General features: G+C 39.3%; 44 protein-coding genes, 3 long non-coding RNA genes and 1 other non-coding gene across 76 annotated transcripts; 26 read left to right on the top strand and 22 right to left on the bottom strand.

Moving 5' to 3' along the window:
* Nucleotides 1-20,670: 20,670 nt before the first annotated feature.
* On the bottom strand, nt 20,671-26,681 carry LOC134740471 (uncharacterized). 18 transcript variants are annotated; one of them, XM_063672940.1, is made up of 3 exons: nt 25,073-26,680; nt 21,544-21,614; nt 20,671-21,105 (listed from the first exon to the last, which is right to left on the bottom strand). In XM_063672940.1, exons 1-3 carry the CDS (start codon nt 26,063-26,065, stop codon nt 20,826-20,828), a joined length of 1,344 nt encoding a protein of 447 aa, XP_063529010.1. In that variant the 5' UTR covers nt 26,066-26,680; the 3' UTR covers nt 20,671-20,825. The 18 variants fall into 18 exon arrangements, 17 of the variants coding, with proteins under 17 accessions (XP_063529010.1, XP_063529011.1, XP_063529012.1 ...); XM_063672941.1 differs by having other exon boundaries at nt 25,097-26,680; XM_063672942.1 differs by having other exon boundaries at nt 25,360-26,680.
* A 20,018-nt stretch (nt 26,682-46,699) lies between these two features.
* Trnas-gga (transfer RNA serine (anticodon GGA)) lies at nt 46,700-46,772 on the bottom strand. Its single transcript has one exon. It is a non-coding gene; the product is annotated as a tRNA-Ser (tRNA).
* Nucleotides 46,773-60,200: 13,428 nt separating this feature from the next.
* LOC134740510 (calcium channel flower) lies at nt 60,201-76,189 on the top strand. 2 transcript variants are annotated; one of them, XM_063673016.1, is made up of 5 exons: nt 60,201-60,281; nt 60,367-60,487; nt 61,689-61,896; nt 62,951-63,061; nt 67,734-76,189. In XM_063673016.1, exons 1-5 carry the CDS (start codon nt 60,279-60,281, stop codon nt 67,858-67,860), a joined length of 570 nt encoding a protein of 189 aa, XP_063529086.1. In that variant the 5' UTR covers nt 60,201-60,278; the 3' UTR covers nt 67,861-76,189. The 2 variants fall into 2 exon arrangements, with proteins under 2 accessions (XP_063529086.1, XP_063529087.1); XM_063673017.1 differs by lacking the exon at nt 67,734-76,189 and adding an exon at nt 65,664-65,826.
* A 2,257-nt stretch (nt 76,190-78,446) lies between these two features.
* LOC134740444 (ras-related protein Rab-5B) lies at nt 78,447-107,100 on the bottom strand. Of its 3 annotated transcripts, XR_010127820.1 has the most exons (7): nt 106,894-107,100; nt 101,735-101,982; nt 97,210-97,282; nt 84,789-85,005; nt 83,587-83,702; nt 82,304-82,700; nt 78,447-82,172 (listed from the first exon to the last, which is right to left on the bottom strand). XR_010127820.1 is itself a non-coding variant. In XM_063672878.1 (6 exons), exons 2-5 carry the CDS (start codon nt 101,977-101,979, stop codon nt 83,599-83,601), a joined length of 639 nt encoding a protein of 212 aa, XP_063528948.1. In that variant the 5' UTR covers nt 101,980-101,982; nt 106,894-107,100; the 3' UTR covers nt 78,447-82,700; nt 83,587-83,598. The 3 variants fall into 3 exon arrangements, 2 of the variants coding, with proteins under 2 accessions (XP_063528948.1, XP_063528949.1); XM_063672878.1 differs by having other exon boundaries at nt 78,447-82,700; XM_063672879.1 differs by lacking the exon at nt 106,894-107,100 and adding an exon at nt 106,251-106,401 and having other exon boundaries at nt 78,447-82,700.
* A 171-nt stretch (nt 107,101-107,271) lies between these two features.
* LOC134740445 (anaphase-promoting complex subunit 13) lies at nt 107,272-108,515 on the top strand. Its single transcript, XM_063672880.1, has 3 exons — nt 107,272-107,359; nt 107,597-107,820; nt 108,377-108,515. Exon 2 carries the CDS (start codon nt 107,598-107,600, stop codon nt 107,808-107,810), a length of 213 nt encoding a protein of 70 aa, XP_063528950.1. The 5' UTR covers nt 107,272-107,359; nt 107,597; the 3' UTR covers nt 107,811-107,820; nt 108,377-108,515.
* On the top strand, nt 107,279-109,036 carry LOC134740443 (rRNA-processing protein UTP23 homolog). Its single transcript, XM_063672876.1, has 2 exons — nt 107,279-107,496; nt 108,377-109,036. Exons 1-2 carry the CDS (start codon nt 107,377-107,379, stop codon nt 109,007-109,009), a joined length of 753 nt encoding a protein of 250 aa, XP_063528946.1. The 5' UTR covers nt 107,279-107,376; the 3' UTR covers nt 109,010-109,036.
* Nucleotides 109,037-109,889: 853 nt separating this feature from the next.
* Nucleotides 109,890-114,468, bottom strand: LOC134741125 (uncharacterized). Its single transcript, XM_063673893.1, has 6 exons — nt 114,391-114,468; nt 113,238-113,361; nt 112,878-112,955; nt 112,091-112,170; nt 111,077-111,238; nt 109,890-110,078 (listed from the first exon to the last, which is right to left on the bottom strand). The coding sequence occupies exons 1-6, from the start codon at nt 114,460-114,462 to the stop codon at nt 109,923-109,925; spliced, it is 672 nt and encodes a 223-aa protein (XP_063529963.1). The 5' UTR covers nt 114,463-114,468; the 3' UTR covers nt 109,890-109,922.
* A 1,013-nt stretch (nt 114,469-115,481) lies between these two features.
* Nucleotides 115,482-124,597, bottom strand: LOC134740442 (pre-mRNA-splicing factor CWC22 homolog). Its single transcript, XM_063672875.1, has 5 exons — nt 123,446-124,597; nt 122,361-123,018; nt 121,463-121,601; nt 118,826-118,916; nt 115,482-117,083 (listed from the first exon to the last, which is right to left on the bottom strand). Exons 1-5 carry the CDS (start codon nt 124,470-124,472, stop codon nt 116,014-116,016), a joined length of 2,985 nt encoding a protein of 994 aa, XP_063528945.1. The 5' UTR covers nt 124,473-124,597; the 3' UTR covers nt 115,482-116,013.
* Nucleotides 124,598-133,147: 8,550 nt separating this feature from the next.
* Nucleotides 133,148-163,434, top strand: LOC134740498 (inactive hydroxysteroid dehydrogenase-like protein 1). 2 transcript variants are annotated; one of them, XM_063672998.1, is made up of 6 exons: nt 133,148-133,366; nt 153,570-153,692; nt 159,627-159,737; nt 161,075-161,295; nt 161,767-161,994; nt 163,008-163,434. In XM_063672998.1, exons 1-6 carry the CDS (start codon nt 133,207-133,209, stop codon nt 163,110-163,112), a joined length of 948 nt encoding a protein of 315 aa, XP_063529068.1. In that variant the 5' UTR covers nt 133,148-133,206; the 3' UTR covers nt 163,113-163,434. The 2 variants fall into 2 exon arrangements, with proteins under 2 accessions (XP_063529068.1, XP_063529069.1); XM_063672999.1 differs by lacking the exons at nt 133,148-133,366; nt 153,570-153,692 and adding an exon at nt 153,750-153,837.
* Nucleotides 163,435-166,147: 2,713 nt separating this feature from the next.
* On the bottom strand, nt 166,148-183,483 carry LOC134740441 (reticulocalbin-2). Its single transcript, XM_063672874.1, has 7 exons — nt 183,144-183,483; nt 182,849-182,996; nt 180,898-181,048; nt 176,983-177,060; nt 175,618-175,738; nt 169,929-170,049; nt 166,148-169,007 (listed from the first exon to the last, which is right to left on the bottom strand). Exons 1-7 carry the CDS (start codon nt 183,337-183,339, stop codon nt 168,839-168,841), a joined length of 984 nt encoding a protein of 327 aa, XP_063528944.1. The 5' UTR covers nt 183,340-183,483; the 3' UTR covers nt 166,148-168,838.
* Nucleotides 183,484-183,781: 298 nt separating this feature from the next.
* Nucleotides 183,782-196,384, bottom strand: LOC134740439 (enhancer of mRNA-decapping protein 4-like). The gene is made up of 8 exons (XM_063672873.1): nt 196,170-196,384; nt 189,242-189,362; nt 188,338-188,446; nt 187,459-187,624; nt 186,967-187,114; nt 185,511-185,679; nt 184,710-184,921; nt 183,782-184,092 (listed from the first exon to the last, which is right to left on the bottom strand). The coding sequence occupies exons 1-8, from the start codon at nt 196,354-196,356 to the stop codon at nt 183,915-183,917; spliced, it is 1,290 nt and encodes a 429-aa protein (XP_063528943.1). The 5' UTR covers nt 196,357-196,384; the 3' UTR covers nt 183,782-183,914.
* An 11,246-nt stretch (nt 196,385-207,630) lies between these two features.
* LOC134741124 (uncharacterized) lies at nt 207,631-218,765 on the top strand. Its single transcript, XR_010127848.1, has 2 exons — nt 207,631-207,859; nt 218,508-218,765. It is a non-coding gene; the product is annotated as an uncharacterized LOC134741124 (long non-coding RNA).
* A 4,586-nt stretch (nt 218,766-223,351) lies between these two features.
* LOC134741123 (ragulator complex protein LAMTOR5) lies at nt 223,352-224,986 on the bottom strand. Its single transcript, XM_063673892.1, has 2 exons — nt 224,650-224,986; nt 223,352-224,392 (listed from the first exon to the last, which is right to left on the bottom strand). Coding segments are annotated over exons 1-2 (273 nt in total). The 5' UTR covers nt 224,922-224,986; the 3' UTR covers nt 223,352-224,391.
* A 552-nt stretch (nt 224,987-225,538) lies between these two features.
* On the top strand, nt 225,539-234,121 carry LOC134740438 (succinate--hydroxymethylglutarate CoA-transferase-like). The gene is given in 6 exon segments (XM_063672872.1): nt 225,539-225,940; nt 227,100-227,277; nt 228,706-229,482; nt 231,470-231,612; nt 232,276-232,415; nt 232,898-234,121. Coding segments are annotated over 6 exon segments (1,662 nt in total). The 5' UTR covers nt 225,539-225,627; the 3' UTR covers nt 233,009-234,121.
* Nucleotides 234,122-235,329: 1,208 nt separating this feature from the next.
* On the bottom strand, nt 235,330-240,898 carry LOC134740476 (uncharacterized). Its single transcript, XM_063672953.1, has 2 exons — nt 238,981-240,898; nt 235,330-238,253 (listed from the first exon to the last, which is right to left on the bottom strand). Exon 2 carries the CDS (start codon nt 238,248-238,250, stop codon nt 235,611-235,613), a length of 2,640 nt encoding a protein of 879 aa, XP_063529023.1. The 5' UTR covers nt 238,251-238,253; nt 238,981-240,898; the 3' UTR covers nt 235,330-235,610.
* Nucleotides 240,899-242,580: 1,682 nt separating this feature from the next.
* On the top strand, nt 242,581-339,323 carry LOC134740517 (uncharacterized). The gene is made up of 2 exons (XR_010127824.1): nt 242,581-242,772; nt 336,672-339,323. It is a non-coding gene; the product is annotated as an uncharacterized LOC134740517 (long non-coding RNA).
* On the bottom strand, nt 242,939-256,828 carry LOC134740487 (uncharacterized). Of its 3 annotated transcripts, XM_063672978.1 has the most exons (13): nt 256,494-256,826; nt 255,921-256,071; nt 255,148-255,291; nt 254,243-254,314; nt 252,816-252,920; nt 251,240-251,303; nt 249,884-249,946; nt 249,109-249,220; nt 248,055-248,167; nt 246,278-246,421; nt 245,743-245,889; nt 244,029-244,136; nt 243,247-243,558 (listed from the first exon to the last, which is right to left on the bottom strand). In XM_063672978.1, the coding sequence occupies exons 1-13, from the start codon at nt 256,644-256,646 to the stop codon at nt 243,543-243,545; spliced, it is 1,392 nt and encodes a 463-aa protein (XP_063529048.1). In that variant the 5' UTR covers nt 256,647-256,826; the 3' UTR covers nt 243,247-243,542. The 3 variants fall into 3 exon arrangements, with proteins under 3 accessions (XP_063529049.1, XP_063529048.1, XP_063529050.1); XM_063672979.1 differs by lacking the exon at nt 249,884-249,946 and having other exon boundaries at nt 242,939-243,558; nt 256,494-256,828; XM_063672980.1 differs by lacking the exon at nt 246,278-246,421 and having other exon boundaries at nt 243,255-243,558; nt 256,494-256,825.
* On the top strand, nt 258,935-260,536 carry LOC134740507 (probable H/ACA ribonucleoprotein complex subunit 1). Its single transcript, XM_063673011.1, has one exon. The coding sequence runs from the start codon at nt 259,054-259,056 to the stop codon at nt 259,750-259,752; it is 699 nt and encodes a 232-aa protein (XP_063529081.1). The 5' UTR covers nt 258,935-259,053; the 3' UTR covers nt 259,753-260,536.
* LOC134741121 (ER membrane protein complex subunit 5) lies at nt 261,026-262,581 on the bottom strand. The gene is made up of 3 exons (XM_063673891.1): nt 262,405-262,581; nt 262,279-262,331; nt 261,026-261,294 (listed from the first exon to the last, which is right to left on the bottom strand). The coding sequence occupies exons 1-3, from the start codon at nt 262,481-262,483 to the stop codon at nt 261,073-261,075; spliced, it is 354 nt and encodes a 117-aa protein (XP_063529961.1). The 5' UTR covers nt 262,484-262,581; the 3' UTR covers nt 261,026-261,072.
* LOC134740495 (sodium/potassium-transporting ATPase subunit beta-2-like) lies at nt 262,902-280,540 on the top strand. Its single transcript, XM_063672994.1, has 7 exons — nt 262,902-263,138; nt 264,871-264,983; nt 266,557-266,701; nt 267,305-267,488; nt 271,792-271,897; nt 274,444-274,612; nt 277,611-280,540. Exons 1-7 carry the CDS (start codon nt 262,988-262,990, stop codon nt 277,712-277,714), a joined length of 972 nt encoding a protein of 323 aa, XP_063529064.1. The 5' UTR covers nt 262,902-262,987; the 3' UTR covers nt 277,715-280,540.
* On the top strand, nt 281,149-315,057 carry LOC134740501 (sodium/potassium-transporting ATPase subunit beta-1-like). Its single transcript, XM_063673003.1, has 7 exons — nt 281,149-281,330; nt 307,000-307,128; nt 308,481-308,597; nt 309,359-309,456; nt 310,012-310,113; nt 310,706-310,850; nt 311,772-315,057. The coding sequence occupies exons 1-7, from the start codon at nt 281,183-281,185 to the stop codon at nt 311,918-311,920; spliced, it is 888 nt and encodes a 295-aa protein (XP_063529073.1). The 5' UTR covers nt 281,149-281,182; the 3' UTR covers nt 311,921-315,057.
* LOC134740497 (sodium/potassium-transporting ATPase subunit beta-2-like) lies at nt 316,522-336,607 on the top strand. The gene is made up of 7 exons (XM_063672996.1): nt 316,522-316,806; nt 331,616-331,744; nt 332,469-332,591; nt 332,830-333,008; nt 333,375-333,479; nt 334,117-334,285; nt 334,653-336,607. Exons 1-7 carry the CDS (start codon nt 316,671-316,673, stop codon nt 334,760-334,762), a joined length of 951 nt encoding a protein of 316 aa, XP_063529066.1. The 5' UTR covers nt 316,522-316,670; the 3' UTR covers nt 334,763-336,607.
* Nucleotides 339,324-345,769: 6,446 nt separating the features above from the next.
* Nucleotides 345,770-356,283, bottom strand: LOC134740437 (sodium/potassium-transporting ATPase subunit beta-2-like). The gene is made up of 7 exons (XM_063672871.1): nt 356,241-356,283; nt 354,222-354,402; nt 349,676-349,930; nt 348,982-349,061; nt 348,308-348,523; nt 346,344-346,512; nt 345,770-345,927 (listed from the first exon to the last, which is right to left on the bottom strand). Exons 2-7 carry the CDS (start codon nt 354,382-354,384, stop codon nt 345,824-345,826), a joined length of 987 nt encoding a protein of 328 aa, XP_063528941.1. The 5' UTR covers nt 354,385-354,402; nt 356,241-356,283; the 3' UTR covers nt 345,770-345,823.
* Nucleotides 356,284-369,320: 13,037 nt separating this feature from the next.
* On the top strand, nt 369,321-381,838 carry LOC134740506 (sodium/potassium-transporting ATPase subunit beta-2). Of its 2 annotated transcripts, XM_063673010.1 has the most exons (7): nt 369,321-369,495; nt 375,225-375,365; nt 376,463-376,582; nt 377,566-377,759; nt 378,366-378,455; nt 378,985-379,168; nt 380,190-381,838. In XM_063673010.1, exons 1-7 carry the CDS (start codon nt 369,363-369,365, stop codon nt 380,297-380,299), a joined length of 972 nt encoding a protein of 323 aa, XP_063529080.1. In that variant the 5' UTR covers nt 369,321-369,362; the 3' UTR covers nt 380,300-381,838. The 2 variants fall into 2 exon arrangements, with proteins under 2 accessions (XP_063529080.1, XP_063529078.1); XM_063673008.1 differs by lacking the exons at nt 369,321-369,495; nt 375,225-375,365 and adding an exon at nt 375,618-375,704.
* An 11,046-nt stretch (nt 381,839-392,884) lies between these two features.
* LOC134740505 (sodium/potassium-transporting ATPase subunit beta-2-like) lies at nt 392,885-405,661 on the top strand. The gene is made up of 7 exons (XM_063673007.1): nt 392,885-393,010; nt 398,533-398,583; nt 401,782-401,898; nt 402,415-402,593; nt 403,491-403,580; nt 404,065-404,254; nt 405,503-405,661. Exons 1-7 carry the CDS (start codon nt 392,947-392,949, stop codon nt 405,601-405,603), a joined length of 792 nt encoding a protein of 263 aa, XP_063529077.1. The 5' UTR covers nt 392,885-392,946; the 3' UTR covers nt 405,604-405,661.
* A 13,689-nt stretch (nt 405,662-419,350) lies between these two features.
* Nucleotides 419,351-432,411, top strand: LOC134740503 (sodium/potassium-transporting ATPase subunit beta-2-like). 2 transcript variants are annotated; one of them, XM_063673005.1, is made up of 7 exons: nt 419,351-419,448; nt 423,276-423,326; nt 424,309-424,431; nt 425,529-425,710; nt 427,237-427,323; nt 429,465-429,684; nt 430,732-432,411. In XM_063673005.1, the coding sequence occupies exons 1-7, from the start codon at nt 419,385-419,387 to the stop codon at nt 430,833-430,835; spliced, it is 831 nt and encodes a 276-aa protein (XP_063529075.1). In that variant the 5' UTR covers nt 419,351-419,384; the 3' UTR covers nt 430,836-432,411. The 2 variants fall into 2 exon arrangements, with proteins under 2 accessions (XP_063529075.1, XP_063529076.1); XM_063673006.1 differs by lacking the exons at nt 419,351-419,448; nt 423,276-423,326; nt 424,309-424,431 and adding an exon at nt 425,217-425,423.
* A 3,769-nt stretch (nt 432,412-436,180) lies between these two features.
* On the bottom strand, nt 436,181-441,763 carry LOC134741120 (sodium/potassium-transporting ATPase subunit beta-2-like). Of its 2 annotated transcripts, none has more exons than XM_063673889.1 (7): nt 441,658-441,763; nt 439,934-439,987; nt 438,611-438,724; nt 437,782-437,963; nt 437,137-437,223; nt 436,725-436,950; nt 436,181-436,310 (listed from the first exon to the last, which is right to left on the bottom strand). In XM_063673889.1, the coding sequence occupies exons 1-7, from the start codon at nt 441,719-441,721 to the stop codon at nt 436,207-436,209; spliced, it is 831 nt and encodes a 276-aa protein (XP_063529959.1). In that variant the 5' UTR covers nt 441,722-441,763; the 3' UTR covers nt 436,181-436,206. The 2 variants fall into 2 exon arrangements, with proteins under 2 accessions (XP_063529959.1, XP_063529960.1); XM_063673890.1 differs by having other exon boundaries at nt 436,725-436,938.
* Nucleotides 441,764-442,257: 494 nt separating this feature from the next.
* On the top strand, nt 442,258-461,263 carry LOC134740496 (lysosome-associated membrane glycoprotein 2-like). Its single transcript, XM_063672995.1, has 6 exons — nt 442,258-442,463; nt 443,091-443,441; nt 452,318-452,542; nt 454,317-454,508; nt 459,305-459,451; nt 459,678-461,263. The coding sequence occupies exons 1-5, from the start codon at nt 442,406-442,408 to the stop codon at nt 459,445-459,447; spliced, it is 969 nt and encodes a 322-aa protein (XP_063529065.1). The 5' UTR covers nt 442,258-442,405; the 3' UTR covers nt 459,448-459,451; nt 459,678-461,263.
* Nucleotides 461,264-465,589: 4,326 nt separating this feature from the next.
* LOC134740894 (laminin subunit alpha-2) lies at nt 465,590-779,333 on the bottom strand. Its single transcript, XM_063673547.1, has 56 exons — nt 779,198-779,333; nt 704,328-704,499; nt 702,536-702,686; nt 652,656-652,778; nt 652,141-652,275; nt 649,952-650,113; nt 649,411-649,548; nt 648,550-648,655; nt 647,746-647,951; nt 647,054-647,186; nt 646,768-646,787; nt 645,398-645,505; nt 644,387-644,549; nt 642,926-643,113; nt 641,770-641,965; nt 640,492-640,580; nt 639,695-639,834; nt 638,974-639,121; nt 637,627-637,792; nt 631,173-631,334; nt 533,612-533,718; nt 516,803-516,974; nt 515,681-515,842; nt 514,361-514,545; nt 513,465-513,581; nt 505,993-506,070; nt 504,395-504,643; nt 503,729-503,910; nt 502,094-502,355; nt 501,117-501,288; nt 500,334-500,543; nt 498,796-499,301; nt 497,987-498,142; nt 496,040-496,120; nt 495,243-495,502; nt 493,740-493,810; nt 491,570-491,695; nt 490,400-490,558; nt 488,365-488,531; nt 487,375-487,533; nt 486,771-486,925; nt 486,368-486,616; nt 485,671-485,848; nt 483,377-483,536; nt 482,251-482,495; nt 480,989-481,193; nt 479,566-479,681; nt 478,252-478,418; nt 477,555-477,576; nt 476,470-476,622; nt 475,601-475,744; nt 474,235-474,387; nt 471,557-471,698; nt 468,882-469,030; nt 467,581-467,803; nt 465,590-466,181 (listed from the first exon to the last, which is right to left on the bottom strand). Exons 1-56 carry the CDS (start codon nt 779,271-779,273, stop codon nt 466,042-466,044), a joined length of 8,964 nt encoding a protein of 2,987 aa, XP_063529617.1. The 5' UTR covers nt 779,274-779,333; the 3' UTR covers nt 465,590-466,041.
* Nucleotides 661,714-666,688, top strand: LOC134741119 (uncharacterized). Its single transcript, XM_063673888.1, has 2 exons — nt 661,714-662,027; nt 666,204-666,688. Exons 1-2 carry the CDS (start codon nt 661,795-661,797, stop codon nt 666,379-666,381), a joined length of 411 nt encoding a protein of 136 aa, XP_063529958.1. The 5' UTR covers nt 661,714-661,794; the 3' UTR covers nt 666,382-666,688.
* On the bottom strand, nt 689,817-690,511 carry LOC134740436 (uncharacterized). The gene is made up of 2 exons (XR_010127819.1): nt 690,277-690,511; nt 689,817-690,041 (listed from the first exon to the last, which is right to left on the bottom strand). It is a non-coding gene; the product is annotated as an uncharacterized LOC134740436 (long non-coding RNA).
* Nucleotides 779,334-786,532: 7,199 nt separating the features above from the next.
* Nucleotides 786,533-895,109, bottom strand: LOC134740502 (uncharacterized). The gene is made up of 6 exons (XM_063673004.1): nt 894,909-895,109; nt 814,658-814,881; nt 803,386-803,530; nt 792,156-792,278; nt 791,030-791,164; nt 786,533-790,933 (listed from the first exon to the last, which is right to left on the bottom strand). The coding sequence occupies exons 1-6, from the start codon at nt 894,979-894,981 to the stop codon at nt 790,800-790,802; spliced, it is 834 nt and encodes a 277-aa protein (XP_063529074.1). The 5' UTR covers nt 894,982-895,109; the 3' UTR covers nt 786,533-790,799.
* On the top strand, nt 850,582-869,992 carry LOC134740484 (maltase A1-like). The gene is made up of 11 exons (XM_063672973.1): nt 850,582-850,679; nt 852,706-852,852; nt 854,278-854,457; nt 860,335-860,498; nt 860,761-860,930; nt 861,651-861,866; nt 862,798-862,999; nt 863,255-863,466; nt 863,712-863,856; nt 866,864-867,102; nt 869,920-869,992. Exons 1-11 carry the CDS (start codon nt 850,613-850,615, stop codon nt 869,990-869,992), a joined length of 1,815 nt encoding a protein of 604 aa, XP_063529043.1. The 5' UTR covers nt 850,582-850,612.
* LOC134740435 (maltase A3-like) lies at nt 883,481-892,311 on the top strand. 2 transcript variants are annotated; one of them, XM_063672869.1, is made up of 7 exons: nt 883,481-883,646; nt 884,597-884,776; nt 887,106-887,242; nt 888,264-888,526; nt 890,524-890,710; nt 891,040-891,417; nt 891,945-892,311. In XM_063672869.1, the coding sequence occupies exons 1-7, from the start codon at nt 883,502-883,504 to the stop codon at nt 892,278-892,280; spliced, it is 1,626 nt and encodes a 541-aa protein (XP_063528939.1). In that variant the 5' UTR covers nt 883,481-883,501; the 3' UTR covers nt 892,281-892,311. The 2 variants fall into 2 exon arrangements, with proteins under 2 accessions (XP_063528939.1, XP_063528940.1); XM_063672870.1 differs by lacking the exon at nt 883,481-883,646 and adding an exon at nt 883,994-884,049.
* An 11,881-nt stretch (nt 895,110-906,990) lies between the features above and the next one.
* On the top strand, nt 906,991-920,361 carry LOC134740500 (uncharacterized). Of its 2 annotated transcripts, XM_063673001.1 has the most exons (4): nt 906,991-907,844; nt 913,326-913,509; nt 914,147-914,198; nt 919,925-920,361. In XM_063673001.1, exons 1-2 carry the CDS (start codon nt 907,092-907,094, stop codon nt 913,506-913,508), a joined length of 936 nt encoding a protein of 311 aa, XP_063529071.1. In that variant the 5' UTR covers nt 906,991-907,091; the 3' UTR covers nt 913,509; nt 914,147-914,198; nt 919,925-920,361. The 2 variants fall into 2 exon arrangements, with proteins under 2 accessions (XP_063529071.1, XP_063529072.1); XM_063673002.1 differs by lacking the exons at nt 914,147-914,198; nt 919,925-920,361 and having other exon boundaries at nt 906,991-907,883; nt 913,326-913,463.
* A 22,189-nt stretch (nt 920,362-942,550) lies between these two features.
* Nucleotides 942,551-958,978, top strand: LOC134740893 (thioredoxin domain-containing protein 3 homolog). The gene is made up of 10 exons (XM_063673546.1): nt 942,551-942,696; nt 945,185-945,288; nt 949,127-949,198; nt 953,599-953,748; nt 954,209-954,407; nt 955,499-955,669; nt 956,153-956,310; nt 957,026-957,240; nt 957,988-958,213; nt 958,799-958,978. The coding sequence occupies exons 1-10, from the start codon at nt 942,555-942,557 to the stop codon at nt 958,976-958,978; spliced, it is 1,617 nt and encodes a 538-aa protein (XP_063529616.1). The 5' UTR covers nt 942,551-942,554.
* Nucleotides 958,979-963,331: 4,353 nt separating this feature from the next.
* LOC134740515 (plasmolipin) lies at nt 963,332-971,429 on the top strand. Its single transcript, XM_063673022.1, has 5 exons — nt 963,332-963,534; nt 966,214-966,357; nt 967,697-967,794; nt 969,365-969,536; nt 971,204-971,429. Exons 2-5 carry the CDS (start codon nt 966,223-966,225, stop codon nt 971,357-971,359), a joined length of 561 nt encoding a protein of 186 aa, XP_063529092.1. The 5' UTR covers nt 963,332-963,534; nt 966,214-966,222; the 3' UTR covers nt 971,360-971,429.
* An 18,377-nt stretch (nt 971,430-989,806) lies between these two features.
* Nucleotides 989,807-1,001,336, bottom strand: LOC134740892 (conserved oligomeric Golgi complex subunit 4). The gene is made up of 12 exons (XM_063673545.1): nt 1,001,293-1,001,336; nt 999,553-999,673; nt 999,281-999,463; nt 998,380-998,538; nt 996,183-996,310; nt 995,618-995,731; nt 992,832-993,057; nt 992,290-992,533; nt 991,809-991,975; nt 991,459-991,570; nt 991,104-991,211; nt 989,807-989,946 (listed from the first exon to the last, which is right to left on the bottom strand). The coding sequence occupies exons 1-12, from the start codon at nt 1,001,334-1,001,336 to the stop codon at nt 989,807-989,809; spliced, it is 1,746 nt and encodes a 581-aa protein (XP_063529615.1).
* An 8,236-nt stretch (nt 1,001,337-1,009,572) lies between these two features.
* Nucleotides 1,009,573-1,032,788, top strand: LOC134740434 (kelch-like protein diablo). Its single transcript, XM_063672868.1, has 14 exons — nt 1,009,573-1,009,757; nt 1,009,856-1,009,926; nt 1,015,123-1,015,281; nt 1,015,659-1,015,827; nt 1,018,687-1,018,866; nt 1,019,211-1,019,369; nt 1,019,669-1,019,861; nt 1,021,076-1,021,299; nt 1,021,781-1,021,933; nt 1,022,232-1,022,353; nt 1,024,276-1,024,404; nt 1,026,948-1,027,086; nt 1,028,196-1,028,308; nt 1,032,663-1,032,788. The coding sequence occupies exons 3-14, from the start codon at nt 1,015,124-1,015,126 to the stop codon at nt 1,032,685-1,032,687; spliced, it is 1,764 nt and encodes a 587-aa protein (XP_063528938.1). The 5' UTR covers nt 1,009,573-1,009,757; nt 1,009,856-1,009,926; nt 1,015,123; the 3' UTR covers nt 1,032,688-1,032,788.
* An 803-nt stretch (nt 1,032,789-1,033,591) lies between these two features.
* Nucleotides 1,033,592-1,035,994, bottom strand: LOC134740433 (uncharacterized). Its single transcript, XM_063672867.1, has 3 exons — nt 1,035,772-1,035,994; nt 1,035,315-1,035,524; nt 1,033,592-1,034,906 (listed from the first exon to the last, which is right to left on the bottom strand). Exons 1-3 carry the CDS (start codon nt 1,035,979-1,035,981, stop codon nt 1,033,632-1,033,634), a joined length of 1,695 nt encoding a protein of 564 aa, XP_063528937.1. The 5' UTR covers nt 1,035,982-1,035,994; the 3' UTR covers nt 1,033,592-1,033,631.
* A 1,316-nt stretch (nt 1,035,995-1,037,310) lies between these two features.
* On the bottom strand, nt 1,037,311-1,040,085 carry LOC134741118 (uncharacterized). Its single transcript, XM_063673887.1, has 4 exons — nt 1,039,998-1,040,085; nt 1,039,140-1,039,286; nt 1,038,462-1,038,609; nt 1,037,311-1,037,561 (listed from the first exon to the last, which is right to left on the bottom strand). The coding sequence occupies exons 2-4, from the start codon at nt 1,039,172-1,039,174 to the stop codon at nt 1,037,373-1,037,375; spliced, it is 372 nt and encodes a 123-aa protein (XP_063529957.1). The 5' UTR covers nt 1,039,175-1,039,286; nt 1,039,998-1,040,085; the 3' UTR covers nt 1,037,311-1,037,372.
* Nucleotides 1,040,086-1,040,227: 142 nt separating this feature from the next.
* Nucleotides 1,040,228-1,045,164, bottom strand: LOC134740891 (uncharacterized). Its single transcript, XM_063673544.1, has 8 exons — nt 1,044,885-1,045,164; nt 1,044,418-1,044,575; nt 1,043,774-1,043,948; nt 1,042,895-1,043,052; nt 1,042,270-1,042,343; nt 1,041,736-1,041,919; nt 1,040,965-1,041,132; nt 1,040,228-1,040,401 (listed from the first exon to the last, which is right to left on the bottom strand). The coding sequence occupies exons 1-8, from the start codon at nt 1,045,102-1,045,104 to the stop codon at nt 1,040,228-1,040,230; spliced, it is 1,311 nt and encodes a 436-aa protein (XP_063529614.1). The 5' UTR covers nt 1,045,105-1,045,164.
* Nucleotides 1,045,165-1,051,210: 6,046 nt separating this feature from the next.
* Nucleotides 1,051,211-1,052,783, top strand: LOC134741117 (uncharacterized). Its single transcript, XM_063673886.1, has 3 exons — nt 1,051,211-1,051,375; nt 1,051,980-1,052,074; nt 1,052,550-1,052,783. Exons 1-3 carry the CDS (start codon nt 1,051,240-1,051,242, stop codon nt 1,052,745-1,052,747), a joined length of 429 nt encoding a protein of 142 aa, XP_063529956.1. The 5' UTR covers nt 1,051,211-1,051,239; the 3' UTR covers nt 1,052,748-1,052,783.
* Nucleotides 1,052,784-1,054,696: 1,913 nt separating this feature from the next.
* LOC134741116 (uncharacterized) lies at nt 1,054,697-1,058,222 on the top strand. Its single transcript, XM_063673885.1, has 3 exons — nt 1,054,697-1,054,842; nt 1,055,410-1,055,495; nt 1,057,889-1,058,222. The coding sequence occupies exons 1-3, from the start codon at nt 1,054,728-1,054,730 to the stop codon at nt 1,058,111-1,058,113; spliced, it is 426 nt and encodes a 141-aa protein (XP_063529955.1). The 5' UTR covers nt 1,054,697-1,054,727; the 3' UTR covers nt 1,058,114-1,058,222.
* Nucleotides 1,058,223-1,059,608: 1,386 nt separating this feature from the next.
* Nucleotides 1,059,609-1,074,164, bottom strand: LOC134740890 (uncharacterized). The gene is made up of 6 exons (XM_063673542.1): nt 1,074,021-1,074,164; nt 1,073,382-1,073,479; nt 1,062,411-1,062,482; nt 1,061,964-1,062,085; nt 1,059,891-1,059,992; nt 1,059,609-1,059,831 (listed from the first exon to the last, which is right to left on the bottom strand). Exons 1-6 carry the CDS (start codon nt 1,074,127-1,074,129, stop codon nt 1,059,609-1,059,611), a joined length of 726 nt encoding a protein of 241 aa, XP_063529612.1. The 5' UTR covers nt 1,074,130-1,074,164.
* A 632-nt stretch (nt 1,074,165-1,074,796) lies between these two features.
* Nucleotides 1,074,797-1,076,091, top strand: LOC134741115 (uncharacterized). Its single transcript, XM_063673883.1, has 3 exons — nt 1,074,797-1,074,931; nt 1,075,131-1,075,222; nt 1,075,826-1,076,091. Exons 1-3 carry the CDS (start codon nt 1,074,817-1,074,819, stop codon nt 1,076,042-1,076,044), a joined length of 426 nt encoding a protein of 141 aa, XP_063529953.1. The 5' UTR covers nt 1,074,797-1,074,816; the 3' UTR covers nt 1,076,045-1,076,091.
* A 2,270-nt stretch (nt 1,076,092-1,078,361) lies between these two features.
* LOC134740889 (uncharacterized) lies at nt 1,078,362-1,085,060 on the top strand. The gene is made up of 3 exons (XM_063673541.1): nt 1,078,362-1,078,542; nt 1,080,289-1,080,389; nt 1,084,809-1,085,060. Exons 1-3 carry the CDS (start codon nt 1,078,362-1,078,364, stop codon nt 1,085,040-1,085,042), a joined length of 516 nt encoding a protein of 171 aa, XP_063529611.1. The 3' UTR covers nt 1,085,043-1,085,060.
* Nucleotides 1,085,061-1,108,095: 23,035 nt separating this feature from the next.
* On the bottom strand, nt 1,108,096-1,110,262 carry LOC134741114 (uncharacterized). Its single transcript, XM_063673882.1, has 3 exons — nt 1,110,074-1,110,262; nt 1,109,411-1,109,493; nt 1,108,096-1,108,801 (listed from the first exon to the last, which is right to left on the bottom strand). The coding sequence occupies exons 1-3, from the start codon at nt 1,110,186-1,110,188 to the stop codon at nt 1,108,631-1,108,633; spliced, it is 369 nt and encodes a 122-aa protein (XP_063529952.1). The 5' UTR covers nt 1,110,189-1,110,262; the 3' UTR covers nt 1,108,096-1,108,630.
* Nucleotides 1,110,263-1,111,999: the final 1,737 nt, after the last annotated feature.

Below are 1,111,999 nucleotides of genomic sequence, written 5' to 3'. Positions count from 1 at the left end.
CAAACCACATGGCGCGGTGTGATGTCATTTAAGCGTCCCCGGCAAGCTCGGCCGAATTGCACCTTCCCATACAAACGTAGTTCCGCTCTCATTTTAAAACTACGTGTTGGATTGTAATGAAACTTGGCACATACAATGACATGAGGTATATCTAGGTCTGAAATTAGTTTATATAGCTCCAGTTTATAAAACAAACGAGATAGAGCAAAAACAAGTTTTGTATGGAAAACTTCAATTTGCTGTATTTTTTTAACTATGGTATCTGAAGCTACATGAACTAATTATAGACAGATATACCTTATCCTATTGTAAGTACAAAGTTTCAGAGCAATTTTGATAGGCTTTTTAAAATGAGAGCGGGACTACGTTTGTATGGAGAATCGAGCTTGCCGGAGACCCCTTAAGATTTCAACTACTTTACTAAAGACTATTAAAATACGTCGTCAGCTGTTCAGTACATATTTATGTGGTTCATGGAAAACAGATATCGCAAATATGACCTTTTTTCCTTAGAGATTAAAAACACGTGCACGCGGGCGTTTTATTTGAGCGTTTTTTTTTTTTTTGCGATTTTTTTTATGTGACCTTTATTGCAACTTTTGTGTTATTTCTACTCAGAATCATGAGCTCTTTCGATACTAATGGGATAAAAAAATGTCCCAATTTTTTTTTCCTATTGTGTTACCATTTCCCCATATACTCTGTATGGCGGTAACAAAAAGGAATGTTTGAAAAATGTATGGAAAATTTGGGACACTTTTTTTCTCCTACAAGGATGAAAAGGGCTCGTGATCCTGACTCGAAATTACAGTGGCAAAAAAGGTCACATAAATAAAAAGGCAAAAAAAAAGAAACTCTCATTTAATGGATCATTAAGAGAGACGACACACCACTCGACAGACGCGCACGTGCATAGCTCCAACAGATTAGCGCACGTGCACATCTACGCATTACCCGGTGTGTTCTGACCTTTAACTCGACCCCGTGTATGAATAACATTTATCTAAATAATATCCATAAGACTATCTATGTCTACTTATATTTTCGTCCAGTCTTTTAAGCATAACTTATATTTACAATCATTTGCAAGCTGGAAGTTTTATAGATAGTATAGATACGTTAACATATGTATCTTTTAGGGGTCCCTTTGTTTGACATAATTATTGAAAGTCATAATGTATTGATTGTCATATTATCATTAGTCATAATTCCGAAACCGTTAACTTTTCAGGATTTTCCTCGGGTTATCCTATAGATAGGTTAGGTTTGTTTTATGGCAATCCTGAAAAGTTACACGACTTTCAATAATTATGTCAAACAACAGAGACCCATCTTTTAGTCATTAGTATAGTACAAAAAATTACAGCATTTTTTTTCTAAACACTAATTACATTTTTTGTTTTTCTATCAATATGTCAAATAAAAACAGCGACTTATTACGACGGTATTTTTTTTTAATTCTTAATAAACATAACGAGACCAGTCTTTTGGTCAGTCAGTGGATACAAAAAATATATAAAATAGTTAGGCAATGTTAGGGCCGATACAGATGGAGTGCAACCCGACCGCAACTTGTACCGTCCATCCATCCATCCATACCGGTCCATCTGTACCGGTCCTTACAATAAAATGAGAATAAGTAAAAAAAAAAGCTAAAGCGCTATAAAGACGAGTAACTATAAAAAAGTTGAATTTTTCCAAAATAGGCCTTGTTATTAGGACGTTAGGGAGATATTTAAAATGAACCATGTCTTTAAGGAATTAAATAGCAGATAGATGAAAGGAAAGAAACTTCACTCGTCTTTATATTCGGCAAATTTAGTTAGCCAACCATGTATATCACAAAAAACAGGTGAGAAAATAGTATTATCTCTTTCTTACGCAAGTACCGACACCTTGAAAGGGATGAATATATGATTTTAGCTAGTTGAATTAATGGCTGGAGTAACTATAACATTTTTTTTTGGCAAAAGAAAATGATAAAACAATAATAGTTTACACAAAAGTTTGTAAAGTTTGTGTTGTTTTAATAACAAAACTTCCGTGAGACACAGACATATTAAATATATTAATAACGGTGACGCAAGCTCCTGATGACGCTCCTCGGTACGGAGTGAATCATGTCGAGCGTTTTCGACTTAAAACACGTGAGTGACTAGTTATTAATATATTTAATGTTTGTGTTGTTTGTTTGTAGTTTGTTTGTTTGTATGCGTAGAGCGTGTTCTATAAGTACACCGTAAAACAATCTTAATTTAAATTGTAAGGTCCAAAGTTAGGACGTTTTTAATAGTAATTCTTATAGAATTACGATAAGATTCAAATTAAACATAGTTAAACAAAACTATAAAATTTACATGAAGAATATTTTGGAAAATTTTATCAGACAAAATGACAGTCCCGCCTTAGATGGCATGGCCATGTAATGAGACGCAGTGAAGACCATGTGGTAAAAATCGCTCTAAACTTACCAGAACGTAAGAAAGGTATCGGCCGCCCGCCATTGACCTGGTGGTCTAACATAGAAAGAGACCTCAAAAAAACCCAATTGCCAAAACCGACAATCCAGGACCGACGGGCCTGGAGCAGAAATGTGAGGAGACCCGACCCCAGATAACGGGAGCAGGGACGGACAAAGAAGAAGAATATTTTGATAAATTTAAGCTTCTTTTACCGGGCCTACTGATGTGTCGGGCTGTTTGTTGTCAGAAAATTTTCAAAATTGCGATATTTTGACATGAAACTTGTTAGAAGTGTGTAAGGAAGGTTGGTAATCCATCTGTCTAATATCTTGGTCAAATGTCCATCTGCCCAATATCTTGGTGTTTATGATATTTTTTTGTGAATTATCTTCATAATAGTCTTTGTTTAACTAGGTCCAAATTAAAAAAACGCTAAATATCCTTGTAGGACAATCACAAGATCTATTAATATAATTGATCAGATCAACTTCGCTTCAATCATGTAATTTGTTCATATAATCATACATCACTAACTACATATATATGATAGCCTACAAATTGTATATACAGATGTCAAACACAATGAAAACGAACGATGATCAACTCTGGCCAACGTGGGATTCGAACCCACATCCTTGGATTGCCGGTCTAATGAGTTACCAATTCCGCCAGCTGACCATCCGTCAATCAACGCGAATTTAGTTCAGTTTAGTTGTATCAAAGATAGATATAACTCCGTAATAGATAGATACAGTCTAAGGAAATACGTGCCTCGAATATCAAGAAAATTTTATTCTCGATGAGATGGCGCCACTACCTTTGGCCTACTCTCGAATTGATGGCGTTGATGGTTTCGTTTGTTATTTAACAATTTTAACGCATATCGGTGAAAGAATAATAAATGTAAATAAAAAAATCATTTATCCATATATAAATACATTTTTTGATATTTTATTTTTAGTTTTAATCGTGGCAGTGAATTTACTGTAGCTACAAAATTTACTATGACAGTACCGCTCTATCCCATTATATCCTCTTTGGTTGTATATACAATTTGTAGATTGTAATAATGTGGTACGTCCCACAATAAAAAAGGAAAATATATTAACATTTAAGTTATCTATGATAGTGTCTTTTCACTGCACGGATAGTCACATAAACCAAAGACTTATTGATAGTAACATGTAAAGTTTAAGAATCAAATCATGCCCCCTAAAAGCTGAATGCGATTATTAAAATGATTTTAAACGGTGGCTAAAAAATAAGTGGATTCCCGTTGCCAGGGAGGTTTTGGGATTATACTGAGTAAATTTTACTATAGGACCAACCACGAAATCGCGAATATAAATTTACCCTTAAATAGAAAATGGACCAGTCAAAATGTATGAAACAGCCATGTTTTTTTTTTCGCGATTTCGGGGATGGTTCCATAGTAAAAGTAGCTATATTAATCCCAAAACCTCCCTGGCAACGGGAATGCATTTATTTTTTAGCCACCGTGTATATTGCTTCGTAAAGACGGGCCTTACGGGCCTGAGAATGGTGTCAGTACAGCGCCACAACGCAGCGTGTAACGCCACAACGCGATTGGTCGATGAGTTCGCATGACGCGCGCGATTGGTCGCAACTAGTTGCGTTAGACTGCACGATTGGTTCGAATTCGTGTGTGACACCTGTTAATAACTATACTATCATAACCCCCACGTTCAGGCAAATACACATCATCAACTACATAAACAAATAACACGGTAATTACCTGTTGCTAATGGGGCATGGGACAGAGCCCCCGCTCTCGTTGGTTCTTAAATTTAATGTTCCGAGTTCCTTAACACCTTTTACACAAACACAGAACCGTCACAGGTCAAATGTAGAGCATTTTCACAATAAAACCGTTTTTATTACAGCGCAACAGCGAAAACGTGCCGCCCGTATTTTGTTTTCTCTTGCGACTGGTTTCCCTTTTTAGCCACGGGCGGAGCTCACCGGAGAGTGGCGTGACTGTCGCGCGATCGGCGCAAGGGCGCCGTTTTCCCGCGTCATTTGAATTATGTAGCCGATAGACATGTTTTATTATGCCTGAACAACACCGCTGAACTAGGACCATTCTTAGTGCCCGTAAGGCTAGTCTTTAGATATATGTCAATGTTCACGGGAGTTTTATAGTTAGAGCTGAATGCGCTGTTTATATGGTGTTGTACCGCGTTATATGCTTTGTTAAACGTTATTGAACAGCGCCATCGAAATCATGGGGGCCTACCGCGAAGCACGAAAATCGAAATTCGTTATCTGCCGCTCGAATATACAAGAGTGATAAAGAGGCAGATAACGAAATTTCTATTTTCGTGTTTCGCGGTAGGCAACACGAAAAATCGAAAATCTTTATCTGCCTTTGATCTATCTCTCGAAATGCAAGACCGATAAAGAAGCAGATAATGATTAAATTTTTCGATTGGTCTCCAATGAGGGCTATCGTTTTTTTGCTCACCAGTTGGCGCCTCTGTTGATGGTGGTCCAAAAGACTAAAGAACAGCTGTCAGTCATTGAAGTGACAAGTGACATTTGACATTTCGAACTATGGAAAAGACCACCATCTACACTGGCGCCCCTAGCGGCGAATTCATACGCGTTAGCCCTCATTGGAAAATTTAACTAATTTGTCTTGACTTTACACGTGTTTTACAACCAATGAATCTTTGGTTACATTAAGATAAAATAAGGACAAAAATTTCGTACATTGAGACGCAATTTCCTATCTCTATCCCACTCGCATAATTCTATTACACTGTATTTAAAATAAATTATTTCACGCCATGCATGAAATAAAGCACAAGAAAATTATCAGAAACACATAGATAGCAAATATAGCAATTATTTTTAAAGACATTTCTAGAGTTAGACCAAGACAGGTCTGCGGCGATGTTTATTATACGTCATAATTTCATAGAAATTTGACGTTTAAAATAACACCTGCACTGCGTGTGCTATCAAAATCGTTGCAGCCTTATCTTGGTCTAACTCTATTTAATCAATCGGATTGAAGTTTAAAAATTAGGTGAGCTGACATAGTTTGACAGTTCTAAAAAAAAGAAACTGATTTGCCTCGTAGGAGAATACCCTATTACTGTCCCGCCGATGATGGTGGCGGTCAGTGACAGCAATATAATTATGAAATAGAAAATGGCGGGTACGTAAGAAATTCCTCTTTCTCATCGTCCTTGCTTTAATCCACTAGTGGGGATGGCGTGTGCACCAGCACCACTACCGACAAGTGTTATGGCAGCAGCACGGTCAGGGCTTCGCGAGCGAGTCCGCCACGATGAGCAGCATCTTGAACTTGCGCGCGAGCGCGTGGTTAGGGTTGGCGTTGAGGAAGGATACTACCTGCTTGTGTAACTCGCGCACTACCACGGGGAGGTGCTCGCGCGTTACGGCGTTCGACGGGTCCAGATTCATTATGGCTTCTTCTAGGTACCTGGGGAGTGGAATAGTGGTTTAGAATTCTGATATGCCGGGCACGTGCGCTCATTCATGCTACAAATGTTGAAATAAACCTTTTTCTACTCGTCGAGTATAATCTGTGCATTACAACTTGATATGCTACACTACAACCTTACTCTTTTCAACGTTGGATAGTCTATGGCACTTCCGACTCAAGCATAAGAATTATTTTAATACAGTTGCTCAAAAAGTGGTACTTTTTGTGGCTGCGTAGCGTGCGAGAAGCTCAATTTCTCGAACTAGTGCTTTTTACTTTTTAGTTCCAAACTATAGTTTCGAAACGCAGTTTTTATGTAATTTAGCTTGAGCAGGTACCAGGGCCTCACTCGTTACTCCTCGGTGTCGTTGAGCAACCCGCGCCGGGCCCGCGGCGGCCGCGGCCGGGGCGCGCACGAGTATGAAGGTATCGCGGGCTGCGGCAACTCGCGTATCCTGTATACTTTTGGTTTGTTTACCTATATGATTCTACTAGTTGAAAGTGTTATTTTTTGTCTCGTAGAAAAAGTATTGTATACAATAGTGATATAATCAAGCTTTTCAATCTCGTACCTTACCTTAAGCAACTCAGCAAGCTTCGTTGCTTAAACACGGTACTCGACTGAAAAGCTCTCTATTATATCACGATTGTATAAAATACTACTTGGACGCCAATATCACCAGCGCCAGGTCGGAGGCGGACAGCGCCAGTTGGAACGATGGTTATACGTTATACCTACCTATGTTTGAGCGCGGTGTCGCGCGCCATGTCGGCGGCGAGCTGCTGCACTAGAGACAGCAGCACATGCTGTCTCAGCTGGCAGGGCGGCGCGAACACGCGGCCGGGGTCGGCGGCGCGGCAGGCGGCCATCACCAGCGCCAGGTCGGAGGCGGACAGCGCCAGTTGGAACGATGGTTATACGTTATACCTACCTATGTTTGAGCGCGGTGTCGCGCGCCATGTCGGCGGCGAGCTGCTGCACTAGAGACAGCAGCACATGCTGTCTCAGCTGGCAGGGCGGCGCGAACACGCGGCCGGGGTCGGCGGCGCGGCAGGCGGCCATCACCAGCGCCAGGTCGGAGGCGGACAGCGCCAGTTGGAACGATGGTTATACGTTATACCTACCTATGTTTGAGCGCGGTGTCGCGCGCCATGTCGGCGGCGAGCTGCTGCACTAGAGACAGCAGCACATGCTGTCTCAGCTGGCAGGGCGGCGCGAACACGCGGCCGGGGTCGGCGGCGCGGCAGGCGGCCATCACCAGCGCCAGGTCGGAGGCGGACAGCGCCAGTTGGAACGATGGTTATACGTTATACCTACCTATGTTTGAGCGCGGTGTCGCGCGCCATGTCGGCGGCGAGCTGCTGCACTAGAGACAGCAGCACATGCTGTCTCAGCTGGCAGGGCGGCGCGAACACGCGGCCGGGGTCGGCGGCGCGGCAGGCGGCCATCACCAGCGCCAGGTCGGAGGCGGACAGCGCCAGTTGGAACGATGGTTATACGTTATACCTACCTATGTTTGAGCGCGGTGTCGCGCGCCATGTCGGCGGCGAGCTGCTGCACTAGAGACAGCAGCACATGCTGTCTCAGCTGGCAGGGCGGCGCGAACACGCGGCCGGGGTCGGCGGCGCGGCAGGCGGCCATCACCAGCGCCAGGTCGGAGGCGGACAGCGCCAGTTGGAACGATGGTTATACGTTATACCTACCTATGTTTGAGCGCGGTGTCGCGCGCCATGTCGGCGGCGAGCTGCTGCACTAGAGACAGCAGCACATGCTGTCTCAGCTGGCAGGGCGGCGCGAACACGCGGCCGGGGTCGGCGGCGCGGCAGGCGGCCATCACCAGCGCCAGGTCGGAGGCGGACAGCGCCAGTTGGAACGATGGTTATACGTTATACCTACCTATGTTTGAGCGCGGTGTCGCGCGCCATGTCGGCGGCGAGCTGCTGCACTAGAGACAGCAGCACATGCTGTCTCAGCTGGCAGGGCGGCGCGAACACGCGGCCGGGGTCGGCGGCGCGGCAGGCGGCCATCACCAGCGCCAGGTCGGAGGCGGACAGCGCCAGTTGGAACGCGCCGTTCACGTCGCCGCTGCTCATTAGCGACTGGATCTGGGCGACTTGCATCTGTGGACCATTTGTTAGTTTAGATTCGAGTGAGTTTTAGAGCCACCGCACACTAGCGTCTCCCGAGCGTCGGCGTCTACTGTCCGCGCGCGAATTCCGTGCACGGCTGAAGAATGTTAGGAATGTTGAGCGTCACGACAGAGTGGTGTCATTTTGTACGTACAGGAGCGGCGCACACCCCCCACTTCCTCGACCTCCGAATGCACGGAATTGGCGCGCGGACAGTAGTCTACACTATGACTACTGCTCGACGCAACGACGATCTTTTTGTGAATTTGCGACATTTTTAAGTGAAATTAACATGTAATTTCCAATTAGAAATAAATACACGGTGGCTAAAAAATAAGTGCATTCCCGTTGCCCAGGGAGGTTTTGGGATTATACTGAGCAACTTTTACTATAGGACCAAACCCGAAGGAAATCGACCGACCGACGCTCAAAAGACACTAGTGTGGGGTGGCCCTTACGAGGCCGGTGTCGATTTTAGTCGCAAAAATTTAAAATTGATAGATTTAGTCCGTGAAATTTTACACCTTGTTACCTAATTGAAATAACAAGTACTGGTTTCTATTAGCACGTCTTCTTATCTCACCTTTTATCAGATCAATTTTTTGAAAACAGACTCACTAAATTAGTAATGTTTGCTTTTCTGATGGACGTTTAGGTAAACGCGCGTAAAGCACTGATTTTGTCGCTCTTATTTGTAAATTTCGTAAAGTTTGGACGGCTAAACATGGTAATTTTGTATTACACATATTCTGTACTTGACGTTTATCAGACTACATTTTTTTTTTATGACTTTGAAGTAGTGTAAATGAAAGTTAGACGAAATCAATTTTCTCCAGAAATTACTTCAAAACAAGTGACAATTTCTCTGAAAATCGACTTAATTTCAACGTAATTTTGATATTTAAACAATCTACAACATTCGCTGAAACTATTCTTATACATCAATTTGTATAATTTACTACCATGATTTTTTGATGAATTTTTAAAAACTGCCCCTTCTCTTCATGCATTACCGGTGACGCACGCTCGCGACCTCATTTTTAAAAGGCAAGATGAGAAAACGTGCTAATAGAAATCAATACTTGTTATTTAGATATTACGTAACAAAACGTGTATAATTTCAACGACTAAATCTATCAATTTTACATTTTTGCTCCAAAATCGACTACGGCCTCTTACGACAGCGCTGCGGCAGAGTAATATTACTCTTTAGATGTGATCACTTTTCGTCACGTCGATCACGTTTTCACATTGTCCGATTCGATATCGGATGTCTAATGATTTTTGGAGAAAATTCTAGAGAGTGCCTCAGCCCCCAGCCCATCGAGTTTTTTTTATTTTTCAATCAATTTCATTTTATTCAGAGACCAACTGAGATAGTACAAATAACGCTTAAATATATGGGTAGTATTAAAACGAATGTCAATAAACTTAATAATAATTAAGAATAAAAGCAATTAATTGAAATCAAAGATAGATATAACTCCGTAATAGATGGATACAGTCTAAGAAAAAAACGTGCCTCGAAAATCAAGAAATTTTGATTCTCGTTCAGAGGGTGCTACTAGTTTTGGCCTACAGTCGTATAGATGGCGTTCACGGTTTTGTTTGTTATTTAACAATTTTAACGCATATCAGTGAAAGAACATGGGTCAAAATCATAAAAATAATTAATGCAAATAAAAAAAATCATTTATCTATATTTAAATACATTCTATCGTATTTTTATAAATCTTCATTTTTAGTTTTAAAGTGTGTCGACAGATGGCAGTGAATTTACTGGGGTTACAAAATTTACTATGACAGTACCGCTCTAGTATAAGTTACTCTATGTTGAAATTGAAAAAAGGTGAAATTAAAATATATATATATATATATATATATACATGCCACTAAAGTTTAACAATGGGATGGATGGATGGTTTAATTTTTGGACTAACGATTTCTTTTAACCCCCAACACAAAAAGAGGGGTGCTGTCTGTCTGTGGCATCGTAGCTCTCCAACGGATGGACCGATTTCGATGCGGTTTTTTCAACGTGAACGCGAGTTTCCTTGCGGTGATTCTTAGCTATGTTTGATAGAAATCGATCAAGCAGTTTGAAGAATATCAGCTCTTTTCCGAAACATTGTAAGGCTTTTATTGCATATAATGGATATTTTGGAATATAGCGTAGGGGTTTTTTAAATTTAATTAACAACAAACATATATAAAACCGGCCAAGTGCGAGTCGTACTCGCCCACCGAGAGTTCCGTACTTTTTAGTATTTGCTGTTATAGCGGGACCAGTAGGCCGAGCACATGATTGACGCGACAGTATCTCGCCGCGAGATAGACTACCCGTCTTTTGCTAACTGCATGAATTAAAGGGGGACGGGTAGTCTATGTCGCGGCGAGATACTCTCGCGCCAATCATGTGCTAGCCCGGCTGAAATACATCATCTGTGAAAATTTAAACTGTCTAGCTATTACGGTTCATGAGATACAGCCTGCTGACAGACAGACGGACAGCGGAGTCTTAGTATTAGTAATAGGGTCCCGTTTTTACCCTTTGGGTACGGAACCCTAAAAATGGCACTTTTTACATTTTTCTTCTTATTTGTCGTATCCGATATCCGTTCTTATAATGTGAAACGCTCTAAGGTTTTGATCTCAGGTTCACACGATACGTTGGTACAGAGCGGTGACGTTCTGTATCGATACGAATGTTACCGTTTTCTTGTCACAAAGACGACTATAGTTATACAGTAAACTGTAAAGCTCTGGTTTCCTAGGACTTCAAAAATGTGATTTTCAGCATTTTATTTTCATTCATAGAATATGTATCAATAGTTCCCTTGGGGTCAACTTTCGGTAATGTACAAAAACGCCAGAAATTAAAAAAAACGGCATACATTTACTATGGAGAAAAAGTAAAACTTTATTCTCATTTATCTGTCACCCTAATTCGTCCTCCTATGCTGAATGACTGTATGAAAACAACCAATCCTTCAATGAAACAGAACTGATTAGCGTGACAGAAAAATGTAAATAAAGTTCACTTTTTCTCCATAGTAAATGTATGAAAACAGTTTTCTTTAAATAAAACTATGAAAACGGATTATATCGCGTACCTATATATTGAATTTATAATACATCCCGACGTTTCGAACCCTTTACAGCGTTCGTCACCCGTTAACCACGAACGCTGTAAAGGGTTCGAAACGTCGGGATGTATTATAAATTCAATATACGCGATATAATCCGTTTTCATAGTTTTATTTCATGAGTAACTATCGCGGTAACCGAAGACAATATTAGTTTTCTTTAATTTCTGGCTTTTTACATTACCGAAAGTTGACCCCCAGGAAACTATTGATACTGGATAGAAATGAAATCGATTGACATAAAAAAAAATACATGTAAAACAACTTTTTTCATTTTCATACAAATTGTATGGGGAAAGTTTTTCTCGATTTATGGCTTTTCTAGCGGGAAATTTCTTTTTGGTCCCATACAAGCTTTTGATCCTGGACGGGAATGGGATCGATTGGCATCAAAAAAAAAGTTTGTCAAAAATGACCGTTTTCTCGCACCCTGTATGTGTTTTCCAAAATCTGTAATCGCCAATCTTCATTAATTTGAAATCGAAGGAAGGTCTTCTAAGACCATTTTCGCCTAGCAACACGGGATCTGGTAGCTGCCCTCACTGACCCAAAATCTATTTCCACCCTGTATCGCTTTCTTAGGAAACCAGAGCTTTTGCTCGCTAATTTTTTTTAGCAGCGCTAAGTTTATGCCGACGCTTACTGTGAAACCAAACCAGCCTTTGTTATGAAGTAATAAGTTTTCGGCAATAATTAAATTTTTGGTACAAGCTTTTATCGATGACTGTACTTTTTTTCCACAGGCAACTAATACTCATCGAGACAATTCTAACAACCCCAAACACAATTAGTTTGCGTTGTTTTATCACAAGAGTTCTCATGGCCACCTCCTGTCTCCATCATCAGATCAGCTTTATGTCATCATAATATTGGATTGTCATCCGATTTAAAGCCTGACCAGGAATCTATGATCATTGTTAAGAGGGCGCTGTTATTTTCATGTATAGAGTGACAGTTCAGTATAGTATGAAAATATTAGTTCCAGTGAAATTCCGCAACATGGCGCGTGATCATATATTCCTGGTCAGGCTTTAGATATGTATGTATAAATTTAGCTTAATCGGAAATCGGGAAGTGGGTCATATTTAACTTCCAAGATTTGACCCACACTAACATAATCATCATCATCATCATCATTGGCCTTTTCGTCTATTGCAGACGATTTATGGTGTAACACCAGAGAGACACCGTTTTTGGTGGCTGAATAGACCGATGCGAGACCGACATGGTCTACCACAGGCCTGACAAGAGAGATTTGCTGAAAACGGTATTGAAACGCCTTGTCGTCGTTTTTTCCTCTTGTCAGCGAGGTAACATACTAACATAATAGCTACATACATACTAACAGGGAAAGTTAAATAAAAGCTTGTAAAAATAAGTACCTACTGATATTACCAATACTAATTTATCTACGAAAAAATGTTATTTTAAAGAAATTTATCTTATCAGGACAAATATATTTTACTTTAGAACTATGATTTCGAAACATACTATATATAACTTTTCAGTACTCAAAAATATAAGCGTTTAATTGTGCCACTTTGTGTTACTAAGTGTTTTTTAAGAATACATGTTATAAAGGAATTAATCTGAAAAGTAAAGGAAAGTAAAAAGGATATGATATAAAAATTAGGATTAAATTAGGAAAATAAAGTAAGGTACTTGTACTAGGAAGGGCAAGGATTCTTGGACACAGTTCCGGATCATATGACGTTGAGGCTTCTGAAAAGGCGTTAAACACATAAGTGACTTATATAATTATACAGGGTGGCTAAATAATAAGTGCATTCCCGTTGCCATTATACTGAGCAACTTTTACTATGCGACCAACCCCGAAATCGTGAAATTTTTTTTGCTATTTCATACATTTTGGCTGGTCCATTTTCTATGGGAGGGTAAATTTTTTTTTTGCGATTTCGTGGTTGGTCCCATAGTAAAAGTTGCTCAGTATAATCCCAAAACCTCCCTGGCAACGGGAATGCACTTATTTTGTAGCCAACCTGTATAAAATATTAGTGTATTGGTGTCTTACTGCTAGTCGGACCTGACAATACATTTGTCGCTCGAAGATCGGCGAGTAGTGCTATTATATCTGAGGCGGTAGCATGGTCGCGCTATCGCCTGTCACCACGCTTGTTACGTTCTAACATGTATGTAAGTGACGCATGACAAGACAGGCGATAAAAACGCGACCATGCTACCGCCGCTGGATCCATCCGTAGGCCATGGAAGATGACCCGGAGGCTACGGGACGTACGCTCGCTCGACGTTGTTGTCGACCGTCATACTCATGGACAAATTTAGAGGAACGCAAAAAAACTGGCCAAGCGCGAGTCGGACTCGCGCACGTAGGGTTTCGTATCATTACGCAAAAAATGGCAAAAAAAAACACGTATTGGGGCTCCACTTAAGTATTTAATTTTATTCTGTCTTTCGTATTATTTGTTATAGCGGCAACAGAAACACATCATCTGTGAATATTTCAACTATCACGGTTCATCAGATACAGCCTGGTGACAGACAGACAGACTGACAGTGGAGTTTTAGTAATAGGGTCCAGATTTTATCCTTTGGGTAAGGAACCCTAAAAAACGAGTGCTATTGCATGTCTTTCTAGCTGTAAATTATAATTCTCTTGAGAAAAATTAAAAACTAAATTTCACCCCTTACAAAAAGCTCCACTCCGTCACATTTTTTGAGGACAAAAACAAGACTACGAAAAGAATTTAGACTCAGGTGTAGCGTTCAAAGGGTTAACCAACGTATCGCGGTCGGAGCGTGCGTGTGGGTGCGGTAGGTGTCGACGTGTGCATGTGTGTGTGTGTGTGTGTGTGTGTGTGTGTGTGTGTGTGTGTGCACGTGCACGGTGTGCGCACCTGGCGGTCGTGCGCGGAGGCGACGGAGCCGGCGGGCGTGGCGGGGGAGTGCGCGCGCGACATGTGCAGCTGCCGCGTCTGCCGCACCCACCACTCCACCTCCTTCTCCAGCACCCTGGGGGGGAACCATAGGTTATCACTGACAAAAAACGAAAGGTATCGCAATTATAAACGATTTTTCAACACACTTGCTCAAAACGACGTTTTTATTCCACCGATTTATATTTATATATTAAACACGCGTGCTCATCTCATTATATTATCCGACTGAGTTAAGAAGGTAACTGATTGCTAATAATATGCATGGAAAGGGAGCCTTCTTTAATTGGTCGGACTGGCGGGCACGGGCGCGCCCGCCGCGCCGCCCGCGGCCGGGGCGAGGGGCGGCCGGCAGTATGACAGATGAAACACACAATACTACCTGTTTTAACTATTAAAATTTGATTAATATGAAAGTTTCTTTTTTTTCTCGCAAGTGTGTTGAAAAACGTCGTATGAAACGCGTGCATTGGTCATTACACACATCGGCTTTCTTATTGCGCGCTCGCTTACAGCTCGCGCGCACAATATCGCCTCCTGTGTAATGACCAACTTAGCACACTTGTATCATAATGTACTATTACCACAAAAATGCCAATAAAGATTATCAAACATACAATTTTTTTATTTAGAATACGGCGGCGCGACGCACACGGCCTCGGCATGCCTCGTCAGCGCCGTGCGTAGTGACGTCACAGTACTCACGGTCGCACGGTGTCGCGCAGCATGGCGGCGAGGTGTTGCTGGTTGAGCGGCGGCGGCGCGGCGCACACGGCCTCGGCATGCCTCGTCAGCGCCGTGCGTAGTGACGTCACAGTACTCACGGTCGCACGGTGTCGCGCAGCATGGCGGCGAGGTGTTGCTGGTTGAGCGGCGGCGGCGCGGCGCACACGGCCTCGGCATGCCTCGTCAGCGCCGTGCGTAGTGACGTCACAGTACTCACGGTCGCACGGTGTCGCGCAGCATGGCGGCGAGGTGTTGCTGGTTGAGCGGCGGCGGCGCGGCGCACACGGCCTCGGCATGCCTCGTCAGCGCCGTGCGTAGTGACGTCACAGTACTCACGGTCGCACGGTGTCGCGCAGCATGGCGGCGAGGTGTTGCTGGTTGAGCGGCGGCGGCGCGGCGCACACGGCCTCGGCATGCCTCGTCAGCGCCGTGCGTAGTGACGTCACAGTACTCACGGTCGCACGGTGTCGCGCAGCATGGCGGCGAGGTGTTGCTGGTTGAGCGGCGGCGGCGCGGCGCACACGGCCTCGGCATGCCTCGTCAGCGCCGTGCGTAGTGACGTCACAGTACTCACGGTCGCACGGTGTCGCGCAGCATGGCGGCGAGGTGTTGCTGGTTGAGCGGCGGCGGCGCGACGCACACGGCCTCGGCATGCCTCGTCAGCGCCGTGCGTAGTGACGTCACAGTACTCACGGTCGCACGGTGTCGCGCAGCATGGCGGCGAGGTGTTGCTGGTTGAGCGGCGGCGGCGCGGCGCACACGGCCTCGGCATGCCTCGTCAGCGCCGTGCGTAGTGACGTCACAGTACTCACGGTCGCACGGTGTCGCGCAGCATGGCGGCGAGGTGTTGCTGGTTGAGCGGCGGCGGCGCGGCGCACACGGCCTCGGCATGCCTCGTCAGCGCCGTGCGTAGTGACGTCACAGTACTCACGGTCGCACGGTGTCGCGCAGCATGGCGGCGAGGTGTTGCTGGTTGAGCGGCGGCGGCGCGGCGCACACGGCCTCGGCATGCCTCGTCAGCGCCGTGCGTAGTGACGTCACAGTACTCACGGTCGCACGGTGTCGCGCAGCATGGCGGCGAGGTGTTGCTGGTTGAGCGGCGGCGGCGCGGCGCACACGGCCTCGGCATGCCTCGTCAGCGCCGTGCGTAGTGACGTCACAGTACTCACGGTCGCACGGTGTCGCGCAGCATGGCGGCGAGGTGTTGCTGGTTGAGCGGCGGCGGCGCGGCGCACACGGCCTCGGCATGCCTCGTCAGCGCCGTGCGTAGTGACGTCACAGTACTCACGGTCGCACGGTGTCGCGCAGCATGGCGGCGAGGTGTTGCTGGTTGAGCGGCGGCGGCGCGGCGCACACGGCCTCGGCATGCCTCGTCAGCGCCGTGCGTAGTGACGTCACAGTACTCACGGTCGCACGGTGTCGCGCAGCATGGCGGCGAGGTGTTGCTGGTTGAGCGGCGGCGGCGCGGCGCACACGGCCTCGGCATGCCTCGTCAGCGCCGTGCGTAGTGACGTCACAGTACTCACGGTCGCACGGTGTCGCGCAGCATGGCGGCGAGGTGTTGCTGGTTGAGCGGCGGCGGCGCGGCGCACACGGCCTCGGCATGCCTCGTCAGCGCCGTGCGTAGTGACGTCACAGTACTCACGGTCGCACGGTGTCGCGCAGCATGGCGGCGAGGTGTTGCTGGTTGAGCGGCGGCGGCGCGGCGCACACGGCCTCGGCATGCCTCGTCAGCGCCGTGCGTAGTGACGTCACAGTACTCACGGTCGCACGGTGTCGCGCAGCATGGCGGCGAGGTGTTGCTGGTTGAGCGGCGGCGGCGCGGCGCACACGGCCTCGGCATGCCTCGTCAGCGCCGTGCGTAGTGACGTCACAGTACTCACGGTCGCACGGTGTCGCGCAGCATGGCGGCGAGGTGTTGCTGGTTGAGCGGCGGCGGCGCGGCGCACACGGCCTCGGCATGCCTCGTCAGCGCCGTGCGTAGTGACGTCACAGTACTCACGGTCGCACGGTGTCGCGCAGCATGGCGGCGAGGTGTTGCTGGTTGAGCGGCGGCGGCGCGGCGCACACGGCCTCGGCATGCCTCGTCAGCGCCGTGCGTAGTGACGTCACAGTACTCACGGTCGCACGGTGTCGCGCAGCATGGCGGCGAGGTGTTGCTGGTTGAGCGGCGGCGGCGCGGCGCACACGGCCTCGGCATGCCTCGTCAGCGCCGTGCGTAGTGACGTCACAGTACTCACGGTCGCACGGTGTCGCGCAGCATGGCGGCGAGGTGTTGCTGGTTGAGCGGCGGCGGCGCGGCGCACACGGCCTCGGCATGCCTCGTCAGCGCCGTGCGTAGTGACGTCACAGTACTCACGGTCGCACGGTGTCGCGCAGCATGGCGGCGAGGTGTTGCTGGTTGAGCGGCGGCGGCGCGGCGCACACGGCCTCGGCATGCCTCGTCAGCGCCGTGCGTAGTGACGTCACAGTACTCACGGTCGCACGGTGTCGCGCAGCATGGCGGCGAGGTGTTGCTGGTTGAGCGGCGGCGGCGCGGCGCACACGGCCTCGGCATGCCTCGTCAGCGCCGTGCGTAGTGACGTCACAGTACTCACGGTCGCACGGTGTCGCGCAGCATGGCGGCGAGGTGTTGCTGGTTGAGCGGCGGCGGCGCGGCGCACACGGCCTCGGCATGCCTCGTCAGCGCCGTGCGTAGTGACGTCACAGTACTCACGGTCGCACGGTGTCGCGCAGCATGGCGGCGAGGTGTTGCTGGTTGAGCGGCGGCGGCGCGGCGCACACGGCCTCGGCATGCCTCGTCAGCGCCGTGCGTAGTGACGTCACAGTACTCACGGTCGCACGGTGTCGCGCAGCATGGCGGCGAGGTGTTGCTGGTTGAGCGGCGGCGGCGCGGCGCACACGGCCTCGGCATGCCTCGTCAGCGCCGTGCGTAGTGACGTCACAGTACTCACGGTCGCACGGTGTCGCGCAGCATGGCGGCGAGGTGTTGCTGGTTGAGCGGCGGCGGCGCGGCGCACACGGCCTCGGCATGCCTCGTCAGCGCCGTGCGTAGTGACGTCACAGTACTCACGGTCGCACGGTGTCGCGCAGCATGGCGGCGAGGTGTTGCTGGTTGAGCGGCGGCGGCGCGGCGCACACGGCCTCGGCATGCCTCGTCAGCGCCGTGCGTAGTGACGTCACAGTACTCACGGTCGCACGGTGTCGCGCAGCATGGCGGCGAGGTGTTGCTGGTTGAGCGGCGGCGGCGCGGCGCACACGGCCTCGGCATGCCTCGTCAGCGCCGTGCGTAGTGACGTCACGGCGCCGGCCGCACCTCGCTCAGCGGCCGCACGCGCACTAGCCTCCGTGTTAGCGGCGACTACGGGAAATACTATTTGTATTAGAGACTAAAACTGTCGCTAGATGGCGCTGCTTAATATTTCCAAAAAGGTCAACCCTTTACTTCCTTTTTTTACTAACGTAAATATAGCAAGTAAAGTTTTGCTGCCAAAAATACCATCTAAAATGCCTGTTAACCTAAACGTCACATTTTGTACGCGTACCATCCAGACCGCAACTCAAAAACCGCCGACGTCTACTTAGTCGATTTATATACATTTTTACTACAGAATTTATTTTATAACTTAAAGCTTATATGACAGTGATAAATCGTAGACTTTAGAAAACTACCTATTGCTGGATAAGAAACAACAATAAAACTGTTTAATTATCCTATTGTACTCACATTCTTTAGTGCCCTGCTGGAAGGCCTGGTTGACCTGTCGGAACATATCCGCGTGCGCTCGCTCGACGGCCGGGAGCACGCTATCTTTCATCGCGTCACGGAACGCGTCTCGCACCGCGTTCGTGACACACTGCGATACCGCGGCGCTCAGGCGGTCCGTTACTGACTAAATAAACAAATTATATATTCATGACATCAAATAAATGAGATATACAAGGTGTAACTAAAATAGTGGGGATCTGTTAATAGGGCATATTCGGTATCGTGTTCTGATTAGGAAAAAGTATGTTGTTGTTGTTTGTCCACGGGCACCCCGGAGGTGCCTTGAGCAACCTATTGGAAAAAGAAGGTATAAGAAAAAAAGTGTTGACAAAAAAAAATTGGTTTTTTGGTCATTTGGACGACCCGCTCCATAGATTTTTTTCGCGGCTAAAATTTCTTGTTTTACTTTTTCCTAATTAGAACACGATACCGAATATGCCCTTAAACCGATCTCCACTATTTTCCTGCTATCCTGTATAAAGTAGAGTTCATTTATAGTCGACATTTAGGTGGAACGAGTCGGGGCGAGCGAGCCGAGCGACACGATACTCGGGTAGTTTTCGTTAAGGGTGTGCGTACCTTGCTGGTGACAAGTTTCTGTATGTTGTCCCGGAGCAGCGCGTCGGTGGCGCTGAGTTTGGCGGCCAGCTCGTGCTGCAAGGCGGCGGCGAGGGGCTCCAGCGCCCGCGCGGCGCCCACGCCGGCCGCCGACGCGGCGCGCGCGCTCGCCGTCTCGCCCACGCGCGCGATGCGCTCCCAGCTAACGATCAATACCAAGTTACGAGTACGCACCAACGGTTACATACAATCTTCTACACTACAGTGGTCAAAATAAATTCATTAGAGGGGGTAGTTTAGCTCCGCCGAGATTATGACGTTATGTTACACACGCTTCAATACTGACGATTTTTTTTTTTTTTTCTTTTTTTTAAAGAAACAAACAGTCTTTTATAGTTATACATAACACTGGAAATTTTCTTAAAGCTAGACTTACAGTTTCCTTAATGAGAATATTTTAACATCATGTTTAATAAAGTTTCTACAGAGTAAAACAGAGCTATTTGTGCAAACAAGAACAAAAACAATAACAACAATAATGAGAAAAAAAATGCAAGAGTATCAGGGTGTTAACAATTAAATTGTATATAAACTGAATACTAAAAAGGTTTTGTTATTCTTATTACTTATTAACGTTCAATACTGAGATTTTTTCCCAAAAGCGCCAAACTAATGATCTGGGTTATTACACTGCATAGATAGTGTTTTAAATCTATTAAGTTTCTCGCAGAAAATATCGAGATTCAGAAATTTTTCGTTGTACAACCTGCATGCCCTTCCAACAATAGTACATTACTACAGAGGCCGGGAAGGAAGGGGTTGCCGGCCGAATAGAATATACGGCCGAACGTAGTGAGGCCGGATAGTTATGAGGCCGACAACCCGTTTTCACGCCGATGTATGTATAGTGCTTTTCTCAAACGTTTAATATAGGTATATAGTTTGTCAAAGGACTGTTGTTCAGCGTTGGAGGTAATGGCGACCAAATGAAAGCAGAGAATCTGATATCTTAATTTAATGTTTTACAGAAGGCTGGTTAGAAAAAGTGCTTATCTACATACATGTAGAAGCTTATATAGTAAAGTACAGCGCCACACTATGACACTACGGATTGGTTAGGAACTATTACATACATTGACATAGCTAACAGCTTATTGAGCACTTAAACTAGTACACAATAGTTTCGGTAGATGTCACCTTTACATATCATAGGACGATTGAGAGACTTAATCTGTCTAGATTAGGTAAGTAGGTACTTAGGTATGCTAATACCTACTTATCTGCTACTTGTTAAGATAGGTCTTAACATTTTGCCACCCCTTGAAATAGTTAATGTTTTATGAGTAACATTAGGTATTTCAAAGAATAGGCTTTATACATTTTACCTATCAGTAAGGATGGGCAGAGTTCTTTGTTACGAGTTATAGTTAGGTAATTACTTAAATTTTAATTAGATCTGTGCCCATTCTTATAAATGAAACAACAATAGGAAATGATTTTTATTTTAAATAGGGAGTAGGTATTCTAATTATGTACATAGGTACTAGGTAAGTAAGGTAATTTAGGTACTTAATTATACTTATTAGACACTTAGTTATAATTATTTGAACTTTACATTAGGTTGGTACTGTTGGTAGGTATTTACTACTTATATGACTTCACCCGAAGTAGGTAATGGACAAATGTTATTGAACGCGCGTTGGATGTCCCCTCTGGCGGTTCGGATGACGGCCACCCTGGTGACGCCATCCCGGCCCGGCTGCGTCGCGACGATCTTGCCCAGCCTCCACCGGCAGGGCGGCAGACGCTCGTCTCGTACCAGGACGACGGTGTCGACTGCGAGGCTTGGGCCGCGCGCGCTCCTCCACTTCGTGCGTTCCTGCAGCGTTCCGATGTAGTCACGTGACCAGCGCCGCCAGAAGTCCTGCGTGATTTGTTGCAAAAGTTGATAGTGAGTTAATCGGTTCTTTGGTACATGGTTATAATCTTCGTCCGGAAGTGAATTTGGTGCTTTTCCAATTAAAAAGTGAGCTGGCGTAAGGACAGGATAGTCAGGATTTGAACTAGGTAAGGGACATAGTGGCCTAGAATTTACCATAGATTCTACCTGATATAGGATTGATACAAATTGTTCGTAAGTTAACAAAGATAACCCTAACACTCTTTTTAAATGATATTTGGTAAGTTTTATACTAGATTCCCATAGGGACCCCATATGAGGTGTATAGACAGGAATAAAACTCCATTTTATGCCCTCGTCTGCGCAATGAGATACTAGCTCGCTCGAGCTGTCCTGTAGGTATTTTTGTAAATCTTTTAGCTCGTTACTAGCCCCATGAAAGGTTGTTGAATTGTCACTCACCAACTCCTTCGGTTTACCTCTCCTGGCGATGAATCGTCGCAGCGCCGCCAGGAAATTGGCTGACTCGAGCCCTGTAATTAATTCGAGATGAATTGCCTTTGTTGCAAAACAAATAAACACTGCTATATAGCACTTAGAGACCTTGTAACCACGCCCTGTCCTATCTCTAATGTTATAAGGTCCTCCATAATCGATACCCGTGATAGCAAAGGGGGGGGGAAGGATTTACCCTTGAGGGGGGTAAGTTTCCCATTATAGGGTTAGTAGTCTTTGGATTTGCTCTAAAACACGGAACGCATTTATTTACAATTTTTGAGGCTAACATCCTACCTTTTGTTGGCCAGATGCGCTCGCGAATAGTTGAAAGTAATAACTGAGGGCCAGCGTGCAGAGTACGTATATGTGCGTTTGCCATCAGTAGTTTGGTAAGCGCGTGTTCGTGACTTAATATTAAAGGATGTTTTTTTTCATATGCATAATGCGAAAGACCGATTCGTCCGCCTACGCGAACGAGTCCGTCCTTCATGAATGGGTGTAAAGATAATATTTTTGATTTGTTAAGAACCGGTTTATTGTTTTGCAATAATTTATATTCGTGTGGGAATGATTCCATTTGTGCATGTCTAATTAATGCGTGATCCGATTTTTTTAATTCTTCTACGGACAATGGTCCTGATAATTTATTATTTGGATTAATTGTTCGAGTTTTATTTTTTGTATTATATATAAATCGAAGTATGTATGCTAATACATGAATAAGTGTTTTATCGCTTGACCACCTGTGGAAAAGATATTGTATCGTGTCGTTAGATTCTGTGCTAATAGCCAAGGTGAGAGTTATGTTTACGTCGCTCTCGGCCTCAGGTGCATGATTTAGTGACTCAGAATCGTGGGTCGGCCATGTGTCCGGACTTTGGGTCAACCACGCCGGCCCAGACCACCATAACTGGTTGGTTTCCAGCTTGCCTGGTGCTACCCCTCGGGACAAAAGGTCGGCGGGGTTATCCTCCGAGCGGACCCATGACCACTCGTGCTTGTTTGTAAGTGATAATACTTTTGTGACTCTGTTACTAACAAAACAAGTTAATTTAGGGTTACTATTTTTTATCCAACATAATGTTATTTTTGAATCTGACCACAGGTTGATTCCGGAAACGTCACATTTTAATGCTCGTTTTATTTTGTCGACATGTGTCGCGAGCAGTAAACTGGAACAAAGTTCCAAATTTGGAATAGTTTGGGGTTGTATTGGACTTATTTTTGATTTTGAGTAAAGTAGGTGAACTTGTACGTTTCCTACTCTATCGCTTGATCGTATATAGATGGCAGCGCCATAGGCTTTAATACTACTGTCACAGAACCCATGAATTTGTATCGTTACATAATTGGGTATGACTGTACATCTCGAAATTTTCAATTGGTTTAATAAAAACAAGTCTCGATAGAATGTGTTCCATTCTTGGATCAAGTCTTGTGTTAATTCGGTATCCCAATCTAATTGAGCCTTAAATAATTTTTGAATAAATATTTTGGCTACTACAATTACTGGTCCCGTCAAGCCTAGGGGGTCGAAAATGGACGAAATTACCCCTAGTACCTTTCTTTTGGTGATTGGGTGTGAAATTTGGTTTTCTTTAATGGTATACATAAGCTCATCTGAGTCACTAGACCACGCTAAACCCAGGACCTTATGTGTTTTATCTCCAAATTCGGTTGTGTGTGTGTTTTGGTGTGTGTGTGTTTCGCTCACCCGTTTTATGATGACTTCGGAATTGGACTTCCATTTCCGCAGCGTGAAGTTGGCTCCCCGCAGGATCTCGTTCACCTGTGATGCAGTTTCAGCTACCTGATTCTCGTCGTCGCCGCCGGCGATAAAATCGTCCATGTAGAACTGGTTCGCTATGGCCTCTGCAGCTGCTGGAAATGTGTGTTGGTTTTCGTTTGACAATTGTAACAAACATCTGGTTGCAATATGTGGTGCTGACTTTAAGCCGAAACTTAATGTGGTCAGCATATAAATTTGGAGTCGTTGGTGAGTATTTTCCCGCCAAAATATGCATTGTAGGTATTGTTGATTTGGTTTAACATAAATACATCTGTACATTTTTTGTATGTCAGCGTTAATAACATATTGGTATTTTCGGAATCGTAGAAGTATATTTATGAGTTCGTCCTGTATTATTGAGCCTTTGTATTGGATATCATTCAAAGAAATGCCGTTATCAGTTCTGCATGAGCAGTCGAAAACAATTCGAATAGGGGTTGAGGGGGAGTCGCGAAAAACAGCTTGGTGGGGTAGAAAATTACATGGGCCATCATAATTATCTTGTAATTGAATCATATGGCCAGCTTGTTCGAACTCGCGCATGAAATTCACATATTTATCTTTAAATTCGGGGTTCCGCTCGAACTTGGATTCTAATGTTTTGAACCTCCGATATGCTATGTGCCTAGATTGACCTAACTTGGTAGGTGGCTGCTTTAATGGAAGTTCTATTTCGAAATTACCCTCAGAGTTGTGAGTGTGAGTTTTCAGAAATATATCCTCACATTGTTTTTCATCATAGGGTAAATTTGGTGCGGAACCCTCCTCTATTTCCCAAAACTTTTTTAATTGAGTTTCTACTGTAACTTTACATTGAATGGCAGACTCGGTTTTTTTTTGTACGGAACCCGTGACTATCCATCCTAATCGCGAGCGTCTCAGAACCGGTAATCCGGGCCCGAGCTTGTATTTACCGGTAAGAAGTAAATCAAAGAATATCTCCCCACCGATAAGCAAATCTACATCTTGAGCTAAGTTAAACTCGTCATCAGCTAATTTATAACGCGACGGAATGTGCCAACGTTGCACGTTTGGTATTAAAATGTTGGTAGTACAAATTATAGGCGTAATAAAACAGGACAAATTCGTTGTAAAGGTTCCGTCTAAGGAATGCAATGTTACGTCACACGATTCTAAAAGGCTAGACACTTTTTCATTGAAACCTATGACATTTAAGGCAAGTTGTTCCTTGTTTAATTGTAACTTTTTGGCCGCGTTTTCGGTAATGAAATTTTCTTGCGAGCCATTGTCTAAAAATGCCTTCATTTTATGCACATTGTTATGCTTATCCCTAACGAGCACTTGGGCTGTTGTAAGGAAAACTGACCTATTTCGCGCATTGTTTATTTGTTTTTCGATTAAAGTGTTATTCGACAAGGTAGTCTCGATTTGACTAGAACTCGGTTGTTCGTCGATTAACGTTGATATTGGTAATCGCGTTGGTACGGGGTTACTACCTACATGAGTGTTGGTATTTGGTTTGTGTAGTAACGTATGATGCTTGCCCTTACATACTCGACATGTACTGGCCCTGCAGTTTGTTAAGACATGCGTTCCGGACAAACAATTAAAGCATAATCGTAATTTATTCACGGCTCGGATGCGCGCGATAACGTTTAATGCACTAAACTTTGGACACTGATTAATATAATGCGTACTCGAACAATACGGACACTGGTTACATTTAAACTGTTTGGAGGTTACCTTGATAGGTTCGGACGTGGTTACCATGGCCTTCTTGGAAGTGCTGGGTGCGTCCGATGGTACTGCTGGGCTGGTCGCTTCCAGCCGGTCAGCTCGGTTCTTTAGGAAGGTTTTGAAATCCTGCAACGAAGGCAATTTTCTCAAATCAACACTGTTTTCCCACTTTGATTGCAATCGACTGTCTAACTTTTTAACTAACATGTGAATAATTGCGAGATCCCAATTTTCGGTAGGTACATTTAATGAGCGCAAAGATCTCAAATGTTTGGAAATATTATCGCACAGACCTCTTAGACCCGAAGGAGTTGACGGTACCGGTTCCACGTCGAACAAGGCTCGCATGTGGTTGGTGACTAAACGTTTAGGATTATTATAACGTTCACAAAGCATCTGCCACGCGAGCATGTACGCGTCCTCGGAGAAATCGAGCGAACTAATTACCTCAAGTGCGCCGTCTTGTAAACAACTGCGTAGGTACTTATATTTTACGATCGGTGCTAAGCTAGCTTGGTTGACTAGGGCATCAAATGTGTCTCGAAATTGCAGCCACTGTGTTAGGTCTCCGTCGAAGCTAGGGAGGCTAATTTCGGGATATTTTATCGACTCACCGAAGGGTTGCTGCGGCGGGGCTTGCGGACTATGGTCATTTGGTGTTGAATCGGTATCTACCTTCGCCAGCAGCTTGCCCTTAGCGCTAAGTCGGTAAAATGTGTCCTCAAATGACATACGCTCGGCCTCGTGGGCTTCGATGTCCCCTTCGTCGCTGCACAGTGTCTCGATCCGGTCCTGTATCTCAGAGAAATCATTGTATAACTTTGGTAATTGTTCTAGTCTTAAGCTTATGTCTACAATTATTTCGGCCGTCAATGCACTTGAGTCGATTCTTTCTATAAATTTATTAAATACAGTTAATTTTCGCTTACAGACACCTCGTCTATTTTTTAACTGCCTAATTTCTAACTCTTCTAGAGTGTTTTTGGAAGTTTCTAACATGATTAAGAACGATTACAATTTACAATTTGTAGGAAATAAATCGATTACAATTAAATTTGGTAGGGAGATTTGGTAGATAGGTTAGGGAATGCCAGCTCACTTGCCTTCTCGATTGATGCTCGTGCGCGTGGCGTAGCTTGGTGATTGCCCTCGCTTGGGCGCTCCTTCTGCCTCTGGTGTGGTACCACCCACGTGGTCCCTTTGGTACTTGCGGTAGCCGTTCCCTGCTGCGGCTGCGGTGCCACGCACGTGGTCCCGCTTTGGTGGCTCGGTCGGCGCCTGTCGCGTTGGCTCAGGCCGCTCGATCGAGTGGTGTGGTCGCCTCCTAGTCACCTCTTCAGCTTCTTCAGGTCGGCGGAGCCCCACGCGGTTGCTGCCTACGTGGTAACGTTGCTCTCCCGGCCTAAATCAGGATACGCGGCGATTCCTCGACGTACCGGCTCGCAAATTTTACTAAATTTACTAGCGATTCGCTTTAAAGTACTGAGATTAACCGCGATTTAAACTAGGGGTCACCATTATGTTCAGCGTTGGAGGTAATGGCGACCAAATGAAAGCAGAGAATCTGATATCTTAATTTAATGTTTTACAGAAGGCTGGTTAGAAAAAGTGCTTATCTACATACATGTAGAAGCTTATATAGTAAAGTACAGCGCCACACTATGACACTACGGATTGGTTAGGAACTATTACATACATTGACATAGCTAACAGCTTATTGAGCACTTAAACTAGTACACAATAGTTTCGGTAGATGTCACCTTTACATATCATAGGACGATTGAGAGACTTAATCTGTCTAGATTAGGTAAGTAGGTACTTAGGTATGCTAATACCTACTTATCTGCTACTTGTTAAGATAGGTCTTAACAACTGTCTTATTTCAAACATAGACAGAGAGAATCATACTATCTTTGTCTTACACTAGTACTAACACCCAAAAGAAAAGGATGAGTATAGTTTTTTTGTTCTTATTTACTAACAAGATTTGCTTGACCAACTATATATATCAATCAAATATCATTTTTTTTTAAACTAGGAGTATTCCAGCTTCCAGCGTAGCAAAACCGTCTCGTGTGGTGCGGAAGGGTCCTGGATTTTCCCCAGGCTACCATCCTCCACACAGTCCTACCGCTCGAATGGCCATAGTGCCATAGAGCCCGTCAGGTTCAAAAAAAAAAATGGCTGAATGCCATGATGCTGTGCCACAATTATATGTGAAATAGAAATTAAAAAAAAGCCACTTCCCGGCCTAGGCCTGCAACTTCGTATGAAATTTCATTACAGACCTCTCGTCTAGCCGCGCCTGAAAAGTGATACTTCCCAACGTAATATCAATATTACATAGCATGTTTGAGAAAAACTATTTTTCGCGTAAGCAGTCCGACTACGGGGGATGTAAAAGAGGGGTTTTTTCCTGCAAGCGCGTTCACAACACACGTGTTACACACGCTTCAATACTGACGAATCATTTTGACGTTTCCCTCCCGGTCTGATTCCCTGTGTGTCGCGCCATGGCCGGACACGGAGCACACTCACCCGTGTGTGAGCGCAGCCTCCACGGCCTGCGCGGTGCGCGGCGCGTGCGCCTGCAGAGCCTCGTCGGCCGCCTCCCGCACCATGGCGGGCACCGACACGCCCAGGGTGGAGCGCAGGCTGGACACGGACCGTGACAGCGCCGTCACTTGCTCTGTAATAACAACAAAACCATTAACGAGTCAGACAAAAATTGATCATCAATTGTAAGAGACCTAAAAATCGACGGGCTTGTTTTATTATAGAAAATGTACGGCGACGGAGTTGTTGAGCGACTGGTCGCCCGACTATTAGTCGGCAGATAACTCACCGGTCAACTGGTCGATCTTCTGCTCGAGCTGGTCGCGGCGCGGCGAGACGCTGGGCGGGCGCTCGGACACGGCGACGGAGTTGTTGAGCGACTGGCTGCCCGACTTGTCGCTCGACGCCTTCCGCTGGTTGGCCTCGGTGATCTGCGCCAGCGATATCTGGGGCCAGGACGTGTCGTTGCCTGTAGGAAACGAAATGTAATATAAGATCTGAATTTTCTTTGACGGTTTAAAATGGAGTTTTCAACTAACTGTGGTATAAGTTATTTAAGCTAGTAGGGCGAAGACGTCACAGTCGAGAATATATGTGATGTATATTATAACTAAATTCAAGTGATTTTTCGGGCTTGAACCTACATTTGTTAATCTAAGGCACTGTTTTCCTTTTATGCAGTACGGTGCGGTTGTCTGACGCAACGACAGCTTTCTCTCTGAGAGGAGGCTTGCTTCCTACCGTTTAAAAGGTAATTTTACCGTTTTACCTGTAGGATTCAAATTCATATCCGAAGATAAACTACTCCCTTGTTCGATATTCTTATACGACCTAAGTGTTTTCTCCGAAATAGTTTTTATTGTAAATTTTTATCACGCGCTTTTTTGCTAGCTTGTTCTAGGAATGAAACATATATCGATTTGCCGAAACAGGCTATTTCACATATATATATTTTTTTTTCAAATATATTTATAAATACGAAAGTATAGCTTTGATAGCCAACTGGTATTTTTATTTCATAAAAATAACATCCCTATATGCAAAAAAAAAAATTGTTTAAAATTTAATCGATACAATATGTTCGCGCCAAAACGGCAGCCGCCATTCGTGTGACTTTGTGACATCATAACAGCAATGCAGTACAAAGAGTAAAGTAAGTATATTAGGAAATGCAGTAACATCAAATGAGAGTTGCAAATTGATCACTTTGTTTTGCTATAGTGACGTCACTCGTCAGAAAAAATGGCGGGTGGCGTTTGCTGTCACGTGATTTTAATTTTTAAACTAAAATAGTCTCATGTGTTTATGACGAAATAGTATTAAACTCATATTTCATATCTTCCCCTTTCTCCTCGCCACTTCCCGTTACGCGGGGTCGGCTTTTTTAATCTTGAGGCGCCGCTCGCTCCGCTGATAAGCGTCGTCGGGAGTCAGGCCTAGCTCCTACACGTCTCTCTGGGAATTTAACTTATGGTAGAACCTATATAAATAACACACTTTCATAATTTAATTTTAATAGAGGAAAGTACCCTATTCTGTCCTAAAGCGAGGTTTAGACAATTTACATTACATTGCCCGACTACTAAGGTAAACTGCATTCAAAATGTTTATCAGATACCGCAATGTAATGAAATTTGCATGCAAGTTCTTGCCAGTCTAAACCTCGCTTAAGAGAGTGGACTTACTTGGGGGCAACGGCGGCAGGTCGGGCAAGTCGGGCAGCGCGGGCAGGGAGGGCAGCGCGGGCAGCGGGGAGAGCGGGGTGAGCGAGGGCGCGGGCGACGCCGCCCCCGCCCCCGCCCCCGCCGCCGCCGCCGCCGGCAGCGACTCCTCCTCCTCCTCCTCCTGCGCAACAACGATGCCATAACCTCCCAGGCCCACAGCACTGTCCTACCTATACTACATCTTTAGTTCGATCAAATTTAAACCCTAATATGCAATTGGAACAGTTACATTTCTTTTGTTTCGTTAAATTTTCAAACAAATCAAAACTCTCCTCCCTGCACTATAGGTTAGAAGAATAAGAAGAAGAATAAAGATCATTTATTTTCAGCTAAAGGTTACAGACATTCCAGGGGTCTCCGCACTAGGCAGTGCCTGTATCGCGGGGAACCGATTACAATTTAAATATCAGACTTTGTTACAGTTAAAAACTATCATTTAGTAAGAAACTACTAACTACAAACTAAGGCTTAATCTAGACACAATATTAAAACTAAATTTAGTTAAATATGGCTTCTGTCTCGGCATAATTTTGTGAGTGGTTGGTTCATATTTCAGTGGCAATTTTTGGATTTTTCTTTTTTATGGCTGGTGTAGTATATGTCTAAATTAACATATTACCAGTAACTATTGCGTTACTGTCTGCAACATAAATATGCGACGCACGGAATTGCATAAATAACATGTAAGCAATAATAGTCTATAAATAACTAATGTTTAGATTTACTTGCCATCGCATTTACTCTGATATAAATAGACAGTGTGCGCGTTTTAGGTATCGACAGCCCCATAACCTCCTAAGACCCACCATAGACTGTTTTTCAATGTTTTATTTGAACCTTGTGCTATAAGTAAATTGGAACGAATTTCGTTTGTTTTACAACGCAGTGAAACAAAAGAAATGCTACTTTATTTGTTCCATGAAAGGTTCAAATTAGATTGCAATGAATATGTACATTTAGACTCGTGAGGATAATACCTAGCCAATATGTTTCATCTTCAGTCTCTCCTCAGACTATAGCTTCATATTTTCCCCGCGTCTTGTGTTGCGTTGTTGCCGCTTACATTATCAAGGAGCGGAATTCTCATAGCAGATATCAAATGTCAAGAGGGACTATCTATTATATTTTATCGACTATCGATAAATATTTGCCATTTGGACTGGTTTCGAAAGGAAAGCTTCAATTAAACACCTCGTTTAATTGTATGAACAATAGTATGTTTATTGGGCTCACACAAATCACCTCGATATACAAAAATATCTTTAATATCTTTTGTATCCTACGATAGACAACCGCTCGTTAGTTCTATATATAAAAAGCGACATCTACTGGGAAATTGAGTAAACACGGTAAATCAGGAGTTTTATACACGTAACTCGTGATGTAATGACATACTTTCCGCACTAGCATCGAATTGTACTATTATTTTGTGCTTCTTTAGTTGTTTTAAATGAATTCCACAATTAGAGCAATATAATATAGTGGAATAATAACAATAGTGTAACTTAGACAAGAATATTTGTTTATCGTTTTTCTTTTAGGATTAACCATTTTAGTAACACGGCACCGGAATGACTTATGAAAACTCAAGGAACATAAATGACATATGCACATAAATTATTATTTATGTGCATGATGGTGCCGCCGCCCCGGCGTCTATAGTATGGATGGTATAGAAAGAATGCCAATCTCTTATGGCAGAATTGTTGCAAAAGTGACCGCTTTCAGCTTGAAATAATAGTTCCTAATCTCTCCGGTGGCGCTAGTTGGGCTCTGGGACATGAGTATAACATGAACCATGTAAGGCAACAAATAACCCGACCAAATTACGTAGGTTGTTTTTGGTAGTATTTCGGTGTATGGTGGCGCCGCCTAATTACTGTTTTTTGATGGACACTTTTCGTACATAGACATTTGGCTCCTTTATATAGTCTCCATGGTCTATAGGACGCATACATTAAAACAGTTGGCATGGCTGACATATTGTATGAAAGTCCCCACACCGTTCATATTTCATTGTTCCCAATATTCGTTCCTACTGGAATTAAGGTGGTTCGATTTTCATACAAAATTCAATCTGCTTTAATTAAGGCACTACACACTATTACTACACAAATATTTGCTCATTTATCTACTTTCGAATATTCGTTTGCGCTAAATTAATAGAAAAACTTTGTTTCATACAGAAATCATACATAAATCAACGTAATTTTTTCATCAATTTTACGTATGTGTGTGTCACAAATGTCGTGTACAAATACGTTGCGTGCGGCGTTGCCACTCTATGACGTTGGCGACGTTGCCTGGCCGACCTGGCAGGATTTGCAGTGCCGTCAATCCGTCATGTTTAGTGCATTTTATTTGACAGTGTTGACACTGACACATAGGGTCATGTTTATTGTGTCAATTTGTTTGTATAAATTTAAAATGATAGCAACGTCTAAATCAAGTTACAAAAATCATCGGTGTTCTGGTCCGCGAAAATCCAGAAAAATTCAGACTCAATTGAAGCGGAATTCATGATGGTGAAGTTTCGTAAGGTAGGTACAGTTTCATTCCTTCATTGTACATTGTAATTTTCTCGTGCCGATCTTTTTAGAAAATAATTCTCACTTCTTCCGTAATGGTAGATATAAGCAGTGAACAATACCTATATAATGTAATTATTACTGTTTTGGTTGCCGAATAGTCAATGTGTCACTAACTCTAGGTTTTTTTAGGTATTGGGCAAAATGAAGAGGCATTCTTGGAAATATAATGTTTTCCTTCATTAGCCAGAAAAAATCAGGACATCCTCACTGCAATAAAGTAAAATAAAACATTTCCTGGGGATGAAAATTATGGAATTTTGTCTATGAATGAAAAACACAATTATTACTAGGTAAGTAAATGATAACTTTATTAGAATCCATATTGTTGCATCATCTTTCTTCCTATAACATTAGAGATTTTGTGCTATCATGATATTATTTTTCTTTCAGGTACAGGGACAACTACGGATAACAAATATGAAAAAATGTTATTTCATTTGTTGTGTGAATCCATCTACACCAACAAGACATCCACTGCTGGACATAGGCCTCCCCAGGGATCTCCACAACGACTGGTCTTGCAAGACCGGCCAAAATATCGAGAAATAAATAATATAAATAAACATGATAAATATCCCGTTTTCTATAATAGTTATAATTAGAAGGCCATGCAATGTTGTTACTCACTGTACCTACTTGAATCCAAAAAAAAAAATATAAAAAAAGTTTTTATTTTATTTTACAATTACTACTTTATTATTAGTACATTACGATACAAGTGCGAAAAATAGGAAATTGGCAACGAGTGGCGATAAATTGAAACACGACCGAAGGAAGTGTTTTAATCGACACGAGTTGCGAATTACCTTTTCGTACGTGTATTGTACAACGTTTTACAGTACATAATTATGGCCCTTTACATTTTCGACATATGCACGTATTGTACTAATTACCGCACTAGGGCGGTAACGTATATGTAGCACCAAATGTACTGAAAAGTATTTTACAGTACATATGGTGCAACTTTCTCGCCCTAGTGCGTAAAGAGCACTTTTCATGCATATGTCGAAAGTTTAAAGGGCCATATGTACTGTAAAACGTTGTACGATACACGTGCGAATAGGTAATTCGCAACTCGTTTCGAATTTTCTCTTTTCCGCACTTGTATCGTAAATAACTATTTCAAACTGCAAGGGTACGATGATAGATCTCAATTCAATATAATTTTGCAACATTTGGCATTATTAGGTTATAAATTGTATGGAGATGAAATCTATCATCGTACCCTTCCAGTTTGAAAAATACTATAGAGGCTGGGCAGTAAGGGATTGCTTTACTTGTAGAACTATATTTAGCGCTTTAAAAAAAAAACTGATACCTGACACTTACAAATCTGGACTTCCTTGGGCTAGTGCTACTAAGAATCGTCAGTATTCTCCATCCTTTCTGAGTTGGAAGAACCCAAAGAGGTGAGATTTGTGAAAGTCAGGTTTTCAATATATGTGGCGTTTTCAACCAAACGGGTACCTACTTATTGTTGTCATATTTCCATAAAGCTTCAAAATGAAATCGACAACCGACAATGTGGTACCTTTTAGTTCAAAACGTCACATATTTTTATAAAACGTTATGAACTAATTTATTAATAATACTGAATATCTGGGAGAAAAAGAAAACATAAGTAAAAACTCAAAAATGCTCGTTTTCCCAGAGATAAGACCTAGCTAGATCGAACCCCTTACAGCAAATTTCATCGAAATCGTTAGAGCCGTTTCCGATATCACTAAAATATATTTCGGTTATATCGGAATCGGACAAGAATTCGAAAAATAAAAGGTATAAGAAACATAAGATAACATAAAAAAGTACCCCTGACGTACCAGTCTCGAACCCGAATCCTCTTGCACGTATTTCCACGAACATACCGCAACGCCATTGCAGCATACTTACACTGCATGAAATTGTCTACTACAAGCATCACGGAAACACTGTTTGCATGTGTGAGTAATAGTAGGAAATAGCATGACAGAAACACTGTCGACTTTAAAAGTGTTTTTTGCACTAATGAAGTATTCAATGTTTATTATAATAGTTCAATATTTATGTAAAAAGTGCGCTAAACATACTTGTAAGTATACAGATACCAACACTATTCCACAAAAAAATAAAACCTGAAAATTTGCGAAAGTGACGCCATCTAGCGGGGTTTAAGCTTTGGGTAACCTAGTCGAACCACCTTAATAAGAACGAATTCAAAATTAACGTCATAATTATAATATTTTTTATAATCATGAACAATGTTTAAAATACACCTATGTAAACAACGAACAACAAACGATATCGCGTTCTACCCTATATACACCGACATCTACCGGAGATTTGACTAACTAACTAATACTAAGTTTCACGAAATAATATACTTACCTAGAATAAAATCGAAATAAACTATAAGGTTTTCTTTTTATAACTATATAAGGTGGAAATGAGGCTTGAACTGGGGATTTATTAAAATCTGCTCTGTTAAGAGGGCGCGTAAAGCAAGGAACTTAGATAGAAACAAAAAATACGGTGCGCCGCGCGAAACTTGCGACGGAAGATTTTACGAATGCGTTTTTTTGCCGAGTCTATGCATCGCTCCGATCTCCGACCCATGAGACGGCCTGTCTCGGGGTCTCTCGACGAGTGTGTACCGCCGGCATGAAAGGTAAAGGTAGTAATTTTTCCACCTTTAAATTTATTCTAAGCTTAATAGCATCGATCGCAGACGTTTCTGCTTGTTAAAAATTAATTTAGAATGGGTAGCACATCGTAACTGGTGAATTTCCAATATGACTTGGAACTCCGGTGGCCGTTTAAGAAGTGTAACACTCTTACGGTAGATGTCGCTAGGGTCCCCTAGACCTATATAGTGGGAAGATTTGCTGACTATGGATGAGGTAGGTCTTGGTGGCTCAGTTGGCAGAGCGCTGGAGTATCGATCCAGAGGCCGTGAGTTCAAGTCTCACCCAAGGCAGTAATTTTTTTCCACTTTTAAATTTATTCTAAGCTTAATAGCATCAATCGCAGACGTTTCTGCTTGTTAAAAATTAATTTATGAAAGGTAAAGGTTTTTAAGGAGCACAGTTGTAATGCTCACCATGTTGCCCTTGTAGTAGGTATCGTCATCGTTGTGAGACATGATCTCCTGCACCTCCCGACTGGGGCTGGAGCCGCCAGATGTGAACTTGTTGACCGGCTCCACTGCCTCCGTGGACATACCTGAAAACGATCATTTTAAAAAAAAAGGTCGAAGGTGCGAAATCAGAAAGGGGACGTGACGCAATTTTTTGTAACACTTCGGATAAATAAGTCAATATGCCAATTTGCCAATATTAGGCGTTATAAAAATGGACAACTTAGCATTAAATTCAACGGTATATTTTACAGATTATTGGACCTTAGCTGCCATGAAGTTTTGAAGTTTTGATGTATGTCAGAAATAACATGTCGTCGTTTTCTAAAGTAGAAGTCTCTGGCAAGGTGATTCGCTCAACAGGGCGTCTTAGAACTGTCCCGCGTCGCATGGCACTTGCAGGAAAAAACCCGCGTGTCATCGGCCCTACTTATTACGAGCGACTACCCCAAGACTTGAGAGACGAGCCCTCTGACAGAAAATTTAAGAGCCGTTTGAGAAACTTTTTATTGGATAATCCACTGTATTCCATAAAGGAGTTTTATGAAATCACTAATTAGATTTATTTAAATAGTACTTTGCTGACATCGGAATTGTAAGGTTTATTGTAATTTACTTATTTGTTAGTTTAATGGTGACCTTAATTTCTGTGACATAAGTGCTCAATTTTGTTTATTTATTTTATAGAGTTAATAACGAACCATTCCTGGCGAATTTATTTTCTAGATAATTGTTTAATTTATTGAATGTTTTTTAATCTATTATGTAGAATTTAACGAAACTGCTGACATACTATTGTAATTTAATAATTTTGAATGTAATTTTGATTGTCTCTGTTATTTTTCATATTCAATTATTCATAATGTAAAAAACCGACAATCACAATATAAATTCCTAAGAATCTACCATGTGTAATTTTAAGTGCAATTGTATATTGTGAGATAAATAAATCATATCATATCATATCATGTATGGGCGTATACGATACGCGTCAAGTCGCCGACAAAAAATCACTTTTTGGATGTAGGATGGGTGTGGGCTTGCTGACGTCGGGCGTGGCCGACAGCGGCGGGTCGTCCTCGTCGCGCTTGCCCGGCGAGCTGAACGTGGCGTCATGAGTCAGCACGGGAAGGATCAGGGATCTTACTTGTGGAGCGCGGCTTGCTGACGTCGGGCGTGGCCGACAGCGGCGGGTCGTCCTCGTCGCGCTTGCCCGGCGAGCTGAACGTGGCGTCATGAGTCAGCACGGGAAGGATCAGGGATCTTACTTGTGGAGCGCGGCTTGCTGACGTCGGGCGTGGCCGACAGCGGCGGGTCGTCCTCGTCGCGCTTGCCCGGCGAGCTGAACGTGGCGTCATGAGTCAGCACGGGAAGGATCAGGGATCTTACTTGTGGAGCGCGGCTTGCTGACGTCGGGCGTGGCCGACAGCGGCGGGTCGTCCTCGTCGCGCTTGCCCGGCGAGCTGAACGTGGCGTCATGAGTCAGCACGGGAAGGATCAGGGATCTTACTTGTGGAGCGCGGCTTGCTGACGTCGGGCGTGGCCGACAGCGGCGGGTCGTCCTCGTCGCGCTTGCCCGGCGAGCTGAACGTGGCGTCATGAGTCAGCACGGGAAGGATCAGGGATCTTACTTGTGGAGCGCGGCTTGCTGACGTCGGGCGTGGCCGACAGCGGCGGGTCGTCCTCGTCGCGCTTGCCCGGCGAGCTGAACGTGGCGTCATGAGTCAGCACGGGAAGGATCAGGGATCTTACTTGTGGAGCGCGGCTTGCTGACGTCGGGCGTGGCCGACAGCGGCGGGTCGTCCTCGTCGCGCTTGCCCGGCGAGCTGAACGTGGCGTCATGAGTCAGCACGGGAAGGATCAGGGATCTTACTTGTGGAGCGCGGCTTGCTGACGTCGGGCGTGGCCGACAGCGGCGGGTCGTCCTCGTCGCGCTTGCCCGGCGAGCTGAACGTGGCGTCATGAGTCAGCACGGGAAGGATCAGGGATCTTACTTGTGGAGCGCGGCTTGCTGACGTCGGGCGTGGCCGACAGCGGCGGGTCGTCCTCGTCGCGCTTGCCCGGCGAGCTGAACGTGGCGTCATGAGTCAGCACGGGAAGGATCAGGGATCTTACTTGTGGAGCGCGGCTTGCTGACGTCGGGCGTGGCCGACAGCGGCGGGTCGTCCTCGTCGCGCTTGCCCGGCGAGCTGAACGTGGCGTCATGAGTCAGCACGGGAAGGATCAGGGATCTTACTTGTGGAGCGCGGCTTGCTGACGTCGGGCGTGGCCGACAGCGGCGGGTCGTCCTCGTCGCGCTTGCCCGGCGAGCTGAACGTGGCGTCATGAGTCAGCACGGGAAGGATCAGGGATCTTACTTGTGGAGCGCGGCTTGCTGACGTCGGGCGTGGCCGACAGCGGCGGGTCGTCCTCGTCGCGCTTGCCCGGCGAGCTGAACGTGGCGTCATGAGTCAGCACGGGAAGGATCAGGGATCTTACTTGTGGAGCGCGGCTTGCTGACGTCGGGCGTGGCCGACAGCGGCGGGTCGTCCTCGTCGCGCTTGCCCGGCGAGCTGAACGTGGCGTCATGAGTCAGCACGGGAAGGATCAGGGATCTTACTTGTGGAGCGCGGCTTGCTGACGTCGGGCGTGGCCGACAGCGGCGGGTCGTCCTCGTCGCGCTTGCCCGGCGAGCTGAACGTGGCGTCATGAGTCAGCACGGGAAGGATCAGGGATCTTACTTGTGGAGCGCGGCTTGCTGACGTCGGGCGTGGCCGACAGCGGCGGGTCGTCCTCGTCGCGCTTGCCCGGCGAGCTGAACGTGGCGTCATGAGTCAGCACGGGAAGGATCAGGGATCTTACTTGTGGAGCGCGGCTTGCTGACGTCGGGCGTGGCCGACAGCGGCGGGTCGTCCTCGTCGCGCTTGCCCGGCGAGCTGAACGTGGCGTCATGAGTCAGCACGGGAAGGATCAGGGATCTTACTTGTGGAGCGCGGCTTGCTGACGTCGGGCGTGGCCGACAGCGGCGGGTCGTCCTCGTCGCGCTTGCCCGGCGAGCTGAACGTGGCGTCATGAGTCAGCACGGGAAGGATCAGGGATCTTACTTGTGGAGCGCGGCTTGCTGACGTCGGGCGTGGCCGACAGCGGCGGGTCGTCCTCGTCGCGCTTGCCCGGCGAGCTGAACGTGGCGTCATGAGTCAGCACGGGAAGGATCAGGGATCTTACTTGTGGAGCGCGGCTTGCTGACGTCGGGCGTGGCCGACAGCGGCGGGTCGTCCTCGTCGCGCTTGCCCGGCGAGCTGAACGTGGCGTCATGAGTCAGCACGGGAAGGATCAGGGATCTTACTTGTGGAGCGCGGCTTGCTGACGTCGGGCGTGGCCGACAGCGGCGGGTCGTCCTCGTCGCGCTTGCCCGGCGAGCTGAACGTGGCGTCATGAGTCAGCACGGGAAGGATCAGGGATCTTACTTGTGGAGCGCGGCTTGCTGACGTCGGGCGTGGCCGACAGCGGCGGGTCGTCCTCGTCGCGCTTGCCCGGCGAGCTGAACGTGGCGTCATGAGTCAGCACGGGAAGGATCAGGGATCTTACTTGTGGAGCGCGGCTTGCTGACGTCGGGCGTGGCCGACAGCGGCGGGTCGTCCTCGTCGCGCTTGCCCGGCGAGCTGAACGTGGCGTCATGAGTCAGCACGGGAAGGATCAGGGATCTTACTTGTGGAGCGCGGCTTGCTGACGTCGGGCGTGGCCGACAGCGGCGGGTCGTCCTCGTCGCGCTTGCCCGGCGAGCTGAACGTGGCGTCATGAGTCAGCACGGGAAGGATCAGGGATCTTACTTGTGGAGCGCGGCTTGCTGACGTCGGGCGTGGCCGACAGCGGCGGGTCGTCCTCGTCGCGCTTGCCCGGCGAGCTGAACGTGGCGTCATGAGTCAGCACGGGAAGGATCAGGGATCTTACTTGTGGAGCGCGGCTTGCTGACGTCGGGCGTGGCCGACAGCGGCGGGTCGTCCTCGTCGCGCTTGCCCGGCGAGCTGAACGTGGCGTCATGAGTCAGCACGGGAAGGATCAGGGATCTTACTTGTGGAGCGCGGCTTGCTGACGTCGGGCGTGGCCGACAGCGGCGGGTCGTCCTCGTCGCGCTTGCCCGGCGAGCTGAACGTGGCGTCATGAGTCAGCACGGGAAGGATCAGGGATCTTACTTGTGGAGCGCGGCTTGCTGACGTCGGGCGTGGCCGACAGCGGCGGGTCGTCCTCGTCGCGCTTGCCCGGCGAGCTGAACGTGGCGTCATGAGTCAGCACGGGAAGGATCAGGGATCTTACTTGTGGAGCGCGGCTTGCTGACGTCGGGCGTGGCCGACAGCGGCGGGTCGTCCTCGTCGCGCTTGCCCGGCGAGCTGAACGTGGCGTCATGAGTCAGCACGGGAAGGATCAGGGATCTTACTTGTGGAGCGCGGCTTGCTGACGTCGGGCGTGGCCGACAGGGGCGGGTCGTCCTCGTCGCGCTTGCCCGGCGAGCTGAACGCGTCCGGCGTCATGAGGTTGAGAGGCGGCGGGATGGCGGGCGGAGACTCTGGTCGCTGGCTGATCAGGCTGCCCGGCTGCGTCTGTAATATCACTGCTGGTATCATATCGCAACTTAGATTATTTTATCTAAAGTCCGGCACAAGCTAATGAGTAAGAAAGATATTGCTTCTTTAGGAATTGTGATCAAGGCTATTTTAAAATGAACGTTCGTTCATTCTTAATGAGATTTACTATTGCGTGTTTTATAAAACAGTAGTACTGGCGGTCAAAACTGCGGTTTTACAGTACTTCCAGCTTGTCCAGTTGATATATGTGCTAATGGGGTTGGCTACTGTCAAACGTTTGCATAGATGGCGCCAGCATAGGGTTCACCTGTCTCCATTTTTAGGGTTCCGTACCTCAAAAGGAAAAAACGGAACCCTTATAGGATCACTCGTGAGTCTGTCTGTCCGTCTGTCACAGCTTATTTTCTCCGAAACTACTGGACCAATTAAGTTGAAATTTGGTGTACATATGTAAGTTTGTGACCCAAAGACGGACATGTAACGTAAACAAATGAATTTTAAACATGGGGGGCAATTTTGGGGGGTAAATGAGAAAATAAAAAACTAAAGGTTTTCAAACTATATCGTGTTACATATCAAATGAAAACGCTCATTTTGAGAATCTCAAATAATTTTTTTTTATAATTTTAGGATAAACAATTTAGAAGTTATTCAAGAAAATAGGCAAAAAAATGACAATTTCCCCGAAATCTCCGAAACTACTGGGTCTAAAATTTTGAAAAAAATACACAAATAGATCTTTACCTATACATTACAGGAAGACCTATTAGAAACTGCAGTCAAGCGTGAGTCGGACTTAATTACTTAGTTTTTGTTCCGACCCCTACGGGTTTTTTAAAGACATTTCACTCACGTTTCACATACAAAATACATTGTTTAAATTGTGTAATGTACGGAACCCTTGGAACGCGAGTCCGACTCGCACTTGGCCGGTTTTTGTTCTATAAGATTTGGCTTAAAGGAAAACCCGATGCTGGCTCCATCTGTAAAATATTTGGACCGGCCATGCAACGCTATAAAAAAGTTTCTTTCTGTCAGAACACAAAGCCAAAGAACACAAAGCTTTGACAATGCGGGTACCAGGAAACGGTGGGGAAAACCCTTATAAGGATGAAGTCACAGGTACAGTGTGAGGAGTTATATTTTGTGCATGTTTCTAATAATGTTAGTATAAATAGGTAACGCTTTTCTGAATAAATGTCAGCATTTACGCAATATTCGTGTTGTTAACTTGCTGCCCTAATCCCGCTCCACATGGCGACCCTGCCGCGTGCGATGTCGGGTTCGGAAGTCTGAAGTGCTACCGCGCACTTTATATGAACAAAGTGGATACAATTGAATACCTTTTATTTCCTATTCGACGAGTGCCAGAATAAACATACAATTAGAAATTAATATGTGCAACTCCAGAGTGGAAAAAGATGCTGTGTTTACCACCCAAAATTCTGCCGGAAAAAGCAATCATGATGCGACGACTGAAATGAAGAATCTCCTATCAATGATTAGCATTTTGATGATTGTTATGTGCACCTTAATGTTTATTGGAGGTTTTTATACACGGTGGCTAAAAAGTAAGTGCATTCCCGTTGCCAGGGAGGTTTTGGGATTATACTGAGTAACTTTTACTATGGGACCAACCACGAAATCGCGAAAAAAAAATTGGCTGTTTCATACATTTTGGCTGGTCCATTTTATATGAGGGTAAATTTTTTTTTCGCGATTTCGTGGTTGGTCCCATACTAAAAGTTGCTCAGTATAATCCCAAAACCTCCCTGACAACGGGAATGCACTTATTTTTTAGCCACCCTGTTTATTATCTACAGACAGGAAGTGGAACGTACCTGACTGCGCATGAGCAGGTTCTTGAGTTGCTGGCTCTGCTGCTGGAGGATGCTGGACGCGAGCGCCGGCGTCGACTCTTCTTCGGGAATGTCGGCCACTTCTGCTAGTACACAAATGAGGCGGTTACACTGGTTTAGTAGTAGAGGGGAGAACAAAACTGCGTAGAAGTAAGCATGAGTTAGGAGAAGCGGGACGTTCTCCTACATCCTCCCACGGTCTCCTACATAAACCTCGCTACTTTCTCATTATCGAATCGTATACCTAAAGGTCGAATACAATAAAAAATATAATAATAATATGTTATGAGTAAGCTATTGATATGCTGTGCCCTTACAGGGTCCATGTGAGACATTGTATATTATAATTTACATCTATAGTGTACCATGGTTGCAATAAAGAATTATGAATTATGAATATGATTTCAAAGTTTTTACTGGTAGTGCTCTCACGAATCTGACCCGACCAGCGAAAAAGACTAGAATATGAATCTTTTCTAGTGTAGTTATTTTTTATTACATACCGGGTACCTCGCAGTCTCTCGGTTGCGGGGTGGGGGACTCGTACACTAGTTCGGCTTCCTGTAAGCCCTTGGGTTGCACCACGTACATACCGGGTACCTCGCAGTCTCTCGGTTGCGGGGTGGGGGGCTCGTACACTAGTTCGGCTTCCTGTAAGCCCTTGGGTTGCACCACGTACATACCGGGTACCTCGCAGTCTCTCGGTTGCGGGGTGGGGGGCTCGTACACTAGTTCGGCTTCCTGTAAGCCCTTGGGTTGCACCACGTACATACCGGGTACCTCGCAGTCTCTCGGTTGCGGGGTGGGGGGCTCGTACACTAGTTCGGCTTCCTGTAAGCCCTTGGGTTGCACCACGTACATACCGGGTACCTCGCAGTCTCTCGGTTGCGGGGTGGGGGGCTCGTACACTAGTTCGGCTTCCTGTAAGCCCTTGGGTTGCACCACGTACATACCGGGTACCTCGCAGTCTCTCGGTTGCGGGGTGGGGGGCTCGTACACTAGTTCGGCTTCCTGTAAGCCCTTGGGTTGCACCACGTACATACCGGGTACCTCGCAGTCTCTCGGTTGCGGGGTGGGGGGCTCGTACACTAGTTCGGCTTCCTGTAAGCCCTTGGGTTGCACCACGTACATACCGGGTACCTCGCAGTCTCTCGGTTGCGGGGTGGGGGGCTCGTACACTAGTTCGGCTTCCTGTAAGCCCTTGGGTTGCACCACGTACATACCGGGTACCTCGCAGTCTCTCGGTTGCGGGGTGGGGGGCTCGTACACTAGTTCGGCTTCCTGTAAGCCCTTGGGTTGCACCACGTACATACCGGGTACCTCGCAGTCTCTCGGTTGCGGGGTGGGGGGCTCGTACACTAGTTCGGCTTCCTGTAAGCCCTTGGGTTGCACCACGTACATACCGGGTACCTCGCAGTCTCTCGGTTGCGGGGTGGGGGGCTCGTACACTAGTTCGGCTTCCTGTAAGCCCTTGGGTTGCACCACGTACATACCGGGTACCTCGCAGTCTCTCGGTTGCGGGGTGGGGGGCTCGTACACTAGTTCGGCTTCCTGTAAGCCCTTGGGTTGCACCACGTACATACCGGGTACCTCGCAGTCTCTCGGTTGCGGGGTGGGGGGCTCGTACACTAGTTCGGCTTCCTGTAAGCCCTTGGGTTGCACCACGTACATACCGGGTACCTCGCAGTCTCTCGGTTGCGGGGTGGGGGGCTCGTACACTAGTTCGGCTTCCTGTAAGCCCTTGGGTTGCACCACGTACATACCGGGTACCTCGCAGTCTCTCGGTTGCGGGGTGGGGGGCTCGTACACTAGTTCGGCTTCCTGTAAGCCCTTGGGTTGCACCACGTACATACCGGGTACCTCGCAGTCTCTCGGTTGCGGGGTGGGGGGCTCGTACACTAGTTCGGCTTCCTGTAAGCCCTTGGGTTGCACCACGTACATACCGGGTACCTCGCAGTCTCTCGGTTGCGGGGTGGGGGGCTCGTACACTAGTTCGGCTTCCTGTAAGCCCTTGGGTTGCACCACGTACATACCGGGTACCTCGCAGTCTCTCGGTTGCGGGGTGGGGGGCTCCTACACTAGTTCGGCTTCCTGTAAGCCCTTGGGTTGCACCACGTACATACCGGGTACCTCGCAGTCTCTCGGTTGCGGGGTGGGGGGCTCGTACACTAGTTCGGCTTCCTGTAAGCCCTTGGGTTGCACCACGTACATACCGGGTACCTCGCAGTCTCTCGGTTGCGGGGTGGGGGGCTCGTACACTAGTTCGGCTTCCTGTAAGCCCTTGGGTTGCACCACGTACATACCGGGTACCTCGCAGTCTCTCGGTTGCGGGGTGGGGGGCTCGTACACTAGTTCGGCTTCCTGTAAGCCCTTGGGTTGCACCACGTACATACCGGGTACCTCGCAGTCTCTCGGTTGCGGGGTGGGGGGCTCGTACACTAGTTCGGCTTCCTGTAAGCCCTTGGGTTGCACCACGTACAGTCGAAGTCGCGCGCGGGTCCCGCACCCGCCGACAACACTCTCCTGCATGAATAACTCATTGTTTCATTTGAACGACACACTCGGCCATAGCCGACAAACATTACAATATAAAATGTACTACAATCTACAATACATTCTAAGGGAATTTACTATTGCATGGTACATAATATAAGCACTCACGTAGCTGCCCTACTAAGTATACCGTGTGTCACATTGAAAACCCGTTCGAATTTGTAATTTATTGCACGAGAATACACCGGTATTTATGATACACACGCAAAGCTTAACGCGGATGGCGCTGCAATCGTTCAGGGTAGCTTATAGTTGCCCAATATCACAGTAGATGGCATTGTTCTGTTGGCTACTTGGAGCTATTAAGATTTTTCTACAGCCCTTTATAAGGTAATAGTACATTTCAATGCAAAGTGGAAAGTGTGTTATTATTTATGAGTCCCTAGATACACGGGACAAGTAAATAATAACAATTTCACACTTACATTGAACGACTTTTTAATACATTTTATGTGGGGAAAATTTGTAAGTGTAATTGGTACTCAGTACTCATCTACTACACTTACGAATTTTCCCTTGAACTTGAATGATATTGTACATTATATATTATTCAGCACTATAAACTACGTTAAACGTTGATTTACATTGCAAAAATTAATTAATTTCGCGCGTGTAGGCAGTACAATGAAAAATGTATGGACGCAGATTTGTTTAGCAGTTCATTAGGCTTGTTTAAAAGAACTGTATATTCTTTATTAAAATAAGGGTGAAATGTTGCAAGCAACCCGATAGTAAGTACTTGTAATTTCAGTAATTTAAGTCTAAGTAAGTAAAGAAGTATAAGTATAAGTCTTTTCTCTTTTTTATACATTTATATACTATTGTTATGATTATGTACAACTACTAGGTACTACAAGTTTGTACTATTTATCATTAAAAATTGTAATAGATGTCATATATTAAAGAAAAAGTGACGAAGCCCTCCAGTGGTGAAGGCCGGATTCGAACCGGCGTCTTTAGCTATCGCGGCTAACGCCATGAACCCCTAGGCCACCCCGCCACGGCGGTGCCCGTCCGAATTTCTCGACTATATGCCATCTTAGTAAGACTAGGCGTCTTTGACCAGCTCTAAGTGCACTCCGTAATAGATGGATACAGTCTAAGGAAAAAACGTGCCTCGAAAATCAAGAAAATTTGATTCTCGTTCAGAGGGCGCTACTAGCTTTGGCCTACTGTCGTATAGATGTTGTTGACGGTTTCGTTTGTTATTTAACAATTTTAACGCATATCAGTGAAAGAACATGGGTCAAAATCATAAAAATACTTAATGCAAATAAAAAAAATCATATATCCATATTTAAATACATTTTATCGTATTTTTATAAATATTTATTTTTAGTTTTAAAGTGTGTCGACAGATGGCAGTGAATTTACTAGGGTTACAAAATTTACTATGACAGTACCGCTCTAGTATAAGTTACTCTATGCTAGTATTAAGTGAGCGAGTGAGTGAGTGAGTGAACAGTAGGCCTACTGTCGTATAGATGACGTTGACGGTTTCGTTTGTTATTTAACAATTTTAACGCATATCAGTGAAAGAACATGGGTCAAAATCATAAAAATAATTAATGCAAATAAAAAAAATCATTTATCCATATTTAAATACATTTTATCGTATTTTTATAAATATTTATTTTTAGTTTTAAAGTGTGTCGATAGATGGCAGTGAATTTACTGGGGTTACAAAATTTACTATGACAGTACCGCTCTAGTATAAGTTACTCTATGCTAGTATTAAGTGAGTGAGTGAGTGAACAGTAGGTGTGCTTACATCGTGATGTATGTCGAAGTGTTCTGGCGAGGCGCCGACGTCTCCGCCCGAGCCGTTCCTGTGGAAGGGGTCGTCGCAGCTCGACTCGCATTTCGTCTGAACCTCCTCTGGAACATTTACATTATTTAGTACTAGCTTTTGCCCGCGACTTCGTCTGCGTGAAGTTAGTAATTTGGGTAGCTTATTTTTTATCCAATCTGCTTTTTATCAATTCCCCATACAAGCTTCCATCCCCCTTTTCACCCCCTTAAAAGATGATTTCTGGGATAAAAATTACCCTATTTCCTTCCCCGGGACTTAAACCATACCAAATTTTAACTAAATCGGTTTAGCGGTTTAAGCGTGAAGAGGTAACAGACAGACAGACAGACACACTTTCGGATTAATAATATTAGTATGGATTTGTTGCACACTAGGAACATGTGTGTGAACAAACAGAAATAAGTTTTTGGCGAAAATTTAATTTTTGGTACATGCTTTTATCGCTGACTATACTTTTCTTAACACAGGCAGGTGTGTCTCACTCTGCGATTTCGTCGCGTCGCTACAAGTACCTGCGGCCGCCTCAATTTTGAGGTTTTGCCACAGTAATTGCCGCACACCGCTATGGAACGGACGCCTGCACGCGCTTGCGCCGCCTTGGGCGTAGTAGTCGCGTTCTGTTAGGGAGTGAATCTTCTGTACCTACTACTATTATAATATTCTGTGGCACAGGCAACTAATACTCATCAAGACAATTCTAAAAACCCCAAACACAATTAGTTCCATGCGGCGGTTAAAGGGCTCTTTCACATATCAAAACTTCTATGAAATTATGACGTATAAATAACACTTGCACTGCGTATGCTATCAGCGGACTTTTCTTTGTCTAAATTTTATATTAAAGGAAAAAATTGAAAAAGTTACACTTCCGGCAGGATTTGAACCTGCAACCTCCGCAATCCGTGCGTTGCTCTTAACCAATTGAGCTACGGAAGCCTACCAGAACCTTGCAAATCTTTCCATTCCTTCCCTTATTTTTTTTAGTCTAACTGTAATACCAAAGATGGATACAGTCTACGGAAAAAACGTGCCCCGAAAATCAAGAAAATTTGATTCTCGATCAGATGGCGCCACTACCTTTGGCCTACTCTCATATAGAGGGCGTTGACAGTTTCGTTTGTTATTTAACAATTTTAACGCATATCAGTGAAAGAACATAGTTCAAAATCATATAAAAATAATTAATACAAATTAAAAACAACATTTATCCATATTTAAATACATTTTATCGTATTTTTATAAATCTTCATTTTTAGTTTTAAAGTGTGTCGATAGATGGCAGTGAATTTACTGTGGTTACAAAATTTACTATGACAGTACCGCTCTATCTTATTATATCCTCTTTGGTAATACATATGAAGTTGGTCAAACCAAATTGTCAGTACACTAAAAAAAACTACACTCATCCTTTTCTTTTAGGTGCTAGTACTAGTGTAAGACAACGATAGTACGATTCTCTCTGTCTATGTTTGAAATGAGGGCTATCGTTCTTTGCTCACTAGTTGGCGCCTCTGGTGGTCCAAAAGACTAAAGAACAGCTGTCAGTCATTGAAGTGACAAGTGACATTTGACATTTCGAACTATGGAAAACACCACCATCTACACTAGCGCCCCTAGCGGCGAATTCATACGCGTTAGCCCTCATTGAAATGAGATAGTCCTTTAACAAAGTATAGCCAAAACTCACCAGCATCAAATATGTAAAAACTGAGCACCGGATACGAGAGCAGGAACTCCGATATACTTTTACAGTAGGCCATAGTGTCGTCTCTGTCTCTCGCCATGTTCAGCACATACAGGCTCCTTGTCTTGAAGTCTGAGAGGAGCAGGTAGTTGGCGCTGGCGTCTAGCATGGCCTGCAAATAAAATAAAATGTGACGTTTTCAATAAAAAGGTACATTGTCGCTTGTCGATAAGGTTGATTTCTAATTGAAGCTATATGGAAATAGCGCCTTACTGACAAGCGACAATAAGTACCCTGTTGGTTGAAAATGGCACAAATATTCTAATTCGGTGTCAGAAATTATGCAAAATTGAACTTTATCACTTTGAATTAAAGTTCAAAATCATTATGGGAAATATAGTTCGTCAAGCAAATCTTGTCAGTAAATAAGAATAAAAAAACTATACTCATCCTTTTCTTTTGGGTGCTAGTATTAGTGTAAGACAAAGATAGAATGATTCTCTGTCTATGTTTGAAATGAGACAGTCCTTTGACAAACTATATATTTTCACTGCCTTATAAAACTTAACAAGCCTCTATTATTTCATTTGTGTTTTATCTCTTTCTAACAAACACATTTCATAGTTACCGATAAGAGCTATAAATTTTAACAGCATTTTATTAAGATTTCACTAACGCCTTTATACCGCCACGACTATTTTATATAACATACAATTAAAACTTTATTAGAATGTATTAAAGTTCATTTTATACTGTAACCTTTGTCGGCTATGGTCGACTGTACTGTGGCAGTCAAATTTACATGTCAATAAAACTTTTTTTTTTATACCACGTCGGTGGCAATCAAGCATACGGCCCGCCTGATGGTAAGCAGTTACCGTAGCCTATGGACGCCTGCAACACCGGAGATATTACACGCGCGTTGCCGACCCTAACACTCCTCTCCCTCGTTGAGCTCTGGCAACCTTACTCACCGGCAGGAACACAACACTATGAGTAGGGTCTAGTGTTATTTAGCTGCGGTTTTCTGTAAGGAGGAGGTACTTCCCCAGTTGGGCTCTGCTCTAGATCTGGAATGACATCCGCTGTCCTGTGCCCTACCACACAAAGCGAGATGTCATTCACAGTGCCCATACCTCTCTTTTGGACGTAGTTAAGGGCATATCCGGGTCACACATTTACAGTAGTATCATTTGTTTTGTCTCTACAGTTAAGATGTAAGGTTAGGATATTTTTTATAGCTATTTTCGATACAAGTGCGAAAAAGAGGGAATTCGAAACGAGTGGCGATAAATTAAAACACGACGTGTGTTTTAAATCGACACGAGTTGCGAATTACCCTTTCGCACGTGTATCGAACAACGTTTTACAGTACATATGGCCCTTTAAACTTTCGACATATGCACGAAAAGTGCACTTTACGCACTAGTGCGAGAAAGTAGCACCATATGTACTGTAAAACATTATGTTAAGGATATGTCTAAGGTTGACTGGTAGAAATTGCCTTAAGGCATTAAGTTCGCCTTTAGTACACTAAGTTTTTCTTTAGTGCAATAAAGTATAAATAAATAAACTAAACATGTCAAAGTCCCCAAGCTCAAATAACACGAATAAGATTCCAAGTGTGTGTGTGTGTGTGTGTGTGTGTGTGTGGTGTTCGCGTCCGTACTTCCATAGAATAGATTTCGTACAAAGACGTTTACTCAATATCACGCTAGATGTCGCTGACCCGACCGTGCAACTAGATAACGATATTCTTATCGGGTTTGTGTGTAAGGTTTCGCCGCTATCTTACTCAATACCAATTACCTCGTATCTGCAACACTCATTTGATGACATAAACACCCGTATTCCGAATGAAAGAAAAGCGATATTTCCATCAAATGATTGTTGCAGATACGAGGCTGAGTAAGGAGTAAGTATAGCGACGATTTGAAAATTGTATATAATGTATTGGCTTTATTAATGGTTCTTTCATTTCATTCTATCTCAAGTAAAGAGCGCCCTTTTTGAAGTTAGGAGTACATACAGTAGGCTCTCCAAGCCCTAATGTGTCACCTTGAGGCCAAGGGAGGGCTCTGCGCCCAGGGTTGGGGTGAAGGTGATGGTCTGGAGGCAGTTCCACGATTTGCAGGACCAGATCTTGATGATGGTGTTGTTTTCCGCGCCGGTGACGGCGAATTTCCAAAATTGGACGCTGAAAAAATACGAATTCTAGATGGCATAAAAAAACTATATAATAGGGAATATTACGCGAAACTCTGCGTAGGTGACTCCGCCTGGATGCATACAGTATGTATAAGTTACTCTAAGGTTTACTAAAAAGGCTAGTGCTGCACTCTGGCGGTAGAACATTGCAGTAATATCCCATATTAACAATCTAACACTTTAAACTCTCGCGTTTCGTACACATAATTAATGTCATTAAGGGGTCTAATAGACTTACTCGGTGTCTGTGTTGTTGTGGTTGTCGAGGAAGGCGAGGCAGGAGAGCGGCGCGCCGTCGTGCGGCTGCCACTTGTGCAGGCAGCGCGGCGCGCTCTCGTTGTGTGTGTACACCTGCAACACAAAATAAACGTTGTTCCTTTATTCATTATAGTTCACTCAAGTGTTGTATAATAAAACCATTATAGTTCACTGAAGTGTTGTATAATGAAAACATTATAGTTCCGTGCAGCGAGCACGGAACATACCTAGTATACATACCTGGTAGAACATGACGAGGCCGTCGGCGGCGGCGGTGGCGAGCGCGGTGCCGTCGGGCGAGAAGGCGGCGTCCACGACGGGCGCGCCGTGCTCGCTACATACCTGGTAGAACATGACGAGGCCGTCGGCGGCGGCGGTGGCGAGCGCGGTGCCGTCGGGCGAGAAGGCGGCGTCCACGACGGGCGCGCCGTGCTCGCTACATACCTGGTAGAACATGACGAGGCCGTCGGCGGCGGCGGTGGCGAGCGCGGTGCCGTCGGGCGAGAAGGCGGCGTCCACGACGGGCGCGCCGTGCTCGCTACATACCTGGTAGAACATGACGAGGCCGTCGGCGGCGGCGGTGGCGAGCGCGGTGCCGTCGGGCGAGAAGGCGGCGTCCACGACGGGCGCGCCGTGTTCGCTACATACCTGGTAGAACATGACGAGGCCGTCGGCGGCGGCGGTGGCGAGCGCGGTGCCGTCGGGCGAGAAGGCGGCGTCCACGACGGGCGCGCCGTGCTCGCTACATACCTGGTAGAACATGACGAGGCCGTCGGCGGCGGCGGTGGCGAGCGCGGTGCCGTCGGGCGAGAAGGCGGCGTCCACGACGGGCGCGCCGTGCTCGCTACATACCTGGTAGAACATGACGAGGCCGTCGGCGGCGGCGGTGGCGAGCGCGGTGCCGTCGGGCGAGAAGGCGGCGTCCACGACGGGCGCGCCGTGCTCGCTACATACCTGGTAGAACATGACGAGGCCGTCGGCGGCGGCGGTGGCGAGCGCGGTGCCGTCGGGCGAGAAGGCGGCGTCCACGACGGGCGCGCCGTGCTCGCTACATACCTGGTAGAACATGACGAGGCCGTCGGCGGCGGCGGTGGCGAGCGCGGTGCCGTCGGGCGAGAAGGCGGCGTCCACGACGGGCGCGCCGTGCTCGCTACATACCTGGTAGAACATGACGAGGCCGTCGGCGGCGGCGGTGGCGAGCGCGGTGCCGTCGGGCGAGAAGGCGGCGTCCACGACGGGCGCGCCGTGCTCGCTACATACCTGGTAGAACATGACGAGGCCGTCGGCGGCGGCGGTGGCGAGCGCGGTGCCGTCGGGCGAGAAGGCGGCGTCCACGACGGGCGCGCCGTGCTCGCTACATACCTGGTAGAACATGACGAGGCCGTCGGCGGCGGCGGTGGCGAGCGCGGTGCCGTCGGGCGAGAAGGCGGCGTCCACGACGGGCGCGCCGTGCTCGCTACATACCTGGTAGAACATGACGAGGCCGTCGGCGGCGGCGGTGGCGAGCGCGGTGCCGTCGGGCGAGAAGGCGGCGTCCACGACGGGCGCGCCGTGCTCGCTACATACCTGGTAGAACATGACGAGGCCGTCGGCGGCGGCGGTGGCGAGCGCGGTGCCGTCGGGCGAGAAGGCGGCGTCCACGACGGGCGCGCCGTGCTCGCTACATACCTGGTAGAACATGACGAGGCCGTCGGCGGCGGCGGTGGCGAGCGCGGTGCCGTCGGGCGAGAAGGCGGCGTCCACGACGGGCGCGCCGTGCTCGCCGGCCGCCACGCGCCCTGAAGCTGGAGTCAGAGCGCCGCCCACGCCCACGCCCTCCGTGCTCGCGAGCGCGCGGACCACGACGCTGATGTTCCACATGCGGGCTGCGAGGAAATAAACAATGGTCTAAAATAGGGGTCGCCAAAACATTTCAAACTACAGAAAGTAGTAAGTTTTACTGATTTTTCTCACGCTAAGGAGCTACATTACGGTACCTTTGTTCTCGTGTGTGGTGAGCAACAGTCGTGCTACATCATCTGGTTCAGCATCATGGTCGTCAGGGATGTAGGGACACCACACCACTCGATGCGGACCGCCGGGGGTGCCCGCGTCTTCACGTATCTCACACGCCAGGGTGCATCTATAACAAACGACGATGTTAGGACAGGTCCATTTGTTATCATTTCGTTCCATTTGGAGTTGAAACTCTAGGTCCATGGGGTCCCAGCGCGCATAAGTTGTTTGCAGAAATCGCGAAGCGTCTGGTTGACGTAACTGGTGACCGAAGAGCTGGCGGCTTTCTCGCACAACGTATCAGCATTGCGATACAGCGGGGAAATGCCGCCAGCATCCTTGTTACAATGCCTCAAGGGCCTATTTTAGATTTAAGCTAGTTATTAATTTCGTTTACGTAGTACCACTGTATATATCTTGTATGTAAATAAATGTTTATATTTTGTTAGTAAACTTACTAAATTACTTGTTGTTTCCGTGCGTAGTCAACCCTAGAGTTCGTCAGAGTGCGTCAATAGCCGGATCCACACAGAGCGAGCATACGCGCGAGGAAATTTCTTCGTGCACAAAACCGCCAGTGTGGACGTGCCTCGGCCGAGGCGGCGCGCGCCAGGCACGTGTTAAACTGTCGACACAACACGCGCGCCGGCCGAGGCACGTCTACACTGGCAGTTTTGTGCGCGAGGAAATTGCCTCGCGCGTATGCTCGCTCTGTGTGGACTCGGCTATTAAATAAATTTATTGTAACCTCGTTTTCCAAAATTGGCTCGCGCTTATGCTCGCTATGTGTGGACCCGGCTAATGATGCGTGTGACAAAGGCTACTTTTTGTTGCGCGGCGAGTCATCGTGAAACTTGTCAGAATGCAAGACAAGGGCCTGACACTCTTTGATAGAGAAAGACAGTCTTATTGCGATTCCTATAAGAGGAAAGAGAAAATAGTGCCATGCTTTGTCTTTTAATTTTTTCATGGTCGGGTTATGGCATCATAGCAAGGAGGCGATGGCGAAATACCGAAATTTATAAGAGTGAAAGAGAAAAAGGATTATGCTGCTATACATGAAACTGTCAATACATGAATATGTCTATAACCACTTGTATATAAAAATGGTATTATACCGGCCGGATAGAATATATATAAGATGCAAGAAGATCAATATTGGGCTGTAGCTGACAACTACATAAACAAGTACTTAGGTGTGTTTGTGTGTTAAAATTTCCTAATGTTTTGCTTGTATAGTAATTGTTTTTTAGGTTCCGTACCTAAAGGGTAAAAACGGGACCCTATTACTAAGACTCTGCTGTCCGTCCGTCTGTCACCAGGCTGTATTGTGTATTGACAGTTGAAATTTTAAGAGATGATGTATTTCTGTTGCCGCTATAACAACAAATACTAAAAACAAAAAAATATATGATTGTAATTTTTTTTTAGTTTTTTGCGTAATGGTAGGGAACCCTTCGTGCGCGACTTCGTCTCGCACTTGGCCAGTTTTTTTTATAAAAGAAAACCTTTTTCTGGAAACTTACACTGTGTATATATTTTATTTACCTGAGGCCACTGTCAGTAAGTTCAATCTCATGGACGTAGAAGTTGCCATGTTCGTCAATGCAGGCCAGCACCACCTGGTTCATTATGTGCGCGAACGCGAGGTCTTGCACCTACAAACACAAATGGAGCATTTTCAATGAAAAAATAAGATTAAAAAAAAAGGACCTAAAATAAAAAGATAATAAAAGGGACCTTATTGTCGATGGCGCTTACGCCGCACGGCATTGTATTTGTATCGGAGCATCGTTTATAATGGCGTAAGCGCCATCGACAATAAGGGCCCTTTTTATAGAAAATACCACAAATCTTGTTTAGAAAACTGGAATTAATACTTTATGGATAACTAATGTCATCAACAGGTCTAACGCGATTAAATTTCAATTATTTTGTGTACTAAACGCTAGAGTTTAAAGTGTTATAATACATTTATGGGTTTTTTTAAGATTACAACTTTTCTAACCTCAAAAGTAGACGTATTGACGTTTTCTTCCGAATTTTTTTTTCCATAGAAATGTTAGTAACAACAAAACTTATTTTCTACGTTAGCAACTTACAGACTACTCAAAATATGTTATATACAGTGCCTCTTGACTCCATGTGAATGGAATTCCAGTGCCGCCAGACTGCACTAGCTAAATGCTAGGGTTCCTATGATATCTAAGATTGCAATATGTAAAAGACACTATATTTCAGTGCATAGTTATAGTATGAATTATCTAAGATGATTTTTTCGGGCTTGGGCCCTAATCCGTTAAACAAAAGCCTTTATTTCTTTTAAGAGCGGTCACAGGTCACAGCATGTGCCTAAGCCATGTCGTTTAAAAAGCAACTATAGTGATAGTATTAAGGTTCAAATTCATGTGACAGCTCATTCAGAGAACAATCAGGGTGGTCTTGTTTTTGTAGATATCAAAACGTGTTAACTCCGAATAGGCTGTTTCATGAATTTGAACCATATAATTAGAATGGTAAATTTGCTTTTTAAACGGTCTTCTTCCCGTTACTTATGTCGGGGTCGGGGCTAATAGCAGTAAGCAGTGTAACCACTGCATTTTTTTTTTTAATGAAATAGGAGGCAAACGAGCAGACGGATCACCTGATGGTAAGCGATTACCGCCGCCCATGGACACCCGCAACACCAGAGGGGTTGTAAGTGCGTTGCCGACCTTTAAGATGGGAGTACGCTCTTTTCTTGAAGGTTTGAAGGTCATATCGGTCCGGAAATACCGCAGGCGACAGTTCATTCCACAGTTTAGCTGGATAAAGGAAACAATACCTTTTGTTTAACTGATTAGGGCCCTAGCCCGAAAAAATCACCTGAGATAATTCATACTTAACTTCGATTTAATTTCGGAGGAAAAATGTTACCACTACTTTAGAGGTTATAAAATTTCTAATCTGAAGAAAAAAAACGGACTAGTGTTGCTGCGCGGCGAGTGACAGTACGCGGCGCGCAGCTACCGTGACCGCTACTTATTCACTGTTAGTGCTTGACAATCGAGTCGAGACCTAGGCTCTCCGAAACATGTCGAGCGGGTGATTAAATACGCAAAATTTAAAAACTAATTACAAAAATTTCGTGTTCTGTGTTGTAAGTTAGAACTCGGGTGCCTGAGAAGGGATTAAGCATTTTTAGTACAGAAGGGTTGTTTTTGCCTTGAACACTGAAGTCTTTCAAGACCTGAGGCTTAACCCTTTTCTAGGCCACACCAATCTAGGTTTTTCCAAAACAAAACAAATACACAATCAAACCACAGGGACTAAATTGGTGATCTAATTTGAACCATAAATCTAAACACTAAGGTTTTAAATTCTACTATGCCTGAAAAAGGTTTCTCAACGGTTTATTTGGTGGTGTTAGTTTGGTGGTCTCGTAAACTATATTTATCAGGGTTACCTCTCCTTTCATTCCCTTAATGAGTGCTCTTCGGTCATTTCCCATCTCTGGGTTGTACACCACACGCACCATGCCTGTCCAAGTGCCTGGGTTCATTGTGTTTGGAGCTGTGGATTGAAGATAGAGTTAGACCAAGGAAAGTCTACAGAGATTTTAACAGTACACACAGTGCCAGTGTTATTTATACGTCATAATTCGTCGTGCGTCATAGAACACTCAAAGTGAGAGTGGGTGAATCAATGTCAATGCAACAAGACATACACAGCGGAGTTCCACAGGGGTCAGTTCTGGGCCCTGTTCTGTACATAATATATACTTTTGACTTGCCTCACTGCTTAAACTGCAATATCAGTACCTTTGCAGATGACACTAAATTATTTGCCAACCCATTGCTTGACTATGACTTGCTACAAGACAACCTGAACAAAGTATGGAACTGGTCTAAAGAATGGCTCATAAATCTGAATTCTACAAAATGTACTGTTCTGCACATAGGTAAAAACAACCCTCATTACACATATAATATGGACAACACTCCCTTAAAAGCTGTCAAGGTACAAATCGATCTGGGTGTCAAAATCACTGAGGACTTGAAATGGGAAGAACATATAACTGCAATCGTGAAGAAAGCAAAGAGCCTTATCTACCTCATAAGAAAAGCTTTTGGGAATCTGACGCCGGATATGATGCTCAAAATTCACAAAACCTATGTTAGGCCTATATTGGAGTATGCATTTCAAGTATGGAGCCCTTATTTTATCAAGGATATTGAGATGTTGGAGAAAGTTCAACGTAGTTTCACCAAGATACCGAAGAAACTCAAAAACATGTCCTATGAAGAAAGACTACAATGCTTAAAGCTCACAACCTTGAAGGAGCGCAGAGAACGCGGAGATCTGATTGAGACATACAAAATACTAACCCAACACTACGACCTTAAAGATTTCCATAAGATGCTAGAACGCAATAGTAACAACCGTCTGAGAGGTCATCAGTATAAGCTGGTGTCTCACAGGTCCTACAATAATCCTCATAGACACTTCTTGAGCAACAGAGTGGTCAACGCTTGGAACAAACTCCCAGGGGATGTAGTAGCGGCCCAAAGTGTCAATGAGTTTAAGAATAAATTAGATAAGCACAAAGCAAATTCTACTCAACACTGAGAACTTGGTTTATGACTCTGGATACAGGCATTATCAGTTGTTTAAACTGCCTGCCTGCATTACAAATAATAATAAATAATAATAATAATTTCATAGAAGTTTGACGTTTAAAATAACACCTGCGCTGCGTGTGCTGTCAAAATCTCTGCAGACTTTTCATGGTTTAACTAGTAGTATTTAATTAAAAACTACAATAGATGTCTTATATTAAAGAAAAAGTGACGAAGCCCTCCAGTGGTGAAGGCCGGATTCGAACCGGCGTCTTTAGCTATCGCAGCTAACGCCATGAACCCCTAGGCCACCCCGCCACGGCGGTGCCCGTCCGAATTTCTCGACTATATGCCATCTTAGTAAGACTAGGCGTCTTTGACCAGCTCTAAGGGCAAGCAGTGCGCGCTTGCACCTCCTCTAAACGAACTCCTTACGGATTTAGGTTGTAGCGAGAGAGACTGGCGCTGCCATCTATGAACAAGTTTGAAAACAAATCAAATTATTTTATTAAATATTTTGATTTGTGTTTTTTAAAGTAGTCACACTACTACTATATATAAATTAAAAACTGTAATAGATGTCATATATTAAAGAAAAAGTGACGAAGCCCTCCAGTGGTGAAGGCCGAATTCGAACCGGCGTCTTTAGCTATCGCGGCTAACGCCATGAACCCCTAGGCCACCCCGCCACGGCGGTGCCCATTTCTCGACTATATGCCATCTTAGTAAGACTAGTAGTATTTAAAGTAAATTGGATCAATGGTTGTGTTTGAAGGTAAAACAAAGTATGTAGGTTCAAGTACCATTGAGTAGAAAAAATATGAAAATTTTGTTTCAATGAACAGGGGGTCTACCGCGAACCACGTTGAACGTGTTGCCTCTCTGTCGTACTTGAAAATTTGTACGTAAGTGTGACAGGGAGGCAAAACGTCGAACGTGGTTTGCGTTAGGCCTGGTAGAGTATTCCAATTTAATTTCTTAAGTTCAACACCCAGGTGTATCATAAATTTGCCATCCACAAACAACCATGTTTTAAATAACTTTTCTAACTCATTTTATTTATTGCTTAACTTTTTTTATACTTTTATTTTTGACATGTTTCCTGTAAGTTAATATTTTAGTAATAGATATTTCAATTTTGAGGTTGTATTTTTATTTTTTATGTTTCAAAGCTTATGAGCCATGTTGTTTGAAATAAATGAATACAATACAATACAATTATATCAGGGCTGGGGATTTCTCCCTGCCATGGGATGATAGTTACGTAAAACTAAGATTTTTGAAAAATTGCTGTGTACAGCAAATTAGAAGATTGAAATTGGAGAGTGTTTACTCTAACATTATTGTAATAAATTTAGTTCTTATATCTAATTATAAATGTATAACATTGTCATTGCATTCATTGTGTATTCATTCATTCACGGTACTCATGTCACACAGTTACGCGTCGCGCTGTGCCAGCAAAACGCGCGCCTATGCGATATCCGAGTAGCCATAACATTGTAAGGCTAGGGACATACAGGTTGTAACGAATATCAGATCCCAAAAGAGAGATCAGTGTAATGTTTAATTTTAATTCTTTGTTTCCCTTAAGGAGGGATGTAACATAGGAACAGTCTAGCTATGTCAGCTCTTATCCAGGTACGTGTGCACCACGATATGAGCTGACTAGCCAAAAAGTTATAACTGTAGAAACTTTCCGCGGGACGCCAGTCTCGCCTGAACCGTTGTACTATTAACGTGTTTATTTCAATATAAGAATTCAATATAAAATACGTATTTTTCCAGACCTACGTATGTCACCCTAACCGCTTATTATAGAAGTACCAATATAATATACTTCTAAATTCCATGTCTTAAAAAATGGTCATACCTTTAATACAATATGCCAAGTATTTCCCACTCATATGCACAGCCAGCAGGTTCCCAGAGTAGAACTTGGGCTCCCAGTTGTAGTCTACCAGGTTCTTCAACTTCACCTTGGAGCTGCCATGGTTGTGGTTGCCGGCGTTGGTGGTCACCACCACCTCACTGGCATATACTTCAGAACTACATACTCCATCACCTTCGGAAAATGATCTGAAAAAAGTTTAAGGTTTAAGTGCTGGCTGTTTATAGTAAAAATGAATATCAATTAGTTTTATTGCATTTTTAGGGTTCCATACCCAAATGTGTCCGTCTGTCGGTCACCAGGCTGTATCTCATGAACCGTGAGACAGTTGAAATTTTCACAGATGATGTATTTCTGTTGCCGCTATAACAACAAATACTAAAAAGTACGGAACCCGCGGTGGGCGAATCCGACTCCCACTTGTCCGGTTTTTATTACGAAACAAGAAACTTAGAGCATTTAGAGTAGGTAGATAGACAAATTATTAAAAACTTTATTGGTTGATTTGCATAGAATGAATGTGGAGGGAGGTACAAGGAGAGGAAAACCGAGGAAAAGGTGGATGGAATGTGTGAAAGATGATATGAAACTAACGCAAGTGAATGATGAGATGACGGGTGACAGAGAGGTATGGAAGAAAAAGACATGCTGCGACGACCCCAAGTGAATGGAACAAGGGCAAGCGAATGATGTGATTGGTTGATTTGCATAATGAGTCATAAAACTTTTAATGCTAGAATGTCATTGAATTGTATGCGGCTATTACCTACTACATATTGTACTGTTGGCAATATGTTTACATTTAAAAGTAATAAAGAATATTAATTCAGTGATGTCATAATAGTCAGGAGAGGGAGACAAAAGAACTGAGGGAGGCCTATGACTTAGGGGATCACGGATTGTCTAAGAAGCATAATGGCAATAGGTAATGTTTCAATCTAAATACACTAATTACTTCAGACAAACAGTACTGTAAGCTTTGAAGTACCCATTTGAAACCATTTCTCTTATACATATATTCAACAGGTTATGAAAGAAATATCTTTGCGACATATAAAATCATTAGCGTTGGGAAAATTCAGAATTAGTCTAGCCAATGTGAGTATACTAAGCAAAACTGCAACAAAGTTTTTCGTCCCACTCATTCCAAGAAAAAACTAAACTGTTCACTTACATAGACTGCTTAGAATCTGCTAACTTCGGAAGCATCGTCGTAGGTTGCATCTTGATATTAATCAAAGGCCCTCATGAATTTCAAATAAAATTCCTAATTTGCAGAACTACTGCTACTTTTACAGAAAATTGGCAATTTGTAAAATTACAAACGACATCCGCTACAAAGCCGACCGACATTGAATTTTTTTTAAAGCGTTTTGTTCGGTCGGAAACTTTACTAACGAAATAATCTAAAATGTATCTAAAAGTATATTATGTATACATTAACAACTGTTATTAAAAAACATTTTCATAATACTTTGGAACAATCGTTTATTATAGCATAATATTAAAACATAATTAGATTAAAAAATGTACTGGGAAATACAACAAAACGCAGGTTTGTTCTCTTTGTACCAGAATGAGATTGATAAATATTTAGGGAAAAACTAGTAAATGAAGTAAATCTACCCTCATCTTTTGTACAATACCATTAAAATATGTACCAATTCCTAGACATGGAATATTCAAGTTTTTAGGTTTATTACCGCAATGAGAACGCATTATTCTTTGTCTGCTATTTTCTTTGTTATCTGTAGTTTATGTGACAGGTGACAAGGCAGGTAGTCAGACAGTGAATTGATTTTTCGAAAATGGTAAGAAATAATTAATCGTAATTTTACTATTAATACATATTGAAGTGTTGCGAAGAATCATGAACCATGTGCCCTTTGATTGCAGTCGCTGACGGACAAGATTACGATGCTTATGGCCCGGCCGGGCGGAGACAACGTCCAGAAGGACGATGTATCGTGGTGGATGCGCTACGCTGGTCGAGGCTTGGGCACAGTTGGCAGTTTCAGTACGTAATACCTCGTAATATTACGCCTATTAGACACCTTTCACACTCCGTGCGCATTAGGAACTACAGGTTTTAATTGTTACTCATTATCTTATCAGATACCCATTAAGTCTGGGAAAACAAATATTTTTAATTAGATATTTATTGACAGGCTTAAATTTGGTGCTCTTGATTAATTGGGGGCAGCTCAGTCATTTGTAGTTTATTACTCTAATAAAGATTTAATTACTTTATTTGTTAGGTCATATAAACACGTCAATTACATTTTTTTTAATACAAATTTTTCTTCATTATGAATAATGTTTTGGTTATGAAAGAAACTATTGGGAAACACCCCCTGTGGGAAGTAAACAATATGTGCTGGGCACTAGCTCTCAAGGCTGTTTTTGCTAATTGTACAGTCCTGATTGTAGCAGGCGTCTAGATTTTTTTTACATTTTTCAGGTCGTTATTTTCGCTTACAGTGCCCGCCCGCCCAGACCACACCAACTATAAATTCAAGCCTAGTGAAATTTGTTAGAAGAGAGTAGGGTAGGGTAGGAAACAGTGGCTCGAAAAAAAATAGTCCGGTACAGTGGCTCTCTCAACCCAATTCCATCATGATAGGTGATATTGGGGCGGCTGAGCCACTGTTTGAGCTGAGCCACTGTTTCCTACCCTACCCTAAATGAGTTTAAGATACAATTTTTGGGCTGTTATTTAGGTTTTTTATTTGTTTGCACTTATGTTTTCTTTAGTTATCTACTTTCCTTATCTGTTGATTGTATATGAATCATCAAACTGTCCAGTGTCAGATAAGCTTTGTTCATATAATTATTGTTTATTTTTACTGATACTATCAAACACATCTGACAGTTAGATGACTATTAGGAATTTCAGGTGACAGATGGACAGACAGACAGACAGCCGAGTCTTAGTAATAGATACCCTTTAGGTACGGATCCCTAAAAAAACTGCTACATACTGTCCGCGCGCCAATTCCGTGCATTCGGAGGTCGAGATAGTGGGGGGGTGTGCGCCGCGCCCGTACGTACAAAATGACACCAGTCACCATCACTGTCATGACGCCCAACATTCCTAACATTTCTCAGCCGTGCACGGAATTTGCGCGCGGACAGTATCTACATTTGCTTAAATATCAACTATGAATGCTTCTATTTATCTTAAATATAATTGTTTAACATGTTCTGTGTTGTTTCAGTTGCAATAATCCTCGGCCTGTTCAACTGCCTGGGCATCATTCTCCTGGACGTCCAGTGCCTCATTGCGGGCATCTGGCAGATGTTAGCAGGCTTCATAGTCATCGTGTGCGAAGCACCGTGTTGCTGCTTCTTCATAGACTATGTCCAGACACTGTCTGATAAGGTGGAGTCGCGACCATACTGGCAGAAGGCAGCCGGTTATGTTGGGTATGTTTAATTATATCAATGAGACATTACGTAAAGGAGTCAGTTCAACAATAATTTGAACAAGCAAATACTCATGTCTATTACTCAACAATAATGTTATCTTGACGATTGCTGGATCAGTCCAGGACCTCAGATTGGCGGGTAATTTCGAAAACAACTTATAATTTTTAACGAATATTTTTTTATGTCTCCCTGTGACCACGAACGTAACGTCACCTTCGTTATTTTTGTATTATTTGCATATATTATTTTAATCCAGTCCAGAACCTTGAAGGCATCCTCCAATGCAGTGGTGAACAGCTTTGGGGAGATTACATCTCCTTGTCTGACTCCCCGCTGCAATGGAATAGGCTTCGAGCTCTGACCCTGTAGTCTAACGGACATGGTGTCGTTTTCGGACAAACACTTCAGCACTTCGATATACCGGTAGTCAATTTGGCACCTTTGGAGAGACTGCAGCACAGCCCAAGTCTCGATCGAATCGAAGGCTGCTGGTAGGCCTCCAACGAGATGGAGCGACGACCTGGTGAAGGTCGCGGGAATTCGGTGGATGCGAGCGGCACAGGATCGGTCGGAGTGGCGAGCCTTGGGGGAGGCCTATGTCCAGCAGTGTACGTCCATCGGCTGACATGATGATGATGATGATGATTATTATTATTATTTTAATATCTACATTATTGTGATAAATTGCTCATTTGCTATCTATGCTACTAGATTTTGTTATAAAATTCAACATGTATCATCATATACACGCACTATACACGTCAGTCAGCAAACCTAACCCTCTAAGGAGCTGAGAGATCTGTGTCTCTATTTGAAGTTTGACTCTTTAAGATCTCTTCTCTCTCGACCTAAGCCGTCCTACGCATATACATATAATGAACAAGGGAAGCTTTATTGTGCACAGTGCGACCGGATATTTAGAAAAAAGTTCGGTTTTGCGAGCCATATACGTGCTCATCAGAGGATTTTGTAAAGGTCGCCGTTGTCGGACACGACATGGACGACTATATACCATAACTAAACTTATTAAAAAGTAATTGTTTGTTTCCAGCCTGGCTCTTCCCCCGTTCTTCCTGTGCTTCCTGAGCCTCAGCACCTGGTTCGGCTCGGGGCTCATCTTCGCCACCGGCGTCATCTACGGCATGATGGCGCTCGGCAAGAAGTGAGTATACACGCTGTTAACTGACTCGTTACCTTATTGCAAACACTTTACTATATTAAATAAATAAATAAATATTATAGGACATTCTTACGCAGATTGACTAAGTCCCACAGTAAGACCAAGGAGGCGTGTGTTATGGGTACTCAGACAATGATATATATAATATATAAATACTTAAATACATAGAAAACACCCATGACTCAGGAACAAATATCTGTGCTCATCACACAAATAAATGGCCTTACCGGGAGACGAACCCAGTACCATCGGCTTCACAGGGAGGGTCACTACCCACTAGGCCAGACCGGTCGTCAAATTATAGGATATATGTATATATTAGGATATATCTCTACAGTTCGCGTACAAAAGTATGTGTCACAGTGTAATTATTATACTTATAGAAACATATCCCTATTTGGGGTCATCCATTAATTACGTCACACGAATTTCTAGGTTTTTTGACCCCTCTCCCCCTCCTTGTCACACTTGGTCACATTTGGCAAGCCTTGGCTGATACTTTTGACGGGTAGTCTGAATCAGTTTGATCGGTCACTTTTGTTGCTAACTGTACCGCCAGTGCAACCATATAATCCTCCGTGTCATTTGCCGTCGTGTCTTTTGTGTTAGTTATTATGCAAATGTGGCATTATTAATAATGTGGTTACTAACAATGCGGGCTGATGGCTCATTAAAGTTGCAATTATTGTGTTATATTACTTATACACGGTGTAACATGAGCATACCGAATAATTTTAACAGCGTATTCCTGATCATATTTAATGACTAGAATGTCCTATAAACTTTTCTGTAATTTGCCTAGTTTCAGAGTTAAACCCAATAAAAAAAAAACTAGTTTTTATTGTTACATAGTGAAAAACGCATTTTTTATGTCGATGTTGCCACTGTGGGACGTAGTCTAAGTAACCTTATTGATAGATGTCAAAAAGTGACAAGTAACACTTTGTAAAAACTACGTTTTACGAAAAAAAAAAGTAAAAGTCCATTTTAAATATCAGTTTACCAATAATATTTACTTTTTATGTACAAATACGTCTGAAGAATCGACAAAAAAAAAAAAAATTTTTTTTTGCGAATTTGACCTAAACTTATTACATTTTTTCCTTCTTTTGGCCTCAGAAAAGCGTGGTTAAAATCTTTCGGTTTGCTCGTGAACACCTTGTATTGTCACTAACGAGGCAAATAACATTTGTCGACAATTTTTATATATGTGTATAGGTATCTACCTAATCGAAGCTTTAATCACAGTCGCGGACAGGGTAGATGGCGCTTTCTGGCAATATTGGAATAGCCTACATGCTTGTGATAGAATAAGTTACATATAACATGATTAATAGTATCACTAACATAGGTTAAACATTCCAGTAATAAGCTACTAATTGTGCATTATGGAAATTTATATTCCGAAATAAATGATTATGTGGAGTGGCGGGAATGTGCTTTGGATAGAGCCAAGTGGCGGGAAAGAGGGGAGGCCTTTGCCCAGCAGTGGGACACACTAACAGGCTAATAAAAAAAAAATGATTATTTTATTTATTTTTATTTAATAGGATATACCTATGGCTGTGTTAAATAAATACAGCGTGCACGAAAGCACTATAAAATAATGGAAAAACGTAGGCCGCAGGTTTTTTTTGACACAATTTCTACATATGCAATTAAACTAAATAAATCGGAAAGAACTAATGAGTAGGTAACTTGACAGTGACGTCACATGTCTGTGTTTCTCTTCTATAGTCTGTGAGGCGTGCCAAAGAAATGGACGTAAATACATTACATACGCTCGAAAAACATTACCGGGTAAAAATATGCCTAAAATGCTTTTTTTAAATAATTTACTGTACTTTTGTGCCTAAGACACCGATCAAGCAATAAACTAAAATGTAAATCTAGATTTCTCGATTCTCGCGGCGTTATAAGGGTGTTTTCGTTACTAGCCTCTGGTAATAGATTAGATAAGCAATATTTATTTTCGGCTCTAGATGGTATTCGTCCTTGCGACTTCCGGAGCGTTGTTACTCGCTCCATTACACATTACGGCCACTGGCGACTTCCTTAGGTGTTTTGTTGATCTACTTTTTATTGGTAAAAAATGACCTGTGACCTTGTGCCGGTTGAGTTTCGTTCATGAATATTTCCGTTATATGTAGACGTAAAATGATTAAGTGCCACTTTAAGGTGAACACAAAAAATCTAGAAAGCGCAACAAAGTATATGTATTTCGAGTCATTTTCTTTTTCAATTTGTCTTGAGTCTTGACAAAAATTTACAAATGCCGAATCCAAAACTTTAGAATTTAGATAATCAATCAAGTTGCAAAGACTTTCACATGGTAAAATTTCGGAAACTTGAAAGTTTCCCTTGTTTCCTGAGAAATTTTCTTTTCTTGAAATGTTACAACCTTTTGAACCACAACTCTGTGAGCGTTAAAACGACTGTGAGTGAGCAATTATCGTTACGTTTTTGTGACATTAGGCGACATTTTTAAACCAACGTGGAAAAGAGGTTTTTACGAAATCGTATTTTTTTCGGATTATATTAGTGTGTTCCTATTAACAACAAAATACGGCGTGAATCGCCCCAGGGGCACGCGCGACGACATGGCGGCGATGGCGGCGGGCGGCGCCACGCCGCCGGGCCCGCTGCCACAGGACCACCACGCCACGCTCATGGAGGACCCCGACGTGTGGCGTCCCAACTAAAGGCAACTAGCTTGAACCAACCGCTAGATGGCGTTGTTCTTTTGCTAGCAAACTTTTATTTCATTCTGTAGCACAAGGCATGTGATCGCGCTGTTACAGTTTATTTTACATTGGCTTTTAGTCGTTTAGCATTTTTTTATTTATTTTCGCTATAAATCTTTACTTTCAGCATCGCAGCATTACATTTGTTTCTTGCCTACTAGAGGGCGACTTGAATGTCCACTACATTAGCATTTTTATTCAGTATTTTCACTTCAGAACTTTTCTTTTAACATCGCACATTCTGTAGCACAAACAAGGCATGTGGTCGGGCGATTAATAAAACAACTTTTATTTTATTGTCCATTTTTACTGTCACCTATTAGACGGTGGCTTGGGTTTAGTCGCTCATGGAGGACCAAACGTTTTGCGTCCCAACTAAAGGCAACTTACACGATCGAACCGCTCGATGTTGCTGTTATTTTATTTGCTAGCAAACTTTTCTCACTTGACACAACTGCTAGATGGCGTTGTTCTTTTGCGATTTTTTTAACATTACGCAATTATGTAACACAGAACATGTTATCGAGCTATTTAAAATTGTATTTTTGTTTGCATTTTCCTATTCGCCATCTGGGGCGACTTGGATTTAGCCGTTCAGCTTTTTTTGTTCAATATTTTCGCTACACAACTTTTCTTTCAGCATCGCACATATTTGTAGCTCAAGGCATGTGATCGCGTTGTTTAAATTTTATTTTATTTTGTCAATTATTTCTCGTCAACTTGACTTGGATTTGTCGTTTAGTTTTTTTTATTTATTTCAATATTATCGGTACGAAACTTTTTCTTTCAGCGCTATTATTAGGTATTTCGTATTCAGAACATGTGTTCGCGCCCTCTGTCAAATTTAAGATATTTTTAGGGTTCCGTACCAAATAGGTACAAAAGGAACCCCTATTGGTGCGACTGCCTGTCCGTTTTTTTATCAACACTTAAATTGGCATCATGAATAAAATACACACGTATTAAAATTGGGACTCGCATTATTCTTGCTGCGGATTGATCCACTAGAGTTCACTAAACTGTATGTGACTTTCCATGTCAAAAGGTATCATATGAAAACTTCATAAGATATGGAAAGCCTTATATATTCTTGTCTTAATTTAAGAGCCACCATATAAAGTTTCCCTATTTCTAATTTGAACCTTGGTGTATAGTAGATTAGGGTGACTTTCGTTTGTTTTAGAAAACAATGAAACAAAAGAAATTGTACTTTATTCACTTTCTGAAAGGTTCGTATTAGATTAAAACAGAGTTCATTGTAATGCACATTGGGCCTATAAGATCGTAGTTGTTTGGGGACGAGAGGAATTAAAGGAAACCAGGGACCAGACAACCCTTTCCGCGATAAAAGCCTTTCAATGGGCGTCCCTTAAACACGGCTAACACGTTGAAAGACTTTCCAGTTTGAACTGCAATCCCATTCATTCCCTTAATAAGGGTTACCCTTATCATTAAGCACTTTTTATAAAGGTTTCCCTTTAGTAATGTCGTAGTTTAGCCTTGCGTGAAAGAGACAGGATTAGTATATATCTAGTCAAAGAACGCCGCCGCCGTCGCCAACGATCGCTTGGATTCGAAGTAATGTGTGCTTTATGAACAAGGTAGAAGATTTAAATTAGCACGCTTATATGCTAAAAGAAAGCCCTTTATAAGGCTAACCCTTATAAGCGATATGCAGGTGTTGGTGAGCGGTTGATAAGGGTTTTGTAAGGGTATTGGGCTACCGAGTACTCAAATGGGTTAGCTTTATATAAGGGCTTTAAAAGCAAAATGAAAGGGTTTCGTCTGGCAAAGGGTATGGTCCGTATGGTGAGTTAAGCCTTATGAAAAACCCCTACAAATCCCCCTGTAAGGGATAGCGTTTGCAATGACGACAGGTCCAACCCATTCTAACTTAAGTTTATGACTAGGGCGTCAGCGGACGAGATGCGGACGTCGGCCGCCACCATCGAGGCGGGGCTGCCCAGCTCGGCGCCGCGCGCCGGCCTCGTCAGCAACGAGCAGCCCGTCTCCTTCACCGGCGCGCCCGGCTACTGATCCCCAGCTCCACGCCTCTATGCCAGCCTGGTACTTTAAGGTGATCTCAGGGACGGTGACGAGTGTTTGTTAGCGCCAATATCTCTTACCGTATCACATTGAGGCTGCGTTTCCACCAGGGATGTGCGAGGACGCATAACGAGGGATGTGTTTGTTATGAACCAATTTGAATATCGTCCACTAAAGCTGGGCTGAGCGAGGATACTTAGGTAAACTAAGTGATTTTATTGGTTCATAATGAACACATCCCTCGCTACGCATACTCACACATCTCTTCGAAATTCGATTCTACATTTAAAACCTCAATGGTCGTTTTTTGGCTAGCAAATTTAAATCCTTCGGACTCAAGGGGTTAAATTGGCAAGTTTATGGTGGTATTACCTGAATTAATGCCTTGTTAGAATAAACATAATCAAGATATTGACATTAATAAACATTTGCGCAGCAGTTTATGTAGTATGCTAGGGCACTTTCAACAAGTACTCTATCCGTCAGGTCAACTCAGGTCTCATGCTTTCCTGGTTTGATTATTTTATAAATGTATATCATTCCAATTTACAAATCAACTGCTTCCTACTATGATAGTAGGAGGACCATCACAAAATCATCTGGAATGAGATAGGACTGAGTCAGTACACTAGTAAGCACCAAGGCTAACAGCTTTCTTTGACAATAGACAATTTGATCTAAAATGTATCCGACCGATTGATATTCCCACAGATCCCACAGCGGAACAAGTTTGCTTAACACCCCTATATATATTTGTATACAGGGGTGCTAAGCTAATCGTTTTGCTGACTGAATTAGGCACCATAATCATGCTATCTAGCAAAACTTCTATATATGACAGTCCTGTGCCTGCTTAATAATATTGAGGCCCTGAAATCAAATATTGGTCGCTACTTATGAACTTATGTATGAATTGCTAAACCAGGAGTCATATAGAAATTTAAATCATCTAAAAGACAATTTATAAATTAACTAAAAATCTAAAACTTAATGTTTACATATTAAATTATTATTAACTCTAATTATATCAAAAAAGTTACCAAGACTTGACGGCTAGTATTTATTGGCCACTATTTTTAGCATTCCTAAAGTTAGACTACACACGTTTTTATAAGTTATACAACCACACAGTGAATTCCATTGCCCATGAGGTGCATTAAGTCCTCCAAAAAGCAATGCCAAATAGATATCACTTGTTAGTGGTGTCACAAGACACCGGCTACATTTTGAGGTTATCCATAAGTTAGGTCGCACGAATTTCATGTTTTTTTTAATCTCTCCCTCCTGTCACACCTGGTCACATTTGGCAATCCCCCCCCCCCTGGTGTGACGTCACATATTTGACAATTTTCAATGAAATAAGCAAAAAAAGTATTATTTATTTAATAACAAACTTTAAAAAAAAAGCAATGTTAGAAATTTTATTACATGAAAACGATAAAAAAAAACAACTCGAATAAAACGATTTATCATTGCAAAAACTAGTAATTTAACTGTACAGTACATACAAAAAAATTGAGACAATTTTTAAAGTTTGTGACTCCCCTCTCCTCTTGTCACAGTTTCATGACCCCCTCTCTCCGAACGTGTGACGTAATTAATGGATGACCCCTTTCCATGAGTTTAACTGTAATAAACTTTATTTTAAACGCCAGAAGGCCTATAATAATATGAGCTGTATGGTATAAGAAATAGGAAACAGCCTTTAAAAAGCAATGATACACAATATAATAATAGAGTATATTAACTGCCTGTTTTTTTTATTATATCAAGTCGAAGGCAGTCATTTTACCAACCACATGAAAGGTACCTTAAGGCAGCTGGCGATTTTGCCAATTTTTACCCATATTCTTAATTTGGGGACTTTTCACACGGAGGTGCATCTCTCGACAGTCTCGAGCACTGACTGCAATTTCGTCACGAACTTATCATCAAATGCTATACGGTACTTTTCCATATGGTTCGGTATATTATAATTATTATGTGAATGAAAGATTCGGTAGCGTTTTTTAGCCGATTGCGTGAGTAAAATGAGGCTAATATTAATTATATTAAATGGTCAAATTTTCGTACAACAATCAGTTGGACTGTTTAAGTGTTTACCAAGTGTTTCAGAAATATTATCGATTTTTCTTCATGTAATAAACATATAATATAATGTATGATACATGTTGCTTGTAGATATAGCTATGTGAGATTGTTTACAGTGTTCCAGCGTTATATATATGTACGTATTCGATGACTTTAGTAAGAATATAGAATAATTTATAGAATAAATATGGTAGGCTAGTTGCAATTTTATTACAATATTGTTATATTATTAAATGTGTTGATTTGATAGCTCAGTGAAAGAGAAAAGTATTGTTTTAAACTTACAATATACTAACGTACAATAAGTTTTTTTTTAATAAGTACGTATGTTTTTCATAAACATTTTTGGAGAAAGGTCCAAATATACTTTTCTCTTTTCACTGTGTTTATGTGGTTCATAAAAGTATTAAAAAATCGCAATAACTCCTAATGGACCAAACCACGCCGTTGCAATGTTGCCAACTTATTGTATTGGACGTTTTTTGAACTTTGTATAATTTTGTTAAAATAATCATGTTTGGTCTAAAAAAAGGGTTTTGTCTCAAAAGTCAAAACCCACAATATATCCCTTAACGTAAGTCTGGGCTGTTGATAGTCTAATTTATTGTGTATATCGTATTTTATCGATTCTAGTATAACGAAAGCATTACCACGAGTTTGACACTCACTAACATATTCGTTTGCGCGTGCGTAACTTACTTTCTATTTCTATGCAGCTCACTCGTACTCGCATTTACTTGCGAGCGAGATGTATAGAAAGTAAGTTACGCAGACGTTAACGAACAAGTCAGTGTCAAAGTCGTGGTAAAATTAAAACGTCACTTCACACTTCAGGTAACGAGTGAATAAACGAGTCAATTTCTTCACACGTTCATTGATTCGTATTTGAATGTCAACGTACGCGTTCTTAACATTTTTTATTTTATCCATAATTTAGTACGGAATCCTTGTTTTTGCTATATTAGTTCCGTCCCAAGGTACAATAGATAACACATCGAGGGTACTTATTATACATAATGTACCAATGGGTCTCTATTGTTTCCCATAAAGTTTTAAGTCATAATGTATTGTTTGTCCACATTTTCGTTAGTCATAATTTGGTTTTTCTCAGAAACGCGTACGTAACCTTTCAGTGTTGCCATTAAACAAATCTAACCTTACGAAAATCCTGAAAAGTTAACGGTTACAGAATTATGACTAATGATAATATGACAATCATTACATTATGACTTTCAAACTTTAAACAAAGGGAACCCTGTACCAACATCAACACTCTTAAACCCTTTGTCAGGCTGACATTTAAATAAATAAAAAATAAAATAATAAATAAAAAGTTGTTTATTAAAAGAAAATTTTTAAAATTACACAACAGGCTCAGTGGTCCCACACTAGGCTAGGCCTGTATCGTGGTGACCGCTCTACAGATTTACTACATAACAAGTTTAGGGGTATCCTCTAAAAGTCTAAACTAAACTAAAGTAAGTCTCTTATCTTACAGTTCTTACATTGAATGAAATGAAATGAGATACATGCAAAACTAATACTAACATTACTTATACTAACTAACAATTATTACATTGTAGTAACAATTATTTCAAAAATGACAATCGAATGTCAGTCTTATTCATTGAAAATAGAACTCATGTTTGAAGCGCCGTGCGTGGGAGATATCTCCGCCAGGGATAATGATAAAGGATTAAATGACCATTGACGAACCTTTTTCTTTCCAATAAAGTTAACGAATTGTTAATTAATAGTGTCAATGATGAAACACTAGTAGTACTAGATATTTTAGGATGGTATAATACACTTGGGTCTCTAGCATTACTAAATATTTCTGATTTAAATACTGTCTTGTTTAGCAATACAGTTCGGAATAGATATTCTTATCCGATTTCTGCTTAACTACTGGCCTGTGTTACTGAGTGACATGCATAATAAAGAGGTGCCATCGTCACTACGTCATGCTCATTTTTGGCAGCTTAATATTTTTTAGACATTTTGTAAAGTCCAGTCCAAAAATATATATATGTACCACTTTTCATGAATATGTACCACGATCTTGTTACACCCAAATAAGACTGGTACATGATTCTTAGTATTCCGTTGGCAACACATTTTTGGTACCTCTTAGTTTGTCTCATAAAAGTTAATGACTTCCTTTATTTATACATTCCAATATTAAAGGCTCACCTTTTCGATTTTTATAATCCTTCCATGTTTTTTGAAATTTAAGACATTTAATTCGGTACAAAGACCGTATTATATTTATATTATATATTGTTTCTTGCGTTGTAGCATTTGCGGTATATAGCAATGTCAATTTGTTATCCTGTATGTAGGTGTATACATAAACTGTTTAGACATTAATGAAATCGCACTTGCAACATTTAGTAGCGTATAATATTGTCTTCGGTTACCGCGATAGTTACTCATGAAATAAAACTATGAAAACGGATTATATCGCGTATATTGAATTTATAATACATCCCGACGTTTCGAACTCTTTACAGCGTTCGTGGTCAACGGGTGACGGGTTCAATATACGCGATATAATCCGTTTTCATAGTTTTATTTCATTTAGTAGCGTAGTTTGTTTGTTGTTAGATACAGACGCAATTTATACTACCACACTCTTAAAGCGAAAATGACCTCTGTTTTGTCTAGTGAAGCTCAGTTTTGTCCGTTGAAAGTTTTAGATTGTAACAGTTTAAGTTGTAACATTGGTGGCCAAAGGGAATGATGTCAACATATGTGACATTTTCAAACAAAAGGGTACTTATTGTCGCTTGTCAGTAAGGCGCTATTTACATATAGCTTCAATTAGAAATCAACCTTATCGACAACCGACAATGTGGTACCTTTTAGTTGAAAACATATGTGACATTCTCAAACAAAAGGGTACTTATTGTCGCTTGTCAGTAAGGCGCTATTTCCATATAGCTTCAATTAGAAATCAACCTTATCGACAACCGACAATGTGGTACCTTTTAGTTGAAAAGTCACATATAGTTGGTCAAGCAAATCTAGTCAGTAGAAAAAGGCGGCAAATTTAAAAAATGTAGGCGCGAAGATTATTTCGCGCCGTTTTCTACTGACAAGATTTGCTTGACCAACTATAGTTTGGTAGTCATAATCAACTTTAATAACAAAACTTCCGTGAGACACAGACATTAAACATATTAATAACGGGTCACTCACGTATTTTCATTCGAAAAACGCTCGACATTTTCACTCCGTACCGAGGAGCGTCATCAGGAGCTTGCGTTGACGGTGGTGGGCCGCAGCCCTCTGCGTCCGATGACTAATATGTTTAATACATAATCAACTTGTTTGACCTTCGATGTCATATAATAGCAACGATCTCAGAGGGCCTACCGCCAACCTCGAAAATCGTTATCTGCCTCTCTAGCGCTCGAATATGCAAGAGCGATAGAGAGGCATATAACGATTTTCGATGTTGGTGGTACTTCAGAAGTCAAAATAAAATGGATCTTCAGTTCGCTTGTTAACGCTCATATCATACAAATAGGTACCGTTATAACCCCTAGATCACTATATCGTAAACGAAATATCACTGTTACTGTCTGCAGATATTTTTGTAATATATTTAGATAATGGCCGTATTGTTAAGATCCTAGTCTTTAGGTAGAGCTATTGTAATTTAAAACATTGCGAATGGTGTGAACACAGCCTTTTGAACATGACTATTAAAATTTTATCCCGTCAAAAATACCACCATACAAAAAAGTGATGCAAAGCAATGAGGGCTATCGTTTTTTCGCTCACCAGTTGGCGCCTCTGTTGATGGTGGTCCGGTGGTCCAAAAGACTAAAGAACAGCTGTCAGTCATTGAAGTGACAAGTGACATTTGGAACTATGGAAAAGACCAGCGATTGTCCTTGTCACGTTGAATTTGTTCACGTCGTTGTTGGGTGGGACTTCCGGTCCGAGCGCCATCTTGATAGTTAGCATCGTGATTAATTACTTTGTTTTTTGCTCATTAATATTGTTTAAAGTGTAATATCGATAGCTTATTATACAGTAAACTAATGTGGTAGTGTGCAGTGAATGGAGAATTAATTTTGAAGCGCGTTTAACCACCATCTTGGAGTCAACGGCCGGTAGTCCACGTGCTTCTTGTAAAGTCTAGCTATCGATTTACAAGAGCTAACAAATCACCGTACACTGTCTTGTACAACCGTACAATTTTTGTCGTTTTTAAACCTCTTAATACCTTGATACTGGCGAAATAGTCCCACTGGGCTGAAGCCATAATTTTAAAAGAAGAAGAAGGAAAAGACCACCATCTACACTAGCGCCCCTAGCGGCGAATTCATACGCGTTAGCCCTCATTTGACACATGTTGCTTTATAGTAACACACGTGTGATACTCAGTCGCTACGACCCAAATTGAGTTAGTATCACACGCGTCTAACTAGGTTGGTTGGTTAAATAACACTATAGTAAACTTTATTGTCATGCATGAAGGTTTATTATAAACTGTAACCGTGCGCGTCTGTGGCGGTTATAGGGTTAAGCCTGCCATAGACGATCAATCGATCGTATTTAATTTTAATTTATGATTAAAGGATATTGTGCAGACTTTACCATATGCCTTTAATATCTCTGTCTACTATGAATACACGAAAATGCTCAAATATATATCTAAAGCAGCTATTTCTGAGAGTTCTACTCTCAAAATCAGTATTACTGATTTGAGGTATCAAATTCCTACTACTTATTACTTGGTGTATCTATGTCATAGTCGTCATGGGTACATATGTAGTGCATAATTGTATTCCATCGTATTTTCTCGGAAACGTTCGTATTTGTCATGCTACTTCAGTCAACCTCAGTACTTATTATACCGAGACTGACTGAATAAGCAAGACACGTTCGTACGTTTCCGTGAAAAAAAAAAACGATGGAAAATAATTATGCACTACAAATGTAAGCTGTATTCTACACCATTCCATTTGAAGGTTTATGTTAGGTTAAATATTGCTCACACCGCCAATTTTGTGATTGTATTTTTTATGCATGCGGTGTTACCATGGTAAGATTTTTAAACGCAATCTTTTTAGCGATGGCAACACCGATCGTATGGCTGATTTTTTTTAAGTGCTTCCTTTTTTTAAACGATTAATGATGTAAAATTTATTTATTATTATATCATTTATATTTTTTAAATCATCCAATTATTTATAATTAAGAACACATGTAAATTATATATAGAATCGATTGTCAGTTGTTATTATTATATACAGGATTTAAGATGACTGGCGGAAAAAAAAACTAGTTTTTGTCTCTGACAGTCCTGACACACATACCTATACATTGCCGTATCTTACCTCGCCTTGGTCTGGTACCAAAATAAACTAAGTATTCTCGCCAATTTTTACATAAACCTACTTATTGTTACTATTGTAATCCATCGACAGTAGTGTTTTCAGTTGGTATTTTTTTATAAACCTTAAAACCTTATTGACCATGGGCAGACCTTATGTAATTGCAATAAGACATTCAACAAACCTCAGTGTAGCGTCGGCAATGAATAGTGTGACTATGACTACAGCGGTGGCAGCATGGTAGCATTTTTATCGCCTGTCACTATGCCTGTCACTTTCGCACTTACATACTTGTTAGAATGTGACATGATGAGTCATGGTGACAGGCGATAAAAATGCGACCGTGCTTAGCCCTCAAGTCAATTCACAAGAGCTGGCACAATAGAACGAATGAGTGAATGAAAATATCTACGTGTGTACCACATTAAACAATAAAATGGCGGATCTGATGTATACCGATCATAGACATAGTATATACAAGTAGTTATAGACGCGCTACCGAGCGACCGGGGTAAGAGAAAGAATATTCATATAAAATTTTGGCAGCATAGGATTTTTTCTCTTTCACTCTTATAAATTTCGGTATTTCGCCATCGCCTCCTGCCTATGATGCCACCCGGTCGGTGATAAGGACAAAGCATGGCACTATTTTCTCTTTCCTCTTATAGGAATCGCAATAAGACTATCTTTCTCTATCAAAGAGTGTCAGGCCCTTGGATAAGTTTCGTTCATTCGTGGCAGCTTTCGTGAAACGACCTGTACTGGCCGCCAGTCAGTCCTGAGTCCTGTCTAGGTATGATTGTATAGTTACACCGTTGTTCCGTGTAGCCTCGTTACTGTTAGGACGGCATATCTGTAATAAATGTGTGTATACTGGACGCTTTCTTTCATTTTTCACTACCTTACACTTTTCATCTCTATCCAAGTAGTAAGGAAACATTGCACCAATGTCTTACCTGCAAAGTTAAGGTTTTTTGCAGTTCCAAACAGTTCCAAGTTTGTTTCCATGCTTGGAAAAACATTTTGTAACCTTACTCGGCAAATTTAGATAGCGTTTTAGTTTGTGTATGCTTAAATAAAACTAGAGGTTTTTTTTTGGTACATGGAAAACCAACAGCGCTATACATATCAACAAACTACAATAGAATTAGAGAGCCAATTATAGGTTTTCACTTAAAGAAACGGAATAAAATATAACAAGGTTATTGCCCAACTTAATTACACATGTACAAGTTCTTACAGCACAAGAACAGAGGATCGAAATGAATATGATCGATTATTACAAAAAATTAGTAGGAAAGAAGGCAAAACCTGTTAGGTAGTACATTTAGCCACAGTACATTAGCCCTAGCTGACCTGCGCCAGAATCATTGTCACCCATGAAGTATCTAATTAATTATTTTTTTATTATTGATATGATATCACTAAATATGTCGATATTACAATTTATAAAAACATTATTTAAGCTCATGCTTGCCCTGCATAAGAAACTGTTTTTTCTATACCTAGTAATAGCTTGGTAATTGTAATTACTGATGGGACGAAAATGCGTAAGCGTCCTATAGGTAAACTTCTCTTAAAAATATATGATCATACAGAAAATATATACAATTAGTATAGAACAAATTTATCCAATGATTATTTTATTAGGTATACGAAATAAGTTTTTGGCAAACATTTCATATTTGGTATACAAGCTTTATCGCTGACTGTACTTTTCTTTCCACAAGCAACTAATACTCATCGAGACAAATCTAACAAACCCAAACACAATTAGTTTGCGTTGTTTTATCACAGAGTTCCTATGGCCACCTCCTGTCTCCATCATGAGATCAGCTCGATGGTACCATAATGCATTGTCACCCGACATCATATCACTTGCAGCAGGACTTGCGCGGCTGCTCGCCGTCGTTTAGGCGCTGCGCATCGCTTACCGCCGCGCCGCCTTCTTTCTTTGTTAATTGGTTAGCTAATTTTTATTTTATTTTATTACATGTTACGATCTTCTCAATTTTAATAGTAGATTGTACAACAAGGGCATAAAGCGATCCATTCTTAATATACGAGGCAATTTATTGGTCCGACCGCAGCGAGGACCGATATAGTCTAGGATAACAATGGACATTTATGCCTGAGTTATACACTACTTTTCACTTCGATTGTGAGTAAAATATACAAAAATATCCAATATTGTAGGTTGTTTTACCGTATTCATTCAAGACTAAAGAAATTTGTACTCGATTGTGTCGGGGGCGCGGGACACGCCGGCCGGGAGCGCGCCGGGCGGGGGCGCCCCGGCAGGGCTGGCAGTTTGTATAGCAGATTTTGGACTTTATTGCTAAGTCAATAAGGGTCGTAATAGATGATTTTACTTTATGCTCTAGAACATAATAAGCAACTTTATGTCGTCTACGCACGACTTAAATTCGAACTTTACGAACATGAGAAGTGACGTAAGTGAAGTGACTTACCGATAGCTAGGAATATTCCTCGCGTTGGTGTGGAGAACAATGTGTTTCACTCGGGAGCAACGTTTCTTCAACTCACGTATCTTGAAACACTAGCAGCGCTCAATATTCCACTGTTCAAGCTTTTTGCTACGCTCGCGGTTCAATTTTAGAATCCTTCGGTTGCTCGGGTATCGTGCGCGGCACGTCATTTTGAACCTTGTTGGAATGCAAGATGGTTGATATTGGGCTGTGGCCGCGCCAACTATAACTATAAACAACTTTGCCCCATTGTAAAACCAATAACTATTATTCCATTACCACAGAATAAATAATAGTAGTAATAGGTACAGACGATTCGCTCTCTAACAAAACGCGTCTATTACGACACATACACCGCTAGGTGGCGCATGCGCGACCGGCGTCCGTTCCGTAGCGGTGCGCGGTAATTACTATGGCTAGACCTCAGAACTGGGGGCGGCCGCATGTACTTGTAGCGGCGCGACGAAATCGCGGAGTGTGTCACGCCTGCCATTACTCCGATGTCTTATTTTGAAGGCTTTTTGGTGGCAATAAAGCTTTAAATCAGTAACACTAAGTTCCCTTCCATACTTTTTGCCTGAAGACTGGTTAGCGTTGAAACATAAAGGTATTTTTTTGTTTGTGTATGCTCAAATAAAACGCTTCATACATTTACATTTTTTTTTTATTCAATATAATAATCTTAATAAATCCAAAATATTTACACAATACAAAAACATACAGTTTGACCTGGATGTCAACGTTCGTCCCCAGTACTATCGCGCCTTCGCAATTAATTAGCACAAGTCACATAACAAATGCATTCCAAATTCAACCTTAACTGCTTTCAATAGAAACCAAACTGGCATGTTTTGAGATGATCTTTCGTTCTATAAGATGCGGTATATCGACTGGCTCGCAAACGTTACGTTTCACGGAGTAAACCGTCAGTGAAACTTGCAACTTTGCCCACTAGTGTCATATTTACCCCATTTATTCTTTTAAAAGCCATACATTTAAAAACTTCTAAGGGGTAATACAGTCCACTGCAAGCTAACTATGAGCTGTATACATTTTGAGGCAGAATGTGTAAAATAGAAGAAAAAAAATATTACTTACAGAATATAACTTTTTTCTAACTATTTATTGCAATCATAAAAATATCTGGCCTCAACGTTTCTAGCCCCACTCTACGGTATCTACAAGTTTGCCTCTGGGCAAAGCTGCAACATTTCAAAGTACCACGCAGTTCCGTTAACGCCGGTGCAACCTTGCGAGAACAGTCGAAGTGCTTATATACAGTTAATTCCATTTTCTTGTCGCGGTCCTAGGCTATGTTATACTGAATTCAAAACCACTCTGTCCCACCAGCCAGGATCACATGCTCATCCACATTGCTATTTTGAACGTGAAAACGCAAACTGCTGCCTTTATATTAGTCTTCATTGTAAATTAGAGGCATAATTTCGAAGAAAGATAATAAATTCGAATACATTTACATTTTCACCTATAAAATATATTGCTGATAAACACCAAGAATCCGTCGGTGGGAGCTCAGTGTTACTAACGTTGTAGTGGTGCAGCCGCGATAGAAACAATTTAAACAATAATACATAAACAATATGTAATATTCGCGACGGGCACCACCAACGTTGTTGCGCCACGTGCTGCGTCTATTGCAGAGGGAACTATAGGGTTTTCATTACACTTTAAATTAGGGAAGCGCCAATTTTTAACTTTGCCCACATATTAATCTAAGGGAAAGTTATCTTACAAAATGAATACTTAATTCAGCCTTACATCATTAGAAAAAGAAACTTGAGATCTGGATAGTAGGCAATATTAAACATTTTTGAGCATGTAACATGAAAAAGAAAAATTAAAAATTGTTTCAATTTACAATTGAAGAAAAAATAATACCATTTTACTAAATGGTATTTATACTATACGTTATTTAAGTGTAATCAAATACAAAACGACCTCCGCCATAAACGCAAGGACGCGAGTGTCGACTACAAAGCACTATAGTTTACATATGATTCGGAAACCCATATGTATTATTACATTATATATCTTCGTTATCCTATGCACCACACACCCTAAGGCGCCATATTGATAAGTACAGTTTAAAATCAAATGCTAATTCATTATCATATACTCATGGCTCTAAATAGCGCCGAAGATTGCTTTTATTTGATATGACCAAGTGTGTAAGTATTCAATATGGCAGCTTAGGACGCCGATGCCCTATTTTAATCTTATACCGGGACTATACAAAATTTCGGGACATTTTTAATAACAAATATAGCTTCACGCGTTTTTGCGGTTAAGTTTATCACAAACAATCTAAGCGATACAAGTTTAAGGCGCTCTCGGACCGGCCGCGAAGCACCTCTTTGTATACTTAGACAACGTCACATTATCCCCATATCATTAATAAATATCTGTATCTATAGTTAATTGCCCTATTACTGTATTGTAATAGCAACTTTGCCTTTATTGAAATTGATTTAAAATTGCAAAAAGCATGCTTAGCAGCCGGTTCAAATGTGCCTTAAGAAATTAGGACTTTGCACTCTCGAGGTGTTCCTACACACGTTCCCTTCACGTACCTATAGACGAGTGACGCGATGCACTTAGACGACCAAGAATAAAGAGTACTGTCGGTTACATAATGCCAATCTCAAAAGATGTTATAAAAATGACATAACCCAAAAATTATCCAACTTTGCCCACCCTTTATCATTGCCCGGAATATCTAATCTCAAAATGTAAGGATTAAAATAATTTTCCCGAAAAACCATGAAGCCGAATGGGCAAAGTTGTAACAATTTCAAAGGATACAATAAAATCAGATATTAAGAACCCTGGCATTTAACATATGGCGCGCCACCAAATTCCCTCCTGTATATAAACTCGCGAAGCAAGCGGCGAGTGGAATGCTAAATAATAACCTTTACATTAAAGTTAACTGCCACAACACCCCCCTCTAGTTACACTTCTCTTAAAAATATATAATCATACAGAAAATATACTAATACAATTAATATAGAACAAATTTGTCCAATGATTATTTTATTAGGTATATAAAATAACGTCCTAACTGAGATGTAAATCTAATTTAAAATAACTATGCACATGTGTATGAGGAGGCCCTACACGACGCAATACTGAAGTGGCACACACAGTTGCTGTCTCTCTAAATAAAGTATAGAGTAAGAGAGACAGAAACTAGTTGTGCTCGCTCCATTGTAACTGTCAAGTTTTAACAACGTTTGAAATTTGCAAAACTTAAAACAGTAGATTATTACCCGTTAACTATTGATTTAGCTGACCAGAACGAAAATTAAATTTGCAAACGAATATGTCAACATTTTCAAAAACAACGATCTTATACAAACGTAATAAGAAAGCCTTCTAAAAATAATATTGCACAGACATTAAAGGGACACTATATTAATATCAATATTACCAGTTGTAAATATAATTCACCATGTCCGACACGGCCATCCTGACATTGCACGCGTCCCTTCAAATCAACATTTGTTGAACGATTAAGACATGTAGTATACTGTCATTACTGACAGTCTGGCCAGCTATAATCAAAAGTTCAGTTTGTAGACCTTTATGGAGTTACAGGTGTAGGGCGGTGGTGAGCTGGTAAATCATAGTAGGCATGAGTGATGCGAGTGAGCGGGATTTCAATTTAGTGACAGAAACCGTGACATTAGACAGGGCTTTGTTAGTTATAAGTTACACCATAACAATGAAAGCGTATACTATTCATGTATAAATTATAGACAATAGTTATAGTTTTTATTGGCCTTGGTAATAATTCATTAATGATTTTAATATTCCTTGTCGAGAATCCAGCTCGATAGAATAAAATATTTTTTAGTGTTATTGTAACTTTAAAATGACAATATGGACACTAAATAGAGGTTCCTGTGTGATTTTTAATATCAATAGTCACACGGGTAAAAAAAGTAAATCATCTTTAGAATATTTTCTTCTGAGATAAATTCTAATAAATTGATTTTTGCAATAATTATACTTTGTAAGGTTATATGTGTGCCAGAAAAGCGGATTTTTTTCATAAAATAGATTTAATGGTTTCTTTTGACACTAATGACAATGAACGATCGAATGATGTGAGTGAACGAATGTAAATGCACCTTCACCACAATTTGGACAGCGATGGAGCGACCCTTCGGCCGGAGTTTAAAATGAAAGCGTGTAAAAGTAAATTCAGTGGTTAAAATATAATAAGTGAAGTTTGAGAACCGTGAAGCTTTCTAACCAAGTATTTAACTGTTAAATTGTAGATTAGACTAAAACGGGCGCGGGCGGCGCGCTTACGGACATGCACGGACTTTACCCTGTAGGGTAAATGCTTTAATATGTGCCATTCTCAACCAGAAGGATACTTATTATCGGTTGTCAATAAGGCGCTATTTCAATATAGCTTCATTTTGAAATCAACCTTATTGACTAGCGACAATGTGGTACCTTTTGGTTGAAAACGTCACATATATTAAATAGCTCTGTAACTACAAGTTATTAACATGTGTGTACCCAGAAACGACTTCAGCGACCGTACACCAACTGACCTTAGTTTTTGTATCTGTTTATACATCAATACCATTCAGATACAAAAAAAAACCTGGCCTAATTTACCCCAAATACTCAAATACATTCTGAATATACGTGTACACGGTCGTAGTGTGGTATTGTGTACACGTGTATAAGGTACACGCGCCGCCCGCGCCATCCCCGCGCTATGTCCGCCCTAAAACATGAACCAAATTAAATATATCTTTATTAATTACATCTCGTACGTGTATTATAGCTAGTATGTGGGCGACTGCGGCTACGTACCGGATCACGCGCCGAGCGCGCCCGACCAGGGTAGCGAATTTATCTGGAATTTGATAAAAAAAGGCTTTTAACAGAGTTAACAAAGTAGTGCAATGTAGCTTTTATAGTTCCATTAAAATTTTCTAAACATGTTTAATAAAAGATTTCTTGATTTGGGATACTTTTATTGATAGCCAATACCTTTATGTCTGTCAGCTTTATTTATCAAGTTGTTTACTTAAGACGGGCAACACACAACAAATCCCTATTAATATTACTTTGATAATGTTCTGAAGTCATAAAAATAAAATATTGACATTCTAAAACATTATTTAATTGAGTTAATTAAAGGACGTCGAATGAAGTTGGCAACCTGTCAAAGGTTTTTTTATAGATAGCGCCAGCATATGTTTTACCTGTCTCTAGTTTTGTTCTATGTAACTTGGCTTAAAGGGATGCTAGATCCCAAGCCATAACATTAAAAAAAATAAACAAGAATTTGACAATATTCGTAGGACTGACAGGTACAACCCATGCGACAGGCCAACCCCATTATCTGTAAAGTGTCATAGCGTACTCTCAATAATATACCTTTGCCTCAATAATTTGCCTTTATATTAATGATGAGTGTTTTTTCCTGTTTTGTTTTCTTTCTTGTACAATAAAATGTTTTACTACTACTACTAATATCCTGTATCTGTATATGACATTTTAAAGGTTTATTCCACACACTCATCCGGTTTGAGAGATTTAGGCGTCGTGTCGTGTATCTAGATTCTCCTATGTATTTAATTGTATACAACAGTGTACACGCGTGTAATAATATATGTTTTCCCCCTTGAGTTGTTCGTGTGTGTACGTGTGTGTGTGCCCTAGTCGAGTAGCACTCGTGAAGCGTGTACCCGTGCCGTGTACCCGTGTACACCGGTACGGTACGGTACGGTACGCACCTCCCCCGTGTATCACTTGCAGCAGGAGGAGGCGCGCGGCTGCTCGCCGTCGTTGAGGCGCCGCGCGCCGCCCGCCGCCGCGCCGCCGCCGCCTTCGCTCTTTGGTAACTTGTTCGCTGAAACGCAATTAGGTAATTTAAATATTTTTTTATTAACATTTCAATCTCCCAATTTAAATAAAGTTTTGTGTTTTCTGTCTAGTGTCTTATTAAGCAGAAATCTCGGAAACTTCCAACTCTAGCTTTGATGATATTGATTCTACTCTGAATCGACATAGGTTTGCGCCTTCTAAACTCGACCATACATTTAGTGACAATGACCATTACTGATTTAAACTTTCACGATTTTTACTCATTATTATTTACAAGTATTAAACCCACCTCCGACGTTTCCACCACGGGGACAACGCCGACCTCGAAACGTCGGAGGTGGGTTTAATACTTATTTTACGCGATTAAGTCCCGTCGTTGTAAATAATAATTGACCATTACTGACCAGTAGGCCGAGCACATGATTGAGGCGACAGTATCTCGCCGCGAGATAGACTACCCGTCTTTTACTAACTGTATGAATTAAAGGGGGACGGGTAGTCTATGTCGCGGCGAGATACTCTCGCGCCAATTATGTGCTAGCCCGGCTGCACTCTATATCTTTAGATACCACTGATGGCTAGGCCTATGCGATACCTCGAGGCCGCTGGCATCAGGTTGGGACACTCCTCTGGTCGCCGCCCGAGCGCCCACTCAGCACACTTCAGCTGCACTTACCGATCGCTATGAATATGTCGTTGACGTTCAGTACTGTCTTGACGCTGGTCTCCGTGACCAGCCACCCGTTCTCGTCAGCATACGCTTGGCCCTTTTCGAACTCAACCATTACCACTCGAATTCGATAGTTCAGCTGCACTTACCGATCGCTAGGAATATGTCGTTGACATTCATGGCGGTCTTGGCGCTGGTCTTTATAAAGAGCAGGCCATTCTCGTCAGCATACGCTTGGCCCTCTTCGAAATAGACCATTATAACTCGGACTCGACAGTTCAGCTGCACTTACCGATCGCTATGAATATGTCGTTGACGCTCAATGCTCTCTTGACGCTGGTCTCCGTGAACAGCAGCCCGTTCTCGTCGGCATACGGCTGGGCTTCGACCTCTACACTCAATCATCACAACTGTAACCCAACAAGTTCAGCAGTGACTTACCGATAGCTAGGAATATGTCGTTGACGTTCATGGCGGTCTTGGCGCTGGTCTCCATGAACAGCAAGCCGTTCTCGTCAGCGTACGCCTGGGCCTCCTCGAACTCGACCATGCGCTTGGCGGCGAGGTCGCTCTTGTTGCCGGCGAGCGCGATCACTATTGACGGCGACGCCTGCCGTTGCAGCTCTTTCACCCAGTTACGTGCGCGCCCGAATGTGTCCTGCAATCAAAAGGGTTAATGTTTTTTTGTTAAAAACTTTTATCGCCGACTGTACTTTTGAGCGAAAACAAATATCGAAAGTTGAAAAAACAAATATTGTGAGTGTTGTGTGTCGACCCGGTGACATCCGTAGTGCGCAAAACGTTCAAGTTAATAAACAAGACCAAGTGAAAGTGAAGACAGAGCCTAAGATGGAGCTCACCGGTTCAGTAATAGCCTATTCACTCTTCCTTTAAAGCGACCACCTCGGTCAAATTTTTCAGGGAATACAGATAATACAGAATTGTCACCAGTGCATAGATACATTTTCGAACAAATTAAAAGGTGATAATCCGCATGTGAACTAGTCAGAAACGATAAAAATAACGATACGATATCTTGCTTGAAGTGACAAAATTTTTCGTATCAGCTAATAAGCGTAATACTGTCAAATAGCTAATAAGACCCATAGCCAGACATGCTCAATTTCTTTAAGAACAAAAAAAGATCAATTTCAAGTTATTTCGATACACCTATAAACAAGTTTCGAGAATGAAAACGAACGATGTATGTAAGTACCTACAATAGCTTAAAAGTAACAATGTCAGTTATTTTTCGACTGTTATAGCTGTTCCACACGGCATCGTTTTCCAATGCCCATTCGTAAACCTTATTTCAACGAGCTAAGGTCCACATTGAGCAGTTATCGTACGAATAGCGGCGCATGCAAGGTCGCGGCTCGCATGTAACCGGCGCGTATAAAGCAGTCTAATTAAACATTCAGACGTTTGGATTCCCATCAATACTATTATCCACCAATAGAATCGCGAAGTTATTACAATGCTCGATTCAATTGATTGTCGAGAATCCAGAAAAGAGAACTGTTTTGTCAAGTATACATGTCTGGATATTTCTTTCGTGGTTTCGGGCACACTACGTTGCGGCTTGAACATGTAAGGTCGGTAAGTCGTAATAGTATGGGCAAAATTTTGGGACGTCAGCGTCACGTGACTACTTCTCTATACAAACGTAGTTCCCATTTACCTCTGAGAGGCTGGATGTGAATAAAATTTTATAGATCAATTTACACATTTTTTGTGGGCAATTATTCTATTTCATAGACACGGATTTACAAATTTACGTACGGGTACCGGGGTTACCCGGTTCGTAATTTTTTTTTTCGAAAAGTAGGACGCCAAAAAGAATCAAAAATGGATTAAAAGCCTGGGTATCCGAAAACTTAACCATCTTTCATTGAACCATATCAAATACAATAGCGTTTAATTTGAACTTATCGCTGATTAGATTAATTACACATGTCCAGTCGCCATCAGACATATCGGAGCGGACGTGGTGCTCAAAAATGGCGACTGTACAATGTACATGTTATCAGGAGTCTGAAATAATAGCACCTGCATACTAGTTAGTGCAGCTTTATCTAGGCATGCAGTTAATACACCTGCATCGCCGCGGGCGGTCGCGGTCTGAAGGTCGTCTGTGCTCAAATTTATGAGAACTCCGTACAAATATCAACGTAGCTGGACAATGTACTTAACTAGAATAACCTACGTAGTACGTAGTTACTACACACAACTTTATGTAGGTATCTGTTTCTTTCTATTTCAGTTTATTTTTCATCACATTCGCTCAGTAAATGTGGAATTGCACGCAGGTTTAGGGGGAACTATAGAAAAAGCGTTTTCCCTAGGGAGTTATGAAGTTTCTAGTATTATAATTAACAGTTTTTTGTCTTTATACTTCATTTTTGTATTGCAAGTGTGATGAAAAAGATTGTGTGTAACTCGGGGCGTAATAATATTGCAAACTCGAATCTATAAATCGCTCCGGCAAGCCGTCGCGATTTAACTATACTCTCGTTTGCGATATTTAACTTACGCCCCATGTTGCACAATGTACTATTAGAACAGTCAAGGCCGATAAGTAAGGGTGTTTCACTATTTTCATTATTTTGGGTTTGATGCTAGGTTTCGTAATGTATAAAATATAAGCTTCTTCCCGCGATATCGTCTGCGTAAAATAGTGATAGTTACTGCTAAAAACTACCCTATGTCCTTCCTCGATAAGCGGCGCAGTAGTATAACTGTTGCTAAAGTGAGAAGTGTTTTATAGATATTTGCCATGTTAATTATCCCACTTTCAAAGTTACCCCGAAAGAGAGAATGGGACGTTTATGGTGGCGTCGGTGGCGCTCCAACACTGTCGATTGCCAAAGCTGTGCAGAGTTAGCTTCGACAGACTATACAGAACCCCTGGCAACGCCACCCATAACAAGAAGCGATTGGGCCTAAAATTATACAGTCGGACATAAAAACCGGTGATAAAAACATTAAATTCGCATGCAAATGATAACGGGCAGCGTTCAGCAAGCACCGAAACATCACTCATAGAAGTCACTGAATAGAAGACTTATTATTTAGCCGTAGATTCGTATTTCTTAAATTATTGTACTTTATTGGAGTTTACTCCTTAAGAATCGATTTTCATATTTAAAGCCCGGGGGTATGAAAGTTTATGAGGAGTAAGAATTAAATTTGTCCTCACCAAAAAGTCAAACAATAGGAAAAAGTGCGCTTGTTTCCCCTAAATACGACGGTGATCGATCAATTAACAGTTACCGAGTGTGCAGGATTAGTCCTGCTCACGTCTCATGAATCAACCTGTATAGTTTTTGTAAGAATAGCATTTCAATATTTCATTCAGTTTCTAAAAACATACACTCTACTTCTCACTACTAAGTTAATCATGACGTATGCATGAGCCCTTGACCTTGAACTTTGGAAGTCTTACAAGTGCGCCGTCGATACCCGTGGGCGGCGAGTGCGACAAATATAAGACAACACTGCGACACGACCTATCACCACAGGTGACGTAGGGGATCAATATTCTAGAACACTAGTAGGTAGGATAGAGATAATCTTAAGAATTTCTTGAGATTTCTTAATCGGGTAATTCTTGAGCGTCAAATTCTAGCAACGAGTTTTTGATATACTATACCTTTTCTACGCACATATCGTTAGTGCTCTAAATGCGTTCAAAAACCGTAGAAAATGACCAGCATTATTGCAACCAATTTTACTATGAGAACTTTCTTATCTGTGGTAGTAGGTAAAACCTGTACTCTAATGTTATCACATTATAGATTTTTGTAAGGTTATGAGTATGGATGGTATAGAAAGGATGCCAATCTCTTATGGCAGAATTGTTGCAAATGTGACCGCTTTCAGCTTTAAATAATAGTTCCTAATCTCTCCGGTGGCGCTAGTTAGGCTCTGGGACATGAGTATAACATGAACCATCAAATAACCCGACCAAATTACGTAGGTTGTTTTTGGTAGTATTTCGGTGTATGGTGGCGCCGCCTAATTACTGTTTTTTGATGGACACTTTTCATAGATAGAGATTTGGCTCCTTTATATAGTCTCCATGGTTATGAGTTTAAATTTGGAAATTCAGAAACTCAAGTGGTCCTCATTCTAGTATCCATAATTCCATAGATATTAAAACAATTATCGATACGAAACGTCAATTCACTATGTGTTTTTAATATAAACCGCACGACATTATCGGATAATTATGAAAGGCTATAATTATCTGGATAATTTCGAACCCTGGTGCCATGCCAAGTTCTAACGAAATCCGTTTAGCTGTTTTTGCGGAAATGGCAAAAATAAGTAAACCATAGCTTGTGATACCATAAGACGTTCACGCGCTAAGGAGTATGTCGTCCGTTATCCCTGTATTGAATAAAGCAAACTGCTTAAACCGTGTGTTTTCAATAGCCCCGCGATATACGGCAGACACTATATCCTGCAGGTCGACAGTAGATAAATGAATGGCCATGTACGCGGCAACATGTCACACTAGCCCGGTATGTGCCCGCTATCACCTATCACGCCCAGTGAGATAAACGCATTCCATTCACTGAGACCCTGCTCACATTTCCGAGTCCGTCGGGCCAGACGTATTCGACCAAATGCGGTATTTATAAATATCTAAACATGAGATATTTAAGAACTTGGCTGCTACCATAGAGTAACTGATACTAGAGCGTTACTGTCATAGTAAATTTTGTAACCCCAGTAAATTCACTGCCATCTGTCGACACACATTAAAACTAAAAATGAAGACTTATAAAAATACGATAGAATGTATTTAAATATAGATAAGTTTTTTTTTATTTGCATTAATTATTTTTATGATTTTGACCCATGTTCTTTCACTGATATGCGTTAAAATTGTTAAATAACAAACGAAACCGTCAACGCCATCTATACGACTGTAGGCCAAAACTAGTAGCGCCCTCTGAACGAGAATCAAATTTTCTTGATTTTCGAGGCACGTTTTTTCCTTAGACTGTATCCATCTATTACGGAGTTATATCTATTTTTGCTGCTACTTTATAGACGAATGGTAACATGTTACCCTAGCCAGGCGTGACTCACTCCGCGATTTCGTCGCGCCGCTACAAGTACATGCGGCCGCCCCCAGTTCTGAGGTCTAGCCATAGTAATTACCGCGCACCGCTACGGAACGGACGCCTGTTCGCGCATGCGCCACCTAGCGGTCATATCTGTCGTAATAGACGCGTTTTGATAGAGTGAATCTTCTGTACCTAGTATTAGTATTTGTATTTAGTATTAGTAGTATTTATTCTGTGCCCAGCATGTAGCGCGCTATCATGCACTTTCAGCAAACTGAACGTTATCAGGGCTACCCGGCTTACACTTCCGAGTGTTCACCGTCAGAAGTATCGGACCAGTGGCGTAGCGAGGCGAGGGCCGAGCGGCCCCTTGCCCACGGTCACGCACATAAAGAGGGCCCCGAGATAGCCAAGCTTTTTACTAAGGTACCCTATTACTAAGACTCCACTGTCCGTCTGTCTGTCTGTCCCACCAACCGACCAGGCTGTATCTCATGAGCCGTGATAGATAGACAGTTAAAATTTTCACAGATTATGTATTTCTGTTGCCGCTATAACAACAAATACTAAAAAGTACGGAACCCTCGGTGGGAGAGTCCGAATCGCACTTGTTGATTTATTACTTTGGGGATACACATTGACAGAAAAGGGCCTCGCAGATGCGGCTTTGCCCACGGCTCGATTAGTTACTACTACTACGCAACTGTATCCGCCCAGCTATGGTGTCTGCGACTGGGTATGGTTATCTCACACTACAGATATGAGAAAAACGCGAGTGTGAGATATTTGCTACGGTATATCAGGTAGGTAGCAACTGTCAGTAAAACCCCTCGGGCCCTCGGCCTCTACAATAGAGGCGTATCGTATTCAGAAGTTCGAAATGTTTGTGTGTCTACTTTCTGAACATGGCTGCTTTTGTTAATAATGCATGAAAAATTAAAAACAGAGTTTCTTCTCATACAAAAAATCCATTTAGACAGCGACTGAAGATTTTGACCTAGTTCAGAAGAATCTCACAACACGTCACATGATCAATATCCGCAGGTTAAGACTGCAAATCGTGCCAAAGATGCAACGAACAGCGAGCAACTTAGAAAAAAGACTCGAAGGAATTACGATCCAGATTCCGATAAGTATTCTAATCTCTTACAAATTAAAATAAAACTATGAAAACGGATTATATCGCGTATATTGAATTTATAATACATCCCGACGTTTCGAACTCTTTACAGCGTTCGTGGTCAACGGGTGACTGAGGAAAAATTACAAAATGCAAAACACGTTGACCACGAACGCTGTAAAGAGTTCGAAACGTCGGGATGTATTATAAATTCAATATACGCGATATAATCCGTTTTCATAGTTTTATTTCATGAGTAACTATCGCGGTAACCGAAGACAATATTCTCTTACAAATTATTAGACAGCCCACATTATAAGGGACAGTAGTCCTTTCCTTAAATACGATGCCATATAAAACGTCAAAATCGTTCATTTCGTCAAGTTCGAACACTGTTATGACTGCTTTTGTAAACAATATTTGATTTCTAGTTTGCATGTGCGCGCAACACGTGGTATGGTAACTAACCTACTAATCGCTAGATGTCGCGCAAGTGACTAAAATACGTGAGTGAAACTGCTAAGTTAGCTAATTTAGTATGTCTCACGATAGTTTAAATTCGATAATCGCAAGATGTTATAATGCGGCCAAAATCAACGAGCCGATAAAGTAATAAAATCAAAGAGAGAAAACTGCAACACACATCGCTAGAGATTGCGAGAGCAAGCGAGACAGCCAGCTTAATAATTAACGACTGCAAGCACGTTGGTTTTGGCCCTACAATAGTCACACGTGAAGACTAAGTACAGTACAATCGCGCAAATGACAATTAACAGTTATCTGATAACGTGACGATATAGAAGTCCTTGAACACGCGGGCACAGAATAAATAATAGTACTAGGTACAGAAGATTCACTCTCTTAACGCGTCTATTACGACAAATATGGCCGCTAGGTGGCGCAAGCGCGAACAGGCGTCCGTTCCGTGTAGGGTTGCCACCCATACTATAATATATAGTATCGTACTATATTTTAGTCACTTGTACTATATATTATACAAAAACAATATAGTACGAAAAATACTATATTTTCATCACTTAAGAAAGTTAAGATTGGGGAATACAAATGTCACCTATACAAATATCGCATCGTATGCGACCTGGATTTTTAATTCGCCTCAGATCGGCGTCCTATTTTTTTCTTTTTTTTTTAAATTTCCCAGTAAATACTATATTTTTTCAATATTTTGACAAAAATACTATATGTGTATAGAAAAAAGGTGGCAACCCTAGTTCCGTGGCGGTGCGCGGCAACTACTATGGCTAGACACCAAAATTGGTGTGGGCAGCATGTACTTGTAGCGACGCGACGAAATCGCGGAGTGAATCACGCATGACGCGGATACTGAGGCGTTCCTTACCATTTATCTAGATAGTGCAGCTAATATTAAGTATAAGATAGATACAAGAGACAATGAATATCAAATATCCACCATGTTAACTCAAACACCGCCAAGGACTTTACAATAATAATCCCAAAGGTATTGTAACAAAGATCAAATTCGTTGCTAACAGGTCGACAGTTGGCTATTATCAAACTGTAAACACATAGATGAGATGAGTAATAAGTTCAGTTTATCGACGAGCGAGAGGTCATCTTTTGTTGGTGTTCCCTAACCTTGTTAGCGGCCTTGGCATGAATCATAGAGAAATATGGGGCATTTTCTATGAAAAGGGACCTTATTGTCGATGGCGCTTACGCCGCACAGCGTCGCGCGGCATTGTATTTATATCGGAGCATCGTTAATAATGGCGTAAGCGCCATTGACAATAAGGTCTTTTTTTATAAAAAATACCACATAGTAAGGAAAAAGTGCTAACTCCATACATCAGTTTTCTTACCAAAACGCCAGTTATTTTCGTAGTCGACATCGTCAAGTAGCAAATTTATCAGTACTGCTAGTTGATAATAGATGTCGCGACGAACGAAGTCTAATGATCAACAATTTTCAGCTAATATTATTGTAAATTGTTTTAGCAATACATTTTTCGTCAGTCGCGACACTCGTGACATCTGGTGTCAAGTAGCGGTACTGATAAATCCACTAATTGACGCTAGATGTCGACTACGAAATAACTCGCGTCATGCGTCATAGTGTAAGTTGCTTAAAAATAGTACTGAGCGGCCGGCAAACAGCCGTCAATCTGCTGTCGCGGGGCGAGGTAATTCGAGTCGGGGCGGGGCGGTACGTGGCCGTTCTGTATGATAATACTATTACTTATTCTGTGGTTTTGGTAAGCAAACTGATGTATGGAGTTAGCACTCTTTCCTTACCTATATTTCTCTATGGTATGAATCAACTTACGCCAATTACATATCAGCTATTTTTAGCTATTTTATTCGACTTACAAGATTTACAATATAAATAATATACGCATCGCCCCCGACGGACCAATAGTGATATTACTGATATCTGACTAGTTACTTATTTCATTAGATGATAAGATTTACAATAAAACGCTTAGGCTAGTTAGGCTACAGAGCGTATCGCCTCAGGCAAATCAAGAGTGATATCTGATTAGGTACAATTGTAATAGATCTTGAAGCAAAGCCATTGTGTGGGTGAATCATTTTATTTTTGTAACTCGTTGCCATGGTTACGTTCCCCTGGGTAACTCTTAAAGGCAGTGGTTTTATGGTATTTAAATTATCCAAACATTTTTGTGGTTTTTTATAAGGCCTTTCCATAATGGGCCATCTACAAAACACGTTAGTAGATAGTTGTAGAACATTCCTTCTAATAAACTGTATTACTGATGATGATGTCCCCTGGCTCACGGAACGGAACAGAATAACGACAAGAAATTGCTAACAAAGCCAGACTAATTTGTAAGTAGCTTTATCGATGAGTCATTGTTTAGGAGCTCCCCGAGGGCCACAACCGTTGATTCAATTACAATATTTACGATGATTGTCTAGTTGTCACAAGTGTGTAAAGGGCGTCGTGTCGTGTATGAGTTCTAACTTCTATGTCTAAGGCCCTCAGTGTTACGGGCATACTTTGAGTAAAATAATATTAAAAAAAAAACATTTTCTTCTTAATTCATAAATAATTTTTATTCGTCATTGTTTGTAATATGTGTCCGTAGATAAGACATATGCCTGTTATGTTCAGTTATTTCAGAAAAGTGAAAAAATAACTTGATCGTCTTGGAGAAAAGTAGATAATCCAAGATAAAGCTGTGCGAAATGGCAAAACAACCAGAAAAAGGTGTATTGTCATGAAAAGGCCTTTTGATTCATACTGGCAATAGAAACTGAGGTTCTTCGGGCAGGGGAAGGTTGTTCGTGCACGTTCAAATGAGGTGCTAAGTGCAACGGAGGTTACTGCCACTGCCAGATAGCGGCACGATAGTTCGCGCCGTTTAAATAATCATTTTAGCATATTTTTGCGTATAAGTTAGTTTATTACGCGACAACATTACCATCCTCACCACTTAGATGGTTGGCAGTCCTCAACTGTGCGTTTCTCTAGACACTTCCTGCCTCGCACAGCTAAACTGTGGAATGAACTGTCGCCTGCGGTATTTCCGGACCGATATGACCTTCAAACCTTCAAGAAAAGAGCGTATTCCAATCTTAAAGGCCGGCAACGCACTTACAACCCCTCTGGTGTTGCGGGTGTCCATGGGCGGCGGTAATCGCTTACCATCAGGTGATCCGTCTGCTCGTTTGCCTCCTATTTCATTAAAAAAATATATACTAAAGGGTATATTCGGGTAATACTGATGCACTTCCGAATATCGGATAAATCCGAAAATTTACTGTTAACGAGATGGAAATATTGGTAAATTTCTGGAAGTAGGTTGTCTGTACCTACCATTTGGAAGTTGTTCGTAATTCGTAACACCCTTACCTAATTCTACAGAAATACACAAGTACGCCATCCTAATTTGAACTCTGTAAAAGGAAGCGGTCACGAGATGATGGGCAGCGGAGGTGTTACCTACACCTAATCTACAACTTCTATTATTTACGCACTGAGACGCATACTAAACTAACGGAAAAGCCACTTAGTATGCCTTTCGTTTTCCATGCCTATAAGTGTAAATACATTGAAACAACAGTAGTTGCACAAGTTTAAAGAATTGTTTGCCGTCCTCGGAGCGCCGGAAACCGTGAAAGCGGTTACATAAGCTCACCGAATTAGAAGCAAGCACCGCGAAGAAAACACTGCCACTCTGTTCAGTCGCCATCGGATATATCGGAGCGGCCGAGGCGCTCACAAATATCTGAACACGCCTCTATTGTCAAGGCGTTAGAGTGCGTGTTCAGATATTTTTGAGCACCTCGGCCGCTCCGATATATCCGATGGCAACAGTACAAACAGCAACACTCTTAATGCGGGACGCAGTTAGCTGAAGCAGAGGTGCGAAACTCCTCGCTTCGAGCAAACTCGGCTCCGTTCGGCTCAGCATTGCTCCGAGCAATTATTAGGGTTGGCCCAACTTAACATCGCTATGCGTGCACGACCACAGATAAGATAATGACTTGAATTTTGACAACCCTCAATAGCCTAAAGGGATAGTGCCATTAGAAAGGGATAGCTTGATTCGACCCTGAACAGCTGTCAAACTTCGGTTTTGTAGAAAGTTTCGTTTCTGTACGGTAGTACTATTATTTATTCTGTGGCTGAAGTGTACCTAAATGTTATAGAAGGTGTCGCGTTCGGCATACGAAGGCCAATGATAGAGGACCTTATTAGCTACCGATTTCACCACCACATGTATGTTCAACGAAAATTAATGGTTACGAAACGAAGAAACCATTCAAATTTAACGGAAAAATACATCTGAACAAGAGCAGCTGCAACTGCTACCACGAGACGAGGGAAAGTAAACGAGTTTTTGGCAAAAATTTCATTTTTGGTACAAGCTTTTATCGCTGACTGTACTTTTCTTACCACTGGCGACTAATACTCGTAGACAATTCTACTATCTAAAAACCCCAAACACAATTTACCTATGGCCAACACCTTTCTCCATCATCAGATCAGCTCGATGGTACATACCTGCATTGTCACCCGACTTACATATGCATGCAAATTTTTAGCTCAATCGGGAAGTGGGTTAAATTTAGCATCCAAGATTTGACCCGCACTAACAGGGCAAATTAAATAAAAGCTTGTAATAAATAAAATCCAATGCGACTTTTTTCTAAAATGTCTGACTGACATTATGAAAGTAGAACTGCCATAATGTATGTAATTTAGTCGGTATTTGTTAGTTGGGAACCACTAAGCTCTAATGAAAATATGACGTTTATGGGTCTATTAGTGGCACTTTCACAGTAGCTGTAGAGTTAGCTTAAACAGGCTCTAGCCAGGACCGGATTCCCGCCTAGGTTCACAAGGCCCGAGCCTAGAGGGGCTCAGGCAACCTAGCAATGGTTTCGAGATGGAAAAGCCCCCCCCCCCCTCTAAACTCTAAGTGCCATATCAAGCGCCTAAGGACCCTATGTCTCTAAATCCGGGCCTGAATAGTATTATAGAACAAACGGATCTGTGAGTATGAATGAATGGATACTATATTGTGTGACGTCACACTTAAAGGAAACATTAAAAATGTAAAGCATTGTGAGATAATTGTCTCATGACTCACGATTCATGTGATCCGCTCTGTACACTCCGTATTGCTGCCGTGCAAACGAGGAATAATGCCTTCATTTGTGACATTTCCGTACTGAGAGTAGGTATGTGCTGCCGTAAAGCCATAAATAGGTGTAATTCCATCATTCCTTTATTTAAAAAATCACGTATTTATTGCATAAAATTATTACTAATCGTTTTATACCATTATTAATTATGGTTTACATAGAATGGGCTTTATATTTGTCGCGGATCGCTTTACAAAGCCAATAGCGGTTATAATAGGTGTACGAAAGAACTAGCTATCGAGTTATACTTTCTAAGCAACGTTTCTGACCGAAACATATTATTGTCAATGAATCCACGTGGTAGTGAAAAAAATCACTGTTCATGGAAGATTCAATTATACACGAGTAGGACCAATCCGGGAGCAAAGTTCAATATAATTCACCCACAAAAGAATATAAATAGGAGCCAAACTCTTAATTGTCCATCGGTGGGCCCTTTGCCTTTTGTAATAATGTTTACGAATTTTCAGTTAACAGCGTGGCCCGAGTGTGGGCCACCTAACTTAGAATAAATTAAAGCCCAAAGCTGCCTTTACACTGAGGCAGAGATGAGAGGAGACGTCCGGGAATTAACAAATAGCATCCATACTAATATTATAAATGCGAAAGTGTCTCTGTCTGTCTGTTACCTCTCCACGCTTAAACCGCTGAACCGATTTAGTTGAAATTTGGTATAGAGATAGTTTGAGTCCCGGGGAAGGACATAGGGTAGTTTTTATCCCAGAAATCATCCTTTAAGGGGGTGAAAAGGGGGGTGGAAGTTTGTATGGGAAATCGATAAAAAGCAGATTGGATAAATAATAAGCTACCCAAATTACTAACTCCACGCAGATGAAGTCGCGGGCAAAAGCTAGGACTAGGACTCTCTGCCACGCAAAGAAGACAGTAAATGGAAAGGCAGCCAAAGGCTTGATATGGCTTGGTATTGGTAAGGCAGTTATCGTGTAGTTTTCAAACAATGCTGGTGTGATAACAGCCTAAAATGGTACGGTATGATGTACAAACTGACCTGGTTGGTGATGTCGTACACGACGATGGCGGCCTGCGCCCCTCGGTAGTACATGGGGGCTAAGCTGTGGTACCTGTGGACAATACGACTCCGTGTTATATTGTAACTTGGCCAGTTTTTATTGTATGTGTTATGGCACAGGGTGGACAGGCTATACATCAAAAATCACTTGCGTTTCTATGTGTGGCGGCACGTCTGTACACGCGGCATGCGTCATAGTCTTGCTTAAAAATAGTACTGAGCGGCCGGCAAACGGCCGTCAATCTGATGTCGCGGGGCGAGGTAATTCGAGTCGGGGCGGGGCGGTGCGTGGCAGTTCTGTATGATTGATGATTATACTATGACGTCAATGAAACATATTAGAGTTAGACCAAAATAAGTCTGCAACGATTTTAATAGCACACGCAGTCCATGTATTATTTATACGTCATAATTTCACATAAGTTTGACGTTCCACGACTGTGTAGATTGTTAAACAAGCACGGCCACTGCTGTGACGTTCATTCTGACTCATTGCCCAGGTTCCGAAAATTATTAAATATTATCATAAAAAAATAGTATGTATAGGTATATACCCTTCATTAGGTTGTTAGGTTAGGTTGTTATTTAGCCATTAACTGTTACTTTAAGTTTACTGTTTCCTTTTTTTTTAAATGCTGTGTTTACCTCTAATTAGTTATGCATCACTGAATGTTTCTTATGGTTTAACGTAAATTAAATGTCAGATGTAATAACTGTTGGTAGACCTTAATAAATAAAATAAAATTTAAAATAACACTTGCACTGCGTGTGCTATCAAAATCGTTGCACTTATCTTGGTCTAACTTTAGTTATTGTCAATGTCAAGTACATTATAATATTTGTAGTGTAAATTATCACACCGACGACACACGGGATTTACTTCAAATGTTTAAATTACCTATACCTATAGTAACGTGTAAAATACGTGTATAGTAAGACAAAGAAGCTACATCCATCATAAGTTCGTAATCGCTTAATGAACTCGTGTTTACGAGTGGAGCGGCCGAGCGACTTGACCTAGTCAATGACAACGAAACAGGTATGGCCGGCTAAATGAATTAATACTACTTTAAGTGTAAGGCCAAGGCCTGAGTGGACGATCGAAGCGGAGCGTTCGGCGGGGAGTGCAGCGTGGCGTCGAGCGTTCAAGGGGTTTCAGCAGCGTGCACTAAGGCCGCTCCTATACGTTTGCGTTTGTTTAACATGCACGCCGCACGCTCCGCTCCGCTGCACGCCTAACTCGAACGTCCACTCAGGCCTTACACTGAGGCTATTGTGGCTTGGCTTTTAGTCATCTATATTGATTTAAAGATGTCCAAGCAATTTGCTCTAATGAGGGCTACTGTTTTTGTGGCCACCAGTTGGCGCCACTGTAGATGTAGGTTCAGAAAAACAGATCTGAGATAATATAAGTACTAGAATACCGGTAGTTTAGTACTTATTCTAATTGTAGGGCGACCATGCATGTTGTAAATAAATTCATTTTTTTTTTCAACGTGACAAAAAAATTTACGTTAATCTCACTAATACTGAATATACTGATACGAAACAGTTGCTTGTAATTTACGAAATGAGCAGTGTTGATCCTGCTCACGTCTTCTGAATCATCCTGTAGAGTGTAGACTGCTAAAATCATAACTTTATCCTTAGTAATTGAAGAATCTCCTTATAAAGTCCACAATTCAATCCACATCACATAAGTGTGAGGTCACAGCGGATGAGAAAAGACGTTTAGCGCCGTGTCAGTGCACAAGAAGACAATTTACCGATTATAGAGATATATTCCCATTGCCAACTGAGAAAAACCAGGGCACCATAGAGAGATAGAGAGGCAAATAAATCGATCAATTTTCGTTTTTCGTGGTAGAGCCTCAGTTTAGCTAAGATCTCGTGTTCCGTAGCAACTATTCGATATAAGAGATCATTCGGAAACTAGACCGCTCGGTAAAACAAATACCATTACGCAAAAAAATCACGTTTGTTGTATGGGAGCCCTACTTAAATATTTATTTTATTCTGTTTTTAGTATTTGTTATATAACACTTTTAACTCGCTTTTTGGACATATATTTAAGGTAAAAAGGCAGTGAAAATTAATCGCGATAGACCCGTTCGTATAATTAAATATGTTTTAGTATTTGTTGTTATAGCGGCAACAGAAATACATCATCTGTGAAAATTTGAACTGTAAACTATCACGGTTCATGAGATACAGCCTTGTGACAAACAGACGGACCCTAATTGGGTACCCTAATTAAAAACTGTCTCGTCACAATAAGGTTTCTAAGGACAATCGACGCAAAAGATATGTTTACATAGTTCATGTAGTCTTGAATCTTGATCTTACTCCAACGCAATTAGGCGGAATATGGCATGTGTGAAGTTGACCGTCCGCAGTAGATCAATGCGCAAATAATTGCGGGAGTAATGTACTGATAACGCTGATAAGCATGCTAATTTCGCCGCTTCCGAGCGATATTGTTTACTATTTATAACAACTTGTGTGCAAAAAGCTTGACGGTTGACGATGGAATTATTTGTTCGTGTCCTAAAACGTGCTGGAGATGTTTGTGCAAGCTTTTATTTAACTTGCAATCTATGTAAGTATGTAGTTATGTACCTATATGATGATGATGATGATGGGACATAGGGCTCGCAGAAGAATCCTCCATTTGTCACGATCATGAGCGGCTACTTCCAGCTCTTTCCAGTCGAGTCCAGTTGAGCCGGCCTCTTTCTCAACTGATCGCCTCCATGTAGTACACGGCCTTCCCGACCGTCTACTGCCAGCCGAATGCCAGCGGAGACCCTGCTTGGCCAGATGGCTGTCCGGCCTACGGAGTACGTGTCCGATCCAACGCCATTTCCTTTCAAGGATTTCCCGTCCTATGGGTTTCTGCTCAGTCATCTGCCATAGTCTGACGTTTGAGATGGTTCGTGGCCAGAAAATCCCTAGAATGTGTCGCAGGCATTTGTTTATGAACACCTGCAGACTGCAGATGTACCTGTTTGTAATGGGTTTGACAGCCGCTGCCGAGACGAATACGTACGCAATATTCTTGGTATTGACTACAGTACAGAATTCCCACTGTCACGCAAAACCGATGTTTGCCAGCGAATCACGTTGACCCTCTCTAACTCATCTTCCTCTTGCTCATCTACTCGATAAACTGGAAACCCCCCGGAAGACCTGATAAAATTAAGCGACGAAGCTTTCAAGTAGCTAACTTCTCTGGAGTAAGATTTATTTATGATTTCTCTGTATCTGTTAGTATGCTACTGTATAATGCCATACGATTAAATAAATTCTGTCGGTTTTTTTCAGTCTGAAATTTTCCTTGTATATCGAGAAATGCATTCCATTCCAAAACAAGTCGAGTTGTAAACAAGATGACTCATCAGTGTTCCTTCATCTGCATTCAACGTTAAAAAATCAGCGTCAGAAGTATTGAACGTTATCTTAGAATTTATCGTATAAACCGGATAAATTCCTATAGCTTATTGTTATTCAAATACAGTCAAAATACCTAGAAGCATAAAAAACCATTTTGTCAGTACTTAGTGTATGTAGAGCTTGGAATTTGGAGCCAACAACATTTAACATCAGAAATGCTTCTTCTGAAACCGAGTACGAGATGATATTAATATGTACGAGTTGTGATGATTTGAATTACTTGTGTAATTTTTCCAATGACCCTTACCATAATAAACCTCGATAATTTACTAAGTACCGATTATTTTTTATAAGTTTTTAAACAGTGCTGCGTTGCGGTTTGGATTACGGTTGTAATGCCGATTATCCCTTCTTTTCTTCGATCTTTTAGAATGTATCTAACTTCAACGCAATCGGCCCAAAAACTCAAAATTTCGTCCACTTTTCTATGAATTCGAATGGACCTACGTAACTAAAGCCCGGTTCACATTTGTCTGATGTGTCGGGTTGTGTCGTGACGCATATCGGTTTCATACATTTAATATGGTTGCGTTCACATTTGTCTAATGCACGCTGCGTCACGACACGACACAACACAACACGACACGACAGACAAATGTGAACCGGGCTTAAACCGCATAAGGCATACCGCATGTGATCCTTTCCTACAAGCATAGAGTAACTTATACTAGAGCGGTACTGTCATAGTAAATTTTGTAACCCCAGTAAATTCACTGCCATCTGTCGACACACTTTAAAACTAAAAATAAATATTTATAAAAATACGATAAAATGTATTTAAATATGGATAAATGATTTTTTTATTTGCATTAATTATTTTTATGATTTTGACCCATGTTCTTTCACTGATATGCGTTAAAATTGTTAAATAACAAACGAAACAGTCAACGCCATCTATACGACAGTGGGCCAAAACTAGTGGCGCCCTCTGAACGAGAATCAAATTTTCTTCATTTTCGAGGCACGTTTTTTCCTTAGACTGTAAACATCTATTACGGAGTTATATCTATCTTTGCTACAAGTTAACACGGTAAGGTATTATTTTACTCACCTCTCCTGCCCCGCAGTGTCCCAAATCTCAAACTTGACGGTGGTGTCATCGAGGCACACGGTCTGCGTGAGGAAGGCGGCGCCGATCGTGCTCTCCTGGTACTCGTGGAACTGGCCTTTGACGAAGCGCAGCACCAGCGAGGACTTGCCCACGGCGCTCTCGCCGAGCAGCACCAGTTTGAACTGGCACACTTTGGTCTGCGGCGCGCCGTTCGGCCGCGCGGCACCGCTCCTGTTTGTCGCCATCGCCTAGATAAAAAAACGACAATGAGAATAAACTAGACTTATATTGACCGGGATATAGACCGTGATTACCTTTTGTATTATTTGTGAGAGAAGCCGTTGAAATTCACAAATACAAAAATTTTAATCGTGAAGATGGGTTTAAACTGTCAAATGTGTGGAATCCTGTGATTTGTTTGTGTAAAAAACCAGTGATATCCGAATCAAACACGCGTAGTGACACCGTGAGTGTAGTGTGTTTGGACAGACCAACGAGTGTGAACGCGACCGGACCAACAAGTGTGAATGCGACCGTTGGTAACGTTGAAAGTGAACGCAGCCGACGCGCAAGAATGAGGGTAGACAGAGCGCTGTCTACACAACTTTGACACCCACCCGCTATCTTCAGTCACCCGTGAACATGATGCATGTAACTGCGTCGAAATATCGGGAGCTCACAAATAATACAAAAGGTAATCACGGTCTATATCCCGGTCAATATAAGTCTAGTGAAACTAACCGTGAATCATTCAAAACTCTAATGAGAATAAAGCCTGGGTGCTATCGCAGGTTTCTAATTCTGCGAGCTTGATTGAGGGTTGCGTGCTCACGGCAACTAGAAAAATCCCTTAAGTCACCTCTATGATATATGTATGTTAAAACCGGCCAAGTGCGAGTCGGACTCGCGCACTAAGCAAAAAACGGCAAAAAAATTAAGTTTGTTGTATGGGAGCCCCACTTCAATATTTATTTTATTCTCGTTTTTAGTACGTATTTGCTGTTATAGCGGCCACAGAAATACATCATCTGTAAAAATTTCAACTGTCACGGTTCATGAGATCCTGGGACAGACAGACAGACAACGGAGTCTTAGTAATAGGGTCCCTTTTACCGCTTTTACCCTTTGGATAAGGATCCCTAAAACCACAGTCTGAAGGAGTAGACAACATGTTTAAAGTGTTCCCTGTATCACTTGGCTGTATTTAACTCTCTTAAGCTCTCTTTAACTCTCTTAACATAGGCTTAAAATTCAAAGTTCACGGGAAACGAATTCTAGAAGAACAATCCTCTATTCTATTTATATGAAATTTTTTGCTAAAACTTCATTTAAGGATGCACATAAATGTAACTATATCCAGACCATACGTCAAAAATATGTATACACCTACAAAGATTGCAATTCTACCCTACCCCAGTACCCCTACAATACCTTATGGTCCGAGAGCTAGTAGACATTTTAGAGTAGGTATTTGAGGCAAGCTATGTGTCTCATATTTCTCATATCATACCCTAACTCAGGCAGGTCTGGCTGCAGGGTAGCTTTTATATTCCTTTAATTTCATTCACAAAATACATTCCAAGGCCAAAACATAAGTAACAAGCAGTTCACCTTTAAATAGGGAGATATAAAGGAATGAAGATAGTTACGATGTTTGGAAGTAAAACGTAAACATTGCTTCCTGTCATACCATATGTGCTTTGTCGTCACAGCACTCTATGAAGTCTATGATAAACAATCAAGAATAGACCCAGTGTGAACAATAGACAAAATCTTGAAAATCTATTTTCCGGTGGCTATTATAGTATCTGTGCTCAGAAACAATACGTCAATTGCTAGTCCTTTAGGATGGTGATTACACAAATTGTATATTTTGTTTAACAGCCATCAAGAAAACTATAACACGTTTTACAAATTTATAGAAGAGTTGTGGTGATATTACTGTTTCAATGTTTGCAATTGGTTTAAGAAAACCCACTGAAAGTAATAAACATTTGACAAATTGTGCCATTTTCAACCATAAGGGAATACTTAGTTGAAGAAATATAATTTGCACCGTACATACATACATATAATCACGCCTATTTCCCGGAGGGGTAGGCAGAGACCACGGATTTCCACTTGCTACGATCCTGACATACCTCTTTCGCTTCCTTCACTTTCATAACATTCCTCATACACGCTCGCCGGTTTAGGGTGCTCTTGACCTGGCCTTTCTTCAGGATTTCCCCGATCGGATCAGAGAAAGGCCGCCGAGGTCTGCCCCTTCCAACTCCCGTTTCTACCTCTCCCTTATACACTCTCTTTGTTTGCACCGATTGGTCATAAAACTTTATCTTTACAGGGTGTGTATTGGTTTCACGTCCCATCCATATCCAGTAGGAATAACTAATTACTTTGTATTTCTGGGGCAATATCAACACATTATGAAACTTTTTTTCAACACAAATCATATTTACTTTCAAATTAATGTTTCTTAATATAAAGGTTTTTTTTTTTAAATAATAGACTATGAATTGAAAAGTTAGAATACTAGGAAAAGGTACCTTATGGTTAAAAAGGTCGCAATTGTACTAACATTAACAAACCTAAATACTCTTTGAAAATGTTTGCGAAAAAACTGTTTGGAATTTTATACTTGTAGAAGATTTTAAACTACAACAATTGATGATTAAATGAGCACAAATTTGAGACCTAGATCAGTTTATGGAGCATCAACCTTTAATTTGACAGTCAAATTTAAATACAAATACAAATACTCATTATTGCACACCTCATTACAGAAAACAATATGAAGAATACAGAAAAGAAGAGATTAAACAACAGGCGGTCTTATCGCTAAAAAGCGATCTCTTCCAGACAGCCAGAATATTATATTATACCCTTCACTCAAACATCTTAATGATTTCGAGTCATTACTTTTGGTAACTCAAACAAAAACCAATTTTAGCAAAATAGAAAAATTAAACAAATGCACCAAACAAACTACTTATAAGCAAAACTGTACACTCACCTGCAATAATATGTTACACAACGAAGGCCGCAAAAAAATCTGGCATGATCCTATTTATAGACCCATGAGTATGTGTCACATGTTTTTGCGGCCTTCGAAGAGTCACATATTATTGCGGGTGGCTGTACCATTCAACCAATGTTATCATGTATACACGGTGTTACTTGAGCCACTGAAAACCTAAGGCACCCCAACAGATTTTTTTATTTTAAACTCATCTTGAGTATTTTTTGTTCTTTAATCTGATAAATATTTAAAAAAATATTTGTTGTTTAGTTTTCTTAACAATTCTATTCGACTGGTAATTCTACACAAGACACTTCGTCGTTTTAGTGATGTCAAACAATTGCTAGTTACCAACGTAAACACTGTTAACTGACCATTTGCAGACCTTACTGCAACGAGATAAGGTTTACCAATGGCCAGTTAAGGGTGTGGCTCATTGACAAATAACGTGTCAAATGCTAGTTATTTATATTGTTGCATTACAAACTTGTAGACTCAGCATGTAAAAATAATAAAAAAACGCATTTAACTGATTTACAAGACCGAAGTGATCCCATAAGTGTTCCAACAAAATTACCCCCATTAAAATATAGCACAATCGATTCTCCTATCGATTCTGAACAAACGGTTTTTAGGTTTCCAGTGGGTTATGAAACACCGTGTTTATGTTCTCACAGCTGTGATTCATGAGGAAATCAACTATTACTATTGGTACCTGCTAGCCTACTCGTAATTTCTTGACTGATAAGGCTTCTTAGAAAGGTAGAATTATTAACTTTACCAAACAATGAATGAACATTGAACATGTTGGTTTTCATGTAGTGTAACCCTACTATTGGCCATCCTACCAAATATTTTCATAATAGCCGTGGAAGAAAATTACATTTAACTAAGTGTAATTTATGAAATAAAACTATGAAAACGGATTATATCGTGTATATTGAATTTATAATACATCCCGACGTTTCGAACTCTTTACAGCGTTCGTGGTCAACGGGTGACGCGATATAATCCGTTTTCATAGTTTTATTTCATGAGTAACTATCGCGGTAACCGAAGACAATATTAAGTGTAATTTATTTTTTCAATAGAAAGTTGCCAACTACATGTCATAAACATTTCAGACCAAAACATGTTATTTTAAGTATTATAGCAAAGAAAAAGATAACATACCCCAACAGTCATTCTCACAAATAACAACAGAAATAACATTTGATTGCATTTAATTTTGCAATGAATGTTTACATTTACAATTGGCCTTATTTCAAATATGAATATATGATAAAATATGAAAGTAAATTTGCTCATAAACATCAGCTGTCTTGAAAAACAAACAATACTTACTTACTTAGATTTAAATTGAAGTTGTTTTTGTTTAATTTTCCATTGTAAAAACTTTGTTTATTACAACTTAACAGTACTAAGAATATACCAATGCTCATTCTATCAGTTGCCACGGAATGTTGAAAGTGAAGTTATTTGCAATAAAATACTCACCAGCAAGCAATCCAACAAAAACACAAGTAGAAACCATTGACCAGGTCTCAATCACACTGCTGCCACACAAACAACCAAAAAAGAACCTCTTAATGCAATTAATTAAAAAAATATGGCTGAATAACCAGCTCTTCAGCCTCACAAGTCTTACAAGAACAGATGAAAAAAAACTATCTAATCAACAAGAGCCTGTGTGCTCAGGATTATAATGTAAACTGGCATTAAGAACGGTAAACAAGATTATTATCAAGCGACGTATCGTCATGCTCACACAAAGAAACAAAAGGGACTTGACACTATCACAAACTATTTGGCACATTTTTCCACATCACGAACTGCGAGTAACACTTTTTTTTATCAGACACAATCGAAAACGTGTCTGTTGTGATGATGACTAACCGTATCTGGCCGTATCAATACGTTTCCTACTCGTCTCAGCACCAATTGCCCCGAGTGACGCCCTCGGCCGAATCAGCTGGAGGCCTTCAAGACCATTCAACGCAACATTTTCCTCAACCCCATAACACCTAAGTTTTACGAAACTAAATTGTAGTCCTAAATCTACTGCCACAATTGCGATCTTTTGTAAAATTCGATAAAATGACGCATTTACTAGATTATAAGGACATGGAACAAGACGTACCCTCCCTGTTATTATATCGCCGTTTATCGCTTTTTGTTGGGCGACAAGTCCTCACGAGGTCGCCTTGATGTCACAAATTTCATTAATTACACAGTTACACGAATAAAATCATCAATTAAATGCTAATCTGGAAAATCTAGCACAGAAATGCAAAATGACCACGAACAAACATGGAAGCGAGAGAGCGAGACGTTTCACAAAAAAGGTGTCTATGGGTTCGATACGTCACGTTAAAAAACTTTGTTTTAGTTTATGGTTTCAAGATTAGGTTGTAAGCCTAGTTTACACGATGCGATTGTGATCAAATAACTAGAATCTATTTTATAAAATTTCACGATTGCAAAAAAGTAAAATGACAGCTGTCAAATGGTCTATGGTATAACAGCGTGGGATCTTGACTTTAAGTGAATGTTTTTCTTTCGTTTTCCACTTGTATTGTAATTGTAAACGCTTCTACATAAAACAGGTTCGTAAGCCAACAAAATGAAAATCACACGCTACAAGAAAGTCCAGAAATATCTTAAGTTCTACTATAACAACTTCGGTTTCCACCAGCCTTACCAAGTCTTGATCGATGGAACATTTTGCTTCGCGGCATTCACCGTGAGTTTTTTACTGCTAAAACCCGGTCTAGGTTACTGCTCGGTCACTAAACCACACGTGGGTAATAAAAACGTGTTTTAAAGTTGTTTTAATTGTTCAGAATGGACAGTAAATACCGTCGCAACGGGCGTTTGCTGGACATGGTAGACGAGGAGTGGCGCGCGGAGCGGCTGCCCGACGAGGACATCGCGGTGCCGGCGGAGGAGCTGCCGGACCCCGAGGCTGACAGCGCGGACTCGCACCTCACGCTCAAGGAGCAGAGCATGCGCTGGCAGGAGAACTTCCCCGAGCCCGCCGCTAACACCGAGCAGTAATCTAGCCTAGGTATTCTAGTCTAGTCTACCTTAAAAACTTAGAATTTTAGGCTGCTGTACACATGGCTAAATTATTCTTTAATTACCATGTAAGCCATGTTTAAAATGGCAGTTACATACAGCCAACATTTATAATGATTATAATTGTTTCTATTATGTACTTCATTATGTATAAAGATATTTATTACATACATAATCTTCATTTGATAAGTGCATCAACCAAGACAGCCAAAGTAAAATATCTTGCAGTAGTTGTATTCTCAACATGTTTTGTAAGAGGTGATTATTCCTCAACATGTCAGTGCTGACAGTGCCACTAATAAATTATTTGTGTCTAAAATCACTCCTATGCCATTGACACACAAGAATGTTCATGAGGAGTTGCTAAAACGATTCACACACACCTAATTCAGTCCTTGACAGGGACCCAGCAATACATAGAAGTGTCAACTTATAGCTGCATCCCTGTCATCAGTTACTGAATTAAGTGTGTGAAGTGCTTACAAAATGAAACAATAGTATAACTATGTAAAATATGTTTATTTACAGTACAATTACTGTTTTAGGAACACATTAATATAAAAGACCAAGTACCCAAATATCTGAATAGCCAAGTAAAACTCCTGACCACAAGATGCATCATAATCGAGACGGAAAAGATCGCCAAGAAGACTCATGGTGCCCTGACTATTTTAAAACAATTTGGCACACACGAATGTGGGCACAAAGAAGCCATATCTGGAGCTAACTGTATTTTGTCTATGGTCGGTAAGAAAAATCCAAAACATTATATAGTGGCAACACAAGACAGGGACTTACAAGAAAAACTAAGGCAGAAGGCTGGTATACCTCTTCTATATTTACATAATAAATCTCCTACTTTTGAGAAACCTTCACAAGCAAGCTATGACAAGGCCGGTAAAGCCCTAGAAGCCAACCCTTTCATTACTGAAACTCAAAATGAGGCATTGAAAATCATGAAAGAAGCCTTTGGTCTCAAACAAGAAGAAACTAAACAGCTAATTAAAAAGAAAAAGTCTCACAACCCTAATCCTTTGTCTTGCAAAAGGAAGAAAAATAAATCTGCAAATAAGATAGAAGCAAAAGCAGGAGTGAGCGAGGGGAAAGTTAGGAAGCGAAAGAAAAAGAAGTTGCCCAAACATTTGAAGGAGCAATTGAAAAGTGCTGTGAATGCTTAAGTAAAATAAATGGTTTAAACAAGAAAATATTCTTTAAAATACTGTATTCGTTCTCACTTGGTTGGCAACTGTCAAAGGATTTTATAGATTGTGCCAGCATAGGTTCTACGTCTCTAGTTTTGTTCTATGGGATTTGACTTAGGGTTAAAATCCAGGCCACAAAAAAAAAAGATAAAAATCGTAAGATTGACAGGTAAAACCTATGCTGTCACTATCTGTATAATACTTGGACCGGCCAACCAGGGACCGGCCCGCTATCCCTTATCGGGGTTTTATAAGGGTATTGCATAAGGCTTAACTCACCATACCCTTTGCCAGACGAAACCCTTTGTTTTGGTTTTAAAAACCCTTATATAAAGCTACCACATTTGAGTAATCGGTAGCCCAAATACCCTTACAAAACCCTTATCATCCGCTCACCAACACCTTGCATATTTGCTTATAAGGGTTAGCCTTATAAAGGGCTTCCCTTTTAGCATATAAGCGTGCTAATTTAAGTCGTCTACCTTGTTCATAAAGCACACATTACTTCGAATCCGAGCGATCGTCGGCGGCGACGGCGGCGTTCTTTGACTAGGCACGTATTTTCTTTCCTTTTCATACACTACCGTAGATATATACTAATCCTGTCTCTTTCACGCAAAGGGAAACCTTTATAAAAAGCGCTTAAAGATAAGGGTAACCCTTATTAAGGGCTAGCCTTATATTTGGTTAGCTTTTCAATAAGGGTTAGTCAAAGGTAAGGGTATGAATGGGCTTGCAGTTTAAAAGGGAAAGTCTTTCAATGTGTTAGCCGTGTTTAAGTGTCGCCCATTGAAAGGGTTTTATCGCGGAAAGGGTTGTCCGGTCCCTGCGGCCAACCACATTGGGGCCCGTGGCATTTTGCTCTCTTGCCTACCCTATTACGCCCCTGCTACTTGGGTTTGAAGGGCCAGCTGAGCCGCAGTCGAGTGGCGCCGAAGGTGGCTATGTGCACGAGCGGCAGGTTGCTCACGTACGCGGCGTGGAAGTGCGTTAGGATGTCGTAGCTCTCTTCAGGCTCGAACACTTCCTGGCCGTCGGGGGAGTCCTGGGAAACGTATAATCATTTATTTTCAATCTCTCTCTTGACACCTTGGCAGAGGCACAGGGTGGACACGCTATACATAAAAAATCACTTGCGTTTCTATGTGTAAACGGCACGTCTGTACACGCGTCGTGCGTCATAGTGTGAGTAAGTTGCTAATAAATAGTACCTACTGAGCGGCCGGCAAACGGCCGTCAATCTGCTGTCGCGGGGCGAGGTAATTCGAGTCGGGGCGGGGCGGTGCGTGGCCGTTCTGTTATCATACTATTACTTATTCTGTGGCAGAGGTGACGTGGGCCACCACCTACAACCTCGCGGTCCGGGGGGCCTCGCGCCTTAAAAGTATAACTAGTTAACGTAAAAATGTGTTTGTTATTTCTTGCGCCACCAGAGGGCCTGGACCTTGCTAAATGTACCTTGCCCACATAAAATATTGGTCTTGCCCCGACACTGATCCTTGGCATGAGGTTTTATACGACCCAAGCTAAGAAGCACTTTCTGCTGTAGCAACATGCCATGTCAAGCGTTGCAATGGCGTAACTGTTTCCAATGAATGTATTGTAACTGCACCTTAGGAAGCGCACCAATTTGTACTTCAAGTCGCCAGGAATCACGAAATATTAATTTAAAAATAGCTAATACCTAACTACTAAACCAGCTAAGCTAAATAGTACTTGCTTATAGCTATTTTCATAATTACTCCGCTTTCTTAGTTAATATTTCACGATTCCACTTGAAATACGAATTGGTGCGCTTACATCTCTTTATCTCTAAGAGCGGTTTCCCACTGACGTCCAGTTTTTTCCGGGTACGGTTTTCTGCAGGATCCAGTTTTCTGTACTATGCGTGCAGTATCCCAAACAGAATGCTCGTGTGAACGTTACTATAATAGCACGTACACTACTAAAACGGGATCCTGGAGAAAACCGTATCCCGCAAAAAACTGGACGTCAGTGGGAAAGAGCTCTAACAGTCTGCGTCTCCACGGTCATTGTACCCACCTCAATGGTGTGTCGTATCAAGTTCTCTATAAAGTACACCCACAGCTCGCGCGGAGACAGCCAGTAGTACCACTTGAAGTACTTGTGCGTGTCGAGGTAGAGCGTGATGAGTAACGCCAACTTGAACGCGGTGAAGTCGCGTTGTGCCGCGTAGTCCGTCACCTCGAACATTTAAAAATAAGTTAACTTTTTTTTTATAATATAGGAGGCAAACGCGAGAAATTTCCTCCCGCGTACGCTGTGGAATGATAGGTCCCTGCCGAGGTTTTCCCGAGGGTCTATAGTATAAGGGTTCTTAAAAAAAGAAGTGTACAAGTTATTAAAGGGTCGGCAACGCGCATGTAACACCTCTGGAATTGCAGACGAACGAAAAACGAACAGACGAGTTGCCTGATGGCAAGCGGTTACCGTAGCTTAAGGACACCCGCAGCACCAGAGGGGTTAAGCGCGGTGCCGTCCTTTAAGGTGGGGAAGTAGATATATAAGTGAGTACGCTCTTTTCTTGAAGGTCGGAATGGTCCGAATTACTCCGGAAATACCGCAGGCGACAGTTTATTCCACAGTTTAGCTGTGCGAGACAGGAAGTTTCTGGAGAAACGGCGACCGACCTGGCCTAGTGGCAAGTGAGAGTGACCCAGATCAGCAACTCATAGGTAAGTGGATACGTCGTTTGGCGTATACGTAGGTTAGAAGCTCATATATCAGTCTTTCAGAAAGGGTGCCAAGTTCTAGTTCCCTCGGGATCTAATTATATAAAGTTCAGGATTTGACTTGGCTAGTTTTTACGTACACGCTACTTATATATGTCTGATGTTACTTTTGTTTGTTGGTATAAAACTAGCCAAGCCAAGACAAGACCTACCCTACCTATATAGGGAAACTGAGTCACCCGGTGTAGTAGCGAGCGCTGCGAAGTCGCGTAGCCGGTGACTGTCACCGGCTACGCGACTTCGCAGCGCTCGCTACTACTGTAGCTTATTATACTTAGTAATGTTACGAGTTAAATAAGCTTACCTCACACACAAGACTCGCAAGGAACTGACGCTCGGACAGATTGAAGTTTTCTGTTATATTTTTTTCCACTACAAAGTTATCTGAAATATCAAGACAAGTATTTATCCAAAATATCTCAGATACTAAATCACAAGTAACCTAACGATAAATTTTAGTACCTTTTTATTGGAAAAAGGTAAGCATAGACAATTCAGCTTACCTCCTTATATAAGTACACAACCAGACAGAGTGGGTTGTAGATTGGCCCATCGAATTTCTATTTTAGTTCCTATAGGTATAAAGTACGCTCTACTTTCTTAGACGATGATTGTAACGAGCCAAAAGTAATTGATGACAAGATTTGGCCATAACAATATCCATACTTCATTAGTAATATTATAAATGCGAAAGTGTGTCTGTCTGTCGCATTATTTGTTTTATCTATGTCTTTCCCCGGGCCTCCCGAGACTCAAACTATCTCTTCACCAAATTTCAACTAAATCGGAGAGAAGAGGTCTCACTCTTACCTCTGACTGTCTGTCTGTTAGGGTAACTGCAGTGATACCTCTTCACTCTTAAACCGCTGAACCGATTTAGTTGTGGTGTAGAGATAGTTTGAGTCGCGGGGAAGGACAAAGGGTAGTTTTTATCCCGGAAGTCATCCTTTAAGGGGGTGGAAGTTTGAATGGGGAATCGATAAAAAGCGGATTGGATAAAAAATAAGTTACACAAATTAATAACTCCACACAGACGAAATCGCGGGCAAAAGCTAGTAAATTTATAAGCTAGTTATAAAAGCAGTTCTTACAGATATACTTCCAAAGGCCGAGAGGAGCGTCGGCCGCCGCGACCATCTCTACAGCCTCCCGCTCGCTCATGATGGTGCCTATTAATGGTTAACATAATTATATAGCTCCCACAAGTTCATACAATACAAAACCAAAGATTAATTGATCGTATTCAATGTGTAAAATCTATTCGCTAGGTGCATGACTGGTGCTGCCCTCATTGTGTGGGCTAAACGTTAAATGTTATGGAGATGGAGTAAAATTTAATATTCCTGGTCAGGTTATTTCCATTTGGATCGAAACGTCGGGATGTATTTTAAATTTATTATATGAGTTATAATCCGTTTGAATAGTATTATTTTATGATTATGATACTGTGCCTATAAGAATCCTCGGGCGCGCCTGCTTGCCCGGGGGTCGGAATGGCGGTGCAGCATTTTCACTGAGCGACTCGAAGTAGCTGGGAGCCGACACTTTTTGTTTCACTCGCACTTCTGATGATACCTGAGTGTGAGCGAGACATTTAGTTCTTGAGACTACTGACTATAATGGTCCGGCCACTACATCGCGCGGCGGCGGCAGCGGCGAGCGGCGGCCATAGGTGGGAACGAAAGGTCCGATCGCTGTGTCTTGCTCCGCTGTGACGTGACTGGCGGGGCGGCAAGCGGCAAACCAAGGCCATTTAAACATTGCGTTCGACCAAATGTATGAACGGCCTTTATTAATTTATTTGCCGCTCGCTGCCCGCTAGTCGCGTTCGTCCAGGCTGCGGTCTAATAAGAGATAACCCCCACTAGCGTCCTTTGAGCTTCGGCGTCCAGTCAGCGCTATGGAAAATGGCGTCGCCGCGCAGCAGCCATAAAAGCTTCCTCCACACTCGTGTGCGACTCGCGACGCGAAGCCGCGAGTTTGGAGTTCTAGTTCGCTAATCAGCGAAATCGACTCCACACTCGCGTTCGCGGCTTCGCGCCGCGTAGTCTGGAACGGACCGGGAGACGCGGGTGTGGGGTGATGGTTTGTATGTTGGGATAAGTGGTAGATACATGTCTGGGTTCGAACCGACGACCTGTTTTGAAAACGTATCTGAGTCCGTCTAACCTAGTGTACAGTCGTCATCAGATATATCGGAGCGGTCAAGGCGCTCACAAATATCTGAACACGCCTATTGTCAAGGCTTTAGAGTGCGTGTACAGATATTGTGAACACCTTGGCCGCTCCGATATATCTGATGGCGACTGTACCTACCTAACCCAAATTACTATAGGCGTGTCCATAATAAGTATAGCATTTGAAGAGTCCACTTGCACAATAAAAAAAATAAAAAGCCAAAGATCCAAGGAATTGGGAGACTCCTCCTTCGGGAATGTACCTACGACTCTGTTAGCCGCCTTTTTTCGCATTTAGCGTCATGTTATGCATTTGAAAATGCGCTTATACTTTCCATGACTAAATGGCGGAAGTTGTAAGATGGCCTTAACATGAAAAATATGCTATTAACTATAGGTAGGTATGCTTATACCATACTGACCATACCTTGGCCGGTAACAGAGGAGCTGAAGTGGCCATAATTCCTGTAGACACCGAGGACCCGGAGACGGGACTCATGTCGGGCCCCACTGCACCCAGCAACGTCTCCATTGCTACACCCTGCAGCTATGCTTTGGTATTACTTTAATTCCTTCGGTCTTCGGAGTACTATCGTTTATCAAATAACAGTACCATAGATACTGTCATTGAACTGTCCGTCTTGTCTGTGCGTTATTTCAACGTGAAACATCGACGTTTTCATACTTATTACTATGGATGGTATAGTCTCCATGCTTATAATGCTTATTAAATAATTTACATAGTTACCTAGTAACCGCCAGGCGAGCGCCGCATTCGTGCAGAGAGCTAATATGTTATTTTACAGTACATATGGTGCTACTTTTTCGCACTAGTGCGTCAAATACAAAGAGTAGTATAATATGTCAAATAGCACTTTTCGTGCATATGTCGAAAGTTTAAAGGGCCATATGTACTGTAAAACGTTGTACGATACACGTGCGAATAGGTAATTCGCAACTCGTGTCGATTTAAAACACTCCCTGCGGTCGTGTTTTAATTTATCGCCACTCGTTTCGAATTTCCTCTTTTCCGCACTTGTATCGTAAATAACTATTTCACCACACCCAGCTGGTAAAGGCTTTCTTGATTGTTCAAAAACTGATTGCATTTTATTCACATGTGAGGCAAAGTAATTAAATGCAAACTTTTTGTTGTTTTCTTATGTTTGCTGGTACAATTGACTTTTAAATGATAAATATTTTATAACATTAATTTGGAATCGATTTGCTTTGATATTTTAGTTACTTAGTGTTTTCCTTGTGTTGGTGTGGTGAAAAATGTTGCGTTTCACTCGGTGGCAAAATTTGTTTAACAATCGTGCCTTGAAACCATTGCAACGCTCAAGATTTCATTTTTCGAACCACTAGCTACGCTCGTGGTTCAATTTTGGAATCTCTCGCTTGCTCGGAAATGGACTCCAGGTAGAAAGCATGGACAAGGAAATTAATAATAAATTACTAAATATGTTCACATTAATTTAATTAATAACTTATTTAACACATGGAATTACTCCTAAGTCTTACAAATCGGATATTTTGCAAATCATGTTACAAAATAATTTTGGTATTCACTACTTTTTAGTAGTTGAATTGCGATTAAGAGTCCCCAGCAAGCTCGGCCGAATTTCACCTTCCCATACAAACGGAGTTTCGTTCTCATTTTAGAACTACGTCTTGGATTGTAATGAAACTTTGCACATACAATATGAATGAGGTATATCTAGGCCTGTAATTATGTTTATATAGCTCCAGTTTATAAAACAAACGAAATAGAGCAAAAAACAAGTTTTGTATGAAAAACTTAAATTCGCAGTATTTTTTTAACTATTGTATCTAAAGCTACATAAACTAATAACAGACATAGACCTTATCCTATTGTAAGTACAAAGTTTCAGAGCTATCTAGCTAGTTATTTTTAAAATGAGAGCATAACTACGTTTGTATGAAAAACCGAGATTGCTGGGGACTTTTAAGGCAGTTTCCTCACTTGGTTGTATACTCTTCCGATTGAGAAAGTTACCGCAGTATTGTTTTGAGCAATCAACTTTGCTTAGCGCTCCCTCCTATCTTTAGACCTCTTTTCCTCCCTGGGGTTGACTTTGTAACTGTCCCAGTACCCAGTCGGAGCCTCCCTTCTTATACTACTTGCTCTTCTTATATCCCAACCATCGTCTGTCCTATATTTAGAACTCCTCTCATCTTCAGAATCTGAACTACTCTCTTTCCTTCTATCCTTTTTCCGATCACTTTCAATATTTTCCTTTTCAGATCTTTTTTTGCTTTTCTTTTTACCTCGCTTCTCTTCGCTCGAATCTCTGCGTTTTCTTTCTTTATTTTTGGTTCCGTCTTCTTCGGAATCGCTATCATTTTCTCTATTCCTTCTGTCTGCATTCCGTTTTTCTTTACTACTCTTATCTTTGTCAATTCTTTTGCTTCTGTTTTCCCTTTGTCTGGCTCTTTCATCGTCGCTATCATCACGATCATCGTCTCTCCGTCGCCGATCGTCGCTTTCTCTAATATCATCCTTATCACGTCTGTCTCTATTCTTTCTAGACTCATCTCTACGACGGTCTTCAATTCCGCTATCTCTGCCGCTTCTCGAATCATCTCTGCGTCGCCCTTCATTTCTTATCTCTTCTTGGTTTCTTCTGGAGTCTTCGTAGCCGCTATCCCTGTCACTTCTATAGTCCTCTCCTCGTCTGTCATCGTTCCTTCTATCTTGTCTTCTAGAATCATCTTGACCTCTTTCCCTTCGGTCATCTCCGTTTTTCCTGTCCCGCCTTGGCGGGTCGCGGGGTCGGGCGAACCCGTCGTCGGGTCTGTGGGACCCGGAGTCGCGAGGTCGGGCGAACCCGTCGTCGGGTTTATGGGGCCCGGAGTCGTGGGGTCGGGCGAACCCGACGTCGGATCTGTGGGAGCCGGAGTCGCGGGGTCGGGCGAACCCGTCGCCGGGTCTGGCGGGCCCGGGGTCGCGGCGTGCCCCGGGCCCGTGCTGGTCGTAGAACCCGTCGTGTCCCCAGCGCTCCACAGGTTTTTCTTTTTCCGGACTCTGCGCTTTGTCTTTATTTTTATCTTTTTTGGATTTCTTGCGCTTATCTTTTTTGCTTTCTGCATCGGATTCTGTAAAAAAATGTATTTTTTTAATCAGAGACAGTGGAAATGACGTCTAATTGATTTTAATTCTACAGGTTGCTTTTGTTATCACTGACCAAACTGAGGTGAATATTTTTTTAATACCGCGTCGGTGGCAATCAAGAATTTTGCCCGCCTGATGGTAAGCAGTTACCGTAGCCTATGAACGCCTGCAACACCGGAGATATTACATGCGCGTTGCCGACCCTTTAAAAACCTAAAAACCTTTTTTGAAGAACCCCATACTGTAGCCCCTCAGGAAAACCTCGGAAGGGATCTGATTCCACAGCCGCGGGAGGAAAGAGAACAGCCCATTGTTACAAGCGGTAGAACACACACAAGGAGGCGAAGTCTCTCCTAAGACTTAAAGGTTCAATACCGCTTGTGAGTTTGGAATCGTCGACGATTCGTACAACGCGCCTTAGGACTGAGTAGAAGGGTCCAAGCTGGCATCCAGGTGCTCCTGCCCAAAGGTGACAGCAGTACTCCATATGGGGTCTGACTTGCGATTTATATAGCAGTCTTTGCCCCGGAGTAAAGTATTGCCTCGCTTTATTGAGCACACCCGAGTTTTTTGGATGCCAGTGCAGCCTTCTCTTCCAGGTGGCTACGGAACTGGACGTCACTGGAGATGCCGACACCGAGGATCCCAATACTCCCTGACATGGACCACAATAAATGGGGTTTTCTTAGCGGTAAACGCGCAAACTTGTGTCAACTGGTTTGTGTGAACAACTTTTACTGTGGGGCATCCCCGAAAATAGCGAAAAAAACGGCAGTTTTTTTTCTCACGATTTTGGGGTTGGCACCATAGTAAAAGTGGTTCAGTATGACCTACATACCCCACTAAGACACAAGTTTGCGCGTTTACCGCTAAAAAAACCCCATTTCAATCAATCAATCAATATTTTTATTTCAGGCAAAAAACCCATAGATAAAAATTACAAATTAAACTTAATAAATAATACATAAAATAAATTGACATTACATTATACTTATATTAGAAGTCAAATTAAAATTACAATTACAATTAAAATTACATTTACCTATTTACATTAAATTATATGTATACTGTGCCTCTAGAACCCATATGTAGGTCATTCCAGTGCCCCCAAAGTGCACCAGCTGGATTTCCAGGGATGAGCTGAAGCAGACTGTTGGAACTGTCACGTACTCGGCGCATGAGGGAGGCAGTACGTTTGCGGATTATAGCACTGAACGCGTCCACTCTAGCTTCCGCAAATATCCCCGAAGCGCTACAGTAACGTGGCAGTCCCATCAGCATGCGGAAACCATTATTGTATTGGACACGCAGGGCATTGAGGGTCTTTTTCGTGTAAGTTGTCCACAGGCTGCACGTGTAAAAGTATTGACAAAAAGTCTTAAAAAGGGTCTTCTTGACATCCCCATTTGATTTGATTTCAGAGTTTGGTCAGTGATAACAGAAGCAGCCTGTATAATAATATTTCTTGTCCAGCTTACTTATTGTTCAATAAAAGGATAAAAATGTCAGCAGCATACACTGCTGTGTTATGATTAACAGCATAAACAAAGAGACGAATCAATTACCATGATGTAAAGTAAAGCATCCCAACCCAACCGCAACTTGTTCGGGTTGCAAGTTCTATTAGTAACCAATTCTTATTGTCATAGCCAGTGAAAATTTTACAAGGTCTAGGATATTACGGCGATGGTAAGTTCTAGCAGCTAATATAGTAAAGTGGACTTACCGCTGGAGCTGGACGATTCGCTGGAAGAGGAGCTGGAGTCGCTGCTGGACGAACTGGACACCTGGATCTGCGTGATCGACGGCGGCACGTTCTGAACACAAAAGGTGTTTTTACATATAATTAATAAATACAATTTAATGAAATAAAACTATGAAAACGGATTATATCGCGTATATTGAATTTATAATACATCCCGACGTTTCGAACTCTTTACAGCGTTCGTGGTCAACGGGTGACTGAGGAAAAATTACAAAATGCAAAAATACCCACATACTAAAATAATGAACAATCATAGACTACAAACTTTAAGGCTGGTTGTACATGCAAAATCGGTTCATAAGGCTAGTTATACACTATAATTATTTTTCAAGTAAAGATATATATATATACGCGATAAAAATAAACTATGCCGGCTCCAACCCTACACCACGGACCCGAGAAGATTTAATTCCCTCCTAAATTGTAGGAGGGTATCCCAATATGGGACCGGCAACAAACTCGGCGGGACACATCTTTTCAAAACATCAGAATGTCCAGCATCATCCAACACTACGGTCTCACAGTCTATGTCTCGCTTGCTCCTTTATCAGGTGGACTACAGGATCCCAAGCTGGTGGTAGAGAAAACAAGCCTACCGGTACAAGACTGCATTGAAATTGTCAAGAAGAGGTTATGTGAGCAGAACATGTCAGAGGAATATGCTAAGCTGTTGGAACATTGCCTTACATCTGGCTACTTGCTATGGAATGGTGAATTCTATCTTCAAGTCGACGGCGTGGCCATGGGGTCTCCGGTGTCTCCAGTAGTCGCTGACATCTTTATGGAGGACTTCGAGGAGAGGGCACTCTCACTGGCTCCTGTGCGACCGAAGATATTTAAAAGATACGTAGATGACACTTTTACTATACTTCCAAAAAGTAGTGTTTCAACTTTCTTGGATCACCTAAATTCCATCCATAGCAAAATAAAATTTACTATGGAGTTGGAAAAAGACTGTTCTCTCCCCTTCTTAGATGTATTGGTAAAAAGAAATCCTGATAACACCCTAGGTCGCACTGTGTATAGGAAACCTACTCATACTGATAGGTACTTAAATGGCAAATCGCATCACCATCCCAGTCAACTTGTTACAGTAGGCAAATCTTTGTTTCAGAGAGCCCAGAGGATATGTGATGACCAGCATCTGGCCGCGGAGCTCCAGCATGCCAGGCGCGCGCTCCAGGCAAACGAGCTCAGGATACCGCGGGTCAACCAGAGGTCCCACATTAAGATCCCCACAGTCGAGCGCAGGCCTGCCATTCTGCCTTTTGTCAGGGGGGTCACGGACAGGATCAGCCACATCTTGAAGCGTGCTTCTATAAAAACATATTTCAAGCCAATGAAGAAGATGTCACAATTCCTGAGGCCTGTAAAATGCAATACCCCTCTACAGACTGCAGGAGTGTACAGGCTGGACTGTGAGTGTGGCCTATCATATGTCGGGCAGACGAAACGGAGCATTTCCACTCGGGTGAAGGAACACATAGCTGATGTCAAGCACCGTCGACCTAGGTCTGCTGTCTGTGAGCATGTCATGGATAAAGCCAATCACTCAATCAAGTTTGATAAGCCTCTGGTTCTTGCCAAGGAGAAGCGTTACATACCCAGAATGCTGCGCGAGGCCATTGAGATTAAGAAATATCCAAACTTTAATAGGGAAGATGGCTTTTCTCTACCACCAGCTTGGGATCCTGTAGTCCACCTGATAAAGGAGCAAGCGAGACATAGACTGTGAGACCGTAGTGTTGGATGATGCTGGACATTCTGATGTTTTGAAAAGATGTGTCCCGCCGAGTTTGTTGCCGGTCCCATATTGGGATACCCTCCTACAATTTAGGAGGGAATTAAATCTTCTCGGGTCCGTGGTGTAGGGTTGGAGCCGGCATAGTTTATTTTTATCGCGTATATATATATATCTTTACTTGAAAAATAATTATAGTGTATAACTAGCCTTATGAACCGATTTTGCATGTACAACCAGCCTTAAAGTTTGTAGTCTATGATTGTTCATTATTTTAGTATGTGGGTATTTTTGCATTTTGTAATTTTTCCTCAGTCACCCGTTGACCACGAACGCTGTAAAGAGTTCGAAACGTCGGGATGTATTATAAATTCAATATACGCGATATAATCCGTTTTCATAGTTTTATTTCATGAGTAACTATCGCGGTAACCGAAGACAATATTAAATACAATTTAATTTAATTATTAATTTAACTGTTCTGGGAATAGAATTTTAGTAAAATAAATTGAAATTCAGATGTTGCCGTTTTCTCTGATGTTGTTCTAACGCCGTCTTCAGGCGGAACGGGACATCGTGATATACGTCCATAGCGCTGCCTCGCTCACACAACGGAGCAACGGTCGGTAACCACGTAAACGGTGTAATCCCGGTTTTGTCCCGCATGCCACTCGCTGATACACAATGGTCCCGCGCTCACCAACAATGGGCACGCGCACGCATAAAAGGAACAAAGGCTTTTGTTTAACAGATTAGGGCCTTTGGCGAAAAATCATTTGCGAAGATGCAGACTATATTATTGTGTGTGTAGGCTTCGAAAGAAGTATTGCATTATCTGTGACACAAGATTGACATACCTTGGGCATCTGCTTAAGATGGTCCCGGAGCTCATCAGTTAGGCCTCCGAGACCGATGCTGGTGAAGAAGTTGATGGAGAAGCGCGTGTTCTTGGGGTTGTCGCGCGGGAACACGCCGCCGAACGCCTCCTGCAGCGTCCTGCAACACGGAGACCTCATTACTCACTCACTGGGGCTACCGCAGACATCTCAAGCGTACTCAAGAGGCCAACTGACCGTAGTTCTGTAGAAAGCAACCAACTTTTTATTTTTGTCAAAGTGACTTACACCATAACTCAGTGGATTTGGTTGCTTTCTGCATTGATAACAAAATGGAGTTGGACGTTTTCTGCATAGTTATGTAGTTACGGTCAACTCACTCTCGCTTGCGCTAATACATGCAGCTTGGTGTATATTCCAATTTTCTATTGCTTCTTGGCTTCTGATGAATTCAGATCTTACGTAATTTTTTAATCACAGTAGGATCTGAGTTTAGCTCTGGATTCAGACAAGTTATAGTTAGAATTTTCAAGGTGTCCGAGTTATGGCCTGTATCCAGTAATCATAAAAAAACATAGTTATCATGAACGAGTACTAGATATAATGTTATGCTTGTCTAATTTATTTTTAAAATGGTTCACATTTTGTGCTGGAACCACGTCTTATGGAAGTTTGTTCCAACTATTCGGTTGCTCATAAAGTGAAATTTTATAAAAACATTAAATTGAAAATACACATGAAAAAAATCCAACCTTAGATTCTAAATTTGAACAATTACGAATTTACTATTGCAATAATTCGTAACTGAGGGATCGAGCAAAGCTTTACTAAGTTACTAAATCGAGGTGCTCGCATGCTATCATGAAAATTGCTACTTTTCCAAAAACAGCATGCTAGCACCTCGTGAGTCAGAACTTACGGATCCTTCAACCGATCATTCAGTTTCTTCAGCCCCATGTATTCCGCCAACTCTTGGAAAAGGATCTTGATGTAAATGCGGCTCGAACTTGTGGTGTCTTCTTCATTGAGTTTCACACACTCCATGACCTCCCAGCTTATGGAGTCGGTGAACAGCAGATGTGCAAAGAACTTGCTGACATTCCTTAAGCGATTTGTGTCTAATCGGTGAGCTGTGGAATATGACTCTTTGAAGATTTCCTCAAACGGACCAATGTACATTCTGTTAATATTGCAGAAGCGTTGTGCGAGTAATCCGTAGAACTTCTCATATGTTCTCTGCTCGGCGCAACAGTCCAGGAACATGTGGCAGAGTTCTACTTCCTGTCCTGGTTTCAATTGCATCTTCATTAGCTTATGTGCACATTCCTCAAAGTCCAAACTTGAGTTAATGGTCAAATATATAGTCCTCCGTAATGCTACTAAGTTTGTCTCCGTATTGTCTATGATGGTGACTTCCTTCTGTTCCCCGCCCTCTTCCTCATCATCAGACTCTTCGCTACCACTTTCTCCGGAGCCATCTTCTTCTCCTGACTCTGCATCAGATCCCAGGATCTCTTTGCTTAGTGTCTTGTATTTGTCCTCATTTTCTTCATACTTATCATCATGTTTGAAGACATCTGAAATAGTCAATGGCTGAGATTAGTAAGTAAATTTTATCTGCAGGTGACCAATTAATTATGTACCATACCGTGTCCATAATTAATTGGTGCCGGCCACGTACCGGGTTTTTTTGTGTGTGTGAATTCTATTTATCTCAACTCTGACAACACAAATCATAAGGCAGGCTACAGTAGAGTTTTGCAGGAAATTAAAGTATTTATTAAAATATATAATCTCTAAAAAAAAGATAATAAAACACTAAATATTCAACTACAGATAAAATATATTGCCAGGATCACATTGAAAAGCTTGTAACCTGTATCAAATGTTACCCTCTCATAGATTTGTCTGGGATTTATTTAACATGCTTTTGCAGTTCTTTTTACTTTGCAAGTAACTTATCTAATATGCATTAATTGTTACTATTTTTAGGTTAATACTTACTTAGGATATCCTGAGGGTCAGTAGCATCATCCAACATCAGCAAGTGTGTAAACTGCTCCTCCTCCGGCACCAGCTCCAGCTCCTCGATCAGCGCCGGGTGGTCCTTGAACCCATCCTTCCACACTTGGAACATCACCTCTATCATGTACTGCACGCGCTTGTCCAACTGACCTTCATGCAAAATGTTACGCAACATCTCAAACACGGTATTCACACCCTTTGATGACACCTCACTAAGCTTCTGACCACATTCCTTCATAAAAGCTATCGCCACCTCAACGGAATCATCCGTAGGAGTCTCTACAAGTAGAGTTAACAATTCTAAAGCTATAATCTCATGTGCAACTCGTTGGTTCACAAGATGAGCAATAAATGAGGCTGATGATATGCAAGTAGGTTTGTCATTCCGTTTGAAACCCCTTTTAAATTGGATGACTAACCTTTTAAGTAATAGTTCACCAATGTTTGGAAAGCGAGAGTTGACTGCAGCTACCAATGCTGCATAGACATTTGTGAATGTTGGAGACGCCGCTTGGGCTTGTATGACTGAACGGCACAAGAGACCGCGTCCGCGGACTATGTTCTCCTTCAATAATTCCTTGATAATAATGCCTATGTTGCCAACGTTAATTTTGTTAATGTGACCATGAATAGACTTCTTCAGGGCTTCCCATGCAAGCCTCTGGTACGCCATGGAAGACTTGTCCGTGATCTGCGCCTGCATCATCCGCAGCCGCGCCGGTGGTATGTAAGCACCGCCAGTTCTCGTGTTCAGCATGTCTATATCTTTGGCCTTCCTTTCAGGAACATCCTTTTTGACCTCCGGTTCTTTAGGTTCCTCGCGGTTCCGGTCATCTCTTTCGCGCTTGACGGCTGGTGATTGGGATCTAGAATGCCTCCGCTTTCGATTTGAATCTCTATCTTGATCTTTATCCTGGGAACGAGCCCTTTTAGACTTCTTTTCCTTACGACTCTCTTCATCACGATGCTTATCTTTCTTGCGTTTACGATCTTTATCCGCATCCATGACAAAGAAAATTAACAATCACAATAGTTAAAAAAAAACTGAATTCTAATGATAATTATATTTTTATTTTACACAAAAATACGAGTCTAAACCAAAACGCACATTCGGAGAAAGAGTCCCGTGGCCATTTTGTATTTTGACTTTGACAATGACAGCTACGGTTTTTTTTCAAACGTTTTGTCTATGCTTCTTGTTTTTGTGGATGCTTGTAAAAGGCGTATAAGTAAAGGCTCCTACAGACGTTGTAACAAATGGCATGCGATTTTATCAAGATTTTATACTCAAAGTCCCGTAACAGACTACCGCACCGAGTGAGAAATATCTGGAATATCTCTTTCCAGTGCTGACAGATCGTACTTTTTAGTAAGGTTTTTCCTACCTTCGTGGGTTTTTCGCATTTTGTGAGCGGCATGCGTACCAAAACCGTACCCTGCCCAAGAACGACCTAAAATTGTACTTTTTGCCAAACCATGGCTAAACCTTAAGTTTTAGGTAAGTACTTTTCCTATGAATGATTCAAAACATGCTAGAATGAAGTAGAAATAATACTGACGGACCATTTAAGCACAAACGATTGGTATAGTTTTCAGAGAGCCTATCGCAAACATCGAAATTTCGATCTCCCTTCTTGCATATTTGTCACATATTATTTGAGCTCAGAATCTCTGATTAACAAAAAGTAGTATTTGTTTATAAAATTATTACTTTTTACGGGAAAAAATATTAGGGATTCGAAGAATTCGCCTAATTGAACTATATTCCATAACATGTTTATGCACATAAAAAAAATATCTACTTCTTCTAAGTTAGCGGAAGCCGCTCGACCCCAATTACAAAGAAATACCGCAAATCGATGTACAGGTTAGCCATTTGGCACACGCATACTAGAGGTCAAAACAAAATTTTTGACCCGCAGTTCCTAAAAATCCAAAACCTATCGTGTGTGGTATCATACGAAAGGGCTTTTTGAGGCGATTCTAAAAATATATCACATCATTACATTTCGGCCATATTTTTTTAATTAAAACAAAAATAATTTTCGAAACATACCAAGTTTGGGCTTCCTCCAGATACGATATGGCTCATTTTTTTAAATACAATATACCACAAATGATACGTGACGTGATATCCTCATATCCAACCCCAAGAAAGCAATTTTGAAAATAATATCATTATAACATTTTTTTTTAATTTTTCTATTTTACAAACTGACACAGTTCTACTTCAATACCTATTTTACGAGACTTATGGAACTGTACTGCAGATACGGTACATATCAATCATAAAATGATACGTAATATCCATATATCGAACGGGAAATAACTCTTTAACCCTTTAACTGCGCCTTTTCATCAGTTGGTATAGTTTGTTTAGTTTTTGACACAAAATATCAAGGTTGTATCCCGGGGAAATTTTTTTAGGAACTGCGGGTCAAAAATTTTGTTTTGACCTCTAATATGCGTGTGCCAAACGGCTAACCTGTACATCGATTTGCGGTTTTTTAATTCGAACGGGTTACACTAAGTTGGAATACGATACCTACCGCGATTACGATTAGGTATGCTCACATCCATATGAGTATCTTGTACCTTTTGGTATTATTGGACCCTACTGTTTTGCGTAATTCATTCATTTGACAAGTTGAAAGGGAGATCTTCGCTGACGCTCGGTCACGGTTAACCAAAATTTTCAATAAAATTTACATGTTTTATTTACAAATGAAATCAAAGTAATAGGTACTAGTACATGTATGCAGTAGGCACAAATAAACCACTTGTTATTTTTTTCTTTTTTTTTAGTTTTATTTTACGTTACTAAACCCCACGGCGTGCCTTATTTATTGATAATATTGATATATTTACATATTAAAACTGTAGGTAGTTTGTAATAATTTAAATACATAACAAATACAAAATAACATTAAAACATTTAAAACTATCTATAAATATATCTATATATATTATTATTATTTTATTTATAAACAAAACAAATTATAGTTGGTTAAGCAAATTTTGTGAGTAGAAAAAAGCGCGAAATTCAAATTTCCTTCGCGCCGACATTTTTTAAATTTGCCGCCTTTTTCTACTGACAAGATAAAAAAAACAGACTAAAAAAATCCATATTTTGATAGTAATAATTATAGGGAACATATGTATAAACTGAGTTAACTAAGTAACATTAACATTAAAAAAGTGTGTGCGTGTAATCTTTACGCGCGATTGAAGTAAAACTTCTTTGACGATGAAGTTTATCGTTATGTTGGCACTTTGACGCGTGTCCTATTGTGCGTGTGTCACTACTGAGCGTTACTTCCGTCAGAAAAAATCTTTACCCTCTAGTCGCGCCTAAAGAACTTTGCTTCAATAAAACTACTTAAAAATTAAACTATTAATAGACAAAATACCCAAAAATATATGGAAGGTCCCCCAAGTCTATCCCTTGCGGCAGGGTGCCCATGATGCTGGCTACATTTTACCCCGCTGGATGGCTATGCCTGAGGTATACTCTGCCAAACCCACTTAGTCAGTAGAAAAAAGCGCGAAATTCAAATTTTCTTTGGGAGGACAACCCCTCGCGCCTAAATTTTTGAAATTAGCCGCCTTTTTCTACTGACGGAAATGGTTTACCAAAGTGTAGTCTGTGCGGAGAGAGCCCATACATTCTACGACTCTTCTTCTTTTTCCGCACAGACTCTACATCCCTTTTATTCGTGGTTCGTTGGGCGCCATTTTGAATGTTGACGTGGGTTTTAGTTTTCTTCTCAGACGGTTTCAGCGTTGGTTCCGTTTCCGTTAGCGGCAGATTCTTCTTTGAGCGTGTTTATCCCTTTCAGCTTATTCCGTAGTGTTGCCAATGATACTGGAATTAATAAATCAATCTGATATAAATGTCCATTTAATCAGAAAGGTCATTGCTGGGTGTAGTGATTCTCTGCTTACGCAGCCTTTTAGGAACGCAAGTTAGAATATAACTGCGCGCTTTCCCGTTTTTCTTACAATTATAAAAATGTAATTTCGCATATAGCTTGATAACGATAAAAATAGGTAATAGGTTGACCGGAAGAGATCCCTTATAGGGATAAGTTTGCCTTTGTACATTGTATATATTTTGTTTTCATTGTGTTTGTAATCTGTCTTATGTACAATAAAGTGTTTACGTACATACCTAATATTCTACTATTGCAGCGACCCAACCAATACAATTACGTCAAACGCCTGCCTATTCATCATTAAAAAAAAATGCGTCAAACTCATAACTACTCATAATCACTAGATTCACTAGTTTGCCGGGCGCCGGCGTCGGCCAAGGTTACTACACATAACTAACTAACTAAATAAATACATTACTTAACAGGTTTAGAGCCAACAAGGAAGTATAGTCTGTCTAGTAGATATCCAAAAATGGTTCCAAATGGGATCCAAATGGGATGTTTTGTTTTTATACGACAACAATATTCTGTATAAAAATGAAAAATTTTGAGTTACAAAACCAAAGATAGAAATTGAACCACGAGCGTAGCGAGTGGATCGAAAAATGGAATCTTGAGTGTTGCGACGGTTTTAAAGCACGAGGGTTAAATTTTGCCCCCGAGTGAAACACAAAAATTTTCAAGTTTTCGCCACACCAACCCAAAGAAAATAATAACTGTTAGATATCAAACAAAATCTAATCCAAATGAACGTAATTAAATATTTATCATTCAAAATCATCATTTAAAAGTCAATTCTACTAGCTAACATAAGAAAACAACTCAAAATTAGCATATGATTACTTTGCCCCACATGTGAATAAAATGCAACTTTCTCATCAGTTTTTGAACAATCAAGACAGCCTTTTTACCAGCTGGTGTGGTGAAAAAAAATGTGTCTCTATGTAGAACAATTAGGCTGTAACTACTATTAAACGCGAAGTCTAACGAATAATTAATAATTCATCAATAATACCGTAAAAAGTTAAGAACTAAGTTTGTAATCGTTACAAGAACTATTCATGCGGAAAACACTTAAAACAAGTCTCTTTACCTACATAAAAAATACGTACCACATCGTAAAAACTTATTTTGCTCGTTTTTATTCCTGCACAAGTAAACCAGTTCTATCGATGAAATTAGTGCTACCACTGCTAATAACACACAAGCAATTATGGCCACTAACATCTCTTTAAATTTTAAAATAAATAGGTAAATAAATATGCCTTTGAGCACACGTTGTCACTCGCGGATGTGTTTTAAGCGTTTGAGTATAATATTGGCAGAATTAGATATAGACCGCGAGCCAGGCGCAAATTTCGTCAGTCATCGCCTCCCGGGCGAAAACTCTTATATAGGTTAACGGCTATGTATGATGAACCCTCGTGAACGTTAGCTGCCGCTCCGTTGGTGGGTTGAGGAATGGCAGCAAATAAAGTCTATAAAAAATTTAGTCATCGCCTCGCTTGATACTTTGTCAGATGATAGTTTAGATGCTATTCTGAATAAACAAAATATTCAGCCGATCACTATACGAGTTTTCGCCCGGGAGGCGATTGGTCATGGAAATCTGTTCCTGGCCCGCGGTCTAATAATGTTTTTTTAAGCAACGAATTCGCGTTTAACATTTTCAAGTTCAAATCGTCGTTATGACGTAGTGATTGGATAACAGCTATGATACTTTTTATAAGGCGGAGGGAATATTCTTACCACCATGATTTTTAACATTATTTCTAAAATATAGGGTTCAATTTTGCGTAATTTCTAACAAAGTGAGTGTATGCAAAGAAACTTACTTTAAATACTTTTATAGGGAAATTGCCCGATGTTGTTAGGGTAAAAAGGACCTTTATGGGGCGACTCGTCTCTCCGTGTCTCTGTCCGTCACATCATTATAATATCTCGGGAACTACTGGTTACGCTGGAACAGTTATAAACTGGAAGTTGTTTAAAGGCCAGTACAGACGAGATCGACCGATTTGGTCAGAAAATAAATCCCCAACCCGCATTGGGCTAACGTGAGGATATATAGCCCAAGAGGCCTGTGCCCAGCAGTGGGATGTACATAGGCTTAAATATTATTATATTATATTATTCTTGAAATAAGAAATATATTTTGAATTTTTGAATATTATAACGGCCTCTTAGTCTAGTCGGTAGTGACTAGAGTTGCCACCTTTTTCTATACACATATAGTATTTTTGTCAAAATATTGAAAAAATATAGTATATTTACTGGGAAATTTAAAAAAAAAAATAGGACGCCGATTTGAGGCGAATTAAAAATCCAAGTCGCATACGATGCGATATCGGTGACATTTGTATACCCCATTCTTGAGTGGTGAAAATATAGTATTTTTGGTACTATATTGTTTTTATATAATATATAGTACAAGTGACTAAAATATAGTACGATACTATATATTATAGTATGGGTGGCAACCCTAGTAGTGACCAACGAAACCGGGACCCGGTTTCGAATACTGGTTAGGGCCTTTATTTGTGTGTTTGTCATGGATATTTGTTACCTGCTCAATTTGTCCGACTTATTATGAGCGATTACCTGCAGAAATAAGGACGGAACCATCCGATACAACATTCAAGCGTCGATTGAGAAACTTATTACTGGACAACCCATTATATTCAATAAGTGAATTTTTTGACATAACTGTATAATTTATAATCGCATACCATTTTTGACATTTTCCTTGTTTATTATTGTTACTATTTGACGATCCTTCTCAGGGGAAATCTTTCATATAATGTATAATTAATGAAATTAATATTGGATAATTTTGCTATTATTTAAATTTATTTCTGACGATCACAATGTAGATTCTTATAAGTTGACATTAATGTAATTTGTACTGTAATCATATGTTGTGAAAAAAAAAAAAAAAGTGAACTTACAATAAAAAGAGTAACCTAAAATTAAAACTACCTACAAAACTAAAACTAATACCTAAAAAAGAAATAAAACATAACATGGGTGACCTAGCCTAATATGTATATATTAGGCTAGATCACCCAGGTCCGAGCCCTGTGGAAGGGTTCCCATAAGGCTGGCTGCGTTCCCCTTTTGGATGGCTATGCCGATCCGTTGGGGAACGAGCCAGCCCTACGGTCCCCGGTGACCTCGTAGATATTTCTGGTTAGAAAAATTTGTATTAATTTTATATTTACCGTCGCGTCGTCTAGTAGGTCCATAATACAAGCCTTTATTGAGCTTACTGTGGGACTAGGTCGATTTGTGTATGATTGTTCTTATAATATTTATTTATTTATATTTACTGTCACTATCTACTTACCTAGCTATAGATCCACATAAGTTAATCTGCTTGCTCATTAGATGTTTATATAAAATACAAGTTGCTACGTTACCGTAAGGGGCCCACTGACTATCAGTCCGCCGGACGATATAGGCCTGTCAGTTAGAACAAAAATTTGACAGTTCCGAACAACTGACAGGCCGATATCGTCCGGCGGACTGATAGTCAGTGGGCCCCTTTACCAATCATTTATTCCGAAATATGACATCGTCTTAGGCCAGGATTACACTTGTAAGTTTTACTTACGTAAGTAGGGACACAGCTATACTACAGAATGAGATATGAATACCGTTATCTCATTCTAGCAAATAGCTTTTCCCTACTTACGTAAGTAAAACTTACAAGTGTAATCCTGGCCTTATATAGGTTCTAAGTAATAGGTACTACTTTTATCTAGTTTGCGAAGGGAACAGCGACATCTTTGATGTAATTTGAACAACAAAGTAAACATACTCTTAATACTCTATATATATATCGACTCGAGCAATAGGCATATTCTAATTCTAAATCATCACTTCATTATGTTTCCTACTCCGCGAAGGTCATCAACTCATCAGTCACTCACAACTCACATCACATCAAACAAACTAAGTCGTAAATTGAGACCAATATCAATACTGAGGTATTATGGATTTATTTTTTAAACACGAGTTTTAAATACGCTTTAAAGTTAAAATAAAATTACATATAAGTACTTAGTGTACAGTGAGCATCAAAAGATCAGTGATCATCAAAAGATCAGTGATCAGTCAGACTACGCCCAGGGCCGGATTTAGAGGTCTGGAGGCCTCGGGGAAACCTTTAGGGCCCTCCACACTCCTGCGCGAACCGCGGCGCGAAGCCGCGAACGCGAGTGTGGAGCCTAGTTCGCTGATTAGTGTGGAGGGCCCTTTATGAGTGGAGGCCCCTGGCCCCAGTTTATTTTCCATTTGTCTATTGTTGGGGCCCCTCTTTTGTGGAGGCCCCGGGGCTGCAGCCCCGGTTGCCCTCCCCTAAATCTGGCCCTGACTACGCCTCAAGAGCATTCTCTAATATATAGCTGAGCAAAAAGATATACGTAAGTCCCTGTCTTGACAGATACTCTTTAACCGACAAAAAAAAAGGAGGAGGTTCTCAAGTCGACGCGTATATATTAGTTATTTGTTATGCAAGGCTGCAAAGTGGTTATTTGGCGTGAGTGTTGAAATTGAAAGCTGAGCGTAGCGAGGCTTTCAAGACACGAGACGTCAAATAATTTTACAGCCGTGCGGAACACACAATTTTTCACTTCACTACAGCGAGGAAAATGCGAGATGCAAGAAAAAAACCAACAATAAAAATATAAAAATAATTATATTTAATTTTGCCCTTTAACATATCAAATTTAAGACATAACACACTCAAATCCAAATAAAATAAACAAGAGAAAAGCACACATATTCATCGTTTTCGAAATTAAAATTAGTTTTGCACGCTGGCTTTTGCATGTAGATTTCGCGCTATAAACTGAGGTTTTCCGAGCGAGTGAGGTGAAAAATATTTTTATGTGTGTATGTGACCACGCATAACTTTTTACAGAGTACTCCGATTTTGATAGTTCTTTTTTTATTGGCGTGATGCGCGGCGGCGCGGCGCGACACGCCCTTTCGCCAGAACATGAAGAACTTGATTGATTGGCGCCGAAAAAATTACTTAGGTATTTACATTAGTTTAAGAACTTAGTTATTAAGGTTAAATAAAAAAGGTTTATTATTTTTTGCTTTTCTATATTATCAGCGGTTTAATTTTTATGTTATTTTTTTTTATTAAATGAGAAGTCGTTTCCACTAGTAACAGCTCTAACAGCCGCTTAGCAGCTTAGAAGTCAAAAATCATAAGTAAAGTACAGTAAGCTGAAGAGTTAAGTGACCCCCCCCTGCAAACAAATTTCTATGCAGGGTGAGGTGACTTACTGCGGCTTACTAGCTGTATCTTACCCCAACATCTCAAAAAAACATAGTTTCCCCTATTTGGAAGTTTGTTTACGTATTAAAACAAGTGTCTGCACCAATTTATTGGGATAAGGTAGCCACACGCAGCCCCCGGGATCTTTTAAAATGCAACCGGGAAAACGCAATGATCGGATCCTATCATACTGGAGATAGTACATTAGCAAAGACGCGGATACTAAATATGTAACATGTATATGTAGGCGTCTCCAGTTTCACGGCGTTTCATTTTATATGAACGAACGAACGAGTTTTCAAATCATTCATTCTCTTAACGAGTCAGCTGTCAGCAGTCAGCACTCAAGTCAGTTTACATCTATCCATTCGTGATGCGCTCGCGACGCGCTCGCTAGCCGTCTTTACAAACAAACCACAACAAAAACATTCAAATTTCGAACATTTACAAACTACAAAACAACTTTTGTAACGATTTTTTTTATCCTATTTAAAATTGTATTACCAAAATAAGCCATGTTAATAACGATTCTCGCGATTTTTGGAGCGGTGGTGTTGTTTTTCTCTTTACTAAACTTTCTGTGGACACCATTGGAATTAATGTCGTCCTATTTGATGCCCTTTTTCCTGCCATCTGAAGTGGAGCAGTTGTCAAAGCGATTTGGACCTTGGGCGGGTGAGTTAAGACACGATTTATGTTCTGTTATTGTTGTTAGGTTAGGTCAGTTTCGGAACCTGTTGACCTAGTCGGAGCCGGTGTATTTTTATAACATGTTAATAATGCGTTATAACGTACCATTTAAATTAAGCTATTTTTAAAAGGATCATAGACGACCAATTTTCCCTACATACGTAGTCCCCATTTTCCTTTCTGGAATTAAGGCTTGACGCGATTTATTTAATACTTATTTAATTATTTTTAATTCGCTACTTGCGAAATATCATTTTTATGTAGATATATCTATGGTTTAGACATAAAGGATTGTAATAAGTCAAAATGTGTGCGGCAAGATAGGTTTATGTAGGTCAAAGGGACGAAAACTAGAGCTGGACGAAAACTAGCGCTATGACCATATATTAAAACAAAACCCACACACCACCACCACCACATATATTAAATAATCAATTTAACCTCTCGAACGCCGGAACGTGGATCCGCGCAGTTAGCATTGAATTCTAATTAAAAAATAATTAGAGTTCAATACGTACTATGCTTGCTTGTTGACTGTAGGTATTTAAAATAAATAGGGTATTCGACTACTAGTCAAATCAGTTTCTTTTTTCGAACTGTCAAAACGATTTTGCTACTATGGAATTTATATGAAACACTAGCATGTGACGTCACAATCAAATTACACACACAATTAAATTATTATTTTGACGAAACCTGAGGTGGATGAGCTTATTGTAATGTGACGAAGCCTGCGCTGTGGATCTGATGGTATGCCTTTTTGTTTTTTTTGGTTAATATTTTTTTTTTTATCAAATTACCTACTCTTTATAGTTATATATGGGTTTTATAATAGAAATTGTGTCTAAAAATAATTGCTGTCTACGTTTCTCTATTAATCTTCAATCTTCTGGTGCTTTATTTCTCGCATGTCAATTACCGTATTGCACCATAAAGACAAACCACAAAAAATTGGTACAGTCGCCATCAGATATATCTGAGCGGACAACGTGTTCACAATATCTGAACACGCACTCTAACGCCCTGACAATAGAGGCGTGTTCAGATATTGTGAGCGCCTGGGCCGCTCCGATATATCTGATGGCGACTGTACACGTAAACTGAAGTTATTTTTAATACTATTTATATTTAAGAAATCGGAAAAAAATCTATAAATATAAGATAACTTGACCGTGACGTTATAATGTGTGTTTCATGTAAGTATATGTTTTGACAATTAAAAAAAGAAGCTGGTTTGAGTGAGTGAGTGATGTGTTGGTGTCTGCCTGTGAAGCCGATGGTCCTGGGTTCGAATCCCGGTAAGGGCATTTATTTGTGTGATGAGCACAGATATTTGTTCCTGAGTCATGGGTGTTTTCTATGTATTTATGTATTTGTATATTATATATATCGTTGTCTGAGTACCCACAACACAAGCCTTCTTGAGCTTACTGTGGAACTTAGTCAATCTGTGTAAGAATGTCCTATAATATTTATTTATTTATTTATTTATCAGTACTTAATACCCTATATTATTGAAGCTTGATTTAATTTGATGAGAATTTGCATGACAATCGCAGGAAAGGTCAGATAATTACAATAAGACAGGTATTTAAGACCGTTCTTGTTTTTTAGGGTTCCGTAACCAAAGGGCAAAAACGGGACCTCATTACTAAGATTTCGCTGTTCGTCTGTCTGTCCGTCTGTATGTCACCAGGCAGTATTAGAGGAAATTTTCACAGATGATGTATTTCTGTTGTCGCTATAACAACAAATAGGTACTAAAACAGAATAAATAAATATTTAGGTGGGGCTCCCATACCTACAACTTGATTTTTTTGCCGTTTTTTGCGTAATGGTACGGAACCCTTCGTTCGCGAGTCCGACTCGCACTTGGCCGGTTTAAACTTACTTACTCAAAACAAGGACATTTCATTGCGATTGCTGAAAAAATAACATTGAATGCGTGGTTATAATGAATGCCCATTTTCTTAAGTAACTTAAAAAAATACATTTTTATTATTAATTATTTATAAAAAAATTATCTTAAATTCTCACAATAAGGATTTGTTCATTTTATACAGGGTGGCTAAAAAATAAGTGCATTCCTGTTGCCAGGGAGGTTTTGGAATTATACTGAGCAACTTTTATTATGGGACCAACCATGCACTTCGTCGCAGTCTTCGCACACTGCATACTTCCAACCAAAGAGGATATAATATCATAGAGCGGTACTGTCATAGTAAATTTTGTAGCCACAGTAAATTTACTGCCATCTATTCTATCGACACACGATTAAAACTAAAAATTAAAATATCAAAAATATTATTTATTTAAGGATAAATGTATTTTTCATTTGCATTTATTATTTTTATATGATTTTGACCCATTTTCTTTCACTGATATGCGTTAAAATTGTTAAATAACAAACGAAACCGTCAACGCCATCTATTCGAGAGTAGGCCAAAGGTATAGTGGCGCCATCTGTTCGATAATTAAACTTTCGAGGCACGTTTTTTCCTTAGACTGTATCCATCTATTACGGAGTTATAGAATAGAATATATTTTATTTGTATATCTATCTTTGCTTCTTCTATACACCGTGGGCTCGAGTAACCCGACAGATTTCAACATTTTTAACCCCACATTCCCGGCATTCCTGAGATAATAAGGAGTAAAAAATGGTAAGTATATAACTTTTGGTCAAATTTGGCAAAAAAAATTTTTTGCGTATGTATGGTTTCTGCACGACACGTTATTTCTGTTTACTTATTGGCGAAAAAAACCTTAACAACGAATAATCACTATATCGGGAGTCGTGGAAGACAAGGGGAGAGGCCTTTGCCCAGCAGTGGGACATCATAATAGGCTAGTAAAAAAAAAAAAAACGAATAAGTAAAGTTTTTTTTATATTTACAGATAAAGCGAGTTTTCTTTAAAACTTTAAGAGGCCGGTGTCGATTTTAGTCGCAAAAATGTAAAATTGATAGATTTAGTCCGTGAAATTTTACACCTTTTGTTACCTAATTGAAATAACAAGTACTGGTTTCTATTAGCACGTCTTCTTATCTTACCTTTTATCAGATCAGTTTTTTGAAAACAGACTTACTAAATTAGTAATGTTTGCTTTTCTGATGGACGTTTAGGTAAACGCGCGTAAAGCACTGATTTTGTCGCTCTTATTTGTAAATTTAGTAAAGTTTGGACTGCTAAACATGGTAATTTTGTATTACACATATCCTGTACTTGACGTTTATCAGACTACATTTTAATTATTATGACTTTGAAGTAGTGTAAATGAAAGTTAGACGAAATCAATTTTCTCCAGAAATTACTTCAAAACAAGTGACAATTTCTCTGAAAATCGACTTAACTTCAACTTGATTTTGATACTTAAACAATCTACAACATTTGCTGAAACTATTCTTATACATTAATTTGTATAATTTACCACCATGATTTTTTGATGAATTTTTAAAAACTGCCGTTCTCTTCATGCATTACCGGTGACGCACGCTCGCGACCTCATTATTAAAAGGCAAAATGAGAAGACGTGCTAATAGAAATCAATACTTGTTATTAAGATATTACGCAACAAAACGTGTATAATTTCAACGACTAAATCTATCAATTTTACATTTTTGCTCCAAAATCGACTACGGCCTCTTAATGTCTGTCAGTAAGTATGTCTAAACCAAATCACATAGTGGCAGCGTCGCATCCATAAACGCGTTTTTCACTGAGTTATTTTATTACAGACATGGGCGTAGCCAGCATTTTTTAAGGGGTGGGGCAGAAGTAGGGGAGGCTGTTTCAACCGTACCCTGTTACCATACAGGATACGGTTGAAACAGCTCGAATATTTTCGATCTACAGGAGAGTGAGGGTTAGGGGACAGAAACACATTTTGACAAGAATTGTCATTATCTCTAAAACAAAACCGATTTCATAAAACTTTGTGACATTTTAATCTCCAAATGCGGTCAAGACCATTCGGTTATATCTATCTTTGATTTTATCCATACAATTGTATACAAAATCGACCAGAATTATACCCTAAGTCGCAGTCAGTTAACAGTTTTTTGTGCAGTTTACTTTTTTAATTTAACAGACATATCAAGCTTCAAAATTATGTGCAGAATATTCGTGTACATTGCCTATTTACCAAATGCCAAGCGTAAAAATATCCATAAATCGTTTTCCAGTACACAATCGTTTTATTTTGTATGAACTATTAGTACATAAGGGTTTTTATAAATCGTTGCATAAATTAAAAACTGTAATATATGACATCTATTACAGTTTTTAATTTATATTAGTAGTGTGACTACTTAAAAAATAAAAAAAATAATAATAAAATAATTTGATTTGTTCCCAAACTTGTTCGTTGCATAAAGTAAACTCAAAATTTTAAAGGTTGTCTTTGGCAACAATTTGAGGCTCAATATAACCTACCTAACCACCTAAATAAAAATTCAATCCAACATGTAAGAGAGTCATTTGCCTGCGATCGAACAGTATGATTTTGAAAATAATGTTTGTATACAATTGTATGTTGAAAATTGCGGGTGCCTAAATACTTTGGAGCGATAGTGTATATGCAATTATGCAGTGTGTCAAGAATTGATATTTGATAATATTAAAAAAAATAATCTCAAACAATCTAAATGTAAGTTCGTAATTTTAAAATGCATACTCGAAAGGCCACCTAAAAAACGACACGCCGTTGGCATGGCAGTTAGAATTAATTACTTACTTACAGTAATTATTTTATAATTACTTACAAGGAACTTAGTTGTGTCGTCAAGAAAAATTCTGTTATGATGGCGTTTCAACTTTGACAGTTTTTAGGGTTCCGTACCCAAAGGGTAAAAACAGGACCCTATTGCTAAGACTCCGCTGTCCGTCTGCCCGTCTTCTGTCCGTCTTCTGTCCGTCTGTCTGTGATAGCTAGACAGTTGAAATTTTCACAGATGATGTATTTCTGTTGCCGCTATAACAACAAATACTAAAAAGTACGAAACCCTCGGTGGGCGAGTCCGACTCGCACTACATTACAAACATCACATTATTGGTAGAGGAAATTCAAACAAAAACATCTTTTATACTCGGTATTGATATTCATTTAGCAAATACGACGGAAACCCTGCAGACTTGTTTAATGTTTACCCTCGACAGTGACGTAATCCAATGGATACAGAACCTTAGAATATCCTTATAAACGACTGAACAATTATGCCATACGAATAAATAAATAATAATTGATATTCATGTTAAAAAGGGGTTCGATTTAGCATATTTATTTAATCTCTATTGCACCATCAGTTAACCCTTGGGTCAAACAAAGATCAAGCAGTAATAGTAATAGCATAATGTTCACAGGAACTGCCAGAGATGCAATTTGATCTCTTTAGCTCTTTCGATCCTGATAGGAGTATAGGAGAAAAACAGTGTTCAAGATTTTAATTTTTCCATTTGGTTACCATTTCTCATAGACTTTTATTTCATTGAGGAATACATGGCATCTTTTGACTGAGGTAGTAGAACAGATTTCCATGACCAATCGCCTCCCGGGTGAAAACTCGTATAGTGGTTAACGGCTATGTATGATGAACCCTCGTGAACGTCAGCTGCCGCTCCGTTGGTGGGTTGAGGAATGACTCGCGGTCTATAGGTGCATGATAATTATAGGCCTCGACTATTATTCTTTAGACTTAGTTTTAGTTGCAAGTTTAGTTTTTGCATGCCAGTTTTTTTTAAGCAGTCTCCATAGCCTATGTACGCCTGCAACTCATGCGCGACTCAAGAGTTACATGCGCGTTGCCGACCCTAACACTCCTCTCCCTCGAGCTCTGGCAACCTTACTCACCGGCAGGAATACAACACTATTAGTAGGGTCTAGTGTTATTTGGCTGCGGGTTTCTGTAAGGTGGAGGTATCTCCCCAGTTGGGCTCTGCTCTAGATCTGGAATGACATCCGCTGTCCTGTGCCCTACCACACAAAGCGAGATGTCATTTACAGTGCCCATACCTCTCTTTTGGACGTAGTTTAAGGACATACCCGGGTCCAAATCTGGATTCTGGTGAAATATGTGTTATGTTATGTATAATAATTGTCTGACCACCTTTTGTACCATATTTCATGCAAAATAAAGTTATTTGTATTTGCCCATTGTCAATAGCTGCTGCTCGGGAGTTTATTCTATAATTACTATTAATTAATCGCTGGCAAAGGACTTGAACAGAGCCAAGTTCAAACCTTGGTCTGATTATATAAATAATGCATTATTTACGGCGCTACGCGTCATTCCTTTGACTTAGCCGTGTTTACGCTGCGTTTCGACTACAACATTTAATAAAATATTATTAAAAACTAACAACTCAAACAACTTCAAAACCAATGAGTTGACTGGACTCAAATAATTGCAAATGAGCCTAAACAAGGAAAATTGGCAATCGAATTTGAATCAATAGCATAATAGACATAGTATATACAAGTAGTTATAGACGCGCCACCGAGAGACCGGGGGTAAGAGAAAGTATTCATATATAATTTCTCTTTCACTCTTATAAATTTCGGTATTTCGCCATCGCCTCCTACCTATGATGCCACCCGGTCGGTGATAAGGACAAAGCATGGCACTACTTTCTCTTTGCTCTTAAAGGAATCGCAATAAGACTATCTTTCTCTAACAAAGAGTGTCAGGCCCTTGATAATAGACGTGAATTTGTTTTGTTTTAAAATCGAACGAAACAAAACAAAAGCAACCCTGTTTTATTTAATTGATCAAAATTTCATTGGAGGTAATTTGTACTACTATAAAAATAACTTGTGTTTTGATTTTTAATACACTATAAAGTTTTTTCCAAGACGCAATGGATTGCGAATTTTGTTAAGGGCCCTCCACACTCATGCGCGAATCGCGGCTTCGCGCCGTGATTCGCGCATGAGTGTGGAGGGCCCTTTATGTTTAAGGTGTGACAGGCAACGTCAATCACAATAATAATGGCGTACATTGGAGATAATATTTATTTTTTATGAAAAATACGAAGTGTGTCTTCAATATTTTTAAAAGTCGCTGAACAAATGTTGGTCAGTTTGAGGAGTATAGCCTACAGTTTAATTTTTTGCTCCTATTACAGGCCACACGCTATCCATATTATATTCCGTTCCATTCGCGTTATTCCCATTTTCTTTATTTTCTATACATTATTTCTACCAACAGATAATTTCGTCACACGCAATTTTTTTCTACTCCTTATTTTTGCCACACCCATCTTTATCAATGGAATTTTTCACCAATCTGTTTTATTCACATGACAGGATGATGATGATGATTTTCCACTGGTTTATTTTGGTTACATAAGCCATGTCAGATAAACGTCAGTCTATACATTGTGTATGACCATTGGCCGACTATTTTCGACAGAGAGGAACGCCTGTTAATGGCTACTCCGTTTGGTTATATCCTCTAAGTGCACAGTGCATTAAATGCTGTACTTACGATATGAAATTATGCAGACCTTAAAGGTCGACTGCTTTTACTACATATAGCTAAATCATTGTAGGGTTAGCTAGATAAACACACTTGACACACTTTATTTGACTGAACAGCGCCATCTAGCGAGCAATGAGCTTAACGGGTGGGGGACTACGCTTAATTGTAGTGTTTATGTTTATAATGACTAGCGACCCGCCCGGGTTCGCACGTAAACCTTAATTGTATACCAGCCGGCCTAGCCAAGGTGACAATCGCTATCGCTACGACAACGTAATGCTTTGTGTCTCTCTATCACTCTTCCATATTAGTGCGACAGTGACAGTTGCGTTTCGATCGCTACGGAGAGTAAGCGATTGGCATGTTGGCTACGCGGCCAGGTACCTTCCTCAAGAACCGAATGTTCAGTAGTTTTTGAGTTTATCCACAGTTTATCGCGAGCATACATTACATACGAAGCCATAAGATGTGAAAATAAAAAGTCTAAATTTAAATCTATGTTAATAACATTACCTCAAAATTTTGTAGTAATTGCACTACTATAAAATTAAGTTAAGTACATATGTAACTAGAGACTGATGACCCCACAGTCAAACTCATTATTGAGTTTTGCGGGGCTATGATTATTGTATGAATACTCTGTATTTTATTAAATAAATAAAAATAAAAAATAATACAGGCGCGGCGAGGACTTTGTTTTATAAGATGTAAATGCTGGCACGTTTTAATCAAGGTCAAATGCGATGAAAAAATACGACACGGAAACTACACTACATTTGCAACCATCAAAACCTTATTAAAAAGGTTAAAGTTGGCTCGATATAGAAAACAAGGGACTATAGATCTAAGAATGTGGTTTTAATTTTTAACTCGATACCTCGGATACCTCTACGCATTCCCGAGATAAGGGTCTTGACAGACAGACCAAAGATAGATATAACTCCGTAATAGAGATGGATAGTCTAAGATAGTCTAAGGAAAAAACGTGCCTCGAAAATCACGAAAATTTGATTTTCGATCAGATGGCGCCACTAGTTTTGGCCTACTCTCGTATAGAGGACGTTAGAACATGGGTCAAAATCATATAAAAAAATTTAATGCAAAAAAAAAACATTTATCCATCATTTATAATAGTTATTTTCGATACAAGTGCGGAAAAGAGGAAATTCGAAACGAGTGGCGATAAATTAAAACACGACCGCAGGGAGTGTTTTAAATCGACACGAGTTGCGAGTTGCACGTGTATCGAACAACGTTTTACAGTACATATGGCCCTCTAACTTTCGACATATGCACAAAAAGTGCACTTTACGCACTAGTGCGAGAAAGTAGCACCACAGGTACTGTAAAATTATTTCCCATGTTCTTCAACGGTTATGCGTTAAAATTATAAATAACAAACGAAACCGTCAACGCCCTCTATACGAGAGTAGGCCAAAACTAGTGGCGCCATCTGATCGAGAAACAAAATTTCGTGATTTTCGAGGCACGCGTTTTTTACTTTGCCATCTATTTTGTTCCCTTCTAACTTCCTGGCTTTACGCCCCGTCCTAAACGCGCGAATGCAGATGGCGCTGCAATCCAGTTCCAGCTAACAAATGCACCGCGCTTTCGTGAGTTTGAATTCCAGTTTTCGAACTGGGCATTGCCGCCAGGCGGGCGCCACTGTCACTCAGCTTAGTCGTTAAGGTTACGCTTAACCACCAATGTCCGTCAAAATTGATGTTGCTGCCCGGATTTTTGACATTTGTGTGAGCAATGCAGTCGTCAGTAATGTCGCGCTGCAATGCTGCAGTAATTTAATTCAATTCTACACCAGCATTCAGAATCCAAACGGTCAAAGCTCTAAGTATCTACATGCTATGTGTCAAGTAGGTACCTAGGTAGGTAGGTTGCTGTCAATGTTGTTCATACGGGTTTGACCTGACCGCTGACCGCAGAACGCATCCAGTGTGGCAGATCCTTAAAAGGCTCAACAATTAAAGTCCGTAACTGTACTACTATAGTACCTACTTAGCCAGTTACGACGTAAGTACGTTTAGTAAACATTGATACGAGTATAGCTGTGCAGACGTGCAGACCAGGTCATTGTGTTTACTTGAAACCGGAAACCTATTCTGGGTTAACGATTTGTTAAGGTTTGATCTTGTTTTGACACGACTTTGACGATTGCTCACATAGATTGGTGCGCTCGAAATGCACTGGGGTTCTAACAAATATGACAATGGTACATCGACAAACGCCAAATGAAAAGAAATAATGTATCGGGATGACAGATGCTACGAAAAGTCACGTGAATATTTCCATACATTAAAATGCGTCGTCTTGGCTGGCGTGCTATAAGTGCCCGGGTGCGATAGTCACGAGTCAAAACATTCTTTTTTCAATTTAAATAGGCCTAGCAACAAGCACTTTTAAATTGCCAAATTGTACAAATATTACCTTAATCTAAATATCAGAGCAAGTGCTTAGCCAATGTGCCAATCGTTAACGCTCCGTAGCGTAGCGTAGTCATCTCTCGGTCACTCAGGTCACTCTTCCATATTAGTGGAACAGTGACAGTTGCGTTTCGTAAGTTTCGTTCGCCATGGAACGTTAACGATTGGCACGTTGGCTCCGCACTCTGGGCAGACGGGCACTTATCGGCGCGCGTGATATGCACTGTGAGTCGTGTCGTAACAGAATCAAAACTTCAAAAAATCAGCCTCCTGCTCGCGGAAGACGTCGCTTGCTTACGGATGATCATTGATCACTATTTATTTACGTCTGAACAATATTTATTGAATATCGTCATTAATGTCTTTGTTGATGACGACTACAAAGATTAAAAAACCGCCCAAGTGCATATAAACACCAAAAAATCAAGTACTTTGTACGAATACTTGTACAAATGTAGGTACTTATACCGAGTACTTATTGCGATTGGGTTCGCAAACGAATGCATTTTGACAATGTACTCGTATTTGTGAATCAAAGCTAAAAGATAATTTTATTTTACAAAAAAACAAAGGGAGGCAACGGGGGACCCTCGCGCGGGCAGCTTTCTCGCGCAAAGGCTTGCTATTGCGATACAGCGCGGGAATGCTGCCTGCGTGATGGGCACTTTGCCAAGAGGTCAGGGTTTGTTATAGGGATTTTTAATTTTTTAAGGTAGGTTTAGTTTTAATCGTTTTATTTTATAAGTAGTCTTAATTTTGTTTTATACAATTAGTGTAAATTTTATTTATCATCTTTTCAATAAAGCTTATAACTTAAAAAAAAAATATTTTAGTTATGTTATGATTGTAATAATCGGGTCTATCGCGAATTTATTTTGTTACCTTTTTAACGACGTTTCGAACTTTCCACACAGGTTTCCCTGGTCGTGGTCGCGGCTAACCCCGATATTCCCGCTTCGCTTCGCGATAGACCCGAATGTAATGGTGATTTAATATCTCACGTATGTACTAATAGGTACCTAAATAAGTGCCAAACTCTCATTAAACACTGTGTGACACATCACGCAGGGCCCATTTGTGTTGCACCATTTGCTCACCGTACGTACGTGCAGCTATGAACATGGTAAAAGGTAGATCTATTGTTTATCTGTGCACTAGGTACATTACGTAAGAGTAGGTTACATGTAGGTTATGCCGGGTCATGCACCGCACTAGGGTTACTATACATCTAGAATTAGGAAGAGTAAACTGAACCAATTAAATACCTAAGATTGAATACTTATATAAGATGATTCATGATCATTCACTATCGTATTTAAGTGAAAAAATCACACATACTAATTCCTGTTTATAAAAAAATCTCATGCCCTCTAACCCAGGTAGCAAAATGACATAAAATGACGTCAGCGACGTCATAATGACGGCATTATTACGTCATTACGACGTCGCTGACGTCATTTGACGTCATTTTGCAACCTGGGAAGCATGCCCTTAAGCCGCGTGCTCAAAATATACCTAACTACAAAAAATGATTGCTGTATTATGTATCGTTAAAATGTGGACAGTTAGGTACTTGTTTGAGTTCTGATGTCAGTAGCTGGTCTATCTACGTAAGCAGCAGTTGAAATGAAAGTGTTACTTGTTAGACGAAGTTAAATTACCTGAACATGAAATTGAAGAAAAAATGGTATAAGTAGGTAGTGTGGATAGGATAATAACGGCCACCTGATGGGGACATACTTATCTTCTTTTCTGTGCAAATTGGTATTGGCAATAACGATGCTTTTCATCGCCTGGTCGTAAAACTTGTCAAATGATGCAGGCGTGTCTGTTTATTATGACATCTTTTATGGCTCGTTTATATGCCTTCTAAGCTAAGCCAAACCTAGAGAGACCCGTTTCTTAAAAGGAGTGTATGTTTTTATTTTAGCGGAAGACTTTAACTCCCTTAGGCGCACCAGGCGTGGGCTGAAATGATCAGAAATTCAGCACCGGAACCTTTTTGCTCACGGAATAATTTCAGATAGGTACATATTGTTTATGCCACGAGTTTTTTGTATCAACCCACACACAACGCCAGCACTACTCACGACATTTTTGTCGTCCAAAGCTTTCATAAAAACCAAATACGAAATATTACGAGCCCAACTGGGGAGGTACCTCCACCTTACAGAAAACCGCAGCCAAATAACACTAGGCCCTACTCATAGTGTTGTGTTCCTGCCGGTGAGTAAGGTTGCCAGAGCTCAAGGGAGAGGAGTGTTAGGTCGGCAACGCGCATGTAACTCCTCTGGAGTTGCAGGCGTACATAGGCTACGGAGACTGCTTAACATCAGGCGGGCCGTATGCTTGTTTGCCACCGACGTAGTATAAATTTTTTTTACGTAAATTAGAAATAATTCAGTCTTATACATCCCACTGTTGGACCCAGGCCTCCCATATGCGAAATGATTCGGGCTATATTCCCCACGCTAGCCCAATGCAGGTTAGGGACTACACATACACCTTTGAATTTCTCTGCAGATGTATATGCAGGTTTCCACAAACCATCTCGTTGTCTTGTAATGACACAAAATTGTTGCCTTGCGAAACTGCTGCTTAAAACGAAAATTATGGTCGTAGTACATCGCTTGCGGTTGTATAAAACTGAGCGTTGCAGCTTGCTGTGCAGCAGATTTGTTTACTGGTCAATTTGCATTAAGTACCTAAGTACGTTGACTGTTTCTCAAGTGTGTCAGGTACTTAAAGATGAGTCCAGAATACTTAAGTATAAGGGGCCCACTGACTATCAGTCCGCCGGACGAAATCGGCCTGTCAGTTGTTCGGAACTGTCAAATTTTTGGCCGATGTCGTCCGGCGGACTGATAGTCAGTGGGCCCCTTAATACCCGTACTACAAATCATTGACAGTGTCAATGTCAACACTGACATAAATACGCTTATGTAATTTACTTCTCACATAACCAAATCGAAAAAGGGGTTTTTCTTCCCTACTAGGAGGGATCAAAGTGGCATTTTTCTTCCCTGCTAGGAGGGATCAAAGTAACACTTTTATGTTCTAGGACCCTATTTTTAAATTTTTTGCACATAATTTTTTAGCTTAAATAATATTTGTTACGTTTTCTACCAAAAGGTACCACATTGTCGCTTGTTGATAAGGTTCATTTCTAATTGAAGCTACATGGAAATAGCGCCTTACTGACAAGCGACAATAAGTACCCCTTTGGTTGAAAATGGCACATTTTTAAACACCATAGACCATAGGTGATGTAAAAGCAGTATGTGTCACATGGTAGCAAAATTATTTCCATCTTGGGCGTAACACACTTAAATCCCTCACTACGCTCAGATTCTACTTTAGAATCCCTCGCTACTCTCGGGACTCTATTATAGAATCCCTCGCTTCGTTTAGGATTCAATGTACGCCCTCACCGTAAATATGTCATTTTGGTCCCTTGTGACACAATCTACTATTCTATGCATCTCGTTCGTACTGACATATTAGTGCGAAAAAAAATCGAGCGCGCCAACTATGTAGTCACCGTCAGATATACGAAGCGGCTAAAAGATGTTCACAAATATCTATCTTTGACAATTAACAAGTAAGTAGTAATTTATGACAGTTGTTATCCTAATAACGGCCCGGCCACGACTTTGCGCGACCGGCGGCGGCGGCAGCGGCAACCATAGGTGGGAACGAAAGGTCAGATCGCTGTGTCTCGCTCCAACCTATGGTTGCTGCCGCCGCCGCCGCCTGTCGCGCAATGTCGTGGCCGAGCCGTTACGGACATTAGACCTGTACCGCTGGCTATATTTTGACCCCTAGGTTATAAAAATATTAAAGTCAATTCTGTTTTCGCTTATGAATACTTTGTTAAGATGTAAATCTTACATTTTGTTTTGTGTCATATATATAATTTGCTTTTCTAGTAATTTGTTATTTTGTGGTAATTATTTTTTATTTTGAATTATCTTGGAGAAAAAAATATTCGAGAGAACACATGTAACTGTGTTGCATTTAGGATAGTGTTTTTAGTGTGAAAACATAGTTTGTGTCAATTACGTCCACTGCAATCTGATACTATGTCATAATATTCTAAATGACACAAAAAAAAATTAGAGTTAAAAAAAATTACTTAGGTCGAATTTAATCGTTTAAATAGGTCCATTAAATGATTTTGTGTCTTATTAAGGCATAGCTTCATAAGATATTTGATGATTTTGTTGTAACAGGCTGTCACCGTTACAAAAGAATATTAAAGATATTAGAGTTCACATCTTATTAATTTGAAATGCAAGATAAATAAGATGTATGAATTTGTGTCACTTCCATCCACTGCATAAACAAATATTACAAAAATATTATTTGCGTTCAAACGAAGCTAGCGGGCGGTCTGAATGGGCAACGGAGGCCGTGCAGGGTGGGGCCGCGGCGTGACCTTGCCGTACGCAACGCATGTTTACTTCGCCTGTGCGCCAAATTAACGCAATTTATTCAAAGAAGTTACGCAAACAACACAACAACAAGCAACAAGCAAGCAAAGAATGCGTCGAATTATCTTTTACCTATTTAAAACTCATAGATATTGTACAATGTCACCATTATGCAAAAGAACTGTGTACATGTTTGATTTGCGAGCGAGCTGGCAACATTGCGCAGGGAAATCTTAAAAATATCGCGTTTACGTGAACGCCACATACATTTGTGACAGTGATAGGGAAAAGGTACCACTAAAGTAAAATTTGGTTATTAATACCGTGACTTTCTTTCATTCTTTGATAAAAAAAATTGCTATTTATGCAACAAGTGCGGAAGTCATCTTTACGCACGTGTATCATACAATGTTTTACTATGCATTGTGCGAGTAAATAAAAAAACATGTCATGGCAAATAAGTTTAATTATTAAAAGGAGTGTTTTAAATCGACACGAGTTGCGAATTACTTATTCGCACGTGTATCGTACGTTTTACAGTACATATGGCCCTTTAAACTTTCGATATATGCACGGTAAGTGCTCTTTTCCGCACTAGTGCGAGAAAGTAGCACCATATGTACTGTAAAAAAAATTGAAAACAAAAAGCACTAGTGCGGACAAGCAGTACTTTCCGCACGATATGGCTCCGTAGGAAACGCACTTTTCGAGCACATGCATTGTAAAAAAATATATAGGACTGTATCTCCTAAACCATGCGTCGTAGCGCAAAAATAATAAAATTTTCGTTCCCCTTTATGTAACCCAAAAGTAATACATGAAAAATACAATGAAAAAAAAGAAACAAAATCTTTATAGGGCTGTATTAGCTGTATCTCCTATATCGTGCATCGTAGCGCAAAAATAATCAAATTTTCGCTCCCCTTAAGAAACCCTTAATTAAAACTTTAAAAAAAACCAGGAAAAAACTTTATAGAGCTATTATAGCTATATATATAGATATAATATCTCCTAAACCGTGCGTGGTGGCCCAAAAATAATAAAAATTTCGTTCCCCTTTATGAAGCCCCAAAGTAATATACTAAAAACACAATGAAAAAAAAGAAAAAAATAACAAAAAAACTTTACAGGGCTGTATCTCCTACACCGTGCATCGTAGCGCAAAAATAATTAAAAAAATCCCTTTAAGAAACCCCTAATTAAGATTGAAAAACGCAAAAAAGAAAAAGAGGAAAAAAAATCATTTTAGGGCTGTATCTCCTAAACCGTGCGTCGTAGCGCAAAAATAATAAAATTTTCGTTCCCCTTTACGGAACCCTAAAGTAATATACAAAAAACACAATGAAAAAAAAACACAAAAAAAACTTTATAGGGCTGTATCTCCTAAACCGTCGTAGCGCAAAAATAATCAAATTTTCGTTCCCCTTTGTGGAACCCCAAACTAATATACAAAAAACACAATGAAAAAAAAAAACAAAAAAAAGATCTTTATAGGGCTGCATCTCCTAAATCGTGCATCGTAGCGCAAAAATAATCAATTTTTCGTTCCCCTTTAAGGATCCCTTAATTAATACTTAAAAAAAAAACAAAAAAAAACAGGAAAAAATCTTTATAGAGCTATATCTCCTAAACCGTGCGTGGTAGCGCAAAAAGAACAAAATTTTCGTTCCCCTTTACGGAACCCCAAAATAATATACAAAAAACACAATGAAAAAAAAAACAACAAAAAAAATCTTTATAGGGCTGCATCTCCTAAACCGTGCATCGTAGCACAAAAATAATCAAATTTTCGTTCCCCTTTAAGAAACCCTTAATTAAAACTTAAAAAAAAACCAGGAAAAAAAACTTTATAGAGCTATTATAGCTATATATATAGATATAATATCTCCTAAACCGTGCGTGGTGGCGCAAAAATAATAAAATTTTCGTTCCCCTTTATGCAACCCATAATTTATATTTAAAAAAAAACGCAAAATTAAAAAAAAACATCTCATCATTATCTCTTAAACCAAGCGTCGTAGTGCAAAAATAATTAAAAAAAACCCCTTTAAGAAACCCGTAATTAATACTTAAAAAAAAAACAAAAAAAAACCAGGAAAAAAAACTTTATAGAGCTGTATCTCCTAAACCGTGCGTGGTACCGCAAAAACAATAAAATTTTCGTTCCCCTTTATGCCCATAATTTATATTTAAAAAAAACGCAAAATTTAAAAAAAAAAATCTTTATAGGGCTGTATCTCCTAAACCATGCGTCGTAGCGCAAAAATAATAAAATTTTCGTTCCCCTTTATGAAACCCCAAAATAATATACAAAAAACACAATGTAAAAAAGAAAAAAAGAAAAAAAAACAATAAAAAAATCTTTATAGGGCTTTATCTCCTAAACCATGCGTCGTAGCGCAAAAACAATAAAATTTTCGTTCCCCTTTATGCAACTCATAATTTATATTTTAAAAAACGCAAAATTTAAAAAAAAAATCTTTATAGGGCTGTATCTCCTAAACCATGAGTCGTAGCGCAAAAATAATAAAATTTTCGTTCCCCTTTATGCAACCCATAATTTATATTTTAAAAAAAACGCAAAATTTAAAAAAAAAATCATTGCTGCTATGGCTGTATCTCTTAAACCATGCGTCGTAGCGCAAAAATAATTAAAAATAACCCCTTTAAGAAACCCGTAACTAATACTTAAAAAAAAAACAAAAAAAAACCAGGAAAAAAAACTTTATAGAGCTGTATCTCCTAAACCGTGCGTGGTACCGCAAAAACAATAAAATTTTCGTTCCCCTTTATGCAACCCATAATTTATATTAAAAAAACGCAAAATTAAAAAAAAAATCTTTATAGGGCTGTATCTCCTAAACCATACGTCGTAGCGCAAAAATAATAAAATTTTCGTTCCCCTTTATGCAACCCATAATTTATATTAAAAAAAAAAACGCAAAATTTAAAAAAAAATCATTGCTGCTATGGCTGTATCTCTTAAACCATGCGTCGTAGCGCAAAAATAATTTAAAAAACCCCTTTAAGAAACCCGTAATTAATACTTAAAAAAAAAACAAAAAAAACCAGGAAAAAAAACTTTATAGAGCTGTATCTCCTAAACCGTGCGTGGTACCGCAAAAACAATAAAATTTTCGTTCCCCTTTATGCAACCCATAATTTATATTTAAAAAAACGCAAAATTTAAAAAAAAATCTTTATAGGGCTGTATCTCCTAAACCATGTGTCATAGCACAAAAATAATAAAATTTTCGTTCCCCTTTATGAAACCCCAAAGTAATATACAAAAAACACAATGTAAAAAAGAAAAAAAGAAAAAAAACAATCAAAAAAATCTTTATAGGGCTTTATCTCCTAAACCATGCGTCGTAGCGCAAAAATAATAAAATTTTCGTTCCCCTTTATGCAACCCATAATTTATATTAAAAAAAAAAACGCAAAATTTAAAAAAAAAATCATTATAGGGCTGTATCTCTTAAACCATGCGTCGTAGCGCAAAAATAATTTAAAAAACCCCTTTAAGAAACCCGTAATTAATACTTAAAAAAAAACAAAAAAAAAACCAGGAAAAAAAACTTTATAGAGCTGTATCTCCTAAACCGTGCGTGGTACCGCAAAAACAATAAAATTTTCGTTCCCCTTTTGCATCACTCATAATTTATATTTAAAAAAACGCAAAATTTAAAAAAAAAATCTTTATAGGGCTGTATCTCCTAAACCATGCGTCGTAGCGTAAAAATAATAAAATTTTCGTTCCCCTTTATGAAGCCCCAAAATAATATACAAAAACACAAGAAAAAGAAAGAAAAAAATAATAACAAAAAAACTTTATAGGGCTGTATCTCCTAAACCGTGCATCGTAGCGCAAAAATAATCAATATCCGTTCCCCTTTAAGAAGCCCCTAATTATGATTTAAAAACGCAAAAAAGAAAAAGAGAAAAAAATCTTTTTAGGGCTGTATCTCCTAAACCGTGCGTCGTAGCGCAAAAATAATAAAATTTTCGTTCCCTTTTATGAAACCCCAAAGTAATAACAAAAAACGCAATGACAAAAAAAAGAAAAAAAAAACTTTAGGGATGTATCTCCTAAACCGTGCATGGTAGCGAAAAATAATCAAATTTTCGTTCCCCTTAAGAAGCCCTTAATTAAGATTTAAAAACGTAAAAAAGAAAAAGAAAAAAATCTATATAGGGCTGTATCTCCTAAACCGTGCGTCGTAGCGCAAAAATAATCAACTTTTCGGTCCCCTTTATGTAACCATTAATTTATACAAAAAAAAAACGCAAAAAAAAAAGTTTTTTTTTATAGGGCTTGATCTCCTAAACCATGCGTCGTAGCGCAAAAATAATTAAATTTTCGTTCCCCTTTATGAAACCCCAAAGTAATATACAAAAAACACAATGTAAAAAAGAAAAAAACAATAAAAAAAACTTTATAGGGCTGTATCTCCTAAACCGTGCGTCGTAGCGCAAAAATAATCAAATTTTCTTTCCTCTTTATTCAACCCTTAATTTATATTTAAAAAAAAAACGCTTTCACTAAACTGCTGTAACTCGGAAACTTAGAATCCACAAAGGGGACTTTACTAAATTATGACACATATTAAAGCCTGACCAGTAATATATGATCATTGTCAAGAGGGCGCTGTTCATTCTCATGTATAGGGTGACAGTTCAGTATAGTATGAAAAAATATTGTATTTAATGAACATCATCATCAATGTAATTAATGTTGCTTGCCACGCTTAAACATAACAAAAATCACAATAAATTGCGTCTTAAAATAAACTTAAAAAGTCTACTAAAAATCGAAACAAAAGTAATTTTTAAGTCGCTGATGTGACATTCTCAATCAAAAGGTAGGTACCACTTTGTCGTTTACCTTAAAGACGAAATTTGATTATATCTTTATACAAATAACCTGTCAGAGAAAGTGGTACCTTTTGATTAGGAACGTCACAAATGTTGGTCAGTATGAGGAGTGCAGCCTACAGTTTATTTTTAATTATATTTATATACCTACTACGGTAAGATTGATAAGACAATGTAATTATGCCTCCGAATGAAATAAATACACTGTATCGCAAAACTAAGTGGCGAGACAGCTCATAATGCCATCTCTTGGTTGGTCTTAACTTAACAAGGGTAAAGGAGATAGTATTAAGATCTCAGTCGCAAGCTGATATTGCGGCAAGTATAATAAGCACCCCACCCGCGTAGGTACCCTTCCCCGCGCACGCCCTTCTTGCTCAATTGAGTTTTATTTTGCCAGATAGTAAAAAAACCGTGGATCAAAATGACCCAAATTATGAATGATGTCTCAATGTGGTATTATAATATTATAGACGTAAACTTAATAATATGAATTTTTTTTTGTGGCAGATACAGGGTGTTAATTAGAAAAAAATTTTTTTTAAATAAAAGCGGTGGATGAATTTGACACAGATTTGTTTGAATAACATATAACAATGTTCTGTAAAGTACAACACTTCACTTACCGACTCTAATATTTTTTTAGGCGTTTTAGGATCAATATTAGGTATTTATTAAATGCCATTATACCCGTGGATGAAAATGACACAAAATGCGTGTGTACGTCGGAAGCCACTTTGCCTTTACAGGGAAACAAAGAATTTCGTCTCGAATATTTTTTTTACAGAATGCTGATTGAAAAAAGAAATACCTAAATTTCTACCTAAGCAAATACCTAGGATGACACAAAATATTATTTTTAGGTTTAGTATATGGTCTGGAAACTATATATAAAAAATAAGCAACATTAATATTCTTATAACCTCAGAAGTTATTGGTACAGGTCTACATTGTTTATTTGCAGCGGTGACGGGCTGCACGGACGGCATCGGCAAACATTACTCCTTCGAGCTGGCTAAACGAGGGCTGAACATCGTTCTCATCAGTCGGAATCCGGAAAAACTACACGCCGTGGCCAAGGAGATAGGTGAGTGTCGACAAATATTCCACTGAAAGGTGTATAACACCGGCGATATTATAGCACTACTCCCTCGATCTGGCTAAACGAGGGCTGAACATCGTTCTCATCAGTAGGAACCCGGAAAAATTACACGCCGTGGCCAAGGAAATAGGTGAATGTCAACAAATATTCCACTGAAAGGTGTATAACACCGGCGATATTAATAGCATTACTCCCTCGATCTGGCTAAACGAGGGCTGAACATCGTTCGATCAGGTTTGGTGGTCAAACTATAATTGCGTACTTTTCATGTATGGTCCCAATTTAACTATAATATTTATTTCGATACGCTGTAGTCAACTATAAAAAAATAATTACCAATCACGTGCCGCCGCGCTCCCATAGAAAAGACATAAACGGGCAACTATTGCATATTATGCTCATGAAATAGTCGCGCGTTTATATCTTTTGTACTACATTTTAGTCTACTGTGATACTTACCAATTTTCATTAATTATTTAGGTTTTATAGTAAAAAAAGTATTATTTTAGGTAACTCGTAGAAAAAGTATTGTATACCATAGTGTTAATCAAGCTTTTCAATCTCGTACCTTACTTAGGGAACTCAGCAAGCTACGTTGCCTAAACACGGTACTCGACTGAAAAGCTCTCTATTATATCACGATTGTATAAAATACTATTTTTGCGTTGTCAATTGTTTTGAAAGCAAAAATAATTGACGTAGCGGAAGCCGCTCGACCCCAATTTCAAAGGAATACCGCAAATCGATGTACAGGTTAGCCGTTTGGCACACGCATACTAGAGGTCGAAACAAAATTTTTGACCCGCAGTTCCTAAAAAAATTTCGATGAGGGGGGGAGTGGTAATATTGTACAAAGAAAAATCGATAGGGTATATCGTATCTGAAGGATAAAATCTTGATATTTTGTGTCAAAAACTAAACAAACTATACCAACTGATGAAAGGCGCAGTTAAAGGGTTAAAGAGGTATTTCCCGTTCGATATACGGATATTACGTATCATTTTATGATTAATATGTACCGTATCTGCAGTATAGTTCCATAAGTCTCGTGAAATAGGAGTTCTACTTCAGTAGAACTGTGTCACTTGGTAAAATAGAAAAAAAAAAAATTGTTAATGATATTATTTTCAAAATTGCTTTCTTGGAGTTAGACATGAGGATATCACGTATCATTTGTGGTATATTGTACAAAAAAAAAGTCAGGTATATCATGTCTGGAGGAGCCCAAACTTGGTATGTTTCGAAAATTCTTTTTGTTTTAATTAAAAAAAAATTGCCCGAAATGTAATGATGTGATATATTTTTAGAATCGCCTCAAAAAGCCCTTTCGTATGATACCACATACAATAGGTTTATATAACAATATTTTTTTTCCATACAAAAAAAATAATGTTTTACCAATTTTTTTTAGGAACAGCTGGACAAAAATTTTGTTTTGGGGCTCTAGTATGTGTGTGCCAAACGGCTAACCTGTACATCGATTTGCGGTATTTTTATACGAACGGGTTAGACTAACGCATTCACTGTACTTGATTGTTATGTGCTATTCACACTAGGCGAATAAAAGACACGGGACAAGTAATAAATAATAACAAACTTTCCACACTTGCATTGAAAATATTGAAATGTACTATTTTATGGCTAGATTTTATTATTAACCTGTACGGCAGTGCGTAGTCACGTTCAGGTACAGTCAGCAAAACTTTCATGGGTACACGATTATTCAGATAAATTAACTTAATAGAAGCGTAATTATTTAATTTAATGTAATTATGTAACTATTAATTTACCATTGTATTCCTTACTGTTATTATCACAATAATTATGTAGTACCTGGTAATTAAGTACTAATTACACTTCCTAGTTCCTAGGTGAATAAGCAAGGAAGATGATGAGTCAAAAAAGTCATTTCGCAAATAATTTTGCATTTTGATTAACGTATACAGGGTGGCTAAAAAATAAGTGCATTCCCGTTGTCAGGGAGGTTTTGGGATTATACTGAGCAACTTTTAGTATGGGACCAACCACGAAATCGCGAAAATTTTTTTTATACAGTTGCTCAAAAAGTGCTACTTTTCGTGGCTGTTTAGCGTGCGGAATGTTGGTTTTCGCGAACTAGTGCTTTTTACTTTTCCAATTTTTTTAAATTTTTACTTGTTCCAATTCATGACTACTTATTTATGAGTGTTAATATTAGTTTCCTTTAAACGTCGTAATCAACATAAAAACCTACTGTTAATGTAAGAATACGAAAATATTTATGCATATTTCATATTTTATTACTTGCCTCTTCATCATTATAAGTATTATAACACGTTTATTTTTTAATGTTGAAAAACCGTTCTTAATAAGTTGTCGGAATGGAACGGAACGCCTGTCAAAGAAGAGGCGTATTTTCTTACTGCAAGAATGTTTTAAGTTTCCAAAGGCAACATTCGATATTGTTTTTATAAATATACGATACACAAATAATCGTAAATAACGATATTTAGGTAATAATAGTACAATATTTACTATTGTTTCTGTTTTGTAGAACATGCATTTGAAAAAAAAAACTCATTGAAGTGGGTTCAATAATAATAACAAGATCTATTCTAGTCGAATAAAAGCTAGAAAAACACCTCTTCATAATGTCAATGTCAATGATGTCACAGAATTAATAATATAAAAGTTTCGAATTCCATTCCTTACTTGTTGCTTTTCTTATTTTTTCGCAACCGTATTAAAAAACGTCGTTCGATACACGTGCGGAAATGTCATTCTTCACTCGTCCCGAGTCTTGCCACGAGCCGATGTCTCGGTACTCGTGAAGTAATGACATACTTTCCGCACTAGCATCGAAATGTACTATTTACCCTCCCATAGAAATTGGACCAGCCAAAATGTATGAAACAGCCAAATTTTTCAGCCGTCATAGAAAATGACGTGTCGGACGCCTCGACCCGGGCCCGGCCCGTTCTAGCGTGAGTCATCCTTTATGCTACTTCAATGTTACCGGGGCAATGGCGTAGCTAGAGAAAAGTACGTTAGGTATGAGTATTTTAAAAATAAATAAAAATTAGACTAAAAAACATCAGAATGCTTCGACGAATCGATCAAATCAAATCAAATCAATCGTTAAAGTCGCTAAAATGCTGGTATCATTATTAGCACGAGGGGAAACAACAATTGTTCTTTTTTAACGCATTAATTTACACCAATTTTTTCCGCTTTGTAGCGAAAAGCGCCTGCGAACGGAGAACTTACCAAGCGGATCGCTGCCAGGCTGCCAGTAAATGTGTTTTTAACTACCTACTTATTTATATTTTTTTAATACCACGTCGGTGGCAATCAAGCATACGGCCCGCCTGATGGTAAGCAGTTACCGTAGCCTATGGACGCCTGCAACACCAGAGATACACGCGCGTTGCCGACCCTTTAAAAACCTGTACACTCCTTTTTTGATGTAGAACCCCATACTGTAGTAGCCCCTCGGGAAAACCTCGGCAGGGAGCTTATTCTTTGATTCTTATTTTATACGCATATGCAAATATCAAGAAGTCGGATGATGCGAGATCATGCAGTAGGTAACACGTAAAAGCCAAGGCCGTCTTTTAAATCTAGCTTTTTCGATTACAATCTTTTTGTTAGTCTAAGTTTAGTTATTTTTTAGACCAGAATTACGTGATGTCTGAATGCTCGTAATCAAGTTTTTGTGAATATTTATATTTTATTTTAACATCCTGTTACGATATGAACTCACGTTATTAAGTAAATATAGCTTCACCTATCTCATTAGTACCTATAATTATCACCTGGGTTTCATGGAATATTAAGAAGTGGTTGTAATATTCCTGAATCATAAGCTTCCACTTAATACAGACTTCGTTTTAAAAACTTATTACATATATATTATATAAGTAGTAAAGTTTAATCTGGTTTGATTCAGGGTAAGTAAAGTATGACACTGAGTGACTCCCAGGTAGCAAAGTGACGTCAGCGACGTCATAATGACGTAATTATGGCGTTATAATGACGTCGCTAACGTCATAATGACGTATAAATGCTGTTAGGGCTGTTATGACGCACAAAAATTTAAAATAAAGCATAAATTCAGTCTCTTCAAACTGTCTTCCTTCTACAAAAAAACACCGTGCAACAACCTCACGAACCCAAGCCCTTGTAAAACAAATAACTAATCTTAGCCTGCCGGGTACTAAAAGGAATATTTGCATTCCCAGCTGCCCCAAAAACGACGTTTTTTACCCCATTGAATTATTTTTAAGTCATGACAATTGTGTTAAAGGCGCCTCGCTCACGCGCTGTTTGTTTTTTTCAGAAATTCAGAGCCTGAATCTCTGTACTCTGTAGCTCCCTCCACACTCGTGCGCGAATCGCGTAGTCTGGAGCGGGCTTGTGATTATTATGGTTTTGATACGCATGCAGCTATTAGCTATCTTCCAGGGGGCCGATTTTTTAATTTCGAGCGCTCGATTTCGTCACTCGAAAATCTGTAGAACACGGCCAATCGATATTTTTGAAATACGAGCAATAGAAATTGGGAATCTAGTGTTTTTTAGGGTTCCGTACCCAAAGGGTAAAAACGGGACCCTATTACTAAGACTCCGCTGTCCGTATGTCCGTCTGTCACCAGACTGTATCTCGTGATCTGTGATAGCTAGACAGCTGAAATTTTCACAGATGATGTATTTCGGTTGCCGCTATAACAAATACTAAAAACAGAATAAAATAGAGATTTAAGTAGGGCTCCCATACAACAAACGTGATTTTTGACCGAAGTTAAGCAACGTCGGGCGGGGTCAGTACTTGGATGGGTGACCATTTTTATAGATATATATATATTGTACGGAACCCTTCATGTGCGAGTCCGACTCGCACTTGGCCGGTTTTTTTTAAACAATTATGAATCTAGTGGTATTGACCACTCGTTATCAATTCTATTATAGAATTTAAATGCCTAGTAGTGTGGATATATTGAAGGGAGCCACACGAAATCGAGCGCTCGAAATTCAAAAATCGGTCCCCAGATCGTATCAAATAAACTCAAAACCGTAACGAATCTTTAAATCAAAATCGGGCTCCTGAATTATACTCTGGCAAGCGCACTTTGTCAGTAGAAAAAGGCGCAAAATTCAAATTTTCTATTGGAGGACAATCCTTAGTGTTTTAAATTTGCCGTATTTTTTTACTGACGAAAACGGCTTGCCAAACTATACTTAATAAATTCAGATATAGTTTATGCCTTTTGTATAGAAAAATCTCTATGGTTACGTAAACCTGACACGATTCAGGCTCAAAATTTCTGAAATAATTTAATTCAGCTAAATGGATAAATTTAAGAGTCCCCGGCAAGCTCGGCCGAATTGAATATTCCCATACAAAACTTGTTTTTGCTCTATTTAGTTTGTTTTATAAACTAGAGCTATATAAACTTATTACTTATACCTCATGTCATTGTATGTGCAAAGTTTCATTACAATCCAACAAATAGTTTTAAAATGAGAGCGGAACTACGTTTGTATGGGAGGGTACAATTCGACCGAGCTTAAATAAATCCATTTAGTCAAGTCATCCTGTTACAATGTTTTAAAGGTAAATGCTATTAAACTCGTGGTTGGAAGGCCAGATGTTAATTGATGCAGCAAATAACTTGGGATGATTTAGGTTGCAATAAAATATGTTAGGTATCTTGCAATTTTGTATGATTGTAGCTAAAACGATGTGACATTGTCGTAAAGACGATAGCTAATGTTTATATGTGGTACGGCCACCATCAGATATGTCGAAGCGGCTAAGGCGTTCACAATTACTCGTATTATAGTACACTCTCGAATAATTTATGAATTATCAATCATTCTGGTTCTGGTTGGTCAATGTGGGTAAGCCCGATTAAGTAAGACCGTCTACGTTCGTTTCCAGAGCAGACCCATCATGTGAAAACCAAGATCATCGTGGCGGACTTCACGCAGGGCGCAGAGATATACCCCCACATAGAGAAACAGCTCAAAGACCTGGACTTGGGGATCTTAGGTGAGATGCTACATCGTTTTTTAACCTTTCAAAAATCGTATAGAACAGAAAAACTCATCGAACAAACTATCGTGAGACATATTTCAAAATATTTAGATCAGTACGGTTTTTACTCACTATTATTTTTAGTCGCTTTTGGCGACATGTTTCGGATTCTTTGGGAATCCTTCCTCAGGCACGAGTGTCCGCGGCGGTTTAAAGAATCCGAAACATGTCGCCAAAAGCGACTAAAACTAATAGTGAGTAAAAACCTTACTGATCTAAATATTTAGAAAAAATCATCCTCGAAAAAAATTGCAAAATATGGCTAAATATTCAGCCAGGCCGCGTAGCCAACATGCCAATCGCTTACGCTCCGAAGCGATCGAAATGAAACTGTTACTGTCGCTCTAATATGGAAGAGTGATAGAGAGACACAAAGCGTTTCGTTGTCGTAGCGATAGCTTGTCACCTTGGCTAGGCCGGCAGGATCCTTATTGTCATACATATTTAGTCTCGTACATTACGAAAAGTGAAAGTTTCGAACCTAAAGTCATGGACCTATCAACCTATACAAGTATATATTGCCAAACCATAGCAATAAATGTTTAAGTGCCTATTGATGGCTATGATAATGATGTATGAAGGTACCTAATTGAGCTCTGTTGCAATGTTTTTAGGATTAGAGCTCAATTAGAGGCTCTACAATGTAAGCATAGATAACATAATACCTATTAATTAGTGGTTAAAAGTACCTATTTAATAGTGGTTGGAAGATTATAGCATGTCTGTAATCTTCGAAATTTTACCGCAAGTACCAATTTAGACACTCATGCTCACTCCTGTGAAGTTCTTTTAATCCTAAAAAAGAAACACTAACTCTGATTATAAACTGAAATATGTCATATACGAAAAAAAAACTAATGTTCACAAAACTTTGCACATTAACGCCCTTAAGGGTTAACTTTTACTATAGAGATATAAGTAAGGTAAATACAGTGCTCACTCCATACATACTTAGGTTTCTGGATTTCTTTGGTCCGGATTAAACAATTTTTTTGTAAACTTAATTTAATACTATTATATTATTTTTATATTATTCAGCTTAAATTTTGTTATGTTTTCTCAAAGTTCTCTTAAAACCTTAAAATAAATGGGTTTTTGTTGTTGTTGAGCACTCTAAGCTTACCTATTTCTCTATGTTTTTCTTATAGTTGGTCAAACCAAATTGTCAGTAAATAAGAACAAAAACTATACTCATCCTTTTCTTTTGGGTGCTAGTACTAGTGTAAGACAAAGATCTCTGTCTATTGTTTAAAAAGAGACAGTTCTTTGACAAACTATAATTTTCTTTCCAGTAAACAACGTGGGCCTAAACTACGAATGTCCCATCGAGCTGTGCTGCGCTCCTCCGTCTCGTTGCTGGGATTTAATCGTCGTCAACGTAGGCGCAGCGACCATGCTCACCCGCGCCATGTTGCCTTACATGGCGACCCGAGGTCGTGGTGCTGTCGTTAATATCTCCTCGTCATCGGAATTGCAGCCTATGCCGCTCATGGCTGTATATGCAGCTACAAAGGTCTGTCCCTCTTTCTTTCTCTTAATGTGCGTCTACGACGACGACTACGACCTAATCGTCGTCAACGTAGGCGCAGCGACATATTGCCTTACATGGCGACCCGGGGCCGAGGAGCTGTCGTTAATATGTAGTGGTCGTCGAAGCTCTGCAGCTTCATATGCCCCTTATGGAGCCACTAAGGCCTGTCTCTCTCTTTTTCGTGGCATTAGCAGTTTCACTCTAGCGCAGATTTTTTTACCGTTTTACGTACAGGTGATGAAAGGATTTAATTTCAAGGCCGTTTCATTAATGACCGTGTCAGAAAGCCAAATACTTATTCTACAATATATAATCGTAGGTATACTGCACGACCGTGGGTTGGGAGTTTCTGCGTCATCTTAGTACGGTCTTAAAATTTAAAAATACTGTAGAAACATATGATTTTACTTTAAATGATAAAAGAATATTCTAATAATCCTGTTATTTCCACAGGCCTACCTCCGTAGCTTCACGCACGCCATTCGAGAAGAATACGCCCCGAAAGGTATCTACGTCCAGCACGTGGCGCCCTTCTTCGTGTCCACCAAAATGAACGCGTTCTCCGCCACCGTGATGGCCGGTGGGCCGTTAGTTCCTAACCCTGAAGCATACGCAAGATATGCAGTCGCTATGTTAGGAAGAGTACAGGACACGACGGGGTACTGGGTCCATGGAGTTCAGGTTAGTATAATAACTGTACGGATCCGGTTAGAAGGACCATTAGCACGTAGCGCCTTCTTCGTATCCACCAGTAGTACAAGCTGAAATCTACGTATATTTTACCTGTGTGAAAATTGTATACATAAGAAATAAACTAAACTAAACACCAACTCGTTCTCCGCCACGGTCATGGCCGGTGGGTTGTTAGTACCCACGCCTAAAGCTTATGCGAGATGGCGATGGCGATGTTACGACGGGTGCATGACACGATGGGATATTGGGTACATGGAGTTTAGGTTAGCATGAATACTAAATCTGGTTAGAAGGACCATCAGCGATGAGTCTATCCGGTTCGAAGGACCATGAGCTATAATGTAACCTGTTTTGGACAGTGTTGACGCTATTGACTTGTAAAATTGTAACTTCAAGCTTCGTAGTCCCCACTCCCCATGATATTATTTACAGGAGCAGGATGAACGGATGTTAGATCTTTATAACATCTGGTTGGAAGGACCATCATTAAGTATGTCTGCTTCAAGGAACCTTGGTCGTATTTTTTCCCTTCCGTACTAGGATAAGGGATCACGATGAGAAGACCTATAATAAACCTCGGCCACGGAACGCTGCGAGAGTCACTAGAGTGCACGCTTGCCTACTGCCATACTCGTACCCACATTCTGTATCCCTTAAAAGACCCCCTGAGGACTATGTACAGAAAAATAAAACCGGCCAAGTGCGACTACTCCTACTCGCACACCGAGGGTTCCTTACTTCTTAGTATTTGTTGTTATAACGGCAACAGAAATACATCATCTGTGAAAATTTCAACTGTCTAGCTATCACGGTTCATGAAATACAGCCTGGTGACAGACGGACAGATGGACAGCGGAGTTCCGTTTTCACCCTTTGGGTACGGAACCCTAAAAATTAACGTTTCGTGGCCCTCAGATTAAGTCATTCTTGTATTCAGTAGGCGCAGTTACCCCACTTTGCACTTATCCCAACTAACCTTAAATAAATCCCTTCTGTTACAGGCTTTCTTTACCCAGTTGGCTCCAGTCTGGTTCCGCACGAAGGTTGCGTGGTACCTCAACCAGGGATTTCGACAAGAATATCTACGTAACCAGAAGGTGCAATAGGCTAGGACACAATGTCTTCGTGCAACATTCAACTTTCTCTCAACTTAATACGGTTGACAATTCAATATCATCTCAGTATATTACTCTTTCTCATAATATATTACGATTGCACAAATTTTATTTTAAACATTTAGCATTGATTTGGATAACTTCGGATCCTGTTCGTATCTAATTCAATTTAGTTACCTCTAAATTCCGTTTTATAGTTGTGAACTTATATATAGGTATAGGAGAAATTCATAGTTTTGTACAAATATAGTGTTACTAATAATATAAGATGGCCATATGTGATTTTAATTTTAAATATATATATTTTAAGCATTGCCGTTTCCATTTTTTTAAGTGAAACCTTACCTTTATCATGCATACAGCACGATTTAGCAATATTTATTTATTTAAACTTTATTGCACAAAAGAACAACTTAATGTACAAAAGGTGAACTTAATGCCATGAGGCATTCTCTACCAGTCAATTATGTGTTGTATTTTTTAAACTAAAGCAGAGCAGTGCGATATCCGAAACTATGAAATATACAGAAAAATTATGTAAAAACCGTCCATGCTAATTTCCATTATTTATAGGTTTTTCCCAACGAAGTAAAGGTGTAATACCTACTTTTAGATAATGATTGAGAAATATAGTTTGTCAAAGGACTGTCTCATTTCAAACATAGACAGAGAGAATCATACTATCTTTGTCTTACACTAGTACTAGTACCCAAAAGAAAAGGACGAGTATTTTTTTGCTCTTATTTACTGACAATTTGGTATGACCAACTAATTATTTTTTTATCTTAAGGGGATCCCATGCCCCAATGACCTTCGATTTGAATCCCTTAGTTTTCTAATGTTTTTTGTAGCTTATCATATTAACAGCAACGGATTTTAGCAATATAGTATCCCATATTTACTTCAAAGTTCATTGTTTTCGAAATATTTGGCATCAAAGTTGAACAATTTTAGGCCAAAAAACTGGTTTTCTGGCCATAACTTTTGTGTTAATTAGTTTAAAATTAAAACCTTAGACAAATTTTTAGAGACGTCTAAGACGAACCCAAATATGTAGATTTCGTATAAGTAAGATCTTTCACAGCAATCGAGATACGAAAAAAGTGTTTTTTAGACAATGTTTAAAACAATCCTAAATAAATAAGTATTCATTTTTTTCACAATCCGGTAGACAAAAATGGAGATAAAAGATTGGAGAACCGATAGCCGCTTGTCTTATAATTCTATATGTAGTGCAAAAGTAGGAGATACGATTCAAAACTTGTCAAAAATCGATGAAAACCTCAGGTAGCCCCTTAATGCAAACAGTTAAACACTTGACTATAATTATGTCGATAAGATAGCAACTGAAATGTTACTATGAAAGTCATAATAGTATTTTATACAATCGTGATATAATAGAGAGCTTTTCAGTCGAGTACCGTGTTTAAGCAACGAAGCTTGCTGAGTTGCTTAAGTTAAGGTACGAGATTGAAAAGCTTGATTATGTCACTATTGTATATAATACTTTTTCTACGAGACAAAAAAATAATACTTTCAACTAGTAGAATCATATAGGTAAACAAACCAAAAGTATACAGGATACGCGAGCTGCCGCAGCCCGCGATACCTTCATACTCGTACGCGCCCCGGCCGCGGCCGCCGCGGGCCCGGCGCCCCCGGCGGGTTGGTCAACGACACCTCCTCGTAACTCATGAGGCCCTGGTACCTGCTCCTTGCTAAATTCAATTTTAAGACAGTTTTTTCTCGATTTTGGCCACCGTAGCCTATGGAGACTAACAAGCAACGCTAAGCGGTTTTCGTAGGGTATGGATCTTGCTATATGAAGGGTGTCACATGCGCGTTTCTGACTTATGAAGCAATTGTTTCTACTACAACATAAAATAAAATGTTTTTGTTGGCCAACCAATCACAAAGCAGATGCATTGAATCGAGTCTCCTCGAAATGTATGAAGTTCTATTTTCAAAATTTTTATAATTGACTAAACCGTATCGATAAAATTCTTATGCTTGAGTCGGAAGTGCCATAGACTAAACAACGTTGAAAAGAGTAAGGTTGTAGTGTTGCATGTGAAGTTGTAATACACAGATTATACTCGACGAGTAGAAAAACAAAATTTTGACACGACGAAGGAACACAAAAAAAATGGTTAATAAATACTCACTTTATTATTATAATCAAGTACTTGCATATCAATTGCGTCACTTAAGTACAAGAAAGACACTCGAACAATAATCATACTACACGATAAAGTATATGGCCACATTCAATAAAATAAATTATTATTAGATTTTAACATTTTATACATAGATTTATTAAAATTAGGTTTCTTTGACATATGCACGGACAATAGGGAGTATTACTGCAATGTTCTGCCGCCAGAGTACAGCACTAGTGCACATCCTAAACCATAGAGTAACTTATACATAATATGTCTTAAACAGTTTTTTGACAAGTTTTCACTAGGACATTGATGCATTAAGGAGGTTTATTTACAGGTGGCTTACCGCGAAACACGAAAATCGATATTTCGTTATCTGCCTCTCTATCGATCGAATATGCAAGTGATAGAGAGGCAGAAACGGAACTTTCGATTTTCGTGTTACGCGGGAGGTCTTGTGATTGTGCTAGAGACGCCCTCTACGCAGAGTTTTGCGTAATATTCCCTATTAAATTGTTTTTATATTTCAGAAGCCCTAGTGTAAATTTCATTCGACAGCGTGACGAGCGTTCGCGTTTGCAGTATGTCTATTTTTGTATGGGATTTTGAACAGCGCGCCAAGCGGGACGTTTTGGAAACTAAAAATCCCATAAAAAATGTCAGTTAACGCAAACGCGTACGTCTTGTCACGCTATCGAATAAAATTTACACTAGGAGTATATATATTAAATTGACAGTTTTAATTGGCCAATTTGTTACACAATCGTTCTGATTTAGAACCAATTTTGTACTAAAATGTGGTATTTTCTATAGAAAGGGACCTTATTGTCGATGGCGCTTACGCCATTATTAACGATGCTCCGATATAAATACAATGCCGCGCGACGCTGTGCGGCGTAAGCGCCATCGACAATAAGGTCCCTTTTTATAGAAAATGCCCCAAATAACAAATCGGCTGGACAAACAAGGGCAATCAAACTATCACTTTAATATCAGGGGTTATACAAATTTGTAATTTTCCCTATTCCTTGAACTCACTACCAATTTTGGTGCCATTGGTGCCAAATTAAGGGTTAGGATACTTAGGGTTTAATAATGAAAAAACCCCTTTAGACTGCTTGTTTTACCTTGTGACAACAATAATAGGCCACGTTGGTGTTTAAAGTTTAAAAATATTTTTATGTTTGAGAAATTATAATTAATTATTATGTCAATTGTCATATTCATACAAAATAATGTTATGATTAGTCCTAAAAACTAAAGTTTGAATTATCAATAGTATTGTATAGATGCTGAAGAAAGACGAGGAACAGGGTATTTGACAATTTTTTATGAATGATATCAGTCGATCAGGTTTGTTTTGAGGATCAAATGTCTGTATGGGACCTAAATATTGCCTTAAAGCAATACAAAAGTCACAAATGATAGTCAAAGTCTGGCACCCGCACTTTACTGACAAAACGCTTCTAACAAAATTACATCGTGACGTCACCATGTAACGTCTCTATTGCTTAGAAGCCGTTTCAATGTGTGGAAAAAAAAAGAAAATTGCGATTTTGTCGGTGAAATATTGCGGTTATGTATATTATTGCCAGGTATACAATATTTTTTTAATAAAATGTAATGAATCGAATGGTATCATTATTTCCTATTTGGAATTTAAAAAAATATTTGAAAATGAGGTCTTGTATTTTTTAAGTTTCCAATTTATTGTTATAAATTGCTCATTTTCTATCTATTTAACTAGATTTAATTATAAAATTCAACATATGTCAACAACCCTATTTCGTGCACTGACCCGCTTGTTCCTATCTCTATCGCTCGCGCGTAATTATAATTGCTGTCTCGCACACTGATGACGACGATCAATCACACTGTGCGAGCGAGATGACAATATAATTATGCGCGTGCGATAGAGATAGGAACAGGCGGGTCAAAGTACGAAATGCCTCGCGACAAGTATCCTTTATTTACATTCAATTAACCTTTTATGGTGAGGTGGTCTCAGTTGGTTTCAGTTCATCATGAAGACTTGTTTCAGTTTAGAACAGGTCTGGGCGTTTTCTAAAATAAATATTGAAAACCTGATCCTAACAGATCCTGGTGTTTTTGGGTTCTTTGAACTCAAATGCACTAGCATATTCAATCCTGATGATAAAAAAGTCCCAAAAATTTGTATGAAAATTTTACATTTCATACGTCACGCACATACAAGTGAAAAAAATATCACACTAAAACCTGACGTAATGGAATGGACATTTTGGGACATCTTTTTTTAATGGTCGGATGGAGAATGCTGTAGATTCTTAGAATGAGCCCACGAATGTCAAGATTTGAAAGAATCAGGTTATCAATATTTATTTTAGAAAACGCCCGTATACCGTAACTGAAGCAGTGGAAGTTATTATGCTTACTAACAACGCCATCTACTTCCGCTAAATTAGCAGGTACAATATTTCTAATCCCTTTAAATTTTAGTACCATCAAGTGGAGTAACTGGGGACATGAGGGGTAACATTAGACAAAGAAAATACTCCAAAGTGTGGCTGACAGCAGTGTACTCTTTACAATGTTAGAATCAGGAATTAGGGAGTTTTTAAGGTACGGTTTTACAGACGCCGGTTCTGGCCACTGGGTCGGTTTTGACCATTTAATGTGTAAACTTAATATCAAATAAATTTATTCGTTATATACCATTACAAACTCAATTCTACCATATAAAGCTTTAAAAACTCAAATAAAATTATTAAAATTTCAACTGGCCAAATATGGTGCTAGTGGTCAGAATCGGGGCATCTGGCCTAGTAAGAAAATGTAAAGTTATCCCTCTGTCCCCAGTTACCTCACTTGACGGTATTCTTTTGTTTATGCTGTAATGACTAGTCATCTAACGGATTCAACATATGCGAGAACTGTGTCAAATACACGTAAAAATACGACATAATTAAGATAAACTTAGCTATTTAATTTGTTGGCAGTCAAGGTACTACAAGTTAGCATTTAGGTAGCTAGTAGTTGTTTACATTTTTATAAATTATATTTTATTATTATTCATTACTTAACATTCCCAAAAAATGTATGACTACTTATGCCTAGACGTCTCTACTATGGTCTCAATATTTATTATTTCGTACATAGAATTAACATAAATATTAAAATACAGAACGGTAAATATTAACACAAAATAATAATTTTGAATTTCTAACATCCTTTATGTAGAATCAAAGTAAAACAAATCAAGTCAATAAAATAAAATTGATCTAAAATGAAATATTCAGAAACAGATAATTATCAACACTGCTTTACAATATACACTATTCTACTTAGAATTACTCTACTTATGTACAAACTCCGATGGAGTTAGTGCCATTAGCAAAATACATTTACCCAGGCGAAACCGTAGCTTCTGACCCCACGAACTGATAGTGGGTAGTCTCTCCGATTAGGATGGTACGTAGATCTCGCCAGAGTTCACCGTCAAAACGGTCACCTATGAGATGGTCGTAGCCAGTAACCTGACGAGTAGCCCCGTTAAAGTTGGTACATATACCTCGCTTAGAGCTCATCGTCGAAATGGTCTCCCATGAGATGGTCGCCGTAGTCCGTAGCTTCTGACCCCACGAACTGATGATAGTGGTCGAGGACCTCTGTGAAGCTGAGACGTCCGTCTGAGTTGTCATCGGATGAGGCGAAGAGGTGTTCCACCTCTTCTAGTGCGATTTCGCTGTGGAAAATAAATAGAAATATATTAGGTGGTTTTACACAAATCGAGTTTTTATACCAACATTGAGGTGAATTATTTCAGTAGTTAGGTTTGTATTAAAAAAATATGAGCGGACACTTAAGCGCTTATTACATTAACGCGGTCGCAGGCACACTTTGTAGAGAGCCCGGTTAACGAAAGCTGCCACCCTAGTCAGCATTCTAACAGGAGTTTTTTGTTCTTCGTAGTATTAGGACTTAAAAATAAAAATAAATCTATCTTGCACAATCAACATTTCTCGTTTAGTTTAGGTGTATAAAAATCAAATACTGAACATTTCTGTCAATTCGAGACAAAGTATTTTTTTACATTTCAAATATTGTTAACGATGTTCTGTACCCCTAGTGTAAATTTCATTCGATAGGAGTTTCTAAAACATCCCGCTTGGCGCGCTGTTCAAAATCCCATACAAAAATAGACATAATTCAAACGCGAATCCTCGTCACGCTATCGAATGATAATTTACACTTGGGGTATTTCGTGAAACGGAAAACTCAACCCGGCCATCAGGAATCCGCGGTACGCCGGCCCCCTTTCGTAAGCGACTTGAAAAACGGTAGATGTAACAAGCTTTTTAGTGACTGTGATGAAAAAGATTAAAATAACTGAAAAATAATCTGACGAAACCAGAATTACAATTTAAGTTTAAATTACTTCCACTGCGTTATTACGTGAAGCTTTTCGACGAGGGCTAAGGTGAAAAACCATTCTATTAAGAATAAAATAGATTACTTCCTACGAAATATTGTGGTGACCAAAAAGGACCGAATGGCAAAAGGGTTTTGGCGTCTGCCGCAAATGCTAAAGACGCCGGTTCTAATCCGGCCTAGGACCGTACACTTTTTTTATAAACGACATTTATTTCAATTTTGAAATACTGACTCGTTATCGGGTATGATCCAGCGACGAATCTCCTCCGTGTTGAGTTTCCCGTCGCGATCCGCGTCGAGCTCATGGTCGAACTTGTCGCGTTCCGCCAACATCCACGCTTTGTCGTGACCACCTGTAAAAGATGTTACACATTTAAGCTTATAGAGTTATTAGATCAATCCGGTCGCCGGACACTGCTGGGTGGGAAGGAATAGTAGATTGTTAACCAAGGGATGAAAGGCACTCATTTCTGCCGAGGTGTCTTGGCGCTCGAACGCAGTGAGAGCGCCAATAGTCCGAGGCAGAAATGATGCCTTTCACCCGAGTTAAACACTCTACTTTTCATTTCGAATACGAGGAAAGTAAAATGCATGTGTTTTTTCAAAAACATGACGAATAATACATTTTTATAGTATTTATTGAGGGAACTTTCAATTAAAAATTCAGGCAAAAGTATCGTTATTTATGGAATGGAGAGTCAAGTATCACAATGGAAATTGTATAACAAATCCATTTAAACTCAAATTTCAATTGCTTATCGTAAAAAAATTAAAAATATCGTACTTCGAACGTAAAATGCTCTAGTGCAGACACGTATCATTTTCTGCGCACCTTTTAGAACAACAATGACCCTCTTTCAGAGCATGAGAAATGAAAAAATAATAGTTATTGGTTTTACAACCCCTTGTTTAACCCCTCGTGCTTTGATACAGCAAGCGAAATCCCAAAATTGAACGACGAGCAAAGAGAGTGGTTCGAAAATAGAATCTTGAGCGCTGCGACTATTTCAAGGCACGAGGGTTATGGACTTTTGTCTGAAATAAAGTGGTATTATTATTTATTTATTTTTAAACACAAAATTTCTCACCACGATTTGTAAAACATTACAAATCAAATCCAAATCAACACTATTAAATATTTATCATAAAAAACGGAAAATTTGCATCTAATTACTTTGCCACTCTTGTGAATAAAATGGAACTTTCTCATCCGTTTTTGAAGTATCAAGAGAACCTTTAAGAGCCGGTGTGGTAAAGAAGTTATTTCTCTGTCGCTTTTAGCAGCAAGATGTCCAACAAAAACCCCAGTGTATCTATCCCTTATGGTCCGGAATGCTGTTTTATTTTGATATCCCGTGGGTGTGTGATGGAAGTGTGATACAGCAACCATAACTTTTTAAACCCGCGCGATTGAAAAGCTGCTAATATCACGCTGTCACTTATACCTCGTTTTTTTTAGGGTTCCGTACCCAAGGGTAAAAACGTGATATTACTAAGACTCCTCTGTCCGTCTGTCGGTCTGTCTGTCACCAGGCTGTATCTCATGAACCGTAATAGCTAGAGAGTTGAAATTTTCACAGATGATGTATTTCTAAATCACATTTACACACGGGTCTATCGCGAATTTATTTTGTTACCTTTATTTACCGACGTTTCGACAAAGGTTTTACTGGTCGCGGTCGCGGCTAACTGACGTCCCAGCAAAATGTCAAAACAGAGATTTGTGTGACTACCCCACGAAAAGTGCATTTAAAGTTTGCAAGTGCATTAAATATGTGTTCAAACCGCGAAAGTTTAAAATGTTATGATGTATTTCTGTTGCCGCTATAACGACAAATACTAAAAAGTACGGAACCCTCGGTGGGCGAGTCTGACTCGCACTTGTCCGGTTTTTTGGAATTAGAAAAAGGGTAAACAATCTTGACATGTCTTTTTATTGAAAAACACTTTTGAAAGATAAGCTACATACAGCACAGAATAAATTATAGACATAATAGTACTGGGTAGGTACAGAAGATTCACTTTCTAACAAAGTGCGTCTATTACGACAGATGTGACCGCTAGGTGGCGCAAACGCGAACAGGCGTCTGTTCCGTAGCGGTGCGCGGCAACTACTATGGCTAGACACCAAAATTGGTGTAGGCCGCATGTACTTGTAGCGACGAGACGAAATCGTGGAGTGAGCCACGCCTGATTACAGCAAATATGTAACAATTATATAGCAACGGTATGTATTTACATTATTTTGGTTTCATAAGTAATAGTTACTATATAATGGCCATAAGTAATGGCCCTACTTGTCTTGCCAAATATTGTATTTTTTTTCCTTCTATTTTAAAGTAATTAATGCATGTTAGATAATAAGTAATATAATGCCAAATAGCACGTAAGGTTTATCTGTTAGTGCTGTCTGATTGATATAAATAAATAAACAATAAACAAACAATAAATATATTTTCAAACGTAGACCATCATATAAATCATGGAGACTATATAAAGGAGCCAAATCTCTATGTATGAAAAGTGTCCATCAAAAAACAGTAATTAGGCGGCGCCACCATACACCGAAATACTACCAAAATCAAACTACGTAATTTGGTCGGGTTATTTGTTGCCTTATATGGTTCATGTTATATTCATGTCCCAGAGCCTAACTAGCGCCACCGGAGAGATTAGGAACTATTATTTAAAGCTGAAAGCGGTCACTTTTGCAACAATTCTGCCATAAGAGATTGGCATCCTTTCTATACCATCCATAATATAAATATTAGACGACATGGCAACGGCTTGTTAAGTCGGGTTTTAATAACCCAATAACAAATATGTAAAGTTAAGCCAGACACATTACAAAGGGGCCACGTGCATCCGTTCGCCATTGAAGCAACATAGTCCTGTTGTGTGATGCAAATTATCATGAAGCAACATTCCGGTTATAAAAATATAAGCTTGTTTTGATATTGATTTCAAGTTACTCGCAGTGTGTCTCGTGTGCACCATATACAGAGTGATGTGATAAGTATTACTGATATTGGTATGTAGTCCTGGCGGTTCACCCCGAAATTCAATCCAATCCAAGGTCTAGGGTCCAGGGGCCAGGGTTTAGGGTCCAGGGTTAAAAAAAATGGAACTCCGATTTCAATGGACGAGCAGAGGGTTGAACTGCATACTAAGTACTTTTTATTATTTATATAAATTTTTAACGTCATCCGATAGTTGAGAGTACTACCAAATCTGTAAATTTTTATCGTAGTTTCGGTGGTATACAAGTACGTTCGAAATGTAGAAGCAATCCCGAATAGTATCAGATCAAGCTGAGAACATTCGAATTCGCCTCGGCCGCTGCGGGTCACCGGTTCAATCCAGTGCCGTGTAATTGCTATTATTGGCTTAAATATAGATTCATGACTGTCTGTTTATTTAGTTAGTTTTGGTGTTTTGTGTTTACTGTCTTGTTTAACATTATTATTTGACGACCGATTTGGCTTAGTTGGTAGTGACCCTGCCTATGAAGCCGATGGTCCCGGGTTCGAATCCCGATAAGGGCATTTAATGTGTGATGAGTAGTGATTGGCACGGACGGTGCCACACCACGGGTTTCCGAGTAGAAATCTTATTCAAATACTCTTAAAAAATCTTATTTAACATAACACTCAATAGAATTACTTTTTCGAACAAATCGCGGCATTTGAGTCGTTCACGTCCACATTTGAGTCACATTTGAGCCATTCACGTCCATATTTAGATTTTGTTCGGAATCCCGCGGTGTGCCACCGTCCGTGCCGATCACCGGAGATGAGCACAGATATTTGTTCCCGAGTCATGGTTGTTTTCTATGTATTTAAGTATTTATATATTACATTGTCTGAGTTTACAGTATTTAATTAAAATTGACATATTGACTTATTGTAATTAGAATAAAGGGGCCCACTGACTATCAGTCCGCCCCGCCGGATGATATCGGCCTGTCAGTTAGAACAACAATACAGTTCCGAACAACGACAGGCCGATATTGTCCGGCGGACTAATAGTAAGTTGGCCCCTTTAAGGCTTATTTAGCGCGCGAACTCGCAGATACGATTTTAGTTACATCGTAGTCAGTCCTTATTCTATACAGGCCCCGTAGACAACATGCCAATCGCTAACGCTCCGTAGCGAACGAAACGCAACTGTCACCGTCACACTAATATGGAAGAGTGATAGAGAGATACAAAGCGATTCGATGGCGAAGCGATAGCGATTGTCACCTTGACTAGGCCGCCTGTACGTGGTCGGCAAGGGCCTGACACTCTTTGATAGAGAAAGATATTCTTATTGCGATTCCTTTAAGAGGAAAGAGAAAATAGTACCATGCTTTGTCCTTATCACCGACCGGGTGGCATCATAGGTAGCAGGCGATGGCGAAATACCGAAATTTATTACCCTTAGAGTGAAAGAGAAAAAATCCTATGCTGCCCAAATTTTATATGAATATTCTTACTCTTACCCCCGGTCGCTCGGTGGCGCGTCTATAACTACTTGTATATACTATGTCTATGGTGTTCGGCATAAGGTAGGGCAGGCGGTTTGCGGTTCGTTATCGCGGACGTTAAACCATTCACGCGAGCCAGCGAATAGTTTTATGTTCTGTGTTATTATTATTTGCTATGGACAATATCGATAAAGTGTACAGTCAGCTGCAAAGGTGCCCCCCCTCCCCCTGCAAACAAATTTCTATGCAGGGGGGTCACCTCTCTCTGCAGCTGACTGTACTTTAGTAAGATTATAACGGTTGTATTAAACAACATCTTAGGTTAGTTAGGTTCTACCACGTATTTTATAGCAATAAGAGTAGGTATGTATCTATGGAAGCGCTGGTGGCCTAGCGGCAAGAGCGTGCGACTTGCAATCTAAAGATCGCGGGTTCAAACCCCGGCTCGTATTCATGAGTTTTTCGGAACTTAATGTACGAAATATCATTTGATATTTACCAGTCGCTTTTCGGTGAAGGAAAATATCGTGAGGAAACCGGGCTAGTCCCGATAAGGCCTAGTTTTCCCTCTGGGTTGGAAGGTTAGATGGCAGTCGCTTTCGTAAAAAACTAGTGCCTACGCCAATTCTTGGGATTAGTTGCCAAGCGGACCCCAGGCTCCCATGAGCCGTGGTAAAGTTCCGGGACAACGCGAGGAAGAAGAAGAGTATGTATCTATAGTTTTGTAGATAGATCTAAATAGATTTAGATAGATCTACATCTAAATCCAAAATTGAAATGAGACAGTCCTTTGACAAACTATATATGTTTGTTGGTTGCTATATAAGACAAGCAAAAACGTCTGGATTTAGATGCTTTTTATCCCAGGATTAATCTTCTAACGGCACCCTAAGAATATGATGAGAGACAGAACATTCAGCAGTATGTACTTATGGACGCTGCTTATTAAACCATCATATTATTGATGTTAGAGGCCAATGTACTTATTTATTACTTATAGAACTTGTTTTCGTAATAAAAATCTTTCAATATGAAGTCATATTGAAAGATTGATGAGACACACTCCGTATTAATTTTTAACAAGCAGAAACGTCTGCGATCGATGCTATTAAGCTTAGAATAAATTTAAAAGTGGAAAAATTACTGCCTTGGGTGAGACTTGAACTCACGGCCTCTGGATCGATACTCCAGCGCTCTGCCAACTGAGCCATCAAGACCTCATCCATAGTCAGCAAATCTTCCCACTATATGGGTCTAGGGGACCCTAGCGACATCTACCGTAAGAGTGTTACACTTCTTAAACGATCCAGAGGCCGTGAGTTCAAGTCTCACCCAAGGCAGTAATTTTTCCACTTTTAAATTTACACTCCGTATTATTGCTAAGGGATGATTAAATATCCTGTAGATGTACCTAGAGTCCTAGATGGCCAATGTGTGAATGAATGAGTCTCACCCCGGTCTCCGATGAACTCCTCGAAGCTGATGCTGCCGTCGTTGTTGCTGTCCTTTTCCCTCATCGTCTGCGCGAGAAGGAACGCGTGCATCTTCTCGTGTTCCTCCGGATTCGTGAAAACCTGAGAGGAAAATATAATGAGTACTCACGCATTCTGTAGGCTAAAGTCGCAAACATTATTTACAAGCTTTTATTAAGTTTCACCTGTCCCATTGTCTGTGCGTCGGTTAATCAAATTTTGCAAGTTAAATTTGACCCACATGCCAGTTTCCGATAAAACAGAAATTAAGTCGGACCACAATGCAATATTATGGTATCAGAGACACAGGAGGCGGCCATAGGAACGCTGTGATAAAACAACGCAACCTAATTGTGTTTGGGGTTTTTATAATTGGTTGTCTCGATGAGTATGAGTTGCCTGTGAAAAGTACATTCAGCGATAAAACCTTGCACACAAAAATGAAATTTTTGCCATAATTGCAAAGAACGTTTGCGGCTTTAGCTAACAATAGGTATCTTAACATCTACTTTAGTAACTGTCAAAACCGCAGTTAAAACATTGTATGACATTTATAATACCTACATAATACTGACCTCAATTTCGTCCAGTGTCTGGTCGCCGTTGGCGTCCGCCAGCTGCCAACAACAGCCTCGTGGTACGATACGTAGTACTGACCTCAAACTCGTCGATGTCTAGTGTCTGGTCGCCGTTGGCGTCCGCCGCCTCTCACATCTGTTTCTCGTGCGCCAGCTGTCAACAACAATCTCATGGTACGATACGTAGTGCTGACCTTAAACTCGTCGATGTCTAGTGTCTGGTCGCCGTTGGCGTCCGCCGCCTCCCACATCTGTTTCTCGTGCGCCAGCTGTCAACAACAATCTCATGGTACGATACGTAGTGCTGACCTTAAACTCGTCGATGTCTAGTGTCTGGTCGCCGTTGGCGTCCGCCGCCTCCCACATCTGTTTCTCGTGCGCCAGCTGTCAACAACAGCCTCATGGTACGATACGTAGTACTGACCTCAAACTCGTCGATGTCTAGTGTCTGGTCGCCGTTGGCGTCCGCCGCCGCCCACATCTGTTTCTCGTGCGCCAGCTGTCAACAACAATCTCATGGTACGATACGTAGTGCTGACCTTAAACTCGTCGATGCCTAGTGTCTGGTCGCCGTTGGCGTCCGCCGCCTCCCACATCTGTTTCTCGTGCGCCAGCTGTCAAAAACAGTCTCATGGTACGATACGTAGTACTGACCTCAAACTCGTCTAATCTAGTGTCTGGTCGCCGTTGGCGTCCGCCGCCGCCTACATCTGATCCTCGTACGCCAGCTGTCAACAACAGCCTCGTGGTACGATACGTAGTACTGACCTCAAACTCGTCGATGTCTAGTGTCTGGTCGCCGTTGGCGTCCGCCGCCGCCCACATCTGTTTCTCCTCTTGCACCAGCTGCCAACAACAGCCTCATGTCAACATATTAAATACTAGCGACCCGCCCCGGCTTCGCACGGTAAATCTTAACAAATTATACACTAGTAGCCTTACCATGACATATTCACTAACGTCTATGTAACTTAATTTCTATACATTTCTAAGTTACGCACACGCTAGTGAATATGTCATTATTGACAATGTCAGTGACTCATGGAAAGGGTACGAAACCTTCCTCAAGAATCACTATTGATAGGTGAAGTTCGCGATAAACTCAAAAACTACTGAACGAATTTTCATGCTGTTTGCGCCTAAAGGACCCTCCACTCTGGAGTCTAGTTCGCTAATCAGCGAAATCGACTCGACACTCGCGTTCGCGGCTTCGCGCCGCGTAGTCTGGAGCGGGCTTTAGGTTTAGGTGTGCAATTTGTTAAGGTTTTGTGTAGCCCGTGCGAAGCCGGGGCGGGTCGCTAGTTGTTTTATAAGATGTAGTGACATGGCGTATAAATCATGTCATAATACAAAAACAAACATATATACAAAGGCCTCAGGTGATTTCAACCAACGTCTTCAGACTCCCGCGGCGAGGTTACAAAAAAAGTGTGTGCGTGTTATCTTTACGCGCGATTGAAGTAAAGTTCAGATATTTGTGAGCACCTTGGCCGCTCCGATATATCTAATGGCGACTGTACAAGGGCTTGACACTCTTTGATAGAGAAAGATAGTATTATTACGATTCCTATAAGAGGAAAGAGAAAATAGTGCCATGCTTTGTCTTTATCACCGACCAGGCTTTTTTTCATGGTCGGGTTATGGCATCATAGCAAGGAGGCTATGGCGAAATACCGAAATTTATAAGAGAAAAGACATTGGACATGCAAACCGGATAAATTGCGTAGTATACATTTAATATGAGTTCGTATTTGTCATGCTACTTCAGTCAACCTCCGTGAAAATACGATGGAAAACAATTATGCACTACAACTGTATAATGTCTCACCGTTGTTTATATTTGCGCTCTCCATTCTTTCCTTGCCATAACATAAACAATACCTTCCGCATTTCTTTAATACCGTAAACACCATTGCAATTATTGTAAACTAAACTCTATTGCAATGACATAAAGTTGCTGTTCATAATGTGTTTTCTATAGTACCTAGTCGGCTCATAAGTTCTGTCATATACATAGTATCAAATAAAATCAAAAGTTTAAGTTTATTCCGTATAATTTGTACAGCGTTTGAAAGCTTATAAACTAGAGAATCTAAATGTATAACATTTATTCAAAATGACCGCCATAATTATCTACACAGGCTTGAAGTCTTCGTGGCCAGTCGTCAATGGATTCACGCACCACTTTCATGTCGATATTGGCCACTGCCGTAGCAAGAGATTTTTTCAGCGAGTCTAGATTTGCATGAGGTTTTGAGCACACCTTTTCCTCTAAATACTGCCATATTTTATAGTCTAAAGGATTAAGATCTGGGCTAGAGGAGGGCCAATCTTCATGCCGTATAAAGTCGATTTTATTGGAGGCGAGCCAGGCTTGTGTAGACTTTGCCTTATGGGCTGGAGCAGAGTCCTGCTGGAAAACCCAATGCTGGTTTAGAAACATCGTATGGGATAGTGGTTTCACAATATTAGTCAACACCGTGTCTTGGTACACTTTGGCACTAGTTTTTACTCCTTTCTCACAAAAATGCATACTAGTGACGCCCGCATAAGAAACTCCCAGCCAAACCATCACAGATGAAGGGTGATGACCTCTTTGAATACGGGGAATGCAGACGCTTCTTTACTATTGCGAGCGTACACTCTATCATTTTGTTTATTACAGTTTTCTTCTATGTCAAAAATTTTCTCGTCCGAAAACAGTATACAACGGTGCTTATTTTTAGCGTACTTCTTCAATAAAGCTTTAGATCTTTTAAGCCTTAAAGCTTGAAGCCGACCATTGAGAAGATGGCCAGTTTTTCGTTTATAAGCACGAAGTCTCAGGTCTTGATTAAGCACTCTTTTCACCGTGTTTTTGCTCAAACCCATCTGGAGGGCCATAACTTTTTGTTTCCTAGCGGGATTTCTGGCAATGCGTGCCCTAATTGCTTGTACAACCGCTGGAGTCCTAGCTGTACGCGGACGACCGCTTCATTTCTTGTCATTTAAACTAGAGACCTCACTGTATCTTTCTATGGTACGATACACAAATCTTAGAGAGAATTTTAAATTTTAAGTAGCTTAAAAATTTTAGTCGGCGAGTGACCACAACGATATAGTGCAATTATTGCGGTACGGCTATCTTTAAGCGTCCACTCCATGTTGAAGAAAACAGAAAATTGCAAAATTATACTACTCAAATATTTAATAAAGATTCGAAATTCAAATGCAGAACGGTCTTGTTTTAGGAGTTCCAAATTTAAATTTTAAAGGCCAGTGACAAACTTATGAGCCGACTAGGTATAGACCAGGGGTCGGCAACAGGCGGCCCGCGAACCTCTCACTTGCGGCCCGCGAGCCTCCTGGGCTATTTTGTATATAGTTTTGACATACGACAATACCGAATAAAATCATAAATATTAACAAAGTGCGGCCCGCGTTAATTTCGTTAACTACTATGTGGCCCTTGGCTGCTACAAGGTTGCCGACCCCTGGTATAGACTCATTGTACAATGTACAGTCGTCATCAGATACATCGTAGCCGCCAAGGTGTTCAAAAATATCTGAACACGCACTTTTATTTATTATTATTTAAGCTTTCTTTCTCGCACATCTATTATAAAATTGTTATGTTTTGTTATGTTTCTTTTGTTATGTTTTTACGATGTGTGATCCCCTGAGGGTAAAAGCCTCCTTCCATCTTTTTCCATTTCTCTTTGTCTGTAGCATTATTCTCCCAAGTATTTCCTGCAATTGCTGCACTTTAATGTCTTAATAATAAAGGCTTAGTTCAGATATTTGTGAATAATTTGGCCGCTCCAATATATGTATGTGACGGTGACCACTTAAACATACAATTTTAAAATTAAATAAAGTACCTAGAAATACCTCCTAAATTAATATAAAGAACCCAATCATTAAAAAAATGGTGACCCGATTGTACACTTGTTACATTTACCCGTTAACAGAGTGAGTGTTATCAAACAAATGGCTAGTGGGTAAGTATTGTTTACGTTACAGATAATACAATTTCCTACAGTATTTCAATAAAACGCTTTTTAAAAGTTTTATACTGCTAATATTTAGAAATTTTAACTATGATACTTTTTACAAACATGGACTTTTTACAGATAAAATAAAGAGAAAGATAAGAACCACCCAAAGAGCCATGGAGAGGAGCATGCTCAACATAAAAAAGATACAAAAAATAAAGAGTACATCTATAAAAGAAAAAACAAAGTTACAAGACGCACTAACTCAAGCCCTCAAATTAAAATGGCGGTGGGCAGGACACATCGCACGGTACAAAGACCATAGATGGACAATATTGGCAACGAAATGGAAAGGCCCAAGTGGCAAAAGGAAAGTAGGAAAGCCATATAAACGATGGCTGGACGATATAAAAGAAATTGCAGGGAAAGACTGGCTAAACAAAGCGGAAGACAGGCAGAAATGGAGAGAATTGGAGGAGGCCTACACCCAAAGAGGGGTCCAAATTAAATAAATAGATAGTAAATAGAATACATAAACCTAACACTAACTACTAACTATAAGAAACTTACTAACCAATACGCTAAAACTTCTAATGTAAAACAATTGTAAATTGGAAATAAAAGGCTTTTTTTTTTTTTTTTTTATTATATTACTTTTTATCCTGTAATTGTGCCTAAAGGAGTGAAATGTAAGTTGATAGTTACATACCATGCCAGTGTCCCCCGTGTCTTCCGGCAGAATCTCCTCCTCGGAGTCCACTCCAAAAGCATCAGACAAGTATTCACTCCAAGAGACTACTCCGTCACGGTTATCATCTGCTTCCTTCATCCTCTCTTCTGTCTCTTCTCTGGATAACTTTCTAAAAAACATTTAGCATAATATTAATCTTGAATGTACGCTTTATAATTAGTTTTCTACTGAAATCAAAGTTCAATTGCTCATATTTGTACAAACTGCAATTTTTAACAAAAATTACCCTGCTATGTGTGTGGAAATATTTAATAAGTTGCCAATTGACATTAAATGCTTGCCAATTAATAAATTTAAGAAAATCCTACATGAGTGGCTGTTAAATAAAATGTTTTATTCAATTAACGATTATTTAAATAACTCATAATATAACGTAGTACATAATGTAATAGATAGGTACTTGTGTAGTTTAAGAAATACATTTTAATATTTGCATGCTGTTTGTGGACGGTTGAATTAGGAGAAACTTTATGTATATAACATGTAACAACTGTAATCTGACCCTATTCATGCAAATAAATAATTTATGATTTATAACCTGTCATTTTAATAGAAAATTGGTACAGTCAAGTTTAAAAACATGGGTGCACGCATCATACTCAAAAATATGTCCCATAGCTCTTATTTCAGCAAATTAAGAACTATGGGACACTTTTTTTCGTAATTTATACGCACCCATATTTTTACACTTTACCGTCTAAAAATGAGAATTAAACTATCAATTTAGTATCTTGGATATAAATACCATAACTGATATAACAAAATAACTTATATAAAATAATCCCATTCTTACAGCAGGCCTATTACTAATCTCTTCTTATCTTTTATAATCTTAATGAGTATCAAAGTTGACCTAAAAAATCATATGAATATAAGAATTAAGTGCCAGTACAAATGGGCTGCAACCTGAAGGCAATTTACTAACTGCTTACCAACTGCACAGTTTCCAAACAAATTGCAGCTGGTTTGCAGTCCGTCTGTACTGGCCCTAACTTAAGTACCTAAGATAAGGAGCCTACAAGAGTGTAGATCAAATGACAGTAACTACGAACTCTGTAGAAACGGACCAACTTTATATTTTTGTCAGTCACTTACTAACTCAGTGGATTTGGTCGCTTTCTGCATTGATAAAAATAACCCGCCAAGTGCGAGCAAAGGGGTCCGTACTTTTTAGTATTTGTTGTTATAGCGGCAACAGAAATACATCATCTGTGAAATTTTCAACCGTCTGGCTATCACGGTTCATGAGATACAGCCTGCTGCAAGACAGACGGACAGCGGAGTCTTAGTAGGTAATAGGGTCCCATTTTTACCCTTTGGGTAAGGAACCCGAAAAATGGAGTTCGTCGATTTTTGCATAAATACAGTCAAACGTTCGGGAACTACTTTGTATTAGGGGTTTAGGGGTAATATTATACCACTGTATATACAATTTAATATTGAAAATGTATTTTTGGGAACTTGTTAAAAAAAGAACTTTTATTTAGCTTAATAATATGCTGATTGAAAATAATTGTATTTTTATCAAAGGCTGCATTTGCATTAGACTTTTACACAATAAAAGTTTGCCATATTAGATAAAAACGCCTCCGTCACAAAATTATAGTAAATCTGCTGTCACATTTCTACAACAAGAAACTTTTATGTAACTAGCAACATGTTTATCAGCCCTTATCACAAACTTGAGAATGTTACTACATAAACACTACGCCAACATTTATGTACAAGATTATTTTTTATGTGAAGTGTGAGTTCAAGTGAGTTATTGCTTATTATGAATATAAATTATTTTATTAAATTGTGGATATAGTATCCTTATAGATATTGATACAGTCAAAATTTAATAAAAATATTATTTTCATTATGCCTCAATAAGAATAGATTGTAAAGAAAATGATAATGAACTCACCGGAAAGAATTTAAGATCCACTCTTTGAGCTCAAGCCGGTCAATCATCTTATCTCCATTGAGGTCCATCTTCACCAACAGATCGCCGAGCCGGCGTTTCGCCTCCTCAGGACTCAACTGGTCAAACTCCTCAGCCTCCTTCACGCTCCCTATGGAATAGTAATACGTGACTATGAGCACCGCGGGCGCGGCCGCGGCCAGCGCGCGCCTCAACGACATCGTCACTGCCGCTTATCGTAAAAAGTTTGCATCACAAAACGTCAGATGCGACAGACAAAAAGATGTAAACAACGCACCTAAGATGGCTTCGTGGTCGAACTCTGAATTATGTCCGGAGTCTCCGTAGTGCTCGAAGTCTCTCGCTCGGAAGCTGCCATCGCTCTCCCGCTCCACGGTATCCACCTGGTGGTTATGCACGGCCGCCGACGCACAGTTCAGCAGCAAATACTGCGTCAGTATGAACATAAACGACAGGACGTATGTCGAAGCCATTTTATCGCACCCGCGATCCGGTTTTTTGATTCAGACCTCAATGGCTTTATTATGCAAATCGCATTATATTTAGTTTATTTTCAAAAATAGACTGTCGTCATTCAGACAAAATAATAGAACCGCTGACAGATGCGGGTTGAATGCCCGCTTGACAGAAGGAAGCTCGCGAGCTTTCGTTCGGGAATCGTGACAGTTTTGAATTTGGTTTTGAATGTAATGAATCGATTTAACTCATTCAACTCGATTTCTGTAAATTCGACGTCATCGCCGTCATCTCTTATCAAAAATGTTATTAGCTATAGCAGTCACGAATATCAAATTTTAACTAACCGTAAAAATTATGTTTGAATTTTAGGGTTCTGTAATGCAATTTTCAGTTAGACCAAAAATATATTTTTTGTAAATGCTTTAATTAACTGATTTAAATAAATAATAAAAAATGTTCTCTTTCATAACTTTAATATCTATTAAAATTAAAAGAAAAAAAATCGATGCATGTTAAAACTACCAAGCCTTAAAACTAATTTTCAATCGAAATAAAAATAAAACATAATTTCAACAGGCAACATTACGTATCAGAGAAGTTTTTGTGCAGTATCAATAATGGCGGCTATTCTGTGGGCCTGTAAATGGTGGGGGTACTTTTGGAGGAAGGCGGTGAGGTAGCGATGAAGTTCACCCACTACGAGGGGCAGGTGCACCCGCGTCACGAGATCCGCGGGGTTCAGATTTAGCAAGGCGTACTCCAAGTAACTGCAACAAGCGTTTCACAGTTAGAGTCAATAGCATCTTAAACATGATAGCTAATAAGCTTGATTGTCCTTTAATGTGGAAACTTTGTCAAAGGACAAAATCTATGTTTATTATTAATTACTAACGTAGGCTAGGATCATAGAGTATATTGAATAGTAGGGCTAGGATCAACTAACACTCATTGGACCATTTGTTGTCTTTAATAAAATAATAAAATAAATAAATAAATATCTATATCAAGAAGAGTTTTGAATGATTCACGGTTAGTTTCACTAGACTTATATTGACCGGGATATAGACCAAATAATACAAAAGGTAATCACGGTCTATATCCCGGTCAATATAAGTCTATATCAAGAACTTCGTTAATACGTGGAAGGGATAAGATAGACCGTCATTCTAATAACTCAGGAATCGATTTTAATCTGATAAATGCAAGGAAAGAGGGGCACCAATTTTATTATTTGCCCTTTGAACGCCGCATGGGGCATTATCGTGAACGTTGTCGGGATGCACGAAGGTTGATATTGGGCTGCAGCCGCGCGTGTCAAATCCGAGCAGCCGTGCGTGTGAGGTATTTGGCGGTCAAAGGTTTTAGGGGCAAATACTAAATGTACCTGCACTTGAGCGGCGTATCCAGCAGCAAGTCAGTGGCCAGCTGCTGCAGCAGGCTCAGTAACACCGGCTGCGCCAGCGCCGGCCGCGCCGCCACCGCAACCGCTCGGCACGCCGACATCACCACCGCCAGGTCCGCCGCCAGCAGCGCGCAGGAGAACGCGCCGCTCACGTCGCCGGAGCGGATCAGCATGGATACTTCCGCTGTATACATCTACAACAGAAAGCAGTCATTCAGAGGGCCGGCCGCGAACACTGAAGTTCGCAAATTGAGGGCATCTTGCTCTTTTGCTCCAGTTACGGCGTAATTAGAGTGACAGAGAAGATAGGCCGTCAGAGCTGTTTTTATTCCAGGTCAGTGTCGACCAACAGGCAGTCAGCTGTTCGAAAGAATAGCAAGCTGCGTTTGCATATACATTTCTAAAACGTGGTATTGGTATTTAATCGATTGTAAAAAATGTATACGCACGCAAGTAACTTTAAGCGTAATATATTAAGCGAGTTGTCTTGCTTCAAAAACTATATTAAGTATTACATTCGGTTCCTGAACAATTCCATGCTGTAGTTCCTTTAGAAAACCTCAACAGAAATTCATTGTAGATACAAAAGGAATGTCACGAAAGTAAATTCCTCTGAGACTGCGTGCGTGTTCATTTATATTTCAGGGTGTGAGCCGTGTGATTAACCGCCCGCCCCGCGCCCTGCTATATTTACATGAGCTACCAATGCAGTGGTAGAAAGCAGCCGATGGCATCATATATGTCAAACAGTTCCCACAACAGCAGCAATAGCAACAGGCTTACCATGCGATCGACAGGAGACAGGCCGGCACTTTCATTGACTTCAGGTAGCTCTGGGCTAGCTACAGGGAGCTGGTCTGGAGATTCAGCTCGGCCAGAGTCACACTCCGACATTTGCGGCATAGCGTTGCAGACTTCTTCTCGCCACTGTTTTAGCTCTCGCTCGATGACCCTGAGAAAGAGAGAACCTACTTTAAGACCCCATGGTATATATTTGAAAGTTGTATCCATTTTTGTATAAATTCTGTACAAGTAACCCAACACAAAAGTAATAGAAACTATAAGTATCCTGTACTGATTGTCATGACTGTTTTATCAGGCAACAGGTTTGCAGTAAGACATTATATGCTTAACCTTTCATGTGTGTGTGGCGGCCAAAAAACGTGAGTTCAAATCTCGATTGTGCTGTAGCATAGAGTAACTTATACTAGAGCGGTACTGTCATAGTAAATTTTGTAACCCCAGTAAATTCACTGCCATCTGTCGACACACTTTAAAACTAAATATGAAGAAATAAAACTATGAAAACGGATTATATCGCGTATATTGAATTTATAATACATCCCGACGTTTCGAACTCTTTACAGCGTTCGTGGTCAACGGGTGACTGAGGAAAAATTACAAAATGCAAAAATACCCACATACTAAAATAATGAACAATCATAGACTACAAACTTTAAGGCTGGTTGTACATGCAAAATCGGTTCATAAGGCTAGTTATACACTATAATTATTTTTCAAGTAAAGATATATATATATACGCGATAAAAAAAAAAAAAAAAAAAAAAAAAACTTTTTTTATCGCGTATATATATATATCTTTACTTGAAAAATAATTATAGTGTATAACTAGCCTTATGAACCGATTTTGCATGTACAACCAGCCTTAAAGTTTGTAGTCTATGATTGTTCATTATTTTAGTATGTGGGTATTTTTGCATTTTGTAATTTTTCCTCAGTCACCCGTTGACCACGAACGCTGTAAAGAGTTCGAAACGTCGGGATGTATTATAAATTCAATATACGCGATATAATCCGTTTTCATAGTTTTATTTCATGAGTAACTATCGCGGTAACCGAAGACAATATTAAATATGAAGATTTATAAAAATACGATAAAATGTATTTAAATATGGATAAATGATTTTTTTATTTGCATTAATTATTTTTATGATTTTGACCCATGTTCTTTCACTGATATGCGTTAAAATTGTTAAATAACAAACGAAACCGTCCACGCCATCTATACGAGAGTAGGCCAAAGCTAGTACCGCCCTCTGATCGAGAATCAAATTTTCTTGATTTTCGAGGCACGTTTTTTCCTTAGACTGTATCCATCTATTACGGAGTTATATCTATCTTTGGCTGTAGGTATATGTAAGAAAAAATATTCTTAAAAATAATACAAATAGACGACTAAATTAGTCACGATCTTCATCATAAACACAAAAAAGCTTACTTCTCCGTAGTACTAGTGACAGCATCGACCAGCCGACTGCTGCCGTCGCACGCTTGCTCCAACAAGCTCTCGTGTCTCTGCAGTGCTGCTTGTAAGGACAGTGACGTCTGACGCAAGGCTTCGGCGTTGCATGCGGTATGCTCTTCCACTGTGAAAACAGTATACGGTCATCATTCATCATCATTAACCCGTGGAGCGCCTATATTGACAGACGTGTGCCAGTTAGTATAGGAGTTCCATACTACTGTGAAAATGGGGCGCACCACGGCACCAGGGGTTAAATAAATAACATTAACACCAGGGATTAAAATATTGTACAACAAGGTGATATTGGAAAGACATTCCCGGTACGATGATATATTCTGTTAAGCATACAAATGTTATCCTCAAACAAACAGCACCATCTGTTTCGGATGCCAAACGGCACGTTTTTATCTTAGACTTTACCCCTCTATTACAATCAATGTCTTTTGCTGGCATGATAACACTTACGGTCAGCAAACGCAGTGGCGACCATCTTGGTGACATGTCTGAGCAGCTGCTGGTGCGCGCGCTCCATGACCGGCACGTAAAGCGACGACACTTCAATGCTGAATAAATTCCTTATAAGCTCCTTAATAGACGCAGTCGTTGACGACACTATGCGCTGCTTCAAGTCCTGTAATACAAAATACAATAAAAGTAAAACATTATTTCATAAATCACACCTCGCCTACTACGCAGTTCGTCCAACAATATTCAAATCAATACCATTACACACATATTATGTACAATACCATTATTGACTTCTATCGGTCCCCCGTTTATTATTGTAAGTAAAGCATGTTAGATCCTAACTTAAGTAATAATCATAAGTCGGAACCTTATATGATTCCTATTATTAACTTAAACGAAGGATTCGACTTCGACACACCTGTATTAACCCACTTCATGTTATACAAATAAATAATTTTAAATTTTGAATAATATGACGCGTCCATTTCGCGATTCGTCAATACGTTGTATTGTATTGTATTTATTTATTGCATTTCACATGTACATTACAGGTTTTACAAGTAGTTACTTAAGAGTATAGGTAGGTACACAAATGACACATGAAACCCTGATGGGCGCAGCAATGTAGGTAGATAGCTAAACAATATTAATCGTTTCATTATACAATTAGGTACATTGTTATTATCGCGCCGAGACACAGGTACACAAACATATATATATGAGCAGATAAACTGGATGAGCTATATTTAGTATTTACTTACAAGTAGGTATTTAATTTAGAGTTGAAAATATACCTCTTGTATGTGTTTAAAACCTTTCGTCTATATCGAAATTCGTCACTCCGAATTTCGTTCATACTGTGATTAGTCATTTTACCTCGCTTTGCAGTAAGTTTGTCAGCGCAGTCCCGACGCGGCGCTCCAGGCTGGGCCGGGCTTCAATGGCGCTCAGGAGACTCCTCGCACCGCTCTCTCCATTCTTTTCCCTAAATATAATACAAAACAGTAGACATGCCATAATTTTACCCACGTAGCACACAAGGCTGTATAGCAGCCGAATAATGGAGTACGAATACGCTTGAAACTATAAGCTGCATAAGGACTGTAAGTCTAGCCAGCTATTCAGCTTTTATAATTCTTAAATGGGCACAAATTTAGGCAGCCTTAAGTTCAGATAGCTGCTTAAGAAGCGCTGTAGAAGCAATTTAACGGAGTTATAAGGGGTAACAGGAGTTATAAGAGCTGAATTAATATTGACTGGGTAAAAAACCACCAGTTACCATTTTTTTCAGAAAACATGTCACATGTACAAAGTAGGTACACATTAAACATATTAATAACGGGTCACTCACGGATTTTAAGTCGAAAACGCTCGATATGTTTCACTCCGTACCGAGGAGCGTCATCAGGAGCTTGCGTCGACGGTGACGGTGACGGAACCGGTGGGTTAATATGTTTAATATGTCTGTGTCTCACGGAAGCTTTGTTATTAAAGTAGGTACACCTTAATCTTTACCAGCGTTTCACCTGGGACCTTGAATTTTTAATAAAATGAATGTTCATTTCAGAGCTATGAATGAATAGATCTTAACTACCGGAGAGTCCCTCCCTAAAAATGTAATCATTTCCGAGCGGCAATGTATATTTTAGATACTTTAGTATAAGAAGCAAAATTACGACGTCAATGACGTACGTGATTAAAGTCATTTCAGTTCACCCTCTTAGAGACCTCCGCTCCGAGCTCACGCCAATTTTCTCATACGACAAGCAAACTCACGTACCCGTCTTCAGCAAGCTTGTCCAGCAGCTCGGCCAGCACGGCGCCCAGCTCGTCGCCGGCGCTTCGGACGCGAACCTGCGCCGCCAGGTCGGCCAGCAGTCGCGTCTGCTCCGCGCAGATATCTACCGAAGGTAGCCCATGTTAAGAATCATTTATTCATCAATTGTGCATTACAGGTAATGAATACAGGTGTTATAAACAGTTTGTTCTCTGTAATATGTCTTGCGACGTACAATGATTTTGGTTACCTAGCGCATGCAATAATTAATTAGGGTTCCGTACCCTAAGGGTAAAAACGGGACCATATTACTAAGACTCCGCCGTCCCTGTGTTTGTCTATCACCAGGCTGTATCTCATGAACCGTGATAGCTAGACAGTTGAAATTTTCACAGATGAAATGAAATGAAATGAAAAATGCTTTATTGCCACAAAAAAGTAGGTACAGAATATAAACTAACCTAAATTTAAATAAACTATTCTAATAATATTAAATATACCTTATACATTTTTAATATATATAGGTATATATTTTTCTTAAATAATGTGGCAAACGGTTTTGGCGTCAGCATGATGCTGAAAATGCCCGCCCATATGGGTGACACTTTAGCGCTGTTATTCAGCCAGAACCAGATTCCCTACGCACCTCCACAATTAATTAAATATGTACACCGCGTTTCACCATTAACTCATAATAAATTAATTTAAATTAACGTAAAAGAGGAAAAGATAGTCCTTACTTCTTAAACCGGATAATGTAATCACATCACATACTTATGCTAATATTTATCTTAGGTTCGCCGCTTCAGCCTGTTTGTCAAAAAATAATATTTTGCAAAGTTTTTTTAAAGGTGAGCAAGCAGATGATGTATTTCTGTTGCCGCTATAACAACAAATACTAAAAAGTACGGAACCCTCGGTTGGCGAGTCGAGTCCGACTCGCACGTGGCCGGTTTTTTTTACGTCCCACTGCTGGGCACAGGCCCTCACATGCGAAAAAGGGGTTGGGCTATATTTCCCACGATAATATATAATATTTCGATATTCATAGTACCAAGGATGCAGACGGCATTTCCTCGCTGTATCGCAATTCGCAATGATAGACCTGTACCAATAACTTCTGAGGTTATAAGAATATTAATGTTGCTTATTTTTTATGTATAGTTTCCAGACCATATACTAAACCTAAAAATAATATTTTGTGTCATCCTAGGTATTTGCTTAGGTAGAAATTTAGGTATTTCTTTTTTCAATCAGCATTCTGTAAAAAAAATATTAGAGACGAAATTCTTTGTTTCCCTGTAAAGGCAAAGTGGCTTCCGACATACACACGTATTTTGTGTCATTTTCATCCTCGGGTATAATGGCATTTAATAAATACCTAATATTGATCCTAAAACGCCTAAAAAAATATTATAGTCAGTAAATGAAGTGTTGTACTTTACAGAACATTGTTATATGTTATTCAAATAAATCTGTGTCAAATTCATCCACCGCTTTTATTAAAAAAATATTTTTTTCTAATTAACACCCTGTATCTGCCACAAAAAAAAATTCATATTATTAAGTTTACGTCTACAATATTATAATACCACATTGAGACATCATTCATAATTTGGGTCATTTTGATCCACGGTTTTTTTACTATCTGGCAAAATAAAACTCAATTGAGCAAGAAGGGCGTGCGCGGGGAAGGGTACCTACGCGGGTGGGGTGCTTATTATACTTGCCGCAATATTAGCTGGCGGCAAATAATCTATCTATATCTATATCTTAATACTATCTCCTTTACCCTTGTTAAGACCAACCAAGAGTGAAAGAGATGGCATTATGAGCTGTCTCGCCACTTAGTTTTGCGATACAGTGTATAGGTATTTATTTCATTTCGGAGGCATAATTACATTGTCTTATCAACCTTACCAATCTTACCGTAGTGTGGGAGTAGGTATGTAAATATAATTAAAAATAAACTGTAGGCTGCACTCCTCATACTGACCAACATTTGTGACGTTCCTAATCAAAAGGTACCTTACCAATCTTACCGTAGTGTGGGAGTAGGTATGTAAATATAATTAAAAATAAACTGTAGGCTTCACTCCTCATACTGACAACTTTGTCGAGGACTCTCTGACAGATTATTTGTATAAAGATATAATCAAATTTCGTCTTTATGGTCGTCTTGTTGGTATGGTACCTACCTTTTGATTGAGAATATCACATCAGCGACTTTTTTATTTACGACAACGAAAATTTTATTATTGTTGCGCTACGCCGCATGGTTTAGGAGATACAGCCCTATAAAGATTTTTTTTCTGTTTTTTTTTTTGTTTTTTTTTTGCGTTTTTTTTTGTATAAATTAATGGTTACATAAAGGGGACCGAAAAGTTAATTATTTTTGCGCTACGACGCACGGTTTAGGAGATACAACCCTATATAGATTTTTTTCTTTTTCTTTTTTGCGGTTTTAAATCTTAATTAAGGGCTTCTTAAGGGGAACGAAAATTTGATTATTTTTCGCTACCATGCACGGTTTAGGAGATACATCCCTAAAGTTTTTTTTTTCTTTTTTTGACATTGTGTTTTTTGTATATTACTTTGCGATTCAATAAAAGGGAACGAACATTTTATTATTTTTGCGCTACGACGCACGGTTTAGGAGATACAGCACTAAAATGATTTTTTTCCTCTTTTTCTTTTTTTGCGTTTTTAAATCTTAATTAGGGCATTCTTAAAGGGGAACGGATACTGATTATTTTTGCGCTACGATGCACGGTTAAGGAGATACAACCCTATAAAGTTTTTTTGTTATTTTTTTTTTCTTTTTCTTCATTGCTTTTTTTGTATATTACTTTGGGGCTTCATAAAGGGGAACGAAAATTTTATTATTGTTGCGCTACGCCGCATGGTTTAGGAGACACAGCCCTATAAAGATTTTTTTTGTTATTTTTTTGTTGTTTTTTTGCGTTTTTTTTTTGTATAAATTAATGGTTACATAAAGGGGACCGAAAAGTTAATTATTTTTCGCTACCATGCACGGTTTAGGAGATACATCCTAAAGTTTTTTTTTTTTTTTTCTTTTTTTGTATATTACTTTGCGATTTAATAAAAGGGAACTAACATTTTATTATTTTTGCGCTACGACGCACGGTTTAGGAGATACAGCACTAAAATGATTTTTTTCCTCTTTTTCTTTTTTTGCGTTTTTAAATCTTATTTAGGGCATTCTTAAAGGGGAACGGATATTGATTATTTTTGCGCTACGATGCACGGTTAAGGAGATACAGCCCTATAAAGTTTTATTGTTATTTTTTTTTCTTTTTCTTCATTGCTTTTTTTGTATATTACTTTGAGGCTTCATAAAGGGGAACGAAAATTTTATTATTGTTGCGCTACGCCGCATGGTTTAGGAGATATAGCTCTATAAAAAAAAAACCTGTTTTTTTTTGTTTTTTTTTTAAGTATTAATTAAGGGTTTCTTAAAGGGGAACGAAAAAATTGTTAATTTTTTCGCTACGATGCACGGTGTAGGAGATATAGCCCTATAAAGATTTTTTTTTGAATTTTTTTGCGTTTTTTTTTAATATAAATTATGGGTTGCATAAAGGGGAACGAAAATTTTATTATTGTTGCGCTACGCCGCATGGTTTAGGAGACACAGCCCTATAAAGATTTTTTTTGTTATTTTTTTGTTGTTTTTTTGCGTTTTTTTTTTGTATAAATTAATGGTTACATAAAGGGGACCGAAAAGTTAATTATTTTTCGCTACCATGCACGGTTTAGGAGATACATCCTAAAGTTTTTTTTTTTTTTTTCTTTTTTTGTATATTACTTTGCGATTTAATAAAAGGGAACTAACATTTTATTATTTTTGCGCTACGACGCACGGTTTAGGAGATACAGCACTAAAATGATTTTTTTCCTCTTTTTCTTTTTTTGCGTTTTTAAATCTTATTTAGGGCATTCTTAAAGGGGAACGGATATTGATTATTTTTGCGCTACGATGCACGGTTAAGGAGATACAGCCCTATAAAGTTTTATTGTTATTTTTTTTTCTTTTTCTTCATTGCTTTTTTTGTATATTACTTTGAGGCTTCATAAAGGGGAACGAAAATTTTATTATTGTTGCGCTACGCCGCATGGTTTAGGAGATATAGCTCTATAAAAAAAAAACCTGTTTTTTTTTGTTTTTTTTTTAAGTATTAATTAAGGGTTTCTTAAAGGGGAACGAAAAAATTGTTAATTTTTTCGCTACGATGCACGGTGTAGGAGATATAGCCCTATAAAGATTTTTTTTTGAATTTTTTTGCGTTTTTTTTTAATATAAATTATGGGTTGCATAAAGGGGAACGAAAATTTTATTATTTTTGCGCTACCACGCACGGTTTAGGAGATATAGTTTTATAAAAAAAATTCCTGTTTTTTTTGTTTTTTTTTAAGTATTAATTAAGGGTTTCATAAAGGGGAACGAAAAAATTGTTAATCTTTTCGCTACGATGCACGGTGTAGGAGATACAGCCCTATAAAGTTCTTCTTGTTATTTTTTTTTTTCTTTTTTTCATTGTGTTTTTTATATATTACTTTGGGGCTTCATGAAGGGGAACGAAACATTTATTATTTTAGCGCTACGATGCACGGTGTAGGAGATACAGCCCTATAAAGTTCTTTTTGTTATTTTTTTTCTTTTTTTCATTGTGTTTTTTATATATTACTTTGGGGCTTCATAAAGGGGAACGAAACTTTTATTATTTTTGCGCTACGACGCATGGTTTAGGAGATACAGCCCTATAAAGTTTTTTTTTGTTTATATTTTTCATTGTGTTTTTTGTATATTACTTTGGGGTTCCATGAAGGGGAACGAAAATTTTATTATTTTTGCGCTATCACGCACGGTTTAGGAGATATGGCTCTATAAAGATTTCTTTCCTGTTTTTTTTTGTTTTTTTTTTAAGCATTAATTAAGGATTTCTTAAAGGGGAACGAAAATTTGATTATTTTTGCGCTACGATGCACGGTTTAGGAGATATAGCCCTATAAACATTTTTTTTCTGTTTTTTTTTGCGTTTTTTTTTTAAATATAAATTAATGGTTACATAACGGGAACCGAAACGTTGATTATTTTTGCGCTACGACGCACAGTTTAGGAGATACAGCCCTATAAAGATTTTTCCTCTTTTTTTTCTTTTTTGCGTTTTTAAATCTTAATTAGGGGCTTCTTAAAGGGGAGCGAAAATTTGATTATTTTTGCGCTACGATGCACGGTTTAGGAGACCCATAAAGGAGGATAGGAGCGCTATAAAGATTTTTTTTCATTGTATTTTTCATATATTACTTTAGGGTTACATAAAGGGGAACGAAAATTTTATTATTTTTGCGCTATGACGCATGGTTCACGAGAAACAGTCCTATATATTTTTTTTTACAATGCATGTGCTCGAAAAGTGCGTTTCCTACGGAGCCATATCATGCGGAAAGTAGTACTTTTCCGCACTAGTGCTTTTTGTTTTCAATTTTTTTTTACAGTACATATGGTGCTACTTTCTTGCACTAGTGCGGAAAAAGCCCTTTTCGTGCATATGTCGAAAGTTTAAAGGGCCATATGTACTGTGAAACGTTGTACGATACACGTGCGAATAGGTAATTCGCAACTCGTGTCGATTTAAAACACTCCTTTTAATAATTAAACTTATTTGCCATGATATGTTTTTTATTTACTCGCACAATGCATAGTAAAACATTGTATGATACACGTGCGTAAAGATGATTTCCGCACTTGTTGCATAAATAGCTATTTTTTTATCAAAGTAGAATTTTATCAAAGAATGAAAGAGACGGTATTAATAACCAAATTTTACATTAGTGGTACCTTTTCCCTATCACTGTCACAAATGTATGTGGCGTTCACGTAAACGCGATATTTTTAAGCTTTCCCTGCGCAATGTTGCCAGCTCGCTCGCAAATCAAACATGTACTTACAGTTCTTTTGCAAAATGGCGACATTGTACAATATCTATAAGTTTTAAATAGGTAAAAGATAATTCGAAGCATTCTTTGCTTGTAGTAGTATAACTTCTTTGAATAAGTTGCGTTAATTTGGCGCACAGGCGAAGTAAACATGCGTTGCGTACGGCAAGGTCACGCCGCGGCCCCACCCTGCACGGCCTCCGTTGCCCATTCAGACCGCCCGCGAGCTTCGTTTGAACGCAAATAATATTTTTGTAATATTTGTTTATGCAGTGGATGCAAGTGACACAAATTCATATATCTTATTTATCCTGCATTTCAAATTAATAAGATGTAAACTCTAATATCTTTAATATTCTTTTGTAACGGTGACAGCCTGTTACAACAAAATCATCAAATATCTTATGAAGCTATGCCTTAATAAGACACAAAATCATTTAGTGGACCTATTTAAACGATTAAATTCGATCTAAGTAATTTTTTTTAACTTTAAAATTTTTTTGTGTCATTTAGAATATTTTGACATAGTATCAGATTGCATTGGACGTAATTGACACAAACTATGTTTTCACACTAAAAACACTATCCTAAATGCAACACAGTTACATGTTTTCTCTCGAATATTTTTTTCTCCAAAATAATTCAAAATAAAAAATAATTACCACAAATTAACAAATTACTAAAAAAGCAAACTATATATATGACACAAAACAAAATGTAAGATTTACATCTTAACAAAGTATTCATAAGCGAAAACAGAATTGACTTTAATATTTTTATAACCTAGGGGTCAAAATATAGCCAGCGGTACAGGTCTATGATACGCTGTGCTAGGGAGCCGCCAGCTCTTCGGTCACCAGTTACGTCAACCAGACGTTTCGCGATTTCTTCAAACAACTTGTGCGCGCTGGGACCCCATGGACCTAGATTCAACTCTAAATGGAAGAAATGGAACGAAATGGAGGCTCACCATTTAATTTGTCAACTTTCCTCTCCAAGCTCAAGAAGCCATCATGTGTCTGCACACCACTGTCGTCACCAGTATAATTCTCGTCCCACTCACTATTTTTATACACATTTTCTACCAAAGAATCTAAAGATTTCGAGCGCTTCATTTTCTTCGACGGAACGGCTCCGGCCATTTTGTATTTGCACATTTATATTTTGTCTAAGTACCCTCTTTTTGTTGTTACAAAAGTAGGTAGTTGATTGAAGTTAAGTAGTTTGAATGGACTTTATTGCTATAGTTGGTCAAACCAAATAGTTTTTATTTTGGGTGTTTTTACTAATGTAAGACAAAGATAGTATGGTTCTCTATGTTTGTAATGAGACAGTCGTTTGACAAACTATAGTGATTAATAGTATTTTGTGCAACAGGTACATAATAAGGCCTCATAATCACGAGCGCTTTTTCAACGCGCGTTAAAAAAGCGTTTGAATGACACAAATGGAAACATGTTGTAACATGTGTATTCACACGATGGCGGTAGCGCTTTTTACCAAGCGTTGTTGGATTTTCAACTTTAAGCCTTGTTCTTTAAATCGAATTTAGCGTGCGGGCCGATTCAAGCACTCGTGGGTAGGGTCACTATTCGATCGATTTCGCTGATTAGCAAACTAGACTCCACACTCGCGTTCGCGGCTTCGCGTCGCGATTCGCGCACGGGTGTGGTTTTACGCTAGTACCCAAAAGAAAGGGATGAGTAATGAGTATAATTTTTATTTGTTTATTATTTACTGACAAATTTATTTGGTTTGCCAGATAAAAATAGATACAGATACAGATAGTTTATCTATCAGGATGTGTGATCGGGGCCCTATTCGAGATGTACATTAAATGAGGGCGCTACTTTCTTCGTAACTGTCACATGTTAGACGTAAAATGCTTAAACATGGTAACAACTTATGGATGGTATAGAAAGGATGCCAATCTCTTATGGCAGAATTGTTGTAAACGTGACCGCGTTAAGCTTTAAATAATAGTTCCTAATCTCTCCGGTGGCGCTAGTTAGGCTCTGGGACATGAGTATAACATGAACCATATAAGGCAACAAATAACCCGACCAAATTATTTAATTAATTACGTAGGTTCTTTTTGGTAGTATTTCGGTGTATGGTGGCGCCGCCTAATTACTGTTTTTTGATGGACACTTTTCATACATAGAGATTTGGCTCCTTTATACAGTCTCCATGGTAACAACTTTGTATATATTTTTTAGTTGCATTTTATTTTCTACTATTTCATGTCGCACTGTATGCAGAGTTTTGTAGGATATTATTATGTATCTCATTAGAGTCATTAGGCATAATTTATAAATACAATAGTACCTATTGTATTTCATACATAATGGCTTCGAATGGAATTACTTAGGTTCCTGAAATTCATCGCTTTTTTCTATGAGAAATAGGCCAGCCTATAGGTAGGTACATATGCCGATGTGTTATCACTCCTATTGACGACGACGCCGACGTTCTCAACACGCCTGTCATTGCCCTCCCTTGCCGACACTTGCCAACGGAAATAGCAAGAATTTTCTCATTCGCCTCCCAGAAATCGCGGAACATCAGTACACTTACATAAAAAACCGGACAAGTGCGAGTCGGACTCGCTCACCGAGGGTTCCGTACATTTTAGTATTTGTTGTTATAGCGTCAACAGAAATACATCATCTGTCAAAATTTCAATTATCTAGCTATCACGGTGCACGGTTAATGAGATACAGCCTGGTGGCAGACAGACAGACGGACAGAGGAGTCTTAGTAATAGCGTCCCGTTTCTACCTTTTGGGTACGGAACCCTAAAAAGATGCGATTCAGAAACTTTTTTGAATCTTGAAGTCAAAACTGATTGTAATGGCGCCACTGTGCCCAGCTGACACATCTCAAGCCGGTCTGAAATCATCGTCACTCCTACAGCTGATGATGCCGACACTTATCTACAAAAATAGCAAGCTTTCAATATCATTCAACCTTTCGTATGTGTGTGTAAAGATAGATGTAATAACCCCCTTGCCCGTAGTGCTCAGCTCAGCTGACACATCTCAAGCCGGTGTGTCATCACTCCTACAGACGACATTCTCAGCAGGCGATGTCAGTGTCACTACCCGATTCGTATCCGTGCCGATACTTACGAGTATTAACCAAAATAGCAAAAAAAACCGGCCAAGTGCGAGTCGGACTCGCGCACCAAGGGTTCCGTACCATTACGCAAAAAACGCAATTTATGTAATTTTCTAAATGGGTTGATAGGTGATGGAGTACTTATGTAGGTAAAAAACATTAAAATAGTTATTTGTTATACAAGGGTGCAAAGTTGTATTTTACTTCTCGAGTAAACATCGCTACGCTCAGGATTCTATTCCTTTCGCTTGTTCATGTTTCAATTCCACACTCGCGGGTAAAATACAACTTTGCACCCTTGGTTAACAAATAACAGAACTATTTTAATGTTTTTTACCTACATAAGTACTCCATCATTTATCAACCCATTTAGAAAATTATTTAAGAATAAGAATAAATTCATTTATTTCGATCAACAGCTTAGGATCATATTACATTATCATATTACATTATCATATTACATAAAATTAAGATTAAAATTAAAGACAGACTAAATCAGAATTAGACTAAATCACATTATTTGTACCTAAAGAAATGTTTTCTTTTGTTGTTGCATTTACAAACAAGCTCATCAGTAATTAAAGAGATTAATTGAACAAATCCTCATTTAAAAAGAACAAGATTTGTGCCAAATGTAAGTATTTTAGTAGTTTTATCCGCCAAATTTAAAAACAAAATTATTTTCAAAGGTTATTGTCACTGTAAATAAACACTGTTGTTAATTTTCGTAACAATGTTTAATTGATTTATTTAAATGAGTACAAAACTGATTTAAGTTGTGGTCTAGATATTGGTCAAGGAAAATTCGGTCAGAGAAATTGAACTGTGACCAGAAATACAATTGGCATCAAGGTACTTTTTATAATTTCCTGTTGTAATTAAATGAATGATAATGAGGTAATGCTAAGTACGTTCTCAATTATTTGTTGTATAAAATTTAAAGCCACTACACTTTTTTTAATTTTAATATTTTTGTTATTTACAACTAGATTCTTGTGTACTTTGTGTCTTTCAATCCTAATAGGAACAAAATGTCCCAAGATTTTTATCTCAATTCCTTTACCGTTTTTTATAGACTTTGAATGGCGGTAACGGAGTGAAAGGAACGAAATATTGTATGGAAACTTTGGGAGACTTTTTTCCTATTTGGATCAAAAGAAAATCCTGACATCTAAAGGTGCAAAATTTTCGATTTTCGTGATAAATTGGTTTGTTTTTAGAGCGCTAATAAAAATCTGCTCGCATGAGGCGTGGCCCGGACATCCAAGGATGTGCGCAGACGCCGGTACCTGCATTATCGGAGCATGCGCAAATAGATCTTGCCATAAACGCGCACAGGACCGAACTCGGCGCTGCTGGAGAATTCCAGTATTTTTTAGAGAAAAGTTCAATTTTTGTTGACGGTGTGGGAATGCACTTGAATGCAGTTACGCATCGCCCCCCGGGCCTGAGGTCAATCCATTTTGGGGGGGTATATGGGACTCTCACCTCCCGGCTCTCACTGTGAAAGAGGGGAGGAGTCTTTCCACTTAACCCACACCTGCGTTTCCTGCAATATTTGTGCCATAGGGGCTTCATAGGGTCGCAAATATTCTACCACCACGCCCAATACCAATTTACACAAAAAAGATTTTTTTTTATGTTTTCTATAAGTTTGATCTACATCAAGTAACAGCCGTAATAGTAATTCCGAGTTTATTGGGCGCGAAAAAGTTAATTGAATTTATTGAATGAGTTTTCCAACTGTTCTACATGGTGATGCCTCACCAGTTACATACAGAATTACATAGAAATCGAATTTAAACTGTTGTGACATACTAACATTAAATTATTTTACGGTTTAGACTCACTTGTTTACGCGCGCGAGTGTCTTTAACAAGTGAGTCTAAACCGTAAAATAATTTAATTAAATAGAAATTTCATTGGGCGATAATAGAAAATGAGACCCCATCCTTTTCTTTTATTCACATTCTTCAAGTATTTTAAAGGTTTGAGCTAATTTGCAAGTATTTAACATGTGAAATTTTATCTGAAACACAAGACTCAGTAAGAAATGTCTAGTGGGCGTTATAAATCATAATCACGAGACTCGCAGTAGGTTTAGACATAAAAATAACTTCACTATTTTATTAAGGAAATCAGAAACCAACTATTTATACATTCATATATTTTATTTCTTTGCTAGTGTAAGTAGTAATTATTTTGTTTTTGTTTTTTCTGATGTTTTTGTAAATTTATATTGTGTGTAATTGCAGCTGCCAAATAAATTATTTATCTATCTATCTATCATAGACACAAATAGTTTTTGGAGCCAGGCCGAGTCGAAAAATAAAATGCGCATTCGAAGTTGGCAGCGAAAAAATTCAGAAATCGGCAAAATTTAACGTAAACAAAAACGTACTGTGAACTCTTTGGATGGACGCCCCCACCACGAATAATTAACGATGTTGGGAGACAAAAAGCGATTGCCGTCTCACAATTAAACAAACAATATCGGAAGACGGTTGTAAATCTTTTCAGTTCCTATCGTCTCGCGTCTGTGACTACTTCTAATTTTAAATCCTCAAAATGCTCAACGCCTCGGAAGGCACCAACCTGGTGGCAACCTATTGCATCTTGCTCCTGCTGCTGGTTTCCTTGTGGCTTATGTATTCGGCGTTCTAACACCCACATGTGAGTAAAAATACATTTTGCTACTCGATACTAAATACGGTACGCTGGATCAGATCAGATTTGTGAAGCGTTGCGTCTATAAGTTCCAGAGCTTAGGCTCAGGTAGACGGGGTGAGAATTCGTATACGAGTTTAGTGACATTGCCGGCTATTTTCATTATCTTTCTATCGCTCTTGTATATTTAAGCGATAGAGAGGCAAATAATGTTTTTCGTTTTTAAATAACAGTCCACTGAAGGTCAAACTAATTCAGCCGATTTATTGAATAACACACTGTGTTGTGCCTATAGTCTATCAAGATCGTATGCCCTAGTGAAGATCGTACAGAATAGTGTAATGGGACCGTGCTTTGCGTCGTAGAGGAGGTCTTTCTCAGGTTTTGTCGATTGTCTCGGCTTTAGTTCAAGTTATTAGTGCTCTAACAGTGGACCGTTTTATAAACAAATATGGTGATTACCCATAACCGTCTTTATTTATAGACGGTGTTGTATTATTAAATTTATTAAAGGCTTTTATTTGAAAAAATCGCCTACAGCCTACAGCTAACCGTGCGTGCTATTAACCGTGCTTAGGGAAAAACTAAAATTACGGACCCCTCTTTAAATATTATGCTGGAAAAAGGCCCAATACAATCTACGGGGTTTCTAGGCGCGCCTCTCTCAATGGGAGCTCCTGTGATAGGCAATTACGAAGTATGAGGTACTAGTACAATAACAATCCCTTATTTAAGCAACACTCCAGATCCAGGAATATTATGTGTCTGATATTTATAGATGACTTCGATCTTAACCTCTCTATTATTCACGTCACGTTTAGTCACGTCTCTATTATTAGTTTGTCTATTTTTCTACAAACTCTCTTAAAAATCTTATTGAACTTCGCGTAGGTATGTGTCGACGGCGTTTTTAAAGTGAAACTTTTATTCTGATTATCGCCTCAAATTTTTGGGCCGTCTTTAGCATGTCGCATTACCGAATTAGTAATTTGCCGAAATTTTTCAGTTAAATGTAGGGCTTCCAATAGCGGGATCCCGGAATCCCGTTTTTTTAATGGTAGATTTCAATACCGATATTTAATTTTGAAATACCGGGATCCCGGTATTTTTATTAACTAACAAAATATGCAAAACAAACGTAAACTACTTATCGAAACGCTAAAATTTGGCATCACCACCAGGGCTCGGAACCGGTATTGAAATATCGGTTAATATCGTTCCTAAACCGTTATTTTATTTCGTTCATTAACAAACCGGTTACTTGATGGAACGCGAACTTGAAAATTTAGTTCTCTCTTCTTACCGGTTAGTTGAGAGAACGATTTTTTTTTGTTTTCGAGGAACGATATAATAACGGTTAATCTCAGCCGTCTACAATTCTCCGAATTCTCGATGTTGACTTTACAGCTCTGTTGCTTGCTGACTAAATTGTTTATTTCGTGGTGGATCACCACGATTTTGCGTCTTTCTCTCGTTTTACGAGTCGACAGCATTCTGTCTTGCGCACGCGACGTGGAGCGGTAACGGTGTGGGTTAAATTAAAAATTAAATTAAATTTCTTTATTTGAGAGACAACATATGGTCCATAAATTTGTTAGTTATAGCTTATACCTTATGTTAGTAACAACAACAGCAGTAACCTAATAAAATATTTAATAAATTATAAACAAAAACCGACTTGGTCCGCTGACCCATTGCCCATAACAAAGGACAATCTAGCTGATTATTAGCTACAAATGCCTACAATCCGAAAAAAAGTTTCAATTTCAGTTTCAATTGTGTGGTTTCATAAAACCACACAATTACCTTTTTTTAACGCAGCGCGAATTAGTTTCTCTGAAAATAGAGCATTTTTCTTTTTCTCGCCTAAGTAAGTAGATACATTAAAAATAATTTATACATTGCACATGGGTTGAAAAGCTATATCGGTGTTAAAATTGAGGTTTTATTTGTATGTTTAATAATTTACAGCAATGGGTATGTTATGTATAGGTAAAAGAAATTTTTAATTAACATTTTTTACTTGCCGTGGCGCTTTCTTTACCATGTACTAGCAGACCAAAAATGTATTTGTTTATTTAAAAGCTTCAATAGGGGTAAAAGAACTTTTGTTTTACTCCCTAAATTTATGTAATACCTACGCGTCAGCTTTACCTTTACCACTCACGTATATCATCATTTGAAAAGGTTACTATTTATACAATCAGCAAAAATAAACCTAACCTAACTTAAAATCGAATTGCATAGCGAAATAGCATTCTTTTGTACATGTCAGAATATTTGAAGTATTTTTTGGAGGGACAATTAAAAATATTTAAAAACCCAAGTGAGGCCCTGTGTTCCACGAAAAGCTACAGTAACGAGCGTAATCCACAGTCCATCGCGAGCTGTAGAGATTACCAACATGCAGCAAGAAACTGTTAACCTCGCGGCCACTTACATGATCCTTGTGATCCTACTGTTCTTCCTCTGGCTTATCTACTCTACTGTGTTCTGATGTGAGTAGGTGGTAAATTTTTGCGGTATATTTGCATGTTAAAACTATGCCCAAGTCAGGCCCTGCGCTATGCTGAAATTTCCAGTAGGTAGATAACTAATATACCACAGTCCATCGAATGCTCAAGTAGTGTATGCCACAGTCCATCGCGGGCACTAGTGGTTACGGCTGTTACAATGCAAGTCAACGCCGAGACAGTGAATCTTGCGGCCACTTACATGATCCTTGTGATCCTACTGTTCTTCCTCTGGCTTATCTACTCTACGGTGTTTTGATGTGAGTTTAGCTGTGTAACCGACAATTTGCTGTTTTATATTTACGTGTTAAACCATGCTCAAGTCAGGCCCTGAGCTACACCAAATTTTCCAGTACTTACTTCTAACGTATATACTTATACCACAGTCCATCGCAGGCACTGGAAGCTATTGCTATAGTTTTTACTATTGGCTGGTCCAGTAAGGGTCTTAAGGGAAGGGATACAAGGCTAGGTGTAACAAACTAACAAAGTTACATACTGCAAGTCAACGCCGAGACAGTGAATCTTGCGGCCACTTACATGATCCTTGTGATCCTACTGTTCTTCCTCTGGCTTATCTACTCTACGGTGTTTTGATGTGAGTTTAGCTGTGTAACCGACAATTTGCTGTTTTATATTTACGTGTTAAACCATGCCCAAGTCAGGCCCTGAGCTACACCAAATTTTCCAGTACTTACTTCTAACGTATATACTTATACCACAGTCCATCGCAGGCACTGGAAGCTATTGCTATAGTTTTTACTATTGACTGGTCCAGTAAGGGTCTTAAGGGAAGGGATACAAGGCTAGGTGTAACAAACTAACAAAGTTACATACTGCAAGTCAACGCCGAGACAGTGAATCTTGCGGCCACTTACATGATCCTTGTGATCCTACTGTTCTTCCTCTGGCTTATCTACTCTACGGTGTTTTGATGTGAGTTTAGCTGTGTAACCGACAATTTGCTGTTTTATATTTACGTGTTAAACCATGCCCAAGTCAGGCCCTGAGCTACACCAAATTTTCCAGTACTTACTTCTAACGTATATACTTATACCACAGTCCATCGCAGGCACTGGAAGCTATTGCTATAGTTTTTACTATTGGCTGGTCCAGTAAGGGTCTTAAGGGAAGGGATACAAGGCTAGGTGTAACAAACTAACAAAGTTACATACTGCAAGTCAACGCCGAGACAGTGAATCTTGCGGCCACTTACATGATCCTTGTGATCCTACTGTTCTTCCTCTGGCTTATCTACTCTACGGTGTTTTGATGTGAGTTTAGCTGTGTAACCGACAATTTGCTGTTTTATATTTACGTGTTAAACCATGCCCAAGTCAGGCCCTGAGCTACACCAAATTTTCCAGTACTTACTTCTAACGTATATACTTATACCACAGTCCATCGCAGGCACTGGAAGCTATTGCTATAGTTTTTACTATTGACTGGTCCAGTAAGGGTCTTAAGGGAAGGGATACAAGGCTAGGTGTAACAAACTAACAAAGTTACATACTGCAAGTCAACGCCGAGACAGTGAATCTTGCGGCCACTTACATGATCCTTGTGATCCTACTGTTCTTCCTCTGGCTTATCTACTCTACGGTGTTTTGATGTGAGTTTAGCTGTGTAACTGACAATTTGCTATTTTATAAGGGATACAAAGCTAGTAGTGTAACAAAGTTACATAATGGAAGTCAACGCCGAGACAGTGAACCTTGCGGCCACTTACATGATCCTAGTGATCATGTTGTTCTTCCTGTGGCTTGTTTACTCAACTGTGTTTTGATGTGTTTATGTAGTTGTTGTTATAGTAGTTGTATGGTTGTGTGGTGCTATTTGTTTTATTTTTTTGTTCACACAAAAATTGTCTATTGTTTATTATTATTGTATACATGTACAGTACAGTGATGCATCAGAATACATGGTGCTAAATATAATCTTAGGAATAGTACATGCTACCCTGTAAGGGCATTACAATGACTTTTTTCTATAATTATGTTATGTTTGTACATCTTATGTCATTAATACTAAAGTTTGGTGAATAATGGTATTATACAATTTAATTATATACATTTAATATTGTCTTCGGTTACCGCGATAGTTACTCATGAAATAAAACTATGAAAACGGATTATATCGCGTATATTGAATTTATAATACATCCCGACGTTTCGAACTCTGGTCACCCGTTGACCACGAACGCTGTAAAGAGTTCGAAACGTCGGGATGTATTATAAATTCAATATACGCGATATAATCCGTTTTCATAGTTTTATTTCATATATACATTTAAATTTATTCTCATTAATTATAATAGTACATATCTGTCACATCTAATTGAATGTCTAGTCAATTTAAATCTCTGTCATTAAGGAATTCGTCTATACTATAATAGCATTTTTTTGTCAGTAGGTTTACGAGGTTTGTCATCGCACCAACGCACGGAAAGTACCAAGTACCTTTAAAATATTCGAAATGTAATCTAAATTATTGCTATTAAATATTTGTCATTCAAAATCAGCCCTTATAATCTAACAAAAAAAATCGGCTTTGCAAAACAGTTTGAAATGCCATTATAATTATTTCCGAACACAGTGCATCTTCTAACAGTTAAAATTCGTCCAAAGATGTAAAAAAATGTTGATAAGATTCATCAGAACCAAAGAGGTATACGGTTTAAATGCGGGTTCTCATACTGCCTGATGCGTGCGTGCAAATGCCTGATTTGTAGATGAAAATAGGAAAATCACTATACGTATTTAGGATGCAGCTTAAAATAAGAAATTAGGCGTTCCCTCAATTCCTCACGAACGTTGCTTAAAACCTTACTTGCTCAACAAACTTTTTAACAGAGAAGACAAATCGCGCGCCATACGTGAAATAAGGTGTCGTTGAGGAGTTCCATTCTGGTCTTCATCAGCAATTCCACTTTATCAAATGACACTTTTTTAAATGCAAATACTTAATTTGTAATTCTGAGGCAACAAACATTAATAAAGAAACCAATTTGAGTACCTCCTTTTGAAATATGGAAGTCGGGTTAAAAAGTCTGTTCTATGAGCTAACCTAAAGGAACCAACCAACTAAAAATTTGCATCAAGTGACTTTTCACTCTTGAGAGCAAAATGCAACTTTGGCTACTGATTTTAAAGAATGAGAGCCTAACTTACTATGGCTAGTAATTTAAGTATCTAGTTTGGATACTTTGGATCCTATCTCTGAACACTATTTATAGTAAACATGCGTTAATTTGGGACTAGGTCAATTTGCGTAAGAATGTATAGTTAGGTACCTATATGCAACGCACTCTATTTCATTTGAGTCTTTTGAGATTTCACACACATGTTCCATTTCGATTAAGGTTTAGAAACGTGTTGAAATTTTAATTTACAGTACATATGGTGCTACTTTCTCGCACTAGTGCTTAAATGAGCACTTTTCGTGCATATGGCGAAAGTTTAAAGGGCCATATGTACTGTAAAACGTTGTACGATACACGTGCGAATAGGTAATTCGCAACTCGTGTCGATTTAAAACACTCCCTGCGGTCGTGTTTTAATTTATCGCCACTCGTTCCGAATTTCCTCTTTTCCGCACTTGTATCGTAAACAACTATTATAGTCAAGTCGGTAAGGACAAGGACACTGCCTAAGCCGGTGGTCCTAAGTTCAAAACCCGGTAAAAGTACCTATCCACAACATTGATCCTTATTGAGCTTACTTTGGGATTTGGTTGATATTTAAATAAGCATTTACTTAGTAGGTTCTTACTTGAAAGTTTTCCGAATGCCAAGAATGAATGAAAAATAAGGTTTAACCGCGCACTTCATATGAACAATGTTAAAAAATTTAACACATTGACTTTTGTGGCATTTATTTTCTTCGTTGATCTATTTTGATGTAAAACACATCTATCTTTAACAGTTTTGAATGATTCACGGTTAGTTTCACTAGACTTATATTGACCGGGATATAGACCAGACCGTGAGCCGGGAGATCAAAAACAATACAAAAGGTAATCACGGTCTATATCCCGGTCAATATAAGTCTAGTGACATCTCTCTTTACCCAATACGCTTTGTATTAATCAAAATTTTGAACTTCAATTTTCATCCTAACTTAACCCAATCGCATCAAAATGAAAATAACGTCGGTGTCCTTACGTATTTATAACTTGTTCGTGGGCGGCACGGCGTATCGTCCAGTGTCCAGAGGATTAGTCCAGCGAACAGTTGTCCAGTCAGTCCAGTTGACCGTCGCTATGCCTAACGCGGAGACCACTAACCTCATCGCCACGTACCTTATTCTGGTGCTGCTGCTGGCTAGCTTGTGGCTATTGTACTCTGGATTATTCTAAAACTGTAAGTTAATTTTTTCTTATCACTAGTCACCCGCCCCAGCTTCGCACGGGTTACACAAGACCTTAACAAATTACACACTTAAACCTTCAAGAATCACTCTATTGATAAGGTGAAAACTGCATGAAATACGGACAAAATTCAATGTATGGTCAAAATTACATAGTAGGCTTATTTCGAAATTGGCGGGCTGTATTTTTTTTATACCGGATATATTTTTATACCGATCATTATGTAAGGTACCGAGAGGTAGAAACGGGAGTTGGAAGGGGCAGACCTCGGCGGACTTTCTCTGATCAGATCGGGGAAATCCTGAAGAAAGGCCAGGTCAAGAGCACCCTAAACCGGCGAGCGTGTATGAGGAATGTTATGAAAGTGAAGGAAGCGAAAGAGGTATGTCAGGATCGTAGCAAGTGGAAATCCGTGGTCTCTGCCTACCCCTCGGGAAATAGGCGTGATTATATGTATGTATGTATGTATGCATTATGTAATAAACTGTTCATTATTCATTATTAAATATTCACACGAATTGAATATTAAGATAAGAAGAACATCTTATGTAAAATATTTTATCGGTAAATGAACTTTATGAAATGTTATTTTATATAAAACGTGATAAAACTAAAAGCTATGAGTAAGGAGCACAAAATTATACCAATCGTTTGGGATATTTTTGCTCCAACGTACAGTTTACTTAGGGGTGCAAAGTTACCCCATTGTGTGCCAAATTAATAGGCCCCGCCAAAAAAGAGAGATTAGTTTAATGACTAACGTAGAAATTCAAAATATATATTTCGTTTATCTGAGTATATAAATAATAATATAGAAATATTATGTTTGAATATATTAGACGTTAAGTCCCTTTTTTGAATTGGAGCATAGTTACCCACCAAGGAGCAAAGTAGGACCATTTTACGGTACGTTAACTTCGGGGTATGGTTAAGTACATTTAAGGCACCGAATGGCATGATTATGTTTCTTAAAGACACTTCAAACTCAACTTTAATACAATTCAACGACGATATTAACATTAAAACGAGCCAAATAACACTAGACTCATAGTGTTGTGTTCCTGCCGGCGAGTAAGGTTGCCAGAGCTCCACGAGGGTGCGGAGTGTTAGGGTCGCCAACGCGCATGCATATAACTCTCCTGGAGTTGCAGGCGTACATCGTACATAGGCTACGGAGACTGCTTAACATCAGGCGGGCCGTATGCTTGTTTACCACAGACGTAGTATATAATAAAATGTACTTTACGTTACGACACGGTTTTATGTGTTCTTACGTAAATAATTAAATTGATAGCACACTTTCCCATGTTGCACTATAAATGGGTTTTACTACTCATCAAAAACAAATTTTAAATTGGTGTTTTGAGCTTTGGTTATTTTGAATCACTTTAAAAAACATGCACCCGATTAAATATTATTTTTATTTGTCCAAAAGCTTTAAATCAGGGTATTAAACAAAATAAATGAAAACGTAACAGCGGCATAAACAAGTCAGATTCCTCCGAGGTCGGACATTGGCGTAAACATCAGAAAGCTGGCATCTATTCAAAATAACACAAAAATTGTATTGATCGCAGACAGTCAATAAATAGATTATTTCTGTACAGATGTGAGACAAAGTGACACAAAATTTATGAACTTTTTACATGTAGATACCTTTTCGTCGGATATTTTTTGCTTACCTTTTTTTCTGCAAGGGTTTTTTCACATCACCAAATCGAAAAAGGGCTTTTTCTTCCCTGCTAGGAGGGATCAAAGAGGCACTTTTCTTCCCTGGTAAGAGGGATCAAAGTAACACTTTTCTGTTCTAGGACATTATTTTTCCCCTCACTAGCTCGGAAAGCCGTCTTTTATCCTTTAAAGCAAGCGGGGAAAAACGCATTTTATCCACTAGTGGGGAAAGTAATTTGACCTTGGATGGAGCGTGTTTAAGTAGCTTGACAGATAACAAAACGTAAAACGCTCATAATAATGGTTCGTTCGATATTAATTATTATTAAATAAATGGTTTGAGAATCTAATAAAAAATACCAAATTTAGCTTTATTTAATAATTTTAACTCATAAACCTTAAATTTCCATAAGAAACGTTACATTTTTTATTTATATAAATATAATTCTGAACGCACAAGTTGAGTCGATGCAATTTCAAAACGCATCGTTGACATTTCATATACGTCAGAACAGAAACGTCAACATTGTCAATCTTACCGACTCACGTAAAAATCAGAATTTCCAGTGGTTTATGTTATAATATCGTAAAAAAATAAGCGATTCAAGTGATGAAGATGATCTAACGCCTGTGGATGTTGCACTTTCCTCGCTATAGTGAGGGGAAAAGTTTTGGGTTACACACGGGTGCAAATGTATTTTACTTCTCGTGTGTTGAAACACTCGCTACGCTCAGGATTCTATTTTAGAACCACTCGCTTCGCTCGTGGTTCAACTATAGAATCCTTTCGCTAGCTCTCGTGTTTCAATTCCACACTCGCGGGTAAAATACAACTTTGCACCCTTGTATAACAAATAACTATTTACATTTTTTACGCATTATTTTTTTAGCTTAAATAATATTTTTAAACATTATAATTACCTCATAGGTGATGTGAAAAGCAAAATGTGTCACATGGTAGCAAAATTATTTCCATCTTGGGCGTCTTTATCGTGGGCGGGCACTTGAGTCCCTCACTACGCTCAGGATTCTACTTTAGAAACCTAAATTATAGAATCCTTCGCTTCGTTAAGGATTCAATTGTACGCCCTCGCCGTAAATATGTCATTTTGCTCCCTTTGTGATATGGATGGTATAGAAAGGATGCCAATCTCTTATGCCAGAATTGTTGCACAAGTGACCACTTTCAGCTTTAAATAATAGTTCCTAATCTCTCCGGTGGCGCTAGTTAGGCTCTGGGACATGAGTATAACATGAACCAACAAATAACCCGACCAAATTACGTAGGTTGTTTTGGTAGTATTTCGGTGTATGGTGGCGCCGCCTAATTACTGTTTTTTGATGGACACTTTTCATACATAGTGATTTGGCTCCTTTATATAGTCTCCATGCTTTGTGACACAATCTACTATTTCCTTGTCACTCGTTGCCATGGTCACGTTGCGTTGAGTCGCTGTTAAATTGCAGGTTTCAAGTTATTTAATTTGTGATAGCTATAAGCCTTTTCCATATAGGTTTCATCTCATCTTCCAAGCATATTATTTGAACATGGTCAACAGTTGTAACAAACTGTTTTTATATTGTCCTCTGGCTGACGGGACAGAAAAACAACAGTCAAATCTCCCGGTCATTAGCTTTTCCTTGCGTCAGTAAATATTGCGGCTGTCTAAACATAATGTTGGGATGGGCTAAGTTTCTAATTATTTTGACACACCTCTTTGGCCACTGGCGTGAAGTGAAATCTTTGCCAGAATGCTTCAGGTGTTTCTGTGCGCCATAATGTCGTCACAATGGTAATTAGCCTCATGCATGAAGTTTATATTTGAACGAAATATGTTTTATTCGGATGTTTGTTACCGTTATATCATGTTACAAATGCATTTCCGTTTTTAAATTACCATTTAATTACTTAAAATTATAAATAAAAAGTACAAAAATTTTCCCGCGAAAAGCTAGTGAGCGAAACGCTCGAAACGCCACGTGACGTCACGCGTTCGACAGATTAGTGTCATTAGTAGCAAATGTCAGTTGGACCGCCCAACGTGTGACGTCATCACGCTCTGTCGAATTCGCGCCAAAAATTATGAGCGTTTCAACCGCTCAAAAAATGTTAACATTTTAAATATTTTTTAATAAAATTATGTTAGGGTTTACAAAAGTATTTTTATTATTTCCGGTGTTCCAACGATATAAATTATGAATCCAAAAATAAAAATAAATTCATGCATGGAGCTAATTATATCATGTAAATATGCGATTTTATGAGCCCTGGACCTCTCGAACCCCCATGACCCTGCCATTTTGGAAAATTTCCAAAACTAGCTCACAAAAAAAAATTGCCTGCTCACAAAACTTCACCAGAGTCGATTATAAAATTCCACTTGTACAGAAGAACAGCTTGACTTAAAAAGCATTTTTGCCCAAGCTGAAACGGAGACACTTCGCACTCGCTCAGTTATAAAGCTTTAGTAAAAACTTATCTCTTATTAGGTACGTACATTTCCATGCAGTGACCCACGTTACGTGGCTCTTTTCGTAGCGCTACGCCGTAGCGCGTAGCAGAGGCATTTACTGATTTTTGAGAATCCTTTATATCACGCGAAAATGTCACGTCAAAGTACTTTCATTACGATTACCTATATATAAATATCAACTGCAAAAGTTGATTTTTAACCAATTGTCAGCCTCGCACTATTGGCGCTGGGCGCTGACACTGCGTTTGAGAGCTTCTACCTCAACTGATATGGGTGAAAGGTATCATTTCAGCCTCGCACTATTGGCGCTGGGCGCTGACACTGCGTTTGAGAGCTTCTACCTCAACTGATATGGGTGAAAGGTATCATTTCAGCCTCGCACTATTGGCGCTGGGCGCTGACACTGCGTTTGAGAGCTTCTACCTCAACTGATATGGGTGAAAGGTATCATTCAGGGTCAGCGCCCAGCGCCAATAGTGCGAGGCTGAAATGATACCTTTCACCCGATTTAAACACTCTACTTTTCATTTCAAATACGAGGAAAAAAATACGTGTTTTAACAAATCATGACTAAGTATAAACTTTTCTAGTATTTCTTGAGGGTACTTTCAATTAACAATTAAGGTAAAAGTATCGGTGTATATGAAATGGGCAGTTAAATTATCAGAATGGAAATTGTACAACAAATCCATTTAAAACCAAATTTTAATGTGTTAAATAGTTATTTGTGCAACAAGAGAGGAAAGTTGGTTTTTCTTGCGAGTGTTTATTTTGAGTCCCGAGAAAGCGAAAGATTATATAATTGTAATGTAAGTTAGATTCTAAGTTAGAATCTTGAGCGTAGCGAGGGACTCAAAAACACGAGAATAAAAATAACTTTGGTCTCGTCTTGCACACATAATTTTTCACCTCAGTATTGAGAACATATCGAAGGTTAAAATGTATTTCGAATTGCACAGAATAATACAGAGAAAAAAAAAAGTATGAAGTGGCAGTTCATAGCCTTCACTCAAGTTGCACTTTCTTCACTCACTTTCCTCACTCCAGGGAGTGACGAAAGTAGGCTTGTTCGAGTTGCTGTGGTGAAAAATAAATTTAAAAACGTTCCTACTTGGAATAGGTATTCATTCCTGTACACTTCATAGAACAACAATGACCCACTTTCAGAGCGTGAGAAATGAAAAATCTTTCATCTTATTCTTCAAGTTTAAACGGAGTTAATGAAGCTGGATGTAGTTAATAATAAAGCAGATAGCGTATCATAAAAACGTTTTCGTACGAGTAGAATGTTTACGAATAACCCCAATTGAATCGTTGGAACGAGCGCGTTTTATTCGGGGTATAAAAACAGTAGGCAAACATTCCAGATGGTATGTAGGTACGTAGGTACTTTTGCGCCCAGATTACACAGACGAACAATTGGTATACAACAGACACAACACTAACATGCATCATCATTTCATTACATACAGTATATAGTATAATCTATCATATTTATTTCTTTAGATACGAGTACATTGGCATATTTTTTTTGGTAATTTCTCAAAAACGGCTTTAGCGGTTTCGATGAAATTTACAATATAGGGACGTATAAAAAAGACAATTCGATCAACCTAGGGTACATTTTTAAAATAATTCGTTTGCCTGAGTTTCCGCGGTATGGGTATTAAATTGTAAAATAATGATTCGATTTAATTCTCAAACCAGAGGCTAACGAGGGCGAAACATCCATCCATCTAGGTATTATTGTTAGTAAGATTCGCTTTCAATTTCAAATAAGAAATTCAATATTCATAACATACATTAATTGGTGCGTGTGAAGTCTGACAAGAGCTCAACAATTACCAAATGGTTTATTTAAACTTATTATTATGAAAGTTGCTAAAAGTAGGAAGAAATATAGAATAGATTGGACCTGGGGAGCCGACCCTTCCCCCCCCCTGCAGTGCATATACTCACTGCACTCACTTAGCCTATGAATTTAAAACAATTATAAATTTTGAAAGGCTTTGTCTCTGAAACTATTAGGTCTTAGTTCTACAGAGACAATTCTAATTGTAGCAAATTAAGCCTGCTTTAAAAACGCTCTAAAGCTGGTCTTTTAGGGTTATAATCGCCCAAATCTAAAAAAAAACCGAAAAGTTGCGTTCAGCGCTCAAACTTGCATTATTCATTGAGCCAACATCATAAACGGGCCAAAGTTCTTTTCGTTGTCTTGTTTTTTGTCCCAAAAAAATAATGAGAATAAATTTAGTTTTTAATTTTTCTCAAGTTATTTATAATCTACAGTATTCTACAGCTAGAAAGACCTGCAATAGCACCCACCTTTTCCTATTTATTTGATAAAAGACAAAAATAGAAGTGTGACAGTGGTCAAAAAGAAGACAACGAAAATAATTTTGACCCAAACAAGTGCAAAAAATCAGAACTACTGGATTTGACGCAAATTTACCCCGTTACAAAAGGCGACAAAGTAGATTAAACGATAGATGAGCGTGTTTAGTAGTTTAGGGTAGGCAGAAACTCACAATCTTAAGGGCCCTCCACACTCATGCGCGAATCACGGCGCGAAGCCGCGAACGCGAGTCTGGAGCTTTCTTTAAAAGAAAGCTAGCTGCGCTCTAGTCTAGTCTCTACATAATCTTTACTTATAATAACAATACTTGATCTGTTGTAAACTACTACAATCACCCGCTTTTCGCCGGACGCCTCATAAAATATTAAAAACCGAGACCAATTATACGTGTTTTTTTAGCGAATAGTTGCGCCCGTGCCAAAATTTAGTTCGGTAAACATGCCACTCTGTCACAAATATTTCATTCAAACAATAACGCTGAAATGACAGTTCAAAATGGCGGATGTAAAAGTAAAAGAACGTTAAGAGTCCACAGCAAGCTGTTCTCCATACAAACGTAGTTCCGCTCTCATTTTAAAACGACTACCTAAATTGTCCTGAAACTTTGTACTTACAATAGAATAAGGTATATCTATGCCTATAATTAGTTTATGTAGCTTCATATACCATAGTTATAAAAATACAGCGAATTTAAGTTTTTCATACAAAACTTGTTTTTGCTCTATTGCGTTTGTTACATAAGCTGGAGCTACCTATATATAAAACGTGTGCAAAGTTTCATTACAATCCAACACGTAGTTTTAAAATGAGACCGAAACTCCGTTTGGTAAGGTGAAATTCGGCCGATATTGCTGCGGACATAAAATTCCTAGTGATTATTGTTATATGCAGACTGGATCTATATGGGCCACTTTGAACTACAATGTGAAGGTGAATCACTGAACTACAACGTAAAAACCTCTTTTTTTATTTTTCTGCTACAGTCCCATTTGGTTTTGCATTACGTATAGTTCAGGAATGCGTGAGTTCACGCACGATTTCACGCTTGTATAAATACACCGGGTATTTCCGTCGGACATTCAAGTATCCACATCCACACCTTTCCGTTTTGACAAATCACCACCTGCCAGTCCGACTGTCATTGGCATTCTAGTTCGTTCACTCTTGACTCTGTATAGAGTATCTATTTAGTTTTTAAGAGAGGTGATGCTTATGACTGTATTTTTTCCCATAGCACGAAATTGAACAGTTTATTTGTCACAATTTCTATTTATTAATTGTACCTAAACATGAGACACCTACCTATATATATTCATAACTGTAAATCCTATTTTCGTCTGACTGAGCTGAAATTTGGCGTACCTATCTACTTATTAAGCCCTAAACTATGCAATATTATATACTTTAGAGCTGAGACGATGAACCGCCAGGTTTTAAGAAAAGTACATTTAAAAAAAAAACTTTTTTATCATAGATCATGTACTTGTAGTACCTAAACTCTTTATTGTACAAAAATACATATTAAAAATTACATGGTACAAACACTAAGATGTACAAAGACGAACTTATCCCTTTGAGGGATCTCTTCCAGTTAACCTTTCAGATCATCTATGATAAAACCATTTTGTTTCGTAGGCATGTACTAATGCGTGACGAGTTCACGCACTTATAAATATGTATTGCGTATTTCCGTCTGAAATGTGAACACCCTCACGTTTTAGACAAATCACCACCTGACCCACCTGTCAGTCTGACTGTCATGGACTGTCATTGGAGTTCTAGTTCGCTTGATCACTTTTGACTCTTTCCATTCAATAACAAGTGAGTCATTATCATTTTTTTCCTCAAATTGTCTATGTACGGGTATTTTGGAACTATAAGCTTTCTTCTTTCTTTTTATAGAAAGTACCTTCTTAGGTATGTAACATATCTTCAAAATCTACTGATTATTATTTTACCACTTCTGTATCCGATTGAACCGATGCAGTAGGTGAATATGTGGCTTTTTGAATTTTTTCTACCTTTCAGATGTTACCAACGCTGTATAACGCTGTATATTTCAGACACATAAAGTATTAGGTAATTGTAGTTAAATTACATTATAATTTCCCTCCTAATTACCGCCATTTAGAATCCCATTAGTCATCCGCATATTAATTATACAGCGGCATCCGAATTGCGAAAGATTAGACAAGGTGCCAAGTTTCTTGCGATCTTCATTTGTCTCTCCGCGGCGCTAGGGGCCATAGATATGTTGTGATTGTTGTGAATAGACGACGCACCGTGTTTTTGTATAAAATGTTACCGTTCCTCGTGATAATTATAGTAAGATGGCGAGGCCCCCACCAAGATGCCAATCCTTAGCGCTACGACAACGAAACGCCCCAGGTAGCATTTATACGTCATTATGACGTCAGCGACGTCTTTATGACGTCATTATTACGACATTATGACGTCGATGACGTCACTTTGCTACCTGGGGCTGTCTGTCTCTATAACTCTTACAAATTAGTGCAATAGAGAAACAGCTAGATAACGTTTTATTGTAGTAGCGCATACGATTGGCACCTTGGCTAGGCACCCTGTTCTCGAAAGAAGTAGAAGCACCCGAGGCTAGAGAATAGAAAAGACTGACAACCCTCATACAACGCCGCGAGAATCGTAATTGTTGTAGATGGCGCTAAATATTTTTTCTACTTCTCGACTTTAATGGTTGAATTAAGACTTCTTAAACCAATAATCGCAACTTTTCACTAATATGGACTCCCGACTCAACTGTACCTAATGGCTTCATTACGAAACACTTTATTAAATTATAATGTTAACACGGTACTCGACTGAAAAGCGCTCTTTTATATCACGAGTGTATAAAATACCTACTAAATTTATATTTTATTTATTTGCGTATGAACTACATACCTGCTTATTAGAAGTTTCAAAACTTTTACAAATCAGTTGGTTGGTAGTTAGGTAACGTGTTCAATAAAATCAGCAATACTCGTATTTGTTCAAATGTATGGCTTATTTAAAAAATTTGGGCGATCAATAAAAAAAATTGTGAGCCAGTGAGCGACATATAGTAGGTAAACCAACCTGACATGTGTATGTTGTTTCTGAAATTTAAAATAAACATACAAGAACGTTTAATACAGACATGATATCATGCTAGTAACGTATCAAAAATAACGTGAATAAATATCGTGACATTTAAACTGAAGTATCAAAATGTTTGCAGCGTTCTCTGCGTCTAAAGTGTAGCAAAAATAGTTTACAGTTATTTTTGTGACATTTTAGTGCGTCTAATCTTCAACAGCAGCATTAAAAAAAAATTTATTACCTAATTTATTTTATAATTCGTTCGATTGCTCGTTTTTTTCTACCTATTTGACGAAAGAAGAACGGTTTGCAATAAATTGCTATTATTTATTATTTAGTACATTTAGTAGACCGTACAAAAATACGTATTTGGTGCCAGCAGAAGTGAAAAATAAAATTTCAAGGATCATTTGTTCGCGAACGCGAGTGTTGTGTCGATTTCGCTGATTAGTGAACTAGATTCCACACTTGCGTTCGCGGTTTCGCGCCGCGATTGGTGCACGAGTGTGGAGGGCGCTTAACATCGAAAGTAGATATTCCGTTATCAGCCCCTTTTATAGCCCAAATATCTAAATGTCTAGAGAGTCTGTCGGTTTGTTACAACGAAATCAGTTTTAAGATATTGATCAAAATTAATTTCCTTATAACTTAAGTTCAGTAATTTTCTGAATACCTCAACGAGTTCGGCTAATTCTTTTTTTCAGTGTAAGTAGTACCGAGCTACTAACAATGATGTATGCAGCTCGGGTACGCGCGACCCACCCCTCGCTCCTCGCACCCCGCACTATTGCCCTGTCTAGACGGCTTCGTCGAATGACTGTATTGTTATATACACTGTGACGTGACAGAGTTATGACCAAAAAAGTATTCGTTTCAACTCTCCTGGGTCTCCCCTACTTTTGATTGCGAACTATTGAGATACCTATATCCTTATTTAGAAAAATATTTCAGGGTGGCAGATACTGGCGCGTTGGGTGTTTCATCTGCTACTATTTAGCATGCTTTAGAATATTTTACTTAACATAACTTTTCCATCTTTGCAGATGTTCGGCTCACAAGCAAGATGAGGGGCCGCTAACTTTAAGAAACCGTAATCTTAATAAGTTAAGTTAAGCAATGTAAGCATTTAGAAAGAACAATTAAGAAGGAAGATCAGAGGGATGGCAGTTGGCACCAACGGGAGAGAAGTGCAGGGCATTCCAAATAATACGTAAAGAGAGAAAGACATCACAACTCTACGAAAGAAAACTCCGATTTTGTTAGGCAGGAGATTTGTAATAAAGTTTTTTAAGAAATGTGAATTTTGTTTGTTTTCTTCATGTTTGCCCAAGGAGCCTAGCTAAGATAACAATCGGACATCCACACGAAAAGCAAAGATCAAAAGTAAAAAAAATGTATCGGACCATCGTAAGCACCGTAAAATTCATGGCGCCGTTTAGGTCGCGAGATTCATGCTCCACTTCTATGGTTTGTTGTCAAAACAACATCTACTCATGGCGCAAAATACTTACATTATATTAGCTTCGATTCACATTTTCTATCAACGGTTGTCGTCTTGTCTTGGCCCCCAATAAATATGTGCCATTTTTAACCAAAAGGGTAGGTACTATTGTCGCCTGTCAGTAAGGCGCTATTTCCATATAGCTTTAATTAGAAATCAACCTTATCAACAAGCGACAATGTGGTACCTTTTGGTAGAAAACGTCACATATTTTCTCTAGTCGCATAGAGTAGATGGCAGCACCATTTCTCTCGCTTTACTAGTATTTCTAAGTGGACAGGAGAGGTAAGCACGAACTACTTTGCCTACTTTGCCCTTTGAACATGGTCTACCATACACCTAGAAATAGAACTGCAAGAACAAGAGAAGAAATGGGGTAGGCCGCTCGAAGTATTTTACAGATGGCGCCAGCATAGGTTTTACCTGTCAATCCTACGAGTAGTCCTTGTTTTTTTTAAGTAGAATCCCAAAGAATAAAACTAGAGACAGTTAAAAGCTATGTTGGCGCCATATATAAAAACCTTTAACGGTTGCCAACCCCATTATCTAATGCTTCGTTTGAGCAAAGATAGATATAACTCCGTAATAGATGGATACAGTCTAAGGAAAAAACGTGCCTCGAAAATCAAGAAAATTTGATTCTCGTTCAGAGGGCGCTACTAGTTTTGGCCTACAGTCGTATAGATGGCGTTGACGGTTTCGTTTGTTATTTAACAATTTTAACGCATATCAGTGAAAGAACATGGGTCAAAATCATAAAAATAATTAATGCAAATAAAAAAATCATTTATACATTCTATCGTATTTTTATAAATCTTCATTTTTAGTTTTAAAGTGTGTCGATGAATTTACTAGATGGCAGTGAATTCACTGGGGTTACAAAATTTACTATATATGACAGTAACGCTCTAATGGGGTTTGAGAGATAGGTTTTTCAATTTAGCTTTTAGCCACGCCACTGATTGGCACTGCCTTAGAGGTCGAGTAACGCGTAATATTTGTACCAAGATAGGTAGGTAGATGGACTTAATCATAATACTGGTAATGGTAGGTACATCTGTTTAATTTAAACTGAAATCCGCTGATCTGCTGGAACATCGGAAATAGCCGAGTTGGCTGCCAGCCAACCGATTACATTGATGAAGGACTGAATGAAACTCATGAGTTGAGATAACTTGTTATTGAGCGGGTTATTCTTAGGTTTGTATGTCAGTAATACCAAGAGGAATACCAAGACTAGTGAAGCAATATTTAGTCCAAAATCTCATAGTTGGTTCTCATTTGTAAAAATGCTAATTCTCATATTATTATTATTTTTAATTTAATTACAATTATAAGCTTACAGTAATACCAAAGCGCTTATAATGCTAACAACAGTATTTAACAATTCATAATGAAACAGTAGATTTATAAATTTATATCATATATTATGTAACAGTAAATCTGTACATTTAAGTTTAAATGAATTCATTACATAATGAGCGTATTTTACAAATCAAAGTGTGCCAGCTATCGGCGAACACGTCGGCATCCTGGCTTAAAACGAGTTGGTTGAGCAGCGCTGGCGCACGACAATTGACGGAAATGAATTCCCATTTGGAAATAGCGCTACGAACCCTAAGTCCCCGGCAAGCTCGGTTCTTCATACAAACGTAGTTACGCTCTCATTTTAAAACGACTGGCTAGATTGCTCTGAAACTTAGTACAGTCAGCTGCAGAGAAAAGGTACCCCCCCCCCCTGCATAGCAGTTTGTATGCAAAGGTGCTAAGCGAATAGTATTGCTGACTGTACGTAGTAAAATGACCAATATAAAGAGAGGGCAAAATTTGTTAACGTTATTTGAGAAAATTTAAAGTTGTACGAAACCGTCGGTGCGCGAGTTAAACGAACTCGCACTTGACCGCTTATTTGTGGCATTTGCCCTTGATATAAAACGTGTATAAACTCAATAAAAAAAATCACAATTTTGATTTCGCCCCATGTGTTAAACGTATTTTTAAGAACAGCTGTTCAGACGTTAATTCAGACCGCAGAAGTAAACAAGGATCACTTCGCTAAAAGTGTTAACATTGTGTAATTTGGCAGCGGATCAGAGGAGACAGGATCAGTGGGCCGTTTAATGCTTGTATGAGCGCATATATTATTTCTATCAGGCTATGTACAGTTGCCATCCGATATATCGGAGCGGCCGAGGTGCTCAATAATATCTGAACACGCACTCTAGCGTAATAAATAATGTTTGTGTTTTATTTGTGTGTCGTTGGCGTACGTGTCGCCAATAATTTTTAGATTAAGTCACGGCCCCACAGAAAACCAGCGCCACGGTTTGCCGCGGCATTATGCTGAGTCGGCTTTTCTGCATGCCTTTCTTTATTATGTACTATGTTGTGGCGTCAAATAAATGTATTTTCTTTCTTCTTATTTCTTTCTAGCGCCCTGGCAATAGGGGCCAGGGGGTGTGCTCAGATACTTGTGAGCGCCTGGGCCGCTCCGATATATCTGATGGCGACTATACCTACACTTTCATAGGGCAGGGGCGGGAAGTCAGTAGAACTCGACTTTTAACAGCTCCTCTGTAGAAATCAATGACCTTTATCCTATTCGCTAGGTGCACTGGTGCTGCCCTCATTTTGTTGGGTTTTTTACGGTAAATCTTATAGAGTAAAAACATTTTCAATTAATATTATGGAGTAAAAGTATTTTTCCCCTCACTAGCTACAAGGCAGTAGTAGTAGTAGGTTTGCTAGTAGTATTGTGTTAAATAACTATTCAACGGCTGCCGCTAGTACTAATGTAAGACATTCCTTAAGATTGTGTGTTTGTGATTGTGACAATCGAGTCTCCCGGTTCGAGCGCCATCTTGATAGTTAGCATCGTGATTAATTACTTTGTTTTTTGCTCATTAATATTGTTTAAAGTGTAATATCGATAGCTTATTATACAGTAAACTAATGTGGTAGTGTGCAGTGAATGGAGAATTAATTTTGAAGCGCGTTTAACCACCATCTTGGAGTCAACGGCCGGTAGTCCACGTGCTTCTTGTAAAGTCTAGCTATCGATTTACAAGAGCTAACAAATCACCGTACACTGTCTTGTACAACCGTACAATTTTTGTCGTTTTTAAACCTCTTAATACCTTGATACTGGCGAAATAGTCCCACTGGGCTGAAGCCATAATTTTAAAAGAAGAAGAAGAAGAAGATTGTGACAATCAGCGCCAATTCTCCCTCCACTGACTTCGCACCTTGCCAATAGGCATTGAAGAAGTAACATGCCGCATTAGGTTGTACCCGCATGTGGTTTTTTGTCGCGATTTCGTGGTTGGTCCCATAGTAAAAGTTGCTCAGTAAAATCCCAAAACCTCCCTGGCAACGGGAATGCACTTATTTTTTAGCCACCGTTTATTTTTTCGTACGATTGTCATCACTCATCAAGGTTACGGATGCTACGGTCGCCGGTCAAATTAATAATAATAAAAAACTAAATCCCGAGTGTTATTTTCGTAGTTCAGGATAATTCTGTAGCATTACAGATCTGAAAGTTTTTCGGAATGCTCGTAGTCGTAAATAATATTGCGGCAATAAATCATATTTCGTCTTCCGCCGCCTCTTTGCCAAACAGCGTTAATGAATCACATTTAATGTAAATTTTACATCAGAGCAATACAAAGTCTTACAATTGTTTTAAAACATCTAGGAATATGAGTCCCCGGCAAGCTCGGCCGAATTTCACCTTCCCATACAAACGGAGTTTCGTACTCATTTTAAAACTACGTGCTGGATTGTAATGAAACTTTGCACATACAATGACATGAGCATATCTAGGTCTGTAATTAGTTTATATAGCTTTAGTATATAAAACAAACGAAATGGAGCAAACACAAGTATTGTACGAATAACTTAAATTCGCTTTATTTTTTTTACTATTGTATCTGAACCATATCTGAAGCTACATAAACTAATTACAGACTTATTGCTTATTGCAACACACTTTTGTTACCATAGGAATAAGAATGTGTTGCGATGTATTTAAAGATAAAAGATATTTATTCGTGACGATCACAACACAAGTACGAACATGTACAGACAACAACAGTAAGAAAAGAAGAAATCATATTTGGTCATTTTAGCCGTCAATGATGACTGTAGTATCATCCACAGTGGTTGAAAGTATGGTTAGTATGGTAATATGCATATGGCACTGCTGAAGTATAGCCATAGGCTAGGTGGCTGCTTACCAATATTGTATTAATTGGTTAACCAAGTAAGCAAGGGGTTCTATTGTTGGTAAAAGAAACATTGAATTAACTTACAATAGATTATATTACAAATATTAAGCTAAATTATATATTTTCTTAAATTCAAACTTATATATTTATTCAACCTTATAAATAATCTATTGGAATTTTTACAAAAGTATAACAATTATGTCATGCCCTTTGCTACTTAAAGCCTAACCAGGAATATATGATCACGCGCAATGTTGCGAAATTTCACTGGAACTAATTTTTTTCATACTAAACTGAACTGTCACCCTATACATGAGAATGAACAGCGCCCCCTTGACAATGATCATATATTACTGGTCAGGCTTTACATATGTGGTATCGGAAGTATTTTAAAAATTTAATATTTATACACAAAATGAAACTAGGTTGCTAGGGCCTACGTTAAAACAGGATTACAAGGCTAGTTGTGTTCCAACAAAATAGAATTACAGTTCTTACTTTTTTAATTTTTAGTATTGTCTGACTGAAGTTAGTCTCTGCCAAAATGTCCGACCTTTTCAGCCGCACCAAAACTGTATTTTTGGTAGAGCCCAGTTTCGGAATAAAAATCATGTTTCTACAGTTTTGGACGAAACTAGAGCAAAACCAAACCTTAGACTTGGTTTTGGTTTTGTCAAAATATATATATATATCAATATTATATTGTCAAATATAATATAATATCTTTGATTCACCTAGGGTGCCTAACTAAGGTGCCAATCGTTTGCTGAGTGGTGAACGATATGGTAGTCTAATTAAGTTTAGAAAATAAATGAAAAGTGTAAAAGTATACTGGCTGTTTTTTTCAATTTTAATTTATTTTCTAAGCTTAAGCATCAGTTGCAGACTTTTGTGGTGTGTGACTACCATGTGTATGTGTGGCAGATATGGTAGTCTCTCTCTATCACTCTTCCATATAAAAGCGACAGAGACATTGGCGTTCCATTCAATACAGAGCGTAGGCGATTGGCATCTTGGCTATACACCCAGGCAGGACACAAAACTTTTTAAAATCCAGACATGGACAACTCAGCAATGCTCTCACAATCACAGTCAACTTGTTCATATTACGGAGCTCCTTGGTTGAGTTGTTGATTGTTGACTATAAAAAAAGTATTAATCCAATTTACATAAGTTGGTCTTGTCTATAGGTAGGTACCTGCAACAATAATAAATATACAAGATATTAGAATTCCAATTTCACCCATGTCTAAAGATACTGTAAACTTGTTCAGCATATCCTATCGTGCTTAATAATAGTCAGGTGAGTCTCCCATTATAAAAATAATATATAGACAGCTGTTTTGTAGGGAGTCATTGTTTTTTCAAGCCAGGAAATAAGTGGCATGAAGGGTAATGTTCATGGCTAACTCTTTTCAAAACAATCTTACAAAATAATAAGATCAGTAGACTTACTAAGCTTTTTGTTTGAAAATGGCTCCCGTTATGGTCCCGTGCCGCTGTATGAGACACTGCTTGGTGTCAGTCTCCAGGCATACGGTCGGCGGCTTCAGGTTGGGCTGTATCTTGCAGGCCTGCTCCGATATCGCCACGACAACGCCCGCCGAGTCAACGTGCGCGGCACCCTTCGACGCCAAGCAGAGGCCTTGGTGGTCCGCCACTAGGCAACCGTTCACGTTCGGCGTAGCCATTATCTCTTCGATTACTCTGTCTAATTCCTTCTCCATTGCTTTATTAGTTGTTAATTTTGCTCTTAACTAAACAATAAATATGCGTGATAATTGAACAAAAACATATACACGATACGAGAAGTCGAGTCAGTCGAGAAACAAAATGTCACTCTGACGTTTTTGTGTACGTTACGTTCTGAAACTATTTCTTCAAATCTGAACCTTCAGATTTACATTTTTACAAAATATAATTACTGTACCATAACTACGATACTTTTTTATAATTTATAAATATTATGAAATTGTGATTATACTATTTGTATTTGATTTAATATATTTTTAAATTTGCAAAATTTCCGCAATTTTTTTAGTTTTATTAACACAGAAAAGGTATCTGAACTGCTTTAACTTCCGTCACTGTCACTCCCATGACTCAGAGCACACCTGTCAATTTGAAGATAATAAAAATAAAAATCCGAAATTCAGTCATCTAATCTCGGTTTACGGTAGTCACGTGCTAACAACTTAATATTGACCAGCTTATAATGTGAGAAAATTGTTTCATGTTTACGTGCAAATTGTTTTGATGGGTGAGCGACTGCGACCTGAAGAAATGGCGACCACGAGCACGGCGGTAGCGACCGTCCCATCTCAGATCCAAGAGGTACTTTGTCTACTATTGTTTACTCATGTATCCGACGAGATAACAAACTGTATTATAGTTTTAGTGCTCATTTGCATTTGATCGTGACAAGATAAAATTATGATGTTTAAAAGAATTTTCATTCCGTGCAAGCAATTTTGCTTATCAACGGCTGATTATTCGACGAAGCTACCGGGGCTTTTAAGCGATGTGAGCGTGTTGGATTTGACTAGGATCGTGGCTGGTCCATTCTGTACCATGACCCTTGGGGATTTGGGGGCGAATGTGATAAAAGTGGAGAGTATGGATGGGGATGAGAGCAGGAAATGGGGGCCTCCTTTCATGAAAGGTGATAGCAACAAGGATTCGTTCTACTTTTTAGCAGTGAACAGGAATAAGAAAAGTATTTGTTTGGACTTGAAGTCGCAGGAAGGTAAGCTGTTTCTGGTATTAGTAGTTTTGTATCAATAACAAAAAATTAACCACTAATACTACTGCATATTGTTAACAAAATTGCTGCACTTATTTGAGTAAATCATAGTTACGCACACTTTGCATCAGGTTTGGGAGCATGCTACGGGCTGTTCCGTACAGACGCATTTTATTTCCTGTGTTGCGACTTTTTTCGGCATTTAAAGCAGGCGATTATTTTTCTGTACACATTTTTGACCATTTGTCATAGAAAAGGAAACTCTTATACCTGCAAATCTTCAGAAAATTTGCGTTTGTATGGGACAACAGTAGACAATTTCATGGAATGCTCCTTTGGCTGTTTGGTTGTTCTATTTAATGTCTTTCACTCTTGCTACAACCATGCAAGTGTTAAAGAAAAGACAAGGCACATAAGCACAGAATAAGTAATAGTATTATCATACAGAACGGCCACGCACCGCCCCGCCCCAATTCAAATTACCTCGCCCCGCGAAAGCAGATTGACGACCTTTTGCCGACCGCTAAGTACTGTTTTTAAGCAACTTACACAATGACGCATGCCGCGTGTACAGTCGTGCCGTTCACACATAGAAACACAAGTGATTTTTGATGTATAGCGTGTCCACCCTGTGACATAAGTCCCAAGAATTTATTTTCCTTTCTAATAGGTTTTGTAAAAAGTTCAATAAACATCTTATTTTATCAAAAACAACGAAAGATCTTATAAACATTGAACACCCAAGTGAATGATAAACGTTATCTAAGATTATGTAACGTTGATCAAACATCTATGATTGCTCTCATAATAAACATTGTTCTTTTTTAGATAAGTCCGTTTTTATTACTTACTTTTCTGAGATGAATTCTTTTTATTCAGGTAATGTTAATGTAAGTTATAAACTGCAATAGATGTCGTATATTAAAGAAAAAGTGACGAAGGCCTCCAGTGGTGAAGGCCAGATTCAAACCGGCGTCTGTAGCTATCGCGGCTAACGCCATGAACCCCTAGGCCACCTTGCCACAACAGTACCCATCCCAATTTCTCGACTATATGCCATCTTAGTAAGACTAGGCGTCTTTGACCAACTTAAAGGGCAAGCAGGGCTTAATGTAAGTTTTACGCATTAACTTTTGTATTTAAAATCTAAATCGAATTTCAGGGAAGAATGTGATGTATGACTTAGCCAAGAAGTGTGATGTGATGGTGGAAAACTTCTTGCCGGGAAAGTTAGATAAGATGCAGGTCGGGTACGAGAGGCTCAGCCAAATCAACCCCAAGCTGATATACTGCGCTATCACTGGCTTCGGGCCCACGGGGCCTTATGCTAACAAACCAGGGTAAGAATTAAGTCCCAAATAATAAAAAAAAATGAAAAATACTTTAGTTCAATTTCAATTTTTCAGGTAGTATGGCTCCATCGATACTGTCGATAATTTCGCCAACGTCAAAGTGGGATCCACGTGGGATCGAATTAATATTTCTTGATTAAAACATATCGGCCATCGGCCATAGCCAGTGTACGGTAAACAATAAAATTATGGGCCTCTATGGCTCTAGCCAGACACGGTTAGTGGTAGAAATACCAAATGCTCTTAGAGCACGACGTTGTTCGGTGGTTGTTGTAGTTGTCTCGTAAAACCGATAGCTGGATTTTACGAGAAGCACGTGGACTACCGGCCGTTGACTCCAGAATGGTGGTTAAACACGCTTTGAGATTAATTCTCCATTCACTGCACACTACCACATTAGATTACTGTATAATAAAGCTATCAATATTACACATTAAACAATATTAATGAGCAAAAAACAAAGAAATTAATCACGAGGCTACTATCAAGATGGCGATCGAACCGGAAGTCAATACTTTAGTTGAATTGATATTGCTTCATAACTAACTAGAAATGTGACTTGTCTAGAAATTGTTGATATAGAAGTTAATTTATATTGTAACAAATTAAAGAAAATGGACTCAATAATGCTAAAATGATAGTCTTTGATTGTACAAAAGTTCAAATTTGTTGTTTTGGAGGGCTGGAAACACAAGATTTAATATAATCTTTATAAAGTCAAAAGTGTACAATAATGTCTTCCATTTTCCATAAAGATACTAAGGGCGGTTTCAGACTAGCGTATTTTAGATTAGACTAGCGGCCGTTTCGGCAATACGGGCTTACACGCGCCTTACATTTCCCTACATTTGGTCAGGGTTCGAAATTATCGCGATAATTATCCGATAAATATCGGATCACTCCGATCCGGATCCGATATCCGATTAATATCGGATAATTATCCCAGGTATGGATGGTGCTATATTTATTTTCTTTAAATTCTTTAGTAAATTTTAAAATATCTTCTTAGAATCTTCGTAAATTTTAGCTTATTATCAAATCGATAATTATCAGGAATAAAAATCACGATAATTATCAAGATACCTATCATTGATAATTATCCTTTCGAACCCTGCATTTGGTCTAAGGTCTAAGTATACGTGCTTACACGCGCGTACGCGTACGCTCGTACAAAACGCTAGTCTGAAACTGAAAGTTGTGTACACTTTCGATTGTTGTAAAACTTGCAAACTTTGCACCGAATTGAACACAACAAAGTGTAAGAGTGGCAATATACACGTCATAATTTCATATAAATTTGATATAAATGCTGATATTGCCACACTACGTCATTGCAAATGCCATGCAGAGTTGGTGTGGTCCGATTCTAGCTTTACCTTTGTAAATTTTAGTCGCAGCTAACTATTAACCTTTCAGTTACGACGTGGTAGCCGCAGCAATGGGCGGCCTAGTAAACGCTACCGGCGAACGCAACGGCCGCCCCGCCAAGCCCGGCGTCGCCATCACCGACCTAACCACCGGCCTACACTCCTTCGGCGCCATCATGGCTGCCCTTTATCACAGACAAAAAACTGGGAAAGGACAGAAAATAGACTGCAATTTACTTTCCACGCAAATTTCAAGCATGATTAATTTAGCTAGCGTTTATTTGAACTGCGGCATCGAGGTCCAACGCTGGGGTACTGCTCATGCTAATTTAGTACCTTACCAAGCGTTTGAAACTAAAGATGGAGAGCTAGTCATCGGTACAGGGTCTAACGCTCAATTTGCAGATTTCTGTAGAATCATTAAGAAAGAGGAATTGATTAATGATGAGCGATTTAAAGATAACTCAGACAGAGTGAAGAACAGAGATGAAATAATAAAGATTTTAAGTGAAGTTATCAAAACTAAAACTAGTAAAGAATGGACGAAATTGTTCAGAAACGCCTCATTTCCTAATGGTCCTGTTAATAAGATGAAGGATGTTTTCGATGATGAGCATGTTAAAGCTATAGGGTTGGTGAAAGAGCTGCATCATGCTGAAGTTGGGTCAGTGAAGCTAGTAGGGCCGCCGACGGTATATAGTGTAGGTGGGAACTATGCGAGGACAGCCCCGCCGACACTTGGACAACATACTAAGGAAATATTATCGAAATTCCTTGGGTACGATGATGGGAAAATAGATGAGTTGTTTGACGCTAAGATTGTGAGATGATGATTGGATTGTATTATTTACAAAAGTAAACATTTCGCTGGCCCAATATTACAGGGAATGTTTCACTTTTATCGAACTCAAATTTGAACTTTATAATAGTGACATTAAGTCGAATTTCATCTATCTTGAAAATGTAACATTGGGCCAGCGATTTGTTAATGAATACGTTTTCCAATTACAACATGTATTTTAGTCATTTCCTTAGCTTTTCCTTGTATTTAAAAATTGGCGGCCAAATAAATATCTTGATGTAAAGTATCTTTAGGAACGTATCCCTCGTGCCGCCCAATGTACATTACGATGTACACTCCGTTTCAATAGAATATCAACTTTCATAAAAACAAACAAAGTAGCAATTCGTTTGACATATAAAATTTTCAAACAAATGAAATTCCACCCAATTAAAAATACAGCTAGGTTCAAAATTCCCTAGCAATAATTTTGTATAGCGGGCGCGGTACAAGTATCAACTATCTCGAAACGTAGAAAACAACCCAAGTAAATAAGAATTAGACCTTAGACTTAGACTTGTAGTCTTGATAACGTATATTGAAATCATTTAAATTGTAACCTTAAGGACATAGACATAAGGCGGTTAGCCGGTAACGCAGGTTTTGTTGATTCCGGGCAATAGCCCAATAGCGGGTGGTAGCTTCCATAATAATGGAAGCTACCACTGTCTTAAAAATAATATGTAATCGTATTTTTAGGTAAATGTTTTCATTTTACTTTCTTAACCTTTTGGACGCCAATGACCGATACGCACCGTAGGTTCAACGCCAAAGACCGATTAATCGGTCACAGACCACAGAGCAATATAGACCTATATGCATATGCATGAAGTTCAATTTCAGTTTTTACACTTCCGTGACGTGGCGTCTGGATGACTGCTTTTGTGTTTGACACGGCGTCGAAAAGGTTAATCGATAAGAAAACAATGTACCTTGACTTTGTTTGAAATCAATTTATTCTAGTTATAATATAATTATAGTGTTGAGCAGTTCAGTGATTTTTATTTAAATCTCCTTAGTTTTCTCATTATTGACGCCATTGCTATATTGAGTGAAACTGAAAAGTCGAGGTAAAATCATACAAGTTTCAGTAGGTATCAACAATTTGTCATTAATTTGTTAGCATTTCACTTTGTTGTTTCGTGAGCAGACTTCTTGCTTTGATATAAAATTAACATTGATGTCTTCTAAGATGTTTTTTCTTACCTATGGCAGAGAAGTGTTTACTGTAAGTATCATCAAGGTCATTAGACTATATACACGTACATCTGTAACAAGCCCCTCTCACTAGAGTTTAGGTTATGTGTTATGTGGCCCAAACAGTGAATGAGCATTTACATACTTATATGTATATTTTTTAGCAATATTACTTAGAACTCATCACTATGTTATCCACCACAGAAGGACACCATGATATTTCTTTTTTAAAGTCCGTTAATTTCGAGGGTGTATTCCTGAGCTTAAATCAAGTAACTTTCTCAAAGAAACCGGTATTCTAATTACCTTCATTTTGGAGATAATCAATGATTTATCTTTATCTGATACCTACTATCTCGGACGATCGATATTCGAAATGTCATAGTTTTCAATTGTTTGGTGGATTTAAACATAATGTCCAGAATAACAACGCTATTAATTACTTTTTACGAAAGATAAAAAAAAAAACAATTAACTATACCATTCAGTTTCCTTAACTTAACCATACCCCGAAGTTAACGGAGCTTAAACAAATGCGAGTCGGACTCGCCCACCGAGGGTTCCGTACTTTTTAGTATTTGTTGTTATAGCGGCAACAGAAATACATCATCTGTGAAAATTTCAACTGTCTAGCTATCACGGTTCATGAGATACAGCTAGCCTGGTGACAGACAGACAAACACATCGACTTTAGGCTCATTCTAAAGGTCTCGAGAAGTTAATGATAGTAGTAGTAGTATAGTCAGCAATAAAATTGTCACAATTTTTTTTTGACTAACTTTCTATAATATAATTTTTACTCTCAGCCCGCAGAGCCGGTGGCGGTGATAACACTCCGAACGCGCAAGTCCCGGAAGAAGGTCGTGTGGACGGACGACACCGTCGACAATGAACATATGAACAAGAAGAAGTCCAAGTGTAAGTGTTTGTTACCGAATTGCGACAAATAGGGAATATAACGCGAAACTATGCGCAGGTGGTGCCACTACCACAATCTGAGGGTCTATCGCGAAACAAGAAATCCGAAATTTCGTTATCTAACATCTCTGTCACTCTTGCATATTCGAGCGATAAAGAGTAAACAAACCGCCTTGATGCATAAATGTCATATTTTATTAACTTGTCAAAAACTGTACAGTATGTATAAGTTACTCTATCGTTTACTAAAAAGGCTAGTGCTGCACTCTGGTGGCAGAACATTGCAGTATTATCCCCTATTCCAAAATAACCAAAAATAGTGCTTATTTAGAGTTGGTTTTTTTCATGTTAGGTAGGTACAGTCACCATCAGATATATCGGAGCGGCCGAGGTGCTCTCAAATATCTGAACATGCCTCTATTGCCAAGGTTGACTGCTCGTTTAGCACTTTTAATTAAATAATTAAGCACTTTAATCCAAAAAGAAATATGCTTTAATACTTTTGTCTTGTTTCTCTTAAAATTAATGCATCATATTCGGGCAACGCGCCTCGAATGGACTATTGCGAAAGCCATTTTTTAATAAGGGCGCATTCGTTATTTCTAGACGCACCTTTAAAGCTCTTCATCCAAATCATGATGTAACAATTCCAATGTTTTACAGGTTGCTGCATCTACGAGAAGCCGAAGTCGTTTGGCGAGTCAGACTCGGAAGACAGTGACGACGAGTGCGAGCACTGCTTCGGACACGTGGAGAAACGACAAAAACAAGCAGGCAGTAGCACAGTCACGACGGACGAGCAGGTTTGTATTGTATATACTGTGCGAGGGAGACAGTGACTAGTGCGAGCACTGCTTCGGACACGTGGAGAAAGAGCCGGGGAGCAGTACCTACTCTCACAATGGATGAGGTTTGTGTCGCGCAAACCTTTATTTTACCTTTATGTATCGATGTTTCTAAGTATCTATGCGTCTTAGCATCAATGTAGGTACATACCTATGTCGGTCACGGCCACACTTGTCTCAAATTCTCGAAATACCTGTCTTAAAAAGCTTGGGCGCTTTTAACCATACTCATAAGTCTCATAACATACGTTAGTCGCGACATCTGAAGATACCGCCTCGAATCCGAAGGCCTACCGCGAAAATAGTAAATCTATAATATTATCTGCCTCCTTAACGCTCTTGCATATTAGAATGATAGTGACGGAAGAAAGGGAGTTCTTTGCCCAGCACAGTGGGATACAAAATAGGTTATAAAATAAAATGTTATACGTTGTTCACAGGATGGGGCGGCCTCAGAGGCAACGGCCGCCATCACGCTGCAGCCCTCCCCCGCGCCCGCGGAGCCCGCCCCTTCCCCCGCGCCGCCCGGGAACAAGGACAAACCCGAGTAAATCAACACTAATTTACTACGTGTATAAGTATTATACCGTATACGAGATTTAAAGGAGCTGACATGAGATTTGTAAAATCTACGCAAGCTTTCCTGTATCAATGCATCTCCTGTTACGTTACTGATAATATGTCTCTGCATAAGGATGCATTTCAAAATTAAGTTAAGGCCTTAATTCGTTTAATTCGGAATGGGTTTACAAAACCGTTTCAACTTTTTAAAAATCGAACAAAATCTAATTAAGTAGGTGTTTACGAAATGAATTTATATTGATCGGGATGTGGACCGTGAATACCTTTTGTATTGTTATTATAAGTCTAGTGAAACTAATCGCGACTCATTCAAAACTGTTATTGTTTACGAAATAAAACTTTAATTAAGTACAATTTGTTTAAAATCTGTCCGCATATAAACAGAATACTATCTTCATATATAAATACATACTTACTTCAAAGAGGATATTATAAGATAGTGCGGTACTATCATAGTAAATTTTGTAACTACTGTAAATTCACTGCCATCTATCGACATACTTTAAAACTAAAAATTAGGATTTATAAAAATACGTTAAAATGTATTTAAATATGGATAAATGATTTTTTTATTTGCATTAATTATTATTATATGATTTTGATCCATGTTCTTTCACTGATGTGCGTTAAAATTATAAATAACAAACATAACCGTCAACGATACGATCTGATCGAGAATAAAATTTTCGTGATTTTCGATGCACGTTTTTTCCTTAGACTGTATCCATCTATTACGGTTATATCTATCTTTGATAAATACATACTTACTTACAACTCCAATCATATTGTTACGTTCTAACGTCTAAATATCGCCATAATTTTATTTCACACAAATACAAATGAACACCTTTTCTGTTACCTACAAATGTAGATTAGTGCCTTAAAGACCATTTTCGCTTGTCAACTTCCAATTGTTAAAAACAAATACTTAACTTTAAGTCTATAAAAAGAAAGTCTACTTTTCAATGTCACTCCTCGATAGGTGTTTAAGAATTTTGTTTAAGGGTACATTTAAGTTTATCTGAGCGAGATGTTTACTTAATATTCCATTGTATTTAAGTTACTTGGTAATAAATAAATGTGAGTACCATTTTGGTTTTATTTAAAATAGGGTCAAGGCGGGCATACTAACATATTTATCAGCTTAATAGGGAGCGTGCATGAACTATAGGGGGCAGCACAGAAGCCGTCAGATTTTTGGCGCGAGGCGTAAATGTGAAGTTTATGCTTCCGATGTAGCCCACAAGATGGCTTCTGCCACTATGCCTACTGCACAAGAAAACGTACGAGAACGATGGCTACATTTGCTTTGGCAATGTACAGTCAAGGGCATGAATATATATACATACCCAAAGTTTCAAAAATATGTGTACGCTCTTACACCTTAGACAATAAAGTCGCGTTCACATATTTTTGAGCCATTTGTCCGGATCGATATTATTGCCTTCGACTGTACATGTTTCTGTTTCCAATTCAGACAACAAAATGGCATACCCTCCCAACGCGCAGGTTCCCTATAGGCAAGTAAAATAAAACTGGTAAAAAAGAAACAACAGGAATAGGTGATATTTGGGTGAATCAACTTTTAAATATCCACATGATGAATTTATGGACTTATTTTTTTTTTTCTTATATTCCATATTTCATTATTTTGTTTAAAAGATAATTTTCTATAATTTATAATTATGTATAGAGCAGAGCACTTTTTTTGCGAATTTAGTGAATTTTACTAAAAAAAGTTCACCAGCCTAAATCTGCTGTCCCCTGGACAACTATTTAAAAAATTTTTTTAACAAACCAGACATCAATTATTGTGAAAACAGTTATTTTACATACATTGATTAAACAATATAGTTTCATGTTTTATCTATAAATATGCCAATATCGCCCTGAATTTCACAATATTTCCCCTTATCATGTCCCCAGGACAACTGTGACTTCACAGGATCGGAACTTTTTAATTAAAACGCTATATAGTAATAGTAATGTAACAAAATTCCTCCTGCTACTTGGTTTTGTATTGTGCTATTGTATTTTTAAAACAATATGAATAATTCTGGATGTTAAAACGAAAAAAATAACAATAAGTGATTTTCAATTCAGGGACAACGTAGTTGTCCCAAGGACATATCTGGTTGTCCAAAGGACATTTTAGAGCCTACAATCTTCAGGAAGGTACTAAATAAAACAAATTTATTGAAGTATTAGGAAGCAGTTTTAATATTTCAGCACACCTAACAACATTAAGAATTGTGATAATACAATTCTTAATAATCAACAACTTTAAATCAACTAGTTAACATTTTTTATACTTAGTGCAGTCTTTGACAGTCTCTTTCTTATAATAAAAGATCACAATACGAGTCATATTCAGAGAATAATCTTTAAAAAATCTTAGACTAATTGGAGACCAACAGTTGTTGTTATACCCCTAAAATAAAAATCTTCTGAAAAACATTGGTATCCAATGAAAAACTTAAAATAATATTGACGCCTCTTTTCTAATTAACGTATCTATCGAAAAATTAGTTTTTCTTAACCTAATGGAGATCAACAGTTCCCTACAATAAATTACTTTTCAAAAACATTGGTGTCTATTGGAAACTTAAAATAATTGACACCTCTTTTCAATTGAATTTCCGGATTAGGAAGTTTTTGAACGATGTCTTCATAAGCAACATAGGAGACATCTTTTTCATTGAGGACAAATAGTTTCCCACCTTTAACACATTTCATAAATGTGACTTTAATTTCTCCATCGTCGTCGATATTGCTTTGAGCAATGCATGCGTAAATATGGTATGATTTGCCTTTGGTGCCATAAACTTTGACGAGTAGATAATCACCCATTCCAGGTAATAACTGGTTTTGCCCTGATACTGATGGCTGTGTAGTATTTTTTTCATCATTAGACTCATCAGAAGAACCATACACACAGTTGTAAATACTTTTGTTTGGAGCCTTATGTAGATCAGTAAATAAGATGTCATCCTGTTTTAAAGAAACCAGGGCACTCAAAGGCAAATCATCATCAGTATCATCACTGGATATAATATCATCACGTATGTTGTCTACATCATCAAGTATGTTGTGCTCACACATGTCCACAGGGGATGGAATTATTCTTAAAGTTGGGGTAGGTGAGTAAAACTTTGGATGCAAACAGTCGCACAATCCTCTTGAGCAAAAACAACTCAAATTTCTATACTTTAGTTGGCCACGAATCCTTGAAAAGATTTGGTGCACATCTTTGGTTCCAGGCAGAGGGACAAGATCCTTTGGAATACAATTTTGAACATCGTCAATTTTTTCTTTGATTATATAAAACAATTTGATTTTGCTAGATTCCTTGAGGGCTTGGTAAAATCCAAATGCATCGGTTATGTCTTTTCCAGTTGCTACCTTGTTATCCGCCTCTCTTTTAAGGAATCCCCCAATTCCATCAGCCGCTCCCTTGCCATGACCTGCTTCGAAGAATGACCAGCTAAATGCTTGAAACCCGTAGTCAAATGTTTTTGTACAAGCCAAGAAGAAGTTACCTTTCTGGCGATACTGAGAGAAAGGTCCATCAGAAAAGTAATGGATAGTGTCAATTTCAGGGTAATCTTCAATAATGCTTGTTAGAATCGGATGTAAGTGCGCCCATATTGCAGCAGGTTGATGGATATTGCATGGCGATACAGAGCAAAAAGAAGATACCTTGTAATTTTTGTCTTTGTCGTGCAGGTATACGACAACAGTGTGGAGTGTTATTTGGTTGCGGGATCCACCAAAATGGTGTGCTTGAATTTCTTCATGGCATTTTGCACTATAATTTTCGCTGAAATCAACTAAAATTACGGCTTCGTTTGGTTTAATGTTATCAACACTTTGCCGGAAATTCCTGTACTGGGTTTTCATATTGAAAATATGTTTTTTTAATATTTTCAGATCCTCTTTAAATTTATCTATCATGTTTTGTACCAAATCTTCATTCAATATTTTAACATTCTTAATAGATTTCATCCTTTTGCCTCCTTTTACATAAATTTCCTCTTCTCTCACCCATTCAAACCATTGCATTTTACCCTTAACATTATCTTCGTTTATTTTTATTTCTCTATCTTGACATTGTACACAAGTACCAAACATACAATCCATTTTATTACTGTCACACACTGTTTCTAGAATCAGTGTACTTGTATCCACCGCATTAATAACTCTTTTCTGCTTTAGAGCCTTTATTTTAGCTGCTGCATTTGCATGTGTTTTACAAAGGCACATATCCCTGCCATCTACTGTTGGTCTGAGTACGTAGAAGGGTCGATGTTTCGTAAAATAGAAATAGGAACATTTTGTCCCTGGATTCTCCAACTTAAATGCTTTGAATAAATTTTTCATTGACTCTAAAAGGAACCGTTTTTGAACTTTTTCTTTTCCTTTAGTGACGGTTTCTTTCTTGCCGGCGGTGTTTCTTGACCCATTATCTCTTTGGAAAAAACATTTTACTTTCTTAATTAGTTCCGTTTCACCCTTACATGTTGTATTTGCTTTAGCGCTTCCTTTTACACCTAAACTGTCCTGTATGATTTGTTTCTTGCGTGATTCATCTACGTTTTCAAATATCTTTCTCAACATCCTTTTCCCTTCTCGTGCCTTTGTTGTCATGTAGTTTTTCTTTATAGCACGAGTTAAAGTTTTGTATTTTTCGTATAATTCATTTTCTGCCACGGTTCTTTTTTCTTTAATTTTATTTAATTCGTTTGCTTTACGATGAGCCCTCTTCTTAAATTTTTCAAATTTTTTTTTCCACATATTGGCTTGGCTTCGTAATTTTAAATTTTCTTTGTACATCTTAGATCTATCTCTACGGATTATTTTCCTTCCCCTTTTTTTATTCTGTTCAGATTCCAGAGGTGCAAAGGGAGAAGCCGGCGGAGTGGGTACATATTGATCTTGTGGTATATTGATTTCCTGCAAAGTAGACGGAGAACTTGGTGGTGTTTCTTGCAGTATGTTTCGAAGTGCTTTTGATCTCTTTCTTTGTTCTTGTTTACGCAATTTCCATATGGTTCTGCAGTATTTTTTGTCCTCAGGCTGCATAGCTGATATCGATATTTTGTTTTTATGATAACTTTCTCTTTTTTTTCGCTTCCTTTCAGCCAATTTTTCTGGGTCTGCTTTAAGTCTCTCTCTATAGCGCCTAGATTTTTCCTTCTCCGTCAACCCCATTGCCTAAAATGAAATACGTATTTAACATTGTCTTCGGTTTCCGCGATATCGACTCATGTAAATAAAAACCGGTCAAGTGCGAGTCAGACTCGTGCGCCGAGGGTTCCGTACCAACGGTATTTTTTTTTACAATTTCAATCCATAAATTTAAAAAAAAAACAGTTTCATACAGACAATTAGAGTTTTGAATGATTCACGGTTAGTTTCACTAGACTTATATTGACCGGGATATAGACCGTGATTACCTTTTGTAACTGCGTCGAAATATCGGGAGCTCACAAATAATACAAAAGGTAATCACGGTCTATATCCCGGTCAATATAAGTTCATACAGACAGTTTTATTTACATGAAATACGTGTAAGCAAGTTATAATTACGGTAAAGATCCCCGTGATTGAAAAAAAAATGTAATTGTTGATATCTTAAAATTAACCTTATGTCAAAGCGAAAGGTCAAAGACTGGGTATTTACCCTATTTAACATCTTATCACATGTATTTACCCTATTAAAAATCTTATCACATCATTTTTGTCTAACGGACAACCAAAATGTCCCAAGGACAACCAAATCAGTTGTCCGAGTGACTAGTTGTCCGAGGGACTTTTCTAAAACTTTGAACCGTACAATAAAAATTAATGATTTGTTGTGTTTTATTTCACCCTTACCGTAACATATACATATAACAGAATCTAGTACGACATAATTTATTCAAATATATTAAGTACTTACGAATTTGTGCCGGTGGTCCGATGGACAGACAATAAAACCACCCCGCACTCACCAACAGTACCCGACCGACTGACGACGCGAGTGTCGTTTATTCAAAATGGCGGCTAGACCTATCAGATTACCAGGAAATTAAACTTGTTGTCAAGTGCCTTACTGCGCCATCTACATTTAGATTCCGTAACTAATTTATGGTTGTCCGATGGACCTGCATGACGCGGATAATTTCAAGGGACAAAATTAAAACGCAAGAAATTTATAAACGGTTTAGTACAAATATAAGAAATCGGTGTTTTATTGATGATACTTATCCATAAAAATGATTATGTGTATAATGTATATCAATCCCACAATAGTATTTTTTTTCATGATTCAAATTTGTATGGTGCACCGTCGCAAAGGGACAATTTGACGTACTATGAAAACCATCTTTTGGTCTTTCGGACAACCATTAAAAACCGGATAAATTGTAAAAAACAATTCAATGTTTCGTGATGAAATGTTACGTAAAATTACTGGGAACAGAATGGAATGCAAATAAAGCTCATTACCTTTATATAAATTTGTAATATCGATCAGGGACTCTGTACGTTTGATGTTGAACATTAAAAGTTGATTCACCCATTTACATTATATTTCAGTCCATGAAACATACGGGCTAGCAAGCCTACAATTACAATAATATCTAAACAAATGCATGGTGTATTCCCATTTGTCCCCGCCGGGCCTGTGCCCGGTATGGGAATAGGTGTTTTCATATAAAATAAATTAGTCACGTGGGGCGGGGACAAATGGGAAAACACCAAATCCGTAGCTTATATTTGCCACCAACAAGATTGAGAGATTCAATATACTCTATGGAGAAGTGTTTATGGGTGGATCAACTTATAATGTTATTACTAATGATATTAAATCAATTTTATTAATTATGTCCCATTGTCCTGGTGAAAATAGTGGTACAGTCGCAATCAGATATATCGGAGCGGCCGAGGTGCTCAAAAATATCTGAACACGCACTCTAACGCCTTGACAATAGAGGCGTGTTCAGATATTTGTGAGCACCTTGACCGCTCCGATATATCTGATGGCGACTATATCATAAAGCCAGGGTATTAATATCTTAGAGAAAATAACCATGGTAACGAGTTACAAGAAAAAAATTGATTCACCCGACAAATAATACGCACTATACACGGTGGCTTAAAAATAAGTGCATTCCCTTTGCCAGGGAGGTTTTGGGATTATACTGAGCAACTTTTACTATGGGACCAACCACGAAATCGCGGAAAAAATTTGGCTGTTTCATACATTTTAGCTGGTCTATTTTCTATGTATTAAGAAAAACTAATATGGCAAATACTGCTTGCCACATTTACTTATAAGATTTTTCACCTAAGATATCAAATTAAATCATGTTAGAGATCTGATTTGTGACAAATTTAGTTAATATTAATATATTTCATCACACTGCGTAGTAAGCGTGCTATTTCACGCATGTGCTGCGGGAGCTGAAGTCAAATTAACTCCCACGGGAGTTATAGCTTTTCTTTTTAAATATGTCACTAACTTATACGAACCACGTAGGTTCTATGTAAAATACTTGTTTAAAGCCAAAAAATAAAATTAGTTTTACGTTCAAAATACTAACGTTTATAATTTAATTGATTTATGTTTAAAAATTATAATAAATTTGATTAATAGCCTTTTTAATTTTTTAATTTTCACAAATTTCAATCGTGGCTAAATGCCGGACGGTACGGCGTTCGATGCCTAGCCAGTCAAAAACAAAAATGACAATGTGGCGAACAAATGCCTGAAATGTCACCGTATTTAAGAATTACTTCGCTTAAAATTTAGTTTTTTTCTTTGCAAGTGTGATAAAAAACATTGTGTGTGTGGGGTAATAATATTGCAAACCCGAGTCTTTAATGCACTCCAGCTTACGGCTGTCGTGCATCTAAAGACCTCGTCCCCCCCCCCTCTCGTTGCACAATGCACTATAAATTACATTCTAATTATTCAACAATACATGTCATTTCCCACTAATCATTTTTTTAATAATGAATAAATATGTTTAATATAATATTAATATTGTCTTCGGTTACCGCGATAGTTACTCATGAAATAAAACTATGAAAACGGATTATATCGCGTATATTGAATTTATAATACATCCCGACGTTTCGAACTCTTTACAGCGTTCGTGGTCAACGGGTGACTGAGGAAAAATTACAAAATGCAAAAATACCCACATACTAAAATAATGAACAATCATAGACTACAAACTTTAAGGCTGGTTGTACATGCAAAATCGGTTCATAAGGCTAGTTATACACTATAATTATTTTTTTCCAAGTAAGAAAAAAAATTTTTTTTTTTTTTTTTTTTTATCGCGTATATATATATATCTTTACTTGGAAAAAAATAATTATAGTGTATAACTAGCCTTATGAACCGATTTTGCATGTACAACCAGCCTTAAAGTTTGTAGTCTATGATTGTTCATTATTTTAGTATGTGGGTATTTTTGCACTTTGTAATTTTTCCTCAGTCACCCGTTGACCACGAACGCTGTAAAGAGTTCGAAACGTCGGGATGTATTATAAATTCAATATACGCGATATAATCCGTTTTCATAGTTTTATTTCATAATATTAATAATTTTCTACAATGAATGGATATTGTATTGTAAGTACCTAATCGTTGGTATGGATTGCATGTGTAAACAAAATCTTTACAACATATTAACGCAGATTTTAAATAAGGTTTGCTAAACTATGTTTTTTGATAAAATTCTAAGGCACTAGTTTATTGAATCTAGAGATGTTGTGTCAATGGGGTTGGCCGGTGAATCTATGGATGGTATAGAAAGGATCGCAATCTCTTATGGCAGAATTGTTGTAAAAGTGACCGCGTTAAGCTTTAAATAATAGTTCCTAATCTCTCCGGTGGCGCTAGTTAGGCTCTGGGACATGAGTATTACATGAACCATATAAGGCAACAAATAACCCGACCAAATTACGTAGGTTGTTTTTGGTAGTATTTCGGTGTATGGTGGCGCCGCCTAATTACTGTTTTTTGATGGACACTTTTCATACATAGAGATTTGGCTCCTTTATACAGTCTCCATGGGTCAATCCCTAGAATTGTGTCAAATTTTTGTTTTTTTAATGCCCTGGATGCCAGCCCTTTAAGCCAAATCTCATAGAAAAAGAGGCAAGCTATGATGGCGCCATCTCTGCATACCTTTGACAGTTGCCAACCCCATTTATTGCTTCTTTTTAAAAATATTTCTAGTGGTTCTCCATAATTCAAATAGACTTATTACCACCACAAGTTCATAGCCATAGTGAACCGTATTATAATCTGAATAAGGTTGATTTTTGTTAAATTATTTTTTAGTAATTAGTGAGTTTTGGTTGTCACCTAACGATATATATGGACCTTTAAATTCTCGCCATAGTTACGTAATGTGCTAATTATCGCACTTAAAGTAGCACCATATAGTACTGCAAAGTTACATGAACGTTTTAAATTCTTCGCGAACGTTCTTGGAGACCTGTCTGGCCTAGTGGGTAGTGACCCTGCCTGTGAAGCCGATGGTCCTGGGTTCGAATCTCGGTAAGGGCATTTATTTGTGTGGTGAGCACAGATATTTGTCCCTGAGTCATGGTTGTTTTCTATGTATTTAAGTATTTATATATTATATATATCGTTGTCTAAGTACCCACAACACAAGCTTCATTGAGCATACCGTGGGACTTAGTCAATTTGTGTAATAATGTCCTATAATATGTATGTAAGTATATGTATTAAATTAAATAAAAGCTTGTAATATGTGGTATTTTCTATAAAAAGGGACCTTATTGTCGATGGCGCTTACGCCATTATAAACGATGCTCCGATATAAATACAATGCCGCGCGACGCTGTGCGGCGTAAGCGCCATCGACAATACGGTCCCTTTTCATAGAAAATGCCCCATATAACCTTTTAAAAACTACATAACAACGCACATTATTGGGTCCTACACTAGATAGACCATTGAAAATGAGGTGGGAAGAACTAAACAGAGATGCAACGGATAGTTGTTTGGCCTGATACCGAATGTTCGGCCTGACCATCGGCCGAATATTCAATATCCGGCTGCCGAATATTAGGCCGGCGGCAATATACCCACATTTCGGTTTATAAGGTGGGCATTGTGCAGATTTTGACCTGTTTCGTAGTGAACGTTCGCGCGCACTCATTTCTAGGTTCGAAATGAGTGCGCGTACAAGTGAGTGGCATGTTTAAATAATTTTAAAATAATAAACGAGCACGATTATGACCGTGACTGTTTCTCTCCAATTTTTTTACTCCGAAATCAAGCAGTTACTATCCGGTATCCGGCCGGATAGATAGGTCACTATCCTGTATCCGGCCGGATATTAAAATAAGGGCCGGATACCGGATAGTTAACGAATATCCGGTGCATCTCTTTCTTTTGGTACAAATAATGTTAAACTGTAACCGCAAATAGTTAATAAAAACAATAAATAATACGCCTACTGTCGACGGCTGCTATCATCTCCGTAGTTTCCTGAAAAAAAAAATTTTTTTTTGGAAACTGAAAGAATGCATGTACATTACGACACAAGTGCGAAAAATATGAACAATTTTTTTTGCAATACACCCAATAACTAGCTTCTAAATAAATCACCATACCTATTTAAAGGCATCTCTTTATAAGTGACCGGTTTTCTGTTCCGCAGTGTCCTGGTGACTCGGTCTGCTCCGCTCCCGCTATGGGGTGGGGGGGGGCACACGTTAATGACGTCACAGGGGGAGGGAGGGGCCAAGGGAATGTGACATGTTGTGACAAGGGGGAGAGAGCACAAACCATGTGACGTCACTTTAACTTCATCTGTAAGATGTGACGTCACACCAGGGGACGACACGACGACGGATGTGAGGGGGTAAAAAAAATCTTGAAATCCGTGTGACTGAATTTATAGATGACCCCTCGCTCGATAATTTTACGAGATTCGTTATTTAAAAAAAATAACGTACCGATTTAAAGGCTTCTCTTTATAAGTGACCGGCTTCCTGTTCCGCCGCGTCCTGCCCTCGCTGGCTCTGTCCGCTCCGCTTCCGCTATCGCTGTCGCCGCTGTCTCTCCTGTGGAAAATACTTACATAATATTTGTATAACAAGTGCAGAAACTAACCAATTAGTAGACTTCTATTGACCGGGATATAGAATAGAATAGAATATCATTTATTTCAGTATAAGTACACAGTTATACAATATATACAGAGAACTGACGCTGGTCTTCCGTGGACACCTGTAGGGAGCGTAGTTGCGCGCAGCTACCAACTACAGTAAAGTTACTAAGATAACTATAACAATTAATTATTACGATAACGATATATGAAGGGTACACGGAAAGAACATGTCTAGTCACTTTATTCGGAAAATGAGATTTTCATTTCAAAATTTAGAGCTCTTAATGAACTATTAGTTATATCTTCTGCTACCACTGTATAATATATGTAACACGACTTTTTTTTAGTTAAAAAAGACCTGTTCACGGAATTACCATACATTTTGACATGGTTCCAAATTTTAAAACCGCGATTACTCAAAATGTTACTAAAGTGATTAGACATGTTCTTTCCGTGTACCCTTCATAAAGGATGTCCCAAAAAGGACGCAAGATTTGAAATTGATGAAAAATACATTTTTTTATTATTATAATATATTTGTATATAAAATCTTGAAATACATAAAATAGGGTTATTTGTGGAATAATACGTCAGGGAAATGTCCTCCGAGGCTTTGCTGGCACATACGCACTCTTTTGTCAATATTTTCTATGACCATTTTGCATAAATGCGGCTGAATTTCTCCGATGCAGCGTCGAATTTCCTCTTTTACTCGTAAAGCATGAGTGATTGTGGGCTTATTGGCATAGACTTTAGACTTCTTTTTATGGGGTTATTTAAGGGGATCCCATGCCCCAATGACCTTCGATTTGAATCCCTTAGTTTTCTAATGTTTTTTGTAGCTTATCATATAAACAGCAACGGATTTTAGCAATATAGTATCCCATATTTACTTCAAAGTTCATTGTTTTCGAAATATTTGGCATCAAAGTTGAACAATTTTAGGTCAAAAAACTGGTTTTCCGGCCATAACTTTTGTGTTAATTAGTTTAAAATTAAAACCTTAGACAAATTTTTAGAGACGTCTAAGACGAACTCAAATATATAGATTTCGTATAAGTAAGATCTTTCACAGCAATCGAGATACGAAAAACGTGTTTTTTTTGACAATGTTTAAAACAATCATAAATAAATAAGTATTTATTTTTTTCACAATCCGGTAGACAAAAATGGAGATAAAAGATTGAAGAACCGATAGCCGCTTGTCTTATAATTCTATATGTAGTGCAAATGTAGGAGATATGATTCAAAACTTGTCAAAAATAGATGAAAACCTCAGGTAGGCCCTTAAAGTCTAAAGTCTATGCCAATAAGCCCACAACCACTCATGCTTTAAAAGAGGAAATTCGACGCTGCATCGGAGAAATTCAGCCGCATTTATGCAAAATTGTCATAGAAAATATTGAGAAAAGATTGCGTATGTGCCAGCAAAGCCTAGGAGGACATTTGCCTGACGTATTAGTCCACAAATAACCCTATTTTATGTATTTCAACACATTGGAGTTGCAGACATCCATAGATGTTAGCCAATGACATGATAAAAAGAGATAGCTATATACCTGTAACTCTCTTGTTGCCCTTGTCCCTCTTGGTCCCTGTAACTCTCCTGTTGGTTTTGCCCCCGTCTAGTGTCTTTGCGTTTATTGGTGGGCGTGCGGCTAGGCTCGCCCGATTCTCTTTCTCTGGCTTGAGATTCTAATTCTTCCCTGTAATAAATATATCATTTGAAGTATACCAGGCGTACTGATTACCAGTCCGCTGGACGATATCGGCCTGTCAGTTGTTCGGAACTGTCAAATTTTTACCTGACAGGCTGATATCGTCCGGAGGACTGATAATCAGTAGGCCCCTTAAGTCATTCCAAAGGGTGTTAGAACTATTCAGGTACAATGTGTATTTTGTTTGCAAGCAAGAGTGCAAATATAATGTCAACTCTAAACGCGTCGAAGTGCGGCTTGGGGCGCTTGTGAGAGCAGGACAGATACAATGTACTCACGACACGATGACTCTCGAGTCGGTAGCTTCGTTGGGGCTGGGCGCGTCGAAGCGCGGCTTGGGGCGCTTGTGAGAGCAGGACAGATACAATGTACTCACGACACGATGACTCTCGAGTCGGTAGCTCCGTTAGGGCTGGGCGCGTCGAAGCGCGGTTTGGGGCGCTTGTTGACGGGCGACTCCGGCTCCGGCACTTGTAGCTTAGGTACGAGGACTTGTAGGACGCGAGAGCAGGACAGCGAACTGAAATAGTATTTTTTCTACTCGTCGAGTATAATCTGTGTATTACAACTTCATATGCAACATTACAACCTTACTTTTTTCAACGTTGGATAGTCTATGGCACTTCCGACTCGAGCATAAGTTTTTTCGATACGGTTTAGTCAATTATAAAAATTTTGAAAATATAACTTTATACATTTCGATTAAATATTTCTTGTTTAAAGAGACTAGATTCAATGCAAATTAGCCAACGATGGTGTTTCGGAACGTAATTTCGTCGCGGTATCTGTAATATTTCCGTCTACTTAAACGCGCTGCTGCGTCGCCTCTGCTTTGTGATTGGTTGGCCAATCAAAGCTCGCCGCGGTCAAGAGGACAAAACAAAACGATAGCTCAAGTTAATTATCTATTTTATGTTGTATAGTAGAAACAATTGCTTCATAAGTCAGAAACGCGCACGTGACACCCTTCATATAGCAACATCCATACCCTACGAAAACCGCTTAGCGTTGCTTGTTAGTCTCCATAGGCTACGGTGGCCAAAATCGAGAAAAAAACTGTTTTAAAATAGAATTTAGCTTGAGCAGGTACCAGGGCCTCATGAGTTACGAGGAGGTGTAGTTGACCAACCCGCCGGGGGCGCGCGCGAGTATGAAGGTATCGCGGGCTGCGGCAGCTCAAGTATCTTAGCTGTATACTTTTGGTTTGTTTACCTATATGATTCTACTAGTTGAAAGCATTATTTTTTGTCTCGTAGAAAAAGTATTGTATACAATAGTGATATAATCAAGCTTTTCAATCTCGTACCTTACTTAAGCAACTCAGCAAGCTTCGTTGCTTAACACGGTACTCGACTGAAAAGCTCTCTATTATATCACGATTGTATAAAATACTAATCTAAAACAGCAGCAGATACTGTAGCCGCCGTGCAGGTCTCGACGACAAATAAAAAGACTTCGATTTGAAGTAAACGTGTAATCATATAGGTGCTGGTTGCTTTACAAGGTACAGTTGACGTAAACGGTTAAAGGTGTAGAAGTGGTGGTAATAGTATGGAGGCTGATGCGAAAGTGGTTAAGTTAATTTTGAATGTTAAAATGGTAGTCTAAATTTAGGTGCCTCTAATTGGCCGCGATACAGGTTATGTGGAGAGTTCCTATTGGTGCATTTAAATAAGCCTCCGCATAGTAAGCGAGTCCGACGGCTGCGTTTTGCTACTGCATTATACACATAAAAGGTTGCGTTCGCAACAGATACCTAAAATTAAAAATAAAATCAAAGTAAATAATTGTTTGTAGATCTTTGCCTAGAAGTCAGAATAAAAAAAAACAACAGTTGCATAATATTGTACGACTATTCCTAAGAACACTGTTGTCAGGATTATTATAACACTGCGCCGGGGCCCCGCGCGCCGCACTTCTTATGAAGTTGATTTCCATCTCACTGGCAATAATTTAATCTACTAATAAGTTCTGGAGTAAAAAAAAAAAGTTTTAGAATACTCCTTAAGCTTGGATACAAATAAAAAATGGAAAAAATCACTGTCTTGGGTGGTGCTCTTCCAGCTGAGCTACCGAGACCTTACCTAATACAGCGAATATTTCCACCATATATGAGCCATAATAAGTTGGTAATTTATAGTATGTATACATACCCATTGAGCGAGTCCCTGGTCGTCGGCGGCGGCGTGGGGGTGCGCCTGCGCCGGCGCACGGTGGGCGTGAACATGCGCGGGGGCTCCGCCTCCGACTCCGACTCCGGCAGAGTCTGACGAAAATTAAATTATACCGTAGAGTATATAGAGTATATATCATACAAAAGGAAAAATCTAAATTATACTGGAAAAATTTCAACATTTTTAAGGTAATAATTGTATGTTATAAACAGTAATGACCGGGCTCGAAAGACCCGAGAGTTTACACAGAGATAGTCTCGACCAACATTTTGAGAGACTCGCTAGGTGGTTGGATCAGGGGTCAGATGCAGAAGGCGGTGATATTGGACAATCTCTGCGGCCCTGACCACCGGCTATACCATAGGTTAGGTTTTTTATAATATGTTTATATGTATTATGTATTATTTTTTGTATAACTTTTTGTATTTTACTTTTATATCCATATTATAAAATCTTAGCCTAAGGTGAAAGAGAAATAAAGAAAATAATAATACCTAATAAAATACTTTATTGTGCACTACAAAGAAAATACATGTTACTAAGACAGGACATAAGTGAGTAGGTAACAACAGCCGGACTTATTGCAAGCAAGATCGTCCAGTAACCAGCTGGGACGCTCCAGGGGATTATCCACTCTAGCTCTATAGGAATAGAGTTGAAAGTGTGCTAGGAGACTTCAGTAGTGGAGTCAGGCTCACGCGGCGCGTTCAGTAACCAGATGGGACCCTCCAGGGGATTGTCTACTCTAGCTCTATAGGAATAGAGTTGAAAGTGTGCTAGGAGACTTCAGTAGTGGAGTCAGGCTCACGCGGCGCGTTCAGTAACCAGATGGGACCCTCCAGGGGATTGTCTACTCTAGCTCTATAGGAATAGAGTTGAGATATAATGTTACCTCAGGACTGTCAGTGTTAGGTGTGTTAAGAGCCTCTTCAGTAGTGGAGTCAGGCTCACGCGGCGCGTTCAGTAACCAGATGAGAACCTTCAGGGGATTGTCCACTCTAGCTCTATAGGAATAGAGTTTAAATAATGTTACCTCAGGACTGTCAGTGTTAAGTGTGTTAAGAGCCTCTTCGGTAGTGGAGTCAGGCTCACGCGGCGCGTCCAGTAACCAGCTGGGACCCTCCAGGGGATTATCCACTCTAGCTCTATGGAAATAAAGTACAAATTACAAACTGGTTGATTGACTGTTATCTTGTTATTTTATACTAGCTTTTGCCCGCGACTTTATCTGCGTGGAGTTAGTAAGTAATTTTTTATTCAATCTTTTTTTTTATCGATTACCCATACAAACTTCCACCCCCCCCCCTTTTCAACCCCTTAAAGGATGACTTTTGGGATAAAAACTAACCTATGTCCTTACCCGGGACTCAAACTATCTCTATACCACATTTCAACTTAATCGGTTCAGCAATTTAAGCGTGAAAAGGTAAGAAACAGACAGACACACTTTCGCATTTATAATATTAGTATGGATAAATAAATTAACCGCAGTGATACAGTAACAGTCTGATAATATCGTTAATATCGTTAAAAAACCGGATAAGTGCGAGTCGGACTCGCCCACCGAGGTTTCCGTACTTTTAAGTATTTGTTGTTATAGTGGCAACAGAAATACATCATCTGTGAAAATTTCAACTGTCCAGCTATCACGGTTGATGTGATACAGCCTGGTGACAGACAGACGGACAGTGGAGTCTTAGTAATAGGGTCCCGTTTTTACCCTTTTGGGTACGGAACCCTAAAAAGCGTTGTTCTCTCCCTACAATTTGTAAATAGCCGAACCCAGAATACCGGGCCCTAATAATTACCTTGGTGGTGTCTGTTCTTCACTCCCCGTTTCAACCTCTTCAGTCACTATGTCTAATCTTCGCCTGCGGAAACACAATAATGTATTCGAAATATCCATACTAATATTATAAATGCGAAAGTGTCTGTCTCTCTGTCTGTTACCTCTTCACGCTTAAACCGCTGAACTGATTTAGTTGAAATTTGGTACAGAGATAGTTCGAGTCCTGGGGAAGGCCATAGGGTAGTTTTTATCCCAGAAATCATCCTTTAAGTGGGTGAAAAGGGGGGTGGAAGTTTGTATGGGGAATCGATGAAAAGCAGATTAAATACAAAATAAGCTACCCAATTTACTAAATCCACGCAGGCGAAGTCGCGGGCAAAAGCTAGTATTTAATATTAGTAAATGTTGTCACTTTTAAATTTATTCAGACGTTTCTGCTTGACACAAAACTAATTTGGTACAATGTTAAGGGCCCTCCACACTCGTGCGCGAATAGCGGCGCGAAGCCGCGGACGCGAGTGTGGAGTCCAGTCCGCTAAACAGCGAAATCGACTCCACACTCGCGTTCGCGGCTTCGCGCCGCGTAGTCTGGAGCGCGCTTTAGGTAATATTAATTAATATCCAAAAATAAAACCGGCCAAGTGCGAGTCGGACTCGCGCACCGAAGGTTCCGTACATTACATAATTTTAACAATGTATTTTTTATGTAAACGTGAGTGAAAGTTAAATTGCGGTTTACGATTTATGACGTATTAAAAAAAAACTATTTACCAGATCTCGTTCAAACCAATTTTCGGTGGAAGTTTGCATGGTAATGTGATGTACATTACAGACATGACGAATCTATAAGGGTTCCGTTTTTTGCCATTTGGCTACGGAACCCTAAAAAGGAAAAGGGGGACTATGTTTGTTTGGAGAACCTTTACCTATCGGTCGACACCTTTCGCCTTTAATACACACCCGCAAAAGTCATGTTAATCTTCTAATTCCGGATATAAGTGTAGTAATTGTAGGTAATAAGTTTTTGGCAAAAATTAAATTTTTGGTACAAGCTTTTCTTGCTGACTGTACTTTTCTTACCACAGGCAACTAATACTTTTAAACCCCCAAACAACCATAGTTTGCGTTGTTTTATCACAAAGTTCCTATGGCCATCTCCTGTCTCCATCATCAGATCAGCTCGATGGTACCATAATATTGCATTTTTCACCCGATTCACAAATGTATGCAAACTTTCAGCTCAATCGGAAATCGGTAAGTGGGTCAAATTTAGATACCAAGATTTGACCCACACTAACTAATTTACAAACCAACAAACTTACATACTAACAGAGCAAGTTAAATAAATGCTTGTAAAAAATTTAAAATCACTCACGGTAATTCGTAATCGTCATCATCAGTCATGTTTTCAGGTTCCTGCGCTACCTCCTCCATGCTTGCTGAAAAAAAAAAACAATTATTAGTCTTTATACAACGACTAAATGGAGTTGGCAACTATCAAAGGTATGCAGAGATGGCGCTATCATAGCTTGCCCTTTTTTCTATGAGATTTGGCTTAAAGGGCTGGCATCCAGGGCATTAAAAAAACAAAAATTTTACACAATTCTAGGGATTGACAGGGCATGCATGCGGTCGAATGCTGATAGCGACCCTGCGGCACCCCATCTAAGGCGGATTCGGCACTCGTTGGTGGTTTTAGACGGTAGTCCTCTGGTTAGTCCGTCATCCCTCCTGGTTCCCCCGGACCAGGTGGCATGCGTAAACGCATTGCCCCAACGTAAAAAAAAAAAAGGTATTGACAAGGCAAGCTATGCTGGCGCCCTCTGCTTATTATTTCGACCGGCCAACCCCATTAAATCCCATTTGCAACCCTTTAAAAATTGAAATCTTATTGAAGCTCTGGAGCTCTTCAACATTCGACGCATTGTATGTTTCAAATTCCAAAAGGCCCTACCATCAACCAGTTTTAAAGGAAAATTCACCTAGGTTTTGGTAGATATTACTGCGCGTCTGTTTTATATATTATTTTTAGGCATCGCAGTTTTCATCGCATGGTAAGATTATAGTGAGCCAACGAGTCGATATTAACATAAAAATTGAAGCCATACTCATCCTCATACTCATTCAGTAATTTCACCCTGAAAAGGCTTTATAAACATACTAAGCATTCACTTTTAAGTAATGAAATATTATTATTTTAAAATTATAAAAAAAGCGTAATTATTATTTTATTAGAATTTCATAGTTCTTTCTGTATTTCGACTTAATCACATAGTTAAACATACTATATTGACATACATATGGGGCATTTTCTATGAAAAGGGACCTTATTGTCGATGGCGCTTACGCCGCACAACGTCGCGCGGCATTGTATTTATATCGGAGCGTCGTTTATAATGGCGTAAGCGCCATTGACAATAAGGTCCCTTTTTATAGAAAATACCACATATATTGTTGCGATATAACTGACTGTAGGTAACTAGGTATGAACCTGGGTTTCATAAGAGATAATTATGAACTTGTTAAAATTACAATTTACTACAATTTCTATAAGACGAGCTTTTCAAATATTAGATGACACCACATAAAATCATTGCACGGCAAAATATGTTAAAACTACTGAACGAATTTGAGGATGAGTATGACTTTAATTCTATTGTCAATATCGACTCCATAGCTCACTATAATGTTACCGTGCAATGAAAACTCCGATGCATATTTATTTTCTTCAGAAGAATTGGTGGGGCGACCAACTGGGAGAAGTCCGGTCTGAAGGCCTAGGTACCGGTGGATCAATAAGGTCCAGAAAGGCCTATGTGACATCCAAGCGGCTGAATGGCGTCGGATCGCATAGGACAGGAACGAATGGCGAAATCTAGTATCGGAGGCCAAGATCCACTTCGGGTCGCTGAGCCCGCGAAGTAAGTAAGGAGAATTGCTGACAAACTCACAGTCAAACAGCATGTTGTCCCCGCTGTCATCGGTAGCCTCTTGTTCAGTCTCGTTGTGGTTCGGAATGTCCCTCACATCTATCCTCGTAAGCGGAATGTAAACATCTGAAAATAACAATCTATAATAACCATTCACATTAAAAACTCTCATCAAGATTTAAACCTAGAACCACTTTGACGGGTGGCACTTTAATTTTTAAATACATTGCTTATTTGCTTATTTTAAAATAAGCTTTTTGTCAAAAATTAAATTTTCGATTCAAGCTTTTATAGCTGATTGTACTTTTCTTTCCACAGGCAACTAATACTCATCGAGACAATTTTAAAAACCCCAAACACAATTAGGTTGCATTGTTTTATCACAGAGTTCCTATGGCCACCTCCTGTCTCCATCATCAGATCAGCTCGATGGTACCATAATATTGCATTGACGCCCAACTTACATGTATCTTATATGTACGTAAATATTCAGCTTCATTAGAAACCAGGAAGTGAAAAGCGCTGGTGGGCTAGCGGTAAGGGCGTGCGACTTTCCGGAGGTCACGGGTTCAAACCCCGGCTCGTACTAATGAGTGTTTCGAAACTTATGTACGAAATATCATTTGATATTTACCAGTCGCTTTTCGGTGAAGGAAAACATCGTGAGGAAACCGGACTAATCCCAATAAGGCCTAGTTTACCCTCTGGGTTGGAAGATCAGATGGCAGTCGCTTTCGTAAAAACTAGTACCTACGCCAATTCTTGGGATTAGTTGCCAAGCGGACCCCAGGCTCCCATGAGCCGTGGCAAAAATACCGGGAATCCGCGAGGAAGATGATGATGAAGACCAGGAAGTGGATCAAATTTAACTTGTGTCATAAAAATAAAAAAAACCGGCCAAGTGCGAGTCGGACACGAAGGGTTCCGTACCATTACGGAAAAAAACAGCAAAATAATCACGTTTGTTGTATGGGAGCCCCATTTAAATATTTATATTATTCTGTTTTTAGTATTTGTTGTTATAGCGGCAACAGAAATATCATCTGTGAAAATTTCAACTGTCTAGCTATCACGGTTAATGAGATACAGCCTGGTGACAGACAGACAGATGGACAGACGAACGGACAGACGGACGGACAGACGGACAGCGGAGTCTTAGTAATAGGGTCCCGTTTTTACCCTTTGGGTACGGTACCCTAAAAAACAGGACCGTGCCGGAACCGGAACCGGAAGTGCGAGTCGGACGGTGCGAATACTTTTTAGTATTTATTGTTATAGCGGCATCATCGACATCATCTGTGAAAATTTCAACTGTCTAGTTATTACGGTTCATGAGATACAGCCTGGTGACAGACAGACGGACGGATGGACAGTAGAGTCTCAGTAATAGGGCCCCGTTTTTACCCTTTGGGTACGGAACCCTAAAAAGTAGTAATAACAAAACATACCTTGTAGCATATGCATTGGTAATGCTCTAACTGTGACATTGCGAGTAGAGATTGGACTCCTAGCTGTTTGTCCTGAAAAATAAAATATTTCGATTAGCACTTTAGTTTTGATAAATTATACACTAAATATAATCCAGTTTTGAATGATTCACGGTTAGTTTCACTAGACTTATACGAGTTACGTTTTATACGAGTGTGAATGCGACCAGACCAACGTGTGAATGCGACGGTGGTAACGTTGAAAGCGAACGCAGCCGACGCGCAAATGAGGGTAAACCCACCCGCTATCTTCAGTCACCCGTGAACATGATGCATGTAACTACGTCGAAATATCGGGAGCTTATAAATAATACAAAAGGCAATCACGGTCCATGGACCAAAAACTAATGTATGATTAACTTCAATATGCCCAACAAATCTATTATTGATTAACAGCCGGGCTAGCACATGATTGGCGCGACAGTATCTCGCGGCGAGATAGACTACCCGTCCCTCTTTAATTAATACAGTTAGGAAATGACGGGTGAGGTCTCGCGGCGAGATACTGTCGCGCCAATCATGTGCTTGGCCTACAGTTTTAGTAACTGACATATACCTAAATTTTAATCTCGAATAATAAAAAAATGGTTATACATGGTGGCTAAAAAATAACTGCATTCCCGTTGTCAGAGAGGTTTTGGGATTATACTGAGCCACTTTTACTATGGGACCAACAACGAAATCGCTAAAATTTACCCTCCCATAGAAAATGGACCAGCCAAAATGTATGAAACAGCCAACTTCTTTTTGCGATTTCGGTGTTGGTCCCATAGTAAAAGTTGCTCAGTATAATCCCAAAACTTCACTGGCAACGGGAATGCACTTATTTTTTTGCCACCGTGTACGTCTTATAATCATATACTTACTAGAAGCGTTAAAGTTCAGAGTAGTCCTGCTAAGTGAAACTACGGGCTGTATGGACTGTCCACCCATCATCATGGGAGGCACACGGTGCACCTTCTCAGTGGAGTTGCTTATGTTGCTCCATCTTGTGGAAACTGTGTCTGCGCCTGTATACAAATGGATAATGTAATGCTATAGGGAATTAGGGACCACACGCGCGTTGCAGGGACTGCCATCTTGAACCGGAAACTTAAACTCCACATTGATATTTCACGCCAAAGCAGCTGGCCTCCACAGCTCACATACGTTTATTGTGCATTGTAGGTCTGCCATCTTGTGAGCGACATTGGAAGCTTAAACTTGACATTTACACGAGAGATGCACCGGATATTCGGTTACTATCCGTTATCCGGCTTATCCGGCTCTTATTTTAATATCAGGCCGGCCAGATACAGGATATTGGCCTACTAACCAGCTGGATACCGGATAGTAATTTTACTTGATTTCAGAGTAAACAAATTGGATTTAAGAAACAGTCACGGTCATAATCTTACTTGTTTATTATTTTAAAACAATGTAAACATTTCACTCACACAGATAACAAGAACAAATTAATAAATGTAAATAATTGCTCTCAATATAAGGGGCATGGCACACTGCCTGTGAATCGGATGCAGTATACCATGCCCCTTATGTTATTGTAGTACATTTATTAATGTACGGTGGTATCACTGCCTTATTCTTGGACTTTTTTGACCACTGATATAAATGTACTAACTTTTAAAAAGAAATTTACCTTCCCGGTCTCTCATATAAGTCTTGGCTAACTCAATAGTGCGTTTGACGGCACTTGAGGCCTGCACAAGGTGGGAGAGAGCCTGCTCACTAGCTTGTTGAAGTGCAGCATCTAGCTTGCGAGCGTCTGCGGCACCGCCGCTTTTGAGGCGCTGGAAAAGATAATGATATGTGAAACCAGTTGAAACTATTCTTTAAAGAATTGATTCTTTCAGAGATAACTACAAAAAAAATTACTCAGGTCAACCAATTGTTTGCAAAAAAACTGGCAGACCATTCTAGAAGCTCCCAGGGACCAATATTAGTGGTCCGCGGTTTCCTTGCCTGGACTAATATGATTCAGTATGGTTACTTAAAATAAAAAGAATGATTTAGTGATTACTTGATTTAAAGAATAATAAAAATCATGTAAGAGTATGTTCCATATAGTCGCAATATTAACAAAAAAAATATCCATAATTTTCATTAATCAGAAAGTTAAACCTTAAGGTAAAAAATTAAGTGCACTTTCACGGTCATTGACCTGTCAACTCTACAGCTGTTTCTTGCGACATTGAGCAACTGCAACACTTACAATCACTTTGAGCCTCAGCTCATTGGTCTCTTTCATTAGCTCCAACTTCTCATTTTCCCTCTGAGCCGCCGTCATCTTCCAATACTGAACTTTTTGAACCAATTCATTATTTTTCTCTATGAGACTTTTAATCTCATCTTCTTGAGCCGCCATGAACACTTTCGAGAAAGAAACAGTCACACGTTACACTTGATTACAACACACAAGGAAAATAAAATCCTTGCTAAATTAAGTGTTTTATTTTGATTATGTTTAAATGTTTTCGTTCTTTCTACTAATCAAACTCAAAACGACGAAAATTAGGTGACTATAGACAATTAAAAACACAGAGGAATAGAATAGAATACTAGACAATGAGGTATGGATGGTATAGAAACATGAATCTAGTATAACTGGATCGGTCATGAGGGGTGGGGGAAAATGACCGAACGGGATAGTCTTATGTATCTTTCAGTAGGAGTAGCAGAGAAAGCGCTGTTATTGTTTGTCCTTGTCATAGTTTCACTTTTTCACCGCTGCCACAACCGAGGTTGTGGCAAACAAATAAGTACGTGACATGTCATGTTTGTTCGTTGCTTGTTTAATTATCGTTGTTTTGTATGAAATTGTGCTTTCTCTTATGAAATATAGTGATGGTTAGCGTTTTGAATGCTTGAACTTTGATAAAATACTGGTGAATTGTTCTGTAATCGGCTGTAATAGCCGCTCTGAGCAAAAATATGAGATCATAACCTTTCACACGTAAGTACGGTATTTTACACCTTTCTCTTAACGCAATATGTGAGAATAACATCGTAAGATTACGTTACACTCAAAGCAATGTAGAATCAAACGATTTCAATAAAAATATCACAATTATTTACGCAAATTAACAAAACATTATTTGTAAAATTATCCGCCCAAATTACGTAGGTAGGTAGGAGTCTGAAGTCAGCCATTTTTAAACTTCTTCTTAATTTAGCTGCATAACAATCATGTTAGGGATACCAGATGAAAATATCATAATTTTATGGGTAATTTTGACCTCGAAGTTTTTTTCGTACTTCTAATTCCAAAAAATAAATAAACAAATGTTGTGAAGATTAAACGTGGTGTACATTAATTGGTGTGATTGCGATTTGTGATTTCTTTAAATTAAAACCCATAATACATTTTATTTTACGTTTTATTTACTAAACATGTTTAGTTTTGTACCACCTGCGCGAATTATAGGAGGTAGTTCATTGTTCATACGCCTAAAAAGAACGGCCCATTGACATTTTATTTAACATTTTTTTAATACCGTCAAACAAGCTAACTTTGCCTCCAGGGTAATCGCCCCAACGTGATATCAAATATTGGGGTAATTTTTACCAATATGGTATCCCCACGTTTATGACGTCATCTATGTCTATCCCTTACGGGCGCACGCGTATAGCTGGTCTATGTAATGCTAGGTCTATGTATAGAAAGGATCGCAATCTCTTATGGCAGAATTGTTGTAAAAGTGACCGCGTTAAGCTTTAAATAATAGTTCCTAATCTCTCCGGCGGCGCTAGTTAGGCTCTGGGACATGAGTATAACATGAACCATATAAGGCAACAAATAACCCGACCAAATTACGTAGGTTGTTTTTGGTAGTATTTCGGTGTATGGTGGCGCCGCCTAATTACTGTTTTTTGATGGACACTTTTCATACATAGAGATTTGTCTCCTTTATACAGTCTCCATGCAATGAGGGCTAAATCGAATCAACCTGAATCAACCGTAGACAAAAACCTACCAAATATTGTAAAGACAAGCTTACACCATGCGACAACGTGCGACATGAAGTAAAAATGTCCAAAAATATGTTGTCTGTGGAAGTATTGCCAGCATTGAGTATACATGTCTAAGTTAGGGATATTCTAGAGAATTTGTGTAAATGACGTTGTTTGTTTGTAGAAGGTAATTAGAAGATTAGAAGTTAAACCAAGCTAACTTGGCAGTGATTTTCATAGCACAGACTGTTTAAGCGTTACTTTACTTCCACAGTCTGTGCTATCATTATCACTGCCAACCTAGCTTGGTCTAACGTAAAAACTCATTTTCATAAATTTTGTGGTAGTTTTTTTATATGTAAAAAAATTGTTTTTTGTGTGTAATGAAATAAGAGCTAGAGTAAAACCAAGCTAACTTGTCAGTGATTTTGACAGCACAGACTGCAAAAGTTATTTTAAACCTCAAACTTCTATGAAATTATGACGTTTAAAATAACGCACAGTCTGTCAAAATCGCTGCCAAGTTAGCTTCGTCTGACTCTAATCATGTAAATGTACATAAATTTAATTTAAGGTTAATATTTTAGGTTTCATGATACGTTTTTGGTCGCATGAAGACTGGTACAACTGTTAATATTTTTTTGGCGATGAACAAGCATCATTTATTGAAAACTTACGGGATTTGTTCATTATTTACTGGTAACTCGACGACACTGTCAAGTGTCAATGTCAAAATAAACACACACGCTCGTTCGCATGACATTCGGTGACGCATGGCGTTTTGAGGTTAGCTTCATTTTGTTTCGTGTTTATTAGTGAAAATGTCGTTCCGTGGTAGAGGTGGTGGCGGTGGAGGACGCGGTTTCGGCGGCCGAGGCGGTGGTGGCGGCGGCGGAGGCCGGGGAGGCCGCGGCGGCTTCGGCGGAGGCCGAGGACGTGGCGGCGGCGGAGGAGGTTTCAGACAGCAAGATATGGGCCCCCCTGAAAGCGTGACTCCTCTGGGGCACTACGGCTGGACAGTGCAGGACGACCTGGTCTGCAAAGTCGACATTGAGGACGTACCTTACTTCAACGCGCCAATTTATCTAGAAAACAAAGAGCAAATCGGCAAAATTGACGAGATCTTTGGCAATCTGCGAGACTACTTCGTTTCAGTTAAGTTAGGTGAGAATATAAAAGCGAAGAGTTTTAAGGATGGACAGCAGTTTTATATTGATCCGGCGAAATTGTTGCCGTTGAAGAGGTTTCTTCCGCAGCCGCCTGGTGCGAAGCGCGGCGGTCGAGGGGGTAGGGGCGGCGGTGGAAGAGGTGGGGGTGGTTTCGGGGGTAGAGGAGGTGGTCGAGGCGGCGGCGGAGGGTTTGGCGGCCGAGGAGGCGGCGGCCGCGGTGGTTTTGGCGGCCGAGGTGGTGGCGGCGGCTTTGGAGGCGGTGGCGGCGGCTTCGGAGGCGGTGGACGAGGTGGAGGCTTCGGGCGTGGCGGCGGCGGCCGTGGAGGTGGTTTCAGAGGCGGCCGGCGGTAGTGTGTCTACATGCGATAGTGGTAGTGTGACTATATTGACTGTGAGAGTGAGCTGTTGGCCCTCGCCACAAAAGCTAGATGGCACTTTCTATGATTATGTGTTTTTAGTTGTTTTATCATTGTTTGATACATACAAATCTTATGTTAAAAAGAATATCTATGATAAAAGTGTAAATGACAGACTTTAACTTTTTAATTTAAGGATAGGCAACCTCCAATTTGGATTGCTTAACCTCGTAAGATTCAGGGCAAATTTTGCTTTCTTTTTTTTTGTATTAGAGTTCAAAGCTCAAATTGGGCACTTACAGTGTTAAGTCGGTACATTTTAAATTTAAGGCAAAGTAGTCAGACATAATTTTACTTTACAATATTATATTTTACTACTTTGTCAGCTTTAACCTTCTCGACGCTGTGTCAAATACAAAAGCTGTCACTCGGACGCCACACCATTGAAGTGTCAAAACTGAAATTGAACTTTATGTGAATGCACTTAGGTCTATATTGCTCTGTGGTCTATGATGGATAAATCGGTCTTTGGCGTTGGACCTACGCTGCCGATATATCTGTCATTGGCGTCCAAAAGGTTAATACTGTACATTGTGTATGTGTATTAATCCAGTGATTGTTGAGTATATGTTGTACCTAGTTAAAGCTTTAGGTAGTTACTTTTTAGGTTAAGTATAATTTTGAGAAGTGTATGTAGACTAAGTTTTTTGTGGCGAGGGCCAATTATTGTCTTAATTTTAAGTACCAGCACTGTTAAGAATAAAGTTATTATTCTTGCATTTTTGTCTGTTTCAGTAAAAAAATCCTTTCTATTATTTAATTGTGGATTTAAAAACAGTAATTCTCTCTATTGTTCATTAAATAGAGGTACACAAGAGAACTACAATTATAAATAAACTAGACAACAGGTGATCATATGACTAACAGCAATTTCTTCCAGATAAACTTAAAGTAATGGACATTGTTCACAAGCCAAGGACATTTTCATAGAAAATAATTTAATGTCCTTAAATAAATATAGATAATTTTTATCCCCGAAATCGTCCCTTAAGGGTTTACACCCTTTTATGGAAATTTATAGATTGGACCAATTTGGGGGTGAAAAAAAGATGGATTTAAAGCAGATTTGTTTAAAAATTAAGGTTACTTACTAATTCCAAGCGACTTGTCGCAGGCAAAAGCTAGTGTTAAATATTTTATTACCCTACCAAGTGGTCAGACTAGAAAATAAACAATAGTGGGACAGGAGATACAACACAGAACACAGGTGTCATAAATTAACCAATTTAATATCACAATAAATAATAAACCTACATTATTCTAAATGTTCTAATTCTGCCTTGCTACTAGGAGGTAAATACTCGGCAGACAGAGCCTTGCCCCGGTGGTTAAAGATGTAGAATGAGGGCAGGTTGCGCTGGGTGTCCCATTTGATTGTATTGAGCTCTGCTGCGGCATGGATTTCGCGGAGGTTCCCAGCCACATTCAGGACTCCCCACATTACTGCGAACAGGCTGGTTACTGCTTGAACTACAATCTGTGAAAAATCTTAAGTTATTAAACTAATTACAATAGAATACAAAATTTCATGAACTTGAGACCATTGTATTAGTTGTATAAGTATCGAGCTTAAAGTATATATCTATGCATTCTTTGCATGATGGTTTTCTTGGGACAATATGCCAAGAACGCGCACTCAGCTTTTTTGGACATATCATGCGGTCTAAGAAGCATGACCTAGAAAGGCAGATTATCTTGGGTCAAATGGATGGCAAGCACGGGCGAGGAAAAGCACCCACGAGATGGTCTGATGGTGTGAAGAGGGTGGTTGGCGGCAACATGCAGTGCGTGACTCATATGGCTTATGACCGCACACTATGGAGACGGAGCATACATGGTCGCGATCCTCAGCAATGAGGGACCGAGGAAGCAGAAGAATGCATTCTTACTGCCAAGTTTCTGCAAAGTTAGCATAGTAAGAGTTTACGTCTTTATTGTTCACCAAACAGGAATAAAAACATAGTTCACAAATAAAAAACACAACAGGTCTTATTTTTAAACAACCTTTAGGTAGCGGAACTAGTGGATAAGGTACACAATTTAATGTTTTTTTTAAATGTATAGTTTAAGATCTCGTTCCCAGTCCTATTATACACAGTCAACGCTATGTACTCCTTAATTGTCGTACTGTATCAGGTAAAGTACCTAGACACAATTTTAATGCAACATATGTAATACATACGATGTGGATGTACTTAATAAATAAAATAAAATAAAACTATGAAAACGGATTATATCGCGTATATTGAATTTATAATATAATTTATAATATATTTATTTATAACGGGTGTCACCCGTTGACCACGAACGCTGTAAAGAGTTCGAAACGTCGGGATGTATTATAAATTCAATATACGCGATATAATCCGTTTTCATAGTTTTATTTCATGAGTAACTATCGCGGTAACCGAAGACAATATTAAATAAAATAAAATTAAATTTTAAATTCTGAAATACTTACGTCCAAAGGTAGCCCGGTGAACTCTTGTGCAGTGATTCTTAGGTAAGAACGATCTGAAACATCCAAATAATGAGTATGCGGTTTTTAGGGATATAATATGACAATAACTTGAGTGTGATATCTTACGTTGTGCGGCAGAAAACGCTGAATGAAATAGAGATATGAATCCAACGATGATAATCATCTTATTAAAGGACGATGACATTTTTGTGAATGATTTTTTGATTAGATCTAGTAAGAATTCGTGAGAAATGAGTATATCATCAGTTAATCACTTCATCGACTTCCTGTTCCTTCAATTTATTGACTGAACCTGAAGTTTAATAATTTAATAGACAATATGGTTTGACAGTTGTTTTTTCAGTTAGTCTGTTTTCGTTGGGTTGGTTACTAATTAAAATATGATAATGATCCTTTGATCATGAGTTTTCCTAGGTTTAAAATGTCTGTTTAAATTTGAATTACAATATTTAATGAATATAATACGGGTCTTATTTTTCAGACATTAGGATTACTTAATTTAAATTAGATTAGGTTAAAAGATCGGTAAAACTTATACCGCATTGCCCGCATTGGTCCATTACTACATCACTAGTTCTGTCACTCACGTCCACGAAACGAAAAGCGGTTGGGACAACGCCGCCGCTGGGCGTATTATTTTCATTGTTTATTCCGGCTTTTTATGAAATAGTGTAATAAGTTAATAACAATGCCTCGAAATCCAAAGCTAGAAGAATTTGAAATTGAAAGAAAACCCTCCAGATTCCAGGGAGTGCGTAGTGGCAGCGATTTCTTTTCACGAAAGCATTCGCATTTTCTCGATAAAAATGCATCCAAGGGAAGATCGCTGAAGGGTTGGGGTAAGTTTTGATTTTAGTACTTTAACATACTTAGTACTCTAGTTAGTACACTAGTAGTAGTTGTAGGGAGTACACTTTATGCGATGTTTAGTGGTCAATTAGTTAAAAAACAATGAGGGTGTGGCTTACCTTTACAAAAACTTTACAGTGACAGGTTACACAGTTCGTAAACAATATTGCCGATGACCCAGATGGGTCGTCTTTGGTTGTCAATTAGTTCATAACCGTTCTTTGCTCCTTTCATTATTAATTACTTTCTTATCATTATGATAAAAAAACCAAGTACTTTAGAATTTACTAGCGATCCGCCCCGGCTTCGCACGGGTTACACAAAACCTTAACAAATTATACACCTGAACCTTCCTCAAGAATAATCATTATTGATAGGTGAAAACCGCATAAAAATCCATTTAGAAGTTTTCAAGTTTATCATGAATCAAACAGATGCAGCGGGGGACTGTTCTATAAGGTGTAGTGATATAAGGTTATACCATATATCCCCATTCATTTTTTTTTTACCAAGAAATAAGTTTTTTTTTATATCCCCATCAGTTTACTATCATGGAGAAGCTTGTATATGTGTATCATACTAAAAAAGGTCATTGATCCCTTGGGGTTGGAAGTCCTTTCCACGGGGCTATCAATGCTTGGGTTTACATGAACGTGATAATACAAATAGGATTAATAAGATTTACTTGTGTAAGAATCCAATTAGAAGAAGCCTCATAAGCTGCTTAATCAAAGGTCAGAGTGGTTCAAATGGAGGGGTTCTTATGTAAACATTGTACCAGACATGGATTTTTCATAATTTATAATAAGCTAAGCTTAAGTGGGACTGGGCTGGGCATGTCTGCCGCATGCAACCTGAAAGGTGGGCCAAAATGGTTACCGAGTGGGACCCACTGAACGCCATACCTGGTGCTGGCTGGGGTGCAGGTAGGCCGAAAAGGAGATGGCGGGACGACTTGGGCACATTTTATCCCAACTGGTGGGAAACTACAAACGACAGGGTCAAGTGGAAGAAACGAGGGGAGGCCTTTGCCCAGCAGTGGGACACTAAATTAGGCTAATAAAAAAAAAAATATTTATTGCATCCATGGTTTACATTTGGTGGTTCATACATAGTACATGGTAGGTTTCACATGGACCCTGGTAGGGCACAGCAATAGTCTTAAATCTAAATTATGCTAGATATTAGTATTAATGTAATCATTATTTTAAATTACGTCTTATAACAATAGTTAAGAGATTGTAACTTAAAAATTATATATCTACTTGTGATTAGTTTAATGCAATTTCAGATACGGAATGTGTGTTATGTGTGAATGAAAATATTATTCAGATTACAGCAATTTCTCATATAAAAAATTAAGCCATCATAAATAAATTAAATAAAGATAAATAAATTAAGATATAAAATATTTAGATCAGTACGGTTTCACTCACTATTATTTTTAGTCTGAAACATGTCGCCAAAAGTGACTAAAAATAATAGTGAGTGAAACCGTACTGATCTAAATATTTTGAAATATGTCTCACAATAGTTTAAGTTAAATTAAGATATCATCAGTGTATTTAAAAATTTGTCTAGAAGACCTAACTTATACTTGTCTATGAATGTCAGAGACTAAAGTAAACATCAAGTTTCAAGCTTCAATTATTATTTTTTGTTCCTATTCATTTTTTATTACCTATATTCATTTTCCTATAAAATAAACAATATTGTCCCCAGGTAAACTCCTGCTGTTCTATTTGATCTTCTACTCGTCCCTGGTGCTGTTATTCGCCATCTGCATGACTACCTTCCTGCAGCAGTTCATCAACCCTCGAGTACCGCGGTTGCAGGTACACTAGTAATTAAATAGTGATGTACCGACTATTGATTTGGCCGACTAGCCAACTAATCGACGCTCGGATTGCCGATCAGTCGGCCGACTAGTCGAAAAGATCATTATTTATTTAATCGTATGGCATGCATGTTTAGGCAATCAGAGTACAGCTTTGAGGTTGTTAAGCCAGGTAACCACGTCGGGTGTCAGGGCATCCAGGTCCTCAGCTGGGCCAGGATAGGAGTGAAGCGGGCAGGCCGAAATATGTGCTCAGTGGTTTGGTCTTCTTTGCCGCACTCGCAGAGGGGAGACTCCTTCCAACCCCACTTATGTTGAGAATAATTACAGCGGCCTGTTCTCAACCTATTCAGACACCAGATCTTACGAGGTAGATGGAATCCCTTTGGTTTTTTCGTTGGGTCTGCGAGATAGGGAGCGTCTTTTCCAGCCGTGGAAAAGATCATTAGTTTCGTCTAAGTTAGGTTTAGATGCACTTAAAAAAAAACCCTTTCGTCGCGCTTTCATCATATTATAGTAAGTAATAAGATAAATTAAACAATCTTACATAAGAAAGCGACCACACGGTCAATATATCGAAGAAAAGTTTTTGTAAGCACTTTAAATAGGACTTGGGGTAAAATAGGTGAAAAGTTTATGGTAAATATTTGCTATTTCTTTCTTTTTGCTCTGTTTTTCTGTCACTTATAAAGTGCCGACTAATCGGCCATTTTTGCCGACTAGTCGCCGACAAACGAAAATGAAAAATGATTTATTGGTAAGTAAACAGATACTTGTGCCAGAAGGCTCCGCTTTTCATTAATTACAGTTTACCATAATTATCTTAAATGATCTTAAATCTTAAGCTTATACTTAATATAATATAAGGTAAGAGCTACATTAGGTATTTTAGATAAATGAGGTCGGACAGTCGGCTTTCCCGACTAATCGGTACATCCCTAGTAATTTGTACTAGTATTAGAACATTGAACCCCAAGAGGCTAAGACAATCGGGGTCACCTGCACACATAAGCGCTCCGCTTATTTCAGTTGTGCCCACAATTGTATCTCCATACACATAACACATTCGCCTCGTTTGCCTCGCGACTTGTCGCATATCGTCAGCTGACGATCATAATTCGCTAACTACTACTATAAGTTCACAGCCACCGATAATTAACTATAACTACATAAAACTAGGTTGATTCTCGTGTAAATAAGTTTTGCAAAATTAAATCTATGAAATGGAACAGTGGCTTTTGTTTTGTTTCAACAAATTCAACTCTATTTTGTAATACCATTGGTTCAAATTCGATTGCCTATTTTCCTTGTTTGGTGGGCCGCTAGAGGTAGGTTCAGTGCTTCGTCTAGTAGTTGAGGTTGTCTGTGCCAGTTGTAACCAAACCAGGCGTGACTCACTCCGCGATTTCGTCGCGTCGCTACAAGTACATGCGGCCCACACCAGTTTTAGTGTCTAGCAGTAGTGGTTGCCGCGCACTGTTTACGAAACGGGCGCCTGCTCATGCTTGTGAACCTTCTGTACCTAGTACTATTATTTATTATGTAACCAAACTGAAATGGTTTCATTGCAGCAAGAATACAGCATAATCGGCACCAGCCCCGGGCTCGGTTTTCGGCCCCTCCCCCCGGACGTTCGGAGCACCCTCATCTGGTATAAGGGCACCGGCTACGACAGCTACAAATACTGGGAGGACGCGCTCAAAAAATTCCTATCAGGTAATACGATAGGTATTTACGGTGAGAAATTAAAATGGGGTAATGAGGAGAAGTTTGACGCCCTTCCTAAAGCCCGATGCTAGGTAGCTCAAAAGTATTTAGGCACCCGCAATTTTCACCATACAACTCTCTTACATATTGGATTGAATTTTTATTTAGGTAAATAATAAATAAATATTATAGGGACAATCTATTGAGCCTCAAATTGTTGCCAAAGACATCCTTTAAAATTTCCAGTTTACTTTATGCAACGATTTAAAAAAACCTTATGTACTAGTTCATACAAAATAAAACGATTTTGTACTGGAAAACGATTTATGGATTTTTTTTGCGCTTGCCATTTGGTAAATAGGCAATGTACACGAATATTCTGCAGCTGCACATCATTTTGAAGTTCGATATGTCTGTTAAATTAAAAAAGTAAACTCCCCAAAAAACTGTTACTCGACTGCGACTTACCGGTATAATTCTGAAAGTCGATTTTGTATACAATTGTATGGAAAAAATTACGAGTGCCTAAAAAGTTATGAGCGGTGGCAGGTGTCATCTCCATACAATTTATAATCTAAATGATTTCACCTTGATATTTTCTCTATTTTACAGTCTACAAGCAGAAGGGCCAAACAGCCGGCGCCGGACAGAACATCGTGGACTGCGACTGGAACAGATCGCCGCCGCCCGGCAAGTTCTGCGACGTCGACATACGCAGCGGATACGAGCCCTGTACCGAGGAAAACCACTTCTCCTTTCACAAGAGTTCGCCTTGCATCTTCTTGAAGCTTAACAGGTATGTTTTAAATCCTTAAGGCCGTTCCATCGGTTTGCCGCTGTCTCTGTCACATTTCGCAAGAAAGAACGGGAAAGATCATGCGCGCCAAGTGTCAATTTTGATCGAATTTTGTTGATTTTTATTTCTTTAAAATCGTTACCCTACAATATCGAAATTCGAAAGCTATGAAATTATTATTTAAGTTAAGATTGTTTTTTCTTCTTTTTTTATTTATAGTATCACATAATAAATAACCGAGTAAAGTTGGATTAAAAGTCCGAGTTAGAGGTTACTTTGGGAATTAATTGTATCGAGCGAAGTGTCATAATTCGTGTATCGGAAGCTATGATATTAAAGATAATATAGTCAAGAACTACATATCTTTTTTCCACGTCTACGAATATCAACGCCTCTTAGGAAAACAGGATCATATAAGGAGATTTTTCGCCTTCTGGCTCAGGGAACCGCCTTAAGGTTGATGTGGGATAAACAGTCTGCAAGCTCTTCCGTCGCTACTAACTCTTGCGTTTGAGCACATGCTTATAGAAGATCGGTAGAGTAACCTAGGACTAGGACATCTAGGTCTATACGTTCAACTGCTGTGCACAGGCCTAATTTAAGAGGGCGCGTAAACCCAGCAAATTAGAAAGGAATAAAAAATACGGCGCGCCGTGCGAAACTTGCGACGGAAGATTTAACGATCGCGCGGATTTTAACGTTTTTCTCAATAACTCTGAAATTATTTTTTTATTTTTATTTTATTTATTAGGAAAACTTACAGCTGAAGTAACACGTTAGGTAATAACATAGAAGCAGTGAGCCAATTACAAGTTTCCACAGATAGAAACTACGTAAAGTGCATGGTGTGCGAAATTACAACTAATAATACTTACTAACTTATAAATATACTTTACTTATCTTACTAGAGAGGGAAAATTGGTTTAAACAGTTAACAAGAAGAACAAAAGAGAGAAAAAAGAACAGGATAGAGATACAATGTTGAGTTAACACTTTTTCTACTGTTAACACTTAACAGTGGGAAAAGTCCTGAGTCATTAGCTTACGTATCGAACTAAAGCTATCGCAGAACAGATCGATGAGATCATGATGTTTACAAAGCTGATTGAAAGACTTACCAGCTCTTAGAAGGAAGGAGTTTTTCCTGTAATTAGTATGAACGGAGGGAATATGGAAGGTTTTTTTGGTGCGAGAGGATATGCGTGGGGGGACTGTGAAATTCAAGTTGGCTAGTAGATCAGGACAGTCTACATGGTTCTGAGCAATTTTCATAATATATATTACGTCGGATATATTACGCCGGATGTAGAGAGGTAGCAGATGAAGTTTTGCACAATGCTGTTTATAACTTTGTTTTGGAATTTTGAATTTAAATCTCAGAGAACGAATAAACTTTTTTTGAACTCTTTCTATTTTAGAAATATAGGTGTCATAACAAGGGTTCCAAACCTGAGAGGCGTATTCGAGATGGCTTCTTACAAATGCGCAATAGACAATTTTAATTGATTTTAACTTATTAAAGTTCTTGCACGATCTTGTGATAAAACCAAGTGCCTTAAAAGCTTTATTGACTATTGAGTCCACGTGCCGATCAAAAATCAACTTATTGTCCATTAAGACACCCAAGTCCCTTATCTCACTACACTTGGAAATAATCTCATTTTTTAACATATAGTTATAATTAAAGAAATTGCGCTTTCGAGTAAAGGAGATGGCAAAACATTTGGACACATTTATATCTAGTTTATTGACAGCGCAATATTGATCTAGTCTAAGAAGATCTTCTTGAAGGTAAGTAGCGTCAAGAGCGTTATTGACTATCCGGAAGACTTTCATATCGTCGGCAAATAAAAGAATATTTGAGTGTATAAAGCATTGGGAAATATCATGTATAAAAATGGTGAATAATAGTGGTCCAAGAAGAGATCCTTGGGGCACTCCTGAAGGGATTTCCACCCATGATGATGAGAATCCGTTCAGAACAACCGCTTGAGACCTGTTCAATACATAGGAGGAGAACCATCGAAAGAGGTCTCCCCTTATACCTACTGATAGAAGTTTTTGTAAAAGCAAATTATGGTCGATGCGATCGAACGCCTTGCTGTAATCAGTGTACACAGCATCGACTTGATCTCCATTATCTAAGCTACGTGACAGGTAATCATTAAATAAGACAAGGTTGGAATCCGTAGATCTTTGTTTAAGAAAACCATGCTGATAGGGACAGAATACATGTTTAAGAGAGGCATACACCTGGTTGTAAACCACGCGCTCGAGTAATTTGGATACAAGACACAACTTAGATATCGGGCGGTAATTCCCAACATTAGTCCTGTTTCCTTTTTTATGAATGGGTGTAACAAATGCAGATTTCCATAATCGTGGCATGACTCCCTCTGAAAGTGATCTATTAAAAAGTATAGCTAGTGGTAGCGAGATGCTTTCAGAGCAATTGACAAGGAAAACAGCTGGAAGATGATCAGGCCCGGCAGACTTACTAAGGTCGAGACTTTTAAGAAGTTTCATAATTTGGTCAGGCTGGACTTCGATGGATGCAATATCAGCAATGACAGAAGTTGCAGGCTCATCTAGCGGGTAAGAACCAGGTGAAGCATTATTAGTTAAGAAAGTAGAGTGAAAGTAATCGCTAAATAAGTTGCTGATGCCAACACCAGTGTCCGAGGTAAAGCCAGAGTAAGACATTGAAGCAGGAAAAGAAGAACCCTTATTATTGTTTTTCAAAAAAGACCAGAAATAACGTGGATTCGTTTTTAGCGAGTCTTCAACTTGGCTTATGTATTTGGAATAGCACTCTTGTTCAAGTAACTTGACCCTATCTCTAAGTAATTCAAAGGTGTACTTGTCTGAGAGGTTGTTGTATGTCTTGAACTTCTTAAAATACTTGTACTTCTCCTTTATTGCCCGTATAAGCCCGCGACTAAACCAATGTGGATAGTTAGTATTATTACCATTTTTTTGAGGCACGTACTTATCTCGCAAACCATATATAATTTTGTAAAAACATTTGACCGCCTCTTCGACGTCACCTGAGCCTAAAACCGCAGGCCAGTCGCAAGCCCGCAAATCTTTGTTATACTTCTGATAAAAATTTCGTTGCACAAATCCCTCGGCTATATCACTAGCTATTTTATACTAAAATTATACTGCTATGGAATGCTGGGTAATGATATAAAATTGAAAGTAAATGAAAATTAGACATGTTTTCGTGATTTTTTTCTATCGAGTCAACTTTAACCTTTTAAGGTTTTTCTTGCAGTGTGCCCTCGAAAATATAGTCTAGTTTCTATATGATTTTTAGTGTTCCGTGCAAAACTTTGTTTTGACAAACGGAACACTTTGGGATCACTTCGGTCTTGCAAATCAGTTAAATGCGTTTTTCTCAGAGACCGTTTGACGTAGATACCTAAAATTTGAAACAGTTATAGCAATTACCACCACTAATATTGTAAATAATTCAAAATCGCTTATTTCTTATTTTAGGGGGAAGTTTAGGGGGTTGAGAGGGGTAACCAGATTGCATTTGCTTTTCATTAAAACGTTTAAAAATTCGAAATAAAAACTGCGATTTTGCAGGAGTCCCCTCTGATTGGGTCCCCACGCCAGTTTCAGTGGGGCGACACTGATTATTTCGGGCATTCTCGGCTCCGTTCGGCTCAGCATTGCTACGGGCAATTATTAGGGTTGGCACAACTTGACGTCCCTTTGCGTGCACGACCACAGATAAGGTTATGACTTGAATGTTGACAACCCTAAATAGCAACATTAGAAAGGGACAACATAATTGGTCCCTGAATCGCTGTCAAACTTCGGTATTGTAGGAAGTGTCATTTCTGTACGGTAGTACTATTATTTACTCTTGTGCCATTACTGCCAGTGTGTCCAAGCCACTTTTGCCTAAATTTTTTTTTACAAGTAAGTGTACCAAATTTCATTAAATATATTTTACAGTTCCCGAGTAAAATGGCTGTGACATACGGATAGACAGAAAGACATGACGAACCTATAAGTCCGTTTTTAGGGTTCCGTACCCAAAGGGTAAAAACGGGACCCTATTACTAAGACTCTGCTGTCTGTCCGTCTGACCGTCTGTCTGTCACCAGGCTGTATCTCACGAAGCGTGATAGCTAGACAGTTGAAATTTTCACAGATGATGTATTTCTGTTGCCGCTATAACAACAAATACTAAAAAGTGCGGAACCATCGGTCCGCGAATCCGACTCACACTTGGCCGGTTTTTTTCTTAATTTTGGCAATGGCAGCTCATTCTTGTACACTATTCCAGAATATACGGATGGAAACCAGATTTCTACGAACCACACGAATTGCCTGCTGACATGCCCGAAGATCTGCAGCAGCATATCAAGGACCTATCCAGTGCTAAAAACCATGTATGTACCCATAACGTACGATTGTGGCTCTTTAAGGGACCAAAAATTACATTTAGAGTTCTTAGACCACTGGAAACAACATTTGCGGCTCTTTGAGATTCCTAAAACTGGTGATTTCAACTGCGATTGCCTCTTCTCAAAAGTTTGTGGCGCATCACTCAGACTGCATGCGCACATCACTACTCGTGAACTCGTCCAGTCCAGGTCCAGGAGGGGGAGGGAACCACCGCGGACCGGCTCCCACATCGCGACGCGGAGCCTCACCTCAGAGCGCATCCGAGCGCCTTCGACGCCGAGCCTGTGCCGCTCTGCCGCGCCGCTCGCGCTTTCGCTATCGCAACCTATCGCTTGTTCGCTATCCTATAAATTCATAGCGCTTTGTAGAAATTAAGATTATAGTTTTATACGTGGAGTTCGCGTTTGATTTAATAATCATATACACTCGGCGTCACGGAAATCGCACACCCACGGATTTTTGTTTCAAGCCGTTATAAACCGTATGTTGTTGAAGGTAAAGTATGAGTGTGTGGGTTCATTTTAAAGATAATTTAACCCTTCATTTAAAAACAATGCAAAAGTTACTAAAGAGTAAAAAAAAAGGCATTTTTTCAATAAGAAATAAAAATCGTATATTCATGCAAAAAATCAACAAATTAAAACACAATAAAATCAACAGATATTGGAATACAAATGCCTAAAACTAAACTTTAAAACCTAGTGTTGCCTCCTTTGGCCTTAATTACTGCCTCCATGCGAGCCTTCATGGACCTCACGAGAGTCACGATGTGCTCTTGAGGAATAGCATCCCACTCCTCAATGACGGCATCTCGAAGCTGTTCCAGGGTCGCAGGTGCAGGATCACGTGACCGCACCTTCCGTTTTAGCCGATCCCAAAGGTGTTCTATGGGATTCAGGTCCGGACTCCTTGCTGGCCACTGCATAGCTGTGATCCCAACCTGATCAAGGTAGTCCCGTACAATCAACGCTGTGTGGGAGCGGGCGTTATCCTGCATGAATGTGAATCCAGAACCGACAAATTCGGTGTATGGAACCACATGGTCCTCCAGGATCTCTGTGATGTACCGATGAGCAGTCATGGATCCCTGGCCTCGACCACCACCAGTGAGGGAAACACAAACGAGCTCGGTTTCGCCGGCGAGGGAAATGCGACCCCAGAACATGCAGGATCCTGCTCCGTATCCGACGGTTTCTTCAAGACAGGCCTGTGAATAACGTTCCCCTTGCCTCCTGTACACTCTTCTGCGCCTATCGTTGCTGAAAAGACACACCCTGGTCTCATCGGAGAAGAGAACAGCCTTCCATTGGTCGACCGTCCAATCCTTGTGTTCGCGAGCAAACTCACGTCTGATTCGCCGATGCTCTGCCGTCAATTTGGGACCCGTAGCCGCTCTATGGGGCATGATCTTCTTCTCCCGCAACCTTCTCCTTACTGTAGAGACGCTCACCACCGTCCTCCGAACTGCTCGTAGCTGCTGCTGCAGCTGGACAGCATTGGAGAAACGGTCCCGTAAAGACGTCGACACAATAAAGCGGTCGTCTCTCTCGGAAGTGCAGCGTTTTCCTCCGGATCCAGGCTTCCTGGTGAAGTTTCCAGTCCTTCGGAATCGATGAACTGCTCGAAGAACTCGGAAACGGCTTATGTTGAGCTGCCGAGCAACCGCAGACTGCGTCATTCCTGATTCCACCAGGGCTACTGCTTGAGCTGATGCTGCTTCCGTGGTATCAATTTTCTTGGGGTCTCCAGCTGTTCCGGTGTGACGTCTGTGAACCCTGGATGCCGAATGACCCATATCTCACTTTTACCCCCCCCCCTTTTATTCCTATCCAAGTTAACGCAAATACCGACCCTTACAACGCGTATTCTAGGTGTTCTTTCAGAACGCCATAATTTCGTGATTATTATTATTTATTCCAAAAATGCTTTATTCATGCTTTAAAGCTTATTAATTGTACTTTTTAATGATATTAATATTGATAGGGGTATATACATATGATAAGAGCTGTGTTCGCTTGAAACAAAAATCGGTGGGTGTGCGATTTCCGTGACGCCGAGTGTAGATAAGAACCCACAAGTTTATTGAGTTTGGGTTTGTTTGTTTCTTCTTTACAGTTTGGTAATTCCATAGAGTAACTTATACTAGAGCGGTACTGTCATAGTAAATTTTGTAACCCCAGTAAATTCACTGCCATCTGTCGACACACTTTAAAACTAAAAATAAATATTTATAAAAATACGATAAAATGTATTTAAATATGTATAAATGATTTTTTTTATTTGCATTAATTATTTTTATATGATTTTGACCCATGTTCTTTCACTGGTATGCGTTAAAATTATAAATAACAAACGAAACAGTCAACGCCCTCTATACGAGTGTAAGCCAAAACTAGTGGCGCCATCTGATCGAGAATCAAATTTTCGTGATTTTCGAGGCACGTTTTTTCCTTAGACTGTATCCATCTATTACGGAGTTATATTTATCTTTGGTAATTCAGATATTTAACAAAACGTCGGTTATTTCCAGACAAACATGATCTGGATATCGTGCACGGGCGAGACGCCGGCCGACCGCGAGAACATCGGCCCCGTGCAGTACCTCCCGCACCGCGGCTTCCCCGGCTACTACTACCCGTACGAGCACGCCGAGGGCTACCTCAGTCCGCTGGTCGCGCTGCATCTAAAGAGACCTAGAAGTACGTAATAACTTCTTCGATATTGTAATAACTTCTTTCATATAAAATGGTCCCGCATCCCGCCCAGAAAGAAATAACCTCACCCCGCGACGGTAGATTGACTACAGATTGACGGAATCTTAGTTTGAACGCATATCATAGTTACGTCGACTCAGTTCTGCGTTACGGCATTATAGTATGGGGCTCTAAACGCGACACAACTTGCAAAACTATAGTTGGTCAAGCAAATCAATCAAAGTCAGTAGAAAACGGCGCAAAATTCCAATTTTCTATGGGACGATAACCCTTCGCGCCTACATGTTTTAAATTTGCCGCCTTTTTCTACTGACAAGATTTGCTTGACCAACTATAAAAAAAATTGTTATGGAGATAATCTTGTAAGACCACAAGAAAACCACCATTAGAAATGAAACGATGTGATGTAAGTTGGTATTTAAGTAGTTAATAAGTAATTCATTTGTAAGACCACATAGATTTCCTGTCAAGGCTAACCGGGAAAACATTGGCCCCGACAAGCATTTACCTCACCGCTGCTTCCACAGTTACTTCTACCCGCATGAGTACGCTGAGGGCTATCTTAATCCAGTCGCTCTGTATCTACAGACCTAGAAGTAATGTTGTACTTAAAACCAATTCAAAAATTAAGGTAAATCTAATTGTGTCACAACGGTCATGGAATGAAGCTTACAGAAATATCTTTGCGCGTTTAATAACTTAGATAAAATAATGATGAAATTGATAAATCAATGAATACCTATATTGGGTAATCCGTATTTTTTGACATTTAGATATTCTAGAAAGTTTCTAGACTAGTATTTTTTTATACAATTTCGGTGTTTGACGAACCTTTTGTAAAATTCTTATTATTAAGTTTGACATATCTATATAATAATTCAATGTTAATAACTGCATCAATAAATTGCTCTGATATTTAGATGAAAGTAATCAATAAATTGCTCTGATACTTAGATGAAAGTAATATTTGTAAAACTTGAGAATTTAAAAGTGCTTGTTGCTAGGCCTATTTGAATAAAGAATATTTTGACTTTGAATAAATAAACTCATTAAAATGAGGTGGATTCACTAACAAATCGTGTTGGCACAGTGGCAATATCTTAAGAAGTACGTATCTGATTTGACTGGTTAGTAAACTACCCCATTACTGAAAACATTATCTACAAACCGAGACTAAAATACATAATAGTTACTAGTATCATAGAGTAACTTATACTAGAGCGGTACTGTCATAGTAAATTTTGTAACCCCAGTAAATTCACTGCCATCTGTCGACACACTTTAAAACTAAAAATAAATATTTATAAAAATACGATAAAATGTATTTAAATATGGATAAATGATTTTTTTATTTGCATTAATTATTTTTATATAATTTTGACCCATGTTCTTTCACTGGTATGCGTTAAAATTATAAATAACAAACGAAACAGTCAACGCCCTCTATACGAGTGTAGGCCAAAACTAGTGGCGCCATCTGATCGAGAATCAAATTTTCGTGATTTTCGAGGCACGTTTTTTTCTTAGACTGTATCCATCTATTACGGAGTTATATCTATCTTTGCTAGTATTATTTGACATTGAAGTAGAAATTATTCACACGTACTCGCCTTATCGTGTAACATATGTTTACTTAGAGGATATAACCAAACGGAGTAGCCATTAACAGGTGTTCCCCTCTGTCGAAAATAGGCGGCCAATGGTCATACACAATGTATGGACTGACGTTTATCTGACGTGGATATTTTTACGTTACGTATACATTTGACGTGCCCCTCCCCCGCAATAATCGGCAGACTGTTTTGTACAGAAAATTACAGACATGGCGTCTCCGTTTGGTTATATCCTCCAAGTATGTTTATTCAGATCGAGAAAAATGATTAATCTGATTTTAGGGTTCCGTAGTCTAGTTTGTAGTCGGTCCGTCCTGTTTAGATCAGAATCATTAATACTAGAAAGCTGTAATTTGGCATGGGTACAGTCAAAGAATATTTTTTGCTACTTTTTACCCCTCGCAGTTTTCATAGTGATTGTCACTGACAAGAGTGACAAGGTATGAAGTGGCACAAAAATCAAATGTTTGACTATACCTCCCGTACACTTAAAAAAACCCGGCCAAGTGCGAGTCGGACTCGCACACGAAGGGTTCTGTACCATTACGCAAAAAACCGCAAAAAAAACACGTTTGTTGTATGGAAGCTCCACTTAAATATTTATTTTATTCTGTTTTTAGTATTTGTTGTTATAGCGGCAACAGACATCATCTGTGAAAATTTCAACTGTCTAGCTATCACGGTTCATAAGATTTCAATTTAAAGATACAGCCTGGTGAGAGGCAGACGGACAGACAGACACCGACTGACCGACAGAAGGACAGTGGAGTCTTAGTAATAGGGTCCTGTTCCCTTTGGTTACGGAACCCAAAAGAGTGTTTTTTAGGGTTCCGTACCCTAAGGGTAAAAACGGGACCCTATTACTAAGACTCCGCTGTCTGTCCGTCTGTCACCAGGCTGTATCTCATGAACCGTGATAGCTAGATAGTTGAAATTTTCACAGATGTATTTCTGTTGCCGCTATAACAACAAATACTAAAAACAGAATATTAAAGTGGGGCTGCCATACAACAAACGTGATTTTTTTGTCGTTTTTGCGTAATGGTACGGAACCCTTCGTGCGCGAGTCCGACTCGCACTTGGCCGGTTTTTTTTACTACTATGCAATGACAGATAGGTTAGACAGTCGGCATCAAATAAATAGTGAGGACTAAAGTTGCCATATATATCGGAACACGGTATTGCTATTTGACGCTGCTTTGACAAATTGGAGTAGTCAAATTATAGTAGTCAAGTTTTAAATATACTTTTTCCTTGTAATACATTTGTATGAAATGTAGTTTATCATGAATAAATGAATTTTTTTCAATTCTATTCTATTCTATTCTATAATTTTATTTCGAATTGTTACATTTTATTTTTATTTTCAGCTGGCATAGTAATCAACATCGAGTGCCGAGCGTGGGCGAAGAACATCATTTATAACCGAAAGGAGAGACAAGGGATCGTCCATTTTGAAATTATGATCGAGTAGACAATATAGTCGTCCGATTTGTAGCTGGCCCGAACGGCTTATCCTTTGTCTATTGTTAAGTAAAACCGCACGTGCTACTACCTGCATAAAACAAAGGATGAGTCGCTTTAACCGGTTATTGAATTACGACTCTATGGAAATTGGAATAAGATAACGAACGCTACAAAACCAGTCTAACATGTGTCATAGAGATGCGTAACAAAGGCGCGTTATCGGAGAGCGCACCTACACTGGTTTTTTGAGCGTTGGACTAGCCCGCGCTCAGGTGCCAATTAGGATTACACGACCCTTTTTTGCAGGTATTGGCACGTGCGGTTTTACTTAACAATAGATAAAGGATTAGCCGTTCGGGGCCAGCTACACATCGAAAGACTATACCAACTACTATTACGAATTATCTCAAATGATTTTTTCGCCAAAACCCTACACCGTTAGACAAAAGGCATTGTTTCTTTTGTGCATTGCGGTGGCTACCTCATTTCTCATTAGTGAAAAGGATCACGCCCGTTTTAAAGGCAATTTTAGCGTGCTACACATAGGGCTCAAATTTAAGTAACAGCTTTTTGCTATCTCTGAATGCTGTTATCTGAATTTGAACCATAAAAGTAGAACGCTAAAAATTGCCTTTTAAAGAGGCGTGATTCTTTTCACTGATGAGAAATGAGGTAGCCACCGCGGCGCACAAAAGAAACAATGCCTTTTGTTTAACGGCGTAGGGTTTGGGCGAAAAAATTATTTGAGATAATTCGTACGATACAAGTAAGAAAATAGCAAATGAATTTGATTTGATTTAGGGAAATCATGATACTGACACAGTATTAACAAAAGACCAAGTTTGCTTTTAGAAGATCTATAAAATACCTCCTTCAAATGAATTACTAAGTTATGTACTTTAAAACGGTATACGGTAACTGAAAAGACCATAGTTTATACATTGTACAATTTGTACAATATTTGGAAAACTTGTATACTACCAGTAAAGTTAATATTTTAGAAAGAAAAGACCGGTCTGCTCAGTAGACCTAATGGTCTTTCCAGTAGACCGACACAAAAGACTTAAGAAATATTTAATGAATCTCATCATATCTCAGCTAGCATTTATACATATACATTTCCATAGCAATAATGCTTATTTAGACATTTTTATACACTTACTTAAAACTCCGTCCATGGTTTTTGCTATTGTATGATATTAATACTATGTAAGCTGAAGTGTCAGATTGTCACTTGTCATAAGCACTATTGTCAGATTTAATTTAAATGAATTGTGTATTTTTATAATAAACTCTAATATTATGTAATAGGAGTAGACCCACCGTAGAAAGTAGCCTTAAAAAATTAATCTTTGCCTTTCTAGATTTTTATATTGAACTAGCTTTTGATATTTTAATAAATTTAGTATATTAGCGTTTATTTAATGTACGATTTTTTTTTTCTGTTTAATAACGCATTTATAAAAAGAAACTGTTTACAACAAGAATTTGTTTTATTACTATAAATATTTTAAATAACAATTATACATGTGACAGTGGTGTTCTATGCTATTAATAATAATAATAAAATGTTTTTTTAACTCACATTCTGCCGTAACAGTTATTTTGATTTAGTGGTATCTGCTATTAGCTGTAATACTTTCATAAAATGGGTCTAATATATGTTCTTATAAGTAAATAATAAGCTTTTTATGTCGAGACTAAACTAAAGATCTGTTTTCAGTTTTAAAGTTTTGTGTTTATTTGTGTGATGTATTCTTATGGCATTATTCATAAACGCGTTACCGGCCTGAATTAGCTATGAATCGTTTGTCTTTATCTGCCATTTTGTCTTATGTATTTGTAAGAAAGGGATAAAACATAATTTAACTAAATCAGGCCCGTAAAGTTTTATGATTTTTTTTGCATTTTTTTAAATTTTGTAATATAATTCTCTATAAAATAACCATATAATATTTTAGATAAAAGACTGACAATAAGAATTTTACAATTCTTATTTTTAATCTGTCTTCACTTACCACTTTTTGAATTTAGTTTACAAAATATATTTTTTACATATTTTATACCCAGACAGGTTTTATTACGTTAATATTGAAAGTAAACCAAAATTATCCATTTATGAAGTAAATATTTTTAGTATCCTAGTAAATAGTCGAATTCATGTTACTCAAACATGTAAGTACTTATAGGATTTTTTTCCTTAAACTATATTTTATCAGTACTGTTTGCCCTTATTATATTTTTTGCTTGATACTGTTTTATAAAATACTAGCGACCCGCCCCGGCTTCGCACGGGTGCAATGCTGATGTGTTATACATATAAACCTTCCTCTTAAATCACTCATATATTAAAAAAAACCGTATCAAAATCCGTTGCGTAGTTTTAAAGATCTAAGCTTACATAAGGACAGACAGGCAGCAGGAAGCGATTTTGTTTTATACTATGTAGTGATCACGGTTTTAATACTTATAAGAATAAAATGGTACCAATTCCAGTGAAATAAAATATATAATATTTTCGATTATTTCTATTTTAACTGAACATGTAATTTAACACTCCATTTATTCAATTAATTTTATTATTTGAAATAATTACTATTACTATTTTTTGAAATTATTGTTTTATTAAGAATTTATATATTTACATAATCTCAAATGTTACATTATTTATAATATTTTTTTACATAATCTCAAATGTTTTTTAAGACGAAAATGTGACTTATGCCACCTTATGCGTAACTTGTCGTCCGTCCATTGTAATTAAATGTATTTTTTATATTTTTTGTATCTTATGATCATGACAAATGTAATGTGTGCCTTAGAGTTTTTATAAAATAAAAATATCAAACCTATTGCTGTTATCATTTTCCTTGTTTTAATGCCAATGATTGGTGAATAGAATTTGCGTTTTAAATATTCGTCAATAATGTACGTATATTATTGATACCTATGTCTCAAATGTGGTTGTTGTATTATTTGGGACTTAAAATTACTTGATGCCAAAATCCGATATTTGAATTTGTAGTCTAGATATTTTTGGAAATGATAAAAATCTACCAGAAAAAAAGACACAAAAACACTCCAAATACAGTACACATGTTGATGTATAATACCAGGATAAAAAAGAAACTATACAAAACGGATATGGTAGTTCTTTTGATAATTCTTTATATAATAGACACAACGCCTGAAAACATTACTAGACATAAATCCCTCATTGTCTCAAGGCGTATCCAAATCCCAAACCAAACGCATCACCACAAAAAACCCATTAAAATGTTTATTTTCTCGTCCCAGATCCCGCACGTGTGTACCATACACGCGGTGCGTCCACACAAAAAAAAAAAACAATCGTAATAACTCTATGGGACTTACGCCATTTTGGATTAATGAATGCGTATGCGCATACATTTTAATCGCATCTCAGTCGAGTCCCGAACGCCGAGGGAGGCGCACGTGTTTTAAGTTTAGAAAAATGGCGGGTAAATCGAATGGTATGGACGTCAGTCAGGCCGAATGGGTGCGCGCACCACCCCCCACTGGACCATTGCTTCACAGAATTGGAAAGGCCATCTATAATCCTGATGAGAAGAGTTTTTTGGGACGCACACCGAAACAGTGGGGTAAGTTTGAATAAAAATATTTATGTTGAGCGAACTAGTACCCTCATTTTTGTGTTATTGTTTTGCATAGTAAATGAAATCAGATTTAAAATCGGGTCTATCGCGAATTTATTTTGTTACCTTTATTTACCGACATTTGCTGGGACATCAGAAAGCCGCGACCACGACCAGTGAAACCTGTGTCGAAACGTCGATGTAAAGGTAACGAAATAGCGATAGACCCGATTTTAAATGTGATTTAATATGTGTTCAAAACGCGAAAGTTTTAAATGTTATATTGCATAGTATACTCGTAATGTTCAAGAAGGTTGTTTTCGTGAAAGTGAAATTTATTGTCATTTTGAATTTGCCGTAATATCTAGATAGCTCAGTATTTATTGACAAGAAGCAGGTGCTAAGTTGATTATTATAATTTTAGGGATTATGTAAGATAATTTGGTACCTAAGTAAAAATCTTACAGAAGATCTTATAGATATCTTAGAGAAAACGTCAAAATAAGCAGATTTTACTTGACTTATTTTTAAAATTTAAAAATATCAAGATATTGCATTGCACTCCAAAATTTGAAGATTTTGAAGGACAGAAAAAGAACTTTCTTCAACATAACACCAACTTTTTATTACTTCATCATGTAAGAAATATTAAAATAAGTAGCTTTTGTCATGTATAATTTTTCTCTAAGATCAACCATTATGGAGATAGGCGGGGTAGAAATCGACAATTTCTTAAGGCGTTAGTTAGGAACTTAGATCTTATAAAGCTTAGAATAAATTTAAAAGTGGAAAAATTACTGTCTTGGGTGAGACTTAACTCACGGCCTCTGGTCTCTCAAGTCTCACCCAAGGCAGTAATTTTTCCACTTTTAAATTTATTCTAAGCTTAATAGTAGATCTTATAGCCGGTCGGTTTTCTGTGGCCGGTCCACAGCCCTAAAGAGTCCCCGGCAAGCTCAAACTACAAACGTAGTTACGCTCTCATTTTAAAACGACTAGCTAGATTGCTCTGAAACTTTGTACTTACAATAGGATAAGGTATATCTAGGTCTGTAATTAGTTTATGTAGGTGTCATACAACAGTTAAAAAATACAGCGAATTTAGGTTTTTCATACAAAACTTGTTTTAGCTCTATTTCGTTTGTTTTCTATACTAGAGCTATATAAACTAATTACAGACCTAGATATACCTCATGTCATTGTATGTGCAAAATTTCATTATAATCCAACACGTAGTTTTAAAATGAGAACGAAACTCCGTTGGCATGGGAAGGTGAAATTTGGCCGAGCTTGCCGGGGACTCTTAAAAAGCACCCCTTCTATAGTTGATTTCGAGTAAAACTTGTTTTTAATCCGGTTTACTCTTGCAAATTTATTAATTTAATAAATATTTAAAATATGTACAAAATTGCATTATAAATAGGTGTAACGCTGTTTTAGGGACTAATCGAAATGTACATTTGTCATTCGTTCCATTCGCCTCTTTTTAGGGTTCCGTACGCAAAGGGTAAAAACGGGACCCTATTACTAACGCTCCGCTGTCTGTTCGTCTGTCACCAGGCTGTATCTCACGAACCGTGATTCACAGATGATATTTCTGTTGCCGCTACAACAAATACTAAAAACAGAATAAAATAAATACCTATTTAAGTGGGGCTCCCATACAACAAACGTGATTTTATTGCCGTTATTATGCGTAATGGTACGGAACCCTTCGTGCGCGAGCCGGACTCGCACTTGGCCGGTTTTATTTTGCTAGACAGAGGTCTCGAAGTGGTCGGCTAAGCTATACCAAGTTTGATTAAACTTTTCGGTAAAATTCATTGGGGTAACTTCGAAAGCGGGTTAATTATGTAAATTACAAATACATATCTACTAAACTATAGTATATACAAGTAGTCATAGATGCGCCACCGAGCGACCAGGGGTAAGAGCAGCAGGAGGAAGAATATTCATATAAAATTTGGGCAGCATAGGATTTTTTCTCTTTCACTCTTATAAATTTCGGTATTTCGCCATCGTCTACCTATGATGCCACCCGGTCAGTGATAAGGACAAAGCATGGCACTATTTCCTCTTTCCTCTAATAGGAATCGCAATAAGACTATCTTTCTCTATCAAAGAGTGTCAGGCCCTTGCTTGGTAAGCGTCTCAGTAGCCTAAGTGCCTGACCGTTGACCGATAAAACATTTGATTGATTGATTGATCTCTCATCTCAAGAGAGATCGAGATCGTTAAAATGGTTTTAATTATTTTTTTAGGGTTCCGTACCCAAAGGGTAAAAACGGGACTATAACAGACTCCGCTGCCTGTCTGTCTGTCTGTCCGTCTGTCACCAGGCTGTCTCATGAACCGTGATAGCTAGACAGTTGAAATTTTCACAGATGATGGTAGGTATTTCTGTTGCCGCTATAACAACTAATACTAAAAACAGAATAAAATAAATATTTAAGTGGGGCTCCCATACAACAAACGTGATTTTTTTGCAGTTTTTTGCGTAATGGTACGGAACCCTTCGTGCGCGAGTCCGACTTGCACTTAGCAGGTTTTTTTTTAAATAAAAAAAGCCGTGGAGAGTTGGAGACTGGATGAATGATCGAACGTCGACCAAAAAAAAAACTTCAATCTGATGGAACAACGAATTACAGACGAGCCGTCCCGAAAGTACGACTCACGACGACTTGCACGTTTTAGAACCATACTTTTTTAGGCGTAAGTCCTTTCATTTTGGAATTCTGTAGGTATTGAACAGTAAAAATAAAATTATATTATTATTCCTAGGGTAAACTACAAACTACAGATTTCAAAAAGGTTAAGGTTTCGAAAACGTTTAAACGGGTTTATATATAGTCAGGATCTGGTGATGCTGATGGTCCCTTTCAAGGGTTCCGTACCCAAAGGGTAAAAACGGGACCCTATTACTAACTCCGCTGTCCGTCTGTCTGTCACCAGGCTGTATCTCATGAACCATGATAGCTAGACTGTTGAAATTTTCACAGATGATTCTCACCGTCCAGGGTAGGCGTGATCTCGACAGGATCGCCGCTCAGGTCAAGCTAAAGGCCAAGCAGGCAACTAAGCAGCAAGTCATCGAGCTGTAAATCTAATAAATAAAGTAACATTCAGCTAAATCGCGATATGTTTGGACCTACACTAACCAACTTTATCTGCAATTTGATCCGGTGTATAACATTGCATATCGTTTCTCTCGGCTAGCGTTTCAGCTACTTATGTGGGATATTTATGTAGGTAAAGGTATAAATGTGGTGTTTTCTATAAAAAAGGACCTTCTTGTCGATGGCGTTTACGCCATTATTTACGATGCTCCGATATAAATACAATGCCGCGCGACGCTGTGCGGCGTAAGCGCCATCGACAATAAGGTCCCTTTTCATAGAAAACGCCCCAAATAGGCAGGTACTCTGTTCTAAAATAGGAAAAGGATCTCGATACTATCCAGGCCATATTGATTATCACTTGGGGTTCATCCATATTAATTACAACACACACACACGTTAACACGAATTTCGAGGTTTTTGGTCACATTTGGCAAACCCCTCCCTGGTGTGACGTCACATTTTGTCAACGAAATCGGCAAGTCGAATTAAGTATTACTTATTAATGTTTTATCAAAATATTTTTGACAAAAGACATATTAGTAATTTTATAACCCAAAACAGATTAGGAAAGAAAATTAAATGATTTATAAAAACGATTATCGTTCCAAAAACTTGTGTTATTTAAACGAATACAACGAACAAAATAAACAGCGAATAAAATAATTTAAATAATTTTCGTACCCCGCCTTATACCCATATTAGAATCTACCTCCATCGAATACTGCGCTATATTGTTGCTAATTATGCAATGGATGTAATCATTTCATTAGCCACAATAATGTCATTATAGTCATGTCGTGTGCACAGCAGATTAACCAAGCCATTGACCAATGATTACAATCACTCACAATGATCACCGAGCATTTGTACATTTGTCACTTTTTCAACCAAAAGGTACCACATTGTCGCTTGTTGATAAGGTTGATTTCTAATTGAAGCTATATGGAAATAGCGCCATACTGACATGCGACAATACCCTTAGCCAAGTACCCTTTTGGTTGAAAATGGCACATTTATGGAGAACTATTAGCGACCCGCCCCGGCTTCGCATGGGTAACACCAAAGATAGATATAACTCCGTAATAGATGGATACAGTTAAAGGAAAAAACGTGCCTCGAAAATCAAGAAAATTTGATTCTCGTTCAGAGGGCGCTACTAGTTTTGGCCAACTGTCGTATAGATGGCGTTGACGGTTTCGTTTGTTATTTAACAATTTTAACGCATATCAGTGACAGAACATGGGTCAAAATCATAAAAATAATTAATGCAAAGAAAAAAATCATTTATCTATATTTAAATACATTTTATCGTATTTTTATAAAGGATATAGATGGCAGTGAATTTACTGGGGTTACAAAATTTACTATGACAGTACCGCTCTAGTATAAGTTACTCTATGGTAACACAAAACCTTAACATTATATACACTTAAACCTTCCTCAAGAATCACTCTATTGATAGGTGAAAACTGCATGAAAATCCGTTCAGTAGTTTTTGAGTTTATCGCGAACATACATACATACAGACAGACACGGCGAGGGACTTTGTTTTATAAGGTGTAGTGATAGTGATGAACCTAGTTCCTAGATGTATTGCGTTTGGATTTTTTTTTACGCAAGTTAACATACTAATAAATTGATGGTTCGATTCCCTAATCTACTACCCATTCTAAAAGGCGTATTCTAATTTTAATTATAGGATATGAATTTGATCGGGATACGATAATAATCGAATCTGTCAGTGCCTAATGCGACATTTCTTCAACTAAAAACGTCAATTTTGACACGGACAGATTCTCAATGCTAATATTTTATAGCATTTTCGTTCGGCTAATTTACTGTATAACCAATATGGGTTTGCCCGCAAACACTCTAGCTGTAAGGTTACCTCCCTGCCGAGGTTGCCTCCATCATCAGATCAGCTCCGTGGTACCATAATATTGCATATTCTAGACCTGTACCGCTGGCTATATTTTGACCCCTAGGTTATAAAAATATTAAAGTCAATTCTGTTTTCGCTTATGAATACTTTGTTAAGATATAAATCTTACATTTTGTTTTGTGTCATATATATAATTTGCTTTTCTATTAATTTGTTATTTTGTGGTAATTATTTTTTATTTGGAATTATCTTGGAGAAAAAAATATTCGAGAGAAAACATGTAACTGTGTTGCATTTAGGATAGTGTTTTTAGTGTGAAAACATAGTTTGTGTCAATTACGTCCACTGCAATCTGATACTATGTCATAATATTCTAAATGACACAAAAAAAAAATAGAGTTAAAAAAAATTACTTAGGTCGAATTTAATCGTTTAAATAGGTCCATTAAATGATTTTGTGTCTTATTAAGGCATAGCTTCATAAGATATTTGATGATTTTGTTGTAACAGGCTGTCACCGTTACAAAAGAATATTAAAGATATTAGAGTTTACATCTTATTAATTTGAAATGCGGAATAAATAAGATGTATGAATTTGTGTCACTTGCATCCACTGCATAAACAGATATTACAAAAATATTATTTGCGTTCAAACGAAGCTAACGGGCGGTCTGAATGGGCAACGGAGGCCGTGCAGGGTGGGGCCGCGGCGTGACCTTGCCGTACGCAACGCATGTTTACTTCGCCTGTGCGCCAAATTAACGCAACTTATTCAAAGAAGTTACGCAAACAACACAACAACAAGCAAGCAAAGAATGCGTCGAATTATCTTTTACCTATTTAAAACTCATAGATATTGTACAATGTCACCATTATGCAAAAGAACTGTAAGTACATGTTTGATTTGCGAGCGAGCTGGCAACATTGCGCAGGGAAATCTTAAAAATATCGCGTTTACGTGAACGCCACATACATTTGTGACAGTGATAGGGAAAAGGTACCACTAAAGTAAAATTTGGTTATTAATACCGTGACTTTCTTTCATTCTTTGATAAAAAAAATTGCTATTTATGCAACAAGTGCGGAAATCATCTTTATGCACGTGTATCATACAATGTTTTACTATGCATTGTGCGAGTAAATAAAAAAAACATGTCATGGCAAATAAGTTTAATTATTAAAAGGAGTGTTTTAAATCGACACGAGTTGCGAATTACCTATTCGCACGTGTATCGTACGTTTTACAGTACATATGGCCCTTTAAACTTTCGACATATGCACGGTAAGTGCTCTTTTCCGCACTAGTGCGAGAAAGTAGCACCATATGTACTGTAAAAAAATTGAAAACAAAAAGCACTAGTGCGGAAAAGCAGTACTTTCCGCACGATATGGCTCCGTAGGAAACGCACTTTTCGAGCACATGCATTGTAAAAAAATATGTAGGACTGTATCTCCTAAACCATGCGTCGTAGCGCAAAAATAATAAAATTTTCGTTCCCCTTTATGTAACCCAAAAGTAATATATGAAAAATACAATGAAAAAAAAAAGAAACAAAATCTTTATAGGGCTGTATTAGCTGTATCTCCTATATCGTGCATCGTAGCGCAAAAATAATCAAATTTTCGCTCCCCTTTAAGAAGCCCCTAATTAAGATTTAAAAACGCAAAAAAGAAAAAAAAGAGGAAAAAATCTTTATAGGGCTGCATCTCCTAAACCGTGCATAAAAATAATCAAATTTTCGTTCCCCTTAAGAAACCCTTAATTAAAACTTTTAAAAAAACCAGGAAAAAAACTTTATAGAGCTATTATAGCTATATATATAGATATAATATCTCCTAAACCGTGCGTGGTGGCGCAAAAATAATAAAAATTTCGTTCCCCTTTATGAAGCCCCAAAGTAATATACTAAAAACACAATGAAAAAAAAGAAAAAAAATAACAAAAAAACTTTATAGGGCTGTGTCTCCTACACCGTGCATCGTAGCGCAAAAATAATTTAAAAAATCCCTTTAAGAAACCCCTAATTAAGATTGAAAAACGCAAAAAAGAAAGTGGAAAAAAAATCATTTTAGGGCTGTATCTCCTAAACCGTGCGTCGTAGCGCAAAAATAATAAAATTTTCGTTCCCCTTTACGGAACCCCAAAGTAATATACAAAAAACACAATGAAAAAAAAAAAACAAAAAAAAACTTTATAGGGCTGTATCTCCTAAACCGTCGTAGCGCAAAAATAATCAAAATTTCGTTCCCCTTTGTGGAACCCCAAACTAATATACAAAAAACACAATGAAAAAAAAAACAAAAAAAAATCTTTATAGGGCTGCATATCCTAAATCGTGCATCGTAGCGCAAAAATAATCAATTTTTCGTTCCCCTTTAAGGATCCCTTAATTAATACTTAAAAAAAAAAACAAAAAAAAACAGGAAAAAATCTTTATAGAGCTATATCTCCTAAACCGTGCGTGGTAGCGCAAAAAGAACAAAATTTTCGTTCCCCTTTACGGAACCCCAAAATAATATACAAAAAACACAATGAAAAAAAAATCTTTATAGGGCTGCATCTCCTAAACCGTGCATCGTAGCACAAAAATAATCAAATTTTCGTTCCCCTTTAAGAAACCCTTAATTAAAACTTAAAAAAAACAGGAAAAAAAACTTTATAGAGCTGTATCTCCTAAACCGTGCGTGGTACCGCAAAAACAATAAAATTTTCGTTCCCCTTTATGCAACCCATAATTTATATTTAAAAAAAAACGCAAAATTTAAAAAAAAAATCTTTATAGGGCTGTATCTCCTAAACCATGCGTCGTAGCGCAAAAATAATAAAATTTTCTTTCCCCTTTATGCAACCCATAATTTATATTTAAAAAAAAACGCAAAATTAAAAAAAAAACATTATAGGGCTGTATCTCTTAAACCATGCGTCGTAGCGCAAAAATAATTTAAAAAACCCCTTTAAGAAACCCGTAATTAATACTTAAATTTTCGTTCCCCTTTATGAAACCCCAAAGTAATATACAAAAAACACAATGTAAAAAAGAAAAAAAAAACAATAAAAAATTATTTATAGGGCTGTATCTCTTAAACCATGCGTCGTAGCGCAAAAATAATTTAAAAAACCCCTTTAAGAAACCCGTAATTAATACTTAAAAAAAACAAAAAAAAACCAGGAAAAAAAACTTTATAGAGCTGTATCTCCTAAACCGTGCGTGGTACCGCAAAAACAATAAAATTTTCGTTCCCCTTTATGCAACCCATAATTTATAGTTAAAAAAACGCAAAATTTAAAAAAATAAATCTTTATAGGGCTGTATCTCCTAAACCATGCGTCGTAGCGCAAAAATAATAAAATTTTCGTTCCCCTTTAAGAAGCCCCTAATTAAGATTTAAAAACGCAAAAAAGAAAAAGAGAAAAAAATCATTTTAGGGCTGTATCTCCTAAACCGTGCGTCGTAGCGCAAAAATAATAAAATTTTCGTTCCCTTTTATGAAACCCCAAAGTAATAACAAAAAACGCAATGACAAAAAAAAGAAAAAAAAAACAACAAAAAAAACTTTAGGGATGTATTTCCTAAACCGTGCATGGTAGCGAAAAATAATCAAATTTTCGTTCCCCTTAAGAAGCCCTTAATTAAGATTTAGAAACGTAAAAAAGAAAAAGAAAAAATCTATATAGGGCTGTATCTCCTAAACCGTGCGTCGTAGCGCAAAAATAATCAACTTTTCGGTCCCCTTTATGTAACCATTAATTTATACAAAAAAAAAACGCAAAAAAAAAGTTTTTTTTTTATAGGGCTTGATCTCCTAAACCATGCGTCGTAGCGTAAAAATAATTAAATTTTCGTTCCCCTTTATGAAACCCCAAAGTAATATACAAAAAACACAATGTAAAAAAGAAAAAAAGAAAAAACAATAAAAAAAACTTTATAGGGCTGTATCTCCTAAACCGTGCGTCGTAGCGCAAAAATAATCAAATTTTCTTTCCTCTTTATTCAACCCTTAATTTATATTTAAAAAAAAAACGCTTTCACTAAACTGCTGTAACTCGAAAACTTAGAATCCACAAAGGGGAGTTTACTAAATTATGACACATATTAAAGCCTGACCAGTAATATATGATCATTGTCAAGAGGGCGCTGTTCATTCTCATGTATAGGGTGACAGTTCCGTATAGTATGAAAAAATATTGTATTTAATGAACATCATCATCAATGTAATTAATGTTGCTTGCCACGCTTAAACATAACAAAAATCACAATAAATTGCGTCTTAAAATAAACTTAAAAAGTCTACTAAAAATCGAAACAAAAGTAATTTTTAAGTCGCTGTTGTGACATTCTCAATCAAAAGGTAGGTACCACTTTGTCGTTTACCATAAAGACGAAATTTGATTATATCTTTATACAAATAACCTGTCAGAGAAAGTGGTACCTTTTGATTAGGAACGTCACAAATGTTGGTCAGTATGAGGAGTGCAGCCTAGTTTATTTTTAATTATATTTATATACCTACTACGGTAAGATTGATAAGACAATGTAATTATGCCTCCGAATGAAATAAATACACTGTATCGCAAAACTAAGTGGCGAGACAGCTCATAATGCCATCTCTTTCACTCTTGGTTGGTCTTAACAAGGGTAAAGGAGATAGTATTAAGATCTCAGTCGCCAGCTGATATTGCGGCAAGTATAATAAGCACCCCACCCGCGTAGGTACCCTTCCCCGCGCACGCCCTTCTTGCTCAATTGAGTTTTATTTTGCCAGATAGTAAAAAACCGTGGATCAAAATGACCCAAATTATGAATGATGTCTCAATGTGGTATTATAATATTGTAGACGTAAACTTAATAAAATATGAATTTTTTTTTGTGGCAGATACAGGGTGTTAATTAGAAAAAATTTTTTTTAAATAAAAGCGGTGGATGAATTTGACACAGATTTGTTTGAATAACATATAACAATGTTCTGTAAAGTACAACACTTCACTTACCGACTCTAATATTTTTTTAGGCGTTTTAGGATCAATATTAGGTATTTATTAAATGCCATTATACCCGTGGATGAAAATGACACAAAATGCGTGTGTACGTCGGAAGCCACTTTGCCTTTACAGGGAAACAAAGAATTTCGTCTCGAATATTTTTTTTACAGAATGCTGATTGAAAAAAGAAATACCTAAATTTCTACCTAAGCAAATACCTAGGATGACACAAAATATTATTTTTAGGTTTAGTATATGGTCTGGAAACTATATATAAAAAATAAGCAACATTAATATTCTTATAACCTCAGAAGTTATTGGTACAGGTCTATTCATCCGACTTACACACGTATGCAAATTTTCAGCTTCATCGGAAACCGGGAAATGGTTCAAATTAAACTTGCAAGATTTGACCCGTACATACATACGAGTACATAGTTACATAGGTACATTGCAAGTTAATAAAAAGGTTGAGAGTTCCAAATTCAATGAGCTCAAAAATTGTCCTGGATAGGATAAGGACAGCAAAAGATCAGTGAAGATTGCATTATGAGCGTATTTGAAAGAGTCAAATGATACTTTCGATATATTAACTTCGTTAATTAACGATGAACGGAATTAGCGAGTTAAATGCCCCTATGTGTAGTATGTAATCAGAAAGTTATTTTAACAACCCAAAACAATTGAACATTCCATCTTATCGCTAGCCGTTATCAAGTCCAAAAGCAAGTCAAAACATTTTTATTTATTATTTTAATGAACCGACATACCTGAAGGCCTACCGCGAACCACGTTCCACGTGTTGCCTCTCTGTCGCACTTGTAAATTCGTACGTAAGTGTGTTAGAGCCTCTGAAGCTCGAGCAAGGGCAAGGAAACAATGTGGTATTCATAATGTCATTTATCACAGTAAGTCGAAGTGTGAAATAAAACAATAGATAAACGCGATGTTTATTTAATTAGTCTTATTTGTAACATTTTGCCTCCCTCTCGCATTATCATAGTTAATAAAATAAACAAGTGCGAGTCGGACTCGTGCACGAAGGGTTCCGTACCATTACGCAAAAAACGGCAAAAAAATCACGAGCCCTTCTTAAATATTTATTTTATTCTGTTTTTCGGGGTTCCTTACCCAAAGGGTAAAAACGGGACCCTATTACTAAGACTCCGCTGTCCGTCTGTCACCAGGCTGTATCTCATGAACCGTGATAGCTTGTGTTGTTATAGCGGCAACAGAAATACATCATTTGTGAAAATTTCAACTGTCTAGCTATCACGGTTCATGAGATACAGCCTGGTGACAGACAGACAGACAGACAGCGAAGTCTTAGTAATAGGGTCCCGTTTTTACCCTTTGGGTACGGAATCTTAAAATCTGGACAAGTGGGAGTCGGACTCGCCCACCGAGGGTTCCGTACTTTTTAGTATTTGTTGTTATAGCGGCAACGGAAATACATCATCATCTATCACGGCTCATGAGATACAGCCTAGTGACAGACAGAGGACAGGGGAGTCTTAGTAATAGGGTTCCGTTTTTACCCTTTGGGTACAGAACCCTAAATAGTGAATGTTTTTATTCCCGTAGCCCTAAAAACGGTCACAGGGTCACAGTAATAGGCAGATTAACTCCATGGTGAAGGAAATGATTAATTATTCGATAATTGAAATGAACTGCGAACGTCATATTATTATGTGCCATTCTCAACCAAAAGGATACTTATAGTCGGTTGTCAATAAAGCGCTTTTAAAATATAGCTTCATTTTGAAATCAACCTTATTGACTAGCGACAGTAGCGACGATGTGGTACCTTTTGGTTGAAAACGTCACATATTCATATACCTACTGTACTAACTAGTCGGCAATGCATGCAGGGCCCGATTCGACACACGTCCGGTTCATGTAGGTAACTTCTTTAGGTATGTGACTGCTTACATAATGAAAATACGAGTGTGGATTTATGAAACGAATGAAATGAGTTTCATAAAAGGATTACACGAGTATTTTAATGCCTAATTATGTACTTACGTACACTGCTACATCAATATTATACGCTTCGACAAATCAAAGTAATTTTATACTTACAAACTAATTAAACGTCAAATGGCGGTAATGCAAACTTTTTCGCGCATGTCACCCATCCGTTGTTTTTAGGGTTCCGTACCCAAAGGGTAAAAATGGGACCCTATTACTAAGACTCCGCTGTCCGTCTGTTCGTCCGTCTGTCCGTCTATCTGTCTGTCACCAGGCTGTATCTCATGAACCGTGATAGCTAGACAGTTGAAATTTTCACAGATGATGTATTTCTGTTGCCGCTATAACAACAAATACTAAAAACAGAACAATATAAATATTTAAATGGGGCTCCCATACAACAAACGTGATTTTTTTGCTGTTTTTTTCCGTAATGATACGGAACCCTTCGTGCGCGAGTCCGACTCGCACTTAGCCGGTTTTTTTTTTAAATTCAGAGACAAACTAGAGCCGGAGTCCCTAAACAAACTGTGCACCACAATTATGACGTCACCCATGGATTTCAAAGACCTCACGAGCGACGCTACCGAATACAATTTATGATTTGCATGTTAATAATAAAACACAGTGTAAAATGCCATACGATCACCATACGATAAATAAATAGAGTTTGGTCAGTGATAACAAAAGCAACCTGTATGCCTATCGTCGCATCCCAGGTAGCATTTATACGTCATTGTGACGTCCGTTACGTCATTATGACGTATAAAGGACGTCATTATGACGTCGCTGACGTAATTATGACGTCGCTGATGTCACTTTGCTACCTGGGATGTTTCGCGCGGCGCGCCGTATTTTTTGTTTCGCTATAACGTAATTCCGTAAGGAATTCGTTTAGGAGGTGCAAGCGCGCAATGCTTGCCCTTAGAGTTGGTCAAAGATGCCTAATAGTCTTACTAAGATGGCATATAGTCGAGAAATTGGGACGAGTACCGCCGTGGCGTGGCCTAGGGGTTCATGGCGTTAGCCGCGATAGCTAAAGACGCCGGTTCGAATCCGGCCTTCACCGCTGGAGGGCTTCATCACTTTTTCTTTCATATATGACATCTATTACAGTATGGTGCGTGTGAAGTCCCCAATCCGCATTGTGCTAACGTGGCTGCCTATATTGCCACGTGCAGTGAATGGGACGTAAGTATATATGGTCGTTGATAATTTTATTTAATCGTATGGCATAGTAAAACAGTTATAGATACAAATTTAGTTCAATCAGCCACTCGATGGCCTCGTCGCTAAGGACGATCAGGAGGTCCATTGGCATAACGCGTTATGGGGCAATCCTCTATTATAATAAAATTATGTTTGATAGTTTGTGCAGCCTCGCCACAACTGCAAGCCGGGGATTCCACCCATCCACAGCGGTGTTTGTAGTAAGCACAGCGACCGTGGCCAGTGCGAAGTCTGTTGAGGTTGCACGTTGCATTAATGCCGTCTTGGGAGGTCGGCCCCTTTAATCTGGAATTATTTCGGAACCCAGCTTCCCTGCCATCAATGAGTTCCACGACTGTGACCACGGCGGTACCCCTCTTAATTTCGTCGTTGATAATGATACAATCGTTTACATGATATTAAGACTAATTTCACGAATTTTCGAATTTAGACCTGTACCGCTGGCTATATTTTGACCCCTAGGTTATAAAAATATTAAAGTCAATTCTGTTTTCGCTTATGAATACTTTGTTAAGATGTAAATCTTACATTTTGTTTTGTGTCATATATATAATTTGCTTTTCTAGTAATTTGTTATTTTGTGGTAATTATTTTTTATTTTGAATTATTTTGGATAAAAAAATATTCGAGAGAAAACATGTAACTGTGTTGCATTTAGGATAGTGTTTTTAGTGTGAAAACATAGTTTGTGTCAATTACGTCCACTGCAATCTGATACTATGTCATAATATTCTAAATGACACAAAAAAAAATTAGAGTTAAAAAAAATTACTTAGGTCGAATTTAATCGTTTAAATAGGTCCATTAAATGATTTTGTGTCTTATTAAGGCATAGCTTCATAAGATATTTGATGATTTTGTTGTAACAGGCTGTCACCGTTACAAAAGAATATTAAAGATATTAGAGTTTACATCTTATTAATTTGAAATGCGGGATAAATAAGATGTATGAATTTGTGTCACTTGCATCCACTGCATAAACAAATATTACAAAAATATTATTTGCGTTCAAACGAAGCTAGCGGGCGGTCTGAATGGGCAACGGAGGCCGTGCAGGGTGGGGCCGCGGCGTGACCTTGCCGTACGCAACGCATGTTTACTTCGCCTGTGCGCCAAATTAACGCAACTTATTCAAAGAAGTTACGCAAACAACACAACAACAAGCAACAAGCAAGCAAAGAATGCGTCGAATTATCTTTTACCTATTTAAAACTTATAGATATTGTACAATGTCACCATTATGCAAAATAACTGTAAGTACATGTTTGATTTGCGAGCGAGCTGGAAACATTACGCAGGGAAATCTCAAAAATATCGCGTTTACGTGAACGCCACATACATTTGTGACAGTGATAGCGAAAAGGTACCACTAAAGTAAAATTTGGTTATTAATACCGTGACTTTCTTTCATTCTTTGATAAAAAAAATTGCTATTTATGCAACAAGTGCGGAAATCATCTTTACGCACGTGTATCATACAATGTTTTACTATGCATTGTGCGAGTAAATAAAAAAACATATCATGGCAAATAAGTTTAATTATTAAAAGGAGTGTTTTAAATCGACACGAGTTGCGAATTACCTATTCGCACGTGTATCGTACGTTTTACAGTACATATGGCCCTTTAAACTTTCGACATATGCACGGTAAGTGCTCTTTTCCGCACTAGTGCGAGAAAGTAGCACCATATGTACTGTAAAAAAAAATTGAAAACAAAAAGCACTAGTGCGGAAAAGCAGTACTTTCCGCACGATATGGCTCCGTAGGAAACGCACTTTTCGAGCACATGCATTGTAAAAAAAAATATAGGACTGTATCTCCTAAACCATGCGTCGTAGCGCAAAAATAATCAAATTTTCGCTCCCCTTTAAGAAGCCCCTAATTAAGATTTAAAAACGCAAAAAAGAAAAAAAAAGAGGAAAAAATCTTTATAGGGCTGTATCTCCTAAACCGTGCGTCGTAGCGCAAAAATAAACGTTTCGGTCCCGTTTATGTAACCATTAATTTATATTTAAAAAAAACGCAATAAAATAAAAACAAAAAAAAACTTTTTAGGGCTGTATCTCCTAAACCGTCGTAGCGCAAAAATAATCAAATTTTCGTTCCCCTTTATGGAACCCCTAACTAATATACAAAAAACACAATGAAAAAAAAAAACAAAAAAAAATCTTTATAGGGCTGCATCTCCTAAATCGTGCATCGTAGCGCAAAAATAATCAATTTTTCGTTCCCCTTTAAGAAACCCTTAATTAATACTTAAAAAAAAAAAAAAACAGGAAAAAATCTTTATAGAGCTATATCTCCTAAACCGTGCGTGGTAGCGCAAAAATAACAAAATTTTCGTTCCCCTATACGGAACCCCAAAGTAATATACAAAAAACACAATGAAAAAAAAACAACAAAAAAATCTTTATAGGGCTGCATCTCCTAAACCGTGCATCGTAGCACATAAATAATCAAATTTTCGTTCCCTTTAAGAAACCCTTAATTAAAACTTAAAAAAAAACAGGAAAAAAACTTTATAGAGCTATTATAGCTATATATATATAGATATAATATCTCCTAAACCGTGCGTGGTGGCGCAAAAATAATAAAAGTTTCGTTCCCCTTTATGCAACTCATAATTTATATTTTAGAAAAACGCAAAAAAAATTAAAAAAATCATTATAGGGCTGTATCTCTTAAAGCATGCGTCGTAGCGCAAAAATAATAAAAATTTCGTTTCCCTTTATGAAGCCCCAAAGTAATATACTAAAAACACAATGAAAAAAAAGGAAAAAAATTACAAAAAAACTTTATAGGGCTGTATCTCCTACACCGTGCATCGTAGCGCAAAAATAATTAAAAAAAACCCCTTTAAGAAACCCCTAATTAAGATTGAAAAACGCAAAAAAGAAAAAGAGGAAAAAAATCATTTTAGGGCTGTATCTCCTAAACCGTGCGTCGTAGCGCAAAAATAATAAAATGTTCGTTCCCCTTTACGGAACCCCAAAGTAATATACAAAAAACACAATAAAAAAAAAACCAAAAAAAAACTTTATAGGGCTGTATCTCCTAAACCGTCGTAGCGCAAAAATAATCAAATTTTCGTTCCCCTTTGTGGAACCCCAAACTAATATACAAAAAACACAATGAAAAAAAAAAACAAAAAAAAATCTTTATAGGGCTGCATCTCCTAAATCGTGCATCGTAGCGCAAAAATAATCAATTTTTCGTTCCCGCTTAAGAAACCCTTAATTAACACTTAAAAAAAAAACAAATAAAAACAGGAAAAAATCTTTATAGAGCTATATCTCCTAAACCGTGCGTGGTAGCGCAAAAATAACAAAATTTTCGTTTCCCTATACGGAACCCCAAAGTAATATACAAAAAACACAATGAAAAAAAAAACAACAAAAAAATCTTTATAGGGCTGCATCTCCTAAACCGTGCATCGTAGCACAAAAATAATCAAATTTTCGTTCCCCTTAAGAAACCCTTAATTAAAACTTTAAAAAAACCAGGAAAAAACTTTATAGAGCTATTATAGCTATATCATATCTCCTAAACCGTGCGTGGTGGCGCAAAAATAATAAAATTTTCGTTCCTCTTTATGCAACCCATAATGTATATTAAAAAAAAAAACGCAAAATTAAAAAAAAAATCATTATAGGGCTGTATCTCTTAAACCATGCGTCGTAGCGCAAAAATAATTAAAAAAAACCCTTTAAGAAACCCGTAATTAATACTTAAAAAAAAAAACCAAAAAAACCAGGAAAAAAACTTTATAGAGCTGTATCTCCTAAACCGTGCGTGGTACCGCAAAAACAATAAAATTTTCGTTCCCTTTTATGCAACCCATAATTTATATTTAAAAAAAACGCAAAATTTAAAAAAAAAATCTTTATAGGGCTGTATCTCCTAAACCATGCGTCGTAGCGCAAAAATAATAAAATTTTCGTTCCCCTTTATGAAGCCCCAAAATAATATATACAAACACAAGAAAAAAAAAGAAAAAAATAATAACAAAAAAACTTTATAGGGCTGTATCTCCTAAACCGTGCATCGTAGCGCAAAAATAATCAATATCTGTTCCCCTTTAAGAAGCCCCTAATTAAGATTTAAAAACGTAAAAAAGAAAAAGAAAAAAATCTTTATAGGGCTGTATCTCCTAAACCGTGCGTCGTAGCGCAAAAATAATCAACTTTTCGGTCCCCTTTATGTTACCATTAATTTATACAAAAATAACGCAAAAAAAAGATTTTTTTATAGGGCTTGATCTCCTAAACCATGCGTCGTAGCGCAAAAATAATTAAATTTTCGTTCCCCTTTATGAAACCCCAAAGTAATATACAAAAAACACAATGTAAAAAAGTAATATAAAAAAAAGAAAAAAAAACAATAAAAAAAACTTTATAGGGCTGTATCTCCTAAACCGTGCGTCGTAGCGCAAAAATAATCAAATTTTCTTTTCTCTTTATTCAACCCTTAATTTATATTTAAAAAAAAAACGCTTTCACTAAACTGCTGTAACTCGGAAACTTAGAATCCACAAAGGGGACTTTACTCAATTATGACACATATTAAAGCCTGACCAGTAATATATGATCATTGTCAAGAGGGCGCTGTTCATGTATAGGGTGACAGTTCAGTATAGTATGAAAAAATATTGTATTTAATGAACATCATCATCATTGTAATTAATGTTGCTTGCCACGCTTAAACATAACAAAAATCACAATAAATTGCGTCTTAAAATAAACTTAAAGTCTACTAAAAATCGAAACAAAAGTAATTTTTAAGTCGCTGATGTGACATTCTCAATCAAAAGGTAGGTACCACTTTGTCGTTTACCATAAAGACGAAATTTGATTATATCTTTATACAAATAACCTGTCAGAGAAAGTGGTACCTTTTTATTAGGAACGTCACAAATGTTGGTCAGTATGAGGAGTGCAGCCTACAGTTTATTTTTAATTATATTTATATACCTACTACGGTAAGATTGATAAGACAATGTAATTATGCCTCCGAATGAAATAAATACACTGTATCGCAAAACTAAGTGGCGAGACAGCTCATAATGCCATCTCTTTCACTCTTGGTTGGTCTTAACAAGGGTAAAGGAGATAGTATTAAGATCTCAGTCGCAAGCTGATATTGCGGCAAGTATAATAAGCACCCCACCCGCGTAGGTACCCTTCCCCGCGCACGCCCTTCTTGCTCTATTGAGTTTTATTTTGCCAGATAGCAAAAAAACCGTGGATCAAAATGACCCAAATTATGAATGATGTCTCAATGTGGTATTATAATATTGTAGACGTAAACTTAATAACATGAATTTTTTTTTGTGGCAGATACAGGGTGTTAATTAGAAAAAAATTTTTTTTAAATAAAAGCGGTGGATGAATTTGACACAGATTTGTTTGAATAACATATAACAATGTTCTGTAAAGTACAACACTTCACTTACCGACTCTAATATTTTTTTAGGCGTTTTAGGATCAATATTAGGTATTTATTAAATGCCATTATACCCGTGGATGAAAATGACACAAAATGCGTGTGTAGGTCGGAAGCCACTTTGCCTTTACAGGGAAATAAAGAATTTCGTCTCTAATATTTTTTTTACAGAATGCTGATTGAAAAAAGAAATACCTAAATTTCTACCTAAGCAAATACCTAGGATGACACAAAATATTATTTTTAGGTTTAGTATATGGTCTGGAAACTATATATAAAAAATAAGCAACATTAATATTCTTATAACCTCAGAAGTTATTGGTACAGGTCTAATTAGTGTCTGCAAAAAAATAGCAGTATCTATCACCTACCCACTGGAATTCATTCGTAAATTGGATATGCAATGCACTTTAGCAAATTGCTGTCAGCTGTGATGTCAGGTCATTCGTGTCGCTAATCGGTCTAAGTCGGGAAGTGGGGGAGTCCGGCCTTCGGCCCCACCGGGCTTCATAAATCATTAGGCGTACTTACCTACAACGGGATGGAAGGAAGCTGAGACGGGATGTCGTTTATTTAATACGGTAGTTAAAGATAAGGACATGATTCAGCATTGCTGCCGACAAATAGTAACAATACTAACAATACAGTCAATTGACGAAGCCGTCTAGACAGAGCAATCGTGCGGGGTGCGAGGGTGAGGGGTCGGTCGCGCGCACCCGAGCTGCATACATCGCCATTGTTAGTAGCTCGGTACTAATATACTTGCAGGGCTAGCCCTTACTTGTTTTTTACAGAAATGTTAAAGATGGAGATTCAATTTTCTTTCAGGACATATATACTGTTTAATTAACTAAAATGAAAAAAACCGGCCAGGTGCGAGTCCGACTCGCGCACGAAGGGTTCCGTACCATTACGCAAAAAAACGGCAAAAACAACAACAGAAATACACCATCTGTGTAAATTTCAAGCGGAGTCTTAGTAATGGGGTCCCGGTTTTACCCTTTGGGTACGGAACCCTAAAAAAGATGGTATGATAAAGTTTAATAGTTTTAGAGAAAAGTCATAATTTATGAATTCGGATTTTATTTTTTCCCGACTGAACCACTGGGAATTTTGGGGATCAAACATTGACTTGCCGAGAGTCAGTAAGTTGCCTCAATAACCTTGGTAAATTAATCCATATTCAGGTTTGGAAAGTAGGAGTTACGTCTTTTAGGTATGATATTAGCTTTATAACAAAATGTCTATCTTTTATCATGGCATACGATGTTGCAAATAGGTTAAACCTAAGCATCTACGGTCTACCCCAGGTAGCATTTATACGTCATTGTGACTCATTATGACGTATAAATGACGTCATTATGACGTCGCTGACGTCACTTTGCTACTAGGGACGGTATTTTGTTACACTCGTGCACGTGTATTCAGTAAAATTGATAAATTTTTCGCAAAAATTGAGGTTAGTGAGGTTATCTGGGCCTGCTCACAAAACCATAAAATACACGAGATGATAATAGTCTCGCATCACTTTGTTACTACATCTGCCGCTTCCTTAGATCTGTATTCAGACAAGGAATGCATTGAAAATTGTAAAAAATTTGGTCACCTGAATATTTTTTTCAGAACAATAATGTCATATTTCCGCAAAAAATGGTGCGTAAATTAGGCCCTCTTCGCCTGCGCCTTAAAAGGCATGTATTAGGGTGAGGGCTGGCAACATGGAATATTTTTTAGGCATTTTTTTATTCGTTATTAAGTCCCTTTATTAGGTATATAAAACTTTATTATATAACTTTTAAATTATAGTCTGTAGAGACAATTAACTTTTCGTGGTTGGTCCCATAGGAAATGTTGCTCAGTATAATCCCAAAACCTCCCTGGCAATGGGAATGCACTTATTTTTTAGCCACCCGTAGATATAGCAAGACAGTGTACTGTAGCGAATAAACCGGGCCGCGTGATGAGAGAGGACTTAAACGGAGTTTGTCCCTTTCTTTCATATGAAAAATTGGTTATACTAAACTATATATATATATATACTCGCCATGTTGTTAGAAAAGGACACATTCCGTTCGACTATCCTCTCGCTGGAACCGTTTTTTTTTATGTAATAAGAAGCAAACGAGCAGACGAGCCGCCTGATGGACATTAGCAACATCAGAGGAGCCACTTATCCGTTTGTTGTATATTGCTTTGCTCAACCTTAACAGGTAGCTAAATACGGTTCAAATATGGTTAATCAAAAATCTTCAGTAGGTACACGGTCTTGCTATAATTATAATAAAAGGTCCTTGAGTGTGCCATGCCCCTTAGGGCTTTTAAGTTAGTACATACTACATACACATCACACGCATTGAGATCTGGTTTCTATACATTAAACGGGGCCGGGTCCGAACCATTGAGGCTGCACAATGATTGCCGCCACAAGGTCAGGCTTTGTACCATTCTTAGGGTTATATTGAATAGTCGTTCAGTTCCCGTAACCTTTATATAAATGTTCGTTAGGTACCGGCTGCAAAATAAACTAATTTTATTGCTTAGTGCCAGACCCCTGCCATTAACTGAAATAAATGATCTTTATTCTCCTTTATTCTTTAATTAATTCATAAATAATTGTTTTGTACACTTCACTACATAGTATAAAAGAAAGTCGCTGTATGTCTGTCCCTATGTATGCTTGGATCTTTAAAACTACGCAACAGATTTAGATGCGGTTTTTTTTAATAGATAGAGTGATTCAAGGGGAAGCAAGCGGGGGTTGCTAGTATTAAATAAATATAAATTTTGAAATGAAATGAATGAAAGTCTGAGACTATATGATAAATAGGCCTGGGGACCACTATTTGTCATATTGTAACTACCTACTCAATAAACAATATACATACTTAAAGACGAAAGTGGAGGACCCGCGCGAAATCGCCTTTTCATACAAACGTAGTCCTCATTTTCTTCTCTGGATATTAACATTATTGAAAATATTTTGACACAATTTGTTATATATCAAGCACAGCTATGCCCATACGTTTGATTTTTTTTGAATATTTCATTATTATAAAAGTTAGGAGCATTTAAAAATGTGTATAAAATCTGTTTTTCGCTCATAATTTTTACAATAATCAAAATATCGAAAAAAAGTCAAGCGTAGGGGCATAACTATGGTTAATATACATAAAATTATGTAAAAAATATTTTTCATAATTCTTTATTTCTTTATTCTTTATTTTTTAGTCACATGCACAAACTTACAGCTAAGATGCCAAAACGCTTATGCGGTAGAGATAAGATACAATACAACCAGAATTAAACATATTCCGTAAAATAAAACATTGAAACAAAACAAAAACGATCAAATAAGTTCAGCTCAAATCAACAGACATCACACATAAAGTAAATTAAACGAAACAGAGGAGAGGATGTCAAACTTAAACTTATAATGTCAAGTAAAGTCAATATCCACAGAGGAAAACGAGGACAACGTTTGTATGGAAAAGCGACCTGTCAATTTACTATTTTAGCCATATCTCCTAAACATAGTAGGTACATCATTCAGTCAAAGGTATCGTATAAGACCGCGGACTGCGCTTAACTGCGTCCTATTCTAGTAGATAATACCTTACCTGCCTTTACCTGTTATGTACCTGCTTGTCTGTCAGATGTCAGATTGTCCCATGTTTCAGCGGTTACTTATTAAGATCTATATCGGTGTCAATCCGTGGGTGACATAAATATAGCTAAGTGGCGTAGGCGCGGTTACTTATCTACTTAAGTCAAGATCATGACCAATCATTTGGGGCATTTTCTATGAAAAGGGACCTTATTGTCGATGGCGCTTACGCCGCACAGCGCCGCGCGGCATTGCATTCATATCGCAGCATCGTTAATAATGGCGTAAGCGACATCGACAATAAGGTCCCTTTTTATAGAAAATACCACATTTTTCCTTCCCAGTAAATGCGCCTGATTCAGTGGGGTAACGCAGCGTAACGTAAGCGAACAACTCGCGAATGCGCGGCGCAGCGGGGCCACGGCGTTCGCGTTCGCAATTAGGACACATCTATAGGTATCAAAAGATTGATTCACCACGCTCCGCATCGCGTTCGCTTGTTGTTCGCTTACGTAGTACGCGAAACGTAGTAATAGGCGTTCATAGATTTCATGCAAAAACCCGAGAGTAATCGGTCCGACATACTACGAGCGTCTACCCGCTGAACTACGTACAGAAACATCTGAAGAAACATTTGAGCGTCAACTGAGTCCTTTTATTGGAAAACCCACTTTATTCAGTGAATGAGTTTATGACCTCGACATTCGACATTGTAAATTAATTTTTTAAACTGACATGCTTTTCATAAATTGTTTTGTATTATAATTTGTACCTAGTTTTTACTTAGAACTTGACGATCATTAGGAGATACTCGTAACTAGTTACTCAAGAATTTTTGTTTTTGACATAAGTGGATAAAATTATGATTACTTACTCAGACATTTTTAAATTGTAATTTTGAATTTATTTGATAATGTAATGTATATTATGTAATAAAATTGTATTTTTGAATTAATCAAATAATGTAAATTATATGTACTGACGATCATAATATAAATTAGTGTAGATTAGTCTAAGATAATTTATATTGTAATTTTATATTATGAGAATAAATATCTAAAATCTAAATCTATAACGCCAAGCGAACATGCGCACCAACGAAATGTGCACAAACGCCATTTGCGCACCAACTTCGTAGTGCCCGTGAGGCCCGTCTTTACGAATTATTATAAGTCAATGTTATGCTATCGATTTATGGACAAGGCTAACTCAGACTCATTAAGATGGTTTTTTTTTTGACCCTAATATTCACTACGTTTTTTTTAATATAAATATTATTGAAAAGAAAGTGTTGCCACGGGCCAACCGTTTCGACGCGTCTATTCCTGGCGGCCGCATTTAGCCGCTCCCATTTCTCGCCGTAAATACGTCAGGCAATCATTTATATTATATTCTTTTATATTAGATAACAGTCTACAGTTTCGTATCTTTTTGTTGGAGCAAAACCACGTTAAATCTATACTTACGCCTATCTGGTTATAAGCTAGGTCGTCAATTAGGTAGTTATTTGCTGTAATTTGTAGTTCCCTGTCGTCGCACAACTCGCACAGATGGGGACATTACTAAGACTCCGCTGTCTACCTGTCTATCTGTCCGTCTGTCACCAGGCTGTATCTCATGAACCGTGACAGCTAGACAGTTGAAATTTTCACAGATTATGTATTACTGTTGCCGCTATAACAACAAATACTAAAAACAGAATAATAGTTATTTGTTATACAAGGGTGCAAAGTTGTATTTTACCCGCGAGTGTGGAATTGATACACGAGCAAGCGAAATGATTCTATAGTTGAACCACGAGCGTAGCGAGTGGTTCTAAAATAGAATCCTGAGCGTAGCGAGTGTTTCAACACACGAGAAGTAAAATACATTTGCACCCGTGTGTAACACAAAACTTTTCCCTCACTATAGCGAGGAAAGTGCAACATACACAGGCGTTAGATCATCTTCGTCACTGGAATCGCTATTTTTTTAACGATAATACGATATTATAACAGAAAACTCTGGAAGTTGTGCATTTTTACGTGTCGGAGCCGGTGAGAAAAATTTTGTTGACAATGTTGACATTTCTGACAATGCGTTTTGAAATTGCATCGACTCAACTTGTGCGTTCAGAATTACATTCAACATCATTTAAAAAACAAATGTTTCTTATGGAATTTAAGGTTTATGACTTAAAATCATTAAATAAAGCCAAATTTGGTATTTTTTATTAAATTCTCAAACCATTTATTTAATGATAATTAATATCGAACGAACCATTATTATGAGCGTTTTACGTTTTGTTATCTGTCAAAAGCTACTTAAACCACAGAACTAGGATGACATAAGCATAAATTTTAGGACTGTGACTTAAACACGCTCCATCCAAGGTCAAATTACTTTCCCCACTAGTGGATAAAATGCGTTTTTCCCCGCTTGTTTTAAAGGATAAAAGACGGCTTTCCGAGCTAGTGAGGGGAAAAATAAATATTTAAGTTGGGCTCCCATACAACAAGCGTGATTGTTTTTGCAGTTTTTTGCGTAATGGTACGGAACCCTCCGTGCGCGAGTCCGACCCGCACTTGGCCACCGTAAAATATCAAAGAAAATCTAAGCAAATCAATTGAAAATGAATGTTATTATATATTTATCATTCAAAATCATCAATTTAAAAGTCAATTCTACCAGCCAGGAAACAAAACAAGTCAAAATTTTCTTTCGTTTACTTTGCCCCACGTGGATAAAATGCAACTTTATCAGTTTTTGAACAACCAAGAGAGCCTTTACCAGCGTGTTACGTCGTACCCCATACTAAACTAATTCTTGTATTAAGGATGACACGCTAGTCCATCCGGTCAACGGACAACAACAACGGTCCGGCCTAAGCCGGGGCCACCGACACTTTCTATGTATAGAAAACATCACGTGTTCACCGTCACCTGTCATAAGTGTCGGACGCCCCGGCCCGGGCCCGGACCGTTGTAGCGTGAGTCATCCTTTAGGCAGATACATGTGCAAACGATGTTTTTAAGCTTAGAAATAAATTAAAAGTGGAAAAATTCACTGTCTCGGTATTTTTTATCATGTTTTTTTATAAGACGATTTAAAAGTGTTTGTTGCTAGGCCTACTTGAATAAATAATATTCTAACTATGATAATATTTAAGCAGAATCTTTCATTACAAATTTATTTACATACAAGATATATACAGTGGTACTACGTAAACGAAATTAATAACTAGCTTAAATCTAAAATATTTCTAGGTCCATGGGGTCCCAGCGCGCATAAGTTGTTTGCAGAAATCGCGAAGCGTCTGGTTGACGTAACTGGTGACCGAAGAGCTGGCGGCTTTCTCGCACAACGTATCAGCATTGCGATACAGCGGGGAAATGCCGCCAGCATCCTTGGTACAATGCCTCAAGGGCCTATTTTAGATTTAAGCTAGCAGAATCTTATATTCCAGGAATCGTGATAACATTCTATCTGGTATTCTACGCGGTGCTGGCGTTAATGTTTGCTATCTGCATGGGGGGCCTGCTACTCAGCCTGAACAAGGACCGGCCTACCTACACACTGGATCAGTCCCTCATTGGTGAGAACTATCTACTCTTACTATCCACCACATACCCAGACCAGAGAGCTGGGAAAACTTTTGAGAAAAAGAGCCCACCGTCTAATCACCAGTTTTAGGAAGCTCAAAGAGCCGAATTGTTTCCAGGGATCTCTTCTTCTTCCTCGCGTTATCCCGGTATTTTGCCACGGCTCCTGGGAGCCTGGGGTCCGCTTGACAACTAATCCTAAGAATTGACGTAGGCACTAGTTTTTACGAAAGCGACTGCCATCTGACCTTCCAACCCAGAGGGGGAACTAGGCCTTGTTAGGATCAGTACGGTTTCCTCAAGATGTTTTCCTTCACCGAAAAGCGACTGGTGAATATCAAATGATAGGGATCTAAGAACTCCTAAGTGTTCATTTTTTTGAGTTACTTGAAGAGCCCCAATTGTCCAAAGAGCGGCAACCCCTGACTTAGAAGTTAGACCCTAGACTAGATGGTACTAGACGTACACCCAGATGCTTAAAAGTCTTAAAACCGTGTCCGCCGCGTGTCCGGCGTCCATGATATTAACAGTATTAATATGCATTTTATTTAAAGATAACACCACAAAAAAAATCATGAACATAACGTATTGTTTCACGGCAAGTTGAGTAATTCAAGTTTCTTATCGGAAATTGAATTACTTATACTCAGCATTTTCATAGGAAAGCTATAGGTGATGGAGACAGGAGGTGGCCATAGGAACTCTGTGATAAAACAACTCAACCTATAGAATTGTCTCGATGAGCATTAGTTGCCTGTGGAAAGAAAAATACAGTCAGCGATAAAAGTTTGTACCAAAAATGAAATTTTTACCAAAAACTTATTATTTAATTATTATTTTTATTACGACAGCACCTAACTGTAGTATAAAAATAAAATTCTTCGTTTTGTTATATTTATAAAATAGAAATAAATGTTGCAAATGCTTTAGTAGAAACAAAGTTATCTATTTTTGAAAATAACATGTTATCGTGCCGTCGTATCTGCAAAATGTCAGAGCAAGGGCACCTTTTGTTAAAATCGGAATCATGTGTCAAATAAACAAATGCAAACGTATGCGAACTGTCTCAAATGCATGTTGTTCAAATTCCTTAGACTTGACGCTACGCTCGTTCTCCTTGTCGAACGGTCCGCTGGACGCTGGCCATTGAGGCCGACCGAAAGGCCACAAATTAAACAAAATGGATTCACGTGAAATGCTTTCGAACAAATGAAGATTGGGCAAACATATTTCAGAACGTTGTTGATAGGTTTTTGCGTATGCATTCATTAAAATATATGTTTTGTTCAATTATCTGCGTTCAGCGAGTTACCTATGGTTTTTATAAATTTAACTTTAATTTCAGGTTCAAATCCAGGTGTAACAGCGCGCCCTCTACCGGACACAGGTGAACTAAAGATCGACCATAGTGATGCTAACTCAACCTACGTGTACGTTGACCAGCTGAACAACTTTTTTGCGCGTAAGTTTGGTCTAAGAGACGCCACATTTTGTTTAGGTTCAAAACATAATTTGCGAAAAGTTGTAAACCAGTCGACTGTTTTAATCGCTTATCATGCTTACGTAACATCAACTTTAAGGTACGGGGTTATATTTTGGGGAAATAGTACAGTGATGAGTATGCAGTAGACACACCACAGAATTATGTAAACCCTACCTCACTAAGGTTAAGTTACATTATAATTTAAGTAACCCTGACCAATTTCCCATTTCTCTAGATCATGTAATACAGCATTACTAGGAAATAGCTTTTTGGGAATAACACCAAAGAATTATAACAAGCCACCAACAGAGATTTAAAAATACTTCGCTCCCTTGTTACAACGGCTTAGACGCACTCTATTCTATAATATCTTTCCAAACTTTTTGACCCGAGAGCTTCAGGCATATGCTCCCTTTTCGCGAGCTTATTGTACTGAATGGAGTTGGCAAGTATCCAAGTTTTGTGTAGATGGCGCCAGAATAGGTTTTACCTGTCTCTAGTTTCGTTCTATGAGATTTGGCTTAAACGACAGCATCCAGGGAATAACATTCCAAAAAAAAACAAGACTGATACTGTTCATAGGATTAACAGGTAAAACATAAGCTAAGGGTGATCTGTAAAATACTTCTCCCGGCCAACCCCATTTGACAGTTTTCGCGGGCCGAATTCCCTGCGGGCCGGATTAGGCCTTAGGACCGTATTTTGGAGCCCGCGTCTATAACCTATGATTCTTGTTGCAGCATACGTGACCGACCCGCTGTACGGGCATGCGGAGTGTGTGCCCGCGGACAACTTCGGGTACCCAGACACTCCGTGCCTCTTCCTCAAATTAAACAGGGTATGTTATCATCAGCATCCTCCTAGCGTTGGTCTCTGTTACTGTGTCCACTTTCCTGAACTTCTTCTTCCACTTCGCTCTATCCTGGACATCGGCTTCAGCTAACAACAGGCGGCTAAATTTTTGGCGATGACATTGCGCCATCGCTGCCCTGGTGGCCTAACCAAGTTGACAATCGCTATCGCTTCGCCATCGAATCGCTTTGTGTCTCTCTATCGCTATTCCAAATTAGTGTGACAGTGACAGTTGCGTTTCGTTCGCTACGGAGCCTTAGCGATTGGCATGTTGTCTACGGGGCCTAGTTGCCCTTTCTGTTTGGGCTTGGCAAGGCCAAACTAAAAGGCTCTATTAGGCAATAGACATTCAGACGGCCTTCTTTTGACATGCCCAAAAAACCTCAGGTGACTTTCTTGGAGCTTATTCGTGAAGTCTCTTACTCCGAGGCTACGACGGATGTGTTCATTTCGGACCCCTTCACTCCTGGAGATGCCTGACATCCACCTCAGCATCTTTATTCATCTTGTAAGCTAATGTTGATACAACCGTGTGTTTCAGATTATCGACTGGGAGCCCCACTACTACGATGCTGCCAGTCTGCCTGAGGACTTTCCTCACGAGCTGGTCGACCATATACAGAAACTGGCCACGCCGGCAGAAGTAAGCGTACCTACAAGTTTTAGATCGTTTTATCTTCAAAGAGAGAAAGCAGAGAATAATATATGAGTAAACAAAATTCTTGGTTTTGGAATATTCAAGCAAGAATTATAGGTATGTGAAGACCAATTATTGTCTAACCATTCAAGAGTATTTTATGGAAATTAATCAATAATTAAAAAAAAAACATTTTTGATATAAGCTTTATCACTGACTGTACTTTTATTTCAACAGGTAATTAATACTCGTACTTATCGAGACAATTGTAACAAACCTAAACTGTGCCTAAACACAATTAGGTTGCGTTGTTTTATCACAGCGTTCCTGTGGCCTCCTTCTGTGTGCATCATCAGATCAACTCAATGTCATATATTTAGTATCTTTACATCAGTAACTTTAGATGAGTCAGAACACGGGATGGGTAGTGGGTCTAATGCAGCTTGCAAGATTTGACCTGAACATACATACCTACAAACGTGGCAATAATAAAAAAAACTTGTATAAAATGTAACCAGGTCACTGCGTAAACGCTGTGTAAAGTTGTAAACTCCCAAAGTAGTATATCTTCTAATGCCTTAATACTTAATATTTCCAGCGTTCCCGGGTGTGGGCGTGGTGCTGGGACGAGAACCAACAAGTGGAACTGGAGTACCCGTGGGGACGCGCGCTACCCGCCTTCCAGCCCTACAAGGCTGGTGCTACGTATAGGAACCCTATACTAGCCGTCAGACTCAAACAAGGTACCTATCAGCTAGCCATACACGCACGGATTTGCCCGTCGGATCTGCCTGAAAGATGTGTCTAGCGGACACATTCGTCAATGTGTGGCGAAAAATAGACACAGATGGGCAGCGGACGGGCATCCGGCGGACAAATCTGTGTCCATTTTTTCGCCACACATTGACGGTTGTGTCCGCCAGACACATCTTTCAGGCAGATCCGACGGTTTGGAAACCCCTGATTTAATAACTACATTATGATGTATAAAAGTGTGCTACTGCTACGTTGGTCATTAGTACACTCGAGGCGATATTGTGTCGCAAAAAGAAAGCCGATATGTGTAATGACCTAAGCACACGTGTTTCATACGTCGATATTTAACACACTTGCGAGGAAAAAACAAATTATATATTAATCTTATATTAATTGTTAAAACAGTAAATTTACAATAAAAAAAAGTGTTAATTATAATAAAAAACCGGCCAAGTGCGAGTCGGACTCGCGCACCAAGGGTTCCGTACCATTACGCAAAAAATCGGCGAAAAAATCACGTTTGTTGCATGGGAGCCCCACTTTAATATTTATTTTATTCTGTTTTTAGTATTTGTTGTTATATTATAGCGGCACCAGAAATACATCATCTGTGAAAATTTCAACTATCTAGCTATCACGGTTCATGAGATACAGCCTGGTGACAGACAGACCAACGGACAGCGGAGTCTTAGTAACAGGGTCCCGTTTTTACCCTTTGGGTACGGAACCCTAAAAAGCACGCAGGCTTAATATCTAGGATTATGGGCCTAGAAGCTGTTCAATAAGTTTTACATGTGTTGAAACCATATAGTTGCAATATGTGCTGCTCTGTTTGGAGCGGTCCACGGTAAGACGCAAACAAGGCGGTCTGAACCACTGATGTATTTAATCCTATTATTCTGTTCCAGTGACCAACAGCACGGTGATCCGCTGCCGTCTTCTGGCCAAGAACATCATCTACAACAAGAGCTTGAAAGAACCATCTGGTTACGCACGTGTGGCTATAAATGTTGTGAGCGAAACCACACCTAACGGTGAAATCACAGAGAAGGTTTGAATCTATTAATTTTTACCAGTCAACATGTGAACTAAATTACAGCAATTGTGTGACCGCTAAGAAACTTATCATACCTTACTTATATATTTATAAAGGAGAGACATTATATTATTGTTTATGAATAAATAAATAAAAAAAGATAAGCGGAACCCCACTGAAGTAGGTTGGTAAATCAGGTTTTAGATTACCTACTTTCCGTTCAAGTCATCTAGGTATATTTGGCATCAATGCATTCAGTATGATGCCCTAAATACAAATATATGAGATGACAAGCGCGAAAATGGTGGGGGTAGTAACTGTGATGTCATAAAGTCGTTTCTTTTTTTAAATATACCATGTGGCATATCAAATGAAAGAGCTTGTTGAGTAGATTATAAATATATAACATACTATGTATAAAACTTCACTACTTGGTCTAATAAATTATTAGAAAACGTCCAGAAACTTCAAAATGCAGTTGACTTTGAACTGCTCTAGAATGAAAATGACTGAATGGATTATTCCGAAATAGGTATGCACATATGACAACTAAGTGACTGTGAACATCCTCTATGTAATGTTGAGGAATAATTAACCAGATATATCAAAAAATAAGAAGGACATTAATTTGAATAACAGTATAATTTCCTGTTACTAAAATACAATTTTTTTACCGAGTTCAAAACCCCCATGGGAGATGGGACTAACTACAAAATTGCGAAAAATAATGTAATGGACACCTTAGTAAAGTTATGTAGACAAAACGTATATGCCCAAGAGTATATTTGTGTCTTTCCATCACAGAAAGATTCTTCTGCTTTAAGTGCAATAAGTTTTTTTTTATTTGAGACTAGCTTTTGCCCGCGACTTCGTCTGCGTGGAATTAGTAATTTGGGTACCTTAATTCTTATCTGCTTTTTAATCCATCCTTTTTTTACCCCCAAATTGGTCCACACTATACATTTCCACCCCATTTTTTACACCCTTAAGGGATGATTTCGTGGATAAAAGTTATTCTATATCCTTTCCCACAGCTCAAACTATCCCCATACCAAGTTTCATCTAAATCGGTTCAGCGGTTATTGATTCCCCATACAAATTTCCACCCCCCTTTTCACCCCCTTGAGGGGTGAATTCTGGGATAAAAAGTATCCTATGTCCTTCCCCGGGACTCAAACTATCTGTATACCAAATTTCATCTTAATCGATTCAGCGGTTTAAGCGTGAAGAGGGAACACACAGACAGACAGACAGACAGACAGACTTTCGCATTTAAAAATAAATAAATAAATATTATACGGACATTCATACACAAATTGGCTAAGTCCCACGGTAAGCTCAAGAAGGCTTGTGTTGTGGGTACTCAGACAACGATATATATAATACTTATACAAATACTTAAATACATAGAAAACGTCCATGACTCAGGAACAAATATCTGTGTTCATCACACAAATAAATGCCCTTACCGGGATTCGAACCCAGGACCATCGGCTTCACAGGCAGGGTCACTACCCACTAGGCCAGACCGGTCGTCATTTATAATATTAGTATGGATTAGTATGGATTTTAACAGAAATTCTAATAGCACATTATTGCACATGAAGCATAAGCATTAACTGATGGAAAGCCACATTTTTTTCGCGATTTTTATTCAGTACTAGCTTTTGCCCGCGACTTCGTCTGCGTGGACTTAGTAACCGCAGCTAGAATAAGAATAGCGCCTGGAAAAATTCTCATAGCAATCTAAATTTGTGCATATTATGCACACAATAAATTAGCAGGCACTTCGTTAATTATCTCAATTCCACCCCGCTTTTTACTTTCTTAAGGGATGATTTTTCGGGTAAAAACTATCCTATGTCCTTCTCAGGGACTCAACCTATCCCTATGCCAAATTTCATTTAAATCGGTTCAGCGGTTTAAGCGTGAAGAGGGAACACACAGACAGACAGACAGACAGACTTTCGCATTTATAATATTAGTATGGATTAGTATGGATGACCATCTTATTACATTTTTGCCATGCCATACATGGGACCACGACTTTGAAATCACGCAGTATTATGAAATAGGGATGTTTGCACCGTGCACGAAACAAAGCAATAAGTATTAGAAAAACATGGCGGTTATTTTTAAACACAATTTCTATTTAATAAACCGGATAGAAATATAAAAAGTAGGTGAGTTGATCGTGACGTCACTATACTCGTTTTCATATGGTTAAATTCCATATTAGCAATTCGTTTTGACAAATCTAAAAAAGACGTAGGAAAGTAGCCTACCTAAACGATTGTCTGATAAGAGACATTACGACACAAGTGCGAAAAGTAAGAAATTCGCAACGAGTGGCGATAAATTAAAACACGAAGGGAGTGTTTTAAATCGACACGAGTTGCGAATTACCTATTCGCACATGTATCGTACAACGTTTTGCAGTACATATGGCCATAGAGTAACTTATACTAGGGCGGTACTACTGTCATAGTAAATTTTGTAACCCCAGTAAATTCACTGCCATCTGTCGACACACTTTAAAACTAAAAATGAGGATTTATAAAAATACGATAGAATGTATTTAAATATAGATAAATGATTTTTTTTATTTGCATTAATTATTTTTATGATTTTGACCCATGTTCTTTCACTGATATGCGTTAAAATTGTTAAATAACAAACGAAACCGTCAACGCCATCTATACGACTGTAGGCCAAAACTAGTAGCGCCCTCTGAACGAGAATCAAATTTTCTTGATTTTCGAGGCACGTTTTTTCCTTAGACTGTATCCATCTATTACGGAGTTATATCTATCTTTGATATGGCCCTTTGAATTTTCGGCATAGTAACGTAATGTGCTAATTATCGCACTAGTGTGGCAATAAATGACTGAATACTAAAAGTAGCACCATATATGTATAAAAATATTAATTATGTACCTACTGTAAAATAATTTATTGATTTTGAAAAAGTACACGATAATTCTCCTGAAAGTATAAACATTTATGGTTTACAAATTTACATGAATTAATGTAAGTGATTTATTTTATATTATTATATTCCTTAGTAATAATGTGCCTGTCTTAGTACAAAGTTATTTTGTAATTAGTAATTGTACATAATTATAAGCTTATTTTGTAAAATAAACTTATTAAAATTACAGCTGTTTTTTATTACTTCACAAGCCGAATACCGAATATAAGTTGTACTTGAAACCCTCGCAATGTTCAAGGTTCCACTATTTGAAACACGATCGTAACGAGTTTATGATGTTAATAGTTATTTACGATACAAGTGCGGAAAAGAGGAAATTCGAAACGAGTGGCGATAAATTAAAACACGACCGCAGGGAGTGTTTTAAATCGACACGAGTTGCGAATTACCTTTTCGCACGTGTATCGTACAACGTTTTACAGTACATATGGCCCTTTAAACTTTCGACATATGCACGAAAAGTGCTCATTCCCGCACTAGTGCGAAAAAGTAGCACCATATGTACTGTAAAAATCTTTTGCTCTTTATAAAGCTAAACAGCAACTTAACTACTTACTTAATGTAAAATAACGGACAATTAGGTAATCACTTACCTTCAACTTGACAGCACGTGGTCAAGGACTGAAATAATGGAACTAGATACTAAACCACCTTCTAAAACAACCTAAATAACTATTAGAATTATCTTCTAAATTACATTTAATGTTCCTATACTTAAGGTTTACTTTCTAAAAACGCCACTGCTTTCTAAGATACTCCCTTACTAAGCAGCGTTTTTATTAACAGCCTAAATCATCCACCAATCCTTTACAAAATTCGACCTAAACGCACTACAAACAGGGTCCACTTTCGAATACCGCTCAATGTTAGTTTTCACTACGCGAGTAAGTAACGTAACAGACGCGACAGTTTCATAAAATTAAGCCCTTTTGGTTCTCAATGTAGTGTTCACTTGTTTCTATGCACAGTGCGGGTGTGGTTGTATGAGATGGCTTGGGCTAATTGGTAAGGCTGGGCGGGCGGTCGCGAGCGGTTCTGGGCGGTTTATGCTAAGAATATATGGGACAGAGGCGTTGGTGGTTTGTGCCTACGAGTGTTGGGGTGTTTTGAAAATATAGTTTGTTCATTTTATGGAGATTTTCGTGCCCTATAAAATGCAAGAAGTTTTTAATGTTGGAAGCTTTCCGTAGGCGTACCAGTAATTGTGACTATCGTAAGAACCAAATGGTAAACATGCAGTATACAATTATACATATATGATAGGGGACATTGTAACGAACGAACGTTGTAACGAACATTGTAGTGAACATTGGTAGTGTATAGTGTAGTACTCCCACTTTTACTCTTACATACCTACTAGGTAATTATTTCTTCGTAAAAGAGTAATAAGCATTTGAGAAACAATCAGTCCTAACAAAAAATACAACAGTTAAACCGACTTACCAGTGAATTAAATAACTTTGAGCGAGCAATTAAAAAAAAAAATGTGTAGTATAAAACAAATAACGTTCTCATCAACACACACTATGGATAACCAAACAATATTCTTGCCTCACAGACGCACGCAGCTCGTAGGCTCAAACCCTCCTCCAATCCATCTACTCACATCTATGCCACTTACTGCAACAAGTACCGTCTTCACTCGCAATCCGCAAGCGAGCCGCGATGGACGCGCTTAAGCCTCACTGAGGCAGGCATAGACTATAAAAAATATTAAAATAGACTTGTCACGGTATATTTTTTTATAGTCTACGAGATCTTTAAGTTAGTTAATTAACCATGGGTGCAGATAGGCCTAATGGTGTGGCCAACTACTGCAGGAGACCGCCGCAGCGTCCGCTGTTGCAGAAATTGCAGTACGCTATATGGAACCCTGAGGAACGCACGTTTTTAGGCCGCACGCCGCATAGATGGGGTAAGTTTAGTCAATAAGTCCAACTTAGTACTGAAGTAGAAGGCTGTGGTGAGATATATAACTTGATTCGCACCGGCTTGCCGATTTTAAACCAATCGGGATAGGATACCTTTGGGAAGACAAAGCTTAGAATTGACCGAGGATCATGACGCACCGCCACCAGGAGAAAGGTAAGGTAAGGATCCTAATGTGTACATAAAGGATGACTCACGTTAGACCGGGCCGTGACCGGGCCGGAGCTTCCGGCGCTTCGTTTTCTATGGAAAGCATCACGTGATCACCTGTCATGACATAGAAAAGTAAGCGCTGGAAGCTCCGGCCCGGTCACGGCCCGGTCTAACGTGAGTCATCCTTAATTGAGTTAATTATGGCCTATACTGGATGATTTTGGGGTCGTGACTCCGAATGTTACAAAAGGAAGGGATGGTCATAATGTGGTCATAATAAACAAATTTCCCTATGAGACTAACCACAAAATCGCGAAAATAAATCTAATGTTCACCCTTGAGGGACCGAAGTATAAAGGATCACTCACGTTAGACCGGGCCGTGACCGGGCCGAAGCTTCCGGCGCTTACTTTTCTATGACATGACAGGTGATCACGTGATGCTTTCCATAGAAAACGAAGCGCCGGAAGCTCCGGCCCGGACACGGCCCGGTCTAACGTGAGTCATCCTTAAGGTGTTACTTTCATGTGCGGAATAAATATTTTCGTCAAAATTTTCATGGGCCCCAAGATTTTTCAGTAGAAAATTAGTCAAATAATATTAATTTAAAAGTTAAAATGAATTCGCCATTTAGTCATCTGACTTGTCATCCTAAAAGCATTCACTCAGCTTTTTAGTCGAAAGATAGAATTGAGAATACATTCAAGCGGCGGCGATTTAATTGTTTTACAGGTATATTCCGCGTTTTCATTGGAAAACCAAACGCAGGGATTTTCCTTCGCCCTTGGCCGCCGTTCAAACCCATAAATAACTATTGTAACTAACTAACGTTCCTTATATCCAGCACTTTCAGCAGTCAATTAGTTTTAGTTTAACGTTAACGACGCCATTAAACTCGAGTTGGATTGTGGTTTGGTTGGTAGGTGAGGTTTGTATTGTAAAGTAGACGAATATGTATATTAAAGTACAGAAATAGTTATTTGTTTAGGAGTTTTGTAGAGTAGCGCTACCTCGTTTCACGCAAAATAGGCACATTGGATGTCGATTTGCGGAAAATGCCCAGCATAACTAACTAGTTATTTGTTTTACAAGGGGGCAAAATTGTTGTTTAATCGCTCGTGCTAATATTAATACCCGAGCAAGCGTAAGATTCCAAAATTGTGGAATCGAGATGTGGAATCTTGAGCGTTATTGCGAGGGTTACAACTGTTACAAGGCACGAGGGTTAAACAAACTTTGCCTCCGAGTGATACACAAAAATTCTCACCACACCAACGCAAGAAAAATACTAATTATGAAATACCAATTCGATATGACTTTTATCCGTAAGCAGTAATGGATTGTGTACGAGATTTACATGAATCACGCAAATCGGGTTATTTTGGACTTCAACCAGATCATAGCTAAAATGGATTTACTGCTGAAAGCACTGTAATATTTGCAACGGCTGAAAATATGGCTGTACAGTATGTTTCAGTTACTTTTTTGTTTGAAAAAAACATACTTACTAGGAAGTAGGTATTTCATTCGATAGCGTGACGTGCGTTCGCGTATGTCTATTTTTGTATGGGATTTTGTACAGCGCGCCAAGCGGGACGTTTTGGAAACTCAAAATCCCATACAATATGACACTTAACGCAAACGAGTATGTCACGTTAAACTATCTAATGAAATTAACACTAGCTAGGGGTACGGTTAGTTCATCCTATTGTCATTAAGTTAGGATTCAATGATAGGATATTAGGTACCTACTGAAGATATCTAGGGAACTCCTGAATCACACACACACACACATTTATACTCGTAGTATTTAGTATGGCTACCGATTAGACTTATATTAACCGGGATATAGATTGTGATTACCTTTTGTATTGCTTATAAGCTCCCGATATTTCGACGTAGTTACATACATCTTGTTCACGGGTGACTGAAGATAGCGGGTGTCAAAGTTGTGTAGAACGCGCTCGTCTACCCTCATTCTTGCGCGTCGGCTGCGTTCGCTTTCAACTTTACCATCGGTCGCATTCACACCCCGTCAATATAAGTCCCTTCCAGCTTCCAGCGCTTACTTTTCTATGACATGACAGGACCTTTCCATAGAAAACGAAGCGCCGGAAGCTCCGGCCCGGTCACGGCCCGGTCTAACGTGAGTCATCCTTAACCGGGAATCATTCAAAAATTCGCAACCGATTGTCGCGCATTGTTCGAAAATATCGAAAACAGTACCTGCTTTAAAATAGCCCAGCATTACTGGTTTACTACCACAGTTTCTACGGTTCCATTAGTGTAGAGTACCTACAGGGGAGTGCGTCACGAGTTTACGTCTTCCACAAATAGTGGCGACCTCGCAATAGTTTCATACTTCATACATATAAACATGCTCCTTCCGCCCTAAGAGGAATATTAGATTTCGTAAAATATGGGTTAAAGTTAAAAAATGTGTGTCAATGTTTACGTTATAAGGCATTCATTTATTTACACAATACAATAAAAATGTGCATACTACATAAAAAAAAGATACAGAAATTGAGAATAGTTATTTGTTATACAAGGGTGCAAAGTTGTATTTTACGCGCGAGTGTGGAATTGAAACACGAGCAAGCGAAAGGATTATATAGTTGAACCACGAGCGAAGCGAGTGGTTCTAAAATAGAATCCTGAGCGTAGCGAGTGTTTCAACACACGAGAAGTAAAATACATTTGCACCCGTGTGTAACACAAAACTTTTCCCCTCACTATAGCGAGGAAAGTGCAACATCCACAGGCGTTAGATCATCTTCATCACTGGAATCACTAATATTTTTACGATATTATAACAGAAAACACTATAAAATCTGATTTTTACGTGAGTCGGTGAGAAGAACAGTAAAAATTTTGTTGACAATGTTGACATTTCTGTTCTGACGTATGAAATGTCAACGATGCGTTTTGAAATTGCATCGACTCAACTTGTGCGTTCAGAATTATATTTAACATCATTATAAAAAATCTAACGTTTCTTATGGAATTTTAAGGTTTATGACTTAAAATTATTAAATAAAGCTATATTTGGTATTTTCTATTAAATTCTCAAACCATATTAATATCGAACGAACCATTATTATGAGCGTTTTACGTTTTGTTATCTGTCAAGCTACTTAAACACGCTCCATCCAAGGTCAAATTACTTTCCCCACTAGTGGATAAAATGCGTTTTCCCCCGCTTGTTTTAAAGGATAAAAGACGGCTTTCCGAGCTAGTGAGGGGAAAAAATCTTAAAAAATAATCTAGTTACATGTAAGAAACGCAACGCAGGCTTCGTCTGGTGGCTACAAATGCAAATCAGCAACATGCTTCATCCCAAAAATACCAATTATGATATCCGCAACAGGCCTCGTAATTTTTTTTAAGTATATAAGGTAAAACATTATGCTAATTGTGCTTATGAAATTAAATTAAGTTTGCTAATGCCCATTATTTATTTATTCCTAAAGGATGACTCACGTTAGACCGGGCCGTGACCGGGCCGGAGTTTCCGGCGCTTCGTTTTCTATGGAAAGCATCACGTGATCACCTGTCATGTCATAGAAAAGTAAGCGCCGGAAGCTCCGGCCCGGGCACAGCCCGGTCTAACGTGAGTCATCCTTAACAAGATTGCATATTAGGAGCATTCCACGGGCTGTCCCGTACATACGCATTTAATGTCCTGTGTTGCGTCTTTTTTTCGGCAGGTTATTTTTATGTACATATTTTTGACCATTTGTCATAGAAAAGGATGCTCTTATACCTGCAAATCTTCAGAAAATTCGCGTTTGTACGGGACAACTGTAGACACTTTCATGTAATGCTCCATTATAGCCGAGCACTACGTACGGTGTCTAGAGTTAGACCAAGATAAGTTTGCAGCGATTTTGATATTTTACGGTACTTGAATACTAGGTACAATTGCTTAAAATAGCTACTGGGACTTAAACATCAAACATTTATTCAACAAATAGGCCACAGGGGCACTTTTACATGTCAATTTTTACAAACAATAAAATTAACCAAAAATTACAAAAATCAATTACTGTATGAAATCAATGAAACATTAGATACTTTGTTAGAGATCCAGTCTCTAAATGTCGTATTACACAAAAAAAAAACGAATACACTACTAAAATTGTTTAGAGATGTAAAAGTCTCTAGGTGTCATAGGTAAAATATATATAATAAAAAAACCGGCCAAGTGCGAGTCGGACTCGCGTTCCAAGGGTTCCGTACATTACACAATTTAAACAATGTATTTTTTATGTGAAACGTGAGTGAAATGTCTTTTAAAAACCCGTAGGGGTCGGATTAAAAACTAAGTAAGTCCGACTCACGCTTGACTGCACATTTCTAATAGATTTTCCTGTAATCTATAGGTAAAGAGCTATTTTGTGTATTTTTTTCAAAATTTTAGACCCAGTAGTTTCGGAGGTAAAGGGGGGAATGGTAATTTTTTGCCTATTTTCTTGAATAACTTTTAAACCGTTTATCCTAAAATTATAAAAAAAATATATTTGAGATTCTCACAATAAGCTCTTTTATTTGATATGTAACACGATATAGTTTGAAAAACTTAATTTTTTAATTTTATCATTTATCCTCCAAAAGTGGCCCCCATGTTTAAAATTCTGTTGTTTACGTTACATGTCCGTCTTTGGGTCACAAATTTACATATGTATACCAAATTTCAACTTAATTGGTCCAGTAGTTTCGGAGAAAATAGGCTGTGAAGGACGGACAGACAGACGCACGAGTGATCCTATAAGGGTTCCGTTTTTTCGTTTTGAGGTACGGAACCCTAAAAACGATCATCAAATTATCCTTAGAGGTGTAAAGGGTCTCCAAGATTTGAATTGTTATATAAGTAATTAAAAGACAAGAAATTAAATCACTAAAGTTTAAACAGGATTAGCCAATGTATACCTAATTGTGACATTTTATTTAGGTCAGTTACAGCTTAACGAGACCTAAACATTCTGTGCTAGAAATAAGGCATCATTTGCCAGCAATGTCCAGTATATTGAATGTTGATTGATCGGGCAGTTTGAACTAGCTCGTAAGGGTTGCGACCGGGCCTCGACCCTGTTCTAATGATGTTAATGTAATACCTACATGTCTTCGTATATAACTGATCGACTTCCAGGGACAGATAGCTTACATTCTGTTTGTCCACCAGCAGCGAAGCAGTAGAAATTATCAAGTTTAGGAAGTTCAGAGCTGCAATTGTACTTCAAAAGAGCCGCATGAGGCTCGAGAGTCGTGATTTGCCGATCCCTGACCTAAAGCATGATACAATTACTTTCTCGCTCAGTAGACAGTCGGCCCGATTCGAACTTTAAGATACGTCAAAAATTTGCTAAAGATCGACATGTATCGAATATGTCAGTGTTAAAAGTGACGTTTCTTTAAGCAAAAACGTCACTTTTGATGAGTCCCCGGCAAGTTCGGTTCTCCATACAAACGTAGTTACGATCTCATAGATTGCTCTGAAACTTAGTACTTACAATACCTAGATCTGAAATTAGTTTATGTAGCTTCAGATACCATAGTAAAAAAAAATACAGCAAATTTAAGTTTTTCATACAATAGTACATTTTACAACTAGTGTGAAAAGACATTTCACACGTGTTGTAAACGACGTTTTTTAATACAATTGCGAAAAAATAATAAATTAATATATCATTAGTAGAATCATACCACCAAACCAAACCAAAACCAAAAGTACCTATACAGCCCGCGATACTTGAGCTGCCGCAGCCCGCGATACCTTGATACTCGTGCGCGCCCCGGCCGCGGCCGCCGCGGGCCCGGCGCGGGTTGGTCAACGACACCTCCGAGTAACGAGTGAGGCCCTGGTACCTGCTCAAGCTAAATTACATTTTAACTGCGTTTCGAAACTATAGTTTGGAACTAAAAAGTAAAAAGCACTAGTTGGAGAAATTGAGCTTCTCACACGCTACGCAGCCACAAAAAGTACCACTTTTTGAGCAACTGTATTAAAAAACTTGTTTTTGCTCTATTTCGATTGTTTTATATACTAGAGCTATATAAACTAATTTCAGACCTAGATTATATGTGCAAAGTTTTATTACAACCCAACACGCAGTTTTAAAATGAGAATGGAACTCCGTTTGTATGGGAAGGTGACGGCCGAGCAGTCGCGTGCAAGCCTTCACATAATGCTTTCTTGACCATTAGAATGTGCCTTAATAGTTATTTGTTATACAAGGGTGCAAAGTTGTATTTTACCCGCGAGTGTTTCAACACACGAGAAGTAAAATACATTTGCGCCCGTGTGTAACACAAAACTTTTCACCTCACTATAGCGAGGAAAGTGCAACATCCACAGGCGTTAGATCATCTTCATAACTGTAATCACCTATTTCTTTACGATATTATAACAGAAAACTCTGGGAGTTGTGTATTTTTACGCGAGTCGGTGAGAAAAGGTTTTAAGTAAAAAAATGTTGACAATGTTGACATTTCTGATGTATGAAATGTCAACGAATCGTTTTGAAATTGCATCGACTCAACTTGTGCGTTCAGAATTATATTTAACATCATTATAAAAAAACAAACGTTTCTTATGGAATTTTAAGGTTTATGACTTAAAATCATTAAATAAAGCTAAATTTGGTATTTTTTATTAGATTCTCAAACCATTTATTTAATGATAATTAATATCTAACGAACCATTATCATGAGCGTTTTACGTTTTGTTATCTGTCAAGCTACTTAAACACGCTCCATCCAAGGTCAAATTACTTTCCCCACTAGTGGATAAAACGCGTTTGTCCCCGCTTGTATTTTTTTTTTTTTTTTTTTTTTTTATTTATTGATAATGGGAAACAAACAGCGAAAGATGACACATATAGATAATTACACTTAAATACATACATAAGCCAAAACAGTTTCCACTACTGAAATTAGATAATTATGGTTGCTCAGACAAGACTTGTTTGTACAATTCAATTAAACTATCTCTAGATCTAGTGCTAAAGAACTAAACAATGCGAATTTGAAACCACAAACGTGACATGCATTAATTTAACTTAATTTTACAATAGTAAACTATCAAAATCAATTATATTATTTGCCCTAATAGTAGCAGAGTTATATTATATTATTTGTTCATTTGCTCTTAATTGCAGAAACAAATTTTTGTACTGACGGAATGAAAAACAAGTCAACATGAGAATATTTGTCATTGTAATATTTACACGCTCTTACGATAAGGGCCCTATTCGAGATGCACAACTGTCAGTTTCGGCTTCAACATCAGTTCAACAGTGGAATGAATCATTTGTTCATCAACTGTGGAAAGTATCATTTGGTTGTACACCAAAACTCATTCATTGAAAAAATTATGCAACAAAAATCAACTTTGTTTTCTTACTACTATACGGTTTAAAATGGCTCTGAACTCTGCGTGGTTCGGTTTGGTTTCGTTGTCACCTAACTGTGGATTGCTAATGTCAAATTTACCTATTTGACAACACACGATTTCTTCCATTCAACTGAAGTTCAACACGAAACGTCACTTAACGCATGTCGAATACCGCTCCTGTTCTTTGCGTAAGTGGTTCGATGGAAAGGGACAGCGAATAATTTAGAGGAGCGCGTGCGGGGGTACGCGCAGCGCAGAGAGGCGCGGGCGAGTAGCGCGGGGGAGTCGACCAGCCCATTTAGGATTTTATATAGTAAGGTTTGATCCCTAATTTCGCGTCTGATTTGAAGGGGTATAATATTATTTGAATCAAATTCTTTGAATTTATACTTCATCCGCCTGATAATTTATTTTTGAATTCCTTCTATTGCATTAATATGGATAAAGAAATGAGGACTCCATACTGTGGAAGCATACTCTAGGTGAGATCTTACGTAAGCATTATATAAAAGAATAATTGTTTTAGGATCTTTAAAATCTTTACTCTGCCTAAATATAAACCCGAGCATACTGTAGGCCTTCCGAACAATTTTATCAACATGGGCGGTCAGCCGCAACTCATGGTCAATATTTACGCCAAGATCTTTTATTTCCGTCACCTTTTTAAGGCGGTTGTCATTTATGGAGTAGTCATAAACTATGGGGTTACGTTTACGGGAAAATGTGATAGAACAACATTTTTCAATGTTAAGGCCTAGTTTATTGTTTTGACAGTAGTTATTCAATCTGTCGAGATCATATTGTAGATTGAGACAATCGTTATGTGACGTGATAACACTGAATATCTTCATGTCATCTGCGTACAATAAGACTTCCGAATGCTGAAAACAATCAATGACATCATTAATAAAAACGTTGAATAACAACGGACCAAGATGGGAGCCTTGAGGGACCCCTGACGACACAGGCACAAAGCTAGAAGTGTGACCTTTAACCGCCACCGCTTGGGTTCTGTTACGAAGATAAGATGTGAGCCATCTCAAAAGGTTGCCGTGAATTCCAAATGATTCTAATTTGCTTATAAGTATGGAATGAGGGATTCTATCAAACGCTTTAGAAAAATCGGTGTAAATGGCGTCCACCTGAGAACCTTTATCCATAGCGACCAGAGAATAATCAAGTAATTCGCAAAGGTTGGATTCAGTGGATCTTCTGTTAATAAATCCATGTTGTTGAGGAATAAGCATTGGTCTAATTACACGATATAGCGTATCATATATAATTTTTTCAAAAAGCTTAGGTATTACGGATAGTTTTGAAATACCACGATAATTTTTTATATTCCGTTTATCACCGCTTTTAAAGATAGGAACAACAATCGATTTTTTCCAGGCCTCAGGCATCACACCGGTCTCCAAAGAAAGGTTGAACAAAAAGCTAATTGGTGCTGCTAACGTTGTACGACATCTATGAAGAAAAACTGGATGGATTCCATCAGGTCCACTTCCTTTGGAAACCTGTAATGATTTTAAATAAGTTTCAACTATGGTTGATGTAATCTTAACATGGCTTAAAATATTATTGGATGGATTGTTATTAGTAGTGTTAATAGATAAATCAATATCTTTTACAAAGACTGACTGGAAAAAATTATTAAATAATTCTGAAATATGTTGACCACTAGAGCCTATATCATTATCTAAGAAGAGAGAGTCTGGTATGCCGCTATTATTAGTTTTTGATTTTATAAAGGACCAAAATGATTTTGAATTAAAGCGAATATTTTTTTCGGTTCTAGAAATGTACAGAGTATAACAAAAATCTTCTAACTTTTTTATTGTAGTTCGTAACTTTGAGAAGGCAATGTAGTCTGACTGTCTTTTATAAATTTTCCATTTTTTATGCATTTTAGTTTTTTTATTTATCAGTTTAATTAGCTTACACGAATACCAAATAGGATATTTTCTTTCGTTTGAATTAATAGTTTTGGTTGGTATAAGTGTATCTATTATTTCATTTAAAATTGTGTAAAAATTATCAACAGCTTTTTCAACGTTATCCGATGAAAGATAGTGGTCCCAGTCTACCTTCTGTAGTTCAGCATTAACCAAGTCGTAGTCTGCTGCAAAAAAACGACGGACGGTGCGAGGAGCTGGTTTCAGTGAGTGGTCGATCAACTTTAAATCAATATTTACACAAAATACCGGGTGATGACCATCTATTGGCACTAAAGGTTCCACAGATGATAACTTGCAAAAATTATTTGATATGACTAAATCTAATTGTCTATTATTTTTATTTGGGATATTATTAAATTGATGCCATCCAGTAAAACTAATAAATGCCGACAGCTGAAGTCGTAGCACGGTACGCTTATCACCATGCCTGTCACGTTCTAACAAGTATGTGAGTGCGAAAGTGACGGACTTAGTGATAGGGGAAACCATGCTGCGCGGGCTGTAATGTCAAAGAATTACAACTGGGATTCACCATTATCAAACTGTTTTCACCGTTATCCGCAGGTATCCAGACAGCATCCGTAATATTAAAATCGCCCAAAACCACAAATACGTCATCCGGGGAATCAGTGTATATGTCGGACACATGTTCAAAAAACGAGAGTTGAGATTCCGCCTGAAACTTGTTTTGGGGAAAATAACATGCAAATAGTCTCAATTTTTTAGCAATAGGACCCTGAGATAAAATAATGTCTATCCAGGTAATATCGGCATCTGGTAAATCTAATAAAGAGCGAAAGTCTCTTTGTTCTACATTGAGTTGACGGCGCACGGCAACAAGCGTGCCACCGCCGCGCGTCACTATATCGTATATCGTCGCGTATTGAAGGATAAACGACAACTTTCCGAGCTAGTGAGGGGAAAATTATATTGAATGCTTGGAAACGTCGTTAATTCACTGAGTGGAATACCATGCCATAACTTTGAAGTTGAAGTTAATGTATTGCTGCATTTTAATAAATTGATGATTCAGAATATCTGCCAAGTTAAACCAGTTTGACAGCACTGGCTTCCCTCGAATGCGGCTGACCCGTGGATACAATTCAACATTTTCAGTTTTTATGGTTCTGCTTTCAAGTCCATTCAATCTGCTAATGAGTACTGTATACAGCGTTTTTGTCGTATTATTAGGGTACAAAGCCTTGTCGACCATTTAGCACCACTTTACGTGTTCCCTGATAATTCATAATAATGTACACATTATCACACGGGTATAATGCATCGTTGTGAAGTGATAAGTGGTGTCGTGGTGGGGCGGTTAGCTGGATTGATTTGTGGAAAAGTCGGGTTTGATTCTTGTTACTATTTTATTAAATAACTAAGCCCTTTTTAGGTATACATAAATTAGTACAAGCACCTTACTCAATTGGCTCATACCTCATACACAGACAGAAAGTTAAAAAACCGGCCAAGTGCGAGTGGGACTCGCGCATGAAGAGCTTCGTACCATTACGCAAGAAACGGCAAAAAAATCACGTTTGTTGTACGGGAGCCCCACTTAAATATTTTTTTTCTGTTTTTAGTATTTGTTGTTATAGCGACAACAGAAATACATCATCTGTGAAAATTTCAACTGTCTAGCTATCACGGTTCGTGAGATACAGCCTGGTGACAGACGGACAGACAGACAGACAGCGGAGTCTTAGTAATAGGGTCCCGTTTTTACTCATTGGGTACGAAATCCTAAAAAGGTACTTGAGCCTAATTTATGTTAGTGGCGAGTTAAAATCTCCCAAACCGATCCAAAAATAGTTTTCGGGGCGTATAAGGTATTCTTAACATGGGTACGGAAAAAATTAATGGAAATACGAAATATATACACGAAAGCTACACAAATTAGTGAATATTCACTTATATTTATCTACTAGCTTGTGCCCTGTCGTCTGCGTTGAATTATGTTTTTGTGATAAAAACTGTCCTGTCCTTTCCCGGGACTCAAACTACTTTTATTAATATATATTTTCATAACAAATTTCATCTAAATCGGTCAAGCAGTTTAAGGCAGGCAGCAGTTACTTTCGCATTATAATATTAAATAGGTATTCCGAAGCTTCATAGATGTAATTGATGTCATTAACGGGTCTAACGCGATTAATTTTTTTATTTACTTCATTATTTTACCTTTTTTACGACGTTTCAGCAAGTTTGCACTAGCTGTGGTCACGGAAGACTGAACTGACGTCCCAGCAAAATGTCAATTCATATGTGCCAATCATAAACATAGTAGTATATACAAGTAGTTATAGACGCGCCACCGAGCGACCGGGGGTAAGAGAAAGAATATTCATATAAAATATGAGCAGCATAGGATTTTTCTCTTTCACTTATAAATTTCGGTATTTCGCTATCGCCTATCTATGATGCCACCCGGTCGGTGATAAGGACAAAGCATGGCACTATTTTCTCTTTCCTCTTATAGGAATCGCAATAAGACTTTTCTCTATCAGAGTGTCAGGCCCTTGGCCAATAGTTAGTTTTCCAAACCTCTCGACCTCGACCTTCCACCAAACGCCCAGCAATAAACTCACCAGTAACCGCAATCGATATCCCAAATTGAAATAGAGTCATGGATTGTTTACTTTGCAGCGCGAATCTATAGTTCGGTCAGGCGTAGGGTTGCCACCTTTTTTCTATACACATAGTATTTTTGTCAAAATATTGAAAAAATATAGTATTTACTGGGAAATTTAGAAAAAAAGGCACTGATTTGAGGCGAATTAAAAATCCAAGTCGCATACGATGCGATATCGGTGACATGACATTCTTGAGTGTTGAAAATATAGTATTTTTCGTACTATATTGTTTTTGTATAGTACAAGTGACTAAAATATAGTACGATACTATATATTATAGTATGGGTGGCAACCCTAGTCAGGCGCGTCTCACTCCGCGATTTCGTCGCGTCGCTACAAGTACCTGCGGCCGCCTCAATTTTGAGGTTTTGCCATAGTAATTGCCGCACACCGCTATGGAACGGACGTGTGCACGCGCTTGCGCCGCCTTGCGCGTAGTAGTCGCGTTTTTTTAGGGAGTGAATCTTCTGTACCTATTATATACTCTGTGGTTCGGTTTCAATTAGGTACTCGTACTTGCCACGCAGGGGTCTAGCCAAAATTCTGATGACAATTAATAGAAAACGCCAAAATCTTAATTAACAGTCTTTTTGTAGTACCTGTCATCCAGATACATTTTTAAGGTTCCGTACCCAAAGGGTAAAACGGGACCCTATTACTAAGACTCCGCTGTCCGTCCTTCTGTATGTCTGTCTGTCCGTCTGTCACTAGGCTGTATCTCATGAACCTAGTTAGACAGTTGAAATTTTTCCAGATGATGTATTACTGTTGCCGCTGTAACAACACTAACAACAAATACTAAAACAGAATAAAATAAATATTTAAATCGGGCTCCTATACAACAAACGTGTTTTATTCCGTTTTTTGCGTAATGGTACGGAACGCTTCGTGCGCGAGTCCGACTCGCACTTGGCCGATTTTTTTGCTTTTTGTTTGGCGATTGTCGATGTATCTACGATTTTTATAGCCAAGATATCATAAGTTTGTTAAAATTTAGTGTAAGTTAAATGTTCATTTTTGTTGTTTTAGTTTTAGAAATTAATCTAGATTTTAAATTTTTATTTGTACAAATAGTTTGCTTTAACCTAGGGAAGAGCGGTGCCTCCCGACACAGGCAACTTTTTCGGGCGGCTCGATCACCTAAATCATGGCAATTTGTGTTTAAAACAAATAAAGATTTTTGTATTTTTTTTTTTTTAAGATGAAGATCATATATCGACAATAGTTGTAGCCAGCGTTGGCCGAAACGTTAATGCAATTAACCTATAACCAGTACAAATTGAACCGTAAACTGTAACCGTCCGTTACGGTTTACGGTTCAATTTGTACTGGTTAATCGTTAATTGCAATTAACGTTCGGCCAACACTGGCTGTAGCCCCAACAAACTGAAATAGTAATGACAAATGACAATATTATAGACAGGCCGCGTAGCAAACATGCCAATCGCTTCGTAGCGATCGAAACGCAACTGTCACTTTCACACTAATATAGAAGAGTGATGGAGAAACATGAAGCGTTTCGTTGTCGTAGCGAAAGCGTCACCCTGACTAGGCTGGCTGTTTACTTTGCCTACACGAATATCGTCGCTATACTCAACCTCATATCTGCAACAATCATTTGATGGAAATGTCGCTTTTCTTTCATTCGGAATACGGGTGTTTTTGTCATCAAATGAGTGTTGCAGATACGAGGTTGAGTAAGTATAGCGGCGATATATACATTCTAGCTATAGCACGATGTAGTTTGGTTTCAATTACTTGCCACGCCTCAATGTCTACGTTAGACTATACAAGTATACATGTCTTACGCAGCGTACTACGTAGGCGAACAACACGCGAACGCGAAGCGAAGCGATAAGGCGCGGGGTGAATCAATCCTTTGATACCTATAGATGTGTCCTACGTGGGCGATCTCATTGCGAACGCGAACTTTGCTTTGCGTTCGCGAGATGTTCGCTTACGTAAGACGCAGCGTTAACATCGTTTATTCTCTTTGATACCTATACCGATCTATCTATCGGCACTCGCACACATGTCGCAATAATGTGATTTCGAAATTAGTGTCGGTTTCTTCGTACCGATAGCATGTCCAACATCCAATTGCACGATTGTCCAAAAAGTTTTATCAAAGTTTTCATCAGATACAGATCAAATACCACGATTTCTTTTCGCGAGATAAGTATAAAAACACAAAGGTACTAAAATAACGTATAACAGTTTTAGGAGTTCATAAAATGTTGTTTCATGTTGCTATTTGTAAAAGTCGGTAATGTAAATAAATCCTTGGTTTGTAAATCATATTTAAACGTCTAAGATATGATTTACACTATACAGTTGTTTATATTTGTATTATATTTGTTTACGTAAAAATTTCGGCGAGGCCGGGCAAAAGATGTTGGTTTTTCTATTCTGGTTCGGTGGCTCTACCTACTGTAGATAGCCTAGAATCTAACGCTAAGGTGGTTTTACAAAAAAAAAGTCCATAGAATTGGTGTGGAGATGATGATGTTTTTGTTTGAAACTAAATAGGTACATACACACAGCTGAAAAATACACTGTCGCTGTAAAATTGACCTATCCTGACCTGACCGTAGCACCAATTAAAAATATATTTGCACGAGCAATTAAGGACCTGGTGATTTTTTTTATTTCCAGGTGTAATCGGGCTGATCTACCTGGTGATGTATATCTGCATCATCATCTTCTTCTCCATCTGCATGTGTGGGTTGCTCGCCACCATGGATGAACGAGTTCCGTACTTCCAGCTCGCTGACTCCATCATAGGTAAGTTACTTGGAGCTTTACAGGAGTGTTTGACTGACTAGCTTCATGTATAGTCCTCCTCATCGTTTTCGATGACGGTGACCCCAAATAAACATTATGGACGTTGTCTAGTGTGAGCCCTAATGTGGCTGGCCAGGCCGAACTTGTTCTTAAGTGCTCTATTGCACGCGTGACAATAAAGTTGGCCAGCTGCGTTGAACGTGTACACGTAGGAGGGCTTAGGTCTTTCTTTCCGCAACTGGCGTTTTATGTCTAGCCTGGTGAGGCGGTTATCTTCAAATATTTTGACACCGTTATGGATGGTAGAACGCCAAGATGACCTTCTTCCAGCAGGCTCCTCCCAACGCTCAGGGTCGATGACACAAGCGCTCAGATGCCGTTTGAGCACGTCCTTGTAGCCGTGCTTGTAGCGCAGGTGCTGACCACCGTGCTGAAAACACATACAAACGTATGTAGGTGTCCCGAGTTCATGCTGTCAGCACATTACCGCTTGCCGCGGCAAAATTTCAACTGTCATGATGTGTCATCCCGATATTCCCGACACATTTTTTCTATCGGGAACGTTGGGATGTACGATTGGCAAGGCCCCTCGATTTGCAGATGATGATAACGCAAATGAATGCCATGAACCAGAAACCTTTCCCTCAGTTTTCACAAAACCAATCAGATCCCGTATTCCCAACTCCGCCACATCAATCACCAATCAGATAATTTTATTTTCCAGGAGCCAACCCCGGCATGGGACATCGTCCGCTTCTGTACGAGGAAGGGGCGCTCATCTGGTACGATGCCGATAATGATACGCAGATCAAGAGATACGTCGATAACATCAACGAGTTTCTCGCGCGTAAGTTTCTCTATACGCTGTTCTCATACCTTGCCCAGTAGGAAGCAGGGACATAGGTAAAAGCGTCATAAACAAAATACTCGATGAGATCAAATTGGAACCAAATGTAAAACTGTTTTACAAAAAAATTAAAACTTTTCTCATAGGTACATCATACATACTGCTTTGTTTGATCCGCCCTAAATGCGCCGTCTACACAATGTACTCGTATTAATAATGAAGAATGATCAATTTCCAGCGTACGAGAACAAATCTCTTCTGATCAACGGCGGAGTCAACCAGCGTGACTGTGGGACCGTAAAGCCGCCTCGGGCCGAAGTCTGTTCCTTCAACACCGATCAGCTCGGAGACTGTTCTGCTGCGAATGGCTTCGGGTACAGCAATAGGATGCCGTGCCTCATCATAAAACTTAATAGGGTGTGTAAAGTTACCAGCAAAAAATAATTATTTTGTACCTCCTGAATCCACAATGTAAAAAAAATGATCATTGTTTTGCTGATTCGCGATTTCGAGACTCGCCCTTGGCGGTGTATGTCCTTTCTCCCAAACATTTCAGCAGAATCGTAAATAAAATAAGTGTGCATTGAACAATTTGAACACCACACCCGCTTAGTTACTTCTGAAAGTACTAAGTTTCACCGCTTCTGCAAGCGTTCACTCTACGAATGCGTGTAACTCCAGAGTGACCAAGCGTTGCCTACCCTTAGAAACCTGTACACTTGTATATGCCTTTTGTGGTGGATTCCATAGTTCTTCGAGAAAACTGAAGCATGCGTTTTGCAGATATACAACTGGAACCCCGAGTTCTTCGATGACCCCAACGAGTTGCCGCCCGACATGCCTCCTGATATCAGGAACTATATCAACTCCACTACCTCTCCTCGAGAAGTAAGCGATTTTTACTGTTCATCTTTAAAAATATGATAAATAATTATAGGACGTTCTTACAAAAATTGACTAAGCCCTACACTAAGCTCAATAACGCTTGTAGCACAATCGGAATAGGACAAACTGCGAAATCTCTTGGACATTGATGAAATTTGGTAGGTATATGTGTTAATTAAAGGTCCCTGTTTCATGTCCACATCATTTGAAATTTAGGGACCTCGAGCAACCGCAGCCATATTGGAAAATGTGTGTCTTCCTGGAAAAAAATCGCACTTAACTCTGAATTTACGTATTCTATGGAAATATGGCGTAAGGCAACATGAAAGCTTATTAAATTCTACACAAAAAAAATCATACCTTTGCGGAAAAATTAAATCGCACACAAACGCGTCTTCATTGAGCTTGAGTTCTATAAAATCTCATCCATGAGAGATGTGTGTTTAAAGAGAAGTACCTATAGTTAGCAGCACCAAAGGCATAGTTAACAAGCTAAGCTAAACGTACGCTTTCGGTACCTAATCAACCAGATAACGAAAGGACGGCTTCAACTCTGAGTGAGAAGAAGCGCATTTAAATAGCAATTTTACCGTCTCACCTATATGGTTCAATACATTATAACATTTTAAACCTCTTTCAGCGTCGCAGAGTGTGGGTATCGTGCATGGGCGAGCGGCCGGCCGACGTCGAAGCGCTGGGTCCACTCCGCTACTACCCGTACCCAGGGCTGGATGAAACCTTCTTCCCGTATGACAACACTCCTGGATATCTCAGCCCGTTGGTTGCCGTACAACTACTCAAACCTAAACGTAAGCGTTATAGTGTGTTTCGTGCAAGCAACTTGTCCACTCCGCTGCTACCCGTCCCCAGGACTGGATGAAACTTTCTTCCCAACAACACTCCTGGATATCTCAGCCCGTTGGTCGCCGTACAACTACTCAAAACTAAACGTGTGTAAAAGTGTGTCTCGTGCAAACAACTTGCCCACTCCGCTACTACCCGTACTCAGGGCTGGATGAAACCTTCTTCCCGTATTGTCATATAGCGTGTCCGCCCTGTGCTAAAGGGGCTTTAGCTTAGTTTTTACCCATAAATACCTACATCTGATACATCACTAAGCATCAATAACATTTTCAATTTGAATATGCTTTGGTTAACAAGTATTTATGTTTCCAGTAAACCAGATCATCAACATTCGCTGCCGCGCCTGGGCCCACAACATACAGTTCACCGAGAGCCTGAAGGAGCGCCTCGGCTCCACTCATCTCGAGATCATGATCGACTGAGACCCTGGATAACTAATAAGATACGATGTCATCGGAGACGTCGACAAATTACCTTATCGTCTATCATATCGACTGAAAGTAGACTCATAAATACTCTTGGCCTTAGGCCTAATAGGCCTCCAAAACAATCGAACGTCCGTTATTACCTATAATACTTTAAACTCTTGCGTTTTGTACAAATAATTAATGTCATGGTCTAACACGATTAAATCGTCTTCCGTCTTCAGTGACCACAGCTAGTGGAACCTAGCTGAAACGTCGGAAAAAAGGTGAAATAATGATATTTGAATGAATGAAATGAATGAAATTATTTAATCCAGAAATATTTCCATATGAGGTTAGACATTTAAAACGAATTACATAATATTAATAATATATGATTCAATTAAATTGAACCGCTGGTGGCCTAGCGGTAAGAGCGTGCGACTTTCAATCCGGAGGTCGCGGGTTCAAATTCCGGCTCGTACCAATGAGTTTTTCGGAACTTATGTACGAAATTTTTTTTTTTTACTAGCCTAATTTAGTGTCCCACTGCTGGGCAAAGGCCTCCCCTCGTTTCCTCCACTCGACCCTGTCGTTTGTAGTGTCCCGCCAATCCGGATAAAATGCGTCTAAGTCGTCCCGCCATCTCCTTTTCGGCCTGCCTGCACCCCGGCCAGCACCATCTATGGTGTTCCGTGGCTCCCACTCGGTAACCATTTTGGCCCACCTTTCAGGGTGCATGCGGCAGACATGCCCAGCCCAGTCCCACTTAAGCTTAGCGGTCTGGACACCTACATCTACAATTCGAGTTCTGGAGCGCAGTTCCGTGTTTCTGATTCTATCAGTTCTGCGAACACCTAGTATACTGCGCTCCATCGCTCGCTGGCAAACCTTGAGTTTGGACTTTAACGCCTCAGTTAATGACCATGTTTGAGCACCGTAGGTTAGGATAGGCAGGATACACATGTCGATGAGTTTGCGCTTGAGACACAGGGGAAGGTCGCCCTTCAATAGCGCCTTCATGGACCAGAAGCTCTTCCAGGCGTTGTCAATACGTCTATTGACCTCTATGGTTTGCCTGTTTTCGAAGGAGGCTATCTGGCCCAAGTAAATGTACTCATCAACAAACTGTATATCCTGCCCATCTACCGTGACCCTGTGTTTTGCTCCATTGGTCATCAACTGAGTTTTCGCTCTGTTCATTGTGAGTCCAACCTCAAGGCTCGCTGTGCTGAGATCTTGTAGCATGTGTTGTAGTTGAGATGCCGTGTGGGAGAAAAGGACGATGTCGTCGGCAAAACGCAGGTTAGTTAACCGTTTATTACCGACGACAATGCCCAATCCTTCCCACGAGACCGCCAGCTTTTTGAATATCTCCTCTAGGCAACTGGTGAACAGTTTAGGAGACAGCGGGTCGCCCTGTTTAACGCCTTTCTCTATTTTATATATAGGACCAGGTGCGTGTAATTTAATGTTGGCTGTGCTGTTATTATAAATTGTTCCAACGAGTCCAACGTATGTCGGGTCTACACCCTGATTCTGCATGGCGGAAAATATAGCGGAGTGTTTGACGCTGTCGAATGCTTTGCTATAATCTACAAAACCAAGGTATAGAGGCACGCTGAACTCGTTGGACTTTTCTATTAATTGATTTAAAGTATGGAGGTGGTCAGTTGTGGAGAAACTAGGCCGGAAACCGGCTTGCTCGGGTGGCTGATGTTTATCTAGCAGTGGGGCAATTCTATTTTCTATGACCTTTATATACAGTTTGTAGATATGGGAGGTAAGACTAATGGGCCTGTAATTGTTTATATCAGACTTATCGCCTTTCTTGTGCATAAGTACTATATTTGAGTGGCATAATTTAGGAGGTATTTTACCGCTATACAAAATTGAGTTGAAAAAATTTGTTAAATATGGTAACAAGGTCGTTTTTGATATTTACCAGCCGCTTTTCGGTGAAGGAAAACATCGTGAGGAAACCGGACTAATCCTAACAAGGCCATGTTCCCCCTCTGTGTTGGAAGGTCAGATGGCAGTCGCTTTCGTAAAAACTAGTGCCTACGTCAATTCTTAGGATCAGTTGTCAAGCGGACCCCAGGCTCCCATGAACCGTGGCAAAATGCCGGGATAACGCGAGGAAGATGATGATGATATGATTAAATTAAATTAAATCGCGTTAGACCCGTTAATGACATTAATCACGTATACCAAACCAACCTATGTTCTAATCGTTCCCTGTAATATTCTCCTCTGGTCAATAATGCTTTGGGGTGTCAAAGATGTCAGTCGTTTGCATAAAACGAGACCAAACTCTAAGATAAACCGTAAATAATTAAATTAAATTAAAATTAAATTATCGTTTATTTCGAGCTCATGGCTCATAAAATGTCAGTACTTACAATAAAACGTAAAAAACTATGTTAGTGACAGTAATAATTTCTTAACTAAATTTACAGTTACTATACACTGTTACTGGGCTTGTGAAGCCCACAACAGTGTATTATGTACGGACAATCCATTCTATCCGCGATCATAGACAGGATGGTGTTGGGGCTGGCGCGCACGCGCCGTACTAGCGACGCGGCTCGCAGGCGCATTGCTGCTTTAAAACAGGTTACGCGCGCCTCAGCGAACATTTGTGAGGCGCTGCAAAAGCGCGGCAGCCCCATCAACACCCGGAACGCATTATTATATTGAACTATAAATAAATAATGTATGGAAATGATAGCGTTTCGTTTCGTTTTATGCAAACGATTTTCATCTGACCCCCTGGTCAATATCTCCGCGAATAATAATTTACATTAATCTAAAAGGGAACAATCAGCGTGGCAATCATCGAATCAATCGAATAGGGATTAGTTACTTATAGGACAGTGGTTCCTAACCTGGGGGTAATTACCCCCGTGGGGGTAAAACTGGCATTTTACGGGGGTACCTATCTATAAGAAAAAATATTAGGTAATGATTATGGAGGAGGGGTAAAATCGAGTTCCCTAGTTAGCCAAAGGGGTCACAGTACTGAAAAGGTTAGGGACCACTGCTATAGGATAATATTTTACTTATTTGAAAAATAGGTAAGTAAGTTTGATATTGTGAATAGCTTTAAATCATCGAGTCAATTTCGGATGACGTCTCCGATACTAAAAATTATAATGTGTGTTCCATATGTGCCTTGCTTTTACAAAATGGTCAAAAAAGGACCTATTGGACCCTTTTGCGGTACTATGTGTAGTTTCTAAAGGTGCCAGGATATTTTGAATCTCATGGCACTTTCTCTATGTCAGGTACTTAAGTTGAGCATCGAATAACATTGGTGTTATATTTGCTGTACGGTCGAGGACATTCCCGGTGAACCACTTCAGATTTTTTTTACCTCGATCCTTACGAGCGAGCTAAACTCCTCCCATAGAGATAACCAATTACGATGCATTTAGGATTCTTTGTTAATAATGAAAAGGGTTTTAAACAGGTAATGAGACAAACAATTAGTATAAGGACAGTTTATTCGTTGTTGTTTAGGCTAAGCTTCGCCTCCCCATAAAGATAACCAACTAGGATGTATTTTGGATTCCTTTCCTTAGTTTGCAAATGCCGCCCGTCACAAAGACAATGCACGGCAATAAACTTTACCTGAGCTAACCTTTTTCTTTCAACACCCACTTTTGTAAGTGCAATGCTATTGGTCATCACTCTAATGATACCGCCTGACCGTCTGCAAGACGTTTAAACGATTTTTGCAGTACATATGGTGCTACTTTCTCGCACTAGTGCGTCAAATAGCACTTTTCGTGCATATGTCGAAAGTTTAAAGGGCCATATGTACTGTAAAACGTTGTACGATACACGTGCGAATAGGTAATTCGCAACTCTTGTCGATTTAAAACACTCCCTGCGGTCGTGTTTTAATTTATCGCCACTCGTTTCGAATTTCCTCTTTTCCGCACTTGTATCGTAAATAACTATTGCCGTTAAGGTGGTTCACCGGGACTGTCCCCGATTGTACTTATATGTACCTATTAAACTATGTTTATATATACATAATTATACTAAAATTCCAATCACCTAGCGTTTAGTAGGTACGGTTAAGGAAATTAACCCTCTAAGGGCATGTCGTAAAAAGTTATTTGTTTTTATTTGAAATTTAACATGTCAATAGAGTTCAATGTTATAATATAACTGCCATATACCTCATCCTCCCGCTGCTTCGTATGAACTAGAGAATTAAAATGAGGTCCCTAGCGACTTTCATATTGATTGTCACTTGTCACTGTGACAAGGTATTATGGATCCTCTACACGATGGCCCAGCGCTGGACCAGCGAGATGCCCATGCGATGGTTATTATTTATTTAAATTATTTACACGGCATCGCAGCATAGGCCAATACACCGAATAATTAAACTAGTTACAGGTATACAAATTACAAATACAAAAAATATATAAAGTAAAATACAAATAGTCAAGTCAAATGCAAGTGCTGGAAAGCCTATCATCCTTCATCTCACAAAACCTCAGACACTCCTGGCACACATTCGCCCATCTCCACGCAAACAAGTCGCACTCTGGTGCTGATGTCAGGAGTGCATTGAGTGGCGAGTTTCTGTGCGATACTATGCGCGCTGCCGGCACAGACAATAGTGGACGCGTTCGCGGCCTCAAGCAGACTCAAGGAATATCCGGGACGTACAACCTCAAGACTCCAGCTCCAGTTCCGGGCAGTCCGAGTCACCGCGCAATATGCGACAAGCCGTAGTCAGCAAGATGTTGTTGCGCCTTACCTCTAGAGAATTATATCCAAGGCAGCCTAGTAAGAATTTTGTTGGGTACAAAAGGGGTAGTACCCATATCTTTTTTTGTACAGAAATCTCAAAAAGGCCTTTTGGATTTTCTCTAGAAGTAAGGCGTACGAGGACTCGTACGGGTTCCAAATAATAGATGAAGCCTCAAGCATGCTCCTCACTAAGTTATGGCTCCTCTACACGATGGCCGAGCGCTGGACCAGCAAGATGTCCATGTGATGGTTATGGCATGGCTCCTATACACGATGGCCGAGCGCTGGACCAGCGAGATGGCCATGCGATGGTCGAGAGCACCCACTATGGAATGGGTCACGTGTAGATGCGTACGCGCCATCGTTGGCCTACTACCTCTGATGTGCGGATGAAAAACCGACACCGTGGCCATCCCATCGCCATTCCGCCGCGACATAAGCCATCCGACACCAGACACCACCCTCTCTTCACACTGGCCTATCTTAGTGGATCAGTGTGATAGCCCATCGTGTAGAGGAGCTATCAAATGGTACTTAAATTAAACTCTTTTACTTTACCAATTTTGTACAGTCGCCATCAGATATATCGGAGCAGCCGAGGTGTTCACAAATATCTGAACACGCACTCTAACGCGTTGACAATAGAGGCGTGTTCAGGTATTCGTGAACACCTTGGCCGCTCCGATATATCGCTCCAATATTACAGGGTTCTATGTTACATTTTCAAGATAGTTGAAATTCGACTTAATGTTACTATGATAAAGTTCAAATTTCAATTCGATAAAAGTGAAACATAGAACCCTGTAATATTGGGCCAGCAGTATCTGATGGCGACTGTACCAATATGACAGATTGGTTGAGTAGAATTGAAATTGATGGATTGTAATTAAATTGAATTGGTTGGAATTGATTGAACTGTCTTCTTTGTACCTGGGATATAAAAACAAGACTTAAATGTCTAGACTAGATAACAGCTAAATAGGTTGGTAAAACATATACATATCTTAAAATATAAATATTGCTTATATGATGGAGGTGCATGATACTCAGAAAAATGATTTTACAAGATTTTTACCAATTTCATCCTCTAAGGGGCCAAATATTTTCGGAGATATTTAAACCTATTTTCTTGCCAGTTTTTACACAATGTACTTATTTGCAAATGTACTTTTTTAAAGGCAGGTGTACTTAATCGAAATCTCGTTACAGAATCAGAAAGATGAAATACCTAAACTAAATTTTGGGAGAGTATATTTGATAACATAAATTGTAAAAGTTTTATGCATTGAAGTCGCATTTTATTTCTGTTCAATTATATTTTTATTCGTAGGTACCTAAATGTGCCTAAGCCTATTAACTACTCTGTTAGATTACTCTTCATACTTATAATTATTTATTTATTTATTATTATTCGGAGATCCAACAGCTGTTAACATGTCTATAGGTTTTATAAAAAGCCAATTACAAGTTCTCACCAGTGGTTAGCACTATTGCACGATTCCTACATTTCCACGCCAAAGCTATAGTAAACTTATAAATATATAAAGAAGATACACAAAGAAAAAGAAAAAATACAGCACAATGAAATTTCAATAAGGCAAGCTCACCTAAAGAACTCCTCCGTCAGGATACGCCGCGCATTATAATGTTAATGTAAAATATATACTACTTCCTGAAACAATATCCTTTTTTTTTTTTTTTTCTTTTTTTTATATATATACAATATACTATTTCAAACCCTATTTTCGACCAAAGGTGTATCTTTTTATTATGTTGATGTTGTAATGATGTTAGATCGTAAAACTTTTATTAATATATCTTATATGTTAGAGATGAAAATATAGGAACATAAAAACCGTTGTTTTATTACACCAACCTTATTATACAAATACTCACTCGTAGATTTAACGGTTCTCTGCCTCCTTGCTCTTGTATATTCGAGTGATGGAGAGGAAGATAACGAAATTCAGTCTTCTATGCTTGCGGTAGCTGCTCTTCTTGCAGTCCTGAATAACGAGAGGCAGTCATAACTGTAGTGAGATGTGACTGAGATGGCATTAATGGCTCTTCTACACGATGGCCCAGCGCTGGACCAGCGAGATGGCCATACGATGGTTATGGCTCCTTTAAACGATGGCCCAGCGCTGGACCAGTAAGATGGCCATGTGATGACCGAGAGCACGCACTACCCACCAGCGCCGGCCCAGGCCCACTACCTTTGACGTGAGGACGAAAAACCGACACCGCGCCGATCCCATCGCCAACCCGCCGCGCCATAAGCCATCCGACACCACTACCCTCTCTACATACTGGCCCATTTCAGTGGGCCAATATGATGGCCCGCCGTGTAATGTTTAAACATAGTGATTTGGCATAGCCTCCTAAGGCCCAAGGTCCTACCAATAGTACTTCTTCAGTTCGATGAAATTTAAACTCTATTGAATTGGAACAGAGTTGCATTTCTTTTATTTCGTCAAAATTTCAAACTAATGAAAAAAAATTAAATGAAAAATATATTTATTTTGCACACAAAGATGGGAATTTGCAGATGGAATATACATGAGGTCCAGGTTGCGCGCATACAGCGGTACATTTATAACAGTATGAACAGGGGTCCCCAAACTAGGCATAGCCTGTATCTTGGGCGACCAGTTAGTGAATTAAAAACTAGATTGAAAAAAAAAAAAGTATGTCTAAAGGTGAAGATAGGTGCTAATTCAATTCAATTAATTTATTTCAGAATAAAAAATTCCATATACAATTACATTTACATTTAAAATAAAATAAAATAACTAATCCTAAATTAAAACTAAATATGTTAGTAACAATAGGTAATAAATAGGTAATGCTAATAACCTTAGCTACTAGGGATTTACGTTGGTCAGTCTGTCAGTGAAGTCTCTTAAGGCTAAGTGTACCTATAGGTTAAGTGTCTAATTATGTAACATAGAGTACCACTACATATGGACAGAAATTGAGGCTTATGGCCGCGATATTTAAAGCATTTTACAATTATAAAATTTAGAGCATTATACAATATTTCCTTTCTCCATACAAGTAATTAATAAAAATCAACTATTCCCTGCACTATAGGTGCAAATTTCAAAGACAAACTTTGGGTTTTTCATTTGTATTGCTGGGTCTTAGGAGGATAAAACAGTTGGTCTGTGGCAATACTGGCAACTAACTACAAATATTATTCTTCTCATTCTTGCAGATAGTTTGCCTCCTGTCCTTGCAGGATTGCAATCAAGGCTCGTATTACAATTAGGTTACGTATGTATAGGCATAGAGTAACATACTAGAGCGGTACTGTTATAGTAAATTTTGTAACCCCAGTAAATTCACTGCCATCTGTCGACACACTTTAAAACTAAAAATGAAGATTTATAAAAATACGATAAAATGTATTTAAATATGGATAAATGTTTTTTTTTATTTGCATTAATAATTTTTATGATTTTGACCCATGTTCTTTCACTGATATGCGTTAAAATTGTTAAACAACAAACGAAACCGTCAACGCCATCTATACGACAGTAGGCCAAAGCTAGTAGCGCCCTCTGAACGAGAATCAAATTTTCTTGTTTTCGAGGCACGTTTTTTCCTTAGACTGTATCCATCTATTACGGAGTTATATCTATCTTTGGTATAGGTATGTTTTATATCTCCGTAGGATTTAGATTCTTGAGAGATGCAATATGGAATTGTTACTTCATCTTAGTATGTACTCACAATTATAAAGTCACGTGGATATCTTAAAATCCACAAGATGTGGCTAGATAACTCACAAGCGGTATTGAACCTTTAAGTCTAAGAAGGGACTTCGCCTCCTTATGCGTGTTCTACCGCTTGTACAATGGGCTGTGCTCTGAAGAATTGTTTGACATGATGACATCATGATGCCAACGGCCGCTTTCTATCACCGCACCGCTCGCCATCGGCAGGGTGTTCATCATCACACCCTAGCACCTAAATGGTCGCGTACTGTGCGGTTTAAGAGGAATTTCCTCCCGCGTACGCTTCGGCTGTAGAATGAGCTCCCTGCCGAGGTTTTCCCGAGGGGCTACAGTATGGGGAGGTAAAAAAGGAGTGTACAGGTTTTTAAAGGGGCGGCAACGCGCGTGTAATATCTCCGGTGTTGCAGGCGTCCATAGGCTACGGTAACTGCTTACCATCAGGCGGGCCGTATGCTTGATTGCCACCGACGTAGTATAAAAAAATAAAAAATAAACAGGGAATAAAGAAAATAAAGAAAATCAAACTCGTTAATTCTAATTTTAATTCAATACTTTACTTACATCATATACTTTATTTATAATCACGCTCAACATTTGGTTTTAACGGAGAAAATTCATTGGTTTGAAAGGATCTAAGACTAGAAGTTACAGATATTTGAACCACGACGTTAATTTGTAAATTTTAAACAGGTATACCTACATACATATGGTAAATAGTTTAGTTTAGTTTAGTGGTAATAGTTTATCATGGCTCGATTTCTTAATAAAATCGTCGTGATTTTCATCAAAAAGCTATAACATTTATTTTACATAGGTACATAGGTAAATTAGGTGGTTCTTTCAAAACAATCACAATAGTAATTATAGTAACCATTCAGCGACTTATTCCAATGAACACGTTTATTTTAAAACAAAATACACACATACATACACACAAATACACATGTTCCTGTTTTAATAACATGATCGGTCGCAGCTGTCTGTGATAAAATGAAATAGATATATGGAAAAGGAATGAAATAACATTCATTTGATTAGGTTAGGCTCATAATTAGACACATAAAAAACAAGCCTCAGGGATTTGGATCCCCATGTCTGGGTGTGCGGCACAACGTGCTACTACCAATTACACCAGCCATTTGCTTTTATCCACCACAAAACGAACTTTGACATGTACATACTTGTGACTTTTTCAGCTTTTAAACCACCTACAGTTATCTGTAGGTGGCTTGAAAGTTTTAAATATACAGTTTTAAAAGACTTATGATTTCGTTATATAAGCTAGTGAGAGGTCAGTCGCAACATATGTAGAATCGAAGCGAAATCGAGCATAATCTCGATGTGCTTTGCTCTCGTGGCAGCACTTGTAGGTTAGCACAGGACCGCGACAGTATCTCGCCAGCGAGATAGACTACCCTTTCCACTCTATTGTATATAGCGGAAGGACGTAAGCGCTTGCGCCATAAACCCTGAGATTTGGGAGGAGCTTGCTGAAAGAAGGTCATCTTGGCGTTCTACCATCCATAACGGTATCAAAATGTTTGAAGACTTGTGAGGCAAACTTAGACATAAAACGCCAGTTACGGAGAGAGACCTAAACCCCCCTACGTTCAACGCAGCTGCGGTCGTGTCAGCATGGTTGCATTTTTATCACCTGTCACTATGCCCGTCACATTCGCACTTAGCACGTGACAGGCAAGGTGACAGGCGATAAAAATGCTACCGTGCTAAGCCCGCTGGCCAACTTTATTGTCACGTTGAGCAAGTTCGGCTTGGCCAGCCATACCTTAGGGCTCACGCTAGACAACGTCCATAATTTTTATTTGGGGTCGCCGTCATCGAAAACGATGAGGAAGACTATATATATAATATAGCTAGAAAAGGATGAGTAGTCTACCTCGTGGCTAAGATATTGTCGCGGCGCTCCTGTGCTAAGCCCATTGATATGGAGACGTACTTGGTGCTATACCTATGTGGTCGGTCATGGTCAGTATCATAATACTTGGTGTGTTGATGTACTAGGTTTTGTTCGTCGTCAGTAGAAATATTCGATCATGATCATGTGACCGGAGCCACAGAATAAATAATAGTACTAGATACAGAAGATTCACGACCGCTAGGTGGCGCATGCGCGAACAGGCGTCCGTTCAGCGGTGCGCGGCAATTACTATGGCTAGACCTCAGAACTGGGGGCGGCCGCATGTACTTGTAGCGGCGCGACGAAATCGCGGAGTGAGCCAGGCCTGCCGGAGCCCATGATGCCCTCGTGGTGTTACTTGACGTTTTGTTGTAGAAGATTATTGGGGTTCCTTTGTTTCACATAAACTTTTAAGTCATAATGTATTGTTTGTCATATTATCATTACTCCTAAAACTGTAATAGTTAACTTTCAGGAATTTCGTAAGGTTATCCTATAGATAGGTTAGGTTTGGTTTGTTTTATTGAAGAGTGACGCGTTTCTGAACCAAACAAATTATGACTAACGAAAATGCGGACAAACAATACATTATGTCTTAAAACTTTTTGGGAAACAATAGAGACCCGTTATTATTATAGAATTGTGAAGTTACTCGATCATGATCTCGATGTGCACGGAGCCCATGCCCTCGTGGCGGTCGTATTTTATGTTGTGCGCCCACGCACGGCACTCCACGTTGATCAGTGTGCCAGCTGCAACAAATAACAATGATTTTTTTAAAGTCTTCATCATCTCAAATGACTTTTTCGTCTAAGACGGTAATCTATTAAACTAAAGTAATTTGTCTCTTTTGTTCGAGTTGTCGGCCTTTGTGTGGCATTGTGTGTGAGCGCCGCACGCGCCGTGGCATGCGCCAACACACAATGGCACACAAAGGCCGACAACTCGAACAAAACAGACAATAGCTTTTGTTTAATAGATTACCGTCTTAGACGAAAAAGTCATTTGAGATGATAAAGACTATACAAATACCGGGTTTCTATTTCGTAAATTTCAGAGATTAAATGCCACCTGGTCACGTACAGCGAGCTGCAAAAGCGCATGGCCATTTTATATTTTATGAATGGGATTCAATCATCAACAAAACCTCAGGATTGAGGATACTCACGCTTGGGCCTCATGAAATGCACAGCTACCAGCGGGCTCAGATACCCATCCTGGTTGGTGTACGGGAAGTAGTATCCTGGGAACCCTCGTTTAGGCAGGTACTGGATGGGACCGATGTTCTCGCGGTCGGCTGGGTTCTCGCCCTGGCATGACACCCACACCATGTTGAGCTGAGGAGAACAAATTGTTTAGTGAAAAGATTCGCGAGCTCGATGTGTTTAGCAAAGTTCTACTAAATTACATTTTTGCTGAGTAACATATTGCGACAATCTAATACATGAGTGGTACAATAGAGGTGCCTTATGAGTAAGTAATATACTATAACATTTAAAACTTTCGCGGTTTAAACACATATTAAATCACATTTAGAAACGGGTCTATCGCGAATTTATTTTGTTACCTTTATTTACCGACGTTTCGACACAGGTTTCACTGGTCGTGGTCGCGGCTAACTGACGTCCCAGCAAAATGTCAAAACAGAGATTTGTGTGACTACCCCACGAGAAGTGCATTTAAAGTTCGAGGTAGACATCACATTTTCAAACCACCCACTACACATAAAAGTTAATTATTGTCAATAGTCCGACACACAACACTCACAACATCCGCGCACACATCCGAAGATAGATCCCTTGGCTTTAACTTCTGGATCAACTTGGGGACCATGACAATGTACTGTCAGAAACGTTAACTTGAAAAGAGAGTCGATTATCAAATGTGTCTAGATGGTTTTGCTACCTTAGGATATGCTCACGACCTTGAAATTTAAGGCCCGGTTGTGATACTATATATAAATATAAGGTCATAAGACCTTTTGGACTATTATATATTACTTTAAAATTAGAGATCAAAATAAATGAGAAGCTAAAAATAGGTACTAAGGTAGCTGTTACCCTGTGTTCATAGAGTTTTGTCATTTAGAGTACCTATAATATAATAACTTGATTAAATGTTAATCAGTAAATTTGAACTGCCTTCACTATGTATCAATAAATAGTAGATATAAATTGCAGTCCATTTGAAACACATACTTCCTTTTTTGCGTTAGTAAAGTAGTAGTAGTAGTAGTAAAACTCTTTATTGTACAAAAAGAAACATAAAACAGGAAAAACACACATTATTTGTACAAAGGCGAACTTATCCCTTTCAGGGATCTCTTCCAGTTAACCTTTCCTACCAGAAACCAGGTTTCCAGTAAACACTTTCTTGTTGCGCCAGGCTGCTGCTCCCACGCAAGTATTTACTCAATGATTCAAACTTAAACTAAAGTTGTAACCGGCTTTTTCTGGTTTCATTCGCATTCCGCTAGCACGATGAACATCAGGCTCGTTATCAAATCATCTTTCATGAGAGCGAGCTGTTCTCACATCGATCTCGTGAAAGATGGTTATAACAACGCGTCTGGGCTTCGAATCTTCTCGTCCTTGTTATTTTCCAACTTCCACTTGAATAAACCTGTAACTTTCACGGTTTCACCATACCTATCTTTTCCAAAAATACAAATTAGGCTTTATCCAGCAATGTCTATATAATCCAAATTGAATCATCGGTTACAATCTGTCGGGTTACTCGTTCCCACCGTGTAAATTGTATAGAGCACTCCGCAATTTTATCCGTATTAGGCATTACAAAAAACTCTTGAGCGACGCCAACAAATCGTTTTCGGTTCGATTACGGTTACAACATGATAAGGTAGGAGCATAAACGAATAAATTCGTCGTTTATGAATAGGATTTCATTAATCCCAACTATTCGTTGACCCGCGAGCAGCGTTTAGACTTTAGAAATATTCTAACGATCGTTACTTATATTATCCTGGAAGTCCGGATCCACAGATTCCACATTCTGTTTAGCAAACGCCATCATGTTCCTGATATGACTCTGCTGGTCCTTCCGCCCAAAGATAGGAACATCTAGTCCGAAGCGAAATTGGAACAGTGGCTAAATATCTTGTTAAGTACTTACATTTTGTTTATCAAACGCCGTCATATTCCTGATATGACTCTTCAGATCCTCCGGCATGCCTTTGGGCAGATGGTCGGAGCTGTTGTAGTAATGTGGCTTCCAGCCGTAGATCTTGTTCAGCTTGAGGAACACGCAGGGTGTTGACTTGTTGTAGGCGAAGCTGTTTGACTCCACGCAGGGGAACCAGGCTGGGGCGTTTATGTCCACGTCGCACACCTGCAAATATATTAAATATTCGGACATATATAGTCTTGTTCAAGGTTATTGTTCTTATTCTTTTACAATCTTGTCTTTTTGGAAAGACTGACAGTTTTTCTCGGTGTGATTGAACCGAGATGTGAGGCCTCCGACTTTCAACGAATGGTCACGGCTCACATCAACGAGTTTCTTGGAACTTAAATACTTATAATATGTAGGTACGAAATATCATTTACCAAACGCTTTTCTGGACAGAAAACCAGACTAATCCCATCCGGGTTGGAAGGGCAGATGGCATGCCTCTAGTGCTTATTCCAATTATTGAGATTGCCGTGGACCCCAAGCTCCCGAAGTTAGCCTTGTATGCAAAATGCCAGAACTACGCTAGGAAAATGATACCGGTGTTGCGCTTCTTGGAACTAGTGTTTAAGGTCTTAGTTTTAAGTTTAAGATTTTGGTAATTCCTAAAAGTTTACCTTTCCTGGTGGAGGTGGTTGTTTGTCGCACGTGTGTGTGTTGCGTCCCGCTCCCACTTTCTTGTTATCTCGTTTGTAAGCTGAAAAACGAAAGTTTATTTCACTGAATTTGGTATAACTCGGATTATTATAAAAACCGGCCAAATGCGAGTCGGACTCGCGCACGAAGGGTTCCGTACCATTACGCAAAAAACGGCAAATTAAATCACGTCTGTTGTATGTTGTACTTAAATATTTATTTTATTCGGTTTTTAGTATTTGTTGTTAAAACCGCAACAGAAATACATCATCTTTGAAAATGTCAACTGTCTTAGCTATCACGGTTCATGAGATACAGCCTGGTGACAGACAGACGGACAGCGGAGTCTTAGTAATAGGGTCCCGTTTTACCCTTTATGTACGGAACCCTAAAAAAACGGTGTCTTTCATAAATAAAATAGTAGTCTGCAAAAACCACCATCCAAAACTCTAGAACTGCTGGCTTCCCATATCGTTCCCCTTGTACCTGTTGCCTGAAGCCGTTGCCATTTATTCTCTTCTGTAACTACCACATGGGCTGCTACGCACCCAGGAGTTCATCCAACATGTACCATTACCGATATATGGTTATCCAAAAACAAGTTAGCTCAGTGAAAATCTTCGATAAATTAGAAACGGCAGAAAAACTAATGAGAAACTAAATCTGCAAGCTCACCTTCCAGAAACCTCTTCAGCTCTTTAACCCAGAACTGCTGGCTGCCCACATCGTTCCCCTTGTACCAGATGACGCTGCTAGCCACATCCGAGGGTGTGGGTCTGAAGCCCAGCCCAGGGTTGGTGCCGATGATGCTCTTCTCCAACTGCCACATGGGCTGCCGCGCATCCAGGAGCTGAAGGAACGTCCACATGCAGATGGCCACCAGGATGGCGAGAGCGGAGTAAAAGATGAAGTAGAATAGGGCTATCTTGGCTGTGGAAGAGAAAATGTAAAATTATCTACTGAATAAAACGGTATATACCTCTGTTACAACACAAAGTAAATTAATTAAAAGGTTAAAGGCAAGGCTGCCCATAGCAATGTGCAAGGAACATTCTCAAAAATTTCAAATTTTCTGGAAACTTTCATGAGAAAATTCTTATAAATATTCCACTCAGAAAGTTCCCGTTCCGATTAGGTATTATTACTCAATGATATTAACTGTTGACTACTGTTTCATTTAATATCTACGTCACTCGTTGGCGTCTATTTCAAGGTGTCATAGAAATCGAAACTAAGAATGTGTTCGGTTTGACAAATTTAATAAACCTGCAGAAAAAAATACCGAGAATATTTCATGGGAACTGCAATTTTTGAAAATGCTCTATCTTTTTTTGCAATTCACCCAGCTGTCCATAACTATTTAAAGGATGACTCACGTTAGGCCGGGCCGTGTCCGGGCCGGAGCTTCCGGCGCTTACTTTTCTATGACATGACAGGTGATCACGTGATGCTTTCCATAGAAAACGACGCGCCGGAAGCTCCGGCCCGGACACGGCCCGGTCTAACGTGAGTCATCCTTAACGCGGGAATGACGTCTGAAGTCTTTGTCTATTTTATATTACTGTTAATATATTTCGTTAATATAATATATTTTATTCGATTGTAAAGGAAATAAATGAGTTAGAAATATCTCTTTAAGAAAATGCCAAGCGTAAGCGTAGGTAAGTACCTAACTATTTATGATGATATTCAGGATGATTGAAGGCAACTTTGTGATCCAAGATTTAGGTGCGTTATAATATCTGTCTTTTTTTTATATCTCAAAGTACAACACAACAATTTTCTTATAATTATATTCCTCACCAAACTGCGATTGCAGTTTGTTGGCGAGATCGCGCTCATTTTTACATTTTAAACATTTATGCACTTAAAAAACTAAACTTAGATACTATCCGAAAAGCGAACATTATTTTATCTTTTTGTTTAATTTTCACTACACCTTTTAAACTATTTTAACAACTAATTAAGGTATATACAAATATAGTTTACAGTTTTAATATTAGGGTCTGTTATAATACCGTATTAAAAGATTCATACAATAAACAGTACCTAAATAATGTTATGATTGCAAATCTAGCTTGTATCTGGTTCCCATTAGGAGACCAAACCTATGGTCATATCCTATCGACCTGCATTAGATACTCCAACGCGGTCAAGGTTAACTAATGAATGCTTAAATTGATAGATTGCCTGTCAACTGCTTGCTGTAAGTACACCAGGTATTGTAAATGCTAATATTGAAAACTAGAGTTTAATGTCGGTGCTAGGCTGCTAGGTAATATTTTTTTCACCACACTAGTAGGTAAAGGCTTTCTTGATTGTTCAAAAACGAATGAGAAAGTTGCGTTTTATCCAGTAGTAGTTGTAATCGAATGCAAGTTTTGAGTTGCTTCTATGTTGGCTGGTAGAATTGACTTTTAAATGATGAATTTGAATGATAAATGTTTAATAATGTTCATTCGATTTTGATTTGGTTTGATTTTGTTTGATATCTTACCGTAAGCACCTAGGGTGTTAATATTAGCACGAGCGGTTAAACAACAACTCTGCCCCTTATAAAACAAATAACTATTTTTCATGGATATTTATTTTTGTATTATTTTATTATGCATCTTTAGGGTCTCCCTACATATGTCGACGAGGAATCGGTAAAATCCGATAGAAAAAAACCTTTATGTCGGCGCAATAAGAGCGAAAAAGTCGTCATGAGGCTCGGCTCGCATCGGCCGACGCCTGCCGATGTGCCGACGCCTCTTTCGCTCTAATTGCGCAGGACATAATAGTAGTTTATGTGACTGCTACAGTGCTACAGAATGAAAGGCATCAAAACTCGATTGTGGGTTTATGAAACGAACGAAGTGAGTTTCATAATAGAATCACACGAGTGTAATTATGTACAGTTACATACACTGCTTTATCTACACACATCGACATAATATATTATGTAGGAAGAGAGACCCTTATGTGTTACCTGTCGTGGTATCACCGAAAGGGCCCTACGGAAGACCAGCGGTGGCTTATAGCACTTATAGTGCATTATGCTGTATTGGGTCCATTTCGTGATGCACACTTATAGATCTGTTCCTTTCTTGTTGTTGTTGTTTTCTGTATAGACACTGTTAAACAAAATGGCCACCATATGGGCATCCATGTCCAAAAAGCAACAATACGTCACGGAATGAAACGTAGTGCTCGTCTGGGCAGGAAGACCTCGTTGGTCCAATTGTGCGGCGTCCGGCGCGTGCGCCACTTTACCTCAAGGATTAGGAGATTCTAAGATTCCTGAACCTTGTCTTAATATCCGAGATACTAAAATGACAATTTGATTGCCACGTGACTATTGTTTAAGTTACTATGTTCAAGTGATCAAATACCTAAGTTAGGAGGAATGTTAAGTACCTAGTAAGTAGTAAATAAGGTCTATAGGCACAGGGCGGACACGCTATACATCAAAAATCACTTGCGTTTCTATGTGTGAACGGCACGTCTGTACACGCGTCATGCTATGAGTGAGTAAGTTGCTTAAAAATAGTACTGAGCGGCCGGCAAACGGCCGTCAATCTGCTGTCGCGGGGCGAGGTAATTCGAGTCGGGGCGGGGCGGTGCTTGGCCGTTCTGTATGATAATACTATTACTTATTCTGTGCTATAGGTAGACATATGACAAGATATAAGCTCATATCACTCATTATGTTAAGTGCTCGGAGCAAAATTTATCTCTATTTGACTAGATTATGTATGACATCACCTGCAAGATCTCATTTGTATTTAGAGCCTACTTACTGTTCGAGTTCATAGATTTGCCATTTACGTTTAGTAACAAATGTATGTAGCACTGAACACTAACCATACTATTGCTACATGCGTTTCTGTGGCAAATATATGGGACCTAAACTAAGATTTTAATCAATGTGTAAACAGGCCTTTATTCCTTTAGGCCTTTGCTCCTGAACGTTTATTCAGCTTATTACGATCCTATTTAACTGATAATTTCAAGATATTTATAATAAGACTTAACCAGCAAGCATTACAGACTTACTTTGAATAATCCGTTTGAATTTGAACTTTACTTTAGTTTTCCAATGATCGTTACGGCTGTTATGCTGCTGAGCCGGATAAATCACTGGATATCTGGTCAAGGCCAGATATTACTAGCACGGTTACTAGTGACCAAAACTGGGAGTCATTCACTTCACAGGGGGCATTCAGTTGTAGTTGTCCAGATTCTACTGGCTTGATCTAATACATATGTATTGTATCGATTGTAGTCGAGAGCTTAGTATACCTACTGGTTTAGGTAGATTTTAATTAATTATGTGCGAAGTGCGTGATGGGGGAACTAACTACAATAAGCACTTTTATAGCCACTGAAAGTTTCAAATAGGTTGAGCAAATTTTATCTTTCTATTTGACATTTATCCCTGACATTTACACCTAGCTGACGCACAAAGCGCCCGGGAGAGGTGCGACGAGGTCAAAGGCGGAGCTGCGGGAGATTAGTGCTCGAACACAGAACAAAAGTAAAACTTCCTGAATGCGAAGACCGAAGCTCCGCGTAGGGCTGAAGGCCCGTAACCTCTGACCGGTGCGTGCTGCAGGCAACTTTCCGAAGTTTTTTAATTGCGAAGGCTGGAAGCCACAAGCTCTGCATATGGCCAAAAGCCCAAAACGTCTAAAAGAAGCGCACCTCAATGCGAGGCCGAAGGCCGAGCTGCGGGAGGTCAATGCTCGCGAAGCTCGGCCTTCACATTTAAGATAGGGGAAATTGCAGGAAGCTCGCCAGCCCAGACGAACCAGACGAGACGAAGGCTCCGGGCCTTCGATCCTACGCGGAAAGGATGACTCACGTTAGACCGGGCCGTGTCCGGGCCGGAGCTTCCGGCGCTTCGTTTTCTATGGAAAGCATCACGTGATCATCTGTCATGTCATAGAAAAGTAAGCGCCGGAAGCTCCGGCCCGGACACGGCCCGGTCTAACGTGAGTCATCCTGAACTCGGCTTTCGCCTTCGCATTTAGACACTTGTACTATTTTTATTATATTATTGATATTATATAAGCACCAAGTTCCCGAAGCTCGGTCTTCGGCCTAGCGTGTAGGCGCGCTTCGTCCGGATGCTTCGGGCCTTTGGCGGTGGGCCTAATTCAGCTTGATTACAAACATACAGAAAACAGGACTGATAAAACTAAATAAAATATTGGAAATAGGATGCATGATAACTCACACCAACTGCCCGCAGTCCTGCCGCAGAACTGCCTCGTTTTCGGGTTCCAGATGTACCTCTTGACTTTCTGCCCCGCAGTCAGCGGGGGCTCCTTGGCCTTGTAGTACATGTTGAACCGCTCCAGGCTGTTCAGGTCTGACGGACGCTTCTTCACCGTCAGCATCTTGGCTTTTGGTCCGTCCTGTTAAAGGAGAAAAGTTTTAGAGTTCATCTAAGTTGGCACTGACGTTGAGGGAACAAAGTGTGATGATGGCACTATAGAAGTCATATTTTCATAGGAATCTGTTGTGTCATCATTCATCATACTGTCACTGAAGGCTGACTTGGCTTGTAGCGAAGACACTATTAAAAAAATAAACCTTGATCTCATATTATTGTCACTGTGACAAAGCACGAAGTGGCATAGAGAGTCCTTCAGCGTAGGTACTAACAGCAAAACAATTGACCTGTGACGAAACCAAACCATTGAAGGAAACTTATCTCTATGCAATAATGTTTAAGAGGGCAATGGTGCAGTCATCACCATGTATGAAACAACGCGCCAAAAGTGTTTGCCACCCCCAATAGTTTTAGGTACCTACCTAGGTACACAACACATAAAGATAGGTATCCTATACAGTTCGCGTTCAAAAGTACATACCTTCCTTCTTCTTCTTCCACTCTGTTTGTTTTTAACTCTCTACGCTAAAAGGGAGTTGTTATAAGTTTGACGCCGATGCCTGCCTGTCTGTCGCATTGTAGCTATCAAACGGCTGGAGCGATTTCGATACGGCTTTTTACGTGAAAGCGAGTTTTACTTGACTATTCTTGACCCCCGAAGCAAAAAAGAGGGGTGTTATAAGTTTAACGTGTCTGTCTGTGTATCTGTATGTGGTATCGTAGCTCCCAATCGGATGAACCGATTTTCGTTTAGTTTTTTTTTGTGTCATAGATAATTTTATCCCGATCTTAGCCATGTTTCATGAAAATCTATTCATCCATTTGAAGATCATCAGCTCTTTTCTAGTTTATGAGGGAATCTGAAAGTATATGGTAAGGTAACCTGATCAGCCGTTTGAAGATCATCAGCTCTTTAATAGTTGATGAGCTAGGGGATCTGACTACCTTCTAAACCTATTAGAGAATAGTATAGATACTTTTGGCGCGTAGTTAGCTGTAGTCTCACATGCTCTAGAGCGGTATACTGTCATAGTAAATTTTGTAACCACTGTAAATTCACTGCCATCTGTCGACACACTTTAAAACTAAAAATGAAGATTTATAAAAATACGATAGAATGTATTTAAATATAGATAAATGATTTTTTTTATTTGCATTAATTATTTTTATGATTTTGACCCATGTTCTTTCACTGATATGCGTTAAAATTGTTAAATAACAAACGAAACCGTCAACGCCCTCTATACAAGTGTAGGCCAAAACTAGTAGCGCCCTCTGAACGAGAGCCAAATTTTCGTGATTTTCGAGGCACGTTTTTTCCTTAGACTGTATCCATCTATTACGGAGTTATATCTATCAAACTTTGCTACTATGTAGAGGTACCCACATAGGTCCTTCATAATGTCAATTGTATCGTTTGTTGATAGTTGTGATTATTACTCTGATTGCCTGCACATTTGCAGAATTAATTTAACGTTAAATGGCCTCTATCGCGCCATCAATTGCCAATGTTGCAGTCATTGATTTGATACATTTACAAATATTTATGCTAATTTTAGGATATACAAATATGTGTCACATGATTTAAACACTTGTATTGTGATCGATAATAGTTAACAGCTTAATGTGCAAATAAGTAAATAGAAAAAGACCACCTCATAAATGTCAAAAAAAAACAGTGATTACGTTCCTCCGACTATATAGCCACTCTTTTTCCAAGAGTGCAATATCGCGCTCGAAACGTCGGACTTTTAAATTAAAGTTTGATTTAATAAGCAGTTAAGCCCCGTTTTTACCATAGTATATAAGAACAATAAAAGTTGAAACTTTAAATCAGTAGAATGTAAAATAGGTACTGACCTAGTCCTTAGTGTGAGATCCTGCGGGCAGCTGCGGCGCGACTGCGCGCGCGCCGACGTCAGCGCGGGGCAGGATAATGGGACGGTCGATGCTGAACGGAACCAGTTATGCCGTGATTTATCCCACAAAATTTCGTTTTGGATTTTTGTTCTGCTTAATACAATAACGGTTATACGGATCTCAATGAAATTTGGCACACAAATAGTTTAAAACCTAGATAAGGATATAGGATACCTACCTATTTTCTATTGCGGAATTCATCCCAAAAGCATCTAGCACTAGGACTAAGTAAAATGTGAGTAGCATATGTATAATTCTCTTCATATATGGGAAAGAAGTTGTGTTGAGATCTATCCCGTTTTGGACATAGTTGAATGAATCTAGAAAGGAAATTAATGTATCAAGTTACAAAACACATTTATTGAATATACTTACCTATATCCTAGTATAGTATTTTAGAGGCGAAAGTTATAATCTCATTTCGATAAATTGATAAAATGAGGGTTTAGTGGTAGTAGTAGTAATAACTTTATTGTACAAAACACAGGTTTACAAAAAATTAAGGTAATGGAAGTACAAAGGCGAACTTATCCCTATAAGGAATTTCTTCCAGCTAACCTTCGAGTAGATGAGGGTGTGGGGGTGTGGGTTTACTTGAATGTCTCGAGGTGGAAACAGATGGTAAAAAAAAACAATGAATATAAGGCTCGCTACAAAAATACACAATATCTTTAGGATCGTGCTGTGAGAAGAGCGTATGTGGGGCACCCGGGCGGAAAGCGTCCGTCTGGGCGTCCCAGATACCGCTGGAGTGACGAAGCCCTAACAGACCTGTCCGCTCTGTATCCAACTGGCGTGAATTGGCGCAGAGGCAGAATGGCGCTCTTGTGTCGGAGGCCAAGATCCTTTATGGGTCACTGAGCCAGTGAAGTATTAGTAGTAGTATGCCCTTGTATCTTGCATAGTGCCATCCGCTGCCCCCTCGCACGCAGTACATAACCGAGAATCATTCGAATTACTGTTACATAAAAGTACCTAGGCACTCTTGATTTGCAAATAACCTTTAGATACCGTGCTGCTAAATATACGGCATATACGGGAACCTATAACTATTTATAATTTCAATTTGTATTCGTTGTTTCATTCTAAATTTGGTTTGGAAAATGTATTTACTAATATTCCAAAATAATTTTGGTAGGTATTATGTTGGTATTTTACTAGAGAAAGGAGATTCTTAATTCGTTACGATCTTTGTATTATTTTTTATGTAGATACGTGTTCCGTGATTTTTCAAAGACGGTCGGACCAGTGTGGAAAATATGTGAAGGGTACACGGAAAGAACATGTCTAGTCACTTTTTTCGGAAAATGAGATTTTCATTTCAAAATGTAGAGCTCTTAATGAACTATTAGTTATATCTTTTCCTAGCACTGTATAATATATGTAACACAACTTTTTTTTTAGTTAAAAAATACCTGGTCACGGAATTACCATACAATTGGAAATGGTTCCAAATTTTAAAACCGCGATTACTCAAAATGTTACTAAAGTGACTAGACATGTTCTTTCCGTGTACCCTTCATGCAGGTATTTTTTATAGGCAGATCTATAGCGAATGATTTGGGTATTTTTTGTTGTAAATTAATGCGATTTGGTGAAGCGCAACACCTCATGTAGACCATACATTCATTAGTCATTAATAAAACATTGTAGGTATTCTAACACTTATTTAATTGATTTTAGTGGCATTTATAAACTGTTTCTTAAAGTCGTTATTTTTTTTTGTTGCCTATCCTTTCACAAAATCAAAATTTAACCGAACAATTCTCGTCTCACAAGTCAAAAATCTACACCTCAACATTGGAAGAATCCACCTTGCTAAACTAAGCGAGGAGTAAAAGCCATGAATAAGGGGAAAAAAAGTCGTTTTTCTTTTGTAAAACCAAAGATAGATATAACTCCGTAATAGATGGATACAGTCTAAGGAAAAAACGTGCCTCGAAAATCACGAAAATTTGATTCTCGATCAGATGTCGCTACTACCTTTGGCCTACTCTCGTATAGAGGGCGTTGACGGTTTCGTTTGTTATTTAACAATTTTAACGCATATCAGTGGAAGAACATGGGTCAAAATCATAAAAATAATTAATGCAAATAAAAAAAATCATTTATCCATATATCATATATCATATTTTTATAAATCTGCATTTTTAGTTTTAAAGTGTGTCGATAGATGGCAGTGAATTTACTGTGGTTACAAAATTTACTATGACAGTACCGCTCTATAATATTATATCATCTTTGGTAAAAGTTAAGTAACGTAGTTAGGTACTTTTTCATTTCATTTTATTTCAATTCATTTTATTATGTTGAGTATTAGTGTGTCCCACACAAAGATGCTACATTAGAATGACGTGGCCGTTTGAAGGAAATGCTGATTGCTACATTTGTACTCGTTTCCTCCCGATCTCCCGTGGAAACTGGATAAATCAAGCACTATTTAGGACACTTAGAGTTTTAGGGTTCCGTGCCTTAAATTAACAACAGCATTTTGAATGAGGATAAATGCGCAAAATTAAAAAAAACCGGCCAAGTGCGAGTCGGACTCGCGCACCGAGGGTTCCGTCTTTTTAGTATTTGTTGTCATAGCGGCAACAAAAATAGATCATCTGTGAAAATTTCAACTGTCTAGCTATCACGGTTCATGAGATACAGCCTAGTGACAGACAGACGGACAGCGGAGTCTTAGTAATAGGGTCCCGGTTTCTTGTTTATGGAGTAAATTCGTATCTCACGACGATAAAAATCACTCATACTTTGCTCGTTTAAATATTTACCAATGTTGCAAATTTGTACCACGTATTGCAAATTTATCTAATTAATAACAATAAAAAATTAAACAGTGAAGGGTCATCATAATATCATAGATTACAAACTTATGATGATGATGATTTAGTTTGAATTGGAACCATTATAGTTGGAACCATTATAGTCTATGTGTTTACAACTTCACTACATTTTGACGTGATAACACCGGTAGCATGCACGAAAAAGTGTCACGTTGTGGACAAATCTCCTTGGTAACGTTGTGGACAGATCTCCATGGTAACGTTGTGGACAGATCTCTATGGTAACGTTACGGCCATATCGTCCGTAAACCGACTTTACAGACAACCATTTTTTTACTATGAATGAGTAGAAATGCTGATTGCTACTTTTGTACTTCGAAACGAGTGGCGATAAATCATAATTTCTTATACTACTAGAAAGGAATAAAACATAAACTAATTGAGGCTTTGAACAAGGGGGTTAATCTTTAAGCAGTCTAATAAATTCGGTCATCGTAAACTCACAGGCGTGATAATCTGTAGAGAGAAATTACCAGAACCACAGTTAATCGTAACACTACACATAACAGCCTTAATAACCCTACAAACTCATTCAATTATCTACCCTATTCCCACGCAACAAATTCCAAATTCAAACTGATCTTCCAATGGCTGTTACACTCATTTGTTTTTGGTAGTTACGGCTACCAGCTATCACTCTTATTACTAAGGCAATAGAGTTGAAAAAACCAGACAAGTGCGAGTCGGACTCGCTCGCCGAGGATTCCGTACAAATTTAACTTATTTTTATAATTTATATTTTTACAAATTTATAGTTTTCAGATTTTTCTCTGTAGGTACTGTACAGTAGTATAAGACGATAATATCTGGGAGACCGAGCTTTGCTAGGATAACATATATACAGGAGTTACAAACTCAGAAATGCGCGTTTTCCCAGAGATAAGACCTAGCTAGATCGATTTTTCGCCCCCGAAATCGTTAGAGCCGTTTCCGAGATCCCCGTTATATATATACCTATACTATATATACAATATTATAATTATAATTGCTCGTTTAAAGGCATTAGATTACTTGACAAATTTCATAGTTATAGGTGAACAAAGTCCCTTGAAGCTGTTAATAAATCATACTATTAAGTTAACGTAAAAAAGATAAGGGTACTTACCCTATGAATTTTTATTCCCTTGAGAGTGTACTAATATACGTTTTTTGCGGCATTACCGGCCTTATCTTTTTTTACGTTAACTTAATAGTATGATTTATTAACAGCTTCAAGGGACTGTAGACCTAAGTATATGGTTTTAATTTCAACACAATACCTCCGAGCGCTCCCGAGATAAAGGGTCTTGACAGACAGACCGACGGACGCACAACAAAGTGATCGTATAGGGGTTCCGTTTTTTCCTCTTGAGATACGGCCTGGCCTGCGCGCTGGTGGCCTAGCGGTAAGAGCGTGCGACTTGCAATCCGAAGGTCGCAGGTTCAAACCCTGGCTCGTACCAATGAGTTTTTCGGAACTTATGTACGAAATATCATTTGATATTTACCAGTCGCTTTTCGGTGAAGGAAAACATCGTGAGGAAACCGGACTAATCCCAACAAGGCCTAGTTTTCCCCTCTGGGTTGGAAGATCAGATGGCAGTCGCTTTCGTAAAAACTAGTGCCTACGCCAATTCTTGGGGTTAGTTGCCAAGCGGACCCCAGGCTCCCATGAGCCGTGGCAAAAAAATGCCGGGACAACGCGAGGAAGATGGATACGGAACCCTAAAATTGCACGGAGGTTTAGGGCATCATCCATCAGTGAACAATACGATAAAGGCTGCACACAGCATCGATTAAAATAAATTCGTGGGTAAACGGATGGCTTCCGAGAAACACCGCGATTCGATTACTGAGGATGGTGATAGGTTGGTTAAGGGGGCGTAGCGAATCACTAGTGTAAATTTCATTTGATAGCGTGTCATACGTACGCGTTTGCGTTCTCATTTTGTATGGGATTTTGAACAGCGCGCCAAGCTTATGATTGCATGTTTTGGACATCTACATAGACATGAAAAGTATAATCTGCTGAAAGTTATAATAGAAGGAAAAATAGAGGGAATACGGGGAAGGGGAAGAAGGAGGATGAACTGGCTCGATAACATCAAACAATGGACAAACATCAAGGACGCGGCCACGCTAACAAGACTGGCCAAGTGTAGGTAGAAAAGACTGCAAAGGTGGCCACCGACGCCCGCTAGGGCATGGTGGCAGAAGAAGAAGAAGCTTATAAAACTAAAAATCCCATACTTACAAAATGAGACTAAACGCAAACGCGTAGTGTATAATTATTTTTCCATCATATTTACACGGAAACTTAAGGTGTCTTGCTATTTCAGTTAGTCTGGGTATAAAAAGTGCTGACTGACTGAACTAGCATGACAAATACCAAAGATAGATATAACTCCGTAATAGATGGATACAGTCTAAGGAAAAAACGTGCCTCGAAAATCACGAAAATTTGATTCTCGATCAGATGGCGCCACTAGTTTTGGCCTACACTCGTATAGAGGGCGTTGACTGTTTCGTTTGTTATTTATAATTTTAACGCATACCAGTGAAAGAACATGGGTCAAAATCATATAAAAATAATTAATGCAAATAAAAAAATCATTTCTCCATATTTAAATACATTTTATCGTATTTTTAGAAATATTTATTTTTAGTTTTAAAGTGTGTCGACAGATGGCAGTGAATTTACTGGGGTTACAAAATTTACTATGACAGTACCGCTCTAGTATAAGTTACTCTATGCAAATACGAACGTTTCTGAGAAAATACGATAAAAAAACAGTTATGCACTACATCTGTATGACGTTAATAGTCGTCATAGACCCCTTCCATGCTTTCACACATGATTTTTACATCCGATTTTTTTAAAATAAAACTATTATTAGTTACTTTGACAAGTTTGACTCACATAACGATTTTATTTTCAGCGAATATATTATTATCTAAATTTAAATGTAATAAAGATTTGATTATCCGGGAACGTTCATTAGGGAGCGATATTAATCAGAGAAATAATACCTTAATCTGAACTTTATTATACATATTTAAATTCAAAACGTAATTTTTGTAAAATACGCAAAGGCCCCTTAACCAAAAATAAACAAAAGTTTCCGCACAATTCGCACGGTGCGTGTGCGCCTTCGATCGTCCGCCTGACAGTGCGAGCCAAGCCGGAGACATTCGACCAGACTGGGAAACTTTTCGAAATGTACTTTTACTGGCGCTATTTCCATGTTTGCATTTTGACGATAACTTTTTTCAACCATCTCAGTCAGCTCCATACACCAACTATGAAAAACTTCAAATAATTCAAAATACAGCACTTAAAATTGCATACAAGTATACAACACCCCATTTTATACAAATCTACGTAAATTTCGGGGGGCAAATCCACGGCAAACCGGTTTTTATTTGTATGAAATTTCGGTTACTACCGGTTTTTCCATACAATTAAAAACCGGTTTGCATTCCCTACTCAGTATGACCTATATATTCACGCCGTAAATTATAGCAGGTGATTGTAAACACATACCCCCTTCCTTTTAGAAAGTGTGTTAAAATATAGCAAACTGTCAGGTCACCAGTGAACGTTTTATATTTAAGTATGAATAAAATATTTTATTTCTCTAGATATCGCAATAATAAGAGAACGATGGTTGATGAGCACATTAGAGCGGTACTGTCATAGTAAATTTTGTAACCCCAGTAAATTCACTGCCATCTGTCGACACACTTTAAAACTAAAAATAAATATTTATAAAAATACGATAAAATGTATTTAAATATGGATAAATGATTTTTATATTTGCATTAATTATTTTTATATGATTTTGACCCATGGTCTTTCACTGGTATGCGTTAAAATTATAAATAACAAACAAAACAGTCAACGCCCTCTATACGAGTGTAGGCCAAAACTAGTGGCGCCATCTGATCGAGAATCAAATTTTCGTGATTTTCGAGGCACGTTTTTTCCTTAGACTGTATCCATCTATTTAGCATAATATCGGGGTTTTTGGTGCGAGAATGATCTCGTGAATTTACCTATGTTTATTAAAATAACCAAACTATGAATTAAAAATAGACAGTGTAGTAAGCTTCAAATACGTATGCTTAGAAATGTTAAAATAGTATCGGTATTTACAATTTTTATTTTACCTAATTTTTGGCTAGTGTAAACATTCCCACACCAAAAACCCCGATATAATGTATGTTTTATATTGTAAATGTATGTTGATTAGGTAGCTATTATTGCTATCGGTTAAAAATTAAAAATCGAAGTCAGCGATAATCGCGAGTCCCGCTAAGCCCCGGGATAGCGGGCCCTGTCAAAGGGCGAGATAACGCGCGGCCCTCCATCACACGCGCACGCGCATCCTAAGTAGGGTTGTCACCTTAAATATGATAATTTTTTTTTAATATTACGTAGGTAAGTACATAATGAAAAATATTTCCATTGATTTTTAATGAATGTAATAGGTATAATATGTACCTATTTAGACATATTGATTGTATTGAAATGTTTGTATTTTCATCTACAAATTAATTAAACTGTTGTAATCTTCTATATTATCTTCTTATCGTCCTCCAGTTACCAGTTAGGAAAGTAACATAGGATACGGTTAAAATACATACGTCATACGTCTTACTACTGTTATTAAAAATCCATCCATCCATCTTAACAAAGTTACATGAGACGATGGTCTAAAAAAGGGCTAAGGAGTTGCTTGTATTAAATTAAATCCCATAGCACAATAATTATATTTAAGCCGCGTTTCGCGCAAACATGCGTAAATACTTGTAATTTATCGAATCTTTATTGCACTGTATTTTAATTTTTTAACCTACAAGCAAATTTAAAGTTTTGGATTTTTCCAGGGTAAATTTCACCAACTGCCAACCCTGCGCGCCACCTCGTCTGACAGGTAACATGAATGTAATTCCTTGTGACAACCCTGTTCCGAGACCGATATAAAGTCGGGCTCCGATGCATTTTCGGCAATCGCACTTGAGACTGCAACTGAACCACCCGGGGACTGAGATCCGCGGTTTCGGCAGACTTAAGACTGCAGCTGACGCACCTGGCTACTGCCTTACAAGAGACACGATGGAGGCGCTAAGGAAGATCTCGGTTCTTGTGAGTGTCTAATTGTAGTTTTTCTAGGTGATTTGGTATGGATGTAGCTCTTTATCTAACTACTATTTTTATATCCTATTATGTAACTATCCTAGTAACTTTTTCGATACTCAGTCTTTTTTTTGGTATTGTAAAAGTATAAATGGTTTCTAATTTAGTGATAGGATTTATAAATTTTTCAATACTTTCCTAAAAAGTGGCGATAAATAACTGTTTAAATCTAAAATAAAAATTTAGCAGGTGCATATATCCATATCTAAGGTTTGTTCTTATTATAAATTAAAGATACTTATGTTTTTTTAAATAGAGAAGTAATGAACTTACTCAATACTTACCATTAATACGAGAAAGTTTAAAAAGAAAAATTATTCATCGCCACAAACGCATCAATTAGAATCATAATCAAATAGGTATTTTATTTTCAGTTAATCCTAGTATCAACACTACACATGACAATCTCCCACATGATGATGGACCCCAGAACCTCCCTCAACATACCAGAGAAGATCCTCGGCGTGATCGACATCGTCCACAACCACAAGAACAAGCCTGGGCAACAGTACCAACCGGCGCAGAACCAGCAATACCAGCCGCAGTACCCACAGTATTACCAGCCGGGCAATTATCAAGGTCAAGCTCAATACCAAGGGCAGTACGTAGGACAACAAGGGCAGCAGCAAAACCAAGTTCAAGGTCAAAATCAGGGACAATTCTACCCAGGATCAACCCAAGGAACATACCCTCAGAATAACGCTCCAGTCTATCCTCAACCTCAACCTACTTACCCACAATATCCTGTCCAAAATGGACAGAGCCAAGGACAAGGACAGTATCAGTATCAAAACGGATATCAAGGTCAGAATCAGCAAAATGGGCAGTATCAAGGGCAAAATCAGCAAGGACAGTATCAAGGGCAAGCGCAAAATGGATTCCAGAATGGAAACCAATATCCTAATCAAGCTGGGCAGTATCAAGGACAAGCTACAGGTCAATATACAGGTCAAGAAGTCAGTACCGGGCAGCTTCAAGCAGTTCAAAGTACAGGGACTCAGACCACTGGCTTCCAGGTGACAGGAGGTCACACTGGAAACCAGGGACCCGCGTGTGTGTGCCAGGCCTGGACCAAACCTAATGTGACGAAGGGTGAGGCTGGACCTTTGGAAAAAACTGAGAACACAGAAGTGAATGAAGTGCCTGTTAGAATGTAATAGCAAAGTTTTGTGACCGCTTTTAGTTGAATTTTTGGATTATTTATAAGAAATAAGTCCTGTCAATCTGTTCCGCTATACAGATAATTGTAGGAAATCAAAAGTGTCAAACAAAAATCATTTGTGTTTTACAATGTACCATGTAGTTGGGTTTCTTTTAGATACTTACATAGATATTATTTTTATAAGTACATAATAGGAGAAAAAATTACTACATTTAAACTTGTATTACTACACTTTTACACCGCAATGTAATGTAGTATACCGTTTTTTCCCAAATATCTCAACTTTTATATTGTAACTACTGTATTCATAAATCCTTCAGTAAATAATACTGTACGCCCAATGTAGGCAGTTAAAGTAGATGACGCTATACCGGTCATATTAAGCCGTAACTACATCTTGACATTCTTGACATTCCAATTAACACAAAACAAAATGTATGGCACCGTATGGAACTACATACATCTATTCTATCTATTTATCTAGCATATATTGTGTAATTCGGGCTATTTTCCGCAACTCGACGACGAGCGCCTATTTTGCGTGACGGGGGTATTAGGCGAATCCTATCAAGGTGCCGCTATAAATTTTTTGCACTAATTTACGCGTCTTATTTGTTAATTGGTCTATGATTCAGCCAATAATTTCTTTGTTTACAAGATCTCAATCTCAGACCGGCTAGCAAGACTGCGAGTGCGACTTCAAGTATGGAATGGAGTCGCGCGTGATAACGCAAGTCATGCTAGCCGGTCAGGTGTCTTTATTAAAATGCATTTTTTTAAGCTTTTCCTCAAACTGTACTTACTTAAATAGGCTATTTATTCAATTATTTCTAAGTTTTATTTATGTAATTTTAAATAAAATAAATTACCCAATAGAAAAAAATATCATTTCATTTTTCACTACGTTGTTCCCAAATGGAAAAACTGCAGGAGGCATTTCGCCTGGCATTTTCCACTTTTGAATTTCTATTTAATTTGATCGAATGTGTCATATCTTTACACTCTTTAGAGGATATGATGGTGTAAATCAAATGCCCAAATACATGCAAATTACTTTATTAAGAAAAAGGTGTAGCTTGTACAGAGATCGAATTAGAAGTGAACGATGACATTTAAAAATGTTCCAAGCACTGTAAGCGCTTGTAAGTCCTCTTAGGCTCCAAAGCCTGTACAGAATACAGAATGTAATGAGGGCTAACGCGTATGAATTCGCCGCTAGGGGCGCTAGTGTAGATGGTGGTCTTTTCCATAGTTCGAAAGGTCAAATGTCACTTGTCACTTCAATGACTGACAGCTGTTCTTTAGTCTTTTGGACCACCATCAACAGAGGCGCCAACTGGTGAGCAAAAAAACGATAGCCCTCATTGTGTAAAAATATCTGGGGGCACGGAAGTGTCCCCGTCAGGACAAGCCAAGCGAAGCGCGAGGGCACTATCTACTACCTACCTATTTTTGAAGCTTTTCGTTGTTTTTTTAAACTTGGGTTTGGATTACACCGGATAAACAAAATTCTCGGGATATGATGTCAATAGTGGACTTATTAAACATAAAAAGTTTCCATTGCGTAGCTCTTATACTTTAGATTTTATTGATATCTAAAAAAACCTCGATTTCGTCACTAAATCACTGATGATCATCAACATTCTTAGGGTACTTCCTGAAATCCTAGAAAGCTAAAATTTGGTATTCAAGCATAGTACAGTCGCCATCAGATATATCGGAGCGGCCGAGGTGGTCAAAAATATCTGAACACGCACTTAACGCCTTGACAATAGAGACGTATTCAGATATTTGTGAGCACCTTGGCCGCTCCGATATATCTGATGGCGACTGTACACAAACAAGAAAAAAATTCTAAAACTTGAAACTTTTACAGTTTGTATGAAACTTCCGCATTATGCTAGAGTTCTGAAAGTTGATAGAAGGACTCCTTAAAAATAAAATAGGTACATTTTAAATTAGGGGATGAAACAATGCAACAAGGAATAAGCAACTTACAAAAAAAAATTAAATCCCACCCAAAAACATTTTCATGTAAAATGTTGCCAAGACTAGCCTAGACACGCTCTAACTCTACAAACATCGTAATTTCGGAAAATCTACACCTTATAGTCAAAATATGTGGCTTGTTAGTGATGGGAAATTGCCGAGAATATTTAAATCATTATCAAAACTGGCAATTTATCTAAAAGCGCGTGTTTTTTGTATAGAAACTAGATTTTTTTCTAATGATGAAATATTTACATTCCATATCCTTATTCGTAAATTTCCATAAATTACCGTCAAATTCTCATAAATTGCACGGAAATTTGCTATATAATTTATGTTTTATTATGGAAATATGATCTATAAATAACATTTTTGTATGTTGTTTCTCGCAAAACCATAATCAGATCATAAGATCATAACTATCATAAGAATATCAACTCAATAACAAAATTTAAACATCTGAATGCCGCTCTTAGGTTATGTCGTTATGTTTAGACGCATAATAGCCGTAACTGGTGTATTGAAAGAGTTCCCTATTCTGTACGGTATAAGCGCCTTTTTACCGTAGGTACCTATGTCCTATGAAATTTTCACCTGAATTACAAAAAACCGGACAAGTGCGAGTCGGACTCGCCCACCGAGGGTTCCGTACTTTTTAGTATTTGTTGATAACAACAAATACTCCGCTATAAAGCGGCAACAGAAATACGTCATCTGCGAAAATTTCTACACGGACAACAGACAGACGGACGGACACACGAACAGACAGACGGACAGCGGAGTCTTAGTAATAGAGTCCCGTTCTATCGTTTGGGTAAGGAACCCTAAAAACGTATGGAACTCATCAGAAAACTACATACATTGTTTGTCCCAAATTGGGATTTTATGATTATTCCTCAAAAATGATAGCTCTTCAAACATAACAAATTTTATCAAAATCATGAAAAAAATAGACATCAAAATAAAGTGTTCCGTGAACAGTGTTGTACACAGAACACTAAAAATGCGCATATGTCTTTTCCAATGGCTGTTAGGGCTGAATAGAGGTAGCACAAAAAATTTGAACCCACACTCTATAAGAGTTCCTGGTAAGATATTTCTGAGCATTTTTTTCGCTAAGATATTTGTTGTTGACTGTATTTCATGTGCTTGCACTTAAAATACTTAAAATACTGTACCTGTACCTACAAGCATAGTAGCAGTAAAAAAACCGGCCAAGTGCGAGTCGGACTCGCGCACGAAGGGTTCCGTACCATTACGGAAAAAAAAAACAGCAAAAAAAAATCACGTTTGTTGTATGGGAGCCCCATTTAAATATTTATATTATACTGAAAATTTCAACTGTCTAGCTATCACGGTTCATGAGATACAGCCTGGTGACAGACGGACAGACGGAGAGACGGACAGCGGAGTCTTAGTAATAGTTTTTACCCTTCGGGTAAGGAACCCTAAAAAACCAGTCACAGACATGGCGCGCAATGCCCAAATCAATTCCTCAGGCAACAACCTAACCTAATGACCAGACTAAACCTAACCAAGCTATCCATTACAAGCACAACGAAAAACCAACCTTAACACAATGTGATACGGTTCACAGCGAACGTAATTATTAAAATTGTAGTTTCGCAACCCTATAGGGAAACCAGATTAAGTAGAACTCTCTTTATACTTACGCTTTGAGAAGGATTGTAGGAAGTAAAGGTCTTAGATACTGGCCGGTCAAAAACTAGGGCTGATCGTGCGCGCGCAGCCCTTGCGTAATCGTTACGTAAGAGGGTTGCAGGGGTAAGTCTGAGGGGAGGGCAGGGGGTAAGTCTGAGGGGGGGAGTGCTAGGGCGAAGCGCGAATCGATTCTGTACCGCAGTCGGGTTTAGAGCTTGAAGATGGCGGACAAAACTAAGGTTACTGAGCAATATTACGCGCCGCCGCCCGACCTAGGAGGATGGGAGTCTTTCAGGATCTTCGTCTGGAACTCGGAGACGGGACAGGTCCTTGGACGCACTGGATCGAGCTGGGGTAAGTTAAATTTCAAATTTGGAACATTGAGCGCGGGTTAATCGGTTTTATAAATTCAAATTTGGAACGCGCGGTAATAGAATATAGGAAAACCCGCTTAAGATTTTGAGCGGGACAATTAACCGTAAAATTGAAATAAGTTACAGGGACCAGTAAAATAGCGTATTACGCGGGAAATCGTATTAAACGTGATCGTATTAAGTGGGTTCTACTGGATTTTGTAGTTTCTGGATGGTGTTATGTAATATGCGCCCATTTTTGCTGGATTTGATTGACCCATTTTTGGGAGTTACATAATTATTATTTTTTATTAACAAATGCTAAATAGTTTTTAGTATTCAAAAATATTAAACTTTGGCTCTGTAATATTTACAAATTAACTTTCATTTTATGTTAAGGTCTCAATATAAATTTGATTGAACATTTTTATTATAGCTTAATCATAAGATCAATGACAATGAAGAGAAAAAATCATAATGACCACTATAACAAAGATTTATCACTTACTATTAATAAATTATCGTTCGGCAATAAATCGTATTTTTTCGGAAACCTTCGGAGATGTTCGGAAATCCAGATCTATACATCCTAAGATCTAAAATTCAAGACTATAAATTTAAACTGTTAACAGCCTATTTCAGTCATTAATTGAGACCTGCTTCATTTATTAATTAACAGAAAATTAACCATTTTAGCGATATCTTATCTCAATTCGCCATCAAACAAAAATTTACTTTACAACTAATCGAATAAGGTTGACTCTCCGCTGAAAATGCACGGTTTATCCACGCTTAAAATATCCTACTCTCTCAAACTTTATCAATCCATTTTTAATCGTTGCCCGAATGTTACAAGGCTCATTTTTGAATGTAGCTCTCTAGTTTTACGACGTTTTGGATTTAGGGAGGTTTCCTGAGCTCCCATTGGTCAGTTTCTGGCTGCGCACGCATCGTCCTTCGCCCCATCGATCCAAGGACGTCTAGATATTTATGGGTGTAAAATTTTACATTTTTGGCCAAGGGAAGAAAGTAGTAGGTTACATCCTAATTTCTTAAGAATACTAAACTCAAGATATACTTAGTTTGTAAAATGTTGTAGGTACCTTCTTGACAAATAGTACCTAGTCTTCTCATGGTACAATAGTAGTACATTTACACAGTCCTGAGAAAGAACATACGTACCTACTAAAAATAAAGAATAATGAAACTTGAAACAAATCGAAACAATCTATTTGGCCCGATGGTTGACTGGTAGAGAATGCCTTCTGGCGTTAAGTCCGCAATTTGTACTTTTTATTTCCTGCGCAATAAAGATTAAGAAAAAATATAGGTAAAACACTGATATTCTGACACTCACGATTTTTACACATTCGAAACGGACTTGATATAATAAAATGTAGGTAAACAATACACTGGCGGGTTGAATCTCCTTTTTGAAGTCGGCTAAAAATTGTGTAACTATGTACAGTATATAAAAAAAAAATTAGCTACAATTTACGAAAGTGGGCCTTAACTGCCTTAGGGGTGCATAAAATAACGATATATCCCATACTTAATCCGTAAGAAAAAAATATCATTTTTATTACGTTTCACTTAACAACACTTACACTGATTTCCGTAAAGCGATTTATAATTTATAGGAAAATGAATCATTTGTTTTTTTGTTGTATAAAACCACAAACAGTTATATGAAGGTATATCTTAAATCATAACCACAATTATTGAATTCAGGAAAATAGTATTAAAACATTGTATAATTTAATTGTCTAGTAATTTAAATTAAACAATAAAACGATGACTTCTACATATTTTACAAATTTTACTTTAAAGTACGTAAAATACTATGGGAATAAATTGATACTTAACGTATATTTATAACCTTAAGGGTTCTATTAAAAAAGACCACTAGTTAGTCTAAAACAAATTTTTGTTTGTGTTTTCTTCTCATTTCCTAAATGCATGTACATACATACATACAAATTGTAGATTACGTAAGTGGTCTTTAATTTATGGTTAGGCTTAGGTTACAGCCTAAGTTTTGAGTCCTGAATCAAAACCACATTATTTGATAAAATTCATAAGAATTATTAAGTTTCTACATTAAACAATAACGAAAAAAGATAGTTAACGCCTTTTTTATCATTTATAGACACGCTACTGGATCACGATGACTTATTGATGTTATTAACTGTTTAATTAACGCCAAAGTCACAGGTAATCATGCCTCTATAATCAGCAACTCGAATTTTTAAGAGGTTGAACAGGTACCTACCTACTTTCATCTTTTGGTTCACGACAACCGCGAAATGTGATGTAGGATGATCAAGAATTTAGGAAATACTTTCACTGTAAGCTACATTTTTTGAATAAAAAATGACCATCACCTAATGCTAGTATGTAGGTAAATTTTTCTCCTTAAATATTAAATGTTTATATAGAAAATGAATAATAAATATGTGCAACTGTTATCAACGTAGTTGTATGTCACGGAAATGAGTCTTAAAATCCCTTTTGATAATAATTATCAGAAATGCAAAATGAAGTTTCTACACATAAAGAACAAAACGTATTTAGGTACATAAATATTCCATTATGTTTTGGAGTAGCATTTTTTGACATAGTAACGAAATAACTTATAGGTACCCGAATACAATTAAATGCAAACCTAATAATAGTCATAATAACGTAATGGACTCTCCAAAACTCTATCTATTCTATCTATACAGGTACATGAAATAGCAATACTTTTAAAAATAAAATCGTGAAATGAAGAAATCGATAACACAAAATTAGCAATGCTAAAATTCAAGACACAGTCATAATGTCATTAATTTAATTCAATTCAAACATTTATTAATAAAATCATAATATTACACGTCATTAATTACAATACATTACTTTCATGTTTAAATTAGATTAAATTATTATAAATACATTGCATTAAATTTATGTGAATATTGCATTATGGCATGTCATTCATTTAATAGTGTCATTCATGTGCATTTTCCAATGCGAAAAAAATCATGCAATGATTATATGTATATGTAGTACGCAGCAGAGATTATTTTTTAAGTTTTAGGTAGTTATGATTTAAGTTTTAGTACAAATGAGTCATCCTAGTACAGTTATACATGGTAAATACCCCATCTTATATTATTAAATGTTAATTAATAAAAATAGAATCATCAAGAATCACTCTATTGATAGGTGAAAATGAAAACCGCCTGAAAATCCGTTCAGTAGTTTTTGAGTTTATCGGGAACATACAGAATTACAGACAGACAGACGCGGGGGATTTGGTTTTAGGTAGTGATAAATACATATATACACAAGCTTTTTAGCCACCATTTTGTATTTATAAATAAAGCTCCTAAAATATTTTAGGAGCAATTAGATGCGGACAATTTTAAACACAGCTTACAATGCTAAATAATACACCCACAATCACAAAAAAATCACCCCGAAAATTTTAAATTATAAAACTAAATTTTCAACAACACATTTTGCTATTCATTTAAAAGCTCTCCAACGTGCAATATAGCGTTTCGCGCATGTCGCGGCGCATATGCCGCGACCTACCTCAGCACACGCCCTCGGAAAAGCGTAATTATAGTGCATGCAGGTAATGCATGTACGCGTACTAGGGAAATTGGGTTTTACTGAGTTATCGATTTATATTATGCAAGCTATTCAAGTCTTTGAACGCGCGGTATAGCAGCAAAACGCGATATTAAAATGAGAAATGCTTATTAGCGCTACGGCGTAGCGAAAACCTGAGCCAACCAGTGAATGATAATGGACGTCATTTAGGGAAATACACGAATTTAGGACTTTGTCAAAAAAAAAGTCATTTTTAAATGAACATTTTTGAGGATGGTTCCTTTTTGCTTAACATGGTCCTCAAAATTTTAATCATAATGCCAATCTTACCGTTACCCATGTAAATAATGTAAAAAAATATATAGTTAGATAATAAAAAGTAATTTCGTACACCAAAAGGCACATCATAGCTGTTCCTTAGAATACTAAGTTACCACCTATATATGAACGAATAAAGAATTGATTAATTGATTGAGTTTATCGCGAACATACATACATACAGACAGGGCGGAGGACTGTTTTATAAGGTTATAGTGACTTCCTTGTAAAATGGCGTTCATCTTCTTCAATGTATTGATTATCGGTCCCAGAGTGTCACTTATCACCGCGCGGCCCTGTGCCTATTACCGCGTTAATGAGCTCGCAATGTTCGCACCCTTAATTAGTGAACGTCGCGTCAATGTACTAATCGCCTAAAATTAAGATGCAGTTGCGGTACGAGGTAAAATGGAGCTTCGGTTGATGATGTTAAAGTGCTTTTTGGTGTAGTCTAATTTAAATCAAGATAGCGATATAAGTGTCTCTAAAAACCAGGCCCCGTAGCCAACACGCCAATCGCTAAGGCTCCGTACCGATCGAAACGCAACTGTCACTGTCGCACTAATGTGGAAGAGTGATAGAGAGACAAAGCGTTTGGCTGGTACATTGTAGCTTGTCACAAGGATGCTCTGACAGGTTATTCGTATAAAGATACAATCCAATTTCGTCCTTATAGTAAGCAAGGTACCTTTTGATTGAAAACGACACATATATACATTCAGCTGCAGAGAAAAGGTACCACCCCTGCATAGAAGTCTGTATGCAGGGGTGGTATATACCTTTTAAAATTACAATGGAAGTTTTCTATATTATTGTATTTTCGTGCAACTAACTTTCAAATCGGCTAAAACACGGCAATACGAATATAATTAATCAAAAAGCTTCTTGTTTTTGATTAATTATATAAGGCTGTATTTTAGGAACAACTGTCGGCCTCCAAGAAGATAATCGTTGACAACAAACGCCAATCAAAATTTAAATAAAAAATATATGGAAATAGTCACGTGACTTTTAGCAGCATCTGTAATCCCGAATACGTTGTTAGGGTACCGTATCCAAAGGGTAAAAACCCTATTACTAAGAATACGCTGTCCGTCTGTCTGTCTGGAGTCTGGAGATGGCGTCTTAGGGTCCTGTTTTTACCCTTTGGGTACGGAACCCTAAAAAGGGTCAAGCATAGTCAAGATCGATTTCATAAATTGATCTAAAGTAGCGTTATTGGGAGTTTCCTAATGGATCGAACTGACCGCATTTCGATTAAACTCTCATTTCACTCATTTGCTAAGCTACGGTACTGTTACCAAGTTAACGCTATCTGTCCCTATCGCACTAATATGGAGTGATATAGAGACAATAATAGCGTTTCATTTCGTTTCCCTGCGAACGATTGACATCTTGTCTAGGCCCCCTGATGTGCCGTCGGAAACTTTCCAATTGCGAATTTCCACATGGTATAATTTTGGAAACTTCTCATACCTATGTTTGTACAAGGAATCGAAAATTTTCATTTCTTAAATAAGTTTCCTTTGTTTCCTGTGAAAATTTCCTGAAACTTCCGAGAACATTTCTAATTTTTCGGAAACCTTGCGCTAATTGCACTTTTTGCCGGTAGGTAACCTGTGCCTAAGTTCCTAATCCTGGCTAATGACATGGTGCTGACGTACTAAGATTTTAAACATTTTTTAAGGGGAGGAGATTTTTCTACAAAAAAAAACCGTAGGCAGGTCAAGGGTTTTCAAACGTTCAAATTGTAGTGTCACCATTTACGTAAATGTTTGAGAAAAACATAAATGATTATTCTCTTGTCCCCAGCTAAAATCCTGCTCTTCTACGTGATCTTCTACGCGTGCCTGGTGGGCTTCTTCGCCGGACTTCTGGCCGTCTTCTACCAGACCCTGGACATGAAGGTGCCCAAGTGGCAGCTGGACAGCTCTATCATCGGCAGCAACCCTGGTAAGAACTTGTTGGTAGAACCATCGCCGGGCTTCTGGCCGTCTTCTACCATACCCTGGACATGAAGGTGCCCAAGTGGCAGCTGGACAGCTCTATCATCGGCAGCAACCCTGGTAAGAACTTGTTGATAGAACCATCGCCGGGCTGCTGGCCGTCTTCTACCAGACCCTGGACATGAAGGTGCCCAAGTGGCAGCTGGACAGCTCTATCATCGGCAGCAACCCTGGTAAGAACTTGTTGGTAGAACCATCGCCGGGCTGCTGGCCGTCTTCTACCAGACCCTGGACATGAAGGTGCCTAAGTGGCAGCTGGACAGCTCTATCATCGGCAGCAACCCTGGTAAGAACTTGTTGGTAGAACCATCGCCGGGCTGCTGGCCGTCTTCTACCAGACCCTGGACATGAAGGTGCCCAAGTGGCAGCTGAACAGCTCTATCATCGGCAGCAACCCTGGTAAGAATTGCTTTGAGTCAAAAAAATTGTGTGGCTACTGGTCATTTGCTGGATGTCAGATTTTGGACAACAAGGTGTCTGGACACCAACTCGACAGGCATCAGCTAAAGAAATACATTTTTAATAGAAAGTTACAGTTAACTCGAACCTGAAGAACTTTCTTGTAAATTGTATACTCAGGTACTATATTTGTATCAGGAATTTACAGTTAGTCAAGATCTTATGATGGGATTTTGGTGAAATGGACGGATTTGGGTAGGTATTTTTATAACAAATTCTTTTGGAAATTAATTTTGTATCCGGTAGCCGTTTAAGAAGTGTAACACTCTTACGGTAGATGCCGCTAGAGCCTCCCTAATGGCTAATATATAGTGGAAATATTCGCTGCATTGGGTACGGTCTTGGTGGCTCAGATGGTAGAGCACTGTACTAGTGATCCAGTGGAAATATTCGCTGCATTGGGTACGGTCTTGGTGGCTCAGATGGTAGAGCACTGTACTAGTGATCCAGTGGTCGTGGGTTCAAGTTTAAAGCTCTTTGATGAAGTGGAACAGCTGATGAAGACCATAAAGTGACAAACAGTTTAAGGAAGGTGATCCTTTTGTTGGAGGTTATTTTAAAGTGATTTTTCCCATTGGTCCGCAGGTCTCGGATTCCGGCCGATGCCCGAAACGGCCAACGTGGAGAGCACCCTGATCTACTACAGGGCCAACGACAAGGGATCCGTGCTCAAGTGGGCCAAGACCATCGATGAGTTCCTGCAGAGTGAGTATCTTCCCAAATGTCTTCTTTGAAGCCAAGCGTCTCGGTTTAATTCTTCTGGTCAGGTCGCATTTCTCAACCGATTCTCATGAAATTTTGTGAGCTGGTTCGATAATTGGGTGGAGCTATTGGAGTAGTAATCTAACCATGTATAAAGCATGCTGATAAAGAAATAAAATGTTTTAAATCAAATAATATTTATAATGCGTCACTATTGAATTAACTACAACTAGTCCCTGCTACAATAAATTATATCAAGGACATTAACTTGCAGTGGGAATTGTATTCCTTTTGTCTCCTTATTGCAAGGATCTAATCCTTAGAGCCTTGCATTTTTAAGTGTTTGGCTCTTAAAGTACGTTACACAGTAAAAGATGACTCATGCTAGACCGGGCCGGGGCCGGGCCGGAGCTTCCGGCGCTTCGTTTTCCATGGAAAGCACCACGTGATCACCTATCAGCCGTCATAGAAAATGACATGACGAACGCCTCGGCCCGGGCACGGCCCGGTCGAGCCTGAGTAATCCTTATAGTTGATTACTCTATAAATATGTCGGCGGCCGACATATAGATATTCAGAAATTTTAAGAGTAAATTGACACAAAAACTTGATAGTCGAATTTTTTTTTATACCACGACGGTGGCAAACAATCATACGTCGCCTGATTAGATGGTAAGCGGTCCCCGTAGCCTATGGACGCCTGCAACACCAGAGATATCACATGCGCGTTGCCGACCCTTTAAAAAAATGTACACTGCTTTTTTGAAGAACCCCCATACTGTAGCCCCTCGGGAAACCCTCGGCAGGGAGCTCATTCCACAGCCGAAGCGTCCGCGGTAGGAAATTCCTCTTTAACCGCACAGTACGCGACCATTTAGGTGCTAGGGTGTGAGGTGTGGTATTTATGAAGAAATATAATTGAGAGGGTACACATAGTCATACAAATAAAATAATGTAGTAAAATAATGAAACCTCAAATCTTCCAGCTTACCGCCGTAGGGGCAGCGGCAGCGGAGAGGTGCCCGGCGCGGAGAACCGCGTATCCTGCGGCTTCAACTCGGGCCCGCTGGGCGACAAGCAGGTCTGCGACGTGCCCGTCGACGACTTCAGCCCCTGCACCCCTTCCAACCAGTACAACTATGAGCAAGGCGCGCCCTGCGTGTTCTTGAAGCTGAATAAGGTAGGGGATGTTCCTTATCAGTATTCTTTACTAACCAGCCTTCATTCGCGGAGAAATCGTAATCAAATCAACCCTATTTTCACCCCCTAAGCGCCACTTGCACCATTCCACTAACCCGGAGTTAACCCGTTAAAACTGGAGTTACCATGGTTACTAGTACAATTTTCACACTACGGTTTAACCGCTTAACTTCGGGTTAGTGGGATGGTGCAAGTGGCCCCAAGGGTATTTTTTATTGTTGTAAGTTCATTTGTTCTTAATATCTCTAGAGATTAAGGTTATTCCTACACAGAAATCGCTGCTAACTTAGGTTGGTCTAACTAGTGTCTTAAACAACAAATTCATTTCAAAAAATCAAACCCCATTTTCCACTTTCCCTTGAAAACCTTAATCTTTTCAAGTTTACAGACTTTTTCCTTTCTTTTCGATTACATACCTAATAGTACATGTATGTAAGTAAGTACAATAATATGTTACACAATCTTCGATCTTATTTGTAGAGCCATAAGAGCGTGTCACATATTCTTGCGGCCTACGAAGAGTAACATATTATTGCAGATGACAGTACCAAATAAAGTCACATATTAAATAAGTTGTCTCCTCCAGATCTTCAACTGGAAGCCGAAGCTGTACAACACCACCGACGACCTGCCCGGCAACATGCCAGAAGACCTCAAGCAACACATCAAATCTACCGTGAGTACCATCCCTACCATGGGCGACGCCAAGCCCTAGACAACAAATGTTCTAACTAAATGTCCCCCTCACCTATAGCCCATCAGCTGGCGACGCCCTTGTTCACTATTATTCTAAACCTTAAGAGGAATCATTAGTGGTAATTTTTCCATACAAACGTTCTCGACATTTTCCTCTCTGGATTTTGGCCTACTTTACACAGCGCTAAAAACGGCCAAATAAATGCGCCGTAAACATATGTCTATATCAAAATGGTTTGACACAGATAATTTGTTTCACTTTCCGTTTCCAAAATCTCGTTACGATTGGTCAAGTTTTCGAGGAAGAACACTTAACTGTCAATTCCCTTAATGCAACTCTTACTGCTGGATTACTGTATTGTGAATTTACTTAAAGGCCGCAGCCGTAATGTCGCAACAGTAATACAGCTGCAGTTGCTATCGCGTTGGGCGTACACCTAAGAAGGAACCAAAATCTCACGAATCGATCATATCTGATAAAGATGACTCATTATACCTTTTTTCCCCAGTCCGGCAAGAATGAAGCGAACATGGTGTGGGTGTCCTGCGAGGGTGAGAACCCCGCTGACGTGGAGAACATCGGCCCGATCCAGTACATCCCCCGGCGCGGGTTCCCTGCCTACTACTACCCCTTCACCAATAAGGATGGGTATCTCAGCCCGCTGGTCGCTGTGCTCTTTGAGAAGCCAAGGAGTAAGTATTCTTGTAATGTCCTAATTTAATAGGATGAGAAGCCCAGGAGTGACTACATTTCCTAATCATGTGGGAAGTCAAACGCTAACACCTAAAAGTCTTAATTTTAAAGTTTAGAAGTAATTTAACAATATAAACTAATGGGATTTTTACCCACTGAAGAGCCAGGTCATAATCACAGAACCGACCACGAGTAAGGCGAACGATTTTAAAACCAGACATCATGGGTTTAAATCCTGGCTCATACATGAACTTTCATACATACATACATAAAAATTGTGATGTTTAAATTGGTCTTTGGCGGAAGAAAACTTTATGAAAAGACCGTACCTACCTAATAATGATATACTTGCTTTCGAAAATGTTAAGCGCCAACTTTTTATTAGGTTGCCTAGTGGCATTGTTTACGATGCACCACAAAAACCTTAAGTTGAAGAGGATAGCGATTAAATTCGAGTTTTATATCATCATCATCATCATCATCATCATGTCAGGCGATAGACGTCCACTGCTGGACATAGGCCTCCCCCAAGGCTCGCCACTCCGACCGATCCTGTGCCGCTCGCATCCACCGAATTCCAGCGACCTTCACCAGGTCGTCGCTCCACCTCGTTGGAGGCCTACCGGCAGTTCGTCTTCCGGTACGCGGACGCCACTCCAGAACCTTCCGGCCCCACCGGCCATCAGTTCTGCGAGCAATGCCGCAAAAAAAACACTTTTTTTTCAAAAAAAAAAAACAAAAAAAACATTTTTTTTATCATATGCCGACAGAAATAGCCTAGCTGATTGTATACCTTATAACGGCCATACATTAGTGTTCACAATGGAAACTTCGTAGTTATTTGTCTTTTCTGTACCCCAAAGACATTGGTGATAAAAATTCCCACAATTTTGATATCCACTACCAAAAACTACATCCAGTTTTAGGCGACATAAGTCACAACTAGAAATTAGGTTCTGAATACATTTTTGTTTTTCTCCCTGTGCATCCATTAAAATAGGTAACCTTTGTAATTTGCAGCGGGCGTCCTGATCAACATCGAGTGCAAGGCGTGGGCCAAGAACATCTTCTACGACCGCTACGAGCGGCGCGGCTCAGTCCACTTCGAGCTGATGGTGGACCGCGGTTAAGCACCCAGCGCGGCGCAGGCGGCAACCTCGCAGCCCTGCCACCAGGACTGCGAATGAGTGTGTGATTGGTGGATTAACCACTCCTTTTCACTGTGGTTCTTAACTGGGAGCACTTCAAGTGGTTCACGAATTATTATTTACCAAAACCACCAATTATTTATCACCAGGGAGCCTGAGAATGAGTGTGTGAAGTTTTGATTAATCACTCCTTTTAACTGTTGTTCTTAACTGATACTCCCTGGACTTCAAGTGGTTCACAAATTATCCAGTCTCGAAATGGCATTATTTTTGTGGTCTTAAAGAAATGAACGTTTTGCTCACTAGTTACATCAGTATGTGTTTCAGTGTGATACAAGAATTTATAAACAGAAAACCCTTTGTTGACTATTCGATATAGGTTTTGGTGATCCCTGAGAAAACAAAATCGAGTGTTATAATCACTGAAAGGTTAAGAACCACTGTTATAACTCATTCACTGCTGAGTTACAATCGTAGCGAATAACATGCGTTTCCCAGTAGCGAAAATGCTTCGTAGAGGCGAAACGGTGAGCGCTGAATGGGTTAAGTTTTTTTGGGTGAGCTTGCTTAAAACTGCCATAAGTGGTTAATCTACTTTTAATGTTAATCATTGTATTGATTGTTAAGATAGATTTTAAGCGCACTTTCGTGCCAATGTAATCTTTAAAATGGTGGCAGGATTGTGAATGGGTTGCTAGTGACGTTGGTTAGTGTTCGCCATTCAAGTCAGGATGGTTGCTGGCCACCGGGCAACCAACTAAAAGCGCGGTGGTTCCAGCAACCAGTACTAAATAAAGTAAGGCCAACGTAAAGAGATAAGGAATGTTAACTTTCAAGGCACCAAAACTTTTAAGCTCTCCACTGCACCTAACGTATTAGTTTCTTCGGCCATCAGAGCAGAACAGGACCAGATAGTCTCGAGAAGCGCATGATCACTGTCCGCATGGCAAGAAAGCATAGATATGGACGTATGGACACGCGTTTGGGCGGACAGAATAACGTTAGAGACAAAAGCCACATTACGGGCTAGCATACGCTGGACCCAAGACAGAGCGGCTTGGAGAGCATTGATGAAGACCTACAGTCGTCGCGTCCCTCAGTCATGAGGATACGACAAAGAAAACATTTTAAATAGTTCCTGCGGGGCTAAGATGGACGGCTGTCTATCATTTGTCACCATACCTGTCACGCTCTAACAAGTGCGAAAGTGACGCATGATATGACAAGTGACAAAAACGCGACCATGATACCGGTGCTGGTCAGAATGTTTAATTCTTTGTCTCGTTTTGTTGGCTTTACATTAGGTTGGTTGACACAGGGGGGTAAAGGTGAGATCCAAGCGCCGCTGCCCGCTATTAGCAATAGCCATAGTTGGCGTTAATTTATATTCGTTTTAGAATAAGCCAGAGGGCGTTTCAGTTTGTTTGTCACGCTTCAAGTAAGATAAAAGTTTTATTGATATTTATTAATATTTAAATTCTGGACGGACAGTCAATAAACACGCAATAGTTGGTTCCAATTTAGGTTTTGTTTTATTTCAAACCCTAACCCTTCATGAACCCGTACCACAAACACCACGAGTCACTGAAAGTGTCAACACTGACCTATACGCTCATCTACGTAATTCACTTTCTAAGTAAGAAAGTAAGTTACGCTCACACTAGTGTTCATGTCAGAGCCAAACTGGTGGTAGCTGGTGTTCTCACGTCCACGTCATTAGCGCGGGGGTTCACATTCTTCACATCTAAGATCGGCTACGTCAGCAATCTTCGGGCGCACGAGCGCCGAGCAAACCAGAAGTCGAAATGGTCGCCATCGCCGAAATCGGCTGGAAGGATCATTAGGTACTTAGGAGGGGAAGAAAATGACAAACCTACAAGATTATCATATATAAATAATATAAATATGAATACAATTCCGACCGAACACCGACGAATATATTTCTTATTGTCTATGGTATAAACAAGTGTAATAAAAAAGTGCCTTACAAACGCAAACGCTTGTTGAATAACTACAAAAATGTACGTACGTACATCAGTAAAAAAATTAAAAAAATTAAGTCATTTATTGTCGCAGTAAGTATACAAAAAAAAACAGTAGTAGGTACAAGCTTAAATTACAGCAGTATTAATTATACAAGTAGGAACTAACTATATATACATATATGACATTTAGAATTATAATTAACAATATTATAAATGCTGCGTGCGACAATAGGCTCGGGACTCAGCTTGTGCCGCGAGTCTGGCGACTGCACAGCGCTGTTTTTCAGCCCGCACCTATCTCTTTGCTTTTTAAGAAGGATAAAACTTAATAGCTAGCTATAGGGGGAATACATGCCTTCATAGCCTGCATTAACATTTAGAAAGATGCTCACTTATATTTAGTTACAATTTTTATTATAATATAATTTCAGCCAAGTTTCATTTAAAGCGAGAATATGTGGCGAGTTTTTTTCCACTGTTATTATTAATTCCTCACACCCCGTGTTTAACGACCGTACGTTTAGTAATCCCATCCTTAAACAAACTTTTTTTTTATGTTTTCTGTTCACTTTACGTAATTTGAGTATAATATATATTAAACTGCGCGTGATGATAGATTATGGGTAAGTAATAGGTGGTATGCAGCATATTAAATATATTAATAACGGGTCATTCACGTGTTTTAAGTCGAAAACGCTCGACATGTTTCACTCCGTACCGAGGAGGAGGAGGAGTTTTTCCCCAAACTACATAGGAAAAACTACATAGGAGAGACGGGCCGAAACATTTCCACCAGATTGTCCGAGCACATACGGAGCATGAAGAACAGGGATAGCCGGGGTTCTGCGGTGACGGAACACGTATTGGATTCGGATTCGACTCACTATATACGTTTCGATAAGGTAACTGTGCTGGCGAAAGAAAAGTTTGTGATTCAGCGAAAAGTACGGGAGGCTATCGAAATTGGTCGTCATCCGAATTTTAACCGTGATTGTGGTTGGTCAGTGCCTCCGAGCTGGAAAACTGTTTTGGGTACTACGTCGGTGGACAGTGTGGACGAACCATTAGCGAATGACGTAGTGAGTGTTGTGTGCAACCCATCATTTGACAATAATGCCGTAAACGAGGGTAGTTTCTCGCCCCCCCTGCCGCCAGCGTTTTCGACTTAAAACACGTGAGTGACCCGTTATTAATATGTCTATGTCTCACGGAAGTTTTGTTGGTATGCAGCATAGTATAATATTTAAATGTTTTTAGGAGCATCCCAATTGCTAGACGAGATAAAATAAACACATATATTCTAGATTCAAACTTATAACATGCATGTTCTATAGTAAAACACAGAATACTGAACACAATTAAATTCCTTAAAGAGACAAACACATTAACAAGTTCATTTATTTTTGTCAGCTGGGGCGCTCGAAAAAACACTATTTAAGTCAGCCTCACAGCTGATACGATGCGCAAGAAGTCCGACCGCTTTCCGTACAAGGATTCGACCATTGTAGGACCAAACATATTTCCACGGAAAATTTTTGGCCATTTCTTTTGCTTTTCCAAACAAACGCCTGTTCGTACGAGTGAGCCTTTCATTTATATAAATAGATGTGTCACCTGGTAGCCCCACATCACGTGTTTTGAGGAACCGACGCACCCGTGCTGCATGAAGGACAGCGTCTCGGACGCTGCGGCGCGCGAAGCGGCCGTCGCCGGCTCCGCAGGTGCAGCGGCCTGCGCGGCGTCCAGCCGCTTAGGCCCGGCACGCCACGCCTCCACCAGATCACGGTCGTCGATGTTGACGCCGATCTTCGCGGCGATCAGTTTAACGATGTGCACGGAGTTTTTCGTCGATCTTGGCCACCAAGTTGTTAACCTTTTTGTCTATTCCGTCAACCCGTGCCGACAATGACGTCATACTCTTATCGCATGCTGCAATATCAGCTCGGACTTCCTTTATCTCTTCGCGGAACTGGGTTATCTCCTCCCTGACCTGCCGCAGCTCGGAGATCAGAAGCTCAGGGTCGGTACCCACTGTACCACTGCTGCGACTACGATTCGGATTCAGGTCTTGAATCTGGAGCTCGGCGTCACTTACGGTGCCCTTACCCGGTGTGATATTGTCCTTGGGCGTAGTTGGTTTACAATAAGGGCATATCCAAGAAGCGCTTATTTTCGTCTGTGCCGTCATTCCAACACAATCCCTATGGTAGGTCTTGAATTTACACACCGATGACCCACAAGTCGCGCCATCCGCTTGCGTCATATACTTTTTACACCAGCCGCATTTAGCCATTTTGTACCGCAGTTTTGTTAATTTGCACAAATTATTCAAAATACTTCACTGCAATCCAAAACGTATCACAATTACGGATATATTTCACTTAGTTTTAGGTAGCACACAACGGATTTTTTCAACGCGACCTCGCGGGTACGTCGAGAATTACGTAGCCTAGACTTCGTTTCTGAATTTAGTCCAAATTCTCGAAAAACGTTGTGATATGATACTGCTGGATTTTTATTCGTACACTTATTTCACAACACTGTTTATGTTTATATCACAGTTTCCGATAATGTTAGGCAGTATTACTAATTTTAATGATTAATTTACGCGGAGCGGATATCTGCGCGCGCGGGAGTACCCTCCGGTTCTCAATATAAATAGTAATGTACGTAATGATTATTCCAGGCGCTTCTATTAATTTATTTTAAAATTTTATTTAGGCAATAAGGCTCATATAGACTAACCTACACACGGTGGCTAAAAAATAAGTGCATTCCCGTTGCCAGGGAGGTTTTGGGATTATACCATATTATACGAGTATGGCGATATTTTTGCCAAAATCGTTTTTTCCAGATCGCCAGTCACAATATTTACCATTTTATTATTTTCTCAATAGCTTCCTATTCCCAAAAGCATTTCTAACCATTCGCATATTTTCCAATTTTTTTTTATTTTCCAGTTGCTTATTTTCCGTTTTATAACCATTCGCATAATTTAGATATGTATACTACAAGACACTAACTAAAACTGTGCTAAAACAAAACTTCTTTTTGTAAACCAGTATCGTACAATAAAATAAGTCGTTTCTGGCGCACTGTTTTGCTCGCAGTTCACCAACTTCGCCTTACACACTCGCTTCGCTCGTCGTCGCACCTATCTATTTTCTGTCTTCCGTGATTGTAAACAAATGAAATATACATGGTGGGCCAGTAATAAATGCATTTAAAAAAAATCCATTTTTATGTTTTTAAATAAAAAAATTAATAGCAGCGTTTTACCTGAAATAAAACGCATATTAAAATACTTACCTCACTGGAAGCTTTATAATTGAGAGAGCATATCTGTTTCCGTCGAATTATTTGACTCTTGTTTCCGGCAACAGTGGCGACACCTGGCGGACCGCGCCATTTTTACACCAGGTAAAAGATGTCCGGTGAACGGTTTGTCATTGGCTCAATTTCACCAGGCAGAAATTAAATGAAAGCTTCCAGTGAGGTAAGTATTTTAATATGCGTTTTATTTCAGGTAAAACGCTGCTATTAAATTACTTGACCGTCACTGGAAGCTTTATAATTGAGACCTGTTTGTTATCGCCTGGTGTCGCCCCTTATTAGATTAGTTCTAATGTATTATAGCGCCAATGTGATTGATTAGTATCTGAATTTATAATGACAAAATATATGATACTGAAATATCGATTTCAATTATTTTATTCTTCGAACAGATAATTTTACACTTAGTAGTTCAAATGTAATGATTTATAGTTATTCCTTATTATAATTTATTTATGTACTTATTTTAATTGTACAATCTTGCCTGAACGATCAGGTACAATGATTGCAACCAGGCATAGTGCCTGAGAAATCAAATTTACTTTACTATTACTATATTATATAAATCAATGATCGTAATACCTATACAGGATTAAACAATTGTGTGACATTTGTAGAAGAAATACTTGTTCTTGCTACCTATGTCTCCTGTAAAATCGCTGGAAATGTGTTAGCTGATTGCCAGTTTCCACGAGCCATAATGTCATCAAGCGAATGATTTTCCCACCAACTTTTTGAAGCTGCAGCTGATCTAATACTACCTTGGGCAGCTGCTATGTTCGCTTCTTTAAACAAAGTTTTTATCTAATTAGCAATGATCGTCCGTGAGGCTGGCTGCGGCCGATTCTTGACACTTGTCATAAACAAATTAAATGATTTATTTAGCAGCATTACATGATTACGTCTGTCATTTACAAGTGATATGGTTCTTTCTATCCAAAAAAGGGAGATTTAGCATACTATTACTCGTATTTGCTAATAGTTTCCAACCTGACTGCCTGTATTTACTAGAGTCTATTTTTGAGCCAAACTGTGGCCAAAAAATGATACATTTATCTGATCTTATACAGTTGTCATGGTCAATCGTAAGCAAGGTTAAATTATGTATGCGCCTACCAGAGCAAAGAAGTAGTAAAGTGGCAGTATGACGCATTATTTGGAAAGCATTGTTAAAGAATTATCAGTTAATCAACATCCCAAAATGGGGGTTTAGTCGTTTTAGGACACGTTAAGGAAATCGACTTAAGAATATGTTTTATCAGAACATGTGAACTCAAACAACTTGATGTTTCAGTGTTACACAATGTAGAAACGACTGACTTGTGTAAAAGTATGGTATTATACTGATAATTTATTTATTTGATGTAAATCCGATAAAAATTGTGCTAGTTTATATATATATATTTGTACATGCCAAAGAAATCCAACGTTGCCAAGCTCAAGCTTTTTTGTAAGTTCTTAAAGTCATTTTTCTGCAAGAATTTTTAAGCAATGATAATTGATCTGAGCTCCATGACTAGCGCCTCAGAGTATACTTATACAGAGTATACTTCCAAACCTCGAGAATCATTTCCTCGACTTAGGGAGGGGGTAACCCTGTCGACGTGTCGATGAGATTGAGATTCTTCCGCAGGTGTCTCAGAGTAAGCGGCCTTGCTAGCGCTCGGGCTTTGAGATCTGCCCGCCAGAACATTTTTTCCCTAGCAAGGCATCATTACCAGAAATATCCCGGTCGATTGGTTCAAGTGAGCGAGGACTATGGGCATTAGAAAAGGTGGTGGGAATACCCACGCGAGTGGATAGTTCCACGGAATACTGAATGCGTGGTACATCGCTTGAGGGTCTTTCAGGTCTCGGGATACATAATATTGTGCACCATGTGGGCTGTTGCCGAGGCGAATAGATCCACCACCGGTATTTCCCACTTCGTAAAAACTATATCCACGCAAGCCGGTAGTAAGTGCCATTCCGGCGGTAGGTGACGACGCGATAATTGATCGGCTTGACAATTGTACTTCCCCGGTAGATAATGTATGCTAGTGTATTTGATTTTGATCTAGAGGATCTAAAGTCCGATGGGTTATGTTTACCAGGGCTAACGCTTTCGATCCCCCTTCTTTCATTGGACGGGTTACGGCCGTCCTGTTGTCGCATTGTATAGGCATCAACTGAGATGCAACAGGTGAGCGTAACCTTGAAGAACATGAAGGATGGCTAACATTTCTTTCTGATTTCAATGAAGGTTCCGAAGCTCCCGAAAGAGCTAGGTCGTTCAACTGCGACCCGGACATCGGTTTTAGAAAATTGGTGGGGAGGGTGATGTAGAGTTGTTGACGCCTGGCAACTTTATACCCACCAATTTAATCGCTCGACACACTTTGCGGTATTAGGAACGATGTGTTCGATGGGTCTGGCAGGGTTAAATTTACTTACCATCGCGACTTATGAGGGTTCGAATAAAGATTTTGACATGATCTAGTAGTATGGCATTTTGATGGACAATCAGAAAATCGTCTAGGTAAACTACAATTCTGACATTCCATTGTTGCCGCAAGGTCTGAGCTACCCAATTTGTCAGTATTGACAACGTTTTTGTCAAATCTGTCAGTATAGAAAATACACTTGGCGTACGTGCGTGAAACGTGAGACTTGTACGTGAAAGTATATTATGATTATTATGGCATATACCTGCACACCCCGTCATTTGGTTGAGGAAGTCGGGTATTCGATGCATGTTTATGTGGTGAAACGGTTCGACCAGTATATAAACCGTTTAGCGCTTTCAAGTTGAAAATTGGTCGAGCTGATCCATCCGATTTTGGCACAAGGAAAAGAGGAGAAATGAAGCTTGGTGACGGTTAGTGCTACACTTAGACTGCCTTGAGCCTTCATTTTGGGCACGGAGCATCATTGACATCATTAACTATATATTGACGATCGGTCTGCAGTGGGTAATGACCCTGCCTATGAAGCCGATGGTCCCGGGTTCGAATCCCGGCAAGGGTATTTATTTGTATGATGAACACAGATATTTGTTCCTGAGAATCCTGAATCATGGGTGTTTTCTATGTATATAAGTATGTATATTTCTATATATGTATATATATCGTCGCCTAGTACTTATAGTACAAGCTTTGCTTAGTTTGGTGCTAGGTCAATCTGTGTAAGATTGTCCCCAAATATTTATTTATTTATATAATTCACCACTAACCTCTGACAGGATTGACTCGTTATCAGGGAAAGCAATTTTTGAGGCAACGTTTGTTTTTAAAACAATTATTATCTTGGCAAAGAGTGTTGACATTGCCAGCTGCAATATGCTTGCGAAGCTCACCCATTCGCTGATCAGTATCAATTTCTTAAAATAGCAATGCAAATAAATAAATATTAATTCTAGTGCACAATTGAAGAAATTTTCTTTTGACACAGGAGTGTGATGAAAGGGGCCTGATTTTAAATTAGGATACACCAGAAGTGGTTTTGCAAGGAATGGTATGCGATACCCTCGTATTAACTTTAATGCAATAGCAAATGAGACAATGGGAGCACCAGAAATACTGGTGCTCCCATTTTCTTCCACTGTATGAGGAAGTGCGCTACCGGCCTACTTGAAACGGTTCCGACTCATGGTTTCTGCCGTTTCTGGTTGCCTTTGTAACCTCTACTGGAATTTCCTCATCCTCTAGTACTTACCTCCACGACCGGGCCGCGAGCCTCGATTTTGAAACTACGCTCTTCTACTTGTGTGGTAAGCAAGGTGGTTTTTTGAAGGTTGACCCAAGGGTAATTTGGTTGTTGACAATTTTGGCAAAGACATACACCCCGCGAGGGTGCGTCGGTACAGGTTTGCATATGCGTATTTTGCGAGGAAAAGTACCCTGAGCTCGCATTGCACTGAATTCCACGCGATGGAATTGTAGATTTTTGTATGCCCTGCCCCCGCGAGGGGCGGCTGTTAGGCTGATATCATTATGTTTAAGAGGCCAAACATGTTTCAAACTCCTCCTGCCTTTTCAAGAGGTGATGTAAAAGAATCAGCATCAAAAATGCTAGTTGTGGAAGGGGGGATTTTGTTTACTAATGCCTTGACAAGTGGCTCTTTAATTTGGCTTGTAATGGCCTCTCTGCGTATTTCAATAGCTTCGGCGCGGTAACCACAAACTAATTGCAGAAGATCAGAGGAAATCTTTTGTAAATCGAGCTCATCAACTAGTATTTAATTCATAAGAAAAATTTCATACTTTTAGCCCACGATAAAAGACTACGAAATCTATCTTGAATCGCCTGTTTTTGTTTCAAAATGGAGTAGGTAATAGCTGCATATGATTCTATCAGCATAAGAAAGATGGCGTATGTTTACCTCTTCGTTTGTTTTCAGGTCTATGAAACCTGGAGTATGATTGTAAAATTTTTGTATATCAGAGTATCTACCCTCAGACCATGCTGCGCTTCCCAAGCGTTGAACGACAAGAAGCATTTTTAGATAAAATACTGGAGACTTAGGGACCCATACCCATACCCATACCCATACATGACGACTTCTTCAAGGCGACATATTCAGATACCGAAGGTTCCTTTAATTTCGTTTCAATATCAAAGTGAACGGCAAATTTAAATTTGCGTCTTGACTTTCAGCGTTCGTCAAAAATGCAAGCGATTGTATAATTTCTCACAAAAAGTATAATCGGATAGAAAGATCTGCAAATAAAACACTATAGTAAACTGGTTAATTATTTGGCACAATAATTTAAAATGTAGGTAGTGGTCCGAACAGAAAAACTGTTAAAAATATATGACCACATGTTCATTTTACTAATATTAGAAATCAAGGTACTTACGTGACGTGATCACTTTTTATACTTAAATTCACTTTAATAATTAATTTAAATTGTAATGGCCGCAGGGTCAGTGAGCCTGACTCGCTGCGGACTTGTTGCTTCGACGGAAAACTGAATGCCAATGACAAACCGTTCACCGGACATCTTTTACCTGGTGTACAAATGGCGCGGTCCGCCAGGTGTCGCCACTGTTGCCGGAAACAAGAGTCAAATAAAGCACTAGATTGGTGATAATTCGACGGAAACAGATATGCTCTCTCAATTATAAAGCTTCCAGTGACGGTCAAGTAATTTAATTAGAATTTGGGATAAAGAAATAAATAAAATTTTACGTTTTAAAAATTAAATCATCAAGATGTCGTCCGTAGCGGTTGCGGCACTCTTCCAGTCTTGCTTGTAAATTTTGAAAGACTCGTTAGAAGTTGCGGAGATATTGATTGGATTTCTTGACGAATATTCTCCTTTAATTCTGCTGTGGTTGTCGGATTATTGGAGTACACTTTACTCTTTAAGTAACCCCACAAAAAGAAGTCTGCCGAAGTTAAGTCAGGGCTCCTGGGAGGCCAAGCAATGTCACCTCGCCTCGATATCAATTTTTGAGGAAACATTTCACGCAAAACTTCCATGGTCACGTTACTTGTATGGCAGGTGGCCCCGTCTTGCTCAAACCATGTGTTGTTGTTGTAACCATACGATTCGTGAAGTTTCGGAGCCAGCAAATCTCTTAACACGAAAATCTTGTTAAGTCTTTCAAAATTTACAAGCAAGACTGGAAGAGTGCCGCAACCGCTACGGACGACATCTTGATGATTTAATTTTTAAAACGTAAATTTTTTTTCTTTATCCCAAATTCTAATTATAATTTTTATTTAAAAACATAAAAATTGATTATTTATTAATTTTTTTATAATGCATTTATCACTGGCCCACCCTGTATATTGGATTGCTATTGTATCCACTATCCAGTTTGTTTTGTGTACGTACTACGTACGCGCCGCCCAAGTTTGACAGAGCACGACTTAACATTCATATTCGATTGTCATCAGGTTTACTTTTTGCGTGTGCGCTGCCTAAAATAATCCAGACAGCTCCAATTGTTAGTACGACCTTGAGTACATCGTAAATAATACATTATTTATAAAACTTTGTAATGCCGTAGTAATCTTAGTAGAAACGTAAAAATCTAACTAGTTAGCACAAATTATTTGAATGAGTACACTTAGGATACTCAGGAGCTCCCGGGTTCGAATCCTGATAACAGCATTTAATTGTGTGTTTATCACAAATGTGGTATTTTCTATAAAAAGGGACCTTATTGTCGATGGCGCTTACGCCATTATTAACGATGCTCGAGTATAAATACAATGCCGCGCGACGCTGTGCGGCGTAAGCGCCATCGACAATAAGGTCCCTTTTCATAGAAAACGCCCCAAATATTTATTTTATTCCTGAGTTATGGTTGTTTTCTATGTATATAAGTATTTATATATACCTATGTATTATATATATCGTTTTCAAGTGGCCACGACACAAGCCTTATTGAGCTTACTGACTAGGTCGATCTGAGTAAAATTCTCGTATAATATTTATTTATAATATTTACTTAGGGGTCATCCATTAATTACATCACACGTTTAGGGGGAGGAGGGGGTCACAAAAATGTGACATGTTGTGACAAGGGGCAGGAGATCCCAAACTTTGTGACGTCACATTAACTTATTTTAATTATTTTATTCGCTGTACAGTTAAATAACAAGTTTTTGGAACGATAATCTTTTTAATAATTTGTGGTATTTTCTATAAAAAGGGACCTTATTGTCGTTGGCGCTTACGCCATTATTAACGATGCTCCGACATAAATACAATGCCGCGCGACGCTGTGCGGCGTAAGCGCCATCGACAATAAGGTCCCTTTTCATATAAAATGCCCTATTTAATTTTCTTTCCTAATCTGTTTTGGGTTATAAAATGAATAGTATTTCTTTTGTCAAAAATATTTTGATAAAATATTAATAATACTTAATTCGATTTGCCGATTTCATTGAAACAATGTGACGTCACACCAGGGGGGGAGGGGTTTGCCAAATGTGACCAAGTGTGACAAGGAGGGGGGAGGGGTCAAAACCCCCGATCCCGTGCCGTCCGTGGGGGGCCGTTTTATTGCCTAAATAGTGTTTAGTTTTTAAGTTTATAAAATGCAATTTGTAATATCGGCCTTGTTGCCTGATTTAAAAATTTTAATAAATAAAATAAAACACCTCGAAATTCGTGTGACGTAATTAATGGATGAACCCTTACTGCTATAGTACCTATAGTCATAAAGTCACAGTAAATAATTTTAATATAAACAATTTTATTGCACTATCGCACATTAGCGAAATAAAAATGCTGTCATTACGGGTTGGCCTCTCCCGGCATCTACGCCTCAGCCATTTTGCACATTTAGTTTGGGTCTGACGTTACAACCAGCGCCATGGCTCTACAGAAAAGAACTATTAAAATAATCGTTATTACTGTGATTACATTACTTATTATTGGTAAGTTTTTTATATTTTTGTTTTTTAAATCGGTTTATTAAAAAAGGGAATATGTAAGTCTTTGTAAACTATTTTTGCGAGCCATATGGCAGTTGCAGACGCCGGTGGAAGCCGGTTTTCAAACGCGTAGTAATATAGTTTTAAATTCTAATTTTATACATGCAATATGTTTATGACAATATCGGATGGTCAACAAGTTGCAAAGTTGTGTATTTTGTCATTTTCTTATTCCTAATTTCTGGCTCTTAGCCAATCATATTCAAACAGTGAAAACAATATCAATTGTTTATGTTTTAAACCTAAATCTTCCTCAAGAGATTGATTAAAGTAAAAAAACAATTTTATTTTACTGGTTACAAAATAATTTACTTTTGCTTATCGTGAAGTGTTTACAAATAGGTACCAAAATATCAATTCGTATAGTAAAAGGTCACATATCAGCACACCTTTGAAAACATCTCGTACCTATCTCACATTTGACATTACTGCTCAAAGTTGAAAGGCAGTAACTCTGTATGCGTCCCATACATAGATACTACATTATTTTTCTGATTGACAGAACAAGATCCGAGTTTTTTTCGAAGTAGTGCCGATATGTTTGAGTATGTTTTGCATATATTATCTACGCAGTAATTATCTGTATCTGTATAATTCATAATGTTATGATCAAGTAGGTATACAGTCGCTATCATCAGATATATCGGTGCGGCCAAGGTGTTCACAAACATCTGAACAAAATCGCACTTAAACTATCGTGAGACATATTTCAAAATATTTATCAGTACGGTTTTTACTCACTATTATTTTTAGTCGCTTTTGGCGACATGTTTCGGATTCTTTGGGAATCCATCCTCAGGCACGAGTGTCCGCGGCGGTTGTACGTCGTGCACGTGCCTGAGGATGGATTCCCAAAGAATCCGAAACATGTCGCCAAAAGCGACTAAAAATAATAGTGAGTAAAAACCGTACTAATAAATACATCTGAACAAAGCTGACGTTAAGCTGCATGCTCAGATATTTTTAAGGAACTGGGCCGCTCTGATATATCTGATGGGACAGTGCCACATCCCAAGTCTTATTGAGTTCTTAAACTTTTTATTTATTCAACTAGGGAACACTTGTGACCCAAAGATAGCCATGTAACGTAAACAAATTTTAAACATTTGGGGGGTAAATGAGAAAAAAAATTTTTTTTAACTATATTGTGTTACATATCAAATGAAAGAGCTCAATGTGAGAATCTCAAATATATTTTTTTTATAATTTTAGGATAAACAATTTAGAAGTTATTCAAGAAAATAGGCAAAAAATGACCATCCCCCTTTTATCTCCGAAACTACTGGGTCAAAAAATTTGTCTACTTTATTCTAGGATATTGAGTGGAAGCGTGGACTAAGTACTGAGCTATGGACTAAAAAATATTAATTATTTATATTAAAAATAATAATTTACAAAAAAATACAAAAACGGGGTGTTCAATTCTACATCTTGTAAGATATGTTGTCAAGAGAAGGGTTAACTAGCTAAAATATAGTGTAACTTTGTTTTTATATCTTATAGATTAAATTGTCAGTTTTATTGCCTCAATTTGTCTGACCTTTGTCACCTTAGTACAAAATGGTCACTAAACTGGATGACTGGCTTGTAAATTGGGCAATTGATTATTGATTTGACATTTGAGTATCTTAGGAAAAAGTTCTGCATCGATTTGGTAGGCGACGGAGTGAGGGATTTCCAGTAATTTCCACTATAAACTTCACATTCCTACGGAATTATGATTTAAAATGGCCCTCTAGGCTCAATTGTATTTATTTTCAATATATTTATTATTTAAAAAAAGAGGTACATTAATTATTGCTTCTTATCTGCCAAACTGCATAGCAATTGAGTTATTTGAATGAGCCGATTTAGATTTAGATTTTTTTTTTGTTAGATTTCGATCAAATTTGGTGGATCTGGCCGCGTAGCCAATATGACAATCGCTTACGCTCCGTAGCAATCGAAACGTAACTGTCACTGTCGCATCGCACTAATATGGAAGAGTGATAGAGACACAAAGCGCTTCGTTGTCGAAGCGATAGCGATTGTCACTTGTCACCTTGGCTAGGCCGCCTGGATAGACAGAGTTCTCTATTACCTCAGTAGGTAATATACACACTAGGTACAATACACGGTGTTTTTTTAACTATTAAATGCATAGTGATGTATGTATGCACACAACAATAAACATATAATTTTATGCATAATTAGATGAAATCTATTTGGTCCTGTATATTTTTTTTGATCGTAATTTAATACACTCGTTGTTTTATTCAAATTTGCCAGTATTTACAAAGTTTAAAAAACTACATTTCTTTTAAGACGAAATGGCGGAAAATTGAGAAAATTTGGAAAAGTTGATAAAGATACTGATACTATAAAAAAATTACTTTTTTTTTTCGAGACAAGTTTTGGTTTCGTTTTTATTTCGCCCACAAGGAGCTTTTCAAACTAGTCAAATTAAATCCAAATCGAACGACCAAAAAATTCAAATACATAAAATATAGGCCCAAATGGTCCATTTTTTTGTCGATTTTAATTTATTGTCAGCTTTTGATAAAAATTGATAGGATTGAACAGCTCCTTATTCTGGTCGGAATAAACACGAAATCCGAATTTGGGACAAAAAAAATATGAAAATTCCCATTCGGTTACGGAAAATTCCATACGTTTTCCGTAACTCAGTGGAAAATTTTGAAGGACATACAGTGAAATTGCGCTTATGTCGTACAGAATAAGGAACTATCTATTCACCAAATTTTATCAAAATCTGAGAAAAATGAAAAAATTACAACAAAATAAAAATCGCCCACGTGCGAGTCGGCCTCGCGCCCGAAGGGTTCCGTACCTATTACGCAAAAAAACGGCAAATAAATCACGTTTGCGGTCCCACATAAATATTTATTTTATTCTGTTTTTAGTATTTGCTATAGCAGCAACAGAAACACATCATCTTTGAAAATTTCAACTGTCTAGCTATCACGGTTCATGAGATACAGCATGGTGACAGACAGAGGGACGGACAGACGGACAAGGGAGTCTTAGTAATAGGGTCCCGTTTAGACCCTTTGTGTACGGAACCCTAAAAAACATCACGTATAAGCGCAATTTCACCATATACTTATATCCTTAAAAATCTTCCTCTGAGTTACGGAAACTTACGGCATTTTCTTAACCCAAGGGTAAATTACATTTATTTTTTTCGAGACAAGTTTTGGTTTCGTATTTATTCTGCCCAAAAGGAGTTTTTCTAACCAGTCTAATTAAATCCAAATCTAGACAAAAAAAAAAAAAAAAAAATAGGCTTAAGTTGCGTTCGTTAAAATCAATAGTGACTCATGTCATATGTCATAGTGTCCATTAGCCATTAGTGAACCTAGGCAATCTAGGCATACCTATCCCTAGCGATAAAATGACATAATCAAATTCGCGTGCTCAGACACCAATATAGACTCAAGGCCGCGCAAAAAATAGGCCCGGCGGAGGAAGAGTTAGAGTTAGGTTGTGTATATTGTATGTCTGTCTGTCTGTCTGTCTATTAGCGGCGTTGCGTGTGAAATGGGAAAACTGAAAAGTTAGTCTGAAAAACATGAAACAATTTATAGTAAAAATAAAAACAGCAGACGATTTCTGACAAATCGACAGGGGAACGGAAGCGGAACCCTAAAAATTGAAAAGGTGTTTTATCAAAAATGTTAGTTTTTGAAAAATCACAAAAACTGAAATGATGTAAAATAATGGCAGCAACGGTAGAAAAATCAAAAACTGTTTAAATTTTAAAAAATGCTATTTTTTTCCAAGTAGTCACACTATATGAAGGGTACACGAAAAGAACATTTCTAGTCACTTTTTTCGGAAAATGAGATTTTCGTCTCAAAATATAGAGCTCCTAATAAACTATTAGTTATATCTTTTGCTACCACTGTATAATATATGTAACACAACTTTTTTTTAGTCAAAAAAGAGCTGGTCACGGAATTACCATACATTTTGACATGGTTCCAAATTTTAAAACCGCGATTACTCAAAATGTTACTTAAATGACTAGACATGTTCTTTCCGTGTACCCTTCATATTGAAATTATGAATCATATACCTACTAAAGTAAAAGTGACAAAGCCCAGTGCCACCCATCCGGCCTTCGCCACCAGATGTCCAAATACCTACCTAACCTATCACACTAAATTATTATTAGGTACGTTACGTTAGGTTAGGTATTTGGATTAGTAAACTCCCACCCAATTTTCAAAACCCGTGACCGCGTGTTGATCCGTTGATTGAGCATGACGTCACACCGGCCAGACGGCCTCGACTTGACACAATAGAACATACTCGTATCACGCGAATTAAACGCGGGGTCCGCTCGTAACCGGGCTAAGCACGGTCGCATTTTTATCGCCTGTCACCATACCTGTCACGTTCTAACAAGCATGTAAGTGCGAAAGTGACAGGCATAGTGACAGGCGATAAAAATGCAACCATGCTGCTACAGTGGTGGCTTCGCCAATTTGGCATCATACATATAAAATGCCAGTCAGATGCTAGATTGATATGATAAAAGTTTAGTCTGACTGGCAAACCAATTTGTCTGTAGATAAAGACGCGTTCTGAATTCGTTAGTGCCTAGGCATTTTCACTTAGAAGTGTACCATTTACATTTTTAAAGTGAAACTTTTATTCTATCGCTTCAAATTTTTGGTCTGTCTTTACCATACCACTCTGTACTTTGGTCTGTCTGTACCATTTAGATTTTTAAAGTGAAACTTTTATTCTATCGCTTCAAATTTTTGGTCTGTCTTTAGCACGTCGCATTACAGAATTAGTAAAATTCTATTTTATTTCTAATACTTAGAGTTCATAGTCTTTAATATTTTAAACCTCATAACGGATACAATACTTACTTAATTCACAAAGGTTATATTTAATAACCCCCTGCGCTATATGATATGCCAAAAAAACATATCATGCCAAAAATGACTTACATCATTTTGGAAAGGAGCTGATACTCTTCAAACTGCTGAATAGATTTCTATCAAACATAGCTAAGAATCACCGCAAGGAAACTCGCAGTGTTGCCAACTTGGCATAAAATATGCCAGAACTGGCATATTTTCACTCGCTTTGTCATAAAAAAAATTCCAATTAGCATATCTGGCATATTTTTTAGGATATTTGGTCTAAGCCACGTTTGCACCAACTTGGCAGCAACAATATGCGCCATCGCCTTATGTGGTTCATATTGGCACATTAGTCCAAAATCCGAGTTGGCAACACTGGAAACTCGCTTCTGCGTGAAAAAACCGCATCGAAATCGGTCCAACCGTTGCAGAGCTATGATGCCACAGACAGACAGATATTGGCGTTAAACATTTCACCCCTCTTTTTGCGTTGGGGGTTGAAAATACACGATGTGTGTTGGATCTATTTGCTCAGTTATCTTTCAATACATGTTTAATACCTGATTGATTTATTTCTCATTACAGGAGCTTTTCTGGGGATCCTGCTGGGTCTCTTGTTACGATCTGATAAAGTTGGTGAGTTATTTACATATTACATTAAATTGCAGTCGTTTTTTTATTATAACTAATAAACTGATCGGCGATTGGCCATCACACACCTGATGGAAAGTGAAGACAGGGCCTAAGATGGAGCTCACCGGTTCAGTAATAGCCTATTCACTCTTGATTTGCAAAGAGACCGAGGTCATATTGATCAGGGAATACAGATGGCGGGAGCGCATTCTATTCCTTAGCCGTCCGTACCAAAAAGGAGGAGGCAAAACGTTACGTGCGAACAAATGGAAAGTGGAACACGAACGGGTGCATTTGCTCCCCGCGCCTGGATGTCCGATGATGGAAAAGGGAAGGTGGGATCAGGTCGTGCAGTTCCTGTGCGCACTCCCCCGTTTTTACTTATCGAATTAATATATCTATAAGATAGAAATAGTCTAATATAATAATATATCTACGAAAAATGCGTTTGGCCGATTTGCAAAACTGAAGTGATCCCATAAGTGTTCCGCGAACAAAGTTTTGTACGGAACACTAAAATTGAGTAATTTTAACCATTTCCTGTTTTCTCGACGTTTTTCTACATTTGAAATTTATTTTTTGACCTTCAGAGTGAGTACATATCGTCCGCGCGTACCTAAATATTGCATATAGGTACTCGTAAAAAATACGCGTAGATACTTCGCGTATTTTAACGACCTTGTAGACTAGACGGTATTGATCCGCATCTGTCTAGTGAAAAGGGGTACACTTTTTCACTGAGCTGCGCGATACTTGTACCCCTTTTCACTAGAGCCGCAGGTCTTGGGTTCAAGTCCCAGTACGTAAGTCCATTTTTTTGTGATTTTTTTGCGAGCTTATTACAAATACGGGTATCTCCAGCCGGGCTAACACATGATTGGCGCGACAGTATCTCGCCGCGAGATGACTACCTGTCCCTCTTTAACTAATACAGTTAGAAAAAAACGGGTAGTCTATCTCGTGGCGAGATACTGTCGCGCCAATCATGTGCTCGGCCTACTGTAAAACGAGCAAATAATCAACACGTAAGTAGAATTGTATTCCTTAAAAAAGGTAAAACGTTAGTTCAAAAACTCTTTAAACATTATGAATTATGAAGTTTTATTTGTTTGAAGTAGGTATAATTTAGGTATAATTATTTAAACTATTTAAAGGTTTGGTAGGTAGTACATATTTTGTTTATGATATTATGACATGAATGTAATAATTGTTAGTTAGTAAGTAATGTTAGTACTAGTTTTGCATGTATCTCATTTCATTTCATTCAATGTAAGAACTGAGAATGAATGAGAGAATGAGAAATTTATTGATAACATTATTAAATAATTTTACACGTCACACAGCATACACATCATTATCACAATAATACATAATAGAATAGATTATCACAATTAAATTTTTTATTTTACATTGTTTTAATTTATTTTTGAAATTACATCAGTTTGGGACATCAGCAGTTCTGAATATAAATTCGTTTATTGTGTAACAAGCTAAACACATTAGCATTTTCTTAAGTTTGCTTACAAATATTGCCTCACTAGCTGAGTCAATGACCTCTTTGGGAAGGGTGTTATAAATCCTTACACCCATGACACCGAGTGACTTCCGAGCTTTGGCCAGACGGCAGCGCGGGACCAGCAGGAGGTGCTCGCCGCGCGTGTTGCGGCCATGGTTCTGCCCGCGAGTTGTATATATATAACCCCAGATTTGACCTTACATATTTGCAGGCTGTTAGTATGTAAACACATGGTAGCGTAAGTATTTTGTGCTCTTTAAACAATGACTGCGCTGGATAATCGTAAGGTTTATTTGAAACTGTAAGATAAGAGACTTACTTTAGTTTAGTTTAGACTTTTAGAGGATACCCCTAAACTTGTTATGTAGTAAATCTGTAGAGCGGTCACCACGATACAGGCCTAGCCTAGTGTGGGACCACTGAGCCTGTTGTGTAATTTTAAAATCTTTCTTATAATAAACAACTTTTTTTTTACCTTTACAAATTATACACTAAAACCTTCCTAAACAATTACTCTATTGATATATGAAAACCGCATCAAAATCCGTTGCGTAGTTTTAAAGATCTAAGCATACATAGGGACAGACAGACAGCGGAAAGCGACTTTGTTTTATACTATGTAGTGATAATTATATCTCACAAAGTTGTTTGTTTGTTACGGAAGAGGAAAAACCAGGTATGTGTTTGTCTGTTTGATTAACTTGAATTGTTTGCACTGTACAACAGTCGAAGGCAAAAATATCGATCCAGACAAATGGCTCAAAAATATGTGAAGACGACTTTATTGTCTAACTAAGGTGTTTTTAAAACTTTGGGAATGTATATATATTTATGCCCTTGACTGTACAATATTGAATAGTTTGAGGTCAACATGGCCATTGAAGATGAGCTGTTTTTATTTCGTTGACGTTTTTTTAGACAGATTTCAATGAAATTTGGCGTATTTGGTAGATCCCTATTCTGTACATAATAAGCGCAATTTCACAGTTTGTCCTAAAAAATCTTCCTCTGTGTTACTAAAACGTAAACGTAAAACGGCGTTTGCGTTGTCATTTTGTATGGGATTTTGAGTTCCGTCCCGCATGGTGCGCTGTTCAAATACCCTTACAAAAATAGACATAACGCAAACGCGAACGCACGTCACGCTATCGAATGATATTTACACCTGCGGGCTTAGCACGGTAGCATTTTTATCGCCTGTCACCATGCCTGTCACCATGCCTGTCACGTTCTAACAAGTATGTAAGTGCGAAAGTGACAGGCATAGTGATAGGTGATAAAAATGCAACCATATGCTGGTACCGCTGGACGGTACTCTTTCAATGTAGATCACTTTATTGGAACGTAAATTTTTTAGCGTAGTAAAATTCAACCGCACCTCTACCTGCACAAAAACGGATATCAGCAACCTAACACAGAGACGCGAACGCGAAGCGGCGCGGCGCCGGCGCGGAGCGTGGTGAATCAATCCTTTGATACCTATAGAAGTGTCCTACGTGGGCGATCTCGTTGCGATTGTTGCGAACGCGAACGCCTTGGGCCCGCCGCGCCGCGCCGCTTCGCTTTGCGTTCGCGAGTATTCGCCTTCGTAAGACGCAGCGTTATGTGGGACTTGGGACTACATTAATTTGTGTAAGTGTATCACTTAATCTTATTAATTTATAATATGTTGTGTAATCTAACAGTGTTGGAGGTATGGCCGCGGGGAGCCGACGGGTCCAAGGAGCCAAAGATCACGTATAAAGTCAGCGATAATAGCACGTTTCTGCCGTGGGTACGCCGGATCAATGATACTCTTAGTGGTGAGTATACACACACAAACACACACACTGCGCACTGTGCACAAAAAAAAAATATTACAAAAAAATTAAATTAGGTATAATTTTTGGTCCTTGCAATAATCACGTGTGGCAGTTTAGCTCATCCCATCTTTATTTTAAAATAAATATCATACATTTACTTAATACATCCTCTCACCCAATTTTAGTATGAATCATCTCAAATGATTTTTACGCCTAAAACCCTCAGACACAATGGCTGACCGCTCGCACAAAAGAAAAGCTTTTGTTTAAAAACAGTTTAGGGTCTTAGGCGTAAAAATCATTTGAGGAAATTCATACTATACTCCTACCTTATTTGACCTGAGTGCTATTGCTACTGAGAGTACTGAGTGTTTTTGAGGGGAATCTCGTGGCATTAGGGCGCTTGACTCATAATGGCCATAGGCGTTTTTGATAGTAACTACCGCTTTAGACCTGCAGAATTGTAAGCTTTCTAAAATGCCAAACGTAATTTAATAAAATCTTCATACGTTTCAGAATACAATAAGATACGCATAGGAAGCAACGCCGGTAAACTTGTCAAGTGTGATTACAACTCGAAGCTAAGCAAAGACCAGGTGTGCGACGTGGATATTAACCAGTTCTTCCCGTGCACTGCCGCTAACAAGTACAATTACCAGAACGGCAAGCCCTGCGTCTTCTTGAAATTTAATAAGGTAAGCAAAGAATTTACTCAAACGCCACAAATACTCATCATTTGCAAAAATACAAAGCGGTACTTGCTGTGGAGACAGACCTTAGTCGGTGGATATGGAAGCCTTTATAAGGTCCCTGTCGACACGGCTCGTCGACACCTCTGGGGACCTCTGGCTGGCGCTTATAGTACGAATTATCTCAAATGATTTTTTCGCCCAAACCCTAAGCTGTTAAACAAAACGCATTGTTTCTTTTGTGCGCCGCGGTGGCTACCTCATTTCTCATCAGTGAAATGGATCACGCCCAAAGGCAATTTTTTGGGCGATAAAATCATTTGAGATAATTCATACTATGCCTCTCAGCGTATATCGTTGGTAATACAGAGAGGTAAGGCGGCCAGCGTTAACCCCTCGTATGCGGCCTGTCAAATTTGATCATCGAAAAAGTGACCTTGACATTTAAAACAATAGATTTAAATTCACACGTACGGATCCGTGTCTAAGCATACGTTAAGGGGTAAATGCCGCAAGCGAACCTTTTTAGACAGGCTGTTCTTTTTATAACTTTAAGTAAGAAATTTTAAGAACATATCATAAATAACATCGGAATGGAAATTTTCCATCCCCATACAAAAATATGCAACTTGCATTTTAAGCAACATCAGGGTGCGTAGCCAACATGCCAATGTTTTACACTCCGCAGCGAACGCAACGCAACTACCACTGTGACCACTGTCACACTAATATATAAGAGTGACGGAGAGAAACGAAGCGTTTCGTTGTCGTAGGATTGTCACCTTGGTTAGGCACACTGTTAGTAATGAGTGACACTCGCGCAACAAAGACGAAGGAATTGAAAGATATACCAATTATCTGAGACAATCAGTTGATTAACGTGTATATTTTGTTTCATTTCAGGTCCCAAACTGGAAGCCAAACCTGTACAACACCACGGACAGCCTGCCTGCATCCATGCCCAATGACTTGAAGCAGGCCATCAAACCAAAGGTGGGTTTATCTCATCTAATAAGGCCAATGTGGAAAAAACCGGCTTATAAAATTTATTGCCGGGAAGACCGTCATAGGGCAAAAACTCGTATTTGTACATGTCGCTCAGACAACTGAAAGCGAAAGTTTCACTCCTTCTGCTCCACCAACCTTCCGTAAGTGGAGTATACTGTACAAACAGAAGACTTAAAAGCGACGAAAAAACTTTTAGACGGTCCCTTATAGACGGACTTAACCACATTGATCTTAAATGGTGAAATGAAAATGGAAGTGTCAATATCATTTCACAGATAAAAGACATTGAGAATATTGAGATATACATAAAGTACCAAGTTTATACATTAGGAGAAAAACAAAACACATTGATTTAAGCCCATTAGAAAAATCTCGAGAAGTACTTGATAAACATGCAAAGGAGATAGATACAGTCGGCAATAAAAGTGTACCAAAAACAGATTTTTGACCGTTATTTGTTCTTTCTCAGTCCGGCCAACCCGATATGAACGAGGTGTGGGTGTCCTGCGAGGGTGTCTCCGAAGCTGACAAGAACAACATTGGATCCATGCAGTACATCCCGAGCCCTGCCCACGGCTTCCCGTCGTACTACTTCCCTTACACGAAGCAGGAGGCCTATCTCAGTCCGCTGGTCGTCGTGATGTTCGAAAACCCTACTTGTAAGTCTACAATTACCAGATAAAGCATAAGTAAAATGAATAAGTAGTAATACTTTTAGTGCACGTTAAGAGGCCGGTGTCGATTTTAGTCGCAAAAATTTAAAATTGATAGATTTAGTCCGTGAAATTGTACACCTTATGTTATCTAATTGAAATAACAAGTACTGGTTTCTATTAGCACGTCTTCTTATCTTACCTTTTATCAGATCAATTTTTTGAAAACAGACTCACTAAATTAGTAATGTTTGCTTTTCTGATGGACGTTTAGGTAAACGCGCGTAAAGCAATGATTTTGTCGCTCTTATTTGTAAATTTTGTAAAGTTTGGACTGCTAAACATGGTAATTTAAAAAACACGTTTATCAGACTACATTTTTATTATTATGACTTTGAAGTAGTGTAAATGAAAGTTAGACGAAATCAATTTTCTCCAGAAATTACTTCAAAACAAATGACAATTTCTCTGAAAATGGACTTAATTTCAACGTAATTTTGATACTATAACAATCTACAACATTTGCTGAAACTATTCTTATACATCAATTTGTATAATTTACCACCATGATTTTTTGATGAATTTTTAAAAACTGCCCCTTCTCTTCATGCATTACCAGTGACGCATGCTCGCGACCTCATTATTAAAAGGCAAGATGAGAAGACGTGCTAATAGAAATCAATACTTGTTATTTAGATATTACGTAACAAAACGTGTATAATTTCAACGACTAAATCCATCAATTTTACATTTTTGCTCCAAAATCGACTACGGCCTCTTAAGAAAAAGAAAATATCTCGTAAACGGTTGGACACATCTGCGAAATTGATTTTTGACCCCATTGTTATCAAGTGAGTATCTCAATGATATGATCCTGGAAAGATCGAGAGAACTCTTTAAATATTATGGGCTCACCTGTATTGAATTCGATATTTTTCATAATTAGGTGCGTGCTCAAGAAAATTATAATTTGTTAATGTAAATGGGGAACAGCTGATGAAAATATATTGTTAGTGTTAGATCACGCCAAGTTGGCAGTGATTTTGGTAGCACAGACTGTGAAGGTGTTATTTTAAAGTTTAAACGTGTGACGTTTAAAATACCACTTGCACACAATGCTATCAAGATAGCTGCCAACTTAGCTTGGTCTAACTCTATGTATTTTTTTTGTTAAAAGAATTATTGTTTTACTGAAATATTGTTAATTCTGAACGCGATCAGGTGAAGGTACTCTAATCTAATTAACCATTACAGTGGACACGGCCATCAACGTGCTGTGTAAGGCGTGGGCGAAGAACATCGTCGAGGGCAGCGAGCAGGTCTCGGCCCGCTTCCAGCTGAAGGTGGACACCTAGATGCAGAACACCAAAGAAGGGAGTCGCCATAGTTGTCGAACGTAAGGCCGTGGCTCGTTTGTGTACGGCCCGGCCACGACATCGCGCGGCGGCGGCAGCGGCGAGCGGCGGCCATAGGTTGGAGCGAGACACAGCGATCGGACCTTTCGCTCCCACCTATGGCCGCCGCTCGCCGCTGCCGCCGCCGCGCGACGTCGTGGCCGGGCCGTTAAGGGGCCCACTAATTATCCGCCGCGAAAAATGGCGAGAAATCGTAGGGTAAACTCGCATTATTTGGTGACACGCCTAATTCGGTGATACAAGTTTTGAAGCATAACAACGCGGAAAGCTAGTTAATTAGGGCCTTTGAAATGGGCCGTGAAGCCGTGAGGTCCCATTTAAAAGGCCCTAATTCACTAGCTTTCCTGGGTGTCATGCTTCAAAACTTGTGTCACCGAATTAGGGGTGTCACCAAATAATGCGAGTTTACGGAATGCAACATCTGTGCCTAATGTCAGCAGTTGACCACGACACTCTGCAAAGAGTACAACGACAAAGAAGAAGAAGAATTATCATTCCGCCGGACGATATCAGCAGCCTGTAAGTTAGAACAAAAATTTGACAGTTCCGAAAAACTGACGGGCCGATATGGTCCGGCGGACTGGTAATCAGTGGGCCCCTTTACGGTCAATATGGGTATAGTAGGTAGGTATAAATTATCTTAGATGATTTTTTCGGGCTCGGGCCCTAACCTGTTAAACAAAAGCCATTGTTTCTTTTAAGAGCGGTCTTCAGCACGTGCCAAAGCAACCATGTCGTTTAAAAAGCAACTATCTTGATAGTATAGGTTCAATGTGACAGCTCGTTCAGAGAACAAGCTGTCACATTGAACCTATACTATACTATACAACAACCTGATGGTTGGTCTTTTTTGGAGATAACACGTTGGGCTGTTTCATGAATTTTAACCATATAAATAGAATGGTAAATTTGCATTTTAAACGGGCTTGTTCCCGTTACTTACTGTCGGGGCAATAAGCAGTAAGCAGGTGTAACCACTGCATAAAGGAAACAATACCTTTTGTTTAACAGATTACGGCCCGAGTCCGAAAAATCATCTGAGATAATTCACACTATAGCTAAGTGTGGCATACGGGTAAGTGTAACTGACCGTCACATGGGGCCTGTTTACACATTGATTAGTGTTTATCGCGAGTCCATACATTTACCACTATACGCAAGTAGCAAATGTATGAACTCGTAATAAACACTAATCAAAGTGTAAACAGGCCCCAATGTGAAGGCTAGCCACAATTGTCCCTATGACACACTTACCCATATTGACCTAAGGTTTCATATGTATGTGACCGATATGCGTCACGACACAACACAACACGACACGTCAGACAAATGTAAACCGGGCTTTATGAGCTTACCGTGGACTAGATATATTTGTGTAAAATCGTTCCATAGTATTAACTTATTTATTTACCTATGTCAGACTTGTCAGAGACTAAGGACCGATGGTATCATTGCTAACCATAATTGACGGACTGGTTATGGTTAACGTATATGGTATAGTTGACGAAATATAATTTACACCGATTGGTCATAAAACTTTATATCTTTACGAATAGAAAAGGACAAAAGAGGTGTGAAGTGCTTTGTCCCATTCTATGGCATCTATATAGTGGGAATAACTTAGTAATGATACTTTGTGTTTCTGGGATAATATCTACAGGTTATTATTATAGGTACCTTAAATTAAACTTTTTTTGACACAAATCGTGTTTACTTTGAAATTAATGTTTCTTTAAATAAACTTTTATTTTTTTAAATAATAGACTACGAGACTTAATCGCGTACAAACTTACGTTTATTTATGGCCTGACGTTTCGAACGTGATGTGACGTGATTAAGTCCCGTATTAGTTTTAAATTATGAGTGAAAATCGTGTTAGTTTAAATTAGTATAATAGACTACGAATTTAAAAGTTGGAATACTAGGAAAACTTAGAAATTAAAATGTAGAAAAATAACAGGAAACAAGATTGTTTAGCTCACAGGCTTCTAATTGTTTTATTTGTACAATTATATGTATTTGTACAAATAAAATTTGTACAATTTTATCAATGAATGTATCTTATCTTATCTTATTACCCTATTGTAAAAGAGCCATTAGCGATAACATTCATCGGTGGAAATAACATTTCTTCGACTATAATTTTGTAGAGAGCTATTTCCTCTACGAGTTTTAACATTACATTAGAGGCGATTTAGTTCGATCGCTCTTAAATATTAGACTATGAGTAATGAGTATAGTGTTTAGATTTCAAACAGTCCCCTTTCGGCTTATCCTTTGTCTATTGTTAAATGAAACCGCACGTGCTACTTCCTAGCATAAAAAAATGGTAGGGCCGTTTTAACCGGTTATTGAATTACCACTCTATGATGATTGCAATAAGGTTTAAAATGAACTAATGGGAAAACATATTCCATAGCTGTGTGGTCTTTGCGGTTACTGAGTGCCGGCAAGTCGAACGCTACAGAACCAGTCTAAAATGTGTCATCGATATGCGTAACAAAGGCGCGTTATCGGAGAGCGCACTTACACTGGTTTTTTTAGCGTTGGACTAGCCTGCGCTCAGGTGCCATTTAAAATTATGCACGAACCAGGTAAGGGACAGGGACGGATTGCGATTAAAACATTTTGATGGATTCATGACAAGTATGTATTTATTTAAGGCTTATTATTCACTGGGCAACTAAAATATTAAACAGGACCTTTCATTGGGCATAATATATAATAATATAATTTGGACGTGCATTAATATTTTAAAGGCCAATAATTTATTAGCTCCAAATATAAGCATCATATTATTAAAAAAACTGACATCAAATTCAAGCCACAAAAATAATAATTGGGATCTTGAAATGATAGTTTGGCAACTAAATAATAAATTGGCATCTATTATTGTAAAGCGTATGATAAAAATAATATTTCAGTTGATGGTATATGTTACCCCAGTTGACGGTATATGTTACCCCAGTTGACGGTATATGTAACTTAATGTTCATGCAGGTTCATGTTATTTCAGCATGTTGTTTTAAAATGAGCGCGTAACTTCGATTGTATGGCGGCGGCTAGGTTCACGTGAGCCTTAAATAAATACATATTTGTCATGATTATATTATATATATATATATCAGCATATTTTTAGATATTGGTTATTGAATTTTCGCATTGCTGAGTGTGGTGACTCCCTTAAATAACCACCATAAAATGCGCCATGTTTTTAATATTATATATAATCAAATTTTTGTCTTAGCTTTATATGTCCGAATCTCTGTTCTCAATCGTTGACTGATAAAAAAAGTCATAGCATTAAGCCCGCATTTTGTGCTGTAGTGTCTTATGCATTTCTTTGTTTTTGTATAATAAAGTTTAAATAATTATAGTATTAGTTTGTATTATTAAACCCAAATATCGAACACAAAAATAACGATAAGATTAAACAATTACATTCTTAATGAGTTAGAAATAAGCGCATCTTTCACCTCGTTAAATTTTAAAGGCTGAACTAATATTTTATAATTAGGCAACTGATGTGTTCATTACAAAGTTGCTAAAAATATACACGGTGTCGCTCTCAGTATGAATCAAAGGGGCTTGTAGGTGACCGCCTAGCTAGAGCTAAACGAAGGCCGATATTCAACCGGGGTAAATAGGGATGGCTGGGGTGGATAGGGCCAAACTTAATATGTAATTTACCTGACAATCTCTAAAAAAATAATTGTATGTATGTATGTATGTATAAACTCTTTATTGTACAAAGACATAAAACACAAATATGGCACAGAAAAGGCAGTACAAAGGCGAACTTATCCCTTTAAGGGATTTCTTCCAGTTAACCTTTGAGTAGATGAGAATTGATGAAGAACGGTAGACAAATATAGCACTGCGTACAATAGACTAGAGGAAAGTCAATAAATTTATAAAAGAGGGCGAAAATAAATAAAATAAGATAAAAAATTTAAGTAACAGTATAACAAATATATATAATACCTACGTTTTATAAAAATAATTACTTCCTCGAAATGTATAATTTGAAAATATTATGAAGTAGTTTTTGAATAATACAATTGGTGTGGATATTTTTTTTTTAGAAATTGTCAGGTAAATCACATTTTAAGTTTTGTCCCTATTCACCTAAGCCATCCCTATTCACCTAAGCCATCCCTATTCACCTAAGCCATCCCTATTCACCTCGGTTTTCTCCAATTCTCCCTCAATTGCTCAAAGGTTAACTGGAAGAGATCCCTGTAAGGGATAAGTTCGCCTTTGTACAAATGGTGCGTTTTTCTCTTGTTTTATGTTTCTTATTGTACAATAAAGAGTTTTACTACTACTACTACTTGACGGTATTATTTATAACTAGGTATTTAAGAAGAAAAAAGAAGAAGAAAGACATTTATTCCATAAAGCACACATACACAGGACAATACAATGAAAGAAAAAAGATTTTTAGATTAGATTAGATTAGATTAATTTATTTCTTATTGGGTATTACATGATATTTAACAATGTCACAATGTATCTAAATAACATGAACTCACAAAAAGATCGTCAAATTGTATAAAATAATAATTCAGTAAAATAATTAAAAAATAAATAAAAACAAACAAATCATAACAAAATAAAAAATTAAAAGTCAAATACAGTGAGATAAAATGTCAGAAAGTAATGATAGTTATACTAAACACAATGTCAAAAATTAACTCTTCAGAGTATAAATAAGCGGTCAAAATATATATATTGCTAGGGCACCCTAGTTAATATGATGATATGATTTAAAAAAGGGAATATAAAAATAATAGCAAAAACAAAAACAAAAATAATATTTCAGTTGATGGTATATGTTACCCCAGTTGACGGTATATGTTACCCCAGTTGACGGTATATGTTACCCCAGTTGACGGTATATGTTACCCCAGTTGACGGTATATGTTACCCCAGTTGACGGTATATGTTACCCCAGTTGACGGTATATGTTACCCCAGTTGACGGTATATGTAACTTAATGTTCATGCAGTTTCATGTTATTTCAGCATGTTGTTTTAAAATGAGAGCGTAACTTCGATTGTATGGCGGCGGCTAGGTTCACGTGACTCTTAAATCTCTTCTACAACAATAACTCTTGGTAAAAACGCTATAAAAGAATATTTAGATCAGTACGGTTTTCACTCACTAATTATTTTCCGAAACATGTCGCCAAAAGCGACTAAAAATAATAGTGAGTAAAAACCGTACTGATCTAAATATTTAGAAATATGTCTCGCGATAGTTTCAGTTCGGCTATAAAAGAAGATAAAGTTTATACAGCTTCGTGTCTCTTACTACACGACAGTATGGTGGCGTCAGTGTCCTTTCTCAAAACAGTGCTGACATACTTTAGACATGCGAAAATATTGGCGAACGGGTGATTCTTCAGAACCCCGTACGGCTACCATTAGTCTGGCACTGACATGGTAGACGTACTAGTATGAACTCCATTCGATAACGTGACGAGCGCTCGCGTGTGCGTTATGTCTATTTTTGTATGTTAAACAGCGCGCCAAGCGGGACGTTTTGGAAACTTAAAATCCCATACAAAATGATACTTAACGCAAACGCGTACGTCATGTCACGCTATCGAATGAAATTTACACTAGTACCCCTAGTGTAGAAGAAAAACTATAGATATACAAACATTTTGAGAGGAAAATGGGGACTACGTTTGTATGGAGAAAACTTATCCTTTTTTTTCACTACTATATTATAGGTACAAAATTACAAAAAACATTGAAAAAAGTCAAACGAAAAGCTATGGTTAATATAGATCAAATTACGTAAAAATATTTAGCATAATTTCAATATCTACAGAGGAAAATGGGGACTACGTTTGTATGGAGAAGAACTCGTCCCCTTTCCTCTTAAATTACACTAGGCTGGCAATTCCCTATTCTCGGCGTACTACTTTAAATTAAGAACGCGCTCTTTAATGCTTATATTTATATCTTCTGCACCATAAACAGCGGAATGTTTTAAAGCCGGCTAAACATTTATCTGTCGTGTTGTGTTGTGTTGTGTTGTGTCGTGACGCATCAGAACGGCAATCGGTTTCATACATTTTATATAGTTGCGTTCACATTTGTCTGACGTGTCGTGAATCGTGATGTACGCTGTACGCACGCAACCTTCAAATGCCGTTCTGATGCGTCACGACACAACACAACACACAAATGTGAATCCGGCTTAAGTTTGTTATAATTACAACACATCATTTGAGTTCGCAGAATCACCCCCTCCTATTAGATGGCGCGTCGCCCCCCGGCGCCAAACTGTCGGCGGCTGCGACCTCACGCTGCCCTAGTTGCCGCCCTATCCAGCGGGGCGTCTGACTGTGATTGCGTCTTTAGGCATTCGATTTACGTATCGGATTGCTGTACCCTGCTGCCCTAGAGAAATATTGTTTTTCTGGTGAGGATGTGTGTAAAGCACGCAGCGTGCATCAGACAGATGTGAACGCAACCATATTAAATGTATGAAACCGATATGCGTCACAACACAACACAACACGACACATCAGATAAATGTGAACCGGGCTTTAATATAAGTAAGTATGACATCTACGAATCGGTTTGCCGCTGTCACTGTCACATTTCGCAAGAAAGCACGGGAAAGATCATGCGCGCCAAGTGTGAATTTTGATCGAATTTGGTCGAATTTTATTTATTTTAAAAACGTTACCTTACAATATCGAAATTCGAAAGCTATGAAATTACTATTTAAGTTAAGATTGTTTTTTCTTCTTTTTTGTTTATAGTATCACATAATAAATAACAGAGTAAAGTTTGATTAAAAGTCCGAGTTAGAGGTTACTTTGGGAATTAATTGTATCGAGCGAAGTGTCATAATTCGTGTATCGGAAGCTGTTATTAAAGGTAATATAGTCAAGAACTACTTACATATATTTTTTCCACGTCTACGAATATCAACGCCTTTTAGAAAAACATGATCATATAAGGAGATTTTTCTCCTTCTGGCTCAGGGAACCGCCGTAAATTCTGTTTGGGAATCAATTACGTACATGACTTTCCAGGATCAATTCCGATGGTGTTTCCTGTGGATTTTACTGAGGTTTTAATTACAGTTTATAAGAAGTAGCTTGAACATGTTTTTATAGTTATGCATTATAAAAGAGTCTGGATTAGTCTTGAATGAAAATTAGGCTTTAAATTACCTACCTACGTTTATTTTTTTTTATTTTTTTTTAATGAATTTATTCATATAATACAGTTACACAGTTACACATATACTATAAATGCGCCAAACTGGAGTAACCAGTTTGTTGGCGCGCCGCGCTCAATTCTTACTTAATTAAATGTTTACATTTGTGACTTATTCTATTGTTAGTAGAAGAGAAGGAAAAGAAAGCATGCATTTATTTATGTTATGTGTATTTCATAATTTCAGCAGGAAAAACTCATGCTAAAAAAGTTTTTGACCCTTGATTTTAATCGGATTTTGACTACCTATTACCTATATAGTGTCATAAGTATGTAATAATACTCTGTCTGTCTGTTCACTACTAAACCGATTCACGCCTTGATATGGAGATAATATGGGTCCCAAGGGAGGACATGAAATAAGTAGTCTTTTAACACGTTAATCAACATTATACGTAGTCAAAATCGCGAGAAGTTACTTAGTTTCACGTCTGAAAATATTGATACGAACACGATGCCAAAAATATGTCGGTATACACTACCTTATGGGCAATAAGGTCGTGTATACATATTTTTGGCACCTTTTTCGTATCGATATTTTTAGACGTGACTGTACCTAACTTTAATCTAGTTACATTATCTACTAGTACAAAAAAAAAAAAAAAAACTCTGATGTATAATCACCACTATTTCTTAGTTATTAGTTATGGTACCATTGGTACCTCAAGCTTATAAAAACTGTAAAAAAAAAAAAAAAATTATTATTTATAAACCTAGGGAAGAGCGGTGCCTCCCAACACAAGCATTGTTTTGCTTACCGGGCGGCTCCATCCCCTGTATCACAAAAATGTAAATTATTATAAAATAAAGAATTTTGTATTTATTTTTGTTTGTACAACGTAAGTTACGTTAAATATGTTACGTTACGTAACGTAACACATTTGAACTTGTCAATGTCATAAAATACCACACAATAAACCTTCAATTCAACTGACAGCAATGTCATGATCTCATTATTTCATTAAGGGGATCCCATGCCCCAATGACCTTCGATTTGAATCCCTTAGTTTTCTAATGTTCTTTGTAGCTTATCATATTAACAGCAACGGATTTTAGCAATATAGTATCCCATATTTACTTCAAAGTTCATTGTTTTCGAAATATTTGGCATCAAAGTTGAACAATTTTAGGCCAAAAAACTGGTTTTCTGGCCATAACTTTTGTGTTAATTAGTTTAAAATTAAAACCTTAGACAAATTTTTAGAGACATCTAAGACGAACCCAATTATGTAGATTTCGTATAAGTAAGATCTTTCACAGCAATCGAGATACGAAAAAAGTGTTTTTTTAGACAATGTTTAAAACAATCATAAATAAATAAGTATTCATTTTTTTCACAATCCGGTAGACAAAAATGGAGATAAAAGATTGAAGAACCGATAGCCGCTTGTCTTATAATTCTATATGTAGTGCAAAAGTAGGAGATACGATTCAAAACTTGTCAAAAATCGATGAAAACCTCACTAACCTCAGGTAGCCCCTTAACAAACAATGCACTCCATTTATACATATATTTTATATACTTACAATAAACCCCCTGCAGACATTTGCAACCTAGCACATATATATCTTCATATATCACCGCCAACTTATTTTGCAGTTGTAAAAGCTAGAACCAACCCTTGTTTCATACAATTTTCTTTGTCATCTGCGGATGTTAGCGACGTGACGGGCGGCAAACGTAAGTTTGTCAACTAATGCCATAATGTCATCAACCCCTATTTGCATAGTGCTGTCTTTGTCTTATTTATGAGTTCTGTTAGATGTTTGACGAGACAAAATATTTGTGTTGAATTTTAGCGGCAAATATTACATCAGACTCAGCGACGCTCCTATAGCTTCTTAGGCGATATAGTGATACCTAAGATTAGTAACCGTACACTACAAAGCTACGAGAATCCAAATATTGATCTTCCTCGCGTTGTCCCGGCATTTTACCACGGCTCGAATCCGCCTGGTGTCCGCTTGGAAACTAATCCCAAGAATTGGAGTAGGCACTAGTTTTTACGAAAGCGACTGCCATCTGACCTTCCAACCCAGAGGGTAAACTAGGCCTTATTGGGATTAGTCCGGTTTCCTCACGATGTTTTCCTTCACCGAAATGCGACTAGTAAATATCAAATGAGATTTCGTACATAAGTTCCGAAAAACTTATTGGTACGAGCCGGTGTTTGAACCCGCGACCTCCCTTTCCTGTGATCTATAGGTAAATATCTATTTTGTGTATTTTTTTTAAATTTTATTGAATAACTTCTAAGCTATTTATCCTAAAATTAAAAATATATATATATATTTGAGATTCTCATAATGAGCTTTTTCATTGGATATGTAACACAACGCAATATAATTTGAAAAACTTTTTTTTTAAATTTTCTCATATACCCCCAAAAGTGGCCCCCGTGTTTAAAATTCATTTGTTTACGTTACATGTCCGTCTTTGGGTCACAAACTTACATATCTATACCAAATCTCAACTTAATTGGTCCAGTAGTTTCGGAGAAAATAGGCTGTGACAGACGGACAGACAGAGCCTATTGTTGTGATCCCGTTTTTTCCTTATGAGGTACGGAACCCTAAAAAATGATGTGCTGCAATATATTTAGCGACTTATTTGATGCTGACAGAACCTCTGTATGTAGGTAACATTTGTAACCCCATTTTACACCCCTCAGGTGCACTCTAATAAAACGGCATGATATCATCCAGGCGACCTAACGGCTGCTCAGCTAGGTATTGTATCTATACAGGGTAAGTAGTCTTAACGGGGTCAGTACCTAATGGCAAAGATAGGTATAACTCCGTAATAGATGGATACAGTCTAAGGAAAAAACGTGCCTCGAAAATCACGAAAATTTGATTCTCGATCAGATGGCGCCACTACCTTTGGCCTACTCTCGTATAGAGGGCGCTGACGGTTTCGTTTGTATTTAACAATTTTAACGCATATCAGTGAAAGAACATGGGTCAAATCAAAACCATAAAAATAATTAATGCAAATAAAAAAAAACATTTATCCATATTTAAATACATTTTAACGTATTTTTAAAAATCTTCATTTTTAGTTTTAAAGTATGTCGATAGATGGCAGTGAATTTACAGCGGTTACAAAATTTACTATGACAGTACCACTCTATCTTATTAATTATATTCTCTTTGGCTAGGTATTCTATCTATACAGGGTAAGTAGTCTTAACTGGGTCAGTACCTAATGGTATACTCGTACCTATCCTATCCTTAAACGATTTATTTAGGATTGGGGTATCCATTGTATTTTTTTAGGAGAAAAATGCAATTACGCATATATATATATTTTTTTTTTTATGGTAGGAGTTTAGAGTAATATTAGCTCTCTCATATCCATGTGATGACGCCGGGATGTCCCGAAGGGGCATCCCGGGGAAAAGAATGTGTTGCCTGCGTCCTGAAGGGACGCAGGTCTTTACCTCCGTAGAGGGTGTTAGATTATGTCTACGTAAGTCAGTCAGTGTTTTGAATTTATTTTAGTCGATTTGTCTGTTGGTTTGTCAGTGAGTTACACGAGAGCAATTACGCATACCACTCGGGCGCGGGGACGAACCCGAGTGGGACTCCTTGTTTTGGGCTAATGGGACCCCAAGTCTACCCACTAAACAACCCCCCCGTCTGCCGCCATGACACAACTATTTATATGCTTACTAGGAAATTCCAACCTTGATTTTGTTATCGTAAACTGTTAAAATGGAAAATTAATTTTTCATTTTCATAATGCTTAACATAATTTACTTTTATGGAAACAGTGTTTTTTGAATCTTTTTTGTGGTTTGAGTGTGAATCTGTATTTTTTAAGATGGCAGCATTTAGAGACTTAAATAGAAGTACGATTGACCGATTTATTATCTTTTTTTTTTTTTTTTTTTTTTTTAATTTTTTTATTCACTTTAAATATTCATACAACTTTTGCCAGTATGCCACTATTGTAAACCTCTTTGGTTTATGTAATAGTTGGCGAGTTCGCGCGGTCCGATCCGCGTTTGCTTAATACTATTAGGTATATAATTATATTATACTATTATATATATGTAAAACTAATCTATACACATCAAATCTCTGCATCTATTTTATACATTACTCTAGACTTAGGTAGTATTTTTTTAGTCTTGGCATACATCTGCCGTGGTTTTCAACAATGTTAATGAGATCATACAGTACATTTTTAGGTAAGGTGTTTAGTATACATGGGAGTAGAAAGTCAGTTACTCTTTTACCGTATACATTGTTACTTTTTGGAGTTGTATATGCAGGTAGATAATCTAAGGTACGCAAATTACTGGAGCGAGTATTTTTATCTAATGATGATGATCTAAACATTCTGCTTCGTAACAATTTGGTACTAAATTTACAAAACGTTTGGACAAATTGTCATTATTTTATTGATAAGTTGACATCCTAAGTGCCTATTTTGCGTGAAAAACCGAGGTAGATATAACATATATTATAATTCTACGAGTACCACCCCAGCTCCTCCACGAAGTCCAGAAATGCTTTGAAATTAGCTCCATGCATGAACTTATTTTTATTTTTGGATTCATAATTTATATCGTTGGAACACCGGAAATGATAAAAATACTTTTGTAAACCTTAACATTATTTTATTAAAAAATATTTAAAATGTTGAAAATTTTTGAGCGGTTGAAACGCTCATAATTTTTGGCGCGAATTCGACAGAGCGTGATGACGTCACACGTTGGGCGGCCCAACTGACGTTTGCTACTAATGACACTAATCTGTCGAACGCGTGACGTCACGTGGCGTTTCGAGCGTTTCGCTCACTAACTTTTCGCGGGCAAATTTTTGTACTTTTTATTTATAATTTTAAGTGATTAAATGGTAATTTAAAAACGGAAATGCATTTGTAACATGATATAACGGTAACAAACATCCGAATAAAACATATTTCGTTCAAATATAAACTTCATGCATGAGGCTAATTGCTTATATCTTTGTGTAGCGTGCTCAGATACCGGAGGTGCTTCGCTTAACTTCTACCTGTTTACAGTCTCCAATATATAAAAACATTGTTTAGACGAAGAGATCTGAAAGGTCATCGACACAGTTTCGGAAACTTGCCAAAGTTTAGCGGGTCATAATAATATTACAAAATATATACGTCGTTCTCTTGAAAAAAAAATCCTATATTCACTTGACGCTTACGCCGCGAACGCTCTCATTTTATATCGCCGCTATACTTACTCAACCTCGTATCTGCAACACTCATTTGATGACAAAAACACCCGTATTCCGAATGAAAGAAAAGCGACATTTCCATCAAACGATTGTTATAACATTGTTAATAATGACGTAAGTGCACGCTGTCCTAAGGTCCCATTTTCCGTGGTACAATGAACGTCAAAGATATGTTTACATTTTCCGCCTTATTACAAAGGGGTAAGGTACGAAAGTGACGTCGACTGTACCAGTAGGTAACACTTATCTGAACATAGGTGGGCCTTATGTAGTTGCAATAACATTCAAGACGAATCAGTTGAGATTGGGGATGGTATTACGTACATTACAGTAAAGGTTGTGGCGCCAACGCGGCGCGGGCGACGCGCAGCGTCATTGGACCGGAGGACTCGGATGTACGGCATACATTGCTGCTTTGAAATACCTACCTAGTTATTTTTTTTACAAGGAAACAAAGACGAAGGTTAAAAAACTTTGCTACCGAGTGAAACACATTTTTTTTTAACCACACTAACGCGAGGAAAATACTAGGTAGGTAGGTAACTGTAAATATCAGAACTTTAATTCAAAAACCGACAAAGTGCGCCCACTGAGGGTCCCGTACTTTTTAGTAAGTATTTGTAGATAGACAGCGAAGTCTAAGTAATAGGGTCCCGTTTTTACCCTTTAGGTACGGAACCCTAAACAGTGTGTGCGTGTAATCTTTACGTGCGAATCGCGCGATTGAAGTAAAACTTCTTTGACGTATATTGCTGTTAGCACTTTGACGTGACGTCCTATTGTGCGTGTGTCACTGACCGTTACTTCCGTCAAAAAGAAAATCTGAGTTACCCTCTAGTCGCGCCTAAAGAAGTTTTTGCTGTCCGTCTGTCCGTCTGTCCGTCAGTCTGTCACCAGGCTGTATCTCATGACTCGTGGTAGCTAGACAGTTGAAATTTTCACAGATGATGTATTTTTGTTGCCGCTACAACAACAAAAAGAAAAGAAAGAAAGGGATAAGTTCGCCTTTGTACAAATGATGCGTTTTTCTCTTGTTTTATTATTCTTTTTGTACAATAAAGAGTTTCACTACTACTACTACAAATATTAAAAAGTACGGAGCCCTCGGTGGGCGAGTGCGACTCGCACTTGTCCGGTTTTTACTTCAAAAACAGCAATGTACAGGCCACACTGTTTGCACCATAGCTTCCCGTACATCCCGTCAGTGTCCCGCCGCCGCCGTCCGCGTTACGCGCGCCATCCGCCATCGCCATGGGGCTCGAGAAAAGGACTATCAAGATTATTGTCATTGTTGTGGTCGCCATCGTCATTCTCGGTAGGTTTATTTAAATAAATATTATAGGGACATTCTTACACAAATTGACTAAGTCCCATGGTAAGCTCATGAAGGCTTGTGTTGTGAGTACTCAGATAACGATATACATAATACTTATACAAATACTTTTTTTTTGTATGGCTCTACATAGATGGCGCTAGCATTACTTTCAATGTAGTGATTATTAGTATAATTAATTAGTTAGAAAGAGAACGTTTTAGGTGTGAAGTTAGGCATATACGATATAGTTTTAAAAACTTTATTTTTAAATTTTCTCATTTACCCCCCAAAAGTGGCCCTATGTTCATAATTAATTTATTTACATTAATACATTTGTCTTTGGGTTACAATACCGACTTAAATAAATAGAAAACACCCATGACTCAGAAATAGTCCGTGCTCATAACACGAATAAATAAATAAATAATAAATGATTATAAAGACTTTTCTTACACAAATTGACTAAGTCCCACGGTAAGCCCAAGGAGGGCAAGGAGGTTTGTGTTATGGGTACTCAGACAACGATATATATAATATATAAATACTTAAATACATAGAAAACAACCATGACTCAGGGACAAATATCTGTGCTCATCACACAAATAAATGCCCTTACCGGGATTCGAACCCTGGACCATCAGCTACATAGGCAGGGTCACTACACACTACCCACTAGGCCAGACAGATCTTTAAAATATACCTCTTTATTGCCAAAATTAATTGCAAATATATTCATATTTTTCATCTTAATTTTTGTAAAATATTTATTTAAATTATCCAACACAGGTGTTATCAATAACAAAGTACAAAATAACGACTAAACTGTATCTATGATACCAACATTTCGCAATCAAATTAACTATAAAGATAACTGGATACAGTCTAAGGAAAAAAGGGCTTTGAAAATCAAGAATATTTGATTCTCAAACAGATGGCGCCACTACCTTTGGCCAGCGGATAGATGGCGTTGACGGTTTCGTTTGTTATTCAACAATTTTAACGCATATCAGTGAAAGAACATGGGTCAACATTATATGAAAATAATTAATGCAAATAAAAAAAAACATCTATATATAAATACATGTTATGGTATTTTTATACATCTTTATTTACAGTTTTAATCGTGTGTCGATAGTTGGCAGTGAATTTACTGTGGCTACAAAATTTACTATGACAGTACCGCTCTATCCTATTGTATCCTCTTCGGTTAAACAAAGCACCATAAATAAACCCAAGACGATTTTCGCCAGTATTTGACAATACGCTAAGAAGCACTTACAACGGTTACAACCCTTATTCCCGCGCATTAAAGTCCAATGTCGTTCAATACAACCGCATTAAAATTTGCAGTTCTACATCGCGCTATCAAAGTTTTTATTTATTTTTGCATAGATACAATTATAAATACAATATAAATGGGGCAGCCGCATTCGAGGGAAGCCAGTGCTGTCAAACTGGTTTAAATTAATTTTTAACAAGCAGAAACGTCTGCGATCGATGCTATTAATAGTATCGATCCGGAGGCCGTGAGTTCAAGTCTCACCCAAGGCAGTAATTTTTCCACTTTTAAATTTATTCTAAGCTTAATAGCATCGATCGCAGACGTTTCTGCTTGTTAAAAATTAATTTAGAATGGGTAGCACATCGTAACTGGTGAATTTCCAATATGACTTGGAACTCCGGTGGCCGTTTAAGAAGTGTTAACACTCTTACGGTAGATGTCGCTAGGGTCCCCTAGACCCATATAGTGGGAAGATTTGCTGACTATGGATGAGGTCTTGGTGGCTCAGTTGGCAGAGCGCTGGAGTATCGATCCAGAGGCCGTGAGTTCAAGTCTTCACCCAAGGCAGTAATTTTTCCACTTTTAAATTTAAACTGGTTTAACTTGGCAGATATAATTAATATCCATTTATTTGTTATAACCTTAAAATGCAAGCGTAGCAAGCAATACATTAACTTCAACACAAATGTGACATGTCTTCGGACTTTAGGATTCCGTACCCACAGGGTAAAAACGGGACCCTAATACTAAGACTCCACTCTCCGTCTGTCTGTCTGTCCGTCTGTCTTTCTGTCACCAGGCTGTATCTCATGAACCGTGATAGCTAGACAGTTGAAATTATGACAGATAATATATTTATGTTGGCGCTATAACAACAAATACTAAAAACAGAATAAAATAAATATTTAAGTGGGGCTCCCATACAACAAACGTGATTTTTTTGTCTTCGTGCGCGCGTCCGACTCGCACTTTGCCGGTTTTTTTTTTAAATTTGCCGCTTTTTTGTACTGGCAAACTTGACAAAGTCGCTGTTCCAGAGTAGGTAGGTATAGTTTGTCAAAGGACTGTCTCATTTCAAACATAGAGAGAATCATACTATCTTTGTCTTACACTAAGTACTAGCACCCAAAAGAAAATGATGAGTATAGTTTTTTTGTTCTTATTTACTGACAATTTGGTTTGACCTACTTACTAAATATGTTATTGAGCCAGGTAATTCATAATTTTATATTTTTAGGGTTCCGTACCCAAAGGGTAAAAACTTGACCCTATTATTAGGGTTCCGTATCCAAAGGGTAAAAACGGGACCCTATTACTAAGACTCCGCTGTCCGTCTGTCCGTCTGTCTGTCTGTCACCAGGGTGGGTGGTTGGGTATATTTGTCCCTGAGTCATGGTTGTTTTCTGTTGTGTGTTTAAATCAGTGTTTTCTATGTATTTAAGTATTTATATATTATATATATCGTTGTTTGAGTACCCACAACACAAGATTTATTGAGCTTACCGTGGGACTTAGTCAATTTGTGTAATAATGTCCTATAATATTTATTTTTATTTGTTTATTTTATTGAGGTGTGCAATAAAATAATATAGTAGAGTATTTGTATATTTTGTATTGTATTGTCTCTAATGCAGTGCATAGTGTTTCGTTACGAGACCACAAAAGGCTATCTTTATTATTTCAAACCCGTGGAAAAACTTTATGCAAGTTTTGGAATATTTTTTCACGTTAGCTGGTACCTAATTTCGAATGATAAATGTGACATTTTCAACCAAAAGGTACCACATTGTCGCTTGTCAATAAGGTTGATTTCAAATTGAAGCTATATGGAAATATAAGGGGACAATAAGTACCCTTTTGATTGAGAATGGCACAAATATTTAATAGTATTTATTTGGATTACTTAATTCGTTTTACAGCTAGTATTTTCAAAGCTAGCATTTTTTTTGTAGTTTCATTGGTGTCACTAAATTCACTCGGCTGCAAAGTTTGTTTTACCCTCGATCCTTGAAACCCTCGTATCGCTCAAGATTCCACTGTTTGAATCACTCGCTACGCTCGTGGTTTGGAGTTTTTCACTTGGTCTGGTCTCAATGTTTATTTATTAATTTTAACATTATTGCACAAAATTTAAATATAATTTATAAATGGCGGACTTACTGTCTAATGATATTCTCTACCATCAGTAAAGCCAAGCACGAGAGGTTAAATAACAACTTTTCCTATTTTACCCCAACTGAAAAAGAGATGTTATAAGTTTATTCTGTGAATAAGTTTGCCTATCCTTGGCACCCTACCTCCTAAACACATAGAAAGAAAACCTTAGGCGCAATTTCCTCGTATGTACTTACTAAAAAAATATTCGTCTGTAAATTACATACATTTTTTTGTCCTTAATGTAGGGATTTCGTGTTTATTTTGCCCAGAATAAGTTGCTTTTCAAACTTACCTAACTTTTATCAAAATCTATAGAAAAATAAATAGATAACTAAATTAAAATAAATATAAAATGTATACCTTACCTAAAAAATTGTATTTTTTCCAGGTGGATTACTGGGGCTCTTACTTGGCCTCTTGTTGTACCCGTATTATGTAGGTAAGTGCATTTTTTTTATACACTAGCGACCCGCCCTGGCTTCGCACGGGCACGCACGGGACACTAAACCTTAACAAATTATACACCTAACCCTTCCTCAAGAATCGCTCTTTTGATAGGTGGAAACCGCTTATATGCATTGAATAAGAGGGAGATTATTAAAAAAATAGTCAAATTTTTCTCAATCGTTTTTTCTATCTTAGGCTTAGAAATTTTCAGTCACCCCTCGCACAATAGTAAAACTAATCCGTTTTCCGATTTTTTACTTAAGTTTACGCAGTATTTTAATTTATAAAAATTACATTCGTTTTAAGACGAAATGTCGGAAAACTTGTAAAAATCCAGAATTTGGTGATTTTTTTTGTATATAATAAATAAATAAATATTATAGGACATTCTTACACAGATTGACTAAGTCCCACGGTAAGCCGAAGGAGGCTTGTGTTATGGGTACTCAGACAACGATATATATAATATATAAATGCTTAAATACATAGAAAACACCCATGACTCAGGAAGAAATATCTGTGCTCATCACACAAATAAATGCCCTTACCGGGATTCGAACCCAGGACCATCGGCTTCACAGGCAGGGTCACTACCCACTAGGCCAGACCGGTCTTATATGATTTTGAACGTTTTTTTTCGGGGTTTGTAATTATTTTATATTTAAAAACTTTATCATAATCATATCATAAATAGTGTACTGTACCTTTCTGATGGTAGTAAAAATATCTACTTAATAAAGGCCTCTGAGTTTTTTTAGCGCAGTCTCGTAAAAATGAGTTGAGTTCCACCATCACTAAATTCGAGTCGAAAGGTATCCTTGAGTACTCTCACGGACTTTAATTGTTGAGCCATTTAGGGTTCATTTTACATTGGACATTTCATACTGTTAGTATTCACAACCAAATTTAGCTTGAACCCTAAATGGATCAACAATTAAAGTCTGTGACCGTACTAACATGTTTCCATGTAATAGTGTTGGAGGTGTGGCCGCGCTCAGTGGATGACTACAGATGGGATCAGCCCCTCATCCAGTTCAGACCTGCGGATCCAGGCTCCTTCCATCCTTGGATCCAGCGTACCAATGACTTCCTCAGAGGTAAGTGTTCCTATGGCACTCTATTAACTGTGTCTGGAGGTATATATTTAAAAAGGGATAGAAATCAGTTCATCCAGTTCAGGTCTGAGGATCCAGGCTCCTTCCATCCCTGGATCCAGCGTACCAATGACTTCCTCAGAGGTAAGTGTTCCTATAGCACTCTATTAACTGTGTCTGGAGGTATATATTTAAAAAGGGATAGAAATCAGTTCATCCAGTTCAGGTCTGGGGATCCAGGCTCCTTCCATCCCTGGATCCAGCGTACCAATGACTTCCTCAGAGGTAAGTGTTCCTATAGCACTCTATTAACTGTGTCTGGAGGTATATATTTAAAAAGGGATAGAAATCAGTTCATCCAGTTCAGGTCTGAGGATCCAGGCTCCTTCCATCCCTGGATCCAGCGTACCAATGACTTCCTCAGAGGTAAGTGTTCCTATAGCACTCTATTAACTGTGTCTGGAGGTATATATTTAAAAAGGGATAGAAATCAGTTCATCCAGTTCAGGTCTGAGGATCCAGGCTCCTTCCATCCCTGGATCCAGCGTACCAATGACTTCCTCAGAGGTAAGTGTTCCTATGGCACTCTATTAACTGTGTCTGGAGGTATATATTTAAAAAGGGATAGAAATCAGTTCATCCAGTTCAGGTCTGAGGATCCAGGCTCCTTCCATCCCTGGATCCAGCGTACCAATGACTTCCTCAGAGGTAAGTGTTCCTATAGCACTCTATTAACTGTGTCTGGAGGTATATATTTAAAAAGGGATAGAAATCAGTTCATCCAGTTCAGGTCTGAGGATCCAGGCTCCTTCCATCCCTGGATCCAGCGTACCAATGACTTCCTCAGAGGTAAGTGTTCCTATAGCACTCTATTAACTATGTCTGTCAAAGAGAGATATATATAAAAATGGACAGAGATCAGTTGATCCAATTCAGACCTGAGGATCCAGGCTCCTTCCATCCCTGGATCCAGCGTACCAATGACTTCCTCAGAGGTAAGGCTGGTAGACTATAATCAGCACTAAGGTTGTGTGGGGAAGACTATATATCAGGTAATATTATAGTCATGTAATTAATCTTAAATTGAATCTTTTTCTCAGTGTACGAAACCATGGTCCCCGAGAGCCCGCCACGCGCGCCTTGCACCACTCGCGAGCGCATGCATACAATGCCTCGTCCCCCGGACTGCGACCAAGCTATGAGGAGATGGGACCCGTGTACCATCGACATGGGATACGGGTACCCTATGGGTACCCCTTGCGTGTTCCTCCGTCTCTCCCATGTAAGCTTAAATCATAATTACACGCCCAGTCATACGAATGTCTCATGTAAACTTACATCATAATACCTGCATGTAAGGTAACAATATAATACATGTACATTACCGCTCATAACTATTCAGGCACTCGTAATTTTTTTCATACAATTGTATACAAAATCGACTTTCAGAATTATACCGCTAAGTCGCAGTCGGGTAACAGTTTTTTGTGCAGTTTACTTTTTTAATTTAACAGACATATCGAGCTTCAAAATGATGTGCAGAATATTGGTGTACATTGCCTATTTATCAAATTGCAAGCGTAAAAAAAATCCATAAATCGTTTTCCAGTACAAAATGGTTTTATTTTGTATGAACTAGTATATAAGGGTTTTTTAAATCGTTGCATAAAGTAAACTCGATATTTAAAAGGATGTCTTTGGCAACAATTTGAGGCTCAATATATTTACCGAAATAAAAATTCAATCCAACATGTAAGAGAGAGTCATTTGCCTGCGATTGAACAGTATGATTTTGAAAATAATTTTTGTATACAATTGTATGGTGAAAATTGCGGGTGCCTAAATACTTCTGTGCGGTAGTGAAGCAATGAGAAGATGGGATCAGTGTACTATCGATATGGGATACGGGTACCCTATGGATACGCTTTATGTGTTCCTTCGGTTGTACTATGTCAGTTCCTCCGTGTATCAAACGAAAATGAATTGCCCCGACATAAGTAACTTCATTCTGAAAATCCCAAATCATATCCCGACATTACAAAATGAAAATATTTATTATATTAATAAATGTTACATAAGAAGGTAACAGGTTGGGACTTCCTATTAAGTATATTATACCTGTATCAGGAAGCCCCGATATTTACACGTTTATCAACATTAATGAGTTTAACTGTAACGTGATCTGGGTTCCGGCAGAATGTCAGTTCTTTGCTGGAAAGAGAGAAGCATACAGCTGAGTCGGAACTCTTTTGTATTTGATGCAATGCATTCCATTTTACGTGTTAAGAGTCCCCGGTAAGGTCGGCCGAATTGCACCTTCGCATACAAACGTAGTTCCGTTCGCATTTTAAAACTACGTGTTGGATTGTAATGAAACTTTGCACATACAATGACATGAGGTATATCTAGGTCAGAAATTAGTTTATATATTATAGCTCCAGTTTATAAAACAAACGAAATAGAGCAAAAACAAGTTTTGTATGAAAAACTTAAATTCGCTGTAGTTTATTAACTATAGTATCTGAAGCTACATAAACTAATTACAGACATAGATATACCTTATCCTATTGTAAGTACAAAGTTTCAGAGCAATCTAGTTAGTCGTTTTAAAATGAGAGCGGAACTACGTTTGTATGGAGAACCGAGCTTGCCGCAGACTCTTAATAATTACTTTTCTAACAATTAAATTGTGTATTTTAGTTCTTCCTGCGTGTAAATGTATATGTTAGTTGTGTGTGTTTGCAGCAACCAAATAAACGTTATATCTATCTATCTATTTTGCCTGCATATGATTTATTGACTTCGCAGGTGAACTACTGGACACCGCATCCTTACAACTATTCAATGAATCTGCACATCCCGCCCGAGATGCCTAAGCACATAAGAGATGGAATGGTAAGAATTATTGTTGTCTCTCTCTTCTCATCAGCCCATAAGTAACCAAGCTTCCGACGGTTCAAGGTCACCGTGGTCGGAGCGCAATACTATTTGTTTATCAACCTACTATACTAGTACTAAGGTCGCAATGGTCGGAAACCGCGTTCCCAACCATGTAGTAGGATTTACCCTGGTTGCGTTCTCAGCTATTGCTTCGGAGCGCCTACCTACCTGTGGTTTAAAACCTGTACAAATGTAGTGATCAATTATTTTCCATCGTATTCCGAGAACATACGATGGAAAACACTGCAATCTGTATTACCTATGTAAGTACTCTATTTTGAAATGACACAAGATATAGTGAAAATGCGTAAATCAGGGATCGTAACCGGTTTTTTGCAAAAACATCGAAATTACCATATATTTCGAAATATTTTGTACTCGTAATGTAGGCCTCAGTTGTGTTTTTAGGTAACGACAGCGCATTACTAGACTGCCCAATTAGAAATGAAATAATTAGCAAAGAACGAAAAAATACTGTTCTCGTTCCCATACAAAAAATACCGGTTACCGATCCCTGGTGTAAATACTATATGCTGACCCAAATTAAATAGTTTGGCTTACCGCTATATCGTTTAGCTGCGTATGTGCACTACTTAAGTGCAGAGGCCTCCGCTAGTTTTCTGTTTTGTTTACACCACTAACACTACACAATAAAACACAATTTAAAACACAATACAATTCATCTCGATTCCTAACGACTATTCACTTTGCCACCTTTTGATTTTTTGCAATTTGGAAAGTAAACCAGCGTTAATACTACAGTCCACTCTTATTTCACCACCTAAACAACACCTGAGACCAGCGAAGATTTTACATGGTTTTACCTTCATTTTCTTTTAAAAAATGGCTGCCATTTGATGATTTCTCCAATGTTTAGAGCATGCATATGTTTAGTAGTTGCTTTTAGTAAATCTTTCTGCTTTCCTCTTTATATTTTGTTTTCTTGAGAAACAATTTTGTATCAAATAATAATGTAGGTATGTAATTTTGTATCTTCTACGTTGACCGTACCGTTAAATCTTTCCGATTCCATTTTACGTTTATTTTGCACAACAAACTGATAAGCACACTGAATGGGTGATAATGAGATTTATATAAATAATAATATATAATAGTGCCCTCACAGTGTCCTCGAATTTATTAATCTGTGGTGGCGTTATGTTCTCCTTTTCTTTCGTTTTTTCGCTTGGCGTGCGATATGAGGTCGGGGTTCTTAGCGTTTTTCGTGATAACTAAAACACTTCATTGGTCTTCTTTATATTTTATCCTTATAGCTGGACTGAACTAAGTCACAGAATAACTAATAGTACTACCGTACATAAAATTCACTCCTTCACAAGTCAGATTTAGGTATAAAATAATACCTATACTCGCCGCCTGCAAGCAAAATTGAAACTTATAACCGCGCACGAACCGTGAATCTTCTTTGCGCGCCGCAGTTTTATACTAAGTATCATAATAACCACGACGGATAGCAGAGTGTTGACTAAAGAATGATTAAACGCGTTTAAAGACTAATTCTTCATTAGATACACACTTCCATGTTAGTCCACTGTATAATAAACTATCAATCATCTTTACATTACGAGCGAAAACAAAAAAAATCTCGAGATGACTTCGCCATTCTGAAGCTCAACCGGAAAACTCGATTTTTCAGAGCACGTATAATTGACAATGATGACACTGTCGGCTGTCAACTTAATTTCTATTTCTTTTCTTGCTCAGTATATACGTTATGCCAGTATCCGACTATCCGTGCTATTTAAGAATGAGTTATTATAGGTATATTTTATTTTATTACAATATAAAATTTACATCATTAGTTTGCACTTTGCACCAAAACGCAAATTCTACTATAATTGATTCTAGTAAATAGTGTGGCTGCAGGGTAGGTAGGTTCAGTGTGGCTGGGCTTTACATTGGGGCTTGTTAATGCGATTAAACGCAAGCAACGCAAGTATGAACTCGTAATAAACACTAATCAATGACTAAACAGGCCCCAATATGTTAAAGCCAGCCACACTTGCCCGTATTGGTCAATACTTCAAATATCGCGTAAATATAAGTGTTAGCGTGACAATCTGTGTAATTCCCAGGCTGCAGCTAACGGCATGGACTACATCTGGGTATCCTGTCAAGGAGAATTTGGCGCAGACAAGGAAAACATCGGTCCAATTCACTACATCACCGGTGGCCTGCCTCCAGGGTTCCCTTTGAGCCGTCTCCACACAGCTGACAGGATCCCGTACGCCAGCAGACACCTGCCAGAGAAGGACCCTGGACCGCTTGTTGGAGTATTCTTTAAGGAACCCAGACGTATGTATTATTCCACTTCTATCTTAGCTTTCTCCTTTTCAAAGAAACTGCGTGTAATAAAAAAAATTAAAATTTAAACTGTTTATTACATAAGAGGTTAGGTACAAACATTCGTCTTAACTCAGTTACAATCTCTATATTTTGAGATTTAAAGCCGCCTAGGTTGACGGCTACCTGCGCAGTCCCCCTAAGTTAAGCTGAACTTTTAGTCAAGACTCGCAACCTTCACCCGGTCTTCATCTTACATTGGCGGTGACCCAATTGACTTTCATGAGAATCATGAGGAACAAGAAAGGGCCTAGAATAGATCCTTGAGAGAAACCCATCGCTATGACAGATCTGCGACCTAACATATATACGGCGGGTCATGAGGAACAGAAGTTGGCCTAGGATAGATCCTTGTGGTACTCCGTTACCACTGTTGTCTCAGATAAAATAACAAAAAGGTGAGATTAAGTTTGCCTTAAGACTCTAAGGTCCTTGAGTTTAGTACTGATAAGACTATCGGAACCATTTACATTACTTCACCGGCCTCCAGGGTTCCCTTTGAGCCGTTTCCACACAGCTGACAGGATCCCGTACGCCAGCAGAAACCTGCCGTAAGGAGCCTAGACCGTAGACGTATGTATAATTCCTTCTTAGGTTATTATCTTTTTCAAAAAAGTCGCCAGACAGCACCAACCCCATTGACAGGACACTGTCATTGTCATTGATATTACGAGGAATAGGAAGGGGCTTGACATAGATCCTTGCGGTACTCCCATCTGTGTAGATAGCAGGGTTGTGTTGTTATCTTGGATCAATCGACGGCACATTATTTAACTAGGCGTGAGTATGCGCATATTTTTATGTGAGACAATGGGGGACCGGTTTCCGTGTTGTTACGCAAAAAATGTCTCAAAAGATGAAGAAAATTGGGCAGGGTACTATCAGCGATCAAAACTTCGATTTAAAAATTGTTTGATGCCAACTTTGACATCGTACACCTGACTGAAGACTTAAACGACGTAAATTTTATTTCAATGCTAACTGCGTCATGTATTCCAGGGGGCGTAGTGATCAACGTAGAGTGCCGCATCTGGGCGCGGGACATCTACTACGACGGTACTGGACGCACTGGACGAGCTCGCTTCGAGATCTTCGTCGAGTAAATGTTTGAAGAAGCCTTTTTTAATGCTTTTTCTAAAGGTTTTCTACTCTTTATGATTCCTGATGTTGAGTTTTGGAGATTTTCAGTTGAGGATGTCCTCACGCCATGCCCGTCTGGGCATGCCTACACAAACCGAAATGTGCTTAAGTTTTTTTTAGTTAGGGAAAATATATGGCAAGCGTTCGGCGTTTTATGTTATTCATCTTGATGTTCGCGATGTCGAAACTTTTAATAAGAAAATAAAGAAGCATAGAAAGTTAGACCAAGAAAAGTCTGCAGAGGCAGCACACGCAGTGCCAGTAAATACGTCATAATTTCATAGAAGTTTGACATTTAAAATAACACCTGCACTGACTGGACTGCGTGTGCTGTCAAAATCTCTCCAGACTTTTCTTGGTTTGACATGTCACGTCACGTTAATTTTCAATAAACACTGTATCGTATTCTGTGTATAAAACCAAGAATAAAACTTAATTTATTTATATAGCGGTAAGTCTAAATAAAGCTAATCTAAGGCTTCGGTCACACGGCCGTGGATCTGCGTGCGGATCGGCTGTGTGAGCCAGACAGCGGCTGTGAACATTATATAGCGATGTTCCACCTGTTTTTTCATAATTTTGTACGAAAATTACTTATAATTAATTAATTTATAATTAATTTACTTATAATTACCTCCATAATATGTATTCGACGTCATAGTTTAGACATAAATCATGACTGACCGGAGGGGCGCGGTAGTGAAGGTCAAGTCGCTAAATGTCAACATATATAGTAGCCGGTAGGGCATTCTTAATGTCACTTAAATTTTGTCATTAATGTTTAAGCTGTATAAGTCACTTAAATATAATTTGATTTCAATTATATTAAAGAGTTGTTGTTGTTCAATAAATAAGATTAAACAATATAATAAAAATATTTAACAGAACGTTAAAATTGACCTTACATGGTATTATAAATAAATTCTAATGAATGTACAGTCATGTTCTAAGAACAAATTAAATTACTTTCTATGAAAATATTTTAATTTGTGTTTTTTACAAGTAGACACACGACTATTTAAACTATAAACGGAATAAATGTCATATACGAAGGAAAAAATAGTAAAACCAACTGTCGCGTAAACGTAGGACGCTGGTTCGATTCCAGCCCTGGGCACACGAGGCCTTGGTAATTTTGGCCTTTGTATATATGTGGAAGCTTGTAATTTGCATTTAGTAGATAAGTCTAATAAGTATATTAGGCAGCAAGCATCCAGAATAAAATAAAATAAAATATGACATTTATTTCGTTAATATACATGTTATAAAATTATAACCGTGGATATAATTGAGCTATTTACAGAAACATGCCAAAGTTAAATCGAAAATCAGTATATATAAGTTATTTGTTAAGTTTGTCAAACTTATAAGACTTAAAAACAACAACTATCATAATCATAAATATCAACAGTTCAGATTCCACAAATACCTACATAATATTTAGCAGTGTTGGCCGAACGTTAATTGCAATTAACCATTAACCAGTACAAATTGAACCGTAAACCGTAACGGACGGTTATAGTTTACGGTTCAATTTGTACTGGTTACCTAATGGTTAATTGCATTAACGTTTCGGCCAACACTGATTTTTAGTGTTCGACTTTCTATTTCCTGTTATAATTATAAAATAACTGAGTACAATTACAAAGATGTCTATATCTTGACTTCTTACCTTTATTTGCCGTTTTTAATATAATTTATACTAAATGTGTGAGAGAATAATTATGATTGTACCTTGGACCCAAAATGATTAAGTTTAGGTTTGAGTTACCTAAGAACTGAAATTGTTATTTAATAAAGTAACACTAAGTCATAATGTTAATTAATATTACTTAAGTGCTTGATTAGATTAGGTACTGAATGTATTTTCTAAAAATCCCCAAGCATTTGTAGAGCTTTTTCAATAAGTAAGTGCGTTGGAGTAAGATCGAAAGGGTTTTTCATGAGGGGCAAGACAAAAAGTCGCACGTCATGCTTAGGCATACGGACGATTTTTCGTCTTATCCCTCATAGAGAAAGCCTTCAATCTTACCCCAACACACTTACCTCCTGTTAATTATTAAAAATGCAGCTTGACAGTTTTTATAAATGTACCTACTATATAAAGGATGACTAACGCTAGACCGGGCCGGGGCCGGGCCGGAGCTTCCGGCGCTTCGTTTTCTATGGAAATCATCACGTGATCATCGATCAGCTGACATAGAAAATGACATGTCGGAAGCCTCGGCCCGGGCCCGGTCCGGTCTAGCGTGAGTCATCCTTGATTCAGTACCTATGCATTTTTAAAAATAAATAAGTACATCATATTAATTACAAGTTCATGTTGTAATTGTCAATTTAAATGTTGTTTGTATGTAAGCGAGGTCATGATGCTTGAATTTCTGTAATTATTGATAAATTGTGCAATAAAGTAATTATAAATAAATAAATAGGTTTTTAATCTGCATTTTGAAAACAGCTGTACCTACTGGCCTCACCGACTCGGTAGAGCTAGGCCAAGTCAATTTTCACCACTCAATTTGATATAGGTAATATAGGCTTAGGTATTAGTTGTAAAAATACTAATAAATCCCAATAAAGGCGTCTCAGTACCGTTTTCAGCAAATCTCTCTTATCAGGCCTGTGGTAGACCACGTCGGTCTCGCATCGGTCTATTCAGCCACCAAAAACGGTGTCTCTCCGGCAGTGTTGGCCGTAATTGTTAATTTTAATTAACCATTGATCAATTTTATTAACCATTAGTTCCGCCATTAACCAATTGCATTAAAGTTAATTCGGATTAAAGTTAATTCGGATTAAATTTTTGAGACGTTAATGGCCATTGAAGTTAATTCGGATTAACTTTAATTCGGATTAACTTCAATGGCCATTAAAGTTTCAAAAAATTAATTAGAATTACTCTCAATTGCATTAACGTCTAATAAAATTACATTCGTGATATTTTAAAATTAGACAGCAAAATGACCCTGACTGAACCCTGGCAGTAGTAGCAGTACCTACCTACTACCTAGTAGAATTCTGGTTTGGTGCAACACAGACATACGCGGTTTTGGTCATTTAAATCGTCTTGATGAGCACTTCGGAGAGCCGTACCCATGATAGAGCTGATGCTGAACCCTGGCAGTACCTAATGGATCTAAGGTTTGGTGCAACATAGGCACACGCTGTTTTAGTCATCCGACTCGTTTTGATGAGCACTTAGGAGAGCAGTACCCATGATAGAGCTGATGCTGAACCCTGGCAGTACCTAGTGGATCTAAGGTTTGGTGCAACATAGGCACACGCTGTTTTAGTCACCCGACTCGTCTTGATGAGCACTTAGGAGAGCAGTACCCATAATGGAGCTGATGCTGAACCCTGGCAGTACCTAGCGGAACTAAGGTTTGGTGCAACATAGGCACACGCTGTTTTAGTCATCCGACTCGTCTTGATGAGCACTTAGGAGAGCAGTACCCATAATGGAGCTGATGCTGAACCCTGGCAGTACCTAGCGGAACTAAGGTTTGGTGCAACATAGGCACACGCTGTTTTAGTCATCCGACTCGTCTTGATGAGCACTTAGGAGAGCAGTACCCATGATAGAGCTGATGCTGAACCCTGGCAGTACCTAGTGGATCTAAGGTTTGGTGCAACATAGGCACACGCTGTTTTAGTCACCCGACTCGTCTTGATGAGCACTTAGGAGAGCGGTACCCATGATAGAGCTGATGCTGAACCCTGGCACGACGGACGACCTAAACAGCGCGTGCCTATGTTGCACCAAACCTTAGATCCACTAGGTACTGCCAGGGTTCAGCATCAGCTCTATCATGGGTACTGCTCTCCTAAGTGCTCATCAAGACGAGTCGGATGACTAGAACAGCGTGTGCCTATGTTGCACCAAACCTTAGTTCCGCTAGGTACTGCCAGGGTTCAGCATCAGCTCCATTATGGGTACTGCTCTCCTAAGTGCTCATCAAGACGAGTCGGATGACTAAAACAGCGTGTGCCTATGTTGCACCAAACCTTAGTTCCGCTAGGTACTGCCAGGGTTCAGCATCAGCTCCATTATGGGTACTGCTCTCCTAAGTGCTCATCAAGACGAGTCGGGTGACTAAAACAGCGTGTGCCTATGTTGCACCAAACCTTAGATCCACTAGGTACTGCCAGGGTTCAGCATCAGCTCTATCATGGGTACTGCTCTCCTAAGTGCTCATCAAGACGAGTCGGATGACTAAAACAGCGTGTGCCTATGTTGCACCAAACCTTAGATCCATTAGGTACTGCCAGGGTTCAGCATCAGCTCTATCATGGGTATGGCTCTCCGAAGTGCTCATCAAGACGAGTCGGATGACTAAAACAGCGTGTGCCTATGTTGCACCAAACCTTAGATCCATTAGGTACTGCCAGGGTTCAGCATCAGCTCTATCATGGGTACGGCTCTCCGAAGTGCTCATCAAGACGATTTAAATGACCAAAACCGCGTATGTCTGTGTTGCACCAAACCAGAATTCTACTAGGTAGTAGGTAGGTACTGCTACTACTGCCAGGGTTCAGTCAGGGTCATTTTGCTGTCTCATTTTAAAATATCACGAATGTAATTTTATTAGACGTTAATGCAATTGAGAGTAATTCTAATTAATTTTTTGAAACTTTAATGGCCATTGAAGTTAATCCGAATTAAAGTTAATCCGAATTAACTTCAATGGCCATTAACGTCTCAAAAATTTAATCCGAATTAACTTTAATCCGAATTAAATGGCTAATGGTTAATGGCCATTAACCTTTTTAATTGTTAATTTTTAATGGTTAATGGCATTAGCGTTCGGCCAACACTGCTCTCCGGTGTTACACCATAAATCGTCTGCAATTAGACGCAAAGGCCAATGAATAAATTTAAATTCGTAAGTATGTACCTATATATATACTGTGCTGCTAACACTAACACAAGGACTTAAATTTATTAAAACATTGGCTTCACTCGGTCGACTACACCAAAAAAAGCAATACCTACTGTTGTTTCTCGCAAGATATCTGGATTATATACTACTTATACCTTTACCTATATCGTACCAGCAAAAAATAGGTAAAAACTGTAAAAAAGAACCTATTTGAACATTTCTAAGCCCGTTTGGAGCTTAAATCAGTTTGTGCAGTCGCCATTAGATATGTCGGGGCGGCCAAGGCGCTCACAAATATCTAAACACGCCTCTATTGTCAAGGCGTTAGTTTATATTCAGATATTTTTGGCGACTGTATTTGAAAATTGCGCAAGAACACGTAAACAATTGAATGATTTTTCGAATGTCAGTTGCGGTTGTTATGCATGGTGGGGCTTGGTGGGCTTACATAAAACTAGTCTACAAGTATTTCAAAGGTGGTGCGACCGATGTTGCTAATACCATCGTAGGTGATGTCCCGAGTCCAGATCCGACATTCCACATTGATGATCACTCCACCTGCCGAATAATTAATTAGACAGTCAAAATTCAAGTCTTTTCTAAATTCACTGGCTGCTTTGCTCCAGTACGGAGTACCTAATATGCTACAGTCCGACAAGACCGATAAGTAGAAGTTAAGGGGAATTAAAGTTTTATAATATATGTCACGCATTCACATCATGGCAAGCAACAGATAACGTCCAGTACGTCAAGAACTTAAGAAGATTTACTTAAGTGGCAGTGCGAAAGCCTTGTTGCTCGTGGAACCGATGGATCGAAATCGCAAAAAACTTTGAATAAGACCAGCGCACTTGTTATCGTTGCTATTGGCGGCTTTGTTATGGTTTATGGTTTAAGAATTTATTTCTCCAAAAGAATATTACAATTCACTTATATAGAGAAATACAAACAAACTTTGTTACACAAACTCACGTGTCAAATTCTGAAACAGCACAGCAACCAGCGGCCCTTTATCGTTAGCAGTCATACCCTCAGTTTTGTCAGCAGTATGTAACCGTCTGATTGGAAACCCTGGAGGCAAGTATTCGGGGATATACCGAATATGACGAACGTTTTCTTCATCAACTGGGGACTTTCCTTTACAAGACACCCAGACGTAATCTTCAAGTCTTGCCGATGGATGATTCTGCAAAGAAAACTATTTTACGGTTTTTACCTGATTTAATAAACCAAGTTGAACTATAAAAGGCAATTAAGTATGAAGGTTTAGAAACTCCTAGGGTTTTCTAAGTTGACGCAATGGCGATGAGTCAAAGTCGGAGAGAGTAATAGAATTTTAAGATTGTATAAGCCGTTATTGATATTATATGCATATTGGTATTACCAAGCCTTTCTTCAAGTGTTCCGGCATTTCGTTTGGGATAGGCAAGTCCACCGAAGTATTGTACGGTTGAGGAGTCCATTGATCAATCTGTGGATGGAAACAAGATGAGTCACTTACTTAACTAAAGAAACTTCTTACAGAATAAACCTCCTAGGGCCCAGCCATACAAATGAAAAACACAAAATTTGCCACTGAAATTTGAACCTATAGTGCATGGAACAGAGTTGATATTTATTTGTTTGAAAATTCAACGAAACAAAAGAAATGCAATTGTTCCAATAGGGCATTTGACTACTAGTAAAATCAGTTTCTTTTTTCGAACTGTCAAAACGATTTTGCTTCTATGGAATTTATATAAAACACTAACATGTGACGTCACAATCAAATTACCTACTCTTTATAGTTTTACACGGGTTTTAAAATAGAAATTGTGTCTAAAAATAACTGCTGTCTACGTTTTTCAATAAATCTTGTGGTGCTTTATTTCATGCATGGTGTAAAATAATTTATATCATATCAGTCAAATATCCTATTGAATTATGGTTTAAATTTCATCGAACTGAATAAGTACTATAGGTAGGACCTTGGGCCTTAGGAGGTTAAGTAAGGTGTGTGAAACGTTATAGAATCAATTTATAATCTTACATGAGCTAGCCTCAGGAACACACAAGGAGTGCCCCTGACGTACTCATACAGCGTGTCGATGGTGCAAGGATGCCAGTACCGCATAGCGTGGGCACAAGACTCCGAGCGTCCCGACTCCTCATGGTAAGGATGAGTGGAGCACGGTGCGTGGGGAGGATCCTCGGGCGTTGAGGTCTCGTATTCTGGACATTAATACGTATTACAACACGCTGTAGGTAATGTCTTGGAATATTTGTAAAGATCTGTCCGGATTAGTCTGGCAGATGTGTCTGGCGGACAAATCTCTTACGGTATGGCAGCAATTTGGCACAGATGTGCTTGCGGGCAGATCTCTGGCAGGTATATTGGTATGTTTGTCCACCAGACGCATATGCGAAGCAGATCTAATGGACACTAACATTAAATAATTTTAATCGCTTGTTTTTAGTCACTCGCGCGACATAACAACAACAAGTGAGTCTAAACCGTATAAAATTATTTAACGTTAGTATATCTCACAACAGTTTAAATTTGAATAATGGACAACTAATTATAAGTAAAGTAAATAGTAAGAAAAGCTTATTTATAACAGCCTAATACACTCGCACGTCGCTTTTTTATAGCCCGTTTAAGTGTCCCACTGCTGGGCAAAGGCCTCTCCCCTTGATCTCCACAACTCCCGCTATTGTGCTTTTTCCGGCCAGTTACCGATGAAGGTGTCTAAGTTGTCCCGCTATCTCCGCCTGGGCCTGCGCTTCTTTTGCGGCATCCACTTGGTGGCTATACTAGCCCACCTATCCGGATAACGTCGCTTATAACACTAATAAAAAATCCCCACAGGTCTACTTACCATTCAGAAGACCATTAATACAATGGACCCAAGGATGCCAAGTTCCTGGTTCGGCGGTTTTAAAGTGTATGAGCCGCTGATCATCATCAGCTAAACGTGGCCATGCTTCCAGCTCTGCGAAACCAAAGAATAAGTGACCAGTAGGAACCAGTGCCTCATGGAGCAAATAAGATAGTTCTTTATTGTACCAAAGAGTAACTTATACTAGAGCGGTACTGTCATAGTAAATTTTGTAACCCCAGTAAATTCACTGCCATCTGTCGACACACTTTAAAACTAAAAATGAAGATTTATAAAAATACGATAAAATGTATTTAAATATGGATAAATGATTTTTTTTATTTGCATTAATTATTTTTATATGATTTTGACCCATGATCTTTCACTGGTATGCGTTAAAATTATAAATAACAAACGAAACAGTCAACGCCCTCTATACGAGTGTAGGCCAAAACTAGTGGCGCCATCTGATCGAGAATCAAATTTTCGTGATTTTCGAGGCACGTTTTTTCCTTAGACTGTATCCATCTATTACGGAGTTATATCTATCTTTGATTGTACCTACAACCGTGTTACAGAGGTATTATGTGATGTGCTTGCCTACTCTAGAATCCTAGTATGACAGTAGGATTAGAACACGTTCAATTATGGCCTTAATTCAATGGCGTTATACGGTGTTTCAGGATTGTTAACGTTGATGAAGCTTGGAAACGATTTAAGTCGAAATCACACACCACACACTGCTATCTAGACCAGTGTTGACCATTAACCAGTACAAATTGAACTGTAAACCGTAACGGACGGTTACAGTTTACGGTTCAATTTGTACTGGTTAATGGTTAATTGCATTAACGTTTCGGCCAACACTGATGCCGATGCTAATTAGTCACCGTCAGTATACACAAGATAACAATAAAACATATACAATACAATACAATACAATCATTTATTAATAAAATTAAAATTTTACACGTCATAGTAATTTACAATGCTATTCTAAATTACATTATTATTCACATACATTAAATTATTAAAATTACAATGCATTATTATAAATTCGGTACACAATTGTTAACCAAATGTTTATTATATATAATATTATAATGTTTTAAATATGCAGGACTCATGTGACATTCTATTCCTATCAGAAGAATTCGTTTAACGAGTAAAAGGCAGCAGAGACTAGGTATTTTTTAAGTTTGAGTACGAAAGAATTGTAGCTATTCGCAGTTTTTATGTCTTCAGAGACTCGGTTATAGATTTTAGGGCCAATTGTGTGCAGACATTTTTTAGATTTAGCCAGCCGTGATATATATCGCTTACCTATGTACGGTGCCTGATATAACAGAAAAGCAAATAGTAGTCCGAGTGAGCATCCTGAAAAAGATACAGCGGGCTTAGCACCGTAGCATTTTTATCGCCTGTCACCATGCCTGTCACGTTCTAACAAGTATGTAAGTGCGAAAGTGACAGGCATAGTAACAGGTGATAAAAATGCAACCGTGCTGACACCGATGGTTAATTTTTTATCAAGCAGAAACGTCTGCGAACGATGCTATTAAGCTTAGAAACAAATTAAAAGTGGGAAAATTATACTGGTTTCGGTGTGACTTGAACCCACGACCACCGGATCGCTGGCCCGGTGCTCTTCCATCTGAGCTACCAAGACCTTACCCGATGCAGCGATCCGGTGGTCGTGGGTTCAAGTCCCACCGAAACCAGTGAAATTTTCCCATTTTTAATTTGTTTCTAAGCATAATAAACAGGTATTATTTCATTATAGGTATATATATACCTTATTATATTGTAAGTACATAGTTTCAGGGCAATCTAGCTAGTCGTTTTAAAATGACAGCGTAAAGGAACTTTACTTTTCTATGACATGACAGGTGATCACGTGATGTTTCCATAGAAAACGAAGCGCCGGGGCGGAAGCTCCGGCCCGGACACAGCCCGGTCTAACGTGAGTCATCCTTAACTACGTTTGCATGGAGAACCGAGCTTGCTGCGTACGTACTGTTACGGGCTAAGTTACCTGCTTTAGCATACGGTACGTACCTATTACTTATTTTGTAAACATATATTATACTATAAACGTACCTGATAGAAGAATTAGCTTGGTAAACTTTTAAATGAATAAGTCTGTAACTTTAATTCAAGCAAAAAGACAAAAGTATAAATAATAGCACCATCTAGTGAGGAACCTAGGTATATAAAAACATTGTAGGTATATGGCAAATCCTTTACTGAACCACACTTAAATCACTTTATGAGCTACGTTGCGACAGACAGACACATGTTAAACTTATAATATAACACGTCTTTTTGCGCCCGTGACTAGCCGGGACAACAATAGGTACCAAAAGAACATAGTGTCAATGTCAATAAAATGTGAATGAAATAAAACAATGTCTGTAACGAAACTAACGGATGAGGTCATGTGTACAAATTGTGGCGTTTTCAACCAAACGGGTACTTATTGTCGGTTGTCAATAAGACGCTATTGCCATAAAGCTTCAAAATTAAATCAACCTAATCGACAACCAACAATGTGGTACCTTTTAGTTGAAAACGTCACAATTGTTTATTGTTACGGTGTGTAATTGACGAAATTACGACAATGAGCTCATGACATCCGCCGACACCTTTGAGCAAAACTCCATAGTCTGTACTGTATCTAAATATAATGTTTATATGTGGAGAAATTAGGTAAATAAAAGAAATAAATAGGTATAATTTGTGTTTCTAAAATTAATTGACTTTGCCTGTGCACTACCGTGCACTATTTAAAAAGTTGATAAGTCCGTCTGTAGTTTAATCCATAAAACTTTTTTTAAATTGTGATACTTGAAAGCTTTTTATAATTATACCACAGACTACATCATACCACATAACACTATTTTTTATTTATAGTCCAATCAAAGGAGCCACTGATGTCCTTGTCCATAACAATTTTCCCGCCTTCTAACAACATTTGTTACTTAAAAGTGATGCTTCATTTTATTTAAAAACTAATAAATTACGGTCGAGCGCCAAAGAAAACTTACCGATAATAACTGAAATAACTAAAACACTGACAATAATTTTGATTGTTCTTTTGTCAAGTTCCATTGTAACACACACGCACAGTTACCTTAAAGCGAATGGTGAATGGCGGACTGTTTTCCCTAATTTGTTCTAATTAAAAGGCATTTTTTAACTTTTAGGAGATGATGATTGTTACGTCAGTACATCAGTGATCAAATAATATTTTTATGACCACTGTTAATGTAATTTAGTAGTTGTTTAACTATGATAATTGAAGCTTACGCTCTATGTAGATAGTGAGAATTATATTCTTTGATGTAGTTTCGTTTGTGTTTGTTTTTGTCCTAGGTCCTATATTGTAACTAGTTATTTAATTCACAAATCCCAAACATGCATTTTGTTATTTTTATTTTTAATAGTAAAGTTTGATATCCCCTTTAAAAAGTGAATTTAAATTAAAAAGCAATTAAGTAAGAATGTTGTTGCACGATGTAGACTCTGATGGATGCCGCATGCTGCATGCGACGCGTGCTATGCTAAAGTAACTTATCGTTTATTACCGGTTAATTGACATCACTATTTTTTCAGCTGGTCAACTCCTACGTACGCTGGCAACATCGCTCAGCTGTCCAGCGAGCGCAGAGTGACTGACGTTAATTTCACTACCGGATTGGATTATCACGATTCCTTTTGACTCGCAGTTCCTATTATTGCTTGTTAAACGCAATTTCAATCTGAAGTTGTCGCGTCGCGTCGTAATTCGTAAATATGGCATCGTTTAAATTATACTTTTCGTTTGCTTTGATTTGTGGCGCTCTGGTTCTTGGTAAGTACCGTTTCAATGAGGATTCATTTCGCAATGTAGTTTTAAGCAGTGTCGTTGTTGCTTTTTATCGCGAGAATGCGAGGGGCGTTGGGTTTTTTAGCTCATTGCACTCCATGTCGGTATTCTACTGGCGTCATTTGCGCAATAAAACGCTATGAATCTGAATTCTGAAAGTACCTTCATCGTACTTTAAATGATTTCTAGAAAATGTTTCTCCAGTAATTAGATTGCAGGCCTAAAAATACGATATCGTATCAAAGCTTTTTTTCTAGTAACAAAAAGATAAGCAAACATATGTGGAACCTATTTATGTCTTTTCCTAAGCAGTTTAGATAATATCCTACCTTCAAATTGAATATAGAACTCAACGTTAATTTTGTACATAATTAAACTGCTGAATTGCTTTAACAATAACCTTGATCGTCATAAACGTGGTCATTTCTAACAAATAATACATTCTTTTAATGAAATGGTTAGTTATTACACAAATTAACAATCCTTTGTGGTTATAAAAATGATTTGCTCATCATAGTATATATGAATGTATACCAATTTGGAATAGTATTGCCATGCAATATCACTCGGGCACTAAAAGTAAGTAATCTTCACTTCACCCTTTCCCAACAGGCCAAGCTGTGGAGGTATCGAAACCACCACCAACCGAAGTCATTGACCTCACAACTTCAAACACTGAAGCACCAACCACAATCCCAGACACAACCCCAGACACAAAGCCACATACAACAACATCAACTACCACAACGAGTACAACTCCATCACCTGACACTACAACAAGCACAACCACATCTACAACCACGCCAGCCCCACCGAAGCCGACACCTACACCGGCCCCAGTGCCGCCAAAGCCCATCGGACCTCCGGACCAGGGACTGTGGCCGTACGTTGACAGCAAGAATGTGACGTGTGTCATTGTGCAGTTTGCTGCGCAGTTGAATGTCACCTATGGCAAGCCTAACTGTAAGTACTTTTAATGTTTTAAACCATGTCTGTATAATCTAAAATGACAATTTCATTGCCGCAATTTGTCATTTTAGTACAAAATATGTTGTGCAAAACGGGTAGTAATTTTTTTAGGGTTCCGTATTAAAAAGGTACAAAAGGAGCCCCTATGGTGTGACTCTGTCCATTATTGCTATTGTCCATCTGTTGAAGATACTTAGTAATTTTGTAATGCTATTAGGATCATGGGATGCTAGATGTTATGCCTGGTTAGATAATGATATTTAAATTGTGTCATCATTCCCTAAAACCATAAAACTTTAATAAAATCAAGGGACATGGACGTTTTGTTGTTATCAAGTAGTAGTGTAGGTAGTTTATTACATAGTTAATATTATGATAAGTAATTCTGTTATAATGACATTAATTGATGACTAAACCACAAATGAGTTTAATTTATAACATATCAAAACAATATGATGTATAATTTATTTTTATAATATTAATGTATCACAACCTTTATTAACCTGTAGATCTAACATGTCTGAAATTTTAGTTTCAACACACGGTTTTATCACAGATTCTTTTGACGTCTCATTAGCAATTTTATAAGCTTACGACTCGCCCGCCCTGGCTTTGCACGGGTAGTTCAACTAATTTACACATAACCTTTACAAATTATACATATAAACCTTCCTCTTGAATCACTCTATCTATTAAAAAAACGGCATCAAAATCCGTCGCGTAGTTTTAAAGATCTAAGCATACATAGGGACAGACGGACGGACAGACAGCGGAAAGCGACTGTTTTATACTATGTAGTGATTGTGGCTGTTGCTATTATGCAAACGGTTAGAAACTCGGAACTTAACTGTTTTATCGAAAACTAGCGATCCGCCCCGGCTTCGCACGGGTGCAATGCTGATGTATTATACGCATAAACTTTCCTCTTGAATCCGTTGCTTACTTTTAAAGATCTAAGCATACATAGGGGCAGACAGACAGCAGGAACCGACTGTTTTATACTATTTGTGATTCCTCGAAAGTTTCTCCAATTCAACTTGGCAAAAATTCTATCGTATTTCCGGCTGTTCTCGTCGAACAACCAACATTTCAACCATCAATTTTTCAACCGATTCTTATGAAACTTTCGGAGTAGCTTAGTAGGCTCGATAAATATAGGTAAAGTTTTTTTTCTAAATGCCGAAGCCACACGGGGTTGCGAGGACTATAGCTCACAGAGCCACTAGTATTTTTTTTATCAACATTGTTATTTTTTATATATGCAGTCGATAAGTGAGAACTGCCGCGGCCTAGCCAAGGTGACAATCGCTATCGCTTCGACAACGAAACGCTTTGTGTCTCTCTATCACTCTTCCATATTAGTGACAGTGACAGTTGCGTTTCGATCGCTACGGAGCGTTAGCGATTAGCGTGTTGGCTACGGGGCCTGAGCCCTATTCGAACGAGGCCTGTGACGTCACTGCACGCGAGGCCTGCCGCTGTCAACTGATGTTATCTGTCCAATAGAGGGGCGGTTCGTGATATTGTGTTGCATATGATTGCAAATTGCTTGTTTTTATGACCGGATAACTACCAAGCTTACTAAGAGTAACGCTTTGACCATCTGTGTACCTTATGACATTGGAATAAGGTTCACGAAATGTCAATTGTGTGGACGATAGTACCAATTGAGTAGTCGGGGTTATTCCAATCTTTTAGTTTACAACTGATCAATTTCAAGATGTTTATTAATAGTGGAAAAGGTGTAAAGTCTAATGGTCGTCTAATAATCGTTTGTCTCTTTTCGCCATTTTGACATTTCCGTTTGTTAGAAAGGGACACAATTTAACAGTAGTTTATAAGAGGTTACTAAGTTTTATGAATAAGATTTGGTTAGAAAAAATCGTTGTTTGACAGTTAGACTAGGTTTACACGGCGTTGATTTTTCCCGTACACCGTATACGGGATTTTATCGAATACTGTAGTGGCAGCAAAATTTGTATGGCAACTTTCAAAATCGTTCACGGCTAGACGGCTTCCTCGCATAGACGGCGTGTGAACGATTTTGACACCCTGTATATAACATTATACCTATATACTTATCGTCACCACAGAATCCGTACTTCCATAAGTACTTACTAATATTATAAATGCGAAAGTCTGTCTGTCTGTCTGTGTGTTACCTCTTCACGCTTAAACCGCTGAACCGATTTAGTTGAAATTTGGTATACAGATAGTTTGAGTCCCGGGGAAGGACATAGGATACTTTTTATCCCAGAACTCACCCCTCAAGGGGGTGAAAAGGGGGGTGGAAATTTGTATGGGGAATCAATAACCGCTGAACCGATTTAGATGAAACTTGGTATGGGGATAGTTTGAGCTGTGGGAAAGGATATAGAATAACTTTTATCCCCGAAATCATCCCTTAAGGGTATAAAAAATGGGGTGGAAATGTATAGTGTGGACCAATTTGGGGGTGAAAAAAGGATGGTTTAAAAAGGAGACCAAATTACTAATTCCACGCAGACGAAGTCGCGGGCAAAAGCTAGTAATATTATAAATGCGAAAGTGTGTCTGTCTGTCTGTCTGTTACCTCTTCACGCTTAAACGGCTAAACCGATTTAGGGGAAATTTAGTATAGAGATAGTTTTGAGTCCCGGGGAAGGACATAGGGTAGTTTTTATCCCAGTAGTCGTCCTTTAAGGGGGTGAAAATGGGGGGGGGGGGTCGAAGTTTGTATGGGGAATCGATAAAAAGCAGATTGGATAAAAGAAAGCTACCCAAATTACTAACACCACGCAGACGAAGTCGCGGGCAAAAGCTAGTAAATAATATTACTAGGTACAGAAGATTCACTCTCTAACAAAACGCATTACGTATCGGTGCGCGGCAATTAGGTACTATGGCTAGACACCAAAATTGGTGTAGGCCGCATGTACTTGTAACGACGCGACGAAATCGCGGAGTGAGCCACGCCTGTCGTCACCTAGTCCCCACAACACAAGTCTTATTGAACTTACTGTTCTACTACTGACTAGTTCGATCTGCGTAAAATTGTCCTATATGTAATATTTATTTACTTATGAGTCGAATTGGCTTAAAATATTTCACTGTGCACGACGTACAACCGCCGCGGACACTCGTGCCTGAGGATGGATTCCCAAAGAATCCGAAACATGTCGCCAAAAGCGACTAAAAATAATAGTGAGTAAAAACCGTACTGATAAATATTTTGAAATATGTCTCACGATAGTTTAAGTGCGACGAATTGGCTTAATTTGACCCGCGGCCTAACTATACTTGTATCTTAGAATCTGTATTACATCTGACTTTAATCTCAGATTGCGATCGATTGAAATCTGATTTCACCGTCTCACGCCTACATACTTTAGTTTGTTATCTACGCAGGCTATACGCCTACGTTTAGTGCTTACGTATTAGTTACTGAGTGGGATTCCTGTAGGGCCGTAGTGACGAGCGTCGAGCGTGGCATCAAGCGTCCAAGGCCCGGGTCTGCAACAAACGCCGTAGGTCGCGTCCGGCGTGACGCTGTACGCGACGTACGAATGCTTACATGGAAATGCACTATAGTGGTCTCTCTCAAACGCCAGACACGGCGCACGGCGTGTGAGAGAGACCACTATAGTGCATTTCCATAGTAAGCATTCGTACGTCGCGTACAGCGTCATGCCGGACGCGACCTACGGCGTTTGTTGCAGACCACGGCCTAGGGATTCGAGCACCGTGCACCGACGTTCGCATACGTTTGGCATTTGTTTTAAATAGACGCTACTCTCAAGCGCCCAACCAGTTTGCGTTCTAAACCTGATAATTGTCTTGAATTTCGTGCGATCGATCGAAATCTGATCACCGACTTACGCTTATGTACAGATGTAGTGCATAATTGTTTTCCATCGTATTTTCTCGTAAGCGTCGTCATGCTTCTTCAGTCAACCTCAGTACTTTTTGTACCGAGACTGACTGAAATAGCAAGACACGTTCGTACGTTTCCGTGAAAATACGATGGAATAGTTTTTTGTTATACAAGGGTGCAAAGTTGTATTTTACCCGCGCGAGTGTTTTAACACACGAGAAGTAAAATACATTTGCACCCGTGTGTAACACAAAACTTTTCCCCTCACTATAGCGAGGAAAGTGCAACATCCACAGGCGTTAGATCATCTTCATCGACTGGAATCACTCATTTTTTTACGATATTATAACAAAAAACTCTGGAAATTCTGTACTTTTACGTGAGAAGTTTTTAAGTAAAATTTTTGTTGACAATGTTGACATTTCTGACGTATGAAATGTCAATGATGCGTTTTGAAATTGCATCGACTTAACTTGTGCGTTCAGAATTATATTTAACATAATTATTAAAAAAAAAAACGTTTATTATGGAATTTTAAGGTTTATGACTTAAAATCATTAAATAAAGCTAAATCTGGTATTTTTTATTAAATTCTCAAACCATTTATTTAATGATAATTAATATCGAACGAACCATTATTATGAGCGTTTTACGTTTTGTTATCTGTCAAGCTACTTAAACACGCTCCATCCAAGGTCAAATTACTTTCCCCTGCTAGTGGATAAAATGCGTTTTCCCCCGCTTGTTTTAAAGGATAAAAGACGGCTTTCCGAGCTAGTGAGGGGAAAAATAATTATGCACTACATCTGTATATACTTTAGTTCGTTATCTACAAACACTAAACGCCTACGTGCTTACGTAGTTCAGTTACCGAGCAAACAGACGATTTTAGAATATAAAGATGGAAAATGATGTCCATTTAAATAGACCTATGAAAGTAGAACGGTGCATCATAGTGGTGTATTGTTTAGGTACATATTATGTCACTATGCGCCTTCTGTTATGCCGTGAGTCATTGGCATTATGGTTATTGTTGTCTACGTATACAAGTGGAAACAGTAGTTATTGTAATACAATTCAAGGGTCTAACATTTATAATCGGCACTTTTTTCTCGAAAGTATTATAACTGTTTGTTGTTTAATGATCTTATGACAATAACTATCAAACTCATAAGAGTTTTGAATGATTCACGGTTTGTTTCACTAGACATATTGACCGGGATATAGACCGTGATTACCTTTTGTTATCCGTGAACAAGATGCATGTAACTGCGTCGAAATATCGAGAGTTCAAAAACAATACAAAATGTAATCACGGTCTATATCCCGGTCAATATAAGTTTAACTATCAAACTGACAGGCAAATCAGAACCTAAATACCTAAAAGGGGTGGTCTGTGGTAAAAGTAAATAAATTTCAAAACTAGGCGACTATTTTTCACGTCAGTACCATTGCATAACCTAAAACTTAGCCAACATTGAAATGTGAAGTAAATCACAATGCGCTGAAAGAGTATTTAGTAAAAACTCAACAAAGACTTGTAAAACTGGGACACGTTTCTTTCGCATTAGTCATTCTGTTATCGAGTATCATTCACTTTTTCTTTGACCGTATTTCGTGACACCAGGATGTTTTCGAGAGCTGATATTTTAGGTTTTTGATTTTGACTGTTTTTACAAGCTTTTATTTAATTTGCAATGATCGTATGTCCCTATGTGCAGCGAGCTGCAAAATTGCATGGACACATGAATGAATTAATTACGAGCCCATCAACGTCCTCACTAGTGCCACTGCTATATTTAAAATAAAAAACCGGCCAAGTGTATCACGGTTCATGAGATACAGCCTGGTGACTAGTGGCGTAACTAGGGGGGGGGGGGCAAGTGCCCCGGGCGCCAACCAAGGGGGGGGGGGCGAAATGGGCACAGCAGCAGGGTAACTTTTGTCAGTCGTCAGGGGGCGCAAATTTGGCGACTGCCCCGGGCGCCATATCCTCTAGCTACACTCCTGCTGGTGACAGACAGACAGACGGACAGCGGAGTCTTAGTAATAGGGTCCCGTTTTTACTCTTTGGGTACGGAACCCTAAAACGTTAACAAATTGTCATTCTTTCACATTTATGTTTTTCGTGGGATCTGCATTATGTACATTATACTGTTTATGTGCATCGTGCATCCGATATGTACATATGTATTGATTGTTATCGCGATGTCAAGGTCGTTTCACAGACGGCAGGTCGCGCCAACACTTTTCCTTGAAACTGGGAAACCAGATCACTTTGGCTGCTGCTTTCATAAGTTACTTTTTCCTGCTATTTTTTCAAAGAGTTTTGTTAGTCATACATCGGGGTTTTCGGTGCGGGAATATTTGACATTAGCCAAATGCCATTAGCCTAATGACATTAGCCTAATGAATAATTAATTAAACAGAAGATTTAATTAAAAATTATGATTTTTATATTTAAACAAACTTTGCTACATAGTGAAACACATGTTTTTTTTTCATCACACCAACACTAGTAAAATACTTACTGTACCTTACTAGCGTTGACCCTTGTCATAACATCAAGTTTATTAGTTTAGTAAAAAGTTGCGCCCCGTACTCAGTAACATATCCCGCATATCACTCCTATTTTTCGGGCTTATGGTGTCCCTCTATCTCTCTCTTTTAGTGCCTCTCCTACTAGTGAAGATTGGTACTTGGTACTCTTGGTAGTCAACTCCGCATATTGCTCCCGATATTTGGCAAGCTTGAAAATCTAAGGCATTTCCGATCCCGGTTCATTCCCAGATCTTACGCAGCCACGATTGTTTTTCTGCAACTAGAAAGTCTTTCCAGACGAATGGGCTGTGTGCTCTGAAGAATTGTTGACGTATGATAATAACCTATATATGTACCTTCTCGTATAAAGGACACGCCGGACACTCCCAACATTCACGTTGCAAGGCAAATAGCTGCAAGGCAAACAGTTTTCACGGGCAATCTTTTGTCCGCGCACACATGCGCCGGCGCATAAGAATGACTCGTTAGCTCGTTACGTGACTTGTAGGCGACCTGAACAAACACTCTTAGGTATTTGGAGCATTTTTAGGGTTCCGTACGTACCCAAAGGGTAAAAACGGGACCCTATTACTAAGACTCCACTGTCCGTCTGTCTGTCACCAGGCTGTATCTCATGAACCGTGAGAGCTAGACAGTTGAAATTTTCACAGGTGATATATTTCTATTGCCGCTATAACAACAAATACTAAAAACAGAATAAAATAAATACTTAAGTGGGTCTCTCATACAACAATCGTGCTTTTTTTTGCCGTTTTTTAGGGTTCCGTACCCAAAGGGTAAAAACGGGACCCTATTACTAATTACTGTCCGTCTATCTGTCACCAGGCTGTATCTCATGAACCGTGATAGCCAGACAGTTGAAGTTTTCACAGGTGATATATTTCTGTTGCCGCTATAACAACAAACACTAAAAACAGAATAAAATAGATACTTAAGTGGGGCTCCCATACAACAAACGTGATTTTTTTGTAGTTTTTTGCGTAATGGTACGGAACCCTTCGTGCGCGAGTCCGACTCGCACTTGGCCGGATTTTTAATACCACGTCAGTAGCACTGACACATACGGCTCGCTTTAATCATAATCATTATCATAATCATTTTAATTCATAAAATCAATTTGTATGTCAACATTATGGATCGATTTATAATTATTAACAATTTATACATACATTATTAAAAATTTATTTATTATTAAATATTTTACGATAAGGGTTAACGTAGACTATCAACTACAGATGATGCGAAACTTTTAGAAACTTATGGGTACTTATTAAATCAAATTTACAATCGGGCCAAGTCATTATACGTATTAAAAATTAAAGATATCTAATATTGATACGGTTTTGTCACCCCCTGGCACCGACTAAAATAACCGACTTGGTATCACATTACATTACTAATGAATTATGTACCAATTGGAAGAAAGAATGAATGAAAGCCAAAGAAATCTAGATAAGGAATATTTTAAAAACCCTAATACTTTGCTAAGCCCTTACCGGGTCCTAGTAGTTATGTATGTACCTACCTAGCATTAACTTGCATGTGTATTTGTGTAAACTGTATCTACTTGGTTGCAAATAAAGATTGAATTGAATTGAATACATCTCAAAACTTTTTTGTAGTAGAAGAATTGCGTTGCGAGACTTGCAAGTTTTTACATGTAATGTTTTTGGTGGGATTTCAACTGTCTAGCTATCACGGTTCATGAGATACATACTTTTCTGGAATGCCCCCTGTACAGTTTTTAATCAATCTATTTTATCGGTGCAAAGTAACAATAAATATTATCTTATCTTATCTAGTATCACTTAAAGCCACATTGGTATCCACTCAGGGACTACCTTTAATTTATCAACTAAAATCAAACCAATGTAATAATTTGTTTATTTCGTATTATTAAATATGAATACCAAAGACTACAAAACCAATTTGTCATAAATAAATTACATTAAAATTAACTAAACTAAACTAAAACCAAAGATAGATATAACTCCGTAATAGATGGATACAGTCTAAGGAAAAAACGTGCCTCGAAAATCACAAAAATTTGATTTTCGATCAGATGGCGCCACTAGTTTTGGCCTACACTCGTATAGAGGGCGTTGACTGTTTCGTTTGTTATTTATAATTTTAACGCATACCAGTGAAAGAACATGGGTCAAAATCATATAAAAATAATTAATGCAAATAAAAAAATCATTTATCCATATTTAAATACATTTTATCGTATTTTTATAAATATTTATTTTTAGTTTTAAAGTGTGTCGACAGATGGCAGTGAATTTACTGGGGTTACAAAATTTACTATGACAGTACCGCTCTAGTATAAGTTACTCTATGCTAAAACTAAGTCACAACAATACGAGTAGGTACAAAATAATAAATTACCCTAAAATTAACTATAAACTAAACTAAATTAAAGATATCTAATATCTAATAAGATAATTCTTTTCAGCCTCCTCCTCGGAGCTGATGCACGTGATCCTCAACGTCCCCGCCAACGCGTCCGTCATCTCCGGCAACTGCGACGGCCTTGAACAGTGGATCACCATTGGCTGGGCAGCGACCAATGAGACCAACCACACGTTGACCGTCTTGTTCGCTAAGAATGACACTAAGAAGTTTTATGAGATGAAGAGCTTGAATGCTTCGCTTGTGTCTTCTATCTTCCCTAACATTAGTAAGTATTATATTATAGATGAGGCACGGAATTGTGGCTCAACATTGGCTGGCCAGCAACCAATGAGACCAACCACACGTTGACCGTCTTGGCCGCTCAGAATGACACTACGAAGTTTTATGAGATGAAGAGTTTGAATGCGTCGCTTGTGTCTTCTATCTTCCCTAACATTAGTAAGTATTATATTATAGATAAGGCACGGAATTGTGGTTCAACATTGGCTGGCCAGCAACCAATGAGACCAACCACACGTTGACCGTCTTGGCCGCTCAGAATGACACTACGAAGTTTTATGAGATGAAGAGTTTGAATGCGTCGCTTGTGTCTTCTATCTTCCCTAACATTAGTAAGTATTATATTATAGATAAGGCACGGAATTGTGGTTCAACATTGGCTGGCCAGCAACCAATGAGACCAACCACACGTTGACCGTCTTGGCCGCTCAGAATGACACTACGAAGTTTTATGAGATGAAGAGTTTGAATGCGTCGCTTGTGTCTTCTATCTTCCCTAACATTAGTAAGTATTACATTATAGATAAGGCACGGAATTGTGGCTCAACATTGGCTGGCCAGCAACCAATGAGACCAACCACACGTTGACCGTCTTGTTCGCTAAGAATGACACTACTCACACTACGAAGTTTTATGAGATGAAGAGTTTGAATGCGTCGCTTGTCTTCTATCTTCCCTAACATTAGTAAGTATTTATTGTACTTAACTCTTTGATCGCCAAAGACGTCAACCGACGCGTGCGGCTCAGCCCAATTTCAACCTTCGTGCGTTTCAACAAGGTCCATGATAACGCGCCACGCACGATAGGCGTGGCGTTCAAACTTAAAGAAAAAAACGTTATGTTTTGATAATCCTGAACTAGTTATTTACGATACAAGTGCGGAAAAGAGGAAATTCGAAACGAGTGGCGATAAATTAACACACGACCACAGGGAGTGTTTTAAATCGACACGAGTTGCGAATTACCTATTCGCACGTGTATCGTACAACGTTTTACAGTACATATGGCCCTTTAAACTTTCGACATATGCACGAAAAGTGCTCTTTTACGCACTAGTGCGTAAAAGTAGCACCATATGTACTGTAAAAAAATGTTACATCTCAAATGATATTGCTCCCAAACAAAGCAATCCGATGCCCTCGGATTATCAAAAGTATGATAATTATTTAGATATACGGAGGAAGTATGTACAATATTTGTTTTGTATGAGTCGTCGTTTCGTTGTAATCTTATCGTATACCGCCAAACGGACAGACGCTGCTTTATTGCGTTGCGATAAACTATGTTTGCTACGTAATACTTGCTATATGCGACATAAAGCATGAAAATAATTATCTAAACTTACTAGATAGAGATGAACTTAGAAATATTGAGTGTACAAGAAATAGAAAACCAACACAGCAGCGGTAGCACGGTCTTATTTTCATCGCTTGTCACCATGCCTGTCACGTTCTAACAAGTATGATATGATATGATATGATTTGATTTATTTATCTCACAATATACAATTGCACTTAAAATTACACATGGTAAATTCTTAGGAATTTATATTGTGATTGTCAGTTTTTATGTAAGTGCGAAAGTGACAGGCATAGTGAAAGACAATAAAAATGGAACCATGCTGCCACCGCTGGTTGCCAAACAGGACCTTTCTCTCATCAGTAGCTATGTATAGCAGAAAGTATACATACGTATAATATGTAATATTATAGGTATACTGTAAGCAATAAATTTACTAATAAAACCCATTTTTCCCCAGCAAACGTGGACACCATCAACCTATCCCACCAGACACCGGAATGGCAGACGCCGCTCGCCGCGTCCTACCGGTGCACTCCGCCCACAGAACTCAAGATGAATGCGGACTACAACAACATTGCAGCTACTTTAACACTTAGCCGATTGCAAGAGGAGGCTTTCAGGAATGCTACTGGCAACGGCTTCAGTGCTGGTAAGATAATATAAGATAAAAAGTACTATCCCATCAGACACCGGAATGGCAGACGCCGCTCGCCGCGTCCTACCGTTAGACCTGAAAATAAACGCGGACAACAACATTGCAACTTTAACACAGCCGATTGCAAGAGGAGGCTTTCAGGAATGCTACTGGCAACGGCTTCAGTGCTGGTAAGGTAATATAAGATAAAAAGTACTATCCCATCAGACACCGGAATGGCAGACTCCACTCGCCGCGTCCTACCGTTAGAACTGAAAATAAATGCGGACAACAATATTGCAGCTACTTTAACACTTAACCGATTGCAAGAGAAGGCTTTTAGGACTGCTTCTGGCAACGGCTTCAGTGCTAATAAGATAATATAAAATAAAAAGTACTATCCCTACAGACACCGGAATGGCAGACGCCGCTCGCCCCGTCCTACCGTCAGAACTGAAAACAAACGCGGATAACAACTACTTAACACTTAGCCTATTGCAAAAGGAGGCTTTCAGGACTGCTTCTGGCAACGGCTTCAGTGCTGATAAGATAATATAAGATAAGAAGTAGGTACTATCCCACCAGACATCGAAATTATTTTTATTTAAGGCGGTTCCCTGAGCCAGAAAGCGAAAAATCTTATATGATCCTGTTTTTCTAAGAGGCGTTGATATTCGTAGATGTGGAAAAAATATATGTAGTTCTTGACTAAATATATTATCTTTAATATCATAGCTTCCGATACACGAATTATGACACTTCGCTCGATACAATTAATTCCCAAAGTAACCTCTACCTCGGAATTTTAATCCAACTTTACTCGGTTATTTATTATGTGATACTATAAACAAAAAAAGAAGAAAAATCAATCTTAACTTAAATAGTAATTTCATAGCTTTCGAATTTCGATATTGTAGGGTAACGTTTTTAAAATAAATAAAAATCGACAAAATTCGATCAAAATTGACACTTGGCGCGCATGATCTTTCCCGTTCTTTCTTGCGAAATGTGACAGAGACAGCGGCAAACCGATGGAACGGCCTTAAGTAAAACCTTTTTTTTTGCTTAATTATAGCGCGCTCGGTTTGAGATTGTTTTGTGGAACTGTTCTGTCATTTAATTGTAAAATTTGTACAAATTCATAATTTATCAGATAGTAAATTGGCCAAACGAACTGTCACTTCAGTATGTAGAATAAAAATAAGATTGTTCGCTTGAATAGAAACTAGAAACATTCATCTATTTACTAAGTGAATAAGTGCCTAAACGTCACGACATTGTACTATACACATTTAAACGAACATAAACCTTATTAAAAAGACATAAGGTAAGTTGTTACTTGTACGATCACTCACTACAGAGATTCACGGTTGGTAATGAACGATCTTGAACTCTATTGCAACGATATAAGGTATATCAATGGTCTATCGGGTGTGTTACTGTTAGTATAGCTGCGCTAGTAGCAGGCTGGTATCAGCTGGATTATACTAACTTTTGTTTATTTTTACTTGGCCAGTGTGACAATGAAATCCTACAATAAGTATATAGGGAGCGTGCATAAACTGTAGGGGGCAGCACAGAAGACGTCAGACTTTTGGCGCGAGGCGTAATTGTGTAGTTTATGCTTCCAAAGTAGCCCACAAGATGGCAGCGCTTGCTTTGGCGTGAAGTGTCAATGTACATGTTTATGTTTCCGATTCAGGCCACAAGATGGCAGACCCTCCAACGCGCAAAGTCCCTATAGGAGGATAAAGTTATTTTGTAGTAGCACAGTTTGTTAGAAGTAACGTTTTACTAACATGCTTAGTAAAACTCATTTGTAAATTTTAATATTATACAGTTCCGGTCAAAAGTTTAAGTTCACCCCTTGTTTTCGGTACAAATGAGTACTTTTGTGCGATATTTTTTTGCAGATCGGATGTCGAAATTTGTTTCTAACTTATCCGTTATTGTTTCCAGAGATTAGTCAGACACAATTTACGTACATTTCTAAACAGCTCATTCCCTAAAATCGGAATGGAAACGGAAATTGCAACTACCCGTTAAAGTTTAATGTTTATGTGCATCGCGTTCGTATAATTAAATATGTGTTCAAAACGCAAGAGTTTAAAGTGCTTATAGCAAGGATTTGTCAAAAAACCTTTTTACAGTACATATGGTGCTACTTTCTCGCACTAGTGCGTAAAAGAGCACTTTTCGTGCATATGTCGAAAGTTTAAATAGACATATGTACTGTAAAACGTTGTACGATACACGTGCGAATAGGTAATTCGCAACTCGTGTCGATTTAAAACACTCCCTGCGGTCGTGTTTTAATTTATCGCCACTCGTTTCGAATTTCCTCTTTTCCGCACTTGTATCGTAAATAACTATTTCCACATTATCCTGAATGGACACACAATCGAGTCAAGGAATCAATTTACTAACCTTGAACAGATTTATATTGATACACTACAATCATCACAACGAATTAGGAACACACAGGAAGATCTTCTACAGGGGAAGATCCATGTTTATTTGTATTTGTCATTGTATGATAATCGAAATGGTAGAATACAGTGATTTTACTTGAACTTGAAACTACAATAGTGTGGTATATCGTTGGATAGGTCTTTCAAAACGAATAAGGGTCTCCAATAAACATTTTTTGATAAATAATAATAACACCCCTGAGCCGCTCACGCCGGTGTTGCGCCTGACCGTCTTTACGATGGCGCATCAGGTGCCCATCTTGCGAGTGGCGAGTCACCGCCTGCCTCGATAGCACTGTATAGCACAATGTTATAGCAGGTGTTTGGAACTCTTAGCAATAGCCCAGTATTATATTCCACCCAAATTTAAGCCATAGACCAGGACTCTTTCCACTTTTCTATAATAGCTCCCAATGCCTGCTGAAACCGGTTTACGGGTATCTATTTATGTACCCGTGAATGGGTTCCAACAGGCGTTCTACATGACATCATAACTCTCCAAACGGCCTTTACGTGTTGGATCTATATCCCCACGCACGCCTTATAAATGACCGGGCCCGAAAACCCGAGAGTTTGTAACGGAGATACAAATAATAATAATAAAATGCTTTATTGTGCACACTACATGAAAAAAAGACAAAAGATAAAGTTAATATTTTCGGAAATAATCGCTCAGAAAGAAAAGATACAGACGATTATCGCCTTGTAGGACTTGACGTTTACAAATAACACGATAAAGTTAGCAAAAATTGCTTGAATCAAAACCTCTTTTGACGTTTGTCGATACCAGCTACGCGATTTTCGCGCTAATCAACACATTTATCGAATGGCTATAATTAATTTGTTCGCATTGTACGCGCGGTATCGGTATCGACTGGGACAGGTCTGTGATAACGTGATAACAGAAAATAGAAACACGTTCGGGTCACGCACTTAGCTATCAAACTTAGTATGAACTTTCAGAAACTGTGACTTGATTTGTATGACATGCAGTCATTGCGCTCTTCCAAAAATTCATCCCTGGTCATGGAACTCCCTTTCAAACTTTTCTTTTTCTGTGACGCAAAATACTAGCTTAAAGTTTTAAAAAAGCGCTTTAAGCGAACTCGCTCTACACTGAAATTAACAGTATGGACGATAGTAAGAAAATTCAAATTCTTCATGTAAAAAATGTACTTAAAATAATTTCAGTCCGTTTCTCTAAAACAATACTGAGACGCAATTCAGCGTCAACAGTCGCCATTTTGAATATTTTTACAGTTCAACACATATCACTCTAAGCGAAGGTCAATCAACTTTTTGTTGTTATTATTCTGCTCCGTGACCAAGGGGAATAATAATAAAATAATACTCGCTGGTATTTTGCTAAAAAAATGTTTAAAATATTTGTACCTGATTGACCCACTTCATTTGAATATATCGGTAGTTAACTTTACCATAGTAGTTAAATATATTACTTTTTATATTTACCATTTGTTTTTATTTCTAACTACATATATCGTATTAGTTATTATGGCGTTATCGATTAAAACATGCAAACACGGGTGTCTGTTGGAATGTTGTGCAATTGGATATATGTCTGCGCGTCATTTATGCGCGGTCACTGATCACATATGTATTTATAATTATAGCCATAGGTTGTGTCACATAATTAATAATACTACCTACTACGTACAAAATAGCGATAATGACTGCATTTAAATGTATGATTTCACACCAAATAACACAAAAATGTTTATACACCATTTCTATTTCTTAAATCGGAAATAAATAGTAGTAATAGAAGAAGGCTTGTGTTGTGGGTACTTAAACAACGATATATATAAATAACGTACAAATGTGAGTATCGTGTGTGATATTTTTAGTTAATTTAATTTAGTATTATTACTGTTTTTATATTCTTATGTTTGTTTTACATATACAACTACTTAAATACATAGAAAACACCCATGACCCAGCAACACAATCTGTGCTTATCACACAAATCGTTACCAGAGTTCAGACAAATTATCGCAAAAATAAATATGGTATTGAACAGGATAAGAAAAATTAACAATTTTGAAAAGCAGTTTTGAGTATAATCTGGAAATTTTATTCAAAAATACAGTACATAATAAGAGTTTAATAAATCTTGTCCTATTTTGAGATATAAATGATTTTTGATGGTTTTGCGATGATTTGTCCGACCTCTGATAATTACCCTTACCGGGATTCGATCCCAGGCCAGACCGGTCGTTACACTCGTTACCCCTCCAAAATCCTGTGAGTCTCAAGTACTTTACGTACGGTAGGATTTTTTCGACTGGTTATTTTAACATAAATTGTTTTATATAATTTCAGCTCGCGATTGCTCCGGTGGCGACATACCCGATGCCGTCCCCATCGCGGTGGGCTGCGCTCTCGGCGGTATGGTGGTCGTCGTGCTGATCGCTTACCTCGTCGCCCGCCGCCGCTCCGCCAACCGCGGATACCTGTCCATGTGAACAGGTCGGTACATGTACTAGTGTTAGATCTGAGTAAAAACGGGACCCTATTACTAAGACTCCACTGTCCGTCTGTCTGTCACCAGGCTGTATCTCCCATGACCATGATATGGATTTTTTTCCCGCTATAACAACAAAAATTAAAAAATACGGAACCCTCGGTGGGCGAGTCCGACTCTGACTTGTCCGGTTTTATCATGATGCTAACCCTTAATTTTTTTCTTTTTCAGATTACGTATCGGAGTAAATAGAAAGTAGTCAATATATAAATAGTAACAGGTAAACAATCACAGCATTTACCTAACCCTAAAGACATTTCGTGGTTAAATCTCATAATAATATATCCCCATTGTCATCATTAATATAGGAAAATAATTTGATGTGATTTGCTCAACGACTTTTTTTATGCTGGCAACATCCGGTAATCATTTTTTAAATTATGATTTTTTTAGAACCCCAGTAACTCGCTTGTCAGGTATAAGCTTGGGTCGATTTATCTCAATATTTCTGTCTCTTTCGCACTTATACGTGTTGAAATGGTGGGGTGAATTGAAATATGATTAAAAAAAATATTTGATTGTATTTGTTTTGTGGGTGTCTTTTTGTTTTCGTAGTCTTGGCCATAATAATAATAATTTTATAATAAATCTTTTAATTTCTATATCTTAGAAATGCTAACTGAATTTTAATTTCTGATTGGATTGTGAACAATTAAAAGTGGTAGAAATATTACATATATGTATACATTATGTGATGTTATTTAGTAATAGCTGAAAGTAGATTTTTTTTTAATGATTGTAATTGATTTTATAAGATATTAGTGTGCGATGACATTTTATCCAAAGATTCAATAATTTCCATTCAGTTATACTGGTGTATAGCTAGATGTCAATATGTCAATCTGTCTGTCCAAAAAGTGACTATAGTTGGAATTAACAGTGTCTTTTAGATTTAACCTAGTAATCTAGATCTATTCATTAAGTAAAATGTGCTGGATAATTTAAAACTCAGACTAAAAAAAGTAAAATCCCACTTCTGATATTTTGTACACTTTATTTCAAACCTTAGATATAAAGGTGAATTTTGAATTGGCTTGTCAACATTATCCAGTAACAGACTTAACTGATCGACTTTAAAGACACTTAGAGGGTGCAATTTAGAAAGAGAGGGTCCGACGTAATGAGGGATGGAAGACTTGGAAACTTTTAGCTACAAACTTGAGTAACTTGCCAAGCTGAAATTAAAGACAAAATTTAGTTTTTTTTTACAAATAAGTGCTTAAGTTTTATAATGTATTTGACATTATTTCATTATTATACCGTATAAAGTACTCGATGAATATCTTTATGCTTACTTCTGAGTTATGTATAGTTATGATAACTTTGACATATTGATCGAGAAGACAGATTTCTTTATATACGTAACACAGCACACAAATTGCACATTTACACAAGTTAGTAGCTAAAAGTAAATGTTTTTAGATGGGCCAAGCAAAACAATAAAAAAAATCTTGTTTATGGAATTTAAGCGGAGGGAATGATATCGCTGACTCAATATTACAAGGTTCTCTGTTACATTTTCGAGATACTTGAAAATCGACTTAATGTCACTATGATAATGTTCAAATTTCAGTTCGATAAATGTGAAACATAGAACCCTTATATGTAGTTTTGTTAGATTCCAAAAATAGATTGAACCTATATAATATGAGTTTTAACTCCGTTACTGTTAAACATTTTCCTTATGTTTTGCTTGGCCAATACGGAAAACGGAGAATGTAATACTGAAAATAAATGAACGTTTTTTATTGCCACAATCGACTTTTATTTTCCATATAAAAGCAGTTACAATAAATATGCATATGTACAGTTAAAATATATTTACAAATAATACTACTGAACACGTTATGACACCTAATAATTGTAATAAGAAACAAGTTATTGATCGCAGATCTGTAAGTGTATAGTCCGCTCCAGACTACGCGGCGCGAAGCCGCGAACGCGAGTGTGGAGTCGATTTCGCTAGACTCCATACTCGCGTTCGCGGCTTCGTGCCGCGATTCGCGCACGAGTGTGAAGGGCCCTTAAGGAACAAACCGCATTTAGTTTGACAGCTAAGTTAGATAAATGGACTGTCAAACTCAAACGTCAAATTTTGACGGCACTGTGTCCGTATCGATATTTTCAGACGTGACCGTACATTTCAAACGAGGTTCTACGTGACTTCTACGAAAAATAACTGTATGACTATTATAATATTTATAATAAATATTAAGACATGGCTGTTAACTATTAAAGCTGACCCCTAATTTATTATTTACAATTTCACGATAGTCTTTTTTTTAACCTTAACGTACAACCAGTACACCTTTTACTTTATTGTAACAATAACAATTTCGGAAGTTGATTCAAAATAAACGAGATAAGACTATCGAATATAATACATTATAATTATTTGATTTAGTGACTAACACAATAAATGCAACAATTACCTATTATGCAAACTATTCTCAAATAACTTCGTAAAAATCACATATATTATTTCTTTAATTTATACGTATGAATTGTCGAAGAAATATTTCCAATTTACTGTTGATCATCTCTGACTAAACTTCATTTTATGTCAATATTTAAGTCACTTAAAAAAGGGTTTAACACTGTTGGTTGTCAATAAAGGCGATTTCAATTACCTTGTTATAAGATTTTTGAATGATTCACGGTTAGTTTCACTAGACTTATTGACCGGGATATAGACCGTGATTACCAACAATACAAAAGGTAATCACGGTATATTACCTTGTTGTAAATCTGTAATAACTTGAAAATTACACATTTTTGTAATTTCATAAAAGTAAATATGCTAATGGCGCCAGTCACAAACAATATCAAACTTGTTATTTAAACTTTTTCTTGGACTAATAATGTAATTAATTAAATGCAAAACCTAATCGACTATTTACATTACACAAATACTGAACGGAACTTACATAAGTTCTTAACATTAATATGTATTTACATACATCCGGATATTAATTAGTTTAATTATTAATACAATGAACCCTGGAACCGGCTCCTGGACAATGAGGGCTACCGTTTTTGTGCTCACCAGTTGGCGCCACTGTAGATGTAGGTCCAGAAAAACAGATCTCAAAATTCTATGCTTATTTTTATAAAATCAATACGTTCTAATACACACAAAGGTATTAAAACGTCTAAATGTGCCGTTTTTTCTTGTTTAATTTTGCATATATTTTGGTTGGCCCTTTTTTAAACCACTAACATTTATTGAGCTATACAAGTATCTTTTGTTTATTAATCAAAGATGGACAAAGATTTACCACAATTATGAATTATTATTATTATTATTATTTGGAGCCTTACGTGTCCCACTGCTGGGCAAAGGCCTCCCCTAATTTCTCCACAGATCTCTGTCTCTGTGTAGTTGATCCCGCCATCGCCGGCGGGGTCTGCCATGTCCCCGATTTGAGTTCCCGGGCTCCCACTCTGTGGCGATTTTGCCCCACAACTCATTTGGCATTCGGCAGACGTGACCAGCCCAGTCCCATTTTAGCTTGGCCGCCTTCCGAGCTACATCGACGATTTGGGTTTTGGAGCGCAGCGCGGTGTTCCGGACTCGATCCACCAATTTGACAACTAATATGCTACGCTCCATGGCTCGTTGGCAAACAATTAGCCTCATGCATGAAGTTTATATTTGAACGAAATATGTTTTATTCGGATGTTTGTTACCGTTATATCATGTTACAAATGCATTTCCGTTTTTAAATTACCATTTAATTACTTAAAATTATAAATAAAAAGTACAAAAATTTGCCCGCGAAAAGCTAGTGAGCGAAACGCTCGAAACGCCACGTGACGTCACGCGTTCGACAGATTAGTGTCATTAGTAGCAAACGTCAGTTGGGCCGCCCAACGTGTGACGTCATCACGCTCTGTCGAATTCGCGCCAAAAATTATGAGCGTTTCAACCGCTCAAATATTTTCAACATTTTAAATATTTTTTAATAAAATGATGTTAAAGTTTACAAAAGTATTTTTATCATTTCCGGTGTTCCAACGATATAAATTATGAATCCAAAAATAAAAATGAAAAACTCTAAAATGACGTATAACGGATTAATTATTCGTTCCAAATAATAATATTAAAGGGTTTCGGTATTATATATTCAGCTTTAACATGGAGAGAGCAATGACTTATCTGCCATAGGTACTTAACTCAGACGATTGATAAGAAGAAAAGACTATGATTTAAGCGTAAGAATGATTATTAAGTACAAATTATATACTACAAGGAAATAAGTCCCCGGCAAGCTCGGTTCTCCATACAAACGTAGTTACGCTCTCATTTTAAAATGACTACATAGATTGCTCTAAATTTCTGTAAAACTTTGTACTTACAATAGGATAAGTTATATCTATGTCTGTAATTAGTTTATATAGCTTCAGATACCATAGTAAAATAATACAGCGAATATAAGTTTCATACAAAACTTGTTTTTGCTCTATTTCGTTTGCTTTATATACTAGAGCTATATAAACTAATTACAGACCTAGATATATCTCATGTCGTTGTATGTAGAAAGTTTCATTATAATCCAAGACGTAGTTTTAAAATGAGAACGAAACTCCGTTTATATGGGAAGGCGAAATTCGGCCGAGCTTGTTCAATCATTTCGTACTTCGTAAGTACTAGTGTGTCTTCATTTAAGTACTAGTCCTATATTGTTATAGTAAGTACTAGGTATAGCTATATACACTAGCTTCTAATGTCTATATAAATTAAATAGCCTCACTCGACGCAGATTTTGTTTTTTGTGGCTTACCTTATGCTTATGGTCCTTTCTAAAATTCCAACAGAAATTGTGATAAAAGCGTCCTTATTGCGCATAAAACATTTGTGGTATTCCATCAGAGAAGGGTACTTATGCACATGAAGCGCAAGCTTCTTTGTGGAAAGTCACATTTATTGTTTTTGGTATTTGGACAGATAGTTTATGATTAAATTATATTATGGCTTTTTCTTAATTGTGCTCTAAAAAGTCTTATTCCTATAGTTTTTCAACGCTTACTTAATCATTTGTAAACGTACTGTAACGTATGGCACATTTGGTAGTACAAATGTGACGTTTTCAACCAAAAGGACATTGTCGGTCGATAATTACCGAACACCGACTCCCAGACTACCGAACATTCTCCTCACGTGTGAAAGTCAAAAACCGACATTGGCAAATTCACCCCGTGCAAAATTGCGGGGAGTAAAAGCCAGATATGATAAAAAAAAAGGTTGATTTCAAATTGAAGCTATATCGAAATAGCGCCTTATTGACAACCGACAATTGAACCTTTTGGTTGAAAATGGCACAAATAATATAAGGCACACTTCTCCCAAAAAAAATTCATATTGCAGTCTATAAAGGGCCACTGACTTTAGTATGACTGACGTGAGAAAGTGTGACGACATGTTTTGATGGAATTGAATTTGTTAGGTTGGTTCGCTTCTAACAGAAACTTGGGAAGAGAAATATCAAAACCACAAATTAATGCAAAAATCAGCCTTATCTACAAGCGTCTATGTTTCGACAGTACTTGTTCGAACGAATCCTAACCCTTTTTCCTTCACATTAAGGCTTAGAATGTACTGCGTATTAATTTCTTGCGGTTTCAGTCGTTTAAGTGCGTGCGCTTATGCGCACTTTGCGGTTCTGAAACTGCAAAAAAATAATCACAGCGCGTTCTCAGCCTAAGGTTCACTGTGTACTAGAACAACGGTCTAACACATTGTTTTGTCACAGAATGAGTAATAGTATTATCATACAGAGCGGCTACGCACCGCCGCGGCACTCGAATGCCCTCGCCCCGCGACAGCAGATTGACGGCCGTTTGCCGGCCGCTCAGTACTGTTTTTAAGCAACTTACTCACACAATGACGCATGCCGCGTGTACAGACGTGCCGTTCACACATAGAAACGCAAGTGATTTAGCGTGTCCGCCCTGTGGTGTTGTCTTGACTTAAATCACATCAACCTTATCAGTAAATATATAGGCTGTTTACATGTGTGTTATCTTATGACATACAATTTTGAAGGAATCCGAACTTTATTCTCTTCTTGATAAGGTTCACTTTGTAACAGGACCCTAATAGAACATTTAGCGCCTATGTCTAAAACAGGCAAACTTCAATTCTATCTGCAAGAATTTCGTCGAACGAATCCGAACCTTACTCCCCCACATTAGCACCTACAATGCACTGCCGCACTGCGATTAATTTCTTGCGGTTTCAGTCTTACACTTTTTGCGGTTCTAAAACCGCAAAAAAATTATCGCAGTGCCTCAGGGCGGACACGCTATACATCAAAAATCAATCGCGTTTCTATGTGTGAACGGCACGTCCGTACACGCGTCATGCGTCATAGTGTGAGAAAGTTGCTTAAAAATAGTATTGAGAGCACGCCAGAAGTCCGCCAGATTTCTGTCGCGGGGCGAGGGCATTCGAGTCGGGGCGGGGCGGTGCGTGGCCGTTCTGTATGATAATACTATTACTTATTCTGTGGCAGTGAGTTCTAAGCCTTAAGGTTCACTGCGTGACAGGACAGGAGTCCAACAGCACATTGTGTAGCGCCTCCATGTCTTTCCACTTGCGTTTCTGTCCGCCGATGATGACGTCGTCAACGCAGCCCTTGAAGTTTTGAGCGTCCACGCCGTCTGTGGACCCTTCTGCAATGAGGAATGAATTGGAAGTGAGTGAGCTATCAGTCTTTTAAGGGACACATTTGTCCTTTCGCAGGACACTTTGTTACTTTGTTGAGTTTGCTGTTATGAGGACCATGTGCGGTCTACATACCGCACATTGCCATCTCAGCGAAATTACTTACAATTGCGTAAAGAAATAAAATACGAGTCAGTTCATCACTAGCTAGGGCTAGGGTCGCCGTTGCCGAATACGGCATGGATAGCTATATACAGGGTGACTCATTTAAATCGGTCAGTATGGGAAAGTCTGAAACTATACGACATACGAATATCTGTTCGTAGGAACCATGTCATCGATATTTAAACAATGCATTTTATTCATTTTAGACTTATTCACTTAAGACCTACACAATCGATATCTAAATAGAAATAGTGTGTTATTTCTTTCAAAACAACCGGGTTCGATTCCCGAGCTGAGTACAGGTTTTCTTAAATGTATGAATGCAGTTTTTCTTCATATTAAAATCGATGACATGGTTACTACGAACAGATCTTCGTATGTCTTATAGTTTCAGACTTTCCCATACTGACCGATTTAAATGAGACACCCTGTATATAGAACCTATCACGCGTGTCCTCATTAGCATTAACAATGTCGCGCTTTTATAGTTATAATATTGCCAAAAATAAACACTTTGTTAAAACGAAAATACTACAGTACAGACGTCAACAGGTGATTCAATAAACTATTTGCGTGTAAAACAGTTTTTAATTGTTTTGCTGTTCGTGGTTATTGTTAAACTGATTTGTGCAAAATTATTTGATACTTGTAACGATCAAATTTATTTAAAAATGTTTGTTCAGTTTTAGATAAGTTTACTGAATCGATGGAAAAAAATTGTCAGTATTGAACAATATTTTAGTGGTCACGACTAACTGGTTAGATACAATACATAACTAAATCACCTCTATACCTACAGGGTGTTGCGTTTAGTATAATCATAGAGTAACTTATACTAGAGCGGTACTGTCATAGTAAATTTTGTAACCCCAGTAAATTCACTGCCATCTGTCGACACACTTTAAAACTAAAAATGAAGATTTATAAAAATACGATAGAATGTATTTAAATATAGATTAATGATTTTTTTTATTTGCATTAATTATTTTTATGATTTTGACCCACGTTCTTTCACTGATATGCGTTAAAATTGTTAAATAACAAACGAAACCGTCAACGCCATCTATACGACTGTAGGCCAAAACTAGTAGCGCCCTCTGAACGAGAATCAAATTTTCTTGATTTTCGAGGCACGTTTTTTCCTTAGACTGTATCCATCTATTACGGAGTTATATCTATCTTTGTTATAATCAAATGAAGGCCAATGATAGAGGACCTTAAACATTTTTAAACTGTATTTACCTGGCAACCCTCCCACATACAAAGGCGCAGCAGGCGCACTCTCCTCGTCCACAAGCGTGGCGTCCCCGTCCCGTATCTCCGGGCCGGCGTCGAGCGACAGCGCCACGTGCGTGCGCGACACGCGGGCGACGAGCGTGTGCCACGCGTTGTCGCAGAGCGCCCTGTTGCCCGGCCCGCGGGTTTCGGCGCGGGACGTGGTGGAGCCCGTGCGGGTTAGGATTACCTGTTAAAGAGAATATTGTTGAATAAACGTAAGATAAATAATTGGGTGAATCAACATTTTTTTGTCACACTGCCATGGTTACGTTCTCCTAAAACCCCGATTTTATGGTAATTACAATAATCAAACATGCATTTTTGTGGTAGATATAAGGCTTTTCCACTGAGCTACCACTAATAAGTACGTTTGTGGATCGTTATACAACATTCCGTCTAACAAACTGTGCTAATATTGTCCCCTGGCTGACGGGACACAATAACAACAAAAAATAGTTGATTCACCCAATTATAAACAATATGATACAAAAACATTAAACCGAAAGACTAAGTCTTTCATACACTAAACTGGGCTAAAAATAAGTCATTTGGTAAGAATCGCTTGTCACTGTCATACTTAGGGAAAAGATAATCATACTTACTGGCTTTAATATATAATACCATGCAGATAAATAGAAAACCTACGTGTCCCAATAGGTTGAGTGTGGTGCAATCAGCACTTAATGTTCACCAACTTGCTCAGTCGTTCGTTTGAGTGAGCAAACAGAGTGGATGCTTGAACGCAGCGTGCGGCGCGTCGTGTGTTAAACTAAGGCCCCATTCGCACGAGAGCTTAAAAAGCGTTGCGTGTGTCGTCACAGAAGTAAGAGCGAGAAAGAGATATCGCTTTCTCGCTCTTACTCATGGGTGCGTCACACACGCAACGCTTTTTAAGCTCTCGTGCAAATGGGGCCTAATGCAAACGTATGCGAGCCTCAGTACACGCTGTTCAAATCCCATTAATTAATCTCTCGCCGCTCTCGCCGAAAGCGCCGCTATGCCGTAGATATGTTTAAACCATAGACATAGTATATACAAGTAGTTATAGACGCGCCACCGAGCGACCGGGGGTAAGAGTAAGAATATTCATATAAAATTTGGGCAGCATAGGATTTTTTCTCTTTCACTCTTATAAATTTCGCCATCGCCTCCTACCTATGATGCCACCCGGTCGGTGATAAGGACAAAGCATGGCACTATTTTCACTTTCCTCAGGAATCGCAATAAGACTATCTTTCTCTATCAAAGAGTATCAGGCCACTTACAGCGCCATCTTTCAGCTCAAGCACAAGGTTAGTAGCGGCTAGTAGTAGCCCGGACGGTTCAGCGCTGCGGAATCGTAACCGCATCTCAGCCGCCTCCGCGCCGCTCTCGGCCGGCCGCCACGCGCTTGACCACAGCGCGTACGCGTCACCTGAAATGTCAAAAAAGGTTTTTTAAGATGTCTATACAAAGCATAGACCTAGGATTACATAGATCAGCTATACGCGTGCGTTCGTGAGGGACAGAACATATGCAATGCGACAATATGAGACGTTTCAACCAAAAGGTACCACATTGTCGCTTGTTGATAAGGTTGATTTCTAATTGAAGCTATATGGAAATAGTGCCTTACTGACAAGCGACAATAAGTACCCTTTTGGTTGAAAATGGAACATATGCCTGGTCGAGTAATTTGTAGCCCACCATAAACCATTTACGGTGGGGAATTAAAAAAAATGTGAGACTGTGACAAGGACAAACAATAACAGCGCTTTCTCTGCTACTCCTACTGAAAGATACATAAGTCTATCCCGTTCGGTAATTTCCCCCCACCCCTCATGCCCGATCCAGTTATACCTATACTAGATTCATGGTACAGAGTAAGCCCGGGAATTCATTACGTGGTAGATTTTATTCTTAAAATGTTTAAGGTTAAGGTAGTGTACCTAATTGTCCAATGTACTACTTAATCGGGAAATTTGGTGAGTTACCTCGAAAGTAAACGAACCACATTCGACATTTGCATAGCACCTGTGCCAAGATTCTAAGCATGATGCTTCAATGAGGGCTATCGTTTTTTGCTCACCAGTTGGCGCCTCTGTTCAATCAATCAATCTTTAAGCAGTATGGCTCCATCGATACTGACGATGATTTCGCCAACGTCAAAGTGGGATCCACGTGGAATCGAATTAATATTTCTAGATTTTCTTCAGCCAGTGTACGGTAAATAAAATTATGGGCCTCTAGGGCTCTAGCCAGACACGGTTAGAGGTAGAAATACCAAATGCTCTTAGAGCACGACGTTGTTCGGTAGTTCGTTGTTGTTGTCTCGTAAAACCGATAGCTGGATTTTACGAGAAGCACGTGGACTACCGGCCGTTGACTCCAAAATGGTGGTTAAACACGCTTTGAGATTAATTCTCCATTCACTGCACACTACCAAATTAGATTACTGTATAATAAAGCTATCGATATTACACTTTAAACAATATTAATGAACAAAAAATAAAGGAATTAATCACGAGGCTACTGACTATACGGATGAACACTATTTCCTAGCTCATCATGGAGTTTTTAAATCTGGTGACAGTGGTGACAATGACAAATCAAAAATTCGTGTGGTGTTTGATGGAAGTGGAAAAACGTCGAACGGTGTTTCTCTAAATGACTGTTTATACGCTGGTGAAAAACTGCAGAACGATATAGTTAATATAATTTTGAACTTTAGATACCATAAATTTGTGTTCACCACGGACGTAAAAATGATGTTTAGGCAAACATGGATTCACCCCGATGATCGAAAATATCAACTAATATTATGGAGAGAAAACAGTTCGTTACCCTTGACTGTATACGAGCTTACCACTAATACGTATGGCTTGAAGTCAAGTCCGTATGTCTCGAATCGTTGCTTGCAACAATTAGCGAATGACGGAGAAGTAGATTTTCCCCGAGCGGCTAAAATTCTACGTCACAATAGTTTTGTAGACGATTTGAACGGTGGAGGTGATTCTTTAGAGGAGGCTTTAAGCGTGCGTGACGAGCTTATTGCCTTGATGAGCACTGCGGGTTACGAACTGCGTAAATGGGCAGCTAACGATGCTCGGTTAATACAGGACTTTCCGCGGGAGTGTATGTTCAGGCATAATAAAACATGTCTATCGGCTACATAATTCAAATGACGCGGGAAAACGGCGCCCTTGCGCCGATCGCGCGACAGTCACGCCACTCTCCGGTGAGCTCCGCCCGTGGCTAAAAAGGGAATCCGGTACGAAGGACCAAAATTTATGTTAATAACTATACTATCATAAACCCCATGTTCAGGCAAATACACATCATCAACTACACAAACAAATAACACGGTAATTACCTGTTGCTAACCGCCTCGAAGCCGGCTTCAATGGGGCATGGGGCAGAGCCCCCGCTCTCGTTGGTTCTTAAATTTAATGTTCCGAGTTCCTTAACACCTTTTACACAAACACAGAACCGCCACAGGTCAAATGTACAGCATTTTCACAATAAAACAGTTTTTATTTGTAGCGCGACAGCAAAAACGTGCCGCCCGTATTTTGTTTTCTCTTGCGACTTGATTCCCTTTTTAGCCACGGGCGGAGCTCACCGGAGAGTGGCGTGACTGTCGCGCGATCGGCGCAAGGGCGGCGTTTTCCCGCGTCATTTGAATTATGTAGCTGATAGACATGTTTTATTATGCCTGAACAGCTACTATCAAGATGGCGTTCGAACCGGAAGTCAGCGCCTCTGTTGATGGTGGTCCAAAAGACTAAAGAACAGCTGTCAGTCACTGAAGTGACAAGTGACATTTCGAACTTTGCAAAGACCACCATCTACACTAGCGCCCCTAGCGGCGAATTCATACGCGTTAGCCCTCATTTCACTGATTCTCTGATCTTATTAACTCAACAGAACGAATAGAATAGAGGTTGATGGTTAAATTTACCTCCGAAGTAAGCGCCTCGTTCGACGTTCGGAAAGCACTGCCCTACTCTGTGGTGAGCGGCCGCGTTTCTCACTAGGTCTTCAGCCCGATCGTTGACTACCACACGACGGATGCAGCCGTGGAATCCGCCTACTCGGAGAATCTGTGGAAAATTTTGTAAGGTAAAAAGACCACATTAAGTTGAAATGAAGCCACTGTAATGTCTTAATTATTGAAACGCAAATTAATTAATATAGTTTCTTTTATTAATAAGACACTCAATCTCCAAGCACACGAACGCCATGTCTTGCAGAGACAAGCTGCCATAGATAAAGTTAACATAAGGGGGTGTACATACACCACACTCTCCCCACCAGAACTCAAACAGTTCAACAATTACAAACTTACCTATGAATAAACAAAAGCAACTATTTGCATAACAAGTAATTGTTACCTTAGGTACTTAAGACTAATATGTATATAACCCAAAACTTAGATAGGTACTTATTCTAACAAACTTTCACTACAGTTAATCATTTGGTTTAGATGCCTTTTCCACATGACACCCTCAACATCAATGATGTAAGTGGTGTCCGGAATGGATTCTTCTACAATTACTCCTTGAATCCAAGGTTTATGATCTTTCCTATAATCTCTCAACATTACCTTCTCCCCTACTGTAAATTTGACTACCCTACTACCCGATGCTAGCTTTGCTTGTTTTTCTAACATCTCCAGCGACTTTTCAGCAATAGACTGTGGCCTAAGCAATGAAAACCTAGATCTGAGTTCTCTTTGATAAAGAAGTTTAGCAGGAGTAACCCCCGTAGTACTGTGGGGCATGTTACGGTAATCAAATAGAAATAGATTAATTGCAGATTTAATGTTATATCCACTCTCTTTGATTTTTGTCACGTGGTTTTTAAATATCTCAACAAAACGTTCTGCGGCACCGTTGGTCGCCGGGTGATATGGAGGATTTCTCATCATATTATTTGGTTTTATTTTACTTTATGATGTACCTAATTAAACAGATATATTATCGGACAATATCATGAGAAACATACAATTGCACATTATGGCTTAAAAACTAGCACGCGATCCAAAACAAGTGTTAGGTACACAGCATGTTTTACAATTCAGCGGAAATGTTACAAGTTAATTTCACTATCTACAGTGAAAAATATCAGAGAACAATATAAGGTAGTAATAAACTTTACATTATTAAGGTTAAACTTCTCAAACGAAACACATTTAAAGGGTCAAAGCAGGTATACCTAAACTGAAATAAATGTCATATACTAAGAAAAACCGGCCAAGTGCGAGTCGGACTTCGTTCCGTACCATTACGGAAAAAAACAGCAAAAAAAATCACGTTTGTTATATTGGACCGGGACCAGGTGCAAATTTCGTCAGTCATCGCCTCCCGGGCGAAAACTCGTATAGCGGTTAACGGCTATGTAACCCTCGTGAACGTCAGCTGCCGCTCCGTTGGTGGGTTGAAGAATGGCAGCCACCGAAGCGCGTAACACGGTCTTTCCACCGCGATACAACCGGCTGACGATTTGTTTTACTAACAATAGCATCTAAACTATCATCGGACAAAGTATAAAACGGGAGGCGATGACGCCGATGACTAAAAATAATTTTCTTTTTTACATGTTCATGTGACCAGCTGACGGTCTTTCCACAGCGATACAATCGGCTGACGATTTTGTTTATTCACAATAGCATCTGAACTATCATCTGACAAAGTATCAAGCGCGGGTGACGATGACTAAATTTTTTATAGACTATTTGCTGCCATTCCTCAACCCACCAAAGGAGCGGCAGCTGACGTTCACGAGGGTTCATCATACATAGCCGTTAACCACTATACGAGTTTTCGCCCGGGAGGCGATTGGTCATGAAAATCTGTTCCCGGCCCGCGGTCTATATGGGTGCCCCATTTAAATATTTATATTATTCTGTTTTTAGTACTTGGTGTTATAGCGGTAACAGAAATATATCATCTGTGAAAATTTCAACTGTCTAGCTACGGTTCATGAGATACAGCCTGGTGACAGACAGACAGACGGACGGACAGACGGACAGCGGAGTCTTAGTAATAGGGTCCCGTTTTTACCCTTTGGGTACGGAACCCTAAAAAGTGACCAAGGCCTCCAGTGCCCCAGGCTGGAATCGAACCAGCGTCCTCTGCTATCGCGGCAGGATTTCTTTTTTTTTAGTATATGACATTTGAAATAAAACTATGAAAACGGATTATATCGCGTATATTGAATTTATAATACATCCCGACGTTTCGAACTCTTTACAGCATTCGTGGTCAACGGGTGACTGAGGAAAAATTACAAAGTGCAAAAATACCCACATACTAAAATAATGAACAATCATAGACTACAAACTTTAAGGCTGGTTGTACATGCAAAATCAGTTCATAAGGCTAGTTATACACTACAATTATTTTCAAGTAAAGATATATATACGCGATAAAAAATGTGGGTATTTTTGCACTTTGTTATTTTTCCTCAGTCACCCGTTGACCACGAACGCTGTAAAGAGTTCGAAACGTCGGGATGTATTATAAATTCAATATACGCGATATAATCCGTTTTCATAGTTTTATTTCATGAGTAACTATCGCGGTAACCGAAGACAATATTATATGACATTTATTTCAGTCTAGCAAGGTTTCTTACAGAGTTGGGTATGTTGTTGAGCGGTTGCGGTAACCCGCCCACGTAGAGCCGCGGCGCGCGGGCGGCGGGCGGCGCGTGCGCGTGCGCGTGCGCAGCGCTCGCCGCTCCGCCACTCGACAGCACGAGGCGGTTGCGGGCGATGCGAACTGTCACCTGCGAATGTTACATTACAACTGTAACTATATTTTTTAATACAGTTGCTCAAAAAGTGGTACTTTTTGTGGCTGCGTAGCGTGTGAGAAGCTCAATTTCTCGAACTAGTGCTTTTTACTTTTTAGTTCCAAACTATAGTTTCGAAACGCAGTTTTTATGTAATTTAGCTTGAGCAGGTACTGGGGCCTCACTCGTTACTCCTCGGTGTCGTTGAGCAACCCGCGCCGGGCCCGCGGCGGCCGCGGCCGGGGCGCGCACGAGTATGAAGGTATCGCGGGCTGCGGCAGCTCAACTATCAAGGGCTGTATAGGTACTTTTGGTTTTGGTTTGGTTTGGTGGTATGATTCTACTAATGATATATTAATTTATTATTTTTTCGCAATTGTATTAAAAAACGTCGTTTACAACACGTGTGAAATGTCTTTTTACCACTCGTACCGAGTCTTGCCACTCGCTTTCAGCTCGTGGCAAGATACCTCGGTACTAGTGGTAACAAGACATTCTTTTCACACTAGTTGTAAAATGTACTAAACCAAGGGCCTGACCAAAGATATAAATATACCATAGATGACGCAAACGCAACTAGTTCGCGTGTCCGAACCCCGACAAATCCTCGGGGTTGACTGTCGCTCTTGACAGTTCACGCGCGTCAGTTGTTGCAGCCGGACGTCCGTGAAAACTTAAAAAAATGCCTCGTTACTTGATAATTAACTGCAACAGCCCAAAAATTGCGAGCACTCAAAGGCAAAAACATATTTCCTATCACAGGTGAGTAATTTTAAAATAATATTATGCGTAAATTTTGTATGAAAAAGTCGGCACGCTTGGTTTCAATACAAATCGTGATATTTGCGGCATCTAGCGTATATATTAAATCTGTGGGCCTGACACTCTTTGATAGAAAAAGATAGTCTTATTGCGACTCCTATACGAGGAAAGAGAAAATAGTGCCATGCTTTGTCCTTATCACCGACCGGATGGCATCATAGGTAGGAGGCGATGGCGAAATACCGAAATTTAAAAGTGAAACAGAAAAAATTCTATGCTACCCGAATTTTATATGAATATTCTTTCTCTTACCCCCGGTCGTTCGGAGGCGCGTCTATAACTACTTGTATATCATGTTCATGAGATACAGCCTGGTGACAGACAGACAGTGGAGTCTTAGTAATAGAGTCCCGTTTTTACCCTTTGGGTACGGAACCCTAAAAACGACAGTGTTTACCTCACGCCATTCTCCATCTGACACTGAGGCAGCGAGAGAGAGTTCCTTCCGTCGCCGTCCGCGCACGTACAGTCGCAACTTCCCTTCGCGAACTAGTAGTGCCATATAGTGCTTTGGTTTCGTTTTCGTACCCTGAACATAAATCATAATCATAAATCATTTATTTCGTGATAAACTTACATAATAGCATTACAAGGAAAATTAAAAAAAAAAACATATTTGCAGTGTTTACCACGAAATGGGCTCTCCTCAGCATAATGCCGACCCAAGTGCCAGCGCTGATCTTCCGGCGAGTCCATTTGTGGGCCACGAATAAAGAAATTATTTTTGAAATTTGTGGCCTTTTAACCGGTTAGACTTGTAATATACAGGGTCAAAAAAAAATTATGGGCCCTGGAGGAAAAGTGCCTTAAAAGCTTAAGTTAGAACATTTTACTTAAAGGAAACATTATTTTATTAAAAAAAGAAACAAAACTGCATTCGAAGATTTTTCATTTTTTTCAATATCTCTTGTCTAAAAATATTCTTGAGTACTAAATATTCGATTTTATGGATATTTTGTACGACAGACGAGTGTAAGACCTAATGTTTCCTAGAGAAATGTTATCATTAGCATTAACTCTATCGACTAGTAGAATAAAATAGCGAGCGTTTATTTTTTGAAATTTTTAGTCGGTTCGATTCCCCGGCAAGACAAGCGAATTTAAAAAGATCTTTGAATGCAGTCTTGTTTCTTTTTAAAGATAAAAGAATGTTTCCTTTAAGTAAAATGAGCTAACTTAAGGTTTTAAGGCACTTTCCCTCAAGGGCCATTTTTTTTTCCGAACTGTATAAAAAAAAATGTAAATGTTAGTTACCGGAGCTAATAGTAAAAGTCCGTCAGAAGCGAACGTCCGGAAGTTTAATGACAACGAGAGCTCTTTCACACGAGGCGGTAATCGCAATGTCGCATGGCTGCCGGGCGAGTCGCCAAATTTTACTGCCCCGACTTCTACTGTGTAAGATGCCGTCTGAAACAATAAGGTATCGTTTATGATATAATTAATAAATATAAATATAATTAATAAATATGCGTAATAAATTAATTAAAAATAATTAAAAGTATTTAAAATAATGCCCAGCATCACGTGACTGCAAACGCAAATCGGAGCGCGTGACGTCACGGTGTGAGAAACACGCACAGACAAGTTGTCAAACCTGGTGGTACTCTGACAGCAGTTAGTTTATCACATCGTTACGTCATCCAGATCACGTGACAGCTTGGAGCGTTTTTGAGCGAAATTTAAACACTTTATGTTGTTATTGTGTTCCAATTTGTGCCGCTCTGGTGTTAGCTGTAAGGTGCAATTTGTTATTTGACATAATCCATATAGACATATAATATTACTATATAATATTATACATGCGAAACTGTGTCTGTCTGTCTGTCTGTTACCTCTTCACGCTTAAACCGCTGAACCGATTTAGTTAATTTGGTACAGAGATAGTTTGAGTCCCGGGGAAGGACATAGGAAAAGGGGGATGGATGTTTGTATGGGAAATCGATAAAAAGCAGATTGGATAAAGATAAGCTACCCAAATTACTAACTCCACGCAGACGAAGTCGCGGGCAAAAGCTAGTAATTAACAAATAAATCGCAGAAGAAGAAGAATGCATTTATTCGTTATAACATGTTAGAGCATATTGCGAACGCTATGTTTACGCTATGTTAACGCGCAACACTCTTAACTGTCCATCGGTGGACCTTATGCCCTTGTAATAAGGTTTACGAACTGTCAGTTAACTGTGGGGCTATGGTACCTTGGTGCAGTCTGGGCTCCTGTTGGACGGAGCGAGCAGCGCGCGCGGCGCGGCGCGGGGCCCCCCGCCCCCGCCCTCGCCCCCGCCCCCGCCCCCGCGCGGCGGCGAGCGGCGCCCGAGCGTGGCCGAACTCCAATTCACCGCTGTTTCGAACCCGATTACACTGGAAACAAGTCGAAATTTAATTAGCTGATACTCGAGCGAATGATTTTTCCTCTTGGGCTATTTTCCTGAAACGACCCAGATGTTTACCCAGACGTGGTCAGATTGAACATTGGCTAATTCACTTTTCATGCTGTTCTATTCTTTCACTGAAGGTCGTTCCATCGGTTTGCCGCTATCACTGTCACATTTCGCAAGAAAGAACGGGAAAGATCATGCGCGCCAAGTGTCAATTTTGATCGAATTTTGTCGATTTTTATTAATTTTAAAAATGTTGCCTTACAATATCTAAATTCGAAAGCTGTCGAATTACTATTTAAGTTAAGATTGTTTTTTCTTCCTTCTTTGTTTATAGTATCACATAATAAATAACCGAGTAAAGTTTGATTAAAAGTCCGAGTTAGAGGTTACTTTGGGAATTAATTGTATCGAGCGAAGTGTCATAATTCGTGTATCGGAAGCTGTGTTATTAAAGATAATATAATCAAGTACTACATATATTTTTTCCACGTCTACGAATTTCAACGTCTCTTAGAAAAATATGATCATATAAGGAGGTTTTTCGCCTTCTGGCTCAGGGAACCGCCTTAACCCGTCTTGTGACGGCATTCCTCCGAAGGACAAGAATTCTACATTATCATTGTAGGTAGTAAACCCAAAGCGTACTCTAACTTACTTCGAATCCACGATTAGATCAGCTACGGTTCCGCTAAAGCTTTTATACATTGGACCGTCTTGCGTCGCCGGCATGCCTCCGATGAACAAGCCCTTGTTGCGAGCTGGCAACGCGTTGCCGGCTAGCGTCCCTGTTGCCATGCGGTCTTCGTCTACCCATAACTCCAGCTGAAATGAAATGAAATGAAATGAAAATGAAAATATTTTATTTCATTAATAAAATGTTACATTACAAGGTAGTAGGTTGGGACTTCCTTTTAAGTATATTATACCTGTATCAGGAAGCCCTGCTCCTCCGTAGCAACAAATAGTTTTTAGTTTAACAAAAGCAGAAAGAAAACTTAAGCTAATACAATTTTATCTACATTAAATGTGTATGTGTGTGTGTGTGAGAGAGAGAGTGAGTGAGTGTGTATGTGTGTGTGTAGGTGTATGAGATCGTGTGAGTGCAGGTGGTGAGGTCATGTACTAATCGGCACTTCTTAATATATAGGTACTGTAAAGCATAGAACTATGTATCGTACTGATTACATAAATGATTACATAATTTGTCACAAGTCACAACTGGTTGAGGTTGACACAACATTTGTATATATTTAACTGTTCAAATGTACACGTCTCTTTTTGTATAATCTGGGCCACCAAACGAAGCCCAAAAATTACCATTCAGGGGAAATAATTCGTGTGTAAGCAAATTTTGGAACAGTTGTAGATAAAGGTGCCCGAAACAACATACTAAAAGTAATTTAAAGGTCCCTTTTTTCAGTTTTACGTAAATAACTCGTAAACGGTGGCATAGCAAAAATGTTCTTTTAGATATTTTAATAATTTACATAAATAATCTACATAAAATTGCCTACAAGAAACATTTCGTACACTTTTTCGCTAGGATCAATATTTAAAAAGATATTAAAGCGAGAAAGTTAATTAAAATCAATTCTGTTTTATTTTATATTTTCGTAAATAACTCGTACTGTGGCCGATAGCAAAAAATGTTTTGGAAAGTAAATAAACTACATAATTTAAAAACTAATACGGGACTTAATCGCGTACAAACTTACGTTTATTTATGGCCTGACGTTTCGAACGAGACGTTACGTTCGTGGTCAAACCCGCGCTGCAAGAAGATGTTGATACAATTCCTCGCCAGTCTGCCTGTGACCAACGTCAACGTCAAACGTCACGTTCGAAACGTCAGGCCATAAATAAACGTAAGTTTGTACGCGATTAAGTCCAGTGTTAGTTTTAAGATTATGAGTGAAAATCGTGTTAGTTTAAATCAGTGTATTGTAAATAAACTACACAAAATGTTTACCTGTTTATGAGCCCTCACGATTCTGACGGAGTGTCTGTTATCGTCGTCGAACCGTGTGCCGTTCGTGCGCAGTTGCAGCTCCGCTTTTCCTGCCGCTGCAGTCAGTTCCAACTCACCTGAAACCAAGAGCCAAATAATAGCAAAGATAGATATAACTCCGTAATAGATGGATACAGTCTAAGGAAAAAACGTGCCTCGAAAATCACGAAAATTTGATTCTCGATCAGATGACGCCACTAGTTTTGGCCTACACTCGTATAGAGGGCGTTGACTGTTTCGTTTGTTATTTATAATTTTAACGCATACCAGTGAAAGAATATGGGTCAAATCATATAAAAATAATTAATGACAATAAAAAAATCATTTATCCATATTTAAATACATTTTATCGTATTTTTATAAATATTTATTTTTAGTTTTAAAGTGTGTCGACAGATCGCAGTGAATTTACTGGGGTTACAAAATTTACTATGACAGTACCGCTCTAGTATAAGTTACTCTATGATAATAGTAACCAGTGGCGAAGCGTGTACCAATCTAGCCGTGGGCAAAAACCACATCTGCGAGGCCCTTTTCAATGTGTTTTCCTAAGGTATTAAAAAGGTTGGTAATATTATATATAATAAACATTTGGTTAACAATTGTGTACCGGATTTATAATAATGCACTGTAATTTTAATAATTCAATGTATGTGAATAATAACGACATTCGGAAGACTGCGGGTCACTTCTGGATGAGATTGGCTCAGGACCGGGATAAGTGGCGTACGCGAGGAGAGGCCTATGCTCAGCAGTGGGCGATAGAAGGCTGATAAGAAGAAGAAGAAGAAGAATGTGAATAATAATGTAATATAGAATAGCGTGATGTGTAAAATTGTAATTTTATCAATAAATGATTGTATTGTATTGTATTGTTGGCTTTGCGAGGCGGTTATATCTGTCGTAATAGACGCGTTTGTTAGAGAGTGGGCCTTCTGTACCTAATACTATTATTTATTATGTGCCTTGGGGGCATTGGGAATCTTACTCATAATTAGAAACAGAACACCAGCAGCACTGTAAGGTCTTCTGTAAGATGTGGTAAGATGGAGGTACTTCCCCGGTTGGGCTGCTTTTGTTTCGTGCGAGATAACATCTCGCTGTGCGCTACCTCTAACATACCCAGCAAGGTCATGATGACTTGGGGAGGGGGGGGGGGCGTCGTGGTAGAATGTTCGCGATCCCACGACGCCCCCCCAAACGGCATATTGTGGGAAACGCCGGTGTGGGTTTAGTGGGTAGGCTCCTCCCCCTCTTTTCTCAATGGAAAGAGCCGGGAGGTGAAAAGTCCCACATAACCCCCCATAATGGGCCCACCTCAGGTCAGGGGGACGATGCGTAACAGCATTCTCACACCGGGAAAAAAAAGGTCATGATGACTTACCGTCAACCAGCATGAGCCTGAGGTAATGCTTGTCGTCGCCATCTTCGTCGTCGACCTCGTTCTCGCTGAGCGTGGACGGAGCCCTGTACAGCAGCAGGCCGTCGCCGCGGGCGCGGAACGTGAGCCCTAGGGCTGCTTTGCGGCGGAGGATGGGGGACGGGAGTTCAACGTAGCCGGTGCCTTCTAGTGTCGCTGTGCGGAGGGTCTGTAAAAAGTTTATAGCTTTAAAGCTTTTCATTTATGGACTCCCAACACAACTATAATAGAGTTAAACCAAGTAAAGTCTGCAACGATTTTGATAGCATACGCAGTGCAAGTGTTATTTGTACGTCATAATTTCATAGAAGTTTGGCGTTTAAAATAACACTTGCACTGCGTGTGTTATCAAAATCGTTGCAGACTTTTCTTGGTCTGATTCTATTCATTTCGATACGCTGTAGTTAACTATAATAGAATTTAACCAATCACGTGCCGCCGCGCTTCCATGGAAAAGTCATAAACGCGCGACTATTTTTGTCTACTGAGATACTTGCCAATTTTCATTAATTATTTAGGTTTTATAGTAAAAACAGTATTATTTTAGATGACTCGTAGAAAAAGTATTGTATACAGTTGTGATATAATCAAGCTTTTAATATCTTACCTTACTTAGGCAACTCAGCAAGCTTCGTTGCCTAAACACGGTACTCGATATGTATGTATGTACTATTATTTAGTTTCCCTTATTGGTGAAATAAAACTATGAAAACGGATTATATCGCGTATATTGAATTTATAATACATCCCGACCTTAAACCAAATTGTCAGTAAATAAGAACAAAAAAATTACACTCATCCTTTTCTATTGGGTGCTAGTACTAGTGTAAGACAAAGATTATCTCCGTCTATGCTTGAAATGTGATAGTCCATTGACAAACTATAGTTCCCAAACACAATTTTTTGTCATATGTGGTATTTTCTATAAAAAGGGACCTTATTGTCGATGGCGCTTACGCCATTATAAACGATGCTCCGATATAAATACAATGCCGCGCGAGCGAGCGACGCCGTGCGGTGTAAGCGCCATCGACAATAATGTCCCTTTTCATAGAAAATCCGATATAAATACAATGCCGCGCGAGCGAGCGACGCCGTGCGGTGTAAGCGCCATCGACAATAATGTCCCTTTTCATAGAAAATCCGATATAAATACAATGCCGCGCGAGCGAGCGACGCCGTGCGGTGTAAGCGCCATAGAAAACGCCCCATATTAGGTAACTCACCCTATCCATACATCTAGCTTCCACGCCGTTCCTGGTCGGCGTGTCCAGCACGTCGTACCCCACGCGGTCCACGGACAGCGCGCCGAGGCACCCGAGCAGCGGCGGCGCGGCGGCGTGCCGGCCGCGGCCGGGCGGCGCGCCGCCGACCCAGTAGGCCGCGGCCGACACGTCCGGCAGCGCGGCCGCCGTCTGCACCGGCGGCGACGGCGACCCCAGCGTCTCCTCGCCGTTCACACGCAGGCTGCCTGGGGACAAGGAGGACTCAGCTTACACGGTTAAAGCTTATTGGGTACTTGACATTTTTAGGGTTCCGTACCCGAAGGGTAAAAACGGGACACCATTACCAAATATAGATACAACTTCGTAATAGATGGATACAGTCTAAGGAAAAAACGTGCCTCGAAAATCAAGAAAATTTGATTCTCGATAAGAGGGCGCTACTAGCTTTGACCTACTTTCGTATAGATGGCGTGGACGGTTTCGTTTGTTATTTAACAATTTTAACGCATATCAGTGAAAGAACATGGGTCAAAATCATCAAAATAATTAATGCAAATAAAAAAAATCATTTATCTATATTTAAATACATTTTATCGTATTTTTACAAATCTTCAATTTTAGTTTTAAAGTGTGTCGACAGATGGCAATGAATTTACTGGGGTTACAAAATTTACTATGACAGTACCGCTCTAGTATAAGTTACTCTATGCTATTACTAAGACTCCGCTGTCCGTCTGTCTGTCTGTCACCAGACTGTATCTCATGAACCGTGATAGCTAGACAGTTGAAATTTTCACAGATGATGTATTTCTGTTGCCGCTATAACAACAAATACTTAAAAGTACGGAACCCTCGGTGCGCGAGTCCGACTCGCACTTGGCCGGTTTTTTTAATGGTATCAGTCGATCAGGTTTGTTTTGAGGATCAAATGTCTGTATGGGACCCGTTGTCTTAAAGCAATACAAAAGTCACAAATAATGGTCAAAGTCTGGCGCCGCCGCTTTAATGACGAACCGCTTTAACAAAATGGCAACACATCGTGACGTCCCTGTGTCGGTTTGCTTAGAAGCCGTTTCGATGTATGGAAAACGAGGAAATTACGATTTTGTGACGAGCGACACAGTACCTTTCTCCAGCTTATTACTAGCGAAGACCCTCGCAGCTTGCACATGAACGGCCCGGCCGTGACAGTGGCGCCCTCGCGCTGCTATCTCGAGCCGCGAGTCCGAGTATTGTACCGTGAACACGACGCGGCAGGACGACATGCGGACGGAGATGGAGCGGTTCTGTATGAAACAAAGGATACAAATAAGTGCTGAGTGATCTTGTTTGGGTTACAAATAAGTGCTGAGTGATCTGATGACCAGTTTCTTCTATTCTAATACAAGTCACTCAAGACAGGATCTGATGATCAGTTGTAGATACAAAAATCGATAGGGTATCTCTTGGTCTCACATTTTAACGGTTTACCAACTTTTTTCATCATACGATGTGAATAATTTTAAACTAACACGGGACTTGATCGCGTAAAAACTTACGTTTATTTGTGGCCTGACGTTTCGAACGTGACGTTACGTTCGTGGTCACAGGCAGACTGGCTAAACCCACGCAGCAAGAAGATGTTGATACAATTTCCTAGGGGGTAACTGCACAAAAGATCCCTATGACTACGAAACCATAAGATAAGATAAGATACAATTACTCGCCAGTCTGCCTGTGACCACCAATGTAACGTCACGTTCGAAACGTCAGGCCATAAATAAACGTAAGTTTTTACGCGATTAAATCCCGTGTTAGTTTAAAATTATGAGTGAAAATCGTGTTAGTTTAAATAAATGTGCGATGTTAACTTATTAAAATAAACATTTTGTATTAGATTATTTTAAACCGGGTCACTCACGTATTATTAAGTCGAATAGCTCGACATGTTTCGGTCCAATTTACGAGGACCGTCTTCACTGAGACACGACACGTCTTCACTGGTCGAGGGCGCGGCGTGTACTGCGGGCCAAAGCCCGACTCGCCCGGCCGCTCACGACAGTCGGCGTCGTCGGTGCCGGCGACGTCACCGTTGCTAGGATAGCTCTACCCTCCGTATTGCGTTTGTCAAATGTCGGATCGCACACAACACTCACTGAGTCACTTGCTAAAGGCCGGACCACACTGACCACCGACGCAGTACCCAAAACCGTTTTCCAACTAGGCGGCACCGACCAGCCACTGTCACGATTGAAATTCGGATAACGACTAATCTCAATAGCTTCCCGTATTTTCCGTTGAACGAAGAACTTTTCTCGCGCCAGAACGGTTACCCTATCAAACCTAATATAGTGCGTCGCGTCCGAATCCAGTACGTGTTCTGTCACTGCGGAACTTTGGCCGTCCCGGTTTTTCATACTGCGTATGTGCTCAGACAGTCTCGTCGAAATGTTCCGGCCGGTCTCACCAATATAATACTTCCCACAGGAGCACGGAATCCTGTACACCCCAGGAACATTTAAGGGCTCCTTGTCCTTTGGCGAACGCGTCCACTGTCTAAGCTGCGCGTGCGGGCGGAAAATCGTCTTGATGCTATATTTACGGCGTAACAAGTGTCCGATCTTATCCGTCACACCCCTAATGTAAGGCAAGTACATAGGCTGTCTTTCCACCACAGGCGGTCGTGGGCGCGCAGATGCATTCGCAATCCGATTACTGTGCCTCCAGTTGTAACCGTTACTTTCCAGGACACGCTTAACGTGAGCCAACTCGCGATCCACGTGCTGTGGATCACACAAACTCAAAGCGCGATTAATCAGAGTTCTCGGCACAGAAGACAAATGAGATGGGTGGTGGTGTGAATCAGCCCTTAGGTAGCGGTCAGTATGGGTCGGCTTCCTGTACACCGTCGTTTGTAAACGCCCACTGAGATTTCGCATGACTAGGACGTCCAAAAATGGTAAATTCCCATCTATCTCCCTCTCCACCGTAAACCCGATTTTAGGGTGTAAAGTGTTCACATATTCCGTGAGCTCCTGTAGGCCATCCTTTGAGACAATAGCAAAAATGTCATCCACATAGCGCCACCAATATCTCGGTTTTACTGGCGCGCTGTTTAAAGCTTTACATTCCAGCCATTCCATAAAAATATTGGCAGCCACGGGAGCTATCGGTGAGCCCATGGCCACTCCATCAACCTGGAGGTAGTAGTCACCGTGCCACATCAGATATCCAGATTTTAGACACAACTCAATAGCGTCCATGTACACAGTAGGTATGTCTGTAGCAGCTAAAAGGTCTGATATTATCTTTATTGTCTCATTTTTAAAGATAATATCAGACCTTTTAGCTGCTACAGACATACCTACTGTGTACAAGCAACATTTTGTGTTCACCAACGACCAAATTCCTGATTTGAACCCTTTAAATTATTCTACTTACATTAGCTACATCAACTGCCATGAAAAGTAGTGCATCCTGATCCCTCGTCCTCACGGTGAACGCCACGCTGAAGTACCGTCGGTCGGAAGGTCGGAATCCGGATCGTTTTAGTTCGGCGTAACCCTCACCGTTGAACCACGCGAGGGAGGGCTCGCCACCGCGCGCTGGGTTGTACCATCTGAAATTAACTTTTACTAGACATGGGAAAAAACTTTACATTTTGATATCAGTGACTGACGATCCCGTTCCAAAAAAGTCACAGTAAAAAGTCATCGTGACTGTCACGCCTGTTACCCGTGTTGCATGATATTTGTGGTAGCGCCTCAGGCGTCATCCGATGTTCGCCACTTCCGAACACTCCCGACTGAGCCCGATTAGAGCCGAGTTACAGTCACAGCGTCAGTAGCGTTACGCTCCGCGTTTGTCGTGATTTGAGTAACAGAGACTGCGCTAGGAACAGTAGGAACGTATGTGATTTTGTAACGTTATTTTGTGAAAAGTCACAGAGACACCTTTTGACGGCGGTGACAAGTCACCGTGACGTTATTTATCCCCCATGTCTAACTATTACATTACACTTTTAGATTTCACACACACACACACACACATTTCACTCCCTCCTCACAAGCTTACACATATACAAGTTCACACTACACACCTCTTTCTTTTCTATCTTTCTGATTTCTAATAATTTTACCTTTGCGTGCACCCCGTGCATTGTGCATCTTTCGGCTGTTCCACAAAGTTCCACAGCCCCACCCGCCTCTCGTCGCAGTACAGCGCGTGCACGCACCCCGGCAGCCCCCCACCCCCGCCCCCTCCCCCGCCACCGCCCAGCCAGAGGCGGGTGGCGTGGAGAGATACTGACGAGCCTAGCGAAGAGTTGGAGACGGTGGTCGAGGGTTTGCCGGCGCGTTCGACTGTCAGGCGAACGGTGTTCCATACTCTGGAAAAACAAATATGATGACATATTTCTTATTTGACAAGGGAAAGGGTTTTAAAACGATATAGGACATGAACCTTAGGACTTTCATTTCTATAGGATCAACAACTAAAGCATGAAAGTTCAGATCCAGCAAAAAACTTGTAAGTTACCTCACCTCTCAATATCCACCGTGTAAGTGTTGTGGTCTGCATCATCGTGTATATGCTCTAAGACCTCCGGGTGTGTGACCATCCCCACCCCGTCCCCCAGGTCCCAGATGAGCTGGAACTGCTGCTTGTGTACTGTAAGTTTCATGTAGCTTGGTGTTTCCTGGAACATTGGATAGTTTATTATGTGTATTGAATCAAATTTGTAAAGATTAAAACACATATAAGATAGGTTGGTACGGCTTCGAATCAACTTTGCTTTCAGGCTTGAATAGCTTTAGAGACATGTTCGCATTTAACGAAAATTCTTGTTTATGGTGAGCTTTGAAACCAAGCGAAGGCCAAGATCCGCGAACGCCCAAGGCCTAGAGCGGCCCACACGTGAGCGCCAGCATGCGAGGCCGAAGGCCGAGCTGCGGAAGGTTAGTGCTCCCACACAAAACAATAGTACATGTGTCGAAATGTATATCTGGGCGCTTGCATTCGGTTAGGTTATTAGGACTTGGGCGGTTTTATTTGAGTTTTTAATAAAGTGTTAATTCAGACTTAAAATTAATTTGGAGAGTGATCTTCCTATATTGTTCTCTCTTCAGGCAGAGGCACGTGCCTCACCTTGGTTTCATCTGTCATCTGTAGTAATGGTCCGTCTCGAACAGCGCCGTCGAAAGAGACGGCTATAGACGCGCGTGAGACGGTAGGAGACATCGCCGGCGCTGTGAAGGCGCGCGAGCAGCCAATGCCGCCGGGTAGGGATGTCACTGATACTGTGATCTGGGGAAGAAAAAATATCTACTTTTAATGGATTTCATGACAAAAAATATACTGTAATAACCTGATTATTTATTGAAAATGAAGAAGCTTTTTTTATGCTACACTGTCTTCGTCTGGTGAACGTATACCTGCATTGCAGGCCGGCGGCACTGTCGTACTCGTTTTGTTATACTGTTATAATATAGAGCAAAAGACGATATAATAAGATAGAGCGGTACTATCATAGTAAATTTTGTAACCACAGAAAATTCACTGCCATCTATCGACACACTTTAAAAAAAAAAATACTTAGTGTAGGTAACTAACATAGCTTTTAAGTTAATGTAACTAACCATATATGGTCTTGTGGGTCTGAAATAAAGATATATTTAATTTAATTTAAAACTAAAAATGAAGATTATATCGTATTATAATGTATTTAAATATGGATAAACGATTTTTATTATTTTCATTAATTATTTTTATGATTTTGACCCATGTTCTTTCACTGATATGCGTTAAAATTGTTAAATAACAAACGAAACCGTCAGCGCCCTCTATACGAGAGTAGGCCAAAGGTAGTGGCGCCATCTGATCGAGAATCAAATTTTCGTGATTTTCGAGGCACGTTTTTTCCTTAGACTGTCCATCCATCTATTACAGGGTTATATCTATCTTTGTATAATAGAGCAAAAGTCAACGTTAAAGTTAAATACAAAAGCATGGACCCCCATTCTGTGTTTAGTTAAACCTATAGCCTCAAAATTTATTATCGCTAATGCAATTTTGATTTAAAAAATCAATTTAAATCGGAATGGAAGGCATTTTCATTGGATTATGGGCGATACTCACCGAATCAGCGGCGTGCTTCGCTCTCGCTATCTTATCCTGTAGTTCTTGTAAACGAGGCCGCACGAGGCCGGCGGCTCTCTCGTGCTCTTTTGCTCGCGCTGCTGCGGCTGCTGCTAGTGCTTCTGCTGCTTCACTTCCGCGAAGCATATTGCCACGGATCTGTGACACTGATATATATATTAAATTAATAATTTGTTGATCTAATTGAAAGGGCAATTAAATTGATCTACACCAATGGAAATGACTGGAAATATTATCCCAGCGTGTGCTGAACTCCCGCAGCAGGAGGGAAATAAAATGGCCACGTCTGCAGGCCTCCATTCTTCATATTTTGCCGCGTCTGCCACTGGTTGGGCAGGCCAACGCACCATCGCCCAATTAAACATGATATTATGAAGTTTCTAAAAGCTTAAAAGTTTGTTGACGATACTGACCAACTGTAGCCATCCGGGCCTTGTCTAACGATCTCCCATTGTTATATGTTGGAGGAGTGAAGAACCTATTTTTGACACTCAATTTTCTGTCAAGACTCTCTCTTTCCGCCGGTGTCCCGCTGCGGGAGATTTTTAAAAATAAAAATCTCCCGCAGCGGGACACCGGCAGCCAATATTCCTTCCTGGCAGCAGCGGGAGAATGGCATATGTCCAGATATGTGCAAAATGGCGTCTGGCACACGAAGGATTATACAGAGAACAGATAGTCAGTCGGGTGTCATTCATTATGTGTATAAATCATAGATTCTAAATGCTTTTCCAATAGCGTTGTGGCTGTTATGCGTAGTAGGGCAGTATTTATGTATATCCGTTCTTGGCGTCTATAATAATAATAATAATAAGCCCGCAGGGCAGCTTGTGGCCAGCTGTTGGGGAGTAACGACCCTACGGACCCGAGTGCTCCCGAGAGTCGGTCAGGGTCTCCGTCTCCGGCGTGTCTTCATCGGTCGGAGTGGACCCCAAGGGGACCTGCAGGACTCTCAGCTCTGGCTTGCCTTCATTGGCCGTCCAGAGAGGAGTCGCTAGAGTTATATGCTCCAGGGGTGGAAGTGAAAGATGCATAAGACGCGAGTTGGCACAGTGGCTGGTAACAGCCACTGGGTAGAAAGCGGCGCACACCTCTCGACACCCCTGAGCCGCTCACACCGGTGTTGCTCCTGGTCGTCTTCACGACGGCAGTTTCAGGGGCCCATCTAGTCGGCGGCGAGTCACCACCTGCCTCGATAACGTGTACAGACATTGTTATGGCAGGTGTCCGGACCTCTCAGTAATAGCCTAATCTTTTGACCAGCTAAACTTCAATACCATAACCGGCACTCTTTTCCACTGTATTTATAATAGCCCCTACGCCTGTTGGGACCGATTTACGGGTATCTATTTGTACCCGTGAATGGGTTCTAGCAGGTGTATTACATAACAGCAAACTTCTCCAAAGGGCCCTTTACGTGTTGGATCTGTATCCCCACGCACGCCTATCAAATGACCGGTATGTATATACCCGTGAGTTTATACGAGATACAAATAATAATAATAATAAAATCATTTATTTCGACCAACTTAGGATCATATCACATTACATTGGGACATTACATTAAATAATAAAATTATAAAATTATAGCAAAGTTAAAATTAACATTAAAATTAAATTAATTAATAAAATCATAAATATTACTTAAAATCTAACCTAAATAATAAAGCCCGGTCGAGCCTTAGGAAGGCTTGGACACTAGCACGTGAATCATCTGACAGTGATTCAAGTACTGGCAATCAAACCTCTCCGCAAACGCCCTCAAGATGCCGCTGGAACTAGCCCGCACTCTGCATGCGCACCAGGGATGTGCAGCGTTTCCTCATTGTAGCGTAAAAACAGTCTACCCTGGCCTCCGCGAACATCCCCGACGAACTACAAAAACGAGGTAGTCCCATCAGCCCTGAAGGCGTTGTTATATTGTATACGAAGAGCGTTGTACTGTTTTTGCGTATAGCACGCCCACAGACTTGCAGAATATGAATTGAAATTGAATCTATGAATTGGATCTTACCATGTTCTTGGGCTGCACCAAGCGCGGTGTCCCCATGTCTTTGTAGTTCTGTCAACTGCCGTCGTAGATTATATCGCACGCGACGTCGGATCTCGCTTGCCTCATCGTATAGGACTCGTGTCGTTGCGAACACTCGGTCCGCTTGCTCGTTGGCAGCCGCTGGAAATAATTATTTAAATAAATAAATAAATATTATAGGACATTCTTACACAGATTGACTAAGTCCCACGGTAAGCCTAAGGAGGCTTGTGTTATGGGTACTCAGACAACGATATATATAACATATAAATACTTAAATACATAGAAAACACCCATGACTCAGGAACAAATATCTGTGCTCATCACACAAATAAATGCCCTTACCGGGATTCGAACCCAGGACCATCGGCTTCACAGGCAGGGTCACTACCCACTAGGCCAGACCGCTCGTCAAACGTATTTGGTTAAAAACATATTTAATTATCACACTGTTACTGGTTACTATCATACTTAAGTCTTGAAAATAATTTAATCATAAGCAGGCAATAATGAACCTTTTAGATTTCAAATTTTAAATGCCACTCTTGTCTGATATATGGCATCAGTCTATTCTCATCCGCAGCTGCGCCATGTTCTATGCTGACAGTTAAGTTTTCACTTTATTCTTACTACTGCTGCTTTTACTTAGGGGATATTTTCCGAAGCGTGATTCAAGTATGAACCACGGACGGCAACCTCAGACATTGATTTAAACTAACACGATTTTCACTCATACTCTTAAACCATCACGGGACTTAGTGCCAGTTGCACCATCCGCACTTGACAGACTGATCAACGTCAACCGGCGCGCCGCGGCGGTTTACTATGAAACTTTCCATACAATGTTTAGCGAACTCTTTAACGATCACAAACAGTTGGTACAACTGACCCTTAATCGCGTAAAAACTTACGTTTATTTATGGCCTGACATTTCGAACGTGACGTTACGTTCGAAATGTCAGTTTAATATGAACCTCAGACATCTTCAGAAACATGAGCAGAACACATTAAACATTTATTCAGCAAATAGGCCACAGGGGCACTTTTACATGTCAATTTTTACGATATTATAACTCCCTGTCATGCATATTGATTTGCTAACAGTAGTATCTGTAAGTTATCAGGGTGTGAATGTATTAATATGTGGCTTACCAATGGTCTGCGCTACACGGGCGCTAGGCCTCGCTCCAAGGTCCCGCTCTTGCCAGCCAAGTCCACGCAGCACCACGCTTACTAAATCAGCTCCTCTCCTCAAATGGTCCAGTTGACGACGGAGCTCTGCAAACAAACAATCAAAGAGGGTCTCATCCATTTGTTTGTTTGACCCTCAGAGCTGAGTGGCAGTTGCAAATAATTAATGCTTCAAAATGTTAAGTGTATTTGGTTAATATTGCAGGGAACTGGAAGGTCAAAAGGGACCGTGAGGAACCAAAAGTCATAGAAATATCTCAGATTTTAGGCTGAAATTAATGTTCAGGGAAAATTGCTCCTAACTGATGGTTGCCGGGCCAGAAAAGATCTTGAGTGGCGAGTTCGCAAGCCCTAAATAAAGTGGACTAATCAGATTCAGATAGCAGGGAACTGTATGAACTGTATGAGGGGCCGATGACTAGTACTTGAGGTTGTTAATAAATAAATAAATATTATAGGACATAATAATGTCCCACAAATTGTGGACAAAAATTGTGGATTGTGGATTGTTTTGTGGAAATTGTGAATTGTGTGTGGATTGTGGGATTGTGGGTGTTGTTAATGTTTGTGGGGACACAAATTGACTAAGTCCCACGGTAAGCTCAATAAAGCTTGTATTGTGTGTATATATAAATACTTAAATACCTAGAAAACACTCACTCATCACTGAATAAATGCCCTTACCAGGATTTGAATCCAGGACCATCGGCTTCACAGGCAGGGTCACTACCCACTAGGCCAGATAGGTAGTTGGAGAATATATCAGCGGACATCTTTCTCATGCTAAGTTTATTAGGTCTCCACAGAAAACCAGCGCCACGGTTTGCCGCGGCACTATGCTGGGGATCCTTTTTGGCGTCCAAATGTTTTTTTTGTCTGCATGCTTTTCTTTTTTATGTACTATGTTGTGGCGTCAAATAAATGTATTTTCTTTCTTTCTTTTCTATTAGAACTTTTTTACAGACATCACAGTAACATATCAGTCACTCGCACACTTATCAGACACACTTTTACATTTCCGCGGCAATTTGATGATTTGTTTTAGTTTTAGTCTTTGTTTTAGTTTTAGTCTTAAGTTTAGTTAGTTTTGGCTTTTTTTCTGTAACTTCGTAATAAATAGATTTAAAAAAGGCGGTAGTTAATATTTTGTTTGTCTTAATTTTCTATGTTTAATAATGTTTGTGTTATTATGTCAATGTAAATTTATTTGTGTGTCGTCGGTGTACGTGTCGCCATTAATTTTTAGATTAAGTCAGGTTAAATCATTTACTGAATGTACTGAATGTACGCAATACACGGTCGTCGTGAACGCTGCTCGCACTATTAGTGCTTGAGAAAGGAGACCTAGGCTCTCCGAAACATGTCGCGCGAGTGACTAAAACAAGTGAGTCTAAACCGTAAAATGATTTAATGTTAGTATGTCTCAATGTCAGGTCCCCACAGAAAACCAGCGCCACGGTTTGCCGCGGCATTATGCTGAGTGGGGATCCTTTTTGGTGTCCAAATGTTTTTTTGTACTTGCCTTTCTTTTTTATGTACTATGTTGTGGCGTCAAATAAATGTATTTTTTAATACAGTTGCTCAAAAAGTGGTACTTTTTGTGGCTGCGTAGCGTGCGAGAAGCTCAATTTCTCGAACTAGTGCTTTTTACTTTTTAGTTCCAAACTATACTTTCGAAATGCAGTTTTTATGTAATTTAGCTTGAGCAGGTACTGGGGCCTCACTCGTTACTCCTCGGTGTCGTTGAGCAACCCGCGCCGGGCCCGCGGCGGCCGCGGCCGGGGCGCGCACGAGTATGAAGGTATCGCGGGCTGCGGCAGCTCAACTATCAAGGGCTGTATAGGTACTTTAGGTTTTGGTTTGGTTTGGTGGTATGATTCTACTAATGATATATTAATTTATTATTTTTTCGCAATTGTATTAAAAAACGTCATTTACAACACGTGTGAAATGTACTATTCTTTCTTTCTTTTACCTTCAGCTTTAGTCAGCACTTGGGCAGCCCTCATCTTCTGGTCGCTGGACGCCTGCTCGGCGCGGTCCGCGGAGCCCATCATGGGCGCCATCTTGGCGGCGCCGGCGGCGGTGGCGGCGGCGGCGTGCGCGTGCGCGGCGGCGGCGCGCACCGCGCCCGCCACCGACGCCCACGCGCGCGCCGCCGTCACGCCGGCCGACGCCAGGGCGCGGGTGCCCGCGAACAGGCTACAATACTCGTAAATATATTATTTGTTCTTGTTAATATAATAGCTTAATGTTTTAAATAATAAATGACAAATTAGAGTTTTGAATGATTCACGGTTAGTTTCACTAGACTTATATTGACCGGGATATAGACCGTGATTACCTTTTGTAATATTTGTAATATTTGTGAGCTCCCGATATTTCGACGCAGTTACATGCATCATGTTCACGGGTGACTGAAGATAGCGGGTGGGTGTCAAAGTTGTGTAGACAGCGCTCTGTCTACCCTCATTCTTGCGCGTCGGCTGCGTTCACTTTCAACGTTACCAACGGTCGCATTCACACTTGTTGGTCCGGTCGCGTTCACACTGGTTGGTTGGTTGGTTGGCTGGTTGGTTGGTTGGTTGGTTGGTCGTTGGTTGGTGGTTGGTTGGTGGTTGGATATCGGAAACTCACAAATAATACAAAAGGTAATCACGGTCTATATCCCGGTCAATATAAGTCTAGTGAAATGACAAATTACATTGAAATTAAAACTTTTGAAACGAAGAGTGTATTTTTGACATTTTAATTCTTATTTTAAGGTAGGTACATTTGCTTATAATTCTCTTAAGAACAAATTAAATAATTTTTCTATGAAAATATTTTAATTTGTGGTTTTTCAAGTAGACACACTACTATTTAAACTATAAACTGAAATAAATGTCATATACGAAGGAAAAAATTATCAAAGCCTCCAGCGTCCAGAGCTGGAATCGAACCAGCGTACCCCGTTTACCGGACAGGTGCCTGAACCGCTCGGCTATCCGGTCACGGTGGCATGGGTCGAAATTAAAATATTTTCATAGAAAAATAATTTAATTTGTTCTTAAAAGTATTATAATGGCAGCGCCATCTCTCTTCGCTAGCCCGTAATCACCCGAGTTGATTCAGTTAGAAGGTCGAACCATACTGTTCTACCTTAGAGATGGCCAGGGGGCGCCACAAGCCTTCGGGAATTGTCATATACTTGGAAATTTCGACCCATGCCACCGTGACCGGATAGCCGAGCGGTTCAGGCACCTGTCCGGTAAACGGGGTACGCTGGTTCGATTCCAGCTCTGGACACTGGAGGCTTTGGTCATTTTTTCCTTCGTATATGATATTTATTTCAGTTTGCTTATAATTATTGTTTGTTAAGGGTCTCCGACAAGCTCGGTTCTCCATACAGACGTAGTTCCGCTAAAAGTGGCCCCATTGTTTAAAATTAATTTATTTACGTTACATGTCCGTCTTTGGGTCACAAACTTACATATGCGTACCAAATTTCAACTTTATTGGTCCAGTAGTTTCGGAGAACATAGGCTACGACGGACAGACAGAGAGACGCACGAGTGATCCTATAAGGGTTCCGTTTTATCCTTTTGAGGTACGGAACCCTAAAAATAGAAAACGGTAATGTTATTTAGAGTACCCAGGTAATTTTGGTTCGTACCTCTTATACTCTCTCGCTTTCGCCCCGAGCTCCTTCACATGCGTCTCCACCGCGTCCAAATACTTCTGCCTATACGTCGGCGTCAAATTGTACAGAATGCCTTCCTTCTCCTCCGCCGCGGGAGTGAGCGAGTCCAACTCTGCAGCTAAGGCGGGCAGAGAGAGAAGGAGAGAGCGTGCGCGGAGTAATGCAGAGCCGGCGTCGTCAACGAATGTGTGGTTGGAGAGAGATAACACGTCCTGTAGAGGTAGAATTAAAGATTGAGCGTAGTAAGGGATTCTGTGTGACTCAAACGTGCTGAAAACTGATATTGAAGTTTAGAAATTAGTTCGAAATTGCACAGTGACATTCACGATTCGGGCATTGTCGTATTGAAGGGTATATAAACAAATAATACATATTAAGAAACTTAGCTGTTTAACAGATTAGCAGAATAATTAAAGAATTTTATGGAATAAGAGAAGCAATCACTAAAAACTTCAATTAATATGTAACATTACACTGATTTAAACATTCACGATTTTTATTCATTATTATTCACAACGACGGGACTTGATCGCGTAAAATAAGTTTTAAATTTACCTCCGACGTTTCGAGGACGGCGTTGTCCCCGTGGTCCGTGGTCTCGGAGACCATGACCACGACCACGGGGACAACGCCGTCCTCGAAACGTCGGAGGTAAACTTATTTTACCCGATTAAGCCGTCATTATGAATAATAATGAATATGTAACATTATATATACATAGTAAATCTGTAACTTAATATTACTCTTACCTCTAAAATAAGTCTGCATCGCAGTCCAGTGTCCCTAGCGGCCGCCATTCTGGGCCTAACCTCCTTCTCCATGGCCGCGACCTTCAATACATAAAAAAAACTACACTGTAATTATTCGACTTCGATACTCAAAGCTTAAACCCCACTAGATGGCGTCACTTTCGCAAATTTTCAGATTTTATTTTTTTGTGGAACAGTCTTGGTATCTATATACTTAAAAGTATGTTTTATGAAACAAAAGTTTTTCTATTAATTTAGCGCAAACTAATATTCGAAAGTAGATAAATGCAAAAATATTTATGTCGTAATAGTGTGTAGTGACTTAATTAAAGTCGATTGAATTTTGTATGAAAATCGAACCACCTTAAGAATCTCATAAACTATATTCGCATATTAAATATATTAATAACGGGTCACTCACGTGTTTTAAGTCGAAAACGCTCGACATGTCACCGTCGACGCAAGCTCCTGATGACGCTCCTCGGTACGGAGTGAAACATGTCGAGCGTTTTCGACTTAAAACACGTGAGTGACCCGTTATTAATATATTTAATATGTCTATGTCTCACGGAAGTTTTGTTATATATTCGCATACTTTTATCTATACCTATAGAGCTCCTACTCAACTAATATGAAGCTTTCTCATACCAAGTTTAAAATGCAGTCTGTACCACATGCGCATGGGCAGGGCCGGATCTAGGGTAGAGCGAGTATAGCGGCCGCTCTAGGCGCCGGATGGCAAGGGGGGCGCCAAAATGGCAAAGGAGAAAAAAAAAGTTTTAAAAGTCGCGAGTGTGACGCGGGCCCAAAATACGGTTCGTTTTGCTTTTGGGTAAAATTAAGCTTCAACGAAGGGCGCCAAAACCCGATTTCGCTCTACCCTGATCATGGACTCGGGCCGGCACTGCGCATGGGCATTATTTAGGTGTTGTTCCTTCAATGTGGTAGATAAATTGAGGTTATTATCCCTTAGATTTAAGGGCAGTCTCCCACAGTGCCTAATCATCGCCTGATAAAAACTTGCGGGCCATTCAAAGATTGAACTGTCCTAAAAATAAGGACACTTGCAGTAATTTAGACTGGAAGATTGTGTTCGGCTTTCACGGCTTCAAAACAAGTAAGTAGGTACGGTACGACAGTGGCGCTGGCTATGGGATAGATTAACAAAAGTAAATTAGACTTATATTGACCGAGATATAGACCGTGATTACCTTTTGTATTATTTATGAGTTCACGGGTGACTGAAGATAGCGGGTGGGTGTCAAAGTTATGTAGACAGCGCTCGGTCTACTCTCATTCTTGCGCGTCGGCTGCGTTTGCTTTCAACGTTACCGTCAGTCGCATTCACACTTCCACATGATGCATGTAACTGCGTCGAAATATCGGGAGCTCATAAATAATACAAAAGGTAATCACGGTCTATATCTCGGTCAATATAAGTCTAGTGAAACTAACCGTGAATCATTCAAAACTTTAAAGTAAATTATACCTTTAAAAGTGGAAAAATTACTGCCTTGGGTGAGACTTGAACTCACGGCCTCTGGATAGATACTCCAGCGCTCTGCCAACTGAGCCACCAAGACCTCATCCATAGTCAGCAAATCTTCCCACTATATGGGTCTAGGGGACCCTAGCGACATCTACCGTAAGTGTTACACTTCTTAAACGGCCACCGGAGTTCCAAGTCATATTGGAAATTCACCAGTTACGATGTGCTACCCATTCTATATTAATTTTTAACAAGAAGAAACGTCTGCGATCGATGCTATTAAGCTTAGAATAAATTTAAAAGTGGAAAAATTACTGCCTTGGGTGAGACTTGAACTCACGGCCTCTGGAGTTCAAGTCTCACCCAAGGCAGTAATTTTTTCACTTTTAAATTTATTCTAAGCTTAATAGCATCGATCGCAGACGTTTCTGCTTGTTAAAAATTAATTTAAATTATACCTTGTCTCCAGCCATCCAAACGGCATCGACCAGTCGTGGTAGGTCTTCAGCCTTCTCATGCCAACTCTCGAAAGTATTCTGTAGGCCGCGGAGACGCGCATACGCATCGTCTATACTGTAGTTTAGCTCTTGCACCGCGGTAGATTGCACGTTCGCCTGGAAATACAAAAAATAAATGAGTTTTTATAGAAAATCAATAGGTATATCGTCTAAACAAGTTGCTATATTTCTTTTGTTATAAATACTTTCTGTAAAGTTTAACTTTAGATTTTGGAATGGTTATTTTATTAAATTCAAATAGTTATTAAAGTTAAAATAAAAAAAACCGGCCAAGTGCGAGTCGGACTCGCGCACCGAGGGTTCCGTACTTTTTAGTATTTGTTGTTATAGCGGCACAGAAATACATTATCTGTGAAAATTTCAACTGTCTAGCTATCACGGTTCATGAGATACAGCCTGGTGACAGACAGACAGACAGACAGACAGACAGACAGACAGACAGACAGCGAAGTCTTAGTAATAGGGTCCCGTTTTTACCCTTTGGGTACGGAACCCTAAAAATGTTTGGTTTATTGATGCCACTAAGTTAATAAAAATAAGAACATGCAGACATCGAAGGCCAGATTCAGTTCGAACCGAACGTTATATTTTTGACTTTGAAGACAATAATGGTAGAGCATTCTAACCTGGTAACAAAATATATTATAATTATTTTTTAAACTCATTTTTATCTTTAAGAGAAAAAAAACCTTTGTTTAATAAACGACAGTACTCTAGGCGATAAAGTTAAAGAAAAAAAAGTTACTCACCGCATCATAAACATCATTAGCTCCAGAAATGTAATCATTCAACCTCACATCCTTAATATTCCTCAACAAATGTCTCGCCTCCTTAATCGCTCTATGCGCACCCAAATGTCTCTCTCCCCTCGCAAAGTCGTCCAAAACCGCTACCTGTTCTCCCAATTTCTGCCTTTGCTTTAGCACTTCTTCTAATCCACTCATGCTTTCTAAGCTTAAAGATTTCGCCGAGTCCTCTTTTGTTTCCGCATCTTCTTTTAAAGCGTGTAAATCAGTAAATATCCTATGCTCGGAAGCTTCCAAGTTACTAACATCGTTTTCAAAGTTTTTAGAATGGTCCAGGGTGTTAACGAACTGGTACAAAGAGTTGCGGAGTAGTGAGGTGTTGTGCGAGTACTCGCGGACGGCGGGGTGCGGTCGAGGAACGCGGCCGAGCTCGGCGAGGTCGGCGCTGCGGAGCGAGGCGGCGAGGTGGTCGATTGAGTCGAGGAGGGTGGTTGTGCACCCATCGCAAGCTGAAAATAGTTATTTGTTATACAAGGGTGCAAAGTTGTATTTTACCCGCGAGTGTGGAATTGAAACACGAGCAAGCGAAAGGATTCTATAGTTGAAGTCGCTTCGCTCGTGGTTCAACTATAGAATCCTGAGCGTAGCTAGTGTTTTAACACACGAGAAGTAAAATACATTTGCACCCGTGTGTAACACAAAACTTTTCCCCTCACTATAGCGAGGAAAGTGCAACATCCACGGGCGTTAGATCATCTTCATCAACTGGAATCACTATTTTTTTTACGATATTATAACAAAAAACTCTGGAAATTCTGTACTTTTACGTGAGAAGTTTTTAAGTAAAATTTTTGTTGACAATGTTGACATTTCTGACGTATGAAATGTCAATGATGCGTTTTGACATTGCATCGACTTAACTTGTGCGTTCAGAATTATATTTAACATAATTATTAAAAAACAAACGTTTATTATGGAATTTTAAGGTTTATGACTTAGAATCATTAAATAAAGCTAAATCTGGTATTTTTTATTAGATTCTCAAACCATTTATTTAATGATAATTAATATCGAACAAACCATTATTATGAGCGTTTTACGTTTTGTTATCTGTCAACCTACTTAAACACGCTCCATCCAAGGTCAAATTACTTTCCCCACTAGTGGATAAAATGCGTTTTCCCCGCTTGTTTTAAAGCATAAAAGACGGCTTTCCGAGCTAGTGAGAGGAAAAAAAAGTTTTACAAACATAATATGAGCTTTGATACTTTTGACTATAAATTAATCGGATTTTCTCACATTTTGACATTTTGTTTGCCAGAAACGTGATATTTGTCGAAAACTCCCCCATTGACTTGATGATTGATTGTTGAGATTTGGCTTGACCTCCTCCATCCATAAGCTCGGTCCTTTTAATCACATTTATCAATAGTCGCATAATTACGAAGCGGCATTATCTGCACACATCACACATTCGTCACATTAGGGAGAATACAACGTCATAGGCATTGGGTAGATTATAATAATTATAAAGCACTTACGCCTGCATCCGCCGCCATCCATCCACAGCTTCGGTCCTCTGCACCTATCACACTTATCGCCGGTCGCGTAATCGCGACACCTGCATCTTCCGCGCCCGTCACACTGGGGGGACAGCGAGCCGGCAACGTCGCACGCGCAGGGCGCGCAGGCGCCGTCGAGTAAGCGGTAGTAGGAGGCGGCACATAGCTCGCAGTCAGTGCCGGCGTAGCCTGAAAACAATAGGGTTGTTGAATTTTATAACTAAATTTAGTTAAATAGAAAATGAGCAATTTATCACAATACATTACTATTATTGTGATAAATTGCAAACTTAAAAAATATATGAGAATAATAAATAAATACAAGACTTCAAATTTTTTTAACTTCCAAGTAGAGAAAAAATAGTGGTACCATTCGATTCCTTACATTTTATTAAAAAAATATATTGTATAGCAACAATATACATTAACGCAATATTTCACCGACAAAATCGCAATTTCCTTGTTTTCCACGGCTTCTAAGCAATAGCGACGTTACATGCTGCTGACGTCACGATGTAATGCCAATTTGTAAGAAGCGTTTCGTCAGTCAAATGCGGCTAGACTTTGATCATCATTTGTTAAATTTTGTATTGCTTTAAGACAATGGGTCCCATGAAGAGATTTGATCCTCAAAACAAACCTGATCGACTGATACCATTAATAAAAATGTGTGGAATACCCTATTACATAAGATTGCTCTTGTACAGAACTGTACAGTTTTCTCCCTATACTTAGTAAGTAAAGTGTGCAAAAATATCTCACCAGGTTTACACAAGCACTGCAGCCTTCCCCCCTGCATGGCGCAGGCGGAAGCAAAGTTTCTGGCCCTGGAGGGGCAGGGGCAAGCTTGGCAGCCGCCGGGGGCGTCCGCGGCTCCGTGGTGACCCTCGGCGCAGCGCTCGCAGCGCGGGCCACCGGTTCCGTAGGTACAGTTCTAGAATATAACACATGTTACTAAGCGCCACTTGCACCATCCCACTAACCCGGAGTTAACCGGTTAAATCGTTAACCCTTTGTCAAATTGTACTAGTAACCAGGTTTAACCGGTTCACCCCGGGTTAGTGAATGGTGCAAGTGGCCCTTAGTTAAATAAGAGCTACAGAGTGCCCTAGTCTAATCTGCCAGTGAATTTATTTTTACTCGATATTAATTTCCTGATTACGATATTGCGGGACAGAATATTCCATTCCTACAGAGCAGCGGTCGGCAACAGGCGGACCGCGAGCCTCCCTGGCTATTTTGTATGTAATATTGACAAACGACAATGTCTGATAAAGTAAAAAATCAGCGTACTTCGTAAACTAATATGAGGCCCTTGGCTGCTAAAAGGTTACCGACCGCTGCTATAGTGGACTATTCATTTGTAATATATGAAGGAGTTTTCTGTCCAAATCACGATCCTCTTCCAATACAGTCAAAAGGCTTCGCATCTTCCTCTTGTCTTATAACAATCGTCCCAGCCACACTATCTAGGTGCACTGAACGAGGTGGTACTAGACTAAGATAATCCTAAATTTCAAGAGCGAATTTTCTAATTAGTGAATTCCAAAACTTGTTCTAAAGATGACTTAGGTACCACGCAATGTCCTCGGAGGTCTGCAAAGTTGTTCCCGTAACCCCGCCCAAAAGCGAGCGTCGGAACACCCCAGAGGTTTTAGTCCGTGTGAGTCGGACATACCCACTCGGTTTCTCCGGGTGGGATCCCTAACGGATTTCCCCTAGGTAAAAAAAAAAGGTACCACGCAATGTCCAGTATCAGGATCACAGCTAACAGCTCTTCCATTGCAGTCACAAGGCCTCGCATCTCCTTCCAATCTTATAACAATAGTTCCAGCAACGCTATCAAGATGAACTTTAACAGGAGGCATCCAGAAGCCGATGGCGGGCTCGTGACAGGATGGCGCGGAGTATCCAGTGGGACAGGAGCAGAGTTCCACGCCCAGCGCGGGCTCGGAGCGGCTGAAGCCGGGGATCGCTGTGTCTAGAGACACGTTGAGGAGTCTGGAAAAGAAAATTTTATAATTAGGAGGGAGGGAGCTTTAACTAAAATTTCGGATATAAATATGGTAACCTAACAAGTTTTGAAAATAATGTCAAAGCAAAAGCTGGATATTTAATCTACATATTATTTTGAAGGGCAAAACATGACCTCCCGTTGGAATTTTTCTTTCTCTTTCTACAGGTTGATTTTCAGTTGTATTTCCATTCACAATTGCTACTTTTAAGAGAATTAGGCGGAAAACTAAACGAGTGTGATGTCATTCAAGGTCAATATTCCCCATATTAACAAAATTACGTAGACATAATCCAGTGCCGCCAGCATGGAAGCCTGTGATTCCTCAGCAGAATGCCAGTGAGTGTTGTGACAGTGTAGTGGACATAGTGAGTTCGTGCTGTGTGTCGCTACAAGTGTTAGGTGACCCAAACCCAAACACACCACTATGCCCGCCTACAACGAGAGCGCAAGACCTCCCCAACCGACTTTCTCGGCGCGCGGCAGTACGCGAAACACGGCCGTCGTGAACGCTGCTCGCACTATTAGTGCTTGAGAAAGGAGACCTAGGCTCTCCGAAACATGTCGCGCGAGTGACTAAAACAAATGAGTCTAAACCGTGAAATTATTTAATGTTAGAATATCTCACAACAAGTTTAAATTCGATGACAGAATCCAGCTTCAGTAGGTCTTGCTTGCTTGATTTGTGATGTGAGGACATGCATGTTTCTAGAAGTACTTATTATGTATATAGGTAAGCTACTTGGGTATGTACTTCTAGAAACATAACTAAGTTTATCTCAATATTATTTTTATGTATTTATTGTAATGTTAAATGTATGATAATAATTATTCTGTATATATAGTGGTAGATGTAAGCATTAACATAGTTATAAGTACCAAAGATAGATATAACTCCGTAATAGATGGATACAGTCTAAGGAAAAAACGTGCCTCGAAAATCAAGAAAATTTGATTCTCGTTCAGAGGGCGCTACTAGTTTTGGCCTACAGTCGTATAGATGGCGTTGACGGTTTCGTTTGTTATTTAACAATTTTAACGCATATCAGTGAAAGAACATGGGTCAAAATCATAAAAATAATTAATGCAAATAAAAAAAAATCATTTATCTATATTTAAATACATTCTAACGTATTTTTATAAATCTTCATTTTTAGTTTTAAAGTGTGTCGACAGATGGCAGTGAATTTACTGGGGTTACAAAATTTACTATGACAGTACCGCTCTAGTATAAGTTACTCTATGTAAGTAATTATTAACACAAGCTATGAGTCTGTAACAGTTACTCGAAAAAAATGATTTATTATAAAAAAAAAATGATTTATTATTATTTGTAGAAATAAAATATTAAAATACTCACAATGCATGAACATTGTCATCGTGTTTAGGCGCCCTAGTGGTGACTCTAACTAGTATCCGTTCGACCTTCCTCAGCCCAAGCATGAGGGCAGCACGGGTTGCTTGTAGATCGTTGCGTGCGCGCACCCGCCATAGTGATTCGTGTAGGCGGATACCGTGTGTGTTGTTGATTGGAGGAGTGCGCTGAAAAAAACACAAATTGTGTGAAATATCGTTAATGTAAAAAGCAAAGGTAAATTAAGAATCCAGGGGAAAACGACAACACTAAATTCTTACTGATTGCCGTAGTGTATTTTTTGTATTTTATATTGATGGATATTCATACAACATTACGGCACAGATTTTTATTTTATTTGTAAAGGAAACATACGACGGGTATTATGCCAACATTTTAATATAAAAAAAATCTCGATAAAACCCCTCTCGTGGCAATGGCACTGGTGTTTCGAGGCCTCTTATTATGCATCAGTTACCTAAACACTTATGGCGTTATTAATAAACGCGTTACTGGCCTGAATTAGCTATGAATCGTTTGTCTTTATCTGTCATTTTGACTTATATATTTGCAAGAAAGGGATAAAACATAAATTAAAAAATCAGACCCGTAAAGTTTTATGAATAAGGGGGAATAATTACTTTTTTTTCTATGGGTAACCTCTAAACTTACCTCATAATAATCCAGCACTACATCCCTCCCATACACCCTGACGAGCGGGAACCTCCTTATCGTCTCCTCATCCAGGCCCTCCCCCCCCTCCTCCTCCACCCTGAACCTGAGGAAGCCGCCGTATGACGTCACCCGGTCCCCTAGGAACCGCTTGTCCAGCTCCATGTACACGGGGACTGGGGGCCAGGGGAGGGTGATCGTGGAGTCTAGGGAGTGGGTGTGGATGGCTATTAGAGAGTCTTGGTCTACCTGTAAAAAAAATATCATAATTTACCAAAGTCGGTAAAACAAGATGCGAAACTTTGAAATGCGGAAATGACCATGGGAGACCGAATTTTCGCACGTACTTGTTTCGAATTTACCACCTTTTGACAAATGCACTGACATATATGTATAGATAAGCTGTCGATAACAAATTGTGTCCACGACATAGACATAGTATAGTAGTTATAGACATGAAACCGAGCGACCAGGAGTAAGAGAAAGACATATTCATGTATTGACAGGTTAATGTATAGCAGCATAATCCTTTTTCTCTTTCACTCTTATATATTTCGGTATTTCGCCATCGCCTCCTACCTATGCTGCCATAACCCGACCATGAAAAAAAACCCGGTCGGTGATAAGGACAAAGCATGGCACTATTTTCTCTTTCCTCTTATAGGAATCGCAATAAGACTATCTTTCACTATCAAAGAGTGTCAGGCCCTTGGTCCGCGAGGTGTCCGCCATTTTGTGCGTTTGACGTCTGTCACTAAGCTAAAGAATACGCGCAGCTAGCCGGTAGCAAAGAAGTGCATGCACTTCTTTGAGGTGCGGAAACATTTTCTTCGAGAGGCCGCCTCTAGTGTATACATATTATCACCTTTTGACAAATGAGACTGAGAAAATATGATCTAGTATAGTTCAGGCAACTTAATACCAAGAAATGACACAAATAGAGTCTGTTCGGAAAGAGAAGAGTCGTGGAATGTCTTGCGTCCCATACATTCCAACGACTCTTATTTCCGCACAGACTCTAGTTTACATGAATGTGACTGACATTCCAACCCATAGGAGAAAAGGCCTTATCAGGGGTCGTAGCACGGTACGCTTATCACCATGCCTGTCACGTTCTAACAAGTATGTGAGTGCGAAAGTGACGCACTTAGTGATAGAGGAACCATGCTGCGCGGGCAGGATTAGTCCGGTGTCTTCAAGATGTTTTCCTTCACCAACTGGTATATATCAAACGATATACAGAGAAAGCTTTTGTTAGGTGGATTAGAAAGATCTTTAGAGAAATTCGGCCAAGTGCGAGTCGGACTCGCCCACAGAGGGTACTTTTCAGTATTTGTTGTTATAGCGGCAACAGAAATACATATTCTGTGAAAATTTCAACTGTCTAGCTATCACGGTTCATGAGATACAGCCTGGTGACAGACAGACAGACGGACAAACGGACAGTGGAGTCTTAGTAATAGGGTCCCGTTTTTACCCTTTGGGTACGGAACCTTAAAAAAACCGTGACGGGGAGTTAACGATATTAAAAACCGGTAAATAAAATGTAACAGATTTCAAGTTTATGGCAGGTACAAAATTACAAACAGGTTACTTACTGACTTAATACTATCTCCCTGAAGTAGCGTAAGGTGAGCTGGTGCCGCCGCATGCAGAGCTGCGCGAGTCAGTCCAGCCTGTTGGGGTCGTAAAAATTATCTAATTATTAAATATATGTTTAATGTTATATATAGGTATATATATGTATGACGGGACGACCTAGACACCTTTCTCAACAACTGGCCGGAGGAGGCACTATATCGGGAGTCGTGGAAGACAAGGGGAGAGGCCTTTGCCCAGCAGTGGGACACCATAATGGGCTAGTAAAAAAAAAAATGTTTATGTTATGTGTGTTGTTATGTCTTTTAGCATTCATGATAATACGAATTGAGTATCGAAAGCGGACTCCCGTTTAAAAAAACGCAAACCGACTCATGCTTGGCATTCACGAATGAATATCGGGGTCCCTTTGTTTGACATAATTATTGAAAGTCATAATGTAATTGTCATATTATCATTAGTGTTCACTCACTATACTGCACTGCACTTCCTACTTTTTGTAATGAAACACTTCACTTGACAACTTAATACTCATTTATTCCGAAACCAAATTTACTATATACGGGGCTGTGGAAAAATCTTAACAGCGCGAAGCAGCCGATATAACAGCGACATCTATTGTGAAATTAGGCAACTCTAAAAACTAAACATTACTACATTCAACATCCATAGGTCATTGGTCCTTCGGAACATAGGATAATCGTGAGTACAGTGACAGTGGAAATAAATGTGAAGTATCAAAGACTTAGTTAATTTTCGCGGTAACAAACACTTCGCGTGAATATTTCGCGTAAAAAAAGACATAGTGCAATTTCGAGTGAATTTAGGACTTAGAAAAAAAACCGCTGAAAAAACACTTAGAATAATTTGCTTAAATTTGGACTTAGTCGATTTTGTGGATTCTTGGACATAGCGTAATTTCGGTGGAAAAATTACTTTGAAAAATTGTGTTCAAAAATAAACTTAGAATAAAAATAGACTAGTCATTCACTTAGCAAATTTTAAAGAATAATGGCTAACATAGCATCACAAGAAGAACTTTTTAGTCAGATTAAAAGACTTCTCACTAATCACAAGAAAACTTCGTCAACGCGTTACACAGCAAGTTACTTGAAAATACGCATAGAGTCGCTAGAAGAGTATTGGAATCAATTCCTTACTGAACACCGAGAAATTCTGAAGTCTTCAGTAAACGTTGAAGAGAAAAAGGAACTAAAAGCGCTCTATAATGATGTCGAAGATTTCTATATGGAGTTCAAGACTAGTTTATTGGAACTGACGGAATCTGTCACAATTCAAGAAGGTGCCTCACCTCAAGTGCCTCATGCATCTCAACCTCAAGTTGTCACAAAGAGTAAACTCCCACCGATAAACCTCCCTTCGTTTTCCGGTGATTACCAAGAATGGATGCACTTCAAGGATTTGTTTATCTCTATGGTACACAATGAGCCGGGTCTGAGTGACATACACAAGCATCATTATTTGGGGTCAAGCTTGAAGGGTGAAGCCGAACAAGTCGTCCGTCATTTCAAACTCACAGCTGCCAATTATGGGAAGGCTTGGAACGCCTTAGTCTGCCGCTACAGCAATGATAGAGTGATAGCTAATACCATACTGAATCGCCTGCTCAATCAGAAGAAACTCACATACGAATGCTCTAAAGGCCTCAAGGATCTTCTTGATACCACAAATCAGTGTCTCAGTAGTCTAACGAATTTGAAGATTGACATAACTACTTGGGATTCGATTATCGTGCATATTGTGGTATCCAAGTTAGATAGTGAAACTCACAAAGCTTGGGAGCAATCACTTGGATCTTCTATAGAGTTACCCACTTATAACAAGCTCACATCATACTTAGAGGGACGATTCAGAGCGATGGAAATGGTACAAGCGACACAAAAGAAAGATAAGAAAGAGACCACATTTCAACAACCAGCTACTGCACCTAAAATAAAGAATGTGAGATCTTTCACCGCTGAAGTTGATACGGAATGCACATATTGTAAGAAAAGTCACTACATCTGTCACTGCACTGAATTTGCACAACTCGACATAGATCAACGTAAAGAATTTGTAAAGAACAACAACTTATGCTTCAATTGCCTTGTCAAAGGACATTCCATACGGAACTGTAGACAAGTCACAACATGTAGAACCTGTAATCGCAAACACCATACGCTTTTGCACTACCAGAGTACAACTGCGAATACAGTCACGATGGATACACCCACAGAATCTGAAGACACACAAATTAAGGAACTCACAAGTCTGAAGGTTTCACAAAAAGGCAAACAAGTGATATTAGCCACAGCACAAATATATTTAAAGGATAGCAGTGGTTCTCTCGTACAACTTAGAGCCCTTATTGACCAAGGCTCAGAAGGCACCTTCATTACGGAGTCTGCAGTGCAACTGCTACGACTGAAGAAAACTTTCCAGCCAGCTAATATCACAGGTCTTGAAAATCAAGCTACACTGCCACGACACGTCGTTAACTTAGATATTCACTCTCCGATAGACACTCACTATGTAATGCAAGTTGACGCTCACGTACTCTCGAAGATTAATAGTTGGCTACCCTCAAAGGAGTTTGACATCTCACAATGGCCTGCCCTGTCCCAATTGCAACTAGCGGACCCTCACATGCAATCGCCGGGACCTATTGATGTTCTACTGGGCGCCGAGGTCTATGCATTTATTTTGCTAGACGGACTTCACAAATATAACGATGACAAGCTTATAGCACAAAACTCGAAACTCGGATGGTTTGTCTCTGGAGCGTCTAAACCACGAAGCGATCTGCCACCTCACAATATTGTAGCACATCACGCACTTATCGAGGTAGATCAACTCCTACGCAAATTCTGGGAGACTGAAGAGTACAAGCCTCATGAAAAACCGATGACACATCTTGAGACACAATGTGAAGAGCACTATAAAGAAACTCACTCCAGACAAGAAGATGGTCGTTACGTCGTACACTTACCGTTTAAAGATGACCACGAAAAGAACTTAGGCGATTCTCGACATATCGCACTACAGAGACTAATGCACATGGAGAAAAGATTTGCAAATAAGCCTAAATTTCAGAAAGATTATGCGGACTTCATAGATCAATATCAGAAGCTGAATCATTTAGAAGATGTAGACCCACAACATAAGCCAACTCACAAAGTCTACCATCTCCCTCACCACGCTGTGATAAGAGAATCCAGCAGCACAACAAAGCTGCGTGTTGTCTTTGATGGGACTGCACAGCCGTCAAATGGCTCATCTCTGAACGACGAATTACTTATCGGACCATCACTATTGCAAGGCTTACGAGATCTCATCGTTCGTTGGCGTACGCACAAGATTTGTCTGCTTGCTGACGTAAAGCAAATGTATCGCCAAATACTCGTCGCTAAAGAAGATGTTGACTATCAGCGCATACTGTGGCGCTCATCTCCACAAGATGAAATCGTCGAGAAACGTTTGTTAACGGTGACATATGGTACGTCATGCGCTCCCTTCCTCGCTATTCGCACACTAAAGCAGCTTGCACAAGATGAAAAAGAGGAATTCCCAGACTTAGTTGAAGTCATAAGTAATGACTTTTATATGGATGACTTACTGACAGGTGCGAATGACGTGGAACAAGCTACTAAGTTACAGAGTCGTATCACACAAGCTATGGCTAATGGTAAATTTGAAATGCACAAATGGGCATCCAACAGTCCTGACGTCTTGAAGAAAATTCCTAGCTCAGAAAAAACAAATCAACCAAGTGTCGAGATCAAGCTTGATGATACCATCAAAGCTTTAGGTATCAAATGGAACTCACATCATGATGTCTTCGAACTTAAGGTAGATATTTCAGAACCCACAGAACGCTTCACCAAAACGTCAGTACTGTCGGATATTGCGAAATCATATGACCCTTTAGGTTTTTTAGGGCCTGTGATTATCACTGCAAAAATGTTTTTACAAAAACTTTGGTTGAGTGGTATTGGTTGGACTGATGAACTTCCGCTCGAACTTGCCACAGAGTGGTCAAGCTACAGGGACCAGCTCTGTCACATGCCAACCTTGTATTTAGATCGTTGGGTTCATACACAATTTAACGGCAAGGAAATAGTGGAAATTCACGGGTTCAGTGATGCCTCTTGTTTAGCTTACGCTGCTGTTGTTTATTTGCGAGTTATCACGCCCCACAGAATCCACGTGTCACTAGTCATTGCCAAAACAAAAGTGGCACCTGTAAAACAAGTCTCCATCCCACGATTGGAACTGTGTGGCGCGGTACTGCTCTCGAAGTTACTCAAAGATGTTCAGCACAGTCTTCGTTTGCCTGAGGAATCTGTCTTTGCGTGGACAGATTCAATGATTGTCTTAGCGTGGCTTCGAAGAAACCCTAGCACTTGGAAAACGTACGTAGCTAATAGAGTCACTGAGATTGTTAATAATGTAAGTAGTGGCCGGTGGCACCACATTCAATCGGCAGAAAACCCTGCAGACGTTGCGTCGCGTGGCATTCGTCCCGATCTGTTTAAAGACTGCGAGCTGTGGTGGCGCGGACCAACTGTACTTCACCAAAGGAATGAATTTGATAATTGTCGCTCACTCTCTCTCGACGTACCAACAACACAACTAGAAGCCAAAGAAAATTCGAAAGGAAATGATAATAAGATAGTAGCACTCAAAGCTGGTGTATCGAATGAGAGTGATGATCGACTTACATATTTGGCTAGATACTCTACTCTGACAAAATTGATTCGCGTTACAGCGTACCTATTGAGATTTGTAAAGCTGTGTAAAGCACACATTGATGCAAAACTGAATCAGATAGTCCCTGAGACTTTTCCTCAGCATCTTACAGTTACCGAATTGAGATATGCCACAAGGGTTTGCATTCGACTCTCTCAGGAATTTTGGTTCCAGGAAGAGTTACAAATGTTGAGAAAAGGCCAAAGGATTCCGAAATCTGATGTTTTGACCCCACTTGCCCCGTTTATTGATGAAAATGGTATTGTTCGAGTTACGGGACGTATACGTAATGCAAATGTACACTTTGATACAAAATCACCTGTCGTTCTAACCTCGAAGTGTCATTTAGCTGTTTTAATTGTAAATGATGCTCATATTCATTGTTTGCACGGATGTCCTCAACTGACTGAATGGAATTCGTTGCAAATATTGGATAATCGGTGCTAAGAATTTAGTTAGGAAAGTTATTCATAAATGTATCCCTTGTTTCAAACAGTCTGCAACACCGATCAACCAATTGATGGGTCAGTTACCTGCGTGTCGTGTAACGCCAGATAAGCCCTTCCGTAAAAGTGGAGTGGATTTTGCTGGTCCAGTCCAGTTAAAATTGTACCCTGGTAGATGTCAACGCACTTGTAAAGCCTATATTGCTTTGTTTGTGTGCACCGTGACCAAGGCCATTCATTTAGAACTTGTGAGTGACTTGTCCACGGCTGCCTTTATTGCCGCTTTTCGTCGTTTCACTTCTAGACGCGGTCATTGTAGTGATCTGTGGAGCGACTGTGGTACCAACTTCATTGGAGCCTCGAAAGAGCTTGACACTATGTTTAGGAATAGGAACTCAGAAGTAGTTGGAGAAATATCTGAGATTTTGGCAAATGACCAAACTACATGGCACTTTATTCCTCCTGGCTTACCACATTTTGGTGGACTTTGGGAAGCTGGTGTGAAATCGATCAAGTCTCACCTTAAGCGTGTTATCGGGCAGACTCTTCTTACGTTCGAAGAGTATTCCACACTGTTGACTCAAGTGGAGTCTTGTGTAAATTCTCGACCGTTAACTCCCATTAGTAACTCGATTGATGATGCTTCTCCAATTACACCGGGACATTTTCTTATAGGTGAAGCTCCTATCACTGTTCCGGAAGAAAGTCTCACAACTGTGCCAGTATCCCGTTTGGATCGTTGGCAATTGCTCCAAAGGATGTTGCAATCGCTTTGGACTCGTTGGAGTTCTGAGTATTTAACAACATTACAAAACCGGTATAAATGGACCGTTACTAATCCTGATCCTGATATTGGAACAGTAGTTTTGGTCAAGGATGAAAGACTCCCTCCCGGAAAGTGGTTGTTAGGTCGTATAATAGACAAGCATCCCGGTAGAGATGGTTTAACACGAGTGGTTACGTTAAAATTAAAGAATGGTACTTTTCGTAGGCCCATTGCTAAAATTTGCCCTCTACCTCTGGATTCTTAACTATAGTCTGTTAAGAAGTTTAATATGTTTTAGTTTTTGAAGAATAGCTCTATTTGAGTTTCACTGTGTAATTTAACGCTTTTACTATTGATTCATGTAGATTTTCACGTGTTGTTAACTTTACTATTCTCGTTGTTTTTGTTTACATGTTTCTTTATGAAGGACAAGTCGTCCTTGGGGGCCGATAATGTTGAATGTAGTAATGTTTAGTTTTTAGAGTTGCCTAATTTCACAATAGATGTCGCTGTTATATCGGCTGCTTCGCGCTGTTAAGATTTTTCCACAGCCCCGTATATAGTAAATTTGGTTTGGGAATAAATGAGTATTAAGTTGTCAAGTGAAGTGTTTCATTACAAAAAGTAGGAAGTGCAGTGCAGTATAGTGAGTGAACAATTAGTATTCAGAAACCGTTAACTTTTCAGGATTATCCTCAGGTTATCCTATAGATAGGTTAGGTTAGGTTTGTTTTATGGCAATCCTGAAAAGTTATGCGTTTCTAAGAAAACCCAAATTATAACTAACGAACACACGTATATGTGTATGCACATGGGTGCAAAATTTCGCAGAATTTATCAATATTCTAACGAATGTCAACAACACCAGCAGGTTCAAAATTATGACAGACGCTGTAATACTGACATAATGCCATTATTACCAAATGGCCCAAACGAATAGAACCAACTACTCAAGGAAAATAATAACAGCTTAGGTTTGTACACTTAGGTTGTTTGGCTCTTCACGATCTACGTTAGACTAGAGAAGTAACCTGCCTGTGGATGACTTCCGGTTCGAACGCCATCTTGATAGTAGCCTCGTGATTAATTCCTTTGTTTTTTGCTCATTAATATTGTTTAAAGTGTAATATCGATAGCTTTATTATATAGTAATCTAATGTAGTAGTGTGCAGTGAATGGAGAATTAATCTCAAAGCGTGTTTAACCACCATTTTGGAGTCAACGGCCGGTAGTCCACGTGCTTCTCGTAAAATCCAGCTATCGGTTTTACGAGACAACTACAAATACTACAATAACTACCGAACATCGTCGTGCTCTAAGAGCATTTGGTATTTCTACCTCTAACCGTGTCTGGCTAGAGCCCTAGAGGCCCATAATTTTATTATTTACCGTACACTGGTTGAAATGTTAATTCGATCCCACGTGGATCCCACTTTGCCGTTGGCGAAATCATCGACAGTATCGATGGAGCCAATGGAGCCATAACTACCTAAAGATTGATTGAACCTGCCTGTGTGCAGTGCGCGCTGCGTCCGAAGCAGAAACACTCGGTGCATCCACTTGGCGAAGCTGATAGTCCAAATGTTCCCGGCCGGCATTGATCGCACTTCTCACCCACTACGTTGGCCTGAAATAAAATAATTACAATTAAAATTATATAATAAAACTAAAAACTAAACTAAAATAAAAATAAAAGAATCCAACACACAATTACGGGAATTCCATAATTTTGGGAAAGAACTGTATTCTTCAAACTGCTAAATTTATTCTTATCCAACATAGCTAAGGTGGCTCTTAGCTATGTTGAATAAGAATTAGCAAGAAAACTCGCTTTCACGTAAAAAAACCCACAGCGAAATCGATTCATCCGTTTGAGCTACGATACCACAGACAGACACAGGCAGACATTAGCGGTAAACTTATAACACCCCTTAGAAATAACTTGGCAAAATGGGCAGTGGCCCAATATCGGCACACTCCTTCTTCACAGTGTCACATATTATGTTCTAAATTCTAATAGGCACATTGGATGTCGATTTGCGGAAAATGCCAAGTAAAATATTATGTTCTATACTGTTTGCTACTATTGAGTCTGACTGCACTTCATAATCTCAACAATTAGATGAAGAATATCCAGACAACTCACATTCAACTTGATAAACGCGCTTCCATACAAATTGTGTCTACTTATGTTTATTGTTTCAGGGATCAACTTCATCATCATCATCACCATGTCAGCCGATTGAAGGCCTCCCCCAAGGCTCGCCACTCCGACCGATTCTGTGCCGCTCGCATCCACCGAATTCCCGCGACCTTCACCAGGTCGTCGCTCCATCTTGTTGGAGGCCTACCGGCAGCTCGTCTTCTGACCAACTTACCAATCTACCTTACAACTTATCAACTTACCTTACAGAAACACTGTCCATTATCATCACACCCGCACACACCATTCTCACAGGTAGCACTCCCGTCCGGATGGCAGTGGCAGGGCTTGCATCTTGGCCCGAAGTGGCCCAGTGCGCACACGTCGCAGGAAGCCCCAGACCAGCCGGCGCGGCACTTGCATTGCCCGGTGAGAGGGTCGCAGTTATCTGAGAATTAAAGAAGTATTTCTAAAAATGTAAAGGCTGTTTCGACGACAACAAAAATAACTAAAGAGTTCCATCGATTTCTCTAGGATCCCGTCATCAGACAGTCGACTAGAAGACAGGGTAGACCAAAGAATTTCCTAAATCGACCAGCCGTCTTTCAGGGAAGATAAAGCCCGACCAGGAATATATGATCACGCGCCATGTTGCGGAATTTCACTGGAACTAATTTAATAAGCATAACAGCGCTCTCTTGACAATGATCATATATTTCTGGTCAAACTTTAGATAAAAAATTAAAACAAAGATGCAATGACTTGAAAATAAACTCCTTTTTGACGTCTGTTAAAGGTCAGTCAAAGGGCACGGCACAGAAACAAACATAAAGCAATTTCATAACCGTTATTAGTCAATTTAGCAATCATGATTGCTCGTTTAACAAGAAACATGATTGCATATTGCTGTAATAAAGTTATCTCGCCGACTAGATAATTTGGGTCACATTCTTAACTATAATTAATAGCAAACTTTGCCCTTTTCGTTCGAGTTTATTGATATTTTTAAATGACACCAATTGAATAGATTTAGATGTGGTAAACGACAAAAGATTATTTATTTATTTATTGATAATAACGATACAGCTATCATAACAGTTGCCCAACGCTGTAAACTAGAGACATAATAATATATTTATAAAACTATTTCTAGTATAACATAACACAAAGTGACTTTAATTAAGTCATTCTCATAACATCATGGAACACATCAATCCGGGTAGCAACTTGATTGAGCGTGCGGAAGGCTCTTGCTCACGGCGCCTCGTGCAGTAGGCCGGAGCTGCGCGCGCGCGGCACGGCTAGTAGCTGCGGTAGGCGTCGGCGCCACACATAGGTACCGCGAGGGCGCGCACAGGTTCACCGTGGCCAGTACCTCTGGGTTACTGATCTTACCGCGCAATCATTTAAATATATAGGACGCTGGAACAAGCTCCCGCCTAACCTCCAACTGGTTATACCCAACCATGAACCACCATAAACTTTAAACATGGCAAAAATAAGTGGTGTTCTCGACAAGCATACTTTAAGCATGGAACGCTGAAGCTTATAGTGTCACATTTTCTCGCCGCCATTACACTTACCAGATGCGGCTCCGGGCCCGCAGGAACAGCGCTTGCACCCAGCAGGCCTGGCCCAGAAGCCGGGGGCGCATTGTTTGCACCCCGGACCTCTGGAGCGGGGTGGACAGACGCAACGCCCGTTTTCGGGCGAACACACCTTCCCGTCGGAACAAGGGGGGCAGGCTGGAACAAAACTAGCAAGTTACACAAGCTGTAATATGACTTAAAAACGTCGGTTATTCAAAACAGTATGTCGAGTTCCACTTCACCAAATATAGCTTTCCGAAAGAAAGTGTAAACTCTATTACGTATAAGTGTAAGTGAATCGCTAAAATAATACACAAATAGGTCTATAATATACCTCTTTTTTTAAGCTTTAGAAAAAAGGTAAACAATCTTGACGTATCTTTTTATTGAATATCACTTTTGAAAAATAAGTCACGGCATATATGCAACAATCATAATCAAAATACGATCATTTACATTTTTTTGCTTTCATAAGTAATAGTTACTGATTTTTGAAAAAGTGTTTTTCAATTTGAAATTTGAATTAAAAGACACGTATCTTGTTTACCTATTTTCTAATGCTAATAAAAACGAAGTATAGTTGAAGAGTCCCCTCGATCGCTGCATGACCTCTCTCTCCCTCTCTACCCCTCTCACTTTAACATCAGATACTTACGTAGACAACCATTAGGCCCGAATCCATAGTATCCTCTAAGGCATCTATCGCACGAGTCCCCTCCGACGCCCTGCGCACACGCACATTGCCCGATGACAGGCTTACCTCTCTCACCCTCTCTACCCCTCTGACTTTAACATCAGATATTTACGTAGACAACCATTAGGTCCGAATCCATAGTATCCTCTAAGGCATCTATCGCACGAGTCCCCTCCGACACCCTGCGCACACGCACATTGCCCGATGACAGGCTCACCTATCTCTCTCATCCTCTCTACCCCTCTCACTTTAACATCAGATACTTACGTAGACAACCATTAGGCCCGAATCCATAGTATCCTCTAAGGCATCTATCGCAAGAGTCCCCTCCGACGCCCTGCGCGCACGCACATTGCCCGATGACAGGCTCACCTACCTCTCTCACCCTCTCTACCCCTCTCACTTTAACATCAGATACTTACGTAGACAACCATTAGGCCCGAATCCATAGTATCCTCTAAGGCATCTATCGCACGAGTCCCCTCCGACGCCCTGCGCGCATGCACATTGCCCGGTGACAGGATCGCAGGCGGCGGCGCCCGCGCCACATTGGCAAGGTCTGCAGCCGCCGTCTCGGAGGCCCCAGTAGCCTTCCTGAAATGAAGTAAAGATTAAATTTATGTGACTATAATTTTACCACAAATTATTGAAATCTGTTTATTTACCTTTAACGAAAAAGAACAGCTTTACAAACCAGTAGGCTATAATTGTATTGTTGTATGTATTGTACTACCTGAAGCCTGTATCGATTGTATCGAGTTACTATCTGAAACATCCAAACTACTATAGATATGTGAGCCTATAGTAAGTACATACATATACGAGTATGAAGATTTTCTTCGATTTCTTCAAGATCCCATCGTAGTTTTGACTATTCATAAAGAGCAATTTGACTCGATATTAAGCCGATCTAAAATTATACATAGTTGTCTTCGGTTACCGCGATAGTTACTCATGAAATAAAACTATGAAAACGGATTATATCGCGTATATTGAATTTATAATACATCCCGACGTTTCGAACTCTTTACAGCGTTCGTGGTCAACGGGTGACGGGTCAACGGGTGAAATTCAATATACGCGATATAATCCGTTTTCATAGTTTTATTTCATTATACATAGTTGGTCAAACCAAATTGTCAGTAAATAAGAACAAAAAAAAACTATACTCATCCCTTTCCTTTGGGTGCTAGTACTAGTGTAAGACAAAGATAGTATGATTCTCCCTGTCTATGTTTGAAATGAGACAGTCCTTTGACAAACTATATAGATAACATAAAGTTTTCTAGTAGATGAAAGCAGGGTGGCGTTGTTTTTAAATTCATTATTATGCAAATCGCATCACTTCAAACTATGGATGGTATAGAAAGGATGCCAATCTCTTATGGCAGAATTGTTGCAAAAGTGACCGCTTTCAGCTTTAAATAATAGTTCCTAATATCTCCGGTGGCGCTAGTTAGGCCCTGGGACATGAGTATAACATGAACCATATAAGGCAACAAATAACCCGACCAAATTACGCAGGTTGTTTTTGTAGACCTGTACCAATAACTTCTGAGGTTATAAGAATATTAATGTTGCTTATTTTTTATATATAGTTTCCAGACCATATACTAAACCTAAAAATAATATTTTGTGTCATCCTAGGTATTTGCTTAGGTAGAAATTTAGGTATTTCTTTTTTCAATCAGCATTCTGTAAAAAAAATATTCGAGACGAAATTCTTTGTTTCCCTGTAAAGGCAAAGTGGCTTCCGACGTACACACGCATTTTGTGTCATTTTCATCCACGGGTATAATGGCATTTAATAAATACCTAATATTGATCCTAAAACGCCTAAAAAAATATTAGAGTCGGTAAGTGAAGTGTTGTACTTTACAGAACATTGTTATATGTTATTCAAACAAATCTGTGTCAAATTCATCCACCGCTTTTATTTAAAAAAAATTTTTTTCTAATTAACATCCTGTATCTGCCACAAAAAAAAATTCATATTATTAAGTTTACGTCTACAATATTATAATACCACATTGAGACATCATTCATAATTTGGGTCATTTTGATCCACGGTTTTTTTACTATCTGGCAAAATAAAACTCAATTGAGCAAGAAGGGCGTGCGCGGGGAAGGGTACCTACGCGGGTGGGGTGCTTATTATACTTGCCGCAATATCAGCTGGCGACTGAGATCTTAATAATACTATCTCCTTTACCCTTGTTAAGACCAACCAAGAGATGGCATTATGAGCTGTCTCGCCACTTAGTTTTGCGATACAGTGGATTTATTTCATTCGGAGGCATAATTACATTGTCTTATCAATCTTACCGTAGTAGGTATATAAATATAATTAAAAATAAACTGTAGGCTGCACTCCTCATACTGACCAACATTTGTGACGTTCCTAATCAAAAGGTACCACTTTCTCTGACAGGTTATTTGTATAAAGATATAATCAAATTTCGTCTTTATGGTAAACGACAAAGTGGTACCTACCTTTTGATTGAGAATGTCACATCAGCGACTTAAAAATTACTTTTGTTTCGATTTTTAGTAGACTTTTTAAGTTTATTTTAAGACGCAATTTATTGTGATTTTTGTTATGTTTAAGCGTGGCAAGCAACATTAATTACATTGATGATGATGTTCATTAAATACAATATTTTTTCATACTATACTGAACTGTCACCATATACATGAGAATGAACAGCGCCCTCTTGACAATGATCATATATTACTGGTCAGGCTTTAATATGTGTCATAATTTAGTAAAGTCCCCTTTGTGGATTCTAAGTTTCCGAGTTACAGCAGTTTAGTGAAAGCGTTTTTTTTTTAATATAAATTAAGGGTTGAATAAAGAGGAAAGAAAATTTGATTATTTTTGCGCTACGACGCACGGTTTAGGAGATACAGCCCTATAAAGTTTTTTTTATTGTTTTTTTCTTTTTTACATTGTGTTTTTTGTATATTACTTTGGGGTTTCATAAAGGGGAACTAAAATTTAATTATTTTTGCGCTACGACGCATGGTTTAGGAGATCAAGCCCTATAAAAAAAAACTCTTTTTTTTGCGATTTTTTTGTATAAATTAATGGTTACATAAAGGGGACCGAAAAGTTGATTATTTTTGCGCTACGACGCACGGTTTAGGAGATACAGCCCTATATAGATTTTTTTCTTTTTCTTTTTTACGTTTTTAAATCTTAATTAAGGGCTTCTTAAGGGGAACGAAAATTTGATTATTTTTCGCTACCATGCACGGTTTAGGAGATACATCCCTAAAGTTTTTTTTGTTGTTTTTTTTTTCTTTATTTGTCATTGCGTTTTTTGTTATTACTTTGGGGTTTCATAAAAGGGAACGAAAATTTTATTATTTTTGTGCTACGACGCACGGTTTAGGAGATACAGCCCTAAAATGATTTTTTTCTAATATTGTCTTCGGTTACCGCGATAGTTACTCATGAAATAAAACTATGAAAACGGATTATATCGCGTATATTGAATTTATAATACATCCCGACGTTTCGAACTCTTTACAGCGTTCGTGGTCAACGGGAGTCACCCGTTGACCACGAACGCTGTAAAGAGTTCGAAACGTCGGGATGTATTATAAATTCAATATACGCGATATAATCCGTTTTCATAGTTTTATTTCATGATTTTTTTCTCTTTTTCTTTTTTTCGTTTTTAAATCTTAATTAGGGGCTTCTTAAAGGGGAACGGATATTGATTATTTTTGCGCTACGATGCACGGTTTAGGAGATACAGCCCTATAAAGTTTTTTTGTTATTATTTTTTTCTTTCTTTTTCTTGTGTTTTTGTATATTATTTTGGGGCTTCATAAAGGGGAACGAAAATTTTATTATTTTTGCGCTACGCCGCATGGTTTAGGAGATACAGCCCTATAAAGATTTTTTTTTTAAATTTTGCGTTTTTTTAAATATAAATTATGGGTTGCATAAAGGGGAACGAAAATTTTATTGTTTTTGCGGTACCACGCACGGTTTAGGAGATACAGCTCTATAAAGTTTTTTTTCCTGGTTTTTTTTTTGTTTTTTTTTTTAAGTATTAATTACGGGTTTCTTAAAGGGGTTTTTTAAATTATTTTTGCGCTACGACGCATGGTTTAAGAGATACAGCCCTATAATGATTTTTTTTTTAAATTTTGCGTTTTTTTTAAACATAAATTATGGGTTGCAAAAAGGGGAACGAAAATTTTATTATTTTTGCGCTACGACGCATGGTTTAGGAGATACAGCCCTATAAAGATTTTTTTATTGTTTTTTTTTTCTTTTTTTCTTTTTTACATTGTGTTTTTTGTATATTACTTTGGGGTTTCATAAAGGGGAACGAAAATTTTATTATTTTTGCGCTACGACGCATGGTTTAAGAGATACAGCCCTATAATGTTTTTTTTTTTAAATTTTGCGTTTTTTTTTAAATATAAATTATGGGTTGCATAAAGGGGAACGAAAATTTTATTATTTTTGCGCTACGACGCATGGTTTAGGAGATACAGCCCTATAAAGATATTTTTTTAAATTTTGCGTTTTTTTTAAATATAAATTATGGGTTGCATACAGGGGAACGAAAATTTTATTGTTTTTGCGGTACCACGCACGGTTTAGGAGATACAGCTCTATAAAGTTTTTTTTTCTGGTTTTTTTTGTTTTTTTTTTAAGTATTAATTACGGGTTTCTTAAAGGGGTTTTTTTTTTATTATTTTTGCGCTACGACGCATGGTTTAGGAGATACAGCCCTATAAAGATTTTTTTTTTAAATTTTGCGTTTTTTTAAATATAAATTATGGGTTGCATAAAGGGGAACGAAAATTTTATTGTTTTTGCGGTACCACGCACGGTTTAGGAGATACAGCTCTATAAAGTTTTTTTTCCTGGTTTTTTTTTTGTTTTTTTTTAAGTATTAATTACGGGTTTCTTAAAGGGGTTTTTTAAATTATTTTTGCGCTACGACGCATGGTTTAAGAGATACAGCCCTATAATGATTTTTTTTTTTAAATTTTGCGTTTTTTTTAAACATAAATTATGGGTTGCATAAAGGGGAACGAAAATTTTATTATTTTTGCGCTACGACGCATGGTTTAGGAGATACAGCCCTATAAAGATTTTTTTATTGTTTTTTTTTTCTTTTTTTCTTTTTTACATTGTGTTTTTTGTATATTACTTTGGGGTTTCATAAAGGGGAACGAAAATTTTATTATTTTTGCGCTACGACGCATGGTTTAAGAGATACAGCCCTATAATGTTTTTTTTTAAATTTTGCGTTTTTTTTAAATATAAATTATGGGTTGCATACAGGGGAACGAAAATTTTATTGTTTTTGCGGTACCACGCACGGTTTAGGAGATACAGCTCTATAAAGTTTTTTTTTCTGGTTTTTTCGTTTTTTTTTTAAGTATTAATTACGGGTTTCTTAAAGCGGTTTTTTTTAATTATTTTTGCGCTACGACGCATGGTTTAGGAGATACAGCCCTATAATGATTTTTTTTTAAATTTTGCGTTTTTTTTTTAAATATAAATTATGGGTTGCATAAAGGGGAACGAAAATTTTATTATTTTTGCGCCACCACGCACGGTTTAGGAGATATTATATCTATATATATATATATATAGCTATAATAGCTCTATAAAGTTTTTTTTCCTGGTTTTTTTTTTAAGTTTTAATTAAGGGTTTCTTAAAGGGGAACGAAAATTTGATTATTTTTGTGCTACGATGCACGGTTTAGGAGATGCAGCCCTATAAAGATTTTTTTGTTGTTTTTTTTTCATTGTGTTTTTTGTATATTATTTTGGGGTTCCGTAAAGGGGAACGAAAATTTTGTTCTTTTTGCGCTACCACGCACGGTTTAGGAGATATAGCTGTATAAAGATTTTTTCCTGTTTTTTTTTGTTTTTTTTTTAAGTATTAATTGATTATTTTTGCGCTACGATGCACGATTTAGGAGATGCAGCCCTATAAAGGTTTTTTTTTTGTATTTTTTTTTTCATTGTGTTTTTTGTATATTAGTTTGGGGTTCCACATAGGGGAACGAAAATTTGATTATTTTTGCGCTACGACGGTTTAGGAGATACAGCCCTATAAAGTTTTTTTTGTTTTTTTTTTTCATTGTGTTTTTTGTATATTACTTTGGGGGGGGAAGGATTCCGTAAGGGGGAACGAAAATTTTAATATTTTTGCGCTACGACGCACGGTTTAGGAGATACAGCCCTAAAATGATTTTTTTTCCTCTTTTTCTTTTTTGCGTTTTTCAATCTTAATTAGGGGTTTCTTAAAGGGATTTTTTTAATTATTTTTGCGCTACGATGCACGGTGTAGGAGATACAGCCCTATAAAGTTTTTTTGTTATTTTTTTCTTTTTTTTCATTGTGTTTTTAGTATATTACTTTGGGGCTTCATAAAGGGGAAAGAAATTTTTATTATTTTTGCGCCACCACGCACGGTTTAGGAGATATTATATCTATATATATATAGCTATAATAGCTCTATAAAGTTTTTTTCCTGGTTTTTTTTTTAAGTTTTAATTAAGGGTTTCTTAAGGGGAACGAAAATTTGATTATTTTTGTGCTACGATGCACGGTTTAGGAGATGCAGCCCTATAAAGATTTTTTCCTCTTTTTTTTCTTTTTTGCGTTTTTAAATCTTAATTAGGGGCTTCTTAAAGGGGAGCGAAAATTTGATTATTTTTGCGCTACGATGCACGATATAGGAGATACAGCTAATACAGCCCTATAAAGATTTTGTTTCTTTTTTTTTCATTGTATTTTTCATGTTTTTCTTTTGGGTTACATAAAGGGGAACGAAAATTTTATTATTTTTGCGCTACGACGCATGGTTTAGGAGATACAGTCCTATATATTTTTTTACAATGCATGTGCTCGAAAAGTGCGTTTCCTACGGAGCCATATCGTGCGGAAAGTACTGCTTTTCCGCACTAGTGCTTTTTGTTTTCAATTTTTTTTACAGTACATATGGTGCTACTTTCTCGCACTAGTGCGGAAAAGAGCACTTACCGTGCATATGTCGAAAGTTTAAAGGGCCATATGTACTGTAAAACGTACGATACACGTGCGAAAAGGTAATTCGCAACTCGTGTCGATTTAAAACACTCCTTTTAATAATTAAACTTATTTGCCATGACATGTTTTTTTATTTACTCGCACAATGCATAGTAAAACATTGTATGATACACGTGCGTAAAGATGATTTCCGCACTTGTTGCATAAATAGCAATTTTTTTTATCAAAGAATGAAAGAAAGTCACGGTATTAATAACCAAATTTTACTTTAGTGGTACCTTTTCCCTATCACTGTCATAAATGTATGTGGTGTTCACGTAAACGCGATATTTTTAAGATTTCCCTGCGCAATGTTGCCAGCTCGCTCGCAAATCAAACATGTACTTACAGTTCTTTTGCATAATGGTGACATTGTACAATATCTATGAGTTTTAAATAGGTAAAAGATAATTCGACGCATTCTTTGCTTGCTTGTTGTTGTGTTGTTTGCGTAACTTCTTTGAATAAGTTGCGTTAATTTGGCGCACAGGCGAAGTAAACATGCGTTGCGTACGGCAAGGTCACGCCGCGGCCCCACCCTGCACGGCCTCCGTTGCCCATTCAGACCGCCCGCTAGCTTCGTTTGAACGCAAATAATATTTTTGTAATATTTGTTTATGCAGTGGATGCAAGTGACACAAATTCATACATCTTATTTATCCCGCATTTCAAATTAATAAGATGTAAACTCTAATATCTTTAATATTCTTTTGTAACGGTGACAGCCTGTTACAACAAAATCATCAAATATCTTATGAAGCTCTGCCTTAATAAGACACAAAATCATTTAATGGACCTATTTAAACGATTAAATTCGACCTAAGTAATTTTTTTTAACTCTAATTTTTTTTTGTGTCATTTAGAATATTATGACATAGTATCAGATTGCAGCGGACGTAATTGACACAAACTATGTTTTCAAACTAAAAACACTATCCTAAATGCAACACAGTTACATGTTTTCTCTCGAATATTTTTTTCTCCAAGATAATTCAAAATAAAAAATAATTACCACAAAATAACAAATTACTAGAAAAGCAAATTATATATATGACACAAAACAAAATGTAAGATTTACATCTTAACAAAGTATTCATAAGCGAAAACAGAATTGACTTTAATATTTTTATAACCTAGGGGTCAAAATATAGCCAGCGGTACAGGTCTATTGGTAGTATTTCGGTGTATGGTGGCGCCGCCTAATTACTGTTTTTTGATGGACACTTTTCATAAATAGAGATTTGGCTCCTTTATATAGTCTCCATGTTTTAAACAGCTAAAGCTAATCGTCAATTGTCTATAAACATTAAATACCTGTATGTAAGTATGTATTTATAAGCAAGTTTCCGAGTAGAAAGGTGAGCCGGGATCGGTGCCACAATGTCTGTCTTATCCATTATTCAGTTGAGAAACGATGGCGACTTCTTTCAATGGATATAGCGGTTTTATAAAGGTACATAAGTGTAACATTATAAAATACGCTTCCGCCCGCGAGTTCAAGGCTCGGAACTGGTTTATAAAATACCGGTATATACCGATCCGACCGATTATTTCGGTTTTCCTCCGAACTTTCATAAGAACGCGAACGTTTTCAGAACTTCATTGTAACCTAAATTAACCGGTTTATTCGACGAGCGACAAAACACCCGGCCGACCCGGTGGTGTGCCACGTAAACATAGACAACGACATAGGAAGAAACCGGTTTTAATTGTTCTAAACAGGTTAATCTGACAAGAACTTTATGGAAATGTTCTCCTAAAACCGGTTTAAAAGTAACCGTTTTTCGAGCGAAACCGAAATTAAAAGGTTTTGCGCCAAGTACATGATAACGGTTTTGTTTGATATTTTACAGTTAGTATTTTCCTTGTGTTGGTGTGGTGAAAAAAATTGTGTTTCACGCGGTGCCAAAATTTGTTTAAAACTCGTGCCTTGAAACCCTCGCAACGCTCAAGTTTCCATTTTTCGAAATTTTGCAATCTTTCGCTTGCTCGGGTATCAATATTAGCACGAGAGGTTAAACAACAACTTTGTCTAAAACAAATAACTAATCTTCAATCCTATAATCCAGATCTAATAATAAAAATATCAAGTCATACAACACATTTAGTTTGACGACCGGTCTGGCCTAGTGGGTAGTGACCCTGCCTGTGAAGCCGATGGTCCTGGGTTCGAATCCCGGTAAGGGCATTTATTTGTGTGATGAACACAGATATTTGTTCCTGAGTCATGGACGTTTTCTATCTATTTAAGTATTTGTATAGATATTATATAAATCGTTGTCTGAGTACCCACAACACAAGCCTTCTTGAGCTTACCGTGGGACTTAGCCAATTTGTGTAAGAATGTCCCTAAGATATTTATTTATCAACTTTTCAACATGTAATAAAAGTAAGTCGGACACATACAGTAGGTAATAACAAATATTTCGATACAGCTGCTATTTTCATACGACACAGATTCTAGCGACCATGCGAGATGACAGGGGATCAAAGTATCATACAATACGCGGTTAACTGGACCAGATAATTCTAGGAATATAAATGTATAGTGATTTTGTTATGTGTGACGTGTGACCATACTCTGTGTGTGCATGTTGCGTCTAGTGCCTAATTCGTCTGTTGAACATTGGAGATCTAGACTGCTGAGTAAAATGATACTAGTGGACTGTAAACACTAAATTTATTTGCAAGTTACAAGATTAATTTTAACGCGACGCGACATGTGTCGTTCCGCGAGCCGTTGTTTCGAATCTTACGTCCCCCCGCGGACCGGCCCCCGGGCCCGGCGCCGGCTAACCGGTCCGGTGACGTGAAGGTGGACGTCATCGCTGTTGCTTGGGGAGTTAATTGATGCGGTGGCGGGTTTGTCGCCAACATATACTCCCGGCGTTGAAGAGCTTGGGTCTTCAAGATCTTGGATGGGTAGAGGACAAATTGTGTTGAAGGCCCGACGAATGACTCCCTTTTTCGTCTTTATGTCGGCTACTCTTGCGATGCCATCTCTGCCAGGCAGCACTTGGACGATGCGGCCGAGCAGCCACATAGGCGGCGGTAGATTCTTGTCCTTGATTACTACCATGGTTCCGACGTCGAGTTTGCCCCTTGAGCTCTGCCATTTGGTTCTCTGTTGTAGACCAGAAATATACTCAGTGGAGAACCTGTTCCAGAAGTGCTGTTTCAGGAACTCGATGCGCTGGTACCTTTGTAGTGAGGTAATCTTTCGGTTAGTAAGCTGAGGGTAAGGCAAAGACGTGAGAGGCCTTCAACACAATTTGTCCTCTACCCATCCAAGATCTTGAAGACTCAAGCTCTTCAACGCCGGGAGTATATGTTGGCGACAAACCCGCCACCGCATCAATTAACTCCCCAAGCAACAGCGATGACGTCCACCTTCACGTCACCGGACCGGTTAGCCGGCGCCGGGCCCGGGGGCCGGTCCGCGGGGGGACGTAAGATTCGAAACAACGGCTCGCGGAACGACACATGTCGCGTCGCGTTAAAATTAATCTTGTAACTTGCAAATAAATTTAGTGTTTACAGTCCACTAGTATCATTTTACTCAGCAGTCTAGTTCTTCTTCTAAAATAAGAGAATGATAAAACTGAAAAAAATATATGATGTACATTACCATGCAAACTTCCACCGAAAATTGGTTTGAACGAGATCTAGTTAGTAGTTTTTTTTAATACGTCATAAATCGTAAACCGCAATTTACCTTTCACTCACGTTTCACATAAAAAATACATTGTTAAAATTATGTAATGTACGGAACCCTCGGTGCGCGAGTCCGACTCGCACTTGGCCGGTTTTTTTCGCGATTTAGTTATTAAGTAGAAACCTATGTAACGAGAGAATTACCGAAGGTACTTATTTAGTTATCCAAAAAATACATTTGCTATACACACAGCCACACTTTATGGAGTCTCAAATGTCGTTTCATGGAAACTAACACATAGAGAAAAATACTTGGTAATTTATGTGATTGAAACGTACATAAATACGTGCGATTAAACACTTCTATTTCTAGGAATCCCTACTATTTAGTCAATGGTTAGTCGCAGACTATATAGTGTGAGATCTATCGCGTCTAAGATGCGTCCTTATCTGTTACATTTGTTATATCTCTAACTAGCGACCCGCCCCGGCTTCACACGGGTAGTTCATCTAATTTACACGAAACCTTAACAAATTATACATTTAAAACCTACCTCTTGAATCACTCTATTAAAAAAAACTGGATCAAAATCCGTTGCGTAGTTTTAAAGATCTAAGCATAATAGGGACAGACAGACAGCGAAAAGCGACTTTGTTTTATACTATGTAGATCACTACAATAGGCATCAGCCTATTTTACTATTAAAACTGGTATGGGGATAGTAAACGCCCGGTAATACACATAAAATAGTTTTTATCAAACATCATCATCATTTCATCCAGACAAAGCCGCTGGAAGAAGCTAGTGTTAAATAAAATTAAACTGGTATTTTAGCTCGTCTATTTTAAAGCAGGGATTTATGGATGGTATAGAAAGGATCGCAATCTCTTATGCCAGAATTGTTGCAAAAGTGACCGCTTTCAGCTTTAAATAATAGTTCCTAATCTCTCCGATGGCGCTAGTTAGGCTCTGGGACATGAGTATAACATGAACCATATAAGGCAACAAATAACCCGACCAAATTACGTAGGTTGTTTTTGGTAGTATTTCGGTGTATGGTGGCGCCGCCTAATTACTGTTTTTTGATCGACACTTTTCATACATAGAGATTTGGCTCCTTTATATAGTCTCCAAGCAGGGATTGTTAATTTTACATATAACTGTGTTATAGTTTATAATCTCTTTTGTGCAGTGTGCAAATATTTAAGTTTTCTATTTCTATTTTTTTTTTACAACAAACTGAAAGCGCAAATATCGCCCCACCTTCTTTATTAAAATAGTAGGTAAGGGCAATTGATATATCTCTATGATTAGGTAGAAAGAGATTTCTACTTGTATTTCTAACCAGAAATACAACCGTAAAACCATCCCCTGTTAGTTGCCTTTGGTGCAACTTGCTTATGAAGGTCCGCCTTATCGAACTTGTCATCGATAGGGTACTTATCTATCAGTAGCGGCGTGTCAGTATATTTGTAGGAAAACCGGAGCTAACTTGTTTTTTTTATGAGCTTTAGTAAAAGTGCCCCCTGCCCTCCCTGTACTCTTTAACCCATATTGCACCGCCTTATTCGAGAAATAAATAGTTTATCTAGTCTAAAACGAGTTGGAAATGATCGACACTGATAGCTAAATGTAACTAATCTATTTAATTTTGAAGAACAGACTATGTTTGTATTATCGTTGCGGGTTCTCTGCCTATACGGCAGCCATTAACCACGATGGCCGACTTCGGTGACATTTAATTGCTACGCAGTGTTAATCTTACAAAGTTAGCGGTACTGCTTGCCAAGTTACCTATAATAATTATGTATATCCAGAAGGTAGGGTTCATCCATTAATTACATCACACGAATTTCAAGGTTTTTTTACCCCTCCCCCCCTAGTGTGACGTCACATTTTTTTCAATGAAATCTGCAAATCGAATTAAGTATTATTAATATTTTATTAAAGTATTTTTGACAAAAGAAATATTAGTAATTTTATCACCCAAAACAGATTAGGAAAGAAAATGAAACGATTATCGTTCTAAAAACTTGTTATTTAATTGTACAGCGAATAAAATTATTTAAATAAGTTAATGTGACGTCACAAAGTTTGTGACTCCCCCCCTCCCCCTTGTCACAGCATGTCACATTTTCTTGACCCCTCCCCCCGTACGGTATGGTACGTATATAATATACATTGTGTAAATCCAATACGGCCATTATATTAAACCAGGTTATTATAGAATTTATCCATCTAATCATTAATTAAGAAGTATTTTAAGTTACACTTAATAATAATAATAAATTAATTAGCCCGCAGGGCAGCTTGTGGCGAGCTGTTGGGGAGTGACGACCCCACGGACCCGAGTGCTCCAGAGAGTCGGTCAGGGTCTCCGTCTCCGGAGTGTCTTCGTCGGTCGGAGTGGACCCCAAGGGGACTCTCAGCTCTGGCTTGCCTTCATTGGCCGTCCAGAGGGGAGTCGTAAGAGCTATAAGCTCCAGGGGTGGAAGTGAAAGATGCATAAGACGCGAGTTGGCACAGTGGCTGCTAACAGCCACTGGGTAGAAAGCGGCGCACACCTCTCGACACCCCTGAGCCGCTCACACCGGTGTTGCTCCTGGTCGTCTTCACGACGGCAGTTTCAGGGGCCCATCTAGTCAGCGGCAAGTCACCACCTGCCTCGATAACGTGTTTTAACATTGTTATGGCAGGTGTCCGGAGTTCTTTACAATAGCCCAGTCTCATTGTCCACCCAAACTTCAATCCATAGACCGGTATACTGTTCACTTTTTCTGCAATAGTCCCAATGCCTGCTGCGACCGGTTCATGAGTGTCTATTGTTGCGCCTCTGAACGGGTTCCAGCAGGCGTTCTACATGACATTAAAGCTCTCCAAGGGGCCTCTACGTGTTGTATCTATATCCCCACGCAAGCCTATCAAAAGACCGCGATTTATAGGCCCGTGATATCGAAGGAGATACAAATAATAAATTAAATAATATTTATATAATAGTTACACCTAATTATGTTTCCGTAATTATTAAAAAAAAAAAATACCGAGCAGATCTACATGCAAACATAGAGACATAATATGACATGACATTACGATACTAGCTTTTTAATAGTAACTGCCAACAGGCGTTGACAGTTACTTTAAAAAGCTCGTATCCCGTAACTTGTGTGGTTATTAGTATTGCGGGCCGAACTATTTTGTATGGTTAAAATTTTCATTGTATTTCTAAGCCAAATCTATCTCGCCGTTTAAATATTCGCCCGTATTGAATTTACACACTGTATACGTGGTAGTTCTGTCGATAGTTATGACATGACTTATATTGACCGGGATATAGACCGTGATTACCTTTTGTTGTTTTTGTGTTTTAGAATGAGGGTAGACAGAGTGCTGTCTACACAACTTTGACACCCACCCGCTATCTTCAGTCACCCGTGAACATGATGCATGTAACTGCGTCGAAATATCGGGAGCTCACAAATAATACAAAAGGTAATCACGGTCTATATCCCGGCAATATAAGTCTAGTGAAACTAACCGTGAATCATTCAAAACTATAGTTATGACATGGACTGATTTTGATTAGTGATGGGCTGATGGCTTACGAAACTATTTATGTCGACGACCGGTCTGGCCTAGTGGGTAGTGACCCTGCCTGTGAAGCCGATGGTCCTGGGTTCGAATCCCGGTAAGGGCATTTATTTGTGTGATGAGCACAGATATTTGTTCCTGAGTCTTGGGTGTTTTCTATGTATTTATGTATTTGTATATTATATATATCGTTGTCTAAGTACCCACAACACAAGCCTTCTTGAGCTTACTGTCGGACTTAGTCAATCTGTGTAAGAATGTCCTATAATATTTATTTATTTATTATGTACACATATAACGGCGGTCGAAGGGTTTAAATGACCCATTTTCCCTGCCCATCCGCATTTCTTCAAGAATTAACGGCCTTAGCATTTCCCAGACACTAAAATAGCACATTTGCTCAACAAACCTTTCATACAACTGTCACATTGACATTTTACACGGCCAAAACGAAACATCCTAACTCCATAAACACTGGTTACACTGATTTAAACCTTAATGTTTTAAGAATAAGGTGCAATTTATTTTTAGTGATGATCTTTGTTGAAATACGAGAGAATCAGGGCAGAAATTATAGGGATATTATGATAATTGATATTATTAGGTATAACATACAGGGTGTACATTTTAAAGTGACTCAAATTTGGTATTTTCGGCGTATGTCTTTCCTATCACGGAACAATGGTGTTCCGGACCTTTGGGAGGCGTGCGCGGAGCCGGAGCCGACACCTAGAGCCCCTTTGGACACTTTAATGAAATGCTAGGGGTACACCGAGCGGATGCTACCTTTGCCTGTGTCATGGGACGCACACAGAGGCCGCACCCGCCAGGGTGTGAGGACTATTGAAAGATTTGAGAGTTGATGGAATCTACAACGAGCTAGGTTATTGGGTGAAAGCGATGGACTAAGTACTATCAAAAATCACTTGCAGTTTCTATGTGTGAACGGCACGTCTGTACACGCGTCATGCGTCATAGTGTGAGTAAGTTGCTTAAAAGTACGCCAGAAGTCCGTCAGATTTCTGTCGCGGGGCGAGGTATTTCGAGTCTGGGCGGGGCGGTGCGTGGCCGTTCTGTATGATAATACTATTACTTATTCTGTGACTGAGCTATGGGATAAAAAAACCGGATTAGTTACACGCACTGCTCCGATTCGGCGTATTATTATTAGAATGTATTGGTATTATCATGCTGCTTACAAATGTCATAATTTGAATAATATGTGATGTTACTTTTACAGTATTAGTGTTTTTGATGCATTTTAACTACTACTTGACTGGAAATGAAGAAGGAAACAGCTGTACGCAGTGTCTTACGTAAGCGAACAACTTGCGAACCAGAAGCGAAGCGGCGCGGCGCGGCGGGCCCACGGCGTTCGCGTTCGCAACGAGATCGCCCACGTAGGACACTTCTATGTGTCAAAGGATTGATTCACCCCGCGCCGCGTCGCTCCGCTTCGCGTTCACGTGTTGTTCGCCTACGTTAGTACGCTGCGTTAGAGTTAGCTAAGACTATGCATAGATTTAATAGTGACCATAAGTGTAGGGGTTATCATAAAACGTCAATGTATTTTCATACATTTACATACACTTATGTGACACGACTACACTGCAACGACTGGCAGCTTTAATCTATTATATCTAAGTTTCAATCGTGATTGCATGTACAGTGACAGTCAAGGGCATACATATATTATACATTTCCAGTTTCAAAAATATGTGTACGCTCTTACACCTTAGACAATAATGTCGTGTTTACATATTTTTGAGCCATTTGTCCGGATCGATATTTTTGCTTTCGACTGTAGGTATACCGAAGCGTAAATAATTTCGATCTCATCTCTTTTGCCATCCTGTATAAAATTAAATATTAATACGTGTATTACGTGTTAACGGAGTGTAAAACCCTTAGTACAGTCAATGTAAAAATATGTGTGCATATAACTTACGCAAACATATGTCCCATAGTTCTTAATTCGCTGACATAAGAGCTATGGGAAATATTTTTGAGTATGATGTGTGCATCCATATTTTTACACTTGACTGTACCTACATCCGGTAGAATTAGGATTTTGTAGCAAATTATCGTTCCAAGAATGTACGGTACGCTAAACTGTGCCCATAGATTCTAAGAAATATCTCGCTAGGAATGTTGAACTAATCAGAGGTATCCATTACTTTACATAATCTCTTATAGAACAAATACTTCCCCTTGAATTTAAGTTATAATCCCCTAGAAATAGAGTCGTTTTTAAAAGTTGCACGGTATGGGATACGAGGTTGTGGAAATTCGCAGTCATGTTAATTCGTTGTGTTTATGTCTAATTGGAATTCGTGATTTATGGAGTGGTGGTAACTATAATATTTAGCGTATTGATAAATCGATGGTAACGGAAAACGGGTTTTCCAATTATTTTCCTGGAAATGGACTTGTTTCAGCTTGGGCGAAAATTCTTTCGTATCTCCAGATGTTCTCTTCTAGAGATCGACACCTACAGTCTACACTGTCCGGAGCGTATGTTACACACACTGCTCCGAGCCGTGCGGCGAACAGTTACAGCCTTACCTCGCAAGTGTCACACGCACGCCCCGTGACGTGTAGTCGACATCTACAGTCTACACTGTCCGGAGCGTACGTTACACACACTGCTCCGAGCCGCGCGGCGAACAGTTGCAGCCTTACCTCGCAAGTGTCACACGCGCGCCCCGTGACGTGTAGTCGACACCAGCCTGTTACACTGTCCGGAGCGTATGTTACACACACTGCTCCGAGCCGTGCGGCGAACCGTTGCAGCCTTACCTCGCAAGTGTCACACGCGCGCCCCGTGACGTGTAGTCGACACCTACAGTCTACACTGTCCGGAGCGTATGTTACATACACTGCTTTGAGCGGCGCGGCGAACAGTTGCAGCCTTACCTCGCAAGTGTCACACGCACGCCCCGTGACGTGTGTCCGACATCTGCACTGTCCGGAGCGAATGTCACATACGCTGCTCTCCGAACCGAGCGGCGAACAGTTGCAGCCTGGAACAAAAAAAAAGACTTTACATACGGGTATTACAAAATTACAATAACAAGGTCAAGTTGGAGAAAAAATTATATTTTGCACAAAAGTTCCATAAAATGACAATCTCTCGTTTTATTCCTAAAATTTAAATTTCGCTAATAACAATAATGTATCAGGATTCTTAACACATTTTTAACGCGCGAATCGCATATTCAACAATTTTGATTCCATTTTCATTTTCAACCATATTTATTTCTCTTAAGATTTAAAATCGAACGTAACCTTTTAGAATTCATCTCTCCATTAAATACACAAAAGCTTTTAGCATAATTACAAGAGTAAGCCACTTTACATGGTTTTGTTATCTGTGCACATAATTTTGCGCGCTGCACTAGATTAAGCGGCTATTATTAAAGCACTTGTACAGCTAGTAGTCGGATAACGGTTGTAAACAAGATTCCATCGGGTCATTCTAAAATAGAATGGTAAAAAATATACAATTTCGATAAAGCTCACATCATATTCGGAAAAGGGCTGTTTCTGTTAGGAGGGATCAAAGTGGCACTTTTCTGTTGTAGGACATTCTATTGCCAGTATAAAATATTTACATAATGAAATATGAAACATAATTGATTAGGGTACCTACAATTAATTTACAATCGATTGCGTACGTGCATACAATTTTTTAGTTTAAACATAGAGTAACTTATACTAGAGCGGTACTGTCATAGTAAATTTTGTAACCCCAGTAAATTCACTGCCATCTGTCGACACACTTTAAAACTAAAAATAAATATTTATAAAAATATGATAAAATGTATTTAAATATGGATAAATGATTTTTTTATTTGCATTAATTATTTTTATATGATTTTGACCCATGTTCTTTCACTGGTATGCGTTAAAATTATAAATAACAAACGAAACAGTCAACGCCCTCTATACGAGTGTAGGCCAAAACTAGTGGCGCCATCTGATCGAGAATCAAATTTTCGTGATTTTCGAGGCACGTTTTTTCCTTAGACTGTATCCATCTATTACGGAGTTATATATATCTTTGGTTTAAATAATATTTTTCGGGCAGACAGACGGACAGCGGAGTCTTAGTAATAGGGTCCCGTTTTTACCCTTTGGGTGCGGAACCCTAAAAAGGTAATACTTTTTCATTCATGGATTTAGTAGTAGAAACAGAAACACCCGTTTAGTTTTACAACGATTGCCACGCTTTTAGCAAAGTAACCATATCTTATTAATAATGGATTTCGCGATAACTATAACTTTTTGCCAGAGATGGTGAAACTCCGGGTTGTGGATGTTGAGTAGGTAAGGATGAATTCATTAAAAAATCTGTTTTTTAGCTCCCTAAAAAGGTCAGAAGTAAACAAGATTTTTATGACACTGCAATAATGAAATTATCTTGACTTTTTTTAATTTTAGCGCTTTTAACTTACCTCTGTGGAGTCTCAGCTGCAGAGATAACTAATCCAGGTTCCAGGTGTATAGAAATTTGTTTGCAGGGGGGTCAGCTATATCTGTCGCTGACTGTACATGTCACATTTAAACTTACCTACGTCATTAGTACCAGAGGTAACAGCAGGGTATCAACTACTAGGAATTAGCACGACGAGAGATTAAATAAAGAGAGAGAGAAATAAGAGAGATTAAATAAATAGACAAATGAAAAGCAGACTGGATTTCTTTATATATGTTAATTAGTTAGTTTTGCTGGGCATTTTTCGTAAATCGACATCCAATGTGCCTATTTTGCGTCAAACCAGGTAGCGCTACTCTAACCACCCCAGCTCCTCCACGAAGCCTAGCAAAGTCTTCAGGTTGCTAGTTGCCTCCTTCAGCGTGCATGGATTCCCTAGGTATTTGCTCCTATATACTTCTACCTGTTTACATATGTTACCGGTAATCTGTATAATTCGGTATTGTATGCAATACAGGCAATGTATAGAATATCTAAAACGTTTAGGTAATGTATGAAATATTATTCATTTTATACTTTATATTCTTTACAATATCAACTGCGCAACCGGCAATGTGTAAAGAGCAGGCTCCAATGAGATGTTCGTTTGCAAAAATTGCGGACCGCAGTCACTTCTGATCTTTGTGGTAACCCGATGTTGCCGGGCTGAAAAGTGGTGCCGTTACCCTCACCAGCCCTTTGAATTTCCCCCTTACAATTCTCATATATTCGCTACCGAAAAAATCCCACCCTTTGCACAAATCGGAATAATTTGAGTCTAGCTCTTAGCATAATTAAACTTACCTAATTAATATTGGTATCAGTTTAAAGAACGTGTAATTACCTCTACATTAACATACTTTTTTGTTTTCAAAAAGTATTATTTATATATATTACTTTGTTTTAAAGTTGCAAATACAAGTTTGAAGGGCTTAGGTTATGCATGTTTGCTTTGCTCGCTTCGCTCGTCGTCGCACCTATCTTGACTTCTGTCACTTACATTTCCTTATTTAAGACATTTCCCGTGTACTAGCAGGTATTTTATTCTATAGAATCCCTAGGAATTGTATACATTACCTAGGTAAAGAATGTAATGGACAATAATATTCAATTTAATAGATTACGAAACATCTACTACACATACATCTTCATGAAGTATTCAATCTCGTTCGCCACAGTTAATAAAACAACATAACGGTCCTATAATCAAGTCAAATGCAAATGCATACAGATATAATCCATTACCTATAACCAATTAGGCAATTGCGAGACACCTACATACTATGGGAAGCGATGATGACAGTTATTTTATTGATATAGACGTCAACTGTGGGCGGGTCATTAGATTTGTGCTTGCGTCTAAACTCCGTCAAACCATACTAAATCTATGAAAAGTTTGCCGGAGTTGAGTCTGACCGCAGTCATATAATTTGAGAAAGATCCGGCCGGTTATGTCGATTCAAGCTTAATTGGCAGTTAAATATTTTGATTAAGTTAGAGCCGCACACGATATTAATGTAGTGTAATAAGGTTATATCGATTGGCCATATTATACTGCCTCATGCATGGTGACTACTTCAAAATTAGATTGGAAATAATCGTGCAGGAAATGTCAGGATTTTTAAGGCGATGTTCGGACTTTCTTCAGGATATTCCGTATTTCTATGTGTGTAGTTGAGAGCGGTGTTGTTAAAATTGGTCCAGTGTCTGTTAGGTAACACAATAATATTAGGTACCAAAGATATATGTAACTCATATTACCTACGAAATGTCTATGATACTTCTACATTCATGTATTAAAGCGAATAAAATTAGCTCACCCAAAAAGACTACATTTTGTAGAAAACGGTATTATCACTCTCAATGCTAATGATAAAATAATATCTTTCGCAACCGGGCCTAGGCAGGCATTCTGTACAATTACTTATCCGCGTAATTGAAAGCAAACAATGACGTATTGTGGCAGCCGAGCCCTGCGCACGCGTCGACGTAATGAAGATAAATCGATTCGATGTATATTACAATTGTGTAAATGGTGTAATTGTCAATTATTCTCGGTTTATTTGGTGTATTTTGTGCCTAGAATCAGAGTAAAATATGACAGCTTTAAAGTTGGTACCTTATTATCGAGTTTCTAAAAAGTTGGAAAAGTTCACGGAAATTTCGGGAAAATTTGTCAGAAAATTAAGGAAACTTTCATTTGGAAATCGAAAATTTCGATCCCTTTGCAAAAATATGTCATGGAAATTTCGCAATTTTGGAAACTTTTCGACGGCACATCAGCAGCGATGGTGGCGTTTTTGTCACTTGTCATATCATGCGTCACTTTCGCACTTACGTACATGTTAGAGCGTGACTGGCATGGTGACAAATCATAGACTGCAGCCGTCCGCCATCTTAGCCCCGCAGTACTTACTCTAAAGGCTACATTCTAATTGCGACTGTAGCAGCAACGCTTTTGCAGAAAACACAAAACAGGCGACGCGATGCCAATATGTCACTTTTCTAAATAAATTGAATTGCTAACTTTGCTGTATTGCTGTCACAATACGAACTTTTAGCTCCGTTACTCAATTTATCAAAAAACTACAACTTGGCGTGACGGTAAGTGGTTTTGCGAAAGTTAGCTTATGGATGTAAGTCTTGGAGAGTATAGATTAGATTAGTTTAGATATATTTATTTCACAACATATGATTACAGTACAAATTACATTAATGTCAATTTATAAGAACATTGTGATCGTCAGAAATAAATTTAAATAATAGCAAAACAATCCAATATTAATTTCATTAATTATACATTATATGAAAAATTTCCCCTGAGAAGGATCGTCAAATAGTAACAATAATAAACAAGGAAAATGTCAAAAATGGTATGCGATGCGGAATAGTCCGCATGCAAATTAAAACAAATAGCGATGAATCCATACCCTAACAGCATTTATACGTCATTATGACGTCAGCGACATCATTATGACGCATTAATTACGTCATTATGACGTCGCTGACGTCACTTTGCTACCTGGGTAAGCATAAATGATATTGATCACGTTTAAATAGAGCAGTCACACACGTGTCTAAACTTAGTAGCCGTTTCCGAGCTACGCGTGATTGACAGACAGACAGACCGGACGGCCGACCCAGTTGTACGCGCAGATTACTATTACCAATAACCTATTAATAGGTACTATAGTTTGGTTTAGAGATAAGAGACACTTATAGTTAACGCTATCTCTACTGAGCTCGTTCACTTACCTGTACCACAGACAATATAACTCCGTAAGTTATATTGTCTGTGCCTGTACTAACAATGGCATTCTGTTAAACAAAAGCTATTATTTCTTTTGTGTGCGCGCGTGGCCTTTGTGCCTGAGGCTCACACACAATTGGCCACGCGCGCAGGCACAAAGGCCACGCGCTTACACCAAAGAAATAATGCCTTTTGTTTAACAGAATGCCATTGTTAGTACAGGTAAGTGAACGAGCTCAGTAGAGATAGCGTTAACTATACCTATAAAGTATCGTGTAACCTGTAACCTAATACTATAAATACGTAGAAAACTCTCTGACCTTACCTTTAAGGGGCCCACTGACAGTCCGCCGGACGATATCGGCCTGTCAGTTGTTCGGAAGTTTCGGAACTGTCAAATTTTTATACTATCTGACTGCCTATATGAAATGTAACACCTTATTGTGTACATGACAATGCAATATTGAATAAATGACCAAATGACATTACAATCCAACACGTAGTTTTAAAATGAGATCGAAACTCCATTTACATTGATGTATGGGAAGATGAAATTCGGCCGAGCTTGTTGGAGACTTGTATACTTAGATGGATAGGTTGATATAAAATGCATGTAATGACGACATATATATGTAAATACAAACTTTACGACGTCATCAAATTATTACAAAACTAAATTGGTAAAATCTAGATAATAGAGTCATAAAACTAAAGATCATATCGGCATTTACCTTTCCATGTTTTATAGCATTTTAACAACTGTCATGGTTGAATTCTAACAAGTGCGAGTCACTCGCCCGCCGAGGGTTCCGTACAAATTTAATTTTTAGTAGTTGTTATGGCGGCAAACAGAAATACATCATCTGTGAAAATTTTTACTAGCTGTCACGGTTCATGAGAAGCCTGGTGACAGACAGACGGACAGTGGAGTCAGTATGTATTAGGGTCCCGTTTTTACCCTTTGGGTACGGAATCCTAAAAAGTGAAATAAACCAAAGAATTACGAGACATCTGGGGCATTAAATATTTTTCAAAATAGTAATGGTTACTGATGTGTAGATAAAAAGCATTTTTTACTATTAAGTCGCAAATGTAATGGATGTTTGTTGTGTAATACTTGGAAACATTGATAAGGATTTAAAAGAACAAACTAAATAGGTTTTACAGTACATATGGTGCTACTTTCTCGCACTAGTGCGGGAATGAGCACTTTTCGTACATGTGTCGAAAGTTTAAAGGGCCATATGTACTGTAAAACGTTGTACGATACACGTGCGAAAAGGTAATTCGCAACTCGTGTCGATTTAAAACACTCCCTGCGGTCGTGTTTTAATTTATCGCCACTCGTTTCGAATTTCCTCTTTTCCGCACTTGTATCGTAAATAACTATTACAGTACATATGGGGCTACTTTACCGCACTAGTCCGATAATGTACTGTAAAAAGTTGTACGATACATGTGCGAATAGGTAATTCGCAACTCGTGTCGATTTAAAACACTTCCTTCGGTCGTGTTTTAATTTATTGCAACTCGTTTCAAATTGCCTATTCATCGTACTTGTATCGTAATGTACTATTTGCGTAGTGGGTAAGAAACGCCGAAAGACTAAAATTTTTAACGCTGTTGTAAAGACACTTCAATACAAAAAATACGTAAAAATAAAAAAAAATAACAAAATGTGTCAAAGTTTAGTAAAAGGTCCCACTTTGTCGATTCTACTTTCAAAGTTACGGACATAGTGAAAACTGGCAAAACTTCATCAAAAATCAGTTATTTTGACAAAAACTGACATAACATTTTATCACACTAGACTTTATGAAATGAGTATGAGATATAAGAACTATATTAAAATGCAAATTTTATGTATGTTTAGTCTTCACTCATCAATCAAAGTCTGTGATTGTGCGCAAGAGCAAGGCAAAATGAACTGAAAGCCGCCAACCTCGAAAAATCTGAAATCGTTATCTGCCTCTCTATTGCACTTGCACATTCGAGCGACAGAGGCAGATAACGTTTTTAGATTTGAAATTGATTTTAGGCCCTCTGATTTGTAGCTCGCAACTAATTATCGCTACGAACAGATTCGTTAATTACGAATGTCGGTCAACCAGCAGAGATCAAAGGCGGGACCTATTCCTAGTATTCTCATACACATCAGAATTATTACAATCGTTCCACTGTAAATCATGATTCATACAAACTAAGAAGTAAATAACTTACAATATTGCAGAATTAATTGGAATTTATGTACGAAATATTTGATATTTACCAGTTGCTTTTCGGTGAAGGAAAACATTGAGGAAACCGGACTAAAACCAATAAGTACTATAAGTAGGCCCTATTTATTAACTATTGATGTCTGTATTTAATGTGAAAATCATTTGTGGGTCTAGAATAAAGAACTAGTCAAACTATTTTAACGAAAAAAATCACATTAAGATTCAAAAACAAAAAAATTTAACTATATCGTAATGTTCAGTTTTTGTTTTTGAACTTCTTGTTTAGCCAAAATAGTATCATCATTGCTAAAATGCGATAACATTAATTAAAATGACCACTCGAAAGTCTATTTGCCGATATCCCATTTCGCCCCGTTCTCCTCTTTTATATTCCCGTTCCCTTCGGCGTAAACTTATCAGTTCGCAATCACGATATCATAAACCATTGTCAGTACAGTCGAAGTAAACGTATTTACTTATATTTACACTTTTGAACAGTCGCCATCAGATATATCTGAGCGGTCAAGGCTCTCACAAATATCTGAACACGCCTCTATTGTCAAGGCGTTAGAGTGCGTGTTCAGATATTGTGAACACCTCGGCCGCTCCGATATATCTGATGGTGACTGTACTTTACTCGTTTGAAATGAGGCTGAATATGTAAGGGCGTAAGGAAATATGACGTTGTCATCAAAAGGTTTTAAAATTGCTTGTATCTTTATACGAAAAACCTGTCAGGGCGTCTTTTTGGCACACGACAATGTGCCTTTTGCTTGAAAACGACACAAATGGAGAAAATCTGTTATGAATGCAGTTATAATTTAAAAAAATCTCTACCAAATGGTATATGTAACGTCTCGATATCTTGAAAAAATGTTCCTTACAACCCACGAAAAAAATGTGTTCCAATTAAATTTTTCAACGCGTTTCGCTGTCAGTAAAAAAAAATTTTTTTTGAGACATTTTGGCGCGACTTCGTGTACGATACGCTTTTTAATTTTGCATCAGAAATTCTTATCAATCAGTGCTGTGACTGTACATAACACCTCGTTACAAATGGCCCCAGGCTACCCATTTGAGATATTAACTATGAATTTGTTTGATGTATTTTACTGTTTGAACGTGTCGACGATAATTTAGTTTTAATGTTTCATAAATTTAAGAGAAATTGTTTCAAATCGTTAAAGTTTGATCGTAATATTCGTAATGAAGGTACCTGATATAATAGTTCAATCCATTTATAATATATGGAAAAATATAGTATAATAAAATATTCACATCCTTGTGTCATTTTCACATTAGTGAATTTTTAATTCATGGGTTAGGTACACAAAACATACGATTACCATATTTTCTTCCTTTTTATTTAGATGAAAACTATAAAATTGTTGACAGAGTTTTTATATGGAGGCTCGAGTACTTTTGAACTACACTTCATTATTAATAATAATAACTCAATAAAGGACTCTACTCGTGAGTCGTGACTTGAGGGGATCCCATGCCCCAATGACCTTCGATCTGAATCCCTTAGTTTTCTAGTTTTTAGTACGAAAAAGTGTTTTCAAGTTCCTAGCAACACTAAGCGCCATCCCACTAACCCGGGGTTAAACCGTTAACCCAGTGTCAAACTGTACTGGCAAAGATAATTTAGTATCGAGGCGTATTGTCAAAGTAAATTTACTGCCATCTTTCGACACATGATTTTAGAACGCCATTTGACTTTGATCTTTGATCTTTCACTGAAATGTGTTAAAATTGATAAATATCAAACGGTTTCGCCATCTACACGAGTATAACCACCTGTATATATGTATATGTATATACGCTTGTTTGATACAAATAAACATTAATTAATTAATTAATTCATTCATTCATTCATAGGCCAAAGGTATGGAGCCATCTTTTCGAACATAATTTTTTCTTAATTTTTGGAGGCACGTGTTTTAGGGTTCCGTACCCTACGGACCCCTAAAACGGGACCCTATTACTAAGATTCCGCTGTCAGTCTGTCTGTCCGTCTGTCACCAGGCTGTATCTCATGTACCGTGATAGCTAGAAAGTTGAAATTTTCACAGATGATGTATTTCTGTTGCCGCTATAACAACAAATACTAAAACCAGAATAAAATAAATATTTAAGTGGGGCTCCCATACAACAAACGTGATTTTTTTGCCGTTTTTTGTGTAATGGTACGGAACCCTTCGTGCGCGAGTCCTACTCGCACTTGGCCGGTTTTTTTCTTAGACTTTAGTTATCTTACACGGAGTTATATATATCTTTGGTACTGGTAATCATGGTAACTCCAGGTTTAACCAGTTAACCCCGGGTTAGTGGGATGGTGCAAGTTTAGACGCACTCTAGTGCTATAGTTTAGTAGCTGGCCACTTGCCTTAATTAGTAGAGCAGTCGAGAAAGTAATTAGCACAGCTCGGTCTTGTTATTCCCATATCGACCACTAAGTTACAAATGAACCAGGATAGTATGACCTTCGATAATGTATATTTGTTACTAATTGGGAGGTCAAATGTTGGTAGTTATCTTAAAAATATGCATGACTAGAATGTTTGACCTCGTCCTAAAGAAAGCAGGTCTTTCGTGAAATACCTGGGTTTATAGCTGTACTTTAGGTATAATCAGCATCATAATACATATTGTATACTCTGACAAGCCAAATTCGTCAGAATCCCTTAGACCTAAGTACACTTGTAACTTGTAAGTTTTACCACAGAGTTTTACTTAACGTAGGTAGGGACACAGCTATACTACAGAATGAGAGATGAACATCATTATCTCATTCTAACAAATAGCTTTGTCCCTACTTACGTAGTGAAGTAAAACCACATCATAGACATAGTCTATACAAGTAGTTATAGACGCGCCACCGAGCGACCGGGGATAAGAAGGTATTCATTTAAAATTTGGGCAGCATAGGATTTTTTCTCTTTCACTCTTATAAATTTCGGTATTTCGCCATCGCCTCCTACCTATGATGCCACCCGGTCGGTGATAAGGATAAAGCATGGCACTTTTCTCTTTCCTCTTATAGGAATCGCAATAACACTATCTTTCTCTATCAAAGAGTGTCAGGCCCTTGATGTAGATACAGTAATGCTACTCGTACCTCAGTCATCCTCAGTACAGGAATGTTAACTGACAAAATCTATACCTTATTCCCAAGAAATAAGGTCCAAAGATAGTCAAGATGGAAAGTTGAATCAAACACTCGTTGCACGCGAATACGTAGTGTACTCTCTGTCACACCTACCCGCTGTAGGTAGGTGTGACAGAGAACACACTATATATTCAATTCACGTGCAGAGAGTGCTTGTTTCCACTAGTATTATCGCAGTAACGTTTGAATACGATAGCAATTAGTGACTATTTAATGATGCTAATTGTATGTAGGTGTAAATGAGTACTAATTTGTAATCTTATTGGTGTTTGTATCATGGTTTGTGGGTATTTACGTAAAGCGAAGTGAATACAAAGTTGTGTTCGCATTCTGACTGGAATATCTTGATGGTAATATTTATAGTTGGTCAAGCAAATCTTGTCAGTAAATAGGAACAAAAAAACCTATACTCGTAACCTATACTATAAATTAATGGGGGTAAAATAGGTAATTTCTAAACGTTATAATACCTCATTATTATTCACAACGACGGGACTTAATCGCGTAAAATAAGTTTTAAATTTAGCTCCGACGTTTCGAGAACGGCGTTGTCCCCGTGGTCTCGGAGAAGACTGGCTAAAGTTGACATCAACATCTTCTAGGCGCGCGAGTTTTTCGAACTACCCGCACTTGGCGCGGGACTTGGCGGGTTTGGGGTTTTTAAGTGCGGGTAGTTCGAAAAACTCGCGCGCCTAGATGTTGATGTCAACTTTAGCCAGTCTTCTCCGAGACCACGGGGACAACGCCGTCCTCGAAACGTCGGAGGTAAATTTAACACTTATTTACGCGATTAAGTCCCGTCGTTGTGAATAATAATGAGGTATTATAACGTTTAGAAATTACCTATTTTACCCCCATTAATTTATAGTAGCCAACTATTATTGCTTTTCTCAGAGAATGCCAGTAATTCAACTGTCTGTGTGTTTAAGACTTAAGTTATCGAAGGGTGTTCGAGTATGCCCAGTCGTGACTTTGACCAGAAGTCTCAACGAACAAAGATTCAACTAAATGTAGATGGGGCGGGGTCCCTTTGTTTGACATAATTATTAAAAGTCATAATGTAACAAGTAACTGTAAAAATTTTGTTTTTGTGACACACACTTTTATTGCTGACTGTCCTTTTTCTCATTTGCATGTCTATCGAGTACTTCTTAAGACCTTTCTAATGAGCCTAAACTTGATGTGTTGTGTTTTTTCATCGAGGAGTTCCTTTGGCTATGTACCGGCTGCATTTTTAGAACACCTCCATGTTAGCATATTAAAGCATTGTCACCAGAATTACTCCAATTTTCAACTGAATCAGATACCAGGAAGTGGTTCAAATTTAAGGGTTAAAAATTTGAAGCACTATATATACATACAAAGGTAATATACGCAATGAAGCTAAATAAAAGTGTGCAATGATATTTATTAAAACACAGTCATTACATTTAACTCATTCACAATAAAATCCAAGTACAATTTAAACTTGTGCTAAAAAACAAAACCTAAACCTAAACCTTAAATATAAGAGACTTCCCCCAAATCACCCCCTTCCGGCATGGTCGCAACTGTCGCAAGGACGCTAGCGGCGGCGTGTAATGATTGTCATATTATCATTAGTCATAATTCTGAAACCGTTCTTTTCAGGATTTTCCTCAGGTTATACTATAGATAGGTTAGGTTTGTTTTATGGCAATCCTGAAAAGTTACGCGTTTCTGAGAAAAACCAAATTATGACTAACGAAAATGTGGACAAACAATACATTATGACTTAAAACTACATGGGAAACAATAAACATGGGGCATTTTAACTAAGTACTTAATTTTTTTTATAGTTTTACGAAAGGTTAAACCTCTAAAACATCTTCTTATAGAATTATTGGCACACTTTTGATCTCGGCAATATTCCGTTGTAATAACAATCCGTTTTCGGAATCATCCAACTTTTTGTTAGGGTTCCGTACCCAAAGGGTAAAAACTGGATCCTATTGCTAAGACTCCACTGTCCGTCCACTATCTGTCTGTCACCAGGCTGTATCTCATGAACCGTGATAGACTACAGTTGAAAATTTCACGGATGATGTATTTCTGTTGCCGCTATAACAACAAATACAAAAAAGTACGGAACCCTCGGTGGGCGAGTCCGACTTGCACTTTAGTCTTGTCCGGTATTTTTTTTCCTTCCGAAAGGAAGGTGTATGACAACTTTATATCGGTCGAATGTGGCCAGTGGGAAAAAATAGCTTATTGTACGGCATAAGTCCATGCAATATGCAGCTAGCTGTACATGGAAACACTCAAATGTGGTTTCTTCATAAAGCATAAATTATTTATTTGCATCCATTATTAATGTTTTAAAAACACTTAAACATTATTAGAGGTAAAGATTTACATTTGTAAGCGTAATAATGATATACGCCGCTATTTAACTGTGGACACACACCTATAATAAAAACCTCTCCTACTTAATCTTTCCGATTTCGCCCATAGGTTGACGGCTAGAGATTCTAGAGAATGCTTGAAGGCATTATATAAATCCGCCATTTGAACTATCATGGTATTGTGTCATAAAGACTAAAATAAATAAATATAAATAGTTTAGTCCGCGTCTATCCCTTAAACCCATCTAAGTAATACCCATAATCCTCCCACACCACGCATAACCGCCAACGGCAAACCAGTTTAAATTTGGACTTTATGGCGCGAGAATACAGTCCATATTCAGATGCGTTTTGCAAAGGCTGTTACGGCTTTTATGCTAACGTAAAGTTGCGTGCAAAATCCCGCACGAAATGTCACAGTCGCTATTCTAAAAATGTTAGAATAATAGCCGCGGACCGACATTACTTAGCGAAATGTATGGTCGTATTATTTAGCTGTTAAACGTCGGTGGTATCGTGATAAATTGGTTGGGGGTATCTTAAAGTGATCTGATATCGGTTTGCAACCTTAAATGCAAATTAAATGTAGATAAAGTGAAGTTCAATGTGATAATAGAAAACCGGCCAAGTGCGAGTCGGACTCGCGCACAAAGGGTTAATCAGTAATCAGCAAAGATAGATATAACTCCGTAATAGATGGATACAGTCTAAGGAAAAAACGTGCCTCGAAAATCCACGAAAATTTGATTCTCGATCAGATGGCGCCACTAGTTTTGGCCTACTCTCGTATAGAGGGCGTTGACTGTTTCGTTTGTTATTTATCATTTTAACGCATACTAGTGAAAGAACGGGTCAAAATCATATAAAAATAATTAATGCAAATAAAAAAAAACATTTATCCATATTTAAATACATTTTATCGTATTTTTATAAATCTTCATTTTTAGTTTTAAAGTGTGTCGACAGATGGCAGTGAATTTACTGGGGTTACAAAATTTACTATGACAGTACCGCTCTAGTATAAGTTACTCTATGGTAATCAGTAATTTATTGCTTTCATAGGTACAATAAGGTCTTACATTAAAATGGTGATCTAGCTATGAACCCTGTAAGGGCACTGCAAATTGAGCACGTAACTTAATACTATAATATTACATAACATATCCCATATATATAAATTTAACATCATGAGAGGGGGGAGGCCTTTGCCCAGCATTGGGACACAATAGGCTCACACATGAACACAACATACACGTAACATTCATTATTTATTCATTTGTTATTCAGTTCCGTACCATTATCCATAAAAACGGCAAAAAAATCACGTTTGTTGTATGGGAGCCCCCTTAAATATTTATTTTATTCTGTTTTTAGTATTTGTTGTTCTAGCGGCAACAGAAATATATTATATGTGAAAATTTCAACTGTTCACGGTTCATGAGATACAGCCTGGTGACAGACGGACAGACAGACAGACAGCGAAGTCTTAGTAATAGGGTCCCGTTTCTTACCCTCTGGGTACGGAACACTAAAAATGGACGAATGTTTTCAATTGAATAATGACAGTGAAAGAACGATATACCTAGAAAGGAAATAATTAAAGAAAAAAAAATTAACACCGTAATATTGTCTTCGGTTACCGCGATAGTTACTCATGAAATAAAACTATGAAAACAGATTATATCGCGTATATGAAACTTTATTGAATAAATGTCAGGATTAAAAAAAAAACAACAAGACTAAACTTAAGCCTAGTCAAAAAGTCAACCCCCCCCCCAGTTTTGTCCCTGGCGCAAAGGTGCCCATCACACTAGCCGCATTACCACGTTTTTCGTTTTCTGTCAACGATTGTCATCTTGACTAGGCCCCCTAGGTCACAGTCATTAACATTTCCACAATATCCTTATAATTCATCCGGTGCTTGTAATCCGTCGTTTACCTCACCAGGTGCGTGGGCGCACCCACGCAGTCTACTCGTATCTCACTGGCTAACCTGACGATTTATTCAACATTTTACAGCTTATACTAGGTATAATAGAAGTCCTAACAGACACATTTACCTCTCCTTTAGTAATGTTGAACTAATCTGCCACCCGCAAGGAAAAAATGTACATAAGGTCATCATCATCATCATATCAGCCTTTTATCGCCCACTGCTGAGCATAGGTCTCTTGTTGAGTACGCCACTAATTCCGATTCCGAGCCAATCTTATCCAGAAGTTACCCGCAGTCTTCCGAATGTCGTCCACCCAGCGAGCCAACGGACGCCAGGCACTCCTTTCGTCTGAAAGCGGCCACATTTTGATGAGCATAGGCCTCCACTTATCCCGGTCCTGAGCCAATCTTATCCAGAAGTGACCCGCAGTCTTCCGAATGTCGTCCACCCAGCGAGCCAACGGACGCCAGGCACTCCTTTCGTGTGAAAGCGGCCACATTTTGGTGAGCATAGGCCTCCACTTATCCCGGTCCTGAGCCAATCTTATCCAGAAGTGACCCGCAGTCTTCCGAATGTCGTCCACCCAGCGAGCCAACGGACGCCAGGCACTCCTTTCGTCTGAAAGCGGCCAACCTGCTATCATGTCTGGCAACATGTCCTCAGGATCCTAGGCAAGTTCGGTTCTTCATAAAAACGTAGTTCCGCTCTCATTTTACAACGACTAGCTAGATTGCTCTAAAACTTTGAACTTACAATAGGATAAGGTATATCTAGGTCTGTAATTAGTTTATATAGCTTCAGATATCATAGTGAAAAAAATACAGCGAATTTTAGTTTTTCATACAAAACTTGCTTTTGCTCTGTTTCGTTTGTTTTATAAACTGGAGCTATATAAAATAATTTCAGACCTAGATATACCTCATATCATTGTAGTTATTTAATTTCATTTATTTCATTTATTCGTTGTAAAATCATGTACATAAAATCAAAAAAGGTGTTAAATAATTAAATAATTTCAGTCCATGACGCCCTGCTAGGGCACACAACATACTTAAAACTAATCTAAAACTAATTAAATTAAATTGTATGTTATGTGTAAAGTTTCATTACAATCCAACACTTAGTTTTAAAATGAGATCGAAACTACGTTTGTATGGGAAGGTGCAATTCGGCCGAGCTTGCCGGGGACTCGTATCCGACGTACATTAGGTCAATACGGTTAAGTGCGGCTGCGGGGTAAGGTCTTGACTTATGGTCCTATATCCCCTAGATGGGGCAGAGGGCATCCACAGTGCTCCGCCATCCCGTTCGGTCTTGAACTTCGCGCTTCATTTCGCTCCACGTCTTGCCAATGGTCGCCGCCTCTGCGATGATCGTCCGCCGCCAGGATTGCTTAGGGCGACCACGTTTCCGCTTTCCTTGGGGATTCCAGTCTAGGGCTTGCCTCGGGATGTGATCCGGGTCCCTTCGGAGCGTGTGGCCGGTCCAGTTCCACTTGCGGCGTTTGATCTGCTGGTCGATCGGAGTCTCACCGCAACGTTCCCACAGATCTACGTTGGATATTCTCTCGGGCCAGTGCGGGGTAAGGTGTTACTTGCGTTTAGTAGCAATATGAACTCGCAATAAACGCTAATCAATTTGTAAACAAGCCTTAATGTGAAGGCCAGCTATGACCCATAATGACCTTACCATTATTTTATTGACCAAGCGTCAGCGAAGGTCTCCGTTTCACCTAATAATTCGGCCATGTACTCGACGAGATATTGAGTTAGCCCCGACCACGACCAGTGAAACCTGTGTCGAAACGTCGGTAAATAAAGGTAACAAAATTAATTTGCGATAGACCCGATTTTAAATGTGATTTAATATACTATAATTTTATTGCACAATGTACTAGCTGCTCTACTCTGTGTTTCATTCATAACTCGTACTTTGCGTTTATCTGAGGTCTTTGACCTGTTTCATAAACATTTATATAAACACTGCGAAATGTTCGTGATGAATGACTGCTTGGGTTTATGAATGACTAGCTTTTGCCCGCGACTTCGTCTGCGTGGAGTTAGTCATTTGGGTAGCTTATTTTTTATCCAATCTACTTTTTATCGATTCCCCATACAAGCTTCCTCCCCACTTTCACCCCCTTAAAGGATGACTGGGATGAAAACTACCCCATGTCCTTCCCCGGGACTCAAACTATCTCTATACCAAATTTCAACTAACAAACAGACAGACAGACAGACAGACAGACACACTTTCGCATTTATAATATTAGTATGTATGTTTGATTTTATTGGCGGTTGACTCGATTTGAGTTACGAGTTACGACATACGATTTTGTAGCCAAAATTTTATTATTATTATTACTAGCCTAATTTAGTGTCCCACTGCTGCAGCTGGGCAAAGGCCTCCCCTCGTTTCCTCCACTCGACCCTGTCGTTTGTAGTGTCCCGCCAATCCGGATAAAATGCGTCTAAGTCGTCTAAGCCAAAATTTGTCTCGTAAAAATTTTTTCAAACGAAATTCAACCAAATTGATAATACAACTAGATTCAAACTTCCATATTAAGCTATAATTTGTGGTTAAACGGGAAAGCGTGAAAAAACCGGCCAAGTGCGAGTCGGACTCGCTCACGAACCATTACGCAAAAAACGGGAAAAAATCACGTCTGTTGTATTCTATGGGAGCCCTCCTTAAATATTTATTTTATTTTGTTTTTAATATTTGTTGTTATAGCGGTAACAGAAATACATCATCTGTGAAAATTTCAACTGTCTAGCTATCACGTTTCATGAGATACAGCCTGGTGACAGACGGACAGACAGTGAAGTCTTAGTAATAGGGTCCCGTTCTTACCCATTGGGTACGGAACCCTAAAAATAAAATGTAAGTATGTATAAAACCAAGTAGCAGGAACAGGTGTAAAATGACGTATTACGCGAGGAATTATGGTATTAAACGAGATACAGGAAATAAAAAAACCGGCCAAGTGCGAGTCGGACTCGCCCACCGAGGGTTCCATTCTTTTTAGTATTTGTTGTTATAGCGGCAACAGAAATACATCATCTGTGAAAATTTCAACTGTCTAGCTACAATATAACAACGCCTTCAGGATGCTGATGGGACTACCTCGTTTTTGTAGTGCGTCGGGGATGTTCGCGGAGGCCAGGGTAGACTGTTTTTACGCTACAATGAGGAAACGCTGCACATCCCTGGTGCGCAGAGTGCGGGCTAGTTCCAGCGGCATCTTGAGGGCGTTTGCGGAGAGGTTTGATTGCCAGTACTTGAATCACTGTCAGATGATTCACGTGCTGGTGTCCAAGCCTTCCTAAGGCTCGACCGGGCGTTATTGTTTAGGTTAGATTTTAAGTAATATTTATGATTTTATTAATTAATTTAATTTTAATGTTAATTTTAACTTTGCTATAATTTTATAATTTTATTATTTAATGTAATGTCCCAATGTAATGTGATATGATCCTAAGTTGGTCGAAATAAATGATTTTATTTATTTATTTATTTATTTATCATGGTTCATGAGATACAGCCTGGTGACAGACAGACGGACAGACGGACAGCGGAGTCTTAGTAATAGGGTCCCGTTTTTACCCTTTGGGTACGGAACCCTAAAAACAACCTAAGTTTATACCTAGGTAGTACCCACATGTAGTCTAGAATCGTTATCCAATGCTCAGAACAATGGGCAGTAATTTGTAACCGGATGCAGTGCGATAAAGTCTAGATCTAGACTAACTAAAACATAATGCTCTATGTGTTTGTGTTGCTATATCACATGTGAAGTAATTAGTTTAATTTACAATAATAAAAAATACATGGTCATATATTATTTGAATAAAATTACAATATTATAAAATTAAAACTAACTTAGTAAACCTAAACTGTATACACTTAGTATATAAAAACTTATTAATAACAAACTAGTCCCGTCAAAAATTTCCTTTTAAGTCCCGATGTTCCAAATATGCCAGCTGCGTTGCCACGCTGAATGGCTAAGGATATTTGTTGGACCAGGTAAGATCCAGCACGGGGGTCACAGCCTCTGTCCCTCAACCGACGCCCGATCTGCCTGACCAGCTTTTTGGCCTCGGCGCACCATGGCCTAGCCGTTTCGACAGCAACCGGAATGAAGTCATACACTGGTCCAGGGTTGGCGTATTTGCTGTGTTTGACCTTAGCAGCGGCCTCAGCCGCTGCACCTGCCTTTTTAAATGTGTGGCCGATATGAGAGGGAGCAAACGTGCACACACATGTGGCATCCCACAGCAGGCTCCGGCCTTTTGCCCACGGGACCAGTGTAAGACCGTCCGGCCTTTTGCCATCTGTATGGCTTAAGCCAGGAGGCTCTAAAATGCATGGTATGTTCGCCGAGACTAAAGCGCGTCGAAGCAGCTCGTTAATGGCTTATATATATGGCGCGCGTGCTCTATCGATCCTGCACGTTGGAAGGAGCTCGCTGCGAAACGGTCATCTTGGCGGTCTACCATCAAGTCGTTTGAGGAAAACCGCCTCACAACGTTAGATGTAAAACGACAATTGCGCAAGGAAAGACCTAAGCCCTCCTACGTGTATACGTACAATGCGGCCGGTCAACTCTGCTGTCGTGAGTGTGAAAGTTTTTAAGAGCAAGTTTGGCCTGGCCAGCCACATAGGAGCTCATGAGAGGGAAAAACCTTGATTGTTGAGGTCGCCGTCATCGAAATCGATGTGGAGAACTATATACAGTTTTTTTGATTTCCGTTAAATTCGACACGTTGCTTGGTACATTAATAGAAGCTACCTGGTATATCGCTTTTGTAAAATTCGAAAAAAAATATTTTTTCCTTTTTCATACAAAATAAATGAATATTGCATTATCCTTTAGAGTTACGTAAAAGTTAGTGTGACACATAATGAAAGAAAAGTAGGTAATGTCGGAATTGTCGAACTAACTCACCTCAGTAACCTTCTTGTAGTGAATAGCTATCAATGGAAAACTCTTTACTGACGAAACTTAAAAAATAAATAAAATTTGAAGGCAATGAAGAATCTTTTACACAGGCTCAGCAATTAAATTTATTTATTGAATATCTCAAAAACTGTAAGAGTTAAAATACAAGTTTCTTAGAGAAATTAACTTTATTTAACCTAAAGAATCTCCCCTTAAAATTAACGGAAATCAAAAATAACACGGATATAAAATATTCCTAAGAAAGAGCGTAGTGCCTACGTGCCTTTTAGTGAAATTAGGTTAAAGCGTAGTTAAGCGATATAAATTTGTTATGTTCTTATTTTAAATAAATATTTTTGTATTTTGTATTCGTATTTTGTAATGTTCTTATTTTAGCAGTATTGATGGAGTTAGAAAAAATTGATTAAAAAATTAAAAACACGACTGCGGAATTTTAATCGTCTCTCAAAGTTTTCCATTTTGATACCCAACTCGATAAAATTGCAAGATTTTTTTTTCCAAATGTCGCGCGTTATTGTGTATTACGTCCGCCATGTTGATTTTATTATGACGTCATATAGCCTATGTCACCCGGGATGACGTAAGGATTCTAATGATATATCATACATCTAAATCGGTTAAGGCATTTAGAAGTTATGGTGGAATAAAGAAACTCACATACAAACATGAACCCTGAAAACAATAAACTCCTTTTTTTGGGCAGTCGTGTAAAAATGCAAAAGCTATTAAGACTTAAGGCATTGTAAACATGGAACATGAATTTCCTTCGATCTAACGATAAATCATCCATTCAGTTTTAATAATAATGTGCGAAAATCGTTTAAGTATAAATCAATACAGTGAATGAAGTATTATTTAAAGTCCGAGCTGAGCTGACCCGGCAGACCTGCGCGGGCGCACCCACGTGTTAAGTTGACTTAAACGTAGGATTTATACTCGCTAAAACACGCTATCCGTATCCGTCTTCTTAGCTTCCGACTAGTCCTGCCATACATATTATATATATCGTTGTCTAAGCACCTACAACACAAGCCTCCTTGGGCTTACCGTGGGACTTAGCCAATCTGTGAAAGAATAATGTCCTATCCTCCTAAGTCCTGCGGTACCAAATTTTGTACATAATAAAAGTCACCCTTCAGTCCCAGCATTAAATTACTATAGTAATAAATACCGATAGTACATATTTCGGTACAAAATGTTTAGATGCCCCCCACTTTTAAATTTGAATGCTCGCGCGGAGTATTCTGACAGTCCATAGAGCTGTAAATAGTCTGGACTGACAGCAAATATTTATTATGTGCAAAAAAATGAACAAGAGGCCTCTAGGACTATGACGTTTAAGAAAAGCTCTGTGTTTTTATTCCGTAGACTAAAATGACGTTTCATGTGGAAGACATGACATTTCTTAGTACCACATGAAATGTCATTTTATGTCTATGGAATAAAAAAACAGAATATTTATTTATTATTATTCTCTTTATTTATTCTACTTCTTAGGTTAGTGATTTTATAATATGGATATAAAAGTAAAATACATAAACACTTACAAAGCAATACAAAATACATATAAACACATTATAAAAAATAATTAATTATTATTATTTATTATTTATATTGCTCATCTTGCTAATATTTATATGCGTGTAGTTTTACTTTGACGAAAAAAAAACACCTAAATAAAAAACCGGCCCACCTAATTTTCATATGTAAACATATTGTTATTAGTGTTATTACAATAAAAAGGTGCGAAAGCATTTTGTAATACACACTGGACACCATAAAATCTACAATTAAACCCACACCTTTGTGTCCCATGATGGTTTTAATATACTAATAACGTGTTTATGTTGGTGTTTATGTTCTTCACATTGTTGTACATAATCTTGTATATGTAATTATGTATGTATTCTGGACAAGCTAAGGGGCTTGAATAAATATGCCAAATATGTGCAGGTTAAACAGGTTTCAAGTTGTGAAGGGGTCAAAAGTAGCTCGAAATGGTTAGTGTAATAATACACACGGTTGCTGCGTCGCCAGTTCCTTTTTTTTTTGAACTTGGCTGGACACGCTGCCGCGTGTCTAGATATCTTGATTTGATTCACAGTTACGAGTACGAACTTACGGCAAACCAGTTAAAACACAGTTAACCGCACTTTATAGCGATTTGGTAAAGGATTTCCTGATGTAAAAGTCTTTGCTGACCATACACCACATCAAACATCATCTGAATATCACGAACCACGTTCCACGTGTTGCTCTGTCCCACTTGTAAATTCGTACGTAAGTGTGACAGGGAGGCAACACGTCGAACATGGTTCGCGGTAGGCTCTCTGAAGACGGAAGTAATTTCCGTAAGATAACGTGGCCCATTCCTTAGTGCGTGCTCTGAACCATCGCATGGCCATCTCGCTGGACCAGCGCTAAGCCATCGTGTAGAGGAGCCAATGTCATTGAAGTCTGCGCAGAGTTAGCTTGGTCCGACTCTAGTCGCTTTATTTGCGTCTGCGCCCACTAACGGCCCGGCCACGAAATCGCGCGGCAACGGCAGCGACGAGCGGCGGCCATAGGTGGGAGCGAAAGGTCCGATCGCTGTGTCTCGCTCCAATCTATGGCCGCCGCTCGCCGCTGCCGCCGCCGCGCGAATTGGTCCGACTCTAGTCGCTTTATTTGCGTCTGCCACAGAATAACTAATAGCGCCTGCGCCTACTAACGGCCCGGCCACATCGCGCGGCGGCGGCAGCGGCGAGCGGCGGCCATACGCGGGAGCGAAAGGTCCGATCGCTGTGTCTCGCTCCAACCTATGGCCGCCGCCGCGCGATGTCGTGGCCGGGCCGTAACATTATATAATCTGTGCGGTAACGGTATACGATTACGAATCTCACGAAACCAAAGCTATTAACTGGAGATGGACAGCAGGATAGTCTCAACGGAGCCAATTTTATGAAGGCGCCGTATCGAGCATCGAGCATCGCTGCTGATCGATAGTATCTGCGGTATTGAGCAACTGAGTTTAGCATGGAATTAAATATACTCATACTTTATTGGTAATATAAATTACAGGTCAAATAAATATCTCTATAGGGGACATCTTACACAGATCAATCTAGCCCCAAACTAAGCAAAGCTTGTACCAAAGAGGATATAATAAGATAGAGCGGTACTGTCATAGTAAATTTTGTAACCACTGTAAATTCACTGCTATCTATCGACATACTTACTTTAAAACTAAAAATGAATATTTATAAAAATACGATAAAATGTATTTAAATATGGATAAATGATTTTTTTATTTGCATTTTTTATTTTTATATGATTTTGATCCATGTTCTTTCACTGATATGCGTTAAAATTATAAATAACAAACCATAGAGTAACTTATACTAGAGCGGTACTGTCATAGTAAATTTTGTAACCCCAGTAAATTCACTGCCATCTGTCGACACACTTTAAAACTAAAAATAAAGATTTATAAAAATACGATAGAATGTATTTAAATATAGATAAATGACTTTTTTTATTTGCATTAATTATTTTTATGATTTTGACCCATGTTCTTTCACTGATATGCGTTAAAATTGTTAAATAACAAACGAAACCGTCAACGCCATCTATACGACTGTAGGCCAAAACTAGTAGCGCCCTCTGAACGAGAATCAAATTTTCTTGATTTTCGAGGCACGTTTTTTCCTTAGACTGTATCCATCTATTACGGAGTTATATCTATCTTTGAACAAACGTAACCGTCAACGCCCTCTATACGAGAGTAGGCCAAAACTAGTGGCGCCATCTGATCGAAAATCAAATTTTCTTGATTTTCGAGGCACGTTTTTTCCTTAGTCTGTATCCATCTATTAAGGAGTTATATCTATCTTTGCTTGTACTATGGGTGCTAGGCGACGATATACATATAAGTATATAGACTTCTACTTACTCGTTCTTTGTTCTTTGTGTTAGGTAAAATTCTTAGCAAAAAAACAATTTAATAACATACGTAGAATGTTCGTGATGTAAATTTACATGTTATTTCATTTCATCGTGTCATTTTAAAATGAGAGCGTTACTTTTCGTTCGTGTGACTTAAAATTAGATTGCAATCATATTAGGGGTCATCCATTAATTACATCACACGATTAGGGGGGGGCAGGGGGTCAAGAAAATGTGACATGTTGTGACAAGGGGGAGGCAGTCACAAACTTTGTGACGTCAGTTTAATTTATTTAAATTATTTTATTCGCTGTACAGTTAAATAACAAGTTTTTGGAACGGTATTCGTTTTTATTCGTTTAATTTTCTTTCCTTATCAGTTTTGGGTTTATAAAATTACTAATTTCTAATCCAGATTTCTAATTTCTAATTTCATTACTAATTCCAGATCTAGAGCAGAGCCCAACTGGCGAAGTACCTCCACCTTAGAGAAAACCGCAGCCAAATAACACTAGACCCTACTCATAGTGTTGTGTTCCTGCCGGTGAGTAAGGTTGCCTGAGCTCAACGAGGGAGAGGAGTGTTAGGGTCGGCAACGCGCGTGTAACTCCTCTGGAGTTGCAGGCGTACATAGGCTACGGAGACTGCTTAACATCAGGCGGGCCGTATGCTTGTTTACCACCGACGTAGTATAAAAATATTTTGGTAAAATATTAATAATACTTAATTGGATTTGCTGATTTCGTTGAAAAAATGTGACGACACACCAGAGGGGGAGGGGTTTGCTAAAAGTGTGACGAAGTGTGACAAGGAGGGGGGGAGGGGTCAAAAAAGCGGGCATCCCGCTCGTTTCTTCCCAGAACGTGCAGAATGTGGAATGAGTTGCCTCCTGAGGTATTTCCTTTGTGCTACGACATGGGATTCTTCAAGAAGCGGGTATTTAGGGTTCTCAAGGGTCGGCAATGCTTAAGTGGCTCCTGTGATGTTGCTTACGTCCATGGGCGACGATGACTGCTTCCCATCAGGCGGCTCGTCTGCTCGTTTGCTGAATATCACATAAAAAAAAAAAAACCTAGAAATTCGTCTGACGTAATTAATGAATGAACCCTTATCCTGTGCATTCGGACGACATTTCTCCTAAGGTACTTCAATACATACCCACACCCACACACTCTCTTTATCCACGAACAATACTTGCCCATCAATCTGTCACTACTCTAATGTACTCTTTACCCCTCATTACACGTTTAATTACTATCACTTACTACCTACTTTCCAAATCAACCTACAAAATTAAATACCAACCCTAAATACTAAACAATAAAAATCAATTTCAATTTGACGAGCGGTAAAAAAAATTGTACACAAACCAACTTTGATTTACAGTAGCGGCAATCCTTATGCTTATACTTTCAACGTTGAATTTAGACGTTGTTAACGGTAAAGGAGGATAGAGGTGGGATTACAAGGCATCGATGGTGTCGGCTGAATAATCGATTATGCACGCGTCGATAGAATCGATTGGGGACATGATGATGTAATCGAGAGATCGGTACAGTTTGAGCTTTAAGGTTTGTAAAGCTAAACCTTAAAGCTTGAGTACAATAAAAGTGAGAAGGCTGATGATGGAGCTGGGGGCCATTTCTCAAACGGTATTAGACTAATATTATTAGTCCACGAACTGTCAATTCGTGTGGGTTACCATGGCAACACACTAATAATATTAGACTGATACCGTTCGAGAAATGGGCCCCAGGCCTCCTGCGGAGCTCCTTAAGGGGCTACCTGAGGTTTTCATCGATTTTTGACAAGTTTTGAATCGTATCTCCTACTTTTGCACTACATATAGAATTATAAGACAAGCGGCTATCGGTTCTTCAATCTTTTATCTCCATTTTTGTCTACTGGATTGTGAAAAAATGAATACTTATTTATTTATGATTGTTTTAAACATTGTCTAAAAAAAAACACTTTTTCCCCTCACTAGCTCGGAAAGCCGTCTATTATCCTTTAAAACAAGCGGGGAAAAACGCATTTTATCCACTAGTGGGGAAAGTAATTTGACCTTGGATGGAGCGTGTTTAAGTAGCTTGACAGATAACAAAACGTAAAACGCTCATGATAATGGTTCGTTCGATATTAATTATCATTAAATAAATGGTTTGACAATCTAATAAAAAATACCAAATTTAGCTTTATTTAATAATTTTAAGTCATAAACCTTAAAATTCCATAAGAAACGTTAGATTTTTTGTAATGATGTTAAATATAATTCTGAACGCACAAGTTGAGTCGATGCAATTTCAAAACGCATCGTTGGCATTTCATACGTCAGAACAGAAATGTCAACATTGTCAACAAAATTTTTACTGTTCTTCTCACCGACTCACGTAAAAATCAGAATTTCTAGTGTTTTCTGTTATAATATCGTAAAAAAATGAGTGATTCCAGTGATGAAGATGATCTAACGCCTGTGGATGTTGCACTTTCCTCGCTATAGTGAGGGGAAAAGTTTTGTGTTACACACGGGTGCAAATGTATTTTACTTCTCGTGTGTTGAAATACTCGCTACGCTCAGGATTCTATTTTAGAACCACTCGCTTCGCTCGTGGTTCAACTATAGAATCCTTTCGCTTGCTCATGTTTCAATTCCACACTCGCGGGTAAAATACAACTTTGCACCCTTGTATAACAAATAACTATTTTCGTATCTCGATTGCTGTGAAAGATCTTACTTATACGAAATCTACATATTTGGGTTCGTCTTAGACGTCTCTAAAAATTTGTCTAAGGTTTTAATTTTAATGCCAAATATTTCGAAAACAAAGAACTTTGAAGTAAATATGGGATACTATATTGCTAAAATCCGTTGCTGTTAATATGATAAGCTACAAAAAACATTAAAAAACTAAGGGATTCAAATCGAAGGTCATTGGGGCATGGGATGCCCTTAAATTTGATTTGTTAAAATTAGATGGGTCATAGATGGATTTTTAGTGTTCATGTGTTTTTCCCGAAAATTAAGTGCAATATCAGCTTTGCGTCTAAAAATCACGGACGTTTATGTTTTTATTAGGACGTTTTGTATTTATGTAATAATAAACAAATACAAATACTTCTTTAAATCATAGGATTTAAATTATCAATAAATAGGAAAATTAGCTTAGCGTGATTTTTTGTAAAAAAAAGCAGGCCAAGTGCGAGTCCGACTTGCCCCGCGAGGGTTCCGTACTTTTTAGTATTTGTTGTTATAATACAAATAATACAACTGTCTAGCTATCCCGGTTCATGAGATCAGCCTGGTGACAGACAGACGGACAGACGGCCAGACGGACAGACGGACAGCGGAGTCTTAGTAATAGGGTCCCGTTTTTACCCTTTGGGTACGGAACCCTAAAAAGGAAAATACTATTGCACTAACATTTTATTGCAGTGGCAACCTTGTAGTAGATTTTTTGGTCTTGAATTCCAGTTTCGGTATAGTGATGTTTCAGATAAGCCTCAGTCATATGGACCGCTTTTCGAAGTCATAAATGTATTGAGAGCTTCGTAAAAATGTATTCCGTCGCTGGCCATAATTAATACCATAATAAAATTCAATCAAGATAAAAATCATGTTTTTATGTAAAACAAAACCGTAAATTATCATATAAATCAGCCGAACCATAAATTCAAAATTACCTAAAGATACTCATTACCTCCTTAATTGAAAGAAACCTTTACTTAGTCGGTCCCATAAAAGGTCGCCATTTTGAAAACTAAAAATAAAATCCCATCAACACTTACCAACTCTTTGCTTATGAATTTTACGTTAACTGACTTAAAAGTCTAAACTTGTTAAAAACTTTAAATGCAGTTAAGCTGTTTTGTTATAAGCTGATGGATTTCATGGGTCAATTTAACCCTTTACCTTAATACTCTTCAATAACCATCATTACTCGCACTTCCTCAATCATAAAATCTTAAGCAGTGATTATGTTCGCTTAGGTACGAGCTAAATGTATACGGCTCTCAGTACTCACAAGTCTAGACTAGATAAGTATACGATTGCCAGTTATATATCAAAAGCGCGACCAAAATCGTAATGATGATCAAACAAATTGTGAAAAGCGTGTAATTTTGATGTATGAAAACCGTGGAAATTCAAGGGGCTGGTTTCTTGGGTCTGAGGTGTAGAGTTGGATCTTTACTTGAAAATAGTTGTATTGTCTAACTAGCCTTATGAACCGATTTTGCATGTACAACCAGCCTTAAAGTTTATAGTTTATGATGGTTCATTATTTTTGTATGTGGGTATTATTGCACTTTGTAGCTTTTCAGCACCCGTTGACCACGAACGCTGTAAAGGGTTCGAAACGTCGGGATGTATTATAAATACAATATACGCGATATAATCCGTTTTCATAGTCAAAAAACACAAATATTTAATAACAGTAAATTAAAATACAAGTCCGAAAAGTAGGAAATTGGAAACAAATGGCGACAAATTAAAACACGAACGAATAGTGTTTTAAATCGAAACGAGTTGCTAAATGCGAACTACCTATTCGCATGCACGGAATATTAAATTTTCGACATAGGCACAAAGTGCTAATTACCGCACTAGTGTGGTAATATAATTTGATTTATTTCCTAGTTATACCAGCTTTACATTCAGAGCAGTCATAACAACGGCAGCTGCACCCATAGCTAAAACATTCCTATCTTCATTATCCAAACCCCACAAGATTACTTTTTAATTGCTATTACTATTACAACCCCTAACCAATCTCAAGCGAGGCGAGCGTTGAGGTGATCCATTTTAAAATATGTACCTTTATGAAAACCACATTATTTGGGCGTCTAAACTTTCAAGGATCCTCTAAAGGGATCCTCACTCACTATCAGTCCGCCGGACGATATCGGCCCGTCAGTTGTTCGGAATTGTCAAATTTTTGTTCTAACTGACAGGCCGATGTCGTCCGGGGACTGATAGTCAGTTGGCCCCTTTAGATAGGGTTGCCATCCGTCCGGGTTTCCCCGGATTTGTCCTAGTTTAGAGGGCATCCGGGGAGCGTCCGGGCCGGGCTTCGACACACGCGGCACCGCGACACGATAAACCTGTTGACATGTCCGGGTTCTGAGCTCTAAAATCCGGGGTTTTCACGCGTCTTGTCCTGGTTACCAAATTTTAGAGATGGCAACCCTACCTTTAGAGCTTAACAAAAAGAGATAACACATATATGTGTCTATATACATATATGTAAAACATTAAGACTATTTGACACCAATGTACTTGCCCACTTCGTTTCGCCCGTCTTTACGTTTTTAGGGTTCCGTACCCAAAGGGTAAAAACGGGACCCTATTACTAAGACTCCGCTGTCCGTCTGTCCGTCTGTCTGTCACCAGGCGAAATTTTCACAGATGATGTATTTCTGTTGCCGCTATAACAACAAATACTAAAAAGTACGGAACTCTCGGTGGGCGAGTCCGACTCGCACTTGACCGGTTTTTTTAAACAGACTCGCTAGTTTTTATTGTCTTATGACCGTTGGACTAAACGTCCTCCATTTAGCATAGAACTATATTATAAATATATAAAGGCATCAGTCCATGCCCGCACACCTTGCTGCCGCGGGCCGGACCGGTCCTAATTTATGCGGTGGACGACGACCCTTAATGTGGTAATATGGTCATTTGAATAACGCTAATTGGATGATTTGTTTGGTGTCTGGGTATTGTTTTGGATGCAGTCATTTTGAGAAAAAAACACGGATAAAACATCTTGTTTGGAAGTCAGGACTTTGGTTCTAAGTTTACGACACTTTAAGGGCTTCTATCTACCTTTTTAGGGTTCCGTACCCAAAGGGTATAAACGGGACCCTATTCTGTCCGTCTGTCCGTCTGTCTGTCACCAGGCTGTATATCATCAACCGTGATAGCTAGACAGTTGAAATGTTCACAGATGATGTATTTCTGTTGCCGCTATAACAACAAATACTAAAAAGTACGGAACTCTCGGTGGGCGAGTCCGACTCGCACTTGGTCGGTTTTTTTCGTACACTTTCTAATATTTTGTTGACAAAGCAATATCATATGCCTTTCTCTGTCTCCCTCAGCAGAAAGTGTCCGACGAACCGGTAGATATAACAAAATTGATGGTTACTGTCAACAAACAGTTCCTAGGAATAATGAATACTGATCCTAAATGGTCCCAAATATTTGTCAAACGAAGTTTTAATAAGTAAAGAAGAGAGAAAAACTAATAATTTCCGAAAAAAAAAATGAAATGCATCACCACATTAAAAGCAAAGCACAGAAAAAATAAGTGCTAAAAGCTGCAGAGATAACTGACCCAACGGCAAACAAGTTTCTATGCAGGGGGTCAGTTATCTCTGCAGCTTACTTTACATATATGTACTATACGATTTTTTTATGGCAGCTACATATGTTGGAAAAAACATCATTTGCAATTCTCCATTAGTGTAAGAAAATACTAGCTAATAGACTTTAGTTAACCATTAGAGTTTTGAATGATTCACGGTTAGTTTCACTAGACTTATATTGACCGGGGTGTGAATGCGACCGTTAGTAACGTTGAAAGTGAACGCAGCCGACGCGCTAGAATGAGGGTAGACAGAGCGCTGTCTACACAACTTTGACACCCACCCGCTATCTTCAGTCACCCGTGAACATGATGCATGTAACTGCGTCGAAATATCGGGAGCTTACAAATAATACAAAAGGTAATCACGGTCTATATCCCGGTCAATATAAGTTTAGTTAACCATTATCGATAAATGTGGCTTTCCATCTGAGAAGGGTTCTTATGCTTCATGTGCAATAAATACCTTTCTATCAGAATTTCAATTGGAATTTCAGGTAAAAAGGGCCTTAGCAATTTTAATAACAAAACTTCCGTGAGACACAGACATATTAAATATATTAATAACGGGTCACTCACGTGTTTTAAGTCGAAAACGCTCGACATGTTTCACTCCGTACCGAGGAGCATCATCAGGAGCTTGCGTCGACGGTGACGGACCGGCGCAGACTGCGGGCCGCAGCTCTCCGCGCCCGAAAACGAAACCCCGTAATGCCGTAAACGAGGGTAGTTTCTCGCCCCCTCTGCCGCCACCGGCGCCCGCGCCGAGTCATCGGGCGCGGGGAGCTGCGGCCCGCAGTCTGCGCCGGTCCGTCACCGTCGACGCAAGCTCCTGATGACGCTCCTCGGTACGGAGTGAAACATGTCGAGCGTTTTTGACTTAAAACACGTGAGTGACCCGTTATTAATATATTTAAAAAGGGCCTTATTGCACTTAAACCATAAGGACCCTTCTGTAATGGAAAGCCACAAATAAATCCAGGAATAAATAGATCAGCGCAGAAGATCCTCTAATTGCCCGGAGATGCAGATTTGCGCGCGCAGTTTATCAAACGCATATGCGCATACGCAAGTGAGTCAGATCTAGGGGGCGTAGCCAAGTTGACATCGTAGATACATACAAAACGGCAATCGAAATTTAAATAATGTATGGGAATAGTCACGACTATTCGTAGCACGTGTCATCCAGATATATTTTTTCTTTTCGATTGGCGTTTGTCGATGTCTATTTGGCTAGGCCCCCAGGATCTATTTTCAGTGCCTTAGACGCGTATAAGGGCGTTTACTAAAATAACCTCGTAAGACCCACCATAGAAAGTTTTTAAATTTTTAATTTGAACCTTGTCCCATAAGTAAATTGGAACGAATTTCGTTTGTTTTACAACGCAGTGAAACAAAAGAAATGCTACTTTATTTGTTTCATGAAAGGTTCAAATTAGATTGCAATGAATATGTACATTTTAATGTACTCGCAGATCCTGGTGTTTTTGGGTTCTCTACTCAGAATTTCAATTCAGAAAAAAATGTATGAAAAAAATTCACATTAAAACGTGACGTAATCGAATGGATGTTTTGGGACATCTTTTTTTAATGGCAGGATGTAGAATGATGTCCTAGCGTGGTACGGATGTGATCCGGAGGGATGAAAGTCATATAACGAGAAAGGTATTATTGAATGAATGTGGAGGGAAGTATCGGGAGAGGAAAACCGAGGAAATGGTGGATGGACTGTGAGAGATGATATGGAACGAACGCGAGTGTGATGAGATGACGGGCGAGAGAGAGGTATGGAAGAAAAAGACATGCTGCGCCGACCCCAAATGAATGGGATAAGGGCAAGCGAATGATGATGATAATGATGATGGAAAATGGTGTCGATTCTGAGTAGAATGAGCCCAAGAATGTCCAGATTTGAAAGAATCAGGTTTTATTAAAATGACCGCAGGGAGTGTTTTAAATCGACACGAGTTGCGAATTACCTATTCGCACGTGTATCGTACGTTTTACAGTACATACATATGCACGAAAAGTGCTCTTTACGCACTAGTGCGAGAAAGTAGCACCATATGTAATGTAAATATATTTTTAGAACGTTAGCGTTTGTGAACTCGACTGTACCTGAGGCAGTTAAGGAATATTCATTAATTCTGACCACTTTGTATTGAAGTGGGAACGGTTAAAAACACTAAAAACTGTCAATCTGTCGGGAGTATATTGGAATTTTCCGATTATGACGTAAAAACTACAGCTTAAAAATACATTTACAATTTTAGACTCTATGTCCAAAGCATAAGATTTAAAATTCCTAAAAATGAACGTAACTATACTGTACAGTCAGCGGTAGCGGATGAAACAACGCACCGAAAGTATCTGCCTGTCTGCCACCATTGAATTACTTCCCTAATTAAAAAAAAACTCTACAGTTTGCGTTTTGAAGTATTTGCTGCATATATTGATTTAAGAACAAGATTTTAGAACAAGTAAAAGAAAAACCGGCCAATTGCGAGTCGGACTCTCCTACCGAGTTCCATACTTTTTAGTATTTGTTGTTATAGCGGCAACAGAAATACATTATCTGTGAAAATTTCAATTGTCTATTAGCTATCACGGTTCAAGAGATACAGCCCTGTGACAGACAGAAGGACAGACGGACAGCGGAGTCTTAGTAATAGGGTTTGTACCCTTTGGGTACGGAACCCTAAAAAGTCAATGAGCTAGCGCTGGATAGGGAAAGCTGGAAGATACTCCACCGACAAGAGAATAACTTAAGTTAATGATGATGATTGATTTAAACTAACACGATTTTCTACACGGGACTTAATAGTGTAAAACTTAAGTTTATTTATGGCCTGACGTTTCGAATGTGACGTTACGTTCGTAGTCACCGGCTAACAAGTTAAGTAGGTAAGTTTAAAGCGATTAAGTCCTGTGTTAGTTTTAAAAGTATTTGTTACAGTCTAATTATTTTACATATAGAGACATACCTATCTCTTTTAAGCTGTTGTGTTAGAGAATGGTAGATCTTATAGTTTAGCAAGTAATTTCCGTCTATGAGTAGAAAAACTAGAAAAAGGCGAAAAATTTAAAAATAAAGGCTTGTAGTGTTATATTAAACATATTACAGTTTTACAGTTTCGATGAATTTTTAAAAGTTTAAATTATGAGTTATACCTAGTGTATAATTATTATATTAATGATTATTGCCTATATTATTAATCAACTTTTATATTCAATATTTTTTGTAAATAACTGACATGTAATATTAATATTATACAATAAATGATTATGATTATGATTATTAATAACGGGTCACTCACGTATTTTAAGTCGAAAATGCTCGACATGTTTCACTCCGTACCGAGGAACGTCATCAGGAGCTTGCGTCGACGGTGACGGACCGGCGCAGACTGCGGGCCGCAGCCCTACGCGCCCGATGACTCGGCGCGGGCGCCGGTGGCGGTAGGGGGGGGGGAGAAACTACCCTCGTTTACGGCATTATTGTCAAATGACGCTTGTAGTGTTGTCCTCCCATATCAACACAACACAAGATAAAGTGGGTTATCCATGATATACTTTTGACGCGTAGTCTGGGGGACTAGCCAAGATACCAACCGTTTGGTCTACGACAACGAAACGTTTTCTGTCTCTCTATAACTCTTACGTTACGCGCGAGCGTTACGTTTTCGTAGCACACACGATGGGCATATTGCTAAGGTACCCTGATCCCTAATCTCTCCCTGGATCCCTGATCCTGATTCTGATCCTATTTTTGACGTTGACTGTACACTGAGTACTGTTAGTGGCCTTATCACCGTTGCAAAAACCCCAATTGGCACGGAATTAATTGAGGCACGTGGGAATACGAAACTTTTTGTAGCGACATCGCAGGGAATCGGACAAGTTTGAACAGAGTTCCGTACTTCTTAGGGTTCCGTACCCAAAGGGTAAAAACGGGACACTATTACACACTATTTCACAGATGATTGACACATTAATTGTTGATTTTTATTGTTACTGACCGTATGGCTGACTACAGCCTTTATCCTTTATTAAATTACGAACATCTCTGACAAATACAGGAATTTGTTTGACCTTATTTCTAGTATCAGTCGAGGTGACGCTTTATTCTAAATAAAATGGGGCATTTTCTATGAAAAGGGACCTTATTGTCGATGGCGCTTACGCCGCACAGCGTCGCGCGGCATTGTATTTTTACCGGAGCATCGTTTATAATGGCGTAAGCGCCATCGACAATAAGGTCCCTTTTTATAGAAAATACCACAAATGTCGATTGCAAACAGTGTGAGCAAATACGGCATTGGCGGTCGTGATATGCGGTTCCTCAACACATCATAAGAGAGCTTATAATATGTGTGTAGATCTTGTATGTAACCTGTACATAATTACGAATTAAAACACTCGTGTGATGTTTTATAAACATGTTTTATAAATCACCTTGAAAGGATGCCGGACCAGAGGGCAGCAAAAGTAATGACAAGGTGGACGCCGCAACAAAAAAGACCGCATGGCAGGCCTAAGAAGCGTTGGATGGATTGTGTAGAGGAAGATCTAAGGAAGATGGGAAAGTTTACCAACTGGAAGAAGGTCGCCAGGCACCGCGACAACTGGAGGAAGATTGTGGAGGAGGCCAAGACCATAAAAGGGTTGTAGCGCCAACGGAAGTAAGTAAGAAGTAAGTAAGTAAGTAAAATGTTTTATAAAACTCGCTTTCAGCTCATTTCATAAACCAACGTCCCACACCCGTATTTTAATACACACGTATTGTAATTATGTAACAGTCACATAAACTACTATTATCTATTTGCAAGCTGATCCTCTTAACATCCGTGTGTCCGTATGACCCTCAATTTCCACATACTCAAAGCAAAAGCACGTACAAGTCATTAAACAATTACATCCCTGGCGTACGGTCTGAATACCTGCCTCTAATTACGAGTATAATCAATTGTCGAGTTGTCGAGAATGTCGAGATGTCAGGTTGTCGGTACAATTTGTCACGTTATTTAGAGACACAGTATGGTGTTCTTTAAAATGTTTGTTCGCTTAGGTATTCTCATTTTCCGACCTTTTTTGAAGAACGTTTAGTTAGGAAACCATTTTCTAGCGATATAACATTTTAATTCATTTCCGAGTCGCGATTTACCCTTTTCTTCCGTCGTTTCAGCTAGGTTCAGTGGCGTAACTATATTATCTGGGGCCCGTGGCAAATTCCTTTAAGGGGCTACCTGAGGTTTTCATCGATTTTTGACAAGTTTTGAATCGTATCTTCTACTTTTGCACTACATATAGAATTATAAGACAAGCGGCTATCGGTTCTTCAATCTTTTATCTCCATTTTTGTCTACCGGTTTGTGAAAAAAATGAATACTTATTTATTTATGATTGTTTTAAACATTGTCTAAAAAAACACTTTTTTCGTATTTCGATTGCTGTGAAAGATCTTACTTATACGAAATCTACATATTTGGGTTCGTCTTAGACGTCTCTAAAAATTTGTCTAAGGTTTTAATTTTAAACTAACTAACACAAAAGTTATGGCCAGAAAACCAGTTTTTTGGCCTAAAATTGTTCAACTTTGATGCCAAATATTTCGAAAACAATGAACTTTGAAGTAAATATGGTACTAGATACTATATTGCTAAAATCCGTTGTTGTTAATATGATAAGCTACAAAAAACATTAGAAAACTAAGGGATTCAAATCGAAGGTCATTGGGGCATGGGATCCCCTTAATGGGGGCCCTATTAAAACAATATTTCTGAGCTCGCGGCCACTTGGGCCGGGGCCCTCTTGGGTCGGGGGCCCGTGGCATTTTGTCAGCCCTGCCACCCTGTAGTTACGCCACTGGCTAGGTTGCACCAGGGGGGTGTCACTGCGCAGTTTAGGTATATTCGGCCGGCGCACCGCCCGGGCAGGTGTATGGCAGTGGGCTGCCGCTCGGCTAGCACGATAGTCGTGTCACGTAGCGCTCGCGCAAAATTGTAAATACGCAATGGCTTCGAAACCTAAATCGCGATCTAATCTGTATAAAAGATAATGTTCTGTATACGGATGTCTGAATAAATGGAAGAACAAGGAAGCAGAAAAAACATGTTTTTTAAATTCCGGACTATATTGACCGACATATTTTCAAAGGAATAAGTACTTCTGTGGCATACCTACTTCCGTGAGAATCAGACATACTATCTCCGGCTAAAAATTTTATGTTTACAGAATCAACGTTTGTAATTCCTGCATATTTAATTTATCTTAAAAATAATAAATCAGTGTAGGTATAGGTACAAATACTTGTCAAGTGACAACCCCGTGCCGACACTCGCAGCTCGGTCATAAAACTGCGGCGCGCAAAGAAGATTCACGGTTCATGCGCGGTTCTAAGTTTCAAATTTGCTTGCAGGCGGCGAGTGTAGGTATAATTTTATACCTAAATCTGGCTTTTGTGAAGGAGTGAATCTTCTGTACGGTAGTACTATTAGTTATTCTGTGGTTGCACTAGCTGTGGTCACAGAAGACTAGTGCAACCTAGCTGAAACGTCGGAAAAAAAGGTAAAATAATGAAATTTAATCGCGTTAGACCCGTTAATGACATTAATTATTCATTGTCTACCAAACTCTTAATTTTTATAATTAAACTATCGATAAATAGTCCGCGGGGTCTTCTGAAGCTCATATATCATCATCATATGAAGCTTCGTGAACGTCAGCTGCCGCTCCGTTGGTGGGTTGAGAACCGGCAGCCACAACACGTAAACAAATACATAATTATACTCTATGTTTAATATATGTATGTATGTATAAACTCTTTATTGTACAAAACACAGAACACAAATATGGCACAGAATAGGCAGTATTACAAAGGCGAACATCCGTTTAAGGGATTTCTTCCAGTTAACCTATATAGTAGTGTTGTATGTATATCTATATTAGTTATTTCGCGGTTAGTTTGACTCATAAATCGATGATCTATTGTTTAGAAACACCATAAAACTATTTAACAGTTAATTTCCATACCAGTTTCAACTAGGGCACCATTCTCCATTTCCAAAGATGCTCATAAGAAACTCGACGAAGAATAGGCGTTGCCCATTGCCCAACATTTGGCGCCTCATTGTTGTCAATACTAAGCCTTATACAGCCTTACCAACTTAACTTTACTGTCACCACATTCGCTATCCACTTATAAAATGCTCAGTTTTCTATTAGCTCCAGATTTTTCCATTTGTATCGGTAAGTTTGTAAATACGAGACCTAAGTTTTAATATTAATAGGTCAAAAGAGCATTTGGTTTGTTAGTTACATATGACATTTTGTGTATAATAGTGGAATTTGATGCCAATTGTGTTATTGTGTAGACAAGTGTTAAGACTAAAATGGCGGGAAACTAGTGTAGTCAGCACCAACAGTAACCCTTTTTCTGAGCAACAGTTGCGTTCAGATCATTTAGAATACTTAACTCACTCATACAAAGTCATTTTTGCTTCGGAATGTACGGACATCGTTAAAGGTATACGCGGTCACACGCGCGTTGCTGACCCCTTAAATCTTTGAAAAAGATTTTTTTTTAATTATAAACTGATCGGCGATTAGCGATTATCTCAGTTGAATTTTTATACTTGAAATTATAGGTCTTTTAAACATTATTTATACGTAGATACCTGCCCGCGCAGCATGGTTTCCCCTATCACTAAGTCCGTCACTTTTGCACTCACATACTTGTTAGAACGTGACAGGCATAGTGATAAGCATACCGTGCTACGACTCCTGTTGTATAATTCCATTCGTCTGTTTTTTAGTACAGGGGCGTGGTCTCAAACACTTACCTGTAAAAAAAGAAAATTCAACATTAAAAAACACAAATAAATAGGTAGTCGAACAAAAAAAAAACCGGTCAAGTGCGAGCCGGACTCGCGCACCGAGGGTTCCGTACTTTTTAGTATTTGTTGTTATAGCGGCAACAGAAATACGTCATCTGTGAAAATTTCAACTGTCTAGCTATCACGGTTCATGAGATACAGCCTGGCGACAGACGGACAGCCGGACAGACGGACAGCGGAGTCTTAGTAATAGGGACCCATTTTTACCCTTTGGGTACGGAACCCTAAAAAAAGAACAACTAGTTATTAGTGTTATTACCAGATAAGAAAAAATAAGTCTCTCAAAATCTGTAAAGGACTCTATTATTAAGGTAATATGGCATATTTTAACATAATTCTAAAGCTTTTTCTGCTAACTGTACACACGTGCGCCTGAGTTGAATACAAACACGTCGCAATCACCTTTGCCCTGAAACGAGCTTATTCACCAACCGATTTTCAACCTTAACCTAACCGTCATAAAGTCGTTTTTAGATTAAACATGTAGAATGCAAGTGGGTCTTGATCGGACTTCAGATATCCTGGCAAATTAGAGGGTACGACAAGTACTAAAAGCACTCTTATCTGACCATATTTGTACCTTAAGGCTTTAAAATAAGGTCGACAAATTGTAAATTAAAATGGACGATGTAGATGGCAACATTGACATTTGATACTTTCTAATTGTTTGACATTTGCATATTAGGAGCTTGTATGAATTTCTCCTATATCGCATATGATATCGTAATTACTAGGAAGTGTATGAATCTAATACGTGAGTCTCTAGTTTGACATAATTATTGAAAGTCATAATGTAATGATTGTCATATGATTAGTCATAATTTGGTTTTTCTCAACTTTTCATGATTGCCATAAAACAAACCTAACCTAACCTATCTAGGATAACCCGAGGAAAATCCTAAAAAGTTAACGATTTCAGAATTATGACTAATGATAATATGACAATCATTACATTACGACTTTCAATAATTATGTCAAACAAAGGGACCCCTCTAAACGTACTTACATGACGAATATTGGTACATACAGGCTAGGTTTTGATTCAATAAGTTGTGTGCAAAATGCCGACGGCAAAATCGCAGAAGTTGAAAAGATTATAGGTATTTGCATTAAAACTGCAGTGTTACTGCTAATAGTGATCTTATAAGGGTTCCGTGTTTTCCTTTTGAGGTACGGAACCCTAACAGGATCTAACGGAATCCACCGATGCAAGCGTCATTTCTCTAAAGTTATTATAATCAAAAACAAAATGCGATCGCAGCGATAATCACACCTCGCATCTCGCATTGATCAGTATCGGTCTTATAATCAATCGACCATCTGGGGGCCATTTCTCAAACGGTATTAGACTAATATTATTAGTCCACGAACTTCAGAGCTTATAATGCCATCGGAGCCTCACTGAAGTGAGCAAAGATGGCAACAAAGTAACAGTACAATGGATAAAGGGGCATAGTGGATCAAGACGAAACGATGCAGCGGATGAACTGGCCAGGAAAGGTTCAGAAACACCGGCATATGGACCCGAGCCAATTATGCCTCTACCAATATCCTACATACACAACTAGCTAGAACAACATCACAGACAACTGCACAACAAGTACTGGAGTGAATTGAAGACATGCAGGCAAACCAAAGAAATTCTACCGGAACTGAACCACAAGCTTACCAAAATATTACTGAAAACACCAAGAAGCCAACTACGTAAAATAGTAGGATTAATAACAGGACATAACACACTAAACAAACACCTACATAATATGGGTAAAACTGACAGCCCCATGTGCAGAGCGTGCATGGAAGAAGAAGAAACAACAAAACATATTCTCCTAGACTGTAAACAGGTAGAAGTGTATAGGAGCAAATACCTAGGTAATCCATGCACACTAAACTAAAAGAGGCAACTAGCAACCTGAAGACTTTGCTAGGCTTCGTGGAGGAGCTGGGGTGGTTAGAGTAGCGCTACCTCGTTTCACGCAAAATAGGCACATTGGATGTCGATTTGCGGAAAATGCCCAGCATAACTAACTACGAACCACGAACTCCACGAACTGTCAAATCGTATGGGTTGCCATGAGAACACACTAATAATATTAGACTAATATCGTTCGAGAAATGGGCCCCTGGCCAATCAAAAAGAGCTTGTTTTAACTGACTGCGCGATTCAAAGGAATAATGTGGTAAACAAAAAAAATATAAATGCTTTCAACTGTTGGAAACACAAAAAACTTAGTTGTTTTTGGTTTAGGTTTCTTTATATTTTTTGCAACAGGTGTTAATTTTAGTGCTCTGTACAAAACTGTTCACAGAGCACTTATGGGATCACTTCGGTCTTGCAAATCGATTTTCTCAGATAGTTTGACATAGATCGTGAGGAAACCGGACTAATCCCAATAAGGCCTAGTTTACCCTCTGAGTTGTAAAAGTCAGATGGCAGTCGCTTTCGTAAAAACTAGTGCTTACGTCAATTCTTGGGATTCGTTTCCAAGCGAACCCCAAGCTCCGTGGCAAAATGACGAGAAAACGCAAGGAAGAGGATGATAGTTTGACGTAGATAATACTAGATACCCAAAATTTGGAACAAGTATAGTAACTACACATCAATAATCAATACGTCAAACCAACTTATTCTTTAAAGTTTAAACGATTGCAGAACCGTCTGCATGAATTTTTGCGGTTTTCTCGTATCCTCATTGATTCGGTTGTCTGGGTCGTTAGTTGTAGATGGTTTAAAATTTAAATGTCCGTCGTTCCAAACATGTATGTTAGTCAGTCAACGACTCAGTCGTCCGATCAACACGGAGATCCGACACAGTAAACAGTCAAAGGTTAATAAAAAGATCTTTTGTATTCTTACGCACAACTAAAAGCGAGAACACAAATTTCAAATCCTCAAGGAGTGACCGAAGGTGACCTCGGATTAGTACCGAATTGTGTAGCCTTCACTGTTTTGTTGACCCCAAAAAGACCTCATAAAAATAGTCTCGGAGTCAAAAGATAGACAGAGGTTGCTAAGACCAAAGAGGGATAATATATTAAGAAGTGCGGTACTGTCAAACTGTCATAGTAAATTTTGTAACCACACAAAATTTACTGCCATCTATCGATACACTTTAAAAGTAAAAATGAAGATTTATAAAAATACGATAAAATGTATTTAAATATGGATAAATGATTTTATTATTTGCATTAATTATTTTCATATGATTTGACTCATGTCCCTTCACTGATATGCATTAAAATTGTTAAATAACAAACGAAACCGTCAACGCCCTCTATACGAGAGTAGGCGAAAGGTAGTGGCGCCATCTGATCGAGAATCAAATTTTCGTGATTTTCTAGGCACGTTTTTTCCTTACACTGTATCCATGGCAAAAGCGTGACGCACACATATTCGCTACTCGAGGGCTGAGCGGTGAATAGGTTATGTATGTGATGTGCAAATTCAGCTTGTCATAAAGACTTAGCGACCCTACTTCTATTTTAAGGGTTCCGTACCCAAAGGGTAAAAACGGGACCCTATTACTAAGACTCCGCTATCCGTCTTTTTTTTTTCTATGAAATAGGAGGCAAACGAGCAGACGGATCACCTGATGGTAAGCGATTACCGCCGCCCATGGACACCCGCAACACCAGAGGGGTTGTAAGTGCGTTGCCGGCCTTTAAGATGGGAGTACGCTCTTTTCTTGAAGGTTTGAAGGTCATATCGGTCCGGAAATACCGCAGGCGACAGTTCATTCCACAGTTTAGCTGTGCGAGGCAGGAAGTGTCTAGAGAAACGCACAGTTGAGGACTGCCAACCATCTAAGTGGTGAGGATGGTAATGTTGTCGCGTAGGGCGATGGCGAAAAGAAGCGATGGCGAAAAGATGGCCGTCTGTCCGTCTGTCTGTCACCAGGCTGTATCTCACCGAACCGTGATAGCTAGACAGTTGAAATTTTCACAGATGATGTATTTCTGTTGCCGCTATAACAAATACTAAAAAGTACGGAACCCTCGGTACGCGAGTCCGACTCGCACTTGGCCTGTTTTTACATCAACTCTGTGGTCTTGGTCGTTGACCTCAAGGTCCTGTCAAAATGGATTCGCTCCTCAAGTTTCCGCTTGGCGCTCCTGACGATTCCATTCTTTATCTGGTTCAAAGATCTTGAGATTTTTTTAAGGCCGTTGTTGTCTATTCATAGTTGAGATGTTGTTTTGTTTGTAGTTTTTTTAAAGTAAGTACCGTAATTTTCCTCACTATGCCAAACATGGTATAGAGTCGAAATTAGATGTAGACGGCTGTTCGGCAGAGAACTGTTTCACTGTTCACTGTTCTGTGTTCACTGTTTTTGCGAGTCAGGCAACGTGTGGCATTTATTTAGATTTAGGTAGGTACCTACTTTACCTACTTACCTAATATGACGGTTGCACGAAGTGGTATTTCGCAAAAAAAAAAAGAACTTAATCTTTGCTTTTTAATCAAGAGCGAAGCAAAATATGGAAGTACCTATGCAGATAAACCTAAAGTGCTAGTGCGTCATTATGACGTCAGCGACGTCATTATGATGTAATAATGCCGTCATTATGACGTCACTGACGTCATTTTGCTACCTGGGTAAGGCGAACTATTTTAACTATATATGAAATACTTAGTGGAAAACCAATAGTTAAGAGATATATTTGAATTGTATAGTAAAGATAGGTAGAAATATTATTTATACTACCTATTAAATTCACATTAAAAATTGCTTTAGGTCTATTATAAATAGGTATAAGTTTACTAACTGCTCTTGCGCAGAAAAGTAAACTTGTTTGATGCTGGGGCGGAATAGTTATTTGTTATACAAGGGTGCAAAGTTGTATTTTACCCGCGAGTGTGGAATTGAAACACGAGCAAGCGAAGGGGTTCTAAAATAGAATCCTGAGCGTAGCGAGTGGTTTCAACACACGAGAAGTAAAATACATTTGCACCCGTGAGTAACACAAAACTTTTCCCCTCACTATAGCGAGGAAAGTGCAACATCCGCAGGCGTTAGATCATCTTCATCAATGGAATCACTCTTTTTTTAACAATAATACGATATTATAACAGAAAACTCTGGAGGTTGTGTATTTTTACGTGTCGGAGTCGGCGAGAAATTTTTTGTTGACAATGTTGACATTTCTGACAATGCGTTTTGAAATTGCATCGACTCAACTTGTGCGTTCAGAATTACATTCAACATCATTTAAAAAAACAAATGTTTCTTATGGAATTTAAGGTTTATGACTTAAAATCATTAAATAAAGCTAAATTTGGTATTTTTTATTAAATTCTCAAACCATTTATTTAATGATAATTAATATCGAAAGAACCATTATTATGAGCGTTTTACGTTTTGTTATCTGTCAAAAGCTACTTAAACACGCTCCATCCAAGGTCAAGTTACTTTCCCCACTAGTGGATAAACTGCGTTTTTCCCAGCTTGTTTTAAAGGATAAAAGACAGCTTTCCGAGCTAGTGAGGGGAAAAATTAATTTCTTCATATTGTCAATTTGCACAGTTAAAAAGAACCTACATCGTAGTTACTACAGGTGATGACATCGCATTTAAATTGTACATATAAGTAAGTGAGATATGAAACGTCAGGCCGACACTGTTAAGGCCAGATAAAACATCAAAACCATGACCCGAACACGGGTCACTGGGCAGCTATGCATCTTGTAATGCATCCGTAAAGACGACAACACACAGAGAACCTCTGACAATGTTGCTTTTCAATAAAGGAAAACATCGTGAAGAAACCAGCATAGGACATTGGTGAAGAAATTGGAAATAGGCTGGCGCTGATAACGTACAATTGATTTGTACATGTCTTATGATGACGATGATGATTCCAGTTTTCTAGTTCCAGAGAGCTAAGCCGCGGATGAATGGACGGAAACTTGTTGACACGAAACCTTTAAAATTTCGCAACATGTGTGCAAATAAGTAAAACAATATGCTGTCCAAACGACAATTTTTTTATTATAAACTGATCGGCGATTGGCCCTAGTCGCACCTGATGGAAAGTGAAGACAGGGCCTAAGATGGAGCTCACCGGTTCAGTAACAGCCTATTCACTCTTGTTTTAAAGAGACCGAGGTCATATTGATCAGGGAATACAGATGGTGGGAGCGCATTCCATTCCTTAGCCGTGACCAAAAATGAGGAGGAGGCAAAAAGTAGATTATAGTCATCAAACTGAAACAGTTTGAATCGTTTTCCATTTCGAAAACTTTCTCAACATGGTTAATGATTAATATTGCTAAGTTAAAGCTAATTTAAAACACAAATGGCACGTAATGATGCCCATATAGAATCAGAGAAAAATAGCAACGTGGGTTGACATGACGATCATGGATGGCAACATTGACATGAGCTATAAAAGCACAATATGATGTAATTAGATATTGTTTTGTGGCTGATTCTTTATATGGATAACTAAGATAACAGCGACATAGTCAAAGATGATCACTTTATCGCTATCGCAATGGGCTATGAAAAAAAAAAACATTTTTTCCATAAAACAGGGGGCTCAAAAGTATGACAAAAGGAAAATGAGAAAAGATTTGCGTTTTCTTCTCTCCTCTATTGTTACTTCTTTGTTTGCTTTTAGTTTTTGATGTTGCCACTGCGGGACTTCTCTTCTGGCAATAAAATGGCCTATTTTAGTTATTACTGTGTTGATTAAACTATGTGAAATTGTGCATTACACATTATTACTCGTAATTTTTTTGTTGGACTCTACTTTAAATCATCTACAATACGTTGGGCCTAACAAAACCGACACTCAATTAGTTTCTTTTGTTTTACCACCTAGTTTTTATGTCCATTATCTCTGAATCTGGAGTGTTAGTATAGCTGCTGACAAATGAAATAACTACTTTAATATAAATATTTCTCTGAGTGTACAGTCACCTGCAAAAATATGTTACTCTTCGGAGGCCGCAATAATATGTGACACGCTATTATGGCTTTACAAATAAGATCGTGTCAGATATTTTTGCGGCCTTCAATATGTAACATTTTATTGCAGGTGACCGTACAAGTCCGATCGGACCATATGCTACATGTGTACCAACTTTATTCGCGGTCCGATTGACTCGTCAGGACAAGGAATCATTGTTCCTGCATGACCACTGCACACTACCATTCAACAAGCAACCTAATACCTACCATATACAATCTATTTTAGTTTGATTGCGATGTATTCAACAGTGTTACATATCAAAGCTTGTATAACTGTTATCCATAGCAAGGGAATTTGAACTGCAACTGTCAATTCTTAGGGTTGATTATGACACTCGTGATAAGAAGAGGTAATGTAATAATGCAAATGGTTTCTTTGTTTATACTTTCTCTAATGATGAATTGGACATGGATCGTGGCTGTATGATCGTTCCTCGGTCCATTCCATGTCAGAGTGGAGCCATTTGAGACGAATCAGGACTATTATGACGATTGATGGTCTACATTGTTAACTAACTATTTTTAAACCTTATTTTAAGGACTTTAAGGTTCATCGATGGTCAGTTTAGAGTGTTGCTACACAAACTGTTGGGAAGTGCTTGTTTTGCAAAAAACTGATATATCGATATTGTAAGTTTAGTGGACGTTAAGCGAAAATCGTGCTAACTCAAATCGATCGATGTAACTCTCATGTATGTTTACTGATTCCTGGCTTATTACGTTACGGCAGATAAGAACATTTCTTTCAGGCGTAATTTACATATAATTAAAAAACCGGACAAGTGCGAGCTGGACTCGCCCGCCGAGGGTTCCGTACTTTTTAGTATTTGTTGTTATAGCGGCAACAGAAATACATCATCTATAAAAATTTCAACTGTCTTGATATCAGGGTTCAAGAGATACAGCCTGGTGACAGACAGACGGACAGACGGATAGACGGACTGACGGACAGTGGAGTCTTAGTAATAGGGTCCCGTTTTTACCCTTTGGGTACAAACCCTATAAATCACCAAGGCCTCCAGTGTGAAGGGCTGGGACAGAACCAGCGTCATCTGCATACACGGCAGATGCCTCAAATTGGCTCAAACACACGGCCACCCGAGACAGCAGCGGCATGGGTCCGTCGTACTCAAATAGGTACAAGCAATATTTTGGCCAACTCTAAAGGGACCACCCATTACCAGTCCGCCGGACGATATCGGCCTGTAAGTTGTTCGGAACTGCAAAATTTTTGTTCCAACTGACAGACTGAAATCGTCTGGCGGACTGATACTCAGTGGGCCCCTTAAGGAATAACAGTATGGTCCGTACCTACTATGAGAATAAAACTTTAACAAATTGTAAAATCTGTAAAATACACCAATGCGTTCATAGGTCAAAACACAAAAGATCAAAATAAATCAAAATAATGATACTTAATACACAAAAATAGGTACCTAGGTAGCATTGGACGAGATGTTTCGAAGTCGCAATAGCTAAACCTAATATGGACTACCTAAGACCAAAGATAGATATAACTCCGTAATAGATGGAAAAAACGTGCCTCGAAAATCATGAAAATTTGATTCTCGTTCAGAGGGCGCTACTAGTTTTGGCCTACAGTCGTATAGATGGCGTTGACGGTTTCGTTTGTTATTTAACAATTTTAACGCATATCAGTGAAAGAACATGGGTCAAAATCATCAAAATAATTAATGCAAATAAAAAAAATCATTTATCTAAATATAGATACATTTTATCGTATTTTTACAAATCTTCATTTTTAGTTTTAAAGTGTGTTTAACAGATGGCAGTGAATTTACTGGGGTTACAAAATTTACTATGACAGTACCGCTCTAGTATAAGTTACTCTATGCTAAGACGGAAACTTAGATAAAATGTTGTAAAAGTACTGGTATTCCCTACTGCAAGTTCAAAGGTCTTTTAACAAATCAAAAGAATAATACAAAGAATGATATACACTGTCAGTGCACAAAACTAGGTAGCTGACACTGACTAATAGGTCCTCTGTAGTCTGATGGGCGGCAGATTCCATCAGTTGTAGGCGTCAAGGTAATTAATAGCCCATTTTTATTGCACTTAAGAGGAAAGGGCACGGCCGCTTCTCCATACACACCATTTAAGTATGTCTCTGGATAATGACCATTATGGAAGATATTTTTACATAATTTGATGTATACCCATAGCTATGCCTCTACGTTTGACTTTTATCGATTTTTTCATTTCAAAATATTTAGATCAGTACGGTTTCACTCACCATTATTTTTAGTCGCTTTTGGCGGCATGTTTCGGATTCTTCGGGAATCCTTCCTCAGGCACGAGTGTCCGCGGCGGTTGTACGTCGTGCATCCGTACTGATCTAAATATTTTGAAATATGTCTCACGATAGTTTAATTTCGATTTTTTTATTATTGTAAAAATTAGGAGCAAAACAGATTTCATACTAATATTTAAACAATTAAAAATTCGATAAACATCAAAGGTAGGGGCACAGCTGTGGTTGATATACAATAAACTGTGTGAAAATATTTTCAATAATGATAATATTTAGAGAACAAAATGAGGACCAGGGTCTCCGGCAAGCTCGGTTCTCCATACAAACGTAGTTCCGCTCTCATTTTAAAACGACTAGCTAGATTGCTCTGAAACTTTGTATTTACAATAGCATAAGGTATATCTATGTCTGTTATTAGTTTATGTAGCTTCAGATACCATCACAGAAATAAATATAGATACTATAGAAGACGCAAATGCATCTACTTCGCGTGTCCGAACCCCGACCAAGCGTCGAGGTTGACCGTCGCTCTTTACAGTCCACGGGCGTCAGTTGTTGCAGCCGGACGTCCGTGAAAACTTAAAAAATGCTTCGTTGCACGATAATCAACTGCAACAGCCCAAAAATTGCGAGCACCCAAAGGCAAGAACATATTTCCTATCACAGATAAGTAATTTTAAAATAATATTATGCGTAAATTTTGTATGAAAAAATCGGCACGCTTGGTTTCAATACAAATCGTGGTATTTGCGTCATCTAGCGTATATATTAAATCCGTGGATACCATAGTTAAAAAAATATAGATAATTAAGTTTTTCATACAAAACTAGTTTTTGCTCTATTTCGTTTGTTTTATAAACTGGAGCTATATAAACTAATTTCAGACCTAGATATAACCTAATGTCATTGTACGTGTAAAGTTTCATTACAATCCAACACGTAGTTTTAAAATGAGAGCGGAACTACGTTTGTATGGGGAGGTGCCATTCGGGTCGAGCTAGCCGGGGACTCTTAAGTGGACTATGCTGATGGGCCGTGATAGAGTAACTACATAACTCCATTTGTTATAAAAGCTGGTTCTGTGGGTGCTTTGTAGTTTATAAAGGTTTTATATTTAATGATAGGTTGAGGTTTTAAAATAAATAGGATGCAAAGTACGCATAACAGAATGACTAGATTGACCGTATTAAACATTTGTCATGATAGTACGTGGTAGTACAAAGATATTATATTGTTTTTAGGGTTCCGTACCTCAAAAGGAAAAAACGGAACCCTTTGTTGTCCGTCCGTCTGCCCGTCCGTTCGTCTGTCTGTCAAGACCCTTATTTCGAGAACGCGTGGATTTATCGAGCTGAAATTTAAACCATATACTCGTCAACGGTCCCTTGAAGCTGTGAAAAAACCAAACTTCTAAGTTAACGTGAAAAAAAGATACATTCGTTTATGCCGCAAAACCGTATATTTCGACACTCTCTAAGGAATCAAAATTGATAGGGTACTTCCCGTTTAGCTAGAACTATGAAATTTGGCAATTAAAATCGTCTTACACTACAAATACAGGTAAAAATCTGAAAAATGTAAATTTGTAAAAAAAATAGATAAATTTGTACGGAACCCTCGGTGCGCGAGTCCGACACGCACCTGGCCGGTTTTTTATTTTTAATACTAGAATTTCATACTAAATCAAATATTACACACATGTCAAATCGAATCTTAAACTCCCCCCCCCCCCTCCCCCCCCTATCCTCCCCAGAACTCAAACTATCTCCATACCAAATTTCATCTAAATCGGTTCAGCGTTTTAAGTGTGAAGAGGTAGCAAATAGATAGACTTTCGAATTTATAATAATAGGGATAACAAAATATTTATATCGATGTTACAAAACTTTTAAGTATGATGCGTTTTTAAACTACACATCAAAACTTACACATCTATTTATTTCAATCTACACCTTGTTACTATAAGATAAGGTATACTACAGACTATTTACTAGTATCTTCATTTCGTAATTCGTCCATCGTTTCGGATCAGCTAGAGTCGATAACGCGGCAGTGGGACGCCATCCGTCAATGTTGCTTTTGTTTTGTGATGTATGGGCATTACGTATGCTAAACACATTGCTTAATGCTTCGCATGTTTGTGAGTAAGTGTCAAATCAACCTAAATCTCGAAATATATTGACATTTTCGACTCACGGCAGGCAGTATTTAGGAGGCAGGTTCTTAGGGTTCTCGGCCATCATCACACTTCTCAATAATAGTACGCAATTTGACATGTAATTATTAAGTATTTGCGAAATGTTGTAATTTGTAATTTAGTATAATTTTGAGTAGTTTTAGGATACTTTTTTATAGTTTTAGGATAGTTTTTGCTCCTTATATTTCTTTCTTGCTGTGCATGCTTGCTTTGGATGGCATTCTTATGCAATACCTACCACTCATGTACTCTTTGTAACTATGTTGAATGTTGTCTGTTTAGTGTGCCTTTTACATAAAATAAAAAATAAAATAGCGAATAGTTGCCGCGTATTCGTGGCATCTCTAGTCTAGCTTATCCACTAGTTTATTAACAGAAATCAACGATATCAGATTAAGCTGCAACTAAGTCCCCGAGATGAGAACTGGTCTATGCATAATGCATTATGCAGTTGTGAATTATCGAATCGGTCCCGTTGGCTCAGATCCCGTTTAAATGCATCAAAATAAACACCTGTCCTAGCTGCTTTCTGACTTTAAAATCTGAACTTGATTTGATATATTACCCACATCCCATACTCATACCTCCATGTTTCATGTAAACTTAGATACATGGAGACTATATAAAGGAGCCAAATCTCTATGTATGAAAAGTGTCCATCAAAAAACAGTAATTAGGCGGCGCCACCATACACCGAAATACTACCAAAACCAACCTACGTAATTTGGTCGGGTTATTTGTTGCCTTATATCAGGGGTCGGCAACAGGCGGCCCGCGGGCCGCATGTGGCCCGCGAACCTCTCACTTGCGGCCCGCGAGCCTCCCTGGCTATTTTGTATGTAATTTTGACAAACGACAATACCTGATAAAGTCATAGATATTATCAAAGTGCGGCCCGCGTCAATTTCGTTAACTGCTATGTAGCCCTTGGCTGCTAAAAGGTTGCCGACCCCTGCCTTATATGGTTCATGTTATACTCGCGTCCCAGAGCCTAACTAGCGCCACCGGAGAGATTAGGAGCTATTATTTAAAGCTGAAAGCGGTCACTTTTGCAACAATTCTGCCATAAGAGATTGCGATCCTTTCTATACCATCCATACTTAGATAAGTGAGCTGAGAGATATGTCAAATGTCAAATCAGGTTTAAGTAAAACTTCTTTAAGCGCGAGTAGAGGGAGTTTTCAGGGACCAAAAATCGATCTAGCTAGGTCTTTTCTCTGGAAAAACGCGCATTTTTGAGTTTTTATATGTTTTCCGAGCAAAGCTCGGTCTCCCAGATATTAATAGCAATAAAAATAGGATTACTGATAAATTTTTCGTATAATGTCAACCGTTTTCAATTTCACTAGTGATGCACAACTTATAGATAAAGCCTGACCAGGAAGATGTTATTTTCATGTATAGGTATAGGGTGACAGTTCAGTATAGTATGAAAATATTAGTTCCAGTGAAATTCCGCAACATAGCGCGTGATCATATATACCTGATCAGGCTTTACCTACATATCAAAGAGGTCAAGTTTTGATAAGAATGCGCATTCGAGTCTAAATCCGATTGAAGCAATATGCGGAACTATCGCAGATTATTTAACAGAAAGTGGCGCAGCGTTATCATCTCGTAATAGATTCAGATACATCTTAGCCGACATGCCCGATAACTTGGTAAACATAGGCCAGAAAATTGGCGCAAAACGGCGTATAAGGCATGTATACAGCGTGTAACATAACATGCAGCTGAATAGATCAGAATCGAAAATACCGAGAATTGTTTTGCTAATGAAAGTGGAAAGAATGAGTGAAAGAAGGCTAACAAAGAGAGTGTATAAGGGAGAGGTAGAAACGGGAGTTGGAAGAGGCAGACCTCGGCGGACTTTCTCTGATCAGATCGGGGAAATCCTGAAGAAAGGCCAGGTCAAGAGCACCCTAAACCGGCGAGCGTGTATGAGGAATGTTATGAAAGTGAAGGAAGCGAAAGAGATATGTCAGGATCGTAGCAAGTGGAAATCCGTGGTCTCTGCCTACCCCTCCGGGAAATAGGCGTGATTATATGTATGTATGTATGTATGTTTTGCTAATAACAACAATACCAGGTAATGAATCGTCTGAATCGAATTTCGATACAAAAAATACAGTTAGGTAAACAGATTTCACTGGGAACATTTCTTTGCTGCATGCTGCTGGAAACGAATGGTGTCACAGTGAGTCTCCTTACATTGAGTGATAGTTCTTCGGTGTCATGTGGGCCAAATTAACTCACTTCCACTAGAAATATCACAAGTACAGAGCGATAGATTACTTGCAGACAAACTTAAAATATTATTAACAGACCTAGTGTGTTATATTGATGAATTCGTCGTATTATAATGCTTTTAAATGGAACTGAAAAATGTAAAATGTCTATATTGCAAGATATTAAATCATTTTACGGTTTAGACTCTTTTGTTTTAGTCACTGGCGCGACATGTTTCGGAGAGCCTAGGTCTCCTTTCGAAACATGTCGCGCGAGTGACTAAAACAAGTGAGTCTAAATCGTAAAATGATTTAATGTTAGTATGTCTCACAACAGTTTAAATTCGATTGCAAGATATTCGCAGGATTATTCGCATATTCGCAGTTTAGTGGCGATTTTGTCATTTAAAAAATATTTAAGTAAGTACGTATATTTATTGAAAAATAGATAGCTAACTTTCCCCCTAGATTTCAATAATAAATCCTCACGTTGTATACACGGCGCTTGCGTCGTTTTCCTGCCTTTTGAGGTCTCAATCATGCGCGCGCATCCATCATGGCGGCGCGACGTAAGGACCTCCCCCGTTATGCAAAGTGGGATTTGCATTTATATTAGCTCAACTGTACCTTATCTACGCAAACTTTAAAACACAAAATAAGTATTTATTAGTTATTTGTACAGAATGGCTGGGCGGTAGCCTATCTACATATTGACGAAATCTGAGCACAGAATAACTAATAGTACTACCGATTTGAGTTCGATTAGCAACAACACAATGCTTGAAACTAGTGCCTACGCCAATTCTTGGGATTAGTTGCCAAGCGGACGGTCTATAAAATCGAAATTTTGTGTGATGCAATTAATAGACAACTCCAAAGGGAACTCTTCAAATATTGTATTTAAATAGTACTACATTCACTCAAGGACACAAACAACACGTGTATTGGAAACATTAGTCATTATTCACCAGTTATTCACTAATGAGATCATAACTTGTCATCGCCTGTCACTCCAAAAACTGGCGACCAACGTTCAATACAATTTATACTTACTCAACTTTATTATAAGGTCCAAATTTAAGTAATAGGCGTATTTTCTTTCAAGAATTACAGTACATTCGATTATACACTTTCCACGTTTGTGATAAGATTCAAGAAAGTTAGACTATAGACGTTACAGCTTATCTTCGAATCCGCTCTAGAAACCTAAATATACAGGAAGTGTGATTTATATTTACATTTATCTATATTTGAAACGGCTGATAGGTTTAGTAGTATCCTTTGCTTACGTCTAGTATACATGTCTGGCGAATAAAGCTCGATAAATCGAAATACATCGAGATTTATGAATAATAACCTGACAAATCTGAACTTTTTTGGGCTCATTCTACTCAGAATCGTCCGCATTTTCAATCCTACTTATTAAAAAAATATGTTCCAGTGTCCGTTCCTACGTCACGCTCGTTTTACTGTGATTTTTTTTTTCACTTGTGTGCGTGACGTAGTGGAAACTAAAATTTCCATACCTACACATTTCTGGGACATTTTTATTTAGCATGAGGACTGAATATGCTAGCGATTCTGGGTTGGAAGATCCCAAAAAGATCAGGATCTGAGAGAATCAGGTTTCCAATTTTTTTTGGAAAAAGCATTTTTTTGAATACCACGTCTGTGGTAAGCAAGCCTGATGGTAAGCAGCCTATGGACGCTTGCAAGTCTAGAGGTGTTACAGTATGCGTGTTGCCGACCTTTTAAAAACCTGTACACTCCTTTTTAGGTTGGTTTCCGTACCCAAAGGGTAAAAACGGGACCAATGATAAAGACTTCACTGTCCGCCTGTCCGTCTCTCCGTCTCTTCATCTGTCGGTCTGTCTGTCTGTCTGTCACCAGACTGTATCTTATGAACCGTGATAGCTCGACAGCTGAAATTTTCACAGATGATGTATTTTTGTTGTCGCTATAACAACAAATACTAAAAAGTACGGAACCCTCGGTGAGCGAGTACGACTCGCACTTGTCCGGTTTTTTTTAAGAACTCTATACTGTAGAGTGTAGACCCTCGGGAAAACCTCGGAAGAGAGCTCATTCCACAGCCAGAGCGTCCGCGGGAGGAAATGTACTTATCTACAGAATTACGGATTAATTACAGACAGTGTGTTTACAATTTTTTAAAATTTACTACTTATTACCGAACTAAAATTGCCTCAGGTGCGATCGTGTACAATCATACCCACAGAAACGTTAGTAATTTGATAAAATACAAGGAAACAAGTTAAAAGCATAATGATTTATATGATTACTGCTTAGTCTTTAATGTTTCAACAGTATAATTTATGTTCATCTGTATTATTTTCCCACACATGAAACCTTTATGTCATTCATAAATTAAATACATTACACCTTAGATAAACTAGGCCAATCAGATCTAATAGCGTTTTGAGGAATTAGTTCCCAGCAGGCTGGAAATCGTTCTAATACTTTCATTTGGTCCTAAATGCGTGAAATCCGAGTTTGCGCCAACCGGTGTGCATCTGCATACATTTTGGGAGCCTTAGGAGATGTTTTTTTCCGTAGCCTATGTACGCCTGCAATTCTAGAGGAGTTACATGCGCGTTATTAGTCCTATTAGGTTTGATATCTATTTTATAAGCACGCAAAAATATCTACAATACACTGATACATTTAACTGGAAGTGACATTTTAGTCTTTTTGTCCATATATTTTTAAGTTAAGTGTTAATCTACACCATAAAATGTGTAATACGAATAAGTAGCTTCCTAATCTCGCATAAAAATCGCAATAAAGAAACCATAACGCGTCTTAACAACCTTTTTAAACACTTTGAAACATAATGTTTCTTAAAAGCTATCTGACGTATCGACTCTTTTTTCAAACGGCACAACTTCACAATATTTCCAAAATATACCAGTATATTTTCAACCTCGCAATATATAACAACCATAACGCAATCAAAGATCACACTATAATGGTTATTTTGATACAGCTGGTGAGAATATTATGTCGCTTAAAACATTTTGATACTAAGGTAACATTGATGAACGATCGTATTCCATTTTCAAATTTAGACTCGATCTCTTGCGCATTGGCAAAGGCCAATGCCCAGAGCGTTATGGGGTTCTGGGTTCTGGGTAGCCTTGACCGGCAGACTAATTGCGATTTTTTTCTGTAAGACGTCAATCAGTTTTACTTGATGCTGATGCAAACGTAGTGGCCATTTTCCTCTCTGGATATTGACATTAAGGAAAATATTTTTACACAATTTGATGTACATTTGCAATTGCCATAACTATGCGTCTTCGTTTGATTTTTTCGACTTTTTAAAATTATTATAACTATTATAAGAGCTAGAAGCGTTAACAAATTCCACACAAATTTCCTAACTCTTATAAGAACTAAGAAATCGAAAAAAATCGATCTAAGGGGCATAGCTATAGGCACATCTAATAGTGTAAAAGTTTTTTCTATAACGTCAAAGAGAGGAAAACGGGAACGGAGAAGCGGGAGTCCACTATCCTCTTAACGGCAACGTGAACGAATTGAGCGAAGAATCACAAGAATATAGTATAGGTTGTCTGTAAGAGATCGCTTTTTAGCGATAACACCGCCTGTTGTTGCTTAGTTCGCTATGTTAATTATAATGTATCTAAATTTGTTTTAATTATGCACAATAAAGAATATATTATTATTATCGCACTTAAACTATCGTGAGACATATTTCAAAATATTTATCAGTACGGTTTTTCTCACTATTATTTTAGTCGCTTTTGGCGACATGTTTCGGATTCTTTGGGAATCCATCCTCAGGCACGAGTGTCCGCGGCGGTTGTACGTCTGAGGCGGCGTGTTGGAGGCTGGATGTTGCCACCTGCATGGAAGCCTATAATACCTAGGGTCAAGCGGCAAGTGTGTTGTGACGATCGCGGGGACATAGTGAGTGCAGCGTGCTTGACTTCGTTCGATACAGCCGCCCTACCAGACCTTCACTTGACGACTCCATCTGCGGACTGCCCCGCGCCCCCCGCCCCCGCCCCATCAGCGCGTGCGAAACGAGCGACGAGGCGGGCGGCACGGGCAGTGCACGACGTACAACCGCCGCGGACACTCGTGCCTGAGGATGGATTCCCAAAGAATCCGAAACATGTCGCCAAAAGCGACTAAAAATAATAGTGAGTAAAAACCGTACTGATAAATATTTTTTATATTATTAATATTTACTATTCTAGTATACATAGTACCGGATTATGTTTATTAAACTCGTCTTCATTTTTTCGTCCTTTAGCCATAATGATAGTCCATCCTAGAGGAGTTGAAAATGACCACACGGCTCTCTACAATATTCATATTCATATTCATATATTTATTCATAATAATTCGTATTACATGTCACAATATTATACATTATTTACAAAATATGATTTGTATTGTAGCTAATGTAATATTTTACATAATAATATTAATAATATGCCCGCAGGGCAGCTTGTGGCGAGCTGTTGGGGAGTGACGACCCCACGGACCCGAGTGCTCCAGAGAGTCGGTCAGGGTCTCCGTCTCCGGCGTGTCTTCGTCGGTCGGAGTGGACCCCAAGGGGACCCGCAGGACTCTCAGCTCTGGCTTGCCTTCATTGGCCGTCCAGAGGGGAGTCGTAAGAGCTATATGCTCCAGGGCTGGAAGTGAAAGATGCATAAGACGCGAGTTGGCACAGTGGCTGCTAACAGCCACTGGGTAGAAAGCGGCGCACACCTCTCGACACCCCTGAGCCGCTCACACCGGTGTTGCTCCTGGTCGTCTTCACGACGGCAGTTTCAGGGGCCCATCTAGTCAGCGGCAAGTCACCACCTGCCTCGATAACGTGTTTTAACATTGTTATGGCAGGTGTCCGGAGTTCTTTACAATAGCCCAGTCTCATTGTCCACCCAAACTTCAATCCATAGACCGGTATACTGTTCACTTTTTCTGCAATAGACCCAATGCCTGCTGCGACCGGTTCATGGGTGTCTATTGTTGCGCCTGTCAACGGGTTCCAGCAGGCGTTCTACATGACATTAAAGCTCTCCAAGGGGCCTCTACGTGTTGGATCTATATCCCCACGCAAGCCTATCAAAAGACCGGGATTTATAGACCCGTGATATCGAAGGAGATTTAATAATATAAAAATTAGAATAAATTAAATCTATGATTAGGAACTTATTTCGTACTCCATAAACTCATTAAAGCTATAAAAAGTGTGCTCGATAAGCCATCGTTTCAGGTGCATTTTAAAGCTCGTTAATGACGACGCATTCGTGACATGACTCGGCAGTCGGTTGTACACAGTCGGCCCCATCACGTGGGTTAGTTTCGCTGACTTGGCTAACCTATGCTTAACACCCAGGAGTCTGTGGGCATTCCGCAAGTTACGACCGTGGACGTCAGCTCCTCTCGCGTATTCATTGAGGTGACATCGCACATAGACAGCCACTTGGTATATCACCACGGAGGGCAGCGTGAGTATGTGGAGGTCCTTAAATGTGTCAAGAACGCGCACTCAGCTTTTTTGGTCATATCATGAGGTCTAATGAATAACCTAGAAAGGCAGATTATCTTGGGTCAAATGGATGGCAAGCGTGCGCGACGAAATGCACCCACGAGATGGTCTGATGCTGTGAAGAGGGTGGTTGGCGGCAACATGCAGTGCGTGACCCATATGTAGACGGAGCATACAGTCGCCATCAGATATATAGGAGCAGCTGAGTTGCTCACAAATGTCTGAACAGGCACCTAGCGCCTTGACAATAGAGGCGTGTTCAGATATTTGTGAGCACCACGGCCGCTCCGATATATCTGATGGCGACTGTACATGGATACATCCTCAGCAATGAGGGTCCCGAAGAATAAGACATAGCAGAATAACAGCGTTGGAATTTGCCTCGCTTGCAAATTTCCTTTTTTAAACATCTTTTTTCTTTCATTGTATTGTCCTGTGTATGTGTGCTTTATGGAATAAATGTCTTTCTTCTTCTTCTTCTTCTAGTTTGCGAAGTGAATGTGTAGGTCATTCTGAGCAAGTTTCACTATGGGACCAAACCCGTAACAAATGTTGACTGCCCCATATCATTAGCATCTGATCTTCCTACATTTCAGTCCGACCAATGTCGGCGTGAAGGAAGAACGGGTTTTTATCAGGGAATCGAACCGACAACCCTTTTCTCACGCTCGAGACGAGTCGATATCGAAAAATCTCGGCTGTATCAGATCAGATTTGGCAGAGTTACGGAATGCAGGGCGATGACCTGTCACAGTTTAATGATAGACAGTATTATAACTAATAAGTTTTAATAATTTGCAAAAGTATGGAGAATCTCGGTTATATCAGATTTGGCAGGGTTACGGAATATCAATGCGGGGCGATGACTTGTCAACAGTTTAATGATAGACAATATTATAACTAATAAGTTTTAATAATTTGCAAAAGTATGCAGAATCTCGGTTATATCAGATTTGGCAGAGTTACGGAATATCGATGCGGGGCGATGACCTGTCACAGTTTAATGATAGACTGTATTATAACTAATAAGTTTTAATAATTTGGAAAAGTATGGAGAATCTGGGTTACATCAGATTTGGCAGGGTTACGGAATATCGATACGGGGCGATGACTTGTCAACAGTATAATGATAGACATTATTTTACCTAATAAGTTTTAATAATTTGCAAAAGTATGGAGAAGCTCGGTTATATCAGATTTGACAAAGTTACGGAATATCGATGCGGGGCGATGACCTGTCACAGTTTAATGATAGACAGTATTATAACTAATAAGTTTTAATAATTTCCAAAAGTATAGAGAATCTCGGTTATATCAGATTTGGCAGGGTTACGGAATATCGATGCGGGGCGATGACCTGTCACAGTTTAATGATAGACAGTATTATAACTTATAAGTTTTAATAATTTGCAAAAGTATGGAGAATCTCGGTTATATCAGATTTGGCAGAGTTACGGAATATCGATGTGGGGCGATGACCTGTCACAGTTTAATGACAGACAGTATTTTAACTAATAAGTTTTAATAATTTGCAAAAGTATGGAGAATCTCGGTTATATCAGATTTGGCAGGGTTACGGAATAACGATGCGGGGCGATGACCTGTCACAGTTTAATGATAGACAGTATTTTAACTAATAAGTTTTAATAATTTGCAAAAGTATGGGAAATCTCGGTTGTATCAGATATAGCAGCTACCTACGGTTACGGAATATCGATGCGGGGCGATGACCTGTCACAGTTTAATGATAGACAGTATTTTATTTAACTAATTAGTTTTAATAATTTGGAAAAGTATGAAAAATCTTGGTTGTATTAGATATAGCAGCTACCTACGGTTACGGAATATCGATGCGGGGCGATGACCTACCACAGTTTAATGATAGACAGTATTTTAACTAATAAGTTTTAATAATTTGCAAAAGTATGGAAAATCTCGGTTATATCAGATATAGCAGGATTACGGAATATCGATGCGGGGCGATGACCTGTATGGAAAATCTCGGTTATATCAGATATAGCAGGATTACGGAATATCGATGCGGGGCGATGGCCTGTATGGAAAATCTCGGTTATATCAGATTTAGCAGGGTTACAGCATATCGATGCAGGGCGATGACCTGTCAGTTTAATGATAGAACGTATTTTAACTAATAAGTTTTAATAATTTGCAAAAGTATGGAAAATTTCGGTTATATCAGATATAGCAGGATTACGAAATATCGATGCGGGGCGATGACCTGTCACAGTGAGTTATCAGTATTTTAATTTAACTAATAAGTTTTAATAAGCAAAAGTATGGAAAATCTCGGTTATATCAGATTTGTCAGGGTACGGATTATCATGGTTATAGTTAGTGGTAGATAATAAGTAAGTAAGTTAATGTGCCATTCTCAACCAAAAGGGTACTTATTGTCGGTCGTCAATAAGGCGCTATTTCCATATAGCTTCAATTTGAAATCAACCTTATGGACAAGCGACAATGTGGTACCTTTTGGTTGAAAACGTCACAAATATTCTTTATTGCACCAAAATAATACATTTTACATACATGTAAAACTACAAAAAAAATTTTTAAGAAAAATAGAACCAGGTAACATCTGATGACTCTAGATTCCTAGATAGTATTTTAACTAGAGGTTATCTTCTTTTTCATAATTTACCCTCTGTAGGCTCGAATCTTAATCTTCCACTGACTCCGGTCCTGGGCAGCTTGGATAGCTTCCTCCAACCCCATGCCCAATACACCCAACTCTTGCTCCACGGAACGGCGCCAGCCGCCAAGTAAAATTAGGTCAAGTCAAAATACTGCGAAATCTTGCCCGTGCGGAAGTGGCGGCCCCGTTGCAAAGGTCACAGGTTTAGGCTGCTGGTTTACTTATGATCCAGATATTTACAGACATACATGGCCAATTAGTGACCCCAGTGAAGCTGGTATTTGTTTGTGTTTCAAAAAGGTTTTTAATTATTTAAAGGAGCCCACTGACTACCAGTCCGCCGCCGTCCCAACGATATCGGCCTGTCAGTTAGAATTATGGTTAGAACAAAAACTTTAAAGTTCCAAACAACTGACAGGCCGATATCGTCCGGCGGACTGATAGTCAGTGGGTACCTTTAAGAATTTATTTATTGTATATTATTTTATTTTATTTTTTTTATTTTTATTTTTATTTTTATTTCATATATTAAATATTTAAATTCATGGCACAATACCTACAAGAAACTTCGTTATACATTGTTGGTATAGGAGAATTTTTTTCTTAAACTAATCCATTATCCTATTTTTTACTTTTTTATTATTATTTTATTTTATTTATTAAAGATAAATCACAATTACATGATATCTGATAAAAAGCATCGTTAAACCAGAATGGTTTGTCTCGATACTCCATTCCGCAGTAAGTACTTAGACTTAAGACGCAGTGTTTTAATTTATAAAAATTACATTCTTTTTAAGACGAAATGTCGAAAACTTGGAAAAATCCAGAAGTTGATGATTTTTAGTATGTGATTTTGGACGTGTTTTTCGGGGTTTGTTACTATTTAATATTTAAAAACTTTACCATAGGTAGGTATATCACAAATAGTGTACCTTTCTGGTGGTAGTACCTAAGATTTTTCATTACTGAAATAGTTATTTGTGCAACAAGAGAGGAAAGTTGGTTTTTCTTGCGAGTGTTTATTTTGAGTCCCGAGAAAGCGAAAGATTCTATAATTGAATCACGAGCGAAGCGAGTGATTCTAAGGTAGAATCTTGAGCGTAGCGAGGGACTCAAAAACACGAGATGTAAAATAACTTTGCTCTCGTGTTGCACACATAATTTTTCACCTCAGTAGTGAGAACATATTAAAGGTTAAAATGTATTTCGAATTACACAGAATAAACAGAAAAAAAAAGTATTATAATATGTACGATACGATAAGATACGATACGATACGAGACGAGACGAGACCGGACCGGACCGGACCGTACCGTACCGTACCGTACCATTAAAAAAATGTAATAAAAGTATGAAGTTCATGGCCTTCACTAAATTAAAAAGCTACATTGTTTCACTCCCTGGAGTGAGGAAAGTCGTACTTTCCTCACTTCAGGGAGTGACGAAAGTAGGCTTGTTCGAGCTGCTGAGGTGAAAATTATATATTTACATAAATATAATTCAGCCTATGCAAATTCTAACACTGATTTCGTAGTGAAAATCGATGTTATAATTTTTGTACCATTTTTCCCATAATCAGCAAACAATTACGTAACACGTACAGTCGCCATCAGATATATCTGAGCGGTCAAGGCTCTCACAAATATCTGAACACGCCTCTATTGTCAAGGCGTTAGAGTGCGTGTTCAGATGTTGTGAACACCTCGGGCGCTCCGATATATCTGATGGCGACTGTACATACTTATATCGGGCAAAAAGAAAAAATCATGCATTTAACTTTATTTGACATTTAATATCAAAAAACGTAAACTATCGAAAAAAAAAACGAAAAGGAATAGTGGTTAGACATCTTGTATAAAATCCATACTAATATTATAAAAACAAGTGTGTCTGTCTGTCTGTCTGGTCACGCTGAACCGATTTAGTTGAAATTTGGTATATAGTTTGAGTCCCGGGGAAGGACTCAGGGTAGTTTTTATCCCAGAAATCATCCTTTATGAGGGTGAAAAGGAGGGGTGGAAGTTTGGATGGGGATTCGACAAAAAGCGGATTGGATAAAAAATAAGCTACCCAACCAAATTACTAACTCCACGCAGACGAAGTCGCGGGCAGAAGCTATATGTTATATATATGCTATATGTTATGCTATATGTTAAATAATATAGGTGTAATATTCTATAATGTCAACTGCATTCTAGTCACAGGCGTAGCCTAGTTTGGGATCCACTGTATCCATGTGTCTGTAATATTGTTTTCTATTGTCAATAAATTATTCTTATTCTTATTCTTAATTATTCTTATGTAATGGGAAATGAGGACCACGTTTACGGAGATGCGGTCGTCCCCTTTCGTCGAGTTTTTTTAAATCTCGCACCCCAGTGATGCGCACGCGCATACTTGGCTGTAAATTAGTAGCGCGAGTGAAGATTGTACGTTCTTTGCTTTATGATTACCGAGGGTTGTGTAGGCCGAGAGCCTAACCTGACTGTTATGTTTCGTTAGGTAACAACCAAAATATGTACCATTTTCAACCAAAAGGGTACTTATTGTCGCTTGTCAGTAAGGCGCTATTTCCATATAGCTTCAATTAGAAATCAACCTTATCGACAAGCAACAATGTGGTACCTTTTGGTTTAAAACGTCACATATCATGACTACCATAAGTTTATAGCCATATTGAACCGTACGGTAATAAAAAATTAGATTTTCGTAAAATATGCTGCAATAAGTGACTTTTGGTTGTCACCTGACGATTTATTTATTTAGGCAACAATTAAAGATATAAAGCTGGTCACATATGCTAATTTATATTTAGATAGTTAACTTCTCTAATTATTTATATGGGTGAGTTAGTGGGATCGAATCGATAGCTTATAGTACTCTAAGGCCTTCGTTTGATCCGTATCCGTCGCGATACTTTGTAAATGATTTCATACATAGGAGATAGAAATGTAATATTAGAAGTCAGACAGTTACTGTATATGGAAAGTGGTGAAGAAATAATTAATTAAAATTGTATATTTGTGCAACGACTACGACTTGGACGCATTCTACCCCAAATGGTGGGAAAATGGCGATGACAGGGTCGAGTGGAGAAAACGAGGGGAGGCCTTTGCCCAGCAGTGGGACACCAAAATTGGCTAATAAAAAATAAAATAAAAATTTGTGCAATAAATGTAATCGGAAATATTCTTTTTATATTTTACGATTTAGGAATTATAGTATTTGTCTCTCACACTATAAACCAAATGGGCAATAATCATCAATAGCACGTAATGTGTAGGCAATTAGCGGTTATAGGGTATTAAAATACAACAGCAAACTATACTTCAGTTATTATGGTTTTAGTGAACTTTACACACGTCACACGGTAACACTATTGAACAGAATTTTGACTCGCATCGAAAAGTGGGAACTGTGTTGATTACTTAACCTAATTCTGTATAATTCCAATTTTCGCAAGAATGTTACACGAGTAATAGCTGTGTTGCTGTGTTGGACCCTCCTGAGAATATACATAGGATACTTCAAAAATCCACCCTCTAGGAGAAAATGGTGAAAATCGGATACAGACGCGCGCGAGTATAGGTATTAGTATATAAACTAAACGTACCATACTTCAATCCGAACCAGGTTCTGTGATACGGCTGATACTTCGTCGTAGCCACCGGAGGCCGCGTCTTCCTCTGCCCGCACGCTGGTGCGCAACAGAGAAGGAAGTATCTCTTATCTCGTATCTTCTCGGCGGCCTTAAGCCGTTCTCTGGCCAGCCGACCAGCGCAGCGCCGAGGCCCGGCGGCCATAGATGTGGCCACTAGAGTGACCACCAGGGGGAGTAGCCAACGCATCACGCATTTATGTGGTCAGAAATAATCACTGGTAACATCACTGGTCACTAAGATTTAAGACTGAGTAAAGCATCTATGTGGTCATTTGTCTGATCTGTGAAACTGATCACATCACTTTTGACCACTAAGATTTAAGATTGTGTTATAACATCACACTATCACTATGTTGTTATCAAAGTGTGTCATAAGAAATTATTCGTTCATCAGAAAAAATCTATGACCACTTGCTGAGTTGGTCATCAGTATGATCACGAGAAAAAAGTAATGATCAGTCTCAGATATTACGAGTACTCAAAACATCCATGATATTTAAATTGAATGATCACGATTGATTTGATTAAATATTCACACCGTTTCGCAAATTTAATAAATGATAATAAATAAGTAGCAATGACTTTATCTACTCGTAGTTTTGATCAAATTGATTGGTGACACATTTTTCAATTGACATTTAACTCAATCCTTCGTGATCTATAATGTCAGCAATTAAACTGATTTATGATTTTGATATGATGGTAGACAGATTTTTTCTTGGTTACACTTTGACACTGTACTATTTCTAAATCATCGATTCAGCTGATTTTCATATCAATCAAATCGTATTTTCAAACTTTTCCTTTTAGTCATTTTGATCACAATATTTTTCTCATCTAACACTATCAGTCTTTCACGCTTTTCAAACTTAAATAAATTTACAATTAAGCTTTTCACATTTATTATTTTTCGACGAGCGTAATACTTAGTCGAGCAACACGCGCGCAGCGCGTGCAAACGCGCCGGCAGGACTGTGGAGACTGGCCAAGCCGGCTAAATGCCATTACACCATGATCAATTTATTGACATATCTTAAACCATATTGTAACTACATAAGACACACTGATGATCAGTTAAAAGTTAGTACACTTATGAATGAAAATGAGGAAAGCTTTTGCGTGAGCGGGTTTGTAATTGTATCCTTAGGAAGTCAACGTCGAAAGATACTTATTGCTTTTTTTAGTTGTCATGTTGAGCTCAGTGTAAAGGTTCATAACCTTTTAGTGATAAGAGATGGCTTGACAGTTTTTTGCCAAAGACCATCTTTGCAAGGAAAATACCTATGACGAATAGTTGAAAAGTCAATGAGTGCTTTCACTGCTTTCAGATATAAAAACAACTGGTGTAGAGACTTGAAAGGTAGATATGGTATCGCTTAGGTATGCAGAACTTTTATAGGGTCAACTTATTAGTATTTGACAAATACTAATAAACTAATAATGAAAGAGTTTATCATTCATTACTTAATTCTTTTCAATAGCTTATCAACATTGCAACTGAAAACGACAAACCGAAGGAATTGTTCAACTAATAATATAATATCTACTTCTACTCGTTATATAACTCGATAAACCTTTCAAATGCACTGTTTAATGATTTTGATTTTTTTATGAAGGGTAATTCAGCGAGCGAAAGCGAAGGTGTCCATTTCAGCATGGGCAAAAATAATTTCGTATGTCCTGCTGTTCGGTTATTCTCCTCGTCGCATTTCTCAACTGATTTCGTGAAATTCGGTGAGCCGCAATTTCGATAATTATATAGATTTTTTTGCCGATTTAACCTCTGCTCCATATATATTCAACTTATCATGAAGTTGTCACGATTGATATTTATATGGCAATTTTTTGACATGCGCATACGAAAGGTTAAGTATTGTTCGGTATATTTTTCAATCTGGCTAAGCCGGGCGTTGAGATCATAGAGCCACTAACACTAGTTATAACGATCAAAAACAATCAGTAGAAACCAGAAACATCATTATTTTACTCGCGTCGGGTCGGACCCACACAACTTTTTTGTTCATCAGTTTTTATTCATACATGACCTTGTCAGGGCCGCTCATAAATAACTTGACTTTAGGCCAATGGCCTGATGACATAATATCATAATAAATTTAGCCAGTTTGTTTCAAAATGCTTAGGCGTTACGCGGAAACTTACTATAAATATTGTGTCATATCTTTCTTTTTCATCATTCTTCTATTTATGTAAGCGTAAAAATCCACTAAAAATCAATAAAAAATTTCACCCCATTTTTGTTTCCTTCGGGGTTGTATTTAAATTCATCCTCTCTTATTGAGCTTTAAAATGTTTGATGAACTATTATGTTTTTAAACTAGTGTTTCAATTTTGGAATATTTCGCTTACTCGGGTAATATTAGCACGAGAGGTTAAACAACAACTTTGCCCCATTGTAAAACAGAAACCTATTTAACCATCGAACTATTTAAAAAAGTCATAACTCAAAACGAATTAGGTAATATTAGATAAGGCAAATAATACATAATTATATTGTAAAGTCAAGGGCATAAATATATATACATTCCCAAAGTTTCTAAAATAATTTACGCGTGTAATAATTGAACCATAATTTCACTTTTCTGTACATAGTGTTCGTTTGTCTGTCATTTTTAATTGTCTACTCTCAGTCGCTCAAAGGCTGACTGGAAGAGATCCCTTACAGGGATAAGTTCGCCTTTGTACATTGTATACTTTCTGTTTAATTGTATATCTTAACCTGTCTTATGTGCAATAAAGTGTTTACATACATACATATGTGTACGCTCTTACACCTTAGACAATAAAGTCGTGTTTACATATTTTTGAGCCATTTGTCTGGATCGATATTTTTGCCTTCGATTGTACATATAAGTGGGTAGATACATAGTTAACTCAAAATAAAGAATGAATTATATTTGGATCAAATGTTATCTAACAAGTTTCAGGGGTCACCACACTGGAGTATTGAAAACAATCTGACTTTGTTTAGACTAACATTCGAAATAATTTATGTAAGTATTCAAAAACCAAGTTATTTATTATAATTATCAAGACTAGCTTTTGCCTGTGACATCGTGCATCGTTCGAGTAAACAAAAAAAATATTTAATTTAACCCAATTTTCGCTCCGTTAGGGGTTTAATTCAAAAATCTTAGTATAGGTAGAGTTTATATATACATAATTACCTAGATATAACAATTACCTATAACATAAGTATTATGTTCCATTTCAAGATCAAAACTTACACTTTTTAGGCGCTGTGTTAGTATCTGTGTGTCGGACTATTGACAATCCTTACTAATATCAAAGATAGATATAACTCCGTAATAGATGTATACAGTCTAAGGAAAAAACGTGCCTCGAAAATCAAGAAAATTTGATTCTCGTTCAGAGGGCGCTACTAGCTTTGGCTTACTGTCGTATAGATGGCGTTGACGGTTTCGTTTGTTATTTAACAATTTTAACGCATATCAGTGAACATGGGTCAAAATCATAAAAATAATTAATGCAAATAAAAAAAAAATTATCGGTTTTTTTTATAAATATTAATTTGTTAGTTTTAAAGTGTGTCGACAGATGGCAGTGAATTTACTGGGGTTACAAAATTTACTATGACAGTACCGCTCTAATATAAGTTACTCTATACTAATATGTATTATAAATGTGATGTTACCTCTTCACGCTTAAACCGCTGAACCGATTTAGATAAATTTTGCTCAAACAAGGAAGGACAGGATAGTTTTTATCAATCATCATCATCGTCCCACGCAGACGAAGTCGCAGGTAAAAGCTAGTAATCTGGTGGGAGGTTTGAATTTGTAATTAGCAGGCATCGTAAACTGCGAGCGAAATCCATTGAAGTACTAGGGTTGTTGTCAAGTCAAAGTACGTCATTTCAATGGATTTCGCTCGCAGTTTACGATGCCTGGTAATTAGACATTTTAATAAACTGCCCCCAACGTTTTCGTAGACTTTTCGTCGGGTTGTTTCACAAATTTCGGTTTACCGTTTGGCACACGCATACTAGAGGTCAAAACAAAATTTTTGACCCGAAAAGCGGATCAAACCTATACATCGATTTGCGGTTTTTTTATGCGAACGGCTTACACTATATGCGATAAAAAAATGGTAACAAAGGTAAAAAACAAAACAAATTCGCGATAAACCCGATAAAATGTATTTGGGCATGTAGCATAATTTCTAAAAACAAATATCCTAAGTACGAAATTCCTAAAGATGCATGTCCTAATACACTTTCTCATTTTCGAAAATCAATATTCCTTTGTACAAAATGCCTAATGGCAATACTTTGAAAGTCAATATTTCCGAGAACATTTCCTTCTTACCCTGAGTCGACGGAGCCCCGCTATGCGGAGCTCGTATTCCTGGGCTGCCGGCGACTGGGACCGTAAGACATGCATAAATATTTATGAATTTCGTACATTTAGGCATTTTGATTTTCGATTATCTGTCTTTAGGAATTTCGTACTTACTAAAGTACTTATTTTAGATTAGATACCTACTTGTATACGTACAGTTGACCAATAAAAAAAAACGCTAATCCAAAATCTCTTCTTATCATTCAGATTTAATTAATCCATTTCGCTGTCAATCAGCATCAAAAACCAATGCACACCATTATACTCCCTATACCAATATCTTAAAGTCTAAATCGTATGCGCAAGCGGCATTTCACTCTTGTATATTCTGACGACTATAAACTCCAACATGTTTTCTTTAAAGGTATTCTCTCTGTCACACTTACCTACGACGGGTAGGTGTGACAGAAAGAACACTACGTATCAGCGTGCAGCGTTACTATAGTTTTAAGTTTTTACATGCGCGCAAGCTGCCCTGTCCACCTGCGTTTCTTCATAGTGGACTCTATAACTATTGCGTTAAGGTTGACTATTGGGTGCGCACGCGCATCGACCACCCGTGTGCCTTATCACCGGTTATCAGACGGCAATCTTGATGCGACCTAATTAGTGGGCCAGGGCTAGCGTGTAATACACGGAAGTAGAGATTCGGTGAAATGCTTTCAAAAGTGAAGCCTTTGAGGAATAATTAAAGAAAAAAATGTTAAATTTTGAATTAGATTTTTGAAGTAAAACTTCTTTAGGCGGGCCTGGGTAACCTAGATTTTTTTTCTGACGGAAGTAACGCTCAGTAGTGACAACACGCACAATAGGACACACGTCAAAGTGCCAACATAGCGATAATCGATAAACGTCAAAGAAGTTTTACGTCAATCGCGCGTAAAGATAATTACATGCACACTTTTTATTTTTTAGGGTTCCGTACCAAAAAGGTACAAAAGGAACCCTTCTGCCTGTCTGTCACATTGCTAAATAGCTATCGATTTGAAATTTGGAATAGTTATTTTTTTTGTGAGGTGATTTTTTAAAAATCTTTTAAAAGACGTACATACTTAGGTATATACTGAATACTGATATTCTGATATTTAAAAATAGAAAGAGTAATTTGACATTTGCGGATGAGATTACAGTGTCATTGTGTGGTTACAATTATTTAACATTGACAAAATATGATATGACTATTAGCCCGGTTCGAACAATGCTTATAAGAAGTCACGGCGGTAGGTACGATCAAAAATATCATGAAAGTTGCTAATATGACTTGTCATCAACTTGCCTTGAGTGTAGATTAGATACATTTATACGACGTAAAATAGTACGCTTAATTACAGGACATAACACACTAAACTAACACCTACACAATATGGGTAAAACGGACAGCCCCATGTGTATTAGACCGTGCATGGAATGGACCGCGAGCCAGGCGCAAATTGCGTCAGTCATCGCCTCCCGGGCGAAAACTTGTATAGCGGTTAACGGCTATGTATGATCAACCTTCGTGAACGTCAGCTACCGCTCCATTGGTGGGTTGAGAAGTGGCAGCCACCGAAACGCGTAACACGGTCTTTCCACCACGATACAACCGGCTGACGATTTGTTTTATAAACAAAAGCATCTAAACTATCATCTAACAAATATATTCAAACGGGAGGCGATGACGCCGATGACTGAAAATAATTTTCTTTTTTACATGTTCATGTGACTAGCGGACGGTCTTTCCACAGCGATACAATCGGCTGACGATTTTGTTTATTCACAATAGCATCTAAACTATCATCGGACAAAGTATCAAGCGGGAGGCGATGACAATTTTTTTTATAGACTTTATTTGCTGCCATTCCGCAACCCACCAACGGAGCGGCAGCTGACGTTCACGAGGGTTCATCAGATACAGATACAGATAGTTTATTCATAACGCCAAAGTCATCATACATAGCCGTTAACCACTATACCAGTTTTCGCCCGGGAGGCGATTGGTCATGGAAATCTGTTCCTGGCCCGCGGTCTAGAAGAAGAGGAAACGCCAAAAGACATTCTCCTAAACTGCAAGCAGGTAGAAGTATACAGGAGCAATTACCTAGGGACTCCGTGTATACTAAAAGAGGCATTTAGCAACCTGAATACATTGCTAGGCTTCATGGATGAGCTGGGGTGGCTAGAGTAGCGTTACCTCGTTTTACGCAAAATAGGCATAATGGTTGTCGAGTTGCGGAATATGCCCAGAAGCACTAACTAACTAGGTACATTTATATCTGTAACCGTCTAACCGTCAATGATGTGAAATCATCAAAGCAGATTTAGGACATTGTCCTTCGTACAATCACACTCATATATATTATATGAAACGCATAACCGTCACTGAATAAGATAAAAAGACACCAAAATACTTGACCTCTAAATACTAATAAATACCATACAAGGCACGGCTCAAAATAAAATGGTATGTCTTCAAAGACGAGACTATCGGTCGTCAAAAAGGCTTTGTGTCATTCAGGTTAAATATTTACAATCAAAATTGAACCTTGATAAAACTGTTTTAAGATTGAAAATGTCGTGGCGAAAGCTTACTGTAATATGCTAATTCCATCTTAGGTTTGCTAATTTGAGACTGAGCACTTTAACAGTACCAAGTAAAGTTGGGCTCTTGTTTAAACAAATTTGGACTTTAAGTGCTTGTAATAAGAACTTAATAATGGTTTGTTATTTGTAGGTACGTATTGTTTTTGAGGACAAAAAGTGGCCGTAAAAATAGAAAAGATTCTTATGGTACCGTAGGTACCATACCACCATACAATACCATATAATATATATGTCTAAAATTTTACATTAGTATATGTTTCAATTGGAACTGGATTTTATTTGAAAACAGGTGTCAATAAAGCAAAATGACGAAAAAAAGATGATTAGTAACTAGTCCGGTAAATAGTAAGCCACATATTTTGACTTAGGTGTAGGGTTTATGAAGTTAGGGCTTGTAGTTAGAAGCTTGGCTCTACATGAGATCTGATAACTTTTTGACAGTGCGATCCTTATGGTTGCGTCTTGGCAACATTTTACATGAAAATGTTTTTGGTGGGATTTCACTTATTTTTGTAAGTTGCTTATGACAATCTTCCGTCTCCTATTTTTTTTAATGTCTTATTTAGATTATACTTCATTTCAGTTTGATACATAATAGGGTTAAACATGTTCAAAAATAATTAAATACCTTAAAAACGACTACTATCTAATTTAAAAGGTTGGGAGTAATTTATTATAAAAAATCCTGAAATACGTATCTGCAGGCATCTTTTACACAATCTGCTTTTTACTGATTCCCCATAGAAACTTGATCCCCCTTTTCCCCCTAACGCTCTTCTCCACCCCCTTACGATGTGATTTTGGGGTTTATCAATAATATATTCGGAAACCACTGGATCAAATTAGAAGATATTTTCACTGTATTATACCAAATAGAGGTATTGTAATGTGTAAATATTTCTCGACGCACAAAGGTAGATACAAAGTACGGTACAACCCTCCATAGACAAAGTTATCGTTAGTCAGCGCGAACAATGAACACAGTGCCCATAACTGACACAGTAACATGTACCCTCCAACAAACATACATTTTAACCTCGGGCGAGCAATATCGGTGCGACGACGAGCGAAGCGAGGAGGTACGTGTTAGGTTAATCGCGAGATCATGACCAAATAGCGCGTCAGAACCGACTTTATGTGCGTATTTTTTATTTTTATTACTTAAACCAAAAAGCTTTTTTGTGCTAACGTGCATCGTCTATTAAAAACTAGTTTTCAGTAAAATCAATTTTTGAATAATTAATGGCGCACCATACCTAAATGGCAACTCATAAATACGCAACAAGCATTAATGCCAATTAGAATGATACGCCAACGGCCGACCCTTTTTTTGCAGGTAGTAGCACGTGCGGTTTTATTTACAATCGACAAGGATTAGCCGTTCGGGGCCAGCTACAAAACGAACGACTATAAAACTATAGTCTTCATCTTCTCAAATCATTTTTTCCCCTAAGACAGTAATCTGTTAAACAAAAGTCATTGTCTCTATTGTGACGGGCTCTAAGCTTCCAACTTTGGCACGTGGCAAAGCAACAATACCGTTTAAAAAGCAACTGAATCGCGATAGTACTAAAGTTCAAATCTCTCTGACAGCTCATTCAAGATAACACGGTTTGGTAATGTGGTTCGGACGACCACCCCGATATAGGCGAGAATACACAGCGCTCGTAAGATTTGAACTTTAGTACTCTAGTAATACGGCATTGTTGCTTTGCCACGTGCCAAAGTTGGAAGCTTAGAGCTCGTCACAATAGAGACGATGGCTTTTGTTTAACAAATTACTGTCTTAGGCGAAAAATTTTTTTTTATTTTTATTTAACCAATTACACAGTATGACAGTTAAAACCAATTCACTGTGGATTTTATATAAAGTGTATACAATTATGTAATCAATAATATAACAGAGACATTTAAAAATATAAATCTAATATATAACAGAAGACTCACGTTTATCCATCGCCTCACAGAACTTCATACACTCACTACAGACAATAGACCAGTCACATTTACGTACACGTGATGATGAAGATAGAGACTATTATAGTTCTACTGATATTAAGCTGTGAAGTGTGCAGGTTGCGCCCACGCATATCTAATCTGCGGGTTCATGAATCCCGCACAATGCAGCATCAGTGCCGTCAGGTGCAGTCACGATTCTTTGCTACCAAAGGTAAGTGAGTAAAACTTATTCGAATTTAAACTGTCGTGAGACATGCTAACAACTAATTTTACGGTTTAACTCAAGTAGTTTTGGTCTCTTGTGCGCAATGACCGCTCATCATTTTCCTTGCGTTATCTCGGGCAATCCCGGCTTTTTGCCACGGCTCATGGGAGCCTGGGGTCCGCTTGGCGATTAATCCGTGAATTGGCGTAGGCACTAGTTTTTACGAAAGCGACTGCCATCTGACCTTCCAAGCAAGAGGGTAAAATAGGCCTTATTGGGATTATTCCGGTTTCCTCACGATGTTTGCCTTAATCATAATCATAATCATAATCATAATCTTTATTGTCTGTGAGAAATGGGTACATTGCACAGTAATTACTAATGTAACAAAAAACCGAAAAGTGACTGGCAAATTAAATATCAAATGGTGTTTCGTACATAAGTGTACATAACCCTCGACCTCCCGATTGATATCGCGCGCTAGTAGGCCACCAGCGCTTCAAAATAAATATAATTACTATAGCTGCATTGCCTGCATAATATCAACGTCAGTAAGTGGCAGCGTCGCCCTGTCTGGCACCTACAAATAGTATTGTGCTATAAATAGTACAAATACGCTAAACTTGCATAGTATGTCTCGACAACGGATACAGTTGTATCACAATAGAGTAGGGAGCGAGCACCTATTGCGTAGTACCATTACGGCCCGGCCACAACGTCGCGCGGCGGCGGCAGCGGTGAGCGGCGGCCATAGGTGGGAACGAAAGGTCCGATCGCTGTGTCTCGCTCCAACCTATGGCCGCCGCTCGACGCTGCCGCCGGCGCGCGATGTCGTGGCCGGGCCGTTAGGGTCTCCCTACATATGTGTCTACGCGGAATCCGCAAAGCCGATAGAAAAAACCTTTATGTCTGCGCAATAAGAGCGAAAAAGTCGTCATGCGGCTCGGCTCGCATCGGCCGACGCCTGCCGACGCGCCGACACCTCTTTCGCTCTTATTGCGCAGACATAAAGGTTATTTCTACCGACTCTTGCCGATTCCGCGTCGACATAATAGGGAAACCTTTAGAAATTAAAGGTACCGTTCGGATTCAGACTGCAGTAATGCCCGTATCAGGATTCGAACCCGGGACTACCTGCTTCGTAGGCAGATTCACTACATAGACTAGGCCACCCATAATAATTTTGCAGGCCATCTACAATCACTTTATCGATATAAACGACTAGCTAGTCATCGTGAAGGGATAGTCGTTGTTTACTAATTGTGAACGTCAGGCATTTCCTAATCAAAAGCTAACCTGCGAGGCTTTGTTAAAATATCTGTCATGCATGTGACGTCTGCGTTATTGGGTTATCCCATTGGTCAATTATTTAGGAGCCTCTCAACCAGGGACCCGCCCGGTATCCCCATCGAGGGTTTTGGAAGGGGTATTTAGTAAGGATTTGCTCACTAAAGGCGTTGCTAACTAAAACCATTTCATTTGGCTTTTTAAGCGCTTAATAATATGGGTAAAATTCCGTTCGATACCCGTTCCTTAAGCGCTAACCTCTTGAAAGGGTATCGGTTATAAATTATAACGTTTATTCCATTTTCAACTTTCTCTTCGTAAAAATAGAATCAAATATTGCTCATTTATATTTCAAGTGAAGGACTGTGTGTCTAGCGCGTTGACGCCACGGCACAGACATTATAATTTTTTGAATCAGGAAGGGGATACCCTTTCAGTTTAGCGGTATCTCTGAAAGGGAAACCCCTTCCAGCTAAGTCAAATGAACGGGAGCAATTCAAAGGCAAAGCCAATCGTTGGGGCTATTCGATAAACGACTAAGCCATTTTAAGGCTTTTTTCTGGGAAGGGGTGGACAGGTCACTGCTCTCGACTAATGATCTTGCCCTTGTTGCCGTGAGTCATTATTATAACTTGCAGACCGTCAACCGATCGTCTTACCCTAACGCTATAAATGACTAGCGAGTCATCGACTCACCGTGATCGCGAGTTTTACTATTCTCTTTGTGAACGTAGGTGTCCAGGTATTCACCAGGTATTTCCTAGTCGAAAGCCAATGAGGAAGGTGGTACTGACTGTCATGTCTAAATTTATTGAGGATGCGATTTTCTTTGACAATCAGGTTTAGATAAAGTAAATTATTAAGACATTAAAATATAATTTGGTTGTATTGTTTTTTTTTTGACGCAGGGTTTAATGTATTTACGCATCTTACCCCCGGGCTGGGGAAGCCCATTGGGGGGTGGAATGGGACTCGCTCCTCCCGTAACTTCCTTTGCTAGCCAGAGGGAGGGGAGGAAAATATCCACTAACCTCGAGCGTCACCCTCTTTGGAGTTAGGGGAGCGTCATGGGATCGAATTACCATACCTACCTAGTTTGCTTGTCGTTTATAGGGTTCCGTACCCAAAGGGTAAAAACGGGACCCTATTACTAAGACTCCGCTGTCCGTCTGTCCCTCTGTCACCAGGCTGTATCTCATGAACCGTGATAGATAGACAGTTGAAATTTTCACAGATGATGTATTTCTGATGCCGCTATAACAACGTATACTAAAAAGTATGGAACCCTTGGTGCGCGAATCCGACTTGCACTTGGCCGGTTTTTTTACAAGCTGTTATTAAACTTGCAATGAACATCATGTTCAGTAACTGGTGGCATTGCAATACAGTTAGGCGTTCGGTAATCGGGCACCTGAAATTTTCCACCCATGCCGGATTATTGAATTTGTATGGGAAATAAAAGCTATATATGAAAAATAAATTCTACATAACAAATGCAACCGCTCTGTAAAGGGGCCCACTGACTATCAGTCCGCCGGACGTTATCGGCCTGTCAGTTAGAACAAAAATTTGACAGTTCCGAACAACTGACAGGCCGATATCGTCCGGCGGACTGATAGTCAGTGGGCCCCTTAATCCGACGGTCTGCTTGGTAAATTGCCGGATTATAGAACGGGTCACCTGAGTCGCTAATTGCTGGGTTGGCGAGTGCCGGAATACCGAGCGCCTGCATTGAGCATATTTAATTTTGATAATGGAGGAATAAAGATAGATCCGAGTTAGCCATAGAAACTCACATAACACAACCTACAAGCTACATTTTCTGAAATCGCCAAGCTACACACAAAAAAATTGCACACAGTTATTCCGGATATAGCACCATGGCAACACGGTAAAATAAGTTGACTGACCTCATACTAAAATAACCATTTCGCCAGACACCTCTTCAGACTGAGATAAAAAGATTTATTCAGTCAAATCAATTCCAGCACATTTAGCATGACTGCCGACTAATCCTCTCATTGATTTTGATTCTCAGAACATTTTCAATCAATACTGTAGGGTATGCCAACAATTGTAATATGTCGGGTAGATTTCGAATAAAGTCAGTTAGTGTCTAGCTTGCGTTTTACTTAATACTTTCCACTGGCGCAGTCGAGATTTCTAATTATTTACCGAGTATTTACGCGTTTTCGAGTATATAAGTGATTATTTAAGTATTTAAGTGTTGTGTGTCGTGCACATTAAGTTTTTTGCGGGTCGTAAAATGCCAATCGGTAAAATCGAAGCGTTCGATCTAAGCTCGAAGCAATGGCCGGCTTACGTACGACGTGTCAAACAGTTTATTTTACTAAACGAAATTAAAGAAACTTTAAAAGTGCCGACGTTAATTACCGTGGTTGGTGACGCGACTTACTCATTAATGTGCGACCTTTGTGCTCCTGACCACCCAGAGACAAAAACATTTGACGACCTCGTCAAGTTGGTTTCTGATCACCTCGAGCCTAAGCGCTCAGAAATCGCCGAGCGCCATGTTTATCGACAACGGAGGCAACAACCTGGTGAAACGCTAACAGATTTTCTACAAAGTCTTAAACATCTCGCAGTCAATTGTAATTTTACGGGAAGGTTAGAGGAGGAGTTGCGAGATCAGTTCGTCTCTGGTTTGGCAAGTGAGGCCATGAGATCACGGATTTTTGCGGAGAAAAATATTAAGTACGCAAAAGCAGTAGAACTAGCTCTGGCACTGGAGGCCGCGGAGAAACATGCGGCCCTAAGCGGGGCCGGCGGGGGCTCGGCGGCGGCGGGTGCGAACGGCGGCGGCGACGGCGTGGCGGGCGAGGGCCTGCACGCCCTGCGCGCGCGACATGGCGGAGCCCGGCCGCGAGGGCCGACCGGGGGTGCAGAGCGCGGCGGCGGCGTCGGCGCAAGGGCATCCGGCGGCGGCGGCGGCGGCGCATATAGCTCGACGGGCGACGATACGACTTGCTGGAGATGCGGTAAACGGCATCGCGCGAATAAGTGTCGTTTTGCTAATTACAATTGCGATCAGTGTAATCAACGCGGACATTTAAAAGTGATGTGTCCAAAAAGTGATCGGCGTAATAGTGACAAGCGGCAGCATTACTTAAGTGATAATTCCGAGGACGAGTTTTACCATATTCAAATGCAATCCCGAGGTAACGACCCTTATTATGTTGACATGGAAGTAGATGGGTTAAATGTAGAAATGGAAATCGATACCGGCAGTAGAATATCAGCAATTAATGAACAATTTTATAAACGATTTTTTAAAAATAAGGAATTGTTAACTGATCATTCAAAGTTTCGTAGTTATCAGGGCTCACGAATTGAACCTCTCGGATACCTCTCTGTCGAAGTGTACTTTGAAGGTACGAGAGTGTATAACCAATCTTTATATGTTATCAGAAACGGTGGCAGGCCACTGCTAGGTCGAGACTGGCTTAAAGCGTTCGGTATTAGAGAGATAAAAATTAACCAGATAGTGGAGGATCAATTCGTGAAGCAATTGTGCAAAGATTACCCAGAAGTATTTACTGACAAGTTAGGTACATGTAAAAAAACTCTCAAGTTAGAGCTAACGGATTGCGAGGGTGTGTACATGCGGGCGCGGCCGGTGCCGCTGGCGCTGCGCGCGGGCGTCGAGCGCGAGCTGGCGCGGCTGGAGCGCGACGGTACCATATACAGGGTGAGTCATTCTGATTTTGGAACTCCCATTGTGCCTGTCATCAAAACAAACGGGGAACTTAGGTTGTGCGGTGATTATAAAATAACAATTAACCCTAAGCTAAAGCGGGACTATTACCCTCTACCGCGTATTGAGGAGTTATTTGCCAACTTAAGTAACGGGCAGGAGTTCACAAAAATCGACCTTAGACATGCATACGAGCAAGTGCTTTTAACGGAAAGTTCGCAACGTTTCACTACAATCACCACACATATAGGTACATTTTCTTACCGCCGCACACCCTATGGTCTCTCATGTGTGCCAGAGAAATTTCAAAAATTAATGGAGGAGACTTTGCAGGGAGTACCGGGCACAGTTGTATTTCTAGACGATATTTGCGTCACGGGACCGGACCGCCATTCACACCTCCGCAACCTCCGGATGGTACTTGAGAGGCTTAAGGAAATGGGGTTAACTGTCAAAATGGAAAAATGTCAATTTCTTCAAGAAAAAGTACATTACTTAGGATTTATCATTGATAAAACCGGTTTGCACCCGGACCCGACTAAGCTTGAGGCAATCACTAGTTTACCGACGCCTACTGACGTCACGCAGTTAAAGAGTTTTTTAGGTCTCTTAAATTATTACGGGAAATTTATTCCGAATCTTAGTACCTTATTACACCCACTGCATGCACTTTTAAAAAAAAATGTTAACTGGTCATGGAACAGTGATTGTGAACAGGCTTTTAACAAAGCAAAAAAGATGTTGATTAGTAATCGCGTTTTGGCGCACTATGAGGAGGGGCGGGAGCTCGTGCTATCTGTGGACAGCAGTTCGTATGGCGTCGGCGCGATTTTGGCGCACCGGTACGCGGACGGCAGCGAGCGGCCCGTCAGCTGCGCCTCGCGCACGCTCAACGACGCGGAGAAGAACTATAGCCAACTCGATAAAGAGGCCTTGGCCATATTTTATGGAGTGACTAAGCATCACCAATATTTGTTTGGGAGGCAATTCTTACTCCGCACGGATCACAAACCGCTTATGTATATTTTTGGTGAAAAGAAAGGCATTCCACAGACGGCTGCCAGTCGGTTGCAGCGCTGGGCCGCGCGGCTGGCGGGCTATGATTATAAAGTTGAATTTGTTAGGTCCGCGGACAACGGCCCGGCGGACAGTCTGTCTAGGCTTCCATTGTCACACGAGCGTCGCCCCGCCTCAGAGACGTCGTGTTTTAATATGTTGGAAACGATGCCAATTAATTTTAAGGATGTGGCTAATGACACAAAAAAAGATCCCTTGTTATGTAAGATTTTAGGATACATAATGTTCGGTTGGCCATTATCCCCTAATCGAGAGGAAGAAAAACCGTTCTTTATTCGTAAGAACGAATTATACGCGGACTTAGGGTGTATTTTATTTAAATATAGAATCGTAATTCCTACAAAACTACAGAGTGGCATATTAAAGGAAATCCACACGGGTCATCTAGGCATTAACAAAATGAAAAGCTTAGCTCGTAATTACATTTATTGGCCTAACATGGATGCGGACATCGAGGCGACTGCGCGCGCGTGCACCGCGTGCCGCGCGGTGCGGGACGCGCCCGCGCACGCGCCGCTCCACCCGTGGGAGTTTCCTTTATACCCGTGGAGGCGATTGCATGCCGATTTTTTTGATTGTGCGAATAGACGTTTCCTTATTGTTATTGACGCTCATTCCAAATGGGTAGAAGTTTTGCCTATGTCAGGAACGACAGCGGGGGCGACAATAAAAGCTTTTCGTTCGGTATTTGCGAGATTTGGCTTGCCCTCTCAATTAGTCACGGATAATGGCCCACCATTTTCTTCGGAGGAATTTAATACGTATTGTAACAGAAACTCGATAAGACACACCACATCGGCGCCATACAGACCGCAGGGAAATGGGGAAGCCGAAAATGCGGTAAAAACAGTAAAGAAAGCAGTCAAACGGGCAGTTATCGAGGGGGTAGACATTATAGAGGCATTAAGTAGATTTCTGTTCCAATATAGGAACAGTGAGCATGCCACCACAGGCGTGGCACCGGCCGTGGCACTACTCGGGCGGCGGCTGCGCGGGCGCCTCGACGCGCTGCGCCCCGACCCCGCGGCCGCGGCGCACGCCGCGCAGAGCAAGCAGGCCGCGGCGGCCGGCGGCCAGTACCGGCGGTTTCACGTGGGGCAGCCAGTTCTGGCGCGTGATTATACTAAAAAGGGCGAAAAATGGTCTGAGGGCCAGATTACGGCGACCACGGGTCCAGTATCGTACAAAGTGGACGTCGGAAACGGTGCGATTTGGCGGCGGCACCAAGACCAAATTATTCCGTTAAGGGATGAAAATAATTCTTCTAGGTTTTCATTGTCGCGCGCGAGTAGGTTACCGGCGGACACCGACTCGGGCGAGGCAGATGGCGCCGGTGGGGGATCGGTGACGGAGGTGGCTGGCGAGTCCGCAGGGGTTAGTGAGGAGACTAATAAGGGTAGCGCTGCTGACTTCACCAAGTCAGCCGAGGAGTCGGATACCGAGTTTGACTACGAGTACGGGGACGCGGAAGACACTGACAGGTTGCCGGGTGAAGACAATCACGACCGCCCCGCGGGGTCCGCAGCCACTTCCGCTCGAAGCATTCGGGCCCAACGTAGGGCTAATAAAAAAGCTACGGTAGTGAAGTCTAATCGAACTTAAGGTTTAATTAAGAAAATAAGAATAATAACAATATAAAATTTATATTTAGTTTATATTTTTTTAAAGAAATACTCTTTCTCTTTGTCAACATATTTGGCACAAGCCTTATTTTATGGAATCGGCGTATCAAACGCATACTTTATTAAGGTACATTAAGGTAATTACATACAACATTTAACGGGAGTCCACGGAATAAGGTTTTTTTCTAAGTATCTAACGAGAAAGGTAATATGAGTCATGTACTATATAATTTCATGAGATTTGCCTTCCAATGGTGGAAGGGATATATAGGGTAAATATTGTTATATATAGAAGAAATCATTTAAGGTCAAATTGGCATGAAATTATGTTAAGTACAATATTAATTCTATGAATACTATGTCTTGATTTGGTGGTGGGATGTGTAGGGTATGCCAACAATTGTAATATGTCGGGTAGATTTCGAATAAAGTCAGTTAGTGTCTAGCTTGCGTTTTACTTAATACTTTCCAAATACATTAATTTGTTTTACAATAACCTCCATCATACTTCCAACCTTATATCAATATTCTCATGGTTTAATTTCGATCGTAATACAAAAACACCTTGATTAGGTACCGATATGAATAAAAATTTGAACGTTGTCGTCTCATATGGTACATTATTCGTTGTTTGAATGTTACAACTCAAAATCGTCTGTTTTTGCTATAGAATAATAAACTGTATATTTAAAGTGTAATAGTGCGTTTCGGCTTGGTTATAGTTTAGGCTACATTGCAAATTAATTTAAAATAAATAGAACACAAGTGCCAATCTCCTTTATATAATAATAGACTTTATACCATTGCGGCAGCGGCAAACGGGCTGTATGCTGTATCTATAAGGGAGATTTTTTTTTGCGCGCCTGTGGTTAATTTCACGGCAAACATTCGTTCCGATTAAGATGTACACACTAAAAGTAACATCTTTATTTATATATTAAATTTTTATTCAAGATATATACAGTGGTACTACGTAAACGAAATTAATAACTAGCTTAAATCTAAAATAGGCCCTTGAGGCATTGTACCAAGGATGCTGGAGGCATTTCCTCGCTATATCGCAATGCTGATACGTTGTGCGAGGAAGCCGCCAGCTCTTGGGTCACCAGTCGTCAACTAGACGCTTCGCGATTTCTGCAAACAACTTGTGCGCGCTGGGACCCCATGGACCTAGAGTTTCAACTCCAAATGGAACGAAATGATACTCTCTCTCTCTGAAAGTAACATTATCATTCAGTTAGACTCGACTCGAGAACGCCAAACGAAAAGCCTATAAAAATGTATCGGGATGACATGGGAAAAAACGTCACGTGATCATTTCCATACAGTTTTACTAGATTATAATAGGTGAGACCAAAGCGCATCGTCTCCGCTGGCTACCTCGAAAGACTGGGTGAAGATCGGGCAGCCAAAAGGGCCTACTTGGGTCGACCAACTGGACGCCGTCCTGTTGGTCATCCAAAATATTGTTTGGCGGATAGAGAGGCAGACCTCCGTTAGCTCGGCGTCGGCGAAAGCTGGCGTCATACCGCTCTGGACCTAGCAAAGTAGCGTCATTGCGCCAGCCAAGTAAACAAGTTCAAATTTGTTTAGTATCATGTAAGATGGGGTAAAAGAAACTACGTGGAAAGAGAAACAGTTGTAGGCAATCCTCATACGTTTCTCTTGCCCCGAGCTAAACAAACTGTTTATCTTACCTTGCCTACTAGCAAAACACAAAAAAAAAACGTTTAAGGTCATGTGTTATGTGGGATACATTAAGTGTAAATAATTAAATAATTTAGTAGTAGTAAGTAACTAACGTAGTCATAAGCCAAACTAACAATTCTATGGATAAAATAACTATCTGAAATAAAGAATTAATAATAATAATAATTAAAACCGGCCAAGTGCGAGTCGGACTCGCGCACGAAGGGTTCCGTACCATCACGCAAAAAACGGCAAAAAAATCACGTTTGTTGTATGGGAGCCCCACTTAAATATTTATTTTATTTTGTTTTTAGGGTTCCGTACCCAAAGGGTAAAAACGGGATCCTATTACTAAGACTCCGCTGTCCGTCTGTCCGTCTGTCTGTCACCAGGCTGTATCTCAAGAACCGTGATAGCTAGGCAGTTGAAATTTTCACAGATGATGTATTTCTGTTGCCGCTATAACAACAAATACTAAAAAGTACGGAACCCTCGGTGCGCGAGTCCGACTCGCACTTGGCCGGTTTTTAGTATTTGTTGTTATAGCGGCAACAGAAATAAATCATCTGTGAAAATTTCAACTGTCTAGCTATCACGGTTCAAGAGGTACAGCCTGGTGACAGACAGACGGACAGCCGAGTCTTAGTAATAGGGTCCCGTTTTTACCCTTTGGGTACGGAACCCTAAAAATCGATTAAGGTCATGTGTCATGTGTGATAAGACAAACATTAAAAACCATTCTGCCCCAGCAACCACCGGTCTACGCACACACATAATTTTATGTCTGTGGTACACACACATAAAATGTAACCAGCAACTGGTCGGTTTGATCAAATCGCGATCGGTTCCGGCCTACGTTTGAAGTGAGCTTTCGCCCACCGAAATAAACACAAAGTACACTGCCGGACAAAATAACGTGTATAATAAAATTCCGTCCAACTTTGCCCCATTTGTTTATCAAATATGCACCAAGAGGAAAATAGGATTCTGTAAACCGTTAATAAGTAAATAAATAAATAATACGGAGACAATTGTCCACAGATCAACGTATGATCTTTCGATTTCAAGCGGGCCCCGAACGGCTTATCCTTTGTATATTGTTAAGTAAAACGGCACGAAGGTATGGTATGTAGATTTCAAACAGTCCCCTTTCGGCTTATCTTTTGTCTATTGTTAAATGAAACCGCACGTGCTACTTACTAGCATAAAAAAATGGCTTATACTAGCCAGTCCAAGGGACGCATTTATGCGAGGGAGCAAGTGATATTGCTATCTCATTCCACCGCATAGCTGCGTCGCTTAAGCGAGGTTTAGACTAGCAAGAACTTGCATGCAATTTTCATTACATTGTGGTTTTTTTTTTATGTAATAGGAAGCAAACGAGCAGACGAGCCGCCTGATGGGAAGCAGTCATCGCCGCCCATGGACATAAGCAACACCAGAGGAGCCACTTATGCGTTGCCCACCTGATAAACATTTTGAATGCAGTTTACCTTAGTAGTCAGCAATGTAACGTAAATTGCATGGAAGTTCTTGCTAGTCTAAACCTCGCTTTAGACTGGCCTACGCTGGGCCATCGTGTAGAGGAGCCATTAGTAATAGCAAAGATAGATATAACTCCGTAATAGATGGATACAGTCTAAGGAAAAAACGTGCCTCGAAAATCAAGAAAATTTGATTCTCGTTCAGAGGGCGCTACTAGCTTTGGCCTACAGTCGTATAGATGGCGTTGACGGTTTCGTTTGTTATTTAACAATTTTAACGCATATCAGTGAAAGAACATGGGTCAAAATCATAAAAATAATTAATGCAAATAAAAAAAAACATCTATATTTAAATACATTCTATCGTATTTTTATAAATCTTCATTTTTAGTTTTAAAGTGTGTCGACAGATGGCAGTGAATTTACTGGGGTTACAAAATTTACTATGACAGTACCGCTCTAGTATAAGTTACTCTATGGTAATAGGATCCCGTTTTTACCCTTTGGGTACGGAACTAAAAAACGTAACGTAAACCCCACGAGTAATACCCTTTTGAGTAACAAACGATTGCCACAAATAACTTAAAGCAATACTGTTGCTAAACATAGATGACCTCCTACAAGATGCTTCACTAGTAGGAAGAAGGGTGCAATGCAAGTAACAATTTTGAAAAATTATGTTATTCATATTACCGCGATAAGTACTTATAAATGCGTGTTTTATAATATCTACATCACGATACAAGTGCAAGAAGTAGGTATTTGCACGTGTATCGTACAACGTTTTACAGTTTTGCCATTTAAATTTTCGACATAGGCACGTAAAGTGGTAAAGTACCGCACTAGGTAGCACGGTGCTACTAGACCGCGAGCCAGGCGAAAATTTCGTCAATCATCGCCTTCCTCGCGAAAACTCGTATAGTGGTTAACGGCTATTTAAGATGCACCCTAGTGGAAGTCAGCTGCCGCTCCGTTGGTGGGTTGAGGAATGGCAGCCACCGAAACACGTAAAAAAAAAAAATGTTTTTAGTCATCGCCTTCCTCTTGATACTTTGTCAGATGGTAGTTTAGGTGCTATTGATAGTAAAACCAATCGTCAGCCGGTTGTATCGCGGTGGAAACATCGTCAGCTGGTCACATGAACTTGTAAAAAAAAAAAATGTTTTTAGTCATCGCCTTCCTCTTGATACTTTGTCAGATGGTAGTTTAGGTGCTATTGATAGTAAAACCAATCGTCAGCCGGTTGTATCGCGGTGGAAACACCGTCAGCTGGTCACATGAACTTGTAAAAAAAAAAAATGTTTTCAGTCATCGCCTTCCTCTTGATACTTTGTCAGATGGTAGTTTAGGTGCTATTGATAGTAAAACCAATCGTCAGCCGGTTGTATCGCGGTGGAAACACCGTCAGCTGGTCACATGAACTTGTAAAAAAAAAAAATGTTTTCAGTCATCGCCTTCCTCTTGATACTTTGTCAGATGGTAGTTTAGGTGCTATTGATAGTAAAACCAATCGTCAGCCGGTTGTATCGCGGTGGAAACACCGTCAGCTGGTCACATGAACTTGTAAAAAAAAAAAATGTTTTCGGTCATCGCCTTCCTCTTGATACTTTGTCAGATGGTAGTTTTGGTGCTATTGTTAGTAAAAACAATCGTCAGCCGGTTGTATCGCGGTGGAAACATCGTCAGCTGGTCACATGAACTTGTAAAAAAAAAAACTGTTTTCAGTCATCGCCTTCCTCTTGATACTTTGTCAGATGGTAGTTTTGGTGCTATTGTTAGTAAAAACAATCGTCAGCCGGTTGTATCGCGGTGGAAACACCGTCAGCTGGTCACATGAACTTGTAAAAAGTGATAGCATATCAGTAGTGTGTTTGTGCCGGTTCTAGACCAAAACTTTTCTGCTAGGGGACAACACTAATCTAATGAAAAATACTGCAAAAATGGAAAGTATATCCACCTGGTGCATTAAAACATTCAATGTATTAGAGGAAAATATTTACAGATAGAACTTTATTGAATGATTTTGATATTGATATTTTATGTATTACTGAACTAATAATGAATTAATGCCTCAACTTAATAACCACCAGGTGGGAAGTTCGTTCACCAGACCTAGTTAATTCGGTCGTTAATTATATTAAATAATAAATAATAAATCATTTTTATTTCGAGTAACTTTACAGACTCATATAGCTTGTGTTAGTAAGTACTTATAGCTATGTTAATGCTTACATCTATCACTATATATACAGAATAATTATTATCACAAAAATTAACATTACAATAAATAATAAAAAATAAACAATATTGAAATGAACTGACTTATGTTTCTAGAAGTACATACCCAAGTAGCTTATACATAATAAGTACTTCTAGAAACATGCATGTCCTCACAGTGCCTCATATATGGGCAGTCAAACCTCTTGGCTATCAACCGCAGGATGGGGTTGGGGCTGGCCCGCACCCGGCGCACCAGGGATGTGCATCGTTTGCGCATAGTCGTATAAAAGCAATCTATGCGTGCTTCAGCAAACATCCCTGACGCGCTGCAGAAGCGAGGCAGCCCCACCAGGACCCGGAACGCGTTGTTATATTGGACCCGGAGAGCCCCATAGGCCCGCTGCGTGTAGTATGTCCATAAGCTGCACGTATAGAGGGAAGTGCAATATGCTCTAAAGAGAGTTAATTTCACCTCCCTAGTACATCGCGCAAACTTACGCGCAATCATGTTTGCCCTCACCGACAGGGCCCTCCGTTCACGCTCGATATCCATGTTGTCTTTTAGGTCTGAGGTGACAACATGGCCTAAATATTTAAAAGCCCTCACCCTTTCCAGTGGAGTACCACTCAGGTTGATGGGAGGTACCTTGGGTATCCGATACCCAGTAGGTTCAAACACCATGTATTGCGTTTTACCCACATTATATTTTAGCCCATGATGGATGGCGTAGGTCTCGCAAATACATAAAAGTTTTCGCAAACCACAAGCCGACGCGCTCAACAAAACCATATCGTCTGCATAACTCAAATTATTCAGACAAACTGTGTCGATATGGCAGCCGACATGAGTTTTGCCGAGCGCCTCGAGAAGCTCATTTACGTAAAGGTTAAAAAGTGTGGGCGAGGTTAAACCCCCCCTGTCTCACCCCACACTCCAACCGATACGGGTCCGATAAGGTACTTGACCATCTAACGCTATTGACCTGATTTCCATACCAGTACCTCAGGATTTGTATGGTCTCATTAGGTAATTTAATGGCTTCTAGTTTTTTCCATAGGATATTGTAGGAAACCAGGTCAAAAGCCTTAGACAGGTCTAAGAAGCACGCATAAACTGGCGTCTTTCTGTTTAAATAGTAATTGACAGTGTGCTTAAGGCACAGTATTGCACTTTCCGTTGATAACCCTGGTCGAAAACCAAACTGGTTGGGGTTAAGGCTCACGTACTTATTTAATTGTACATTAAGCACACTATCAAATACCTTAGCAATAATAGTCGCAAGGGATATAGGCCTGTAGTTATTGGTGTCGGACAAATCTCCAGTTTTATTTTTGGGTACAGGAATAACTACAGTTTTCATCATATCCTCGGGCAGATAACAGTGCCTTACACACAGCGTATAAAACAAAGCTAACACTCTCGAGATATGGGGACCCGCATTTTGAAGGTGTTCGATGCTGAGGCCATCGTGTCCTGGGGATTTGCCTCGGGTGATAGATTTAATAGCCTCTGCTACATCCTTAGCAGAGTATCCCGGTCCAGGTTTCACGTTGACCTCAGCACCGTTCATCTCATCCTGCGACCGCACAAGAGGTGATTTGACAACGAAATGATCTTTAAAAGTGTTAGCTATGTCTTTGGTGTCAGTTTTGCCATTAACACTCATAGGGCACGAAGGTCGAAACTTCATGTTGTTTGTGGCGTTCCAAAATGACCGGAAGTCCTTTTTGGAGTGCTGTGAAGCTAGAATATTCATTTTTATTTGGGTTTGATGGTCCTGGCACCATTTTAAGCGAGATTTGAATATTCTTCGCGTTTCACACATCTCATTAAATAACCTGCCCACTTCCGGTCTACCACAGAGTGTCCACTCGTGAAATTTCTCTCTTGCGGCCCTGTGCGCATCGCTGACATTAAACTGATATTAAATAGTCATTTAAAATTTAAGGAACGTAAGGACATTGTATCCATGCCTGTTGAACGATGCAGTAGAATTGGAGCAATTTTGAAATATTTGAAAGCATAATGGAATCTGTCCTACTTAAAATATCACCTTCTAGCTTCTGTTGTGATTAAAAATAATCGTCAGCCGGTTGTATCGCGGTGGAAACACCGTCAGCTGGTCACATGAACTTGTAAAAAAAAATTGTTTTTAGTCATCGCCTCCCGTTCGATACTTTGTCAGATGATAGTTTAGGTGCTGTTGTGAATAAAAACAATCGTCAGCCGGTTGTATCGCGGTGGAAACACCGTCAGCTGGTCACATGAACTTGTCAAAAAAAAAATTTTTTTCAGTCATCGCCTCCCGTTTGATACTTTGTCAGATTATAGCTTAGGTGCTGTTGTGAATCAAAATTGGCTCGGTCAGCCACCTATTTTCTACCAAGCCACTGTTCCCTCTTTGGGTCCAGATATTTGATCCAAGTGAGTGTTCAGAAACTTTTTATGGAAAATTGTATATAAATTTGCTATATGATGTTACGAGTTATTTACGAAAAACTAAAATACCTACCTTTAGGAACAACCGTGATCTGATTCAGTTGAAATTTAAATTACTTCTTTATGTCCGATGAAAGTGTAATAATATGCTAATGCAAAAATAGACGTGATCAGCCGGGCTAGCACATGATTGGCGCGAGAGTATCTCGCCGCGACATAGACTACTCGTCCCTCTTTAATTCATACAGTTAGTAAAAGACGGGTAGTCTATTTCGCGGCGAGATACTGTCGCGTCAATCATGTGCTCGGCCTACTGATTAGATATGAGCGCCGCCGGTCAAAATTAGTCGGCGGCGGCGACGAATCGGCGGGATGGCCTTAAAAGGCTTGATGTAGGTAGGTATGCAAAAAGAATTCAAATCAAAATTAAGGCAGAAAAATATGATTTTGCCTTGAAAACGTTATAAAATCAGCACATTATTCATTTCAAGGACAATTTATCGAATAATGGTTATTGGGACCGTGCACGAAGACAGCGCCACACAGCGGTTGCAACTATAGGCTTGTATTTTATCAAAGTATTAAGCGAGCAGTAAGTATATCGTAATAATTTTAGTGAAAACTACTGAACGGATTTTTATGCGGTTTTCACCTATGAATAGAGTGATTCTTGAGGAAGGTTAAGTCGTATAATTTGTTAAGGTTTTGTGTAAATTGGTTGTAATATGACGATATTTGGTAATCAAGTCAGAAAAAAATCACGCTGGCTAACACATTTAATCGAAAACGCTGCCCAACCCGTTTGAGATATAACAAAACAATGTATGGTGGAAAGATCTCTCTTTCATTGCTCTACAAAAAAGTCCGCGATGGTGTATGTCTATCTTTTAAGGATAACTTACTATACCCATTCTTATCTTTACTACAAAAAGATTTCATAGTATGTGGTATTTGCAAAGCTATTTACACGGATACAGTATTAATAATAATTACCAAATTAAATACGTCAGTTATATTAAGCATTTCATACAGATTACAAAGGTCCCTTACACCATACAATTTAAATTAATATCTCAGGAGTAATCGTAAATTAAACTTCCATTTCGACCCATATAACTTGTATGAAATGTTAAAGACGCTAATCCGTTAGTTCAGTTAGTTGTCAATCTTTACCACCTTATGCGCTGACAAAATATCTATTTTCTGATTCGGAAAGTAGTAGTATCTACAAGGTCACGAGGGAGTCCAAGGGACGCATTTATGCGTTAGAGCGAGAGCGAGCAAGTGATATTGATATCTCATTCCACCGCATAGCTGCGTCCCTTGGACTGGCCTACGCTGGGCCATCGTATAAGAATGTACAAATATATTGAAAAATTTATAAGAGCCATTTATAACGGTATTACGTTCTTTAAAATCGACAATCAGGATACCATGGCCATCCCAAAAGATTGTGCACATCAGCTTTTTGGTGGACTGGTGCACCTTCGCTTTAATAGGGGGCTTTTCGTTTTTAAAACGCCACTCAATCGACTCGCGTTTGCTCTCGGGATCATAATAAAGCACCATTGTTTCGTCTCCAGTTACCAGCCGTTTAATTATGCTTTTAGGGTTTTCGCCACAGAGCTCCAAAAATTTAGAGGCACATTTCACGCGTTCTTCTTTCTGAACAGCTGATAGAAGTTTAGGTACCCACCTTGCACTGACCTTACTCATGTGAAGATGATCGTGAATTATGCGGTGGACGGTGCTCTTAGAAAGCCCTAGTCTTGCTGCTATTTCTCTGATCTTTAGGCGGCGATCACTTAAAACTTCCTCTTGGACGCTGTTGATATTTTCAGAAGTGAGGACCTCCACTGGTCTTCCATCATGTCCCAGATCTTCGACAGCTTCCCGACCAAATCGAAACTCGTTTACCCAGTTTTTTACGGTGCTATAAGAAGGAGAAGACTCGCCGAATACGCCATCTAAACGATCTTTGATTTGAGCGGGAGATAATCCTTCTTTAAACAGGAATTTTATGACACTTCGGTACTCAATTTTGGACATTGCTATCCAATAGTGCATAACATGTCATGACATGTCGCGCAGAAATGGGTCAGTCCAGGTCATTATGGGACAACCTGGTACACCTGCTCTTATTAGGTACTATCTTTGTATACCAAATTGAAAAGCAATAAAAATACTTCCTTTACTATTATGGTTTTGTTATATTCATTCAACTCTTTTAAATCTTTTTTACATAATATTAGGACTACTTGGGCGGTTTACAAGTAATTTTTTTTGTTTGATATCTTGCAATCAATAAAAGTTTTTTGTTACAAACAAAAAATGGTACTTGTAAACTGGCCAAGTAGACCTAATATTATGTGGGACGAAAGTACACGTATGTATGCATATGTAGTTGTGCACGCACACATATATACTTAGTTTCAGAATAAAATCAAAGATGGCGCTTTCAAATCAGTTTCCATAAAATGCTTCAAGTGCTCTCTTTACCTATTATACTTACTTTACTCGTTGGTATAAATTATCTATTGGCATTTTTATCTGTCACCTCTCCAGTTATATAATTCTTAAACCTCCTTTATAGTTATGTTAGCCTGGTACATGTATGTATCAAACAAGTATACACAGAGAGAGAGGGAGATAAGACACCGTGCTGGTCGAGCGAAAGTTAACTTTAGTGAGTTAATAATAGAGTATAAAATTAAATTATCTATGGTAGCGATTTATTCTTGATTTATTAAGAAGAGCATCAATTACCCTACTTTCGGGAAATTACCCTATTCAACTTACTGGTCACACTCTTGTATTTGTATGTTCATAGTTATGTTCGCCTGGTATATGTATGTATATTATGTATGGTATAAATTAAATTATTATGTATGGTAGCGTTAAACGTTTAACGCTGTCAGTTGGAAGTGCCATAAGAAGTTTCACTTCAAAAAATATTTGAGATTCTCACAATGAGTTCTTTCATTTGATATATAACACGATATAGTTTGAAAAACTTTATTTTTTAATTTTCTCATTTACCAAGTGCTTAAGATCCATTCCTTCGACAAGGATTCCCATTTCCAGCAACAAGGATCTATGGAATCGATGCCACCAAGTCCCGGTCAAACAAGAAATCGCGAAACGGAAGTGGAAGTGGATAGGGCACACCCTCCGAAGACCAGATGACAACACGGCCAGGATTGCTTACAAGTGGAAGCCGCACGGGAGCAAGCGACAGGGCCGGCCGGCGCACACGTGGCCAGGGCTTGGAACCGGTATTTTTTTTAAACCCCGAAATAGCCCAATATTTTGAATTGTTTTATGCTCATTACGTAGGACTGAATCATGTATTTAGGAAACAATTTTGCATTATTAAAATGTCCCATTAAAAATGAAATTATAAACAAAAGAAGGAAAAAGAACGTAATAATACCGGTATTTTTGTATGGAGCAAATACCGGTTTCCGACCCCTGCACGTGGCAGCGCACAATCGACGCTGAGCTGCGGGCAGCAGGACTGAGTTGGAGGGACGCAAAGCGCGAGGCGCAGGACAGGAGCGGATGGCGACGTCTCACGAAGGCCCTTTGTACCGATGGGGTACCATAGGACAACAACAACAAACAACAACAACAACAACATTTACCCATGACTTAAAACAACTTCATTTTTGAATTAATAGATAGACGATTTATTTTTAAAATGTGCTTCATAAATGGTCTCCAATACGAGTACCTATAATAATTCAGTTGCCAAATAAATACTTGTTACCTTTCTGAAAACAAACAAAAGCTGTAACAGCATTAAAACACTACTCATATTTATATGTATAACTTAGCTCCGTTTTAGTTGCTAATCTATTTATTTTAGTACTCATTTAAATTTATTTAAACAACCAGAATTAGATTAATTAGTTGACCGGTAAAATACGTACCCACCGTGGTCCTTTGATTCATTTTTTTCTCCGAAAATATTGGAAGGAATGGATAGAAATGAATTGGAGGGGAATGAAGTTTCAACGTTTTTTACTTTTAATTTCTTTATCGTCTTTGTGGCTAGAGGGTATCAAGCAAAAGGAATGAAAATATGTATACCCAAATGCTTATAAATAGTTAACGATCTTTTTCATGAGATTAATAAATTACTATGTATAAGGATAACAATGAGTAAATTAGCATTTTACAAATTCATGTGACCAGCTGACGGTGTTTCCACCGCGATACAGCCAGCTAATGATTATTTTTATTCACAACAGCACCTAAACTATCATCTGACAAAGTATCAAACGGGAGGCAATGACTGAAAACAATTTTTTTTTAAAGAAAGAAAGAAAGGAACTAAGAAAATACATTTATTTTAACATCAACCAACAAGTTCACAAGTTTACAAGTTCACTGACCACCTAAACACCTAAACTACCACCTGACAAAGTATCAACCGGGAGTCCTCAACCCACCAACGGAGCGGCAGCTGACTTCCACTAGGGTGCATCTTAAATACTTTGAATGTTTTGATGCACCAGGTGGATATATTTTCCATTTTTGCAGTATTTTTTATTAGATTTAGTGTCGTCCCCTAGCGGAAAAGTTTTGGTCTAGAACCGGCACTAACACACTACTGATATGCTATCACTAAATATATGAAAGTAAATTAACTAAAATTTGATTGAAACTCATGCCTGCTCTGCACCTAAAACAGTTTTTTGTGCAGCAGCAACACAGCAGCATCTGACAAAGTATCAATCAACGGGACGGGAGGCCATGACTGAAAACAATTTTTTTTATATGTTCATGTGACCAGCTGACGGTGTTTCCACCGCGATACAACCGGCTGACGACTGTTTTTACTAACAATAGCACCTAAACTACCATCTGACAAAGTATCAAGAGGAAGGCGATGACTGAAAACAGTTTTTTTTTTACAAGTTCATGTGACCAGCTGACGATGTTTCCACCGCGATACAACCGGCTGACGATTGTTTTTACTAACAATAGCACCAAAACTACCATCTGACAAAGTATCAAGAGGAAGGCGATGACTGAAAACAGTTTTTTTTTTACAAGTTCATGTGACCAGCTGACGATGTTTCCACCGCGATACAACCGGCTGACGATTGTTTTTACTAACAATAGCACCAAAACTACCATCTGACAAAGTATCAAGAGGAAGGCGATGACTGAAAACATTTTTTTTTTTACAAGTTCATGTGACCAGCTGACGGTGTTTCCACCGCGATACAACCGGCTGACGATTGGTTTTACTATCAATAGCACCTAAACTACCATCTGACAAAGTATCAAGAGGAAGGCGATGACTAAAAACATTTTTTTTTTTACAAGTTCATGTGACCAGCTGACGGTGTTTCCACCGCGATACAGCCGGCTGACGATTATTTTTATTCACAACAGATCCTAAACTATCATCTGACAAAGTATCAAACGGGAGGCGATGACTGAAACTTTTTTTTTAAATTTTCATGTGACCAGCTGACGGTGTTTCCACCGCGATACAACCGGCTGACGATTGTTTTTACTAACAATAGCACCAAAACTACCATCTGACAAAGTATCAAGAGGAAGGCGATGACTGAAAACATTTTTTTTTTTTACAAGTTCATGTGACCAGCTGACGGTGTTTCCACCGCGATACAACCGGCTGACGATTGGTTTTACTATCAATAGCACCTAAACTACCATCTGACAAAGTATCAAGAGGAAGGCGATGACTAAAAACATTTTTTTTTTTTACAAGTTCATGTGACCAGCTGACGATGTTTCCACCGCGATACAACCGGCTGACGATTGGTTTTACTATCAATAGCACCTAAACTACCATCTGACAAAGTATCAAGAGGAAGGCGATGACTAAAAACATTTATTTTTTTTACGTGTTTCGGTGGCTGCCATTCCTCAACCCACCAACGGAGCGGCAGCTGACTTCCACTAGGGTGCATCTTAAATAGCCGTTAACCACTATACGAGTTTTCGCGAGGAAGGCGATGATTGACGAAATTTTCGCCTGGCTCGCGGATACCACTTTATGTACTGTAAAATAATGTTTATAATGTAATGCTATTATGAAATAAATAACACTTGTAGTTTTTACATTGATTTTTTTCACGTTTTAATCAAGGGTAAAAGCAAAAACAAAACATGTCTAATTTTCAATTGTATATCGTTATCTACCACAACAATACAATTAATGTGACGTCCCACAGGTAAAGGTACCTTATGGCGGTTAGCGCTTACGACGCGTAGCAGCGTATTCGCATTGGAGCGTCGTGAAAAACAGCGTAAGCGCCAGCCGCCACAAGGTACCTTTTTTATTGACTACCAAAACTTTAAACAGAAGTATAGAGTTTGATGTACACAAAACGTTAATATCCACGTAATCGTCAAACCTTCCGTCGCAAGTTTCGCGTCATATCTTTGATTCCTCTCTTTATTTCTTGGATTTACGTCCCCACAGTCCCCGGCAAGCTTGGCCGAATTAACCTTTCATACCAACGGAATTTCGTTCACATTTTAAAACTGCGTGTTGAATTGTAAATGAAACTCCACATGCAATGACAATTCATGAGGTATATCTGTGCCTGTAATTAGTTTATATAGCTCCAAGTTTGAGAACAAATACAATTATTTTATTAAATATTTTGATGTGTTTTTTTTAAAGTATTCATACTACTATATATAAATTAAAAACTGTAATAGATGTCATATATTAAAGAAAAAGTGACGAAGCCCTCCAGTGGTGAAGGCCGGATTCGAACCGGCGTCTTTAGCTATCGCAGCTAACGCCACGAACCCCTAGGCCACCTCGCCACGGCGCCACGGGGTTCGTGGCGTTAGCCGCGAATGCCGCGATAGCTAAAGACGCCGGCGTTCGAATCCGGCCTTCACCACTGGAGGGCTTCGTCACTTTTTCTTTAATATATGACATCTATTACAGTTTTTAATTATATAGCTCCAGTTTATAAAGCAAACGAAATAGAGCAAAAACAAGTTTTATAGGGTATCTGAAGCTACATAAACTAATTACAGGACTAGATATACCTTATCCTATTGTAAGTACAAAGTTTCAGAGCAATCTAGCTAGTCGTTTAAAAATTAGAGCGTAAATACGATTGTATGAAGAACCAAGTTTGCCGTCGACTCTTAAGATCATAATGCAGTATCTAGTAGGAGGAAAAGTCTGCGCTAAAGCTACAAATACCTTGGGTGGCAAATTAATCGGTACACTGCTGGCAATAAAGTGTACACTGTATACGGTGCGCGTGCGCGGGAAACGCTAAATACGGCGCGATATAAATAGCAGTACACTGGCGGACAGGTTTAATAAAATTTGATGTTTAAAGTGAAATGGTAACTATTAAATTAATCTATTGCAAACGATTTATGCTGTAACACCGGAGAGACTCCGTTTTTGGTGTAAAACGTATTTTCGTTAGTCGTTACCACAGGGCGGACACGCTATACATCAAAAATCACTTGCGTTTCTATGTGTGAACGGCACGTCTGTACAAGCGTCATGCGTCATAGTGTGTGTAAGTTGCTTAAAAATAGTACTGAGCGGCCGGCAAACGGCCGTCAATCTGCTGTCGCGGGGCGAGGTAATTCGATTCGGGACGGGGCGGTGCGTGGCCGTTCTGTATGACAATACTATTACTTATTCTGTGTCGTTACTCTCGCAGACGGTTGTTAAGAGTAAATAACCCAAACGCAACCAGGAACTAAATCTGACGTCATAATTTGCAAAACACTACCCTGCAGCTATCATTATTCCTTGCTTTACATTCCAATGCGTGTTTTCGTCCACATTCTAGGTAATGGTCGGTTGGCAACCATCAATGTATGCGTGTATTACAAATAGCCTCGAGGTTTACTGCGGTGGGTCTGCTATAGTGATGCGAGAAATAGCGCGGGAGTTTATATCTGCAAACCCTAGACGTTTTCTACTCTCGAAAAATCAAACAAGTCTTTAAATAAAACAAGTGCGAGTCAGACTCGCCCACCGAGGATTCCGTACTTTATAGTATTTGTTGTTATAGCGGCAACAGTCCCGTTTTTACCCTTTGGGAACGGAACCCTAAAGAACCGGCCAAGTGCGAGTCGGACTCGCGCACGAAGGGGCACCATTACGGAAAAAAACAGCAACAAAATCACGTTTGGAGCCCCATTAAAATATTTATACTATTCTGTTTTTAGTATTTGTTGTTATAGCGGCAACAGAAATACATCATCTGTGAAAATTTCAACTGTCTAGCTATCACGGTTCATGAGACAGCTTGGTGACAGACAGACAGACGGACAGACGGACGGTGAGTCTTAGTAATAGGGTCCCGTTTTTACCCTTTGGGAACGTAACCATAAAAAAAGGAGAAAATATGTTTTTTTAAGCTTTGTTTAAAAACTGATTTGCAAAATAGTAACATTTAAATCAATGTTATAGACGCATTTGCACAGATACAACGGTATAGTCATTAGCTTTCAAGCTGGCCCCTAAGGGTTAAACTCTTTGTCTATTGTAAGTGAAACCGCACGTGCTACTTACCTGCGTAAAAAAATGGTTGGGCCGTTTTAACCGGTTATTGAATTGCCACTGTATGGAAATTGCAATAATGTTCAAAATAAAAAAATAATTTGCAATTTCTTGTGTGGTCGCTCTACGGTTATTGAGTGTCGGCGAGTCGAACGCTATAAAACCAGTCTAAAATGTGTCATCGAGATGCATAACAAAAGCGCGTTTTCGGAGAACGCACTTACACTGGTTTTTTGAGCGTTGGACTTGCCCGCGCTCAGGTGCCAATTAGGAAATGACTGACCTTTTTTTGCAGGTTGTAGCACGTGCGGTTTTACTTAACAATAGGCAAAGGATTAGTCGTTCGGGGCCAGCTCCAAATCGAACGACTTTACCTACGTGTTTATAAGATTAGCTATATGAGAATTGTCAGATGACCGCGAATATCGTCCAAAATATACCAAAATCACCGCATCACTGTGCCTAGGTCGTTTAGGAATTAAGGGCCATCACACATTACGTAAATTGCAGAGAAACATGCAATATCGCCTTAGGTTATATCGTACACCACGAACATTAGAAAGTAAACCTTACTGCCGCGAGTTAAGGTCAAAAGTTGAAAAGTTAGAAATTGATTACAGACGTCAATTGACAGGTTTGTATGCATAACTTTAGACGATGGAAAGTAGTCTTTATATTATTGAATTAGGGTTGAATTCAGAATGATTGTAAGGTGATTGTAGCCATCACTTATGACAGGTAAGCGTAGTATGCACTTAGGTTATGGAATAATGAATTTTAATATGAGATGAGTTTCTGTAAACACACTCGCATCGTATCCGCATTTAAAGTGGGGTGAACACTTAGGATACGTGTATTTTTTTATACCACGTCGGTGGCAATCAAGCATACGGCCCGCCTGATGGTAAGCAGTTACCGTAGCCTATGGACGCCTGCAACACCGGAGATATTACACGCGCGTTGCCGACCCTAACACTCCTCTCCCTCGTTGAGCTCTGGCAACCTTACTTACCGGCAGTAACACAACACTATTATACAAACTTAATCCATTTTGCATTAATTTTTAAGCTTTGTGCTATCTATCGGTTGCAGACGTTTCTTGTTGTTTCTTGTTGTTTGTTGTTGTGTGTGTTGTTTCTTTTGTCTTTAACCTCATTTCTATAGTCTTAGTCCACTTACCTTTGCACCCGCTGTTCTCCAAGCCATAATGTTCGTCTTGACAGCTATCGCAGTATGGCGGCGCCGCGCCCGGCGCGCATGCGCACACGCCGGTGTCGGCGGCGCAAGAGTTGGAGAGCGAGGCCGTGCCGCACCGGCAGGCGGGGCAGCCCGCGGTTAGATCTGTTGTCGAAAAGATTACATTAACTGTGTGGAGATATCTTTCTTTGTTATTAGATGGAGTATGATATGACATGAAACATTATAATAATTTTGATTTGCTAATAAATAAAATAAAATAAAATAAATAAATAAATAAATATAATGGACCTGAATCGCTCCATCCTTTCACGAAATATGGTATTAGATGTAGAGCTATGGACCATAATACCACAGAATAAATAATAGTACTATCGTACAGAAAGGAAACTTCCTACAAAACCGAAGTTTGACAGCGGTTCAGGGTCGAATCATGCTGTCCCTTTCTATGGCACTATCCCTTTCGGCTATTTATGTCAAAATTCAAGTCATTATTTTATCTGTGGGCGTGCATGCAAAGGGACGTCAAGTTGTCCCAACCTTAATAATTGCTCGGAGCAATGCTGAGCCGAAAGGAGCCGAGTTTGCCCGAAGCGAGGAGTTTCGCACCCCTTTATGTAGTTATTTGACAGAATCTGATATAAGGTCCTTAGGGTCTGTCATCGCTTTTTGTTCTCCCGAAACGCATTTCGCACATAAATTACCAACGCATGCGTCATGACGTCATGACTGGTCCGAGCCACAAAGAATGCAACATGCCACATTCTACCTATACATGCCACTCACTTCCAGGTTGCGTGCTGGAGCAGAATAGCTATAGCTGCACGTGCACTGGCCAGTTTTAGCGTCGCATACTACAAAGTCGGCGTCAACCAACCGATACACTATCTATAGTTTGTCAAAGGACTGTCTCATTTCAAACATAGACAGAGAGAATCATACTATCTTTGTCTTACACTAGTAATAGCACCCAAAAGAAAAGGATGAGTATAGTTTTTTTTGGTTCCTATTTACTGACAAGATTTGCTTGACCACCTATATCTATCCACTTCTTGTTGTAAGCTAAACATGAAGCTAAACGCACTCACCGCCATGTCCCACGCCGCACGTGTCACATCTCCGCCCAGTAAAGCCTTGTTTACACGCGCACTGGCCGGTTTTAGCGTCGCATACTACAAAGACCAACCGCTACACTATCTATCTATCCACTTCTTGTTGCAAGCTAAACGCACTCACCGCCATGTCCCACGCCGCATGTGTCACATCTCCGCCCAGTAAAGCCTTGTTTACACGCGCACTGGCCGGTTTGCGTATTTACAAAAGCTAAACTATTTCAGTCACGCCTCAGATTATAATCGGGGAGCTTTCGTTTATGCATATTAGTTAACAATATCTATACCATTTCGGTAAAAAGTAGTCACTCAAATGGATTAGCTTTTTGCTTACATATTTTCAAATATTATTCACGACAAAACCTAGTCGAGTTTAGTAACGTCAGTATCGTTTGAATATGATATCAAAATTTTTATAATACTTATTTACTGAAATGGATTATTCCTAGCAACGGTTGGCAAATGTTTTGTCAACTGTCTACATGATGGGAATCCAAAATTACACTAATTCAGTAGGTAGGTTAGGTTCGTTAGGTAGCTTTAAATGCCCGAAGGGCAAACCGCCCAGAAATAGGAGCCCCGCGAAGCGGGGCTCCGTCTAGTTAGCTGGAGTTCGTCGGACTGTTTCTTTAAAAAATATTTACTTGACAACGTAACTAGACGGAGCCCCGCTTCGCGGGGCTCCTATTTCTGGGCGGTTTGCCCTTCGGGCATTTGAAGCTACCTAACGAACCTAACCTACCTACCTATTGATTTAATGTAATTTTGGATTCCCATTTTGTAGCCAGTTACAAAACTTATTTACCAAACAATTCCACTCTGGCCCAATTCGTAACTGGCTACATACAAGGAATTTTAAATTCCTGTTTTGTAGCTAGTTACCAAATTTAGTTACCAAGCGGTAACACGCTGGCCCAATACGTAACCGGCTTGTAATTAAGGTGGTTCGACTAGGTTACCCAAAGCTTAAACCCCGCTAGATGGCGTCACTTTCGCAAATTTTCAGGTTTTATTTTTTTGTGGAATAGTGTTGGTATCTGTATACTTAAAAGTATGTTTAGCGCACTCTTTACATAAATATTGAACTATTATAATAAACATTGAATACTTCATTAGTGCAAAAAACACTTTTAAAGTCGACAGAGTGTTTCTGTCATGCTATTTCCTACTATTACTCACACATGCAAACAGTGTTTCCGTGATGCTTGTAGTAGACAATTTCATGCAGTGTAAGTATGCTGCAATGGCGTTACGGTATGTTCGTGGAAATACATGCAAGAGGATTCAGGTTCGAGACTGGTACGACAGGGGTACTTTTTTTGTCCTTTTGTGTTATCTTATGTTTCTTATACCTTTTATTCTTCGAATTCTTGTCCGATTCCGATATAACCGAAATATATTTCAGTGATATCGGAAACGGCTCTAACGATTTCGATGAAATTTGCTGTAAGGGGTTCGATCTAGCTAGGTCTTATATCTGGGAAAACGAGCATTTTTGAGTTTTTACTTATGTTTTCTTTTTCTCCCAGATATTCAGTATTATTAATAAATTAGTTTATAACGTTTTTTAAAAATATGTGACGTTTTGAACTAAAAGGTACCACATTGTCGGTTGTCGATTAGGTTGATTTCATTTTGAAGCTTTATGGAAATATGACAACAATAAGTAGGTACCCGTTTGGTTGAAAACGCCACATATTGAAAACCTGACTTTCACAAATCTCACCTTTTTGGGTTCTTCCAACTCAGAAAGGATGGAGAATACTGACGATTCTTAGTAGCACTAGCCCAAGGAAGTCCAGGTTTGTAAGTGTTAGGTATCAGTTTTTTTTTAAAGGGCTAAATATAGTTCTACAAGTAAAGCAATCCCTTACTGCCCAGCCTCTATAGTATTTTTCAAACTGGAAGGATACGATGATAGATTTCATCTCCATACAATTTATAACCTAATAATGCCAAATGTTGCAAAATTATATTGAATTGAGATCTATCATCGTACCCTTGCAGTTTGAAATAGTTATTTACGATACAAGTGCGGAAAAGAGAAAATTCGAAACGAGTGGCGACAGATTAAAACACGACCGCAGAGAGTGTTTTAAATCGACACGAGTTGCGAATTACCTATTCGCACGTGTATCGTACAACGTTTTACAGTACATATGGCCCTTTAAACTTTCGACATATGCATGAAAAGTGCTCTTTACGCACTAGGGCGAGAAAGTTGCACCATATGTACTGTAAAATACTTTTTAGTACATATGGTGCTAAATATACGTTACCGCCCTAGTGCGGTAATTAGTACAATACGTGCATATGTCGAAAATGTAAAGGGCCAATTATGTACTGTAAAACGTTGTACAATACACGTGCGAAAAGGTAATTCGCAACTCGTGTCGATTAAAACACTTCCTTCGGTCGTGTTTCAATTTATCGCCACTCGTTGCCAATTTCCTACTTTTTGCACTTGTATCGTAATGTACTAATAATAAAGTAGTAAAAATTAAAACTTTTTTTTATTTTATTTTTTGGATTCAAGTAGGTACAGTGAGTAACAACATTGCATGGCCTTCTAATTATAACTATTATAGAAAACGGGATATTTATCATGTTTATTTATATTATTTATTTCTGGATATTTTGGCCGGTCTTGCAAGACCAGTCGTTGTGGAGATCCCTGGGGAGGCCTATGTCCAGCAGTGGATGTCTTGTTGGTGTAGATGGATTCACACAACAAATGAAATAAAAAAAATTCATATTTGTTATCCGTAGTTGTCCCTGTACCTGAAAGAAAAATAATATCATGATAGCACAAAGTCTCTAATGTTATAGGAAGAAAGATGATGCAACAATATGGATTCTAATAGACAAAATTCCATAATTTTCATCCCCAGGAAATGTTTTATTTTACTTTATTGCAGTGAGGATGTCCTGATTTTTTCTGGCTAATGAAGGAAAACATTTTATTTCCAAGAATGCCTCTTCATTTTGCACAATACCTAAAAAACCTAGAGTTAGTGACACATTGACTATTCGGCAACCAAAACAGTAATAATTACATTATATAGGTATTGTTCACTGCTTATATCTACCATTACGGAAGAAGTGAGAATTATTTTCTAAAAAGATTGGCACGAGAAAATTACAATGTACAATGAAGGAATGAAACTGTACCTACCTTACGAAACTTCACCATCATGAATTCCGCTTCAATTGAGTCTGAATTTTTCTGGATTTTCGCGGACCAGAACACCGATGATTTTTGTAACTTGATTTAGACGTTGCTATCATTTTCAATTTATACAAACAAATTGATGTCCACAATAAACATGACCCTATGTGTCAGTGTCAACACTGTCAAATAAAAATGCACTAAACACGACGGCACTGCAAATCCTGCCAGGTCGGCCAGGCAACGTCGCCAACGTCATAGAGTGGCAACGCCGCACGCAACGTATTTGTACACGACATTTGTGACACACACATACGTAAAATTGATGAAAAAAATACGTTGTTTTATGTATGATTTCTGTATGAAACAAAGTTTTTCTATTAATTTAGCGCAAACGAATATTCGAAAGTAGATAAATGAGCAAATATTTGTGTAGTAATAGTGTGTAGTGCCTTAATTAAAGCAGATTGAATTTTGTATGAAAGTCGAACCACCTTAACTGGGAATCTTCATTCCCATTCTGTAGCTGGTTACGAAATTTTGGTTACCAAACGGTACTAAAGGGAGTACTCGTACCTATCGACTGAAATAATTCTAAAAGTAAAAAAAATCTTAGGCATTGTTAAGTCATTTGCATGAACGGTAATTTATTTAATACAATCGGAGTCGTTACTAAAATATGATTCAAATTTTAGATCGCAACAGACTAGCATTTGTAGTAACAATATCCGTATGAATTTAGTTAATAAAGTCTATACGATTTCAGTAAATTTCTATACTATAATAGATTAGGGTTTTGTTAAGTTTTGTCCAAACAAAAGCTAATCTAGTTCAGTTCGCATCTGAACCATATCAGTATAGCCTTTGTAAATACGCGGCCGGTTTTAGCGTCGCATACTACAAAGACCAACCGCTACACTATCTATCTATCCACTTCTTGTTGCAAGCTAAACGCACTCACCGCCATGTCCCACGCCGCATGTGTCACATCTCCGCCCAGTAAAGCCTTGTTTACACGCGCACTGGCCGGTTTTAGCGTCGCATACTACAAAGACCAACCGCTACACTATCTATCTATCCACTTCTTGTTGCAAGCTAAACGCACTCACCGCCATGTCCCACGCCGCATGTGTCACATCTCCGCCCAGTAAAGCCTTGTTTACACGCGCACTGGCCGGTTTTAGCGTCGCATACTACAAAGACCAACCGCTACACTATCTATCTATCCACTTCTTGTTGCAAGCTAAACGCACTCACCGCCATGTCCCACGCCGCATGTGTCACATCTCCGCCCAGTAAAGCCTTGTTTACACGCGCACTGGCCGGTTTTAGCGTCGCATACTACAAAGACCAACCGCTACACTATCTATCTATCCACTTCTTGTTGCAAGCTAAACGCACTCACCGCCATGTCCCACGCCGCATGTGTCACATCTCCGCCCAGTAAAGCCTTGTTTACACGCGCACTGGCCGGTTTTAGCGTCGCATACTACAAAGACCAACCGCTACACTATCTATCTATCCACTTCTTGTTGCAAGCTAAACGCACTCACCGCCATGTCCCACGCCGCATGTGTCACATCTCCGCCCAGTAAAGCGTTGTTTACACGCGCACTGGCCAGTTTTAGCGTCGCATACTACAAAGACCAACCGCTACACTAATATATCTATCCACTTCTTGTTGCAACACACAGAACACAGGCTAAACCAGACTGGATGCAGACAGGCCAAACAAGCCATGCCTGGCATTAACGGAAAGCTCACAAGGATGCTCCTTCAATTAGGAAAGACCCGACTGAGTATGGTAACCAGTGTCATAACAGGTCATGGACCATTTAACAAACATCTTTTTATAACAGGTGTCTATGACAGTCCCCTATGCAGAGGATGCATGGAGACAGAAGAAACAGCCTCTCACGTGGTGCTGGAGTGCAGCGGAGTGACCCCATACAGGGCAAAACATCTCGGAACCCCGAGAGACCTCCCCGAGGTCCTACTCAACATCAAATGGTTAATAGGTTTCCTCGAGGAGCTGGGCTGGCAGGACTAGCCCACCCCCCCCATGTCACGCAAAATAGGCGCCAGTCGTCGAGTCGCGGAAAATCGCCCGAACTATTATACAATACAATTCTTGTTGCAAACTAAACGCACTCACCGCCATGTCCTACGCCGCACGTGTCACATCTCCGGCCAGTAAAGCCTTGTTTACACGCGCACTGGCCGGTTCTAGCGTCGCATGCCACAGAGAGCGCGCCGGCGCCGCAGTCGCACGGCACGCAGCCCGCGCCCGACCAGCCGTCAGCCCCGAACCAGTAGCCTTCCTGTTAAACATACTTCATCATAGACATAGGTAAGAGCAAAGATAGATATAACTCCGTAATAGATGGATACAGTCTAAGGAAAAAACGTGCCTCGAAAATCACGAAAATTTGATTCTCGAGCAGATGGCGCCACTAGTTTTGGCCTACACTCGTATAGAGGGCGTTGACTGTTTCGTTTGTTATTTATACTTTTAACGCATACCAGTGAAAGAACATGGGTCAAAATCATATAAAAATAATTAATGCAAATAAAAAAATCATTTATCCATATTTAAATACATTTTATCGTATTTTTATAAATATTTATTTTTAGTTTTAAAGTGTGTCGAGAGATGGTAGTGAATTTACTGGGGTTACAAAATTTACTATGACAGTAACGCTCTAGTATAAGTTACTCTATGGTAAGAGTGAGGTATAGAGTACTATTAGTTATTCTGTGATAGACAACTATTAGTTATTCTGTGGTATAGATAAAATTTTCTCTACTGAGCTCGTTCACTTACCTGTACTAACAATAGCAGTCTGTTAAACAAAAGCCTTTATTTATTTTGTGAAAGCGCGTGGCCTTTGTGCCTGAGGCTCACACACAATGGCCACGCGCTCAGGCACAATGGTCACGCGCGCAAAAAAAAGAAATAATGGCTTTTGTTTAACAGAATGCCATTGTTAGTACAGGTAAGTGAACGAGCGCAGTAGAATTTTTTTTATCTATACAAGTATACAGTGAAAAATAGGCCACAGTGGATGATTTGCAATAACTTTGCTCATATTACTTGTTTATCGGTAAGCGCTTACAAACGGCCCGATTCGAATGCTGATAAGATTATTTTGCCGTGTGTCTTTTTTCTAAATAAAAATTTAATTTTCAATTTTTATAGGTACACAGAAAGCTAACATTTATTTAATATCTAAATTGAGTAGCCAATCCCTTGCTTCCAGTGTGAAGTGCTAACAAGTCCTGCATGCTTCCGGCAAATCTCTAGGACATTTTCCTATGATGTGAGGGATTGTTTGAGTTTGCTCCCCACAGTCACAGGCCGGTGTCGGCGAGATTCCCCATCTCTGAAGGTTCTGGTTCTGTGTTCTGGTTACATCGTCCTGCTCCCGTTCGGATGCGGTTTAAATGATCTTGCGGCAGTGACACTGAGTGAGTGAGTGAGTGAGTGAGGGAGGAGACATACCTGACACTGATCACAGCGCGCCCCTTCCGTGCGAGGAGGGCAGGTCCCGCACAGTCCCGTGTCGCGGTCGCAGGGCGCTCCGCCGCAGTCGCAAGGCCGACACGAGCCTCCTGGAGTCGTTGGGGAGCCCCAGTAGCCGAAGTCGCAACTAAGGACAAATTCTCACTTAAACTCTGTTTTTAAATCCTAGAAACGAATATAACAGTTGAAATTGTTAGAAGTCAGGTGTAGAGAGCAAGCATAGGGGAAAAAAACTAGTGGCTTTGTGAGCTGTAGGCCTTATAAACCTGCGCCAAGTTGAAAATTTCAAATTGATGCGGCAAAAAAACGGACATGCTAAAGCATTTTTGCCCAAAATGAAACGGAGACGCTTCCGCGGTTGTCACAGTAATGCAAATTCGGAAGTTGCTCCGGTGTATGAGCATGACAGCGCTGTCCGCGTATATAGCGATGTCCCGCTCGCACACCGGAGCGGCGTGCGAATCCGCATCCAATGTGAAGACTATCTTCGCGCTCGCCCGCAATTATCCCCAGTGTAATCTCTTCCTCGTTGAAATTTAAATCCAGTTACTCTTCGCAGTGATTTCCAGTATAAGCGTCCAGACACTGGATACAGAGAAACTCGTTGCCCTCGGCGGAAGCTAACGCGCAGTTTGGACTGAAGTTGTTGGACGGCAGGTACAGAATCAAGTCAATTAAGAATCTCGAGGTATTCACTTACTGTTCGCAATGATCTCCAGTATACCCGTCTGGGCACTGGGTACAGACGAACTCATCGCCCTCGGCTGAAGCTAACGCGCAGTTTGGACTGAAGTTGTTGGACGGCAGGTAAAGTGGGCAAGCGCAGGGTTTGCAGGCACCCTGAAATCAATTGAAATTATAACATGTTTTCTGTATTACTTAACAAAACCGACTTCACATTCTTGACAAAACAATAGTAAGTCTTAATAAGGATTTCCACTAAATGCAGTTAATGTCGCTTTCCGAGAGATAATGCACGAATTACTGTAAAAAATATCCAAATCACTATAGGTGTGTCTAAAATATTTGGAGAGCCCTAGATTCAGGAGATTGATCAGATTCTGACGAGATGATAATGGGATAAAGCAAAAAAAATATTTACCGAAACGGTCCAGTTGACTTCGAGAAATTACAAAAACCGGCCAAGTGCGAGTCGGACTTACCCACCGAGGGTTCCGTACTTTTTAGTAATTGTTGTTATAGCGGCAACAGAAATACATCATCTGTGAAAATTTCAACTGTCTAGCTATCACGGTTCATGATATACAGCCTGGTGACAGACAGACAGACGGACAGACGGACAGCGGAGTCTTAGTAATAGGGTCCCGTTTTTACCCTTTGGGTACGGAACCCTAAAAAAGATCACGACGAATTGAGAACGTCCTTCAATTTTAAGTTGGTTAAAAGTCAACAGTAGCTTCTTAGTGCACAAGTGGTAAGTAACAATAGTAATGACAGTAAAATAAATTAAGTCTTGTAGTTTATGTACCCACGTACTTGCACAGGGTTTCCGTAGTGTCCTGGTAAGCAGCGTTCGCAATGTGCACCTGTCGTGTTGTGCTTGCAAGGCCCGCAGGCGCCCTCTACTGTAAAAAACGAAGATTAATATTAGGTTTCTAACTCAGATCACAGATAACGTGTTTCGACACAGATCCTTTTTGCACGTGTGAATTATCTTTTGCATGTGTTATTTCTTCACTTCCCCGGAAAATTCGGCAGACATCTTTGTACGCAAATACGACATATTACCTATGTATGGTCTAAGGTACTAAGTACTAACAACAACACTCTTGAAGCGTTTTCACATTGTACGATCCGATCCGATATAGGATGTCCGGTAGAGGAAAGATGCTTGGGCACCTGATACGACACGACGAATTTATCAAAAACATCATAGAAGGGAAAGTTGAAGCAAAGAGGAAGAGGGGAGGACCAAGGAGAGCGTACATGCATCAAATAAAGGAAAAACTCAACGTCGTGTCGTATCAGGCTGTCAAAGAGAAGGCAGAGGACCGCGAAACATAGAAATTGCTCCACCGACAAGAGACTTACTCTTAAGTATATGATGATGATAGGATGTCAGAGATGATCCTTGGGGAAAAGCAACTGAAAGACAGGGCCCTAACTAGTCCTTTCTTGATTTAAGATCCTCTTTTGATTAATAAACATTTCATCATATACACGGTATTTCATGACCCATTGAAAACCTAAAAACAGTTTATTCAGAATCGATAGGAGAATCGATTGCACTATATTTTAATGGGGGTATTTTTTTATTTTTTATTATTATTTTTACATGCTGAGTCTACAAGTTTGTAATGCAACAACATCAATCTAGCATTTGACACGTTATTTGTCAATGAGCAACACTGGTCATTGGTAAACCTTATCTCGTTGCAGTAAGGTATGCAAATGGTCAGTTAACAGTGTTTACGATGGTAACTAGCAATTGTTTGATGTCACTAAAACGACGAAGCATCTTGTGTAGAATTACCAGTCGAATGGAACTGTTAAGAGAACTAAACAACGAATTTTTTTATTAAATATTTATCGGATTAAAAAATAAATACTCAAAATGAGTTTAAAAAAAATCTGTTGGGGTGTCTCAGGTTTTCATTGGCTCAAGTAACACCGTGTATAAATAATGAAATATAAATATAGAGGCACTTTTTAGAATTTTACATTTTTGTGATCGTCTCCGATATCGTATCGAACAATGTGAAAACGTTCCAAGAACGTGGATGACCTTTTTATGCAATAACGTTGTTAACGTACCATCATCGCAGCCCGCATGGCCGTTGCACGCGCACGGAACGCACTCGAAGGCCGGCAGCGAGTCCCTGGCGCGGGCGACGCGCACGTGCGTCCACGCGCAGGCCGTGCAGCGCGCGCCCGCGTAGCCGCCCGGGCACGCGCACGCCTCGCGCACGCCGGCGGCTGCGCCTAGGATCTTTACTGACTCTAGACGGACCTGGGAATGAAGAACGTTTCATTAACTATAAAATGAAGAACCAGCAAGGTTATACATAATAGCTTTCCGTCAAAATATTTACAACACTGGGTTGTGATGATCGCGGGGACATAGTGAGTGCAGTGTGCTTGACTTCGTTCGATAAAGCCGCCCTACCAGACCTTCACTTGACGACTCCATCTGCGGACTGCCCCGCGCCCCCCGCCCCCGCCCCCGCCCCATCAGCGCGCGCGCAACGAGCGACGAGGCGGGCGGCGCGGGCAGTGCACGACGTACAACCGTCGCGGACACGAGCGCCTGAGGAAGGATTCCAGAAGAATCCGAAACATGACGCCAAAAGCGACTAAAAATAATAGTGAGTCAAACCGTACTGATCTAAATATTTTGAAATATGTCTCACGATAGTTTAAGATCGATTAGCTTTTCGTCACTTATACAATACGGAACAAGTTCGTTATACGTGCGCAACTTGATTCTTACAGGGCCGATTCCGGCTTCGGCCACCGGATAAAATACTTACCAAAGAAAAAGTGACTAAACCCATGTAGTTCAGTTTATAATTTCGTTTAAGGGTCCCCGGCAAGCTCGGTTCGCCATACAAACGTAGTTACGCCTCATTTTAAAACGAGTAGCTAGTTTGCTCTGAAACTTTGTACTTACAATAGGATAAGGCATATAGTAAAAAAATACAACGAAGTTAAGTTTTTCATTCAAAACTTGTTTTTGCTCTATTTCGTTTGTTTTATAAACTGGAGCTATATAAACTAATTACAGACCTAGATATACCTCATGTTATTGTATGTACAAAGTTTCATTACAATCCAACACGTAGTTTTATAATTAGAACGAAACTCCGTTTGTATGGGAAAATGAAATTCGGCCAAGCTTACCGGGGACTTAAGTAAATAATAATTTATAAAAAGTCGATTTTTATAAATACATACCCTCGGTCTTACATACCTCATCCTGATCCATATGAAAATGCGCCCTAATCATGATCGCCTTAAGATCACTCAGCACGTCCATGAGCTGCGTTCTCGACACCGGTCCTTCGCTGGTGAACCAGTAGCCTTCAGACAGTGGCAGATTCAGCACCAGCTCTCCTGGGGTCTCGTGGGTTCTGTTACGGAAGTACAGCTTTGTTCCATCTGGAATTAAGAAAAACTTACATGTAATTTACAATTACAAATAAATATTATCTATCTATTTAATGTCCGGGTGAATACGGGGCCATGATACAGAATGACGTAAGGTGATGAAGATGGTCATATTTAATAATTGGAACAACATTGCGAAACCTAAGAGTCAGACCAAGGTAACTCGGCAGCGATTTTGATAGCACAGACTGTCTGTGCAAGTGGTATTTTAAATGTAAAACTTCTAAATAACACTTGCACAGTGCTATCAATATCGCTGCCGAGTTAGCTTGGTCTGAATTTACTTATTTAATAGAAAACTTTAAGGGCATAGAGTAACTATCTGAAATGTATTGATAGTTAATCCCATTACTTGAACAATGAGTGTAGCATCTGTCGCAGTAGTAGGGTTTTCACACCAGCAACAATGAGTATAGCGTCTATCGCAGTAGTAAGGGTTTCCTGGTGTCGCATTGTGTAACCAGCGGCAACAAGTACCGCATCAGTATCAGTACTCGCAATTGTATAGTTTCCGCTAGTGTCAGACACCAGCAGCTATAAATGTAGCATCTATTGCAGTAGTAGGGTTTCTCTCGATGTCCAATACTTGCTAAAGTACATCTTTCGCAGTAGAAGGGTTTCCGAAGATGTACAGTCGCCATCAGATATATCGGAGCGGCCGAGGTGCTCACAAATATCTGAACACGCCTCTATTGTCAAGGCGTTAAGTGCGTGTTCAGATATTTTTGAGCACTTCGGCCACTCCGATATATCTGATGGCGACTGTACCAAACTTGTGTAAGTATAGCATCTATCGCCGTTATAGGTTTTAGGGGAAACCAGTACCAACAAATAGAGATTTTAGTTCCGTTGAATACTGTCGTCAGAAAAAAGTCCCAGACGCAGACCCAGTAGCAATTAGTATAGCATATATCACACTAGTAGGGTTTTCTATCGAAGCAATAGGGTTTCCGCGGGTTACCTATCCAATCAAAGAAGCATATTGCAACAGTAGGGTACTTACCAGCACCAGTAAGTAAAGCATCAGGCTCAGTAGTGGGATTCCCATCGGTGTCACCTCGCACCACGCCGAAGAACAACGCAGCCCGGATTTCAGTTCCGTTAAATACTGTCCCAGACGCAGACCCAGTAGCAATTAGTTTAGCATATATCGCACTAGTAGGGGTTTCGTTATATAGCATTTATCGCAGCAATAGGGTTTCCGCCGGTTACCTATGTAATCATCTAATCAAAGAAGCATCTGGTGCAGCAGTAGGGTACTTACCAGCACCAATAAGTATAGCATCAGGCCCAGCAGTGGGGTTCCCACCGGTGTCACCTCGCACTACGCCGAAGAAAAGCTTAGCCCGGATCTCAGCCCCGTATGATGATAGTTGTTCACCTTTAAACACTGTCGTCAACCAGTAGAAGGAATCCCAGAGTTCTACCTGAAATATAGAACCATTCATGAAACACCATATTAGCCACCACCACCATATATACCACCATTCACATGAATGATGAAACACCGTGGGATTGTGATTGAAAATAATTTATTATTTATTATTATGTTAATAATGATGAAATTGATAATTCAATGAATACCTAATATATTAGGTATTCATTGAATCTGGTATCTAACGCCCACGCGGGTTCGTACCTGGTGCAAAGGTTGTCCATCGCAATTAAACGTGGTAACGCGGCTAGTGTGATGGGCACTTTTGCGCTAGGGACAACTCGGGGGGGACTCTTTGACTAGGCTTAAGTTTAGCCTTAAGTTGTTATGGAATTGTTTTTTTTTGTATATTGACATTTATTGAATAAATATTTTTTTAATAAGAAACTATATTAATGCGATAGATGTAAAACTAGTAAAAAATATGACATTAAAGTTCCTGTTTAATATTTTAGTTGTCCGGTTGATAAATACATACTTATCACAAATCCAAAAAAAATAATAATTAGGTAATCCGTGTTTTTTGACATTTAGATTTTTATTCTAGAAAGTTTCTAGATTAGTATTTTTTATACAATTTTGGTGTTTGACGATCGTTTTGTGAAATTCTTGTTATGTAATATTTAAAACTTTACAATTTAAAAGTGCTTGTTGCTAGGCATAGGGCTTGAATAAAGAATATTTTGACTTTGACTTTGACTTTGTTACAAAATTTACTATGACAGTACCGCTCTATCCTATTATATCCTCTTTGGTCCGAGCGAGTGCCTCGTGCTCTAGGGTCTTAGACGTTAAAATCATTTGAGAAAATTCTTACTATACCGGCCCTTAGGTACGCACCTCATAAGAACTAATAAGAAAAGGTTTCCCGTTCTCCACAGACGGATCTATCGTTTCGTTCGCTTCTGCGTCGCTCACGTACCACGCTTCACCCAGCGGAAATACCATCTGTAAACAATAGAGTAAATGCTTAAGGTACGATTGCAATTTCGACGTTCAACTCAACCAATTATTTTATGTAAATAAAGTCAAGCACTGCATGCACACACTGCTTGCCCTTAGAGCTGGTCAAAGACGCCTATTCTTACTAAGATGGCATATAGTTGAGAAATTGTGACGGGTACCGCCGTGGCGGGGTGGCCTAGGGGTTCATGGCGTTAGCCGCGATAGCTAAAGACGCCGGTTCGAATCCGGCCTTCACCACTGGAGGGCTTCGTCACTTTTTCTTTAATATATGACATCTATTACAGTTTTAAATTTATATATAGTAGTGTGACTACTTAAAAAACACCCAAAGTTGTTCCCAAAGTTGTTTAAAAAAAAGTCAATTTGAAGTCGGTTAAAACATGTCTAGATAACTTTCAAGTGCTTTCAATGAACACGTATATATGTCGTGATTATTATGATTAGAAAGTGATACTTAGCGCCATCTCGTCTCGAATGATACGAAACAGCGCATTTTTAGTGACGCCATCTAGTAACGATTTGCGATTTAGGCGGTCGCATTTTAATGTATGGGATGGATGCGTCTGTGTAGTGGTTAAAGTGATGTTTATTATCCTTAACTAAGTAGACGACTAAATATCCTTTACCTCATAATATGGATGGTATAGAAAGGATCGCAATCTCTTATGGCAGAATTGTTGTAAAAGTGAACGCGTTAAGCTTTAAATAATAGTTCCTAATCTCTCCGGTGGCGCTAGTTAGGCTCTGGGACATGAGTATAACATGAACCATATAAGGCAACAAATAACCCGACCAAATTACGTAGGTTGTTTTTGGTAGTATTTCGGTGTATGGTGGCGCCGCCTAATTATTGTTTTTTGATGGACACTTTTCATACATAGAGATTTGGCTCCTTTATACAGTCTCCATGCCTCATAAGTCTACAGACTGAGTGGACGCTTGAACGGCTGCGTCCAGTGGGCGTCCATATTAAACAAATGCAAATGGCAAGCGGCCTTAATGCACGCTGCTCAAATCATTTGAATGATCGACGCTTCTAGACGTTACAAAATCACATACGTTCCTACTGTTCCTAGCGCAGTCTCTGTTACTCAAATCACGACAAACGCGGAGCGTGACGCTACCTGAATAGGCTGTTACTGAACCGGTGAGCTCCATCTTAGGCCCTGTCTTCACTTTCCATCAGGTGTGACTAGGGCCAATCGCCGATCAGTTTATAAAAAAAAAAAAAAAAAATACCTGACGCTGTGACTGGAACTCGGCTCTAATCGGGCTCAGTCGGGAGTGTTCGGAAGTGGCGAACATCGGATGACGCCTGAGGCGCAACCACAAATATCATGCAACACGGGTAACAGGCGTGACAAAGTCACGATTACTTTTCACTGTGACTTTTTTGGAACGGGATCGTCAATCACTGATATCAAAATGTAACGCTTTTCTCCATGTCTATTCGCTGCACGCCGCGTTGAACGCGCCGCTGGTCGCTCGACACTGAGGTTGTACACTACGGAGGTGTACTTACATTGTCACCGGGCTGCGGATCCTCGACGCAGGAGTCAGTGACGTGAGCACAGTAGCACGGGCGACATCCCTCGGGCACATCCGCTCGCAATCCGAAATGACCCGGCGCGCAAGCGTCGCACCGCTCTCCTACCACGTTCTCCTGAAAACCGACAATATTTACTAATTAAAAAAAAACCTTCAAGAGCGGATATCTCAACCACTACACGAACTATACGAGATATCGAAAAACTTGACTGAATAAAACGTAACAAATTAAATTACTTTTCATTTTGTATAAGTGGCCATGTCGCTCAGACGCAGTTTCCGAGATATACTCGAAAAACCGAAAAATCGAACCTTCAAACGCCCCTCTCCCGGGTTACGGGCGGGGACTTTTTATATGTTCACCTCCTATCTAGTCCAAACAAAGCTACGAAGTCAAAAATTGTGTTCCAAGCATTTCCCTCTATAACTTTCTTTGAGCATTCATTTCCTAGCTTATTTATCTCACCTTGCATTCACAAATATCTTCGCACACCCTATCAGGATTCACTATTCCACGGACATCACACTTGCACTCAGTAACGTCCGTGGTGAGCTCTGTGACCAAGCAGTAAGGGAATACAGCGTTTTCTGCGCTTGCGTCGCGTAAGAGATACTGGTACTGCCCTTGTTACAATGTCTCCTATAGAGTTAACGTTGTTGTTACTTTATCTCACCTTGCATTCACAGATATCTTCGCACACCCTTTCAGGATTCACTACTCCACGGACATCACACTTGCACTCAGGAACGTCCGTGGTGAGCTCCGTGACCAAGCAATAAGGGAACACTGCGTTTTCGTCGGCGCACGCGTCGCATAGCGGGCCGGTGAAACCGAGGAAGCAGTTGCAGGTTTTTTGGTGCTTGCTGTAGGTGCAGGAGCCTGGAACATTCATCAACATCACGGTTAGAGTTATTACTGTTGGATGTAGATAACAACAGGTCTGCGACACCACGCATAACAGCAGTATCTATGGAAATTTAGAATTTAGTGCAGGAGAATACCTACGGTAAGCAATTGTATGCGTTCAACGCCTGACACAGCTGATGCGTGGTCAATGTGGTCATGCAGATATGCAGTATACTATTAGTATAGTTATGTCCTAAGAGTATATCTTCTTATTCCTCGGGTTATCCCGGCATTTTTGCCACGGCCTGGAGCCTGGGGTCCGCTTGACAACTAATCCTAAGAATTGACGTAGGCACTAGTTCTTACGAAAGCGACTGCCATGATGCCATCTGACCTGCCAACCCAGAGGGAAAACTAGGCCTTATTAGGATTAGTCCGGTGCCCTAAGTGTATATAAATAGAAAGTTGTGCTAGCTAACGAACCAGAACGAAGCTTCACGATTTCGCACATTTTTTTGGTGTTACGTTCCATGCATTTGAAAATATTATAAAATGATTCCCTCGCCGTCCTTTCTATCCTTGACTTAATTTTGTAATTTCTCATAGAAATACGAAAGATCACTGTCCTTACCATCAGAGCCATCAGGATCACATTCACACGGCAAACAAGGGCCATCGGGAACAGCATTGTAGAAGCCCGTCAGACATCGGTCGCAAAGAGGACCTGCACGATTCTCCTGGAAAACGCAAAATTCTAATTAAATATTGATGCTGGGTCAAATCAGCACTTATTTTACAGGTGTACATCTTCTGGAGCCCTAACTCATGAAATGTAGGCCCTCCGGCATGCCCTTAACTTGGGACTTGGCGCAGACTTAGAGCGGTTTCACATCATGCAATCCGATATAGGACGTAGGATACGACCACAAATATTTAAGTATGTGTATGTCCCCAAAGGCCTCCTCCTTTTCCATTTCTCCCTCTGCTGAGCAAGATCCTGCCAATCCCACTGGCATCCAAGTCGTCCCGCCATCTCTTTCTCGGTCTGACTCTGTCACGACTACTCTTGGGATGCAGTCTAGTGGCTATTTCGGCCCATCTGTCATCATGCATGCAGTAGATATGTCCAGCCCAGTCCCACTTTAGCCTGGCGGTCTTCACCCCAACATCGACAACTCGGGTTTTTGAGCGAAGCTGTGTTCCTGACTTAACATTAAAAAGTGGAATTGTATTCATTGCTTTAATCTTCAAAAGAAAACTTAGTTTCAGTTAACATGACTAGAATATGTCCCTTATAAAGGCAGAAACCACCATTCCCCAATTCAAGTGGATACATGACTAGTAGAAACACAGACGTGTTGCTTCCCTAGCGGCCTGGCTTCCAACTGTCAGATCGGTTGTTCGCGCGAACCGCCTCCCGTAACTTCCATAATTAAAATTGTATTGAAATGGTTTTTTTCTAGTATCTAAATGTACCAAAAGAATAATTTACCGTGCAGTTGACACACAATATGGCGCCCGTCTCGTCGAACTGGCACGCCCCCCGCTCTCCGCACGAGCAATCGGGGGTCTCGCAGGGACGCGAGCATTGGGAGCCGCAGGTACCGTGGAGGCACTTGCATTTTGCACCCTGGAAACATAGAGATAAGGTACATTTTAGGTAGTTCTGAGGAGAAGTTCAGCGGTTCTTGATGTACTTGATGAAGAAATTAATACATACTGCCCGCAACTTCGTCTGCGTGGAATGATAATGATACATCCTATGCCCATCCCTATGGCCTCAAACTATCTTCATCAAAATCGGATCAGCAGTTTAAGCGTGAAGAGGTAACAGACAGACTGAGTTACTTTCATGGCTCCTCTACATGATGGACCATCATACTGGCCCACTAAGATGGGCCAGCGTGTAGAGAGGGTAGTGGTGTCGGATGGCTTATGGCACGGCGGGATGGCGATGGGATGGACGCAGTTTTTTGTTAATCATAACATAACTTCGGATCGACCAGACTTAAAGCCAATAACTTACAACTTACATTTCTATCAACATGACAATGCCTGGCGTGCGCGTGACAGAGACAGCGCGCGACTAGAGCGAGCGCGCGCACAGTGTAGTACTGCGACGGGGAGGCGGGGTGCGCGGCGCGAAAGGAGATGCGCACGCGCCGCGCCGCGACCTCTTGAACGCGGATGTGCATCTGAAAATAATATAATGCACTGCCAACGCCCGTTTGGTAGGTTCTCTGTAGGCGCTTTTCGCTACAACGCCGAAAAACGTGTCATCGACTACATATGTAACGCGTGCTGGCAGTAAATGCGTTAAACAATCATTTACAAGAGGACGCTGCGTCTTACGTAAGCGAACAACTCGCGAACGAAGCGAAACGGCGCGGTGCGGCGCGGTGAGCCCGCGGCGTTCGCGTTCGCAACGAGATCGCCCACGTAGGACACCTCTATACCTACTCGAACGCGAACACCGTGGGCCCACCGCGCCGCGTCGCGCCGCTTCGCTTCACGTTCGCGCGGACGCAGCGTTAAGCTCGTTCGTCCAAACATTTCTACAAATAAATCGATTTCCGTAAAAGCAACCCAAACATTTTATTCCAGGAACAGGTTTTTATTTAGCTAAGTTGTCAGTGTGTTTGTCAGGCGATAAACAACGCACGCGCCGTTTATAGAAACACATGCCGTCTGCTGAGTTACGTTGTTTACTTTATGTCATATCATAGGTGCCGCGCACAGTGCCCTAGCTGTTTATCAAAAGCTTGCAGCTTGCAATACAAGTGGAAGTCCGGACTTCCGGTTCGAACGCCATCTTGATAGTAGCCTCGTGATTAATTCCTTTGTTTTTTGCTCATTAATATTGTTTAAAGTGTAATATCGATAGTTCTATTATACAATAATCTAATGTGGTAGTGTGCAGTGAATGGAGAATTAATCTCAAAGCGTGTTTAACCACCATTTTGGAGTCAACGGCCGGTAGTCCACGTGCTTCTCGTAAAATCTAGCTATCGGTTTTACGAGACAACTACAACAACCACCGAACAGCGTCGTGCTCTAAGAGGATTTATTTTGTTCCTACCCTTTTACGTGACATTGGCTACGGGCAACACCGCCCTCAAGTCCATCAAGAAAAGAAGTAGAAAGGGACTTCTTTCTAACAAAAGCTATAAGAGGAATTTCCTCCCGCGGACGCTTTGGCTGTGGAATGAGCTCCCTGCGGAGGTTTTCCCGAGGGGCTACAGTATGGGGTTCTTCAAAAAAGGAGTGTACAGGTTTTTAAAGGGTCGGCAACGCGCGTGTAATATCTCCGGTGTTGCAGGCGTCCATAGGCTACGGTAACTGCTTACCGTCAGGCGGGCCGTATGCTTGATTGCCATACCGACGTGGTATAAAAAAAAGCTGTCAAAAAGTGAGTTCCGCTTGTATTACAAGCTACAAGCTTTTGATAAACAGGGCACAGATCTACAATGTACCTACAAGATTACATGTCAAATGGGGCATTTTTTATGAAAAGGGACCTTATTGTCGATGTCGCTTACGCCGCACAGCGCCGCGCGGCATTGTATTTATATCGGAGCATCGTTAATAATGGCGTAAGCGCCATCGACAATAAGGTCCCTTTTTATAGAAAATACCACAAATAGGTAACTAGTTAAGTACATATGTAACTAGAGACTGATGACCCCACAGTCAAACTCATTATTGAGTTTTGCGGGGCTATGATTATTGTATGAATACTCTGTATTTTATTAAATAAATAAATAATAAATAATAACAATCAAAAGTGTATCAAGTTATCTGGTTTCCTAGTTATAAATAAAAATAAAAAAATAAAAATAAAAATCCTTTATTTCGGACCACAGAAATCCATGTGTTATGTGTTTCGTTATTACGAAAGAAAAAAAAACAAATCGGTTTACATAATAAAGAGTTATCCCTGAAAAACCAACATATGTGACGTTTTCAACCAAAAGGTACCACATTGTCGCTTGTTGATAAGGTCGATTTCTAATTGAATCTATATGGAAATAGCGCCTTACTGACAAGCGACAATAAGTACCCTTTTGGTTGAAAATGGCACATATATTGAGTCGCGCAAATTAGTTAGCCGATTTACCGATAGATGGCGCTGTACAGAATTATAATTAGTATACTGGTTCCTGTTTATAGTTGTAGCTTCTGCCCGCGACTGCGTGTGCCTGGAACGATCAAAAGAACCAACCTCTCCGTTCTCCAAAGGCCTGGGGCTGGTGAACTGCGTTGAGCATGTGGGTTTGTCCGCTCTGCGATTCTTCGCCGCTCTGACTTTCCGTCGTCTCCGTTCAGGACGTAGATCCCACAGTTTCCTGCAATGCTCCTGAAAATGAGAAAGCTTAAATTATTACTATCGCCTTAAAAGAGACGCCTTAAATTTCCTTATAATCCACCAACCGATCAAATGATTATGGTTATGGATATGTGAAACTTTGGGCACTTCCCAGTGGTTACTAGTTTTGTGCGGAATGACACTTTGCAGAGCCTCGTAAAGCTTATACAAGTTACGAAGCAAAACAGTGTATTCATACAAACGTATATGACAAAACTTTGTAGCTAGACAGCTGATCATTTGGTGAAAGAATATGTTTCTTTCTGCCTACATATGCGTATCCTTAAGAGACCGTCAGTGTGCTCTAACTTCAATGTAAATTTTAATGAATGCCTTATGTACTTAATGAACTTTCTCCGAAATATCTTTACCTTGTCTCCGAACGCGCTGATCATCTTCCAGTCCTCATTTTCTGATGAAGATACCTCCAAGGACCAGGCTAATGGTCGCGGTGATGGTCCCGACTTGATGATGACGTGGACTAGCTCCATCTCCTGGAAATAATGAACTTGTATTTGGACAAATCAACTTCTAAATCTGAATACATATTCGCGATTTCGGGGTTGGTCCCATAGTAAAAGTTGCTCAGTATCCCAAAACTTCCCTGGCAACGGGAATGCACTTACTTTTTAGCCACCGTGTATATCGGAGCGGCCAAGGTGCTCACAAATATCTGAACACGCTTCGATTATCAAGGCGTTAGGTTGCGTGTTCAGATGTTTTTGAGCACCTCGGCCGCTGCGGTATATCTGATGGCGACTGATGTACATACTCGTATTTGACATACAAAATTCATTATTCTTAAATGTGGTCATGCACAGAATTATAAAACATCCTGTTGTGACAAAAGATAACAGCTTGTAGCAATACACTGATTTAAACTAACACGATTTTCACTCATAATTTTAAAACCAACACGGGACTTAATCGCGTACAAACTTACGTTTATTTATGGCCTGACGTTTCGAACGTGACGTTACGTTCGTGGTCACAGGCAGACTGGCGAGGAATTGTATCACCATCTTCTTGCTTGCTTGTAAGTTTGTACGCGGTTAAGTCCCGTGCTAGTTTTAAAATTATAAGCTTGCATTAACAGCTTGTAGCAATACACTGATTTAAACTAACACGATTTTCACTCATAATTTTAAAACCAACACGGGACTTAATCGCGTACAAACTTACGTTTATTTATGGCCTGACGTTTCGAACGTGACGTTACGTTCGTGGTCACAGGCAGACTGGCGAGGAATTGTATCACCATCTTCTTGCTTGCTTGTAAGTTTGTACGCGGTTAAGTTCCGTGTTAGTTTTAAAATTATGAGCATGCATTAGCATATAAGGAGGTAATGATTTTATGGCATAGCGTTAAATAAGTATCCCTTTATTGATGTTATGATGATAACGGTTTAATCGGAAAATTAAGCTTTGTTTTCAGGATGCTGATGGGACTGCCGCGTCACTGTAGTGCGTCCGGAATGTTCGCGGAGGCGCACACGGACGACTTTTTTGCGATTATACGCAACAGATCGGCGTCACTTATGCGGAGACTGTGTGGCAGTAACAATAGTATCCTGAAAACGTTGGCAGGTAAGATAGATGCACCATTACTCAAACACTGGAACAGTCTACACGTGGCCGCAACAGATGTTGAGAAATGGTGCATCTAGATTGCCTAGATTTTATTCTAGCTGTTATTGTATTTTATTTTATAATTTATGTGTGTGTTTTGTGAATTGTAATTGCATGTCACTAACCTTATTTCATTCTAAGTTTTGTTGTATTAACTAACACTATATGGATCAAAATGATTCGAATTAAAAAAATAATTGAAATTGAAATTGAAATTAAAGCCTTTTGGCTAGGCAAGTCTCATTCATAGAAGAAAAGTGAACGTAATTGTAATGTATGACCCAAAATCTATATCAATGTTTGAAAACGTTAAACCTTTTTTTCAGAATTTCTGTTGGAGTTTCAGTTGGAAAGGACTTTATTGCAATTTGTTTGCAAGTTAATTAATTTAAACGTAAAATTCCTTTAAGTCTAAAGCTCTCAACAACCAGTAATTAAACAACCGTGGATCAGGTTCAGACACGTGCAGTAGACAAACAGACAAATATACAAACGTATCGTGTTCGGCTCTTTAGCGCACTAGAGTTAATCGGTGGGACAATATTTGACTTTTAGAGAAAGGTACGTGTTTGATTGACGAATCGATACCTTAAAATTCATAGGGCGGCCATTGCAGTATTCTTTAATTTTCATTTATTTCATTTATTGACTGCAATGCATGGTACATATAGGTGTTATTTTTTCTTAGTTCATAGCATAGGACTCGCTTGTAAAATATCATGCGTACTACCGGACCATAATTAATAATAAAAAAACCGGCCAAGTGCGAGTCGGACTCGCGCACGAAGGGTTCCGTACCATTACGCAAAAAACGGCAAAAAAATCACGTTTGCTGTATGAGAGCCCCACTTAAATATTTATTTTGTTCTGTTTTTAGTACTTGTTGTTATAGCGGCAACAGTACAGTATTGTAAACGCACATACTTTCTAGGGTTCCGTATCCAAAGGGTAAAAACGGGACCCTATTACTAAGATTCCGCTGTCCGTCTGTCTATCCGTCTGTCCGTCTGTTGAAATTTTCACAGATGATGTATTTCTGTTGCCGTTATAACAACAAATACTAAAAAGTACGGAACCCTCGATGCGCGAGTCCGACTCGCACTTGGCCGGTTTTTTTATAATTTATTTATTTATCATTCTGCTACATCCAATTGTTATTTGACAATTCGTAAATCTTATTGCATGAACATAAGTCACTCAAGCATCACTCAAGGGAAAATTACATAAGTTGTGGCTTTCTGATGACTTGTGTTGTACTTAGTTGAGTACTAAGATTATTTATTTAGTTGTGATAATATATATATATATGTATATATATATATTTATAGGTATATATTTGTGTTTATATGGATATGTATTATATATATATATATATATATATATATATATATATATATATATATATATATATATATATATATATATATATATATATATATATATATATATATATATATATATATATACTATATATATATATATATATATATATACTATATATATATATATATATATATATATGTTTATTTTATATTCTAGATTACAGGTTTTAATTATTTACGTTTGTAATAATTGAACCATAATTTACTTTCTGTTCATAGTGTTCGTTTGTCTATCTTGATCTGTTTATTGTTTCATTCTCAATTGCTCAAAGGTTGACTGGAAGAGATCCCTTATAGGGATAAGTCCGCCTTTGTACATTGTATATATTTATGTTCTTTTATTGTGTTTGTAATCTGTCTTATGTACAATAAAGTGTTTACATACATACATACATACATAAGTTCTATCAGTTAAGTGTTAGTTACGCGAAGACATAATAAAGGTAACCTCCTACCAACATTTAGTTGTAGGTAGACGACATTAAGAAGTTGACACTGTTGACAGTTGATTATTAGATATAGAGAGTGGATGGAAAAAAGACGGGCATCCGACTTAAGGCCGTTCCATCGGTTTGCCGCTGTCTCTGTCACATTTCGCAAGAAAGAACGGGAAAGAGCATGCGCGCCAAGTGTCCATTTTGATCGAATTTTGTCGATTTTTATTTATTTGAAAAACGTTACCCTACAATATCGAAATTCGAAAGCTATGAAATTACTATTTAAGTTAAGATTGTTTTTTTCTTCTTTTTTTGTTTATAGTATCACATAATATATAACCGAGTAAAGTTGGATTAAAAGTCCGAGTTAGAGGTTACTTTGGGAATTAATTGTATCGAGCGAAGTGTCATAATTCGTGTATCGGAAGCTATGATTTTAAAGATAATATAGTCAAGAACTACATATATTTTTTCCACGTCTACGAATATCAGCGCCTCTTAGAAAAACATGATCATATAAGGAGATTTTACGCCTTCTGGCTCAGGGAACCGCATTAAAAAGAGTTCAGTCGTGTCAGGGATTCGAATCCTAACGGTCGATTGTAAAATAGGTAATACTTTACTGATCACAATATAACATTACAGTGAATTATTAAACATCGTTTTATTCGTGTTATTTCGTTATACATTCCAATAAAAAGTGTGGCAGCGTATCATTACTATGTTGGTAGCAGTCCTTTACTGAAGGTATAAAATGTTTCAACTCAAACGGCTGCTACCCAGGACGCAAGCGCAATCAGATGCATATATAAAACTCGACACGTACTGGCTAATTGCAAGTCTACGATCTTGTGACGCGAGAATTGCAAGAGAGACGAAAAACAAGCCAGTATATTTTAATCGAATAGTAACAACTATAAAAATAAGCATAATATACAATAAATAAATGAATACAAAATCACTAGAAAAAGTAGTTAAAATATGGCGAAGATTTTATAAGTTTATTAAAAAAACAGAATAATCTTTAATATAAAAAAAAACTCCAATTTACAAAACAGTGTCCATGCCATTTAAATTATTTACAATTATCTTAAACTTAAAAAAGGCACTTCATCATCAGAACTGGTTTTTGACAAAAATGGGACCAATCTGTATATTGAGTTAGACCAAGATAAGTACAACGATTTTGATTTTTTTGGACCACTGGTTTTTGACAAAAATGGGACTAATCTGTATATTGAGTTAGACCAAGATAAGTCCAAAGATTTCGATAGTGCACGCAGTGCAAGTGTTAGTAAACGTATAACTATCTAACTGCAAATGTTATTTATACGTCATAACTTCTATGAAATTATGACGTATAAATAACATTTGCACTGTGTATGCTATAAAAATCATCGCAGACTTTTCTTTGTCTAACTGTATAATATATTTTTCAAAAGAATATTTTTTAAGATCGATCGAAAAAGGATGAAGTTCTGAAGTAACAAACATAAAAAAAAACATACAACCGAATTGAGAACCTCCCCCTTCTTGGAATTGAAGTCGGTTAAAAAACATTGGTGTTATAAGCTTTTATCGCCGACCGTATTTTTCTTTCAACAGTCATTCTCAAGAATCTAACAGACACAAACTCAATGAGGTTGCGTTGTTTTGTCATCTATTTTATAATGGCCACCTCCGGTTTCTATCATCAGACCAGCCTGATCATATAAAAAAATAATGCACTACCTACATAAATATCACCGGGAGAAGAGGAGTTTGTTGAGAACCACAGAAAACAGAAGAGGAAAGATGCTTGGACACCTGCTACGACACGACGAATTTATTAAAAACAACATTAAAGGGAGAGTTAAGGCAAGGAGACGGAGTGGAAGACCGAGCAGAACGTACATAGATCAAGTAAAGGAGAAACTCAACGTCATGTCGTATCAGGCTGTCAAGGAGAAGGCAGAGGACCGACATGCATGGAAATCGCTCCACCGACAAGAGTTTAACTCTTAAATATATGATGATGATAATGACATTACCGGTATTTCCTTCTTAGTTTCCTGAGCCTAATCTAACATCGAAAATCGAAGTGGGTCTAATTTTTTAGTTAAGTACTTACTAAGTTACTAATATGGCAAATTGTAATATTACCAAAGCTTGCAAAAATGACTTGAACAAGTGTAGTGGTTTTGACAATCTGATCCTAACGATTAATACTGCCAGCTGACCTTTATCTGAAGATCGTCCATAATATCCTAAACCTGAAGTATTTGGAATTACCCGAATGCACCTTACTATAAATACTTGTAGCTGGAACAATGGAGATCGATGAGGACAAGCGAGGTATTTGAATAATCGATTCAGTAGCCAATCAAAATAGTAAGAGGTGGGACGGGGCCAGTATGGCGTCGAATTAAGGGGCCGTCGGCTAATCTATAAGTTTTTGCCAAAGAAACCGTTTTTAAAATCACATACATACATACATACACATAATCAGGCCTAATTCCCGAAGGGGTAGGCAGAGACCACGGATTTCCACTTGCTACGATCCTGGCATACCTCTTTCGCTTTGACTTTCATAACATTCCTCATACACGCTCGCCGGTTTAGGGTGCTCTTGACCTGGCCTTTCTTCAGGAATACCAGATCCCCCCGATCTGATCAGAGAAAGTCCGCCGAGGTCTACCCCTTTCAACTCCCGTTTCTACCTCTCCCTTATACACTCTCTTTGTTAGCCTTCTTTCTTCTTTCACATTAGGTATTTTAAAATCACATTTTCTTTAAGAGGCCGTAGTCGATTTTGGAGCAAAAATGTAAAATTGATAGATTTAGTCGTTGAAATTATACACGTTTTGTTGCGTAATATCTAAATAACAAGTATTGATTTCTATTAGCACGTCTTCTCATCTTGCCTTTTAATAATGAGGTCGCGAGCGTGCATCACCGGTAATGCATGAAGAGAAGGGGCAGTTTTTAAAAATTCATCAAAAAATCATGGTGGTAAATTATACAAATTGATGTATAAGAATAGTTTCAGCAAATGTTGTAGATTGTTTAAGTATCAAAATCACGTTGAAATTAAGTCGATTTTCAGAGAAATTGTCACTTGTTTTGAAGTAATTTCTGGAGAAAATTGATTTCGTATAACTTTCATTTACACTACTTCAAAGTCATAATAATAAAAATGTAGTCTGATAAACGTCAAGTACACGATATGTGTAATACAAAATTACCATGTTTAGCAGTCCAAACTTTACGAAATTTACAAATAAGAGCGACAAAATCAGTGCTTTACGCGCGTTTACCTAAACGTCCATCAGAAAAGCAACCATTACTAATTTAATGAGTCTGTTTTCAAAAAACTGATCTGATAAAAGGTAAGATAAGAAGACGTGCTAATAGAAACCAGTACTTGTTATTTCAATTAGGTAACAAAAGGTGTAAAATTTCACGGACTAAATCTATCAATTTTACATTTTTGCGAGTAAAATCGACACCGGCCTCTTAATTGCCGACTTTAGGTACTTACACCCGCTATTGGACTCGTCGAAACGAATCATATGAACCCAATCTCAAGGATCTACTATGCAGTAGACACCCAGTTCCACTCTTCATGTTCGGGCTCCATCATCAGATTAGCTCGATGGTACCAAAGAGAATTAAGAAGACATAGTGCTCACTACATACATCAGTTTTGTTAATTGATAAATGGCTGGACAGATTAATTGATAAATGGCATAGGTACGTCTCCTACGCTAGTACGCTATGTTGTCAAACACATATATGCTTGTCAAGCATGCATGGTCATCTCCGCACCACATTTGAAGAGTCTTCCCCTTAATTCGGGAGCTTGGTCCGATGGCATCTCCTTGTAAGGCACAGCTAATGAGGGTGCCGGGCACGCGAAACGTGTGTGACTCACAAGGCATGCCCCGGACACTGAACAGGGAGTATTTTTATACATAATGGGGGCAAACGAGGACATAACGATAGGCGATCACTGATTTCGTAATAGGAAGGGCTGGACTAAGTAAACAAACAGGTAGGTCTAATTTTCGTTGTCTTGTTCCTTACCACTCTGTCACGGTTGTATTTCCGTACTCTATCAAATAAGTAAATAAAGTCGAGTGACATCGCATGTCTTTATGCTGTAGATTATATTTTACATGAGTAAATTAAAAACGAAGTTTTATCGCATACAAAAAGTCCACTCCGTCACATTTTTTGGGGACAAAAAAACAAGACAACGAAAAAAATGTTGACCCATCTACAGAAGAAGGCTGCTTATCATTTTGTACTCTATAGGTACAAGTTGGAAAATGAAGTCCTGAAGGTTCGAAGGCGGAACAACTAATAATTTCCTCAAAATAGGATACCTATTTTTTGGTTCTGTACAAAAAAAACAGTTTTTTTTTTTAAACATGCATTATTATGAAAAACATTATATCACAATTAGTGTTTGATATTTCCGCTACTTGATACTAGATGTAGACTACGAAAATAATAGTCGTTTTGGTAACAAAACTGATGTATGGAGTGAGCACTCTATGCTCACTTATTTCTCTATGCAAAAAATAAAATAAAAATTGCCGCATAACCTTGAAAGAAGCAACGAAAATTATCAATATTCCAACTGTAACTAACTATAAAATTATCGAAAAACTTACCGCTGTAATTATTAATCTACTGAATGAAAAACGTGATTCACACTTTTCTACATGATTGATTTATATCGGAAGGCTAGGTTCACACAGCGTAAATTTTTCCCGTATACCTTATACGGGGATCTTATCGAATATCGTATTGACAGTAAAGTAGTAGTGGTAGTAATAGTTATTTGTTATACAAGGGTGCAAAGTTGTATTTTACCCGCGAGTGTAGAATTGAAACACGAGCAAGCGAAAGGATTCTATAGGTGAACCACGAGCGAAGCGAGTGGTTCTAAAATAGAATCCTGAGCGTAGCGAGTGTTTCAACACACGAGAAGTAAAATACATTTGCGCCCGTGTGTAACACAAAACTTTTCACCTCACTATAGCGAGGAAAGTGCAACATCCGCACGTTAGATCATCTTCATCACTGGAATCACTCATTTCTTTACGATATTATAACAGAAAAGTCTGGAAGTTGTGTATTTTTACGCGAGTCGGTGAGAAAAGGTTTTAAGTAAAAAAATTGTTGACAATGTTGACATTTCTGATGTATGAAATGTCAACGATGCGTTTTGAAATTGCATCGACTCAACTTGTGCGTTCAGAATTATATTTAACATCATTATAAAAAAACAAACGTTTCTTATGGAATTTTAAGGTTTATGACTTAAAATCATTAAATAAAGCTAAATTTGGTATTTTTTATTAGATTCTCAAACCATTTATTTAATGATAATTAATATCGAACGAACCATTATCATGAGCGTTTTACGTTTTGTTATCTGTCAAGCTACTTAAACACGCTTCATCCAAGGTCAAATTACTTTCCCCACTAGTGGATAAAACGCGTTTTTCCCCGCTTGTATTGAAGGATAAACGACAACTTTCCGAGCTAGTGAGGGGAAAAACTCTTTATTGTACAAAAAGAAACATAAAACAAGAGAAAAACGCATCATTTGTACAAAGGCAAACTTATCCCTATCAGGGATCTCTAAAAAAAAAACCGGGGCGGGGGGGGGGGGGTAAAATTTGTGTAGAAACTTTAAAAATCCTTCACACGGCTGGACGGCTTTCCCGCGCTGTGTGAACGACTTTGAACGTTTCCTCACAAAATTTGGTACCTACGGTATTCGATAAAATCCCATATATGGTAAAGCCTGACCAGGAATATATGATCACGCGCCATGTTGCGGAATTTGACTGGAACTATTTTTTTCATACTATACTGAACTGTCACCCTATACATGAGAATAACAGCGCCCTCTTGACAATGATCATATATTTCTGGTCAGGCTTTTATATGGGAAAAATTAACGCCATGTGAACCTAGGCTAAGATAAACAAACCTTATCAAACGCGCGATAATATATCGTCAGTCAGGTGCGCGCTTCGCTACTACACGGTCATGTGAACTCCAAGATGGCTTCCGAAAGTCTCCAGGATATCAAAATCGAACATAAAAGAAGACACACACAAGGTCCTGCGCAGATAGAAACTAGAATCGCTAAAGTGTCAACAAGGAGTCAGCCGGAATTGTACGATGTGCATAGGAGTGAAAAAAAGTCGAGCAGTGATTTTGTATATGTGAATTCAGCTTATGTTGGGAGTGTGGACGATGTGAATCAGCCTCGGTTAAGTGCGCCACCTACATGGTAATTTTATGATTGAGTTGTTTGGTAATTTAAAAATTTCGCGTTTTGAACACATATTAAATCACATTTACAATCGGGTCTATCGCGAATTTATTTTGTTATTACATTACTTTATTTTGTTACATTTATGTGTAGTGGGTGGTTTGAAAACGTGATGTCTACCCCAAACTTTAAATACACTTTTCGTCGGGTAGTCACACAAATCTCTGTTTTGCCATTTTGCTGGGACGTCAGTTAGCCGCGATCACGACCAGTGAAACCTGTGTCGAAACGTCGGTAAATAAAAGTAACAAAATAAATTTGCGATAGACCCGATTGTAAATGTGATTTAATAAGTTGTTTGGTGTCGGTGTCGGCGGCCGATCGTAAAATCAGGCAGATTATGAAATTCCTAGGCATATCGTGAATCGCGTAAATTATTCTGGTTCCCTCTGACAACGGAGGCTCCTATTTCTGGACAATTTGCCCTTCGGGCATCTGAAGCAACCAAACGATCCTATTCCTATCCTACCTATCTATTGGTTTAATGTGACTGCCGTCAAAATATTACACAGGAACTTATAACGGCCTGATTTACGATACAATCGGCCGCCGATATCGGTACCATACCTCGGTTTGACGTATGCAATTTGGGTTGACGTTTAAAAAGTGCGAGGAGAAGGTTTTTTTTATTATTATAAACTTATCGGCGATCGGCCCTAGTCACACGATGGAAAATGAAGACAGGGCCTAAGATGGAGCTCACCGGTTCAGTAACAGCCTATTCACTTGCTTTAAAGAGACCGGTGGCAAGCAAGCAGTCATACCTGAGTCATATTTCTTATTATTGAGAAATTGCTTGCTATCAATATCGATAACACTAATAAGTACAAAGCTCGGTTAATAGTGTTAATACATTGTTTGGAGATATAAAAGGTCCCGAGCGATAATAGTAAAAGTCGATTCTGATAATCATAATCAATCTATTAATACATATTAAATCACATTTATAATCGGGTCTATCGCGAATTTTCGGATGTGTGCGTGAATGTTGTGAGTGTTGCGTGTCGGACTATTGACAATATGTAGGTGGACCCCAAACTTTTTCATACACTTTTCGTCGGGTTAGTCACACAAATCTCTATTTTGACATTTTGCTGGGACGTCAGTTAGCCGCGACCACGACCAGTGAAACCTGTGTCGAAACGTCGGTAAATAAAGGTAACAAAATAAATTCACGATAGACCCGATTGTAAATGTGATTTAATATGTGTTCAAAGCACAAAGGTTTTAAATTTATTAATAATAAAATTACAGGTCATAAGATATAAACGCAATCTGAAATTATCAGGTTAGCTCAACGATTGATAATGATTAGCTGCCCTTTCAGCATATAAGCCGCATATGTCAATATTAGATTAGATAGGTACAGAACTACAGACACCTGCAATAATATGTTACTAATGTGTGAAGGCTACAAAAATATCGTATCACATATTGTAAATTTTTCAAAATGGCGGAGCCATGGGGGTAAATATAGCATTATGAGGATTTCCAGAAGCAGTAAGGGTTTACCTAATTTAAAGGTCCCTTTTTATAGTTTTCGTAAATAACTCTTAAACGGTGGCCCATAGCAAAAAATGTTTTATTACATACATAATCTACATATAATTGTCTACAAAAAAGATTATAATTATGTACATTTTCCGCTAGGACCCATTAAAAAAAAAATAAAAGCAGGAAAGTTAGTAAATAAAAACATTTTGTGCTACGGGCCACCGTTTAAGTTGTTTACGAAAAACTATTAAAAGGGACCTTTAAACCTATTAAAAGGGAAATTTAACCGACAAAAAAACAAAACGAAAAAAAAACAGAAACGACCAGTCAGTATCTAGAATAAAGATGAATTTACAAACAAGCAATGCCTTTGAAATTAATTGTCTTAAAATAAATAATTGATCTCATTATATCATTAAATTAAACAGTTTTCTTGACGCTAGCTGTTGGTAACACTTTAACTAGGTCGGAAATGCTTCAATGAATTAATTAGTTATATGTAAAAGCAAAAGTGCAAGCTAGCTGATAACATTGATAACAGCGGCAAACGCAAACAAAACAATGTTACTATCATTTGCTTTGTAATAAAACAAAGTACGCACTATTTACAGTTAGGTATAATGTTCATTTAAAACATTGACAAACATCCCGTCGAGATTAAATACTTTGGGACTTATAAGTAATCCTTCCTTGGGGTACCCATATGAAAGCATTGAGTCATTACCAAATTTAAATATTTTGGGTCCTAGAATCCCTCCTTGGGGTACAGATACTTGAGCATTGAGTAATGTTTACCAAAATTAAATATTATGGGATATAATACCTCCTTGGGAGATCAAAACAAAACTAGCAAGAATATTTTTTTTTAACTTAATCATTTATTATCTATATAAGTAATAAAAGATAAAGTTAAATAATAAGGGCTTTCGATACAGTATCACACAAATGGATATGGGAGACTAGAAAGTCAAGGAGTAGGGCAACAATACATAGAAGTTATCAAAAATCTATACAGGAACAGTACCAGTAAAGTGAAGCTTGAGGCCCAAGCTTCGCTATTAAAAGGGGAGTAAGGCAGGGAGACCCTCTGTCCCCAAAACTCTTTATATTACATATATTCCTTTGTTCTTATAATCTAGCTGTCTTCTAAACGGCAGCTACCTAGATCACCTTCGTTTTGCAGACTACCAAATCACATTCTTTGATTTTTTTTTATACCACGTCGGTGGCAATGAAGCATACGGCCCGCCTGATGGTAATCAGTTACCGTAGCCTATGGACGCCTGCAACACCGGAATTATTTTTTATTGTGTGTGAATGGTTATTTCTAGAACATTTGCTAAGGATTTAGAACAATGCCTAACATCGACATCACAAATATCGCAATGGATCAATGGAGCAACGGATAAATATATCTAATCAGATATATTTATCTACCTATATGTAATCTTGAGACATGCAAAAATGACAATTGCAAACAGTTTTTATGTAAACACAACATACGTTGTAAGATAAGCAATACATAGATAACTATATTTATTATTTAATAAATCTATTTTAAAGAATTACCATTAGAAAGTCTGAACAAGAAGACATAAGTTTTTTAATGCCGTAATAGTACATTTCGATGCTAGTGCGGAAAGTATGTCATTACAAGAATGACATTTCTGCACGTGTATCGAACGACGTTTTTTAATACAGTTGCGAAAAAATAAGAAAAGCAACAAGTAAGGAATAGAATTCGAAACTTTTATATTATTAATTCTGTGACATCATTGACATTGACATTATGAAGAGGTGTTTTTCTAGCTTTTATTCGACTAGAATAAATTTTGTTATTATTATTGAACCCACTTCAATGAAAGTTTTTTTTTTTCAAATGCATGTTCTATAAGACAGAAACAATTGTAAATATTAAAACATTGTACTATTATTACCTAAATATCGTTATTTACGATTATTTGTGTATCGTATATTTATAAAAACAATATCGAATGTTGCCTTTGGAAACTTAAAACATTCTTGCAGTAAGAAAATACGCCTCTTCTTTGACAAGCGTTCCGTTCCATTCAGACAACTTATTAAGAACGGTTTTTCAACATTAAAAAATAAACGTCTTATAATACTTATAATGATGTAGAGGTAAGTAATAAAATATGAAATATGCATATTTTTCGTATTCTTACATTAACAGTAGGTTTTTATGTTGATTACGACGTTTAAAAGAAATTAATATTAACACTCATCAATAAGTAGTCATGAATTGGAACAAGTAAAAATTTAAAAAAATTGGAAAAGTAAAAAGCACTAATTCGCGAAAACCAACTTTCCGCACGCTAAACAGCCACGAGAAGTAGCATTTTTTGAGCAACTGTATTAAAAAATATTTTAAGCGTCTCAAAAAAACGTCCTTGAAAAAATCTGATTTGGACAGCAGAATGCTGTTTTGCTGTGCAATTAGTTTTTTTTGTGCAATACGTTTTTAAAGCCTGAAAACGAATATATATTTTTTTTACTGCACTGAACTGTCTCCCTATACATGAGAATATCAGCGCCCTCTTGACAATGACAATGATCAACAAAAGAATACCAGTAATATTCTTTTGTTGATCGTTTAAACAGCACCCATTCTCTTTTCAGTGTCGTCCGTGAGCAGTACTGGGCTTGTTCAAAATGGCCGTATGGGCAGCGCATCCTCGCCATCTCCGTGGGTTTGCTCCTGGGTACCGTCATCGGGCTGACGGTCATCGTGGTCCTCAGGGGAATGGACAAGGATATCGTGCCAGGGTTCTTGGTGAGGCAGTCGGTGCCGGATTAAGGATTTAAACACAGCAAAGTGCTAATGTATGGACAATATTTTGCATAATAATAAAAATGTAAATGAAACATTAGTGTTACGCTTTACGTTTTTATATATTTTTTTTTAATAACTTTAAATTCCAATTGTAAACCTGTTATTGATAATTGCTTCTCACATCTCGCTCACACTAATTTATAAGTAGGTGCGAACGAGATTCACGAGCGTATAACAAATTGACATCAATTTGTAATTTCGAATCGACCTAGAGGGCCTACCCAAAATGACGGGTTACTGATGCATTAACGAAACTTTTATGCCAAATTTTCATATCCCAAACTATCTTTCCCAAAAATTTAAAACCCAACTAATCATTTCCCAACTTTAAGGGGTCCACTGACTATCAGTCCGCCGGACGATATCGGCCTGTCAGTTGTTCGGAACTGTCAAATTTTTGTTCTAACTGACAGGCCGATATCGTCCGGCGAACTGATAGTCAGTGGGCCCCTTTACATAATCCAACCTAACCTAACCCAACCTAGTACGTCATTTTCATTTCCCATTATTGGGTTGAGAAATGAAATGGTTGCGAAATATGGGAAAGATTGAGTTGACAAATGTGCAATTGGTAAAGTTTGGTTGGGAAATGAAATTTGGTCAAAAAAAAATCGGTAAAATAAAGGGTTCCGCAAAAGGACAATCGTAAAAATGTATCGTGATGGCAGATGCTACGAAAAGTCACGTGACTATTTTCATACATTATTGATGTCGATTATAGTTTTTTATCAACGCAGGTGTTGAAGAGACTATGTTGTTGTTATAATTTTTTTTTTTTTTTTTTTTTTTAATTTATTTAAAAACAAACAGTCTTATAAAACATGTAGGTGAATAAGCTGACAGCTAGAATTTATTACAATGTAGACCTATAGTTTCCTGTATGTAAATTATTAATAAAACTTAATACTATGAAATGCTATCTGAGACAACAGTGAAATTAACAAATAATGAGATAACTTAACCTAGCTTTAATACTAATTTAATAGAGAATAAACTTTTTTCTTAAATAACCCTAACGAACTGCCAAATATATCCGCGTTCATACACTTTTCATTATACAACCTGCATAATTTTCTACATTATCTCGGCTACCTTTCAGGTACGTGATAAGATATCGTACATATTTATTTTTCCCAAATATCTATGACACTATTGGAAAACAATGTTATCTAATAAATAAGTAGATATGATGGTTCCGGACACCATATCTAGTTTAGTTTTAATTGTTGTTTTTTTTTAGAAATATTCTATATATCGTAAAATGGAATACATTGATTAGCGACAGTAGGTAGGGTAGTTTTCGAATATTTTTGACGTTTATGAAAAGCCAGTTGAAGGTAGATCGATTCGATGGCGGCTCATTCTCGTAGGCGCAAGCTCGTTCGCAGTGATAAACCCAAAACGTGTAAAAAACTGTCGATTTGTGTGCAAAAACCCTCGTAGCAGTCCCTACAGCATCACCTCGCCGTTGGAGAGTGTCGGTACCGACCAGGCGTTCGACATGCAGACACGGGGTGAGTTGGCTTTGATTGATTCGCTTTCACTGGCATAGATCGTTTAATTTCTCTCGAAAAACAATTGTCCTACTCGAGGGCGATTGTACATTTGTTCCTTCGACCGGGATCCTCCTCAAACTGAGAACAGCTAACCTGTCTCGGGGCCAGGAGTGACGTTGAACCACTTTCGTTTCGTTACAACTGTCGCTAATCTCGTCTCGTTACCATATCGTTAATTTTCGTTTCGCTTATCGTACATATCGCACAATACATAGTCATATTTTCGTATAAATAATCCTCGTAATTATTTAAATATCGCAAAGGTAATTAGCATCGAGCCTGTAGCCATTATTCCTCCAAAGTCCAATAATAAGCAATCGTTTAGCTACCTATAGATAAAGTTACCTTAAAACGCCTAAAATCCTATAGATATACAGTTATTTTAGCATATTATATTGAAATATCGAATTTTAGCCCATCGAATTGATGATGCAATCATATTATACGACCAAATTTAATAGGCATTGAATTTGGTATTGACACCGTTGGAATAGAATACTTCTAAAGTTAGTCGGATAATATTTGCACCGCGTGCCATATCTGATTACGTAATAAAATAACCTATAAACAATAGTGTTGATTTGGAGACTTTAAGAATAGCGATAATTACATTTAGTTATTGTTATTTTGTAAAGTGAATATAATACCTAGACAAATATAATTTACACAATAGTACGAGTACAGATAAATTAGTAATATTTTGCCTACGTATTTAGTCTACACAAATATCGTGCATTATTATCGAATAATGTTCACAGATAGATGTCCATTAATATTCACATAAATCACATAGTTAATCCTAATCAATAATTTGTTACTTTCTGCTGAAATTATTTACATACCTACGTTACGCACTCATAATTGGCGCAAACTTGCAAACTTATTCTCAGTCGTTTAAGGTCTATTTTCCAACGGCAGCACAACACGGTGCTAACTGTTTTGTTGTCGTAGTGAAATAATTCATTTAATTAGTGTTTTCGTTTCGTCACCTACATTCGTAATCGTTCGAAAAATAATTAAATTGCAAGTCTCACTTCTAATCGTTTTGAACATTTATCGTTATATTAATTCTCACAAGAATTATTTTCGTACCTATTGTAGTGAGATCAATTATTCTTCGCAAATATTATTTATAAGTTGTGTATTCGATAGTATAGTGGCGGGTGAACCTTATATCATAGTGAATAAGGTTGAAATTTGTTCGTTCTACAATTTGATTTGTTTATTGAAGAAGTTCCTTTTACATTTAATTAACGCGTTGGTAGACAGTTAAACTAATCATGTCTAAGGCACTTGCTCGTCGCAATTTGCAATTAAAACGCGAAATATCGATCAAACGTATCGACGAATGTTTAGCCGCCGGGTTGCAAGCTAAGGCGGATTCCTCGCGATTACCGTTGTTTATGTCTAGATTTAGCAAAATAGACGGCTATTGTTCTAGCTTTGAAACCCACCACTTGAAACTTATTTCGGAAATAACGGATGTGAATGAGTTAGACCAGGAGGATGTCGTACGTCAAGAATTTGACGATAAATATTTTCAAATAATCGAAATTCATACTTCGTTGTCGACCGCGACTAGTATTGAGGGCGAGACAAATAGAACTGATTTGTCCGTTAAGTTGCCTCGCTTAAATCTTGTCAATTTTGATGGCAACATTAAATCATGGGGAACATTTTACGACATGTTCAACACAATGGTGCATCAAAACAAACGATTGTCGAATATTGAGCGGTTTTCGATGTTGATTTCACTCCTTTCGGGTGAACCACTGCAATTGTTAAAAGGGTTTCCTTTATCGGATAACAATTATTTAGACGCCTACGCGGCTTTGATCGATCGATATAATAACAAACGAAAATTAGCCTTCCGACATTGGGAAGAAATTCAGAACGCCTCGTTGAAATCTAATTCGCCTAGCGAATTACGCCGACTCGTAGACACTTTCAAAGAAAATATCGCGGTTTTGAAAAACTTGAGATTTCCCGTCAACGATTGGGATTTCCCATTGTTTTATTTATTGATCAATAAATTGGACCTGGATACTCGTCGTCGTTTTGAACTGCAGAACGACAACAAGGACGTACCGTCATTTGACTCGTTGTTAGAATACGTGAGTAAGGCCGGTCAAGCATTAGAGCTTGCCGACCTCACAGAGAGCGCCGCCGCCCCTGCGGCGCGCGCACCCGCGGCACCCGGGCGCACCGCGCGCGCACACGCCGCGCCACGCACCGCTGCCTGGCGCCCGGCGCAGGATCGCGCACCCGCGGGCGCAGCCTATAAAACGCTAGTCACCACTAGCGCCACCTCGATCGAATCGTTTTGCGTGTTATGCAAGTCAAATCATGATCTTGCTAAATGTCTTGAATATCGGAACAAGACTCCTCACGAGCGTTTTTCTGTTGTCAAGGACAATCGGCTCTGCGTCAACTGCTTACGTTCTGGACACGTAGTTAAAACTTGCCCCTCGAAGTCTCGTTGTCAAAAGTGTAATGTCGCTCATCACACTACTATTCATTTCGATATCGAAAGCGGCAATTCCAAGGTCAGCGTCGGTTCGTCGGCCGCGACCAACGTTGGAGCCGCGACTTGCTCGTCGTCTTCGCCCCTCGACACCCCAAGGCACTTGCCTGACAAACAAGTGACCATGCTTGCATCCGACCCAGCACCTGTGGGCCAAATTTCTCTTTTCGCCACTGCGTGCGTGGAGGTACTAGATAAGTTCGGTAGTTATCAAAAAATTCGTATTGTCATAGATAATTGCAGTCAGCCAAACCTTATTACGCGACGTTGCGCGCAGCGGCTTGGACTTCCGATACGACAAAAAAATGCCTCTATCGAGGGTGTTTGTGAGGTGTCAACGTTGACAACTTCTTATACCACTCTTAACATTCGCAGCATGAAATCTGATTTCGAAATGTACGTCGAAGCCTTTGTTACACCCAAAATATGCAGCGATCAGCCTGCGGTAAAAATTGACATAGACCGGCTGTCATGCGTCAGCGCATTCGAACTCGCCGACTCTAATTTCGATAAACCTGGGAACATTGACGCCTTATTGGGGGTGGATGTATTTTGTCAAATATTTTTGGGTAACCGTCACAACTGTGACGATGGACCCACAATCTTTGAAACCAAACTTGGCTGGGTTGTCATGGGAAAGGCCCATTGCGCAACTTCCCATTCCCAAACTTCATTGTTTTGCTCGATCGAATCGCTGGATTCCCAAATTCGAAAATTTTGGGAAATTGAAAGTCTCCCTAACGCTTCGCCCTTAACTGATGATGAAGTCACGTGTGAGAAAATATTCGCCTCGACTCACACACGTGACTCGAACGGGAGATATATCGTAAACTTGCCGTTTCGAACTGTCGATCCTCGTTTTGGTGACTCGCGCGCCCTCGCCGAGCGCCGCTTGCTCTCCCTCGAAAAGAGACTTTCTCGTGAACCGGAGCTCCGGACAGAATACAATGATTTCATGCGTGATTATCTCGATGCTGGTCACATGGAGCCAGTTGCACCCCAACCAGACGGGCGTGCTTATCACTTAGCGCATTTCTGCGTGCTCAAGCCCAGCAGCGCCACCACCAAATTAAGGGTAGTCTTCGATGGAACTGCTCAGCCTGCTGGAGGCCCCTCGTTGAATGATCAGTTGCTCGTTGGACCGAAACTGCAATCTGATCTCGTTTCGATTTTACTTCGCTTTCGTTTGCATGCGGTTGTCTTCACAGCCGACATACGCCAAATGTATCGACAAATCTTAGTCTCTCTCACCGATCGAGACTTTCAACGCATCTTATTCAGGTTCTCGCTCGATGAACCTATACAAGAGTTTCGTCTAAATACCGTAACCTACGGTATGTCTTCGTCCAGTTTCCTCGCAATTCGAGCCCTGATTCAATTGGCCATTGATGAAGGCAAAGAGTATCCTCGTGCGGTTGACGTCCTCAACCGCGACATTTACGTCGATGACGTGGTGACAGGCGCTGAGTCCGTCGAATCAGCTCTCGACCTTCAGTCTCAGGTTGTCAAGATCCTAGAGAAAGGATGTTTCGAACTCCGCAAGTGGTCGAGCAACTGCCCCCGCTTGCTCGAGAATCTCGACCCAACCCATTGTCATAATAAGACGCTCTCTTTCGATTCGGAACCGACATCTCCTGTTAAGGTGCTCGGTATGGAGTGGAACCCGTCCAGTGACGCGTTCACTTTCACGGTCAATACGCTTCATGAAAAGTGTACAAAACGAAATATTCTTTCGGAATTGGCGCGCATATTCGATCCTCTTGGGTTTCTTACACCCTTGACACTCTCGTTCAAGCGCATAATTCAAGATCTTTGGACTCTTGGATTAGATTGGGATGAGGTAGCACCCCCCAACATCAGCCAAAACTGGCTTCGTTATCGTTTAGATCTCGACTTATTGTCGTCTCTCGAAATACCTCGATTCATTCCGTCGACAGAGTCTTGTAGTGTTCAGCTGCATGGCTTCTGTGACGCTTCGGAGGCGGGATATTCGGCTGTCGTTTACTTTCGCATTCGGCATGGCGATGGTAGCATCACCATACATTTGATAATGTCACGCTGTAAGGTCTCTCCTTTAAAACGTATTTCTATTCCTCGTTCGGAACTGTGCGCTGCAGTTTTGCTGACAGACCTCGTCGAACACGTAAAGGAAGTCTACGGCGCAGACGTCAAATTTGAGGATATATTCTGTTGGTCTGATTCCACTGTGACACTCTCTTGGTTACGTTCGCCGTCACAACGCTGGAAGACTTACGTCAGTAATCGCGTAAGTCACATACAAGAGAAAATACCTGCTGGTCACTGGCGCCATGTCACGTCAGAAACCAATCCGGCCGACTGTGCCTCTCGCGGAGTCACGGTTCGAGAACTTGTAAACCATCCATTATGGTGGACAGGCCCCGCTTGGTTGGCACTTGACAGTAGCTCCTGGCCAAAGTCACCGTTGTCTATCGAAGTTGAATCGGATTTGTTGGACGAACAAAGGGTCCCCAAACAGACCGTATTGTTCACTGCCGTCAACCAGCTTGACGACTTCTTATCCAGACATTCGAGTCTGAATAAGGCTAAGCGCATTGTCGCTTACGTTCATCGTTTCGTACATAACTGTCGTAACCCTGACAACAGACGTTTCGGCCCACTTGTTCAATCGGAACTCGATGGTGCCCTTACTAGTTTAGTAAAGTTGACTCAAGAAAAGTCATTCTCGAGTGAGATTAAATCTCTTAAGGACGGTAAAAAGTTGCCTAAACATTTCAGAAAACTCAGTGTTTTTATCGATACATCCGGTTTGTTGAGGGTGGGCGGTAGGCTGGTTCACTCTGAACTCGATTACGATTGCAAACATCCCTTACTGCTACCCAGTCAGGATCGCATGACACAGCTCGTCATCGATCAAGTACACAATGATAATCAACATCCGGGGTTACGCACGCTAAATTTCTTGATTGCACAAAACTTTTGGATCCTTGCTTCTAAGCGCGTGATTAGTTCTCGCTTATCGAAATGCATAAAGTGCTTCCGCTCTAATCCTAAACCTTTAGTGCCCCGTATGGCAGACCTACCCAAAACTCGAATTTCGCAAGTAAAACCTTTCTCGTGTATCGGTGTCGATTTTGCGGGTCCTTTTCCCACATACATCAAACGCTATCGTGGGGCCAGGCCTTTTAAAACACACGTGTGTTTATTTATATGTTTTGCGACCAAAGCATCACATATCGAGCTCGTTATAGGACTGACCACCGAAGCCTTTCTCGCTGCCCTGCGTCGATTTATCGCTCGCCGTGGCCGTTGCCAACGTATACATTGTGACCGGGGCACGAATTTCGTAGGCGCTTATAACGCGTTACTACCTCTCATGCAAGACGCAGCCTCTCGTGAGAGTATCGAATTCTCGTTCAATCCACCAGCCGCATCCCACTTCGGCGGCCTGTGGGAAGCCAACATCAAATCGTTTAAAACACATCTTGCTCGCGTTGTAGGGAATCAAATCCTAACTTATGAGGAATTTCTTACAGTGGCCGCCCAAATTGAATCGGCCCTTAACTCACGGCCACTTTGTGAGATGAATTCCGATCCAAACGACATGTCGGTGTTAACACCCGGACATTTTCTCACCTTAGAGCCCTTGACATCACTCGTAGATACTTCAACTAGCGATACAAACATTTCCATTTCGAGTCGTTGGCAGCTCGTTCAGAAACTGCATCGTGATTTCTGGAAGCGATGGCATTTGGAGTACTTGCATACGTTAAATCAACGCGCGAAATGGCACTCGGATATTGATGAACCCAAGGTGGGCACATTAGTATTGATTAAAGATGAACAACTGAAGCCACTTCATTGGTCTCTTGGTCGTATAGTATCTTTGCATCCGGGCAAAGACGGGATCTCCCGTGTAGCTACTGTTCGGTCACAATCAGGTCTACTACAAAGGCCTCTGGTAAAGTTGTGTCCTTTACCTATAGACTAGTTTATTCGTAAAATACTTCGTATTGGTGGGCGGAATGATGGTTCCGGACACCATATCTAGTTTAGTTTTAATTGTTGTTTTTTTTTAGAAATATTCTATATATCGTAAAATGGAATACATTGATTAGCGACAGTAGGTAGGGTAGTTTTCGAATATTTTTGACGTTTATGAAAAGCCAGTTGAAGGTAGATCGATTCGATGGCGGCTCATTCTCGTAGGCGCAAGCTCGTTCGCAGTGATAAACCCAAAACGTGTAAAAAACTGTCGATTTGTGTGCAAAAACCCTCGTAGCAGTCCCTACAGCATCACCTCGCCGTTGGAGAGTGTCGGTACCGACCAGGCGTTCGACATGCAGACACGGGGTGAGTTGGCTTTGATTGATTCGCTTTCACTGGCATAGATCGTTTAATTTCTCTCGAAAAACAATTGTCCTACTCGAGGGCGATTGTACAAGATACTTTGGCTCGGTACTGGCACGTTATTGCAAATGGGTCAAATTACTTATCGTTGTCTCGTTTTTTTGTCCCCAAAAAATGTGACGGAGTGGAGCTTTATGTATGAGATGAAATTTAGTTTTTAATTTTTCTCTAGTAAAATATAATCTACAGCTAGAAAGACATGCAATAGCACTCGCCTTTTTTATTTAGTTCATAGAAGACACATTATAGATACGAGCGTGACAGAGTGGTCAGAAACAAGACGATGAACAATGTGGCTTTCCATGTGCATAAGGAACGTTTCCATCAGAGATGGGTCCTTATGCACATGGACTGATTCCACGCAGACGAAGTCGCGGCAAAAAGCTAGTATCCATATAATTTCATATGGCCGTTAAGCCCTTTAGAATATAGACAGTTTCCTCTTAAATACTAAACTGCGAAGGTATTCCGGTACGTCATGAGATGCGCTAGCGCCGCTAGGGACACCACGCGTACGGGAAATTGGGGACAAGTCCTGAAATAATTGTAAAATTAATATTTTTAGCAAAATATTACCACACAGTTTTTATGGCAGTTTCAATAGGTTTGGTTTCCTAAATAGGTATAAATTAAATTGTTTCGGAACGGTCATGAAATCAAATTTAAGCAAGCATATAGAAAAATAAGTTGTATGCTCTACCTACTTTATTACCCTAAACACGATAAGACTATTTCGTTTTGTTACATTCCCTAAATTAAGTACTTATTTCAGTTAAGGGGCCCACTGACTATCAGTCCGCCGGGCGATATAGCCCGGTCAGTTAGAACAAAAATTTGACAGTTCCGAACAACTGACAGGCCGATATCGTCCGGCGGACTGATAGTCAGTGGGCCCCTTTAGGTACTAGTTTCATGACAGATCCAGTAGAGTTAATTCAAGTACTTTTATGAGCATAAGTTTGCCATTGACGTTTTTTTCCCAATTCTAAAGATACCACTTTTTCTGTGCCTTACCGTGCGTAATAAATGGGTCTTGCGTCACATTTTTCAAATACCAATACGTAACTTAAAAAAAAATCGAAAACATTCTACGGCCAATGTCAATTTATTACCAAATTAGCTTATCCAAAATGTCGTAAGCGCCTTTAAACTGTATGACACATACTTCCCTTTTTAGAGCACACGTGAGCGCGCGTTATTATCAGGTATGAGTAAAACCAATATAAGCTTGAACCGTAGATCTATTATAACTTTAAGTAACCAGAGTTATATTTATACTGGATAGAGTAATTCTTGGGAATCGCCAAGTTAAGTGGTCTTGCTACTAAATATCTTTTTTTTTTAACATTGGCGCCACGCTGAGGTTTAAGAATAGGTCGATGTTGTATTTTGTAATTTTTTTGTAACTAATAGAAAATAGGGTTACTGTTGGATAAAAGGAGGTCGTAAATTAGATACGGGTTAAATGATAGAATGGACACGTAGAACTATTAGGGATGTTTTTTTTTCTGGAATTTTGAAAGTCATGCCATATTGTCCCAATAATTTTACCCTCTGAAATAGTTTCATTAAGGTAATTTTTAATTATAGTTTTTTTATTGCGTTTTTTGAGCCATATAAATAAATGCGGAAGTTAAAATATTGGTACTTATGTATTTTATATATGGCAAAGATAATACCCATACCTATGATCAATATTTTAATACAAAGTGATTTTTATTGATGGTTTGTTTACGTACTGTTTTAGCACCAAACTTCACACATTTCTACCTCTTTGGTGCTATGGTTAACAGATAGAGAATTATTGAATGCATTAAGTTCGCCTTTTTGTATTGTGCAACAAATATTAAAAATTAAATAAGTATCAATGAGGCTATTCGACTATGTTTATTTTGCTACCAGATTTCCAGATTCTATTTATCACAATTAAAAAAATCAAATTCTACAAGCCTCCGTATCTTATCGTTTGCGTTTATCAGCTACACAGATAAAAAAGATATCTTAACTCAAAACGCAAAACTCTCTTGCGCACGGTTGCTTAAAGAAAATAATAAATTGCTTGGTCCAATAAATATGTCTCGAGTTAAAAACATCATGATTTTTTAAAGCAGAATAAAAATTATTTAGTTTTATCTTTACACATTTTTGAAGCTAAAGGTAGTGATTTGAGTTAAGATATTAATTATTCGCCGCAATAAAAAAACGTCTTAGCAAGAGATATTGCACGCTCTTAAAAAACGGTTTTAGCTTGAGTAACTCTTCATCAAACCAAAAATATTACCCAATTCCAAAGAAGAAGCACCAAAATTTTCCTTTGAGACTTTTAAGTTTTTAGGCAAGAGCGATTAATTCTTGATTTGATGTTTTCAACCTATAGTCAAGAGCCAAAGCTATTTCAAAGAAGAAGCACCAAAGTTTTGCTTTGAGACTTTTAAGTTTTTAGGCAAGAGCGATTAACTCTTGGTTTGACATATACATTCTACAGTCGAGATATAAGAAGTTCAAATAAAAAAATACACGGTTTTACGCCAAGATTTAGTTAATTCTTGGCTTGATTTTAATAATTCTTGGTTTGATGCTTAAAAACTCTATTCAAAATTCAAGTAGCTCTTAAATCAAAACTTAACACAGGTTTACGTCAAGATTTATTAGATTCTTGGCTTCATATCCCAAATTCTTGATTTAATGTCTACAAGATCCATTCGAAAATCAACACGTTTAAATCGAATAATAACAAAGTTTTGCGTCCAGAGCTAATACATTCTTGGCTTGATTTTAACAACTTTTGGTTTGATGCTTATAAACTCCTTTTAAAATTCAAAGAGCTCTTAAATCAAAAATTAACACGGATTTACGTCAAGATTTATTACATTCTTGGCTTCATATCCCATATTCTTGATTTAATGTCTACAATCTCCACTCGAGAATCAACAAGTTAAAATCGAATAATAACAAAGTTTTGCGTCAAGAGTTAATACGTTCTTGGCTTGATTTTACTAATTCTTGGTTTGATATTCTTGAAACTACATTGAAGATTCAAGATATTTAAATAAAAGAATAATACGCCATATAAAAAAGTCATATCTTAAACGGAATATTAAAAACATTAGAGTTTCTTACACTTTTCGTGGTGTTGCCACTGCACAAAAAATGTCTTTAAATTGGTAATTGTGATTATCCGTTTAGTTTGTATAGTTTGTTAAAGGACTGTCTCATTTCAAACATAGACAGAGAGAATCATACTATCTTAGTCTTACACCAGTACAAGCACCGAAAAGAAAAGGATGAGTATAGATTTTAGGGTTCCGTACCGAAAGGGTAAAAACGGGACCCTATTACTAAGACTTCGCTGTCCGTCCGTCTGTCCGTCCGTCCGTCCGTCTGTCACCAGGCTGTATCTCGTGATCTGTGATAGCTAGACAGCTGAAATTTTCACAGATGATGTACCTATTTCTGTTGCCGCTATAACAACAAATACTAAAAACAAAATAAAATAAATATTTCTTTCCAATCTCGAGGTTCTCGTCCAATCACCGAAGTTAAGCAACGTCGGGCGAGGTCTGTACTTAGATGGGTGACCGTTTTCATAGATAATGATACGGAACCCTTCGTGTGCGAGTCCGACTCGCACTGGCCGGCTTTTTAGGGGTCCGTACCCAAAGGGACCTATTACTAAGACTTCGCTGCCCGTCTGTCCGTCCGTCTGTCATCAGGCTGTATCTTATGACCCGTGATAGCTAGACAGTTGAAATTTTCACAGATGATGTATTTCTGTTGCTGCTCGGCTATAACTACAAATACTAAAATCTCGAGGTTCACGTTCAATCACCGAAGTTAAGCAACGTCGAGCGGGGTCAGTATTTGGACCGTTTTTATAGATAATGGTACGGAACCCTTCGTGTGCGAGTCCGACTCGCATTTGGCCGATTTTTTTGTTTTTATTTACTGACAATTTGGTTTGACCAACTAATTTGTGTTTGCCAGACTATAATATATATAGTTTGGTCAAGCCAGGCTGTCTCATTTCAAGCATATAGACAGAGAGAATCATACTGTCTTTGTCTTACGCTAGTACTAGCACCCTAAAGAAGGGGATCAGTATAGTTTTCATTGTTCTTACATACTGACAGTGACAAGTTGCGTTTGACAACGCGCGTTAAAAAGCGCTTTAATCCGTCCGCACGTTAAATTCGATTTAACGACCAGCGCTTAAAGTCGAAAATCCAACAACGCTTAATAAAAAGCGCCACCGCCATCGTGTGAATACTAGTTAATAATCTGTGGTGTGAATAAATACACATTCCACACACATTACACACACATTACACACACACACACACACACACACACACACACACACACATTTTCACATGTATCCATTTGTGTCATTTAAACGCTTTTTTTTTTTAAAGCGATCGTGCTAATGAGGCCTTATATTGAAATATGGTTAGTCAAAAATCTTCAGTACACTGTCTTGTTATTTAATATAGAATGTCTTTGGCCTTAAGGCCCCAGTACACAATGGCCCAGCGTCGGCCAGTCTAAGGGACGCATTTATGCGTTAGAGGGAGCAAGTGATATTGCTATCTCAATCCACCGCATAGCTGCGTCACTTAGACTGGCCTACGCTGGACCATTGTGTAGAGGAGCCTTTAAAGTTCTTATTTTGACAAAAAAATAGGCCCCTTAATAAAAAGACTTCCCGGGAACCGGGAAATAAAATTTGTAAATTGGCAACACTCAACTGATAGTATCCTTTCCTATCGTTATTTTTTTCTCTCCAATCTCTTCCGGAACATATTCAACGCTTGCGCCGCTTACCGTTTATCTGTTTATGGATATCACGATTATCACGATAGTAGTTTATTATTATTTGTGTGTGATCTGCTGCTGTACGTGGCCACAGGGGACTCGAGTGCATTACAAGAGATAATGGAAGAAACGAGCGTGTTACTTCATTCGTGGGGCATGCCACCCGAAGTGGTGAAAAGTTTTCTTGGTAAGTACCTAGTCAGTTATTCAAGTAATTATAAATTCATTTACGAGTAGTAGTAAGTAAGTATTATTATAAATAATTATATCTAAATGTCACCCGATCTGTTTGGACGAAAGTTTTAGGTTGTGCCTATCAACTATCAATGGCGTGGGCGGCGTGGATATTTCCGTGGTAAAGCCTAAGCAAAGATAGATTACCTATATTTTTCTTTAATCTTGTGTGTCTTGTTGTCCTATTTTGTAAATATTGGACAAGCCGGCCCCCCTTTGGTATAGTCTGACCCATATTTCCCAATCTCGAGGTTCTCGTCCAATCACCGAAGTTAGCAACGTCGGGCGAGGTCACTACTTGGATGGGTGACCGTTTTCATAGATAATGGTACGGAACCCTTTGTGTGCCGTGTGCTACCACTGGTGCCGTTACTTAATGTTATTTTGTATTTTAGATAATGATCTTTCAATCGAAAAATTTAAAGACTTGACTGATGCATATCTCAAAGAACTGTGTCCTCATATTGGACAAAGAATAACATTAAAGACCCACATCCACGAGTTGCTGGATTCTTTTGCTGAAACAGAAACAACAGATACTACTATGGACATGAATAAGGATGCTAATTCTCCCAAGAGTAACTTAGGATTAGACGACTCAAATTTAAGTCTTTCATTACTCAATGACATCACTAATATTTTTGAAGATACAAATAGACCCCCGCTGCCTGAGTTTGATATGCACACATTGTTGCAAACATCGGCCCATGGCAATAGCGTGCTTAATTATTATAAGTCATTCAAGATACTCAATGCAAAGAAGCGCAATATACTGGTGGACATTATCATCAAACACATATATACATATATTGTCAACAAGTAAATACAAATTTTAATTAGTTTGTATGTAGTGCTTTGTAGATCATTAATCGCCAAGTAGTCAAAACTTTTGGTTTACTTTAGAGCAAACAAAAGATTTTTATATTTCAACCTAAACTGGTGAATATTATCATCAAACACATCATTATTTTAGTAGTTTTAAGTGGTTATTTATTTTATTTTTACTGTATTTCTTCTTGTCTTTTAAATTTATTGTATTTGTATTGTAAAATTATGTAATGGGTCTATTGCCAGAATAAATAAACATTCATTCATTCATTATAATATTATAAATGCGAAAGTGTGTCTGTCTGTCTATCTTTTATCATAGTGAAATTTATTATAGAGATAGTTTAGTATATTAAACCTATAGTATATTAAAATGGTTTAGTAAAAGTAAATTTCTCACAGAGCCCCTACAGAAGCTAGGGCTCCGCGGAGCACATTTTGAGAATGCCTAGTATATTATATACATAAATTGACAACAAGTAAAAATATAAATTTTAATTAGAATGTATGTAGTGCTTTGTAGATTATTAAAGGCTTAGTTAGTAGTCAAGTCTTAGTTTAGAGCAAACAATTCTTTTTAATATTTAAACCTCTGATGCCCAAACCGATGCCTCTTTCTAACAATCTTTCCTGGGTTATTTGGCATATTACGATTTTTGGCCCATCTTTGTAAAAAAAACACATTTTACTTTAACTGGATGGCATATAGCCGGAGAGCTGGCTACTAGGGCGGGTCATTTTTACTTTTTATTTTATTTTATAAAAAGTAAAAATGCCAAGACGAGACAAAGGGCAAAAGGCAGTGCATTTTAATATATTTCCAGAAGTTTCTGTTGGGAGGAAGTAGTGCCAAATGGCTCACCTCCTGTATTGGATTCTGAAATAATATGCAATGTTTTTTGTTACAATGGGAAAATATAGGCCGTCCTATATAAATAAGACTTTTTCCAAACTTATTTTTTTTTGTCTGTTATTCTGACCTCCACCCATTAAAAGCTTCCAGGTTTCCGAATCTAGTATTAAGGACAGTATAGTAATCTAACTATACGGGTTTGGTTGCTCTCATTGTTATGTCATTTCTGACGTAGCCAGCTCTTAGTCTAAAATAGTATAAGAGATAAGTTCCCCTTTGTGCATGTTAAATCAGTACAAAATACATATTTATTTAATAATAATATTATTATGTTACCTTTGTTTGTTTTGCCATTATTAACTGTGTTTTACTTAAACATATAAAAATGTTGCTTTCAGCAAATTGAAACCCGAGGACTACAATATACTCGGTGCCAAAATAATATCACTTTTTCCATGTGAGACTCTAGAAACTTACTACGTGAAAGCCATCCCCACTTGTAAGTCGCTTACAGGAAAATACGTTCCTGCAAAAGGAAAGCTAGTTGATAAAGTACGAAACCTTTTGTTCATTTCTGGAGAAAAACGAAGGAGTTCTGCTACTAAAATTGACACATTAACTGCGAGTGGAGAAGAATTAATTGAAACTGAATGTTTAGGTTTGTGATAAATTCTTATTCAATATATTCTACTTAGGTATCTCTCGGGAGACTCCAATTTATTATTTTATTACTTACATTAGTTAAGAAAAAAAAAAATGCAATGACTACAATATTTTGTATTATTTGTATTGTAAGTATGACAGGTTGATTTATAAAATGTGGTGTTTGTTTTCAGATGACGATGACGTTTTATGGTTGAATAATAATAACGAGCCTTGGGAAGATGTCATTAGCAAATGGAAGAAAACATTCAGACTGAGAAGGAGGCACACCAATTCATCTACAGTCCATGATTTTCTTGAAAATTGGAGCATTTTAAAAAGTGATAGAGGACATGTCCTGGTAAGTCCTTTATGCATTTTGAACTCAAACAAAACTGTTTTCAACTGACTTCAAAATTTCAAGAGGAGGAGGAAATGTTTTTTATGTTTGTTACCGATTAAAAAAAAATGGTTCCAGATTAGGCCCATTTTATTGTTGAGCGTACCTTACCTACTGTCATTGACACGCTGGGCTGGGCTGACATGTTGAAGTCGGTTTTTTTTTTTTTCATAAAATTATTTTCTCTTCTTCCTCGGTCCCTCACTGCTGAGGATTGCGACCATGTATGCTCCATCTCCATAGTGTGTGAATTGGTTCTGAAGTTACTTAATAGTTAATAAATTTTTTTTTAGATTAATTCCGATTTTGAAGAACTGTTCAAAGAAAAGTCGTTGAATTTCCATAAGAATTGGCATGACTTTTTTCAGAAGCTTCTTATAGCAAAGAAGGGCCAAATAAATAATAAAAATGCACTCTCTCTAATCGAAACATTGAGTGCCATAACAGATGAAGGTAAGCGGTTCCCTTTACCTTTTCGTGTAATATTATTAGGTACATTATTAATATAACATCAGGTATTATAATTCTGAAAGAGTTTAAAGTTTGTATTGTAAGATGTATGATGTAAAGCTGTATGATGTACGAATGTATTGCCACATATCAGCTCCTTTAATATTAATAGTTTTCTCCAAATTCTAATTCTATATTTTGTTAATAGATAAAAGGATTCCGGTACAAATAAGCTTATTGGCGTACTTAATCCCTCCAAAAGGCAGACTTTCAAGAACTGTCAAATACTCATCGACGGAAGCAACTGAAGGCATCATCGTACAAACAGACGTAAGTTACCTATGTGTATTATCAAAGATAGATATAACTCCGTAATAGATAGATACAGTCTAAGGAAAAAACGTGCCTCGAAAATCAAGAAAATTTGATTCTCGTTCAGAGGGCGCTACTAGTTTTGGCCTACAGTCGTATAGATGGCGTTGACGGTTTCGTTTTGTTATTTAACAATTTTTAACCGTACCGTACCGTACCGTAGTATGAAGTTCATGGCCTTCACTAAATTAAAAAGCTACATTGTTTCACTCCCTGGAGTGAGGAAAGTCGCACTTTCCTCACTCCAGGGAGTGACGAAAGTAGGCTTGTTCGAGCTGCTGAGGTGAAAAACTAATTTCAGACCTCATGTCATTGTATGTGCAAAGTTTCATTACAATCCAACACGTAACCTCTTCTCTACTGTATTCTTTGTATTGTTTCCTGTAATGAAGTGTACAATAAAGAGTATTTGTAGTATTGTATTGTATTTTTAAAATGAGAACGGAACTTCGTTTGTATGGGAAGGTGAAATTCGGCCGAGCTTGCCGGAGACTCTTAAGCCAACTTACTTGGGATTAGCCGGTTAAACCTGAAGTGGCTGGAGTTACCATGGTTTCTAGTATAATTTGACACTGGATTAACGGTTTAACCGGTTAGCCCGGGTTAGTGGGATGGTGCAAGTGGCACTCATAATGCGTTTGTTTCTATTTATGCGTATTAATTTGAGTACTTTTTTATGTGGTATGTTATAGAAAGACCTCTCAATAATAGAAATATCAGTTAAAAAAATTACTTCTATATCATATCATGGGAGTTGTATTACTGGTAATTTGAACTTTATAGCAAACTTGTTATTCAAACGAATTGTTTAACTAATAATTCTTACTATCGCCGCTACTGTACGTCGTCTGCTTAGCATATCACTTATAATGTATTTGATTTCAGACCGCCGGAGATATCGACAAGAAGATACAAGAACAGAAATCTAAGAACTTGGCGCGGAAACTGTCAGTGCAGCCGTACGTCTTACTACAGGGCAGCTTACATAATTTCACCTGTTTGTACATGGTCATTGATGACATAAAGTATGTATTCGATTGCGCAAGCAAAGCATTTGACCTACTATTTAAAATGTATCATGTATTTCATGTGCGATACCCAAATGCTTCTGAATATTTATATTTAACAATACAAAGGAAAGTTTACGGAATAGTAACCAAGTATGATAGGGTTCCTCCACATGTTGTAGAAATTTTAAACATGAAATAGCAGGTCTGCTTTAAAATATTTCTTCTTTAAAATTGATATATTATATAAGCAAGCACATTGTATTGCTGAGAATCGTGCAAACCTGTCATTATGTTGTGTCCTAAATGTAAGCTAGACATCCAAAACTTCAAAAGGTATATTTTACACTTGGAATTAATTCATAGCATCACGAATTATTTTGTTTGTCCTATAGAAAATTGTAACCGGACTTATGATACAAAATATAATCTGAAAGATCATTTGTTTGGTTTTCACAAATTATTTAAAGAGCGTAAGCTCGACAGTAATGAAACGAATGAAGTAGTGACCTTAAGATCACAAGGCACGCAGAGCCAATCAGATGCCGCGTCTTCGTCGACTCAACACGACAAAGATAATTCTGACATAAAAGAAACACAGTCAACTTACAATGTCAGTAGCAATGCAGACGATAAATTACTAGAAATTCAAATTGTTAAATAACAAACGAAACCGTCAACGCCATCTATACGACTGTAGGCCAAAACTAGTAGCGCCCTCTGGACGAGAATCAAATTTTCTTGATTTTCGAGGCACGTTTTTTCCTTAGACTGTATCTATCTATTACGGAGTTATATCTATCTTTGATAATACACATAGGTAACTGCCTTCAGTTGCTTCCGTCGATGAGTATTTGACAGTTCTGGAAAGTCTGCCTTTTGGAGGGATTAAGTACGCCAATAAGCTTATTTGTACCGGAATCCTTTTATCTATTAACAAAATATAGAATTAGAATTTGGAGAAAACTATTAATATTAAAGGAGCTGATATGTGGCAATACATTCGTACATCATACAGCTTTACATCATACATCTTACAATACAAACTTTAAACTCTTTCAGAATTATAATACCTGATGTTATATTAATAATGTACCTAATAATATTACACGAAAAGGTAAAGGGAACCGCATACCTTCATCTGTTATGGCACTCAATGTTTCGATTAGAGAGAGTGCATTTTTATTATTTTTTTGGCCCTTCTTTGCTATAAGAAGCTTCTGAAAAAAGTCATGCCAATTCTTATGGAAATTCAACGACTTTTCTTTGAACAGTTCTTCAAAATCGGAATTAATCTAAAAAAAAAAATTATTAACTATTAAGTAACTTCAGAACCAATTCACACACTATGGAGATGGAGCATACATGGTCGCAATCCTCAGCAGTGAGGGACCGAGGAAGAAGAGAAAATAATTTTATGAAAAAAAAAACCGACTTCAACATGTCAGCCCAGCCCAGCGTGTCAATGACAGTAGGTAAGGTACGCTCAACAATAAAATGGGCCTAATCTGGAACCATTTTTTTTTAATCGGTAACAAACATAAAAAACATTTCCTCCTCCTTTTGAAATTTTGAAGTCAGTTGATAACAGTTTTGTTTGAGTTCAAAATGCATAAAGGACTTACCAGGACATGTCCTCTATCACTTTTTAAAATGCTCCAATTTTCAAGAAAATCATGGACTGTAGATGAATTGGTGTGCCTCCTTCTCAGTCTGAATGTTTTCTTCCATTTGCTAATGACATCTTCCCAAGGCTCGTTATTATTATTCAACCATAAAACGTCATCGTCATCTGAAAACAAACACCACATTTTATAAATCAACCTGTCATACTTACAATACAAATAATACAAAATATTGTAGTCATTGCATTTTTTTTTTCTTAACTAATGTAAGTAATAAAATAATAAATTGGAGTCTCCCGAGAGATACCTAAGTAGAATATATTGAATAAGAATTTATCACAAACCTAAACATTCAGTTTCAATTAATTCTTCTCCACTCGCAGTTAATGTGTCAATTTTAGTAGCAGAACTCCTTCGTTTTTCTCCAGAAAAAATTTCATAAAGTTTTTCACTAGAACAACTAAATTCGAGAATTAAGTATTTTAATTACAGCAGTTCGGAAGATAATCATCCACCGCCAATTAATAACAAACATTTAACTAATGGATCAATCATTATGTCAGCTTCCGAAATGCTATGTTTAGTAAGAAATTTTCGGTATATAATTGGTGACCTGATCGCTGATAACGATGAGATATGGAAATACTATTTGATGTTGCTTAGAAATAACTGATGTGTTAACAAGTCAAGTAATTTCCTTAGAACATTTACAAAATTTAAAAGAAGTTATCAAAGAACATCACGAAATGTATTGTCAATTATTCCAGACTCACTTGAAGCCGAAATATCACTTCTTGTTACATTATCCTTCAGTAATCAAAAAATGCGGTCCACCTATTTTTTACTCTGCATTCAAATTCGAAGCTAAACATAAAGATTTGAAACGAGTGGCCCAGTCTATAACATGTCGCAAAAATTTGTGTTATTCAATCGCGTTGCGGTGTGAATTGAAAACCAGCTCAAGATATATAACGAAAATTGGCTTTAACGACGCTATCAATGTTGGTAAAACGAGCCGTCTTAACATTCCAAAAGCATTAGAGGATGATTATCTTTCAGTTCCAACTTATGAAATCAACGGCATTATTTACAACACAAATAGTGTATTGCTCTTTGACTGCGTAGACGATAACCCGGATTTTTTAATGGTTAATAACATTTTTGTGAAAAACAATGATTTGAACTCGGTATTATTTTCTTGCAAAAAAAATACAAGTTTATGGTTATAGCAACCATTTTAAAGCTTATCAGGTCGAACGAGACTATGATCATTATAACTGTAAGTTAGTGTCCCTGACCGATTGTCATAGCCAATTGCCTATGACACTCCGCTCAGTTGGCGAAAGATTGTACATTTCATTGTATAAATAGTTGTATCAAGGTTCGACCATGCCGCTTCTTAAGTGACGCAGATGCACCGTAAATTGAGCTGTAAACTGAGTAAACCCACAACCACGAGTTGCTGAATTCTTTTGCTGAAACAGAAACAACAGACACTACTATGGACATGAATAAGGATGCCAATTCTCCCAAGAGTAACTTAGGATTAGACGACTCAAATTTAAGTCTTTCATTACTCAATGACATCACTAATATTTTCGAAGATATAAATGTCTACCCCCGCTGCCTGAGTTTGATATGCACACATTGTTGCAAACATCGGCCCATGGCAATAGTGTGCTTAATTATTATAAGTCATTTAAGATACTCAATGCAAAGAAGCGCAATATACTGGTGGACATTATCATCAAACACATATACACGTATATAAATACAAATTTTAATTAGGTATGTAGTGCTTTGTATATTATTAATGGCCAATTAGTCAAAACTCTTGGTTTACTTTAGAGAGGGCAAGGGCATGCGATAAAATCGTTACGCTTACGACGCGTCACTGCGATTCCGTACCCTCACCGTTTTTTAAGCAGCGGTGTGGTCGAACCTTTAGGTGATTACTGATTAAGTATTTAAATTAAGTATTTGAGGCCTGAGAGACGTTTATGGTTACTTTGTAAGTTTAATTTTATGTTGTGAATTTTTAAATTGTAATAAGTACAAACTTAATGAGGCAAAATAAATGTATATTCATGAGACTTTTAATAAATAAATAAATTGTACATTTCATTGTATAAATACATAGTTGTATTAGATGATTAAGTATATGACCTAATATGGCAGGTGCCTAACACCCTATACATATTTAAGTATACGTACAGTAAATTACTTTAAATTAAATATGACACTTTGTAGTTATAAAATTAGGGGTTTCTGCACAGAGGGAGCAACCTCGCGAGGAAATTGCCGCGCGAAGCAAACGACCCATCCTCGCGCGGCAGTTTGCTCGCTAAAATGGCGTCACTCTGTCAGCTGTTTATGGTTAAGGTCGACTGGGACAAATGCGTCAGTTGAGGTAAGTGAGTCTTTTTAGAATTACAAGAAGATGGATAGGTTTCGACGAAATTTTACCAAGGCGACAATTAGGCCATTTCAGGCATCGATGAAAGACCGCTTTTAGTATAATTAATTTCCTTTACACTTAAATAACATTTTCTTGTAATTGTAAAAAGACGCATTTACCTCAACTGGCGCAATTATTCCGGTTCACCTTAAATAGGTACCTACTTGAATATACTTACCCCCTTATAAACTTCTTTCCTGCCTCAATTAGTTAATTTATGTTTTGTCCTTATCTCTCACTTCGACAGTTGTCTTTATTAAAACGACACAAAGCATAAATTAAGTAATTGAGACCTGAGAGACTTATGAATGAGGGGGTTACTTTAGAAGTTTAATTTTATGTTGTGAATTTTTAAATTGCAATAGGTACAACCTTGATAGAGGCAAAATAATATTATGACTTTTAATAAATAAATACATGTTAATTATTTTGGATATTATTTATTAGGGTTACCCACTTTTCCTACATAAAATAATAAAAAAGTAGGTAGAGGTTGTGTACGTTAACATTATAATCTGGGTTTTTTGTTTGTCCTTGTGTGCCCTTGAGTCATGTTAACGTAGACAAGATTTTTGATGTAAAGGATTATTTTTTATAAACCAACATGACTATTGTAATTCGTTGAAGATGTAATGTTTGTTGTTTATTTGAATACAAAGAGATGTAACCACTTTTTGCGTTGTAATAAGGTCCAAAAGTGGATACATCTCTTTGTAGTCTACTGTTTCTATGTTTTAGAGCGAGATACTAATATTGCTTACGTCAATTCAGAAGTTACTTGAAATAAATGTTTATAATTAATTAAATCACATATTGTCTTAATCAAGGATAATTATTTTATGTAAAAGCTTGAATTTTTTTATCAAGATGTTTTACTGATAAACAAAACAGTATTGTATCGAAATACGCCATATGATTACGTACTTGAAGGAAAACCGACATTATATGCCTAAATAACAAACAAGCGTACTTATGATGTATTTATTAAAACTAATCATAAACAATGGCCTATTTCGAACAAAGCTGTTTTGTTTATCAGTTAAACATATCTTAATTAAAATATTCAAGCTTTTACATGAAATAATATTAATATCTTTGATGAAGAGGACAACTTTTGATTTAAAACATTCTAATTATTAACCTCAAGTAACTTTTGAATTGTCATAAGCAACAGTAGTATCTCGCTTCAAAATATGGAAAAGTTTAGAACTACAAACATTACATCTTCAACGAATCACGAAAATCATCTTGGTTTAAGAAAATTAATTCTTTATTCAAAACATACTAAACTTTGCGCTAAGAAATTTCTACTCTAGATATAAATAATATCATATTTTACATTGAGTAACGTACTCTTGAACCAATGCTTTTTCTTGTTTTCATGGAGAAATATAATTCTCAATTCAATTATGAGTATCTAACCCCAAGAAACAAAGTTTCTTGGCACAAGTTCTTTAAGTATTGCCCTGAGACACTTAAGATTCAATTCAGAAAATACTATGATTTGACTTAAGTTACCGGTTTCATACGCTAAGAAATTTCGGCTCTTCGTGTGAAAAAATAAAAAAATTACATTGAGTAACATACTCTTAAGCCAATGCGTTTTCTTGTTTTCGTGGAGAAATGCAATTCTCGATTGAAATTATGAGTCTATACCCCAAGAAACAAAGTTTCTTGACACAAGTTCTTTAAGTATTGCACTAAGACACTTAGGTTCAATTTCAAAAAATACAATACATAAAACAAAACGCAAACGCTCTTGGTGGGAATATTGAGCTTTTTAAAAAAAAAACTTTTTATAGCTCGGATAAAGTATTGATTTTTTTACCTTAAATAATAAAATTTGAAACCTTTTATATCTTGACGCAAGAATTTTATTGTTTCCTTATATAGGAAACACAAAATATCTTGACACAAGAGGATTTACTTGGCTGGAGAACTATTTTTTTTCTGTGTATTATTTGCTTACATGTCTAGATTATATACGAGACATTAAACAACAAAGAATAAGCCAATTTTTTTAACACGCAGATACCTACGTCTGCGAGCGATACACGGTAGCTAAAAAATAAGTGCATTCATGCATAAGTGTATTACGCGATTTCGGGGTTGGTCCCATAGTAAGTAAAAGTTGCTCAGTATAATCCCAAAACCTCCCTCGCAACGGGAATGCACTTATTTTTTAGCCACTCTGTATACGCGGATTGCGGAGGTTGCGAGTTCAAGTCTTGCCGTAAGCGTAACTTTACATTTTTTCCTTTAAACAAAGAATAAGGTTATCGACTTTTCCAAGTGAATTTGAACAATGTCAAAGAACTTGAATGTCAAAAATCGATAATCTCGGCTTAAGGCCGAGATTATTGATTTTTGTCTAAGTAGGTAAACATTAATGATTCTCATTCAGAACATGAGTCTGTGCAATTGGACTTATTCGTACGTATAGCGTGCTCCCATGCTAAAGGCCAGCAATGCACTTCTAACCCTTCTGGTGCTGAGGTGTCCATATTAGGCATTGCTCTCTATCACGCGATTTGTCTGTTCTTTTGCCTCCTACAATATGAATAAGTTTTGGCAAAAAACTCATTTTTGGTTTAAGTTTCTATCGCTGACTGTACTTTTCTTACCACAGGCAACTAATACTCATCGAGACAATTACGTTACATTGTTTCATCACTGAGTTCCTATGGCCACCTCCTGTCTCCATCATCAGATCAGCTCGATGGTACCATAATATTGCATTGTCACCCGACTTACATAAGTATGTAAATTCTCAGCTAATCGGAAATCGGGAAGTCAAATTTAGCTTCCAAGATTTGACCCACACACTAAGCGCCACTTGCACCATCCCACTAACCCGGGGTTAAGCGTTTCAACCTTTAACGCAGTGTCAAATTGTACTGGCCATGGTAACTCCAGGTTTAACCGGTTAACTCCGGGTTAATGGGATGGTGCAAGTGGTCCTAACACTTGCATACTAGAGTCAAACTGAGAAAAGTCTGCAGAGATTTTGACAGCACACGCAATGCAGGTGTTATTTTAAACGACAAACTTCTATGAAATTATGACGTATAAATAACACTGGCACTGCGCTGTCAAAATCTCTGCAGACTTTTCCTGTTCTAACTAGAGGACAAGTTAAATAAAAGCTTGTAAAAAAACAAGCGATTAAAATAAAAAAAACCGGCCAAGTGCGAGTCGGACTCGCACACGAAGGGCGTACCATTACGGAAAAAAAACAGCAAAAAAATCATGTTTGTTGTATGGGAGCCCCATTTAAATATTTATATTATTCTGTTTTTAGTATTTGTTGTTATAGCGGCAACAGAAATACATAACACTGATTTAAACTTTCACGATTTTTACTCATTATTATTTATCTCCACGGGACTTAATCGCGTAAAATAGTATTAAATTTACCTCCGACGTTTCGAGGACGGAGGTGGTCTCGGAGAGTCTTCTCCGAGACCACGGGGACAACGCCGTCCTCGAAACGTCGGAGGTAAATTTAAAACTATTTTACGCGATTAAGTCCCGTGGAGATAAATTATAATGAGAAATACATCATCTGTAAAAATTTCAACTGTCTAGCTATCACGGTTCATGAGGTACAGCCTGGTGACAGACAGACAGACGGACGGACAGACGGACAGCGGAGTCTTAGTAATAGTGTCCCGTTTTTACCCTTTGGGTACGGAACCCTAAAAAACACTTATTATTGCACTTGCTTACCTAGTACTTAATCTATTCGATTAGCATTTACTAATAAATCTAATAATACACGGTCAATATATTATAGAATCTTCAACAATGGATAGATAGCGGCAGAACAAAGGGGGGCAAATGGGCGGCGGCGGCGATACCATCGCAATGTAGTGGACGCGTAATGGAGACGGGTTGTGCTTAAATCATTATAGGGTGGCCATGGGGTAGGATTCCGAAAGACTTCATAATTTGTAAAATAGTTCATCCATTCTCACAAGATGACCCAACCAACGGGGTTCATAATATTGCTTTACTAAAAACATGGCCGTTTGGTTGATAAAAAAATAATATTGTTTACAAAATAAAAGATTCATTCATACTCGTGCGTGCTCGTGCTATCGTACAAATTACTTTTACAATATGTACGTACAATGATATCTGTGCTTATCGATTTATAATCAACATAGGTAGTTTTCTTTTTAAATATCTAATAACGGAGAAAGTATTATTTTGTTTTTGATCGTTTTAATTAATTAAGAGATCAGTTCATGATTATTTATTAATCTTTTATGATAATTTCTCGATAAAAATGTGGGATTGAAAAACCGGCCAACTGCGAGTCGGACTCGCGCACGAAGGGTTCCGTACCATTACGCAAAAAACGTCAATAAAATCACGTTTGTTGTATGGGAGCCTCACTTAAATATTTATTTTATTCTGTTTTTAGTATTTGTTGTTATAGCGGCAACAGAAATACATCATCTGTGAAAATTTCAACTGTCTATCTATCACGGTTCATGAGATACAGCCTGGTGACAGACAGCGGAGTCTTAGTATTAGGGTCCCGTTTTTACCCTTTGGGTACGGAACCCTAAAAAGGACGCTAAAATTAGTAAAATAATTATCTTCTTGAAAGTGCTAGAGCTTTACTAAACACGTGGCCGTTTGGTTGGTTTAATCATGTTTTATACAAAAAACAATATTATTTATAAAATAGAAGACTTACAAATTACTTTTAATTAAAAAATGTACTTATCTGTGCTTATCGATTAATAATCAACATAGGTACTTTTCTTTTTATCTAATAACGGAAAAAAGTATTCTGTTGTTTGATCGTTTTAGTTAATTACGAGATCATTTCATGATTATTTACTAATATTTTATGATAATTTCTCAATTAAAATGCACAGTACGGAACCCTTCGTGCGCGAGTCCGACTCGCACTTGGCCGGTTTAAAAAAATAATAATTTTATAAAAATATTTTCAAGCACGTCAAAAGGCTTGAGGGCATGCTTAACTTTACCCATAACCACGATTTCGCTCACAGAGTATCTTTAAGATGTGATAAAGTGCTGTATTACTGGAAAATGTCATTGAGTGAAAGTATGCAAAGCGTTGTTAATTGCTTCGCTTAAAGGTTAATTTGATCGCTTATCTGCAAGATTGATGGCACTTGATGCATAATGTCGTCCTGTAAGGGCCCTATCACACTGGCGATTTGCGAGAAAGCTAAAAGCGAGGCGAGCGCGCAACGATCTCGCCGCGAGCATCAACGTATTTTTAAAGAATCCCAGTATCTTATTACGCGGCGAACTCGTTTCACGCTCGCGGTGAACTCGCTGCACGCTCGCCTCGCTTTCAACTCGCTCGCAAATCGCCAGTGTGATAGGGCCCTTACGCTTTAACGTATCTTAAGATACGCTGTTATCGTTACCATGCAATGTCGCACTCACACCTGCATCCAGTGTTAAGATCGCAGAGCTACACAAGGTAAGAATTGGGTGTCAGCTGCAGAAATAACTGGCCCCCCTGCATAGAAATTTGTTTGCAGGGGGGGTCAACTATCTCCACTGCTTTGTATAGCCTAGCGGCCGTTATGAGCTATGAATCTTAAAAGCGATCACGTTTTTTAGGGTTCCGTACCCAAAGGGTAATAACGGGACCCTATTACTAAGACTCCGCTGTCCGTCTGCTGTCACCAGGCTGTATCTCATAAACTGCGATAGCTAGACAGTTGAAATTTTCACAGATGATGTATTTCTGTTGCCGCTATAACAACAAATACTAAAAAGTCCGGAATCGTCGGTGGGCGAGTCCGACTCGCATGCCTCTTTCGCACTCTGAAATGTTCATATACTTAATCGGTTAAGATATTTATTTACAAATTCATCAATATCTTTATTTTGCATATCTACATAGTTCAAAAAGACTATATCATAACTCCGGTGCCCGATCGGAAATTACAAAAACTCAGGAGTGTTCAAATAATCATGTAACATGCGTGGTAGGTTTGCTGCTTTAGGCTCCTCTCCAGAACTTTAGAACAGCGAAATTGCTCATAATTTAGCTTTTCCTTATGTTTAACACGTGCGGTCTAATATTTACATTTGAGTGTCAGTGTAATAATTTGTTACTAATATAATTTTGCAATAAAATGGCATCTTGAAAGCGTACATGAAAGCAGCTTGACATTTCTGTGTATTTGAATATTTGTAGTATTTTCTATAAAAAGGGACCTTATTGTCGATGGCGCCTACGCCATTATAAACGATGCTCCGATATAAATACAATGTCGCGCGACGCTGTGCGGCGTAAGCGCCATCGACAATAAGGTCCCTTTTCATAGAAAATGCCCCAAATAATCATTTGTGGCTTTCTATCATCAAAGATAGATATAACTCCGTAATAGATGGATACAGTCTAAAGAAAAAACGTGCCTCGAAAATCACGAAAATTTGATTCTCGATCAGATGGCGCCACTAGTTTTGGCCTACTCTCGTATAGAGGGCGTTGACTGTTTCGTTTGTTATTTATAATTTTAACGCATACCAGTGAAAGAACATGGGTCAAAATCATATAAAAATAATTAATGCAAATAAAAAAATAATTTATCCATATTTAAATACATTTTAACGTATTTTTATAAATCTTCATTTTTAGTTTTAAAGTATGTGGATAGATGGCAGTGAATTTACAGTGGTTACAAAATTTACTATGACAGTACCGCTCTATCTTATTATATCCTCATTGCTATCATGCATCTTATACTCCATCAGTAACAGCAGCTAGAGTAAGTTTCGCGCCTGGCTAAAAGTAATAGCAATCATTCAATTTGAGATTTGCTTTATATCAATTATCAGGCAATTCATTATATCTCTCAATTCCATCCCCCTTTTGACTCCCTTTAGGCATGATTTCCGACATAAAAATTATCCTATGTCCTTCCCCGGGCCTCAAACTATGTCTATGCCAAATTTCAACTAAATCGGTTCAGTGGTTTATGCGTGAAGAGGTAACACGCAGAAGGACAGACTTTCGCATTTATAGCATCAGTATGGATACCTATAGCACCCTATAGGTTGTTGATTATATATTTTTTCACATAGCTTGGGTACAGTGACAGCTGTCATGTCAATAAAATGTTGCGTTTTAATGATACATATAAACAGTATGGAGATGACAGCTGTCACCGTACCCAAGCTATGTAAGAAATTATAGGATAGCCGAGACGTGAGGTAAAAAGCAAAAATAATAGCTAGAAAGGTATATAAATTATAGACCCTTTAGTACCAGGTTCACACGGCTGCACTAGTGACTAGTGTGGTTCGGCGTGAACTGTCACCTCAGGTGAATATTGTTGATGTTTTAGACTGGGTGCCCAGGTTCACACGGCTACACTAGTGACTAGTGTAGTTCGGCGTGAAATGTCACCTCAGGTGAATATTATTAATGTTTTAGACTGGGTGTCCAGGTTCGCACGGCTACACTAGTGACTAGTGTAGTTCGGCGTGAAATGTCACCTCAGGTGAATATTGTTAATGTTTTAGACTGGGTGTCCAGGTTCGCACGGCTGTACTAGTGACTAGTGTAGTACGGCGTGAAATGTCACCTCAGGTGAATATTGTTAATGTTTTAGACTGGGTGTCCAGGTTCACACGGCTGCACTAGTGACTAGTGTACCACGGCGTGAAATGTCACCTCAGGTGAATATTGTTGATGTTTTAGACTGGGTGCCCAGGTTCACACGGCTGCACTAGTGACTAGTGTAGTACGGCGTGAAATGTCACCTCAGGTGAATATTGTTGATGTTTTAGACTGGGTGCCCAGGTTCACACGGCTGCACTAACCAGTTATGATAATTCCGCTACTTGACGCTAGATGTCGACGCTAAATAATAGTATTTTTGGTAACAAAACTGATGTATGTGCACTCTATTTCTCTTTGGTTAGAGATAGCCTGTGTCTAGAATGTCTAGATCGGCTCGAGTACTTACTGATAGCGGCGTGCTTTACCGAAAGATACGAGTAATACGTTTAGAGTGGATACATAAGTCCCGCTTATAAAACGTTGATGTTAAATAATGCTATATATATAGGTACTTCAGTATTTGCATAGAGTAACTTATACTAGAGCGGTACTGTCATAGTAAATTTTGTAACCCCAGTAAATTCACTGCCATCTGTCGACACACTTTTAAACTAAAGATGAAGATTTATAAAAATACGATAAAATGTATTTAAATATGGATAAATGTTTTTTTTCTATTTGCATTAATTATTTTTATGATTTTGACCCATGTTCTTTCACTGGTATGCGTTAAAATTGTTAAATAACAAACGAAACCGTCAACGCCATCTATACGACAGTAGGCCAAAGCTAGTAGCGCCCTCTGAACGAGAAACAAATTTTCTTGATTTTCGAGGCACGTTTTTTCCTTAGACTGTATCCATCTATTACGGAGTTATATCTATCTTTGGTATTTGCTACATCTCTCTTCTTCCTCGCGTTGTCCCGGCATTTTGCCACGGCTCATGGGAGCCTGGGGTTCGCTAGGCAACTAATCCCAGGAATTGACGTGGGCACTAGTTTTTACGAAAGCGACTGCCATCTGACCTTCCAACCCAGAGGGGAAACTAGGCCTTATTGGGATTAGTCCGGTTCCCTCACGATGTTTTCCATCACCGAAACGCGACTGGTAAATATCAGATATTAAAGGATATTTCGAAAAACTCATTGGTATCCGGAGACGGAGCCGGGGTTTGAATATTGTTTTTGAGTAATGGGTTTATTCGAAGTATTTAACTATATAAGTATGTATGTATATCGTCGCCTAGCACCCATAGTACAATCTTTGGTTAGTTTGGGGCTAGGTTGATCTGTGTAAGATGTCCCCTAATATATTAATTTTGCTCCCTCGGATATACCACTACGAATAGCTATTGTCTATTGTATACTAAAATTATAAAGCTGTTGCTGCAAGGCTGCAACGTATATACAACTGAAAATAAAAAAATACCGGCGAAGTGCGAGTCGGACTCGCGCACGAAGGGTTCCTTACCATTGCGCAAAACAAGGCAAAAAAATTACGTTTGTTGTATGGGAGCCCCAATTAAATATTTATTTTATTCTGTTTTTAGTATTTGTTGTTATAGCGGCAACAGAAATACCTACCATCATCTGTGAAAATTTCAACTGTCTAGCTATCACGGTTGACGAGATACAGCCTGGTGACAGACAGACACAGAGAGACAGCGGAGTCTTAGTAATAGGGTCCCGTTTTACCCTTTGGGTACGGAACCCTAATAAAAATTTGACATGTTTTCGTGATTTTTTTATATCGACCCAACTTTAACCTTTTAAGGTTTTGGTTGAAATCGGCGGTGTGATTTTTTTCATGGAATTTAAATAGCAAAACTTCAAAAGTGTGCCCTCTTTTAACGGACCACCGGACTCGCAAGCTATTTTACACCTAAAGCAACGAGCAACTCCAATTACGGTGATAAATGTGGCAACATTTCGATTAATGGCAACACAGGTCGCCTCTTTATCACAAAACGCCAATTAAAAGCAATAAACTTGACACTAATTGCCGAACTTGCGCTTTGGACTTAAAAAATACAAAAAGTCACAACTCACGTACGTTTCTTACTTGATTTACTCTCGTTTCAATAAAAAGTGAATGCCAATTTATTTTTATCACTTACCAGTTATCGTGTGATATAAATCATGATTTGTATTCGATTTATCACCGTCGAACACTGTTACTGCAATCCAAAGATAGATATAACTCCGTAATAGATGGATACAGTCTAAGGAAAAAACGTGCCTCGAAAATCAAGAAAATTTGATTATCGTTCCGAGGGCGCTACTAGCTTTGGCCTACTGTCGTATAGATGGCGTCGACGGTTTCATTTGTTATTTAACAATTTTAACGCATATCAGTGAAATAACATGGGTCAAAATCATTAAAATAATTAATGCAAAAAAAAAACATTTATCCATATTTAAATACATTTTATCGTATTTTTATAAATATTTGTTTTTAGTTTTAAAGTGTGTCGACAGATGGCAGTGAATTTACTGGGGTTACAAAATTTACTATGACAGTACCGCTCTAGTATAAGTTACTCTATGCTGCAATCGAAATTAACGCCATCTAGTATCGAGTAGCGGAACTTTTTTGCGTATACATTTCGATAATACTTTATCGAACCGGAAATACATGTAAAAAAGATTGATAACATATTTTGATTCAAATAAAGAGAAAATAATATGAAAATTTATATTGATTATAAAAAAAAATTATACCACGTCGGTGGCAATCAAGCATACGGCGCGCCTGATGGTAAGCAGTTACCGTAGCCTATGGACGCCTGCAACACCGGAGATATTACACGCGCGTTGCCGACCCCAACACTCCTCTCCCTCGTTGAGCTGTGGCAACCTTACTTACCGGCAGGAACACAACACTATGAGTAGGGTCTAGTGTTATTTGGCTGCGGTTTTCTGTAAGGTGGAGGTACTTCCCCAGTTGGGCTCTGCTCTAGATCTGGAATGACATCCGCTGTCCTGTGCCCTACCACACAAAGCGAGATGTCATTCACTGTGCCCATACCTCTCTTTTGGACGTAGTTTAAGGACATATCCGGGTCCGGACGCAGTTTAAGGACATACCCGGGTCCAATTTTAGTACAATATTGACTAGCATTTACGGTAATGTCAAGTATCGCAATAAGGAAAGACATTAAAGTGATATTAACGAAACATAAAGATAATCATATATAGGTAAGTAAGTATATTTACCTATTTTAATACTGAATTGCAAATAATGTAAAACTTCTAAATCCCACGCGAATTCGTATTGAATTTTGAGGTTTATATAGTTTTGGTAAAGCTTAAACTCCAATAACATTTAGGCAAACCTTAAAGGGACCTTAAAGTCGAACGAAATGGCTACCTTATTTTCCATATTTTTATGACTTGTCTCTGCCCACAACTTTCGCGTAGATATAGTTAGTGGGATTTTACCTCCTGACTCCTGACGACCCGCGTCCCAATGAGGGCTATCGTTTTTTTGCTCACCAGTTGGCGCCTCTGTTGATGGTGGTCCAAAAGACCATAGAGTAACTTATACTAGAACGGTACTGTCATAGTAAATTTTGTAACCCCAGTAAATTCACTGCCATCTGTCGACACACTTTCAACTAAAAATAAATATTTATAAAAATGCGATAAAATGTATTTAAATATGGATAAATGATTTTTTTATTTGCATTAATTATTTTTATATGATTTTGACCCATGTTCTTTCACTGGTATGCGTTATAATTATAAATAACAAACGAAACAGTCAACGCCCTCTATACGAGAGCAGGCCAAAACTAGTGGCGCCATCTGATCGAGAATCAAATTTTCGTGATTTTCGAGGCACGTTTTTTCCTTAGACTGTATCCATCTATTACGGAGTTATATCTATCTTTGAAAAGACTAAAGAACAGCTGTCAGTCATTGAAGTGACAAGTGACATTTGACATTTCGAACTATGGAAAAGACCACCATCTACACTAGCGCCCCTAGCGGCGAATTCATACGCGTTAAGTTTTGACTCTTTGTCAAAGTGACAGTTAAAAAGCTGGCTAATTTTGAAACTGTCGTCAAGAGAATATGTTGTTACTATATACCACCATTTCATCCCTTCAATATATTTTTCCCAATTTTATATATGATATATGTATAGGAGGGAAATGAACATACAAATCTCCGGATGGTGATGATGATGCTCTCCCGACCGATTTCGATTATTTTAGTAAAACCGTAGTGATCTAATTATTTTGAAATATGTCTCACGATAGTTTAATTTCGGTTTACCTGATTAGTACCCACCGAGGGTTCCGTACTTTTTAGTATTTGTTGTTATAGTGGCAACAGAAATACATCATCTGTGAAAATTTCAACTGTCTAGCTATCACGGTTCATGAAATACAGTCTGGCGACAGATAGACAGACGGACAGCGTAGTCTTAGTAATAGGGTCCCGTTTTTGCCCTTTGGGTACAGAACCCTAAAAAATAATGTTCCTAATGTTCCTTATTTTTTACAAAACGCGCGTGCGCTTCGGTCAACGCTCCATACTCTCTTGGGCTAAAATAGCGTAAACACCGTTAGTAAAAAAGTAAAAAAAAAAAAAAAAACCTGCGCTAGATTTCCTTGCATAGATTCATATGTAATGTAGTTAATGGGCATTTCTATTTAATGTTGTACCCCTTGCATTTTAGATTTTGGAATATTTATATTATTTCCACAGAATGGACCCAGGACAGACCAACCATTTTATGGGCACTTTTCTTCTCAGTAGAATTAGAAAAAGCTAGTGATTCTGAGTAGAAATAATATAAAAATTCCCGATTATAACACAAAAATTTTACACTTTTAAAGTTGCAGAGATACATCATAAGATGCAGGAGGGCCGATTACGCTGGTATGGCCATGTAATGCGCAGAGACGAACACCACATGACGAGACTAGTTATGGCTATAGACGAGGGCAAGAGAGGCAGAGGCTGCCCGCCAACCAACTGGACTAGAACCATCTCCAAGGACTTGACGGAGCTAGGCCTAACGCCAGCAATGACTAAAGATCGCAACAAGTGGCGATCAAGTATCAGGAGGGCCGACCCCAAATAGGGAATGCGCCAGGAGAATGATGATGAACACAAAAATTCTGTGATTAGAAAATATATATCATGGAGCGGTACTGTGCCCTCTTCTTCAGCCGTTAAACTCGGGCTACGATTTTTTCTTATAGTAATAGTATTTATTTCTTAAAGTATGTATTACCTAGTGATAGGGCATATATTGAAAAAAAAAAAAATTGTCAACGTATTTTTGGGCTTCCATGTAGAATTCACAACTCTTCATAACATTGCATGAGATCATTTATAACGTTTCTGAGTAAGAAACACCCAAAAAATTATTTACAGTACATATGCTACTTTCTCGCACTAGTCGAAAGTTTAAAGGGCCATATGTATTGTAAAACGTTGTACTTCGTACGTGGTAATTCGCAACTCGTGTCGATTTAAAACACTCCCTGCAGTCGTGTTTTAATTTACAGCCACTCGTTTAGAATTTCCTCTTTTCCGCACTTGTATCGTAAATAACTATTTTAAAATTACCTATTCGTAAAAAATGTATTCGCTTATGTTTTTTATGTTCTCCATCTAGTGAGTAACATCTGTGATGTTTACCTACATACCATAAATAATAGCCCTAACTTGGTAACTATTAGTAGTTGCAAGTTCTGTAGCGTTCATGTGTTTCTTCACCATGCAGTCGGTTTTGAACCTTGTGACCTAAGGTCACAAGGTCGTTTATTTTCTGTCGATTTGGCAGATGAAAGCAAATAAAAAAATTTTAAACCGGCCAAGTGCGAATCGGAATCGCGCACGAAGGGTTCCGTACCATTACGGAAAAAAACAGCAAGAAAATCATTTGTTGTATGGGATCCCCATTTAAATATTTATATTATTCTGTTTTTAGTATTTATTGTTATAGCGGCAACAGAAATACATCATCTGTGAAAATTTCAACTGTCTAACTATCACGGTTCATGGGATACAGCCTGGTGACAGACAGACAGACGGACAGACGGACGGACAGACGGACAGCGGAGTCTTAGTAATAGGGTCCCGTTTTTACCCTTTGGGTACGGAACCCTAAAAATCGGTATGCCATAAGTATTATAAATAGCAATATACATTATCTGTCTGTCAAACTTGTCAGTAGAAAAAGGCGCGAAGTTCCAATTTTCAATGAGACGATAACCACCGCACCGCACTTATCGCAGACGACATGATATAACACTGCTCTTATATGTTTACTCCTTGCTTTAGAAGCAAGCGCCCAAGATTAGTCACATGCTATGTCATGTCACTAACCGCGCGGACTTAAAAATCCCTGCTGGAGTCTTCAAAACTACTATACTTACATCAGGTAACGTAGCGACCAGCGTAACATGAGCTACGCCTACAGGACTCTGCCACCAGGTACTAGGATCACCGTCAATGGCGTAAGACGCTGGGTGACGGCGGGCTGCTGGTCCATCCAAGCCTTCACATACGTCGCAGACCACGCCGCGTCTGAAAAAAAATAGAAAATTAATCAGAGTTTTGAATGATTCACGGTTAGTTTCACTAGACTTATATTGACCGGGATATAGACCGTGATTACCTTTTGTATTGTTCAAACATCAAACATCAAACATTTATTCAGCAAATAGGCCACAGGGGCACTTTTACGTGTCAATTTTTACAAACAATAAAATTAACCCAAAATTACAAAAAACAATTACATAAATATAAATGTGAAATTACACAAAAAAAAACTAATAAAAATATACAAACAACAGAAGTACTAAAATTGTTTAGAGATGTAAAAGTCTCTAGGTGTCAGAGATAAAATGTATATAATAATAAAAAAGATCATCAAATTATCCAGAGATGTAAAGGGTCTCCAAGACTTGAATTGTTATATAATTAATAAAAAGACAAGATATTAAATCAGACAAACAGATAAGAACCGAATGAAGTGCCTCACGTTAATGCCACTCAAAAGTAAAGTTACATAGGTAAAATGAAGCCCGTGTAAACTTAAACAGACCGGTCTCCACAAACAGCACCCGTTCACGAGTATGACGCGTATCTCAGCCATCGTCTCCCTCAACCTTCATTCGGGAAAGTGGCGACCCGATCAATGACGCCACCGTGTTTTTTAGGGTTGTACCCAAAGGGTAAAAACGGGACCCTATTACTAAGACTCCGCTGTCCGTCTGTCCGTCTGTCCGTCCGTCTGTCACCAGGCTGCATCTCATGAACCGTGATAGCTAGACAGTTGAAATTTTCACAGATGATGTATTTCTGTTGCCGCTATAACAACAAATACAAAAAAGTACGGAACCCTCGGTGCGCGAGTCCGACTCGCACTTGGCCGGTTATTTTTATTTATTTTTAATGATAAACAGGCAAGCGTTTGACCACGATCCCACCTGATGGTAAGTTTATCTTCAGTCACCCGTGAACAAGATGCATGTAACTCCGTCGAAATATCGGGAGCTCAAAAACAATACAAAAGGAAATCACGGTCTAAATCCCGGTCAATATAAGTCTAGAAAATGAATCGTCTAGTTGATAATAAGAGTTAAAGATGTAAGATGTAAACAATTATGTGTGTAGAGACGAAATAGTAGTAGAAATAGCTGTAGAAATTTGGCTTTATAAGTCATCAAATGAGAGTTCGCTGAGGGTTCCGTACAAACTTTCAATTATCTCATGTAACTAAAAGATGAAAACTTTTGACCAGAAGTATACAAAACATTATTGTGTCTTTCTATCAGAGGAGGGTCCTGCTCCATGCTCTTTTCGCAAGGTATCTTTCATCAACGCGATCTTTTGCCGCCAATTTCACGATGTTCCTAAATGGATGCGCCGTTTTAATACTTTGAGTAGACTCACTGATATAAAGAGTGGGAGAGAAACAGAGGAAAAGAGAGAAATGAACAAAGACTTACTTAATATTGTCTTCGGTTACCGCGATAGCTACTCATGTAATAAAACTATGAAAACGGATTATATCGTATATTGAATTTATAATACATCCCGACGTTTCGAACCCTTTACAGCCCCGACGTTTCGACCACGAACGCTATAAAGGATTTGAAACGTCGGGATGTATTATAAATTCAATATACGATATAATCCGTTTTCATAGTTTTAAATACTTACTTTCCAGGCGTATCTCTGCAATAGTCCTCAGCGCCATTGTCCCCGCAGGTAGCGTTGGTTTCTACCACCGCGTACGGAGCCACGTCCAGGGGCTCTGGGAGTAGTTCTCTGCCTGGTTCCACTGTGCCATCTGTTACTGTGGTGCTAGATAGCCGGTCCAGGACTGCTCGACCTGGTGGACAAAAAAAGAGGTTTTAATAAAGGAAAAATCTATAACCACCCGTCACCCGTTGACCACGAACGCTTTAAAGGGTTCGAAACGTCGGGATGTAGTATAAATTCAATATATGCGATATAATCCGTTTTCATAGTTTTATTTCATGAGTAACTATCGCGGTAACCGAAGACAATATTACCTAAGAAAACTTAGGCGAAAGGGCTTACACCATAGGGCGGACACGCCATACATCAAAAATCACTTGCGTTTCTATGTGTAAAAGGCACGTCTGTAAACGCGGCATGCGTCATAGTGTGAGTAAGTTGCTTGAAAACAGTACTGAGCGGCCGGCAAACGGCCGTCAATCTGCTGTCGCGGGGCGAGGTAATTCGAGTCGGGGCGGGGCGGTGCGTGGCCGCTCTGTATGATAACACTGTCGTATATAGCTTTTAAGATATTTTTATTGTACGTTTTGTGATTCTCTAATTTTGTGTTTTAATATTGTGTAACTTTCTATGTCTTTTAATCATTGTGTGTTTATGTTTTATTTTTATATTTCGTGCATAGTTATAAGAATCAATGTCCCACAATAAATATTACCTATTCCCTAACTTTGTAAAATAGCGTAAGCTGATTGGCCAATAAATGGATACTGACTCTGCACAACACACCCACGTGACACAGTGGGCGGGGCGCGGGCGCGCTATTATATAAATATGACTGCCCAACCTAGCCTCGTCAGTCCGTCAACAACTAGTCTACACTTAACATCTTATTAACCCTAAAATAAGTGTTCTTACTAACCCTCACACTAACCCGGTAACATGGTGGTGGTATTTCTGAGGTAATTGGCAGCGGTAGCTTCACTTCGGCCAGCGCGTTCCAGTCTTCGGCGTACGAGCTTCATCGGAAAAACAGTCTACGCTCAACAATTATGGTCCTTCGATAGCCGAATAAAGAACAAAGAAACAAGTACGCGCTGAGTGTTGAGAATTTCTCCACTCAGATAGAAGAAAGAACAAAGAAACAAGTACGCGCTGAGTGTCGAGATTTTTCTCCACTCAGATAGAAAAAAGAAGCTTGAAAAACGAACGCGCTGAGCCTTGAAGTACGCTTCGGCTCAGACCCTTACCCAATTACCCCTCCATACCCCACTATACCGGCTTGCCGGTCGGACCGTGCTGTGTTGTAGGTTTTCCTCCACTCACGCGTCCTGGCAACTTTCGTTGCATGTGTCACATGGTGATGCCATCACACTGCTTTCGAACGCTCTAGGCATTGCACTTTGTCATTGCGGGAGATTCAGTGCACCGAGGGATTTACGCTTAGGGGCACTGACGTTGCGCTCTGTGGCGTCAGGGCATAGGTGTTAGGCAGGTAAATTTGTATATAGTTAGGGACCCCCGCGTGTGTGTCAAGAAAGAAGAAGATGTCTACGAAGAGTACGAGAAATCTTCGACCGCGCGCTAAGGGCCCGCCTGCCCCCGCGCCCACAGAGACCCCTACCCCCTCGTCCGGCAAGACCACGTCTACCGAGACACATACATGGAGCAAAGGCTCCACCGGCAACCAAGTGAATAGCGGTGGAGAGATAGACAACAATTCGGTACACTCGAACGCATTCGAAGATACGGTAGTAGAACGCAGTAGGTCGAATACGCTAGTAAATAAAGACCCCGTGGTCGCGCCGCCGCCGCCGCGGGCGCCGTCTGTTCGTGGATCAATCAGAGGTCGCGAATCGGTAAATAGGGATCGTGATAGTCAATTATCGGTGCTCATGGCCGAGCTCGAGGTTCATAAAGCCGCTCTAGTTGTCGCTCAGAAGCAGTCCGATACTGCCAAATTAAAGCTGCAGATCGCCGAATTGGAGGCGAATTCTGACAGAGGCAGTACCGTGGCTGACGAGTCTGAACGGCGTACTAGGAATTGGGTAGGACAACAGTGTAGGCCGCAGGAGCACGACGTCGCGATCGTGAATAGTAAAATTCCCTTGCCGAAGGAGACAGCGCCGCCGCCGCGCGCCGCCGCCATTGAGCGGGGTACTAGTAGGCCGCAACCGCGTTATTTAGAGGTGCCACACGGCAGTTATGCACCTATCTACCATAAGCCGCCCGAGTTACCCTCATTCGGAGGAGATATAACCGAATGGATTTCATTTAGGGCAGAGTTCGAGGACACGTCTCCCATGTTTAGTGCCGTCAATAACGTAAGTCGTATTAGGCGCGCGCTCAAAGGCGAGGCTCGGACCGCCGTGAAATCAATTATGTACACAGTTCAGGACCCGTACGAAATTATGGAGGCGCTAGAACGGCAATTCGGCGACCCGGAGGAAATTGTGTTAACGGAGTTGCATAATATAAAACGTATGCCGCGCTTGTCAGAAGACAACGCGAACATAGCTTCCTTCGCCGCACATATTGCGAATGCCGTCGCAACCATACGTTCGCTGCGACAAGAGCAGTACCTACACGCGCCTGAACTTGTAAACAAAATCGTGGACAAACTTAATTTGATTGTGCGTTACGAATGGGCAAAATATAGGCAGTCTAATAGTCAAACTCCCGGTCTAGTTGCATTATCGGAGTTTTTGAACGAAATTAGCACTGCAGCCAAACGCGTCAACCGACATAGGCCGTCGAACAGATTGCGGAACACAGTAAACACGGTATCTTTTGAGCACGACCCTAGGCGAGCAAGCAGTTCTCGCGATAGGCGTCGCGCCCCCGCGTTTTCCCGCGATCCTAGCACGGAGTCGGAATCAGATTCCCACGATCATTACGTACGCGAAGCGCCGCGTAGTAATAAACCCGCTATCGCGCAAGTTAAGCCTCGCGATAGTAACAAAAAAAAACCCGCGTCGACCGGAGCTAAGCCCAAACAACCGACATCGTCCGTCCCTGTCTCGCGCAGCACGTGCGCCGTTTGCCAGAACGGCCACGAGCACAAAGTTAGCGCGTGTCGTAAATTTTTAGCGGCGACGATTCCTGAACGGTGGGACTTAGCAAAGGGCGCTAGATTATGCTATAGGTGCTTAGACGCGGCTCACCGTAAGTTCAAGTGCAAGTACATCGCGTGCGGAGTTAACCAATGCGAAGCCGGACATCATAAGCTATTACACGGACTGAACGCGGCCGCGCCCGCGAACGGTAATAGTACTCCGGCGGCAGCGGTTAATAATATTAGGCTTCCGCAAACGTACCTCAAAGTCATGCCTGTAGAGGTGTCGGGACCGCTAGGTACCGTGCAAACCCTCGCGCTGCTAGACGAAGGCGCGGCTATGACTTTGATGCTTCACGAAACGGCCGATAAACTCGCGCCTCGCGTAAAAGGCGAAACTTTGGAGATAGAAGGCATAGGCGGCGTAGTCAGAAATCCGGATTCGTATACGTTACGAGTCGCAATACGGGGTTTTTGTAGCCGACACATGGAAATGATGGAGGTAATCACGATTGGCGATATTGGCATAGGAATGCAGGGCGTACCACGTGACGTAGTCGACAAGTGCGAACACTTGACTAAGATCGCGGACGAATTGAGTTACCCGACCGGCATACCTACCATCGTGATAGGCCAAGATAATTGGCACCTCATCATTTCTCGGCAAATATTAGAGGGCCCGCCTGAGCTTCCTATTGCTAGCCTAACTAGACTGGGCTGGGTTTTACACGGCCCAGATAGAACGCGCCGCGCCGCGGTAAATTTTGTAGGGCACGCACGGCCTAAAACCGCGGACGACGAGGCTTTAGAGCTAATGAAACGGCATTTTGACATAGAATCATTAGGCGTTTCACAAAAGCTACCTCGGGCCGATCCCGACCAGCGTGCGCTAGACTTGCTGAAAACCACCTGTGTAAAAATACCGGGGGAGAATAGGTATCGAGCGGGCTTATTATGGCGGACGGACGACGAAAAGCTCCCAGATAACCGAGCGCAAGCATTAAAACGGCTGTACAGTCTAGAACGAAAACTAGACCGAGATGCAACGTTAAAGGCCGAATATGCAAAGCATATGGCTAACTTGCTTGACAAAGGTTACGCGGAGAAAATGGAGTCGCCGCCCCCCCTCGATGCGCCCCGGGTGTGGTACTTAGCGCATTTCCCAACTTTTCACCCGCAACGCGGCAAAATGAGATTAGTGTGGGACGCGGCCGCCACGGCCTACGGACGGTCGCTCAATAGCGCGCTTTTGGCCGGCCCCGACTTATTAGAGTCACTCTTTGGCGTACTAGTGCGTTTCCGCGAGGGTAAAATCGCGGTAATAGCGGACGTCAAAGAAATGTTTTTACAGATCGAGATAATTGAGCAAGATCGCGATGCGTTACGTTTCGTTTGGCGGGGGGAGGACCGCACCTCTCCACCGCAAGAATACAGAATGAAGCGGCTTATATTTGGATCGGCAGCGTCGCCGACAACCGCGCTATACGTCAAAAACGAAAACGCAAGAACGCATAGCGAACAATTTCCGATCGCAGCTGAAAAAACAATAAAAAATACGTACATGGACGACATGTTGATCGCGCTCGATACGTCCGAGGACGACGCCAGGCGCATAGTAAACGAGGTTTACGAACTAAATATGCGCGCGTCATTCGAGCTTCGCGGGTTCGCGTCGAACCATCCTGCGGTTATTGCTGACGTAGTTAACAGTAAAGAGGAAACGTCATTGTTAGGCGCTAGCGAGAGCGAACGTACGTTAGGTTTGAAATGGAATCACAAGCGTGACACCTTAGGTTTCAACGTAAACTTTCGCAACACGCCCGAGGACGTACTTAACGGTCAGAAATTACCCACAAAACGACAGGTTACGAGTAGTGCGATGTCAATATTCGATCCGATCGGATACGTTAGCCCCATATCCGTCTTAGGCAAGGCATTAATGCAGGAGATATGGCGCACCGGAATCGGATGGGACTCGCCCATACCCGTCTCGCTCGCACCCGCATGGCGATCGTTCATAGATAACGTACAACAATTACGGGACTTGGAAATTCCGCGACACGTGCCCGCATTTAATAGGGAGGCATATATGCATGTTTTTTGCGACGCAAGTGAAAAAATATATGCCGCGGCCGTGTACCTAGTCAGCGTCAACCCCGAGGGGACTAGAACGTCCGCATTAGTGGCCGCAAAGGCCCGAGTGTCACCTCTCCGGGTAGTTAGTATTCCACGAATGGAATTACAGAGCTGCGTACTAGCGACTAGGTTAGCGGAGACCATAGTCAAAGAGTCAGACTACGTAATAAAGGACAAGTATTTTTGGTCTGACTCCAAAACGGCACTCACGTGGATACGGTCGGACCCACGTAGGTACAAAACGTTCGTCGCACATAGGTTAGCGGAAATCGAGAACACTACCACCCCCGCCAACTGGCGCTGGGTGCCTAGTGCAGCTAACGTAGCTGACGACGCGACGCGCGGTATACCTACGCAATTTGGAGCGAACCACCGATGGTTCATAGGGCCCGATTTCATACGTAAAAGCGAGGAGCATTGGCCGACAGAGAAAACGCCCGCGCCCGTCGCCGATACGGGCGAAGAACGCGTTAACAAGCTCGTATGCTCGGTAGGCGCCGCGAAAAATAAGTTTGAGTACCTGCCGGAGGTATGTAGGTTCTCAAAGTTCGTACGCTTAGTCCGCGCCACCGCTAAAACACTGGTTGCCGCCGAGGTTTTTAAAGCCGCATTGCTTAAAAAGAAACCAGACACAGACATAAATAAGGGGCATTTGAATTTAGCAGAGATATTGCTTATACGCCGGAGTCAACATGAAGCCTTTCCAGAGGAAATCAAGTTAATGGAAACTGGACGGCCGATTCCGAAGAAATCGCCACTCCATAAAATCGCAGTAAAACTCGACAAAAATGGAGTCATCGTGCTGAACGCCAGAATAGATAAAGATGTACACATACCCGTTCTACACGCTAAAGAAGATTTCGTCAAGCTGCTAATACATCATTTTCATGCTCTCTACAATCACGGCAACCATTCAACAGTGATAAACGAGCTGAAACAGAGATATTATATTATCGGTCTGCGCAGTAGCATTCGTTATATAACGAATAAGTGCCAATGGTGTCGGACCTATAAGGGGACCACACTCAAGGTTCCTGTAGGCGACTTACCACCAGAGAGGCTCCAGGCGAATCAACCGCCATTTACCGCCGCAGCCGTAGATTTATTTGGCCCAATGAATATTACAATAGGCCGCCGCCGCGAGAAAAGATGGGGCGTATTATATACTTGCCTCACTACCCGAGCTGTGCACTTAGAGCTTGCCGCCTCACTTTCGGCATCCTCTATGATACTCTCACTGCGCAGAATGATAGCTCGGCGCGGCACGCCTACCGTTCTGTACTCCGACAACGCAACTAACTTCTACGGAGCAGAACGAGAAATTGCAGAGGCCAAGAAAACGCTGCCAGACAGTCTAAAGCCATTCCTGACTGAACGAGCGATCACCTGGAAAAAGATACCGCCTGGCAACCCTTCCGCCGGCGGTGCATGGGAACGACTCGTGGGCAGCGTGAAAACTGCATTGAAAGCTACACTAAAAGAGAGAGCACCTCATGAAGAAGTTCTACACACGCTGCTTCTAGAAGCCGAGCACGTAGTGAACTCCAGACCACTGACACCTGTGAATCCAGACCTAGATGTCGAGGCTCTGACGCCGAACCATTTTCTCATCGGCCGGTCGAGCGCAATGGCACCGCTGGGCGTCTTCACAGACAAAGATATGTCACTGTCGTCATGGAAGACAGCGCAGAACTTAGCCGATCACTTTTGGAGGCGCTGGCAAAAAGAATACAGACCCAGCCTCCTCCCTCGGCCCAGTGCTCACCAGAACGTGCAGAAGCTAAATATAGGCGACATCGTCATCGTAGCGGACAGCTCTATGCCACGAGGAACATGGCCTAGAGGCGAAATCGCACAACTCTTTCCCGGCCCTGATGGCCACGTAAGAGTAGCCATTGTTCGCACCCGAGCGGGTGAAGTCCGCCGTCCAGTTTCCCGGCTTATACCTATATACTCCACGAATGGAGACGGTGTTGGCACACGCGGGGGAGATTGTCGTATATAGCTTTTAAGATATTTTTATTGTACGTTTTGTGATTCTCTAATTTTGTGTTTTAATATTGTGTAACTTTCTATGTCTTTTAATCATTGTGTGTTTATGTTTTATTTTTATATTTCGTGCATAGTTATAAGAATCAATGTCCCACAATAAATATTACCTATTCCCTAACTTTGTAAAATAGCGTAAGCTGATTGGCCAATAAATGGATACTGACTCTGCACAACACACCCACGTGACACAGTGGGCGGGGCGCGGGCGCGCTATTATATAAATATGACTGCCCAACCTAGCCTCGTCAGTCCGTCAACAACTAGTCTACACTTAACATCTTATTAACCCTAAAATAAGTGTTCTTACTAACCCTCACACTAACCCGGTAACATGGTGGTGGTATTTCTGAGGTAATTGGCAGCGGTAGCTTCACTTCGGCCAGCGCGTTCCAGTCTTCGGCGTACGAGCTTCATCGGAAAAACAGTCTACGCTCAACAAACACTATTACTTATTCTGTGCTAACACGGAGAATACTTTTGTGTAAACAATACCTATATGTAAAATGGTGCAGTTTCAAGTTTACTTAGGAATTATGCTTATTTACCACATGGACATGGTAAATAAACATCTGACAGATTATTTTATGTCTTTTTTTCTTCTTGTCTGTTGCCTTCCGTGATTTTTTTCACCTGATGGTCTCATCGGAAGATCAGCGCTGGAAGCTGGTGGCTTATGCTGAGATGAGGCCATTTCGTGGCACTTTAATCTTATTCTATGTTTCATTGTTATATTATGTTTTTTTTTTTTTTTAATGTTAAACTGAGTTGGAAGATTCTTTCCGTTACTACCGCTATGACGGCGGGGGGTCCCGGAGGGACACCCCGGGGAAAAAGGGGGTTGCCTTTATTTTATTCTATTAATGTACTGTTTTAAGTAATATTGTACTAGTGGCACGGCTACTGATGGGCAAACTCGCCACTGGTACCTACTTAGTGGTACTCAAATGTCCGGAACAGAACGGTGTTTAGATTTTTATAAAAATGTTAATTTGTAATAGAGTCTTAACAAACTGCCTCATAATTTTGAAAATTTTCATAAATCAGTAATTAAGTGTGTCACGATATATTAAGGTAATGGCATGCGGCCAGTTAGATGTTAATTAATCGATGAATTCCGAACAAAATATGTACAAATCGATAAAAATACTCAAAAGCATACCAGAGATGCGGCGTCTTCTTTATTTAATCACAGTAAAGGGTAAGCAGTAGCTTGACTCCATACAAAGCCTGAACTAGATACGAAGTTACTCGGAATAACCCGTAGCCCCTTACCGTGAGACTTGTGTAAATAAATTACTGTATAAATTATCTTCTGGTAATGATTATGTGTCTATTTTGGGGCTTAGTTTATTTACTTTCCGCTAATACTTAAAAACCGGCCAAGTGCGAGTCGGACTCGCGCACGAAGGGTTCTGTACCATTACGGAAAAAACAGCAAAAAAATCACGTTTGTTGTATGGGAGCCCCATTTAAATATTAATATTATTCTGTTTTTAGTATTTGTTGTTATAGCGGCAACACAAATACATCATCTGTGAAAATTTCAACTGTCTAGCTATCACGGTTCATGAGATACAGATACAGCCCGGTGACAGACAGACAGACGGACAGACGGACAGCGGAGTCTTAGTAATAGAGTCCCGTTTTTACCCTTTGGGTACGGAACCCTAAAAACGAGACGAATACAGTCACTCTATGACTTTTATACACGAGAGAAGAACGTGGGTTCGAATCGAATCCCTTTCCATAGGTATTAATGAGTTTAAATAACGGACCGAAATTCGTCGGTATGTCCTCTGTCTCCGTCTGCAAATGAAGACGCACTACACACTGTCCATTGTCGCCTAATCTTCAGGTTGTTATTAAGTAGTCGAGTTGACTCGACACACTACCAAACACGCTAAAAAAGGTGTGTAACTTGTAGCTAAATTACTGTTGAAACACTCTGAGACTGAAATGCTTGTGCCAGTGATAATGATAACCTACAAAATGGCTACAGACTCCATTATTAAAAGTGCTTATGGATAATATTGTTTTACTAGCGACCCGCCCCGGCTTCGCACGGGTTACACAAAACCTTTACAAGTTATACACTAAAACCTTCCTCAAGAATTACTCTATTGATAGGTGAAAACCGCATCGTTGCGTAGTTTTAAAGATCTAAGCATACATAGGGACAGACAGAAAGCGGAAAGCGACTTTTTTTAATACTATGTAGTGATTCCTAAATTTACAAATGGGCCCATCTCTGACAACCCCCGCAGTTTATCAAGATAATTATAAAGGCGCAGTCAAAGTACTGATCACAATTCTACTTCTGTGGCTTCCTCACATCATGTGTAGAGGCAATAAAAACACCTAGCTATGTTCGGTATCTATCACTTTGTTTATTAAAGCTTATCTTCGCCGGAGATAAATCTTTGGACTGACGAGACGCGCATTTTTAGGGTATTAGGGAAGAGAAAGTACAAGATTGAAAACAGAAGCTTTTTTATTGGGTTTTTTACTGAAATAAATAATACAAATAACATTAAAAATTGGCATGCGCGACAAAAGGAACGGGCTCAGCATAATATGCTGCGCCAGCCACTTCATTACTCATTCAGCCACGTTCAGATTTTAAAAAGTATTTTTTTTAATATGTTTAGTTTAAGTTAGTTTTAAGTTTAACATTAATTTAATTGTTTTAATTTTAATTTTAATAATATGTAATTCTATGGATGTAATTAATCCGAAATAAAAGCTTTTTAATTTAATTTAATTTTTAATTAGGAATTGACCGCACAGCGCTGATTTTCAGTCCGCCCCCTTACTGAATCACATTGATATGTGTTGCGGGATATTATTTTTAACAGATATATATATATATATATATATGTATGCAGGTAAATTTTCAACAATATGTTTGATATTCAGTTGTCATGCGCAGAATGATGAATTCATTGTAGAAATCTAGATCGTTACAGTTACTTAAATAAGATAGTGAGAATTTCTATCGGTTAAACCTAAATTAGAACAGCGAAATTGCTCATAATTTAGCTTTTCCTTATGTTTAACACGTGTGGTCTAATATTTACATTTCAGTGTCAGTGTAATAATTTGTTACTAATATAATTTTGCAATAAAATGGCATCTTGAAAGCGTACATGAAAGCAGCTTGACATTTCTGTGTATTTGAATATTTGTGGTATTTTCTATAAAAAGGGACCTTATTGTCGATGGCGCTTACGCCATTATTAACGATGCTCCGATATAAATACAATGCCGCGCGACGCTGTGCGGCGTAAGCGCCATCGATAATAAGGTTCCTTTTCATAGACAATGCCTCATTTTAATGAAGAAGAGGAATGAGGAGTTATGGAAGAAAAGGTTCTTTTTACGATTAACCTGAGGTTACGTTTTTCAAACATTTTCTTCAAATATTTAATATGTTTGTGTCTCACGGAAGTTTTTTTATTCAAATTATGCCATACCCATAACTTTTATTTTATAAAGATCAAAATAGTTTTAATCTATCGGGAAAGTTGTTAATACTTTATCATTTTAGGGTTCCGTACCCAAAGGGTAAAAACGGGACCCTATTACTAAGACTCCGCTGTCCGTCTGTCTGTCACCAGGCTGTATCTCATGATGCGTGATAGCTAGACAGTTGAAATTTTCACAGATGATGTATTTCTGTTGCCGCTATAACAACAAATACTAAAATGTACGGAACCTTCGGTGCGCGAGTCCGACTCGCACTTGGCCGGTTTTATTTCGTATGTTAGGTAAAAACACTGAAAAAAATGTTTGCATAACAGTAACAAAATATTTTGTTACTGCTTACCTACACAAAAATTGCGAGTTGCGAACTATATGTTAAACCGACCAACATGTCGGTTTGTAAACCAAATCGGTCTAAGATATTGATCAAAATTTCTTCCTTCCTTCCTTCCTTCCTTCCTTCCTTTCTTCCTCAAAGGGTTCCTTTTTTTTCAAATACTCATAGCGTTTAACTATTTTTTTTAGTGTAGAGAGAGGGCTTTAACTGGATTTATTAAATGGCCGGAAGCACTATCGTGATTATTTTCTTTAAAGTGTTCAAGTCAAAAACGTGGAGTAATAACTTCATCTTGGAAACGCCATTAAATGTTAATTACAAAGCACTTTCCCCGGTAACGTTACATACAAATAAACAACTCGCTAGGAGGGTCAGGGTACATATTCGGACCGCTAGCGCTTCTAAAGAAAGAACGCTTGGCACGAGGAATTTCGTTGACCCGCCTCTAACGCACGCGCGTAATTATGACACCAGAGGGTCACTTTAGCCACAGGGCGGACACGCTATACATCAAAAAACCACTTGCGTTTCTGTGTGTGTCGGCATGCGTCATAGTGTAAGTTGCTTAAAAATAGAACTGAGCGGTCGGCAAACGGCCGTTAATCTGCTTTCGCGGGGCGAGGTAATTCGAGTCGGGGCGGGGCGGTGCGTGGCCGTTCTGTATTATAATACTATTACTTATTCTGTGCTCTAGCTAGGTGTCACATAATTTTATCTGGGCGTCTGGTAGATGTTGATCAAGGGATAAAGAAATTCAATGGCATTTTAAATTATAAGTCCTCATACCTTAGGCCTATAGTTACCACACCGAAACATGGACCCGGGTATGTCCATAAACCACGCCCGGACCCGGGTATCTCCTTAAACTATGTCCAAAAGAGAGGTATGGGCACTGCGAATGACATCTCGCTTTGTGTGGTAGGGCACAGGACAGCGGATGTCATTCCAGATGTAGAGCTGAGCCCAACTGGGGAAGTACCTTCACCTTACAGAAAACCGCAGCCAAATAACACTAGACCCTACTCATAGTGTTGTGTTCCTTCCGGTGAGTAAGGTTGCCAGAGCTCAACGAGGGAGACGAGTTTTAGGGTCGGCAACGCGCATGTAACTCCTCTGGAGTTGCAGGCGTACATAGGCTACGGAGACTGCTTAACATCAGGCGGGCCGTATGCTTGTTTGCCACCGACGTAGTATAAAAAAAAATCCCCATTTCGCAAGATCATGTTAAAGCCGCCGTAAAGTATCACCGTAATCACCGTAGCCTAAGGACGATTACAACTCTATTTTTGGAAAATATTTTAATTTGTTATTATATAGGATGGGCCAGTGATAAATTCTCTTTTCGTATCGGCGTCTTTCGTTAAAATGACTATCATTGGGCCACCCTATATCAAGTTATTTCGGTTTACAACTACTATTGTTTAAAAATTGCTTTAAAATCCGCGCGAAGGGTACACCAGGTACTGAATTTCTATACAAAATCAGTCCGGAACCTGCAATTCCCAGTTCTCGCAATACAAATACAATATTTTTAGCGCGTTTACAATATTTTTCCTTAGTTTAAGTTTATATAGGCATTGTACTGAACCTGTTTACTAGCGTGCCGCAGTTTTTGGGAACTCTGTCTGTTAAGACCTTAACAAGTAGCAGATAAGTAGGTATTAGCATACCTAAGTACCTACTTACCTAATCTGGACAGATTAAGTCTCTCAATCGTCCTATGATATGTAAAGGTGACATCTACCGAAACTATTGTGTACTAGTATAAGTGCTCAATAAGCTGTTAGCTATGTCAATGTATGTAATAGTTCCTAACCAATCCGTAGTGTCATAGAGTGGCGCTGTACTTAACTATATAAGCTTCTACATGTATGTAGATAAACTCACTTTTTCTAACCAGCCTTCTGTAAGCATTAAATTTAGATATCAGTATTTCCCTGCTTTCATTTGGTCGCCATTACCTCCAACGCTGAACATAATGGTGACCCCGACGTGATTTGGTGACGCGATTTGGGTCCCCACGATACAGGCTGTGCCTAGTGTGGGGATCACTGTAACTTTTATATGTGTTACAAATGGACTTTTTGGCAAATAAATAGATATTTTTATATTTTGTAAATTAATTCCCAGGAACTTTTACCCTTACCACGCGCCATAAGAGGAGCGTTTAAATAATGTAACCAAACCCTAATGCCAGATGCACACTCGATAGCTGCGCGCGCGCCGGCACTACAAAACGCATTAAATTTCTTCCATTTCTATGGCGCTTACAACCTTTTTAACCAAAGTGTTACACACGTGTTAACTGTTGAGTTAACTGGTTAAAATCAGTGATTAATTTAGCCCTAAGAAAGTCTGTTCTCACTGTGTGACCCCCTTGTTGCTAGTTGCAGATGGTGTTTAATGGTCAGTTTTCAGTCTGACTGTCTGACCGTCTGTCTGGTTGGTTATTTTGTATCTGAAAATCTGAAGGTTTTAGACAAAATGATAATTGTTGATAGAAAACGGCAAGCAAAATTAATAAGGCATGGAAATAGTCATTGCAAGGGCCTGACGCTCTTTGATAGAGAAAGATAGTCTTATTGCGATTCTCATAAGAGGAAAGAGAAAATAGTGCTATGCTTTGTCCTTATCACCGACCGAGTGGCATCATAAGTAGGAGGTGATGGCGAAATACCGATATTTATAAGTGAAATGAAAGAGAAAAAATCCTATGCTGGCCAAATTTTATATGAATATTCTTTCTCTTACCCCCGGTCGCTCGGTGGCGGGTCTATAACTACTTGTACATACTATATCAATGAGTCATTGTGACTCTTCGTAACATCTGTCATCCTCATACATTTTTAGGGTTCCGTACCTCAAAAGGAAAAAAAAACGGAACCCTTATAGGATCAGTCGTTCGTCTGTCTGTCTGTTCGTCTGTCACAGCCTATTTTCTCCGAAACTACTGAAACAATTAAGTTGAAATTTGGTACACATATGTAAATTTGTGACCCGAAGACGGACATGTAACGTAAATAAATGAATTTTAAACATTGAGACCACGGAGTTAATGAGAAAATTAAATAATAAAGTTTTTCAAACTATATCGTGTTCATATCAAAAAACCGGCCAAGTGCGAGTCGGACTCGCATTCCAAGGGTTCCGTACATTACACAATTTAAACAATGTATTTTTTATGTGAAATGTAAGTGAAATGTAGAGTCTAAAAAACCCGTAGGGGTCGAATCAAAAACTAAGTAATTAAGTCCGACTCACGCTTGACTACACATTTCTAATAGGTTTTCTATAGGTAAAGAACTATTTTGTGTATTTTTTTTTAAGTTTAGATCCAGTAGTTTCGGAGATGGTAATTTTTTGTATATTTTCTTGAATAACTTCTAAAATGTTTGTCCTAATATTATAAAAAAATATATTTGAGTTTCTCACAGTAAGCTCTTTCATTTGATTGTAACACGATATAGTTTGACCCCCCCCCCCCCCCCCCCCCTTATCTCCGAAACTACTGGGTCTAACATTTTGAAAAAAATACACAAAATAGTTCTTTACCTATAGATGACAGGAAAACCTATTAGAAATGTGCAGTCAGTAAAGCGTGAGTCGGACTTAATTATGTACTATGTACCTACTTAGTGTTTGATCCTACCCCTGCGGGTTACAGACATTTCACTCACGTTTCACTTAAAAAAATCATCATCATCATCATGTCAGCCGATAGACGTCCACTGCTGGACATAGGCCTCCCCCAAGGCTCGCCACTCCGACCGATCCTGTGCCGCTCGCAACCACCGAATTCCCGCGACCTTCACCAGGTCGTCGCTCCATCTCGTTGGAGGCCTACCGGCAGTTCGTCTTCCGGTACGCGGACGCCACTCCAGAACCTTCCGGCCCCACCGGCCATCAGTTCTGTGAGCAATACATTGTTAAAAAAATGCATTGTTAAAAATTATGTAATGTACGGAGCCCTTGAAACGCGAATCCGACCCGCACTTAGCCGGTTTTTTCTTTTCGTTTGGCGTTTGTCGGTGCCCTCTGGACCACAAAAATAATTGTCAGTTTTCTAGAACACGAGCAACTTACATATACCACAATACTTCATTATAACTTCTGTACTTTTTCCTACCTATAAACATTTAACTCGTTTCATCTGTCACATATAAATCTGGACTTGTGATAAATATAATTAAAATTCCTTGAGGCGGTTCCTGTTTGGAACACGTACATGTAGGTACTGTTACCGTTACGGAAAAGAAAAAAACCGGACAAGTGCGAGTCGCACTCGCCCACCGAGGGTTCCGTACTTTTTAGTATTTGTTGTTACAGCGGCAACAGAAATACATCATCTGTGAAAATTTCAACTGTCTAGCTATCACGGTTCATGAGATACAGCCTGCTGACAGACAGACAGACAGACGGACAGCGGAGTCTTAGTAATTACCCGTTGTGTACAGGGTTGGGTTTTACCCTTTGGGTACAGTTTTTAGGGTCCCGTTTTCACCCTAAAAACTTCGTCTATTTCGTCGCTGGTCCTAAGTTATGACGGTTACGGGCCTTAGCAAATAGAAATCCTTCATTTTTGACTACCCCTCCGGAAAGCAGGTGTTCTATATGGGTTCCATATCTCATTTAAATCAAAACAACCTTTGACGGCACCCACGGCACTCTCGACATCTTAATAATAACCATTTTAAAAGAAAAACGGTTTAAAAGATTACACATCTGTTTGAGTTACGACGTTCTTATATTTAAAAGTAAAAATCTTCAAGATTAAGAGATAATTACATGCCCTGAGAATATTAATTTGTGGGAGTATGTAATAAAAGTGTTAACTTACATAAGAAATACCGATATGCCGACAAAAGAGATCAATGAAGATTTTCAGGGTTCCGTACCCAAAGGGTAAAAACGGGACCCTATTACTAAGACTCCGCTGGCCGTCTGTGTCTGTCCGTCCGTCTGTCTGTCTGTCACCAGGCTGTATCTCATTAACCATGATAGCTAGAGAGTTGAAATTTTCACAGATGATGTATTTCTGTTGCCGCTATAACAACAAATACTAAAAAGTACGGAACCCTCGGTGCGCGAGTTCGACTCGCACTTGGCCGGTTTTTTCACCACACCAGCTCGTAAAGGCTCTCTTTAGTCTTCAAAAACTGATAAAAAAGATGTATTTTATCCACAAAAGTGGTAAAGTAAGTTGAAGCAAATTTTAAGTTGTTTCATCATGTTAGTAGTAAATGAATTTGAATTATAAATTTGATTTGTAATGTAATGGTCAAGGTCAAGGAGGGAACAGTGGCTCACTCGACCTAATTTCAACACGAGAGCCGATAATTGGGCGACTGAGCCACTGTTTGAGCTAAGCCACTGTTTCCGCCTTGACCCTACTGTTTTCCTCGCGTTGGTGTGGTGAAAATTTTTGTTTTTCACTCGTTAGCAAAGTTTTAACCCTCGTGCCTTGAAACCCTCGCAACGTTAGATTCCACTTTTCGAATCACGTGTAGCGAGTTCTCATCTTATTCAGACCGACTGTATAAAGAGTCAAAGCCATAGCCTTAAAAGTTAAAAGTATGTACATACCTATAGAGGGACCGGGTACATAACATTGTGGACCTCTACCCTGTTAAAAGGTGTTAACAGCCATAAATTATCTATGAAAATATGCCTTTTTAACCATAAAACCTACTGACAACCTTCGGCCAACAAATTAAGAGCATCTCAAAGGAAAGAATTCCCTAATTGCGTGAAACGGAACGCTCTCACGCTGCGATAATCTACGAAAACTCGTATCTCGAATTTGTGCAACACTTAAATATCGACCTTAATTGTTTGGAATAAGACTTTATTTTGTATGTAACATTGGTCAAAATTATACGAAATGTGTACAATGAGACTGTCCGTGAGCATCTGAAATATAATTTTTGAAAACTCGCATCTTAATTTTTACGCTCACTTAAATACAAACCTTGTTTCCTTGAAATAAGACTCTATTTTGGGTGGAACGTTGGCTATAAAAAAGGAGGTTTGTAAATTATGTTTGTTTGTCAGCCCCTACTTATATTTGTTTAATGGCCCATTTGGATGTCCAAAAGCAGCCTTTGAATGTCTCCTGAGAGTCCAGAGTTTTTGATGTTTTTTTAAGTGATAAGAATGCTGTATTTATCAGGCTAATTGCGTACTAAATTTTTATGTTGATTTTGGTTTATAATGAGTACAAAACTCGTATCTCGAATTTGTGCAACACTTAAATATCGACCTTAATTGTTTGGAATAAGACTTTATTTTGTATGTAACATTGGTCAAAATTATACGAAATGTGTACAATGAGACTGTCCGTGAGCATCTGAAATATAATTTTTGAAAACTCGCATCTTAATTTTTACGCTCACTTAAATACAAACCTTGTTTCCTTGAAATAAGACTCTATTTTGGGTGGAACGTTGGCTATAAAAAAGGAGGTTTGTAAATTATGTTTGTTTGTCAGCCCCTACTTATATTTGTTTAATGGCCCATTTGGATGTCCAAAAGCAGCCTTTGAATGTCTCCTGAGAGTCCAGAGTTTTTGATGTTTTTTTAAGTGATAAGAATGCTGTATTTATCAGGCTAATTGCGTACTAAATTTTTATGTTGATTTTGGTTTATAATGAGTACTTACAGTGTAAAATAAATATTCTTCATGCCACTAAAATCACTCACATCATAATAAAAGTACAGCTCTATGAAAGGGTAAAAACGGGACCCTATTACTAAGACTCCGCTGTCCGTCTGTGTCTGTCACCAGGCTGTATCTCATGAACCGTGATAGCTAGACAGTTGAAATTTTCACAGATGACGTATTTCTGTCCATTATCCACTAACTTTAATCGAGTAATATTTCAAGATCAGCGAAAAAAATACTAACCTAACCTAACAATTACATAATTGCACAGCAAAACTGCAATCTGCGGTGCAAATCAGAATTTTTTGAGGTTTTTTTACTTTTTTTTGTGACTATAAAAAAAAAATGACAGGCCGAGTGCCAATCGCTGAGCTAAAAGATGACTCATGCAGCTCCGGGTCCGGGTTTCGAGCCGAGGCGTCTGACACTTCGTCTTCTATTTATTTTATTTATTTATTTAATAAAATACAGAGTATTCTTACAATAATCATAGCCCCGCAAAACTCAATAAAGAGTTTGACTGTGGGGTCATCAGTCTCTAGTTACATATGTACTTAACTTAATTTTATAGTAGTGCAATTACTACAAAATATTGAGGTAATGTTATTAACATAGATTTAAATTTAGACTTCTTATTTTCACATCTTATGGCTTCGGGCAAACTATTAAGTAAATATGGAATTCTATTCCTAAAGCTTCTATCCCCGTAGTAGTTATTAATTCTAGGAACGCATAGTTTGCCTGAAGTCACAGCCTTTGTGATGTATGTATGACGGGTGATAGTTGATCATGTGATGTGTGTGTGTGTGATGCTTTCTAGGTATAGAAAACGAAGTGTAAGACGCTTCGGGCCAGACCCGGACTGTTCTAGTGTATTATCCTTAAGTCTGATGGCTTCCTGATGCCACTGGGGTGGTCCGGAGACTCCAGGGACCACATAATGACTGGTTTACGTGGTTCACACAGTCGGTTAGTAAGTAATCAGTAGATTACGTTGTTGACAGATTGACCACTGTGTAGAGAATGCTCTTGCTTTTCACAGTAACATTTTGCTTTTAATCAAAGATAGATATAACTCCGTAATAGATGGATACAGTCTAAGGAAAAAACGTGCCTCGAAAATCAAGAAAATTTGATTCTCGATCAAAGGGCGCTACTAGTTTTGGCCTACAGTCGTATAGATGGCGTTGACGGTTTCGTTTGTTATTTAACAGTTTTAACGCATATCAGTGAAAGAACATGGGTCAAAATCATCAAAATAATTAATGCAAATAAAAAAAATCATTTATCTATATTTAAATACATTTTATCGTATTTTTACAAATCTTTAATTTTAGTTTTAAAGTGTGTCGACAGATGGCAGTGAATTTACTGTGGTTACAAAATTTACTATGACAGTACCGCTCTAGTATAAGTTACTCTATGCTTTTAATAGTAGCACTATTGCTTTTCATAGTTACACTATTGCTTTTCCTTCTCAGGGGAAATTTTTCATATAATGTATAATTAATGAAATTAATCTATTTGGATTATTTTGCTGTTATTTAAATTCATTTCTGACGATCACAATATAGATTCTTATAAATTGACATTAATGTAATTTGTACTGTAATCATATGTTGTGACATAAATATATCTAATCTAATCTATCGTAGTGAGTCAAACGAGTCTTTAAATACAGTAGTCTACATTCGTTTTTTCATGTAGGTGTGTCAAAATAATCGGTAGGGTCAAGGCGGAAACAGTGGCTTAGCTCGAACAGTGGCTCAGTCGCCCAAATATAGCCTCTCTCGTGTTGAAATTAGGTCGAGTGAGCCACTGTACCCGGCCTTTTTTACCGAGCCACTGTTCCCCCCTTGACCTTAAATACAGTAGGCTAGCCTGGTTTCGTTGTGCGGTATGTAGACCGTACAACTAACATATTGTTTTTTTATTTTTTTATTACTAAATGCTTGCCGCATTTGACCGCAATCTCACCTGATGGTAAGTGCCGATGCAGTCTAGGATGGATCATGCTTACATAAAAGTTAAAGTGAGGCTGTATTCTAAGCTGTGCTCCCCACAGCGATTATCTTGTAAAAGTAATAGGAGTAATTATTTACAGTAGCGTCCAATCAGGATGCGTCTGCCGCTGCCCACGCGCATCTGACCTTATCAAGTATCTTGAACTTTCTAAGTTTATATAAAAAAACGACTTTTAATGGGAATAAGGTAATATTAACGCGTAAAGCTAAAAGCACAACGCATAACACACTAAACGTTTAAAAAAAATCAGACAAGTGCGAGTCGGACGCCCACCGAGGGTTCCGTACTTTTTAGTATTTGTTGTTATAGCGGCAACAGAAATAGCATCATCTGTAATTTTAACTGTCTAGCTATCACGGTTCATGAGATACAGCCTGGTGACAGACAGACGGACAGAGGAGTCTTAGTAATAGGGTCCCGTTTTTACCCTTTGGGTACGGAATCCTAAAAACCTTGACTTTTAATGGGAATGAGGTAATATTAACGCGTAAAGCTGAAAGCACAACGCTTAACACACTAAACTTAAAAAAAAAAAAATTAGATACTTATGCCAAATCTAAAGCACCACAGACTGCCTTTTTTGGTAGACATATATTGACCGGGAAATGTACCATGATTACCTTTTATAAGTCAAGTGAAACTAACCGTGAATCATTCAAAACTGTTATTGCCTTTTTTTGTCTCCTAACAGTTGAAACCATTTATAACTAGCTTTTGCCCGCGACTTCGTCTGCGTAGAGTTAGTAATTGGGTAGCTTATTTTTTATCCAATCTGCTTTTTATCGTATCTTCATACAAATTTCCACCCCCCTTTTCACCCCCTTAAAGGATGATTTTTGCGATAAAAACTACCCTATGTCCTTCCCCGGGAATCAAGCTATCTCTATACCAAATTTCAACTAAATCGGTTCAGCGGTTTAAGCGTGAAGAGGTAACAGATAGACAGACAGACAGACAGACATGGATACTTTGATTTTTAACCTCTCGTACCCATCCCTGCAAATATTATAAATGTGATGTAACTGCCTGTTACCTCTTCACATTTAAACTGCTGAACCGATTTTGATGAAGTTTGGCATGGATATAGTTTGAGGCACGGTGAAGGACATAGCATAGTTTTCATCAATCATCATCATTCCACGCAGAAGAAGAAGTCACGGGAAGACGCTGGTATTGATACTTCAGTATTTTGCGCAATATATTTCCAGTTGCCAGAAGGCGCAAAATCTCCTTATATGATCATGTTTTTCTAAGAGGCGTTGACATTCGTAGACGTGGAAAAAATATATGTAGTTCTTGACTATATTATCTTTAATAACATAGCTTCCGATACACGAATTATGACACTTCGCTCGATACAATTAATTCCCAAAATAACCTCTAACTCTGACTTTTAATCAAACTTTACTCGGTTATTTATTATGTGATACTATAAACAAAAAAAGAAGAAAAAACAATCTTAACTTAAATAGTAATTTCATAGCTTTCGAATTTCGATATTGTAAGGTAACGTTTGTAAATAAATAAAAATCGACAAAATTCGATCAAAATTGATACTTGGCGCGCATGATCTTTCCCGTTCTTTCTTGCGAAATGTGACAGTGACAGCGGCAAACCGATGGATAATAGGATCCTTATAGAAAACCGTTGTACGCCATAGTCGGCTAAACCAGCTATCGCCGCACCGTTGTTATAGAATTGTAAATCCGCGATACAGAGATCACATCCACTAGATGTAGCAAAAGGACACCGTTGTAGGTACGCCATAGACGGCTAAACTAGCTATCGCCGCACCGTAATAGAATTGTAAATCCGCGATACGCAGATCATATCCACTAGAAGTAGCACATGAGCATATCGTTATTCCATAGGGATGACGACCGATGGAGTCAGCGATAGCGATTAATGCTTTTGAGGCCTCCAATTGAGGCCAGTCACGAGCCAGATGGTCGAATGACACTAAAGAGAAGGCAAGGTGGATCTACCGAACGACAGATCCAGCAATGGACGTCAAAATGCTGAGAAGAAGAAAATAAATTTATTTTAACCTACCCTTTTTTTTGGCCTAGTGGGTAGTGCCCCTGCCTGTGAAGCCGATGGTCCTGGGTTCAAATCCCGGTAAGGGCATTTAATTGTGTGATGAGCACAGATATTTGTTCCTGTGTCATTTTTTTAATTTGATTTATTTAAGTAATTACAACAACAATATCCAACTAATTTACAAAGTATCATTAAACCCTTGTAGGGTTTGCCTCGATACCGCAAATCATGGTTGTTTTCTATCACTCTCTCTTTGCCTAGCCACGTCCCATTTCATTTGGGGTCGGCGACAACACAAGCTTTATTTAGCTTACTGTGGGACTAGGTTGATTTGTGGAAGATTGACCAATACTTTTTATATTTTTATTATATAGGAGGCAAACGAGCAGACGAGTCGCCTGATGGTAAGCGATTACGACGGTAATGGTAATGTCTATGGTATTATGATGGTAATGTCTATTGGCGACGATAGACACCCGCAGCACAGAGGGGTTGTAAGTACAGTCGAGTTCATAAATATGTATACATTTTTTCACCTTATTGCAATAGATTAAGGTGAAGAAATGTACACATGTTAAAGGTTTAAAGGTAGTATTTTTTTATGTGATAGCAAACGAGCGTCGCCCATATACATAAGCAAAATCACAGGAGCCACTTAAGCGTTGCCGACCCTTGAGAATCCTAAATACACACACACAATGCGGGATCTACTGGAGGTGATCTATCCGCGATAGCATCTCTTTGATTCGCCGCGTGCGTGCACGCGCATGTGCAACAATTGCTATTAGCTTTAAGCTTTAAACCGCGCTTTACTTGGGCTTTGGAATGTTTGGTGTTGCGTGTGTTGGTGGTGGTGAATTAGTCGAAGTTTTAGTCTAGGTAAGTACACCAACTTTACTGCAGCATTATTTATTGCTATCGCAAATGTCAAAATGTCAGCATCCGAACGGACCTTAGACCACCACCACAATTTCCCATTATTAAAAAAACATTGTAATTTATTTAATTTTATTTTATTATAGCAATTTATTGGAAGGAATTGGAAGAGGCCTATACGCGAGAGAGGTCCTTAATATTCAAGACATCATTTATATACCAAATTGACAAATTAAATTTATTAAAATAATAGAATTATAAATTATACAGCACACAGTATGGGGCTACAGTATGGGGTTCTTCAAAAACGGAGTGTACAGGTTTTTAAAGGGTCGGCAACGCGCGTGTAATATCTCTGGTGTTGCAGGCGTCCATAGACTACGGTGACTGTTTACCATTAGGCGGGCCGTGTGCTTGTTTGCCACCGACGTGGTATAAAAATAATAATAAAAAAAATGTAAAAAATTAATATTTAGTAGCATACAGTAAATTATTTAGAATTTAAAATATACTTAAAGTATAAGTTATGCATGCACTAATATCCGATAATTCTCTTATAATAATATTGTTAGCGATATTAAGGAATAATTATTTTTATTTTATTTTTATTTATTTATTGCTAAAAGTTTGATTGGCTCGGCTAAAATAAAATTCTATGCCCAAACATCTTGCGCTGCATTACAATATTTGGCGTAGTCAAGCTGCATGCAATTTGAGCCTTGAGCCGTTCACACTACACGTAGGTGACCCTACGTGGTTTTTGAGGTTTAGTCAGACTTCTAGGTATTCTATTTCCACACCTATTCTAATCGAATATACTTGTGTGTGTATATACGGCTAGAAGGTGTGGCTAAGTCCTGGCATCGTAATGAGATCTCCGCGTTCGTCATGCGCGACGTGACGCATTGTGAAGACGGTAGGCGCGCGCGCATAGATCTTCGATAACTTGATCATGTAGGGTGCGTTTGAGTCACGCAACTATGTATTATCAAAGATAGATATAACTCCGTAATAGATGGATACAGTCTAAGGAAAAAACGTGCCTCGAAAATCAAGAAAATTTGATTCTCGTTCAGAGGGCGCTACTAGCTTTGGCCTACTGTCGTATAGATGGCGTTGACGGTTTCGTTTGTTATTTAACAATTTTAACGCATATCAGTGAAAGAACATGGGTCAAAATCATAAAAATAATTAATGCAAATAAAAAAAATCATTTATCTATATTTAAATACATTCTATCTTATTTTTATAAATCTTCATTTTTAGTTTTAAAGTGTTTAAAGTGTGTCGACAGATGGCAGTGAATTTACTGGGGTTACAAAATTTACTATGACAGTACCGCTCTAGTATAAGTTACTCTATGGTATTATGTATATCTGAGAAGAGAAGCCTCAAAGTACAAGAGGTCAAGGCAAGATGACAAATTTGACAAACGCCAAACGGGAAGAAAAAAATTGTCGGGATGATGCTACGAAAAATCACGTGACTATTTCCATGCATCATTTAAGTTTCTATTTCGTTTTCTATCAACCAATGAAGTTGGTATATAAAATATATTAATAACGGGTCACTCACGTATTTTAAGTCGTAAAACGCTCGACATGTTTCACTCCGTACCGAGTGAGTGACCCGTTATTAATACATATATTTAATATGTCTGTGTCTCACGGAAGTTTTGTCAATGAAGTTGGTGTTCAGCTCGTCGCTTACGCAGCATCATACGTAAGCGAACAACTCGGGAACGCGAAGCGAAGCGCCGCGTTCGCGTTAGCAATGAGATCGCCCACGTATTAGGACACATCTATAGGTGCTAATATTGTAATAGGCAGTACAAATTAATAAAGTAAGTAAGTAAGTAAGTAGGTATTTGTTTGTATTTGTTTTTGTTTTTATGGCTAGCTCTTAATTATGTAAATGTTGTAAATGTTATAATTAGACTAACACTAAGTTTATAGGTTCCCTAGTTTAAGTATCACTAACAAAAATTTTTGAAAGTCTGAATTAAATAATTTTTATTTTATTTTATTTTATAGGTATCAAAGGATTGATTCACCCCGCGCCGCATCGCTTCGCTTCGCGTTCGCGTGTTGTTCGCTGTTCGCCTACGTACTACGCTGCGTTACACCAGTCAGGCAGTCATGAAAGCATCTTAACCAGGAAATAGCGCCCATAATAGATCCGTGGTCGCTTTATAGATTTAAGATTACCTTTGTTTAAAGTTCGATCAAATCCTGCTGTCATGCGCAGGAGTCCGGGATCTACTCTAATCTTGTCCAGGATGTTACAAGGAACTGATGTGATACATCCGTTCTTTCACAGCTAAACACATCTGGGGCTGAACGTTGTATATTTAGAGCAACATTTCGAGCACAAAATTCGTGGATTCAGGGCTCGAGGAAGCGTGCTGTGAGTGTATTCCCATTTGTCCCCGCCCCACGTGACCATGCCATACATGAGTTGGGGACAAATGGGAATGATCTATATGAAGATGCCTATTCCCATCTGTGCCCGGGAATACATCACCGACATCACCGTGCTGTACGCTGTGCACTGCAGCTGGGCATCTTACATGTGTGCGTGGAAAAAAGATTCAAAATTCTTTAATTTTTTTGCGTAAGGTCATCAACAAAAGACCTTACATGATACTCTATTTCCACGCAAACGAGTCACAAGAACTAGCCACAAAATATTTATAGGTATATGACAGGAAAACGAAATGCACATCCACAATTCTTGTCAGATTATTCACAACGATCCCAAGCACCAGCATAAGCCGAGCTACGATCACATACAGTTCCCACTAGGATATAGGTCAAGTTAACCTGGGACTTTGCTGAGGATGATGCAGGCCAGAGGCGGTCCACTATAAGCTTGAGCTATAATCACTTGTAATCGCTATGAAATTCTGGATCATGGTATGCCGGGGAAGAATACGACATTGTAATACAGCAGTTGGATAGAACGCCATATATGGCCTGCCCTAATGAGCCTAATGGGGTCCCACGGTGGTTTTTACAGGACAGCTCCTTTTTCGGCACTATTAATAGTACGCGAGCGGCATAATAGTGGCACGAGATTTATCTTGGATTGAATAAAAACGGAATAATCGGCATACAAAGTAGAAGACTGAGCAACGAGGGAGTTATAAATAAGTTATTGATGTTGCTATTGGTGGTATTGTCAATTAATCTTTCTATAGGATTATTTCCTTGTGTATAGCAAAGTTTTAATCGTAAGTTATAGGACTTTTTATAGCATTTAGACATATTTTTAGACCAAATTTTTTGTATGACAAACAATCAACACGGATATTTATTTATTTAATCTTTATTGCACAAAATAAAAAAACCTTACAGTACAAAAGGCGGACTTAATGCCATAAGGCATTCTCTACCAGTCAACCTTGAGGCTAAGCAGAGAGATTGTGACGTATTGTGAGATATAACGTATAAAACTCCCGTGAAACTCAAACATATTAAAATTATTTTTAAACGGGTCACTCACGTATCGGACTTAATAATATGTGAGTGACCCGTTTTAAAATAATTTTAATACGGATATAACGTCACGGATGTCCACAGGAAAATCGCCCGTTTTTCGGTTGTTATCCCAAGTAGGTATTTATAAATGATTAGGCAATGCAATGCACCAGAACATGTTAACCTCGTGAGGCTAAATGTACATTAAAATGTACATATTCATTGCAGTCTAATTTGAACCTTTTGATGAAACGAATAGAGTAGCATTTATTTTGTTTCACTGCGTTGTAAAACAAACGAAATTCGTTCCAATTTACTTATAGAATACGGTTCAAATTAAAAATTGAAAAACTTTATCTGGTGGGTATTACGAGGTTAAATATGTATTCCATATATCTCAATTCAATATTACATACTGTTGGTTTAGCTTATATACTTATAGCGAGTTATAGCTGTCAAACTAACTCAGTTTGAGCCTAGAGTATCCAAAGTAAATACTCGTACACTAACGAAACAGACGAGTAAGCCCTTCCTCATTACAAAAGTGTTAACACTTCCTCAATTTAAATGCTTGAGTGCCGCTTTTGTTAATTTCTAGCTACTGCGGAGGGTTAGCACTGAGTTACGTTATTTTCAGTATATATTCGTGGAATAGAACAAATTATTTAAACTGAAACGGGACTTAATTGCGTACATTTACTTTTATTACTTTACCTGACGTTTCGTACGTGACATTTCGTTTTTGGTAGCAGGCAATGAGTAAAAATTTGTTTGTTTAAATCAATATATGTACAGTTTGGAGTCGACAGAGACATATGTCCACTTTTTTACTTTATTACAACCCAAGTAACAAAATTGGGTACTTTAAAAGTCCTGAGAACGTTTTGGGGCGTGCTAATTAGTGTTCATGATAAGCGCTATAATGGTGTTGTAAACGTTTACTAAACCCCAAATAGGCCCTATATTTATCAATGATTTATTCTATACATTACATTAATGCTCTCACGGTGATAAATCAGCTCTATGGTTGAAATGTAAAAGTGACGAGAAACGCTTTTTAGTACTAAAATAGTGCTGTCTGCAACGTTTATGTCGCAATTTGCAATTATAAAACGCAGTAAGGTGAAAAAGTGGATACATCTTTCTGTAGTCGAGTGTCTACTTAAAATAAATAGGTGTCAATTTTGCACTGAATTCTGGGGTGACGTGATACATGATGATTAAGTATTTATATTATAGTTAAATAAGTAGATCATTCTTCCACAGCTCAAAAAAATTAATAATCTGCATTTAGAAAAATTTCAAATGTGTCAACGATACCTATTAGGTACACTTAATTCTGGAAACCGTAATGGGGGTGAAATTTAATATGGTAATTCTTACTTATACATTATAGAGGTAAGGTAATTAAAAAAAAAAAACTGTTTATTTCATTAAAAAGACATGCAATATTTACAGAACTTAACTACTAATCTTAAATTAAAAAGATTTTTTTTTTTGGATTGGTTTTTTTTTAAAGATTTTTTGTAGTTAAGGAGTCTATGTTTAATCACTTAATTATACAATACTATAACATTTTTTTTAAATGTATGTTGTGTGTTGTTTGTGTATGTGTATGTATGTATGTATGTTTTTAAGGACTTTTACGTCATAGGGGATTCTAGTGTGCTACGTTTTATAAACACGAATCCAGACATGAATTTATGTTCAGCCCTAGCATTATTTGCTTGCGGTCATGTCTGCGTGTGGTCTGGCGGCTTTGACCTCTGCAGGGCTCGGGTTTCCTTTCCATCAGCCTAGGGCCCAGCTTATGAACACTAAAATGACAAAAATATTGTATGACGGGTACGTCATACAACATTTTTTCATTTTAATTACATAAAGGCTCTCACGGTGATAAATCAGCTCTATAGTTGAAATGTAAAAGTGACGAGAAACGCTTTTTGGTACTAAAATAGTGCTGTCTGCAACGTTTATGTCGCAATTTGCAATTATAAAACGCAGTAAGGGGGAAAAGTGGATACATCTTTCTGTACGAGTGTACCTTTTGTCATTTTAGTCTGATGGAGTCTGAGTCTGATACAAAGTTGGAAACCGTCAGTAAACCGAAGGTTTCCAACTAAGTATATAATATGCTTCTAAGAAACCATGAAATTTATGAAACCATTTACTAAAATGGTTGACTCTTATTTGACCTCACATAGTGCTGCAGAAAAAAAATATGGATATTTTGTACGACAGGCGAGCGTAAGACCTAATGTTTCTTGAAGAAATGATCATTAACAATAACTGTATCGAATATAGAATAAAATAGCGAGCGTTTATTTTTTGGAATTTTAAAAATCGTAAAAAGTTTAAATCAGCATTTTACTTCGTTCCGACATCCGATATCGGATTTAAACTAACACGATTTTCACTCATAACTTCAAAACTAACACGGGACTTAATCGCGTACAAACTTACGTTTATTTATGGCCTGACGTTTCGAACGTGACGTTACGTTCGTGGTCACAGGCAGGCCCTCAACTCAATGTACCTGCGGCACAACAACGCAAACAATGGCACATCTACTGGTGTGCCCCGCATGCCCACATCACTGCTCGGAGCTGGATCTGAGGGACGCGACAGCCAGGGCTGTCAATACCGCTGCCTACTGGGCATCCATCGTATGAAAAGGAACCTCGACACGAAAAGAAGAAGGAGACAGGCAGACTGGCGAGGAATTGTATCACCATCTTCTTGCTTGCTTGTAAGTTTGTACGCGGTTAAGTCCTGTTAGTTTTAAAATTATAAGCTTGCATTAACAGCTTGTAGCAATACACTGATTTAAACTAACACGATTTTCACTCATAATTTCAAAACTAACATTGGATTTAATCGCGTACAAACTTACGTTTATTTATGGCCTGACGTTTCGAACGTGACGTTACGTTCGTGGTCACAGGCAGGCCCTCAACTCAATGTACCTGCGGCACAGCAACGCAAACAATGGCACATCTACTGGTGTGCCCCGCATGCCCACATCACTGCTCGGAGCTGGATCTGAGGGACGCGACAGCCAGGGCTGTCAATACCGCTGCCTACTGGGCATCCATCGTATGAAAAGGAACCTCGACACGAAAAGAAGAAGGAGACAGGCAGACTGGCGAGGAATTGTATCACCATCTTCTTGCTTGCTTGTAAGTTTGTACGCGGTTAAGTCCTGTTAGTTTTAAAATTATAAGCTTGCATTAACAGCTTGTAGCAATACACTGATTTAAACTAACACGATTTTCACTCATAATTTCAAAACTAACACGGGATTTAATCGCGTACAAACTTACGTTTATTTATGGCCTGACGTTTCGAACGTGACGTTACGTTCGTGGTCACAGGCAGACTGGCGAGGAATTGTATCACCATCTTCTTGCTTGCTTGTAAGTTTGTACGCGGTTAAGTCCTGTTAGTTTTAAAATTATGAGCTTGCATTAACAGCTTGTAGCAATACACTGATTTAAACTAACACGATTTTCACTCATAATTTCAAAACTAACACGGGATTTAATCGCGTACAAACTTACGTTTATTTATGGCCTGACGTTTCGAACGTGACGTTACGTTCGTGGTCACAGGCAGGCCCTCAACTCAATGTACCTGCGGCACAGCAACGCAAACAATGGCACATCTACTGGTGTGCCCCGCATGCCCACATCACTGCTCGGAGCTGGATCTGAGGGACGCGACAGCCAGGGCTGTCAATACCGCTGCCTACTGGGCATCCATCGTATGAAAAGGAACCTCGACACGAAAAGAAGAAGGAGACAGGCAGACTGGCGAGGAATTGTATCACCATCTTCTTGCTTGCTTGTAAGTTTGTACGCGGTTAAGTCCTGTTAGTTTTAAAATTATAAGCTTGCATTAACAGCTTGTAGCAATACACTGATTTAAACTAACACGATTTTCACTCATAATTTTAATACTAACACGGGATTTAATCGCGTACAAACTTACGTTTATTTATGGCCTGACGTTTCGAACGTGACGTTACGTTCGTGGTCACAGGCAGACTGGCGAGGAATTGTATCACCATTTTCTTGCTTGCTTGTAAGTTTGTACGCGGTTAAGTCCTGTTAGTTTTAAAATTATGAGCTTGCATTAACAGCTTGTAGCAATACACTGATTTAAACTAACACGATTTTCACTCATAATTTCAAAACTAACACGGGACTTAATCGCGTACAAACTTACGTTTATTTATGGCCTGACGTTTCGAATCACTCAAAATCATGTCAATCAAAATCTTCAGTGTTTGCACGTTCACGTTCGAAACGTCAGGCCATAAATAAACGTAAGTTTGTACGCGATTAAGGCGGTTCCCTGAGCCAGAAGGCGAAAAATCTCTTTATATGATCCTGTTTTACTAAGAGGCGTTGATATTCGTAGACGTGGAAAAAATATATGTAGTTCTTGACTATATTATCTTTAATATCATAGCTTCCGATACACGAATTATGACACTTCGCTCGATACAATTAATTCCCAAAGTAACCTCTAACTCGGGATTTAATCCAACTTTACTCGGTTATTTATTATGTGATACTATAAACAAAAAAAGAAGAAAAAGCAATCTTAACTTAAATAGTAATTTCATAGCTTTCGAATTTCGATATTGTAGGGTAAGGATTTTAAAATAAATAAAAATCGATAAAATTCTATCAAAATTGACACTTGGCGCGCATGATCTTTCCCGTTCTTTCTTGCGAAATGTGACAGAGACAGCGGCAGACCGATGGAACGGCCTTAACTCCCGTGTCAGTTTTAAAATGTTAATGTTAGCTCTAAGAATACAGAAACGTAAAATACAAAGTAACGCATAAGTTACCCTATTTTGGGTAACACTGTAGCCGCTGGTGTTGAAAGCCCGTAGCTCCTACTGAACATGAAAGACGTAACAAATTGCTTGACAAATTTACACTTTACAGACTATAATTTTAAAGCAAGTTTACCGTTTTACGCACGTGGCTGGGTTATGCGTAGATTTAATTATCTGTCCATAGACTCGTTATTTAACCAGTTCTACCGTTTTATCAAAGATAGATATAACTCCGTAATAGATGGATACAGTCTAAGGAAAAAACGTGCCTCGAAAATCAAGAAAATTTGATTCTCGTTCAGAGGGCGCTACTAGTTTTGGCCTACAGTCGTATAGATGGCGTTGACGGTTTCGTTTGTTATTTAAGAATTTTAACGCATATCAGTGAAAGAACATGGGTCAAAATCATAAAAATAATTAATGCAAATAAAAAAAAACATTTATCTATACTTAAATACATTTTATCGTATTTTTATAAATCTTAATTTTTAGTTTTAAAGTGTGTCGACAGATGGCAGTGAATTTACTGGGGTTACAAAATTTACTATGACAGTACCGCTCTAGTATAAGTTACTCTATGGTTTTATGCACTGGTGGCTAGGTTCTGCCTAATTTAAATTAAATTAAATTATCATTTAAAAAACTGTAATAGATGTCATATATTAAAGAAAAAGTGACGAAGCCCTCCAGTGGTGAAGGCCGGATCATTTATTTCAGAATATAAATTTCCATAATGTACCTATGCCTTAATGTATGCTTATTAGTCTTATTACTAAAATGTTTAACCTATGTTAGTGATACTATTAACTATGTTAATGTTCTGGCCATGGACTTTTCATATCACCTACATATTTTTATTTTTAGCCAAGATATTGAAACTTCAATTATTCGCTATTTTGCTCTACCGTGTAGTACTAATCCATAATATGAAAAAAAAAGGTAAAAAAATTGTTGTCCTTTCTTAGGGTTCCGTACCCAAAGGGTAAATGCGGGACCCTATTACTAAGACTCCGCTGTATGTCTGTTTCTCTGTCTGTCCGGCTGTCACCAGGTTGTATTTCATGAACCGTGATAGCCAGACAGTTGAAATTTTCTCAGATGATGTACTTCTGTTGCCGCTATAACAACAAATACTAAAAACAGAATAAAATAAATATTTAAGTGGGGCTCCCATACAACAAACGTGATTTTTTTGCCGTTTTTTGCGTAATGGTACGGAACCCTTCGTGCGCGTGTCTGACTCGCACTTGGCCCGTTTTTGAGTCTATAAAAATACTAATAAATATCATCACTTAATCTCATTCAAATTCCCTAGAATACAACAATTTCAAGCTTCAATTCCTTCCAAATGCATTCCGTCGCACCTCAACAGCAAATGATCCGAAGCAAATGATTTTCATGGAGGACTACCTGAACAACATAACTTTACAATCCGACCAAGATTTAAGGCCGAAAATAGCATAAGCTGGAGTTTATAAAGCGCATTTGTTAAGTGGCTAGCCACTACCTTACCAACATAACTTTACCATCTCTTAACTAACTTAGCACCTTAACAGCTAACAATTAAGGTCGAAAATAGCATGAATTAGAGTTTATGAGTATTAAAATGGCTGCGCAGAAGCATGCTGCATTGTTGCTGCAGTTATTTGAGCTGTGATTGTTCTACGCATTGACTAGCTTTTGCTGCCGGCGTTTCTTGGTATTGCTTTGAGTTTTTTGCTAGAAACAAAAGGGATAGTCAATTTGCAGTTTCAAAATAACCTATGTTTATTTAAATTCTTCTTCTTCCTCAGTTCTTCATGGCTGAGGGTCGCGACCACATGAGGTCGTTTATTTTGTGCACCAAGGCTCTCCCACGATTTTCGCCTTCCTGATATGCGCCTGTGTAGATCCCTAGCAGGCCTTCTTCACAGTGTCTACCCAGCGTGGTGGATGTCCACTACCCCGTCCTGCATCCATCATGACAACCATGCGCTTTTCAAGGTTGTCCAGGTCCCGACTGGCCACGTGTCCAAAGTAGCTAAGGATTCGCTGGAGGCAAATGGGTGATAAACGACACTGGATTTTCAATTCCGCCAGGACTGTCGCAAGTGCGGCGCGCCGTCCAAGGAATACCCAACATCTTGCGCCAACACCACATCTCAAATGCGTCAATTCTACTCCGAGTATTATGTAAATAGGTATGTGAAAATAATGGTATGAATTTACAGAAAGATTTCCCGCAATAACATTTTGCTCGAACAACCCCGCAAAAGTACCAGAGTCATCAGAGACAATCTTACCTGTAGAGCCCCATTAAGGGCCAATACAGACGGACTGCAACCCAACTGCAATTTGTATGGGAACTGCAGACCGACTGCACTCCAACTTGAACGTCGGCCTGGAGTTCCCATACAAGTTGCAGTCGGGTTGCAGTCCATCTGTACCGGCCCTTAAACGTGTCCCTAAAAGATATTACCTATTGCTGGTAATTGTATCTCTCTAAAGGCATAATTATACACGGTGGCTAAAAAATAAGTGTATTCCCGTTGCCAGGCAGGTTTTGGGATTATACTGAGCAACTTTTACTATGGGACCAACCACAAAATCGCGAAAAGAAATTGGGTTGTTCATGTAAATTTTGGCTGGTCCATTTTCTATAGGAGGATAAAAATTTATTTCGCGATTTCGTAGTTGGTCCCATTGTAAAAGTTGCTCAGTATAATCCTAAAACCTCCCTGGCAAAGGGAATGCAAGTATTCTTTAGCCACCGTGTATAGCAAATACCAAAGGTCATTGTTCCCTAGCTGTTTATCTATCGATCTATCATGTCGGCCTATGGCAAAAACATATATTTCTTGTCGAGCATCGGACATGCAGTTCTGCCTTATATTGAGTTGTCATGTATGGCGGCATTCGAGTTAAAGAAGTGGCAAAACATCTTAGAGAACACATAAATCTTGTATCTATAGGCCAATTGCCATTTTCATCCAAAAGTGTACTTATTGTCGGTTGTTAATAAGGCACTATTTCCAAGTAGCTTCAATTTGAAATCAACCTTATCGACAACCGACAATGTGGTACCTTTTGGTTGAAAACGTCACATATTGATTTAAATTAACACGATTTTCACCCATAATTTTAAACTAGTACGGGACTTAAGAGCGTAAAAAACTTACGTTTATTTATGGCCTGACGTTTCGAACGTAACGTCACGTTCGAAACGTCAGGCCATAAATAAACGTAAGTTTTTATCTGTATGTTATGGACTTACATTTATAACAGATAAAGAAACTCCGCCGAGGATCCTTAAAATGGACTGATTTTAAACAAAAATTCGACAAGACAGTATGCTACAAAAAACGCTCCTATTGTACCGTCGTCCTTAAGAAGGCCGTAAGAATACGCATTGTCATACAAATTGCTTTGGTACGGACCAGTAAACGCTCAATCTCTGATTAGGTATAGTTGCTACCGAATTAAAGGTCAATTTACATTGGCTGTTGGACTCGGCAACATGAAAATAGACGGTTGTATAAGCGTTTGCGCAAAGCATTGTACTGCGCCGCGGGCGCCGGCGCCGAGCATAAAAACGAACCAATTGGTATGAAGAATGGCTTTTTTAGTTTAAAGTTAAGTAGGTAGGTAGGCTTTTTGTATTCGTGGTACAGTGATCTATGGTACCATAGATCATAGATCACTATGGTACCATGTATCACATATGGTACCATACATAGAGAGACGCTGCGTAGATGTAGCCTCACTGAATTTTCTATCTCGTGTATAAAGCTCCTCACAGATGGAGCGATAATATCGGCCGATATCGGCAGATACCGACAGATATCTGCGAGTATCGCCAAGCACCACACACGTAACGATAGCAATATATCGCTCTCTGTCTAACACCTACATTGTGAGAGAGACGAAATAAATAAATATTATAGGACATTCTTACACAGAAGTCCCACGGTAATAAGCCCAAAAGGAGGCTTGTGTTAGTTATGGGTACTCAGACAACGATATATATAATATATAAATACTTAAATACATAGAAAACACCCATGACTTAGGAACAAATATCTGTGCTCATCACACAAATAAATGCCCTTACCGGGATTCGAACCCAGGACCATCGGCTTCACAGGCAGGGTCACTACCCACTAGGCCAGACCGGTCGTCAAAATATACCGACCGATACATCGCAACGCATCTGCAGATGCCTTGCGATTCTCTCGGCAGATACCAAAATATATATTACAGTTTCGTGTGTGGGCTCTGTCTAATAGCACGTAAAAGATATCGGCAGATGCCGTATCTGTCGGTATCTGCCGATTTATTATCGCTCCGTCTGTGATGCGCTTAACGGGGAGTGATCCGACGGATTAATCCCTGCCGTTTCTTTCCGCCATCGCCCTACGCGACAACATTTCCATCTTCACCATTGGCAGTCCTCAACTGTGCGTTTCTCCAAAAACTTCCTGCCTCACAGCTAAACTGAACTGAGCTAAAGTGGAATGAACTGTCGCCCGCGGTATTTCCGACCTGATACAACCTTTAAACCTTCAAGAAAAGAACTTAGTCCTATCCTAAAGCCCGGTCACAGAATAAATAATAGTAGTAGGTACTTACAGAAGATTCATTCTCTAACAATAGGGTATTTGACTACTAGTCAAATCAGTTTCTTTTTTCGAACTGTCAAAACGGTTTTGCAACTATAGAATTTATATGAAACACTAGCATGTGACGTCACTTTATAGTTTTATACGAGTTTAAAAAAAGAAATTGTGTCTAAGAATAACTGCTAGACAGCAGTAGACACATTACTCCATTAATCTTCTGGTGCTTTATTTCATGCATGGTGTAAAATAATTTATTTTAAATACTGTCAAATACCCTATACGCGTCTATTACGACAGATATGACCGAAAGGTGGCGCAAGCGCGAACAGGCGTCCGTTCCGTAGCGGTGCGCGGCAACCACTATGGCTAGACACCAAAATTGGTGTGGGCCGCATGTACTTGTAGCGACGTGACGAAATCGTTGAGTGAGCCACGCCTGGCCCGGCGCTCTTTTAACCCCTCTGGTGGCTCTCGTGTAGCTGTCCATGGACAACGATAATCGCTTAACATCAGGCGATTCTTCTGCTCATTTGCCTATATCATAAAACAAACCGGACAAGTGCGAGTCGGACTCGCCCACCGAGGGTTCCGTACTTTTTACCATTTGTTGTTATAGCGGCAACAGAAATACATCATCTGTGAAAATTTCAACTGTCTATAAGCTATCACGGTTGATGAAATACAGCCTGGTGACAGACAGACGGACAGAGGAGTCTTAGTAATAGGATCCCGTTTTTACCCTTTGGGTACGGAACCCTAAATAGGTATCTGATACCTGGAAGGATCACTTTACAAGGGAGTTGTCTAATATTATCAACATTTCGATTTAGGTAGTGAGTAGGAAATGCATTATAGAAATGGAGCGCGCAGTCTGGTTCTATATTGAGTCTCATTTCATTAATTATTTGAAGTCTAACTACCGGAATACTAAGTACAGTCGGTATTAATATTAGCGAACAGAACAAGACACCAAAAACACATCGCATTCTCTAAAAAACCGGCCAAGTGCGAGTCGGACTCGCGCATCGAGGCGCGAGGGTTCCGTACTTTTTAGTATTTGTTGTTATAGCGGCAACAGAAATACATCATCTGAAAATTTCAACGGTCTAGCTATCACGATTCATGAGATACAGCCTGGTGACAGACGGACAGAGTAATAGCACAGAATAAGTAATAGTATTATCATACAGAACGGCCACGCACCGCCCCGCCCCGACTCGAATTAGGTACCTCGCCCCGCGACACCAGATTGACGGCCGTTTGCCGGCCGCTCAGTACTGTTTTTAAGCAACTTACTCACACTATGACGCATGCCGCGTGTACAGACGGCGTTCACACATAGAAACGCAAGTGATTTTTGAGGTATGGCGTTCCGTCTTGTGGTAATAGGGTCCAGTTTTTAACCCTTTGGGTACGGAACCCTAAAAAGTAAACGTCTGAGTGGTTGTCATTGTCATTCAACCTAATTCCAACATGACATGAGAGAGGCTATTTGCTTCCCAGCTGTAACATACAGTAATCGAACAAATTTAAATGGACGAGCAATGGCTAGAGTTATATTTGGGCGACTGAGCCACTGTGTGCGTTGTGCCACTGTTCCCGGCTTGACCCTACAACAGCTTTGATGTCATAGCATCTTAAATTCGTTTTACCCATTTACCAAAATTACTAGATCTCGAAACGAAATAATTCCCCTAATATTGATGCCGAATATGACTGCAACAGTGAGTTAATGCCATAAAAACACTTTAAAATAACATAAATTTTCGCTTAACATCTATACAATTTATAATTATTATGAATGACAAAACAGTATTTTAAAACGCTATAAAACGCTTGCCATACATCCTAGTATCTTTTTAAAAGATACTAAAAACCTGATATTTATTATGAACATAAGTTATTTTCGAACTAAGAACTTTGTGTCCGTACAAAAGCTCGCCACTTCATAAATTGGCAGTAAAAGATCGGTACCTTAGAAGTCTATTCAGAGAAACCTTTCATCCATCCTTTTCATACTCATAGGTTAGACAAAGATGCGAGATCTTTTCGTTGCGGTGGTCGCATTGAGGGCAGGTACTGGTAAAATTAAATTGCTTTTTGCTGGTCAGACCCAATTCTGTATGCATTGAAAGGGCTTTAATAGTACTTTAAATGAAATGTAATGACATGAAGGGCTATTTAAATTCTCCACACATTTCTGCCCTCAATACATTGGTAGGTCCTAGTCTGTATTCTAATAAAATAAGGGATTTTTGTCCCTTACGATTGGGATTCTAACTTTTTGCGCTGCAAACCCAGAAGCCTAGCCACGGTGACAATTGTTGCTAGAAACCGCCAACGGCGCCAACTGAAATGTATGGAAATAGTCACGTGACTTTTCGTAGCATCTGTCATCCGGGTTCATCCATTAATTACGTCACACGAATTTCGCGGTTTTTTGACCCCTCTCCTCCTCCCCGCCTGGTGTGACGTCACATTTTTTCAGTGAAATCGGCAAATCGAACTTTCGGGTTTGGTCCCATAGTAAAAGTTGCTCAGTATAATCCCAAAACCTCCCTGGCAGCGGGAATGCACTTATTTTTCAGCCACCCTGTATAGACTACCATTATACCATACACTTGTGTATCCCACCATTTTTATATAAAAAAGATTATTAAGTCAGTCAAGTCATCACAAGATCTCGTTTAATTCCATCTGATAACATCAAAGTCAGATAAACTCAAATGTTTGATCACAAATTAAACTATAATCTCCACTCCAATCTATTAACACATCCAACCTCAAAAATAACCTCAAAATAAGAGCATAACCTCAAACGGCTTCCAAAAGTTTCTGTTCCCACGCGCAGGCGCACCTAATAGCTTAATAAAGAAAGATGGCGCCTCGGGCATACTGTTTTAAAGGGAATAGATGAGTATTAGATACTACTAGATGAGTGTAGTATTAGTACATACAGTAGGCCAACATCTATATTAGTTATCTACCTAAAAGATTCAATGGGGCGTTTTTAGGATTTCGTAAAGGGTAAAAACGGGACCCTATTACTAAGACTACTGTCCTTCTGTCCGTCCGTCTGTCTGTCTATTTGTCCGTCTGTCTGTCACCAGGCTGTATCTCATGAACCGTGATAGCTAGACAGTTGAAATTTTCACAGATGATGTATTTTTGTTGCCGCTGAAACAACAAATGTGACGTTTTCAACCAAAAGGTACCACATTGTCGCTTGTTGATAAGGTTGATTTCTAATTGAAGCTATATGGAAATAGCGCCTTACTGACAAGCGACAATAAGTACCCTTTTGGTTGAAAATGGCACAAATACTAAAAGGTACGGAACCCTCGGTAGGCGAGTCAGACTCGCATTTGTCCGGTTTTTCTTTTGGCTAAATATTTTTAGTTTAATATAATTAATATTTTTAAGTTTAATATTTAAATCTTATTTTTTAGCCCATGTATATTTGTACTATGAACATTGTTGCCAATCTAAAATAAATAATATGGCTCCACCATGCGGAACATCCACTGCATAACTGCCTACGGCCAGCCTTGGACAGCCTATGGTTGGTCAGCCTTATCCCACATGTCGGAGGACAAGGGATTTTAATTCCTTGCTATCCGACCACCAAACCACGAGAAATTCAAAAAATTCCACATAGTTTGATTATCGATCCACAAGGAACTAGAAAAATCTACTTAGTTCGACTGTCTAACCACGAGGGTTTTGGCAAGGCCTTGTCTGTATCTTCTATTGCACACGTGCTATCTCCTTTTCGTTCGTTCACTTTAATCAATGCAATCAATCCCAAATCCATCTGCGGGAAATTTCGTATACAAGCCCATCTGCTTTTGACTGATGAAACTAAAAGCAATCGCTGCTGTGCTGTGTACTATAGCTTGAAAAAAAGCGCTCGTTTTCAATCAATCAAACCCATACATAAAAATTACAAATTTAACTTAAAATTACATAAAATAAATTAAAAATTACATAACAATACAATTACAATTTACATTACAATAAAATTACATTATGTCAAATAAAAATAAAAATTGCAATTAAAATTAAAACCATATTTTAAAATTAAAATTAAAATCAGAATTACAATTAACTATTTATATTAAATTATACACTGTGCCTCTAGAACCCATATGTAGGTCATTCCAGTGCCTCCAAAGTGTACCAGCTGGATTTTGAGGGAAGAGCTAAAGCAGACTTTTGGAACTGCCACGTACTCGGCGCATGGGAGGCATTACGTTTGCGGATTATCGCACTAAACGCGGTTTTAGTACGGAAGTTCCCGCAGACGGATTTGGCCGCATTGACTGTCCTTCTGTCCGTATCACCACTATGCCCGTGGTCACAAATTAATAAAACTCGGAGCTAGACTGCACTCATAGTCATAAAATGAATCGTGTGAGTGCAGTGATTCAGGCCCCCGTATTTATGATCTTTTCGGTTGTAAACACGACCTTTTAAGAGGCCGTAGTCGATTTTGGAGCAAAAATGTAAAATTGATAGATTTAGTCGTTGAAATTATACACGTTTTGTTATGTAATATCTAAATAACAAGTATTGATTTCTATTAGCACGTCTTCTCATCTTGCCTTTTAATAATGAGGTCGCGAGCGTGCGTCACCGGTAATGCATGATGAGAAGGGGCAGTTTTTAAAAATTCATCAAAAAATCATGGTGGTAAATTATACAAATTGATGTATAAGAATAGTTTCAGCAAATGTTGTAAATTGTTTAAGTATCAAAATTACGTTGAAATTAAGTCGATTTTTAGAGAAATTGTCACTTGTTTTGAAGTAATTTCTGGAGAAAATTGATTTCGTCTAACTTTCATTTACACTACTTCAAAGTCATAATAATAAAAATGTAGTCTGATAAACGTCAAGTACAGGATATGTGTAATACAAAATTACCATGTTTAGCAGTCCAAACTTTACGAAATTTACAAATAAGAGCGATAAAATCAGTGCTTTACGCGCGTTTACCTAAACGTCCATCAGAAAAGCAAACATTACTAATTTACTGAGTCTGTTTTAAAAAAAATGGTCTGATAAAAGGTAAGATAAGAAGACGTGCTAATAGAAACCAGTACTTGTTATTTCAATTAGGTAACAATAGGTGTAAAATTTCACTGACTAAATCTATCAATTTTACATTTTTGCGACTAAAATCGACACCGGCCTCTTAAGAGACCGCAGCAAGCTCGGCCGAATTTCACCTTCCCATACAAACGTAGTTTCGTTCTCATTTCAAAACTACGAGTTGGATTGTAATGAAACTTTGCATATACAATGACATGAGGTATATCTATGCCTGTGATTATATAGTTTATATAGCTCCAGCTTCTTAAACAAACGAAATAGAGCAAAAACAAGTTATGTATAAAAAATGTATGGATGTATTATAAATTCAATATACGCGATATAATCCGTTTTCATAGTTTTATTTTATGTATAAAAACTTAAATTCGCTGTATTTTTTAACTATGGTATCTGAAGCTGCATAAACTATTTACAGTGTGGCTACCAGCAATTTGGCACTGACACAAACGCTATCGAGAACGTAACTTACTTTCTATGCATCTCGCTCGTGCTCACACGTTAGTGCGAGCGAGATGTATAGAAAGTAAATTACTTAGACGTTAGCGTACATATGTCAGTTTTGACACTATCAGTGACTCGTGGTACGGGTACAGTACTAGATATTACCTTATCCTATTGTAAGTACAACGTTTCAGAACAATCTAGGTAGTTGTTTTAAAATAAGAGCGTAATTATCTTTGTGATGGAGAACCGAGCTTGCCGGGGACTCTTAACAGAACTAACTAAAATAAAATTGTAAGCTATACGGCTACCATGAGTTCCGTAAATGGACCGCGAGCCAGGCGCAAATTTCGTCAGTCATCGCCTCCCGGGCGAAAACTCGTATAGCGGTTAACGGCTATGTATGATGAACCCTCGTGAACGTCAGCTGCCGCTCCGTTGGTGGGTTGAGGAATGGCAGCCACCGAAGCGCGTAACACGGTTTTTTCACCGCGATACAACCGGCTGACGATTTGTTTCATTAACAATAGCATCTAAACTAACATCTGACAAAGTTTCAAACGGGAGGCGATGACGCCGATGACTGAAAATAATTGTCTTTTTTACATGTTCATGTGACCAGCTGACGGTCTTTCCACAGCGATACAATCGGCTGACGATTTTGTTTATTCACAATAGCATCTGAACTATCATCTGACAAAGTATCACGCGGGAGGCGATGACAAAAAAATTTTTAGAGCTTTATTTGCTGCCATTCCTCAACCCACCCACGGAGCGGCAGCTGACGTTTACGAAGGTTCATGATACGACGTTAACCACTATACGAGTTTTCGCCCGGGAGGCGATTGGTCATGGAAATCTGTTCCTGGCCCGCGGTCTAAAATGACAGTCGAAAGTGAGAAAGTTAAGGAAAATGTATGGAGTAATTGTACAGTGCCTCTAGTTCTTTTTTTTTCAATCAAGCCCAGTTTATGTATTGAGATATTGAGATGAGATTATAAGTTTATATCTCCTACGAAATGTACGAAACCTATTGCGCACATGTAAGACATTTTTAGGGTTCCGTACCCAAAGGGTAAAAACGGGACCCTATTACTAAGACTCCGCGGTCCGTCTGTCCGTCTGTCTTTCAGCAGGCTGTATTTCATGAACCGTGATATCTAGACAGTTGAAATTTTCACAGATGATGTATTTCTGTTGCCGCTATAACAACAAATACTAAAACGGACTCGGTGGGCGAGTCCGACTCGCACTTGGCCGGTTTTTGTTTAGTAGACTTTCCACTCCTAAAATAAATATTTCTTTGACACCGATGTAAGCTACCCGCATCCTTTGTATGCCAAACAAAGAAATCCCTAATTAATAAGATATTCTCACCATCACGGTCAATAATGAGCTCATTAAGCCTCCTTCCACGCTTAATGGGCATTCCTCGGTAGCCAAATGTGGATGATACACACGCTACTGACTCCTACACATACAATGTGGAAAGAATGAATGGGCCCTGGAGGGAAAGTACCTTAAAACCTTAAGTTAGCTCATTTTGCTTAAAGGAAACATTCTTTTATTTTTGAAAATAAACAAAACTGCATTCAAAGATTATTTTTTTTGCTTGTCTAGAAATATTCTTAAATACTAAATATACCTAGCTGGTCAAACCAAATTGGCAGTAAATAAGAACAAAAAAAACTATACTCGGAATCCTTTTATTTTGGGTGCCAGCACTAGTGTAAGACAAAGATTGTATGATTCTCTCTATGTTTGAAATGAGACAGCTGGTCCTTTGGCAAACTATATTCGATTTTATGGATATTTTGTACGACCGTCGAGTGTAAAGCCTTATGTTTCTTGGAGAACGGTTTGCCGCTGTCACTGTCACATTTCGCAAGAAAGAACGGGAAAGAGCATGCGCGCCAAGTGTAAATTATGATCGAATTTTGTCGATTTTTATTTATTTTAAAAACGTTACCTTACAATATCGAAATTCGAAAGCTATGAAATTACTATTTAAGTTAAGATTGTTTTTTCTTCTTTTTTTGTTTATAGTGTCACATAATAAATAACCGAGTAAAGTTTGATTAAAAGTTCACATTAGAGGTTACTTTGGGAATTAATTGTATCGAGCGAAGTGTCGTAATTCGTGTATCGAAAGCTATGTTATTAAAGATAATATAGTCAAGAACTACATAATATTTTTTCCACGTCTACGAATATCAACGCCTCTTAGAAAAACATGATCATAGAAGGAGATTTTTCGCCTTCTGGCTCAGGGAACCGCCTTAACTGTATCGAATAGTAGAATAAAATAGCGAGTGTTTTTTTTAAATATTTAGTCGGTTCGATTGAGCCGTGGCAAAAATGCCGGGACAACGCGAGGAAGATGATGATTTAGCCGGTTCGATTCGAAAAAAATAAAAGAATGTTTCCCTTAAGCAAAATGAGTTAACTTTAGGTTTTAAGGTTGAGACCATTATCGAAAAAGCCGGACAAGTGCGAGTCGGACTCGCCCACCGAGGGTTCCATACTTTTTAGTATTTGTTGTTATAGCGGCAACAGAAATAAATCATATGTGAAAATTTCAACTTTCTAGCTATGACAGACAGACGGACAGACGGACAGAGGAGTCTTAGTAATAGGGTCCCGTTATTACCCCTTGGGTACGGAACCCTAAAAATTATCATCATCTTAGGCACTACTTATTGCCGAAGTAGGTAGCAGTCACCAGCAATAATATGTTACTCTTCGAAGGCCGCAAACATATGAGACACGCTCTTTGGCTCTACAAATAAGATCGTGCCAGATATTCTTGCGGCCTTCGTTGTGTAACATATTATTGCAGGTGACTATACTCGATAATCAGTTCCCCATAATACACGACCTATATCATCCATCTCTCTCCATCACTGAAACACAACAGAGACAGAATGTCAAAGGGGTTATGTTTTGTCCAAACAGGTTATTATGATTGATGGACAAAGCCTTTCGATTTCATTATGTTTATAAACGCACACCGAACTGACGATCGTGGTTGTCTTCTCGTTCACACTTACGTGGCCGTATCAAGAGTAAGAGAGATAGTAATATGGCTTCGTTCTTCACTATAGTCTCCCCTAGGGTCTGTAAACATTTAAATGAGTTAGGCCCACGTGGGCGCACAAAGGAGTTGCATGATCATGTGTTTACATAGTGATAAACATCCGAAATACGGTAACAATAAAAATAGGTTAAATTCACACACATATCATAAACCCAGAAAAAGTTTTCTTTGCCGCCATTTGACATGCAGTTTATCTTTTAATTAATTTGTAAGTGTATGTAACTGTACATAATTAGGCATTAAAGCACTCGTGTAATTCTATAATGAAACTCACTTCGTTCGTTTCATAAACCCACACTCGAGTTTTAATGCCTTTCATTATGTAGCAGTCACATAAACTACTATTAGAAATACCTTCCGTATATATTTTACTGTTAGCTGACGGTTTAGCTCTAGACTCCTTGTAGTTTCAGAGTAGTTGTATTTGCTCCATAAATAAATACGGTTGGCGACTGTTAAACGTTTGCCTAGATGGCGCCATCATAGCTTGCCCCATTCTCTAGTTTTGATTATGAGATTTGGCTTAAAGGGCTGGCCATAAAGTTCCAAAAACAAAACCAAGATTTGAACACAATTCTAGGGTTTGACAGGGAAAGCTATGCTAGCGCCATCTGTGATACTTCGAACGGCCAACCCCATTAGATGTCATGGGGCCTAGACAATATAACAATTGTTTTTAGAAAACCAAACGAAACACTATCATTTCCATTATACATACACTATTTACGTTTATCTTAGCGATTCGTTTTGTTTTCTGCAAACGATTGTTATGTTGGCTAGGCCCCCAAATGCTTCGGGGGCGCTGTTTGATGCGCTTGTATTGATGCTGGCTGTAACTACACAAATTTGTGACGTTCTCAATCAAAACGTACCACTGTCGCTTACCATAAAAACGAAATCTGCTTGTATCTTTATACGAACTGTCACAGAGTCCTTATGGCAAGCGACAACGTGGTACCTTTCGATTAAGAACGTCACATTTAATCATTAATGAAGGTAAAGCATAATATACAAGTACAATATTTCAAGCACATCTCTCACGTAGCTATTTCTGCTACTGCTTATAACAACTCACATCCAAAACCCCAAATCATCCAATAATCACCAAAGCGACATAAGTCATTATTTGGCTGCGCGAGCGCCGGCGCCAAATACGGCGCTCGTTAGCGACGCCATATTGGGCAACAATCGGAATCCTAAAATGGTGGGTTATGGGAAAAACTTCAGGCATGTGGGGAAGCCAATTATGTGAGGGAAAGTCAGGGAACAATACTAGATTAATACTAGGCTTTTTTTAGGTGTTTGACTTATGGAGCAAGAGGGCCTAGTCAAACCTTTACATCTCTAAGAATAATTTGATGATCTTTTTAGGGTTCCGTACCCAAAGGGTAAAAACGGAACCCTATTACTAAGACTCCGCTGTCCGTCCGTCTGTCTGTCTGTCACCAGGCTGTATCTCATAAACCGTGATAGCTAGATAGTTGAAATTTTCACAGATGATGTATTCCTGTTGCCGCTATAACAACAAATTTAATACTAAAAAGTACGGAACCCTCGGTGGGCGAGTCCAACTCGCAATTGTCCGGTTTTTTTTGCCCTTTGTCGAAGTACTTACGATTGTCATCTTAGCTACGCCCCCAGGGGGAAAAAAAATGTAATGACCTAATGACGTCTCATGCATCATTCTTTAACTCTTTTCGTTCTGGTGGTTATCTGCAATAACCACCTTTTATCGACCGATTATTTAGTAACAGAGCCATCTATGGTCAAAGTATCGTATTACGTGGTCAACAAGAAGACCTAAGTTAGATAACAATGTCATTCGCAGTTCGCTCGACGGCTGTTTGTGGAACTAAATTTTTATTCGAAAACCGCCGTTTACGAAAATGTGAAAGTGTGATTTTGGTGGTAAGTAAAAAATAATAAATAATCGTTTTTTTGCTGTGTTTTGTGATACGTATTATGAAATATACTTATTCATTTATTTTAAGTGAAAAATATTTACATTTAGATTTATAACTTTTGGTAGAAGTGGACTTAGTCAAAGTGGTTAACAGCGATAACCACCGTGGCACAATTGCTTTTTGTTACTCGTTTTTTTTTTTGTAAAAAATCGTTTCTCATATAATAAAAAGTGTTAAATATTCAGGTTTTAAAAGGTACCTTTAGGTAAAAGCTGACTTATTCAAGGTGGTTAACAGCGATGACCACCGTGACACAAATATTTAGGTAATAAAAAAGGTTTAGGTAATAATATACTTCAAAACGATCATAAATATAATAATTATTTCTGTTTTAGATAATGTATAGAAAAAGATTGATCGATCGAGATATCGAAAACGCTTTAATATATGAAGATATACCTTCAGACAATGATAATTTTGCCGGTGGAGATTAGTTAATGCCAGCAGCGGGAGAGCAAACAGCAGTCTAGGAAAAGTAACACTAACTCGCCGACTTATGCATCTATAATAAAACACAAACCCTTTGTACCAACTTCTATAAGGCATGCAGTAGCCAATCATCTACCAATAAGAGGTACATCGCGACGATGCAGCGTATGCAGCACAAAAGCCAAACCTGTCCACACTGTGTGGAGCGGCAAAATATGCAAACTACCACTTTGCTACTGTAAAGAAGGAAAAGCGTGCTTTAATTCACATCGTGATGTGAATTAAAGCACGCATAAGACCGTGGTCTTATATATTAATTGATTTTGTTTTGTATATAATACAATATTTTTGCAAATAGGACTGTATACTTGTTTCACGGTGGTTACACCTACTAACCACCCTATAAAACACCCCCTTCAAACAAAAAATGAAAAAAAGTCATGGATTTTCATATTATTAGCCCAAATCAATAAATAAATGCAAAAAATAAGTTTTTATTATAATAAACAAAAATCTGTGACACAAAGAGTTAAATAGTATTTCTTAGTTTTTAGGGTTTCGTACCCAAAGGGTAAAAAACGGGACCCTATTATTAGGGTTTGGTACCCAAAGGGTAAGAAACGGGATCCTATTACTAAGACTCCACTGTCCGTCTGTCTGCCGCCAGGCTGTATCTCATAAACCGTGATAGAGACACTTGAAATTTTCACAGATGATGTATTTCTGTTGCCGCTATAACAGCAAATACTAATAAAAAGTACGGAACCCTCTGTGGGCGAATCCGACTCGCACTTGGTCCGGTTTTTAGGTCATCATCTTCCTCGCGTTATCCCGGCAGTTTGCCACGGCTCATGGGAGCCTGGGGTCCGCTTGACAACTAATCCTAAGAATTGACGTAGGCACTAGTTTTTAAATATTAATTAGCAATTGTATTTTTAGGGTTCCGTACCCAAAGGGTAAAAACGGGACTGTATTACTAAGACTCCACTGTCCGTCTGTCCGACTGTCTGACTGTCCGTCTGTCCGTCTGTCTGTCACCAGGCTGTATCTCATGAACCGTAATAGCTAGACAGTTGAAATTAACAACAAATACTAAAAAGTACGGAACCCTCGGTGGGCGAGTCCGACTCGCACTTGTCCGGTTTTCTTTTCTTTTTGGTCGATGGTCATAGACGGTAAACAGATGGTAAATGAATAACCCATGATTTAAAAGAAAAGCTGTTAAACATTGATAATAATGATAGGTACCGTAAAATGGGGCTACTTTGATTCGCGGGGTAACATTGATCATCGATTTTTGAGGAATAGGGAGTTGATTTTTGAACACGAACTTAAACATTTTATGATGTGGTTTGCATGCTTAACATACATACATAGATGATAAAAACGTTCAGAAACAAATTCCTTATATTTTAAAAATCGATGATCAATGATACCCCACGAATCAAAGTAACCCCAGTTTACGGTACCTAATACTGATTGATAGTGCAATTAACGTTTACACACAAACTTATAACCTGTCAATTCCAAATGTAACCTGACAGAATGATTTTAACAGAAACAAAATTGACTCGACGAGTATTATATATTATGGATGGTATAGAAAGGATGCCAATCTCTTATGGCAGAATTGTTGCAAAAGTGACCGCTTTCAACTTTAAATAATAGTTCCTAATCTCTCCGGTGGCGCTAGTTAGGCTCTGGGACATGAGTATATATCATGAACCAACAAATAACCCGACCAAATTACGTAGGTTGTTTTTGGTAGTATTTCGGTGTATGGTGGCGCCGCCTAATTACTGTTTTTTGATGGACACTTTTCATACATAGAGATTTGGCTCCTTTATATAGTCTCCATGTTATATATGTCAATCTGAAATGAATGGAGTCATACATAACTAGACGGTTACATGCACTTTTGTGCTCTACCAAGTTGTCTTTGCAGTTCAAACGTCGCTGTATGACCTGAAGTTTATATGATATAGGGCTTTTAATAAAAATATTTTTAAATTTGTCGATAAATCATGGCGTGGTAAGAGCATTTAACAATGTAAGATTAAAAAGAACGGATTATGGATGAGAACTCTATTTTATATTAACATTGTAGGTAAATACATATTTATCTAATCCCTAAATGTAAATAAAATAATCCCTATTAAAAGACACTCACTAAAACTCCAAATTAGTTTACAATAGATTATTTATTTTGAGTTTTCTATAATTAAAACAATACAAATCTCTTATCCAACAACTTGCGTTTTTCTCTCTGTCTTAACTTAATCTCTTGTCAATGTCACTATTGTCCAAAACCGCGGCAAACCATCTGTCACTTGTCAGATATTTTAAAAATAAAACTAAAAGACCGTTTGAGATATCCTCAACATCTAATACTATGGAACAAGTTTTACTCCCAGACATATTTATTTTTTATTTTTTAGAAAAAAATAACCGGCCAATTACGAGTCGGACTCGCGCACGATGGGTTCCGTACCATTACGCAAAAAACGGCATAAAAAGCACGTTTATTGTATGGGAGCTCCACTTAAATATTAATTTTATTCTGTTTTTAGTATTTGTTGTTATAACGGCAACAGAAATACATCATCTGTGAAAATTTCAACTGTCTAGCTATCACGGTGGATGAGATACAGCCTGGTGACAAACGGACAGACAGATATACAGCGGAGTCTTAGTAATAGGATCCCGTTTTTACCCTTTGGGTACGGAACCCTAATTAAAGACTTCAGAATTGCTGTAAGTTACCTATAGGTACCCGAATAAAAATATTTATTTTATAAAACATGCAGGGGATAATGCTACCCGGTAAGCAAATAAATGCCTATTACACTATAAAATTAGCGATTTTGGTCAAAAGAGCCATATGCTAACGGCGAACGGTAGTATAAAATTAGTAAGTAAGTTCTTATCTAATTTAGTTTACATTCCACCGTTTCGGAGAAACGCCGCCTTCCTCGAGCTGCCATTTTGGGCTAAAATTATGACCAAAACTTTCAATTGAAAATAACTTCGCTTTTGCTGAATCATGATGAGTTTTATGTACGTGCACTTAAAATTCATTTTATTTAAACAAATTATTAAACAACATTTTTATCAATTAATTTGCAAACATCTTCGTTTAATGATTTAGTAGAGTTTGACACGATATCCACGGGCACCAATGATACTTACTTCTTGAAACATTGCCAGATTAACGTACCTACAGATTTGTCTAACAAATTTGACTGACAGATGAGTCTGACGGAGAAATCTGTTAATGTATGGCGAGAATTAAGGTACACTTTGGAAAATATTGCAGCACCCGGGCAGCAACATAGATTTTCTCATTTGCGGCAGTAATGTCGCGTTGTTATCAAACAGAAGTAATGCAGCCGACTACGTTACAGCAGAAAATGTCAAAAAATGCATTTTATCGAGAAATGGATACTAAATTAAACGTTTCCTTGATTTGTTGCACCTGTCAATTTATAAAACACGAATAAATAAATATAAATACAAGTCTTCAACTCTGATTGGTCGTAATACACACTTTGAAATCTCAAAACATTACATCTGCATATTATGCACCTCGCACATCTTAACTTTTATTTATTGACAAACTTTAAAGATTAGTTCAACGATAATATTCAAATTATAATGCCCAGTTTGGTTTAAACAAACTGGCATTATGTTGCACACTCATAATTTAAATCTAATTATAGTATTTAAAGCAGAAAATATATTTCATGGCGAGATCGGGCATGGCTAATAAAATAACATACTTATAGTTCGTGTTTTATTTTATGAATATTGGATAATCTCACACAGTATAAGCTCCATAATAAGGCTTGAGGTATAGGGCAAAACATATTGAAATACTTATACAACACACAAATACATACATACATACATAAGTACATATGTTATTTATTTAAAACAAAATGCAATTTTACAGTACTAGCCTAAGTCATTACATTTCTATATCTATATAATCGCGCCTATTTCCCGGAGGGGTAGGCACAGGCAGAGACCACGGATTTCCACTTGCTACGATCCTGACATACCTCTTTCGCTTCCTTCACTTCACAAATAAATATCCTTGATAAACACATAAACAAATACCCTTACATGGATTTGAACCCACAGGACCTCCAACTTCGTGGAAAGGGTCACTACGAATAGGTTAGAGGATTTTCTCAATCCCACATTTTTGCCAAAAAGGTTCTAGGTAGGTATTTATTATAGATAACAAAAACCGCTTGTTATACCCAACAAGATTTGGATCTAAACCTGTTCTTAACTACAATAGGGTTTTCTTACAACAGATAATTATTAAACACAGGCTTATTCAAACTTTATTAAATTGATCTAATTTTGATATAATTTTAAGAAGATTAGAACGTGGGGGTGGGGCAGTATCACGACTTCTAAGCTAATGAAGACTGTCTGCGTGGAATGATGATGATTGAATACAAACTATCCTATGCCCTTTCTCAAACCTCAGACTATCTTTAAATCGATGCACCGAGTTCAAGAAGTAAAAAATAGACAGAATAGAGATAGGGTAGACTTTCTGTTACCTTTTCACGCTTTACGTTTGTATTTATAACATTAATTATTATTTTTTATCATATAGTACGGATTGGTGCAAGTGAGACGCGCAGGGCTTATCAAAATGAGATCAATTTGTGAAGTTCGAACAGCCAAGTCCCGGCAGTGCGATAGTATCGGCGCGGGCGCAGGCCAGTCCCCGGGCGGCGGAACCACAGAGTAAATAGAAGGCAGACTGTACTAAATGTATGTATACGATACGATACGATCATTTATTGATAAAAAATATTTTTACATGTCATTATGTCTTAATACTAGGTACTTAAAATCTAAACACTTGGTTGGTCTTATGTATAAACACTTGGTTGTACAGTCGCCATCAGATATATCGGAGCGGCCGAGGTGCTCACAAATATCTGAACACGCCTCTATTGTCAAGGCGTTAGAGTGCGTGTTCAGATATTTTTGAGTACCTCGGCCGCTCCGATATATCTGATGGCGACTGTACATAAGACAGCTTAAGGCCGTTCCATCGGTTTGCCGCTATCACTGTCACATTTCGCAAGAAAGAACGGGAAAGACTAGAGCTATATAAACTTATTTCAGACCTAGATATACCTCATGTTATTGTATGTGTAAAGTTTCATTACAATCCAACACGTAGTTTTAAAATGAGTCTCATTTTTAAACTACGTATTGTATTGAAACTTTGCACATACAATTACATAAGGTATATCTAAGTCTGTAATTAGTTTATTTAGCTCTAGTAAGTACTTATATAGAACAAACGATATAGAGCAAAAACAAGTTTTGTATGAAAATTTTAATGACAAAATTCGAACACATCATCGACACATGTCGAGCGTTTTTCGACTTAAAATACGTGAGTGACCCGTTATTAATATATTTAATATGTTTGTATGAAAACTTAAATTCGCTGTATTTTTTTTACTATTGTATCTGAAGCTACATAAACTAATTACAGACATAGATATACCCTATCCTATTGTAAGTACAAAGCTTCAGAGCAATCTAGCTAGTCGTTTTAAAATGAGAGCGTAACTACGTTTGTATGGAGAACCGAGCTCGCCGGGGACTTAAAGTTTGGTCTTTCTGTGTTAGTCGTTGATCTGTGTCTTTCAAGTCAGGTTTAATCACATCGTTTACGACACGAGCGGTCGGCTCGCGATTATAAGCTATCGATTATATGTTATTATCTGGGTTCCGCGTACGGAAACCTGTGGTGATTATTAACATATGTTTAAGGAACTCCTTGCCTGGCTGTGGAATGAGCTGCCAAGGATTTCTCGAGGAACTACAGCATATAGGTTACTTTAAAAACCGGCCATGTGCGAGTCGGACTCGCGAACCGAGGGTTCCGTACCTTTTTAGTATTTGTTGTTATAGCGGCAACAGAAATACATCATCTGTGAAAATTTCAACTGTCTAGCTATCACGGTTCATGAGATACAGCCTGGTGACAGACAGACGGACGGACAGCAGAGTCTTAGTAATAGGGTCCTGTTTTTACCCTTTGGGTACGGAACCCTAAAAAAGTAGTGTACAGGTTGGTAAAGGGTCGGCAACGCGCATGAAACAATGAAACACCCCTGTGGTTGCTGGCGTCCATAGTACTAACTATAGTCTCCATCTTCTGAAATGATTTTTACGTCTGACGGTATAATAATCTGTTAAACAAAAGCCATTGTTCCTTTTATGCGAGGGGTCGGCCATTGTGTCTGACAATGGCACGCGCCGCGTTTAGACTCAATGGCACACAATGGCCGCCCGCTCACTTAAAAGGAACAATGGCTTTTGTTTAACAGATTACCGTCTTAGAAGTAAAAATCATTTGAGAAGATGCAGACTATAGTTAACTTGTACTATGGACGCCTGCAACCCCAGGGGTGTTTAATTGTTTCTTGCGTAAAAATCGTTAGAGAAGATGCAGACTATACTAACTGTGACCGCTAAGCATTGGGCTCGGCATCGGGCATAATTTCAATCAACAAAATCGTGACCTCGACAGGTTAGCGTTACGTTATAATTAGTGCAAAAAAATGTAAATCTGCTCGTTCGTTACATTTATATTGTAATAAAACATCCTAGTCAAATAACAACAATATATTTTTCTTGATCACCTCTCTTCACAATCGTCCTCCCTTCACCTCTGCCCGTAACCGAATGCCCGTTAACCGCCATGCCAGTCGCATTTTTCTTTTCTAAAATACCTTCCATTTACAAATGTCAACAACCAATAACTACTTTTAGATTTATTAAATTATAGATTGACAATTCAACTCTTTATTTCATTAAATCTTTTTCGAATAATTAGTAATTTTAAATAATCTTATAATATAAGAAAACATTTGTGTTTAGAACAAAATTAAAACATTTGGTGTGGATTTTTAGGACCCTGATTGAATAAATCGACTAGCACTTGACCGCATGATGCATATTATGCAAATTTAATGATAATGTCGTATAAACACACGTTCGTAGTGTTACTATACATTTCTCGTCGTATTTCATATGGGGCATTTTCTATGAAAAGGGACCTTATTGTCGATGGCGCTTACGCCGCACAGCGTCGCGCGACATTGTATTTATATCGGAGCATCGTTTATAATGGCGTAAGCGCCATCGACAATAAGGTCCCTTTTTATAGCAAATACCACATATAAGAACAAGACTCTTGAATTGCTAATGAGCTTCAATAATGAGCTAATTTTAAACGAAAATGCAAGTAAAGCTATTTCTATTCTTAATATAAGATAAGCATGATACAGATATGATACGATAACGTTATAACTTTTAATATACCTACTTCTGTTAAATTTCAGAGGTGGGCATTTTTAATACGTACAAAAATCTAGAAAATCTAGAATATAGGAATTTGTTAATCTAGAACAGTAATCGAAACTTTTGAAAATTGAGTAAGCGTGCGTATGTAACTGAACAGAACACTGAAAAGAACACTTAAGCCAAAAAACATAAAACCAAGCAGCTGGAAACATACGTACCAAAATGATAAATATGTAAGTACGTGGCAAATATAAGACGTAGAAATTCTTAACAAAACCCTGCCAAATAAAAATAATATTTTTTTGACAAAGAGTATACTAGTGAAAGAAGACAAAATTAAGCATAACCTTTTTACTCATACTTCAAATTGCACAAACCAGTAGGAATCAATTCACCGAACCGAACACCATCCAAGTGGCATTAAACTGCAAACCGAATCTTGTAACAAAGACTAATAGCCGAAAATGTGATAACGACTCATAAATTAGGCTGTAAAAATTAACAAAACCCCTTTGTGTCGGTCGGTTTGATGACCGGTTTATAGCCAACGAAAGAAAGATGGACTGCTGAAGCAGTAAATCAGGGTCGTTAAACTAATGAAGGAGCAAGATGAAGGTTTGATTTGTCTATGGACATAAAAAGGAAATTGGAACAAATGTACATCTATGGTCCAAGAAGAAACAAGATTGTGAAAAATTAATGAGTGAGATGAGTGAGTGAGAATAACGCATGTGATAAAATTCAGCTGTGTGGAATTCATATTGTGCAGAATCGCGAATAGGAAGAAAAAATAATGGCATAAACATCGAAATATCCTTCTCTAGCACTTTGTTTCGAATCTAACAGATAGTGCGTTTTCAAGTGCATAATTTGAGTCTTCATGGAAGACTAGCGTCAATGTCCAATGCACTTTAGGATAAAGCTTAATAAAAACCTTTATTCAATTATACTAAGAAGTTAGTGTTGCACAAACCTATAGTTTGATTGTTTCCTGACTTTCCTGTTTTAGCTTTAGTATACTTTCTCAATATTGCCCATAATAGCAATGTAGTATGGTAGAAAATATTGAGGAAGTTCACGGCATACTTGTATGTTTTAAAGCGTTTTGTATAAATTCCTTTTCTCCCTCTTCGTTATTTTCTTCTTCTTTCTTTTTGATGTAATCAAAGTTATTTTTCTAATCAGTATCGAAACTATATTCGTTATTATTGTTATGTTTGAAGTTTGCTTCCCAAATTCTTTAAGAAACCGTTACCGCAAGGTAGCATACTGGGCCCAAAACTCCTGCTGGGCAAGTCAAGTTATGCAAGCAAAAGTAAAAGGTCATAGTTATCTCAATTCCCGCTGTTATGGCGTTCTCCACATTGGGTGCGGATCCGCATGCCGCTGCGGTGTGCTAGCGGGATATCGCTATACAAGTGCATAGCCCTGTCTAGTTCACACACTGGAGTGCAAGCAAAAGGTCATATCACATCCCGCTGTTTGACCTGATGTGTAATAAAACTGATATAATTTATCGCCTCTAAATCTTCATTTAGGCGCTCGTATTTAGCACCTGCTGGATGCCGTTATGGATGGATTAAAGATTTTATCATTTACAAATACAAATAGATATAGTATCGTACATCAACTATTCGAAAAATAAAACTAATGTTGTTTTGTTGTACATGATGACTTTTAACTATAGATCTACAATAAAAGATGGCGGCCAGTGTCCTGGGGACTATGCCCTAGGTGACATTAAGTTTCGTCGAAAATTGATTACCTATGTAAATATTGTAAATATATATATTGTAACTAATTGATGTAATAAAATTTATATTGCCTAATATTACAAAAATGTAAAAGGTTGCCTCTGTCAAATATCAGAAGTACAAAGTAACCAATCGGATGATGATGGAATGTTGTCAAGTGTCATAACTGCCAGTATTGAATTCAAAAATAATATATGATTGTGTAAACTATTTGCTCTTGTAAGTGGCCGCAATGAAAAATGCAACGTAAAAGGGAAGCCCCTTTTGCACATCGCGAAAACCGAAATTCGCCAAATGAACGATGAATGAAATTCGAGAAAGATCCCGATCTTTCTCTTTTACTCCAATGAAGGCGTAATTGAAGTGACAGAGAAAAATGCCTGCGATTTGCGAGCTTCGATTTTCGCGGTTATAGTCCAGGTCTCCATTCTCCAGGTATCTTTCAGCGTAAACGTCATTCTAGATCTGTGGGTAAGACGGAACATTTCCTTTTATTTAATTTAAACTTAAATCGTTATAACATATTCATAGCTTTGTTTATAATTCCAAGCTATTTATGTATAATCTGGGATTATACATTGTAATAGGATTTGTCGGATTAAAACGACTGAGCCATGCCGACTACTCCCTCACCATCTTATTCTGAGCTTTAGCAAGGACTGTACTGCACTGTATTAAGGGTTATTTTAGCTTGAATTAAGTGCAGTGCTATCTCGGTTTACCATAAATACCTTAGGCTTTTAGAAGAACCGTATTCCACAATATTAAGGGTGGTTTTAGGTTGGTTTAAATGCTGAGTTATGTTGGTTATAAACCGATAAGTCTATGGTTTCACGGTGACAGGGAAAGGGCTTTGAAATATCAATCCAAGTTATAAATTAATTAGGGATTTCTTTACACGTTCGTTGTGTCAAGAGAAATTAAGTATAGTTGTTATAGATCAATTAACGTCATTTTACTATATACTTATTTTTGGAGTTGAAGAGAAGAAATCTCTCAATTACCTACAAAATCAGTAATAATAAACATGAAACCATTGCATTAGTACACGGATTAGGACAACGCTCGACCGCTTTTGGTCTGCTTAGATTTAGCGGACATTTTTTGACTACCCAGACTTAATTATTAATAAAATAACCGACCTTGAATAATATTTATAATAAGCGCGCATTTCTGGACCGATACGACCTTCAAACCTTCAAGAAAAGAGCATATGGTCAACGGGGTAATTGCGTCTTTTACATATCTTCTAAACGGAACATTTTAAAACTATTGGAACCCTCTATGTTCGATGGTCACCAAACTTTTAATGTAGACGGCTATAATAGTTATAAAATTTTCCGTTGTTTAGAAGATATCTTTAAGGCGGTTCCCTGAGCCAGAAGGCGAAAAATCTCCTTATATGATCATGTTTTTCTAAGAGGCGTTGATATTCGTACACGTGGAAAAAATATATGTAGTTCTTGACTATATTATCTTTAATATCATAGCTTCCGATACACGAATTATGACACTTCGCTCGATACAATTTATTCCCAAAGTAACCTCTAACTCGAACTTTTAATCCAACTTTACTCGGTTATTTATTATATGATACTATAAACAAAAAAAGAAGACAAAACAATCTTCACTTAAATAGTAATTTCATAGCTTTGGAATTTCGATATTGTAAGGTAACGTTTTTAAAATAAATAAAAATCGGCAAAATTCGATCAAAATTGACACTTGGCGCGCATGATCTTTCCCGTTCGTCCGTTGACGCATTTATTCCTTTTACCTACTCTAATCTTAACGGCCACCCTCCTGTCAACCTCTTGCGTTGCAAGTGTGCATGTGGGCAACAATAGTTACTTAACACCATGCGATTTGTCTGCTCGTTTACCTCCTATATCATAAAAAAAACATATCGAGCTATCGAGCGCCCTCTGACACGTAGTCTATGTAACAAAGTGTAATATTAGAGCTGCAAGTTGTAAACCACTTAAACTAAACGGTGGTCATTGCACCATTGTTCCGAGCAAACACACAATCACGCCATACATATAGCCATACTAGCCATGCAATCACGACAACGCGTCGGGGGTGGCCACACGCGTACACAATTAGCCCTGAGGGTTTACCAAACGTAGGACAAACATTGTGGTCCAGCGTATAAGATACAGCGAGTTTATATAAGAGCAACAACTAGCTGGCGCTGGTGCACGGAGCGGGCGCACGCGCGGGTGCCATTGTAGGTTAAATCCGCCGCACGCGTCCACGTCAGTTAGTGGACGCTCAAAGCGGAGCGTTCGGCGGAGCGTGCAGTCTCGCATCGGGCTCACAAGTGATTTGAGCAGCGTGCACTAAGGCCGCTCCTATACGTTTGCATTTGTTTAACATGCACACAGGAACCTTACCTTTGGATACGGAACCCTATTACTAAAGACTCCGTCCGTATGTCTGTGCGTCTGTCACCAGGCAGGCTGTGAGGTGTATCTCATGTACCGCGACTAGACTAGACAGTTGAAATTTTCACAAATGATGTATTTCTGTTGCCGCTATAACAACAAATACTAAAAACAGAATAAAATAAATGTTTAAGTGGGGCTCCCATACAACAAACGTAATTTTTTTGCCTTGTTTTGCGCAATGGTAAGGAACCCTTCGTGCGCGAGTCCGACTCGCACTTGGCCGGTTTTTTAAGTGATAGTCAGCAAACAAGCAGACGAGCCGCCTGATGGGGAGCGGTCTCCGTCGCCCATGGACATAAGCAACATCAGAGGAGCCACTTATGTGCTGCCGACCGTACTATGTACAGTCGCCATCAGATATATCGGAGCGGCCAAGGTGCTCACAAATAACTGAACACGCCTCTGTTGTCAAGGCATTAGAGTGCGTGTTCAGATATTGTGAATACCTCGGCTGTTCCGATATATTTGATGGCGACTGTAACAAAATCGCTCTTCTTTCATAACTCCCTCCACACACCTGCTCTGGTATGCCCAAAGCAATCGACACCCGAACCCGAAACGTGCGTTTCCCTGTATGGTCAGTCAACAAAACGGCCCTTTCGGCCCTAGGCCGGCAACGTGATTACTGATTAGATACCATTGTTGTGTGTTTTGCTAACGGATATCCCATTGGAATTGCAACATTTCGAAGAGTCAATAGTGGTGATTGAACGTGGGAAGGAAATATATTTAGTCTAGATATAAATGTCAGCCATAAAGATTTAGAGCATTCGCCCTTTACTCTATCTATGAATGATATATAATGAAATTAATATGAATGGAAATGTAATCTTCCTCAATTTAGAGATTTTTTGGGACGAAGCATGTTGCTGATTTGCATTTGTAGCCACCTGACGAAGCCTGCGTTGCGGATTGTTTTTACATTTAACTAAATATTATTTTTTAAGATTTTCTCAAAAATTTAGAGATACGTACCTACATTTAGCCAAATTTTCAAATAGAATAGTATATTTTTTGGAATCAGCGAACAGTGAAAGCCTCAGATTTTACTCTATTCCGACCGATTCTATTAGGGCGACCGGTTTGGCCTTGCGGCTAGTGACCCTGCCTATGAAGCTGATGGTCCCGGGTTCGAATCCCAGTAAGGGCATTTATTTGTTTGATGAACACAGATATTTGTTCCTGAGTCATGGGTGTTCTCTATGTTTATAAGTATGTATTTATATCGTATCTTATTTATATCGTCGCCTACCCTTAGTACAAGCTTTGCTTGTGGGCTAAGTTGTCCCCAAATATTAATTTTTATTTTATTTATTACATATCCTATCCCCAAACTATTTTATCTCTATCATTTAACTTGAGTGTTCGTGAGCTTCTTCCGTGTGGTGCTACAGAACATTACAGAAACCGTTGTAGTTTAGCAGTACCTTTGTGTTTCAACTCCTAAATGCACAATGTGTAACCCTAATTTATAAAACATTTTGGGTACATTCTCACGGACCAGTCCAGTAAGCAACACGGGAAAAGGAATGCCGGCGTGTCATTGGGAAGGACACATTTTGTCTCGAAAGTGGAGCGACCGGCCAGCAATCTGGTTCTGGTTTGACGGAAACCTTATTAAATTTTACGTTAAAAAACTTTTCGGCGTACGAGGAGTGTGTTTTTTTTGAAATGATGAAACGAGCACGTATAAAAGTCTATAGTAAAGATTTTAAACGTAACACACGCCTTAAAATTTGGTGGTTACGAATTCTGTTGCGGGTCAGAAAAAAAGTAAAAACGCCTATTGACAGGGAATTGGATTGAAATGAAATTATATGATATTGGAATTAAATTAAGAGTAGGCCCTTTAAGAAACCACCAGGAATAGACTGTAAATTCACATCAAAATCAATTAATGATCCGAATCGTTAACTCACTCAACAGTTCCCATAATGGGTAATAGCTATTAAAATCTCAACCCTCCCGGCACTTGAACTCAAGTACCTAATCGTGTGAAAACAACGGGCAACGGCTACCTGCCACCCTTACAATGAGGCGTGAAGGCATGATTATCACTTTCTGGAATGTTTAGATAAATAGGTCTATGGTCTATGGTCATTGGGAAGACTTTTGACAAATTCTATAACTGATGTTGAAGCTACGTGCCTACTTTGCGTATGCACACGCTTCGTACCATAACGGCGTGATATTATGGGGAAATGGTTCTAATTTTATTTTATTTATTCATACGGCATGTTTTTACAAAATAGCTAATTACCAGGCATCGTAAACTGTGAGCGAAATCCATTGAAGTACTAACTAACTGGTTGTCATACTTCATTTCAATGGATTTCGCTCGCAGTTTACGATTCCTGCTAATTACCGATGCGATCTTCAAAAGAAAAGAGCGTACTCCCATCTTAAAGGCCGGCAACCCCCTCTGGTGTTGCGGGTGTCCATGGTCGGCGATTATCGCTTATCATCGCTTTATCGCGAACAATAAAATGGGTCCAAAAATATAAATTTAAGAAGTTATAATTTAAACAGTTGATCCACTGCTGCATCGGGTGTGAGTTGCAGCAGCGGTGGCAGCATGGTTCCATTTTATCGCCTGCCACTTTCGCACTTACATGAATAGAATGTGACAGGCATGGTGACATGTGATAAACATGCGACCGTGCTACGGCCGCAGGTCTTCTCTCACTCCAGTGTATGAGTGTAGAAGGCAGCGTATACTGATGAGCTCTATGGTCTGGATATCCTCATCGCATTCACACAAGACCGAATCTTTCCACCAACACATGTTTAAAACAATATTGCAGCGGAAATGGTTCTAATTCAGGAGTCGTAGCACGGTACGCTTATCACCATGCCTGTCACGTTCTAACAAGTATGTGAGTGCGAAAGTGACGGACTTAGTGATAGGGGAAACCATGCTGCGCGGGCAGAAGAGATTTCCCCACCTTGAAAAGGTGGTTTATACATAAACGGGCCATAATTAATGTTCTTTAATTAGGATTGGAAGCTCTAAGAAAATCACTAAAGTTTAGACTTATGAATAGTGGACTAATGACGTTTAAACAGTGCCCTGCCTCTACCTGCTACCCTTTAACAAAAAGGCGTGAAGGACCACAGGATTATGACACTTTGTGGAATGTTTACACTATGTCAATGGGATTATTGTGATTTGAAAAATTTGACAAGCTTTGTGACTTTACCCTGCTGATATGACATCTTCCTTTTAATAGTTTTCTATCATACTTAGGTATTTTAACACATTTCATTAATGAAATAAAACTATGAAATCGGATTATATCACGTATATTGTATTTATATCCCGACGTTTCGAACCCTTTACAGCGTTCGTGGTCAACGGGTTTAACATTTTAGCTTTAGCCGACCCTGGGTTTCGCTGATGACATAAATGTAAGTCATTATAGATGAAAATAAGTGACAATTGACATTTCATTGCGAGTTAATTTTCATCTAGATATTTAGGTCGACATTTAAACGCATTATTTAGTTTAAAAAACTTACCTGAGATATTTTTATCTGCAACACCGAGGAATGTTTTTATTCAATTGATGATTTTTTTGACTATTTCAAATATGGCTAGATTCTGACAATTGTAATTAGATTAAGTATGACATTTGTTTTTAACGTTGTAATTATAAGTGACATGTATAATATTTAGATTTATTAGCATTATTAATTCCATGTAGCATAGCTCGCGTTTGTGTTTTTTGCATGCCAGTTGCTGGTGAAGTATGCATGTGCTTCTTAGTTACTAAGTCCATCTTTTGTACCATATTTTAAGCAAAATAAAGATATTTGATATTTATTTGATATTTGAGATGACGAAGTAACTCAACTATTACAAAATAAGATAAGCCATTTCTTATATAAACAAACCTAGGCGTGTCTATTACGCCGATATCTTGACATTGACGTGCACTTTACTTTGACTCTTTGACAGGCGCATTGACGGCAGATCCGTATCAGTTGCGCAGGATTCTATTACCGACTAATTTCTACCGGGTTTTTGAATTGCTAGTGAAAACTGGACCAACAAGATTGCCGCGGTTTGCGAAATGTGGTGTCATTCTAATTGTGTATCGATGCTGACTCTAAAATGCATTGCTTAATAATGTATTAATTTATTAATGGAATGTTTTCACGAAGATGGAAAGAGAAGTATTTATTAAAAAGAAGCGCTTTGATAGCCTAATATGCGTATGCACATAATTAACTCAGGTACGGCATAAGGGTTTGGGGAAGAATGAAAACTGTCAAACTAAATTTTGAGGAGTAAATCAATCATAAAAAGCACAAAGATACCGCTTTATGATATAGATCTAATGAATCGCATTTAATACCTATTCGCAAACGTCAAATATAATTTTAATTCAGAATATCAGTTTTAAAGTTATCTGATTCTGAATTCACTCAACAAAATCATTGTACAGTATAACGAACGACTTGCCTCTGTAATGTTTCCCAAAGGAACTTACGTAATATAACCATAAACACGTCGTTATTTTATTTTGTTCCCTCATGGAAATCGGTTAGCAGCCGCCATTCAATGTTATAGGAACCAGATTTGAACCGAGCGGATGTGAGCATTCATTGAGGCTGGTTATGAATAATTTGGTATTTTTATAGCGTGAAATTTCATATTTTTCTTAAACGAGTAGTGTGGGAGCGTTTAAAACTACGTGGATAATTATAGAGTGGTCGTGATATAAATTTAGTTAATTACATAAATATCGATAACATTACTCTACGACTCGACAGCTTATGCAAAATTATTGTCGAGTTTGTAGAAAAATCTAAAAATCTTTCGTTTGTTTGTAATAGAGGATTTATTACATTTTATTTGTGACGACCGGTCTGGCCTAGTGGGTAGTGACCCTGCCTGTGAAGCCGATGGTCCTGGGTTCAAATCCCGGTAAGGGCATTTATTTGTGTGATGAACACAGATATTTGTTCCTGAGTCATGGATGTTTTCTATGTATTTAAGTATTTGTGTAAGTATTATATACCTATATATATATTATCGTTGTCTGAGTACCCACAACACAAGCCTTCTTGAGCTTACCGTGGGACTTAGTCAATTTGTGTAAGAATGTCCCTATAATATTTGTTTAATATTTATTTATTTATTTATTTGTTTAAATACATGGGATATTATCTAGCTTAATTGTAGCCATTGAATTTTATTTCCATCTATAAAATTTAAACCGTGAAATAAGCATTTGTATAAACCATTTACAATTATAGTTTAGAATGAAATAGTGAAACAGCGATATAGTTACACAAGTAGGTACGTCCTTCTCGGCAGTGATGGATTGTTTAGCTAGAATTTAAAATCTTAGCATTATTTTAAACGCCTAGAACGGAAACCTTTATACTCACGTTTCGCCCGACTTAGCCCAGACTTCTGAATGACGCTAAAAAGGGGAGAGAATAAATAGTACTATCCTGGAACCTACCGATATAGCTCAACCAGAATAACCGCCTTCGTCTCTCTCAGCACCTCAACCAACTATCGACTCTATAGCTAACTAGATAAGGTGTAAAATATATTGAATTGTAGCTTATATATGGTGTTTTAAATTGAATAAACGTTTGAATCAGCGGTCCTTACCCTTTGCGAAGTTTTTTTCGTCGTCGATAAAATAATTGATTGGTTTGTAAGTTCTAATTAAAATGCGTTGGTTTGATTGGTGAGTCAATGTTTACAGATGAACATGCATTTATTGCTATACGAGTGAACATCTTTCAAATATACTATGTATAACGTATTGATGAGTATTTATTATAGTTACCTAGTATAAGACATTAGATATCAAAATACCGAACATTATAGATATAGGTATATAGATTTTGATCTTTGAACATTTAGAATTGCCGTCTGGTACTTAAAAATATATTTGTAGCTATTTTTACTGTTAATTTCTTGTAAAAGAGGAATTAAACAGGAAATGAGGCGTCTCTGCGTTCGGCTCCTGTTGAAGAACCTCGTAACCGATCAAAACTTGTCGAGTGATATTCGATGTAAATTAAAGACAAATTACAATACATTTCTTAATCTATGTGTGTGGTGGTTAAAAATTGTAGGTTTCGCCTCAGTTGTGCAGAAAAAAATCGTTTTCGAAACAAATGCAAAAAAATGACTAAAAATTCGGTCAGGATCCTTATCATACTACACATTGAATTCATCATCACAGACAAGAGGTTAAATAGAGGTACTGGTCATTAATTATTAATTGTTATAGGTGTTGGAGGGTCGGTGCCTCTTATGGGACGCAACGTGTGTTAGCACCTTTGCCCCGTCCCATCTGAGTCACACCATCGGTGCTGCTGGTTCAGCTGCGGAGTATGCGGCTAAACAGAAGCATACGAAGTACTCTGCCTTGGAACCAATGTATGATTTTATACCAGTTGCGGTGGAGACTGCAGGACCTTGGGGTGCGGAGGCTAAGGAGTTTGTGTGGGAATTGGGTCGGCGACTGAGAGATAGGGGTTGCGATCCTCGCTTCGGATCGTACCTGGTCCAACAGATCTCCTTGGCAATTCAACGGGGCAACGCAGCCAGTGTCATGGGGACGTTTGGGCCGGCTACGGTCCGGGGTGGCACCATAGCCTAAATAGTTTAATTTAGTGGTTAAGCTAGACAAAGCCTGTTGCGGATTACATCATTTGTAAGTCGATGACGAAGCCTGTTGCTGATTTGCTTTTGTGTCCACTTGACGAAAAAAAAAAATACATATCATTGTTATGTAGGGTGCGTGGGGGTAAGATTGAACGGGTTTTTCATGAGGGGTAAGACAAAAAATGCCGGGCGACTTTTTATCTTACCCCGCATGCACCCGCACTTTGAAAAAACCTCGTCTTGTTATGTCAATCAAAAGAAAATATTAATAATGTATCTACGTATGGAATGCATACTGAGTTACTGCCTTTCCAGTTTGAGTAGGTAGTAGTGTGAGATACGAGATATTTTCAAAGTGCCGATATGTATGTATGTACCTATACAATCAAGTAGTTCAGGTTTTTGTCAGAACAGCGAAGGACAAAAACTAGACTCGTACAAGAATGAATCCCTTATATGCCACACTAACTACCTGGCAAGTAGGCAGTGGTTTTGTGCCTATATGGACCTTGGCGGTATAAAACAGTTAGTCACACGAACGTAGCCGCCGCCATACAAGTTACACTCATTTTAAAACGACATTCTGAAGTAATATGACATGGAGACTGTATAAAGGAGCCAAATCTCTATGTATGAAAAGTGTCCATCAAAAAACAGTAATTAGGCGGCGCCACTATACACCGAAATACTACCAAAAACAACCTACGTAATTTGGTCGGGTTATTTGTTGCCTTATATGGTTCATGTTATACTCATGTCCCAGAGCCTAACTAGCGCCACCGGAGAGATTAGGAACTATTATTTAAAGCTTAACGCGGTCACTTTTACAACAATTCTGCCATAAGAGATTGCGATCCTTTCTATACCATCCATATAATATGACGTATGAAATTTGACGTAAACATTCAAGTAACATATAAAGAAAGGGGTTGCGATCCTCGCTCCGGATCGTATCTGGTCCAACAGATCTTGGCAATTCAACGGGGCAACGCTGCCAGTGTCATGGGGACTTTTGGACCGGCTACGGTCCGAAGTGGGGACTTGGCCTAGTTTAATTTAGTGTTTAAGATTGACAAAGCCTGTTGCGGATTATATCATTTGTTAGTAGGTGACGAAGCCTGTAGCTGATTTATTGTTGTAAGCACTTGACGAAGCCTGCGTTGCTGATCATGAACTATGTTTTGTATATAATAAATGAATTTTTTTAGTAACATATATCGTTATATTGATTTAAACTAGACAAGATTTTCACTCATAATTTTAAACTAACACAGGACTTAATCGCGTAAATACTTACGCGACTTTGCTTTTTACGCGATTAAGTCATATTCATAGTCATATTTATTTATTGCATCCATTGGTACACAGGTGTTACATATATAATAGTTTCACATGGGCCCTGGTAGGGCAAGGCAATTATCTTAAATCTAAAGATTAATTTATATATGTACAATATATTTGACAGTGTCTTATTTAACCTTAAACTACGTCCAAAAGAGAGGTATGGGCACTGTGAATGACATCTCGCTTTGTGTGGTAGGGCACAGGACAGCGGATGTCATTCCAGATTTAGAGCAGAGCCCAACTGGGGAGGTACCTCCACCTTACAGAAAACCGCAGCCAAATAACACTAGACCCTAGTAATAGTGTTGTGTTCCTGCCGGTGAGTAAGGTTGCCAGAGCTCGAGGGAGAGGTGTTTTAGGGTCGGCAACGCGCATGTAACTCCTCTGGAGTTGCAGGCGTACATAGGCTACGGAGACTGCTTGACATCAGGCGGGCCGTATGCTTGTTTGCCACCGACGTAGTATAAAAAAACTTTTAATAATTTTATAGTTGTATTATATAATATATAGTTATTTCTAAAGTCAGTAGTTCCGTGTTAGTTTAAAATTATGAACATATATATATATATCTTTGTCTGATACTAATATTTACAAATAATACTAGGTGAAACTTATATTTTCAAGGTATCATACGATCGTATCATTCGATTCGGTTTGTATTGGGGATCAAATGTTTATATGGGACCCATTGCATTAAAGCAATACAAAAGTGAGATGACAGTCAAAGTCTAACAAAACCCTTTCTACGCACGAAACGCCCCTTACTAAACGGTACCTACCTACTTATAGAAGAGAGAACATTCGTATTCCTTGCATCATTTGTTATTTCGTTAATAATTCTTTATTTATTTTATTCATGTTAATTCTGTATTATATTCCGTGACTGCAATTTTAGTTGTGTATAAATGTTTTTAGTGTTGTGCTTATGTGTTGACTTTTGACTTTCACCAGAGGGCCTACCGCCAACGTCGAAAAATCGAAAAACGTTATCTGCCTCTTTATCGCTCTTTATCTCGTAGAGTTTGTAAAATTGGCGATAATTGCAGTTTGACCACTTGTAGCAATTAGTGCTGAGGCTCTTTTGCGAAATACGAAATTCTAAATTTCCTCATCTGCCTCTTTATCGCTCTTGCATATACAAGCGATAGAGAGGAAGATGAAGAAATTTAGAATTTCGTATTTCGCAAAAGAGCCTCAGCACTAATTGCTACAAGTGGTCAAACTGCATTTATCGCCAATTTTACAAACTCTACGGTGGTCCGTTTATTTCAGTGCACACGACAATACCGTCTATTTTTGTCACGCGCGAAATCTACAAAGCGTCGTTAGCGCCGTCGTGTCAAGAGCGAGATATGTCGTTTATCGCGAGGCGAGATGTATTGTCGACTATTTTTATCGCACGCCGGAATCGGGGCCGGTGAGTCACTGCCATGCGACTTGTTGGATGCAACACTACAAATATAGTGTAAACTCTTTATCTTAGATAGTTATATATATTATGGATGGTATAGAAAGGATGCCAATCTCTTATGGCAGAATTGTTGCAAAAGTGACCGCTTTCAGCTTTAAATAATAGTTCTTAATCTCTCCGGTGGCGCTAGTTAGGCTCTGGGACATGAGTATAACATGAACAGGCATATAAGGCAACAAATAACCCGACCAAATTACGTAGGTTGTTTTTGGTAGTATTTCGGTGTATGGTGGCGCCGCCTAATTACTGTTTTTTGATTGACACTTTTCATACATAGAGATTTGGCTCCTTTATATAGTCTCCATGTTATATATATTTATTTAACGCTGCCAGTGTCATGGGGTCTTTTGGACCGGCTACGGTCCGAAGTGGGGACTTGGCCTAGTTTAATTTAGTGTTTTAGTTTGACAAAGCCTGTTGCGGATTATATCATTTGTCAGTAGGTGACGAAGCCTGTAGCTGATTTATTGTTGTAAGCACTTGACGAAGCCTGCGTTGCTGATCATGAACTATGTGTTGTATATAATAAATGAATTTTATAATATATAATAACTAAGAATTTATTTTGTACTATATCGGGTTAAAGATATTTTTATTTGTCTCAAAAGAAATATTACATTTCACTTAATGAGATAGGTCAATACATGCAAAAATTATGTTGGCTATATGCCTAAATTAACATAAGTATCCCTTTAAACCGAGTTTTTGAGTCTTCTATGAGGATATTTCAATGCTCAATTTGCAATTTGGTTACCAACTCTACTTGCAATTTACTTTATTTACGATCTGTGCTCTAGTTATGTCACCCTCAGCTCAGACAACTATATTCATCGATTCCACTATTTGATAGTGGTGCTAAATCTAGATTAATCTTACACTAAAAGCAAAACTAAAATTGCATATGCAATGGCCGCTACTCATGCACTGTTAGTGCTTGAAATTGGAGACCTATACGCTCTCCGAAACATGTCGTGCGAGTGACAAAGACACGTAAAGCTGTAAAATTCATCATCATCATCATCACCATCATCATAGTTCTTAAGAGCCTGGCTCTTGTCGGTGGAGTAACCGCCATTCCGTTATTCTCTCTGCCACTGTTGTGGGCTCCTGATACGTCACTACGTTGATTTTCTCTTCAGCTTGGTCCAAAAACGCACGTCTAGGCCGCGTCTTCCTCTGCCTCTCTTTTCTTCTATTCTTCCTTCTATTATAGACTTTATGTAAGTATCGTGCCGTATCAAGTGCCCCAACATGTTTCCACTTCTGTTTTTAATTATTCTCAGCAGAGATCTCTTCTCACCTACCAAATCCAATACTTCTGCAGTTTTCCTCTCCTTCCAGCATATACCTTCCATTCTTCTCCATGTCCACATTTCAAAAGCGCTTATACTGTCTCTATCACGCTGGTTTAATGTCCATGTCTCGCTACCATATAACGCTATACTCCAGAAGTAGGTCTTGATAAATCGCTTTCTGATGTTTCAGGATATCTTTGCTTTAAATAGGTGTTTTTTGGTGTTGAAAGTTTTTGGCTTACCATTGGTATCCCTTATATATTTGCAATAAGGTTTTGAACGGTTAGTAAATTGTGCCAATGACCGAAGCGTTTACTCATATGCGCTCGCGCACGTATTTTTAGTGGCCGCGGGAGATAACAACTATTGTGCGGAGTTTATGCACGCCGGCTCCGATAAAGACACCTTAAATGCCGATAGGGCTCTTATGTTGTTATGTAATTGTTTTATTTAAGGCGTTGGAATCAGAAGATATCTGATCTCATATAATTTGTTCCGGAGTACCTCAGGGTACCGTTCTTGGTCACATATTTAGTTTATTTGATTATACTGTATTGTATGTTTGCATACCGGCTCCGGCTCCGATAAAGACACCTTAATGACGATACCCTGCTCTTATGTTGTAATGTAATTGTTTTATTTTATCCGTTGGAATCAGAAGATATCTGATCGTATATAATTTGTTTCGGAGTACCTCAGGGTACCATTCTTGGGCACATAGATTATTTGATTTATTACCGACTGTAATGTATGTTTTCACATCGCTATCGGTAAAGACACCTTAATGACGATGTCATATATACTCATATGTTATTCTGTTTTAAAGAACCAGACGTTCAGGTCAAAATAAATGATGTATTTGGGTACTTATAATTTATGGTCATGTATAATTTATCCTATGTCGTACCTACTCTATAAATAAGAAACGCTTGTTATAAATATTGTAAAGGCTAATATAATCCTTACCTAAGCAATAAATGAATTTTATAACTCCATTTCATATTTGAGTACTTGTACCATTTATAATAACAGACTTTGTTAAAAGTTTTTTTATACTACGTCGGTGGCAAACAAGCATACGGCCCGCTTGATGTTAAGCAGTCTCCGTAGCCTATGTATGCCTGCAACTCCAGATGAGTTACATGCGCGTTGCCGACCCTAACACCCCTCTCCCTCGTTGAGCTCTGGCAAAGATAGATATAACTCCGTAATAGATGGATACAGTCTAAGAAAAAAAACGTGCCTCGAAAATCAAGAAAATTTGATTCTCGTTCAGAGGGCGCTACTAGCTTTGGCCTACTGTCGTATAGATGGCGTTGACGGTATCGTTTATTATTTAACAATTTTAACGCATATCAGTGAAAGAACATGGGACAAAATCATAAAAATAATTAATGTAAATAAAAAAAATCATTTATCCATATTTAAATACATTATATCGTATTTTTATAAATCTTCATTTTTAGTTTTAAAGTGTGTCGATAGATGGCAGTGAATTTTCTGCGGTTACAAAATTTACTATGACAGTACCGCTCCAATATAAGTTACTCTATGGCTCTGGCAACCTTACTTAAGTTATTTTATTGCCATAACATTGTATCAGTAACTGGCGAAATCTAATTTTCTGGTCGTCACTTTGGTAAATATTATTGTGGTAATAGTCTAACCGCTTACTACGAACTCATACCGCAACCTATCATAATCATAAAGATGAGATGAAATTCTCAAGTTCAATTGAGAATGTTTTGAATATTCATCATCATTAACTTAAGAGTTATTCTCTTGTCGGTGGAGTATCTTCCAGCTTTCCCTATCCCGCGCCAGCTCTTTGACTTTTTGATACGACACGACCCCTACTTTTTCTTTCACTTGATCTAAAAATATTATTGAATATTATTGGACCTATTATACATAGGTACTGATAGTTATAATATGGCTTTACTAAACTTATATCGACCGGAATATGGACCGTGATTGTGATTACCTCTTGTATTCTGCTTCTTTCTGCCCTTATCCCACGTTATGTGGAGTCGGCACAACATGTTTTTCTCTTCCATTCTCCTTTCATCACCTCAGCACACTCCTTTCTTTCTCATATCCTCTTTCATACAATCCAACCATCGTTTTTTGGGTCTACCATTCGCTCTCCGTCCATCAACATTCATCCCTAACATTCTTTTGCCTATATTCATCCCTCGGATCCCTCCTCATCACATGTCTAGTGAAACGTGAAACTAACCCTGAATCATTCAAAACGGTTAATATGGCTTTATACCAGGAATCCGTAAAAATATAGTCTCTAGGATCATTCGCATCCATCCTATATAGGTCAATACCTATACAGCAATGCAATCGGCAGCAATTCTGCTGCAGTAATGCCGGTGCAGTCATTCTTTGAACTTTAATGCGAACTCAGATTTGCGATTTTAGCGTAAATTAAATAAATTCCTTACTTAACCAACTTTATAGTTTGTGTACAGTCGAAAGCAAAAATATCGATCCAGACAAATGGCTCAAAAATATGTGAACACGACTTTATTGTCTAAGGCACTCTAAGGTGTAAGTGCGTACACATATTTTTGAAACTTTGGGAATGTATCGCCCTTGACTCTTGATCTCTTGATCCGTGGACCTTTTTATAACACAGATTCATTTAGAAAAGGACAGACCCCGTTCGTGGAAAATCTTCATCTAGTCAGCATTACGAACGAACATTATTTTTAACAGTACATATGGCTTTTAAGTAATAAGGAATATGGGATGCATGAACGTGCAAGCAGAGTATATATAGAGACTGTTACAGTAGTCTACCATTGTTCAAATAAAGGTATATACGAAGTAAGGAATGCTTCAGTGTACTGAATTAGTACAGTAAGAACCAGGAATTCCCGCCACTGGGACTGATTTTATGTAAAAAAGTCTTACTAGCACTGTTCCGGCTTTTCATGGCTTCAATGGCATCATATTTTAATCCCAAGCAGACGTAGAAGAGAAAGTTCACATAGGAAGTGTGCATGAACCGTAGGGGGCAGCACAGGAGCCGGAGGAGGAGGAAGAAATATAAATGTCTAGTTTAAGCTTCCAATATAGTCCTCAAGATGGCAGAACCTACAATGAAACGTAAAAGAAAACGTACGTGAGGGCAGCACCAGCTTTGGAGTGAAATGTTAATGTAAAGTTTAAGTTTCAGGCACAAAATTGCAGACCCTCCAACGCGCACGGCCCCTATTCTCCGGAATCTTTACAATGTTTTCCTTATCCAAAAAAGCGTCTGGTGAATCCTGGTTTGTTGAATATAAATTCTAAGGAATACGAGACGAGACGTAATGGGTACGAGAAAATTTATGAACTCCAGCTTATAACTCCCGCCTTACCGCTACCACAATAGCTTCACTCGCGCTTCGCGTTATTTTAAGATGAACTACTCTAATGTAAACTCTACTCTGGTGGGAATGACACCCGATAGCAGGCAAGCGTATATCGATTGTATAAACATTACTGTAATGGTAGTTGGTCATGATTCTGTTAATTGAAATGGTCGTTCTCATGGGAATTCTTCAGTGTACAGTCACAAAATAAAACGGGCGGGCTTGAAATTAATAATTGAATTATTTATCTACTGTTTTGTTGTAAATGATCCTTTTATTTGGATAATCCTAATAAGGGGACTAAAATCCTTACTTTTTCTCTGGGTTGGAAGGTCAGATGGCAGAGGAGTTAAACTAGTACCCGCGCCACGCGCCAATTATTGGGATTAGTTACCAAAGGGAGCTCGGGCTCCGATGATCCGTGACAAAAGGGACATCGCGGTGAAGACGATGAAGATCCTTTTATTTGGGTTATTGTTTCAAAACACTTAGTGTAACCAAAGATAGATATAACTCCGTAATAGATGGATACAGTCTAAGGAAAAAACGTGCCTCGTAAATCACGAAAATTTGACTCGATCAGATGGCGGCAGTACCATTGGCCTACTGTCGTATAGATGGCGTTGACGGTATCGTTTGTTATTTAACAATTTTAACGCATATCAGTGAAAGAACATGGGTCAAAATCATAAAAAACATTTATCCATATTTAAATACATTATATCGTATTTTTATAAATCTTCATTTTTAGTTTTAAAGTGTGTCGATAGATGGCAGTGAATTTTCTGTGGTTACAAAATTTACTATGACAGTACCGCTCTAGTATAAGTTACTCTATGGTAGAAGCAAGGGAAGTAGGCAGAGACGTAGTGTGGCTCACTTTCAAACAAATGATTTGAATAAAAATAAAAATCAGGGGACATCTTAGATCAGTGGTTCCTAACCTTTTTAGTACTGTGACCCCTTTGACTAACTAGGGAACTCGATTTTACCCCTCCTCCATAATCATTAATATTTTTTCTTATAGATAGGTACCCCCGTAAAATGCCAGTTTTACCCCCACGGGGGTAATTACCCCCAGGTTAGGAAACGCTGTCTCAGATCAACCGATCTCAAACTGCAAAGCTTGTACCATGGGTGCTAAGCGACGATATACATACTTATATAGATGAATACATTTATACATAGAAAACTCCCATGACTCAGGAACAAATATTTGTGTTCATCACACAAATAAATGCCCTTACCGGGATTCGAACCGGGACCATCGGCTTCACAGGCAGGGTAGTGACGTGAGGTAGTGACCCATTAGGCCAGACCGGTCGTCAGGTCTGATTTGTATCATAGAGTAACTTATACTAGAGCGGTACTGTCATAGTAAATTTTGTAACCCCAGTAAATTCACTGCCATCTGTCGACACACTTTAAAACTAAAAATAAATATTTATAAAAATACGATAAAATGTATTTAAATATAGATAAATGATTTTTTTTACTTGCATTGATTATTTTTATGATTTTGACCCATGTTCTTTCACTGATATGCGTTAAAATTGTTAAATAACAAACGAAATAGTCAACGCCATACGACGACAACGACAGTTGGCCAAAGCTAGTAGCGCCCTCTGAACGAGAATCAAATTTTCTTGATTTTAGAGGCACGTTTTTTCCTTAGACTGTATCCATCTATTACGGAGTTATATCTTTTGTTTGTATGTATTTATTTTGTACGTTACTCGTCCGAACGTAATCCGCCTCGTCATGCCCACCTATTCCTCCTATCCTATCCTATTTATCCTATTTTCTAGGGTGTTCGGGTTCCTATGGGTGGATATAATGGGTGATTTGATGGGTGTAACATTTGTAACTGTAAGTAAATCTTAATGTAATATTTACCTAGCATAAATACCTACTCATAAATGTAGCACGCACTATTGTTAATATTTTCTAGATAAGGAAGGGCGGTACCTCCTGGCACAGGCATTTAAAGCTTAAAAGGAGGTTCCAACCACTAATTTTTAAGATGATGAGATTGTTAAAGAAAATAAACATTTTTTTTTTGATTTCTAGAATTTTCGGTCATCGAACTACTAATAAATTATTACCTTAATAGTATTTTTTGTGTATACAGTCAGAATATAATAGATAAGTACTGACGGCCAAAGTAGCCAAATAAATCATCACACAATTACCATATAAATAAGTATGTGCTTGTATAAGTGCATTCCCGTTGCCAGGGAGGTTTTGGGATTATACTGAGCAACTTTTACTGTGGGATCAACCACGAAATCGCGAAAAAGAATTTGGCTGTTTCATACATTTTGGCTGGTCCATTTTCTATTGCGAGGGTAAATTTTTAGATTAACCAGCCTGCGTCGGTCCGCCAACGCGTGCTCCCGTTGAAGTTACTCGTTATAAAGCGAAACATGTCGAACAGTCATCGACTTATAAATATTGTAAAAAAACCCGTTTTAATATATTTAACTTCTTAAATAATAAAAAGTTACTTTTACAACTTACCTGGTTTATTATGCCGATGCTTCTTCCCCTTCCCAGCAACAGCCGCCACCAGCAACAAACACACCAACAACCTCATTTTCACCACATCACAACACAACTGCCCCTTCCGCAATCGGTTAACACAATAATATAACCTCCACACGAATCAACTATGGAAATCAACGCATTTTTACACTAAAACGACCGTGCAAAATTAAATAAGACACTGATCTTACTCGAAAATAGTTAAAATCATTGCATTGTTAGCTAAAATCTACTTTAAATTGATCATAAATAACTGTAACCTAAACACAACATACGATTTTGACTTTAAACACACCTTTTTTCACAATTATTCATTGAAATCGTGAATAATAACTTCAACTAACACTAAAATTTGTAAAACACACCACTTAATTCTTTTATTTTCATTCAAAAACACGAAAGTTTTTAAAAAAGCGCGCACGAAACGGTAAATAAAGCTTTTAAATCACACGGACGCTTCGAACCGCGGCCAAAGCTCTACTGACTGAACAACTTAAATTTGATTAAAAAGTTACATCATATGGCTTTAGAGCAAATTGAATCTTATCTTTTTAAGTTAAGGTTTAAAATGAAACAATCGTGACCACACGTGGTTGTTACCTCACACACCGGTCACCGGCCGGGCAAAAAGTTTACTTTTGTGTAAATAATTGTACCTATTACTGTAATAACACTCGTAAAAAGAGAATAATACTTCACCCAGAGTTCATGCAAACCCTCATTATTTTAGACGTGTAGCTTAGTAATTATGCAGTTATTTCTTTGTAAATAGCGCCTTTAACTTTTGAAGTAAACTAAAAGCTCCCTTTGAGCTTTGTTGTTGTTTAAATAGTTACGCTACTCGTCGCTAGATGGCAGTACGCGTCTTAACTAAATAAAACTTGCCGCGCGATGTATGTGGCGTTGACGGTTTCGTTTGTTATTTAACAATTTTTACGCATATCAGTGAAAGAACATGGGTCAAAATCATAAAAATAATTATTGCAAATAAAAAAAAAACATTTATTTATATTTAAATACATTTTATCGTATTTTTATAAATCTTCATTTTTAGTTTTAAAGTGTGTCGACAGATGGCAGTGAATTTACTGTGGTTACAAAATTTACTATGACAGTACCGCTCTAGTATAAGTTACTCTATGGTGGTACCTATAGGAACTAATACATTATATAATATGTTATTACGTAGTCAGGAAAATAAGTTTTGTCAATAATAGTAGAGTAAAAAATTAGCCAAGGCCGCAGTCATAACTGCGGTACTAAAAGTGTCCCGTGCGTAGGTAATCAATCTACGATCGTACGCATCGTTATGAATTTATTTTAGACACCTATGCTGACTTTCCACTGCCGTTCACTCCTATAATCACTACACCTTATAAAACAGTCGGGGGGACGCGTCTGTCTGTTTGTGTGTATGTACATATGTTCGCGATAAACTCAAACACTACTGAAGGATTTTCATGCGGCTTTCACCTATCAACAGTGATTCTTGAGGAAGGTTTAGGTTCATAATTTGTTAAGATTTAGTGTAACCCGTTCGAAGCCGGGGCGGGTCGCTATAGTCCCTTAGTTATTTATTTATTTATTTAAGCTTTATTGCACAATACATGAAGGTACAAAAGGCGGACTTAATGCCTTAAGGCATTCTCTACCAGTCAACCAATGGGTTAAACCAGAAAGATTAAGTAGGTGCAGTGACTTTTAAAGTAAATGAATTTGTAATATTGATAAACTTACACATATACTTAATACAAAATCATAGAGTAACTTATACTAGAGCGGTACTGTCATAGTAAATTTTGTAACCCCAGTAAATTCACTGCCATCTGTCGACACACTTTAAAACTAAAAATGAAGATTTATAAAAATACGATAGAATGTATTTAAATATAGATAAATGATTTTTTTTATTTGCATTAATTATTTTTTTTATTTTGACCCATGTTCTTTCACTGATATGCGTTAAAATTGTTAAATAACAAACGAAACCGTCAACGCCATCTATACGACTGTAGGCCAAAACTAGTAGCGCCCTCTGAACGAGAATCAAATTTTCTTGATTTTCGAGGTACGTTTTTTCCTTAGACTGTATCTATCTATTACGGAGTTATATCTATCTTTGATACAAATAAACATACATACATAGATACTATACATATTTATATACCTAGTGTGAATTAGTTACCTTGGATTGTTATCCAGTGTTGCTTTGCTTTGGGCTTTGTAGACTGGTTGCCACTTAATTGCCTTCACCCTCATTCACACCACCAACTCACATTGATAAAAATCTTGTTACGGTCCATTTGGTTCATGTAAGCATAAAGATTAAAGATATATACGAAACTGTCTCTTCGTCTTTATAATCTTTATTTACCAAACACCAAAATAACCAAAATAACAATGTAGTATGCGTCAAAGTTGACAATAAACATGACAACTTCCTACGTGAAAAACTAAATACGTCAAAATCAGGAAGTAGGTATAACAGCCTATGACAATTATTAACATAGAAACTTGTAGACTGGACGCGACTCAAAATGGAAAGTCAGTTTTGTCACTTAGGTTCGTTTCTTCCAAATACCCCTATACCGAAATTTTTAATAACAGGTATATGAAAGTAGCAATAAGAAAAAATACATTTTTATCTAGATGGTAAGACTTGAGACATTTAGATACGTATATGATTTGAGTTTGCCTGTAGCCGCGAACGTAATGTGACGTTCAAAACGTCAGGCCAAAATGATATAAGTAAGTGCATTCTATTATATCCCATTTCAGTATTAAATTTTGGGACATTTAATTACTCACCATTCTGTCGAATTCGCGCTGAATCAGGTCATGGTCAGCCTAACATACTCCTTCTCGCTTTGCTTATCGTCGCACCTATCCTTTAACTCTGGCAGAATACCTACCGTGAAAACTAGTTTCACCTAGTGAAAATGCGTTTTCCTGAAAAATCAAAACTAGTTTTACCTGCAATTTGAAATAATTAGTAAAATCTACCTTGTTTTCACCAATGTATGTACTTTTGCGACAACTAGTTTTGAAAAATCCGAGTTACAACTAGTGTTTTGGAAACTTAAGTGGCCCACTGACTATCAGTCAGAACAAAAATTTGACAGTTACGAACAACTGACAGGCCGATATCGTCCGGCGGACTGATAGTCAGTGGGCCCCTTTAGTTTTACTCGTGAAAATGGGTTCTCACTGCGGTGTTTCATAAACTTCGTTTTAACTAGGAAAAATGCCTTTTTTAGTAGCACATACATCATTGCCATGAAACTGTGTTGTACCATATTGTCATTTATACAATTTGTAATATGTATTAGGTTCCTATCAGTCCATCACACCACACAACCCTTATTCAGGTTTACTTAACTCGACAGTAATCTGACTAATCAGATACTGAACTGTCAGTCATAGTCAAAATTAGAAATCATCAATACTATTAATAAATATTAAAAGAGAAGAAAAAATATAGCTATATATCTACTTAAAAATTAAATTAATGTTAAATAAAACTATATTAATACTAAATTAAAGCTAAATACAAAAAGAAAAACTATATAAAAAGAAAAAATTATACTGATATTAAATTAATTTATGTAGCTATCTATGATTTAGTAACTCTATGCACATATAAAGTCCGCAAACAAATTTACTAAATGACTTAAATATGTGAAAAATCCAGTTCTAAATTTAAACTTATTTCTATTCGAATAAGGTTATTTTTAGGGTTCCGTATCCAAAGGTAAAAACGGGACCCTATTACTAAGACTCCGCTGTCCGTCTGTCTGTCACCAGGCTGTATCTCATGAACCGTTGTTTTAGTTGAAATTTTCACAGATGATGTATTTCTGTTGCCGCTATAACAACAAATACTAAAAAGTACGGAACCCTCGGTGCGCGAGTCCGACTCGCACTTGGCCGGTTTTTTTAAATATCTATCGTTTAAATTTAAATAATCACAATTATTTAGCAGTGGCGCACGTTGATGGGCTCTTAACTTAATTAATCCTTAAGTCCATAGCGGCAACATACTTGCCATCATAAACAAAAACGCATCTACAATAAGAATTACGGTACGAAATCGAATGACTAGAAAGGAATATTAAGTGGTTTATAGGTTAACTAAAGGTACTAAAATTAACCACTAATATTCAAAATGTTATAAAACATTGAAGTAATTGAGTTTCATCGCAGGGAGTCGATAGTCGGGGATACTAATATTATAAATGCGAAAGTCTGTCTGTCTGTGTGTTCCCTCTTCACGCTTAAACCGCTGAATCGATTTAGATGAAATTTGGCATACAGATAGGTTGAGTCCCTGAGAAGGACATAGGATAGTTTTTATCCCGAAAATCATCTCTTAAGAAATTAAAAAGCGGGGTGGAATTGAAAAAGCGGGGTAGAAGTGAGATAATTAATGAAGTGCCTGCTAATTTGTGTGCATAATATGCTCAAATTGAATGATTGCTATGAGAATTTTGCTGCTGTTACTAAGTCCACGCAGACGAAGTCGCGGGCAAAAGCTAGTTAAGAAATAAAGCGCCTATTTTGGCTTTTACCGAGCAATTGCTACCAAACGTACAGATGTAAGTAGTGCATAATTTTTTTTTCATCGTATTTTCACGGAAACGTACTTACGTATCTTGCTATTTCAGACAGTTTCGGTACTTAAAGTACTGAGGTTGACAGAAGTACATGACAAATATGAACGTTTCCGAGAAAATACGATCCCACCAAAAACATTTCATGTAAAGTGTTGCCAAGACTAGGCGCATAAAGCTTTTACATTCAAAAGCTATCAGATCCCGTAGTAGGTACCAAGACTTACTCTGAAAGTCCTAACTTTATAAGCTCTAACTGTATAAAGCCAACATCTTGGTCAAACGTACAGTACGGCTTGGCCGTTTCTTTGCTGTCAAATGGACAATTTGGACAATCCCTTACTGACACTCAGAATTTGAAAGACTTGTGTTACTACTTTGTACAACAAGTCCACCGATGGAGTGTTTATGTGACTGCAACGAAACGGCCAAGCCGTACTGTACGTTTGACCAAGATGTTGGCTTTATACAGTTAGAGCTTATAAAGTTAGGACTTTCAGAGTAAGTCTTGGTACCTACTACGGGATCTGATAGCTTTTGAATGTAAAAGCTTTATGCGCCTAGTCTTGGCAACACTTTACATGAAATGTTTTTGGTGGGATTTCATTCATTTTTGTAAGAGTTGATATACCAGCTAGAAATGACAATTATTCGTTTATAGAAACTACGATAATACAGGATCATGTGAACAGGCATAATTTAAAATATTTTAATATTAGATTTTTATAAAACTTACGTATTGCTAGCGCTATATATGTAGGGCCTATATAAATTATAAGTCAGGAATTTTATGTATTATAAATTGTATGTTTCTAGAAATTTTAAAGTATTATTACCATAATCGGAATTGTTTTTAATGAAGTAAGCGTTAGTGAAGGTCTCCGATTCAGCTCACTCAATCGATTTTTGTGAATTTTGTGTTCATGTTTACGACTAAGTACATATTCCATTTTTGGAAAATATACAAAATCACGGAGTCATTGTAGATCAGCGCCTAAAGAAGTAGCGGTTTCGATATCATTAAGCATTTTTTTTCTTTTTGAGACGTGTTCTATCTACATGCAAACATCTAATGCAGAAATTGTATCTATTTAGATATTTAATTCTTAATGGAGAATAAGTAGCCAAATTTCACCTAGGGATCTAGATACCTTGGTGTGTAGGTACATACCTACGTGTTATCGTGGTGCTGTTGGAAAACCGCGGCTTTGTAGTGCGACGATTAGAGTTTGACATGTATTTTTTTAATTAAAATTTGATTTTAGCGAGTGCGAAGTGCGCGCCGTTCCATTACTCAACTTATTTTCGCGAAATTTTGTAAGCAGAATTTATTGAAAAAATATTAAAATCGCTCACTTATCACACGCAAGTTAAGAGGTAAAAAATCTGGTATATAAATTAGCTCTCCGAATATGCATACATTGTTACGGTATGCATATTAATAACTTACGCTTCTCAAATGCTACTGCGAACGGTAAATAGTCATATCATGATAGGAAGCTTACATTCACATATGACCTTTTATTTTCGGACGTCACTGCCGTCACTGGTGTGTCAGACAGAGTACTCAACAGCTGGCTACTCGTAGGCGTGTAGATATCTCGGACCCACCAGTGTAACCTGACCGTAAGCTCCGTAACAAAATAAGCGTAATCGGAGAGCTTACTTATACCGGTTTGTTCCCTTCACTCGCGTGTGATAAGTAAGCGATTTTAATATATTTTTTAAAGTTTATTACGGCGCCATCTAGTGTTGAGTAGCTGTATTAGATTAGTGTTAGGCAAGCTATTTTGAAATAATTAAAAAACAGATTAAGTTTCATAACTTTGACATTATATTTTAGACCGTGGTATATGTTACCTACAGTTGATATTCATTCTAAAAATGTCAACCGGTAAAACCCTATTGGAATGGAAAGTTGCTATTAATGTATGCCGCTAAAAAGCTGTCATTTCATATTCACTAGTTTATTAATTCGTGCAAGAAACAGTGCCAATATAGAGGGCGCTACCTGGCTGGTTTTTGTGAACCTGGTTCAAATCTGTACTTTGAAAACTTTTTGCCTTTTTTTATCGTTGTTTTTTTATTAGCATTCCGATCACTGCTACCACACAAAATTTCACGATTCTAGGACTTCAGGAACCAATGTTTCCAGGTTTATGGGTATTTTTAGGTACCCCCATTTTAAGGGGTTGCAGGGCGAAAGTTACAGATTTCTGGTCACCATATGTGATTGCATACCGAACCATCTCTACATTCCAAATTTCAGCATTCTAAGACTTCAGGAAGTAGTCTGTATTTTCTATGACGCCAATTTCATGTGTTTCGGACAGTGAAAATTAAGGTACTATAAAATTTTAAGTATAATAGGTAGCTTAATAAAACTTGGTGTTTTTGATAAGTCTACTGAGTCCATAGTATACAAAAAATTTCAGCTCTCTAGCATTGTCCAAGCCGAAACTACGAGGGTTCGAAAATACGGTGAAACGTGCCGAGAAAAGATATGCACTGCCTTTTGCCTTTTGTCTCGTCTTGGCGGGGACACGGCCGTGCCCCCAGATGGATAACAATTATGCACTACATCTGTACAGCTGGTAAACATACTGTGTGCTAACTCGGGGCACGTTTTAGGGATTTGATAGGTATCAATACCTTTGAGGGTATAAAACAGGTAATAAAGGTCAGAATAAAAACTCAATAATACGAACAATAAGCCAAAAATGTTTAATGTCATATTGATAATTTACACTGCGCTCGCAACACCAAAATTGGACATCACACGAGTCCCCTAAACGAGTAAAAATTCACCTAAAAAAATCTTCGCTAACTTAGATTAGATACATTCGGATAGATTTGTGTCCTGACCCATCGGGTCGGTACGTACCCACGCGGTACACTAGTACATGTACTAGTACACATGTACCGTTGAAGCACTGTACTCGTTAAGTATTAATCGGGGTATTGTTGTACTTGTAAGTACGGTAAGTTTCACAGTGTTTGCTGCAAAGTGTATCAACATTAGCAATCGTACTTAACAGACAATATGTAATAAGACAGACATAATATAGTTTTACTTTTCTGAATAAAACTACATTTTTGTCGAAGCATATTGATATTGCTCAATTTCTCTGCATTTCGTACGCTTCTTTGACACTTGTACGGTTTTAATATATTCGCTTGAACGTCAGCAAATTTGGTAAAAGTAGCACATTTTGTTGTTAAAACATTTTTTATCTGTTAACACTGAGTATATTCAGCCAAAGTTACTTATGGTGTACCAGCTTGGTACAGCAATACCCGTAGTGTACAATACCGCGGAGACAGTACATCGGGCCGCGCCCCCCCGCTTCCACAGGCCTCTTTAACATACACGAATACAAGTTATACATTCAGATTTAATTATTAAATACGTACGCCGATCTTTACCTAGACCGAAATACGTTCATTGGTAAATGACACATCATTTGTGCTAATTTCAAACTTATCTTTTTAACAATGTTTATTTTTCCGATAAGCTTCTTAATAAGCGCTGTATGTAAGTTAATTCATTTCTCAATGCCTGTATTTCAGTTTAACTATAAAATTAGTATTTTTATAAAATATTTTGCTATATTTATAAAATGCTTATATTATCTTTAAATAATATTACGATTACATTAGGTAGACATTCGGCCCAAGATATGTACGTGTATAAAGATATGTTATATAGTACTTTCGTATATAATATACATATTATTGCTTTATTGCTGGAGGTAAATAAGAATGTATCTATCGTCTTCATGTAAGAATAGTACAGTATGCAAAATGTCAACCCTGAACAAAAGAGTTACACCCTTACAAATTACTACTATATATGTGTAACTGTTATGTATGAAAAGGTACAGTCAAATCCTTTAAAGAAATGCTCGATATTTTTTTCGCAGAAATAGAAGTATGAAAAATATGATAGGGTAACATTGAGTAAAGATGAGGCAGTTTTTATATTTAGAATATGACTGTCCCACGAAATGTTTATTTACAACATGATATAAATGTAGCTAGCCACAAGAATAATAAAGAACTTTGTATAGAAGCGAAACTTGAATTTCCACTTCGACTTCATGATTTGAGGTCTCGTTTAAAATCGCTTCTATACAGTTCGTGTGTTGCTATTAATTAATAGCGATAACCACTTTAATATATAATAATATGATAAATGATGATATGATAGTATTGTCTGTGATTTATATTTATTATTCTTGCGGTAAATTTTATATAACTGCGTATTCTAGTCTAGAACGGCTATGTATTGTAACATTAGAATGTTAGCACTTTGCGGGTCGGTACTGGGGTAGAAAGGAGGGGATAGGAAGCGGGGATAGTGCCAATGAAATCAGCTGGGAATCGAACCGACATCTATTTGAGGTACTTATTATAGGCTTATTTAAGTTGAAAAGTATCTACTCATATCATCATATAAAATGGGGCTTAAAGTATGATCATCATCATCATTTAAACAAATAATTTCTAATTGTAGTAATGCTTGGGTAAAACATGGCAGTTTAGCGGTTAGCTGACAGATTTAATTATTTCTTAATAAATGCTAAGTTTGTTTTTATTTATATGTACACATCAAGTTTTAGATGTGTTACCCGTTAAGTACAAGAGTACCAGTCAGGTACATGAACAACACAAGTACAAAATACATTTAAGGTACAGGAATACCCTCAAAGTATCATTATATTCAGAAAAATTGCCTGAAAAATGGAAGATGACAAATGAGGTAAATAAAGGATAAAAATCTTTAGCAAATTTCAATTTTAAGATTCGGTTTTGGGAATCATTATTTTATAGAACATTAAGGAACATAAAAACAAAAATGGCAGATATTAGTATAATAGGTACAGTCAAATAATTCAAGTTCCGACCCATTTTGTACCTAGTCACAGTGGCAATAGTATGAACTATCTCGACTTTCACATTGATTGTCATTGTGACAAGGTACAAAATGTGTCGGAAATTTAATTATTTGACTACTGTCTGTAATATGGAAGAAGTAGGAAGAGGTTTAACATCATGTCCGTTCACTTCCCAACTGTTCTCAACATAGCTTTAGAAATAACTAATTTATTACAATTATAATCAATTATCATGTCCTTGAATAACTTAACAATTACTTACATTATGTGATATTTAAAAGGTTACAATCTCAATTAGGCTTGATATTCGACACTTTTTAATTTCAAGTAATGTGTGAATGAAATTAGATTACACTAGGACATTTTTTAAGGATATCGCCGAGGACAACTCAATTTAGACATTTCATAATGCTCCTTGAAAAGGTTTTACTGATAATTTATGTGAAATACTGATCTCAATGCTTGTTAGATACAGTTACATAATACCAAGGAAGAGAAATGAACTCCCGCTTGTTACACCTGCAGGCCGCAGCGCACACCCTCCCAATTCCTGTCCCCAAACACACGGTTTTCGTGCGAGAAATATTAGAAAGTTTCGGTATCAGGGCAAAACTTTTACTTGTTCATTTTTAGACATTTCATTTCTAAGACAACATTATAAAGAAGATCTATTGTGTGCCCTCGACGTTCCTAGCAGTCTCCCATAACTACATTGCACGTGGTTGTGTGCAAATTAGTTGCACTCACGGCTCTGCTTTTATATTACACTAACATTTGGAAACTTCAAAAATAATTAATATCCAAATCACACGCGATTTACATTTATTTTGTAATACTTTTATATATTGAGAAATTATTGAGTTTCACAATTTTTTTATGTAATTATGAATATAAAGGTAAATTGTGTATTTTTGGGAATAAAATAATGTTTGAAGCTTATTACAGTTCGTATATAACCATTCACACCGATTCGTCATTCATTTTGTATGTATGCAGAATTGATTTAAAATGATTATAATGAAATCAGACTTTTCAGTATCCATCGATAGGAAATAGAGAAAAAGGGCATACAAATTCGCAAAAATGTATGCACTTCTTCAATCGTGTTATACGTACTGAAAAGAGGGTAGTCGTTTATAATCTTACAGTTCATAGAAAAAAACTCATACATACGTTACATTAACCATCAGGTATAAGCGGCCAAGGTGTTCACAAATATCTAAACAAAGCATTAATTTGTAAAGACGCTAAAGTTATTAAGAGATATTTTTAAGCGCTTCGGCCGCTCCTGCTGATGATGGTGACCACAGATTTAATATATACGCTAGATGACGCAAATGCAATGATTTGTATTGAAACCAAGCGTGCCGACTTTTTCATACAAAATTTACGCATAATATAATTTTAAAATTACTTATCTGTGATAGGAAATATGTTCTTGCCTTTGGGTGCTCGCAATTTTTGGGCTGTTGCAATTAATTATCAAGCAACGAAGCATTTTTTAAGTTTTCACGGACGTCCGGCTGCAACAACCGACGCGCGTGGACTGTAAAGAGCGACGGTCAACCTCGATGCTTGGTCGGGGTTCGGACACGCTAAGTAGATGCAGTTGCGTCTTCTATGGTATATTTATTTCTGTGATAGCGACGTACAATACATATATCACAGCAAAAATCGATCGCACTGTTGAACGACGCCATACTTGTGGTCGGACATGAATATTTTCTGTTTCTCAATGATAACTCCTTACAGTGTTGACAAATAATTGTAATATTTGGTCGGGATACTCCTGATTATCTCAAGATCCTCACTAAATTTCATAGATTTTTTTAGAACAATAAAAAAGCTATCGTCGACAACAGAAAGTTGGGTCCACTGTGGATCGGTGAGATTAGCTGGACGCCAACAGAGTAATTTTTCAACAAACTGCAAAATTCCACGTTCAGTCCTCGTGTCGTATGTTGTATTACTTGTATTGCTCTGGAAGGGGGCCGGTACGGCGCCCCCGCCCTGCGGGCCCGACCGGGCCGCCTCAGACGAACCACTCGTCCTTGTGCGCGGGCGGGGCGCTCAGCGCGGCGCCCGCGCCCGGAGGCGGCCCGGGCGCGCCAGGTACCCGCGCGGGCCCGCAGGGAGCGCCCAGTTTCCCGGCAGCACGGTGGCGGGCGAGCCGGGCTTGGCGCCGTTTGACGCCAGTTGTTGCACTGGAAATAATACAGGACATTGTTAATAAAATTTGTTGGTTGACCCACCAATGCGTCGCGACCCATGGTTTGGGAAATGCTGGTCTAACTACTTACACTGTAGATGCGTGCGTCGGTCTGCGCGCCTTCTACACGCGCAGCACGCGCCAGCAGCGCCGGCCAGCAGCAGAAGCGCGCCGCTCGCAGCTGCCACCACTACCCACGCGCCGCGACCGCCGCTGCCGCCAATCTCTGTAAATTATACGCAATTACGTAAAAATGTTGAAACAGCTTTAAGAAAATAAGTTCTCAATTTATCGAAAGCTTTTTTTATAACACGTCGGTACCTCCGACCTTATACCGGAGCTTATCCCGACAAGCTCAGCCCAATTTCACCTTCCCATACAAACGTAGTTCCGCTCTCATTTTAAAACTACGTGTTGGATTGTAATGAAACTTTGCACATACAATGACATGAGGTAACTGTCTAACTGTAATTAGTTTACATAGCTCCAATTTATAAAACAAACCAAATAGAGCAAAAACAAGTTTTGTATGAAAAACTTAAATTCGCTGTATTTTTTTCTACTATGGTGTCTGAAGCTACATAAATTAATTTCAGACATAGATATACCTTATCCTATTGTAAGTACAAAGTTTCAGAGCAATCTAGCCAGCTGTTTTAAAACGAGAGCGGAACTACCGAGCTTGCCGGAGACCCTTAAACCCCAGTCCAGATGTGTAATTTTTCATCAGACCCTTAGGCAGAAGAAGTCTACGCTCACGAAGATGATGCATTTTTCACATCTGAACTTTTTACAAAAGTATTTACAACATTTCCCTTTTTTCCCGAGTGACCAAATAAAAAGTTGTACGCAAGTGAACAAAAATTTTCATATTGTAACAAACCCTGTTATTTATTCACTTACCTGGGTATTGTGCAGCGGTGTTCACATCTGAACAGGTGTGTTCACACCGTTCCCTTCGTTCACAAGTGAACAAATGCTGTTCTCACGTGAAAAAACCTGTTCACATCGTGCCAAACTCTGTTTTTAAATGACCTGGCAGCAGTGTTTTCATCAGACCCATCGGCAAAATGGTCCACACCATCGCATGTCAAGTCCGAACTCATGCAAAACTTGCTGTGCTCACATCTGAATTCTTTACAACCGTGTTCGCTCGTGAGCAAAAAGCCGTTCACACGTGAAAGTTCATATCGTACCAAACCCTGTTATTAACTGACCTGGGCATAGTGCAGCGGTGTTTTCATCAGACCCATCAGCACAGTGGTCCACACCGTCGCATGTCAAGTCTGCACTCACGCAGAATTTGCTCTGTTCACATCTGAACTCCTTGCATCCGTGTTCTGGAACAATATATTTAATAATAGCTATAAGATCTTCTGACAGTTAATGGGGTTTGATGTGGGTGATTGTGCTGTGATCAATGTAATATGATAGGGATAATTAGTACGTTATTAGGATAAACTAACATAGATAAGTAGGTCTTACTGTAACTAACAACTATGGACTGTATTTTGTTTGAAATAAATATATATTGACGATTGATTGAATTAGATACTGTGTGTGGAAAACAACAGTAACATTCTGTTAGGAAAATCATTTCGCCTTTTGTTGTGGGTAAGAGATTGATTGAATTTGATACTGTGTGTGGAAAACAACAGTAACATTCTGTTAGGAAAATCATTTCGCCTTTTGTTGTGGGTAAGTGATTAATTGAATTTGATACTGTGTAAATAAAAACCGGCCAAGTGCGAGTCGGACTCGCACACGAAGGAAAACAATCACGTTTGTTGTATGGGAGACCCACTTAAATATTAGTGTATTTTATTCTGTTTTTAGTATTTGTTGTTATAGCGGCAACAGAAATACATCATGTGTGAAAATTTCAACTGTCTAGCGAACACGGTTCATGAGATATAGCCTGGTGACAGACAAATGGACAGCGGAGTCTTAGTAATAGGGTCTCGTTTTTGCCCTTTGGGTACGGAATCCTAAAAAGCAACAGTAACATTATCTAAGGAAAATCATTATGTACGCCTTTTGTTGTGGGTAGTTGTCTAGAGGTCGATCCTTTCTCTAAGACGGCCTAATGCGAGACATTTACATTTCACTTGCTCAGTATACCTAGGTAAGGTGTAATCGGGTAATTCCGATAAGTTCAGAATGTTAGGATGATTTTCGGAATTAGCCGACATTTTGAAGTAACCGAAATACACCTTACCTAATTTATATACTCAATATTATTTGAGAAATACTTATAAATATTTACTGGAACTTGAATTTGGACCGCACTTGCAAGTTGTGGACTAAAGTTACCCGATTTTACGGTACTAAAAACAATGTTTTAGTTTAACATTACTTCGTAATGTCTAAAGACGTCTCTGGAGTCTATTTCACCACTTAAGCCTCATTGCTATTCAAAACATTACCTAAATCTAAAACCAGCCCTCACAACTCAAGTGCTCATAATTTCTAAGCACCAGACATCTTTTGATCTACACAACACAATTGTTCCTCGTACATTGCGGCGTGCGTATAGAACGTCTGAGCGCCTACACGGCAAAGGCGGCCATGTACGATGTTGTTCACTATTATATCCGTTGCTTTTATAAGCTCTGAAGTGTAGTTATAAAAGGAATTTCAACTTTGTTTATATTGTAATAAAATTCAAATTTCTGTTAAGGTTTTTTAGATGGTTATCGTGAGATTCGTAATACAATGGTGTGCTATATAGCTTAAGCTTTGCTTGGAACAAATTGGCCGTACGTTAGACAATAAGCTTTGTTCGGGAGATTTATTAATAAATTGTTATGTTGTGTTGTTGTTATGAACTATGAAAATGTTGCCGTGTATGCCTGGTACAGGTTGAATTTAAAGGATAGTTCGTCCGTAACACAAAACATTGTTTCTACATTATTTCACTACATAGTATAAAACAAAGTCGCTTTCCGCTGTCTGTCTGTCCCTATGTATGCTTAGATCTTTAAAACTACGCAACGGATTTTGATGCGGTTTCTTTTAATAGATAGAGTGATTCAAGAGGAAGGTTTATGTGTACCTATATAATTTGTTAAGGTTTACCTGTGCGAAGCCGGGGCGGGTCGCTAGTGTATAATAAAAGGTCAAAATATATCTGCCACTCTCTAATTGTTTTACGGATAGTACCTATATATATATATTAAGGATGACTAACGCTAGACCCGGCCGTGCCCGGGCCGAGGCGTGCGAAATGTCATTTTCTATGACGACTGATCGGTGATCACGTGATCACCACAGAAAACGTAGCGCCGGAAGCTCCGGCCCGGCCCCGGCCCGGTCTAGCGTGTCATCCTTAATCCTCCCCTACGAGATAGGCATTTCATGTGGGTGGTCAGTTAGAACCATAGAGTAATAGAGTAACTTATACTAGAGCGGTACTGTCATAGTAAATTTTGTAACCCCAGTAAATTCACTGCCATCTGTCAACACACTTTAAAACTAAGTATGAAGATTTATAAAAATACGATAGAATGTATTTAAGTATAGATAAATGATTTTTTTTTATTTGCATTAATTATTTTTATGATTTTGACCCATGTTCTTTCACTGATATGCGTTAAAATTGTTAAATAACAAACTAAACCGTCAACGCCATCTATACGACTGTAGGCCAAAACTAGTAGCGCCCTCTGAACGAGAATCAAATTTTCTTGATTTTCGAGGCACGTTTTTTCCTTAGACTGTATCCATCTATTACGGAGTTATATCTATCTTTGGTTAGAACTGTACCTAGTAAATAATTTTCAAAAATAAACTTGCCTAATTATAGCTAGATAAATTATACTAACACAACACTTCATACATTATACTCATACCTACTTCATAAAGTAAAACGCGCGTGAAATTCAAAACTCCTCAGATCAACCCTTATAAACTAGCCGATAATGAACCATCCGTTTAGAACATCCCAACCTATTCACAAACACCAGTGCTTACGACTTTTTCTCAAAAGCCCAAGCTTGCTACAAGTTACCCCATTAAGGTAAGGACTGGCCCCAATTTCACCACGGTACGGTGACAGGTGCGACAATTGTAAAACATCAATGTTGCTGACGTCACAGGTATCCATGGGCTACGGTTACCGCTTACCATCGGGCGGGCTGTATTCCTGTTTGCCACCATCATTGTAATATTTAAAAAAACTTTATTATATCGGCAAAAAACAGGTACGTTTATGACGATGATGATGACAATTGTCACAAGATTTATAAGAATTTTCGGTAATTCTTGACAGGAAATAAGTTCTGTGTCGGAATTTTGCGACAATTCTCGTGTTTCTTGTGACAATTGTCATTAGCATCGCAAAATAAGTACTTATTTATTGGCGATATAATGGAGTTTTTTTTTTAATGTTGGTGGCAAACAAGCACACAGCCCGTTCGATGGTAAGCGGTTACCGTGCCGCGCCTATGGAGGCATGTGACGTCAGTAATAGTGATTTCGACAATTGTCGCACCTGTCACCGTGGTGAAATTGGGGCCTGGTATCATATACCAAGCATTTTCTACAAGAAACCAGTATAAGAGAGATCCTTGTTTTCCCGTAGTTGTTACTCATATTCAAGGTCATAATATTTCAGGTTAAAATGGGAATTGCAAGAACGGAAGCTGCGCTTTGTGCATACTTGAGTAGCCTTAGAGTTGTCTCCATATTTTATTTAAAAAGTCTTTAGCACCTTGGAAATTGTGCCGACATGGGTCTTTTTGTATGAAGGAAGTTTAAGTTCATGGGGCTTAAAGTTCATAATAAGATCGGGGTAACTCTATAGTTTTGGGTGCTTTAAAGTGTAGTAAAAAAGTAGATTGTGTCACAAGGGAGCAAAATGACATATTTACGGCGAGGGCGTACATTGGATCCTGAACGAAGCGAACGATTCTATAATTGAATCCTGAGCGTAGCGAGGAATTCTAAAATAGAATCCTGAGCGTAGTGAGGGATTTAAGTGTTAACGCCCAAGGTGAAAATAATTTTGCTACCATGTGACACATACTGCTTTTCACATCACCTATGAGGAAATTATTATGTTCCAAAATATTATTGAACCAAAAAAAAAGTGCAAAAAAGAAAAAAAAATGGTGTCCTTGAACAGAAAAATGCCACTTTGATCCCTCTTAGCAGGGAAGAAAAGTGCCACTTTGATCCCTCCTAGCGGGGAAGATAAAGCCCTTTTTCGAATAGGTGATGTGAAAAAGCCATTTTCCTATGTGGATATTCTTGATGTACTCGCTGACAACGTGAGATCAAATAAATATTGTTTACGTAAAAGGGTAAGGGGTTTCCTATTAAGGTTCATTTTGAAGATTGGAGATGGAATTAATGCTAGCACATTTTAATTTATATTTATTTTGGGACAAATATGTTTACGGAAGTGTTTCACACCTTGTTTATCCGCCTTTAACCCGACCTCAGGAAAGACAAAAGAAAGGATTATGATTTTAGGATGGCTGAGGCGTTATAGCCTAAATTTTTATTAAAATTCCAAGAATTCTAGCTAAGTAGGTACCTACCCATAAGGCAGGTATCAATATTTGCAACTTATTCTCAACCTACGACGTCTATCAATATGGGCACTACTAACTACAATGTATAACTTAATATTCCTTCTCGCATTACAATCTCACTACGTTCTCAACTCACCACGTTCTCAAGGCCTCATTGTTATTATCAATCAATCAATCAATCAATCTTTAATGTCAAAAACACATCAAAAATTGCAATACAAATAAAATTAAAAATACACAACACACAATATAGTTATATATACAAAAGTCAAAAATAAAAAACCATTAAAAATCAAAAATACAAATGTCAATAAAATAAAATACACTGGGAATCATTTCATGTTAAACTTAGTATAAAATTCTTTCACTGTAAAAAATGCCTTGTCAATTAAAAACTCTTTCAACTTTTTAACAAATTACTTAACACATTCTCATTTCATCATCTTTCCATCTCATGACACCACGTTCTCAGGCCTCAATAATCTCATGTCTTATTAAGGTGTCTACCCCATCATACTAAAGTTTTCACTATAAGTTGGCTAGCCTTGTTAAATCCAATACAAATCCCTTTCCAAATATCCGAATCCCTTTTCTATAATTAACGCAAACAAAAAGTATTCAAAATCGTCCCAAAAGTTTCAAATCCAACTCACCTAAAATTCTTGGATAGAACTTGTAAATTATGACAATACGTACTCGGTGGCCGATTCTGTTAAAAAAATGTTAATCTTATTTGACACTACCTTGAACCATTTCATCTCATGTGATCAGGCCACCCCAGGGGTCGGAAACCGGTATTTGCTCCATACAAAAATACTGGTATTATTACGTTCTTTTTCGTTCTTTTGTTTATAATTTCATTTTTAATGGGACGTTTTAATAATGCAAAATTAAAACTGTAATAGATGTCATATATTAAAGAAAAAGTGACGAAGCCCTCCAGTGGTGAAGGCCGGATTCGAACCGGCGTCTTTAGCTATCGCGGCTAACGCCATGAACCCCTAGGCCACCCCGCCACGGCGGTGCCCGTCCGAATTTCTCGACTATATGCCATCTTAGTAAGACTAGGCGTCTTTGACCAGCTCTAAGGGCAAGCAGTGCGCGCTTGCACCTCCTAAACGAACTCCTTACGGATTTACGTTGTAGCGAGAGAGACTGGTGCTGCCATCTATGAACAAGTTTGGGAACAAATCAAATTATTTTATTAAATATTTTTGATTTGTGTTTTTTTAAGCAGTCACACTACTATATATAAATTAAAACTGTAATAGATGTCATATATTAAAGAAAAAGTGACGAAGCCCTCCAGTGGTGAAGGCCGGATTCGAACCGGCGTCTTTAGCTATCGCGGCTAACGCCATGAACCCCTAGGCCACCCCGCCACGGCGGTGCCCGTCCGAATTTCTCGACTATATGCCATCTTAGTAAGACTAGGCGTCTTTGACCAGCTCTAAGGGCAAGCAGTGCGCGCTTGCACCTCCTAAACGAACTCCAAAAACGCAAAATTGCAAAATGAATGCAAAATTGTTTCCTAAATACATGTTTCAGTCCTACGTAATGAGCATAAAAAAATTCAAAATATTGGGCTATTTCGGGGTTTTTAAAAAATACCGGTTCCGAGCCCTGGGCCACCCACCAATAAGTGAGAGCGAGATGCTACGACACGACTACTCCCGATTACATTTTGTGAGGACCAATCAGCGTAAGCGACTGACTGTAATCAGTCTGTGGCGCCACAAACTAACTCAACTAGATAGAGCACATAAGACAATCTAGGTCACCACATACAAAGATAGATATAACTCCGTAATAGATGGATACAGTCTAAGGAAAAAACGTGCCTCGAAAATCAAGAAAATTTGATTCTCGTTCAGAGGGCGCTACTAGCTTTGGCCAACTGTCGTATAGATGGCGTTGACGGTTTCGTTTGTTATTTAACAATTTTAACGCATATCAGTGAAAGAACATGGGTCAAAATCATAAAAATAATTAATGCAAATAAAAAAAATCATTTATCTATATTTAAATACATTTTATCGTATTTTTATAAATATTTATTTTTAGTTTTAAAGTGTGTCGACAGATGGCAGTGAATTTACTGGGGTTACAAAATTTACTATGACAGTACCGCTCTAGTATAAGTTACTCTGTGTATAAGTTGCTCTAGTATAAGCGGCTTATGACTGCCATAAGCCGCCCGTACCAATTTAGTATGGGACTACTTATTTCTGTTGCGTCCACAATTACGAATTTACGACCATACTTATGTAAATAAAACAAAATAGTTTTAGGGGTGTACAATGGCCGACGTGCTCATAAAGTCTAAACATGAATTCTAACGCCTTGACAATAGAAAAGTGTTCAGATGTTTATGAGCACCTTGGTCGCTCCGATATATTTGATGGCGACGGTACCTGGGCTGGTAAATTGCACCTATGGATGGTGACCTAGGCCACAGAATAAGTAATAGTATTATCATACAGAAAGGCCACTCACCGCCCCGCCCCGAGTCGAATTACCTCGCCCCGCGATAGCAGATTGACGGCCGTTTGCCGGCCGCTCAGTACTATTTTTAAGCAACTTATTCACACTATGACGCATGACGCGTGTACAGACGTGCCGTTCACTAAAACGCAAGTGATTTTTGATGAACGCTACATAATGCGGCGTCTGTGTAGTCTATGAGACGCACGTATCAAAATGAGATGAAAACCACATAAATTTGTTCAATCGGAATCGGCCCCTGGCTTTTTTCCGCACGGTCGAGCGTATAATCTAATTTTGTCTCAAAAGATGTTTGCGTCCGAAAATCCGTCATTACCGTGCCGGGATAAAATGCATATTGTAAAACCTCAATTTGTAAAGCTTGTGACAAGCGTGCTTTATTTGTGACGTTTTCGACCAAAAGGTACCACATTGTCGCTTGTCGATAAGGTTGATTTTAAATTAATGTTATATGGAAATAGCGCCTTATTGACAACCGACAATAAGTACCCTTTTAATTGTGAATGGCACATTTTATTATTTTTTATCAGGTCTGTGGTTTATGAAAGTGTGTATATAATAATGATGCGTTCACATTCTTGGTAAGATATAGCATACACACACTAGCGGTGTATTAAGTTGGATTTGTCTATGCCTAGCCTTACCACAGACTATATAATAGTACTAGGTACAGAAGATTAACTCCCTAACAAAACGCGGCTACTACGCGCAAGGCGTAGCACACGTAGCACAAGGCGTAGCACACGTAGCACAAGGCGTAGCGCACACGTTCCGTGGCGGTGCGCGGCAATTACTATGGTAAAACCTCAAAATTGAGGCGGCCGCAGGTACTTGTAGCGACGCTACGAAATCGCAGAGTGAGACACGCCTGGCCTTATCCTAATGCGAACGCACTATTATCTAAATATATAAAACAATAGCTTTATATCTACCGTAAAGCGGGGTGGCTTTGAATTGTAGGGGCGACTTTGAAATTTCAGTTTATAAGCCATAATTTTATTTTATGCACGATTATTTACAGTAGGTGACCATCAATATATATAAATCTAGCTTACACGAACTGTTTCAGTAAATAATGAATAATGGTAATTTTGTAGCCATTTTAAAAGCATCAAAGTGACCCCAAATTTTCCTAAAGCCACCCCGTTTTACCGTACCTACAGACCTACCTAGATACAGACACCGTATGCTTCTACGCGGACGAATTCACGGGTGGAGGTTAGTCGAGAATAGTTTATCAATTGAAAAAAGTATACTGTTGTGGCTACGCCATAGATTGATGGATGAAGTAGTAAATTGTGTCACAAGGCAGCAAAATGACATATTTACGGCGAGGGCGTATAATTGAATCCTAAACGAAGTGAAGGATTCTATAGTAGAATCCTAAGCGTAGTGAGGGATTCAAGTGTGTTAGTCCAAGATGGAAATAATTTTGCTACCATGTGACACATATTGCATATCACATAACCTAATGTTTAATGTGTGGTAATTATAATGTTTAAAAATATTATTTAAGCTAAAAAAAATGTTGCGCAAATAAATGTTAAAATATTGTCCTAGAACAGAAAAGTGTTACTTTGATCCCTCCTAGCAGGTAAGAACAGTGCCACTTTGTTCCCTCCTATCAGGGAAGAAAAAGCCCTTTTTCGAATTGGTGATGTGAAAACGGATTTATTTTGACAAACCGTGTGCAGTGTTTGTGTATCCTTTTTAGGGTTCCGTACCCAAAGGGTAAAAACGGGACCCTATTACTAAGACTTCGCTGTCCGTCTGTCACCAGGCTGTATCTCGTGATCTGTGATAGCTAGACAGCTGAAATTTTCACAGATGATGTATTTCGGTTGCCACTATAACAACAAATACTAAAAACAGAATAAAATAGAGATTTAAGTGGGGCTCCCATACAACAAACGTGATTTTTGACCGAAGTTAAGCAACGTCGGGCGGGGTCAGTACTTGTATGGGTGACCATTTTTATAGATAATGGTACGGAATTCTTCGTGTGCAAGTCCGACTCGCACTTGGCCGGTTTTTATATGTATTTCTATCTCTATCATATGAATAAATATTTAAATAATAATTCTGTACCTAGGTCCTATATTGTTCTTAAACTGACACATCCCTAAGAAGAAACATTACAATTCGCATACCGTAAAAAACAATATAATTCGTATTTGTTACAGAAAAAACAGAAGGGTCGAAGAGGGTGAAATGTAGGAAAATATATCAAGTTTTACCAAGGGCAGTAAGGGGCGCCAGCACATAGAAAGTATATCAGTACCTAGGCTTCGCTGATTGTTTACCTTTCAATTTCTCTTTTGTAAACATGGTGAAGGCAGTACATAAACAACAGCTTGAAATTAATTGAGACTAATTGCAATATAAAATTGAACTAAGTACTGTGTTTGATTAATCTGTATTAATTACGATCCAAAAAAATATAAAAAGGAATTTGTACCTAATCGGGCTTTCAATCTACTGAAAAATATTGAGTTTGATTGTCTTTATAAATCCCTTGAGCCGTTATTTAATATTTGCAATAAAGAGTCAAAACCGTTTGTAACGAATTCAAGCGATGCAATGCAAGATAGAAACAGAAATACCTATAACAGTGAGTCTATTTTGAGCTATGATAATGCGAAGCAATTTCCATTCTATTAAAAACTTCTCAATTGGTTTTAAATTAACGCGAAGGCCTTCAGTTATTTTACTCCGGAAATTTACTTCGAGGTTTCTTATCAGGTTGCGCTATTTGCATCGATTTTCTAAGTATATCGAACGAAAGTGATGAATCAACGACGCAATGCAATCACTACCTACGTAGTGAGATGTCCGGTTTAGAGACAAGCTCAACTTGTTCAGGTCAACCTATTTTCAGACGCAGAATACCATCATTAATGTCATTTGAACGATTTTTAACTTATAATCAGTATGGCGTGTTCATTATTATTAAAGAATTCAAGTTCAAAAAGTGTACGTAGTGTACCAGTACCGTACCTATACAATAACACATAGAAATATGAAGTCAAAGTACTGCTAATCATCCCTCTGTGCCGCAAAGAGCTCATTACTGCTGTAATAACAATTTAAACTGAATTGAAAACGTTTTTTTCGCCGCTCCTTATACTCCATTAGGGCATGAAAACGTGTTAGAGGTTCGTTATGACAAAGAAAGGGGACAAAGATAACAAATGAAAATCACATTATAAAGGCCGGGGCCTCGAGACCTGTTGGGCGTTTAGAAGAGTTTTTCGTAAATACAGAATTCAGTATCATGTATAGAATGTCTGGTATACATTTGTGATCATTTTTAAAGCGTCTACAGTTTGAGTCCGTTCTAGACCACTCTTCACAATAATCCATACATCAATCAGTCCAAGAGAAAAGAAAGAGCTCCTAACTCCCCGAGAGCCCCTAGCTCCTTTATTCAGTAAAATAGTTAAGTGTAAAAGACATGCCATGCATTAAAAAAGTAATTTTTTAAATGTTAATATATTTTTCCTTTTTTTATTGTGGGACGTACCACATTATTACAATCTATAAATTGTATATACAGATGTCAACCACAATGAAAAAATCAACGATGATCAACTCTGGTCAACGTGGGACTCGCACCCACATCCTTGGATTGCCGGTCCAATGCGTTACCAATTGCGCCAGCTGACCATCCGTCAATCAACGCGAATTTAATCATTCATTGCAACTGTGACGACGTCACTAGCGACATCTGCATATTAAGGTTCACAACCAAGTAATTTTTTACTTTGCCGATCCCTTTTTAAATCCCATAGAAAGGGTGATAGAGACTCAGACTACTATTCCTTCCTTTTCGTTCCTTTACGTTCTCTGTAGATTTCACAATTCGTAATCATTGTATAGTATGCGGTCTATCTACTGAGCTCGTTCACTTACCTGTACTGACAATGGCATACTGTTAAACAAAAGCTATTATTTATTTTGTGCCTGAGCGCGTGGCCTTTGTGCCTGATCGCGTGGCTATTGTGTGTGAGCCTCAGGCACAAAGGCCACGCGCTCAGGCACAAAAGAAATAATGGCTTTTGTTTAACAGAATGCCATTGTTAGTACGTAAGTGAACGAGCTCAGTAGAGATAGCGTTAACTATACCAGTAGTCGTAGTTAATTCGAGGGAAGAAGAGGGAGAGGTAGTCCTAGATATAAATGGATAGATAACGAGGACTGGACACTTACAAAAGACGCAGCCACCCTCAAGAGATTAGCAAAGACCAGAAAGCTGAATGCCGTGCTGACCGCCGACGCCCATTAGATGGGCATGGCATCAAAAGAAGAAGAAGTACCTCAGAAGTTACTTTAAGACATCAGCGGCGACAATCATTTCTGCAGTGTCTGTGTGTGAATCGGTATAAAAATTGAATTCAACACTTACTAGGGTCCTTAACTGCCGTGATGACAAGCTTGAACCCATTCGCGTCGGTGCCCCAGTTGTCCGTGACGTACTTTAGCGTGACGAAGTTGCTTCTAGTAAACAGCACAGATACTTGCTGCTTCGTGTTGCGGCATGATAGGTCGGCCTGGAAACAAAAGGGTATTGTTTAATCATAATTATGAATAGACACGTCATATAGACTATATGAAGGGACATTGGCCCACGACCTTCAGACATGAGAGAACGCCAGATGTCATGATGATGTCAATAGATTCATTATGGCCCGGCTGGCATAATGATTAATGATATATTTAGTGACTTCAAACAAGAGAAGGTTCTATCGAAGAAAATTAGTCATGCTACCATTTTAAAAAACATTATATTAAAATATTTAAATCAGAAATGTCTTAAGTTTTACTGTTTGATAAACTAATTGCAATTACGATATAATTAGCTGTATCAAGCACTGGTACCTTTTTGTTCATTATTTTTAAATTAATTTAATAGATTTAAGTACGTAAATGGCATTTTACGCTTTCTAGAACCCACATCCTCTACTGTATAATAGTATAGTCGTGTTTCATTTTATTCTTTTCCTTATTTCAACATAATTTTAAAGCACTTATAAACACAAATACCATATTTTCTAACAATTCTAACATAATGTAGCAACAGCGATCAGACCAACGGCGAGTAAATCTACACCATTCTCCCCAATCCACCACGTACCGAAGAATAAGTACTGAAAATCCTCTATTTTAAAACCAACTTCCATCTCAAAATGACCAAACCCCCGCCGTTTTGCTGCTTACATACGCCTTTTTACCACGGATTGGATGGACAGTTTAGTAACGAAAGGTCGTAAAGGACCAGACTTTTGAATGAAGTTAGGTCGTTTCGTAGAAGTAGTTAGGTCCAGGCGCTGGCCATATTTCTTCCATCGACGGCTTACTGAGCGATGGCCGTATTATATCGCTGTCATATTGGGAGAGATCGCGGCGACGTGATGGTTTAGTTTAGGCGATGGCGATACATCAGCGACGTTGTCTGGTCGTGTTGGATCACAACTTGATCTAGGCTAGCCTTTTCACGAATTAGGTTGGATGCCACCGTGATTCAGATGTTATGATAGCCACGCCGCTTAAGCTGAAATCCGGCCTCGGTCACTGGTATTATGACATCTATTTCCACCATTCCATTTTTATTTTGACCACGTACCGGAAGACGCAGCGTGGGAAGGCTTTAGACTAGATGGACCGACGATCTGGTTAAAGTCGCGGAAAACCGTTGGTTGAGGGCAGCGAATGACCGTTCGTTGTGGAGATCCTTGAGGGAGGAATTTGTCCAGCAGTGGACGTCTTTCGACTGAGATGATGATGATGGTGACATCTATTTCTAGTTCTAAGTTATAATTTGATTTAGATTTATAGTTTCATCTCAGAAGACTATTTCAGACTTTCCCGGCTGCGTTCCGTCAGCTTGGCGTACCTCGCCTTAAACGCTCAAGATAAAAGAAGTTAACACAAAGCACAAAATCATTATGCATAATTTGAGTTGAGTATGCGTCGGTTAGCCAACGCGAGTGGCTCTTGTCTTAGTAAAGCTCTTAGTTATGAAACAAAACAAATGTCAAACAAATTTAAGCTTAAATACTTGTTTTAATATTTTAAATAGATCATTATATGTATATGTTAATGTATTTTTATACTAAGAAGTATTCAACTTGAACATACTTTATAAACGTCGTTAAGAAAGTTCTGGTTCCACGTTTGGGCGCCATTAATGCATTTTGTACCAATAAATTAGTTTGTATGTCCACAGCCCAGTGCCAAACTTGGCACCTTTTCAGATGGCTACGTTTGGGGGTACACTGAAAGTCAGATGCGTCTATTTTAAAGTATGTGTTTTTGTCAGAATTGTATAATCACACTAAAACTTAGGGCATACTTTTTAATATTAAGGTATGTTAGAATTTAGAACCTACGCGATTCTCATCTTAGCGTCTTCTAGTGAAGCCAGGGGTCGCTTTGGAAACCTAATCCTAAGAATTGGCGCCAGCACTAGTTTTTACGAAAGTGACTGCCATCAGACTTGGTAGCTCTGAGCGGAATCTAGGCTTTATTGGAATTAGTCCGGTTTTCACAAAATGTTTTTCTTCAGGGAAAAGCGACTGGTGAAATCAAAAATTAACATTGCATCCAACATAGTAACATGCATAAGTTCTAAAACACTCACTAATCCAGCCTGGATTCGAACCTGCTATCTTTGGTTTGAAAATCGCATTAGGCTACCAACGTTCAAACATAGGCGCTTTAAATCTAAATCATTATGCCATAATCTAATCTAAGAATATTAATAATAATTTAAAATTCAGACACACTAGGCCTAAACTGATTTCATTCAGTACTATCAAATAAACCCAAAGATAATAATGAAATGTAGTTCCGATATAACCTAGTTCTTAAAACATGTTCTAGTTAGCCCTAGATTTTATTCGAAGCAAATCAAAAATCAAAGCCATCTTGCCAGCGTCAGCTGCCTTTATGTGCACTTTAACAAAATGGCCGCCAATATTAAAATCTCTTCAGATTTATACATCGGGTGTTCCTATTTTAATTACAAAAGAGCTTATGTAAAAAGGATTTCATAGTAACTTACTTCCTATTAGGGGAAACGAAGCAAGATACTAATACTAAGTACGTAGGTATGTTTCTAAAAGCTCACTGGAGTGGTAGAGCATAGAAATCCAAGTTTGAAAGCGTTCAATTGAGTTCCATTGTCAGCCTATCCGTAGTTTTTACTTAATGTTTAGGTTTTTTATCTTGTTTTCTGTCTCATGGTGAGTTTGAGCAAAACTGACATTCAAACCTCGATAACATTTTATTTTTACATACAAACTGAATGGTGTATATAATAAGTGTTCCGGACGTTTGTATTTTATTTTGGGTAGTTCCATTTCATAACTTTGACGATAAACAGGAAAAACCACCTCACCCCGTAGTCCCTCGTAATTGGGGTGAGATGGGATTTCATTTTTTTTTTTTGCTTTTATCTTTTATCTTTATTTATAATTAACACTAACATAGCCTTTTAAGTTTGTACTACAACTAACATTTTTTATGGACACAATGTCTGAAATAAACAATTTTTAATTTTTTAATTTTATTTTTTTAATTTCATACAAGGTGATTTTCGAAGATTGTTGGATCGTTTTTTTTTATTATGAGTATTACTATAGCTCCATTTTAAATTGGAATACATTATATTTTTGTAGCAGTAGCCCTAAAAACACATCTCACCCCACCTCTTCTCTCCCCATTCATAACCCAACTGTCCCCTCGAACCCTACTCACCCCTTTTTACGGTATCTACAGTTCTAGTCAGTACTATAATTCTTTGGTGGATAATTCATTAATGGTGGAATGAGCTCCCTGCCGAGGTTTTCCCGGGGGGCTACAGTATGGGGTTTCTCAAAAAAAGGAGTGTACAGGTTTTTAAAAGGTCGGCAATGTAAATATTTTATATTTTCCTATTATGTATAGGCAATATGACCTGTATTTTAGTTATTAATAATTTGATTATGATTATGTAATATCTCTGGTGTTGTAGGCATCCATAGGCTACGCTGACTGCCTACCACCAGATGGGCCGTATGCTTGTTTGCCACCACAATTTTTATTTAAAAAAAACTCCATCATATCGCCAATAAATAAATATTTGTATTTTTTTTTTGTACTTATTTGGCGTAGCTAATGACAATTGTCGCAAGAAACACGATAATTGTGTGATAATTGTCGGAATTCCGACACAGAACTCCTTTCTTGTCAAGAATTACCGAAAATTCTTTTAAATGTTGTGACCATTACCTCTATACCTTTGCCTATAACGACTTCCGGATATAACGACGAAATTACAGTGATCCTGTCCCTTCATTGACCTTATATTCTAAATCCACTGTATAGGCATCGGTACTACGAGATTCTATCTCTGTAGCCTAATCACAAAACATTCCATCACTACAAGTCATCGAATGGACAGTTCACATTAAACTTGCCACATTTCCAACATTGCCACGGACAAAGTTAGTTACTTGTTGATAGTTTGCAACTTTGCTCACACACAGGTAACTATGCCTTTATGTCAAGTTGGAATTTCTATCGGGAATGGTGTGACCACATGGCACCGCATACTTGATAAGTATTAGAATGTTTGTGTCAAAGAGTTTCCTGTGAGGAATTATTTCTAACTAGCTTCTGCCGGAACTTCATTTGCGTGGTAGATGGTGATGATTGATATCTATCCTACCCTACGTGTTTCCCCAGACATCTAGCTATCTCCTTACAATCAAAGAGAATTAAATAGTCGTAGTGTTCACTCCATACATCAGCTTTGTTACCAAAAAGACTATTATTTTCGTAGGCGACATTTAGCGTCAAGTAGCGGAATTATCAGGCTCCGTAGACAAACGAAACGCAACTGTCACTGTCACACTAATATGGAAGAGTGATAGAGAGACACAAAGCGATTCGATGGCGAAGCGATAGCGATTGTCACCTTGGCTAGGCCGGCAGTACTGCTACTAGACATGATACCATTGGAGTTTTGAATGATTCACGGTTAGTTTCACTAGACTTATATTGACCGGGATATAGACCGTGATTACCTTTTGTATTATTTGTGAGCTCCCGATATTTCGCTAACGAGTGTGAACGCGACCGGACCAACAAGTGTGAATGCGACCGTTGGTAACGTTGAAAGTGAACGCAGCCGACGCGCAAGAATGAGGGTAGACAGAGCGCTGTCTACACAACTTTGACACCCACCCGCTATCTTCAGTCACCCGTGAACATGATGCATGTAACTGCGTCGAAATATCGGGAGCTCACAAATAATACAAAAGGTAATCACGGTCTATATCCCGGTCAATATAAGTCTAATGATACCATTGACTAATAACATTAGACCGCCAATTCCCTTGACCAGCTCGTAACTAAAACGCTGCTTATTTTCGTAGTCGACATCGTTATAATTTCGTATTTTTCTTGCGTCACTTAGCAGATCTATCAGTACTGCTACTTGACACATATTGAATCACATATTTACAATCGGGTGATGGGGTCTATCGCGAATTTATTTTGTTACGTTTATTTACCGGCAAAAACAAAATAAAACAAAATAAAGGTAACAAATTGTGACCCTATTGTAAATGTGTTTAATATGTGTTCAAAGCGCGACGGTTTTAAACGCTTCTTGACAGTCTATCTCCATACCACATTTCATTTAAATGCCATTATCTTTATACGATAATGGCATTTTAATAATTTTGTATCTATATGTACCGTTCGGATTCAGACTACACCAGCATTACTGCTGCAGTATTGCAGCGCGACATTACTGCCGACTGCATTGCTGTCGTAAATGTCCAAAATCCGGCCAGCAACTTCGATTACGGCATTAGCGGCTGTAATGCTGTTAGCAGTAATGTTGCGCTGCGATACTACTGCAGTAAGCAGCCAACTGCATATTATATTGCTGTAAGATACGTCAAAAAGAGCATATTATCGAGAAATTTCAGGTCATTTCAAGACGTCTCAAGAAAATTAACAAAATGACGAATAACTTCCTTTTAACATAAAAAATGCGCCAAATAAGTTTGCGTTCAAAAAATCCTTACGTGCTTTCTATGCTAGCGGAAAGAAAGTTTCTTAGTGTATTTTTATTAGTTTCATAATGAGTCTCGTCGTTATTTATATATATATTATATACAGTATATATGTATATTATATTTGTATATATGTGATTATATGTTATTTTTATTTTATTTTTGCTGTTGTATTTGTAGCACCGCCCACAATTTCTCTGCTTATCCTTAAGGTTGACTGGTAGAGAATGCCTTATGACATTAAGTCCGCCTTTTGTACTGTAAGGTTTTCTTTTGTGCAATAAAGATTAAATAAATAAATAAATAAATAAATAACCTGTCGGTCATGAGGGATAAGACAAACATTAGTTTACTTGGGGCAAGAGTAACAGTATAAAGATTCCCTACAACTGTTACTTGCTCCAGTGTTTGTCTTACCCCATCTGACCATTCCTTTATGTTAAACTCCAAAACCAACTGTAAAACAGCTTCAGTGGTTTAATTTGACTGAATCGGACGAAACTGGAGGAAGTTTCGTGAAATATTGTTTTAGTCACATGTTTTAATTGCTCCGAAGTAGTTCGCAAGTTGGTTCACGTAGTTTGGAACTAAAATGTCTTAGTACAAATACGAATACGTTTAAGAATTCTGTTTGTGTTGAATCATAGGCCTTACTTAAGCAATAGACAATAGATGGAGTATGTAAGACGACTCACTGTCACCTACATTTTTACACGGGGATAAAAAGTTATTCTATATCCTTTCCCACAGCTCAAACTATCCCTATACCACCATACCATACCAAGTTTCATCTAAATCGGTTCAGCGGTTATTGATTGCCCATACAAATTTCCACCCCTCTTTTCACCCCCTTGAGAGGTGAGTTCTGGGATAAAAAATATCCTGTCCTTCCCCGGGACTCAAACTATCTGTATACCAAATTTCAACTAAATCGGTTCAGTGGTTTAAGCTTGAAGAGGTAACACACAGACAGACAGACTTTCGCATTTATAATATTAGTATAGATTGTATAGATGAATAGGTACGCGATCGCTTATTTTTTGTTCAAGTTAGGGATCTGTTTGCTGTGATGTGATGAATTCATTGGAACCTTCGTAATTTTTTTAAATATTGTAAATCTTAATTATGTTGAAAAAGTGCCACGCACACATCAGTCGTGTATAGATTGCGTAATTTAAAATTTTGATATTTTATGTTTTTTTTAAGGTGATATCGGCTCGGCTTCGCCTCGGCCGACATTTATGTACATGTGATCAGATCTGGGGCATTTCTTTCTCTACTGCCTTAGGTAAGTCATATACTATTTTTTTTTTTAATAACCTGTAGTGTCCCACTGCTGGGCAAAGGCCTCTCCCTTAGATTTCCATGACTCCCGTTGTTGAGCTGTTTCCGGCCAGTTATTAGTGAAGGTGTCTAAGTCGTCCCGCCATCTCCGCCTGGGCCTGCCACGTCCGCGCTTCTTTTGCGGCATCCACTTGGTGGCTATACTAGCCCACCTATCCGGATGCATGCGGCAGACGTGACCTGCCCAGTCCCACTTCAGCCTAGCGGTCTTCTCCCCTACGTCAGCTATGCCTGTTCTGGAGCGCAGTGTAGTGTTTCGGATGCGATTACTAATTAAATCCGAAATGCGATTACGATATACTAATTAAAAACCTAATTCCAAATAAAAAGACAGGTGTTTTGTTTTAACCAAGTTCTATTCCTACAAAGTTACGGGCGGCTAGTTGGCTTGTTAAAAAATAAATATAACGAAAATTTTGAAAGTAATTTCCAAAGAGTAATAGATGATAATTCCTCTCTAATTGTACTTTAAACTAATAAAAGCTACACACCAAGCCATCCAAAGACACAATATTTAATAGCACAGCTCTATAGAAATAAGACAAAGGCAATTTCATATTTTTTAATCATGCGGTTCGCGGCACGAAGGTTGTTATTTGTATTAAAATGTATAGTTGTGCCATATTTGCTAGTGAGTGTAAGCTTGAAACCTATTTCAATGGCATAATGGCCTTTGTAGATCTACAGAACTTATTATATTATTGGGGCGTTGTGGGCCTTTGAGTGTCACGTCGACCAAACAGTGATCTATTGTGACGGCCCTTTAAAGCTCATTACTATTAATGCCCGTTGAATCCAGAAAATTCCAGATTCTTTGGGTCGTAATGTTCTGTACCTCATAGGGTTGCAGTACGTGCCGCCCTAAGTAGGTACTTCTTTTTGACATTAGTGGTCCACAGGAACAGAGAATGTGAATTGCAGTCTCCTCTGACTCCTGGCAGAACCGGCATGTCGGATCTTGTATCTTTCCTATTTGAAACATATGTTTGTTCAACTTGCAGTGTCCAGTGCAGTGCAGTTGCAGTGACTTGAAAATCCGAAATGAAATTGTACAAAGGGTCCGCTCGTATAAGTACCTAGGCTGTATTGTTAATGACCAGGGCGATCACAGCATCGAGATCAAGTGCCGAATAGAGCAAGCTCGTAACGCCTTCCTGAAAATAAATCACCTTTGCAACCAGTCCCTCCGAATCTCTACCAGGGTGCGATTGACACAGTGCTATGTATTTTCGGTTCTACTGTAGGGTTCTGAGTCATGGACACTCACTAAAGCTATAAGTAAACGTTTGGAGGCGTTTGAGATGTGGGTGTGCAGGAGAATACTGAAAATCTCATGGATGGATAGAGTAACCAATGACAGCGAGTTGCAGAGAGTGCAAATGAGAAGAGATATTTTTAAGACTATAAAGATTCGGAAACTGTAGTACTTTGGTCATGTATTGCGAAATGACAAATACTACCTCAAACTGATAATACAGGGGAAAATCCAAGGCAAACGAAAACGTGGGGGAAGACGTACCTCGTGGCTCAATAATCTCAGGTGCTGGTTCAAGATGAGCTCAAGATCGCTGTTTCGAGCTGCAGCGTCAAAAGTGAAAATAGCCCTAATGATAGCCAACCTCCAGCAGAAGACGGTACCATAAGAAGAAGAAGAAGAAGAAGGTACGAGAATGAAATGAGATACGTGTTCGCTACGAGATGTACTTAATTGTTACTGACTATGATGATTGTGTAGTAGGTTCAGTCAGTATACTTAGCAGCACAAAATAACTGCGAGCCTAGCCGAGCCGCACATGTCAAATTTAATATAAATTTCTGTATAAAATACAATCATTTCATTCATTTGCAATATACATTGTGTTTGAATAACAGATATTTACAAAATTAAAAATAACATGCATGTTTATTTCAGTTAACATGCAATCAATTAAAATTCTAAAACTAACAGTCAGTACATAATTATGAAACAAAAATAAAAACAATACAAAGAAAAATAAAAAACAATACGATCCAATGAATAATATGACAATCATTCTTAATAATAAATATAGGTATTGATGAAATGATCTTTTTGTCGTTTCCTGCAGTAATAACGTGCTGCAATACTTCAGCAGTATGAATACTATGAATGCTGGTGTTGTGAATCCGAACGGTACTTTTAAAGTCCAGATATTCTACCCAATCCGAACCCATCGTCCACATCTACGGGACATTTGGGTATGAAATAAATCCCTTCCATTATTCAAATAGAACCGTAAAAACAAATCAAAGACAGTCCTTTGTTTGGATTCCAAATTTGAATTTAAAATTCGAAAGTTTTATTTAGTTGTTGATTTCTAAAGTGAAGCAACACCTGCCGGCTGCTTATTAAATTAACAAAGAGTTTGGGTGAAATTAAAGCTCTTATTGCTGTTTGGGACTAAGTTTTGTTTGACCAGATGGCACCCTAGGTTTTCAGTGTGGGTGCAAGTTTTGGTATAAATTAGAAACAGTTATGTTAATCGGGTTTGTCTTGACTTTTTGCCACGTGACATGACGGATCCGCTTCGGAATCTTAGGAATCTTGCTTACGCACTAGTTTTTACGAAAACAACCTTCTAATCTGACCTTCTAAGCTAAAGGGTAAACTAGGCCTTATTCATATATTTATATTCATATTAATTTATTTATGATATCGTTACATGTTAATTTATTAATATTGGGATAAGTCCGGTTTCCTCAACACTTTTATGTTTCATCGAAAAGCGACTGGTAAATATCAAATGATATATCGTACATAGGTTCCGAAATACATAATGGTATGAACCGGGGTTTAAACCCGCAACCTCCGGATAGAAAGGAACCTTGATCTATCTATATTAAATAATTTCACGGTTTAGACTTACATGTTTTAGTCACTCGCGCGACATGTTCGTGAGACGTGAGACCTAGGCTCTCCGAAACATGTCGCGCGAGTGACTAAAACATGTGTCTAAACCGTGAAATTATTTAATGTTAGTATATCTCACAACTTAAATTTGATCTATATTCTTCATTATTTCAGTGTCTCCTCAAACTTTGTAACACCGCAAACTTTCCAGTACAATAATTACGCGCTTTGACAACTTAATACAGCAGTAAACTGCCGGTCATCTCAGCAAATTAAAAAGTTGCTGTCCATAAACTATCTTTACTTTTTTAATTAAAGGCACAGTTCTCGAGTTATTGATGGCCTTGGCCAGGAGATTGTTTTAAGATTGAAAATGTTTCTTGGAGAATCGCTAGCTTTTTTAAAGATGAAAATATAGGAGAAGTTTATTCATTCTTGTGTTGATCTACTTTATAATGCTTACGTTTAATCTGGGATGTTTCATGCAAAGCCTGACCAGTAATCACCGTAACTATTAGTAATATGATGACGCGTCATGTTGCGGAATTTCATTGGAACTAAAATTTTTGTAGTTTACTGAACTCATCATCATCTTCCTCGCGTTATCCCGGCATTTTGCCACGGCTCATGGAAGCCTGGGGTTAGCTTGGCAACTAATCCCGAGAATTGGCGTAGGCACTAGTTTAGTACGAAAGTGACTGTAATCTGACCTTCCAACCCAGAGGGTAAACTAGACCTTAAACTAGTCCGTTTTCCTCACGACAGACAACATCCCTATTGCGAAATATTGTCTTCTCGTTTACATCTGTGATATTCGATCAATTTGAACATCTATTCTGTAGTCATAGAAACTCCTTGCCAGCAGGGCCGGATTAAACATGTCGGGGCCCCTAGGCAGAGCAAAGCTCGGGGTCCCCTTGCAGTCAATTCTGTATGCAGAATGTTCAGTTGTTCGGTACAGGGAAATAAGTAACCCAGAGGGTAAACTAGACCTTATTGGGATTAAGTGCGGTTTCCTCACGATGTTTTCCTTCACCGAAAAACGACTGATAAGTATGAAATGAAGCCGAGGTTTGAACCCGCGATCTTCAGATTGCAAGTCGCACGCCCTTACCGCTAGGCCACCAGCGCTTAAAAAAACTAAAAAAAACTGCCATTATTATTAAATCTAAAATCGAAGCCATGGTTCCTAACAACAGATGTCGCTATCTCTCATAGTTTTTGACTTCTCCCTACTGACCCATTAAAATTGATCACCCTGTATAATCCAACACCTAGTTCTAAAATGAGAACGAAACTCCGTTTGTACGGGAAGGTGAAATTGCCGGGGACTAGGATAAGATTAGGTAGAGAATGCCGAAAGAAATAAAATAGCGAAAATCCAAAATGTCTCTTACCTTCGGCGGCGCCGTGTCATGCGCTCCATCATAAACATACAGATGATCGTTGCAGTCTAGCTGCAGCAGGTCAAAGTGCAGGATGAATCTCTGCAGGATGCTGTGAGTCTGAAACGTCACCGTGCAGTCAAGGTTGCGCTCGTTCCGCGACCAGAGTACCCCGCCGTCCAGCTTCCGATATTGTCGTTGGAGGAAGTGGTCCTTGCATAAGGAGTCCATGTAATCTGGAAAGATGGAAAATAGAGTTAGAATGGGCTAGATTTTTTTTATGTGATAGTCAGCAAACGAGCAGACGAGCCGCCTGATGGGAAACAATCATCGTCGCCCATGGACATAAGCAACATCACAGGAGCCACTTAAGCATTGCCGACCCTTGAGAACCCTAAATACCCGCTTGAAGAATCCCATGTCGTAGCGCAAAGGAAATACCTCAGGAGGCAACTCATTCCACATTCTGCACGTTCTAGGAAGAAACTAGCGAGATGCCCGCTTATTCTTGGTGTGCCATGTGTCTAAGAAGTGAGGATGAGCTTTGCTCCTTTGGCGGCAGGTGCGGTGATAGAAACGAGACGATGGCACCAGATAGATAATAATCAGTCAATCCGGTTTGTTTTGAGGATCAAATGTCTACAGGGTGGTTAAACAATAAGTGCATTCCCATTGTCAAGGAGGTTTTGGGCTTATACTGAGCAACTTTTACTATGGGACCAACCCCGGAATCGCGAAAAAGAATTAGGCTGTTACATACATTTTGGCTGGTCCATTTTCTATGGGAGGGTAAAATTTTTTTTCGTGTTCTCGTGGTTGGTCCCATGGTAAGTTGCTCAGTATAAGCCCAAAACCTGCTTGGCAAAGGGAATGCACTTATTTTTCGCCGTGTATATGGAACCCATTGCAATACAAAATTTATTTAGAAACGACAGTTGAAGTCTGACAAACGCAGACAGCTCATATCGCTCCTTCCTAAACCATACGTGATCGTGACGTCACGTTGTTGCTTTTTATAGGTATCTCTTCTGTTTCTTTTTTATATGTGTTTATTGTGGCAAACGAATAAATGATTTATCTATCATCATCATCATCAACCTACACTCGTCCACTGCTGGACATAGGCCTCTCCTATTGCAAGCCATTGAGCACGATTTGCGGCTACTCTGATCCAGCTCTTGCCAGCCACCTTATCTATCTATCTTATATGCATGCTATTTAGTTTATATTTTTACCAAGCAAGAAAATAATAATAGCACACGATCGATATAAACATTATTGAATACGCCGGTGAATTATGTATCCAATATGCCAGGGCATTTGCCCTATCGCGGTAACCAAGACTACTCTATTTAGTTCAAACGCTCGTATAAATAATGCAAGACTGCCATGTCACATTACCTCCCTGGCGGCGCATTCTGTTTTAACCATTTGATATAATTTTAATGTCAATTTGATAAATAAATTAATACATAATTATTATAGGATATTCTTACACAGATTGGCTGTCCCACAGTAAGCTCAAGAAGGTTATGTTGTGGATACTCAGAAAACTTCTATATAGAAGTACTTCACTAAATAGAAAACAACCATGACTCAGGAAAAAATATCTGTGATCATCACACAAGTAAATGCCCTTACCGGGATTCGAACCCAGGACCATCGCCTTCACGGGCAGGGTCGTCGTCATTTTGATATCCAAGTCAATGTACGAAATTTCCTGTCAAATATCAAAAATGTGACGAAAATCGGAATGAATATTCAGGAATAATAAAGGGTGATTTCTGGGTCGTGATGCAGAACCACTTTTTCTGACTCTGTAAATGATCCACATTAGCATAGTAGTATTATCATAGTAGTAATATTTGTTTCATTTATCTTATTTTTTATGTAAAAAAATCTTATAATAGGCCTCCATGTCACTTTTTTTTTTTTTTAAAGCTTGTGTTAGTAAATACTTATAGCTATGTTAATGCTTACATCTATCACTATATATACAGAATAATTATTATCACAAAAATTAACATTACAATAAATAATAAAAAATAAACAATATTGAAATGAACTTATGTTTCTAGAAGTACACCTACATACGTACATTACCTCCCCGGTGGATAAGCTCAGCTTTAACAGATTGCCGTTCTGAATAATATTCATAAAAAGAGCCCTAAGAGAAATTAAATGTGTTGAGACAAATTGAAGTCTTGATTTTATTTCGGAACTAAGTGCTTGTTTTCTTGTTCTTTGTAAATTTCAATTTAAAACATTACATTATTCCTTCCTTCGGTTTACTATTACTCATCGTACACTATACAAATTCTTTAAAATTTGTCGTCTCTTCTATCGAATATCATTTTAGAATAACGCAAACGACATTCCTGAGAACGCTAACATTTCTATTGATATCATATCTTAACTTTCACATGCCTCCGACATTTCTAATTTAAACTCTAAACGTGGGTGAATAAGATACAATATCGCTTAAAGTTATAAGCAGGTATCTAACGACAGATATAGGATTATCTTTGAGATGTCGATATCTTGCACTCGGTTACGATACTCCAAGTGATCAGGTTGATCTTAAGTTATTAATAGTGAGCTCACGCGAAGGCAGCAATGTAAGTAACATTTTTAACATTTTTTTAACACTGCAATATTCAAGTAAGAAAAATATTTTCCTTATGCATATGATTAGTTCAAGAGAAGGATGAGAGACATACTCGAAGAGAGCATAAGATTTATAGTAGAGGATGATCGACTGAAGATGATACTAATGATCAATATTCTCTCAATGATGTACCGAAAATAAGACGCCAAATTAAATTAAAATTAAAATTAAAATGTCAAATGTCATGTTAAATGTCAGTGCTAATCTGATTACTCGACAATGCTGCATTAAACATGATTAAACGTGTAAGAGCTCTAAATGCATTCAGCAAATCTTCTATAGGCTGTTAAGTAGCTCAATTGGCAAATTGAAATATGGCGTCCTATTTCTCTAATTGATCAAAATTATTACTTATGAAAAATAATAGTCAGTTGAGAAGATATAATATCAAATAGTAGAAGTATCATGTCACATTCCTTTTACCTGCAAGTGCCTACTGTCAAATGGAATTAGAAAAAAATCACAAACTAATTGACACGCCACACGCCACTCATGTTCACATTGTTTTCGTCACATTCATATATTTTATTGTTTATTGTCAACGGAATCGTATTCTAAATTTCAGGAGCGGCTGCGGCGTGCTGGCTCTGATCCTCCTGTTGGTCAGCGTGTCTCCAGCCCCCACCCGAACTGCCCGTTCCCTCTCAGCCATGGTATCAGGAGACACCACGGGTCTAGAGGTACCCCGGGACCTTATTGCGGGTACCGGTGTAGGTACAGGGGCTATGCAGCTGGTCATTAATGTTCATACGGACAGCGCGGGGAACATTGAGGTTTATACTAATTAGTAATTAGGTTACCCCAAAAGTTTCGCTGAGATGTAATAGCTGATTTTGATAGTCGTGAAAAAGGGGATATTGATTATTCGGTGGGAGAATTTAACTTGTTTCGGGATCGATAAGAGAGTACTAAATGAATATATACCTACGATTCGTTAGTGTGCTTAATGAAATGTGATATGGGTTATTTTAAATGGTTATTTTTACTCAGAATCTTTCGATCTAGGCAGTTTTTTTCGTATTATAATTGAAAAAAAAAAACTCGTTATTTTGAGCAGAAATTATACCGATATACATTTTTAAATGAACAAAAAAGTTGTGCAGGCGACTTGAAATAAAATAAAACGGGTTATACAGTCCGTTGCTCAGATATATTTAAACAATCAAGAGGATATCTTGTTCATAAAATCTAAAAACCCTTACTGAGCAAAACTGCTTAAGCTCAAACCGGGTTACCTGCAGAAACATCGCAAATCGGCAGATTTCTCATAAAAATCTGATCGGAAAACGTTTAATACCATTTTCGCGAAATTGGATTGAAGGAGAATCCAATACATTCACCGTATCGCTAAAGGAGTCTCGTTATAGACCAAGACACTAATACATTTGGAAAAGGGGATTTTCCGAAATTTCAAAGGGAGATTGACAAGGGATTCAGGAGGTTAGATAACTATGCCTACGGTCCCATTCAGAGTATGTGAGCAATAAATGCTTTTCATTTCAATACGACGCTCTAAGGATCCCGCGCGAGTATTATCGGGAATAGTAAACACGGAGAATTCATCATGTTAGTTGTGTGTCGATCTTAAACTATGTTATGTTAGGATTTTTAAATACGCTGCCTTTAAGTATGTTTTACATCAAAATATTGATTTTAGCGTAGCTCTTAGCTAGCGGTTTTACCTACCTGGCCCCAATTTCACCACGGTGACAGGTGCGACAATTGTAAAACATCAATGTTGCTGACGTGCATCCTTGGGCTACGGTTTCCGCTTACCATCGGGCGGGCTGTATTCCTGTTTGCCACCATCATTGTAATATTTAAAAAAACTTTATTATATCGGAAAAAACAGGTACGTTTATGACGATGATGATGACAATTGTCACATGATTTATAAGAATTTTCGGTAATTCTTGACAGGAAATAAGTTCTGTGTCGGAATTTTGCGACAATTGTCGTGTTTCTTGTGACAATTGTCATTTGCATCGCAAAATAAGTACTTAATATTTATTGGCGATATAATGGAGTTTATTTATTTATTAAAATGTTGGTGGCAAACCAGCACACAGCACAGCCCGTTCGATGGTAAGCGGTTACCGTAGCCTATGGAGGCATGTGACGTCAGTAATAGTGATTTCGACAATTGTCGCACCTGTCACCGTGGTGAAATTGGGGCCTGGAGCATCTCTTTTGATTATTAATGTTTTCAGTAGGTACCTTAAAACCACCAGTAATGTAACTGTGATCCACAATTTCAACATGTACCGTACCGTTATTTTCGGTGCTGCCTGCGTTTATCATTCCTTTTGTAAAAATGTTTTGCTTTATAACTGCCAAATTGATATTTACACCCGAACGGAGATATTCGAGATTAAGAGTTAGATGGTTTAACGGTACTTATCAAATTAATCGAGACTGTGGTTGATATGAATAATGTTTACATTTGACTGATTCATTACATTAGGTATGATTCTTTTTTCTGTTATAATAAATATGAATAATAAAATGAACATATACTTATATCGCTATAAGTACGATTGTTCAACAGTTTTACCACAAAATAAAGCGATTAACGAAAAATTTTAGTTGAAATTTCATGTTAAAAAAGCAACGTGGAAAACATTTCCCGGCGGCAATTTTAATTTCAAGATCGTATTTATTTTGTGGTAAATCCAACACATGTGGAGGACGCATGTGTTTATCGTATATAAATGTTTACTTTGTAAATATTTAGTTACGGAAGTAGGTTAGTGTTTATTTTATAACGTTTGTATTAAAGGAGTAAGTTTTCGATTGTGTTTTATTTGTACAAGCGACATGTTTATCTATAAAGACGTTATCTGGCCCCTATTTCACCACGGTGACAGTTGCGACACTTGTCGACATCACTGTTACCGACGTCACATGCCTCCATAGACTACGGTAATCGCTTACCATCGGACGGGCTGTGCTGTGTGCTGGTTTGCCACCAACATTTTAATAAATAAATAAACTCCATTATATCGCCAATAAATATTAAGTACTTATTTTGCGATGCTAATGACAATTGTCACAAGAAACACGACAATTGTCGCAAAATTCCGACACAGAACTTATTTCCTGTCAAGAATTACCGAAAATTCTTATAAATCATGTGACAATGTCATCATCATCGTCATAAACTTGGCTTGTTTAATTGCCACCAACATTTTAATTTAAAAAAAAAACTGGCCAAGTGCAAGTCGGACTCGCACACGAAGAGTTCCGTACCATTACGGAAAAAAACAGCAAAAAAATCACGTTTGTTGTATGGGAGCCTCATTTAAATATTTATATTATTCGTTTTTAGTATTTGTTGTTATAGCGGCAACAGAAATACATCATCTGTGAAAATTTCAACTGTCTAGCTATCACGGTTCATGAGACACAGCCTGGTGACAGATAGACGGACGGACAGACGGACAGCGGAGTCTTAGTAATAGGTTCCCGTTTTTACCCTTTGGGTACGGAACCCTAAAAACCTCCATTATATCGCCAATAAATAAGTACTTATTTTGCGAAGCTTAACAACGGTAAGTACTTATTTTGAAAATGCACAAGAGGGATTGGACTATAGTCCCCACGCTAGCCCAATGCGGATTGGGGGCTTCACATACACCTTTGAAAATCATGGCAGATGTATGCAGGTTAGATGGTAAAAAGATACTGTCAAAAAACCGCTGTGATCAATAGGGGATATTACGCAAAACTGCGCAAGGGGCGCCACTAGCACATACAGAGGGCCTACCGCGAAACACGAAAATCGAAATTTCGTGTACCTCTCTATCACTCTTGCATATTGGACCGAGAAAGAGGCAGATAACGAAATATCGATTTTCGCGTTTCGCGGTAGGCCTCTGCATAGAGTAACTTATAATAGAGCGGTACTGTCATAGTAAATTTTGTAACCACAGTAAATTCACTGCCATCTGTCGACACACTTTAAAACTAAAAATGAAGATTTATAAAAATACGATAAAATGTATTTAAATATAGATAAATGATTTTTTTTATTTGCATTAATTATTTTTATGATTTTGACCCATGTTCTTTCACTGATATGAGTGATATGCGTTAAAATTGTTAAATAACAAACGAAACCGTCAACGCCATCTATACGACAGTTGGCCAAAACTAGTAGCGCCCTCTGAACGAGAATCAAATTTTCTTGATTTTCGAGGCACGTTTTTTCCTTAGACTGTATCCATCTATTACGGAGTTATATCTATCTTTGGCCTCTGAAACAAACCGCCTTGATGCATCAATGTCATAGTGAAAACTTCTCAAAAAACTATTTAAGGCATCGTACTTGTATGTTTAAGTTTTTCTATGGTTTACAATATATGCTAGTGCCGCTCTCTGGCGGCAGAACATTGCAGTAATACCCCCTATTTTATTTTATTAACCTCGTGCCTACTTTTATTCATCCTTTCACACAACAGTTTTCTGATTATTGGCTACTAGTGCAAAATGCAATTTATAACATTAATAATCGAGCACTAATATTTCTAAGTTGAAATTGCGATGGAAAATAGCTTTCATCTTAAATAAAATGATGTATTAAATTCTGAAAATACTGCACTAAGAAATTATACGCTCCCATAAATTGTGGTGTTTAAAGTGAGATTTAATAATACATTAGGTATTTATTGAACATACTTTTCCACAAGAGCTTAAAGCGTAGTTTTTAAGTAAAATACCCCTAGAAACTTCAATTAAATTCTGAAAATACTGCACTAAGAAATTATATGCTCCCATATATTGTGGTGTTTAAAGTGAGATTTAAAAATACATTAGTTATTTATTAAACATACTTTTCCACAAAAGGTTAAAGCGTAGTTTTTAAGTAAAATACCCCTAGAAACTTCAAAAACTTTCAAGTGCCGGTCTCTTTATAATCTCTGGATAATACACAGATTGAAAAACAAAATTTGTTTCTCCTGTTATTTTACTACACAGGTGAATAGAAGGAGTACACTTTAATCATATAAGGGTTCCACCAGAAAAGGCCTTATAGTCCTTAACATTGGGAATGTCTGAGGGGGTAACGCTAATTGGTCCAAAAAATGCAATCAGGAGTCGTCTCATGAGGCATCTCGTTCGCTCTTATTGGTGCGCGTGAGATGCATGATGACACAAACAAGGTCGTGTCAATATACGCTCCCTGTCGAGGTTTTCTTGAGGAACTGTGGGGTTCTTTATGGGGTTCTTCAAAAAAAGAGTGTAAAAGTGTTTAAAGAGTCGGCAACGCGCATGTAACACCTCTCCAATTACAGGTGTCTACATATAGTCTACGGTGACTAGTCCATAGTGTTTTAGGGGGAGGCGTCCCTTTGTTTGACATAATTATTGAGTCATAATGTAGTGATTGTCATATCATTAGTCATAATTCTGAAACCGTTAACTTTCAGGATTTTCCTCAAGTTATCCTATAGATAGGTTAGGTTAGGTTTGTTTTATGGCAATCCTGAAACGTTACGCGTTTCTGAGAAAAACCAAATTATGACTAACGATAATGTGGACAAACAATACATTATGACTTAACTGTAAGCTCTTAAGACCATGAGGCTTATTTACCAATACCATCGATGTGGTATAAACAAAAATAAGGTCAAAACGTACTCAAATTGTAAAAATAGAATCTGCCTCCTGTATAATCTCTGGGCAGTTCATTCTGATGTTTAATTGCGTACATTAGGGGCGCGCGGCGGGGGAACGCCGTAAATTCTTTTTTTAATCACTTTCAACGGCTGCGTGGCTCGATTATTGCGTTATTTTCCTCCTTCTTTTGACTGAAAATGTTTATTTATTTAACTAAGCATTTATATTTAGCCAAAATCATTTTAACAGTATTCAAACCCGAGAAAATACTTGATCGTGACGTCACGATCACCTTTTAGTACTCGTAAGAGGCGTTTCGCACGTAGAGTACTGTTGTCAGACTTTGTCTCTCTGTCTCATTTCTGAGTTTTGTATAATATCGCTTCAATGCAATGGGTCCAATATATACCATGAATATGAAGGAGCCTAGCCAAGATGACACTATGAGCAAAAGAGAGGTAAGGGCACTGTGAATGTGATCTCGCTTTGTGTGGTAGCACAACACATCTAGAGCAGAGCACAACTGGAGAAGTACCTCCACATTCAAAATATTTATCAGTACGGTTTTTACTCACTATTATTTTTAGTCGCTTTTGGCGACATGTTTCGGATTCTTTGGGAATCCATCCTCAGGCACGAGTGTCCGCGGCGGTTGTACGTCGTGCACTGCCCGCGCAGCCCGCCTCGTCGCTCGTTGCGCACGCGCTGATGGAGCGGGGGCGGGGGCAATATTTTGAAATATGTCTCACGATAGTTTAAGTGCGATTACCTCCACATTACAGAAAACCGCAGCCAAATAACACTAGACCCTACTCATAGTGTTGTGTTCCTGCCGGTGAGTAAGGTTGCCAGAGCTCAAGGAGGGTGCGGAGTGTTAGGGTCGGCAATGCGCATGTAACTCCTCTGGAGTTGCAGGCGTATAGCTATCCATGGAAATAAAAGCAAAGAGGAAGGTGGGAAGACCGAGAAGAGCGTACATGCATCAAATAAAGGAAAAACTCAACGTCGTGTCGTATCAGGCTGTCAAAGAGAAGGCAGAGGACCGCCAAACATGGAAATTGTTCCACCGACAAGAGACTTACTCTTAAATATATAATGATATATGATGATGAGCTATCCATGCCGTGATCGGCAACGGCGACCCTAGCTAATTACTTAATGAGCTATAATATGGCAAAGCCGAACTTACTTTTAAAAATTCTATCGCAGGTGGGACAGTAAAGTTGACCAGACATATTATAGGTGTAAATATAGGAGGGTTTCGGCCGGGATTTACGTATCGACGTGACGTAAAAAGCCCTCGCCAGACAAAGAATGAAGGACTTTGGAACAGGCTATCTGGAACCAAAGGAATTCATAACGCTACCCATGAGATCCATCATCCGGCACATGAAAATGGTGGGAAAATCTCTTGAGTAGCGGACGGATCTTTCCTAGGGGGTAACTGCACAAAAGATCCCTATGGGTGTATCCGCAAGGGCTCCCGAAACCATAAGATAAGACGTAATAGTTATTTGTGCAACAAGAGAGGAAACTTTGTTTTTTTTGCGAGTGTTTATTTTGAGTCCCGGGAAAGCAAAAGATTCTATAATTGAATCCCGAGCGAAGCGAGTGATTCTAAGTTAGAAACTTGAGCGTAGCGAGGGACTCAAAAACACGAGATGTAAAATAACTGCTCTCGTGTTGCACACATAATTTTTTTACCTCAGTAGTGTCGAATTACACGGAATAATACAGAGAAACAAAAAAAAATTGTAATAAAAGTATGAAGTGGCAGTTCGTGGCCTTCACTAAATTAAATAGCTACTTTGTTTCACTCCCTGGAGTGAGGAAAGTCGCACTTTCTTCACTCCAGGGAGTGACGAAAGAAGGCTTGTTCGAGCTACTGAGGTGAAAAAGTAATTAGTCTTTTAACATCTTTGTAAAATACCATGGTTGCATGATATGATAAAAAGTAGAGTGACCATCCGCTTCCTCGAACCTTGAGTCCGAACTGCACATCTATTCTCGCTGCCTATCCAACGTCAAATAAGTGCCTAAGTGTAAACTGTAAGTGCCCGAGCTAGCCCATTACTGGACGGTTGTTTAATTTAGACTCGGTCGATACTATCATCTCGGACTTTATCGGCATAAAAGCCGTAACCACCTTTGGAATCAGACAATTTTATGCTGTATTCTCGTTTATTACGGTTCAAATTTAAACTATCCAATGGCACGTTTGGATCAGGCGACTCGGAACGGGACATAGGTATTTTGATATACAGTTAGTTTGTTATAATTAATTTAATCGTTAGGTTTAATTCTAGTCTTAATTGTATAATATTATAGTTTAGTTAGTTATTATTTAATTTTATTTCAATCACTGACAACACAATTTATTTTAAAATAATTATGAATAGTGTAAAAATTGATAATAAAAAAAAACTTTTACAGGACTATCTGATTTAAGAGCTATTTAACAAGCAAGCTCTAGCTTATTTTATCTCTACACCACTAAAGAGAATAGAGTGTACAGAGGGTTATTGTCATAGTAGATTTTGTAGGTAGTCAGGGGTTTTCAGAAAAATGATACAAATGTATCAAAAAAATATCATAGATTATATGCCGCTACTGTATCTTTGACACCACGCAATAAAACCGTATTATATTTGAAATCAGCACTTGATAGGTACCTTGATTTACCCACACGTGTATACAGACAGACAAACTCAGAGAAGTCTTACTCAGACAGCACTTTATCAAAAGACTCCCCTCCCACTTGCGTTCCGGCTTAGGAGTCCCCGGCAAGCTCGGCCGAATTTCACCTTCCCATACAAACGGAGTTTCGTTCGCATTTTAAAACAACGTGTTGGACTGTAATGAAACTTTACACATAAAATGACATGAGGTATATATATGCCTGTAATTAGTTTATATAGCAGCAGCTGTAGTATATAAAACAAACGAGATATAGCAAAAACAAGTTTTTTTCAACTTAAATTCGCTGTATTATTTGTACTATGTTATCTGAAGCTAGTTGTAAAACTGCAAGTTGAACAAACACATGTTTCAAATAGGAAAGATACAAGATCCGACATGCAGGTTCTGCCAGGAGTCAGAGGAGACTGCAATGCACATTCTCTGTTCCTGTGGACCACTAATGTCAAAAAGAAGTACCCACTTAGGGCGGCACGTACTGCAACCCTATGAGGTACAGAACATTACGGCCCAAATAATCTGGAATTTTCTGGATTCAACGGGCTGATAATGAGCTTTAGGGCCGTCACAATAGATCACTGTTTGGTCGACGTCCCAATAATAATAATATCTGAAGCTACATAAACTAATTACAGACCTAGATATACCTTATCCTATTGTAAGTACACAGTTTTAGAGCAATCTAGCTAGTCGTTTTAAAATGAGAGCGTAACTACGTTTGTATGGAGAACCGAGCTTGCCGGGGACTCTTTAAGAGTCACACGAACGTAGCTGCAATACAAGGAGTGACGCTTTCATTCGACATGCTTTAATGAAACTTGGCATGAACATTTCGCTTGCTTAAGAGGCCGTAGTCGATTTTGGAGCAAAAATTTTAAATTGATAGATTTAGTCGTTGAAATTATACACGTTTTGTTACGTAATATCTAAATAACAAGTATTGGTTTCTATTAGCACGTCTTCTCATCTTGCCTATTAATTATAAGGTCGCGAGCGTGCGATGAAGAGAAGGGGCAGTTTTTAAAAATTCGTCAAAAAATTATGGTGGTAAATTATACAAATTGATGTATAAGAATAGTTTCGGCAAATGTTGTAGATTGTTTAAGTATCAAAATTACGTTGAAATTAAGTAGATTTTCAGAGAAATTGTCACTTGTTTTGAAGTAATTCCTGGAGAAAATTGATTTCGTCTAACTTTCATTTACAATACTTCAAAGTCATAAAAATAAAAATGTAGTCTGATAAACGTCAAGCACAGGATATGTGTAATACAAAATTACCATGTTTAGCCGTCCAAACTTTACGAAATTTACAAATAAGAGCGACAAAATCAGTGCTTTACGCGCGTTTACCTAAACGTCCATCAGAAAAGCAAACATGACTAATTTAGTGAGTCTGTTTTCAAAAAATTGATCTGATAAAAGGTAAGATAAGAAGACGTGCTAATAGAAACCAGTACTTGTTATTTCAATTAGGTAACAAAAGGTGTACAATTTCACCGACTAAATCTATCAATTTTACATTTTTGCGACTAAAATCGACACCGGCCTCTTAATCAAAGGATTGATTTACCCCGCGCCACGCCACTAGCACGTAGTACGCTGCGTAATATTACGAATTATGCTGTGATTATGAAATCTTCGGACCCGGGTATGTCCTTAAACTACGTCCAAAAGAGAGGTATGGGCACTGTGAATGACATCTCGCTTTGTGTGGTAGGGCACAGGACAGCGGATGTCATTCCAGATCTAGAGCAGAGCCCAACTGGGGAGGTACCTCCACCTTACAGAAAACCGCAGCCAAATAACACTAGACCCTACTAATAGTGTTGTGTTCCTGCCGGTGAGTAAGGTTGCCAGAGAGCTCGAGGAAGAGGAGTGTTAGGGTCGGCAACGCGCATGTAACTCCTCTGGAGTTGCAGGCGTACATAGGCTACGGAGATTGCTTAACATCAGGCGGGCCGTATGCTTGTTTGCCACCGACGTAGTATATAAAAAAAATCTTTATTAAGTAGATAAGCTATACTATATATCTAGCGTCTAGCCACTGCCTATTGCACGGACTGCAATTTTCTTATAAATTGCAGTCTCGACCCCCACAGCTGTCGCTGGCATCGCATCGATAGGATCTCAGTTTATACAAGTATTGAGTTTTAAGAGGAATTTAATGATTTTATTTAGTGTTAAGGTGGCCCCAAAATACGTTGAATTTCTACTGAACATATTACAATGACATTAGTTATGTGTACAAAACGCGAGAGTAAGTGTGTTTTTTTAATATTTTCTACCTACAAGCAGAATATTAATAGGTTTTTGGCAAACATTACATTTTTGGCACAAGCTTTTATCGCTGACTGTACTTTTCTTTCCACAGGCAACTAATACTCATCGAGACAATTCTAAAAACCCCAAATTCAATTAGGTTTCGTTGTTTTATCATAGAGTTCCTATGGCCACCTCCTGTCTCCATCATCAGATCAGCTCGATGGTACCATAATATTGCATTGTCACGACTTACATTTGCATGCAAATTGTCAGCTTTATTCAATGACCTTTCATTAATAATAGACGCGTGACGTTCATAGTTGACAAAACTAAAATGCAGACAATATTTAGTAGATGATTTTGACAATCTTGACACATTGGCGTCAGCCGTACGACTTACTCAATATAGGTTCCGGAACCTATATTTGATGGCTTACGATCGAGCACCTGGTGCCATATCTACCTCCCTTTACTTACATCCATGGCTTTATTGGAAGTCGGGAAGTGGTTCAAATTTAACTTGCAAGATTTGACCCTTAGTTAGTTAGTTAGTTATGCTGGGCATTTTCCGCAAATCGACATCCAATGTGCCTATTTTGCGTGAAAAATTTGACCCTTACAGACATACATATATTGCAAGTTAAATAATATAAAGCTTGTAAAAAATATAATACATATGTTCAGTTTTTATTTTTGATGAAATTCTGTAAAAGAAGTAAGTAAAAAAAAAAAAAAAATATATAAATGTACTAATATTTTTAGCCAACCTGTATTTTATACTGCAGGGTGCTGTGTGAGTTTTAGTTGATGCTGCCAAAGCCAAAAGTAAGTATGGAAAAATACACAAAGAGATGTAATTCTCTAAAAGGCATTTAATCAAGTGTTTTTTTAGCAAGTAAGTCATAATTTTATCGATATATATAAGTTTTAAATCCTGGCACTATTGAAATATTAGTACTTAATCCCGTCATACAATTAATATTTGATTTTTTAGAGTTCCGTACCCAAAGGGTAAAAACGGAACCCTATTACTAAGACTCCTCTGTCCGTCTGTCCGTCTGTCTGTCTGTCACCAGGCTGTATCTCATCAACCGTGATAGCTAGACAGTTGAAATTTTCACAGATGATGTATTTCTCTTGCCGCTATAACAACAAATACTAAAAAGTACGGAACCCTCGGTGGGCGAGTCCGACTCGCACTTGTGCGGTTTTTTTACTTCAAATCAGTACGTATCCAAATGCTTAGCATATCTTATCTAAATACTCGTACAATACAGACTAATTCCAACTGAAGTCTTCTAACATCATTTTACATAGTTAAATATTTCCAGCATTTCAGTAAATTTAACAGCTAATAACCCGAAAACCCCTCACTTAGCAAAATTGATCCGCACCACATTAATCTCCAGCCTCATAACTCTTAAAAAGTACGCTGTGGCAATTACGGCGGGCTTATTGCCTCCGGGAAATCTGCTCCCACCCAATTAGCCCTTACTTCCTTCTATATATATGTGTTATTAATTTGATAGCGTTTATGAGCAGGCTCTAGAGGGAATAGTGAGTTCAGTGTTCATGTTAGTGTTTAGTGTTTAGTGTTAGTGGTAGTGGTAGTGTTTAGTAGGTAAGTTATTGTTTTTGAAATAAAAAATCGTATTACCAAATAGCATCATCATCTTCCTCGCGTTTCCCGGCATTTTTTGCCACGGCTGATTTGAGCCTGGGGTCCGCTTGACAACTAATCCTACGAATTGACATAGGCACTAGTTTTTACGAAAGCGACTGCCATCTGACCTTCCAACCCAGAGGAACTAGGCCTTGTTAGGATTAGTCCGGTTTCCTCACGATGTTTTCCTTCAGCGAAAAGCGACTGGTGAATATCAAATGATATTTCGTACATAAGTTACGAAAAACTCATTGGTACGAGCCGGGGTTTGAACCCGCGACTTCCGGATTGAAAGTCGCACGCTCTTACCCTTAAGCCACCAGCGCTTCCCCTTAGGCCACCAGCGCTTCCCCTTAGGGCACCAGCGCTTCCCGTTAGGCCACCATCGCTTCCGTATTATCAAAATTTGATAAATGCTATTTAATAGAGTTTTTCAAAAATACTTATACAACACCACGCGAGAAAGTCGAATATTTTCTAACTCTATTTTCACTATTTTCACCCCATTAGAAATTTAATTTAAAATTTTTAGACCAACCCTACATCATTTGAAGAATTTAACGGTTTAAAGATAACTCACGCTAGATCGGCCGGGCCCGGGATGAGCCGTCCGACATGACATTTTCTATGACGGCTGATCGGTGATCACGAGGTGCTTTTCATAGAAAACGAAGCGCCGACCCGGCCCCGGCCCGGTCTAGCGTAAGTCATTAGGTTAACTTTTTGACAAACTAGTGTGCCAATAAGTACATTGAACAACCAACAATGCCTATGGTATGTTTTATGTCATCATAATCTACGCCAACTGCTACATATCGTCACCTCGTTTTCCCCATAAACTCCTACGTTAAATGGTAACCTAATATACATACGCATAATATAAATTCATGTAGATTAGTCTAGCATAATTTATAATGTAATTTCATTTTATGAGAATAAATATCTAATCTAATCTAATCTAATCTAATCTAATCTAATCTAATCTAATCTAATCATAACTGATGCCGCTCGGAGGCTTAGCAAAGCAGCAGAAACGTCGACCAGTCAGCATCGTATTAGCTTTAAAAGCTTTGGGTTTGACATACATAATATATTTTCAGGTTCACCTACCGGATGAGGCTACGAGTCAAAATTATTTACCATTATCTTTAGAGCGTTTTCGAATTGTCCGCTCCGATATCGGATGTAGAATCCTAGGCGTAGTCAGGCCGCAGGGGCACGCGGTCGCCGTCTTTAGCGGTCACGCACACTACAATAAACATTATGCATACACATACGCACACAAACAAATATTATCGGTCCGACAGCTGACGGGGGGCTCCGACATGGCTGAATTTATCGGAAGGCGCCTATGAGAAAAACAGGAGAGTGCCATATGGCATCAAGTCCGCCTTTTATTGCGTTATGTATTTTTAGTAATAACTATTTATTGTTATGATTTGTTTGTTTTTATTTATTTTTTAGTTATTTTACTGAATTATTATTTTTTACAATTTGACGATCTTTTTGTGAGTTCATGTTATTTAGATTCATTGTGGCATTGTTAAATATGATGTAATACCCAATAAGAAATAAATTAATCTAATCTAATGAATTACTTAATAGTGCAATATATTATTATCTATCAAATACAATTTAAAATTAAATAAATAACTACCTAAACATAGAGTATAAAAATTAAACTAACCTAAAACATAAAACCCAATCATAAAAAAAATGCCCCGTCCAACAAGTCGGCCTGCGGCATGGACCCCATTACGCCGGCGGCGTTACCTCTCTGTACCGCTAGAGCGATACGCTGAGAGAGGTACGCACCGGCCCTATCTAATGAATAAATAAACACAGAGAGACACATGTCTCACATTTTACTTTCATCCGTCATCCGATATCTGATCGGGCAATGTGAAAACGCTCTAAGGGTCAAAGCAATCAGGTCATTCTCGACGCCATTACTAAACTACAAAGAGCGTCGAATCATCGATAGTATGAACTGCATAGATTTCCGGATTCAAAAGCAAATAGGCCATTGATCTCAAAGAATACGGAGCGCATGCAAATGTGAACTTTAATCTTCGGATAGACGTTTCAATTTCCTATGACACTGTAAATTGTGCTTCCTATATTATCCAAGTGAAACGCCATTTTGGTGAAATAGATGGGATAGTTAGATGTAATAAACTTCGGAAATTATGTCAGTATATTCGAAACCATTTTTAAGGTTCCGTACCCAAAGGGTAAAAACGGGACCCAATTACTAAGACTCCGCTGTCCGTCTGTCCGTCTGTCTGTCTGTCACCAGGCTGTATCTCATGAACCGTGATAGCTAGGCAGTTGAAATTTTCACAGATGTATTTCTATTGCCGCTATAACAACAAATACTAAAAAGTGCGAACGCTCGGTGCGCGAGTCCGACTCGCACTTGGCCGGTTTTTTTGACTATTTGTTTGATCTTGCACCAAAAAAACGTGTAATAGAAATTTTTAAAACAGTAATTTACATAACGAATATGTGACGTTTTCAACCAAAAGGTACCACATTGTCGCTTGTCGATAAGGTTGATTTCAAAATGAAGTTATATCCGGCTATACCGATATACCGGTCTGAAAACCAGCGCCGGGCATCTCGGCCCGGCACACGCTGAGACTGGAAACCCTTTGCCCAATTGATTGTACTTACTTATAAATTAATAATTGTTTTTTCTTATTCTTGTTTTATGTAAATTTATTTTATTTTCTTTTGTACTTTTATTTCATTTTCTTTTGTACTTGATAATGTGGCAATAAACAATTCTTATTCAACTCTTATTCTTATATGGAAATAGAGCCTTATTGACAACCGACCAGTACCCTTTTGGTTGAAAATGGCACATATTATGTTTTAATATTATTTTTACTATGCAGATAATTATGCAGCGCTAACTTCTACCCGTGACTTCTTCTTGAAATGATGATGATAATTGATAAAAACTACCCTATGTGCTTCTCCGGGCCTTAAACTATCTCCATGCCAAATTTCATCTAAATCGGTTCAGCTGTTTGAGCGTGAAGAGGCAACAGACAGACAGACAAAATTACTTTCGCATTCATAATATTAAAATCATCCTATTCTTTTTCCTCGCGTTATCCCGGCATTTTTGCCACGGCCCATGTGAACCCGGGGTCCGCTTTGACAACTAATCCTAAGAATTGACGTAGGCACTAGTTTTTACGAAAGCGACTGCCATCTGACCTGACTGGGATCAGTCCGGTTTCCTAACGATGTTATCCTTCACCGAAAAGCAACTGGTAAATATCAAATGATATTACGTACATAAGTTTCGAAAATCTCATTGGTACGAGCCGGGGTTTGAACCCTCGACCTCCGGATTGAAAGTCGCACGCTCTTACCGCTAATTTGCTGGCATTAATAGTCTTGTAGTCGTCAAAAGAGTGCTAATTCAAGAGCCATCAAGTACTCAAAATATATAGTATATATTCCCAGTCCACTATAAAGGATGACTCAGGCTAGACCGGCCCGGGCCCGGGCCGAGGCGTCCGACATGTCATTTTCTTTGACGGCTGATCGGTGATCACGTGGTGCTTTCCATAGAAAACGAAGCGCCGGAAGCTCCGGCCCGGCCCCGGCCCGGTCTAGCTTGAGTCAACCTTAACTTGGATCTTTTTAAATCGAGTGATTAGACATCTTTTAGGTAAGCATGATCCATCCTAGACTGCATCGGCACTTACCATCAGGTGAGATTGCGGTCAAATGCTTGCCTTTTTGTAAAAAAAAAGACAAAAACCTTTTTAACAAAACAGGATCGAGAATATTCCTTTACTAGCTTTTGCCCGCGACTTCGTCTACGTGGACTTAGTAACAGCAGCTAAAGTAAGTATAGCGCCTGGAAAAATTCTCACAGCAATCTAAATTTGAGCATATTATGTACACAAATTAGCAGGCACTTCGTTAATTATCTCAATTCCACCCCGCTTTTTACTTTCTTAAGGGATGATTTTCGGGATAAAAACTATCCTACGTCCTTCTCAGGGACTCAACCTATCTCTATGCCAAATTTCATCTAAATCGGTTCAGCGGTTTAAGCGTGAAGAGGGAACACACAGACAGAAAGACAGACAGACAGACAGACGTTCGCATTTGTAATATTAGTATGGATTTTGACACAAGTGTCCTATTAGCAGTGAGACAGCAAACGATATAAAAAGCGTTTACAACGCCCCGATACGTCTGCACTCATCCTAAGCTGTAAGGCTGTGGCCGTGGTTGCGAGGAGCGGGTAAGGGCAGGTTTTTAGTGGTATTTCTCATTAAAACACTAGCTCTTACCTAAAAGTGATAAGTTCGCCTTTGTACTGGACATTCTGGATGTTTTTTTTTAAATTAATAGTTTATACATACCTTTTTAACAGTTTAAGAGTTTAAACGATTTAAGCAACGCCTGATAAGAACAGTACAAGGATTGATATTTGTATTTAAAAAAATCTTATTTCTTGCTTCAATAAAGTTATTACTGTATTACACCTTTTATTTTTTTAAGACAATTCAATTTTTTTTGAGGTATTGATGTAGTAAAAAGTAGGTATTCTAACTATCTATAAATATGACGTAGCTATTCTGATTTTAAGGTACATAGTGTATATATATATATATATATATATATATATATATATATATATATAGGTTTTTTCATGCTAATTCCTCCTTACCTATTAAGTAGGAATTAGCATGAAAAAAATTTCATTTATTCGGCATTAGCATGCCGAGCACGTTTATTTAAAAGTGACCATTTTTCTTTTAATGAATCGCGTATACAATGGAGTTTTAAAGCATAAATAATATGGAAATAAAGGAGGTTCGTAAATAATACTATAATAATAAAGTCACTCTACACTTAACCCCCCTTGTTCATAACATAAACAACCTATAAGCTTCTAAAAACGAACTTATCTATAAAATAAAACTAAATTAAAACTAAAAACTAAAACTAAATAAAACTAAAATACATCTAAAAAATGTGGCTACTTTGGCACGGTGCCGAGGATGCTGGCAGCATTTCCCCGCTGTATTGCGATGCTAATACGTTGCGCGAGAAAGCTGCCAGCTCTTCGGTCGCCAGTGAAGTCGACTAATCTTTTTGATAGTTCTTTATACAAAGATAGAGCATTAGGACCCCACGGGCCAAGGGTCTCAACCCCAAAGGGCATGAAAGTATACTATGGGCCAAGACCCCTGTATTTGTTAATTTTTAGCTTTTCGGCCGCTTTAGCCGCCGCACCCACTTGATTACTGGTTCCGTTGAGGTGGGAAGGATCCAGTGTGTCTACACATGTAGCGTCCCACACTAACACCCTTCCCAAACCCTAAGCTTCTATACGTCAAAATGATAGAATTTACACCGAAACAGTGTAATGCAATCCGTGCGACTTTCAATCCGGAGGTCGCGGGTTCAAACCCTGGCTCGTACCAATGACTTTTTCGGAACTTATGTACTAAATATCATTTGATATTTTACCAGTCGCTTTTCGGCGAAGGAAAACATCGTGAGGAAACCGTACTAATCCCGATAAGGCCTAGTTTACCAAACCCTAAGCTTCTATACGTCAAAATGATAGAATTTACACCGAAACAGTGTAATGCAATCCGTGCGACTTTCAATCCGGAGGTCGCGGGTTCAAACCCTGGCTCGTACCAATGACTTTTTCGGAACTTATGTACTAAATATCATTTGATATTTTACCAGTCGTTTTTCGGCGAAGGAAAACATCGTGAGGAAACCGTACTAATCCCGATAAGGCCTAGTTTACCCTCTGGGTTAGAAGGTCAGATGGCAGTCGCTTTCGTAAAAACTAGCACCTACGCCAATTCTTGGGATTAGTTGCCAAGCGGACCCCAGGCTTCTATGAGCTGTGGCAAAAATGCTGGGACAACGCGAGGAAGATGATGATTGTAATGCAATCCAAGCCAAACAGTTAAATCAAATCAAATGTTTTATTCGTGATAAACTTAATCTTACAAAACTTTTCTATGTCAGTAAATCCAGACACTAATTTAGTTATTAAACTAAAACAGAACAGCGGAATTCATGCCCAACACGTTACACTTACATAATTTTTCTATTTAGACCAAAAATAGATATAACTCCGTAATAGATGGATACAGTCTAAGGAAAAAACGTGCCTCGAAAATCACGAAGATTCTCGATCAGATGGCGCCACTAGTTTTGGCCTACTCTCGTATAGAGGGCGTTGACGGTTTCGTATGTTATCTATAATTTTAACGCATATCAGTGAAAGAACATGGGTCAATATCATATAAAAATAATTAATGCAAATAAAAAAATCATATATCCATATTTAAATAAATTTTAACGTATTTTTATAAATCTTCATTCTTAGTTTTAAAGTATGTCGATAGATGACAGTGAATTTACAGTGGTTACAAAATTTACTATGACAGTACCGCTCTATCTTATTATATCCTCTTTGATTTAAACAGATAGACATCGTTTAAACCAAAACAAAACAGCGCAATCCAAGTCAAACACGCTAATTAACCCGCTTCTTCCAAGACGTGTCCCGCGCGCGGCTATCGACCCGCCATTATACCTCCGGGTCATTCACCCCGCGCCCCGCTACGCGCGTAGCGTAGAGCCTCTACGCCGTAGCTGTAACCGAATTTTTTCGTAGCCTGGACAATTTGGTTTATTATTGTTATTTGTTATTAGAATTATAACATGATTTTGAAGATAAACTGTTCTATAATTTGCAAACACATTTGTGTGCAATTTTTATTCTTAATTTTACAATCCATGATCCGATTAATAAAACTCACTCAGGAGATATCTATAAAAATTATCATAGGGTGACTGCTATGGTTATTGGCCACTACATAGTAATTGGAATTGGCCACTTTTAACAATAAGGCTTCAATAGGCTCGTTTGTTTCTGATTTGTTAGGAGTGGCCAATTACTATGTAGTGGCCAATAACTATTAGCAGTCACGGGTTACAATACAATTTTAGCAATCATAAATTGTGTAGAACTTTTGTTGAAATGAAGACAGAATTCAGAATTCAACAGTTCCATGAAACTTAAAAACTAATCAATAGTTATTTGTGCAACAAGAGAGGAAAGTTGGTTTTTCTTGCGAGTGTTTATTTTGAGTCCCGAGAAAGCGAAAGATTCTATAATTGAATCACGAGCGAAGCGAGTGATTCTAAGGAAGAATCTTGAGCGTAGCGAGGGACTCAAAAACACGAGATGTAAAATAACTTTGCTCTCGTGTTGCACACATAATTTTTCACCTCAGTAGTGAGAACATATTAAAGGTTAAAATGTATTTCGAATTACACAGAATAAACAGAAAAAAAAGTATTATAATATGTACGATACGATAAGATACGATACGATACGATACGATACGAGACCGGACCGGACCGGACCGGACCAGTCTCGTATCGTATCGTATCTTATTGTATCGTACATATACCGGACCGGACCGCACCGGACCGGACTGGACCGGACCGGACCGGACCGGACCGTACCGTACCGTACCATACCATAATTTTTTTTTAATAAAAGTATGAAGTTCATGGCCTTCACTAAATTAAAAAGCTACATTGTTTCACTCCCTGGAGTGAGGAAAGTCGCACTTTCCTCACTCCAGGGAGTGACGAAAGTAGGCTTGTTCGAGCTGCTGAGGTGAAAAAAATATTACTCCATCGATGCTGGTAGAAAGTTAGCTATATCTATATAACTAGCGACCCGCCCCGGCTTCGCACGGGTGCAACGATGATGTATACATATAAACCTTCCTCTTGAATCACTCTATCTATTTAAAAAATCCGCATCAAAATCCGTTTAGTAGTTTTAAAAATCTAACCATACATAGGGACAGACAGACAGCAGGAAGCGACTTTTGTTTTATACTATCAAAGACTATATAGTGATGTTATAGTGTAGGATATCTGTTATTATTATAATACACCCATCGAACTGGAAGACACCGGTAATATGCGCGCAGTCAGCCAGAAAACTCGCTATCTCGAGATTTCGTTTATTTTATAAGAAGTACAGTCAGCAACAATAGTCACGGGTAAGACTATACGAGTCAACGGTACCCACTTAATCTACTATTCTCTCATAATTTTTCATTCAGAAAAAAACCTACTTTGGTGTCCCACTGCTGTGCAAAGGCCTCTCGTTTTCGCCATTCGACCCTGTCATCTGCATTTTCCCACCATTTGGGGTAGAATGCGTGCAAGTCGTCCCGCCATCTCCTTTTCGGTCTGCCATAACCCCGGCCTGCACCGTCTATGGTGTATATAAGTATATAAATTATGCTATGAACGTCTAAGCTTTTTCGGTAGTGAATTATATCGCCCAAATTAGTTTTGTTAGTTTTGGGCTGTACCAAAATTGTATAGTTATTAGGCATTTCAAATATCAAACATCAAACATTTATTCAGCAAATTGGCCACAGGGGCACTTACATGTCAATTTTTACAAGCAATACAAAACCAAAATTTACAAAAAACAATTACAAATATGGAATCAATAAAATATTAGATACTTTGTCAGTTGTCCAGTCTAAATGTCGAATTACACAAAAAAAAGAAAACTAATAAAAAATATACAAACAATAGGCAATAACTAAAATTTTTTAGAGATGTAAAAGTCTCTAGGTGTCAGAGATAAAATATGTATAATAAGTTTAAAAAAAGATTTATTTCACTAGCGCTTTTAAAAGCAGAAAATACAAATGAAAACCTATATAAATCTAAGTTAGTTTCAATTTATATCCATCAGAGAGATGATTGCATGCACTCTTAAGGCAACCTTTCCACTCAAGCGGAGATGAGAGTAGCCATGCGGGAAGCAACTAATACTAGAGAAGGGACAATCCACGAGAATGTCGCTTACGTAATGCTTTTGCCTTATAGCAACTACCTCAATAAAATACGTAATGCTCGAGAGTATACTGCCCTTTTATTGTCCAAGTTATTAAATACTAGCTTTTGCTCGCGTGTCTGCGTGGACTTAGTAACCGCAGCTAGACTAAGAATAGCGCCCGGAAAAATTCTCATAGCAATCTAAATTTGAGCATATTATGCACACAAATTAGCAGGCACTTCGTTAATTATCTCATTCCACCCCGCTTTTTACTTTCTTAAGGGATGATTTTCGGGATAAAAACTATCCTATGTCCTTCTTAGGGACTCAACCTATCTCTATGCCAAATTTCATCTAAATCGGTTCAGTGGTTTAAGCGTAAAGAGGGAACACACATACAGACAGACAGACTTTCGCATTTATAATATTAGTATGGATTACTGCTTTCTCAGCATTTTCAGAAGAATTAGAAGAAATATATCGTTAGCGACGTCGTGGAATGCTCCAGAAGCGGAGATGAGATGTAGTTTGAAACCAATAAATATTAAATTAAATTAATATTAAATATTATAGTACATTCTTACACAGATTGACTAAGTCCCACAGTAAGCTCAAGAAGGCTTGTGTTATGGGTACTCAGACAACGATATATATAATATACAAATACATAAATACATAGAAAACACCCAAGACTCAAGAACAAATATCTGTGTTCATCACACAAATAAATGCCCTAACCGGGATTCGAACCCAGGACCATCGGCTTCACAGGCAGGGTCATTACCCACTAGGCCAGACCGGTCGTCAAAATGCGGGAATAAACCAATGCTATTGCTTTATTCCCGCACGTCTTTCATCTCCGCTCATCGCCGCCATGGTCAAAATGTAGCCTTAGATTTCAGTAATCAGTAATTTATTGCATATTGTCTTCGGTTACCGCGATAGTTACTCATGAAATAAAACTATGAAAACGGATTATATCGCGTATATTGAATTTATAATACATCCCGGCGTTTCGAACCCTTTACAGCGTTCGTGGTCAACGGGTGACTGAGGAAAAAAAAAAAAGTAATTTATTGCTTTCATAGGTACAATAAGGTCTTAAATTAAAATGGTGATCTAGCTATGGACCCTGTAAGGGCACTGCAAATTGAGCACGTAACTTAATACTATAATATTACATAATATATCCCAGATACGCATTGTGTAGTCAACCCGTAAACATTACTCTACACTCATTCTCAGATGCATCTCAGGATGCGTATGCTGCATGCATTTATTTAACCTCCTCAGATGTTGAGGGTGCCACACTTACACGTTTACTGTGCGCAAAAACAAAGGTTGCTCCTTTGCGGCCGACATCTATTCCACGTTTGGAACTTTTAGGCGCGTTACTGTCTGTTCGATTGACTGTTAAGGTCCAGAAATCGCTACGCTGTAATATTGAGCAAGTTTTCCACTGGAAATTTTTGCCGCCAGCATCCTTGGTACAATGCCTCAAGGGTCTATTTTAGATTTAAGCTAGTTATTAATTTCGTTTACGTAGTACCACTGTATATATCTTGTATGTAAATAAATTTGTCATTAGTCCCATATATATAAATTTAACATCACGAGAGGGGGGAGGCCTTTGCCCAGCATTGGGACACAATAGGCTCACACATGAACACAACATACACGTAACATTCATAAGATCACAATTTTTTATTTATATTTCTAACTGCAAGAGGTCAAACTTGGTTGATTTACAAACTAGAAATAACCCTTCATCCATGGGACTACTGTTATTCTAGCTTACCCAGCGCCATGGGCGTCGCCAGGGGGGATCAGGGGGGTCAGCTACCAAATTATACATATAATATATAAACTTCCCACAGATATGAAAGGCTAATTCTTGTGAATAATATAAATAGTATGTTTGTCCCTAATTGGAACTTGCAATATTCAATGGTTTTGTATGGTCGAGTAAATATTAATAGAAACGTGAATTTTGGCTTTCCATGTAATTTGATTGCTTAAGGGGATCCCATGCCCCAATGACCTTCGATTTGAATCCCTTAGTTTTCTAATGTTTTTTGTAGCTTATCATATTAACAGCGACGGATTTTAGCAATATAGTATCCCATATTTACTTCAAAGTTCATTGCTTTCGAAATATTTGGAATCAAAGTTGAACAATTTTAGGCCAAAAAACTGGTTTTCTGGCCATAACTTTTGTGTTAATTAGTTTAAAATTAAAACCTTAGACAAATTTTTAGAGACGTCTAAGACGAACCCAAATATGTAGATTTCGTATAAGTAAGATCTTTCACAGCAACGAGATACGAAAAAAGTGTTTTTTTAGACAATGTTTAAAACAATCATAATTAAATAAGTATTCATTTTTTTCACAATCCGGTAGACAAAAATGGAGATAAAAGATTGAAGAACCGATAGCCGCTTGTCTTATAATTCTATATGTAGTGCAAAAGTAGGAGATACGATTCAAAACTTGTCAAAAATCGATGAAAACCTCAGGTAGCCCCTTAACCTTTTTCACATAAATAACTTAATTTACACATGTAGATTAAATCTATCAGTGATAAATAAACAAAATGTTAGGATAAGATTTTATCCTAATATTCATATCCGTAAACAATATTATATACAACATCAATATAATATAGGTATTAATGTAGATATGATTAATGGAATATCTACAAAAAACCAAATCAAGTCTAAAACGATTACGCTTCCATTAAAATAATGACGTGATTTGAGGTCCAAAGTCAAAGAGACAGCGGAAAATGGCGTATTTAATAATACTATTAGAAGTTTAGAACAAATTAAATAATATATATATTATATGGGCATGTCTGCCGCATGCACCCTGAAAGGTAGGCCAAAATGGTTACCGAGTGGGACCCACGGAACACCATAGATGGTGCTGGCCGGGGTGCAGGCAGGCCGAAAAGGAGATGGCGGGACGACTTGGACGCATTTTATCCAGATTGGCGGGACACTACAAACGACAGGGTCGAGTGGAGGAAACGAGGGGAGGCCTTTGCCCAGCAGTGGGACACTAAATTAGGCTAGTAAAAAAATATATATATTAATAATATATATAACCCGAGGTCTATCAGAGGCTTTCTCGAGATAGTCATGCCTACTTGGAATGTTACCATGACAGCTTATGGCGCGAACGGCGCAGTCACTACAGATCCTATCTACATTCGACGTGGAATATTTCAGGGAGATTTTCTATAACCTTTACTGTTTTGCTTCGCGATAAATCCTCTCTCACAGATCTTAAATAAATATCAATCAAAAGGATACTTATTAAATGATAAGAAATCCTTTGACTTGTACCAAACCCTCAACCAAACAGCAAAACCAATTACATTTCAATAAAAATAATTGGAGTTTTGTCATCGCTTATTATTTCTTATCGCCATTATCTATTTCAATACAAAGCCACGTAAATGCTTGGTGTGTTCGGTTGTAATTTTAAAGAATAACCTACACTATTTTTATTATATGATTCATGGTGAATGTTGTGAATAAAACTCATTTAGTTGTTTATTCCAAGTTATAGAATGACATTTACGGTTATTTTGCATTGTGGGGCAGAAATCTAGTTTACCTTATTGATAATAACGATATTTGTGACGTTTTCAACCAAAAGGTACCACATTGTCGCTTGTCCATAAGGTTGATTTCTAATTGAAGCTATATGGAAATAGCGCCTTACTGATAAGCGACAACAAGTACCCTTTTGGTTGAAAATGGCACATTTTACGGATAGGATGCGGACGAATTCGGCACTAAATTAGTGCCTGTAAAAAATCTCTGAGCAATTTCTTCGTAACTGGCATTTATTTGTCTCTCAGCCATTAAATTTTAGAATAATTTCGTACTAGTTTAAAGGTATAAGATAAATCTACATAAAACTATCCAAATAATGATTGACGGTCTGCCTACAACGAAGGAGGTCCCGGGTTCGAATCCTGGTAAGAGCAGAGGGCATTTGTGCTGCAGCAATCTCATTCCCCTGGCTACCTATCCGCAAATTCCCAGGAGATTCCGCTCAGCAGTTATGGTTGTAGACGGAACTTGGTACGGGGTACACAGTCACCAAAAATGAGATGCTAATAAAACGGCATTTGCAAATTTGCGAATAGGTTTGGCCAGGGGTACAGAATAAGTAATTGTATTATCATACAGAACGGCCACGCACTGCCCCGCCCCGACTCGAATTACCTCGCCCCGCGACAGCAGATTGACAGCCGTTTGCCGGCCGCTCGGTACTATTTTTAAGCAACTTACTCACACTATGACGCATGCCGCGTGTACAGATGTGCCGTTCACACATAGAAACGCAAGTGATTTTTGATGTATAGCGTATCCGCCCTGTGCCAGGGGTATGAGATTTCTGTAGAATGACCCAGAAATAGTTTTGTTACCTCCCTTAACAGCACCAAATCGGCACTAACGTCTCAAGTTGTTTCATTGACATTAAATTTGCACGCTTGCATGCAAGCTGGATACTGTCACGTTACTCCCTCCTCCACGTATATTGGAGGAGTGGGTAACGGAGCTGGGAGTGAGGAGGTAGAAAGGAAAGGATAGATATAACAGGGGTAGGTTCTTTATTTATCGGCTATAGTCTAAATATGACACGCTAACAGATGGTTTAAATTACAAAAAGAATAAAAATACGTTTATAGTTGCGCTAGTAGCACGCGCAAGGCAGGAGCACGCACACGGATAGGCGCGCTGATAGCACGCGCAAGGTGAGGCGCGCTGGTAGCACGCGCACAGTAAGGCGCGCAGATAGCACGCGCAAAGGTAAGGCGCGCAGATAGCACGCGCAAAGGTAAGGCGCGCAGATAGCACGCGCAAGGTGAGGCGCGCTGGTAGCACGCACACAGTAAGGCGCGCAGATAGCACGCGCAAGGGTAAGGCACGCAGATAGCACGCGCAAAGGTAAGGCGCGCAGATAGCACGCGCAAAGGTAAGGCGCGCAGATAGCACGCGCAAAGGTAAGGCGCGCAGATAGCACGCGCAAAGGTGAGGCGTGCTGGCAGCACGCGCACAGTAAGGCGCGCTGGTAGCACGCGCACGGTAAGGCTCGCTGGGTAAGGCGCGCTGATAGCGCGCGCACGGTAAGGCGCGCTGGGTAAGGCGCGCTGATAAGCACGCTCTTCGAAGAGGCGAGGCGCGGTGACAACACGCGCCTGTTGAGGCGAGTCGCGCCGATAGCGGGCGAGGCGCGGTGACAGCACGCGCCTGTTGAGGCGAGGCGCGCCGATAGCGCGCGCCTAGGAGACGAGGCGCTCCGCTAGAGCAACCGCAAAGCACCACCGGACTTGGGCGCGTGCAGAGAGCGCCAGACTTCGCCAGGAACACAGGTAACTTTTTAAGGAGCGCGAGCGAGGGTTTCTTGATGGTGCGGGGCCTGGCTTGGCCCCGCACGGACCCTTACAACTGACGTTCCTTTATTGGGAACTAGAAGCAAACTGAATTCAGATGTCCGCTGGGCCGCTTATATAGCTAGCGATAACATTTTCTAGAATTAATCTTTACCTTATAATTATATTTGAAAATATTTGAAAATATTTGTTCACCAGTAACAATTTTTAGATAAAATTCAGAACAAACTACTCGAAAACTATACGACCTAAACTTCATGCTAAGGAATTTAGAGTAAATTAATAGTTTGACGGATTATGTCGAAACAAAGAAACAAATATGTCAAGGAAAATTTATAGTGAATTTTAGGTCGATTAGCTTCGAAATTATAATAAAAACATGAAATGATTAGAAAAAACAGCAAGGTAAGTAACCGGACGGGTCAGCGCCGTATTAGGGTAGAAGGAGTTTTAGGGATAATTTAGAAATGGTAGCCAGAAAGTAAACATTTTAAATCAAAAGTTTCAGGGAGTAATTTGGAAGACGAGAATCAGACAGGAAGAGAAGGCAAAAGCGTTAAGAAATTATAGCCGATTGGAGAATCCTGAGCATCAGCCCGTGGGAGTAAGGACTGGGAGTTAGGACCCAGGTATGAGATGCTACAATACATGAACTGTAAAACTAATGTATTGTAACATCCCCATACTGTATCAATGCAATGATTTCTGATTTCTGAAAAATCATTCTAGCAATAATAAATTAAGTTAATTTAAGGTAGTCTTATGTAATCAAATTTAATGTATTATAAGGACCCATTTGCATGCTGCCAAAAACAGCTAAAAAAGCTTTCATAATATCTATGTAAAACCCTTTTTATGTGCAAATAAATGATTATGATTATGATTAAAGGGGTCCCAGCGCGCACATGTTGTTTGCAGAAATCGCGAAGCGTCTGGTTGACGTAACTGGTGACCGAAGAGCAGGCGGCTTCCTCGCACAACGTATCAGCATTGCGATAAAGCGAGTAAATGCCGCCAGCATCCTTGGTACAATGACAATGCCTCAAGGGCCTAATTTAGATTTAAGCTAGTTATTAATTTCGTTTACGTAGTCATCATCTTCCTCGCGTTGTCCCGGCATTTTGCTACGGCTCCATGGGAGCCTGGGGTCCACTTGGCAACTAATCCCAAGAATTGGCGTAGGCACTAGTTTTTACGAAAGCGACTGCCATCAGACCGTCCAACCCAGAGGGGAAACTAGGCCTTGTCGGGATTAGTCCGGTTTCCTCACTGTGGTGTTTAGATTTACATCCGTTAATCTAACCACTCTTGGATTAATTATATTATAAATAAAACAATTTGTTATTGTTCCACACAGTGCGCTCGAAACACCGCTCCGCCATGACAGTCTGACTAGTGTTGCCAACGCATCTGATTGATTTATTTATTTATGAACACCACACTCACGATGTTTTCCTTCACCGAAAAGCGACTGGTAAATATCAAATGATATTTCGTACATAAGTTTGTTTGAACCGGGGTTTGAACCCGCGACCTCCGGATTGCAAGTCACACGCTCTTACCGCTAGACCACCAGCGCTCTCTCTTACCGCTAGGCCACCAGCGCTCTTCTTACCGCTAGGCCACCAGCGCTCTTCTTACCGCTAGGCCACCAGCGCTCTGTTTCGTTTACGTAGTATCACTGTATATTTCTAGCAAAGTAAAAATCCTACTAAATTCTAGATGTTTATGCAAAAATTACCTAAAATTACCTACATCGTTGAACACAGATATGCACTTCTTATCGCAACACGATCGCTGCAGTAATATTCATAATTAGCATTTCAGGAAAGATATATTGTTTCACTTCACCGCGAGTTATCGGTGCATGCGATCAGAACTGATTTACATCGTGGCGCATTATTTTGTAATCTTGATGATGATAAAATGGTCATTATTAGGTTGCAACACTTGCAATCGCTTTGGAATTTCGCCGCATTTCAATATAAGGCCCGGGTCTGCAACAAACGCCGTACGTCGCGTCCGGCGTGACGCTGTACGCGAAGTACGAATGATTACTATGGAAATGCACACGCACAAGTCTGGCGTTTGAGAGAGACCACTACAGTACATTTCCATAGTAAGCATTCGTACGTCGCGTACAGCGTCACGCCGGACGCGACCTACGGCGTTTGTTGCAGACCCGGGCCTAAAGTGGAATTCGATAAAAACTTCCTGCCTCGCACAGCTAAACTGTGGAATAATGTCGCCTGCGGTATTTCCGGACCGATATGACCTTCAAACCTTCAAGAAAAGAGCGTATTCCCATCTTAAAGGCCGGCAACGCACTTACAACCCCTCTGGTGTTGCGGGTGTCCATGGGCGGCGGTAATCGCTTACCATCAGGTGATCCGTCTGCTCGTTTGCCTCCTATTTCATTAAAAAAAAAAAAAAAAAAAAAAAAAAAAATGGCAATCAAGCAGACGCATTGCCTGATGGTAGGCAAGCAATAATAGGCTGCTGGCTATTAAAAAAGAAATAAGTTTCGATTATCTCGAAAACCACGAATCTTTTACTAGACATTTAAATCCAGTCGGTGGTTAGAAGGTTGTCCATTAATTACTGGACACCCGGTATAATCTTCATAAATAGTACATTATTGTCGAGGCTCGGAAGTAGCTACTTGCTGGCTGAGGATTCGTTTTAAACGGACGACCTTGGGAGTCCGTTTAATTGAATCCGAAGCCAGCAAGTAGCCTTCCAGCCGAGTCATATATAGTGCTTTTCTCAAAAATGGCGCAATAAATATAAATATAATAGAAATATTTTACAGAAGCAACGTTCTTGTGTATATATTTTCACAGAAAAAAGTAATAAGATTTGCTTTGCCGCCGTTTTATTTTTTTAATTAAAAATAGAAGTGTATTTTTCTGCTGAAAATACGCCAACCTATTTGAGACACCTAAATAGTCGCGGTACCAACATTATAATAATAAGTACTGATCATCTGTTTGGCTGTTTAATGGACCTATGACTGCATTTGATATGGCCACTTCAACTTTTAAAAAGTTTGGAACTCGACAAAATAATGGAATTTGTATGCAACATTGCAGTCCCGAAATCGAGACTGCAATGTTTTTAACTTTTTAATTTTTTGACTGACCATAAACAACGCACTTCGCGACCTACTTTTTAACCGGCAACGTCGACTTTGCCGTCCATTTTTGAGAAAAATACCTTTTCTTGTAGCCTTATTACCTACTGCGGGATATCTTAAAATCCATGTCGATGTTTTGGGTGTTCACATTTCCTAGAACAATGCAGTTGGCAGAGATGCTGATGTTATCGCAATTGAAATATGACCTTAAAGAAAAAAACCGTCAGTCCGAGCGAAATGAACGTGCGAATGACAGCTACCTAACTGATAATTATGATTCTAATATCATGTAAATATCGGTTTGATGTCAGTGAACGTTCGAATTGGTCTGAATATCTAAAGCCCAAAATAACTAAATCGATATCACAATATAATTCACGGCACAAACGCCTAATGTTTTTTTCATACATTAATCAAGCAGGGGTTAAACGCGGGGTCAATCGAACCGGCTCTATCAAAAACGAGTTAGACCCAAATTAAAAGGGTTAAATTAGGAGTATGCTGCGTTTTAAATATGCTTTCAACGATACCGGAGTTCGACTGATGGATAAAATTTATTTGATGGATCTCTCTTCTCTTCTTCTTGCCCTTATCCTACGTTATGTGGGGTCGGCACAACATGTTTTTCTCTTCCATTCTCCTCTATCTTTCGTCACCTCAGCACTCACTCCTTTCTTTCTCATATCCTCTTTCACATAATCCACCCATCGTTTTTTGGGTCTACCATTCGCTCTCCGTCCATCAACATTCATCCCTAACATTCTTTTGATTTCTCAAAGATAGAAAGATAAATATATTTTGCACCGGATTTCATGAAGAAAGCAACCATCATCATGAATTATTGAATAAAGCGACGTTGATATTATCATTAATCATTATGTTTAAAAAGCAAATCATAATAGAGTAATTGACCGAAGCGTTGGCGAAGGTCTCCGTTTTGACTCGGGCAGACTGCTTTCGTATATCCGGATGCTCTCTACGGGTCGCAATTCTCAACCAATTCTCGAGAATTTAATTATTATATGTTTTTCTGTCGTTTCGTTTTTTGCAAAATGTTCAAAATGGTAGGAATTGATATAAAATACTTAAGTGCCATTAAAGTATATGACACATAAGACCAATGCGAGTACGCTGTGATAATGACTCAACGAAGTATATTTTTTGTTTTTACAGTTTTTAACCTTATGAATCTTATCGCGAGTTCTACAGCTCACAGAGTCACTAAATAAGTATATACACATATTATACAAATATATATAACAAGGCAAGATATTCGTATAATTAATATTAATTATAATATTAATATTAATGCTACCAGCCTTCTGGGCACCTTACCATCCGGCGCCGAGCTAGCTCCCATTTTTTACTTGTAAATATATGTAGATATTTTTAGTTAATTTATGTTTTTATATTTTTATGTTAGAAATAATTATTTTCAAACCTAACTTAAATATCATTAAAACTCATAATCTTAATATCAACAGACAAAAGTCACTAACAATTTTTCCGCTCCTTGGCAATAATTCACCCCTCATCATCATGGCAGTCACATTCCGCGGAATTAAGCTCGCACACGTACACTTAATCGAAATATTGAACGTCGGAGCTCGATACAGCGGACGTGGGGTGAATGCGGACGGGGTTAATGCGACAGGGCTGTGTCTCGGGTTTGATCTCCAAATCCTCAATGCTTAGAAATGAAATAGGCTTCCTAGCCTAGTTTGTGCCTTGTACCCAGCCTACGTAGCTGGAGGTACTGGATTCAAAACCTGCGGTGACAGCATGGAAGAAAATATGAATATAATGAATGATGATAGTAGTATGCTACAATATATCATATGGTGAATGCGTTCTCCAAATCATATAAGTTTAGTAAAAGCAAGCGTTAACACGTGGAATAACATTGAAAAATAGAATAAAAGGGATAAAAAATATAGAAAAATACATTAAGATAACATATTCGTCCCAATTTAGAATTTGACAACCCTAACGGCATACTTCAATACATAAAGGATGTAAACGACCAAAGTTTACCACTAAAAATATGATCTTTTTCCAAGCAGTTTTAGGGTTATGCTATGATCATTCATGTGTAGATGTTTGTATACCCTTCAGGGCACGTGGGACCCCTTAGATACCCGGGTATTTTGTGGATTCCGACAATTATAAACCGTTTTGGGGATTTTATTGAGTTTGGTTTCAATGCATAAGTTATGGAGTCGATATTAGGAATATGATTATTTTAATGGCATTTTGTCTTGGATTGTGTTAAAGGCTTTTTCCCCTCACTAGCTCGGAAAGTTGTCGTTTATCCTTCAATACAAGCGGGGAAAAACGCGTTTTATCCACTAGTGGGGAAAGTATTTTGACCTTGGATGGAGCGTGTTTAAGTAATGTATAAAATAGATGCAGAGATTTGATGTGTATAGATTAGTTTTATATATATATATAATAGTATAATATAATTATATACCTAATAGTATTAAGCAAACGCGGATCGGACCGCGCGAACTCGCCAACTATTACATAAACCAAAGAGGTTTACAATAGTGGCATACTGGCAAAAGTTGTATGAATATTTAAAGTGAATAAATAAAAAAAAAAAAAAAAAGTAGCTTGACAGATAACAAAACGTAAAACGCTCATGATAATGGTTCGTTCGATATTAATTATCATTAAATAAATGGTTTGAGAATCTAATAAAAAATACTAAATTTAGCTTTATTTAATGATTTTAAGTCATAAACCTAAAAATTCCATAAGAAACGTTTGTTTTTTATAATGATGTTAAATATAATTCTGAAAGCACAAGTTGAGTCGATGAAATTTCAAAACGCATCGTTGACATTTTATACGTCAGAAATGTCAACATTGTCAACAAGTTTTTTACTTAAAAACTTTTCTCACCGACTCGCGTAAAAATACACAACTTCCAGAGTTTTCTGTTATAATATCGTAAAGAAATGAGTGATTCCAGTGATGAAGATGATCTAACGCCAGTGGATGTTGCACTTTCCTCGCTATAGTGAGGTGAAAAGTTTTGTGTTACACACGGGCGCAAATGTATTTTACTTCTCGTGTGTTGAAACACTCGCTACGCTCAGGATTCTATTTTAGAACCACTCGCTTCGCTCGTGGTTCACGTATAGAATCCTTTCGCTTGCTCGTGTTTGAATTCTACACTCGCGGGTAAAATACAACTTTGCACCCTTGTATAACAAATAACTATTATCTTGTCGGCGTATGGATGGTGTCTTTAAATTCAACCTACGAACAAGGATGGTTAAATATTTTTAATAATGGTTGCGTGTTAATCTGTAAGTCTGTAAGTACATACGTCCTGAAACTTGTGACTTAAATCTAGTTTACAGCTACAATCAAACGAACAATTAATAATTAAAAGTAGGCTAACTAATTACGATATCGACAATCTCAAAATCGTCATTTTAGATAACATTTAGATATCATGACGACTCATTATGATTACCACAAATGTAGTAGCATAATATGCAGATAAAATCATGATTAAATATAAGTATGTAATCGCGGATGTAGTCGCAGATAAAATTGTTTCGTGGGGGTACCGCAGGGGTCGATTATCGGGCCTCAGTCGTTGGTCAACATGGGGAAAGTGCTGAAGGTTTCGGCGATCACTGTTGGTGTTATAGCGGTATTGGGGTGGATTTCAGGTATACAGACACTAATGATAAGCCATTATTATATGCATTTACCGCAGCATTTATTTGCAGAAATGTTGCTTCGCTATTTCTACGTGAAAATCGTGACGATATTTCTTATTCCTGGGCGTTTTCTTAAGGTACATTACATGCAGTTAGGTATAAATACTATAAGCAAATAGGTAGGTATAAACAATTATTAAACGAAATATGTGTCTAGTAATTATCATAAAATTACGCAGTGTTTTGATATCCCAGGTACTAGTTAAAATTTAATTCAATTGCCCCAATTTGCCCGATCAACTTGTCATTTTCTTACAAAAAATCTAACTATAAACTGTCATTTTAGTGTCATAGATGTAAAAGCAGAGCTTAATGCTGCGTATTCTTCATAAGCGTATTTATCAATATCATATTTTCATTCATCTATGCATCATCAATTCATCATAGTATTGTGGTATATCATCCTAATGATTATTGGTTGGTTGTCAATGTTCAAATACGAGTAGGTATCAAACTTATGTTCCTTTTAGCTTTTCGTTGATTTGTAAGTAAAATTTATGCAAAATCGTTAGTCATTTGTTTGACTAATTCAAATTAGAACTTGACATTGACATTCAGACTTTAAGACGAAAGCGTATTCCCAAATACATTTGAGCTAAGTTTCAGCCCTTGTTCCATCAATCAACTTTTTGTCTGAGCCCAGATTTCGCAAGTTTTTATTGTTAGACTTGCTCTTACGACTTCTCTTGAAAGTAACGATTTTAATTTAAACTTCTAATCAAGTTTCGATTGGTTTTTATGTTTTTGGTATAGTAAAAGCTTATCGAATATTGAGTGCCCTTGTACAATAGGGTATTTTTCATTTTTTTGTTAATGGTATCAGTCGATCAGGTTTGTTTTGAGGATGAAATGTCTGTATGGGACCCATTGTCTTAAAGCAATACAAAAGTCACAAATCATGGTCAAAGTCTGGCACCCGCACTTTTCACATTACTGACGAAACGCTTTTCACATTTCTAACAAAATAGCAATATCAATACATCGTGACGTCACCATGTAACGTCGCTATTGCTTAGAAGCCGTTTCGATGTATGGAAAACAAAGAGATTGCAATTTTGTCGGTGAAATATTGCGTTTATGTCTATTGTTGCATTTTTCTCTATAATATTTTTTTAATAAAATGTAAGGAATCGAATGGTACCATTATTTTTTTCCTATTTAGAAATTAAAAAAATTATAATTTTGAATTCTCTAATGAATCTTGTATTTTTTAAGTTTCCAAATTATTGTTATAAATTGCTCATTTTCTATCTATTTTACTAGATTTAGTTATAAAATTCAACATGTGTCAACAACCCTATTATTAGACACAGTAATTATTTAAATATCAAGTTTATAGAACTTGATATTTAAATAATTAAAATAGCATAATTACCGTAAAAATTTTAGAAGCTAAGGCCAATTGCACAGAATTTCGGATATTAAATTTATAATTGCTCTTATTTATAAATTGATAGCATAGTAAATATATTCATTAATAAAATAACGGTTCTTCCAGATATTTTTATCCACCAGTGACAGTCAGTGACATTAAACCGATATTAGAATCATACTGGAATCATGAGTTACCATCATTCACGCGTTCATCTCGCTCAGACTTGTCAGCACAAGTATTAGTTCAAGCGAGACGTCTGAATATCGGTCTGATATCAGTCCGAATTGGCCTTAGTGTGTCTTTTAATTTGTGAGGTACTACTTCGGTATCAACTGCTTCATAATCTTAATCTTAACCTCCTAAGTCCCAGCTTTTTTTAAACGTCATAGTACTAGAGGCCTCTTGTTCATTTTTTTGCACATAATAAATATTTGCTGTCAGTCCTGAACAGACTATTTACAACTCTATGGACTGTCAGAATATTCCGCGCCAGAATTCGAATTTGAAAGCGGGGGGCATCTAAACATTTTGTACCGAAATTATTATGTACAAAATTTGATACCGCAGGACTTAGGAGGTAAACTTCCTCTTCTTTTTCAGTTGGCATCACTTGGGGCGTCTTGTCTTCCCAAGGCCCTGAACCCCCAGAGCTAAAGCCCCTGGACTGGTGGGAGCATTCCGTGCTGTATCAGATCTACCCGAGGTCCTTTAAAGACAGCGATGGAGATGGGATTGGTGATTTACAGGGTACTTACATTTTTTCATAGCTGTTTTTTTATATAAAATTCAGAGCCACGTATAAAGGAGACATTGGTGTCTTTAAGAGTCACCATCGAATGGGCCTCTCAGAAGACACGCGCCGGCTTTATACTGGCATTATGCTGTTGGATTAATTTTCTTTTTTTTAATACTACGTCGGTGGCAAACAAGTATACGGCCCGCCTGATGTTAAGCAGTCTCCGTAGCCTATGTACGCCTGCAACTCCAAAGGAGTTACATGCGCGTTGCCGACCCTAACACTCCTCTCCCTCGTTGAGCTCTGGCAACCTTACTCTCCGGCAGGAACACAACACTATGAGTAGGGTCTAGTGTTATTTGGCTGCGGTTTTCTGTAAGGTGGAGGTACTTCCCCAGTTGGGCTCTGCTCTAGATCTGGAATGACATCCGCTGTCCTGTGCCCTACCACATAAAGCGAAAGGTCATTCACAGTGCCCATACCTCTCTTTTGGACGTAGTTTAAGGACATACCCCCGTGTCCAAAATTTTGCATTTTATGATGCAAACCAAATGTTGCTTAATTTCTCTGACTTTGTTGTATGTAGGCATACATAAATATGAATGTCAAGAATACATTATTTTTATTATTCTTTAATTTATATGATTAAAAGTTTTTGAGCCATACACAGCAATTAGATTCACGTCTCTCTTTTGGACATAACCAAAGTTAGGAGCTATAAAGTTTTTTCTGATTGAACTTTCAAACTCACACACACAATGTCACACACACACACACACACACACACACACACACACACACACGCGTTTCATGTCAAAGTCATTTCAGCAAATTGTAAAATACCACTCCAGGAAACAAATGAGAATATTGTTCTGATATGATATAATATGATATTAATGATAATAACCTCTAGCCACCCACTCGTCAAAACTTGCCAAGACAAATGCACTTTTGATTTATCAAGATTAATATTCGAAAAGTTCCTACATATATAATTGATATTAATTGGTAAATATTTACATTTACAAGTCATTTCTACAATTAAGCATTACAATAATACAATTAATAACATTACAAAACATAATTATTACAATTAATAACAAAACATTTATTATATTCCTATATAATTTAGTAGGTACGCGATTGAGCCAATGACCCGTGGCTATCGAAGAACTCGTCAATGGTATAACAAGCCATTTCTAATAGTACGGCTTTCAGTTTGCGGACAAATATTGCATCGCTAGAGCTTGCTTTATTTCATCGTCCAGTATGTTGTACAGTCTGATTCCCAGTACATGCATAGACTTCCTAGTTTTCGCGAGGCGACACGCGGGCACGACCAACTGATTACGCCTGCGCGTCACGCTACTCCGGAGTTGACTATGAGTGGGGATCTGATCAAGATTTTGTCTCACGTGTCTTTGTTTTTATTTAAGGTATCATCAGTGAGCTAGAGCATTTCCCCGATGCTGGTATCGACGCAATCTGGATGTCGCCGATCTTCCAATCACCGATGATCGACTTCGGTTACGACATCAGCAACTTCTACGAAATCCATCATGAGTACGGGACCATGGCGGACTTTAGGGAGCTCTTGCAGAAGGCACATAGTTTAGGTGAGTGTCCAAGCATACTGTCAACCTTAAGTCCCGGTAGGTTCGTGCTCTTCTCTCACTCTCACTGAGCGTAAGCGTGAGCGAGATGGATGGGCGTGCTCGGGAACGCAGATATCATGTTTTTTTTTTTGCTGAGTTCTTTCAAACATAATAGCTGCTCAATTTTATAAAGAATTTTCATATTTTTAGTTTTTGTGCAATATTCATTAACGATTATTCAAGTAAATATACATTATAAATTTCTAAATCACACATACAAATTAAAACTAAACTAAACCTATCGTAACCTATGGGCCCTATGGGGTCTAAATTATATCTACAAATATATATATATCCCCTAAGCCGCTGGCAGTTGAGAGTGTGCCCACAAAACTGGCCCCGTTTCTTCGCTGGATAGCAATGCCATTGCTCTGAGATGAAATTAAACGACATTAAAAAACTAAAATTCGCACGCCCCGACTATTTCTTATGTATAAAAATCAAAGTGTTTATGTTATAGTTATTTGTGCAACAAGAGAGGAAAGTTAGTTTTTCTTGCAAGTGTTTATTTTGAGTCCCGAGAAAGCGAAAGATTCTATAATTGAATTCTAAGTTAGAATCTTGAGCGTAGCGAGGTACTCAAAAACACGAGATGTAAAATAACTTTGCTCTCGTGTTGCACACATAATTTTTCACCAAAGTAGTGAGAACATATTAAAGGTTTAAATGTATTTCGAATTACACAGAAAAATACAGAGAAAAAAAAACTAATTGTAATAAAACTATGAAGTGGCAGTTCATGGTCTTCACTAAATTAAAAAGCTACTTTGTTTCACGCCCTAGGGAGTGAGGAAAGTCGCATCCGAAACACAGTACGTAAATTTGTTATTAATTAAACATGATTTTCGTAAAAAAACTCCAATGTAGATTATTATTGGTTTACCCAGTTTGCGTTATCAAGATAAGATAATTTCGTTGATATCTTGCTTTTCGGAATTTTAACAATATTTTGACGATATGGTAAACGATTAACTAATTAATCAGCATAAATTACAAGGATTATTGTAGATAATTTTTAATACAATTATCATAAATAGTTCAACCTTCACCCAATTTCATTGAAAACAATATTACATGGGCATATATATTTTGTACAAAGAATTTACTTCACATTTAAATACTCGTCTATTTTGGCTATTTTGTGCACTTATTTTTTTCAGCGAGATGGATGTGCGTGTTCGGGCCTGCGGATATCATGTTATGAGTTTTAATTTGTTGTATGCTTTAACAAAAAAAAATCGATGAGTTCCCTCAAAAATAAAATTAGGCATTTTTAGAAGCAACTTTCATATGTTTAGCTTTTGTGCAAAAATTGTTGAGTAACTGCGGTTTTAAAATTTGGAACCATGTCAGAATGTATGGTAATTCTGTGACCGGGTCTCTTTTTTAACTAAAAAAAAGTTGTGTTACATATATTTTACAGTGGTAGCAAAAGACGTAACTAATAGTTTTTAGGAGCTCTACATTTTGAAATGAAAATCTCATTTTCCGAAAAAAGTGACTAGACATGTTCTTTCCGTGTACTCTTCAAATAGTTAAAATGCGTTTTAGACCCATGTTCGTGTTTTTTTTCTATCGAGCGAAAGTCAAAAAATCAGGATTCGAATCGATGAAGTCCCTAGAGAAAATCGCCTTACGCCATACCGCCTTACGTGACTGATACAATCTTTAAGCTAACAGAACTGTTTGGGAATCTACGGAAACCCTGCAATAAAACATTTTTTACCAGCATTATTACCTAAAAATAACTGGATTTCACCAAATCTTTTGGTATGGAATGGAATATAGCATTCACTTTACGATGTGAAACGAAACATACAAAGCTTGCTAATCAATATTTTGGCAAACGTATTGTGATCTAAAAAAGCGGTAAGATTTAGTAATAATAAAGTATTAAGGAAACCAGTGCGATCCAGATCAGTAGTAGGTATCAGGTCAGCATCGAATAACAACAACATCGATAAGGAGCCCACTGATATTGGTATCAGTGATACGATTGCGTAACAAAACTACGTGTGAACCTAAATGTGTAAATTTATACGAATGTGTAAATATATGTCCATATTTCAAGACTGACCTAAGCTTTCACTTGACTCGAATTACAAATATTTCGGTACCTGGGCAAATCAATTTTTTAGACCGACACTAATATTTCCACGACCGACCTGTACGGCCACGAAAATATAAAATAAATCGCTTATAATACGAGTACATATTACTATTATATAGTTTTAAATTTTACGTTAAAATAAGCAATTTGATCTATGTTAGGCCTAAAATTTTGACATATATTAAATTGGAAACGTGATTTCTTCATGACTCCATAGACATTTTTGGTAAACTTGATTCGCCCACCTAACATAGCCGAGCCTATGGATAGTATAGAAAGGATCGCAATCTCTTATGGCAGAATTGTTGTAAAAGTGACCGCGTTAAGCTTTAAATAATAGTTCCTAATCTCTCCGGTGGCGCTATTTAGGCTCTGGGACATGAGTATAACATGAACCATATAAGGCAACAAATAACCCGACCAAATTACGTAGGTCGTTTTTGGTAGTATTTCGGTGTATGGTGGCGCCGCCTAATTACTGTTTTTTGATGGACACTTTTCATACATAGAGATTTGGCTCCTTTATACAGTCTCCATAGCCGAGCCGACCAATTAACATGGCCGTCTAGATAGATTATGTAAAATAGAGACTACAATCATTAATAGAATATCGGATTCCTGAAATAGGACGATATTTACGGAGCAGTAAGGTGCACCCGCTTAAATAAATGATCAGGCGCCATTGTTTTTCCAAAACGGAGTAAAATCCTTAGCAATCACATCGCGCATACGCCATTTTGAAAGTAAAATATCAGTTCGTTCACTCACTCCGATTGTATTTCCGAAACGTAGCAGTTCTTAGCAATTGTACGGCGCATACGCCATTTTGAAAGTAGAATATCGGTTCGTACGCTCACTTCGATTCCCAACAATGTCGAATCGAATAGTTTTTATTCCAATATCGTTTATTTACTTTATACGGTTGAATATTTAACTAGAAATGAATTTAAACTGAATTAAATGGGACAAATATTTATTTACGATATGAATTTTATTGTTGTTATTTAATTTTATAGATAAAAACAAGTTTTTTTTTTAAATAGGCGTTATCACTGATATATTATTTTTTTTCACAAACTAACTCAAGCGAAGCGACTGTTTTAGATTTTAGCTAGTTATTAATTTAATGTATTATTTGTATTGTAGTACCTCTATATATTTAATTATGTAAATAAATGCTTTGAAAATTGGCTTATTAGATATACTTACTATTACTTATACTTACTAGTACTAGAAATAAAGATTCGCTAAATCTCAATCTTTAAGTTAGCTTCTAATATTTTAATTAAATTTATTATTGCACGAATCTAGTTTTTTTTATTCCACTCCTTATAGTTAGTGGTCTAGGTCCTAAACGTGACACTGGCTATTGATAGTACTTTTGTGTGTAGGCCTAGACTCAGATCTTTTAGGTCTCAACTTCTAGAATAGAAGTGAGTGTTTCCCAGGGGATCGAAAATGGCCCAATGGCCATAAATATAACATAAGATAAGATAATATATCGGTTAAGTAACATACATAGGTAAGCGTGCTCCACCGTAGACCGCATCATACCATCAGGTGGGATCGTGGTCGAACGCCGCCTCATCATTAAAAAAAACATATTTTGACATACAGATCTAACTATTCGAAAGCTATCACGTACAAACAGCTGCAACACTTAATTGTCCTTCGGTGGACCTTAATTTATGCATTTGTAACAAGTTTCTTCTTCTTTTCTTGATGGACTTGACGACCTTTTTTTGACGACCGGTCTGGCCTAGTGGGTAGTGACCCTGCCTGTGAAGCCGATGGTCCTGGGTTCGAATCCCGGTAAGGGCATTTATTTGTGTGATGAGCACAGATATTTGTTCCTGAGTCATGGGTGTTTTCTATGTATTTAAGTATTTATATATTATATATATCGTTGTCTGAGTACCCATAACACAAGCCTCCTTGGGCTTACCGTGGGACTTACTCAATCTGTGTAAGAATGTCATATAATATTTATTTATTATTATTATTTATTTATTACTTGAGGGCGGTGTTGCCCGTGGCCAATGTCACGTAAAAGGGTAGGAACAAAATAAATGCTCTTAGAGCACGTAGCTGTTCGGTGGTTGTTGTAGTTGTCTCGTAAAACCGATAGCTGGATTTTACGAGAAGCACGTGGACTACCGGCCGTTGACTCCAAAATGGTGGTTAAACACGCTTTGAGATTAATTCTCCATTCACTGCACACTACCACATTAGATTATTGTATAATAAAGCTATCGATATTACACTTTAAACAATATTAATGAGCAAAAAACAAAGGAATTAATCACGAGGCTACTATCAAGATGGCGTTCGAACCGGAAGTCCTGTAACAAGGTTGACCGATGGACACTGTTGGTGATGGTACGTAAAACCAATTGTGACGTTTTCAACCAAAAGGTACCACATTGTCGGTTGCCGATAAGGTTGATTTCTAATTGAAGCTAAATATATAAAATATATGCATATAATAGCAACAATATTATATTATATTTTATTATAATGTTATATTAAATTGAAATAGCGCCTTACTGACAAGCGACAATAAGTACCCTTTTGGTCAAAAATGGCACAATTGTTTTCTACTAAAAAACGTGATTTAAAATATCAAACACCAGGCAGTTATATAACCTACTATTTCCTTATCATAATTATAAATTTACAATAACAGAATTTTAAATTAATCCAATTCAAATTAAATATCCTAAAGTAGGTCAAAAGTAACTCATTTATTATTTAATGGGGTTATAAATAGCCACCCTAAAATAAGGGGAGTTATGTTATACATAATAAATAAGCAGCGTACTTAGCTATACATATAATATTGTGTAGAACTAATATTGACAGAATTATTAAATATAGAAAGTTGGGCGATTGGCTTTCTTGTTTGAGTTCGGTTCATATTAACTTAGAAATGGATAAGTATGATATTACATTTATAACTTTGGCCGGTGTCTTTTGGCTTTGCTGTATTTAAATTAGTTATTATAAGTTTTAGACTTAGTTAATACTGCAAGAGTTACTGACATAAACATGTAAGTACCTATGTTATAGTATCTGTTTGCATTAATGGGCTAATTATAGTTAACGATTTTGTTTGTCTCATAAATAATAATTATATAACAATTCAAGTCTTGGAGACCCTTTACATCTCTGGATAATTTGATGCTCTCTTTTATTATTATATACATTTTATCTCTGACACCTAGAGACTTTTACATCTCTAAACAATGTTAGTACTTCTGTTGTTTGTATATTTTTTATTAGGTTTTTTTTGTGTAATTTGACATTTATATTTATGTAATTGTTTTTTTTTTGTAATTTTGAGTTAATTTTATTGTTTGTAAAAATTGACATGTAAAAGTGCCCCTGTGGCCTATTTGCTGAATAAATGTTTGATGGTAAAAAAAACATAGTTATCTATTTCATCTTTTTTTTTATACTTTATATGTAGAAATTGAAGTGTAACTGATTGCAAACTTTCCTAGTACCGATGTTATAAGCATTATGTTATCTTTTTTTCTATTTGTATCTGTCTCGTTATATGTATAGGTATAAGTTAGGTCCCCACTGAAAGAGACCCGCCGGCCGTAGCCTGATGCTGAGTGGGATTCATTAACGTCACTTATTTATATAAAATGTTCTGTATATTTATAATTTTTTTCTTCTTACTTTATTTATTTCTATAGCAAGTAATATTTCATTGTCTCCAGGCATCAAAGTCCTGCTTGACTTCGTGCCGAACCACGCTAGTACCTACTCGGATTACTTCATCGAGTCCGAAGCTGGTAACCCTGAGTTCGCTGACTACTTTGTCTGGGCTGACGGTTATCCTGATCCTGATAATGAAAGCAATATTCTGCCTCCTTCCAACTGGGTAAGTTTTATCTTTGTCTAAAGGTGAAGGTTCGCGCCGTGACAGAGACACCTATAGGTTTGGTATTTGGTAATGTTCATACGTCTAATAAAGAAAGTACACCGACATTAATTTCAAAGGATTTAACGTCTACAAAAGTTTTGGCTGAAACGGAAACTGAGTCAAGACCAAACGATCGGTGTCGGTTTCAATAATAATCCGGTTTCGATCGGACATTAGTTGTAACTCATCCTTCCAATTAAGACATTGAACTAACCCCCAGGTCAGTCAATTCGGTGGCTCCGCCTGGGAGTGGAGCAGCACTCGCCAGCAGTTCTACCTCCACCAGTTCGCGGTGGAACAGGCAGATTTCAACTTCCGACACCAACCCGTGAAGGACGAGATGATCAATATCATGCGGTTCTGGTTTGATCAGGGTGCTGATGGTTTCAGGTTGGTATTATTAAGACTTTATTTCGGACATCAATGATCCATAAATGATTGGTTAGTTACAATAGTACTTATCACTATGTTAGTATTGACAACACAAATTATATTGAAGTATATACATTATTTACATTAAAAAATTGCATACCAGTCACTTATCCATCCGGTAGAATGGGACATGCATTGAGGCCCAATACTTAAAGAAGGGATTATCAAGCCTCTCCAATTTCGGTTAGAAAACTGTTGGAGCTATTTCTCAGACGGCGCATCTGAGATGCTGTGCGTTTTCTCATAATGGCGTAGAAATCATCCATTCGTGCCTCCGCAAACATCCCAGATGCACTGCATAACCGCGGCAGCCCCAACAGCATTCTATACCCATTATTAAATTGGACGCGCAGGGCGCCGTAAGCTCGCTTCGTATATTTGATCCACAGGCTATAGGGTATAATATCATGAAGTAACCTACAGAACTGAAAGTTGACTGGTTCTACTTGGAAGTGAAGTAACATCATCCAGCAGTTAGATCACCAATTCCTAATCCAAGGTTTATTAAATCAAGGATTTGTGTCAACAGTTAAATGTCCTAAATAATTAAATCTCATTATGCAATGCCACTTAAAATATTTGCATATTCCTAATCTAAAGATAAGCCTAGCTAATTAAGCATGTCTGAAAATGAACATGGTTCTTTGACAGATGTATTTAAAATTATTTACTTTCTAGAGTGGATGCCCTCCCCTATATGATGGAGGCAAATCCAGCAGACCACGACGGCAGATACCCCGATGATCCCCTTAGCGGGCTAATGCAGTTTGAATCCCACCAGCTCGGGTACACCATTCCTCTCTACACCAAGGATCTGATAGAGCTATACGATATCGTGTACGAGTGGAGAGAGTTCGCTAATCAGTATCATGCTGAGCATGGAGGTGATACTCGGTAAGCACTTACATAATAATAGTTGTATAATTGAAATAAGAAGTTAAGAAGTAAACTTAGAAGCGCTGGTGGCCTAGCGGTAAGAGCGTGCGACTTGCAATCCGGAGGTCGCGGGTTCAAACCCCGGCTCGTACCAATGTGTTTTTCGGAACTTATGTACGAAATATCATTTGATATTTTACCAGTCGCTTTTCGGTGAAGGAAAACATCGTGAGGAAACCGGACTAACCCAACAAGGCCTAGTTTCCCCTCTGGGTTGGAAGGTCAGATGGCAGTCGCTTTCGTAAAAACTAGTGCCTACGCCAATTCTTGGAATTAGTTGCCAAGCGGACCCCAGGTTCCCATGAGCTGTGGCAAAAATGCCGGGACAATGCGAGGAAGATGATGAATTGAAAGATAAGAAGTTAAATAATCATAATAACATTTACCTCTCTGTATATCTGACCATACTCAAAACCTCACATGATGGTAGTGTGTAAACAGTTTAAAGGGATAAATGAACTGGCATGTTTAAGACTGTAATTTTGTTCAACAAACTTTAAAGATTCTTGCGTTACGTTTCCATAAAAAAAGTTAATATTCCGGCCAACTGTTCCAATGTTGGTTCTGATCAAATCCTGGTGACTGCGCCAGTTCTGCTACTATTAAATATTAAAAATGTAACGTGAAAAACTTTTAATGGCGCTGAAATTGGTATTGATCTATCTTTTAAAAGCTACTTTTAGATTCATAACACTAAACCAATAATGGGGAAGGCCAAGAATACGATAAGAGAGTATCAAATGTGTTTTTCTTTTTGATTTCGCAAAAAAAATACTTCTCGCTATTCAAATTATACGGTTTTAGGGACTACCTTCATTAGCCGCCTACCAGCATCATTGTTGGCTCTGAGATGTTTTCGTCAATTACACCTTATCTTATCTTTCTCCAGCGTCCTCTTTTCCGAAGGCTACGCGAACATCAGCATGACGATGCTGTACTACGGCAACGAGGAAGGCGGGATTGGAGCGCACTTCCCCTTTAACTTTGACTTCATCACGGATGTATCCTCCGAGTCCAATGCGAGGGACTTGGTGTACGTCATCTTGAAGTGGCTGTCGTATATGCCGTTTGGAGCGGTGCCGAATTGGGTGGTAAGTAACATCAAACGCTTGGAACAAAATTCAGTTCTCTTTTCAAATCTTGTATATATTCCTTCAGGCATTAAACAATTGTTATTGTAAATAAAATAAAGACATTTCTCAGGTAAAGAAGTTTTCTCTATAGGCAATGTTGAGGAAGCATACGATACCCAAATAAAAAGCAAAAACTTCTCGTTAAGTAAACGTTAGTCCTCAACATTTTAAAGGCTTTGTCAGAAATCTACAAACTAAAAACATATTTTTCAGTTTGGTAACCACGACAACAACCGGATGCCGACTCGCTTCAACGAGTCTATGGTGGACGGTCTCAATGCCCTCAACATGCTGCTACCAGGAGTAGCAGTCACGTATCAGGGGGAGGAGATTGGCATGAGAGACGGTTACGTGTCCTGGGAGGACACTGTAGATGTAGAGGCGTGTAATAGGGGAGACGAGGACACTTATCATCTGTATTCAAGGTAACCGAACACTTTGATGTGATCAATAAATTCCTTGATCAGGAGATCCTGACCAAGGATCAGATATCCACAATAACTCTCAAAAACAGAATATGCCCAGCAGTTAAGGCATCCAAACAGTCAGCAGACAATTTGAGTTTAAAAGTAAGAATGTAGACTATTAAGCTGTCTGGTTCAGACCAGTGGTAATCGTACATTCTGTCATTTTCCATCTAAGTCTAGACCGATCTTCATCATCATTTCAGGGACCCAGCTCGAACGCCATACCATTGGGACAACACCACCAGCGCTGGGTTCTCCACTAGCGAGGACACCTGGCTTCCAGTAGCGGATGACTACATGGAGATCAACCTGGCCAAGCAGAAGGAGGATGCTAGGAGCCACTATAAGGTATAGTCCTTATTATACGATGAATATCAAGTCTCGGAAAAACGCCCGTCATATTAAAAACATAACGGTAATTTAGGACTCATTTTATGAGTCGAAAATGTTCGTTCACAATCTACGGACGTCGTTGGGGCATATTTAATTGTTGACATTGGTATAAGGAAGTCTCTATTGTACGAAACAGGGTTATAATAATAAATGAAGGGCGTTTTCCGGGCCTTGGTGATTATATAGTAGAAAACAACTGAGTTTTGGGACTAAAGCTAGTTTATACCCAGGTAGCAAAATGACGTAAAATGACGTCAGCGACGTCGTAATGACGTAATAATGCCGTCATTATGACGTCGCTGACGTCATTTTACGTCATTTTGCTACCTGGGTAGCGAAAGTAATGCTATGTTACTACTTCGCGCTTAAATCGCTAAACCGACTCAGATAAAATTTGGTATGGAGACAGTTTGAGGTCCAAGGAAGGATCGATGATAGTTTTTAAGGTTCCGTACCCAAATTAAATTAAATTAAATTCTTTATTCAACGACCAACTAGGATCAATCAGTGTTAGTAATGCTTATGGGTAATCTTATACTACGGTTAGTAACAGCAAAATTAATTATATTATTATCAATTCAGTATTACATATTTATTTACATATTTAAATATTTATAAGTTCCTGCGCACATGAATGAGGCAGCAGTTGTTCAAATAAACACCGTCAACCCTGTCTGCAATCATGGTCAGGATGCTGTTGGAGCTAGCCCGGACTCTGCGCACCAGGGAGGTTGCTCTCTTGCGCATAGTGGTGTAGAAGCAGTCTACCCGCGCCTCCGCGAACATCCCTGACGCGCTACAGAACCTAGGCAGCCCCATCAGCACCCTGTACGCGTTATTATATTGAACGCGCAGAGCGTTGTACCGTTTACGCGTATAGTCTGCCCACAGACTGCTGGTGTAGAAGGAAGTACAATAGGCTCTAAAGAGACTGAGCTTTACCTCCCTCGAGCAGTGAGCAAATCTGCGGGCTATCATATTCGCTCTGACGGACAACGCTCTGCGCTCGCGCTCAATGTCGTCGTCGTCTTTGAGGTCGGATGTCACCACATGACCTAGATATTTAAATTTATCGACAACTTTTAGTGATTGGCCATATAGTTTAACAGGTGGAAACAGCGGTGGACTTTTACCCTTAACCCTAAAGACGACACACTCGCTTTTCTCAGAATTATAAATTAGCCCATGGCTCGCTGCGTATCGCTCGCAAATGGAGATGAGCTTGGCAAGTCCACACGCTGAGGCGCTCAGCAACACCATGTCGTCAGCGTAGCTTAAATTATTAACGCTCACTCCATCTACATGGCAACCGACACGGGTGTTACTGAGCTCCTCTATAAGCGCGTTCATATAGAGGTTGAACAGCTTAGGCGAGGTCAACCCGCCCTGCCTCACTCCGCACTCAAGTCCATACGGCTGTGAATATGTATCCGCCCATCTGACCACATTGACCTGGTTATGGTACCAATATTTAAAAATACTACTAACCTCGGCCGGCATTTCCAAACTATCTAGCTTTTGCCACAAGATGTTATAATTAACCAGGTCAAATGCTTTAGATAGGTCTAGAAAACAAGGGTAAAAACGGGACCCTATTACTCCTCTATCCATCTGTCCGTCTGTCGGTCTGTCCGTCTGTCCTTCTGTCCGTCTGTCCGTCTGTCTGTCACCAGGCTGTATCTTATCAACCGTGATAGCTAGACAGTTGAAATTTTCACAGATGATGTATTTCTATTGCCGCTATAACAACAAATACTAAAAAGTGAGGAACCCTCGGTGGGCGAGTCTGACTCCCCGGTTTTTATTAATCATCATCATCTCACGCAGAAGCTAGTATTTTTATAAATACCCTATTTCCTGATAATCACAGTTCCTAAGTCCTCAAAAGTTCAATATCAATCCGCAAATGTTCCTTATAAATTTTATGCTTCTAATGAAAAATATATTAAGTACCCAAGAAATAGACGCTTAATCTTGATTTGAGGTTCATTTAATAGGCAAAGTCGCACAAGTTCCATTTGTATAATAGGATCGCGAATGTTTGAAAGGCCTTACAACGAAGTTTAAGACGCCTAATCCAGCGGATCCCAAAAAGGTTGAAAAGGGTTCAATTTCTCACTAGTTACTTAAAAAGTACGAAATCGAACCGAGCCTTTGAATTAGAAGTTAAGGGTACGGCTGTTGATGGACAAAACGAGGTATAATGCAATTTTTTTTGTGATGATAAAAACAGCTAACCTCGAAAATAGCAACCCAAACATCAAATACAAATATTGTCATTTATTACTGACTTCTCACCTATATACTTATTATAAACCTGTAGATTTCGTAAATAAAGCGAATCGAGGAATGATAGTAAACTTTTTATGAAGCAGTAACAACTTTGCGCATAAAACTTGATGAAAATCACGGGGCACCTTTTATGGTACTTAATTTACCGCCAATTTTGCTTTAATTATATTTATACTGAAAAGAGCCGTTAAAAGTTTCAGTATCTATACAGATTTCGTTGTTACAATGTGCAATTTCAGTGCGTTGCTCTTTCAAACATTTTATTTCATCCGTTCCGTTCAATCAGTCAGGTGTTTAATGAATCTCTGTATACAAGTTATACAGCCATCCGTATAAATCAGAACTACCGGATTTGACGCAAAACCCCATTACAAAAGGCGACAAAGTTACTGAATTATTAATTTGAAATTTCTTATGAAATAAAACTACTTTAAAATAATATATCGCGTGTAATGAATTTAAAATACATCCCGACGTTTCAAACTCTTTAAGGCGTTCATAGTCAACGAAAAGCTGCGAAAAATATATTACAATGTGCAAAAATATCCACAATCAAAGATGAATTCCATTATAATCATCATAATCCTGCAAAGTATTCGTCTATAAATGGAAAGGAAAACAAACAGATTTTTAAAAACTGCTAACGTGCTAACTATGGATTTTTTCTCAGGTCTACCAGAAACTGACAGCCCTACGCAAGCACACAACACTCTCCCACGGCGAATACGATGTCAGGGCGTTTTCTGACAGTTCCTTTTACTTAGTCAGAAGCCTGCGTACTTATGACACCCTGGTACTGCTCTTCAATGTGGCACAGACGGCTGATACAGTAAACCTGTCCAGGGTACCGCATCTGACGCTGCCGGCGACGGTATATGTGGCCAGTATTTACTCTACGAGAGATGCTGGGTAAGAACTTATCTGTTTATGAATTCCTGGTGCCCACTTTTGTTCCCGTAATTAATACACTAACAAGTCTCCCTGTAAAGGTGCCCACTGATTATCAGTCCGCTGGACGATATCAGCCTGTCAGAACAAAAAATTGACAGACCGATATCGTCCGGCGCATGGAGACTGTATAAAGGAGCCAAATCTCTATGTATGAAAAGTGTCCATCAAAAAACAGTAATTAGGCGGCGCCACCATACACCGAAATACTACCAAAAAAAACCTACGTAATTTGGTCGGGTTATTTGTTGCCTTATATGGTTCATGTTATACTCATGTCCCAGAGCCTAACTAGCGCCACCGGAGAGATTAGGAACTATTATTTAAAGCTTAACGCGGTCACTTTTACAATAATTCTGCCATAAGAGATTGCGATCCTTTCTATACCATCCATAGTCCGGCGGACTGGTAATCAGTAAGCCACTTTAGTAAAATTGACAGGAACTTGCGTGGCCAAAACTTTAAATTAGAGAACCAGACATTTTAAAATTAGATCTACCTATAAAATAAACATACTAAGGTCAAACTACATCAAGAGGCCGTATCGCTAATTAAATATCAGTGACCATATTTCAATTTCGTCTAAGAAATGCTTTTAAAAACTCCAGTAAAAGCAGCCTAAATTAAATTTAAGATAAATGAGAATGTAAACTACCGTAGCCAAATTATGCGGACATAATAGCCCGATTTTTAACAGAAGCGCTCTTATCTGAAATATCTGAGATTAAGGAAACGCCTTTGATTTTGTTAACACAGGATAATAATTAAAGGGGCCGCCATCTTGGATGGGGCGGATGATTGGGTGAAGAAAAAATTGTTTTACCTTTGGACGTTTTGGTAATTAAATTTGAGAGTAGATGCGGAGGGATGAAAGTCATGTGACGAGAAAGGTATTAAGAATGAATGTGGAGGGAAGTACGAGGAGAGGAAAACCGAGGATAAGGTGGATGGACTGTGTGAAAGATGATATGAAACTAACGCAAGTGAATGATGAGATGACGGGTGACAGAGATGTATGGAAGAAAAAGACATGCTGCGCCGACCCCAAGTGAATGGGACAAGGGCAAGCGAATGATGAGTAGAGAGTGCCACATTTAGTGCAATAGCACAAAATAAAAGTAGAATAGTACTACCGTACAGAAAGGAAACTTCCTACAAAACCGAAGTTTAACAGCGGTTCAGAGTCGATTCATGTTGTCCCTTTCTAATATATGGCACTATCCCTTTCGGCTAATTAGGGTTATCAAAATTCAAGTCATTATCTTATCTGTGGTCGTGCACGCAAAGGGACGTCAAATTGTGCCAACCCTTATAATTGCTCGGAGGAATGCTGATCCGAACGGAGCCGAGTTTGGCCGAAGCGAGGAGTTTCGCACTCCTAGCAATATGGACCCTGCGCGGAGGAGGAAAATCTTATTCAGCAAGTGGGTCTTAAGGGCTCTTTTACAAAGATGTGTACCTACCGATATAATGAGACTACTTTAACAGTCACTATCTATTAGGGTTCCGTACCCAAAGGGTAAAAACGGGACCCTACTACTAAGACTCCGCTGTCCGTTTGACCGTCTGTCCGTCTGACAGTCTGTCCGTCTGTCGTCACCAGGCTGACATCTCACGAACCGTGATAGCTAGACAGTTGAAATTTTCACAGATGATGTATTTCTGTTGCCGCTACAACAACAAATACTAAAAAGTACGGAACCCTCTGTGCGCGAGTCCGACTCGCACTTGGCCGGTTTTTTGGTACTAACTGTACATCTAAAATAAATAGGATTTAATTTGTTAAAATGCTTTGTTCATTTTAATGAATACCCGTGATACAATAGCCTATTTCGTCTTTTGTTCTGTTGCCAATTCAGATCTTGCCCGTCATGATGGGTATTAATAACATCGATCACAGTATTCACAGTACCCTATGCCTTATTTATGATCATGGTCACTTATAGTAGACCGGTTTATCTTTATCGTGTCGGTAATGACACGACTTAATGTCGTATCAGAACGAAGTGAAAATTTTATCAAATTTTTACAACAGAATCAGGCCTAGATAGATTTGGTTGTAGATTGGTTAAGTCCCCGGCAAGCTCGGCTGAATTTCACCTTCCCATACAAACGGAGTTTCGTTCTCATTTTAAAACTACGTATTGGATTGTAATGAAACTTTGCACATACAATGACATGAGGTATATCTAGGTCTGTAATTAGTTTATATAGCTCTAGTATATAAAACAAAGGAAATTGAGCAAAAACAAGTTTTGTATGAAAACGTTAAATTCGCTGTATTTTTTTTACTATGGTATCTGAAGCTAGATAAACTAATTACAGACCTAGATATACCTTATCCTATTGTAAGTACAAAGTTTCAGAGCAATCTAGCTAATCGTTTTAAAATGAGAGCGTAACTACCTTTGTATGGAGAACCGAGCTCACCGGGGACTTTTAATCGAAATGTCATTTTTTCTTCGATATAAAAACAGAGCATAGAAATAGAGGTTCTAAAAACCATGTAGAATAAGTTTGCCATTATAGTTTCAAAATTATTTTTAAACGGGTCACTCACACGTGTTAAATCGAATAAACGCTTAACATGTTTCAATCAAATTTTCGAGGATCTCGGAGCAACGACGCGCCTTTACTGGTAGAGGGAGCGCCGTGTGTGTTAATAATACGTGAGTGACCAGTTTTAAAATAATTTTAATATGTTCTAGTCTCACGGGAGTTTTTAAGTTTTATTTTTTTAAATGCGAATTAATTTACGCACTATTTTATTTATTTCAGAGACATAATAGACAGCGAGGAACTGACTCTTCAACGAGGAGAAGCCTTGGTTCTACAGGCCGCTCCTATATAATTTAGCAGTCAGCGTTGGGGTAAGATTGAACGGGTTTTTCAAAAACTGGTCCGTATGCCGAAGCATTCCGGGCGACTTTTCATCTTACCCCGCATGAAAAACCGATTCAATCTTATCCCAACGCACTCTAAATAAATTTCTCATTTATTTTAATTGATTTGTATTTATTAATAATTCTTAATTGCTGAGATTGTACTGTTATAAATAGTGAAATAAATTATAAATAATTATCGTTTTTTTTTACCTGATCTAAATCCTACAAATGTTTTTTTTATGATATAGGCCGCAAACGAATCACCTGATGGTAAACGATTACCGTCGCCTGCAACACGAGAGGCGTTGTAAGTGCGTTGCCGGCCTTTAAAATGGGAGTACGCTCTTTTATTGAAGGTTTGAAGGTCGTATCGGTCCGGAAATACCGCAGGCGACAGTTCATTCCACAGTTAAGCTGTGCGAGGCAGGACGTTTCTGATGAAACGCACAGTTTAGAACTGCCAACCATCTAGGTGGTGAAGATAAATTTACGTAAATTTTTAATGCGCAAAAATAAACAGGCAGACTTAATGCTATAAAGCATACGCAAGGCTAACTATAAAAATCAGTATACACCTGACACCATTGTCGACAATTTTACGTGATTACCAGGGTTTAGGGATTACTAGTTAGGGTTTACTAACTAGTAAACACTAGACGCACTTCACAAATATCAGGATTGTCACAATAAACCATAAACTCAAGAATAACTCTTTCTTTCTAAATTTTTGACATACCAACCATTAAAATCATAATAATTGTGAATATTTTGTCACAACTTTGTCAACTTCACAAATCAGTATGTGGCAACCCTACCTGACACATGCAGAATATGCCCCAACTTTTCAAAGTTCAAACTGAAAAAGCATGTCACTCAACCGTACCCGGCCGGTAACCGGCAACTTTCCGGAACCCTATAATGGACACTACACGGGTCAATTCCACGTTAATGGTGACGCAAGAAGTTTCTGGGTAAGTGTGCCGAGCCTACATTGTGTTGTTATATAACTTCTTAGTTTATATAACTATAGGGTGCTGTTAACAACTTGCTGAGGGTTATACTTAGGGTCAATAGTGAGGGGTTTGGTAACAAGTTATTGTGGACAGTTACGGACTGGTGAAAAATTCTGCTCCATGAAGCTAATTACGCGAATCTCTGCGCAGGGGGCGCCTCTACCACAATCTGAGGGTCTATCGCTAAACAAGAAAATCGAAATTTCGTTATCTAACATCTCTGTCACTCTTGCATATTCGAGCGATAAAGAGGCAGATAGCGAAAGGATCGCGTTTTCCGGTAGGTTTTCTGTAAACAAACCGCCTTGGTGCATCAATGTCATATTTTATTATCTCTAAGAAATGACAAAAATAGGTTAAAGACACAGTATGTATAAGTTACTAAACGAGCTAGTGCTGCACTCTGGTGGCAGAACATTGCAGTAATACCCCCTATTATAAGAGAGGGAAGGCCTCTTCTCTTTCAATAGCTTTATATTGTGTGCGTTTGTTTAATTTTATTTAGGTTTATGAGGTTTGATTTTATTCGTAGGGACCTGTATTTAGTTTATTACTTTGATTGTGATTTTCTAGTACTTGTAAGCATATGTTATAAATAAATTTAAGTGAGTGAAAAAGTAATAAGTGCCAAAACTGAGCTATCGATTTTCAATATTACAAAACCATCCCCATGGCATTTCGTCGCTATACTTACTCAACCTCATATCTGCAACAATAATTTGATGGAAATGTAGCTTTTCTTTCATTCGGAATACGGGTGTTTTTGTCATCAAATGTGTGTTGCAGATACGAGGTTGAGTAAGTATAGCGGCGATTTGGCATGTCGGGTTTGTGAGGTCTACTGCTCACACTACCACTAGAATAGATGGCACATAAGTAATAGGTAATTTTTCCTAACATAGACATAATTATTGTTACAATAGGCCAAAGGGAAAGTTTTCTAGAACATTTCATACCTCACCGCTATTCAAACTCGCAACGGTTAAACAAAGCTTTGACTTTGAACGACTTTCAGGCATATCCAAGTAAAGTTACTGAACCACAGACAGTTAGAGCTCTTTAATTTATTGTTAAGTGCTGCCATTTATAATGTGATACGTTAAACACTATTTTAAACAATGTATCACTTAATTTTCTATATCATACAGTCAACAGTGCTTACTGCGTACCATGACTTTGTAACATTGATTTTAAGGTACGGTATTATTTTTTGGGGTAGCTACTGAAAAGCCTTTATTTTAAAAAAAATTGTCTGACATCTTAGGTAGCTTAGGTCCTTTAGCCCGTAGGTCCCGGGAAAAACTAATTTTTAGGCGTACATGAAATAACTATACCGAAAAAAATCCTTTGAAATTGTGCTACTTAGATTTAGATTTATTAGAAAACAGGTACTTACCAGTATATATTCAAAAACTAAAAAAAACAATATATATTATCACAACTTTGGGAACAAATCAAATTATTTTATTAAATATTTTGATTTGTGTTTTTTAAATACGCCTATATAGTCACAGACGCCTAGTCTTAGTTAGATAGGATAATAGTCGAGAAATTGGGACCGGTTCCGCCGTGGCGGGGTGGCCATTGCTAAAGACGCCGGTTCGAATCCGGCCTTCACCATTGGAGGGCTTCGTCACTTTTTCTTTAATATATGACATCTATTTCGTTTTATAATATATATTATCAATCTGTAAACCATCAGCATCATAACATTCATAACACAAAACATTCGTAATACCGAATTCCTTTAAAATCAAATACATTTCACAGTAACAGCTAAAACATTCAGCAGCTGTCAGAGTAATTGGGCAATTGAGCCTGTCACAGTCACTCGGAGTACAGTCAGAACAGTTAATTAATTAGACTTGACTGTACTTATCAAAACATCTCGGCTTTAATTGGTTTCTGGTTGCGATATTCCGAGTATTGCGACCTAGTAGGGTATTACGCCCTTGGATAAGATGATAAGTGGGTGGATAAAACAAAAGTTGTTACTTTTGTGAACATAGGAAGCTTGTGCAAGTTACGATTTTATCACATAGGTAGATAAGAGTACACTTTTTGCGGATAAGGGTTAAGTATATCAAAATTAGGCTATACCTACCCAAAATCTATTAATTTTGGGTGGGTATGTCCATAGGAGAGTTGTGAATTCCTGTGTGTGACCCAGGTAATTAAAAAAACAATTAGGCATAACTACAGAGCTGAATGCTAAGTTTAAGTTGGCAAATAAATCTCATATTGGAGAACTTTTACAAAATGACTTGAAATCACAAAAGAATTGTGTGTCTTATAGAAAATACTGATAGTAAAAGTTGTTCAGTACGGCCTTTAGTATTACATTCACCTCGCAGAATGTGGCTAAGAATATACTTAGTACTTTTGGGTCATTCTCAAATAATATGACTGCGGTCTAATTGCCGCGGCATGGGCTTTTGTATGGACAAAATGTATAAAAAGAGTCCTGGCAATAACACGCAACCGCAGACATATTCTCTGAGAATAGCCCTTGTAAGATTGTCCCCTGATTTTTATTTGTTTTTCCTGTATTCTTGGCCATTGATGTGTCTTTATCGTGTTCGATGTTTATCACTAATGTCCTTAATTACAGATATTCGGCTTACTGTGACAGTAAAGTGGGTTGAACCCGGAAGAATTATGGTCCCACACGATAGGGCACCGAGGGGGAAAATGCAACTCATGTAGCCTGTTTGATTTTCTGTAAATTGGGTTGTTTACAAATCTTGATTTAAACATTAACAAAATTTGTTACTTCAAAATTTTCACAAGTAAGGGATAGAAACGACCTTTGGAAAATTATCTTTTGAACACATTAAAGTGCGTCTAAATCTAGTAACCATCAAAATATTTATCAGTACGGTTTTTACTCACTATTATTTTTAGTCGCTTTTGGCGACATGTTTCGGATTCTTTGGGAATCCATCCTCAGGCACGAGTGTCCGCGGCGGTTGTACGTCGTGCAAAATTGAAATATGTCTCACGATAGTTTAAGTGCCTCAAATGCTAATTTTTGCATTAATTTTATCCTTTATTTGGCTAATCCGCTTATCTTCTTATACGCAAGTAACTGTTCATTATCTTGCTCTTCCAAAATAATGGTGGTTGTTAAAAACCAGCCAAGTGAAGTCTTAAAATTTTGCCCTAATAATAAATTATCTTATTATTTACAGAAATTGGCACCCATTTAGATCTATTATTTTACCGATGAAGTCGACAAGGCAAATTTTTAATATTGAACTCCATTTTCATGTTTTTAGGGTTCGTACCTCAAAGGAAAAAACCCTTATAGGATCACTCGCGCTTCTGTCTGTCTGTCCGTCTGTCACAGCCTATTTTCTCCGAAACTACTGGACCAATGAAGTTGAAATTTGGGACACATATGTAAGTTTGTAAGCCAAAGATGGACATGTAACGTAAACAAATGAATTTTCAAACTATATCGTGTTACATATCAAATGAAAGAAGTTATTGTGAGAATTCCATATATATATTTTTTATAATTTCAGGATACAATATAGGAAGTTATTCAAGAAAATAGACAAAAATTTACCATACAATAGATAAACTACTGGGTCTAAAATTTTGAAAAAAATGCACAAAATAGTTATTTACCTATACATGACAGGATAGATAGATAGATAGATAGATAGATAAACTGTTTATTTGTTCAGGAAAATCTATTAGAAGCGTGAGTCGGACATAATTACTTAGTTTTTGATCCGACCCCTACGGATTTTTAAAGACATTTCACTCACGTTTCACATAAAGAAATACATTGTTAAAAATTGTGTAATATACGCAGAACTCTTGGAACGCGAGTCCGACTCGTACTTGGCCGGTTTTTTTTGTAGATTCTTCAAATATTGCCGAACTCGAAGAAAGGTTTTTTTTTTTAAATTTGAACCCCTAAAAGAGGTTAAAATTAGCTAAACATTTTAACAATCTCTCCACAGGCGGAGCTTAGTACTTTATAAGCAATATTTTACAATTTCCATACGAAGGAAATTATCCAAATTTCTTGGCCTTAAATGGTTCACATGAAAACATACATTATATAATAAAACAAATGGCCCCTAACTCGATCCCGTTCCGTACACAATATTCGCCTAATGACACGATTTAGGTACCTATAAAGCTAACTACATATTATTATACGATTTACCAAAAGTAGGACAAAGTAATACGGGCAGTATAACCGATGTTATCTTCTAAGCGCCACTTGCACCATTCCACTAACCCGGGGTTAACCGGTTAAACCACAAACCTAGTGTCAAATTATACTGGTAACCATGGTAACTCCAGCGGCGGTAGCACGGTCGCATTTTTATCGCTTGCCACCATGCCTGTCACGTATAAACTTCTAACAAGTATGTAAGTGCAAAAGTAAGTAGTGTAAGTACTGGTTACTCCAGTTTGGGGCATTTATAGTATATGTGTAACTGTGTAACTGTATTATATGAATAAATTCATTAAAAAAAAAAAAAAAAAACGGGCATAGTGACAGGAGATAAAAATGGAACCGTGCTACGCCCGCAGGTTTAACCGGTTAACCCGGGGTTAGTGAATGATACAAGTGGCCCTAAATCGAAATATGTAGGTAAAGCCTGACCAGATATATGATCACGCGCCATGTTGCGGAATTTCACTGGAACTAATTTTTTTCATACTATACTGAACTGTCACCCTATACATGAGAATGAACAGCGCCCTCTTGACAATGATCATATATTACTGGTCAGGCTTTTATCTAAATTTCTGCACCAGGGTCATGTACATTTTATAGTATGCTTGACACGTTCGCGTCTTTCCTGTAGACATGGCAAAGGTAAGGAAATCTAAAGCAAATTTATACGCTTAACTTACAGGCGGGATATATTTTTTCGTTTATATCGACCTAGATATGGACCGTGATTACCTTTTGTATTGTTTTCGAGCTCCCGATATTCGTGATATTATTTTTTATTTATTTATTTAAGCCATTTAATTCCTTAATAATTATACACATATTTATATTCCATTATTAAATTCAAAATATAATAATTGTAATACATTGATAAATTAAATTAAATATTATCAAATTATTTAACATGCATGTTTAAGTCGGTAGCGATTTTATACAATATTTTTAATTATTTTTATTATTAAGGACCTCTTGACGAGTAAAGGCCTCCTCCATTTTACTCCACATTTCCCTATCTTGGGCTATTGTTATCCAGTCGTCGCTGACAAACTTTTTTAGTTCTTCAGCCCATCTTTCCAGTGGGCGGCCTGACTTTCTTTTACCGGGAGGTCCCGCCCATGTAGTGACTCTCTTAGTCCATTCGCCCACACATGGAATACTGTTCTCATCTATGGGCAGGGGCACCCCAATACCAGCTTCTCCCTCTGGACCGCATCCAGCGAAGAGCGGCTCGAATTGTCGACTGCCAGCGTACTTCGGAACGGCTTGACTCCTTGGCGCTGCGTAGAGATGTGGCCTCGCTCTGCATTTTCTATCGCGTGTATAACGGGGAGTGCTCCGAGGAATTGTTCGGATTAATCCCTGCAGCTTCTTTTCGCCATCGCCCTACGCGAAAACATTACCATCCTCACCACTTAGATGGTTGGCAGTCCTCAACTGTACGTTTCTCTAGAAACTTCCTGCCTCGCACAGCTAAACTGTGGAATGAACTGTCGCCTGCGGTATTTCCGGACCGATATGACCTTCAAACCTTCAAGAAAAGAGCGTATTCCCATCTTAAAGGCCGGCAACGCACTTACAACCCCTCTGGTGTTGCGGGTGTCCATGGGCGGCGGTAATCGCTTTCCATCAGGTGATCCGTCTGCTCGTTTGCCTCCTATTTCATAAAAAAAAAAAAAAAAATTTTTCGTTGTTCATTCGTGCGACGTGGCCAGCCCACTTCCATTTTTGCTTCTTGCAATGTGATAGTGCGTCGATAACTTTAGTTTTTTCCCTTATAACCGTGTGACGTTGTTTGTCTCTAAGTTTTAGGTTCATGATGCTCCGCTCCATGGCCCTTTGACAAGTTATAATTTTTCTTTTCGTATATGCATTATATATCCAGGAAGGCTTGCGTAGGAAAGACAAGGTAGAAGACACGAGTCCAAAATTTTCTTTTTTAGTCTTAAGGGTATGTTAGACTTTAGGACTTCCTTGTGGCTCCAGAATTTATTTCACGTCATTGTAATACGTCTTTCTAATTCGTCACAGTGTCTAGACTTTGATAGAGATATACATACCTGTATGTACAGAGTCTTTAACTTTTGCTGTATTGTCTACAGTCGTAAACTTTTTCTAAAATTTACGACCTTGACCTGCCTATGTCTCTTTACTAATAATACATACATACACTATGTATTATTACAAGGTTTTATTTTATTTGTAATGTTCGTTTTTGTGCGATATATAGCGTCAAAAAAATCAATCATGCTTGTAGGACTTTAATAAAAATTCTAAGATTCGAGTCTGATTTGTAGGTACTTAGCCGGTTTTTTATGCATTATTTTGTGATTAAAATACATTGATATGATACTGTACGCGCTACGCCAAAAAAGCTTTTTATCTACTGTCATCAAAATTTTTAAAGATAAAAGATAAAGATAAAAGACATTTATTCGTGACGATCACAACACAAGTACGAACATGTACAGACAACAACAGCAAGAAAAGAAGAGATCATCAAGTGTGCATCACGAAATGGACCCAACTCAGCATAATGCTAGCTATAAAGCCAGCGCTGGTCTTCCGTAGGGCCCATTCGGTGATGCCACGACAGATAACACACAAAGATACATATTAAAACATTACAAAGCTACACACATAGAATACCTAATTATATACAAACATATTAACCAAACCAAAAAAATATACATGAAGAGCACAAACAAAAATAAAAAACAAGTATACAAGAAAAAAAAGAAGAAAAACATAACAAACATAATTTAAGCCAAAAGCACTAGAAAAATACTTATAGCACTAGATAAAAAAAACAGGTTCTTTCATACAACAAAAACAGTGGGGATCCGTTATTATAATTAATTAATTAATTAGGACATATTCCATATCGTGTTCTGACTACCTATTAGGAGAAAGCAGATGAATTTTGTTTTGACGCGAAATAATGTTGGCCTTTGTATGTGAGGGTTGGCCTACACGACCTGCCCCATAGAAATAAAAATTCTCTCATCAAAAAAATTTTTTTCTACTTTTTCTTAATCAGAACTCGATACCGAATATGCCTTTAAATGGATCCCTGCTATTTTTGTTACACCTTGTATAATGTCATATGCATTTTAGCAAAAAATAATTATCACAATTTTGGCTACACACGGCATTGTGTGCAAACAGGCGATTATTTCCCCCATGTGTAGCCAGCCTAACGCACATCAGCATAAATTACCTACACACGCGTATTAGTCGCCTTGTCATTTGTGCAATTACCTAGTGATGGACCGCATTGTTCATATACCGGTAACCGGGGACGATTAATATTAGGATACCGGTGGAAACCGGTTATATGAGAACTTCGCCAGGCCCCCTTTACGCGCGCAATTCGGACCCTTAATGCCCCAATGACCTTCGATTTGAATCCCTTAGTTTTCTAATGTTTTTTTGTAGCTTATCATATTAACAGCGACGGATTTTAGCAATATAGTATCCCATATTTACTTCAAAGTTCATTGCTTTCGAAATATTTGGAATCAAAGTTGAACAATTTTAGGCCAAAAAACTGGTTTTCTGGCCATAACTTTTGTGTTAATTAGTTTAAAATTAAAACCTTAGACAAATTTTTAGAGATGTCTAAGATGAACTCAAATATGTAGATTTCGTATAAGTCAGATTTTTCACAGCAATCGAGATACCCAAAAAAGTGTTTTTTTAGACAATGTTTAAAACAATCATAAATAAATAAGTATTCATTTTTTTCACAATCCGGTAGACAAAAATGGAGATAAAAGATTGAAGAACCGATAGCCGCTTGTCTTATAATTCTATATGTAGTGCAAAAGTAGGAGATACGATTCAAAACTTGTCAAACATCGATGAAAACCTCTGGTAGCCCCTTAATCGAGTAGCGATCGAGTTAGATTTGTTCTCTTGTTCTCTGAACGAATTCACAAGGGCTACGCTTTACGTATTGTGCTACTGTAATCTGTAAGTTAATGTATTGTACCTATTTTTGTGTCAATTTCCATACTGTCGAATTAGGATTACCTGTAATTGATGGTTGTGTGTATGTAAATAAATAAATAAAAAATTAAAAACTTGGAAATTAGCCGATGGAGTGCGGGAATTAAAAGCGTCACAATATTATCTTATGCCGAGTGCGTACGGGCATGTGATGGGGAGGGATGAAAGTCATGTGACGAGAAAGGTATTAAGGATGAATGTGGAGGGAGGTACGAGGAGAGGAAAACCGAGGAAAAGGTGGATGGAATGTGTGAGAGATGATATGAAACGAACGCGAGTGAATGATGAGATAACGGGTGACAGAGAGGTATGGAAGAAAAAGACAGGCCGACCCCAAGTGAATGGGACTGGGGCAAGCGAATAATGATTATCTTATGCCGAGTCCACATATTGGGCCAACGTAGGCCAATCTAAGGGACACATTTATGCGTTAGAGGGAGCAAGTGATATTGCTATCTCATTTCACAGCATAGCGGCAGTAAGAAGAAGTTTGAATCAAAGTCAACGTATTGGTTGTTGCAAAATTTATAGTCTGCCTAAGACACAAGATGCGTAAGAGAATAGGGATCAAATCAATCAGAGGAGTTCATTTTGATGTTTACTTTGGGTATTATGTGGTTCTCGAGATACAGTATTTGGAACATGACCCTATTTAACGTTTTTATTAGCTTTATGGGGATATGATGGTTGCGCTTTTATCGCCGTCGATCGGGTTATGTGTCAGTGTCACCCTCCCACTTAGGGTCTTCATGGGTACTTGATAGAATGCAAATACGACTGCCACGTTGACAGGCGATAAAGTCACGTCCATTTGTCACTAAGTTTAAAATATAAATCAATTAAAATATCACAATGAACCTCGACAATTTCCTTAAAATACATACAAACATACTAATAAAATTAAGTCGTGGAAAAATCCAAAAATGTACGGATTGCATCGCACTGCATATTTCAAAAGGTTAGCTATTTATTATACCTCGCGCAGACGGCTTTCTCGCGCAAAGATTGGCCATAGCAATCCAGCGCGGGAACGCTGCCTGCGTGATGGGCACCCTACCAAGGGCACAACATTTTGATAGGTATTTTTAATTTTTAGCTTCAGTTATTATAATTGTAGTTAGTTTTAGTTTTAATATTTATTTTATTTCCTACCAACAGTACTTACTGTACAAGGTTAGCAACTTATTCTAACTGTACACAACACGAGCCAACTAAATAGTTAATTACAGTGTAGACGCGTAACACTGGCTCCTCGCGTAATTTGTCTCTCGTAATTACAGTCCAGTGATGGATACCGCCGAAGCTAATGGCTCCAAAGTTGTTAACTGAAATAGATCGAAATTAAACTTTCGTGAGACATATTTTTAAATATTCAGATCTACAACGGTTACATTCACTTGAATTTTTAAACGCCGCCAACAGCGACTAGTCTTTACTTTGAAATATAAATATATAATATAAATATTTAAAAAAAATATATATATATATATATGATCTTCTTCTTCTCTCTTACTTACTTCTCTCTCGAGTCTCGCAACGTACCATTACGACAGTTCGATTTTGTACTAAAATTGGTATAAAATGGGATTGTACCAATTATTACCAAATTGGTACAAAAGCATAAGGGTTGTCAAAGGGCTAATGTCATTTTAGCATCTGGGAAATAAAACGACGCTTAAGCCGCTAGTGGCTGCCGGTCCAAATTAGGCTTGGATCTTTTTCTCCGTTTTCACACTTTTACTTACTTCACTAGCTCAGTGACCAAAAAAGGATCTTGGCCTCTGACACAAAAGAACGCCACTGACCTATTTTGCGGATTTGCCGTGAGGCCCATTTAAAGCAAGCAAAGCCGCCGAAGCCGTGAAGCCGTGAGGTTCCATTTAAAAGGCCCTAATTCACTAGCTTTCCTCGATGTCATGCTTTAAAACTTGTATCACCGAATTAGGCGTGTCACCAAATGACCTGCTGTCATTATGACATGTTGTTGTGTGACCTCAGCTTTCATACCAATACGAGTAGGTAAGTAGCTACTTATATTATATATCTAAAGCAACCACGTTTTTATCATTTTCGGTTAGTCATGAACATCACTAAAGCTATCAGTCATCCAGTTCCTGTCGTTCGCCGATTGTTTCTGACCGGAGGGTAATAGACCGGAATAGAGCTGCGCAAATGTATACAAAATATCGATAATACCCCTGTTAATATTGGTATTTCATTATAAAAGTAGAGATTTACCATTTTTTAAGGTGCGTTTTTCTTATACCTAATATATCGAGGGAAACCGATTTCCCAAGAATCCCAACATCAATTCCTGACATGATAACAATGGGATCATCTGTAAAGTGTGCACCAAGAATAGATTCAAGTGAAAGGGACCAAGTGCGTACTTTCCAAAAAGAAGGCAACTCTTCAAATCGGGTACCTATTGGTCATCGTCAAGAAATCTTCCTTCCTTCAATATTATAAAGTCAGTTACCATCGAAACGAAATCATCGATATCACACAAGTACCTTTCGCAAAAGAGTGTCGATATTTGCGGGTCTAACAAGCGTCCTATGTGGTCTTATTTCACCTAATTTGGTATTTGACCATAAAATCCTTAGTTTTATGCAGAAGATAAGAACCTCCTAAGCGCCACATGCACCATTCCACTAACCCGGGGTTAACCGATTAAACCTGGACTTACCATGGTTACCAGTACAATTTGACACTGGGTTAACGGTTTAACCGCTTAACCCCGGGTTAGTGGGATGGTGTAAGTGGGTATAGTAACTTAACAAAAGTTTAACATCTAAACTGGTTATATTATATAACCAAATTTGCTTTGTTTTGTTTTGTTTGATCAGATCGGGGAAATCCTGAAGAAAGGCCAGGTCAAGAGCACCCTAAACCGGCGAGCGTGTATGAGGAATGTTATGAAAGTGAAGGAAGCGAAAGAGGTATGTCAGGATCGTAGCAAGTGGAAATCCGTGGTTTCTGCCTACCCCTCCGGGAAATAGGCGTGATTATATGTATGTATGTATGTATGTAAATTTGCTTTGTTTGATCTATATCACTTACTGCATCACCTATTCACATTACTTGTTTTTATTTTTAGGTGTTTGTAAATCGAGATGGTATTTTTATGAAAAAAAGAAGCTGCTTCTAATTTTAAGTTAGTTAAAAATAAAACAAGTAAACAAAAGTATCGATATCGATATTACTTATAAGTACCGATATTTTTGGGTCTAACAAGGGGGCTGAGTCTACAAGAAACGCGCGGTCCTGGCAGGGTTATTAACGACCGACGGCATTAACTTGGTGTTTGGAAGTAGAATGAAGGTCGTACGTGGAAATGCTATTTGACCTAATTTAGCCCACCACACATTAACGAAAAACCGGATCGAATTTGGAATTTGATATACGTGAATACGGTTAACGACAATTCAATTGAATAGGCTTTCCAATTGCTGTTACAGCTGTTTTTAGTGAAGTTAAAAATTCCTTATGTAAAATACGTTATCCTCGTAAGACCCACCATATAGTTTTTCAATTTTTTATTTCAACCTTGTTCTATAAGTAAATTGGAACGAATTTCATTTGTTTTACAACGCAGTGAAACAAAAGAAATGCTACTCTATTTGTTTCACCAAAAGGTTCAAATTAGACTGCAATGAATATGTACATTTACTCACGAGGATACAGTATATTTCATGCCTAGGGCAGAAACGTGTGATCTAAAGCTATTCTTATTTTCTGGCCGAGTGTATACTATTTTTTTGTTCGGCGGAGCCGGAAAGCGGCATCTTCGTTTTGCCGTTGACGCTTTCCGGCCAGAGGGCAGAAAAGGGTTTAAGTAGTAGCATTTGTATTGTGTAAAACGATTTAATAATTAACTGGCCGGAAGAAACAGGCAGGCTGAATATTTGGAGTTGCGGACGACTCAGGGAGAAGCCTTTACCTGGCAGTGGTAAGTATACTATAATAGGCTAAGAAGGAATATTCTTTTTTTTTGCTTAATTATCGAATTAAGTATAAACTGGATTAAGATCAAAGATTTGTAACAATAGCTTTGGTATTACAAGTCTCTTATAATCCAATCACATAAAACGTTGTCATTAAGACGCTTAAACATGTCCTAAATTTACGAGTTCTTAAGTCAACATCGCAAATACCACAATTGTAAACTTACAAAAGAAACAAACGCAAAGGCGCAAACCAACATCCCATCACTATGTGACAACAAAGTCTAGGTCGAATCATTGCCCATGACGATGTGGCTGTTGACACTCGTGTTCGTAGTAGGTACCGCTGTGGGACAGACGGTGCCATGGTGGAACAGTGCGGTGTATTATAGGGTGCTCGTGGACTCTTTCAAAGATGGCGACGGTGACGGACTTGGGGATCTGCAAGGTGAGGTTGGGTGGGTGACCAAGACTTGAATCTTGAAACTTGATGTCGCAAGCGCAAGGTCTAGGAGACTAGGTGGTGACCAATTAAAATCAGAATTACTAACTGTATATTTATTTTACGTGTTGAAGAAATTATTAGCGCCCAGCGTTTCTTTTCGGCAAATTAAAATCTCATCGTTTAAAGGTAGTTTTCATAGAGAACAAATTCCTCTGTCCACAATTTTTTTGATTGGTAGATAATGGATCTAAGAGGTAGGTTATTACGGAGGGCCACTAGCCTTATTCGTTGTAGGTACTGCTGTGGGATAGACGGTACCATAGTGTAATAGTGCAGTTTATTAGGGTGGCAAGGCTGGTGGATTCTTTCAAAGATGGCGATGGTGACGAACTTGGGGATTTTTAAGGTGAGCCTAAACTTGGATGTCTGATAGTTAATAATGATCTAACGTGGTAGGTAAGGTATTATGGCTGAATTTCTTAATGTTATTTTGTCTTAGTGACATAGTTTGATAGAAGAAATTTTATACTACATTCTACTAATATGCAATGCATTTTTTTTTTGTTGTGAGTTCTTTCCATAATGGATCATCTCATGATAACCATCATAGGATGGCCCATCTTAGAAAGAGCTCATAAATAACTGCTCAAAGAAGTTTTTCTACTGATTAAGTCTGGAGGTGCAAAGGGGCAACGCCGCCAGCATTCTAGGTTCCATTCCAAAGGCGGGTAGTTCGGGAGAGGTATTTTATATTTAGTAGGTATTTAGATTTAGTTTTAATTTTTGTGTAATCAATTTATTATTAGAATGATAAGCCATATAATACTGATTATTGAATATACTTCTTGAAACCAGTAAATGTAAATTCAATTGATGAGTTCAGGGTAAAATAATGTCAGTACATTGTACGATTGACTCTTCAAATACAATATCTTTTTTTATGTTTATTAAAGGAGCCGCAAAACAAATGAGCTACATCCGAGCTCTGGGAGCAGACGCCATCATCCTGTCTCCTCTGAGTACCAAGAGTCCTGACTGTATCAAACCAGGGACCGTAGACTTGGGAGGGATAGACCAGCGCTATGGAGGACTGGATGCCTTCAGTCAGTTTCTGGAAAAGGCCAAGACTTTAGGTAAGTACAAAGACAAGCTCTGGCTGCTCTAGGCCAGGGTCTCTATACTTGACTCGGACAGACTTGCGCTATCAATGGCAGGAAGACATCGAGTAGGTCTCTTACAAACAAATGGTCACCCCATTGGTCGGTTTGACCAACGCAAAAGGTTTCAAGCAGTATGTGACGAAAACCAAGACTAGTAAGACAGGAGTACTCCACTAGAATTTGCTTTATGAACGCTACTTCTAATATCATCAAACTAAAATTGGCTTCCTGGCATTTTCTAGCGTGTTCAAAGTGTAAAGTGCTGTTGGTTAGCACAAATACACTTCCACACTTCAGGTCTCTTCTTATTTTTGAACAATAGTTACTTGAACAATTTTAACAGCCTCCTGCTTAATGCCCAGCATGTTACAAAACATGCCTGTTTTTTTTCTTCTTTTTTTTTAGAAACAAACGGTCTTATAAAACATGTAGGTAAATAAGCTGACAGCTAGAATTTGTTACAATGTAGACCTATAGTTTCCTGTATGTAAACATTTTTTTTAATAAACTTAATACTATGAAATCGTTTACGTAGTACCGCTGTATATATCTTGTATGTAAATAAAGAGTTTTCATACTATGAAATGCTATCTGAGTATAACAACTGTTAAATTAACAAATAATGAGATCCGGCCTTCACCACTGGAGGGCTTCGTCACTTTTTCTTTAATATATGACATATATTACAGTTTTTAATTTATATATAGTAGTGTGACTACTTAAAAAAAACACAAATCAAAATATTTAATAAAATAATTTGATTTGTTCCCAAACTTGTTCAAATAATGAGATAATTTAACCTAACTTTCATACTAATTTAATAAAGAATAAACTTTATTCTTAAATAACCCTAACGAACTGCCATGCTGCTGCATGTTTTGTAGGCATTAAGAGTCATTGTCGCATGAATGCGATATGACCAGCACAAAAGTATGTACTAAGGAGGGTCGCCAATTTTACAATTACAGCGATTAACAAGCGTAACGGAAATGCAGATTATGTCAGACACAATACGACATAAACAGATTAAAACACAATACCAGGGCGCGTAGCCAACGTGACAATCGTTAACGCTCCGTACGTAGTCATCTCTCTATATCACTCTTCCACACTTGTGCGACAGTGACAAACAGTTGCGTTTCGTTCACTACGTGGCGATTACAATTGCACGTTGGCTACGCACCCAGGGATTCTGCATTTTATCAAATCAAAAAGTGAATCAAAGAGTAATAAGGTAAGACAGTCTACAATTGCCTACAAGCTCTGTCGTAATTCTTGCATTTGTACACATACTCCACTTACAGAAGTTCGATAGAGCGGAAGGAGTGAAGCTCTTCCTTTCTGGCTGTGTCTGAGAGAAGTACATATACAAATACGAGAGTTCTTGCAATATGACGATCTTCCCCGCATTGACCTTAACTAAATAATTCCCTCTGCGATGAGGAAATGAGATTGAGGTAACAATTTTTGGAGCGGTGGCAACCACTATGACATTTAGGGTTGTCTACGTCAAGTATTTCTTATGTTTTTTTTTATTTAAGTAGGATATTTACACAAACACACACACACAGTACAGGACACAGTACAGGAGGTCAGGTAGAAGGACAGGCGATATTTTAAAGTAGATATAACACCATAATTAATTATTCAGTCACACGTGTTGTTGCAAAATGTGGTTTTCCGGTGGTTGCCATTTCGACACTTTTGCTTATCGCATAAATATGATATTCTAAGCGCCACCTGCACCATCCCACTAACCCGGGGTTAAGTGGATAAACCGTTAACCCTGTGTCAAATTGTACTGGTAACCATGGTAACTCCAGGTTTAACCCGTTAACCCCGGGCTAATGGGATGGTGCGAGTGGTTTAGAGCTTTGATAGATATACGCTCTAGAAGATACGCTCTATAGAGAAGTACCCTATTACTAAGACTCCGCTGTACGTCTGTCCATCTGTCCGTCTGTCCGTCTATCTATCTGTCACCAGGCTGTATCTCATGAACCGTGATAGGTAGACAGTTGAAATTTTCACAGATGATGTATTTCTGTTGCCGTTATAACAACAAATACTAAAAAGTACGGAACCCACGGTGCGCAAGTCCGACTTGGCCGGTTTTTATTTGGTAAAGGACGTAAAATAGAAAAACCACATGACTCGCCATTCTTGAGTACATATATTTTAGTATGATTAGAGCCATGTTTGAGTCACTACCATATAACAAAATAATTAACGTTCGCCTTTTTGTTTTCTGCAGAATTCAGCTACATCTAAGCAATTAACAGCCTTATTTCTATCGAAACAGAACTCAAAGTAGTCAGCACCCTGGACCTGCAAACGGCCAGTGCAGCATCAGAGTGGTTCACGTCCAGCGCCAACCGGGTGAACGGGTTCGAAGACTGGTTTCTGTGGGCTGATGGAACACCTGAACAACCTCCTGAGGTATTAAACAAGACATTACAAAGACATAGGCACTTTCCCATTTGTACGTTTAAGTTTGAAGAAGTTCTTACATTTATGATACTAACATCAAAATAATGTGTCTATGAGACAAGTGAGACAATACAAACGAAATAAGCGGATTGACAAATATAGGCCAGGAAATGGATGCTCAAAAAAACTTATAGAGGGAAATGCTTGGAACACAATTTTTGACTTCGTAACTTTGTTTGGACTAGTTAGGATTAGTTATTTAGGTCAAAAACAATAACTGAATGGCGTTATTCATAAACGTTCAGTAAGCTTGAAATGATAATATATAAAATCCTTATTTAAAATTTTTATTTGTTAGAAAGTAAACTAACTTAAATTACCTAAAAGTCTTGTTTAGTTTTATGATTAAAGGTTGTCTGGCATTAATTAGTTGCCGCACATCGTGCTTAATGGCGTGCGAGAGTAGGCTGATGATGATGATGGCATTAATTTACAATAAAAAATCGCAATTTGTTTAACAACGTTAATTGAACAGAGCCATAATACGGCTAATCTTGGATGACCTTTGAGTTAATCATAGTTGTATTTACTTTTTAATGAATGCTGTATTTAGAAGGAACAGTTTCCACAGAATGTTATTTCATTACTGCAAAATTTACCTACCTACGTGTTTACTAATTTTTATATTAAACCAAAAATACGAAAAATTCACCGCTTGCAATACATAATTACTTTAAAATGCTGACGCAAATGAGTAATATGTCTCTGTATTTGTGCTGTGCAAAAATTTACCTTTAAACGACGAGATTTTAAAGTACGAACACAGTCTTCACCCTGATTATTAAAACGTGTTTCGTGATGGGCCACAAATAACAGACTATTAAACGACAAAATTGAAAAAAGTATATAGAGGGGGATTATAATATTGTGAATATGGGAGTTACGATACTTCAAAGTCATAAGATTGTAACAAACCTAAACGGCTAGCATGTTGAATCAGTCCACTCTTAAAACCCCTACTATTTTTCAGCCAGAACCCGGCATCGACCAATGGACGTACCACGAAGACCGAAAGGCATTCTTCGCAACTCGAAACAACGCTTCCATCCTCAACCTCTGCTCCGAAGGCGTGGCATCCGCGTTAGCTTCAGCTCAATGTGCTTGGTTACGACGGGGAGTTTCTGGTCTGGTGCTGAACCCTGACTTTAGAGAGCAAGCTTGTGGATTGAAGGTCTTCAGGAAGATGGTGGCGGAAGCCATGACATGTGCTAGAGGCTCAAACTTGGATACACCGTGAGTTTTTATTTGTAACAACAGTACTCTTAAATGATCATGGGTGGATCCACGTTAGCAACAGCACAATGCGCATGTGCTTGGGTTCGTCGGGGTGTTACTGTTCTGGTGCTCAACCCTGACTTTAGGGAGCAGACTTGTGAACTGAATGTTTTGAAGAAGATCGTCGGGGAAGCAAGTGACTTGTGCAAGAGGCTCAAACTTGGATGCACCGTGAGTTTTCATTTGTCCAGCAGCTCCCTTTTCAGCAGTTTTCATTTAACCCGAAGGTCTGGCATCAGAGTTAGCATCAACGCAATGTGCTTGGCGTTGTTGGTTGGTTGCTAACTTGGTGCTGAACCCTGACTTTGGAGAGAAGGCTTATGGATTGAAGGTCTTGAGGAAGATGGTGGAAATGTGCGAGAGAATCAAAGTTGGAGACATTTTTATTAACAGCAGCACTAACTGACCATGAATAATCTTGTCTCCGAAGGTGGATCTCATTTTAATTTCTTGGATACAAAAATAACATTTTAAGTTTAAGTTGTAATTGTATATGACTAAAGGGTTCTTATGCACGTAGAACACAATGACCCTTTAGGCATGGAACACCACATATTTGCCAAATTACAGGAATAATTATTGAATTAATGTTAAACAAAATATGGCCAATAGCCACTTAATGATAAGAAAATCATATTAAATATAACATTACCACTCCTGATTGTTCTAAAATACGTCCACAATATTAGGGTATAATCCAATACACCTAAAAGACAATTTTAACAAAAGGCCGGCCTTTTTGCAGAGTAAGCAACATCTATCACAGACGCAATCGCTCGAAACCCGAAACGGTCGTACAAGATTTTTCGACTATTTTGGGACTGTGGCCCATTACGTTGATATGATATACTGATTTATTTATTGTATTTTGGCTGAAACGAGAGTATCAAATAAATGAATTTGTGGGAGTACAATAATATCGATTTATGCTATGCAGGTACTACTCGAACCAGGGCTAATAATCCAACTTAAACTGTCGTGAGACATATCTCAAAATATTTAGATCAGTACGGTTTCACTCACTATTATTTCTAGTCGCTTTTGGCGACATGTTTCGGATTCTTTGGGAATCCTAACAATAACGCTAATAACATTTAGGGCTAATAACTTCGCAGGTCGATAAATATTACTGTCACCTGGGCTATAATTTTAATATTTATTTGTAATAAAATTACAGAAACGGATTATATCGCGTATAATGAATTTAAAATACATCCCGATGTTTAGAACCCTTTACACCGTTCGTGGTCAAAGGGTGACTGAGGTAAAATCTATATAAACGTCGGGACGTATTATATTTCATGAGTAACTGTCGCGGTAACCGAAGATAGTTTTATTAAAATGTATTTAAAGCCTGTGTATGAAGAAGCAGTGACGTAAAAACTATTTTTTAATATAAATAATTAGATGTCACAGATGCAATGGTTTACTTATTTCTGAATCTGGAAGAAATGTATAAAATTCGCTCCTTATTTTCAATGTCAAACATATACCGAAATGTTTTTAGGGTTCCGTACCCAAAGGGTAAAAACAGGACCCTATTACTAAGACTCCACTGTCCGTCTGTCCGTCTGTCACCAGGCTGTATCTAATGAACCGTGATAGCTAGACAGTTGAAATTTTCACAGATGATGTATTTCTGTTGCCGCTATAGCAACAAATACTAAAAACAGAATAATATAAATATTTAAATGGGGCTCCCATACAACAAACGTGATTTTTTTGCTGTTTTTTTTCCGTAATGGTACGGAACCCTTCGTGCGCGAGTCCGACTCGCACTTGGCCGGTTTTTTTTAACTCCCAACGACAATTCTATTATTTGTTATTAGTGCAACAGCTTGCAAAGCAAAACACAGGACCAATACAAATCAAAACAGATAACAGGGAGACTATTCCCAAGTCGCAAGTTCGCGTCACATCCGAGGCGGTGACGAAACATGTTTTTTATATTTCAGAGCTGTCTTAGTTGAGACATCTCTACCTCCTGAACAGGCTGGACAGTACTACAGTGATGGCAACATAGGTGCAAACAGTGTCATAAGTACGGCCCTCACGTCTGCCGCAAGATCAGCTCCTCAAATTGCAGTGGCATTCTACGCTGATATGCTTAATGCTCCTCAAGATGGTGTTCCAACTTGGCAGGTACTAACTTTGAGCAATCTTGACTTTACTTTTGCGTACTATAGCGACAACAGCTTTAGTGCCAACAGTGTGACAGGTTCAGCCCTTCCGTTTTTTTTCTTTTTATTATTTAAATTATTTGTTTTCTAAAATATTGAGAGAATACCAGGGATTCTTCAAAGATGTAAGATTATCGTAAGTTTTTATTTTATCCCATCCCATATTATATTATTTTGAAACATTTATTTAGAAGGAAAAAAGCCCCTTTTAAGGCTGTCATGTACACTTGTATAAAAAACGCTCTAAAATCCTTTCTCCCCTGCAAAATGCAAAACACTCTATATTTCCAGACAAGCTCCTCCAACGCGAACCGCATCACCACTAGACACGGTGGCGACATGGTTGACGCCATCAACCTCCTCAATTTAGTCCTCCCTGGATCCAGCATCATCCAGCAAGGAGACGAGCTCGGCTCAGCCGACACTATACTCGAATGGGCAACATCAGACACCTGCTTTCCAACCCAACCTTTACCATCATCAGCACCCTTCCCGTGGGATGATACTGCGAACGCTGGGTTTACTGCTGGAACGCCCTGGTTGCCATTAGCACCTAACTATAGATATGCGAATGCGAAGACGCAGTTTGCGAATGATGGGAGCCATGTTGGAGTGGTGAGGGTGGCGGCTGCGATGAGGAAGAGTCCTGCTATTGGGCCTCATGCTGAGGTAATTGTTGACTAAATTGAATTAAACGAAAGTTAAGAAACAGATCATTTTTGAGTAGATTTGGGGGGTTTTCGCTTTATGACATATATCAGGAACAAATTGAATGTAAAACCCCTTTTTGCATTTTTTCCTAATAAGAGTCATTGTGAGAATGGAATGCCAAGGAAGCTTGAACTCACTGCAATCACTACCTTGGGTATTTTGTGCATTAACGGCTGTCAGGCGGTCAAAAGCTAAGCATATACGTACACTTAAATACCTATGCCATATTTATCCCTAAAATGACGTTATTCGTGGAGAAATGTGCTGTTTATTCTGTGTGAGAAACATTTCATAACGTTTCTATTGGTGATCGCCGTATTTTATAAGGATTCTATCAAATATCATCCGTTCATATTTTATAACATACACAATTACGGCAAAAGTGCCGGCTTTTGTTATATTTGAGTGCGAACGTCTACAAGATTACTATTTATAAATGTAAGCATGTAAAAAATCTTTAAAATGGTTTATCCCTACCCTTTCAGATCAAACGCCTCGGAGACGCCATAGCAGTCCTAAGATGGGGAGGAACCGGCTCTCTCCTCGTAGTCTCCAACGTCGGCAAGTCCCAGACCGAAGTCCAGCTTTCATCGGTCCCGGGTCTACCAGCTGAAATGACTGTGGCTGCCAGCTCAGCTGGCTCTGGATTTTCTACTGGATCTCATGTGAAGTTAGAGAAAGCTGTGAGACTTGGACCTGGAGAGACGGTGCTGCTCGCTGGAGCTCCTAGGCATTGCGGAGGCCCCGGCCCGGTGGACAAGATAGCTAATAAGCTGAATGAGGGGTGGCAGAAGGTTAACAAATATTTTAGTAATTTGTAAACTGTTTAGGCGTACACCATGTGTATGACGTCCAATTCTGAACTTTGTTCATTTTAATAGTAGCATTCGCTACTAATGGTGTTAACTGCAGGTATAATTTGTTGTTGTGTAAACTCCAAAATATAGATATCTCTCGACTATGATTTTTTGTAATCTTAAAGATGTTCAATGGAATTTTAGTCATAATCAAATAATCAAAACTCGATCTTTCTCAAAGATTTCACTCAAAATCTATACACATACGTCTTAATGACTAACATAGGGTAGACCTAGGTGAATCGGATCACAGGGCGAATCGGAACAACATGAGAAATCCGATGATATTCAAAATAGTGCATTGATATGAAAAACATTAAAATGACACCGTACGTCTCTCCTCTTAGCCTGCGATGCCTGTCATTAGGAATCTTTAAATACCAACAGATTTCAGACTGATCCAATTCACCTTGTGATCCGATTCGCCTCGGTCTACCCTACATACACAAATTAATTAATACTGTGTTAACTCCGAAATGTAGATAGATATCCCTCCAGTGTGTAAACAAAAATATATTTAATTATTAACAAATATAATTATGTTGTTTATAAATTTTGAGCGTTTTATTTATTATCAGAGGATAATGCACGACCTATATGTAAAAACTTAAATACACATATAAAGTCAGATATTTATCCGTTATTGCAATGTAAAAACTACAAATTTAAAGATTTTGTCTTTAGAAACTTTTAATAATGAATAAATAACGAATCAGTCAAGGCCAGAAATATATATACATTCCTAGTTTCAAAAATATATGTACGCTCTTACACCTTAGACAATAAAGTCGTGTTCACATATTTTGAGGCATTTGCCTGGATCGATATTTTTGCCTTCTGTACATAAGTCCGTCCACACACCCACCCCTCCGTCCCTCCGTGTGACCCAAATTCGTCAAAGAAAACAAATTAACTCCCCTAACCCTAACTAACCTCAAAACCTTAGACAAGAAGGGTCACACCATATACGAGTAATAGCATATTGCCAAAACATAATACCATTTTCAAAAGTAGAAATAATTAGGTACCTGAGGTGTATTGGGATAACTTCTAAAACGGGGTGATTTTGAAAATAACAAATGTGAACTAGCAGCATTATTTGTGCCATTCTCAATCAAAATGGTACTTATTGTCGGTTGTTATTTCCATATATTTCCTGCCTCGCACAGCTAAACTGTGGAATGAACTGCCGCCTGCGGTATTTCCGGACCGATATGACCTACAAACCTTCAAGAAAAGAGCGTATTCCCATCTTAAAGGCCGGCAACGCACTTACAACCCCTCTGGTGTTGCGGGTGTCCATGGGCGGCGGTAATCGCTTACCATCAGGTGATCCGTCTGCTCGTTTGCCTCCTATTTCATAAGAAAAAAAAAATTTGAAATCTACCTTATCGACAAGCGACAATGTGGTACCTTTTGGTTGAAAACGTCACATTTGATTTCGTGAGAAAAATGCCTTGGAAGTGTTGCGGTAGAGTGCTCCTGGTTTAGTAGATATTGGTAATTTTCAAAGTACTCCGTTTTCGAAGTAACCCCTGTATCTTATAAGTCTACCACGTATCTCAGGAGGCGGTTGGTAAAGAAGTTGATTTTCTAGTCGATGGTAAATCAGTTTTCGGTAAAAAAGTTGATTACATTTTTACTTTCTTATCATATAAAGGATCTCACGTTAGACCGGGCCGTGACCGGGCCGGTGCTTCCGGCGCTTACTTTTCTATGACATAACAGGTGATCACGTGATGCTTTCCATAGGAAACGAAGCGCCGAAAGCTCCGGCCCGGTCACGGCCCGGTCTAACGTGAGTCATCCTTAAATCAGCTTTATCCTATCTTTCGGCCAGTCTTTAGCTAACCGTACGGAATAACTGACCAACCACCTTAGGTTTTTAAAGGGTCGGCAACTGTGTTTCTGGCGTCCATAGGCTACGGTGACTGCTTATCATCAGCCGGGCCGTATGCTTGTTTGCCAACGATGTGGTATAAAAAAACGGAAGACATGCATACCTACTTATAACTATAGATATAGTTTTGTAGAGTTCACTGTATTTTGCTCTAGTTTAGTAAGTTGAGTACATTTACTCAGTTATTTGGTTTTTATGAAAATCACAACAGACATAAAAAAATTGTGGGTAGGCAATAATTTAATGAATTTATTTGGATTCACCGGCTATGATACTCTCACTTAGTTAAGGCGTTAGAATTTTGTAAAAACAGATGATTATAGCATTTTTGCATATAATCTAGTAATTAATGTTCAATAGAAAGCTTTTAAATTCATAAAAGTGTCAAAATTCAATCTTTTTCAAAGATTTAACTCAACATCTTACTAGCGCCGCTAACATCCATCTTAAACACGCTAAAAACGTAAGGTGTTAGTAATAACACACAAATTCCAATACCACTTCATAAAACCTGCATTAGAATGAATAATTGCACATTTTAGGAGCTTCTAGAGGTAACCTGGAACCTATACATCCAGAACTACATCGTAGGAATCACCTACAAATCTTACAATCACCGCGTCAAATCTTACAAAGTTACCTAATCCGCTTGACATAACAAGCTTCAATAACATAGAGCTGAGATTACTTACAGAATTTACTCTTCTCGGCATAGCTGAGGGTTATAGCGGCAAGGAGGAACAGCGCGAGCAGGGCCCGCGTCATGATACCGTGCGGCGCGCTCAGGGGGCGGCGCGCCGCGTACTGACGCTTGCCGCTATCGACCTCGCGCAGCGCGCATGCGTCAGAGGGTTGCTACATGGAATAAGAGGCGTTTTTATAGGCGCTTGTTTTTTTGGGCACAGGTAAAGTTATACAGCCTAGATTTTTTTTTCCAAGAATTAAAGAAGTATATTGGGAAAGTAATTTTGTCGGTAACAATTGAATAAAACACTATGCTCATCCCTTTTTTCTGGGTTATAATACTAGCATAGGAAAATACAGAATGATTCTGTCTGCCTTGCCGGCTTTACCAAATAGTAAGAGGTTAAGTACGTATTGGTTGGCCAAACCAGTTACATACTCATCTCATTTCTTTGACATGATAATTGAGTTGGACCCGGCGACGTAGAGTCGGATCTGAGGCCCTACCGCGAAAAACAAAAATCTAATTTTCTTTATCTGCCTCTATCGCTCGAATATGCAAGTGGTAGAGAGGAAGATAACGAAATTCCGATTTCCGTTTTTCAAAGACCAACTCGGATCAATCAGTGTTATGAGTAATGGCTTCGCGGATTTTTCTACTATAAAACCCACGATCTGTTGACATCCCTAGTGCGCAAAACGTTCAAATAAACAAGGCCAAGTGCGGGTAGTTCGAAAAACTCGCGCGCCTAGTAGTTGATGTCAACGTTACATTCAAAAGCAGACTCACTAGAAACCAATAAAAATTTTACCAATTTTGACATTAATAGAGATATTAGGTAGTTTGCTTTCGAGTTCTGAATTTCTGCCACGGCTGACGCTGCAATGTGTAATTTTAATCTAGAACTAGTCTCCGAAAAATGTCGCGCGCAGTAATTAAAAATACATGAGTTTACTAATACATGAGACCTTTAGAGAAATGATCAAATCAAATGACTCAAGAGATTAAATTCAATTAGACTCCCATTTCAAAAACAAACACAAAGCGCTCCTCTTAACGTAATTCCGTTTAAAACATAATACCTTGGAGATCCTTTAGGTAGAAATAGTCCGACACGAAATTGTAGAAAATAAATGAGGGCGCCACTTCCTACGTAACTGTCACATTTTTGACGTAAAATGCTTAAAACATGGCAACAATTTAGTGTGGAATTTTTTTAGTTTCATTTTATTTAATTTCTACTGTTTTATGTCGCACTATACCTAGTATTTTCTTAAGTAGGCAACACCTACCCTTATTCAGCACGATGTTTTACCAACTAACCCTAACGCTTACAAACCTAAAATTACCCAAAAATCGACTTCATTGCTCACTAAATACGAGCCACTACAGTTTTGAGCAACTGAAAAATATTTGTACAAAATTAACTAGCGTTCGAAAACAGAAAGTAATTTAAAATAGCACTTTAACCGATAAACAATAAGGTGCACGTTGTAAAATTGCGAGTGTGAAAATAAGTTGGTTGCAAAATACTACGAAGCCCCGCTCACTCAATGACCGGGTCGTTCAGAGTGAGTCAACTCGGGCTACGCTAATTAGGAGTCACATGGTTCCAGATTGAGATTTAATTCATTCAATGTTATGTTTGCTGAAGGAATGGGATTAATCTTGTACTTAAAAGGAGATAGAATGCCTTACAGAACATCTGCCAAGAAATTATATCAAAGGGGCAAGTAGGTAGATATTCTTATCATATGCTTATTTATTTTCATCTCTCCTATTCGGAAAGTTCACCTTTCATAGGCTGATAGCCGGGTGGAAAATTGCATTTCCCACCCCAGGGTGGAAAGTATTTTTTTTATTTGTACTCCGAGCACCGGCACATAGCCATATATGTCATATTCATATTATTCAGTTAGAAGCTCTCATATTAGCTTCCGCATTATTAGACCAAGTATTAGGTATCGAAATTAAATGTCAATTGCATTGCATTATAAAAAAATATATATATACATATATGTAAATAAACATAAATATTTGTTAATAAAATAAATTAACTATTTGTACCTATAGTGCATGGTGGGGCAAAAATAAGGAACGGCAACGCACAGCGTGGGAAAATTGTGTTTTCATGTGGCGCCATCTTTGTGACAGCTCTGCTGTCAAATGTCAGATAACTAACTACTACTAAACTAAGACATGGGACTTCCGGTTCGAACGCCATCTTGATAGTAGCCTCGTGATTAATTGTTTTTTGTTTTTTGCTCATTAATATTGTTTAAAGTGTAATATCGATAGCTTTATTATACAGTAATCTAATTTGGTAGTGTGCAGTGAATGGAGAATTAATCTCAAAGCGTGTTTAACCACCATTTTAAAGTCAACGGCCGGTAGTTCACGTGCTTCTCGTAAAATCCAGCAGAGCTATCGGTTTTACGACAGCTTATAATATATAACTACCGAACAACGTCGTGCTCTAAGAGCATTTGGTATTTATACCTCTAACCGTGTCTGGCTAGAGCCCTACAGGCCCATAATTTTATTGTTTACCGTACACTGGCTGAAGAAAATCAAGAAATATTAATTCGATCCCACGTGGATCCCACTTTGACGTTGGCGAAATCATGGATAGTATCGATGGAGCCATACTACTTAAAGATTGAAATGAAAGCGGTACTACAGTCAAGCTAATAGGACCTGACGCTAAATTCACTTTTCAAATAGGGAGCGTGCGTGAACTATAGGGGGCAGCATGAGCAGTCAGATTTTTGGCGCGAGGCGTAAATGTGAAGTTTAAGCTTCCGATGTAGCCCACAGAACCTACTATTCACAAGAAAACGTACGAGAACAGTACTTAGATGGTAGCACGGGTAGCACCTTGCTTTGGAAATGTACATGTTTATGTTTCCGATTCAGGTGACAAGATGGCAGACCCTCCAACGCGCACGGTCCCCATAGACACGGACAAAAAAAATCAAAAACCCAAATATTAGATAAGAACGTTTTAAGCCCTAAAGTCGATGTCAGTCTCGAACCTAGGTCTCTACGGTGCTAAACCGGCACCAACTTCTCAAGTTGACGGAAATTGCCTAGACTAGCCGTATCGAGTGCCTAGGCACATAGAACATAGGTCCTATGTGTGTGTGCGTATACTGGACACTTGAGGGTATAGAGATAGTTAATAGTGAAGAGCACTTATGTTGAAGATTAGTATTAGGTAAATGTAATGTACTTAGAGTTAATAAGTACACTTGTCTTAAGCGTAATCACAGGGCGGACGCTATACATCAAAAATACATAAACGGCACGTCTGTACACGCGTCATGCGTCATAGTGTAAGTTGCTTAAAAATAGTACTGAGCGGCCGGCAAACGGCCGTCAATCTGCTGTCGCGGGGCGAGGTAATTCGAGTCGGGGCGGGGCGGTGCGTGGCCGTTCTGTATGACAATACTATTACTTTTTCTGTGGCGTAATTGAAACGTAACAATCCTATTTTTAATTATAGGGACTGGACTCTAAAATTTGAACTATTAGAAGTTTTCAGGGTTTAAATACAAAAGTATCGAAGAAAATTAGATTGCAAATTACCATTATCACTGACCAAAGGTTCACATAATTTCATGTGCCCAAACTATCAAATAAAAAAAGTTATTAAATATATAATTGGTAAACGTCGTTGGTTTGGTAACTAAATGCTCTGCGATAAGTTGCTGGAAAATTAAATGAAGCGAAAATAAATGGTGTTTGAGAGCTCCAGGCTAGGATGATATATATAACCAAACGTATAGACGCATTGTCTGTAATTTTCTGTACAAAAAAGTCTGCCGATTATTGCGGGGGAGGGGAACGTCAAATGTATACGTAACGTAAATAGCAATGTCAGATAAACGTCAGTCCATTCATTGTGTATGACCATTGGCCGACTATTTTCGACAGAGGGGAATGCCTGTTAATAGCTACTCCGTTCGGTTATATCCTCCTAGATTTATAATCCCAACCTCCAACTCAACTTTACTTACTTACTTACTTACTCCCTACTATTCTCACTACGCTCATATGAAACACTTGACACTCGCTGAAAACTAATCACTGACAACTACCTCCATCTAACTGAAATAGATAACTTCATTCATTTGTTTCGAACGCGACTCCTAACACCTCTCCAAAAACACTGAAGTCTCATAAATTGTTCCATCGAATTTCAACTTTGGAATATTGTAGTAAAGTCTAATTTTACTGGGATAAAGGTTTCAAATATCGTTTTGTATGTGTCGTGGAGGTATGGGGGGCACTTGGGAACTTCTGGAGGGTACTAGACTCTGTGGAGTGCACTTGAAGCATAAAGGTGTGTCTTACATGTTTAAGTGCGTATACATACGAATATGTATGTGTAAATTAGGTGTATGTGTTAATTTTATGGGCAAGGAGATTTATATGGCCAAGTAAAGTCCTGAATAAGCTACTTGCCACTTATCTGACGAATAAAGTCATCGTTGGCATTTCACATTCTCCAAATAAGCTTTATCTGCTGGATAAAGTGCTTTTTTTGTAGGAAATTTTATCTGGCAGTTAATTTATTTGTTAATTAGCTATCCAATACTTTACTTGGACATTGTGAAACAGGCCCTTAGAAATTAGTACTTTATATAAATAGTTGTTTTTCTTGCAAATACATACTTTCAAACTTATAGCGGGGATAAAGGTCCTTGCGTTGCGTGTGAACCATGTGCAGTCACGTTCCGTGATTGTTGAGCCATGTAGGGTTCTGGCTAAATTGGACACTCCATAGCGTAAGTAATAAATAACCAATTTGACCTCTGAGACCATCGGCTTCACAGGTAGGGTCACTACCCACTAGGCCAGATAGGTCGTCATGGGTCCAATATAGATTTGATGTCAGGTGCACGGTCCAATTGGCCTAATAATTAATGTCATTACCGGGTCTAACGCGATTAAATTTCATTATTTTACCTTTTTTCCGACGTTTCAGCTAGGTTGCACTAGTTGTCGTCACGGAAGACTGACGTCCCAGCAAAATAAATAATAAATAATAATTGGCCTTTAATGATGACTCACGTTAGACCGGGCCGTGTCCGGGCCGAAGCTTCCGGCGCTTACTTTTGACATGACAGGTGATCACGTGATGCTTTCCATAGAAAACGAAGCGCTGCGAGACTGTACAAACAGCAATACTCTTAACTGTCCATCGGTGGACCTTATGCCTTTTGTAATAAGGTTTACGATCTGTCAGTTAACAGTGTAGATAGTACCACGCAGTATGCATCCAAATACTAAAACCTACGAAATACAACTAATGATAGTAATTACAATCTTATCAGATAAGCGCGTAAACACACGATACGCACAAGTAGTCTTTAATTTCGGCGGCTGGCTATCATCAGCAATGGTCTGGGGTACCTCGACGGGCTAGAGTTTCGTGGCTGATTGGTATTCGAGACCTCTGCTGATCCTGAAAGGATTAGTTTTTTATCTAATTTTTATTTTTAATCTTAATCGATTTGGGTAATTGATTGATGGTTTTGACAGTTGGGTGCAGTTTTTTGCTGTTGCATTTGTGGGTCGGATTAGAATTGGGTATTAAATAAATATATTTTTCATATCACCAATTCGAAAAAGGGATTTTCCTTCCCTGCTAGAAGGGATCAAAGTTGCACTTTTCTTCCCTGCTAGGAGGGATCAAAGTAACACTTTTCTGTTCTAGGACATAATTTTTAAATTTTTTTGCGCATTATTTTTTTAACAAATCATATTTTTAAACATTATGATTACCTCATAGGTGATGTGAAAAGCATTATGTGTCACGTGGTAGCAAAATTATTTCCATCTTGGGCGTAACACGCTTGAATCCCTCACTACGCTCAGGATTCAACTTTAGAACCCTCGCTACTCTCGGGATTCTGTTATAGAATCCTTCGCTTCGTATAGGATTCAATGTACGCCCTCGGCGTAAATATGACATTTTGCTCCCTTGTGACACAATCTACTATTTCAGAATGAAGAGTTCTGTTCAGTTGTCATCGTAAATCCAAAACTTCGCCAAGACAAATGTCATATCTAATTAAAAATTAGTATTGCTTTGCCAATCCACGATATAGACAATTTATATTAAATCATATTTAAAATCGGGTCTATCGCGAATTTTTTTTTGTTACCTTCTGTGTTCTAATTTTAAAACTACGTGTTGGATTGTAATGAAACTTTGCACATACAATAACATGAGGTATATCTATCAGAGCAATCTAGTTATTCGTTTTAAAATGAGAGCGTAACTACGTTTGTATGAAAAACCACGCTTGCTACGAACTCTTAAAAAATATAGGTGAACTGCCAGCGAGCATTGAGAAATTTGAGCATAACTTTGAGCACTCGCATAATTGGAGCATAACTTTAAACACTCGCATAATTTAAGCATAACTTTGAACACTCGCATAATTGGAGCATAACTTTGAGCACTCGCATAATTGGAGCATAACTTTGAGCACTCTCATAATTAGAGCATAACTTTGAACACTCGCATAATTGGAGCATAACTTTGAACACTCGCATAATTTGAGCATAACTTTGAACACTCGCATAATTTGAGCATAACTTTGAACACTCGCATAATTTGAGCATAACTTTGAACACTCGCATAATTGGAGCATAACTTTGAACACTCGCATAATTTGAGAATAACTTTGATCACTCGCATAATTGGATCATAACTTTGAACACTCGCATAATTGTAGCATAACTTTGAGCACTCGCATAATTGGAGCATAACTTTGAGCACTCGCATAATTGGAGCATAACTTTGAGCACTCGCATAATTGGAGCATATCTTTGAGCACTCGCATAATTGGAGCATAACTTTGAACACTCGCATACTTGCATAATCGCATTAACCCTTACAATGTAACCGTTGCACCATAAAGTAATCATATGTATGTGCATGTGTAGTCTGTGGTTGCACATATAATATGTTATCATTTTATGCAACTTCTGCATTACTAAAAAGTAAAATTAAATGATTCGTAAAATGTATTTTGCTAACCCGAAACCCGACACACTTGTATGTAATTATTTCTCATTCTAATGTGTTATTATTCCTATTCACGCTATCATAGCGCAAAACACACATTCGCATATTGGTTGCTTATGCCAGAGACTATGAAATAAAAAATATTGTCAACTTGATATAGTTATGAATTTCTGACTTCATAGCATTTATAACCTTAAAACGATCTCCCAATATTGTATTGAGATGACACCTATCACCGTATAATTCGTGTTTGAAAAAAACCGGCCAAGTGCAAGTCGGACTCGCGCACCGAGGGTTCCAACTGTCTAGCTATCACGGATCATGAGATACTGCCTGGTGACAGACGGACAGACGGACAGACAGACGGACAGACGGACAGCGGAGTCTTAGTAATAGGGTCCCGTTTTTACCCTTTGGGTACGGAACCCTAAAAACTATGCCATTTCTCTTCAAACAGTAGAAAGCTAAGCTAACGCCTTTGCTTGCGAGATTGCTTGCAGAATCATAAGTAGCTGTACTCAATTTTAGAGAGATCACAAGTCACGTGAGTCACGAGATGGTGTTGCGCTGTTTTTTAACCTAGAGCCCTACAAGTTTGGGAACAAATCGAATTATGTATTTTATCAAATATTTTTATTTGTGAAATAAAACTATGAAAACGGATTATATCGCGTATATTGAATTTATAATACATCCCGACGTTTCGAACCCTTTACAGCGTTCGTGGTCAACGGGTGACTGAGGAAAAATTACAGTTAGTTTTATTTCATGAGTAACTATCGCGGTAACCGAAGACAATATTATTTTTATTTGTATTTTTTAAGTAGTCACAGTATACTACTATATAAATTATAAACTGAGCCCTCTGAGCCACGCCATTTAAATGTTTTGATGTAACAAAATATAAACAGCGAATCACGCTGTCCCTCCCTAAAGCATGAAACGCAAAATGTGTTTTCTCTCTCACTCTGATTACTCGAAGAAGTCGTGACTGTCGTGAGCTGAACGCGCCCGAAATGAAATAGCACTGCCGCTAAGCCGTCAGCTCTAGACTTTGTACCAAAATTGTCAGTCTTATTATTTACTAGTCTCTGGCTAATTGAAGGAGCAATTACCCTCCAATTGATAATTCAGATTCAATCCATTATCGGTTATTCGTTTTGCAATGGCTAGGAAATCCGGATTAGAGATAAATATTATTAGTCTTCCGAATTAATTCTAGGTTAAATACTAAGCAGTGGCTCCTTTTGGGTGCAAAATAAAATACTCGGATAGACATTCCTTATGAGTTATTTGTAGTATGACGTAAGGTTTGTAGATTCGCTATTATATGTATAGTATTCCGTGATTCTTCTCATTTGATGGTCTCATCGGAAGATCAATGCTGAGATAAGGCCATTTCGTGGCACTTTAATGTCTGTCCGTCTGTCCGTCTGTCTGTCACCAGGCTGTGTTTCATGAACCGTGATAGCTAGACGGTTGAAATTTTCACAGATGACGTATTTCTGTTGCCGCTATAACAACAAATACTAAAAAGTACGGAACCTTCGGTGCGCGAGTCCGACTCGCACTTGGCCGTTTTTTTTTATTGCGTAATTTGTGTGCTTACGAATAAAAATAATTCTATTCTATAGTCCACTTACAAGGGGGAAATATATATTATTCCCCCTTAGACTATAGCGGCGGCCGTAGGTTGGTGCGAGACACAGCGATCGGACCTTTCGTTCCCACCTATGGCCGCCGCTCGCCGCTGCCGCCGCCGCGCGATGTCGTGGCCGGGCCGTAAAAGTCGCACGCACGTCGCACGCACGCCGTCACGCATAACAACCGTATTTACATCAAAGTGATCATTGAGGATCGGAAACATGCGTTGAGCGACGGTTTCACTGAGGCGGAAACTCACGATTACCAGACTGGAAATATTCGAGCTGAGCACAGACTACTGCCAGTAGATACCGCTTTATGAAGCATTAGCCTTTTTTTTTCCTCAGCGAGTATGCGCCCACTGTTGGGCATACGCCTCTCCAAATCTCCAAGCAGCCCGATTTGCTGCTTCTCTCCTCCAGAGCCCCATGTAAAACTGTTTTTGAATATTCTGTAACATCTTTAAAACCAGGGTCGCAATAAAGTTGATTGTATTTTAATTTTAATATTTTATATTTGATATGTGATATATGGATTACGAATTGTCCGAAATAAATGAATTTTATTTTTATTTTATTTAATTTTTATTATTATTTGGGGCATTTTCTATGAAAAGGGACCTTATTGTCGATGGCGCTTACGCCGCACAGCGTCGCGCGGCATTGTATTTATATCGAAGCCTCGTTAATAATGGCGTAAGCGCCATCGACAATAAGGTCCTTTTTTATAGAAAATACCACATTTAATAAACAGTAAAGAGTGGGCCTGCAATCTTTTTGATGTTATCCTCCCATCTTGTTGAAGGTCTGTGATTTGGCCGCGTAGCCAACATGTCAATCGCTTACGCTCCGTAGCGATCGAAACGCAACTGTCACTGTCGAACTAATATGGAAGTGAGCGTGACAAAGCGTTTCGTTGTCGTAGCGACAGCGATTGTCGCCTTGGCTAGGCCGGCTGGTCTTTTTGAACGAGGCCTCCATGCTAGGACACACTTGCTCCATTTCCTCTCTGCGATGTACGTGTCCGGCCCAGGCCAATTTCAGAGTAGCAATACGTTAGCCTTTGCTGGCGACCAAGTACATTCACGTGTAAAAAATGCGTATACGTACGTCGCTCATACAGTCAGAATGGAAGAGCTTCACTCCTTATGCTCTGCCGATCTTCTGTAAGTGGAGTAAGTACGTGTACTAACGCAAAAGCTAAAAGCAACGAAAGAGCTTGTAGACGACCTTCCCTTAAGGGGCCCACTGATTATCAGTCTGCCGGACGATATAGGCCGGTCAGTTAGAACAAAAATTTGACAGTTCCGAACAACTGACAGGCCGATATCGTCCGGCGGACTGATAGTCAGTGGGCCCCTTTATAGACTGTCTTCTCCACGTTGACCGTATTATGACCGTAACTTTAATGGAATAATAGAAAATTTATAAATCAAAATAAAACAATTGCGTCTGGATCTCATGGCATCTCCGGGGGTTAAAGTACCTACTAGACTTAAATTGACCGGGATATAGACCGTGATTACCTTTTGTATTATTTATGAGCACCCGATATTTATAAGTCTAGTGAAACTAACCGTGAATCATTCAAAACTCTAAAGTACCTATTATTATTTATTCTGGGCTTATAAATTATTATTTGTTTTTAGAAATTTTAAATGATTATTTGTATATATTCGGAGGACTTTTAAATGACTGTTTGTATGTAGTTTTATTGTAAATTATTTTATGACATGCATATGATTATGATTTAGAAATAAGACATTTTTTTAAACTGGTTTTTTTAAAAAGCTTGAAGTATTTTTTTATAACCATGCTTCATCTAATAAGTAGTGATCTGTGAAGCTGAATAACAAATGTTACTGGAAATCCTCTCCTTTAATGGCCACTTTACAGGCGATAACTTACAACGTAACAATTATGGACATTTCTGTTCCTCTTCAGTTTCTAGAAACAACCTTGCAGTCCTGTCTAGGTCATTGATTGAGGTAATATGTATACACTAGAGGCGGCCTCTCGAAAAAAATGTTTCCGCACCTACATGAAGTGCATACACTTCATTGCTGCTGGCTAGCTGCGCTTTTTCTTTAGCTTAGTGACATGACAGACGTCAAACGCAATTTTTTTTTTTTTTTTCATGTCCATATTTTTAGGAAATATACTCACAAAATTATCGGTCAAACCAGTCGAACCTACTCAAAAAAAAATAGTTTAAACACTTACAGTAGTGAATAACCTTTATATCATCAGTGGCAAAGTCTATTACTGTTCAGAGTCATGAAAATCAACTATTCGCTGTCCGCATTCTTTCACACAATTGTTTCGATTTCTACTTACTTAGAAACATGGAAAATGGAACCTTAATGCTTGGTGATATGACTCATGAGTTCACATTTAAAAAAAAATGTAACCATATTCTTGCCAAGCCAAATTGAGCTCTATACCTTAAGGTAACGGCTTTAAATAGATGAACTGATGTTTTAAATGTTCTGTTTAACTAAATTGAATTCTATGTGATTGTGTTAAGATGGATTATCCAGCGGAAGTGTGAATTGTTTCACTGGTAGGAATTCATTGACGATAGCGTGTGAATGATAGATTTTGATATGGATCTGTGGATATGTCTACTGTATGCACTATTAGGACTATTTCGTGAATTTAGGACATTGGTACGCATCCCAAAATGTGCATTTATTTCTTACTTAAGAGGAAAGGGGATTCTCAGAACTATCTAAATGACATATTTAATTTTGTAATTGTATCATTAGACTAATCACTGGAACAAAATGACATTAATTATTTAATTAGACAATCATTAGTCAAAGTCAAAGTCAAAATATTATTTATTCAAATAGGCCTAACAACAAGCACTTTTAAATTGTCAAGTTTTACAAATATCAGAGCAATTTATTGATGCAGTTATTATTATTCTTAAAAACATTGAATTATTATAGATATGTCAAACTTAATAATAAGAATTTCACAAAAGGATCGTCAAACACCAAAATTGTATTAAAAATACTAGTCTAGAAACTTTCTAGAATAAAAATCATTAGGTGTTTAGGTGTAAGCAGTGCTGTCTTATCTTTATCTACTACGTAACTTTACAATTTTGTACGTAAATAAACAACTTATTATCATCGTCCAGTATGTCTGCCCTCTTTCATATCATTAAGGTCAAATTAATAAATTACGCACGCTTTAAAGAAGTGTCCCAGCTCTTTTATATTAATTTTAAATACGCCTATTAAAAACATTCCAGTTTTAGAATAGTAAACTTCAAATCCGTCGTAAAATCTATTTAAAAGTGCAGTTCTAAGCCGGTGCGTGATTCTAATTCTAAGTCTGTAAATAGAAGCAAATTGAATTAGTGCGCGAGCCAGTTACAGTATACACATAACTACAGTATGCACCCGGCCATGCGCCACAGTAGTCCTTAACGCATGTAATTATTATTCAATAATTCGTTTTACGCGCACGCGTCAGTGTAGAGACAGCGGGCGACATGAGCGCGCGCGCAGCCTCGCCCGCTCTCATAGAGATCGCGGAGCCCGACGCCGCGGATTGCCCCACCCTCGCCCTGCCCCCTGAAGGTAACGTCAAACACAAAAACTACAGAATGCTCAACGAAAACCTCCGCGCCTACACCCCGACCGGAGACATACACACGTCACCAGAAAAAGGAAAGCTTGTCGCCAAATTTGATGTATCATCCTCCATCTCCCCGCCGAGAGCAAGAATACTAGAGCTACTCAGATCTGATGACCCTGGACGAGAAAGCTTGGAAGCCATAGTCAGACCAGTTTCAAGAAGAGGCTTAACCCGACCTCTTGATGAAGACACTAGAAGATTCTTGGAAAGAGCGCTTCTATCCCCAAGTCCTTACGGATTTTCAGCAGATTCACCAGAACCTCTCCATCGATCTGCTAAAGAACCATACACACCTGAGCCTACGACTCCAGAACCGGAAGAAAAACCTCCGCAGAAAAAGGGCCGGTCGTTAGCTGATGAGCTGCGTGATGCTGAAGATGAGACAAGTGAAAAGAAGGATATATACTTGGAGTTTATCAAGCGAGGTGGTGGTTTGAAGGATGCAGTGGAACGGGAGAGGTTAGGGAAGCTCGCGTTGTCAGTGGAAGAAGACAGTGATAGTGAGAGTGAGGACAGTTTGACATTGGCCGCTCGGAGGTTGGACGCGTTGCTGGAGGAATCCCGAGGCCTGCACAAGGAGCTGCAGGGCATCCACCAGGACATGCAGGTGCTGGCCCAACGCGTGTCTCGCCGCGACCTCTGACGCGTTCGTACATGAATCACGTCGATTGGCTTTTTGGTCACAATTCTTCTTTTTTCGGGTCGCACTATTTCAGAATTAGTTTTTTGGCTTTGGGCTACACTTTTTTCTTGGTTAAAATCTATTTTCACTGGGTCTAATACTATTTCTACTGGTGTGTGATACCTACATGCTATAAGCGAGCATTTTCTTACCAGCTAGGAGGCACTGTAATTAAACTACTTTTTACACACATTCCCGACTATCTGCAGATAGTTCAAAGCATTGCGGCTTCTAGTGGTTAAATGTTTTACATTTTGCTAACATGTTTTGCTGAGTTTGATTTCTAATTTCTTCACAGAAGATAAGGTAAGGTAGGTACACTATTGCTTGTGCTATTCAGTTTGCATATTTTTTTCCAAATTTCGTCCTCTTTACGTCACTATGATCAGGAATTTTGAAACGAATGCGGGGCGTAATCGCGTAAACTTACATTTATTATATGGCTTGACGTTTCGAACGTGACGTTACGCTCGTGGTTCATGGTGGCAGGCTAAGTTTAAATCAACATATGATCAGGAAGTAGTAAATTTATCAAGAGTAATCATTTCCATACTTACAGCGGTATTTCTAATTGAAGCTTTGTATTTTTCGTTGCACCTATAAAAAACCGGCCAAGTGCGAGTCGGACTCGCGTTCCAAGGGTTCCGTACATTACACAACAATGTATTTTTTATGTGAAACGTGCGTAGAATGTCTAATAAACCCGTGGATCCAAATCTAAATAATTAAGTCCGACTTATGCGTGATTGCATATATCTAATAGGTTTTCCTGTGATCTGTAAAGATCTATTTTGTGTATTTTTTTCAAAATTTTAGACCCAGTAGTTTCAGAGATAAAGGGGTAAGATTCTCACAATGAGCTCTTTCATTTGATATGTAACACGATATAGTTTAAAAAACTTTATTTTTTAATTTTCTCAGTTACAAGTGGCCCCCATGTTTAAAATTAATTTGTTTACGTTACATGTCCGTCTTTGGGCCACAAACTTACATATGTATACCAAATTTCAACTTAAGTAATTGGTCCAGTAGTTTCGGAGAAAAAAGACTGTGACAGACGGACTGACAGACAGACAGGCAGACGCACAACTCGCACAAGTGATCCTATAAGGGTTCCGTTTTTTCCTTTTGAGGTACGGAACCCTAAAAACCTTTCCTTATCTGGGGGCACGGCCGTGCCCCCGCCAAGACGAGACAAAGGGCAAAAGGCAGTGCATATCTTTTCTCGTAACTCTTACAGACATAAGATTGGACACGTAAAATTGGATTTGTGAGACACTAAGGTGACAGTTTTTACACGCAACAGGTTGTCGGCCTTCCCTGTTGACTAGTCTCTGCTATTAAACGAAAATGCCCAAAAATACAGTCATTATTAAAACAATTTTAATAACAAAACTTTCGTGAGACACAGACATAATAACGGGTCACTCATGTATTTTAAGTTGAAAAACGCTCGACATGTTTCACTCAGTACCGTCCTGATGACCTCCTCGGTACGGAGAGAAACATGTCGAGCGTTTTTCGACTTAAAATACGTGAGTGACCCGTTATTAATATATTTAATATTTTAAAACAATACTACCTATACAATGAGCTGTCAAGAAACAATAATCAAATCAAAATACGAGCATATCCGCGACCATCAAACGGTTATCAGTGCAACTGATAAGCGCCGATAACGGGGTTCATTGGCGTTGGAGATAATGCATTTGCATATTACAATATATCGATATGACATCTTTAATTGGTCTGTTTATTTCTTAATTTTAAATGACGCATTGAGAGAGAAAGGTTATCTCGCAATCACTGCATAGTATAAAACAAAGTCGCTTTCCGCTGTCTGTCCGTCTGTCCCTATGTATGCTTAGATCTTTAGAACTACGCAACGGATTTTAATGCGGTTTTTTTGAATAGATAGAGTGATTTAAGAGGAAGGTTCGTAATGTATAATTTGTAAAGGTTTAGAGTTTTGAATGATTCACGGTTAGTTTCACTAGACTTATATTGACCGGGATATAGACCGGGATATAAAAGGTAATCACGGTCTATATCCCGGTCAATATAAGTCTTGTAAAGGTTTATGCGTAAATTAGCTGTACTACCCGTGCGAAGCCAGGGCAAAATGTTATGATATTGTTATTTCATATACGAGTAAGTACAGTCAAGGGCATAAATATATATACATTCCCAGTTTCAAAATTATATGTACGCTCTTATACCTTAGACAATAAAGTCGTGTTCTCATATTTTTGAGCCATTTGTCTGGATCGATATTTTTGCCTTCGACTGTACCTATTGGTATTTAAATCTTCTCGGGGCAGAGGTGTAGGGTTAGAGCCGGCGTAGCTTTATTTGACGTTCATAAGCGCATTGTAATATGCCTACTTGAATAATAAACTATATTTATCTTATCTTTATCTTTATATGTATTTAGTTTCATGTTATTAACCTGAACAAAATTTAAATTTATTTATTCTGTTATGAGCTAATGGCAGGGGCATTAAACTTATAAATATGCATAAGCAAAGATAGATATAACTCCGTAATACATGGATACAGTCTAAGGAAAAAACGTGCCTCGAAAATCAAGAAAATTTGATTCTCGTTCAGAGGGCGCTACTAGCTTTGGCCTACTGTCGTATAGATTTCGTTGACGGTTTCGTTTGTTATTTAACAATTTTAACGCATTTCAGTGAAAGAACATGGGTCAAAATCATAAAAATAATTAATGCAAATAAAAAAATTCATTTATCCATATTTAAATACACTTTATCGTATTTTTATAAATCTTCATTTTTAGTTTTAAAGTGTGTCGACAGATGGCAGTGAATTTACTAGGGTTACAAAATTTACTATGACAGTACCGCTCTAGTATAAGTTACTCTATGGAATAAGTATTTTAATATTTATCCTGTTGGTCATAATAATTGATATTTTCTCGCGTACTCAATAATCATATAGGTAGGATTTCCCTTTAGTGTCATAATTTATAATATAATATTTACCCATACTATACTCCCAACTTCATATTTATGCGAATAACATTTTGTACCTACACAATACTACTCATTTCATTGTGATTTGGAATAGTTATTTACGATACAAGTGCGGAAAAGAGGAAGTTCCTATTCGCACGTGTATCGTACAACGTTTTACAGTACATATAGCCCTTTAAACTTTCGACATATGTACGAAAAGTGCTCTTTTACGCACTAGTGCGAGAAAGTAGCACCATATGTACTGTAAAATTATTTGTAGGTATTACTTTTTTTTATTATACTATTTACTGGAAAAGCGATAGATATTCGAACTCGATTTTGATCTCATTGTAGAGTCTGTGCGGAAAGAAGAAGAATAAAGAATAAAGATCATTTATTTTCAGCTAAAAGTTACAGACATTCCAGGGGTATCCGCACTAGGCAGTGCCTGTATCGCGGGTAACCAATTATAATTTAAATATCAGACTTTGTTACAATTAAAAACTATCATTTAGTAAGAAACTACTAACTACAAACTAAGGCTTAATCTAGACACAATATTGAAACTAAATTTTGTTAAATATGGCTTCTGTCTCGGCATAATTTTGTGAGTGCAGCAGTTTGAAAAGCAGTTTTTTCGCTTCCATTTGTGTGCAATCCCTGAGGTTACATACGCAAAAGCTAAAAGCAACGAAAGAGCTTGTAGACGATCTTCCCTTATAGACTGTCTTCTCCACGTTGACCGTATTATGACCGTAACTAACTTTAAATCAAAATAAAACAATTGCGTCTGGATCTCATGGCATCTCCGGGGGTTAAAGTACCTACTGGACTTATATTGACCGGGATATAGACCGTGATTACCTTTTGTATTATTTATGAACACCCGATATTTATAAGTCTAGTGAAACTAACCGTGAATCATTCAAAACTCTAATGTACCTACTATTATTTATTCTGGGCTTATAAATTATTATTTGTTTTTAGAAATTTTAAATGATTATTTGTATATATTTGGAGGACTTTTAAATGACTGTTTGTATGTCATTGACTGTATTTATAGCATTGTATGTAGACGCCCTGATGCGTTCCCCAAAACGTCGTAAGAGTCGTAGAATGTATGGGTATACAAACTACCGCAGCGTACTACGTGGGCGAACAACATGCGAACGCGAAGCGGCGCGGCGCGGTGCGGGGTGAATCAATCCTTTGATATCTATAGAAGTGTCCTACGTGGGCGATCGAGTTGCGAACGCGAACGCCTTGGGCCCGACGCACCGCGCCGCGCGCCGCGCCGCTTAGCGTTCGCGAATATTCGCCTACGTAAGACGCAGCGTACGACATCTCTTTCCGCACAGACTCTACAGCTGCGTACCGGCCAGATCCGCTGCAAATGACACATCAAAATGAGATCAGACATAAATCTGTCAAGTTCAAATGCTCTGTTTAAATGTGACAACAGAAAAGGAAAACTAATTAAAACATACACCGTGTAAACTGCTTATAAAACTACATCTATTACCGGTAATTTAATGGAATAGTAATTAGGCAGGTAATAACCAGTAACAGATTCACGCCCCAGTTGCTGTTTGCATCACCGGTAGTGTTAAAAATGTTTTAACTTCGCTTGACCAAATCACAGGGAGCCTCGCCAAGATGCCAATCGTTTTCGCTACGGCAACGAAACGCTTTCTCTCTATCACTGGTGGCGGTAGTACCAGGGACCTGACAACCCTTTCCGCGATAAAACCCTTTCAATGGGCGACACTTAAACACGGCTAACACATTGAAAGACTTTCCCTTTTGAACTGCAAGCCCATTCATACCCCTACCTTTGACTAACCCTTACCGAAAAGCTAACCAAAAATAAGGCTAGCCCTTAATAAGGGTTACCCTTATCTTTAAGCGCTTTTTATAAAGGTTTCCCTTTGCGTGAAAGAGACAGGATTAGTATATATCTACGGTAGTGTATGAAAAGGAAAGAAAATACGTGCCTAGTCAAAGAACGCCGCCGTCGCCGCCGACGATCGCTCGGATTCGAAGTAATGTGTGCTTTATGAACAAGGTAGACGACTTAAATTAGCACGCTTATATGCTAAAAGTGAAGCCCTTTATAAGGCTAACCCTTATAAGCAATATGCAAGGTGTTGGTGAGCGGATGATAAGGGTTTTGTAAGGGTATTTGGGCTACCGATTACTCAAATGTGGTAGCTTTATATAAGGGTTTTTAAAAGCAAAACAAAGGGTTTCGTCAGGCAAAGGGTATGGTGAGTTAAGCCTTATGCAATACCCTTATAAAACCCCGATAAGGGATAGCGGGCCGGTCCCTGGGCGGTACATTGCAGTAACCCATTCAAAAGTGGTCAAATTTAATTATTTAGCGTTCCCCGGTCTTACCCATTCATATAAATCTTTTTTTAAATTTCAGGCGCAATGCGCGCGCGCCGGCCGTTGCGCGGCGGCGGCGCGCGCGCTGGACGCCGAGTGCCGCTCGCTGCGTTTCCTCGACGATGTTTTGGCCCTCCTGAGGGGTGATGTGACTGCTGCCAGCGCGCGATCTTGGCCATTTGCGTTACCTACTAGATTGCCTGGAAGAAACTATATAGTTTGAGGTAAGATGTTACTTGAGCTTAATGTGCTTGCCGCGTTTCCTTGACGAGGTTTTAACTTTCCTGAGGGGTGGTGTGACCTCCGCCAGTGCGCGATCTTGGCCCTTTGCTTTGCCAACCATGTGCCAGGGAGAAACTATATAGGATTATTTTGTTATGAAAATCTGTTGTTTCATAGAAAGCATTGACATTATGATTCGCCGAAACGATATATGAGTATCAGATTTTATTGAGTTTTTGGGGTTGACCTCATAGTAAAGGTTGTTCAGACCTATTTACATATTCACCCTTCCAACTACGGTGAATAGTCAGATATTTAACTAAATCACTCTATATAGTGTGAAGTAATGTGTGTTACCTCAGTTGTTGACTATGAGGCAAGTGGGGGAGGGTCTTGTAGCAATCAACTATTGATGAAATTTGTTAAATTTGGTAAGAAGTGTACAGGTTTTTAAAGGGTCGGCAACACCCATGTAACACCTTTGGAGTTGCAGGCGTCCATAGGATACGGTGACTGCTTACCATCAGGCGGGCCGTATGCTTGTTTGCACCCGACGCGGTATATAAAAAAAAATACTTTTACAATTTGTAGTATGTTACATAATTTTGTAGGTATTTAAAGTATTTTTTAACGTTTCAGGACCAGGTTCACGGAAATACGGCCCCGGCGGAAATTTTTCGAAAAATCTCAGGTTTGTAATTCAATTTTGTCTCCACGGTTCAATAGATAGATAGGTAGATAAATGATTTATTTGTGCAGCTGCAATTACCCACAATATAACACATCAGAAAAAAAATAGTCAGTTGTAATTATTGTTAAATTCAGTTTGGCCAATTCAGGACTCATTTAGACGGCCCGCGAACTTAGTTACATTGCGAACTATTGAAGTTACGTCCAATTCAGCTGACCGATCAAATACCGTAATGTTATGAAACTCATATACGAGTTCACGAACTAACACACGATATGTATCATGTACCTACATTTTAAGTCCCTGGCAAGCTCGGTTCTCCATACAAACGTAGTTACGCTCTCATTTTAAAACGACTAGCTAGATTGCTCTGAAACTTTGTACTTACAATAAGATAAGATATATCTAGGTCTGTAATTAGTTTATGTAGCTTCAGATACCATAGTAAATACAGCGAATTTAAGTTTTTCATACAAAACTTGTTTTTGCTCTATTTCGTTTGTTTTATATACTAGAGCTATATAAACTAATTACAGACCTAGATATACTTCATGTCATTGTATTACAAAGTTTTCATTACAATCCAACACGTAGTTTTAAAATGAGAACGAAACTCCGTTTGTATGGGAAGGTGAAATTCAGCCGAGCTTGAAGGCGATTTTTAATGACATGATATATGATTTAAGGGAATCCCATGCCCCAATGACCTTCGATTTGAATCCCTTAGTTTTCTAATGTTTTTTGTAGCTTATCATATTAACAGCAACGGATTTTAGCAATATAATATCCCATATTTACTTCAAAGTTCATTGTTTTCGAAATATTTGGCATCAAAGTTGAACAATTTTAGGCCAAAAAACTGGTTTTCTGGCCATAACTTTTGTGTTAATTAGTTTCAAATTAAAACCTTAGACAAATTTTTAGAGACGTCTAAGACGAACCCAAATATGTAGATTTCGTATAAGTAAGATCTTTCACAGCAATCGAGATACGAAAAAAGTGTTTTTTTAGACAATGTTTAAAACAATCATAAATAAATAAGTATTCATTTTTTTCACAATCCGGTAGACAAAAATGGAGATAAAAAATTGAAGAACCGATAGCCGCTTGTCTTATAATTCTATATGTAGTGCAAAAGTAGGAGATACGATTCAAAACTTGTCAAAAATCGATGAAAACCTCAGGTAGCCCCTTAAATGCCACCATGCTATCCCTAAATAATGTAAATCACTGAAAAAACACACAAAATTAACAAACGAAATAAAATTTACCTAACAAACAATAGCAAAGTATTTTAATGAAGGTTTGTCAATCCATAACATCGTTTAAAATGGAGCATAACGGTAATACCTGTATTTAGTCGCGTGCAAAACTCCTGAAACGTCCCACCGCGAGCGTGCGGCCGTCATTTGTAAGGCCACGGTTAACATGCAGCGACGAGAAATAAAGTCGCATATGCGGCATATAAAAAAATCGTACGACGCTGATTTAATCGTCTAAACTAACTAACATGACGGAAGAGCAAGTTCTCCTGTCACAGGTAATGTCTATACATACTAGAAGGTCCTAACCATTGTTTTAACCTGTATTTTTAAAGAGCTCTCCCATTGACGTCCAGTTTTTTTCGGGTACGGTTTTCTGCAGGATCCCGTCTTTAACTCCAAAAAATCTTTTTAATTTAAGATTAGTTAAGTTCTGTAAATATTGCATGTCTTTTTAATGAAATAAACAGATTAATTTTTTTTTTACTAGTATTTCTGCAGTGACCAGCAAACAGAATTCTCGTGTGAACGTGACTTTGTTGGTACGTATACCACTAAAACGGGATCCTGCAGAAAACTGTACCCGTAAAAAACTGGACGTCAGTGGGAAAGAGCTCTAACAGAAATAAACATTTATTTTCACTTTTTTTACAAATAACGGGTGCATATTTACGGTATGTCCAAAAAGTGTCATTGGCCATGGTGGCGAAAACCGAACTTCGGAGTCAGTTATAAGCGGCGTTTATAGCCCCAAATCTCAAAATACACAACCGTCAAGTAAATTCGTATAACACAAGAAACGATGTCAAGAACTAGCAGGCGAAATGCCCTATAGAGTTATTTATGTGCTTGCTTAGCTACTTGGCCCAAGTTAACCCTTTAACGGCGATAAAAGTGTAAAAGAATTAAGCAAAATGTCCCTATTACCTTTAAATAATGTTCAAAATCGTCGGTAAGACTGTCACTCTACATAACTGGCCGCAGCCTTAGTTCCGCAACTCGGCCCGTGTTAAACTGCAGTTAGCGGACGTGACGTCACGCCCGGTGGAACTGTCAGTTAACAGTTTGAACGCCGTGATTAGTGTTTGATTCAGATTTTGATTATTTAATCTACGTTAAATTCGTTGGCGGTTTGAATGATGCTATGTTAGTTTGAATGAAGCTTCAATTGCTGGACATTTTCATAATGAGTGTACTGATTCGACACATTCGGACTGTCACGGCATATGACTAACATTATTAACAGCAAATATTTTATTAATTACACTTTTTAATTTCATAAGATAACACGTTATTGAGAAATACTTATAATAATTTTAAATACATATAAATATACATTTTGTAAAATGATTTAACGTTTTATATATTCAAAAAATATAATTATTTCTATAATATATGTATGTACTCAGGTAAACGTAACTACTTACCTATATAACTTTGCGCCCCTAAGTAAACTATAGGTAGGTAAACAGTAAATATATTATTGGAGCAATGTAGGACCATTTAACGGTTAGAATGGTCCTACATTGCTCCAAATTAAGAAAATTATGAATATTAAGTATCTACCGTCTCCCCTCCGGCCGTTTTGGCAACCAAGTTTCGCAACCAGTTGTTGAAAAAGAAGTAATAATCCTGTTACGCAAATAGTTGCCCAAAAAGAAATTCTATTCCTGAACCAAAACTAGGGTAGATGACAGTGGTTTCGCAACCAGTACTGTTGCTTTAAAAAAAACGTCTAGGTAAGTTGCAAAAAATAAGTGGAAGCTGACAATATATATTATATATATATATATATATATATTTTATATACAAACTAGTCACATTACGGTTTAAGTGTTTTGGACCTGTTCTTCATTGGCAACTGGATGTAAAACAGGAATACAATTTCTTTTTGGGCCACTAGTTGCGTAACAGGATGATTAGATCTTTTTTAACAACTGGTTGCGAAACTTGGTTGCCAAAACGGCCGGAGGGACCGTCTCATAGCCATTTCTCTGGCGTTACTGTCGCTGCCGCAACTAATAATAAGTCCTAATCAAAATACGGAACGATCGTTGTTTGCATTACCGGTGCCGGCGCGCGCCGCCGTAATGCAAAACATCGGTTAAGTTAAAACGCCGACTCGGTTAAAGTCTTGAAGAGCGCTGCGCCGATCTATTCTGTTTGATTTTAATTTAAAAGAAAGCACCTGAATTTTTATATTGGCGGTTCCCTGAGCCAGAAGGCGAAAAATCTCCTTATATGATCCTGTTTTTCTAAGAGAGGTTGATATTCGTAGACGTGGAAAAAATATATGTAGTTCTTGACTATATTATCTTTAATATCATAGCTTCCGATACACGAATTATGACACTTCCCTCGATACAATTAATTCCCAAAGTAACCTTTAACTCGGACTTTTAATCCAACTTTACTCGGTTATTTATTATGTGATACAGAAGACAAAACAATCTTAACTTAAATAGTAATTTCATAGCTTCGAATTTCGATATTGTAAGGTAACTTTTTAAAATAAATAAAAATTGACAAAATTCGATCAAAATTGACACTTGGCGCGCATGATCTTTCCCGTTCTTTCTTGCGAAATGTGACAGTGACAGCGGCAAACCGATGGAACGGCCTTAAGAATACCGATAATCCTCACAGATAAGATACGCAACGAGTACGTTCGCTTCAAGTACGTGATATCGCCGATAAGCTACAAGAGAGTCGACTGAGATGGTTTGGACACGTAAAAAGAAGCCCTCCTGATTACCCCCAGTAACATTTATACGTCATTATGACGTCAGCGACGTCATTATGACGTAATAATGCCGTAATTATGACGTCGCTGACGTCATTTTGCTACCTGGGACATAGGGAATGTTGCTATCGATCTGAACATTGCTGGGTCCAGAGCAAGAAGAAGACCGAGGATGAGATGGGCAGATACCATTGCAAAAGACATGAGGGCCTGCGACGTTTCATTAACGATAAGTCCGACAAAGCAGACCCCACAATCAGATAGGAATAATAATAATAAGGAGAGAGAGAGATCATCGTCATAGACGCATACAATTATTAATGATCTCATGTGTAATTAGAATAATTGTTTTATGACCTGATATTTTTTTAGATAAATTAATAATTTGCTACATACAATACAATAAAAAATATAATAATAAAATGTTATGAGTAAGCTATTGATATGCTGTGCCCTTACAGGGTCCATGTGAGACATTGTATATTATAATTTACATCTATACTGTACCATGGTTGCAATAAAGAATTATGAATTATGATTTTTTTTTCTTATTGGTTTGCTGGTAGATAATATATTAAGGCATTAAGTCCGCCTTTACTCATGTTTTGTGCAATAAAGTTATTGAGAAAGAGATAAATAAATATCACGACACGATATTTATAATTATCGTTTCATCATTCGCTTGCCCTTGTCCCATTCACTTGGGGTCGGCGCAGCATGTCTTTTTCTTCCATACATCTCTGTCACCCGTCATCTCATCATTCACTTGCGTTAGTTTCATATCATCTATTTATAATTATCGTTTATTCATGAAATATGTACCTACAAAGAGGTAACAGTGCACACATTTCCAAAATTATGGGCCCTGGAGGGAAAGTGCCCTTCAAACCTTAAGCTAGCCCCTTTTTACTTAAAGGAAACATTCTTTATTTTTAAAAAAACAAAACTGCATTCAAAGATTTTTTTAAACTCGCTTGTCTCGCCCGGGAATTGAACCTCCCGGTTAACTGTATCGATAGTAGAATAAATTCCCATTTATTCTAATAGTCGATACAGTTAAGGTTAATGATAACATTTCTCCAAGAAATATTAGGTCTTGTGACTCGTCTGTCGTACAAAATATCCATAAAATCGAATATTTAGTATGTTATACTGATTTAAACTAACACGATTTTCACTCATAATTTAAAACTAATTCGGGACTTGATCGCGTACAAACTTACGTATGTATGTGTGTTATGTATGTATGTATGTATGTTGATACAATTCCTCGCCAGTCTGCCTGTGACCACGAACGTAACGTCACGTTCGAAACGTCAGGCCATAAATAAACGTAAGTTTGTACGCGATTAAGTCCCGTATTCGTTTTAAATTATTTAGTATGTTGTACTCAAGAATATTTTTAGATATGCGAAATTGAAAAAAAAAAGAAAAATTATTTGTACGCAGTTTTGTTTCTTTTTAAATAAAAGAATGATTCCTTAAAGTAAAATGAGCTAACTTAAGGTTTTAAGGCACTCCCTCCAGGGCCCATTATTTTTTTCCAAACGTATTTTTTCCAAATGTATGTATATTCTCGCATCAATAATCAAAAGTTGTAAATGTCACACAAAACCAAAATCATATGCAACTCGTGCCTTTTGAGTTTCTCGCTAAGCTCACGATTCTTTTGTTATCTTGAATTTTATTACAATTAACCAATTAATTTTTACTTATTACAGGTACCAAGAAGCAAATTCACATCACTTGGAACAACGACAGAAGATAATTTAACATCGAATCAAAAATGACAGTAAAAATTGGCCAAGAGTAGTGTTGGCCGAACGTTAATTACAATTAACCATTAACCAGTACAAATTGAACCATAAACCGTAACGGACGGTTACAGTTTAGGTACGGTTCAATTTAGACTGGTAAATGGTTAATTGCAATTAACCATTAACCAACCACTGGCCAAGAGCGTGTGGACTACTACAACGGAAGGTTTTGTATCTGTATACTAGCTCGGTTTTTTTTTGCTATGAAACCGTAATAAGGCTATGGCTTAAGATAAATCTAGGGCATTAATTTAAAAAGATTTGGACTTTAAATTATTTTTGTATTGTTTTATGCAAAAATTGCTTATTGATGCTTCCTATAAATAGTTACGTGTACAGTCGCCATCAGATATATCGGAGCGGCCGAGGTGCTCAAAAATATCTGAACACGCACTTAACGCCTTGACAATAGAGGCGTGTTCAGATATTTGTAAGCACCTTGGCCGCTCCGATATATCTGATGGCGACTGTACATTAAGTAAAAGAATATACAATTATAATTTGCTTTTAGCAAATAAAGACTAATATGATGTATTTATGTATACGGGCATTTTCACTTAAAAGTGTACCATTTACTTTTTTCGAAAATCCATCAACTTTAAGGTTATTTCTACTCTGTATCACGAGGACTCGATTTAAAAAGAAAAAATATGTCACCACAAAATTATAGTTTTGTAACGCATTTTCACATACATTTTGTATGGACTATGGACGGTTACAAAACTGACACCCAAAATTTGTATGAAAAACTGGGGAAAAAAAGTTTCTTTTCCTCATTCAATAGTACTCGTGATTCTGAGTCTAAATAACCCAAAAAAATTATGGTTTTTCGAAAAATAGTAAATGGTATATTTTTTCTGAAAACCCCCATACAGATAAAAGGATTGATCAATAATTACATAGTTGCATCGAATATCCACCAATCATAGGTTGTCGCCAAGATTTTATTAAATAAAATCTTGTAGTCGCCTACAACCTTGTGCAATGTATAAAGTCGCTATTAAAATGTATATTGTACTATACTGGATGCTCAATAATGACAGTCTAATGCGGTTTTCACATAGGATGCGGATATTCGCACATCGCCTTACATTCGTATATTCGGCGCGCGGTTCAGCAATATTCTGCAGTCAATGTGAAGACTGCCAAACGTTTTAAAAATAATGCTGTGTGATATTTATGACATCTGGTTTAGTCTAATATAGCGACTTTATTATTCACAACGATGGGACTTAATCGCGAAAACTAAGTTTTTTTACCCCCGACGTTTCGAGGACGGCGTTGTCCCCGTGGTCTCGGAGAAGTCCCGTCGTTGTGAATAATAATGTGTAAAAATCGTAAAATTTTAAATCAGTGTTTTAATATGCGACTGTTAGGGTCGGTTGTACCAAACTGTTTGTCACTGTTAAAGAGTTCGCTATATTTTATTGTATGGAAAGTTTCATAGTAAACCGCCGCGGGGTGGATGACGTTGATCAGTCAGTCAAGTGTGGATGGTGCAACTGGCACAGTCTCCACCGGGCATAGAAGCAGTAAGGGCCATGTCTCACCGAGACGTCAGGGCGGCGCAAACACTCCAACTCCATAGAGGCTGTACACATTTTGTTGGTGACGGCGACTGATTGCGCCGCCATGGTGAGGTGAGATATGGCCCTAGACTTCCTAGAGTCAGGCTAAGCTAACTATACCGTGTTTGATAAAACTTCTATGAAATTATGACGTTCAAAATGACACTTGCACACTCTGTGCCATCAAACACGGTGCAGACTTAGCTTAGCCTGACTCTAAGAGCTATTGGAAAACACATTCAAATGTTTACCTTATTCTTTTTCTTTTCAAATTCAAATAAGTTACGGCTGTTATGCGTGGGACGGTGTTTTTGTCACATTTTGATTGGCAGATACTCGTTGCTTCTATGTCTATGTTAGTGTCATTTTTGTAATAATTATTTAAAATGTAGTTAGGTTTATATTAAATCTGATCATCATTAACTGTGAACCTCAACTTGACTGCACATAGTCTATATACAGGTTGACCTTAGCCATTGGACAAACCCTGAAATCCCACGTAGGGTTACTTCTCAGGAATGCTCCAACGTTAATATTTTTTTAATTAGAACAAAAGATAAAAAAAAAATTCAAACAAAATATAATTCCAATGATCGACAACAAAAAGAAATTGGCAGTGTTTTTCACGACTTGTTCGAAAATGTGCGGAAATGATGACATTTGTCAAAAGTCAGAATCTTATTAATGTCATAAAAAAAGATAATCAATAAGGTCGAAGAAGGTTTCATACTATTAATTACCTCAGGAGCTATTAACACATACAGGCTGCTCCAAAGTAAAAAATCGTAATTTGTTAATTTCTTCGTAACCGCTACACCGGTTGTTATACTTGGTATACTGATTCTAAATACCCTAATGCATATGTACATTTCGGCTTTGTCCAATGGCTAAGGACACCCTGTATAATATGAGGATGAACTACTAAGTGATATAGTTACGCAAAAATTAATTTTAAGCATATCAAAATAACAGTACTAATTCACTTCAAAGAAAGGTTTTAGTGCATTTAAACATTTTTAAAGACCCATTTTTTGCGTATGCTGTCAAAATTATTCTGTAAATATATTAATTGTAGTATGTGTGTTTGTGTTTAATAGTCTCCATATTTAAGCTCTTTGCACTACCTTCTGTTGACTTTTGTATGAGTTCTACATTTCCTGCTACCCAAAGGTTGTCTGGAAGAGATCGCTTTTTAGCGATAAGACCGCCTGTTGTTACCTGGTTCTATTTTTTCTTTAAATATTTCTTTGTAGTTTTACATGTATGTAAAATGTATAATTTTGGTGCAATAAAGAATATTTACTTACTTACTTAATTTCTGGTTTCTTTAAGTAGCAATGAGAGCAACTAGGTTTAAGCATATCAGTCACTACTTAGATAAGTGTGGTATTTTCTATAAAAAGGGACCTTATTGTCGATGGCGCTTACGCCATCATTAACGATGCTCCGATATAAATACAATGCCGCGCGACGCTGTGCGGCGTAAGCGCCATCAACAATAAGGTCCCTTTTCATAGAAAATGCCCCAAATATATAACGATTTAATGAACCACTCTATTAAAAGACTTGATATTTAATACTTTATTGTTAGTATAACCTCTTGTCGCCCTAAACAAATGTAGGTATTCTGATTTATATATATAGAGATTCAAATTGAAATGGAATGAGAGACCTTTTTATAGGACTCTGGGCGGCTAAAGGATAGGTGGCAGTAGTAAAAGACTGCAATAGTAGGTACCTACGCGTGCAATATTTTATTTGAGACAGAACACTATTACAGTACTTATACAGAATGTCACAAAACTGTTACTTAGAAGTCAATTTATTGACATTAAAATAGTAGATTGTGTCACAAGGGAGCAAAATGACATATTTACGGCGAGGGCGTACATTGAATCTTAAATGAAGGGGGATTCTATAAAAGAATCCCGAGAGTACCGAGGGATCTAAAGTAGAATCCTGAGCATAGTGAGGGATTCAAGTGTGTTACGCCCAAGATGGAAATAATTTTGCTACCATGTGACACATACTGCTTTTTACATCACCTATAAGGTAATTATGGTGTTAAAAAATATTATTTAAGTTAAAAAAATAATGTGCAAAAATATGTAAAAATAGTGTCCTAGAACAGAAAAGTGTTACTTTGATCCCTCCTAGTAGGGAAGAAAAGTGCCACTTTGATCCCTCCTAGCAGGGAAGAAAAAGCCCGTTTTCGAATTGGTGATGTGAAAAAATATTTTTAATGTATCCTGTATTTGTATTGTACATGCCATTAAATCTACGATTTTGAACACGTGTAGGAAAGATACTTTCATTATTTGTGTCAATTGCATAAGTAGGTACTATTTCATTGTTGTCTTCTTAAAATAGTTATTTGTTATACAAGGGTGCAAAGTTGTTTTTTACTCGCGAGTGTTTCAACACACGAGAAGTAAAATACATTTGCACCCGTGTGTAACACAAAACTTTTCCCCTCACTATAGCGAGGAAAGTGCAACATCCACAGGCGTTAGATCATCTTCATCAACTGGAATCACTAATTTTTTTACGATATTATAACAAAAAACTCTGGAAATTCCGTACTTTTACGTGAGAAGTTTTTAGTAAAATTTTTGTTGACAATGTTGACATTTCTGACGTATGAAATGTCAATGATGCGTTTTGAAATTGCATCGACTTAACTTGTGCGTTCAGAATTATATTTAACATAATTATTAAAAAACAAACGTTTATTATGGAATTTTAAGGTTTATGACTTAAAATCATTAAATAAAGCTAAATCTGGTATTTTTTATTAGATTCTCAAACCATTTATTTAATGATAATTAATATCGATCGAACCATTATTATGAGCGTTTTACGTTTTGTTATCTGTCAAGCTACTTAAACACGCTCCATTCAAGGTCAAATTACTTTCCCCACTAGTGGATAAAATGCGTTTTTCCCCGCTTGTTTTAAAGGATAAAAGACAGCTTTCCGAGCTAGTGAGGGGAAAACTATATTCTTGTCACTGTTCAGTCACTGTTTAGTAATTAAATTACATACTTTGTGTATATGTAACTTAGGAAAATGATGTTATCTCGAAAATGTAAAAAAATGTTCATGCATAGTAATTAAAGGCTGAGGTCACTTTAGTCCAAGGTGTTTTGTATTTAGTCATATAAGTAATAACTTAGATTCGAAAAAACTAGTGCCCATGCCAATTCTTGGGATTATTGTCAAGCGGACAACGTAAGGAAGGTGATGTAGGTCTGCAGAGATAGTTGACCCCCCAAATTTCTGTGCACGGGGTCAGTTATCTCTGCAGCAATACAGCGGACTGTATGAACATAAGTGGTAATAATAATGCAACCAAATTTTATTTTTTTAATTTAAAATAATGCAAAATGCCATCTCATTCCTCCCTGCTACCCAAGGGCCTGACATTCTTTGATAGAGAAAGATAGTCTTATTGCGATTCCTATAAGAGGAAAGAGAAAATAGTGCCATGCTTTGTCTTCATCACCGACCGGACATTTTTTCATGGTCGGGTTATGGCATCATAGCAAGGAGGCGATAACGAAATACCGAAATTTATTAGAGTGAAAGAGAAAAAGGATTATGCTGCCATACATGAAACTGCCAATACATGAATATGTCTTTCTCTTACCCCTGGTCGCTCGGTTTCATGTCTATAACTACTATACTATGTCTATGCCGACCGGGCATTTTTTCATGGTCGGGTTATGGCATCATAGCAAGGAGGCGATGACTAAATACCGAAATTTATTAGAGTGAAAGAGAAAAAGGATTATGCTGCCATACATGAAACTGCCAATACATGAATATGTCTTTCTCTTACCCCTGGTCGCTCGGTTTCATGTCTATAACTACTATACTATGTCTATGCCGACCGGGCATTTTGTCATGGTCGGGTTATGGCAGCATAGGTAGGAGGCGATGACGAAATACCGAAATTTATAAGAGTGAAAGAGAAAAAGGATTATGCTGCCATACATTAACCTGTCAATACATGAATATGTCTTTCTCTTACCCCTGGTCGCTCGGTTTCATGTCTATAACCAACGAGGATATAATAAGATAAAGCGGTACTGTCATAGTAGATTTTGTAACCACAGTAAATTCACTGCCATCTATCGACACACTTTAAAACTAAAGATGAAGACTTATAAAAATACGATAAAATATGGATAAATGATTTTTTTTTATTTGCATTAATTATTTTTATGATTTTGAGCCATGTTCTTTCACTGATATGCGTTAAAATTGTTAAATAACATACGAAACCGTCAACGCCATCTATACGACAGTAGGCCAAAGCTAGTAGCGCCTTCTGATCGAGAATCAAATTTTCTTGGTTTTCGAGGCACGTTTTTTCCTTAGACTGTATCCATCTATTACGGAGTTATATCTATCTTTGATAAACTTTATACTTGTATATACTCGTACTATCTCTATGTTGCTGCCCACAGCTTGGACATGGAGACTGTATAAAGGAGCCAAATCTCTATGTATGAAAAGTGTCCATCAAAAAACAGTAATTAGGCGGCGCCACCATACACCGAAATACTACCAAAAACAACCTACGTAATTTGGTCGGGTTATTTGTTGCCTTATATGGTTCATGTTATACTCATGTCCCAGAGCCTAACTAGCGCCACCGGAGAGATTAGGAACTATTATTTAAAGCTTAACGCGGTCACTTTTACAACAATTCTGCCATAAGAGATTGCGATCCTTTCTATACCATCCATAAGCTTGGATCCTGTCAACAGACGCACATCCAATTAACACAGAGGCGTCACTTGACAGTCTTGACACCGACTCGCGGCACAGAACACTAAACAGATGAACCACTATAGATTAACGCATTCGCGGCCAGCGTGAGCAATGCGCTACGTACGTAGCCGATAACATGGAAAAACCCATTTGTAGCCAAAAAGCGCCAACGAACAGAGAACCCGTAAGTACCTAAACCTAATGACTTTTAATATTGAAAATTTCCTTTTCTTTAATCATATTTTATTTCGATATCTCTAATAAATCTAACCTTTTGAAATATTGGCGAAAAAAGAAATAGTTTTCTAGTCTTTTTTCCGCCTTTTTTTGTCTATAACTTTTAATTTTTTTTGTGTGCTAATAAACGCTTTGAATACATTTTTTTATACATCATTCCGAATCCAATGAGGTATCACAGGTATTTTTACGAGTAGTATCACTATTTTTCACCATTTTGAACTTTTCGTCTAGTCTAATGCGATTTTTTTTACAACAATTTGTAAAATAAAATAATACCATTAGAATTATTTAAAACAAGATGTCTTCCAAAACTTTCCAAATATGAAACGCATTTTAATAACAAAACTCACATATTAAAATTCGTGAGTAACCCGTTATTAATATGTTTGATATGAAACGCATTCTCTGTCTCTACCTTAATCTGTGTCTCTATTAATCACTGGGGCTCTTTCGATTCGCGATCCATAACCAATCCAGCGATAGGGGCTCTACAAACCACCTTGTATAGAATCGAGGTTCACTGTCGGTCTGAACATAACATCCTGTATATAAACGAGGTTCACTGTCTGAACGGAATGGAAATAAATTGTACGAAGCAGAGTCCGTCTAATCTAGAGCTTCCATTCCGTAATTATATACGTAATTTCGTAATAACGTAATTCCGTATAAATCGTGTAACTATTGAACTTTAAATAATTACGTAATTAGATAGAACAATCCTGTAATTATTTGAAACTTTTGTTTTATTTTAAAACATTCAATCAGTTACGGAATTACGTAATTGTGTAATTAAAATTTTAAATTTCGTAACTAATTACGTAATACTTAACTTTTCGGTCAATCTTGCAGCTGGCTGTTGAATATGGTATCGGTTCGAAAAAGGAACTTTAACTTTAAAATCCCCCGATAACTATTATAATAAAATAAATAATATACCTTTTATTCCGACTCATATCTAAAGTTTACAATCTAAGGTTAAATCTAATTTATATTAATTAATCTTAATTTTCCCACCATTTGGGGCAGATGGCGATGACAGGGTCGAGTGGAGAAAACGAGGGGAGGCCTTTGCCCAGCAGTGGGACACCAAAATAGGCTAATAAAAAAAAAAAATAAAAAAAAAATCTTAATTTACATCTAAACACTATTTTATTTTTATTTGAAAGAGCGGACCTCCTCGTGAGTTAAGGCCTCTCCCAGTTTACCGATACCTATTTAATTTGTCGATATACCTAAGAGGATAATATAACTATAACACTATTGAAAACGGGCTATATAACTTGATTCGATCCACTGTGAAACCTTTTCACATCTACTACTTACATCATTGGCATTATTTAAAAAGTAAAATTATTATGACCCTTACTGTGAAAACGTTCTATAGTGGGTCACAAATTAGTTTATTCGATTGTATATTTATTTTTGACGACTTCCCGAAAAAAAAATGACTATATTATAATAACTTTCTAGTCATCGATTCAACATTTTCATTCTCTTTAAATATTTTTGAAAACCGAACTCATATATTTTATGCAGTCAGTTAAAGGTTTCGTCGCATGCCTCCATCTATTCGCGTGTTCGGTAACTCTTTAATTGGCCGCCAGTCCCGCGACGTTGCTCGACCAGGGCAGTCTTGTAACTAACTATACAAATAACCAAAATAGCAAAGATTATGAAAATAAACTTTATGAACAGTGAAATTAAACAACGAGTACCAAATACCGCGACGGAACCCGGGTTGCACTAGCAGTCTTGTAACTAACTTAAAAAATAACCAAAATAGCAAGGATTTATTTGTTTAAACTTTATTGCACAAATTTAGACAAAAAGAGTACAAATGGCGGACTTAACGCCTTGAGGCATTCCCTACCATTCAACCGTTGGGCTAAACAGGGACAGTTAGTAAGGATTAAACGAAAAATAAACTATAAAACAATGAAATTTACCAAAACAAATATAGGAACAGTAAACCCGACCGGACGAGTACCAAGTAATACCGCGACGGAACCCGGGTAGCAGTCTTGTAACTAACTAAACAAATAATCAAAATAGCAACAAAAAAATAATGACCGAACTGACGAGTGATAAACAATACGCGATTATTAAAAATTGATATTTAAATATTGAAATTCATAAAGGAACTAACTGTAATACAGTAACTGACAACCAAATATTGTTTTGGCGTAAAATTAAACAAAGATTTAAGTTATGATAGCTTTCAAAGTGAGCTTCTAAAGTCATTCGTTTCTCTTCAACTTTTAAAGACTTAAACTTTTTAAAGACTTGTATAATAATCTTCGTGAATCTAAGACTAATTTGAAGTTTAATTAAAGTGATTTAGAATAATTGTACCAATTCTAATATCTTAAGTATTTAACTTCATTTCAACTTAAGAGCTTCACACACTTTCCCGAATTTAGTAACTTACGACAGAGACGGAGCAATCCATCTCCACCGTGTCTCACGTATCAGCGTTCCTGCCGTCAGTTACTAAATTCAGAAAGGTATGTAAAGCTCTATAAGCATAATAACTTTTGATTGAGTGGACTAATAGTTATATCATTACCACTGTCAAGTGGTAATGATTTAATCAGTTAAATGAAGATACCAGCTTAATTGTACCACAATTCTACTCGTAATATCTTAAGTGTTTAAGATATTACTTCATTTCAACTTAAGAGCTTCATACACTTTCCCGAATTTAGTAACTTACGACCGAGACGGAGCAATCCATCTCCACCGTGTCTCACGTATCAGCGTTCCTGCCGTCAGTTACTAAATTCAGAAAGGTATGTAAAGCTCTATAAGCATAACTCATTTAACTTCAGGATCTGGGCTTACCTTAAAAAGTTAAGACTATTGAGGAAAAAAAATAAACTGTGAAATCAAAAAGGTAATAAGAATAAGGCTTATAAGGTTTGAGTGCTAAAAAAAATCATTTACATAGAGAAAACATAATATAACATAACACACACAATAAAGAATCCTGAAACCGTGATATACTCTAGCCGGTTGGTGTTTCACCGAGACATGGTATTCTGGGAGTGCCTAATACAAAAGACACTATAGTTAATAGTGTCTTAATACACAGGATACATTTGAGAAGAAAATACTACACACTAATTATATCGCCGCCTTTTAAAAGTGCTACCAAGAAGCTTAGAAATAACGCTTCGCACGGATTTACACAAAATCTTAAGGCGGTTCCCTGAGCCAGAAGGCGAAAAATGTCCTCATATGATCATGTTTTTCTAAGAGGCGTTGATATTCGTAGACGTGGAAAAAATATATGTAGTTCTTGACTATATTATCTTTAACAACATAGCTTCCGATACACGAATTATGACACTTCGCTCGATACAATTAATTCCCTAAGTAACCTCTAACTCGGACTTTTAATCCTACTTTATTTATTATGTGATACTATAAACAAAAAAAGAAGAAAAAGCAATCTTAACATAAATAGTAATTTCATAGCTTTAGAATTTCGATATTGTAAGGTAATGTTTTAAAATAAATAAAAACCGACAAAATTCGATCAAAATTGACACTTGGCGCGTATGTTCTTTCCCGTTCTTTCTTGCGAAATGTGACAAAGACAGCGGCAAACCGATGGAACGGCCTTAACAAATTACTTATATACCTAAGGCCGCTTGTAGACATAACACCCGGTGATTTCCCCGGACAAATATCCGTGCTCGGCGGCTATGTCTTGTTTTCTTGGGTGTGGCATAGTGTGGCTGTCGGTAGCCACATACAAAACTGTGGACTGTTACATAGTCGCGTCAGGTCCGTTGTCCGGCGAAAACACCGGACGTCTGCAACCGGCCTAAACCTTCCTCAAGAACTATTGAAAGGTGAAACCGCATGAAAGTCCGTTCAGTAATTTTTGAGTTTACTGCGAACATACATACAGACTCGGTGGGGGACTTAGTTGTATAATGTGTCGAAAAGTGTGATACTAAAGTTAATTCTTATAATTTATTGCAATAAATTGGTAATGGTATAATAGTAACAATAAATAAAGCCTTATAGAAAAAATTAAACTACAATTAACTAAACTAAAAATATAAATCTAAAATGGGCCCCCGTGGCATGGTGCCGAGGATGCTGGCAGCATTTCCTCGCTGGATCGCTATGCTCAAGCGTTGGGCGAGGAAGCTGCCAGCTCTCTTATCTCCGGTCCCATCCACCAGCCATTTCGCCAATTGCCGGTATAGGCCCTGTGCTGCGGGGCCCCACGGACCAAGAGTCTCGACTCCAAATGCAACAAAGTTGTAGTTGGTGTCGAAACTCCCGTATTTGCGCTTTTAAGTTAATTAGTTTTTAAAAGTGTTATGACTGTGAATACTGTGATACTTATATCTAAGTGAAAAGTGACTGGAATCGTGAAAATGCGGCTGTCCCGTCAGTATCTACCCATTAGTCTATACTGCATTATTTTCTGCATTGCACTGATGTTGAACACGCTAACATTTGCCAAGATTTTAGATTTTAAGCTCACAAGCATTATTTTGTTAAAACGAGCACGAGCGTAGTCCGGAGCCCTATTCAGATTTACCAAATTGTCATGGATTTGACACGACTTGATGATCGTCCTAGTTGGCGCGTATCTCACGCACGCACGCATACACGCACATCATTTCGCATGCACCAATTGCCACCAATCGGAACACGCTGATTCTCCAAGGTCGTATCAAAACCATTTTTTTTTTTTTTTTTTTTATCCAAAACAATCTTAAAATACTATGTACAAATATTGGAAACAGCGAACGAAAACCGCGTACGGTTTATCTGCCGCAATTCAAACTCTTAACAAAAAATATTTAAATCAAAATCGGGCTGCAGTAGTTTGAACAAGCACATTTTTATAAAAAGAAATTTTGTGTTCTATTTCAGGTGTACGACATAGTTTAATGTCGATAATATGGATTTATACTATTTATAGACTGCATATTCTTTTTCTATTTATATATTCTATAAATTGCAAATTTATGACCTGTACGGCTACCACGAGTTGGCATTTTACATTTACGCTAGTGACTGCGTGAAGTCGATCGCAATCTCCTGATCGCAGCAATATACCAGTGCGAGCAAAAATTACTTTGTAATGCATACAATTTGCATAGTAGACAAACTTATTTTTGCCTCAAGAACGTTTTTCTGGCCCAAAAAAATCTTTAAAAATATAAGGGTTGATTTAGCCCCGATACCCTGCAGACCTGCAGTGCTGAGAGGGTATGATAGGAGAAGTATTAGACAGATTTTAAGCTTGCCTCAAGGACCCAATAAAATGTCTACCAGCTCTCGGACGTTGGTGTTGGTGCCATAGACCATAGTAAAAGTTGCTCAGTATAATCCCAAAACCTCCCTGGCAACGTACCCAAAGGGTAAAAACGGGACCCTATTACTAAGACTCCGCTGTCCGTCTGTCTGTCTGTCACCAGGCTGTATCTCATGATCCGAGATAGCTAGACAGAAAATTTCACAGATGATGTATTCCTGTTGCCGCTATAACAACAAATACTAAAAAATACGGAACCCTCGGTGCGCGAGTCCGACTCGCACTTGGCCGGTTTTTTTCTTCGTAGTAGAGCTCATTGACCTGAAGCCCTAGTGTTTTATTATATAGCGTGACGAGCGTTCGCGTTTGCGTTATGTATATTTTTGTATGGGATTTTGGGACGTTTTGGAAACTCTAAATCCCATACAAAATGACACTTAACGCAAACGCGTACGTGATGCTGGCACCACACTTCGCCTTAAGGATGACTCACTGACCGGGCCGTGTCCGGGCCGGAGCTTCCGGCGCTTACTTTTCTATGACATGACAGGTGATCACGTGATGCTTTCCATAGAAAACGAAGCGCTGGAAGCTCCGGCCTGGACACGGCCCGGTCTAACGTGAGTCATCCTTTATTTGGCAAATATTCGTGTTGCATCTCTTTCCTTTGACATACAAAACAAAAGGGATGCAACACGAATATTTGCCAAATACAGCGAAGAGTGGTGCTCAGGTATCACGTCACGCTAATCGAATAAAAGTTACATTAGGGGTGTACTGTACTAAAAATGGCATAACATAAGTAAAACAGTCCCGTATACCAGTAATATAACAGTATTAGGCTGTTTTGAATTATTCACGGTTAGTTTCACTAGACTTATATTGACCGGGATATAGACCGTGATTACCTTTTGTATTATTTGTGAGCTCCCGATATTTCGACGCAGTTACATGCATCATGTTCACTGGTGACTGAAGATAGCGGGTGGGTGTCAAAGTTGTGTAGACAGCGCTCTGTCTACCCTCATTCTTGCGCGTCGGCTGCGTTCACTTTCAACGTTACCTGGTCTAGTGGTCTGTCCAACGTTACGTTGGACAGACCAACGAGTGTGAACGCGACCGGACCAACAAGTGTGAATGCGAACGTTACCTGGTCTAGTGGTCTGTCCAACGTTACGTTGGACAGACCAACGAGTGTGAACGCGACCGGACCAACAAGTGTGAATGCGACCGTTGGTAACGTTGAAAGTGAACGCAGCCGACGCGCAAGAATGAGGGTAGACAGAGCGCTGTCTACACAACTTTGACACCCACCCGCTATCTTCAGTCACCAGTGAACATGATGCGTGTAACTGCGTCGAAATATCGGGAGCTCACAAATAATACAAAAGGTAATCACGGTCTATATCCCGGTCAATATAAGTCGAGTATTAGGCTGTTTCCCCCTCCTCTAAGTAAACCAAGGAAGTATTGCGTGCGACTAACGGAATTCCCTTTTCATTTGCTAATCGGTCAGACGGAACAAGCATTCTGCATCTACCATGGGTACTCGCACTTATGTTTTATATCGTCATATTTTACCGGCTACCTAAATATTGTCTGAAAATTATGAAACCAGACAAGGCGGAATTAAGTAAAAGAAAGAGCTTAGAAATAATTGTAATATTACTTTTAACCTAAGCCACAGGGCGGACACGCTATACATCAAAAATCACTTGCGTTTCTATGTGTGAACGGCACGTCTGTACACGCGGCATGCGTCAATGTGTGAGTAAGTTGCTTAAAAACAGTACTGAGCGGCCGGCAAACGGCCGTCAATCTGCTGTCGCGGGGCGAGGTAATTCGAGTCGGGGCGGGGCGGTGCGTGGCCGTTCTGTATGATAATACTATTACTTATTCTGTGGCTAAGCTCGTAGCGCTACGTCGTAGCCGTTTCCCGATATGTAGCGAAAATTTACTAAGTAAAAGTGCAATGACAATGAGGAGCATTCTGGTTGTAATTTGATCTGGATTTGTAATGGATATGACGTCAGTATCAAAGTGAGGAAATGTCACTTTTGACACTGACAGAAATACGTAATCCATAACAAATCCAGATCAAATTCATAATTAGTTATTAAAATCAGAATACCTACGTCTCAATGTGTCATTATTAGCTCTAATAGCAGTTGGTTAATAAGAAATGTTGGTAAAATGATACGATGATTAGTTTTTTTCTAAAAGTTACTCACGAGTGTAGCTGATCAGCCGCCAACTGGCTTTCTCGGCGCGCGCGCAGCGGGCGACGCGGCGCGCGGCAGTACGCGATACACGGCCGTCGACTCGATCTCGAGTTCCGGTCATTTTTTTCTCGTCTCGAACGAAGCCAAAATTCTCGAGTTGTCTCGAGTTCGAGAAATCTCGAGCAGAAACCCTAACATGGATTTACATGCATCACAGTGGCCCATATAAAATACTAGCCATAGACCCAATGGCTACGAATTACCAAAGATAGATATAACTCCGTAATAGATGGATACAGTCTAAGGAAAAAACGTGCCTCGAAAATCAAGAAAATTTGATTCTCGTTCAGAGGGCGCTACTAGCTTTGGCCTACTGACGTATAGATGGCGTTGACGGTTTCGTTTGTTATTTAACAATTTTAACGCATATCAGTGAAAGAACATGGGTCAAAATCATAAAAATAATTAATGCAAATAAAAAATATAATTTATCCATATTTAAATACATTTTATCGTATTTTTATAAATCTTCATTTTTAGTTTTAAAGTGTGTCGACAGATGGCAGTGAATTTACTGGGGTTACAAAATTTACTATAACAGTACCGCTCTAGTATAAGTTACTCTATGGAATTACCGATGCGGGTACGAGTATACCTACTTGGTAGCTATGCACTGACCTTGAACCCTATTTTTGAAAAAAAAAATCGTCAGTTTAAGCCTCGGTTGCGCCTGATTAAAAAAAAAACACGGAAAAAATGTGACGTTTTCAACCTTAAGGTACCACATTGTCGCTTGTCGATAAGGTTGATTTCTAATTGAAGCTATATGGAAATAGCGCCTTACTGACAAGCGACAATAAGTACCCTCAAGTTATCTCAAAGAGCGTTTCAAGTATCTCGCTTCTATCAGATGTTCTCAGACTCATATTCTTGCTCCTCCCTCATCTACTTCTAAATTTTATAATAGCTCTTTTACCTTCCGGGCTGTTCGGCTGTGGAATGCTTTACCAGTAGAATTAAGATTAGCTAAATCTCTCCCCATATTCAAAAATCAGCTAAAACTATACTTTCTATCTCTGCCTTAACTTGCCATTTTATATATTGTATATATGCTTGTATAAATATATATTATATATATATTGTATTGTATATTTATTTGTGTGTTAGGTTTCGTTTTAATACTTATATGTATAAGTAGTAATTGTAGTATGTGTGTTTGTGTTTAATAGTCTCCATATTTAAGCTCTTTGCACTACCTGTTGACTTTTGTATGAGTTCTACATTTCCTGCTACCCAAAGGTTGTCTGGATCGCTTTTTAGCGATAAGACCGCCTGTTGTTACCTGGTTCTATTTTTTCTTTAAATATTTCTTTGTAGTTTTACATGTATGTAAAATGTATAGTTTTGGTGCAATAAAGAATATTTACTTACTTACTTACTTACCCTTTTGGTTGAAAATGGTACAAATACAAAGTGGGTGAAAAATTTGTTATGTATCTTGTAAGGCACGTTGCCACGAAAAGGGTTAACTTTGCGCGATACTTAGTTCTATCATAGAGTAACTTATACTAGAGCGGTACTGTCATAGTAAATTTTGTAACCACAGTAAATTCACTGCCATCTGTCGACACACTTTAAAACTAAAAATGAAGATTTATAAAAATACGATAGAATGTATTTAAATATAGATAAATGATTATTTTTTTTTGCATTAATTATTTTTATGATTTTGACCCATGTTCTTTCACTGATATACGTTAAAATTGTTAAATAACAAACGAAACCGTCAACGCCATCTATACGACTGTAGGCCAAAACTAGTAGCGCCCTCTGAACGAGAATTAAATTTTCTTGATTTTCGAGGCACGTTTTTTCCTTAGACTGTATCCATCTATTACGGAGTTATATCTATCTTTGGTTCTATCATATTGTATCGAGAACTTCATGGTAACGCCGAAGCATCTAAAACAATATTTGCTCAGTAACATAGTATGGGAAATCAAATACCAACGTAATAAAAATAAAATCACATCGATAACCCTTCCGCGCACGTGAGTCCTCGCAATACGGCCCAATTTCCTCTAGCAGGCAAACTTAGTACATTAATTCACCAAGTTATGACATGTTACCTTTTTATGACATCCCTAACAAGAGCGTACGTACCAACATTTCTTTGCTGTTATATGGCTGTTATCTTTAAGGCCTTGTAGGTTCGTGTTCTTCTCATAATTATCTTTCTGTATCTACTATAATTTTTATGTTAATGTCACAGCTGTTAGATCTCCAAAAAAAAAACACACAGTGTAAACTCCATATAACGTCACTCGATATAACGATTCACTCCCTATAAAGTCGACATGTGTTGCCTATAGTTGCTTTACTTTAATATTAATTTCTCTCTATAAAACGAAAACTCTCTATAGCGTCAAAAAACGTCCGGTCCCTTGAGTATCGCTCTATAGAGTTTACACTGTAAGTGGAGTCCAAACGGGATGAAAAAATCAGTCGATTCGATCAGAAATAAAATTGGCGTCAATCTCCAATTTAATCACCAATGTCGCTCTTATTTTATAGAAAACAACATACTCACTTTCCCTAGTATGTACATTTTTGAAGTGTGTGTTTTCGTACACAAATATAAATACTTGTTTGTGGAATTCCAAACAATGGGTCCCCGCGCGACAAGAACACAGTATAAGTTTACGTTACATAGACCTTCTGTTAATTTGGCACTTTCCTCGAGAAACTCTTATATTATGTGCATTCGTATTTATAATAAATTACCTGACATTTTTAAGAATAATAATTTGAATATATTTAAATCACAAGTACATGTTTGGTTAATACAGAGATGTTTTTATAGTATTAGTGAATTTTTAAATAATAAAATAATGATTTAATGGGATTTTATTGTGTTTGACTTCGATTTTATATTATTTTATTTTATTTCATTCTGTTACTGCATGATGTATTAGGTAAGATTTTTGATTATGATTTATGGTTGTATTAATATTAATGCTTGACATCATTCATGTAAGAGTAGCATAGGAAATGTTTGTTTGTACACCTGTAAAGGTAGAGTCTTGGTGAGTCCACATAAAATTGTTACATTAGTAATTACTGTGCAATGTACCCATTTCTCACAGACAATAAAGATTATGATTATGATTATGATTATGATTTAGATTTATGGTGATACATTTGAGTCCTCAAAGTTAAGAAAATGACCCCAAACGAAAATACTATCGTCACAAATTGGTATTCTTGCGTCCGCACCTCCTTTTCATCGGTAATATTGGTCATAATTGGCTGTCGAAAGGAATTTGGCAAAGTATTGTGATCTAAAAAAAACTGGACAAGTGCGAGTCGGACTCGCCCACTGAGGGTTCCGTACAGATTAATTTTAAGTATTTGTTGTTATAGCGGCAACAGAAATACATCATCTGTAAAAATTTCAACTGTCTAGCTATCACGAATCATGAGATACAGTCTGGTGACAGACAGACGGACAGTGGAGTCTTTGGAATAGGGTCCCGTTTTTACCCTTTGGGTACGGAACCCTAAAAGCGGTACGATTTTTCATAAATTCCGCTCTCGAACCTATGGCACCTTAAATGCTTCTTTACATAATAGGTAAAGTATATAAGTTGAGGTTTCTGACAGCAAAGTTATGTTGGGTTTTGGTCGCGAAAGACATGCGAAAATATCATTTGCGGAAAGAAAGGAATAGCTTAATTTGGTGCTATCTTAGTGAAAATCTTTATTTCCATTAGAAGTCGGTTATATTTTATTTCGTAACGTAAAGTTATTACCTAAGATAGAATATATAGGTCTAAAGAGAATGCAGTGGTTTCATAAAATGAAAAAGGTAGATATATGAAAATAAATATCTAAATAAACTGAATAAGTAACCTAAACAGTAATAGGGTTAGAAAACTTAATTTTATTTAACATCTTTCAAGTCATAGCTGGTCATAGCCTCCTGAGACCCAAAGGCAGACATTTTATATTTGAATTTGGAACCCTTTGCTCGCACTCGCTAAAACTTCAGAATAGGTAATATATGAAAAAATGCTTAGGGCACCAAAATGTTTTAATCCGAGTACTATATAATAAATTATTTGTCTGTCACCGCCCTCTAGTTACTAGTCTAATAACGAAAGCAATGTTAAATAACGTGAAATGTTTTTTGATTAAAACGCCACCTAGCGTCGAATAGCTTGCACCACTTTATTTGCGACATCTAGTGGCGAGTAGTTAATTCAAGCTTACTTCGTAATAAAATAGAGGGCGTTACGAACTTCGAATAATAAACGCTGATTTATGTATAACTTTTCTCAACAGTGCCAAATAAGCTTCTTCCGTATAAAAATTAAAGTTACCACTCAATATCTCTATATTTTGTGTGCTTTTATACTATTAGGTTTTATTACTTGCAAAAAATGTTTAAACATTTTTATCACAAATGTCAAAATCTAGATACATTATTATGTAGGTAGAGTTATATCTATCTTTGGTAGGTATGTATGTACCTTACCTAGACTGAGGTAGACTTAATATAAAGTCGTCGGCAATTGAACTTGGAAACAATGTAAACAAACCGTTTTACCACATTTTACCTTCATTACTTCCTAATCTCGCTCTTTAAAAGGACAACCATGACCTTATCAACAGTCTATATACTTAAATATTTTATTTATATAAATATTTAATTAAAATCAATGTTAATTATTAATATTTCAGCGAAAATAACCTTCGTAAATATGTTAGGTAATGTATCAAACGCTAACAAAATCTGTCATATTTGTTTACATCAATAGATGGATACAGTCTAAGGAAAAAACGTGCCTCGAAAATCAAGAAAATTTGATTCTCGTTCAGAGGGCGCTACTAGTTTTGGCCTACAGTCGTATAGATGGCGTTGACGGTTTCGTTAGTTATTTAACAATTTTAACGCATATCAGTGAAAGAACATGGGTCAAAATCATAAAAATTATTAATGCAAATAAAAAAAATCATTTATCTATATTTAAATACATTCTGTCGTATTTTTATAAATCTTCATTTTTAGTTTTAAAGTGTGTCGACAGATGGCAGTGAATTTACTGGGGCAAAGATATTACAAAATTTACTTTGACAGTACTGCTCTAGCAAAGATAGATATAACTCCGTAATAGATGTTTACAGTCTAAGGAAAAAACGTGCCTCGAAAATCAAGAAAATTTGATTCTCGTTCAGAGGGCGCCACTAGTTTTGGCCCACTATCGTATAGATGGCGTTGACTGTTTCGTTTGTTATTTAACAATTTTAACGCATATCAGTGAAAGAACATGGGTCAAAATCATAAAAATAATTAATGCAAATAAAAAAAATCATTTATCCATATTTAAATACATTTTATCGTATATTTATAAATATTTATTTTTAGTTTTAAAGTGTGTCGACAGATGGCAGTGAATTTACTGGGGTTACAAAATTTACTATGACAGTACCGCTCTAGTATAAGTTACTCTATGGCTCTAGTATCAGTTACTCTATGACAGTCTATATACTTAAATATTTTATTTATATAAATATTTAATTAAAATCAATGTTAATTATTAATATTTCAGCGAAAATAACCTTCGTAAATATAATATTGTCTTCGGTTACCGCGATAGTTACTCATGAAATAAAACTATGAAAACCACCACCACGAACGCTGTAAAGAGTTCGAAACGTCGGGATGTATTATAAATTCAATATACGCGATATAATCCGTTTTCATAGTTTTATTTCACTTCGTAAATATGTTAGGTAATGTGTCAAACGCTAACAAAATCTGTCATATTTGTGTACATTCTTTGCAAGTTCTATTGACGACGACTTATTAAGGTATTTTCTGAATGCAAAAATTAGAGGTATATAAATAAGGAATGAGAAGTACCCACTACCCACTATAAAATTATTACGAACTAGCTTTTGCCCGCGACTCCGTATGCGTGGAATCAATAACAGGAGCTAGAGTAAGTACAGCGCCTGGATAAAGTGTAATAGCAGTTTGAGCATAAGCTTCAGGCAATTCATTAAACTCTCTCAATTCAACCCCTCTGTTCACACTCTTTAGGGATGATTTCCGACATAAAAACTATCCTATATCCTTCCCGGGGACCGGGGACTCAAACTATCTCTATGCCAAATTTCAACTAAATCGGTTCAGCGGTTTAAGCGTGAAGAGGTCACACTTTAGCATTTATAATATTAATATGGTATGGATATAGGTTACGAGACATGCAAAATGCCGAAAAACTTAAAAACCTTTCTTGACAACAAGATAGAAATTAAATAAATATAACTCATGAATGAATGAATGAATGAATGAAATCGTTTATTCACAATGAACATATGGTAACATAAGATCTTAATTTATATACATTGCTTCCCACTATACATTCAGTCAAGATAGACATGTGAAAATATTTGTCAGTGATATCAAAGAGGATATAATAAGATAGAGCGGTACTGTCATAGTAAATTTTGTAACCACTGTAAATTCACTGCCATCTATCGACATACTTTAAAACTAAAAATGAAGATTTATAAAAATACGTTAAAATGTATTTAAATATTTTTTTTTAATTTAATCATTTAATCCAGATAACATTGATCCATAATTAAAACATACAAAACATTTGCAATAAAAATAAAAATAAATAAGATTAAGTATAAAAGATAGATCCATTAAAATTAAATTGACTAAGCATTTGATAATTGAATGATAAAATATAAAAGATCTTGACAATTAATTGATGGGTAATAATAAAATTAATTGATTATTAAAAAGATAAAAAATTTAAAACTATAAAATTGTAATTAAGATATATTATGCACAGTCAAATTTAGTTAAAATTCAAAACTTAAAACTAAAAACAAAACAATAAGATAGGTATATATATAAATATGGATAAATGTTTTTTTTTTATTTGCATTAATTATTTTTATGATTTTGACCTATGTTCTTTCACTGATATGCGTTAAAATTGTTAAATAACAAACGAAACAGTCAACGCCATCTATACGACAGTGGGCCAAAACTAGTGGCGCTCTCTGAACGAGAATCAAATTTTCTTGATTTTCGAGGCACGTTTTTTCCTTAGACTGTAAACATCTATTACGGAGTTATATCTATCTTTGGTATTGCGAAAAATCCAGCCATAACGCCATCATAAAAATGTTGTAGCATCGCTAACATATTTTATCAGTTAATGGTGGCGCCACTGTACGGTTACTATGAAACTTTGTATGAATATGCGTTAGTTCCTAATTTCTCCGCTTGAATAGGTGAGTTGGTGGTGGCGTGTTGTTTTCAAAGTCTCTACACATGCGACCGTCTGTGGTATTTCTAGGGTTGAGGGATGGTACAAGATATGAAATGAGAGCGTGTCCAAATAGGCAAAACTATTACACAAAATCAAAGGTGTAAATAATATCGAAACTGTTATTATAAAAACAATCATCCCTGTATGGATGATAGGTATAATCTTAAAATTGGCAGTTACTTAAATTAAAGTATTGACCTGTTCAGTAGCGTAGGACATCAGGTTTAGTTTCTTGAATCACAGGTTATAACTATAATAGTTTTATTTGTTAGTACTATAGTACAGTGGGTCTTAAGGGGATATAATGAATGCTTTTAGGATGAATGACAGGCCTTTAATAGTATAGTGTCTCATTATACTCGCACGCCACCATGACATTACTCACTTTCTTCATAGCGCTTTAAACGCTTCCTACTTGTACCTTACGCTAACGCACTCCTACAACTTTCACTTCACATCGCTTCAAATCAAACCGCACTTTATGCCTCACCGCACAATGTCTGCGCGGCCGGCGCAGGGAAGACCATTCAACAAACGCTATCTGCTAGAACCTTACACCACTCACCACTAACTCCTTCACACCGCTTCAACCGCTTCAAACCTCACTCTACGCTTCACCGCACAATGTCCCTAACGTCGACGCTACTAAACGCCAACGCCGCGGCCGCGGCCGGTGCAGGGAAGACCCTTCAACAAACGCTATCTGCTTGTACCTTACACCACTCACTCCTTCACACCGCTTTAACCGCTTCAAACCTCGATCTACGCTTCACCGCACTATGTCCCTAACGTCGGCGCTACTAAACGCGAATGCCGCGGCCGCGGCCGGTGCAGGGAAGATCCTTCAACAAACGCTATCTGCTTGTACCTTACACCACTCACTCCTTCACACCGCTTCAACCGCTTCAAACCTCACTCTACGCTTCACCGCACTATGTCCCTAACGTCGGCGCTACTAAACGCCAACGCCGCGGCCGGTGCAGGGAAGACCCTTCAACATACGCTATCTGCTTGTACCTTACACCACTCACTCCTTCACACCGCTTCAACCGCTTCAAACCTCACTCTACGCTTCACCGCACTATGTCCCTAACGTCGGCGCTACTAAACGCCAACGCCGCGGCCGCGGCCGGCGCAGGGAAGAAGGCAGCGCAGGTGCAACTGCAAGCCGAGCTCAACACAGATGAAGAGTGGACCAAGTTCGTGCAACGAGATGGATTGTTAGGTAAGTTTATAAAAAAAACAAGATTTTATTGTGTGAAACTTTTAACTAGCAGTTCTCGCTGTACGAAAAATTGGTTGTGAAATTTGAATCAATTAAAATGTAACAAAACAAAGCAATTATTTGGATAAATAATAAGAAATATATATTTAATATAATATGACATTGGAGTTAATTAATACTAGTATTAGGACCGTTAGTCGCTGGAGGTTTTTAGTCTATTTTAGTATGAAGTTATATACCTTTTACAAGAAGAGCGACTAAAATTAAGGTTTTAACCTTTTAGACGCCGTGTCAAACACAAAAGCTGTCTCGGACGCCACGTCACCGAAATGTTAAAACTGAAATTGAACTTTATGCACATGCACGTAGGTCTATGTTGTTCTGTGGTCTATGACGGATTAATCAGTCTTTGACGTTGGACCTGCGATGCCGATATATCCGTCATTAGGCGTCCTAAAGGTTAAATGGGTCAGTAAAGGTAAGTGCTTCACTTACTCGATCCCATTATTTAACTTTAGAATAAATGGCAATCGCAGAAGTAAAAAATAATGTACAGTGAGATTCCATTTCTGTCCACAATTAAATTGTAGAGACCAACCGAGGGCATCGAGGAAAGCCTTGATAAATTATGTACCTAGGAAAATAAATAAAAAATCACATGCACTTTCCATCTACCGGGCCGGTTTTGGGCGATATACTCGAGCCCAACCAATAATAAGCTAGTTAAGTATCCCAACTGTCGTGTACAGAAGGTATATGTTTCTTCGTGTTTATTACCCAACTGAATAAGAGCGTTTTCACATTGCCCGATCCGATATCGGATGTCGGAACGAAGTAAAATGTAAGCTATTATGTACTAGCTTTTGCCCGCGACTTCGTCTGCGTGGACTTAGTAACAGCAGCTAAAGTAAGTGTAGCGCCTGAAAAAAATTTCATAGCAAATTCAATTTGAGCATATTTTGCACACAAATTAGCAGGCACTTCAATAATTATCTCAATTCCACCCCGCTTTTCACTTTCTTAAGGGATGATTTTCGGGATTAAAACTATCCTATGTCCTTCTCCGGGACTCAACCTATCTCTATGCCAAATTTCATTTAAATCGATTCAGCGGTTTATGCGTGAAGAGGGCACACACAGACAAAAAGACAGACAGACAGACAGACTTTCGCATTTATAATATTACTAGCTTTTGCCCGCAACTTCGTCTGCGTGGACTTAGTAACCCCAGCAAGAGTAAGAATAGCGCCTGGAGAAAGTCTTATAGCAATTATTCAATTTGAGCATATTATGCACACAAATTAGCAGACACTTCATTAATTATCTCAATTCCACCCCGCTTTTTACTTTCTTAAGGGATGATTTTCGGGATAAAAACTATCCTATGTCCTTCTCAGGGACTCAACCTATGCCAAATTTCATTTAAATCGATTCAGCGGTTTAAGCGTGAAGAGGGAACACACAGACAGACAGACAGACAGACAGACAGACTTTCGCATTTATAATATTAGTATGGATGGATAGTATGGATAAGTAAATTATAAGTAATATAAGTAAAGTATAAGTATAAGTAAATAAGTATAAGTATAATAAGTATATAAGTATAAGTATATATACGCGCGGTGCGCCAACAAACTGGTTACTCCAGTTTGGCGCATTTATAGTATATGTGTAACTGTGTAACTGTATTATATGAATAAATAAATTAAAAAATATATATAAGTATAAGTATAATAAGTATATAAGTATAAGTATGGATTATATTATATAATATATAATGTAAGTTAGTATGGATTTCTCTCTATTTATTTATGCATTTAAATCATTTTTACTAAAACACGATATCGGATATGACAATGTTAAAACGCTCTTAGGCTACACAAAATTGTACATGTAACTTTCGAGAGAGTAACAGAATGTACGCGACAAGTGGTGGTAACGCTCAAGACAAAACTAGATTTAGGTACATGTTTATTTGAAATCAAACTGTAGGTACTCAAGAGTTGCAGTGACAATTAAATATTCTCGTTTGTTAGGGTTCCGAACCCAAAGGGTAAAAACGGGCCCCTATTACTAAGACTCCGCTGTCTGTCTGTGTGTCTGTGTCTGTCTCTCTGTCCGTCTGTCACCAGGCTGTATCTCATCAACCGGGATAGCTAGACAGTTGAAATTTTCACAGAATTTGAATTTCTGTTGCCTCTATAACAACAAATACTAAAAACCGAATAAAATAAATATTAAAGTAGGTCCCATACAACAAACGTGATTTTTATCCTGTTTTTTGCGTAATGGTACGGAACCCTTCGTGCGCGAGTCCGACTCGCCGGTTTTTTTCTGCAGTCTGCACGTTTATTGGTCGGGCCTTGCATCGGTTTTTTTTTTATCATAGCTTCCTGTTTCCTCTGACGTGGGTAAAGTCAGAGACTTTATTTATCGGTATGTTGGACTTCTATTGCCTTGTATGTATGACCTTAACTATTTTTTTCAGTAGTGGACGTGTATTCCGAATGGTGTGGGCCCTGCATCGGCATGGTGGGCAACCTGAAGAAGATTAAGGTGGAGATCGGAGGTGACAACCTGCACTTAGCGGTGGTTCGTACACATTTTTAGGTACTTAAGCCTTTATTAAAAGCTTAGAACCAGGTACCGGAAACGCGCGGAGCTTTTAATCGAGTTATTAAAACGCTTGTTTTTAGAAACCCTGTCATATGGATTAATTTTATTATCGGTTAATCTAAGTTAGAACGATGATATGATGTCACCCGTTGACCACGAACACTGTAAAGGGTTCGAAACTTCGGGATGTATTATAAATTCAATATACGCGATATAATCCGTTTTCATAGTTTCATTACATAAGTTAGAACGCTATAAACCTCGGGCCTAATATATTTATGACCAAGTGAAAACAACCCAGTGTCCTAAAAATAGGACAAAATAATAATTATGTTTTAAATCCTTCTGCTTTGAAATAAAGTCTTACTTATTTCGAAAAGTTTTTACGTTCATTTTAAATCCTCTTACAATTAATAAGCTTTTGGCCATTAGAAGTTTAAAGACGTCATGTATTATTAGTGCGACATAGTAGAAATTAAATCAAATGGCACTAAAAATTCATACGTCTAAAATACGACGGTTATATACGTAGGATGTGGCGCCTACAATAATTTTCTGTTTGGTGTAGCAAAGATAGATATAACTCCGTAATAGATGGATACAGTCTAAGGAAAAAACGTGCCTCGAAAATCAAGAAAATTTGATTCTCGATCAGAGGGCGCTACTAGCTTTGGCATACTGTCGTATAGATGGCGTTGACGGTATCGTTTGTTATTTAACAATTTTAACGCATATCAGTGAAAGAAGATGGGTCAAAATCATAAAAATAATTAATGCAAATAAAAAAAATCATTTAACCATATTTTGCAATTTAATTTTAGCACTTTGGTTACCATATTTAAATACATTATATCGTATTTTTATAAATCTTCATTTTTAGTTTTAAAGTGTGTCGATAGATGGCAGTGAATTTTCTGTGGTTACAAAATTTACTATGACAGTACCGCTCTAGTATAAGTTACTCTATGATCTAAGTTAGAACGCTAAACCTCGTGCCTAATATATTGTATGACCAAGTAAAAACAACCCGGTATCCTAAAAATAAATCAAAATAATATATAATTATATTTTAAATCCTTCTGCTTTGAAATAAAGTCTTATTTATTTCGAAAAGTTTTTACGTTCATTTTAAATCCTCTTACAATTAATAAGCTTTTGGGCATTAGAAGTTTAAAGACGTCATGTATTAGTGCGACATAGTAGAAATTAAATCCAATGGCACTAAAAAATCCATACGTCTAAAATACGACAGGTACGTAGGAAGTGGCGCCTACAATAATTTTCTGTTTGTTGTAGGATCCCAGCCTATCCTTCCACAAGTTCAAATTTAACCGAACCTCGTCTCTCAAATCAAAATTCTACACCTCGACATTGGCAGAATCCACCTTGCTAAACTTAGGGAGGAGTAAAGCCATAAATAGGAAAAAAAAACTACAATTTCTTGTCGGACAAAATATATACCTATAAGTATATACATAGAGTAACTTATACTAGAGCGGTACTGTCATAGTAAATTTTGTAACCCCAGTAAATTCACTGCCATCTGTCGACACACTTTAAAACTAAAAATGAAGATTTATAAAAATACGATAGAATGTATTTAAATATAGATAAATGTTTTTTTTATTTGCATTAATTATTTTTATGATTTTGACCCATGTTCTTTCACTGATATACGTTAAAATTGTTAAATAACAAACGAAACCGTCAACGCCATCTATACGACTGTAGGCCAAAACTAGTAGCGCCCTCTGAACGAGAACGTTTTTTCCTTAGACTGTATCCATCTATTACGGAGTTATATCTATCTTTGGTATATACAATACACTATATCAAAGATAGATATAACTCCGTAATAGATGGATACAGTCTAAGGAAAAAACGTGCCTCGAAAATCACGAAAATTTTATTCTCGATCAGATGGCGCCACTAGTTTTGGCCTACTCTCGTATAGAGGGCGTTGACGGTTTCGTTTGTTATTTATAATTTTAACGCATATCCGTTGAAGAACATGGCTCAAAATCTTTTTTTTTTTAATGCAAATAAAAATATCATTTTTCCATATTTAAATACATTTTAACGTATTTTTATAAATCTTCATTTTTAGTTTTAAAGTATGTCGATAGATGGCAGTGAATTTACAGTGGTTACAAAATTTACTATGACAGTACCGCTCTATCTTATTATATCCTCTTTGCACTATATACATAGGGACAAAAATGCTAATAATAATTTATGTTATTTTCATTACAAGAAAAAACAAAATAGTATCAAAGGAAGCGTAAAAAATTGGGTCACGGCATACCCCCTTGGTATGCCGTGACCCAATTTTTCACTATCCGTGCGTACCCCCTGTAGATACAGTCATTAATAATGTGAATTTATGTTTGTATGTAAATCTGACTGTTCTAGACCCTTCGGAATTCCTGAGGAAACTTGTGTGCCACCTAACTGCCACCCATTAAAGAGCTTTCTTGTCAAAAGTACCTATAGCAATAACTATTAATAGAGGGCGAACGAAATTTTATTAAATTGAGTATGGTTACTCGCTATAGGTATTAAGCATATAAATAAATGAAAAGCGAAAAATTCACTGTCTTGGGCGAGACATGAACTCGCGACTGGATTACTAGTCCTGCCTACTCAGCAACCGAGACTCGACTCGATTACAGTACAGCGAATATTTCCACCATATCACTCATATGCTGGTAGCCGTTCTTACGGTACATATCGCTAGAATGAATGAATGAATGAATGAATGAAATTATTTAATTCAGAAAATATTTCCATAGGCTAGGCGCCCCCCTAAGGTAACAATGGTGGAAATATCCACTGTCAAACATCAATCAAACATCAAACATTTATTCAGCAAATAGGCCACAGGGGCACTTTTACATGTAAATTTTTACAAGCAATAAAATTAACCAAAATTACAAAAAACAAGTACAAATATGGAATCAATAAAATATTAGATACTTTGTTAGAGATGTATCCAGTCTAAATGTCAAATTACACAAAAAAAAGTAATAAAAAATATACAAACAACAGACAAGTACCAATATTGTTTAGATGTGATGCTGGCACCACAGTTCGCCTTATTTGGCAAATATTCGTGGTGCATCTCTTTCCTTTGACATACAAAACAAAAGGGATGCAACACGAATATTTGCCAAATACAGCGAAGTGTGGTGCTGGCGTAAAAGTCTCTAGGTGTCAGAGATAAAATATATATAATAATAAAAAAACGATCATCAACTTATCGGGTATGTCCTTAAACTGCGTCCGGACCCGGATATGTCCTTAAACTACGTCCAAAAGAGAGGTATGGGCACTGTGAATGACATCTCGCTTTGTGTGGTAGGGCACAGGACAGCGGATGTCATTCCAGATCTAGAGCAGAGCCCAACTGGGGAAATACCTCCACCTTACAGAAAACCGCAGCCAAATAATACTAGACCCTACTCATAGTGTTGTGTTTCTGCCAGTAAGTAAGGTTGCCAGAGCTCAACGACGGAGAGGAGTGTTAGGGTCGGCAACGCGCGTGTAATATCTCCGGTGTTGCAGGCGTCCATAGGCTACGGTAACTGCTTACCATCAGGCGGGCCGTATGCTTGATTGTCACCGACGTGGTATAAAAAAAAAACTTATCCTTAGAGATGTAAAGGGTCTCCAAGACTTGAATTGTTATATAAGTGAGTCATGTCATCGATCAAAATCGTTGCAGATACTTATCTTGTCTTGGTCTAACTAATTACCTACCTACTAATCAGATTCCATTCTATCATGAGATTCCATTCTAACTTGTACCTTGCAGGCGAAGGCAGACACCATCGACTGTTTGAAGCGTTTCCGGAACCACAGCAAGCCAACCTGGATGTTTATAGCCGTAAGTATTTTCATACCACTAGGTGTGCCCGCGGCTCCACATGAGTCCCACTCGGTCTATCTATGTTATTTCCGAGGGTGAATAGGCTTGATGACAATTTTTAGGGTTCCGTACCCAAAGGGTAAAAACGGGACCCTATTACTAAGACCAAAGATAGATATAACTCCGTAATAGATGGATACAGTCTAAGGAAAAAACGTGCCTCGAAAATCACGAAAATTTGATTCTCGATCAGATGGCGCCACTAGTTTTGGCCTACACTCGTATAGAGGGCGTTGACTGTTTCGTTTGTTATTTATAATTTTAACGCATACCAGTGAAAGAATATGGGTCAAAATCATATAAAAATAATTAATGACAATAAAAAAATCATTTATCCATATTAAAATACATTTTATCGTATTTTTATAAATATTTATTTTTAGTTTTAAAGTGTGTCGACAGATGGTAGTGAATTTACTGGGGTTACAAAATTTACTATGACAGTACCGCTCTAGTATAAGTTACTCTATGCTAAGACTCCGCTGTCCGTCTCTCCGTCCGTCTCTCCGTCCGTCTCTCCGTTCGTCTGTCTGTCTGTCACCAGGCTGTATCTCATGAACCGTGATAGCTAGACAGTTGAAATTTTCACAGATGATGTATTTCTCTTGCCGCTATAACAACAAATACTAAAAACAGAATAATATAAATATTTAAATGGGGCTCCCATACAACAAACGTGGTTTTTTTGCTGTTTTTTTCCATAATGGTACGGAACCCTTCGTGCGCGAGTCCGACTCGCACTTGGCCGGTTTTTTTCTTAATGGTATCTATCGATCAGGTTTGTTGTTAGGATTAAATATCTATATGGGACCCATTGCATTAAAGCAATACAAAAGTCAGAAAGATAGTCAAAGTCAGACAGTCGTACTTCACTCGCGAAACGCTCCTAATAAAACGATAAGTGAACGTGACGTCAAGGTCACTGAGAGCCCATCTTGAATGTATGGAAAATAAGTAAAATTTCGATTTTGTCGGTGAAACATTGCGTTTATGCATATAGTTGCTATACAATCTGTTTTTGGATAAAATGCAAGGAATCGAATGGTATCTTTACTTTATCCCTTTTTTGAAGTTAAAAAAAAAATTTTTTTGAAACTTAGATCCTGTATTTTTTTATAATTTCCAACTTTTTACAACTACATTAATAAATTAAAGTACCTTTCAAAAAGCGTAAACACAAGCGCCGGTTGCTTTTTCATCGCACTTTATATACGTAGTTTATTATTTTTTGCTACTCAGTTTTTTCGGCGGTTTAATTATTTTGTTAAAAAGTCTTTTATTTTTATTTTTTGTGGCTATAATCTACTCACCCCTATTTACCCCCCCCCCCCTTAGGGAAGGATAAGGATACCTTATCCTATTGTAAGTACAAAGTGTCCAGCTAGTCGTTTTAAAATGAGAGCGGAACTACGTTTGTGTGGAAAACCGAGCTTGCCTTAAGGGTCCCCCTCAAGGCAGTAAAACAAGACTTATTGAGACATTAAGAACTTGTTTGTATACAGAAGAGAATAAATGTAAGTACCTAGTTTTTTACGGAATATACAACCCTCGTCATCGTCCCTCGTCGGCCCCTTCCAGAAACACATTCTTACATATCTCACCTAGAACAAAGATAGATATAACTCCGTAATAGATGGATACAGTCTAAGGAAAAAACGTGCCTCGAAAATCAAGAAAAAATGATTCTCGTTCAGAGGGCGCTACTAGTTTTGGCCTACAGTCGTATAGATGGCGTTGCGGTTTCGTTTGTTATTTAACAATTTTAACGCATATCAGTGAAAGAACATGGGTCAAAATCATAAAAATAATTAATGCAAATAAAAAAAATCATTTATCTATATTTAAATACATTCTATCGTATTTTTATAAATCTTCATTTTTAGTTTTAAAGTGTGTCGACAGATGGCAGTGAATTTACTGGGGTTACAAAATTTACTATGACAGTACCGCTCTAGTATAAGTTACTCTATGCCTAGAATAAGTAGACAGACAGCTCTACATAAGTAGCAATAAGCGCAGACACGAGTCATGTGGTGATATCGACCAAACTTACGGTAGTTGGAAAAAGCCTTCGGAGCGATGAGCATTGGGGAGGCACGAGCATGTGTGTATATAACCACCTATTTATCTACTTGTATAATATGGGACATTTTCTACCTTATTGTCGATGGCGCTTACGACGCACAGCGTCGCGCGGCATTGTATTTATATCGGAGCATCGTTTATAATGGCGTAAGCGCCATCGACAATAAGGTCCCTTTTTATACCACATATAGATACAAGGACGGGCATTCGACTTACCTATATTCGTATAAGCAGTTTTTGATATAAAAGATATAAAAGTGAGTTTAACACGGTTTAGCAACCACAGAATTAATGGTCAAAAATATTTAGGGTAACAGGCGTCTTTCATGTGGACAATATAGTTAAATAACTAAAGTATTTAGTTTGTTTACATATAACTGAATAACTGAAGTATTTAAATAAGTCATAATAGGCATTAACATTGAAATTAACTTCGGTAATTTGCTAGCACTTAGAATTTAAAGAGAAAAGCCCTGTAATTGATAATTCTTCTTAAGTCGTCGTCACTGTCGTCAGATAACATAACTTTCAAAATATTGTGGCAATAACAAATATTATATTTCACCGCACAAACTTCTTCCATGATGTAATTAACTTTTAGTAGGCGCTATCAGCGTGCCTTTGATCATCACAAATCGAACTTCACTTACAGGTAAGTTCGTTTAATTCCTAAATATACATACGACCGGTCTGGCCTAGTGGGTAGTGACCCTGCCTCCGAAGCCGATAGTCCTGGGTTCGAATCCCGGTAAGGGCATTTATTTGTGTGAGGAGCACAGATATTTGTTCCTGAGTCATGGGTGTTTTCTATGTATTTCCTGGACTACTTACGCAAAACAAGAACGCCGGCTGTCTGCGGAGCATACTTGGCATCACATGGAAGGATCGCGTGACAAACGAGTCTGTTCTAGGCCAGGCACAGCTCCCTAGTATCACAGCCATACTAAAGAAGAGACGACTGAGGTGGCTTGGGCATGTGCATCGTATGGAACGGACTCGTTTACCACGTCAAATCCTGCTAGGAGAGATTGCAGACGCAAAAAGACCGGTCGGGCGGCCAATGCTGCGCTTTAAAGATTGTGTCAAGCGTGATATGGTTGCCTTTAATATCCCATGCAACCAATGGCAGAAACTGGCCGAAGACCGACCCATGTGGCGTCGTGTTGTCCATGATGGCCAATCCAAGCACGACGATGCCTGGTTTACCTATTTGAAAGAAAAACGCTTGGGGCGCCACGAGCAGGCCTCCAACCCCCGCCCACCTGGGGGAGCATACACCTGCCGCGTGTGTGGACGAGGGATCCTCTCCCGCATAGGGCTACACAGCCACGAACGCAAGTGTCGTTACCGGGATGATGCTTAAAACATCTGGCACAGATGAAAAGGCCTATTATATAAGTATTTATATATTATATATATCGTTGTCTGAGTACCCATAACACATGCTTCCTTGGGCTTACCGTGGGACTTAGTCAATCTGTGTAAGAATGTCCTATAATATTTATTTATTTATTTATACATCCATTTCGCAGAAAAATAATAATTTTAATATTGGTTGCAGCAGTACTTGCACTTGCTCAATGATCATTATATTCTGCATGTCTAGTGCTTTCATAACAAAGCACCATTTCCAATTCCCGCCATTTTGAAAATCGAAAAAATATTTTTTTTCATACAAAAGCTATCCACCGTATTCTATAATTTTCCTTCATTTATTCTGTAGGTAGGTCCAGTCAGCAGCAGAAGTTGCTAAGCGGGCGAGGTGTTCAAAATTACCTTGACACGCTCTTATTCTCTTAACAATAAAGTCGTGTTAAGATCATTTTGAACACCTCGCCCGCTTAGCAACTTCTGCTACTGACTGGACCTACTGAATTCGACTCGTGTATAATCCGTGAAGGACAAGATACTTTTGAATTTTTTAAAGGTTACGTACTAAGGCCGAATATTTTAAAGTTGTTTGCATGCATGGTATCTAAAATCTATTATGTAGGTTCTTACGTAAAGTTGAAAAACGCAAACTGTTGTCAGATTTTACTGAATTTCAATGTCATAGAAGTTTAAACAGTCACTTCGCCATTTGTAAAGTCAAGTGTAAAAATATGGGTGCACACATCATACTTAAAAACGGTCTATTACCTAAAGAAGCTTTTTATTTAATTACTCCAAACGGCGCAAAAGCCCACAAGAGCAAAACCACCCAAATCAATGATTATCACTGTCTGTATACATAAAGAACTAATTATTATTGTGCCTTGAACTTTTACTCCCAGGCCGGCCAGCTGGTGAACATAATATTCGGCGCTGACGCTCCCCGTATCGCGCGTACCATCGAACAGGAGCTAAAGAATGAGGAGTTAGCCAAGAAAGGGGAACGAGAGCGGCCTCAGCGGGCCCCTCACGAATTAACTCCCGAGGAACAGGTACGCAATTTAAACCACGTTCAAACCCTGATTAATCATGATATTTGGTCGACTGTCTTCCGTCTCTCAAGGTACCTACAGCCTACAGGCCTCTCAATTTAGATAGGCGAATTACACACAGAGGTAAAAATATTAGGTATGTGCGCCGAGCTTAGTGAGTTAAACTGACCTGGGGGTCTTGGCAAGATGATAATTGTTGATCAAAACTTAATTAATGTATAAAAAAAGTCACGTGACTTATCGTACCTCCTCTGCTAGCCCCCAAGTCCGCACCAAATTCAGTCACGATCGCGACCGAATATAGGAGTATCGACGACGCAAAGAGAAGAATTCATTATAGTACACAACCTATATCTCTATGGTGCAAAAGGTACCTATATATCACAAAATAGTTTAGGGTTTCATGACAGTAGGCAACTTGGTATGTGTGGCATTATTGAACTGTTTTATTGATATACAGGAGGTGGCTCAAGCTCAAGAAAAACTAATCGCCGAACGACGAGAACGCGAACGCGCCGCGGCGGCAGCTGAGCGCGAAGAACGTCGCGAAACACGTGCGCGTCGTGTTGATCAGCATTTCGCAGATGTGTGTGCTGGTTTATTGCTCCCGCATGCCCAAAAATATCTGCGGAAGGTGTCTGATGCTTTGGAGCCTTATGGTAAGTGTTAAATAGAAGTCTATTGCTTAGGAAATAGCGCGTGGACCAGCATTTTGCAGATGAATTTGCCGAGGGACTGCTTGTGTCATGCTCAGAAACATCTTCGGAAGGTGTCTGATGCTCTGGAATTTTTTGGTGAGTGTCACAGCCTCTGTGATCTCTCAGAGCTCTCACCCGACCACACATTTTTCGCTATCGCCCTACGCGACAACATTACCATCCTCACCACTTAGATGGTTGGCAGTCCTCAACTGTGCGTTTCTCTAGAAACTTCCTGCCTCGGACAGCTAAACTGTGGAATTAACTGTCGCCTGCGGTATTTCTGGACCGATATGACCTTCAAACCTTCAAGAAAAGAGCGTACTCCCATCTTAAAGGCCGGCAACGCACTTACAACCCCTCTGGTGTTGCGGGTGTCCATGGGCGGTGGTAATCGCTTACCATCAGGTGATCCGTCTGCTCGTTTGCCTCCTATTTCATTAAAAAAAAAAACACACATGTGGCAACAACTTGCTTATGTTTCCACTGGATAGCTGTTGTCGCATAGTCAGAAACATCCGAAAATTGTCTAACGCGCTATCCGCTTGCTAAAATTTATGAGAGTAAAGAATCTTTAAACCGAAGATTCTAAGACCAGAGATAACCTATTGGGTGGAGAAGTGAAGCATAGTGATTAAGATTTTGCAACTGTATGTGTGTGCTGCAGCATGCAGAAGCGTGAGGTGTTACATGCATTGGACCATTTTGGTAAGTCTCAGACAGAAGCGTATTCGCTAGGCTAGGCTAGGCTAGAAGAAGTGAAACGCGCCGCCTCAAGTTACAATTCGCAGATGTGTTTGCTAAATTTCTACTATTTACTACGGCTAATTAAATACTCGCGTGCCGCAGGAACATTTCAGAAAAATGCGTAATGCAATAGCTTGCCCCCTTGGAAAGAGTCATACACTTATAAGTACAACGTACCGTTTTGCGTGGCTTTCCTTGTTCTCTGAGATGTCCGAGAGTTGCTGATGATGCTCGTATGAGAGTGATTTATCTTACACTCTCATACGAGCAACATCAGCAAGTCTGACATTCAACACATGTTCCAGGAGTCCTAGTCGCCGACAAATGTCCCCTCCTCCTTAGCAAGATAGAAGCACGTCGGTTGGCGGTGGAAGAACCAGAGATGGGCGAGCCAGCAGCAGTGGCCGCGCTCACGGAGCGACCCTCATTGGCTTTGCTGTTAAAGAAACAACCCGATAAGGAAGGGGATATTATAGGTCAGTTCATGCTCAGAGGCACTTTTGGATGAGATTAGATCAGGATCGGAACAAGCGGCATACCTAAAGCTCAGTAAAGTGTAAAGACGTAACATAGGTATATAAGCTTAAAAGGGCTGCTCTGCTTACAGAGCGATAATCACTGGTTCCTTCCGTGAAACAACCCGATGAGCAAATAAAGCAATTCCAATCAACGCTAAGTTTACATCAAATTGGCACTCTTGGTATTATATAGTGATAATGTATGGCAACGCCTTCTTTAAGGATTAAGGATTAGTTAAATAGTTAGATATACGAACGTTTTTTGGAAGGGCTTCCACGGAAGACCAGCGTTAAGGTATTCAAAAGGTACCATGACACCAAGCTGAGTGGAAACCTTTTCACTCGTTTCGTTTTAAACCATTTTTGAGGCATGTTTTTGTAAAAAAAAATTGTTGTTTAAGCGTCCTTAATAAATTTTATTCTATTCAATTCTAATTTCAGAGATCTGCCGCCGAGTGTTATATGGCGATGGTTTGGAGGAAGAAGAACGCCCGAAGAAGCTGGTGTGTGATGAGCTCCGTCTGGGCAGAGTGCCGGGGATATATGTGCCAGCGGACAGGCAACAGCGGGCCGCGGTGCTGGAACTTCTGTTCCCTAAGGTAGGTTTGGAAGAGGACGAACGCCGGGAAAAACTGGTGTGTAATGAGCCCCATCTGGCCGGCGTGCTGGGGACATACATGCCAGCGGACAGACAACAGCGGGCCGCGGTGCTGGAACTTCTGTTCCCTAAGGTAGGTTTGGAAGAGGATGAACGCCGGAAGAGACTGGTGTGTGGTGAGGTATGTCTCGACGGAGTGCCAGGGTTATACGTGCCAGCAGACAGACAACAGCGGGCCGCTGTACTAGACCTTATGTTTTCTAAAGTAGGTTTGACGAAAAACGCCTGAAGAAGCTGATGTGTGATGACTGGTACGAGCACCTGGTAAATATGAAAAACAGCGGGTTGCACTTTTGGTCCTTATGTTTCCTAAGTTAGATTTGATGTTGAAGAATGCCTGAAAAAGCTGATGTGTGATGAGCTCAGCCTGGACAGAGTGCCGGAGCTAAACGTTCGGTAAACAACAACGAGACGCTCTTTTAGATATATTGTTCCACACTGTAGGGTATAGTGTAAACCCGTGACCAAATCCTTAGAAATAAAGCCAAGGCAAGGATGTCTTCTCACTAACATCCACTAACTTCTGATTCTGAAAAATAACAATATTATCTCGTGTACAGCGCGCTGCAAATTACATGGACATCACATATGATTGGAATTCATTCATAAAGTGGCCATACTCTTTTGCAGCTGGGTGAACCTTATCTTTTCCTCAGATGGTGGGCGCCCTAGTGGAGCCGCTCCCCCCTCCCGCAGCCCCGCACGTGGCCATGATGTTCGGCGCGTGGCAGCGGCGCGCCGTGCTGACGGCCGCGGCCAAGTACGCTGCCCGGGTCTTGAAACACGGCTTCTTTGCAGACCCAAACGTGGCGGAACCGAGGCTGCTGTGTAAAACTGCGAACCAGTACGAGGACAGGCTGGACAAGGACTAGTAAGTTACGTTAAGCAGCTTACTCCTTAACCAACCGTCAAAGCTATTAGCTAAGTTATAGTTGCACTTCGGTTCCTAAATTTTAAACCTCATGTAATATTGTAAGTACCCATCGTCAAATTTCCTTTAAGGAAAGTAGATCACTTTCGTAGGTCATTTTCTGTTACGTCACTTTCCTTACCCGACCTTTTAACGTAAAGGACGCCGAAGGCACTGTTTGTAGCTGCGCGTGCTAATGTGGGGTATACCATCTATAATTTATTCTTTATTGTATTGCAGTCATGTTCATAATACATTAGGTGTTACAGTTTGAGGATGGTAGGTACATGACACCCTGTCAGGGTACTTAATTTTCTTAAGTCTAGGTAAAATTACATGCATCTCATACAAATAGCAATAAAATCTATATTTATAACTTTATATTTTATCGACGTTTATGCAACGTTAAATGTCAAGTTCGTTTAGAAAATTAGTAAATGCGGGGCTTAGCCCGACCTTACAGTGTGAAGAGCGCCGCAGGCACCCTGTATGTAAGTTCGCGCACTCCTAATATCGGACTTCGCCCGACGGAATGGGCCTAACATGCGAGAGCGCTGCGAATGTCGGGCTTCGCTGGACGTTACAATGTGAAAGGGTGCCTAAAGCGCAAGAAAGGCGCTCCGGCGCGCACAAAACTTTATCAAGCATTTGCATAAAGATTCACAAATATACAGTTTAAATGTTTAAAATCAAATCGATTTTTTTCAGCTGCGAAACCATAGTCCTTGAAATAGCCGTAGGCCTCGCAGAACCTGAACTAGCGGACCCCGCCGACCTCTTCCCACCCGGCCCTCCTGCTGAGTTGCTCGCCCTCGGCCCCATACACGTCAGTGTAGACGCTGTGGAAGGCGCGCTGGAGTGCGTGAGGTTCTTCCCGTCGGGGTACTGCGAGCCAGAAGAGAAGCCGAAGCCAAAGACTAAGAAGAAGAAGAAGGTATGACGGAGTCTTAGCTGCGAGACCAAATCTAAGTCCTTCAAGTAGCCGTAGGCCTCGCGGAACCTGAACTAGCGGACCCCACCGACCTTATCCCACCTGGCCCCCCTCCCCCTGCTGAACCGAAGGCCCTGTGGACGCTGTGGAAGGCGCGCTAGGGAGCGCGAGGTTCTCGCCGGGGCATTGTATCTATTGTAAGGTCATCATAATATCTTATACCTTTAAACATATTTCGATAACATTTGCTATATGGGGGTTTTCGGGGGCGAAAAATCGATCTAGCTAGGTCTTATCTCTGGGGAAACGCGATTTTTTTAGTTTTTACATGTTTTCTGAGCAAAGCTCGGTCCCAGATATTATTTTCTAATACGAGACCGACTTGAAATCAATTTTATTGCAAGCAGGCGCTTCTTCATGTAAAGTCAACTATACAAGTGTATATAGTTACATACCTATCGTTGAAAGTTACCAATGTGCTTTAATAACCCTTGTCGACTGTCTACAGTACGCTTTAAACACAGATTAAGGTAAGGTACTCGTATTCAGTAATTCCAAACCATTTAAGTTGCCATTTACTTTTTACAGAAGCGTCAAGGCGAGAATAAAGAAGAGGCCGTAGACCCCGCCCTCTCGGCCGCTCCGTCTTCAGAAGGCGAGGCTTCTACCGAGGCCGAGGCCGCCGAAGACGAGCCCGACCAGGACGAGGCCGACGACGACGAGGTGGCCGTGGATAAAGCTACTTCCCCACCGCCGATGGCTGAATAGACATTCATTTCTCACGGGTCATACGGCCAGCTCAGGCACATGGAGGCGAGTGCCAATGTGTGTGCAGTCTACTCGGATCGCCTCGCCGCCATTGCGCAACGCTGCGATTAATAAACTCGTATGCTAACGTTTAGACTCAGGTGAAAAGTTCCCATTCTGACTACTAATATTGGCCCAAATATCTTGTCAGAAATGGGTTCCTATCATCCCTTAGTTAACAATCTTCTTCATATTAAAAATATATGTAGGGAGCCATTAAATATTTTAAGTTGCTTAATTGCTTAGTCAAACCAAGAAAAGTTTGCAGATATTTTGACAGCACACGCAGAGCAGGTGTTATTTTAAACGTCAAACTTCTATGAAATTATGACGTATAAATAACACTGGCACTGCGTGTGCTGTCAAAATCTCTGGAGACTTCTTGGTCTAACCACAGAATAAGTAATAGTATTGTCTAACTCTAATAGTGACCCTGTGATTACACTATGATGATTTGTATCGTTTTTGTTGATTAAACGTTTTATTGTAAAAAATATTTTATTTTGGCCAGGGTATTATTCCCATTATGGGAAATTTCCTGAGAGTATACTTTGGCGGATGAGATCACGAATTAATATGGATGAGATCAGATCTTATACGCTTTTAAATGCTTTTAAAGGCACGTTTTTTCCTTAGACTGTATCCATCTATTACGCAGTTAAATGTCAAAAAGTGTCGCCATCTCCACGAGCATAGGCCAATGGTATGGTGCCATCTTTAAAGAAACCATCATACCTTTACAATGAAAGATTTGTGAACACTTTTTATTGTCTCGTATTATTGAAAACGCCATCTTTGATTACCTGCAAAAATTAGTTCGTTAGTTATGCGTCAAATTGTTTTTAGTAGTTTATTACGTACAGATGGCGCCACTTGGTATAAAATAGGTACAGCCATCTAGCGGAAGTATTATAAACTACAATGTACACAAGCTTAGTATTATTATTTTTTCCCTGTTAGAGACGCATGGAAACTACGTAGTTCTATTATTAAGCACTAGAGGGCACTTCACTGATTTTCGACCTAGATATAATGATATAACAATGTGGTGGCAGTGGACAGGAACTTCACGCCGCTCTCCTTCGCAAACGAGAACTGGCACAAACCTGTGGTACAAAGTACTGCGGGCCGCAGGGCAGTATGGGAGAGTAAGGTGCTACACGGGCGTTTATACAAGGCCCTCACGGGACCCGACCCGTAGACCTGCTCGCGTCGGTGAACTGGTTACGATTCGGGGACCTCTTCGGAGAAACCGAGGGTTTTGCCTGTGCAATTGCGGACGAAGTTATGATGACGAACAACCGAAATCTCGTGAAAGCCGAGAAGGACAAGTCCAGTAAGTACCTATAGACTTGGCTCACGAGATAACCGCCATGTGGGATGTTGATTCGACGATCATTGTCCCGATAGTCGTTTCAGCGAACGGTCTCATAACGAAGTCTCGACCAACATCTTGAGACTTTCGCTAGGTGGTTGGATCAAGGGTCAGATGCAGAAGGCGGTGATCTTGGTCACGGCGTGGATAGTCCGCCGGTTCCTCTCTCTGCGGCCCTGACCACCGGCAGCTTGGGCCCTGCCCCGCTGCCGGCAGCACCCTAAGTTAGGTTTTTTTCTAATGTGTATATATTTTTTGCAATGTTTTGTAAGTGTTTTTATATTTTACGTGGTGATACTAGATGAGAACCCTAAACTAAAAAAATCTAAAAACATACAATCCGATCTTAAATTTTATTGGTATGTGTCTGAAACGACCCTAATGTATATCCGCGCCTTTAAAAAAAGTGAAACTGAATGAATAAATGCACAAACTCCTATACTAAGTAAGAAGATACTACCAAAGTTATATCTATCTTTGATACTACGTAAGATGTAACGTATAATATGTATCGCGGTGGAAAGACCGTGTTACGCGTTTCGGTGGCTGCCATTCCTCAACCCACCAACGGAGCGGCAGCTGACGTTCACGAGGGTTCATCATACATAGCCGTTAACCACTATACGAGTTTTTTAGTCATGGAAATCTGTTCCTGGCCCGCGGTCTATATAAAGGGTTGGAAACGTCGGGATGTATAATAAATTCAATATACGCGATATAATCCGATTCCATAGTTTTATTTCATGTGTAACTATCGCGGTAAGTTTTACAATGCAAATAAGTATTATTCTAAGATAAAAATATTACCTTTTGATATTTTTTTATTCATTTTTAAATAAATTTTGGTACTTAACTAACATAGCGGTTTCACTTACGTGTTTTTAGTCACTCGCTATGCTATGCTATGTTAGTTAAGTTAATATGTCTCACGATAGTTTAAATTCGATTAAATTTTGGTACTTTAAATTTTGAACATTTTCCGAAATGTCATGTGAAAAAAAAAGTGTGGACACATAGACATTGATTTTTTATCATTACTATTATTGTACCTCTATGGCGCGTAATGCCGGCTACACACGTAACTATATCGTAGCGACACAGTGCGTAGCGATTAATCTGTGCAGTCCGCTATGCGCAAATTTATTTACCGTGTGTATGACAAATCTGTGTCGATTATCGTTCATCGGTAGCAGTTGCTATTTATCCATATCCATACTAATATTATAAATGCGAAAGTCTGTCTGTCTGTCTTTCTGTCTGTGTGTTCCCTCTTCACGCTTAAACCGCTGAATCGATTTAGATGAAATAAGGCATAAAGATAGGTTGAGTCTCTGAGAAGGACATAGGATAGTTTTTATCCCGAAAATCATCCCTTAAGAAAGTAAAAAGCGGGGTGGAATTGAGATAATTAATGAAGTGCCTGCTAATTTGTGTGCATATGCTCAAATTGAATTATTGCTATGAGATTTTTTCCAGGCGCTACTTTAGCTGCTGTTACTAAGTCCACGCAGACGAAGTCGCGGGCAAAGCAAGTATTAAATAAATCGTTATCGGTTGCGTTTGCACAGTTTTATCGTTACGTGTGGATGGCGAATTGGCGATCGCTCATTTCGGCAGTACTTCACGTAGCTTGCTTGAGTGCGCACGTTCATTCTTCAAGAGTAAATTAATGAAAAATATAAAAGAATCCCTACTTCCCTTGGTCACGGCATCAGGCGTGAACGGCTGTACCAATGAGGGCTATCGTTTTTTTGCTCACCAGTTGGCGCCTCTGTTGATGGTGGTCCAAAAGACTAAAGAACAGCTGTCAGTCATTGAAGTGACAAGTGACATTTGACACTTCGAAGTATGGAAAAGACCACCATCTACACTAGCGCCCCTAGCGGCGAATTCATACGCGTTAGCCCTCATTTCGCAAATTCTTTTAGTCTTGTGTTTGTTTATTGTCAGGAGAAGGTTCTTATTACAGGAAAATAATCAGAAAGTTGCGCGGAACATTAGAAAATTTAAAAAACTTAACGACCATTTTAACTTTGACGACATGTATGACATGTTTCTTGCGTGAGCTTCGGCGGAGAACTGACGATTGACGACGATATCGGAGCAGGGACCGGACAACCCTTTCCGCGATAAAACCCTTTCAATGGGCGTCCCTTAAACACGGCTAACACATTGAAAGACTTTCCCTTTTGACCTGCAAGCCCATTCATACCCCTACCTTTGACTAACCCTTATCGAAAAGCTAACCAAAAATTACCCTTATCTTTAAGCGCTTTTTATAAAGGTTTCCCTTTGCGTGAAAGAGACAGGATTAGTATATATCTACGCTAGTGTATGAAAAGGAAAGAAAATACGTGCCTAGTCAAATAACGCCGCCGTCGCCGCCGACGATCGCTCGGATTCGAAGTAATGTGTGCTTTATGAACAAGGTAGACGACTTAAATTAGCACGCTTATATGCTAAAAGGGAAGCCCTTTATAAGGCTAACCCTTATAAGCAATATGCAAGGTGTTGGTGAGCGGATGATAAGGGTTTTGTAAGGGTATTTGGGCTACCGATTACACAAATGTGTGTACACAAATATAAGGGTTTTTAAAAGCAAAATGAAGGGTTTCGTCTGGCAAAGGGTATGGTGAGTTAAGCCTTATGCAATACCCTTATAAAACCCGGATAAGGGATAGCGGGCCGGTCCCTGTATCGGAGGCGTGTGGAGGCACTAGGAACCTTTGATTTATCTGCACAGTCTGAAATCGCTACGATATATAGTTACGTGTGTAGCCGGCATTAGGCGGCAACGCCGGCAACTTCGTCAGCAACTATCTAAAATCGCATGCCATTTGTTGCAACGTCTGTAGAAACCTTTACAGCAACCAAAGACATACTTGACCCGATATACTTGTATCCGAACTATAAATAATAATAAAAAAAATATGACACATAACAGTTGTGACAGTACGTGGGAGGTGACCGGCGCGGCGGGGGGCAGGAACGTCAAGTCGAATTTCACAATTTGTGCTTGTTTCGTCACAAATATTAATTTACACCCAAATTTGTAAAGCGTTTAGGTGTATTAGTGGAATAGTGAGTTTATATAACTACCAAGAAACGCTTAGGTGAACGATTTCAGCCGTCCAAACTTAAGGTAAGTTAGAGAAATACATTAAAGTAACCCATGTTTATTACCCGTGTCGATAGTTCATTCTTTCAATTGCTATTTTAAGTGGTGACAAGCTTGTCTCCTAGACGATTACAGCTAATGGAGTTTTTAATTAGGAGTTTATAGGTACATATTAAAATAGATGAGTGAAACTTATGAAAATCGGGGCGTAAGTATCGCGCATGGCGATACTGGTTCCGCTATTGTACTTGTTTGATAACGATCGGGCTATAAAATTCATTGGCCATTCGAACAAACTTAATACTAATACTGTAGTTTTTTTCTGTACTGTTGTAGAATATATTGTCTACGAAAAAGACTGGTAATTGTAGTTTTAATAGGTACTTTCACTTAGTACTTCAAGGTTTGTTTACACTTTCGCTTGGTATGACATAATACGCCAAACTGGTAATCTTAATCAGTGCCTGACCTACCAGATTATATCGCTATGAACTTTATATTCATATTTTTAGAAGTAAATTATTTTCAAGTAATTATGAGTCACTAAGGAATTAAAAGGATATTTTGTTTCAATAGTAAATTCTTATGTGCATCAATTCACAATCACAAGCAGCAATCACTCATTTGTTGCTGATAACAATGATAACATAAATACAGTAGAGCCTCCCTCGCAGTAGAGGTGCACTGTCTTCAATAATCACAAAATTAAGTGATTTTTCAACATAAAAAATTTAATCCGGAAACCTCCCTAATCTGTTAACACCCTTAAGTCCCTTGTGTTCCTTAAGGGGATAAGTTCGCCTTTGAACACATTTACTGTATTCTCTCTGTGTTATGTACTTATTTGTTTTGTGCAATAAAGTGTCTACTACTACTACCACAGAATAAATAATAGTACTACCGTACGGAAAGGAAACTTCCAACAAAACCGAAGTTTGACAGCAGTTCAGGGTCGAATCATGCTGGGGCACTTGCCTCCTCTGCCCCCCCCCCCCCTCCTAGTTACGCCACTGTTAACTAATAATAATAAATAATAAAAGACGTTTATTCAAGAAGTTGTAACATAGGTACATAATAAAAGTACACGATAATGCTTACAAACTAATTGAAAGGGAAGGTGGCTCAGCAACTACAGCAACTACACAGCAACACATTACAGCAACTGTTAATCGGTGTACCTTATTTAAAAAGGCATAAGGTCCACCAATGGACAGTTGAGAGTGTCCGAAAGAGCGACCTGCGGGCTGCGATACGGCTAGTTACTAACGTTTAAAACCACTGGTACCAACTTAGTGCTAACTAGTTGGATTAGCCCATATTAATTTTAACTTATAATAACGTATTTGTTGAGAATATTTACTAGTTTCATTATCAAAAATGTAAAATTCTTTACTTAATAAGTACAGTCGCCATCAGATATATGGGAGCAAGCGGCCAAGGTGCTCACACATATCTGAACACGCCTCTATTGTCAAGGCGCTAGAGTGCGTGTTCAGATATATTTGAGCACCTCGGCCGCTCCGATGTATCTGATGGCGACTGTACAATCTGTGCTTTATTTAATTTGATTATATATCTAGCGATGACACCAAGGAATCCGAAAAACACATTTAATTATGAATATTATTTTATTCGCTGTAAAAATGAGTCAGCAAATAGTGTAGCTTATCAATCAGCCAGAATACGTAATAACACAAGGTGTATCGAGTTTCATAGCTTATCGTTAAAAAACAATTGTTAACATTCGGCAAAAGTGTTTGTAGCATGTGCTTTGTTTGTGTGACTAGTGAGATTGTTGATTTTATTTTTAGTTAATTTAATTTTACTGAAGATCGAGAAAAAGGTTAGTACTGTTAAGTTGGTAGTTGTCGAGGCATAATTATAACAAAAGTTACCATCTATGGTTGCGACCCGAGCACGCCCGCTTAGGCCCGCGGACGACCGGTCCCGCGCCCTCAAATGGATCTTAATACAGACTATCGGCGCGATTCGGGAAATGAATTAATCCCTTGCCAGGCGGTCGCCGACATGCCCCTCGGACCGCGTGGCCTTGTCTGGACGGACCGTGTTGACAGTTGTCATTAACAAAATTTCACACAAACTTACCAAGGTCAGACGGTATGGGGGCTTGTCGGCGACCGTGTAACGAGGGCTTTAGAGATTCACTAGATATGAAACAGTAAAGATATGTGACGTCCCACGGGTAAGCGCCATCCTATATTAATTGGAGCGGCGTTATTAATAGCGTAAGCGCCAACCGCCATAAGGTGTAGTGAATCTCTAATTTATTTCCCGAATCGCGCCGTATCTCGGATCCGCCGCCAAGCATTTACACTGCACCGCGGGCCGTCGCGAGCCCGCTCACACGCCCGCGCACGCACGCTCACACGCCCGCGCATGCACGCTCACAAGCCCGCTCCCGCCGTGTGTGCACATAGATAGAGCTTTAGTGTGAACCAATTTAAAAATAGACTTGACAAACTATCCAAAACCTTGAAATCGTGCTAAGTGAACTACGATTTAGACGTACCAGCATCAGATGCCTGTTTGTATTAAATAATAATAATAATGTACGAACGAAGCCGTACTGCGCAATCTATATCAGCTGTCAAATTCGAATCACAAATTTATCTCAGACTTTACACACCTTATCAATGGATGAATATTTTGATTTCCACTAATAGAACTTTTCTTTTTTCCCAGTAATCCAAGATGGCGGAGGTGGGGTTCCCCGGGCAGCACACGACGACCACAACGGTCACGTCCAGCACCACGGTGCAGACCAACATCAGGTTCGACCCGCTCTACGTGCGGACAGCGCCGGGCATACTCAAAGTGGTTCAAGTTGTAAGTACTGTTCTATTGGTCAACCACACCAAGTGGCGGGGTTCCTCGGACGGTCCCGTCCAGCACCACGTTGCAGACCAACATCAGGTTCGACCCGCTCTACGTGCGGACAGCGCCGGGTATACTCAAAGTGGTCCAAGTCAACCACACCAAGTGGCGGGGTTCCTCGGACGGTCCCGTCCAGCACCACGGTGCAGACCAACATCAGGTTCGACCCGCTCTACGTGCGGACAGCGCCGGGTATACTCAAAGTGGTCCAAGTTGTAAGTACTGTTCTATATCTATTGGTCAACCACACCAAGTGGCGGGGTTCCTCGGACGGTCCCGTCCAGCACCACGGTGCAGACCAACATCAGGTTCGACCCGCTCTACGTGCGGACAGCGCCGGGCATACTTAAAGTGGTTCAAGTTGTAAGTACTGTTCTATATCTATTGGTCAACCACACCAAGTGGCGGGGTTCCTCAGACGGTCCCGTCCAGCACCACGGTGCAGACCAACATCAGGTTCGACCCGCTCTACGTGCGGACAGCGCCGGGCATACTCAAAGTGGTTCAAGTTGTGAGTACTGTTCTATATCTATTGGTCAACCCCACCAAGAGGCGGGGCTCCTTGGACGGTCCCGTCCAGCACCGCGGTGCAGACCAACATCAGGTTCGACCCGCTCTACGTGCGGACAGCGCCGGGCATACTCAAAGTGGTTCAAGTTGTGAGTACTGTTCTATATCTATTGGTCAACCCCACCAAGAGGCGGGGCTCCTTGGACGGTCCCGTCCAGCACCGCGGTGCAGACCAACATCAGGTTCGACCCGCTCTACGTAGGGTTTGCTGTGATTACAACTCACAGAACCACTAAGTAGTTTGTTATTTTTTTACCATACCATAGTCCTTCTTTCACATAGCTCATATGACACTTAATCTCCTAATCACTGTAAGAAAAACTACAAGATTTTGAATATTGTAATATTTATGAAATTGTATTTTAATTTCTACTCTTTTTTGCCAGACTGTATATTTCGTAACTCGACGAAAAAATTACATACTTTTTTGTTGGGATTTCGTGTTGATTCCGCCCAAAAGGAGGAGCTCTTCATACTTACCAAATTTTGTCAAAATCTGACGGAAAGAAAAAATTAAAAATAAATAAATAAATAAAACGTTTATTAAAAAATTCTAACATACAACTAAATACATATGTTCTTCTGCCAAACCACACAGTGGTTTGTTGGCAGACGAGGCTCCTTTGTGTTTGTGTAAGCTGTAACTTAACTTTATCTTAAACCTAAACTTACCTACTTAACCCTTTACTGGCTTACTTAACCGGCTCTATTATGTTTCCAGGTGTCTAGCCTGCTGGGTTTCATCAGCGTGCAAGCCGCTCGCTACCAGTACAGGGGATACGGCTCATATTACTCATGGATTTCTATGATCGCCTTCTGGTATGTGCTGATTGCCTCTACTTATGTGTATGTGTGTGTGTGTTTGTAACAAGGGCCTGACACTCTTTGATAGAGAAAGATAGTTTTATTGCGATTCCTATAAGAGGAAAGAGAAAATAGTGCCATGCTTTGTCCTTATCACCGACCGGGTTTTTTTTTCATGGTCGGGTTATGGCAGCATGAGCATAGGTAGGAGGCGATGGCGAAATACCGAAATTTATAAGTGAAAGAGAAAAAGAAAATTAACCTGTCAATACATGAATATGTATCCTTCTTTTACCCCTGGTCGCTCGGTTTCATGTCTATAAGTACTATACTATGTCTATGGTTTGTAAGCGCGCGCGTGCGTGCGTGTTTTTGTTGCAGCACTGATTCTTACAATAGGGTTTGCAATTGGGTAGGTAAAGTTTTTTGAAGTTAGGCAAATTATATTTTTATCCGATAGTATTCGTCATAACGATCACGGAAATGCAGCTCTTTTATTTTTATTTCGTATTATATATATTTTTTTTAAGTGATCGAGATGACGTTTGTGAAATTTAATAGCAGATCAGGCACTAATGCCTGTGCTGCGATTTCGTGGTTTGTCCCATGGTAAAAGTTACTCAGTATAATCCCAAAACCTCCCTGGCAACGGGAATGCACTTATTTTTTAGCCACCCTCTATAATATAGGAAGGGCATTAGTGTATCTAAGTTCCAAAACGAATGTAACGAGTACAAATCATGAAGGCTAGTTAAGAATCAACGTTAAAAACTGGATCATAGTTGTACTTAAGGACTGTAGTTACCTGATTTTATGGTTCCTTTAATTATTCTTTTTTAATACAGTTGCTCAAAAAGTGGTACTTTTTGTGGCTGCGTAGCGTGCGAGAAGCTCAATTTCTCGAACTAGTGCTTTTTACTTTTTAGTTCCAAACTATAGTTTCGAAACGCAGTTTTTATGTAATTTAGCTTGAGCAGGTACTGGGGCCTCACTCGTTACTCCTCGGTGTCGTTGAGCAACCCGCGCCGGGCCCGCGGCGGCCGCGGCCGGGGCGCGCACGAGTATGAAGGTATCGCGGGCTGCGGCAGCTCAAGTATCAAGGGCTGTATAGCTTGAGCAGGTACTGGGGCCTCACTCGTTACTCCTCGGTGTCGTTGAGCAACCCGCGCCGGGCCCGCGGCGGCCGCGGCCGGGGCGCGCACGAGTATGAAGGTATCGCGGGCTGCGGCAGCTCAAGTATCAAGGGCTGTATAGCTTGAGCAGGTACTGGGGCCTCACTCGTTACTCCTCGGTGTCGTTGACCAACCCGCGCCGGGCCCGCGGCGGCCGCGGCCGGGGCGCGCACGAGTATGAAGGTATCGCGGGCTGCGGCAGCTCAACTATCAAGGGCTGTATAGGTACTTTTGGTTTTGGTTTGGTTTGGTGGTATGATTCTACTAATGATATATTAATTTATTATTTTTTCGCAATTGTATTAAAAAACGTCGTTTACAACACGTGTGAAATGTACTATTATTATTGACTTTGGTTGTCAACCAACCTAACAAGCTTTTCAAGAATGAAGTTAACGAATCAATTCGTTCAGGTTCACCGGCATCCTACTCGGCCTATACCTGTTCCACCTTGTGGAGAAATTCTACAAAATCCCGTGGCTGAGGATGGAGCTCGGGTTCTGCGGCTTGTGGGCCTTCTTCTACTTAGTGGCGTCCAGTCTGGTCGTCTCCGTGTACGATAACGCCGGCTACTCTGCCGCCGCGGTGAGTTTCAAAAATAACAGAATTCAAGATATGTTCAATCATTGACATGATTGTATAGTCTTCATCAGCAGTGTTTCATCAAATGTCGCATTCTTTTTTTTTTGTTGTTGTATGTATGTATGTAAACACTTTATTACATAAGACAGATTACAAACACAATAAAAGAACATAAATATATACAATGTACAAAGGCGGACTTATCCCTATAAGGGATCTCTTCCAGTCAACCTTTGAGCAATTGAGAATGAAACAATAAACAGATCAAGATAGACAAACGAACACTATTAGTTGTAATATTATTAATTAATTTAATACTTAACATAGTTTTTAGGTTTTTTTTTATATACTAACACCGTTATGGATCAATGCAGATCTGAAATAAACGATTTTTATTTTATTATTATTTATTTTATGCCTCTACACTATCGGCGATGATCGTTGATAGTCATAGACAAGATCATCGTTTATCATCATCATCATATATAAAATGATAAAATAGTTTTTGAAGACATCTTTCTACGGTTCCGTACCCAAAGGGTAAAAATGTGACCCTATTACTAAGACTCCGCTCTGTCTGTCCGTCTATCACCAGGCTGTATCTCATGAACCGTGATAGCTAGACAGTTGAAATTTTCACTAATGATGTATTTCTGTTGCCGCTATAACAACAAATACTAAAAATTACGGAGGTATGGAAGAAAAAGACATGCTGCGCCTACCCCAAGTGAATGGGACAAGGGCAAGCGAATGATGATGACTAAAAAGTACGGAACCCTCGGTGCGCGAGTCCGACTCGCACTTGGCCGGTTTTATTTAATGTATAGCGTGTCCGCCCTGTGCTTTAAGTATGACGTGTAAAAATATTTTTTATCAATAAATGATCGTATCGGATCGTATGAAATTTGTACAATTTCCTTTCACACGGAAAAAAATATTTTTTACAATACTACCAGAATGTATTGTAAATGGGAATTTGTTCTTGTAACAAATTTTGCGTTCTCCTAACATTTTTTTTCTGTTTAGCCAACCATTTGATTTGAAGCGATTACAATCCGTTTCTAACGGGCAATGATCAATTTGTTAATATAATAGCAAAGATAGATATAACTCCGTATAAGTTACTCTATGATAATAGTTTTGAGTTTACTATCTGTAGAGTTGTCACATATACTACGATAAAAATTGTAGGGTCTACCGAATTAGCTCCATGCATGAATTTATTTTTATTTTTGGATTCATAATTTTTATCGTTGGAACACCGGAAATGATAAAAATACTTTTGTAAACCTTAACATTATTTTATTAAAAAATATTTAAAATGTTGTAAAATTTTTGAGCGGTTGAAACGCTCATAATTTTTGGCGCGAATTCGACAGAGCGTGATGACGTCACACGTTGGGCGGCCCAACTGACGTTTGCTACTAATGACACTAATCTGTCGAACGCGTGACGTCACGTGGCGTTTCGCTCACTAGCTTTTCGCGGGCAAAATTTTTGTATTTTTATTTATAATTTTAAGTAATTAAATGGTAATTTAAAAACGGAAATGCATTTGTAACATGATATAACGGTAACAAACATCCGAATAAAATATATTTCGTTCAAATATAAACTTCATGCATGAGGCTAATTCTCGTTACAACAACCAGATTTTTTTTTCGGTGCAGTTCTTCGGCTACGCAGCGATGTTCGCGTACGCCATCGACGCGTTCATGAAGTTCCGCGCCGCGCGCGCCGGCGGCCTCGCGCAGGGCTCGCGCGTCGTGTCCAAGCAGACCACCGCGGCCGTCACCGTCGCCACTCCGCCCAGGGAAGGGTACTAAACTACTCCACTGCATATGTTACGAGTAAGCTGTCCTAGTAGTATGTATTATTTGCTAAACTGACCATATTTCATTGGCACTGCGTATCAGTGTACCTATCCTTTGACAATGAGGGCTCCCCGCATTTATTTTCGCCGCTGGGGTCGCTAGTGTACATGGAGGTCTTTCAAAATGTCAAATGCATATAAGTTTTGGGGGTTTCATTTTTTTTTTTTTTATGAAATAGGAGGCAAACGAGCAGATGGATCACCTCATGGTAAGAGCTGATGGTATCGGGAATTTTCACTCCTTATTCATTAATTTGTGGTAAATCTTTGTCCATCTTTAATTAATCATGGTAAACAAACATATAGCTCAATAAATGTTAGTGGTTTAAAAAAAGTGCAAACTAAAATATATGCAAAATTAAACATGTTGAAAAAATTACACATTTAGACGATAAAATACCTTTGTGTATATTAGAACGTATTGATTTTATAAAAATAAGCATAGAAGAATTTTGAGATCTGTTTTTCTGGACTTAATCTACAGTAGCGCCACCTGGTGAGCATAAAAACGGTAGCCCTCATTAGATTAGATCGGCGATCTACAAACTGCGACTTAAAAGTGCATTATATGTGTCATACATCCCGGTCAACGAAGAGTGTAGGCCTCGGGTCAAAAAGTTGGGCTTAGATCATCCGATTTCGGCCTTCGGCCTCGTATCGTCGATCATTGATAAGTGTTAATTGCGAGTTCATACGTTTGCCAATAAACGCAACTAGCAAATGTATGAATATTAAACTCGCATGGTATTGATATTTGTTCTTACCAAATTTCTATTAGACACATTAAATTTCTTCACTGGCTAGTCGTTGAAAATTAAAATTCTCTTTTTTTATCATTAAATAGGATGTAGTGGAATCTAATTGTATGGAAAATGTAGGATAATTTAAACTACTTACTGCTTTTAAAATCAATTTACCTTTATTGGTTAGTTCATTTTCTTTTACTTTAGTATACAGGGTGAAATTTTAACCACCAGCCATAACGAATAGTGACTGTATAGGTCATGCTGAACAACTTTTACTATGGGACCAATGCCGAAATTACGAAAAAAATTTTGCCCTCCCATAGAAATCAGATGCATCACCATCACATCAGCCGGTGTATGAAACAGCCAATTTTTTTTCGCGATTTTGGCATTGGGGGTCATCTATTAATTACATCACACGTTTAGGGGGAGGGAGGGGGTCAAGAAAATGAAACATGATGTGACAACGGGGAGGGGGGAATCACAAACTTTGACGTCACTTCATCAGTAATCGTTTTTATTCGTTTAATATTTTCTTTCCTAATCAGTTTTGGGTTATAAAATTAAAAATATTTATTTTGTCAAAAATATTTTAATAAAATACTAAAATACTTAATTAGATTTGCCGATTTCGTTGAAAAAATGTGACGTCACACCGGGGGTGGGGGTGGGGGTTTGCCAAATGTGACCAAGTGTGACAAGGAGGGAGGGCGGGGTCAAAAAACCTAGAAATTAATGGATGACCCCTTGGTTCCATAATAAAAGTTGTTCAGTATGACCTATAAAGTCACTGCAGAGTATGGCTGGTGGTTTTTCACCCTGTATAAACTATGCCCTGAACAAAGTAACGATGAGCTGCAAATAGATATATTCTAAAATGTTATATATTAGTTAGCTAATTTATATAATTATAAGGATAACAAAGAAACCGACTGCTGTATCTTTAAAGTATATGAAAAATACTATATGTGGTATTTTCTATGAAAAGGGACCTTATTGTCGATGGCGCTTACGCCGAACAGCGTCGCGCGGCATTGTATTTATTTCGGAGCATCGTTTATAATGGCGTAAGCGCCATCGACAATAAGGTCCCTTTTTATAGAAAATACCACATATTTGCTTTTAATTTCCTCCAATCTATAAAAAAGACAAATAAGGAAAAAATATATAGTCTGGCAAGCCATTTTTGTCAGTAGAAAAAGGCGGCAAATTTAAAAATGTAGGCGCGAAGGGTAAACCCGTAGAAAATTTTAATTTCGCGACTTTTTCTTCTGACAAAGTACATTTGCCAGAGTACATTATAATACTGCAGTCAGATTTAAAACACGAATTATGTACTAACTTTAACATGATAGGTTATTTAATTTTTATTACTAAGAACAAAAATGTACTTAAGTAGGTACTGTTTTTTTTTTGTTAATATTTTGTTTATTATTTAAGTGAAAGTTAAAGTAATCACCAAAGATCAATGAAAATCAATATTATTCTTAAAATTCCGAATGCCGTAATATCACAGTATATTTGTATACAATATTTCTTATACATACACAAATCGCTCAACAATTTTGGATTGTATATGTGTAATTTTCTTATATTTCCTATTGAATTTTTCGTAGACGCATTAAATAAGCAATATTTTTATGCATAATTGACTCTTAAAAAGCTAGCACTTTATGGAATTATATTTAAAAAAAAGTTTATATAAAATATTATATTATGTACACATTCTTATAATAATATGTTTTCTATTTTCGTACTATACAGGATGTTTTTGCGGTTAGCCTTATACAGGTGAATGTGTTAGTCAAAACGTTTATTAAAATATCGACGCCGCCGAATTGCGAAATAATAATTACGCAGCTCTAATAGAAAATAGTTAATAAGGAATGTTTGCATGCTTCTTTAAGTAAAATGTACGCACTTAAAATTACCCACTGTCCAACTATGTTTACCACTACATTTTTGCAAATAAATATATCTTATCTTATCTTATCTTATCTTAAACATTTGACAGCTGCGTCAAAATCCTATTCGTTGTTTGTTTTTGGTCCCAAAATATGTGACGGAGTGGAGCTTTTCGTATGGGGTGAAATTTAGTTTTTAATATTTCTCAAATTATAATCTACAGCTAGAAAGACATGCAATAGCACTCAACTTTTTTTATTTATTTGATAAAAGACAATAAAATAGAAGCGTGACAGAGTGGTCAGAAACAAGACAACGAAAATAATTGTGGTATTTTCTATAAAAAGGGGCCTTATTGTCGATGGCGCATACGCCATTACAAACAATGCTCAGATATAAATACAATGCCGCGCGACGCTGTGCGGCGTAAGCGCCATCGACAATAAGGTACCTTTTCATAGAAAATGTCCCAATTAGACGACAGCTGATACCATCGTTAATACATTGTAAACCATTGTTAATACAATGTAAACTGTATTGTACACTTTATTTAACTATTCTAGTAAATGGGTGAATCAACTTTTTCTTGTTGTTATTGTGTCCCGTCAGCCAGGGGACAATATTAGCACAGTTTGTTAGACGGAATGTTGTCCACAAACGTGCTTATTAGTGGTAGCTCAGTGGAAAGGCCTTATATCTACCACAAAAATGCATGTTTGGTTATTTTAATTACCTTAACCTCGTAAGTCCCCGTGTACTTGTACAAGTACAAATTAAATTCGTGTTTTGAACTCATATAGAAATAAAAGAAAGTTCCAAATTCAAATGCGCAAAAATTGACATGGGACTTACGAGGATAAAATCGGGGTTTTAAGCATGTTTTAAGAGTGACCCAGGAGAATGTAACCATAGCAACGGGTGACAAGAAAAAGTTTCACCCAAATAACAACGAAGTAACGAATCTGTACCTGCCTTAATTTACGCTTTACGATAATTTTCGAGCTAAAACTAGCTATACTGTATAATATGGGGCATTTTCTATGAAAAGGGACCTTATTGTCGATGGCGCTTACGCCGCACAGCGTCGCGCGGCATTGTATTTATATCGGAGCATTGTTTGTAATGGCGTAAGCGCCATCGACAATAAGGTCCCTTTTTATAGAAAATACAACATTTTATTGTTTAATCTGGTAACATTAAAAATATCTATCTATTTAATGTTCCCATCACAGGTTTAGCAATAAGAAAAAACATGTAATGTAGTTTCGTAATAATAATTTAATGTATATTTTTTATGGTAATATGTACACCACTATTGTTATTGTCTATTATGCATTTCATACAAGCACATAAAATGCACTTAAGGTAAGATATTATTTAATAGTTAATTAATTATTATGAATTATTTAAACATTTTATTTTCGTACCTACAGGAAAGCAAAGTATGTTTTGCTCTGATTTTGAGTTTTGTTCGACCAAGAGATTTAGATTACTCGCTACACTATCGATTTTTATTTAGAATCTAGAGTGTAGTGAGAGTAACAGTGAAAATTTTTATTTATTTTTTATCATTGCCATGTTTTCATGACATTTTCATTGACATGTTATCATTATCAATGATTTTTTTTTAACTTATTACTAATGGTTTCTTTTTTTATGGACTTTTGAACTGTTAATCTATTAACTTGTATTTTAAAGCATTTTGTAATATATTCTAGATATAAGACTTCTTACCACCGCAATCGTCCAAGTACTGTGCCTTATTTGCTAAAAATATTGACAAACATCATATACATATTAGAAAGTTTCTATCACATTTTTAAATTAATTATAAATAATATTTTCTAGTTACAAAATGGGGTCCCTTTGTTTGACATAATTATTGAAAGTCATAATGTAATGATTGTCATATTATCATTAGTAATAATTCTGAAACCGTTAACTTTTCAGGAATTTCCTCTGGTTATCCTATAGATAGGCTAGGTTAGGGTTGTTTTATGGCAATCCTGAAAACATACGCGTGTCTGAGAAAAACCAAATTATGAGTAACGAAAATGTGGACAAACAATACATTATGACTTAAAACTATATGGGAAACAATAGGGACCGTTAAAAAATACATAAAAATATAGCAAATACACCACTTTTTAGCCATAACCATTAGCATTTTGTAATAAATCTTTCAAGCAAAAAATGAACGTTAATTACACATGGAAATTATTTTTTTCGGGAGTGGCGTATCTGCTATGTTGTTTGATCTATTTTAATACTTAAGAAACAGTTAAATCTCTCTACTTAAGAGCACAAGCACTCAATGTTATCTAACATATTTATACACGTTGCATTTCGCATATATCAGTATTTACACTATTATCGATCTAGCAGTAAAATAATAGCGTTGATATGGTTGTTTTATTTCATTGAATCTATCCCCACTAATATTTTTATTTATTTTATTAGCCTACTTTGGTGTCCCACTGCTGGGCAAAGGCCTCCCCTCGTTTTCTCCACTCGACCCTGTCATCGGCGTTTTCCCACCATTTGGGGGTAGAATGCGTCCAAGTCGTCCCGCCATCTCTGTTTTGGTCTGCCTTGTGATACATGTACATGTATAGTACCGCAGGTACATACATAGACACGTATCGCAGCTGATCGCTCGGTCAGTCAACTCGCGGGTAGGTTAAGATTTTTATTAATAATTCAAAGTCATAATTTGGTGGTAGTTGTAACTTGTCTTCGAATATATCTTTGAATACGAACAGACGTGCATTGGCCTTTTTAATTAGTTATCCCAGTGTTCCTGGCTCCTATATATCTCACCCTCGAACCCCGGCCTGCACCGTCTATGGTGCTCCGTGGGTCCCACTCAGTAACCATTTTGGCCCACCTTTCCGGGTGCATGCGTCAGACATGTCGCGCCCAGTCCCACTTAAGCTTAGCGGTCTTGACGCCTACATCTGCAACTCTAGTAATATTATAAATGCGAAAGTAATTTTGACGACCGGTCTGGCCTAGTGGGTACTGGGTAGTGACCCTGCCTGTGAAGCCGATGGTCTTGGGTTCGAATCCCGGTAAGGGCATATATTTGTGTGATGAGCACAGATATTTGTTCCTGAGTCATGGGTGTTTTCTATGTATTTAAGTATTTATATTATACATTGTATATATCGTTGTCTGAGTACCCATAACACAAGCCTCCTTGAGCTTACCGTGGGACTTGGTCAATCTGTGTAAGAATGTCCTATAATATTTATTTATTTATTCTGTCTGTCTGTCTCTTCTCGCTTAACCCTTTAATGTATAGTGATGGATGCGGCCTACACAACGAAAACATAATTGTATGCATAATTAAATAAAATCGATTTGTTCCTGTATAATTATTTTGATAGTAAATTAATACATTTTCCGATTATGATTTTGATTGCCCTAATATGTTATTACATAAACATATGTAAATCTTGATTTACCCTATGCAACTTCTAACACTGATTTAGCAGTAAATATCGATATTTTAATTTTATTTATTATTTTTCCCAGAATCGGTAAACAATTATGTGACACGTATAATAATTTCAAGCAAAAAGAAAAAAAACACCGGCCAAGTGCGAGTCAGACTCGCGCACCGAGAGTTCCGTACTTCTTAGTATTTGTTGTTATAGCGGCAACAGAAATACATCATCTGTGAAAATTTCAACTCTAGCTATAGCACGGTTCACGAAATACAACCTGGTAACAGACAGACAGACGGACAGCGGAGTCTTAGTAATAGGGTCCCGTTTTTACCCTTTGGGTACGGAACCCTAAAAACAACCGTTGAACCGATTTAACCTTTTGGACGCCAAGAGCCACTAAATAGGTCGTGTGCTGTCGTGCCTGCCACGCCAGCGACCACTAAAGTGGTCATGGCGGACGCTGTCAAAGCAATTGTCCTGCTGACAGATAAGGTTTATTTTCTTTATTCACTAGTCGTGATATTGGTGTTAAGGCCACGCCTTGACGCTTGAGGAAAAGCGTTCAAAAGGTTAAATGGGGCATTTTCTATGAATAGGGACCTTATTGTCGATGGCGCAGCTTCGCGCGGCATTGTATTTATATCGGAGCATCGTTAATAATGGCGTAAGCGCCATCGACAATAAGGTCCCTTATTATAGAAAACACCACAAATGTTAATAGGTTTTTAGAGATAATAAAATATGACATTGATGCATCAAGGCGGTTTGTTTTTAGAGGACCGACCGAAATCCGAATTTCGCTATCTGCCTCTTTATAGCTCGAATATGCAAGAGTGAATGTTAGATAACGAAATTTCGATTTTCTTGTCTCGCGATAGACCCTCTGATTGTGGTAGTGGCGCCCCCTACGCAGTTTTGCGTAATATTCCCTGTTGGGAGGTCAACCAAACAAGTTTGTGACAAAGAGGAGGTAGAGGTCATAAACATGCTCGGTGTGCGAATTTAATTCTCTCAAATGGAGATATATTTAAAACACTTAAAGTAATAAAAATTAATTTATAGACAATCACTAGACAACAAGAGAAGACAGGTTAAAAAGTAAATCATAAGTTCGATATAAATAATATGTTTTATTTATTCTTACAATTATAGTATGAAATATGTATTTGAATATAATAATAAATTATAAATGCATATAAAATGTAAATATTGTTTACATTAAAGCTTCAGGCGTTTGATGTCTTCCATTCTGAAATCGGTTCTGAAAAGGAAATTGTTATTAATTACTATAATGGCTATTAAAAAGGGAATAAAGAAATAAATAAATAATAAATAATTTCTTTATTCAGACACGGTGTTCCAAATTTTGTTTTATTTTATTTTATTTTGATACATTGAAAACCAACAGCGCTATACATATCAAAAACTATAATAGAATTAGAAAGCCAATTATAGGTTTTCACTTATAGAAACGGAATAAAATATAACAAGCTTATTGCCCAACTTATAATTTATTAGTTAGTTAGTTACATAAGAGCTAGGTTATTTATACTAAAACTATATTTACACAACCTTAATTTAAAAATATATATCCCCTGAATGGGGGGTATAATTGCAGACATCCAATGTCTTTGTAAAAGACTATCTGGCCTGTCCGCTAACATATTTAGTATGCTGTTGACACTACCCTGTATTCTGCTGCTGATGGACATGATCTTTTTGCGCATAATGGCGTGGAAGTCCTCTACGTGGGCGTCGGCGAACATGCCAGATGCACTGTAGAATCTAGGGAGCCCCATCAGCACCCTAAACATGTTATTATAGAGGACTCTTAAGGCGTTGAGGGCTCTGAGTATAACCAAAGATAGATATAACTCCGTAATAGATGTATACAGTCTAAGGAAAAAACGTGCCTCGAAAATCAAGAAAATTTGATTCTCTTTCAGAGGGCGCTACTAGCTTTGGCTTACTGTCGTATAGATGGCGTTGACGGTTTCGTTTGTTATTTAACAATTTTAACGCATATCAGTGAAAGAACATGGGTCAAAATCATAAAAATAATTAATGCAAATAAAAAAAATCATTTATCCATATTTAAATACATTTTATCGTATTTTTATAAATATTTGATTTTAGTTTTAAAGTATGTCGACAGATGGCAGTGAATTTACTGGGGTTACAAAATTTACTTTGACAGTACCGCTCTAGTATCAGTTACTCTATGCTTATAGAAACGGAATAAAATATAACAAGCTTATTGCCCAACTTATAATTTATTAGTTAGTTACTTAAAAGCTAGGTTAGTTATACTAAAACTATATTTACACAGAAATCCAATGTCTTTGTAAAAGACTATCTGGCCTGTCCGCTAACATATTTAATATGCTGTTGACACTACCCTGTATTCTGCTTCTGATGGACATGATCTTTTTGCGCATAATGGCGTGGAAGTCCTCTACGTGTGCGTCGGCGAACATGCCAGATGCACTGCAGAATCTAGGGAGCCCCATCAGCACCCTAAACATGTTATTATAGAGAACTCTTAAGGCGTTGAGGGCTCTGAGTATAACCAAAGATAGATATAACTCCGTAATAGATGTATACAGTCTAAGGAAAAAACGTGCCACGAAAATCAAGAAAATTTGATTCTCTTTCAGAGGGCGCTACTAGCTTTGGCTTACTGTCGTATAGATGGCGTTGACGGTTTCGTTTGTTATTTAACAATTTTAACGCATGTCAGTGAAAGAACATGGGTCAAAATCATAAAAATAGTTAATGCAAATAAAAAAAATCATTTATCCATATTTAAATACATTTTATCGTATTTTTATAAATATTTATTTTTAGTTTTAAAGTGTGTCGACAGATGGCAGTGAATTTACTGGGGTTACAAAATTTACTATGACAGTACCGCTCTAGTATAAGTTACTCTATGGTATAACTAACCCACAGGCCGCTGGTGTAGAACGATTGACAAAAGGACTTGAACAAGGTTCTCTTTACTTCCCCTGTACAATGCTGCTGTGAATAGACGATCGTATAATATAAACGCGCAAGTCAAGAGAATTCGTTTATTTACACGAGGCTGGTAATTCTTATTTCGGCTGAACAATACATATTATAAAAATATATTTTTTCTACTCGTCGACTATAATCTGTGTATTACAACTTCACATGCAACACTACAATCTTACTCTTTTCAACGTTGGATAGTCTATGGCACTTCCGATTTATAAAAAAATTGAAAATAGAATTTCATACATTTCGATAAAATATTTCTTGTTTAAGGAGACTCGATTCAATGCAAATTAGCCTACTTAAACACGCTGCTGCGTCGCATCTGCTTTGTGATTGGTTGGCCAACAAAAACATTTTTATTTTATGGTGTTTTAGAAACAATTGCTTCATAAGGCAGAAACGCGCATGTGACACCCTTCATATGGCAACATCCATACCCTACGAAAATCTGCCTGCGACAGCCGGGCGCAGCGCTCCTTACCTGCGTGCCAGTAGATCCTTCTGCCGTCTCGGCGTGAGTCTGGCCGCGGGCGGCGCGGCGGCGGGGGAGTCTGCGGCGAGCAGCGCGCCGGCCTGCGACAGCCGGGCGCAGCGCTCCTTACCTGCGTGCCAGTAGATCCTTCTGCCGTCTCGGCGTGAGTCTGGCCGCGGGCGGCGCGGCGGCGGGGGAGTCTGCGGCGAGCAGCGCGCCGGCCTGCGACAGCCGGGCGCAGCGCTCCTTACCTGCGTGCCAGTAGATCCTTCTGCCGTCTCGGCGTGAGTCTGGCCGCGGGCGGCGCGGCGGCGGGGGAGTCTGCGGCGAGCAGCGCGCCGGCCTGCGACAGCCGGGCGCAGCGCTCCTTACCTGCGTGCCAGTAGATCCTTCTGCCGTCTCGGCGTGAGTCTGGCCGCGGGCGGCGCGGCGGCGGGGGAGTCTGCGGCGAGCAGCGCGCCGGCCTGCGACAGCCGGGCGCAGCGCTCCTTACCTGCGTGCCAGTAGATCCTTCTGCCGTCTCGGCGTGAGTCTGGCCGCGGGCGGCGCGGCGGCGGGGGAGTCTCCGGCGAGCAGCGCGCCGGCCTGCGACAGCCGGGCGCAGCGCTCCTTACCTGCGTGCCAGTAGATCCTTCTGCCGTCTCGGCGTGAGTCTGGCCGCGGGCGGCGCGGCGGCGGGGGAGTCTGCGGCGAGCAGCGCGCCGGCCTGCGACAGCCGGGCGCAGCGCTCCTTACCTGCGTGCCAGTAGATCCTTCTGCCGTCTCGGCGTGAGTCTGGCCGCGGGCGGCGCGGCGGCGGGGGAGTCTGCGGCGAGCAGCGCGCCGGCCTGCGACAGCCGGGCGCAGCGCTCCTTACCTGCGTGCCAGTAGATCCTTCTGCCGTCTCGGCGTGAGTCTGGCCGCGGGCGGCGCGGCGGCGGGGGAGTCTGCGGCGAGCAGCGCGCCGGCCTGCGACAGCCGGGCGCAGCGCTCCTTACCTGCGTGCCAGTAGATCCTTCTGCCGTCTCGGCGTGAGTCTGGCCGCGGGCGGCGCGGCGGCGGGGGAGTCTGCGGCGAGCAGCGCGCCGGCCTGCGACAGCCGGGCGCAGCGCTCCTTACCTGCGTGCCAGTAGATCCTTCTGCCGTCTCGGCGTGAGTCTGGCCGCGGGCGGCGCGGCGGCGGGGGAGTCTGCGGCGAGCAGCGCGCCGGCCTGCGACAGCCGGGCGCAGCGCTCCTTACCTGCGTGCCAGTAGATCCTTCTGCCGTCTCGGCGTGAGTCTGGCCGCGGGCGGCGCGGCGGCGGGGGAGTCTGCGGCGAGCAGCGCGCCGGCCTGCGACAGCCGGGCGCAGCGCTCCTTACCTGCGTGCCAGTAGATCCTTCTGCCGTCTCGGCGTGAGTCTGGCCGCGGGCGGCGCGGCGGCGGGGGAGTCTCCGGCGAGCAGCGCGCCGGCCTGCGACAGCCGGGCGCAGCGCTCCTTACCTGCGTGCCAGTAGATCCTTCTGCCGTCTCGGCGTGAGTCTGGCCGCGGGCGGCGCGGCGGCGGGGGAGTCTGCGGCGAGCAGCGCGCCGGCCTGCGACAGCCGGGCGCAGCGCTCCTTACCTGCGTGCCAGTAGATCCTTCTGCCGTCTCGGCGTGAGTCTGGCCGCGGGCGGCGCGGCGGCGGGGGAGTCTGCGGCGAGCAGCGCGCCGGCCTGCGACAGCCGGGCGCAGCGCTCCTTACCTGCGTGCCAGTAGATCCTTCTGCCGTCTCGGCGTGAGTCTGGCCGCGGGCGGCGCGGCGGCGGGGGAGTCTGCGGCGAGCAGCGCGCCGGCCTGCGACAGCCGGGCGCAGCGCTCCTTACCTGCGTGCCAGTAGATCCTTCTGCCGTCTCGGCGTGAGTCTGGCCGCGGGCGGCGCGGCGGCGGGGGAGTCTGCGGCGAGCAGCGCGCCGGCCTGCGACAGCCGGGCGCAGCGCTCCTTACCTGCGTGCCAGTAGATCCTTCTGCCGTCTCGGCGTGAGTCTGGCCGCGGGCGGCGCGGCGGCGGGGGAGTCTGCGGCGAGCAGCGCGCCGGCCTGCGACAGCCGGGCGCAGCGCTCCTTACCTGCGTGCCAGTAGATCCTTCTGCCGTCTCGGCGTGAGTCTGGCCGCGGGCGGCGCGGCGGCGGGGGAGTCTGCGGCGAGCAGCGCGCCGGCCTGCGACAGCCGGGCGCAGCGCTCCTTACCTGCGTGCCAGTAGATCCTTCTGCCGTCTCGGCGTGAGTCTGGCCGCGGGCGGCGCGGCGGCGGGGGAGTCTCCGGCGAGCAGCGCGCCGGCCTGCGACAGCCGGGCGCAGCGCTCCTTACCTGCGTGCCAGTAGATCCTTCTGCCGTCTCGGCGTGAGTCTGGCCGCGGGCGGCGCGGCGGCGGGGGAGTCTGCGGCGAGCAGCGCGCCGGCCTGCGACAGCCGGGCGCAGCGCTCCTTACCTGCGTGCCAGTAGATCCTTCTGCCGTCTCGGCGTGAGTCTGGCCGCGGGCGGCGCGGCGGCGGGGGAGTCTGCGGCGAGCAGCGCGCCGGCCTGCGACAGCCGGGCGCAGCGCTCCTTACCTGCGTGCCAGTAGATCCTTCTGCCGTCTCGGCGTGAGTCTGGCCGCGGGCGGCGCGGCGGCGGGGGAGTCTGCGGCGAGCAGCGCGCCGGCCTGCGACAGCCGGGCGCAGCGCTCCTTACCTGCGTGCCAGTAGATCCTTCTGCCGTCTCGGCGTGAGTCTGGCCGCGGGCGGCGCGGCGGCGGGGGAGTCTGCGGCGAGCAGCGCGCCGGCCTGCGACAGCCGGGCGCAGCGCTCCTTACCTGCGTGCCAGTAGATCCTTCTGCCGTCTCGGCGTGAGTCTGGCCGCGGGCGGCGCGGCGGCGGGGGAGTCTGCGGCGAGCAGCGCGCCGGCCTGCGACAGCCGGGCGCAGCGCTCCTTACCTGCGTGCCAGTAGATCCTTCTGCCGTCTCGGCGTGAGTCTGGCCGCGGGCGGCGCGGCGGCGGGGGAGTCTCCGGCGAGCAGCGCGCCGGCCTGCGACAGCCGGGCGCAGCGCTCCTTACCTGCGTGCCAGTAGATCCTTCTGCCGTCTCGGCGTGAGTCTGGCCGCGGGCGGCGCGGCGGCGGGGGAGTCTGCGGCGAGCAGCGCGCCGGCCTGCGACAGCCGGGCGCAGCGCTCCTTACCTGCGTGCCAGTAGATCCTTCTGCCGTCTCGGCGTGAGTCTGGCCGCGGGCGGCGCGGCGGCGGGGGAGTCTCCGGCGAGCAGCGCGCCGGCCTGCGACAGCCGGGCGCAGCGCTCCTTACCTGCGTGCCAGTAGATCCTTCTGCCGTCTCGGCGTGAGTCTGGCCGCGGGCGGCGCGGCGGCGGGGGAGTCTCCGGCGAGCAGCGCGCCGGCCTGCGACAGCCGGGCGCAGCGCTCCTTACCTGCGTGCCAGTAGATCCTTCTGCCGTCTCGGCGTGAGTCTGGCCGCGGGCGGCGCGGCGGCGGGGGAGTCTGCGGCGAGCAGCGCGCCGGCCTGCGACAGCCGGGCGCAGCGCTCCTTACCTGCGTGCCAGTAGATCCTTCTGCCGTCTCGGCGTGAGTCTGGCCGCGGGCGGCGCGGCGGCGGGGGAGTCTCCGGCGAGCAGCGCGCCGGCCTGCGACAGCCGGGCGCAGCGCTCCTTACCTGCGTGCCAGTAGATCCTTCTGCCGTCTCGGCGTGAGTCTGGCCGCGGGCGGCGCGGCGGCGGGGGAGTCTCCGGCGAGCAGCGCGCCGGCCTGCGACAGCCGGGCGCAGCGCTCCTTACCTGCGTGCCAGTAGATCCTTCTGCCGTCTCGGCGTGAGTCTGGCCGCGGGCGGCGCGGCGGCGGGGGAGTCTGCGGCGAGCAGCGCGCCGGCCTGCGACAGCCGGGCGCAGCGCTCCTTACCTGCGTGCCAGTAGATCCTTCTGCCGTCTCGGCGTGAGTCTGGCCGCGGGCGGCGCGGCGGCGGGGGAGTCTCCGGCGAGCAGCGCGCCGGCCTGCGACAGCCGGGCGCAGCGCTCCTTACCTGCGTGCCAGTAGATCCTTCTGCCGTCTCGGCGTGAGTCTGGCCGCGGGCGGCGCGGCGGCGGGGGAGTCTGCGGCGAGCAGCGCGCCGGCCTGCGACAGCCGGGCGCAGCGCTCCTTACCTGCGTGCCAGTAGATCCTTCTGCCGTCTCGGCGTGAGTCTGGCCGCGGGCGGCGCGGCGGCGGGGGAGTCTCCGGCGAGCAGCGCGCCGGCCTGCGACAGCCGGGCGCAGCGCTCCTTACCTGCGTGCCAGTAGATCCTTCTGCCGTCTCGGCGTGAGTCTGGCCGCGGGCGGCGCGGCGGCGGGGGAGTCTGCGGCGAGCAGCGCGCCGGCCTGCGACAGCCGGGCGCAGCGCTCCTTACCTGCGTGCCAGTAGATCCTTCTGCCGTCTCGGCGTGAGTCTGGCCGCGGGCGGCGCGGCGGCGGGGGAGTCTCCGGCGAGCAGCGCGCCGGCCTGCGACAGCCGGGCGCAGCGCTCCTTACCTGCGTGCCAGTAGATCCTTCTGCCGTCTCGGCGTGAGTCTGGCCGCGGGCGGCGCGGCGGCGGGGGAGTCTGCGGCGAGCAGCGCGCCGGCCTGCGACAGCCGGGCGCAGCGCTCCTTACCTGCGTGCCAGTAGATCCTTCTGCCGTCTCGGCGTGAGTCTGGCCGCGGGCGGCGCGGCGGCGGGGGAGTCTGCGGCGAGCAGCGCGCCGGCCTGCGACAGCCGGGCGCAGCGCTCCTTACCTGCGTGCCAGTAGATCCTTCTGCCGTCTCGGCGTGAGTCTGGCCGCGGGCGGCGCGGCGGCGGGGGAGTCTGCGGCGAGCAGCGCGCCGGCCTGCGACAGCCGGGCGCAGCGCTCCTTACCTGCGTGCCAGTAGATCCTTCTGCCGTCTCGGCGTGAGTCTGGCCGCGGGCGGCGCGGCGGCGGGGGAGTCTCCGGCGAGCAGCGCGCCGGCCTGCGACAGCCGGGCGCAGCGCTCCTTACCTGCGTGCCAGTAGATCCTTCTGCCGTCTCGGCGTGAGTCTGGCCGCGGGCGGCGCGGCGGCGGGGGAGTCTCCGGCGAGCAGCGCGCCGGCCTGCGACAGCCGGGCGCAGCGCTCCTTACCTGCGTGCCAGTAGATCCTTCTGCCGTCTCGGCGTGAGTCTGGCCGCGGGCGGCGCGGCGGCGGGGGAGTCTCCGGCGAGCAGCGCGCCGGCCTGCGACAGCCGGGCGCAGCGCTCCTTACCTGCGTGCCAGTAGATCCTTCTGCCGTCTCGGCGTGAGTCTGGCCGCGGGCGGCGCGGCGGCGGGGGAGTCTCCGGCGAGCAGCGCGCCGGCCTGCGACAGCCGGGCGCAGCGCTCCTTACCTGCGTGCCAGTAGATCCTTCTGCCGTCTCGGCGTGAGTCTGGCCGCGGGCGGCGCGGCGGCGGGGGAGTCTGCGGCGAGCAGCGCGCCGGCCTGCGACAGCCGGGCGCAGCGCTCCTTACCTGCGTGCCAGTAGATCCTTCTGCCGTCTCGGCGTGAGTCTGGCCGCGGGCGGCGCGGCGGCGGGGGAGTCTCCGGCGAGCAGCGCGCCGGCCTGCGACAGCCGGGCGCAGCGCTCCTTACCTGCGTGCCAGTAGATCCTTCTGCCGTCTCGGCGTGAGTCTGGCCGCGGGCGGCGCGGCGGCGGGGGAGTCTGCGGCGAGCAGCGCGCCGGCCTGCGACAGCCGGGCGCAGCGCTCCTTACCTGCGTGCCAGTAGATCCTTCTGCCGTCTCGGCGTGAGTCTGGCCGCGGGCGGCGCGGCGGCGGGGGAGTCTCCGGCGAGCAGCGCGCCGGCCTGCGACAGCCGGGCGCAGCGCTCCTTACCTGCGTGCCAGTAGATCCTTCTGCCGTCTCGGCGTGAGTCTGGCCGCGGGCGGCGCGGCGGCGGGGGAGTCTGCGGCGAGCAGCGCGCCGGCCTGCGACAGCCGGGCGCAGCGCTCCTTACCTGCGTGCCAGTAGATCCTTCTGCCGTCTCGGCGTGAGTCTGGCCGCGGGCGGCGCGGCGGCGGGGGAGTCTGCGGCGAGCAGCGCGCCGGCCTGCGACAGCCGGGCGCAGCGCTCCTTACCTGCGTGCCAGTAGATCCTTCTGCCGTCTCGGCGTGAGTCTGGCCGCGGGCGGCGCGGCGGCGGGGGAGTCTGCGGCGAGCAGCGCGCCGGCCTGCGACAGCCGGGCGCAGCGCTCCTTACCTGCGTGCCAGTAGATCCTTCTGCCGTCTCGGCGTGAGTCTGGCCGCGGGCGGCGCGGCGGCGGGGGAGTCTCCGGCGAGCAGCGCGCCGGCCTGCGACAGCCGGGCGCAGCGCTCCTTACCTGCGTGCCAGTAGATCCTTCTGCCGTCTCGGCGTGAGTCTGGCCGCGGGCGGCGCGGCGGCGGGGGAGTCTCCGGCGAGCAGCGCGCCGGCCTGCGACAGCCGGGCGCAGCGCTCCTTACCTGCGTGCCAGTAGATCCTTCTGCCGTCTCGGCGTGAGTCTGGCCGCGGGCGGCGCGGCGGCGGGGGAGTCTCCGGCGAGCAGCGCGCCGGCCTGCGACAGCCGGGCGCAGCGCTCCTTACCTGCGTGCCAGTAGATCCTTCTGCCGTCTCGGCGTGAGTCTGGCCGCGGGCGGCGCGGCGGCGGGGGAGTCTCCGGCGAGCAGCGCGCCGGCCTGCGACAGCCGGGCGCAGCGCTCCTTACCTGCGTGCCAGTAGATCCTTCTGCCGTCTCGGCGTGAGTCTGGCCGCGGGCGGCGCGGCGGCGGGGGAGTCTCCGGCGAGCAGCGCGCCGGCCTGCGACAGCCGGGCGCAGCGCTCCTTACCTGCGTGCCAGTAGATCCTTCTGCCGTCTCGGCGTGAGTCTGGCCGCGGGCGGCGCGGCGGCGGGGGAGTCTCCGGCGAGCAGCGCGCCGGCCTGCGACAGCCGGGCGCAGCGCTCCTTACCTGCGTGCCAGTAGATCCTTCTGCCGTCTCGGCGTGAGTCTGGCCGCGGGCGGCGCGGCGGCGGGGGAGTCTCCGGCGAGCAGCGCGCCGGCCTGCGACAGCCGGGCGCAGCGCTCCTTACCTGCGTGCCAGTAGATCCTTCTGCCGTCTCGGCGTGAGTCTGGCCGCGGGCGGCGCGGCGGCGGGGGAGTCTCCGGCGAGCAGCGCGCCGGCCTGCGACAGCCGGGCGCAGCGCTCCTTACCTGCGTGCCAGTAGATCCTTCTGCCGTCTCGGCGTGAGTCTGGCCGCGGGCGGCGCGGCGGCGGGGGAGTCTCCGGCGAGCAGCGCGCCGGCCTGCGACAGCCGGGCGCAGCGCTCCCGAGCGCCGGGCGCCGCGCCGCCCGCCCACAAGGCCAGCCGCCGCAGGCGACGCTCCACGATCAGCGCGCCCGTCTGCGACGAGAGATACAATAGGTAACCGATTTAAAACTAGTGACGAGATTGTAAAACACGAGCAAATGGAGTTGAATCAATGTTTTTCTACTCGTCGACTATAATCCATGTATTACAACTTCATACGCAACACTACAACCTTACTTTTTTCAACGTTGGATAGTCTATGGCACTTCCGACAGTTCCGACTCGAGCATAAGAATTTTTTCGATACGTTTTAGTCAATTATAAAAATTTTTAAAATAGAACTTCATACATTTCGATAAAATAGTTCTTATTTAAGGAGACTCTAGCGTTTTTTGTTAGTCTGCATAGGCTACGGTGGCCAAAATCGAGAAAAAACTGTCTTAAAATTGAATTTAGCGCGGAGCAGGTACCAGGGCCTCATGAGTTACGAGGAGGTGTCGTTGACCAACCCGCCGGGGGCGCCGGCCCGGCGGACGGGGCGCGTACGAGTATGAAAGTATCGCGGGCTGCGGCAAGCTCGCGTATCTTAGCTGTATACGAGTACCTACTTTTGGTTTGTTTACCTATATGATTCTACTAGTTGAAAGTATTATTTTTTTTGTCTTATAGAAAAAAATATTGTATACAATAGTAATATAATCAAGCTTTTCAATCTCGTACCTTACTTAAGCAACTCAGCAAGGAAAAGCTCTCTATTATATCACGATTGTATAAAATACTATTATAACTGCTACGAAGACAATTTATTTATACTTTAAATCATATATTAGACCAGTGGTGCGCAAAGTACGGCCCGCGGGCCGACGCCGGCCCGCGATAGGATTTTATCCGACCCGCCGAAGGTCGTTCGGAATAATTAGTATACGGTCCGTGATCCCGTGGAATAATAAAAATGCATTTTTGCTACAATTCTGGCCCTCCTCTGAAATTACTTAAACTTTCTGTCTCCCCATGTAAAAAGTTTGCCCACCACTGTATTAGACCAAAGTATCTAACTATAACATATATATTAATGTATTAGTAAGACATATCGAAGTTTTCAGTGCAGGAATAATTTGAGTAAGAGTAGACATAAATAGATAGGTTGGTCTGACAAAATATCATGCTATGCCTAATGAATAACGACCTCTCTGTGAATTTACACACATTTTTCCTAGCGTTGGTTTCGTAAATAAAATATGTTTCGCATTTGGGCTTAGCAAACTTCAATATTTTTTTAAGAAACTGTCTTTTAGTACCTTCGTCCAATGCTTTACCATTTTTACATACTTTATAAGCCGAACACTATTTGTGTTCAAAATTTAAAGCGTACATGTCCACTACAAGTACCTTGAGATTTTGATGATTGATCAGCGAATCAGTTACAAGATCAAACCGATCAGCAATCTTTCTTCTGCCCTCGTAGCCAAATCTTGCACTATAGTAGTTAACAGCACGTTGGCCGCTGAGAGCTGCGCTTTGCTGTCCAGCGCTGTGTCCAACGCTGAAGGTAGCGCAGTGACTAAGTTATATATGTTATCTGATCATAATGATGCACCAGCAACCGCTCCTCTGCCCTCGTAGCTAAGTCTTGCACTATAGTAGTTAACGGCACGTTGGCTGCTGAGAGCTGGGCTTTGCTGTCCAGCGCTGTGTCCAACACTGAAGGTAGCGCAGTTACTGAATTATATATGTTACCTGATCACAGCGGCGGCTGGTGATTCTATATTATGGGTGTTCACTATCACAGTAAAAAACTACACATTGAATTAACCGACACAAAATACGGTCATTGAACTCTCTTATAGAATTTCGCTATTACGAATATCTTGACGACCGATAGACGCTAACTGCAGTTCATTTTACAAATGGATTCTAGGTTGTGAATGTTGTTTTCAAATTTTATGGAAATATGTGCTAAATTGTTAACACATCGGTTTCGGTCCAAGCAAACTCACCGCACAGCCGTCGCCCGGCCCGCCCGCGCCCGCTCCAAACAAGACATATACTTAGGTACATACATGTACTTAGGTAGGTAACACGATAAACTAAAACACCTAGTTACTTTTATCACAGCGACATAACACAACCACGGTGTTTTTTCATATTGATCTTATTTAATGACATATAAGTTTTTGTTTTCGACGAACATTGTTACGAAAGTTCAAGGTTTTCCTTTTATATTGAACTCGAGTCGATTTTGTAAACTTTTTTCACATTCTCCCGTTAAATTCATTTATTTTAAACACCTCACAACAAACAAATTATGTGCACTTACTGCTTAAACTCTTGGTTAATTATTTATAATAAAAAAATGCCAAAATTCCATTCACGCGCGTACTTTAAAACTGACTACTAACTAAGGTCTGTTTACAAACAAGTGACAATATGGCGCACACAATGCGCGCGCATTCGACGAGAGGGCGCAAGGTCAAACGGGCTACGGAGCGCCGCTCCAATTTTACCTCTTTCTTCATAGAAAATCTTCTGTTTCACGTGCGGAACTGTAGCGAAACTTCTCTTTCGCTCTCATTGAATTTCCTATTGATTTTATGTACTAAATCTTTTTCATAGGAGCGCAATCCAAAGCGCTCCGCTTCGCGCGTTACCTATGATTCCTATGAAATTATAGGAGTAGGCCGAGTAGTATAGGCCGTCTATAAACTTATAATGAATAAAGGTAATTATTTAATTGGTATTGACTTTTGTACGATAGATCTTAAAGAGTAATATATTAATTAGGCACTATAATTTTATGGGAGTGCACTGCACAAGCGCTCCTTAGAGGAAGCCGCGCCTGCCTGATCATAATGATGCACCAGCAACCGCTCCTCTGCTCTCGTAGCCAAGTCTTGCACTATATGTAGTAGTTAACAGCACGTTGGCTGCTGAGAGCTGGGCTTTGCTGTCCAGCGCTGTGTCCAACACTGAAGGTAGCGCAGTTACTGAATTATATATGTTACCTGATCATAATGATGCACCAGCAACCGCTCCTCTGCTCTCGTAGCCAAGTCTTGCACTATATATTATGTTATTATGATATGGACTGCGTAAGCGACAGTACTACAGACGATTAATACAGTTACGGGCAATTTTCGTGTAGGAGAAACACAGTAACTCAGGAGTGATGGGACAAGGATACAGGAAACAGGAGGAGAAGGAAGTTGTGATAACCCAGAATGCGGCTGGATCGAATGATGCGACAGACAAGAGCGAGCACACAATAGTCAATAACATCCTTGTAAGCGTTCTTCTCGTCGTACTCGCCTGCATCGGTTGCTGCGTCCTGTCACGGTCGCCATGTGGTAAGTATGGGACTCGGAGGAGAAGTGAAACACACGTGCTTGCTCGTGAGCGTCTATAATGTAACTAACTCAACGTTCATCGACAACTTATATCTATATCTTATATTACTACGCACACCTCAGTAGTTTAACAGCACGTTGGCTGCTGAGAGCTGGGCTCTGCTGTCCAGCGCTGTTTCCAACGCTGAAGGTAGGAAGTGACTAAATTATATATGTTACCTGATCATAATGATGCACCAGCAACCTCTCCTCTGCTCTCGTAGCCAAGTCTTGCACTATAGTGGTCAGCAGCTGGTTGGCCGCGGCGGCTGACAGCTGCGCTTTGCTGGCTTCAGCTAAAGTGTCCAACGCTGAAGGCAGCGCGTCGGCATCGTCTTCCATGCTATCTGGAAACAGAAAAAGAAAGAATTAAAGGAGATTGAACTTTATATACAGTATGGCATTGCTTGTTACCCGGTCGCGTTCGAAAATAATTACTTACACACATTTAATTAAGGATACCGGGGTGAATAGGGATGACTGGGGTGAATAGGGCAAAATCTAAAAACGTGATTTAGCTGACAATTTCTTAAGAATATTCTAAATTTGTTCGTACGTTTCTACTGACAAAATTGGCGTTTTAGACTATAGACGGCATTCTTGGTCCTTCGAACCGGATTAGATGGTCCTTCTAGCCGGATCTGTCAACTAATAAACTAACCTCCATCTGGATCAGCAACCGCGTCAGCCCACTTAGTAACCTTATGCTTTAACGCAGCCGTTATCCCTTCTAGCCCCAAGTCCCTAGCGGCCTTAAAAGCGGCCGCGGCAGTAGCGAGACTCTCAGCGCACGACACCAGCTTGTCGCGCCCACCGGTACTGAGAAGGGGCTCTGCTAGTGTGCAAGCTTCTGTGGCGAGGCGCATGGACCATTCGGCGCCGGATTCGGCTTCGTTTAGGTGTGCCTGGAAATAAAATAATAATATACTGAAAATAGATTTTTTTTTTTTTTTTTTTTACTTTATAAAGCTAAATTTAGTAGATGTCATAATCATATACGAAAGAAACATAAGAAAAATCGGTCGTGTTTTAATTTATCGCCACTCGTTACGAATTTCCTACCTTTCGCATTGGTATCGTAATGTACTATTAAATTTTAGTTCTAAGGCATCGCGGCACGTGTTCCCATTTCTCTGGTAGAAGTACCTATAGCTAATTTTTAAAAAGTTTTGCATATTTTAAGGGCGAGTAATGTATACTCACCACATACAGGTGCGCCTGGGCATCCACCTCCCTGTGCCTGGCCGCGTCGGGGGCGACGCCGGGGCCGGGCGCGGGGCGGGGGTGGGGGAGCGGGAGGGGCAGCGGGGAGGGGGGCGGCGCGCGCAGCCACCGGCGCAGCGCGGCCGCTGCGTCCCGCTCTAACAAGGCGGACACCTCGTTCAGCACTGCGCACGCGCCGTCCACGCTGCCCGTTGAAATGCTGCGGCTGGCAGTTAACGATAGTGAGTTTGCTTCAATAATTAAAAAAAAAAATACCTGACAAGTGCAAGTCGGACTCGCGCACGAAGAGTTCTGTACCATTACGCAAAAAAATCACTTTTGTTGTATGGGAACCCCCACTTAAATATTTATTTTATTCTGTTTTTAGTATTTGTTGTTATAGCGGCAACAGAAATACATCACCTGTACCTGTGTTGTGTACAATAAAATGATTACTACTACATCATTTGTTAAAATTTCAACTGTCTAGCTATCAAGGTTCATGAGATACAGCCTGGTGACAGACGAACAGACGAACGGACAGCGGAGTCTTAGAAATAGGGTCCCGTTTTACCCTTTAGGTACGGAACCCTAAAAACAGTAGGTACCGTCAACCGAGGTGAATAGGGATGGCTGGGGTGAATAGGAACAAAACTCAAAATGAGACTTACCTGACAATTTCATAATATCTACCCAGACAAATTATATTATACAAAATCTACTAATATTTTTAATCGAATGATACTATTTGTGAGAATAGATATTAAGAAATTGTCAGGTAAAACTCTTTTTAAGTTTGTCCCTACTCACCCCAGCCGTCCCTATTCACCCCGGTCCCCGGTTGACGTTATGTCAGCATTTAACAGTCTCCGTCAACAATTAGCTCCATGCATGAATTTATTTTTATTTTTGGATTCATAATTTATATCGTTGGAACACCGGAAATGATAAAAATACTTTTGTAAACCTTAACATTATTTTATTAAAAAATGTTTAAAAGGTTGAAAATTTTTGAGCGGTTGAAACGCTCATAATTTTTGGCGCGAATTCGACAGAGCGTGATGACGTCACACGTTGGGCGGCCCAACTGACGTTTGCTACTAATGACACTAATCTGTCGAACGCGTGACGTCACGTGGCGTTTCGAGCGTTTCGCTCACTAGCTTTTCGCGGGCAAATTTTTGTACTTTTTATTTATAATTTTAAGTAATTTAATGGTAATTTAAAAACGGAAATGCATTTGTAACATGATATAACGGTAACAAACATCCGAATAAAACATATTTCGTTTAAATATAAACTTCATGCATGAGGCTAATTCTACTATACCCTCCTAAGGCTCAAGGTCCTACCCATTGGATTTATTAAGTTCAATAAAATTTTAATCATTTGCAAACCTGCATTTGTTTCACTAGCAATTTTTTTTTGTTGTGTGACCTGTCCAATTCCTTTGTCCAATATGTATTTGTATCTCACATTTTGCTTAGTGAGAGAGTGAGACGCAGTCGAATACCAACCTTAGGAGGATACTATGTCGGTTTCCAATATCGATGGACGAATTACTACCAAAAATACACATAGTAAAGCTACTCAACTAAATTTCTCACTCGAATTTCTCATTTCTCAATCGAAATACCCGATACTCGTGTCGCGAATATCGCGAATCGGCTAATAGCTGCCAACGTCATGGAGTAGATGGCGCTCGTAGTCACGTTTAAGTAAAATAACCGCTTCTAGGTTGTTGTGATTTTTGAGGGTAAGACAAGAGGGTATTACGCGCGAACGACAGTAAGAAAAGGAGGTTGTGTGCGAACAAAGCTACGGGAAGTGATATTTGCTTTAGGATCTATTCAAGAACTTTCTTATGGTGTTATTAGAATAATGAGGTGTCTCTTGTAGATTGTGACTAACATTCATATTGATATCAGTATTCAGAGTGTCAACAGTGATCCGAGGGAATTGTTCATGGCTAATGTAAGTGAAGTTCAATCATAATTATACGAAGGGTTTCGTCCCAAGATATTAGTAATTTAGAATTATAGAACACATTGTAGTTACGAGAAAGTGTAACCACTCATCATATGAACTTAAGGTAAACTTAGTCTGCGGAAAGGGGTCGCTATAAGGGGAGGTTGGAGGCGACTATGAAGCTCAAGTAACCAGATGGATAATCAGATGTAACTCATGTTATACTTAGGTAACAAAGTAGGACATCAGCAATGAATTATCGTCATCTCACTAACGTCCAGGCCTCGTATAGGTATGTAGTATGTTTACATATCGTTTTTCCAGTATCAGTAAAGGCATCAGCTCATTCAGTAAAGGTATCAGCTCATTCGATAGGTTAATAAGTATAGTGAGCTTGACGACAACTCGCTTACGCTTCGCAATGAAGAATACATCGTCAACCACACTCGAGCAGGTTGCCTCAACTTGTGGAGCCACCATCTTGAACTGTCACAGAGTGGATACATTGAGATTCCGTGCAGTTTCAGCAATTCGCCACAGCAGAATGCAATCCCATTCGGGCAGAGATAAAATGTGATCATTCACAAAAAATATGATATAAATATACTACTAGCAACCCGCCCTGGCTTCGCACGGGTTACACAAAACCCTAACAAATTAATTATACACCTAAACCTTCCTCAAGAATCACTCTATTGATGAAACCCGCATGAAAATCCGTTCAGTAGTTTATGCGTTTATCGCGAACACACATACATAAACAGACGGACGCGGCGAGTGACTGTTTGATAAGGTAGTGATATAAAGTGTCAACTTACCGGATAACTTTCCTGGCAATGAAGAAGACATCGTCAACCAGACTCGAACTGGTTGCCCCGACTTGTGGTGCCGCCATCTTGAGCGCTTTGCTAACGCTCTCCTCTAAGAAAAATCTAGAAATAAAACAACAGACGTACTTTAGGAAACTGATAATTTTATATATTATTGCTATATTATATTACTTCGTATATTTATTCTAGTTACTGATTTATTTCATTATAAAATAGTGGTCAAGTTAAAGAAAAAAACCTTGCCCCCAATTTGACCGTTTAAATAAAACTGTACGGCGCTATATGTGCCATTTTCAATTAAAAGGGTACTTATTGTCGCTTGTCAGTAAGGCGCTATTTCCATATAGCTTCAATTAGAAATCAACCTTATCGACAACCGACAATGTGGTACCTTTTGATTGAAAACGTCACATATGTTTTCCTGTAACTTGATTGTCAAACATCAACTTAACAACAAATTAAAAGCACGATTTTGTATATAAAGCTTGGAAAGTCGTTAAAAATTTCAACTGCCTTTTCACCCCCTTAGAGGTAGAAAATCCAGTCTACCCACCTTTCTAAAGCCAGATAATGTCCCAACAAGTCCTGAGCGGTCCTTGTGAGATCGCATTCTGCGATAATCTTCTCTGTGGCCACAAAACATGATTTCTTCGTTTCTTCATCCACTGTTGATGCGTCCGCCTGGATCAAATGTGTAATATAGTATCAAGAAGTTTTCGTCTCAATGACGAAAATGTCAGTAATTTACAATAGTTAACAAAGGAGCAAAATAGGGAATATTACGCGAAACTCTGCGTAGGCGCTATACTACCACAATCTAAGGGTCTATCACGAAACAAGAAAATCGACATTTCGTTATCTAACATCTCTGTCACTCTTGCATATTTGAGAGATAAAGAGGCAGATAGCGAAATTTCAAATTCGCGTTTCCCGGTAGGTCCTCTGTAAACAAACCGCCTTGATGCATCAATGTCATATTTTATTATCTGAAAACTTGTCAAAGACCTGTTAAAGGTACAGTATGTATAAGTTACTCTATGGTTTACTAAAAAGGTTAGTGCTGCACTCTGATGGCAGAACATTGCAGTAATATCGCCTAATAATATCTTTTTTTTTTATAAATATCCTTCATCACGAATGTGAAGTTCCGCGGTTGCGGATGCGAATATTCGCAACATCCCTGGTTAAAAAATTTGGTTGTTCGATTGCTGAGTCTACTATCTTATAATCCTGCGTTTATACTAGCCTTTTTACGAAAATGAGAGTTCAGTTGGAAAAATTGGGGCAATCGTCTGTCTTTTTAGTATCCGGAGTAGACTTACCTCGGCCCTTTTCCTGACGAACGTGAAATATAGATGTATAGTAGAATGTGCAAGAGCTAGCTCGGCTAAAACTGGCTCCGCGTGGAGTGCGGAGCGACGGGCGTTACAGTCGCGTTACTAGCTCGTGGTATACGGACCGTGCCGGATACGATACGGATACTGACACTGTTTAGAATATGCGAGTGCTAGCTCGGCTAAAACTGGCTCCGCGTGGAGTGCGGAGAGACGGGCGTTCGACAGTCGCGTTACTAGCTCGTGGTATACGGGCCGTGCCGGATACGATACGGATACTGACACTGTCTAGAATGTGCGAGTGCTAGCTCGGCTAAAACTGGCTCCGCGTGGAGTGTGGAGCGACGGGCGTTAGACAGTCGCGTTACTAGCTCGTGGTATACGGACCGTGCCGGATACGATACGGATACTGACACTGTCAAGAATGTGCGAGAGCTAGCTCGGCTAAAACTGGCTCCGCGTGGAGTGCGGAGCGACGGGTGTTACAGTCGCGTTACTAGCTCGTGGTATACGGACCGTGCCGGATACGATACGGATACTGACACTGTCTAGAATGTGCGAGAGCTAGCTCGGCTAAAACTGGCTCCGCGTGGAGTGCGGAGCGACGGGCGTTACAGTCGCGTTACTAGCTCGTGGTATACGGACCGTGCCGGATACGATACGGATACTGACACTGTCTAGAATGTGCGAGTGCTAGCTCGGCTAAAACTGGCTCCGCGTGAAGTGCGGAGCGACGGGCGTTAGACAGTCGCGTTACTAGCTCGTGGTATACGGACCGTGCCGGATACGATACGGATACTGACACCATAGAGTAAATAACTTATACTAGAGCGGTACTGTCATAGTAAATTTTGTAACCCCAGTAAATTCACTGCCATCTGTCGACACACTTTAAAACTAAAAATGAAGATTTATAAAAATACGATAAAATGTATTTAAATGTGGATAAATGATTTTTTTATTTGCATTATTTAATTTTATGATTTTGACCCATGTTCTTTCACTGGTATGCGTTAAAATTGTTAAATAACAAACGAAACCGTCAACGCCATCTATACGACAGTAGGCCAAAGCTAGTAGCGCCCTCTGAACGAGAATCAAATTTTTTTGATTTTCGAGGCACGTTTTTTCCTTAGACTGTATCCATCTATTACGGAGTTATATCTATCTTTGCTGACACTGTCTAGAATGTGCGAGTGCTAGCTCAGCTAAAACTGGCTCCGCGTGGAGTGCGGAGCGACGGGCGTTAGACAGTCGCGTTACTAGCTCGTGGTATACGGACCGTGCCGGATACGATACGGATACTGACACTGTCTACTTATAAGTAACATTTTTCTGATTTGACTCGTTAATATGTAGCCTATTACATATATAGATCTTTTATCACGTGTCTTGGATGATTTTGCATAGACTCACCTCGGCTCTTCTCCTGACGAACGTGAAATACAGATGTATAGTAGAATGTGCGAGTGCTAGCTCGGCTAAAACTGGTTCAGCGTGAAGCGCAGAACGACGGGCGTTTGAGAGTCGCGCTGCCACCAATTCGTGGTATACGCGGCGGCCGCCTGCGCAAATCTGGAAGGAAATTATTCACATAATTCGTCATTTCAATAAAAAAATACGTAAATTCAAACGCCTTCTTTGTTAAGTATATGTTACTTGTAATGGCTATAAAAAGTATATTTTACTTGTAAAGAATGAAATAAAACTATAAAAACGGATTATATCGCGTATATATAGTCTAAGTAAGTGAAAAGTGTAAGTATAAGTCTTTTCTCTTGTTTATACATTTATATGCTATTGTATTAGTTGGTATAGTATTGTTTTGATTATGTACAACTACTAGGTACTACAAGTTTGCACTATTTATCATTACTTTTTAATTGTACCTCGATATGTGAATTAGGAATATCTCTCAATAAATTAAAAAAATATATATATATAGAATTTATAATACATCCCGACGTTTCGAACCCTTTACAGCGTACAACCAGCCTTAAAGTTTATAGTTCATTATTTTTAGTATGTGGGTTTTTTTGCACTTTGTAGTAAACGAACGCGTGGTTGAGCGCGTGCCACAAACACAATACAAAAGAAACAATGGCTTTAGTTTAACAGATTAGTGTCTTTGGCGTAAAAATCATTTGTGAAGATTCAAACTATATAAGTGTTATGGTTTACATATTTTTGTTCAGGAAACTCCACTTAGGAAGGTCAGTTACGGCAGTTGCGCCCGTAGAGGCAACACTTCACCCGCGTGTGAAGGCATCTGCGAATCTGGCGTCGGATGCGGCACGGATATGGCACTGATACGTACCACTGGTTGTATGAGCGCCAGCGCCCGCGGCAACCGGCCAGGTGCACTTGAAGCTGCCAATAAGCGTGCTCGATCCACGTTCCGCCCTCCGGCTTCAAGCAGACGTGTAAAAGCGTCCGCGAATACTGCCGCGTCGGACGTCGGATCCGGTACGGTGCAGGCGCGACGGATAGCGCCTTCCGACTGAGAAAAATAAAAAATAAAAGTGGGGATAAACAAACAAAGCGAGGGTAAGTTTTTGGGCGGGAAAGATACTGGAGAATAGTTTGTACCTTATTAGCGAGATATCTGGCCAGCAGGTCCACTCCCTCGTCAGCTCGGCCGATCTGAGGGAACAACTTGAAGAGACGCTCCACGGCCGCTTCGTCGTCCTTGCGTGCCGCTTCTTCAAATCTGAAAGGAAAAGATCAAAATATGTTAAAAATATACGGTGCGTGTAATGTTCTGTATTTACCACAGTAAATCATGTAATGTATTTCCAACGGCTCGCCAACTCAAACATCACGTGACACGACTGCTCTGCTCGCGGTCTGTCATCGACTGACTCCTATCTGTCAGTGATGTCACTATTTTCTTTGTTTTCTGTATGTTTTGTATTAATAGTTGTTAATTATTCTTGTTACCTATCATGATTGTTTCACCGGATGGTCTCATTGGAAGATCAACGCTGGAAGTCTCCAGCAGCATGCTGAGATGAGACCATTTCGTGGTACTTTCTCCTTTTTATGTTGTTCTGTTTTGTATAATTTTATATTTTGTGTCTTTGCTATTTCTATTCTATTCCTTATTTACATAACTTAGTAAATCTCATTAAAATTTTACTTCATTACAACAAACAAAAAAAATAAAATGACGGATAAAAGCAAACAATTATCAATGGCTTGTTAGATGAATAAATTAAGAATTATAATCAAAATTAACTAAATTTGAACCTCCTAGTCTCAAGTAGCTATATGAGAATGAAGACTTTAAAAACGGCTTCCCAAAACGACCTACTCTTGACCGTTATTACATACTTGCGTACGAGCTGGTCGCGCCGCCGCCACTAGTCCGGGGTCCATGCTCAGGAAGCGAGCCACGTGTGACCTACTCTACATACTTGCGTACGAGCTGGTCGCGCCGCCGCCACTGATCCGGGGTCCATGCTCAGGAAGCGAGCCACGTGTGACCTACTCTACATACTTGCGTACGAGCTGGTCGCGCCGCCGCCACTGATCCGGGGTCCATGCTCAGGAAGCGAGCCACGTGTGACCTACTCTACATACTTGTGTACGAGCTGGTCGCGCCGCCGCCACTGATCCGGGGTCCATGCTCAGGAAGCGAGCCACGTGTGACCTACTCTACATACTTGCGTACGAGCTGGTCGCGCCGCCGCCACTGGTCCGGGGTCCATGCTCAGGAAGCGAGCCACGTGTGACCTACTCTACATACTTGCGTACGAGCTGGTCGCGCCGCCGCCACTGGTCCGGGGTCCATGCTCAGGAAGCGAGCCACGTGTGACCTACTCTACATACTTGTGTACGAACTGGTCGCGCCGCCGCCACTGATCCGGGGTCCATGCTCAGGAAGCGAGCCACGTGTGACCTACTCTACATACTTGCGTACGAGCTGGTCGCGCCGCCGCCACTGGTCCGGGGTCCATGCTCAGGAAGCGAGCCACGTGTGACCTACTCTACATACTTGTGTACGAGCTGGTCGCGCCGCCGCCACTGGTCCGGGGTCCATGCTCAGGAAGCGAGCCACGTGTGACCTACTCTACATACTTGCGTACGAGCTGGTCGCGCCGCCGCCACTGGTCCGGGGTCCATGCTCAGGAAGCGAGCCACGTGTGACCTACTCTACATACTTGTGTACGAGCTGGTCGCGCCGCCGCCACTGATCCGGGGTCCATGCTCAGGAAGCGAGCCACGTGTGACCTACTCTACATACTTGCGTACGAGCTGGTCGCGCCGCCGCCACTGGTCCGGGGTCCATGCTCAGGAAGCGAGCCACGTGTGACCTACTCTACATACTTGCGTACGAGCTGGTCGCGCAGCGTGGCCTGCGCGGCGGACATGCCGCCGCCACAGAGCCGGGGTCCATGCTCAGGAAGCGAGCCACGTGTGACCTACTCTACATACTTGCGTACGAGCTGGTCGCGCCGCCGCCACTGATCCGGGGTCCATGCTCAGGAAGCGAGCCACGTGTGACCTACTCTACATACTTGCGTACGAGCTGGTCGCGCCGCCGCCACTGATCCGGGGTCCATGCTCAGGAAGCGAGCCACGTGTGACTAGTGATGTGCCGTTACCGTAAATTACGAGAACAAAGAGAATCGTCGGGTAAATTACGCGGTAACGTTCTTCGTACGGGTAATTATCGAGAAAGTTGTCTAAGTTTTTATTTTTTTTAACTTTTTTTTACAGAATTGATCTTTTTTTAGGTAATACAATCTGTACTGAAATTTGCAAAAAAATCTGTCTACAGGAACTAGTTTATTACCAAAATTACCGTAAATTACCGCCGTAAATTACGCGGAATCTTCCCCGCGAATGTTCTCGGGTAATTTTTCTAAGAGAAATTTTTACTTTAATCAATGATATAATTAGATGTTAGAGATGAAATGCACCATAATATTAAATTATTTTAATAAGTTTCATTCGATGTGCGATTTAAAGTGTTTTTAATGAAAGTAGGTGCTTGCCTAACGAAAAATAAAGTGAGTTCTTTATTATTTCAGCCAGCCTAATTGTATAAAATCCATCTCATAATGAATAAAATTATTCTTTATCACTATAAGTGTTTTAAAATAATACAAAAATAATAATAATAGTGTAATAAAAAAACAAACATCAATATTTCAATAAGTCATATGTAAGCAAGCGCATTGATGTTTAAGGTAAAGTTAGATTTGCAATGGCTTACTAAGCCATTAATGGCTTGGCTTAAGTGTGTTTTAAGATATTTTATTACTTTACATCTCGTGTTTATTTTAAGTTAGGCTATTATATTGTAAACAGGTAAGCGCTTATCAACTGGGTTCGCATGTACCATTTACTGCAGGTAAAAAATAACACGTGGAAACTGCATTTTTTGTACAGTTTGGGTACTAGCGGATTAAAATGGTTCCTGATGGCCCGCCCTCAAGATCCTGCATACACAGCGCTCGACTTTTCTACTCGTTTGTCCTGTTACTCGTTTCGATAGCGCAATGAGCACATCATTCCATCCATTCCATTTTCATTTTTTCAGAGTGGTCCCTATTACTGACTAACTATAAGAAGACTTAGATGGTCCGGCCACATAATGAAACGAGATGATAGTTTGCCAGTTAAATTCGTCTTAAACATCCCTACAAACACGAGGTCCGCACAGACTGCAGCCATGAAGGTCATGCTAAACCTTCCACCGCTTCACCTACACATACAGCAAGAGGCCACCCCCTCAGCGGCAAGGTTGCGAAATCTCAACGACCTCCACATATGGTCTAACCTGGGAGCTCGGCACACAATATGCCTGGAAAAGGTTTACGATGACTTTCCAATGCTCAGAGCAGGCACGGATCGGATTCATAAACAAATTATACCTTCGACAAAATGTACAAAATAATTATATGAGGACAATCACGGAGGACTTAATACCCGTGAGCTCAGAATGTTCACTGATGGGTCCAAAACAGACAGTAGGTCGGGCTCTGGAACCTTCTCACAAGACCTGAACGTTTATTACCACTCCGCTAGGAGCTCATAACTCAGTATTCCAAGCTGATTGCTTGGGCATCAGCAATGCGGCGGCTACCATCCCTGCAAGGAAGGTAGTAGGATCCTCCATCCACATACTATTCGACAGAAGAGCACTCGTAATGGCCCTATATTATATTAAAACTCATACATGAATGCCATGAACGACTAATTGAGACCTCCATATGGCATACCTGTATGTCATAATAAGAAGCTCAACCTTCAATGGATCGAGGGACATAGTGGATCCTGGGGTACCGACGGTGCGGACGAGCTTTCCAGGCAAGGATCAGGTGCGGAGGCGATTGACCAGGAATCGATTCTCCCGATGCCTTTTAACAATGTACGCTCACTGCTGCTGGAACGTACAAACCACGACACACAGCACACTGGCTAAACCAGGCTGGAGGCTGACAGGCCATACCTGGCATCAATGAAAGACTCAAGAAGTCGCGCTTCCAGGATTCAGCAGGTCGCCCTTCTTCTTCGTCCGTCGTTGAGATACGAAAACCTGCCTGTGCTACAATACAATATCCTCACAACATTCCTGGAAAGACGAAGATCTCCCGACACATGGTCTCAATGTCAAGAGGGAGATGAAAGCATTGAAAGCTCAGAACCTTACCCCTATACCCCAGGATAAAGCGCTTTGGCTCCGCCGTACAAGAAAGCCGAGATAGAGCTGGGACTAAGATAAGGAGAAATAAGACTATAGATTATACCAATCAACCACGTGTCAGATAACATTACTACACTTAATAATAATAACGTTAAAAACATTTAAATATTTTAAAATTACAAAACTTGTAAGCAAAATTCAATCTTAATTTAATATACTTCATGGGTAAGTTACCGTAATTTCTCGGTAATTTACGGTAATTTTCACTAATGAGAATTACGGTAAGTGCGTAATTTCACGGCGGCACATCACTACGTGTGACCTACTCTACATACTTGTGTACGAGCTGGTCGCGCCGCCGCCACTGATCCGGGGTCCATGCTCAGGAAGCGAGCCACGTGTGACCTACTCTACATACTTGCGTACGAGCTGGTCGCGCCGCCGCCACTGGTCCGGGGTCCATGCTCAGGAAGCGAGCCACGTGTGACCTACTCTACATACTTGTGTACGAACTGGTCGCGCCGCCGCCACTGATCCGGGGTCCATGCTCAGGAAGCGAGCCACGTGTGACCTACTCTACATACTTGCGTACGAGCTGGTCGCGCCGCCGCCACTGGTCCGGGGTCCATGCTCAGGAAGCGAGCCACGTGTGACCTACTCTACATACTTGTGTACGAGCTGGTCGCGCCGCCGCCACTGGTCCGGGGTCCATGCTCAGGAAGCGAGCCACGTGTGACCTACTCTACATACTTGCGTACGAGCTGGTCGCGCCGCCGCCACTGGTCCGGGGTCCATGCTCAGGAAGCGAGCCACGTGTGACCTACTCTACATACTTGTGTACGAGCTGGTCGCGCCGCCGCCACTGATCCGGGGTCCATGCTCAGGAAGCGAGCCACGTGTGACCTACTCTACATACTTGCGTACGAGCTGGTCGCGCCGCCGCCACTGGTCCGGGGTCCATGCTCAGGAAGCGAGCCACGTGTGACCTACTCTACATACTTGCGTACGAGCTGGTCGCGCAGCGTGGCCTGCGCGGCGGACATGGCGCCGCCACCGAGCCGGGGTCCATGCTCAGGAAGCGAGCCACGTGTGACCTACTCTACATACTTGCGTACGAGCTGGTCGCGCAGCGTGGCCTGCGCGGCGGACATGCCGCCGCCACAGAGCCGGGGTCCATGCTCAGGAAGCGAGCCACGTGTGACCTACTCTACATACTTGCGTACGAGCTGGTCGCGCAGCGTGGCCTGCGCGGCGGACATGCCGCCGCCACAGAGCCGGGGTCCATGCTCAGGAAGCGAGCCACGTGTGACCTACTCTACATACTTGCGTACGAGCTGGTCGCGCAGCGTGGCCTGCGCGGCGGACATGCCGCCGCCACCGAGCCGGGGTCCATGCTCAGGAAGCGAGCCACGTGTGACCTACTCTACATACTTGCGTACGAGCTGGTCGCGCAGCGTGGCCTGCGCGGCGGACATGCCGCCGCCACAGAGCCGGGGTCCATGCTCAGGAAGCGAGCCACGTGTGACCTACTCTACATACTTGCGTACGAGCTGGTCGCGCAGCGTGGCCTGCGCGGCGGACATGCCGCCGCCACCGAGCCGGGGTCCATGCTCAGGAAGCGAGCCACGTGTGACCTACTCTACATACTTGCGTACGAGCTGGTCGCGCAGCGTGGCCTGCGCGGCGGAAATGGCGGCGCCACCGAGCCGGGGTCCATGCTCAGGAAGCGAGCCACGTGTGACCTACTCTACATACTTGCGTACGAGCTGGTCGCGCAGCGTGGCCTGCGCGGCGGACATGCCGCCGCCACAGAGCCGGGGTCCATGCTCAGGAAGCGAGCCACGTGTGACCTACTCTACATACTTGCGTACGAGCTGGTCGCGCAGCGTGGCCTGCGCGGCGGAAATGGCGGCGCCACCGAGCCGGGGTCCATGCTCAGGAAGCGAGCCACGTGTGACCTACTCTACATACTTGCGTACGAGCTTGTCGCGCAGCGTGGCCTGCGCGGCGGACATGCCGCCGCCACAGAGCCGGGGTCCATGCTCAGGAAGCGAGCCACGTGTGACCTACTCTACATACTTGCGTACGAGCTGGTCGCGCAGCGTGGCCTGCGCGGCGGACATGCCGCCGCCACAGAGCCGGGGTCCATGCTCAGGAAGCGAGCCACGTGTGACCTACTCTACATACTTGCGTACGAGCTGGTCGCGCAGCGTGGCCTGCGCGGCGGACATGGCGGCGCGCGGGTCGAGCTCGCCCCGCGCGCGCGCCGCCGCCACCGAGCCGGGGTCCATGCTCAGGAAGCGAGCCACGTGTGACCTACTCTACATACTTGCGTACGAGCTGGTCGCGCAGCGTGGCCTGCGCGGCGGACATGGCGGCGCGCGGGTCGAGCTCGCCCCGCGCGCGCGCGCGCCGCCGCCACCGAGCCGGGGTCCATGCTCAGGAAGCGAGCCACGTGTGACCTACTCTACATACTTGCGTACGAGCTGGTCGCGCAGCGTGGCCTGCGCGGCGGACATGGCGGCGCGCGGGTCGAGCTCGCCCCGCGCGCGCGCCGCCGCCACCGAGCCGGGGTCCATGCTCAGGAAGCGAGCCACGTGTGACCTACTCTACATACTTGCGTACGAGCTGGTCGCGCAGCGTGGCCTGCGCGGCGGACATGCCGCCGCCACAGAGCCGGGGTCCATGCTCAGGAAGCGAGCCACGTGTGACCTACTCTACATACTTGCGTACGAGCTGGTCGCGCAGCGTGGCCTGCGCGGCGGACATGCCGCCGCCACAGAGCCGGGGTCCATGCTCAGGAAGCGAGCCACGTGTGACCTACTCTACATACTTGCGTACGAGCTGGTCGCGCAGCGTGGCCTGCGCGGCGGACATGGCGGCGCGCGGGTCGAGCTCGCCCCGCGCGCGCGCCGCCGCCACCGAGCCGGGGTCCATGCTCAGGAAGCGAGCCACGTGTGACCTACTCTACATACTTGCGTACGAGCTGGTCGCGCAGCGTGGCCTGCGCGGCGGACATGGCGGCGCGCGGGTCGAGCTCGCCCCGCGCGCGCGCGCGCCGCCGCCACCGAGCCGGGGTCCATGCTCAGGAAGCGAGCCACGTGTGACCTACTCTACATACTTGCGTACGAGCTGGTCGCGCAGCGTGGCCTGCGCGGCGGACATGGCGGCGCGCGGGTCGAGCTCGCCCCGCGCGCGCGCCGCCGCCACCGAGCCGGGGTCCATGCTCAGGAAGCGAGCCACGTGTGACCTACTCTACATACTTGCGTACGAGCTGGTCGCGCAGCGTGGCCTGCGCGGCGGACATGGCGGCGCGCGGGTCGAGCTCGCCCCGCGCGCGCGCCGCCGCCACCGAGCCGGGGTCCATGCTCAGGAAGCGAGCCACGTGTGACCTACTCTACATACTTGCGTACGAGCTGGTCGCGCAGCGTGGCCTGCGCGGCGGACATGGCGGCGCGCGGGTCGAGCTCGCCCCGCGCGCGCGCCGCCGCCACCGAGCCGGGGTCCATGCTCAGGAAGCGAGCCACGTGTGCCGCGCCTGTTATAACAAACGATTTTTTTTATTGAACAAGGGGATGGAAATGGAGTTGAAAGTTTTTGAGGATAGTACTATGTAAATAATAACTGACCTGTTTCATAATCATGTGCTTTGATGGCCGCCTCAACTCCTGCGCTGCAAACTTGCAGATCTATGAGGTCATTGACACGCCGCTGACACTCTGCCACTCGGGACTGAAATAATACATAAAATAAGAGTGGATTCAAAACGGTTACATTGCTATTGAAAACAAGTGCTATTGCCTAATCAAGATAATTATCATTGCTGAGAAGTAATTGTGAAAACAAAGTGTACGATCAACAAAAATTTTGGTCTTAATGTCCCATAATATAGCTTTGGCGTGTAAATGTAGGAATCGTGCAATAGTGCTAACCACCAATTGTTTTTGTTAATATGTAGCTACTGGTGAGAACCTGTAATTGGCTTTTTGTATCATATTTATAAAACCTATAGACATGTTAACAGCTGTTGGATCTCCGAATAATAATAAATAAATAATGTTCACACATATCTAACTTTAGTTAGACCTTATCTTATGACACCTTCGCAACGCTTACCCTAGCTAAGTCCAGCTGGCGCACTTTAGCACTGACGTCTCTAGCCAACATTGCAGTCTTGTCTACCATGTCTGCCGCAATCTGTGTGTCTGCCTTCACCTCACCAAGCTTGGCGTACGCTTGGCTTGCTGTCCGCAGCCGCCCTTCCAACGAGCATGCCTTTGATAGGACATTGGAAAGTGCTTCATCTACCTCCGTCTAGAAAATTAAGGATGAATGTGATGAAAATTATAAACACTTATTGAAGTACCTTGGAGATTATAAATAAACAATAAATAAATAAAAAAAAACTGATCAGTTCCCAGATGAGCTTAGTAATAAGTAGGCTTGAGTCAGTCATGAACTGAGAACTGTTAAGAATGAAATCCTGTGAAGGACCGAAAGGAACTAAATCTTTTATAATAATCGGTCTTTAGTTCCTTTAGTTCAGTGGGATTGAGAAGCGCTTCCCTGAGTGAAATGGTAAATGAAACGAAACGGTTGACAATGTTGCTGGCGCAAGTGTGAACGAGATGAAAGAACGATGTGACACTCCTAAGCCCATAAAATATTAAGGAAAATCAAATTTTTTCTACATATTACATTTTTTTATTATGTTAAGGTGTTTTATATACAAATACAAATAGTTTATTTCCAGAAACATTAGAACATTTACAGTTTATACTGACCCCCACACTAGGCAAAGCCTGTCCCGTGAGGGAAATCATATGATTTACTTAAAGATATACTTACATAAGCGGCTATAGAAACCAATGTTTAATATCAACACATCGTATCGTAGAAGTTGAGTTATATTCAGTTACCAAAGATTGGAAAAAATCGAATGAAAAACTGATTCTCGGCTCGGCTCTTAACAATCGAACTGAAATAAAGGAACTATAAAAGACCAAACTAGTTCGATTGACCGAGAGCAAAGCGCTCTCTGTAGTGACCGAGCAGGCACAAGCCTAGTAATAAGCTGTACTACAACTTACAGAGTAGTCCAATTCGTGATATATATTACAATATGTTAAGATGTCCTACACACATCTTAACATAATGTTATAAGAGAATAGTAGTAACTAAATATAAGAAATTGAGTTGAATATTTTTATACTTCAGAAGGAATGATAAAATTATTAAAACATTAAATAGTGATACAAGGTAATGTTTAGAAGTAACTTACTTCTTCCTGTTCAATTTCATGAAGCGCTTTTTTCAAACCTTCTTCACTAGACACGTCGTACTTCTCTAAAAGGAGACTTAACGACATTGTGTCGATTTACGGAAAACAAATTAAAAACAGCCAGAAATGTTTTATTGACGACACGAAGCCAAATTTTAGTTAGACACTGTTGACAATCTTGACAGACTAAAGACAGCTGACGTTGTTGACAGCTGACATTTTGAAGGTATTAATTATTGCCAAGATTTATTGCCTTTGTTAGAGGAATGTAATCGAATTAAAAGTTACATACACGCACAAATTGTTATATAATCAATATGCATAAGCTGCATTAATATTTACCTTAATTTGAACCCAAATAGAATTGGTGATAGTAGCCATGCTATAAAAAAAACGCGAATTATTTCATGCTGGCAAGCGTTGGTTAGGGAAATTCAAATATCGTATCTACTCTTCGCTTAAATCTGAAATTTATCATTCCCTTGAAATTGTATTGTTCACATGAAACAAAATTTTAAGTAGAAGGGAAATAATTATAAAACAAAATGAAAACCACTCATTTAAAAGTATGATTTGTTTTTTCAAAATTGTTTTAATAAAAATTAATAAAATATTTGACATTTAAACAAGTGTGTTTAATTAAAACGGCTCAAACTATCTTCAGAACGCGCTTTAAAAAATTGACTAGTGGACAAAATTACAATGCCTATCATTTTTTATCAGTAGTAAACATAAAAACATCTGTGATTATAAAATCAATGTGCCGTTAATATAAGAGTTTCCATCCACGGAGCGCTCGCGGATCGTTTGGCGCTCCCTGGAGTGGTGTTTCGTGTCCAGTGAAGGCAATCCTCAAAGGTATGAGCGAGGGCGAGGGCGCCTGACATTTGCATAATAGTACAGCACAACTGGTTTGGTTTGTAAATAGGTGTTCTGGATCGGGTTTTGTGTTCCAGATTGACTCCGTGTGGGGTTGGGCTTCGCCCCCGCTGCGGTTGCAGCTGGGAAACTCGCGCGGGCACAAGAGGTGAGTGAACCTTGCCTATTGAAATGAAACAAATGACACTTCCATTATACTTACTGTACATATTTCTTATATATGTTATACGACAGAAATTTGTACATAATAATCGAATTCCAACAATAACATACTCATATCATGTATGATATGCTGAAATAATGTTGTTATCAGAACAGGATAAGTAATATTGCCCTGAACTGGTTTACTTGTATCTACAACATGTAATTGTATTCAGAAATTCAGCTTGTCATAGTTTCTATACATTCCATGTTATTCTAACTAAAGTATTCAGTGAATTCTGGTGTAGGTGTTAAATAGGTCACCTAGTTTCAACTAATGTTTCTGTGAATAACATGACCTGTTTTTTGTAGTGTTAATTAATGTGCCATTCTCAACCAAAAGGGTACTTAATGGCGCTATTTCCATATAGCTTAAATTTTTTTTATATCTATTTTTTTTTATGGGGTTTCACCACTCAGTGACGATGTCACCCCTGTACTGAGATCTAAAGCTTCAATTTGAAATCAACCTTATCAACTAGCGACAATGTGGTACCTTTTGGTTGATAATGTCACAACTTATTTCGTGATCATCACTACACATTTCAATAAAGTAAACATCAACAACCAACAACAACAACAGTAAATACTCTTTATTGCTCATCTCATTAAAACAAAACAATACAATAATTAGTAGTCAAATTAACAAATGAGTTATATGAATCACTCTAATACAATAATCACTATAACTGAATTAATATTTTAACATGTCTAGTATTCATATTGTCTTCGGTTACTGTGATAGTTACTCATGAAATAAAACTATGAAAATGGATTATATCGCGTATCTTGAATTTATATTACATCCCGACGTTTCGAACCCTTTACAGCGTTTGTGGTCAACGGGTGACTTACCCGTTGCCCGGGGGAGATATTTCATGTCTAGTATTAGTTAATTGTATAAAAGTTGTAAATTTAAGTAATCGTGCAGAATGGAGAGCCTTGGGCACACCTAATAAACTCATGTGGTCGTGACTCGCGACCCTCAGCCATGAGGAACCGAGGAAGAAGAAGATAAAAAGCAAAATTATAAAATAGGTTCATAAATATGTTATCATGCAAATGATAGTTAATTAATTTAGTAATCAAGTGACAACATAGACAAATAATTGAATTTAAATTCAAAGAGAGTGAGTCAAATTAACTTTCAAATAATTATAAAAAAATATGGTACATTAAATACTCTTTCATTATGTATGTACGTAAATAAAGGCTATAACTTAAATTCAGGGGCGTATTTACCCTAGGGCCAAGGGGGCCATGGCCCGGGGCGGCAGGCTGCGGGGGGCGGCGCAGGCCGCCGTTGCCTTTCAGTTGCTTTCAGTTTTGGGTGCCTCAGTGGCGCCCCAATTTTAATTTGTGGTGTTACTGGTACTAGACATAATTTAATTTAAAGTAAGTAACTACTTGTTTTATTCGTTGTCAACTTCCAGTAGACATTACAATTTTTACAGTGCGTGTGCGCCCCTTCTACCTTCTTCACCCACGTCGGATTGTCGTCGAGTTCTCATGATGTCGCCCTGTGACGTCGCTCTTCACATCGCCCTAAGGCCGCGGGATCCCGTTAATGCTTTTTAGCGCTGCATGCTTGACGGCATAAACGCCGTGAGCGACGTCTAGGCGCCGGCCATTGCGTCAGCAGCCGCTATATCGTGTACGACGTCCGTACCTCTGTGGCGCACAGCGTCCAGACGCTGTTGCCGACGTCAACCGGAAACCGTACACTATATATAGTATATATATATTAATAAGCTTAGAAAATGTAAAATTGAAAAATGCTTAGTTCGTTTAGTCGTTATCACAGTGAACTCACAATGGTCTTAAGCGCCATATAGAAGCTTTTGGCGCTTAAGGGTTCCCCACTTATGTTGACGCGGAATCGGCAAAATCCGATAGCAAAAAGCTTTATGTCTGCGCAATAAGAGCGAACAAGTCTTTATTCGGCTCGGCTCGCGTCGGCTGGCGCCTGTTTTTTCGCTCCTAAGCGTGGACATAAAGCTTTTTCCTATCGGCTTTTGCTCAATTCGCGTCGATATATCTGGGGAGACCCTAAGTCCTTTATGCCAATTTACGCATTTTGAAAAATTTCCTAAAACTGGATCGAAAAAAAAAATCGGTTAAGATTTGCGACCTGTATATAGAGGAAAACACCTGGACATACGAAAGCAAAATGCCCGAGTTAAAACGGAGACCTTCGCTTACGCTTCGGTCTTAATAAGAATGGCGGACTAAAAGGTCAGGTTGCGAGCCCTGAAAAGCTTAAAAGTCACGCCTTCCAGAAGACCCCAAGCATTCCAGCATTTCCAGCACGTCGCGCCTTCGCTTTAATTTGAGCGAACGCCAAAGGTCGAGTAGCAGGAGAGCCGAGATCACATTAGTTCCAAGCTCCAAGCCAATTCCAAACTCTCCCCTCATCCAGCTCGGTCTTCGGCCTTGCATAGCTCGGCCTTTGGTGTCACGTGTCACATTAACTTGGTCATTGTTCCAATCCCAACATAGATTTTTTCCCACATCGACCTTTGGCTTTGCACGGAAGAGCGCCGCAATTGGACGATCCGGGACTTTAGCACTGTGCAGAGCTCGTCTACTTGGACATAGGTTTTTGTCCCAGCTCAGTTCCACTGAAGCTCGCCCTTTAAGTCTCTTGGGCCCGCAGAACACTTTAATCATATTCGTTCGTAGCCTTCAGCCTCCCTTGGACATGACCAGTGCTTTAAGCTCTTTCTTCTGCAGTTCGGCCTTCAGCCTCACAGGGCAGCACACCGCAATCGGACGCTCCAGGCCTCCACCCTTATGCAGAGCTCGGCCGTCGGCCTCGCTCACAAATGGCTATTGGTTCGATTCCAAGCTCTGCAGAAAGGCACTAAGAAAAAAATATGCTTTTGGGTTTACTTCATGGGTGCTTCATGGGTCATGGGGGGGCGGCAGGGACCCAATGGCCCGGGGCGCCAAATTTTTAAATACGCCTCTGCTTAAATTATGGTCATCGTAAACCTTAACAGAATGCATGAAGTTTGACATTGGTCTGTAGCCGCGCGCGTCAGTTGACGTTTTTGGTGGCCACTTTTTTTTTATTGTACGTCACCGTAGCCTATGGACGCCAGCAACTCCAGAGGTGTTACATACGCGTTGCCGACCCTAACACCCCGCACCCTCGTTGAGCTCTGGCATCCTTAACTCACCGCCAGGATCACAATACTATGAGAAGGGTCTAGTGTTATTTGGCTGCGGTTTTCTGTGAGGTGGAGGTCCTTCCCCAGTTGGGGTCTGCTCTAGACATTGATATACTATCGATGGCTCTAGATCTCGAATGACATCCGCTGTGCTGTGCCCTACCACACAACGCGATATGACATTCACAGTGCCCCTACCTCTTACGTAGTTTAATGATATACTCGGGTTGCAGGGTTATTACTTTCAATGATAGTTATTTTCTACATTTTTACTAGATCCCTTTGTACATTTGCAAAAAAAACTGAAGAAGATTCCCATTCATTGACACCTTTTGGAATAAGCCAAACCAAAAAACAATTTCGGTTCTGATCAAAATGAGAAGAGAAATCTCAGTGGAATCTTGACAATGATACCAACCTACCGTAACATTTGTAATACATATGACGTAACCCCAATTGTGAAAAATCTTAGTATGTACTCACTTCTTGAATCATAATTGCAGTTGTGAAACACTTCGACACGACTTTACATAAGCTGTTCAAGGTACCAATCGTCTACAGTTAATTGATAATTCTTAATCCTAATTGCAATTACATAAAGTCCACCAAAAATCGGTGATTCTGTGTTCCTACAAAGGGTAAAAACGGGACCCTATTAGCCTATTACTAAGACTCCACTGTCCGCCTGTCTGTCACCAGGCTGTATCTCATGAACCGTGATAGCTAGACAGTTGAAATTTTCACAGATGATGTATTTCTGTTCTGTAACAACAAATACTTCTTCTCGTTCTTGTTTTTCTCGTGTTTTATGTTTATTTTTGTACAATAAAGAGTTTTAGTACTACTACTACTAATACTAAAAAGTACGGAACCCTCGGTGGGCGAGTCCGACTCGCACTTGTCCGGTTTTTGGGTACACAATTGTACCTCCGTAAACTTTTATAAGAAATCGGTATATCTATCCTTAAAACGAGATATTTAACAAAAAGGTCCTCCCACCATTCTGACGTCAGGTTGGCGGGTGGACCTATGAAATCTTGCATTATTTCACGCGAAATGTATGTATTTGTAGTGTACCTTTAGTGTACAGTCGCCATCAGATATATCGGAGCGGCCGAGGTGCTCAAAAATATCTGAACACGCACTCTAACACCCTGACAATAAAGACGTGTTCAGATATTTGTGAGCACATCGGCCGCTCCGATGTATCTGATGGCGACTGTACTTCCTTAAACTTTTATTAGAAATCGCTATATCTATCCCTAAAACGAGCTAGGCTCAAAAAAGGTCCACCCGCCATTCTGACGTCAGGATGGCGGGTGGACCTTTTTTATTAAATGTCTCGTTTTAGGGAGAAGTACACTGGTTATTATTAAAGGTACACTGAGGTACACTAAAGGTACAATATGTTTATAAATATTTCGTTGAAATCGCCGAGGTCCACCCGCCATCCTGACGTCAGGTTGGCGGGCGGACCTTGTAGACGGTCTTCGCCATATTGACCCTAGTAATTTACGACTGCATACAATATCTTATATTTACGTACCCTGCTTTATAGTTATGTAGGTAAAATCTAAAACGTGCCGTTAACTTGAACGTCCACAGTGTATGAAAGCGCCCATTCAATGGAGAGATAAATTATTTAAAGCTTATGAATTCATGATCGTGGAAATATCGCTTAGACAAAAAAGATTTCTAGAACGATATTAGACTAATATACTTAATATACCACCATTAATTTGGCACAAAAAAGTCCAGGTTAGAGACCCTTAATAGTTCTAATGGTTCTAGTAAGGAAAAAAATACAAAAAGAAGGTCAATGAACATTGCATGCTCATCATCACGATGAACAGTTAATGTACGGTTTATTTTCGCTCTAGGCTGAATGTCGCCCAGGAGCTATCTTGCTCAGCTCGTTCTTTGAAAGCGTTCGCTATCTAGTTAAATAATAATGTCTGTGGTTTATGCAGGATGGGCGAGGGCGGGTCGCCGGGCGGCGGCGCGCGGCTGTCGCACACCTCGGAGAAGCACCCGCGCGCCGTGCTCGGTGAGCTCTCCGCTCTCCGACGGCATCGGGAGCTGTGCGACGTTGTGCTCAACGTCGCCAATCGGAAGCTGTTCGCCCACAGGTTAGAAGACGAGTATTTAGCAGGATGGCCGAGTTAGGGGACTCATATTTGTCAGGGTGACCGAGTCATAGACATCTGAGAAGCACCCGCGCGCCGCGCTCGGCGAGCTTTCCGTTCTCCGGCGGCATCGAGAGCTGTGCGAATTTGTGCTCAACGTCGCTAATTGGAAGCTGTTCGCTCACAGTAAGAGGACGAGTATTAAACAGGATGGACGGGTTAAAGGACTGATATTTATCTGAAAAGTCGATTCGGACCAAAATTTGTGAATTTGAGAACTAATAACACATGGACCTGTGTTGTATCTTTGCTTTGCCGCGTCACAGTTTCTAAAACAAATCTTCAAGATTTATTGTTCGAATTGTAACTTTTTTTTACAGAGTGATCCTATCAGCATGCAGCCCGTACTTCCGCGCGATGTTCACCGGCGAACTCGCCGAATCGCGAGCCACGGAGGTGACCATCCGCGACGTGGACGAGCAGGCCATGGAACAGCTAGTCGAATTCTGTTACACCGCCCATATTGTTGTGGAAGAGAGTAACGTCCAGGTATGTGCCACGGTACCTAGTGATGTTCACCGGCGAACTCGCCGAGTCGCGAGCCACGGAGGTAACCATCCGCGACGTGGACGAGCAGGCCATGGAACAGCTAGTCGAGTTCTGTTACACCGCCCATATTGTTGTGGAAGAGAGTAACGTCCAGGTATGTGCCACGGTACTTAGTAATGTTCGAGTCGCGAGCTACGGAGGTGACCATCCGCGACGTGGACGAGCAGGCCATGGAACAGCTAGTCGAGTTCTGTTACACCGCCCATATTGTTGTGGAAGAGAGTAACGTCCAGGTATGTGCCACGGTACTTAGTAATGTTCGAGTCGCGAGCTACGGAGGTGACCATCCGCGACGTGGACGAGCAGGCCATGGAACAGCTAGTCGAATTCTGTTACACCGCCCATATTGTTGTGGAAGAGAGTAACGTCCAGGTATGTGCCACGGTAGTTAGTAATGTTCACCGGCGAACTCGCCGAGTCGCGAGCCACGGAGATGACCATCCGCGACGTGGACGGAACACCACGGCAGGCCATGGAACAGCTGGTCGAGTTCTGCTACACCGCGCATATAGTTGTGGAAGCGATGTCCAGGTATGTGACACTAGTTGGCCGGAGCCATGGAGCAGCTACTCCCGTTATATTACAATATACCTAATACAACGCGCTTATTTTATTTTATTGTTATTGTAAACAAAATATGTACAGCGTAACACAGTAAAACAAATAGTTACAAAGTAGTCTCCGTAGCCTATGGACGCCTGCAACTCCAGTGGTGTTACATGCGCGTTGCCGAGGTGCGAGTTGCGTTGTAGAGTTTGTAAAGTTAGCGCTTGTAGAGTAAGGGCGTGTAGAGCTAGAAGCTTGGCTCTACATGAGATCTGATAACTTTTTAACATTGCGAGCCATATGGTCTCGTCTTGGCAACATTTTACATGAAAATGTTTTTGGTGGGATTACATTGCCATGTTTCACAACATGAATACCTACTGCCCTAACAAAGTTGCTTCCAGTCGATACAATGATACAATAATGAAAATTAGGCTATGTATAAATTTTGCGATTACGTATTTACAAATTTACATAATGTGCATACGGTGACCCCATTTTTAGGGTTCCGTACCCAAAGGGTAAAAGGGTCCCCCTGTTACTAAGACTTCGCTGTTTGTCTGTCTGTCCGTCTGTCACCAGGCTGTATCTCATCAACCGCGATAGCTAGACAGTTGAAATTTTCACAGATGATGTATTTCTGTTGTTGCTATAACAACGAATACTGAAAACAGAACAAAATAAATATTTATGTGGGGCTCCAATACAACAAACGTGATTTTTATGCCGTTTTTTGCGTAATAGCACGGAACCCTTCGTGCGCGAGTCCGACTCGCACTTGGCCGGTTTTTAATGTTTACATAGCAATGTTGCGCGCAAAATGTTTTCGGTCTTTGTGGCTTTTAGGTGTGTTTATAGTTCAGGGACAAATTCAAAATAGCATTAACTATTTCTATTATTGTGCGGTTTACTGTTTACCTTTATACAAAAAGCGGCTGGAAGGCAATGTTTAAAAACGTGGATTACCAAATAATAAGCTGTATGTTTTACTCGCTATAATATTTTTTAATTTAATCCATTGTTGTAATTGCTCCTATCGCAAGGATGTTTACTCTAACTGAGTATTATCTGATTTTACCTAACAAACCTTTTCGAAACAAGATTTGACCAGTTCTGGCGGAGAATCAGAAATGCTTCTATCGCAAGGATGTGTTATTCAAACTTAGTATTATCTGATTTATCGCTGTACTCCCTTTTTGGCGAAAATTGTATTGCCTAATTTCACTTGGCAACCAACTTTTCGCCAAATATTTGACAAACCAATCGTTACGAAATAATTATTTCGCAACCATTTCATTTCCCAACCCTATAGTTGGGAAATGAAAATGACGTACTAGGTTGGGTTAGGTTAGGTTGGATTTGATGAAATGAAATTCGGCCAAATGAAACTTTGGCGAAAAGTTGGTTGCCAAGTGAAATTCTGCAATATGACGTGTAAAAATTGTATTATTTTTACCAATAAAAAATCTGAATCTGAATACAATTTTCGGCGAAATGGCAGAGAACCGATTTTACCTAACCACGGTTTTCGAAACAAGATTCGACCAGTTCTGGCTGAAAATCAGAAATGCTCCTATCACAAGGATGTATTATTCAAACGGAGTATTATCTGATTTTACCTAACCAAGGTTTTCGAAACAAGACTCGACCAGTTCTGGTGGAAAATTAGAAGAGCAAATCTGGAGTACGAAAAGCGGAGAGCGGAGAACGGATTTATTGCCAAAATCTTAGAGAAGCAGAGTATACAACGCAGCTGAAATGTTCGTAAACAATAATGCTCCTCGTATTAAATCTTGAAACGAAATGTGTTTCCGCCAATTTTTTTTTTATTTTCGACTTAATATCAGGCATTACTTCGCGGAAATCCATATTAATTAAAACAAAAATATTGCTTGTTAATACTCGAAATAATAACTAAATCGGTGCTAAACCTTTACACTTACTTGCGAATTTATATAGCTTATTTTTTAATTAATTGGATACAAGTTTATTTAGATCAGTCCCGTTTCACTCACTATTACTTTTAGCCGCTTTTGGCGACATGTTTCGGATTCATCGGGAATCCTTCCTCAGGCATGAGTGTCCACGTCGGCTGTACGTCGTGCACGACGTACGAGTGAAACCGTACTGGTCTCAATATTTTGAAATATGTCTCACGATAGTTTAATTTCGATGAATACAAGTTAAAGTGTATTAAAAAAGTTCCACTTTTCCTGAACAACATTAGGTATAAGTTTTCCATTATCTGTCCAGGCGTTGCTGCCAGCCGCCTGCCTCCTCCAGCTTCAAGAGATCCAGGACGTGTGCTGCGAGTTCCTCAAGCGGCAGCTGGACTGTTCCAACTGCCTCGGCATCAGGGCCTTCGCCGACACCCATTCTTGTCGTGAACTCCTTCGCATAGCTGATAAGTTCACGCAACAGAACTTCCCGGAGGTCAGTCACTCTGTCCCCCCGCACATCACAGATGTCAGACATTCGAAAACCTGTTTTCCAATAGCTATTAAAACATACGTAACAAACAACAATAATAAGTTATTTATATATTTATAGTGGATGTTTTAAGAAACATCCTTTCTTTATACTTAAATACTTTTCGCGTCATGTATCTTTTGAAAACCGCTTCATCGTTTTATGAAAGGCACCTTTGAATTACCTAATTCAAAGGTGCCTTTCATAAAACGATGAAGCGGTACTGTAGTACCTAGGTAAGTAATAGTATGTGCAAATTTCCTCTATTATTTCACCACTGCAATACTAAATCCTATGTTTACATTCAGGTTATGGAGAGCGAAGAGTTCCTGTTGCTGCCAGCAGCACAGCTTATCGACATCGTGTCTTCGGATGAGCTGAACGTTCGCTCCGAGGAACAGACCTTCCAGGCTGTTATGTCCTGGGTCAAGTATAATGTGGCCGAGAGACGGCAGCATCTAGCCCAGGTTTGTGGCAATAATGTCATCAAAATTTAATGCGTGTCCTATTGGCATAGTGACCCTTTTCCAGGCCGCACCTATCTTCGCATAAAATCCAAATATATTCCAATTAAACCATCTTTGATGATTCATTTGAAGACAAGTCACATTTTCCGAAAGTGAAATCTAATTGGAACCTTAAATCGAAATCCTAAAGTTGAAATTTTATTGGTGCGGATATGTCGTCCTATCCTACAAAACATTACAATTTACACATGAAGTTTACGATCGGCCGCCGATATATACAAGATAGATAACATCTCCAGGTCCTCCAACACGTCCGGCTGCCGCTCCTGAGCCCCAAGTTCCTGGTGGGCACGGTGTCGTCCGAGCTGCTCATCCGCTCCGACGACGCCTGTCGCGACCTGCTGGACGAGGCCAAGAACTACCTGCTGCTGCCCCAGGAGCGCCCGCTCATGCAGGGCCCCAGGACCCGGCCCAGGAAACCGACCAGGCGGGGTTAGTACACCAGGACCTCACACAAGAACTACCTGCTGCTGCCCCAGGAGCGCCCGCTCATGCAGGGCCCCAGGACCCGGCCCAGGAAACCGACCAGGCGGGGTTAGTGCACCAGGACCTTACACAAGAACTACCTGCTGCTGCCCCAGGAGCGCCCGCTCATGCAGGGCACCAGGACCCGGCCCAGGAAACCGACCAGGCGGGGTTAGTACACCAGGACCTTACACAAGACAGGACCCACCAGGCGAGGTCAGTAGACCAGGGCCAGGATACGGTGACGCCTCAAGTTTTAGGATCTAATGGGTCCCTAAATAAGTACGGACAAAATTGAAATGAAACTGAACACAATTTTTTAATTTTTAGCTGAAAGCTCAGAGGTCAGCATGAAAAAGTACAGGTTTAAGCACGATTTCTGAGGATCCGAGGGAACCTAAAAAAAAATATGGTCTAACTTGCAAAAACTCAACGCCATGTTAACTGCGTGATTTTTTAGTCCCTCTGCGTTTCAAACTGTTATGTATAAAAGGTCTCTTTATTTGAATCTGTGCAAAATTGGAAAAAAAGAATACTCAAGTTAGCATGAGAATCGAAGATGGTGATGGCACATGATTTTTTAATTATGTTATAATAAAAATATTTAGATCAGTACGGTTCCACTCACTATTATTTTTAGTTGCTTTTGGCGTCATGTTTCGGATTCTTCGGGAATCCTTCCTCAGGCGCTCGTGTCCGCGGCGGTTGTACGTCGTGCACTGCCCGCGCCGCCCGCCTCGTCGCTCGTTGCGCGCGCGCTGATGGGGCGGGGGCGGGGGCGGAGGGCGCGGGGCAGTCCGCAGATGGAGATGAATGAATGGATTGGGTGGATAGTTTAATTTCGATTATGTTATAATAATTGAAAATGTTTAAACATGTACTCGTATATCGACTATTAAACAATTTAATTTTTATATAACCTTGCGTCCCTCGCTCCTAATGCTACAACGGTACAAATTACCTCCAATAAAATTTAATTTAAGTAATTAGAATCGCTTTTGATATCGTTCAATTTTATAAAGACAAATATTTCTTTCCATTTTCTAATACTATTAATTCACTGTCCATTTTTCTTGTATGGTGGGCCGCCAGAGGTTAACGAACAACCCCATTGTCAGTTAAATGTATGGACAAATTCAACATTTTATTCATCATTAATGAAATGTTGTAATTTTGTTCAGGCGAAGTCCTATTCGCGGTCGGCGGCTGGTGTTCCGGCGACGCCATCGCGTCCGTGGAGCGCTTCGACCCGCAGACCGCCGAGTGGAAGATGGTGGCGCCCATGTCCAAGCGGCGCTGCGGCGTCGGCGTGGCCGTGCTGCACGACCTGCTGTACGCCGTCGGCGGACACGACGGACAGAGCTACCTCAACAGTATTGAAAGATATGATCCTCAGACCAATCAGGTAAGTTTCTGCAAAATGCTGTAGGGGGATAAATCCTGGTCATGGCACCAATTGTAATTCCAAACCCCACTCATTATCTTCCTCGCGTTATCCCGGCATTTTGCCACGGCTCATGGGAGCCTCGGGTCCGCTTGACAACTAATCCTAAGAATTGGCGTAGGCACTAGTTTTTACGAAAGCGATTGCCATCTGACCTTCCAACCCAGAGGGGGAAACTAGGCCTTGTTAGGATTAGTCCGGTTTCCTCACGATGACGACGAATTCCAAACGCCACTATTTTGCATATAACACTAGGATTTTGTTATATATGGAAATGTAAATTTACACTTGGCAAATTCTTCCCTTTCGTTCGCCACTCACAGTATGGTACACGGTCCCGCCAGTCGCTATAAAATGCGTGTAGATCGTTCCACCATCTCTTTTTTGGTCTACAGTTTTCTATAACAATTGTATGAATAATTTATTTATTATTGTTTCGCAGTGGTGTGGCGCAGTAGCCCCGACATCCTCTTGCCGAACCTCCGTGGGCGTGGCGGTCCTCGACGGAGCATTATACGCTGTAGGAGGGCAGGATGGCGTCCAGTGCCTCAACCACGTCGAGAGATACGAGCCCAAGGAGAACCGGTGGACCAAAGTAAGCCCATGAGTTACTTGAAAAGGTTTTTGTTTGTACATCTTTAAAGGTACTTCCTGGCAATGGCCATTTTCCACAAACAATAAAAAATATGAATGTTATGACTATGATCCCATGGCGTCGCATGTAACTATAAAAAAATGTAACGAAAGCACCCACAAGCAGCTAAAAGTTAATCGCACGATTTGTATGTCCTCGGACTTATGGAGTAGAAAATAGAAGGTTTGACTTCCCGTGTGGGAAGGTAACACGGGTTCAAATGAAAAATGGTTTTGGTAACATGTAATGTGTGGGACAGGTAGCGGCCATGACGACGCGACGGCTCGGAGTGGCCGTGGCGGTGCTGGGCGGGGCGCTGTACGCCGTGGGGGGCTCGGACGGACAGAGCCCGCTCAACACCGTGGAGCGGTACGACCCCAGGTAATTATATTTTTCTCAAACATGCTATGTAATATTAATATTACGTTCTTTATATTAGGCTGGGAAGTATCACATTTCAGGCGCGGCTAGACGAGAGGTCTGTAATGAAATTTCATACAAAGTTGCATGCATAGGCCGGGAAGTGGCTTTTTTTAAATTTCTATTTCACATATAATTGTGGCACAGCATCATGACATTCAGCCATTTTTTTTTGAACCTGACGGGCTCTATGGCACTATGGCCATTCGAGCGGTAGGACTGTGTGGGGGGATGGTAGCCTGGGGAAAATCCAAGACCCTTCCGCATCACACGAGACGGTTTTGCTACGCTGGAAGCTGGAATACGCCTAGTTTAAAAAAAAACGATATTTGATTGATATATATAGTTGGTCAAGCAAATCTTGTTAGTAAATAAGAACAAAAAAAACTATACTCATCCTTTTCTTTTGGGTGTTAGTACTAGTGTAAGACAAAGATAGTATGATTCTCTCTGTCTATGTTTGAAATAAGACCCTAAGATACCTATATTAAACGTTTGAGAAAAGCACTATACATACATCGGCGTGAAAACGGGTTGTCGGCCTCATAACTATCCGGCCTCACTACGTTCGGCCGGCAACCCCTTCCTTCCCGGCCTCTGTAGTAATGTACTATTGTGAAAGGTGAGCTATCCTGAAGACTACTACAAATAGACGCGGAAAAATTATTGGACACTTAATACGACACGACCACTTCTTTAAAACTATGCTGGAGGGGCGGATAGGAAGCGAGCGGAGTAGAGGAAAACCCAGACGCAGCTTTTTAGAAAGTAGGGGTCGTGTCGTATCAAAAAGTCGAAGAGTTAACGCGGGATAGGGAAAGCTGGAAGATACTCCACCGACAAGAGAATAACTCTAAAGTTAATGATGATGAATATATTTTAGTTGTCCACATTTCTTGGCTCACTCTCATTCAATAAATCGGTTTTACATGTTAACATGTTGTAACTTATTTTTATTTCCGACAGTAGAAAAAAGCGGCAAATTTAAAAAATGAAGTCTCGAAGGGTTTCGTGCCTTTTTCTACTGACAAAGTTGTTTGACCAACTATACTTCCAAATCTTTGTCAGTAATATTAATCAATTACTTTCCGTCCACAGTACACAGTATCTCGTCTTAGACTAAGCTAGTGAGAGGGTGCATGTCTTTATATTTTACAACGTATAATGCGAAAAAAATGCCTTGTTATACACAATGCTTAAGTGTCAGCAGCCTTTCTATGAAAATATGAATTTTTTGAAGCCCTTTACAAATTTACAGTCTGTCACGTCCAACTTAGAGTCTAATGGTCATGGAGACTATATAAAGGAGCCAAATCTCTATGTATGAAAAGTGTCCATCAAAAAACAGTAATTAGGCAGCGCCACTATACACCGAAATACTACCAAAAACATCCTACGTAATTTGGTCGGGTTATTTGTTGCCTTATATGGTTCATGTTATACTCATGTCCCAGAGCCTAACTAGCGCCACCGGAGAGATAAGGAACTATTATTTACAGCTGAAAGCTGGTCACTTTTGCAATAGTTCTGCCATAAGAGATTGTCGTCCTTTCTATACCGTCCATACTAATGGCGTTATTCATAAAAGCTTGTCAAGTCGTTTGTCCTTATCCTTCATTCTGACATATATGTTTGTTAACAAAAAACTCAACAGGGGTCTGCTAAGTTTTAAGAATTAAAGGAGTAAAAGTCTAAATTTTAGATCGACTCTATAATCCTGGTCACGGCACCAATTGTAACTTGACTCTTCTCAACGTGTCCCGCAAATTATACATTTAAGGATTTATTACATAACAATTATAGTAAATAGATAGGATGAAGGAAGTGAATGAATTCTTTATTGTCATTCTTAATTAGTAGTTTGAAGGTGTGTTTGTTTTCAGAGCAAACAAGTGGACGCCCGTAGCGCCCATGTCGACGCGACGCAAGCACCTGGGCTGCGCCGTGTTCGACGGACAGATCTACGCGGTGGGCGGCCGGGACGACTGTACTGAACTCTCCTCTGCAGAAAGGTATCTTATCTTATCTTATCTTATCTTTATACACGCAAACGCCTGGGCTGCGCCGTGTTCGACGGACAGATCTACGCGGTGGGCGGCCGGTACGACTGTACTGAACTCTCCTCTGCAGAAAGGTATCTTATCTTATCTTTATACACGCAAACGCCTGGGCTGCGCCGTGTTCGACGGACAGATCTACGCGGTGGGCGGCCGGGACGACTGTACTGAACTCTCCTCTGCAGAAAGGTATCTTATCTTATCTTATCTTATCTTTATACACGCAAACGCCTGGGCTGCGCCGTGTTCGACGGACAGATCTACGCGGTGGGCGGCCGGTACGACTGTACTGAACTCTCCTCTGCAGAAAGGTATCTTATCTTATCTTTATACACGCAAACGCCTGGGCTGCGCCGTGTTCGACGGACAGATCTACGCGGTGTGCGGCCGGGACGACTGTACTGAACTCTCCTCTGCAGAAAGGTATCTTATCTTATCTTTATACACGCAAACGCCTGGGCTGCGCCGTGTTCGACGGACAGATCTACGCGGTGTGCGGCCGGGACGACTGTACTGAACTCTCCTCTGCAGAAAGGTATCTTATCTTATCTTTATACACGCAAACGCCTGGGCTGCGCCGTGTTCGACGGACAGATCTACGCGGTGGGCGGCCGGGACGACTGTACTGAACTCTCCTCTGCAGAAAGGTATCTTATCTTATCTTTATACACGCAAACGCCTGGGCTGCGCCGTGTTCGACGGACAGATCTACGCGGTGTGCGGCCGGGACGACTGTACTGAACTCTCCTCTGCAGAAAGGTATCTTATCTTATCTTTATACACGCAAACGCCTGGGCTGCGCCGTGTTCGACGGACAGATCTACGCGGTGGGCGGCCGGGACGACTGTACTGAACTCTCATCTGCAGAAAGGTATCTTATCTTATCTTATCTTTATACACGCAAACGCCTGGGCTGCGCCGTGTTCGACGGACAGATCTACGCGGTGGGATGCCGGGACGACTGTACTGAACTCTCCTCTGCAGAAAGGTATCTTATCTTATCTTTATACACGCAAACGCCTGGGCTGCGCCGTGTTCTAGTGGTGGTCTTAAGGCATGAATCTCTCTTCGTCTTCAGCGAGTAGGCGCCCACTGTATGGCATACGCCTCACCAACTTTCCTTCCTCCTTCTTCCGCTCCCTCTCCCTCCTTCTTCCTTCTCCTTTTCCAGAGCGGGCCTGCAATCCTTTTTATGTCATCTCCCCATCTGGTCGGAAATCTGTAATCCGTGGGATGTGTGCCAAGGCACAGAAAATAATAGTACTACCGTACAGCAATGACACTTCGCACAAAACCGAAGTTTGACAGCGATTCAAACGAATTGTCTTGTCCCTTTCTGATGTATGTCCCTGTCGGCTATTTAGGGTTGTCAAAATTCAAGTAATTATCTTATGTGGGGTTGTGCACGCTAAGGGATGTCAAGTTGTGCCAACCCTATTGTTCGTAGCAATGCTGAGCCGAACAGAGCCGATAATATAAGTCTCGCCCCACTGGTCAAGGCTAAGATCCGCACTGCGAAACCGAACGCTGTACGGAACAGTCGTGTGCAAATTTGTTGTGAAATTTTTTAAAAATGATAATTAACGCAAATTAGCGTCCACGCTTCTTGTCTTGTATACCAATCTTTGTACAATATGAGACGAATCGTCGCTACACTTACTCAACCTCATATCTGCAACAATCATTTGATGGAAATGTCTGTTTCTTTCATTCGGAATACGGGTGTTTTTGTCATCAAATGAGTGTTGCAGATACGAGGTTGAGTAAGTGTAGCGGCGAAATCCCACAGTTGTTAAGGATGCCGGCCCGGCGCACCTCACCTCACTAGTTACTTTTTTTGTGTCAACGTTCATAATTACGACTGGGCACTTTTCTGCTCGCCTGCACTGGCTGGGCACTCGTGCGTACAGCTGACCGGTCAGCGTTGCACTGAGCGCGCGATTGGCGCGTCAGCGCACCGACGCACGCGGCGCTGACGAGTGAGACCGATGCGCGCCGTCAGCGTCGCAGTGCGGTAACCCATAGAACGTTGTGTAAGAGCTCGTTCATACTATGTCGAATGTCGGAACCATTTTTAATCGGGTGTCGTAGCGGCAGAACATTTTATATGAAGCTATTCACACACGAACGACAACGATTTCGTGTCGGATCCGACATAAAATATCCGGAAAAAAATCGTGTCGGCGGCGCTGTTCACATGATGTCGGATGTCGGACCGACCCCGCCCGCGCCGCACCCCCTGTGCCTCCCGCGCGTCAAATGTGAACCTCAAATGGCACCAGCTGCGGTCGTGGCCGACAGCCGACTAGTGTGAACAGAGGCACCGACATCCGATTAAAAATCGTCCCGACAGCCGACTAGTGTGAACAGAGGCCCCGACACCCGATTAAAAATCGTCTCGACATCCGACATAGTGGGAACGAGCTCTTATTCGTACGCTTGACCGACGTCAGCGTACCAGGAAATCAAGCCTTAAATGTAATGAATGAATATTTTAGATACGACCCAGCAGCGGACGCGTGGTCCCCCGTGGTGGCCATGACGTCACGCCGCAGCGGCGTGGGGCTCGCCGTCGTCAACGGGCAGCTGTACGCGGTGGGAGGGTTCGACGGCACCGCGTACCTCAAGTCCATCGAGGTGAGTAGTAGACATACGCTTGAGAGAGAGAAAGATAGACATACGCTGAAGAGAGAGACAAAACAGCAAGATTTTTTGAGAACGCGAACGTTTTAACACCTGAAGGCAGCGACGAGATATTATATTTAGGCGAAAGGCATATTTTTGATTACTAAAATCCATGAATGTACTCCGATCCAGGGGTCGGAAACCGGTATTTGCTCCATACAAAAATACCGGTATTATTACGTTCTTTTTCGTTCTTTTGTTTATAATTTCATTTTTAATGGGACGTTTTAATAATGCAAAATTGTTTCCTAAAAACACATTCAGTCCTACGTAATGAGCATAAAAAAATTCAAAATATTGGGCTATTTCGGGGTTTAAAAAAAATACCGGTTCCGATCCCTGCTCCGATCGCAGCTTTTAATATCGACCAATATACAATTTTCCCCTACAAACAAAAGTTATGATTACTAATTAGTCACTAAAAGTTTTTGATGTCCAAAACAATATTTTATTAAAATGTGCGGAAAATTTCCAAAAATTTGAAAAAGTTCTTGCAAATTTCAAAAAAAATTGACTGGATCAAAGTAAACGTTCATTTTGGAAATCGAAAATTTACGTTCCCATACAAAAATATGAGATTATTCCGAAAATTTTCCATGTGTAAATTTCGCAATTTCGAAAACAATCTGACGGCATAATAACATTTAAAACTTTTGCGTTTTGAACGCATATTAAATCACATTTACAATCGGTTCTATCGCGAATTTATTTTGTTACCTTTATTTACCGACGTTTCGATACAGGCACAGAATAAGTACTAGTATTATCATACAGAACGGCCACGCCCCGTCCCGCCCCGACTCGAATAACCTCGCCCCGCGACAGCAGATTGACGGCCGTTTGCCGGCCGCTCAGTACTATTTTTTAAGCAACTCCTCACACAGTGACGCATGCTGTGTGTACAGACGTGCCGTTCACACATAGAAACGCAAGTGATTTTTGATGTATAGCGTGTCCGCCCTATGACACTGGTTTCTGACAGCACATCAGCAATCGAAGGTTTAGTATAGTTTTAGTAAGATGTGTGACATGATATGATTGTGATTATAATAATTTCCCAGGTGTTCGACCCGGAATCGAACCAGTGGCGCCTGTGCGGCGCCATGAACTACCGCCGGCTCGGCGGCGGCGTCGGCGTCATGAGGGCGCCGCACCACGACAACCACTACATCTGGTGAGGCTAAAAACTGCTATTTCAAATACTAATTTAAACTTTCACGATTTTTACTCATTATTATTCACAACGACGGGACTTAATCGCGTAAAATAAGTTTTTAATTTACCTCCGACGTTTCGAGGACGGCGTTGTCCCCGTGGTCTCGGAGAAGACTGGCTAAAGTTGACATCGACATTTTCTAGGCGCTTCTAATAATAAAAAAAAACCGCATCAAAATCCGTTGCGGAGTTTTAAAGATCTAAGCATACACAGGGACAGACAGCGAAAGCGTTTTTGTTTTATACTGTCAGCTGTCAAATTACGGCCTATTGACTAGACAGATCAGACATAAAGGAAATGGCGAATTCAGTTACATATTTGCAAATGTTACAAACATTTTGCCAAATTTTACATATTTAGGTATCCTTGCCTCCCGCTTGAACCACATATGAGATAACACCCTTGTAACTCAGCCCTAATGAAGGGAATTTATCAACTTGCAGCGCCATCTATCGCGCCACTCAAGTACCATAGAGTAACTTATACTAGAGCGGTACTGTCATAGTAAATTTTGTAACCCCAGTAAATTCACTGCCATCTGTCGACACACATTAAAACTAAAAATGAAGATTTATAAAAATACGATAAAATGTATTTAAATATGGATAAATCGAGAGAAATTAACATCGATAGATCTGATGTCCAACCCGTGTTAGACTCAATCCCTCAGGGAAGCGTTATTGGATGCGTGCTTTTTATCATTTACATAAATGACCTCCCAAGATCTTTCTCCGAAACTTGTGTCATGTTTGCAGACGATTTCTCCTTGCTACTATCATGTAAAAATAATATAAACCTCAATGACAAATTACATCAAATTCTTACAAACATTGTGAGGTGGATGAACGACCACAATTTAGAAATAAATTTTACCAAGACAAAAATAATGCAATTTAGGCCCCGTCAAAAAATCGAATTAGGCATGAATTTTTCCTTCGACGGCATGGAACTAGAATGCGTCCCCACGTTCCCACTTCTCGGCATCACTATCGACACCCATATAAATTGGAAAGATCACGTACAAAAAATAAAAACAAAATACAGCCAATTTAATTATGCACTAGGACAGCTAAAAAGGACCACCGACCTACAGACCACCTTATCGGCGTATTACGCTTTCGCGCACGCGTGGCTTAGCTATGCCGTGATCCTATGGGGCAACAGCACTGACGCACCAGATTTATTCATTTTACAAAAAAAAACTATCCGTGTACTTTCAAACACTAAACACCCAGAAAGCTGCAAACCATATTTTAAAAACCTTGGTATTCTAACCTTACCTTGTATCTATATTTTAGAATCATGTAAATTTGTAAAAAATAACCCAGAAATGTTCACTAAAGTCGGAGATGTACCTCGTCGTTTTGAATCTCGTTCCAAAAGTAATTTAATACAAATATCATCTAATTTAGCGATACATAAAAATGGACCTTATCCCACGTCAATAAGGATTTTTAACAAATTACCGAACCACATAAAAACTGAACCTAACTATATCAATTTTATACGTATTTTGAAACAATTTCTTGTGGAAAAAGCCTACTATACCGTCGCGGAATACCTACAAAATGATGAGCCAAGATATTGAAACTGGTCATAGATGTTGTCAGATTGTCACCTCTCTTAATAACATTATATAGGTATTCTTATATAAAATAATGATAAATCAATGGAAATTATATTTTAATGCCTAACAATTGCCTAAGAGATATTTAAATTAAATTAAAATTATATTAAATAAATTATATTAGGTCATATTTTTAAATTTATTTAAAATGTATTTTCAAATGCCTAACTTATTACATTTTGTACATTAAATGTTATTCTGTATAGGTACTTTAGTTCTTAGCTCTTAAATGTATTGCAATACCCTCACAGGGTTGTGTTGAGACATGTAATGATTTATGCATAAGATCTTTTGTACACACACTAAGCAAGGAATAAATGAAATGAAATGAAATGAAATAAATGATTTTTTTTTATTTGCATTAATTATTTTTATGATTTTGACCCATGTTCTTTCACTGATATGCGTTAAAATTGTTAAATAACAAACGAAACCGTCAAGGCCATCTATACGACAGTAATCCAAAGCTAGTAGCGCCCTCTGAACGAGAATCAAATTTTCTTGATTTTCGAGGCACGTTTTTTCCTTAGACTGTATACATCTATTACGGAGTTATATCTATCTTTGCAAGTACTAATGTCGACCGGTTGCTAGCGCTCGGCTGCTTTCTCGTCAATACGCTTTTGTAACTCAGCCCAGCAACGCGTTTACAAAGCAAGTTTAAAGAATATCGAGAAATTTCAAATCGTGAAAATGTTTTGAATACCTTCGACTTCGTGACATTCCGCTCGGTGTAAAGGTGTTATTTTTTATGCTTATTTTGAGGTCAGATCAAGAGAAGTTTCCTTTAATTCGTCATCGAATCTAATTTTAGTTATCTCAAATTACTAGTGGTAGTTTAGAAACAAGCTTATTCAGCATTGCCTACTTTCTAGCTTCAATAACATTTATACTTCTGTTCCGATATACAGTGTGTAAATCCAATACGGGCACTTAATTAAACCAGATATAGAATTTATCCGTGTAATTAATTAAGAAGTTTCTTTAAGTTGCACTCATAAAGCCCATATTTTTTTTTTCAAAAAAGTATAATACATTTTAAACTTATACTAGGTTCGCAAAACTTGCGTTTAACGGCGAAATGATGCACTCATTTTCAATGTTAGTACCTTAATCTAAATTTAATGATTAACTTATATAACTAATATTGTCTTCGGTTACCGCGATAGTTACTCATGAAATAAAACTATGAAAACGGATTATATCGCGTATATTGAATTTATAATACATCCCGACGTTTCGAACTCTGTGCAGTGTACAGGCTGGACTGTGAGTGTGGCCTATCATATGTCGGGCAGACGAAACGGAGCATTTCCACTCGGGTGAAGGAACACATAGCTGATGTCAAGCACCGTCGACCTAGGTCTGCTGTCTGTGAGCATGTCATGGATAAAGCCAATCACTCAATCAAGTTTGATAAGCCTCTGGTTCTTGCCAAGGAGAAGCGTTACATACCCAGAATGCTGCGCGAGGCCATTGAGATTAAGAAATATCCAAACTTTAATAGGGAAGATGGCTTTTCTCTACCACCAGCTTGGGATCCTGTAGTCCACCTGATAAAGGAGCAAGCGAGACATAGACTGTGAGACCGTAGTGTTGGATGATGCTGGACATTCTGATGTTTTGAAAAGATGTGTCCCGCCGAGTTTGTTGCCGGTCCCATATTGGGATACCCTCCTACAATTTAGGAGGGAATTAAATCTTCTCGGGTCCGTGGTGTAGGGTTGGAGCCGGCATAGTTTATTTTTATCGCGTATATATATATATCTTTACTTGAAAAATAATTATAGTGTATAACTAGCCTTATGAACCGATTTTGCATGTACAACCAGCCTTAAAGTTTGTAGTCTATGATTGTTCATTATTTTAGTATGTGGGTATTTTTGCATTTTGTAATTTTTCCTCAGTCACCCGTTGACCACGAACGCTGTAAAGAGTTCGAAACGTCGGGATGTATTATAAATTCAATATACGCGATATAATCCGTTTTCATAGTTTTATTTCATTATATAACTAATTTAATGATTAACTTACTAAGTATTGTCTTCGGTTACCGCGATAGTTACTCATGAAATAAAACTTTAAAATTAATATAACACCGTAATAGATGGAAACAGTCTAAGGAAAAAACGTGCCTCGAAAATCACGAAAATTTGATTCTCGATCAGATGTCGCCACTAGTTTTGGCCTACTCTCGTATAGAGGGCATGGACGGTTTCGTTTGTTATTTAACAATTTTAACGCATATCAGTGAAAGAACATGGGTCAAAATCATAAAAATAATTAATGCAAATAAAAAAAAACCATTTATCCATATTTAAATACATTTTATCGTATTTTTATAAATCTTCATTTTTAGTTTTAAAGCGTGTCGATAGATGGCAGTGAATTACTGTGGTTACAAAATTTACTATGACAGTACCGCTCTATCTTATTATATCCTCTTTGCATTGCGGGACGAATTATTTTGTATGGTTAATATTTTCATTGCATTTGTAAGCAAAAATCTCAATATACTTCTTAGGTCCTATGCTAACAAACGTTTCAATATTAGCTCGTACTGAATTTACAGACTATTTTACCACTTTATCTTTATCCATCATTATTTGATGCTATCTGTACTTGGAAATAACTTTGACTTAACAATCAACCTTATTTGTATAGTAATAAGTGCGTTTGTTGCAGGAACCGCAAAGACTCAGTGGTATGAGCCACGCCCGCCTCACTCGTTACTCATTTTATTTTATTGTTAATAAAACTATATGATTAATTGACTATTTATAAATATATGAAATACTTTAGAATATAAAATATTGCTTTTATTTAACCCCCTAACTAGGCCAATCATACAAGAAAGACTTGGAATTCGAATTTGAAATTAATATCAAAGAAAATAAGGTTGAATTTCTTTCGGTTTCATATTTATCGAAATGAAAGAAATTCTATTTATTTTTTTTATTTTTTTAAATGCACTGTTATGGTTTATTATGGGTTTTTGGAAAAAAATATTGGGCCCTGGAGAGAAAGTGCCTTAAAACCTTAAGTTAGCTCATTTTACTCAAAGGAAACATTCTTTTATTTTAAAAAAGAAACAAAACTGCATTAAGATTATTCATTTTTATTCAAATTCGCTTGTCTAAAAATATTCTTGAGTACTAAATATTCGATTTTATGAATATTTTGTACGGCAGACGAGTTATATAACATTAACTGTATCGACTAGTAGAATAAAATAGCTAGTGTTTATTTTTTGGAACTTTTAGTCGGTTTGATTCCCGGGCGAGACAAGCGAATTAAAAAAAATCTTTGAATGCAATTTTGTTTAGTCGTGGTCCCACACTGGCTGTTCAAAAATTTTATATATAGTCGTGTGACTGGGACAACATGATAGAGCAGATAGTGTTTCATTATATGTGGTATTTTCTATAAAAAGGGACCTTATTGTCGATGGCGCTTACGCCATTATTAACGATGCTCGAGTATAAATACAATGCCGCGCGACGCTGTGCCGCGTAAGCGCCATCGACAATAAGGTCCCTTTTCATAGAAAACGCCCCATATTGTCACAGCCAGTGTGGGACCACTATAAGGAAACCGAATAAAACAATAATGTAATAGACACGGGAATTTATTAACACACGCTAATGCACTTATTTATTTCATGAAAATTGTATGAGGTAGCACGTTTATCATCTTAGCGCGGCCTTGAGGGGAGCACGGGGGCGGTGGACGCGCCGGGGCGGAAGGTTTGGGGGAAGCGGGGGCATCGCGGCCGCAGTTTGAGATCTTCTGCTGAAGCTTTTTTATGGACAGCCAGGAATCACTTGAAGATTGCGGGGGACAGGGTATGCCGGAGCGCGGAGGCGGCGGATAAGGTTTGGGTGTACCTGGTTGAGGTCTCAGTGTTGGTGTGCCTGGTTGACCTTGAGGGATGGGACGTTTGCCCATGGATACACGTACGCAGACGGTGTCGGCGTCGGCGGGGAGGCTGAACTCCATAGCGCCGCCGGTGGGGCGCGGCGGCGGCGGCGGCGCCGACGGCGCGCATGGAGGAGCCCTGACGGCGCGACCGCGACCGGCCTCCTTCAGTGAATCGCGCTCGCTTAACGCCGCTGCGAGTTTTTTAGAAGCGTCTAACGCTGCCTCAGGTCCTGATGCTTTTGGAGCCTCTTTATCTGCTAAATTAGTGACTGAAGTATGCAGTTGCCGTTTGTTACGTGAAGGCGAACCTCGGCGCATTCGCTCAGTGAGTGTAGGCTGACGGCACCGCTTTGGTGCTGCCGCCAATGCTGGTGGTTTGCTGCACCATTCGGGCTTCGGCTTGCTTGGGCTCGCTCGGCTACATCTTATAGAATCCATAATGCGCGACGTGATGCCTTTGTAGCTACTTTCAGTTTGATTCTTAGGATTCTCACGGCACGGTTTAGGATCTGTTGATTTGGTTTGACTACAGCTCTGTTCAGGTTGAGGTGTCGGATCGCCTCGATCGATGGAAGGTTGAGGTTTCTGATCGCCTCGATCGATGGAGAGAATCGTGCGTGGTGTGTGTGCACAGGGGTCGATGACATGGCGTTCTTTTGGGCGACAGTCGCCAAGAGGCTCTAAAGTTACAGGCTGTGGAGGGGGATGCGGCGGACGGCTGGTTGGACAATTAGGAGAAGATTTTACTGAAGTCGGAGAACATCGCGGTACAGGCCCGTCTGATGCGACAGTATACATTCGTCCGTCGGTGGCAAGTTCGCGGGGTTTCTCTGGTGGTCTCGGGCATTTTAGCGGCGGCGGCGTCGTCCTTGGGCGCGCCATGCGCTCCTTTACGGCGTTCTCGTATTCGTGCCGATGATGTTCCTCGTAGCAGCGGATGCGATCTGCCACCACGTCGCGTTGCGCTCCGCATAGGTTTCTAGGCCCTGTTGACTTTCTTGGAGGCTTCTGTAAGCAAAACAGTCTCATTTACACTTTTTTAAATATAACCTAATATTGAATCATTAACAATGACTGACCATGAAATTATACCATTTGAGTGGCACTGAACATAAGTTACAGTAAGCAATTCCAGTCAAACTCATAGTCATAGTCTTTTCTGTAGGTACTTACCTACACGTTAACTGGTACTTAGATTTAATATCACAATAGTCAACGACTTAGCATCAAATACCTAGTAAATTAGACATTAATAATAATTTCGAAAAGGTCACAATGTTCGGGTGGGTGATTTTCGGAATTAACCGTAATTTTGAAGTAGTCGGAATTACCCGAATATACTTTACTAATTAGTAAAACTTGTCTCAATTGTGATGCAATACGATAAAAAAAAATCAGCCTAATGTCTTTCAATACCTGCGGCAATTGATGTTCACAAGTGAGCGGGCAATTAGGCTCCTTTTCCGGGCACGGCGGGCGCTTGCCCTGCGGCGGCGGGCAGCAGACGACGCGCCGAGCGGGGACAGCGGCGGCGGCGGGCGCGCGGCACGGCGGCGCCGGCGCCGACTCGCACGGCGGGCACGGCGCCGCGCCGCCGGGGGGTTGGCAGGAGTGGCATAGACGGGACTGTGTGACGGGAAAAACAATTTTAAGTCTAGACATTTGTTCTGAGTGGTTAGTGCTAAGCAACAATGCCGCTCCAATTAATATTGGATGGCGCTTACGTCGCATAGCGCCGCAATAATTTGCGCCATAAGGTACATTTTGCCACATATCTTTACTATTTCGTATCTAGTGAATCTCTAATTCATTTCTCGAATCGCGCCGTATATGTGTTAAATAGAAGTTCACTCAACAGAACAGAAATATTTACCTGTGTGAACAGCGGGCGCAACAAGCGCAAGGCTCGGCGCGCGGGCATGATGCGGCTTGTGTGCGGTGCGGTTGCGTGTGCTGTGCGGTTTGTTGCACACGGTTGCGTGTGCTGGCCGGTTGGTGTGCGTGTGCGTGCGGCGAACGACGCGACGGACTGAAGGCGAGGCCTACTTGAGCGGGGAGGTTTAGATGGCTTCGCTTGTTCCATTTGTTGGGGTTGAAATTATGTGGGTTGCACATAAAGTAAATGTAGTCTGTCTATATTTTTCTAAAGAGCAGAAATTTGTCGCTTGTTGTTACAAATAAATTCACTAGTTGTAAATAAATCATGTCTTAACAATCTTTTGTAAGCTTTAGGTATCTACTAAAGTTGAGTACTAAAGTCAATCAGTAACAACCAGGAAAATTATACTCATCCCTTTCTTTTGGATGCTAGTACTAGTGTAAGACAAAGATAGTATGATTCTCTCTGTCTATGTTTGAAATGAGTCCTTTGACAAACTATATTGTCTTAGTTAATTCGGGGTAGAGAGTTGGTAGAGAGCTTCTTTAGCTACACAATAAGGCAACATTTACCTAAACGTCATAATGTCATACATTTCCATAGGGAGTTTATGGGGAGTTTGACATTTTTATGGCGGTGTTGCATATATGTAGGTTCCTCAATAGATTGCGCCAGGAAATTACAAAAAAAAAACTAAATAAATAAATAATAAATATTATAGCACATTCTATTCTAACACAGATTGACTAAGTCTCACGGTAAGCCCAAGGAGGCTTGTGTTATGGGTACTCAGACAACGGTATATATAATATATAAATACTTAAATACTTACATAGAAAACACCCATGACTCAGGAACAAATATCTGTGCCCGTCACACAAATAAATGCCCTTACCGGGATTCGAACACAGGACCATCGGCTTCACAGGCAGGGTCACTACACACTAGGCCAGACCGGTTGTCAAACTGACATGAAACTTAAGAATTGTTACAGTTAAACACAACAATTTTAACTTAGTTTGTATATTTAAATTATAAAACAATAATCCCGCGCGTAATTAGCAATAAACACACCGAGAGCGGCGTTCGATCGATTATTCAGCTATTTAGGTAACCCTTAAAAATGCAACTCTAACGCTTGGGTACGGTGACAGATGTCATCTCCATACTGACTTAAAACGCAAAATCTCGCAAAATTCTACTGAGATGACATCTTCATGGTACCCAAGCTGTTTGAAAAAAAAAGATATAGCGTACGTCGTACGCCATAACATTTGAGGGTCCTTGGCGCCAGGCGTTCATGGCGTCTCAACGTTAAAAGAAAAGGAAAATAAACCTTGAAAGTCAGTCAGGATCGCTGGGCATGCGCATGAAAGGGAGAGGTAGGCCGCTGACTACCTGCGGGCTGAGCACGGTAGCATTTTTATCGCCTGTCACTATGCCTGTCACGTTCTAACAAGTATGTAAGTGCGAAACTGACAGGTGATAAAAATGCAGCCATGCTGACACCGCTGGATGACGAATGTCCTGAGACATGAAGGAGCTCGGTCTAACTTTCGACGACGCTTATCAGCGGAGCAAGTAGCGCCTCAAGATTAAGAAAGCCGACCCCGCGTAACGGGAAGTGGCGAGGAGAAAGAAGAAAAGTCAGGATCGCCGGGCCTCCAGTCCCTATCGCTGCTGTTGTTACTGCTACAGTCGTAGTTATTGTCACTGTAGTCACTTGCGTTGTCGCCGTCGTCATCGTCGGGCCGAGGCGCTCGCGGCGCCGTGCACTGCCATACCTGGTGGACAAAGAAGCGTTTAAGTACAGAATAAATAATAGTACTAGGTACCTACAGAAGGTTCATTCTAACAAAACGCGTCTATTACGACAGATATGATCGCTAGGTGGAGCAAGCGCGAGCAGGCGTCCGTTCCGTAGACACCAAAATTGGTGTGGGCCGCATGTACTTGTAGCGACGCGACGAAATCGCGGAGTGGGCCATGCCTGGTTTAAGGTTGTGTTTTGAACCTGTTGGTAAGTTGGTATAAATATATGGACAGCCTGATTCTGTAGCCTACTAAGTCCCAACTTTAGTTTTGTTTTTGAAATTGGAACCTTGTGATTGAAAAAAAAAATCTTGAATCAATTTATAAGGATCTCTGAGGCTCAAGAGGATAGAACTTGACGCTGTGCGCAGGCACAGATCTAATTAAAATTTAAGTAATTACCTAACTATAACTCGTAACAAAGAACTCTGCCCATCCTTACTGATAGGTAAAATGTATAAAGCCTATTCTTTGAAATACCTAATGTTACTCATAAAACATTAACTATTTCAAGGGGTGGCAAAATGTTAAGACCTATCTTAACAAGTAGCAGATAAGTAGGTATTAGCATACCTAAGTACCTACTTACCTAATCTAGACAGATTAAGTCTCTCAATCGTCCTATGATATGTAAAGGTGACATCTACCGAAACTATTGTGTACTAGTTTAAGTGCTCAATAAGCTGTTAGCTATGTCAATGTATGTAATAGTTCCTAACCAATCCGTAGTGTCATAGTGTGGCGCTGTACTTTTTCTAACCAGCCTTCTGTAAAACATTAAATTAAGATATCAGATTCTCTGCTTTCATTTGGTCGCCATTACCTCCATATAATAACATAAACTGAAGATCAGTCTAACAGTATTGTCTTACTTGCAGCTTGTCTTCTGTCAACAGCAAAGCCTCAGGTAGCGCACAGCAACGCAGTAGGAGCGCCAGCGCCGGCGCGTCGCCGCTCAGCCTGGCCACGCCGCCGGCTGGGCCCCACACGCAAGCCGTGGGCGAGCTGCCGCCGCACGGGCTGTTATCAACATTCGGTAGTAAGTTTGCTAGGGTTCCGTTCCCAAAAGGTAAAGAGTACGGAACCCTCGGAGGGCGAGTCCGACTCGCACCTGTCCGGTTTTTAGGGTTCCCTACCCAAAGGGTAAGAGAGGGACCCTATTACTAAGACTCCACTGTCCGTCTGTCCGTCTGTGAGCCTGTCTGTCTGTCTGTCTGTCCGTCTGTCTGTCAACGTCTTCAACGTCTGGCTGTATCTCATGAACCGTGATAGCTAGACAGTTGACACTTTCACAGATGATGTATTTCTGTTGCCGCTATAACAACAAATACTAAAAACAGAATAAAATAAATATTTAAGTGGGGCTCCCATACAACAAACGTGATATTTTTGCCGTTTTTTGCGTAATGGTATACGGAACTCTTCGTGTGCGAGTCCGACTCGCACTTGACCGGTTTTTATATTTAGTTTAAAGCTATGCCACCATCGTTGTCAAAAACCTAATGGAAGTCTCTAAAATGTTCACTTTAAATAATCTAAAATGTTAGTACCTGCCAAAATACTCCCCAGTTACATGTGGTTGCATATAGTGGGGTGACCCATTCCCAGGCTTCGCAAGGACTATTCGTAGCACTCGGAGAGCCGGCAACGACGCGCAAATCGCTCCTCCCGTCACGCTCGCCCATACCGCGCGTCCGCTATAACAGAGCGAGATTTCATGAAAAAGGTAATGGCACCATAAGGTACACAAAAGCATCGTAGCTGTTAGTAATTTTGACTTAATTACTTACTGCTGTGGCGCGACGACCCGAAGTGGATCTTGGCTTCCGACACCAAAGACCGCCATGCTACTCTGTCCAAAGCCGAGCTGTGTACGGATGCGAAGCCTGGACACTAACACAAAAAGAGGAGCGCGCGCTGCTGGTAGCCGAGCGGAAGATCTACCGCAAAATATTGGGACCCACACGTCGAGAGGATGGAACCTGGAGACTCCGCAAGAACCAGGAGATTGAAAATCTGGTGTCCGAGCTGAACATCCATTCGAAAGCCGCCAGGCTCCGATGGCTCGGGCACGTAGTCCGGATGGGGGAAGACCGCGCAGTCTGGAGGGCGTACTCTGGAGTACCAAGTGGCCGAAGACCGTCTGGACGCCCTAGGTACCGCTGGAGAGACGAAGTGCAGAAAGACCTCAGCGAACTCGGCGCTGCTGGAATAATTTTGACAGCAATCGCTAATATTAGAGCCCGTAAATGTTACACTGTAACACTAACTTCTGTAACGTAGTAAGGCCGAGAACATTGCCAGGTAACCGAAGACGTGCTGTGGGCGGGTCACAGCGGGCGCGGAGTTCAGCTATTGACAGTTTACCTATATATTAGAGCCAGTAAATGTTACGCTGTAATACTAACTTCTGTAACGTAGTAAGGCCGAGCACATTGCCAGGTAACCGAAGACGTGTTGTGGGCGGGTCACAGCGGGCGCGGAGTTCAGCTATTGACAGTTTATATTAGAGCCAGTAAATGTTACGCTGTAATACTAACTTCTGTAACGTAGTAAGGCCGAGCACATTGCCAGGTAACCGAAGACGTGCTGTGGGCGGGTCACAGCGGGCGCGGAGTTCAGCTATTGACAGTTTATATTAGAGCCAGTAAATGTTACGCTGTAACACTAACTTCTGTAACGTAGTAAGGCCGAGCACATTGCCAGGTAACCGAAGACGTGCTGTGGGCGGGTCACAGCGGGCGCGGAGTTCAGCTATTGATAGTTCTGGTGCCTCTTCCTCCACCTCACCCGCCGCTGCTGCTTCGGCCTCCTGCAATATTATTAGTCCCATTTAGTAGGATCAAGAACTTGCATGCGATTTTCGGTATATTGCGCATGTGGCCGATCGAATGAATTCATTTGTAGGTACCTACCTATTCTGTAATTAACAACGTATTGCATGCAAGTTCTTGAACCGCATAAATGGGGCTATATCGCTACATTTTGTACAGCTTGTACCTTTCTTTCAAAGATTGAACAACATTATGGCGATCTTTTAATCTAGACGTGTACGGAACCGAATCATTCACGAAGGTTTTTTTCAACCAATACCACTTCAACGGCTTTCTCCAGCTTCTAGCAAATTGTAAGAAAAAATATGTTAAAAATGTATTGCTGAAGGCCACAATCGAGAAGGCTGGCATTCACTGGAAAGAGCTAGGAAAAATCCGCTGAAAATAGAGACTGCAAAAACTTTTTTATGAACACTATTTGTTAGACATGAAGGATCATATGACCTGTCTTTGATGATTCAGATTCAGATTCAGATTATTTATTTATAAACATACATTAAATACAGTTTACATGATCTATCTATATGATTCTAATGTTTACCCGTTGTCGTCGCTCCGCACGTGCTCGCATGCGCAGCCGCAGCGCGTCGTCAGGCACGCGGAGCGGCGGCGGGCGTTCGCGCGGTAACGGCCACACGCCAACTACGCCGCCACACGCCAGGACCACTACGCGTATCCACGCGTTTGGCGTGTCGGACGTGCGTCCACGCTGAATTAGAAAATGCTCACTTTAGAGTCTTTAGAGGAACGTGGCTGGTCGAGTTGACGGGTTAACTTAAACTGCTTTATTCCATCATAAATCATAACTAAGTGTTTTATACATCATGCTATCTTAACATTACATCTCTAATCTGCGGCGGTACAGACATTATCTTAATCGAATCAGCGTGTGCTCTAACCTATACTAAGTTATTGACACGCGCTCATAATATTTTGCTGACCGCCATACTCACTTTATAGGTATAGGTACACATATTAGAGCAGTTTATTCTTACCCATTACGAGATACGTCAAGAGTATATGACTAAAGGAGGTGTATGTACAGTACAGACCAAGAAACTGCTACTTTCTTTGGAAAGTATTTGAAAATTTTGCCGTAAAATGATTCGGGCTCGGGCCTTTACAATTATTTCAAGAATGTCAGAGACATAAAGCGTAGGGTAGGGTAGGAAACAGTGGCTCTGAAAAAAATAGCCGGGTACAGTGGCTTACTCAACCTAATTCCAACATGATATAGGCGATATTGGGGCGACTGAGCCACTGTTCGAGCTGAGCCACTGCTACCCTACTGTAAGAAAATAAACCAACCTACATCGTATATAACTCTGTAGTAAGCTTCATCTGGCCCCAACTCTTCTAGTTTCACAACTTCCGGTGTATGGACAGGGTCTACAGACGCATCTATCGGCATGTCCTCGGCGCGCGCAGTCGCTTCCGCTTCCGCCCACTCCTGTGCCGTTCGTGCGTCTAGCGGTGCGTCTGCGCATACGGCTTGTCTGTCAAGATATGACCAGAAAAGTAATAAGAGAACATTTAGATAAAATGTAAAATTTGATTTCGATGGTCATCCCTATTTAATAAGGGTTGATAGGTAATCGCAGGTGAACGTGAAAATAATTAAAGCATGGGTTGTGTTGTAACAAACATCAATAAATTCGATTCTGACTTTAACTTAATAGTTTAGACAATACTGAACGGTGGATATGGGATTTAATTTTAATTTTTAATTTATTTATTTGGGAAACATACATTGGGATTTAAGTGGCTACTACGAGTATTCCATTTGCTGGCAACGGAAAAACAAGAACGGTAGTTAGTCACAAGCTAGAACTCACTCTCAACTCACGTGATGGCCGCCCGCTTTTCGTTGTATATTCGTAGAACGCGCGCCGCCGTACCCGCAAATTCGTCTTCAGTCTCCTGCACATAAATATGTGGTATTTTCTATAAAAAGGTACCTTATTGTCGATGGCGCTTACGCCATTATAAACGATGCTTCGATATAAATATACAATGCCGCGCGACGCTGTGCGGCGTAAGCGCCATCGATAATAAGGTTTTATAGAAAATGCTACATATAATTGAATATCATCAGTACCGAAAGCTCCTGTTGGCGTCAACACGAGATATAGCTTGAGAGAGTAACTCTTCACTTTTTCGGTCGTCCAAAAACTGTTCGTGCTATTCGCTCTGTACGTGACTGTGACTGTAGCTCCACTCTGTAATCCGCCAGGGTATATATCTCAGTTGACGTCTGCCGAATAGCACAAAACTGGTGTTTGTCTGATAGCCGTGACAACTACTACGGCAGAACGTGCTAGGAAAGGAAATTGAGTCATAACTCTAAATCTATGTGATTTGTACCTGCATTAAGCCAGACTGAACTCCAAGGACAAGAAACCCTCGCCCGCCCAGCAGCCGCGCTGCCGCTAGCTCGTGCGGTCACCACCCACGACTCAAATGATTTGTACCTGTGTGGCGGCATTAAGCCAGACGTCAGTGCCGAAGACTGGCGCGTGCTCCAGCGCTGACAGCCGCGACAACTCCAAGGACAGGAAACCCTCGCCCGCCCAGCAGCCGCCGCCGCCGCTTGCTCGTGCGGCCACCACCCATGACTCAAATGAGTTTTCTGCACATAAACAAATTTATAGAAAGTAATTAACTAGGATTTATGCAGTCCGGGAAGCGCGTTAACTGATCTTCCTACTAATATTATAAACGTAAATACCTGTGGGTAAGTACTGATATTTCAAAGTTTGTGTGTCTGTTTGGGTGACCGAATTTTGGAAATGGGCGACTGAATTTCACCTACACTACAAATAGTTATTTGTGCAACAAGAGAGGAAAGTTGGTTTTTCTTGCGAGTGTTTATTTTGAGTCCCGAGAAAGCGAAAGATTCTATAATGGAATCTCGAGCGAAGCGAGTGATTCTAAGGTAGAATCTTGAGCGTAGCGAGGGACTCAAAAACACGAGATGTAAAATAACTTTGCTCTCGTGTTGCACACATAATTTTTCACCTCAGTAGTGAGAACATATTAAAGGTTAAAATGTATTTCGAATTACACAGAATAAACAGAAAAAAAAGTATTATAATATGTACGATACGATACGATACGAGACGAGACCGGATCGGACCGGACCGTTCCGTACCGTACCGTACCATAAAAAAAATGTAATAAAAGTATGAAGTTCATGGCCTTCACTAAATTAAAAAGCTACATTGTTTCACTCCCTGGAGTGAGGAAAGTCGCACTTTCCTCACTCCAGGGAGTGACGAAAGTAGGCTTGTTCGAGCTGCTGAGGTGAAAATAGTATTATTAGGTAGGTAAGTTATGGGAAGGGCACCTACCGTTACGGGGACGTAATACAGCGAGTCCTCCTCTTTGTGCAGAAAGCGGTGCGGATCCTGCCATTAGCAGAAGTGGTGCGTCAGGAGCCCATTCCGCTCGTGCTACTCCTGTCCAACCTAACGCCACTGAACCAGCGCCTGCACGCGTCCACTTTCCGTTCTCAAATATCCATATCTATGGACAAACTTAGATGTTAGTTTGTACCTAAACAGAGTGGACACTCAAGCGGGGAGTGTGGCGCGGCGTACAAGATAAACAAAATGCAAACGCTTGCAAGCGGGCTCTACATGAAGTTTAAAACACTTGGAAGCTTGACACCACACTGCAAGGCACGCGTCAAGCATTGACAAGATTTGATATTGTGGAAAGTCTAAGTCTACGGCGTCAATCCGAGGCCAAGGCCTAAATTGCGATCCTTTTAAGCTCTATCTTTATCTTAGACACTAAAATGATGATTGAATTGGCCAATTCATAACCCCGGTGGGGTCTTTGGCGGTCAATATTGGTACTACTTTTGTACCAATTTTGTACGGCAATGACAGATCAGTTGGAAAAATTGTGGCAGTTAAACTGATATTTTAGTATCTGGGATAATAAAGATATAAAATCAACGTTTAGGTAACTAAATCGGGGTGCAACTCACGGTAAAAGAGCAGTCCTCAGCTGCAATAGCAAGCAAGTTGCCATCCCGGTTGAGCGCTGCAGCGGCAAGGCGAGCTGGGCGTTCTGGCGTCAGGCACGCCATGCGACGCCACGGCGCTATGGATGATACGTACAGCTCGCGCCATGGACAGGCGCCATCTGAAAGATGGATCAATTCATCAGTCATGTTCTCATGTTATTGTTAGCTATAAGCTCGGGCGTAAGACACGCCACGTGATGCCTAACTGAGATCGGTGCTAGTTCTTACTATTCGCATATTGCGACCAAAGTCATCTGATTTTTAACAGCATGACGTCACGCACGTGATTGTTAATGGCTATACGTGAAATACGTAATGCGTGCAATTGGGCGACGAAAACGCAAAAGCGTTAGAAAAATGTTAACTTTCATGGAAAACTACGTAGGTGATAGAGAGGCGTTACAGTAGTTAATGGAGCGAATACTCACCATAAATGCTAGCGAGAGCATGTACTGTATCCGCACTAGATGCACACGCCAACAGGCGTCTCCAGACATCACCACGTCTGACAGCAAAACGCCAGGCGCGACACGCCGCGCCACAACACGCCAAGTCCGCGCCACGCAGCCAAAGGAACACCAGTTCTAATACTACGTCCAGTTGTGAGTGGGATTGCCATAAGTCAGTTAATTGCTCGTCTGCGGCCATGATTTGCGGGCTTGTTTTGGTGTTGCGACATTTACGCACTCATCGTGTTAATTTGCCTTTAAATCTAAGTTTAACTTTTATTTACCTTATAATGTATGTAACTTGTTCTGAAAATTTTAATTTAGACCTAAATGTTTAAGTTATGCATAATATTGTACCCCAATTTTGACAGCTTAAGTAGATAGCGCTGTAAGACGTAATTGGGACTGTAAAACGTTTGGCGACTTATTTATACTATATCCAAGTCTTCAGTTTATTATAAATAAGAAATTCACAGTGTGTTCATGAGTGTCGCTGAGTAAAGCAATTAGTTATTCTGTGGTAAAGCATTCAAAAATTATTTTTGCGTAGGACTTATTTCACTATATTTCACCTCCCCATGCCGGCGAAAATCGACCCATAATATAAAAAAAATATTATACCGCTTGATCTCGCTACTGTACATATTTTTATAGCACTTGATTATATTTCTAAAACCTCATTAAAATAAGAATATTTAGTTCTTACATCGACACGCACAAAGTGTTTGTCTAGGATCTTTCAGTCACCTTTTTGCATTCCTAAGAATGAATATTTTTACTCTATACAGGCTCTATATAGAGTTTTGAACCCACGATTCATTCACACACTATAAAACGACGTAGCTCACACTATGAACTAGATAATCACAACAAATTCACCTAACATTTATCATATCACTTCACAGAAAGCGTACGGCTGTAACTATGGCGTAGACAGAAAAACTCCGAGGCGATCAAAATAGAAATCAGCTGTGGTCGGCGCACGCGTTCTCTCGTTATGTCATACCTATATTAGCGACTTCATGAAGCGATGAATGACATGATTGCATTCAATTTGAGGTAGTTTTAGTAAAAAATATTTTATGCGTTTAATTTTTATTGAATTCGTATGCGCATATTGACTTTAATTAAAAGCAGAAACTAAAAAGTTATTGAGTAAAAATCGGTGCTTTAAATGTAACATGAAGTAGATGCCTTTTTTCCGTCAAAAGTTAAAACTCGCTGTCAAACTCAGAGGTTTATTTCTTAGAATTTCCAATAGATGTTAACTAAACAGGTAGCAATACCTAGAAGTTGAAATGAGTCCCTTAACTTCAAACTCGGATAGAGTTAGACCAAGACAAGTATGCAACGTCATAATTTTGATAACACACGCAGTGCAAGCGTTATTTATGGGGTCCCTTTGTTTGACATAATTATTGAAAGTCATTATCTAATGATTGTCATAATTCCGAAACCGTTAACTATTCAGGATTTTCCTCGGGTTTTCCTATAGATAGGTTAGGTTAGGTTTGTTTTATGGCAGTCCTGAAAAGTTGCGCGTTTCTGAGAAAAACCAAAATATGACTAATGATAATATGACATTACAAATGACTTTCAATAATTATGTCAAACAATAGAGACCCGTTATTTATACGTCACAATTTCATAGAAGTTTGACGTTTAAAATAACTTGCACTGCGTGTGCTATCAAAATCGTTGCAGACTTATCTTGGACTAATTCTAAATCCATCTGGCAGATTATGCGATTTTGGTATTATCTTAATGAGGTAAAGCCTGACCAGTAATATATGATCATTGTCAAGAGGGCGCTGTTTATTCTCATGTATATGGTAACAGTTCAGTATAGTATGAAAAAAATTAGTTCCAGTGAAATTCCGCAACATGAAGCGTGATCATATATTCCTGGTCAGGCTTTGCCATAGGGTAGATATTTGGTGAGAGGGTCGAATGGATTTACCCGAGTTTGAAGTTAAGCAACACGAATAACCATTAGCCATATGACAAACTTCATGATATGGCAGCGCAATGTCACAATATTTCTGCCCTATCAAATATAGCAGCCGCAATAACCATCAGAATACGCGCATTTAACTGTATAAATATAAACATAGAGTAACTTATACTAGAGCGGTACTGTCATAGTAAATTTTGTAACCCCAGTAAATTCACTGCCATCTGTCGACACACTTTAAAACTAAAAATGAAAATTTATAAAAATACGATAGAATGTATTTAAATATAGATAAATGTTTTTTTTATTTGCATTAATTATTTTTATGATTTTGACCCATGTTCTTTCACTGATATGCGTTAAAATTGTTAAATAACAAACGAAACCGTCAACGCCATCTATACGACTGTAGGCCAAAACTAGTAGCGCCCTCTGAACGAGAATCAAATTTTCTTGATTTTCGAGGCACGTTTTTTCCTTAGACTGTATCCATCTATTACGGAGTTATATCTATCTTTGATATAAATTTCAAATTGAGAATTGGCTATGATATGAGTTATAAATAAGCTGCGCCATCTCTCCGAGCAACCAAGGACTGCTGACTGTGGCAAGTCCTATTAATCAAAAGAACGCGTTCACTCTATATCGTAATATCGTTACTCACTAATTCACTGTTCCGATAAAAGATGGCGCTATGGATCTCTAGCACTGTCATTTAAAAATTGCATTAAATTTAAATTTATTGTCAGAAATACGTAACCCTAAAAAAGATAATTACGGGTTTTTTTGCCGACTGTACTTTTTTCAAGATTTTGCATTGTTTTTATCGCAGTTTCCATATGAACCTTTGGTCTCCAATGTCTTCATCATCGGACCAGCTCGATAAATAGTTACTTTTGCACAAAGAAATTACGTCTACAAGCTAAACTTACTTACTCCAAAGATAGATATAACTCCGTAATAGATAGATACAGTCTAAGGAAAAAACGTGCCTCGAAAATCAAGAAAATTTGATTCTCGTTCAGAGGGCGCTACTATTTTTGGCCTACAGTCGTATAGATGGCGTTGACGGTTTCGTTTGTTATTTAACAATTTTAACGCATATCAGTGAAAGAAAATGGGTCAAAATCAAAAAAATAATTAATGCAAATAAAAAAAAAAAAATTATCTATATTTAAATACATTCTATCGTATTTTTATAAATCTTCATTTTTAGTTTTAAAGTGTGTCGACAGATGGCAGTGAATTTACTAGGGTTACAAAATTTACTATGACAGTACCGCTCTAGTATAAGTTACTCTATGATTTTGGGAATAGCCTGTAGCCGCTGGGGGCCAAGTCAGGCGAATACGGTGGGTGCTCCACCAATTCGAAGCCTGCTTGGTGTATGGCAGCCTTAGCGACACAGGACGTATGGACGGTAGCATTGTCTTGGTGGAAGAGTACGCCACTTGTCAACTTGCCCCGGCGTAATATCAGACTCGTAAACTTACTTACTCTCATAAACGTGTGCCGCGTACGAGAAATGTCTAAAAATACGCGTTAAAACGCAAAATTCAAATAAAATCGTATTATTTAACACAAATATTATCACAATTTTCCAACCAGCGATGACATATGATGCGCTTAAAGCTAAACCTCTGCCATCAAATCCTTCGGAAGTTAGAGATCGTTGCTAACATCCGAACGGATGAAATGCTCGGGGCAGTTCTATTCCATTCACTAAATTTTTCTACTCGACTGCTACGTATTTTCCAATTTAAATTGACCCTCAGATTTGTACCAGTCTGAAGCTGCATTAGAAAGAATTTCTCGCAGGGCACCACAAGTGCATCCATACATACAAACAAACAGACTATTTAATCTTCATGACGAAACTAATTTCTGCACAGGTTGCAATGAAAAGTGTGAAAATGTCATCCCTTCCAAAACATAAAGATGATTTGAAATAAAACCAAAAAAATGGAAAAAGTGTTCCAAAACAACGCCGTAAAGGTTTCGAAACGTCGAGATGTATTATAAATTCAATATACGCGATATAATCCGTTTTCATAGTTTAATTTCATGTTCCAAAACAGTTCAACATTTTTTTTATACCACGTCGGTGGCAATCAAGCATACGGCCCGCGTGATGGTAAGCAGTTACCGTACCCTATGGACGCCTGCGACATCAGGGATATTACACGCGCGTTGCCGACCCTTTAAAAACTTGTACACTCCTTTTTAGGGTTCCGTACCCAAAGGGTAAAAACGGGACCCTATTACTAAGACTCCGCTGTCCGTCTGTCTGTCTGACACCAGGCTGTATCTCATTAACCGTGATAGCTAGACAGTTGAAATTTTCACAGATGATGTATTTCTGTTGCCGCTATAACAACAAATACTAAAAAGTACGGAACCCTCGGTGCGCGAGTCCGACTCGCACTTGGCCTGTTTTTTTATTTGAAGAACCCCATACTGTAGCCCCTCTGGAAAACCTCGGCAGGGAGCTCATTCCACAGCCGAAGCGTCCGCAGGAGGAAATCCCTCATTCACATACACATTCATTAGTTGTTTGACGATAGCTTTAATTACAAACAGAACAATCTAAAATCGGTGCTTAGTGAATAACCCAACGCGACGCTTTGACTATGAAACAGAATGCGATTTGTATTGAAACAATAGTTATTTGTGCAACAAGAGAGGAAAGTTGGTTTTTATTTATTTATTTATTTTCGGAGAACCAACAGCTATCAATTATACAATAGTTATATAAGTAAATAACAAAAAGCCAATTATAGGTTCCCACCAATAGCAACAAGTTAACACATAATTGGTGGTTAGCACTAAAATTTTACAACGTATTCAACTAATACTAATTTCAAAATGTGAATACCTACTTATCAAATACCCACAATTCAATACTCTTAGTATACTGAGCTAAGAAAAACAAAACTTATTAATAAAATACATCAATCGATACAGTGATATTATTATGAATATGCTATCGAATACGACTTTTCTTGCGAGTGTTTATTTTGAGTCCCGAGAAAGCGAAAGATTCTATAATTAAATCACGAGCGAAGCGAGTGATTCTAAGGTAGAATCTTGAGCGTAGCGAGGGACTCAAAAACACGAGATGTAAAATAACTTTGCTCTCGTGTTGCACACATAATTTTTCACCTCAGTAGTGAGAACATATTAAAGGTTAAAATGTATAATATACGATACGAGACGAGACCGGACCGGACCGGACCGGACCGTACCGGACCGTACCGGACCGTACCGGACCGTTAAGGATGACTCACGTTAGACCGGGCCGTGTCCGGGCCGGAGCTTCCGGCGCTTACTTTTCTATGACATGACATGCAGGTGATCACGTGATACTTTCCATAGAAAACGAAGCGCCGGACACGGCCCGGTCTAACGTGAGTCATCCTTTATGGGATACTCTGTGACAACTCTGGAATAGGAAGTACGTAATGTACATCTTATTTCGAATATTGTACATCTATAGCCAGTTAGAGAAATACAATTTCTGACATTACTGTCAATCGTAATGATATTTATGATTACCTCCATCCTCAATAAATTAATATAATTCTCATAGGTAACACGACGCGATTGCTAGCTCTTGTGGAAGACAGGCTGACAGACAGATAAACAGACGGGAAGACAACAGCTTTAATACACACGGGCTGTGAGTTGTGAACCCTTGGAACGCGAGTCCGACTCGCACTTGGCCGGTTTTCTATAGTGTTTTATTTACATTGACCACATTGACTTTAGCAATCACCCACGTCCATTCGTTCTACTCTTCACGCCCGAGATTAAATTCAAAGTAATGAAAAATATTTAATTTAATATTAATTTCATAGGTTAATCAATACCCATTTATCGTTCTCAATTAAATAAAAAAACTAGTTCAGATCTCTGTCTTTCCTTATTAAAAGAAACTGAGTATAATTAAAAAAAAAACATGTATATATATATATAATGGCACGAAGTGGTTGAATTGAAAACAAATGTAACTTCAAAGTAATAAAAATACAATAGCAATTTTTGAGAAGTATTGCACTTTTTGCACGATATGGTATCGTTTTATTAAAAAAAATGGTTTTCTCTGTCTTGCTATTTTTTTATTTTGCTGCTTTTTGTAATATTCGTCGATCTTTGAGCCAATGCAGACCATCATAATTTTGTCTGAGCCTTAGAACGTTTAGAAATCCTGATTTTTTCTTGCTACTATTAGTCCCTGTCAGATATTTCGTGTATGTGCCTCTACATACATAATTACAGATAGTTTAATCAATAAGAAACAATATACTGCGTAAATAATTTGCCACTCATGCTTGTTATTGCATAACGCTTATAAAGCGAGGTCGGCGTCGCGGGCGCGCCATGCCCGCCGCCGACGCCGCCGCCATGTCGCCGCTCGCCCGCTCGGTGCTCGCGCTTGGCGCGTTGCTCGCTGCCGCCGACGCGCATGTATGGGTAATGGAAAACGCTCGTCCAGGCTGCGCGGGATTCAGAATTTGTAAGATATTTTAAACATTACTAGAGTTAAACCAAGAAAAGTCTGCAGAGATTTTGACAGCACACGCAAAACGTCAAGCTTCTATAAAATTATGACGTTTAAATAACACTGGCACTCCGTGTGCTGTCAAAATCTGCAGAGTTTTCTTGGTCTAACTAGTAGATTAGCTAAAAATGTATTACAGTCCGTTTCGATGTTATTTTAACTGAATAAAAAATTAAAGCTACTACTAAAATAAATTCAATCTGATACGAAATTGTTTTCCCTTATAATACTAATCACATTTGGCTTTTGAAGGTTAATCAACATATATGTATACAGATATTTTTACTACCGTAAATTAATTCCTAACTTGCTCTAATTGGGCCAAATTTTTTTTAGTATGAGTTAGTGTTAAGTGTCTTTCCTGTGAACATCATAAATATACTTTAAATTAATACACTTTAAAACCTAATTTCTTGTTCACAGGAAAGACGCCAGCATTACCAAATGCTTTTGACCCAATTTTACAATGCTGAGTAACAGTTTATCAAAAAGAACGAATTGAGGTTGTCTTAAAAAAAGTATCGAATATAAATTGTTTGCTTTTGTTTGCCTCTATCAGCGGCTAGCCGGTATGACGGAAAACCCATCGAAGACATCATTTTCGAACTCAGGGCCATAAAGACAGGTAGCGGAGCACTTCATGACATACCTGATGTAAGTACACACACACTACATATTATTTTATTTATTTGTGATTATTTTGTCTAATATATACTGCTGAGCTTGGATGTCTAGTTTTCACGGCATCTTTGTCTTTGTATATAAACTGCGCCTTTTCTATATTTTAACCGACCTTTAAACAATAACGCGGGATAAACGGACTCGTTCTTTTACAATCCTTTTTTTAAACTAAAGTAAATTAAAAGTAGGTATCATTATTGCTAGAGTTGAGAATATAAAATAAAATGTATATATTTTTCATTTTTTTTGGAACGTACCACATTACAATATATAAATTCTATTTAAATGTCCATGAAACTCCAAAAATATTACTGAATTTTCTATTACTTATATTTAATATTATAATACCTTTATACATTGCGAATAATATTGGAACCTAAAGTGCATTTTAGCATAAACTTGATGTATTTAATAAAACGAAATAATTAATTGCATGTTATTATTTCAGTACTGCGCAAAATATGGTGTAGCAATACAATACCAGAGCGTGGAAGTATGCAACGATTACGAAGGCCTAACAGCACCTCGGAAGCCGCCGAAGGTCCGCCCGTTGGGCGAAGACACCATGTCGCCTGTATATGCGTCCTGTAGGGGTATCGAATGTGGAACTCTCGTCTTCCATGTTACCCAGAAATGCGTCTCCTAACTTAAAAAATTGCATAAACAATGTTCATAAGTGTCTACGATGTATATACATATGAAATAAATATTTTTTTTGTAATTAAAACCTAATTTTATAATAAAGTTACTCAAAGATTCTCTAAAAAAGATCTCTACCTATGTGTTTTTATGATAATTATATTCACTTTTATTATATTCACTCTTATTTAAAGTGTGTGAGGTTTGCAATAAAACGTGGTGTTTTGTTTCTTAATAACTTGGTATCTGTTTATTTTGAATCATAAACCACCCGTTCACCGATAGTTATTTATTATCCCGAATTAAAATTATTCCCTAGACTCAAAGCAGCAGTCGTAGCACAGGAGCACCGCGACAGTATCTCAGGCCCGAGATAGACTACGCGTCTTTGTTTAAATTTATTAATTATTACTGACTGCGAGATACTGTCGGAGGCTCCTCCTCATGTGCTAAGCCTACAGACCTTATAAAACGTACCTAGAACCGAACCTTAAAACAAACAAAATAGAACACCATAGGTACTTGAAACAATAAATACTTAGCAGCTTCCAGTAACTGCTAGTCTCCATAAAAACAATCTCGGATCTACAGAAGAATGGAAAACTTTGATTCTAGTTTGAAAAATTGTTAACTATGTTATTTTGACATTTTAGTGCTACGTAACAAGTGTCATGCCTAATTTAGTATAAAACATTTTAGATGTCAGAAATTTTAGATTTATATTTCGATGATTATAAAGAATGAATGACGTGACTTCTCAATGTTTTTACATTATAATTAATAAATGCAAGGTCAGCTTTTTAAGGCAACATAACAACGAATCTTGTAGGTATTTTCGACGTAATCGCGAAAATAATAATTGAAACTACTACGAATTTAGCTTAATCCGCTTTCCCACTCTGCTGTTGACTGTGCCTATCTAGTAGGCATTCGTTGCCTACTAGATAGGCACAGTCAACAGCAGAGTGGGAAAGCGGCCCAGATGTTTAAAATGACCTACACACGCTCTTATAGTGCAAGAAGGTTGTATTCAGATAATTTTAACACTAGGTTAGCTTGTGACTGAATGCCCGCTAGGCGATGTTAATATTGCAGCTATTATTTTAACAACGTCTTAACTTTATTATATATTTTGAATGCATGTTCATTTAACAATTAATATGTAAATACACGTAGGCATTGAGCAAGCCACGAGAGCTAGCAGCGGAAGACAGACAAGAAGACAACAGCCGCTTCACCACGCTGACGCGCTGTGAGATTCATTGTTTGTCTCATCTCAACGCGTGGTTTTGCATAAAATCCTCACTGTTAAGCTACCAAGGTGTGAAATAATTATATTTGTTATAACTTTTCGCCGATGTGGTGGTCTATTACAGCTTGGGCAAAATAACTTTTGTATGTCCAGATGTTTTCCTGTAAAGTTCGTATTTATGAACTGAGTGTTGTGAAATTTTATAAGCGATTTTTATAATTATAATATGTTATTTTATGCCGAACCAATTGAGAGAATAGAGAGCTATCTCTAGTGGCTTACTTGAGAATAATTGTCTGAGGTTGAAGTCGTTAAAAACTTTTAACCGCATTTTCAATCCTTTATAGAATTGAATTAATCGTTGAAATCAATACGGTAAGGTTGTTCAAGAGATACAAGTGTGACATGGTTATTTTAATAGTTGGTAGTTTATAGGTCAATGAAAGTTATATTATCAGTACTATGTGCTTTAAAATTTAAATAAATTTTTAGTAGTTCACACTAATACAATATTAATTTATAACCGCGCCCTCGTTCAAGAACAGCTTAATATAGTTATGATGTTCTGTTATGCTTACGAAATACAAACATAAATTCAGTCAATTTAATCGATATATCAATTTATCTTTAATCAGCTTAAACGATTTGTTACCCTTGCTCATTAGTGGCTACTACCACGCTATATAACGAAGTCGGCGTTGATAGCGCGCCATCCCCGCCGCCGCCGCCGCCGCCATGTCGCCGCTCGCCCGCTCGCTACTCGCTCTCACCGCGCTCTTCGTGGCCGTTGACGCACATGTCTGGGATCCGCCGCACGGACACGAACAGGGCTGTGCTGGATTCAACATGGGTAAGAAATATTAAAACCTTACATCACGTGTACATACTAAATTAAAATTTTCCAATCTTTAAGATTTTAAAACTATGATTGCACTCGAAATGTTATCCGGTCGTTAAAAATGTATGTTGTCGGGATTCGCTTTGGTCTTAAATAATTGTTTGATAAAACCTAATTTGAAGAAGCGTAATTAATTTTGTTCTTTTATGTACTTAGTTTTTGCCGGTCCCATATTAGGATATCCTCCTACAATTTAGGGGTTCAAATCTACTCGGGTCAGAGGTGAAAGGTTAGAGTCGGCGCAGCTTTTGACGTTCATAAGCGCATTGTTAAAAAATAAAATATCTTTATTTTTAATCCTTAAATGTTTTGAAAAACTGTTAAGTATAGCTATTGTTTATGTATTTTAGGTTAGGAAAAAATAGTGAAGCTCAAAATTTAATATTCGTTAATAAATAATGCAAATTGCCTCGTTAATCGCGATAAAAAAGAGACATTTTTATCCTCATAAAATAAAAGTGAATTGTATGTTTATTAAACTGTTTTCAGCCGTAAAAATGTACCTTTCCTCCTTTTCAGCGGTTATTGTAGCCACCGAGCCCCAAGAGCAAGTTAAATTCGACATAACAGTCCCTACTAGTGAAAGCATTCACGACATTCCCGACGTAAGTGAAATTATTATTGTTTTCACATCACCTATTCGAAAAAGGGCTTATTCTTCCCCGCTAGGAGGGATCAAAGTGGCACTTTTCTTCCCTGCTAGGAGGGATCCAAGTGGCACTCTTCTTCCCTGCTAGGAGGGATCAAAGTGGCATTTTTCTGGTCTAGGAAACGATTTTTTTTCTTTTTTGCATACTATTTTTTTAGGTAATTAATATTTTAGAACATAATAATTTCCTCATAGGTGATGTGAAAAACCATACGTGTCACATGGTAGCAAAATTATTTCCATCTTGGGCGTTATCACTTGAATCCCTCACTACGCTCAAGATTCTATGTTAGAATCCCTCGCTACGCTCAGGATTCAATTATAGAATCCTTCGCTTCGTTCAGGATTCAATGTACGCCCTCGCCGTAAATATGTCATTTTGCTCCCTTGTGGCACAATCTACTATTCATCATCATCATTTTTTTACTGACAATTTGACTAGACTTATATTGACCGGGATATAGACCGTGATTACCTTTTGTATTATTTATGACCTCCCGATATTTCGACGCAGTTACATGCATCATAAGTCTAAAGTGCAATATAAGTCTTGTGAAACTAACCGTGAATCATTCAAAACTTCCGTGAGACATAGACATATTAAATATATTAATAACGGGTCAGTCTGCGCCGGTCCGTCACCGTCGACGCAAGCGCCTGATGACGCTTCTCGGTACAGAGTGAAACATGTCGAGCGTTTTCGACTTAAAACACGTGAGTGACCCGTTATTAATATATTTAATACGTGAATCATTCAAAACACTGTTACTGTTATAAATAAATGGAAATGGATCGCCATAAGCTTATGACCATATTCACACACGCCTGACACGCCTGTCAAGTCTAACAAGCTCTTGATAACTGTTTATTCGTAATTTTGATATTTTTGTTCGTTGGAAATGGACATAATTGAACAGAGGTTTGATAAATTTCACGAATAAGTGGATTGTAGTATAAGGTCGGAACTTTATTATTTTTGCATGCTGCATGATATCTAAGATAAGAATCTAGTCATAGTTATAGGTAATACTTGATATTTCTATGCCTATTCAGGCAGGATGTGCTGATCAGAAATTGTTTTATTAATACATCTTTATTGTACCGCATTCAAGAAATAAATGATTATGATTATGATTATGATTATGATTATGATTATGATTATGATTATGATTATGATTATGATTATGATTATGATTATGATTATGATTATGATTATGATTATGATTATGATTATGATTATGATTATGATTATGATTATGATTATGATTATGATTATGATTATGATTATGATTATGATTATGATTATGATTATGATTATGATTATGATTATGATTATGATTATGATTATGATTATGATTATGATTATGATTATGATTATGATTATGATTATGATTATGATTATGATTATGATTATGATTATGATTATGATTATGATTATGATTATGATTATGATTATGATTATGATTATGATTATACATTACTGGTTATAAGGATTTTGCTCATTGAATATATCATCCGCAAGCAAATCTATCTGTTAGTAAAGTGATGCCTTGGTAAGGTCTATTGAATCACGAATATTGATCAGCAGCAGCGTAATGTTATTTCTCTGCGATGTTCAAAACAATAATTATTTATGCAAGAGAGAAAAGTTGTTTTTTCTTGCGAGTGCTTATTTTTGAGTCCCGAGAAAGCGAAAGATTCTATAATTCTCTCGCTTCGCTCGTGATTCTAAGTTAGAATCTTGAGCGTAGCGAGGGACTCAAAAACACGAGATGTAAAATAACTTTGCTCTCGTGTTGCACACATAATTTTTCACCTCAGTAGTGAGAACATATTAAAAGAAGGAGGAATATATTAAAAAATTATAAGGTATATTTAATATTATTAGAATAGTTTATTTAAATTAGGTTAGTTTATATTCTGTACCTACTTTTTTTGTGGCAATAAAGCATTTTTCATTTCATTTAATTTCAAAGATTAAAATGTATTTCGAATTACACAGAATAATACTGAGAAACAAAAAAATAATAATTAATAAAAGTATGAAGTGCTAGTTCATGGCCTTCACTAAATTAAAAAGCTACTTTGTTTCATTTTTCATTTCATTTCATTTCAAAGGTTAAAATGTATTTCGAATTACACAGAATAATACTGAGAAACAAAAATTAAATAAAAAGAATAATTAATAAAAGTATGAAGTGCCAGTTCATGGCCTTCAAAAATTAAAAAGCTACTTTGTTTCACTCCCTGGAGTGAGGAAAGTCGCACTTTCCTCACTCCAGAGAGTGACGAAAGTAGGCTTGTTCAATTTGCTGAGGTGAAAACAAATAATATTGCTCTTTTTTTCAGAATTGCGCCAAGATCGGGGGCGTAGTTCAATTCCAGAGTGTGGAAGTATGCAACGCTTACAGAGGCCTGACATCATCAGCTAGAAAAGCGCCTAAAGTCACTTATTTGGGAGATGACACCTTATCACCAATATACGCGTCTTGCGAAGGCGCTGCCGAGTGCGGGCCTCTCGTTATTCATGTTAACCAGGCATGCAACCCCAGGCCTCTCTTTTCACATGTTTGATCATACTACTCATCCACAGGCTACCTTAACTATGCTAGATGGAGCACATAAAATAATTGAGGTCACCATACATAACCGCTACAGTATTAATATGGGAGTGCGTGCGTGCGCCCACACGTTCAGGTCTCGTGTAAATTAAATATATTTACAAAAAAATAGCTTTAGAGGTGTAGTTGGGCTGCTATACTATAAAAGAACCGGCCAAGTGCGAGTCGGACTCACACACGAAGGGTTCCGTACCATTAACTATAAAAACAATCACCCATCCAAGTACTGACCCCGCCCGACGTTGCTTAACTTCGGTTAAAAATCACGTTTGTTGTATGGGAGCCCCACTTAAATCTCTATTTTATTCTGTTTTTAGTATTTGTTGTTATAGCGGCAACCGAAATACATCATCTGTGAAAATTTCAGCTGTCTAGCTATCACAGATCACGAGATACAGCCTGGTGACAGACGGACAGACAGACGGACAGCGGAGTCTTAGTAATAAGGTCCCGTTTTTACCCTTTGGGTACGGAACCCTAATGACGTAGAATACAATTCAATAGTGCTGCTCCCATTGCAAAATTTTACTAGTAAAATTGCATGTGTGGTGACCCTTTTAAACGCTTTATTATACGGTGTCTGTGTATTCTGTAGTCTGTGCATATTGTTTTTGGAGGTAAAATCAATTTTATGTGAAAGATTTGATGTTCTTGAAAATAAAAAAATGATTTTCAATAATTTATGAAATTGAATATTATTTACAAATACCTAAAAATCCTAAATTAAGCACCCTTTTTTATTTATTAAATATATTAATAACGGGTCACTCACGTGTTTTAAGTCGAAAACGCTCGACATGTTTCACTTCGTACCGAGGAGCGTCATCAGGAGCTTGCGTCGACGGTGACGGACCGGCGCAGACTGCGGGCCGCAGCCCTCCGCGCCCGATGACTCGGCGCGGGCGCCGGTGGCGGCAGGGGGGGCGAGAAACTACCCTCGTTTACGGCATTATTGTCAAATGATGGGTTGCACACAACACTCACTACGTCATTCGCTAATGGTTCGTCCACACTGTCCACCGACGTAGTACCCAAAACAGTTTTCCAGCTCGGAGGCACTGACCAACCACAATCACGGTTAAAATTCGGATGACGACCAATTTCGATAGCCTCCCGTACTTTTCGCTGAATCACAAACTTTTCTTTCGCCAGCACAGTTACCTTATCGAAACGTATATAGTGAGTCGAATCCGAATCCAATACGTGTTCCGTCACCGCAGAACCCCGGCTATCCCTGTTCTTCATACTACGTATGTGCTCGGACAATCTGGTGGAAATGTTTCGGCCCGTCTCTCCTATGTCTTTTTTATTTATTTTATAATGCTATATTTAATTATGTATTCGTCTAATATAACATTTAATTGAACTCATCATCATCACCATTGGCCACAGCATCTTTACAGATGATAGTTGCCGCGACTAGAGGTATTTGAGGAGATGTCTACAGTCTACATCGACTGCGGTGACTGTATAGATAGACTAATGCCCGATCGGCACTTCTTGCCGCACCGATCACAGATGTGTCTTGACTCCTGGGGTGGTCCAGCAGCTCTGCGAATTCGTTTCTGGTTAAGGTGATCCAACCAGAGCTCGTGCTTTGCCATGCCTTCCCGCAGGTTACGACGCCACTCGGGTCTCATCTCCGGTTCCTCCCAACGGTTAGTTGGAATGCTGAAGCCATTCATGTCGCACTTACATGAATCCTTGAAGCGGAAAACGGGGCGACCAACCGGTCTCTTAGCTTCAGCAATCTGTCCGAGCATGACTTCACGTGGCTATCTGTCAGGGTCCATTCTATGAACGTGTCCCAGTCCCAGCCAGCGGAGTCGTCTCTGTTTCAGCATAGCCGTTATGCCGGTATGCCGTTAACATTTAATTGAACTGTAGCTAACATAAATATGGGCTGACAGACTTGAAATAAAGATTTTCAATTTCAATTATACTTTGTCAATAAAAACAGACGTCCGCAAACAGAAACGAAAGTATTTCGTTCTTGGTTGATTGAAAAAACGGTTTGAAAAACAAAACGGTATCCGAGCCCGCTCCTAAGTATGTAGATTTTCACTAGACTTATATTGACCGGGATATAGACCTTGATTACCTTTTGTATTATTTGTGAGCTCCCGATATTTCGACGCAGTTACATGCATCATGTTCACAAGTGACTGAAGATAGCGGGTGGGTGTCAACAGCAAGTTGTGTAGACAGCGCTCTGTCTACCCTCATTCTTGCGCGTCGGCTGCGTTCACTTTCAACGTTACCAACGGTCGCATTCACACTTGTTGGTCCGGTCGCGTTCACACTCGTTGGTCTGTCCAAACACACTACACTCACGGTGTCACTACGCGTGTTTGATTCGGATATCACTGGTTTTTTACACAAACAAATCACAGGATTCCACACATTTGACAGTTTAAACCCATCTTCACGATTGAAATTTTTGTATTTGTGAATTTCAACGGCTTCTCTTACCAATCTTGGTATATAGTGGCGTTGTGTCGAAATGACCTTGGGACTATGCAACTCGATCCAGTGATTTGTACCCGACTCAAGGAGATGCTGAGCAATAGCTGACTTGCGAACGTCATTGTTCTTGATGTAGATTTTAATTCTACATCAAGACAAACAGATCATCTACATCTTTCTAATTACAGGCTAGTTAAATATTTACTACTTGATACGTCACTTTCTACTGAAATAGGTGACCTACTGGCAGTTTATAATAAAAAAGGAGAAAGTAGACTGGGCAGTTTATTAGTTATTTACGATACAAGTGCGGAAAAGAGGAAATTCGAAACGAGTGGCGATAAATTAAAACACGACCGCAGGGAGTGTTTTAAATCGACACGAGTTGCGAATTACCTTTTCGCACGGCTATAGTACAACTTTTTACAGTACATATGGCCCTTTATACTTTCAACATATGCACGAAAAGTGCTCATTCCCGCACTAGTGCGAAAAAGTAGCACCATATGTACTGATCTCCGTAAGCGCGATGTAGATGACGTATGGCGCTTCATATTTCATATTATATATATATATATATATATATATATATATATATATATATATATATTATTTCATATTTTATTTATTTGTATCAATCATATATTGTCAGTGCACACGCTCTATTAACGCCATCTGTTAGTCTTGTGGTAATGACAGTTAGAAAAGGCGCCACAAATCTATTGGAAAAAACTACACTTTGGAAGTTACGAGAATTTATGAGGATGTCGTCTAAAACTTCTAACAATATAAAAATTATGTGTCCAAAATGTCATACTCAGGAGTCAGGAGGTAACTACTCTGTTACAATAACTAGGTAGTTATTGTTGTAGAAATCACATTTAGTTACATTAAATGAGTGTTTTATAATAAATTTAGTTATAAACAAAATTATGTGAATTATATATGAAATATGTTTCTGAAGAGGAGAAGGAGAAGTTCATGGGTACAATGGGTAAAAAAGTCTGAATACTTTACTAAAAACTTTCTGTATTTTCAAATGTAAATAAAGCCAGTCAATACACGATTTTAAGATCTAATATGTCGTTGGTGGTTTGCCCGCGTCCATATGCAATGTTGGCCGTACGGGGGTGGATACATCAACGTTTCCCTGGTAGCATTTATATCAGCGACGTCATTATTACGTCATTATGACGTCGCTGACATCACTTTGCCACCTGATTTAGCAAGCATCCCAGGTAGCATTTATACGTCATTATGACGTCGGCGACGTCATGGTGACTTCATAATGACGTCATTATTACGTCATTATGACGTCGCTGACGTCACTTTGCTACCTGGGACGTGATCGCACACTTGTGTGACGTAGATGACTGTGCCCGCAATCTGGAACGCCCTCACAGGTCGCATACACCGGTGACAGTATCTCGGCACCCAGCGGCGCCAGTATAGGCTTTGTCTTAATATTATATCAAAATATCAAATATCAAACATTTATTCAGCAAATAGGCCACAGGGGCACTTTTACATGTCAATTTTTACAAACAATGAAATTAACCCAAAATTACAAAAAATAATTACATATTACAATAAATGTTAAATTACACAAGAAAAAAAAACTAATAAAAACTATACAAATAACAGAAGTACTAAAATTGTTTAGAGATGTAAAAGTCTCTAGGTGTCAGAGATTAAATGTATATAATAATAAAAAAGATCATCAAATTATCCAGAGATGTAAAGGGTCTCCAAGACTTGAATTGTTATATAATTAATAAAAAGACAAGATATATATAGTCTTCATCGCATGCCTCCACTATCTGCTTGGCCACTTCTGAGCCTAGTTGTTTGCAGGTCTGCAACATAATTATAATATACCCAATTTATTGAATGCCTATTCATATTTAAACATAGGAGATTCCAGGAACATATCGATTTCAAACGAATGTTATTACTAAAAAGAAAAAAGCTTCGGTATTTTTTTAATATTTTTTTTACAAAAACTATAATTAATTTTAACTAGTACTGTCGTTGTTATATAATTGTTGTAAATCATTGAGAGCAGAAGAGGGAAGATGGTTTGGCACCTGTTACGACACGACGAATTCATAAAAAATATTGTGGAAGGGAAAGTAGAAGGAAGGCGGAAGAGAGGGAAACCAAGAATAACATACATGGACCAACTAAAGGAAAAGATAAACGTCGTGTCGTATCAGGCGGTCAAACGAAAGGCTCAGAAAAGAGATACATGGAAATAGCTCCACCAACAAGAGCTAGGCTCTTAAATTATTGATGATGATGACTATCGTATCGTTAATTTTCAACCAGGAAGTGTACGCTGACAGATGTCATCTCGATACAATTTTGTGAGCTTCTGACGTTTTTAGGTTTTAAATTATATAAATGCCACCTGTCACCATACCCATCGAGTTTGATATGTTTTGGACGTAGGGCTCGGAAGCCGTCTTCTAATCGCTTTCGTTAATTAAGAGGCGGTGGTCGATTTTGGAGCAAAATTTTTAAATTGATAGATTTAGTCGTTGAAATTATTGTCCGACCTCGTGGGCCGGCACAATTTATTGGATTCAAAAAATGATACAAAACTGGTTCAACGTGCAAACATGGAGATTTTATTGAGAATAGCCATTTTGTTTTCTTTTTTTTTTAATCTAAACCGAGCTGTTTGAGGTATCAATAAAAAACTTGAAACAATACATATAACGCTCAAACATCCCGCCCGCCAAGAACAGTATGTTCTTCTTACCGCCCGCCATGACATCACATCATACAGAAATATATAGAAGTACATACAGAACAAGGTTTAGGTACTAAAGTAACTAAACTAAGATAAGACAAAAAGAATTACTAAACTGAGATAACATCAATATATAACTTGAACTTTTAGCTAAAAAATTTAAACCAAAAACAATACAAGATACACTGTTCACCAGTCTATAATGAAGAGATCATGCACAACTTTGACAACAATCTATAGAGATAGAGATCACAGTGTAACTAAGGCAAGTTACATTGTATGCTAAACACTTGTTAACATTTACATATACCCGTACAAGGTGAGTAGGTATCATCAATCATCAGGGTTACAACCCCTTTTCACATCATAACATAAATGAAAATTAAAAAACACGTACAAGATAAGTATACCTATTACAATACTGATACAACTAGTAAGTACGCTCTTTTCTATCAGTCATTTTGAATAAATACACTTTTATAGTAACTAGTAGAATTTATAAGTATTAATAGGAACTTCCTTAACAACCTTGTAGGAACTTAATTAATTACCTAAAGTTATACAGTAGGTAACAGTATAAATCATTTGAATTTTGCAGAACCTTTTGGTTACCTAAACTGAACTTAACACTTATTATTATTAATAACATCTTAATCTTGCTCTGACTAGTAGCAAGATAATTATACAGGAAAAACAATAACTACATAAAAAATAATACTAGTTAGCAACAGGCAACACTATCAATTTGGAAACAGGTCTCACTAGGTTGGAATGTTTACATTTTAAAGTAACGACTCTAGTGACATTGTCTGGACCAGGGTGCTTTTCTTGTACTAACCCGTATAACCATTTCGAGGGCGGGAGATCATCCTCCTTGACTAACACTACGTCGCCTACCTGTGGCTCCGGGGTGACCTTAGTCCACTTGTACCTCTGATAGAGCGTTGTTAGGTACTCCTGAGACCATTTTCGCCAGAACTGCTGCATGAGCTTCTGGGTGAGCTGCCATCTATGTAAGGGGCTGATCTGAGAATCTTCATAGTTGCGATCTGGAGCGGTTACCAGAGCTTCGCCAACTAGAAAGTGTCCCGGGGTGAGTGGACTAGTGTCCACTTCATTTGACGGCAGCTGGTACATGGGCCTACTGTTTAGACAAGCCTCAGCCTGAACCAAAACTGTCGATAATTCCTCAAACGTGAGAGTGATGCCATCTAGGACTCGTTTCAAATGGTATTTAGTAGAGGCGACACCTGCCTCCCACAGTCCGCCGAAATTAGGAGCCCGGGGTGGAATAAAATGCCACTCAGTACCTTCATTCGCTAAGGCCTCGGCGACCTCTTTCATGACAGAAGACTCGCCCTGCTGGAAGAGGACCCGCAGTTCCTTGGATGCACCGACAAAGTTGGAGCCGTTGTCGCTCCAGATCTCCTTACAGGGTCCCCGACGTGCAACGAACCGTCTGTAAGCTGCTAAAAACCCTTCAGTGGTAAGTGAACTTACTGCCTCCAGGTGGATACAACGAGTTACCATACATACAAACAGTGCTATGTAACCTTTATAGCTTTTACAACCTCTACCTTTGGATATTCTGATATTTATAGGGCCTGCATAGTCGCACCCTGTGCGGTGGAACGCCCGAGCAACAGTAACCCTGGTACTGGGTAAATCAGCCATGAAGGGTTGAGTTTTGGTGGCTTTGTACTTAATGCATCTCACACATTTACTTAAAATATGCCTAATTAAGCTTTTGGCATTAACAATTAAAAACTTGGATCTCACATAATTTAGAGTAAGTTGGGGACCACCGTGGAGAGTCCTTGTGTGAGCGTCACTCACAATCAGCTTCGATAAGTGATGGTCATGAGGCATTATTATAGGATGCTTAACATTATAAGAATGATCGCTATGCTCAATCCTACCTCGAGTTCTCATAATGCCATCCTCGTCCATGAAGGGACACAATGATAAAATAATGCTTCTCCGAGGGATTGGATGAGAATTATTCAAGTTAGTTAACTCCCTAGGGAATGCGGAGAATTGACTTGCTTTGATACCTACCTTTAAGGCATTATCGAGCTCTCTTGCGGTCAGATAGGACGGAAACGATTCTCCTTTCAGTTTTTTACAAAATCTGAGACAGTAAGCTACTACTCTTACCGTCTTTGTTAAAGATGAGTATTTAGTCCAAACACTCAACTCTTCGGGTGGCTGATCAGGGGATAAAACTGTACATACGAGTACTTTCATGGGCTTGGCTTCCAGCTCAGTGGATACTGGCTCGGATGTTGGATGCTGGTAGTTAGGGTCTTGTAGCCATGCTGGGCCCTGGACCCACAACTCGAATTGGATGAAGTCGGAGGGTGACATACCTCGACTTGCACAGTCTGCAGGGTTACTGGTGGATTCTACATGCGCCCACTGATCATTGTTTAGTATGGATAGAATCTCAGTGACGCGATTGGCAACAAACGTTGTCCATCGGTTTGGCTCGCCTTGAAGCCATGCTAGGACTATAGTTGAGTCTGTCCACGCCCTACAGCGACTGACTGGAATGGATAGGATAGTGGATACTTCTGCCAGCAGTTTGGATAATAGTACTGCCCCGGAAAGTTCAAGACGGGGTATGGAGATTTGACGGATTGGACTGACCTTTGTTCGGGCTGCGACTAAATTAACGGAGACATTACCTTCATGATCCACCACCCGAAGGTATACGACTGCTGCGTAAGCGTCGTTGGAGGCGTCACAGTAGCCATGTAGCTGGATATCACTCGCGTCTTGCCTGATACCGACCCATCTTCGCACGATGAAGCTGTTGAGAGCCGGCAGCTGCTCCCGGAACTCGTTCCACTCCGTCAGCAAGTCGGAAGTTACTTCCTGGTCCCACGAGTGACCTGAAACCCACAGTTTTTGCATGTATATCTTGGCTCGGATTATGACTGGAGAAATCCATCCCAGTGGATCAAAGAGACGTGATATGTCAGACAAGATGTTTCGTTTGGTGACGGGGGTTGGCTGTGAAGGTAAGTTAACCTTGTAGTGAAATGAGTCGGTCTGATGATTCCACGACAAGCCCAGGATTTTGATCATGTCATCTAGTTTTATGACTTTATCAGAGCTAGTAACCGGGTGTGGATAAATTGTTTCCATCAATTCTTGGCTATTGCTTGCCCATTTTTGTAATTCAAACCCAGCTTTACTTAGCAAACTGACCATTTCCGAATAGATTTGTATAGCTTCATCCTCAGTCTCACACCCACTCATGAAATCATCCATATAGAAATCTGTCAGCACCCTTTCTGCAGCCAATGGATAATCTTTACCATCATCTTTAGCTACTTGCTGTAAACTTTTGACTGCAAGATAAGGAGCTGATGAGACCCCGAAAGTTACACGTAACATCCTGTAATCCTTTACAATGTCATCAGAACTCTCACGCCATAGCAGGCGTTGGAAATCAGTGTGTTTGTCCACGACTTTAACCTGCCTGTACATTTTTATAATATCCGCTATAAAGCAAATTGGATAAATACGCCATTTCATGATGATATGACGCAGTTCAGGTTGTAGTCGTGGACCAACCATGAGATCATCATTTAAAGACCTGCCGTTGACACCCTTAGAAGAGCAGTCGAAAACCATGCGAAACTTGGTTGTGGATTTGTCACTGCGAATCACGGCATGGTAAGGCATGTACACACAACCCGGTTTCACAGTTTCCCGCTGGTCTTGGATAAGTTCCATGTGATTTAGTGATAAATATTCATTAATCACTTTGGTATATTCCTGCTTTAGGAGTGGATTGCTATTCATCTTTTTCTCCAATGAGAGAAATCTCCTTAAAGCCACTTTCCGTGAATCCCCATATTGACATAATGGATCCTCATCACGGAACGGAAGACTAACAACATAGCGACCGGTACTGTCCCTAGTTGTAGTGGATGCATAATGCTCCTCACACGCTTGGTCCTCCTTAGACAACAAGGTGCGAGGCTGATCAGTTTCAATTTCCCAGAATTTACGGAGAGTGTCATTAATGGAGCTATCCAGAATATGTGCAGTTATAAAGCTATTAGAATGGTTACTCACTTGTGTTTTCCCTGACAGGATCCAGCCCAACGCGGTGTTTTGTGCTGTCAGGGTGGACGTCGGATTCCGTACAATACCATCTGTCAGGGTCTGTCCATACACCTCAGCACCCAGCAACATGTCTACATGGCCTGGAGTGTCATATCCTGGATCTGCCATCTTTAACTCCCTCAACTCTGGCCAATCACGAATCTCAACTTTCTGTGAAGGAATGGAATTAGTTGCCTGACTTACCACATATGCCTGAACGACACAACTAAAAGAGCTACAAGTGGATTGTATTTTGAATTGAACCTTGTGTTTAATTGGTTTTGGCAATGGGATTTTCTCCCCGCCCAGTCCTGAAGGATCAACCCTACCATTTGCAGGTATCTTGTGTAACTTGAGTAATTGTACAGTACGCTCAGTCACAAATGATAATTGTGCACCCTGGTCAAGAAATGCCCTAAGTGTATGACATATTCCCTTATTTTCTACCTTAACTAATGCCGTAGTTAACATTACCTCACTATTGGGCATACTAGAACCTTCAGCCGCATGAGCCACAATATTGCTAGGTACAGGTTCCTTCTGCTCTGACTTCTCATGGCTGCCTTCACGCTGTTTGCTGTGGATCTTTTCCCCTTCACTGACTCGGCTTGGCTGCGCTGAAGGTGGATGCTCGCTGTCCAGATGCAGCAGGGAGTGGTGACGACGGCCGCAGCGCCTACATGATGTATCTCGCTTACACTGTGTTGCAGAATGCTTTACTCCGAAGCAATTGAAGCACAACGCCTTATTTTTGACAAAGTCCCGCCGTTGTTGTACGGAGTCCTGGCTAAACCGCTTACATTGATACAACAAGTGAGCCTCTGCACAGCATGGACAGGACACTGATGGTGCTGATGTAGTAACGCTGAACACTTTAGGTCGATCTGTTTCTTTTGGTTTTATTTCTCTCTTGTTACTTGGCTCTAGGAACTCTAATGCTCTGAATCTGGATTCCAGGAACGTTGAAAATTCACTAAAGGTTGGTAGTGTGTCTGCATTCTCACTGATCTTGTGTTCCCATAGTTTCCGGGATTCCTGGTCAAGCTTCTGTATGATCAGGTGGATAATAATGAGATCCCAGGTTGAAATGTCAATATTCATGTTGGTGAGAGCACTTAAACATTCATTTGTTGTATCTAATATTTGTTTGATTCCATAAGAAGATGCTGCGGATAAGGTCTTTTGACTTGTTAATCGGTTGAGTATGCATGATGAGATGTAGCGAGTGTTGCTGTACCTTTTCTTTAATAAGGTCCAACATTGTTCATAATTTGCATCAGTTATGGGTGTGTGTCGTATTAATTGCTCTGCCTCACCTGTCAGATGACCTTTCAAATAATGGAGCTTTTGCACAGGTGCTAAACTTTGGTTGTTATTGATCACAGATTCGAATAAGTCATGAAAAGTAGGCCACTCTGCATACTTGCCGGAAAACACTGGGATAATAATTCTTGGTAGTTTCACTGCACTGGATACATTGGATTCATTTTGCGGATTATTGTGTGAGTGAACTGTGGGTGTTAACATTGTCGGCAAGTTTGATTGGGGTTTGATTTTGTCCAAGGCCTCTTTTAATTGACATTTATATTCGATGTATTTTTCTTCTACTCTGTCATAACTCTCACTTGTGAAATAAGTAATGTTGAGATCTTCGGATTGTAACAAAATAGCTTGATGGTTGTTCTCGAACGACTTCCAGTAGCCATCTAACAGTTCTAACCTCGTTTCTAAATATGTACTGGTGATCCGCGCCTTGGGCGATTTTTTGAGGTTAGAAGCGGCCTTGTCTATCTTCTCTTCTGTATTTTGTTGTAACTTTATGAAAGAGTCGACTTCCATTGTGATCTTGGTGAACTTTCACTGATTTTATTAAATTCCGGTTCGATTGACCATGTCCGACCTCGTGGGCCGGCACAATTTATTGGATTCAAAAAATGATACAAAACTGGTTCAACGTGCAAACATGGAGATTTTATTGAGAATAGCCATTTTGTTTTCTTTTTTTTTTAATCTAAACCGAGCTGTTTGAGGTATCAATAAAAAACTTGAAACAATACATATAACGCTCAAACAATTATACACGTTTTGTTACGTAATATCTAAATAACAAGTATTGGTTTCTATTAGCACGCCTTCTCATCTTGCCTTTTAATAATGAGGTCGCAAGCGTGCGTCACCGGTAATATATGAAAAGAAGGGACAGTTTTTAAAAATTCATCAAAAATTTATGGTTAATAATTGGTTATTAATTTATTTATACAAATTGATGTATAAGAATAGTTTCAACAAATGTTGTAGATTGTTTAAGTATCAAAATTACGTTGTAATTTAGTCGATTTTTAGAGAAATTGTCACTTGTTTTGAAGTAATATCTGGAGAAAATTGATTTCGTCTAACTTTCATTTACACTACTTCAAAGTCATAAATTCATAATAATAAAAATGTAGTCTGATATACGTCAAGTACAGGATATGTGTAATACAAAATTACCATGTTTAGCCGTCCAAACTTTACGAAATTTACAAATAAGAGCGACAAAATCAGTGCTTTACGCGCGTTTACCTAAACGTCCATCAGAACAGCAAACATTACTAATTTAGTGAGTCTGTTTTCAACAAATTGATCTGATAAAAGGTAAGATAAGAAGATGCGCTAATAGAAACCAGTACTTGTTATTTCAATTAGGTAACAAAAGGTGTACAATTTCACCGACTAAATCTATCAATTTTACATTTTTGCGACTAAAATCGACACCGGCCTCTTAACCCGGGCGTGAAAAGGATTACGTTTCCATTTGCGGTCAGTGGTTAAAGAACTGTTGTAATGAGATAGGTACCAATGGTACCATTATATACCCAAGTAGTTCGTCTTTTATTTTTGTGGAACGAAATTAACTGGTTAAATTGAAAAATCGAGACAAGATAGAACTTCTGAGTTTAATCGCTATTATATCGTTTCCACGAACCAAAATTTCGTTCCTTTTTCTTATCAGTAAGGAGAGAGAACAATTTTTTTTAGTTCGTGTTCAGATAAATCTTGACATTATTTTGAAATACCTACTAGTATCCTGTAATTATTTAATTTTTGAATTGATATTTTATTGATTATGTTCTTGTATATCTGTTTTGACGATCATAATATGAATTCTTGTAGATTGACATGCCTGCAATTTATAATGGAGGCGAGGTCTTAGAGGCACGTAACGTTGAATTGGCGACCGAAGTTTTCTATACAAAATTAAAAGAATGTATATCTAGCTGTGTTCCCCATAAAATGCCAAGAAAGAGGGACCTCTTGCGGTATATCTATCCTCCGTGGTATACACCCGAAATTATCAGGTATATTCAGAGCAAACACTTTCACCTAAAAAAATACAAACAAACGGGAAAAGTGTTCAACAGGGAACTCTATAAATACTACAGGGGACATGTCAAAATGTTAATCAAAGTTACATATGGACGATACCTCGAAAACATTGAGCGAGATATTATTGCTGAGCCAAATAAATTTTGGAGTTATGTCAGGAGCAAAAGGAGGGATAGACGTGAAAGTACCTACTCGTATAAAGGTAAAATCGTGGTCGGGAAGGAGGCGGCAGACGCGTTTGCAGAATATTTCAGCTCTGTGTTCCACAGCGAGGCGCCGCGCTTAGACGCCGAGGAGGCGGCGGGCTGTGGCGTGACGGGGGCTGATGCGGTGCGTGTGGCTGTCGACAGCGTGGACGCGCGGGAGCTGCGCCGCGCGGTCAGGGCTCTTAGGGCACGGTCTGCCTCGGGCCCGGACGGTGTGCCTCCCTTCTTGGTCCGCGATTGTATTAGTGTTTTGGAGCAACCGCTTCTCTACATATTCAATCTGGCACTGCAGCACTCTACCTATCCTTCTTGCTGGAAAATCACCAGAGTAACACCTGTACCCAAAAGCAGTGTCGGTTCCGATGTGACTAACTATCGGCCCATTGCTGTTCTGTCAGTTTTTGGCAAGGTCTTCGAAACCGTTGTCAACAATAGAATCAATAATCAAACGGCCGCTCAACTTGATGACGCTCAACATGGTTTCAGGACTGGTAGATTAACCACAACTAATCACATGTGTTTTGTAGATTATGTGACTACAGCCATGGATCACCGCTTCCAGGTTGACGCGGCCTACTTTGATTTCAAAAAAGCGTTCGATTTGGTTGACAACGACGTTTTGCTACAGAAGTTGGCTGGGTTCGGATTCACGCCTAGGCTGATGCATTTTTTGCAGATTACCTACGCGGTCGTAGTCAGTACGTAGCAGTGTCCGGATATCAGTCCCAGCCATATTACACCCGATCAGGTGTTAGTCAGGGCAGCACGTTGGGACCGACTCTGTTTCTACTGATGATCAACGATCTACCGAAGGTCGTCAGAAACTCTAGGTGCCTGTTATTTGCAGATGATCTCAAGCTCTTCATGCAGATTGGTGAACGGGATGACTGTGCCAGACTGCAGAGAGATATTGGGGCTGTTGCAGATTGGAGTGATGCTAACAACTTGCAATTTAACGCATCTAAGTGTAAAACCATCACTTTTACTCGGGCTCGTTCACCAGTGTACGCTGCATACCATCTCCGGGACGTTCCGCTTGGAAGAGTCAGTGAAATATCTGATTTGGGACTCAAACTGGATGTGGAGCTCGACTTTCGTACACATATAACACAGATGTGTAAAGCCGCTACGAAAACGCTCGGGTTCATAATGAGGGTATCCGCGAAGTTTAAAAACATCAGGGTGGCGATATTGTTGTACAATGCTTACGTCCGCAGTAAGTTGGAGTTTGGAGCCATAGCGTGGGACCCCAGCGAGGAAAAATACCAGTTAATGGTGGAGAGAGTCCAAAGACGATTCGCCCGACACCTGTACAAGAGGCAGTATGGATATTACTCTCTCCTGTATCCCTCGCTTTTCGTCTTGGGTATGGTGGGGCTTCACACACTGGAGCTAAGGCGGAAACTGTTGTTGTTAATGCACTACTATGGTGTAATAAACAACACAGTAAATAATCCGAGTGTACTGGAGAGACTCGGCCTGTTCGTCCCGGTGTGGCGTCCCTGTCCCCCGGGCCTGAGCGCGCTGCCCGCGCGGCGCCCGGCGCGCCTCTTCGCGGGGTGCCCCGCGCGCACCCGCCGCGCCGCTAATTCGCCCACGGCTCGGGCACTAGAGCTTCTGAATGTCTTGTCCATCCGTGCCCCACAGATCGACATATTCGCGGATAGTGTTGGTAGTTTTGGTAGAGAGCTCTCAGTATTCCTGAGTCAATACCTGACGAAATAATGTTTGACTACTATTTTGTTATAATGATGATATATGTAAATAATTAATGATAATAATGATGATTTTAATGTAATTAATTTAATTTATTTAATAACCCTATATGTATGTACTATTTTTGTAAATAATTAATTGTGTTTCAATGTGTGTATTTGTTTTTGTAAATGCTACCGTAGTTTGTAATAGCTAGTTTATAAGCGATTTGGTTAAACTGTAATGCTTATAAATGTAAATAAATAAATTCAATTCAATAATGTAATCTGTATTATGAAATAAATAAATCTAATCTAGTCTAATCTAATCTATCAATTTGGTTTTGAATGACCGAAATAATGTAAGGGTTTTGGAACGGTATTAACAGGTATTTCAATACCGATTCCGAGCCCTTAAAATAGAAATTTCGTTATCTGCCTCTCTCTCGCTCTTGCCTAGACGATCGATAGAGACGTAAATAAAGAAATTTCAATTTTCTTTTTTTGCGGTAAGCCCCCTGTTTCGATGGTTTTGAGGATCATACAATACTTGGAAGTAATTATGATCGGAGACTGCTTAATAAACACTGCTGCATTGTCTAAAAAGGCGCTTACGTTTCTAACACTGTGTAGTACTTCATCCTTGTTTGCTTCAAACTGAAACTTGACCTCGTCAATACCATTATAGGAGTCCCTGTTTGCCGAAGTAATGTCTGCAAATAAAAGATTTGGTCAAGGTGGACTCGTAACATTATTGCCAGCTCCCAAATTGCCAGCAAAAAATCTTAAAGCCCGGCTTTGGAATAATCCTATAGCCTTTCACTTGAATCAGACTGTACCGCCGCAGAGGATTCATACATTCATAGTATTCAGTAGTTTAACTAGTTTTTTTTATTTTTTTATTATCTAGATTGGATCTTAGTCTAGAATAACATAATTAAATTTTGAAGTACCTACTGAATATAGAATTGAAACCAGTCACACACCGCAGAAATTTTAAACACAATAACTTAACAGTCCCACGAATAGTTTTAAAACGACAGATTTACTTCGTGTATATATGATGGCTAGGTTCAAGGGACTCTTATCCCAGGTAGCAAAATGACGTCAAATGACGTCAGCGACGTCGTAATGACGTAATAATGCCGTCATTATGACGTCGCTGACATCATTTTGCTACCTGGGATAAGACGAACCGTTTCAAAGTCTCGATTACTAGTAGATATCTTTTAAATATATATTAACAGTTCTAACCCATTATGAATTTAGCACATGGTCCGTGTTCTTCTACAGGGGTAACGACGGCTTTGGAAACAGCGAGGAGTGCCACAAACGAAAGCAGCGAGCAGGCAACCGGTGACATGGCAGAGGCAGAAGTGTCACCACTGCGCTGCCACCACAGTTATATTTACCATCGTTCAAACTGTTCAATTGACTATTCGTATAGCTTATTGCAAAGATGTAAGGTTCCCTTATGGTTCGTTGTTTTTCCTTTATTTCATAGCCATACGTTTAGCTAACAAGAAAGTGTGAAGAATCTTTAATATAAAATGAACAAATTAGCTCTGCTTTATAACGATAAGGAAGAAAATTAAAGTAAGCAATAATCAATATGCGTGTATTATAACAAATAAATATTACAGTACCTACATTTGTATAAGTAATCATGCATGCGTAAGCTTGGATTAAAGGCTTTGTGCCAGAAAATGTACATTACAATTCGCAACTACACAAACAGGACAGGTAAATACCCAGGTAGCTAAATTACGTCAGCGACGTCTTAATGACGGCATTATTACGTTATAATGACGTCGCTGACGTCATAATGACGTATAAATGCTACTGGGGTACATTTCTTAAACGTTCAGTTTGAGTGTCATTGTCGTGTGATAAAATAAAAATACGCTCATACATAAACACGAAACGATAAGGACATAATCAATAGGATTAATCAACGTAAAAAAATCGTCAACTATGCATGTTAGTCACGCTTTATAAGTAAATATAACGGCGTCAGCGGCGTTAGCGCGCTATTCCCGCCGCCGCCGCCATGACGCCGCTCTCCCGCTCGCTGCTCGCACTCGCCGCGCTGCTCGCCGCCGCTGATGCTACTGTCACGCCCACACCTCCCCTTTGTGGAGGACTTTGCCAAGGATTCACAATGGGTAACGAAGTCATTTTTTAAATAAACTTAATAATATCAAGGTATTGTTTTTTTTGGTAGGAAATAAAATGGACTTAAAATTAGATGGACTTCGTTACACATTTTTTTAAAGTAACCAGCTTTGGTCTCGGTTTGAAATAAATATTATTAAAAAAAAATTAATACTTATTTTTACTTTTTAAGGGCGTTTCTATTTTCAGACATTCCTCCGAGGATTAACCACGTTAGCGGTAGCTTTAACTTTATGCTGGAGACCGACGGGCATAATGAAGTACTGAAAGATATTCCCAACGTAAGTTCATGCACAAAACATAATTATTTTTATAATTGGGGTTTTTTGGGTAGATTTAGTTTTAGTTTTGAACTAAAATTATTTGTAGTTTGTTTTTTATTTAATTTTATCCTTTTGTTACTTACTGTAGAGATTGATTAAATGTTAGCAAAAAAACAGTATTTTTGCGAGTATCTTGTTGTACGCTTCTTATTGTTGTATGTTTTGTTACTTACTGTAGAGATTAATTAAATGTTAGCAAGAAAACAGTATTTTTGCGAGTATCTTGTTGTACGCATTGACATACTTTCGAGTTTCTATGAGAAAAATAATTATATTTAGTTTTTACAAAATAAAAAGGTCTACTTAATCTATTTTATATTATTTTAAAGCATAATTCAATAATATAGTATATGTAGTAGAAAATGTAACTTCTTGAACTCTTGGCTCTTTTATCTTCAATATTTGTAGTTTCTTCTTATTTCTATACATGCCTATGACTGGGTACAGATTGCAATGAATAATAATGATGTTATAAAAATAATAACAATTGTTTTTATGAATAAATTTAGACTTCTCTCGCCTAGCTAGGTGATTTAAACATTTATTGATTATATGATGCAGTTCTGCTCAGCAACCGGCAACGGAAATATCTCAAAGCAGATAGTTTACGTGTGCAACAAATACCCCCATCCGTCGGTCCAAATATTTCCACCGGCACAAGTGCATGCGCTTGGCGACACCGTGCTATCACCCGCATACGCTTCCTGTGAGAAAGACCCCGAGTGTGGACCTCTCTCATGGAATATCACCCAGGTGTGCAGAATTGACTACAGGCGCTAAAGAGTTGTAAGAGCGCAGATTTGAGTGAGTTGAAAGTATGAAATAAATGTTTAAATAATTGAATTGTGAGATTGTCATTATTTTAATTATCTTGATATTAATAACCTTAAACTCCTGATCCTGATACATGTTTCCAAGTTCTGCGTTATGTATTGCGATCCTATGGGATATGTATAAATTGTGTATGTTTAAATTGTGTTTCTTTTAATTCCTAATGTAATATAAATGTTAATTCTAAAATGTTAGATTAATCTATATGTTTGTTTAGTTTAGGTTACTTTATTTACATAGTTATAGTTTATAGTTAGCATGTTAAATTTAGAATTGATTGTATTAGTCGTGTTATTGTTTCTGTGTAAAAACATAGTTAGGGAAGAGCGGTGTCTCCCGACACAGGCATTCTTATGCTTACTGGGCGGCTCCATCCCTTTAAATCATTATATATTGCTAATTTATTAAATAAAGATTTTTTGTATTTTTTTTTATTTTTTGTATGTATGCATTTTCAATGCCAAGCCAGTGTACAATTAGTTAGTGTGGTCGGAGTCTAACCCCGTAATGTTTTAAACGTAACTACAATACAGAGAGAGCCATGTAGCACAGCGGCAAAAATTACATGGTACCTACGAGTAGGTACATACATACAGTAGGCATTAGTATTAAGTAGTTACTTTGGAACAAACAAAGTAAACAAAGTATACAATAATCGAAATTAAACTATCGTGAGACATACTTCAAAACATTAAGATCAGTATCGTTTCACTCACTATTATTTTTAATCGCTTTTGGCGACATGGATGTGCTTGGCGAAATATGTCGCCAAAAGCGATTAAAAATAATAGTGAGTGAAACCGTACTGATATAAATATTTTGAAACAAAGTATACACGTAACGTAATAAATGTAGGTGTTTCAGAAGCCTAAAAGACAAAAGTAAGCAATTGCTTATTGATGTTCCGGCAAGATTTTTTCTAGACGCCATACTTAAATCATTTATTTATTGACTTCCTGCTTTGACTTTTCCTTATTCTGTAATTTCTTTAGCACATATTCGAACGAGCGAGCGAAGTTCTTCGATTCAACTTGAAACACGGCTGGCTAGGGGCACATCCCGGCATTTCGATGTTATTTGTAGTTTTTTTTGTTTCCTTGATAAATAATTAGGTAAAATGTGTCTTATACCTTCTAATTGGTATACTTTGGCAAGTACCTATCGCAATAAGATAATATTTTATATTTCATATTATTCATGAGATCTCAGTAGACCGAGCACATGATTGGCGCGACAGTATCTCGCCGCGAGATAGACTACCCGTCTTTTACTAACTGTATGAATTAAAGAGGGACGGGTAGTCTATGTCGCGGCGAGATATTCTCGCTCCGATCATGTGCTAGCCCTGCAGAGAATAAATACCTATAGAAAAATTTACTAAATTACGTCCCATTCATAACGTGTAAACTTTTCGGTAAACTTTTTGTTTTGCAGATATCCCAGGTCTGTACCGTACCTGACTTCCCTCACACGCCCTAAGTTTACGATGATGTCATACGACACTAGTCTAGTCTAGTATACCCTGAAAACAATCCCAAACGCAAGTCTGTGCACATTGATTACATGACTACCATATTAATTATTGTTTTTACCATATTAATTACCTATTGTTTTTGTGTGTTATCTAATTACCTATGTGGCTTTCCCCTCTGTGTTTTTGTCTTTGTGGTTATCCTGTGGTCCAGGAAGGATTTTGCCAATGACGACGTATTTTGATTTGGTAATAGGAATTACAAATGCTTATAGAGCGCAACGTTGTCGGTCTATTTCTCGGACGGTATTAGACTAATATTATTAGTCCACGAACTGTCAAATCGTATGGGTTACCATGGCAACACACTAATAATATTAGACTTATACCGTTCGAGAAATGGGCCCCAGGACTATACAAGGGCCACGTGGAGCTACTTGGCGTTGACGCCAGAACGGCGGATAAACTCGTATCTAGATTAATTCTTCATTATCCGCACACTGCATATTTTACTGCATAATAGACTATCAATATTACACTTTAAACAGTATTACACTTTAAACTAATGAGCAAAAACAAAAAAAATATCACGGCTCAATATCACCAAGATGGCGATCGACAAGCAACTCCTACCTATTGTTTAATCTTCTTTAAGCTAAATCTTTAGTGATATCATTTGTCACTTCATCACAATAAATCAACATTATTTATAACTACTCCTAAAGACGAATCGTTTAATCAGAAGAATTTAATCATCCTAAACGATTCGCTACCCATGCGCCACGCTATAATATAATGGGATCGGCGTTGCTATGTCTCCATTCTCGTCGGCTCGTCGCCGCTCTCGCCGCCGCCGCCGCCATGTCGCCGCTCACCCGCTCGCTGCTCGCGCTCGCCGCGCTACTCGCTGTGTCAAACGCTAAAATCACGCTCGTCGATTTAGGACTGGGAGCAAAATGCGTTAAATTTATCATAGGTAAGGTAATTTCATATTTCATATTTTTATTCATTAAATATATACAACAAACTTTTCACTATTTCTAATTATACATTTTAATTTAAGCCAGCGTTTAAAGACATAGTGTGCAGTAACAGCCCAAAAAGACCGGGGCCTGTGCTAGGGTTAGTGATATATGTGACACAATTTTAGAGAGCGATCGGATTTTGGATAAACAATTTTCTTATAATATAAAGTTTACTTAGTCAATTAAAAAAGTATGAAAACGGATTATATCGCGTATATTGAATTTATAATACATCCCGACGTTTCGAACTCTTTACAGCGTCCGTGGTCAACGGGTGACTGAGGAAAAATTACAAAATGCAAAAATACCCACATACTAAAATAATGAACAATCATAGACTACAAACTTTAAGGCTGGTTGTACATGCAAAATCGGTTCATAAGGCTAGTTATACACTATAATTATTTTTCAAGTAAAGATATATATATATACGCGATAAAAATAAACTATGCCGGCTCCAACCCTACACCACGGACCCGAGAAGATTTAATTCCCTCCTAAATTGTAGGAGGGTATCCCAATATGGGACCGGCAACAAACTCGGCGGGACACATCTTTTCAAAACATCAGAATGTCCAGCATCATCCAACACTACGGTCTCACAGTCTATGCTGCAGTATGTGCTGGGCTGTCTATGTGTCGTGTGTGTTCATGAGTAACTATCGCGGTAACCGAAGACAATTAAAAAAGCTTAATTAAATAAACATGCATTACTGGTATTTAATTTTATTTTTATGTACGTGTTTAATATAAATACGTATATTGAGTTTTATAATTATTTATTTATTTATTTTAAACTTTATTGCACAGTAAGAATATACAGTGACAAAAGGCGGACTTAATGCTACACGGCATTCTCTTCCAGTCAACCTTTTATGATTATGTAAGTAGCTATATATATTATTTGCTATCTAATACACATACATAGATATATTATATGGAAAAATAGAGAAATATGACACGGAGTTACGTAGCAATCTATTCACTGCTTTAAAAGCTTCTTAGACTTGTTAGGAGTGACCCTGCCTATGAAACTGGAGGACACTGGGTTAGAAATGTTAGAATGCCGTTAGGTATGTTGTTGAGGTAACTTGTTTGGACAGTGGAGGTGTAAAGAAATTTATGTAATCGAAACTTAAAAGTGGAACTCAGTAGGGTCAAAATGAATTATTACTTTCAACCTGCTTCATAGATAAATAATGGCCTATTTTCAGAGAACAGAACCTTGAGCCTGATTAAGATATAACAATTTGTTATGGTTTTGATACGACCTTGACGATCGTCTTGGTGATTGGCGCGCATCTCATGGCTCTACGCGATGGGCCATCATACTGGCCCACTAAAGCCAGCCAGCGTGTACAGAGGGTAGTGGTGTCGGGTGTCTTATGGCGCGGCGGGATGGCGATGGGTTGGCCACGGTGTCGGTTTTTCGTCCGCACGCGGCGTTTCGTATACGCATCTACACTTGGCTCATTCCAAAGTGTGTGCTCTCAACCATCGCCTGGCCATCTCGCTGGTCCAGCGCTGGGTCATCGTGTAGAGAAGCCATAACCATCGCATGGCCATCTCGCTGGGCCATCGTGTAGAGGAGCCATCACACGAGACTTTCACTTCAATTCGCTTGCACCAATCAGCGTGTGCGTAGTCAAAAACCATATGAAATTGTTAGATCTGATTTGTGTTTTTATTATATACAGAGATTCCGCCAAGACCTATGCCTTATCAACCTTCGGACCATGGTTCTAGATTTACGATGATGAGTGACGGGCACAGCCAACCACTGACAGTGATTCCCAACGTAAGTGCACAACTACTACATACTCAAAACAGCAATGAAATCGGGACATTATTTATAGAAATTCCATGCAAGGTGACGCGATTTCATTGGTCATAAGCTACTTGCAGGTTTAGTTACGAGCATAGAGTAACTTAATTAACTTATATAACTCCGTAATAGATGGATACAGTCTAAGAAAAAAACGTGCCTCGAAAATCAAGAAAATTTGAGTCTCGTTCAGAGGGCGCTACTAGCTTTGGCCTACTGTCGTATAGATGGCGTTGACGGTATCGTTTGTTATTTAACAATTTTAACGCATATCAGTGAAAGAACATGGGTCAAAATCATAAAAATAATTAATGCAATTAAAAAAAATCATTTATCTATATTTAAATACATTTTAACGTATTTTTATAAATCTTCATTTTTAGTTTTAAAGTGTGTCGATAGATGGCAGTGAATTTTCTGTGGTTACAAAATTTACTATGACAGTACCTATCTTTGGTTACGAGTATTAGTTGGTTTTACATGTAAATTGAAATGGATAGTATAGTCAGCATCAAATAGATAATGACGGCCAAAGTGGCCATATATGGGGCATTTTCTATGAAAAGGGACCTTATTGTCGATGGCGCTTATGCCGCACAGCGTCGCGCGGCATTGTATTTATATCGGAGCATCGTTAATAATGGCGTAAGCGCCATCGACAATAAGGTCCCTTTTTATAGGAAATAAAACATATATTATATTTGGCCACCGGGAATTACATAATAATATATGAATTATGATTAAATTAAATTAAGACGTACACAAACACAAAAAAAATATTATAACTTAAAATAAGGACCTGCGTCTGGTCTGCGTCTGCGTGCGTTATGTTTGTGTTTTATTACGTAAGACGATTTTTGGCAGTTTTTGACCCGCTCCCATCCCTATGTAAAAAAAATAAGAATATTAGGCCCTATATATATTACGTAAGAATCTAAAGGAAAAACTGAATACAAGTTTGGTATGTTAGTGTTTATTTTTCTAAAAACTAATTTTTAAAACGTTTACTTGTTCCTACGAAGGTAATAGAGCCCGTCTTAGCTAACTCTGCAACGTGTTTGATAGCATAGTGTGCATGTATTATTTTAGACGTCATAATGTCATAGAAATTTGAAAATTTTCTCATTTTTGTGATGTGACAAGAACTATAAAAAAATAAGACATGTTAGACCCCGCTCCCTACAATGAATGGCGCTATATTTCGTACATAATTTCCAAGAAACTCATTGGTACGAGCTGGGGCTTGAACCCGTGATCTCCGGTTCGTAAGCACGCCTCCCGCCCGAGGCCATCAGCTCTTGCATTGTACAGTCAGCGGCAGATAATTTTCCGGACACACAATAGTGGGTGCTAATTGCGGCTGCTCGTTAGACGCAAATTAAATTTAATGAACTGTCCAAATTGCAACCGGTAACGAGGTTAAGAATAGCGGGCCGGAGTTGGTATTCCGACCGAGAATTGAACACTTCGCCACCGAAAAACTATATATAGTCAAGCTATTTCCGTCTGATTTCCGTCAGTAGAAAAAAGCGGTAAATTTCTTTCGTTACTGTATTTTGTATTTTAGTACCTTTTGAATACATTATAATAATATTGTCTTCGGTCACCGCGATAGTTACTCATGAAATAAAACTATGAAAACGGATTATATCGCGTATATTGAATTTATAATACATCCCGACGTTTCGAACCCTTTACAGCGTTCGTCACCCGTTGACCACGAACGCATTAAAGGGTTCGAAACGTCGGGATGTATTATAAATTCAATATACGCGATATAATCCGTTTTCAAATAGTTTTATTTTACATTATAATAGTTTTTACGTTGCTGGATTCGTCAATCTATGCGTCCAAAGTTAAAAAGGCCGTTTTTGTTTTGAGTTCATTCATATATATCGTTAAATTTAAATAATCACAATTATTTAGCAGTGGCGCTAGTGAGCACGTTGATGGGCTCTTAATGCAACCCAGGTAGCAAAATGACGTAAAATGACGTCAGCGACGTCATAATGACGGCATTATTACGTCATTATGACGTCGCTGACGTCATTTGACGTCATTTTGCTACCTGGGAATATACAGGTAATCTAAATGGGACTGTAAAGTATAATCAGAGGTAAGTTCAGTCGAGTTCATAAACATCTTTACAAGCCAACGCTCCAAAAATATATAAACACGCCTCTAAAACACCTAAAATGTGCAACGCTGCACCAGACACGCTCGGCTGCTGCAGTTTTCCCTTTCTGTGCCATTTGTATAGCCACTATAGCCAGTAGGAGAGGTTCAATGAGGGCTAACGCGTATGAATTCGCCGCTAGGGGCGCTAGTGTAGATGGTGGTCTTTTCCATAGTTCGAAATGTCAAATGTCACTCACTTGTCACTTCAATGACTGACAGCTGTTCTTTAGTCTTTTGGACCACCATCAAGGGACTTCCGGTTCGAACGCCATCTTGATAGTAGCCTCGTGATTAATTCCTTTGTTTGTTGCTCATTAAAATTGTTTAAAGTGTAATATCGATAGCTTTATTATACAGTAATATAATTTGGTAGTGTGCAGTGAATGGAGAATTAATCTCAAAGTGTGTTTAACCACCATTTTGGAGTCAACGGCCGGTAGTCCACGTGCTTCTCGTAAAATCCAGCTATCGGTTTTACGAGACAATAACAACAATAATTACCGAACAACGTCGTGCTCTAAGAGCATTTGGTATTTCTACTTCTAACCGTGTCTGGCTAGAGCCCTAGAGGCCCATTATTTTATTATTTACCGTACACTGGCTGAAATATTAATTCGATCCCACGTGGATCCCACTTTGACGTTGGCGAAATCATCGACAGTATCGATGGAGCCATACTACCTGAAAAATTGAATTGAACAGAGGCGCCAACTGGTGAGCAAAAAAACGATAGCCCTCATTGAAGCATCATGCTTAGAATCTTGGGACAGGTGCTATGCAAATGTCGAATGTGGTTCGTTTACTTTGGAGGTAACTCCTAACACTTGAATCCTAAATCAAGTTCAACGTAGTTTCACCAAGATACCGAAGAAACTCAAAAACATGTCCTATGAAGAAAGACTACAATTCTTAAAGCTCACAACCTTGAAGGAGCGCAGAGAACGCGGAGATCTGATTGAGACATACAAAATACTAACCCAACACTACGACCTTAAAGATTTCCATAAGATGCTAGAACGCAATAGTAACAACCGTCTGAGAGGTCATCAGTATAAGCTGGTGTCTCACAGGTCCTACAATAATCCTCATAGACACTTCTTTAGCAACAGAGTGGTCAACGCTTGGAACAAACTCCCAGGGGATGTAGTAGCGGCCCAAAGTGTCAATGAGTTTAAGAATAAATTAGATAAGCACAAAGCAAATTCTACTCAACACTGAGAACTTGCTTTATGACTCTGGATACAGGCATTATCAGTTGTTTAAACTGCCTGCCTGCATTACAAATAATAATAATAATTTATGTCATCTACTTGGCTTAGGCCCGTAGCTGGCATTAACTACCAGCTTATGCTGAGATATAAAAAACCCCTGAAAATAATAATAATAAATATGCCCGCAGGGCAGCTTGTGGCGAGCTGTTGGGGAGTGACGACCCCACGGACCCGAGTGCTCCAGAGAGTCGGTCAGGGTCTCCGTCTCCGGCGAGTCTTCGTCGGTCGGAGTGGACCCCAAGGGGATCCGCATGACTCTCAGCTCTGGCTTGCCTTCATTGGCCGTCCAGAGGGGAGTCGTAAGAGCTATATGCTCCAGGGGTGGAAGTGAATGATGCATAAGACGCGAGTTGGCACAGTGGCTGTTAACATCAGTCACTGGGTAGAAAGCGGCGCACACCTCTCGACACCCCTGAGCCGCTCACACCGGTGTTGCTCCTGGTCGTCTTCACGACGGCAGTTTCAGGGGCCCATCTAGTCAGCGGCAAGTCACCACCTGCCTCGATAACGTGTGTTAGCATTGTTATGGCAGGTGTCCGGACTTCTTTTCAATAGCCCAGTCTCATTATCCACCCAAACTTCAATCCATAGACCGGTATACTGTTCACTTTTTCTACAATAGTCCCAATGCCTGCTGCGACCGGTTCATGGGTGTCTATTGTTGCGCCTGTGAACGGGTTCCAGCAGGCGTTCTACATGACATTAAAGCTCTCCAAGGGGCCTCTACGTGTTAGATCTATATCCCCACGCAAGCCTATTCAAAGACCGGGATTTATAGACCCGTGAAATCCGAGGAGATACAAATAATAAATATTATATATAGTAAGAATACTCTGTATTTTATTAAATAAAAAAATAAATAAAAACGACACTTGATATATACGATATTTGATGGGTACACAGGCACGTACACTATTAACACGATTTTGTTGATTGCAAACAGAAATGTGTGGGGTACAACGAAGAGGTAGCCAGGCAGACGGTGGAGGTGTGCAACGAGTACCCCACCCCTTACGGACCCCAACCCTTACCACCGACAGTACAGGCCCTCGCTAACAACGTGCTATCACCTGTTTTCGCGTCCTGTGGCGAGGACACTGAGTGTGAACCTCTGCTTTGGAAAATCGAGCAGGACTGCAGAGTTTCTGTTAGACAACTTATCTCAAGTCTCAACTAATAGATGGAGGTTTGGAGGTAACTCCTAACAATTGAATCTTAAATCAAATAAATTGTATGGATCCTGATTGAATCTGATGACATGACGTGACCTTCGATTAGTGACGTGTGTTACCAATATTATGATAATAATTTCATTTCATTTCATTTATTTATTGCAAAAACCATGGTTATAAAAGGTGTTACATAGAGATTTGGTACATGGTCACCCTGCAAGGGCGTAGCAATGTCTTAAAAACTAGTTAAAGCTAAAAAGTTAATTTATACAAAACAAGATATGTTTAAATTGGTACTTTCAGTGGAAATATAATAATAAACAATTCGTAGTAAATATATAACATTGAATTGGTGAACAATGAATAATGTACACAACATCCGGCATTCGTGCCTGCAAAGTTGTTCATAAATAACTTACGAAATAAATATACGATAAATCCTGCAATCGATCACTTTATTTGCAATAAAACATACTTAAATGCATGCAAATACAATTATATGGTACACAATAAAATCAACGAAAAATATAATAATCCAATCACAACAATAATAGGAAAGAAAGTTGCTTAGTGTATTTTTTTAGTTTCATAATGAGTCTCGTCGTTATTTATATATATATTATATAATTATGTTTAAAGTTTTTCTTTTCTCGACTTTAAAAATCGGTATTAAGTCGATGTCCCCGCCTTGAGACACTCAAGGAAGAGGAGCATCGGCTTCCCCAATATATATAGTATTTCCTAGTACTTCAGATAAAATAGTAGTTGGATGGATGGCTGCTTGCTTTTGTAAAATGTGTATGTTTATTTGTGCATCTAGTTTGTCTATATATCTGTGTAAGTTTTTAGCTACAATACCGGTGGCTCCTATTACTATCGGGATTACTGTGGCAGAGATTATATAGTATATATGTATATTATATTTGTATATATGTGATTATATGTTATTTTTATTTTATTTTTGCTGTTGTATTTGTAGCACAGCCCACAATTTCTCTGCTTAGCCTTAAGGTTGACTGGTAGAGAATGCCTTATGGCATTAAGTCCGCCTTTTGTACTGTAAGGTTTTCTTTTGTGCAATAAAGATTAAATAAATAAATAAATAATAAAGCATTACAGATTAGGATGTCAGAGTCAGAATTACACGTACAGTCGCCATCAGATATATCGGAGCGGCCGAGGCGATCACAAATATCCTAAACACGCCTCTATTGTTAAGGCGTTAGAGTGCGTGTTCAGATATTTTTACGTACGGTACGGTATAGATGTCAACTAAGTATTCTTATTACAAATCATACATTTCATCAATCAATCAATCAATGCTTGGTAACATAGGATAACTTGCTGTACGAAAGTTTTGGAAAATCGTTCGATCATGATCAAATTTGCATCATTGGCGAAACATCGGAAATATTAAATCCAATATATATGCTAAACACCTGGTATTTAATAATATTTATTTATTTATTTATTTATTTTTCGGAGAACCAACAGCTATCAATTATACAATAGTTATATAAGTAAATACCAAAAAGCCAATTATAGGTTCCCACCAATAGCAACAAGTTAACACATAATTGGTGGTTAGCACTAAAATTTTACAACGTATTCAACTAATACTAATTTCAAAATGTGAATACCTACTTATTAAATACCCACAATTCAATACTCTTAATATACTGAGCTAAGAAAAACAACTTATTAATAAAATACATCAATCGATACAATAATATTATTATGAGTATGCTATCGCATACGACTCGCTCACTTAGGTAATTTGTTTGCCAGAATCCGTCTTATAGTTGTGATGTTACTATTAAAAACGTCAATATCAATATGTAGTTATAAAGAGCCAGTTTTCTCAAGCATCCTCAGATGTAAATGCGAGTGCGGCGGGTGTCCGCCGCCGCCGTGTTATTATAATGCGGTTGGCGTCGCGTCGACAATCCAATTTACTCCGAGTCCGGCGTAGCATGGCTTACTACAGAATGGTCACGTGCCAGAAAAACATTCAAGTTGAGACTCTTATTGTAAACATTATCATCTGTATAACAAAACAACATGAACGCAATAAAAATACATGGATATCTGAAATGTGTCTTGTTGGTAGTGACAGTAGCTACGAATAGGAAGAAGCTATTTAATGTCAAATTTCAATATCTGATAGGAACTATCCTGTTCTGAGTAATTAGTCATCTGTTTGCTGGTATTATGTCTCTCCCAGAAGATGTTGACGCAGAATTAGGCAAATGTGAATAATGTGATAGATAATATTTTACAGCAAGTTCTTGAATCAAGGCGAGTTCTTTGATGATTTTCCATATTGTTGTAAAAAGATTGGTTTCTCAAGTATCCTCAGATGTAAATAAATGCGAGTGCGGCGGGTGTCCGCCGTGTTATTATAATGCGGTCGGCGTCGACAATCCATTTTACTCCGTCCGGCGTAAATAGCATGACTTACTACAGAATCGTAACCTGCTGAATTAACTTTCATGTGTAGACATGTTTCTTGTTGTTAGTGACAGTAGCTAAGAATAGAAGAAGCTATTCATTGTAAAAATTTCAATGTCTGATAAAAATTATCCCCTCGTAGCTCTATAATGGTCGGCTTTTTATGATTTTGTCACCATGCCTGTCACGTTCTGACAAGTAAGTGCAAAAGTGACGCATGACATGACATGTGATAAAAATGCGACCATGATACCGCTGAATAATCGCCGTTATAACAAAATAAGAGTTAAATGGCTATACTTATTAGTAGTTAGTAGCTATTGTCACTGCCAATGAAAAATGCATTCCTTCAGACTCTTAAGAGAGTCACATGAGTAAGATCTTAATCTTAAACTATAATTGTAGGTAGTCAAGTTAGTGTATGTAACGCAATGTTGTGTGAGGGTAAACGTTCTCCTCCACAATTCATCGAAACTCATTTGCAGAGTGGACCTTCTGTGACTGTATTCCAAGGAAGACTTGTCACTGAGAGCGTCCGCGGCCGGGCGACATATATATAATATGCACTTCCACGGTTAGTTTTCTAGGTATATAGTACAACTTTACTTACAATTATTTCCATCTTCTCAAACACATTTTGAATTACCTCCCCGGGCCCCGTGACCTCTGTTCACTTTTTGTGCCTAGGCACGCCTAGCTTTTGTCAGCGGTTTTGTCTGCATGAAAGTCTTTGAACAGGCGTTGAACCATCTACTCGTAGTAGTACCTTAAGGTACCGTTCGAAATCAGACTACAGCATTATTGCATTGCGGCGTTACTGCTGACTGCATGGTTGTGGCCCACAACCATGCAGTCAGCAGTAACATGTTTGACATTTGCCACAGTGGCAAATGTCAAACATCCGGGGAGCAACATCGATTGTCGCGCTGCAATACCTACTGCTGCAGTTATTGAGTTCAATTGAAAATATTAATTTCAGATTTACATCCATATTTTGTTAGTATCACTTAAGAACTAATGTTAATTTTGTACATAATACTATTTTCTAAATTTAAGAAAGCCTATAACTTGGCGAATCCAATGCGCCAGTATAGGATTTTCAAGCCTCTCTGCAATGACCTCCAAAATGCTTTTGGGACCGCCCCTAAGCCTTCCCATCATCGAGACGATTTTCTTTCGCATAATCGCGTAATGCTGGTGGTAGTCTGAATTCGATATGGATGAAAAGCTTAATTCGCCCGAATCATTTATCAAAAATCTATAAACTTTTCAATATTAGATTTTCTAGATTTTGACAGTTAAGTATAATTTTTAAAAGTGACCAGACGAAGGATAAATTTAGGGATCAGCCCCAGCGTTAATCAAGTTATAAAGTAATCCGGAACCGACACCAATTCGTGAAAGGATACGAACGAATATAATTAGATTGTGTAGGTTTGGAATCGGGATTTCGCTCATTTTTCATAATGTTCGATTGAAATACAAGTTGTTGATGGATCTTACACATTTTATTGTATGCGTAACCCGTTCTTTATGGTGCCCTAAGTATTTCTAGGCCAGGGTGCTCCCTCACCCTGGATTTTTTCAGATTTGACTGATTTGGTAAACCAGGTGTGGCTGCAATGAAGGACGTGACCCATTCACGACATTGTGTGGATGTCAAATGCACTTAATTGAGCTTATTGTTGGTAAAAACTCGAGTCGAGGAACCCGACTAGCTTTTACGAGACTGCAGCGGACTTTACAAAACTTTCGATTCCTTGTACGCGTACTCGTACGTAGTCTCGAGTCGAGTCATTTTCTGAGTCTTTCTTAAACTCAAAAGGACTCGAACCTTGGAATAAAGACTCCGATCATCAACAATTTCGTAGGTTTTACTATTAGTAAATAATAAAGACGTACCTACCTGCATGATTAATTGATTAGTGTACCTACCTAACTCATGAATTTTATGTAAAATAATGTGTTTTGAAAATATTTGCGGAACACGCTGAATAGTGTGAAGGGCGCCGCAGGCGCGCAATATGTAAGAGCGCATGAAGCGTGCTGAATGTCGGGCGAACGCCCGACCTTTTGGTGTGAAGGGCGCCCCAGGCGTCCAATATGTGAGAGCGCGCGTAGCGCGCTGAGTATCGTACTTCGCCCGACCTTTTAGTGTGTAGGGCGCCGCGGGCGCCCAGTGTGTAAGAGCGCGCGAAGCGCGCTGAATATCGGGCTTGGCCCGACCTTTTAGTGTGAAGGGCGCCGCAGGCGCCCAATATGTAAGAGCTCGCGGGGCGCGCTGAATTCGCCTGACCTTTTAGTGTGAAGGGCGCCGCAGGCGCCCAGTATGTAAGAGCGCGCTTAGTGTGAAGGGCGCCGCAGGCGCCTAGTACGTAAAAGCGCGCGAAGCGCGCTGAATACCTTTTAGTGTGAAGGGCGCCACAGGCGCCCGGTATGTAATAGCGCGCGAAGCGCGCTGAATGTCGGGCTTCGCACGACCTCTTAGTCTGAAGGGCGCCGCAGGCGCCCAGTATGTAAGAGCGCGCAAAGCGCGCTGAATGTCCGGCTTCGCCTGACCTTTTAGTGTGAAGGGCGCCGCAGGCGCCCAGTATGTAAGAGCGCACGAAGCCTTTTAGTGTGAAGGGCGCCGCAGGCGCCTAGTATGGAAGATTCGCGCGCTGAATGTCGGGCTTCGCCCGACCTTTTAGTGTGAAGGGCGCCGCAGGCGCCCGTTATGTAATAGCGCGCAAAGCGCGCTGAATGTCCGGCTTCGCCTGACCTTTTAGTGTGAAGGGCGCCGCGGGCGCCCAGTATGGAAGAGCGCGCGAAGCCTTTTAGTGTGAAGGGCGCCGCAGGCGCCTAGTATGGAAGATTCGCGCGCTGAATGTCGGGCTTCGCCCGACCTTTTAGTGTGAAGGGCGCCGCAGGCGCCCGTTATGTAATAGCGCGCAAAGCGCGCTGAATGTCCGGCTTCGCCTGACCTTTTAGTGTGAAGGGCGCCGCGGGCGCCTAGTATGGAAGATTCGCGCGCTGAATGTCGGGCTTCGCGCGACCTTTTAGTGTGAAGGGCGCCGCAGGCGCCCGTTATGTAATAGCGCGCAAAGCGCGCTGAATGTCCGGCTTCGCCTGACCTTTTAGTGTGAAGGGCGCCGCGGGCGCCCAGTATGGAAGAGCGCGCGAAGCCTTTTAGTGTGAAGGGCGCCGCAGGCGCCTAGTATGGAAGATTCGCGCGCTGAATGTCGGGCTTCGCCCGACCTTTTAGTGTGAAGGGCGCCGCAGGCGCCCGTTATGTAATAGCGCGCGAACCGCGCTGAATGTCGGGCTTCGCCCGACCTTTTAGTGTGAAGGGCGCCGTAGGCGCCGTGTATGTAAGAGCACAAGAAGCGCGCTGCCTTTTATAGTGTGAATAATTTGGAACAAACACAAATATCCTTCATACAAACTGTAAAAATTTAAATTGATACATGTACGGACAAGTACGAGCGAAATACAAGATAACTATATGACATCGTTCAGATGTTATTTTGATGTCAGTGCACGTTCGAAATGGCTTTATAATTTCATTATTTTTCGCTTATCCTACGTTTCGGCTGGGTGCACTACCTGTGGTCACGGATGACTGACGTCCCAGCAATATATCAACGGAGATATTGGTAAATAACATTAAAATACCCGAAAATAGTTTATAAAAATGTTCAAGATTGACGAAGAATTTGAAACTACCCGTTTATGTTTATATTATACTCTGGCACATCCACTGTGTCAGTAGAAAAAGGCGCGAAATTCAAATTTTCTATGGAGGTCAACTTCGCGCCTACATTTTTTAAATTTGCCGCCTTTTTCTACTAATAAACAAACAACACAACATCCGCGGATGCGCTAAATCGGAGCAGCAGGATATTTTCGGAGATAGATCCACTGGTAACCAAGTTGATAATAAGATATAATGAAATTATATCGCGTTAGTCTGGCTAATGAAATTTGAACCTGAAAAAACGCGGCAAATTAAAAAAATCTGTAGCAGGCGGTTCTTTGATTACAAGGATTGCATATTTTTTATTATTTTTATGATTTCTAGAATATGAAAATTATTAAATAAAATTGCCGCGTTTTTTCAGGTTCAACTATCATTAGCCATACTCTAGACCGTTAGACCAGTTTAAATGACTAAATATGTCTACAAAATGAATCTTATATTTGAAAAGGACTTCGAATTTGGAATCTATTGTGTGACAATACGGTACAAATTAGAATAAGTTTTCCAACGGCTGTTTGAGTTGTTATGTTGGTAGCATTACGCATGTACGCGACATACATTCGATGTTCGAATGTCGTGAACGACTGAGTGAATGATTAGACCGAGAGCTTTTAGCCGATGGGTACGAATCACTGTCACACCATGCCGTCAGCAAAAGACGAGACCATAAAAGTCAACTGCAGAGCTGCATTATTAGGGAATATTACGCGAAACTTTGCGTAGGGGGCGCCAGGGCGTCACTACCACAATCTGAGGGTCTATCGTTAAACAAGAAAATTTCTTTATCTAACTTCTCTGTCACTCTTGCATATTCAAGCGATAAAGAGGCAGATAGCGAATTTTATTGTGTCTGAAAACTTGTTAAAAACCTGTTAAATACAGTATGTATGTTACTCTATGGTTTATTAAAAAGGCTAGTCCTGCACTCTGGTGGCAGAACATTGCAGTAATAACCCCTTTTGTTGCGGCGTCGTTGTTGTCACCGCTGTATTTATCAATTTCCTTGATAAAATGAGTGACATTCGCTGCCGCATTACTCCTGCGATTATGATGTTCATTACTACTTACCATAGAGTAACTTATACTAGAGCGGTACTGTCATAGTAAATTCACTGCCATCTGTCGACACACTTTAAAACTAAAAATGAAGATTTATAAAAATACGATAAAATGTATTTAAATATGGATAAATGATTTTTTTTATTTGCATTAATTATTTTTATGATTTTGACCCATGTTCTTTCACTGATAAGCGTTAAAATTGTTAAATAACTGACGAAACCGTCAACGCCATCTATACGACTGTAGGCCAAAGCTAGTAGCGCCCTCTGAACGAGAATCAAATTTTCTTGATTTTCGAGGCACGTTTTTTCCTTAGACTGTATCCATCTATTACGGAGTTATATCTATCTTTGCTACTTACTTACTGCTGTGGCGCGACGACCCGAAGTTGATCTTGGCCTCCGACACCAAAGACCGCCATGCTACTCTGTACAAAGCCAACCAAGCCAAGATGTCATGGAGACTGTATAAAGGAGCCAAGTCTCTATGTATGAAAAGTGTCCATCAAAAAACAGTAATTAGGCGGCGCCACCATACACCGAAATACTACCAAAAACCACCTACGTAATTTGGTCGGGTTATTTGTTGTCTTATGTCCCAGAGCCTAACTAGCGCCACCGGAGAGATTAGGAACTATTATTTAAAGCTGAAAGCGATCACTTTTGCAACAATTCTGCTTTAAGAGATTGGCATCCTTTCTATACCATCCATACAAGATGTTCATTCCAACACTCATTTTATTATTGACAGATACAGCGGCGGCAACAAAAACGCAAGTGTAGTTGACATCCGAACGTCACCTTAATCTCTTCATCATTGACGTAAAAAAAAAACCGGCTAAGTGCGAGTCGGACTCGTCCAACGAGGGTTCCGTACTTTTTAGTATTTGTTGTTATAGCGGCAACAGAAATACGTCATCTGTGAAAATTTCAACTGTCTACGATTCATGAGATACATCCTAGACAGACGGACAGCGGAGTCTTAGTAATAGGGTCCCGTTTTTACCCTTTGGGTACGGAACCCTAAAAACGACGAAATACGAATTGACGTAAAAATAAAGTAAACTTTCTCTTTATTCTATATCCTGTACCCCTAGTGTAAATTTCATTCTATAGCGTGACGTGACGTCCGCGTTTGCGTTAAGTGCCATTTTGTATGGGATTTTGAGTTTCCAAAACGTCCCGCTTAGAGGCCGTAGTCGATTTTGGAGCAAAAATGTAAAATTGATAGATTTAGTCGTTGAAATTATACACGTTTTCTTACGTAATATCTAAATAACAAGTATTGATTTCTATTAGCACGTCTTCTCATCTTGCCTTTTAATAATGAGGTCGTGAGCGTGCGTCACCGGTAATGCATGACGAGAAGGGGCAGTTTTTAAAAATTCATCAAAAAATCATGGTGGTAAATTATACAAATTGATGTATAAGAATAGTTTCAGCAAATGTTGTAGATTGCTTAAGTATCAAAATTACGTTGAAATTAAGTCGATTTTCAGAGAAATTGTCACTTGTTTTGAAGTAATTTCTGGAGAAAATTGATTTCGTCTAACTTTCATTTACACTACTTCAAAGTTATAATAATAAAAATGTAGTCTGATAAACGTCAAGTACAGGATATGTGTAATACAAAATTACCATGTTTAGCAGTCCAAACTTTACGAAATTTACAAATAAGAGCGACAAAATCAGTGCTTTACGCGCGTTTACCTAAACGTCCATCAGAAAAGCAAACATTACTAATTTAGTGAGTCTGTTTTCAAAAAATTGATCTGATAAAAGGTAAGATAAGAAGACGTGCTAATAGAAAACAGTACTTGTTATTTCAATTAGGTAACAAAAGGTGTAAAATTTCACGGACTAAATCTATCAATTTTTCATTTTTGCGACTAAAATCGACACTGGCCTCTTAAATACAAAAATAAACATAACGCAAACACGAACTCTCGTCACGCTATTTATAATGAAATTTACACTTGGGGTTCTGTGTTCTGTGCCCTACATTTCAAATTTCAAATGCGAAAGTACGAGTAACTGTGTAGAGACACAGAATAAATAATAGTACTAAGTACAGAAGGCTCACTCTCTAACAAAACGCGTCTATTACGACAGATGACCGCTAGGTGGCGCAAGCGCGAGCAGGCGTCCGTTCCGTATACGCAGCAACTACTATGGCTAGACACCAAACTTGGTGTGGGCCGCATGTACTTGTAGCGACGCGACGAAATCGCGGAGTGAGCCACGCCTCACACGCCTGGTAGAGACTTAAAAAGCTGACCTTAAAATAAATAAATAATAAATATTGGACATTCTTACACAAATTGAGTGACTGGTATTTGCAATGACAATGTGTGACGGTGTTTGCTAATTAATATCCAATTTCTATGAAAATATGACGAATGACACATACAAACCTTACATTGACAGGACTACGTCGGTGGACAGTGTGGACGAACCATTAGCGAATGACGTAGTGAGTGTTGTGTGCAACCCATCATTTGACAATAATGCCGTAAACGAGGGTAGTTTCTCACCCCCTGCCGCCACCGGCGCCCGCGCCGAGTCATCGGGCGCGGAGGGCTGCGGCCCGCAGTCTGCGCCGGTCCGTCACCGTCGACGCAAGCTCCTAATGATGCTCCTCGGTACGGAGTGAAACATGTCGAGCGTTTTCGACTTAAAACACGTGAGTGACCCGTTATTAATATATTTAATATGTCTGTGTCTCACGGAAGTTTTGTTATTAAAATAAATATAACATTGTACTACCAAAAACAAACACATCCATATACAAAAAGAGCACTTTTGTAACAGCTATTCGAGTATTCAATAACCTTCCAGCTGATATCAAGGCACTTGAAGGTAACCGATTCAGGGTAAGGTTGAAAAACTGGCTACTAGAAAAAACATTTTATAGTTTGAAAGAATATTTTAAATATTAATTGGAATGTAATTTTTTTTTTACTAGCCTAATTTAGTGTCCCACTGCTGGGCAAAGGTCTCCCCTCGTTTCCTCCACTCGACCCTGTCGTTTGTAGTGTCCCGTCAATCCGGATAAAATGCGTCCAAGTCGTCCCGCCATCTCCTTTTCGGCCTGCCTGCACCCCGGCCAGCACCATCTATGGTGTTCCGTGGTTCCCACTCGGTAACCATTTTGGCCCACCTTTCAGGGTGCATGCGGCAGACATGCCCAGCCCAGTCCCACTTAAGCTTAGCGGTCTGGACACCTACATCTACAACTCGAGTTCTGGAGCGCAGTTCCGTGTTTCTGATTCTATCAGTTCTGCGAACACCTAGTATACTGCGCTCCATCGCTCGCTGGCAAACCTTGAGTTTGGACTTTAACGCCTCAGTTAATGACCATGTTTGAGCACCATAGGTTAGGATAGGCAGGATACACATGTCGATGTAGTTAATTTCTAAATATCTTTGCATGTTATTTTAAGTTTAGTTCATAAATTACTTAAGTATTGCATACCCGAAATGGGTAACTGTTGAAACAAATTGTAATTGTATCATGATTACCACCTACAAATGTACACAGTACTGCAATAAATCATTCTTATTCTTATTCTTCTTATTCAAAATGAACACATAAACTAATTAATCATAGTAGAAGGAACCCAAAAGCAAGTTAATGTCTGAGAAACTTTCCGATTAAAACTTTTCAAACTCTAAAAGGTATGACTAATTTCGGGATACTGCAAGTTGAACAAACACATGTTTCAAATAGGAAAGATACAAGATCCGAACATGCAGGTTCTGCCAGGAGTCAGAGGAGACTGCAATGCACATTCTCTGTTCCTGTGGACCACTAATGTCAAAAAGAAGTACCTACTTAGGGCGGCACGTACTGAAACCCTATGAGGTACAGAACATTACGGCCCAAAGAATCTGGAATTTTCTGGATTCAACGGGCATTAGTAATGAGCTTTAAAGGGCCGTCACAATAGATCACTGTTTGTTCGACGTGACACTCAAAGGCCCACAACGCCCCAATAATAATAATAATTTCGGGTTCGTTACGGTGTAAAACAAGTCCATAACGCGTTAATACGCGATGCTTGGTTGGATCTTGAGTTATTTCACAGGCATTTGAATATATTCAAATGTATGTGTTAATCCATCAAGAGTGGTTTTGTAATTTCTAATTTGCATTTTCGATTAGTCATAATATCTATAAAAACCGGCCAAGTGCGAGTCGGACTCGCGCACGAAGGGTTCCGTACCATAACGGAAAAAAACAGTAAAAAAATCACGTTTGTTGTATGGGAGCCCCATTTAAATATTTATATTATTCTGTTTTTAGTATTTGTTGTTATAGCGGCAACAGAAATACATCATCTGTGAAAATTTTAACTGCCTAGCTATCACGGTAGTCTTAGTAATAGGGTCCCGTTTTTACCCTTTGGGTACGGAACCCTAAAAAACGAACACTTAAGTTTTTATACTGAAAAGCTTCAGGGTGTTTAATTAAAAATATCCTTGAGAATACAAACGTAGTTACGCTCTCATTTTAAAACGACTAGCTAGATTGCTCTAAAACTTTGTACTTACAATAGGATAAGGTATATCTAGGTCTGTAATTAGTTTACGTAGCTTCAGATACCATAGCTAAAAAAATACAGCGAATTAAAGTTTTTCATATAAAACTTGTTTTTGCTCTATTTCGTTTGTTTTATAAACTGGAGCTATATAAACTAATTTCACCTACCTTTACCTATACCTCATGTCATTGTATGTGCAAAGTTTCATTACAATCCAAAACGTAGTTTTAAAATGAGAGCGGAACTACGTTTGTATGGGAAGGTGCAATTCGGAAAATATAACGTTTAAATCTTAACCATTGTATTTAGCAATGATAACTAACTAGTGTAGGAAATTGTGATGCACCCCTAACGAATTTTATAATTCGTACTTGATAAAATCGACCCGATATTTCATCCTATACTAAGCCTAATAAAGCTTCACACACCAAATACCTATTAACCTATATAAAGACATATAGATATAGTTTAATTTAAATAAAAGTTGAAAGTCAATTTTTTTTAACATGCAAATACGTCTGCGAGCGATACTCCAAATTTTATATCAAAGGAAAAAAGTGAAAAAGTTACACTTCCGGCAGGATTTGAACCCGCAACCTCCGCTCAATTGGTTAAGAGCAACGCACGGATTGCGGAGGTCGCGGGTTCAAATCCTGCCGGAAGTGTAACTTTTTCCAAATTTCCTTTAATAAAAAATTTCAAAGTTCTTTCTTTCTTTCTTTCTTTGCCATGCCCTAACGGACGTCGGCGACCACCTTTGCCATCTGTCTCCTGTTCTAAGTTAAAAGTGTAAAACAATAGCTTAAACCTTTTTAAAATTCATTGTTATCCGTGACGTATGCGAGCACTCAATACGCCCAATAAGCCCAAAAACCAAAATCAAAGCTGAGTAAGACCGCCAGTTTAGCCGCGTTAATATTTATCAGGCGCGCAACCCTGGAAATAATTCAACATGCACTCGCGCGCTAAGTGCCAACCCTATGATAATACTTCAGAAGAACTCGACTTTACCTGTCAAACGAATAGACACTGTAAGATAAGGGGAGAAGGTTAAAAATGGAATGAGAGTCGGAGGTGGTTCGGCCGTTTTGAAATGGGAAGAGAATTTCTTTCGAATGTCTTATGCTGCGTTTGAACAGAGATTTTGGTGGTTTGCGAGTTGGCTTGTGCAAGTTGGGCTATTAATTTATAACATTAGATGCGGGAGGTTTTGAGGAGGATTGAGGTTAAATTTTAGCTAATCTTATATAGCCTGTTCAATCTGTGACCAATGCACTAGTTTCGTTCATAATCCGAATGTGAATCCCGTTGGTGTCTGATCTACCTGATATGATACTGTGTACCTAGTTCATACTTATTGCTGGTGTCGTATGTGAAAGATATCTGATTCGTAAAGTCACGTAATCCTAAATAATTTTTGTAGCCCCCAGCATCTGGTAGGTAACGAAGTCGCAATGGTAAATATGCTTACATATAACACAAACGAAAAAAAAATCCTTTTTCGTACCTGTGTCAGTTGGTAGAGAGATGGATTTTGTTCTAAACTTCTAAACTTACCCGAGACGGTGAAATTTAAAATTGTTTTTTTAATTCAAAGGTACAGCGAGCTGCAAAATTACATGGACATAATTTAAATAATGATGGGATTCACTTATTAAGTGGCCATGTAATTTTGCGGCTTGCTACCAAGTCAACTAAAACGTCGCAATCATCCAGTCAGGTAACTTTCTTGCTGTAAACGCGGCTTGTTTATCCCTACAGATGTAGTGCATAATTGTTTTCCATCGTTTTTTCTCGGAAACGTTCGTATTTGTACTTTTTGTACCGAGACTAACTGAAATAGCAAGTCACGTTCGCACGTTTCCGTGAAAATACGATGGAAAATAATCATGCACTACATCTATAACGCACTGAACAGAATACTGAATCCACTGTGCTCTTAAAAACCCCGCGTACGGTCCCAGCTCTATGCGGAGTGTGGTTTAAAAGTGAAGCCTCTTACGAGCTAAGTCAGGTACGTTTTTGGTGATTTAGGAGCAAAGTGTGAAACTGCCACCATAAACTTTACATTCCTATGGAAATATGACGTTTTTAGTAGCCCTCCACACTTTGTCATCTGAAAAACTGTGCAGTTACCTTAGACGCAGTCTACGTTGTGCAATAATTTTGGTGCTTTGGGATGACAGGCTGTCGTTTATAATGTCAAACTAAGGTATTTGATTTCAATCACAATTATCCAGTCAAGTAACTGGCTCGATGTAAACGCGGCTTGTTTATCCGTAACGCGCTGAATCCGTCCCACAAAAACTCCGCGTACGGTCCCAGCTCTATGCGGAGTGCGGTTTAAAGGTCTAGCCTCTTACGAGTTACGGTTATGATTTGAGGTGTGTTATAAATTTTAGGGCGAGTTGGGGTTTTTCTTTATTAAAAAACGATTGGTAATTTCCCAAAAAGCAAAGTGTAAGACCACTGCCCCTGGTCTTCTCTATATTCCAGTATGGTTTTTTTTTTTATTATTATTATCATAGAGTAACTTATACTAGAGCGGTACTGTCATAATAAATTTTGTAACCCCAGTAAATTCACTGCCATCTGTCGACACACTTTAAAACTAATAATAAATATTTATAAAAATACGATAAAATGTATTTAAATATGGATAAATGATTTTTTTATTTGCATTGATTATTTTTATATGATTTTGACCCATGTTCTTTCACTGATATGCGTTAAAAGTATAAATAACAAACGAAACAGTCAACGCCCTCTATACGAGAGTAGGCCAAAACTAGTGGCGCCCTCTGATCGAGAATCAAATTTTCGTGATCGAGGCACGTTTTTTCCTTAGACTGTATCCATCTATTACGGAGTTATATCTATCTTTGTTATTATAAACTGATCGGCGATTGGCCCTAGTCACACCTGATGGAAAGTGAAGACAGGGCCTAAGATGGAGCTCACCGGTTCAGTAACAGCCTATTCACTCTTGTTTTAAAGAGACCGAGGTCATATTGATCAGGGAATACAGATGGCGGGAGCGCATTCCATTCCTTAGCCGTCATGGTTCGGAAACCTGGACTCTGAAAGCGAGTACTCGGAGTAGGATTGACGCATTTGAGATGTGGTGTTGGCGCAATATGTTGGGTATTCCTTGGACGGCGCGCCGCACTAATGCGTCAATCCTAACGGAATTGAAAATCCAGTGTCGTTTATCAGCCATTTGCCTCCAGCGGATCCTTAGCTACTTTGGACACGTGGCCAGACAGGAGCCGGACAACCTTGAAAAGCGCATTATGGTTGGCATGGTGGATGGAGGACGGGGTAGTGGATATCCATATCCACCACGCTGGGTAGACACTGTGAAGAAGGCCTGCCAGGGATCTACACAGGCGCCTATTATCAGGACGGCGGAAAATCGTGCAGAATGGAGAGCCTTGGTGCACAAAATAACGACCTCATGTGGTCGCGACCCTCAGCCATGAGGAACCGAGGAGGAAGAAGACCACTGCATTGTACGCATTAACAATATCTCATAGTGTTGTGTTCCTGCTGGTGAGTAAGGTTGCCAGAGCTCAACGAGGGAGGAGTGTTAGGGTCGGCAACGCGCATGTAACTCCTCTGGAATTGCAGGCGTACATAGGCTACGGAGACTGCTTAACATCAGGCGGGCCGTATGCTTGTTTGCCACCGACGTAGTATAAAAAAAAAACAAAGAGGTTAGGTGTAATGTCAACTATCACCGCGTGCTACTATTACTGCGTGATTCTTCACCACTCTGCGCAGGCGGTGCGTCCTTTGCTCTGCAGAGTGCGTGCTAGCCCCATCACCATCTTGAACATGAACCAGTGCATGTAGGTAAATACATAAAAATAATAATGTAAAGTAAGGTATATAGCATTATTAGGTTTAATTTTTTTTAATTATTTCATTTTATTAGATCTCAGCAAAGATAGATATAACTCCGTAATAGATGGATACAGTCTAAGGAAAAAACGTGCCTCGAAAATCACGAAAATTTGATTCTCGATCAGATGGCGCCACTAGTTTTGGCCTACACTCGTATAGAGGGCGTTGACTGTTTCGTTTGTTATTTATAATTTTAACGCATACCAGTGAAAGAATATGGGTCAAAATCATATAAAAATAATTAATGACAATAAAAAAATCATTTATCCATATTAAAATACATTTTATCGTATTTTTATAAATATTTATTTTTAGTTTTAAAGTGTGTCGACAGATGGCAGTGAATTTACTGGGGTTACAAAATTTACTATGACAGTACCGCTCTAGTACAAGTTACTCTATGATCTCAGTAAAGCTGCTCCGATACAATTGATGTTACGGGCTCAAATAAAAAATAAAATAAAATAAAAACTAAAGTTTAAACGATATGCTTAAAATACAAGAAACTTGGCATGAATATTTACGTTACATCTACATAATGTACACAATATATAGTGTACATAATATGTAGATGTAATGTATGAGACATATTATGTCTACAACTTGTGTATGTACCAGTTTTCGTTGCTAGAAATAGTTATACAAAGAAAATAGAGTAGAAGTTTTGTATGTAAAACTTAATTTCCGGGAAGTTACGTTTAATATTACAGTTTTTTGCGGATTACGACAATTACAACCAGCAGTCTGAAAAAGGAGCAATTTCGTATATTTACCCTGAGAATACGGAATGAATCACCAACATTTGTCAACCTTTCCTGCTATTTATTTGATTTGTGGCTAATTTAAACATTACCTGTAATAACGACAAATCCCCTTGCTACACGGGCTAGGCGACAAAAGTTTCGTGTTATACAGGGTGAACTTAGCCATTGGACAAACCCTGAAATCCCACGTAGGGTTACTTCTCAGGAATGCTCTAAAGTTAATATTTTTTTAATAATTTTAGTTACTCCCTTATTAGTTATCATTTGTATACGCTCTGTTCATATCCCAGGTAGCAAAATGACGTCAGCGACGTCATAATTACGGCATTATTACGTCATAATGACGTCGCTGACGTCATAATGACGTATAAATGCTACTGGGGATATGTGGCTGCGATAGTGCGCAACCTTAGTATAGTACCTATTAGTTTAGTATCATGTCACTACCTGTGAGTTCCTATAATTGGCTTCCTTTTTTTTTTTTTTTTATACAGGGGAAATGCGTTGCGCATACCACCCGGGTGCGGGGATGTACCCGGGATGGTTATGTGGGACTCACCACGTAAGTCCGGTATACCCACTAAAACCACCTGTCTGTCGCCTCGGTGCTGTAAGGCGAGGCCATGGGAACGCCAGTGCACTCTACCATGACCCCGCAGCGAACGGCTGTTTAGCCCCTTCTCTGGAGGATAACTCCAACCATCCATTCGGGGGGCGTCCTAGAATGCCCCTCACCACGAGGACCTAGATTCTGTCAGGTGACAGTCGTCCCCGTGACTGCCACCCAGAGGTCCCCGTTATGGCGGCAGGCGGCGGTCATGTGCGACCCGCCTCCGCCTAGCTCGTTTGCGCCGCAACGGGTGAGCTTCCGCATCCTCCTCCCGCGCGCGCTCTGCCGTTTCTTTTCCAGCCATGACTGCCTCGCAAAAAGTGGCCATAGCTTGCCAGCATCTTTTATTTTGGGTCATTGCCTTTATAATGGCCGGCAACGACAAATCTCCTCCTATCACTGTGGCCAAATCATATAATTGGCTTCCTGTATCAACTATAATTTTTATGTTAATGTCAAATAAATAAAAATAAATTAAAAAAAAAAAAATAAGTACAAAAGATAAAAAATATTTTTTCAAACAAGTTATTTCCAATAATCGGCAAAAATAAATATTGCTTTTGACAATTTGTTCGAAAATATGCGGCAATGATGAACATTAAATTTGCCAAAAGTCAGAATCTTATTAGTGTCATAAATAAAAAAGATAATCAAAAAGCTCGAAGAAGGTTTCATACTTCTTATAACCTCAGAAGCTTACTAACATATACAGGCTGCTACAAAGTAAAAAATCGTAATTTGTTAATTTCTTCGTAACCGCTACACCGGTTGTTATGATACTTGGTACACTGATTCTAGATACCCTAATGCATATGTACATTTGGGCTTTGTATAATGGCTAATGACACCCTGCATATTTTTATACTAGCTTTTACCCGCGACTTCGTCTGCGTGGACTTAGTAACCGCAGCTAGAGTAAGAATAGCGCCTGGAAAATATCTCATAGCAATCTAAGTTTGAGCATATTATGCACACAAATTAGCAGGCACTTCGTTAATTATCTCAATTCCACCCCGCTTTTTACTTTCTTCAGGGATGATTTTCGGGATAAAAACTATCCTATGTCCTTCTCAGGGACTCAACCTATCTCTATGCCAAATTTCATCTAAATCGGTTCAGAGGTTTAAGCGTGAAGAGGGAACACACCGACAGAAAGACAGACAGACAGACAGACAGACTTTTGCATTTATAATATTAATATAGTATGGATATATTTTTTATTAGCCTACTTTGGTGTCCCACTGCAGGGCAAAGGCGAAACTAGTACGCCAATTCTTGGGATTAGTCGCCAAGCGGACCCCAGGCTCCCGTGGCAAAATGCCGGGACAACGCGAGGAAGATGATGATGACCATATATATGCTTGGCGCATCACTACATAGTATCAAAGAGGATATAATAAGATAGAGCGGTACTGTCATAGTAAATTTTGTAACCACTGTAAATTCACTGCCATCTATCGACATACTTTAAAACTAAAAATGAAGATTTATAAAAATACGTTAAAATGTATTTAAATATGGATAAATGATTTTTTTTTATTTGCATTAATTATTTTTATATGATTTTGTCCCATGTTCTTTAACGGATATGCGTTAAAATTATAAATAACAAACGAAACCGTCAACGCCCTCTATACGAGAGTAGGCCAAAGCTAGTGGCGCCATCTGATCGAGAATCAATCGTGATTTTCGAGGCACGTTTTTTCCTTAGACTGTATCCATCTATTAAGAAGTTATATCTATCTTTGATTATAACAATTAAAACTATAAGTCATGTTCTCACCATCGTAAGCATCGTAACCAAACGGATAAAATTAAAATCTGTTGCCAGTGTCAGTGACGCGGTCAAACAACATCTCGGTCATAATCAAATCGTTATCAAATTTCCATGAGCGACAGAAAATATAAATTCGGTATTAAAGTTTTTAACTTGACCTGTACCTATTTTGAGTTGAATCTATGAATGTACTAGTATTTAAGTATAAATTGTATATTTATCACTGTATAAAAGCAATTAGCATAAGTTTTAAATGAATAAATATTATCTTTATCTTTATAAAAACTATCCAAGTGTCTCAGGCCCATAACCTGGGCCGATATGGAAATTTTTATGACCACATTAAACCTTTTTATATGTGACGGCAGGCGTGTTGCAGTCATACTGAGCAAGGGATTTGAACACCCAGGTAAAAAGCAGTACTTATAAAATTAATATGATCAAAGATAGATATAACTCCGTAATAGATGGATACAGTCTAGGAAAAAACGTGCCTCGAAAATCAAGAAAATTTTATTCTCGATCAGAGGGCGCTACTAGCTTTGGCCTACTGTCGTATAGATGGCGTTGATGTTTTCGTTTGTTATTTAACAATTTTAACGCATATCAGTGAAAGAACATGGGTCAAAATCATAAAAATAATTAACGCAAATAAAAAAAATCATTTATTCATATTTAAATACATTTTATCGTATTTTTATAAATCTTCATTTTTAGTTTAAAAGTGTGTCGATAGATGGCAGTGAATTTACTGTGGTTACAAAATCTACTATGACAGTACCGCTCTATCTTATTATATCCTCTTTGATATGATTGAAATAAATAAAATAGATAAGTAAAAATAATTTTAAGAATAAGTACCTATGTAAAATTAATAAATGTAAATGTAGATGCAAGTTTGGTCAACTAGTTAATTCATTATAAATTTATAATGTTAATTTCATTTAGTATGCCGTGAAATAAAAGAGGCGGCTTCTTACGAGCTATTTGTTAAAAAGTTGAAAGCGTTTTTAATTGACAAGGCATTTTTCACGGTGAAAGAATTTTATACTAAGTTTAACATGAAATGATTCCCAGTGTATTTTATTTTATTGACATTTGTATTTTTGATTTTTAATCGTTTTTTATTTTTGACATTTGTATATATAACTATATTTTATTTTTTAATGTGTGATTTTGTTGTTTAATTTAGGGTGTTGTGTATTTTTAATTTTATTTGTATTGCTATTTTTGACATGTGTTTTTGACATTAAAGATTGATTGATTGATTGATATAGATTTAAAAAAAAAAATAATTCTTGAAGAGCGAGGTCTCCTGGTACAGGTAGTTCATAGTCTTCATACCTAATAGGAGGACTTAACCACTATGTATTTACCAACTAAGATTTAAATGAAATAAATGATGATCTTATCTTATCTTATCTTAATAGTAAGGCCAACAAGTTGTTTGAGACTGTTAGCAATTGTTAGCAATACCGATGTTATTTTAGTTTAAAATAAGATTATTTAATCAATCAAATCATGTACCTATACTTAGCATTACCGTTAAGAAAGTGAATCGTCAGAAGCTAGTGGTGCAAAACTTTCGAACACCAATAAGCATAGTAATTAGTTTCCTATTTGAATGAATTGGTAGCTACTCGCATGGATTTCGTAGTGTAAGATGTGCACTTTTTTAAATACTACGTCGGCGCTAAACCACCATACGGCCCGCCTGATGGTAAGCAGTCTCCGTAGGCTATGGACGAAAAAACCCTAACACTCCGCACCCTCGGCCTCGTTGAGCTCTGGCAACCTGCGCAACACTATAAGTAGGGCACTATGCAGTGCAGGAACAATTGGGATTTATAAAACATTGCGTACAAAATTAAATACTACTTATCAACTAATTGACACTGTAAAGAGGTGCCAGTCATGTTAAAAATAAATCTTAATCTAGTTCATTCATTTTCTGTTCTGATCCATGTGAACAGAAATCCAGCGCTTAAACACCGGACTCCTAATATCGTCAGAAACAGCCACAAGTATTTTGTTGTCGGAACAGCGCAGTCTCCTCTAGAACGAGGCAACGCGGGATCTAAATATCGCGAAAAAGTCGGGGACCCCCGCGTCCACGAACATGCCCGACGCGCTGCAGCACCGCGGCAGCCGAGAGCTCGGAACGCTTTAACGATCGACCGGCGGCGGCGCACGGATTCGCCAAAACTGAACACACAACTTTCAACAAATCTCACAAACCAAACTCATTAAACCAACTCTCCAACAGTGGTCAACCTCCAACACTCCCCGCGACCCCCCGCGACCCCCGACCCCCGACCTCGCAACCCCCCGCGGAATGCACTGTCACACACGCCGCACACGCGGCGCTAATTGAAATTCCTTCGGAAACAATGTCCCTCATTAATTATGATTGTTATTATCTTGGCGAACTTTGTTGCGAACTTGCTAAAGTTATTTGGAATTTTGGATCGGAATTAGTATAACATTTCTGTTTTGTTTATTATGAGGTACTTAATACTGTTGGTTCAAGTCATTGTTATTTAATTTAACTATGGCGTTTGAAAGTTGCGGAAACATTTCTGTAAAAAAAAACCGGCCAACTTTTTTGTAATTTTTAGTATTTGTTGTTATAGCGGCAACAGAAATACATCATGTGTGAAAATTTCAACTGTCTAGCTATCACGGTTCATGAGATACAGCCTGGTGACAGACAGACGGACAGCGGAGTCTTAGTAATAGGGTCCCGTTTTTACTCTTTGGGTACGGAACCCTAAAACAAGAGTTTACACGTGCAACCGATATTTATAATTTTGTACAAATAATGGTTAATTTAGAAGTCTATAAAATTAACGTGGTTAAGGCTCCACTATAGCTGTCCAAACACATTGTACGTATTAGAGTCAGACCAAGCGAACTCGCCTGCGATTTTTAATACCACAAACTGTGCATGTATGTATGTACGTAAATACTTTATTGTACATGTACAGTTTTAAGCTAGGCGGCGCACAGAACTCGACGCTAAGCGCGACGAGCTAAAGGCCAGACCACCTGTGGCCATACGTTACAATTATGTCGGAGGGGTGCTGTGACCTGCAGCGAGTGTGCTCGCACATTCGCTGCAATAATTGCCTATGTCAGTCACCTGAGAGCGCACCAGCGACGCTCTCAGTGGTAAAACGCAGTCGCTGTGGCCGAAATCGGCTAGGAGATGTTGATGATGATGATTGATTGATGGTTGATTGTACATGTGTTATTTTAAACGTCATAATTTAATAGAAGTTTGACGTTTAAAATAACACTGCACAGTCTGTGCTATCCAAATCGATGCGGAGTTAGTTTTCAGTGAAAGAAAACGTCGTGAGAAAACTGGAGTAATCCCAATAAGGCCTAGTACCAATGAGTTTACCCTCTGGGTTGGAAGGTCAGGCAGTCGTTTTCGTAAAAATTAGTGCCCACACCAATTCCTGGGATTAGTTGCCAAGCGGAGCCCAGGCTCCCATGAGCCGTGGCAAAATGCCGGGATTTCATATCGCTAAATTTAAAAAAATACATCCAACAACAGCTTGTTCGAAATATGTCATCGAACGGATGGAACCCAATACTTTCTATCACGTATAAGCTTAATCTTTATATTATAGTTCAAAATTTCAAATGCAAACTCTCTAACGTAATCACTTATCCCCGAGTATGGTAATAAAAGAGTAAGGGCCACTTTCATCATCCCACTAACCCGGGGTTAACCGGTTAAACTGTTAACCCAGTGTCAAATTGTTCTGGTAACTATGGTAATTCCAGGTTCAGTGCAAGGGTGTAAGTTTATTAGTACATCTTGTTCAAAATATTGTTGAAAATATGACATACAATTCTTCAATACTGTTTAATCTTTATATATAGTTCAAATACAAAGTCCAACGTGAACACATCCCCGAGTAGGTAATAAAAAAGTAAGTAAGTTAGTATTTTAGTATCTAAGATATAAAGGTAGATATCTACAGCGATCGCTGGATCTTATCTCCTAATGGGTTACGTATCAAAGTATTATGTTACGAGTTTTGAATGATTCACGGTTAGTTTCACTAGACTTATATTGACCGGGATATAGACCGTGATTACCTTTTGTGTTGTGACAAAAGTATCTAATTTATTTTAATTTTAATACAATTATGGTTCAATGGCATTACAGTTGTTTGATATCGGGAGGTCACAAACAATACAAAAGGTAATCACGGTCTATATCCCGGTCAACTGGCACACCAAGGCTCAAGACAGAGAGAGAGTTGGCGCAAATTAGAAGAGGCCTTTACTCACAAGGAGGTCCGCTCATTCAAATAAAAATCAATATAAATTAGATTTAACCCTAAATGGTAAACTAGATAATGAGTCGGAATAAAAGGCTTTTTTATTTTATTTATTTATTTATATTCTGGTCAATATAAGTCTAGTATTATGTGACGAGCAGCGAGCATACAAGATACTGCAAACTATTCTAATAATAATTTGATGGTTTTGAACTGGGGCCTGTTTATCAAAAGCTTGTAGCTTGTAATACAAGTGGAAGTCCCTTTTTGTCAGCTTTTGTTAGACTTCAATCTATTAGTTAAGGGCTCCACAGACCGTGCAATAAATCGCACGCGGTTTTCGATCCTTTGCCGACTAGGTTCTTTGCATTCAATTGTGAGTTTTCACTTCTCAGTTCGGGGCGAACTACTAGTTTAAAGGTACCTACTAGCGTTTTAATTGATCAGATGCAGTATTGAGTCATGTATACATAAGCAGGGTTGGCCAGCTTGCCGGGACGGAACATTTTGGCGACGCCGACGCCGTTCGCACTTACAGTCAGCGTCGGCGTTAAGTCAGAATCGCACACGTGGACAACACATCCGGCTAGGTCGCGACCCCATTCTTGGCATCTCTGTAACATAAGGTTTTTTTAACAACAATATAAAATACATACATACATACATATAATCACGCCTATTTCCCGGAGGGGTAGGCAGAGACCACTGATTTCCATTTGCTACGATCCTGACATACCTCTTTTGCTTCCTTCACTTTCATAACATGCCTTATACACGCTCGCCGGTTTAGGGTGCTTTGACCTGGCCTTTCTTCAGGATATAAAATAATATAATTAATTCACTATTATAACATAACGTAAAAAAGATTATCCAGTCTCAAAGATATAGTATGCAGTAATAGCACAGAAAGACCGAGAACAGGGCCCTGCCGGCTAGGGCTGATCTTGTGACACACCTATTTAATGGTGCAGTGCAACATTGGTGTTATAAAGTGTTATATAACGTTATAAAACATTTGCTCCATAACGTTTCATAACAAATTTTAACAAAAGCTTTTTGATGTTATACAACAAATTTATACACGGTAATAAACTATAAAATTTGTTAAAATGTTATTGAAATTAAATAATGGTGAACTTTTTTATACTTAATTATTATTACAGCCTTTGTACTGAATTTCATGCAATAAAGGATTGTGATTAGACATGATACATTTTACTTACATCCGGTATAAGGAATTTGAACTCCACAACTTCTGGAGGGATCTCGATATCTGGCAATCGCAGCGAACTTTTGGTAATGACACCTATAACAGAAACATACTTAAATTATATTGTATTAACTCCATGATGGATTTATGAACAACTCTTAAAGTAAGGACGCTAGGCTATGCCTTTTCTTTGTAGAATTTCCTTAATTGACCCGTCATTTCTTATCGCTATTGAACATGCATAATTATATAGCAGATCCGCCGATGATGCCTTCGGTCAATACTACTGTCCTGCCGAGCGAACCCGCACACAAGTTTCAAGAAGGATCTACGGGACGCAACAGACAGGGCGTTAAGTGTCGCCACCTTCTGGTCCCGCTGAATATGAAATACGATACCATCGACACTAGAAGAAGCAGCGGGGCAGCAATATATTTATGTACATGGGATAGAGATAGAAAAAGGCGTGTAAATGTACGAAATCTTTTGTGCTTAACGTCCTTTAGTAACGATAATTTATATACATGGAAATGGTTTACACAAAGGAGCCTCGTCTGCCAACAAATCACTGTGTGGTTTGGTAGAAGAAAATATGTATTTAGTTGTACGTAAGATTTTTGAGTAAACGTTTTATTTATTTATTTTTATTTTCCAAAAAAATCTGGATTAAGTTAACCTTTAGCCTCCGTATGACAGTAGCCGTGGAAGCCACACTGCAGATGGTGACAATCCGACGTCGGCGACGGCGTCACGCCGACTCCGAGCAACAATAAACACACGAGCACAAACATGTCTGTACTTACCAACGACCGTCGTCTTTATAAAGGTAAATCTATTGTGTCATTCGTTTTGTTGTAGAACAAGCGTCATTGTAGCCAATAATGAATGTAAACATGGAAAATTGTATGATGTATAACGTTGATTAAATATTTTCAAGTAGTGTCAACAAGAGAACAAATTTAATCGGTTCATCTAGATAGTCCTAAAGAGTTGGAAATAATTTAAGGTTTCACAATTAATTTCAAATTATATTAATATACAATGTTACCAGCTTACACTCAGTTTAATCATAATATGAATGCAGTGAATGCAGTGATCACCTCGAATGGGACGCTCACTGACAACCGCGCGTGCAGCGGGCCGCAATTTTTAATATGGAAAACACGACCCTGGCGGCTGCGCGCCGCACGGCGCGATAATTTAAAATGTGTCTTTGCCGCTCGAGGAGATATCAAATGTTTACCACCGTGTGGATACAACAACATGTTAGTTAGTTAGTTAGTTTTGCTGGGCATTTTCCGCAACTCGACATCCAATGTGCCTATTTTGCGTGAAACGAGGTAGCGCTACTCTAACCACCCCAGCTCCTCCACGAAGCCTAGCAAGGTCTTCAGGTTGCTAGTTGCTTCCTTTAGTGTGCATGGATTTCCTAGGTATTTGCTCCTATATACTTCTACCTGTTTACAGTCTAGGAGAATATGTTTTGTTGTTTCTTCTTCTGCCATGCACGCTCTGCACATGGGGCTGTCCGTTTTACCCATGATATGTAGGTGTTTGTTTAGTGTGTTATGTCCTGTTATTAATCCTACTATTTTACGTAGTTGGCTTCTTGGTGTTTTCAGTAATATTTTGGTAAGTTTGTGGTTCAGTTCCGGTAGAATTTCTTTGGTTTGCCTGCATGTCTTCATTTCATTCCAGTACTTGTTGTGCAGTTGTCTGTGATGTTGTTCTAGCTGGTTGTGTATGTAGGATATTGGTAGAGGCATAATTGGCTCGGGTCCATATGCCGGTGTTTCTGAACCTTTCCTGGCCAGTTCATCCGCTGCATCGTTTCCTCTTGATCCACTATGCCCCTTTATCCATTGTACTCTTACTTTGTTGCCTTCTTTGCTCACTTCAGTGAGGCTCCGATGGCATTCAAGTATAAGCTCTGAGGTAAGTTTACATTTACACACATAGTTACAACAACATTTGTTTGAACCCAATCTGATAGAAAATCTGTCGCCAGGTACAAAATGTTTTATTTATTAATTTAAAATCTTTATATTCGGACTTCTTAAAAACTAATATCTTTTAATTTCGTTCTAAAGCACGATACTGCTTTAGAACGCAACTTGAAAAGATGAGGTGCCTTTCAATACCTCTTTCAACAATTTCTTAGAGGTGGATTCTGTTTTAAAATTTTAATAAGGTTGTGACTATATTCTGGTACGACTTGAGTCTCGTCATCGGGCATCGGGCATCGGGCATCGGGCACGCCAATAGGGAATATTACTGCAATATTCTGCCACCAGAGTGCAGCACTAGCCTATTTAGTAAACCATAGAGTAACTTATACATACTGTACCTTTAACAGGTTTTTGACAAGTTTTCAGAGATAATAAAATATGACATTGACGCATCAAAGCGGTTTGCTTACAGAAGACCTACCGGGAAACGCGAATCCGAAAATTTGCTATCTGCCTCTTTATCGCTCGAATATGCAAGAGTGACAGAGATGCTATATAACGAAATTTCGAAATTTTCTTGTTTCACGATAGACCCTCAGATTGTGGTAGTGGCGACCTGGCGCCCCCTACGCAGAGTTTAGCGTAATATTCCC

This window comes from Cydia strobilella, chromosome 4, assembly GCF_947568885.1.
Source record: "Cydia strobilella chromosome 4, ilCydStro3.1, whole genome shotgun sequence".
In the NCBI taxonomy this organism is placed as follows: Eukaryota; Metazoa; Arthropoda; class Insecta; order Lepidoptera; family Tortricidae; genus Cydia; species Cydia strobilella.
The sequence above is the reverse complement of the archived record's forward strand: the minus strand, read 5'-3'. Positions and strand labels throughout refer to the sequence as shown.

Bases quoted from the DNA above. Each gene is read 5' to 3' on its own strand.
- LOC134741120 (XM_063673889.1), bottom strand. From the start codon at position 441,721: ATGGAACTTGACAAAAGAACAATCAAAATTATTGTCAGTGTTTTAGTT. The intron at 438,725-439,933 runs GTAAGCGATATA...TTGGTTTCGCAG, and splicing joins ATATCAGGCACCGTACATAG to AGCTGGAAGCATGGCCACGT. The intron at 437,964-438,610 runs GTAAGTAGACCT...ATTAATGTCCAG, and splicing joins TATTAATGGTCTTCTGAATG to AATACGAGACCTCAACGCCC.
- LOC134740435 (XM_063672869.1), top strand. From the start codon at position 883,502: ATGACGATGTGGCTGTTGACACTCGTGTTCGTAGTAGGTACCGCTGTG. The intron at 890,711-891,039 runs GTACTAACTTTG...CTATATTTCCAG, and splicing joins ATGGTGTTCCAACTTGGCAG to ACAAGCTCCTCCAACGCGAA. The intron at 891,418-891,944 runs GTAATTGTTGAC...CTACCCTTTCAG, and splicing joins CTATTGGGCCTCATGCTGAG to ATCAAACGCCTCGGAGACGC.
- LOC134740510 (XM_063673016.1), top strand. The intron at 60,488-61,688 runs GTACGTAATACC...GTGTTGTTTCAG, and splicing joins GGGCACAGTTGGCAGTTTCA to TTGCAATAATCCTCGGCCTG. The intron at 61,897-62,950 runs GTATGTTTAATT...GTTTGTTTCCAG, and splicing joins AAGGCAGCCGGTTATGTTGG to CCTGGCTCTTCCCCCGTTCT.
- LOC134740471 (XM_063672929.1), bottom strand. From the start codon at position 25,099: ATGGTAACCACGTCCGAACCTATCAAGGTAACCTCCAAACAGTTTAAA.
- LOC134741123 (XM_063673892.1), bottom strand. From the start codon at position 224,921: ATGGAGAAGGAATTAGACAGAGTAATCGAAGAGATAATGGCTACGCCG.
- LOC134740891 (XM_063673544.1), bottom strand. From the start codon at position 1,045,104: ATGGCCGCAGACGAGCAATTAACTGACTTATGGCAATCCCACTCACAA. The intron at 1,043,949-1,044,417 runs GTGAGTTGCACC...GTTTGTCCATAG, and splicing joins CTGAGGACTGCTCTTTTACC to ATATGGATATTTGAGAACGG. The intron at 1,043,053-1,043,773 runs GTAGGTGCCCTT...GTTTATGTGCAG, and splicing joins TGTATTACGTCCCCGTAACG to AAAACTCATTTGAGTCATGG.
- LOC134740506 (XM_063673010.1), top strand. From the start codon at position 369,363: ATGGCGGACAAAACTAAGGTTACTGAGCAATATTACGCGCCGCCGCCC. The intron at 376,583-377,565 runs GTGAGTATCTTC...CAAATCTTCCAG, and splicing joins CATCGATGAGTTCCTGCAGA to CTTACCGCCGTAGGGGCAGC. The intron at 378,456-378,984 runs GTGAGTACCATC...TTTTTTCCCCAG, and splicing joins AGCAACACATCAAATCTACC to TCCGGCAAGAATGAAGCGAA.
- LOC134740441 (XM_063672874.1), bottom strand. From the start codon at position 183,339: ATGGCTTCGACATACGTCCTGTCGTTTATGTTCATACTGACGCAGTAT. The intron at 182,997-183,143 runs GTGCGTTGTTTA...ACTATTCCATAG, and splicing joins CGACCACGAAGCCATCTTAG to GGAGCGTGAAGGAGGCTGAG. The intron at 181,049-182,848 runs GTGAGTTCATTA...AATGTTTTTTAG, and splicing joins TGGATCTTAAATTCTTTCCG to AAAGTTATCCAGAGAAGAGA.
- LOC134740495 (XM_063672994.1), top strand. From the start codon at position 262,988: ATGCCTCGAAATCCAAAGCTAGAAGAATTTGAAATTGAAAGAAAACCC. The intron at 263,139-264,870 runs GTAAGTTTTGAT...TATTGTCCCCAG, and splicing joins AAGATCGCTGAAGGGTTGGG to GTAAACTCCTGCTGTTCTAT. The intron at 274,613-277,610 runs GTACGTAATAAC...TTTTATTTTCAG, and splicing joins GCATCTAAAGAGACCTAGAA to CTGGCATAGTAATCAACATC.
- LOC134740890 (XM_063673542.1), bottom strand. From the start codon at position 1,074,129: ATGTCACCGGTTGCCTGCTCGCTGCTTTCGTTTGTGGCACTCCTCGCT. The intron at 1,062,483-1,073,381 runs GTAAGCGCCTTT...ATTATGTTGCAG, and splicing joins TACTACACAGTGTTAGAAAC to ACCTGCAAACAACTAGGCTC. The intron at 1,059,832-1,059,890 runs GTTGGTCGCCCC...GAATGGCTTCAG, and splicing joins TTGCTGAAGCTAAGAGACCG to CATTCCAACTAACCGTTGGG.
- LOC134740894 (XM_063673547.1), bottom strand. From the start codon at position 779,273: ATGAGGTTGTTGGTGTGTTTGTTGCTGGTGGCGGCTGTTGCTGGGAAG. The intron at 704,500-779,197 runs GTAAGTTGTAAA...TTTGTCCACCAG, and splicing joins GCATCGGCATAATAAACCAG to GTCGAGCAGTCCTGGACCGG. The intron at 639,122-639,694 runs GTAAGTGAATAC...ATTTGTCCTTAG, and splicing joins ACTGGAGATCATTGCGAACA to TTGCGACTTCGGCTACTGGG.
- LOC134741119 (XM_063673888.1), top strand. From the start codon at position 661,795: ATGGCTTCCGAAAGTCTCCAGGATATCAAAATCGAACATAAAAGAAGA. The intron at 662,028-666,203 runs GTAATTTTATGA...TTCTCTTTTCAG, and splicing joins TTAAGTGCGCCACCTACATG to TGTCGTCCGTGAGCAGTACT.
- LOC134741125 (XM_063673893.1), bottom strand. From the start codon at position 114,462: ATGAGTCCCGTCTCCGGGTCCTCGGTGTCTACAGGAATTATGGCCACT. The intron at 111,239-112,090 runs GTAAGCTTATTT...TAAATGTTCGAG, and splicing joins TTGCGAGTCTTGTGTGTGAG to GTGACGGACTACGCGGCACA. The intron at 110,079-111,076 runs GTGGGTACAATG...TACGTTTCCCAG, and splicing joins TGATACGACACACCATTGAG to GACTCCCCCGACGGCCAGGA.
- LOC134740442 (XM_063672875.1), bottom strand. From the start codon at position 124,472: ATGGATGCGGATAAAGATCGTAAACGCAAGAAAGATAAGCATCGTGAT. The intron at 123,019-123,445 runs GTAAGTATTAAC...TGACTATTTCAG, and splicing joins TGACCCTCAGGATATCCTAA to ATGTCTTCAAACATGATGAT. The intron at 118,917-121,462 runs GTATGTCAATCT...TTTTGTGTTCAG, and splicing joins ATCTTAAGCAGATGCCCAAG to AACGTGCCGCCGTCGATCAC.
- LOC134740433 (XM_063672867.1), bottom strand. From the start codon at position 1,035,981: ATGGAACAAGCGAAGCCATCTAAACCTCCCCGCTCAAGTAGGCCTCGC. The intron at 1,035,525-1,035,771 runs GTAAATATTTCT...CCCGTCACACAG, and splicing joins TGCGCCCGCTGTTCACACAG to TCCCGTCTATGCCACTCCTG. The intron at 1,034,907-1,035,314 runs GTATTGAAAGAC...TTTTGCTTACAG, and splicing joins GTGAACATCAATTGCCGCAG to AAGCCTCCAAGAAAGTCAAC.
- LOC134740487 (XM_063672978.1), bottom strand. From the start codon at position 256,646: ATGGCGGCTCAAGAAGATGAGATTAAAAGTCTCATAGAGAAAAATAAT. The intron at 255,292-255,920 runs GTAAATTTCTTT...ATTTGTATACAG, and splicing joins TTATATGAGAGACCGGGAAG to GCGCAGACACAGTTTCCACA. The intron at 251,304-252,815 runs GTGAGTTTGTCA...TTTTTTTTTCAG, and splicing joins GGACAACATGCTGTTTGACT to CAAGCATGGAGGAGGTAGCG.
- LOC134740484 (XM_063672973.1), top strand. From the start codon at position 850,613: ATGGGGAAAGTGCTGAAGGTTTCGGCGATCACTGTTGGTGTTATAGCG. The intron at 860,931-861,650 runs GTTGGTATTATT...TTTACTTTCTAG, and splicing joins CAGGGTGCTGATGGTTTCAG to AGTGGATGCCCTCCCCTATA. The intron at 863,857-866,863 runs GTATAGTCCTTA...ATTTTTTCTCAG, and splicing joins ATGCTAGGAGCCACTATAAG to GTCTACCAGAAACTGACAGC.
- LOC134740502 (XM_063673004.1), bottom strand. From the start codon at position 894,981: ATGACGCGGGCCCTGCTCGCGCTGTTCCTCCTTGCCGCTATAACCCTC. The intron at 814,882-894,908 runs GTAAGTAATCTC...CCATCTTTCCAG, and splicing joins TGCCGAGAAGAGTAAATTCT to ATTACATGGACTCCTTATGC. The intron at 792,279-803,385 runs GTAAGTGTTGAA...ATATTGTTCCAG, and splicing joins CACGGCAGTTAAGGACCCTA to AACACGGATGCAAGGAGTTC.
- LOC134740496 (XM_063672995.1), top strand. From the start codon at position 442,406: ATGGCATCGTTTAAATTATACTTTTCGTTTGCTTTGATTTGTGGCGCT. The intron at 442,464-443,090 runs GTAAGTACCGTT...CTTTCCCAACAG, and splicing joins TTGTGGCGCTCTGGTTCTTG to GCCAAGCTGTGGAGGTATCG. The intron at 443,442-452,317 runs GTAAGTACTTTT...AATTCTTTTCAG, and splicing joins CACCTATGGCAAGCCTAACT to CCTCCTCCTCGGAGCTGATG.
- LOC134740443 (XM_063672876.1), top strand. From the start codon at position 107,377: ATGAAAATCACACGCTACAAGAAAGTCCAGAAATATCTTAAGTTCTAC. The intron at 107,497-108,376 runs GTGAGTTTTTTA...TTACTGTTTTAG, and splicing joins TTTGCTTCGCGGCATTCACC to GAACACATTAATATAAAAGA.
- LOC134740434 (XM_063672868.1), top strand. From the start codon at position 1,015,124: ATGGGCGAGGGCGGGTCGCCGGGCGGCGGCGCGCGGCTGTCGCACACC. The intron at 1,015,282-1,015,658 runs GTTAGAAGACGA...TTTTTTTTACAG, and splicing joins CGGAAGCTGTTCGCCCACAG to AGTGATCCTATCAGCATGCA. The intron at 1,022,354-1,024,275 runs GTAATTATATTT...GTTTGTTTTCAG, and splicing joins GTGGAGCGGTACGACCCCAG to AGCAAACAAGTGGACGCCCG.
- LOC134740437 (XM_063672871.1), bottom strand. From the start codon at position 354,384: ATGCTGACGGTGAAGAAGCGTCCGTCAGACCTGAACAGCCTGGAGCGG. The intron at 348,524-348,981 runs GTAAACTTTTAG...ATATATTTGCAG, and splicing joins AACCACCTCCACCAGGAAAG to GTGTGCGACGTGGACATAAA. The intron at 346,513-348,307 runs GTAAGTACTTAA...TGTTCTCCTCAG, and splicing joins CGGCGTTTGATAAACAAAAT to CTCAACATGGTGTGGGTGTC.
- LOC134740501 (XM_063673003.1), top strand. From the start codon at position 281,183: ATGGCGGGTAAATCGAATGGTATGGACGTCAGTCAGGCCGAATGGGTG. The intron at 281,331-306,999 runs GTAAGTTTGAAT...CTTATATTCCAG, and splicing joins ACGCACACCGAAACAGTGGG to GAATCGTGATAACATTCTAT. The intron at 308,598-309,358 runs GTAAGTTTGGTC...TTCTTGTTGCAG, and splicing joins GCTGAACAACTTTTTTGCGC to CATACGTGACCGACCCGCTG.
- LOC134741121 (XM_063673891.1), bottom strand. From the start codon at position 262,483: ATGTCATCGTCCTTTAATAAGATGATTATCATCGTTGGATTCATATCT. The intron at 262,332-262,404 runs GTAAGATATCAC...TGGATGTTTCAG, and splicing joins AGCGTTTTCTGCCGCACAAC to ATCGTTCTTACCTAAGAATC. The intron at 261,295-262,278 runs GTAAGTATTTCA...GATTTTTCACAG, and splicing joins TCACCGGGCTACCTTTGGAC to ATTGTAGTTCAAGCAGTAAC.
- LOC134740498 (XM_063672998.1), top strand. From the start codon at position 133,207: ATGTTAATAACGATTCTCGCGATTTTTGGAGCGGTGGTGTTGTTTTTC. The intron at 161,296-161,766 runs GTCTGTCCCTCT...TTATTTCCACAG, and splicing joins CTGTATATGCAGCTACAAAG to GCCTACCTCCGTAGCTTCAC. The intron at 161,995-163,007 runs GTTAGTATAATA...CTTCTGTTACAG, and splicing joins ACTGGGTCCATGGAGTTCAG to GCTTTCTTTACCCAGTTGGC.
- LOC134740500 (XM_063673001.1), top strand. From the start codon at position 907,092: ATGAGCGCGCGCGCAGCCTCGCCCGCTCTCATAGAGATCGCGGAGCCC. The intron at 907,845-913,325 runs GTGCTGGCCCAA...TTTAAATTTCAG, and splicing joins GCATCCACCAGGACATGCAG to GCGCAATGCGCGCGCGCCGG.
- LOC134740893 (XM_063673546.1), top strand. From the start codon at position 942,555: ATGTCCCTAACGTCGGCGCTACTAAACGCCAACGCCGCGGCCGCGGCC. The intron at 953,749-954,208 runs GTACGCAATTTA...ATTGATATACAG, and splicing joins AATTAACTCCCGAGGAACAG to GAGGTGGCTCAAGCTCAAGA. The intron at 955,670-956,152 runs GTCAGTTCATGC...TTCTAATTTCAG, and splicing joins TAAGGAAGGGGATATTATAG to AGATCTGCCGCCGAGTGTTA.
- LOC134741118 (XM_063673887.1), bottom strand. From the start codon at position 1,039,174: ATGCAACCACATGTAACTGGGGAGTATTTTGGCAG. The intron at 1,038,610-1,039,139 runs GTACTAACATTT...TGTTGATAACAG, and splicing joins ACTGGGGAGTATTTTGGCAG to CCCGTGCGGCGGCAGCTCGC. The intron at 1,037,562-1,038,461 runs GTAAGACAATAC...TTTGTCCACCAG, and splicing joins TGACAGAAGACAAGCTGCAA to GTATGGCAGTGCACGGCGCC.
- LOC134740497 (XM_063672996.1), top strand. From the start codon at position 316,671: ATGGGTGCAGATAGGCCTAATGGTGTGGCCAACTACTGCAGGAGACCG. The intron at 332,592-332,829 runs GTAAGTTTCTCT...ATCAATTTCCAG, and splicing joins CATCAACGAGTTTCTCGCGC to CGTACGAGAACAAATCTCTT. The intron at 333,009-333,374 runs GTGTGTAAAGTT...TGCGTTTTGCAG, and splicing joins TCATCATAAAACTTAATAGG to ATATACAACTGGAACCCCGA.
- LOC134741114 (XM_063673882.1), bottom strand. From the start codon at position 1,110,188: ATGTTTGTGCTCGTGTGTTTATTGTTGCTCGGAGTCGGCGTGACGCCG. The intron at 1,109,494-1,110,073 runs GTTAACTTAATC...TTTCTGTTATAG, and splicing joins CTGTCATACGGAGGCTAAAG to GTGTCATTACCAAAAGTTCG. The intron at 1,108,802-1,109,410 runs GTAAGTAAAATG...CTTATGTTACAG, and splicing joins TCAAATTCCTTATACCGGAT to AGATGCCAAGAATGGGGTCG.
- LOC134741116 (XM_063673885.1), top strand. From the start codon at position 1,054,728: ATGTCGCCGCTCGCCCGCTCGCTACTCGCTCTCACCGCGCTCTTCGTG. The intron at 1,054,843-1,055,409 runs GTAAGAAATATT...CCTCCTTTTCAG, and splicing joins CTGTGCTGGATTCAACATGG to CGGTTATTGTAGCCACCGAG. The intron at 1,055,496-1,057,888 runs GTAAGTGAAATT...TCTTTTTTTCAG, and splicing joins GCATTCACGACATTCCCGAC to AATTGCGCCAAGATCGGGGG.
- LOC134741117 (XM_063673886.1), top strand. From the start codon at position 1,051,240: ATGCCCGCCGCCGACGCCGCCGCCATGTCGCCGCTCGCCCGCTCGGTG. The intron at 1,051,376-1,051,979 runs GTAAGATATTTT...TGCCTCTATCAG, and splicing joins CTGCGCGGGATTCAGAATTT to CGGCTAGCCGGTATGACGGA. The intron at 1,052,075-1,052,549 runs GTAAGTACACAC...TTATTATTTCAG, and splicing joins CACTTCATGACATACCTGAT to TACTGCGCAAAATATGGTGT.
- LOC134741115 (XM_063673883.1), top strand. From the start codon at position 1,074,817: ATGACGCCGCTCTCCCGCTCGCTGCTCGCACTCGCCGCGCTGCTCGCC. The intron at 1,074,932-1,075,130 runs GTAACGAAGTCA...TTCTATTTTCAG, and splicing joins TTGCCAAGGATTCACAATGG to ACATTCCTCCGAGGATTAAC. The intron at 1,075,223-1,075,825 runs GTAAGTTCATGC...TATATGATGCAG, and splicing joins TACTGAAAGATATTCCCAAC to TTCTGCTCAGCAACCGGCAA.
- LOC134740505 (XM_063673007.1), top strand. From the start codon at position 392,947: ATGGCTCTACAGAAAAGAACTATTAAAATAATCGTTATTACTGTGATT. The intron at 401,899-402,414 runs GTGAGTATACAC...CATACGTTTCAG, and splicing joins GATCAATGATACTCTTAGTG to AATACAATAAGATACGCATA. The intron at 402,594-403,490 runs GTAAGCAAAGAA...GTTTCATTTCAG, and splicing joins TCTTCTTGAAATTTAATAAG to GTCCCAAACTGGAAGCCAAA.
- LOC134740889 (XM_063673541.1), top strand. From the start codon at position 1,078,362: ATGGGATCGGCGTTGCTATGTCTCCATTCTCGTCGGCTCGTCGCCGCT. The intron at 1,078,543-1,080,288 runs GTAAGGTAATTT...TATTATATACAG, and splicing joins ATGCGTTAAATTTATCATAG to AGATTCCGCCAAGACCTATG. The intron at 1,080,390-1,084,808 runs GTAAGTGCACAA...GATTGCAAACAG, and splicing joins CACTGACAGTGATTCCCAAC to AAATGTGTGGGGTACAACGA.
- LOC134740503 (XM_063673005.1), top strand. From the start codon at position 419,385: ATGGGGCTCGAGAAAAGGACTATCAAGATTATTGTCATTGTTGTGGTC. The intron at 423,327-424,308 runs GTAAGTGCATTT...TCCATGTAATAG, and splicing joins GTTGTACCCGTATTATGTAG to TGTTGGAGGTGTGGCCGCGC. The intron at 427,324-429,464 runs GTAAGAATTATT...TGTAATTCCCAG, and splicing joins AGCACATAAGAGATGGAATG to GCTGCAGCTAACGGCATGGA.
- LOC134740515 (XM_063673022.1), top strand. From the start codon at position 966,223: ATGGCGGAGGTGGGGTTCCCCGGGCAGCACACGACGACCACAACGGTC. The intron at 966,358-967,696 runs GTAAGTACTGTT...TTATGTTTCCAG, and splicing joins TACTCAAAGTGGTTCAAGTT to GTGTCTAGCCTGCTGGGTTT. The intron at 969,537-971,203 runs GTGAGTTTCAAA...TTTTCGGTGCAG, and splicing joins CCGGCTACTCTGCCGCCGCG to TTCTTCGGCTACGCAGCGAT.
- LOC134740439 (XM_063672873.1), bottom strand. From the start codon at position 196,356: ATGTGCAAATACAAAATGGCCGGAGCCGTTCCGTCGAAGAAAATGAAG. The intron at 188,447-189,241 runs GTACGTGAGTTT...TATTATATTTAG, and splicing joins GACAAGCTTGCTGAAGACGG to GGAAAAGAATGGAGAGAGCG. The intron at 185,680-186,966 runs GTAAGCTTTTTT...TCTCTTTCTCAG, and splicing joins GTCACTAGTACTACGGAGAA to GGTCATCGAGCGAGAGCTAA.
- LOC134740444 (XM_063672878.1), bottom strand. From the start codon at position 101,979: ATGGCGACAAACAGGAGCGGTGCCGCGCGGCCGAACGGCGCGCCGCAG. The intron at 97,283-101,734 runs GTGAGTAAAATA...TATTGTCCACAG, and splicing joins GACACTGCGGGGCAGGAGAG to GTACCACAGCTTAGCCCCCA. The intron at 85,006-97,209 runs GTCAGTTTGTAC...TTTTGATTGCAG, and splicing joins TGTACGACATCACCAACCAG to GACACATTCGGGCGCGCACG.
- LOC134740476 (XM_063672953.1), bottom strand. From the start codon at position 238,250: ATGGGGTTGACGGAGAAGGAAAAATCTAGGCGCTATAGAGAGAGACTT.
- LOC134740892 (XM_063673545.1), bottom strand. From the start codon at position 1,001,336: ATGTCCGCCGCGCAGGCCACGCTGCGCGACCAGCTCGTACGCAA. The intron at 995,732-996,182 runs GTGGGTAGACTG...TTTTATTTCTAG, and splicing joins CATTATCTGGCTTTAGAAAG to ATTTTTCTTAGAGGAGAGCG. The intron at 993,058-995,617 runs GTAAGTTGACAC...GTTAACTGCCAG, and splicing joins ATTGCCAGGAAAGTTATCCG to CCGCAGCATTTCAACGGGCA.
- LOC134740507 (XM_063673011.1), top strand. From the start codon at position 259,054: ATGTCGTTCCGTGGTAGAGGTGGTGGCGGTGGAGGACGCGGTTTCGGC.
- LOC134740445 (XM_063672880.1), top strand. From the start codon at position 107,598: ATGGACAGTAAATACCGTCGCAACGGGCGTTTGCTGGACATGGTAGAC.